At 38.2% G+C, this 1,153,433-nt stretch overlaps 37 protein-coding genes, 2 long non-coding RNA genes and 10 other non-coding genes across 74 annotated transcripts; 23 read left to right on the plus strand and 26 right to left on the minus strand.

Annotated features, from left to right (window-relative positions):
- Positions 1-993: 993 nt before the first annotated feature.
- On the minus strand, positions 994-21,554 carry LOC126375246 (uncharacterized). The gene is made up of 24 exons (XM_050022161.1): positions 21,488-21,554; positions 20,944-21,178; positions 19,786-19,962; positions 19,032-19,121; positions 17,996-18,013; positions 17,829-17,910; positions 17,266-17,452; positions 15,883-16,022; positions 12,666-12,848; positions 11,977-12,045; positions 11,173-11,286; positions 10,581-10,664; positions 10,126-10,212; positions 9,154-9,285; positions 8,768-8,875; positions 8,036-8,116; positions 7,639-7,725; positions 7,324-7,439; positions 5,640-7,036; positions 4,749-4,970; positions 4,302-4,493; positions 3,106-3,252; positions 2,555-2,606; positions 994-2,136 (listed from the first exon to the last, which is right to left on the minus strand). The coding sequence occupies exons 1-24, from the start codon at positions 21,552-21,554 to the stop codon at positions 2,019-2,021; spliced, it is 4,185 nt and encodes a 1,394-aa protein (XP_049878118.1). The 3' UTR covers positions 994-2,018.
- A 666-nt stretch (positions 21,555-22,220) lies between these two features.
- LOC126373762 (uncharacterized MFS-type transporter C09D4.1) lies at positions 22,221-126,680 on the minus strand. Of its 5 annotated transcripts, none has more exons than XM_050020063.1 (8): positions 126,330-126,680; positions 116,431-117,215; positions 41,905-42,129; positions 30,714-30,855; positions 29,526-29,725; positions 28,515-28,729; positions 27,523-27,628; positions 22,221-26,963 (listed from the first exon to the last, which is right to left on the minus strand). In XM_050020063.1, the coding sequence occupies exons 2-8, from the start codon at positions 116,761-116,763 to the stop codon at positions 26,802-26,804; spliced, it is 1,383 nt and encodes a 460-aa protein (XP_049876020.1). In that variant the 5' UTR covers positions 116,764-117,215; positions 126,330-126,680; the 3' UTR covers positions 22,221-26,801. The 5 variants fall into 5 exon arrangements, with proteins under 5 accessions (XP_049876020.1, XP_049876004.1, XP_049876012.1 ...); XM_050020047.1 differs by having other exon boundaries at positions 116,431-117,232; XM_050020055.1 differs by having other exon boundaries at positions 126,321-126,680.
- A 12,782-nt stretch (positions 126,681-139,462) lies between these two features.
- Positions 139,463-302,585, plus strand: LOC126373556 (uncharacterized). Of its 13 annotated transcripts, none has more exons than XM_050019701.1 (14): positions 139,471-139,643; positions 162,963-163,183; positions 204,434-204,547; positions 207,747-207,847; positions 208,258-208,413; positions 278,035-278,252; positions 294,421-294,558; positions 295,229-295,352; positions 295,868-296,506; positions 296,754-296,874; positions 297,304-297,699; positions 297,812-298,151; positions 299,281-299,901; positions 300,327-302,585. In XM_050019701.1, exons 2-14 carry the CDS (start codon positions 163,083-163,085, stop codon positions 300,624-300,626), a joined length of 3,369 nt encoding a protein of 1,122 aa, XP_049875658.1. In that variant the 5' UTR covers positions 139,471-139,643; positions 162,963-163,082; the 3' UTR covers positions 300,627-302,585. The 13 variants fall into 13 exon arrangements, 12 of the variants coding, with proteins under 12 accessions (XP_049875750.1, XP_049875658.1, XP_049875687.1 ...); XM_050019730.1 differs by having other exon boundaries at positions 208,261-208,413; XM_050019739.1 differs by having other exon boundaries at positions 139,472-139,643; positions 297,812-297,956.
- Positions 148,661-153,138, minus strand: LOC126375252 (proteasome subunit beta type-2-like). Its single transcript, XM_050022175.1, has 4 exons — positions 153,033-153,138; positions 150,522-150,715; positions 149,376-149,538; positions 148,661-148,827 (listed from the first exon to the last, which is right to left on the minus strand). Exons 1-4 carry the CDS (start codon positions 153,136-153,138, stop codon positions 148,661-148,663), a joined length of 630 nt encoding a protein of 209 aa, XP_049878132.1.
- On the minus strand, positions 176,734-199,788 carry LOC126374153 (uncharacterized). 3 transcript variants are annotated; one of them, XM_050020626.1, is made up of 5 exons: positions 199,728-199,788; positions 182,711-182,906; positions 181,126-181,270; positions 179,441-179,578; positions 176,734-177,007 (listed from the first exon to the last, which is right to left on the minus strand). In XM_050020626.1, the coding sequence occupies exons 2-5, from the start codon at positions 182,785-182,787 to the stop codon at positions 176,951-176,953; spliced, it is 417 nt and encodes a 138-aa protein (XP_049876583.1). In that variant the 5' UTR covers positions 182,788-182,906; positions 199,728-199,788; the 3' UTR covers positions 176,734-176,950. The 3 variants fall into 3 exon arrangements, with proteins under 3 accessions (XP_049876583.1, XP_049876601.1, XP_049876591.1); XM_050020644.1 differs by lacking the exon at positions 199,728-199,788 and adding an exon at positions 199,394-199,448; XM_050020634.1 differs by lacking the exon at positions 199,728-199,788 and adding an exon at positions 194,223-194,253.
- Positions 302,575-306,026, minus strand: LOC126373882 (queuosine salvage protein). Its single transcript, XM_050020239.1, has 5 exons — positions 305,857-306,026; positions 305,666-305,781; positions 305,009-305,221; positions 304,183-304,642; positions 302,575-303,512 (listed from the first exon to the last, which is right to left on the minus strand). Exons 2-5 carry the CDS (start codon positions 305,771-305,773, stop codon positions 303,283-303,285), a joined length of 1,011 nt encoding a protein of 336 aa, XP_049876196.1. The 5' UTR covers positions 305,774-305,781; positions 305,857-306,026; the 3' UTR covers positions 302,575-303,282.
- Positions 306,027-306,440: 414 nt separating this feature from the next.
- Positions 306,441-311,089, plus strand: LOC126373853 (nucleoporin Nup43). Its single transcript, XM_050020203.1, has 3 exons — positions 306,441-306,856; positions 309,168-309,339; positions 310,387-311,089. Exons 1-3 carry the CDS (start codon positions 306,504-306,506, stop codon positions 310,903-310,905), a joined length of 1,044 nt encoding a protein of 347 aa, XP_049876160.1. The 5' UTR covers positions 306,441-306,503; the 3' UTR covers positions 310,906-311,089.
- On the minus strand, positions 311,080-467,099 carry LOC126373692 (rho GTPase-activating protein conundrum). Of its 5 annotated transcripts, XM_050019928.1 has the most exons (12): positions 467,022-467,099; positions 441,334-441,393; positions 398,622-398,766; positions 337,758-337,996; positions 316,590-316,714; positions 316,101-316,270; positions 314,751-314,856; positions 314,096-314,364; positions 313,648-313,814; positions 313,181-313,358; positions 312,383-312,566; positions 311,080-312,044 (listed from the first exon to the last, which is right to left on the minus strand). In XM_050019928.1, exons 1-12 carry the CDS (start codon positions 467,049-467,051, stop codon positions 311,870-311,872), a joined length of 1,848 nt encoding a protein of 615 aa, XP_049875885.1. In that variant the 5' UTR covers positions 467,052-467,099; the 3' UTR covers positions 311,080-311,869. The 5 variants fall into 5 exon arrangements, with proteins under 5 accessions (XP_049875885.1, XP_049875892.1, XP_049875912.1 ...); XM_050019935.1 differs by lacking the exons at positions 441,334-441,393; positions 467,022-467,099 and adding an exon at positions 422,792-423,159; XM_050019955.1 differs by lacking the exons at positions 398,622-398,766; positions 441,334-441,393; positions 467,022-467,099 and adding an exon at positions 356,486-356,598.
- Positions 467,100-478,071: 10,972 nt separating this feature from the next.
- Positions 478,072-489,519, minus strand: LOC126373873 (immunoglobulin-binding protein 1b). Its single transcript, XM_050020227.1, has 7 exons — positions 489,275-489,519; positions 488,233-488,441; positions 487,360-487,474; positions 484,715-484,937; positions 482,770-482,923; positions 482,257-482,347; positions 478,072-479,160 (listed from the first exon to the last, which is right to left on the minus strand). The coding sequence occupies exons 1-7, from the start codon at positions 489,401-489,403 to the stop codon at positions 479,050-479,052; spliced, it is 1,032 nt and encodes a 343-aa protein (XP_049876184.1). The 5' UTR covers positions 489,404-489,519; the 3' UTR covers positions 478,072-479,049.
- A 2,581-nt stretch (positions 489,520-492,100) lies between these two features.
- LOC126373648 (carboxypeptidase N subunit 2-like) lies at positions 492,101-519,120 on the plus strand. Of its 2 annotated transcripts, none has more exons than XM_050019868.1 (4): positions 492,101-492,345; positions 498,903-498,973; positions 511,109-511,550; positions 516,880-519,120. In XM_050019868.1, the coding sequence occupies exons 3-4, from the start codon at positions 511,168-511,170 to the stop codon at positions 518,729-518,731; spliced, it is 2,235 nt and encodes a 744-aa protein (XP_049875825.1). In that variant the 5' UTR covers positions 492,101-492,345; positions 498,903-498,973; positions 511,109-511,167; the 3' UTR covers positions 518,732-519,120. The 2 variants fall into 2 exon arrangements, with proteins under 2 accessions (XP_049875825.1, XP_049875833.1); XM_050019876.1 differs by lacking the exon at positions 492,101-492,345 and adding an exon at positions 510,275-510,382.
- A 788-nt stretch (positions 519,121-519,908) lies between these two features.
- On the minus strand, positions 519,909-528,276 carry LOC126373614 (uncharacterized). Its single transcript, XM_050019810.1, has 3 exons — positions 528,231-528,276; positions 523,369-523,485; positions 519,909-523,154 (listed from the first exon to the last, which is right to left on the minus strand). Exons 2-3 carry the CDS (start codon positions 523,378-523,380, stop codon positions 519,909-519,911), a joined length of 3,258 nt encoding a protein of 1,085 aa, XP_049875767.1. The 5' UTR covers positions 523,381-523,485; positions 528,231-528,276.
- Positions 528,277-529,418: 1,142 nt separating this feature from the next.
- LOC126373863 (uncharacterized protein C19orf47-like) lies at positions 529,419-537,275 on the minus strand. Its single transcript, XM_050020216.1, has 6 exons — positions 537,151-537,275; positions 536,296-536,467; positions 535,590-535,711; positions 534,676-534,769; positions 534,427-534,506; positions 529,419-533,466 (listed from the first exon to the last, which is right to left on the minus strand). The coding sequence occupies exons 1-6, from the start codon at positions 537,188-537,190 to the stop codon at positions 532,937-532,939; spliced, it is 1,038 nt and encodes a 345-aa protein (XP_049876173.1). The 5' UTR covers positions 537,191-537,275; the 3' UTR covers positions 529,419-532,936.
- A 246-nt stretch (positions 537,276-537,521) lies between these two features.
- LOC126374100 (14 kDa phosphohistidine phosphatase-like) lies at positions 537,522-538,723 on the plus strand. The gene is made up of 3 exons (XM_050020579.1): positions 537,522-537,682; positions 537,794-537,993; positions 538,368-538,723. The coding sequence occupies exons 1-3, from the start codon at positions 537,601-537,603 to the stop codon at positions 538,560-538,562; spliced, it is 477 nt and encodes a 158-aa protein (XP_049876536.1). The 5' UTR covers positions 537,522-537,600; the 3' UTR covers positions 538,563-538,723.
- Positions 538,724-542,133: 3,410 nt separating this feature from the next.
- On the plus strand, positions 542,134-545,582 carry LOC126373754 (2-(3-amino-3-carboxypropyl)histidine synthase subunit 2). The gene is made up of 6 exons (XM_050020013.1): positions 542,134-542,567; positions 543,078-543,190; positions 543,372-543,592; positions 543,826-544,032; positions 544,492-544,751; positions 544,862-545,582. The coding sequence occupies exons 1-6, from the start codon at positions 542,352-542,354 to the stop codon at positions 545,294-545,296; spliced, it is 1,452 nt and encodes a 483-aa protein (XP_049875970.1). The 5' UTR covers positions 542,134-542,351; the 3' UTR covers positions 545,297-545,582.
- On the minus strand, positions 545,475-547,064 carry LOC126373953 (coiled-coil domain-containing protein 124). The gene is made up of 5 exons (XM_050020347.1): positions 546,921-547,064; positions 546,610-546,775; positions 546,288-546,470; positions 546,019-546,125; positions 545,475-545,846 (listed from the first exon to the last, which is right to left on the minus strand). The coding sequence occupies exons 2-5, from the start codon at positions 546,766-546,768 to the stop codon at positions 545,660-545,662; spliced, it is 636 nt and encodes a 211-aa protein (XP_049876304.1). The 5' UTR covers positions 546,769-546,775; positions 546,921-547,064; the 3' UTR covers positions 545,475-545,659.
- Positions 547,065-547,305: 241 nt separating this feature from the next.
- Positions 547,306-549,953, plus strand: LOC126373839 (proline-rich protein PRCC). The gene is made up of 6 exons (XM_050020180.1): positions 547,306-547,500; positions 547,782-547,972; positions 548,103-548,153; positions 548,227-548,733; positions 549,296-549,511; positions 549,783-549,953. The coding sequence occupies exons 1-6, from the start codon at positions 547,401-547,403 to the stop codon at positions 549,867-549,869; spliced, it is 1,152 nt and encodes a 383-aa protein (XP_049876137.1). The 5' UTR covers positions 547,306-547,400; the 3' UTR covers positions 549,870-549,953.
- On the minus strand, positions 549,952-551,060 carry LOC126374022 (28S ribosomal protein S11, mitochondrial). The gene is made up of 4 exons (XM_050020471.1): positions 550,799-551,060; positions 550,361-550,592; positions 550,203-550,268; positions 549,952-550,132 (listed from the first exon to the last, which is right to left on the minus strand). Exons 1-4 carry the CDS (start codon positions 550,966-550,968, stop codon positions 550,025-550,027), a joined length of 576 nt encoding a protein of 191 aa, XP_049876428.1. The 5' UTR covers positions 550,969-551,060; the 3' UTR covers positions 549,952-550,024.
- Positions 551,061-551,723: 663 nt separating this feature from the next.
- Positions 551,724-582,830, minus strand: LOC126376473 (NBAS subunit of NRZ tethering complex-like). Of its 2 annotated transcripts, XM_050023866.1 has the most exons (41): positions 582,632-582,830; positions 582,409-582,506; positions 582,126-582,259; positions 581,676-581,809; positions 580,624-580,718; positions 580,357-580,537; positions 579,861-580,013; positions 579,238-579,474; positions 578,316-578,420; positions 577,963-578,049; positions 577,431-577,631; positions 576,849-576,974; positions 576,269-576,392; positions 575,618-575,757; positions 574,769-575,082; positions 573,886-574,204; positions 572,945-573,100; positions 572,426-572,562; positions 571,810-571,995; positions 571,073-571,175; positions 570,609-570,808; positions 570,328-570,440; positions 569,849-569,981; positions 569,270-569,512; positions 568,959-569,073; positions 568,465-568,568; positions 567,724-567,950; positions 567,089-567,300; positions 566,506-566,693; positions 563,342-563,500; positions 562,133-562,293; positions 561,809-561,996; positions 560,989-561,125; positions 560,443-560,532; positions 558,842-558,964; positions 558,133-558,309; positions 557,377-557,630; positions 556,349-556,475; positions 553,844-553,961; positions 552,875-552,997; positions 551,724-552,096 (listed from the first exon to the last, which is right to left on the minus strand). In XM_050023866.1, exons 1-41 carry the CDS (start codon positions 582,701-582,703, stop codon positions 551,797-551,799), a joined length of 6,594 nt encoding a protein of 2,197 aa, XP_049879823.1. In that variant the 5' UTR covers positions 582,704-582,830; the 3' UTR covers positions 551,724-551,796. The 2 variants fall into 2 exon arrangements, with proteins under 2 accessions (XP_049879823.1, XP_049879831.1); XM_050023874.1 differs by lacking the exons at positions 581,676-581,809; positions 582,632-582,830.
- Trnaf-gaa (transfer RNA phenylalanine (anticodon GAA)) lies at positions 566,086-566,158 on the plus strand. The gene has a single exon. It is a non-coding gene; the product is annotated as a tRNA-Phe (tRNA).
- A 326-nt stretch (positions 582,831-583,156) lies between the features above and the next one.
- Positions 583,157-585,474, plus strand: LOC126379183 (unconventional prefoldin RPB5 interactor-like protein). The gene is made up of 5 exons (XM_050027862.1): positions 583,157-583,175; positions 583,598-583,674; positions 583,763-584,006; positions 584,136-584,751; positions 584,954-585,474. The coding sequence occupies exons 2-5, from the start codon at positions 583,645-583,647 to the stop codon at positions 585,453-585,455; spliced, it is 1,392 nt and encodes a 463-aa protein (XP_049883819.1). The 5' UTR covers positions 583,157-583,175; positions 583,598-583,644; the 3' UTR covers positions 585,456-585,474.
- Positions 585,475-585,628: 154 nt separating this feature from the next.
- Positions 585,629-596,780, plus strand: LOC126379176 (28S ribosomal protein S29, mitochondrial). The gene is made up of 8 exons (XM_050027850.1): positions 585,629-585,807; positions 586,004-586,217; positions 587,133-587,225; positions 589,153-589,298; positions 590,020-590,180; positions 594,976-595,117; positions 595,707-595,799; positions 596,545-596,780. Exons 1-8 carry the CDS (start codon positions 585,730-585,732, stop codon positions 596,731-596,733), a joined length of 1,116 nt encoding a protein of 371 aa, XP_049883807.1. The 5' UTR covers positions 585,629-585,729; the 3' UTR covers positions 596,734-596,780.
- A 414-nt stretch (positions 596,781-597,194) lies between these two features.
- On the minus strand, positions 597,195-597,969 carry LOC126371688 (ATP synthase subunit g, mitochondrial). Its single transcript, XM_050016987.1, has 2 exons — positions 597,828-597,969; positions 597,195-597,522 (listed from the first exon to the last, which is right to left on the minus strand). The coding sequence occupies exons 1-2, from the start codon at positions 597,844-597,846 to the stop codon at positions 597,263-597,265; spliced, it is 279 nt and encodes a 92-aa protein (XP_049872944.1). The 5' UTR covers positions 597,847-597,969; the 3' UTR covers positions 597,195-597,262.
- A 445-nt stretch (positions 597,970-598,414) lies between these two features.
- LOC126376131 (dolichyl-diphosphooligosaccharide--protein glycosyltransferase subunit 2) lies at positions 598,415-607,052 on the plus strand. Its single transcript, XM_050023309.1, has 10 exons — positions 598,415-598,575; positions 599,436-599,620; positions 600,087-600,355; positions 601,064-601,225; positions 601,709-601,856; positions 602,510-602,946; positions 603,446-603,593; positions 604,212-604,359; positions 605,239-605,463; positions 605,796-607,052. Exons 1-10 carry the CDS (start codon positions 598,563-598,565, stop codon positions 605,936-605,938), a joined length of 1,878 nt encoding a protein of 625 aa, XP_049879266.1. The 5' UTR covers positions 598,415-598,562; the 3' UTR covers positions 605,939-607,052.
- A 54-nt stretch (positions 607,053-607,106) lies between these two features.
- Positions 607,107-612,209, minus strand: LOC126376143 (ribonucleoside-diphosphate reductase subunit M2). Its single transcript, XM_050023337.1, has 6 exons — positions 611,932-612,209; positions 611,616-611,846; positions 610,946-611,181; positions 609,904-610,132; positions 608,956-609,174; positions 607,107-608,382 (listed from the first exon to the last, which is right to left on the minus strand). The coding sequence occupies exons 1-6, from the start codon at positions 611,989-611,991 to the stop codon at positions 608,230-608,232; spliced, it is 1,128 nt and encodes a 375-aa protein (XP_049879294.1). The 5' UTR covers positions 611,992-612,209; the 3' UTR covers positions 607,107-608,229.
- Positions 612,210-612,962: 753 nt separating this feature from the next.
- LOC126376138 (COP9 signalosome complex subunit 2) lies at positions 612,963-627,973 on the plus strand. The gene is made up of 8 exons (XM_050023324.1): positions 612,963-613,133; positions 613,820-614,014; positions 620,045-620,170; positions 620,870-621,037; positions 622,149-622,323; positions 623,913-624,051; positions 624,712-625,044; positions 626,240-627,973. The coding sequence occupies exons 1-8, from the start codon at positions 613,074-613,076 to the stop codon at positions 626,382-626,384; spliced, it is 1,341 nt and encodes a 446-aa protein (XP_049879281.1). The 5' UTR covers positions 612,963-613,073; the 3' UTR covers positions 626,385-627,973.
- LOC126376151 (uncharacterized) lies at positions 614,857-619,576 on the minus strand. Its single transcript, XR_007567692.1, has 2 exons — positions 619,352-619,576; positions 614,857-615,457 (listed from the first exon to the last, which is right to left on the minus strand). It is a non-coding gene; the product is annotated as an uncharacterized LOC126376151 (long non-coding RNA).
- A 441-nt stretch (positions 627,974-628,414) lies between the features above and the next one.
- LOC126372302 (arrestin domain-containing protein 4) lies at positions 628,415-637,269 on the minus strand. The gene is made up of 7 exons (XM_050017996.1): positions 637,080-637,269; positions 636,533-636,676; positions 635,677-635,793; positions 635,097-635,314; positions 632,138-632,320; positions 631,433-631,618; positions 628,415-630,625 (listed from the first exon to the last, which is right to left on the minus strand). Exons 2-7 carry the CDS (start codon positions 636,651-636,653, stop codon positions 630,461-630,463), a joined length of 990 nt encoding a protein of 329 aa, XP_049873953.1. The 5' UTR covers positions 636,654-636,676; positions 637,080-637,269; the 3' UTR covers positions 628,415-630,460.
- Positions 637,270-637,598: 329 nt separating this feature from the next.
- On the plus strand, positions 637,599-644,424 carry LOC126372198 (tubulin gamma-2 chain-like). Its single transcript, XM_050017868.1, has 10 exons — positions 637,599-637,786; positions 637,866-638,068; positions 638,181-638,327; positions 638,955-639,091; positions 640,230-640,424; positions 641,074-641,194; positions 641,722-641,853; positions 642,930-643,112; positions 643,412-643,598; positions 644,168-644,424. Exons 1-10 carry the CDS (start codon positions 637,738-637,740, stop codon positions 644,182-644,184), a joined length of 1,371 nt encoding a protein of 456 aa, XP_049873825.1. The 5' UTR covers positions 637,599-637,737; the 3' UTR covers positions 644,185-644,424.
- LOC126372663 (cAMP-regulated phosphoprotein 19) lies at positions 644,421-648,896 on the minus strand. The gene is made up of 4 exons (XM_050018515.1): positions 648,732-648,896; positions 648,455-648,502; positions 648,140-648,256; positions 644,421-646,323 (listed from the first exon to the last, which is right to left on the minus strand). The coding sequence occupies exons 2-4, from the start codon at positions 648,491-648,493 to the stop codon at positions 646,117-646,119; spliced, it is 363 nt and encodes a 120-aa protein (XP_049874472.1). The 5' UTR covers positions 648,494-648,502; positions 648,732-648,896; the 3' UTR covers positions 644,421-646,116.
- Positions 648,897-649,276: 380 nt separating this feature from the next.
- LOC126371852 (structural maintenance of chromosomes protein 6) lies at positions 649,277-666,796 on the plus strand. The gene is made up of 19 exons (XM_050017241.1): positions 649,277-649,566; positions 649,915-650,070; positions 651,431-651,672; positions 651,900-652,150; positions 652,687-652,884; positions 653,715-653,908; positions 654,612-654,758; positions 656,122-656,249; positions 657,727-657,922; positions 659,075-659,240; positions 659,829-659,965; positions 660,735-660,817; positions 661,538-661,708; positions 662,413-662,600; positions 662,903-663,071; positions 664,124-664,234; positions 665,074-665,274; positions 666,082-666,212; positions 666,659-666,796. Exons 1-19 carry the CDS (start codon positions 649,344-649,346, stop codon positions 666,678-666,680), a joined length of 3,114 nt encoding a protein of 1,037 aa, XP_049873198.1. The 5' UTR covers positions 649,277-649,343; the 3' UTR covers positions 666,681-666,796.
- An 8,082-nt stretch (positions 666,797-674,878) lies between these two features.
- LOC126372141 (G1/S-specific cyclin-E) lies at positions 674,879-688,700 on the minus strand. The gene is made up of 10 exons (XM_050017749.1): positions 688,458-688,700; positions 687,630-687,683; positions 687,477-687,543; positions 687,114-687,400; positions 684,682-684,883; positions 679,372-679,483; positions 678,574-678,796; positions 677,524-677,732; positions 675,848-676,053; positions 674,879-675,489 (listed from the first exon to the last, which is right to left on the minus strand). Exons 2-10 carry the CDS (start codon positions 687,641-687,643, stop codon positions 675,292-675,294), a joined length of 1,518 nt encoding a protein of 505 aa, XP_049873706.1. The 5' UTR covers positions 687,644-687,683; positions 688,458-688,700; the 3' UTR covers positions 674,879-675,291.
- A 512-nt stretch (positions 688,701-689,212) lies between these two features.
- Positions 689,213-702,922, plus strand: LOC126371872 (protein pigeon). The gene is made up of 14 exons (XM_050017274.1): positions 689,213-689,405; positions 689,484-689,906; positions 691,970-692,109; positions 693,394-693,525; positions 694,453-694,623; positions 695,230-695,410; positions 696,661-696,965; positions 697,664-697,846; positions 698,403-698,603; positions 699,653-699,817; positions 700,353-700,537; positions 701,630-701,844; positions 702,198-702,389; positions 702,768-702,922. The coding sequence occupies exons 1-14, from the start codon at positions 689,345-689,347 to the stop codon at positions 702,911-702,913; spliced, it is 2,700 nt and encodes an 899-aa protein (XP_049873231.1). The 5' UTR covers positions 689,213-689,344; the 3' UTR covers positions 702,914-702,922.
- Positions 702,923-703,722: 800 nt separating this feature from the next.
- On the minus strand, positions 703,723-705,756 carry LOC126372318 (replication termination factor 2). Its single transcript, XM_050018022.1, has 4 exons — positions 705,569-705,756; positions 705,311-705,490; positions 704,813-705,022; positions 703,723-704,563 (listed from the first exon to the last, which is right to left on the minus strand). Exons 1-4 carry the CDS (start codon positions 705,635-705,637, stop codon positions 704,054-704,056), a joined length of 969 nt encoding a protein of 322 aa, XP_049873979.1. The 5' UTR covers positions 705,638-705,756; the 3' UTR covers positions 703,723-704,053.
- Positions 705,757-705,928: 172 nt separating this feature from the next.
- LOC126372561 (uncharacterized) lies at positions 705,929-706,719 on the plus strand. The gene is made up of 2 exons (XM_050018389.1): positions 705,929-706,270; positions 706,351-706,719. Exons 1-2 carry the CDS (start codon positions 706,039-706,041, stop codon positions 706,701-706,703), a joined length of 585 nt encoding a protein of 194 aa, XP_049874346.1. The 5' UTR covers positions 705,929-706,038; the 3' UTR covers positions 706,704-706,719.
- Positions 706,720-707,918: 1,199 nt separating this feature from the next.
- LOC126372609 (uncharacterized) lies at positions 707,919-709,646 on the minus strand. Its single transcript, XM_050018429.1, has 3 exons — positions 709,458-709,646; positions 708,800-709,075; positions 707,919-708,417 (listed from the first exon to the last, which is right to left on the minus strand). Exons 1-3 carry the CDS (start codon positions 709,560-709,562, stop codon positions 708,304-708,306), a joined length of 495 nt encoding a protein of 164 aa, XP_049874386.1. The 5' UTR covers positions 709,563-709,646; the 3' UTR covers positions 707,919-708,303.
- A 105,470-nt stretch (positions 709,647-815,116) lies between these two features.
- Positions 815,117-838,905, plus strand: LOC126372769 (uncharacterized). The gene is made up of 3 exons (XR_007567216.1): positions 815,117-815,256; positions 830,668-830,786; positions 838,796-838,905. It is a non-coding gene; the product is annotated as an uncharacterized LOC126372769 (long non-coding RNA).
- A 26,824-nt stretch (positions 838,906-865,729) lies between these two features.
- Trnah-gug (transfer RNA histidin (anticodon GUG)) lies at positions 865,730-865,801 on the minus strand. The gene has a single exon. It is a non-coding gene; the product is annotated as a tRNA-His (tRNA).
- A 2,739-nt stretch (positions 865,802-868,540) lies between these two features.
- Positions 868,541-868,612, minus strand: Trnah-gug (transfer RNA histidin (anticodon GUG)). Its single transcript has one exon. It is a non-coding gene; the product is annotated as a tRNA-His (tRNA).
- A 2,209-nt stretch (positions 868,613-870,821) lies between these two features.
- Trnah-gug (transfer RNA histidin (anticodon GUG)) lies at positions 870,822-870,893 on the minus strand. The gene has a single exon. It is a non-coding gene; the product is annotated as a tRNA-His (tRNA).
- Positions 870,894-920,436: 49,543 nt separating this feature from the next.
- On the plus strand, positions 920,437-920,508 carry Trnah-gug (transfer RNA histidin (anticodon GUG)). The gene has a single exon. It is a non-coding gene; the product is annotated as a tRNA-His (tRNA).
- A 1,000-nt stretch (positions 920,509-921,508) lies between these two features.
- Positions 921,509-921,580, plus strand: Trnah-gug (transfer RNA histidin (anticodon GUG)). Its single transcript has one exon. It is a non-coding gene; the product is annotated as a tRNA-His (tRNA).
- Positions 921,581-923,046: 1,466 nt separating this feature from the next.
- Trnah-gug (transfer RNA histidin (anticodon GUG)) lies at positions 923,047-923,118 on the plus strand. The gene has a single exon. It is a non-coding gene; the product is annotated as a tRNA-His (tRNA).
- A 37,436-nt stretch (positions 923,119-960,554) lies between these two features.
- Positions 960,555-960,626, plus strand: Trnah-gug (transfer RNA histidin (anticodon GUG)). Its single transcript has one exon. It is a non-coding gene; the product is annotated as a tRNA-His (tRNA).
- A 5,097-nt stretch (positions 960,627-965,723) lies between these two features.
- LOC126375259 (galanin receptor type 2) lies at positions 965,724-968,847 on the plus strand. Its single transcript, XM_050022187.1, has 4 exons — positions 965,724-965,826; positions 966,640-966,815; positions 967,086-967,230; positions 967,999-968,847. The coding sequence occupies exons 1-4, from the start codon at positions 965,724-965,726 to the stop codon at positions 968,679-968,681; spliced, it is 1,107 nt and encodes a 368-aa protein (XP_049878144.1). The 3' UTR covers positions 968,682-968,847.
- A 9,959-nt stretch (positions 968,848-978,806) lies between these two features.
- Positions 978,807-978,878, plus strand: Trnah-gug (transfer RNA histidin (anticodon GUG)). The gene has a single exon. It is a non-coding gene; the product is annotated as a tRNA-His (tRNA).
- Positions 978,879-985,676: 6,798 nt separating this feature from the next.
- LOC126372570 (calcium and integrin-binding family member 3) lies at positions 985,677-1,004,494 on the minus strand. Of its 2 annotated transcripts, XM_050018401.1 has the most exons (5): positions 1,000,866-1,001,015; positions 997,577-997,611; positions 991,245-991,362; positions 989,630-989,757; positions 985,677-985,963 (listed from the first exon to the last, which is right to left on the minus strand). In XM_050018401.1, the coding sequence occupies exons 1-5, from the start codon at positions 1,000,914-1,000,916 to the stop codon at positions 985,726-985,728; spliced, it is 570 nt and encodes a 189-aa protein (XP_049874358.1). In that variant the 5' UTR covers positions 1,000,917-1,001,015; the 3' UTR covers positions 985,677-985,725. The 2 variants fall into 2 exon arrangements, with proteins under 2 accessions (XP_049874358.1, XP_049874364.1); XM_050018407.1 differs by lacking the exons at positions 997,577-997,611; positions 1,000,866-1,001,015 and adding an exon at positions 1,004,336-1,004,494.
- A 406-nt stretch (positions 1,004,495-1,004,900) lies between these two features.
- Positions 1,004,901-1,004,972, minus strand: Trnah-gug (transfer RNA histidin (anticodon GUG)). The gene has a single exon. It is a non-coding gene; the product is annotated as a tRNA-His (tRNA).
- A 6,323-nt stretch (positions 1,004,973-1,011,295) lies between these two features.
- On the plus strand, positions 1,011,296-1,012,697 carry LOC126372631 (ubiquitin-conjugating enzyme E2 N). Its single transcript, XM_050018462.1, has one exon. It carries the CDS (start codon positions 1,011,516-1,011,518, stop codon positions 1,011,969-1,011,971), a length of 456 nt encoding a protein of 151 aa, XP_049874419.1. The 5' UTR covers positions 1,011,296-1,011,515; the 3' UTR covers positions 1,011,972-1,012,697.
- Positions 1,012,698-1,017,157: 4,460 nt separating this feature from the next.
- On the minus strand, positions 1,017,158-1,048,366 carry LOC126372733 (uncharacterized). Its single transcript, XM_050018602.1, has 24 exons — positions 1,048,222-1,048,366; positions 1,046,494-1,046,622; positions 1,045,647-1,045,812; positions 1,044,849-1,045,083; positions 1,044,125-1,044,483; positions 1,043,495-1,043,653; positions 1,042,578-1,042,727; positions 1,040,144-1,040,333; positions 1,039,319-1,039,431; positions 1,038,771-1,038,874; positions 1,038,424-1,038,606; positions 1,037,780-1,037,844; positions 1,034,836-1,034,915; positions 1,029,833-1,029,949; positions 1,029,091-1,029,127; positions 1,027,677-1,027,810; positions 1,025,357-1,025,527; positions 1,024,933-1,024,938; positions 1,023,944-1,024,198; positions 1,023,305-1,023,487; positions 1,022,756-1,022,894; positions 1,022,262-1,022,455; positions 1,021,532-1,021,672; positions 1,017,158-1,020,184 (listed from the first exon to the last, which is right to left on the minus strand). The coding sequence occupies exons 1-24, from the start codon at positions 1,048,344-1,048,346 to the stop codon at positions 1,020,113-1,020,115; spliced, it is 3,507 nt and encodes a 1,168-aa protein (XP_049874559.1). The 5' UTR covers positions 1,048,347-1,048,366; the 3' UTR covers positions 1,017,158-1,020,112.
- Positions 1,048,367-1,153,433: the final 105,067 nt, after the last annotated feature.

Below are 1,153,433 nucleotides of genomic sequence, written 5' to 3' on the forward strand. Positions count from 1 at the left end.
AAAGCATTATTACATTTTGACATTTGCGCATATAAAAGTGTGCAATGCACACAAATGTCAAATAGCAATATTGCTTTTTTAGATGAATTGCTTTAATGTGGCCTTTTTATCCCCCCAGGAGTCAGTGAAGTAAAATTTCGTGATCTTCAACGAGGTGGGCAGAGCCATAAGTAATCCGATGACGAATTTGCGGCTACTTTTGATACGAATTCCTAAGACGGATATGATCAACAATATAAATCATGATAACTCACGCCTATTTCCCACCGGGGTAAGCAGAGACTAGACGGCATGAGTTTATGTATGTATGTATTTATAAATCATGATAAATAATCAGCCTATCGCCCATCATGTTACTATGGACATAATTTTATTATGTTTGTGGACTATTAAGGCATGCCTGGGAAGATAAACAACTGTACGCGTTCTACGTCTTTTATCCGCTGCCACTCCAGCATATAATTCCTTATATGCTGGCTGCATGTTCTGTATAAAGGCACTTGTTTAGCGGCTGGGGTGGTGGAGGTGCCGTATCGGTGTTACGTTGGAAGTTGTCTATATGCGTTGCGCTACAAAAACTTCGATAGCGCGTTTCAGGCACGATAAGCGCCACCTATGTGATATATTCGGAACTACTTGTTCCGCCACACCAATAAACGAGTGATTAAGAGTTATTACCTGGTTTTGCGATGGAGACGGCGGAGAGGGCGTCTCGGCCATCGCAGACGCGTCTTTCGACACCGCTTTTGATTGAAAACTCGTCGGGGTTTCCTAAGGATTAAGCTAGGTATAAGATGATTCTCATACATATACTCGACGACTCCTGTCGTGTAACAGCTGAACAACAGTTTCATGACGTAAGCTCACTACTACATACTCAATTAGGATATCCAGAGGTACGTCCATCGCATGGACTATGTTATCTGGACGCATGTGCATGAAAACAAGAATCAAAGTCAATCGAAGTGAAAAATAATTTAATTCGATCCACACTACAACTCACAATCATAACTTTAATTACAGCGGAAGGCAATAGATAATACTTATATAGATGCGTTTAGGAACTACAGTTAGTACTATTTAGGGACTACAATTATTATAATTACAGACTACTCGTACAATACAATAGTTTATATAAAATACATTTCTAATACTTAGATAAGGTAGGCTTGGCTTACAGGCTAGGTGGCAAGTCGGGCACTTAAATATCGGGCTTGCGGACGACTTTACACTTTTTATAGATTACTTCTCTTTATTTTTAAGTGTAAACTCGGCCGATCCGATCGATCGTCGCGACGAAATCCGTGATAGCCCTTCTCAAAGAACTACTAACCGCTAAATTCGACTTTATGAGATTGGATTCAGGTTTGGATCTGAAATAATTGATATCACGTGGTTTCCGGAACTTGTGCTCGATTAATGGCAATATGCTCGCCCCCTATTACTTGGGACTTAAACATAGCTGGTGAGGAATGGGTGAGGTGTACACTATACATGTCTACCTTCGGGAATACAGGTTGATCCTATGTGTGGGTAATTCATTTTTTTTAACCCATTGATATAATTTCTTTTAAACTGATATTTTTTGCACGTTAATATGAACATCCTGTTCAGTGGCGTCGTAACGAATACTGAGGGGATGATTCAGAGCATGATTCTGAGTTGATATCAAGTGAAATTTCCTGTCGAAATATTCATTAAAATTTTAATAAGTTTTTTGTTTCGACTTGATATCAACTCAGAATCATGGTCTGAATCATCCCTCAAATTTTTGGTTCGATGTCACTAACACCTTTATATTTGTAAAAATATACATAGCTTATATATACCATACTATAAACTCCCTATATACTATACTACACCGCTACCCTGTACACTCCCCACTAATCACTACACTCACACTGACTACTGTCTATATACTATATTGTTTTGTAAACATCACGTATTATATAACCATGTCCTAACAGAAAAAAGCATCTGTCTGTCTGATGTAATATTATGTAGTTAGTTGTAGTGTGTCACACAACCTCTGGTGTCCTCGTTTGTAGTAGCAGAAGTCGACAGCGCTCCAGCTCGTGGCTAATGGCCTGCAGAGCTGCTTCCATCTGCGCCGACGACGAGTTTTCCATCAGGTTACTGTCACAACAACATAGAAGTTGTAAGAAATGTTATTTTATGTTGTATGGAGTGAAACAGGCGAACCTCAGGTCAGGGCGTCGTCTCGAGACGATTATATTTGAAAGAATTAATCGACCCAAGAGTGCCGACAGCGATAAGCGATGAATGAAGGAAATCATCGACACAGGCGGGTTCGGTATCGGGGTTCTGAAGTGTTTGTTGTCGCGAGCTGATTGGCCGCCTCTATGGGAAGAGTACTCGAGCCCTCAGGGTCGTTACGTCCTTCAAGCGCCAATAATACGTGACAGAAAAAGTATATATACCACTTAGTGCAAAATAGACATATCAGGAAATTTATGGTACTGACAGCTGTCAAATTACTCGATCTATGTTTAACAGAGTATAGTTTATGTTGTAAATAATATACTTAACTTACCGTTTGGCTGGTGATTTTATGGGAAGTCTTTCTGGTAAGTCTTCTTCAGGAGCTGCAAAAGAAAATAACATTTATCACAAAATATACGAATCGCGCGTTGGAAGGTTAGACAGGCAGTCGTTTCTGTGACAAAATCGGACTTGTCAAATCTTCAGGTTAGGTAAGCGGACCCCATGAGAAACGGAACAGGAGATAGATCATGGTTATTACGATCTCTTCTTCTTATCGTGTGGATTGTGAGGTAGAATACCAACCTCACCAACCCTGGTGTTAAGGTTATAATTGAGCCGCCAAGGGCTCCTGACATGGCTCATGTAACGATTACTCACTTAAATCAGTAAATAGTAATCGGGACCAACGGCTTAACGTGCCTTCCGAAGCACGGATCATCTTACTTTCGGACAATCAGGTGATCAGCATGTAATGTCCTAAACAAACTAGGGATCACAAAGTATTTTTTGTGACCACGTCTCACACAATTATGAACGAAGGATGCGTGTCGTGGTGAGTGTCAGTTCAAGTGTCAACATATGGAATGACGCAAGCCTTACAATTGACCATTTGCGGCATCTCCCCCTCGCTGAGGGAGTAAGCAGTGGGCGTGGCGGTGGTCCTGGAGGTGGTGGTGGCCTTGTCTTCGCCGGGCGATGTCCACGAGCTTGTCTGCCCGCACTTCTTGCAGCGGGGACTGCTATATGCTGGTATTAAATAAAAGTAAACCATATTGTTTTCATTCATCAACATTGTACGGTTCAACGTACGGTCACGAGCGTTAATATGTGTAGCGGACCTAACTAGTTGGCCACCTAGTTCCGCTCACATGCAACAGATGGCGCCACATTCAATAATGCAGTCTTCAAGCGGTCGTGAAACGCGATATCGAAGTTTACACAACAAGACGCATATATACAACTTCCAACACAACACTGTTGGATGGTCGATCCCTAGTCACACTACCAACTCGTGACTAGCGGGGTACTATGCTCTGTTCGGAACCCCGAAAACATCCTTTGGCGGCAGCACATCCTCGCCGCCAAAATATGTATACACTTTGGTACCATGTCACATTAACTTTTTTGACAAATTGAACTGTAAGTCTCACTAAATGTCAAATATGTTAGTGCAACAGAGTCTTAAAGTGGGTACATTATATTGCTCATGACTGTATAAAGTATTATGTATGAGTAATCAATAAGCTAGTTTAGCAATTATCATTTCTGCGTCATTGCAATAAATCAGTTAGTGTACATTACGCACTCGGCGGATCTGGTTGTTTTACTTTCCTTTACCCGTCTTTATCACGTATCACATCTATCACCTTTTATCATTACTATCACTCTTATCATTCTATTATCTTAAGTGTAGGCGCACCCTACAAACATAATTCTCAATCAGGTGAGATTGTGGTCAAATGCTTGCATAAAAAAGCCGGTCAAGTGCCGGATTCCTTCCTTCTAGCCAAATTTCATGATTATACTAGGTCTATGGGAAGTACCCCATAAGTTTTTATTCCCCAACAAAAAGTATGACAATAAGGCTTAAAATCGTCATATCTTTGGATTGCAGTGACTTAGAAGCTTGACTTCATCCATCAGCAAGAAACCGTTGACATAAGTATTACATATTCATTTCAACTTTATACCTTCACGCGTTTCCGAGAAAAAGGTCTTGACAGACGGACGGACAATATGGTCCTATAAGGGATTTTTCCTTTTAAAGTTCGAAAGCCTAAAAAACAACAACTTACTATCTTTCTCAGAAGGTAGATCCGTCATGGAGGAGATCTCCTGATCAGTGTTTTCCGGCGACGTCGCTCGGGAACATTTGACTAGTTCTGCACTCGCATGGATTGTATACGTCTTGGGTACTGAAGTTTCCACATTCCTTCGATCGTTCGCTTGCACGCCCTCGTCGTTACGAACCTTGCGGCTTTGCGTTTCTGATAATGTTACGATTGGAATTAAATAAATCATTTGTGGTTCCGCTATGTGTACAAATCTCTCACGATATGGGCCTGCGACTAGTGTAAGTGACTTAAAAACATTCACGGCTGAGTGGTTACAGCAAGCTAGCGTGCAACTATTGTGATTTATTTTATATTTCATGAATAGTATGTCACACCACAAGAAGACATTCTATTCTATCAGGTTGGGAAAAGAACCATAAATAATAAAACAAATAAAATTAATGTTACCGTTGTTCACATATTTAATTTGCGAAAGCGTGGTGCCGCAGCCAGCAGTCTTCCCGTGACTGCAGCCACATCGGCGTATGCGGGAGGCGGGCGCGTTGGTGGTGCGGAAGCGCAGCGTGCCGGAACACGAACGGAATACGGACACGTCTCTGTGTGCGTTATTCGCGGGTGCAGGGGACTCGTGCGGGCACGTGCACACGTGCGTTAGGTGCTCGCAGATATCTACGGCGGACCAGGTGCATTCATAGAAAAACACTCTTAACACTTTCTGAGACAGTCCATTGATCTTTTTTAATGGGTTCATCACATCGCCTAGATGCACTTAGAATCGGGATAAATTTTCCTCCACGGCACCAGTGATGTGCGTTCCCAGAAATGATCTAAAGTGGGAATGTTCCACTTTTAAAAAACTATTTAATAGTGAAAACACTGGCTGCTTTCTTTTTGAAGTTTTTCTTCCTGGTATTCAGATCCTAACTTACCTAAAGGCTAGGTAATAAGTTTTTTTTTTTCATAACTTTTGCGCTTTTTTACTGCCAGGAATGTTCCTATTTTGGCAGTAAAAACCCGGGGACGACACATCACTGCACGGTACTAATAAAGAGTGGTGCAAGGAGACTGAAGAAAGATCTCGCGTAGATTGACTACTCCTTTTCATACACAGGAATGCCTTTGAAAGGGTATGACAACAAAGAAGAGAATGCATGAGTGTTAGTATTATAGTGTGTTATAAACATAGTATAAAGTGCAATATAATTTGTCCAAGTGTGCTAGTGCCGCCGTTATGATCATAATTTATAGACTGTCAAACTGTCTTGAGACAGCTTCAGTTCAACGCTGTTAGGTGTTTTTAAGACTAAGTATTCAACAAATTGCCTAGAAAAAACTTACCTAACTGGCTGTCAATAGCTTTATCTACATTAGACAGTTGCGTGTAATCATCTTTGGGCTTCTTCGGGTCATTGGTGAATACGGACGGTACGCTGCCGGTAGCTGGCCGCGTCGGCGGCAGGTACATAATAGGGTCTTCCTGCTCGGCCGCAGGCTGTGGAGGGACATCCTTACTTCTCACCTCATTGTCTATAGTTTTTCCTAATACCGGCACCTCAGTTCCTACAGAACTTTTTCCGATGCTCTGATTCCCCTGATCTTGCGAACCGTCTCGACTATCTTTATAGTTTTCGTAGTCGTCAATATTCGAATTTTGATTATTCAAATAAGCATCCACCGATCTAGGTTCCTTCGAAAACTTAACGAAATTGTCAGGCGAATTTTTTTTTCCCCCAATGACAGGAGTGTCCGACAACGGCACCGGATTTTTTGTTACGTCATTTGATGCTACTCCTGGAGTCGTCGGATTCTCGCAGTACTTCACACACGAACAGTCTACCTGCTTCGGTGTCGTATTCTGTGCATTTGAGTCGGATGCGATCTGGTTGCAGGTACACTTGTGGAGGCCTATCTCTGTCGAGGCTTTCGGAGGCGAACTCACTCCCATCAGATCTTTCGATGTAGTTGGAAGCTCTTCGATATTTTGGCCATTTAAATTTGGCCCTTCTGTTTGAGCTTGGGGAGACTTCGGAGTTTCTTTGGCAAATCGAGCATACAGGTTTTGGATAATTTCTTGGATATGTGAAGGTCTTTTCGCCAGCGGAATTGTCGATGCTTCTTGGGGTTTGGTCGGTTCGTGTTGAGGCGTTTTGTGGTTGGCCAAATCAGTTTTTTGACTGCTCGGTTGGTTTTCTCCTACGTTTGGACCGGTCAACGTAGTAGGGGCTTCTATCGTCTGCTGACCACTCACATCGGATGGGCTTATTTTTACAGTCTGTGCTCCGTTTTCCGGGATGGCAGCTGGTTGATGTTTCTTGCATTCCGAGTCCGTACAAAAATTTGTCTTTTGTTCTTCTTGCGATTTTACTAAACTGGATTTGAGAAGCGTTTTATGGGCACTTTGACTTCTTGGACGAAATTGTAAAGGTTGTGGCTCCGAGGCTATTTTCCTATTTTTCATTAAGTATTCTCTACTAATAACTATGGAATCCTTTAATTCTGATAAGACAGAAAGGTGACTGGCTGAACCTTCGTCGCGTTTGGTTTTCATAGCATGCGCTTGTTTATCGCCGCGCGGTGTCGAAGTCACAGGTACAGGGCCAGGAATTTGATACTTGATATCGTTGTCTTTATGTCTATTTTCTTTTTCTGTATTTATAGGTTCATTATCACACATCGTACATTCTTTGCTATCGTTTAGCTTGTATGTGCACTCGTCGGTGCAGTCTAGATTTTCTCTGAAAGCAAATGGATTCATTTATTATTAGGACTAAGCGGAGTATTGAAGTTCGTAAACCACCAGCAAGTTATTTATCAAACTAAAACTTTCTTACGAAAATTGAAAATGCGGCAAGCCGTCTTTTTGGTCACGTAATAGAGACATTGAACATGCAATGCTGTTAAAAGCAGTGGCTCGCGACTACGGCGGATGACGCCACGTGGCTGTTAATTAGACAAGGTTCCAGCGCATTAGCAATTTGCGGGACTAAGTACATACTGTTTATGTTATGATATTGGTACGTACTGACGACACGTTGTATCGCAGGTCGGGTTAGCATTCAACGACTCATCATAGTTGTGCCAACGCTGGTTGACGTCCTTCAACTCATCACTGTCCTTCTCTTTCTTCGCTCGCTTCGACTGGAACCAATGAAAGTGTTATTATTTCGAGTCGCGCAAATAATCGCTGAACCCTGTTCTTTTTTTGGTGGACTGTGGAATCCATATACATTATTTTTTGTGTTTTTTTTTTTGCATACATAAACTCACGCCTACTTCCCACAGGGGGAAACAGAGACTATGGAATTTCATTACCTTCGATCCTGACATTGTTACCTACCTTATGGTTCCGCCGCGGTTCACCCGTAGATTTTATGTCGCTTGGTTCTTCGGAGTCGATAGTATACGTGTCGGAGTTCGACAGCGTCTGTAACACATTGTCTATTTTCATGCGTCATTTCAAATTGTGGCGGCCCAGTTGACCAGCTACTTCTACATGCAACAGATGGCGCGCACATCATTCAACGCAGGCCTGGAGCGCGCTAACCAAATTTCACAGCGCGATGCACATATACAACTTCATATGTAACACTGTCGGATCGTCGATCCCTAGTCACACTACAAACTTGTGCCTAGCAGGGTACTGCACTTTATTCGATATCCCGTAACATCCTTTGACAAAAAATATTCTTCTTTGTCAAATGCCTATCGCTTGGTATACACTCTAGCTTACTCACCCTAGCTTTCAAGTCGTTAAGCTGCTTTTGTAGATCAGCTATTTTGTCCATGAGCTCATCATTTAATTTCTGCAACGATGTCTGCAAGATATTGTTTCAGTTAGGACTTGAACGATACGTTCAAAAACCTTCCAGTAGAATGACTATAACGCCCGTACTGTAAGGTGTTTTCTCGAACCTTCCTCGACCTCGTCCTGAGTTGAAGCGACCTTAAGGAAGACTTCGAACTCAGCTCGAAATGGGTATTCTCAGACGTCAGCTCGACTCAACCTTACCTCGAGTCTACTCTAGTGAAGTTGAGTGGAGACATGACGTCATTATTTTCATATTATTTTGTTGACAGTATTGATATGCTCGACTCCAGTGAGAAAAGTCCTGAATTAGAACACGAGTAAATGTCAACTCAAAATACCAAAATTCACAGCTGAGGCCAAGTCGAATGGAGAAAGTTTCGGGGTAAAATCTGAGAATACGGGTGTTTATGCGTCCACTTCTGCAAAATAAAGCGTACATAGTCAGATTTCTTGTTTTGTATTGCTTCTTAAAGAATTCCGCAGGACGTTGTGTTTGGTAGCTGTCAAGGCAAATATTATGGCTCCAAAAACCGACGATGTTAGCGGATCATTCAGGGAGCAGACAGGGGTCTAAGAAGAACACATCGATCATTTCATCGCCATCTCCTCAGCGATATCCCGTTTTCACGGGGTCCGAAAAACTATAAATGATTGGTACCTTTTCATCGTCGTGAGATACACCGCTGCGGTTAGCTTCAACGTATCCGGAATCATCAGATTTCTTGTTTGGCGGCATTTCTGTAGACATCCGCATGTCTTCTGGCATCTGTTAAAAATAATATAATTAACAATAATATTTGACGGAAACAATTGAACCATGCATACCCAGGGCCGGCTTCGTTCCCCCCTTTAGCGTGAGCCGCAATTTAAGTTAAAGTAAGACCCAAGGGGGTGAGGTAAGTCTAGCTCGACAGTGCGAAGAGTCACCGTTATATACGTAGTATTTCTTTTTTTATTCTAAGCCACAAGAGAGCTGATCCAAGTCCGTTATATTAGAGAGGACATAATTATTTTTACATGATTACTGACTTAAATATAAATAACCTTATCATTACTCGATAACCAATATAATGGTGTACCGAATGCGTTAAGAGTTTCAGCCGCAACATCCGATTCTTTGAGTTTATTTTTCTTGTTTTCACCTTCACAGAGTGCGCAAGATTCATGTCGTGATCCCTGCAGGATAAAAGTAAAATAAACGGGGTTTTAAAAAAGACTTTCTTGTTGTGATTTTTGGTTTAAATTTTCTTATATTACTATGGTTGGTTGGGCCTTTGACGGCTCAATAGGTTGATGAGGTTGGCAATCCACCTCACAACCCACACGATAGAAGATGTTGGTTGTAGTAACTACTGGTAATATGTGATGTATATCAATCGCGGAGGGCAATCATTTATATCATATATATGGATATAATTTATTGTGTTCCACATTCCAACAGGTGATAGCTCATATCCACATCTGTATGCTTTCTGCGCTTGCGGCACGGCAACAACGAATTATATTATAGGCTTCGACCAATAGCCGTACGACCTCTATCTACTTAAACACAATTCGCGCTGCTTGTGTCGCGGTTATCATGCAGACACCCTGCTGGATATCAGAGCAGGGATTACACCTTCAAATTTAGAATCCTGGAAATAAAGACGACAGATACTCCTTAGATTTATAGTTCTTTCGGGTACAGATGTGATTGACGAACACAAACTTTGTCTTAAAAGCAAAACGCACGAGTGGAAAACGCAAGACTGGTGCTCGCAGTATCTGTACAGGGATGTAACGAAACGATATTTTACATGCTGCAGCTTGTCTTCACAAGATTGGTATTACAACGGTATGAATGGCGGAATCGATTATCCAAGTTTGACGAAACTTTTGGAAACGAACGAAAAGATTCGTCCAAAGCTAACTTAAAATTAGGGACACCTAAAATGACAATGGCCTACTGTACTGTGCGAGCTATTATTTATAAGTAACAAATAAAGCAAAAAAATGAAATAAAAATTAATCATTAACCTTTTCCTTCAACTGAGAGTCTCCATTTTGCTTATCTTTAGTTTCAGATGGGTCCTCTTTATTTTTAGAGTTAGAATGGTTATGAATCTGCATCACACAATAAATTAAAGAAAATTACGTAGTTTATATGTTTAAATGTGGAGTTTCACATAAATAGTCTAATCTTATCACATAAGCTCACGACTATATCCCAAATAGGTCATAATCAAAGGTACATCCATTACCGCAAGATGAACTAAGTACCCACATCTCACCGACCTTTCTGTCAGACCAACAGGATAGGTGTTGACCCGTATTGCCGTCTATAATGGCCATTACTCATTTGTGCAATTCCGGAACCCTGGTAGGTAGGGGTTCGAATCGAACCAAGTTGAGTTTAGAGTTTCAAATTGAAGACAATAAAAATCGAAATAAAGATAAGAAACAAAGAGGCTTTCAAAAAAAAAGCTGTTTACCGGTATTCCCAAAGGCATCTCCGAATCTCGATTATAAACTTTTGGTGTGCCCTCTTTAGATTTTGGAGTTAAATCGTCTCCTGGCTGTAGATACAAGACAAATACATGTAATTTGCTGTAACCTGGAACCTGACAGAGGGCAGCAGTAACTGTCAGTACTATTCAGAGGCGGAGGACAGGAGTCCTAGTACGGCTTTGAAATAGACTGCTATGGGTGCCATCCCACTCGCAACACACAGAGTACTGCGAGGCGGAAGGCAAGAGGGAAACCACTGCCCTATTTTCCCTAAAAAGGACGCATGAATGAAGAATGCTACACCGACAAGCGTGGCTCTGTGTGATGCTTGTTCATCGAACCTTACATTAAAGCAGAAAGGAGCGGAGACATGCGGCATTGACCAATCACGGCTTGCAAGAGATTAAGAGAGAAGGGACTGTCACTCGCTTTTTCTCGTGGTGTTTGCTCGATTCCTGCACATTTCCCACTCGGCTCTTTTCGTCTCCACTTTGGTGGAAGCTCAGATAATCAATAAGGTAAGTATTTAGATACAATATTATTAGTAGTTCATTTTAAAGATAAATAGGTATTTACTGTAGGGGAAACACCAATTTGTTGTTGCTCTGGCACTTCCATTTTAAAATCTAATGCCGTAGGCACACCGTTGGGTTTCGCAGCCGGGGGGCTTGTCGACTCATCTTGCGTACGCTAAAGAAAATATCGCGAAGTTACAATGTGACAAGTCAGAGGCGTTTGGGGACGCAACAATAATAACGGACTATGAGTGGTGATGTCGATCTTCGACCAATCCGAGAAGTAGGTAAAAGTTAGTAGAAGAAAACATATTGGGAAGTTTGGTAAAGCGGAATATGTCTTTTGTCGTAAGCGTAACAGAGTTTTTTTATAGTATATAATGCGGATCGCCTATATTTCTACAACCGAAGTCCAAGTTCGAAGTCAATCACATTGTGAGTGACTCAAAAGCAAAATTCGCTTGGTTCTTGAACTGAAGAGAAAAGTGAGAAATAAATTATGTACGCCTTGTTAAAGGATTCTACACGAGCAATAAAAGTTTGCCCACTAATGAAACGTCATCATTGCCCTAGCATTATTCCGTTTTTTTTTTTCCTGACTCCGCGTACCTAAACTGAAGATTTGACAGGTCCGGTTTTTAACAGAAGCGACTGCCTGTCGGACCTTCCAACCCGCGAAGGGAAAACCAGCCCATTACAGGTTAGGTCACATACCTCCGAATATGCACTTCTCGGGAATGTGGATTTCCTCACGATGTTTCCTTCACCGCTGAGCACGTGATAATCATAATACGAAACGAAAACGTAGTGTAACGTATACTTATACGCAATAATATAAAAAAATATAATAAAGAAGAATACCTACCTTGGAACTAGACGGTTCGTTAAACTCAGAAGGCGCACAGCAACCTTTACCTTTCTTGGGTTCAGCTCTCTGTTAAGACAATTGAACCTGTTAACCCAGTGCGTTTTCCAATTCTTTTAATTTTACTTTTTATCGTCATGGAATCCGCTTACCTAAAGATGTGACAGATTCTGTTTTTTACAGAAGCGTCTGCCTGTCTGACCTTCTAACCCATGAAGGAAATACCATTAGAAATCATTTTCAATTCTATACTTTTGCGATGGATAATTCCAATTGATATTAACTCACAATAATGAACTGTATCATCCCTCTCAGTATTCAGGTAGCCATACAAGTAGGTATGGGTGTTAGTGACACCGTAGCGAATACTGAGAGGAATGATGCAGACCATGATTCCAGTTGATATTAAGTGGAATTTCCTGCAGGAAAATTCATGTCAATTTAAGTGTCTTTTTTAATTATTTTCAGTTCCATACATTTGCGATGGAAAATTCCACTTGATATTAACTCAGAATCATGGTCTGAATCATCGCTCAAAGTTTTCGTTACGACGTCACTAACACACTGTATTGTCTGGGTCCATGGCATCGTTTAAATGCGACAATTCAAGAGAAATAACATAAATGATAAAATAAAATGATAAATGAATAATGATAAATAAATGATAGACATTATAATTAAATATTTACAGCAGGCGTAACTTCCGTTTGCTGTTGCTCTGTGAGCTCTGGTATGAAATCCAACACTCTTTTCTCAGAATTCTCAACCGTGGGGCTTGTGGACTCATCTTGCGTACCTTGTACCTTGGAACTTGACGGTTCGTTAAAATCAGAATGCGCACAGCAACCTTTAACCTTTTTAGAGTCAGCTTTCTGTTAAAATAATTAAATCTATTAACCCACCGCGTTGTATAGCACCTAACGTAGTTTAAGACGTCTTTAAAACACCTTTTTAGAAACACTTATAGACAACATAACCTAACCAAGCATCACGCGAGTACATCCAAAGGGTCTTTAAAATGTTGAATGTTTACTAACAATAGAATAAGATTTTAATTACTAACACCTATGGATTGTATCACGCCTGTACTTACGTATAGTAGATGAATAATAACTTATAAGGTAGATGAATATTATTTAAAAAATGAATGACTTAACCATATTTGGTTCTAATATTATCGGCAACTAAAAATGATACAAGTGACTAAGCGCATATATTTGAGTAATTCTAGCGAGCAGTGATACTTGTAATCTCGTATATACCTACCTATACAGGGTGTTCGTGACATCGTAACGAAAGCTTTGATGGATGATTCAGACCATGATTCTGAGTTGATATCAAGTGGTATTTTCCGTCGCAAAAGTATGGAGCTTCTTCTTCTATCGTGTGGGTTTTGAGGTGGATTACCAACCTCATCAACCCTGGTGTCAGGGCTACTATTAAGCCGCCAAAGGCCCCTGACATGACTCATGTAACGACTACGTACTTACATCAGTAAGTAGTAACCACACGGATTGTCTTACTTTCGGACAATCAGGTGATCAGCCTGTAATGTCCTAACCAAACTAGGGATCGTAAAGTGATTTTTGTGATATATCCCCACCGGGATTCGAACCCAGGCCCTCCGGATCGTGAGCCTAACGCTCAACCACTGGACCACGGAGGCCGTTTTATAGTATGGAACTGTAAATAATTTAAAAAAATACACTAGAATCTTCATGATTTTTCCGACAGGAAATTTCACTTGATATCAACTCAGAATCATGGTCTGAATCATCCCCCTCGGTGTTCGTTACGGTGTCACTAACTGAGGAGCAACAAGTTAGCATGGTATGGGCATGTGATGAGGAGGGATGAAAGGCTAATAACGAGAAAGTTATGAGTTTGTATGTGGATGGTTATAGGGGGCCACCCAAGAAAGCGTGGATGGATTGTGTAAAGAAGAATTATGTATGTGAAAGGTGTGAGTACTGAGGTGACGACTGAGAGAAATGAATAGAAGAGGAATACATGTTTATTTTATTTTATTTGTGAAAGTATATTTTCAATAATTTTCTTTTCAATGTACCATTTCTTTATTTTTTTATTATTTTATGTATATTTGTACGCCTGCATGCAGGCCGAACACATCACAGCATTGTTATTTGAATTATTTTGCCACTTTTTTTGTATTCTATGTGTTCTCGCAAATAAATTGATTTGATTTGATTTGTGCCGACCCTACCTGGAGTGTGATAGGGGCAGGTTTTTGAATAAAGGTATATTTACTTGAACTGTATGTATATTATCCGGTACCGAGGCGCTGCACTTGTGTTTTGAATACGCCCTGGGCCTTGGGCATCCCTCTTCGTGTTTAACGCTGTCTCGCTGTATATAATAATCATAATAAATTATTAGTCTTTGTTAAATTAGATGCCGAGAGCAGTGGTAGCAAACTTGGTAGAACGCTTGCCTCCGACTTTGAGGTCGCAGGTCCGAATCCAGCACAGGCCTAAACCAATGATTGTCGAATTTGTTTTCGAATTCATTTTTGGATCATAAATGATTATCATGTGCTCAGCGGTGAAGGAAAACATCGTGAGGAAGCTCACATTCTCGAGAAATGCATTTTCGGAGGCATGTGACAGGTAACCTAACCTGTATAGGGCTGGTTTTCCCTTCGCGGGTTGGAAGGTCAGACAGGCAGTCGCTTCTGAAAAAGCCGAACCTGTCAAATCTTCAGGTTAGGTAACAGACTCTGTGATAAACGGGATAATGCTAGGCAGATGATGACATGTCATGAAAGTTTTATGGAATACCTAATGTTAGATAGAAAATAATCGACCAGCCTAATCTCTTACTATTCTAACGAATGTCACAACACTAGCTTAGATACTTTGACAGATCTATTTGGGTCGTGTACCTGCTACGTGCAAGATAAATAAAAAAATCTTATTACTAAATGTCTGGAAAAGTAAGATGATTCGTGCTTCGGAAGGCACATTAAGGCGTTGGTCCTGGGCTCATGCCCAAACACGTCCACCAACCCATAGTGCTTCAGTTGATTGAAGAGAAGTCTGTGCCCAGTGTGATATATTATGAGTAGGTACTTTATCTTATTTGATCCAAATCCTTATTTCCCTGAAATTTTAATAATATAAGTATTATAATAAAAGAAATACCTTTTTGGCATCTTCTTTTATTGCTGGCTGGGAGGCGTCATCTTTCGACTTCTGTAAGGAAATCGATATTCTTTTTATTTAACGTGACTTCGTAGAATTAATGAACAGCAATCAGAGATGGGCGGACTACACGTTTGGGTGACTAGCCGATTACTCGGCCAAAGAGGGAGTTTTCAGGCTACGTTATCCAAAAATAATATACGTAGATGGCGTTGTCGAGATTTTAACGTGATAATTGCCTATTTTATCATTACTCAGGTACCTAATTACTCCAAAATACAATGTAATGGCATGAATGAATTGCACGCACGAATACACACACGCACGCACGCACGCACGTACGCACGCACGCACTCACACACGCACGCACGTACGCACGCACGCACGCACTCACGCACGCACGCACGCACACACGCACGCACGCACACACGCACGCACGCAGTAAGGAAATTAGAAGTTATATTGCAATTGTTCCGTTATATATAACAACACACAGTTGTTATGTTACATAATATGATTCACAAACAAACAAAACGTTTAAACCTAATTACGAGGTGAAAAAATGTTGTCCTGTTGTATATGGGGACAGTTCCCTGTGCGTACTCAATAAACGGACCTCACTCAGCACTAACCGCGGCGTGAGCCACGTCGCTGGTATTCTGCGGGCCCAGCCGAGTGAGGAACCAACATCGCGCCCCGCACGTGTTATTTACCTGTGGGGCGACAACAAAAGCTGAGCACTAACGTGGTTAGCGTCGGCGGACGCGACGCGCAGGCGCCGCCCCAGCGCCTGCAGCAGCGGCGCGCCCGCGCCCGCCGCCCTCGCGGCCGCCTCCAGCTCCGCCACCTTGCCTTTCTCTATTATCAGCTCTGTGTTTAGAACTTCTGTGGAAGATAATATCAAAACAAATTATTTATTTCATATAATAATAGTGCGAGCGAGACAAACAGACTCCCCCCCCCCCCCTTATTAGAGTAAAACCCAGAGGGGTTGAGGTTGGCGCCTGCAACGAATTAATGCGGGGCGGAGAGTTACCGTTCTACACGTAGTATTGCGGCGCGCTGGATGGCGTTGACCCACTAGGGTTGATTAATTCTTTCAAATATCTTTCTTCTCGGACAGCCTCCGTGGTCTAGTGGTTAGAGCGTTAGGCTCACGATCTGGAGGTCTGGGTTCGATTCCCGATGGGGACATTGTCGAAATCACTTTGTGAGACTGTCCTTTGTTTGGTAAGGACTTTTCAGCCTTGAATCACCTGATTGTCCGAAAAAGTAAGACGATTCCGTGCTTCGGAGGGCACGTTAAGCCGTTGGTCCCGGCTATTAGCTGTAAAAACACCTCCACCAACCCGCAATGGAGCAGCGTGGAGGAGTATGCTCCATACCCCCGCCGGTTGATTGAGGGGAGGCCTGTGCCCAGTAGTGGGACGTATATAGGCAGTTTATGTTATGTTATCTTTCCTCTCAGACGACGCCCTGAGCCGAGGTTCGCGCCCAACTGGGCACCCTCACGCCTGTTGTCTTAAACGTTGTATCGGGTGAGAGCCTTCAGCGCTCCCCATTTGTCCGGCCAAGTAGTTAATGCCATCTGCGGCAAATCTACAATAAGTAAAAAAAAAAGCTGGATGGTGAGGATACGGTATCCCGACTAGCCGGCAGAGTAGGGGAGTGATTGGTGATAACGATGATAAATTAGAAGCAAACAGCAAGCGGGAATATATGCAGTTTATAAAGAACACTTCACAAACAGGATAGGAATAAACATAGTTCACAATATATACCTACACTTCACAAAAGAATCAAGAATTAGAGGGCACGGCCCTAAACAGTTATAATATTATACTTGTTGTTTTTCTGAAGGTCGGGGATGCAGTGAGTCAAAAAAGTGTAGAATGAAAGGAAATAGAATGAGAATTTCGTAATTTTAAAACGATGACGGTCAGAACGAAAGGCCAGTATGTGCAGAGTTTGTACTCTGCTACAGTATTATTCTATAACTATGTTATACTTCAAAAAAATCGCAGTGGAGCAGCGTGGTGGAAAACGCTTCATACCTCCTCCGGTTGATTTAGGGAAAGCCTGTGTCCAACAGTGGGACGTATATACTGTTTATGTATATTATACTTACCACACTCGCATCGTGTCTCACGCAGTTTCTTCTTAATCTCCTTGACCTGTGAGTTGCGGCGGTCCAGGCTGAGGTCCCGGGCGGTCCGTTCTGTGCGCACGCGCGCGTTCTCATCCTGCAAGTCCGTCACTTCATGCTCCAGTTTCGATATCCTGCTCGCGTACTCCTCGTGGGTTTTGTTTAGCTCCTGTTGGAAATAGCAGAGCAATGATATTTTTGAATATTTATTTTAGTATGATAAAGTTTAACGCCTGTTGGAAATATCATAGCAAATTGTTAAAATTGTAAGTTTGTAATATAAGTTATTCAGGCGGTCCATTGTAAAGACATAACTTCTCTTTGACGCTATTTATAACAAAATGCAAGAACCTACTTGAAGTTCCATTTCTAGTGATTCGATTGTAAAAAGCTCGATGTTTGAGAACTAGCAAGAATTACGCAAGCATTAGTAATAGTACTAAAGTAGTAATTCCATACTCTCTGCCTACCCCGGTAGGAAATAGGCGTGAGTTTATGCATGTATGTACTAAGTAATAATCAAGAAATTACAGAATAAACGTTACCTCTTGCAGATTGACAATCTTCTGTTTCAACTCATCCATCTGAGTTCGGCATTTATTTTCGTCGCACAACTTCTCCAAATTCCTAAATAACATATTTAAAATTAAAAAAAAAGATAGAATTAGCTTTTATCGCCATCTTGTCTGAATTAATACCAGTAGACACTTACCCTTCTGGTAACCCCAACCTGTAAAATAATTTCGGATAAGGATTAAAATGTTATTACAATAAACTCACATGGTAGTTTATGAAGAAAGAAAAATAATAATTATTTTAAAACGCACACAAACCATAAAGACATTGTTGGGTTGATGGTGTTTCTTGCACGAATTACAGTGTATTTCGGAAATTAAACCACTTGTTATCACGTTGCGTTGTTTATTTTACGATACCTTGTCACAGAATTGTCATAGACAAAAAATATTTTTTACTTTTTAATCCTATTTTTATTTTATTAAACAATACGTCACAAAAACAAACTTAAAAACTAGTCATTAAATAACCCGCCCCTCACTGTTCCCGGAGCAAAGGTGCCCACAACACTAGCCGCATTACCGCGTTGAATGGCAATGGCTAGCCTTTGGACCAGGAACGAGCCGGAGCGGGAGTCACCTGTTTTCTCCCTGAGCCTGAGACCCAATTCTGACACAAAATCCTTCAATCAATTCTTTTTAATTGAAATGGATTATTTATATAATACTGAGGTAAGGTAGGATATGTTTGTCTGTATGAATTTAATTTTACTTTATTTATTTATTATATTTTTACATATTAGCTTTAAGCAAGAACAGACATAAAAAATATATATATGTGGCCGTAATATGTGATAGCTTTCTTCGGATGAAGCGTAACTTACGTAACTTAGCGCTACTTAAGCGTAACTTAGTTACGGGTACGGGTTCGCTTCGAGCTCTAACCCATTGAATTTAGCTTTCGAGTTTGAATTCATACATGATTAATATCACGACAGGCTGATCACCTGATTGTCCGAAAGTAAGATGATCCGTGCTTCGGAAGGCACGTTAAGCCTTTGGTCCCGGTTACTACTTACTGATGTAAGAAAGTACCTTTAAGTGCTTTTGGCGGCTCAATAGTAACCCTGCGCACACGCGATAAGAAGAAGAACCTCTGTCTACCATTTCGGGGATACAGGCATGATGCTATGTTATGCTGAGTAACTATTAAATCGTGTTAGCAAAACTTACTTATCAAGACACTGGCAAGATACTGACTTCATTTGCATGTTATCAACAGCTTCAGGTTTCTTTGTGTTGAGTGCACTTGTTGACGAGTTTCTGAAAAAATAATTTCATTTATGCTTCGTAAACGTACACGCACATCTTTAGTCGTTTTAAAAACCCCTTCTAAGTTTCCCCGTAAGAAATTCCTATTTAGCAATAAGACCTATTTTTTTTAATTTAACCTCATTCATACGTAGTAGAATTGTGCCATGATAGCCCATGACAGACCGTACAAGTGATAGGATATATCGACAAACAAAGACAACATATTCAGGTTTGGATCATAAATGATTATCACATGTTCAGCGGTGAAGGAAAACTTGAGGAAACCCACATTGAGCGAGGAAGTGAGCTGTGGTAGCTCAGATGGAAGAACGCTTGACTCTCATTATGAGGTCGCTATTTCGAAACCCATCACGGGTCACGGGACTAAATCAATGATTTTAGAATTTATTTTCGAATTAATATTTGGATTACTTGTAAATGACTAAGTATCACGTGCTCAGCGGTGAAGGAAAACTTGAGGAAACCCACATTCCCGAGAAAGGCGTTTCGGAGATAAGTGACCTAACCTAAGGCTGGTTTTCCATTCGCGGGTTGGAAGGTCAGACAAGCAGTGGCTCCTGTAAGAAACCGGACCTTTCAAATCATCCGGTTATGTAAGCAGACCCTGTGAAAAACGGGATAACACTAGGGAGATGACGATGATTATTCATACCTAGTGGAATCAGAGCGGCCTATAATGCTGGAGGTGGGACGTGACGTGGCTTTGTTCTGCATCTGATAGGGGCCCATGGAGCTCCTCTTTAGGAATTGTCTCGTCGAGCACAACTTCATGTTCAAGTTTTTTACTTCGTTCTTCAAGTTGTCATTTGCTTTCTTCATTTCTGATATGCTGGAAAATGAGAATATTTGTTAATTATATATTTCTTTTTCCAGTTAGCTCGACCATTATACACAGCGATACGGCTCACCAACTATCATGTTGGTCGAACTGAAAGTTCGATGAGGTGTGGGTACTTAGTTCATCTTGCAATGGATGGACTACCCCAATTGGGATATAGTAGTGATCTTATGTTATGTTTTTTTTTAATAAATGTAATCTCTATAGCTCACAGGCATCACAAGAGTAATAGAGGCACAAGTAATCAAATGCAAATTGCAGCCATTTTTATTTTATTATTTTTTTTAAAGTGACTGTAGTATTACCTCAGATACCATTAACTACTTGGGCGGACAAATGGTGAGCGCTGAAGGCACCATCCTCCCACCTGGCCATCCATTCTTGTTACAAATAAAGATGGATTTGATCTTCTCTATTATGTGGGTTGATTATGTGGGTGAGGTTTATGTGGGTGAGGTTTATGTGGGTGAGATGGATTACCAACCTCATCAACCCTTGTGTCAGGGTTATAATTGAGCCGCCAAAGGTCCCTGACATGCCTCATGTAACAACTACTTACTTACATCGGTAAATAGTAGCCGGGACCAACGGCATAACGTGCCTTCCAATGGATTTGATGATGTTGGAATATCTACCTATAATATAAGTATAACATAGCTGTCGAGGAGTTGTGCTCCTTTGGGGATACAAGAGTGACTCTATGTTATGTAATGTATAAATATCTATTTTAATGAGTCGTCACCTCATGACTTACTGTTGTTATATTTGTTTCTTTTGTATGTTTGTCTGCTTTATAATGTTCTTTTTGAGCAATAAAGAATTGTGTATTGTATATTCATCAATAGTGTCAAAAATAATATTCAACTACCCTTATAAACCGGACCTGTCAAATCGTCAGGTTAGGTAAGCGGATCCTATGAAAAACGGGATAATGCTGAACTACACTTATAGAACCGCAACAGAAACTCTTACGTCTTTTTCTGGTCCTGAACGACAGCCTTGGTTGCAGAGCAGCAGTCCTTGGATTCGTTAGCCATATACGCCCTTTGAGTCGACATCATTCTCTGCAGTTTGGTGGAGAGAACTTTCAGTTGCTCATTCTGTTTGTTAAAGTTCTTTTTCATCTCCATATTGTTTTGCAAGAGAGCGAAGTACAACTCTTCCAGCTCTCGCTTACTAAGCTTTGATGGGCACACATGACTGAAATCTAAAAAATATTTATGCTTATAACGTGACAAAGATATAGTGCATCGTCTAGTGCGAAGGAGACGAGAGATATGTCACACTCTTTTCATGCTATATCAAATAGGGTAATATGAGGTAAGATTTGTTGAGGTTGTGTGATGGAAGATAAAGTGAAATATTCGTAGTCACTGCTCACCTCTGTCTGTGGAAATAGCCACGATCATAAGCATGTACGAATCATCTTACTTTAAAACTAATATCATTAAAACTTTCAACAATCTAAGTTTGCAAAAGTGAGCAGTAGTACACGGATGCGTTTACAATAACTTACCGATAGTTTTAGGAGACTTAGTTGTACTCGAACGATCAATTTGTTCCTTACTGCAGCACTTCATCATGTTGAAATAATTATTTCACCAAATTATTTTCGACTTTATACATCCGCACAATTTTACGCCCAATCACTCAATTGTTAGGAGAATAAACCTTATGATAACTTAATTATTTACATTATATAACTTTGTTCACGCTACATAATTTTAAAGTGGCTATTATTCACAGAAAATAATATTACATGGTGCAATAATTCAAGTCGAGTTTGACTTCAAATCAAATGCCGCCATAGCAACCGAAATTTGACAACAATCAACAAACGTCAATGAAGCTATCTTCAAATTAATACTTTGTCACTTCTGCGCAAAGTTCAGTTTTATGTATACATATTGGGAAACGATAGCAGCGTCCTCTATCGCTTTGTATGTGTTTCTTTTTTCTTTTTTTTTTACTTAGACTTACGCAGTTACTTAATGGGCTGCTACGAATAAATTTTATAATAAATGGGCTGATTAAAATTTGAAATGTAGTGATTATGATTAGCCAAGGACCAAGTGTTTGAATAAGCCAATACAAAAAGTAAGTTTTAATAAGTAAGTACCGTGTGAGAGCCTTCAGCGCTCCCCATTTGACCGGCCAAGTAGTTAATGCCATCTACAATAATAAGTCACGTCAAAAAAAAATCAAAATTTGAAATAATAAGTAGGTATGCAAATGCTTAAAATAAAACATTTTTTATTTCCATCAACAAGTTTTATTAAACAACATTAGCACATCAATGATTAGGTAGAGGACCTATTTACGACAAGTAATACTAACTAATGCTAACTTACAACTGAAATAATTTATAACTGTGTGTAGCTATATTTTATTATAGCAGCATAATAAAATATACTTAGGTTCAACTCGTATTTCTTTTAATAAAATTAATGTTAAATAAATAATGACGAAGAAATAAACAGATAAAATAAATAAATTCTACCTCATTACCATTACCTATAAAGTTTGAAAGTAAAGGAATTCCAATCCTTATTAAAAGAGATTTTTATAGTAATCAAATCAATAATAAATAATATTTTATTTTTGAATTAAACACTGATATAAATACGTAACACTAAACGAGACACGTAGCATGTCGCTACGACAAGTGAAATAATTTAACACGTCGCGCGCGACTCGTGTATTTTTTGAAACAGCTCTAGTATCACTAGCCGTAGCATGCTGCACGTATACAGTGTGATACGTGTAGATACATTACAGTTATCATATGCGCACGATAAGCGTGTTTACAATTACTTTTATTTATTAAAATGTATTATATTTATACCTATACGGTGTACTTTATTAAAATATTATTGTCCATCACGTTGGTACGGCAAAATAGTATATTTTTCTACTAATAGTCACCATTTTTTGATTGTATACTTTTATTTTGTAAGCAGACATATGGCTTTTTATGGTCGTTTGCATGTAAAAGGGTCGTATATACTCATAAGTCATAATTATTCTGCACCCGCGGCACGGGTTTGCTATCGCGCGCGGCACGAAGTATATCGCAGACTTTAACAACTGTACTGTTGTGTATACTAGTTAGAATTCTCGATATGATCCGTGTTGCGCGCGATTTTAAACTAGTACCGCGATCGCTGATTTATGATAACGTACTTTAATCGTGTAGGTTTTCTGTGGGTAATCCTTAAGTGTTAATTATTGTTTAATGATGATCCCTTTTGATGCAAATGTTTACAATTGGGTATTTATATAAAAAAATAACATAAGTATAATTAAAAAATAAATAATTAAAAAATTCCACGTGGAAGTCACAGATCATATTATAGTTATTTATATTATTCAATGGTTAACCAACAAGAAATCAAAGAAGAAAGTTTTATAATATAGCTTTTAATACTCTATAGTTGGCTTTTTATAGTTTTAAATAAGTAAAACTATACTTATTAGGTATTTACAATTACCGAAAGACTTAAATAATAAAATACTGGTTTGCTCACAATAGTTGCCATACAAAATATATTTCACTACAGACATTTTAGTTTAAAACCTTGAAGAGTTACATTCTAGGCCTAAGCTTTAGCTATCCGATCACAAGCCTTGCTAGTGTTCAAACGAGAAAATAACAAAAATACAATAAGTATACACTACAATTATATACTAAAAATAATAATATAAACTCAATCATAGGTAAATACTTAGAAGTTTAACCTGCCCACGTAACATGCTACCGATTTATTACACGCGATCCGATAATTGAGTTCAACTACAGTCTACAACCTAATGAGTCAAACGCGGTATATAAACCAATCGTACCAGCTCAATTATTGTATAGCGCGAGATATGCGGACATCGTGTTTCGGGGGCAAGATAACTACCTACTTTTCAAAAGATTCGATAACTAACAAACTGTATAGTTGTAATTATACTTGTATTTTTTATAGATAAAAGCTTTATTCGAACAAACAAGCTAAATAGAACTAAATTATTTACCTAATTACAGCCAGCCATTATAATAAAATTTATTATAAAGTTTATATTAAAATGACATCGAACACTAATACAATAATTCTGCAAATTATCAGCAACAACAATTGTAATAAGTATTATTATTATGCATAGTATAATACTTAGGTAGGCAATATTAAAAAGCTGCTTATTGGGTATAAAATGCTATTTTAGGTGGTTACATTACTTGCATTTATATTTGCAGCGTGACACACGCTATCTATAGAAACGCGACAAATACCGCGGATTTCGACTAATTAGATACTGTCGATGTACATAAACGTTGAACGATTATTGGTTGAAGCCCTTTCTCACGTCTACGTAAATAAGAATACAAAGCTAGTTTTTAGATTTCAATATGGACACCGAACTGTGGTTTGGCATGATTTGAATTTATTTCGTGTAAATTATCTATACATAATCCGTTCTGTTTGAACTAGAAAGCTATTCTGTCCTCTAATGAAGTAGTAATTGGCTGTTATGGGATTATACGGATGTGGTCAAAGCCCTAGCGTAAATAGTTCTAAGTTTCCTTTGAAAAAATCTTAAATTAGCGCACTGATTGTACGTAACACGAAGTCAACAGCATTTTAAAACAATCAGTAGGGACCTAAAAATACCTCTAATACTTAGAACTAAGTTGTTAACTACTTAGGTTTATGTTGTCAATAAAATGTATATCGGAAATAGGTACATTGTAAAATTTAAAATGTGGAATTACATAGAATGCCTTTTAGGCTAAATTGCTTACCAAAACATTAGAGATTGCAACTACTCCGACATTAGGAGTGATATTATAAGCATATAGGAAATATATTATGCAATATTATCAAACTTTAGGCATATAATAATTATCTATTCAAAATACAATAATATGAACAAAAATATTTACTATAATATTTATTATAATACGTATTTCACTATTTATTATTCTCTAATCACATAAAATGATCCTATTGATCGGTTTTGTCCTATAGGTACACTTTGGCAAAATGCTTCCTACCCTAGAGTACATGCAGTCACAATTATTGTCTCGTTACATCATAGCTCTGGTGACTACTCTACAAGTATATACTACGCTCAGTGACGTCATCAGGGTAGGGTATTTAAGATTTGAATGAAAAAAAAAGATTATTTTGATTTTTCAAAATTTATCTTCATCACTGTTCTTCATTAAACTTTATACTGATACTCCAGAAAGAAATGACCGCTTTGTAATTTGTCATGATAAGGTTTTTCTTAAATTAAGAAACCATTTTTGCTACCTTATACATTTGATTTTGTACAGTCCTCGTACACTTCAGGAAATCCAGTACAGTATAGACAAGTCATTTACGTTTTTACACAATTATCAGTTCTTACCCCAATTCTCGTGACACAGCACATGAAAATCGCGCGCGACGCGATAAATGAATCGACACTATTAGTTTTTTGCTCGCGCGCGATTTGCGGGTATGACGCTGCAGTGCAAGTCTACCACCTGCCCAAATCACACGTCCTAACTTCGTCCACTGGATACAATTACGGGCATGAGTCCATGAATGTTTTTATCATCAGCGGGGTCTGGGTGGGTTACGCTGTCAAGCGCGACGCGTAGATAAATGTCATACCTACGTCTGTAATGGGTCGAAGTCCGCGATAACCAACGCACCGCGCGCGATATCGTAACTGTGCAGACCCCGTAAAAACAGAATACATAAACACAGGACAGGATAGGTAGTAGGAAGAGGTGCTAAGAGATGACAGGAGCTGGCGATGGGGTTCGACGTCTTTTTTGGAACAACTTCTTAAAGAAGCTAATCTCGGCAAGGCCGACATCGCCAGAAGGACTTTTTAAGGAGGATCCTTGGCGCACAGGTGGTGGAACGTATTCTCTGCAACAGTAAAGTAATTTTAGCAATTTAATTGAGGAAGGTACTTAACAGGTAGCATAGCCACTTTATGTTGTCTCTCATTAGGCCCAAATTTGGGTACACCCATGAAAAATGAGGACCCTTCTAAATTGAGTTGACAATTGTACTGTATTCATGTGTTATGTCTGATTGTTGAAATTTTAGTTCTGTGCAATAAAGTATATTTGATTTGATTTGATTTGATTTTATAATGCTTATTTATTTTTAAATATTTCCCAAGATTATTTGTTAATAGTCTTTCGTCAGCTATAAACGATGGTAAGACAGGAACAGGATGTAGGAGTAATAAGGACTAGATTCCGATTGTCACATCACACGAGATATGAGTATATATAAATTCACGCAAATCACCCTAATTTAATCCCTAACAAGGACACGTTCTATAAAACCTACATTTTTCACTTTACCTTTTATTCCAACGTCAAATGGCTCACTATTTCTAAGAAACATTAGAGGCTTTATAAGCCAGATAATCTCTAATAAAATTTGGCTTTAATGAGAGATTTTGCAATAGGATTATCGCGAGCGCTGTACCGCGCTTTGGGCGGCGACCGACATGCAGTTCATGACAGATATAGACAGCTTTAATACCGTCTTGAAGATACAGTGCCGTTATTGTTATTTTAATTTTTATATCCTGATTATTTAAATTATGTTATGGTACCTGTAGGTTAAGTAGTTTTCATACGGCATACATATATGTCGCCTCGCCTATTGGTCTGGTTTTACTCGAAATGTGTTTTTTTGTAGATAACCGTCATTATTGCTTATGTATGGAAGGGCGTGTCTCGTAGCCCAGCTACCCACAGATGCGGTTGTGTTCGTGCTTAGACTATACCTATTTGAGTTACTGAAGGCAAAGCCTTACTAAACGCAGAGAATTTACCCCTTCTTATGAGCCTCTTGTCGACGCAAGTCAGACTTGATTATAGCAGTGATGACGGTTCCGAAAGCCAGGATGCCACAGAGGCAAAGATTTGACCAGCGGTCACCGACATTGTCCAACATCCATCCGTATAACAGCGTCAGTACGATGCCGAAGACCTGGGGAGGAAAATAAATGTGTATGAAAGAATTTACTGAAGATACAGGAAATTTTGTTTTTTTATTCGATGCTAGGGAAAAGGTCGCCCATTGATCTCACAACCCTCACGAGAAATGAAGAAGGAAAAAGATTCCGTAGTCATCCTCTATCGTTTCTTACTCTTCTAACTGGATGTATTCGCTAAACATATCGAAACGCGCGGTATGTATCGCACCCGCTCGATAGCGGAACTTATACAGCATCAGTCAATTAGAAACATTATTTTACGCTTGGTGCAATAGACTTATTGTACTCATTAAGTCAAATAAAATCAAACCATTTATTCATAAAATTAATACGTCATACAGACGCGTTAGATAGACGATAAAATAGTCTTGAAAATAATGTCAATTAAATACGTATTGAAACTAATAATAATTTAGTAAAAAGTAAAATTTAATTTTGTCAAATCAGATTTATAAATTCATCATACTTAGATATAGAACGATTGTTCAACGGGCCACAGTTTTGGCTCTTTGATGCCGTGCTCGGAGCGAATAAGTATATTGAATTATTTACCTGGACAGCAGCATTCAGTATTCCGGAGGTAGTGCCTTCTGGTTCAGGATATGTCACTTCGGACGCGAACTCGAAGCCCACAGGTAAATAGCCGGTCATGAAGAACCTGAAAGTCAAAAATTACAATTTGTCACTGAAGTGAAGCAGGCACCACCTAATATTTTGTAAAACTAGATGCCGCAACAAACATTCCGTACAAGCTTCGTAACATTTGGCTACGCTGAGCACACATGTTTTGGGCTGGGATCTAGTTCAAAACAATTATTTTGTACCTATTTTTAGTGTTGTAATCCCAACCTGTTTTGTGAGCCAAATAAATAAAATAAAAAATAAAATCTATATCGCAAACATAAGCTTCTGCCATTACATTGTATTTTTGAATAATTATAATACAGCCGAGTAATGGGAAAATGGGTGGGTAATTAACACGTTAAATCTTGTCAGCGTCATCAATATTTTTTTGGGGTTAAAGTCCCTCATTGAGGTCAAACACGAACTGACGATAAATTAAAAAGAGAAACACAAAACAATATTCGTTATGTACGCATATTGGTGCCGAGGTTTTTCTTGCAGCTTCTTTTCCCCGGCTATACAGGTTGTGAGAAGCTGCGGTAGTTTTAGGCGGATGAGACGTTCGTTATGTAAATTATCTCGGTTATTCTATCAGGACGTCCACCACCACCTTATGATCATTGTAATGAACATCCTTCTATGCTTTTTGTAATTGTTTTGTGAAAAAGTTAAGTGATGTTATTGTCTTGTCTTTGTGTGTGGCGTCCTTTTATAATAAACAATTTCTATTCTATTCTTTAAAAATTACGATTCAAAGTGTATTGTATGTTGTTTTTTTTTTAATTAAAACAGAGTTACAATATTATTTTACATGATGATGACTCATTTTAGACTACAAAGTGTTAGGAGGCATCGCTCTTCATGTTACCTACTGAATAAAGATATTTTTGAATTTGAATTTGGTGCCCTGTGTAACTCACCCAAGTAGGATACTGCTAAGATAGACGACACCAATGATGCCGCAATCCAGGGTGAAGGTAAAGATGACCATGCCGATCACAGCGGCAGCGTACACCGCGAGAGTCGTCTCCTTGAACCTGTGGGTCTTGTCCAGCACCAGCCCGCAGAGCACCGAGCCTGCCATGCCTGCTACCACGATCACCAGGCCTATACGACCCGCATCTTGATTAGCACCCTGGAATATTAAGGTGGATATTACTTATTAGGCACTTGGCTAATCAGGGGCCTTTGGCAGTTCAATAATAACCATGACACTAGGGTTGATGAAGTAGGTAATCCACCTCATAACTCACACGGAAGAAGAAGACTTGAGGCAAGATGATTGGACCTTTAATAAGACACGACGAATTTATTAAAAACATCATTCAAGGGAATATAGTAGGAATGAAAGAAGGGGAAGACCAAGAAGAGTTTACATGGAAAAAAATAATGAGAAGGCGAACGTCGTGTCTTATAAAGAAGTCAAAGAAACACACCCTTTGACAACATGGCTTAGACTCTTGTCTATCAAAGGCCAATTCTTTGACTTCTTTATAAGACACGACGTTCGCCTTCTCTTTAGTTTGTTCCATGTAAACTCTTCTCGGTCATCTCCGATCATCTGATCTCCTCGATAGTGCCAATGGCTCGCAACAGGATGGGAGCATTCTCTATTTTAATATACTTAGTATGGGTAGTTCACATAAGAGACGAATAGCGGAATTAAATTTGCACTTTTCTAAAAAAATATGAAAGTTTTTTTTTGAAGAAATCGGAATATCTACTAGATAGTAAACGATATCAAGTGAAGGGAAGTATTTTTTTTTTAATTATTTTAGAAGATATAGTTAGTCATTTGAAATAGATTAAATAATTGACTAGGTTTTACCTTATTAGAAAACATAGGGTTTAAAAGGGTACAAAAAGTACTAAAATAGTTCTGGTACGGAATTTGCCTAAAAATTGCCTAAACTAAAAGGTGTCTTCCCTACCGGATAATAAGTGAGGATGACTTGGTTGAGCATGGTGGAGATGGCGTAGAACACGCCGACGTTCAACCCGTACGAGATCAGCAGGAGAACGTAGTTGCGGTTGGTAAGCAGCGACTTCAGTGACTTCAAGAAGTCCGAGTCAAGGCTCGCGCCGTAGTGGGCCGCCGCTGACGGTGGGCTCGGGGGCTCCGCTTTGAAGACTGGAATGAAACAAAAAACACATACATAACACGACGCTCATTTCTCGTTGAGGTAAGCAGAGACCACAGATTTTCACTTACTACGACACACCACTTTTTTTCTCTGTCATCACTTTTTTTTCACACAACTTTTTTTTTAGCTGATCAGCTCGACGGAGCCGTAACATATCTGAGTAAGTACTTATAGGCACTATTTTTTTGAAGATTTGCCGTAAATTGCATTAACTACTTCGCCGGACAGATGCGAGCGTTGAGGGCTCTCACCCGGTACAAAATTTCAGACAACATGCCTGAGGGTGCCCAGTTGGATGGGAACCTCGGCTCAGGGAATAGTCAGTGCGGATTATATTTGAAAGAATTATTCAACCCATGAATGAGGCCGCTGAATGAAGGAAATTGTCGACCACAGGATCGGTGTCGGGTTCCTAAATTGCTTGTGTCGCGAGCGGATTGACCGCCTCTATATGGCTAGAGTATTCGGGTCGTCAGGATCGTATATTTTCTTTCGATAAGTACTAAAGACCATCATTGATTGGTACTTCTTCTTCTACCATAGGCCTCCGTGGTCCAATGACATTACAGGCTGATCATCTGATTGTCCGAAAGTAAGATAATCCGTGCTTCTGATATAAGTGAGTAATCATTACATGAGCCATGTCAGGAGACTTTGGCGGTTCAATAATAACCCTGACACCAGGGTTGATGAGGTTGGTATTCCACCTCACAACCCACACGATAAGAAGAAGAAGAAGTAATTATAAAAAATCTTGTATGCAATAAAGTAACATTTCCAATTTAAATTGAGATCGCAAATAAAGTAGATTCTCAAAGTCTGACTTACTTACTACTTACTGATGTGACTACTTAGTCGTTACATGAGTCATGTCGTGGGCCTTTGGCGGCTCAATAGTAATCCTAACACAAGAGTTAATGAGGTTGGTAATCCTCCTCACAACCCAAACGGGAGAAGATATTGACTGGTACTTACACAGGAGAATCAAGACGAAGAGCACGCTGGTGAACCCGGCGACCAAGTAGAACATGAGCTGGAAGTCGGCGCCGATCTCCTCGATGGTGCCGCTGGCTCGCACCAGGATGGGAGGCAGGACGAACCCAAGCGCCACGCCCAGCTGAAACGTGAAACATGATTTATTGTTGATGGTCTTTGAAATGAAATTATTAAAAATCATGCGGTTTGAGCACCGAAGTAGAGGGTAGTATACTAATAGAGGTCATTTAATAGTAAAGTATCATTAGCACACCCTGGACAACGACCCGATTACTCTAGCCATAGAGGCGACCAATCAGCTCGCGACACCAAACACTTCAGAAACCCCGATACCGACCGCGTCGCTGTAGTCAACGCTTTCCCTCATTCAGCGCTTATCGCTATCGACCCACTAGGGTCGATTAATTCTTTCAAATATTCTTCCTCTAAGATGACGCCCTGAGCCGAGGTTCGCGCCCAACTGGGCACCCTCAGGCCTGTTGTCTTTAAATTTGTATCGGTTGGGAGTCCTTAGCGCTCCCCATTCGTCCGGCCAAGTAGTTAATGCCATCTGCGGCAAATCTACAATAAGTCACGTCAAAAAACAACACTCGTGACACTTTTACACAGACACCACACATTGACTTTATCGTACACGCGCATCTATTTGTGTGAAGTCTGACGCCTGCATGGTTTAGTTAGTTAGTTTCTTTATTTTAATCGGCTAGAAACAGTGAATAACATGTAAAGATAAATACAAGCATTACTTAGTACCTAATTATTATTCTGTTCACTCGGTTACCTCACAGTTTGCCCTGGGTTTATCTTAGTAATGAAAGTAAACACTGTGACGGCATATCGCCTATCTCTAACTGAGCAGCTAAGGTGACCACGAAGGGAATAAGTGGATAATTGTTGCTATTGAAGTAGAAATATAAAGATAAGAGTTGGTAGAAGTAACATAAAGCGAAGTTTGTTGGTAGGCCTGGCAGAGTAAGACTTAGAATAGCGTACATTAACAAAACAGGAGATGTTCTTCTTCTTCTATCGTCTGGGTTGTGAGTTGGAGTACCAAGCTCATCAACCCTGGTGTCAGGGTTACTATTGAGCCCCAAAGGCCCCTGGCATGGCTCATGTGTAACGACTACTTACTTACATCAGTAAGTAGAAACCGGGACTAACGGCTTAACGTACCTTCCGAAGCACGGATCATCTTACTTTTGGACAATCAGGTGTCCTTACCAACTAAGGGCCACAAAGTGATTTTTATGATATGTCCCCTCCGGGAATCGAACCCGGGACCTCCGGATCGTGAGCACAACGCTCAACCACTGGACCACGGAGGTCGTTATCAGAGATGTCCTTCGAAATGATTTAGTACGATCTACTCTTAACCGGCGTGCGTGAATGAAACAGTTGATGAATGTGGAGGAAGCAAGAGAAGTGTATCAGGATCGAAGCATTTTTTCGCTTTGAGCTTCTATTTTTGCAAGATTTTACTACGGATTTCCCCTTGTTGCCAGTTCGGCACCTAATCGCGCACTGAGGTAAAGTACTGTCAACGTCGCTATATTAACAGTAACTTTGCGTGCTACTTTTTGAGTGCTGATCTTGTATTAAATCTATGGTCGTACTCTTTAACATGCTTAGACACGTCTCTACGTAATTCCTAGCGATATCATTGTCATTTTCATAACGCAAATTTAAATTTTCCCACTCACAAATCGGCCGTGGGATATAAATGGCGACATAAATCTTTATAACGACCTGAGTCGTTTACACGGGGTAGGGTTAAATGGTTTAGCAAATGATTAATAGATCAGGCATCTACACATGTAAAAATGTTAAATGTGACAACAGGACAGAAAGAGACGTAGACGTAAGTACTGTTGACGACAGGTCGACATGGCAATCGGGGCATGAGGTGAGCCGCGGAGGCGGGGTCGCCCCGCACACCCGCACAGTCCCCGCGGCGTCTTAGTCTTAATGTCGCACGAGTCCGTATCGACCGCGTTTATCGATTATAATCTCGCTCACATAATTTATTACTATTGTGTTTTAAAAATGGCTTGGGTTTTTTCAAAATTTTTAATTTTGCTTAATTTTTATTATAAAAGTCGGAGATACCAGTGACGAAGATTCTTTAAGTTTTTGTAGCGATACGTTAGATGATTCAGATGAATAAATATTAACTTAAATGAAAACGTGGTATTATTTTATTCACATTTTGTTACATACATAATAAAAATATATCGATATTGAAAACGTCACGTCACTAGAGAATTGCGATGTCGACCTGTCGTCTACATTAATTCGCAAAGAGAAAATTCAAAATGGTTTTTTTTTTTGATAGGTGGTGTAATGGTTAACACGCTCGTCTCGGCTTGACAACAGCTGCGGGTGCAAGTCCCGTCCGAGTCGATTTTATTTCGATTTAAATTTTCTGTTTGTGAGTTTCCTTAAGCCCGGGTAAGAGAAGAGTGTCAGGATCGAAGCAAATGGAATTCTATAGTCTCTGCTTACCCCGATGGGAAATAGGCTTGAGTTTATGTATGCTTTCACAACTGTCAAAATCATACGCCACATCACCACCTACTTGTAATGATGAAATGAGTAAAGTACCCATTTATTACGTGACTGCAGTTTATGGCTGCCACGTCGCAGATCAGATTGTCAAGTGGATTAACTTCCAACCTAAGTATTATAATAAAAGAGATATGCCTTAAGAAAATTCCTTTTATTTTTTCTACAAATCCTAACCTCCATAATTTGTTATACTTACAAAACAAAATATAAATTATTGCACAAAACATTCATCATCATCATCAACCAAGTCCCCACTGTTGGGACACGGGCCTTCCCTATGGATGGATTGGGAGATCGGGCCTTAAACCAGCACGCGGGCTCAGTGCGTATTGATGGTTATTAACGACTGCTAATGCTGCCGGGACCAACGGCTTAACGTGCCTTCCGAAGCACGGAGGAGCTCGAGATGAAAACTTTTTTTTTGTGGTCACCCATCCTGTGACCGGCCTTTGCGAAAGTTGCTTAACTTCAACAATCGCAGACCGAGCGCGTTTACCGCTGCGCCACCGAGCTCCTCAACAAAACAAAACATTAACATACAATAAATACAGTAAATAGTACAATTGGGCGGTCTTGTTGCTCTAAATCAATTTCTTCCAGGCAACTACTTCCATTTAATAAATTTGTCTGTCAGTGAAATTTGACATTAATTTGTTTACACTCCACACTCAGCTTTGAGACTGCCCTCAAGATCATGTCAATATGACAGTTCTTATATAAAAACAGGGACTTGAGCATGATCTTGGGGGCAGTCTCAGCTGAGATTAATTTATTACCACCTGCATAGTCTTAATGTGTGCAAATGTCAAATTGAAATATTACTCAATATTACTTTTTAAATGATTTGTTTCAATTCGTTTAGACCCTCAGAGTAACTATTATCTATTCTGTGCCTTAGGACACAAAGTTCTCACGGGCTAGGAAGGGTTAGTGCTGTTTTATAAGTAGGCACTATCTTGAAGTCCACTCCAGCGGAGATAGAGGGCCAGAGGGCGTTTTTATAATGATATTAACACTAATAATAATAGAAGTGCAGACATGAATTACATACTTATTTACCCAGAAAGGCTGCGAAGGTGTGATAAGGATTCCGCTGCGGTAAGCTGGCCTTCTACTGGTATTAGCTGGGCCCTATTTGCAATGATGAGAAACGGAATACACTTTCATATCAAATAAAAGGAGACTTCAAGTGGTTTTCTGGGATATTAAAAAGGCCACAAATCAATGTCAAATAGCAATATTGCTTTCTTAGATGAATCGCTTCGATGTGGCCGTTTTGATCCCTCTGAGTACTTGTGCGTTTACCACTTCATTAGAGATCTTCTGCTTCTTCTTGTCAAAGGTTGGAGAACATCAGGGCTATTGTTATTCTGGAGACTGCAGCTTTAGAAACCGTGGTGCTGCAGCCGAACCAATCTCGCAAGTTTTTAAGCCAGGACCACACTATCATGGCAAGATGAATCCCGCTTAGGGACGGTACTGAAAAGTATCGGCGTCCGAAGGACGTAACATATCCCGACGACCCGATTACTCTAGCCGTAGAGGCGGCCAATCAGCTCGCGACACCAAACACTCCAGGTCCCCGATACCGACCCCGCCGGCGCCGGCGTGGTAGACGATTTCCCTCTTCTTCTTCTTTGCGAGTCGATGGCGATCGAAGCTAAATTTTTGCTGACCAATTTCCCTCAATCAGTGCTTACGGCTATCGACCCTCTAGGGTCGATTAATTCTTTCAAATATTTTTCCTCTCAGACGACGCCCTGAGCCGAGGTTCGCGCCCAACTGGGCACCCTCAGGCCTGTTGTCTTAAACGTTGTACCGGGTGAGAGCCTTCAGCGCTCCCCATTTGTCCGGCTAAGTGGTTAATGCCATCTGCAGCAAATCTACATAAATCACGTCACGTCAAAAATAAAATAAAAAATGGCAAGATGAACTCAGTACCCGCGCTTCACCGAGCTCTCTGTTAGAACAACTTGATTGGCGAGCCGTATCGCTGTCTATTCTGGCCGAGTCAACTGTGTTAGTGAAAAAAATAGTAAATCATTGTTGCATGGACCGGACCGGACCGGTACCGACCGGGGATCGTACAGGCGCTCCCCGATTGAGAGTCAAATCGATGACACAGAGGACATAGTGACTGTAAATACCTACATAGCGTCAGGTGAAATAAAAAATATATTTGCTGTATTTGGATATTGCAAGAATAACGTATGAAATGGAATAGCAACGCGTGCCGCTTCCGTTTCGTTTTCAGTTCAGTATTTTTTTCGCATGATATACTGTTGCATATGGCGTACATTTGACCCGGATAAAGTTGAAACGCTGGCAGCTTTCATAATACATATTACGTATAATATTATGATGAAAATTCACTTTTTTATAGAAGATAGATATTTACACTAAAAAAGATTTTATAGATTTTTTCAGCTTTCTTTGCGATTGCCTATTAAACTTTCGAGTCCTATTTATTTCGAAAAGTTGTGTACTTCAAAGGACATTAACGTAACATGAAAAATCAAACCGTAAGTCTCATTAAATGTCAAATATGATAGTGCGATAGGGTTCTAAAGTGGGTAAGTACATGATATTGCTGATGATCATACAGCATGGTATAACAAGACGAAGTATGCTCAATTCCATGAAAAGTCGCCATTGATAGCCGTTTTATGACGTAAGTATTTCATGAGTGTTACCAATAAATTGGTATCTCGAACATTCCAACGACTTAAATTTTATTATTGGAAATTAGGCGAATTACTGAGTAATGTAGGTACTTAATTACAGTCACTTGACACATATATATAAAAATCACTAAAACTATAAGTAAATCTTTTACTAAAAGTTCAAAATTGCCCTGCAAAGTAAATTAGAAACGTAGGTAAGTCGTGGGTATTTTTTTTTTCAAAATGGCAGCGGAGGGTGAGATGACGTCAGCGCGGCTAACCTTAACATGTTAGTTGTCACTTTTGAGCATACCTTGTTTTGTTATACCATGGTATACAGGATACCTTTTCAACCCCCAGATTCCGCGGATGCATAGATACCAACATAACAATATCGGGCTCAGAAATAAATTACGGATCTCCCAATTTATTCACAACTCGTTCGATTCGCCGAAGGGTCTGGTCTTTCTTGATTTTGCGGCTTTACCGCTTTTTACCCACGACGGAACGGAGCAGGTATATGCGTTTAGGGTGAGAGATGTTTGTGTGTGCGTTTGTGCAAAGTAATGTTAACACTTATATTCTAAACTAATGATCCGATTTTGATGAGGTTTTCAATAACGGGTTTGTGTTTGATGTGTTCATGTTATTAGACAGGTGTCATGTCTGTAACTCACTAGGGGGCGCCACAATATTAGTGTTTAGAATCAATATTATTGGAAACGCCTCTTCAATTTATAATAGCAATTTATTTGCAATAGTTTTTATTAGTTAATTGTTTTTGACAGGCTTTTTTTTTCGGTTCTATTGATTACACGTAATTACGTCGAACACGGTGCTGTTTCATTGCTACCTAAATCCCTTAAAAATCAGTAAAAAGTCATATCAGAGAAGATCATAAACAATAAATTGTAGTTAAATTAATACGAAGTGATTGGCGAAGATTAAAGAAAAATCAAGATCGACTATAAGTGACACATGGATTGTGTGGTCAAGCGAATCAAATTCATCCAATTAATCCTCATTTAATTCATAAAGTTGAACCCATCACTCAATAATCAGGTAGTATTAAGTAAAGCAAAGTGTTGTTGATTACGGTTAGTATAATTTTAATTACATTTATTTCCTAAGACGGAACGGAGCAGGTATATGCGTTTAGGGTGAGAAATGTTTGTGTGTGCGTTTGTGCAAAGTAATGTTACCACCTATCTTTTAAACTAATGATCCGATTTTGAGGCGGTTTTCAATAACGGGATTGTGTTTGATGAGTTCATGTTCTTAGACAGGTGTCATGGCTGTAACCCACTAGGGGGTGCCACAATATTAGTGCAAAACAATGTTGCAATATAATCAAAACGAAATGTCCGATTACAATTCTGTTTTCGGCAATGTGTACGTGGTAGCTTAATGCATGTTCTCAAATAATAAAAAATATGTCTTTAACTCACTAGAGGGCGCTACAATATTAGTGAAAAATAGTATTACAATAATAATATTAAAACGAATTGTCCAATTTCAATGCGGTTTTCAGCAATGGGTTCGTAGTTGATTGGTGCATGGTCTAAGATAAGTCTTATGATATTAACTCACTAGGGGGGGCTGCTATATTAGTGTGAAACGTTTATATTGCAATATTATTAAAATTAAAACGTATTGTCTGATTTTAATGCGGATTTCAGGAATGAGTTTGTGGGTGATTGGTGCATGTTCTAAGATGAGTGTTATAGAAGTAACTTTAAACAGAAAGCAACTGTATAATATTTAATAAGGAACTTAATATTATGTGGTAGGATGAATCACAGTTACTGTTTTGCGAGATCTTACCTACACATTATAGATTATAATTAGTATATGCTCTCTAAAAAGTCTGAAATAAAATTAAGCAAAATTAAAAATTTTGAAAAAACCCACGACGGTAAAAATCTCATCGAAAAAGAATAAAATAACTCAAAACCCCCGACTTAACCCAATTATTATGTAACGAAATATTATAATACACTTAAAAATACTTTCTAAAAAAGATTTGATATCTCGAGAAATCAGTAATAGATATAATTTTACCATAATACATAACCGAGGAATATCCGTCGGGGGCTGCCATTAACCCAGCTAAAGTTTTTCTAGTGACGTGAATACAATTATTGAAGTATTGTAGATGTTTAACGACGACATAAAACTCACTTATGAGTATGATTAAATTTTTGTTGAAATTTCATATAGAAAAGGCAGCCCCCGACGGATATTCCTCGGTTATGTATTATGGTAAAATTATATCTATTACTGATTTCTCGAGATATCAAATCTTTTTTAGAAAGTATTTTTAAGTGTATTATAATATTTCGTTACATAATAATTGGGTTAAGTCGGGGGTTTTGGGTTATTTTATTCTTTTTCGATGAGATTTTTACCGTCGTGGGTTTTTTCAAAATTTTTAATTTTGCTTAATTTTATGCTGAGCCGATTCCAGAAATCAATCCTTCAACTTAAAATAGCCTTTATGAGTTGGAATCCATGTTTGGATAATTGATATCGCGAGATTTCCAGGATTTGTGCCCGGTTAATGGAAATATGCTCGTCCCTATTACATGGGACTTAAATATAGCTGGCGAGGAGTGGGTGTGTACGGTCACGAGCATTAATATGTATACACTTTGGTACCATGTCACATTGACTTTTTTGACAAATTGAACTGTAAGTCTCACTAAATGTCAAATATGTTAGTGCGACAGAGTCCTAAAGTGGGTACATTATATTGCTCATGACTGTACATTATACAACCCTGTACCCGACATATGCCATGTGTGTCCATTAAACTTGTTTATGCGATTTTCCATTTGTTACTTAAGCTCAAAAAAGAAAGCAAAAAAGTAAAAAAAAAAGTAAAAGTGTAGTAGTAAGTAAGTAGTAGGTAGTTAGTTTAAGGGTGGTATTAATAAACTAATCTCAGCTGAGACTGCCCTCAAGATCATGCTAAAGTCCCTGTTTTTATATGAGAACTAGCGCATTGACATGATCTTGAGGGCAGTCTCGAAGCTGAGATTAGTTTATTAATACCGCCCTAAAAGTAGCATGGAGAATGCTACACCGACAAGAGCGTGGCTCTTAAATTATGATCATGACTTAACCTCAACGTAAGATTGTATTATTAATTACAATAGTCAAGTTTTTTTATTAAATTTGTCAGTTTAAGTTTCAAATACGCATTGTTCCGTTAGAGCAGTAGTAAAACTGTTCTAAAAATACGAAACTATTTTGAATTTGCCAAAAAATAAATTTAAAGCTCATTTGTAGCTTACTTTATGTATAAAAGCTTATTATAAGATGAATTATTACCTAAATGATGAAAATGCCTGGTATTAAATGTGTTCCTCAAGTTATTAAATAACTTGTAATGCAAGTATCATCATCACCAGCCCATTAACGTCCCCACTGCTGGGGCACGGGCCTTCCCTATGGATGGATAGACGGGCCTTAAACCACCACGCGGGCCCAGTGCGGATTGGTTGTTATTAACGACTCCTAATGCAGCCGGGACCAACGGCTTAACGTGCCTTCCGAAGCACGGAGGAGCTCGAGATGAAAACTTTTTTTTTTGTGGTCACCCATCCTATGACCGGCCTTTGCGAAAGTTACTTAACTTCAACAATCGCAGACCGAGCGCGTAAATGTAAGTATACCTACATTTATTTAAAAGATGTGTTGCTGTTACAGTTTCTTGTCATTTCTTCTCCTTAGCCATAACACCTTGCGAAATGACGTAGGTTCGAAAATGTTAAATTGACCTTCAACAAGTTTATCTATGATAATTACGTTGAATACATGATTCTGAGTTTTGATTTCTAAACAAATAAATAAACAATTGGTGCTCAATAAAAATAGAAATACGAAAGCAGTATATAAAGCGAAGGTTGGTGGTAGGGCAGGCAGAGGAAGACCTAGAAGGCTGAATTGACCAAATTGGAGATGTCCTTAGAAAAGTTTCAGTACGATCTACTCTGAACCGGCGTGCGTGTATGAAACGATTGATGAATGTGGAGGAAGCAAGGGAAGTGTGTCAGGATCGAAGCAAATGGAATTCCATAGTCTCTGCTTACTCCGGTGGGAAATAGGCGTGAGTTTATGTATGTATGTATGTGATATCTATAATGATATAGGTGCGATGTTATGTTTTTGTTGTATGTAAGTAATATAATATATTAATAGCAGTTATCTCCAATTCGCAGCTGGTACACAACTCGAAAGCGGGCGAGTAATAAAGCATAGTGTTAACTATAGGATCACAGGATCTATAATAGTCGGAAGCGTTTATCCAATTTGTACGAGGTTGAGGGGTCTGGCTGTGATTGTGATCACGGCACTGATTGAGGAAAATGTATGTATACAATATAAGCTCGTATTCGAGGACATAACACGCTTATATCTCTATCAGCCCACTACATCTTCACACACACACACACTTTGTGATCCCTAGTTTAATTAGGACATTACAGCCTGATCACCTGATTGTCCGAAAGTAAGATGATCCGTGCTTTTGATGTAAGTGAGTAATCGTTACATGAGCCATGTCAGGAGACTTCGGCGGTTCAATAATAACCCTGACACCAGGGTTGATGAGGTTGGTATTCCACCTCACAACCCACACGATAAGAAGAAGAAGAAGTAATTATAAAAAAGCTTGTATGCAATAAAGTAACATTTCCAATTTAAATTGAGATCGCAAATAAAGTAGATTCTAAAAAGTCTAGTGGTAAAACTAAAAATTTAATGAGATCTCGTTAGCGCTAGGCAACAACACTTTTATCACGACCTCGTTATTTGATATGAAAATATCGCAAACTTAGTACAGATCTTTCATTTCATTAGACTCGGAATTGGGAAAATTTCCTTTGAGCAATTAATGAGTAGGAAGCCTGCGAAGATTCGTGGCCGTTTATTTAATTAGCATTGATGTCTTCTGAATATCTCTCGTAGACTGGACACTCCTTACAAAATAATCATTCTTACAGTGTGCCGCCTAACGCGTAACTACGAGTGAGACGGACAGTCTGTGCGCGCTCCCTTGCTCTTTAACAGATTACGACCATTTAGAGTAAAGTGAGACCCAGCGGGGGTGAGGTAAATCTAGCTCGGCATCGACACAAATTGCGGAGTGGAGAGTGTCCAGTCAGGTCCATTCTATACGTAGAATATAATTATCATTCCATTCCGTACTAATATGGTAAAAAATAACCCTTATTTTATGCTGTCATGGTGTCATGGTACTGTCCATCTTAGTTATCTAGCGTCGTAGTAAGTAGCGATTTGTGGTTCTGCATTTTTTTATGATCCTGGGGGGTTAAAATGGCCACATCGAAGCAATTCATCTAAGAAAGCAATGTTGCTATTTGACATTGGTTTGCATTGCGCACTTACTTTTATATGCGCAAATGTCAAATTGCAATATTGCTTTCTTAGATGAATTGCTGCGATGTGGCTATTTCAACCCCCCAGTTTTCAATTACCTACGTCTACAAAAACACCGAGATTTAGTCTATAAACTATCTTACATTTCCGATTAACTTTCATTTCAGTTCATTAAAAATCTCATTTATCGTTGATTAGTTTCCAAGAATATCGGGAAGCCATTAAGCTGGCAAGTTTGTGGTGATTTGAAAACCCATTCCCGACCTCGCGGTGAGTTGTTTATTCCCTAACCGAAGATGCAAGCATTTAATGGTACTGATTCCTGTACACACCATCTAATTTTATTTTAAGTTATACCTGTCATTTTCTTATCCGCTGAAAAAGAAAGGGACGGGTAATCGACAGGCATATAATTTATGCACACGTCAAATTAGGCAGAAATTTTAAAAAACCGTTTCTATATTTTATATTGACCAATAACCCGACAGAATTAAGTTAACAGCACACGTCAAACGGGTTGCATATGGGCGAGATCTTACCTGGTTACCAAAAACACCGACGCTGCAAGCCGAAGACACCTGATCAGCTCCGAACCAGACGGCAGCCAGTCTCGGCGGCACGTTCAGGATGAACACTTGGGATATGGCCACGATTGTCTGGCCCATGAAGCCCAGCCAGAACATGTCCTGGGGCACGGAGAATACCTTCAGCCAGGCGCCCAGGCACGTCCCGAAAGAGCCGATGACTGTCGTCACTCGAAGACCCTGGCGGCAAAGAGGAGTTCTTGAGTTGTGTATTTAATTGCATTGGCGGGTTAGAGTTCTCGACGCTTGCAATTAGTCTGGTCAAGCAACCAGCGCAATCTGAGGGAAATGTACGATACATACATACATAAATGCACGCCTATTTTCCACCGGGGTAAGCGGAGACTATGGAATTCCATTTGCTTCGAACCTGACATATTTCTCTTGCTTCCTCCACATTTATCAATCGTTTCATACACCCACGCCGGTTTAGAATAGATCGTACTAAATCTTTACATAATGGGACATGTAAGTACGATAATTCTCTTTCCAATGCAATGCTCTTTCATTCCAATTCCATCTAAAATAACTGACCGGTAATAGTATACAGTGATCTCAATCGGTTTTAAATCCCAGGATTTGGCAGGGGGCTTCGCGTTTCGGTTTGGACGCGAGTGGAATCGAGAATACTGAAGCGGTAAGGACTTAGGTACTCCTTTTGTGAGGTCATAGAAGTGTTTAAACTTGTGTATAGAGTTGTAGTATTCAGAGTATTTTAATACTAAAAAACCTTTAGGAAACAACCGATATGAAAGATTTTTTTTACTGAAAACGTACTTAGATTACGTTCTTTGAAGTCGCAGGTTCGAATCCAGCACATGCCTAAACCAATGATGTTTGGATCGTAAATTATTATGTGAAAGTGAAGGAAATCATCGTGCGGAAACCCACATTCCATATGTACATACATACATACATAAACTCACGCCCGTTATCCCTAATGGGGTGGGCAGAGCCACAAGTAATCAAAGAAAACTTGCAGCCACTGTTGATACGATGTAACTGTTGATTCCATATGTAACTTAACCTATATGGCTGGTTTTCTCTTCGCGGGTTGGAAGGTCAGACAGGCAGTCGCTTCTGTAAAAACCAGACCTGTCAAATTTTCAGGTTAAGTAAGCGGACCCTGTGAAAAACGAATAATGCTAGGGAGATGATGATGTTTTATCATTAATACATAGTATAAAACAAAGTCACTTTTTCTGTCCCTATATCCATATGTACGCAAAAATATTTAAAACTACGCAACGGATTTTGATGCAGTTTTTTAAATAGATAAAGTGATTCAAGAGGAAGGTTTATATGTATAATATTGTTATTTTTGAGGTTTTTAATGTGATGTCGTAAATAATTTCAGTTTTTCCTCAGCATTGCACACGAGGGAAGCCGGGGCGGATCGCTAGTAAAATCATAAAATTGTGAACGTCAAAATCAAAATCAAGAAATATACTTCCGTACAAAGTGCTTAAGGGGCAAACAATAATGATTCTTCCCTTTTAGCAATCAGAGAAATTGAATAGACGGCATGATTTGACTTATGAAGCTTTACAAAATCTCGATCGCACAATATTTTCCTCTGCGAGACTGTATCAATCAAAGGTACCTAATGGGGCGACGTGAATAGCCGCAATCATTTCATTGACGATCAAATATATTTCGGCAAAAAGCTCAAGGAAATACAAATAAATATCTAGCAGATTTTGGTACTGTAAAAACCAGCCAACCAACCATTTAGGTTTTTACGCAGTAGTGTAAAAACCTAAACATGATCCCAACAAAAACATTTTCATGTAAAATTTGCCAAGACGAGATCATATCGATCTCAACCTCCGTGGTCCAGTGGTTGAGCGTTTGGCTCACGATCCGGAGGTCCTGGGTTCGATTCCCGGTGGGGACATAGCACAAAAATTACTTTGTGGTCCCTAGTTTGGTTAGAAGTAAGATGATCCGTGCTTCGGAAGGCACGTTAAGCCGTTGGTCCCGGTTACTACTTACTGATGTAAGTAAATAGTCGTTACACGAGTCATGTCAGAGGCCTTTGGCGGCTCAATAGTAACCCTGACACCAGGGTTTATGCGGTTGGTACTCCACCTCACAATCCACACGATAGAAAAAGAAGATCGATCACAATGTTTAAAAGTTATCAGATCTTATGTAGAGCCAAGCTTCTAACTCTACACGGGCTAACTATATACAAACCCAATGTTTACAAACTCTACACGTTAGGCAAAATATGGGGCTTGTCCGTTTCGTTCCTACAAGAACTGTCATAACAGAATGGCAATGAACAGTCAATAAAGTTGCCCATGGTGACGGCATAAAATAGTTTTTTTCACTTTACGCTCATGTGATGGTAGCGAAACGATCAAGCCACATATTTTGCCCTTACGCTTCGCTTTGCTAGTCTTGGCTGGGGCACTCCGATGCCCCCAGATTCCTAGATTTTTCTTGTCACTAGTCGATGATGTAACATTTTTTTATTAATGGATTATTTTTATAAGATGCCACTAGGGATCCATATTGGCTGACACGAAATGTTTCTTATATTATTATTTGTAGACATGTCGATTCCACATCTCGAGCCTATGGAGTCCCAGACTTAAAGGCGTGCGTGGGGCCGAAGCCAACACGTAGAGGGCCCTTAAGACAATCTAATCTAAATGTGGTGACACCAACCGGCGATGATATTTTTTTTTACCATAATCATCACTATTTATACATGACTTTGATGAGAGTGGAAGAAGTGTTTGTTCCTAATTTTGTAGTTCCGAAGTTCCGCTATTTATAAAACTATCCAAAAAATATTCAACGCGGATACTATCGTAAATATTAAAACTAATAAAGAACATAATAAGGGTCGGACTACTGCAGCTTCTCACGACCTGTATAGCCGGGGAAGAGAAGCTATCGCCTCGTCGGTTCTGCCGCGTGCGGTCGTCCTCTCTCGCTCTAGCAAATAACGGTTCTGAGCAACAGAAAAGGATAGAAGTAAAGGACACAGCTATCAGAACCTTTTCTAACGGAGACATTTCTAAGAGCTTTCAACGCTCTCAACTGAACCCTCCTCCAACCGGCTCCTGTATAATACATTTGTCGATTTTACACTTTCCTTAATGGTTTTTAAGGACCTACATCACTAACTTCTGTCACGAACCTCGTAGGTAATAAGAATGAATGACGCAGTCGTTTTGAAATTGTTGGGCAAACTTGCACTTTTGGCTTTGACTGCTTTGTAGGTGTATTATGACTATTTATGACGGAAATTTGAAATTTTCACGTAATAAGTAGATCCCCAAGAAACAGGGGAAGTCTGTGCGCAATAGTGAGAAAATGTTATAGGTTGTTTAACTATGTAATTTATGTCAATAAGAACTTACATAAAATAAAAAGATCTCCTTTTTTTGAAGTCGGTTAAAATAAATGACTCAACGTCTACTTAATCACGTTGTAATATAATTCCTGTGTCAAAATTACCATTCACGTAAGTTTCTTTTTCTGCCCACCCCGTTAGGACTTACGGGCGTGGTTTTATGTATGTATATAAGTATGTGCATAATTAAAAATTACATTAAAAAATACAAGTAAAATTTTGGGAAAGGTTTTTTCTTTTCATATCATATCATATCATTTATTGCGTTCCACATGGTAGGAGGTTGGTAATATAAGGTATGTAACACATATGGACCCGGATTGGGCACAGCAATTTAAAAGAGAGTTAAAGCATATTTTTTAGGCTTAAACAAAATCAATAATAACAACAAACCCACAACCAACAAATAATTTCAATAGACCCTTGGAGGTTACTAAACTAAAAGTGTAGATATGCAACAAAAGAAAAGCACAAACAAAATAAAAAAAACCGCCCCTGTTGTTTACCACAAGCACAACGTCTTACTTTTATAGCCGAGTGGGTGTTTAGAACTCAGAATCATGGTCTGAATCATCCCCCTCAATATTCGCTACGATGTCACTAACAGCCTATTTGTTAAAATTTTAATATTATTATTAAGATGTTAATGAATTGTCTTAAACCTAATAACTAAAACCCGCCTAAGGCCGCCTGTTGTGCTTTTCTGTATATGTTGTCCTTATCTCTGTATTTTGTGTCCATTGTGCTCAATAAAGTATTTTATCTATCTATCTATCTATCTAAGATACATAATAAGTAATATTATTACTTATTCCTTATTCTATGATAAACACACTAAAAAAGGGGAGAAAAACATTTCCTACACTTTTAAACAGACAAAATTTACTACCACTGCAATACTTAGTTTCAACAGGAAAATTTACTTTCACCCTGACAGATGCTCCGTATCACAAGCCTTAAACTAACAAGGAAAAGACCTCATGAACAAACCCCACAGTAAGACAAATACGGGTCACTATCGTCTTGCCCTGAAGCGGATAATGATCCAATTCTCTCGTGAGCCCAATAAACTGCTAATCTTGACTAATGGCACGCACGCGTCCGAGTATACCAGTTGTTCTTGATCCTTGTTTAGCAGTAGGGTAGTAACGTCAAAACAAGCCCACGAGAGCCTGTTCGGAGAACGCGTGAGTCTTTTTATCGTGTGGGTTGTGAGGCAGAATACCAACCTCATCAACCCTGGTATCAGGGTTATTACTGAGTCGCCAAAGGCCCCTGACATTGCTCATGTAACGACTACACTTACATCAGTAAGTAGTAACCGGGACCAACAGCTTAACGTGCCTTCCGAAGTACGGATCATCTTACCTACGGACAATCAGGTGATCAGCCTGTAATGACCTACCCAAACTAGGGATCACAAAATGATTTTTGTGATATGTCCCCACCGGGATTCGAACCCGGGGCCTCCGGATCGTTAGCCAAACGCTCAACCACTGGACCACGGCAATTAATAAATCATAATGTGTTATTAAACCAGTGGCAATAACACAGCATCACGCCTGTATCACCGAAGGGGTAGGCAGAGGTGTAAAGTCATACACCCACTCTTCGCCAATTATGTTTAAGACCCATCTAATATTCCTATCTAATTGAGGAGCTCGGTGGCGCAGCGGTAAACGCGCTCGGTCTGCGATTGTTGAAGTTAAGCAACTTTCGCAAGGCCGGTCACAGGATGGGTGACCACAAAAAAAAGTTTTCATCTCAAGCTCCTCCGTGCTTCGGACGGCACGTTAAGCTCTTGGTCCCGGCTGCATTAGTAGTCGTTAATAGCCACCAATCCGCGCTGCGCCCGCGTGGTGGTATATGGCCCGATCTCCCTATCCATCCATAGGGAAGGCCCGTGCCCCAGCAGTGGGGACGTTAATGGGCTGGTGATGATGATTACCCATCTAATAATAGCCGACTGAAGACTGATATGACTGTACCTACTCACTGTAAGTAGTTATATCTGACAGCATCTATAAAATCTGAATATTTCATTCACAAAATTGAATTTTTGTAGTGTGTTCGAGTCTGATACATATTTATTATGATACATTTTGGCATGAACAAGTTGATTGGATTTACACTACATAAATTTCATTTCGCTCCCAACTACAGATTGTGAAATATTGCTATCTAACTTCGATGGTGGATGGATGCTATCCGGCCGGATTAAAAAGACGCAATTTTTTTAAATAGAAATTGGGGAAGGTTTCGCCGATAGTTTTACCATATAAATGTTAAAAAGTAATTTGGAATAAATTACTTACGAGCAGAAAGAAGGAAAGAATAAGAAATAGAAATAGTATATAACATAACAAATACTTTATTGCACAAACAGGAAAAAATAAAATACAAAACAAAAGAGAAATAGAATGAGTACAATAGGCGGCCTTATTGCTAAGTAGCAATCTCTTCCAGGCAACCTTTAAGTATAGGAGATTGAATATTATGTAATATAGCGGGATTAGTTTATTATAAAAGGACGCCCGACACACAAAAACACGAAAATAACATCATTTAAAATTTTCACAAATCAATTGCAGAAAATCAAAACGTACCTACGTATATACGAATTTATGTACATAGACACACTACGAGTATACCAAGGAAAAATGTGCCCCACACATTATATTATGGGACATGCACGTATGAGTTTCAAATTTATTACCTCGTAATGTGGTTCATACACAGTGAAAGTGTTAATTTAAATATAATAGAATAGAAATAGTTTATTATAAAAGGGCGCCACACCCAAAAACAAGACAACATCATATCAAATTTCCACAAAACAATTACAATATAAAGCATGACGGATAATGTTTGTCGAAATGATCATAAGGTGGTGGTGGACGTCCTGAGATGCACAAGTCGCGGCGTGAACCACGACGATGGTTTTATGTGGACCCTGATGGATGACGCACGAACATCGTGTTCCATAAATACGTGTTAATGGTGTACATAAATTATAGTATCATACTAAATTACTTTAATAGAATTAGAGTGTACATAAATAAATATAAAAATAATAATAAAAAAGTGTACACAAATTAGTAACTCATTGGTGACTTATTGTAGATGGCAATCTTGGCAGCACAGATGGGGAGCGCTGAAGGCTCTCACCCGGAAAAGTCCGGTACCAGGGACAACAAGAGACTGTTGGAGATTCTACACGGAAAGTCACGTACCTTCCCCATTAATACTTCCTTATTCTCTCATCATTTACCAACGTGGCACTGCATGAATACTTGTAAGGAAACACGTCATACTTATTTCGGTAAAGCAAATATAATTTGTCCAAGGTTAGGTATACCATTTTGGATAAGCCGCGAAGTAGGAACACAAAGATTTGCTGTCGTAAAAATGATCGTAACAATTATCACTGAGCTGTTGAGTGCTATAATAAGATATACTTATGTAACTTACGCAAATCACACCTAGTTAATAAACAGTTGTATAACACTTTGCAAATACACGTAATCATCGATGATCATCATTAGTCACCGTACAATATGGAATAATACTACGTATAGAACGACAACTCTCCGCTCCCCTAGGGGCTGATCTAGGTTTACCTCACCCCCCCCCACCCCCCTCGGTCGTAGTTTAGTCTTCAATCATAATATATTAATAAGGGTGTCAGTCGTCACACACACAGATGCGCGTGTACGATAACGTCAACGTGTAGTCTCTTTGTAAAACGACTAACCGTTGTGAGAGCCTTCAGCGCTCCCCATTTGTCCGGCCAAGTAGATAATGCCATCTGTGGCAAATCTACAATAAGTCACGTCAAAAAAAAACAGTAAAACGAGTTTTTGACATTCTTACCGTGTGCCGCATAAAGCGTAAAAGCGAGCGAGATACAATCTGCGCGTTCTCTCCCTTACTCTTAGCGACTTACAGTCATCTATACTTATAATAAATCTGTAGAGAGGTCAATTCTGTACATTAAATATTTTTTCAAAATAACTATCAGGGGGTGATAAGTGATCGATACTGATGCCAAAAATGCAATCAGTAAAATTTTTGTCTGTCTGTCTGTCTGTCTGTCTGTCTGTCTGTCTGTCTGTCTGTATGTTCCTTATAGAAACAAAAACTACTGGACGGATTTTAATGAAACTTGGTACAATTATTCTTCACACTCCTGGACAGGTCATAGTATACTTTTCATCACGCTACAATCAATAGGAGCAGAGTAGTGAAGGGAAATCCTTTTGTATGAAAAACCTAAACCACTCAAGTTAGACTTTTGAAATTTGGCATGCAGGTACCTTAGATAACGTAGAGGTGCACTAAGAAAGGAATTCCCGAAATTCCCACGGGAACGGGAATTAGCGGGAAAATCCTTTTGTATGAAAAATCTAAACCACTCAAGTTAGACTTTTGAAATTTGGCATGCAGGTACCTTAGATAACGTAGAGGTGCACTAAGAAAGGAATTCCCGAAATTCCCACGGGAACGGGAATTAGCGGAAAAATATTTTTGTATGAAAAATCTAAACCATTCAAGTTAGATGTTTGAAATTTGTCATGCAGGTACCTTAGATACCGTAGAGGTGTACTAAGAAAGGAATTCCCGAAATTCCCACGGGAACGGGAATTAGCGGGAAAATCCTTTTGTATGAAAAATCTAAACCACTCAAGTTAGACGTTTGAAATTTGGCATGCAGGTACCATAGGTACCGTAGAGGTGCACTAAGAAAGGAATTCCCAAAATTCTCACGGGAACGGGAATTAGCGGGAAATACCTTTTGTATGAAAAATCTAAACCACTCAAGTTAGACATTTGAAATTTAGCATGCAGATACCTTAGGTACCGTGGAGGTGCGCTAAGAAAGGAATTCCCGAAATTCTCACGAGAACGGGAATTAGCGGGAAAATCCTTTTGTATGAAAAATCTAAACCATTCAAGTTAGACGTTTGAAATTTGTCATGCAGGTACCTTAGGTACCGTGGAGGTGCACTAAGAAAGGAATTCCCGAAATTCCCACGGGAACGGGAATTAACGGGAAAATCCTTTTGTATGAAAAATCTAAACCATTCAAGTAAGATGTTTAAAATTTGGCACGCAGGTACCTTAGACACCGTAGAGGTGTACTAAGAAATGAATTCCCGAAATTCCCACGGGAACGGGAATTAGCGGGAAAATCCTTTTTTATGAAAAATCTAAACCACTCAAGTTAGACGTTTGAAATTTGGCATGCAGGTACTTTAGTAAACTTAAAGCTTAGTTGCAACAGAATATTACAAAATTCCCACGGGAACGGTAGTTAGCGGGAAAAAACATTTGTATGAAAAAATCAAATCTAAATAAAAGGAGAAACTGACTGACTCAGTGACTGACATATCAACGCATAGCCTGAACGGCTAAATGTAGGCATTTGAAATTTGGAAGGGACATAGCTTAGGTACCGTAGAGGTGCACTAAGAAAGGAATTCCCGGAATTCCCACGGGAACGGAAATTAGCGGGAAAATCCTTTTGTATGAAAAATCTAAACCGCTTAAGTTAGACGCTTGAAATTTGGCATGCAGGTACCTTAGTTAACTTAAACCTTAGTTGCAACAGGATATTGCAAAATTCCCACGGAAACGGGAGTTAGCGGGAAAAAAACATTTGTATGAAAAAATCGAAACCGCGTAAGATAGATGTTTTCAATTCAATTTAATTAAATTATTTATTGCATTCCATGTAGTACAATGGGGTGTTACATAGGCATAGGAACTAAAACATGGACCCTGTAGGGCACAGCAACGTTGAAGGGAAGAGAGGAAGTGTGTATTAAAATTAAAACTCAATGAACAATCAATTAAAAAAAAATCAATTCAATCAATTGATTCAATCTAGCATGCATGCATACCTTAGTAAATATAAAGTTTATTTTTGGCTGTATTTTGAAAAATGGGAGTTATTGGGAAAAAAATTGTATGAAAAAATCTAAACTGCATAAGTTAGATGCTTGAAATTTGATATGCACTCCCACACACACAAAGATCTCTCTCTTATATAACACGCCACGCGGACGAAGTCGCGGGCAAAAGCTAGTTAAGACTAAAGTAATACCCAGAGGGTAAAGACGGCGCTCGATACGCGACTGACATTGAAATTCCACGAACATGGCATACCATTGGTATCATGAAAAAAGAATACTTTGTACCTACCTAATAGCTATACAGGGAGTTAGTGACACCGTACCGAAAATGGAGGGGGATGATTCACCTCATGATTCTGAGTAAATATCAAGTGGAATTTTTCGTCGCCAATTTCATCACATGATTAATTTAAGAGCAACGCTCTAATCGGTGTAGCATTTTCCATGCTACTGTTTACGGAAAAATAGGGCAGTGATTTCCCTCTTGCCTTCCGCCCCGAAGTACTCTGTCTGACGCGAGTGGGATGGCGCCCAGAGTAGTTTAATTGCCTAAAGCCAGAGGACGGGAGTCCTAGTACGTCTCACAAGTATTGAACTGAAAATTATCAAAAAAATACACTAACATTTTCATAACTTTTCACGAGTAAATCATCCCCTTCAGTATTCGGTACGGTACCTCGTAGGTATATTAATTAAGCCATGAAACTGTAGACCCAATTTCCTATAAAAATAAACACGAATTCCCTTGTTATGAGAGTCTCAGAGCCTCTTATACAACAACAACCCTCATGTTTGTTGAGACACTTTATAAATAGAATCATATTGTTAGCAACTGGGACAGTTACGAAACTAGTCCTCTGTCGAGGGTTCTTTTTCACTTCTTCTACCTATAGCTGTTGTTCTTCCAACTACGAGAAAGTTCTAGTATTTTCTACCTGAAAACTGTAAACAAACGCAAACGTTTTAAAAAAATAAACAATCCATCTACGGATAACTAGACGTCGGCAGGCATTTCATGCTTATGTTGTGGATATTCCTCCAATCTGCACTAAACGTTTTGCCTCTTCCTTTTTTATGCGAACAGGAAAGGACTGGAGTCTTCAAGGCTAGAGTGAATAGTCATTTGCTAGGTAAGCGTCGGTCATCATCATCATCAGCCGATTAACGTCCCCACTGCTGGGGCACGGGCCTTCCCTATGGATGGATAGGGAGATCGGGCCTTAAACCATCACGCGGGCCCAGTGCGGATTGATGGTTATTAACGACTGCTAATGCAGCCGGGACCAACGGCTTAACGTGCCTGCCGAAGCACGGAGGAGCTCGAGATGAAAACTTTTTTTTTGTGGTCACCCATCCTATGACCGGCCTTTGCGAAAGTTGCTTAACTTCAACAATCGCAGACCGAGCGCGTTTACCGCTGCGCCACCGAGCTCCTCGTAAGCGTCGGTATGACCCGGAAATTGTTGCAAACCATCAAAAAACGGATAGTAGCGTTTACTCTTTATCAGAAAATCAATATTAATAAATAAATAAATTACTTATGTAACTTTCATTGACCTAGCAGTTAGCAGTCGATAAAAGGTATTAAATAATTATTATTGCCAATGATAACCTAAGGTTAGTTGCTTTGGCCTGTGATACCATATCGACCAGCAACAGACTGTGCCCTGTTTACCAAAACTTACAAGCCCAACATTACAAAAAATTTTTTGTAAAAAATTTCATTATTAAGTACAAGAAAGTGTTTATTAAAAATACACATGTAAATTACATATTACAAGTTTCCATATTTATTTCTCAAGTACTTATATTTTAGAAACCCTCGACTTTTTTTGATTAACGTAATTCAAAGCTAACTTGTAGCTTGTGAACGTGTAGACTTGTAAGTTTTGATTAACACGACACTTCGTTTATCAAAACTTACGTCGTTTCGGACCGCAAGTTCGGACCGCGGTGCGAATCGACTAATGCTATTGTTTAATGCGACATTGTGATCGTTACGCGCCGCTGTGACTGGATTGGAGCAAATTGACCCAGGTACCTTTTGGAATGGGTCTATTAGGACTACAGGGTAAAATTTTGAAAATATTTTTAACCGACTTCAAAGAACACCGAACTGCGTGTTGCACTAGCACTGACTGTCATAGGTAAAGTAAAGGTTGCTGGTTGCGCCGACTTCATATTCTAACATTGTAATATTATTTATACTTTTTATTAAAGATTTTGAAGTTGGTTTATTTTTTCATTTACTTTTATTTCACGTTCTCATTACTTACACCAAAGTTTTCGACGATTCACATCGTGGTGCGAAAGGACTCGTTCGAAATTATCTTTTAGTTGATTCGCACCGCAGTCCGAACTGATTGCGGTCCGAAACTCACAATGAACAAAAGACAAGTAATTAATCTCAGTCAGAGGAATCTAAAGTACTGTGAGTGTGTTGGTAAATGTGTGGGGTGGGTCAAAAAATATTACGCAATAGAACGCTACTTGTGTAGATCCGTAGTAGCCCAGTTAGTAGAACGCTTGACTCTCAATATGAGGTCGCAGGTTCGAATCCCAGCATAGGCCTAAAACCAATGATTTTCGAATTTGTTTTCGAATTCATGTTTGGATCATAAATAATTATCACGTGCTCAGCGGTGAAAACATCGTGAGGAAACCCACATTTCCGAGAAATGCATTTCGGAGGTGTGTGGGCTAACCTATATTGGGCTGGGTTTACCTTTCCGGGTTGGAAAGTCAGATAGGCAGTCGCATCTGTAAAAAACTGGACCTATCAAATCTTCAGGTTAGGTAAGCGGACTCTGTGACTACGGAATAACGGTAGGGAGATGAGGATGATGGGAACGCTACGTGAAAATGATATTGTGAAAATGTTAACTGCAGAGATAGTTCTTTGTTCCATTCCATATTAAAATAGTAACATAAACATAACAGGCGCTCGCATCGCATGCACGGGAAAGTAATAAACCAGCTGAGAACTTCCATGTTTTACAACAAACTTTATAACGTAAACAGATTTATCTACCACGGAAAATTGCTTTCGGAGGACCTTGACAAAATAACGGTACCTCCCTTCACTACGTACATAGAGATTTTTCGAAAAATACATAATTATCGTCTCCTTGTAGTGAAAACAACGTAAGCGCCTATTTGAAAAATCACTTTCTTATGTGATTTTCTTCAACAAAATGAAATCGGTCATTCAATCAGCGGGCTTAGCACCATTAGCATGCGACTCTTTCTCGCCTCGACATACGTCAGCCGTCACAATCTCTGCCGCGGCGAGAAAGACTCGCGTGCTTACGGTGCTAAGCCCACAGGTGTCGCTACTTCTTCTATTTCCCTCATTCAGCAATTATCGCTGTCAGCCCACTAGGGTCAAATAATTCTTTCAAATATAAACATCTCGGACGATGCCTTGAGCCAAGGTTCGCGCCCAGCTCGTCACCATCAGGCCGGTTGCCTTATTTTTTGTATCGGTTAAGAGCCTTCTGCGCTTCCCATTTGTTTGGTCAAATAAATAATGTCATTTGGGGCAAACCTACAAAAATAACGTCAAAAAATAAATAAAAAAGAGCTTTAATGTCAAAATAAACTAACTCGGAGAAAATTACAATTTATTTGGTAACATATTCCTACAAGTGCAGCGATTAGTGTCCGGGAAAACGGACCGGCTCGCAACATCCGAGTTTTATTGCCGCCCGGGTTTATCCGGGAAAGTGCAGTATCGTACCTCTACCAAAGCGTTTTCTAGCGAAGATTTATTGGAAATTGGATTCCGTTTGCATTCGCATTTTTATGCATTGGGATTTTAAAATAACGGGTTTTTATGGAACGACTGTAAAAATAGAATGAGAGGAAAAATAACGTCGACTACTTTACTGAGAAATCTAAGTAAAATAAAACAAGTAAGGTTGGTTGGTGCCGATTCTCAAAGTGACATCTGTAAAATAATTAGCTCATTAGGAATCAAAATCATTTAATTTTATACACCGTAATTATCATGAATAAACTTGTTGAAGGTATTTTTTCTAACGTACGTCATTAATTTCACAAGGTGTGTCGGTTGAGGAGAAGAAATGACAAGGGGGGTTAAAATGGCCACATCGAAGCAATTCATCTAAGAAAGCAATATTGCTATTTGACATTTGTTTGCATTGCGCACTTACTTTTATATGCGCAAATGTCAAATTGCAACATTGCTTTCTTAGGTAAATTGCTTTGATGTGGTCATTTTAACCCCCCAGAAAGTACATCTTTTTCTTGAACTCATTGTTAGCAAAGGACGGCATTATTTTTAGTGTTGTTAAAAAAAGTTTTTTCAACACTTGGCATTTTCACGGAATAAAATAAACACTAGGTAGATTTTTCGGGCACCCTCAGGCCTGTTGTCTTAAAACATTGTACCGGGTGAGAGCCTTCAGCGCTCCCCATTTGTCCGGCCAAGTAGTTAATGCCACCTGCGGCAAATCTACAATAAGTCACGTCAAAAAAAAGGTAGATTTTTCAAAATCCGAAAAATCTTCCGCCCTCAAGTGAATAATTTACGGAAATTGTTCACTTTTTGAAAGTTTCCTAAACGGTCTATTGTCTAACAACCGCTAATAGTGCTTATTATCTCCAGTATACACACGAACTAATTTATCACGCCATAATTTACGAGTAGCATACCTATTTACGATTGTATTGAACACATTCAATAGCTATTATTGTTCACATCACATTTACACTTATTTTGTGATAAGTGTACAGCCGGTGTTAACTGGTTTCTGAAAATATATACAGAGAGGGTGATTCAGCTCATTATTTTGCGTTAATATCAAGTGTAATTTCAAATTGGAGATGTCCTTAGAAAAGGTTCAATACGATCTACTCTGAACCGGCGTGCGTGTATGAAGCGATTGATGAGTGTGGAGGAGGCAAGAGAAGTGTGTCAGGATCGAAGCAAATGGAATTCTATTGTCTCTGCTTACCCCGGTGGGAAATAGGCGTGAGTTTATGTATGTATGTATGTATCAAGTGTAATTTACCATCGCTTAAGTATAGATTTGAAAATAATTTAAAAAAACTAAATAAAACACCAACGTTACGTAAATAATACAGGGTGTTAGTGACATCGTAACGAATACTGAGAAGAATGAGTCAGGCCATGGTTCTGAGTTAATATCAAGTGGAGTTTTTCATCGCAAAACTCATGATGTTTTTAGATACCTATTTTTTTTTAATATTCCAATTTTTTTGAATATTCCACTTGATATTGGCTCAGAATAACGAGCTGAATCATCCCCCTCAGTTTTCGTTACGATGTCACTTGGCAAATTAGAATGAAGTACTGTGCACTTATAAAACTGTAACTCTCCCCCCCCCCCGCACCAATTTGGATCGGACGCCGACTTCACCCCCTCCAGGTCTTTAATCTGCTAAGGAGTAAGGGGGAGAGCATGCAGACTATCTGACTCGCTCGCACTTACACGTTAGGCCGCACACGGTAAAAATGAGATTTTTGTATGGAGTGTGCCACTATTGCAGTTCAAATTCTAAAGGATATGACACGCTGAAGGTTATGGCATATGGAAAAGTGCATGGAGACATATTTATGGAGCCATACAAGGGCCATTCAATTTATGTAGTAGGTACTAAAACGACAATGACAATTTTATGAAGATTGCCTCGCAATACAGCCGAGCACTTACTGGCCTTGTTAGTTAAAGTACTTTGAATGCAGTAACTCTACTGCAATTTATAGTGCAGCAAGTTTACAGTTACATAATGACCATAAAAGATCTCACCTAATGGTAATAAGTGACGATGTGGTCTAGAGTGGATCATGCTTACGGTGCTAAGCAAATGCGTAATCACTCTATAGCCTTGAAGACTCCCAGATTATAAAGAGTCGGTAAAACAGACGACGGCACACAGTTCCAGTCCTTCGCTGTTTCCATCAAAGAGGAAGAGATATCTAGTTATTATTTGCCAATATGAAACAATTATGAACATGATGAATTAAGCAAATGGAATTCCACAGTATCTGCTTGCCCCGGAGGGAAATAGGCGTGAGTTCATGTATGTATGTATGTATGAAGTATGCATTAGTTGGCATAATTATTGTAACACTGCACTCTGAGATGTGGAATGTCTCATGACTTAATCAAATTATGTGTTCATTGTGAAATTGTGATGCAATGTCGATGAGTATTGTACGCAGAAACAAATCAACTGTGTTTACGTAACAGCGTTAATTCAGCTGATTTTTAATTCCAAGTGTTTACCTATTGTCTGTAAACAAGTTTGAATTTGAATACTTTAATAAATTAAAAATACATCACTTATCTACATAAACATATACGTCCTACTGCTCGGAACAGGCCTCCCCTCAACTAACCGGAGGGAGTCACTTCCCTCCACTCACCACTCACACTCACACACACTCACACTCACACTCACACTTCACTCTTATTCTTTTTCACTTATTCATTCTTGTCGCTTTTCTACAACTGGACATAAAGAAATAAAACGTAATCTAACGGCCGCCGCGCGGTTGTCTAGAATACTAATAACAGTGAAAGATGCATAAGTCGCGAGTTGGTGAGGCGGGTAAACCGCCTCGCAGAAAGCGGTGTACACCTCTCGACACCCTGAGCTGCTCACGACCATGTTGCTGCCTTGCCGTCCAGTCGCGTCGGCTAGATAGGCGGCCCATCCAGTGAGTGGCGAGTCACCTGCTCATTTATCCAAGTTTACCAACATTGGTCGAGCAGGCGCCATAGTCCCCCATAGCTCCAGTATCCCGGTCCACTAACCCCCAACCCAATAGCCCAGTTCCCTTTGTTCCCATAATTTGCAATAGTCCTACACGAACCGGGGATTGTCTTTGGGTGCACTCCCATAGTGCATACAGGGATAATCGCCGGTTGGTGTCACACCACATTTAGATTAAACTGTCTTAAGGGGCCTCTACGTGTTGGCTTCGGCCCCACGCACGCCTTCCAAAAGTCCGGGACTCCATAGGCCCGAGATATGAAAAAGACATACAATAATAATAATAATAAACGTTTATTGCATCAATTCAGGTTAGGTACTTCTTGTTTCGGGATAATGCTAGGAGGATGATTACAGGTTGATCACCTGATATTCGGAAGGCACGTTTAGCCGTTGGTCCCGCTCTTTTCTGGCCAAGTAGTTAATGCATTTTGCATGCTATAGATTATAAGCTAAATAGGTTAAAAGCGACTTTATTAAAATAACATATTATCTGTAGAACCCTATTTAATGCGAATAAAACATTTGAATTTGTCATTTGCCACAAAAAAAAGTTCCAGTATAAAAGACTGTGAACAGCCTTCAGGAGAAGCGACAGGTACTCGTCGAGTTATCGAAGCGAGAAGTCGATGACTCTAGTTATTGTTTATATTATACATTCAATGAGCATTCTATTTTTATCCTATTCAATCTTCTATTTAAAAGAAAAAGTCAATTTTTGGCATCATAATATCAATTTTAGTTTATTATAGTAACTATTGATAGAGAAAAAAAGATCGACAATTGATATTCTATTTGTGATTATTATTGATTTTATTCAAGATTTTTTGGTAGATCGCTTGCCTCTCACTTTGAGGTCGCAGGTTCGAATCCAGCACAAGCCTAAACCAACGAATTTGTTTTCGAATTCATGTTTGGATCATAAATGATTAACGCGTGCGCGGTGAAGAAAAACATCGTGAGGAAACCCACATTCTCGAGAAATGGATTTTCGGAGGTATGTGACCTACTATGTATATATTGGTCTGGTTTTCCTTTCGCGGGTTGGAAGGTCAGACAGGCAGTTTGTAAAAAACCGGACCTGTCAAATCTTCAGGTTAGATAAGCGGACCCTGTGAAAAACGGGACAATGCTAGGGTGATGATGATTACAGACACTTCATCTTATTGTAGATTTGCCGCAAATGGCATTCATTGTTTCATTTTTTTTGAGGTTTTTTTTGCGATCTCAATTTAAATCGTTCGAAATGTTAGTTATTAATTTATCTTATGTTCAGTTTTCAGTAACACAGTTTGCTCGATCATTATGGACGACAATACGGATCACCACCTATCAGGTAGACTTATTTATGTCGATTTAAAAAAAAATATATAGATACATATTTTATCTATACATATGTCGTTTTAACAGTAATTACTACGACCAATAAATTACAAACTGTACGCTCATAGAGTGAACTATTGCCGCTCTATAACTCCCCTTGCAACTTCAGCAAGCTGGAATTATACGTCTTGATACATGCACTAAGTTTCTCCGTGACGACATCTGCTCAGTTCAACAAATCAAAACTGCTAACTCACAGTTGGCAAGAGGATTCTGTATGCTACATTTAATTTCGAACTGAGTTTGCGGTTTCTTGGTATGGAAATTGTTTTATTTTACAAGTAGGTAGGTTTGTCTTGGGATTCACTAGCGCTTTAGTTATGTAGATATTCTAAAAACCATCATTCGAGAGAAGTTTTTTTTTTAACGTGACTTATTGTAGATTTGCCGCAAATGTCACAAACTACTTGGCCGGACCAATGGGGAGCGCTGAGGGCTCTCACCAAAATTTAAGGCAACAGGCCTGAGGGTGCCCAGTTGGGCGCGAACCTCGGCTCAGGGCGTCGTCTGAGAGGAAAATATTTGAAAAAATTAATCGACTCTAGTGGGACAATACGATCACACTCGTTGCTCCTTATTTTATATCTAAAAAGAAATATCTCGCTGTTTCATCCGAATAACAGGACGTAACAATGTTCAGCTAAGCTTTGTTATAGAAGTAGATACATAATGTAACTTCTCAATCCTTTCACTAACTTCGATAAGATTTAACTTTTAATGAGAATTCTCTAGCGGCACAATAGGGACAGATTCCAATCGCGTGTTGCCCTGAGAGGGTGAAAGAAAGTTGGTGTACTTGTATCAAGATAAAGGTCCTTCAGGGACTTAGTTACATAGATACATAAGATCACGCCCATTTCCCGTTGGGGTAGGCAGAGACTACGGAATACCACTAACTTACTGGACTTACATACCTACACACATAAACTCACGCCTATTTTCCACCGGTGTATGCAAAAACCATGGAATTCCATTTGCTTCGATCCTAACCACATTACACATCTCTTGATAACCCCAATACCGACCCCGCCGGCGTGGTCGACGATTTTCCTCATACCGCTATCGACCCACTATCCGACGCCCTGAGCCGAAGATCGCGCCCAACTGGACACCCTCAGGCCTGTCTTAAATTTTGTACCGGGTGAGAGCCCTCAGCGCTCCCCATTTGTCCGGCCAAGTAGTTAATGCCATTTGCGTCAAATCTACAATAAGTCACGTCAAAAAAAAACGAGCGTGATCGTCTGATGGTAAGCAGTTACCGTTGCCCATAGATACCCCAACACTAGATTTTCCTCTTTAAAATTGTTTTTTTTTAGTCCGGAATAAGCTCAGTTTCTGTTGTGATATATTATGTTAAATAAAATCATAGAATAGTGAATAATATTGCGTATAGAACGCAACTCCCCACCAGCGGCTGAGTTAAACTCGGTCTTACTTTAGTCTTCAACCGCACGGCGTCAGACGTCACACACACAGATGAGCGTGTACGATAACGTCGATGTGTAATGTCTGTGTTTTGTATGAAGTGTCCGAAGTGTGATAATGTATATTAATAAAAAGAAAAAAGTAAACCTGAATAGTTTATTTTATAAGTGTACTTAATTTTAGAAGTGACGTATTTAATAGCTTATTCAAATTTCACAACAGATCTAGCCTGAGCCATATCTGGCTAAAAATTAGCACGTATCTCGGGGTGGCCTAAATACCAGCTTAGCTAGGCTTTAGTGAAGACGTGAATGTCGTGAATACTCGCTGAAAACGTGCGCTATTCAAACTAGCGTGAGAAAGGAAGTTGCCTCTACGCGCTTCAGAAGCCACAGAGGAAATTTCAGGGAGTTTTATTTACAGGACTGACGTACTAGGTAGTCTGTTTCAAAGCCGTACTAGGACTTCTGTACTCCGCCTCTGAATAGTACTGACAGTTACTGCTGCCCTCTGTCAGGTTCCAGGTTACAGTCCCTGTGACTTGCCCCTTCCATCCTGCATTGATTACTCTGGGCGCCATCCTACTTGTGTCAGACAAAGTACTGCTGGGCGGAAGGTAAGAGGGAACCCATTGCCCTATTTTTCCCTAAAAAAATAGCATGGAGAATGCCACACCGACAAGAGCGTGGCTCTAATCTCGTGATAAAATAAATTTTGTCATTTGCGTATATATAAAAGTGAGTGCGGAATGCAAACAAATGTCAAATTATAGCAATATTGCTTTTTTGATTAATTACTTCGATGAAGCAACATCTTGGTAGCCATTAAAAAGACAAAAGAAAATTCATTTGTTGTTCTAGTATCTCTACTCCTTAATTGAATTAACACCGTCATGTGTAGGTAGGTACTCGTATGTGTAAGTGCCAACCGTTGTTCAGAATGTCCATCCAAGCATGCACGCGGAAAAAGAATTTTTGCTCCACTGGGCTCGAAGTCTTAGCGATAAGAGAAATGGATAAACACAAGAGAAATGTAAAATAAAAATCAAAATCTTTCAGCCTGTTAAAAGTTTAAATTAACGCGAAATGATATATTCAATCTAAGTACATTTTATGTTAAGACTACCTACTTAAGTAACTATATTATGCACGCAAATGACCGCCTAGGAACCAATATCATCATCACCAGCCCATTAACGTCACTGCCACTGCCACTGCTGGGGCACGGGCCTTCCCTATGGATGGATAGGGAGATCGGGCCTTAAACCACCACGCGGGCCCAGTGCGGATTGGTGGTTATTAACGACTGCTAATGCAGCCGGGACCAACGGCTTAACGTGCCTTCCGAAGCACGGAGGAGCTCGAGATGAACTTTTTTTTGTGGTCACCCATCCTATGACCGGCCTTTGCGAAAGTTGCTTAACTTCAACAATCGCAGACTGAGCGCGTTTACCGCTGCGCCACGGAGCTCCTCACCAATCATAAGAAACCAATATAAGACAGCCAAATTACTGATTGTATTATGATTTTTGTTGAAGCTGCTTTTCCTCGGCTATACGTACTTACATGTTGTGAGAAGCAGCAGTAATGTTAAGCGGATGAGACGTTCGACAAAAAATATATTTATGTCAAAATTGTCGTTCAAAGTATTATGTAACCTTATAAATGAAAATATTTTTGAGTTTGAATTTATCGATTGATTAATAGTTCCCTGAGGAAAGGCGTATGTGCAGCAGTCCGCAGCTTTGGCGGCTCAATTAAACCTATCACCAGGATGATGAGGTCTGTCTTTGACTTTTACTGAAGTTCTTCATAAATAGGGTTGCCTGGCAGAAATTGCTGTTCAGCAATAATGCCTAAATGTGCTGATTCTATTAGTTTGAATATGTTCGAAGTTTATGTTTTAGTGCAATAAAGAAATATTGATTGATTGAAGAATATTTAGATTAGCTGCCAGTTGTTCTGTGGTTACTAGTAAAGTAACTACCATGCAGCATGGAGTATACCGTGTAGGGTTGGTTAGAAGAAGTAGTATCCTTTAGAGATAAGCCCACCTTTTTATATTTTAATTGTTTTGTTTTCCCTTGTTATGTGTACAATAAAGTATAATATAAGTGTACCCTTTGGGATTTTGGGTATAAATTGTAACATTTAAGTGAACAGGAAGCATAAAAAGCATGCAAATATTATACAAAAAATCTTATTTGCATATAAATCACATAACCGTTATTTCAAATAGCACATAAAACGAATGTGGTGTACCAAAATAGTATAACGTCGTTCCCTTCTCTTTATTAATCCCAGAAAAATATGAACACGAATATTAACATAGCAGAATAATTATTATGTTCATATATATTGGGATTAAATGCTTACAAAATATAGATAAATCTCGTAAATCATTTGTTTTACTAGGCAATTGTAGACATCTAAAAATATTACAGAAAAGTTTTACACCACCTGTCACGTTGGTCTACCAGAAAGCTCGGTGAGGTGTGGGTGCTTAGTTCATTTTGCGTGATTATAGTCGTAAACTTATGTACAAGGTTTTAGGGCACTTAAATAGAATTAGAAGTACCCTAAAACCTTATTACCCTAAAACGTCAATCAGATTGAATATATGTATTCGTTTTATTATAACGTAAACCAAGATCCGACCGTATGTTATTATCATTCATTCTGTGACCGCATGTCTCGAAGATATATAGATTGTCACTCGCCATGATATATAATGAGGAAGGAAGTCGACCCACGAGCGAATTCTGTGTTTATCTTATTAACCAATAATCTAAAATACAATGCTCCCTATAGCTTTCGTCCTGACCAGGACAAAAAAATAACGGAGATGACTTGCATTTCCTTTTTTAACCAGACATTCTGATGTAATTTCTTTCAACAATACTTCTATGCCTCTACTTACTGATGTAAGTAAGTAGTCGTTACATGAGCCATGTCAGGGGCCTTTGGCGGTTCAATAGTAACCCTGACACCAGGATTGATGAGGTTGGTACTCCACCTCACAACCCACACGAGAGAAGAATACCTCGATTTCTTTCATTCCGGGTAAAAATATAGACACGCGGCAGCGTGTCAAGCCAAGTTCAAGTAACAGAAATGACGAGCAGCACCGTGTGTAATATTACACAAACCATTTGGAGCCACTTTCGGTTGAGATTACTTATATTAATTAGATTCTATTGCGACGTTTTGTTAACAGAAACTACTTACATCCAACTGTGATTTTTCAAAAAGGCGCTTACGTAGTTTTCCCTATTTGAAGGTTATACCTGTCATTTTCTTATCTGCCGAAAAGGAAAGGGACGGGTGATCGACAACTATTAATTTTGAAATGAATGAATAACCAAGGCGAATACAATAGGAACTCGCTTATGTAACCCGTTTGACGTGTGCTGTTAACTTAAGTCTGTTGGGTTACAGGGCAATATCAAATCCAGGGAGGATTTTTTTTATATTTCTGTCTCAAATTGAAGTGTGTTCCATAAATTTTATGCCTGTCGATTATCCGTCCGGTGGATAAAAAAATGACAGGTACTTACACCTTAAAATAAACTTAGATGGTTTTTACAGGAATTACTTAGTACCATTATTTCATCGTTTCTCACGAAGTGTGGACCTTCCTCTGTAAAAATAGAGTAACTATGGTTACAACTTTTTATTAACACATAAAGTAAGGAGGTTTTATATACTTAAGTAAAGTGTTTTTTCGTTATAAAATGCCCAAATAATAGTTTTCACAGTGACTTGCGGTTTTCTGCAAATGTTTATTATATTTTTTGTACACAATATAGAATTTTCGTATCGGTAACAAAAAATAAATTGTATCCTGTGTTTTTTTACGCGATTAGGGGTACATAATGTGGTTAAATGTTATATAATATAGATTTAGGTATCATTATATCATCATTTGTGCAAATGGAATTTTTAATGTCAGCAGTAGGTAATAAATAGCTCTTTTTTGTTGAACTCTTGCGAAGTGACAAAACCTCAATTTCACGTGATCAATTTATTATGTTTATATATTGACTGATTTAGTGTTAGATGTCTTTGAAATGTGTCTATAAGGCAGTTATTAAAAAATATACCTGAAGAAGACTTCGGAGGACGTACGTTGAGCATTTGGAGATTTCCTTAGAAAAGGTTCAGTGCGATCTACTCTGAACCAGCGCGCGCGTATGAAACTATTGCTAGAATGAAGAGAAAGCAAGAGAAGTGTGTCACGATCGAAGCAATTGGAATTCCATAGTCTCTGCTTACCCCGGTGAGTAACAGGCGAGAATATTTATTTATTTTATTTATTTATTTATTGTGTGTACATGTGTATCGAATTATAATAAAAAAGGCGATAAGGCCTTAAATATTTTTCCATATTAACATGGTCGATTGTTCTAGGTCACCAATAGACAGTTCTTTTATTATTAACATTTCCATTTTCGTTTTTGCCATTCAAAATTTCAATATCTAAACAGTTGGTGGAAATTTTACGACTAAAATGGGGACCTTTTCTTGTTTCCGCACACACCGATAAAGGACGAGAAACATTATTTTTTATAGCAATTTTTTATGCGAGGTTGTGTGAAAACCCTCAGAGATTTTATAACTAAATCCTTTGAGAGCGCAGCAGAGACCTTTAACACTCATCTTACAAGGAACTTTTTGCAATAAATCATAAAATATTACGATAAAAGAATTGCTTTATAAACAGTTGGGTTTTTGAAGATATTGTTCAAAGTTTGGAACAGATAATACAGGGTGTTAGTGACATCGTAACGAAAACATTGAGGGATGATTCAGACCATGACTCTGAGTTGATATCAAGTAGTATTTATTATGCATCACAAAAGTATGGAATTAAAAATAATTAAAAAAGAAACAAATAAAACATGGAAAATTCCACTTGATATTAACTCAGATTCATGGTCTGAATCATGCCCTCAGTATTCGTTACGATCTCACTAACACCCTGTATATGAGTATCGATATATTTTTAACAGCCTCCATGGTCTGTCAGTGTTAGAAAATTAGGCTCATTTGGAGGCCTAGTTCGATTCCCGATGGAGAAACTGTCGAAAATCACTTTGCGATACTGTCATTAAATTTGTTTGGCTAGGACATTTCAAGCTGAATCACCTGATTGTCCATTGATTTTCTAATATCATAGATACGGCGTTTGATACAAAAATGCAGCGAAAACTTGGCGCTTGTTTAGCTATACATTCGTACACAGCGATATAATAAGTACATTCAATGAAATGATTGCATGATTCAAAAGGCACGTTAAGCCGTTAATTCCAGTCCCACTGGAGCAACGTGGTGGAGTATGCTCCGTACCGCACCGAATGATTGAAAGGAGATCCGTTTCCAGTGGGACGTAGGTATACGTATAGGCTATTCATGTTATATGCCTATCTATTTGAGTGCAGTTTTCAACACAGTTGGCTCGACCATTATAGACGACGATACGGCTCACCACCTATCCCGTTGGTCTAATAGAAAGCTCGCTGATATGTGGGTACTTAGTTCATCTTGCGATGGATGTACGTCTGCCTACCCCAGCCTACCCCAATTGGGATATGTTATGCTATCTATTTGAAGTATATCGAAGATTTTCCCTTTGGTAGTAAATAAGCCGGTGATATCATATTTCATTTTCTGAATTCGCCGACCCTCTGTGTGTTCCAATATTGGGTAACAAGTTTCCTGTTGTCACCAAAGTGGAAGTGATATACTTACCTAAAGTGTACCAACTCTTATCGTATCACGAAGCTTCAGTTACAAAGCAAATCACCTTATAGAGAAAACCACGTAAGCGCCTTTTTAAATGTGATTTTCGGATGTGAGTTTTGTTAACAAAATTCAAAAATGTCTTTATTCAGTAGGTAACATAGTTACACTTTGAATTGTCATGGTTTTATTCCTATGTAGCAATCTCTGTCAGTCAGGCTACCTTTGGGTAGAGGAGATTCAAGTATGTACTCAGTCTGTATTTATTTATTTATTAGGTTTGCCAACAGACAAAAATACTTTTACATTACCCACTGCCGGGTATAGGCCTCCTCTCTTCAATGCCATCCTTTCCGGTCCTGTGCAAGTCTGTATATGTGTAGAGATATAAAAAAAAAAGATATAGTGGGAATCAGCGTGATAGTGCATCATAGGAATATGAATATTTTTTTATTCCAGTAGGTTTTTTTTCCCTCAATATTATCAATTCATTCGATTATTTATAACAATGTTTGTTTTGCTCTGTTTATTTTCCGGGATTCGGCCCTGTACCCTTGTCAAGGAGAATATCTCCGGTACAATTTATCGTCTCATAAAAATCTGGATATATATAGCGTTTTATTTTCTCTCGTCCCTTTTTCTCATACTTGGAATATTGTTAGTGAGTTGCGATGCTGAGTTAATGCTAATAAAGTAAATTGACGATGAAATGAATGGATTGTTTGAGGATAAAAATAGAAAGGTATGAGGAAAAGGATGTCCATAAGACTTGGTTTTCCTTGTAGCAGTTGTCAAATTATAGCACAAAGATTTTGGAGTTACATTAGCAATGACAACGTATGCTCCTCAAATAACAAAACACGAACCGATATTTTATGTACTTCGGCAGAGGGGATTGCTTACGCTTGGGCACTCCAGTCATTGATATTTAATATCGCCATCACACAGTGAACGAGTGCCCTCTGCACTGGTTTCCAGGTCGCATAGCCGGGCTGCATTGTGTGACGGATGCGGCAGAGACTTGGTTAGGGGAGCTTAAGCTGGATATATGACCCACGCAGGATATTTTATTTATGTCTGCTATACGCAATATATAATATCGCCATTTAATATTTAATATATCAATGACTCCCGTCTTCAAATTCTCTTCTATCACGTGGGTTGTGAGGAGGATAGCCAACCTCATGAACCCTAGTGTCAATGGTATAATTTCTCTGAGAATAGTAATAATACTTTCAGGTTTATCACACTTAACTCAGTCCTAGAAAAAAAGTCTTTAGATTTGGAGGCCTGCGCCTACTTACGAGATTTTATTTTAATTTGTATTTATTTATTTTTGTATTTATTTTAATTTGTATTAGGGGTAACAGTTAAAATAATTTATAATATTAGTATGTATGTCTTACTTTAAGTTAGACTACATAGCTTTCCGATTAACGCCTGGGAATCTTCCCAAATCAACAATCGGAAATACGGAGCATACTCCACCACGCTACTCTTGGTGAACGAATTGAATTCCTTAGAGCCCCGCGCTCTATTGGAGTAGGACTGGAGTTCTAGTGCTCTTCAATGTAGAGTAGCGTACTTCAATACGTAACTAGCATTCGAAAACCATCCTATATATTGCCAATTGGTGTAGTCAGTACATCCATCGCAAGATTTTCATTCCAACCATTTTTGGGTTTAGGTTCCAAAATGTAACAGACTGACTGAATAATAAGAATCATAGATATTGTCTCAGAAAAACGTAAATTTATACAAAAAATGTAATACTGATTATGTAAAAGTTTAGTACTTTTTGAATAAATATGCATGCATGTCGTTTCCATATTTATGGAGCCCCGGACTTTTGGAAGGCGTGCGTGGGGCCGAAGCCAACACGTAGAGGCCCCAAAAAACAATTTAATCTAAATGTGATATGTCACCAACCAGCGATTATCCCTGTATGCACTATGGGAGTGCACTCAAAGACAATCCCCGGTTTGTACAGGACTATTGCAGATTATGGGTACAAAGGGAACTGGGCTATTGGGTTGGGGGTTAGTGGACCGGGACACTTGGGGCTATGGGGGACTTTATTATTAATGGCTTCACACACATGAGACAGGTGTATAGTATATTGTATACACCTAGTCCTCCCCTGGTATGTTTATTATGTTTTGTCTGAATTACTTTCGCATTTGTACTAATAATTTTATTATTGTTTTCTTTATACATGTGTATGTGTGTATATGTATATAGATGTCATTTGACATTGTCATGTCCTTCAGATTTGGCTCAATTATCATCGGATCAGATTGTGGTCAAACATAAACAAGGAACATAACGAAATAAGACCAACACACTCTCAAAGGTCGAAGGAGGAAAACCTTAGTATAAAATAAACCGGTTTTATAGGATTTCATGAATAAATTCTTTGCGATTTCCATCTATATGAGGAAGAAAGAAGATCCAATGTCAAGTGCTAAGCAAATAGGTATTTCTCAGAGGGTCAGTCGCACTTACTATTGAATCTCAAGGTATTCAATGCTTGTACAGGTGCACCGCACAGCTTGTCTTGTTTTTTTTTTACGTGGCTTGTCGATTTGCCGCATATGACATTCACTACTTGGCCGGACAAATGGGGAGTGCTGAGGGCTTTTACAAAATGTACGGCAACAAGCCTTAGGGTGCCCAGTTGGGCGCGACTCTTAGCTCAGGGCGTCGCGTCGACTGAGAGGAACATATTTGACATAATTAATCGATCGTAGTAGGCCGAATCGTAGACCCGCGGGGTCTGTATGGGGCATAAACTATGTTTGCTGTCGCAATTCATAATTCATTTTCATAATTCATAATTTAAATGTCAATCATGTACCTATGCGAGCCGATTGGCCGCCCCTATGGCTAGAGTAATCGGGTCGTCAGGATCGTATATTCAGTCCTTCGGGCGCCTTCGGTAGTAATATATTAACACATTCATACGTCTTATTTAAAAAAAAAATGATTGAATTTATTTAATGTCCGACATTTTAGGCGTGCTCAGCGGTGAAGGAAAACATCGTATGGAAACCCACATTTCCCAGAAATTCATTCTCGAAGGTATGTGATCTAACCTGTGATGAGCTGGTTTTCCCTTCACGAGTTGAAAGGTCAGACAGGTAGTCGCTTCTGTAAAAAACTGGACCTGTCAAATCTTCAGGTTAGGTAGGTACCATGTGAAAAACGGGATAATGCTAAGGAGATGATGATTGTCCGACATTTTTGGAATCCACCTCTCTTCACTACTTACTGTTATTTTTCATTAAAAATAAATAAGATCTTACAGGACGATGAAAAGTGATCGCCCGTAAATACTCATCAACCTTACTTAACCAGTTCCAATTACTGGACCACAAACTGGGGTCCAGTCAATTTATTCGAGATTGCTCCCTTGAACCCTTATTCCCTTAATATCTTGGACCTTGCATTCGGCAATTCACCCCTTCCTTTGTTTACCCCTTACGGTCTCCACACACAGGCTTCCCGCTGCTCCTCCTTTGTTCCAATTTGCCTACCCCTGAATCATATAAGCTTACAAAAAGCTGCATATAGAATGGGTTAAGTTTTTTCAGACGCACACATACATATACACACAGTACACACACACAGAGGCCGCACCGAAAAAGTTCCGGGTTAAAATATTTTGTCACACACATACAAGCACTTATAGTGTTGATATTTAAAAAAAAATGTTTTATGATTTAGTCTATAATTTAATTCAAGTTCAATTCAATTTTATTTTTTTCTATTTTGTTATTTTCTCTTGACCATGACTTTCTGGGGGTGGAGGCCTGGAGTCCTAAAACACAGGGTATCCTAGCTTAGGCTCCAGCCACTTCAAATATTGTATTTTTGTATGTATTTATGAATCAATGTGTTTTTGTAGAGGAAATAAAGATTATACTTTAGTTACTTATTTTACTATGATTAAGTTTGTATACACGCGCGTGCGTGCTTCTATGCTGTTCTGGGAGCATATAAAAAACATAGAACACGTTCAGCTGCTTCTCTTCCCGGGCATGTCGTAAAAACCGACAGAGGGATTGTGTCCTCTAACATGATGGACTAATGTTATGGGCGATAGGCTGATCCCTTATCACCATAAGGTTCATCATATCCATCTTTGGACTTCGTATCAACAGTGGCTGCAAGTTGTCTTTGATTACTTGTGGCTCTGCCCACCCCATTAGGGATTACGGGCGTGAGTTTATGTATGTATGTATGTATGTATGTGTACACGCGCACACGTAGATACTAAAATATCAAATACAAAGTCTCGTTCTTTGGAATTCCCTGCCCGCAACTATAGAATGAAGAATAATACTACGCATAGACGAGTAATTCTCCGCCCCGCACCAATTCATAACGGGCGCCGAGAAAGATTTACCGCACCCCCTCTGTGTCTTAAATGGCCGTAAACTGCTAAGGAGTAAGGGAGAAGTACGCGCGGATAGTTTATCTCGCTCACAGTTACGAGTTAAGCGGCATAGGGTAAGAAATATATTTTTATAAGGAGTGTCCTGTGTGTGGCTATCTATCTAGATAGAGACGGTGCCGCGGGCGTTGCTTCACACCCAGGACACTCCTTACAAAAATGTATTTCAATCATCGTTTTAGTTTATATTGATTGAGTTCGATGGGGATTTATGTTTTCACCCTTAAAGCTAGAGCTTTGAGCGATGATTGAAACAATCAATTAACTTGAATGATGAACTTTTCTTCCAGTTCAACAGTCGAATGAACAAATACCTTTGTACGTTTCACATCAATTCTGCTAAAGAGCTTTTCGAGATTTTTTCTCAATTTTATTCTCATCTAAACTCGCTTAGCATTTGCGCGGAATTAATGATGTTACCTACTGAAATGGTAAAAGTGACGCGTAAGGGAAGCTTGGGGCCGTTTATTTTGAAGTTAAAAGTTTGCATCTTACATACACTGCACATCATTAGTCAAAATAATGACGTCATGCAAACGAAGCTACGTCATCGAGATATTATAGTGCGTAATAAAATGCTTAAGTCTTTGACGTGGGTAGGCAAATTCGAAGTCACGAGTCTAAAGTGGAAATGGGCCGGACACTCGGCTAGATGCTAGGATGGTTCGTGGATAAAGGCTGTTATAGAATGGTGGCCACGAGATGGGAAAATGTCAGTGGGTAGACCAGCGGCTCCGTGGACGGATGACATTGTTTCAAGGGCGGGAAAGCTGTGGAAAAGGTTAGCGCATGACCGGAAAAAATGGTGCGAAATGGAGGAGGCCTATACCCAACAGTGGGATGATGCGGGCTTATTAATGATAATGATAAATAAAATCCTAATTATTCGTATTATGTGCCTTATTATTACTCTTCTTCAACTTAAAAAGCCACATTCAGCGGTGAAGAAAAACATCATGAGGAAACCGACATTCCCGAGAAATGCCTTTTGAAAAATTACATTAAATTGTGTTTTTTTTTTTAAACCAAACCGCCGCAATAGTCAAGCTATTTTCATTCCAGACAAAAAATTATGGTCTCAGTTTTTATCCGATTGAAAAAAATAATGTAAATATGTAAGTAAGTAATTAAAATAAAGTGAGATTCTGTTGAAGAAAATCGCATCAGAATGTGACTTTCCAAAAAGTCGCTGACGTGTTTTTCCCTGTAAGCGGACGATATGAACGTACATGATAATTAGGAAGTGCATTAAAAGACTTTTACAATACTTACTTACATATTTTACTTAAATACTTCCTAAAATGTAATCCGTACCATGCCGACTGTCGTAAACTTGAACCACGTATTATTACATCTATAATTACGAAGCAAATAAACGAAATTAAGATTACACAATTATGAAGGTATTCAAGAATGTTTACAGCCCGTTCAGAATTATACAATGTTTGCAGTTTATTATGGCAGAGAACAGAATAAATATATGACGCATGTTTGAGATTATCTGCCACAGTTTAGGGGAATTCTCGTAAATCTAAAGGCGCGTTTTCCAGCAGGCATGTTAATAGGGATGGGCGACTGTAACTGGTATTATAAGTAATTGGTTACTCGCAGCTTAGCAAAATTTACTACCTAGAATTTTACTCACTACTTAAGTTGGCTATTGGCTATTAGGTACACTAAGTACATAGTTTTCATTACATTTTAAGTATTTATACTTATAACATTATTTTCAAAATTGACAACGGTGATATTTTGTATTTGTATTTGTGGAGCAGCGTGGTGGAGTATGCTCCATACCCCCTCCGGTTGATTAAGGGGAGGTATGTGCCTAGCAGTGGGACGTATATAGGCTGTTTATGTATTTTATGTTTATAATATTTTGTTTTACGTTTGTCAGAGTTGAATATATAGTATAATATATAACCTAACTTCGACTGAAAGAATTATATTCAACGAGGTAAATTACTAACCGCACGATTTTAATCTTTCGAACGCCGGAACGCGGATCTCGACCAGACACAATGTAAAATCTATTGTGTCTGGTATCTCGGCATATGAGAGGTCAAAAACTCATTTTGGTTTCATCTGTGATCAATATTGGACAGTTTTTGTTAGTTTATCAGGATATCAGATCTGAATAACGTCAGGTATATGCGTACGTAACAGATAAGCTGTAACTGCTACTTCCGTATCGTTAACCTGTTCCAAGTTTCCCATCCCTCTCGACGTATTTTCAGCTCGTTGGCAGTCCCTTCAGACAGAGCATTATGTTCAGGTATGCCTTTCTGAATCTGACATCATGACGTCATCAGGCCCTAAACTTGAGTAATGTATGGATGGGCTTGTCTTATCAAAAGAAACTTGCGCTTAATGCTCTCAGAAACTTGCTGGGTTTGAATAAGGAAGTTTTTGGGGTGAAAAAGTTGGTGTTGTTCTAAATGTGTTTGTATGTTAAGAGAATAGCCTCGTAAGAATAACCTCGTCTGTATACAATAGTTAAATAATGGAAATTGAGAGTAATTCCATCCCGTAAAAAAAAACTACTGTCCCCCCCCCCCCCACACTTTTATTTTCTTAATCTATGTCCGGTCAAGAAGTGCAGAAGGTACGCATACACGGTCAGTCGCGTCAAAAAAAAGTTGCGTAGAATGAGGTGTCTAGACAAATAACAGACGTTTACTCGTTACTAGCGTGAAAAATCTAGTATTACTAATACGTCATTGCCAGCATGAAAAAACTAGTTTTTAGAATAGGTATTGTTGCTCGCTTAAAAAAATTTAGTATTTATATTGATTGAGCATGAACATTTGGGACTTCCTGCAGCGAGTAGTCTGTTTTATTGTTGCATTATGTCAACGTCAGATGACAGACTGACGTTATATTTAGATACAGCCTTGTGCAAACTGCAGAAATGGGCATTTGTTTTTTTTTTTGTTTTTTTTTTTCGTGAGTTTGATTCCCGGTTCGAGCTCGAAATCACTATATTCCACTTCACAAGTTTGAATTCATGTTTGGATCACAGATAAATGATAGCACGTGGTTTCCAGAATTTATGCCCGGTTAAAGTTTCGAGTTCACTTCCCGTGAATGAAATTGAAAATGCAGTGCAATTAGAGGTACCTAATCTTGTTCTTGTCGTGTGGGTTGTGAGGTCGAAGACTAACTCCATCAACCCTGGTGTCAGGGTTATTATTGAGCCGCCAAAGGCAGCAGACATGGCTAATGGGGCGGTACCAACGGCTTAACGTGCTTCTTCTCGACCAGCCTGTAATGTCTTAACCAAACTAAGGTTCACATAATGATTATGGTAAATGTCCCCACTGGACCACGGAAACCGTTCGGAGGCCTTCTGTCGCATTTAAATCGTTCATTAGCTTAATAGCTATGCTCTTGTCAATGTGTAGAGGAAGGGGAAGTGCAAGAAGAGCTTACAAAGAACAAATTAAAGAAACACAACATCAACAACACCGTGTCAACATTATACAAAAGTCAAAGATTTGGCCTAGATAGACAAGAGTACTGAATGCTGTACTTAATATTTTTCAACAAGTTTTGTGTACCTATTATAACGCTCCCCATTTGTCCGCCCAATTAGTTAATGCCATTTGCTACAATCAATAAAAAGACCTCCAGCAGAAAATGTAACAAACATAATATTATATTACACAGATTGTCTGAAAAAATAAGGAATAAAGCCAGTAAGACGTCATGGCAATATCGGTGATATATCAACATCCATCAGGTATGTGACGACACGATTTGGTTGGTTAATAGAACGTAATATTAATATGATTTATGACCAATAAAATATGCAATTATATGGGGATACGACAGAATAGGTTATTTTGTCCTATGATTTATGATTCCGTTGACGTATGTGGGTATACCTATTGATAACCAAGTTCGTAAATATAGAACTTATGTAACAAAACCGTGAAACTGATATATGATCCACGCAGGATATTTTTTATATAATGTACTTATTTTCTTTAAAGAGAACTTATTCTGTAATATGTATAATATAATATTATTTACGGTAAATGCTGTGTACGCAATAATTGGCAAGCATATATACCAAATTTTTCTTTTTATAATGCAGTCTGTAAAAGTCATGTATTGCTGTATGTGTACCTCATCATTATCAATTTAAGAGCCACGCTCTTATCGGTGTAGCATTTTCCATTCCAGTCTATCAAAGGCCAATTCCTTGACTTCCCTATAAGACACGACGTTAACCTTACCTAAATAAATAAATAATAATAATTAAACTGATAATCGTAACTTTGTAACCTCAAAATAAAATTAACTTAACGTAAACGTAATATTTGCTAAACATTATAGTATTTAGTAATAGTGTGATAGGAGAGAGATGTGGTGTAAAAGACGATATAGTGACTAAGATTGAGAAGGAACTGTTTAGTTAGTTTGGACACAGAGTGGATGAAGGATAATAGGATTACGAAAGCAGTATATATATAAAGCAAAAGTTGGTGGTAGGGCTGGCAGAGGAAGACCTAGAAGGACTTACATTGACCAAATTGGAGATGTCCTTAGAAAAGGTTCAGTACGATCTACTCTGAACCGGGGCGTGCGTGTATGAAACGATTGATGAGTGTGGAGGAAGAAAGAGAAGTACGTCAGGATTGACGCAAATGGAATTCTATAGCCTGCTTACCGCATAAAATAGGCGTGATTTTATGTATTTACTAACTATGTCGTGTATACACGTTTTGGGTTTCAATCTAGTTATTACTTACATTTGTAAGCTTTTATTTTTTCATGTCTTGATTTATCGTGGTATGGTCCATACCCCCTCCGCTTGATTGAGGGGAGGCCTGGGCCCAGCAGTCGGAAGTATATAGGCTGTTTATGTTATGTATTATTATCACCTGTCGTGTGTACCTTTTAAATAAATAAATAAAAGGGCTCGCACCCTATTATATAGGACTTAAACATAGTAGGGTGTACTTATATGCCTCTGCCTACCCCTTCGGGGATGTAACCGTGATGCTATGTTGTTGTTAAGTCCCATCACGTACCTATATCTACTTATATTAAGCTGGTTTTAAATAACGAACTGAACTAATCATAACAGCCTCCGTGGTCTAGTGGTTAGAGCGTTAGGCTCACGATCTGGAGGTACGGGTTCGATTCCTGATGGGGACATTGTCGAAATCACTTTGTGAGACTGTCCTTTGTTTGGTAAGGACTTTTCAGGCTTACCTGATTGTCCGAAACAGTAAGATGATTCCGTGCTTTGGAGGGTACGTTAAGCCGTTGGTCCCAGCTATTAGCCGTAAAATTACCTCCACCAACCCGCATTGGAGCAGCGTGATGGAGTATGCTCCATACCCCCCCCCCCCCCCCCCCCCCCCGGTTGATTGAGGGGAGGCCTGTGCCCAGCAGTGGGACACATATATAGGCTATTTATGTATGTATGTATGACCTAATCATACCTAGACTGAATCGAATGAATGGTTGAACGAGCGATATTGTTAGCATACCTATGCTTTTGTTAATAGTCCATTCAGAAAACTGAATGTTAATACGTTTAATGCTTATTTGCATCTGAATAGTTGGATTCGTGACTTAAAATTCGCAGTGAGGATTAACACTAATCTTCTTCTATCGTGTGGGTTGTGAGTTGAATTACCAACCTGATCAACCCTGGTGTCAGGGTAATATTGAGCCGCTAAAGGCCCCTGACATGACTCATATAACGACTACGTCTTACATCACTAAGTAGTAACACTAATTACCAAAATAGATACAAACGAGAAAGAAGTGGAAAGAAAGCAAAATATTCGGCAAAAAGTAATTAACATGGAGTAAACGCTTTTCTGAAAAATCTCATTCGAATGTGATTATCGTTAACAAAACCTCAAAATAGACAATGGTGCTAATTCCTGTAAACACCATCTAATATTATTTTAAGTTATATCTGTCATTTTCTTACCCGCCGAAAAGGAAAGGTACGGGTAATCGACAGGCATAAAATTTATGGAGCACACGTCAATTTTAAGCTCTAATCTAAAACAACGATTTTGCAGATAAACGCTGCGCAAATGATTACACTTTAAAAATATAACCAAAACAATATATGTTTTTTACTCAAATAGTATGGGGAACTGTCAAAATTTAAGAACACTCAACAGTAGCGACACCTGGGGGGTTAAAATGGCTACGTCGAGACAATTCATCTAAGAAAGCAATATTGCTATTTGACATTTGTTTTCAATCAAAACAATTCAAATTGTCACATTGCAACATTGCTTTCTTAGATGTGGCCTTTTTAACTCCCCTGATGGTTGAAATACGCAGTTTTTATCCGCATTATAAAGTCAATAGCAAAAAGTTGGTTACACTATAAAAAGCATCGTAGAAAAACAAACATTCTTATATCAATTACTACAGCAAGTTGGAAAAACAAGTAGAGTGACTCCATAAATAAGAGAAGTTCTATACAAGTAAGAAATATGAAGACGTGAAACTCACAGAAACTAGGAATGCTCAGCAGTGCAGTTTCTTGATATTATTATAATGTTTTAGAATGTTCAGTATTATTTAAACCGCATTTTACCAGTTGCAAGAATACTGTGAGGTACCAGGTTTGAATCCCAGCAGCGGTCTAAATCAATGATTTGCAAATTTGTTTTCGATTATTGTTTGAATGATGTTTTTGTTTTCATTGAAAACATCGTGAGGAATATAAACATTCCCTAGAAATGCGTTTAGGAGGTATGTAACCTAACCTGTCAAATTCAAATTCAAAAATATCTTTATTCAGTAGGTAACATAGATTACACTTTGAATAGTCAATTTTTACATAACGAACGTCTCATCCGCCTAAAACTACTGCAGCTTCTCACAACCTGTATAGCCGGGGAAAAGAAGCTGCAAGAAAAACCTCGGCAAGGGCCCTAGACGATCTTTATAAAAAAAAAAATTGTATTGGGCTAGTTTTCCCTTCGAGGGTTGGAAGGGAAATTCTTACCGTCAAAAACCGGACCTGTCAAATCTTCAGGTTACGTAACCGGAGCCCGTGAACACAAAACTAGGGAAGTGATGATAAGTGTTATTTATTGCTGTTTTACTAGAAACCATGCTTTTTATACACAATACATGATAATTGTGGTCAGCCATTAATCGATTGACCAAACTACAATGTTTACCCAGACATGTAGGTACTTTATGTATTATCTGCTATCTAACTCTTTTATGTTTACAAACGACTTAAAAAGGCAACAATTACTTATTAAATACGTAAATGTTTGTCTTCCAATATACAGGATGTTAGTAACATCGTAACGAAAACTTGATTGATGATTCTGAGTTGACATGACATTTTTGTATTTTTATAAATTATTTTCAATTCTATACATTTGCGATAGATAATTCAACTTGATATTAAACTCAGAATAATGAGCTGAATCAGCCTGTACAGGATGTTAGTGACACCGTAAAAAAAAAACATAGTTTTTTTTTTGACGTGACTTATTGTAGATTTGCCGCAGATGGCATTAACTACTTGGCCGGACAAATGGGGAGCGCTGAAGGCTCTCACCCGGTACAACGTTTAAGACAACAGGCCTGAGGGTGCCCAGTTGGGCGCGAACCTCGGCTCAGGGCGTCGTCTGAGAGGAAAAAATATTTGAAAGAATTAATCAACCCTAGAACGTCTACTTGAATATCATTGCAGGGTTGATTCCCCTGATTTAGCCCATTCTTTTCTTTTTCCTTTTTACTTGTCTTGTCTTGATTGTTTTTTTACTTGTCATGTCTTGGCATGGTTGTCTTGTTGGCGATTACTCCACCGGCAGGAGCGCAGCTCTTAAATAAAGAGAGAGAGAGATACTTGTCATAGTATTAAAGGTATCGTAGCTGCAAATAATGCGAATCCAGCTTGTTTTGTTAAACCGATGACGTGTTCACATACTGCTAGCTGGACAACGATTGAACAGTTCGTGGAGTTAGGTTGAATCCCGGAGGGGACATATCACAAAAATTACTTTGTGAACCCTAGTTTGGTGAGGACGTTACAGGCTGATCACCTGATTGTCCAAAACGTTAAGCTTTTAGTCCCGGTTACTACTTACTGATGTAAGTAAGTAGTCGTTACATGAGCCATGTCAGGGACCTTTGGCGGCTCAATAATAACTCTGACACCGGGGTTGATGGGGTTGGTAATTCACCTTACAATCCACACGATAGATAGACAGATAGGCTCGATATGGGACTGAAAATAATTTAAAATACACTAAAATGTTCAGCAAATTTTCCGACAGGAAGTTTTATTTCATAATATAAGCTCGGAATCATGGTTTGAATCTTCCCCAAAATTTTCGTTCCGGATCTCTAACACCCTGTATTATTTCGACTTGTAACTACAAATGTATCTTTGTATTCGAGTATACTCGTTTGTTGTAAAGTTTTTCATATCTATTGATAAGAAAAACATCCTGAACAAACTTACTTATGGATTTACAAAGAAATCATACTTTTTTATCTACAACAATGACAACAAAGTCGTTCATACGGCACGTGCATGAAAAATGTGTTATTGGAAAATAGATTTTCTAACCTTGCTGCAAAATAAGAAGTGTGTGTTTAGTAAGGACTTTTCAGGCTTGAATCACCTGATTGTCCGAAAAAGTAAGTTGATTCTGTGCTTCGGACGGCACGTTAAGCCGTTGGTCCCGGCTATTAGCCGTAAAAACACCTCCACCAACCCGCATTGGAGCAGCGTGGTGGAGTATGCTCCATACCCTCTCCGGTTGATTGAGAGGAGGCCTGTGCCCAGCAGTGGGACGTATATAGGCAGTTTATGTATATGTTATACATGCAATATAATATATACAATGATATTAAATAAGTAGTTTAAAAACAAAAATATGTGCCCGCAATTCTTAAAAGGTCAGACAAACAGCGAACTTCTATTTGTTTTTTTCTGGTGTTTCTAAATGATTCTCCGACGAGGATATGGAATGCAATAAAATAAAAAAATAAAATAAGAAACTGATATTTCAACACAACCTCACAATACAATTGGGGAAGTCAGAGGTACATCCATCACAAGATGAACTGTGAAGCCACCCTCACCGAGCTTTCTGTTAGACCAACGTGGCAGGTGAGCTGTATCGCCGTCTATAATACCAACAATAATAAGTCGAGCCGACGTTGTTAGTGAAAACTGAACTTAAGATAAATTAATAACTCATTGGTGCAAATCCTGTACCGGGGATCGAGCCGGCGCCTGGTTGAGAAGCAAGCCAGTGTACCACAGAACCAGAGTTTAGAGGACCTTTTTTTGAGATGGTACATAAAACGATAGGTAAGGTACTTGCACCGTATATGGGCCGGTTCCTAATATGAACCATGAGCGAAAACTCACACTTCCCAATTTCAAAACTGCACGTAATTTGAACAAATATTTAGCATGGTTAGATTCTTCATAAAACTATATTAATTATTTCAAAGATTCTAATAAAGGTGGTCCTTATACGGTGCAAGTACCTTTAAGCAAAGAATATAAAACAAAGCTATAAATACGTCGAATATTTTTTGCACTACAACTTTCCGCAGCGTAAATTAAAAATTCTCAACAAAATATTTTAAAAAATAAAACGTTATGAAACGTGCCGGCATAAAACACAATATCGTTGCATATTCGCGGAAATTCCCAATCCCGGGAATATTTTTGAACACTTTCATTTGCTAAAAGCCGGGACTATCGGAAAAGGATTTATTTGCGTCGTTAATTAACGGGAAAGGGGAAGTTGATACATTGGATGTGATGGATGATGATACTAAGTGGATTTCTGACTATGGTTTTTTAAGAAGATCTTGATTGTCACATAATGTGTATATTTAATCCCCCTAGCATTATCCCGTTTTTCACAGGGCCCGCTTACCTAACCTGAAAATTTGACAGGTAGGGCTTTTTACAGAAGCGACTGCCTGTCCGACCTCCCAACCCGCGAAGGGAAAACCAGCCCAATACAGGTTGTCAGCGTTTCAACGTTTAACGTATTGGGTTTTGTTGTTTAGCGTAATTTAAGTAAGTACATAGTTATTATCCACATTTATAACTTTTTATTTTTTCATGCCATGACTCATGACTAGAAAAACGACGACGGCCTCGGTGGCCCGGAGGTTAGAGCGTTGAGCTCACGAACTTTAGGTCCCGGATTCGAATCCCGGTGGGGCAATATAACAAAAATCACATTGTGATCCCTAGTTTGGTTAGGACATTACAGGTTGATCACCTGATCACTTAAGCCGTTGAGCCCGGTTACTACTTATTGATGTAAGTGAGTAGTTGTTACATGAACCATGTCAGGGGCCTTTGGCGGCTCAATAATAACCCGGCCACCAAGATTGATGAGGTTGGTAATCCACCTCACAACCCACACGATAGAAGAGAAGAATAAATAAGAAAAAATAATTCTTCATTTCTGTTTTATTTCTTATAATATTATTTTTTATTCCATGCATCTAAAATTTACTGATAATGATGATGTCCAGATTCTGCAGTAACTAGTCTAAGCTAACACATAACATTGGCCCCGATTCCTGCAGACATAACCTAACTTTATTTTAAGTTATACCCGTCATTTTCTTATCCGCCAAAAAGGAAAGTGACGGATGATTGACAACTGGCAATTTTAAAATAAATAAATGACCCGGGCAAATAAAATACGCATCTCGCGCATATGCAACCCGTTTGACGTGTGCTGTCAACTTAATTCTGTCGGGTTATTGTCCAGTAGAAAATTTTGGAAGGGCTTTTTAATTTTCTGCCTAAAATTGACGTGTGAACCATAAATTTTATGCCTGTCAATTACCCGTCCATTTCCTTTTCAGAGGTTAAGAAAATGACAGGTATAACTTAACATAAAATTAGATTTGACATTTGTTTGCATTCCGGTTGATTGAGGGGAGGCCTGTGCCCAGCAGTGGGACGTATATAAGCTGTTTATGTTATGTTATGTTATTTGTTTGCATTGCGCACTTACTTTTATATGCGCAAATGTGAAATTGCAACATTGCAATCAAAGCCATTAACTCCTTAAGCTTTTCCTATTCTATGATAAATAGGTAAATATGGCGTGTTGACCTGCAAATATCTGATATTATTTAAACATTTTTACATAAAACGAAGTCTTGACATAAATTAATAAATTTTAATACAATATACATAATATTTTTAATTAATGAGGAAACGTCATGGCACTTGTGCTAACAGCCGAGGCTTATTAGATTCATATAAAAGATGGTGGGAAACAGAGCAAAGGCAAAGAGTGACATCAAGCACCATGAAGCAAGCACTGTTGATCCTCCTGGCCACCGTCGCCGGCACATATGGTGAGCTTTCAATATCTAACTCTCCCACTTTATGCACTACGAGTAACTAATGTCCGGGTGAGAGCTCTCAGCGCTACTCACTTGCCCGGCCAAGTAGTTAATGCCATTTGTGGCAAATCTACAATAAGTCACATCAAAAAATAAAACAAAAGATCCGACAACCCCTTTCTCAATCACTATAATCATCTCCCTAGCGTTATCCCGTTTTTCATAGAGTCCGCTTACCTAACCTGATGATTTGATAGATCTGATTTTTTTCGTGATAATTATGATCCAAACATGAATTCGAAAACAAATTCGAAAATCATTTGTCTAGGCCTATGCTGGGATTCGCTCCTGCGACCTCAAATTGAGAGTCGAGCGTTCTACCAACTAGGCTACCACGGCTACCGCTTTCTCAGTCAGCTAATAAATATATTACCTAAATAGAACTGTTTCATTAATATTTTTTTTCAACTTTTCAGCATCGGCGAGTCTGAAAGGTAAGAGGCTTCACGTTGATATTTTCCAAATTCGGATTGACTAAATTAATCAAGCACTTCTCAGTACCTAGTATTTCTTCTGGAGTTATTGTTCAGTCGTACTATTTAATAAATAATGTTACTTATTCTACAAGGCTCCCAACTCAATGCTGTTAACCAATAGAGGCACGAAACTCCAACTTCACTAAGTATAGTATAATTATTATACACACTATATCTATCCATGTTCTACTATTCAAATCAGTTACTTTTTACTAAACGTTCGAATACTAAATTACTATAGAATTTGTATGAAAGAGCACATTGTGACGTCATAGAAAACGTGATAAAAATCGGACTTATTATCACGTCTTTCTTGATTAAAATTCATAAATAAGTTAAATAGAATAAAGAAAATGAATATAATCAGTTTATATCTGTTTTTTGTTTAGTAATCAGAATTTCATAATTAATCTTAAACCTAGGATACTGTACTACATAATCTTCTCCTATCGTGTGGGCTGTGAGGTGGATTACCAACCTCAGCAACCCTGGTGTCAGGGTTATTATTGCGCCGCCAAAGGCGTTACATGGCTCATGTAACGATTTCCACCTAATTATGCGCTATATTGTAATATCGTTCATCTAGTGCGTTTCGGGACGCCGTTTGAGAAGCGCTTCATCAATATGCCTCTGACGGTGACTGAAGCCGGTCAGACCTTCAAGTGGAAGGAGACCCCGCGCCCAGAGAACAGCCTGCTGCCGTCGCTCATCCTGTACTGCCACGAGTCCAGGAAGTCCTGCGTGCTCTATGACGACACGGGCTACATCGCCGGCTACCAGACAGCTGTGAGTAACAGCTGTGCTATACTTGCCTATACAATTACTTGCTTCCTAAACTTAACCTTAACCACTCTTCTCCTTCTATCGTGCGGGTTGTGAGGTGGAGTACCAACCTCATCAACCCTGGTGTCAGGGCTACTATTGAGCCGCCAAATGCCCCTGACATGACTCATGTAACGACTACTTACTTACACCAGTATGTAGTAACCGGGACCAACGGCTTAACGTGGCTTCCGAAGTACAGATCATCTTACTTTCGGACTAAACTAGGGATCACAAAGCAATTTTTGTGATATGTCCCCACCGGGAATCGAACTCAGGATCTCCAGGTCGAGAGCCCAGCATTTCACACATTTTCTTTGGAGTTTGTATGAAAATATTGTCCTGTGACGTCATCAATAAAAGCGGTCAAACGTCGTACTCATTGTTACTTAATATTCATAAATAAAATTCGAAAATAATTCGAAAAGTAAAATATCATTGATTTTTGATTATCTTTGACATGCTTCTATTTCTATATAAGCATTGTATAATTTATATTGAGTCAAACACCCTGATGGAGAGTAATTAAGTGATGAAATGATGAAATAAAATTAATATTTCACAATGTTATTTTGATAGTTCCCTACTGACGAGTACACCAACAGCATTTACGACTGGGAAGTGCAAGGTTTCACGAAGTGGACTCCCTCAGATGACGGCAAAGTTTACTACGCTACTCAGATCTACTTCGTATCAGAAGGTAAATAAACTAAATAAACATATATGTACTTATAAGGACATGCTGATGAAGCACAAGCATTAGGTCGCCGGTCGCAGGTTCTCTATTTTTACTCATAAAATTGTATGTAATAATTTACCATGGCATACTGTTACTTGTCCTATTATTAGTTACGCATAGTATTAATTTGTCATAACTTTTTTAGCATAATTTTGAAACTCATAACTACTATAAGCATAATAATTAATGACAATAATGATATATAAGCATAATTATTATAAGCATAAAAACTTTACTCCGAATAAGAAAATTTTTGGCACAACTTTGAACATTTTCGAAACTTACTTTTTCCTTGGCTGCATTTGGTTCATGATTGTGACTTTTTATATTTTTTGACACTATTTCATGCTGTTGGTCATCATTCAGTATACTTTTCGTGTGTAAGATAAACATGCTGGCGGCGTAGGGGTGGCCCAAGGGCCACCCCCGCCGCACCCTTACCTACTGTTATGCCTTGTAAAAAATATGACCAAACACTATTATTTTTACAAATAATTATGGATACCTAATTTTATACCTAAAAATATTAGTCCAAAAATAAGTTATACCGAACAAACCAGTATTCCTAGATATTATTATGGGAAAGTACTATTATGCTAAAAAACGTTATGCAAAAAGGATTATGATAATTAAAATTATGACAAAAACATTTATGCATTTTAAGAGAATCCCCCGGTCGCAATGTAGACACCCTTTCGTACATAAATGTTCGAACACAGGGGGACGATTCCAATATTTTAATGCGCGCAAACTGCAAATTGGTCATCATAGACCATTAGTACTACGTGACGCATTCAATGTGTAACCTGTAACTCACAAACCTTGTATTTCAGAATTCATGGCTCTGAGCAAAGAGGATCGTTACGCAGCTCGCGGCAGCAACAGCATCTTGCAGCTGGACGGCGTCTGGGTGTCGGGCTTTAACGGCAAGCTTATGAAGATCTCCAAGACCTTCGAAGACATCAAGAGCACCCCCTTCACCAAACAGGCTTGCATTCCTGGCATGGGTAAGTGAAGTGACAGCCATTGGACAAGATAACTTTTCCGATGCGAACAGATGACCATCCCAAGTATCTGCAACCTTCAAATTTATTTGTAAACAATTGTTTTCCTTCACTTGTCGAATCGTTCCAATAATGTCTAATTCTTCTTGCAGGTCGTCACTACTACTACAACATGACAAAGAGCCTGGAGTGCTCGGCGGAGACGATGCTGCCGTGGTTCCCGCTGTTCCACGGAGGCAAGCTGGTAGCAGTCGGACTGGTCACCTACGGCCAGATGCCCGAGCAGAGCTTCGACGTCTTCGAGAGACCGCCCAAGCTAGCTGTCAAGGTACACTACATTCTTGTCAAGCTAGTAGGTACGTTAATGAATTTTTACAAGTATGTAATATTGTTTTTATGTTCACAGGCCATCGTCCCCAGAGGTCCGAAGTGCTTGTACGATTTGGCAAGCAACCCTGGGCTGGTGACGTCACACATTTACTTCGACGTCAATTCTCCTTCCATCAACCTCAACTGCTTGTTTCAATAACTCTTGATCTTACAACGACCTTCAGTTTGCAGTCACCGGAATAAGATAGTGAATAAAACACATTTATAATATTAATTTTTTTTTCTTCACTACCTATACCTTCACCATTCTGTATGGCGTGCTGGAGTAGTGCGTATTCTCCATATATCATCATCATTAATTTAAGAGCCACGCTCTTGTCGGTGTAGTATTCTCCATTCTTGTCTATCAAAGGCCAATTCTTTCACTTCCTTATAAGACAACGTTCGCCTTCTCTTTAATCTGTTCTATGTAAGCTCTTCTTGGTCTTCGCCTTCCTCGCTTTCCTTGTGGCTTTCCTTCTATGATTCTCCGTATACACCAAAGACAATTCGTCGATACAATAGAAAAGTAACATAACTAAGTCCTAATTACGTTCATAAATTCGGCAATATCTAGCAAGGTATGGGTACAGCCATAGGTTATCAGTAGGCAATCCAAACTCCGAAGCCACTTCTCATACTCGCTCAAAGATAGATAGTACTGATTGTCAGCCTAAGGCCACACTTGGGTCATAGAATAAGTAATAATACCTACTACGTACATGTAGATAGCCTAGAACGGGCATTCTCCGCCCCGCACCCATATACTTATTCCTTCTTCCTTCCAACTTCCCTCCCCATATTTTAGGCTAGGGAGTCGTCGTCTTATTTTTCGGGATCAATCCTGAAGCATTATGACGAGATCCCATTTGAGATTGACGAAATTGGGTGCTCTGACCTGACGTTTTCTTTCAAAAAATATTTCCTTTTAATTAACTTCACTAACATATAAAATCTCTCGTTTTCATCGTTTTTAGCCATCCTAACTTTACATTTTTTATTAACTAGACGAGATCAGATCCTGAATATTCCAATCCCGCGGGATCTCGAATTTACGATCTCGAGTCGGGATTGCATTCTCTACTTTAGGCGCACGCGGTCTATCTGTCGAGCTCGCTCACTCGGTGTAAGGTAGCACACGGTATGAACGAGATTTTATATGAAGTGTCCAGGGTGTGACTTTATAAAGTAGTTTAAATGAGGTAGAACTGCTTCAGCTGTTTTTATTCCCGGGCGTGTAGTAGGTAAAAACCGACAGATGATGTCCTATCCATCACGACACCATTACCTATCTATACTATTACCTATACTATAACCTATCTATACTTATTATTTTGATCTTGGCAGGATCAGAACAGTATGTTTTATTAGATTAAATCCCTATTAGGAGAACACGTGATTTTCATCCGCTCAGACAAAACCACTGAATTCCAATTTATGAGTTGAATTTGTTTGAATATTTTTTTCTCCACGTGTTTTCCAGCTCTACCCCTTTAGGGATACAGGCGTGATGCTGTAGGTACAAAGTCTGTGAAGCAATAACACTTGTAAGGAAGGATACGTTGTTATAAACTTGACATTCAGTATGGAGTGTTACCTCTTATGTTTATCAATATTGTTCACAAGTTAAAGTTACACTACGGATAAATAAAACTGTTTTGAATTACTTTATCCTATATAATGACGTGTTATGTTTAAGACTGTTTGGTATTTTCCCATGATTCATCTCTTAGTAATAACACAGATAACTTTATAGTTATTGAGCTAAAAACCATTTAGAAACATATTCTGGCGATCTGATTACCCATATAGATGCGGCTGAACAGCGCGCGACAACAAACACTGCAGGACCCCGATACCAACTCGATGATTTCCCAAATTCAACGCTTATCACTATCGGCTCAATAGGGTCGATTAATTATTTCAAATATAATCCGGTCGGATTAGACATCGAAACCGACATTCCATTTATTCATTCGAATTGCTCTAGAGCAATAAGGCCGCCCAAATTGTACTGCATTCATGTGTTATGTTTGAGTCTTGATTCCCGAGAAATGCATTTTCAGAGGTATGTGACCTAATCTGTATTAGGCTTTTCCCTTCGCAGGTTGGAAGGTTAGACTGGCAGTCGCTTTTGTAGAAAACCAGACCTGTTAAATCTTCAGGTTAGGTAATTGGACCCTGTGAAAAACGGGATAAAGCTGGGGAGATGATTGTTCCGTTCCGTTTCCATTATTGTGTCAGTGTCCAAGTTTCACAAATAAACTGTTACGTAAAAAAGTAACACTATCAAAAGTATCCATAGTTTCAATATTATCGATAGTCAGTCAGTATCGATCGTGGGACTATCGATAGATCAGCAAAACTAATATCCACTTATCTGTGATCTGTGCCCACTACTAGACATAACGAGGAAGAACATTGAATTACATTGACAAGGAAAAATACCTGCTTTAAAGGTACGTATGTGGTTACTAGTACTTTGGTCGTGAGTGGTTAGAGCGCTGGGCTCACGATCTGGAGATCCGGGTTCTATTCCTGATAGGTATAACAAAATAAAAATATATATCCATACATAAACTCACGCCTATTTCCCACCGGGGTAAACAGAGACTATAGAATTCCATTTGCTTCGATCCTGACACACTTCTCTTGCTTCCTCCACATTCATCAATCGCTTCATACACGCACGCCGGTTCAGAGTAGATCGTATTGAACCTTTTCTAAGGACATCTCCAATTTGGTCATCGTAAGTCCTTCTCGGTCTTCCTCTGCCAGCCCTACCATCAACTTTCGCTTTATATATACCGCTTTTGCAAGTCAGTGTCCAAGTTTCACAAATAAACTGTTACGTAAAAAAGTAACACTATCAAAAGTATCCATAGTTTCAATATTATCGATAATCAGTCAGTATCGATTGTGGGACTATCGATAGATCAGCAAAACTAATATCCACTTATCTGTGATCTGTGCCCACTACTAGACATAACGAGGAAGAACGTTGAAATAAATTACATTGACAAGGAAAAATACCTGCTTTAAAGGTACGTATGTGGTTACTAGTACTTTGGTCATGAGTGGTTAGAGCGCTGGGCTCACGATCTGGAGATCCGGGTTCTATTCGTGATAGGTATAACAAAATAAAAATATATATCCATACATAAACTCACGCCTATTTCCCACCGGAGTAAGCAGAGACTATGGAATTCTATTTGCTTCGATCCTGACACACTTCTCTTGCTTCCTCCACATTCATCAATCGTTTCACGAACGCCGGTTCAGAGTAGATTGCACGTAACCTTTTCTAAGGACATCTTCAATTTGGTCAATGTCCTTCTAGATCTTACATAAAAATATAGATACTTATTTATTTTTCCTTTTCTTTGTTTTATTAGTCATAAAAATAAAATTCCTAATATTTTTCTTATCGTAACGTTTAAAAATCGAACAAAAAGCGTTTTATGACCACTGAGTTTTGTTTTAAAACGTCTTTGATCGCACATCCTCATTTGATTGAAAATGTATAAGGTAAGGTCATTCACTGACTGACTGGCTCACTCATCACGAAATCTCAGATACTAGAAGTGCTAGGAGTCTCATCTAAAAGGACTCCTTTTAGGACGTAGGTTGAATTTTGCAAAATTTGCAAAATTCCGTCTTAGTGTGCTCACCCTAAGGTGGTTAAAAGTATAGCAAAGTTTGTATAAAACTTCTTTAATTTCAATAATATAGTTTCATTCGCTGGAAAGAGTTGAAGAAAAGAGAACCATAATGAAGATTATAGATAACCGGAGAGGAAATATGATTGGCCACCTGATACGACACGATTCATTTATAACAAACATTATAGAAGGAAAGAGAGGAAGGGGTAGACCTTGGAGAATATTTATGAAACAAATAAAAGAGAAGGTGCAGGTCGTGTCGTATCAAGTGAAGGATTTGGCGGGAAGAAGAGAGGAATGGCGATCACTCCACCGACAAGAGCGCAGCTCTTAAATAAAGAGAGAGAGAGAGAGAGAGAGTTTCACTCGAACGGATCCGCGGGTGACAGCTAGTGAAGTTGTAAGTTAATGAAGTCCTTTGTATTTTAAAACAATAAATACTATACAACAAACAAACAAGTTACAATGCGCTCGAGCATAGAACTCGCTTAAGTAGAAAATTACATGATGCAGGTTCACCTAGATGGGTTCACCATTGTCATTGACAATAGGTACAATCCGATCAGTTATATAACAACCTTTACCTAACTGTTGTTTACCTAGTTCGCGAACAAAGACCAAAAGATCAACTCCCTAGCGTTATTACGTTTTCACTGGGTCCGCTCACCTAACTTGAAGATTTGATAGGTCTTATAAGCGATTAAAGACCATAATATTTTAATCTATTTCTGATTTTTTTTCGCGCGACGTGGCGAGGATTGGGTGGGTATACACATATTTCTACCTCCCCAGGAGTGATGCAATATTACGTTGTTTAAATTTTATTTTGTCCACAAGTTAGTGCAAAAATTATTTACTACTTATTTGTTGTATGAAAAATGTTACGCCGCTTTAATGACATTTAATTTTCTAACAAGTAAGTCGTTAAGTATTTATGTAGTTGGTATAGTTACCAGTTAATCTGCCTTTTAAACTACCTGAAGTGGATTCATTATGCAGGATAATTTTATTAGTTGTCTATATTTCGTTATAAAAGTATGAAATAAAAAAATATATAATTATAAAGACCTCAGATTTTGATGCTAAAATCGCTAAAATTTACACAAAATTAAACTTTTCTTGTAGGTAATTCATATTCAAATTCAAAAAATATCTTTATTAAGTAGGTAACTAGTTACACTTTGAATCGTCAATTTTTACATAACGAACGTCTCATCCGCCTAAAACTGCTGGTAGGTATGTTGGTTTTGGTAAGCAGGTAAACATCAACACCTTTTCGTAAAACACCTTTTCGTACTATGTAGGTAGGTACCTACTACACTTACGAGTATTAAGAAAAAACCTATTACTATCTACATACCGTTTTATCCAGAAGCCAGCTTGCAGGGAAGATGAGAGGTATATAGGTAATCATGTAGACCATCGACGTCCAATAGACCATGATGCTGGTCACTCCGTAGTACTTGACCACGGCATCCTGGATGATGCTGTACTGAATCCATTGCAACGAATTCGAAGCCGAATAGAGTACGAATATAAACAAGACTGCCCAACGTATCGGGTACTGGCGATATTCCACGTGAGATTTCTTCGAAGGAGATTCTAATACACCTCCTTTTTCAGCGACCCCATCCATTACACTTCCGCAAACTTCCATATTTTTTGGTTCGCCCATTTTTACTATTTTTTAATTTAAAGGTAAATATCTGAGAATCCAAATATAATATTTTATATTTTACTTATTTTTTTTGTAAATAAATTCTCGTCCGTTATTGTCGTAGACTAATTTTTCGTATAAATACGACAGAAAATCTTATATTTTCCGCCAAAATTGACTAATAGCTAAGCTAAACAGATTCAATCTAAATATTTAAACAGGTAACATTCAATAAATTACTTTACTTATTGTCGCTTTTAAAGCTAGATTAGATAATCTAAAATATAATCTCTATTTTATTTAATTATTGTCAGTTTTCCCGCGCGCGCGCGTTTTTCTTTTTAATTTCCGCGAGCAACGGACATGCGACACGCGCGGCCGTTCGCCGTCGACTGGTGTTTTCCTCGGAGGCTGAATGGAGCGTTTCCTGTGCCTGCACCCCTCGACGATAACATGATAAGCGGGCAGACTGACTGTCTCGCAACGGCAATCAAATCATTGAGTCGAGTGCAGAGATTACACGCGGCACGCTATTTGTACGTACTTGTATTGTTGTCAGCTAATCTTCGCTAAGTAGACCTATGGCTCAGTTCGATGTAATTCATTCTAGGACTTAGATTAGCTAGACGTAGGTAATCTTAGTCAAGTAAGTACTTAATTTATTTTGATAGTTCTGAAATAAGTCTCCGAGTTTCGTGTTCTTTCTTAGGAAAAGCATCATAATTTAAAGACGGCTCTATTTTTAGAAATCATTCATTTATTTAGCTCCCTAAGGATTTGAAGGATGAAACTAAAACTAAGTAATTTATTTATAAAGAAACTGTGAATGAATCCTAATTAAAAAAAGCTAAGTATTAGACCCTAGAAGAATTTCTAAATTATCATTTATACAGGGTGGACAGGCCTGCTTCTGTCAGGGAGCTCATAAAACACTGTTTCTGTGATAAAGTCACATAAACTCTTTATGTTTCACTTTCCTTCCACCGACTGTAATTGGAATACCATTGTATTTAAGTCTATAAATTATGTAATACAAACTGGATTAAAAGAAAAGAAAGGAAAACATGAAACAGTAGGACTAGGGCCCTGTGCTGGGAGGTTTTCTGGCCACGTCTTTCCCTCAGCGTTACAGATTCCGATGTGGTAGTAGTTTTACAGCTAGTTACATAATATGTAATTTAATTATGTTTGACGTTCAAAAAGCGCTAACTTTGTAAGCCAATTTTGAAAAATAAATATTTTTGAATTTTTGAATTTTGAAGGGTGTTTAGTGACACCGTATCGAAAACTTTGAGGGATGATTTAGACTATTATTCTGCGTTGGTATCAAGTGGAATTTTCGTATACTTTATGAGAGACTTTCCAGGCTACGTTCGTCAAAAACAATATAGATGGCGCTGTACAGATTTTCCTTCGTTTAACCTTCTAATTTCATGGATAACAGACATATATGTTTTATTTTTGATTTTGGGTATAAATTATGACCCTTTTTATTACACCCAGGCACAATTAAATCTTCCATCATCATAATACGATCAAAATAAAGAGAATCAATTTAGGTAGCAATACGATTCTATATAATAATGTGATCCAAAAACATAAACAGCCTATATACGTCCCACTGCTGGGCACAGGCCACCCTCAATCAACCGGAGGGGGTATGGAGCATACTCCACGACGCTGCTCCAATGCGGGTTGGTGGAGGTGATCCAAATATCAAGCACCAATCATTTTATGTAAGCTTTTGACATAACATTGTATTTTGGAAGTATTATGTGCCAGAGTAATGAGAAAATAGGTAATTATCGCGTGAAAACTGTACAACGCCATCTATATTGTTTTTTTGTGAACGTAGCCTGGAAACTCCGTCATTACTTGCTACGTACGTGTTTAACAGTCTTCTAATCAGTCTTATCTGTCACCTAGGTAATTATAATTTTATTATTGTGATGAATTTATGACTCGTTTCGTTGAATTTGGATGGATAAAGTATGATAAATACTTAGTATATTTACTTAGCTATTTCCGCGAAAACAAGGTTAGTCATTTGTGATAATTTGGTTGGGATTTAAGGTAAGGTTTACTAATTAGCAAATAAAATGCATTGCAATGGATCCGATAAATTTGTAAAATAAACAGCCTCCGTGGTCTAGTGGTTAGAGCGTTAGGCTCACAATCTGGAGGTCCGGGTTCGATTCCCGATGGGGACATTGTCAAAATCACTTTGTGAGACTGTCCTTTGTTTGGTAAGGACTTTTCAGGCTTGAATCACCTGATTGTCCGAAAAAGTAAGATGATTCCGTGCTTCGGAGGGCACGTTAAGCCGTTGGTCCCGGCTATTAGCCGTAAAAAAAACCTCCACCAACCTGCAGTGGAGCAGCGTGGTGGAGTATGCTCCATACCCCCTCCGGTTGATTGAGGGGAACCCTGTGCCCAGCAGTGGGACGTATATAGGCAGTTTAAAAAAAACCTTTCAATTAAGGTTGTTATCGATTTTACCATTTTGCTGTAAAATGGAAATCCCTGTAAACGGCTGCGTTTTATCATTTATGCTAATTAACGAGCTTCGAATCTTGCAGCTGTGGATACATTTAAATGCTGACGAATATTTGATTAATTTCATTACATTTAAGCCGCGTTTTCCCTACTTCAGCACTTACCGCCACTTGTACCACTTAAAGTCGCTTTTCTCAGACAGCAAAACGGCTAACATGCGCGACGTGATAAAATTATCGATTCTATCGATAATTCTTTGTCGAAATCGATAAGTTTGTCATTTTCCCCTGCATGCGTGTCACAGTCAATGCCCAGCAGAGTTACCATGCGCAATGTGATAATATTATCGATTGAGAGAGTCGATAAATTTTGTCGAAATCTATAAGTTCGTCATTTTCCATAACCATGCATTTCACAGTCCATAAAATTACAGTCAAAATAAACATTTATCAAGTCGAGAAACCGATGTAGGTAGCCATTTTGTAAGAAAAATATTTTTGTATTTGGCAACATTTGCGCCTTTATATCGTCGGGGACATTCCCAAAGCGGGAGACACGTTTGTTATTTTTAATATTTGACAGATGCTAGCTTTAGTGTCGCCGCAATATAAACTCATATTTTGCAATTTCATAAAAATGCACAATATTGTGCATAAATATGCAAATTCACGGGTGTTTCTTGTGTCCGCAGATAGAACACGTTTCTGCATTATATTTTGACAGCTGCGATGAAGGAACTTGGAAAAAGCGAGGGGTGGGCTAACATGTGCAAAACGTGACAAAATTATCGATCGGTTCAATACATTTTGTCGAAATCGATAAGTTCTTTTTTTTCCCTAACATGCAAACCACGTCATTTTGTTCGTATTTTGATAGAACAACATGACTCATTTGGGTTCACATATAAGCACGAAAAAAACGATATAATGATATCGTCAGAATCGATAAAATTACTGTGACAAAATTTTATCACGTTGCGCATCTTAGACCTACAAATCAGAGTTATGACACAGAAGTGACACCTGGTAATAGGTATTTTATGTTTCCTGCTTAAACTGACTATACATACATACCTAAACATAAACAGGTTTTTATGTGACTTATTGTAGATTTGCCGCAGATGGCATTAACTACTTCGCCGGACAAATGGGGAGCGCTGAAGGCTCTCACCCGGTAGCATAAGAAGCCTATATACCCCACTACTGGGCACAGGCCTCCCCTCAATCAACCGGAGGGGGCATGGAGTATGCTCCACCACGCTTCTCCACTGCTGGTTGGTGAAGGAGATTTTTACGGCAAATAACCGACATGCACTTCCTATAACGATAAAATTAAAAATAATACTGCGTATAGAACGGTACGGTGAGCCGTGGTAGCCCAGTTAGTAGAAAGCTTGCCTCTCACTTTGAGGTCGCAGGTTCGAATCTAGCACAAGCCAGACAGGCAGTCGCTTCTGTAAAAAACCGGACCTGTCAAATCTTCAGGTTAGGTAAGCGGACCCTGTGAAAAACGGAATAATGTTAGGGAGATGATGATGATAACTGCGTACGGTCACGAGCATTATGTATACACTTTGGTACCATGTCACATTAACTCTTTTGACAAATTGAACTGTAAGTCTCACTAAATGTCAAATATGTTAGTGCGACAGAGTCCTAAAGTGGGTACATTATATTGCTCATGACTGTACAGAACGGTAACTCTCCGCCCCGCACTAATTCCCGAATGCACCCGAATGCACCCGAATGGGCACCAATGTATTTTATTGTATTTTATTGTATTTTATTGTATTTTATTTTATTTTATTTCGTGTAATTTCATTTTTATTAATAATATTAATTTTATTTGACTTTTATTAATTTCATTTATCTAATTCGTACTTATCGCGCGCCAGAGATTAAGTTAACATTCTGATAATTAATTAAAAAATCCAATATGTTACGAGTATCAACTGATTGGCAATTTGGTTTACTATACTGGTACGTTTAGTATGCGAATCAGCTTATCACGGTCTTATAAGGAAAACCTTCATTCAAAGCGCCTTTTTTAAAAAAAACACATTAAGTAGGATGTGATTTTTGTTTTGTTTATTTTTTTTTGGTTTTTTTCAAGAGAGTTATCTTTATTTTATGTTTTTAAGCCTTTTAATCATCATCTGCCTAGCATTATCCTGTTTTTACAGAGTCCGCTTACCTAACGCAAAGATTTCACAGGTCCGGTTTTTTATTTATAGAAGCTACTGTCTGTCTGACCTTCCAACCCGCGAAGGGAAAACCAGCCCAATACAGGTTAGGTCACATGCCTCCGAAAATGCATTTCGGAATGTGGGTTTCTTCACGATGTTTTTCTTCACCGCTGAGCGCGTGATAATAATTTATGATCTAAACATGAATTCGAAAACAAATCCACAATCATTGGTTTAGGCCTGTGCTGGATTCGAACCTGCGACCTCCAAGTGAGAAGCAAGCGTTCTACCAACTGGGCTACCACGGCTCACGGATATTTTATGTTTTTAAGTAATATAGTTAATTTTTAAACTTCAGCTCCTGCCTATTTAGTCAGAGATGTGAGTGTCCAGAATTGACAGGCATAAGGTACCGGATTTTTTCGTAAGAATATTTTATTATTATGTAAAAAAAACTGATGTCGAAGCGCCAAAACAAATAAATACCTCATAATTAACAAGCTAGTTTCATTCTAGGAAAAAATGTGGTTTAAATTTCCACCCGTATTGAAATTAATTGAAAGAAATCGATGTTTCGTTGAAGAATATCATACCAGAATGTGATTTTTCAAAAATGCGCTTACGCTGTTTTCAATAATGGCGGCGATATATGACGTCACGTCCGCGAGGGAAATTGTATTTCCCATGGTAATGTCAACACGTCTCGGTTTGTCAACAAGCGTGCGATTTTCGGCATTGCTGTGTTGAGAATCGCTGTACCGAAGTCTGTTGATAATTTAAATATTATACAATGAACTTGGCAGATCCAATAATTCCCTTCTAGATTGATAATAAAAAAGTCAGTCTTCTCATAAAGTGTATAGTACCTACAATCAAAGAGCAACAGTTCAGTCACTGAGCCCAGCGAATTATTTATAAACAGTGGTGAAATTATGAACCATTAGTTGTCATAATGATAAAATTTATGTTTTTGTATGTGTTTTTGGTCTATTACAGAAACGACATGTAACCAGGAGGTCTTAAGTGTAACCAGTTAATTTATTACTTTGAAAGAAAGAAGAAAGAAAGAAAGTATTTATTATTAGAGGACACCACACTAACAATACAAACACAGTAGGGGAAAAAAAAATATTACACAAAATCACAATTATAAACAAAAACGTAAAAGAAACAGAAAAATAATAATAAAATACAAAATATTGGTCGTAAGAGTCATGTGGCGGTGGTGGACGTCCTCAATAAATGGACCTTGCAAGAAACTGACAGGACTTTTGCAGCTTATCGTACATAAACCAATCCTCGCCAGCTATATTTTAGTCCCATGAAATAGAGGGCGAGCCTATTGCCATTAATCGATCACAAATCATGGATACCACGTGATATCATACATTTTAAAATGAATACATAACCCGGGCGAATAAAATAGGCATCTCGCGGGTATGCGACCCGTTTGATGTCTGCTGTCAACTTTATTCTGTCGGCTCATTGGCCAATATGAATTTAGGAGGGTTCTAACACGTTCACTGTGTAACTGAAAATTAGATATCAACCCCTCACGTGCAATGTTATTTTTCGATAAACACATTGGATTTTATGTACATAGACACACTATGGCATGAAAAAATGTGCCCCACATATGGGACATGCGCGTATGAGTTTCAAATTCATTGCGTCATATGTGGTTCATGCACAGAGAACGTGTTAAAATTCTTGCTTAAAATTGACGTGTGTTCCATAAATTTTATGCCCGACGCGACGATTATCCGTTCCTTTCCTTTTCGGCGAGTAAGAAAATGACGGATATAACTTAAAATTAAATTAGGAGGTGTCTACCGGAATCAGGGCCATTATTATAGTTACCCGTAATTTAGACTTATCCGTTTACAGTATTACGTCGCAACTGCCGACAATAGCTGAGAGTTGTAGGGGCTCACTCGAACGACAAATCGTCTTAAATCATCGAATATTCTACGTGTAATAGTTGGATATACTTAATTTGAATATAACACCGCAGCTTGCTAACGAGCCGAGCAATTTGCTCAGATTGTTTCCTTACGACGTATTAAATTACCTATCATACGGGCCCTAATGCCCCGAACGTCTGTTGTTGAGTGCGCATTGCATTTTACTACCACTGCAAAAGCAAACTCTATGGAGAAAAACTTCACCTATTCTTGAAAAATATCGTTTAAAGTTAAACTAAGATAGTTTTCGTTAAGTTTTCTTTGTCCTTTGTTATCTTCTGAATGAATTAAATTTAGTAACGAGGTAGTGAGTGATAACAGGAGCGGACAGGAGGGCTCTAACCAGAAGGTTTAGAGAGAGCGTATACTCATCCCCATTTGTTCAACCAAGTGATGACCGTCAGAGGTAAACCAAAAATAAGTAAACAGACAGACGAACGGACAACAAAGTGAACCTATAAAGGTTCAGAACAAGAAAACAGCCTGTGACTATTGAAGAGTTTTTACAATAACAACATTCTCAGGCACGGCACATAACTAATTACAATATATACAGGGTGGCCCAGAAGTTTACGTTCAAAATGAAAAATTAGATAGAGGGGCTCATTAGCTACCAGAAACACCCCCATGTATGTTCAGCAATTATTTACGGTTTAGGAGATATGACCCATTTTGTACCTTTTTCTAGATTTTGAACGAACTTAAGCGAGTGTATGAAGCGATTGATTAATGTGGAAGAAGCAAGAGAAAACAAATGGAATTCCATTGTCTCTGCTTACCCCGGTGGGAAATAGACGTGAGGTTATGTATGTATGTAGGAAAGTAAGAATGCTATGTAAGGATAATGAATGGGAATTTGATTGTTTATGGTATGAAAGGAGGACGGATAATGAATGGGACGTAGTGAGTTTTTAAAAAGTAAGAAAGTGGAGTCTTTGGTGCGATGTCGGACGGGAGGGATGATTTCGGTTTTAATATAAGGTGTGTGTGTGTATAAAAAGGAGTAAAGACATTTAAAAAATATCCGAGAATTTGTATGTAAGAAATTTTAGAAAATGAGTAATAAAACGATAAATGATTTTGGGATTCCCATTGCAAGTACTTACTATCTACATAGATACAAACTATGCAAAAACTCTAAATTGTGGGCATGACAAATTTTACGATTCGGATGACAAAAATTGTATATAAAAAGCAGAACTAATATAATTTAAGGTAAACTGTGGCAGGTTACGCGTGAATGAGCGGCGAATTAATAAGTACAATGGTCCGGTCTACGTAGCGATGTTTCGACGCAGTAATTTGTAATTATCAGAACAGTAACATAACGTAACATAAATATAATTAAAACACATAAAACTATAATCAGGGATATGAAAATCCCGATATTTCAATGCGGTAAGAACCAGTCATTATTTAATTATTATAATAACCGCGTGAACCTCAATGTATAACATAAACATCCTATATATGTCCCACTGCTGGCCACAGGCCTCTCCTCAATCAACTGGTAAGTTGTAACTGTATGGAGCATACATCACCACACTGCTCCACTGCGGGTTGGTGGACTGTTTTTACTACTAATAGCCGGGACCAACGTCTTAATGTGCCCTCCTAAGCTCGGAATCATCTTACGCAGTACAGTATTAACTTTAGAAATATGTAGTATCTACGCCGACTCCTCGCCAGCTATGTTTAAGTCCGAAAAAGTCGATGAAAAAATTACGCTTATCATATTTAATTTTATAATTTCTCGGAATTAATAGTTGAACAAGCCACGGGTGGCTTCGTAAGAGAGATGATCATGCATTCTCAAACTTAAATTCACAAATCTTTCATTAGGTAACATAGTTACAGCTTGAATCGTCACTTTAGGTATGTTTTTCGAACGTCTGGAATTACTTTAGCTTCTACACAAATCATTCTAATAATCTACTCTTTTCTGTTTAAAGAGGTAAATTATCATACAAATGCAGAGCCGTGTGCGAAAATAATTTCTACTCGAAGTAACCAGTAACTTTAGTTCAGAAAACTAAGTGCTAATAGTCCAGAATATCTCTTCTTAACTACTAATGCAAGCAAGTAACTGAAAGTAATTCCCGAACTTTCAGCTAAAAAGGAAATCCCATCCACACTACTAAGTATAATTTATAATGATTACTTTTGTAATATGCCTATTTCCATGCCCAGTCTGACGCTTTGACGGGTTATCCCGGAATGTGCCGGGAAATTTACGACAGTCCCGACAATAAATTTTGAACAAGAGGGTGAGCTATTTAAAAGGGACACCGCAAAGGGCCTTTACCTTGAAACATTACAACATGTTTTGCGTTCAAACGATCCATGGGGATGGAATCTTTTTGATATGGTGTTAGGAGAATGGGGCTCGCAGGGCATGTGAATGTGAATCGCTCGGTCGATTCAATAATTATGTGGAAATCGTTATTTTGTTTTCCTAACATGCGTGCCACGTGATGTTGTTCGTATTTTGACAAAACGACATAATTATATTGTCAGAATCGATAAAATGACCGTGGAAAAATTTTATTACATTGCGCATGTTAGCCCTACAGATAACTACTTAGTTCGAAGATCATGGGTTTAATAGATCATCATCAATTTAAGAGCCACGCTCTTGTCGGTGCAGCATTTTCCATGCTACTTTTAATAGAACACATGGATAAAATATTTAGCAAAGCTTTGGTTATTGTTTACCTACAGAGAGTTTCAATAGCAGAATACTGATCTTTGTACCTATCATTAAATAACTGTTTTGTATGCAACATATTGAAAAAGTTTATTACTTATTTGTGAACTAGCATAGTTGTGTTGTGTCACATTTTTTCCCGAATGCCAAGAAGGGCTATTGACTTTTTTATCCTAACGGATTGATATCTATTGATTTATCCTAACCATCTGAGGGTTAAATGGTTGAAGGCTGGGTTTTATTTCCGTAAATTCAAAATGGCGACCGTAAAATACAAAATGGCGGTGTATATCTAAACCCTATGTACACTTCCCATCAAAAAATCGAAACACCTTATTAGTTTATGTTTCGTAAAGATCATCAGAAAAATATAAATAAGATAGATATTATTAAGAAAAGTAGAATAGTCGAGTCTTGAAATGTGCACGAATTTGCTGTTATCAAAATAAATATAACTGATGTAATCTCATTATGTATTCAAACTGACATTATGACAGATAACTTTTCATCTACCCTCGGTTCACCTCTGTCCACAAAAAGATTAATCACCCAACTTTTGTTTGTTTTGAAGCCGAAGCTTTATGTTGGCCATAATCTGTGTATTGTCAGAAATTTATTTCAATAAGCGAATACTGAAACAAAAGTTGCGTGGGCATCCATTCACAACTTTGTTGATTAAAAAATAATCTGTGACGAATTTTGCTTTTATGCTTATATTGGAGGGAGAGTCGAGATTAAAAAAGTACATAAGTAACTAATTTAATAATGAGTTTCAGTGTAAGAGGGTACCAACTTACAGGGAAACTCAAAACGAGTATTAAATCATCATCTTCCTAGCGTTGTCCCGTTTTTACGGGATCCGCTAACCAAACCTGACGATTTGACAGGTCGTTTCCACAGAAGCGACTAGTGTCTGACTTCCAAACCCGCAAAGGCATAACCAGCCTAATGCAGGTTAGGTCACATACCTACGAAACGCATTTCTCGGGGATGTGGGTTTCCTTATGATGTTTTCCTTCAACTTTGAGCACGTGATCGTAATCCAAACATGAATTCTAAAACAAATTCTAAAAATCATTGGCCCGTACTGAGATTCGAATCTGCGACCTCATAATGAGAGTCAAGCATTCTTCTAAAAGCATTCTTAAATCATCGGATAATAATGTATGATGACATAAAAAAAACTTCATAATGCGTCTTGATTAAAGCTGCGGTCTAAGAGTTATTGTAACGCAGAATATGCCAGTTCTTATTTTTTAAAATATATTATTATATGAGTAAGTGAATAAAGAGAACAGGAACGGTCAAAGGGGCCACAATGCAGCCAGTCATCTAAAAAACCAATATTGCTATTAGTTTGTTGACATGCCCATACTTACTTTTATACGCGGAAATGTAAATTGCAATATTGCGTTTTAGATGAATTGTCTCAATGTCGCCTTTTTAAACATAAAATTACTTTGTGTATGAAAAATGCACACTGTGATGCTATGGAGTTTTTCTATGCAAAAATGTGATAAAATATCTTACCATCGCGTTTTTCATGATTAAAATTCATAAATAAGTTGAATAGAAAAAATCGTTGTTAGTAATCAGAATTTCATGATTTATCTTTGACTTGGGACTCTACCCAATAGATACGATAACCATGCCTTTCAATCCAAATAAGTATTACCTAGGTAGGTAATACTCAAATGTTTGTAGGTACAAACATTGATTTTTAGCAAACAAAAACTGTCTAAATTTTAAAAGGAGTTGAATTTATGACGCAACCGCGAATAATTTATCGTTCAACGACACGGTTCGAGATGAAATAGGGTTTCCTCGCGTCGAGAGATCGTTAATTCTATCGGACCATTTCACACGAAACACGAACGAATAGCTACCACCTTTTCGTGGGGAACTTTCTACCAAAATCCACACGACATTAGATTGTCGCAACGTAGAGTTTGTAACATCCTTAACAAACATAAATTCTACTACACTAAGCACAGTTTTCGTATATTAACACGTTCACTGTGTAACTGAAAATTAGATATCAACCCGTCACGTGCAAGGTTATTTTTCGATAAACACATTGGAATTGGAACCAGAAAAAATATGCCCCACATGTGGGACATGTCCGTATGTGCTTCAAAATTATTGCCTCATATATGTGGTTCATGTCTATGTAAGTTTTTTTCTATGTCGTGATTTATACTTGGCCGGACCAGATGAGTTTACCTCATCCCCATGACGATTTGGCAAAATTACTCTACACAGTTGAACACTACCTACTCTAAACCAAGGAGCACGCTAAGCCTTTGACTGGGCACCCTCAGGCCTGTTGTCTTAAATTTTGTACCGAGTGAGAGCACTCAGCGCTCCCCATTTGTATGCCCAAGTAGTTAATGCTATCTGCGCTAAATCAACAATATGCGTCAATAAGAAAAACCCGACATCAGGAAGAGTAAGTACGTTCTCGTTACATGAGTCATATCAGGGGCCTATGGCGGCTTAATAATAACCCTGACACCAGGGTTGATGGGGTTGGTAATCCACCTAACAACCCACACTATAGAAGAAGAAGGAAGAGTGCGCCCACAAACACCAGAAACGTGCAAATTAATCCTCCTCTTGCGTCTAAAATACAAACCCTATAAAAGCGGTGTCATCGCAACAGTATCTGACGCCGGTTTAATTTACTCGGTGCAGTTCCAACGCTGACACCTCGTGATATATAGCCTGACGCTGCAAGGAGACGACCTTGGACAAGGTATGTGAAACTTGTGGTTGAAGAGAAGCGGGCACATAAGCGATCTTATCTTCTCCCTAACGTCCGTTTTCTATCAAATACAGACGGAGGACGCATTCTGGCTCCAACAGAAGCTCGATACAGAAGCCTAGATGTTTAAAAAAATAAATATTTTGAATACAATTTCAGTCATTTGTCTGCCTACTTAATATTCAGCTAAATTACTCAATTGTATACTAATATTTTATGTTTTTTTTTTTTAAAGAACGTCTAGGGCCCTGTGCCGAGGTTTTTCTTGCAGCTTCTTTTCCCCGGCTATACAGGCTGTGAGAAGCTGCAGTAGTTTTAGGCGGATGAGACGTTTGTTATGTAAAAATTGACGATTAAAGTGTAACTATGTTATCTTGTGAATAAAGATATTTTTGAATTTGAATTTGAATTCTGTTCCCAGGCGGTTATTTGTATGGATGCAAATCTGTCTTCTAAATAGGTATTACATTTTAAAACGCCTTAGTTTACACGCTCCGCTTATGAGTAGCCGCATTCTTACTAGTACAGGGGACGTTGATGAACGCTTTCAATTATTATTTGCTTCCAAACGTTAATATCTAGCTTAACTTTGTCCATTGTTTCGTGGAAATGTCTTGTAAAAGAAAATCGGAAGCTATTATTTTGAATCAACATAAACATTACACAATCATTACCAAGGCCTTTCTGGAAACAGTTATATCTCCTCTTTTATTGAGATGAAACGCAATGACCCCCTCCAGTAATTATGAAACGTACGCCTTGAGCACAGAAGAGTGCAGCATCGATTTCAGCATAAGGATTAAGTATACTTTTTCTAAGCTAATCTAGCCTACAAGATCCCACTGCTGGGGAAAGGCTTTCTCTTCCTCTTTCGACATGACACACACACAGGACTTCTTTTTTTGAGTATTCAAATATTGTTACCATTGTTGTTGTTGTTGTTGTTTGTGTGTTGTTGTTGTCCGAAAGTAATATCATCCGTGTTTCGGAAGGCACGTTAAGACGTTGGTCCCGATCACTGCTTACTTATGTAAGTGAGTAATCGTTACATGAACCATATCATGGGTCTTTGGCGGTTCAATAATAACCCTGACACCAGGGTTAATGAGGCTGGTATTCCACCTCAAAACCCACACGATAAGAAGTTACCATTGATTAGATTCTAACTCGAGAAGGAATTAGAGATTAAGTGACATGACGAACACGAAAGATAGAGTTTAAGGGGTTTTAGTGTGTGTTGTTGTTTTTCATATCGTATTAACTACTTGGCCGGACAAATAGGGAGCGGTCTCTCATCTGGTACAAAATTTACAACAACAGGCCTAAGGGTGCTCAGTTGGGCGCGAACCTCTGCTCAAAGCGTCGACGGAAAGGATTATTATTTATATTTGAAATACGAAGAGCGCAGACATCGCAAAAACAAACTAATTTTTAGTACATGCACAGATTGATTGTGTCAGCGATTAGTTTGCTTGTCAATACGTTTGTCAATGTGTTCCTCTAGTTATTAAATAACTTGTAATGTCTCATTGATTTAAAAGATGTGTTTCTGTTGCAGTTTCTTGTCATTTCTTCTCTTTAGCTATAACACCTTGCGAAGTGACGTAAATTCAAAAATGTTACATTGACCTTCAACAAGTTTATCCATGATAATTACGTTGAATAAATGATTCTGATTTCTGTTTTAAATTTTTCCGTGTATTGAATCACGCTTGTTGACCACCTGTGTCTTCTTACCCTGCGGTTGTTGGCGTAAAATTCCATTACCCAATAGTATTCCAACTCTATCTAGTTAGTCATAATCGTGATGTTGTGTTAATCCATGTTCTTTCCCTTTATTACGTACAATCTTGTTTATTTAACAGTGTTAAAACCCGCCTACTCTGAACCGGCGTGCGTGTATTAAATGATTCATGAATGTGGAAGCAAGAGAAGTGTGTCAGGACCGAAGCAAACGGGATTCCATAGTCATATAGAAATATAAGCGTGAGCACAAAATGGCGGAAAACAAACATAAAATGGCGGAAAAACAAGATGGCCGCCATACAAAGTTTACATACATTTGGACAACAGGTACATATAGGACACGCAAAGATGCTTTCGGAGCTATGGCACACGCTCCATCCAATTTTGTACAAAATTGCAAAGAACTCTACAAGGATCCAATAAAATGCAATCAAATATCCTTAATTCATCGCACATTCCACATTAAGAAGTAACGTGCCTACAAATTCCGAAGCGGCGAAGGTCGAATCTTTCGGAGCAAAGTCACGGAACCATTTGTCTTAGCGCCTTATGGATCCAGGTCACTTCAAACCCTTGGCCACGGAGGCAGAAGATACAGCCATGGAAGTGAACTTAATCGCTGATGTGGTGTAAGTTACAGCTATAATGATAAGACTATTTAGGATGTAGTGACGAGAATTGAGAAAGGGATGCTCTGATGGTTCGGACATGTAGAGAGCACTCACTCTACTAGAAATATATTTCTGATACAGGTGTAAGTGGTCAGAGTTACAAAGGAAGGCCTAGGTCTACCGCAATCAGATCCAGCGTATTTTAAAGAAACGCCAGGTCAAGAGTACTATAAATCAGTGAGCATGCATGAAGTCTGATGAGAGTGTGAGAAGCGTAAGTGGTGTGTCAAGATCGTCTTCTTCTTCTATCGTGTGGGTTGTGAGGTGGAGTACCAACCTCATCAACCGTGGTGTCAGGGTTACTATTAAACTGCCAAAGGCCCCTGACATGGATCATGTAACGACTACTTACTTACATCAGTAAGTAGTAACCGGGACCAACGGCTTAACTTGCCTTCCGAAGCACGGATCATCTTACTTTCGGACAATCAGGTGATCAGCCTGTAATGTCCTAACCAAACTAACCACAAAGTAATTTTTGTGATATGTCCCCACCGTATCGATGGTAACACAGGATGGAAAAATAAAATAAATACATTTTTCTGATAGCTCTTCCAGCAAACCAGCCCATCGTAGTCAAGTGTGTAACGAGCAACTTCTGACTCTGCAAAATCGGGATCGGCAGTTAATCGCCGCAGCGATGTGGATTGATTATCTCAAGTCTAAGGCTTGTGTAGATGACTTGTTTTGAAACCAACGGAAGATAAAGAGAAGCTAAGTACACATGTTTTCTTGCCTTTGACTATGACCTATTGGAATTTTGCCACAGATTACAATTGATTTCTATGTCTGCTACGGGTTTCCTATCAGCCCACTTCTAGCCTTCTTTGACGTAATCCTCTCAGTCTATTATCTGGCCGCTAATCGCAGATCAGGGGGTCTAAAAAGGCCACAACAAAGCAATTCATCTACAGAAGCAATATTGCAGCACCCGCAGTGGAGAAGCGTGGTGGTGTATGCTCCATACCCCCTCCGGTTGATTGGCGGGAGGCCTGTGTCCAGCAGTGGGACGTATATAGGCAGTTTATGTTATGTTTATGTAAGCAATATTGTGGGGGGTTGCCAGGTAAACGCAGCTCAGACGCTGGAGGGGAGCGGAGTGTTGCTGTTCTTTACGTAGTATTGTTACGTATTCTATGACAAAAGACCAAGAGGGGTGAGGTTGGCGCCTGATACGAATTGTTGCGGGGCGGACAATTATCGTTCTATACAAAGTTTATTATTTTTTATTCTATGTCTTAACCAGAGACTCGCAATCAGCTGCTCACCCGCAGACACGGAGATCTTAAAAAAATACTAGACGACAAAAAAAAAAAACCCGGTGGAGACACATCACGAACTTCATTTTGAAATAGGACATTACAGGCTGATCACCTGATTGTCCGAGAGAAAAATGATCCGTGCTTCAGAAGGCACGTTAAGCCGCTGGTCTCGGTTACTATTTACTGATATAAGTTAGTAGTCGTTACTTGAGCCATGTTGGGGACCTTGGGCGGCTCAATAGCAACCCTGGCACCAGGGTTGATGGGATTGGTAATCCACCTCTCAACCCAAACGATAGAAGAAGACTAGGCGATAGCCGTAATAAATAAATGCCGGATGTATTTACCTCTTAAGTTATTTTTTTCACTCTTCTTCTATCGTGTGGGTTGTGAGGTGGATTACTAACCCCATCAACCCTGGTTTCAGGGTTTTCTGGATTTTTTTCACTAAATCAAAGGAAAAACTACAGTAAGCCATAACAAAAATAATCATCACAGGTTCATTCGTAAAGTGTCCCTTCTTATTTAGAAGCCATTCAGCGTTCATTAATGTTTGCAATAAATTAATAACTGAACAGAAGTACCTACAGCCAATGAGCTGATCTGATGACGTGAATACGATCTGAACTATAGATTCAATGGAAGCAATCTAGCAGAATTATCCAAGATTATCCCAATGTTCAAACCCCTCAAGTTACCCTAATAATCATGATTAATTTACTGCGCTCTATTAACTTAGCTGGGTAATTAATTCTCCCACACGTCTCTTAGTATGTAGCTACACGAGTGTATCGGTTTATGTCTCATTAATTTATACACAAATTGATTTATTATTTGGTTAGTAAAGCTATCATAAGTTTCATCATATTTTTCCTAAGGTCCGCTTACCTAACCAGACGATTTGACAGGTCCGGTTTTTAAATAAGCGACTGTCGACAGGCCATACATGGCCTTCCAACCCGTGAAGGGAAAACCAGTCCAATACATGTCCTCCGAAAAACAAATCCCTTTACTTGAAGGCCGTCGTAGTTTAGTCGTTGGTCTCGCGGTTTGAAGGTCCCGGGTTCGTTATCATAAACCAAGCTAGGGATCACAAAGTGATGTGATCTCCTAGCTTGGTTAGGACATTGAAAATTGTTCATCCGATTGCCTGAAAGTAAAATCACTGTCCGGTGCTGAAAAATTCAACGTTTCTCCGTTTATTTTTTTACCAACCAAACCTATTCTCTCGTCATAAATCATAAACAGCCTATATACGTCCCACTGCTGTCAATCAATCGGAACCTATTCTCTATTTCCAAAACAACCGTTCAATAATTCTCTATTTACATAATTCATCTCTTGATTACACCAAAACAACCGTTCAATAATTCTCTATTTAAATAATTCATCTCTTGATAACACCAAAACAACCGTTCAATAATTCTCTATTTAAATAATTCATCTCTTGATTACACCAAAACAACCGTTCAATAATTCTCTATTTACATAATTCATCTCTTGATTACACCAAAACAACCGTTCAATAATTCTCTATTTAAATAATTCATCTCTTACACCAAAACAACCGATCAATTATTCTCTATTTAAATAATTCATCTCTTACACCGAAACAACCGTTCAATATATTAATGACAATATTGTATTTCACCAAAATAAATGACAACGATGACGTCACTTGGAAGACGAAGCCTCAAGCTTAATTACGCAGCTGATGCCGCGAATATCTCTTACAAACGTAGCCAGTGTAACTAGACCCGTTTAATGCCTCATTGACTTTATAAAATGCTTTCACACTGGTTAGCTTAGTGTTAAATCGAAGGCCAGCGGAATCTGGCCAGCTACTGCTGAAAGATGGATGACGCGGGTAGGGGTGGAGGAGTAGAGAGTCGCTCTTTGTTGTGATTCATTATTTAGTGACTCATTTTACTTTAACGAATGGTTAGGTCTGTTAGGATCTTTGCAATAATTAAACTATTTTTTACATGAACGTCAGAAGCTGTAGCTATATGACACGCCTATTTCTCGCCGGGGTAAGCAGAGATTTATCATCTTCCTAGCATTATCCCGTTCGCTTACCTTACCTGATTTTGCAGGTTTGGTTTTTTACAGAAGCGACTGCCTGTCGGACCTTCAAACTCTCAAAGTGAGAGGCAAGCGTTCTACAAACTAGGCTACCACGGATTTTCGGGGAAAGCAGAGACTATGGAGCAGTATATAATGCGAAGGTTGGTGGTAGGGCTGGCAGAGGAAGACCTAGAAGGACGTAAATTGACTAAAATGGAGATGTCTTTAGAAAAGGTTCAGTACAATATACTCTGAACTGGCGTGCGTATAAGAAACGATTGATGAATGTGGAGGAAGCAAGAGAAGTGTGTCAGGATCGAAGCAAATGGAATTCCATAGTCTCTACCCACAGCTATATGAAGTTCGTGTAAAAAATAGTTGAAGGTACTTGAAGGGAAGTATTTTTTTTAATTTGATTTTCTTGGGCCTGTCGTAAGACTGAATGTCCTTTTAAAATCCGAACCGCATTCTTTACTATTTTATCTGGAAATATCGGCATTAGGAGGTTAATACTTAATCTCGCGTCGCCTCTCATACAAAATTGTTGATTACGTTGTCTTGCTCAGCGACTGATCTTAATAATATCAGCATTTGCAATTGAACCCGCAGATATCACTGTTGATTTAACCCGAGTGCAGGCAATGTTACCTCGTGCATTCATTCACACATACATAAGCACATAAAGTCACGCCTATCTTCCACCGGAGTAAGCAGAGACTCTTTCCACTTTCATCAAAATTCCCACTAATACGTATACTTGAGTTGGGTTATAATATAATTCACTTCTCATCCCAAAATCATACTTCAGCGAATCAAAGTCAGAACACTTCTGATTATTTTTATGAAACAAAACACGGCATCAATTGAATTTAAAATTTTAATTTGGAACATTCTTAATGATTCTTTTTTCGTGTTGGTTTTATAACAATTATTATTATAATAATTTTAATTTCATTGTATTTAGCAGTGTGTAATGAATGTAATATGGATTATCATGTATTGTCTCAAATAAATTATTTTTAAATTTAAATTACAATTATTATTATTTTTATCGCTATTTTTGTGTTTCTTTTGTGCAAAAAATAATTGTGCACTGTATTTACTGTATTTAATGTTAATATATAGAATGAAAGTATAGAATGAAAATCCTTTGAAATACCCATTGTGAAATGTAATTTATTTCTTATTCCTAATACTTATTTTGTATAATCCTTACGAAACATAAACTAGCAAAATACGTTGATGTTTTGATGAGAAGTGTAGGCACAACCAATGATTCACGTAAGAGATACTATCACGTCAATATACAAATTGAACAAAAAGATAAGTAAGAAGACAATTTACTTGTTCGTTACAAGATAACGATATATAGGTATATTTTTAATGCAGCGATAACAAACTGTAGATGTAGATTATCTTAGCACAAAGGAACTGACTATCCGCGCCATTATATCATTATCTTCTAACCTGACACATAGGAAATAAAAAATATAAAAAGGCTTTATACGTTTTTAGTTTTTATGAAACTACTTAACCTAGGGACATATAAGTTCCCCTGCGCATGGCTACTCCTTCAGTGTTGCCCAACTGGGCACTCTCAGGCCTGTTGTCTTAAATTTTGTACCGGGTGGGAGTACTCAGCGCCTTGAACTGCTAAGGAGTGGAATTCTTTGCCGTCTTCTGTACGAATGCATATAACCCGGGTGCCTTCAAGGCCAGAGTGAACAGGCACCTTCTGGGCGAGCTCGCTCCATCTTAGGCCTCGTCAATGCCTTCGGACAAGTCTGGGGCCAAGAGCAAACCCATCAAAGGTAAAAAAAAGAACTCCACGGGTGCTATCTAGCGCTATTGGAAACAGGCACTGCTTGCGTTCTGAATCAAATTAATATCTGACTTGACTCAAAAGTATCAAGGCGTCACAACTCTATTAACTGCGTCCTAGCTAACAAAGGCTGAAAAGTAGCTAACGAATAACAGTGTCGGATTACTAAGAACCAAGTTAGTTTCACAGTTACCCTCACATATATATTACGTATATATAATATATTGCCTGATTTCGGCGAAACAAAACGGAGGGTTTTGTCTTTGACCGCTATGTATGTATGTATGTATGTACGTCGGGACCCAATTAACTTCTAAACCAGTTATCAGAATTTAACAAATGACGTGTCACTAGAAGAGTCAATACAATACAACAATACAAATACACTTTATTGCATCAAAATAAAAAGAAATAATTACTAAAAGACTCTTAACTAAGTACATGGCAAATGGCGGCCTTATCGCTTAAAGCCTAGAGCTTAGCTTAGCTTAGCTTAGTTTAGAGTCTTGATTGTCCGGTGGTTATAGGTTGCCAATCTGTCCCAAAAGTTTGTTTATTACACGGCATACGAACACGGCTATCTGTATGTAGTATTCTGTATGTAGTAGTAGTTAGAAGAATTTTCGGAAATATTTTCTTGTTTTAGTTATTAAAGTTATATTTTTTATTATCTCGATGTATGTCGGATAACTTAGTCTTACAAACTACCTCGTAAGACTAATTCGATTAATCCTGAACCACTTTTAATGTTGAAGAAACTTGAGTTAAAGTGAGGAGAAAGTTTCAGTGAAGTGGAGGAATAAACATTTCACTCTAATTATTTTTATGAATGAAGAAAGGACTAGAACATTAAAAAAATTAAAACTGGGGCGTTAAAAAGGAAGTAAAATAACATAAAATAACCAGCCTATATACGTCCCACTGCTGGGGACAGGCCTCCCCTCAATCAACCGGAGGGGGTATGGAGCTTACTCCGCCATGCTGCTCCAATGCGGGTTGGTAGAGGTGTTTTTACGGCTAATAGCCGAGACCAACCATCTTAAAATCATCTTAATTTTTCGGAGAATCAGGTGATTCTAGCCTGAAAAGTCCTTACCAAACAAAGGTCAATCTCACAAAGTGATTCATCTAAAACAGCAATAAGTATTGTTATTGTGTTGTATTGTTGTTGTTGTGTTGTTCATATCCCCATTTAAACGCGGTGAGAACCCGTTATTATGTGCTTTAATTAGCAATATTGTTATTTGATATTCTTTAATCATATATTTTGAACGCCTCTTGCACTGATTGGCCATGCCTAGAGAGATCGTCATGTAGCGTCAATTCCATAGTAGCCAATCAGCTGATTATGTTTGAATAGTGTTAGGTGGGGACCTTAGGTATCTATGTTATTGTGTGCCTTATATTGTTAAGCGTAAGGTCCTCTCTAAATTCATACGCTTTCAAATTGTTCGTTAGACTTTTGAAGTCAAAAAACGGTCACTTGGCAAATTCCCTTCTTATACATCGCTGTCGCCTAACTCACTTGTCTCCAAAATTGTATATTTAAAAGTCCAGGAAATTATAACTGTTTAATCCAGTTCTCCTCTTTTATTCCCTTGTTCGGTAACGAACAAAGTTTGTAACGCGGCAAGCGTGATGGGGACCTTTGCGCCCGGATCCACCCGCGGGGGCTTATTTGACTAAATAGATTGTTATTGGCCCCGATTCCTGCAAACACCGCCTAATTTTATTTTAAGTTATATCCGTCATTTTCATATCCGTCGAAAAGGAAAGGGACGGATGATTCACAGCTCTTAATTTTAGGAAGAATGAGTAAATGAATGTGTCGGGTTTTTGACTGATGTAAAATTTTTAGACGGTTGGTTTAGATTTGTGCTTAAAATTGACGTGTGTTCCATAAATTTTATGCTTGTCAATTACCCGTCCCTTTCCTTTTCGGCGGATAAGAAAATGACAGATATAACTTAAAATAAAATTAGATGGTATTTGCAGGAATTAGCACCATTGTCTATTTTATATAATGTGTATTTTTGTTTTGACTGTAATGTTTTTACCTACTAAATAAAGATATTTTTGAATTTGATATTTGTTTGCATTGCACACTTACTTTTACATGCGCGAATGTCAAACTGCAATATTGCTTTTTTAGATGAATTGCTTCGATGTGGGCTTATTTTGGGGGAGGCCTATGCCCAGCAGTGGGCGTCATACGGCTGATGATGATGGGCTTATTAACCCCCCAGCTCGCAAATTTTAAGCTTCGACTTCAGCTAATAAATTATCTACTTATCATTGCATCTTCCGCTAAGTTGGACAGTGACTTCACAAAGTGCTCCGGATAACTAAGTAGTTTGATTAAGTCAGATCACTTTTCACTTGAGATAAGTTTAAATGGATTCTTGTTTTTCAAATATAAATATCCGTTTAAAGACAGAGTGAACAAGTAATACTGTAATACTGACAATGGCGTCTATTCCAGCGGACACTGAATTTGATTGTACACTTGTACAATACAAGAAATAAACATAAAATTGCTATTCAAAATTCTAGATTAAGTAAATTAAATTCATCTTTTTTTGGGTTATGTATACGTTTTTACAATAAAATACCAGATAATATTTTAAATTTGTCAGAAAATAAATTTAAAGATCACGTGAAGCTTACTTTATGTAAAAAAGCTTATTATAAGATTAATGACTACCTAAATGATAAAAATGTCTGGTATTGAATGTGTTCCTCTAGTTATTAAATAACTTGTAATGTATATCCTCATTGGTTTTTAAAAGATGTGTTGCTGTTGCAGTTTCTTGTCATTTCTTCTCCTCAGCCATAACACCTTGCGAAATGACGTAAATTCAAAAATGTTACATTGACCTTCAACAAGTTTATCCATGATAATTACGTTGAATAAATGATTCTGATTTGATTTGATTTGATTTGATTTTCCCGGGTGAGAGCCTTCACCGGGTGAGAGCCTTCAGCGCTCCCCATTTGTCCGGCCAAGTAGTTAATGCCATCTGCGGCAAATCTACAATAAGTGACGTCAAAAAAATGCCGTCGAGATTAATGCTAAAGTTGCTCTTAGAGAATCCCTTAGCAGCAGCTGGGTGCAATGTTACATGTCTATCGACTCGCTATTCTACTATCATAATTCAGGGAATTTACTAAACACAAAAAGATAAGTATTATCTTCTTTACAATTGTCTTAATCGGCTATTCATTCGTCGTAAAGCTCGTATGATGTTTTATCTATGAAATCATTATTTCAATATTTGATAATTGTATCCGTATGAGTTGCATAAATAAGTTTCATAATTAATTACTTTCAAAAATTACTTTCACCCGTTTTCACAGGGTCTGCTTATGTAACCTGAAGATTTGACAGGTCCAGTTTTTTATAAAATCTTTTTTGGAAAATCAGCCCAATATACGTTAGGTCACATACCTCCGAAACTCATTTCTCGGGAATGTGGGTTTCCTTATGATGTTTTCCTTCACCGCTAAGCACGTGATAATTATTTATGATCCAATGATGAATTCGAATACAAATTTGAAAATAGTTGGATTAGACCTATTCTCGGATTCGAACTTGCGATCTCAAAGTGAGAGTCAAGCGTTCTACCAACTGGGCCACCACGGCTCGCCGGCTATAATAAAAATAGGGCTTAAATAAACAATTTGAATTACGATTAATCTTGTTATCTTTATCATGAATTAGCCAAAAGTGAGAACCACCTGTTGGGACTCATTGATTGTTAGGTATACAATAAAAAAATCAGAATCAAAATTTTTAATAAATATGATGACATTTTCTTTTGTGGTGCAAACTAAATATCACCCCTAAGTAGTTAATGCCATTTGCGGCAAATCTACTATCATAGATTAGTCACGTAAAAGAAACATCTCATTGTCAGCGATTTCACCCGTGAGATTTGATCCGTGCTTCGGAAGGCACGTTAAGCCGTTGGTCCCGGTTATTACTTACTGATGTAAGTATATAGTCGCTACATATGCATCAGCCATGTCAGGGGCCTTTGGCGACTCAGTAATAACCCTGACACCAGGGTTGGTGAGGTTGGTATTCCGATCTCACAACCCATACGATAAGAAGAAGAAGCGATTTCACAACTAATATTAATTTAAGGGTGTAAATATAATTTATGGTTTATTTACATCATTATAAAGGTTGAATCAATTCGTCACTAGAAGTGTTAAGTTTGACAGAATCTCATTAGTCATAGTTAGTCGATGTTATACGCCACAAGTTTGCTGGCCTTGGCAATCAAATACTCATTAAACTCATTCATTGATTTGTTTGCCATCAACAGTTTTGCTACGACTCCACTTAAAGAGGATATCACTCATATAAAAAAACAATTTTGCTATTTTAAATTACACGCATACATAAACTCACGCGTGTTCTGTGTGTCGAAGGGCACGTTAAGCCGTTGGTCCCGGTTACTACTTACTGATGTAAGTAGCAACCGGGCCTTTGGCGGCTCAATAGTAACCCTGACACCAGGGTTGATGAGGTTTGTAATTCACCTCACAACCCACACGAAAGGCCTCTGCTCTGAGCTACCAATTCTCCCTGTCCTGAGTGAACTCTCTCCATCTTAACGCGATTAGATTTTCTTTCCATTAATAATAAATTCCTGGGTTTGTATAATAATGAATAAATAAAGCCTAATGCCTAATGTCGTGACAAAACGCGAGGACACAGTGAGTGCGGTTTGTCCTAGTGAGTTTGGTGCGAGTTCAGATGGTTCCGAACATTCTGATATAGAATAGAAAGAATAGAAATTATTTATTTTAGATATAAGTAGATATTGGCACACAGTAGGAGTGAACATAGTAATTACAAACTTATTTCTAAAAAGGGACGTCAGCTCAGCAATATTTTGAGTCACTCCGACATTGAGGGAGTGCCATAACGCTCATTTTCAGCTGTGCCCCAAATGTAGAAAATGTGCCATCAAATGTAGAAAAGGAAACAAGCGGCAAAGAAAGAGAGTAGACAGATATGTTTGCCCTTAGAAAATTAATCCAACTACTCCATTCCAATTTCATCTGTCGTCCCGTGATCATGGCATTTGCTACAGTGTTGAAATATCGGGAGTCTCATGTCTTTGATTTTAACGCGGTAAGGACCCGGTATTGTGTTTCAAAGTCGTAAATCTGAATGTCCTTTTAAAATCTAAACTCCATTGTTTAACTATTGTGTCTGGAAATCTCGGCCTTACGAGGTTCATGATCATCAGCCCATTAACGTCCCCACTGCTGGGGCACGGGCCTTCCCTATGGATGGATAGGGAAATCGGGCCTTAAACCATCACGCGGGCCCAGTGCGGATTGATGGTTATTAACGACTGCTAATGCAGCCGGGACCAACGTCTTAAACGTGCCTTCCGAAGCACGGAGAAGCTCGAGATGAAAACTTTTTTTTTTGTGGTCACCCATCCTATGACCGGCCTTTGCGAAAGTCGCTTAACTTCAACAATCGCAGACCGAGCGCGTTTACCGCTGCGCCACCGAGCTCTTCTTACGAGGTTAAATAGTTTTAATTAAAATAAAAAATAGTTATGAAAGTCCACTTACTGTTTTATCCAGCAGCCAGCTCGCAGGGAAGATCAGCGGCACGTACGTCACCATATACACCATTGACGTCCACGAGACCAAGTTCATTGACACTCCGTAATAGCTCATCACAATATCAGCTATTATTGTGTATTGAGTCCATTGCATCGAGTTGGAAGTTGAGTACGTGACGAAGAATGCCAGCATGATCCATCGTATCCAAGTCACTTTGTATGGGGATTTCGCTTCACCTATCTGGTCTGCCGCGTTGCCAGGAATCACTAAGACCTTAGGGTCAATCGTAGCTTTTAAACTGTTCGCGGCTGCCGCTGGTTTTGGTACGTTTTCCGTCATTTTAAAAAGAACTGATCACCAATTTGAAGTAATTCTTTAAAGATTTGACGTATTTGTATTTTGTGTTATTTTGTAGTTCTAAAACGTTTTTACTAGTACATAAATTGTTTCAAAATGTTTTAAAGCTTTTTAAGGTCACTTCGTTTTGTCAAAACTACTTTCAAAAATGTTTTTTTTTTCGATATTTTATAAAAGTAAGTATTTCTTTCACTTCCCTGCTAATCGAACAGTCGATCGACTTGTACAAATAACACAGCACTATTATATTTACTGTTCTGTCACAGAGGTTTGGTCCCGCGACGTTTCACTTCGTAACATGAATGACGTTACCCGATTATTATAATCCGGCGTTAGATTATGTTTTGTTTCCTTATATCACACGTTATCAGTCTTTTTAGAGCCGCAGACATTTGCCAAGATAACATTACATGCGTATACGACACCGCTGCAAACTAATTTTGACCACCATCTAATTTATCGCGATCAAAATCTTTACTATCTTCTGCTCATTTATTGATATAACAACCATTAGAAATCTACCCGTCCCTTTCTCACTTTAATTCAGTATTTCTATTTAAAAAAATATATAACACAAACGTCAGTCTTCCCACAGCTATAGTTGTGTACTAAAGTGATTGGTAAGTTAACCACGTGGAAAAATACCTACAAGTAATTAATCGTTAGGAGAATATGGTATCTTCGAAACTGGGTTGGTTAACCGCTATAAAGACGTTGATAAGAATGATAAATGCTTACAATGGGTGCATTGAATGCGATTACGTCCTCAGATGAAAGCAATAAATGCAAATATTATTATTAGGTATCTGTGTAAATACCTACAGTTTTATCTCAAAGGCGCGGGATTAAACGGATAATTTTATTATTATGTACATTTTGTAAATATTGTTAATACTTTACATTATTATATATTATACTGTAAAAGAATCTTGATAATGGTGCTAATTCCCGCAGACACCATCTGATATTATTTTAAGTTACTTACACCTGTAATTTTCTTATCCGCCGAAAAGAAAAGGGACAGGTAATCGACAGGCATAAAATTTATGGAACACGCATCAATTTTAGGCAAAAATCTAAAACAACCCTCTAAAAGTTTTACTATGCTCAATAACCCGACAGAATTAAGTTGACAGCACACGTCCAACGGGTTGCTTACCAGTGAAATACCTATTTGGTTCTCCCGGGTTATTCAATCATTCATTTTAAAATTAACACCTGCCTATCGCCCGTTCCCTTCTTTTGCGGCGAATAAGAAAATGACAGGTAGTTATAACTTAAAATATAATTAGATGGTATCTACAGGAATTCTTGATTGCTGTAACCTTTATATACTTATTTCATTTATTAACTTTTAAACACTGCGCGAATTTATTGTCTTGACGTCGAAGTCAGAAATAAATCGCAACCATTTTTTTTATAATAATTTATTTATTTATTTATTTATTAGGCACATCAACAGTACAAACACACAACAATGAATAAAACTTTCTTAAGGCTAGTAGGTACTAGTGTTTGCACCAATTACAGACGTGCACAACTTAATATTATGTAATTAACATGTATGTAGAATTTGTTTAAAAAAAAAACTAACGGAATAACAAAAGGTATGAAAAGTTACAGCCAGGCAACACTACAACAACAAAAAAAAAGAAGAATAGGTACTAGAAAAAAACTACTATTTATTTTTCTATTAAACCTCAACTGTTTTTCAACTGTTTTATGTATCTATCTACCTATAGCCGTAAAAGAAGAGTAACGAAAAATAATAAAATACGCACCTAAAGTTTGATAACTTTAACATTCAGTATTTTATAACTTTATCTATATTATAATCCACAATATTCACTTTAAAATAATTATAGGTATTATAAGTACAAACGCGTCCACACTCGCGAATCATCTAAATTAAATGTAAATTGCAACACATACTTTTTACAAACAGCAAGCTAGCAAACGGTAGTGTTGATGGTGAGTTTAGATTTATTTTTTGTCAATCTCAACTTTTTACGGCATGTCTATTGGGGTCATTGACTTTGGGTAAGTATTGTGTATGCCTGTGCGCATATTGTTATACTCGTCATCACATGGTCAGAGGCGGCCCTAGGGCGATGTGAGCAGTGCGATCGCCGTTTTAGGAGGGGGCGCCAAAATCAGCCAAGACGGGACCACCTTGGCTGGCAGCCCCGGATCTACAGGGGAGTAATTGGTTTGGGCACACCTGCCCTGTGAATTAGACTTCTAAGCGGCCACATAAAACTCATACATTTAATGGGTGGCCGTAAACGACATTTTTAAGTTTTAATTCATCATCATCAGCCCATTAACGTCCCCACTGCTGGGGCACGGGCCTTCCCTATGGATGGATAGGGAGATCGGGCCTTAAATCATCACGCGGGCCCAGTGCGGATTGATGGTTATTAACGACGCTAATGCAGCCGGGACCAACGGCTTACCGTGCCTTCCGAAGCACGGAGGAGCTCGAGATGAATACTTTTTTTTTGTGGTCACCCATCCTATGAGCGGCCTTTGGGAAAGTTGCTTAACTTCAACAATCGCAGACCGAGCGCGTTTACCGCTGCGCCACCGAGCTCCACAAGTTTTAATTACTTAGTTATATTTCGGTGGCCGTAAACTAATCGAATATAACTGTATTTTGAAGAGGCGCCACTGTGAGGTCTCGCACCACCTAAATATTTTGCTAATGCTGCCACTGAACACGGTTTATTAGTATTCATCACAGATATCTATCTTAGGAATTCGTATCAACATCAACAGCCGTGCAAGTTATCCTTGATTACTTGAGGCTCTGTCCACCCCATTGGGGACCTCGGGGGTGAGTTTAGTTTATGTATAAATGTATGCAGTTTCTATTAGGCACATGAAAACCAATCTATCGTCAAATTGTTATATAAACAAGGGTGCCCCGGGTGATTTCAAGGCCCGAGTGAACAGATACGTTCTGGGCGAGCTCGCTCCATCTAAGGCCTCGTCAATGCCTTCGGGCAAGTCTGGGGCCAAGAGTTAACCCATCAAAGGTAAAAAATAAAATAAAATGCGATTATCGATGCCTACCAACTTAATTGCATACCTATTAATTTCATTAGAATCTTATCTGGGAAAAATACAATTGTTATCTTCAATGTCACTATTGGTATGCAAGTAGGCCACCTACTTATTCGTTGACTGATATTCTTTGAATTGCTATTTATTTTGTTAGCATAACAAAAGAATATAAAGGCAACGCCTTTTTACATTCTACGACTTACCTACCCTTACAGGATGACTCCTTACAGGGTATCGATAAAATGAAATCAGATGGTGTTTACAGGAATCGGCATCGATAGTTTACTTAAACAAATTATTTGAAAGTAGCATGGATAATGCTACACCGACAAGAGCGTGTGCAATATAATGTAGGTATGTAAATATTTTAATTAATTCATAAGTCCACGGGTTGAAAGACGTTGCGGTAATGTGCCAGGTTGTAGGTAGGTATAATTTCAATGCGTACCAGTATCAATCGACTTACACGACTGATTTAAAATGTAAAATTAAAACACATAACGGGTTTAACCACGTTTAAATCAGAAATATGAGACTCCCGATATTTCGACACTGTTTCAAGTGCCATGATCACGGGATGACTGATGAAAATATAAAAAAAACAATAACAAAAAATAAATATAATTTGAAAATTCTCACAAAATAATTAATCCACAGAAACTAGAAACATTTATTCACGGTTTCAGCATTCTATCTCCGTTTCACAATAGCCTGGTACGGACTAACTAAACGCCTGAAATGCAAATCATAGCAACGGCGGAGGACACAATTTCCTGACCAACTGCGATACTGTCAGGGGTTGAATTGTCCCCTAGTTTATAACTGGTGTGGTATAAAAACTCAATACATAGTTACATAGTGTCGTTGCCAATTTTAAAGCTCTTATGTGTTGCCCTCACCAAATTTATTTTTTGTTAGGATCGAATAGTATTTTGCTCCTAAAACATTCGGTACAAACTCTTATGTATGTAATTATCTTTTAATATTTTTAACACACAGTCTTACAAAAAAAAAATCAGGCGGAACTTTTTTAATTTCTGTAAAATTGACCCGACTGCACATAATAGACATTTTTTTTTGCATGACTTATTGTAGATTTGCTGCAGGTGGCATTTATTGGGGTGGTATTTGCCGGACGAATGGGGAGCGCTGAAGGCTCTACAACGTTTAAGACACCAGGCCTGAGGGTGCCCAGTTGGGCGCGAACGTCGGCTTAACGACGATAGGTAAATGAACCGAAAATAAGCACTGTTAAAAACTTTGTTGTGAACGGTTCTTATAGGTACCTAGGTATCTAGTAATTAAGAAGGGACGTCAAATTCAGGAGTAGAATGTAGTACCTACTTATCTGGGGGCACGGGAGTGTCCCCGCCAAGACGAGCAAAGTGATATAATTATGCACCGACTTCAATTACGCAGAAGACGGTAACGACAAGAAAATGATCTAAAATTGCTTAATCCCTCTATTATTTATAACCCTTAGTAGGTATATTATAGAATAATAAAACAAGGTAATCTCTAAAGATAAACAACGACAAAATGATCAAAAGGGTATTCAACTTTGAGTGATAAATGAATTATGATAAAAAGAAAGGTAGGTCTGTAAGTATTGCATGTTCATAAAAATGTGTGTTTGTGTTTTATGACGTGACATAAAACAAGTGTTTTATGAGTAGATAAGTACCTACCCACTTCACCGATATGGAAAGAGAGAAAGAGGAAAACTGACGTATCATTTAAATAGGAATAAAACGCCAAGATGATGAAAAAGATAAAAAATGGATAATCCTCCAATCAGAAAATCAAAAGTTGAAATATCGTTCTATTTCAGCAAAATGTTAGCCGTCGATAAATTACGCCGATTTCGAACTCTGCTCAACTAATTCGACGTAAAGTCAGCAAAAATGGTTTATAGACTGATTTTTCACCTTTTTCGCTACTTTTTTTTCTGTAATTCATTTTCCTGTTTCGACCAAAATGTAATAAAATTATTTTAAATTTGAATTAAAATTTCATTCTGCCAGGTCGAATTATTAATAACCAATGGAATCTTATAACCAAATCAAGAGATTAATACAATAATTCCATTTTTAAATTACTTTTCCTAGTACAATGATAAAAATGCTAATAAATAACGGAACAAAATTACGTTAAGAAGTGATTTTATTTACGAAAATAGAGTAAAGAAAAACATCGTTGTAGGCAATTTTGTGCGACGAGAATGCCTCATGTTTATTAGATTACTTTTTATTTATTTTACTTCTTCCTTGTATTGCTGAACACGCAAAAGTCCAAAGAATTATTATTCCAAGTTTTTGTTCGTATAAATAAATAGGTACGTTCTTTATTTGAAATAATCTTCTTCTTATCGTGTGGGTTGTGAGGTGGATTACCAACCCCATCAACCGTGGTGTCAGGGTAACTATTGACCCGCCTAAGGCCCCTGGCATGGCTCATATAACGACTACTTACTTACATCAGTAAGTAGTAACCGGGACCAACAGCTTAACGTGCCTTCCGAAGCACGAATCATCTTCCATTTGGACAATAAATAAAATAAATAAAAAGTGATTTTTAAGATATGTTTCTACCAGGATATGAACCCTGGACCTTCGGATCGTGAGCCCAACGCTTAAACCACTGGACCACGGAGGCCGTTACGAAGGTATCTTTCTTTTCACCATTTGGGTAATACTTATAAAAAATAGCAGAAAAGAATCCTCTTCTCAGTCTTAATTTGTAAACCAACCATTATAACAATGCTTATATTACATTATTTCCATTTAATGTTATATTCTACCATTTTGGGTCTATAGCTACAACTTTATGTTTTAGTCGCATCGTACAACAAACGGCTGCTAATGGGTTCTAAAGAGATATTAACAAAGTTCCTCAAACGTAATGGCGCGGTGTTAAAAGCGTAATCTTTCCACCCTATTTACCGGAATATTCTTACCGGTACGATAGCCCCGGTATCGGTAAACTGGAATACCGGAACGTCACGTCGGACCCTTCCGGATCAAAGCCTGCATTTCAAAGAGACCAGGGTTTGAATAAAGTACGTGTACCTACTTACATAAAAAAAAGTTCGCGGATATTGGTACTTTTTGCATTGATTGAAGGCAAAGGGTGGTGTGACTTTACTGCCAAACTTTTGTCCGGATTTTCGCTATAAAATAAAATGGAGCCTAAAACTTCAGTGACGAAGCTGACGTGGCGAAATGGACAGGTATTTTTTACGTTGACGGCCACAAAAAAAATGACAATCAGATAGAATAAAAGTAAATGTAAGGCTGATCACCTGATTGTCCGAAAGAAAGATCTGATCCGTGCTTCGGAAGGCGTTACAGTCACGTTAAGCCGTTGGTCCCGGTTACTACTTACTGATGTAAGTTAGTAGTCGTTACATGAGCCATGTCAGGGGCCTCTGGCGGCTCAATAGTAACTCTGACACCAGTGTTGACGGGGTTGGTAATCCACCTCACAACCCACACGATAGAAGAAGAATGTAACAACGTAAGTAGGTGAACCGACGATCTGGTGAAGGTCGCGGGAAGCCACTGGATGCGGGCAGCGCAGGACCGATCGTCGTGGAGATCCTTGAGGGAGGCCTATGCTCAGCAGTGGGCGTCGTACGGCTGTTATGATGATGATGATGTTATAACGTAGGTATCCTAGTGCCAAGAAGCATAACACAAGGAAAACTGAGACCTAGGTATTGTTTTACAAATTCATATTTGTTTCAAACAACTGCTTGAGACCAAAAACTTTACCGAGTTACAAACAAATCGTTCTTAAGATTTATTATTATTTGCTCACATTATTTCCATGAGCACCACGAGCACGACTTGCGAGTAAGTACAACTAAGCTGCGACCAACTTGGAACATTTCCCGGCAAATTCTAGCACGTTCTAGAAACAAGAACTAGATGCATTTATCAAACGCGCAAAAACCGCGAAACTTTATGTTCGAATGCGCTGTAGAATAACTTCAATCGAAGTAAACATTTCTTACTCTGTGCATAGAATAGAATTAAGAATAATACTCCACTGGGTCTGGGTCTTACATAAACAGCCTATATACGTCCCACTGCTGGGCACAGGCCTCCCCTCAATCAATCGGATAAGAAGGTAGGTAAGGTGCAACTCGTCTAGGACTGATCATAGATTTGAATCAACTGAAATGAGGTAGTGATGTATTTTTCATTTGACACATTCCATAATGATTATAACACACGCTCACGACATTATCATAAACATAACATAAACAGCCTACATACGTCACACTGCTGGGCAAAGGCCTCCCCTCAATCAACCGGAGGAAGTATGGAGCATACTCCACCACGCTGCTCCAATGCGGGTTGGTGGAGGTGTTTTTACGGCTAATAGCCGGGACCAACGGCTTAACGTGCCCTGCGAAGCACGGAATCATCTTACTTTTTCGGACAATCAGGTGATTCAAGACTGAAAAGTCCTTACCAAACAAAGGACAGTCTCGCAAAGTGATTTCGACAATGTCCCCATCGGGAATCGAACCCGGACCTCCAGATCGTGAGCCTAAGGCTCTAACCACTAGACCACGGAGGCTGTTTAACTCTGGGTCTTACATTACTCTTAATGGCCGTAAGGCGCTAAGGAGTAAGAAGGAGCGCACGCGGGCTATATGTCTCGCTCATTTACTCGGTGAGGCAGCACACGTTAAGAATGAGATTTTTTGTATGAAGTGTCTAACTGAGATGTGTATATGCGTGGTATAATGGTTAGAGCTATTGGCTCTCGGTCTGAAGCTACATCCTATGTTTTTCTTTGCTTCCAGTATTTCTAGTTTAAAGAGAAGTATGACGATTGAAATAGAAATGCCATGAAAATCCACGTTTATATTCCCCCGTTATATCAAGGTCAAACCGACAATAATCGTTTTAAAAGGGTTAGCGTCTGCTAGATATGTTTCGCCAAGTGTCTCATAAGGAAAGGACACTTCATGAACACCTCTTTGAAGATTAAACTCTTTGAATACTAAATTATACGCACCAACCGTTTGAATACAGTTACATTGCTGAGATTGTTAGCACAAAATTCATGGAGGTTGGACAAAGGAGGCAATGTACAACAAATTTTGTGATAAAGTTGCAATAATGAGAATATTATGGTGAAAGTTTCATCAAGCTGATGTTAAGTCTTTGCCAGCACTATTTGTTATGTCGGTTTTATTAAAATGTAAAATGGCATCCTTTGAAAATTCTATTTATATTATGTTAATCATGATATTAACTAAAGATACCGTAATAAGGTTTACCTTATAATAATTATGCTTATTGATTTTAGGGACAAAATCTTTTTCGTTTCAACTATTAGACAACTAACAGGCAGTCATCCTATGATACATGAATGATAAGCGAATATGAATGATTAATTCGAATAGGTAGATACTTGAGTTATTCGATTGTAGGACCTGAGAGACCTATCTAAATTATTCGATTGAAAAGAAAAAAAACAGTCGAATGAATTTACCTACATCATCATCATCACCTATCTTGAATTATCCCGTTTTTCACAGGGACCGGTTACCTAACCTGAAGATTTGACAGGTCCGGTTTTTTAATTAAGTAACCTTAAAACTTTAAGAAGTGAACAAAAACGCAATACATATATTATTTTATAATTTATGTGATATATCAAAAATAATGGTATTAATGTCGTGTTGCCTATTTTTAGAAAAAAAATATAATAATTCGAATTAATTATTTTGGTCATACATCATTCGAATTCGAAGTAGTAGGCTGAGCTATAGGCCATCTACGGGGTCCACAGGTGGCGGATAGTGGAACGGCCATCAGATATGATGGTTAGCTGCGAATATGAAAATAAGCAGTCCCCGACCAATCAGCGACAGGATTAGCAGAACGTAGTGGGTAGCTCACTGGGACGGGCTAACCTATAAAATGCTACTTAGTTTCTATGACGATCTTGTGACGTAGCGAGTAGGCGCCGCTACTTCAAAAGCGCACCCCTGATGCCGGGCAGCAGCGGTATCAGTACTGGTTGGAGGCCGAGGAAATGGATTCTGGTAGGGCTCTAGCTAGAACGTCACCGATTGAGAAATTGGTCGGTGTGCTGCGGAACGGAAGGCGATTAGGGCAACCACCGTTCTATACGTCCTATCTATGGAGTATTGAAGGCGATTACTCCACCGACAAGAGCGCAGCTCTTAAATAAAAGAGAGAGAGATCATTCGAATATTGAATTATAATTCGAATGACGAATGATCTTTCGAATACCTACCATGTATGGAATAATTCGAATAATTCGATTAAGTTTTCAAACAACCGTCAGTTACTTATGTGTAATATAATTGTTAGTAGGCAAATAATTAATCACTTACCTACAAAGTATTTAAAAGTGGTAGGTGCAGTTTTAACTTAATTTATTTTCCAACAGTACTTAAAGCGAGAAAGGGACAGTGCATAACCTACCAAACCTACACTTGCTTGTCAGCTGTTTTCACGTTTATTTACACAAAAACAAAACTTTAGCACTTTTACGAGAGAACATCACACACTAACCACACACATAGCACTATTAAAGTCCTCGAAAAAAAACCAACATCAATATTTTGTACACGAAAACACCATTCACCGTTAGTAATCAGAAAGCGACTGAGAATTTTGAAGCGCCGATAGGACCATTCGATTGAACAATAAGTGGTTCAATAAAGAAGTTATGGTGCGATGCTATCAACCAATAAAATTGAAGAACCGGGAACTAAATGTAGTTTTAAATACACAGAACCACACGTTATAAAGGCAACAATTTGTGCGCGACTTTTAGGTTATGTGGGGTGACAGCGAGGGGTGCACGCATGCGCGAAAGACTGGTTTACTTCTTATTCATAAAATATGAGTAGGGTTAGCATAGAAAAGAGGTCGGAGTTCAAAAAGTCTTTGTTCTTTTCTGAATTCTTGTTGGAATTATTTTGTCTTCTATAGAAAAAAATAGAGCATAGATAGATAATATAGCATCACGCCTGTGACCCCGAAGGAGTAGACGTACATATTATGTACGTACATCAACTCCTCGCCAGCTATGTTTAAACTTTTTTTTTTAAACTTTAATTATCTAACCTTTAGGCAGATTAACCCAGAGTACAAAAAAGAACAATTTGAAAAAGGCAAGTCTCCACCTAATAGTGGCTAAGTTGTTTGCCCTTTTACAATCATAAAAATTAAAAATTAAGTGAAATAGGCACAAACAAACATTAATATACATAAAAACATAAGATCAAATCAAATATACTTACTTTATTGTACACAACATACAAAACAAATTTACACAAATGGATGATACATACAGTACAATCTGGCGGCCTTATTGCTAAGCAGCAATTTCTTCCAGGCAACGAGTGGAAAAGAAACATTTATTACAATTTGGTGCGGGACAGTGCAACGTAAGATCACGCCTATTTCCCGTTGGGGTAGGCAGAGACATCGGAATTTCACTTAATATTATCCTGACACACCACTTTCGCTTCCACTCTCATGAAAAACCAAATGAAACAGCAAAACCGAACCCAAACCAAATGTCTTTCTTATCAAAGTCACGTGATCCGATTAAAGCAATCAATACCCAAGTAGCATTGGCGAGTCTAAAAAGGGGATATTAGATATCTAATAGAATGCGATTTGATTGTCTACCTCTAGAGTAAAATATCCCTCAAGTTATCTTCAAGAACGCTTATAGATAGCCTCTAGCCAAGTGGGCACAACCTTGTAGCTATTCATAAGAAGGAGTTAAGAACGCACGAATAGATAGAGTTAAGAGTTGAAAATTTTCAAAGTCTAAAGGCGTACTTCTAGAGTCTTTCTAAACTGTTTATAGACCACAATGTGCACTAGTAGATAGTCTATAGATAATGTTAAGAGCTAAACAGAAATCTTTGCATGTGAAGTTTTAAGACCAAATTTTCTTAACATTAACAGCTTTAAGATAATTTTTATTTGAAATAGACAACGATTCATAATGGCGCAGATCTCACAAGAGTAAAAGTTAATATTACAACATGGCGTTACAAATTTCTAAATTCCTATTTATTTACCGCTTATACGGGCTGATACTGTCACCTAGACATGAAAAACCTAATGCGGATGAAAGTTTCTCGTGGAATTTGTGTAAAACTCTCTGAAAATAAGAGCGCCCGCTTTAAATGTAATATTTAATTAATAATTTACCAAATAAAAAAATATTTTGTAAAAATAATATTTTTTAAATTAGATTCAAATGCTTTAACCATTTATTTCATTCATAATATAGTATTTTAAAACGTGTAGAATGATTTATTAGACATAATTTATTCATAAAAACACGAATAAATAGTTCGTTATAATAATGTAAAAACGTATCAAGCAATAAAAATGGCGTCTAGTTAAAATTGTCTAGAAAATCGATTCCTTTAGAACAAACATTCTAAAGAATTGTCTGTAGTATGGCTCTAGATAATGACAAGACTATTTGTACTTGTTACATACTAAACTTACTAGTCGAAGAAAAAACAGGTTTATGAGTGATTTAAGATTGCCTATAAACTGTCATTTTTGTATACTGTTTTATCTCTTCGGAGTATTTCTAGACATTCATCAGAGAACTGTATTTTTTACGTTGTGAACAATTATGGATAGAATTGTGCAGAAGCAATCTATTGCATTAATTGACGAGGGAAAGAAAAATATTTTTATTTGTAAACAATGCGAAATATAATCTTAAGTCATTTAGATCTTTCGTTAAATTCAGTCTAGTATGGTTTAAAGAAGGCGATAAAATGTATGAGTGGTATTACATCTATCCAAAAATACTCAGACGATAACCTCTTGTATATAAACATAGTTATGTACTTTGTTTTTAACTCCCGTGGAGACACTTCGTGCGTATGCGTAACCCTGTGATATTAGCGTCAAAACGATATTGAATTCTCTTTTATAAATAAACCTACCATTTGTAACATTTTTCAAATTTTTGTGTTCATCATTATCCACCTTAGGATTTTGTATCATAAGTGGCTGCAAATAGTTTCTCGATTTGTAGTTCTGCCTACCCCTTCAGGGAATACGGGCGTGAGTTTATGTATGTATGTATTTTAATATATTTTTTTATTTAAATATAAATAAATTTAATGATAGACGTTCTGTACGTTTTTCTACCTCTTAGGTGAATTTTATTATTGGACTTTCTTGCAATATTAGAGATTCCTAGAGTTTTAGTTTTTTTCAAATCTAGCATATTTCTTTTTTTTACTGGTATATAATGACGATGACACAGGTCCGTTATTTTCTCCTGATATTATTCATTTTCCAAAATAGAACTCGCTATTGCAAAATAGAATTCACTTTTATCCGTGCGGCGACGGAGAAAGAATACGATTGTCGCCGCCCCCCTCTTCCCGTGGATGTCGTAAGAGTTGACTAAGGGTAATTCCAAACATAACACCTCTTTTAGCTGGTGGTAGACCTCGCCACCTGGTTAGCTACCACCCTCCCGCCGGAGCCAGGCGCCAAGCCACTTGCTGCGTTCCGTCTGTGCGCGGGAGTACCAGTGCCTTTGGGGGATGTAAGGGTATCAGTTGTGTTGCTTAGAACCGATTTGGTTCCTTAAGCGACGTCAGGCCGGGAAGCTCCCTCTGGAGGGTAGTGGGATTCGAGGCACGGTCTTGCCGGTGGCCGACCGCAGGTAGTTGGGGGCCCTGTGGTATTCCGTCAATCAGCACACGACCCTAAAATGATTTGTGACCGCAGTGCAGTAATAATAAGGTCGCTTTTTCTAAACTTCATTTTTGTGCATTTCTTTTGTCTATGGTGGTGGTTTGGTGGTTTGTCCATGGCAATCCGTCAATCAGCATACGACCCTACAACTACCAATAACAATCACAGTGAAGTAATAATAAAGTCGATTTTTGTTTGAATAAAAGTTATGATTGACAAATAAGTTTTAAATTTAAATTGGTGGATAGATTAATACCCCTCTTACAGGTATAAGTGGCAAATCGCTTCACCAGCCCCCTCCATCTCAAAGGCACCACCACAAAGATCACCTTTATACTCGGCGCTGCGTCAATTTGTACACATCCATGAATAATATAAAATGTTATGTCATTACGATCTAAGAAATTAACACATCCAAGGTCCTCTAAGACCTCTAAGTCGGTCCAAAGCATTTAATCTCTCGCCTCTTGAACTATATCTTGAGTATGAGGCAATATATCGGCTGAACGCTCACGCCAGGACCAGCTGGGAACCCCAAAAAATGAGATCGTGATCTTTAATTTTTTACTGTCTCCGTTGCATAAAGCCAATCGATCTAGTAAAATTGCACTCAGTTATGCTATTGTTAGGCAAATAAACACTGGAAACACTGTTTCACTAGCAAATTTTTAGAATAACTATAACATATCTATAAAAGTAGTTTATTTAGACTTTAGTGTCTCTCTAAAACAAAGATAAGAGTACCACTAGCTAAAATTGAATATTTGTAGAAAGTTATATCTTAAAATATACCATCTTATCTATAAAATATCTAGAAAATCGGTTCCTCTAGGCTTTATTCATTACTTATAGATAATATTGTCTTAAGATAATCGTCATACCTAGAAATGTACTTAAAATAAGTGCTCTATAGAGCAAATTATCTAAAAATAATCAAATATTAGTGAAGATACTCTATAAGAATACTAATACTTTATAGAAGCCATCTGTAGAAAGCCCTTGTCTAGAAATAAACCACGAATAGACTATCAATAGATAATTTTGTTTTAAGCCTCCAGACCGATGCTACTTGGGTATTATTTGAACTTGTCCGTTTAAGCGCTTTCATTCAATTCATATTGATTATTATGATACCGCGTGTGTCATCAACTGGACATTCATCAGATTTTGAGTGGTTTATTAATAGATTGTTAGCTCCTGAGCCTCGTATTTCACTAATAGTAGTTACAATACAATACAAAAAACTCTTTACTTCAATTAAAACATACCTTACCTTTATTATTTTGAGAAGTTCATTAGTAGTTTTAGTGATAAGTTATGCTGTTAAAACTTTCATCATCTACCCAGTGTTGCCCCGTTTTCACGGGGTCCGCTAACCTAACCTGAGGAACTGACAGGTCCGGTTTTAAATATTGTGAAGTGAAAATAACTGTGATTGTTGTAACGTGATACAGGAATCTAGTGAAGAAGTGTTTCTTATACATTTTGGTGTTTTGTTTGCGGGAATATCGGAAGTCTCATATCCCTGATTTAAACGCGGTAAGAACCCGTTATTGTGTGTTTTAAGTGATTTTTAGCAAAAAATATGAGCTTAATTTTAATCTTTTAAGTTCATTTTGCATTTTGAACGTTATTGCATAAGCATTACAGTTAGTAATTACTAAATCTAAGTGTACAGCGATGATTGCACGTATGAAGGTACCTTATTAATTGAAATACAAGTGACCACGTGGTAGGCCTCATAAGTGTACTGAAGAGGATGAAAATGTGACACAAATAGTACCTGTATTGCATGTACATAAAGAATAATGTCCACAACACTACCTGTGAATTCTTCAGAAAGGTAAGTTAAATTCGTTATTCCCGCTTCTAAAAATAGTCACCTATTGGAAAGGTCAACGGAATTTCAAATTAAAAAAAAACAAGATTTGTACGTGCCCCTTCCGCTCCAGTTTGCTTCCGACGTTGCCAATGAATACTCCATTTATATCAATTCAGCTACGACTTTGTTCACAAAGCTATAAGTACGTAGTTAATAGTACCTATGTTTTAATAAATCAGTGGTGAAGCTGTAATACTTCAACGCCTGACAAATTATACAAGGCAGACAAACGACGCGTCGTTGTTGCTTTAAATAAATTCCAGGCGTTTTAAACTAAACAAAATCATTTGCCTTAATGAGAGACTTTTCAAGCTACGTTCACCAAAAATAATATAGATGGCGTTGTGCAGTTTTACTATGATATTTACCTTTTTCTCATTACCTACTCGGGAACATAATTGTTCCAAAATACAACATAATGGCATAAGAATATATGAAAATAGTTGTTTCTTGATATTTGGATCACATTATGTATAGAATTATGTTGCCACCTATATTGCTTCTATTTATTTTGATCAGAAGAATAATGGGTGGAAGATATAATTCTGCCTGGGTCTACCAAGTAGGGTCATCATTTATACTTAAAACGAAGTTAAAAGATGCGTTGTCTGTTATTCATGAAATTATAAGGTTAAAAGAAGGACAATCTGTACAGTCTCATCTATTTTGCTTTTGAATATTCATTTTAACTCCTGGTAAAAACTTCATAGCAGTATCACAATACTTCTTATTCAGGCGCTTTAATTAAATATTCCATTGAACCAAACTCAACAATAAATACATTATTGGAAAAATGCAATAGGGAATTCCGTCCAGTTTCCACTGGCAATTAATTCTTTTATCAGGAGCTCGGAGGCGATCGATGTCCAATTGGCATTCAGGAACAGCGTTTACTGAACAAGCTTTGCCGGACGGTATTTCGGCTGAAGCGAAAAGTTTTAAAGTCAAAAACGCGGGATGCAGTCGCTATAAGTGGAACACAAAACAAATAATCAAAAATCGTCAGTACTAGAGAAAGAATAATAAAATTTATTTTACTATAAGTTAAGTTGTTCATAGATATAACTATATAAGGTGGAGAGGAGCTCGGTGGCGCAGCGGTTAACGCGCTCGGTCTGCGATTGTTGAAGTAAAGCAACTTTCGCAAAGGCCGGTCATAGGATGGGTGACCACAAAAAAAGATTTCCTTTCGAGCTCCTCCGTGCTTCGGAAGGCACGTTAAGCCGTTGGTCCCGGCTGCATTAGCAGTCGTTAATAACCATCAATCCGCACTGGGCCCGCGTGATGGTTTAAGGCCCGATCTCTCTATCCATCCATAGGGAAGGCCCGTGCCCCAGCAGTGGGGACGTTAATGGGCTGATGCTGATGAAGGTAGATAGAGAAAAAAAAACAAACTTTCTAGTACATAAAGTAGAATATCTAGATCCGCCCAAATTGATCGCCGGCTACGATCAATTTGGGCGGATAGTCGGCGTACAAAAATTATGACTTTAGCAAGCAGCTAAACCACCTTGAGAATGTTGATTAAGCGGGACTAATTCCTGTCCTACTCGGGTATAAATTTCAGCTTAAAATCGGGACAGTCCCACTAAAAGGATGTCAAGCATTGGCCCACCGTTCAGGAATCAGACCATGACAAGTCGGTTCGCCGATGCAAATTGAAAACCATTCAGACTTGAAAATGCTCAGCCCTATTTAGGATGGCGTAGAGAATATTTTAGAAAATAAAGTACATAAGGTGAAACTTGTCTAGGACTGAGCATAGATTTGGATCAACTGAGTTGAGGTAGTGATTTATTTTTCATACATACATACATACGTACATACACATACATAAACTCAAGCCTATTTCCCACCGGGGTAAGCAGAGACTATAGATACACATACACTCACATTCATTCGTATTCGTTCATTTGTCACATTATTTATAACATATAAGACAAGCTCACGACATTATCATGAATATTACATAAACAGCCTATATACGTCCCACTGCTGGGCACAGGCCTCCCCTCACTCAACCGGAGGGGGTATGGAGCATACTCCACCACGCTGCTCTACCGCGGGTTGGTGGAGGTGTTTTTACGGCTAATAACCGGGACCAACGGCTTAACGTGCCCTCCAAAGCACGGAATCATCTTATTTTTTCAGGCAATCAGAAGCAGATTATTCAAGCCTGTAAAGTCCTTACCAAATAAAGTACAGTCTCACAAAGTGATTTCGACAATGTCCCCGTCGGGAATCGAACCTGGACCTCCAGATCGTGAGCCTAACGCTTTAACTACTAGACCACGGAGGCACACGACATTATCAATGCCATACACTTTTATCTATGTCACTATTGATTGTTATAATCGTTTGCAGTTTGGCTAAGGCCCCAAGTAGTACCTACCTAAGCCACAGTTTCATAATCTCCTAACCATTTTCCCATTAGTTCTGTAAAGAGCTCATTATTCTAAATTGTCGAGCATTACCTTCCCATTGTGACGGAAAACAGGAACCTTCGACGATTTACATGCAAATAGTAAGTATTATTTTGTTTTCCTCTTGAGTTGATCTATCTTTGAGTACCTACTGAACAGGTTACATCACTTCAGTTTCTACCTGTATACTTAATAAAATAATATACTGGTGTTATACTCGGAACCCACGTGTGTGTATGAAACTGTTGGCGAATGTGAAGGAAGCAAGAAATCAGAAATCAGAATCATTTATTCAACGTAATTATCATGCATAAACTTGTTGAAGGTCAATGTACATTTTTGAATTTATGTCATTTCGCAAGGTGTTATGGCTGAGGAGAAGAAATGACAAGAAACTGCAACAGCAACACATCTTTTAAATCAATGAGGGTACATAACAAGTCACTTAATAACTAGAGGAACACATTCAATACCAGACGTTTTTATCATTTAGGTAATCATAATAAGCTTTTTTTACATAAAGTAAGCTTCACGTGAGCTTTAAATTTATTTTCTGACAAATTTAAAATATTATCTGCGTACGTGTAAAAACGTATACATAACCCCAAAAAAGATGAATTTAATTTACTTAATCAAGAATTTTGAATAGCAATTTTATTTTTATTCCTTGTATTGTAAGTATGCCTTTCACAGATTCTCGGAAGGAGAGACACATTTTTACGTACATACATAACGTTTTCATAAATATATTGACTTGAGACCGTCAGAATATTTATTTCTTTAAACAGCTCCCTCAAAGAGTCCCGACGACGCAGAGTCAGGATCGAAGGATATAAAATTCCCTAGTCTCTGCTCACGTGGGTACTACAGACACTGCCATAGAGGCGACCAATCAGCTTGCGACACCAATCACTTCAGGACCCCGATATCGACCCCGCCGGCGTGGTCGACGATTTCCCTCAATCAGCGCTTATCGCTATCGACCCACTAGAGTCGATTAATACTTTCAAATATTTTTCCTCTCAGACGACGCCCTGAGCCGAGGTTCGCGCCCAACTGGGCAACCTCAGGCCTGTTGTCTTAGACGTTGTACCGGGTGAGAGCCTTCAGCGCTCCCCATTTGTCCGGCCAAGTAGTTAATGCCATCTAAGGCAAATCTACAATAATAAAAAAAGTAGTACAAACAATTTTTAAATTTAGTTTTAGCCTCTCGTTGGTTGCAGAGTTGAATATTGCAGTGTTTGGCTACCGGGTTATAAATGATCACCGCTCTCATGGCAAAAGTAAAATTTTCGAATGTATCTATAAAAATTAGCTGATGCCCGCGGTTTTGCCCGCGTAGACTCACATTTGACTGGTTTTTCTGTTTGTAGCTTACGTAGAACGTTTCTGGCTACACATATCAATCGAAATACAAATCGTGAGACTAGAATAAGTGGGGCAAAAAGGAAAGATGGTCATCATCACAACAGTGAATAAAAAGGAAGAGGATGTATAACTAGCGCCGCTATTGGAAAAATATCGTTATTTACAACAGCACTATATTACATAGACATTAGATAGATTTTTTATAGATACATTCGAAAATTTTACTTTTGCCATGAGAGCTGTTACCATAACACTTATTCTGTAAGTTTAGTCTCCTAGCACTCACCGTTTGGTCTGCAGAGGCCGGTAACAGACAGTTATATACAGACAGACGAACAGATATCGGAAGCTTCGAAATAAAAATGCAAAGCTATTAATATTTTGTCAGGCGTTTAGAACATATTTGTATCCTAACATTATTAATTGTTATTTTAAGTAAAACTAAGGCTTTCTAAGGGTTGTAGTAAGACCTTTATTGTAAAATGTTTTGTTTAGATTCAGATAATACACGTGAAACATGTTTATTGTCTCATAAACTGAAAAATATGTTTTTAAATCAGATACTCATTGGCCGGACACCTTACTTTTGATCATAATTAAATAAATGTTAGGTTTAATTCCAAAAAAGTGACGTCAGTAGAAAGTAGAAATGTTATACTTTTATTTCAATGCATAAATAAATCTGGTAAGCTTTGTACCATAAAATTTGTTGGCTGCAGAGAATCCTCTACAGCCGGACCACATTCAACTTTTAATTGACTCTAATCTAGACGAGATTCGAGGATCAGAGTAAAAACGCAAGGAGTAGAATTTTAGGTCTATTTCTTCATACCCTCATTGCTTGACTACATAACGTAATTTCTGAGATTCACAGTGGTCCGGCTGGGGAGCATTGCTCTCTGGCCGCACCACAAATAATATCATTTTTCTTTTAACTCTTTGCCGTACTATTTTTTTCTTGGTATGCAGATGAAAGTAGACATTATGTAGCGCGTATTGAGTTCATTCGCAATTGCGTACTAAATAGTGGTCCGGCCAGGGAGCATCACACGATGTGGAGGAAGCAAGAGAAGTATGTCAGGCGAAGCAAAAATCGATGCAAATGGAATTCCATAGTCTCTGCTTACGCCGGTGGGAAATAGGCGTGAGTTTATGTATGTATGTAATTATTTTAAGATTTAATATTATTAACAGTTCTTCACCTTAAGTATATTATAATACCCACTGTAAAATGACGATTATTCTTAACACATACCCGTTAATCCTTACCATAGAATAAGGAATAATACTACGTATAGAACGGCAACTCTCCGCTCCCCACCAGCGGCTGAGCTAGGTTTACCTCACCCCCTCGGTCTTACTTTAGTCTTCAATCGTATGGGCGTCGGACGTCCCACGCACAGATGCGCGTGTACGATAACGTCAATGTGTAGTGTCTGTGTAAAACGAGGTGTTTTGTATGTACCATTACTTTATTATTATTTTTTTAATGTATATTTGTACGCCTGCATGCAGGCCGAACACCTCACAACATTGTTATCTGAATAATTTTACCACCTTTTTGTATTTTATGTGTTTTCGCAAATAAATTGATTTGATTTGAATTGAATTGTCCGGGGTCCTTATACAACATAAACTTCCGAAGTATGTTTCGATTTTTTTTATGTGTAGTATACTTATGTAGGGCAGCGCAGGACCGATCGTCGTGGAGATCCTTGGGGGAGGCCTATGCCCAGCAGTGGGCGTCATACGGCTGATGATGATGATACTTATGTAGGGTGTAAAAAACAAAGATAACATGCAACGTCTCATATTCAAGATAAAATCTAGAAAAGCTTTGAATGGGTGTCGCATAAGACTGTCACAGGCTGTTAAGAACATTTATAACACCTATCTCAGATTTCTCATCTGATGTTATTGCAATTCACATGTCATCTTTTTATAGATCATTATTTTACACCATGGGTTATGTCCACAATTTGAGTATAAAAAGGATAAAACTTGTAAATAGTTATCTTGGACTGCGCTGTAAAAATTCTATGCTGGATTGCGAGGGAATGGAAAACGTAGAACACAGTCAGTTCTTAATCTTCCCGGTCATGTCATAAAAATGGGTCTTTAATCGTTTCGGACCGTAAAAGGTTCGGACCGCGCTGCGAATCGACTAACAACTCTTTTTGAGTGGGTCGTTTTACACCGCTCTGCTTGGAGCGGTGCGAATTGCCTAATGTATCTTTGGGAATGGGTCGATTCGGACCACAGGGTGCAATGAAATGTATAATAATACTATCCTCACTATCCGAACTCACTGAGGTTCAATCCAGTAAAGTTCGTGTGCTATTCGCCCCGTGGTCCGAACCGTTTTTGGTCCAAAAACATACTACACTCAATATAGTAATTATATAGTTGATATAGGTGATATAGATCACCTGTGCATCGTACGTAATATCGAAGTACTTGGTATTAAACGTGGCTACAAGTTTTCTTTTGATTGCTTGTAGTTTTGGCCCGTCGTGTATGTATGTTGTGACAGATGAAAAACCACCATAAAACTCTGTAAGGCTCCAAATAGCATGCTAATTAGTGGGTTGCTCTTTCACTGTGTAGTGTACTTCAATTATATGGTATGCATACGCTAATGTATCATCATCATCAGCCGTACGACGCCCACTGCTGGGCATAGGCCTCCCCCAAGGATCTCCACGACGATCGGTCCTGCGCTGCCCGCATCCAGCGGCTTCCCGCGACCTTCACCAGATCGTCGGTCCACCTTGTAGCGGGCCTACCCACTGAGCGTCGTCCGACACGCGGCCGCCACTCCAGAACCCTTCCGCCCCAGCGGCCATCGGTTCTCCTCGCCATGTGTCCTGCCCACTGCCACTTCAGCTTTGCAATTCTCCGAGCTATGTCGGTGACTTTAGTTCTCCTGCGGACGCTAATGTATATGTATGCAGTATTAATACCAGCCGACTAGCCGTTAAGCCGTTGGTCCTACTTACTGATGTAAGTACGTAGTCGTTACATGAGTCATGTCAGGGGCCTTAGGCGGCTCAATAATAAGCCTGACACCAGGGTTGATGAAGTTGGTCATTCACCTCAGAACCCACACGATAGAAGCAAGTAGTAATTATACGACTATTAAGTGGCATGACTTTCTGTAGCGTAATATTTTATTTTTACATTTAAACGGAGCAATCATAAAATCACATCCAAAAACAAAAACATGAATAAGTACACGTTATAATGGCCCCTCGATTTCCAAACTTGAAGTTAAACTCGTTAAACGAAAGTACTATTAGTGATTCTGTGGTTAAACTTCACATTCCCGTGTCCACAATGACAGGTAATTATGGTCGTCATCGCTGGCACAATGATAAATGATGTTGATCAGTGATGCAGCTTCATATATTTGCTCTCATTTCATTCAAACTCAAAGACTTTGAGTACTAGCAGGGATGGCGATCTGAGATCGATTAATCGAAGAATCGATTTTTCAGGCTAAAAATAAAACGATTCAGGGAATCGATATTTTACCGCTGAAAATATGCATTCGATTTTTTTTGGTTTGGTAATAACCATAAAAATATAGTTGAAATATTTTATCGTATTACGGTATTACCGGTTAAAGAATTGAATTACTCAAAAATTCGCAAGATGGCTGTGTGCATAGTTTCCTTTGCTTCTATTTTAATAAATAAGGAGATACGTTTGAAAGACTAATTTAAACACTATGTAGGTACTTACTTATTTAAAAGTGACTAATATTAGTTGAAAGTAAAAAGTTAAAAAACAACGATGAGCGTAAATTGGTTTATTTTTAATGGTATGCAAAATTTATTGATAGTCAAGATTCTTTTACCGCCCTGAACGTGATATGCCTGAGAAGAAGTAACGTGTCAAATCAGGTTTAGTTCGTAGTTGCCACACTGATTGTATACATAGCGGCGTCTTGTGATAACAGCCTCTCATCTGCGCATACGGCCTTCCCCGCGCCTCGCTCCATCTCACTCGTCAGTACCGCACGACAACTCGAAGAAATACATACTCCTCTGTGAAAACTCCTTTGAAAAATATAAGTTTAAAAAGTGTAAATTGAATAAAAAGTTAGAAGGCTGTAATTATAACGAGGATAAAAAAGTTGTGGTGTGATTTAAAAAAAAGAATAAATAAATAATATTTGATTTTAGTTAATGAAATGTTCAAATGAAGAACTGTCTGGAATTGGATTGCATTAAAAAAGAAAAAGTGCGCCCTTTAGTGTTTTTAAAAACATAAATACTTACGTAATGTGTGTTTGGTTTTGTTTACAGTGTTTTGAGTGAGTGTGTTCGTTGATAGTTGAAGTAGGTACAAACCTATACTAGGTTTTTGCCGGTAAGCAATAATGATAGTTATTACCCAGTAATATTAGGTTTAACTTGATTTCTTGATTTTCTAGACACGATATATTATTATTGCTTTAAACTTCGGTAAATACACTTATGTGTCTTAGATGCGAAGCGATAGTGTGCACTTTCTTGCATAGTGGTAGGTACCTAATTAGACACATAGTAGGTAATAATAACTATAGTAATAATAAATTATTAGCGTATGTAACACTTCATCATCATCATCACCAGCCCATTAACGTCCCCACTGCTGGGGCACGAGCCTTCCCTATGGATGGATAGGGAGATCGGGCCTTAAACCACCGCGCGAGCGGTGCGGATTGGTGGTTATTAACGACTGCTAATGCAGCCGGGACCAACGGCTTAACGTGCCTTCCGAAGCACGAAGGAGCTCGAGATGAAAACTTTTTTTTGTGGTCACCCATCCTATGACCGGCCTTTGCGAAAGTTGCTTAACTTCAACAATCGCAGACCGAGCGCGTTTACCGCTGCGCCACCGAGCTCCTCAATGTAACACTTATTATAATATTATACGTTGCAATCTGATTGTGTCTTTTATGGTATTAAAGGACATTTGTCTCTTTTTCTTTATTAAAATTCATAAATAAGTTAAATCCTACGATTGGTTATTTTTCTTATATTAGATTGCCGCAGAAGGCATTCACTACTTGGCCGGAAGGCTAATGTCACATGTGGGCAAACCGGTGTGGCGTGTCCAAACCATATGGTTATCAACACACAAATTGATTTTGAAATACTTATAACTCCGACACCAAACAAATTGAACTTACATTCACCAAATTGGAGATATCCTTAGAAATGGTTCATGGTCGGAGATATCCTTAGTTCATCTACTCCGAACCGGCGTGCCTGTATGAAACGATTGATGAATGTGGAGGAAGCAAGAGAAGTGTCAGGATCGAAGTAAATGAAATTCCGTAGTCTGCTTACCCCGGTGGGAAATAGGCATGAGTTTATGTATGTATGTAACTTCCAATGTTTCTAATTCGTTACGCAACGCTTGCATTCAATACACAAAACAACTGATTATTGTTACTTATAGTTGGTATTTATAATTTGTCTCAACAAAAAAGTTACATAATACATAAGTATACAGTGTCATAGTGACATCGTAACGAATACTAAGGGGGATGATTCACACCATGCAAAATTCACGATATTTTTTATATTTTTTTAATTAAGTATTTTCAATTCTATACTTTTGCGATGGAAAATTCCACTTGATATTAACTCATAATAATTAGTTGAATCACCCTTCTCAGTATTTTATTATGTCACTTACACTAACACCCCGTACAAGTACATACAGCTAGCCATACAAGTAGGTATGGGTGTTAGTGACACCGTAACGAATACTGAGGGATATGATTCAGACCATGATTCTGAGTTGACATCAAGTGGAATTCCTGTCGGAAAATTCATGATTTTTTTGTGTTTTTTAAATTATTTTCAGTTCCATACTTTTGCAACGGAAAATTCCACTTGATATTAATTCAGAATCATGGCTTGAATTATCCCTCAAAGTTTTCGTTACGATGTCAACGTGTTGACCTAGGGTCCTTGGTAGATTTCTGCAAACATGTCTCGGATAAAAAATAATACAGAGCTACACGTATTTAGATTATTGACTAAACAATTCTCTTGAATAATATTATATTTTCATAAACGATGTTAACTCTCCAACTCTTCATATAAGATTACCACAACCGTACAAAATTCCCGCCACCGCCTTTCAAAAAGGCGGGAAAATGTTCCCGTTCGAAAAAGAAATCAAAATTAAAAACAAAAGAAATAATATGCCAGTTTTAAATTAAACAAAAAAGTCGCGACACAGATTCACATACGTCTACCTACTATAAATATTTGAAAACAATGGTCTACTAATTAGGTAAGTCGAATTAAAATGAAATTAATATGTCTAATGTTAAGAGAGAAAGTAAAATACCTACCAAAAGAGAGATCGATAGATGTTCTTTGGTAAAAATAATAATGTTTAAGCAAATATACTTACTTACTCGTATTCCATATTCACGATCAGTTTACTCAGATCTGTTTTGTTTTACTCGTCTCAAACAAACACTTTCGTTTCAATATTTACTTTTGAAATTGATCGAACCAAACGAGGCTTTGGATTTACTGCAAACTTCTCGCTACTACCAAGGCTCTTAAGTCTTTAGTTAAGTATTCTAATATAAAAAAATAGAATATTACCATGAATTTTTTCATACTTTTGCCTCATCAACAAGCTTCTACGATCGATATAATTTCCATACAGTCATGTCAGAGTAATTTGCACAATAGCCATTTACTTTCTCATAAAGTCATAACAATGAATAATAATTCTTGTCAAACACTATTATCATTATTCAAGCTTTCTGCATCATTAAAAACTGGAGATGGAAAAATGTATTTAAGTAATATTATAATTTCGAATTTTATTTTAGATATTTATGTGACTATTTTAATCATAATTATTTTGGACATTTTGGTCGGTAATAAAGAACATTTATAATATAATAATATTAATAATAACGTTGAAAAAATCAAAATAAAAATATTGAACTAATTTAAAATCGTAACGTCCGGTTTTCCACACGAAATAGTTAAATAAACGAGATTGAATTTTAAACGAATATTAAGCCTTACGACCTTTTAACACTATCTATCAAAATTATAAATAAACACATAATAATAGTCATCGATAGAAGAACAGGGACACAAAATAGTTATAAAAAGTTAAAACTGCCTTTCTGGAAAATATAATAAACAATTTCTATTCTATTGAAAACCACATTCTTCAACAAAACCTTGATTCTTTCCATTAATTTCAATTCAGGTAAAACTTGAGTCCAGTTTTTAACGGCCTCCTTGGTTCAGTAGTTGAGCGATGGGTTCTCGTTTCGGAGGCCCCAGGTTCGAGTCTCGATGGGAACATAACGTTGTGAGCCCTGGTTTGGTTAGGACATTACAGGCTGATCACTCGATTGTCGATTGTTCGAAAGTAATTTGTTCCATGCTTCGGAACGCACTTTAAGCCTTTGGTCCCGGTTACTACTTACTGATGCAAGCCTTTGGCGGCTCAATAATAACCTTGACACCAGGGTTGATGAGGTAGGTCAACGACCTCATAACCCACACGATAGAGGAAACCTAGATATTATACGGGGTGTTAGTGACACCGTAACGAATACTCAGGGTACTCAGGGTAGGGTCATGATTCAACTCATGATTCTGAGTTAATATCAAGTGCAATTGTCCGTCGCAAAATTCATGTTTTTTTATATTTACACATACATACATAAACTCACGCCCGTAATCCCTAATGGGGTGGGCAGAGCCACAAGTAATCAAAGACAACTTGCAGCCACTGATACGATGTCGTAAGCTGGATATGATGAACCTTATGGTGATAAGGGATCAGCCTATCGCCCATAACATTAATCCATCATGTTAGAGGACACAATCCTTCTGTCGGTTTTTACGACATGCCCGGGAAGACAAGCAGCATTTGTATTTTTAAGTAGCTTATCTATTGCAAGGTTTTAATAACAAAAATAACTTCCGAATTAGATTATTCATAAAACATTGCGCAGTTTTCACAATAAGGCGACGTTATGGTGTATTATTCAAGGTCTGACGTACAGTGTTATGTCAGGTCTTCATTTTATTACCATTTTACGATGCATTGTGGAGCTGCGAATGACCAAGCGACGCCCTCAAAAGACATTCACTTGCAAATATTACGGTGAAAATATGATTTTCTACTATTTATATGCGTTTACGTTGGTTTACGTAAAAAGAAATTCAGAATGGTAACGTTATATTTAATAATGAATATACCATCAATTGTCTAAATAGAAGTTAATTAACATAATACAGGGTGATAGTGACCCCGTGAGGAGCTCGGTGGCGCAGCGGTAAACGCACTCGGTCTGCGATTGTTGAAGTTAAGTATCTTTCGCAAAGGCCGGTCATAGGATGGGTGACCACAAAAACAAAAGTTTTCATCTCGAGCTCCTCCGTGCTTCGGAAGGCACGCTAAGCCGTTGGTCCCGGCTGCATTAGCAGTCGTTAATAACCATCAATCCGCACTGGGCCCGCGTGATGGTTTAAGGCCCGATCTCCCTATCCATCCATAGGGAAGGCCCGTGCCCCAGCAGTAGGGACGTTAATGGGCTGATGATGATGATGATGAGTGACACCGTATCGAATACTGAGGGAGATGATTCAGCTCATGATTTTGAGTTAATATCAAGTGGAATTTTATGTTTATTTTGTTTTTTTCTTTTTATTATTTTACTAGCGACCCGAAGCTGGGGCGGCTTCGCTCGGGTGCAATGCTGAGGAAAAATTAAATTATTTACGACATCACATTAAAATCCTCAAAAATAACAGTATTTCTCCACTATTTAATGGTTGTCATTATACATAAAAACCTTCCTCTTGAATCACTCTATCTAATAAAAAAAACCGCATCAAAATCCGTTGCGTAATTTTAAAGATTTCAGCGTGCATAGGGATATAGGGACAGAAAAAGCGACTTTGTTTTATACTATGTAGTGATTTTCAATTCTATGCATAGTTTTGTACTGGAAAATTCAGGTGGAAATTAGTATGGAACCCTCAGTGCGTGAATCGGACTTGCGTTAATTGGCCTTTTCTTAGACCTGGCGACGCTCGCTTGCCAGAGAATTAAAAACTCTCAGGGTGGTATTAATAAACTTACTTCAGCTTTGAGACTACTCTCAAGATCATGTCAATGTGACAGTTTTCTCATTTATTTATTTGGTCAACCAACGGCAAGTACACTGATACATGGTTACAAAAAAAAACAAAAACAATAAAAACAGGGACTTGAGCATTGAGGGCAGTCTCAGCTGAGATTAGTTTATTAATATGACAATATTGTCGTGGGAGCAAGCTACAGAGGCTGCAAAAGATCGCGAGGAGTGGAACTGTTCGAGCCCTACATCCCAACAGGGGATAATAGGATTGGTAGAAAAAGAATTTATGGCTCGGTTTACTTTCCCTCACTTTCTTCCCCTGTCGTATGGGTTGTGAGGTGGATAACCAACCTCTACTATTGAGCCGCCAAAGGCTCCTTATATGACTCATGTAACGACTACTTACTTACAATAGTAAGTAGTAACCGGAACCAACTACTTAACGTGCCTTCCGAAGCATGTATCCTCTGTAATGTCCTTACCAAACTAGGGATCACAAAGTGATTTTTGTGACATGTCCCCACCGGGATTCGACCCCCGGACCTCCGGAACGTGAGCCCAACGCTCAACCACGGGACCACGGAGGCCGTTATTATTGAGTCCCTTACATTATGTATCATAATATGTGTTCATAGGCATATAATTATATTTGTGTGCGGCGTTTACAACAGATGTGGTGATAACAAGTCGTGCAGGCCTCCTTATCATCAGTTAAGACATCTTGACGTTTGTTTACCTACGTAGATACTATGTACAGTCATGAGCAATATCATGTACCCACTTTATGACTCTGTCGCACTATCATATTTGACATATAGCGAGACTTGCAGTTCAATTTGACAAAGAAGTTAATGTGACATGGTTTCAAAGTGTATACATATTAATGCTCATGACCGTACCTGCCTACCTACATGCTAAAGTAACCAAGGTAACATAATACTTATCAGAATATTAAGGTTTCTACTGAAATTATGTAACTGAAGGCCTCCGTGATCCAGTTGTTGAGCGTTGGGCTCACGATCCGGAGGTCCGGGGGTCGAATCCCGGTGGGGGCATGTCACAAAAATCACTTTGTGATCCCTAGTTTGGTAAGTACATTACAGGTTGATCACCTGATTGTCCAAAAAGTAAGATAATCCGTGCTTCAGAAGGCACGTTAAGCCGTGGGTCCCCTCCTGATGTAAGTAAGTAGTCGTTACATGAGCCATGTCATGCCTTTGGCGGCTCAATAATAACCCTGACACCAGGGTTGATGAGGTTGGTAATTCACCTCACAACCCACACGATAGAAGAAGATATATCCTTTAAATCCCGATTATCCTGCAATCAAGATTCAATGTAAAGGAATGTATGAGCACATCGCGTTCCCAAACCCATTGTGAATAATCATGAATGGTAACCTCTGGTCTAATCCCACGGTGGAGCCACATCTGATAAAGCTGGAAGAGTCTGTAATCTCATGATTTCGTTAAGCACTTTATTATTGTAGTGGGTTGGGTAAAACGACAGTGTCAAAACAAATACGTATGTTTCAATTGTAAGTTGCTTTAATTTGTACGGATTGCATTTTTGATGTGAATATTTTGTTTCGAAGTAATGTGTAAGTTGTTGCAAAATGTTGTTTTTGCAGAGATTAATTCAAATTCAAAATTCAAAAATATCTTTATTCAGTAGGTAACATAGTTACACTTTGAATCGTCAATTTTTACATAACGAACGTCTCATCCGCGTAAAACTACTGCAGCTTCTCACAACCTGTATAGCCGGGGAAAAGAAGCGGCAAGAAAAAACTAAAAAAATAAAATAAAAATAAACATAAAATATTGTTATACAACTGAGTAATTTAGCTGCCTAATATCAGTTCTCAGACAGTTAATCCTATGCATTCATATCTTCTAAATAATCACTAACTTTATAATAACCTTTTTTGTAAAGTTTTTGTTTAACTACTGTCTTAAAACAGTTGAAAGGCAAATTCTGAATGTCAATGGGAATCTTATTGTAAAAACGTATACATTGCCCCTTAAAAGATTTAGTAATCTTAAATTAGGAATTGGGATTAGTCAGTTGGCTTCATCCACGGAGTAAGAGAAAGAAGATGGAAGGGCTCTAACGCGCATTTTGTATGAGAACCTCATGTATGAGAGACACATTATCGAAATTTGTGAGAAAGGAAAAACTTTGTGAGACTATCCTCTGTTTGGTAAAGACTTAGGGTGGTATTAATTAACTAATTTCAGCCGAGACTGCCCTCAAGATCATGCTCAAGTCTCTGTTTTTATATAAGAACTGTCACATTGACATGATCTTGAGGGCAGTCTCGAAGCTGAGATTAGTTTATTAATACCACCCTTAGAAACTTGATTGTCCGAAAAAGTAAGATGATTCCTTCGGAGGGCACGTTAAGCCATGAGTCGTGGCTATTAGCCGTAAAAACACCACTAACCCGTAGTGGAACAGTGTGGTGGAATTCATACCCCCTCCGGTCGATTGCTGGGAGGTCTGTGACCGGTAGTGGGACGATATAGGTTGTATAAATGTTTCTTTCTTCCTTCCTTTTTGGTATGAGTTAGAAGTTAGAATACAATCTTCTTTTATGGGCCTCGGATGGCATTCACTTTATTACTTGATCGGAAAAAGTCAATCCGTCGCATAGAAAGTTCATTACAAATATCCATTATGTTTACCAATCAACTTTATCCAACTAAGCCGCATAGTTATTCGTATGGGAAAGATTTGGCCAAGTTTCCGGTAGCTAGTTATCCTAACCGGTTCACATATCTGGGTCCACTAGTGGCAAGTGCAGCCGTATTTGTATTTGTTTGATTGCAACGCAAACTAGTTTCGAGTTCCCTTCCCGTGAATGAAATAGAAAATGCAGTGAAATTAGAGGTGCCTAATCTTCTTCTTAAACGGAAAGTAGCGTATTTGGGGCATATTCTTCGGAATGAAAGATACCAGCTGCTTCAATTAATTATGATGGGCAAAATTGAAGGGAGAAGACGTCGAGGGAGGAGGAAGAAGTCGTGGCTGCGGAACATCCGCGAATGGACCGGAGTTACAACCGTAGAACAGCTGTTTCGTCTTGCTTCTGACAGAGAAGAGTTCTCAAAGCTGACGGCCAACGTGTAATGGACAGGCACTGGAAGAAGAAGAAGAATCTTCTTCTTATCGTGTGGGTTGTGAGGTAGAATTCCAACCTCATCAACCCTGATGTCAGAGTTATAATTGAACCGCCAAAGGCCCTAGACATGGCTCATGTAACGATTACTCACTTACATCAGTAAATAGTAACCGGGACCAACGGCTTAACGTGCCTTCCGAAGCACGGATCATCTTACTTTCGGACAATCAAGTGATCAGCCTGTAATGTCCTAACCAAACTAAGGACAACAAAGTGATTTTTGTGATATGCCCCCACGGGAATCGAACCCGGGGCCTCCTCATGCTCAACCACTGGACCACAGAGGCCGTTTAGCCCGTTTAGGCTATTTAGGTGCCTAATGAAGTATTGGGTTCTTTTTTAATCACTAATTTAAGAGCCATGATGTTCTCAGTGTTGCTTTCTCCATGCTACTTTTTAAGGGAAAAATAGGGCAGTGGTTTCCCTCTTGCCTTCGGCAGTACTCTGTCTGACGCGAGTGGGATGGCGCCCAGAGTAGTGTAATTCAAAGCCGTACTAGGACTCCTGTCCTCCGCCTCTGAATAGTACTTACTGACAGCTGCTGCTCTTTTTACCGACTTCTTTTATACCGTGACTTATTGTAGATTTGCCGCATAATTATGGCATTAATTACTTGGCCGAATACCCGGTATACAATTTAAAACAACAGGCCTGGCTGAGGGTGCCCAATTTGGCGTGAACCTCGGCTCGGGGCGTCAGAGGGGATTACGAGATATTTGAAAGAATGAATCCACCCTAGTAGGTCGATAAGATAATAGGGTTGATTAATTGTTTAATTTTAAAGGTTTATATTTATAAATTATACTTATCATTTGGTTAGTCGATTCACTGTTGGTCGAAGTCCTCCAACGACTCGCGAAGACTGGCCTTTAAAAGCTATCAAAGTGTAAAATTATCTTCTAACAATACAAAAATGAAAATTAAAATAAAATTATGTAATAAAATCCATAAGCACTGTATACAGTATTAGTATTGTAAAGTAATAAAATATAAATTAGGTAGCAAAAATAAAATAAAAACATAAAATAGGTAAACTAAATTCATACAAAAATCCCAATAATAATGATGATAATATCATCTGGCGAAAGCAGCTGACATGACAGGATCGATCATAGGCAAAATGCTAATGCCATCTTTGGAAATCATCTTCACCTGGAAGTTGGGCAGGTTTAGGAACAAACGCTGATGGATCTCCCTGACGCACATTTGCATCACCTCGTATGCTTGGGCTTCTGTCATATCTATAACAATAATATAAATAATAGATACTTAATGATAAAATCATAATAGTATTATATTTTCAAAAATACTAATTGATATCACACACGCAAAATTTGTGTCCGGCTAATGGTAATAGGTTTATTTTAAACCTGACTTTTTGTAAATTTGCCGCAGATGGCATTAACTACTTGGCCGGACAAATGGGGAGCGCGGAAGGCTCTCACCCGGTACAACGTTTAAGACAACATACCTGAGGGTGCCCAGTTGGGCGCGAACCTCGGCTCAGGGCGTCGTCTGAGAGGAAAAATATTTTTAAAAATATAAATAGCGATAAGCGCTGATTGTGGGAAATCGTCGACCACGCCGGCGGGGTCGGTATCGGGGTCCTGAAGAATGGTAATAGGCTCGCCCTCTACTCGTATTACGTAGGACTTAAACATAGTTTGACAAACCTAGTTTGCGAAACACGGTTGTCATGCTTACACAACAAGACCCCGCTGTAACAAGTTGGACTTTTTGGTTCCATTCTTGAGAGAGACGCACTTACTCAAAATTATGCTGACGTTACCTCGTCTGTGGTAGTACTCCAGAATACTGGTCCCAAAGAGACCCCCAAATCCATGGGCAGCTATGGGCATCCGCAGACAGGTGGCCATATGGTCCAGCAGGTACAGCTGACCACCTTCCTTCTCGTCCCAGCCCGCGACAAGGATGTTTAAGAGGAACGGTGACTGAAAGATAAGGAGTGACTTTAAACATTGGCTCCTTCTTCCTGCCGTTCTGAAACGTCATCATTTATTTTATCAGCTGAGTAACTTGCTAACTGGACAGCATTAGTTGAGCTGACGCTTGCGTTTGCTCAGGCGCATCCTACGTTTGGCCAAGTGGAATATGCTCCTATCTAACTTCTACAATCGGAATCTGTACTATCTGGACCTTGGTTCAATGATGAGCCTTTAGCCCGTCACGATTCGCGGCTTTTGCACACATTGGGTACGGCGTCTTAAGAGGTTTACATGGATAACGAGAACCGCTGAAAAGAGATCTTGTTGACTCCGTATATATAATAGTCAGCTTCGGGAATCTGAAGTCTTTATCGAGTTAGCTTATTGGTCATCAAAATCGCTGGTCAGAGGTATCTCCAGGGTACAGGTACCAGTACCATGGATGCGGGACATTGTACTAAGACAGATATTTTTGAAACTTTCCGGTAACGCCTTTGGGCCTTCTCAAAATTTCTTGTAACTCTCAAAAACGTATACTACACTTCTATATATACTATACTACTTCGTTTATATACTATACTACACTTTCGTATACTACATTTTACTGTTTCTAGCATGTCAAACAAATTAAAATTTATTAAATACTGTAAGTAACGTATATAAGCTGTTTATGCATGTACACTCATGAGCAATATAATGTACCCACTTTAGGACTCTGTCGCACTAACATATTTGACATTTAGTGAGACTTACAGTTCAATTTGTCAAAAAAGTTAATGTGACATGGTAACAAAGTGTATACATAATTAATGCTCGTGACCGTATGTTATGTATGTAAGTAACTTCTCGTCTCACCAAATTTAATTGTACGCCTACCGGTAGATCACAGCGGTCTTATTATTATCTTTGTAACATTTACCCACTGTACCTGTGTATCACAATAAATGATTTGAATTTGAATTTTGAATCTGAAACGTGAGTCTACTCACCCCAGTCTTATAAGAATCAGCCAAGTTTTTCCTGGCAAAGTGTACGGCGGCTGTTGTGTCCAGCTCATAGCCGTTCTTTATCTTGTACAATGACAGGTTATTGGAGACGAAGTGCACGAACTGGTGGATGTCCCCGTAGTCACCATTGACTCCCATGATCAGACGGTCCGCGAGCGATAACAGCTTATCCACATCTGAAAATAACTGGTGTTAAGTCGCTGGTTTGAATCCAGATGTGACCTTACTGTTTTTTTCCTTTTGGGTATGACGCTCTGAACTTTATATTTTGGTTGAAGACCCCATTTTTTTGACGCACAGTTTTCTTTTCACAGTCTCGTTTACTCATCATCATCAGCCCATTAACGTCCCCACTGCTGGGGCGCGGGCCTTCCCTATGGATGGATAGGGAGATCGGGCCTTAAACCATAACGCGGGCCCAGTGCGGATTGATGGTTATTAACGACTGCTAATGCTGCCGGGACCAACGGCTTAACGTGCCTTCCGAAGCACGGAGGAGCTCGAGATATTTTTTATTTTTTTTGTGGTCGCCAATCCTATGACCGGCCTTTGCGAAAGTTGCTTAACTTCAACAATCGCAGACCGAGCGCGTTTACCGCTGCGCCACCGAGCTCTTCAGTCAGTCTCGTTTACTAACCTGAAGATTTTATCGCAGTCAACACAGGAACAGAACCGTCACAAACCTTGTGAAATTAACAGCACGGTATAATCGAATGTATCCGTGTAGGAGGTGCTTACTTCGGTGGGAAATAGGCGTTAGTTTATGTAGATATGTATGTAAGTGAAGTATAATCAGATTGAAACATCTTTATTTAGTAGTTACACTTTGAATCGTCAGTTTTTACAGCAGCTTCTCACAGCCTGTATAGTCGGGGAAAAGAAGCTGCAAGGAAAACCTCGGCACATAATTATATAATATGCTCCATAAGCCGCGCGACCTTCGGTGTCGGAACAGTCTTATGCTTATTAATAGTACCTAAACATTTACTCAATATAAGGATTTACTCAATATCATATAAACAAAGTTTAAATCTTTGTTTATATAGAAATGACATGTCGCAAAAATATATCTACTAATTGCGCAGAAACAAATAAGTAAATAAATAAAATAAGTGCGCAATGCACACAAAATAGCAATATTACTTTTTTAGATGAATTGTTTCGATGTAGCCGTTTTGATCCTCCAGTTCAATCTTATTTTAAAATCACTTTATCTCTTTATAAGTCCATTGAAAACATATTACAACTGTAAAAGTTATAATACCGTTTTTATACCAAGACAAATATTACTCTTAATGATGAGGTGGATACTATCGTGCTATTATGGAAATCATCATAACAGTAGGTCAAATGAGCAGAAGCCGTCCACATCTAGTGGCCTTGCACCATGATGATTGCTTAAGCTATTAGTTTTTATAACAAGCTATTTATAGGAGAAAGATAAGATTATCTGTGCGAAGGTTTTTTAATAGAACGTCTAGTTAGATCTCTATGGTTTTTCTATAAACTTTTACAGACTTTTAAGGCTGTTTAAAAGGTTTGTCTCTAGAGTGGGTTGTGAGGTGGATAACCAAAATTCATCAACCCTAGTGTCAGGGTTATTATTAAGCTGCCAGAGGCCCCTGACATGGCTTATGGATCGTCAATCTTTTAATAATTAGTAAATGACATAACATAAAAAGCCTATGTACGTCCCACCGCTGGGCAGACGACTCCTGTCAAACAACCGGAGGAGGTTATTATCATAATTAAAACACATAATAACGGGTTCTTACCCCCGGGTCATCCCGTGATCATGGCACTTGCAACAGTGTCGAAATATCGGCAGTCTCATATCCCTACTTTAAACGCGGTAAGAACCCGTTATGTGTTTTAACCGGAGGGGGTATGGACCATACTCCACCACGCTGCTTCACTCCGGGTTGGTGGAGATATAATTAGTCATCATCATCAGCCGTACGACGCCCACTGCTGGGCATAGGCCTCCCCCAAGGATCTCCACGACGATCGGTCCCGCGCTGCCCGCATCCAACGGCTTCCCGCGACCTACACCAGATCGTCGGTCCACCTTGTAGCGGGCCTACCCACTTAGCGTCGTCCGACACGTGGTCGCCACTCTAGAACCCTTCCGCCCCAGCGGCCATCGGTTCTCCTCGCTATGTGTCCTGCCCACTGCCACTTCAGCTTTGCAATTCTCCGAGCTATGTCGGTGACTTTAGCTCTCCTGCGGATCTCCTCATTTCTGATTCGAAATACCGAGCATAGCTCTCTCCAATTAGATATAATTAGTAAGTAATCTACTTTAATTCTCTCAACGTTTTCACTAACACAGTTGGCTCGACCATTTTTGATAGCGGTGCGGCTCACTTATCACGTTGGTCTAACAGAAAGCTCGGTGAGGTGTGGGTATTTCATCTAGCAATAGATGTACCTCTTACTACCCTAATTGAGATATAGTCGTGAACCTATGTTATGTTATATTTTATACTTTACCATTCTTCAATATAAACACGCTCTTTGCAGCAGTCTGATCTGAAGCTATCATGGTGAAGTCGTTGCACTCCATTCCGAGAAGGCATTGGAACATCGCAGGCTGCATCTTGAGTTGTCAACGTATACCAACTTAAAAAAAAAGTTAAATAAGTCGACTACAAAAAAATCACGCTCTCAAAAGTATAAAACAAGAAAGTATTATTACACATTGTTTTAAGTCGAAATCTAGCAAACTAGCAAACGACATAGATCAGCCAGTACGTCCATTTGATTCGTGCTGCTCGATGACCTATTCTTTTGATAACGTCACACTTAGGCGCGAAAAGTCTAGGCAGAAGAGAGAAAGCAGTGAAGAGAACAAGTATGTTGATGGAACAGTTTCACTTGAACTCATGCGCACAATGGTGAGAGAGGAACTATTACAGTCCTTTGAGGAATGCCTACCAACTATTATCTCGAGACTAGTAACTGAGCCGATGTCAGAATTGCGAGGTCTCATTGGCAGGTTGAATGATAGGATCGAGTCGTTGGAAAAGAAGATAGACAGTCGTGGGGATGGTCGCAGTAAAATCTTGCCCACAGCAGAAACCTCAATTATCACTGGGAATTCCGGGAGGGGTTGTATGTTGTCAGATAACCAGAGTGATGCCTATCAGACGGCTCCGGTCTTAGAAAGGCGGCATGACCGATTGAGCGTCTCTCAGCCCGCAGCTCATCCTGCTTCACTAGTCATTCCGACATTCGCACAAGTGCTGAATGCGAAAATTGATAAGGAGTTCACCTGCAATCCGCCGCTGCCCGGTAAACAAAACAGTGGTGGGGCCACGAAGTTGTCGTCTTCAGCGCTAAGCGTTAATGGCACTGAAAATGGTGATCAGCCTAGGAACGATATCATATTGGAAACTAATATGAGTACTGAAAGGGAAGCGAAGGAAATAGATGAATGGAAAGTTATGAAGAATAAAAAGGAAAATAGAATTTCAAGTGTGAGGAAAGGGCAAAATACAACTTTGTGTACGCTAAAAGCGACTGAACGTAAGAAACACCTTCATGTATGGCGTCTACATCCGGAGACAACTACGGAGAGCTTATTAGCCCATATTAAGAATATCTGTCCTGAGGTAACAGTCAGCATAAAAAAGATAATTCACAAAAGAGAAAGAGATTACGCCTCATTTCGGATAACTATTTCGGAAGGATCGTATGAGAAAATATGTCAACCGGAAGCTTGGCCTCTCAATACAGAATTCGCCGACTGGATTTGGTTTCGAAAATCGTCCCAACAAACCGAAAAGGCAATCTAAAAATATTAAGATCTACTACCAAAATGCTAGAGGGCTACGGACTAAACTGGATGAATTTAGAAACAATATATTGTTATCAGACGCCGATTTGTTTGCCATCACTGAGACGGGTTGCAACGAGTCTATAAAAGACGCGGAAATCGTACCACCAGGTTACCAAATAGTTCGGTGTGATAGAACGGATGGCCGCAAGCAGGGCGGCGCGTTTCTCGTGGCCACAAACCAGTTCGACCTGAGAACTGCATCCATCAAGGGTACTGACATTGATGCGCGTGTGTTTGAACTTGTCTCGGTGTGCGTGTACAATTCGTGTTCTAAGTTTCTATTTCTGTGTTGTATTGTTTATATTCCGCCAGGCAGTAGTGAGGATGAATATATGTTGTTATTTAAATGTATTGAACAATTATGTTGTAAGTATAGGGAAATAATTGTCATAGGTGATTTTAATTTGCATTCTTGTTGTGTAAATGTAACAAACTACTTTGAATATTTATGTACCTTTTGTGAATTTACTCAGAGTAATGATATACCAAATAACTTGGGCCGTCAGCTGGATTTAGTGCTGAGTGCGGGGCAGGGGGAGGTTCTGGTCTCCGAGGCGGGTGAGGCGCTAGTGGCGATCGACAAAGCACATCCCCCGCTCGAAATACACGTACAAATCCGAACTACATTGCGGCCGTCGCCGCCGCTTTGTGAATATACCGTCACTGATAATAATGATAAACACAATCGACCCGAATGGAATTTTTATAAGGCTAATTTTCATGTGTTGTATTCTTTATTGATGAGTGTAGATTGGAGTCCGATGTACATTATGACGGATGCAGAAGAAGTATTAAATTATTTTTATGAGATTTTTACAGGCATTTTGGATCAGTGCGTCCCTAGAAAAAAACAAAAGAATATTCCGAGGCACATCTACCCTGAGTGGTATACGTCGGATATTATCCGGGAAATTAAACATAAATATGAACTGCATAAAATATACAAAGAAACTAAGTCCTTATCGGACTATCATGCTTTTTCAATATGTAGGGCGAATATTAAGAAAGCGGTTTCTCGGGCTCATCAAGCGTATCGAGATCGCATACAGACTCAATTTACAAAGGACCCTAAGTCTTTTTGGGCTTATATCAGTGCAAAAAGAACTACAGTTGACAAGCACAAGATTGATTCGGCTGAATTTGCTGATTATTTCGAATCGGTTTATAGTAGGAACAGGGCTCAACTTGACGTACAGACTGCGGGATTAGAGAGTGAAGCAACCCAGCAGTGGGTTCATATTCCTAATCTGGAGCTAAGGGATGTACGGATTGCTCTGTCTAAATTAAAACCTAAGCAATCAGCAGGGCCGGATGGGATACCAGCGTTCCTATTCAGGGACTGTCGGGAATTACTTGCTGAGCCTTTATTGTTTATTTTTAACGTCTGTTTAAAAACCACCACTTTTCCAAATCGCTGGAAGCTCACCAGGGTGACGCCAGTACCTAAAGGTAAGGCAGGGTCAGATGTAAGTTCTTACCGACCGGTAGCGGTACTGTGCACACCGGCCAAGGTGTTTGAGTCTGCACTGCAACGCCGGATATACGACCAAGTAAAAGGTTTTCTGGATGACTCGCAGCACGGCTTCCGACCTGGTAAAAGTACTACTACCAATTTACTTAACTTTATGGCGGAAGTAGTACCGAAAGTAGATGCAGGTCTACAGGTGGACGTGGTATACTTTGATTTTAAAAAAGCGTTCGACACTGTGGATAACGATGTGTTACTGTTCAAGCTCGCGCGTATGGGTTTCACGCCGCATTTGCTGTGCTTCTTTGCTAGCTACATGCAGGACAGGCAGCAATACGTGGCCACTTCAGGGAGTAAATCTGAGCCTTACTTCACGAGATCGGGTGTGAGTCAGGGCAGCAATTTGGGCCCTCTTCAATTCATAATCATGATTAACGATCTACCTAAAGTCGTTAAACACGCCACATGCTTGTTGTTTGCTGATGACCTTAAACTCCTTCATGAGATTAGGGATCAGCAAGATTGCGAACGGTTACAGGGCGATATCGACAGGGTTGTAGAGTGGAGTAAGGCAAACAGGTTGTATTTTAACGATTCGAAGTGCACAGTTATTACCTTCGGCCGTGCTCACTCGCGGGTGTTGCACGAATACCGCATGGAGGCGACGCCCTTGCGGCGTGTTACCCAGGTGCGGGATCTTGGAGTTCTTATGAATGAACAACTAGCATTTCGTGACCACATACTTAATATTAGTAAAAAAGCTTATAGGAACCTAGGATTCGTTCTTAGGCAGACAAAGGGCTTTAAAGGGATTAGTGCGGTTAAGGCTCTGTATGACGCATTGGTCAGGAGTCACCTGGAGTTCAACGCGATGGTGTGGGCTCCCCATGAGTCTAAGTATATTACCATGTTAGAACGCATCCAAAATAAATTCGCACGGCATTTATACTATAGACTACATGGGGTTTATCCACAGTACCCGCTGATGTATCCAACATTATTTGTGCTCGGCATGGTTGGATACAACACATTGGAGGTGCGAAGAGGTTTCTCTTTAGCCCAGACTATATTTAAATTACTTAGGGGAAAAGGTTTCAACTCGGGAGTGCTGGGAAAGATAAATTTTTCAGCACCTGATGGATACACAGAACGGCGGCGGAGGCCGCAGTTGTTCACAGTTCCTCGCGGACGAACCAAATTGCTGGATAACACCCCTCTCACGCGAGTCATGCATGTGTTAAATGAGGTTGCAGAAATTATAGATTTGTTTTCATGCTCTATGAGTGAATTTACAAAGGTTACGCTATATGTGTTAAGTTATAAAATGAATATTTATAAACAATAGTTAGGTACCGAATAAATTAGTAAGTGATGTCAAGATATGTTCCTACTCTATCGAATTGGTTATATAAACTGTAATGGTAGATGTAAGTGTTTTTAATAAATAAATAAATAAATAAATAAAAAAGTTTACGCGGTTATTATCGTAATTAAAACACATAATAACGGGTTCTTACCGCGCGGGATGACAGTCATCCCGTGATCATGGCACTTGCAACAGTGTCGAAATATCGGGAGTCTCATATCCCAATTTAAACGCGGTAAGAACCCGTTATTATGTGTTTTAATTAAGAAAGTATTACTCTGAAATTCTTCCGAATAGTCATGTTTAGGTGATCGCCGTGGTCGTACGCCGTGATGCCGTGGCAAACTATTCATCATCATCAATTTAAGAGCCACGCTCTTGTCGGTGTAGCATTTTCCATTCCAGTCTATCAAAGGCCAATTCCTTGACTTCCCTAAGACACGACGTTAACCTTTTCTTTAATCTGTTCCATGTAAGCTCTTCTTGGTCTTCCCCTTCCTCCCAAACAAACTATTAGGAAACTATAATTTTCCTAACCCTTTTACTTACACTTTCATAGTGCTATGGGCAAAAGTAGATATTTAGTTTTATTTATTTTGAAAACCTTTAGATTATACCTACTTAATTATTGTTTTCTTCATAGAAGTCATACTTGTTATTACTTTTCTTAACTCACAAACTGTACCTACCCCTTGGGAATTGCGAGACATTCCCGCCACAAGTATCCTAGGATTACTTTATGGTAAGTCTCGGCCACCATGCAACTAAAATTTGTGAAATTAAGAATATTTTTTTTATAATTGCCAATCTTGGCATACGACCACGGCTATCACCTAAACATCAATAATAGGAAGAATTTCAGATCTACGCCAGTAAAATTCTTGTGACTTAGAAGTTAGGAAGGAAAATATGTGCATACATACATACATAGTCGACAAACACATAACACTCCTTTTTGCTTCGCAGCAGTCGAGTAACGAATGTAGGATTAAGTACAATGTATTCTGGGGGGTTAAAATGGCCTCATCTAGGCAATTCATCTAAGAAAGCAGGATTCCAGGCCATAACCTTTAATAAAAACTAAGAAAGCAATGTTGTAACTTGACATTTGAGCATATAAAAGTAAATAGCAATATTGCTTTCTTAGATGAATTGCTTCGATGTGGCCATTTTAACCCCCCTGTTCTCTTGATAATCACAATGATAAACAAGAAATGGCAAGAAAATAATATTGAAATGATACCTTTCGTAGAGCTGAAAACTATATAAACGACCCTATAACTTTCAATTAACAAACTATTAATAATTAGTTTCGTATAAAGAAATTGGTTCAGGTACAATTTTTATTTTGTAAACACAAAGTTCGAATAATGGATGTTATGATATTACTGTGACAGAAATGACAATGAAATCTGACAGCATCATTTCTTTTACTGAGGAATTTCTGGACTTACAAGAGGTTTGATAAGCTATTAGTTTGCGGCTCAAGTAGTTCGCCAACACTTCGCCACCTATCACGTTGGTCTAACAGAAAGCTCGGTTAGGTGTGGGTACTTAGTTCATATTGCGACGGATGTACCTATTCTACTACTACTCCAATTACTGTTATGCTCAAGTAGTATTCCTCAACTGTGAAGGAAACCCACATTCCCGAGAAATGCATTCCGGAGGTATGTTACCTTACCTGTATTGGCCTGGTTTTCCCTTCGCGGGTTGGGAGGTCAGACAAGCAGTCGCTTCTGTAAAAAACTGGACCTGTCAGATTAGGTAAGCGAACTCTGTGAACATGAGATAACGCCGTCATCATCATTATTAATTTAAGAGCCACACTCTTGTCGGTGTAGCATTCTCCTTGCCAATTTTTAAGGGAAAAATAGGGCAGTGGTTTCCCTCTTGCCTTCCGCTCGGCAGTAATACTCTGTCTGACACGAGTGCGATGGTGCCCAGAGTAGTCTATTTCAAAGCCGTCCTATGACTCCTGTCCTCCATCTCTGAAGAATATAATTAATGTTTCTAGAACATGACATGGCTAGCAAACAATCGAAAGTGATCACGTAATCTGTTAAGACAAGAAGTGTAAATGTTAACACGAACACGTGACGCCTTTCTCGAACCTGGGACTTGTGAAGTGACACCTACGATGTTTATGGACTGGTCAATTATAATGAGAGACTTTCCAGGCTACGTTCACCAAAAACAATGGATGGAGGAAAATGGCATTGTACAGCTAACGTCATAATCACCTATTTTCTGATTACTCGAGTACATCATCATCATCAGCCCATTAACGTCCCCACTGCTGGGGCACGGGCCTTCCCTATGGTTAGGGAGATCGGGCCTTAAACCATCACGCGGGCCCAGTGCGAATTGATGGTTATTAACGACTGCTAATGCAGCCGAGACCAACGGCTTGACGTGCCTTCCGAAGTACGGAGGCGGAGGAGGAATAAACGCGCTCGGTCTGCGATTGTTGAAGTTAAGCAACTTTCGCAAAGACCAGTCATAGGATGGGTGACCACAAAAAAAAGTTTTCATCTCGAGCTCAACTCGAGTACATAATTATTCCAAAACACAATGTAATGGCAGAAAATATTAAAAATAATTCTTGCTTGATATTTGGATCACATTATGTATACTTACGTAGAATTATGTTGCTACCTATATTGCTTCTCTTTATTTTGAATTATTTTAATAATTTATATGTTATGTATGTGTGTTGTTTTTTTGTTTATAATGTTGTACATACATACATACATAAACTCACGCCTATTTCCCACTGGGGTAAGCAGAGACTATAGAATTCCATTTGCTTCGATCCTGACACACTATAATGTTGTATCATGCTTTTATTTATGTATTGTTGTCTTTACTATTTGTTTGGATCAATAAACTTTGCTTGTAGGTCTATACTTATGATATCTCAAACATTTTACTTTTATTTAATACAAGAAGAAGACAATATTATAATGTAACACAATCTCGAAAATTTCGTCGTCATATCCATAATAACCACAACATTCAGGGCTACTGACCCCAAATGGCACTACCAATCTTGATCATTGGTTATAAAGTTAAAATTACCCTGTAAGAGCGGATGTCGCCATCAGCATGATGTCTCTGGCCCCGATGAGGTGTGCGTTCTGGTTAAATATGGGTTTGACAGTGTGCACGCCCATGCAGTCTGGAATGATCAGAATAATAATGGGTGGAAGATGTAATTGTGCCTGGGTGTAATAAAAAGGGTCATCATTTATAACCAAAAACAAAGATAAAAGATGCATGTCAATTATCATTAAGGATTACCAACCTCATCAACCCAGGAGTAAAAGTTATTATTGAGCCGCCATAGGCCCCTGACATGATTCATGTAACTACTACGTACTTACATCAGTTTGTAGTAACTGGGTCCAACGGCTTAACGTGCCTTCCGAAGCACGGATCATCTTACTTTTGGACAATCGGGTGATCAGCCTGTAATGTCCTAAGCAAACTAGGGATCACAAAGTGATTTTTGTGATTTGTCCCCACCGGGATTCGAATAGGTCAAATAGTTAATGCCATTTACGGCAAATCTACAATAAGTCACGTTAAAAAATCTTAATGCGGTTCACAGAATACACATATTTATCAAGTTTCAACAGTATAGGTATTATAGTTTCGGAGAAAAGTGGCTGTGACATACGGACGGACGGACGGAGGGACAGACATGACGAATCTATAAGGCTTCCGTTTTTTACATTAGGCTACGGAACCCTAAAAAGTGTCAGCGGGACTTATCCAGTTGTAAGCATTGTTTGTCTACCGTTGCAATGTTCTGGGAACACCATTGTATCATTGCAAACGTTATCTTAACGACTATGTGAATGCCCGGGTCTAGTCTAGTTTAGATTTACTTAGTCTAGAATACTCAGGTCTTAGGTCAATAGGCTACTTGACAACCTAGTCAAATGAGATACTTTTTACGAAGCGTCAAAACGAAAGTTTTCTTTGGAGTTTCTATGGAAATACTGTCCTGTGACGTCATCAATGAAAGCGGTCAAATGTCGTGTTCATTATTACACAAATAATAAATAAAATTCGAAAATCAGGCGTAAAGTAAAATGTAATTGATTTTTGATCGTTCTATTTTTAAATTAGATTTATATATTTTATTCTTTGACCCAGTCAAGTACCATATTTGCTAATTACGAGGTGAGGCAACTGCTTTTTTTTTGTAGATTTGCCGCAGATGGCATTAACTACCTCTCTCAGACAACGCCCTGCGCCGAGGTTCGCGCCCAACTGGGCACCCTCAGGCCTGTTGTCTATAACGTTGTACCGGGTGAAAGCCTTCAGCGCTCCCCATTTGTCCGGCCAAGTAATTAATGCCATCTGCGCCAAATCTACAATAAGTCACGTCAAAAAAAGGCATTAACTACTTGGCCGGACAAATGGGGAGCGCTGAAGGCTCTCACCCGGAGTGAGGCAACTGTGTTTTACTACGAGTACGTTACTATGTAAAATCAACGGATACTTCATATAAAAAATCTCATTCTTACCGTGTGCCGCCTTACTGCGTGAGTGCGAGCGAGATAGACATTCCGTGCGTACTTCTCCCTTACTCCTTAGCGCTATACAGCCATTTAGTATAAAGTAAAACCCAGAGGGGGTTAGGTAACTCTGCTCAGCGCCCGATTTTAGATATTACATTAAGAAGAAGAAGATTATCAAGTTTTAGATCATCGTCCCTCTAGCATTATCCCGTTTTTCGCAGGGTCTGCTAACCTACCCTGAAGATTTGTCAGGTCCGGCTTTTTACGGATGCGACTGCCTGTCTGACCTTCCAACCCGCGAAGGAAAAACCAGCCCAATGTGTAGGTCACATACCTCCGAAAATGCATTTCTCGGGAATGTGGGTTTCCTCACGAAATTTCCTTCATCGCTGAGCACGTGATTATCATTGATGATCCAAACAATTCGAAAACAAATTCGACAATCATTGCTAGACCTGTGCTGGATTCGAACCTGCGACGTCAAAGTGAGAGGCAAGCGTTATTACAAGGGCTACCACGGCCTTTATTAAGTTTTAGATATTATAGTTTTATAATATTTTTTATCCAGACCTCGTACGAAATAGGACGTATACTGTATTACTTATGTACGGTCACGGGTACTAATATGTATACGAGTAGGTACACTTTGAAACCATGTCACATTAACTTTTTTGACAAATTAAACCGTAAGTCTCATTAAATTTCAAATATGATAGTGCGACAAGGGTACTAAAGTGGGTACAGTCATGAGCAATATAATGTACCCACTTTAGGACTCTGTCGCACTAACATATTTGACATTTAGTGAGACTTACAGTTCAATTTGTCAAAAAAGTTAATGTGACATGGTACCAAAGTGCATACATATTAATGCTCGTGACCGTACATGACATTGCTTGTGACTGTACATTCTATGTCTTACCCACTATAACTGGTAACCACTTATAAAAGGGTTTTCCTTACAGATTCCGCCTAAAAATGGCGTTGGTTTCATGGATAAGCTGACGATTACCCATCATTTTTTAGTAGGTTACAAAATGACAGGCTTTTGTAAGTTTAAAAAATATTTCTTAAAATAAAATCGCCACCAATCTTAAGCTACATTTTGCCGCAGTAATACAAAATAATTCATAATTTAATGAAGTCATCGACAAGTTCGACAACACACCCAAACTCAAAATATTGGTAAACAAAACCCAGCCCTTGTTGTAAACAGCTGATCATCATGACTAGTAACGAGTCAAAACTGTAAACAATCAAAATCTTCCATTTACAAACTGCTATAAGTGTGAAAGAGATAGCCAATTGAAGTGCTGGTGCGTGTGAGCAGGACAGCATGCCTGATACGTTCCTGACCACAGGAGTGAGCCTGGGGCTGTTGGCTGGAGTAGTGTCTGGTGTATGCTACCTCGTCGCGAATGGATTGGCTTGGCCTCGGTGAGTGTCATTTTTTTTTTTAATGTAACTGTCATTATTTTTTTTTAATCAAGCTCCGTTTAGTAATGAGAGACTTTCCAGGCTACGTTCCCCAAAAATAATATAGATGGCGCTGTTTAGACTTAACGTGATAATTACCTATATTCTCGTTATTCGGGTTGGTACAAAATTATTCCCAAATACAATGTAATGGCAATAGCATAATAAAAATAATTGTTGCTTGATATTTTGATCACATTATATTGTATAGAATTACGTTGCGTAACTAGGTATATTGCTTCTCTTTATTGTGATGAAAATAGTAATGAGTGCAAGTTGTAATTGTACCTTGGTGTAATAAAAAGGGTCATCATTTATACCCAAAAACAAGATAGAATTGAGAGCTTCCACCTTTTTTGAAGTCGGTAAAAAAAGGAGTGAAGCGCCCTGGAATATCTTTGACCATGCAACTGATTCGCTTTTGATCCTTATTGCAAAAGCTATTTATAATTTTAAAAATAATTTGCGTTACAGTTACAACAACATAACAACTAAAATTTATTGCACAAAAGATGCACAAAGTCATGAATATGAATCACGATTTTTTTCTGCTTTACGATAACGTGGCGCCATCTCTTGAACTGAAAGGTAACTATTTAGCCGCTGACTTTCCTCCAAATTCAAACGCTTCTAGTTACATTCGATTTCAGCAGATGTCTCCACCAACATATAAGATAACATTTTGTATTGTAATAGCCACCCAAAGACCTTGTATAGAATAGACGGATAATATTTTAGAGTGACGATCAAACTATCACAGCTCTCTTTCTTCCCTATGGCAACAATCTCTGTGGAAAAAAGAAACAAACATAGACAAACACCGCTGTCTAGAACGTCAGTGTTTACCGTTTTGAGATGTTGTGGTAGTCAGCTGGATACCAAACCTGCCGTTAGTTTTTTGGTGTTTTGGGACATTATTTTAACTTTTTATATAAACAATCTGTGAAATAGTTATTCATTATGAACCATGGCTTGCGTAGCTATTGGTTGTGAGAGTAGAATGGGTGTTATAATGGAGAACGATCAAACAATGTCTCACCATGGGTAAGTTATCGACCACATAATACATGTTTGTGTGCAAGAAATACATTACCTGGTCTGGTTTTTGTAAAGTTTATTGAGCCCTAAACACGATGCAGACGCATATTTTCAGCAAAGCCGTCACATTTGTACAAATAATTGATTTCACAATTTACGTTAATCAGCTTTGACAGATCATGTACCCAAAGTATTATAAGTAGTGTTGTCCTTTGATATCGATAACATAATATTATGTTTGAATGTAACATCTACATGTTGCGTTATTCTATTCACGTTTAATTTATTTTTCGACCTGTTTCCGATTTGGATGAAGATTACATAAAGATATTGTATTTTCCAGATTTCCTAAATATCCTAATTTACGAAACAAGAATATAAGAAACAATTAGATTCAGACCATGAAACGAGATAATTCTCTCTTCTGAAGGACGCCTTCTCCTTATTTAAGCCTGTGCTAATTACATTTCGATGTATCTTGCTTTCTATCGAGCAGGATACCAAACAAAAATATTACATAGAGATGCAGTACCAACAATATTCACTCACATATCTCACATAAGGTGAGTTTAAGTTTAGTTATAAGTTTATAGATAAATTTGCAGCTATTTCGTTTTTGTATTCTACATTAGCATGGAAAAAATATTTCAATACAATACAAAATATTCTCTATTGCACAAAATAATTAGTATGAATAACTATTTTGGTAATTACCTGTGATTATTCCTTCTATAAATAATTAGTATGAATAACTATTTTTGTAATTAACTGTGATTATTCCTTCTATGTGCAATGTGTAAACATGCAATGCTTGTGTATTTGTGTGCTCCACGTTAATATGTGCCATTCTTGCAGGTAAAGTTATAACGACCAGAGCCGACACTATACACTTCTAAAGAAAGTGAACAAGAGGAAATATTTTTTTTATCACCAAAAGTCGGAATTGTTCAGTGCTTCGTAGTCATTGTATTCTAACTATATTGAATAAAAATCTTATAAAGAAGTATTTGCTTTTATTCTTTAATCGCATTGATATAATCCCCGAAATATACTAGAAGGTCGTCTACTTCTTGTATCGAGAGCCGATTCGATTTCCGGTCAAGTCAATGAAAAACGTGTATTTAATTTTTATAAAAGGGTAGGTATGTGATTTATAGCAACCAAAGGGTGGCCGCAATGTCGTATTAAAATGATACTATAGTATATGTGGACTAGATGGACCGTCCTCGACCTCCTCGGCCATAACACCTTGCGAAATGACATAGATTCAAAAATGATAAATTGACCTTTAACAAGTTTGTCCATGATAATTACGTTGAATAAGTGGTTCTGAATCTGTCACCGCAACGTACGGTTCTTCTTAGGTATCTTTCTATCAGGGTACAAATAGGTATCGTTTTAACTGATTTACTTGTGGTTCTACCCACCCAGGTATGGATACTAGGTCGTTATTTCTGTATTTAATTAATCATTCAATTTGTAATGTATATTTTTTAGATCTTGGACTAACATGAAATATTTAGCCAATAATAATGTCGATAAAGACATGGAACGGCACTAGTGGTTCTGATACAAAAACATATACTATAGGTACGTTTCTATAACAAACCCGCTACACGAGTACAAAAGACGTTACGACGATAGTATATTTATCTCTTTTTAACTTATGACGGCTCACATGAGTGCGAAAGACAAAACCTATGTTTTTCTTTCGTCTTAAATATGCTCCGTCTATTCTATACAAGGTCTTTGTAGCCACCACAGATATTAGAACTCGCGCTAGTAGTACTTCCGGAGTGGACAGAGACCATCGATGATAGAGCCACGAAGTCACCAGAAGACAATAACACTGGTTATTGAAAGTCTTTAAGATAGGACGGTACCTAGTTATAGTATGATACTTAAATGATTATAATGACTACTGAAACCCAGCGGCTTTCCGGGGGCGAAAGTGAACCCCACCTGGGGGGTTAAAATGGCCACATCAAAGTAATTCATCTAAGAAAGAAATATTGCTATTTGACATTTGTTTGCATTGCGCACTCACTCTTATATGCGCAAACGTCAAATTGCAATATTGCTTTTTTAGATGAATTGCTTCGATGGCCTTTTTAACCCCCCTGTTCTGATTTCGGCGGTCAAACCACACATGTCCAACAGATCAGCTCATTGTATGTCTGTCGTCACATCCGCAGTTACAAAGCCCGTATGTGGGTAGGCCGCGAAGCGTGACACAGCGCATATTTTAGCGAACACATCTGCCGGTTATTAGAACGAAAATGAATTATCCGACCAAGTAGTTACTTAATGCCACTTGCGTCAAATCTACAATAAGTCACGTCCAAAAAAATGTAGACGAAATTGAGTTTTTTTTTATGTCACTTATTGTAGTTTTACCGCAGATGGCATTAACTACTTGGCCGGACAAATGGGGATCGCTGAAGGCTCTCACCCGGTACAACGTTCACAACAGGCCTGAGCGTGCCCAGATGGGCGCGAACCTCTGCTCAGGACGTCGTCTGAGAGAAAAAACATTTGAAAGAATTAATCGACCCTAGTGGGTTGATAGCGATAAGCGCTGATTGAGGGAAATCGTCGACTACGCCGGCGGGGTCGGTATCGGGGTTACAGACGAAATTGAGTAATGTACGGTTAAACAGAACAATTAGTGACTTTTTATGTAGCCTAATTGATGTCCCACTGCTGGGCAAAGGCCTCCCGTTCTCTTTCCAACCCTCCCTGTCTTGGGCATCTTCTGCCAAATGTTCTAGAAGGCGTCTAGCTTGTCCCTCCACCGTCGTCGTGGTATGCCTCGACGTCGACGACTTAGTGAATCAGTGGTTATTAACCGTTGGTCCCGGTTACTACTTACTGATGTAAGTAAGTACTATTTACATGAGTCATGTCGGGGGACTTTGGCGGCTCAATAGTAACCCTGACACCAGGGTTAATGAGGTTGGTAATCCACTTCACAACCTATGCGAGAGAAGTGATTATATCAAGATTAGATCGCTCTTGTCTGTGTAGCATTCTTGTAAAATTCTCCATGTTACGTTTTTAGGGAAAAATTTTAGGGAAAAGTGGTTTCCCTCTTGCTTTCCGCCTCGCCGACGGGATAGGACGCCTGTCTTCTGACTCTGAATAGTACTGACAGTTATTGCTGCCCTCTGTCACGCTGTGCCTCTGACTTGACCCTTCCCACCTGCACTGTACCGATGGCTCCCATCTACGCCTCTGCAACCGTTGAGGTCTCCACCCGTATCCCTGGGCAAAGGTTCTATGTTATACCCCGTAGGTCTGGGTCTCTATCCGAACTCAACCACCATCTCACTCTGGCTTTCTAAAGTAAGAGGCGCTGAAGCTAACTTAGTCGACGCCGACTAGTGGGATTTCCCGAATAGTCGGTGTCTAGTCGCTACATGTCTATTATATAAATCGTCATTCTCTTAAATAGTTACAAAGCAACTATTAGCTAAATATATAGGTACCTACTACAATTTATAACTCTTCAGTAAGCAATAGGCTCGCCACATAAACGTAGATGGCATACACCTCTGCCTACCTCTTCGGGGACGCAGGCGTGATGTTATCTGTTTCAACTCTTCGTGACAAACATGAGGCTCCGGTGAACAATTTTACGAGTAAACAGAACAAAAAAATTAATAAAAACTGAAACTAATCTGTCACGTTCACGTTGTGATGCCGCATGCCGATACAATTGATCCCTTAATAGTCACAGTAGCAATTCTATATACGAGTAGGATATCAACTAGTTTTGCTGTTCCTCTGCTGATAGAAAACATAGGCACCATGACATGCAACAACAACATGAGTTCTGTTGAGTCTCTCTTTCAAGAAAAGTCTGACGTTTTGATGATGATGATGGTTGATCAGGTTGGTCATCCAACACAAACCACACGAGAGAAGAGAAAAGTCTGGTTTTTTTATTTCTAGGTATTACGTAACAACTATGAGGTACGATTTTATTTTTTCTCAAAACTAGGCACTTACTAAGTAAGCGTGAACAACCTTAGGCCATACGGGTCCCACATGACATCTTCGCTTACCATCAGATTGTGGTCAAACGCATATTTTTAATAAAAACAATGCTTATGGATTTTAAACCCATGACCAATATTTATCCATTTACTTATTTATTTTCGAATTCATGTTTGCATCATAAATAATTATCAGCGGTGAAGAAAAACATCGTGAGGAAACCCACATACCCGAGAAATGCATTTGCGGAGGTATGTGACCTAACCTGTATTGGGCTGGTTTTTCCTTCGCAGGTTGGAAGGTTATACAGGCAGTCACTTCTGTGAAAAACCGGACCTGTCAAATCTTCAGGTTACGTAAGCGGACCCTGTAAAAACAGAATAATGTTAGGGAGATGATAAACCAATATTTACCCATATTTTTAAAAACCTGATACTGGGTTCCTGAGGTTGGTCATCCACCTCACAACCCACGCGATAGAAGAAGATGGATTTGATTTAGGCCCCTGAGAGTAAACTTGTACACTAATAAACCCCACCTACGTCACTGCTACATGCATGTTATACTGTGGCATTGCCAATCGACAGTTATGGTACAACGGGTTAACTAGAATAGTCCCGTGGCGATGACTATAGAACATTGAACACATGGTTCACGGGGTTATGCACACCTGCTGCGGAAATTGGGGCGAAGGGACAGGGCTCCGGTAAAAGGGGCTTGTAGGTACCTATAATAATAAAGGTACAGGTAGAACTGGCAACTTCTCTCGTGTGGGTTGTGAGACCCATAACCAACCTCATCAACCCTGGTGTCAGGGTTACTATTGAGCCGCCAAAGACCCTGACATGGCTGATGTACCGTCACCGACCGCTTAACCTGCCCTCCGAAACAGGGATCATCAAATCAAATCAAATATACTTTATTGCACAGAACATACAAAACAAATTTACACAAATGGATGATAGATACAGTACAATCTGATCATCTTACTTTTGACACAGATCATATTATATCTCATTAATTTAAATTATTAAAATTCATTAGTTATATAACTAATGATAATACCTAACCAGCTACAATAATAATTATAATTAATTTTATAATATTATAAATGTGAAAGTTTGTGAGTATGGATGTTTGTTACTCTTTCACGCAAAAACTACTGATTGGATTTTAATGAAACTTTACACTAATGTAGCTTATACATCAGAATAACACATATGCTACAATTTATAAAGATATTGTGTGAATTGTCAAAATTGTGACGGTAAGTGTCAAGTAAGTATTAAAAATCGTATTTTGAAAAATGGGAGTTAGCGGGAAAAAAAAATGTATGAAAAAATCTAAACTGCATAAGTTAGAAATTTGATATGCACTTCCACACACACAACGATCTCTCTTTTATAACACGCCACGCGGACGAAGTCGCGGGCAATGGCTAGTATAATATAATATAACAAAAATCGTACGAGAAAAACAGCTCCATTCCACATTTTTTACGTTTTTCGGAAACACACTCCTTCCTTGTTCATTCACAGAAGCGCACACCACAGGGGCGCATTTTGAACGCATTCTGAATATGAATTCGAAATGGTCGAGCCACTGCGCGCGCACGGTCAGTTGGCGCCAAACCATTTGAAACGCTGTCCGATTCGCCGGCTGTTTGGTGCTGTGATGTTCTAGTTTTGAAATTCAAGTTTTAAAAGGTGTTTTTCAGTGCAAATTGTGGGTTTAGGAAAGTTTAGTGTTGTGTGTAGTTGATTTCTGTGTGACTGTTGAACGAGAAAATACTTACCTAGATTATTTTTTTCGGGAATTACGACTGGATAAGGTAATTTGGATTTTCTGCTTACTTTTAGAAAATAATACCTTATTATTACGTCCTCATATTATTGAGAAGATAAAATATTTTATTTTAGTTACTAAGTATTAAGAAAAAAATTACTATTGTTACCATTAAGTATACTGAAGTAACGTCGTCGTTGTGGCATATTAGGGATATTACTTTGCAACTAAATCATAACTTAAATCTAGATTTGAAACATTAATACTTACCTAAACTTAGTCAATTCTAATTCGGGCAGACAGAGCTAACTAAATCGAGGTGCAAGCATGTCGCATTCCATGCAACACATAAAATATGAAATCAAGGTTAATATAAAACAAACTCAACTATTTGGCAGGAAATTACAAAATAGCTGCCTTCAATATAAACAATAAAAAAGTAAATTTTCGACAAACCGGGAAATTGCAGTAATGTAATGTTACAGACAATAGTGTAACAACAAAAGGTCCGTTAAAATTAACACGTAATCGATGTCACAGAACAAATTTTGCAACCGACTCGCCGCTCCCATTTTGTCTGAGCAACCCACTAAACGACACAGTGTGTAATTGCTTTAATAATTTCCACAGGCACTGTGTCAACGTTCGAACTATTCAACGTTTGTTGGAAAACGGTACCTTCCTCGTTAAAATCCGACTAATTTGTGACATTACCGTTTGTTAGAGAAGTGTATGAAGAGTGGGTGATTCATAATTCGAGCGGTTGTCGCGTATTTTGGCGGCGGTCATGCTTCGCTGAACGCGCCTGCCATCTGCGTTCTTTGCCGGTTGCTATTCCAAATTTGAAATAAAAAAAATGCATTGCCACGAGTTTTGTTTTTGTTTTAATTTTTTGGGTTTGTGCGAATGGCGGTTGACTGCCGCTATCGTAAATAAGGAGATACTTGATTAGCGGTGTAATTGAGTCGTGTACTAGGTTCAAGATAAATTATGAAATTCTAATTACTAAATAAAAACAGATCTAAAATACGTAAGACATGGCTGTATGGGCATAGTTCCCTTTGCCTTACCCTTCGGGGAAAACAAAAAAAAAACTAACAAAAAATATTTATTTTTTCTATTTACCTTATTTATGAATTTTAATCAACAAAACGTAATAATAAGTCCGACATTTTATCACGTTTTTCTCTGACGTCACAGTGTGCTTTTTCATACGATTTCCTTGACAATTTCGTGTATTGACGTTTAGTAAAAAGTAACTGATTTGACTAGCTGGATACTAGCTTATTATAACGTTGAGCTGGGTAAATGGCCTACTATGGACTAATTAATTAATGTTTAATTACTGACATATATGCATAAGATCACGCCTATTTCCCGTTGGGGTAGGCAGGAATTCCACTTACTACAATCCTGACACACCACTTTCTTTTCTTCCACTCTCATCACGTTGTGCTGTTAGTCCCGGTTACTACTTAGTGATCTTCTATCGTGTAGGTTGTGAGGTTGATAACCAACCTCATCAACCCTAGTGTCAGGGTTATTATTGAGCCGCCATAGACCCCTGGCGTGGCTCAAGTAACGACTACGTACATACATCAGTAAGTAGTAACCGGGACCAACGGCTGAACGTGCCTTCCGAAGCACGGAACTAACATAACATAATAAATACTTTAGGTATTACACAAACAGAAAAATACAAAATACAAAACAAAAGAGAAATAGAATGAGTACCATAGGCGGCCTTATTGCCAAGTAGCAAAGGGCTCTTTGGCGGCTCAATATTAGGTAACCCTGACACCAGCGTTGCTGAGGTTGGTCATCCCCTCACAACCAACACGATAGAAGTAGGAGGTACAAACAAAATTGTAGCACAACTTAGATTAAAATCTACGCAGTTGCATGAAAGTGAAAAACTATTGCAATTCTCATACATAAACTGCGTATATACGTCCCACTGCTGGGCACAGGCGTCCCCTCAATCAACCGGAGGGGGTATGGAGCATACTCCACCACGCTGCTCCACTGCGGATTGGTGGAGGTGTTTTTACGGCTAATAGCCGGGACCAACGGCTTAACGTGCCCTCCGAAGCACGGAATCATCTTACTTTTTCGGACAATCAGGTGATTCAAGCCTGAAAAGTCCTTACCAAACAGAGGACAGTCTCACAAAGTGATTTCGACAATGTCCCCATCGGGAATCGAACCCGGACCTCCAGATCGTGAGCCTAACGCTCTAACCACTAGACCACGGAGGCTGTGCAATTCTCATGGTAGTAGCTAATTTCATAACGTCTCATTATAACATGGTTTGGTGATAGAGAAATAAGGTGTGATGTAGTCCACTAATTACATCTAGATAACAGCAGGAATATTTCCATATGGGTAGGTTATTTTGTAAACAACTTTTTCGTAATCTTTACAAAATATTCTATTGTGTAAATACTGTGCTTTGGAGGGCACATTTCAACACAACAGTCATCTGCAGTCAATCAACAGGCACACTCTCACTCATATGAGTATATGTATGTATATTTTATATACTTACTACAAAATATCTTACTTGCTCTCTTTCTCTCTTTTTTAAGAAATAATCTAAAATACTCATTAAAATGACGTCATCCATACAAAAGACATCAACGCGCTCACTTACTATTTTTTTTTTAAATTATATTTTCCCTTTATTTCGAATAAAATCGAATAAAAACAACCCATCTTTTATCAAAGTCAGTTAGGGTTCAGATCCCACACTACTCTGATCCCAATTGTAATTCCCCGCATGCGCATGATCGCACTTCCTGAGGCGCACGCGCCGGGCACATCCGGAGGACCATAGATTATGTAACATTATGAAACGACAAATATTTTTAGTATATTTATTTGTTACTAGTTTTATTACCAGCTTGCTTCTCAATCGGGGAGCGTAAGTTCGAACCCCGGTATGGGACTAACACCAATGAGTTATTAACGTTTCACTAATACAGTAACGGCCTCCTCCGAGATCCGGAGGTCTCGGGTTCGTCCGGTGGGGCATATCATAAAAATCACTTTGTCATCCCTAGTTTGGTTAGGACATTACAGGATGATCGCCTGATTGTCCAAAAAGTAAGATGATCCGTGCTTCGGAAGGCACGTTAAGCCGTTGATGAGCCTAACGCTCTAACCACTAGACCACGGAGGCTGTGCAATTCTCATGGTAGTAGCTAATTTCATAACGTCTCATTATAACATGGTTTGGTGATAGAGAAATAAGGTGTGATGTAGTCCACTAATTACATCTAGATAACAGCAGGAATATTTCCATATGGGTAGGTTATTTTGTAACTCCTCCGAGATCCGGAGGTCTCGGGTTCGTCCGGTGGGGCATATCATAAAAATCACTTTGTCATCCCTAGTTTGGTTAGGACATTACAGGATGATCGCCTGATTGTCCAAAAAGTAAGATGATCCGTGCTTCGGAAGGCACGTTAAGCCGTTGGTCCCGGTTGCTACTTACTGATGTAAGTACGTAGTCGTTACATGAGCCATGTCAGGGGCCTTTGGCGGCTCAATAATTACCCTGACACTAGGGTTGATTAGGTTGGTAATTCACTTCACAACCCACACGATAGACGAGATATGGTGTGCAATAAATACTTTGACTTTGACTTTTGAGAAGACTAACACAGTTGGCAGCAGACCTGACAGAGGGCAGCAGTAACTGTCAGTACTATTCAGAGGCAGAGGACAGGAGTCCTAGTATGGCTTTGTAATAGACTACTCTGGGCGCCATCCCACTCGCGTCAGACAGAGTACTGCGGGGCGGAAGGCAAGAGGGAAACCACTGCCCTATTTTTCCCTAAAAAGTAGCATGGAGAGTATTCGGAAAATGCTACACCGACAAGAGCGTGGCTCTTAAATTGATGATGAACACAGTTGGCCGGAGCATATTAGATCTAGCTCGTCTAGCTCGAAGGTACTTAGTTCATCTTGCGACGGATGTACCCCAATCAGGATATAGTCGTAAGCTTATGTACCTATGTAAATTGGGTTAAGGTTATGAATTTAAAAAATCGGTTCAATAGTTCCAGAGCTTACTTACCTTCAACGAACAAAATTAAAAACTTTACCTTTAAAACATTGTAAAAGATGATGATGATGAATTTAGCAATACTGGCATACATAAAACACACATAATCAGCCTAAACACATCCCACTGCTGGGCACAGGCCGCTCTCGATCAATCGGAGGGCTGTGGAGCACGCACCAACACGCTGCTCCACTGCGGGTTAATTGAGGTGTTTTTACGGCTAATATCCATGACCAACGGCTTAACGTGCCTTCCGAAGCACGGAGGGGACGTATAAACCTAGCTCACCCACTGGTGGGGAGCGGAGAGTTGCCGTTCTGTAAGTAGTATTATTCCCTATTCTTTGCTTCTAGTAAGGAAGACAGCGCTATATTTGGTCACGATGTGAGTTAGTATGTGGATCTGCGCGCGCGCCGGAAGGCAGATGAACTAGACTACCTGATAAATATTATTATATACATATGAAATAAAACACACAGACACATCACATTTTTATTTCTTTATTTAAGTATATTACACGTACCTATTACTAAAAGAAATATTTTTGTGCCTGACCATTTTAAAGAGCAATACTTATTGACGTAATGTCATTTCTATGTTATTAAAAAAACATCAGGCGCAAGTAAGCTCTTTTAAGTGTATTCCCATCCATTCGCGTTAGCCCACAATCTACATAATCTAACTATCAATTAAGAATATGGTCAAACGGGAACCTCGAATGCAAATTTCAAATAGAGTAACCGGCGGCGTAGCGTGGGTGTTGGCCGCCCGCCCGGGGCGGAAAACAGTTTTGCCGCCCTTTTATTTAGATATTTCAATTTAATGTATACTATACATTACATACATTAATTCTAGAGAAGTTTTCGGCTAGAACAGCCATGACTATTTTGCATTATATAGGTTAAATTGGCCAAATCGGTCAAGCCGTTTTTATGTTATGTCGTGACAACGGAAAACGGTTTTCATTTTTATATATATTATAGATTGTGAAATTTTGCTGCCCCCTAAAAAGTGCCGGCGGGGCGGGCCGTCCCTGCCGCCCCCACTACGCTACGCCGCTGAGAGTAACATTAAACAAGCAATAACTTCAACTACTTTCCTAACTAATTATCAACAGGATGGCCTTGTTTCCCCACTTGCGATGAAGTGTCTAATAGACTCTCTAAGACTTATCTAGTAGATAGTAGGTACCATGTAGTAATACAGGGTGTTAGTGGCACCGTAACGAAAACTTTGAGGGATGAGTCAGACCATGATTCTGAGTTGATATCAAGTGGAATTTTCCGTCGCAAAAATCATGTATTTTTTAGTTTTTTAAAATTATTTTCAATTCTATACTTTTGCGATGGAAAATTCCACTTGATATTAACTAAGAATAATCAGCTGAATCATCCCTCTCAGTATTCGTTATGATGTCACTTACACCCCGTACAAGTACATACGGTAGCCATACAAGTAGGTATGGGTGTTAGTGACACCGTAACAAATAATGAGGGGGATGATTCAGACCATGATTCTGAGTTGATATCAAGTGGAATTTCCTGTCAAAAAATTCATGTTTTTTTTGTGTTTTTTTTTTAATTATTTTCCTAACCATACTTTTGCGACGGAAAATTCCACTTGATATCAACTCAGAATCATGGTCTGAATCATCCCTCAAAGTTTTCGTTACGATGTCACTAACACCATGTATACTACTAAATACAGAGGGTTCCTCGCCATATGCTAGAAAGCCAACGAACGACAAACCGCCTGTTACGTAGGTCTAACAGACGGCTTGAGTTGTGGGTTCTTATTACATCTTGCGATGGATGTTCCAATTCAAATTCAATTTAGGCGGTTATCACACGACACGGTCGCGGACGTAGTTACGCGGTAAAAGCGGTCGACGAGATAGTATTGACTTGTACGTAAACCGTCAATAGGGTAGTTCCCATTAGTCAATTCACTTGTCAATTTACTTTTTACTAAACGTCAAAACACGAAATTATTATGGAATTTGTATGAAAAAGCAACCTGTGACGTCATAGAAAAACAAAATGTCGCACTTATTATTACATTTTTCTTTATTAAAATTCATAAATAAGTTAAATAGGAAAAGAAAACTTTTTGTCACCTTTAGATCTATCTTTATTTAGTAATTAGAACTTCATTATTTACCTTTGACCTAGGAAACTACCCAATTCTTAACACATGATCATTTCTTTACTGCGCGAACGACCACGCGGTCGACAGCGTCATGTGAAACTGCCTTATCTAGCAGATAAGCTATCAGACAATTTATCAGTAAGTCATAAAACAGACCCTGAGACACTTATAAAGAACTCGATTGTTTTTCTCACTTTATTTCTTACTTCTTTTTACTTACTGGAGTCATTTTAGTACTGGGAGTGCTTTTAGTGGCCACAGGTGTGCTGCCCTAGAAAACAAATACATAACATTTTACGTACTTCGCGGTTAAAATTAAATCAGTTCATCTAGAAAAGCAATATTGCTATTTGACATTAGCGCGTATAAAAGTAAGCAATATAGCTTTTCTAGATGAATTGATTCCATGCGGCCTTTATAACCCACCTGAACTGAATTGCAAAGGTACATAAATAAAAACACACGGCATATATTTTTTTTCAGCCATTTAATAATTCCAAATTCAAAATCAAACAACAATTAGAATTATTACGAGTAAAAGTACATTCAAACACATCGCTAGTAATAACATAATTCAAAAACTTAGATCATTTAAACATTATCTAAATTTAAATATTGAAATAAGAAATAAAATAAACAAGAGAAAATAGGTAATAATAACAATTACATCTCGTCAACGGAATGCTTCTTCACCTGTGTGTGTGAAGACTTAAATGATGGTTCTTGTCTATCATAGACGAGCGAAGCTAAAAGAGAAACAAAGATTTATTAACAATAAACGGGAACCTATGAAAAGCCAGTAGGGCTAACACGCGCAAAGTGATGAAATTTTGTCAAGGTAAATTTATCGATTCTGACGATCTAATTATGTCGTTTCGTCGATTGGTGCTAATAATGTTAGGGATATTATTAAATGCACATCTGTATATTTTTTCAGCACACTGGGTAACTCCACTATTTAACCCAGAAAACTGAATGCTGTGCAAAAAAATAAACAATTGATTTTTTTTTTGACGTGACTTATTGTAGACTTGCCGCAGATGGCATTAACTACTTGGCCGGACTAATGGGGAGCGCTGAAGGCTCTCACCCGGTACAACGTTTAAGACAACAGGCCTGAGGGTGCCCAGTTGGGCGCGAACCTCGGCTCAGGGCGTCGTCTGAGAGGAAAAATATTTGAAAGAATTAATCGACCCTAGTGGGTCGATAGCGATAAGCGCTGAATGAGGGAAATCGTCGACCACGCCGGCGGGGTCGATATCGGGGGAAACAATTGATTAAACTGAACATGTCATACAAAAAAACACTTAAACATCATACAAAACGAGATGACCTTTTTAACCAGATTCACACCAAAAATATCGTTTCTATATCGGATATATTATTTGTAAAACAAAAATTCGGATTGCTTATCAAAAATACTAACTTGCACACTAAATTGTACAAATGGTTCTGTACAAACGAACAAAATCAAATGGCACACATCAGGAAAAAAAACAAACTTATCGATTTTGACAAAATTTATTGAATCGATCGATAATTTTATCACGATGCGCGTGTTTAGCCCTGCAGGGGACCTAAAAAGTGAGGCAATTCATCTACGTAAATAGCAATATTGACATTTACGCATATAAAGTAATATTGCTTTTCATGAATGAGGATAAAAACTACCTATTGCTCCCATCAGGCGTCGCTACTTTTGAGTGGTCTTAAATTTTGACAGTTCCCCATACTATTTTAGTAAACAAACACATTTTTTGGTTACATCTTTATGATAAAAACTATGTCAAAAAGTCTTATCAAATAGTTATTTTACTTATCTTATTGTTTCTTCTCCTGAGCCTTGTGAAAACACAAATCATCGTAAAATTAACGGCCAAAAGGTTTACACTCGAAAAAATATCTACAATGAATATCTCTTTCGAATTTTGAATTTCTGACTGGGTCTATTCAAATAGAAAAATGTTTTTATTTTTAAGTACTTAAAATAGCAAAGCGCAAAAGTACCCCGTCTGAATGAAATAAACACCTTTCGTAAAGAACGATATGTAATAGGCGAGGCCTTTCTATTCGTGTGGCTTATACATTAAGAATTAGGAACATTTCGTTGCCTTATAGTGAAAATCAGATAAGCGCCATTTTGAAAAATACCATTCGGATATAATTATTCTTTTAACAAATTCTCGCCACATACTAGCTAGTTTCAATCCGGATTAAAATATGTGAATTTGTAAATTTTTACCCGAATTAAAAATTGATTGAAAGAAATGCAGGTTTTGTTAAAGAAAATCACATCAAAGGGGGGTTAAAAAAGTCATATTACGTAAAGCAATTCGTCTAAAATAGCTATACCCCCTCCGGTTGATTGAGGGGAGGCCTGTGCCCAGCAGTGGGACGTATATAGGCAGTTTATGTTTCTGTTAGCTATACCTACGGCAATTTAACATTTGCGCATATAAAAGTAAGTGCACAATGTCAACAAATGTCAAATAGCAATATTGCTTTTTAAAATGAATAATGACAACCTTTTCGAAACGTCAAAACGAAAGTTTTCTTTAGTGTTTGTATGGAGTTACTGTCCTGTGACATCATTAATAAAAGAGGTCAAACGTCGTACTCATTATTAAAGCACATAATAACGGGTTCTTACCGTGTTTAAAAAGTAAGAACCCGTTATTATGTGCTTTAATTATGATAATAACTGCGTAAACTTAAAACAATGTCGTACTCATTGTTACTTATTTCATAAATAAAATTGGAAAAGAAGTCGAAAATGAAATGAGATTGACTTTTGATCGTCTTAGACTGACTTCTATTTCTAGATTAGCATTTTATAATTAACCTTTGTTCCAGTCAAAGCACTAAATATTGCGTTTCTGTATACATGTTGTCCTTATCTCAGTATTTTGTGTCCATTGTGCTCAATAAAGTATTTTATCTATCTATTGCTTCGATCTGACAATGTGCGTGCATGAAACAATTGATAAACGTCAGGATCGATGCAGATGGTATTCCATACTCTCTGCTTACCGCGGAGGGAAACAGGCGAGGGTTTATGTATGTATGTATGCTTAAACGTGGCGTTTTTAGCCCTCAACAATGTGATTTTTTAAAAAGGCGGTTATGATCATTACGAGGAGACGAATCGTAACATGGCTACGCCTTCTGGAGAAGCCTACCTTTCCAGAAGAAGTGTGTTGGCTGGAGTCCAGGCCACTATATCCGTGGATGTATTTCTTCACCTTGGTTTGCAGCTCGACGTACAACTTGTTGTCGCGACTCAGCTGAGGCAACACTGAGATCATCTTGTCCGTTTCCTGGTCATAGAAAAGTATCATTAATATGTAAATAATCGGGTCGTGTACTAGCTTCAAGATAAATTATAAAATTCTAATTACTAAATGAAGACAGATCTAAAACGAAAGGCATTTTATTTTTCTATTTAACTTATTTATGAATTTTAATTCAGAAAAACGTAATAATAAGTCCGACATTTTAACTAGTGATGCACCGCATCCTACTTTTGCCAAATTTTCAAATACTTTCTTTTTTTTTTTCAAAAAAAATGTTCAAATTTTAATATTAAGAAGTTAATGTAACGTCTTGAACATAAATAAAGATTTTCTCTATCTATAAGTGTCCGGGGTATGAATGGTTGAAGATAAATTGCTTATTAGCCTGTAGACTAAATTATTTATATTTAAATATTTAAAATGCCTTTAAAAATCTCTTTAGGTACCATATTGCCTAATAAGGGCACAAAGGAATAAATATTACTTTATTTCCTTAAACAATAACTCATAAAAATCGCATTTGTTTAAAAAAAACCGTAAACCAACAAGTTATTCCAAGGTTTTCTAGTTAATTACTGTAATTGCTTAATTTTATACCCAAACTTTATATTGTTCACATCCGTCATAATTGAATTAAATAGGGGCATGGTAGTGCCCCCGCCAAGACGAGCAAAGCGAAGCACAAGGGCAGGGCACTGCGTACAATCATGAGTAATAATATAATGTACCCACTTTAGTGGTGGTATTAATAAACGAATCTCAGCTTCGAGACTGCCCTCAAGATCATGTCAATGTGATAGTTCTCATATAAAAACAGACACTTGAACAAGATCCTGAGGGCAGTCTCAGCTGAGATTCGTTTATTAATACCACCCTAGGACTCTGTCGCACTAACATATTTGACATTTAGGTGGTGAGACTTACAGTTCAATTTGTCAAAAAAAATAATGTGACATGGTACCAAAGTGTATACATATTAATGCTCGTGACCTACCTTTTCTCGAAACGTTTCGGCGATTTCTTAAACAATCTTAACTCAGGTTTGGATTATACCAGACAAAATAAATTCTCGGGATATATTGGCCCCGATTCCTGCAGACACCGCCTAATTTTATTTTAAGTTATATCCGTCATTTTCATATCCGTCGAAAAGGAAAGGGACGGATTATTCACAGCTCTTAATTTTAGGAAGAATGAGTAAATGAATGAATAACCCGGGCGAATCAAAAGGTACGTCCCTGGTATGCAATCCGTTTGACGTGCTGTCTACTTAACTGTGTCGGGTTATTGACGGACGTAAAATTTTTAGACGGTTGGTTTAGATTTGTGCTTAGAATTGACGTGTGTTCCATAAATTTTATGCTTGTCGATTACCCGTCCCTTTCCTTTTCGGCGGATAAGAAAATGACGGATATAACTTAAAATAAAATTAGATGGTATTTACAGGAATTAGCACCATTGTCACCAGTGGACTTATTAAATAGGCCGTTTTGCTAGCATCACATGAGCGTAAGATGAAGAACTATTTCGCTGTCACCATGAACGTAAAACGTTTTTCTACTTAAACCCACCACTTTGATAACAATGAGGTAGTAGATCTTCTTGTGCTCGAACTGCTGCGTGACGTACTGGAATGTGGGATAGCTGAAGAGGTTCTTCATCACGCCACTCTCGTCGCACAGGTCGAACTGGGTCGTTATTGCTAGTCTGCATTTCCTGGAAAATATGTTACAGATAAAATATTATGTAGTATACATAAAGGTAGCAGTATACATGGTATTAGTGACATCGTAACAAATATTGAAGGGGAAGATTCAGACCATGATTCTGAGTTGATGTCAAGTTTTTATTTATTTATTTTATTTATTTATTTAATAACAATATAAGACCATTTACAATTTTAAAGACATTCGCCAAACTGAAAGACAGTTTGTTGGCGAAATCATGCACTCATTACTTATTTACTTATATCTATTACAGCAAGTTTTAAACTTAATTCTTAAATGCTACAAATCTACCAACTATTCAATATGTTCATCAAATGACTTCAAAAAAAACAGCTTTAATTTAGTTTTAAAGATAGGCTTACTACAATATTCGTTTTCGAACTCAATACTATTAAATACTCTTGGAACAAGGTATTTTAATATTCTCTCGCCATAATAATTGTTAGCACCTGGCTCTTCAAACATTTTTCTGGAAGTTTTACGGAGATTCCGACTGTACGGCTTGGCATTTTTATATTGAGAGTTTTGAAATTGGTCTAATGCAATTAGGTATTTTAGTTTTTCTTGAACAGGCAGAATTTCACATTTTTTATACAACCTACTATATTCTCACTAATAAAAATAATAAAATAAAGTGAAATTTTCAATTCTATACTTTTGCGATGGAAAATTCCACTTGATATTAACACAGAATAATCAGCTGAATCACCCACCTCAGTATGCGTTACGATGTCACTTACAACCCGCACAACGCCAACGCTATAGCCATACAAGTAGGTAGGGGTATTAGTGACACCGTAACGAATACTGAGGGGGATGATTCAGACCATGATTCGAATTTGATATTAAGTAGAATTTGATTTTTAAATTATTTTCCGTTCCATACTTTTGCAACGGAAAATTCCACTTGATATCAACTCAGAATCATGGTCTGAATCATCCCTCAAAGTTTTCGTTACGATATCACTAACACCTTGTATATACATGATGGGGATCTTCTTCTTCTTACGTGTGGGTTGTGCGGTAGAATACCGGCATCATCAACCCTGGTGTCAGGGTTATGATTGAGCCGCCAAAGGTTCCTGTCATGGCTCATGTAACGATTACTCACTTACATCAGTAAAATGCCCCCGGCGGGGACATATCACAAAAATCACTTTCAATAAAAAAAATAGATGATCCGTGCGTCGGAAGGCACGTTAAGCTGTTGGTCCCGGTTACTACTTACTGATGTAAGTAGTCGTTACATGAGCCATGTTAGGAGCCCTTGGCGGCTTAATAATAACCCTGACACCAGGGTTGATGAGGTTGATAATTCACCTCACAACCCACACGATGGAAGAAGAAGACAGCAGAGACTTTGAGGGTGCATAATATGATCCACGCAGGATATTTTAAGCCATATGCAAAAGTAATAAATCTTATTTACTTGCGAATAAACTCCAGCATTATCCGTACGGGGCAGTTAGGGTTGACCAGCAGGGTCTTTTCAGTGCAAATGTCCATGTCGGAAGACTTGCGCCGGAAGTACGTGGACAGCTCCGGTGGGTCCTTATACGCCACGTGGATGAACTTGAAGTTACTCTGCACTAGTTGCGAGGATAGGCTGGCTTTTACTTCCTTTGCTGAAAATTTTCGTTAGGATCAAGCTCCGAATCATGATTTTTCTCGTGGTCCACCAGGTGAACTAATAGGTGAACCTCGGGAAAGAAGGGGAAATTTTGAATCCTTAGTCTGAATCACTGAATTCGATTTTATGACTTAGAAATTTTGAATTCATGTTTGGATATAAGATAATTGTTATCACGTGGTTTGATAATTAACATCACAGTATTTGTGCTACAAGGGACTTAAATAAAACTGAAAATATTAATAATTATTTGACTAGTTAAAGAAAATTATAACTTTTATGTTGTTATTTCGCACTGACTGCGCGCTATTGTTATTTCAATAGAGTTTGTTCATGTTCAACCGTAATAAACTTTTTACTTACTTACTTAATTAATTATATCATATCGCCCAAAGATTACCTGGAAGAAATTGCTACCTGAGCAGTAAGGCTGCCTTTTGTACGTTTCAAATCAAATCAAATATACTTTATTGCACAGAACTAAAATTTCAACAATCAGACATAACACATGAATACAGTACAATTTACGTTTCTTTGATTTGTAATTTGTTTTATTTCTGGGTTGCTGAAGTGGAAAATCTACCTTGTAACCCACACAGATTTGTATTTGTGTTATATGCAATGAGGTTAACCTATAGTATAGTATTATATTATTTATACATCTTTTTTTTTTGACGTGACTTATTGTAGATTTGCCGCAGATGGCATTAACTACTTGGCCGGACAAATGGGGAGCGCTGAAGGCTCTCACCCGGTACAACGTTTAAGACAACAGGCCTGAGGGTGCCCAGTTGGGCGCGAACCTCGGCTCAGGGCGTCGTCTGAGAGGAAAAATATTTGAAAGAATTAATCGACCCTAACGGGTCGATAGCGATAAGCGCTGAATGAGGGAAATCGTCGACCACGCCGGCGGGGTCGGTATCGGGGACCTGAATTGTTTGGTGTTGCGAGCTGATTGGCTGCCTCTATGGCTAGAGTGATCGGGTCGTCGGGATTTATACATCAATGGTTATAATATGTTCCTTTTGTGCATAAAGGATTGTGTATTGTATTGTAACGAAGGACTTTCCAAGCTACGTTACTCAATATATACTACTTATAATTTTTTCTACTCCTCTACTTTAATCTGGCATTTAAATAACCAAAAAGTCTAATATAAGTACATACATAATTAAACTCTTTGAAAAAGTGTACGCTCTACGGCCTATAAAAGCATTGTTTACAAAGTGTAACTGTACTATAATGTCGCCAAAAAAGCATTGTTGTTGTTTTTTTTTTTTGACCTGGAAACTGGCACCTTTACTTTGTTTGGTGTCATAGATATACTATAAAAAAAAAGTATACATTTGCCGCCATTTTCCCGCGCGTTGGAAAATAAATTGGAAAATTTTTGTGTTTCGTTTAAAATTACGTCGTCGTAGAAAAAGTATTGTATGCAACGTTGTATAACTAGGTCAAAAAATGCTCGTGGCGTCTCTTATTGCGATGTTCGCCAAGGCTCACATCGCAACTCACGCCACTCGCATTTTTTGACCCTTCTTATACAACTGTTGCATAAAATACTATTAATTGATTGTCTTTTTATTGTTTCTTTTTTCTACCTAAAGCTAGTGTATAATTCTATTTAATATCCTCTAGCCCTCGTTGACAATTACTTCCGCACAATATCTCAGGAAGAGGAAATGACTGAAAACCAGCGCTGGATGGCGCCATAACATGGCTCCATGGCGGCACAAGCTGAGCCATTTCCTTTTGCCCGTATTCGCAATATTCATAATTAAGTACTTAGTTTATATAGCAAATGTAAATTGTTACTGGCAATAAATTTATTTTATTCTTTTATTCTTTTTATTCTAATACATGGCCAAACTTTGCCGTCATTTAGTTTTCTGATTTCATGGATAACAGACATAAGCATCGGTATAAATTGTGACCCTTTTTTATTACATCTAGGCACTATACATCTTCCACCTATTATCAAATCAAATCAAATCAAATGTACTTTATTGCACAGAACTAAATTACAACAATCATACATAACACATGAATACAGTACAATTATTTTTTTTTTGTTTATTTATATCATTAAAGTATTACATAGTTAGGTAAAGCACTGATACCGTTAAACCACAATACGGTTTGTCCCGGTACCAGTCCTCTCAGTTCGTTCGTCTTACAAGTAGCAGTAAGTTTTATTATCTAAAGCAGCTTATTGTAGATTTGCCGCAGATGGCATTAACTACTTGGCCGGACAAATGGGGAGCGCTGAAGGCTCTCACCCGGTACAACGTTTAAGACAACAGGCCTGCGGGTGCCCAGTTGGGTATCTAAAGCAGTCAAACTAACCTCACATAAAGAATAACAAGTTGCTATGTTCATCGTAATGATCGTTCGACAAAAGAATGCTACGATAGCATCCTTTGAGCGGCCTTATTGTTCTAGAGCAATTTCTTCCAGGCAACCACCAAAAGGTAACAAACATAATATTATTATTCTGATCAAAATAAAGAGCAGCAATATAGGTAGCAACATAACTCTATGCATATGATCCAAATATCAAGTAGCAGTTATTTAGTTGTTTTTAGCTTCTGCCATTATGTTTTTAAATAATTATGTGCCCCGAGCAGTCAGAAAATAGGTACTTTATTATCACGCTAAATCTAGACTGCGCCATTTGTATTATTTATGGGAAATGTAGCATGGAAACTGCCTCATTAAGGAGTCAACGAAATATTTTAAACAAATATTTCTCTCACCATCCAACGGGGCAACGCTGCGAGCGTGATGGGCACATTCGGTCGAGAGGTGATAAAAGGGAGCATTTTTAATTGAGCTTTTTAATTTAGTTTTAGTAGTATAGTTTTAATCCTTATTTTTGCGTTTATTACCTATTCTTATTTTTTGTAAACTTGTTTATTACTGTTTTTTATTATTGATTCTTAAATTGTTGTAATAACAAATTATTGACAAAATTTATTTGTACATACATAAGTAATAAAAGATGGCAACAAGAACAAACTATTGAAATAATTGCTGTTGTGCTTACGTTCTTTTGATCGCTTCATGATTTATTATAAGGTGAATGAATATGTTATATTATTGAGAGAGACGTAATCAAATATGGGAACAACAAAATATTTATGATTTTTTGTACAATAACATGACAGAGACGTCAAATACATTATTATTATTGTTGTTGTTGTTGTTTAAATTCGCCTTATATAAGGCAGGCAAAGATCTCAGGACCATACAGCCTTGACTTTAGTAATTTAATATTATTATTATTATTATGACATTGGCCCCGATTCCTGCAGACATCTCTTAATTTTACTTTAAGTTATACCTGTCATTTTCTTATCCGCCGAAAAGGAAAGGGACGGATGATTGACAGCTCTTAATTTTAGGAAGAATGAGTAAATAAATGAATAACCCGGGCGAATTTTTAGACGGTTGTTTTAGATTTGTGCTTAAAATTGACGTGTGTTCCATAAATTTTATGCTTGTCGATTACCCGTCCCTTTCCTTTTCGGCGGATAAGAAAGTGACAGATATAACTTAAAATAAAATTAGATGGTGTTTACAGGAATTAGCACCAGTACCTAAGTCAGTGGTGACTTTGACACGTGCAACTATTTCTTGCTTGTCTCACGTATGTAAATAGGCAAAAAAAGGCAAAATATTTTTTTTAATCGCCAAAGCGATTTTTTTTTTGTTTTGGTTTTCCCCGAAGGGCAAGGCAAAGGGAACTATGCCCATACAGCCATGTCTTATGTATTATTTTTATTGATGATTATTGAAATGATGAAAGGTGATGACGATGATGAAACCTAAGCACCCACCCTCGGAGCAGACTCCTACTCCGAACCCCAAACGAAGTAACTCAAAAGTCCGCATAAACGTTCGAGTTTGAGTAAATATGACTATCTGTGTCAACTGTAGGTCCAAATGGTTAAAAGTGACCTTATTACAATTTCCTCATACTAGATCGGAGGTCATTAGGTATGTATAACTAGGTCCCCGCCGCAACTGAATGCCGGTCGAATTACAATAATTGGAATTGTTTTATTGTTGGTTTTCCGAACAAAGACCTCTGATTGGTAACTAAGTATAACAAGGACAGCAAGATCAAAATTAATACTTAAAAAGATAACTTTTTTGTTTTTCTTAGGTTTTCATTTGCCATAGATAAAGATATAGGGAAAGAAATAGGAAAAAGGAAAATTCAAGGAACGAAATTTAGAAACGATCTACTCGTAAAGTGAAAGATAAAATAATTATTTTACAGGTAATTCTATATAAATAATTAATATAACATAATGGAGAGATTTATACAAACACAACATCGTGAGGAAACTCATTTTCCCGAGAAATGTATTTCGGAGGTATGTGACTTAACCTATATTGGGCTGGTTTTCCCTTCGCGGGCTGTAAAAACCAGACCTGTCAAATCTTCAGGTTAGGTAAGCGAATCCTGTGAAAAATGGGATAACACTTGGGAGATGATGATGAAAAAGATGATGAGACATTTATAATTTAAGGTCATTATTAATAAGCTTTTAATTTGTTGATTACAACATTGGAACACGCTTAGATAGATAGGCAAAAAACGGAATTGTCGCGTTGCCCATCACTGGAAGCCAAACCACGATGATCGACGATTCCAAACATCATAGTTGCTGATCGTTGCTAACTGGATTGGATATGGGCGGAAAATTTTGAGCATTTTTACAATAGCGAAGGTATTTCTTCGGTTATTTTTTAAGGAGAGACTTTGATTTAATGTAATTGTTACAATTGGATATTTGACTGAGTCAAAGATAAATTATAAAATGCTAACGTAGAAATAGAAGCCAATCTAAGATGATCAAAAATCAATCTTATTTTACTATTCGAATTATTTTCGAATTATATTAATGAATTAAGTAACGATGAGTACGACGTTTGACCGCTTTTATTGATGACGTTACAGACAGTATTTCCATACAAACTCTATAGAAAACTTTCGTTGTGACGTTTCGTAAAAAGTATCTCATTTGACTAGGTTGTCAAGGAGCCGTTAATACAATTTTTCGTAATACATTGTATCAAACATCGATTGCGGTATCGTTTCTGACCTATATCGATGTCCGAACTCGTAAAACCTAGGTAATTAATTGCAATGAGATGTAAACACATTTTATCTTATACTTTGTTGCAACGAATCAGAACGTTATTATGTTACTAAGTGAATGTATTTTTCACTTTGGAGCCTTATAAGCGTGGCTGCAAATTTTCTTCAAGCTTTCATACTTCCACATGTATCCAGTGAGTCAAAAATACTCTCAATTACTTTCCTTAACCACAGCTCTAAAGACGTCCATACAAAGGTCATCGCACACTGACCATACGCGACACCCAACGGCGGCCTTGACCGCAAAAGTGTTGCGTTCACCCGCGTTCACACCATTTCCCAACGGAGGAATCTAACACGATCATATTTCATAAGAGCGAGCCTTGCAACAGCGCCGGTGCAGGCGCATTGGCGCTCGAACGCCACCGCGCGCGCTCGCCTGATAAAAACAAACAAGATTTTATAATCTGTGCCACCATTATCGTGCAAGCGGCGAACGAAAACGCGCGCAATCACCCAATGCTCGATGTCAAAATACGAACTGTCAAATCGAACACCAAATTTGAATTTTCAAAACTTGTTTTGAGAAATGACTTTTAATTTAAAATTCGGCCAGTGAAGTGATGTGAAAATTAAAAAAGCAAAAACAAATCTTTTGAAATCCTATATGCCAAAGAGATGAACAATGTTTTCTGGAGTGTCAAGTTTGGTTACGTTTGGAGTGGCAGCATTTCCACCCCCGGGGCCTTTGCCTAGTTCATCGCAGTTCCACCATCAAGGGTCGAATTTTGCTATCTTCGTGATACTATTTGCCCTTTGTATGATGGAGGTGGTGGTGTTAAGAATCATCAGTGAAGAACAGGCGAGAGGGGAGCAGGGAGCTAGGAGTGTCACTTCTATGTGGTTTGATTTGGATGATGAGTGATATGAAGTGATGACAAAAATGTGATAGTGACTGAGACTTTAGTTGATTAATGATACGGGTAGTTTTTATTTACCAGACAAATTATTTCTTATGTATTAAAAACGACAACATTTTATTAAACACAAAACAACATACAGATGTTTATAAAAAGAAAAACTCCTCCAAACATCACACCGAGGCAAAGTGCCCAAAAGACTGGCAGCTTTTCCCCTTTGAACAACTAAACCAACCCTTTGACAAAAGTAGCTGCCAGTCCTCGGGTTGTGCGTTGCCTCGACGAAACGCTTCGAAAGGTCCTTAATGTAACTTTTTTATGTATTTCAATCAGTGGCGGCCCTAGGGTGGTGCGAGATCGCACCGGGAGCCGAAATAGGGGGGGGGGGGGGGGCTGTTGGCAACCCCAACATTAAATTTATTTTTTCCTTACTGTGACAACATTTTTGCCTCTTCACTTCCGTTCTTGCTCTCCCTTTAACTACTGTAATGTAAACATGTTTTGTACGAATTTTAATTAAATTCAGTGAGTTTCGCAATTCTCTGGACGTTTTCATCTCAGCCTTAGCTTCAGACATCCAGCCCTCACAGCCATTAGGAATCTTACACCCCAAAACTAACAGCGCCAAAATCACCCAAGACGGGAGCATCCTGGCTGACAGCCCCAGATCTATAGGGGAGTAACTGGATTGGGCACACCTGTCCTGTGAAGACCTCTTAGCGGCCACATAAAACTTATACATCTAATGAGTGGCCGTAAATAACATTTTAAAAACATACAATCTTATTATAATTTATAATTATAATTAAATATATAATATATAAAAGGAGAAACTGACTGACTGACATATCAACGCACAGCCTAAACGGCTAAACGTAGGCACTTGAAATTTGCAAGGGACGTAGCTTAGGTACCGTAGAGGTGCACTAAGAAAGGAATTCCCGGAATTCCCACGGGAACGGGAATTAGCGGGGAAATCCTTTTGTATGAAAAATCTGAACCGCTTAAGTTAGACGCTTGAAATTTGGCATGCAGGTACCTTAGTCAACTTAAAGCTTAGTTGCAACAGGATATTGCAAAATTCCCACGGAAACGGGAGTTAGCGGGAAGGAACAATTGTATGAAAAAATCTAAACTACATAAGTTAGATGCTTGAAATTTGATATTGCACTCCCACACACACAAAGATCTCTCTTTTATAACACGCCACGTGGACGAAGTCGCGGGCAAAAGCTAGTTAGGTATATTTCGGTGGCCGTAAACTAATCGACAAAAACTGTATTTTGAAGGGCGTCACTTCTAGATCTCGCACCACCTAAATATTTTGCTAGGGTTGCCAATGATTTGAATTAATTTTTTCTTTACTGCAACTCTTAAATGTTAATAAAATCTTCATATTAATTATTCATAATAAACATTATTGTCAAAATATAATTCATAACAAGCTGTTCTAAATATAATACAAATTACATAAACTCATTGTAATACCTAGTACCATTAATATACCTAATGAGCTACAAATAAATAATAAGTCCTAATGGAGAGTTTCCAGAGTACGTTTCTCAAAAAGAATATAGACGGCACTGTACATATTCTTCGTCTAACCTTCTAATTTCATGGATGTTATCCATGGATTTGTCTTTATCTTTCGGCATATGTATCTTTTGTCTTTGATTTTTGGTATAAATGATGACCCTTTTTATTACACCCAGGCACAATTTTGTTTTGTTTAATGTTTGTACTCTTATGGCTTTGCGCATGTCAATTGTATTTTTTTTTCTTTTAATTGCTTTCATTATTCTTTCTCATATAGTTTAAATTTATTTTCAATCATTTGTGGCAGCTTGTAATTGGCCAATAGTTATTATTAAGTCGCTTATATTGTAAATAACGCTGTAAGCTTCCCTAAGACAATAAAATAAATAAAATAACAATTACATCTTTCATCAAAATAAAGAAAAGCAATAAGTAGCAACGTAATTCTATACATAATGTGATCCAAATATCAAGCAACAATTGCTTTTATAAATATGCTTCTGCCTTTTATGAGTAATGAGAAAATAGGTAATTATCACGTTAAAGCTGTACAACGCCATCTATATTGTTTTTGGTGAAAAAAAAAAAAAAAAAAACGTAGCCTGGAAAGTCTCTCATTAAAACTATAAGTTACTTTACATTATATTGGCAGCCTTTATTAAGTACATTACGTATATGCCAAGTATAACTCCCGGCAAACTTCTTGAGCATCGAGTGTCGTAGTGGGGGAAAGTTCGCGCACGTACACTTCCGTGCAAAAAAAAAAATGAACTAATTATTATATTATTTAATTATGTAAATAAAACTAAACTTATTATAGTTTATTAAAACTTATATTATATTATTATATTTAATAAAAAACTAATCGTCAGGGAAGTATAATATTCCTTCCATGAGGTTAAAACCAGCAATACCAGAGCTAGTGCTAGGTTTTGGATCTGTAGACATAGACCTCGTGCTAGTAACTAATTCTTAAACTTAAAAAAATGAGCAATAACAAAAAAATCCAACAAAAGAGCAATCACAAAAACGTGACAGTTTCACTGCACGCAAGTGTATTCGGGAGTCAAAGGGACGAAGACACAGTGCGCGGGGGAAGTATCGACTGATCTACCAATAGCCGGTCAATGCGGGACTCACCCACCCCCGCGCCCCGTACCGCACCACCAAAGAGATCTAAAATTCGGTTGTGCGCACTCAAGGTCGATGCTCAAGAAGTTTGCCGGGACCTATACCTAGGCTCGTTCTATGATCTGTGACCTGTCTGAAGATTCAATTTACACATTATTAATTTCTCATTTGGTTTTCGAACTTATCTGCTGGAATGACAATAGGTAAACAAGAAACCAGGGGAGTTAAAGAGGCCACATCGAAGCAATTCATCTAAAAAAGCAATATTGCAATTTGCGCATATAGAAGTAAGTGCGCAATGCAAACAAATGTCAAATAGCAATATTGCTTTCTTAGATGAATTGCTTGATGTGGCCATTTTAACCCCCCTGCATTCATACTATTTCCAACCCTAGCATGTTGTAAAATACCTACAAGATACCTAAAAAAATACAGCAACCTCAATATAAATTAAAATTACTTACCCGTAAATCTAAATACTGTTTAAAATGTTAATCTAGAAATAGAAGCCAGTCTAAGGTGATGAAAGATCAATCTTTTTACGTTTCGATTTAATTTCGAATTTTAATTATGTATTTTAATTATTGGTCAGCAAAAATTTAGCTTCGATCGCCATCGACTCGCAAAGAAGAAGAAGATTATTTATCAAGTAACAATAAGTACGACGTTTGACCGCTTTTATTGATGACGTCACAGAACAGTATTTCCATACAAACTCCAAAGAAATTTTCGTTTGGACGTTTCGTAAAAAGTATCTCATTTGACTAGGTAGTTAAATTGCCTATTAAATGGAATCATACCATATTAAACATGATGATATTTCCGCCATTTAAGTCTTAATAATAATTAAAATCGATTTAATTTGGTTGCTTATTACTTACAAAGTAAAGGAGCATTCTCAAGGGCTGTAGTTATTATATTAACTGTTGATGTTGCACCGTCGCGCATCCAAGTTACGCAAACGAGAATATGTGTGAAGTTGTATTTTATCTCTTTTGATACTTATACGTATTGTGATATAAAAATAATACATTTTGTCAATTAAAATTTCATACCGACCGCAAAATTGTTTCATTATCACAGTTTTAAGAAAATATAACCTTAATGATATTTATAATGTGTTTATTATTGATTTTATATTAACTATGTATTTACTCCTATCTATAACAATGATCAAGGTTGCTATATTTAGGAATATTGAGCATCAAATTGAGGATTGTGGAGCACGGTGGCGCAGCGGTAAACGCGCTCGGTCTGCGATTGTTGAAGTTAAGCAACTTTCGCAAAGGCCGGTCATAGGATGGGTGACCACAAAAAAAAAGCTTTCATCTCGAGCTCCGGAAGGCACGTTAAGACGTTAGTCCCGACTGCACTAGCAGTCGTTAATAACCATCAATCCGCACTGGGCCCGCGTGGTGGTTTAAGGCCCGATCTCCCTATCCATCCATAGGGCAGGCCCGTTCCCCAGCAGTGGGGACGTTAATGGGCTAGTGATGATGAGCATCAAATCGTGCAGTAGTTACCGTCGTCGTAAGTGACGTCAAACCAAAACTTTACTCTGATATTAAACAACACGATGGGCTATAAACGACGAACAAAATTAATGCTTTTTTTTGACGTAACTTATTTTAGATTTGCCGCAAATGGCATTACCTACTTGGCCGGAAAAATGAGGAGCGCTGGGGGCTCTCACCCGATACAAAATCTATGGCAACAGGCCTGAGGTATGAAAAGTATCGGGGCGTCCGAAGGACGTAATATACGATCCCAACGACCCGATTACTCTAGCCATAGAGGCAGCCAATCAGCTCGCGACACCAAAACACTTCAGGACCCCGATACCGACCACACCGGCGTGGTTGACGATTTACCTCAATCAGCGCTTATCGATATCGATCCGCTAGGGTCGATTAATTCTTTCAAATATTTTTCTTCTCCTATGGCGTCATAGGAGAAGAAAAATCCTGAGCTGAGGTTCGCGCCCAACTGGGCACCCTTAGGCCTGTTGCCTTAAACGTTGTATCGGGTGAGAGCCTTCAGCGCTCCCCATTTGTCCGGCCAAGTAGTTAATGCCATCTGCGGCAAATCTACAATAAGTCACGTAAAAAAAAAGGCTTGCGGGTGCTCACTTGGGCGCGAACGCCTCTGGGCGTCGCGCGTCGTCTGAGAAGATTATATTTGAAAGATTTAATCGACCCTAGAGGGACCATAGCGGTCAGCGCTGAATGAGGGAAATGGCTAGAGTAATCGGGTCGTTAGAATCATACATTACGTCCTTCGGGCGCCGATACTTTTTAGCCGCCTTTTTAATACCATCCCATTACAATCGCATTTAAGCGATGGCGTGAGAACTTGGACGCTTGCGAGAGGGACTGGCCGGAGTAAGCACAGGACCGCGAAAAATAGAAAGAGGAACGGGAGGCCTTTGGTTCGGTCACATACCTCCGAAAATGCATTTCTCGGGAATGTGGGTTTCCTCACGATGTTTTCCTTCACCGCCGCGTGATAATCATTTATGACACTTCCCCTATAAAATCTTCAACTATACGTTGATAAATTTCCATACCTATGCGGTTTTCTTTTGAATGACATTAAATGTCAGTTCGCAATTTACCCTGATTCACCTCTACCTAACGACTTACCTAAAAAATTCGCGTCATTGTTTAGAGTTTTTTGTTTTGTGACAATGATATTTACATTAGCAAATGCTAATAAATACAAATACATAAACATGTATTTGTCTTTAAAATACAATGGTGACGATTCCGGTACCCACAATCTAAATTTATTTTAAGTCATACCTGTCCTTTTCTCCGACACAAAGGGACGGATAATCGACAGGCATCAAAATTATGGAACACACAACATTTAAAAACCCCTCATAAAATTTTTGAATTTAGATATTTTTTATTTTTTTAGAATTTCATTTAGTTTCTTTTTTTGAATAGCAACAGCTATTTTATTCGTGCAAGTTATTCATTCATTTTAAAATTAACAGTTGTCAATCATCCGTCCCTTTCCATTTCGGCGGATAAGAAAATGACGGGTGTAACTTAAAATAAAATTAGGTGTCTGCAGGAATCGGGGCTATTAGCTGCCAAAATCTTATACTTCCATCCGAAGTATGTGGAAGCGTGTGACATCGTATCTTGGCCATTAGAAAGAAAGAAAGAAAAATATTTATTACAAAATCTGTGTGCGCGTGCGTGTGCGCATCGTAGTGCCAAGGGTTTATATCCCGGCTCGAGCTCAAACCACTAACTTGGACTTCATGAGTGTCGACTAACCCTGACACCAGGGTTGATGGGTTGGTAATCCACCTCACAACCCACACGATAGAAGAAGTTTCGACTCATATTTGGATCATCATCACTAATTTAAGAGCCACGCTCTTGTCGGTGTAGCATTGGTTTTTATTTGGCTCATAGGCAACTGAAATCAGGGGCCTGTTTAATAAAACTTACAATCGTAAATTACAATGACAACGTAAATTAAAATGAACATTAAATTGTCGTAGTAATTTACAATTGTAAGTTTTATTAAACAGACCCCAGGTGGTTTCTAGGATTTGTGCCCGGTTAATGGCATAGGTTCGTCTTCTATTACACACATACATACATACATACATAAACAGCCTATATACGTCCCACTGCTGGGCACAGGCCCAATCAACCAGAGGAGGTATGGAGCATACTCCACCACGCTGCTCCAATGCGGGTTGGTGGTGCGGGTCTTCTATTACATGGGACTGAAACTGGCGAGGAATGGGTGTACTACAACCCCTGCCTACCCCTTCGGGGTTACAGTCTAGTTTTAAAGAAGAGTGAATAGGCAGGGAGATAGCAGTGGAATTATTTTTATCCGACTTTCCAACATCTCTTTATACTTAAATTTTATTTTTATTAAATATATTTGGTGGTGATCTAATAATAACAATAATAACAAAACCAGCTTATTATAAATAAAATATCTCCTCCAGCGCGCCACACTGAGGCAGAGCGCCCAAAACGCTGGCAACATTTCCCCTCTGAACTGCCAGGCCTATCCTCTGCGCAAAATAACTGCCAGCTCTTGGATCGCCAGTTGCCTTAATGAGACGCGCCGAAATGTCACACAAAAATCTCTAAATCTCTTTTCTTATATAATAAAAACTAAAGCACAGAAATAACTATAAGCACAATTCGAAAGAAACGTCAGAAGTCGTCAAGTTAGTATCGACGATTACCCTCATTCAGCGCTTTTCGTTATCGGCCCACTAAGCTCGATTAATTCTATCAAAAATGTCATAATTCTCTCAGACGACGCCCTGAGACGAAGTTCGCGCCCAACTGGGTACCCTCAGGAGTGTTATCTTAAATTTTGTACCGGGTGATAGCCCTCAGCGATCAAATTAAATCAAATCAATTTTTTGCCAGAACACATAAAAATATAAACAGGTGGTAAAATAATTTACATGACAAAGAAAAAGATCGACAAAGTTACTTAAACAAAATTTATATTCAGTTGCGAATATAACCTGAGAAGAAACAATTTGAATGGTTGTCATTAAAAAAAACCGCGGGTCAGGAACTAAACAAGACACGTCAATTTTCTCATGAATTATTGATGAACCGACCTTCACCTGTGTAAACATGCCTTTATCTCGACTTGTTACTGGCGCCCATTGGCTTTTAATGTTGTAACAAAGTGGAAATGTTTTAATATACGAATTGCTTTTTGTTTTGTTGGATAAAACAAAAGAAGGTTTGTGTCTTTTAGGTAACCCCCGACGCAACACAAAGTCAAATACAAGTGCATACGTACAGTCATGAGCAATATCATGTCCCCAGTTTAGAACCCTGTCGAACTATCATATTTGACATTTAACGAGACTTACGGTTGAATTTGTCAAAAAAGTTAATGTGACATGGTTTCAAAGTGTAGACTTATTAGTACTCGTGACCGTACCAGTACGGTTAATTGTATGTATTTCAAAAACACAAATAAATCAGTAAAGTTAAGCTGTACTTATAGTTTGTACCCGCAATCTTTCAATTATTATTTTTTACATTTTACCTCACCTTATGGTTGCCTGGAAGAAATCTCTTTAAGCGATAAGGCCGCCATTTGCCATGTACTTAATTAAGAGACTTTTTGTAATTATTTATTTTTAGTTTGGTGCAATAAAGTGTATTTGTATTGTATTGTATTGTATAAATCATGAATTTTGCGATGGTAAATTCCACCTGATATTAACTCAGAATCTTGACCTGAATCATCCCCTTCAGGATTCGGTACGGGGTCACTAACACCCTGTATATCTATACATACACACACACATACACCACATTTAATAAAAAAAATGCTCTTTTTAAACGTGTCGTGGATATTATATTTCCTGACCACCGGTCATTGACCTTTCATTCATAATAGTTGACAATGTGAACTTGTGAAATAAAAAAGAGAGAGAGAGGGAAAGATAAACAGAGAAAGAAAGCCGACTAACATTGCAAGAACATCAAAAATGAAACTTACACAAAATGACATTATAATACCTAGGTAGAAGAGTCTTCGTTTCAAAGCTATCTGCTAGTTGTCTTCTGAATTTTGTCATTTTCACTCCATTCAAAGCTTACCGGCGTAAGTTTATGTACTTTTGTAAGTTATAGTGTTATACCTATCTATATACCTTGACCTTGGTCTTAACTACCAAAAGGTTCAATTTACGGAACGATCTTATCCAAATTGATTTGAGTCATCCAAAAAAAGCAATATTGACATATTGTACAATGCCAACAAAAGTCAAATAAGTAGCAATATTGCTTTTCCCTTGCCCAGATACGGGTGAAGACCTCAACGGTTGCGGAGTTGGAGGTAGGAGCCATCGGTACGGCAATGCAGGACGGAAGGGGCGAGTCGCAGGGATGTAACCGGGAACCTGACAGAGGGGCAGCAGCAACTGTCAGTACTATTCAGAGGCGGAGGACAGGAGACCTAGTACGGCTTTGAAATAGACTACTCTGGACGCCATTCCACTCGTGTCAGACAGAGTACTGCGGGCGGAAGGCAAGAGGGAAACCACTGCCATAAATTTCCCTAAAAAGTACATATAGCATGTAGAATGCTACACTGACAAAAGCGTGGCTCTTAACACTTTCAAGGACAGAACGTCTAATGACGTTCTGATTCCAAGGTGTCATACTATCTATTATGAACCATCAATGACCCATGGTCGCTGCCCGTGAAAGGGTTAAATTAGTAATGATTGCTTTTATAACTGGAAAGGATTTGGCATCAACATCAACGGCGAGTACCTGACGCACCTTCGATTTGCCGATGATATAGTCCTAATGGCTGAGACCCTGGAAGACCTGAACACCATGCTCGAGCATCTCAGTAACGCATCCCAACGAGTGGGTCTTAGCATGAACATGGCAAAGACAAAAATTATGTCCAACGACCATGTCGCACCCACTCCAGTTCAGGTTGGGAACGTTACACTCGAAGTTGTAGACCAGTACATTTACCTAGGACAAACAATCCAGTTAGGTAAGTCCAACTTCGAGAAAGAGATCTCTCGTCGGATCCAACTCGGATGGGCAGCGTTCGGGAAGCTGCGGAATATCTTCTCGTCCAGAATACCTCAGTGTCTCAAGACGAAAGTCTTTGACCAGTGCGTGTTGCCAGTGATGACCTACGGCAGTGAGACGTGGCCGCTTACTATGGGTCTCGTGAGGAGGCTCGGTGTCGCTCAGCGGGCAATGGAGAGAGCTATGCTCGGTATTTCCCTGCTGGATCGAATCAGAAATGAGGAGATCCGCAGGAGAACTAAAGTCACCGACATAGCTCGGAGAATTGCAAAGCTGAAGTGGCAGTGGGCAGGACACATAGCGAGGAGAACCGATGGCCGATGGGGCGGAAAGGTTCTGGAGTGGCGACCACGTGTCGGACGACGCTCAGTGGGTAGGCCCGCTACAAGGTGGACCGACGATCTGGTGAAGGTCGCGGGAAGCCGCTGGATGCGGGCAGCGCAGGACCGATCGTCGTGGAGATCCTTGGGGGAGGCCTATGCCCTGCAGTGGGCGTCATACGGCTGATGATGATGCTTTTATAAATGAATTGCTTCAATATGGCCTTCACCTTTAAAAAGAAGTGGCTATGGTCCTTATTCTTCAACAATCTATCTTTATCGATTGGCGGAAAATCCCTAGCACCGATCTATTCAAACAAGTTCTAATCCTAAATTGACTCAATCGGGAATCAAACCTTGGCCCTCTGTTTCTGTGGTCAAGGAGTCTAACCACAGAGGTCGTTGTTACGGAAGATGAACTAGTAATGACTATGTAACAATATTACTCGGTGTAATATTAACAACATAATGATTTTATTTATAATAACATGCCATAAAACCTTACACTGTAACTCTACAGAGGTCAATGCAATGACGGCCTCCGTGGTCCAGTGGTTTGAGCGTTGGGCTCACGATCCGCAGATCCCGGGTTCAAAACGCGGTGGGGACATATCACAAAAACACTTTGTGATCCCTAGTTTGGTTAGGACATTACAGGCTGATCACCTGATTGTCCGAAAGTAAGATGATCCGTGCTTCGGAAGGTCCCGGTTACTACCTACTGATGTAAGTAAGTAGTCGTTACATGAGCCAAGTCAGGGGCCTTTGCTGGCTCAATAGTAACCCTGACACCAGGTTGATGTGGTTGGTAATCCACCTCACAACCCACACGGTAGAAGAAGAACTAGTTTTTAGTATTTAACTGCAACGAACCTAACGTTACAAAATTTACTAACCATGCCGTGTGTACACGTTTTGGATTTCAATCTAAAGCTCGGCGATACGGCTCACCGCTATCACGTTGGTCTAATTTAATGCTAGGTTAGGTGCTGGTACTTTATTGGCACATTTTACATGTTTATCACATATATCTAAAGATACTGTAAAACCAAAGCGAATGAAAATTCCCTTTTAATGAATGCTAAGGTTTTTCTCGTTAACGCAAAAAAAGTAAAGGTGATTTTTTTGTGCACAAAAGAATAGTAGCAACGCAACCAAGGTAAATATAAATTACACAAGCTTTAGACAAAAACAAGAAAGAAACAAAACAACGCTAATTTCTTCACCCACATTAGAAGGGTACGCAACTTCGGAACGCAACTAGTCAGTCCCAACTAGCGAGGTGGTGGCCAATAGCCACCAACGTGTGCGAGATTACTGCGCGTTGCCCAATGCGCGAGCAAGGCCGACCACTATCTGTCGTGTTACCGTCTCACAAATTGCACTGATATATTATTATGTTACAAACGTTAGGTTTCGATGAAGTTTTGTAAATAAGTATATACTTACGTATATACACTTAATATTATATTATATACATTTCAAAAATGTAAGGGAAATTTTTTGGTACCCATTTAATGGTGTCTAACCAGACCCATTTCATTTTAGAGATCGGGAGATTGACTGGTCAGAACCTAATATAATATTACCAGATAATTTAGCTTTATATATTAAAATAAAGTACTTCTTATGAAACCTCAAAATGCAATAGGGTATTCGACCGGGTCAAAGATAAATTAAAAAACGCTAATCTAGAAATAGAAGCCAGTCTAAGATGGTCAAAAATCAATCCCATTTTACTTTTTGGCTTATTTTAGAATTTTATTAATGAATTAAGTAACAATTAGCACGACATTTGACCGCTTTTATTGATGACGTCACAGGACAGTATTTCCATACAAACTCCGAAGAAAACTTTCGTTTTGACATTTCGTAAAAAGTATCTCATTTGACTAGGTAGTCAAGTAGACTAAGAGAGTCTAAGAGAGACAATGATGATGGTCATAGATAATCTATCATTGCTGAATAATTTTTCACATTTTTTTTTAACATAACTTAGTGGTTTAGGTGGGGTACCTACCAAGGAAGCTACAAGGAAAAAGAGAAAGGCGAAGACCAAGAAGAGCGTATATGGAACAGATTAAAGAGATGGCGAACGTCGTGTCTTATTAGGAAGGGAAAGAATTGGCCTTTGATAAATAAGAATGGAAAATGCTATATACAAGAGCGTGGCTCTTAAGTTAGGGATCTACCTAAACTAAAAAAATAAATCGGATATTTTGCCAATATAATGATCAAATAAGTGACTCAACTGAAGTAACAGCCTCTCAGGTAACTGCAATCAGTCTCGTTTACGTCTGAATGCATCAATTGTGCAATTCGGTACAATTTCGGGCGCATAAAATAGTGTTGTAAACTTGTAACTGGTACTTGATGCGAGTTGTTAGGTTCTTTTTTGAAGACTTAAAATTATGACTTTGATATAGGTATGTCTGGGACGTTTTTGAAGTAAACGATTTATGTTTTTATAGCACTTAACCGTGCTTAGGGAAACTTACAAAAATTACTTTGTGATCCCAAGTTTGGTTACGACATTACAGGCTGATCACCTGATTGTCCGAATGTAAGATGATTCGCGCTTCGGAAGGCAAGTTAAGCCGTTGGTCCCGGTTACTAATTACTGATGTAAGTAAGTAGTCGTTACATGGGTCATGTCAGGGGCCTTTGGCGGCTCGATAGTAACCTTGACATCAGGGTTGATGAGATTGAATCCACCTCACAAACCACACGAGAGAAGAAGGGAAACTCACAAAGAGAAAAATAAATCAAAATCTTCTGACTCGCTTTAAGACGATACATAGATCGAAAGAATTTCGCATGGACAGGAGGAGGACCCGGTGGTGTAATGGTTAACACAATCGTCCCAGCTTGACAAGAGCTGCGGGTGCAAGTCCCGTCCGAGTCAGATTTTTTTTTTAGATTTCTATTTTCTCGTTGTTTTTAAAGTATTTCACGGTTTTTTCTTGTAGTTCAGTTATATACGTAACAAAATTGCTATGTAGTAAGTGGTAAGGCGTGGTACGTACGATCACGAGCATTAATATGTATACACTTTGGTACCATGTCACATTAAATTTTTTGACAAATTGAACTGTAAGTCTCACTAAATGTCAAATATGTTAGTGCAACAGAGTCCTAAAGTGGGTACATTATATTGCTCATGACTATGACTGCCCACAAGTAGATTGTATAGGTAGTTAGAATGTTTATCGTTTTAAATGTATTTATTTTCTGTCTTGTAGTTATTCTAATAAAAACTTTCGTTTTATAATATTTTTATTTATACGAACCACCACCACCTATCACGTCGGTCTAACAGAAAGCTCGGTGAAGTATGGATACTTAGTTCATCTTACAAGTACTTCTGACGACCCCAATTGAGATATAGTCGTGAGCTTAGTTTATGTTTTTATTATCTTTTGAAATGAAATGAAATGAAATGTCTTTATTAATTAAAACAGAGTTACAATATTATTTTACGTGATGATGACTCCTTTTAGACTACAAAGTCTGTGTTAGGAGGCATCGCTCTTCACTCCCAGTTACATCTAATAATCTGAGTGGCATAGTTTTATTTTTACATTTTATTTACAAAGTGTATGTTTATCTTATCTAATTACTACTGTGTGTGTGAGTGTGTGTGTGTGTGTGTGTGTGTGTGTGTGTGTGTGTGTGTGTGTGTGTGTGTGTGTGTGTGTGTGTGTCTGTGTGTCTGTGTGTAGGTATGTATGTGAAAATACTTCAAAATAATACTTCACTTCTTCTTTCGTGTGGGTTGTGAGGTGTCTCCCTGGTGTCAGGGTTGATGAGGTTGGTACTCTACCTCACAAACTACATACTTCACTCATGATTGCTAATTTAATTTATAAGTAACTATAAAAAACTAATTTAGTCGTAATGTTACGGAAAATCGAGTAGAGTTTCGATCGCTATAAGACTACGTTTCTTACAACACTACTGCTCTCTTGCGCATGTCGTTGCATTAACTGACGCCGGCGCCATTCAGGCCAGTGCGCAGTGTAAAAGTCAAAAACCGATGCGTTGTGAAAGGTACTATAATGTCAAGATCAAGAACTGTTTGGGTGCAATATTTTGTTGCCTGGCCGAGATCCTTTCACGTGTGGGTTGTAACGGCAATCATCAGTTTCATCTTCAACCAATCGATATTTTTATATAACACAAAAACATGCACTTAGCGCTATCCACTGCTACTAATACACTACGACTACTATTCTACTAGTGCTAGGTTTTTCTAATAAGCTCTTCCTAACACAATCCCGAAAAAAAAAGAAAAAAAAATACTAGTATTTTTAGTATAATATAGTGTATTAGTGATAGTGTTAGGAAAAGAAACAAAAGAAAAAAATATATATTTTGTTTTAAACACACGCACACGCGCACGCACGCGCGCACGCACGCACACACACACACACTACACTTTGAAACCATGTCACATTAACTTTTTTGACAAATTAAACCGTAAGTCTCATTAAATGTGAAATATGATAGTGCGACAGGGTTCTAAAGTGAGCTCATGACTGTACAACAATCTTCTCTCACCATTTTGCAACCTCACATGTTTCGATTATGACATATCCGTGATCACTTTACATTAGTTTCATTTTTTAAAACATCATTGCAACTATGTAAGAGCTATCATCAACTAGTCATTATGACATCATCATACTGTTTTTTTTTTCCTTTACTAACCCACAATAGAGCAGGGCCATTCAACAGGAAAAACCTTTGAGGGTTGGTGAGGCCGGTCTATGCCCTCCAGCCGGGTGTGCATGATAACCGCGCCGCGCGGGGCCGAATTATATTCAGCGCTTCGACCAATAAACTATACGAATGCTATCTACGTAGATGGACGTCAAACGGCTATTGGTCGAAGGCCTCGATATAATTCGCGCCGCGCGCGGCGCGATTACCGTGCAGAGCCTACATGAGCAAATAACTTGTGTTACAAATGGACCTGTCAAATCTTCAGGTAAGGAGCGGACCCTGTGAAAATAGGGTAACGCGAGAGAGACGATGCATGATGATGGTCATACGTTTATTTATTTATTTATTAAGGTACATACAACATTACAGTATGGCCCAATGCGCTGTATGACGAGAAAACAATATACAAACTGATACAACAAATATAAACATTGAATGAAAAAAAGAAACAAAAAGAAAAATAAGACTATAAATAACATCAAAAACACTAAAAAAATTACAATTTCAAAATTAAAAAGTAAACTATCACACAAAAATAAAAATAATAATATAAAAAACAAAACAGTAAATCATGAATAAATAATCTATTATTGCTGAGCACCGCATTATATTTTTCTATGACATAGATTTTTTTTACATAAGTTGCTTGTTCAGGTGGGGTGCCTACCTAAGACACGATGAATTTATTAATAATGACACAGAAGGGAAGCTACAATAGTACGAGAGCAGACCGTGACGTATACGTCATCGACTACAACGATCAACCAGTCATTATTATTATTATTAATAACCCTCAATGTTCCACTGCAGGGCAAAGGCCTCTCTTCCCTTCTTCCACTCCTCCCTGTCCCCAGCTTGCTCGCACCACCGTTTCGAAAAGCGGTCCAACTCGTCGCGCCATCTTTTCTGTGGCCTTCCCCGACGTCTGACAGCATTTGCAGGAACCCACTCTGTAGTTTTTGAACCAGTCATTGTGTCATCATATTTTTTTTTCCTTCACTAACCCACAGGGTGATAAGGTGTATCCTCCCCCCCACATTCAATAGGGAAAAAGCAATAGCTCAAATTTCACCAGGTCACATCCATCGCAAGATGAACGTACCGACCTCATCAAGCCTGTTACACCGACGTGATGTTTTATTACTTAGACTGGTAATCCTTATTGAGGTGGGGAACAATGTAATTAAAAAGTTATCTTTCTTTATTTCCAGACACGATCAGAAGAAGAAGCGATGTATACCATCCACGCAGCACGAGGGCGTGTGTCTTAGCTGCGGTGGAGACTCACGGGGCGGCATCATACCCTGCATCTGTACTGGACATCAGTAAGTTACTGATACAGAAATCAATCATTTATTTACGTAATTGTCATGGATAATCATCATCATCATCATCACCAGCCTATTAACGTCCCCACTACTGGGGCACGGGCCTTCCCTACGGATGGATAAGGAGATCGGGCCTTAAACCACCACGCGGGCCCAGTGCGGATTGGTGGTTATTAACGACTGCTAATGCAGCCGGGACCAACGGCTTAACGTGCCTTCCGAAGCACGGAGGAGCTCGAGATGAAACTTTTTTTTTGTGGTCACCCATCTTTTGACCGGCCTTTGCGAAAGTTGCTTAACTTCAACAATCGCAGACCGAGCGCGTTTACTGTTGCGCCACCGAGCTCCTCCAGGATAAACTTATCGAAGGTCAATGTAATATTTTTGAATTTACGTCATTTCGCAAGGTGTTATGGCTGAGGAGAAGAAATGACAAGAAACTGCAACAGCACCACATCGTTTAAATCAATGAGGGTATACATTACAAGTTATTTAATAACTAGAGGAACACGTTCAGTACCAGACATTTTTATCACTTAGGTCATCAGTAATCTTATAATAAACTTTTTTACATATAGAAACCTTCCTTCCTTCCTTCCTTCTTCATGAGCTTTTAATTTATTTTCTCACAATAAATAACAAATCTCTCCCGGTTTTCGACAAATTCAGTTATTCTTTATGCCATCATCGTTGCGAACCTTGATTGCTGCGACGAAAAATTATTTCTTTATTTCACGTGATCTTATTGTAGATTTGCCGCAAATGGCATTAACTACTTGGCCGGACAAATGGGGAGCGCTGAGGGCTCTCACCTGGTACCTACAACATTAATTCTCGAGGGTGCCCAGTTGGGCGCGAACCTCGGCTCATGGCGTAGTCTGAGACTTCTGAGAAGATAAATTTTAAAAATAGAAATAATAAATAAATAATAATAAAAAGTTCAAACTTTTAAATAAATAAAAAATATAAGTAACTACCTACATTAATTTTACTGCGCGTAATTAAAATTACGACTTAGCTAGTCCAAGTTTCTGTAATAAAAGTTAACTTAGTCCAATTATAATCATAAGGAAATGAAATGTGGCATTATAAACTATTATAAAATTATAAACTACCTACAAACGACGCTTCTGTCATTTAGAAGTACTGAGTTACTCGTTAAGTTGTATTGCTGTGTACAGGGTCATAGATCCCACAACCTACACGAGAGTAGAAGAAGTGAGATTTTCAATTAGAATCAGAAACAGAATTAGTGCGCGGCGGAGAGTTACCGTGGTTTCCAAGTCATAGAATAAGGAATAATTCTACGTTTAGACCGTCAACTCTCTGGTCCCCACCAGCGGCTGAGCTAGGTTTACCCCACCCCCCGTGTCAGTCTTACTTTAGTCTTCTATAGTATGGGCGTCAGACGTCACACACACAGATGCGCATATACGATAACGTCAATGTCTGTGAATGTCTGTAACGTTAATGTGTGTGTAGTGTCTGTGTAAAACGAGGTGGTTTCTGTAGTCCAGTGGTTGAGCGAAGTGGTTGGGCGCACGATGCAAACAACAAGACAATGTGGCTCTCTGCCTCATAACCTGTTTCTTTTTTTTTTTGACGTGACTTATTGTAGATTTGCCGCAGATGGCATTAACTACTTGGCCGGACAAATGGGGAGCGCTGAAGGCTCTCACCCGGTACAACGTTTAAGACAACAGGCCTGAGGGTGCCCAGTTGGGCGCGAACCTCGGCTCAGGGCGTCGTCTGAGAGGAAAAATATTTGAAAGAATTAATCGACCCTAGTGGGTCGATAGCGATAAGCGCTGAATGAGGGAAATCGTCGACCACGCCGGCGGGGTCGGTATCGGGGCCCTGAAGTGTTTGGTGTCGCGAGCTGATTGGCTGCCTCTATGGCTAGAGGCCTCATAACCTAGACAATGTGGTTCGCCTTATAGATTTCAGAAATCATATTCTGATGTTATTTTCTTCAACTTAAACTTCGATTTCTTTAATTTAACGTCGTTCCGTTGAAAAATTCAGATCACTTTTTACATAGATTTATACCAGCTTGTGAGTGTAATGTATGTTACACTCATTGATTTAATAGATGTGTTGCTGTTGCAGTTTCTTGTCATTTCTTCTCCTCAGCCATAACACCTGTCGAAATACGGCAACATCCAACGCTGGTTTTCATTCCTTTCCGCTTCCTGGGATATTGTGCGGATGTTATTGTCAACAATGAGTCATAAAAAGAGAAAAAAAATTACAGCCATTATTGATATGTGATCACCACCCCACCGCCCACCCATATCCCATCCACAACCCATAATCCTCTTCATCATCATTATCTCCCTATCATTATCGCGTTTTTACAGGATCCGCTTACCTAACCTGAAGATTTGACAGGTCCGGTTTTTTACAGAAGCGGCTGCCTGTCTGACCTTCCAACCCGTGAAGGGAAAACCAACCCAATATAGGTTAGGTCACATACCTCCGAAACGCATTTCTCGGGCATGTGGGTTTCCTCACGATGTTTTCCTTCACCTACCGGTGAGCACGTGATGATCCAAACATGAATTCGAAAAACGATTTCGAAAATTCCCTTCAACAAGTTTATCCATGATAATTACGTCGAATAAAGTATATCTGATTTTGATTTCTGCTGCAAGGTTTAATTAAGACATTTTATTAACATAAGATTTAACTTTATTTAAATATCTCATGCAAAAGATCTCTTAGCTGTAAGTTAACTTTAAGTATCTTAAACATAATAACATTAAGCGAACTCCACTCCCACAGACAAACCGAGGAATTGGTTTTGTGGGGTTTTTATTGTACCCATATTTTCTGTATTTCTCATGAAAAATAAACATTTTACTTACTTACTTACTTAAGAAAATATTCGAATGATTTATCGAAAAAGCGCTTACATGGTTTTCACAATAAAGTGACTATATTATCACCTGTAAAGTAACATAGTATACATCACAAAGAGTAAATCAAAGAAAAAAAAAAACAGAGAAAGAATTTCGCATGGACAGGGGGAGGAGTCGGTGGTGTCATGGTTAACATGCTCGTCCCGGCTTGACAAGAGCTGCGACTTCAAGTGTCTACTGAGTCAGATTTTTTTTCGATTTACATTTTCTCTTTGTGAGTTTCCCTGAGGATCAAACAGCACAGAGTATAATATCTATGACCTGTAATGTTTCAGAGCCGTGAAGTTCGAGTCTGGCTTCTGGTTCTTGCGTCAGGTGCAACGAGCAGTCAGCCTCATGCCCTGGAGCCTCAGCACCGACAAGCTGGAGCTGATCGGTTAGTAGATTTTTTTTTATCTTTGATGGATTTGCTCTTGGCCCCAGACTTGCCCGAAGGCATTGACGAGTCCTAAGACGGAGCGAGCTCGCCCAGAAGGTGCCTGTTTACTTTGGCCTTGAAAGCACCCGGATTATATGCATTCGGAAATACAGACGAATTGAATACATGGGATTAACTGTTCTTCTTTTCTGTCGTGTGGGTTGTGAGGTGGATTACCAACCCCATCAACTTGGGTTACTATTGAGCCGCCAAAACCCCTGACAAGGCTCATGTAACGATTACTAACTTACATCAGTAATTAGTAACCAGAGTAAGCACGGATCTGTCCAGTTATGTTTAAGTACTCCAGCCAAGCTGAAGTCATGCGTCACTAATTCACTATAGGTATTAAAATACCCCTTTTCCAGAAGAAGAGGAATGCGACAGCCCGGATAGCCCAGGGTCGAGCGAGGGCCCCCGCGAGCTGCGCAACGTGCGCGAGTTCCTCGAGGCCCTCTCCGCCAAGCTGGCCGGGGGGGCCCTCGAGGGAACCCGTGTGGCCCCCCTCTACCATCACCCTGCTTGTGAGTACTACCCTTTATAATTATTTAGTGCTAAATAGATGATAAGCTTTTTGATTTTGGAATGTAATTGATATTTTCTAATATGAAAAGCTAGCGGTCTCATTACATGCCCTATATACCTATCGCGATTTTAGACTAAACAACACATAGATAAACTAATGTTATTGTCAAAATTGTTGCAAAATGCGTAAAAATCTAACCACCTAGTATCTAAAACAAAGTACGTACTGACTTTATTTATTAAGCCAAGTACAGAGTGTGCTTGCACCTTAAGTATAAAGTGAATAATACGAGTAGGTAACCCAGGATTTATATTTCAATTACATAAAATTTAATTTGTCAAAATATTCATAAAATTTTAAAAAGAAGATCGATTGGGCGTCCATTGCAGACGGCGCGGCACGGCCACCACACTGGTATAAGACGCACGCACCACGCGGCGCGCGTTTCTTGGTAGCCGTGCAGAGCCTGCTGCTGTTATAATTTGAATAAAATAATAAGTAATAAAAAAGTAATTCGGGTAAAACCTTCGACACCTTCACACAATACATTTACAACATTAAAATATACGCACGTTAATATTTAATTAGAAAACATAAAGGAATATGTGTGTCATAGTTCACCAAAAAAGGCCAGGGTTCAGTGAAAATTTACCCAAAGGGCAACACTGATTTCAATGAATCATAAATTAGTTCTGCATGTGAAGCCTAGTAAGTAGTTATAGCTAGTAGATTGACTAGAAGACCGATGTTACGTAGATATGCGCATGTGGGAGCAGTACCGGCCACAGCTGCGACAGTCGCTGTCGACGCTGTCTACCGCGCTACGAGACGCGCTCACACGTAAGACTAGCCATCAATAGCATGTAAACACAGGTGTTAGGCCGGGTTTCCACTGACGCGGAGATGTGCGGAGAAGAGCCGAGATGTGCGGATTTGTCCAATCACAGCGTTCGAGAGAGCGAAAAACGAAGACGCTCTGTCACTTTCTCCCTCACGGTTATTGGTCGATTCCTGCACATCTCCGCTCATCTCCACACAGCTCCGCGTCAATAGAAACACAGCCTTAGCCTGCCCTCACGGCACGGCATGCGGCAACCGCGCCGCGCAGTGCGAATTATATCGAGGACTTCGACAAATAGTCGTCTGACGTCTATCTTCGTAGATTCGCTGCGCTTATTAGTCGACGGCCTCGATAAAATTCGCAGCGAAGTTGCCGTACAGACGCTGCTGGTAAACATTTTGGCGATAGATCAGTTGAATAAAAAAGGTTATTGTAAGCTTAGTGATTATTTAGAAGATATGGCCGCACTGGAATAACTGTCTGGGAGCCAAATTACTAAATTGTATAACAATATTTTTATGTTTTTTTTTAAAAAAAGAACGTCTAAGGCCCTGTGCTGAGGTTTATCTTGCAGCTTTCCTCGGCTATACAGGTTGTGAGAAGCTGCAGTAGTTTTAAAGGATGAGACGTTCAATATACAGGGTGGCCCAGAAGTTCAGGTTCAAAATGAAAAATTAGATAGAGGGGCTCATTAGCTACCAGAAACACCCCCATATATGTTCAGCAATTATTTACGGTTTAGGAGATATGACCCATTTTGTACCTTTTTCTAGATTTTCTACCTTACTTCAGAAATAATCATTTTGTCGCTATCCCTTTCTTAACAATTATTTTATTTTACTTCACAACCATGCCTAAGGCTGTGTACCGCTCAATCGAAGATAAATCAAAGTCAAATCAAGTATAAAAAAAAAGTTATCGGAAGTCAAAGTGAGAATTCAACCAAAATTGTTACAGTTGTTAAAACTTCGCCGAAGAATAATAAACACATGAGATTGTTATGGACCCTGAAAGTATTTCTAAAAACTGCTCCATTTAATAGGCTTTTAGAAACATCCAAAAAAAGTACCCTTAATACGGGCAAAAAACTAAGTAATCAGCCCTGAAAGATTGCAAGACAGACAGATTTGAAGGAAAATTTGACATTCTCATACAATGTAGCTGCTTCTTTCTAACGTTGTTAAAGGTGCTCAAAGACAGACTTTATTTTAGTATCCAATAGTATGAATCACCAACAGTGTTTGGGGATAACTTTTCCCTTGAAATCTATGTACCTTCATTAAAATACGAATACCAAAAGTGACTGCAAGTTTTGTCTTCGGATTGTTGCTATGTCTACCCTGTTAGCGATTATAAGCGTGATTTTTATTTACTTTTAACTAAAAATCTGTCACCTTTACAACGTTAGAAAGAAGCAGCTACATTGTATGAGAATGTCAAATTTTCCTTCAAATCTGTCTGTCTTGCAATCTTTGAGGGCTAATTATTTAGTTTTTTGCCCGTATTAAGGGTACTTTTTTTGGATGTTTCTAAAAGCCTATTAAATGGAGCAGTTTTTAGAAATACTTTCAGGGTCCATAACAATCTCATGTGTTTATTATTCTTCGGCGAAGTATTAACAACTGTAACAATTTTGGTTGAATTCTCACTTTGACTTCCGATAACTTTTTTTTTTATACTTGATTTGACTTTGATTTATCTTTGATTGAGCGGTACACAGCCTTAGGCATGGTTGTGAAGTAAAATAAAATAATTGTTAAGAAAGGGATAGCGACAAAATGATTATTTCTGAAGTAAGGTAGAAAATCTAGAAAAAGGTACAAAATGGGTCATATCTCCTAAACCGTAAATAATTGCTGAACATACATGGGGGTGTTCCTGGTAGCTAATGAGCCCCTCTATCTAATTTTTCATTTTGAACCTGAACTTCTGGGCCACCCTGTATAAAAAAATACGATTCAAAGTGTAACTATGTTACCTACTGAATAAAGATATTTTAGGATTTTCAATTAAAAAGGCCACAATGAAGCGAGTTGGCCACAGTTGCGTCGGGCTCCAGTGTAACAGAGCCTTTTAATTTTATTTTTGTTGTATAGCTTTAGCTATAAAAATAAAAAATAAAAAACTTTAAAAAAATAGCGCCACTCTTCACTCACGATAAATACAAAAATGAGATAGAGTTATTTTTAGAACAAAATAGGTATTATTTTAAATCGACAAAAGATACAAGAATTAAAAGGCACTACAAATAGATGATACCCTATTTAATCGACTTTGGGAGGTTTTTAGAAAAGAAAGAACTTAAGAAGTTGTAAACTTAAGCTATTGTCGCCAAAATGTTTATTGGAATGTCTTCATAATCAGCATGTCGCATGCATTTGTGTTTAAAATACTTTATATTTGAATTATTGAGTGTCTGCACGTTTGTTTATCATGTTTGGAGTTCGTTTAGAGTGCATGCACTATTGCACGCCTGTTGAAATTTTTAGAGTGATGTTATTCTTGTGAAACTTTGCTCATGTGTTCTTTCCAGGCGTTTTTATTTCTTACAAGACTTTTTTTCAAATACATATATTTTAAATTATAGTATCTTATACTTGTCATGTTGCTGGGCAGTGACATGTATAAGTATTTATTCATGCAACATTAGGTATAAGAATAGGTAGGTACAATATCGAATACGTGCCTAGGTGTAAGTAACCTAACTTACCTTTTTTTATAAACTGGAAGTCTTCGTCTCATGTGGATCTTCTCTTAAGATCATGTCAGGTCAATGACCGATCTTTTCACCTTGGTATAGGGTACTTGAGCCGCCAAATGCTCCTGACATGGCTTATGAAACAACTACATAATTCATTTATTCGCCTTAAAAATGGTAGGTAGCTTGCATACTTAGTAAAGTAAATACTTAGTAGAAGTATGGAATTCCATTTGCTTCGATCCTGATATACTTCTCTTGCTTACTTCTCAGTCATCAATCGTTTCATACACGCACGCCGGTTTAGAGTAGATCGTACTGAATCTTTTCTAAGGACATCTCCAATTTGGTCAATGTACGTCCTTTTAGGTTTTCCTCTGCCAGCCCTACCATCAACCTTCGCTTTATATACTGCTTTTGTAATACTATTATTATTAATTGAAAGTAATCGAGAATTTGTTGAAGAAAATATTAATAATAAAAATCTCCATAAAAACTCCGGACATGTACCTACCTAGAGGCAAACCTGCAATAAGTCACGTAAAAAAAGAAAACTCATTAAAAACTAGAGCACTTAATCGTAGTACTTACTTGGTCGTCCAATGCAAATGCTGATTCATTAACAAGGTTCCGGTTGAGCAGGGGAGATATTTTATTATAACATGAGGGTTGAAAAGTACTAATATCTTCTCTTATCTTGAACTTCTTCTTCTCTGGTGCAACTCAAAGACACAGCGTGACAGAGGGCGACAGTAACTGTCAGTACTATTCAGAGGCGGAGGACAGGAGTCTCAATACGGCTTTGATATAGACTACTCTGGGCGCCATCCCGCTTGCGTCAGAGTACTGCGGGGTGGAAGGCAAGAGGGAAACCACTGCCCTATTTTCCCCTAAAAAAGTAACATGGAGAATGCTACAAGAATGCTACACCGACAAGAGCGATCTAATCTGGATATAATCACTTCTTGTCTCGTGTGGGTTGTGAGGTCGATTACCAACCTCATCAACCCTGGTGTCAGAGTTACTATTGAGCCGCCAAAAACCCCTGACATGGCTCATGTAACCACTACTTACATCAGTATGTAGTAACCGGGACCAACGGCTTAACGTGCCTTCCGAAGCATGGATCATCTTACTTCTTACTGATCTTGAACTATAATGGTCTGAGAGTAAAGACAAAAACACAGACACTGCAGTACACTCATAAAGAGTGTGTAGTGTCAGTAATAAACTACTAAGTACTATTAATGACACTACACACTATGAGGAGTATAAACTACACTACTCATAAGTAAGTAAACACTTAAGGAAATTGTAAGCCAACTTGAACTTCAACTTAACCTAAGGGAAGCGTTGCGGGACATTTCCAACACAAGTATCCTGATTACTTACTGGGAAGTTCTTTCCACGAATATCTGCTTGTGCTTTCAGAAATAAATAAATTTTATTTTATTTATTTATTATTATTACAAGAAATCAAAATACACACATTCTTCACTAACACTACTCGAAAATCAAGTGTGTACTTACACACATGAGTAAGTGAGTGAGTGTACTAACACTTACACTGGACTGGACTGGGAGTCTGGGAGTAAAGGCAAAATACACACAGTGTAGCCCACTGCAACTAGGGTCACTGTGTGTGTAAGTGGTGGAGTAGTGAACTACTAATGTCACTACACTAAGGGTGGTATTAATAAATTAATCTCAACTGAGACTGCCCTCAAGATCATGTTTAAGTCCCTGTCTTTATATAAGAACTGTCACATTGACGTGATCTTGAGGGCAGTCTCGAAGCTGAGATTAGTTTATTAATTGGTATTGGGTGGTCCCTACCTATGTGTATTTTGTTCACTTACGACACTTATACACATTCATATAATTCCTCTAGTTATTACTTAATAAATCATTTGTTACGGGCAACAAAAACAAAACAAACAAACAGAACAAAACAAAACAAAAAAACAAAACAAAACAAAAAACAAACAAAAAAAAACAAACAAACATGACTTATGGCTTTGCAGTTTGCACTATGCTGGATCGTTTTCCAATCGCTGTAAAAGTAAAATAAGTACTTATATAAAAATAAAATAAGATTTTAGCACAGGCGCAGCGCGATGTGGAGTCATGTTGTAAAATGGTTCAGCCCTGAGGCTATAATTACTGCATGTGAGCGTTTCCGTCCGGCTGCGCAAGCGCACTGGGGTTGCCGGTCATCTTCTTGGTGTAGGGCTGCCAATAATGGTTGAAAAAGCCGTATATTTTATACTTAGTAAACTATTTTAACGTCGAGAAAAACAAAGGTAATTGGGTGGTGTGGGTTGATGGAGAATTGTGAAATTCTGATTACTTAAGTACTAAATAAAGACAGATCTAAAACTAACGAAAACCATTTTCCAAGAAAGACGTATTAATAAGTTCAACATTTTATCATGTCCTTCTATGACGTCACAGTGTGCTTTTTCATACAATTTCCATAGCAATTTCGTGTTTTAACATTTAGTAAAAACTAAGACATATTATAGACATAAGCTGCGATTAGCTTCGACGAGCAGCCCTAAACACCGCGAGGTCCGCGCCCGCGCCGCGTCGCGGTCCATTCGCCGCGTTTAGCATACTTTTGAATAATAATACACTATTCTATTGACTTGCGCATGTTAATTATAATTGTCGGACATTGGCACCTTTAAGTGCTGGTCTATAGATCACGGACCACAGGTCAATACTGTCGGTAGTAGAAACTCAACAATAGGTAAGTACAGTGTTTATATTTTCTATCTCCCTCTTCCATAATAGTATTTCCGAATACTTGCAAACGAATGCTAATTTACACGTTCATTTTTTTTTATTTTTTATTTTTATTTATCATCAATCAGGTAGGTAGGTATTAGATTTATCCATGGTATAAGAAAACCAGGTATTGAGCCTATGACAAGCCGCCATTGCTAGCACTTTGATGACGTTAGTATTACCACTGTGTTACCATTAGATTGGTATCTCAATCAATCAATAATACTTTATTGCACAACGACATATACACATGACAGAAACATACGAATAAAAATAAGCACATAACCAACCAAGTATCTCCAACATTCCAAGGACGTAAATTTTATTATTAAACATTAAGTAAATTACTGACTATTGTATTTAATTACTATTACTTGTCACATATATAAAAATCATTAAAACTGTTTCTTTTTTAAATTTATAAAAACATTGGTCGAGGGCTGTCGAGGGTAATTTATTTTTATGAAATGGCAACGCAGGGCCGGATGACATGACTTTTGAGCATACCTGGTTTTCTTATACCATTGGATTATTATACATATTGAATTTGAATTCATAACGGAGTAATTTAATAATAATTTCTAATATTATATAGAGGTAAATGCGAAAGTAATTCTGTCTGTCTGTTGCCTTTATACGTTCAAGCCACTGATCCGATTTTGATAAAATTTGGTATTACCATAGTTTGATGCCTAAGGAAGAACAAATATGATAGTTTTTATCTCGGATTTCGCCCCCTAAGGGGACGAAAAAGAGCTGGAAAAAACGTGCCATTCACAAGCCGCGGGCGGAAAGCCAGTTAATAATACTTGTATAAATCAATCTCCTGTGCAAAGTACAGGTACCTAACTATAGCGTAAAATTATTATAGAAGTAAACATACACTTTATGCGGCTCCTTGAAGATTTCTAATGTGAAACAAATTGCCCGATTTCCTTCTACAAGTCGATTACTTATATTGTTAATAACTTTGTGAAACCTGATATCTGATAGCCTCTAATTGACGTAGTTCATTGGAGGTAACACGATTAATGTTATAAGAAGTACAGTGCTGTGTGTAAAAAAGATTCTTCTTCTTCTAATCCTTTTATCTCCTGTTTTAAGTTTACGCGGTTATTATCATAATTAAAGCACATAATAACGGGTTCTTACCGCGTTTAAATGAGGATATGATATCGGGAGTCTCATATCCCCATTTAAACGCGGTAAGAACCCGTTATTATGTGCTTTAATTACTTTTATCTCCTGTTGAGATGTAGGGTTCGAATAACAGATTTCCACTCCTCGCGATCTTTTGAATCCTCCGCAGCTTGCTCCCATGATATGCCGAGCGGGTTTACCTACCGTTCTTTTTCTATCGTGTGGGTTGTGAGGTGGAGTACCAACCTCATCAACCCTGGTGTCAGGGTTACTATTGAGCCGCCAAAGGCCCCTGACTCATGTAACGACTACTTACTTACATCAGTAAGTAGTAACCGGGACCAACGGCTTAACGTGCCTTCCGAAGCACGGATCATCTTACTTTCAGACAATCAGGTGATCAGCTTGTAATGTCCTAACCAAACTAGGGACCACAAAGTATTTTTTTGTGATATGTCCCCACCGGGAATCGAACCCAGGACCTCCGGATCGTGTGCCCAACGCTCCACCACTGGAGCACGGAGGTCGTTATACCTACCGTTTAAGACTAAAGTTAAGACCAAGGGGAATGAGGTCGGCCTCGATACGAATTGGTGCGGGACGGAGTGTCCGTTCTATACGTAGTGTTATCGTTATTCTAAGGTTCTAGCAGACAAAGTCACGTCGCACACCAGACACTCCATACAAAAATCTCATTCTTATCGTGTGCCGCCTAAAGCGTAATGCCGGGTTTCCACTGATGCGGAGATGGGCGGAGAAGAGCGGAGATGTGCGGATTTGACCAATCACAGCGTTCGAGAGAGGGAAAAACGAAGACGCTCTGTCACTCTCTCCCTCACGGTGATTGGTCGATTCCTGCACATCTCCGCTCATCTCCGCACAGCTCCGCGTCAATGGAAACGCAGGCTAAGTGCGAGCAAGACATAAAGTCCCCGCGCGCTCCCTCCTTAAACGGCTTATGGCCATTTTGCCTAAAGTCACCCAAAGCATAGAATAAGGAATAATACTACGTATAGACGGCAACTCTCCGCGCCCTGCCAGCGTCTGAACTAAGTTTACCTCGTATACGATTCAAGTCTAAACTATGTTCGAGGGGTGGGGGGGGGGGGGTGAGGTAAACCTAGCTCAGACAATGGCGGGGAATTGAGAGTTGCCATTCTATAAGTAGTATAACTGCTTATTCTATGATTTAGTGCCATGAAAGAAAGTGCATATCTTCGAGGCGATGACGTCATAAATCGTTTGAAACAGACGTATAAGGCCAATGATGATGATGATGATGATGACTGTTACATATTCTTTATTCCATGTTTTAGCAGACAAAACCGTGGTTAACAGCTAGTAAATAAAATAAAGAACACGAATGTACCAAGTGAGCTATTATTGTGTTTGTGGCCAGTCGGGAGGTCAGGGTCCTTATATCTGATGCAGACGAAACTAGTGGTACAACTGGTATTGCTCAAGCGGGACTTATTAACCAACTTTGTGCTTTGTGTTTGGATACATACGTAAACTCACTAACTAAGTAGAGTCTATGGAATTCCTTTTTATTTCGATCCCGACACACTTCTTTTGCTTCCTCCACATTCGTCAATCGTTTCATATACGCACGCCGGTTCAGAGTAAATCGTACTGAACTTTCTTACCAATGTTATTGTGAATGCCCGAAGTGCAGTCCTGAGCAATATAATGTACCCACTTTAGGACTCTGTTGCACTAACATATTTGACTTTTAGTGAGACCTACAGTTCAATTTGTCAAAAAAGTTAATGTGACATGGTACCAAAGTGTATACATATTAATGCTCGTGACCGTACGGTAAATCTTAAGATTTACCAGTAAATCCAGAGTATTCAGTACTTGTATTATTACTTCCGGCCAAGTAGTTAATGCCATCTGCGGAAAATCTACAATAAGTCACGTCAAAAAAAAAAAATACTTGTACTACTTATTACTTGCGACTCTGCCCACCCCACTGTGGTGTGGTGTGGTTTATGCATTCATGTACAATCAAAGAGCAAAAGTTCAGTCACTGAACCTAGCGAATTATATGTAAACAGTGGTGAAATTATGAACCATTAGTTGTCATAATTATAAAATTTATGTTTTTGTTTTTGGTCTATTACAGAAACGACATGTAACCTTCATTGTAACCAGTTAATTTATTACTTTGCATGAAACTGACTGGAGTTTTGCAACTTATCGTACCTAGACTGTAAACATAACATAACCAGCCTACATACGTCCCACTGCTGGGCACAGGCCTCCCCTCAATCAACCGGAAGGGGTATGGAGCATACTCCATCCACCACGCTGTTCCAATGCGAGTTGGTGGAGGTGATTTTACGGCTAATAGCCGGGACCAACGGCTTGACGTGCCCTCCGAAGCACGGAATCATCTTTTTCGGACAATCAGGTGATTCAAGCCTGAAAACTCCTTACCAAACAAAGGACAGTCTCACAAAGTGATTTCGACAATGTCCCCATCGGGAATCGAACCCGAATCTCCAGATCGTGAGCCTAACGCTCTAACCACTCGACCACTGAGGCTGTTAGACTCTTTGAGACTGTAAATACCAATGTAAAATACCTTTTCAACGTTTATATCTGCCCGTCGGTGTAGGTCCTGTATAGGTAATGGTGTGTCCATAAAACTTGGAATATTCTGGACAGCGCGGAGCAAGCGCATGCTTCGCTTTTATTGCGTCCACTACTCGTATGACCGTGGGACCGCGCGCATACAGCCACATGGAAAAAAGAAAAAAACTGATATAAGCTAGTCAGACTTGTCCGATTAGGGTTCCGTGTCAATAGGTATTAACATTATTATACAACCCATTATAATCATTTCCAAACTTTAAAGCTAAACGTAGTGACTAATTATAAGTAAACACAGCAACAAATTGTGTAGGAAAAAAGTACATAAAGCAAGCTTTTTACGGTGATTATTTATTTAATATATTACACCGTCAAAAACTGTGGAGTTCCCTAGTGTATGATGCACATTAATTACAAAATGTAAAATAAGAAAAAATAAATATGAAAAAGAAAAAGATGAAGGAAAAGAAGAATCCTAACTACTTGCGCTGTCCCTATACACCTGAAAATACATTGTTTTAGGTTTACGCGGTTATTATCGTAATTAAAACACATAAGAATGGGTTCTTACCGCGTTATATGAGATATCTCATATCCATGATTTAAACGCGGTAAGAACCCGTTATTATGTGTTTTACCTGAAAATAGCTGGGGTGTCTGTTCTAGTTGGACCTAATAAGGATTCAAATAGAATAGACTATTTAAATATCGTCACTGGAAAGGCAAAATTACGTAAGCGCCAAAAGGCCATTTCGAGAAAAAACCGTTTGAAGTTTCATTTTTTCGTTTTTTTATCATAACTTTTTACCCAATTATCCAATTTAGATGATGTCAATGTAAGGTTACATTGTTTTTTAATTTTCTATGTCCAGCAATACATATCATAACAGTTGGATTGCTATTTTAGGATATAGTGGCGCTTACGTAAAAATGACTTCAGTTTACAGTAAAGCAAATTTACTTAACCGCCATCTGGTTAAAATATTATTTGGAAGCAAAATTACTTACAGCTCTTACGACAATGCATACGAGAACGACAATATTTCTTTTAATATAATAATACTGTAATGTTAGCGGAGTAAAAGTTACTGTAACGACTTTTACACATCTGCTTTCATTATGTGAAAATTGCGTAAAAAGTGATCGATTGATTATGTCAGTTCACCAAAGATTCTTTAAAGTAAGTTTTTGTAATATCTTACATGGGTAAAAAGACGTAAGAGACAAATAATTATTCTTAATACCTCCTTAAATTACTTATTACTTCAATTGATTTATAAAAATAGCTATTAAAATACTGAAGTGCCAGAAATAAAGTTTCATAAAATATAAATAATAGCGTACAACCCGTTATATGTTTGTAAAAGTTTCTTTTTAACACTTTCAAAGACAGAACGTATACCGACGTTCTGATTCCAAGGTGTCATACTACTTATTATGAACCACCAATGACCCATGGTCTCTGTCCGTGAAAGGGTTAAACGGTTTTATTTAGCTAAACCCGTACGGTATTTATTTGTATCAAAATTAGAAATTGCAATTTAAGTACCTTCCTGTTGTCAGATTGATCTGAAATTTGGTATGCACCTTTAATTCCGATGTCAATACAATATAATAAAATCAATAACATTATAAATCTAAGATGGCAGCCGGTACATAATGGGGGATTACATATTTTTCCAAACCCCCTCAATATGGGTATCAAATGAAATAGCTACACAAGTAGAATACTGTGATTATGTCAAAATTTAAAATTCAAGATGGCCGCCGTTCCAAAATAGCGGACTAGGTACATATTTTTCCACAACCCCCTCAATATGGGTATCAAATGATAGGACTACACTAGTAGAATACTGTCATTATGTCAAAATTTCAAATCCAAGATGGACGATATTACAAAATGACTGAAAGAAGGATGTTGCCCTTAATTTTGTCATTGGCATCCACCGTCCATAATATGCAGGGCAGCACAGTGGATCGCTGGGTAATGATGCCGCCGACGAACTGGCAAGGAGAGGATCAGACACCAGGGTATATGGACCCGAACCAATCCTGCCGATACCTTTCAGTCAGTTACGCTCGTGGCTACGGGACCATACCCAGCAACTACACAACGACAGATGGGCACAGCTGCCCACATGCAGACAGTCGAAGATCATGCCTATGATATCCAATTCACTCGCCGACTGCTTCGCTTAAACCGCAATGACCTCCGAATAGTAGTGGGCAGTATAACGGGTCACTGCCCACTCAACAAGCACCTATTTAACTTAGGGATAACGGACAGCCCACTTTGCAGAGGCTGTCTGGACGCAGAAGAAACTGCCCCCCCATGTAATCCTGGAATGCACGGGAGTGTCAGCACAACGGGTAAAAATCCTCAAAGGAATGGGGTCGCTCCGCGAAACCTGTGAAATCCCCAGGAGGCTTCTGAGCTTCTGGAAGGAGATAGGTTGGCTTACGTAGTCAACAATTACACGCATAATGGGCCACCTTAAAGTCTAAATGCGGAAAACAGAGCCCACTAACATAACATAACATATGCAGGGCAGCACAGTCGACCATGCAGTAGTATATTTGGGCTCAAAATTGTTTGAATTAGGACAAGCATACGTGGCTCTAAGTCTAGTCAAGTCTCTGGAAGGGTCAAGTTTTTTTAATTCCTCAATAATTTCTAATTCCTCAATAATTCCCCTTATTGTTTTTCAGAGTATTTACTACGAAGTTTAATACACTTTTCCATTCGCTCGAACCAGGTATTGTTTAACATTTATTCCACTCCAAAGTAGAGGTGTTCAAAATGGCTGACTTGAAAGCGTTGGCCGCTTCTTCACCGCACTGGAACCTTTGACCGCGAAGAGTTTCTTTTTTAATTTTATAAAATGTAAAGAAATCATTGGAGCTTAGGTCAGGACTGTATGGAGGATGGTCAAGAATTTCTACGTTTTCCTGCTTCAAATAATCGTTTGACGAGCGGTGTGTGAGCTTGCGTTGTCATGGTGCAGCATCCTGCACCCCTGCGCATCATCATGCGTCGCTTTGGGTTAGATTTTCGAAGTTCGGCGATGACTTGTGGTAAACAAATTGAGGTATACCAATCCGCATTAACCGTCCAACGATCTTCAAGTGCAATTGTCGCAACATGACCGATTTTCTCCACGAAGGTTGCCACCATCTTCTTTGAAGTGCTTCGAGAGCGAACAACTTTAGTCGGCTTTGACTCGTTTTGGAAGACCCAAACTGTGGATTGTTGTTTGGAATCAGGATAATAGCATAAATCCAAGATTCGTCACCACTGATGATGTGGTACACGTGATTTGACTCTCCTCGGTTGAACCTCTGAAGAGTTTTCTTACACCATCTGACGCGGGCTACCTTATGATCGTCAGAAAATGCGGGATGTAACGGCAAACTAGTTTCCTCACACCAAGTGCGTCATGCAATATCGTTTAAATGGTTGTCCCTGAAATGCCTAATAAAGACAACTAATCCTCAAAAATCGCCATGTGACATACCGAGAATAGAGATTCATTTTCGGACGTGACCTGACAGATTCAAACCAACGCTGTGACTAAACAATTGCATTAATCCTAATGCTTTCAATTGTTTTGATATTCGAAATTCCAACAAATTTGAATGTTGAGTTCTCAATTCAAAATTGGCGCTAAATATGCAAATGACAGAACTTAAAAAGTATAACAAAGTCGCTTTTTCTGTCCCTATATCCCTATGTACGCTTAAAACTTTAAAATTGCGCAACGGATTTTGATGCAATGTATAATATCATCCAATAAATAGTGTAGAAATACTGTTATTTTTGAGGATTTTATTGTGATGTCGTAAATAATTTCATTTTTCTTCAGCATTGCACTCGAGCAAAGCCGGGCGGGTCGCTAATAAATTATAAAATCAATTCTAAAATAGTTTTACTTTTAGATCTATTGTTAAAAAATAACTTCCTGGGAAACTTACTGCTAGCCCACAAACTTGCTTAATAACAGCATAAAAATGCGAAGGCAAATTTACGTACACGCCTTACTTATTCTAAATACTGTAAGTCAAAATTACTTATACGCCATTCACTGCATAAACATGCTAAGACATTTTTTTCTTATACGCCTTACTTATTTTAAAAGCTGTAAATAAAAATGACTTATAAATAGTCTATTTTTTATTTTCAGTAGTCCAAAATTACTAATAAAATGATACTTTTCAAACTATAGAATGCCAAATTTACTTAAAGTTAATATGTAGTTATTATATAGGAACACAATATTACTTATACACCAGTCACGAAAAAAACACCAAAATCTTGTCGTTTAAGAAACTGGAATTGAAAAAAGTCAACTATTTTTAAATTTACGTAAGCGCCAAAAAAGTGCTCGTATCGCAATGCTACCCAGACAGATCGACGCTGAATGAAACGCTGATTCCGAATATATAAAAAACCCAAAATACCTATTTTGGCGCTTACGTAATTTTGCCTTTCCAGTGACGATATGTACTTCTAATAATTTAATTTAAATAGAATTGTTTAATTTGATACTAACTTACTTTTAAGGTTTTCTACTAACACATGTATGGACGAAAGTATGAAATAAAAATGTTTTTTTTTTTATAGTTTAAAGAAAGCAAGGGAGAGGGGTGATTCCGTGAGTGTTCGGAATCAGCTTTCTGTATTCTTCTTACCAGGCCTGGTTTTTGTTGACAGCATAAGTAGGAATCACGGCTATCTTTTCATTTGCGGCTATTCAGCGGCGGCGGTTCATAAATATAGGATTACTTATTTAAATATTTGAGAAAAAAACGTATTTGCGATAAAGTACGGAAAAAAAATCACGAACATGTAGGTAACTATAATTTTAAAAAGTAACATAGGCTTTAGACAAGAGAGAGAGTATGACAAACGGACATACACGACAATGATTTAAAAAAGCTCCCGATTTTTCATCAAGGTAGGGAACCCTAAAAATAAAGCAACCAACGCTGTTACTGCGCCCGCCAATTGTTGTAAAAGAAACTACTATGATCTCGACGCATGCGCGTAAGTGTGCGAATTTTCTGCCATTTCTTATTGATCTGGATTAGGTATGCATTGTTTTGTGAATATTGTATACTACTTTGCTGTTACCCGCGACTTCGTTCGCTTGAAACCCTAGTATTAAAACTAAGTCTAGAAGTTTCATACAAACTTTGCTACGTCTTTTTACCCCTTTAGGGGTTGAATTTCGCAAGATCCCGCCTTAGGGAGCACCTACGTCCTAAAAGGAACCCTCCTTCCCTTTTTTACTTCTACTGTTTTTGGAATTCTATAACTTTTTAGTCTCTAATTTCGCATAGGGGTTCCTTTTAAGACGTAGGTGTTCAATTAGACGGGTTTTTGTGAAATTCAACAGCTAGCGGGAAAAAAGGGGTGAAAAGAAGTTAAACTTAGGGGGTAAACCCCTTAGAGGTTGAATTTCGCAAGCTCCCGTCTTAGCGAGCACCTACGTCCTAAAAGGAACGCTCATGTGAGAGTCCTAGCACTTATAGTTTCTGAGATTTCGTTATGAGTGAGTCAGTCAGTCAGTCCTTTAGCTTTTATAATATAGATTGTTCAGGTAAACTATTATATTTTTCTATAATTGTTATAGAAATAGTTTTTAAATTGGATTCTCTTAACCTAAGTAATTTTATTTTTTATTATTTTACTGTTTTTGACTCCATAACTTTTTAGTCTCAAATTTTGCATGGGGTTTCCTTTTAGGGCGTAGGTTCTCAATAAGAGGGGATCTTGCGAAATTCAACTTCTAACGGGAAAAAAGTAGAATAGAATGGAATATGTTTAGGTGGAAAAGTTTGTATAAAACTTCTCGGGTTTCACGTGAGTCTTTTTTTTCCTTTGATGGGTTTGCTCTTGGCCCCAGACTTGTCCGAAGGCATTGGCGAGGCTTAAAATGGAGCGAGCTCGCCTAGAGGGTGCCTGTTCACTTTGGCTTTGAAGCACCCGGGTTGTATGCATTCGGAAATACAGAAGACGACAGACAATTCCACTCCTTTTTGCAGTCCAGTCCCAGGTACCAGCTGGTCTACTTATACATACAAATACATCACAAAAGCACACCCAAGCCATCGACAACCGACTTCCTAGTATAAAGTAATTAATCTCTAACCAATTAACATTGGCCTTTCCACAAGCGATGAAAGGGTGATAAGAAGTTGTTTGAATAATGGGAAAATGAAATCCACCATTGTAATCGAGATGGGAGACTGAACTTCATTGTCTGATAGACATCGATGTGGAACTTGAACGTCGAATCGATGGACATTTAGGTACAGATGACAACAATTTGCTACTTGGCAGCTTTCCTTTAAATTTACAATTAAGCGCCTATTATATATTATACCTTATTAAACATACCTCTAAAAATATTTTATTTTCTCTAAAAAGCTTTATAAAATAGAAAAATGAATATATATATTTTTTTCATCAATTTTAACGCGCGAAAACGTTAGGTCACGTGACATTTTGCCCAGTGACGTCACTTTTTTTTTTTGTTTTGGTTTTCCCCGAAGGGTAAGGCAAAGGGAACTATGCCCATACAGCCATGTCTTACGTATTTTTTTTCTTATGAAATGATGAAAGATGATGATGATGAAACCTAAGCCCCCACCCTCGGAGTAGACTCCTACTCCGAACCCCAGACGAATTAACTCAAAAGTCCGCATAAACTTTTGAGTTATGAAGCGGCTTCCTGCCACGAAGCGAAAATAGGCAGATACACTTTGTTTATTGAATACTCCGATATAATAACACTCGCGAATGTCTTCCGACTAACTTAATGCGATCATTAACCACAAAACACCACTTCGTAATAATTATTTAGATTATTCAATGAAGAAAGCAACTGTCCCGTTCCCGTTTCCCGCCAAAAAGCCCCAGTGACGTCACATTAGGCTAGTTTCCAACTAGTCAAATCAGTTACTTTTTACTAAACGTCAAAACACAAAATAACTATGGAATTTGTATTTGTGACGTCATAGAAAACGTGATAAAATGTCGAATTTATTATAAAGTTTGTCTTGATTAAAATTCATAATTAAGTTAAACAGAAAAAAGAAAATGGTGTTCGTTAGTTTTAGATCTGTTTTTATTTAGTAATCAGAATTTCATATTTTTTCTTGAATCTAGTAAGTACACGGCTCATTTCAATAAACAAACAAACTGTCAAACTACGCGTTTAAAATGATCTTAAAAAAAATTGGATAATTACTACCATATCTGACATATTAACTCTACATAAGTATTTTATTTTTACAACTGTCAATTGGCCAATTGTTTTGTTTTTAATGGATAGGCAATCACATGACCACAACATGGAATTTCGTGGTCTGTGCTTATGCGTATGCGAAATAGGCGAGATCTATTTTAGCTTCAAATGTCATCTTGGATTTTTGATCCTTTAAATCATCTACATACATACATAAACTCACGCCTATTTCCCACCGGAGTAAGCAGAGACTATGGAATCAAATCTATCATAAATCTTCTATTGTTATAATAATGATTTAAGTAAGTACTGCGACTACTGAAAGCCCTCAACGCTCCCCATTTGTCCAGACAAGTAGTGAATGCGGCAAATCTTCTAGAGGTACTAATAGGTCACGTAAAATAGAAAATGCTATAAATAAACTGTCCTTTCTGTGGGAATTTATTTAGTTCTGTGGCTCTCAAAGATTGAGTTTATACTCGCAAGTACTTTAATACCATTTCTTTATCTGCGACAGCAGCTAATTCATTTACTATCTATCCAATCTCTTTAAACACGAAGTAATTAAAACATAGCAGATAGATAAGAAAGACAACTAGCAACAATAGTGAATATACGTGTATTTATGGTAACAAATAATGTTCAATGGTAACAAAACTGTTATATAACAATATAACAATGTAACAGTGTAACAAAGATAACAATAAAGTTACAATTACAACATAGTTTCACGATTAAAGACAATCGGTGTTAGGAACATTATAAAATCGATTGTCTCATGTTGGTTATACGAGCACATTTTTTTATTATGAGACAACATAATTACATTAGTTGTTGTTGGAAAAATTCGATACTAAACATAATAATAATTATATTCATAACTGCAATGTGCTAAATGCAAATGTGTCTAGTGTCATGTGCTAAATGTGGTTGTATGTTCCCACCCTAATTAGGAGTACTTAATGCAGGTTGTTAATTCCCTTCGATATCATCTCAGAATCATGGTCTGAATCATCCCTCAAAGTTTTCGTTACGATGTCAATAACAACTCCTAATTGGGGACATTTAGCAATGCAGTGATAAATAATAGAATTCTTACTTTGTAATAATAAAATATTTAAAAATGATCTTAATAAAAAAAAACTATTGGATATTATAGTTAAATATTTTCAATAGAATAAAAACATATTTGTAGCTTATTTAAAGCTTAAATTTTTAATAATAAAAAGATTTTTCGAGAATAAAATATTTTAAGAGGTTTAAAATAGGCATTTGTATATTTTTTATACTTATCCGAAAATTGTCAAGTATCCAATTGAGAAGTGGTTCAACGGTCTCTGCCTACCCTACTGGGAAATAAGCGTGATCTTATGTTTGCATGTGTAGAAATTGAAAGACAAGTCACATATCGCGGCCAATCTTATCTACGAGTTCCAATTTACTTCACCTAGTTATATTGTTAACTTTGACATTTACTATTTGATTGTTGATGTGATTTTGGGTACTCGTGCGCAATAATGATCGATGAGATAACAAATGCGGAGATTCCATGATTAGATAGTTCTCTGCAGGTGTGCTAATGTTGTTGCGATAGAATTTTGTGTTACAAGTGTGTATTGTTAGGTTTAAAACATAGGTAATTTGCGGTACAGGTAAAGTCCTTCAGCCATTTTACAATTAGATTTTATTTTTCTCATAAAATATTATAAAACCTAATAATAGCCGTGGTAGCCCAATTGTAAGAACGCTTGCCTCTAACTTTGTGGTCGCAGGTTCGAATCCAGCACAGGTCTAAACCAATGATTGTCGGAATTTGTTTTCGAATTCATGTTTGGATCATTAAGGATTATCACGTGCCCGGCGGTGAAGGAAAACATCGTGAGGAAACCCACATTCTCGAGTAATGCATTTTCGGAGGTATGGGACCTAACCTGTGGGCCTAGCATGCGACTCTTTCTGTGCAGTACTGTGAGAGAGTGACGGGTGACGTATGTCGAGGCGAGAAAGAGTCGCGCGCTTACGGTGCTAAGCCCGCTGGTCTGATTTGGTTTAGAAGATAGCCGTCGTCGTATGCCAATTTGTCTTAAGAGTTCGCTTACCACGGCATACGACCAAGGCTATCTACTAAACATCACTATTCGGAAGAATATCAGAGAAATATACCCCCTATTTTCTTGTTTCATACTTTTTAGAGCGTGATTTTCCCGTAGTCGAATTTTAGTTTTTAAACTTATTTTGACGGCGAAATATTTTTGGGGGTACCGAACTGAGCATAGTACCCCGCTAGACAGAATTCGGTAGTGTGACTAGGGCTCGACGATCCACTAGTGTCACGTTGGAAGTTGTATATATGCGTCGCGCTGTGTAAACTTTAATATCGCGTTTCAGGACTGCATTATTGAATGGTGGCGCCATCTGTTGCATGTGGGTGGAACTACCTGGCCAACTAGTTTGGTCCGCCACACTTATATTTTTTTTTGGTACATGCAGTATTCTCGTGACTTGCACCATACAAATTGAGTACCTAAGTGACGAGTATTACCGCAACTGTATTGCATGGGGTCATCCCATTACACCTGTCAGTGCCTCGCGTTACATAAACAATCATTTACCGAAGGTCACGCTCACTGTTCGAGAGGTTCGAAGTTGCTTATGGAAATTAGAAAATATACCTAATCATGTTATTTTGAAGCTACTTTTCGTTAATTTAACTTAGATTAATAATTAAAACATATAATAACGGGTTCTTATCGCGTTTAAAATAGGGATGTGAGACTCCCGATATTAATATATTATATTATAATATTAGATATTATTATTATTTATTGATTTTTTGTGTTTTAATTATGATAATAACCGCGTAAACTTAAAACAATATTTAGATTTTGCGAAACAAAATTTCACTTGATATCAACTTAGAATCATGGCCTGAATCATCCCTCAAAGTTTACATAACGGTTTTCCTTTGTTTGGTAAGGACATTGCAGGCTTGAATTACCTGATTGTCCGAAAAAGTTAGATGATTCCCTGCTTCGGAGGGCACTTTAAGCAGTTGGTCCCGGCTGTTAGCCGTAAAAACACCTCCACCAACCCGCAGTAGAGCAGCGTGGTAGTGTATGCTCCATGCCCCCTCCGGTTGATTGAGGGGAGGCCTGGGCCCAGCAGTGGGACTTATGTAGGCTGTTTATGTGAAAACCACGTAACCGCCTATTTGAAAAATCTATATTTTGTGTCCATTGTGCTCAATAAAGTATTTTATCTATCTATCTAAAAATCACATACTGATTTTCTGTAACAAAACATAACATAAGGTTGTGAGAAGCTGCAGTAGTTTTAGGCGGATGAGACGTTCGTTATGTAAAAATTGACGATTCAAAGTGTAACTATGTTACCTACTGAATAAAGATATTTTTGAATTTGAATTTGAATATAACAAATACTTTATTGAACAAACAGGAAAAAACAAAATACAAAACAAAAGAGAAATAGAATGATTACAATAGGCGGCCTTTTTGCTAAGTAGCAATCTCTTCCAGGCAACCTTTAAGTATAGGAGATATTGAATATTATGTAACCACCCACCAACCATAAAACCTCCATTTTTTTTAGATTTTGAGAATGTATTTTTTCATTATAACGCTTACGTTGTTTTCACTTTATGGCAATTTTAAACATTTGACCAAAACAATTTGTTTGCAAATGTGATTTTAAATTATAGCTTCGTTCATAATTATCTATTTAATTACATGTTATTATAAACCCGTTGTTTTACTCTTGAATATCGTAAATGAATATTTTATGCGTCGTTATACTAAAAAGAATTTTATAAACATTGTGCGTTAAATTAGGAATATATAGTTTCATGTTTATATTTTCATTACAGTTATGTTGTTATATATCTTATTAAATACACATAAAGTTCAAACTCTCTGAGTGATGTAGTTTGGTAGTGTATTTTCAAGTTGGTTGACCGTGGCCTAGAGATTTCTGGGCCAACGCATGCATATACATGTAATTTTGTTTACATTTAACAATGTTCCATTAAAAATATGAGTTTTTAAAACAAATTCAAAACATTGCCCTTTAAAGTGTAAGTCAAATTAAAATTCAAAAATATATTTATTCAGTAGGTAACATAGTTTTACACTTTGAATCGTCATTTTTGCATAACGAACGTGTCATCCGCCTAAAACTACTGCAGCTTCTCACAACCTGTATAGCTGGGGAAAAGAAACTGCAAGAAAAACCTCGGCACAGGGCCATAGACTTTCTTTAAAAAAAAAAACTTTTTAGTAATTTGACTGCCTAATATCAGTTCCGAGACAGCTAATCCCAAGCATTCATATCTTCTAGATAATCACTAATCTTTTAATGAGCACATTAGGAATGTGTTCTTAATTTGGCTGGCTGCACGCCGAGAATTGAATTTCAACCAACGCTCTTACCACCCCGAAGGTCGCTAAGCACCAGCGATTGAAGGAAAAAATACAAGACATATGAGCGCTTATTACAAAACATCCCTATTTAGACATTGTTTTAGGTTTACGCGGCTATTATCATAATTAAAACACATAATAACGGGTTCTACCTACTCCACTCCAATCTCGTCAGTCATCCTGTGATCATGGCACTTGCAACAGTGTCGAAATATCGGGAGTCTCATATCCCTGATTTAAACGCGGTAAGAACCCGTTATTATGTGTTTTAATTATCCCTGTTTAGCTGATTATTATTACAAATTGTATAATTCCATAGAGGTTGCATGAATTATCTATGTGGAAACAGTTTTGTTGTTAAACTACTTATAGCACTTATTTAAATCTGTTATAGAAGTAAAACACAACTGTATGTATCTAAAATAAACTAAAATAAAATATGTAAGTAATTGGTGAGTGTTATGTTTGCAAGCCTAATTAGACAGTTCGATGTCATGTCAAGGACTTGCTGTTTCGACGATATGCAACCCGACACCACTCGACCAGATTATCAGGGTACAGGTTATTGAGCCGCTTTTACACTGAAACGAACTTGACACTTTTTGTTGTGATCAAACAGATCTCAGACATTGGACTGTTGTGTGTAGGGTCGATTAATTCTTTCAAATATGATCCCCTCAGACGACGCCCTGAGCCGAGGTTCGCCCAACTGGGCACCCTCAGGCCTGTTGTCTTAAATTTTGTACCGAATGAGAGCCCTCAGCGGTCCTCATTTGTGCGGCCAAGTAGTTAATGCCATCAGCGGCAATACCACAATAAATCTCGTCAAAAAAATAAGAAGGACATTCCATAAAATCGGCTCGAGTCGCGCTCGCGCTTCAACACGCACGTAGTATGGTTGACCAACTGAAAAAACTTAGTTATTTTATAACTAGTTATTTTATAATTTAGTTATTTTATAACTAGTTATTTTATAAGTTAGTTATTTTATAACTAAGTTTTTCATTTAGTTATTTTATAACTAAGTTTTTCATTTAGTTATTTTATAACTAAGTTTTTTTTTAGAAATTATTAATGTCTAAAAAGGCAAAAATATGAAAAAATAAGTGTGCAATTTAAACACGTTCATTTACACGTCTTTTTCTCTTCTATCGTGTGGGTTGTGAGGTGGATTACCAACCTTATCAGGGTTATCATTGAGCCACCCACTGGATCACAGAGGCTGTTACCCATTATTTACACTTTAAACATTAGATTCATAAAAAAAAATATCTAAGTATTGTACTTATGAAAGAAACTATTGATACTTGTATTACGCGTCGGTGTGAACTACTGCTACATAATTACTTGACTTTTGGGGCTGCCCCACTGGGCACCTGTACCCCGCTACACCGGTACCTTGCGCAACAGGTGTAAAACAAATTATTATATCAACCTCATAACTTTACGAGTACAAGTAATACAATGAGTGATTTTCCAATCGACGTTCTTCAAAACGATAGATGGCGTTGTTTACTTTTAATGTGATAATTACCTATTTTCCCATTGCTGGGGTACATAAGTATTCAAAAATGTAAAGTAATAAGCATATATAAAACTAATTGTTGTTTGATATTTGGATCACTATGTATAAAAATCTTCGCATCCAAAATAGCAACCTCAACCACCAAGAATCAGCAACTATTTACATCGTAGAGGTTATCGAACGAATATTACGCTAATTATAAAGTAGAATATAGACATGAATCGTGTAATCATGTTGAACAGTTGATAGGTCATTTCCTTTGACCAAATATGTAGTTAATCACCTTGATGTGTGGACTAATTAACGGTTGATTGGAGTATGTTCCGTATGTAGGAAATGGATATGCATAATCTTGTGTTTAATATAACGTAACAGCAGGTTATTGGCATTTTTTCGTCAGAGTTGCAATTTTTTTGAAGGTCATTTTGGTGTAGGGAAAATGCGAATGCAGACCCCATAACGCCTATTTGCTTTCGAGGTGTACTTACAGAGTTATTTTATTTTGCTTTATGTACCCCGGCCATCATTACATATCCGAAATTCCAAATACAGACGACAGCTAATTTCCATATTTATCAATTATTAGAAATGAAATGAAATGAATGAATGAATGAATGAATGAAATTATTAATTATTATTAATGCTACACCGACAAGAGCGGGGCTCTTAAATTGATGATGATGATGATCAATTATTAGATGTATCGTGTATTAAAATTTGAATTTGGAAATAAGTACTTTTTGTTTTGACTTTATTTTTGACGTGACTTATTGTAGATTTGCCGCGAATGGCATTACCTACTTGGTAGGACAAATAGGGAGCGCTGAGGGCTCTCACCCGGTTCAAAATTTAAGACAACAGGCTTGAGGGTGCTTAGTTGGGCGCGATCCTCAGCTCAGGGCGTAGTCTGAGAGGAAAATATTTGAATGAATTACTCCTATTGACCCTAGTGGACCCAGTTCTGAATTCAAATTCGGATAGACGATATTATATCTAATAATTGATGACAAATTCAAATTCAAAAATATCTTTATTCAATAGGTAACATAGTTACACTTTGAAACGACAATTTTTACATAACGAACGTCTCATCCGCCTAAAATTACTGCAGCTTCTCACAACCTGTATAGCCGGGGAAAAGAAGCTGCAAGAAAAACCTCGGCACAGGGCCCTAGGCGTTCTTTAAAAAAAATAAACATACAACACACACACACATACACATACTTTTGCTTTTTTTTATACACGCATTTGTATTTTTATACAATTGATTAATTTAGCTGCCTAGTATCAGTTCTCAGACAGTTAATCCCATGCATTCATATCTTCTAAATAATCACTAACTTTATAAGACAACAGACTGAGTGCATTTAAGTATTTGTCCTTGCTAAATAGATAGTCCATATTTCAGGTAATAGTGAAAGTACCTGCTTATGTCATAAACTAATAATTCCACCTACATTACTCCACCACACGTTACATTACTACAACCTTGACTTGTGACGCAATCGGCCTACAACTTTAACTTGAAGTCGGGTAAGTTGATAATAACACAACGGATTCTCTACGAATGTCACATTTTGTGTTAACTAAAAAGTAGAAATGTAATACTATTCATTGCCCCTGAAAAGGGTAGATTAATATATGGATGAACATAAAAAAAATATTCATAAGTATTTTGTTTTAGATATATAATTGTTATAATATATTTCATATATTGCACCTCTTTTTATTCTCCCGCAGATATTCTTATACTACCTCTGGGTTGGCTGGAAGAGATCTCTCTTAGAGATAAGTCCTCCCTTGTAAACGTCAATTTCATGTTTGTGATGTGCTAGTTGTTAAGTGCAATAAAGTATATTTAAATGTAACATGCGTGCCACGTGATTTTGTTCGTATTTTGACAGAACGCATTCGGCTTATTTGGGTTCACATATTAGCACCAATCGACAAAACGAATAATTATATCGTCAGAATCGATAAAATGGCCGTGACAAAGTTTTATCACGTTGCGCATATTAGCCCTACTGGTTAAACTAGAAACAGTATTACAAAGTGATTTTTGTTAGACGTGTCCCCACCGGGATTCGAACTCACAGCCTCCAGATCGAGAGCCCAACGTTCAACCTTATTGTGACATGTTGTGATTAAGCCCGTCAGCCATTTTAATGCTTCGACATCATACTTCTATCTTCTCATAATCTAATTTTAACGTTTAAACGCATAGTTTCGTTTGGAAAGCGAGTGTTATGAGCTGTAGAGGCCACGTGCGAACTAATCGATACCGGCGCAAGCGCAATCGATGAATCGAATCGATCACCGAGCCTGAGAAATCTTCGTTGCATAACATGTGCCCGTATTGTGCTGAGAAATGTGTGTATGTGTGCGTTTGCGTGTGTGTGCACATATTGTAAATTCATACTAATATACTTAAGTGTGTATGTGTGTGTGTTTAATTCGGTTATTATCAAAGATTTTGCCCGTGAATATTGTGTTTTAATGTGTTTTATATTTCATTGTTTTGATGAATACCTTTATTTTTTGCACACAAACAGAACGTAAAAACGTTTATAAAACAAATAATAACAGTATAAATAGCAGCGTTATTCAATGTCTAGGTATGAATATTGATTTTCTTGGAAACCGAAGATAAACCAAGTACTTATTTGTCGAAATTGTCTATGGAGAATTGGGAGGGGGTGGGGGGGGGGTTAACAAGGTCATTGTTGCTATTTGATTCTTTTAAATTGCGCACTTACTTTTATGAGCGCAAATGTCAAATTGCAAGTCTATTGGTTTGATGTGAACCTTTTTAGACCGCCTCGACACCTTGTCATCGGCGTCCGAAGGACGTAATATACGATCTCGACGACCCGATTACTCTAGCCATAGACGCGGCCAATCAGCTCGCGACACCAAACACTTCAGGACCCCGATACCGACCCCGCCGGCGTGGTCGACGATTTCCCTCATTCAGCGCTTATCACTATCGACCCACTAGGGTCATTCTTTGGGCGGTCATTCTTTCAAATATTTTTCCTCTCAGACGACGCCCTGAGCCGAGGTTCGCGCCCAACTGGGCACCCTCAGGCCTGTTGTCTTAAACGTTGTACCGGGTGAGAGCTTTCAGCGCTCCCCATTTGTCCGGCCAAGTAATTAATGCCACCTGCAGCAAATCTACAATAAGTCACGTCAAAAAAGAAATCAAAAAAAGAAACTCGACACTTTGTAAGTACAGCTTGAGCAATTGGCGATTTGCAACAATCTAAAATACTGTTCTTAAGTCTCATTATGATTATCATACTTCTAGTACCAGCCATGATCTTCATGACATTGAGACAACTTAAGGATGGACGATGATTTGAAGAAAATAAATTGCATAGAATTACTGGACATTACTAGCAGTATTACTATGCTGGACTGGGTGACTTATCATTGAGACCCATGGTAGCGGTACGTAAGTTGGAAGAATGCTTGACTTTCACTGTGAGGTCACAGATTTGAATCCCAGCACAGGCCAAAACCAATGATTTTCAAAGTTTTCGATTTCATGTTTAGATCAGACAAGTTTATCGATATGGAACAATGAGGAAAACCATCACATACAAATATACTTTATTGCACCAAAACAAAAAGAAATAATTACAAAAAGACTCATCAACATCGTGGAAAAGAAACCCATATTTCCGAGAAATGCGTTTCGGAGGTATGTGACCTACCTGTATTTTTGGTTGGTTTTCCTTTATTGGTTGGTTTTCCCTTCGCAGGTTGGAAGGTCAAACAGGCAGTCGCTTCTATAAAAAAATCGAAAATCGCCAGGTTCGCACGTCGGTTCAGAATAGATCTTACTGAACCTTTTCTAAGGACATCTCCAATTTGGCCAATTTTTTTCATATATTATACTTTTTTATTGTTCGGCAAAAAGTCGGGACGCCTATCTTTGACTCTATTACCAAATGTGGTTGCAAATTGACTCTGGTGACTTGTCGCGTCCTTACGGCGTAAGTTTTGCGTTCTTTCTGCCTAGATTACGAACGGATGATAAGTGGAAAAAACATTTTCCGATTTCAACGAGAGTATGTGAAACAAAAACCCCATTTTCACCGTTGTAACTAGCTTCTAGAGATCCAAATTCTCTTCGGAAGTGTGTCGCTGCCGATGATATCCAATTAAGAGCATCAACTAACGTTCATATAATTTATTTCTCACTCGTCTCTGCGAAAAACTTGAAAACGGCCGCCGGTTGCACGAGCGCTGTTTATCTGGGATAAAGCGGATTAGGAGTTACTAACTGTTGCCTGTGAGTTCGTTTGCGTGGAGACATTTTTAACTCTTTAAAAGACGAATTTTAAAAACAACCCTTGTTAGTGCTTGTCTATTGAATTACCAAAAGCCACGTTTCAGTGCTAAAGGAAGCTTTATTCAACTTATAATTCTCTTAAGTTTAGGCTGTGCGCTAATAGTTACGTCATTTAGTTTCTTGTTTTCTGTTAATAGTGCATGCGAACCCAGTCAAATCTGACTTCTCGAATACAAATTTCTCAGTATTGGTTTTTTTCTTGTTGTTAATATAGTAATTTATTTTCAATTTATTTTTATATATTCTGGGTTATTTCATAAAAAAGTAGGGTATGAATAGTTCCAAAAGTTAGTAGGTGTAAAACTTGAATCACTTAGAATTATTATGAAAATAATGTGAATTGTATAATTAATTTAATAATACTGATTAAGATTGTGCTCCACACATGTGAAATGTATTTATTTAATTATTTATGAGGCCATTGACTGGCAGTGTGATGTTATAGTTATATAGATTAGAATTATTTACAAGGTCGACGTTACGTTATGGTTTTCTTAAGCATAGGGATAATAGGAAAGTAAATATAAAAACATTACGTATTTTTTTATTAATTTAAATCTAAAGTTTTGTTTTGTGACAGCTCTAAGACATCTGCAATTAAATCCAGAAACAAGTTTATAATAAAACTAGCGACCCGCCCCGGCTTCGATCGGGTGCAATGCTGAGGAAAAAGTGAAATTATTTACGAAGTATTTCTTCACTATTTAATGGACACTCTATCTATTAAAAAAACCGCATCATAATTCGTTGCGTAGTTTTAAAGGTTTAGGGACAGAAAAAGCGACTTTGTTTTATACTATGTAGTGATGAAAACGTTAATTCGGATTACGTTTAAGTTTAATTGGTATTTCCTTTTAAATTATTATATATTGGACAAAGACTGAACGATAGAGTCGAATGCGAGGAAAAAGGCGCGTTTTCTCTGATTTTATAGTTATAATCGGCAAGTTAAGTGTTGACGGCCATTATCAGCATTATAAGCGGTTAACAAACCCGAGGTTTGTGTCACCGTGTGTTCTAGTAGAGTAAGCGCGCGCATTAACTTCTGAGACTTTGCACGCGAAGCGCGTCTCGCGCGCATTTTTCGCGTCGCGAATACGTTTTCCGAACGATTGACGTTCTCTTTTCAAATTTGTTACTGGCCGGCGAGATTTAACCTAATTTCAAGTAATTTAAAAAGGTTTTAATCAGTTTTAAGTTTAGAACTTATTTTATTTTTTGTAAACACCGCGAGTTTTAAGTGTTGTGAGTTTTATACTTCTTTTTAATATTTTTAAATCTGTGGTAAAAGTGTTTTACAGTTCAAGTGATAACGGTTTTGTTGTATGAGTTTACAAGCACGTATGTATATGATTGTGGTGTATATTTATTTGCGCAAGTGTGTGATATGGCGGTACCTACTTTATTATGCGGAGAGGATCATTATGGGTTCTATTTAACAACACTATTTCAAACAATTAGCTTGGAAAATTACTTGATAACATAATCGTACACAATTCATATCACCTAGTAACTTTCAAGTCTGTATACCAATAAAAACCTAATAACAGTTGATGTACTTACCCTCATCGATTAGGATGAATTGCATTTTAATTGAGGATAAGGTATAAAATCTAAAAGGTAAATCTATTAAGTGCTTAATCACAAACACGCATTTAAAATTTAAATTTATCTCAGTAGATTTTTTTCTTAAATTACTTATGTTCCATGTTCAAGTTTGTTTCGAAACTTAAAAACTTAAGATTTTATTTTCAAAAACGAAACGTATTTTGTTTGTTCGTTGCTTAAATTACAATAAATTCAAACTGGTGATAAGGAAGTAAGAACTCTACATTTATGTTAATAATATACATATTTTGTAAACATCTTCATCAGTACGTACCCACTACCAAGTAAATCACAAAGAATTGATCTTACCAACATTTCTAACAATTATGTCAAAAAACATAATTATAAAACTGTTTAAGTACTTAAGTAAATAATTATAACTGTTTGGTAATAGCGATTGAACTTTCACTACCATTAAGTACTTTTAAAATTCGAAGACACAAAGGTTTAAAATTTAAAACACATTCGAAATATAAAAACATGTCGCAAAGTTCTTCGACTTGCGATGGATATTATACGTACTTCTGACTAGCCTTAAACCTAATAATGCTTAGTTGCTTAGAACTTATTTTATACAGGGTGTTAGTGGGATCGTAACGAATACTGAGAGTGATGATTAAGACCATGATTCTGAGTTAATATCAATTGGAATTTTCCGCCGCAAAATTCATGTTTTTTTTTAATTATTTTCAATTCTGTACTTTTGCGATGCAAAATTCCACTTGATATTAACTCAGAATAATGAGTTAAATCATATCCATGTTAGTACGTATGGGTGTTAGTGACACCGTAACAAATAGTAAGAGGGATAATTTAGACCATGATTCTGAGTTAATATCAATTGGAATTTTCCGTCGCAAAATTCATAAAATGTTAGTGTTTTTTTATTTTCAGTTCCATACTTTTGCGATGAAAAATTCCATTTGATATTGAGTTGATATCAACAACAATCATGGTCTAAATCATCCCTCAATGTTTTTGTTACGATGTCACTAACAGGGGGGTTAAATGGCCACATCGAAGCAATTCATCTAAGAAAGCAATATTGCTATTTGACAGTTGTTTGCATTGCGCACTTACTTTTATATGCGCAAATGTCAAATTGTAATATTGCTTTCTTAGATGAATTGCGTTGATGTGGATTAACCCCCCCCCCCCCCCCCCCCGACCTTTTAGTAACATAATGCAGTTGTTACAAAACAAACTTTCCGACTAGGTAAGTGAATTAATGTGATTACAACTAATTATGCAGCCGGTCTAGGCGCCGGTAGCCTGTTTAAGCAGCTCATTATCGAAGTATGTCAAGTATCAACGACATTTAATTTTAATTCGTAATAGGTGGTACTACTCATTATATATACATACCATAAATAGCCTATATATATCCCACTGCTGGGCACAGGCCTCCCCTCAAACAACCATAGCGGGTATGGAGCATACTCCACCACGCTGCTCCATTGCGGGTTGGTGGAGGTATTTTAGGGCTAATAGCCGGGATCAACGGCTTAACGTGCCCTCCAAAGCACGGAATCAACTTATTTTTCAGACAATCAGGTGATTCAAGCCTGTAATGTCCTTACCAAACAAAGGACAGTATCACAAAGTGATTTCGACAATATCGAATCGAACCCGGACCTCTAGATCGTGAGCCTAACGCTCTAACCACTAGACCACGGAGGCTGTAATATGTATATACAACATTATATACTCATTATATATACATTAATATAATTAGTACCGTATTCACGTCATTTTTCATTAGGTATTCAATTTTAGGGGAAATCTTTAATTTGTGAAGTGTCCGGTGTGTGGCTAAAGACCAGGAGTAATAGGGTACCAGTGCCTGTATCAAAACTTACAAGTCTACACGTTCACAAGCTACAAGTTACTCACGTTACGTGTAAATTACGTTCATCAAAACAGTAGAGGGATTGTAAAATAACTTGTGAAATAAATATTGACACTTGTAACATGTAATTTATAGTAATATTATTATAGTAAGTAAATCTTGAGGTCAGTGATAACCTCAAGATTTACTTACTAAAATAAGTTAGATAAGTACTCATCACATCACTATTTTTTTCAGACTTAAGTAAGTATAACAAGTTATATCCCTACTCGTGGGCTGAAGTTGCTATAAAAGTTATTTTGTATTTAAATATTTATTTTATTTTGTATATTTTATAATACAAAAGAATTTCTCTTTTCATTATTGATTTTTGCTTCAAATTTCCGTACGTAACAGGAACATTACAATCTGAACTAATCGACTTTTACAAATACAAAAAAAAATACAATTTAATAAGTAGTTATATAAGAATGCGTAACAATGCGAGTGCAGTAATTGACTTTATATGTATTATGCATTTTTGAATATAGAACGATGCATCGGGCCTACCACACATGTGCACTGACCGAGAGAAACATTATTGTTAAAATATACAGGGTGGCCAAAAAGTTCACGTTCAAAATTAAAAAGTAGATAGATGGGCTCATTGACTACCAGAAACACCCCCATGTATGTTCAGCAATTATTTACGGTTTAGGAGATATGACCCATTTTGTACATTTTTCTATATTTTTTTTTACCTTACTTCAGAAATCATCATTTTGTCGCTACCTCTTTCTTTAATAATTCTTTTACTTTATAACTATTCCTAAGAATGTGTACCGTTAGGTGAAAAAATAAAAACAGTCAAATTATATATAAAAAAAGTATTTTGAAGTTAAAGTGAGAATTCGACCAAAATTGTTACAGTTGTTAAAACTTCGCCGAAGACTAATAATAATAAACACATGAGGTTGTCATGGACCCTGAAAGTATTTCTAAAAACTGCTTCCTTTAAAAAGCTTTTAGAAACATCCAAAAAAGTACCACACTGTATAATTAAAAACATATTTTAAAACATAAAGCGATGTAAAAGACTAAAAGTAACACTTTTTATTGTTTTTTTTTTTCAGAAAGAACATGTTTATGGTCTATTTGTTTTTATTGTTGCGACTTCCTAATTGTAGGATTGAAGTGTACATTTTGTACATTCTAGATACTACCGCGTAACATGTCGGTCTAAAAGAAAGCTCAGGGGCCTTAGCCAAGTTGCAAACGATAATAAAAATCGTGTAAGTAATTAATTTGACAAGTCACCGTATGTAAATCACATAATACATTTTTATCACTGTCAGTGTGAATTATCATATTCGTTTGCAATTAGGTAATTCGTTTCTTAGGTCAAAGCTAAAATATGAAATTCTGATTACTGAATACCATCTGCGGCAAATCTACAATAAGTCACGTCAAAAAAAAGCACACGTCTCCCCCCTATCATTTAACCAAAAAGGAGGAATCTTTGATATTCTGACATCGGGAATCGAACCCGGGCCTTTAAATCGTGAGCCGAACGCTCTAACCACGAGACCATGGAAGCTGTTAATATAAAATAAGGACGAAAAAATACTCGCGCCATTACATGTATGTGAAACGTCTACTCTGCTCTCATACAAAGTGACTCTACAAGTTTTTGTTAGGTTTGGGGAAACACGTTTCATAAAGTAATGAGTGCGAATGATCCCAATTACGTCCCGACGACCCGATTACTTTCCCGACGACCCGATTACTATCCCGACGACCCGATTACTCTAGCCATAGAGGCAGCCAATCAGCTCGCGACACCAAACACTTCAGGACCCCGATACCGACCCCGCCGGCGTGGTCGACGATTTCCCTCATTCAGCGCTTATCGCTATCGACCCACTAGGGTCGATTAATTCTTTCAAATATTTTTCCTCTCAGACGACGCCCTGAGCCGAGGTTCGCGCCCAACTGGGCACCCTCAGGCCTGTTGTCTTAAACGTTGTACCGGGTGAGAGCCTTCAGCGCTCCCCATTTGTCCGGCCAAGTAGTTAATGCCATCTGCGGCAAATCTACAATAAGACACGTCAAAAAAAAAAAAAAGATCCCAATTACGATTATATTTTCAAAAAGAAGATCATTTTATCAAACTGGTGAATTCATGTCTTTTAATAAAGAAATATCAAAACTATTTTGTCGCCTTAAAAACCACGTAAGCGCCTTAACCCTTTACCGCATACAGACCCATATTTGGTACACGTCACTTACTGATTGAAATATTCGGATACATTCCACCTTTCTTGCAAGACATTTATTATTTGTATAGAGTATCGTATATCCGAACACATGATCACAATAGTTTTTCCAATCGTACCCCCATCTTGCGTATTTTTCAGTTAGTAGTTGAAAGTTCGGAATAAAGTGCGTTTTTGAGATATCGGATAGCAAAAAGAAATATATCTGTAAAATTTATGGAGTAATAAATCTTCTTTTTGGTAAATTTTGAAGAAGAACATTCTTTTTGCATAATACCATCAAAAAATGTATGTAAGCTCAACTAAAAGACAGGTTTTTATCCATCCAAACATTGTTCCAAATTTGGGACACCATGCACTTATGGTAATTTTTCCTTGGCAAATTTGGTACAGTATGCAATAAGGTAGTTTTTTGTCTTTGGTCAAATTTGGTACAGTTTGCAGTAAGATAGAGCAGACATTTTAGGTGTTTCAAAAATATTTGCTACAACTTTAGGTCACCCTATTTTAAAAGTTTTTAAGTTTTATGAACATAATCACCACATGTTGTGGCGGCGTTTATGATAATAACACTTACTAACAAGTATATTACTGTACCGTCACATAAGTTACAACAATAATTGAAGATTATAGAAACTTTGAAGGGACAATTCAGTGGTCATGAGATATCACATATGTATCTCATTAATGATATAAGCTACATATTCTAACGCGTCCGACATAGATACTTCAACTATCTATGTTTTATCTGAGAGCCATCTTCGACTGATGGACGGTAGAAGACCGCATTACTCTCCGCACTCCGCACGGGCCCGGGTCTCGTACCCGTTGGATCCACCTTACCAGCATTGGCTACTTCCATGTACTGGTGAGGCTTGCAACATTGGATCCTCTTACCCGTTAGGCAGTAACTGAGCATCTCCTCATGTACATGGGGCTGGGCCCCCTCGGGTCTCCTCAACACCCCTACAACCCGCCTTTACCTCCCTGCCTCTCACCACCCACTATCTGCTCATGCAAATCCATCAGAATCTCGCCCAGATAGGATTACTAGGGGAACATGTACGGCGAAGAGCCCGTACTGCTAGTCCCCCTACTCAAGATTGGGTGGCCACCCCTAAACTCGCTTCTAGGCTGGCTGGACGTTGCGATCCACGCCACCTAGCTCATGGGTAAGTGCGTCCACTTCACCCTAGTGCTGATCCCAGAGCACCCGTCAAACTTGGTGAGAGGTAACTTAATGCTCAGAACCACTGTGACAATTATTACATTCAATGACACTACTTTGTACCTCATGCTGTACAACGTGTAACATAATACATGATATCTCAAGAGCCTTGTCGCACTTCACTTAACTAAGCCATCAGGGACTTACCGACCTTGCTCCACATCATCTTACATGCAGGCAGACAACCATTACCTGGTGTCTCTCACGATTCGTACTCTTATCGTGTTCTCTTCTCTTATATTCGCGCCAACACGCAAAGTCCCGCGCTCTCTAAAAAACATTAAAACCATAGACTATGATCCCTTATTTTTCTTTTATCAGTGATGTCACAGTAATTGCATATAATCAGTCACTCACCCAACATAGAATTCGTGGGACTCCACGACACATGTGGTGGCAGGTAGAATATATCAAGCGACGTCGCCGACTTGAATTACCTCCACTAGAAGTAGCTCTAGATGGCATTGGACATTGGCCAATATGGACTGACGACAAATCCGAGATGTAAAAGCGAAGGATGTTCTCAAAAATCACACGTAAAGTGTAGCAAATGCCGAGTTAATTTATGTTTTTAATAAAGATAGAAACTCCTTTCAAAGTTTTCATACACAATTTACAGACAATTCTCTCAACTCATAATAATCTCGTTATTAGGTAATAAACGGCATTTTTTAATACTTTAAAAGTTTCTATTACGTTTTTAAAATAAAGTAGATTTTTGTAAAAGAAATATTATCTGGCTATTTTTCATTTCATTTTTCAAACAAATACTTTTCAAAAACAATGCAACAGACATACATAAATTTTTATTACGAAATATATATATATAAATAAGCAGTTTTTTTTACATGAATGCATATTGTACCATATTTGGCCAGTCAACTTAATACTACGTTACTGCATGTTGTACCAAATATGGTACACTGATATTATTGGGATTTTTCTCAGCTTTCCAAGTGTATTTAATTTTTTTCTTATTTTTTCTATGTTCTAAAAAGTACATTTTACCTAGTAAATTAATTTGAGCTTAATCAAAAAATCCATGCGGTAAAGGGTTAAGGGCTTATTACACCTACCTGTCCGACAGGCTAGATGCGTCAAGGTCACAGGTGGTTACCATGGTTACTCCCCACTAACTCTGTCGAGAACGTGGTTACCATGGTTACGGTAAACCATTTATTTATTTGTACACAATAGAACACAGAAAGAAACACACAAAGAAATCAGACAGTACAGGTAAGCTTATCTCTAAAAAAGAGATTTCTTCCAGCTGACCTACTACGATAAGGATACATGCAGTGTATAATACTACATATATAGACATACCTACATACGCGTACAAATCTTATGAAATTACAAGAACAATTATACTTACTAATATAAAGACAAAAAAAAATAACACAATAAAAATATAAACAATAAATTTAAGTAGACTTACATATTATATAAAAATACTACAACAATCAATATATATGCCTATAATATATGTGTGTATATATATATATATATATATATATATATATATATATATATATATATATATATATATATATATATATATATATATATATATATACAACTAATGCAACGCCGCAGATCAGACTTAAATAATGGTTCTTTAAACTGTGGTATGAGGAGCTTGGTGGCGCAGCGGTAAACGCGCTCGGTCTGCGATTGTTGAAGTTAAGCAACTTTCGCAAAGGCCGGTCATAGGATGGGTGACCACAAAAAAAAGTTTTCATCTCGAGCTCCTCCGTGCTTTGTAAGGCACGTTAAGCCGTTGGTCCCGGCTGCATTAGCAGTCGTTAATAACCACCAAGGCCCGATCTCCCTATCCATCCATAGGGAAGGCCCGTGCCCCAGCAGTGAGGACGTTAATGGGCTGGTGATGATGAACCATGGTAACCACCCGTGACCTTGACGCATCTAGCCTATCGGACAGGTAGGTATAATAAGCCCTTTATTGGAACATCACATTCTGATGAGATTCTCTTCAACAAAACTTTAATTCTCAATATTCTCAATACTAGTAAAAGATTCAGTTCAAGCAATGTGTTGGAATGATGGAAGAAGCTGTTTACTATCCCGTGAATGTCGTTAAAGTATTTTCATATTTTTTACGGAAGTAGAACACTTGAAAATATCTCAGTTTCTCGATGTACATTGAAGGAATGTCAACTGTAATAATAAATCGCACATCACACTCGGCATGACAACAGCGCCGCGCGGGGCGCGAAATATATCCACGGTTTTGACGAATAGCCGTGCGAACTCTATCCACGTAGATAGCAGTCGGTGCGTCTATTGGTCGAAACCGGCGATATAATTCGCGCCGCGTGCGTCGCGGATGCCGTGCAGAGCCTGCAGATCTTCATACCATTGCCCGTACGGCGTGTCGTAATGAGCAAAAAAACTATTTGATAGCAGATTCTCTGCATTCCAGTATACGTCGTTAGGCTGTTACCGCTTTGAAACCTAGATTCGTTGACACATTTGCTCAAATTATTACATGTTAGCTTTGATTACGTCATCATCTCCCCAGCACTATCCCGTTCTTCACAGGTTCGCTTATCTAACCTGAAAATTTGACAGGTCCGGTTTTTTAAGCAACTGCCTGTTTTGCCTTCCAACCCGAAGGGAAAACCAGCCCAATATAGGTCGTACCTCCTAAACGCATTTCTCGAGAATGTGGGTTGTATACAAGAAAAGTATGAAAAACATAAGTTTTCATTTCAATACTTGAAGTATGTCAAAAAAAACATAGAATGCGTTCAGCTGCCTATCTTCCCGTGCATGTCGTAAAAGGCGACAGAGGGACAGCGTCCTGTCGAACATGATGGATCATCTGTAAGAGCGATAGGCTGATCCCCTATCATCATACGGTTTATCATTATCCACCTTAGGACTATGTATCAAAAGTGGCTGCAAATAGTTTCTTGATTATTTGTAGTTCTTGTAGTCCCGTACGTACGGGACCAACTGCGTAACATGCCGTCCGAAGCACAGATCTTCTTACTTTCGGACAATGGGGTGATCAGCTTGTTAAGAACCTAAGTAATCTTTTTGTGATATGTCCCCACGGGATTCGATCCCGGGACCTCCGTATCGTGAGCCCAAGATCGACCACTAGACGGCGGCGTTCGTCATTATAATAATGATTACCTAAGTATCTCATACCTAGATAAAATACAAACAAAAAAACTAAAAAGTAATTGCAGTAAACTAAAAATTAAAGCAATTGTAATGCTAAAAAGTTATGGCAAAAAAAAACTGCGTAGAACTATTATAGACCAACTAATGTAGTCGTTTATGATAAGCAAACCTGAACTATACGGTACAAGGTCTCGTGACGTCACTGACTGTGTACACAGCCTTAGATAAGGGTTTACAGCCTGATAACTGTATGCGTTCGTAATATACTATGCAAAGGTTATTTTTATGGGTATTGGTCAAAATCCAGAGAATTTATTTATTTATTTATTAACACAAATTACATAGACATTACAGGCAGTCCCAATTCGACTATGTAATGCAATTATAACATTAGTACCTAACTAAAGAATTTAATAACTAACTCCGTGAATTCCGTCAACGAACACGTAAATAGGTCGATGTCAGTACACTGCTGAGAAATATCGTTGATGGTCCTAAGTGCGTGCGCTACTGGAGCATATCTGCCGATGTTGGTGCGCGCGGTGGGCAACACGAATATGCGCGGGGGCCGCCTGGTTTTGCGACCGTCTACCGGTACTAACAACCCTAACGTGGACAGGATCTCTGGATTTGTGGATTTTCCCTCTGAACACCTTGTATATGTACAATACTAAAGCCGTGTCTCTTTTTACCTCCAATTAACACCATAATACTACTTATCGTGTGGGTTGTGAGGTGGAATACCAACCTCGTCAACCCTGCTGTCGGGGTTATTACTGAGCCGCCAAAGTCCCCTGACATGGCTCGTTGTAATTCATGTTTGTGTCATAAATAATTATTGATATCACGTGGTTTCCACGATTTGTGCTCGGTTAATGGCAAGAGGTTTCCATTACATGGGATTAAAATTAAACATAAAACAAAAAATTTCGGTACCCTTGTTAAATCTTTGCATTCTCTAAAACTTCCAAGTTCTTTTTTGGTCTCATTTAAAAAAATAATATTTTCTAAGTACATTTATTCAAACAATTAAAAACAAAACAAACACATCTTATAAATAAAAAACCTCCTCCAAAGCGTCACATCGAGGCAAAGTGCCCAACAGGCTGGCAGCATTACCCCTCTGAATCGCCAGGCTAATTCTCTGGCAGAAATAACTACCAGCCCTAGCATCCCCCGAAGCCCCAATAAGACGCATTGAGAGCATATTTTCTTATTTTTTCCTGTAATGAAATATTTTTTTAATTATTTTTTGACGCGATTTATTGTAGATTTATTTATTGTACATGGCATAAACTACCTACTTCGCCGAATACGTTAAATAAAGAACATCAAAATACCACTTACAAATTGTGATGGGGACAAAAAATTGGAGAAGTTTTTGTTTGGTCAGAATATTCCATGTTATCCTTATAAATTATAATTAATGCGAACAAAAATAAATATCCAAGAAAAAAATATTTTAAAAGGGTCAACCGCAATCACGGAAAAATTCAAACCTCTTCTTTAAATCTTAACAGACAAACAACTATTCAATTCTTATTAGTTTTTTACTGCTTATTTTTGTATTGCAAAAAGCCGCCATTATTATTTTGTTTTTAAATACATACACATACCAAAAGTCACGCCTATTTCCCACCGGGGTAAGCAGAGAATGTATGTATTACACTACATAGACTGGAAGCCACACAAACTGCAGAAACTATACTATAGACACTATATTTTGTTTTTTACACTTGTAAATGTCACCCATTTTAAGTACCGAATTTGTTATTAATTACCCGAGTGTGTTATTTTTAGCCCCCTTAAAATATACTCAAAATAAGTTTATTTCCATAAGTTACAAAAAAGTCGTCAAAGAAAACAACAGAAACTCAAAATTGAGTTTTTTTTTTATTCAAAGTAACAATAAAAAAATTACAATCAAAAACGGTGTCTCATAAACCTATCCTAGGTTTAACCTAGGTTTTTCTGTACACCGCAACTCATCGTCTGGAAAAAAATAAATATTTCACAATTTTTTTTTTAGTTCGTTGTTTTTGAGTGTAAAGAACATAGGTATTTTTGTTATGTAGTGGATATAAAAACTGTGTGTGAACGATCTTACCGCGTACTTTGAACCGGTTATGAGGCAAAGGAAACAAACACCTTTTTACAATTTTAAAAATACCCACAAAAAGTACGAATTTAAGTTAGATAAATCTTGTTTGGAGTTCAAGCCGTCATTGCTAAAAATAAGTAGGTATTGTAAGTATTAATTGTTTAAACTGTTAAGACAACATGTAAAACTGTCTATTGTTTGGGAATAAGTAAAAAAAAAATGACATTGAATGAGAAATCCTACCTATAAGTACCTCTAAAGCATGTTCATTAACCAAAAAAGCGCATATTTTATTTGGATAAATTATCTGAAAAAAAATCCCAAAAAGTATTTTTCACAAAACATTTTACCTGACTTAAAACATACATACACATAGGACACATAACACTCCTGGGTACAAGCCTCTTCTCAACCAACCGGAGGAGGTATATCGTACTTTTCTCCCCCATTTGTCCGGCCACGTAGTGATTGCCATATGCAACAAATCTACAATAAATCACGTCAAAAAAGATCATCCACCACGCTACTCCACAGTGTGCTTTTTCATACAATTTCCTTAGTAATTTCGTGTTTTGCCGTTTAGTAAAACGTACTGATTTGACTAGTTGGAAACTAGCCTACTGGGGTAGTCAGAGGTACATCCATCGCAAGATGAACTAAGTACCCACACCTCACCGAGCTTTCTGTTAGACTAACGTGATGGGTTGTGAGCCCGCGCCGTCTATAACGGCCGAGTCGTCTGTAGATGAAAACTGCACTTAAGGTAAATTGATAACTCATTGGTGCAAGTCCGGGGATTCGAACCGACGCTCCCCGTTAAAAAACCAAGTAGAGGCCACAGGATTACACACAGTTACAGTAGTAGAGAAAATCACGAATGTTTTTGTACAATCACACTCTGGTGTTTTTCTTTAACAAAACTTCGATTTCTTTAAATTAGTTTTCATCCGGGTAAAAATTTAAACCGGAATTTTTACCTGGATTAAAACAAGCGTGAGTTTTGTTAACAAAAAACACATTTTGGTGTGTTTTTCTTCCCTCTCGCTATCGACCCGCTAGGGTCGATTAATTCTTTCAAATATTTATCCTCTCAGACGACGCCCTGAGCCGAGGTTCGCGCCCAACTGGGCACCCTCAGGCCTGTTGTCTTAAACGTTGTACCGGGTGAGAGCCTTCAGCGCTCCCCATTTGTCCGGCCAAGTAGTTAATGCCATCTGCGGCAAATCTACAATAAGTCACGTCAAAAAAAGGTGTGTTTTTCTTCAACACAATCTATATTTCATTAATTTAATTTCGGATATAAGCTGAGACTACTTTTTACCTGGATGGCAGTAGGAAACTATCGTGTTTAGTGCGAGGGTTTGTTGACAAAAATCACACCCGAATGTAATTTTTCTAAATGGCGCATTCGAGGATTTCACTATATGAAGACGGTCTGGTGAAACCGTCACGTACGGGAAAGACTCCATCTCCATAGAAGCGACACTCGCAGTTATAATAATTGTGTCTACCGGCGGTTTCCCACGTACGAGACATGCATAATATCTGGGCTCGCGAAGAAAAACCTGGGAACCTAACCATCAGATGGATGAAAGTGTTCAAGTATTTTTATATGGGGATAAACAAAAAGTGAAAAGTTTTCTTTAGTTCGTACGGAAATACTGTCCTGTGACGTCATAAATAAAAGCGGTCAAACGTCGTACTCATTGTTACTTAATTCACAATTTAGATTCGAAAATAAGTCAAAAAGTAAAATGAAATTGTTTTTTTAACATCTTAGATAGGATTCTATGCCTAGAGTAATATTTTATAATTTATCTTCGACCCAGTCAAATATTAGAAATATTATTCCTATTCTTCTTCTTTGCGAGTCGATGGCAAATTCCTATTCATAAATTAGTTAGGTAAGTAGAAAAAATGGAAAAAATAAAGTGTTTTTCGTCATTTGTAGATCTTTTTTTATTAAGTACCAAATCAGTATTTCATAATAATGTATCTTTGACCTAGGTTACTATCCAATTAAAACTTTGCTCGATCTCAATTCAACGATTTTCACATTGCATTCTTTGCGCATGTAATTATTACATTGTTACGCGCATAGAACATCGTGATCTAATTATGAGATCATACTAGATGCGTACGAGATAGTAGACTTTACATATTTACTACTATATTCGTAGTATAAGCCGCTGGATTTGGCTTGTCGTTTACTATTTCTGCGCGCAGATTTGCTACTTAAAACACGCTACTCGCAGTAATCTAGAAGCCTTCTTCTTATCGTGTGGGTTGTCAGGTGGAATACCAACCCTGAGGTTACTACTGAGCCGCCAAAGACATGGCTCATGTCATCATCATCATCAGCCCATTAACGTCCCCACTGCTGGGGCACGGGCCTTCCCTATGGATGGATAGGGAGATCGGGCCTTAAACCATCACGCGGGCCCAGTGCGGATTGATGGTTATTAACGACTGCTAATGCAGCCGGGACCAACGGCTTAACGTGCCTTCCGAAGCACGAGATGAAAACTTATTTTTTTTGTGGTCACCCATCCTATGACCGGCCTTTGCGAAAGTTGCTTAACTTCAACAATCGCAGACCGAGCGCGTTTACCGCTGCGCCACCGAGCTCCTCATGGCTCATGTAACGACTACATACTTACAGCAGTAAGTAGTAACCAAGTAGTAAGTTGTGTAGTAGTAGCGTTAGTATTATATGATCTGTGGTAGTAGTAAGTAGAAGTTAAGGCATGTCACACATGGCAAGTAAGATAATTAACATAATTAGTTTACACACACATAACATAGTATCACGCCAATATCCACGATGGGGTAGACAGGGGTGCATAGGGGGGCGGGGGACAGGTGTATATAATATACTCCTATTCCTCGCCAGTTATATCCAAGTCCCATGTAATAAGGGGCGAGAATATTGCCATCAATCGGGCACAAATCCTTGATTTGATTTGATTTGATTAAATCTATGATCCAATTCAAATTCAAAAATATCTTTATTCAGTAGGTAACATATTTACACTTTGATCGTCAATTTTTACATAACGAACGTCTCATCCGCCTAAAACTACTGAAGATTCTCACAACCTGCAAAAGAAGCTGCAAGAAAAACCTCGGCACAGACTCGGTCTAGACGTTCTTTGAAAAAATAAACATAAAATATTTTATACAATTGAGTAATTTAGCTGCCTAATATGTGACTCAGACAGTTAATCCCATGCATTCATATCTTCTAAATAATCACTAACTTTGTAATAACCTAATAAGAATTCAAATTCATTAAATTCATTTTTTGTTTAAAGCCCGAGCGGGAGTTCGAACCCCTGACATTGACACTTTGTTCTAAAGTCAATTTTCTTTTTTATCGTTTCGCGCGATTTTTTTCAATACAAAAGTTCTGTCAATATTTTGTCACCATGTCAATGAGGCATACCTTCGATACTAAGCACGCATGCCTCTGTAGTGACCTTTCGATGCAAAGTGTTCGATGTTACGACCATCGATGTTTTTGATGACCAGCTATATACGTCCCACTGCTGGGTTCAGGCCTCCCCTCTATCAACTGGAGGGGATATGGAGCATACTCCACCACGCTACTGCGGGTTGGTGGAGGTTTTTTGCGGCTAATAGCAACGACTTAACGTGCCCATAAGCACGGAATCATCTTACTTTTTTAGGTCAGGTAGTGAATGCCATATGGGGCACAGCTAAGTCACGTTGAAAAAACACACAGGTTATCTTAGATGTCTGTATGTATAACTGTTATACAATAAAAGAAACTGATCTTCCCAATAAGATACCTACTTACATAAATAAGTCAAAATAACGTAAGTGTGTGACAGTAAACAAGTTTATGATTATGACTTAACATCTAGATTACAATCAAATAGCCTAAATAGTTATATCACAGTTGATCAGCTGTTAATTTTATGCAATATGATTATCATTATTTTTCAATAATCTGTCTGTTAATATGATAATTAAATCTCTTGATTACTGCTTACATATACGAGTATTTGCTTAAATTGCTACTTCTAATAACCAGTTTGGGCTTCTTACCATCTGTGATGTGAAATCATAAGATTCCTGCAATTACCAACCTCCATAACATGTTGCTCGCATACGGCATATCGCGTTAGTTGCGATATAAGTAGCCAACTCTATGTATTGGCTATGTCGCGCGATATACGGCTGCTATGCTGCGGCTACTTAAATATTATACAAATGCGGTAAAGATCCCAGACATACCAATGTGTATCAAAAGACATTTCAAAGTTATTTTTCTATGAAACTAAATTGTTAAAAAGAATATTTTTAAATTAAAAATTGCTTGATTAGGTTTAATTTCTACTTCATACATACTTACATTCCAGCCATCCCTAATAGGGTGGGCAGAGCCACAAGTATAATGAAGACAATCACAGCTAATGTTCATATTAATTGTTAATTTCTACTTCTAACGGACTATTCATCATCATCACTAATTTAAGAGCCTCGCTCTTGTCGGTGCAGCATTCTCCATTCTTGTCTATCAAAGACCAATTCCTACTAGATTATACTACTATACTTAGACTACTATACTTAAATTCATTTTTCCGCGAGACTTTCTGATAAATAAAGGTATATGTATAGGGTAAAACTAAATAAAATCTTTATTGGTTAAATATTTTTAGCAATATTATATTTAGGAAGAGAAATCGCTTGTCTAAACAGACTTCTAGACAAAACTATCACTATTTTTTAATTAGACACCTACGTTCGTTAATTTCAATCACAAGATTGCAAACAACCCATTACCAGTTACTTTCAAAATTCCTAAAAGACCACATACTCGGTACACTTATGATATTCATTTTGCAACCTCAAACTGCCTCAGTAAAATTGTAATAATTATCACATCAACTATACGACAGACATAAAGATTTATACAGACGAGGCGACGCGACAGCAATAAATAATAAAAAACAAGAATTAAAAAATTAGAAAAAATAAATAAGACATAATACCATTATTGATATAGGTGTAAAAAAGTACATTATCTAAATCATCTCTCAAAGTTTTCGTTACGATGTCACTTTGTATACAAACACGCGTGCTATAAATAAGCCAGCGTGGTTAGCGATTTCCCTCATTCAGCGCTTATCGCTATCGACCCGCTAGGGTCGATTAATTCTTTCGAATATTTTTCCTCTCAGACGACGCCCTGAGCCGAGGTTCGCGCCCAACTGGGCACCCTCAGGCCTGTTGCCTTAAACGTTGTACCGGGTGAGAGCCTTCAGCGCTCCCCATTTGTCACCAAAAAGGAAATGAAAAAAAAATGCTATAAATAAAGTATTAATTTAGTAGAGCGATACGCACCTAACCTAACGGCCTCCGTGGTCCAGTGGTTGAGCGTTGGGCTCACGATCCGGAGGTTCCGGGTTCGAATCCCGGTGGGGACATATCACAAAAATCACTGTGATCCCTAATTTAGTTAGGACATTACAGGCTGATCACCTGATTGTCCAAAAAGTAAGATGATCCGTGCTTCGGAAGGCACGTTAAGCCGTTGGTCCCGGTTACTACTTACTGATGTAAGTAAGTAGTCGTTACATGAGTCATGTCAGGGGCCTTTGGCGGCTCAATAGTAACCCTGACACCAGGGTTGATGAGGTTGGTACTCCACCTCACAACCCTCACGATAGAAGAAGAAGAAGTAGAGCGATTATTGTGGCCGTCGTGTCGTCTATGTCCAGCCTTAAGTACAAGTAATAAGTATTCCCCATACAGGTGGTTTCAACCATGATGAAACATGGTTACAAGCTTGTGTGTTGGCTAAAACATTGCCTCATAAATGTCATTACATTCAAACCAATGATCTGTTTGAACACAGCTTTGCAAGTATAATTTTTGTTTTTTTTTTTACTTAATTATAGTTTATTTTTGATTTCTTAACTTGGTAACTATCTACTTCATAAACTGCCTATATACGTCCCACTGCTGGGCACAGGCCTCCCCTCAATCAACCGGATGGGGTACCTAATAGGCTAGTTTTCAACTAGTCAAATCAGTTACTTTTTTCTAAACGTCAGAAGACGGAATTATAAAAAAAAATAAAAAAAATATATCTTTATTTCGGACATTAATCCATATACTATATTGTTAGTACAGTGACTTACAAACTAGGTTAGTAATTTAATTTAATTTAAGTAAGGATTGGAGTATCAGAAAATTAATTCATATATGACCTACCCTTGGTCCCTGAACAGCACACATGAGTCTGGACCTAGTGTTTTATAAACGGGCTGTCAGGCATCTCATTTTTTTTTTTGACGTGACTTATTGTAGATTTGCCGCAGATGGCATTAACTACTTGGCCGGACAAATGGGGAGCGCTGAAGGCTCTCACCCGGTACAACGTTTAAGACAACACGCCTGAGGGTGCCCAGTTGGGCGCGAACCTCGGCTCAGGGCGTCGTCTGAGAGGAAAAATATTTGAAAGAATTAATCAACCCTAGTGGGTCGATAGCGATAAGCGCTGAATGAGGGAAATCGTCGACCACGCCGGCGGGGTCGGTATCGGGGTCCTGAAGTGTTTGGTGTCGCGAGCTGATTGGCTGTCTCTATGGCTAGAGTAATCGGGTCGTCGGGATCGTATATTACGTCCGTCACTAATCAACTTAAGAATATTGTTGGAGCTAGGTATTCCTTACTCTGCTTAACAGCGACGCTACCCTTTTGCTTTTGTTTTTTTTTTGTAGTTGTATGAAAAACAGTGACGTCATAGAAAAACATGACAAAGCCTGTAATGGCCTAACCAAACTAGGGATCACAAAGTGATTTTAACCCGACCGGCGTGAGTTACCGGCAGTACAGGCGACATGCATCATATAATTTAGTGCCGATGGCATATCTCCCTTCTTTCTATGATCTGTGACTGTAACAAATATGCTATAATTAAACCACATAATAATGCAGTAAACATTTACAATTCTCAATATCACCCTAATGCGAAATTTTATATAATCTTAGATAATACTAGGTAATAGCCACAACTAAACCGGTTAATGATAGCAATTATTCACATGAAACCTTAATGGAATTTATCCGTATTTCTGCTTAATTACACAGAATACCTCAACCTAACCTAACTGGATTAAAATTAGGCTACGTTAAAAATATTGTGTAGATAATCCTTTTTTTAAACGGGTCTTTGTGCCTCAAATGCCTCTTTTCATATCTGTCTATTCTAGTCTATTACCTAAAAACTGATACATTAAAATAAAACCGTTAAACGTAAAAAATGAGGAGCTCGGTGGCGCTGCGGTAAACGCGCTCGGTCTGCGATTATTGAAGTTAAGCAACTTTCGCAAAGGCCGGTCATAGGATGGGTGACCACAAAAAAAAGTTATCATCTCGAGTTACTCCGTGCTTCGGAAGGCACGTTAAGCCGTTGGTCCCGGCTGCATTAGCAGTCGTTAATAACCACCAATCCGCACTGGGACCTTGTGGTGGTTTAAGGCCCGATCTCCCTATCCATCCCTATGCATATCTCTCCCTATGCAATAGAACTGCAAACCAAACGGGCAGTCCGATTGCAGTTCAATTGCAGTCGGCGTGTAGTCGTGCTGCTATGTCTCAATTCTCAGACAATCTCTATACCAAATTTCATTTAAATCGGTTTAGCCGTTAAGCCTGAAGAGATATCAGACAGACAGACAAAGTTACTTTCGCATTTGTAATATTAGTGTGGATATGAGTTTATGAAACCCAGTAACAAATCAGCAGAGACAAAAGAAAATATTATATGACCACAATGGTTTCGACCTTGAAGACAAAGACAATAAGAAAACAAATAACTTAGGCTTCCAGAAATTACGTGAAGAAAAAAAAACTAACTGTATGACCACATACATCCTTCTAACACGATACATTATGAGCGTGATCGTGACTATCGTAATGCGCAGACGCATCGGCCAATTACTAAATTACCTATAAGAGATATCTAGCGAAAGTGCGAACGTCGCCCGTTGCGCCCTGCTGGGAAATGAAAAGTGAATACAGTTATAGAAATGTACTTGTATTATGGTATTAAGTATAACGCCACGGCTGTATCCCCAAACGGGTAGGCAGAAGTGTTTATAGAAGGCCCGTGCCCCAGCAGTGGTAGGGTCGTGTGCTTCTAGAATCTCTCTATTGCTTTTAACCGGGCACAAATCAAAGGAAACCACGTGATATCAATTGTTATTAATAATAAGTTGTCAAAGAGCAATAAGTAGAAGAAAAAAAATAACTATTCACCTATTTAACCTTCTTTCAGTTTTGACTTTTTTGTGTTTTATGACCAGGATACTTGTCCTTTGGGCCAAGTCTTGATTTTGGACATAGCTAACTAGACTTAGGTATATTAAAAACCAAGGAAATCGCAAGATTTTCCTGTAAGACACACCGTATTAAATGTTGTTTTACCTTATATATTTATTTACAACAGGGCCGTCTTTCGAGAATTTTCTTAACAAATGTACTTAATTCCTTTTTTCTTATGTCTACAATCTGCTCGTACCGTCACGAGTACTAATATGTCTACACTTTGAAACCATGTCACATTAACTTTTTGACAAATTAAACCGTAAGTCTCATTATATGTCAAATATGATAGTGCGACAGGGTTCAGTGGTTTCAGGGTAAAGTGGGTAAGTATATGATATTTATTGCGACTGTAATTCGTAAGCGTTGTCAGAATTTTCTTTGGCTCACCACCTAGCACGTTGGGTTAACTGAAAACTCGATAAGGTGTGGATACTTAATTCATCTGATGATACATCTGACTACCCCAATTGGGATATATGTATGTGGCCCCTGCCTTAGTCCGGACCTGCGACGAAACAGGTTAGAATAATTTTCCCATATCGCTTATGCGATGGTATTCGCTAGATGAAAGTGGTCGCCTGCGCCCGCGCCGTTTACGAGGAAACACTAAGACTCACTTGAAAGTATCTTCGAGTTATTGTACTAGGGATTAAGTATATATTAACAGTATGAGAGGTCGTAACGAAGTTAACTATTTTCTTTTATTTTGGTTCAAGAAAGTATATTTGAATTTGAATTTGGAGTTGCAGAGCTCAAATTTTTACTCTGAATTTATTCATAATTAAAATAAGTAAGTAAGTATAGACCAAAGATATTTTTTGTTTTTTTTTTTTTTTAAACTACTTAGTAAAACAGCCCGGATACTCCATACAAAAACCTTAAAGAGATACAGACGGTCCGCAGCTTTATCTTATGAATAAAAAAAGCGATAATTTAACGAGGACCAATCCATCTTGCCCAATGCGTCAAGGTCACGGGATCGCGCATCGAAATTGGAAAAATCTACGCTATTAAACTCGTTGTCGTGGTTGCCATGGTTACACCCACCAATTTGCTATTAGACTACACGATCCCGATCGCCGAGCATGTGACCTTGACGCATCGGGCAGGAAGGATTGATAACTCTAATAACCGGTTTCACTAAAGTAAGACCCGGCGGAAGCATTTGACCGGGGTCATTTTTTTTTAAATAGTATAGGCTCGCGTTTGACTACAATATTTATCACTTGATGGTAAGTGACGATGTGGTCTTGGGTGGATCACGCATACCTAGCACAGATTATAATTAAATAAATTTAAAGCTCATGTGAAGCTTACTTTATGTAAAAAAGCTTATTATAAGATTAATGACTACCTACATGATAAAAATGTCTGGTATTGAATGTGTTCCTTTAATTATTAAATAACTTGTATTGTATTGTATACCCTCCTCATTGGTTTTTAAAAGATGTGTTACTGTTGCAGTTTCTTGACATTTCTTCTCCTCAGCCATAACACCTTGCGAAATGACGTAAAAAATGTTACATTGACCTTCAACAAGTTTATCCATGATAATTACGATGAATAATTGATTCTGATTCTAACTAGTTGAATAAACAGACGACGATTAATGTTTTATGTTAATTTCTAGTGCAGTATAGAAGAAGGCTGTGACACTATTTGTGTATCTATACTACGCCGTAAGGCTGTGCCCTTCCGGTAATAACCTGTGCAACTGCAGGAAGAATCTTCATAATCTCTTGCATTATTCAAATACAGCTTCCTCGTGTTCTTAGGAGAAAGTGTAATGTAATGAATTTCCTGTAATGACTCTTGCAATTTACGACCGCATCTTAATATTATTGGCCATGGATATGACAACGATAATAGTCAACGCTATTCGTTGTTATTACGTAAGTTGTCTAATTTTTATTCAAATATTTAATATCCTTTATTTGCATATTATACTATCTTCTTCTATCGTGTGGGTTGTGAGGCGAATTACCAACCTCATCAACCATGGTGTCAGGGTTATTATTGAGCCGCCAAAGGCCCCTGACATGACTCATGTAACGACTACTTAGTTATATCAGTAAGTAGTAACCAGGACCAATGGCTTAACGTGCCTTTCGAAGCATACTATATTATCCGAACGTATATACTATGATTGTGTACAAGTTGGTCAGTTATATTATGAGTTCACATCACAGACCCTTTCGGGCACAACAAAATAGAAGTTTAAAAGAGGGGCGGAAGCTTTTCAAATAGTAACATCTTAGTATCATTAAGGTAGGTAGGTTTTTATAAGGTAGGTTCTTAACATATATATTTTTATAACATAAACTTTTGATGAGCCGTGGTAGCCCAGTTGGTAGAAGTCTTGCCTCTCACTTTGAGATCGCAGGTTTGAATCCAGCGCAGGCTTAAACCAATGACTGTCGAATTTGTTTTCGAATTCATGTTTGGATCACAAATGATTATCACGTGCTCAGCGGTGATTAGCCTTTGTGAGTTCGAATCTTAGATAATTACAAATAATTGTTGTGTACTTATTGTTGTCACCAAGGCGAATTCAGTGGTTGAGAACCCGAGCCGAAATTCGAACCCGTGAATTAAAATTATGTCAGTTATGGCTAGACTTACAAATACAAATATACTTTATTGCACCAAAATAAAAGAAAATATTTACAAAAGAGACTTAACTAGGTACATGTCAAATGGCGGCCTTGATTTATTCCAGACAACCATAAGGAAAGGAAATATGTAAAAAAAAAGTTTAAAGTTTGCGCGTACAAACTAAGTACAACTTACGAATAAATACATGCACAATAACATAATTATATAAACACTTATTATACATGTATAAATACATACATATACAAAAATGTATAAATGTTTACATAATTATACAAAAATAAATAATACACTTACGTTGTTTTTAAACCCACTATCTTAACATACGACCTTCGACTTGTCATAGATAATTTTCCTAGAATCTGGAACGCGGTGTTCTATGAATACTTGAATGAATACTTAACATTTAAAGTAGGTATTTGTGTATTTGTATTCAATGGATGTGGCCTATAAGACACTGAATGGGTAAAGGTACCGTTCGCTCATATGGTTTATATACCAAATAGGTGACCGCTGTTTGTATGTATGTCTTGTTTTACGTTACGTTACTGCCATATCGACCTTATAGGGTATTGGGTTTTCTATTTTGTAATTAAACGGACAATTCGCTTTCTCGACATTTTCGACATTTGCATGCTAATAATAATAGCAGGATAGAGATGCTGTAACACTGCCTTATCATGCCTTAACACTGCCACTGATTTTTGATTTCTTTTGCGTCCGATCAAGACCTAAACAGGGGTCGTTTTTGCTCAGGCGATTCTCTCTCTTCCATCGCGTACAGGTGACGCAAAATCATCTCATGAGCCCCTGAATTCGACTTCATAAGTTACTATTCATATTTGGTTAGACAATTGATATCACGTGCGAGCTGGCGAGAAGTGGATGTACAATCAAAGATCAAAAGTTCAGTCCTTGAACCCAGCGAATTATTCGTAAACAGTGGTGAAATTATGAACCATTTGTTGTCATAATTATAAAATATAGTATGTTTTTGCTATTCCTTAATAGCTTCTTCCAGAAATATTTACATGGTATAGAGAGAAATTGGGTATAAAAATGCAGTAAGGAATAAAGCAGTATAGAAGTAAATAACTACAGCCCCATCGGTCTGTAAGCTATTACCATTTGTTACTTATGAAAGAGCAACAAATTCCGGAATCAAAGAATGCGATTTTGCGGTAAGAAATTACTTGTTCACGGATAAGAATCCGGCTCGAAGGATCGTCTTATGTGTTTGATACACATTAATGCGAAAAAAGAAAAAAGGTGGAAAGGAAGAATCCTAACCACTTGCGCTGTCTCTATACTCTGAAAATAGCCCAGCTCAAAGAAAAAGGGAAACACTTACGTGATCAGCTTCTTCACTCTTTTAACCAGGCCTGGTTTTTGTTGACAGCACAAGCAATCACAGCTTACGTACCAAAGAGATGGTATACATACCAATCTTTTAATGATTTTTGTTTTATACCCGTGCTTAGGGAAACACACAAAGAGAAAATTTGAATCGAAAAAAAATATCACTCGGACGGCACTTGAACCCGCAGCTCTTGTCAAGCCGGGACGAGTGTGTTAACCATTACACCACCGGGTCCTCCTCTTGTCCATGCGAAATTACTTCAGTACATAGTATCTTCTCTGCCCTCCACTGGGGCAATTCCTGTTCGGCGTGTCCTTGCCGCGGGGGTGGGCGCCTCTTACTTCAGTAGGCCGGAGTGAGATGGTGGCTGAGTTCGAATAGGGACCCAGACCTACGGGGTATAACGTAGAACCCTTGCCCAGGGATACGGGTGAAGACCTCAACGGCTGCAGAGGCGGAGATGGGAGCCATCGGTACGGCAATGCAGGACGGAAGGGGCATGTCACAGGGACTGTAACCTGGAACCTGACAGAGGGCAGCAGTAACTGTCAGTACTATTCAGAGGCAGAGGACAGGAGTCCTAGTATGGCTTTGTAATAGACTACTCTGGGCGCCATCCCACTCGCGTCAGACAGAGTACTGCGGGGCGGAAGGCAAGAGGGAAACCACTGCCCTATTTTTCCCTAAAAAGTAGCATGGAGAGTATTCGGAAAATGCTACACCGACAAGAGCGTGGCTCTTAAATTGATGATGACATAGTATAAAACAAAGTCGCTTTTTCTGTCCCTATATCCCTATGTACGCTTTAATCTTTAAAACTACGCATCGGATTTTGATGCGGTTTTTTTAATAGATAAATTGATTCAAGTGGAAGGTTTGTATGTGTAATAACATCCATTAAATAGTGGAGAAATACTGTTATTTTTGAGGTTTTTAATGTGATGTCGTAAATAATTTCATTTTTTCCTTAGCATTGCACCCGAGCGAAGCCGGGGCAGGTCGCTAGTTAGAAATAAAATAAAATAAAAATTAAATAAAAAAACATAAATTCATTAATTAATAATTATTATTTGTAGGTGTTTTTGGTTAAAATTAATTATTCCTTAATTTGTTAAATTTTCTCTTTGTAATACCTATCTTTTAATTAATTACCGTAAGGTTGGTAGTATTGCATCAACCATACGGGAAGACCATTACGCACTTCCGATTATACGGCAGTACTCAGACATATTTCGAATGCCGTCCGATATCGATTTGTTTACCAACAATATCGATTATGACGGCGGAAGGTATTGTCGGCGGCGGATTTCGTAACCATAACAACGGCCGGTTATAACCTGACACCACGTGGTCTTGAGATTAGATGACGTTAGACATAACGCTTATATCCCCGAAGGAGTAGGCAGTGATGTATAACATATACATATACACCCACTCATCGCCGTTCAATATAACATTAAACTCCTTATGTCGTTTATTGTCGCTCGATAGCGCCCTATCGATAGTTTTCGATCGAACTATTGATAGTTTACCAAAAAACGATAATATCGATAATTAGTATCGACTCTATCGATAGTATTGATAGTTTTTTGTTTTTCAACTATCGATTCTATCAATAGTTTTTCATCTTGTAACTATATCGATACTATCGTTGCTTATCAATAGTATCGCCAAAAAAGAGCTATCGATACTATCGATACTATCGACAGTATCGATAGGCCTATCGGTTGGGTAGATGATCTTGGCTGTTTACTATCGATAGTCCTGCTGGGGCACGGGCCTTCCCTATGGATGGATAGGGAGATCGAGCCTTAAACCATCACGCGGGCCCATTGCGGATTGATGGTTATTAACGACTGCTAATGCAGCCGGGACCAACGGCTTAACGTGCCTTCCGAAGCACGGAGGAGCTCGAGATGAAAACTTTTTTTTTGTGGTCACCCATCCTATGACCGGCCTTTGCGAAAGTTGTTTAACTTTAACAATCGCAGACCGAGCGCGTTTACCGCTGCGCCACCGAGCTCCGAGCTATTTTGGTGCAATAAAGTGTATTTGTACCGCACTGTAAGTGGAGCTTTTGTCCGGCCAAGTAGTTAATGCCATCTGCGGCAAATCTGCAATAAGTCACGTCAAAAAAAAGTGGAGGTTTCTAGCGTCGTGGCGTGGTGGTGGCGATGGTGTAAACTTAAACTGCCTTTTGGTGAACACTTTATTTTATTAAGTTTATAAAAAAAGTATGCCTGCTTCATCCCGCTCCGGTAGGGCAGTATTGCCATATCAAAAAACTTATGTGTTACCATTTATTTTTATTGGTAAAAATATAAATTCTAAACAAAAAAAAAACATTAAAATTAAAATATTAAGAATGATTGTCCGAAAATAAGGTGATCCGTGCTTCGGAAGGCACGTTCAGCCGTTGGTCCCGGTTACTACTAACTGATGTAAGTATGTAGTCGTTACATGAGCCATGTCAGGGACCTTTGGCGGCTCAGTAATAACCCTGACACCAGGGTTGATGAGGTTGGTTTTCCACGTCACAACCCACACTATAAAAAGAAGAAGAAGCCTCATATTACCTGAATCCCTCACTGCTAAAAAAATTTGCTTTATTATTATTATTATTACATTTATTTCAGATTGTACTCCATATTATTGTTAGTAAGAAAAAAGGCGCTTATAAAACTATGTTTGTAAAGTAACACTAGGTAATATCTATTTCTCGTAGGCACCAGAATTAGGCATAATAAGTACCTTCATCCAGTGTACTACGATAGGGCAGTCAACCCTCTCGGTCGGCTTTGAGCCAGAAGATGTCCAAAGCTGGCGTCAAAACAATTACCTACGAATAGTTTAAAAATAAGCGTGTCTAATCGATTAATGGAGGCATCATATGGTTACACAATTTTCGACACGGAATTCTTAAAATCATGGAAAGTGAAAGAAATTAATGTGTCTTGGGCGTTTTTGTCGATTATGACATGTTCTTGTAAAAAAACTGTGTCGCTTTATTACAAAACGAAGACTAAAGGTAACATGACATAACATCACGACTATATCCCATTTGGGGTAAACAGAGGTACATCCATCGCAAGATAAACTTAGTACCCACACACCACCCAGCTTTCTGTTAGGCTGCGTTTCCATTGACGCGGAGCTGGGCGGAGAGGAGCGGAGATGTGCATGAATCGACCAATCACCGTGAGAGAGAGAGTGACAGAGCGTCTTCGTTTTCTTGAACGTTGGCTCTCTCGAACGCTGTGATTAGTCAAATCCGCACATCTCCGCTCTTCTCCGCCCATCTCCGCGTCAGTGGAAACCCGGCCTTAGACGTGATAGCGGTATCGTCGTCTAATGATAAGTAATATCTTTAAAATAAAGTCCGCGCCAGGAAAGAACTCCTGCATCCGCGGCGCTTGTGCCGCAGATTCTGCATAGAATTAGTATTACTTGCCTATAAATTCTTAATGATAGCTGATGCTTGGTACGGTTTGCAAGCGCCATTAGCATCATTTTCAACTCCTAAATAACCTTACTATGTACTCCGACTATGCGTCATGAGTCGAAGATGCACAAATAAATCCAACAAGGTAATATTCAAATTTAAAAATATCTTTATTCATTAGGTAACATAGTTACATTTTGAAGTGTCAATTTTTACATAACGAACGTGTCACCCACCTAAAACTGCTGCAGTTTCTCACAACCTGTATCGCCAGGGAAAAGAAGCTGCAAGAAAAACCTCGCCAAAGAACTGTAGACGTTCTTAAAAAAACATAAAATATCTCAAATAAAGTCGCGTCGACTACCGTGTACCATGTAATCAAGTATCAAGTATTCTGTTTATTTCTTATGGATCCTTATATGACGTAACACTTCAAGGCTATGAGAACTGGGCGATGGACAGGTTTTAAAGATGATCCAATGTGTGTTGGTAATGAACATAATTGAACGGAGAATAACGTATGTTTGTGAAATTGAACGCAAAGATCAAGGTTTTTTTTTGGGAAAATGAAATTGAATCTGAAATTATTTATTACACCCGCGTCTGGAGTAAATTATTTTTTTCCTATCTGGGGGCACGGGAGTTTCCCCGCCAAGACGAGCAAAGCGAAGCATAAGGGCACTATAATTCCTTTTCTCCAGGTTGTTTAATTTCTGGCTATAATTGACATGCATTCCAGAGCTGTGGTAGCCTAGTTGCTAGAACACTTGCCTCTCACTTTGAGGTCGCAGGTTCGAATCCAGCACAGCCCTAAACAGATGATTGTCGAATTTCTTTTTGGAATTCATGTTTGGATCATAAATGATTATCGCGTGCTCAGCGGTGAAGGAAAACATCGTTGGAGGGGAAATGCAATTTTCGGAGGTATGTGACCTAACCTGTGTTGGACTGGTTTTTCCCTTCGCGGGTTGGATAGGCAGTCGCTTCTGTAAAAAACCGGACCTGTCAAATCTTCAGGTTAGGTAAGCGGACCCATAAACAAACGGGATAATGGTAAAGAGATGATGAATTGACATCTGTTCCATAAGTTTGTAGCCTGTCAACCCGTCTCTTTCCTTTTCGGCGTACATAACATAAGCTCATGACCATAATTATCCTAATTGGGGTAGTCAAAGGTACATCCATCGCAGATGAACTAAATGATAGGTGGTGCCGATACCGTATCGCCGTCTATTATGATTGAGCCGACTGCAGAGACAAAAATAAGAAAATTTTAGAAAAAAGAACATTTTTTCCGTTGACCTTGAAAAGCCCAGCCCATACAATCTACCAAACAGCCATTAGCGAGTTAAAAAAATGAAATAAAATCGTCAAAATAATGACAGAGAGATAACCAGTAAAAGTGAATGACTATAATAATGCATTGTTGTGGACATAACATCTGGGTATAACAATATAACATCTCAGTGTAACGACATCATTTTGGTTATACCAAGCCCGATTAACTACACTAAAATAACAATTAAACTATTGTTATAACATTTCATGTTTCTTTCTCCGATTATGTAACTTTACTTGACATAGTTTGCTTTTTAAGATATCAAAATAAAGACCGTGATAACCCTGTTCGGGGAAGGCGTAACTTACATCGAGGTGTTACGGGTTCTAATCCCGGGTCGGTCTCTAAACTTAGTATTATATTATCTAACCCAATGAATTCGAATCTATGAGTTTGAATCACTTTTAAATCGCGTCTGAATCATAGACAATGATGTCTTGTGGTTTTAAGGATTTATACCCAGTTAATAGCAATGTGCTCGCCCTTTTACATGGGACTTAGACATAGCTGGCTAGATATGGGTATATTGATATACACATCTGCGTAACCCTTCGGGATACGGGCGTGACGCGGTTGTGTCTGTTACGTTGGCAAAAAATGACGCAATAAATATGCCTTATAAAATAGTCTACCTTTGCAACAGAGCCTAACAGAGGACCCGCTGGCATAGAGTAAGGAATAATACTACGTATAAAACGGCAACTCTTCGCTCCCCACCAGCGTCTGAGCAAGGTTTACCTCACCCCCTTCGAACATAGTTTAGACTTGAATCGTATGGGCGTCAGACGTCAGACACACAGATGCGCGTGTACGATAAATCAATGTGTAGTGTCTGTGTAAAACGAGGTTGTTTGTATGTAGAGGTGTGCCAGTGGTGTAATGGTAACACGCTCGTCCCGGCCTGACCAGAGAAGGTTCAAACCCTGTTTGAGTCAGAATTTTTCGATTTAATTTTCTCTAATCCTATATACCATATATACCAAGCATTTACCGCCTACTGCTGAATAAACCGTCCAAACGATCATTTCATCTACACACGTGGCATAATGTAAACCCATACAACATAATTAATGAATTAAGTATGATTTCATAGAAAAATAAAATGACTTAAACGTAATGAATAATTTCTACAAAGATATCGCAAACTAACGAAAATGACAAACAGTGGTAAAATGTGTTGATACCCGGAAAAATAATCAAAATGTGGGAGTACCTCGCCGTTCTGCTCATCGGGTTCTGGCTGGGGGTTGCCATATTCCTGTACGTCTCCTGCTACTGGCTGGAAGAGATCTTGGGTAAGTTTTTAAATTAAGAATAGAGTCATTTTAAGTAAGTTTTTATAATGTGTTTTTGAATAAGGAATTCTGGCGGATTCTATAGATATACTGATAGATAAAAAATCGACTCAAAATTTTGGAAGATAATAAAATAATTTGTAAAGATTTAGGCTTATTCTTCTTGTCGTGAACCCTTTTGAAATAACAATATTAGCTCCTACTTACTTACTTTTAAAACTCAAACCTACTTATCGTTTTTTTTTTTATAAATAAGTATTATTGTAAAAAAATACTTTTACTGTATTTGATTAAAAATACTTGAAATAATATATCGTCGCCTTTAGTGAAAACCACATTTATAAGCGCTTATTTGAAAATAACACAGTCGAATGTGGTTAGATAGATAGATCATTTATTTGCATGAACACAGTACAATGGTCTTAATAGGTAACAAAACCTCGTAATAGACAATCTAGTCTCAATCCAGGGCTTTTTATGGTCTCAATTATTGCCCGGAATATTTTTATTTATTTTTTATTTTTAGTTATTTGGGATGAAGGATAATATATCTAGTATCTACACATATATATAGTATCTACACATCTACCGTGTGTCTTTTGAGCGCTGTGTGCGTTGGCACTATACGATACCTGCGTAAGGCCTTAAGGTACTAAACGCTGACATTGCAAGCTTGAATTCAAAATACCTCAAACAAAACCTCCTCCAACCCGCAGTGGAGCAGCTTGCTGAAGTATGGTCCATACCGCATCCGATTGATTGACGCTCCCTTTGCTTATACCCAGCAGTATGACGTATAATAATAACATATACTTACTTACATTATAATTGATATGCTTATAAATATTTTTTATATAAAATAATTAAACCTTTTTATGAGAAGTGTATATTATAAATTTTATATATGTATACCCATAGCATTGGCAAAGTTCAAGTACCGCGCACGTCAACTTTCATCGTAAAATGTTTGTTCCCAGCAATTTCTATGCGTTAAGTGCGTTTTATTTTCAAGATACTTTATGGCTACGTGCTTTTAAATAGTATACGAAGGTAAACGTGCAGGATATCTGGTGTACGTGGGAAAATAGAAGTGAAAAAATAATGGAAGAGAAATCTTTTTACTCGGCTAGGTTAGATTTAAATACAGGGTGTTAGTGCCAACGTAACAAATACTGAGGGGGATGATTAAGACCATAATTCTGAGTTGATATCAAGTGGAATTTTCCAATGCAAAATTAATTATTTTTTAAAATTATTTTAAATTAAGTAATATACTTTAGCGATGGAAAATTCCACTTGATATTAACTCAGAATAATGAGTTGAATCATCCGCCTTAGTTTTCGTTACGATGTCACCCCGTACAAGTACGTATGAGTGTTAGTGGCACCGTAACAAATACTGAAGGGGATGATTCAGACCACGATTCTGAGTTGATATCAAGTGGAATTTTCTTTCGGAAAAGTCCGAGTTTGTCATTTGTTTAAGTTACAAAAAATAAAATACCTAGCAATTAAAAAAATGAAGCATTTCATTAAAAAATCTACGACTTACTTAATTGAATGAGTATGTAGTCATGATGCTATTTCAAAATCTAGGGGTCAAAAAAGGCTACATGAGTCTTGCCAGGGGCCTTTGGCGGCTCAATAGAAACCCTGACACCAGGGTTGATAGGGTCAGTCATAACGCATTACTAAATGCGTCTTCTGCGACATTGATGTAGCAGATTCGCATCCAAGTAACTATAAATTATGTTTTTTTATAGCCGACCTATGTAACTTGAACATAGTGATACAAAGTCCTAAGACCAACAACTTTAATGAGAACTTTCCAGGCTACTTTCACCGAAAACAATATAGATGGCGTTGTACATTTTCTTTACAATACAATACAATACAAAAACTCTTTATTGCACTTAAATCACATAAAAAAATAAAAATAGTATTATAATATCAATAATAATAATAAATAATAATAATAGTAATAATAATAGTATTATAATAGTATTATATATTATCTTTATCATTTTAATTGTTAATCTATGGGTCTAAAATAAAGATATATTTAATTTAATTTAATTTATGCAGCACTGGACCCGCGTCCAACTTGCCAAAGACACTAAATTATAGAATTATTTAATTGATTAATTAATTGTATTTTTTACTAACATAGATATAAGACTTCTATTACTAACAATTGCTATGAGAAAACACCCGAAATAAATGTTTTTTTTTTAACGTTACCTATTTTCTCATTGCTCGGGTACATAATTAGACCAAAATACAACGTAATGGCAGAAGCATATTATAAAAAAATATTTGCTGCTTGATATTATAGAATTATGTTGCTACCTATATTCCTTCTCTTTATTTTGATCAAAATAATAATTGGTGGAAAATGTAATCGTGGCTGGGTGCAATAAAAAGGGTCATCATTTATACCTAAAAACAAAGATATGTCTGTTATCCGTAAAATTAGAAGGTTAAACGAAGGAAATTCTGTACAGCACCATGTATATTTTTATGGTTGAGGAGCGTAGTCTGGAAAATCCCTCATTGAAATCTACGAGTAGGTAAGTAACAAAATTGTTACGAGTAGGTATATGATTACGCCTCTTGACCCCTCTGGCATTAATTAGTGTTTGCCATTAGCATTAATGCTTTGTTTTTCTAACATGTTTCGTGTCGAGTACGGTTCTAAGTTTAAATTGTTTAATGTGGAAAATAATGACTTATCTACGCGTGTAAAGTAGCCCCATCCGACTATGTCTTCTATATTCAGATTCAGAATGTAGATAATGTCGTCTTTATTATTATTTTTGTGAACAAAATCTCGCAATAGACAAGCTTGGGTCGTGTACTACTTTCAAGATAAATTATTAGTGACTCTGATCTGTGATCACTTTTTGATCCCTAGTTTAGTTAGGATATTACAGGCTAATCACCTGATTGTCCAAAAAGTAACATGATCCGTGCTTCGGAAGCCACGTTAAGCAGTTGGTCCCGGTTACTACTTACTGATGTAAGTAAGTAGTCGTTACACGAGTCTTGGCTTTTAGCGGTTCAATAATAACCCTGACACCAGGGTTGATGAGGTTGGTAATTCACTTCACAACCCACACGATAGAAGAAGATGGCCGATCTGTTTATAAATAAATACGTAGGTAAATAAGAGATTGATAAGGGTATCTAGAGAATGTAACCTCTGAACTGAACATGTCGTAGGTAGATGATCATGAGTCGCCGGCGCATGTAATTGGGGCAGCCGGTGCCCTGTACGGTCACGAGCATTAATATGTATACACTTTGGTACCATGTCACATTAACTTGTTTAGACAAATTGAACTGTACGAGGGGAGGTCAAAAAGTTCGCGGAATGAGGGGGAAGGGGGTCGAAATTAAACACGAAACTATTTTTCCTTTTCAATATATTCTCCCTTAACCTTAACACATTTTCCGGATCTATCAAATAATTTGTTTATTCCATCATAAAAAAAAGATTTCTCTTTGCTGTCAAAATAGGCCGAAATTGCAGACTTGACTTCTTCATCATCGCCAAATTTTCGTCCACGCAGTTCCTTTTTCATTTTTGGGAACAAATAATAATCGCTGGGGGCCAAGTCTGGACTGTAAGGCGGGTGGTTTAATTTTTCGAACCCGCATCGGTGAATGGCAGCCGTCGCAACATGGCACGTGTGGACGGGTGCGTTGTCGTGCAAAAGGAGCACACCTCTTGACAGCTTTCCTCTTCTTTTTTCCTTGATAGCCTCTTTCAATCTATCCAGTAAAGAAGCGTAGTAATGTCCCGTTATAGTCACACCACGATCTTTATAATCAATCAGCAAAATACCTTCTGTATCCCAAAAAATAGTGGCCATGATCTTTCCGGCCGATTGTGACACCTTAAACTTCTTTGGAGGAGGTGTGCCTTTTTTATGCCACTGCATCGACTCTTGCTTCGACTCAGGTTCATAGTGGTGAACCCAGGTTTCATCTCCAGTAACAATCCGGGCCATAACTTCTTCCTTATTCTCTCCACAGAGCTCTAAAAACTGGCGAGAACACTCGACACGCTCGCTTTTTTGAAGTGGCGTGAGCATTCTTGGAACCCATCTTGCGCTGACCTTAGTCATCCCAAGATGTTGATGTAGGATATTTAAAATACTTGTTTCGGATACACCGACCATTGCTGCAAGCTGCTTCTTCTTCAAGCGGGTATCTTCTAATACAAGTTTCTCTACTTTTTCGATGATTTCCGGTGTGGTGGCTTCATTGGGCCGTCCGGAGCGGGGGTCATCTTCAATCGACTCTCTTCCTTGCTTGAAAAGACTATGCCACTTGTAAACCATGGTTTTACCAGGGGCAGAGTCCGCGTAAACTGCTAACAGCTCTTGAAAAATCGTCTGAGCGGATTTTCCTTGCTTGGTGAGGAACTTAATGACGGCGCGGTGTTCAATTTTCTCCATATTCGCTGAGTTCTTCCCGATTCACTTGTTTGCTGGTCGATAGTTCAAACGTTAATGACCCGATTTGCTTCAAACTTGGTACATATACTGTTAATGAGGTGTGCAACTAGCGGCTACCTGTACGAGCAAACCAACCCCCTCCAACCCCTCCATTCCGCGAACTTTTTGACCTCCCCTCGTAAGTCTCACTAAATGTCAAATATGTTAGTGCGACAGAGTCCTAAAGTGGGTACATTATATTGCTCATGACTGTACTTTGACACCTGACTGAAAAATTGAGCTGATTGCATCGCAAACATAATTATAGTCACCTTATAGTCAAAACTACGAATCACCTGATTGTCCACAAGGTAAGTTGATCCGTGCTTCGGAAGCCACGTTAAGCAGTTGGTCCCGGTTACTACTTACTGATGTAAGTAAGTAGTCGTTACATGGGTCATGTCACAAATACTGAGGGGGATGATTCAGACCATGATTCTGAGTTGAAAAATCACGTTCTGATGTGATATTTTTCAACAAAATCTAGATTTCTTTCAATCAGTTTCAATGCTGGTAAAAAGTTTTACCTGAATTGAAACTAACTTGTCTATTGCGAGGACGACGTTATGTACCTACTGCATACATGGTGTTAGTGACATCGTAACGAATACTGAGGGGGATGATTCTGACCATGATTCTGAGTTGATATCAAGTGGAATTTTCCGTCGCAAAAGTATGGAACTGAAAATAGTTAACACACTAAAATTTTCATGAATTTTCCGATAGAAATTTCTACTTGATATCATCTCAGAATCATGGTCTGAATCATCCTTCTCAGTATTCGTTATGATGCCACTAACACGAACACGTATTCGTATGGCTACCTGTACGTACTTGTACGGGGTGTGACATTGTAATGAATACTGAGGAAGCTGATTCAGACCATGATTCTGAGTTGATATCAAGTGGAATTTTCTGTCGCATAAGTATAGAATTGAAAATTAAAAAAAAATACATCAACAATCATGAATCGGGATCAACCGGAGATGATTGAGATGGTGTAAAACCTTTTACGTGAGCACTGGCCATGGTTTTAATGCCATATAATTTATGATCATGGTTATAATAATGGCTAGTCTTCTCCTTGACTGTAAGTCAACAGCAGCTTTAGTCACCACAAAGTGATTATGATATTATGTGTGATTATATTACTTTGATAGTTAAATATGTTAAAGATTATCTAAATGATAAAAACGCCTGGTATTAAGTTTTAGTTATTAAATAACTTGTAATGAAAAAAAAAAAGATTTAAAAGATTTTTAGATTTAAAAAGAAAAATATGTTGCTGTTCCAGTTTCTTGTTATTTTTCCTCCTCAGCCATAACTCCTTGTAAATTGACATAGATTCACAAATGTTTATTTATTTATTTATGTTATAATTAACCTTCAACAATTTAATCTGATTAATTACAGTTTTGTGCAATAAAGTATGTTTGATTTGATTCACATTCATTTATGTTTGTAACATTTTATTTTAATGTATTTAATTTAATTTATTTGTGGTTTAATATTAATGTAAGTAATTAATTGTAAAGGTACTTAAATGTGTGTTTCCGATTTTGTAATTATGCATTTGTGAATTGTCCGAAATAAATTATTAAATTGAATTATATTTTAAACCCACTGGGCTGAGCATAATTCCATTTTCGCTATAGGTCGAGGCGAGTCGCAATTTTGAAGACTTGTTGTGAGTAAAAGTTGTCGCTACTCTTAAGGAAACTTTATTTTAAGGGGCTGATCGATATCGGAGTATTTTTGCATCCAAGGTCTTTTCAATGTAACGAACAAGGATTTCTACATTTTGTAAAAGTTATAGCAGACTGTTAAATCATGTATGTATAGCTACCTATATTTTTTGAGGTGTCGTCGGTTTAACTAACTAAACATACATCATACATACATAAACTCACGCCTATTTCCCACCGGGGTAAGCAGAGATTATACAATTCCATTTGCTTCGATCCTGACACACTTCTCTTGCTTCCTCCACATTCATCAATCGCTTCATACAGGCACGCCGGTTCAGAGTAGATCGTATTAAACTTTTTCTAAGGACATCTTCATTTTGGTCATCGTAAGTCCTTCTCGGTTTTCCTCTGCCAGCCCTACCATCAACTTTCGCTTTATATACCGCTTTTGCAATTCTATTATTACATGGATTATATTGTACCGCGGTTTGCCCAGGCCCTAAAACTCGCACTTTCATCTTGTGCCTCGTTGGAATGTTTGACACCAATGCACATGACGTAACTTGTACTCTCATCACGTCGTACCACCTGTCAATAGCACATTTCTGATCACACTCTCGTGTTAAAAAGCCGTAAGAGGCCACAACTTTCTCCGCCATTTTATGCCTACATGACTCGTCTGTTTTGATACTTATTCGTATGAAGTATCAAAACAGACCACTTGGGCACCTTTTGATACTTATTTACAGTCACATGTAATGGTCGTAAGTTACGACTCGTAACCATTCTGCCAGTGTCGAAGTGATCAGAAAACAAACTGAAAAAAAAACAGGTTGAACTTATTAAAGCTGTAGGTAGAGAGATAAACCTCGAGTTAACCTAAAAGAAGACAAACAGGAACTTACAAAACGTTTATCAAAGTTTAATATTGTATTAAAGTACATACTTATATTTATATTTACAAATTTGTACGTTTAGAGGGGAGTTAGTATACAAGAGGAGAGATTTACGTTTGGGTAGATCTGGGGATTTTAGGGGGAAGACTATCGAAAAGCGAGACTGGTCTAAGGGTGGTATTAATAAACTAATCTTAGCTTCGAGACTGCCCTCAAGATCATGTCAATGTGACAGTTCTCGTTTATTAATACCACCCTAAGAGGGCAGTTGAACAAAATATGGTCCGTTATTCCGTCTTCGATACCGCATTCACGAATGGAAGAGCCCCGGATTCAAAGTTTATTAAGATGAAGTAAAGTAGGTACCTAATCAGCATTTTTCTTTTTCGTTTTCCCCGAACGGCAAGGCAAAGGGAACTATTCCCATACAGTCAAGTCTTATATATTTTGTTCATGATAATAAGTAGTGAAATGAAGGGTGATGAAGATGAATAATGAAACCTAAACCCACACCCTCGGAGCAGACTTCTACTCCGAACCCCAAACGAATTAACTCAAAAGTCCGCATAAACTCTCGAGGTATGAAGCGACTTTCTGCCACGAAGCGAAAATAGATAGGTACATTTTGTTTATTGAATATTCCGATATAATAACACTATCGCAAATGATTTCCGACTAACTTAATGTGATCATTAACCACAAAACACCACTTCGTATTTAGATAATTCAATGAAGAAAGCAACTGTCCCGTTCCCGTTCCCGCTAAAAAGCCCTTAAACGGGCGAAGAAAAAACACGAAAATTGTATTTATCAACAGACTTGGCTATTGACGGTTGTTTCTTAGCCTTATTCCTGAGTTAATCATAATTCCGAATTTTATAGTCATTTAACACTGCCTATAAAAGTACTTATTTGATTAAATTCCTCGCAAAATGTGGTTATTTATTAAGTTTTTCCGATATTCCGATATAATAACACTATCGCAAATGATTTCCGACTAACTTATTGCGATCATTAACCACAAAACACAAGTTTAGACTATTTAACGAATAATGAAACTATGTCGTTCACATTCCCGCCAAAAAGCCGTACGCTAATCACTTTCATTGAGTAACACCCATGCCCTCTTTACACTGAAGTGTCAACTGTCAACTCGACACGCCAACACAAACAGCGATGTAACAAGTTGTTTACTTTTACTATGCAATAGTTGCTTAGCCCACTTAGTTTCATGAAATCTCTGTTATTATCACAGATGAGTCAGGAATACTTCATTCGGTAGGTCATAGATGTATAATTCTATAATATAATCATCACTATTTTAAGAGCCACGCTCATGTCGGTGTAGCATTCTCCATGCTTCTTTTAGGGAAAAATAGGGCAGTGGTTTCCCTCTTGCCTTCCGCCCTGCAGTACTCTATCTGACGCGAGTGGGATGGCGCTCAGAGTAGTCTATTTCAAAGCCGTACTAGGACTCCTGTCCTCCGCCTCTGAATAGTCCTGACAGTTACTGCTGCCGTCTGTCAGGTACCAGGTTACAGTCCCTGCGACGCGCCCCTTCCGTCCTGCACTGCAGTACCGATAGCACCCATCTCCGACTCTGCAACCGTGGAGGTGGGGGTTCCTATAATATAAAAATATAAAATTTATTTATTTCAGATTATAATGATCCATAATTTACATAATAACAAATTAACATTCAAATAAATTAAAATAATAAATAAAATAAAATCAGATAAAACAAATAAAATCAATTCATATATCCCAACAAAAATATTTTCATGTAAAATGATGCCAATCATCTCCTTAGCATTATCCCGTTTTTCACAGGATCCGCTTACCTAACCTGAAGATTTGACAGGTCCGGTTTTTTATAGAAGCGACTGCCTGTCTGAGCTCCAATCGTATCGATCGAAAGTCAAAAAGTTGTATCTCATGCAGAGCCAAGCTTCTAACTCTACGTATACGAACTAGTACTAGTATTTAGATTCTAGAATTCTATGCTAAAAATTAAAATTCTGCTACTTACTCACTTACTTTCAGTTAAAGATGTAACACTAAGTTTACACAAAAATCTTTATTTTTATCTATATTTTATTCGTTACGATGTCACTTACACCCCGTGCAAGTACGTACAGGTGTTAGTGACACCGTAACAAATGCTAAGGGGGATGATTCATACCATGATTCTGAGTTGATATCAAGCGGAATTTCCTATTAGAAAATTCATATTTTTTTTTGTTAAATTTTTAATATTTTTAGTTGCATACTTTTTCGACGGAAAATTCCACTTGATATCAACTCGGAATTTTTATAGTCTGAATCATCCCTCAAAGTTTTCGTTACGATGTCACTCACCCTGTATACTTCAAACACGAGGCTTCATACATATTGTAACGTAAAATATTTCAGTGTTTCATGAGTTTGGAATGCTATTTGTTTATTCAGTTCTACCATTCATTTTGTATTTAACCTTTACTCGAGTATTGTTAGCAATGTTACCATTTATCAGCAATCTGCTATGGCTATTTTCTACGGCTATTGGTAATCGTACTTGGCAGAAAGCATTTATTTTGCTATTTACTTCAGTCACATGAACGGACACGTAAAGGAGATTCATATTCACAACTTATTTATTCATCCTCTATGCTTTTTTGTGATTGTTCTGTAAAAATTTCAAATCAATTCTTCTTATCGTGTAGGTTGTAAGGTGCAATACCAACCTCATCAACCCTGGTGTCAGGGTTATTATTGAGCCGCCAATGGCCCCTGACATGACTCATGCAACGACTACATACTTCAACCAACGGCTTAAAATTTTAAGTGATGTTATTGTCTTGTTTTTGTGTGTGCCTTACTTTCATAATAAACAATTTCTATTCTATACTATTTAAATAATAATTAACGTCAAAATAGCGGGACCAATTGCTTAATGTTGAAATTGCATATTGTTAGATATCCACCTACCCGCTACTATTTGATACCTTAACTAAAAAAAACAAGTACAATCAGATGATTTGCCTGTATTGTCCTAACCAAACTAGGGATCACAAAGTAATTTGTCCCCACCAGGATTCGAATTTCAAGAATCTCTGCCGGTAGTACGGATTGAGCAGATTGGCTAGATCCCTGTTTCGTGTGGCTGTGGAGAGAATGAAAGATCGCCAACCTACGGTAGGACTCGGCATCGAAAGAAGAAGGATTTCTCAAGTTGCCCGTAACATAATGCATTGTAAATTTTAGGTGAAAGGAAACAGTAATTGCCCATACAAATTAAGGTTTTTATTTTCTTTTTCCATGTTAGCTATTATTTTTATGGACCTTTCTAGACGCTTTTCTTATTTTATTTTTTTTTCTCCTACCCTTTCAGTGTTGATAATCATCTATTGGCGGAAATTTGTTATTAGCATCGTCTCATATATATTTAGTTCATTTAATGTATAATTAGTCTATAAGTTTTCCAAATAATATACAAAAAATAAAATGAATAATAAATTGGAGCCTACATTAACTTAAAATATCAGTCTTGCCAGTGATTAATAGATTAACTTTTACTCGTAAATGTAAAGGCTGTATAAAATTACTACCTGCCCATATTCATTGTTCCGCGTTATTTAAAAATGTAAAAACTTGAATGTAAGTAGGTATGTATTTAATTTAGGTTTTTAAAGAATTTATTTTTCCTTTTAAAAATTGTATCACTTATTTTGCTTATTTACTTTGCATGGACAAGAAAAGGAGATGACTATGCACAAATTGCACAATCTATTTAAATAACACATACAGTTCGCTCAACCATTATAGACGGCGTTGGTCTAACAGAAAGGTGTGGGTACTTAGTTCGATGGATGTACCTCTGACTACCTCAATAGGCTACTTGACAACCTAGTCAAATGAGATACTTTTTACGAAATGTCATAACGAACACCTTTTTTGAGGTTTGTATGTAAGGGTGGTATTAATAAACTAATCTCAGCTTCCAAACTGCCCGCAAGATCATGTCTATGTGACAGTTCTTATATAAAAACAGGGACTTGAGCATGATCTTGAGGGCAGTCTCAGCTGAGATTAGTTTATAGAACCACCCTAAATACTGTACTGTGACGTCATCAATAAAAGCGGTCAAACGTCGTGCTCATTGTTACTTAATTCGTAAATAAAATTGGAAAATAAGTCGATAAATAAAATGAAATTAATTTGTGATCATCTTAGACTGGCTTCTTTTGTAGATTAGCATTTTATAATTTATCTTTGACCCAGTCGTGAGCTTACGTTACGTCTCTTTCCCCCACAGATTTATCGCCGCGCGACCCATCTCAGCCCAGCTCCTCACATGCGCATGCGTCTAGCGGCGCGAGCGGCGCACACGCTCAACTCAAGCGGTTGGTAGCGCGCGTGGTAGAAGAAGCTGCAGCGTTACCGGCGCTTGCGCGGTACGCGGCTGAACCTACCACCCCCACCATCGAGACGTCTACGTATGAAGATCTGTTGGCTACTGCAATTTTGAACAAGGTGGGTTAATTTACTATTCTACATTCAAACTCAAACCAACTCAATCTCGACTGGGAAATACATGGCAGCCATGGTAGCCCAGTGGAAAGAACGCTTGACTCTGACTCTGAGGTCGCAGCTTCGAATTCCAGTACTGGCCTAAACCAATGATTTTCGAATTCATGTTTTTCAGTCGTTTCTGTAAAAAACCGGACCTGTCAAATCTTCAAATTAAAAAACGGGATAACGCTAGGAAAATGTGTTTTTGAATTCATATTTGGATCATAAGACGATTATCGCGTGCTCAGTGGTGAAGGAAAACATTGTGAAGAAGCCAACCCACCTGAGAAATGAGTTTCGGAGGTATGTGACTTAACCTGTATTGTGTTGGTTTCCACTTCGCGGGTTGAAAGGTAGGTATAAAGGTAAGGAATTTCACGCACATGCACGCCAGTTTAGAGCAGATCGTACCAAATAGGCTACCTACTTGACAACCTAATCAAATGAGATACTTGTTGACAACTGCAACATAAAAATACCTTTAAAAAAAGGTTATAAAAATATTAATTCTTTACTATTTTTAAATTAATTTTGTATTCATCGATCTTCTCTTATTGTCGGACGTGTTTATAACCTTTGTAATTACCTACTAAAAGTGAATTATATGCGAAGTGGCAAAACAATCAGCATTTCTTTAATACGCAGAGTGGTGAAATAATCAATCCACACACATTTAAACAATACTTTTTACAAAACGAAAGCTTTCTTTGGAGTTTGTATATAAATACGCCAATACGTCATTAATAAAAGCGTCATCAAAATTCGAATATTATAATAAGATAGATTTTTGATCAGCTTAGACTGGCTTCTATTTCTACGTTAGCATTTTATAATTTAACTTGAACCCAATCAAATACCCAATTACAATTCGGAATGAAATATGACTTAGAAGGTACTATGGCTAAAGAATAAGGAATATGACAACAGCAACAAATTAACCTACGTACTTGAACATAACTTTTCAATGAGTTCTTCTATTGTATTCTACTAAATTATTAGCCATTGGGAACTCGAGATTTTCTATTTATCTGCACGAAACACAGAAATATAAGGTCATCTTAGATTTTTCTCATAATACCTACTTATCTGCTTAGGTACCTGTAGTTAGCATAAACACTATAATAGATTTTGTATGTGTATACTTACTAGGTAAGTACGTATACAAAGCTTTTTACTAATTTAAAATAATAAAGTAGAAAAATAATTAATAACTTAGTTACATTACAATAACGCTTACCCTACCGGTCATTCGACTACCATGACTGTATGTAAGCATTTATAAAACCTTTTTCTTTTTTTATAAGTACGTATAATCTTTATATAAAGTTATTTTGAAAATTAATTTCTTAGCAAGGAGTTTTTATAAGTAATGTAACGCATCCTTGGTCACCCCTTAGACACTGCTTACATCTATATTATATCCCTAAAACCTACTTCGGCCTATAAGTATTTATAGATACCTGTAAGAGAAATTCACACAGCACTGAAAACAAACAGGCATTATATAAACGACTATAATAAAACATAATATAGTCCACCTGAAACAGATGGTACACAGACACAAACAGGAATAAATAAATTACTTATATCATAATATAATCCAGGGTTACTTCCATTAGAGTAATACGCTCTACCTACCTAAGATATTTGATACTTATAAATGTTAATAATGTACTTAATTAAATATTATATTTAGATAGCATAATATAACTTGTTTTTACATAAAGAACCTTATTGCGGGAAGCCATAACAGTATTCCATGTCAGCGCATGTTACCTACATTAATTAAGGGATGTCGACTATAATGAAAATTATGTTTTTTTATTTAGATAAACATATTTTCGAGTTTTATTTTAAAAGTTATAAAAAGTAAGGAGTTTTTAACAAGAGCTAAAGAAATTAATTTTCAAAATAACTTTACATAAGTACCTAAAGATTATTATATACTTATAAAAAAATAAAAAGGTTTTATATGCTTATATACAGTCTTTATTGATTCTATATATTTATACTTATACAATCTTTTTGTAGAGTCATAAAATTCTTATTTTATAACAGTTCAGACTTCCTGGCAGTTTGAACACAAAAAAGTATTGCAAAAGCTATAAAATCAATTTAAAAAAGTTTTTATTTCTTTTAATTTTTTTAAAGGTTACTAGGAATATTTTTTGACGCAAAACTGCCAGTTAAACGAATTATAAAGGGTGAATACATTTACAAATAATAATTCGTATTCACAACCCAATTTACGTATCTAACAGAGAAAATAAAATTCTTCTATATATGATCGGCGGAAAAACTTGAAGAAAATTAGGTAGAGCAGATAAGTAAGTATTTGATATTAGATTGAACTGCAGCTGCAAGTTTTATTACAAATAATTTTATATATCAATAAACGAGTAGGTAAGTTCATAATTGTGATTATGATATCCTTTTTTTAAACTAATAATAATAATACGGATCTGCGACATAGATCCGTTATAAAATCATTGTTACATCAGTTAAAACATAAAACCGAGTGATTTGTCGATATTTTATCAATGCCTATTCAGCCGATAACATGGTTTATCTTTGATAATATTCCTCCAGTCTTAAAATAACAGATAACTCCAACCTGTTCGGCGGTTTATAAAGAAATGGTGAGTTTTTATTTGTTTTAATGATAATTAAAACGCGACGCCATATTGGCTGAAAATTTGCGTTCCCGCGCGATTACTTTTTTAGTTTAAAAATAAAAAAATCGAATGTCCGCAAGCGCCAAATTAATTTGTTTTTAAAGTGCTTGTAGGCAAAGGGCCTTGAGTTAATACGGCCTAAATAGATCTGATTTTTTAATTATTGTGTGTGAAAATGTGGTTAGCTGTGTCTTTCTGTGCTTTGATATTTTTATACATTATTGCATTTATAATTTTCGTAAGTACCGACTATTTTTTATTGTATTTTGTATGTAGGTTTATTATGTATGTACGAGGGTTGTTTGATAACTGGCCGAAATGAAAAACTTTTTAAAACTAAAATGGAATAAATAAAATATATACCGTTCTATTTATAAATCTTTAGTTAGCTTACTTACATGCAAAATTTTATTTCATTGGCGCCAAAAAGTCTACTTTTATGCGACGATTGATGTTTATTTGCTAATTACGTTTGAAAAATGGAAAAAACTGAAGTTCGTTTTGAAGGGAAAAATAGCAAGTCAAATTAAAGCCAAGCTGGATGCCGTATTAGGTGACTCTTCTCCTGCGATGAGTACAGTTCACACCTAGGTAACCGATTTTAAACGGGGCAGAAAGAACTGTGAAGACGCCCATAGAGCATGGACGTCCAAATGAGGTCACAAATGAAGTGATGATACGAAAAATTGAAAAAATTGTTCTAAACGATCGACGATTGAAATTACGAGAGATAACCATAATGGCAGGGATATCATCGGAACGAGTTTTTAATATCTTACATGAACATTTGAATATGAAAAAGCTTTGCGCGCGATGGGTGCCGCGTTTGCTGACTGCAGACCAAAGACAGCGGAGAGGGGATGATTCCTTAAAGTGTCTAGAGCTGTATAAACATGATCCTGTTGAATTTTCGCGGCGATATGTAACCGTTGATGAAACATGGATTCATCATATATTCCTAAAACAAAAGAACAGTCTAAACAGTGGACTAAGAGCGGTGAACCTGCGCCTAAGAAGGCAAAATCAACATTATCGGCTGGACAGGTGATGGCTACTGTCTTTTGGGATGCGCGAAGTGTGATTCACGTGGATTATTTTGAAAAGGGTAAGACAATTAATGGACAATACTACGCAAACTTGCTGCAAAGATTGAATGAAGAAATTCAAAGGAAGCTACCTCATTTAGCGAAGAAAAAAATACTGCTCCACCAAGACAATGCACCTGTTCACACCTGCGCTGTAGCAAACGCTAAAATCGAAGAATTAAGATATGAATTGCTGCCGCAACCAACTTATTTGCCAGACCTGGCTCCGTGCGACTTCCATCTGTTCCCAAATTTAAAAAAGTGGCTAGGTAGCCAAAGATTTTCTTCAAATAAAGAAGTCATTGCCACCGTAGATGGCTATTTTGAGGAGTTGGACAAGATCTTCTATCAAAATGGTATAAAAGCTTTAGAAAAGCGCTGGAATAAGTGTGTAGAGGTAGAAGGAAGCTATATTGAAAAATAAATCATTTTTGTGTATATTAGCAGTTATCATTTTCATTTCGGATACTTATCAATCAGCCCTCGTACTTGAGTAAAGCAATTTACCTAATAATATCACAAAAGTGGAAACAATTATTGATACTGTTGAATTTCTGTGATAAGACCTCATTAAATAAGTAGATAGGTACTTTTCAATCGCGATTTAAACTTGTAAACAGTAGATTAGTGGCTGAAGAATGTTCAAGAATAGGCTACTTGACAACCTAGTCAAATGAGATTCTTTTTACGAAACGTCAAAACGAAAGTTTTCTTTGGAGTTTGTTTGGAAATACTGTCCTGTGACGTCAACCGTTCAAACGTCGTACTCATTGTTACTTAATTCATAAATAAAATTCGAAAATGAGTCGGAAAGTACAATGAGAATGATTTTTGATCATTTTAGACTGGCTTCTATTTCTATGAGTGATAGAGTGAGAAACAGTGTGATAAGACAGAGATGTGGTGTAAAAGACGATATAGTGACTAGGATTGAGAAGGGAATGTTAGGTTGGTTTGGACACGTTGAGCGGATGAAGGATAATAGAATTGCAAAAGCGGTATATAAAGCGAAAGTTGATGGTAGGGCTGGCAGAGGAAGACCGAGAAAGACTTACGATGATCAAATTGGAGATGTCCTTAGAAAAGGTTCAATACGATCTACTCTGAACCGGCGTGCGTGTATGAAGCGATTGATGAGTGTGGAGGAGGCAAGAGAAGTGTGTCAGGATCGAAGCAAATGGAATTCTATAGTCTCTGCTTACCCCGGTGGGAAATAGGCGTGAGTTTATGTATGTATGTATTCTATTTCTAGATTAGCATTTTATAATTTATCTTTAACCCGGTCAAATATACCCTATTGGGTAGTTTCCTAGGTCAAAAATGAATTATGAAATTCTGATCACTAAATAAAAACAGATCTAAAGGTGACATTTTTTTTTTCTATTTAACTTATTACAAATCAAATCAACTAACTAACATCATTAACTTATTTATGAATTTTAATCAAGGAAAATGTAATAAGAAGTGCAACATTTTGTCACGTTTTTCTATGACGTCACAGCTTTTTCATAAAAATTCCATAGTAATTTTGTGTTTTGACGTTTAGTTAAAAGCAGTGTTCGGAAAACCCATTTAAAAAGTTAACCGATATAAAAGGTTAACAGATTCAATCGGTATCCTTTTATTACGGTAACACGTTAATCTGTTAACCTATTGAAACCTGTTAACACATATCAAGGGTTAACCTCGGTTTTATAGGTTATTACTAACGAAGAGTAAAATATTAAAACAAACTCAGCTGGAAAGAGAAAGATGGGTATAAACGGGAAACAAGCGTTTTTGAAGAATCGGCTATATTCGACAAAATTGAATGGAATCGTTAAAAATCGGCTAAAATCGTCTGGATTCGAGTAAAATTTACAAAATTGATTGGAATCGATAAGGATGGCTAGATTCCACTTCACTCGACTGGATTCCAGGTTATTCACCTACCTTAATGACACATCGGAGTTGGCAAAGTGGAGTTGGTAATGCGGAGTATAGTATCCCTCAACGCAACTTTTTCTTCTGGGGGACTTCAACGCCTGCCATCAAGAGTGTTTGTACCCGTTCCAGCAGACCGACCATGCTGACAAAGAGGTGCAGGCTTTTGCCTTGTCACTAAGTTTCTCACAGCTGGTAAATTGCGCTGCAAGGGTACCTGACGTTACCAACCATACCGCCAACTGCTTGGACCTTCTGCCGACAACTGATCCGGACCGATATCAAGTATCAGTGACTTTCCTTTAGGAACTTCCGGCCATTGTTTGGTGAGATCTCTATCTGTCTATCCCCCATCTGATCTTAACCGCAGAGAATCCAGGCGAATATGACGATACAAGTTAGCAGACTGGGATGAGATGCGGCACTTCTTCGCGTCCTATCCTTGGAGTGAGGTATGCTTTTCTTCAGAAGACCCGACGAGCTGCGCAGACCCGCATACCGGGTGTGGGGTGAAGAATATACCTGCAAAGCTCCTAACTCTGAAGAAAACTCCGAATAACGCCGCCAAGTCTTGCAAGAGGACAATACGCGGAGCTCGTTTCGACCATATAAGTAGGCCAAATCGGTGCGAAACTGGCTAAGTACCCAACTGGTATTTATCTAGCTAATTTCTGCCGTCTGTTGTTGCCGCCATTGCTGAAACCTGATGGATCGCTGACCTATACCGCGCACGAGAAGGCAAATTTATTTATCTCGTCACCTGCGACTCTCGTCTAGATGCTGAGAACAATATTCCACCTAGTGTACCTCCTTGTGATCTGGCAATGGCAATACTGGGCTGAAAAAAATTTGAATGCCATCGAAACTACAAGAAGAAGAAGAATGGCAGAGATCTGTATCCGGCAACATGAGGTCCTAAAAATGCTTCACATTCTAGACGTGAATGAGTTCCGTGGTCCAGATGGTATTCCAGCAATCGTACAGCAGAACTGTGCACTTGAGTCGTCTCCAGTACTGACACGGCTCTACCGGCTCTCTTTGGGTTCAGGACTAGTCCCGAACCCATGTAAGCTTGCCTATGTGCAGCTTGTGTCCAAAAAAGGTAGTCGTGCCGTGCCGACCCTGCTAACTACCGCCCCATTTCAGCGAACTTGAACAATTCCCTTCTAGCGTACCTTCACCAACGATCTATTTAGTGACCGCCAATTTGGTTTCCGCCGTAATAGGTCAACTGGCGAATTCTTGTGTACGCTACACACTTGCGAGGCTCTTGCCGTGTCCTTTGATATCACAAAGGTTTTTGATAGGGTTTGGGAGAGTCTTATTGGAAATATAGCCATAGGCTTATTGGAAAGCTTCCGGCATATGGGATCCCTTCTAGCCTGTGTAATTGGATATCTGACTTCCGGAGGAATAGACGGATTTGGGAAGTCGTCGATGGGTGCTCGTCTGATTTACATGGTATTAGTGCCGGAGTCCCTCAGGGATCTGTTCTCTCTCCCACTATCTTCCTGCTCCAGATCAATTATCTGCTGATTTATGTCCTATGGGTATGCAGACGATAGCACAGTGACGGAGAACAAGCACCAGGAATGTCAGCATTATCAGAACTTGTTATCAGGATCTTATGAATCGTGTGAATTTGACCCTTAAGTCCGTCTCAGAACGGGGTGACAACAACTTGGTCGAATTCAACGCTTCCAAAACCCAGGCATGTCTGTTCACCGCGAAACGAATCTGGCTCCAATGTTCCGGAGTGTACCCATTAGTGATGTAACGAATATTAGCATTCGCGAATATTTTTTGCAGATATTCGTATACGCATTCGCGAATGTCTAAAAATTTACATTCGTTACACCATCACTAATATCCACGTCAATTACCAACTATCTCGAGCTCTATGGTATGGACCTAATTGCCAACCTAAACTTCGGCTGCTACACCGAGTCTATAACAAAATTGCAGCCAAAAATCAGACATCCTTTCTAAAGTCAGATGATATTTCCCCTCAGAGCAGTTGCTCGATCTATACACAGCACAGGTTCGTTGTAGTATGGAGTACTGCTGTCACCTTTGGCAAGGCTCTGCCAGCTCTCGGTTGGCCGCTCTCGACTTGGTGGAGCGTTGAGCATTAAAGCTAATGACAATGACAATGAGTCGTTAGTGAAGACTCGACTCCAAAGTCTAAAACACAGACGAAGGGTAGCGGTTTTTTATAGGATACACTTCGGTGTGCGGTTCAGTGTGTGCAGGAACTTCATGAGTTAATTCCACCCACACTATTCCATCTTCGATCAACTAGTCGTCGGCAGACATTTCATGTTGTTGATATACCACCAATCCGCACTAAACGTTTTGCCTCTTCCTTTTTAATGCGAATAGCAAAGGACTGGAACTGTTGTCTGCATTTCCAACTCGTTATAATTTGGCATTTTTCAAGGCTAGGGTGAATAGGCATGTACTAGGTAAGCGTGATTCACCCTAGACCACATCGTCCCATACCACCAGGTGAGAATGACGCGGTTTTCAAACGTGAGCCTATATTATTAATAAAAAACTGTCGATTTTAGTCGTTTCCAGGCGATTTTGTGGAATCCAGTCTAGTGGAGTGGATCAAGTCATTTGTGTCAGTTTAAGTCCATTCAAGCTGATTGTGACGATTCTAGGTGCTTGTCAAATCCAGTCCATTTTAATCGATTCTAGTCGAATCCAGTCGATTCCTCGACTAAAAAATAGACTCGATTCAAGTCTTTAAATTAATATACGCATCATACAAAACCGTAACGTACCATACGCCTAAACCATGCGATACGGACTTCATCCTATGGCTACATATTAAGATGCATCCCAATTCCATCTCAGATCAGAGTAATATTCAAGATCACTCAAACAAGTGAGTTAGAGAGCGTTATTATATTGTCTAGATTCCATGACGACTACCTTCCGACTTCATACTAGTAACCACATCTTGCGTCATTTTAAAATGGAGTTCCTATAACCATCTGGTTACCATCAGATCTTGAATACTAACCAGAGCTAGAATGCTCGTCAAGGCAAATTATTTTAACATCGAGTTTCTAAGTTGACAATACAAATGACCACCTGGTCATCATCACACCCTGAGTATCAACCAGCAACAACCACCTAGAGTCAGAGTTCTCATCAAGACAAATCAAACAAACCCAAACTTCCTTTTGGTTATCATCCAATCCTAAATACCAACCACCAATAAAGTTCTCATCAAGACAATTCAAACAAGCCCAAACTCGAAGGTTACGCGTTATTTTAATATCGATTTCCTAACTTATGACCATCTGGTCATCATCAGACGCTGAATACCAACCACCAAAGCCAAGTATAGCTAGAAGGCTCATCAAGACAAATCAAACAAGCCCAAACTCGGAGGTCTAGCGTTATTTTAATATCGAGCTCCTATCCTTATAACCACCTGTTTATCATCACACCCTGAGTATCAACCACCAACAACCACCTAGGGTCAGAGTGTTCATCAAGACAAGTCAAACAAACTCAAACTCGGCGATCTTGCGTAATTTTTTTGTCGAGTATATATAATAATATAATATAACCTGGTCATCATCAGACCCTGGATCCTTCCGTCATGTCTACAAATCTTCTCGTAATTATCACCTATCAAACAAAAAAAAACGTAACCAAATCGGATCATGCGTTCTGCAACTACGTTACGACCTTTCCGCGTAGCGTCGCTGGTTAAAAAGTAAACGTCGAAATAGTAAAAAACAAAGCGCGTGGAACGATTAAACGACGCCGACAAGTGCCTGCAGGTTGCTTGGCGCAGCGTTGCCAGCATTCATTTCGCACGACGGAATGGCAACATGCAAAAATAACCGTTTGTAAAGCGGTTAACCTATCATTCCTGTTAACCTTTAATTTCTGTTAACAGTGTTCGCAATAACCCCCTTGATAAAGAATACCGAAATGTTTCGGTATACGCCTGTACTGTTAACACATATTTATTTCGGTTAATAACCGAATTATTTCTGTTATTAACCCTAACCGGAGGAACACTGGTTAAAAGTAACTGATTTGACTACTTAGTTGGAAACTACCCAATTCATTATATAAGTTTATCTAATAATTTCGAAATTTTAATAGAGTTCTTCTTTCATCAATTTATTTAGGAGGTTAAAGGCCACATTGAAACCATTCATCTAAAAAAGAAATATTGGAATTTGACATTTGCGCATATGAAAGTCAGTGCGCAATGTCAACATTCATGTCAAATAACAATATTGCGTTTTAGATTAATTGCTTAGATGTGGCCATTTTTATACCGTGTGCGACAGTCGGTGGTTTTTCTTTTGCAAAACATTTGCCTCGTTTTATAAAAAATAACGTATTTAATACTAATTACACGAATCGATACAACACAAAGTTCGTCTTCTTTAGTATTCCGGTTGTTACATCAATAACTGTCCACAACCTCGAATCACGCTTGTGTTTTGGTTACTAGTGGCCGCCAAACTCCCCTAATATGGCTCATTTAACAACCATATACTTACTCAAGTATTTACTTAAACTACTTAGTAACGTTAAGCAGTCGGCCCCAGTTACTAAATAGTAACCTAACCTGCCCTCCGAATCACTTGGTTTGTTTACAACACAGTTGGTATAAACACTACACAAATTCATTAATTCTAAAAAACAAAATCTTTAGTAACTCTAGTTTTCCTGTAAGTGATTCTCTCTAAAGTCTAAACACTACTGTTGAACTGCCGCTGTTTTTACTTAAACTGTAAAATTGCGCATAATATTGTATAAATTTTAACAAAGTTATCTTTGTAATGTGTTTGTGCAATAAAGTTATTATTAACTGTGTTAATGAAAATTGGACTTAAGATAAATTATCCTCTAAAAATAAATAAATTATTAGAGAATAAATACAACAATTTAAAATGATTTATTATAAGTGACTAATTGTATTTATGTTATCCTAATAAAATTTTATATTAATATAATAAATTCAACTCGCCAACCCTAAAACTCTTGCTTCTTCAGAAACGCGATGCGCATCGCAGTGCGAAAACGCGCGCCAATGCGCAACCCCGCCAGCCATCTTTCTTTCCCATACTTAAAGTTATTTCCCACATTTACGTGTCAAAAGTATATTTCTTTCTTTAAAAAGTATCTAATTACAAAACATACGTTCGAATGTAGCGTGTTAGTTGAAGATGTACAATTTCTTCAATCACATTGTCAACTATTTTCCCAGTGGAAACGAGGTGATTAGCGTGTCGTTTATGGAATATTTGTGGACTAATCTTTCTATCTGTATTGAAAAAAAAATGGCTTCTCTCATTTTATAATTTCTTATTTATTTTATTTAATTATAAATTAAATAAGTCCACAGATATTTCAGTATTAATTTAAGAGTTTTTTTCTTTCTTTTTTCTGTAAATAGAATTTTAGTAAATGTTTAAATATATTGAGAGATTTAGGTACAACAGCTAATATCTTTCTGCCCGCGCCCGGATCAGGGCCCTCAGCGCTCTCCATTTGTCCAGCCAAGTAGTTAGTTAAATCTACAATAGGGCACGTCAATACAACGTGGATTTCTGTCATAACGCACACGGAGTGTATATATTCTACCCCTTTATTATATTATATAAAAAAAAACTATCCTATATTCCTTCCCATGGAACAATAACACAACCCAAGTAGCATTCGGGGTTCTATATAAGATGTCTAGTCGTTCACATGTACTCTACAAGCTGTGTATGTCAGCTGTATATGAGCTGTATAGCTTGCTATAATGCTTTTATTGAACCAGTTTGGGCACAAATTAGACAGCCTTAAGTTCACTATGGCTGTACATTAGAAGTATAATAGCATTATAATAGCAGTTTAAGTAGTAACATCGGACTTAAGGCTGACTTACGGCACTATATGGAACGCAGTGTGAACCATACAACGTACATGAGTGTAATAAAGAGTAATAAGTGGCTAAATACACAGCCTTTACAGTTAAAATCGGACAAAAGTACTCCAGTAAGCTACCTTAAATTCACTTGTGTCCTAAATTATTTCCACATTTTAATATATTAGTTTGACAATTGTACGGAGTGCACGGATTCGGGGCAAACTAACTCCGGCGGATTATTATTATAATATAACACGCGATTAGTACCTGTTTTATATACCATATCATGTTAATGCCATGGGAATGCAACTTTATCGTGAAATGTATACATATTGACAACTAAAAATTTCACGCGCCTCTGTAAAAACGCTTTATTCATTTTGAAATATTTAAAACTGGCTGAGAGGAAAATTTACATTTTCAGTTTTTGATATTTTATTGGAATTATAATTATACTACGGTAATTAATTTTAACATGAAACCAAAACTCATTCGCTCTATCTGCGTATTTTGTGATAAATCTGCATTAATCTTGTAGATTTATTTGGTAAATATTTTAGGTTACGTAGAACAAAATGGTGGAAATGAAATACGGCTATGTGAACTGTTATAACTCCTATTTAATGCGGTGAGCGTATATTAGGTTCACATGTGTTCTGTTAGAATGCTGTTATCTATATGAAGTCCCACATTTGTACCACTACAGCGCCAATGCCAATTAATTTATTCTAATGTGAACTTATGTACAGCTTTAAGATGTAGTTCAGGACAATTGTGTATCTTTAATTCTTTCTTCAAATACTGAAATTTTAGAGATCCGCAATAAAAATTATTAATGGCCGTTAAATGCCCAGTTAAAAATGCCCAGTTACTTATAGTCAAGTATGAATACCTAAAGTACAAATTTTGTAACAAACTAACAAAAATCACCTTTTCGTGTGAGACACACAGTTGGCGTCAGAGTATTTACATTACAAAAACACTACTCTGTTCAAGGAGGTATTTAAAATAATGTAAAAAAACTAGATAAACAGGGACAACATTATGCCCTGCGACAGAAAAGGACAGAAAATAATTTGTTTGCAATCACCATTATTTTGAAGGGAACTTTCAGGTTCAGGCATAATATTTTCCTCTGCATCATGTACGGAACCACCAACAACGGTTGCAATGGCGCTTGGGAAAAAGTGTAATAGAATATCACATTTACATTCATGTTCAGCTTACAGCAAATAAGAGTAGTACTTGTGGACAAATAAACTGCTATTGATGTTAATGGACAACACATATGGTCTTTCTAACAGCCTAGAGTCCACATGTGAATCATTTAAACACTTCTGTACAGATAGTAAAAAAAGGTTATTTTAAGTATCACAAACAAGTCCTAATACAGCTACTGGCTGTATAACAGTCTAAAACAAGTAAACATAACAGCCTTTGGCTTTATAAATGTCCACAAGTGTTATATTAAAATGCTAGCTCTATAACATCGAACTAGTAGGCCGTTAAACAGCGGTTGCCGTATCTCTACCCTCCTATAATGCTCTTAGTCAGAAAGCTGACTAAAGGATAGTTGTTAGAGTATTATAACACCCATAATCGTATAAAAGTATTACTCTACACTCCTATACGTCCCTTAGACAGGTATAGGTGTAATTAATTGCAATAATGCAGCTAATACATCACGAGTGAACTGTAGTAATGCTTTAAGTTCACCTTGGAACTAAATGTGTACTCTTAAATGGAACAAAATGCTACTTGGGAATACTATCTTTGCAACAATTTTCATCAGTTTAGTAGTTTTGACGTGAAAAGCGTAACATACCTACAGACAGAGTTACTTTCGTATTTATAAGTAGGGAGAAAACATCCCCTTTTGGATTCACCTACACAGACAAACAAATGTAAAAATTTAGTTTCAAAAATGGCTGCAGTTTTCATGTCTAGCTAGACACTCTGCCTATCCCATTAGGTATTACGGATTGAGTTTTACCTATGTTTGTAGATGTTTCAAATTCCAAAGAAAATGAAATACTACCATAAGAAAATAACAAGAAATTGCTTAAACGACTTCTTTAACTTAACCGGGATTATAAACAGCATGACACACTTTTGCGAGACCATTTACGGAACAAAAATATATTAGTCTAAGCAATCAAAGGGGAGAGAGCTTAGAATGTCCCCTCTACTGAATTGCCAAGCTATTGCTTTCTCGCAGATTGCCTTTTTCTACTTAGTGCAAGTGAGTGTAATATCTTAGGAATGTGAGATCTGTGATTAGTTCCAACTTCAGCTCGGGTTAAGATGTCAACTTTCCTGCCTAGCTCTATCTAGGTATTTGTCACGCGTAGTTCTGTTTTTTGTTTTGTAATCCATGTTTTCTTTTTGTTATCACCTAATCAAGTGAGACTGTGGTCTAATGCAAAAAAGCATTATCTACAATTAAAATAAATAAACGAATTTCTATTTATTTTCTCACAAACAAAATAAATCTTAAAACTAAACAAGTAGGTATGAATAATCTTAAATAAATTGTGTGACTGGTGCCTAGACTAGATACAAGAATACATCTGTAATATAGGCCAACAGGGTGGTTAAAATGGCCACATCGAAGCAATTCATCTGAAAAAGCAATACTGCAATTTGACATTGGCGCATATAAAAGTAAGTGCGCAATGCAAACAAATGGCGTTTTTAACCGGTCACTCGCACCTGAAGATATAAAAATAAAACTTTAAAAACTAAAACCCGTCTACTGAAAATCACGCTCTAAAAAATAAAAAACAAGAAAATATTTCTCTGAAAATCTTTTCAATAGTGATGTTTACGACATAGCCGCGTGGTCGTATGCCGTGGTAAGCAAACTCTTAAGACAGATTGGCTTCGTCACAGCCGCGTAGAAGTAAGTCAAAGTTATGAAAATAAAAGTAACGCTAAATCACCTACCTTACTTTATCATTAGTAATATCAAACTAAAATAATCTCGAAATTATTAACATAAGCGGTTAGGCCGTTGGTCCCGGTTACTTAAGTAGTCGTTACATGAGCCATGTCAGGGGCCATTGGCGGCTCAATAGTAACCCTGACACCAGGGTGCATGAGGTTGGTACTCCACCTCACAACGCACACGATAGAAGATTATTAACATTTCGTAGATAGTAATAGCATACCCCGGACACTTCATACAAACAACCTCGTTTTACACAGACACTACACATTGACATTATCGTACACGCGCATCTGTGTGTGTGACGTCTGACACCATACGATTCAAGTCTAAACTAAGTTCGAGGGGGGTGAGGTAAACCTAGCTCGCTGGTGGGGAGCGCAGAGTTGCCGTTCTATACGTAGTATTATTCCTTATTCTATGGTAATAGGTAACTTTGGAAATACACGTGCATTCCTCCCGCCAAATCTTATCGACACCCGGACATGCAATATCATTTTATTTAAGTCCGGTTTATTACAACAAATAATTAACAGTTCATTTTATCTTTATAAGAAAGTGACTCATAAATCGGACAAAAGCCTGCATATAAATTGACATTCATAATTTATTGACTAAATCACACTGATAAGGAAATGATAGGGCAATGAACTTACAAAATTTTGTTTCATGAAAAGCTATATACAATGACATCGTAACGAATACTGAGGGGGATGATACAGACCATGATTCTGAGTTGATATCAAGTGGAATTTCCTGTCGGAAAATTCATGAAAATTGTGTTTTTTTTTAATTATTTTCAGTTCCATACTTTTACGACGGAAAAATCCACTTGATATCAACTCAGAATCATGGCCTGAATCATCCCTCAGTTTTCGGTACGATGTCACTAACACCCTGTATTTACCCGATTTTATTCCACATTCATTCATATTGACGTACTAAAATAGATAATGTAAACAATTCTATGAAAATAAATAATCAAATAAGTATTTTCCAATGATAGCCGAATTACTTTTCGAATTCATGTTTGGATCATAAATGTGCTCAGCGGTGAAGGAAAACATCGTGAAAAAATTCACGTTCCCAAGAAATGCATTTTCAGAGGTATGTGACCTAACCTGTATTGGGCTGGTTTTCCCTTCGCGGGTTGGAAGGTCAGACAGGCAATCGCTTCTGTGAAAACCCGAAGCTGTCAAATCTTCAGGTTAGGTAAATGGACCCTGTGAGAAACGGGATAATGCTAGGGAGATGATTTTCGCGTGGAAACGCTAGATACAGAAGTATCTCAATGGTGATTAAAAATGTCTTACATTGCATACAAGTAAATTGCCTACATCACACATCTCTTTCTCATCGAGTTAGAAAAAACCGCAGAAGTTTGGTTGCTACCCTCATAAGTCTTCACACCTGCAATTTGTCATTTGCGCATATAAAAGTAAGTGCGCAATGCAAACAAATTTCAAATAGCAATTTTGCTATTTTAGATGAATTGTTTCGATGTGGCCTTTTAAACCCGCTGTTCGGTACATGTATGAAGGCCATACTCTCGGCCTGGCGTTTCATTAAAAACCTTAATCATAATTTCCTATTGTTCCAGGTCATAGAACGATACCAGACAGAGAATGGTTCAGGAGGCAGAAGCAGCGGCATCCATTCAGCGAGTGCCAGCCCTACCCCTTCGGAGAGGTCCTCACCCCGCTCCCTGAACTCCAGAGCCAGGGATATATCGCCACCTGTATGTATTTCTTTTTATTTTTCAAAAACAAAATCTTTGTGTCGGTATCTGGGACCTCCGGATCGTGAGCCCAACAGTCAACCACTGCACCACCGAGGCCGTTTATGGACTGAAATAATTTTCGTTCGTCGCAATACACACACACACACACACACACACATGTTGGACTAAATGTTGCTCATCAATATTATAAATAACGGCCTCTGTGGTTGTTGAGGTTGAGCGTTGGGCTCACGATCCGGAGGTCCCGGGTTCGAATCCCGGTAGGGAAATATCACAAAAATCACTTTGTGATCCCTAGTTTGGTTAGGACATTACAGGCTGATCACCTGATTGTCCAAAAAGTAAGATGATCCGTCCCGGTTACTACTTACTAATGTAAGTAAGTAGTCTTTACATGAGCCATGTCAGGGGCCTTTGGCGGCTCAATAGTAACCCTGACACCAGGGTTGATGAGGTTGGTAATTCACCTCACAACTCACACGATAGAAGAAGAATATTATAAATTAATAATATAATAATAATGAGTTCAGTATAAGTCTCTTGGGGGACATCTTCTTTTGCGGTATAAATACATATTTTCTTTAACCTCAAGTCAAAAGTTAAAAAAAATCATCCTAACACTCGTAACATCTCAGTTTTGACTAAAACAACATCATGTATTTTCCAGCTTCGAGAAGAAGATGAGTTATCAGACTGGGAGGAGGGCGAGGCGACAGCTTCAGATGATGCGCTCGAGTTGCCTCGCCGCGTGCCCTTTCCAGAGTTCGGCGGTGACATAGTTCATGCTACAGGTAATGTGTTTTGCTATTTTTTCACAAATAATTACAACGGCAATTAACACGACGATGAGCGAAGACAGTCTATGCTCGTCACTTCTATTTCGCATAAGTGGTATTGTGTTTATTTATTATGTACGTTCTGTTATAACTTTATTTAATTTTCGTCTATAGAAGAAAATAACTTACTCTTATCCTCTTCTATCGTGTGGGTTGTGAGGTGCATTACCAACCTCATCAACCCTGGTGCCAGGGTTATTATTGAGCCGCCAAAGGGCCCTGACATGGCTCATGTAACTTACTCTTATGATACCTATACCAATCGTCACTGGAAAGGCAAAATTGTTGGGCTCTAGGCGCTTATGTACTAATTTAGCTTTTCCAGTGACAATATATTAATAGGTAATGGTTATCACACTTTTCTGTATGACTTCGATAGATTTCATTACTAGTCAACTAAATACGATCGCACTAATTTTGAATCATTGTTGTGTTCTAAAAATAAACTGGAATAATGCACCTCTTTACAGACAACGATGACCGTGATTTCGACGAAGTATCCGGCAGTGATATCCAAGCAGTCGACGGATCGTGGGAAGAGAACTGGCTGTTCCAAAAAAAAAAGATAAAGACCATCCAGTCAGTGCCCGTGCCTATGCTGGTGCCCAACTCAAACACCGAATACAGAGCCCTGATCGGTGACAGAGACGCCGACGACACCACAGACCTCTCAGACAACGCTAGCGAAGGCGATGAAGAAGCTGAATACAAAAGCGACATCAAAAGAGTACTAGATTCCAAACACGTGATTGGTGGTAAACCTAAAATAGACGAACTACTCGACTTCGAACCGGACAGCCTAAACATGGTTGATGCAGGCGATGAGTTCGAAATATGTGATAACGAACAGGATAAAGATGTTGTTGATGCTGTTAATAATGAAATCAACGACGATACTGCCAAACCAGACAATCACGACAAACAAGATGAAGACAAAGACTCCGTTCTAGTATTAGGAATGGACAGCGGGCCACTGACAAAAGCAGAATTTGCATTGAAAGAAGAAATACATAGAACATTGCTGAATGGTACCGCGGAAGACTTCGCAGCACAGCTCGAAGCTAAAATAAACGGTGAAGAACAGGATGAGCTTGATAAAATGCACAAAGGTAAATATGAATGTATATTACTTATACATACGCATCTTATCTTATAAAAGCAGAATATTCAATGTTTCGAAACAATTTTGAATAAATTCAACAAGTAGATACATTAAATTGCAAATTATCGAAGAAAACCAATTTCTAAACGAACACAGGTAGCTATCTAATCATCAATCTGTGCTACTTGATCAATGATAGCAGTGAAGTGTTTGGAATGTAGTGATAAAATACGTAATTGGTGTTAATCTTCCAGGGTCTATGGGCACGCTCAGTCGCCACGAGCGAGAGGGTGAGTACGAAGAAACTGTGACCAAACCCGTCCAAAGATACGCCGACAGCCTCAGGAGGAAACATTTTGAAGACGAACCGCAACAGTAAGTATTACGTAACATAACTTAATATCAATTCTAGTATCTTATCCCAATTGAGGTAATCAGGGGTACATCCATCGCAAGATGAAATAAGTACCCACACCTCACCGGGCTTTCTGTTAGACCAACGTGATAAGTGCTAAGCCGTATCGTCTATAATAATGGTCGAGCAAATTGTGTTAATGAAAACTGCAGTTAAGATAAATTAATAACTCATTGGTGCAAATCCGGTACCGGAGTTCGAAACGTCGCTCCCCGTTCGAGAAAAACAACGCAATCAATAATAATCACTGATAATCTTATTTAATTCTTTGCGTATTTTACTTATAACAGAATCACAAGGGGTCATATTTTGTACGACGACTTGAATGAATTATTTTACTCTGTCTCCGGTAACATCAATAATAAACAGATTCATTGTTTTTCTTACAGCATACCCACACGAGATACAGACAAAGAAGATGATTTGATACCAGGTTCTATTGCGTATAGAGAACGTAAAAAATGGTTGAACTACGTTGAAATGCCAAACAACCCCTATTCTCCTGAAGCAATACAAAAGAGACTTTCAGCTAAAAGCACTTCCTCACTCTTCGACATGCTGACCAAGCCAAAAGACTTAGATGATGACGACAGAAGCATCAAATCTGAAAATATTAATGGAAAGGAAAGTCTTAAAGAGCACGACTTGCTCGAAAAAGATGAACGTAATCTACAGTTAGAGAAGTTAAACACGGAAGGTATCATTATGAATGGAAACAGACCGAAAAGTCCATCTCCAAGAATTCTGAAAGATGTACTAGCGGAAGAGGTACCACAATACAAACGGTAAGTCATTTACATTTTTTAAATTGAATATCCTCTGTAAGTGTATATAACTTTTAGTGGGTGTTGATTAGACCCCGTTCCTACTCACACCTCTAACTTTTCTAATCCACAGCTATGGCCGGGACTATTATATTAGAGAAGCGAAGGTCTCTGCGGGTGGTCGCAGAAAGAGAGAGGAGCTGAGCGAGACGAGTTCACTGTCGTCAATGAACAAGTCGACCAGTTTAGACAATTTCGATACAGAGTTCGCCTCGCCTGTAAGTGCCAGCAGTTCGTTGAGCGATCTCGAGGCGTCCGCCCTTCACCAGAACATCGTCCGCGCCGTCCTCAGCCCCAGAAATGCGAGCCCCAACTTCGCTATAAACCCTATTTTTGAAAACCCAGACAGACAAAACGATAACGCTGACGAAAATCATGCGACAGACGCTAACGTCAGTCGAACTAACGCCAACGTAAGAGAACAAAGTAGACCTGTGTGCGGAGGTGACGGTTATGTGGAAAACGAGGATATAATTAGACTTAAAATACCGAATAAACCCGAAGTAACCGAAGATCTTTTCGAAACATATACAAATGTTAGGCGAAGCAACACTTTGAAAAGCGAGGACCTGTGTCTTCGATCTAAGAGACGGCCAGGCCTCAATTACACGTTCGGCGGAAGCCTCAGGTTAAACGAGGGCTTTCGTGCTAATCTATGGTGAATAACCACCTTCAATAGCTCCAATAATACACCTCCAGTATAAAGCACTCTCCTACTGACAATGTAAAGTTTTTTCTAACTTAAAGAATCTCTTACTATGTACAATACGAACATAGACAATTCAATTCGATGGAATCTTTTAACTAGATCTATAGGTTAATTCTTACATCACTATCACATCTACCTTTCATAAAAAAAAATAACTCTTCCGCCAATAACTAAGTCGACAATCTAAAATATCTTCGTTTTACACGCAGTAATTTTGCCTGTTGTGTGTAAAAGTTGGCATGTTCTGAATACAAGCTGACTAACAGCACTCTGCACCTTAATACAAGAAAATCTAATTCTCTAGTACTGCACTCATAGATTTGTGTCCTTCTTAATCAAAATTTTCAGTACTTTACTACAGTAATCCTCAAAGAAGTTAGTGGTGAGTGTTGTAAGATTTTGGTGAATGAATTTTTGACTAACAGCATCTAATCGCTTGCCACTAGACTAACAATATTAATAACTATGAAGGATTCTTCATACCTTACCTAACCGATGTTCTAAAGCATGTCATTTTATTCTTTAACTTTCAGTAACTATTTCACACTATGACTCTCATCCCCGATCGACTTGTAGTTGAATTTCAAATTTATTTTCTTAGATCACACTTGTGTTACAGTAATCGCACCGTTTTGATTCGCTGAGCGCACGCGTCAAACACTTGATTTTAATTTACAGCACATTATGATTAAAGTTGGCATGAATTTCGATAGCTTCTAGAAACTGTATTTTTGTAAACAATTAATCAATGATCTTAACTGATACGTAAATAACCTTCTTATCAAGAATTTTCATCTATGCATCGATTTTATAATCAGATATTAATATTGCAGGGATTACTAATAAAGCAATTCAACACAATTGCCTCAAATCAGCATTACACGAAGTTTGCTCCGAATCAACAAATGTCAGAATCAATAACTACACTTCCTAACAACAAGACAGAGATTATGATTGAGTACGATGATGTAAACGAACAAACACTATTCAATGCTAAACCGGCCTACGTAGAAGACGACACAGACAGAAAATTCGAAGAAATTTTGGAATCAGCGTACAATGTCGAAACGGATAAAGATGAACCAAAATCACCGATGGCTCCCAGCATAGACAACTCTTACGTAAGCTCTAGCAGTTTGGAAGACTCAATTAAAATCTACAATGTGCAAACCGGCGAGATAGTGAAAAGTAAACCAGATAACGTATCGCCCAGATATGAAGAGGTTGAGGGAAATGACAACATCGATACCGCTGATAAGAATATCTTAGAAGACAGAGTCAGTGAGGAAAGCGATGTGGACGACGAATCATTCGAAATTGTTGACAGGGACAGTTTGAGAGAAGAGAAATTAGACAGGATTAGTGAAATCGACGAGATACTCCCGCAGTTGCCCAACGTGAAAGAATTGGCTAAAAAGTTTGTCAGCATGGAAAACCTCACTGAAACTACTAAGGTTGGTATCACTGAGTGTAGTTTGCTACATTATAAGGCCACGACAGAAAATAACTCACTTTACTGAGAGGAAAACACTGTTAACTATTCATATTTCTACAATTTGCTATATCAGCAGATTTATGACGAACATTACATAGATTGACATAATGATAAATGTCTGTCTTATATGTATCTCTCAAGAGACAGCGTAATCTTGATGATTTCTGATATTTCCTATTTACCAAAACCCAAATTTAAACAAAACTAAGAGAAAGATAATAGTGAAGATTTCGAAAACTTAGCGTGCTTTAGCGTCTACGCTTAACAATTATTTTTATATTTGCTCTATTTTATCTTCTTTGTTTAAGCATGTTTATTTTAATCATTGTTTTTCTCAAATATAGCGTAGGTACCTACATTATTAACTTTTTTTTACTTCCACAGCCCCAGCAGATCATAAGGCGCTTGAGAAGTAAAGAAAATATTTTCGATCCTAAAGCGGACAAACAGAAACAATACATGCACAGTCTAACCGCGCGAAGTATATCCAGAGAATTCCGGGAAGAACTCAAACTATCCATGGCGACACCTTTGAAGGTCCCTGGTGGCTCCAAAGAGATCCCTGAAGGTGAAGAGGTTACCAAAGAATCCAGCAGGCCTGGGAGTCCATTGCCAGAACCAGGAACTATCAAGACAAAGTTAGCATTCTTCGAAAGTTTGAAATCAAAGTTCAGTAGTAAATAGTGTTGGCTATAAAGTCGGCTGTCCTGTGATGTGTTTGAAAATCTGATTGTACATCAAAGCTCATGTAATGTAGGTTTAGATTTTGACGTTGGAGATTTTGAAAATTAAGGCCATATGAGCAAGCCATGTTACTGGCAAGAAACTGTCATATCTGTCTATTCAAGTACTAATGAGAAACATTCCAGGCTACGTTCCAACAAGATAGATGGCGCTGTACAGATTTAATTATCTATTTCCTCATTACTCGCTGTACATAACATACATAACATAAACAGCCTAAACACGTCCCACTGCTGGGCACAGGCCTCCCCTCAATTAACCGGAGAGGGTATGGAGCATACTCCACCACGCTGCTCCAATGGTTGGTGGAGGTGTTTTTACGGCTAATAGCCGGGACCAACGGCTTAACGTGCCCTCCGAAGCACGAAATCATCTTACTTTTTCGAACAATCAGGTGATTCAAGCCTGTAGTCCTTACCAAACAAAGGACAGTCTCACAAAGTGATTTCGACAATGTCCCAATCGGGAATCGAACCCGGACTTCCAGATCGTGAGCCTAACGCTCTAACCACTAGACCACGGAGGCTGTTGTGTTACTCGCTGTACATAATCATTCAAAAATACAATTATAATGGCAGAAACATACATAAAAATAATTGTTATATTTTGCTACCAATATAGCTTCTCTTAAATTTGATCAGTTTAATGACGGGTGGAAAATGTAATTAAGCCTAGGTGTAATAAGGGTCATCATTTATACCCAAAAACAAAGATATGAGATGCATATATCTGTTATCCATGAAATTAGAAGGTTAAACAAAGGAAAATCTGTACAGCGCCATCTATACTGTTCTTTGACGAACGTAGCCTGGAAAGTCGATCATTATACGAACAAACGAAGGTGGTCACATTGTTCTTAAGCTTTATTAGTGTCACAGCATGATTTTCTGTTCATAGCGTTATAATTATAATTTATTCCCGTAGTCCGACTACTACTTGTTTAGATTTGTAAACAAGTGAAGTAGTTTTAGTACTATATAAAGAGTAGGATACAAGACTAAGTAGGCATACAATAATACTAGTAATAGCATACTAGTATAAGCATACAATAATAATACTAGAGAACATAACACCTTGAAATATAAAAAATTGAGAAGGGTAGATTCGTGTACTTATTATTTGTAATTGTGATATTGGTTGTACACGCAGGTTGATTTTTCTCCTTTGATTAATACTTGGATAATTTAAGGATGTTTAAATAATCATATCGATTCCTTAACACGTTCATTGTGTAACTGAAAATTAGATGTCAACCCCTCACGTGCAATGTTAGTTTACACAAAAAAAAAACAAATTGAAAAACTTCGCGTCGAATTTTTTTAAGTTTCCGTCATGCCCCACATATTGGCCATGCACGTATGAGCTACAAATTTTATGCCTCATATGTGGTTCATACACAGCGAACGTGTTAAACATTTCGTCTATTATCGATGCATAATATAAGTTTATTATGGGCGGTCACGTAACGTAATGAAATATTTATATTAATTAGGTAAAGGTGTAAATATTTAGTGCCATTTTTGTAAACTATATTATATGTATATGCTATTTCTTTAGCTAATGCCAAAGTTGTAAATAAAAAAAATACTGGGTAAATGCCTCTAGTGGTTGTGTCCATAATAATTTAGCTGTACTTTTAGACAGATTAGTCATATTGTCATAGGAAGTGCAATAAATAAATATAATACTTACATTTTTCTGTTTACATAAAGCCCTCCAATTCGGCAATGTGATACCTATTTCAAAGTACCTAAACTAAATTATGTTGAGTCTGTAATTATGTGGGATAACTTGGCATTTTCACTGCCAGGCCCTCTCACGGAAAACGAAACATTTAATTATGTTGATTAAATAATAAATAAAGGTGTAAGATGTAATAAAATGTAACTAAAACAGTCATTGTTGTTTAATTTCATATTTAGAAGGTACAGAAAATACAGAAATGTATATTCGAATTCAAATTCAAAATTCAAATTCAAATATATATATATATTCTTCTCTTTTACATAACGAACGTCTTATCTGCCTAAAACTACTGCAGCTTCTGACAACCTGTATAGCTTTCTTTACATATAATACATAATATACATGTATTAAAGATTAAATTGTGATGATATCTGAAGCACCATTATACTTACTTACTATCTTTAGTGTTACTTATCACTTGGGAATACGAAAACGTTATTATAATGTTTACAATTTTACATGCAAATTTCGGGTTTATATTATTAAATTAGTTTATAAATTCATTCGTCATTAATAATTACAAATATGTCAGTAATGCATTGCCAACGATACATAATATTATATTATGTAATTCTATTATTAAATGTTGTAAGTATTTAAATTTTAAAATATACCAGCAATGGCGGAACGGCTTCCGCGCCACGCACTGCGCGATTTATATCGAGGACTTTCACCAATAGACGCAGCGCATGATATCCACGTGGATAGATTTAGTACGGCTAATGATCGAAGCCCTCGATATAATTAGCAAAGGCGCGGAACCCGCCGGCGCAAGACAATGAATGTGCGCAATAACACCGTCTATCACCAACATTCTGTACAAACTAGTCAACTTGTCAAATTAAGAAGTTCAATAAAATATACCCAAAGTCTTGTGGAACGGTATCCTCTCTAATTCTTCAGCATACTTCCTCCTATAGCACCAGAGGTAGAAGTCTAACAGGCTAGAGTTGGGCACCTCGGCTGTTGTTTGGGAACTTCTGATCTTCTGTTCTATTCTGTCCTTAAGTAACTCTACGGCGTGGATGGAGCATCCACGGATTTCTACTTCTTCTTCCGAACCACTTGGCAGTAAATCGTCTGGAATTACAAATACTGGTAAATAAGACAAATAATAACGTAGCAAAATAAATTAAATGACGAACTTTCCAGACTAGGTTCCCTAAAAAAAATATAGATGGCGCTATTCAGATTTCACATGATAATTATCTATTTTCTCATTGTTCGGAGTACATAAATATTCTAAAATATTATATAACAGCAGAGGCATAGTATAAAAATAATTGTTTATTTATTTATTTATTTGTACACAATAAAACACATACAAGGAACATACAAAGAAAAAAGATAGTACAGGTAAGCTTAATAACGTAATGGTTTAGCATAATTGTTGTTTGTTATTTGGGTCAGATAAAGAACTATATTGCTACCTATACTGATTCTCTTTACTTTGATCAGAATAATAATGGTGAATGATGTGTTTTGCCTGGGTGTAATAACATACCCAAAAACAAGGATCAGATAAGATGGGTCATTATTTATAAACAAGGGTATTTTTAAACAAGGGTCATTATTTATACCCATAAACAAAGGTCAGATAAAAGATGCATAATGTCTGTTATCCATGATATTAGAAGGTAAAATGAAGGCAAATCTGTATAGCGCCATCTGTGTTAATTGGGGAACGTCGCTTGGAAAGTCCTTCATTCATCTAAAAAAGCGACCACCTAACACCTAATAGAAAACTCACCATTATCCAACTTCTTCATCAACTCATCACTGTAGCTCATTGCGCCAAAGTACACCAGAACCTGTGGTACTCTGTAGTCTGCAAACATGGTCATCTTATCAATATCCGTGAACTCCCCCCAGCCTTTGCCGCCGAAGAAATTCCATAGATCTGCTACTAAAATCTGAGCTCTTTTGTACAGAGAAACAGTTTTCCCCTCATATACAGCTTCATCCCTGAAGCATGGGAAATTATCAACAATGATTTCAAGTAATTTCACTGCAGACTTGTCAGCCATTTTTAAACAGGTCTGGAATGTTCCATTGTACTGTTTTAGAAGGATCCCGCCAACTTCATGAAGAACAGAAATTCTTTTTTCAAATAATGGTATTTTGGCTTCATTGTCGCCTCTCATTATGTGAGAGAGCTGGTCTTCAGTTATTTTGGAGTAGAATGTCGGGTTGGTGATGTCATATCCCTCCTACAAAAAAAAAATGAAAAAAAAAATTGTGTGTTTTAAAAGGATTTCTATTGCACAATCTGATTTCAGTTCAGTTTCAGCATTGGATACATTTAAGAAACAAAGCATGAACAACAATCAATGGGCACAAAAGGCAGCCTTATGGCTAATAACTCTAATAAGCAATTCCTTCCAGACAACCTTATGGCAGCCTTACAAGCAACCTAATTTGTGTGATATAACTTTCTTTTATCAAATCAATTCCCTATTTTAACCAACTCCAAAAAAGGAGGTTCTCAATTCAGCTGTGTTTTGTTTTTCTTACTATTTTTGTTATCAGCAGGAGTCTTTTCATTTTAAATTAAAATAAGCCCCTCCGTAACTTACTTTCAAAGCCCTGGAGAGAGCAGCTTCAAGCGCATAGTACCCTGAATGTCCATCAACGGTCCATTTCTCCTGCCCTTTCTTAGACCAGAAGCAAAAGTTGAGGGTGTCTGCCACAAAGACCCAGTCTACAGCACTCGGATGGTCAGGAGATGGATGTATGGCACCTGCACCCGTGTCTGGGATCTCGAGCTTATCTGATATTGACTTCATTAACTGTAACAGCAAGGAAAATGTTGCAGATAATAAAATTAAAAAGAAAACTATTAATTTATATTTTTAATTTTTGTTTTTAGAAGATTTTTAATCATATAGCAATGGAAATAGATACAAAAATAGGACAACCCTTAGCCCTTAAGAAGGGTTACAATCAAAAAATGGTTAAAGGAGGTACCATTTGTCTCTTATTAAAGTTCAGAAACTAAAATAATATTTTTACATTGGCTTTATTAAGCAGTATTGGCTTTTTTCTTAAGTAGGCCTTAGTTATCTGAGATACCTATATAAATAAAATAAATAACATGAACAAACCCATTCATAAAATTGGAATTATTACAATCTCTACAACCCCCACCCATTTTGAACTTATCCTTACACCAGACACCAAGTATTTGTGTGTACTTTTTATGATAGGAACATAATTTAAAATCTAGAACTAACCTCCACTGCGAGTTTTTCAATCCCATCTTCATGTATCTTGACATGCTTAGCATGCTTCGCTATGAACTCTGCCGACTCCGCAGGCTGCATTACTCCCTGACGAACCATTGTTACTCCTGAAATATTACTGAAATATGATAGAAAAGGCTGCATAAAATGCTCAAAAACGAGTTTTAGGAAACCATACTAACCTTATCGTATTCACCGAAAAACTGTACAGTTAAGGTAACAATACCATAGAAAATAATACACGCTGTATTTATAACATGTGTGATAAGATCACAATATTTATTGCACAAGTATTTCGTGATAAATTCTTCAAATATCAACGCGATAACTTTGTGTAACTTTCGACTATTTTTTGTTTACAATATGCGATTAAAATCACGGTTATAGAGATAACTGTTAATCAGAAAAAGATAGCGCCACACTATCGATCTACTTAGTTCTTTTGCTCTTATTTTTAAAAATAAAATTGCTTTAAAAAAACGCATAAAATGACGTTTGCTGTCAGTTACATTTCTGAACGAAATTGATTTCGTACAACGCAGATTACTTATTTTTCAAATCCAAAAGAATATTATAAATACAGTGTTAATTCAGTTTATACTGGATTAAAATTAAAGTTCCCATTTTTTTGAGCGGTGGCCGGTGCATAAATTACTTTCATTCTGAAGCACAGTTCTGAAGTAAAAATGCAAAATGGTTTTCTGTGAGTGATATTGTCTAAGTATGGAACGGAACGTATTATAAAACATAACCTCAAAAGTATTACCGTTTGAAACTGCTAAATTGTTTTCAAAACTATATTTAATTAAAGATAAAAATCAGCACAAAAATGGTACTGGATGTTCAAGGAACCTTCGTATCTCAAAAAATTAACAAAATCAGGTGGATTCCTGAAGAATATGTTGAAACAAAGTGCTTTTTTACCGGGAGCTGGGATGATGAAGTAAATTCGGTAAAAGTTTGGAATTTTGAGAGTCCAAATGAAGAAGAAGAGGTCGAATACCCTCGAGTGCTCTCGGAGTACCCTGTAGAAGGAGACGTTACCGAAATAAAGTTCACAGATAAAACCAAAATTGCAGTCTCAACCTCAAATGGAGATGTGAGGTTGTTAGAAATAAGTGTTTATGAGAAATCTACGCCTCTAAAAGAACTGTTCGTTTGGAAGAAAGTGCACAATTTTGGGTAAGAATATAGTTTTAAAGTTAAAGTTATAGTTTTAGTTTAAGTTATTGTTTAAATATTATGAATGGATTAACCTAACTGTATTGTTAAGTACTTACAATTTTCTAATGGTGTTTGTTATAACAGTCTTCTTCTTTGCGAGTCGATGGCGATCGATACTAAATTTTTGCTGACCAATAATTGGCCACGCTTATGGCATTGTCAGTGGCTTCGTAAAGGTCTTTAATAGTGCAGGTGTTGTTAATAATTGTATGAATGCGGGAGAGAGCACAAACAAAACCACCATTAATCTTCACATAACTTACCATATTGTCTTTAAATTACTTAATAGCATAGAATTTATATTCTTATTTAATTATGTTAATTAGAAATATACAGCCTTCAGCAAGCACCCACGTCATTGTTTCCTTTTCTTCTGTCCCATTCACCCATACCTCTTGTTCTTCTAATCTGTTCAATCATATCCGTTTACTCATATATATTTACTCATTTTCTTTCTCTATCACACATATCCTGCATCTATGTCTCTCTCTCTCTCTTACTTGTTTAACATAGGTAATATCATCTTACTTGGTCCACACGTTCATACATCCTACATCAAGGTAAGATAGATATCATGATTGTTTCCTTTCTGTATAATATACCTATGTTAGGAAATATAATATTTGTTATGATATGTTCTGTAAAATTGATAGATTCAGCAGCACAAAATGTAACATTGTGTTTATTCAGTTTTTTTTTCATCTCTAGCCTATTTTATTTATAAGAATGTTTTTTTTTCACAATTGGGTAGTTTCCTAGGTCAAAGATAGATTATAATTAATTTCAAATATTATTTCTAATTACTAAATAAAGAAAGTCTAAAGGTGAAAAAAAAAACTGTTTATTTTAATAAAGAAAAATTTAATAAATAAATAAAATAATAATAATTGAATAATAAAAAATAAAATAATACTAAAATATATATAAAAAAATATATAGTAATATATAATATTTTTTATTAATAATTGAATTAATGCGACATTTTGTCATGATTTTCCAGGTTGCTTTTCATACAAGTTCCATAGTAATTTCGTTGTTTGACATTTAGTAAAAAGCAACTGATTTGACCAGTTGGAAAGTAGCCTATTCTAATAAAACACAGTGGCGCCCAGCATGGGGCCGCTTTGATTGTTACACTATACTAACATAGAGGGTTTAGTCTAGTCCCAATAGAGAATACACTCCTGAGTTGTGTTAATATCTTTTATTGAACATAGAACTTCAATTTTACAATAAAAAATACAGACCACTATAATATGATCAATAGGCTAGTTTTCAACTAGTCAAATCAGTTACTTTTTACTAATCGTCAAAACACGAAATTACTATGGAATTTGTATGAAAAAGCACACTGTGACGTCATAGAAAACGAGATAAAATGTTGGGCTTATTATTATGTTTTTTTTTTTATTAAAATTCATAAATAAGTTAAATAGAAAAATGGAAATGTTTTTCTATAGTTTTAAATCTGTCTTTATTTAGCAATCAGAATTTCATAATTTATCTTGCACCTAGTACACGACCCAATTACTCTAGATATGCGGCGGTCCCTGCACACTCAGCAGCCCTGCAGCTCTGCGTCTATCGCAGAGGCCAGATTACGATTTCGCATGTTAGGATTTACATAATGGACATTTGTATAATCTTTTTCTTTAACAATTATTTGCAGCAGGGATGTTAGGGCGCTCCGTAACCGTAACCGAAACTATCGCATATCCGATATAAAAAAATATCCGTAACCGAATCTGAATTAAAAGTTTCGGATATTATCGGATAGGGGCGGAGCCTAATTGAGACACGTTATGACAAGATGTTTTGATTGGCTAGCCGTTACCAGTGCCGCTACGCAAGCCGCGCGCATTGTTTGTTTTTTTCTTTTTTTCGTCATAATCGTCGTCATAACATATACATATACCAGTTACTACTTACTGATGTAAGTTAGTAGTCGTTACATGAGCCATGTCAGGGGCCTATGGCGGCTCAGTAATAACCCTGACATCAGGGTTGATGGGGTTGGTAATCCACCTCACAACCCACACGATAGAAGAAGACATTATAACTTGCCGTTATAAATAAAACCACTTTATTACATATTTGTATTTTACTTTAGAAATTCCTTAAAAAATAATATCCGTAACTGAAATTATCCGAACGCTAGCGGATAATCCGAAATAATTTATTATCCATATCGGTAACCGTATCCGGTATAATAATAATTCTTAAATCGGTATCCAATCCGTAACCGAAATTTCATATCCATGATTTTCAGTGAGGAACAATGCTCCTGCACATCTCTAGACACAATGGAGGGAGATATAGCGTCTATCGGCGAGGATGGATCGCTGAACATCCTCAACGGTCGACGTGGTGATATCTCCCGGGTCGTAGCGCAGGCTGACAGCTGCTCGCTGCATTCTGTCTGCTATTTCAAACATAATGAGGTAAGCCAGCTTGAGCATGGCCAGTGTACGCGGACGATGTCGACGGGCAGGTATGTTGTACCACAAGTTGCTAACTACTTCGGTGACAGAACACTCCGTAAACGAGTACCGTATCTGTACAACATGTTGCCTGTCGACATACGTCAGGAGTGCAATATAAATAAATTCATTAAATCTTTATTTAAACGTCTTACGCAAAAGATCTCTTAATAATATAATAATAATGAAAACATTTATTTGCTCGAATATACATTGTTAAAGGTCTTAAATCTAGTACAGTAGGTATATTCAACCTGTTTTCAGGCTGCTCACCTGATTGTCCGACAGTAAGATGATCCGTGATACGGAAGGCACGTTAAGCTCTTGGTCCCGGTTACTACTTACTGATTTAAGTATGTAGTCGTTACATGAGCCATGTCAGGGGCCTTTGGCGGCTCAATAATAACCCTGACACCAGGGTTGATGAGACTGGTATTCCACCTCACAATGCTCACGATAAGAAGAAGACTTACGCCGGCGTGTGAAGCGGCCGCACCAAGATTTTTCTGGCTGCACCTCTATCTACATCGAGTTACTACCCGCCTTTTCTTGCATATACCACAAGCGCTATTCCAAAGAAGTAATGAACAATGTGAAAAGTTTTATAATACGATTGTTGCCTCATATAATATGATCGTTTTGTGCATATTTCGGTCCCGACTGATTTGCTCCCGCGACAGATAGATTTTATCGACGATTTTTTGTTTTTTTTTTTATTTATTTTTTATTGTTTTTTTTTTGACGTGACTTATTGTAGATTTGCCGCAGATGGCATTAACTACTTGGCATGTATTTAGGTTTTCCCTATATGATTGATTCTACAAGACAAGACAGACTAACGGTTCAGCTTATTCCCATAATTCCCATAAGAAGAATAATTATCCAGTTGTTATTATCAGGATAATTATCATCCTTCCAACCCTGGTAATAGATGCATAAATGATCCTTGAAAGAAGTAGTCTCATTCCTTTTCTAACGTCTTATTTAAAAAGTAAATGTTTGGTCCAGGTCATCACAGGCAACCTACGAGGCCACATGAAGATCTGGGACCTTCGCTCGACGAACGACAAGCCCGCTGCTGCTTTCCTCCTCGCAGGCGACGAGTTAGCAGCCACATGCATAGTGAACCATCCGACTCAGCCTCACATCATCTTAGCTGGTAGCGAATCAGGGTCCTTAGCTGTTTGGGACCTGAGACAAAACTCCTTCCCAACTTCCTTACTCAACGCACATGCAGCAGGCGTCACTGAAATCCAGTTCCATCCAGAAAATCCCCACAAATTACTATCTTCTTCCGTGTCAGGAGAATTATGGGATTGGAACATGGAATCGATGACGAAAAGCACCAAAGGACCTGATAACCAAATATCCAACTGGTTGCCGTTGGAAGACAAAAACAGTATGATGGTGAATTCCCTTATGCCATCGCTACATAAACCGGTGAATACCCTGAGTTGTGATCGAGGAAGAATTCTGTGTGGAGCTGATAATGAAGCTATATATTTGATAAAGAACTTCAAGTATTAAGGATTTATAGGGCTGTACTACCCCATGTAGTACGGAATCTAAAGTAAGTGTTAACATTTCTCTTAAGTTGAAAATATTGTTCTAACCAGGAATTTTATGAAAAGTTATCATTCCAAATCTTGTTCTGAGCATGTGATAGCTAAAATGGTATGGTGAGTGAAATAAACCGAACGATTGTTGTAAATATGCATTTTATTTTAATTACAGAAGTAAATACACTTAGAAATAATTATACAATAGTTTATTGATAATACACCAAGTCAGTCTTTCCTTGCCTAGTCAAAGTATTGGTAAAATATTTTACAAAAACCCAACTGTATTTACAGGCTAATATAATGGGAATACAAGTTAATAAAATATCAATAAACAAGGCACCACAGTATTCGTGAATTGTTAATTATCATAATTAATCATTTCGCCAAAACGGTAACTTTCAAACCAACCAAAGTAATGGCACCACAATTTTGTTACACGCAATCGAATCTGATTAAACTGTGCAATAGTAATATTAAAAGGTTAAATAAAGGCTCTGCCTACATCGTACTGGAATAAGAGTTATTCATATCACTAAATTACACATAACTCGATATTTGGCATCTCATTCACATTTCTATCCACTAAATGCGTTAACTACAATATTAACACGGAGTATATGTATACTTAAATATATCACTCAATAAAATATTGTTCAGGAATAAAAAAGCACAGCACAACACTACTGAAGCGTTGTCTAATACTTAAGAGCACGGTTCCTCGGAGTCAGATAGTCTGTTCCTGTTACCTACGACTGCTGTATTCATTGAGTTGATCAATGGAGTACTCTCTAGTCGTGGGCAGTGCTTTCTACACTGACGCACCACTTTAAATCCTTAAAATCCGACCATCGACTGTCACGGAGCAATTCCTGACGCGTCGAGGTACGTACTTGGGCAGCGTATCTGTCCAGTGGGTGTGTGAGGTTCCTTCAGGTGTGGTGGTTGCGTCTTGTGGGCTGCGGCTTGCGCTGTGAGGCGTCGAGCAGTGCTGAGGGTACCGACCATAGCTGGTCGCTCCACCGCATCAGCGCCTCCGTCACGTGGCAACTGTTGGCCGCCGTCGCTAGCTGCGTCTCCAGGCTATCTGATTGCTTGATCAGGAGGCTGGAATGGAGAAGGATTCATTAGCATTCGATTTGATACATTTTATTACCCAATAGATTTCGGTATTAGGTAGTTTAGTCTCTTTTCGTCTATGATTGTTCGTGTCTTCCTAAATGTATAATAATCTATTCACTTTTGACTGGATCTAATGACCCATATGAGATGTGCGTTTTAATTATTTTTTTCGAGTAGGAAATTGATTATTTCTTAGAACGATTCTAGTTCGTATATATATGTGAGAATCCTGGTTCAAAAACACTTACCTCAATTTACCTCAATCACTACCAGCTGATCACAAACTCTCAAGAGCCAAAAACCAAACCAAAAACTGCACCAACCTGGGCGGGAATAGCGTAGGCGCGATGATCATGGCGACGTTGTGCTCGCTCATCTTGTTGGCGTGGCTGTTGGCGACGATCTGTCGCGCCAGCCGCAGCAGCTCGCGCAGCGTGCCGCGTTGCTCGGCCGGCAGCAGCAGCGCCAGCAGGTTCAGGGCGCGCCCACACGTGCTGCCTGATAGAGCTGCAGAGGCGACAGATACTGGTTAAACGAGTTATGAGGATTTCTGTAGTTCTTAGAGATATCCTCAGGAGATATCCAACATTATTGGATTCCAATATCTTCAAACAAGCAAGCTTTTTCGAAAGCGCCGTGGAGTGTGGGTACATATTTCGTCTTGTGATGAATGTACCTCTGGCTACCACAATTGGGATATAGTCTTGAACTTTTGTTATTTTATATCTTCGATTTCAACGGTACTGTCTTGGTTAAGTCCGTCTTCCATTTGGTGAAGGAGAAAGACGGGACTTTATTAGGCTTTAGAGAAGAAGGTTCGACCATGGAGTCACCATGAAATTTCATCTTTGGCGTCGCCAGTGAATCATGATCGTGGTTTTTAGCACTAAAATACGTCACATCTGTCTAGATAGGTTTGAAACTTAACATATGTTTGTAAGGGTGGTATTAATAAACGAATCTCAGCTGAGACTGCCCTCAAGATCATACTCAAGTCTCTGTTTTATATGAGAACTGTCACATTGACACGATCTTGAGGGCAGTCTCGAAGCTGAGATTAGTTTATTAATACCATCCTAAGAGATGTTGACTTTTCCGCAAAGGTTGGGTAAGTTCATTACCATAGGTGTGGTAGAACAGCCTCATCAGCTCTTGCGTCAGTGGCGGCTGTGGCAGTGCTCGCAGCAGTCGCTTGAACACTGCAGCGAGGTCGTGGCTGGTCGCGCGAGAGAGTGCCGCCTCCACCGTCGCCCGGTCCTCGTACCACTGCCGCTCGATCAGCTGGCAGAGGGACTCGATCTGTCAAGGAATTAGTCCATAAGTTACTATTTCAGAAACCAGTCATCATAGAGTAGATGTTATTGGATTCGCAGAGCGAAACGTCGACAACTTGTTTTACAATGTCGGAATTTGGAAAAACCGTAATATCTCAAATGAAAACCGAAGATTTCTATGAGACAACTGACTTTCGACTAAAATTTCAAATTAATTTGTATCCTACAAAGTTTGATTACATGGTGCATTTGATCACAATCTCACCTTTTGGTGATTGTGGACACGTCACAAAGTCTTATCTCTTAAATCTCACCTTCTGCTTGTTCCCGGGCACGCGCAGCAGCCCCTCGTCCTGCGTGCGCGCGCACAGGGCCGCCGACAGCGCGCGGATGACGCTCGGCACCGAGCTCCACGTCTCCTCCCACAGGATCATGTCCTTGCGCAGGAGAGTCTCGAGTGCCACGCCGAACACTTGGCCCTCTAAAATACACGAGATACGCTGTGTTAAATTCTTTTTTGGATATTGGTGCTAACACTGCTGACATCTCTTCTTCTGCCTGGGATTTTCTCGGGCTAATGCCAGAATCTCCTCCTTGCTTAGTTATTCGAGAAAATACCAAAATATCATGTTCTATACTTGAAGCGCAATATTTAATCTTTGGTAGTTTGTAGAAACTTTCACGAGTAGATACTATATCTAATTTTATTTTCATTAATCTTACTACCACGGTAATTAAAGGTAATCATCTATAACAACCAACCTTCTTTCCTCTTCTTCTTAGGCGGCTTCCTCTTCTGGAACGGCAGTGAGTATCTGTCAAACAATGCTGTCAGCTCCAACCACACCAGTGGCAGCAGCCTCTTCAACTGTGGTTCCCCAACGTCTTCAATATCAACCGTGCTGTTTTCTTCAGGCCAATCCTCTTCTTGGTCCAGCATCTGTCTGTCCAGGTTGAATTTGTGCTCGAAACTAAGTGGCTGTTGAGCCGACGCGGCGCTCTTGGCGCGGGAAACTGCTGTGTGTTTGCCACTGTAGAAAAAAAATAGGTAGTTTCGTAATTATGTTCAGGATACTTATGGTTTACGAATGAGACTTGGCGTAGTAAAAACCTTAACATCAAAATTGATGAGAGTTGTCATTGGACGTTACTTAGACGAGGAGAAGAATGCTTATGTTGGGCTGCTAGACTCGTAAAGTTATGAACTTTACAGACTGTTTCTTGTTATTTAGAGTAACACGGACCTCCGCTCACTGGAGGTTGTGACGCTTCTCCCTTGCGGGTAAAGCTATCTAGCTATCGATTCCACAGGGCGTTTTTCCTACACGCCATCAATAGGTACTTACTCATAAATCCTTTAAATTGTGGGTAAGTATCCACAATTTAAAGGATTTATGAGTAAGTAAAACAAACTTACATAAAAGGATCGTTGTCCTTCAAGATGGATCCGTTGATTCGTTCCTTGCCTATCCTTGGTCCCTGGACTGTGCCATATCTTTGGTAACCTAGAAGTTCGATGCCCTCTGAAAACAAAAACATTTCTTTGCTTAAATTCCACATGCCCATTGTATATTTCCGCTCAATCGATCTTCACGAATGGACACATTGTGTAATACAGTTACAATTTTATAAGAGTTTAATGTGATCATGATCACATTCTTGATAACCGCAATGTGACTCACTTAAAGATCATTTCTCAAATGGGTTTTTTTTATTGGCATCATTGGAATACGTCACCAGGTGCATTGATAAATGTTTTGTATTGCAAACCATTATAACAAAATTAGCATGTCATATAGTGTGTGATGTGATTAATTACGAGCTTCTTGGAATCTGAATATTATGAACAACATATTTTTTGTTAATTCTCTGGCAATCTTAAAGCCAATCAAGTAGTAGGTAGGTACCATTTTTTTACCTATTAAAATACCTACTAAGTACCTATTTTATTAATTTCGTATATGATTCTGCCGAAATTGATAAGTTATGACACTGCCAACGGCCTCTGTGGTCCAGTGATTCAGCGTTGGGCTCACCATGCGGAGGTCTCGGGTTCAAATTCGAATCCCAGTGGAGACATATCACAAACATCACTTTGTGTTCCCTAGTTTAGTGGACATTACAGGCTGATCACCTGATTTTCTGAAAGTAAGTTGACCCGTGCCTTTGGAAGGTACGTCAATCCATTAGTCCCGATTACTACTTACTTATGTAAGTAAGTAATCGTTACATGAGCCATGGCAGGGGCCTTTGGCGGTTCAATAATAACCATTACTCCAGGGTTGATGAGATTGGTAGTTCACCTCACAACTCACACGATAGAAGACTGCCAACATTCTCAACGAATGGCCACAGACACGTGAGCTTTGTTGATTCTTATTAGTTGTCATGTAAGATATAGCAATTTCTCTGAATGTCTACTATGTGGGCAATAATATAAATACATGTACCTGTTAGTTATTCTGTACTACTAATATGTAACAAACATAGCACAACCTCACGACTACATCCCTATACTATAGTTATAATACTACTATAGACTATATTATACTTATAATATAAGTATAATACATCATCGCAAGATGAACAAAGTACCCACACCTCACCGAGCTTTCAGTTAGACCAACGTGATAGGTGAGCCGTATCGCCGTATATAATGGTCGAGCCAACTGTGTTAGTGAAAACTGTAATCTTTAAGTAATCTGTAGTTCATTTGGGGAGAAATTAAGATTTCTGTACGTATATGAATAAAGTACCTAGTACTTACCAGTATTAGTCGCGATGTCAGCCCAGTGCAAGTCATTGGGTTTGAAGAGTTCGTGCATGGGCAGCGGCGGCGAGTCGTGCGCAGGCGGCGAGAGCCGCGAGCGGCGCGGGGCCGCCGGCGCAGACGGCGTGCGGGCCAGCGGCGTGTGTGCAGCCGTCGGGAAGCTGTCACTGGAAGAGCAAATGTTGAGGTTAGAGAAATTAATTGTATTCAAAGGGACGCGATTGACGATAAACTTCTGTCATACTCAAAAATGTTTCTTTTGATCTGTTCTTTCAGAATACAGCAGATTAATGAAACAACTGTATAATTAGAAAGTTTGACAACGACGCTGGACTGGGCAAGGAGTCCAGGGAATTTCGTACTGGGGATAATAGTGAGACTGGTGATAATAGTGATATAGATACTGATGATAATAATGGTACGGATGATAATAGTGATACTGATGATGCTTGTGACACTTATTATAGTACTGATGATGTTACTCACACGAAGTCAGGCGGCGTAACGGTATCAGCCCACTCGGCGGGTGGGCTGCCAGACCCGGCGCTGGGCAGTGAGTCCAGGGAATCCGGCGTCGCGCTGCGGGACCGAGGCTCACTGCCACTCGAGTTCTGAAACAAACATAACATTTCATTAATAATGACATCAACACCAGAAACGTTGACTGATCCTACGATTTCGCTTGCGATTTCGATTTCTCTTTCTTCGGGTCATGAGCGACTGAGCCTGTCCAGAACAGATGGGTTAAAAAAGCAACATTGTAATTTGACATTTGTTTACATTACGCACTTTTATATGCGCAAATTTCAAATTGCAATATTGAATATTAAATTGCAATATTAGATGAATTGCTGCAATGTGGGATCTGTACACCCCCTTATCTGACAAATTTATCAGCAAATCCTTCCCTTTTGCTTCGTTATTTTAAATATTTTGGGAAGTAAATTATTTTCTGTACTTCATACAGATTTCACTGTATAAAATACTTACAACATTTTGTTTAATACCTACTTAAAAACAGTTTCACTAACACAGTTGGCACGACCATTACAGACGGCGATACGGCTAACAACCTGTCGCGTTGGTCTAACAGAAAGCTCGGTGACGCGTGGGTAATTAGTTCACCTTGTCATGGATGTTCCTCTTACTACTCCAATTGGGATATAGTCGTAGCTTATGTTATATTAAAAAAACAGAGTTAAATATCCTAAGTGACCTCAGAGTTAACCTCAGTGACCGATAACTTCGTTTACCTACACCATTTCTTCACAAAATTCCTTTAAAATAAGAATCAAGCACTTAGAAAAGATCCTCTGTCTCACAGATTATCTCCTCAACACTTCCACCAGTAGGTAGATATTTACGACGTCTGTATTTAAAATATTGCTCAGTCGATTCCTTATCTGATATGTCCAGCCATAGAGAGAAAACCGGTTGTAAGTCAATATCTTCCGCCTTCTCGCAATCATTACCTATTCATTCACTTCCTACACTACATAAACAGCCTATTTTACGTCCCAATACTGAACACCTTCCATTAATCAACCAGATATATGAAGCATATTCCACTGTACTGCTCAACAGCAGTTTGGTGGTGATGTTATTTTACCTGCTGTTGAAAATCTTTACTAGCCTCATCACGGATTTTTGTCGCCAAAGAGATACAAATTCATAATCTCCCTAGTGTCATGACGTTTTCATATGGTCCGCGTACCTAACTTGAATTTCACAGATCCGGTTTTTTAGAGAAGCGACTGCAGGCAGTCACATTGAGGTGGTTTTCCCAAAGTCAAAAACCTTCTAACCCGCGACGGTTCTCTCGGGGTTTCACCCAAGCTCGAGGTTTCAACCCATGTGGATTATCCCGGCAGACGAAGCTCCATTAGAATGGCAGTTATTGTACAGTTAACAACAGTTAAAAAGTGAAGGTCGCGGGAAGCCGCTGGATGCGGGCAGCGCAGGACCGATCGTCGTGGAGATCCTTGGGGGAGGCCTATGCCCAGCAGTGGGCGTCATACGGCTGATGATGATGATGATGTACAGTTAACAGCAATAAAATATCTTTCAAATTGCACTCGGCGGTTCTTCTGCGGACGTTGGCATTTCACAATAGACACTTAACCGCAGAAGTACTTCCTCCACAACAAGACAAGCTACTAATTATTCTGTTGCTCGTTTCACACAGTCTTCCCCAATTAATCAATAGTTACCTACCACTTGTCGCGTCAAATGTCGGAACTCAGGTTCTAAGTTTTTCTTGCGCTAGAATAGAAAGCCTATTATCGTGAGAGGCTGTAATTGTTGAACCCAGGAACAATTTACGTTAGAAAGAGAAAACTGCAAATTACGTATTGTCCCCTGAGTTGCGCAATTTTGGACTTAGAAAGTGAGTTTTTTGCACATCTTTAACGGACTTCAAAAAAGGAGGTTATCAATTTTGCATAATATTGTACTATGTAATTTAGAATATAATGGTCTGTAATTCCTGTACTCACAATCTAATTTTATTTTAAGTTATACCTGTTATTTTCTTATCGTGATATATAGGGTGATCGACAGGCTCAAAATTGATGGAACACACCTCAGTTTTAGGCAGAAATCTAAAACAACACTAAATATTTTACATCAGTCAATAAACCGTCAGAATTAAGTTCAAACGCTTAGATGGGCTATTATTTTATTCTGGGTGCCATGGTTAACTTATTCGCCAAAAAAATTTTTTTTTATTTATGCTATTGTTTGTTAGTATTTCTTACTATTATAACAATAATAATATTTAAATTACATTTTACAGGAATTTGCAGCGATGTTTACCAATTATTTTTCACTTATTTTTATATTTATACTAGGGAGGGTGCAGAAAAACAACAACTGTGTTACTTTGTTACATTATGTAGTTTTATTATTGGGAACGTTCACATTAAATTCAAACCTTTTCTTTTTTAAATTAAGATAAAAGATTTTTGACCTTATATTATTAAATCACGAAACATTTCAGTCTAATACATCTTTTTATGGTTAGGTTTACCACTTCGTTACCTAATTTTGATTTTATGAGATAAACTTTTGCAATAAAATAGAAAACAATAGCAGTTCAAGCATTTTATTTATGGAGGCCATTTATATATTAAAAATTATCAAAAAAAGTCAAAAATTTTAAAACATACTTAGATAGTTTTAGTTCTAAGTCTGAAAATGTCTCCATAAAAATGGGGGACAAAAAAGTAACGCAGTAGTTTAGTAAGTAACATAATGGTAAACTTTCCGCAACTATGGTGTTTAACTTACTAAAAACAATTAAAAACAGAATTCAATTAAATTGAAACCATAACAAATTAAACAAAACTCTCTTAGAATAAAATAAAATCAAAACTTCTCAAAAAAACAATATTAAACATACATTAGTTTCTGTCTGAGTCAAATATATTTAATGGGACATCAAATTCATTCAATTCGTTTTCAGCAAATTGAATTCTATAGTCTCTGCTTACCCCGGTGGGAAATAGGCATGAGTTTATGTATGTATGTCATCATCGTCATCAGCCTTACGACGTCCACTGCTGGGCATAGGCCTCCCCCAAGGATCTCCACGACTATCGGTCCTGCGCTGCCCGCATCCAGTGGCTTCCCGCGACCTTCACCAGATCGTCGGTCTACTTTGTAGCGGACCTATACTGAGCGTCGTCCGACACGTGGTCGCCATTCTAGAACCTTTCCGTCCCAGCGGCCATCGGTTCTCCTCGCTATGTGTCCTGCCCACTGCCACTTCAGCTTTGCAATTCGCCGAGCTATGTCGGTGACTTTAGTTCTCCTGTGGATCTCCTCATTTCTGATTTGATCGAGCAGGGAAATACCGAGCATAGCTCTCTCCATTGCCCGCTGAGCGACACCGAGCCTCCTCACGAGACCCATAATAAGCGGCCACGTCTCACTGCCGTAGGTCATCACTGGCAACACGCACTGGTCAAAGACTTTCCTCTTGAGACACTGAGGTATTTTGGACGAGAAGATATTCCGCAGCTTCCCGAACGCTGCCCATCCGAGTTGGATCCGACGAGAGATCTCTTTCTCGAAGTTGGACTAACCTAACTGGATTATTTGTCCTAGGTAAATGTACTGGTCTACAACTTCGAGTGTAACGTTCCCAACCTGAACTGGAGTGGGTGCGACATGGTCGTTGGACATAATTTTTGTCTTTGTCATGTTCGTGCTAAGACCCACTCGTTGGGATGCGTTACTGAGATGCTCGAGCATGGTGTTCAGGTCTTCCAGGGTCTCAGCCATTAGGACTATATCATCAGCAAATCGAAGGTGCGTCAGGTACTCGCCGTTGATGTTGATGCCAAATCCTTTCCAGTCCAGAAGCTTAAAAATATCCTCCAATGCAGCAGTGAACAGTTTCGGAGAGATGCCATCTCCCTGTCTCACTCCTCGCTGCAGTTGGATCGGATTAGAGCTCTGGTTCTGTTCTCGAACTGACATAGTGGCATTTTGGTAGAGGTCCCTTAGCAATTCGATGTACCTATGGTCCACTTGGCACCTCTGAAGAGACTGCAACACCGCCCAGGTCTCGATCGAATCAAAGGCTTTCTCATAGTCCACAAACGCCAAGCAAAGTGGCAGATTATACTCTTCGGTCTTCTGTATAACCTGCCGCAGCGTATGGATGTGGTCTATGGTGCTAAAGCCTTTTCGGAAACCCGTTCGTTCGCTTCCCGTCTTAACGGCATTGATCACAGAGACATCATTGAATATGTGCTTTTTCGTCGACATGATAAAATCGATCTCGTTTTTATAATTTCCACTGGGACTTATCCAGGTCTATTTGCGGGTGCGGGCTTTCTGAAGAAGGAGTTCATCATATAGAGGTTCTACTTCTCCATAAAGTCCGCCAGCATCCGGCCTCTGGTGTTCCGGACCCCAAATCCAAATTGCCCTACTCTCAGCTCGTTACCACAACGCTTCCCTGACTGTGCATTAAAGTCCCCCATCACAATCGTGTAGTGGCTTTTATGGCTATGCATGGCTTTAGAAATCTCCTCATACATAGTCTCCACTTCGTCATCGTGGTGTCCCGAGGTCGGAGCGTATACCTGGATGACAGTCGGCGAATATCGAGATGATATTCTGAGTATCAGGCACGCTACCCTGCTCGAAACACTACCGATGGTCAACACGTTGTTGACTAGGGACTTGTGGACGATAAACTCGACACTCTGTAACGAAATAATTATAAATTAAATTATTAAAACTATTAAATTTGTAAATATTGAGCAAAAACTTTGAGTATTTCCACTGCGTTACGATGGCTACAACTGCGTTACATTTCGCAGTAACACAGTGCATCGGTAACTCAGTTGTAGAAACCACGTGTATTCTAAAATAGCACTCATATGGTAATTCATTTTATAAAACAGATCGTGTACAATAAATATTTGCTCCTTTTTTTAAAGATATAACGGAAAAGATTATTCAATATTCACAAAACTCACCTATCACAGCGGTCACGCAGCGGTCTTCCAATTAATACACGCACCTATCCCGCCGGCGTCCTCGCGACTGACTCGGCGAATTTCCAAGCCACGCACTCCCCCCGCGCCCCAATAATATTTGATTATATGTTATACGACTTTTGGCGCAAATGCATACAAAATTCTAATTTTAAGACTCAGTTTCGTATGGTAACATAGTGTTCGTAATTTTTTGGTTTGCCGCGGGGACACAATAAATATTTTGGAATAATTAAAAACTGATAAAGGAAAATAATATTTAGTATTGTTAAAGTAAAGATTAAATTACGTGTTATTACCGCAAATATTACATTTTAATAGCGTCTTGAAGAATTTTTAAGTAATGTGTGTTTATATGGAGTAAATATATGAGAGGGACAGTGGAATTTTGTAGGGAAACAACTGCGTTACTCAAAAGTACAACTTAGTTACCGTGTTTTTGGTTAAATTCAAATAATTTTGATAAAAACGTGGAACATAAAAGTACGAGTATAACATCAGAAATGTACCAATAGTGTAATTATTGAAAAAATAAATGTTTGCTTTATAAAAATCGTGTTTGAACGTGAGAGACAGGTTATGGGACCCAAAATAAAATAATAGCCCAGATACCTATTTCATTCACTCATTCAGTTTACCTTTCCTTTTCGACGGGTAAGAAACTGACAGATATAACTTAAAATTAGGTGGTGTCTCCAGGAATTAGCACCAATATTGTTGGAATTACATAATATTGTGTATGTAGGCTTATAGAGGTATATAGTCTATGAAGGCTTCAAATCAGGTGTGCCGAATGTCACAGACTTAATATAATTACCTACGTTTGACTTCAGAGTATTTTAACATTGTATATGAGTACATAAGTACCTACATAAACTCACGCCTACTTCCACCGGAGTAAGCAGAGACTATGAAATGCTTCGATCCTGACACAACATATGCGATTCGAACGTTGTATTTCTAATTTCTTACTTTTTATTACACATTTTTTTAAATAACGGTTTATGAAGTGTTTGTTTAAAACGACTATTCTCGTTTATAGCGCATTAATCAAATGTCGAGAATTGCGGTCAGACGTGGTAGATCAAATAGGACATTAAGCTTGTAAGGAGACATTTGTTAATAGATTCCCACAATAAATCTTTTGTTGCTAACCATAGTAATTAATAGCGGCGCCATCAATCAACAGCGTACTTCTTTATTTGTTTACCTAATACTTTTATTGTGTGCGTACATGTATCGTTACTTCTCTCCTTCTATCGTGTGGGTTGTGAGGTGGATTACCAACCTCATCAACCCTGGCGTCAGGGTTAGGGGATGTATAGTTACTGCACTGACGTTACCCGCTCCCGTAATTCTCAAATCACCATCATCATCACTAATTTAAGAGCCACGCTCTTGTCGGTGTAGCATTCTTCTTCATGCTACTTTTTAGGGAAAAATAGGGCAGTTAACGGCCTCCGTGGCCCAGTGGTTAAGCGTTGAGCTCACGATCCGGAGGTCCTGGGTTCGAATCCCGGTGGGGAGATATCACAAACTGGAATCAACACCAAATATGGTTGCAAGTTTTCCAAAAAATCTTGTTCTCGATTTTCTAAAAGCCGCTGATTCTTTGTCCGATCATTGAATGAATCACAGGAAGGTACAAGCACGTATTACTGCCGTTTATGCCCGGAAGTTTGTTGCAAGCACCGCCTAATAAGGCCCGCGAGCAAACGCAGTAATGCTGTATTAATTGATATCTTGTTGATTGCACTTAATTGATTGATTGTACCTACATACAAAAGTATGTCAATTTTTTCATGTAAGTATCGGGGTAGGGGAGCGAGAAAATCAACGCTTGTCTTTCTTGTGATCGAGTGGGTCGAGAGGTCGGAAAATCTAACTCAGAGTTACTCTTGAGACCAACCCCCTACGGATTGAGACGATTGTAAAATGTTATCTTATCGAAAGCCGTTAGTCCCGGTTACTAATTAGTCGTTACATGAGCCATGTCAGGGGCCTTCGCCGGCTCAATAATAACTCTGGCATCAGTGTTGATGGGGTTGGTAATCCACATCACAGCCCACACGATAGATGATGATCTTATTGAAATATCATCACTAATTGTACTGAACTGGGCGTTCTGTTTAACAGTACCTACCAATAATTAAAACACGTAATAACGGGTTCTTACCGCGTTTGAATTAGGGATATGAGATTCCCGATATTTCAACACTGTTGCAAGTGCCCTCTGTCAGATTCCCTGGAACTAGGGCAGCATTAACTGTCAGTACTATTCAGAGGCGGAGGACAGGAGTCCTAGTATGGCTTTGTAATAGACTACTCTGGGCGTCATCCCACTTGCGTCAGACAGAGTACTGCGGGGCGGAAGGCAAGAGGGAAACCACTGCCCTATTTTTCCCTAAAAAGTAGCATTAATGCTACACCGACAAGAGCGTGGCTCTTAAATTGATGATGATGATGAACCTTAAAACAAAGTACCTACCAATCCACACTATAACGAATATAAAAAACAGGAGCCATCGAACGGAAGTACGCCAGTAGCATGTATGTTAGTAGCGGCAGACAGACCGGTCTTATGAACCGGTGGAATTAAATCAAGTCCATCTGCGGTTTATTGACGATCCTTGCCTTCATATCCTGTGGTTTTATGTTTATTGCTTACGAGAATGATTTTTTTATCAGTTGCTATAGGTAATATAATGCTTATGGTCAAGCACGGAATATTTATAAAGGTCCCCAACAATAAGGCTGCAAAAAGATGTAAAATTGTTATCCTAATTATACAGGGTGTTAGTGACAACGTAACGAAAACTTTGAGGGATTGGAACCATGATTCTGAGTTGATATCAAGTGGAATTTTCCATCGCTAAAGTATGGAACGGAAAATACTTAATTAAAAAGAAAACATTTTTTTAAACACAAATCATGGTCTGAATCATCCCCCTGAGTATTCGTTACGATGTCACTAACATCCTGTATTAGATTGACACCCTGTATTGAAAATGGGGCAGTCTTATGAGGGCATAGAATAAGGAATAATAAATACGTGTAAAACGGCAACTCTCCGTTCCCCGCCAACGTCTGAGCTAGGTTTACCTCACCCCCTCGGTCTTACTTTAGTCTTCAATCGTATGGGCGTCTGACGTCACACACACAGGTGCACGTGTACGATAATGTTAATGTGTGGTGTCTGTGTAAAACGAGGTTGTTTGTATGAAGTGTCCGGGGTGTGCTAATGCGCCGATAGCGACAAGGGTCGAATGAAAGTCAGTTATCTTGTTAATCTTGTTATTGAAGTGCAAGACTGGTCTTCAATGCTGAGTATTTCTGAAATGTCAACAAACCGGCCGAATGACGGACGAATGCTATCAATGAAATCGCAGATCATTAACTCCACTTGAACATTTTGTAACCCGATTCTGAATATACGTCATACCCGCTTAATTCTTACGAGGTACGATATTACATTAATTAAACTGGTTAGAAAGAGACATTGCATTTATTTCTTTTCCTTTATTTCTGTTAATATATTTTTTGGATTATATAGGATTTATATAATATACATTTCTCTAATATTTGTGCCTGGTGACCTGTAGTACAAGGGTAATCCTTTTACAAGCACCAGCTCCCTTAAAATACACTTGTATCACAATGTTAGTGGAGAAATAAACCTTATTAAGTAATTATTTTTATTATGTGGTCTCCAGGATTTGTGTCCGATTAATGGCAATAGGCTCGCCTACTTATTATTATTTACGTGGAAATTAAACATAGCTGGCGAGGAGTAGATATAAGTATAATATTTATGATCCAAATTTTAAAAAAGGTTATTATAAAGTAAGTGATTATTTAGAAGATACGAATGCATGGGATTAACTGTCTGAGAACTGATATTAGGCAGCTAAATTACTCAATTGTATAAAAATATTTTATGTTTATTTTTTGAAAGAACGTCTAGGGCCCTGTGCCGAGGTTTTTCTTGCAGCTTCTTTTCCCCGGCTATACAGGTTGTGAGAAGCTGCAGTAGTTTTAGGCGGATGAGACGTTCGTTATGTAAAAATTGACGATTCAAAGTGTAACTATGTTACCTACTGAATAAAGATATTTTTGAATTTGAATATTGTAGGTATACAAAAAATATTTATCTAATAAGTTATTTTGTTTTTTCCTGCAAATGTGCATAAACCGTTGATATAAAAAATACATACCAACATAGCATTTCATATACAGAGTGTTAGTGACACCGTAAACAAAACTGAGGGATGATCCAGACCATGATTCTGAGTTGATATTAACTGTAATTTTCTGACAGGAAATTCCACTTGATATCAACTCAGAACCATGGCTTGAATCATCCCCCTCTGTATTCGTTATAGTGTCACTAACATCATGTTTGTATACCGGGAGGGATAGACAAATCAAAGTATAGTATGAAAACTTTCCATCATTAGATAAAATAGGTAAGCGTATTCAAATTCAAATGTATTTATTGCAAATTAAAAAACAAATGTTTATCTACTCAGAATCATTTGGCACGCCGCCGCTCAAAGTCTAACTAATTGACAATATAAATCAATTTTATGCTTGATCGAAGCCTATAAATCTAGAAATTGACCGAGATTACCGTTTTAACTCTAAGCAAGCGAGCCTAACCCGTACTAATAATTATAAATGCAACAGTAAATCTGTCTATGTGTACAGGCCCCCCCTCAATCAACCGAAGGGGGTATGGAGCATACTCCACCACGTTACTCCACTGCGGGCTGGTGGAGGTATTTTTACGGGTAATAGCCGGAACCAAGGGCTTAACGTGCATAACGGCGTAACAGCTTAAAGTGATTCAAACCTGCAAAGTCCTTACCAATCAAAGGACAGTCTCACAAAGAATCTAACCCGGACCTCCAGATCGTGAGACTAACGCTTTAACCACTCGACCACGGAGGTAAGTAAGTATTTAGGTAAGTATTTGTTATTCAAAGCGCGACAGTTCATCTAACGACTGTTATTTCTAAGTATTAGGTACGATTTGATTCAAGTGCTCAGCGATTTTGAAAGTGTTTGTTTTATGTCATTCACCTTGAATTCGTTGTATTGGAAGTCTCGATCAGCTTTTTGCATTGTTTTGGATATGTACTAATTATATATTTTGTTTGTGAGTCATGTAAATATAAAGAAATAGTTGACCATAACTTTGCGTAGGGATGTTAGAATAGTAAGAACATTTTGAATAAGATGATTCTATAGAATAGAATAAAATAGTTTATTATAAAAGGACGCCACAAAGAAAAACAAGACAATATAACATTATTTAAAATTTTCACAAAACAATTACAAAAAAGCAAAACGGATGTTCTATGAAATGATTAAAAGGTAATGATGGACGTCTTGAGGTAGATTCTGTGCCTAGAAGGCCATTTTAAGCAAACAGCCCGGTTAAATATTTACTTAAGTAGGTATGTAGTCATTACTTGAACCATATCACGGGCCTAAGGGGGCTCAATAGTAATCCTGACATTAGTGCCCTGTTTATCAAAATTTACAAGCCCTGTAATAGTTTTCTTGTAAAAATTTTCATTATTACAAGAATTTGTTTATCAAAACTACACATGTAAATTATATCAATATTTATTTCACAAGTATATTACAATCCCTCTACTTTTTTTGATAAACGTAACTTACACTGTAAGTAACTTGTAGCTTGTGAACATGTAGGCTTGTAAGTTTTGATAAACACGGCACAGGGTTGATGAGGTTGGCTATTGATCTCGCAGCCCACACGAGAGAAGAAGAAATTATATCCATCTTAGGACTTCACCGGTGTCGAAACAGATTGTCCTTCGATGATTTTTATCTGTGCCACCATTAGGAATTGCGGGCATGTGTGCCTGTCTGAGAATATGTGTATGTGTGTCAAGTTGTCAACCATTAGAGAAAGTGCGATGCATATCGCTCTACGCTTCTCTACTGCAAATTACTGAATTATTTTAGGTCAGAGGATGGTCGCGTTTCAATCAACTCAATGAAGTTTTACTTCCGTATGCAATACATAAAATAATGTTTGAGGTTTACGCGGTTATTGGTGCTAATTCCTGTAAATAGCATCTAATTTTATTTTAAGTTATATCTGTCATTTTCTTATCCGCCGAAAAGGAAAGGGACGGGTAATTGACAAGCATAAAATTTATGGAACACACGTCAATTTTAAGCACAAATCTAAACCAACCGTCTAAAAATTTTACATCAGTCAATAACCCGACACATTAATTTACTCATTCTTCCTAAAATTAAGAGCTGTGAATCATCCGTCCCTTTCCTTTTCGACGGATATGAAAATGACGGATATAACTTAAAATAAAATTAGGCGGTGTCTCCAGGAATCGGGGCCATTATCATAATTTAAACACATGACCGTCGTCCTGTGATCATGGCACTTGCAACAGTGTTGATATATCGGGAGTCTCGTATCCCTGATTAACGCGGTACGAACCCCTTAAGGCCTTAGCACCATTATACAGGGATCCCCCTTGATATTAACTCAGAACCATGAGATGAATCATTTTCCTCAGTACCTATTCGGTACGGTGTCACTAACACTCTGTATGTGTGTGAAAGGTGTGAGTAGAATGAGGTGACAGCTGACAGAACCTATGTAAAACGAAAGGGATCCAGGATATTTTAAAGAAAGGCCAGGTTATGAGTACGTTTCCTAAACCGGCGAGAACGCATAATAACTGATGAGAGTGAAAGAAGCGAAAGTGGGTGTGTCAGGATAGTGAGTGAAATTCCGCAATCTCTGCTTAATTCAACGGGAAATAATCGTGATTTCATGTATGTATTTTGTATGTGAATCAAATAAGAAACGCTATTTTTACGGATTTGTACATAACAAAAACTGCTATATAGTACATAAACACCTAATTGGTTACAAGATAATTTATGAAATTCTGATTAAGTACTAAATAAAAACAGTTATTTTTCTATTTAACTTATTTATGAATTTTAATCAAAAAACGTAATAATAAGTCCGACATTTTATCACATTTTTCTTCATAGAAAAATGTGATAAAGCACACTGTGACGTCATCGTCACAGTGTGCTTTTTCGTACAAATTCCATAGTAACTGATTTGACTAGTTGGAAACTAGCCTAGTGGTTTAGTGGATGACGGAGAATATATCCTGATAAGAATATCTAGTACCTACCAACCAATAAACACTTTTACGTACTCTAACCTTCAACACGCAAAGAAGCTGAGTTTCTATATCCTTCACAAGGCTATTTTGTACTTAGAAGAGGTATTTACTTAGTAAATGGATGTTATACAACCGGCAACATCAATTTAAGCAACGCTTATGTATAAAGGACGGTAAGGTATAAAGTACTTTTGTTGCTTACTGTATCGTAGTATAAAAAATAACCAAAATTAGATCAATTTAATAAACAAGTTTTGAGGAGCTCGGTGGCGCAGCGGTAAACGCGCTCGGTCTGCGATTGTTGAAGTTAAGCAACTTTCGCAAAGGCCGGTCATAGGATGGGTGACCAAAAAAAAAAAGTTTTCATCTCGAGCTCCTCCGTGCTTCGGAAGGCACGTTAAGCCGTTGGTCCCGGCTGCATTAGCAGTCGTTAATAACCACCAATCCGCACTGGGCCCGCGTGGTGGTTTAAGGCCCGATCTCCCTATCCATCCATAGGGGAGGCCCGTGCCCCAGCAGTGGGGACGTTAATGGGCTGGTGATGAATAAACAAGTTGTAATTTTATAGTCAATTAAGCGGTGAGTAATATTTCATAATATCGGTATTGTCGTTAAAGTTGAAAACAACAGAAAAAAAATACGCGTATTTTATTTTGTGTATATTAGAGTAGGTATACTTATAGCAAGTAAAGAACCATAATAGATACTTTAGAGAACCGGAGAGGAAATATGATTAGCCACCTGATACGACACGATTCATTTATAAAGAACATCATAGAAGGAAAAACTGAAGGAAAGAGAGGAAGGGGTAGACCTAGAAGAACATATGAAGCAGATAAAAGAGAAGGTGCAGGTCGTGGCGTATAAGGAGGTAAAGAATTTGGCGAAGAGAAAAGAGGAATGGCGAATACTCCACCGACAAGAGCGCAGTATATTACATCGTTACATCGTGAGGTAACCCATTCCCGAAAAATGCGTTTCGGAGATATGTGACCTAACCTGTATTGGGTTAGTGAAAACCACCCTTCGCGGATTGAAAGGCCAGTCAGGAATTTTCAAGTTAAGTGAGCGGACCTTGTGAAAAACAGGATCACTAGGGAAATAAAATTATGACCTACTAAATCGAGGTATAGTTATATATTAGGTATAAGATTCCAATATATGGAATATCTTTATTTTGCATACTATGATGGTGTACTGTACATGTTACTAAGTTATATTATAATAATCAATCACATCATGGACCCTTTCGGGCATGATGAAAAAGAAGCCAAAATAGAGAAGGAAACTTTTCAAATTTTACATCATTAAGATGTTCACTAGTGCTGTACAGTCATGAGCAATATCATGTACCCACTTTAGAACCCTGTCGCACTATCATATTTGACATTTAATGAGACTTACTATTTAATTTGTGAAAAACGTTAATGTGACATGGTTTCAAAGTGTATAGGTACATATTAGTACTCGTGACCATACCTAGTGATTTTAAACGTACATTTTAGTGATTATGATCCTGTTTTATTTATGTAGATTTAACGATCGCTTTGACGTAATTAGATAAACGTATGATAAGGAAATGACGTACAAACAACGAGACAAGACAGTTAAACTACTTAGTTGGATATCAGAAGTTGGTATCTCTAAAGGGCAACATTGTCAATAACAATGTTAAAAATTGAAATAATTTCAGTGTTTTTTTTTTTTCGTTGGCGCAAATAAGTAGTAAAAATCGTTTGTTTTATTTTTAAGTAGACCTGCGGGCTTAGCAACGTAAACGTGTGACTCCTTTGTGTGACTCTTTCTCGCCTCAACATAGTCACCCGTCACTCTCTCACAGTACTGCACAGAAAGAGACAGATGATCTCTGTCGCGGCGAGAAAGAGTCGCGAGCTTACGGTGCTAAGCCCACAGGGAGGGTTAAAAAGACTTATTTTTGATGAATTATGTAACCGAGTAATAATAAAATATATAAGTGATTATCAAGTGAAATCTCGACAGAGCCACCTATGTTATTTTTGGGGAACGTAGCCTGGAAAGTCAATCATTCATGGTCAAAAATCAATATTGCTATTTGATGTTTGTTTGCATTGCGCACTTTTATATACAAAAATATCAAATTGCAATATCGCTTTCTTAGATGAATTGCTTCGATGTGGGATTTTTAACCCCCAGATCTCTTATTGAAAGTCTAAGTTCAAATATATTGCTACCTTAGCTTCCTTTTAGGTACTTATTATAGAACAACTTAAAAATCAAGGTGTTTCTTTACTCATTCATGTCAATCATTCATGGTCAAAAATCAATATTGCTATTTGACGTTTGTTTGCATTGCGCACTTTTATATACAAAAATATCAAATTGCAATATCGCTTTCTTAGATGAATTGCTTCGATGTGGGATTTTTAACCCCCAGATCTCTTATTGAAAGTCAAAGTTCAAATATATTGCTACCTTAGCTTCCTTTTAGGTACTTATTATAGAACAACTTAAAAATCAAGGTGTTACTATTAACTAGAAAGTTAAAAAATAAACACTGGTTTACCATAGCATCTAAATAGGACTTCAAAATCGCCAATCCTTTGCAATTCACCATTTTCTCACACATTTTCAGACGCACCGTATCACAAATCATTTTGTTATTTTTTTTTTTTGTTTATTTTTTTAGCATTACCACGCAACTGCACGTCGCTCAAACAGAATGCATTGTGGATGGATCAGTTAAAACCGAGTTTTGAAATTTGCCGGACGCAGAGTAATTTTCGCGCCACAAACGTCCGTTGTGAATAAATTCCGTACTCATACGATCGCCAGTTTAGCAATTTCAGAACGTCACGATATTTTTTTTCGTAATTTTTAATTTATTATCTATAACACTGGCACGTAACACTTCCATAAAACAGCACGAAAACTTAAAATAAAAAACGTACACACTCCGAACGTCACATGTTATTTTTAAATTCAAATGAAATTGTTCCAATTAAAACCAATTATTCGTTGTGTAATATAATCAAAAGTATTTCGCGTTTTAATTGCATCGATAATTACAAAACAAAATACACATACCTTATAGAAGTACGTTAACCCTTTATGAATCATTTACTTAATTTTGTTTATTTTATTGAACAACGCGTTTTGTCGTCTCGGTTTTTTTTTTAAACTGAACGCATTTGTCCGAGCCCCGTAAAGCCTAATTGTATATTTATCTAATGGCCGTACCAGTTATCTGTGCCCTTAATATGTGCATCGTTTGTTGCGTACAACATTAATAGCTTCTTTTGAAACTATTTTAACGATCTCTTCAGTTAATTATACATTTTTATACAGTTTAGTAACAGATTCCTTATAAAAGACCCATATGAATTTGTGAAACGGCTATAAAATTGAATGGTAGAATGACAGTGAAGAATGGCGAATCTACATTGCTTCAATATTGCACGATATTTATGTGTAACAATGGATGAAAGATATTTGGGAATGCTTCGTGTAAGTATGTTTATTTCGTTCTAAAGTTAACTAAACAAGCAATTAAGTGTTCAACAGCCGAGTTCAGATAAGAAGTCATAGTCGAGACATGGCGACGATATGTCTCCCAATGGTCCTACTTAGTCTACTTATCTACCAGCGGCCTTAGCACCGTAAGCGCGCGACTCTTTCTCGCCCCGACATACGTCACCCGTCACTCTCTCACAGTACTGCACAGAAAGAGACAGATGATCACTGTCGCGGCGAGAAAGAGTCGCGTGCTTACGGTGCTAAGCCCGCTGAAGACACGTAAGAATGTTTTGCGATTGTTCCGCTGAGCATATACTTTAACAGACAATAATTAATTTTACTTTCGTAAGTTCAACAGCCTCCGTGGTCTAATCGTTAGAGCGTTAGGCTCACGATCTGGAGGTCTGAGTTCGATTCCTAATGGGGACATTGTCGAAGTCACTTTGTGAGACGGACCTTGGTTTGGTAAGGACTTTTCAGGCTTGAATCACCTGATTGTCCGAAAAAGTAAAATGATTCCGTGCTGAGGAGAGCACGTTAAACCGTCGGTCCCGGCTATTAGCCGTAAAAAACACCTCCACCAACCCGCAGTGGAGCAGCATGGTGGAGTATGCTCCATACCCCCTCCGGTTGATTGAGGGGAGGCCTGTGCCCAGCAGTGGGACGTATATAGGCTGTTTATGTTTATTTTTCCATTACACTGTGAAATTTCTATCCCATACAACATAAACATAAAGCAACCTTGAAGTTCCAATTTACAAATGAACAACCACAGATGGTTTCTACCATTAACCCACTCACACTGAACTGAATCCGTCAACCACACACATGATGTGGTCAACCACAAGTCATTGACAAACGGGAGTAGCGTACTAGGTATAATATACATTACTAGTTATCGTAATAACGTTGTAAATAACGGTTAAGTTTATTTGTGATCGGATTTTGAAGTAGGTCTCGTGTGATTGAAGAAATCAATAAAGATATTAGAACGAAAATTATGGTTATTGTCTGGCGTAATCATTTACTATTGAGGTATATAGTACATGAGCAATATAATGTACCCACTTTAGGACTCTGTCGCACTAACATATTTGACATTTAGTGAGACTTACAGTTCAATTTGTCAAAAAAGTTAATGTGACATGGTACCAAAGTGTATACATATTAATGCTCGTGACCGTACACCTACTGACCGTCAGCTATGTTTAGTTGAAGTCCCATCTAATAGGGGGCAAGCCTCATTCCCATTAACCGGGCACAAATCAAACATTGAACATAAAACAAAAACATACACAGCCTATATACAACCCACTGTTGGGCACAGGCCTCCCCTCATTTAACCGGAGGGGGCATGGAGCACACTCCACCAAAAAAATATTATATTACTCATGTTTATGCAAATAAATTATCTTTATCTTTAAAAAAATTTATAAATTTACCGGACCTGTCAAAACTTAAGGTTAGGTAGGTAGGGTTAGGTAAGCGGACCCTGTGAAAAACGGGATAATGCTAGGGATGATGATAAGTATAAATATACACGTATATAATATTGTTTAAACTATAAATGTATGGCTATTTAAACTAATAATACGAAACATGACGTCAAGTGACCAAAAATTGCCCATAATGAACTTTAAAACACAGTTCTTTTATTGTTGTAGGCGAGTTTTTAACGGTTTAAAACGATTTATTTGGGGTTTAAAACGGAAACATTTGGTTTAAAACGTTTTAAATCGGTTGTTTTACATCTATAGTCTAAACACATAAAACATAGATAAGTACATAATAAAACAGAACTTTGCTTGTGCACAACCAGACGCGCAGATTCGAGCTTCAAATAACGGGGCAATCAGAGATCGTAAAAAATGCTATTCAACTTGACACACCTAATGAAACCAGTTTGGTAGTCAATAACGATAAAGCCGGCAAAGGGTTGCGTACCTTATCACCTTGAATGAAGGCTTATATTAGGACAGCCTTGTTGGTTAAATTCAATAAAAACACATAAAATAAAATGATGTTCGTGAGATAGTAACAAGTTCAACTTTTTTAAGATTTTCAACTGAGATTAAACAACTGCAACTCATCTGCAATTGAATCACTTTTTATAGCAACTCCTACACAAATTGGTAATGGTTCCTGAAGTTATCAACTTGTCACATTACAAGGAATTAGAGATACCTAAGCGGTTAAGAGCATTAAAAATAAAAGCCACATTGAAACAATTCATATTAAATATTGCTAACTGACCATCAATATGTTTTTTGTTTTTGTTTACTCATATAGTATGGGGAACTGTCAAAATTTAAGAACACTCAACAGTAGCGACATCCGATGGAAGAAATAGTTTTTATCCTCATTGTCAATACTATAATAATAAATCATCATCATCATCACCAGCCCATTAACGTCCCCACTGTTGGGGCACGGGCCTTCCCGATGGATGGGAAGGGAGATCGGGCCTTAAACCACCACGCGGGCCCAGTGCGGATTGGTGGTTATTAAAGATTGCTAATGCAGCCGGGACCAACGTGCCTTCCGAAGCACGGAGGAGCTCGAGATGATTTTTTTTGTGGTCACCCATCCTATGACCCGCCTTTGCGAAAGTTGCTTAACTTCAACAATCGCAGACCGAGCGCGTTTACCGCTACGCACCGAGCTTTTTTATACTGACTATTACACTTGGTCGGACAAATAAAGAGCGCTGAGGACTCTCATCCGGTACAAGTAAACATGTTTATTTTTGTAACAAGTAACATTTAAGACAACAGGTCTGAGGGCGAGACCCTCAATTCAGGTCGTCTTCTGGGAGGATTATATGTATTTGAAAGAATTAATTGACCTTCGTGGGCCAAAACATGGTGAGGAAACCCACATTCCCGAGAAATGCATTTTCGGAGGTATGTGACATAACCTGTATTGGGCTGGTTTTCCCATCACGGGTTGGAAGGTTAGACAGGCAGTCGCATCTGTAAAAAACCGGACCTGTCAAAACTGCAGGTTAGGTAAGCGGACCCTGTGAGAAACGGGATAATGCGAGAGAGATGATGATGATGATTGGGGCCGACATGATTAAGCGCTGAATGCGTCACCACGCCAGCGGGGATTTGAAAAAAATGTTTTCTGTATCTAATTGGTTCGGAGAAATCTCCAGAACAAAACATATAGTTGTCTCATTTACATGAAAAAAAAAAACATTATGCTTTCTCCGATGCAGATCCACCTGATATTGCGCCTGAGTAATTTCTTACACCTTTGACAGACAAATAAAAAACAAACCATCAAGCACAACTATAAAGACTTCACATTCGGATGAGTGATCTGCTGAAGTGAAAGTCAAGTTCACGTCAAATTACAAATAGCAGTTTCAATCAGTTTTAAAATTAGTAAGTAATTACTTAAACAGAAACTTTGTAAAAAAGGTTATTATAAGGTTAGTAATTATTTATGAGATATGAACGCATGGATGGGATCAATTGACTTCAAACTGATACTAAGCTGCCAAATTAGGTAAGTACTAAAATGTATCAATATTTTGTTTGTTTTTTTTTTATGAACGTCTAGAGCCCTAAGCCGAGGTTTTTCTCGCAGCTTCTTTTCCCTGGCTATACAGATTGTGAAAAGCTGCAGTTATTTTAGGCGGATGAGACGTTCGTTATGTAAAAAATGAGGATTCAATGTGTAACTATTTTACTTACTGAATAAAGATACTTTTGAATTTGAATACAGTCCAGAACACAACACAACTTTCTTTACGAGTAAAAAAATACATCCAAATAAGTTTTAAAACCGGCTTCTTTAAAACCCGATCGCTCGGAGGGAATTCTCAAATAATTATAGGTATAATATAGAAATCTATTCCATTCAGAAGTAACAAACTGGTTTTATGGCTTGTACACGTTTCTCGACTTATGTATGACGCACGTTATACAAAAGAACTGTAACAAGTGACCACATAATATTGTTTCAAACGCTTGAAGCGTGAACGTCGAAGATGTCTTTATGATCAGATTATTTTTAGATAACGAGAAACTATCGAAAAAGTCTGACTGATCTCCTTAGTTTTAAAAATTACAAACTTTCATGGAATTGAGTGTCACTTGTTTTTTCTTCTTGTCAATTTTTTTTTTGAATTTTCCAATTGGGTAGTTTCCTAGGTCAAAGATAAATTATGAAATTCTGATTACTAAATAACGACAGATCTAAAACTGACAAAAAACGTTTTCTTTTTTCTATTTAACTTATTTTTGAATATTAAATCGAGAAAAACGCAATAGTAATGGCGAAATTTTAATATCACGTTTATCTGTGACATCACAATGTGCTTTCATACAAATTCCATTATTATAATAATAGAAGTTATATCAAGCCACTTGCTTTTGACACCTGCTGGTAACCCCAAAGCATTGAACGATTTTCTTCGCTCACGAAAGACTTAAGGCGCTGTTTCAGCAAAGACGTGGGAGGGCAAAGTTGGCAGGTTAACGAACTGTTCTGTGGTTGAGGTTTCTTATTACGATCTTAAGAAAGTTTAGAGGTTATAATAAGATAAAGGTTTATGCTGCTTTATTTGATCGCTAATGCGTTCGAGGATTCACATCTCATAATCTTCTTCTATAATCACGAAAATCTCTTTATGATCCCCAGTTTGGTTATAGGACATTACAGGCTGATCACCTGACTGTCCGAAAGAAAGATGATCCGTGCTTCGGAAGGCACGTTAAGCCGTTGGTCCCGGATACTACTTACTGATGTAAGTTAGTAGTCGTTACATGAGCCATGTCTGGGGCCTTTGGCGGCTCAATAGTCACCCTGACACAAGGGTTGATAGGGTTGGTAAACCACCTCACAACCCACACGATAGAAGAAGAAGAAGAGTAGATCTCGTAATGCTAGAGAGTGACTACGTCTTCGGCGAGCTCTATCTACCTAATGTATAAGATAGGTTTGCAATTTGACTACAATCTCACCTGATGGCAAGCTAAGATGTGGCTTAAGGTGCACGCTCACCTAGCAAATGCCTATCCTCTCTAGTTTTCGTCTCTGAAGAGTTACTTTCACGCCTAACTCCTTCTGATTTTTCCGTAGAATACCTTTATTTTATTTTATTTTGGCTTCAATATTTCCTATAACTTTATATAGATAGCTTATCTACTAAAATTCAAAATTCAAATAAACAAAAAAATATATTTTTAAATTTGAATTAGGTATATTTTTTTTGTGCTTTTCTTGTCACTTTTGTAATTATTTTGAATATTGTGTTTATATCTGCAATAAAGCGTTTTCTTATTGTATTTTATTGTAAAATTATATTTTCCGAGCAGAAAACCTTTGAAGTCGTCACTCTTACAGCTAGTGGTCTGGAAACTTCATTTCATGTGCCTTTTTATTCAGACCTAAAACTATTGCCTGCCAACGACAAACTTAAAAAAAAAACACCATCTTACCTCCAAATCCCGGAAGACATCTCTGATATCAGGCTTCCTAGCTCTAGAAGCAGCACGCTTCCTCCTGACGGTGCGATTCAACCTGCGCACGCGGCGACGCACTGCGGCGGCTTGCTCCCGCGGCAGGGGGCGCACCGCTTCACCCAGCTGGGCCTCGGTGACTTCCAAGCCGGCTTGAAACGGCGCGGCTAGGGACGCCAAGCCGGCGGCTTGAAGCCACTCCGTTTCTAGCTCGCCTTCTGTTGGGACAAAGAAAGGCTTTGGTTAGGATTTGTATTGGATTTTATGAGCGAGCCCGTGGGTACAATGTTTAAAAAGTTTTTCAATAAAGGAAAAATATACACATAGGTATTCAGACATAAATCAGGAAGTATCAATCACTTCTAAAATGATGTACTTAAAAAGAGGATTAGCCAACTTCAGAAACCTAAATAAAAACAGTGTATTCAACAGGAAGCTCCACAATCAAGATGCATGTTTAATTCGTTTTAACATCTTGTGCGTGCTGAGTTCGTTGACCTTCGGTTTGTTTTGTCTATTATCCATGATCTATTACGTCTTCCAGATGGTGTAAAAACGCCATTAATAAATATATACACATATAGCTCTTTTTTCATACAACATTCATAGTGGTATTAATTGTGTGAATCGTATTTTAGCAGGCTTTTTGTGCGGAAAAGACGAATTGTTATAACCATAGTTAGCAAACCAACTATATCTATATAACTATATATAGTATATATATATATATATATATATATATATATATATATATAGTTATATAGATATAGTTGGTTTGCTATATATATATATATATATATATATATATATATATATATATATATATATATATATATATATATATATATATAAATATGTATATATATATAGTTGGTATATATTTATATATATATATATATATATACCAACATTGCCCTCTTTCTAGGCCAGTTGAAAAATAAATACTGTCAAAAGCGTATAAGGTAGACAGCTAGTGTTAACTTATCTGGTACATAACTTTTGGCTCCGCCAGCATACCTTCATTATTTATTATTTCAATATTTTTTGCTGAATTGTATCTTTGTCAAATGACTCCACCGAGTATCTATGGCAGAGTATTATATAATATTTATGTACCTAAGTACAGATTTTTTTGTTCCGCACGGAATATTACTATTTGAACAAAAAATTATGATGAATACGCGATCAGTCGAAGGACGAAACAATTACAGCTGTATGGTTTAGTAAAAAAGCAACACTATATACAACTAGTAATGTAGCATGCGAACGCAGTCGCCCACACACATGCACACACTCATTTGAATCCCAATATATTCAAGTTTGAAAAAACTAATGACACTTGATAATTTATATAATTATGGAGACATGATCAAATTAGCTTATAGATACCTATAGTATAACGTCGTTTCTATCTAAGAAACCTGATCGTTTTATGACGACATTTTATATTTTGACAAGCTTAATATATTGGTCATACCTGATGAATCTTTATATGTATATTTCTTTTTCTCTGAGGCTTTAGGGCGACTAATCACAGCGACAAAGCGACCGACAAGCTACACATGGACTTTACGCTAATATGCAATACGCTTGATAAGAGATGCCTACTCAAATCGTACGGATTATAACTGCTATGTAGTCGATTCACTGAATATATACACTGTGCATTTTAGTTTTTACGTGCTCCTGTGTATTTTTCACGGATAAATACCCAAACAATACATTTTAAACAACTAAAAAGTCAGAATTAATTTCGGACCACTTGTGCATATTAAACCACTAAAACGTAATCGTGTGGTGGTAATTTGTAAAAAACTAATGACTTGACTAACGATTCGTAATGGCAAAACAAGAATAACTGTATTCAATGAATGTAGTAAATGATTCAGTTGAACGACCCAAGAAAGTGTGGATGGATTGTATAAAAAAGGATATGTGTGTGAAAGGTGTGAGTGCCGGCGAAGATGACGACAGATACAACTCGTGTGGCATCACTCTTACCGCGTCTTTCCCAATTCTCACAAAATAATATACTTAGTTATACTCAATCGTAATAATAAGGCCATTTCATCACTGACTCACAAAATAACCAGCGAAATCATTTCATATGCTGTACCGAACGGTACACGTTATTGGATCTCCATATAAGCTAACTCCCACGCATTCAAAATCTTTAATCACTCGGAGACAAAGAATGTCCTAGTTAGGACAGATTTGGTATAATGATATGGTTTGTTATGACTTGATGACTGCGCACCCTCAGACCCGTTGTCTTAAATGTTGTACCGGGTGAGAGCCTTCAGCGCTCCCCATTTGTCCGGCCAAGTAGTTAATGCCATCTGCGGCAAATCAACAAATAAGTCACGTCAAAAAAGAAATGGCTTGATGACGACAACATTGACTTTCGAGATCTGGCAGTCAGATTTGGAAATATACAGGGTGTTATTGACACCGTATAATACTGAGGGGGATGATTCAGCTCATGATTCTGGGTTAATATCAAGTAGAATTTTCCATATAAGGATGTAGGCAACCTATTCTAGTTCCTGTCCGTTACCTAGATGGCGTCCGTGTAGCGCATTCAGTGTAAAACATTTGAATAGGAAGTCGTCAATAGCTTCAGATCTAGAATAAACCTAAAGAAAATAGGAAGGGTTTATAATATTTTTTATTGTTTGTAGGTTCTCTAGACCTTCAAGTAGTGGCAAAAAGGTGCAGAGCTCATTTAGCTTAGTTTATCTATGACAAAAACAATAATTTCGATCACCGAATAGTGTGGCTACACTTACGCCATCGTTAAAAGTTTTATAATTTACTAATTTGATTTATTCATTGTTTTAAGTTTACGCGGTTATTATCATAATTAAAACACATAATAACGGGTTCTTACCGCGTTTAAATGGGGATATGAGACTCCCGATATTTCGACACTGTTGCAAGTGCCATGATCACGGGATGACTGGCCCATTTAAACGCGGTAAGAACCCGTTATTATGTGTTTTAATTTGATTTATTTTCTCTAAAAAAGTACTCAATGTATCACTTTAATCATATTTTTTTCGTATAGTTCAAAATTACCCTAAAACTTCACGAAATTCGTAAATATTTTTTGCGTCTTTTGCGACATACAAGAACCAAGTCGACTTGGTGATTCTACAGAGCCACGCGGCTCACTCTTTTAACAGTTCTACATGAAATCGCTGCTTTGTGGCCTGTAAATCATGTCTAAATCGAAACCCTCTCTTGGCTCACGGGTGACCCCCGCGGCCTGAATGGGTCAGTACAGTTTGGCTCGCCCGTGTCCCCTAACCAACTTTTACGCGTGGCGTTGAACGTGTTAAGTCACAGAGCGCTAATGTCTTCAGCGTTTCAATTTATACAATTCTACAAGAAACGTGACACTAATAAGTCTCTTGAGACAGTGTAAAAATATACATTTAAAACACACGTTCACGATACAGGATGCAGATATTTACATGCGCTTGCGACTTCTATATATAACCAGTCTGTCTGTCTGACTCAGCGGTTAACGCCTGAACGCTGTTGCACTTTTTACACTGTTTTTTTATCTCCAAAACCAATTTTACCTAAAGTTCAATGACTTATTTTTTAGATCAACTAATTTGTGCCACAGACCATACAAGGCGTCCAATCAATATATTCAATTCATTTGTAACTAAATTTTAATGAGAAAAAGGATAATTGTAAGGAACTTGATTGTACGTAATTGAAGTTTTTGTCGATAGTTAAGAATTGTTGTTTTTATGCGTACATGTTAAGGTTTCAAACAAAAACTTGATTGTTAAAAATACATTAGTTACCTACCTATAGGTAATTGAATATATCGACAATGAATTTATTATCCTGACTAAACAACGCAACATCTAAAATTCTAAATAACATTCTCAAAGAAAAATTACGTTAATTTTTGTGCATCTTAAACGGGCTTCTATTTCTAGATTAGCATTTTTTCAGCTATCTTCGACCGAGTGAAATACCCCATTAAAAACTCCTTCTATCTGTCTCCTTCTGTTTCTTCTCACCCTTTTTCGTTCTATGTCTCATGTCTTTTATTCGAATTCTAAATTCAAATATAGACTGAAAATGTATCGCTATTCGATGCTCTAAAATAAAAAGAAATATAATGCGTACTCTTTGTTTTTATTTTGTCAACAGACAGATACCCAGAATCTCCTCCTACACGGACCTTAGAGTGAGCTATTTCTGTGTGAACCAGGATGTTATTTGTCTAATTTAGCTCTCCACCGCACTATTTATAGATCTCGCCATAACACCAGTAGAACCAAGTGAAACGCTTCAATTAACTTCATTGCAGCTTTTAACGGACACTTTAGTAAATGAGAGTGTTACAGCCTGTTATGCCTTTCTGTATCTGTTGTCCTTATTTCTGTATCTTGTGTCCACTGTGCTCAATAAAGTATTTTATCTATCTGTCTATCTACAGGATAAATTGTCACTAATCTTCCACCTAAGGTTGCCTGGAAGAAACTGCTATTTAGCAATAAGGCCGCCGTTTGTATTTCTCTTGTCACTTTTTTTATTGTTTTTAGTGTTGTGTTTATATGTGCAATAAAGCGTTTTTGATTTGATTTGATTGATAATTGGTGTACGACCAGTAAAGCCATAGATATCCGATTCCGAATAGTTGTCTATTTTACAAACATTTCTCGTGTGGTCTTGGTGACATGAAAAAGCGATGATAGTTGGAAGAAGTTCATCATCATTAATTTAAAAGCCACGCTCTTGTCTGTGTAGCATTCTCCATTCTTGTCTACCAAAGGTCAATTCTTTCACTTCCTTATAAGACACGACAGAAAAAATATGCTATTCAAAAGATGCACCTTGAGCCACTTGGTACTTTAGTACGTAACCCTACCTATTTCTCTGTTACAAAATGTTACAGAAACCACTTCAGACCAAAAGCAAATCGACCCGATGCGCCTCTACTTCACTCCAACACTTCCGCACAATAAAGCAACAAGCTTGCTATGAATGGAGTCTATTTCTAGAAATAACCAGTTACAGCGAGACAACGTAAACCGGATGTAACCGGATCTGGGTGTTGATTGTCAATTTACTGTACTTTACACATCATAAAACAGCAATTAAACAACAAAGTGCATTGTTCGGTTTATTAAGCGTTGTTACAAATTGTCGCTCTGTTCCTGGGTTTTTATGTTGTCCTAGTACCTCCTATAGACATTTCTCGAGCAAATATGAATATTGAGACTGTAATGTTTTATTATTTTTTAAAGGCGGAGGACAGGGCTCCTAGTACGGCTTTGACATGACTACAAATATACTTTATTGCACCAAAATAAAAAGAAATAATTACAAAAGACTCTTAACTAGGTTAGACTAGGTACATGGCAAATGGCGAACCTTTTTTGGGTGGTTAGACTACTCTGGACGCCATTCCACTCGCGTCAGACAAAGTACTCCGGAGCGGAAGGCAAGAGAGAAACCACTGCTCTATTTTTTCCTATTAAAGTAGCATGGAGAATGCTACACCGACAAGTGCGTGGCTTTTAAATTAGTGACGATTATATCATAGGATTATACATCTATGACCTAACTATTGTTACCTTTACCACTATGTTTCTTGCAAATCAAATCATTTGAATTCAATAGCTATTACCGAATGTAATTACATAGGACTTAAACATAGCTCTCCTAGCCTTTATCCCATTTATTTCAAATTCAAATTCAATAATATCTTTATTCAGTAGGTAACATAGTTACACTTTGAATCGTCAATTTTTACATAACGAACGTCTCATCTGCGTAAAACTACTGCAGCTTCTCACAACCTGTATAGCCGGGGAAAAGAAGCTGTAAGAAAAACCTCGGCACAGAGCCCTATACGTTCTTTAAAAAAATAAAAATAAACATAAAATATTTATACAATTGAATAATTTAGCTGCCTAATATCAGTTCTCAGACAGATAATCCCATGCATACATATCTCCTAAAGAATCACTAACTTTATAATAACCGGGGTCTATTATATTATATTATTTATTATATTAGGTATATTTTCTTGGACATTCCGAGTTTCCTCACTATGTTTCCACAGACCTTTTCAGACGCTCATAAATTGCTGACAGGTAAATTCTTTTTAGACTTTGCTACAACTTGGTCACTTTACGTGCTTCATGTCAGCCGACGACATGTTTACGAGAAGTGTTTCACTTTCATTGTCATGTCGTCGTAAACCGGACGATAAGTGGTTTGTAGCTTGTGCGTGTGCGCAGGCGTATGCCTAGGCGATTGTGGCCGGTATCGGCCACAATCGTTGCGATTGTGGTTCATGATTGCTTTGTACTGATAAAATTACTTAGGTATAAACCTACTATTTTTTTATATTGTTTATTTTTTCTCAAATATTACTAAAACCAGAGTTAAATTTTCAGGTTAGTTAAGCGGACCCTTTGAAAACCGGATAACGTTAGGCAGATGATGATGATATTACAGAGACAGACGTTATCAATCGTATCTAAGCGTACTACTTACCCTTAGCTATCAATCGAAGGAAAAACCAGATCAACTAGATAGAAAATGTCCAACGAAACAAATCAAACAATAAACATATATCAACAATATAAAAACACATAGCGATCAAACACATAACCCTCCTTTTTGCTTCGCCGCAGACGGGTAAAAACGTGCCATACAAAACAACACTGGCATTTATTTATAATTGAATAGGCTACTTGACACATAGCGAGGAGAACCGATGGCCGATGGGGCGGAAAGGTTCTGGAGTGGCGACCACGTGTCGCCGCTACAAGGTGGACCGACGATCTGGTGAAGGTCGCGGGAAGCCGCTGGATGCGGGCAGCGCAGGACCGATCGTCGTGGAGATCCTTGGGGGAGGCCTATGCCCAGCAGTGGGCGTCATACGGCTGATGATGATGAGGCTACTTGACAACCTAGTCAAATGAGATACTTTTATGAATCGTCAAAACAAAAGTTTTCTTCGGTAATTGTATGGAAATACTGTCCTGTGACGTCATCAATACGTAGAAGCTGTCAAACCTCGTACTTATTGTTATTTAGTTCATAAATAAAAAACGAAAATAAGTCGAAATGTAAAATGTGAATGATTTTTGATCATCTTAGACAAGACTTTATTTCTGGATTAGCATTTTATAATATATCATTGACCTAGTTAAATACCCTATTTGACTAATGCAACCATTGATGTAAATGAGTATACGCAGAATGCAACAAAGTCGTTGACAAGTAATAGTCAAAATTCAAAATATCTACTATGATGATTAGATAATTACCGATGACTAAATTTCTATACAACAAACAATGAATCTTCCAAGATAATCGCGCTCACTTTAGAAAGGAACTTTTACGTATCTCATTTCACCATTTCCAAGAATAATCACAGAACGAGGAAAAAGGAAATAACAGAATGCAAAAGCTTGACTCACGCGCATTCAGATACAAACACGAAACATGCGGACAGACATACAAACACAAAGCAAAGGAAGAACTTACCGATAACATACTTCGCTTGAAAACGACATAATGCGCCCATCACACACATATGTAAGGTACCTATTTTGAAGTTGTCCGAAATCGATTCTCATTTGTTCAGACGCTGCTTTTCATTTGACAGAATGCAGTAACAGTCTATTAATCATTATCTTCCTAGCGTAATCCCGTGTTTTTAACAGGGTTTGCTTACCTAACCTGAAGATTTGACAGGTCCAGTTTTTTCCAGACCTGTCAAATAATTTAAAAGTCCATTGATAAAGTTGACAGATACTAAAGTATCCTACATAACAACAAATAGTTTTTAAAATAAGTAGTTCTTTATTGAGAGCCCAAATTAAACATTATAGTACGAACGGCCTCTGTCTCCAGTGGTTAAGCGTTGAGCTCGCCATCCGGAGGTCCTTGGTTCGAATCCCGATGGAGACATATCACAAAAATCACCTAGTTTAGTTCTGACATTACATGCTGATCACCTGATTGTCCGCAAGTAAGATGATCCGGGCTTCGAAGGGCACGATAAACAGTTGGTCCCAGGTGTAAGTAGTCGTTACATGTGTTAGCGGCTCAATAATAACCCTGACACCAGGGTTGATGAGGTTGGTAATCCACCTCACAACCCACACGACAGGTTATAGTAACAGTTACTGTGGGCGGCAATTGTGTTAATGTCACCAATGCTGCCAAAAGCTTGAGTCAGAAATGTTCATTCATAAAGTAGGTGTTTCCTCTATGACTCATTCCTCATCGTCATCATCAGCCCATTAACGTCACCACTGCTGGTGCCTTCCCTATGGATGGATAGTGAGATCGGGCCTTAAACCATCACGCGGGCCCAGTGCGAATCGATGGTTATTAACGACTGCTTTCTGAAGCACGGAGGAGCTCGAGATGAAAACTTTATTTTTTGTGGTCACCCATCCTATGACCGGCCTTTGCGAAAGTTGCATAACTTCAACAATCGCAGACCGAGCGCATTAACCGCTGCGCCACCGAACTCCTCATTGATGAATACATATGACTCATTAATAAATAAAATCGTTCACTGGGAATGGATCCTGCTCGTTGTTTTCGTAATCTGCCAAAACATTTGAGATATTGCCGGTATTCTGATTTCTGAGTTATGCTTACAGATAGACGTTTGCTATTTCAAGTGGCTTACTAATTGTATTGTTTCGTGAAATTGTTTTTTCTCTTTCGATAAGGAGTTCAATGAAAGCTGTTCTTGTCGCATTACTAATAACATAACATAAGCTGACTATATCCCTACTGAGTTAGTTAGAGGTGCGGTCACGAGTACTAATATGTATACACTTTGAAACCATGTCACATTAACTTTTTTGACAAATTGAACCGTAAGTCTCATTAAATGTCAAATATGATAGCGCGACAGGGTTCTAAAGTGGGTACATGATATTGCTCATGACTGTACATTAATTAAAAAAAATATTAAAAATATTTATTTTTCAAAATTGGCTTTCAATGTTAGCGCTTTTTGAACGTCAAAAAAAATTAAATTACATATTATGTAACTAGCTGTAAAACTACTACCACATCGGAATCTGTAACGCTGAGGGAATGACGTGGCCAGAAAACCTCCCAGCACAGGGCCCTAGTCCTACTGTTTCATGTTTTCCTTTTTTTCTTTTTTTTTTTAATCGTGAGAGGAACTAAGTAGCCAGACCTCACAGAGCTATTTGTTAGATCAACGTGATAGGGGGCGAGCTATATCGCCGTCTATGATAGTGGAGTCAAGTGTGTTAGTGAAAACTGCACTTAACATAAATAATAACTCATTGGTGCAAGTCCAGTACCGGGATTCGAACCGCCACTCCCCGATTGGGAATCAAGCCAGTGTACCACAGAACCACAGTGACTGTGCATAATTAATATAATCACTGATAATCATAATATTTGTCATGAGACAGATTTCTGCAAAATTTTTCAGTTTTTGCAAATTGAACCGAGATTTCAAAAACTTTGACATCATCTTCGGATATTGTGCACAAAGCGATAAGAATTTAACTTATATGTAGTACATTATGATGAATTTATGTTGAAATATCAGAAACCTTTAACAGTGGATTGGTGTTGAACAGAATATTAGATACTTCATATTATTTGAAACTTTAATCTTTCCTTCTAAAGACCCAGTCAACCTCTAACACACCCTCCGTAACATTACAGACATTAAAGGCACTTATCACTTATTTACCCTTAAAACTAATAACTATCTCTGTCTATCACATGTAAACAACAATTATCGCGATCGATCTGTCCTTGTCCCGCGATCGCGGACGTCGCGTCGCGCGGCGCGCCGGTAACTGCGCACACGCAACGCCGAATGCGCTCGCATTATGCCTTGTATTTATAGAATCGATCCAAATCTCCTTCTGGATCTAACTAAATCTAAATAGGCATTTCCGTTTGCCGTTGATTTTAGAGGGAAAATAAATAAATAAACATTAAGCAAAGAGGCAAACGTTGATTGATTGATATATAGAGAGGAAATGTATATGATCCATTTGGATAAATACAGCGAGCAGTTTAATCGCATTTGTTTAAGTATTTCTAATAAAATAAAAACAAAAAATATGTCAGGATTGAAGCGAATAGAGTTCCATAGGCTCTGCTTACCGCTGTGGGAAATAAGCGTGACTTTATGAAGCATAAAGTTAAAGAACTTGATATAAAAAAATGAAATCGTTCTCAATATGTATGACAATGACTTACACATTTTTTCAAAGCATACTGTAGTAAAAATACGGAAGAACAGTAATCACACTTATTTATTCTGGTATCAAATAACACTTAACTTGGTAAACACGTCCGATGTCGACAAGGTCCCCAACGCAAGAGAGCGTGTATCAATCCGTCCGATTTGACAACCCCATTCTTGTGTTGCCATTTATAGAAAAATGTCTTATAACTGTCGACGAACAATTCAGCCTAACACTCGTCCATCCTGACCGCGTGTATGTCCCCATACACGTCGACAGATGAGCCTAACACTCGGCTGATTGATGCACGCTTCCAGCTTAATGTATCTAATTAACAAAGTATATTTAAGTTAATCACACAATAAATGCACAGAATAAATTTCATTTCAGTTCATTTCATTTCAATCTTTTCACACAGTTTCATAGAGCAGTTAAGTTTTTGAATAGACATGAACTTGTTCATTTTGAAATTCACTATACAAAGATTTTAATCGTAAGACCCGGTTTTCTAGACGCAATAATTAAATGATAGAGATTCGATTTAACTCAACATTGGGTTTTACGTCCATTAATGTAAAAGAAAATATTTATATTCAAATTAAGAATGTTGGTAATATAGAATGACCGGTAATAGGTATAGATTTATATGAACCCACAAAAATGCTTTCTAGCCGTGGGTAATAGCTACCGATTTATGGTGGTACAAAGGTAATTTTAATTAGCTGCACAGAATAACAATTCAAGATATTTAGATATAAGGTAATAGATTTTGTTTACAATTAAATTAATCTATATTACATACTAATGAACCAATCACATGGTCCATTCTATTTCAGTTCTAACGAACCAATCACATGGTCCATTCTATCTCAGTTCTAACGAACCAATCACATGGTCCTTTTTATTTCAATACCAACGAGCCAATCACATGGTCGTCTGTTTCTCTAATATTAGTTAACCAATCACATGGTTCTTCATACCTTAAATTTAACGAACCAATCACATGGTTCTTTATACCTTAAATTTAACGAACCAATCACATGGTTCTCTGTTTCTCAAATATTACCTAACCAATCACATGGTACTTTATACTTTAAATTTAACGAGTCAATCACATGGTCGCTACCTTAACAAACTATTGTCATAATACCTTTAATCTTATCGTATAGTGATACCTTCATACACATTTTACACATATTGATATTTATACTAAATACAAAAGATGTAATATCGTTGATTTAAATTTGATTCGTAACTCTAAGTCATGATCAACAACAATAAACGCTGTTAAAAATCATGTTCACTGTCAATATTTTCAAGATCCGTGTCACTTTCATTTATGCTTAAGGCTGCTACATGAACCCAGGGCAACATAACGATCGGCAGCGATTGTAGTTTTACGCTTATGTCTACTATTACTTAAACCTGGTGTCGCCGCGATTTTATACCGGTCATTACCGAGTACTGCAATAACACGATATGGATCCGAATAATTGTGGTAGTAACTTTTTACTTTTTCCATCATTTTTAAAATTTGTAGACGTAATCTCTACTAATGCGCACATTCTCAGAACATGCGCATATTCTTAGAATATGCGCATATTCCCAGAACATGCGCATTCGATGCAAGCATCCACATATATTTTTTTTTCACGAATCTTGACATCTTAGGAAAACCAATATGTCCTCTTCAACCGATCCAGTGTTCTCTAGGCCAAAGTCATAGCTGCCACCTTGCCCCCTTCGGCACCACCCAACGCAAATCAGATCTATTACAATTAACACACCTGTATAACTTGTTATCCTTGATAACAACATTTTCCTTTATTTCTTTTAATCCATTAGCATCTAAGTCAGATGAAAGTATCTCTCGAATCCGGCATAATTCACTATCGCCTAACTGCAGGGTGTGAAGCTAATCGTCACCTTCCCTAACGAATAAACAACTTCGTTGCCAAATCCCCTTAAAGCTGTCGTTACGTTGTTGTGTTGAAGGCCCAAATGTGTTAATTCTGAATTTGCCAAAAGAGAAACCTCACTGCCGAAATCTACAAAAGCTTTCACTGGAACCCCGTTAATAAAAACTTCTTTATAGAACTTCAAGTTCAGAGTAGACGTGGATATGCACATCGTCTTTTGAGAATTGGTAGCCTTACTATCACGCTACTCGTCGGGTTTCATAAAACAACTGTCTATTTTATGGCCTACTTTGTTGCACCGAGTACATTGAATAAGTGGTTTCGGGCACATTCGAAATGGGTGACCTGATCCCTTACAATTAAAACAAAATATACCGGTGTCATTCGGTACTGATTTTATCTTGAAACCACTAGCTCTATTACCATTGCTGCCGCTAGTTGTATTGAACCCTACGTTTGGCCTATTCCTAAAATTGAAACGTTCTGGGATATTTGTCTCCTTATTACTCATTAGGAATTCTAATAACTGTTCAGGTTCTGTGCACCGTAACGCCAAAGCATTCGACTTTGTAGTTTTGTCACTCAACCCGTGTATCAGACAACCTACCGCGCGTTTGCCGATATTGCACTGGTTCAACATTGCCAATTTCTCGTAAAATTACACTACGATTTGGTTCCTGGAACATACTTTTGCGCTTTAGCATGTACTCCAAGGACTGGCCATAGTTTTGCTCAAATGGGAATGCACTACACAACTTTTGTTGCCATTCTACCCAAGTATACATTATGGTTTCTAGACTATCATACCACGATTTAGCCAGTCCCTGCCGTTTCTGGCAACGCGAAATGAATTGTAGTTCTTTCGTCCCAACCGTAGACGGTGGCGCACTCATTCACGTTTTTTTTTTTAACCAAACATCTATTCGCTGTCCTTTCGATGACGGGTCAAAATCTGGAAGTATATTCTTAGGATTGGGGTTATTAGAGTGACTGGGTGCGCCTGCCGGCGTCGGCTGGGGCTTTATTGAGTTTAGTATGTCTATAACATCCTTGGACGTGAATGTAGGACTATCTATCCGTCTAGACCGATGCGCGGTATTAATTCCTTCGTCATGTGCATCTGTATGCGGACGTTTCATCCCATGATTGCCGTCATTTCTGTCTGGTAGTCTACTACGTGCACGGTCACGTTGAAGTTGATCTTAAAGGAACTGCAGCCGTGCTCGCTCTCGCGCTACAATTGTTCTCGCTCCTGTATACTCGAACTATTCCTAGTTCTACTTTGTTGGCGACTTACACTGCGATTACGGTGGTAGAGAGTGGAGCTAGGACTACGTCTTCTACTTCTGCTTCGCGTCTTACTGTGACGATGAGAACAGCTCGATTTACGTCTACAATAGCTTGGAATACACGTCTACGGCTTCTGGTTCGCGTTTTGTTGCGGTGACGACGCGAACGGCTTGGACTACGTCTACGACTTGTACTACGTATCTTACTTGAGTCATTGCAATTAGAGTGAAGTCCACCCTCGGTATGCACATCACGGTCGGTGCGCCTTTCACGTGACTGCTCGGATGTCTGGATCTCGAGAGTTGTAAGGCTCCGTCGCCTCTGAGCTTCAGATTCATCACGTTGTTGCATATCTTGGTAAACAATTACCGCTCCAACGGTAAAAACAAACTATTCAACGCCACGTGGACTAGCCAAGTTCCGTATACTTTCGCCGCCAACCTTCGAATGCCCAATTTCTGCATTGCGAAATGCACTACTGTCCTCTCATCCCAGCCGTAAACCTCCGCGCACTGATTTACCTTTTTTAGCCACATGTCTATGCGTTGGCTTTTCAGAGACGGATTAAATTCCGGAAGAATATTTTTGTAATCCAAATTTTTATTTACTGATGGTGAGCTTTGATTTAACGGCTGCGATGGGAGAGCATCTTTAATAGTTTTAATTAGTTCGACAACCTTCTCTTGCTCTCTTCTCAAAGCCAGCTCGCGATCAAGCAAGCAGCGACTGCGGCTGCGGCTTTCACCGCGGCCGCGGCTGCGTCTGGCACGTGAACGGCTCCTCCTAGAAGTCTCCAGACTACGGACTCCGTCTCCTCCGTCCATTTCCTAGAACTCGTAGAATAAAATTGTAACCATTAATGACTAACCAACATTTGAATTTTAAAGAATCTAATTTTACTGTTTTTGATGATAACTCGAAAATGGTGCGTCCGGGGCACATAATTATCCGCCAGATTCTACCATCCCGATAATAAATCCGAAGAACAATCCGGAGTGTTCGGTCGTCCGGATATCCGGACAGCATGCCCTAGGTGCATCTAGAGAAAATAGACAATATGTTTGACCCCTTTCATCAACCTCCGTAACCTCAACCTGGTATCATCACATGTGCTGTTCATATAGGATCTATTATTGTTACTAAAGAACACCCAAAACCTGCTAGGGGATGGATAATAAGGCTATGATAACATTTTATTCACAAAAACGTAAAAGTTAAAAATATTTGTGTAAAAATCTCGTAAACTATGCATGTGACCTTACAAACGACATTTTCAGTAATCCCTTATAACCCTCAATACCAGCAAGTTCTACTAATTTATGATAATAATTACAATGACTCTTAATGATATTAGGCCAAACAAAATAATTACATTTTATAATTTAGTATCTAAATAAAGATTCAATTACTGAAACCAGATTTACCGGACCATATTACATATGTACTTACATGTATATACTCACGCCTGTAATCTCTAATGGGGTGGTCAGCGCCACAAGTAATCAAACACAGCTTGCAGCCACTGTTGATACGAAATCCTAAGATACCATATATACCAAACCACCATATTATGTGGCCTATAAGAAAAAAAAATGTAAAACAACACATAAATTATCTTGTAAACTACTTATATGTCTGGTCGCAATAACAACGAAATTTTTGTTACCGCTGTATTCATTAGAATTAATCTTTACCAAACATAATAACCCTTTACGACAAAATTTCACTATTATTTCCTTTAGTATATTTTATTTTTATTTTTTTTTAAATGTAGGTATGTACGTAGCATTGGATTAATTAGGTCATTCATTGAAGTTGAACATATCAATAGTAATACATTCATTTTTGTTTATTTTCTGTAATCCGTAAGTAATGTTTAGAATGTGGGTAACTCTTCGAAATAAAGACAGGTTAAATAACTATAGGTACCTACTATTTGAAATAAAAGTTGACTATGCATAATTGAAACAATTAGAGTCTCACTAATAATTAAAGAATAATTATAATTCAAACAACACTTTTCCACAGTTAAACTTACAAACTATCCAGCTTGAAAAATGGTCACGCGTGGCAACAAAACATTCCAAAAACGTAGGTACTTACCACTTCTGATATGTAGTAAAAATACGGAAGAACAGTAATCACACTTATTTATTCTGGTATCAAATAACACTTAACTTGGTAAACACGTCCGATGTCGACAAGGTCCCCAACGCAAGAGAGCGTGTATCAATCCGTCCGATTTGACAACCCCATTCTTGTGTTGCCATTTATAGAAAAATGTCTTATAACTGTCGACGAACAATTCAGCCTAACAATACCTACTCATTTAATACTTAAAAACTACAAAAATATGAACATTGTTATTTTTTTAAAACTTGAAAACAAGATCAGTCATTAAAATCTGAATGAAACTTTCAAGATAAGTATCAAAATGTATCAATATCATATCTTTTGGTACTCATGTCGCCGTCTGGACGGGTTAAATTCGTACCGGGATCGCCGCACACGCAGATGAATCAAAGAGTAAACAAATCAAAGACATATCAAATATTCAAATGATTTATCAGATTGATATTATTTTCTGGATCAATGTAGTACAGATTTCGCTGTCAATGATCTATGACGGGTGAAATAAGATATACACTTGATAAAAGTGACAGGAGATTAAAATATTAAATTAGTTTTTTCATTGCGTTCTACTAACTCATTATGCATACAGAATGTTAGTGACATTGTATCTAATACTAAGAAGATGATGGGGGATAACTCGGCTCATGAGTTAATATCAAGTGGATTTTTTCGCAGAATTATGGAACTGAAAATAATGAAAAATTTGCGACGGAATATTGTCTTGATATTGTAATTAGAACCTGAATAATCGCCCTCACTATTCGGTACGATGTGACTAACAGCCTGTATAGATGGTTACCTACTTTAACTTGTCCCAAAAATCTGTTCAGTAGTACGAAGGATGACATACACATGGCGAATTTAGCGGACAAATATTTTAGTACGACAACTCTGAAATAGTGCAAGTCACCATTTTACGATAAGTTCAAGAAAGAGATTAGCTTTAGAACTGTCAAAATGATTAATGCCTTCTCCTTCCTGTCTAGTCTATAGTCATGTTTACACAAATCTTTCTGCCTCTAAACGTTTACGATTATTTCCAGACAGTTATGAAACAGGGTGAAGTATGTGTTTATTGAGTACTTAAACTTAAAAGGCACTAAATCAGAATTAGAGTACACGCCACGAAAGAAGTCCCGTGGACTTTAATGGAACTAATTAAAAAGTCATAATAGTTCTGTCATGCAGATACTGAGACACTAGCGCTGAGCTTCGGGACTCCACCTACTACAATACTACCTAATTTTGGATTGATCTCAATCTAGATAGCAATATGACTAACTACATTAAAGACTGTATCGCATAACGTCTAGATATCATTTCACCTACCTTTTAAATTGACATCATCGCAAAAGTACTTGATCGCGCGATGACACAGCAGTTTGTCTAGTTAGTAATTTATTTCATAAATGTAGTCAAACTGAAATTACATGATTTTTATATATTATGTCAAAATATGTTAGTCAGTAGAGCAAGGAAAACGAGGCATCCCGCTTTCTTGACTGTGTGTAGCATCAATCTTAAGTGAACACTGTACGGTTCATATAAGTCCTTATCATTTGACAGAAAAATACTTTCGTTTTTTTTCTTGTCAAAAATATGTACAATTTGCAGAGTAACGTGAATCTCTTAAGTCCTATGAGAATCTAGGAAATACCGATTGTACTTACCACTGTCAGTACGAGTAATTGAGGGAAATCTCCTGGTGCTATACCTCAATAATACTACCATTTTGTCACCACAACTGTCACGAAAACTTCGACCAAAAAACAATTCACTAAGGCATCTGAGCCCTCAAGAAGTCCTTACACCACGGCGCCACAAAACAGACTGAGATTACAAAGTAAATATACTAAATATCAGTAAAACAATTAGGAGTAGTGCAGATAGCGTACTAATGGAATGTCCTTAACGAGTTGAAGTCTTTAAGGAAACGTAAACAAACGAACAATGCGATAACAAACAATACATCACACAAGATGTTTGTGAACAAATATGTCGAGGACGAATGTTCTTAGTTTATTGAATAGTAAGTAACCTCCTGTTGAATATGGAAATATCCATTATTTAATTTACAATGTTTTCTCTGGCTAAGATCCGTGTGTCCATTATTGTATCCGTATAATTATAACAAATCGTGTCCTGGCCCCTGCGACACAAGCTATCCAAGCTGCACCTAGAGACCCGCCACACTAGCGTCTTTCGAGCGTCATCGTCATGCCAGCGTCTACGCGACGTCGATTTCGCGGCGACGCGACGCCAGCGCTGGCCGGCTGCCGAACGTCGAGCGTGCTCGGAGCTGGCGTCGCGTCGTCTTGGCGTCGACATAGCGTCGCGACGACGCTCGAAAGACGCTAGTGAGGGGGTCTCTAAGTGCTGGGACCGCCGCAATCAGTTTTGTTATTGTTATGTAACTCTGTATACTAACTAACTAAGTAACTTATGTAAAATTGTACCTATGTTCCTTTAATAAATAAACGATTGTCATTTGTATGTCGTTTCCATATCTCGGGCCTATGGAGTCCCGGACTTTTGCAATACGTGCGTGGGGCCGAAGCCAATACGTAGAGGCCCCTTAAGACAATTTAATCTAAATGTTGTGTGACACCAACCGGCGATTATCCCTGTATGCACTATGGGAGTACACCGAAAGACAATCCCCGATTGTTATTATTATTACAATATTCTCCTGTAGCTCAGATTTCCAGACACAATAGTTACATAATGGAGTTTGAATTTTAAGGACTTTGGGTCTGCAGGAATTAGCACCATTAAGTATTTAATAATCATTTTAAAGTTATTTCAAAGGAAAGCAAAATGGGTAGTTATAGATATTGGTGCTAATTCCTGTACACATCATCTAATTCTATTTTAAGTTATACATAATTTTCTTATCCCCTGAAAAAGAAGGGGACGGGTACTCGACAGGCATAAAATATGGAAATTTAAAAAAATCCTCTCAAAATTGTATATTGGCAAATAACCCGACATAATTAAGTTGACAGCACATGTCAGACGGGTTGCATATATCTATTATTCGCCTTAAAATAATATTATGAGGGGCCTGCAGGAAGCGAGATCTATAAATAAATGAAGTTAGATACTGGGTACTTACTGATGGGAAAAACAAAAGTGTAATCGTGCAACAGCATTGTGGGAGCCCATTAAATCAAATTTAAGAGCCAATTTCCAAAGCACAACCTTAACCGAACAAAATCGTAGCACAACTGATATGGCTACTTGAAAACGAGATATCATTATATTTTTTTCATACGCAAATTGTATAGATAAAGGATTTGGCACTAGATAATTTCCTCTCGATAACAAAAAGTGTCAATTGTCTAAAAATACTAAAGATAATATAATGTACTAAGCTGTTTTGTGTGGCTTTTATCTTATTTTTGTACCTATTTTTCGTTTCATTGTCACCATGCTGTTTTGAATTGAATCCTTACTCAAACTTGCTTTAGAATTTTTACATTCAGAATAAACTTTCCTTTACCATTTCATACCAAACGTAAATCAAAGTCGTACGACATTTATAGTGAAAGATAAAACTGTTTAGATACGCTTAGGGATTACATCTTGCCCAAAGTTATGACGTTGGTAAGTTGATTAAGATTGCGAACCAATAATGAATTCTAGTGATCTTTTTTTGACGACGCTTGACGTGATTAGCCACGAATGGCATTACCTACTTGGCCAGACAAATGAGGAACGCTGAGGGCTCTCACCCAGTAAAAAAATTAAGACAACAGGCCTGAGGGTGCCCAGTTGTCAAACAAAACAAACAAGCCAACATTTCGATTCTACTATCTCAAGATTGTGAACCAATAATGAATTCTAGTGATCTGTTTTTTGACGAGGCTTGACGTGATTAGCCAATTAACAAATAACATTAACTACTTGGCCAGACAAATAGGAAGCGTTGCAGTCACCCGGTACAAAAATTTTAGTCGGAGGGTGCCCAGTTATCGAACAAAACAAACAAGGCAACGAATCGATTTAACGATCTCAAGATTGTGAACCAATAATGAATTCTAGTGATCACAATGCATAAAATATCAATAAGGAAACATTATCTGTTCGTTCAATTATCTCGAACAAACCTTAGTACCGCGTTTACGATAATTATCTCCGATGATAATTATCATTACTCAGTAATTCATGTTGGCAATTATACTGTTATCTTTGAATGGCGTATTTTCCTTTAAATTGCATATCGTCGTACATGGTTCATAATATAGTCTCTCTATAGTCTTATCGTGTGCATTGTGAGGTGGAACACCAGCCTTATCAACCCTGGTGTCAGGGTTATGATTGACCTGCCAAAGGCCCCTGACATGTCTCATGTAACGATTACTCACTTGCATCAGTAAGTAGTAACCGGGTAATCCCCCTCACAACCCACACGACAGAAGAAGAAGTATAGACCTTGTTCTCCATTGCCTATCATTTTTTTTTATTTCTTTTTGTGGCTTGTAAATATATTTACCACTCTCTACCTCAAGACTGGAGACCTCACACATCGAACCAATCTTCGTGGTCGTGATGCGAGTCATGTATCGTTTAACATACTATCCCCGATCAGGCTATCACGGCGACCTGGTAACGGTACTTATAGATCCTTGCCATTGATTGTTCCAAGACATCGCCAATTTAAGTATTATTATTGTACGCTGCGACCGTTATTGATACAGAACTAATTTGGTCCATGATTGTTTTGTCGTTTTCTAGAGCCATGTTGTAGCCCAATTGGTAGAACGCTTGCCTCTCGCTTTGAGGTCGCAGATTTGTCGAATTTGTTTTCGAATTCATGTTTGAATCATAAATGATTAAGAGCCGTGGTAGCCTAATTGGTAGAACGCTTTGAGGTCGCAGGTTTGAATCCAGCAAAAACCCAAACCAATGATTGTCGAATTTGTTTTCGAATTCATGTTTGAATCATAAATGATTATCACATGCTCAGCTGCGAAGGAAAATATCGTAAGGAAACCCACATTCCCGCGAAATGCATTTTCGGAAGTATGTGACGTAACCTGTATTGGGCTGGTTTTCCTTTCGCGGATTGGAAGGTCAGACAGGCAGTCGCTTTTGTAAAAAGCAAACCTGTCAAATCCTCAGGTTAAGTAAGCGGATCCTGTGAAAAACGGGATAATGTTAGGGAGATGATGCTCTTGTCGGTGTAGCATTCTCCACAGAAAGTTTCTTTTTTTATATTACCCGATTGTCCGAAAGTAAGATGATCCGTGCTTCAGAAGGCACTTTAAGCCGTTGGTCCCGGTTACTACTTACTGATGTAAGTTAGTAGTCGGTACATGAGCCACCTCAGGGGCCTTTGGCGGCTCAATAATAACCCTTACAGCGGGGTTGATGGAGTTGGTAATCCACTTCACAACCCACATGATAGGAGAAGGCTCTCCATGCTACTTCCTTCTAACTTCCTATCTTCCTTTTTTTTAAAGAACGTCTAGGGCCCTGTTCCGAGGTTTTTCTTGCAGCTTCTTTTCCCCGGCTATACAGGTTGTAAGAAGCTGCAGTAGTTTTAGGCGGATGAGACGTTCGTTATGTAAAAATTGACGATTCAAAGTGGAACTATGTTGCATATTGAATAAAGATATTGAATTTGAATTGAATAACACTCTACGTACTACTTTCTTCAACGTCCATCTAGGTACCTAATATCAAGCCCAAAAAGTTTCATATTGTGTAAGAAATATTTAAATTGAGTAATATAATAAATACCTAACCGGGAAATACGTTTACAAGTACATTACAAAACGTGGCGGCATTAGGTTCTACAGTTATCAAATCCACTTGAGATGTGAATACCAAATCGCTTATCATGTTGTTTTGCGAAAATGATTCGTGATCATGTGAGTTTGTGAGTTTATCTCCCTAGAACAATGAAGCTTCTGTTGCGCATAGTTGTCTAACTGTAGCGCAATGTTGAAGGTATAAGAAGAAAAGATCGAAGCCGTGTGGGTTGTGAGGTGAATTACCAACCTCATCAACCCTGGGTTCAGGGTTACTATTGAGCTGCCAAAGGCCCCTGACATGGCCAACGGCTTAACGTGCCTTCCGTCTGAAGTACAGATCATCTTACTTTCGGACAATCAGGTGATCAGCCTGTAATGTCCTAATCAACTAGGGACCACAAAGTAATTTTTGTGATATTTCCTCACCGGGAATGGAATCTAGGACCTCTGGATTGTGAGCCCAACGCTCAACCACTGGACCACGGAGGTCGTTGAGCCGTTGGTCCCGGTTAATACTTACTAATGTAAGCACGTATTCCTTAAGTCACGTCAGGGGCCTTTGGCGACTCAATATTAACCTTGACACCCGGGTTGATTAGGTTGGTAATCCAGCTCATAACCCACACGATAAAGGAAGAGAAACACCTCCTTTGAGGATCTACATCTTAACATAACGAGTAGATACTTAGTAGGTACCTGAAGTCATATATTAATATTCTTCATACCCTCTACATCAAACTATAGGTACATCAACATGTCCAATCCATAACGTCACGTTCTTTTGCATTGTTATTGGACGTATAATAATAAAATCTGAGTCGGGTCGCGTCGCAAGCGCAGGCGTGAGATGCATTTATATGGTGTTGCCAACCGTCGAGTTCGAATATTGAGGGCGCCTTCAAATTTGCCGCTAAGTGCCGCGCGGAGGCAGCGCGTCTGCAGCGCTGCGGTCGCGCTGCTTTGTAAATCCATACAGATAAAAAACGCGCGATTGCAGCGCTGCGCTCGCGCTGCAATCGCGCATCAGTTCATCGATCGACTAGTGACGTTGCGCACGTGTCTATATGTTGTTCAAGTCTAAACATGAACGAAAATCAGATTGAAGAATTTATCGATGAAGTTGAAAGTCGTCCAGCGATATGGGATTCGATACAAAATAATGGCAACGTTGTCTTAGGCTTCTTTTTTTTTGTTTTTTGTTCAAAATTCTTTTTTTTTTTATCAATAGTAACACTAAGAGCAGTGTTTCTTCGTCTGAGTCCATCGTAAAACTAAAATACAACTCTACCGTTCTCAAACATAGCGACGGCAGCGCGACTGCAGCGCTGCAGACGCGCTGCCTCCGCGCGGCACCTTGCGGCAAATTTGAAGGCGCCCTGAATATCATTCCTTATAATAATATTATAGTACTGTACCTTTGAATGACGTTCATTGAATAGTGATGGAATTGTACTAATATTTTTACTTCATGATTACAAAGACTTTTAATATAGGTACTTACATACAGGGTGTTAGTGACATCGTAACAAATACTGAGGGGGATGATTCAGACCATGATTCTGAGTTAATATCAAGTGGATTTTTCCGTCGTAAAATTCATGTATTTTTTGTGTTTTTTTTTTAATTATTTTCAATTCTATTCTTTTGCGATGTAAATGCCACTTGATATTAACTCGGAATAATGAGCTGAATCACTACTATTGAACCGCCAAGGACCCAGACATGGCTCATGTAATAGTCGAATAGTCCATAGTAACTGCTTAGTCTGCTGCTTATTAGTTTCTGTGTTCGTTTTCCATGTTTCTATATAGAAAATATTTCGTGTGTGCGTTGAATTTTGATGTGATGTCATTATAATGTATACATATGTAATCCGTGTCCTAAATAATAAATGTTTCTTTCTTTCTTTTTGTTTCTTTATCCCAGTGGGGAATAGACGTGAGATTGTATAAGTATGTATTGTCGCTATTACTGTCAAGTTAAACTTACATAAGAATATTCCTAAAATAATTCCGTTCAAAAGAATTCCACAATTGTTTTTAATGTAATCTACAAACACACATAAATCGTAAAAGAAGGTGTATTTACCTACTTAAACGGATTTCCCAAGCTTCACAAATACTTAACAACAAATACGGAACTGAATTAAAGAAGAGATACGCAAACACGACGCACGCGATCAGAATAACAATTTATAAAGACCACAACAACCTGAAGTCCCGTAGTTTTCAACAAGACTTCGAAGAAGCAAAGGCGAGGATGGGGGACTTCGCGTATTTTATATGATGTCCTGTCTATGGAATGTTTTGATTAATCACCAAGCTGACGAAGACCCGTCGTTGTGATAAATGGTCTTAAGAAATGCAGGTGATCGCATGGGACTTCATGAGAGACGTCTAGTGCCTGAGGTAAAACAAGTGTGACCATAGGAAATCTTGATCGAATATATTTTATTAAACATCGAACGTCGCTTGATATTCATAGGTCTAAGAAAACCTCTACGCGTTGGTATGTTTAGAAGGAAGGAATTAAATATTCAATACAAAACAAAGTACCATTTGATCGTGGCAAAGGTTTGATATACATTTGTTTTTCAACATAAGCTCACGGCTATATCCCAATTAGGGTAGTCAGAGGTACATCCATCGGGGTGGGATTGACTCAAACCACGATTCTGATTTAATATCAAGTGGAATTTTCCGTCGCAAAATTCATGATATTTTTTAGTTTTTTTTTTTTTAATTATTTTCAGTTCCATACTTTTGCGACGGAAAATTCCGCTTGATATCAACATAGAATCATTGTCTGAATCATCCTTCAAAGTTTAAGTCGTTTTACGATTCAAAGTGTAACTATGTTACCTACTGAATAAAGATATTTTTGAATTTGAATTTGAATTTTTTGTACTCTTTATTTATTTTTTTATTTATTGTGCGGGTACTCGCGTTTCACCGATCGGCGTGGGTTGAAAATCAGTGTTGCCCTCTTGAGTAAATTTTCACTGAACCCTGGCCTTTTTTGCAACCATATACCTTTATGTTTTCCAACTAATTATTAACGTGTGTATATTTTGATGTTGTAAATGTATATGTGTGTCGTAGGTTTTACCTAAATAAACTTTTTTATTATTATTTTTCCACCAACCCGCAGTCGAGCAGCGTAGTGGAGTATGCTCCATACCCCCTCCGGTTGATTGAGGAGAGGCCTGTGCCCAGCAGTGGAACATATATAGGCTGTTTATGTTATGTTATATCCATCTTATACTTCGTATCAACAGTGGCTGCAAGTTGTCTTTGATTATTTTCATTGTCAATTGTCATTAGTTGGTCACCCATCACGTCGGTCTAATAGATGATGATGAGATGGTTGGTGTTGTGATGTCCATCATTATAATAAACTACATAAAAATTTAAATTTAAAAAAAATACATTAAAAGAAGAAAAAAGTGACAAAATCTTTATTAAAAAAAATAAAAGAACTTCTAATTAATAAATGTTACTACAGCACTAGTGAATACCTTAATGATACTGATGTTACTATTTGAAAAGCTTCCTTGTCTCTTTTAAACTTCTATTTTGTAGTGCTCGAAAGGGTATGTGATGTGAAACTCATAATGCAACCTACAAACTTGTAAACCATCATAGTATGCAAATAAAGATGATTGAATATGTATAGAAAGCTAGGATAACATTTATGAAACAAATAAAAGAGAAGGTGCAGGTCGTGTCGTATCGGGAGGTGAAGGTTTTGGCGGGAAGAAGAGAGGAATGGCGATTACTCCACCGACAAGAGCGCAGCTCTTAAATAGAGAGAGATAAAAAGCTCGGTGAGGCGTGGGTGGTTAGTTCATCTTGCGATGGATGTACCTCTGACTACCCCAATTGGAATATAGTCGTGAGCTTGTGTTGTTAATTGGTAAACTAATGTGAATTAACGGAACCCTCAGCGCACGAGCTAGTTTCGCACTTGACAGGCTTTTTTAACTCATCATCATCAGCCCATTAACGTCCCCACTGCTGGGGCACGAGCCTTCCCTATGGATGGATAGGGAGATCGGGCCTTAAACCATCACGCGGGCCCAGTGCGGATTGATTGTTATTAACGACTGCTAATGCAGCCGGGACCAACGGCTTAACGTGGCTTCCGAAGCACGGAGGAGCTCGAGATGAAAACTTTTTTTTTTTTGTGGTCACCCATCCTATGACCGGCCTTTGCGAAAGTTGCTTTACCTCAACAATCGCAGACCGACCGCGTTTACCGCTGCGCCACCGAGCTCCTCCTTTTTTAACTATTATAACAAAAAATCTTTTATAAAATCTTGAACTCAGATGAACTCTAAGTAAAGCTATTTCCTTAAGCCCCGTAATAGGGGCTAATTGAAATGCCTCTCGACAGAAACTCGTCTAATGTGAGGTGACACGCGCTGCGCGGGCGCCGATTCCCACGCCGCGCACCCATGACGGTCAACCTTCGCTTCCCGGGGGAGCTATTGTGGAGGGGTCTTTAAGAAGTAAGGTTTAACATTAGAATTACTTACTTAATTTTTAGTTGTTTGTAAATGTTTGTTTGCTTTTGGTGGTTTTCTGGAAGAAATTGCGCTAGAGCAATAAGGCCGCCCATATTGTACTGTATTTACGTGTTATGTCTGATTGTTGAAATTTAGTTCTGTGCAATAAAGTATATTTGATTTGATTTGAATTGCTGGTATTCCGTCTTATACGCATTGCTTACTTATGGAGCCGTGGTAGCCCTGTTGGAAAAACGCTTGACTCTCACTGCAAGGTCGCTGGTTCGAATCCAACACGGGCCTAAACCTACGATTTTCAAAATCGAAGGAAAATCTTTACTGTGCTATATTGTTTTTTAGGAACGTACAGTCATGAGCAATATAATGGCCCCGATTCCTGCAGACACCGCCTAATTTTATTTTAAGTTATATCCGTCATTTTCATATCCGTCGAAAAGGAAAGGGACGGATGGTTCACAGCTCTTAATTTTAGGAAGAATGAGTAAATGAATGAATAACCCGGCCGAATCAAAAGGTACGTCGCTGGTATGCAATCCGTTTGACGTGCTGTCTACTTAACTGTGTCGGGTTATTGACGGATATAAATTTTTAGAGGGTTGGTTTAATTTTGTGCTTAAAATTGACGTGTGTTCCATAAATTTTATGCTTGTCGATTACCCGTTCCTTTCCTTTTCGGCGGATAAGAAAATGACAGATATAAGTAACTTAAAATAAAATTAGATGGTATTTACAGGAATTAGCACCAATGTACCCACTTTAGGACTCTGTCGCACTAACATTTTGATATTTAGTGAGACTCACAGTTCAATTTGTCAAAAAAGTTAATGTGACATGGTACCAAAGTGTATACATATTAATGCTCGTGACTTTACCCTGGAAAGTCCCTCACTGTTACCAACACTCGTAACTAACAATCTATGGACTATTGTATTGTCTGATATAAATGAATAAATAAAATAAATTAGGAAGTAGCATAAAATCCACGGGACTTCTTTCATAGCGCATCCACATGTTTAACGTAGTAACATTTCTAACTTCACCATACCACCACCACCACCACCACCGGAGGAGTCACCATACTGTGAATGTGGTCACCCGGACCAAACCATATCTCACATAGTGAACGAGTGCCCTCTGCACCGGTTCCCAGGTGGTATAGCCGAGCTGCATTGTGTGACGGATGCAGCAGAGACTTGGTTAGGGGAGCTTAAGCTGGATATTTGATCCAAACAGGATATTTGTCTGCCATACGCAATAATAATTTCTAACTTTATTTATTTGTTTATTTTATCGTTTTATATGTATTGTTTTGTAAGTATTATTGAATTTCTTTCATGTATTTGTAGATACACTGCACACACACACGCTTTTAATATATGTTTTTGTAAACTACTTTGTTTTCATAGTATAAGTAAATATTATTATGTATTCATTCAAGTTGTATTTGTGGGAGACACGGCTTCCGTGCCTCACTTAGCAGAGTCCACAGAATACCAGCGCCGTGGCTAGCGCCGCGGCTTATGCTGAGTGAGGCCCTTTTATAAAGGACACTACCACCATCGTTGACCAGTCCATACACTCAATTATTTGTATTTCTCGTGTATGTTGTTTTTATTATGTGTTTTGTTTGATTGTAAGTTGTGTGTTACTCCGTGTTTTAAATTATATATTTGTTTTGTATTTGTTACTGTGGTGTCCCTTTATAATAAACGTTTCTTTCTTTCTTTCTTTCTAATAGGTACCTTTTATGGAGGCAGAATGGATGGACAGCTATTCTGCTTCCAATGTGACCGGGTTTTCAGAACAAAGTTTGGCTTTACCAGTCACATTCGAGCGCACGAGAGAAGAGACTGAGTTCGCCGTTGTTGGATACGACAAGGTAGGGTATAATACCTTTTCACCGTCCAGCTTTCTGACGATATCCAAGTTTCCCGCACAGCTTGGTAGTCTCGAGAGTCTCAACATGAGCCACTTTCGCTAAACAATTAATTTCTCTGTAAGAAAATCGATTTATCTGTTGCTATAATTACAGTTGTCGACGGAAAGCGGCGAGCTAACAATGTGCTCTTGAGAAAGTGTCGTGTGATTGTATGTCACCGCCCGATCGACCGTCAAAATATTGAATTACTCTTCTTCTATCATGTGTATCTTAGTTAAGAGTCTTTTTGTAATTATTTCTTTTTATTTTGGTGCAATAAAGTGAATTTTTATAGTATTGTTTTTTATTGTGGGTTGTGAGTTAGATTACCAACAATCAACCCTGGTGTCAGAGTTATTATTGAGCCGCCAAAGGCCCTGACATGGCTCATGTAACGACTTCGTACTCACATCAGTAAGTAATTTACATCAGTAAGTAACCAAGACCTTCGGCTAGGCTTACCCTCCGAAGCATGGATCATCTTACTTTCGGACAATCTGGTGACAAAGTGATTTTTGTGTTATGTCCCCGCCGGGATTCGAACCCGTGATCGGATCGTGAGCCTAACGCTCAGCCACTGGACCACGGAGGCCGTTAATAAAAATTTTAAATTTCTAATTTGCTAATTGTCTGTGTTGAATTTAACGCATATTTAAAGAAAGAAATCCGGTAGCGGCTAGGTTTTGAACATAATATTTGGTTTGCCTACTTTTCTGCCAGATTTCGAGGAATACTATATGGAAAGTAAATTGGTATAGTGAGAGATACGTCCATCGCAAGATGAACTAAGTACCCACACCTCACCGAGCTTTCTGTTACATCAGCGTGATAGGTGATGAGCCGTGTCGCCGTATTTAATTGTCGAGCCAAATGTGTTAGTGAAAACAAGATAAATTCATAACTCATTGGTGCAAGTCTGGTACCAGGTTTGGAACCAGCGCTCCTCGTTCGAGAAGCCAGTGAACCACTAAACAACAGAACTTACAAACAGATTACATTTTTTAAATTATAATTAAGGACAAACTATAAAAGTAGCTTCTATCACACATTGTCATCAGAAATACTACACAGGTAATAAATAAACCTATAACATATATTTATACAGGGTTAGTGAGCCAACTGCATAGTGAAAACAAGATAATTTCATAACTCAATGGTGCAAGTCCCGTGAATATAAAGAGGGACGATTCAGACCATGATTCTGAGTTGATATCATGTAGAATTTCCTGTCGGAATATTCATGAATGTTTTTGTGCTTTTTTAAATTATTTTCAATTTCTTTTGCGACGGAAAATTTATGAAAACCATAGTCTGAATCAACCCTCAAAGTTTTCGTTACGATGTCACTAACACCCTGTATAACATACTTTATATAATGGCCCCGATTCCTGCAGACACCGCCTAATTTTATTTTAAGTTATATCCGTCATTTTCATATCCGTCGAAAAGGAAAGGGACGGATGATTCACAGCTCTTAATTTTAGGAAGAATGAGTAAATGAATGAATAACCCGGGCGAATCAAAAGGTACCTCGCTGGTATGCAATCCGTTGACGTGCTGTCTACTTAACTGTGACGGGTTATTGACGGATGTAAAATTTTTAGACGGTTGGTTTAGATTTGTGCTTAAAATTGACGTGTGTTCCATTAATTTTATGCTTGTCGATTACCCGTCCCTTTCCTTTTCGGCGGATAAGAAAATGACAGATATAACTTAAAATAAAATTAGATGGTATTTACAGGAATTAGCACCATTATTCACATAAAACCATCAACAATCGACCTGCCATTACGCGAATCTGCGCTAAAGGCATTGAACCGCAGTTTCCTTGTTAAACAACCTTCCCACGCCGGTCATCGAGATTCAATTGAGGTTCAACGATAGAGCCACCTATCACCTATACAACTATCACCTCATACCACACGCCAATTGAATGTAATGGCACGCAAATGAGTCGTTATGAAGCTATAATGTTACTTTACCTCACCAGTAGCACCCACCGGACACTTCATACAAAAAACCTCGTTTCACACAAATACTACACATTGACGTTATCGTACACGCGCATCTGTGTGTGTGAGGTCTGACGCCCTTACGATTGAAGACTAAAGTAAGACCGGGGGTGAGGTAAACCTAGTTCACCCACTGGTGAGAAGCGTAGAGTGGCCGTTCTGTACATAGTATTTATTCCATATTCTATTCTAGTAGTACGTCTAATCATCATCATCATCGTCAGCCCGTTAACGTCCCCACTGCTGGGGCACGGGCCTTCCCTATGGATGGATAGGGAGATCGGGCCTTAAACCATCACGCGGGCCCAGTGCGGATTGATGGTTATTAACGACTGCTAATGCAGCTGTATTAGTATGTATTATAAGTTTGTTATGTAATTTGTATAATAAAGTATCTAATTATCAAAATAAATAGCAAGTAAGTAAAACCCAACCATCATGATGACAATGATAGAAGCCTGATAACTTGCTCCACACGACTGAAATCGAATTTATTGCAACTCGATATAGCTAGCCAAATCCAATTCAAAATACTCGATTCAATGGAACGTTCACTTCGTTACGTGTCTATTCAGGATGCGTCTGCGCAGTGGGAGGGATGTTGCACTAAATATAGTGTGCCACAGGATACCGCAAATTGAGCTAGATTAACGACTTGGGAGCAAATTAGTAACTCATACTGGCATTTTTTATAATTGTTCTGTGGGTTGTAGGTATTATAATTGATTAGTTGTCAACAGATGTATCCTGTACATCTTTTTACACACAAAAACTCACGCCTGTAATTCCTAATCGGGTGAACAGAGCCACAAGGAAACCCACATTCCCAAGAAATGCATTTCGGAGGTATGTGACCTAACCTGTATTGGGCTGGTTTTCCCTTCGCGGGTTGGAAGGTCAGTCAGGCTTCTGTAAAAAACCGGACCTGTCAAATCTACAGGTTAGATAAAGCGGACCCTGTGAAAAACGGGATAATGCCCAGAGAAATGGTGTGAACATAGCCACAAATAATCAAAGACAACTTACTTTTTTACTTAATACGAAGTCCTAAGGTTTGATAGATATGACGTACTTTAAATCTTAAAATTGGTTGGTCCCGGTTACTACTTACTATTGTAAGTAGGCGTTACACGAGTCATATCAGAGGCCTTTGGGGGCTCAATAATTACCCTGACCAGATGAGACTGGTAATCCTCATAACCCACGATAAGAAGAAGAATCTTAATATGAACATTTTCAACCGAAAAATATTGCCAAAATTGTTGTTATGATGTTATCTACCTAGAAAGATTTAGGGCTACCTACCGACTTCTGCTAACAAACTGGAAATTTCTGGTTTTTATAAATGTATAACTACTTAGTATCCTAATGTCTGATTTAGTTATATATATTCTTTTTTCATGCAAGATATTCTGTAACTTCTTATTTGAAAGATTTTCAAAAATGCAAAGCCCTTTAGCCGCTTAGCTTGTCCACACAGTTATTACAGGGAACTCTACAGCTTTGCAATAAACTTTATAATGTACAAATGCTCTGAACGCACATTCATATGCAGCATTAAACCGTTTTTCTTGCGATAAATAGGAGATTACTCAGCAGCCATACTCCAGTAAAAACTCAAGTTTTTACTCTCAATGCTACCATCATTAAAATACTAACAAGCGGTAGACATGCCTTCTGATTGGTTATGACTGATAACGTCATCATCTACAGTTACAGTTTAAACAAGATTAACATTCCTTGACGAATTGTGTCATTTGTATGTGTGAGTGCCGGCGATTTAGCTATAAGAGAAACTTAGTAAAAGTAATTAAAAAGTTTATTACCACCACAAAGTATATGGTAGATATCAACATATATGATAATGCAATGTGATTGTAACACATACAGTCATGAGAAATATAATGTACCCACTTTAGGACTCTGTCGCACTAACATATTTGTCATTTAGTGAGACTTACAGTTCAATTTGTCAAAAAAGTTAATGTGACATGGTACCAAAGTGTATACATATTAATGCTCGTGACCGTACGTACATAAACTCACGCCTATTTACCAGAGACTATGGAATTCCATTTGTTTAGATCCTAACACACTTCTTTTGCTTCCTCCACTTTCATCAATCGTTTCATACACGCAAAATAATAATAATTATGGTAATAAATTATTTTTAACGGGTCGATACGATACGTGATTAAATACGTTATATATAGAAAAAATAAAAACGATTTGGTACTTAACTTATATGTACTATGTATAAAGTGCGTGAATCTTTAAAAGTAACTAAGAGATTAACTTCCCCTCTGACCTATGTTATTTTCTATTAGGCGACAGTCGCGTAAATTACCTTATTTTCATACAACCAGTACGACATCAATAAATCGACAGCTTCTCAATAAATGTTTCTTGTTTCTTGTTTCTTGTTTCTTGTTTACATCAACCCCGAAGGTGTGTGGCCTAATCTGTATTGGACTAGTTAACCCATCGTGGGTTGAGAGTTCAGACAGGCAGTTGCTTCGCCTCAGTCGGTAAAGTAAAAAACCGCACATGTCAAAATGTCCGGTTAGGTAAACGGACCCCGTTTTTACCCAGATCAAGTATGCTAATAATTTGTTTTCTAATTGATTACTTTATGTTTTATCCAGAACGATAGGTATTATGGGGTTGAGTTCTAACGCATTATTCTATCACGCATTGACTTAATATTACTTATTTTGATTGCCGCTCGCCGCGTCGCTTATCGCTACTCGCTTACAGATGGATAACAGTCAGAAATGTCAAAGACACCGCCTCACACACCTTGCCAGCAATAAAACACCAGTTAAACAGCCGTTAAGAAAAAAATAAAGGTGTTACACGGTAACGAGGTACATTTACTATAATATTTGAAATAAAACAAGCGACTAGATAATGCCTAAAAAGTAGGTACAAGTGGGTTAGAAAATTTCACTTGTTTTAATGTTCTTGCACAAAAAAAAAGCTATACAAAAGTTGGACCTTTTACCCGACCGCGCGAGAATAAAGATCAGAATTACGTTTTGAAATTAGGTTTTTGAATAATTTCCATATTAAAGTATTATCTATAAAATAAAAACTTCACCAATTTTAGTAAGAATGACATTTACTTACTTAAGTACCTTAAAGTTTTTTCTGGATAAGACTATTTCTGGATATCTATTATGCATCTCATAACATACCTGAAACAAAAAAATATTGCACATGTTAATAGGCACGTAAAAAACGTAAAATTACAGAAAATATTTACTACGAAATCCAATCAGTCATGCCCAGATTATAATGCGCAGTAAAACATTTTTTTTTGTTATTGATTCCAGACAGGTAAACATATTTTTTTTATTTTTTTACATTCTTGATTACCCAACGGTTTTATTTTTACCATGTCTGCTACGCTTAAATATTAATAAAGTACTATTTATTTGCAAACAAGTTTGTTTGACTAAAAACATCCCATTCTTTCTGGACGTTTCAATACTCATAAACATAACATAACATAAACAGCCTATATACGTCCCACTGCTGGGCACAGGCCTCCCCTCAATCAACCGGAGAGGGTATGGAGCATACTCCACCACGCTGCTCCACTGCGGGTTGGTGGAGGTGTTTTTTCGGCTAATAGCCGGTACCAACGGCTTAACGTGCCCTCCGAAGCACGGAATCATCTTTTTCGAACAATCAGGTGATTCAAGCCTGAAAAGGCCTTACCAAACTAAGGACTGTCTCATAAAGTGATTTCGACTCGTATCAGTTGTAAAAACCTTTAGCTAATCAAAATTACTTTGTAAAGAAAAAAACTATTAAATTAAAGTTGAGTAATGGAATATGACATATTGCGCCGTAATAGGATCTATGAGACTTTAAATTGGCCTCGTCAAAATCATCCTACGCTGTGTTATATATGGTAAGCAGGTGGTCAGTGGTACAGTCTATCATAAAAACTACATCATCGAGATATAAGCTTTAAGTATCTAGACAATCATTTAAAAAGAATAACTTGTCATTTAACACGACAGTTTTTTTCAACATTTTGTACCAAAGCCTATGTATAAGTAGAAAAGTAGTTAATGCCATTTGCAAATCATAATCATAATTTATTGCAGGTCACAGTTTTACATTGGATCTACATTAAGTCACGTCAAAATAACCTATCGATGCGGGGAAGTTAAATTACAATAAAGCCATTTTAATTTTAAGAACCCCTATTTTTTGAGATACCTACCTATTCCAACACTCCTACCTACTCTAATAAGTATTTATCTTCATTTAATAACATCGTCACCAACCACGTATTAAAAGATTTTTTTTTAAATCAACATTCGGATGTGATTTTTATTAACATAACCTGTAGTTTGTATAATTATGTAAGTAAGTAGTTTAAATCTAGGTAAAAATGTGGTTGAAATTTTTACCCGGAATTAAATGAAAGAAATCGAAGATTTTTTAGAGAAAAAACATATTTGAATGTGATTTTAAAATAAAAGCACTTGCGTGGTTTACACTAGTAAGGAGACGATTTCAATTGAACATAAACTTTTACTCAACTAAGGACACATAAGCTTACGACTATATCCCAACAGGAGTAGTCAGAGGTACATCCATCGCAAGATGAACAAAATACCCAACCTCACCGAGCTTTCTAGACCAACGTGATAGTTGGTGAACCGTAAATTGGTCGACTAAGCGACTTGAATTTAGTAGCAGTTTACGCTTCTGACTGTATTAAGAGTCATATTTGGACAATTGAAGTAATTTGTCTAAAGTAGGCCATCTCCCAGGATATATGAAGGCTACTTGTGGACACTAGTAGGCCACGAGTAGGCAGCATGTCCCCAAAATTGCATTAATAACGGTTTCGTAGAAATAACCAGTCATATTCTTGACAATGAACAAAGCGTACTTGGTACAGTAAGGTTTTTAACAAGATAAATTGTAAGTACGACGTGAAAATATAATATAAGTACAATTGACGTAATCGAAAAAATATGCCTAGATACTTTGACTAAAAACTTTTATGCTTCAGTCTCCTTAGACTAGTAATCCTTGCTGACAAAAAAATATAATTTCAAAAATCGAACATGGCCACAGTTTAAAAATAAATAAGGACACATTAGTGTTCTAACGTAGGTTCTAACCACAAAACAGGGACAAATAACTATGTGTAATTTAATTGATATTGCCTACACTATCTATTCATGTCAACAACAATGAAAAATAAACAAATATAAAGTACCTATTTACGACGATTACCTATAAGTAATAATAATTGGTGACAAAAAGCAAAATAGCGCCTTCTTTTCACCAAATGCGAAAGTAGGTAACATGCATTCATCGTTTACTGTTTGCGTTCTAGTTTTTAGTTAATAAAACTTGAACAATGGATTTATTTTTTATGATCTAGGACTAAAAATAAAACATCTATAGGCAAGTAGGACATTTCTGTTGAGATAAAATAAATTACATGATAAAAAACAAAAGAAACTTTCTAGATTTCTATACTGATAGCACAGATTGACTGATAGTATATCTAAGTAGGTTAAAAACACTACTATAAACATAATAACCTATAAAAATATAATCAAATATATCCTGCCTATAAACGCCCGCAAATGAAAAATAAATGAAAAAGATATGAAAATGTTTATTAAGTAATTACTTAATACCTCTACAGTGATGCCATTTTTATTTTCTCCAATTTTCCTACCTTTTTACTTTATAATCTAGAGTCAACTTGGCCCAAGCTTTTTAAACTGTAAAATATGCTAGTTTCCAAGTAGTCAAATCAGTTACTTTTTACTAAACGTCAAAACACGAAATTGAAAAGGAATTTGTATTAAAAAGCATACTGTGACGTCGTGATAAAATGTCGGACTAATTATGTTTTTTTTTAATTAATATTCATAAATAAATTAAATTGAAAAAAGAAAATGGTTTTCCTTAGTTTTAGTGCTGTTTTTATTTAGTAATCAGAATTTCATAATTTATCTTGAACCTAGTACCGATCCAATTGTAATTGTTATTATTCGATATACAGCCGATGATCGTTGCTCAACTTTATTGATCGTAAAACGTGAGCAGGAGCTCTTAGGAGCAAAAGATACTACACCACATAATTAATCCGTTTAATAGTGACACAGACTTGCTCAATACGGCCTTAATACCGTTTATCAAGTGTGATATCATTATTTGTAAGCCGATTGTGTCCGACATTGATACAAATCCTTACTCATGTTTGTATTACGTATAAAAAGTCCTTCGTATTCATCGGATTTTAAAAGGATAATTTCTAACCAATCTGAGAGCTTAGGGATGACGTGATAAAGTTACGCGATTGGTCAAGTTTTAAAGCCATCTTGAAAATTCGAGTTCTTTTTTTGAAAATTTGAAAATAAAGAAGACCTTTGATAAATGGTAGGTATTTTCATTGCGATGGGTAAACATTGCAGTGCCACTTGAGAAGTAGGGTAGACGTTATGCAAAGGTCTATGTGTGCATTTAAATATTTGCAAAGCATTCTAGTTGTCGGTCATAATTTGTACCCACCAGTGCGCAAGGTTAACGGCAAATTACTCCTACAGTCAATATAATAAAATTTACTTTATATTTAGGCGTACAAGAACGACAAAAAACCTTCACTTTATAAAAACGGTTAGAGATTTAAATAGTTTAGCAATTAATTATCTATTTACAAAAATTATTTCATTCGTATCTAATTATTATTTGTATATTATTATTTTATTATGATTATCACGTGCTCAGCGGTGAAGGAAATCACCGCGAGGAAACCCACATTCCCGAGAAATGCATTTTCGGAGGTGTATGACCTAACCTGTAAAAATTGACGATTCAAAGTGTAACTACGAGTATGTTACCTACTGAATAAAGATTTTTTTTTTTTATTATTTTTTGTATTGAGCTGGTTTTCCCTTCGCGGGTTGGAAGGTCTAACAGACAGTCGCTTCTGTAAAAATCCGGACCTGTCAAATATTCAGGTTAGGTAAGCGGACCCCGTGAAAAACGGGATGATGCTAGGGAGATGATGATGATCTAATTATACACGTTTCTGACATAATTTATGGTAACTCCGGTGTCATTTCCTACGTTTCTGTATGTACGTACCGAACCATATAGAAGAACTACATAAACTCACGCCCGTATTGCTGTTGGGGTGAGTAGAGTAAGAAAACTGAGACAATCTCCAACCACTTTTGATACGAAGAGCTAAGCCTGGAGACATAAGAATCAGAGACAATGAGGCACTTCCCAGGCTACGTACGTACTCCAAAAAAATATAGATGGTGCTGTACAAATTTGCCCTCGCTTAGGTATAAACGATGACCCTTTTTATTACACCCAGGCCCAACACATGTTCCACCGATTATTATTCTGATCAAAATAAAGAGAAGCAATATAGGTAGCAACATAATTATTTACATAATGTGCTCCAAATATCAAGCAACAATGGTTTTTATACATGCCCCTGTCATTGCATTATATTTTTGAATAATTATGTAAGTAACCCGACCAATGAGAAAATAGGTAATAATCACGTAAAATCTGAACAGCGCCATCTATGTACTTTTATGGCACGTCCCTCATTACAAGAATAAGAATAAAATAAATTTATAGCCAGTCATCATCACCAGCCCATTAACGTCCCCACTGCTGGGGCACGGGCCTTCCCTATGGATGCATAGGGAGATCGGGCCTTAAACCACCACGCGGGCCCAGTGCGGATTGGTGGTTATTAACGACTGCTAATGCAGCCAGCCAGTAACAATTTTCATATGCTATAAGAACTAGGTAATTACGAATATTACGAATACAGGCAAAAGGAAATGGCTCAGCTTGTGCTGTGATGTAGCCATGCTATGGCGCTATCCAGCGCTGGTTTTCAGCCATTTCCTCTTCCTGGGATATTGTGCGGAAGTAATTGTCAACAAGGGTTTGAGGACATTAAGTAGAAATATACAATGCCAACTAAGTCCACTTCAATTTTAAAGTCCCCATGGCACATTACTTGAGTCTACAATGCACTTGATTTGAACGAGTTACATTACGATAGTGAATTATCAATTCTATACTAATGGAAGTTTCGTGTTGTACGATAAATAGATCGAAAATGAACTATACCTGTAGGGCATTTTGTGCGTCATTGTGGCTTACTTTAAATTATCTTTAGAATAATAAAATAACCTTATACTTAACTATTACAACGTTAGGACTTAATATGATAAAAGAGAAAATCTTTTTCTATCATGTGGGTTGTGAGGTCAATTACCAACCTCATCAACCCTGGTGTCAGACATAGCACAATAGTAGCACGGAGAACGCTACACCGACAAAAGGGTTCTTAAATTAATGATGATTAAAAATACAAAAAAAAGAACCAAAAAGAACCATAAAAAAACCAATCAACCATAAAAACCACCAAAACCATGAAAGAGAACCAAATTGAAGACTATAGAGAACCGGAGAGGAAATATGATTGGCCACCTGATACGATACGATTCATTTGTAACAAACATTATGGAAGGAAAAATTGAAGGGAAGAGAAGAAGGGGTAGACCTAGGATAACATTTATGAAACAAATAAAAGAGAAGGTGCAGGTCGTGTCGTATCGGGAGGTGAAGGTTTTGGCGGGAAGAAGAGAGGAATAGCGATTACTCTACCGACAAGAGCGCAGCTCTTAAATAAAGAGAGAAAAACACAAAATGTCCGTCAACCAATAAATCTGAAACCTACATTGAAATTGCGCTCGTAGCCAGTGCAAAACAACGCACCCACGGCCAAATAATTTTCAATAACCAATCTAAACCAAATTAGAAAACAAAAGAAACCAAGTTGCGATACAAGTCAAGTGCACCAATGTAGATCAAGAGCGAAGTTTTACTTGGTACAAATGAAACTTACCTTTTGTGACGAAACATTCGCACACTCACAAGGTTACGCGATAGAATTCAATTGATTCCAGTTCACTTGCCGATGAAAGATATTAATTACACAAGTGAATTAAGTATATTATACTAGTTTTGATAATTAAAAACTTGTTGTTGCTTAAGAGTTTGCTTTTGGATTCCGTAATTAAAGATAAATTAAAATTCTTAAGTAATACAGTATGATTTAAATTACATAACATTAATAGCCTATATACGTCCCTCTGCTGGGCACAGGCCTCCCCTCAATCAACCGGAGAGGGTATGGAGCATACTCCACCACGCTGCTCCACTGCGGGTTGATGGAATTTTAATTTAAAACTAAATTCATTGTACTCAGCGTTCTTCACGTAATGAACAGTTCCTTATTTAACTCCTTTAAATCTAAGATTAATTTATTATGATAATTAATATTGATTTGCATATTAATTGCCCAAATCCATATCAATATATAAGCAATTACGCAAGATAAAAGTCTCAAATAGACATTATGTAACTTTGTCTCAATTCATTTTATACGAAATTGATACTTTGACAAGGTACTACCTAGCAAAAAAGTACAAATATTTTATACAAAGTGATTTATCTTAATCTATGACACACCTGTTCACCCTTAACTTGTTTCTTTCTCCTGGTCGCCTGGGAGAAAGTAAACCCTTGGTGAGGTAAACTTAACCGGCTTCTTTTTCTAGATGAGCATTTTGTAATTTATCTTTGACCCAGTCAAATACCCTATTGGGATACTTATAGACGTTAGTTTATGTTTTTTTTTCTATCAAACAAAACATACTTAATAAGCATAATAGAACAAACACCTGTATTTATTACATCAAAGTGTGAGATCTAACCTCTAATTTTCCTTTCACTGTGCGGAGTGATTTTACTATTTTTATTACACTTTCTATTTAATACTCTACGTGGATACGAAATGGGAATTGTAATGGCAACCGATCGAAAGCGATCTGCGTACCAATCGCCTTTAAGACGGAATTAATAATATATGCCAATTGTTGAGAGTGCATGAAATGAAAAGATCGAGAAAGCGACCTCAGTGGTCCAGTGGTTGAGCGCTGGGTTCACGATCCGGAGGTCCCGGGTTCGATTCCCGGTGGGGACATATCACAAAAATTACTTTGTGGTCCCTAGTTTGGTTAGGACATTACAGGCTGATCACCTGATTGTCGGAAAGTAAGATGATCCGTGCTTCGGAAGGCACGTTAAGCCGTTGGTCCCGGTTGCTACTTATTGATGTAAGTTAGTAGTCGTCGTGAGCCATGTCAGGGGCCTTTGGCGGCTCAATAGTAACCCTGACACCAGGGTTGATGAGGTTGGTACTCTACCTCACAACCCACACGATAGAAGAAGATCGAGAAAGCAAAACATAATAAGCTGATTTTAATATTGAACGAAAAACTGACATTTTATAAAAAAAAACAACAGAACATGACAAGTATATTTAAAAGACAAAACTTAGGACGACCAAGGAGGCCGTCGTTAACACCAATGGTGCCAATTCAGGCAACCACCAACTTATTTTCCATCATCATCAATTTAAGAGCCACGCTCTTGTCGGTGCAGCATTTTCCATGCTAGGTACTTGTTTAGGGAAAAATAGGGCAGTGGTCTCCCCCTTGCCTTCCGCCCCGCAGTACTCTGTCTGACGCAAGTGGGATGGCGCCCAGAGCAACTTATTTTTAATTTATCTAATTTTACAGGACTACACCTAGCTCTATCTCTTTCTTACCCTTATTGTAAGTGAAGGACGGCACTAACTAAAGTTCAGAGCTGTCAAAATAAAATTAGGTTAATTTTGTGTTCGACCGAAGCACCAAGTTTGTTGAATACATACATACATACATACATAAACTCACGCCCGTAATTCCCCATTAGGATGGGGTGGGCAGAGCCACAAGTAATCAAAGACAACTTGCAGCCACTGTTGATACGATGTCGTAAGCTGGATATGATACTTTAACTGGATACTTTTTAAGTTTGTTGAATATTACTTTTAATTTACTAAGTAACAAACATATTATGGAAAAGCTCAGTTGAATTTGTGGCATATCCTCCTGAGACCCAGATTTCCAGACACACTATTCAAACAATGAGGTTTGGAGGGTTTGGAGTATTTGAATTTCTAAAGAACTTTAGGCCTATTAAATAGAGATTTCACGTGAAAATAATATGAAGATTACACGAATAAAATAAGCAAGATTTTTTTTATTTATTTTTTAAATACTGTTTTATGCTCCTTATGTTCTTTGATTAACTTCAGAATTCTTATTTATACTGTGAAATATAATATTATGCTAAACTTAAATTCAAGGATGCATAATTGCAATAGCCAAACGCTATCAATCGCCATCGCAACACGGAATACACGCCACAGTTAGCGTATAACTGCCGAATGACCGTCAAAATTCACTTATTGCCATGTCGTAAGCGCTTACGCAATCGTCTTATGATCATTAAACATCGATTGTTACAATCGATAACATTAAACCGAGCGACTCGCGAATCGACAGGTCTAGTAACTATACATTGTTTTAAGTTTACGCGGTTATTATCATAATTAAAACACATAATAACGGGTTCCTACCGCGTTTAAATGGGGATCACGGGATGACATCCCGTGATCATGGCACTTGCAACAGTGTCGAAATATCGGGAGTCTCATATCCGCATTTAAACGCGGTAAGAACCCGTTATTATGTGTTTTAATTAGGTCTAGTAACTGCTGATGCCAGTACGGTCAAGAGTACTAATATACACTTTGAAACCATGTCACATTAACTTTTTTGACAAATTCAACCGTAAGTCTCATTAAATGTCAAATATGATAGTGCGACAGGGTTCTAAAGTGGGTACATCATGTTACTCTTGACTGTACATATTGATTTACCACTACCGTAGATATACTATACTAGATATACTATTATGCTTGATACACAAATGCGGCGAAAGCTTGGCGCTTGTTTAGCTATACATTCGCACACAGCGGTATAATATACATTCAATAAAATCGTGTCAAATGAAGAAAGTACGCGGCGTCATAATTTTATACATACGATCCGGAAAATTGGAATCCCGGTGGGGACATATCACAAAAATCACTTTGTGTTCCCTAGTTTGGTTAGAACATTACAGGCTGATCATCTGATCGTCCGAAAGTAAGATGATCCGTGCTTCGGAAGGCACGTTAAGCAGTTGGCCCCGGTTACTACTTACTGATGTGTGTAGTCGTTAAATGAGCCATAACGGGCCTTTGGCGGCTCAGTAATAACCCTGACACCAGGGTTGATGAGGTTGGTTTTCTACCTCACAACCCACACGATAAGAAGAAGATTTTATACATGCTTCAGCCATTACATTGTACTTTGTAATAATTATGTAGCCGAGTAATGAGAAAATAGGTAATTATCACTTTAAAGCTGTACAACGCCATATATATTCTTTTTGTGTTCGTAGCCTGGAAAGTCCCCCAGTGGTTTTTTGTGCTTAGAGAAATGTGTTACGTAACTGTGTACGATAAATGATGTAATATTTGCTATGTCCGGCTGAATGACTGCATATTTGAAAGTCATGTTTATTATAGTTTCTTTGAAAATATTTCTGGGTTTCGATATTCGGAAGGCTGTAATGAACGGATATGATATAATTCATAATCATTTCAACAATGTAAAAACTTATTTCAATAAACGTTATTATTATTATTATTTATCCGCAATAAAAATGGTATTACAGTTTGCAGTTGGTCAGCATTTAACAATATAAAAACAAACAAAAACAATAATAAACAAAAAACTAATACTATATTTTTTTAATATCTAAACATGCTATAAACCTTTTCTGCTTAGGTACTTCATATTTTATTGTTTGATTTTTTAAAATCAATACATACCTACAATGGGTGTTCAGAAACAGTCAGTATTTTTATTTATTTATTTATTTATAAAGTACACCCACATCACATACATTAACACATTTTTATATTTAGTAGGTTACGGTATTGTGCCTATATTATTATATGACAATTACGGCGTATATAACTTATACAATTAATGGTATATACAGTATTTACGTACAGTCGCATTTTTCCCGTTCTCGACTGGAAAATATAGAGCTTTCTTTTCGTTTTGGTGAAGAATACGTTGGATTGGTTAGTAAGTACGATCTACTTTGAACCGGCGTGCGTGTATGAAACGATTGATGCACTTGGAGGAAGCAAGAGTGTGTCAGGATCGAAGCAAATGGAATCCCATAGTCTGATTACCCCGGTGGGAAATGTGCATTGGTGAAGGATGCTTATTAATTATTTTCCGTTCCAAACTTTTGCGACGGAAAATTCCACTTGATATTAACTCAGCCATGATAAAAATCATGGTCTGAATCATCCCCCTGAGTATACGTTACGACCTCATTAACACCCTATATGTACCGAAACTATGTTAATCTCAGAACATATCAAACCCTCCCCATTATATGTCTAATCAAAGATTTTTTTTACTTTTTACCAGTTTGTATGCCTGTATGTATGTATGGTTGTATGTATGTATGGAAAGTCCAAGCAGAGCCGGAGGTCAACCGAGTACTTTCACCATTCAAGGCTACGGAGCCTTGCAGTGTCGGCTGCCGGTGGCATCTCGTAAAACAATGTTGTGAATTTCTCAAACAGGTTGCTAGCGTCGACATTGGCGAATGATTTATACATCGCAGACTCACACACCAGAGACACGCCATTTTTTATTATTAGAATTCTAAAACCTTATTTACATAACATAAACTCACGACTATCTCCCAATAGGATAGTTTTCAACTAGTCAAATCAGATACTTTTTACTAAACGTCAAAACACGAGATTACTATGGAATTTGTATGAAAAAGCACCCTGTGACGTCATAAAAAACGTGATAAAATGTCTGACTTATTATTACGTTTTTCTTAATTTAAATTCATAAATAAGTTAAATAGAAAAAAGAAAATGATTTTTGTTAGTTTTAGATCTGTCTTTATTTAGTACTTAATCAGAATTTCATAATTTACCTTGAACCCAGTACAGACCCAATTGTCAGAGGTACATCCATCGCGAGAGGAACTAAGTACCCACACCTCATCGGTTATCATAGACCAACGTGATAGGTGGTAAGCCGTATCACCGTCTACACCACTTTTTACTATCATGAAAAATTGTAAACGTGTGCAATTATTTTATTATGTGATAGAAAGCGTTGTGTATGTATGTGGATATGCGTTTGCCAAGAATATGCATCTTCTCACGTAATGAGTCATTTCTATTTTTTTACACACGTCCTAACAGAGAAATAGGTTTATATAATAAAACGAAACGAAATCGATCGATTATTACTAATTTAGCCACGCCAACGTCACATCACTAATGTACACTTTGACAGTTCTGTTTTTCACACACGCGTGCATTATAGGTGTTGTAAAAGTATTTACTAAAACATAAGAAATGTAACAGCTTATTATTTAACTGTAATTTCTAGTGGTAGAGTCAAGAAAAGGAGGCCTAGAGTTCTCCAAACCGGCGAGTATGCACATAAGATTTTGATGGGAGTGAAGCAAGCGAAAGTGGAATAGGGTATTTGACTGAGAGAATTAATTATAAAATGCTAATTTACAAATAGAATTCAGTCTAAGATGATCAAAAATCAATCACATTTTACTTTTATTTATGAATTATGTAACAATGAGTACGACGTTTAACCGTTATTTTGTTTTAATGACGTCACAGGACAGTATTTCCATACAAAGAAGACTTTCTCATTTGAGTAGGTTGTCAAGTAGCCTGTTCCATTGTTTCTGCCTACCCCATAGATTATCGAATTAAAAGGGATATTTAATTGTTCACTTCTTATAAATTTATTTTCTACTTATTTTTGCAAATGCACCTTGACAACGTCCTTCCCCAATCGAATAATCCATGCATAGACAATAGCTTATTTTCAAAAAACTTACTTCCTTTCGTTAACCATTCTTAATTCATACCATAAACATTTTTTTTTGTTGATTTTCCCCGAAGGGCAAGGCAAAGGGAACTATGCCCATACAGCCATGTCTTATGTATTTTTTTCTTGATGATGATTAATGAAATTATGAAAAGTGATGACGATGAATGATGAAACTTAACCCACCACCTTCGGAGCAGACTTCTTTCTACTCTGAACCCCGAATGAATTAACTCCAAATTCTTCTTGGCACGAAGCGAAAAGGTACACTTTGTTTATTAAATATTCCGATATAATAACACTATCGCAAAAGTTTTCCGACTAACATAAACCATATAACACCACTATTCAATGAATAAAGCAACTGTCCCGTTCCCGCCAAAAACTCCATACCATAAACAACCTACCTTATCCCCATTCATTATCCTCTTTTACGGTTAGTATTCTCTCTTACGTTCCCTTCTACTCACTTTCCTACATTGATATCATGTGGTTTCCAGGATCATAATGCTCGCCCCTTTTATATAATATTATGACACTTAATAACACTTAATAATAAACATAATAATTATAGATGGCGAAGAATGGGTGTACTACTACTACACCTTCGGGGCTACAGGCGTGAAGCTATGCTGCTTACCCCAATTGAAAATAGGCGTTATCTTAAGTACATATACAGGGTGTTAGTGACATCGTAACAAAAACTTTGAGGGGTGATTGAGGCCATGATTCTGAGATGATATCAAGTGGAATTTTCCGTCGCAAAAGTATGGAATTGAAAATAATTAAAAAAACACAAAAATTTTCAGGAATATTCAGACTGAAAATTCCACTTGATATCAACTCAGAATCATGGTCTGAACCATCCCCCTCAGTATTCGTTACGGTGTCACTCACACCCATACCTACTTGTATGGCTACCGTATGTACTTGTGTGAGGTGTAAGTAACATCGTAACGAATACTGAGGGGGATGATTCAGCTGATTATTCTGAGTTAATATCAAGTGGAATTTTTCATCGCAAAAGTATGGAATTGAAAATAATTAAAAAAAAACACAAAAATTTTCAGGAATATTCAGACTGAAAATTCCACTTGATATCAACTCAGAATCATGGCCTGAATCATCCCCCTGAGTATTCGTTACGATGTCACTAACACCCTGTATATGTTTTTCTATGTGTAGTTTCTAAAATCGCACGTGTCTCTTCGTCATGCGTCGTAGTATGTGAACTGCCTAAACGGATGTAGGTACCTAGGTATATTTTTAACTATCGTATTTGCTTACTAATTGCCAATTATATCGGTTGTTTATCGATTATAAATAAAAAGTAATTTCTAGTGAGGCCACGACGTTGTTTCAAGTTGTCTCAATTCGGAGCAAGTACTCAAGGTGATCGGGTGTGTCAAAATTGCTCTTCTAATTAGAGCGCTGAGAACTTAGAATAACGCGTCTACCATCAGTTTGTACAGCCACGTAGTAGATTAAAAAACGCTTTGTTGATCAGGAGATCATCCAGGAGTGAGCACTCTTCGAAACTCTACCGGATGGATTAGGCGTTAAAAACTTCTGGGTTAGTAGCAAAAATGACAACGCCATCCAAAGTTTCCAATTTGCGGCTACAGTACCGTAGACCTAGAGACACATACGACTTAGAGGAAACATATAGAGAGAGACATATGGAGAGATATAGAGGGAGACATCATTTATTTTAGCCACTTTTATTTATTATTTTTTTATTTGTACACAATAGAACACAGAAAGAAACATATAAAGAAAGAGCTTTATTCCAGCTGACCTACGTGATAAGGAGACATGCAGTGTATAATACTACAGATAGACACTTTTGTGCATTTGATTTCAATTAACTAGCCAACAAATTCAACTTTAATAACATCTGTTCTAAATTCCAAAATGAAAAATCTAGCTAACTGAAATTGAACATGTCACCGATTCTTGTCTTTACACATAAATATACAAGGCAGAAACTCGTGGTAGACGTACCGTACTTACTGCGAAGGTCTGTACAACGGTTATTTGCATAATTTTAATGAGACTTACTATTTCTCGACACATGCATTGAGTTTCACCGACAAACAAGTTAATCCCTTCACTAAAACCTGTCACAATAATTTTTTTTACCCGGAAATCAATGAAGTCATGTCATACATTAGAAAAAAATATACCTACTTATAACATAACATACAAAGCAGCATGGAAAATGCTGCACCGACAAAAGCGTGGCTCTTAAATTGATGATGATGATAACATAACATAAACAGCCTATATACGTCTCACTGCTGGGCACAGGTCTCCTATAAATCAACCGGAGGCGGTATGGAGCACACTCCACCACGCTGGTAAAGTGGTGAAGATATATTTACCTTTAAATAGGTAGCGGAAAAAAAATTAAAGTCTCATGACTTCTACATAAAATCAGCATCCATACACTGCCTTTTATTCAGCCAATCTCACATGCGTTTCAGCCTTTAAGTAAGTAATCAACTAAATAATTTGCAAAAATGCATGCATGCCTTTAATACATTTGCAATTGCAAGGTATTCAGCTGAGAATCTACAGTCCAAGGGACCGTTATGGCCTAAATACCTCGTGATAAGTATTCAAGATAAATTAATTTATGACAGTGCCAAAATGTAAAATGCGTTTCCTGTTAACATTATTTTTTTTTAGTTCACGTTAACGGCCTCCGTGGTCCAGTGGTTGAGCGTTGGGCTCACGATCCGGAGGCACCGGGTTCGAATCCCAGTGGGGTCATATCACAAAAATCACTTCGCGATCCCTAGTTTGGTTAGGACATTACAGGCCGATCACCTGATTGTCAGAAAGTAAGATGATCCTTGCTTCGGGAGGGACTCATATGGTGGTAGGTACAGACTTAGGTTTGTCTAATATAATATTTTTTTATGTTATGCACGGATGCCTAAGTGAGGAAACCCACATTCCCAAGAAATTCATTTTCGGAAGTATGTGACCTAACCTGTATTGGGCTGGTTTTCCCTTCGCGGGTTGGAAGGTCAGAGAGGCAGTCGCTTCTGTAAAAAACCGGACCTGTCAAATCTTCAGGTTGGGTAAGCGGACCCTGTGACAAACGGGAATTATCCCGTACTTATATGAATTTCACGAGAATATGGGTTTCCTCACTTAGACATGCCGCTAGCATTAGCTAGGGAGATCATGATAATCAGATGAGATTGAGAACGGTAATTTATTTAAAAATAAAGCTCAGAAATCATTTATTCGCTCGGTAAAGTGTGGGTAAGTACTAAGTTCATCTTGCGATGATGTTTCTCTGACTACCCCGTTAGGATATAATTGTGAGCTTATGTTATGTATTGATAACCTAATTTTTTTAATGAAGAAAACTAACCTAACCTAACCTAACAGAACCCATTTTTCTTTCCCCCATAACACAACTGTAGTTTCACGAAGCACTTCAAAGGCTTTACTTACCTAGTACCAATTAAAACGCAGTTGCAAATTATCAAGGAATCCATTCGACCTTGTGACCTGCAAGAAACTGGTCTAGAGATCAACATATCAAATTGCTATCGTCGCAGGCGCAGGTCCCGTTAAGAGAATCTCATTCCGACGTAACGGACTGCGGACGCGCGATTGGCTCGGTGGACGCATGCGCCCGTGAGCGCCACGCTAGAGTAAACTTACTAGTAAGTAAGTAATTAGAAAAATAGAATTTGAATTTGGAATAGAACAGTATAATTGTGTTTACGTTTAATTGTTTATTAGGGGAAAATGTAGAGTTTCTTACTCTTATTGGTTTGCATTGCGCACTTACTTTTATAAGCGCAAATGACAATTTGCAATACTTATTACTTTTTTAGATGAATTGCGACGATGTGGCCTTTTTAACCCCCTGGGCATTTTTTAAACCTTATCTGTAAATGCTTAACACTTATTTCGAGTGAAACAAGCAAACGTCATTCTCTAAAATAAAAGTAAACATATTGTAGACAATATACTTTTTTTATAATATACTGAGACATCTATATCATCATCTCGCTAGCATTATCCCGTTTTTCACAGGGTGTGCTTACCTGACCTGAATATTTGACAGGTCCGGTTTTTTACAGAAGCGGCTGCCTATCTGACCTTCCAAACCCACGAAGAGAAAACCAAAGGGAAGTATTTTACAATGTTAATGAATTTATCCAATGATTATTTACTATTATATAAGGACATTTTTATTTTATTAGCATCAAGTGACAGTGTATATTTTTACTTTACATGCCTATTCTGGCGAAACACGCTGTACAGTCATGAGCAATATAATGTACAAACTTTAGGACTCTGTCGCACTAACATATTTGACATTTAGTGAGACTTACAGTTCAATTTGTCAAAAAAGTTAATGTGACATGGTACCAAAGTATATACATATTAATGCTCGTGACCGTACTTAAATGTAATATGTGAACTTTACCACCATGTTTCCTGTAAGTAAATAAATGATTGATAGATTGAAACCAGCCCAATACAATAAAACCCAACAATTAATTAAAAAAAATAATTTTCAAAAGGCTACCATTAGGCAACTGGTATGCCATTGAAGCTCCTTGCATGCCGGACACTGGCTACTTAGCATGTGTTTGAATCGGCTCGGTTGCCGTTACCTGACCACTGCGCCCGCGCCGGTACTTGCTTTGCTTATGAATGGACGGACAGAGTATCGACTGCGCTAGTAGTACTTTTATGTCTATTGAACCGTTGGCGCGTATAATTCTGATGCATGATATTTATCACCTGGGCTTGAGTACGGGACATCAGATTTTAAGACATGCCCGCTTATATTATATAGGTGTATACAAGATGTTAGTGACATCATAACGAAAACTTTGAGGGATGGTTCAGACCATGATTCTGAGTTGATATCAAGTGGAATTTTCCTTCGCAAAAGTATAGAATTGAAAATAATTTTAAAATTAAAAAAGATACTTACATGAATTTGGCGACGGAAAATTCCACATGATATTAACCCAGAATCATGGTCTGAATCATCCCCCTGAGTATTCGTTACGATGTCACTAACACCCTGTATATTTACACATAGGCCCCGATTCCTGCAGACACCGCCTAATTTTATTTTAGGTTATATCCGTCATTTTCGTATCCGTCGAAAAGGAAAGGGACGGATGATTCACAGCTCTTAATTTTAGGAAGAATGAGTAAATTAATGTGTCGGGTTATTGACTGACGTAAAATTTTTAGACGGTTGGTTTAGATTTGTGCTTAAAATTGACGTGTGTTCCATAAATTTTATGCTTGTCGATTACCCGTCCCTTTCCTTTTCGGCGGATAAGAAAAGGACAGATATAACTTAAAATAAAATTAGATGGTATTTACAGGAATTAGCACCATAGTGGTATTTACATATATGTGGTCACAATCATTGCAAAAAATAAAACTAATAATATACCTTTCTATAACTCGTATCTGTTGATTTATTGATGTGTTTATCTTATCGCCGATAATTTAATTATGATATGGGGGGGTATTTTGTTGCATATCGTAATTCGACCTTGCGTATTGCGTAGTAAGTCGTCAGGCTGTTGCGTGCGATACGAGCGCCTAGACATTGTTTTAAGTTTACGCGGTTATTATCATAATTAAAGCACATAATAACGGGTTCTTACCGCATTTAAAGAAGGGATATGAGATCACTCCACTCGAATCTCATCAGTCATCCCGTGATCATGGCACTTGCAACAGAGTCGAAATATCGGGAGTCTTATATCCTTACTTTAAACGCGATAAGAACCCGTTATTATGTGTTTTAATCACGCCAACATTATATCCCCAAAGAGGTAGAAAGAGTTAATACTTACTATATTTACCCACTCCTCGCCAGCTACGTTTGGGTTATTGAGGTCAGGTGTTGTAATTAAACGCCCAAATTGAGATACTTAATTCAATTTATTGGAAATGGCGTATGATGCTTGTTAGTGAGAAAAAGTGACAGAAGAAAATTATCTTACTAAAAATATATTTTGGTTGGTGTTGCCAACAAGGCAAGTCTAGCAATAGGAGGCGAGCCTATTGCCATTAACCGGGCACAAATTCTGGGAACCATGTCAAAAGGACCGCTCCGAATGGTACCCGGTAATAAAGTGTTCCATACGCTCTGGCGGCGTTTCCGCGCTGGATTGCCAGCTAAATGTGTTACCCCAGGTACGATTCGGCGCGGGGGTCACCTCCATTCCGCCGTAACCGCCTACCCAATTGCCTAACAAAGTCTATGGTTTACCTAACGTATGTATTTGAAATGGATGAAATTGTTCATATAATATCAAATCTCATACTAAGTACTTAATATTCGAATCAACAAAACAAATGCCTATTTGAAGAGAAAAGCGCGTCACTTGTGCATGCCAACAGATCTTTATGCGCCCGAGTGGAAAACAAGAGGATTATATAGGCTTAAACACTTTAGATAGCAAGACTGCTTTCTTAGACCATTGTCAGTGGTTTCACGTCTTTGTTTATAACTTTCTTGCTAACTTCCACTCTCTTAGTATTGTCTCCAAGATAAGTAGCCGAAGAAAAACATCCTGCCTACGTTAAAACATATATTTGCATAAACATACAGTTTTTATGAAAACATTTTACAATGTTTACTTGGTAATGAACAACACTTAACTGTGCAGCGGAAAAACTTATAAATAACCACATTTTGCGAGGAATTTAATCAAATAAGTACTTTTATAGGCAGTGTTAAATGACTATAAAATTCGGAATTATGATTAACTCAGGAATAAGGCTAAGAAACAACCGTCAATAGCCAAGTCTGTTGATAAATACAATTTTCGTGTTTTTTCTTCGCCCGTTTAAGGGACAGGGGCTTTTTGGCGGGAACGGGAACGGGACAGTTGCTTTCTTCATTGAATTATCTAAATACGAAGTGGTGTTTTGTGGTTAATGATCACATTAAGTTAGTCGGAAATCATTCGCGATAGTGTTATTATATCGGAATATTCAATAAACAAAGTGTATCTACCTATTTTCGCTTCGTGCCAACAAGCCGCTTCATAACTCGAAAGTTTATGCGGTCTTTTGAGTTTCGGAGTAGGAGTCTGCTCCGAGTGTGGGGGCTTAGGTTTCATCATCATCACCTTTCATCATTTCATTAATCATCAAGAAAAAAAATACGTAAGACATGGGTGTATGGGCATAGTTCCCTTTGCCTTACCCTTCGGGGAAAACCAAAACAAAAAAAAAATTAAGAGACAGGCTAAGATCATGAGACCATGCTGCCTACACAATACAATAACTCTTTTTTGTACACAAAAGAAACACATTACATAAACAATTTGTACAATAGGCTGTCTTGTTGCTAAAGTAGCAATATCTTCCAGGCAACGTTTACGTACAGGATATAATTTCCAAATAAATGGTCAATTAAATGCCTAGTCATGAGTAATTTTTTAAAAGTATTTAGTCTGTGTAAAATATGTATTTTATAAATTACGTAAAAGCGCGCGAAAGAAAAATGACAGATTCGTTCAGGAATGTCCGGAGCGCGCGAAATAAAGGATCTTTAAAAAGAAAAAGTTAGTATTCCGACAACGTGAGGTTTGTGAATGCGGTTTAAACTGGGCTCGTATGTGGTAAGAAAAGGGTTACGTTGCGTTAGTACTGACGGTTTCCCAAAGTCCGGTTTTCTTTAAAACCTGTCGTTGGAAGAATGCGGCCCTGACACTTGCAACATTGTGACTCAAAACATCCACTTCGAGTTTTTGATTTAGTAACAAGTGCTTCTTTAAAACCGGAACTCACAAAAAAATACACTAAATACAGAAAGAAAGAAAAATTTGCGAATACGTAGGTACTTACCTAAATTATTTTATTTTGTTTAGAGCTAAGTTACTCCGTCTATCGGGAACTTTTTTACCGTACTTCTTCTTCCATCGTGTCGGTTAAGAGGTGGATTACCAACCGCAGCAACCCTGGTGAGCCACCAAAGGCCCCAAACATGGCTCATATAGGACCACGTACTTACATCAGCAAGTAGTAACCGGCACCAATGGCTTAACGTGCCTTCCGAAGCATGGATCATCTTACTTCCTGACAATCAGGTGATCAGTCTGTAATGTCCTAACCAAACTAAGGATCATAAGGTGATTTTTGTGATATGGTCCTACCGGGGTTTGAACTTGGGACCTCCGTCAGCCCGTGATAATCGTTTATGATCCAGACACAAATTCGAAGACAAATTCGCCAATCATTGATTTAGGCCTCTGCTGGATTCGAACCTGCGACCTCAAAGTGAGAGGCAAGCGTTCTACCAACTGAGCTACTATGGCTCTTACCAGTAAGAATTATACTTGCAATAAATATCTTGTCAATAAATTATTTAAGTTATGCGGGTAGGAAGCCAGCAAGGACGCGCCACAGGAAATGGTAACAGTCTTTGAGTACGATTTATTTGTACATGATAAATAATTCCTACAGATTAACCAATATATACACAAAGTTAGTGAAAGCGCCATGGTGGCAGCTACCGAACCCAAGATACTAGAATATATCGTAGGGCTAACTACACAGCATAGGAAATGTATACACAACATACCTACATAGATATGTATGATATGTGTAGATAGATACAAGCACACACACGCGCGCCCGCGCGCTCGCATTCACACACACACGCACGCACGCACGCACGCACGCACACACACACACACACACACACACACATACATACACGCATACACACACAAACATACAGACACATGCTTATATTTTTATATTCTTCTTGTAGCTTTATCCATTTAGATTAGCTTGAAAAACTATAATGGGTTTCACAAAAATTGTAACCCCTTAATTATACATATAAATAGTAATGAACTATTATTAACCCGAATATGAAAAACAAAATTAATAAAGAAATAATGTGTACGGCTGAAATGAACCTCGGGTCAGGGCGTCGTCTGAGAGAATTATAAGAGAATCCCCAACCCTGAATGGATAGATAACGATATGCACTGAAGGCACAGAACGCCACGCCGGCGGGTCGATATCGAGGTCCTTGTTCTCTTCTATAGTGTTGGTGTCAGGGTTACTATTGAGCCGCCAAAGGCCCCTGACATGGCTCATGTAACGATTACTCACTTACATCAGTAAGTAGTAACCGGGACCAACGGCTTAACGTGCCTTCCGAAGCACGGATCATCTTACTTTCGGACAATCAGCCTGTAATGTCCTAACCAAACTAGGGACCACAAAGTATTTTTTGTGATATGTCCCCACCGGGAATCGAACCCAGGACCTCCGGGTCGTGAGCCCGGCACTCAAGCACTGGACCACGGAGTAGTGGGTGTATGAAGTATACTACTCTGCCTACCCTGGAATACAGGCGTGGCGCTATGTTATGTTTACGTTGTACAGGTAGAAATCGTGACGGATAGTTTACGCAAGCTTGCAAGCTTGAATGGACCATACTTGATGAACTTCTGCGAATATGAGGAAACAGCACAATGTTGCAATGGAACCAGTTGTCCATTCACACCACGAACGCTGCGCCTGCGCCGACTTCAGTGGCTGTTGAGCAATACTTGTTGGACTTGTCTTACCCTGAGGTGGTATTGAATAATTCTGTTTGCCTTTGCCCTTAACGATTAAGTCTTGTTTTAATTTGTGACCAAATTATATAAATGCTAGTGTAACAATTTCTTTCCCTTGTCTTGAAAAGTATCGGCGCTCGAAAGACGTAATGTACGATTCCGACGACCCGATTGCTCTAGCCATAGACGCGGCAACAAACACTTCAGGACCTCGAAACCGACCACGCCGGCGTGGTCGATGTTTTCCCTCATTCAGCGCTTATATATCCCTATCGTCCCACTAAAAATTCTACTTTTAAATCGATTATATTCTAATAATTGTTACCAACGGCTTAACGTGCAGCGTATATAATTACTTACTAATGTAAGTAAGTAGTCGCTCATGAGCCATGTCAGGGGCCTTTGGCGGCCCTGACACCAGGGTTGATCAGGTTGGTACTCCACCTCACAACCCACACGATAGAAGAGATCAATAAGTAATAACTAGGACCCACGGCTTAACGTGCCTTCCGAAGCACGGGTCATCTTACTTTTGGACAATCAGGTGACCAGCCTGTAGTGTCCTAACCGAATAATTATCTAATCACAATCTCACCGGCTTAATCTTATCGTCTGCTACAACTCATAACGAACGTAACTTCTCATACTATGATCGCATGAACACAAGGTCAAAATGAGCACAGGTGTTTGTGACTATGACAGGTGGTACTGCATTGCCAGGTGCCAGGCCATAGAGTAAAAAACAATACTACGTATAGAACGGTAACTCTCTGCCCCGATACAATTCGCTCCAGGCGCCTCACCCCTCTGGGTCTTACTTTAAAAACCGCATAGAGTAAGAGTCCATAATTCCATAGTAATATCATATTTTGACGTTTAGTAAAAAGTAACTGATTTGAATAGTCGGAAGCTACCCTATTATGACGCCTATAATGACACCTCATTTGTTAAAATAGCATAAATTATACATCAATGGATTTAGAAGTTAGGAAGGGAACATACATAGGTCTATACCCACTTACATACGTAGAGATAAAACCTTCTCTTTTGTTTCAACGCAGTCTGGTTAAAAAATACTGTTTGTTGTCCAAACTAAAATCAAAAAACCTCGAGTGAATAAAAATCCCGAAGACCACTCGTCTTGCCCATTAGAAAGATTAGAAACACAACAACATTCGCGATACTTTTTCTAGGCATTAAGTACACTACACATTAAGGGCTACATAAATAATGATATAAATCAGAAAGTGTGAAGATGCTCTAAATGAGTATGTAACGAGTATAAACAAGAAAACAATTTACAAAGTTAAAGAGAGAAACAAAGTCGTTGATAATGACGCGTGTGACAAAGAGTAATGACTGGGTTTTGCATGACCTCCGTAAAGTAATAATCCGGGTGAGAACACTCAGCGCTCCCCATTTGTCCGGCCAAATGGCAAACGCCATATACGGCAAATATACAATAAGTCACGTCTAAAAATAGAAAATGAAAGGTTACTTAGTAAACTATATGACAAACCAATCTTCATGTTGTTACAAGATTACAACACAAGTACAAGTCAAATGGAAAGAAAAAGAAACAAATAGTTTATAAATGGAACCACGGAATGGAAACGAATTAAAATAACGCCTTACGAGACTCATTTTTTTTTTTTGACGTGACTTATTGTAGATTTGCCGCAGATGGCATTAACTACTTGGCCGGACAAATGGGGAGCGCTGAAGGCTCTCACCCGGTACAACGTTTAAGACAACAGGCCTGAGGGTGCCCAGTTGGGAGACTCATAAAAGACTGATACTACCTACTAGAAATATAATTAAGTACTTACTACTATCCATGGAAATAACAAAAAGAACTTTCGTTAATGAGGGCAAAAACTACCTATTTTTCCCATCAGGTGTCGCTACTGTCAAGAGTTCTTTAATTTTGACAGTTTCCCATACTATTTGAATAAACAAACATTATTATTTTGGTTATAATTATTTTTACACTATAACCCTTTGCGCAGCGTTTAACTGCAAAATCATAGTGGTATATTTATTCACTAAAGATCGAAAAAACCTTATTTTCACTCAAAACTACCTTTTCCAACTGGCTGCTTTTCTTTTTCGGCATACACCACGTCGCTCCACATTTTATAGCAATTTATCACGAATTTTAGCTGGACAGTATGCAGAACTGTCAAAATTTAGGAACACTACAGTGCTACGTTTGGGCTTCTACTTTTTAGGGTTCCGTAGCCTAATGGTAAAAAATGGAACCCTTATAGATTCGTCATGTCTGTCCGTCCGTCCGTATGTCACAGCCACTTTTCTCCGAAACTATAATAGCTATACTGTTGAAACTTGATAAATATGTGTATTCTGTGAACCGCATTAAGATTTTTATGCAATGATAGAAAAAAAACAATAAATTTTGGGGGTCCCCATACATAAAACTGAAACTCGAGACACTTCCAAAGTGGTAAAATGTGTGTGTCCCCCCCCCGTAACTTCTAAAATAAGAGGAGGATAAAACTAAAAAAAATATAATTATGATGTAGATTAGCATGCAAACTACCAACGAAAATTGATTTGAACCAGATCTAGTAAGTAGTTTTTTTTAATACATCATATATGTTACTTGCTGTTACGGAACCCTTCATGGGCGAGTCCGACTCGCACTTGGCCGCTTTTTATTCTCATTGCCGATAAAGTACCTAGGCCCATACGACCTTCACATCATTTCTAACAATATAATTAAGAGCGTCGTTTCCGTTGACGCAACACAATTGTTTTGCTAACCCCAAATAGATTGTCTCTTGCAGGAAGTGTCTCAAACGTGACATAAACCCATTGTGCTGTTACCGCAATCTTGTTTGCCTTTTCAATTATTTTGATTGCTGCATCATTATAATGTTTATCATTAAGATTTATTATGACATTATTTGTTTGCAGTCGCATTGAGCAAACGAGGTAAGTGCGCAGATTTTGCTTTCTGTAAATTTTCCTTAAATTATATCAAGGACATGGGAGCTTATATGTAAAACTATAGTATTGGCACTAAGCAACCGACAGTGGAACAGTTTAATGGAGTACTTTTTTAATGATGCTAGAGAGAGAGGTAAAACAGAGGTCTAATCGTGTAACTCAGTGTCTATATTGAAATTCTTACAGTAAAAACTACGTAAGTTCCTTTTTCGAAAAAACACATTCGAATAATTAATGATTTTTGTTATCAAAACCTCCAGCTCGCAATAGATAGGCTAATTTCAACCCTGGTAAATATTTTTATTCTACATATTTGACCGAATTTAAGTGAATTGAAATAAATCGAGGTACCTATTGTTTACGAAAATCACATTAAAAAAACGCTTAATACGTGGTTTTCACTGTGAAGCGACGATATAGAAACCCTATTCTGTGATTGGTTGAAACTGACAACTCTTGTAAATTCATTAACATTTTAGCCAATCACAGGATAGGATTATAACTGAAGATAATTGATGTATAAATGTTACAGTAGGTCAAGATAGAAACTAATCTATACGAACCCCCTTTGTTTTAAACCACTTGAACGAAAAACAGCTAGTCTACAAGAAGTGTATTGAAAGAACTGTACAAATGTTTAAAAGACGCCTGTTACGGCATGCTCCAAGATAAGGCACGTTCATGTGAATAGAAAACGCTTGGCATTTGTACTCACGACTAGTTATGACATAAAAAACCAAGTTAGAATATTTGTATTGTGTAATGTATTAATTTTTGTTGGTTTTTGAACTTCAAAGGATTTTAATATTGACTTGACTGTAATGACAATGTTGTTCAACTCTATGTCTGGGGTAGCAGGAACTTCAGCCGAGTTGCAATTGACTGTGAAAATCGACAGTGACGGCGATAAAAATATATTTATGGGATTGGCTTTTTACTCAATCACAATCACATACATTTTTATTACTCAGTCACTGTCGATTCTCATAATTGTTTGCACCTTGGCTAAGGCCCCAGGCCGACGTTATTTTAGTCATTTCGTTATCACCCAGTATTACTTACCCGTCTTCTTTCTCCTCGCGTTTATCATGTTTCTATCACGGGTCTTACCTAACATGAAGTATTGACAGACTTGTTACTAATTCTTGTGTTGTTAATTCAAATAGGAGTTGCAAGTTATTCCTAACACAAGTACATACTTTAGTCAATAAAAAATCTTACATTTATTTATCTGTTTTTAAATCTTTACTTCTTTATTTCTGCCTACCATTATTACTTAGTATTTATTAGAATGTACTATAAGTATAGGTGGAAAGACAGACTTGCTCAATTCATAACTCTCTTTAATTTAGCAGGTACTTCCTTATATCTTTCTTTTTCTCGTTAAGAATGTTGTTCTCAATACGAGGCGGATTAAGTGCGAAGTCGAGTTTTATACTGTTAAAGTTAATAACAGGTTCAATGTTAATGTTCGTAATCTCTACCTACATCGCTTTCTTATTTCAAACTTGGATAAAATGGTATTTTTCATTAGTATGTAGAAATTCTACCAGGTCTCTCCAGCGGTATCTTGGGCGAGCCTTGCTAAGCTGGGGCTGGAATAGTACAGAACAGAAAGGAATATTGTGTCTTCTAGTATCGGTGGCCAACTCCAGTCGTTGCGCCGAGGGACGTAAGTATGTCATGAATAAAGTCAATCATACTTACCTAAATGAGGGCTTAACTATGATGCACTCGCTTTTCGAGTTCAAATTAAAAAATATCTTTATTCAATGGGTAACATAGTTACACTTTGAATCGTGATTTTTTACATAACGAACGTCTCATCCACCTAAAACTACTGCAGCTTCTCACAACGTGTATAGCCGGGGAAAAGAAGCTGCAAGCAAAGCCTCGGCACAGGGCTAGACGTTCTTAAAAAAATGAAAATGCATAAGATTGACAGGAGCCAATAGTACTTCGTTGGCTCTGACTTGTAGGCCATCACTACTACTGCCGCTCTCGAAATGAACTTTACAACCATTTTAAGAGCTGTCACAAGAACGCTGCTTAAATCTACTGACAAAGACGTAAAACCTGAGATGATGGAGACCCATAATCTCAACCAGCTTATAATCCAATATTAGGGGTGGTATTAATAAACGAATCTCAGCTGAGACTGTCCTCAAGATCATGCTTAAAGTCCATGTTTTTATATAAGGACTGTCACAGTAACATGATCTTGAAGCTGAGATTAGTTTTTTAATACAACCCTAAATCATCAATGCGAGTAATATCAGTCACTACACTAAGACTGTCAGTAGGTACTATTCAGAGGCGGAGGACAGGAGTCCTAGTACGGCTTTGAAATAGATTACTCTGGGCGCCATCGCAGAAGGCAAGAGGGAAACCACTGCCCTATTTTTCCCTAAAAAGTAGTATGGAGAGGAATGCTACACCGATAATTGCGTAAGACACGAGTATATTCCAATTAATCAAAACAATTCATGGCATACTATACTACCAACCTTACTGTCTTAATTACGACGTTCAAATAAAAACCTATTAATCTAAATCAAGTAATTAATTCTGCCTTAACAGTCGTGTTGAAAGACGCCGGTCAATCAGTCGAAAGATTGACCGTAGATAGTCGTATGACGAAATAACGGCACTTTGCGAAATGATATTACTTACATACCTATCACACGGTCGATTGGTGTGATTTCAACTTCTGTATGTGAATATGCTGATTCAGTTTTTATGTATTCAAATACTAGTCGAATTTGTTTAGCTAGTGCCTGGCTTCACGGTAAACGAGCTCTGTGGTCAAGTGGTTGAGCGTTGCGGAGGTCCCGGGTTCGAATCCCGGTGGGAACATATCACAAAAATCATCTTTATAGGTATATGTAGGCACACGTCCAGTTCGTTAATCGTTTATTGCGAGACTGAGGATGACAAAGAGAAATATATAAAACTATGAAGGTGTAATATATTAAACTCAGTAAAACGGCATTTGCATTTTTTATCAATCATGATATTTTGACATGACATAAGACCATAAGTAAAACATAGATATACCACAGAAGGTAAACTTAAATACATCACAGCCCTATACCTTCAAAAACATCAGCACTTACATAAGTCTACCCATCTCCCTAAAGCGTTATCCTGTTTTCACAGGATCCGCTTACCTAAACTAAAAATGTAACCAGTAATTATCTAAGGCTGCGTTTCCATTGACGCGGAGCTGTACGGAGATGAGCGGAGATGTGCAGGAATCGACCAATCACCGTGAGGGAGAGAGTAACAGTGCGTCTCTGTTTTTCGAACGCTGTGATTGGTCAAATCCGCACATCTCCGCTCTTCTTCGCCCATCTCCGTGTCAGTGGAAACTCGGCCTAAGTGCGTACTTATCTAAAAAGCTCTTCGATATTGCTGACTGATCAAAATTAGAAGAAATATGAAGGTATGGACTATTCCTAATACTGATTGACGGGAGACCAGTGAATATGTGATATAGTCAGCTTCCTAACAAAGACATCTGCGAAAGAAGTTGACATCTGCCTACCTTCGTAATGGTTGTCGTCATCATCGGTGTGGGTGACGGGGCTGATCTGGCGACACAGGTCTTCATATTCGGCCCAGTAGGCCGCCAGCGCCGTGGGATCCGGCGGGCGCGGCAGCGGCAGCGCCATGCGGACTTCTGGTGACTCCTGGAGGGAAAGAGACGGTTGAAAGAATGGTGACATACAGGCACAAGGTGACGACTAAGTATTTCCCATTCTTCTTCTTATCGTGCGGGTTACAAGGTGGAATACCAACCTCATCAGTGACCTTATTTGGTTTAGGAGTTAGGTAGGAGCAGACGTGCATACACACACATACATACATATTACATAGCGGTCAAACACACCATCACCCCCTAGCATTATTCCGTTTTTCACAGGGTCCGCTTACCTAACCTGAAGATTTGACAGGTCCGGTTTTTAAAGAAGCGACTGCCTGTCTGGCCTTCCAACCCGCGCAGGGAAAACCCGCCCAATACAGGTTGGGTCACATACTTCCGATGTGGGTTTCCTCACGATGTTTTCCTTCAAACACATAACCCCCCTTTTTGCATCGCCATAGATAGGTAATAAAGAGTTTACTTGTACCTCTTGCACGCAAACACTTTTGCACTGATTTATGATTGTCAACAGATTAATACTGTCAAGTTCTAAATAGAATCTAGATATTTTTCCCATAGTTAAGACCACACAGCTTCGAGCAACAAGTCTATAATAACCGTGATCATGGCGTGCACTTCGAAGACGACCATCCGCTGGCATGTTTAGAGAGATTGGCATGCAAAACAGTTTATTGATTTTCCGACCAAAGAAAAAACTCTAAATAGTGTTAGTAAACAGTAAATAATCGGCGGTATTCCAGAAGCTTCGCAATTAGAGTATACAAATGCTAGACAATGGCTTTGGACATTCGTAGGCGTGCGCGTACGCATCTGTCCCGTTTATGAAACTTGTTAGTCAATTGTATCTAACGACCGTATCACAATATGGTTCACATTGCGACAGGCTGAGAATTATGGATTTTATCTGTAAGTTATAATAGCAGAATTATGAAAATGGAGTCTGAATGTTGAGTCCTCTGCAATTGATAACAATGACAATTTATGTTTTTTTTTAAACGATTAACATAACATAACAACATAACAAATACTTTATTGCACAAACAGGAAAAAACAAAATACAAAACAAAAGAGAAATAGAATTAGTACAATAGGCGGCCTTATTGCTAAGTAGCAATCTCTTCCAGGCAACCTTTAAGTATAGGAGATATTGAATATTAAGTAATATAGCGGGATAGTGCAGCATGGGAATACTTGTGCATATGAAAATAAATACACTTTCGACTACATAAACTACATAATAATAATACACATAATTATAATTGTTATAATAAATAAATGGAAGAAAAGAAGTAGATAGATTATTAGATTGTTATGTTTCTATATATATAAGTAGGTACCTATCTACCTAAATACTAAAACTTTACTAAATAATTATTATATCATGCGACTTGTGAGATGGATGACCTACTGAGCCGACCTACTGAGCTATTGAGCCGCCAACCCCATCAACCCTGGTGTCAGGGTTATCCCTGGTGTCAGCAAATGAAATTCCATAGTATTTGCTTATCCCGGTTTATGTATGTATTTCATCATCGGGCTCTCATGTTCAAATGGGAGTTCCTCAAGGATCCATTTTGGGGCCGTTTCTTTTTTTAGTGTACATAAATGATTTACCTTATGTAGTACAGAACCAAGCTGACATTGTACTGTTTGCGGATGACACTTCTCTTATATTTAAAATCGATAGAAAGTTAGAGGAACTTGACGAAGCAAACAGCGCTGTGTCGCAGGTTCTGAGCTGGTTTACAGTAAATAACCTAGTTCTAAATGCTAAGAAAACGAAGTGTATTAAATTTGCTCTACCAAACGTAAAGAAAGTAAATAATAACATTAAAATTAACGACGAGAATTTAGATTTTGTTGAACACACCGTTTTCTTAGGAATTACTGTAGATTCAAAACTTCAATGGGGCCCACATATTGTATCACTAGCGGGCAAGCTAAGTTCAGCAGCATATGCCGTCAGAAGAATCCGACAACTCACAGATGTACCCACTGCTAGACTTGTCTACTTCAGCTACTTCCACAGCGTAATGTCTTACGGTATTTTATTGTGGGGTCGAGCCGCTGATGTAGAAACTATTTTCATCATTCAAAAAAGGGCAGTTCGCGCTATTTATAATCTGCGTTGTCGGGACTCTTTAAGGGAGCTGTTTAAAGAAATAAATATACTGACGGTCGCAAGTCAATATATTTATGAAAACATTATGTATGTGCGTAAGAATGTATCCCTCCTTCCGAGAAACTGTGAAAGGCATACTTACAATACAAGGAATAAAAATAAAATTGTTGTTCAAAATTCTAGATTAAGTAAATTAAATTCATCTTTTTTGGGGTTATGTATACGTTTTTACAATAAAATACCAGATAATATTTTAAATTTGTCAGAGAATAAATTTAAAGCTCACGTGAAGCTTACTTTATGTAAAAAAGCTTATTATAAGATTAATGATTACCTAAATGATAAACATGTCTGGTATTAAATGTGTTCCTCTAGTTATTAAATAACTTGTAATGTACCCTCATTGATTTAAAAGATGTGTTGCTGTTGCAGTTTCTTGTCATTTCTTCTCCTCAGCCATAACACCTTGCGAAATGACGTAAATTCAAAATGTTACATTGACCTTCAACAAGTTTATCCATGAAATTACGTTGAATAAATGATTCTGATTCTGATTCTGATCATCAATTTAAGAGCCACGCTCTTGTCGGTGTAGCATTTTCATGCATGCATGTATGTATTTAAGGGTCTTAAAAGCACTAACTAAAGTAAAATGACCTCTAATACTAACCTAGACTGAGGATATGATTATCTTTTGCACTTGCAAATAGTGGATTCACTTACGTCACCACGTGTGATAACCGTGTGTACTTAGTCGATGAGATATGCCGAGTGGGTGTGGCTTCTGAACTTCAAACCTTTGGTATTACACCTATTACTGTCTGCGTACTATCGCACATCGGCATAAGTACTTATTAACTTGAGCTTTAGAAATCACATTATCATCATGTTCACGCGACATTCTCATGAAGAATGTTACAAGGTGAATAGAGCGCGTTCTATGACAATATTGTGATCCCTAGTTTGATTGTGTTGTATACATGCTGATCACCACATACATACATATATAAATTCACGCCTATTTCCCACCGGCGTAAGCAGAGACTATGGAATTCCATTTTGCTTCTTTTTTGCTGATCACCAGATTCTCAGAGGGTACCTACGTGTCTTGACGAAAAAAGCTGCTCTCATTTGTCCGGCCAAGTAGTTAATGCCTTTTGCGGCAAATCTACAATAAGACAAAAAAATCTTGACCTATGTTACAACGCGGTATTAAGTGTAAGAAGGATGTGTTTAAATGGTGTGCTCACATGCCGGTTATGTGCGAGGACCTTTTCCAATAAGATTGGCTATATAAGCCACATGCGGGCACATGAACGTCGGAGTTGAAGCAGTCGCCGCAGCCGAAATTGGCTGAATTACCTCACCTCAAGTGTAAGAACATATTCTATTCACCCATTTTATTCAATACATGCAGAAAGTATTGAATCCATGATTTTAAAGAACATTCGAATAATAATGTGCCAGCAGTAAAAAGAGTAAAAAGACCTAGCCTTTAGGCAAATAGGATCAGAGTACAAAAAAGAAGAAAATGAAAAAAAAAGCAACTAGTGTCTTTTCTATTAAATATTTTTTTATAAAAATGGATAATGATCGTCATTTTCACTTTGGGAACATTTCCGGAAACTGCACATTGTTAGTCAAGAAAGGTTCCCTCGGACAGATTCGGATAATCTAGGGGTTAAAATGGCCACATCGAAGCAATTCATCTAAGAAAGCAATATTGCTATTTGACAGCTGTTTGCATTGCGCACTTACTTTTATATGCGCAAATGTCAAAGTACAATATTGCTTTCTTAGAGTAATCCCCCTGGTGACCCTTAACCTCCGGATACTCCAATGATATTTAAGAAATCAAGAATAGGGGGGTTAAAATAGCCACATCGAAGCAGTTCATCTAAGAAAGCAATATTGCTATTTGACAGCTGTTTGCATTGCGCACTTACTTTTACATGCGCAAATGTCAAATTGCAATATTGCTTTTTTAGATGAATTGCTTCAATGTGGCCTTTTTAACCCCCAGCTCTTAGCAGAAAGAGTCCATCAAAATGATGTCATCAAAAGATAATAGCAAGGAAAGACAAAAGTAGAATTATAATTCATTGTATTATAACCTTAACAATGGGATATATATTTTTATGAATGCTTCAAAAACAATAGTATTGTCAAGAAATAATTTATTATAACTACCTTCCTTGAACCTACAGCAAAGGAAAGAGCATATGAATCCACTATTTTTTAAGAAGTGAAGAAACATAAACACAGAACATTTAAAACCAATTTGTCTATACGTTTGTCATCTATAAACGCCAACGACCTCCATGGTCCAGTGGTTGAGCGTTGGGCTCACGATCCGGAGGTCCCGGTTTCAATTCCTAGATGGGACATATCACAAAAAAAAACTTTGTGGTCCTTAGTTTGGTTAGGACATTACTGGGTGGGTGATAACCGGATTGTCCGAAAGTAAGATGATCCGTACTTCGAAAGGCACGTTAAACCGTTGGTCCCGGTTACTACTTACTGATGAAAGTATGTATTCGTTACATGAGCCATGTCAGGAGCCTTTGGCGGCTCAGTAATAACCCTGACACCAGGGTTGATGAGGTTGGTACTCCACCTCACAACCCACACAATAGAAGAAGATATATAAATGTCCTTACTTTAAGACTTCTAAGATATTTAAAAAGTACTATAAAGGTAATGTAGAGAGTTGCATCAATATCATACACGTATCTATCATTTAGAAAAAAAAATCTGCCTAATTTCTTAGGTAGTTCGTTTGGATCATAAATGATTATCACGTGCTCAGCCAGCAGTGAAGGAAAACATCGTGAGGAAACCCTCGTGCCCGAGAAATGCGTTTCGGAGGTATGTGACCTAACCTGTATTTGGGCTGATATTCCCTTCGCGGGAAGGTCAGCCAGGCTTGCTTCTATAAAATGCGGACCTGTAAAATCTTTACGTTAGGCACCCAAGAAAACCCTGTGAAAAACAGGATAACGCTAGGAAGATGACGAAATCTCTTCTATTAATCAACAAAGGAGAAGGCTTGCAAGTAAGAAGAACCTTTCCTTCAAACTATTATGTTCTTGAGCTAAAAATAATACAGAGTTACCTTCATATAACGTTGCTAGCATAAAGGTACGTATTTATCTAACTAGGCCATATTGGTCGACCATAGGTAGCCGATAAGTGCAGATCATTGTGATTTATCAGTATCAGTTAATAAGAGCATTGGAATAATGTTACCGTTCGCTCTATCAGATTGTACTGTTTCATTTTATTTATTTCTCTGTTAATTTAGATAAAGTATTTTTAGCAGCAGTAAAACTACTATGCTAATGTCGAAAGTTCATTGGATACTCACCTAATATTCTTTATTAAATCATGACATAATAATATGTATAGACTGTTGCTTAGGCTTACCTCTTAGTATATTCATAATTCAAATTAATATTCGAATGCAGATAATATTAAAAAATATATAAAGACTTATAATAACAGTTAATTAACTAGGTATCTACAATATCCAGAGCTAAGCCTAAGCGACAGTCTATACATATTATTATGTAATGAATTTATACATGATTGAATATACTTATATTCATAATTCAAATTAATATTCGAATGCAGATAATATAAAAAAATATATTAAGACTTATAATAATAATTAATTAACTATCTATTGCGTAAGTACGCAATATTTAACATAGGTACTTGTCATTTAAGATTTTCTGTCAGGTATGTATGTGAGTGATGAACTATTTTTATTCTGAATAACAAGATTACATAAAATAGTATGTATTTTGATTATTATAAATATAATTACTCCAAACTACAAGTTCACTAAATCCATCAATATCTCTGAATTATCAACAATAATCAAATCACCTGATACAATATTCCAACCTAAAGATGAATGAAAATCTTCAACAATAGCAATTTAAACAAACTTACCAAAAGTATTATTTCAATGAAACTTAATTAGTCTTCAACTGTATCAGAAGGGCGTAGAGGTGATAATATTGATTATGGCTATTTTATAAACAGAATATATAAATTGATTAAAGTTATAGGTGACTATGATTCAGCCACTGACGTAAATGGTAATGTTTTCAGTGACAGATGTATAAATATCAATACGTTTGTATATTTGTTCAACGAACTTACTATTAATGGTAAAGTAAAGAGTAACATTCGAAACGGTAGCAAAATTAAACTGATATTCGGAAACTTGTTAATTCATAATATAATTGCGGCAGAAATACCTACAATTTTGGCTGAAAAATATTTATAGAAAATTAATATCCTTATGATGACTCATTTTCCTTTGTTTTCTTTTCCAGACAAGTAAAATCATGGAAACAAATTGAAGCTGTTCTTGTAAGATCTGAATCACCTTAGTATTCAGAAATATTTCTTTTGAAAGCTACTTATTTTGTATATGTAACTTCTCTATGTATTTACAATAATTACGGTAACACTTTTAACAACAAACATTTATTTAAAAGCCCCTACTCATGTTCAAAACGCCTCAACACCCAAAATTAAGCGAAGGAAACGACAAAAACTAATGATTTCCTTCCTTCATTCCACACAAGCACTCATGTCAGACAGAGATGGCACCATGCCATCCTGCTCGGCTTCCTGGGCGAAGATAATTTGAATAAGATTGCCATCATCTCGACAAACACCGTTAGAACATGATTTAGGAAACCGTAAACGAGAGAGAGGCAAATACGTTTGAACTTGTCAACGATGTGTTGATATGTTACGATCGTGATCTGTAAGATTAGACATGGCCGTTATTGTCCGATATAGGTGTTATAGTGATTTAAATGATTACATTTAACAACCAAGACGCTCCAATGGGACAAATGGATCATGACTAAGAAAATTCAGACAAATAATAACTTTATTCATCACTAATTTAAGAGCCACGCTCTTGTCGGTTTAGCGTTCTTCATGCTAATTTTGTAAGGAAAAATAGACCAGTGGTTTCCCTCTATCTGCCGCAAGTCGCATGGTGCCCAGAGTAGTCTATTTCAAAGCCGCATTATGTCTCATGTCCTCCGCTTCTAAATAGTACTGACAGTTACTGTTGCCCTCACTCAGGTTCCAGGTTACAGTCCCTGTGACTTGCCCCTTCCGTCCTGCATTACTTTATTAAAAACAAATTAAGAACATTGTAACATTCTCAAAATCTCCCATGATTCTCTTAAAAGACACTATCCAAAAAAACTCATGAATCTAATAATTATAGTGTTGACTTCAAATATCAATAAAATATGAGATCACGGATCATATTTTTGGAGATTTTCCCAAATTATTACTTGTTCTTTGTCAAGTATGCTAATATTGAATTAATGCTGGCCTGTTTAGGTAGAAACGGAATGTTCAAAGCAAATAGGTATAGTATTATTGTTCACTTCATACGTTATTTAATTATTAATTTTGTTAAATAGTAGATCTGTGTTCAAATGTTCGCCAACTTTGACATGATGAACTATCTATATGGCCGGAAATCTGCGGTTTGCCAGATCGATCTAACAGTACTCCAATACTCCGCGTGGCTCCATGTTGTCTTTTGACAAGTTGCGGATTTAAGTTTAAAGTCCATCTCGCAGTACCAACCGACACTATTTCATAGTCGTTTTCATGCGACAGCAAATCAACATCCGCCTCCTTCACACCATATTTGCCATCTTATCCAACACCTTTCGAATATAATTACGATTGTTTAGAGAAGAGAAATTTTCAAGAGCATCCATAATAGAATTCGATTGCCTAACCAATGCGGATGCGGAATATCAAAATGTATAAGGTGAGGTATAAGAGGAATGTGATGTCATCCGATCTCTGTGTCATCTTAAAGTGGTAGACAAACTTGATAAAGTCGATAGGTGTAAAGAGTTTATACTTATATGATACGAGACGGGAATACCAAGTGAGGAATGCGTGGAAATAAACCTGATAAGAATGATGATACGAAGCACTTAACATTCCAACATTTAGAAGCCAGGAAATGATTTGACTGAGGAAGACACATGCATCATAACAGTACGTTTATAATTTCGGAAGGACTTAAATCTCTTTGGTGTGAGTGTAGAAAAGACACATAATACATTTGGAAAAAGTAACACGAGTAATTTTCAACATAACCATTTTGCAAGTGCATTTGCCAAGCGTTGTTGGATAAGCCGTGATAGTCCAGTTGGTAGAACGCTTGCCTCTCACTTTGAGGTCGCAGGTTCGAATCCCAGCACAGGCCTAAACCTATGTTTGGATTATAAATTATTAACATCGTGAGGAAACCCACATTCCCGAGAAATGCATTTTCGGAAGTATGTGACCTAACCTGTATTGGGCTAGTTTTCCCTGTGCGGGTTGGAAGGTTAGACTGGCAGTCGCTTCTGTAAAAAAAAAACGGTCCTGTCAAATCTTCAGGTTAGGTAAGTGGACCCTGTGAAAAAACGGGACAATGCTAGGGAGACGATTCTCTAAACGTTGTTCTAAAGACGTCGATGATTTATTTAATAACACCTACACAGAGGACAATACACCATTAAACCCCTCTGACATTGTAGTGCTAAATGATCATACCTAACCACGTTGACACTTTAGCAAAGATTAGCGTCACCGTGTCATTCGCCTTGACATTTTTAACACGAAATACTAAACACGTTTTACCAGCGACATGGAATATGATATTATAATATGTATAAGTACTCATCTTAAATAACATTCTACATTACTGGACAATGTGTAACCTTTTGCTTATCTCATGTTGATGGATAGTTCTTTTATTTAGTTCTGCAATGTTTTAAATTTTAATTTTATTCCTTAGTAATATTGTGTCTGTCACATACAATTCATAACATCTCACTCATATAAATCCTGATACAAACAAATCTGTAGCAATTTTTAACAGCAAATAATAACATTCAAATGAACATTTCAGTTAATCAATTTGTCTGCGCTCATATAAGTATAGTACCTACGCAGAGGCAATTCAATTCTTCACATTACATGCAAAAATCATGCATCAAATTTTTCAATTGAAACATCGTGTTGTGTGACTGAAATATCACAAAGAAACATGACTGTTGACCAATCTTCAAAACGTTGAATACATTCAATCACAAAGGACCTATGACATTGCCTTGAGGTACCTAGCACTTACTTTCCCATGAAATTGCGTTCTTTTATTTCATTCGTAGCCTGTACACTCGAATCAAAAGCCTTACCGTCGTATCTCACAATTTATTTAAATGTTGCCCTTGTTAAAAATCTTCTCATAATTTTCGCATAATTCGCTGTACTTTATTCCCCATTCTATTTAGTCTATGTGACATAAACCGTAATTATATGGTTAGCAAATGTTCCTTACTCCAGCTGCTATGCGGTGTTGCCAACGTAATAATTATTTATAATTATGGTGCCTAGTATGTATGTAATGTCGCTCACATGTTGCACAACTGTGTCCGGTTGTTTGACCTCTTTGCAGGGCTGCTGATAATTTTGATAAACTATCCTTTCTAACACTCGGCCATTGTTCAGTAATGAGTTAGTAATACATTATGGAACAGTTTAATTTATAGACGTTTTATGGATCACGATACCGACCCCGCTGGCGTGGTCGACGATTTCCCTCGTTCAGCGCTGTCGACCTTGGGAATGATTAATTCTATCAAATATAATCACGACGCCATGAGCCGAAGTTCACGCCCAACTGGGCACCCTCAGTACAACCTTAAATGAGAGCTTTCAGCGCTCTCCATTTGTCCGACCGAGTAGTTTATGCCTTCTGAGACTAATCTACAATTTACGTCAAAAAAAAAAGATTTTCAATTTTACCTAATATTTGATATAAATTCAATGAAGAGCAGACATAACTTACCTCTAAAACCTGTTCTATATTCTTACGTGTGATAGTTACGTGATCGAATCTCAATACATTACATATTCCATTCATTACATACCTACATAGTCCATCTTTTATTCTATCTTACTTTAAAGGAAGTATGTATTAAAAGTAAAAGTAGATCTCGTTACTAATTACCGAAACGAAATCGAAAGCGTAATTAATTAAATTAAAAACTGTGGAGTATGCGAAAATAATTGTAGCGTCTATCCGAAGTCGGAAATAATTGGCCAAAGTCAAATTTGTTACGATGAACTGTGTGGAGAATTGACACGAACACGGGTTTCGACGATTTCGACGTTGTAAACAAACATGGCATCACGCCTGTATCCCAAAGAACGTAGGCAGAGGTGTATGGCAATGGGCTCGCCCCCTATTACATGGCACCGGTAAACGCGCTCGGTCTGCGATTGTTGAAGTTAAGCAACTTTCGCAAAGGCCGGTCATAGGATGGGTGACCACAAAAAAAAAGTTTTCATCTCGAGCTCCTCCGTGCTTCGGAAGGCACGTTAAGCCGTTGGTCCCGGCTGCATTAGCAGTCGTTAATAACCATCAATCCGCACTGGGCCCGCGTGATGGTTTAAGGCCCGATCTCCCTATCCATCCATAGGGAAGGCCCATGCCCCAGCAGTGGGGACGTTAATGGGCTGGTGATGATGATGATGACGATGAGTGGCGGCCCTAGGGCGGTGCGAGCCGTGCACTGGGCACCGTTTTAAGAGGGCGCTAAAATCGACCAAGACGGAACCACTCTGGCTGGCAGCGTAGATACGCTTTGATACTCCTCTGTAGATACAGAGGAGAATCAAAGCTGTTTTATGTGGTTCCGTCTTGGTTGACTGGATTGGTTACAACTGCTCTGAATTTGACCTCTTAGCTGCCACATAAAACTCCCTAAATGACATTTAAAAAAATAATAATTTTATTGAGCCGTCAAAATCCTCTGACATGGCTCATGTAACGACTACACACTTACTTAAGTAAGTAGCTGGGAACGACTACCTAACGTTTCCTTCGAACTCCGAAATACGGATCTTACTTTCGGACAATCGGGTGAACAGCCTGCAAAGTAACCTACTTATAAAACTTATTTATAATTGGACAGTTTCCTATGTCAAAAATAAATAATTAAATTTGAATTTTTAATTAAGGAGATTATAAAATTGAATAAAGAACAATGTACTTAATAATAAGTGCGTCATTTTGTCACGTTTTTCTATGACGTCATAGGTTGCTTTTTAATACAAATTCCATAGTAATTTCGTGTTTTGACGTTTAGTAAAAAGTAGATGATTTGACTAGTTGGAAACTGCCCTATTGTACTCGTATATGATCTGTACGTTGTCGCCCAACCTTACGTGAAGACAATTAATGGCGGAATGCGTTCCGCACAGCGCAGTTGTGCCAATTTCTCCGTTAAATAACACAAAGTACGTAATTTCACAAATGTAACGCCAATCATAGCTCATCAATTCACTAGACAGCAAAAGAAAAATGGGGTCTAGTTTAGTTCTGGTATAACAAGTATCCGAAGTAACATTACAACCCTACAACGCAACGCCTAGAAATGGCATAATATAACATTTATTTTTTCCTATTTCGTTCTACTTGCGATTGGTCGTTCGACCATAAGCAGGTGTTTTAAGGTGTAGATATGTAGGCGTTTATAATCCTGTGATTACATGCCCCCCGTTTCTATCCTCTATGTATATTAAAAGAATGTTCTTTCGCTTGAGTCTGCTGCTGTTGTTACCAACATGTAGGTAACATAATATAACATTACACTGTTTTATGTAATTCCTTGTGTTATTTACATAATTTAATAATTATGTATGAAGTATTTATTATCTAACTAGAGTGTTTTAGTTATATGCGAGCGTAACTTTCGTTTGCGCTCAGAATCTTAATAGAGTGAGATCGCGATTCTTACTAGCAGTATATCCGATTAAAGGAGATTGACCAAAGTTGTATGGAATCTATTTACCGTTATAGACCACCGAAATACCGAAATACTGAGTATTAAATACCAAACCGCGGTCGAAAATATGCTGTCAGTAAAAAGTTACGGATAAGTATATGGATAATCACGTTTTTTAACTTTGTCAAAAACTAGTTTTCTCATTAAGCCATAACTTTTTATTAACAGCATATTTTTGAATGCGGTCTTACTATTAATTACTTAGTATTTAATGAGCTATTCAGTTGTATAGGTCTCGTTAGTGGTGGACATTTGGACCACTTTTGGTTAATCTCCTTTTTTTGGAATCAGATTTTATAGATATCGAAAAATCTTCTTATCGTGTGGGTTGTGAGTTGGAATACCAGCCTCATCAACCCTGGTGTCAAGGTTATGATTAAGCCGCCAAAGGACCCTGACATGGCTCATCTCACGACTACATAAGTATTGTAAGTACATCAGTTAGTAGTAACCTGGACCAACGGATTAACGTGCCTTCCGAAACACGAAACATGTAAGTTATCTTCTGAAAAATTGTGGCCCTGTCTACCTCATTAAGGATTACAGGCGTGAGTTTAGTGTGTAGCTTTTTTTTATGTAACTTATCGTCTGTGATTTTGCCGGAAAAGTGTGCGAAAACAAAAGCAAATATGGTAGCAATACATCTTACGAACGATTTCTTTTTTGTTTCCTTGACATGACTGACTTATATGGTACATTTATCACAAATGGCATTCACTACTTGGCCAGACAAATGGAGAGCGAGAGTTCTCACCCGGTGTAGTAAATAAACGATCACGTGTCACAAATGAATATATATATTTTTTTATCTTGCGATCAGTCTCATTGACTATAAAAGCCCAACTGGGCACCCTCAGGCTGTTGTCGGTTGAATCAGATGAGTTGGGTTATATAGCATGGAGGACGCTACTCCCAGCGAAGTCAGTCCTTTCTTTGAAGTAGTCATTCAGCCTGACTGTCCTTATCGAAAATGTCTCGTTTCTTTCTTAGACGACGTATGGTTTCTGGAGTACAAATGAATATGGAAAACATAAGTAGAAATCAAAGCGAATCGTTGGAATTTAAAGAATTCATTAGTGATAAGAAAGCTAGATAAGGTTGGGAATTTCCTTATTAAAACCGACTTTGAACATAGAATAAAGAATAAGACTACGTATCCATGGAACGGTAACTCTGCGCCCCGCACCAATTCGTATAGGCCGCCGACCTCACCCTGCCTCCATGGTCCAGTGGTTGAGCGTTGGGCTCACGATCCGGAGGTCCCGGGTTCGAATCCCGGTGGGGACATATCACAGAAATCACTTCGTGATCCCTAGTTTGGTTAGGACATTACAGGCTGATCACCTGATTGGCCAAAAAGTAAGATGACCCGTGCTTCGGAAGGCACGTTAAGCCGTTGGTCCCGGTTACTACTTACTGATGTAAGTAGTCGTTACATGAGCCATGTCAGGGGCCTTTGGCGGCTCAATAGTAACCCTGACACCAGGGTTGATGAGGTTGGTACTCCACCTCACAACCCACACGATAGAAGATAGAAGAACCTCACCCCCTCCTGGATGTTAGTCAAGCCGCTAATGACTAAGAAGGAGCGCGCGGACTTTTTATCTCGCTCGCACTTACGTGTTAGGCCGCACTCGATAAGAATGAGGTTTTTGTATGGAGTGTCCGGGGTATGTTTTTTTTATATCTTAATTTCACACTAAAAAGAAACAAGCTTGCCAAGTTGGCCCCATTGTCTCAATAATAGGAAACTTGACAATCTAGTCAAATGAGATACTTTTTACGAAACGTCAAAACGGAAGTATTTTTTGGGGTTTGTATGCCATCCTGTGACGTCATCAATACGAGTAAAAGCGCTCAAACATCGTATTTAAAATTCGAGAATAAGTCGAAGAGTAAAATGCGATTGATTTTTGAACGTCATAGACTAGCTTCTATTTCTAGATTAGCATTTTATAATTTATCTTTGACCCGGTCAAATACCCAATTCTAAATTTAAATTCAATTACTGCACTTAACATACTTCCAAAACAATATTAAATGATTGTTGCTCTGATAGACAATGATCATGATATCATCATGTTGATCAAAATTGAAGCCTTGACTTTTGACCCGAAGGTGAATTAGACACGCTAGCAAATACTTTCAATTTACCTCGATGAAGCAAGATTGATCACATGAAGACACACGTATTTCGAAAAAGAATAAATGGGTGAATTGCAAAAGCGAAAAAAAAACTTGTCTTGGCTGAGAACGGTAGTGCAAAGTTCTGCTAAATGATTTTGAATATTTTTTCTGGGTAAAGTAAGTACTCCTCTACCTTGGCAAAAAAAATCATTCAGTTTCAGCAACTGTAACACGCTGAAAAATTTTTTTAAAGTGTCATTTTATCATTTCGGTAGCTTGTCCGTAACCCATTATCGCTTATAAAATGTCTTGCTCTACAATTATTTTCTATTATTGGGATTTAAATTGATAGAATTTCGTTAAATTATTAAATAATCTAACAACAAAAACTATTTCTGTCTGTTTACCTTCCTTCTCATACATTTGACAGGCAGTTAAATTTTGTCCGAAAAAAAGTTATCATTTCAGAGGACAGTAAGTTTTGGTAGAATAACTCCGTCAACATTGCGTCTATGACACCTCCTTACCTGCCAACACCTCACATTGGTTCGGCTCGACCGCTAGACGTGAACATACCCGTCACAGCGTGTAATGGTTTCCCGCCAAAAAAAGAAATTTATCATTTCGGTGATAGGGGGACAAAAAAAAATCATTAAAAAATCATTTCGGTAGCCATTATAACTCGTGTTAGATTAGTTCAATTTATTTCATATTGATGTGTTAAATCGGCTGCAAGTACTGTTTTGTTTGAGAAGTGTCGATTTTTCGATAGTTATTTAAATTCACAGTTTTTACAAAAATAACCTGTTTTTTATCATCTCGGTGTTATCATTCCGGTGGATTCGGTGGACTGAAATGCCAATAACAGTCCATGGGAATGATAAGTAACACTGAAATGATAAAACCGTTATGTTTTAGAGATCCGTGTGTTAAATTTTAGTTTCGAATTAGGTATTGTTTTAAGGGCCTTTTTAACAGTTCTGTGGAGCTATTTTATTTTTCCTCGAGATGATCTCATGGTTTTCCAAAACCATTTTGGGTGATTGGAAAACGTTATATAACCTTCTATCAAACTCCTCTTTCTGCTTTTCTCGGTAACCTTGAATACCCAGACTTATCCATTCTTTAGATCCTGGTGGACACTGGCCTGGATAAAATAGTTTACACCAGTGTCTACCGATCGCACAGCGGTAACTCTGAGACAAGCAGGTTATTCACGTACCTCAGTAGGACAGTGGAGTTGGCACGGCGGAGGTATCTCTCAGCGCAACTTGTTCTTCTCCGGGACTCCAACGCCCACCAGCAAGAGTGGTTGTTCCCATTCCAGAAGACCAACCATGCTGGCAAAGAGGCGCAAGCTTTTGCCATGTGTGGCAAAATATCTCACATCTGGTGAATTGCGTTACAAAGATACCTGACGTTGCTAACTATAGCGCCAACTGCTTGGACCTTTTGCTGATAACTGATCCGGACCAATATCAATCTCTATCAGTGACTTCCCCCTTGGGAACATCCGACCATTGTCTGGTGAGATATGTGTCTGTCTATTCCCCACCTGATTCTAGCCCCAGAGGATCGAGGCAAATATGGTGACACACGCTAGCAGATTGGGATGAGATGCGGCACTTCTTCGCATCCTATCCTTGGCGTGAGGTTTGCTTTTCTTCAGAAGACTCGACGAGCTGCGGAGATGCCATATTAGTTATCAGGCAATGTAATACTCTATCCCATTTTCTGACATATCATCTGACGATAAGGCTCGCTCATGGTACATCGCGGAGTATGCTAGTGCAGAAGCTCTAATATGCCTCCTAACATGCGGGCTCTGAAAAATTCCCTGAATACCGCTGCAAAGTCTTGCAAGAAGACAATGCGCAGGGCACGTTTCGACAATTTGTCCAAATTGATGCCAAACTGACTGAGCTGGTAGTAAAACCTTTTAGCCGCTAGTCAAATCGGTCGAAGCAAACTTCTGCCGTATAAAAATGCTTCGCACTCTAGACGTGAATAAGGTCAGTAGTCCTGATGATATCCCAGCAATAGTACTGCGGAACTGTGCACCTGAATAGTCTCCTACTGACACGCCTCTACTTGCTCTCTCTGGGTTCAGGACAATTCCCGAAACCATGGAACCTTGCCAATGTGCAGTGTATGCCCAAAAAAGGCACTCGTACCAACCCTGCTAACTACCGCCCCATCTCGGTACAACCGCCGCTAATCCTGAACAACCTCCTGGCGTACCTTGAAGCCAATAATTTACTCAGAGATAGGTCAACTGATGTTCTTCTTGTGTATGCTACACGCTTATGGAGCGAGGCAATCTAGAATCAAGGCGAGGATCTTGTTGTGTCCCTTGATATATTCAGGATCCCTTCTAGCCTATGTAATTGGATAGATAGGGATAGATTGATTCGGGTAGTAGTTGATGGGTGCTTGTCTGATCTACATGCTATTGATGCCGGACTCCCTCAGGGATCTGTTCTCTCCGCCACATTTTTTCTATCAATGATCTGCTGATTATGCCCGGTATCTTTAGGCATGCAGACGATAGCACAGTGACGGAGAGATACATGTCCAATGCACGCGTAAGCACCAGAGATGATAGTGCCCTCAGAGAGGATCTTGTGAATCGTGTGAAACTGCCCCTTAAGTCCGTCTCAGACTGGGGTGACAACAAGTAGGTTGGACTCAACGCTTCCATGACCCAGGCGTGTCTGTTCACCGCAAAACGGAGTCCTTTCCTCCTGACCTGGACTTTCCGGAGTGAATTACCAACCATCTCGAGCTCTTGGGTATGGATATAACTTCCAACTCGTTATAATCTAGGAGACTTCAAGACTAGGGTGAATAGGCATTTGCTAGGTAAGTGTGATCCACCCTAGACCACATCGTCATTTACCATCAAGTGAGATTGTGGTCCTACGTGAACCTATATTATTAAAAAAAAATGTAGGTAAGTAATAAAGAAGCAATGACAATAGCCACAAAAAAGACATATTGACAATAAGCATCATCCCCCTAGCATTATCCTGATTTTTCACAGGGTCCGCTTACCTAACTTGAAGATTTGACAGGTCCTGTATTTTACAGAAGCGACTGCCTGTCTCACCTTCCAACCCACGAAGGGGAAACCAGCCCAATACACATTAGGTCACATACCTCCGAAAATGGAATTTTCGGGAATGTGGGTTTCCTCACGATGTTTTTCTTCACCGCTGAGCATGTGACAATCATTTCTGATTTAAACATGAATTTGAAAATAAATTCGACAATCACTGGTTTAGGCCTGTGCTGGATTCGAACCTGCGACCTCAAAGTGAGAGGCAAGCGTTCTACCAACTAGGCTACCACGGCTCCACATATTGACAACAACTAAATGCATTTTTTATTGCTCATGAAAGAAACGAACAACAATCTATTACTATTAGTAAATAGTATTAAACTATTTTTTATTTAGCAAGTATTGAACTATTTATCTAAGAATGTATAAATTGATCTCCACCAACCCGCAGTGGAGCAGCGTGATGGAGTATGCTCCATAACCTCCCCCCCCCCCCCCCCGGTTAATTGAGAGTAGGTCTGTGCCTAGCAGTGGGACGTATATAGGCTATTTATGTATAAATCGAACTTCACTTTGTACGGAACCCTAGCTAAGCAGCACAATTTTTCTTGACTGTATCATTTCGGTGGGTTAATTTCATTTCAGTGGACTCATTATCATTTCAGTGTACATCTATATCATTTCGGTGTACATTTATATCATTTCAGTGGGTACTTATCATTTCAGTGGACTCATAAAAATTCAATTTTAAATATCTCAGTAAGTTTCGATCGTATTTGATGCCCACTCACGCACATAATTCAAAATAGGTTAAAGTTTTATTTGTCGTCAAATATGTGAAGAAAAGTATTAAAATAAAAAATCTCACCGAAATGATAAAAAAATGAGACTTGTTGAAATTCACCCAAATATGGGTAAGTACTTAATATAATAAAAAAAAATAATAATAATATAATAATAAATTGATAATAATAAATATGATAATAAATTGATTTTGAGTCACAAAAAGCAAAAGAAAATAAAATATAGTATATAATTATTTATATTTACGGAACAAACTTTAACTCCACTTTGAAATTAAATAAATGGAAGAATAATTTTAAACGCAAATATATAATTTACACACCGTTAAGCATGCGTTTTTAATAGCAAACAATTTAAAATTCGAACATTCATCAGAATGCGACAGTTTATGAGAATAAGAATGCAACGAAAGCGTAGCACGAATCGATCTATCAAATCAAACAATCGAATTCAATCGCGCAAACTTGCCCTAGATAACATAAGTCCGTGATAGCTGGACGTGTAATCTGATTATTCAATAGCACAAGGTCGTCAAAATGACGAATGTAATAATTTACATTTTTCATAATTATTTGCTTTCTTTAGCAGAACCATTTCTGTGGTATTTTATTATTTAATTCAATTAAGACTTAATTTCGTACGTTACGACGTACAATGCCGTCGGTTCAATTTATTTATGATATTTTAATTTAGCAATTACCTTTTCGAATTCAAATTCTTCTATTTGATTTGTTTTGGTTTTTATCGCGTTTTGACATACTTAAATTTTTTCTTAGCATTTCAAGTCTATTAATTAAACACCTCTATTCGGTGTCTCCCTCAAATTGGTTCGGAAACAAAGCTGGTTGCGACACGACCAGTCGCAGTCTATTTGTCCGAGAACAATACTTACTCTGTTGCAAGCGCGTGCGCAGCGCGCCCGTGCCCAATCTCGTTGACGATCATTATCCGTGGATCGCGCGTGAGATAGCCTGAACTCTTTGGACATAATATCCAAAGTTGAAGTTTACCATAGTATATAAATAAACCTGTGCGAATTCACTAGACACCTTGCGTAGAGGGTTGAATTACAACGGCCATTACGGGATTATTATAAAAGGGCGCCACACACAAAAACAAGACAATAACATCATATACATTTTTCACAAAACAATTACAAAAAATTTTAAAAGGATTTAACAATAATACTGCTATTTACTACACTCGTCAAAAATCCCGCCCCTGATTAATCCGGGCGCAAAGGTGCCCATTACACTAGTCGCATTTCCTCGCTGTACAGCAATGGACAACTTTTGCGCCAAGAACAATCCAGCACGGGGGTCATCTCCACTCTCTCTTAAACGACGTCCGATTTCCGCAATAAATTACGGGATATACTTTTATAAGTACTACATTTACTCCGAAAGCTTCTTCTTCCTTTTTTGAAACGGGAGCAGGACATAAGAACACATAAGGACAGATTCTCAAAAAAAAACGGGAAAGAGATTTAGAATTTGTGCATGTACGTACTTGCTTATACGGTTTTTTTTTTGACATGACTTATTGTAGATTTGCCGCAGATGACATTAACTACTTGACCGGAAGGTAAAAAGTGGAGTAACTGCTACATGTGCTGGCCGAAAAGCAAAAAGCCTTTTTTTAAAAAAGATACCTTCATAACTTAACTCTTTTTACTTTTGAAATTCCAAAACTGTTTTATTATTTTTACATTAATCAAGTTCTTTTTATGAAAAATAGATTAATGTTAGATCACAATCACATTGCGAATTCTTATGGTCCTATGTACCACGCGTCACGCCGAACCTTTTATCTCCAATTTTGCGTCATCGACGTCAGCAAAAGATAAAGTAAGATGTATTTATTTATTGTCACTGCTTACAACAGTTTCATCAAAACTGTCACCAGCAGCATCAAACTATCTGTCTTGGTGTCCATTATGATGACGAGTAAATCCCTATTCACTTCTATGATTGATTCCGATCACATGATGCAGATTGTATTGGAGATTTTATATTATCTCATGTGTTTTGTTTACGTCATTGTAGTATCTAATATCTGTCTTTTGATGACTAAGAACCTGTCCAGATGAGGCGTCTTACGCGCGTCGTCATACCACAGAGTACTTAACATCGTACGGATACAGATGCACATCTCCAAGCATGCAGGAATCTATAAAGTAATCAAATTACTCTGTGGTATGAAAACGCGAGTAAATCGCGCTTTCTGAACAAGGTCAAATAGGATCAAGAAGTACAATGTTTTTTAAAAAGTTCCGAATTCGAATGTGCTTTAGTCAAACATTTTGTTTCTTTACTTTGAGGTTTCTGTGAGGTTGGTGCTCAGCGGTAAAGGAAATCATCATGAGGAAACCCACATTCCCGTGAAAGGTCTGGGAGGTTTGTGACCTAACCTCTATTGGGCTGGTTTCCCTTCGCGGGCTAGAAGGACAGATAGTCGCTTCAAAACCAGACCTGTCAAATCTTCAGGTTATGTAAGCGGACCCTGTAAGCTATATCTGTACTTTGAGATAGCCCTATTCTGTAAATAAACTCCATCTAAGGATACAATGATGCCTTGTTTATTATAAATACATAATATTATATTCACCAGCGAATTGTTTTCAAACATTTCCGATACGCCATTCCGTTTATGTTTCTACAAACATGTCGAAATTCCAAGGATGGAAGATTTCGTACATCCAAAAAGTAACTTTACGACATTTTTCGAACGAAAACAAAGTATTATACGTGATTTAAATTCAAATAAACACTACAAACTTGGATTTTCCTGTTAAAAACTGAGAAGAATTAGATATAGTCCTTAAGATTGCGACATAAGATTGTGATAACAACTTGTGCCACAAGATTGAGTGTAGTTTTAAAGTTGTATGGTGTCTATGGTTTAAAGTTAGAGGTCAAGGAATTTGTGGAGGTCCAAAGACTTACAAAGCCATATGGACCTGTTTGCGAACCGTTAATAGATTCTGCCTTCGACGACCTTTCGATGTTTATTGTGTCCGGTATTTACGACGCAATGTTCTTTGTTGGACTGATGCATATGTTCCTTAATACTGCTATTAGAGGCTGAAGATGTGTTATTAAGTTTCTTACAAGTGTAAGTAAGGTTAAAGCTTCAGGCATGGTCAAGGATGAACAGAAGAACTACCTATAAGAGTTCTTTTAATTATAAAGTACTTTCATATTCTGACATTTTTCTTCTGTCATTCTTTTCATCAAACATTTCGAATTAGTGTGTGTTAAACGCTCTTATGTTCCATAGTGTTACTTTTTCACTTTTATTCTTCACAATAATTATTCAACTAGCTACCTACACCTGATTGATGCCTCGGCAGACATAACAAAGTAGGTAGGTACATTTGCAACCAAACTGTCATAAAAAAACAACACAGTAACTCTTACAAACGAGTAGAAAACGTAATCGCCGCTAATCCGCAGCAACAAATTATTGTTCTCGAAGACGAAATACAAGAGAAACTGCACAGACACTCGGCAACAGAATTTATGTAGCGATACATCCATCCATTAGCGGTGTATGCGCACGCGACGCTAAAATAGACACAATTAGGTAAGTGGAACGCATCCCCTGCTGAAGAGACGAATTTAGAAAGAAGAAATAGAAAAAATGATGCATTACTTGGCAGCAAGAAACGTCTTAAATTTTATAGTGTTATAATAACAAAACATATAAAAATAAATTGTTCGTGACGCAGTTGAGAGTTTTAGGATCTCCACGTGAGTATAGAGTCCACGAAAATATATCACAAAAACGGAAAGAGATCAGAAAACTGTGTTGGTAGAGTTTCTTCTTCCGCTTCTTCTTGAGTGTTAGGATTGTAGGGTAATAAATAGAATAGAATCTTGTCTCAATGGGGCTACTCCCAAGACTCCTCAGGCATTATCTAATGATCCTTCATCGAAAATAAACGATTTTGACATAGAATTCAAAACCATGAATCCTATGTGAATAAATAATTTGATTTGATTTTTGAAGCAAATCAAATAAGAATACTTTATTGCACAGAACAAAATTTCAAAAATCAGACATTACACGTGAATACAAACAACATGAATAGAACTATATATTTTTAATTTTGCAATAGGGAAATAGGTGCTACATAAGATAGTGAATCTATTATTTGAAACATAATTTATACTTGACTTAAGAGATCGATCAGTGTTATTTATTCGTAGACCCAGTGTTAATCGGAGACATAACCATAAAAGGCCATAAAGGAAATCGCTGTGATGAATAATAGGTAGTAGGTAGACTTAAGAAATGCATTTAAAGGACAAAACTTTGATATTGAATTGAGTATTTTAATACTCAAGTTTTAAGTTTTAACTTAAAAGCAAAACACGGATCAACCGATAATATAAAATCAGTAAAGATTCTTAACAAATTACGCTCAATTTCAGATAATATTAAGTCCAAGACGAAAGTTCAAGATTACAAATTACTCTTTAAAAAAATCTTAAGGGGTAGGCCAACTGGTGCCCTTTAGGTTATTACATGCACTGCAGGTGATATATTAATAACTACAGCTGTTTAAATAAAGATACAGGTTGACAACAGATGATCTAATAATGCTATACAATACACGTGGCGTGTGGATAAGTTGAACCTACCTTTTGAGACTTTATAGGAAACATGTCTATCGTAATGATGAATAATGTCAGAAATATACTAATAAGAATGATAATAAATATACGTAGGTACTTAAAAAAGGAAAGGTCCTTGATTTTTTTTTAATTGTGTGTTTAAAATGCCAAATATTTTATTATATCCAAAGAGACACCTTTTTGACGTGACTTAATGTAGATTTGCTGCAAATGGCTTACTACTTGGCCGACCAAAGAGACACCGCTATGAATAAGTTAGAAATTCCTAATAAGAAAACTTACCACAACATAAGTGATAACACAAACTAGCAGAATGTTTATTTGAAGCTTTCTACTGTCTTTATTTACACCTTATAAAGTAATAAATCAGATGGAGACAGGTGTAAAATAATACACTGGCAATAGACTTGGGAAGGAACCAATAACGGCAAATTACGAAAAGATTTGATAGATTATATCATCATCATCAATTTAAGAGCCACGCTCTTATCGGTGTAGCGTTGTCCATTCTAGTCTATCAAGGGCCAATTCTTTGACTTCCTTATAAGACATGACATTCCCCTTCTCTTTAATTTGTTCCATGTAAGCTCTTCTTGGTCTTCCCCTTCCTCTCTTTCCTTCTATCTTCCCTTCAATAATGTTTATTTTAATAAATTCATCATGTCATATTATACATAAACAATCTCTCATCGTCTGGTCTTAATATTGGTGTTTTCTTTATTTTTTTTAGTTTTATTCATAATTTTATTTTATTCTTATTATTGATAGATTACATAGCTAGGTAACCTACGAACTAAATAGTGATTGCTAAATCCATAGTAGTATTAAATGTTATAACGATGTTACAAAACGAAATGAATCAAACGATGCATGAAAACAGAAAAGGCCAATGATGCGTGTAAAACTACTTTCGTAATCCCATTGTCTTCTGGTACCTACATCTTATTAAAAGAATATTTCAATAAGGCATTTTCAGTAGATACATATTAAGTATTTAATCAGGTATTTATCGGCAGTTGTAAGATTATAATAATTACAAGTAAATCAATTATCATACACTAGACTTGAAAACGAATGTGCGATAATTTTGATTAAGTAGGTAGGTACATACAGCGGATGGTAATCATAAAAACAATAAGGTGAAATTATCAAGATCAAGATTTAAAAAAGTATTAAGTAGAGCAAATTAAATAGCAGAAGGGTTCTGTGACAATGACAAGAAGAAATACTGCAGAAGATCCCATTGAAAAAGATGAAGCGATATAAATAGGTAACGTAAGTATCGATTAATTGTTAACAATTGCTAATCAACACTTGACGCCATCCGATGATGCTGTAAAACATTACAAACTTAACATATATTAGCAAATGAGTCATGCAAAAACAACACTAACCAACTTCAACATCCGTATGTCGGTGCAAGTGCCGCTCACACGAACTGCCAGTTATAAAAGCCTAATAATCTAGTTCTAATTGAACCATCAAGCGTCCACAGCACACACACTCACTTTTACCAAACTAATTATCGCCGGGGACCATTCGGAACACGAGACAAGAGTTTGTTTTTATGTTCCGCCACGCGTCAGGTACTGGTTTCGATATCGATGCACTTCCTCACAACACAATGTAATTCGTTATTCGAAATTTCAAATGAGCAATTCGTTTCTGTTCAAATGTACAAAACACTTGATATGTATTTTTTTGTATCACGATAAAAGTTTGATATAATGAGTGACGCGACGCGAGCGACGTTGACAACGGTTGGCGCGGCACTGGCGAGAAATCGAGAATGAATCGAGTAGGCTGGCGGTCGCCGGATCGTGCATCTCGCTCGCGGCGCAGCCTCGCCGCCGGTTGCCCCCAGACGGTTCTCTGTTGCGACTTCACACACCAAAACCTTTTTTTGTGACTCCAGGTGGATTTCGAATCCCAGGACATCAAGTAGGTATATCCATACATGCATCCGGTCGGAGTGGTCGGACAGTCCAAACTTTTGCAACAGGTGACTTCCAAGTTCTAGTTCATGCACTGATAAATCTGATAAATATACAAGTGCCACTATAGAAGCTGAAAACAATGGGGCTGTGACTGAATGAGCTCAAACAAAAGCAGCGATAACAATTAGTGTGGAATGAGCACGTATGCTTGCTGCAAAACAAAATGAAACGAGCAGACAAGTAATAACACTTGAATTAATAGTGAATCATGTTGGAACGGTTGCGGCCCAAGCAATTGATCTGCATCTTGAAGATTGTGATGGGTGACGCGATAGTTTAATTGAAAGAGAGATTGAAGTCTGAATGCATGTCCTTTATTCTGAGATGGAAGACAGCTTTCGATTAAATAATAATGTAAGCGATTGGCAAGGTAATTATTAAGATAGGCAGGCAAGAACAATAGCAGGAAGTCAATAGCTCGAGAAAATGTTCCGGAGCAGCAGCAAGTGTGGGAGATAAAAAATATATCTGTGTGTGTGCGTGTGCCTAGTCGTACACACAAGCTCTGTTAATTTTAAATCCGGAATAGCGTAATTATGTCGAATTTCGATATGAAAGCTGCGTTTAGTGATCTCACAATTAAATTAGAATCGCTCATCGTGAAAGTTACTGCCCAATCAAAGTTAATTGAGGCGCAAAATAAGGCAATTGAGGATCAGCAGAAGCTGATTTTGGAGCAAAAGAGGGTAGTAGAGATACTATCTACTAAAGTAGACACACTTGCAAGTGTGTGTCAACAAAAAGGAAGGACGAGTGCGACGACCTTGACTGCTCACACATCAGCTGTGAGCGATAAGCCTGTTGCGCCGGAGTTAGGTGCAGATCGGGCGATTCCGTCTACGGCGAAGTTGACCGATCGGGCCCGACGAGCGTTAGAAAGAGGTGGTAAAAAGGCGGCTGCTACAGTTGATAAGCGACAGCGATCCGCTGCGCCGGCTGTCTCTGAGCAGGACAACATAGTGAGTGATAATAGTGACCCGAAAAGCGTTAATGACCAGGACAGCGAGGGATTTATAACAGTGGAAAGAAAAAAAAAGCCGAAGAAGCCAGCAAGACCCAGTATTTTAATAGGTGGTTCCAAGAATGTGAACACCATAAAAGCCGTAGAAAGGAAGAAATATGTACACGTTTGGTCGTTACATCCGGATACCACAAATGAGTCCGTGCTACTACACGTGAAAAGTGTATGTGGCTCGGATGACGTAACAATTGAAAAAATCAATCCGAAAACAAAAAGGGATTACGCGTCGTTTGTGGTAGGAGTTCCAGAATCGCATTATGAAGACATTTGTAATGTCGATATTTGGCCGATGAACGCCAGGATCAGTGAATGGGTTTGGTTTCGGAACTACCGAAAATCTGGAACAACATCAGCATCCCGTTGATACGATATTATTTTATTATCAAAATGTAAGGGGATTGCGGACCAAGGTGGATATTTTTTATAAAAACATATTGGTGTCAACAGCGGATATAGTTGCTATAACGGAAACAGGATTGAATAATTCTTTTCATGATGGGGAGTTAATTCCTAATGGGTATACCATGTTGCGTTGCGACAGAGCGGATGGACGTAAGCAGGGCGGTGTTTTGTTGGTCGCAACATCACATTATGAACTGAAGCGAATCGCGCCGCCCGTGAATGTAGATGCTGCCGCTTTTGAACTTGTTTGTGCGCTAGTGTCCCGTAATAAACAATATCTTTGTATGTGTTGTGTTGTTTATATACCGCCAGATAGTTCGGACAATGAATTTATGCATCTATTTTTTGTATTAGAAACGATTTCTGTTCAATACGAACAGGTTATCATTGTCGGTGATTTCAATATGTATTCGACATCGTTAGACGTGCAAATATACTTTGAATATTTTATGTCATACTGTGAATTTCGCCAACGAAATGAAGTTGTGAATAGCAATAATCGTATTTTAGACTTAGTGTTGACAAACTTATCGGATGAGGAAGTGGTAGTGAGTGTGGAGACAGAGGTACTGGTGCCGATGGACCCGCAGCACCCGCCACTGGCCGTGCGCTGGTGCGGCGGGGGCTCGGCGGAGCCCGCGCCGCCGCCGCAGGCCCCGGCCCCTTCTGTGTTAACCCGTCCACAGTGGAATTTTCGTAAGGCAGACTTCTTTTTATTATATTCCACGATATTAACGATAGATTGGTCCCCGTTATACAGTATTCGTGACCCGCAAACGGCGATTGACTATTTTTACAATACGTTAAATAACAGTATTAATGATTGCACTCCAAAGAAAAAGCATAGCAAGTGTGTGCATTCCAGGTACAGTTACCCGGAATGGTACACCAAGGACATTATATGCGACATAAAGGAAAAGGCGGTCTGGCATAAAAAATATAAACAAAGCGGGTCGAAGTGTGATTACGATATGTTTTCTCAGTATCGAACAATAGTGAAGCATAGGATTGCTATCGCGTATGAAGGGCATCAAAAACTACTAAACAGCCAATTTAGTACCAATCCCGCTTCCTTTTGGAGCTTTTTAAAATCGAAGCGTTCAAAACGCTTGACAAAGCAAATTACTAAACGGGGATTAGCTTTGTCTGAGGAGGAGTGTGCTGGTGAGTTTGCGAATTATTTCCACTCGGTGTACAGCGACATAGCACCGACCCTGGATGTGTCGGCGTGTGTGCGGGAGGCGGCGTGCGGCAGCGGGGCGGCGCGCGTGCACGTGCCGCAGCTGCAGCTGGCGGAGGTGCGGGGGGCGCTCGCGCGGCTGAAGCCTAAGCCCTTTTTACCCCGACGACTGGAAACTTACGCGTGTTATACCGATACCTAAAGGAGGAGCAGACACAGATTTGAGCGGGTATAGGCCGGTAGCTGTGCTCTCGTCATTTGCCAAAGTTTTTGAGACGGCATTACATAATTCAATTTCTGCCCAAGTCAGTGCACAGCTGAGTGACGCGCAACATGGGTTTCGACCAGGTCGCAGTACGGATAGCAATCTTATGTGTTTCATGTCCAGGGTGATGCCGATCGTAGATTCGGAGGTAGGAGGGCAGGTGGATGCAGCTTACTTCGATTTTCGAAAGGCTTTTGATCTAGTGGACAATGACGTCTTGTTGAGGAAACTCGCGGCCATAGGTTTCACGAATCACTTGTTAAGCTTTTTCGCGAGCTATTTGCGAGATCGTAGACAGTACGTGGAATACGCAGGTTACAACTCGGAACCGTATTATACATTCTCCGGGGTGAGTCAAGGTAGTAACCTTGGCCCATTGGAGTTTTTAATAATGATTAACGACCTTCCGGGTGCTGTTAAATCGGCGGGCTGTTTATTATTTGCTGATGACCTGAAATTATTTATGAAGGTGAAAGACATTTCAGACAGTGTAAGGTTACAGCAGGACATCGATAGGGTGGTGCAGTGGAGTCGCGACAATAAGCTGTCATTTAACGTTTCCAAATGTAACGTGATAAGCTTCAGTCGGGCGCGTGCTCCACTGCAGCATGACTACTTGGTGGACGGGGCGGTGATGCCGCGTGTTTCCTCAATAAAAGACTTAGGAGTGCGTTTGAACTGTGATTTGACATTTCGTGATCACATTATCGATTCGTGTAAACATGCTTTTCGGAATTTAGGATTCATCTTGCGTCAATCGAGGGATGAGTTAAGTATAGCGATAGTTAAAACGTTATATAACGCGTTAGTGAGGAGTAAGCTAGAAATGAGTGCAATCATTTGGTCTCCCCATGAGAATAAATATTGTCTTATGGTGGAGAAAATACAAAACAAATTCACTAGGTATTTATATTTAGTACAATATGGTGTGTATCCTTTCTACCCACTTATGTACCCATCGTTATTTGTACTAGGAATGGTTGGGTACTACCAGTTACAGGTAAGACGGGATGTGACTTTGTTAAAATATATTTTTAAAGTATTTAGAGGACAATTGACCAATCCGGAAATTTTGTCGTCACTATGTCTTTATGTACCGGACAATTATTGCAACGTGCGACGGCAACCGCAAATGTTTAAAGTCCCGCTGTCGAGAACCAATCTTGGTTGGTACTCGCCGGTTACTCGCGCGATGCGGATGCTTAACGCCCTGGCCCAGGACAACCCGGACGTTGACCTGTACAGCTGTTCGGTGGCCAAATTCACAGATGTGGCATTTCGCTATTGTTCAAGTTAAATAATAATAATTGTTATGTCTTATATGTATTTGTTTCAGTCGAATTGGTTTTTACTGTAATGGCTGAATGTAAAACTGTAAAATAAATAAATAAATAAATAAATAAATAAATAAATATTCTACACTAGAAGTGAAGTGAACCAACGTGTTTATCAGGAGGCGTTATCTTAACGTGCAAATGCAACATACTTACATAAATTCGAGTCCGAACCCTACTTTCGGACTTTTGAACTGTATCTATGATGGCTAGGTAGAACACAACTTACCATAAGGGACATAACAAGCTACGTTCCACATAAACTATATTATATAGATGGTGTTATACAGATTTTACGTAATAACTACCTATTGCTCGGATACTTACATAATTATTCAGAAATATAATGTAATAGCAGAGGCATATATAAAAAGAATTGTTGCCTGATATTTGGATTAGATATGGTAAAAAAATATGTTGCTCCCTATATCGATTCTCTTTATTTTGATCCGTAGAGCTACCATGCGCAACGTGGTACGTTCCTAATTGGGCGAGTCAGGGCTACTTCTACTAATGAGTTAAGTATCCAGGCTTCGCCAAGTTTTTTATTAGACCAACGTGATAAGTGGTACTATATCTAAATAAACATTGGGAATAAGCATTATCCCGTTTTTCACAAGGTCCGCTTACCTAACCTGAAGATTTGACAGGTCCGGTTTTTTACAGAAGCGACTGCCTGTCTGACCTTCCAACCCGCGAAGGGAAAACTAGCTAAATACAAGTTAGGTCATACCTCCGAAAATGCATTTCTTGGGAATGTGGGTTTCCTCAGAATGTTTTACTTCACCGCTGAGCACGTGATAATTATTTATGATCCAAACATGAATTTGAAAAAAAAATCGATAATCATTGGTTTAGGCCTTTGCTGGATCTACCAACTGGGTTACCACGGCTCCATATTAGGAATAAGGTTGCCACTCATAATTAATTAGGTAATTAGGGGGGTAACTACGGATAGGCTGCATCAGCTGTCTCCATAAGTTTTAATTATAGGTGACTCATTATATGCTTCAGATATGCCGGACAAATAGAGAACAGAAACCCGTTAAAAGTTTAAAACTTTGTGCCTGTAATAAAGAATAATAAGAGTAAGTAATATAAAATATAAGAATGACGTCATCTTCTCAATTTCAAATGATGATGAATTTTCCATCCTTTTATCATATACGAAAGTTATCTTGTACCCACCTGTTGTTTGTGAATTGCAAATCTTGTTACATACTATACAAGATGAGAAATTGTATAAATCATTATGTATAATATAGATACGATGGGTCTATATTATAATCCATAATTGAAAATACCGAAATTGACTATACCTCGTCATTAAGATCCATAATCATTGAAGTCTAAAATGTACAAATTATAAAAGAATAACTTTGATATAAATAATTTAAATACGCATAAAAATTAAAAAGCATGAAAAGAATACACGTACCCTTAAATTGGTTCTCCTTTTAATAAAACTAGTAATCAATACATATATAAGTAAGTATTCAATTCATCTAATTTTTATTCACATTTTTTTTATTCCATATAAATTTTCGGTTTTATAAATGCAAGTCTGCACCGCCGCCTGACGGGCCTTCATGAGAGCAAACGATAGGGGCTGCAAAAGATCGCGAGGAGTGGAAATCTGTTATTCGAGCCCTACATCCCAACAGGGGTTAAAAGGATTGAACAAGAAGACACATCCTGAAGTGTAGCTCGTAAAACTCACCTATTTGCCAATATTTGAAATCATAAAGTCGATTGAATTTGAATCGGACATTATTCTCAATATCTCATGTGATATCGGTGAAAAGATTTCACAAATCTTTGTCAGGCAAATATTATAGCCAAGGTCATGTGATTGCGAAAGATACGTCACAAAGCAAATTTTAGATACTTATATATTTTTTGACGTGACTTATTGTGGATTTGCCGCAAATGACCGGAACAAATACCTACTTGGCCGGAACCTGCTTTTAATTTGAATCAAGGTGCAGCACACAGAATTTACTTTTTAACCATACTTAAGTATTTATTAAACATCGTTACAAGTCAGTCGATTACATAAGATTACTAAATCTTTTAAGGGGCAATGTATACGTTTTTACAATAAGATTCCCATTGACATTCAGAATTTGCCTTTCAACTGTTTTAAGACAGTAGTTAAACAAAAACTTTACAAAAAAGGTTATTATAAAGTTAGTGATTATTTAGAAGATATACATCACAGTTAACTGTCTGAGAATTGATAATATATAAGGCAGCTAAATTACTCAATTGTATACCAATATTTTATGTTTATTTTTATTTTTTTTAAAGAACGTCTAGGGCCCTGTGCTGAGGTTTTTCTTGCAGCTTCTTTTCCCCGGCTACGTACAGGTTGTGAGAAGCTGCAGTAGTTTTAGGCAGATAAGACGTTCGTTATGTAAAAATTGACGAATCGAAGTGTAACTATGTTACCTACTGAATAAAGATATTTTTGAATTTGAACTTGAATTTGACATCCTTTGAATTAAAGAATTAAAATTATTCATACGCTCACATTTTTTCAGACCTAAAAATATATTCACAGTCAATCAACCAGTCTTTTCAATCAACTTAATAGATTCAACAATACACCAAACTATTAGAAAGAAAGAAAAAAATATTCGCCAAAAAATACGAATTGTTGCGTTGACAGCGACTGCCCGACCGGCGATTCCCGCTACGGCGAGTCTCTTTACGGCGAGGGGCTTGAAGTCGCACGATTTTTTTTTATATAATATAACAGTCATGGTAAAAACTGTTTGGAAAGCAGCTCTTCATCAATTCGGAAATGTTTTTTTTTAGGAATTAAACCAGCAAGACTAAAATTTGAAAAAAGAAAACAACGAATATTCATTTTTTGTATTTTGTAGGTGCCTTTGGGTAATATTTACACATTCTTTAGTGACAGTAATTGAATATTGAATTATAAATAATGCCGAAACGGTTACAGCTCAGCACAAGCCATAGTCTAGCTGTAGCTACATTTTCAGCTGCAGCCGATTTATTTACACTATTATAATTATAATAATAATAATGATGTTATACACAAGTTCGTCTTTAACAAGGCAATGACCTGTTGGTTCAATCAATAAGTTTTTGACAAGTTAAAAAGCTGGCTGAGCTGACTCGCGAAATCAGCGCGGACAATGAAGCAGTTCTCGGAATAATCAGCCCAAGTTCAGTGAGGCTTCGAAAATAGCGGGTGAGTCAACAGGAAAAATATAACCACATCTGCCTTAAAAGACATTTTAGACATTAAAAACAGTGTAACTACAAAATGATGACTAAAGATAAACTTCGCTTAAAAGAATACTTTTCATAATTATGTTTTTCCTGATTAAAATTCATAAGTAAGTTAAATAGAAGAAAGAAAATGTTATTGTTTAGTTTTAGATCTGCCTTTATTTAGTAATCAGAGTTTCATAATTTATTTTGAACATAGTACACGACCTAATTCTATGTTCTCTAAATATCAAGCAACAATTATTTTTATAAGCACCTATTGGACCAATCAAATAAGTTTTTGACAAGTTAAAAAGCTGGCGGAGCTGACTCACGAAATCAGCGCGGACAATGAAGCAGTTCTCGGAATAATCAGCCCAAGTTCAGTGAGGCTTCGAAAACTTATAAATAAATAAATAAATAAAATTAGTGATGTGCCGGATCGTTAAAAATGTATATCCGCGGATACGGATCTGAATACGGTTATTTAGTGTAAAGATCCGCGGATACGGATACGGATCTTTATTTTCTTAAAAAAAAGATTAAAGTTTTAGTTATTTCATTGTTATAAAAGTGATATTTTATCTTGCTTTCATTATAAAGATCTATCTATCTAAATTTCTGCAATATAAAGGTGCCAAATATTTGATTTTAAGAAATAAAAACAATCTATGTGGAATTTTATAGTTTTTTATTTAATAATTCTACTTAATCACCTGAAAAAGATCCGTAAAAGATCCGCGTGAAAAGTAACGGACACGGATACGGATTTTTCTTTTATCTCGGATATCCGCGGATACGGATACGGATATTCGGAACATCACTAGCACCTATATGCTTCTGCCATTACATTGTATTTTAGCATAATTATGTACTCGAGTAATGAGAAAATAGGTAATTATCACTTTAAAGCTGTACAACGCCATATATATTGTTTTTTTTGAACGTAGGCTGGAAAATCCCTCATTAGGTTAGTTGTTATCCATATCATATTAATAAATATAAAATCTATTTTGTCTGGTATCTGGTCGAGTAAGCAATCGGCGGATTTATTACAGAAATTAAAACAAATACGTTGGTTAAATGGTAACATAAACATAAACTGCCTATATGCGTCCCACTGCTGGGCACAGGCCTCCCCTCAATCAACCGGAGGGGGTATGGAGCATACTCCACCATGCTGCTCCAATGCGGGTTGGTGGAGGTGTTTTACGGCTAATAGCCGGGACCAACGGCTTAACGTGCCCTCTGAAGCACGGAATCATCTTACTTTTTCGGACAATCAGGTGATTCAAGTCTGAAAAGTCCTTACCAAACAAAGGACAGTCTCACAAAGTGATTTCGACAATGTCCCCATCGGGAATCGAACCCGGACCTCCAGATCGTGAGCCTCACGCTCTAACCACTAGACCACGGAGGCTGTAAAATGGTAAATAGCGTAATATCTTTAAAAAGGTGTATACTTAGGTATAAAGGCTGCTAGATATTATATAGATGCAGTAACAAATACCTACAGACTTCAATATTTTACGTAGACCTTCTAATGATGAGTGTTAATGCGAAAGTTTAAAACAACAAATGCATTTGAATTCAAAACATTCAATTGTTTTTACAAAACAATCAACGAAAGAAACAAAATAAACAATAAAAGGGAATTTGTTATCATTTACGAATGTCGCGATCGATTCTTGGCAGAACCCTATTGTTAGAATTAAATACCTACTTACTCTCATACTGTTTAAAAATAATTTCTTTGTGAAATAAAATTTACTTACAGCATAGCAAAAATAGAAGGATTCCAAAAGAAATCACTAAAATATGATTAATATTATTAGGTTTAGGATGGCAGAACTAGTTTTTTATTTATTATAGGCGGAAGACCGAAGGTTCTTTTTATTAAAATGCAAACCCCTGTTCAGCTATTGTGTCTGGAAATCTCGGCAAGAACTATAAGTGCGTAAGAGACAATACAAATTTAGCTGGATCCGCCATTAATAAAAGATCATTTTTTTTTGAAGTGACTTTTTGTAGATTTGCCGCAGATGGCATTAACTACTTGGCCGGACAAATGGGGAGCGCTGAAGGCTCTCCAGAGGGTGCCCAGTTGGGCGCGAACCTCGGCTCAGGGCGTCGTCTGAGAGGAGAAATATTTGAAAGAATTAATCGACCCTAGTGGATCGATAGCGATAAGCGCTGAATGAGGAAAATCGTCGACCACGCCGGCGGGGTCGGTATCGGGGTCCTAATAAAAGATCAAAATTAACATTACTTAATTACTTACTAAATATTATGCCTATCGATAAACAGATCATACCGACTAATGTAACAATGATTTGGTGTACTTACTTTGTCAACTGATTTAAAGCGACAATGCAAATATTCGATTAATATGTGTGATAATACTACTGCTCTCAGGTGGGGAGGTGCTCGTCGTAATCAAACAATTCAGCAATTCTCTTGAATAATGTTATATTTTCATAAACGATGTTAACTCTCCAACTCTTCATAACAGATTACCGCAACCGAACAAAATTCCACGTCACCGCCTTTTAAAAAAAGGCGGGAAAGCGTTCCCGTTCGAAAAAGAAGAAATCAAAATAAAAACAAATGAAATAATATGCCAGTTCCAAATTAAAAATAATAAAGTCGTGACACAGATTCACGACTTTATTCCGTCTGTTATTAAGTTATATAATCTAATAATAATTAAATAAACATTACGAACCCTAACATATGTAAGTACGTAGTCGTTACACCCATATCAGGGACCTACTGCGGCTCAATAATAACCCTGACACCAGTGTCGCTGAGGTTGGTCATCCACCTTACAACTCGCACGATAAAGAAAATTTCATAATAAAAAAATAAAACATAAGGTAAGTACATCGTTTGTCGCCAACTTTCGCCGATTTCGAAGCCTAATAATGAAAACCGATGAAGTCTGAAAATCAACCTCGGTTGAACTGGCGTTTTCCTGTAACCAGCTTAGTACGAGCATCCGGGTGTAACAACCAGTCGACGCATCCGCCGATTCACACACATATAGTACAGGAGGCGATGCATTATTTTCCGTGATAAACAATATTCACAATATCTCGTCACTATTTGTTATAGACACCAAAACTCGTACGCTTCACCTTTTTAGGTGATACTTAACAATAGGTTATAATAATTGGGCAGTTTCTTAGGTCAAAGATAAATTATGAAATTCTGATTACTAAGTAAATAAAGCAGATCTAAAAGTAACAAAACAGTTTTCCTTTTTCTATTTAACTTACTCCTTACTTACCTGGGTTTGAATCCCGGTGAGGACATATCACAAAAATCACTTTGTGATCCCTAGTTTAGTTAAGACATTACAGGTTGATCACCTGATTGTCCGAAAGTAAGATGATCCGTGCTTCGGAAGGCACGTTAAGCCGTTGGTCTCGGTTACTGCTTACTGATGTAAGTATGTAGTCGTTATATGAGCCATGTCAGGGGCCTTTGGCGGCTCAGTAATAACCCTGACACCAGGGTTGATGAGGTTGGTATTCCACGTCACAACTCACACGATAAGTAGTAAGTATTTATCTTACTTATGAATTTTAATCAAGAAATATGCAATAATAAGTGTGACATTTTGTCACGTTTTTCTATGACGTCACAGGTTGCGTTTTCATTCAAATTCCATAGTAATTTCGTGTTTTGACGTTTAGTAAAAAGTAAAGTAAAACGGAAACTATCTTTTTATGACACGTGACACGTGGCTGATTGAGGTGAGGCCTGTGCCCAGCAGTAAGACGTAATAGTGGCCGATTTTGTTTACTGTTTACAAGACGTGACGTGATCATAATAGATTCAGTAGCTTTTAGAAATCGTTAGGTACCAAAAGTCGTAATTGATCTCAAGACGAAAAAAGTAAATGAAATTGATGCCAAAACTGAAGAAAAAGTAATAAACATCAGGCACAAATATCCATAGTTAAAGATGAACCACACCAAGTAAAAATGGTACCATAATAGTAAGTTTCGTGTTTACCGGAACGATGAAAACAAAATTAATCGAGGCTATTGAAAGCGAGAATGAATTGAATGCATTTCGCATGTCTCTAAAAGGTTAAAATTTCACTGGTTTACTTTTACCAATATTCTGATCGACAATTTCGCAGTGCTTTGGTCAGATTATTATTAAATTTTGCATTGTTGGTAAACAAAGATGTGACCTTTACTTCTTACTTACTTTCTAGGTAGTAAGTCTACCCGATTTACCATTTTTGACGTGAGTTATTGTAGATTTGACGCATAAGCATTAACTACTTGGCACAACAAAATTTTGTGATCCCTGGTTTAGTTTGGACGTTGCAGGCTGATCACCTGATTGTCCAAAAGTCAGATGATCCTTGCTTCCATGAGTCCCGGTTACTACTTACTGACTGTATAGACGTAATATACGATCCTGACGACCCGATTATTCTAGCCAGAGGCAGCCAACCAGCTCGCGACAACAAATTCAGAACCCCGATAACGACCACGCCGGCGTGGTCGACGTTTTTCCTCATTCAGCGCTTATCGCTATCGTCCCACTAGAGTCCATAAATTCTTTCAAATATCATATATATATGTCGTCTCAGACGACGCCCTGACCCGGGTCCTGTTGTCTTAAATTTTGTACCGGGTGAGAGCCCTCAGCGCTCCCCATTTGTCCGGCCAAGTAGTAAATACCATCTGCGGCAAATCTACAATAAGTCAACTCTTAAAAAAAAAACATGAGCCATGTCAAGGGCCTTTAGTGGCTCAATAGTAACCCTAAAGGTTACTGAGGTTAGAATAAAAATAAAATTGCTATTCAAAATTCTAGATTAAAAATTCATCTTTTTTGAGGTTATGTATGCGTTTTTACAATAAAATACCAGATAACATTTAAAATTTTACTTTATGTAAAACAGCTTATTATAAGATTAATGACTACCTAAATGATAAAAATGTGTGGTATTGAATGTGTTCCTCTAGTTATTAAATAATTTGTAATGTATACCCTCACTGGTTTTTAAAAGATGTGTTGCTGTTGCAGTTTCTTGTCATTTCTTCTCCTCAGCCATAACACCTTGCGAAATGACGTAAATTCAAAAATGTTACATTGACCTTCAACAAATTTATCTATGATAATTACGTTGAATAAATGATTCTGATTTCTGAGTCATCCAACACGATAGAAGAAGAATTATATTTCATGACCCTCCCGGCCTACATTTCGCCAAATTTCAACAGGCGTGCGACAGTCAGTATTATCTGTAAACACCATTGTAATAATGGTTACAAAGCTACCAGCACTGCCGTCAATACCCTCTGAAATGACGTTATTTCCTCTAATTGCCACAATTGACGGAGTGTCAACGCTTGACTCCGCTGATCCGGCTAATTCTATTCATCAGGTGTCATGACTCTTTTGGTTAGGAAATCAAGTGGTCTAGATACTGCTATGGTATGTTTCTGTTACTAAACACCTAATTGATGTTTGGTGACATGATCCTGTGTAGCAGCTCTATGACAATTCTTTAAAATACGAATTGTCTGTTTTTAAAGTGTGTTAGTGTTGATTCCATAGTATGCTCTTGCGGCCTTGGTATGACGCTCCCTGGCCCCGCCGGCGTGGTCGACGATTTCCCTCAATCAGCGCTTATCGCTATCGACCGGCTAGGGTCGATTAATTCTTCCAAATATTTTTCCTCTCAGACGACGCCCTAAGCCGAGGTTCGCGCCCAACAGGGCACCCTCAGGCATGTTGTCTTAATCGTTGTACCGGGTGAGAGCCTTCAGCGCCCCCCATTTGTCCGGTCAAGTAGTTAATGTAATCTGCGGCAAATCTACAATAAGTCAAAAAAATATGCTCCCTGGCCGTACCACTGTTCAGTACACAACTTCTCCTTCCACCTTCATATGTACACCAAGAAAAAATAGTACATTAAAGCATAAAAGAAAATGAATGTAAATGCCCGGCTAGGGAGTGTCCAATTGGGTAGTTTCCTAGGGCAAAAATAAATTATGAAATTCTGGGGGGTTAAAATGGCCACATAGACGCAATCCATCTAAGAAAGCAATATTGCTATTTGACATTTGTTTGCATTGCGCGCTTACTTTTAAATTCGCAACTGTCAAATTGCAATATTGCTTTCTTAGATGAATTGCTGCCATATTAATCCCCCTGATTACCAAATAAAGACAGGTCTAAAGGTGACAAAAAACGTTTTCTTTTTCCTACTTAATTTATTTATTAATTTTAATAAAGAAAAATGTAATAATAAGTGCGACATTTCGTCAAGTTTTTTTGTGATTTCACAGGTTGAGTTTTCATACAAACTCCATTAGTAATTTTGTGTTTTGACGTTTAATAAAAAGTAACTGATTTGACTAGTTGGAAATAATCCGTTTACAAAGAAATGTAGAATAAAAAACAAAAATGCAAATCTTATTTTAATAATGGAATGCAAACCTTTAATTAAATATGACACAGTAAGTGTAAGCTCACTAAGCTTTCATCTATAAATCAAGTGATAACGAGTAGCGAGGAGAAATTTCTAATTTAGGAAAATCCTAGGTGCTCATTGAGCAAATTGGCTGTCACATGACACCTGGCCGCGCTGGTAGCGGACGCGGGAACGGAAATACAACATAACATCACGCCTCTATCCCCAAAGGCGTAGGCAGAAGTGTAAAGAGTACCCACTCCTCGCTAGGTATGTTTCAGTCCAATGTAATAGGGAGCGAGCTCATTGATATTGAAAACCACATGATAGCATAATTAAAACACATAATAACGGGTTCTTACCGCGTTTAAATCAGGGATATGAGACTCCGCGATATCCGCGTAAACCTAAACCACATGATAGCAATTATCTATTTGGTTAGGACATTCCAGGCTGATCACCTGATTGTCTGAAAGTAAGACGATGCGTGCTTCGGAAGGCGCGTTAAGCCGTTGGTCCCGGTTACTTAATGATGTAAGTGTGTAGTCATTACATGAGTCATGACAGGGGCATTTGGTGGCTCAATAGTAACCCTGACACCAGGGATGATGAGGTTGGTAATCTATGATCTTTACATGAATTCAAACTCATAAAGTCGAATTCAGTGGTTTAGAGCCCGAACCGGGATTTGAACCAGGGACCCTACGATGTAGGTCACGCTTTTTTCGAACAAGGCTATCACGGCTATCAAATTATTGCACACATAGCCGGGTACAGAATTAAGCAGCATAAGGCGGGCTTAAAGCGACACTTTGCTGTTGCGTAGAATATACTTGTCACTAAGGAGTTTTAGCGTTGATCTTTTCAATGCTTTCATCCTTTTCTGTCACACAGAACCGTCATATAAGTCAATACGTCACTAAAACTTTTTTTTTTACCTTTGATGGATTTGCTCTTGGCCCCAGACTTGCCCGAAGACATTGACGAGGCCTAAGATGGAGCTAAGATGGAGCTAAGATGGAGCGATGGAGAAGATGGAACGCTCACGCGCATATGCTGCCAATGTGCCCACACGTTTCTGTACTCATTAGAAGAGTTTGATTTCCCCGCTTCGCGCCCGCTCGGCAGTATAAATGACTTATACAGTTGAAATATTAGTCCTAGCCGGGATCAGAAAGCGTTACAATTTATTGTCGCTCGCAACAAAGACATTTACCAAAGAGTTTTTAAAGAAAATTCTTTTAAACATAATTGTCGCTCGTCGGAGAATGTGGCGAGGGAATGCGATCGTTATTTTGTTGAAATTGATCGATGGTCCAAGAAAAAAGGTTTAATTGTTGAAACGAATATCTGGTCGGTTTTCTCTTTTAAACATTTTCTCCGTCCGCAATATATTTGCTATTATAATTTATTTTATATTTTGTAAACTCTACCTAAGAAAATTTTTATTATCATCTCCCTAGAGCATTATCCCGTTTCTCACTGGGTCCACTTACACAAGCAAAAAAAAAAGTAAAATGGGTTGATGATTCAGAGTTAATATCAATTGGAATTTTCTGTCGCAAAAGTAAGGCACTGGAAATAATTCAAAAAAAAACACAAGAAAATAATGTCATTTGCCACGCAAAATTCCACTTGATATTAACTCAGAATCATCAACCCATCAATATTCGGTTACAATGTCACTAACACACTGTATACCCAATTGGGTTGGGGCTGGGGGTTTGAGGAGTACTTTTCTTCTTCTGTGACAAAATTATACGTATTACCATAAATACTCTCGTGTTAATCGAAACGTAATGTAATCATACTTCGACATCATATTTCGCAACATGCTATATTCAATTCTAAATTCAAGACATTACATTCACACCTGCAATAAACTAGTTACTAATTGTTAATAATAGTCACAAGAGCTAAAATAATGACACCTATTGACATGCTTATGATAATTCTATATAACAACTTTTGCTTGCACACAGATGAGCAATCCTATCACAATTTAAACACTAACTTACCCTATCATTTTAAAATTTACCATCCATAGAAACGAACACAAGAATCTTAAAATTCAACCAATACTCACTAAGCTTTGTATCTGTAATTATTTGGTCAAACTAGAACGGTTTATCGCAACAGTTATGCGAATTGAGTGGATTGATTATTCGCATATATGCAAGTGCGTATTCATTAACCCATTTTCGCTCATTGCGTGCAGAATATGCTGTTCACACTCGAATGTTAGAATCATGAAAGTAGATGTTGTCACGCCACGCACGGTTTTACTCTTATAATTGCTGTCGATTAATGGTAAGTATAAGAGCGAAAGGAAGCTAATTGAATTTTCAATTATAAATTAGTGTTTGAAACGGAACTATTTGCGATCATAACAATTATTCGGAAAAATATAGGTAACCGAATTTCTTAAGGCTGGATTTTAATTTAAGTAAATCGTACTTCGCAGATTGCTCAGGGAAAACCAGACATACCTATGAATAATAGTAAAAGGGCAGTTAGATCGGCACGTATAAGTAGGTTCGTACATACATATACATACATAAATATATACACATAAACTCACGCCTATTTCCCACCGGGGTAAGCAGAGACTATAGAATTCCATGCGCTTCGATCCTGACACACTTCTCTCACTTCCTCCACTTTCAACAATCGCTTCGCTTAAGTAGGTTCGTGATGGAGATAATACTATACGAATAGTAACTATTACTTCACTCGGGAAGTGTCCTTTGTAGGTACACTACGAAATACAGAAAATACCGAGAAACTACAGAATCAGCCCTCGATTCGCCATTCAAAACAATCCCTGCCGGCACTTGTCTCGCGGTCGTGACCTGCGCATCGCCCGCCCAAATTACCAATGCACGTAAGTTCGTCAAAAAAAAAACACAAAAATAATTTAAAAAACAAATTCATAAAACGCATTTTACATTTGTTTTGATTACTTGTTATAAAAAAGCTACAAGAGAGCAGGCTCCGTTGGTTTGGGCGCGTAAAAAGAAGACCTCCAGATTATGTGGGTAACGTTACAGCCAATCTAAACATACCAGGGCTTAGACCTAGAGGACGACCAAAAACAAGATGGGCGGATGTGGTCAAAAAGGACCTGTGTATGTGCAATGTCTCCGAAAACGACACGTCCGATAGAGCGAAGTGGAAGAGAATTACGAAGAAGGCAGACCCCACCATCAGATGGGAATAATAAATGCCAAGGAGAGAGAGAGACTTGTTATAAAGTGAGCGGGCTACAGGGAGAGGGGTATACAGGATGGCCCAGAAGTTCACGTTCAAAATGAAAAATTAGATGGAGGGCCTCATTGAGTTTAGCAATTGTTTACGGTTTAGGAGATATGACCCATTTTGTACCTTTTTGAAGATTTTGTATCTAATTTTTCATTTTGAACGTCAACCTTTGGGCCACCCTGTATATTATGTTTCAGCTGATGCCTAAAATAGATAGGCATAGGCTGTCAAAACTTCAGGTTAAGTAAGTGGACCCTGTGAAAAATGGGATAATGCTGGGGAGATGATTATACATATGAGCATCAGCATTAATGATACAACACACCAAAAGTGTCAACAATAACAAAATAAGCTTTATAAATGTTCATCAAAGGCGTCATACTATAGCGAGTAAAATATTATTTTATTTATTTATTTTTATTTTATTTTTTTATTTAAGGAAAATATATTTAAAAAATATAGGAAAAAATATTATTATTATTATAATATTATTATTTTATTTAGGAATATTATAATTATTTATTTATATTTTACTTTTCTACTCATTTTCGAATTTAAATTACGAATTAAGTAACAATGATAACGATGTTTGACCGCTTTTATTGATGACGTCACAGGACAGCATTTCCATACGAACTCCATAGAAAACTATCGTTTTGACGTTTCGTAAAAAGTATCTCATTTGACTAGGTTGTCAAGTAGTCTATTCTGGAGCAAAAAAAATCTACTGGACACTCTGCAAGAGAAACCGTCGACAGATGGAATGTTGAATAGTAAAGTAAATAACTTACAGGTTCAGTTTTCAAAGGTCGCCAACATGTGAGGTCGCTAACAGTCCTTGTGTAGGTATCCTGAAACAAAAGACGTTAGAATTGTTAGTGTAAGTAATGTTATGCTTTACATTGTCACTGTGACTGTGGCTTCCTTATAATAAACAACAACATAACCTCACTGCTGTAAATAAAAAGAAAAAAATAAAATAAAATCTTTGTATTTTTTACAAATAAACAAACAAACTATATCCCAATTAGGGTAGTCAGAGGTAAATCCATCAAGATAAACTATACATCCTCAAGCTTTCTGATAGACCAACGTTATAGATGGTGAGCCGTATCGCCGTCTATCAATTGTCGAGCGAACAGTGTTAGTGAAAACACAAGAAAAGCGCTTAAGATAAATTAACCCTTTCACGGACAGTATCATACGAAGACTCGGAAACACGACGACTAAACGTAACCACGACTATTTTTACGACGCAACGACGACGGTATTAGTCGGCCACTTCAAAGGCGCGTCAACTGTCTCCTCAAATAGACGAGTGACATTATAGCTTCCTACTTCCAACTCACAACAAGGAGGTTAGGAACTTAGGACTGGTACAGAGTAGTTTTGGAACAGACACGGCGTGGCGGCCCCGCGAATTTTTCAAGTGATTTATGCGTGTCGACGACTTTTCACATGCTCGCTCGGGAATCAATTCTACATACAGTCATGAGCAATATAATGTACCCGCTTTAGGACTCTGTCGCACTAACATATTTGACATTTAGTGAGACTTACAGTTCAATTTGTCAAAAAAGTTAATGTGACATGGTACCAAAGTGTAAACATATTAATGCTCGTGACCGTACATACATAAGATCACGCTTATCTCCCATTGGGGTCGACAGAGATCACGGAATTCCACTTACTTTGATGCTGACATACAACTTCGCTTCTTCCACTCTCATCTTAAGTGCTTAGGACAATCTTGTATCCATCGCATGAAGCACTTGGAAATTGTACAGTCACGAGCATTAATATGTATACACTTTGGTACCATGTCACATTAACTTTTTTGACAAATTCAACTGTAAGTCTCACTAAATGTCAAATATGTTAGTGCGACAGAGTCCTAAAGTGGGTACATTATATTGCTCATGACTGTGCAAAGCTAACATATCTTACAAACAAACAAAAAACTCAATACACACATCATATATCATCATAATAATATGGACACACTTCTCTTACTTCATCTACATTCATCTATCGTTTTATACACACACCGGTTCAGAGTAGATCGTACTAAACCATTTCTAATTACATCCCCAATTATAAGATACAGAGATAACTCATTATTTATTTTAATAATAAATAATAAAAAAATAATAATAATAAATATATATTATAATATCATACTTTACCTAATAAAAAGATAAATGACTCGTTCGCGTTGAATTTTTTTTTCTCCAACATTTTGAATAATGGCCGTAGATATTACACGTCATAAAACACGACTCTAACAAGACATAAACTGTAACTTTCCTTGTTCATCATACCAATACACTGTGAAAGATCATAGATATAGTAGAAGTTAGGTACAGCATGCATGTACCATTAGTCATCGATTGTAATCTCTGGATAGGTACATTTTACGAGAACGAACAAGTCGTACATTTGGCTAATTATTTTTGAAGCAATGTGTGGCTGTTCAATCAGTAGACGATGTCATAAATCGTAGCAATTAGTAGCAGGCGCAGCCTCTCTCGCGAATTGCGGCGCGGGCGCACACGCGCGCTTTCACGACACTTTCACGAATTTAGCATTCGCCGCAGACGCCCGCGCGTTTACGTGAATATTATTTAATCTGTGACGTGACTGCCCGTTTTGATTTAATGAGCCGAATGAGCCCAATTCGGAATTCTATGGCCCGCTCTATTTTTAAACATTACTCTGTGCATTTAAATGAGTTAATAAAATCTAAATAATATAATAAGTTATTGATGAAGTGTAAGAACAATCAATAATAAAGAATTGATGATAAGATATTATTTTGTTTTTTATCATTTAAAAACAATATTGTTATTGTTAATAAAATATTGTTTATACGTATTTTCAATCTCTCCTATATTGCTTTTTGACATTTGTTTGCATTGCGCACTCATTTTTATATGCGCAAATATCAAAATGCAATATTGCTTTCTTAGATGAATTGCTTCGATATGGCCATGTTAACCCCCCAGGCCTGTTGAACGGGAACATTGGCTCAGGGCGTCGTCTAAGAGAATGCCTTATAAGTAATAGTTCCCCCCTGTTATCTTAAATTTTGTACTTAAGAATAAGATTAAGAATAAAATACATTTACTTGGTGAGAGCCCATTCGCATCCAGCCAAGTAGTTAATGCCTTTTTTGTTTTGACGTGACTTATTGTAGATTTGCCGCATATGGCATTAACTACTTGGCCGGACAAATGGGGAGCGCTGAAGGCTCTCACCCGGTACAACGTTTAAGACGACAGGCCTGAGGGTGCCCAGTTGGGCGCGAACCTCGGCTCAGGGCGTCGTCTCAGAGGAAAAATATTTGAAAGAATTAATCGACCCTAGTGGGTCGATAGCGATAAGCGCTGAATGAGGGAAATCGTCGACCACGCCGGCGGGGTCGGTATCGGGGACCTGAAGTGTTTGGTGTCGCGAGCTGATTGGCTGCCTCTATGGCTAGAGTAATCGGGTCGTCGGGATCGTATATTACGTCCTTCGGACGCCGATACTTTTCAGTACCGTCCCTAAGCGGAATGTACTCGGAAGCCGCAACTACCAGGGGATTTGGGTGGTGCGGAGCAGAATCGAAGTAGTTAATGCCATATGTGGAAAATCTATAATAAGTCTTATAAAAAAAAATAGTATTAGTATGTTGGTTGGATAAGCGCGTGAGAGCGTTCACCATTTCTAAATAAGGCTAAGAAGTGAATGCCAACGTGAAAAAATAAATAACGCAATTACCATAGATATTAAATAGAAGATAATAACATGACATTCTAAGAATTAGAAACCTTCAAATCCTATCTAAATAACTGTTAAAATTCTGTGTTTAATCCACGGAAGTAAAAGATAAAATTTCACATAATTTTATAACACCATTTTATTTTATTGAACAAGATAAAATAGGCTGTTATCGGTTGCCTTGGCTTTTGTTTTTTCTCTAAAGCCTTATTAAAATTAAAAAAACAAACACAAACTTCGTCATTTATGGTTTTAAAGAAAAAAAATCGTGATGCACCAACTGTTAAGTGTACTACCGTAACCGATAATGCTTCAAGTAGGAGCGTTTATTTGCATCCTTGATTGTCTGTGGCTTCCGTACGCTACTCAAGGGCTGAGGGATTTCCTTAAACGTTTATAAATAGCATAAAAGACAGAAAAAAATGTCCTTACATACATACAATTTACTAAAAAAAAGCCAAATACGATATGACGAATTTATTAAAAACATCATAGAAGGGAAGCTATAAGGAAAGAGAGGAAGGGGAAGACCAAGAAGAGCTTACATGGAACAGATCAAAGAGAAGGTGAACGTCGTGTCTTATAAGGAGGTGAAGGAATTGGTCTTTGATAGACAAGAATGGAGAATGCTACACCGACAAGGGTGTGGCTCAAAAGTGTTTTTTTTTTACGTTTTCAATCAATCAATAATACTTTATTGCACAACAACATATACAAAGGACATAAACATACGAATAAAACATAAGCACCATAGGCGACCTTATTGCTAAACAGCAATTTCTTCCAGGCAATCTTAGGGTGAAAGATTATTCATTGGAGCACGAGCTGGTGCAATAAACATATAATTCTTAATATAGATTTACCGCAAATGGTATTAACTACTTGGCTGGATAAATTGAGAGAGCTGAGGGCCCTTACCGGGTACAAAATTTAAGACACCAGGGCCTGACGGCCTACCTATCCTAAGCGAATAAATGATTTCTGATTTCTGACGGTGCCTAATTGGGACGAACCTCAGCTCAGGGCGTCGTCTGAGAAGATTATATTTGAACGAATTAATTGACCCTACTTAGTTGTTACTGTGTTTTTATTTCTAGATTTGCATTATCTTTGACCCATAATACCCTCTTCAAATAAAATGCTGAATCAAGCATTTTATCCACGTACAATCGAAAGTCACATCGACTCCTATTCTGGACTTCCAAATAATAAAATAAGAATAAATGAGGAAGTGCTAATGTATGCCTTGTCCGTACAAACGGCTGGTGTTGCCACAATATAGATAGGTAGATATGTACATGGTATGGCAGCATGTACTACAGCAGGTTGGTTATATATTCTGACTATTTCACTAGAGATAAATTATAAAATGCAAATTTAGAAATAGAAGCCAGTTTTTTTACTTATTTTGAATTCTAATTATTTACGAATTAAATCACAATGTGTACTGCGGTTGACTGATTTTATTGATGACGTCACTAGGACAGTATTTCCATATAAGTTCAACAAAATCGGTTTGCTTGTGCGCATAATAGTAAAATCTCTTTTGCGCACTCACAGTTTGAGAAGGTACAGTAGTAAGTATTATTAAAGTAACAGCTCAAACAATTACACGATATTTTAATTATTTTGTAATGAGATCTTTGCGTTAAATACGTACATCGACTCGTGTCGAAAACAAATACACGCTACGAATTATGAAGTACTTACCGTACTTCGATGAGCCAAGTGATAATCTAAAGTTAGGTAAAAATTCGAAAAAAAAACTAACCGCAATGTCATAAGCTTACTGTACAGTCATGAGCAATATCATGGACCCACTTTAGAACCCTGTCGCACTATCATATTTGATATTTAATGAGACTTACGGTTTAATTTGTCAAAAGATAATGTGACATGGTTTCAAAGTGTAACATGTTAGTACTCGTGACCGTACCTATCCGACAACCTACAACACTGGTAATATACAAATCCAGTTGACACTTTCCAAACTAACGTAACTGTACCGCGTTGTTTGTTACAACAATTTGGCGCCGTGTGTTACTTTTTATGCGACACATCTGAACTGTTTTCGGTTTTTCTTGACGTGACATATTGGACTAAAAATATGATAATACCTACCGTACCACTGTTGGGCACAAGTTTCCCTCGTTCGCAACACTCAGACCCAAATTTAATTTTAAGAATAGAACTTTTGAAATTAAAAAAATAATATTTAAAATTAATACATGTAACTAAACCATGAATTTAGTACCTATTTTTTACGTCAAGAAATGCATTTACGCATGGCCGCCGCCATGGGGATGATGACGGGTTATGTGGAACTCCAGGATCTCTAGTATCCCGCCTACCCACTAAATCCCAAAGGTGTTCGTCTTGCCGCCTGGATGGGAGCCATGGGAACGCACCCGCATAGTTCCGCTGTATACGTTTTTACAATAAAATACCAGATAATATTTTAAATTTGTCAGAAAATAAATTTAAAGCTCATGTGAAGCTTACTTTATGTAAAAAAGCTTATTATAAGATTAATGACTTCCTAAATGATAAAAATGTCTGGTATTGAATGTGTTCCTCTAGTTATTAAATAACTTGTAATGTATATCCTCATTGGTTTTTAAAAGATGTGTTGCTGTTGCAGTTTCTTGTCATTTCTTCTCCTCAGCCATAACACCTTGCGAAATGACGTAAATTCAAAGATGTTACATTGACCTTCAACAAGTTTATCCATGATAATTACGTTGAATAAATGATTCTGATTTCTGATTTCCGCGACTCCCAGGCGGTGTCTGTGAGGACCCGGCTCGGTGAGTACTTCTCTAGTGCTCGTATTCATCAGAGGAGGAACATGCGCACGCCTGTCAACACGGGGGACTGAGTGCCAGGGGACAGACGATTAATTTAGTACCTATCACTTACTTAAAAAAACATATTTGGTATAAGTACACAAAAATGTTACTCATAAAATACCTTAAAAAATAAACAAATTAAAACAAAATGGCGAGAATCAAATGTCGAATCGTTTGAACTGTTTTTGTGATAAACAGCGAAAAAATTAGTGCGTTCACTTTGTCGTCTCTATCAAGTTTTTCATTTCTCATTATAAACGACATCACACCTTAATGGAATCATGTTTCAATTTATAGGTGTAGATGTATAAAAAGCAATTTTCAATAAAAAGCTATTACTTATGTACTGGCATTATAGAACAATGCCTTTGATGACGTCACAATTGCATTCGATTGCCGTGAATAATATTCTCTCATGTGTAGGGTTACCTACCATAACAAAAAGCAGGATATTGAGGAAAATATTGGTAATTTTAGTCACAAACTGACATGCCATTTATCGCGTTGGTCTAATAAAAAGCTCGGTGAATTGCTGGTACTTACTTAGTTTATCTTGCGATGGATGAACCTCTAACTACCCCAATAAGATAAAGTGATTTCGACAATGTCCCCATCGGGAATCGAACCTGGACCTCCAGATCGTGAGCCCAATGCTCAGGCTGTTGTAAAATACGATTACTACTTAATAATTTTGGTGCTCATTGCGTCACCACATATATATTATCTGATTAAGCTACGCAAGCACTGCGCAATGTAACGTTTATTAAGCACTCCTCCCCGCTCCCCCCCGCCCCTCGATCACGAATGCACATGGAAGCAACCCTACGTATGTCCGTGGACCGTGGAGGAAACAAAAGAGTCGATCGAGACATATCGCTACTGTGCAAAGATAGTTCGGTCGATACGTCGATTGATTCTGTCGATAGTTTTTCTGAGACAGACGAAAAACAACCAACCTATACTTAAACCCAAGCTCAAAAATATCTTTATTCATTATCATCATCATTCGTTGGTACCAGTTACTACTTTTCGTTATATATATCATCATCATCGTCATTCGTTGGTCGCGGTTACTACTTACTGATGTAAGTAAGTAGTCGTTACATGAGCCATGTCAGGCGCCTTTGGCGGCTCAATAGTAATCCTGACACCAGGGTTGACGAGGTTGGTAGTCCACCTCACAACCCACACGATAGCAGATATAAATCTGCAGATATACAGGGTGGCCCAGAAGTTTAGGTTCAAAATGAAAAATTAGAAAGAGGAGCTCATTAGCTACCAGAAACACCCCCATGTATGTTCAGCAATTATTTACGGTTTAGGAGATATGACCCATTTTGTACCTTTTTCTAGATTTTCTACCTTACTTCAGAAATAATCATTTTGTCGCTATCCCTTTCTTAATAATTATTTTATTTTATTTCACAACTATGCCTAAGTCTGTGTACCGCTCAATCAAAGTGAAATCAAAGATAAAAAAAAGTTATCGGAAGTCAAAGTGAGAATTCGACCAAAATTGTTACAGTTGTTAAAACTTCGCCGAAGAATAATAAACACATGAGATTGTCATGGACACTGAAAGTATTTCTAAAAACTGCTCCATTTAATAGGCTTTCAGAAACATTAATAAAAAGTACCCTTAATACTGGCAAAAAACTAAGTAATTAGCCCTCAAAGATTGCAAGACAGACATATTTGAAGGAAAATTTGACATTCTCATACAATGTAGCTGCTTCTTTCTAACGTTGTTAAAGGTGCTAAAAGACAGATTTTATTTTAGTATCCAATAGTATGAATCACCAACAGTGTTTGGGGATAACTTTTTCCTTGAAATCTATGTACCTTCATTAAAATACGAATACCAAAAGTGACTGCAAGTTTTGTCTTCGGATTGTTGCTATGTCTACCCTGTTAGCGATTATAAGCGTGATTTTTATTTACTTTTAATTGAAAATGTGTCTTTGAGCACCTTTAACAACATTAGAAAGTAGCAGCTACATTGTATGAGAATGTCAAATTTTCCTTCAAATCTGTCTGTCTTGCAATCTTTGAGGGCTAATTACTTAGTTTTTTGCCAGTATTAAGGGTACTTTTTATTAATGTTTCTAAAAGCCTATTAAATGGAGCAGTTTTTAGAAATACTTTCAGTGTCCATGACAATCTCATGTGTTTATTATTCTTCGGCGAAGTTTTAACAACTGTAACAATTTTGGTCGAATTCTCACTTTGACTTCCGATAACTTTTTTTTTATCTTTGATTTCACTTTGATTGAGCGGTACACAGACTTAGGCATAGTTGTGAAGTAAAATAAAATAATTATTAAGAAAGGGATAGCGACAAAATGATTATTTCTGAAGTAAGGTAGAAAATCTAGAAAAAGGTACAAAATGGGTCATATCTCCTAAACCGTAAATAATTGCTGAACATACATAGGGGTGTTTCTGGTAGCTAATGAGCCCCTCTTTCTAATTTTTCATTTTGAACCTGAACTTCTGGGCCACCCTGTATATCTCATGCGCCTAAAACTTCTGCAGCTTCTCACAACCTGTATATCCCGGGAAAAGAAGCTGCAAGAAAAACCTCAGCACATAGCTATACACGTTATTTAAAAAAAAAACATAAAATATTATAATGAAATATCATTCACAAAATTTGTTACTTATCGATAATTATTTTAACTTCGACCCCACACTAGGCGATTGGTTCTGTTCCGGCGATTTAGAGCCCAAATTACCGTAGTATTCTGAGGCTGATATAAATGGTCCAGAAACAATTGAAACCCATAAAGACGATAAGTTTGGAAAAGGAAAATAATAGCATGACTAAACGACAAAAATATTAGTATACTAATATTTTTGTCGTCTGCTTCTTTATGCAAAAAATTACGATTGAAAATGTATATATACATACCTACTCAAACACAAACTCAAAAATATCTTTAGGCATTAGGTACATTTTCAATCGTAATTTTTTGCATAAAGAAGCAGAAGAAGCAAGAAGAAGAAGACCAGACATTTGCTTCCAACGTATTATAGAACGTGCCCACACGTTACACTGTCCACAAAAACGTGGAACTGTACGAAAAGAAGCGTTTAGAAGATCTTGACGTAAAACACCAAATAAGTACGGAAGACTCAACAGAAGCCCTCCTACAACTATACGTTTAATTCTGCTGGCCAGTTATTCAGTGCGCCATGTGGCCGACCCTTCAAATCGAAGTTCGGTTTTGCTAGCCACATTAGAACGTACTCGTATCATAACATCGACCTGGGATAGACATTTAGGAGTCACCGTCGCCGGACACGGCTTGGATGATATGATGATTATAGAACGTATGTATACCTATCTCTCTCACATGTAAATTAATCAGAGTAGATAGACCGACATAATTTATCAAGAGATTAATTACATCATTTACAGCCTTAGATTATAATGCCTATATTACGACGAATCGATAACAAATAAAGAATAATAAATACTACGTCACCTAGCGTTCTCCAGTTCTCACAGGGTCCGCTTACCTAACCTGAAAGATTTGAGAAGTCCGGTTTTTTACAAAAGCGACTGATTGTCTCACCTTCCAACCCGCGAAGGGAAAACCAGCCCAATCAAGTTAGGTTAGGTTAGGTTAGTTATGGGTTTCCTCGCGATGTTTTTTTTTTCCTTCACAGCTGAGCACGTGATAATCATTTGATTAAGAATAATACTACGTATAGAATGGTAACTATAAGATAGGTACCATTGAGATGGGTACTAAATGGTTTTCTAGCCACTTGTTGCGCATATATAAAGGGTGTTAGTGACATCATGCCGAATACTGAGGGGGATGATTCAGACCATGATTCTGAGTTGATATCAAGTGAAATTTTTCGTCGCAAAATTCATGATTGTCTTTGTGTTTTTTAAACTATTTTCAATTCCATACAAGAACGTACGGAACCCTAACCCATAAGTGTTAGTTACACAGTAACGAATACTGAGGGGGGTGATTTAGACCATAATTCTGGGTTGATATCAAGTGGAATTTCCTGTCTGAAAATTCTTAAAATTTTGATGTTTTTTAATTATTTTTACGACGGAAAATTCCGCCTGATATCAACTCTGAATCATGGTTCGAATCATCCTTCAAAGTTTTCGTTACGATGTCACTAACAGCCTGTATATATGCATCTATTATGTTTAATACGATATGAACTAGATACCCATGTGTTTACGTGGCGGAACTGCACAGCTAGTTACCTAATCCAAAACATCGCGCTTCCTTTACGCAGACGACCAGTGTTACAACAACAACATGGTACACGATGTAATACCTACTCACTTACATGTTATACATGAGTATAATAACACAATGGTAACTCAGTACACACTGATTGCATATGAACGATATGCCTATTTTATTCGCCCGGGTAATTCTTTCATATAAAATTAACAGGGGAGTTACAATGGCACATCGAGCAATTCATCTAAGAAAGCAATATTGCAATTTGTCATTTGCGCATATAAAAGTCAGTGCGCAATGCAAACAACACACACACACACTACTGATTATTCAATATTCAATATTCAATATTCTTTATTTGCATAAATAAATAAAAATAGTTTTGTTCCATGAAAGTAATCGAAGACACTTGTGTTGGTAATGCCCCGCAAAATATCATACATACATCAATCATACAATATATTAATTAAAGAATAATTTAACAAGATTTTTTTTTTACTTTGTCTGTGTGTGCGTGTGTGTGTGTGTGTGTGTGTGTGTGTGTGTGTGTGTGTGTGTGTGTGTGTGTGTGTGTGCGTGCGTGCGTGCGTGCGTGCGTGCGTGCGTGCGTGTGTGTGTGTGTGTGTGTGTGTGTGTGTGTGTGTGTGTGTGCGTGCGTGTGTGTGTACACACAGATTTTTTTTTACTTTGTCTGTGTGTGCGTGTGTGTGTGTGTGTGTGTGTGTGTGCGTGCGTGCGTGCGTGCGTGCGTGCGTGCGTGCGTGCGTGCGTGTGTGTGTGTGTGTGTGTGTGTGTGTGTGTGTGTGTGCGTGCGTGTGTGTGTACACACATTAGTTGCTTAATGCAGTCATTAAACAACCGAAACCGAATGCAGAATTATATTCAATCCTAATAAATATGCGTATATAAAAAAGAAAAAACAAAATGCACAATTTACATGCACCAACCAACCTAAAAGTTACAAAAACAAAATCATTTAAAACAATTGTGCTATTGAAATTCAAAATGTGCCCCGATTTTACATAAAATGATGTCGTATTTTCAAGTCACGCAATAGGAAGTGCAACAATAAAGGATTTGCTTGAATTCGTAAAAAGTATTACTGAAACTAACTCAAGAATTACGTTATTACGTCATTATGTTTCCTCATTTAGTGTGAAGTGCATACACGATGGATATTATATCTTACTAGTTTTTGCCTGCGGCTTCGCTCGCGTTAAATTTGGAGTAACACGGTCCCCTTTCTTAATGTACCAATTTTTAGCTTCCTAACCTGATAACTACGAAAAGTCCCTTAAAAAAAAATCACTCCCTCTTTGAAGGGATCGGGTGCAGATGTCCAAAAAAAATGATGCACGATTTTATTGTTAGTCACAAATAGTCCGCATACCGATTTTTAGCTTGCTACCTTGTGTGTTACTCCGGGTTTTAAATTACTTATATACTTATTTGTTATTTGTTTTGTATTTGTTACTGTGGTGTCCCTTTATAATAAACGTTTCTTTCTTTCTTTCTTTCAAAATTACGGGTTGCTCCATACAAACTTCCACCCCCCATTTTAGAGAAGTGAGGGATTAGAAAGAGACAAAAAGTAGCCTATGTCACTCTCTATCCCGTCAACTATCTCCATTTAAAAAATCACATCAATTCGTCACTCCGTTTTGCCGTTAAAGTCGGACAAACAAACAGACATACACACTTTCCCATTTATAATATTAGCATGAATACATACATACATACATACATAAACTCTCGCCTATTTCCCACCGGGGTAAGCAGATCCTGACACACTTCTCAAATTACACTCACTTCTTAAATTAGCATGAATTTCTTACTTAATTTGTAAAATAAAATATTGCAACTAATTGCAAGTCATGACTGGCGCGTAATGTAGAAGTTAATTAGTTTAGACTCGAAAGTAGGTAATCAAATCATAATAAACCCAAAAACGAACTGAAAAAATATTGTTTTAAATGTATACAATTATTATGCAATTTAATATGATAGAATTAATAAAATAACTCAACTTTTATTAATTCAGAAAACACAAAATTTTTAGGTTGTCACGCAATATAATACGTACATAGTCATCCCCCTAGTATTATCCCGTTTTTTCACAGGGTCCGCTTACCTAACCTGAAGATTTGACAGGTCCGGTTTTTTACAGAAGCGACTGCCTGTCTGACCTTCCAACTTGCGATGGGAAAACTAGCCCAATACAGGTTAGGTCACATACCTCCGAAAATGCATTTCTCGGAATGAATGTGGGTTTCCTCATGATGTTTTTCTTCACCGCTGAGCACGTGATAATCATGAATGATCCAAACATGAATTCGAAAACAAATTCGACAATCATTGTTTTAAACCTGTGCTGGATTCGAACCTGCGACCTCAAAGCGAGTAGCAAGTGTTGTACCAACTGGGCTACCACGGCTTGAATACATATAAGGCAGACAAAGATCTGAAGGCTATACAGCCTTGACTTTAGCAATTTAATTTTCGAAATTCACGATCAAAACAAACCCAAACGAAAGAAGACGTTAACCGCGTCCATGATTTAAAATGGCTGATTCCTGTTAGTAATTGCCTGAAAGAAATTGCTTCTGAGCAATAAGTCCACCCATTTGTACTATTGCTAAATGTTTGTATGTTTTGTTTGTGTGCAATAAAGGATATTTGATTTGATTTGATCACATAAAAAGGAAATATAAAAATATGTAAAACACTATAAAATGTTTTACAAGGAGTTCGCACCAGCCCCTGTTATATCAATTCAATGTCCGTTCGATTAGTCCTTCGGCGGTTTATACACTTTTGTAAGTATTACAGTGCGCCATTATGCCGCTGCTTTTTTCTGCCGCGCGGCGAAAAACTCGTAGTGCGCGCCTGGTCTTAAATAAGCCCTTTGATATCCAACAACCCTGTGTTTACGCACAGTTTCACCTTCGCTTCATATAAATAATTGTCATTCTCATCAACGGCATAAGAACTGAACATGGACTTTTGTCTGCAAACCTATTTAAATTGTAAGTTTAAGTCACTCGGTTGAGTATGACTCAACACGCGTAATGCTTCGATAACAATCGCTTTGACGTAAGAGTGAGTAAAACAAAATACAGTCTAATTTCCAAATTCAAATTCTAGCGGCTTCTTAATGCCGGAAGAGCGGAAGCTTCCCGTTTCCGGTACACTAAGATACATAATAATGTCAGTAGAAGTAATTATTTTGAGTAACTAATGTAGTAGGTATGTACTAACAAGTTAAACTACATGAAGGTTATGCTATGATATATAAATACCGCCTATATTTTCATGTTGTCCCGGGTTCGAATCCCGGAGGGACAAATCACAAAAATCCTTAATTATAAGGCCTTAATAATGATAAATATTATTATTTATTTATTATTATTAAGGCCTTATATAACACTGGTATAAATGCAATAAGCAATTTGACTGCAGGATCAGAGTCTCACTAAAACATGGTTAAATTACAAAAAATAAGAAATAGGTAAGTATAGGTGGTTTCTATTTCTATTTCTAACTGCTAAATTAAATGTTTAACTTATAACTTATTAAATTATATTTGGCTCCTTTTTAATGTTCTCAGACAAACTGTTGATGAGATAAGTATGCGCTTACTTAGGGTCCTATCCCCATAATAATTGTACACTCTCGGAACAACCAGTTTGCCAGTTTGTTTGTTTGTGATCCCTAGTTTGGTTAGGACATTATCTGATCACCTGAGTGTCCAAAAAGTAACACGACTACTTACTTACATCAGTAAGTAGTAACCGGGACCAACGGGTTAACGTGCCTTCCGAAGCATGGATCATCTTACTTTCGTACAATCAGGGAATCAGGCTGTAATGTCCTAACCAAACTAGGGACCACAAAGTAATTTTTGCGATATGTCCCCACCGAGAATCGAACCCAGGACCTCGTGCCCATCCGGAGATCGTGAGCCCAACGCTCAACCACTGGACCACGGAGGTCGTCGGATGGTAATATCAACTCTATATTATATGAACTACAAGTTTAGCTAAAGCTACCGAATTTCCATCCTATAGTAATTGCTATATTTTTTTCGATTGAAAATGGCCTAAAATTTACTTGAAGCGTGACGAAATTGTAATGAATTAATGCCTGTTTCAAGCCTGACATTTCAAATGTGTTCACATTTTAAAATTAAGGAGTTAATGGCCCCGATTCCTGCAGACACCCTAATTTTATTTTAAATTATACCCGTCATTTTCTTATCCACCGAAAAGGAAAGGAACGGATGATTTACAGCCGTTAATTTTAAAATGAATGAATGGATGAATGAATACTCCGAACGAATCAAAGAGGTATCTTGTTGGTATGCTAACCGTTTGTGCTGTCAACTTAATTAGGTCGGGTTGTTGGCCAATGTAATTTTTTTAGACGGTTGTTTAAGATTCGTGTCTAAGCTAAAATGGACGAGTGTTCCATAAATTTTATGCCTGTCGATTACCCATCCCTTTCCTTTTCGGCGGATAAGAAAAAAACAGGTATAACAAGATAAAATTAGATGGTGTGTATGGTCACGAGCATTAATATGTATACACTTTGGTACCATGTCACATTAACTTTTTTGACAAATTGCACTGTAAGTCTCACTAAATGTCAAATATGTTAGTGCGACAGAGTCCTAAAGAGGGTAGATTATATTGTTCATGACTGTAGTTGTATTTATTATTTGTATTTTGTACATTGTAACGTTTTAAACCTAAATAAAGATTGTATCTATCTACTTTCGTCTAAATACCACGTCAGCCATCAAAACCAAACTGACAGTCAAAGCGTGGGTAATTCATGATTATAACATAGTAATACTTGACCTTACGACCTTAACATACGGTATTCAATTGTTATATAACTTCCGATACCATCAGCAGATGTTCGTCTTAATCGCATGCAATCATAAGATTCGTGACGTCGTGAAATATAATGTGGATAATTATATGGACACTTGCTATGTTTAAAAGCCTACACATTTTTTTTTGATGTGACTTATTGTAGATTTGCCGCAGATGGCATTAACTACTTGGCCGGGCAAATGGGGAGCGCTGAAGGCTCTCACACGGTACAACGTTTAAGACAACAGGCCTGAGGGTGTCCAGTTGGGCGCGAACCTCGGCTCAGGGCGTCGTCTGAGAGGAAAAATATTTGAAAGCATTAATCGACTCTAGTGGGCGATTACTCCACCGACAAGAGCGCAGCTCTTAAATAAAGAGAGAGAGTGGGTCGATAGCGATAAGCGCTGATTGACGGAAGTCGCGGGGTCGGTATCGGGGTCCTGAAGTGTTTGGTGTCAGATGCCTACACACAAACCCCCCGCTGTGTACTTAAGGTCGCTTAACCCCAGGGGCGTTTGCATAGTTGCAAACGATCATGACACACTTAAGATAAGATATTTATTGCATTCCTGATGTTTTTACAGAGGTCTTAAAAGTAGAGGAAAGTACAAACAGGAACCCTGTAGGGGTTACAACTTAAACTTATACACAATGAAAATAGAAAACCAAGAATAAAAATAATAAAGTATAAGTTAAAAAAAATTACGTACATTTACAATAATCGGTACTTAACAGATTTGTTAAAAACTCCTGCAGTGTATAGAATGATTTTTCAATTAAGTATTTTTAATGTCATTTTCAGAGATGTATTATCACACACACACATACACAGACTTCACACACTTCATCACACTTCATCTGTTTCTTCTTTATTCGCAGCCCCGCAAAGCAGATTGAACCCCGATACCGATCCCGCCGACGTGGTCGATGATTTCCCTCATTCAGCGCTTACCGTAAATCTTTCAACCCTAGCGCTCCCCATTTGTCCGGTCCAATAGTAATAAGTAACGTCAAAATAAACCTCAAAACAGAAAGTCAACCCCAATAGACGACAGGTCAATGCGTTCTACCAACATTATCATCACATCTCGCAATCCGCACAAAAACCAGTCTGTTACACTTTTATGTCTTTTTTATGTAAACACCATTCAGCCACACGACCAGACTTGATGAGTGCAAGAAAGCTAGATGGCACAGGAAGCGCCATAATTGTAGCCAAACGCGGTCAATGGCAACCGACCGCCGCTGAGACGCTTCCTGAGCTGGCGACGCCATAAGAACAGCGATAAGCGGAAACGAAAAATATACATAACGTAACAATATTTCTTTTTAACGTGACTTATTTTAAGTTACTTACCAACCTTAGTACATTATTAAATACATAACATAACATAACAACACAACATATAAACACACACACAACACATAACAACACACAAACACACACACAACACAACACAACACACATAACACACAACACATATAGCAACATAACACAACACATAACACACATAACACATAACATATATAGTGCATTTCTTCGAGGCAATGACGTCATAAATCGTCTGAAACAGACGTATAAGGCCAATGATGATGATGAACATAACATAAGCTCAAAACTATAACCCACACCTAACCGAGCTTTCTGTTAACCGCTAAAATGGTCGAAAAATATACTTAGCTAGGAATAGCCTTGTTGGAAGAACGCTTGAGTCTCACTGTGAGGTGGCAGGTTCGATTCCCACTACGGCCCTAATTCATTTTTTTTTATTAATATAATAGTTTATTCAAAAAAACAAAAAAAATGTCGATATATGTTTTACATATAAAAAAGACCCCTCCTCATCACAGGAAAGCTGAAAACCTTAGTATAATCGGCTATTTGTCAAAAAAATACGAAAAGTAATGATAAAATTGCAGCCTATCAAATAGAAATTACATTCAGTAAAGTGAGAGCTATCGACTAGTAGTAGAAGAGAGCGGGGTTGAACCGGCGACAGCGATTCTCATACAAAATGCGCGTTAGGGCCTTTCCAACCCGTCCGAAGGACGTAATATACGATCCCGACTACCCGTTTACTCTAGCCATAGAGGCAGCCAATCAGCTCGCGACACCAAACACTTCAGGACCCCGATACCGACCCCGCCGGCGTGGTCGACGATTTCCCTCATTCAGCGCTTATCGCTATCGACCCACTAGGGTCGATTAATTCTTTCAAATATTTTTCCTCTCAGACGACGCCCTGAGCCGAGGTTCGCGCCCAACTGGGCACCCTCAGGCCTGTTGTCTTAAACGTTGTACCGGGTGAGAGCCTTCAGCGCTCCCCATTTGTCCGGCCAAGTAGTTAATGCCATCTGCGGCAAATCTACAATAAGTCACGTCAAAAAAAAAGCTTTCCAACCTCTTTCTTCTAAGTATTTCTTCTCTCTTCCGTGGTCACAAGCAACAATACGATTCTATTAAAGGCAAAAGATGTAAATTGGCTAAAAAATGGATAACACGATAAAGTGACGATGATTAGTTTGGCAACCCACATTTCGCAGTACTTGATTCGCCCGCTAACTTCATAGCCAGCCCGTGACGGTCAGTAATAATCACATATGCGTGCGCGCATCATTTCGTCAAATATGCAGAGATTATGAATTAGCCGCAACATTATGGAGCATAGGTTGAAGGAAGGCCACTTCGCTTATGATTTGGTTAATCTCTGAATGTCATCAGTTAGTAATGGCCTCCGTGGTCTAGTGGTTGATCGCTGAGCTCACGATCCGGAGGTCCCGGGTTCGAATCCCCGTGGGGACATATCACAAAAATCACTTTGTGATCCCTAGTTTGGTTAAGTTAAGACATTACTACACTTGATTGTCCGAAAGTAAAACGATCCGTGCTTCGGAAGGCACGTTAATAAGTCATGTCAGGCCTTTGGCGGCTCAATAGTAACCCTGACACCAGGGTTGATAAGGTTGGTAATCCACCTCACAACCCACACGATAGAAGACTAAACTAACTAAACAGACGATACAGTTTTTAAAAGACGTGCGTCATTAATTTAAAAACATTTTAACGTGAAAATGAATGCGGAGTGAGTCACGATGCGCAAACGATGCGGTTTTCTAATAGCAACGTTGCGCATCTGTCAAGGCTCAACGACCCGATTACTCTAGCCATCGAGGCGGCCAATCAGCTCGCGACACCAAACACTTCAGGACCCCGATACCGACCCCGCCGGCGTGGTCGACGACCCACTAGGGTCGATTAATTCTTCCAAATATTTTTCCTCTCAAACGACGCCCAGAGCCGAGATTCGCGCCCAACTGGGCACCCTCAGGGCACCCCTGTTGTCTTAAGCCTTGCACCGGGTGAGATCCTTCAGCGCTCCCCATCTGTCCGGCCAAGTAGTCAATACCGTTTGCAGCAAATCTACAATAATCACGTGACAAAAATAGTGGTTCCGTCTGCGTGGACTTGGGTTTTTACTCCGTTTTCATTGAGAAGGGAATGTTAAGTTGGTTTGGACTCATAGAGCGGATGAAGGATAATAGGATTACGAAAGCAGTATAAAGCGAAGGTTGGTGGTAGGGCTGGCAGAGGAACACCTAGATAGACATACATTGACCAAATTGGAGACGTCCTTAGAAAATGTTTAGTACGATATACTCTGAATCGGCGTTTGTGAAACGATTGACTATTGATGAAGAAGCAAGAGAAGTATGTCAGCCCTGCTTACCCTGATGGGAAATAGGCGTGATATTAAGTATTTACGTAAGTATATGTAAATTGCCTTATATGCCGAAAATGAACAGAAGTAAGTACGTAGCTATCTACGTACTACAGTCATGGGTAATATCGTGTACCCACTGTAGAACCCTGTCGCACTATCATATTTGACATTTAATGAGACTTACTGTTTCATTTGTCAAAAAAGATAATGTGTCATAGTATCAAAGTCAGCCTCCGTGGTCTAGTGGTTAGAGCGTTAGGCTCACGATCTGGAGGTCCGGGTTCGATTCCCGATGGGGACATTGTCGAAATCACTTTGTGAGACTGTCCTTTGTTTGGGAAGGACTTTTCAGGCTTGAATCACCTGATTGTCCGAAAAAGTAAGATGATTCCGTGCTTCGGAGGGCACGTTAAGCCGTTGGTCCCGGCTATTAGCCGTAAAAACACCACCACCAACCCGCAGTGGAGCAGCGTGGTGGAGTATGCTCCATACCCCCTCCGGTTGATTGAGGGGAGGCCTGTGCCCAGCAGTGGGACGTATATAGGCAGTTTATGTTATGTTATGGTATCAAAGTGTATACATATTAGTACTCGTGACCGTACCTACTCTAGTATACACGCACGGAGTATCCTTGAAAACAATTTGCAAGTCCGATAAGTTGTAGAGCAAACACACGATCGTGCTCGGAGTGACAAAGCTAGCATCTCACATTTAAATACATGTTAAGCACTGAATGCCTGTGTTTATGTCAACCGTTGCTTGGCGAGGCGATTTGACATGTTTTGCTAACAAATTCTCAAAGACTTTACTTACTTAATGGGTTTGCAGCCACTGAATTCGATAAGCTTAAAATTTCTAAATTTTAAGTTTAATTATTATTTAAACTACTTAATCAAACTAATTGAATACTTACACAACACTAATTATTTCACTTTCATTATCTACCTACGTTATCCTGTTTCACAGGCTTCGCTTACCTAAACTTAAAATAAAATTAAAGAGTTAAGTACTTACTTTAATTTTATTTTAAGGTTGCAATTTTTTATTGCAGTTTTTTTTTACCCTTCAACAAATACCCGTAACAGTGGCAGATGACCTCTCTACAATCCATGAAACCACAAAACCCAAAATTAGGCCTCACATACACTGACTCGACTCGTTACTGCAAAGGTCAAACCATGCCGTAAAATGAAAGTGGGCTGCTTAATGCCCAACCTGCTAGTTATAATGACAACTCTTGACATTATGAGACGTAAAGAGCTTCATAACAATGAGTTATGTAAGGGCTGATCTTCTGATACGGCTCGGCAACGAATTACATGCTTATGGCTGTGACATCATACCACTGATTGAATCTACTCGGCTGCATACAGGATGTGTCTGAATGAATTTTTAAATTCAAATTCAAAAATATCTTTATTCAGTAGGTAACATAGTTACACTTTGAATCGTCAATTTTTACATAATGAACGTCTCATCCGCCTAAAACTACTGCAGCTTCTCACAACCTGTATAGCCGGGGAAAAGAAGCTAAGAAAAACCTCGGTACAGGGCCCTAGACGTTCTTTAAAAAAATATATTAACCAAATAATTATTTACAAAATTAATAATTATTAACCTATTGCATAGCTTCTATCGCGGGCCTTGAGCGTGGAGATCGAATCCAGAAATTTCGTAACGAAAATAACCTAACACTCCGACCGGCACAGCGGTGATACTTTTTAGTTGTGCCATCTATCGATGAATAGCAGAACTTTTAATGACTTTTTTGAAATATCACGCTTGTCTCTTTAGTTCAGCAACTCGCCTCTAGGTGGCATTGGTTGTATTTTGTTTATTTATTTGTACTGTGCTCATATTTCATTTTTAACAAGTTGGCCGGAGAAATGGGGAGCGCTGAGGGTTCTCACCCGGTACAAAATTTAAGACAACATGCCTGAGGGTATTTGTATTGATGAGAATATTTGAAACAATTAATCGACCGTAGTGAAAGCGATAATCGCTGAATAAGGGAAATCGTCGACCACGCCGGCGGGATCAGTATCGGGATAAGTGTACGCTCACGATCTGGCAGTCCGGGTTCGATACCCGATGGGGACATTGTCGAAAATCACTTTGTGAGACTACCCTTTGTTTGGTAAGGACATTGCAAGCTTGAATCACCTAGTTTGGAAACCATGTTTAACGAAGCAAATAAAAGCCTTCAATATCCCCCAGAGGTGAACAAACAGTGAGGGTCAAAGGGAATAGAGGAGCGTACCCTCACCATTTGTCCCGTCTAAAGTCTAAACTCTCTCTGGTCCAGGGAGTCCCTGGACTCGAAGGTCGTGACATAAAACATTGAAAACACTCGAAGAACTCTTCATACCTCAGAAAACACCTCAATATTTGCTTTGCACCTAAACACCTTTTAAGTTATCCTCATGTCAAGTCAACCTCAAATAGGGTTACCAAACAGCTGGGAAATCTAGAAAACTTCCAGAATCCGTCCCGTCCCGTCCGGGTCACGTGTCTAGTAGCCCTATTTTTCTCTAAAAAGTAGCATGGAGAGGAATGCTAAGTACACCGACAAGAGCGTTGCTCTTAAATTAGTTTTTTTTTTTTGACGTGACTTATTGTACATTTAAGAAGACTAGATAACCGGAGAGGAATTATTATTGGCCACCTGATACGACACGATTCCTTTGTGACACACATCATTGAAGGAAAAATTGAAGGAAAAAGAGGAAGGGGTAGGAGAACATTTATGAAACAAATAAAAGAGAAGGTGCAGGTCGTGTCGTATCAGGAGGTGAAGGATTTGGCGGGAAGAAGAGAGGAATGGCGATTATTCCACCGACAAGAGCGCAGCACTTAAATAAAGAGAGAGAGAGAGAGAGAGAGAGAGATTGTACATTTGCCGCAGATGGCATTAACTACTTGGCCGGACAGCCTCTTTAATTAGTGATACATACATACATACATAAACTCACGCCCGTAATCCCAAATGGGGTGGGCAGAGCCACAAGTAATCAAAGACAACTTGCAGCCACTGTTGATACGAAGTCCTAAGACTATTAGTGAAGACGATTAGTGATGAGGTACAATAATATGTTTAATTATTCGTCGATTTTCTGCCAAAGGCCAGATGTAGCACAAAAGTCGAATAAAGATGGCTCTGGCAACCCAAAACAGGTTTGAACCCATATTTCTTTAGGTCAAAAGCAAACACCCTGTACTAACATTATACTTGTTTCTGGTTCATTGCCCCTCTTGGGACATGCATCATAACAATAAAATACAATTGCGCTTCGAATACACGACACACCAAGCAAGTACCTACATGACAGATTCGTGTGGTGATCTGTCTTGTGGTCTTGTTAACAACAAGAATAGCAATAACAAGTTGTTATTGCGGTTCTTGATGCAAACTAGATTATGTAAGAAACTATAAAGGAAAGTTTTATGAGAGCACGTGGAGTCTAACCAAAAAGAGACTCGACACTGCGTCTTTCGAGCGTCGTCGTCGTGCCAGCGTCCGCGCAACGTCGACGCCGCGGCGACGCGACGCCAGCGCTGGCCAGCTGCCGATTACGGATTATTTACGGATGGCAAAACGAATATTCGGCGAACTATTACTGTGCATTGCACTTGTTCGCAAAAAGCGTTGAACTGGCGTCTCGCCGCGGCGTCGACGTCGCGTGGACGTTGCGCGGACGCTGGCACGACGACGACGCTCGAAAGACGCTAGTGTGGGGGGTCTCAAATGCATAGAAATACTACGAATAGAACGGCCCCCTCCCTCATTCAGCGCTTATCGCTATCGACCCACTAGGGTCGATTAATTCTTTCAAATATTTTTCCTCTCAGACGACGCCCTGAGCCGAGGTTCGCGCCCAACTGGGCACCCTCAGGCCTGTTGTCTTAAACGTTGTACCGGGTGAGAGCCTTCAGCGCTCCCCATTTGTCCGGCCAAGTAGTTAATGCCATCTGCGGCAAATCTACAATAAGTCACGTCAAAAAAAAAAAAAGAATAGAACGGCAACTCTCCACCCCTCATTAATTCACTACATTTTTTAATCTGTACCTAGTTAAGTCTCTTTTGTAACTATTTTCTTTTATTTTAGTGCAATTAAGTAGATTTGTATTGTCTTTTGATCTTAAATGGCCTTAAGCCGCTAAGGGCTCTTACAGACCAACGACGATAGTCGGTGGCGTGATGAGTTGGAAGATCAAACAGGCAGTCGCTTCTGTAAAAAACCGGATATGTCAAGTCTTCAGGTTAGGTAAAAACGGGATAGTGCTAGGGGGATGATGATGATATTGCAAATTGTTCAAATATCACCACAATCCTTATCTTTATCAAATTTACAATCATCCCAGACATATTAAAGAATTGCAAACAAATTATTTTAAATCTCAACTGTATAAAAAAAAACTATGTGATAAATGGCTATGTGTGTGTGTGGCTATGTGATAAATGTTATTATTGTATGAAAAATTGTTTTGAAGATGCTAAGAAGTTTAATGTTTAGAGAGTTTTGAGGCTATATATTTATTTTTGTTAATTATTGTAAGTTTGTTCTTTGTATTTTTTTTATTAGATTTATATTAGGTTAGTTAAGTTAGTAACTAGATTTATATTAGTTAATTAAGTACCTACCTACTTACCTCCTAAATTTTCGCATGCTTATATCCAGCGGATCATGTGATACTTAGAACATAAAACCTACCAACTGTCTACAAAACCATGAATCCTATGCGAATAAATGATTTGATTTATCTTTCATTGATTGCTGTCGTTCAGCTCTGAAGTCACTAGTTCACGCCTCCTCAGACGATTTCACACTAATTTAATATTGTTTTGTCTCGCAGATGAGATCACCCATTCTAAGCTTATTCTAAGGCCGTCATTCATATTCATTTTGCTTGTTAACTAGCGCCTTGAATTGGGTACATGTAAGTTGAAATTCTTTTGTGTAGCGGGCGATGGGAGTCGTATTTTTATTTTCTAACTAGCGACCCGCCCCGGCTTCGCTCGGGTGCAATGCTGAGGAAAAAAAATGAAATTACCAGTAACAAAAATAACAGTATTTCTCCACTATTTAATGGATGTTATTATACATATAAACCTTCCTCTTGAATCACTCTATCTATTATAAAAACCGCATCAAAATCCGTTGCGTAGTTTTAAAGATTTAAGCGTACATAGGGATATAGGGACATAAAAAGCGACTTTGTTTTATGCTATGTAGGGATATATTATAACATGGTACTTATCAAGTTTCTATCCATGACATTATAAACTTATAATAATTATTATATACATACATAAACTCACGCCTATTTCCCACCGGGGTGCGTAGAGACTATGGAATTCCATTAGCGTCGATCGAAAATGGTGTATCAGAATAGTAGTAAGTGAAATTCTGTGGGCTCTGCCTACCCCAACGGGAAATAGGCGTGATCTTATGTACGTGTCATGGAAGTTATGGATTAAACTCTGTTTTTAGATCGTTGAACTCGCTTACCTTACTCCCCATTTTTAGTAAATGCTTTTTGTACCATAGCCATTGAAAACTTAAATGTACTTATACTAAGACACCAATCAGCATGACATCGTCTCTAACCTGCGCCAGCGCACGTGTCAGCTTCACCGTGCGTCATAGCCTTGAATGTATGCAAAGATTCTGCTAAGTAATCTACGCATACTTTACACGACATTTGTCTTTATGGAAATATCTCATATCAACAAAAACACACTCAAACAAAACAAAAGCCCTCAGCTCCCCATTTGTCCGGCCAAGTAGTTAATGCCATTTGCGGCTAATCTACCTACAATAAGTCACGTCAAAAAAACGACAATCGAATCGATCGATGACGTCGATTTGCCGTTCATTATATTTTGTATGTATGAATAATAATGTGATGTATGAAATAGAGTTTAAAGGAGGTAGAATATGAATGAAGCAAATTAATATGACTTATATTAGACTACCAAAAGAACCATAATAAAGACAATAGAGAACCGGAGAGGAAATATGATTGGTCACCGGATACGACACGATTCGTTCATAAAAAAAAACATCATAGAAAGAAAAAATTAAGGAAAGAGAGGAAGGGGTAGACCTAGGAGAACATTTATGAAACAGATAAAAGAGAAGGTGCAGGTCGTGTCGTATCAGGAGGTATTTGAAGGAATAGGAATAGGAATAGGAATTTGAAGTCGAATATATTTATTACCTAAACCAAAAACAATTTGGACATTAAATTTACACGACACCATGCTATCAAACCACATTCCCAAGAAATGCATTTTCGCAGGTATGTGACCTAACCTGTATTGAGCTGGTTTTCCCTTCGCGGGTTGGAAGGTCAGACAGGCAGTCGCTTCTGTAAAAAACCGGACCTGTCAAATCTTCAGGTTGGGTAAGCGGACCCTGTGAAAAACGGGATAATGCTAGGGGTATGAGACACCGTGCTATCTACTGCACTCGTCAAGCCCGCCCCTGAAAAGCCGAGCGCAAAAGTTAGCGCATTACACTAGCAGCATTTCCTCGCTGTACAGCAGTGGACAACCTTTGTTCCCCTGGTAGTTGCGGCTTCCGAATACATCCCGCTTAGGGACGGTACTGAAAAGTATCGGCGTCCGAAGAACGTAATATACGATCCCGACGACTCGATTACTCTAGCCATAGAGGCAGCCAATCAGCTCGCGACACCAAACACTTCATGACCCCGATACCGACCCCGCCGGCGTGGTCGATGATTTTCCTCAAACAACGCTTATCGCTATCGACCCATTAGGGTCGACTAATTCTTTCAAATATTTCTCCTCTCAGACGACGCCATGAGCCGAGGTTCGCGCCCAACTGGGCACCCTCAGGCCTGTTGTCTTAAACGTTGTACCGGGTGGCCTTCAGCGCTCCGGCCGGCCAAGTCCGGCCAAGTAGTTAATGCCATCTGCGGCAAATCTACAATAAGTCACGTCAGAAAAAAGGACAACCTTTGCGCCAAGAACAATCCGGCACGGGGGGATAAAAAGACGAAAAATACCACTGTCTTACCTGCCAGGAATCCAATTCACTCTGCAACATCACTCACGGTGCACAAACTTGAAATTAAACCGTTCACCAAACAATACGGCAGAGAACTAAGTAGGTACATAAGAAAAAACAGAATAGATAGAGACATCAAATGATAAGAGAGATAAAAATAACTGCGACCAAACACACTGTGGCAATATCCTTCAATTGTTCATACCTATCTAGTAATGTAATCTTGTGGGTAGATACATTTATTATTCGCAACTGCCATCTTATCAATGTCCCACAAATTATTATTGCCGGATCAAATGCATGTGCTATTTATATAATATTAGTTTCATTTTATAAATGAATAACAGCCTCCGTGGTCTAGTGGTTAGAGCGTTAGCCTCACGACATCGAGGCCCGGGTTCGATGCCCAATGAGGACATTGTCGAAATCACTTTGTGAGACTCCTTTGTTTGGTAAGGACATTGCAGGCTTGAATCACCTGAATAATTTGGGTTGAAAACCATTTTGACGAAGCAAATAAAAGCCACCAAATATAGAGCACTCAATATCTCCCAGAGGTGAACAATCAGTGGGTCAGGTGAACACAAAGTGATTTCGACAATGGGGACACTTTGTGAGACTGTCCCTTATTTGGTAAGGACTTTACAGGCTTGAATCACCCGATTGTCCGAAAAAGTAAAGTGATTCCGTGCTTCGGAGGGCACGTTAAGCCGTGGGTCCCGACTATTAGCCGTAAAAATACCTCCACCAACCCGCAGTGGAGCAGCATGGTGGAGTATGCTCCATATCCCCTCCGGTTGATTTAGGAGAGGCCTGTGCCCAACAGTGGGACATATATAGGCTGTTTATGTTATGTATGTTATAAATTAATCCGTGGTAGCCTATCGTAGTGTCAAAGGTTCGAATCTTGGCTCGGGCTTTAAACCACTGAAGTACTTACCTAAACTTCATAAGTATTTTTTTGACATGACTTATACTAGTTTTGCCTCCGGAAAATGGGGATCATAGAATTGGGTAAGTAGTATTCATAAAGCAACACGGACCTCCGCGGGTAGTAGGTATCCTACGTCAAAGATAAATTTTGAAACTCTGCCCGCTTAGCACCGTAAGCGCGCGACTCTTTCTCGGCTGGACATACGTCACCCGTCACTCTCTCACAGTATTGCACAGAAAGAGACAGGTGATCTCCCTCATTCAGCGCTTATCGCTATCGACCCATTAGGGTCGATTAATTCTTTCAAATATTTTTCCTCTCAGACGACGCCCTGAGCCGAGGTTCGCGCCCAACTGTGCACCCTCAGGCCTGTTGTCTTAAACGTTGTACCGGGTGAGAGCCTTCAGCGCTCCCCATTTGTCCGGCCAAGTAGTTAATGCCATCTGCGGCAAATCTACATTAAGTCAGGTCAAAAAAAAAGACAGATGATCTTTGTCGCGGCGACAAAGAGTCGTGTGCTTACGGTGCAAAACCCGGAGATTACTACATAAAAACAGATCCAAAATTGACGAAAACCATTATTCTATTTAACCAACTTATTCAAGAATTTCAATCAAGAAAAACGTAATAATAACTCCGACATTTTATCACGTTCTTCTATGACGTCACAGAGCGTTTTTTTCATACAAATCCCAAAGGAATTTTGTGTTTTGACGTTGAGTAAAAAGTAACTGATTTGACCAGGAAACTTGCCTATTGATAACACTCGGCCCGGTCAATGGCCATAGGCTTTCCCCTATTACATGCGACTTAAACATGGCTGGCGAGGAGCGGTACAGAATACACTACTGCCTACCCCTTCGCAGATGCAGTCGTGGTGCTATGCTTACACTTAGAAAACAATATTCTTCTTCTTCTATCGTGTGGATTGTGAGGTGGATTACAAACCCCATCAACCCTGGTCAGGGTTATTACTGAGCCGGCATAGGCCCCTGACATGACTCATGTAACGACTACGTACTTACATCAGTAAGTAATAAAAAAAAAAAAATTGTTTATTTCGGATCAAAAAATTACATCCATATTATGTTAGTAAGATGTGACTTATGAAACTATTGTTAGTAACGAAAATTATATTTTGCACGCATTTATGACCATCACGTGAACGGGTAATTTCCCGTGATCGTCACCCTACGCACAAAACATCTCCAAAGCGGCGATGTGTATCGATCAGCTAATGTCTTCAGGATGCTGTTGGGGCTGTTTCTCAACCTGGACCAACCGGGACCAACGGCTTAACGTGCCTTCCTAAGCATTTTATCATCTTACTTTTTGGACAATCAGGAGATCAGCCTGTAATGTCCCAACCAAACTAGGGATCACAAAGTGATTTTTGTGATTTGTCCCCACCGGAATTCGAACCCGGGACCTCCGGATCGTGAGCACAACGCTCAATGTGTCCATGAGCTACGTTCGATTATGGAGCGATTTCCAAACGGAAGCTTGAGTCCGGAGAGATCAGCGGTTGTGTAGATAAACCTGATGTTGACTCATGATGTACTGTACTCGTCAGTTTATGGATTCCTCGCTGATTGATTCCAACCAGTCCGGAGGAAAGTAGCTTTAAATGTTTTATCTTTGAAGGGAAATCAGAAAAGTCCAACTGTATAAAGTGACTGCGAATCACTTGTTATGAGAGAGAGAGAGAGAGAAAATGTTTATTCAACAAATTGTGACACATTACATACGAAGTGTTACAAACAGAGTAAAAACAACAAAATATCATAAAACAATTTTTAAAACTCAGTACATAATGTGGACACGAACTCAGCATTGTGTCTATTTCCGAAGAAACAGACGCTGTTTTTCAGTCGCTCCTTAATTTTCCGTCTGTTAGATCCCGCGAAGCTGACATGACTCATAGCGCAATAAGCAATGTAGGTATCTATCAGATAGAGAAATATATTTGAACAATTATATATTAGGTATGCATAAATATTAATAGAGAATAGGTAATAACACTGCAACAGCACAATTATAACAATAACGATAATACGTAAGGTGAATAACAAAGGTATCAGTACATAATTATAATATTTCCCAACAGGATGCTTTACCACCAGGACGCCCGTTGTTTCTCCACAAGCAAACCTTTAAGGTGCTTCTTAAAAGTCGATTTACAAACAGAGCGTCTGAGAGGAGGTGGTAAGTCATTCCAACATTTGGACGCCTGATGTCTAAAACTTCCTTCAAAGGTCCTGGTACGATGAAAGGGTGTTTTTAGCAAGAAGCTATCCATTCTCCGCGAAGAGTAACTATAGGTAGCCCACTGCAACTTCGCGTACAAGTATGAAGGTTTCTTGAATACAACCACAGAATGCACTAGGCTTGCAAAGTTCAGGTCTATCCTGGATTTCATATTTAAGATTCCCTTCTGATTTAAGATTGGTGTTATATGCGTTCTAGGGGGAACCTTATAACAAAACCTAGTGCATGCATTCTGTACTCGTTGTAAACGCTGTTTTGATTTAGCCAGAAGACATGGGCCAATCACAGTACTCCCATAATTTAGCCTTGATAAAATGAGTGTCTCACAAAGCTGCAATCTGACTTCCTCACTGAGTAAACTTCGAATTTTATAGAGCACTTTTATTCTAAAAAGGCAATTTTTGACAACGTCTTCGACATGCGTGCATGCGTTATGAGTGCGTGCATATATCGAAAAAGTAAAATAAACCAATCTGTGCTGAATTTTATTGATTTCTTACGGCCTCCGTGGTCCAGTGGTTGAGAGTTGGGCTCACGATCTGGAAGTCTAGGGTTCGTATCCCGGTGGAGGGCATGTTACAAAAGTCACTTTGTGATGCCTAGTTTGGTAAGGACATTACAGGCTGATGATCCGTGCTTCGGAAGGCACGTTAAGCCGTTGGTCCCGGTTACTACTTAGTGATGTAGGCATATAGTCGTTACATGAGAAAAAAAAACAAGTATATCTTTCCCATAGGTGATAAGATGAATTATGTCGTTGACAGCGATTCCTCGATTCCTGCTACGGCGAGTCACTTTACGGCGAGTGGCTCTATCAGTGCTTACTAGATATGCCCGACGCGTCTTTATTTCCAATTGCACAATCTCGTAACCCTTGGCGGAAGCCTGACGGCAGGAAGAGGTTTTACTCGCTTCATGTTCACATTAATTGCACCTTCTCACCTCATGGGAAGTCACACTTTCAATGCATTTGCGACGAAGCGACGAAGACGCGACACAGGGGAAATCCTTTAAAACTTCCTCTCCGATAAAATACTTTTAACTTTTTAATTATGGCAAAACTTATCCGACTGAACGGATTTCTAGGCCGCCAGATTGTGCTGTATCTTTCGTCCATTTGTGTAAATCTGTTTTGTATGTTGTGTGAAATAAAGTATATTTGATTTGATTTCTAAAACATGCGTTTAAAAGGTAACTACTTAGCCCGTAGGTAACACTCGCAGATCTTCTAAACATAAGCTCACAAATAAGCTAGTCATAAGTACATCCATTCATCGCCCACAAATCCTTTACAAAACTTTTTTTTATATATGTAGCTTCTAATAATAAGTAATAAAAAGAATATTTAAATAGGAAGTTGTCAATAGCTTCCGACCCAGAGTAAACCTGAAGAAAATAAGAAGGGTTTATAATATTTTTTATTGTTTGTAGGTTCTCTAGACCTTCAAGTAGTGGCAAAAAGGTGTAGAGCTTATTTAGCTTAGTTTATCTATGACAAGAACAATAATTTCGATCACCGAATGGTGTGGCTACACTTACGCCATCTATTGACGCCAAAACGTATAGCGAGGGTCCCAACGCCGTAACAGCCAGCCTGCTTATGGAGCTGGAGATACCTAGGACCAATACCAATTTTGGCTTTCATTCATTTTCCGTACGTGCAGCCATGCTCTGGAATAGGCTGCCGAGGGTAGTTCAGGAGAGTTCCTCTTACCTAATTTTTAAAAAGAGGAAGAGCACTTTTTATCCATAGAGTATTCTTAGTCTAAGTATATAGTTTTATATATAATAGGTATGTATGTAGGTATAGTTTATTATATATGTGTATAATTTATAGAGGATTAGGCATATGTTTGTGTATATTTATTATTATTTTTAAACGGTTTTATATGTAGATATAATTATTATAATGTATTTAATATATTGCACCTCTTTTTATTCTTCTGCAGTTATTCTAATACTACCTCTGGGTTGGCTGAAAGAGATCTCTCTTAGGGATAAGTCCACCCTTGTAAAAGTCCATTTCCTGTTTGTGATGTAACTAATTGTTAAGTGCAATAAAGTACATACCTAATATAGCTTGTGTGCGCCGCACCGTTTACAAGTTCAGCTATCTAAAATTATCTCCTTCCATGCGCAAAAAGTGTACCAGTAAACCATAATAGCAGAAGTTACTATCTAGTAGTGTCGTGTCTCGTAACTCCTTACACGGAAGGTTGTAGGCAGGAAGCTGTTTCACTCGCCGGTTCCACTCACAATAATTGTGGCTCATGGGAAGCTGCACTTGTCACTTCTTGCACCTATATACCTACTTGTAACAAATACTACCTTTTTTTGACGTGACTTATTGTAGGTTTGCCACAGATGGCATTAACTACTTGGCCGGACAAATGGGGAGCGCTGAAGGCTCTCACCCGGTACAACGTTTAAGACATCAGGCCTGACGGTGCCCAGTTGGGCGCGAACCTTGGTTCAGGGCGTCGTCTGAGAGGAAAAATATTTGAAAGAATTAATTGACCCTAGTGGGTCGATAGCGATAAGCACTGATTTGAGGGAAGTCGTCGACCACGTCGGAAGTGTTTGGTGTCGCGAGCTGATTGGCTACCTCTATGGCTAGAGCCAGAGCCAAATACTACCCGTGAATGCCGTGTGTAAGTACCTGTACTTAGGGCACATGTATAACTATATTGTAAAATATAGCGATATAGGCGTACTTCACAAAAAAATAACAAAAACAAAGAAAAACACAAATAAAGAATCAGAATCTGAATCTCACGGGCCTTCCACCCTAAATCGACCTCCGGATAACCCTGTAAGTACAACCCAGTGACCCAGTAACAGGATGCAAATCCCGCCGGCAGCAGACCTCGCATTCTAACCATCACCTATGAAGCGTACGCGCATTCTAACTACCACCTGCGAGCCTGAGGCCCGCGGTAACGGAACTGTTCCACTGTATTTAAATATACTTACAGCCTACAATTACCTATGACCTCTCCGTAGTGGTGGATTACTTTTAGGCTCTTAATGGCCTCCGTGGCCCAGTGGTTGAGCGTCGTGCTCACGATCCGGAGGCCCTGCGTTCTAATCCCTGTGGGGACAAAAAAACACTTTGTGATCCCTAGTTTGGTTAGGACATCACAGGTTGATCACCTGATTGTCCAAAAGTAAGATGATCCGTGCTTTGGAAGGCACGTTAAGGCGTTGGTCCCGGTTATTGCTGATGTAAGTACGTAGTGTCGTGTGGGTTGTGAGGTGGATTACTAATCTCATTAACCCTGGTGTCAGTGTTACTATTGAACCGCCAAAGGCCCCCGACATGACTCATGTAACGACTACTTACTTACATCAGTATGTAGTAACTGGGACCAACGGCTTAACGTGCCTTCTGAAGCACGGATAATCTTACTTTCGGACAATCAGGTGATCACATTTCTATTAACTTACTAATTACTATTGGTGACTTACATCATTATTGGAAGTATTAACAGCTAGCCTCATACATCCCACTTCCATACAAACAAGGCCTAACACCCACCCAAAATCTATGAACAATGGTTCTAAAATAAATAAACCATGGTACGGTCACGAGCATTAATATGTATACACTATGATACCATGTCACATTAACTTTTTTGACAAATTGAACTGTAAGTCTCACTAAATGTCAAATATGTTAGTGTGACAGAGTCCTAAAGTGGGTACATTATATTGCTCATGACTGTACAAGTGCGGCTAGTAAGGAAAGGAGAGCGCGTTACTTCCGCGACACCTCGATACGAGCAATAATGTGCCATTCCCGGGAATATTACCACTTTGAGAACGTTCCCGATAGTAAAAAGACCCAAAACAAACGTCAAAAAAGCTCTGTTACTTAACTTTAAGGAGATAAGACCAGGGGGGTTGTAATGGCCACATCGAAGCTTTTTGACATTTGATTGCTTTGCGCATGTACAGTGAAACCTGGTTAAGTGAGACATCAAGGGACCGGCAATGTCGTATCACTTATAGAGGTATTCCACTTACCCAGTGTCTCAGATATACAGGTATAAATAAATATCTGTCTCATTTACAGAGGGTTCCATTAATAGAGGTGAGAATACAGGTTATTTCAGTTATACAGATGCGATCATTAAATAAAATAACGTGTTATGTATTTTCCAAATAAACATCTGTATGATAGTAAAGGGAAACTAAAAATGAAGGTAATTGAAGGTCAAAATTTGTACTTACGTACTTGGAATTACGTGTGGAATTTGTGGGTAGAATAAGAATGAGTAAACAAACAATGTTATCTCAGTTACAGAGGTTTATGCATATAAAATTTACTAGCTGTCTCAGTTATAGAGGTAACTATGATGATAAATCGAAAGAACGAATCCCAGATATAGAGGCTTACCTCGTCCCACTAACAGAGGTAATTCAGTGCCAAAGTGTTGGGACCTCAGCATGAGTTCCAGTTATGGAGGTTTCTCACTTATCCAGGTCCCACTTAACCAAGTTTCACTGTATATGTTATGTATGCAATTTGACATTTGCGCATATAAAAGTAAATGCGCAATGCAAACAAAAAAATTACAAAAACCAAAATTGCTTTCTTAGATGAATTGCTTCGATGTGGCCATTTTAACCGCCCAGAGTACAAGAAATAACAATTTGAAAAAGAAAAGCAGCCAGTGTCATTAATATTAAACAGTTTGTACACCGGGAACATTCCCAATTTGGGAACATTCTTCGGAACGGCACCTCACTGGATACGAGGCGCGTGCGCAGGAAACAGCCGCAGCGGGCGCGGGACGTGGTCGCGCGCACATTCCGCGGGAAGGATGTACGGGTAGAGGAGGTATATAAACATAACATACGTTCACGTCTATTTCCAATGGGGTAGTCAGAGGTACGTTCACCGTAAGATGGACTGAGTACCGTGCGCTTCACCTGAGCTTTAGTCCAACGTGATTGAGACGTATATAACGGTCGAGCCAACTGTGTTAGTGAAAACTGCATTTAAAATAAAATAATAACGCATTAGTGCAAGTCGGGTACCGAGGTGAGCTCTTTTCGAAGCCCTCAATATACTTAATACGCGCCGCGTAGGTACATTGTAGGTGCCATGCAGGAGCTCAGTTCAAGGCCGGTATTCCCATTTTTTAATCGACAGTCTACTGTTTACATAGAGTAAGGTAGTATAGTAGGCAGGAAAATAAATATATTTCCTCCACAAGTATCAATACCGCAAAATGGATTGCCGAAATTGTTCCCAATTGCATAACCTTACGAAATCAGATTAACTATAGCCCAGAGGTCTCAATATCAAGGCTTAAGTTTACGTGCGTGAATAAATACGTTGCACTTTCTAACTGCTTTATCCATTAGTCGTATTAGTTCCAACCATCGGCGATATAACCTCTAGACCTCTAATGACAGACGAACGGTGTCTGTTTACACATCTGACTCAAAGATCAGATACACGTTACCACGCGACAACTTTCGACCAATCCTTTACGTGATCTTACGAGATTGACGTATTGAGAATCTTGAGTGAGCCAATCACAACGCAACGTCCGTCTAACTCTCTCTCTCTCTCAACTTGTTAACATAATGAATTATATGCGAACAACAGAAAATGACATAGTAATAATAATATATTCAATTATGTTTGGTATGTCCGTGGCTCACGAAAGGTCTCCCATAATACCAGCGCCATATACTGAGGCATATGCAGAGGGAGACCGGAGATCCTTTTTTTTATTTTGGACGCCCTCCACAATGTGTAGTTTAGCTGTTTAATGTATTTTTAATTATTTGTCTTATTGTTTTTTAAGTAAAAAGTTTGTTAATGTGGCGTCCAATATAAAAATATTTTTTTTTTATTTCAATTAAACAGCGGTGAAATCTTGCAGTTTTATTGGACAAAAACAATATTCGATTGACATCTGTGACATGACACAAAACCATAGAAAAACATCATAGTTAGACCACAGAAATGGAATGGAAATGCCTCGTGGTTCATGAGGATAGATGAAATCCACAATCCAAACCCAATATCAGAGAAATATCCAATATAATACAAAGTTACAAAGATAGAATTCCACACCGTTGAGTTCACTATACCCAGAAACTTGGCGAACCCCTCGATAAAAGACGCCTTAAATGGCTACACATATGAGATAACCTGTCAAAATAAAAGGCTGTTCAAATGTGGAAGGAAAAGCCTCGCTCGATATCAATATTAAACTTATAGTATTACTTATTCAAAAGAACTGCTGAAAGTCCAAGGACTAAAAAGAAACAAAGTTTGTCTCGGACGGAACTTAATCTATGCGAAAAATCAAACATTAGGGGTCTACTTGGTTATATAGTCGATGATTCCAACTAGCGAAGGTCAGATACTTACTACTTACCACTCGCCACTTGCCTACAGTTACTCGACTAAACACTGATTAGCATTTCGAGTGATGTGTAGGATATCGCGAAAGGTGTTCCGTATTCCGTCTTCCTTATTGGCACAAATTAGAGGCTATTCTGGGCTATTCAAATCGTTTACATGGTGCTATGCATTCGAAATAGATACGTTTGTTTCCTAGTCGGGTTTGTTCGATTTTCATGTTAATTACGTACAGTCGGGTTATTGTTTAAGTATTCTATGGTAGGTGCAGTAAATGATATGTAAATTGCACAGTATTTACATGTAATGAGGCTAAGAGTATTGTTATAGCAAGAAGCAAGAGATATTGCAACACAATTTACTTACCTAACGTGTATTTATATTCAAAATTGTTCTTAAGGACTGTAACCTGGAACCTAACAGAGCAGCAGTAAAAGCGCATTCATGCATATCCGTATGAATGAGGCCTAGTAACGGGTGGCTTTCGTTTATAAGTTAAGGTAACATAACCTCACGACTCCCAATTGGGGTAGTCAGAGGTAGAGAGTGCTATACTAGGCCACATTCATACGGATATGCATACGCATTCCTCAGAAAGTCCTCAATGAATGCGCTTAGTACCATTACTATTCATTACTATGACGGTATACAACCCGCCCACATAAGTGCTTCAATGAACCCACCTACATGAAAAGCGGTTTAGAATAGAATAGAAATTGTTTATAATAAATATAAGTTTAGTGTATTAAGTGTGCGATTTATCCAAGCAGAAATGATGTGTAAGTATGTAGTCGTTACATGAGCCATGGCGAGGGCTTTTGGCAGCTCAGTACCTAGTTGAGCGTTGGGCTCACGATCTGAAGGTCCCGGGTTCGAAACCCGGTGGGAACATATCACCAAAATCTCTTTGTGATCCGTAGTTTGGTTAGGACATTACAGACTGATCACCTGATTGCCCGTGTGATCCATGCTTCGTAAAGCACGTTTAGCCGTTGGTTACTACTTACTGATGTAAGTTAGTAGTCGTTACGAGCCATGTCAGGGGCCTTTGGCGGCTCAATACCTTGACACCAGGGTTGATGGAAGTTGTTAATCTACCTTACAACTCACACGATAGGAGAGCCTGAGAAATGCATTTTCGAAGGTAAGTGACCTGACCTGTATTGGACTAGTTTTCCCTAAGCGGGTTGGAAGGTCAGACAGGCAGTCGCTTCTGTAAAAAACCGGACCTGTCAAATCTTCAGCTTAGGTAAGCGGACCTTGTGAAAAACGGGATAATGCTAGGGAGATTATGGTGTTACGAAATCTGTTGGTGTAGCGGGACGTTATGACTCATCATCCTTTCTTCCAGCAGACATGTGAGAATGAAATATAAACGGGGAGAGGGCTAAAACAAGAAAAAGAAGAGTGTAAGTGTAAGAAAAGTGACCTACTGTCTATAATTTACTTACTACCACAATCAAACACATGAATAGTTAACAAATTCATTTATTCATGACTTTACTACATAAATAGGTTTAGTACATCATAGATTAGAATTTAAATAATTCCACGACACCCACAGAGCAGCGCGTGGTTTATTACGCACTGGCTTTTGCCATAACACAATACGAATAAACATTTCAATAGTCGTAAAACACATGTTTTAGGGTTGAACCACATCTGACCGCATTCTATCCTTTTCTGTCGATCATAACCATCATTTCCTAGAGCGAGATAAAGAGAGTGAATGCAACCGCAGGCGACTCGTTGATTCCGCCGTGTTCGGTCGCATTTTGGCGACAAGGGTGTGCTGCCGGCAACGGAACCTGAGCTCTATGTTTTATAGTATGTTTTTCGATCATTTTAAACTATTCGGTGCACGTCTAATATTTATAATAGGCTACTTGACAACCTAGAATTACACCTAGCTGACCTAGAATTTAATCAAATGATATCGCTTTTTACGAAACGTCAAAACGAAATTTTCTTTGCAGTTTGTATGGAAATACTGTCCTGTGACGTCATCAACAAAAGCGGTCAAACGTCGTACTCATAGTATAAAACAAAGTCGCTTTTTCTGTCCCTATGTCCCTATGTACGCCTAAATCTTTAGAACTACGCAACGGATTTTGATGCAGTTTTTTTTAATAGATAGAATGATTCAAGAGGAAGGTTTATATGTACAATACCATCCTTTAAATAGTGGAGAAATACTGTTTTTTGAGGTTTTTAATGTGATGTCGTAAATAATTTCATTTTTTTTTCTCAGCATTGCACCCGAGCGAAGCCGGGTCGGGTCGCTAGTAATTCATAAATAAAATTCGGAAATAAGTCGATAAGTAAAATGAGATTGGTTTTTGATCATCTTAGATTGGCTTCTGGATAGATTAGCATTCTATCATTTATCTTTGACCCGGTCAAATACCCTATTGTATCATACTCAGACATACAGAAGACAAGTTATACGTCTAGCTCCTGTTGTATCGGTTGCCCCAGCCGCGGCGGTGGTCATCCTTGTACTCATCGAAGTTGCGCTGCCGAGCCAGGTGCTCAGGGTCATCTGCTTCCGTCAGCTTCTCCTGTAACAAGTTGGCGGAAAAAATATGTACAGTCATGAGCAATATCATGTACCCGCTTTAGAACCCTGTCGCACTATCATATTTGACATTTAATGAGACCTACGGTTTAATTTGTCAAAAAAGTGAATGTGTATAATTAATAACTTTGGGAAAAATATACAGGGTGTTAGTGACATCGTAACGAAAACTTGAGAGATGATACAGATCTTTATTCTGAATTTGGACGGCCTTATTGCGCTAGAGCAATTTCTTCCATGCAACCACTACCAGGAACCAAACATTCACCAAACTTGGATGCGGGATGGAAAGGGAAAGTTGCAGTTGTTTCGTTTACGACGCCGCGAGCGCGACGTTGCCGGTTCTCTAACCTAACGCGCGACGTTGCCAGTTTTAAAACATAACAACATAACATAGTATCACGCCTGGATCCCCTAAAAGGTAGGCAGGGTGTATAGTACACTCACTCCTCGCCAGCTATGTTTAAGTCCCATGTAATAGAGGCGAGCGAATTCAGTGGTGCTAATTCCTGTAAATACCATCTAATTGTATTTTAAGTTATATCTGCCATTTTCTTATCCGCCGAAAAGGAAAGGGACGGGTAATCGACAAGCATAAAATTTATGGAACACACGTCAATTTTAAGCACAAATCTAAAACAACCGTCTAAAAATTTTACATTGGCCTTAAAAATTATGTTGACAGCATACGTCAAACGGTTTGCATACCAGCGAGATACCCTTTTGATTCGCCCGGGTTATTCATTAATTTACTCATTCTTCCTAAAATTAAGAGCTGTCAATCATCCGTCCCTTTCCTTTTCGGGGGATAAGAAAATGACAGGTATAACTTAAAATAGTTACAGGAATTAGCACCACTGAATTCGCTCGCCTCAATTACATGGGACTTAAACATAGCTGGCGAGGAGTGAGTGTACTTATACACCCCTGCCTACCTTTTAGGGGATAACTTAAAGTAAAATTAGGAGGTGTCTGCAGGAATCGGGGCCAGTGCTGTAAGCCCGAGTCGGAATTCTAACACGTGGCACGCGATCACGGATTTGACACCCTCACTTATTTCCATACGTAAACTTACACGCTTAACGACATCTAGTTACTCCATTGCAAAATGGAGTATTTTTATCGGAATATAATAAACTACCTACCACTACCTTTACCTTTTTCTACTACCTTTTTGTATTTTATGTGTTCTTGGAAATATATTGATTTGTATGATTTACCACCCGGACACTCCATACAAAAATTTCATTCTTACCATGTACCGTTAACGTGGAAGTGCCAGCGAGGCACAGTCCACGCGCTCTCCCTTTTACTCCTTAGCGGCTTATGGCCATTTAAGACTATCAGGGCTCAAACTGGATGACAGCGGCAGCGGTGCGGCGGCGATAGCGGCGCGGGGAGCGGCCGCTGTTCCGTTCTCGATGCCAGCGGCCAAATCGCGCGGTGTTGCGGCGGTATAGACTTGTGTCTCAAATGAACGCGATGTCGAAACGGCGACAACGCATTTTCGATTGTAGTTCTTTTGTTTCGTACGATTTATTATGGGCAAAAGAAGATCTGAATCCCTATAATGAACAAAGGAAACAAAAAGGCGAGTTTCAAACGCAGAGACACCGCTCGACTAGAGCGCACCGCTCGTACCCCGCTCGCCGCGCCGCTGCCATCGAGAACACTTCACTATAAGTCTTAGCGTTTGAACGCGCCGCTCCCCGCACCGCCGCCGCTGCCGCTGTCATCCAGTTAGAGACCTAAGACCCAGAGGGGTCGAGGTCGGCGCCCGATACGTATTGGTGCGGGGCGGAGTGTTACCCTTCTATACGCAGTATTATTCTTTATTCTCTAACACAATACAAGTGTTAATCGTTTGTATACATATAAGTTTGTACCGTGTGTAGCATGCACCGTCCTTAGCGTTATCCCGTTTTTCACAGTCCGCTTACATAACCTGAAAATTTGACAGGTCCGGTTTACAGAAACGACTGCCTATCTGATTTTCCTACCCCAAGGACGGAAATTACGGGTTGGTCATATCACAGATATCTTCGAAGACGGTTTGTAGGTTTCCTGACGAAGCTTTTCTTCACCGCTGAGCTCACATTAAGGGTGGCATTAATAAACTAATCTCAACTTTGAGACTGCTCTCAAGATCATGTTAATGCGACAGTTCTTATATAAAAACAGAGACTTGAGCATGATCTTGAGGGCAGTCTCAGCTGAGATTAGTTTATTAATACCACCCTAATCATTATATCATCATCATTGTGCTTAAGCGTCACATGAAACGATGTGACGTAGACCCGTTGCAATGGGAGGCGAAGGCAGCTGAACGGTCGTTATGGAGGCGTACAGTGAACACCAAGGTGTTTGACTTCGAGAAGGAGAGACTTCAGAAGCTCGATACAAAGCGAGACGAGCTCAAGGCGCGACCACCTGCTGCCATAAATTATAATTATTTAGGAGGAGTGCTGACGTGCATTGAATGCGGTCGTACATTTAATGCTAAGATCGGATATGTCAGTCACTTGAGAGCGCACGAACGACGCTCTCATTAGTTGTCGAGTCGCTGTGGCCGAATACGGTCAGGATGGATTGATTGAATCATTATAATATTTATGGCATAGACGTAAGGAGAGCGCGCAGAATCTCTGTCTCGCTCGCACGCATAGGGTACCAAAGGGTTGAACCACATCAAGCAGCACGGAACTTCACTCTCCTATGCTTCTATCCTAAGCGACGGAATTGACTAGAAGGTCGGAGTGCAGGATGAAAAATAAAAATTTAGTACCCAGCGCGGGCAATTATTGTGAGATCACTTATTCTAATCAGACGAAAGTACGTCGGCGTCCAATTTCAAAATTCGAACATACAAATTAGACTGATTAAAAATAAAAACAACGGTCCGCGCGCAGCCATCACGATTTAAGTCTAAACTTTGTTCGAGGGGGGGTGAAGTAAACCTAGCTCCGACCCTGGTGGGGAGCGGAGAGTTGCCGTCCTATACGTAGTATTATTGCTTATTCTATGACAATGTGTATGTAAGAACGAGATCTTTGTATGGAGTGTCAGGTTTGTTGTCTACCTTTTGGATCTTGTCGGCCTCCTCGCCGTCCGCGTCAGCCTCCGAGCTCTGAATGGTCGTCTGCTGTATCGAAGTGCACGACCCGGGGAAACTGAAAGTAATAAACATATTAACAAATTGGAAGAAAGAGTTAGGAAGCTAAAGTGGTGTCAGGGGCGAATTCTACCTACACCAACTTTCTTTCTTCTTCTTTCGATTACCAACCCCATCAAACCTGGTGTCAGGGTTACTATTGACCCGCTAAAGGCCCTGACATGGCTGATGTAACGACTACTTACTTACATCAGTAAGAGGTAACCGGGACCAACAGCTTAACGTGCTTCCAAAGCACGGATCATCCTACTTTCGGACAGTCTCCTATCAGCATAATGTCTTAACCAAACTAGGGATCACAAAGTGATTTTTGTGCTATGTCCGCACCGGGATTTGAACCCGGGACCTCCGGATCGTGAGCCCAACGCTCAAACCACTGGACCACGGAGGCCGTAGAAGATGGAAGTGTAATGTACTCACAGTCCCTCCCGCACGCGGTTGTCGTAGAACTCCTCAATAGTCATGGTGGGAATTGAGGGGTACCCGAGTCCGTAGATGGACTTCTGTACCGCGTCACGGGTGATGATCACCGGCTTCAGGGGCGGCATGCGAGCCTTCTCCTTCGGTACGTGTTCTGCAAACAATAATAATAATAAGAATAAAATGTTTATTTGACCAAAAATTACAAGTTACAGAATTTCTTACATAAACTCTGCCTCCTAAACTAGGTTTACCTGTATCTTAGGAAGCAGTGTTCGGCCATGGTAGTCATGATGTAGGTTTTTTTTTTTGACGTGACTTATTGTAATTTTGCCGCAGATGGCATTAACTACTTGGCCGGATGATGTTGTAGGTAAGGTGCCAGGAATACCAGGGTGTGTCGGTGTGTATGTGTGTGCGTGTGTGCGTGTGCGCGTGCGCGTGCGCGTGTGCGTGTGCGTGTGCATGTGTGTGTGTGCGTGTGCGTGTGCATGTGTGTGTGTGCGTGTGCGTGTGTGTGTGTGTGTGTGTGTGCGCGTGTGCCATGCGTGTGTCTGTGTGTGTGAATGTGTGAGCGAGCGAGCGTGCGTGCGTTTGGATTTGTGTGTGGTCAACGAGGGTAAGAAGTTGGAGCAGATGCGTGGTGGGTATAAAGTAATGGTGGTGGGTACAATGTATCATAGATATACAGGGTGTTAGTGACATCGTAACGAAAACTTTGAGGGACGGTTCAGACCATGATTCTGAATTGATATCAAGTAGAATTTTCATATATGCAATTGAAAATAATTAAAAAAAAAAACAATTGTCCGACAGGAAAATCCACTTGATATCAACTCAGAATCATGATCTGAATCATCCCCCTCAGTATTCGTTGCGATGTCACTAACACCCTGTATTAATAATGTACAGTTGACGTAGTGTTACTTTCAGGTCGCAGGCCGAATCCAACACAGGCCTAAACCAATGATTGTCGAATTAGTTTTCTAATCCATTTTTGGATCATAAATGATTATCATGTGCACAGCGGTGAAGGAAAACATCGTGAGGAAACCCACATTCCAGTTCAGTGTGACCTAACCTGTATTGGACTAGATTTTCCTTCGCGGGTTGGAAGGTCAGACAGACAGTCGCTTCTGTAAAAAACCGGACCTGTCAAATCTTCAGGTTAGGTAAGCGGACCCTGTGCAAAAGGGATGATGATATTAATAATATAAAGTACTATTCAGTGGCGGAGGACAGTAGTCCTAGCACGGCTTTGAAATAGATTACTCTGGGCGCCATCCCTCCCGCGGCAGACTGAGTACTGCGGGGCGGAAGGCAAGAGAGAAACTACTGCCCTATTTTTCCCTAAAAAAATTTGCATGGAGAATGCTACACCGACAAGGGTGCGGCTATTAAATTAAGTATAACACAGTGTATGGTGTGTAATAGTAACAGTGGTATAGTGGTTAGAACGTTGGGCTCACGATCGGGACGTCCAGGTTCAATTCCCAGTGGGGATATATCACAAAAATCACTTTGTGAGGCCTGGTTTGGTTAGGACATTGCAGGCTGATCACCCGATAGTCGGAAAGTAAGGTACTGCGCGTTCACCAGCACGATAGAAGAATCATCCATCCATGGTCTAGTGGTTAAAGTGTTAGCCTCACGATCTGGGTGTCCAGGTTCGATTCCTGATGCGGACGTTGAAGGAAACACTTTGTGAGACCGTCCCTGTTTGGTAACGACATTGCAGGATTGTTTTGCATTTATAGCACTTAAGATTTAGAATGATCTGCTCTGAACCAAAGTGCGCGTATGCAACGATTGATGAATGTGGTGGAAGCAAGAGAAGTGCGTCTGGATTGAAGGAAATGGAATCACATAGCCTCTACTTACCCCGGAAATACTCACAAATGAGATTGTGGCTATATGGGAATGTGTAGTAATTAAAAAAACTTACCCCCACGCTTAGTCATGTATTCAAGAATAGGTTTCTCCTGCTCGATACTGCTGAGCTCATCGAGGGCGTTGTTGACATAACTCTGTATGAGAGTCAGGAAGTACTCTCGCTTGATCTCCTCGTCTGTGTGCTGCAGCTTCATGGCCTTAGAGAGAGTGACGATCTTTTCCTTCAGCTCCTTAGCTGCTTTGTAACGCTTGATCTTTGCCTCCCTCGAGAGGACCTGAAATATATAAGTATACTTTATTGAGCACAATGGACCCAAGGTAATAAGGGCAACAGATATAGAAAGGCACAACAGGCGGCTGCAACCTTTGGATACAGGTAAATGTTGTACAAATATAATGGTAGCGGGTTTAGCGCATTCTGACAATAAATAATGAAAAGAAATACCTACATTAAATAAATATATGTATTTCATATATACAGGGTGTAAGTGACATCGTAACGAAATCTTTGAGGGATGATTCAGATCATGATTCTGAGTTGTTATCAAGTGGAATTTCCTGTCGCAAAATTCATGAAAATTTTAGTATTTTATTTTTTATTTTTTCAGTCTCATATTGTGTTTTAAGCTGCATAGAACCTAAATTTTAAATTATATAAATAAAAATGACTAATTATTAAAAATTATCAATGTACAACCACAATAAATAATAACGTACCTACAACTTCAGCTGTGCACAGGTGAATAGCCACACGGATCAATGGCAACGCGCGCTACTAAAGTACGCATTATGAACAGATACTATTTCTTTATATATTATAGGGGGATTAGGGGGGGGGGGATTATATATATATATATTATACAGGGTGGCCCAGAAGTTCAGGTTCAAAATGAAAAATTAGAAAGAGGGGCTCATTAGCTACCAGAAACACCCCCATGTATGTTCAGCAATTATTTACAGTTTAGGAGATATGACCCATTTTGTACCTTTTTCTAGATTTTCTACCTTACTTCAGAAATAATCATTTTGTCGCTATCCCTTTCTTAATAATTATTTTATTTTACTTCACAACTATGCCTAAGTCTGTGTACCGCTCAATCAAGTATAAATCAAAGTGAAATCAAAAATAAAAAAAGTTATCGGAAGTCAAAGTGAGAATTCGACCAAAATTGTTACAGTTGTTAAAACTTCGCCGAAGAATAATAAACACATGAGATTGTCATAGACACTGAAAGTATTTCTAAAAACTGCTCCATTTAATAGGCGTGGTTAAAAAAATACATTCATTATATCTCATTGCATATCTTACACATAGATTATGAAGCTCGGTGAAGTGTGGGTATTTAAGTTGTGGGTTCATATTTCAATGGATGTACCTATGACAATCCCGATTGGGTTATATTTGGAAGCTTATGTTATGTTATCTAAAAAATCAAAGTGAAATCAAAAATAAAAAAAGTTATCGGAAGTCAAAGTGAGAATTCGACCAAAATTGTTACAGTTGTTAAAACTTCGCCGAAGAATAATAAACACATGAGATTGTCATAGACACTGAAAGTATTTCTAAAAACTGCTCCATTTAATAGGCTTTTAGAAACATTCAAAAAAAGTACCCTTAATACGGGCAAAAAACTAAGTAATTAGCCCTCAAAGATTGCAAGACAGACAGATTTGAAGGAAAATTTGACATTCTCATACAATGTAGCTGCTACTTTGTAACGTTGTTAAAGGTGCTCAAAGACACATTTTCAAGACAGACACTGTTGGTGATTCATACTATTGGATACTATAAATCACCAACAGTGTCTGGGGATAACTTTTTCCTTGAAATCTATGTACCTTCATTAAAATACGAATACCAAAAGTGACTGCAAGTTTTGTCTTCTGATTGTTGCTATGTCTACCCTGTTAGCGATTATAAGCGTGATTTTTATTTACTTTTAATTGAAAATGTGTCTTTGAGCACCTTAACAATGTTACAAAGTAGCAGCTACATTGCATGAGAATGTCAAATTTTCCTTCAAATCTGTCTGTCTTGCAATCTTTGAGGGCTAATTACTTAGTTTTTTGCCCGTATTAAGGGTACTTTTTTTAATGTTTCTAAAAGCCTATTAAATGAGGCAGTTTTTAGAAATACTTTCAGTGTCTATGACAATCTCATGTGTTTATTATTCTTCGGCGAAGTTTTAACAACTGTAACAATTTTGGTCGAATTCTCACTTTGACTTCCGATAACTTTTTTTTTTATTTTTGATTTCACTTTGATTTATCTTTGATTGAGCGGTACACAGACTTAGGCATAGTTGTGAAGTAAAATAAAATAATTATTATGAAAGGGATAGCGACAAAATGATTATTTCTGAAGTAAGGTAGAAAATCTAGAAAAAGGTACAAAATGGGTCATATCTCCTAAACCGTAAATAATTGCTGAACATACATGGGGGTGTTTCTGGTAGCTAATGAGCCCCTCTTTCTAATTTTTCATTTTGAACCTGAACTTCTGGGCCACCCTGTATATCTATATACTTCTTACTTCTTCCGTAGTGATATTATGTGTAAGTAAAAGAGGGGACTTGGAGACTGGATTCCATATAAAATTTTAGAGAACAGGCCTGAGGATGCCCAGTCTCATGATCTTTAAAAAGTGCTTTCATATCCAATCACTAATAATAACTTATGTGATGATGATACACTTACCATGCTAGCAATCTTGGCTTGTTCACTCTGTGGTCTTTCACTCTTGCCCTCGGGGTCCGGTTGTGGAATCTCTATGTCTGTTATTCCATAATCCTTGCACCTCTGTAGAAAGTCTCTGGAAATAAGAAACATATCAAATAACAGTACTATGGCTCAAATGGCATAAACCCAGCAGAATGGCTCAAAGTTGACTTTGAATACTATTACTATTTAGTACATTTATATCAGATAAAATAAAAAATAGCTGCTTAAGAGTAGTTTATGACGCCCAAACTAGCTAAATGAATCTTACCTATATCTTAGGCATAAGAAAACTACAAATGAGGCCTCCTGCAAACACTTCCTAATTGTATTTTACATTATACACATCTTCTTATCCGCCAAAAAGGATAGGGACAGATGGTTGAAAACTGTTAATGTTAAAATAAATGAGAGAATGAATGCTTGCTATTATGCAATCTATTTGATGTGTTGTAATAAAAAAATAAAATTAAAAAAGATGAAAAATAAAAGTTTTAATAAGATTTAAGTTAAATATGCAGTACCTGCATACTGTGCTTTTATTTACTTATGTATTTGTACAAAATAAAATATACACAGAAAACAGTACAGGTAAGCTTATCTATTTTATGTTACTTTTGAGACTTACATAGTATCTCTTATTAGTCTGTGCTGTTAATATAATAATAATAGTGAGATTGGGTGCCTCTTGGCAAATCCAGTATCCATAGCGGCAAGGCTTTTATATAAATACTGTACTGTGTCTCTTAGGAATAACAATCCCTGAACAGCATGGTGTAGTGCTGTAATGGTGTTCTTTTAAAAAATAAATAAATAGTGTAACACCAAGTTTGCAGCTGAAAAAGTACTCACTTGAAATAAATTTCAGCAACTTGAATGATGTCTGACCGTTGTCGGCCCACCAGCTTGAGTGTGAGTGTGCCAAGCAGCGCGGGCAGCAGCAGGTACTGCAGGGTCTCCGTTGGGATCTCCTCTACGCTCTCGTTGGCACTGAACATCCCCGACAGCGACACCATGTTGGTGCACTTCTCAAACTTGGATATTGCAGCCTTTATGCTCATCTGAAAGGGAAGTTACTTTCAGAAAAGTGTGAGAGAATAAGATGTTTATTCAAATGAGTACACATAGATAATATAACATTTTTTTTTTCCTTTAAATATCTGCAATTAGTCGCAAGACTTTAATCAGATTTGGTGTGTGAATTGATTAGTTAGAAGTAAAGCAACCAATGCCACCATCTTCCATAGTACTCAGCGCCCAAGAACATCCTTCCTTTTGAGCCTCTTCACCCTGTTGCTAGCTTCCAACAGCATAGTTACTAAGGGATTTGGATGGTTACTCAACCGTTCCTTATGCCTTTTGTTGTACTTTAGTTAGATAACATAACATAAGCTTCCAAATATAACCCAATCGGGATTGTCATAGGTACATCCATTGAAATATGAACCCACAACTTAAATACCCACACTTCACCGAGCTTCATAATCTATGTGTAAGATATGCAATGAGATATAATGAATGTATTTTTTTAACCACATAAAAAACACTTGACGGACTTATTTCAATTTTCACGATTGAAGTCAAAATTATTTAACTACTTAATAAATAGTATCAATAAGCCAAAGTGATGACTGTAGTCTGTGAAATTGAGAAGTTATATATAAAATATATAAAATATACAAAAAATGCCGACACTCTAAAATGCGTCAATTTTTAGCTAAGAAATTGCACACTTTGTTTTTACATTATAATCAACCAAAACAATTTCATTTCCTTACGCAAATAAGTTATTGAAAATGTTACAAAGATTACTCCTGTATGAAAGTATATATTGCTTCATAAATAAAGCCCGTAAACAATTCCACAATAAATAGGGACATAATAAAAGACTTACCTGAACTGGATCGCTGTTGGTCGCTTCTTTGCCAGTTTCTATGGTTTCAAATAACTTCATGCCACTTTCGAATACCTGTTTCATTGTTTCATCATCCGAAGATTGCCCAGCATCACTCTGAGACATCATTTTGAATAGATTTTTCTCGAAACACTAAAGAAAATCGCTAGAAATCACAAATATTGCTTTTTTGCGGGGCCGAGTGGCTGGGCTGGCTGATTGACTGACAGACGGACAATAGGTACTGTACTGACATTGACATAACAACAGGGTTGCCAATGTAATTTTACAAAATCTTCAATGATCTGAGTCAAATTCCCTCGCGCGCCTCGGTCAAAAAAATGTGCTCGTTCATGATAATAATCATTATTTAATTTTTTTGCCACTATCAATACAGCTTACATACATCTCTCTGCTGGGCACAAGCCTCCCCTCAATCAACCGGAGCGTGTATGGACGCTGTTCCACTGCGAATTGGCGGAGGTGTTTTACGACTAGTGACCGAGACCAACGGCTTAACGTGCTTTTTGAAGCAGGGACTCATCTGACAACAGATAATCAGGTGATTTAGCGTGGAATATCCTTCCCTAACAAAGGACAGTTTCACAAAGTGATTTCGACAATGTTCCCATCTCAATTATATTTTTTTTTTAAATATCTTCAATGTCAAGATCCTCACATTTTCTACTCTGCATAATACAAATCCCCAATCAACTTGAGATTCCCCGCAGTTTGGGGAACTTCCTATAAGTTGGCAACCCTGCTAGTATTTTTCCTCTTGTTTTTCCTTAATTATGTGCCTACCCTGGATATAGATCTTTTAAGCCAAGCTTCACATTTTATTAATTATTTATTTATTATAAAAAAATATACTTTTTTGCTTGATAATGTTGCCATTTACATAAAAGGTGCAAATCAGTAGCAAAATTACTTATTATATTCATAGATAGTTGGGGGATTTACCATCAGCCGTAATATAGCATGCTAGAGCTAGATCTTTGCTTTTCTTTATGGTGTTTTAACAGTGTGGTGTGTGGTTTGTGGTTTCGTCGAACTATCGAACACTGACGAAACCAAATCGCATTAATCACATAAGTACCCTTTATTGGCCGTATAATGAGCACTCAACAAAGTGGTTACATAACATAACACTCACGACTATTCCTTATTGCGGTAGTCAGAGGATTCATGCACGGATTGCACGGCACTGAAGGACTTTCCCAACCAATCGACGTTCTCCGAAAACACGATAGATGGCGTTGTTAAGTTTTTTATTTGTTTAAACTTCTAATTTCATGGATAACAGACATATGCATCTTTTATCTTTGTTTTTGGGTATAAACGATGACCCTTTTTTACACCAAGGTATAATTACAACTTCCACCCATTATTATTCTGATCAAAATAAAGAGAAGCAATATGTATAGGTAGCAACTTCATTCTACTTGTATATAATGTGATCGAAATATCAAGCAACAATTAGTTTAATGCTTCTGCCATTACATTACATTTTTGATAAATGATTTACCCCAGTAATGAGAAAATAGGTAATTATCACGCTAAAAGTGAACAACGCCATCTATCGTGTGTTTGGGGAACGTAGTAGCCTGGAAAGTCCCTCCTTGCATTGCAACAGTGTTGAAATATCGGGAGTCCCTTAATCCTGATTGAACGAGGTTAGAACATGGTATATTTGTGTTGTGTTTTAATGAAAAATATAACCTCATAAATCTCTAACAATAATAATTATAATTAAATAAAATGCAACTCTACGAAATAGTGTTGCCGCTCGATAGTGCCCTATCGATAGTTTTCGATCGAACTATCGATAGTTTACCAAAAAACGATAGTATCGAAAATAACGATAAACGATAATATCGATAGTATCGTAAGCTCTTTTTTGGCGATACTATTGATAAGCAACGATAGTATCGATACTATCGATAGTTAAAAGATGAAAAACTATCGATACTATCGATAGGCCTATCGGTTGGGTAGATGATTTTGGCTGTTTACTATCGATAGTAAAACTATCGATTTTTCGGCAACACTACTACGAAACCGTGTCTGGTTTTTTTACATTGACAACATTGCATTGAAGTGGGATTTACCCAAATTTACCCATGTTGGCAGTGTTGCCAACTTAGTGGATTTTCCACTAGATCTGGTGGTTTAGACATGTGGTTCGGCGAAAAAATATTAGTTTTAGTGGTTAGTGGATTTTTTAGTGGATCAGAGTCCTTCCAGTTAGCGGTAAGTGACGAATTTAACCACTAACACTACCGAATATGGTTTATGAGTTACTTGAGCGAAAGAACCAATATGATGTTTATTAATTAGTAATCATAGAGATAGGAAATTATTAAAAACTCTTATATGTCTATGTTAGTAATACATACAATATTAGTTTCATATTGAGTAAGATCAAGATGCCTAAGCCATAAGTACACCCAAAAGTTTCGTGATTGTTGGTTACGTGACCCAGTTTTAAAGGATTGGTTGCAAATAGTCGAAAACACTGGTGGTCCAGTTGCTAAGTAAAAATTACGTGGTATATTATTAAGGAATCATTATTAATAATAATTGAATAATTTACCCTGTCTCTAGCACGTCTTTACCTACGACGCGGCGCTAAAGAGGGGGAAAAAACATCCCACGATCTGATTGTACTGATTCGGCTTTGGGTTATCTAGTGAAATTCTGGTGGTTTCAGAGACCGCTCAGTTTTAGTGGTTTCTGGTGGTTTGCACGGCCGCATTTGGTGGGCTGGTAAAAATAAAGTTGGCAACACTGCATGTTGGTAATGGTCATATCTTTGTAAGTAAGTAGTTGTTATGTTATATCGTCTTTGGTAACTATACGTACGATAGGACAGTAGTGTAATCATTGGAATGCGCATTCAGATTCAGTGTTCATTTTGGATTCTATAGAAGATTATATTTTGTAACAGCAGTCAGTCAGTGGCGTGAATCGGCGTGATTGTGAATAGGGTGGGGCGTTCAAGCAAAGATAATAACAAAGTGAATGCTAGATAAATAACAGAATTATCGTATCGGAAGTAATACAGCAACGTAAGTACCTACCAAGTTATATGTATAGGTATTTAGTTAGACGCACGTACGTTACGTTACGGGTAAGTTAGATTCATTATCATTACTGGCATGATTATTACTTAGTTTATTTTTTCCAAACAGACTTCTTTTTTTTCACGTGACTTGTAGATTTGCCGCAGACGGCATTAACTACTTGGCCGGACCGAACAGACTTCGATTTACGTTACTATCATAATAAAAGTACAAATCATGTTAAATTCGCATTCTTCTTCTATCGTGTGGGTTGTGATGTAAAACTTACAATTGTAAATTACAACGACAATTTGGTTTTCATTACGTAGCTAATATGAAACTGCAAAATATTCGCGATCACACACTCCGCAATGTACATCAAATTGTCATTGTAATTTACAATTGTAAGTTTTATTAAACATGCCCCAGGTGATCAGCCTGTAATATCCTAACCAAACTAGGCACCACAAAGTAATTTTTGTGATATGTCCCCACCGGGAATCGAACCCAGGACCTCTGGATCGTAAGCCCAACGCTCAACCACTGAACCACAGTGGTCGTTGAAATTCACATTAATTCTACTATTCGGGATTTGTTCCCGGTTAGTGGCAGTAGGCCCCATACATAATGAGACTTAAACATGGTAATATTAAGTACCTACTAGATAGGTAAAGACCCGTTTCCCAGAAACGGGGAAGACCAACTAAAAGATGGGAGGACGACCTTCCCAGGATCTGGAGGAGATTAGCAAAAGATCGAGACATATGGAAGGAGCTAGAGGAGGCCTATGTCATAAGACAACCTGACTGTTAAGAATGACTTTAGATAGCTTTAGCTGAAGAAAAACTTTAGATAGCTATTGTACTTACTAACAATTAAACGTAAGAAAATCCAATACTAACTACTTTGTAACTTTTGAAGTCAGTGAATAAAGGCTATTTTCATTCGTTCATTTCACTAGATAGGTAGCTACTTCCCTATAAGTAGTAAAGGTAGCCAGTGTAGAGGGCTCCATTTTAATTAAGTAGGTATTTGTTTCTATGATCTATATGATATGGTATTATTTACGATAAATAGGTACCTACCACAGAACACAGAATTTCTAATTTTGAATTTATTTATCTATCTAGGTAGGTACCTACCTATATGTATAATAAAAATGAATGCTGTTCGGTAATCTCACTAACTCGAGAACGACTGAACCAATTTGGTTAATTTTAGTATTGAAATAGGTATTCGTGGAAGTCCAGGGATGGTTCAAAAGGTTATACCTAAAATACCTATGGCCTTTTCCATATTTTCATCGGCTTATTTTTATTAATGTGCGTTTATATAACTATGTTTATCATATTTTCAGGATTAAAAAATGGGCGTCTTGCCACCGTTTTTGTTAAATTATTTGTCCGAAAACGGTCACCTGGAGCAAGTTTACAAGGTTCTGGATAACCCTTCTGATGTTGTACTCGGTCTGATGACGGTCATGAACGAAACTGAAACTATGCCCCAAGTTCCTGTGGTATGTAAGTCTGAAACTATGTCAAACATGTATCGGAGGGAAGGCAACCAATTTTATAAAGAAAAACATTTTCGATCGGCTCTTGAGAGTTATAACAAATCTCTATGTTACGCCCCTATAAACAGTACAGCAATGAAACTTGCATACGGCAATAGATCAGCCTTATTATACACGGTAAAAAAATACTCCGAATGTATAAACGATATTGACACGATATTTTCTATGGGATGCACGGACATCGACCTAGCGCAGCGGTTAAGACATAGAAAAATTGAATGTGAGAAAGTGGCATGGAAATCCGAATTGGCAAAAAATTTGATAAAAAATGCATTCACAGAAAACTTGTTCAATTTCGATGTGAAACGACATCCCGACATACCTTGTGCCAGCACAGACATAAACGTGATCATGGAATCAGGACTTCCAAAGGTCGTCGCCGCAAGGGACATAGAAGTGGGCACCCTCGTGGCCTTGGAAGAACCATTCGCATGTGAACTAAGCTCATTGAATTATTGGATCGCATGCCATCACTGCCACAAGTATACCTTGAATTTGTTGCCGTGTGATGGCTGTTGTGCAACTTTGTTTTGTAGCGAAACATGCAAGAGAAAATGTTACAACGAATTCCACAATATTGAGTGTCAGATTATGAACTTTTTACAGAATGACATTTGTTATAATGGAAAGTTTAGAAGTAGGATGGTAATTAAAGCTGCTTTAAAAATAAAGCAAAAATGTACAACTTGGAAGGAGCTGATCACAGCATCCTTCAGTATCGGCAAAGACAGAATGAGAAACAGTTGTTTAAGAGATATTTATGACGAGAAAAGTAAATTTTCCATTTTAAGTTTTGATAATAACTTGCATTTCGTTCACGCGAAGACGATCAATCACGGTGTTCTATGCGCTAGTATTCTACATCATCTGAAGAAAATACCACACTTCTGGCCATGTGATGAAGAAAAGGAATTGGCAGTGCGAGCACTTGCAAGAATCATGATGAATTTGTATTTATTTTATCCGAAGATTCCAATTATAAATACACGTTGGGATGCACTTTCTGATGGCGTAATTACACTGGAATGTTTTGACTACGGTTGGTTTGCGTTTGCCAGCAAGCTCAAACATTCCTGTGATGCAAATCTCTTGGCGCTGGGACTCAAGAATAATATAGCTTTAATTACATTGCACCCCATACAAAAAGGATCTGAACTGAATGTTTCCTATCTGTAAGTAGATCGAAAGATAATGACGGACTTTCCAGGCTACGTTCCTCAAAAACAATATAGATGGAGCTGTAAAGATTTTCCTTCGTTTAACCTTCTAATTTTATGGATAACAGGCATAATATGCAGCTTTTACCCGACAACGGCGAAGCAAAAATGAGGGTTATGTGTTTGACCGCTATTTATGTATGTGTGTATGCACGTCTTCCAAACGAACTTCTAAACCACCTGTCAGAATTTAACAAATGAGGTGTCACTAGAAACGCCTTGATTGTCCGGTGCCTACAGGCTATTTGACGTGACGATGATAATATTTTTCGATTGCTAGTGTGTTGGGTACCTATCAAACGAAAGAGCTTAATTTGCACATTTCAAATCATTTCATTAGAATATTACTGTATTTATTTTTATTGGTTTCATTTATGTGTTCGAATTTTAAAATTGGACGCCGACGATCTTTCGTCTGATTCGAATATTTGATCTCTCACTAATTACGCGCGCTAGCTCGCCTGCGCGGCGCCCATAAATATTTATTTTTCATGGTGATTGTTCATCAAAACATAGTAATCATTTGCAATAAAATTGAACCTAGGTTTACTATAGAAATAATGTAAATGCAATTAATTAGTTCAGTGATTTTTTAAGTCAAGTGCAAAGCCTGTTTATTTATATTGTCAACCTTAATTGTTCAAAATTTCTTGTTTGTGATTTGTGTGGTAAATAAATGTATATTAACTGATTTTTATAAAAACATCTTTCGTAAGCAATACTATCTACCTAAGTAAGGACGGTTAAATTAAGTATTGTAATTGGCAGCCCTCAGACGTCACACACAGTTGCGCGTGTTGATAACGTCAATGTGTAGTGTAGTGTCTGTGTAAACGAAGTTGTTTGACTATATTTTTGTTTTGGAAACGTAGCCTAGAAAGTCCCTAATTGAGTGTTTAGACATAGGTATTGTAGGTTATTACTTATTATCGTGGTAGGCATAGGGCATTCTGTACCGAGTGATTTATCTGTTTTCCTTTTGACTTGTTTTCTAATTTTAATTACTTTCTATGATAAGTATTTCTTTTTCAGGGGCCATTACTACGAAATTGAAGCAGTGAATACCATGTATAGGCATCGGGAGCTCCTTCATTACGGCGTTTTGCCTGCACCCTCGTGCCGTGTGTGTGTTGAACAATGGAACATTCACAATTATACCAACCAGAAATTGACAGCAGAGGAGATGAGGTTGTACAAGAATTGGATTTCAAAGACTCAGAATACAAGAATAATAGTTGACAAAGACGCGTTCGAAACTACCTGCATAGCTCTGGGTAAACTACGAAACATTGCGGGTACTCGAGAATACGAACATATTTATAAAATGTTCCGACAATGTCTATCTCTCTGTCAGTACGCCGCTACGGGAAACATTTATTTGTCAAGTAAATTAGGGTGAGTGGGGGTAAAATGAAAACTCGCCCATTCATATTTTTAAATTTATTAAATATTTTTTTTACGTGACTCAGTTTTGCCGCAAGTGGCTAATACCATTAATATGCTATATTATTATTTGCAATGCCTTTTGTAGTTAACGCTACTTGGCTGACAAATGGGGGCACTGAATGTTTATTACGAAAATTGAAAAACGTTCATTAACATTCCATGGTTAATTCCATTCCACATGGTGTAACATTCGGTAACATCCCCATAGGGGAAAATAGGGCAGTGGTTTCTCTCTTGCCTTCAGCCCAAATTAAATGTTATTTGTAGTTAATTAGAATAATGATGAAACTAAATCTTTATATATTATACTTATTTGTGTACGTAGGTAAGGTGACCATAATTTCTACACAATGAGGGACTTTCCAATCGGCGTTCCCTAAAAACACGATAGATGGCGTTGTTAACTTTTTTCTTCGTTTAAACTTCTAATTTCATGGATAACAGACATAATATGCATCTTTGATCTTTTTAGGGGTACATATTTTGAATAATTATGTACCCCAGCATGCAGCAATGAGAATATAGGTAATTATCACGTTAAAAGTGTACAACGCCATCTATCGTGTGTTTGGGGAACGCTGATTGGAAAGTCCCTCATCAAGACAGTCGATTTGAAATCTATTCTAATTGATATCAAAGGTCATAATTTTACAGGTACATAAAAATAAAGATAAAAAGATGTGGTTGTCTGAAATTCATAAAATTAGAAGGTCGACAGCGCCCTCTAAATTTTTATTATAGAACTTCGGAAAATGGGAAAGTCCCCCATTCTTATTTTTTTATTTTACTAGAAATAAGGAACCGTTTGTCTTGTGTTAATCTAATTTTCTTCATATTCTGGAGGGTTAAAAAGGCCACATCGAAGCAATTCATCTAAGACAGCAATATTGCAATTTGACATTAAAATTTGCGCATAAAAAAGTAAGTGCGCAATGTAAACAGATGTCAAAGAGCAATATTGCTTTCTTAGACGAATTGCTTCGATGTGGCCATTTTAACCCCCCTGTTCTGTGTAATTAAACTAATTAGCTGTTAAATAGAGAAACATAAGACTTACAAACAAGAAGTTTTTTTTTACATCTTCTGTGGACCTGTGGACAAACAACACAAAAAAAAGGATCAAATCAAATCAAAATCTTTATTTGTGAATACAGGTATACAAAAGGTCATCATTAGAAGATCATTTCATTAGAAGAGATATTTGCTTCTCTTTATTTTGATTAGAATAATAATGGGTTTTGTTTTATTACTACAAAGGGTCATCATTATACCCAATAATAAAAATAATCAGGCATTGAAATTTTCGAGATTTTTTATTTTCAAATTACTCTGAAACCTTTTGTTGCATATTGATGAATTTTCAACATGTTGAGGTAGGTACATTGCTCGTACATTGCTGTCATACTAATACCAATCTTGAATTGTTAGTAATGTGGTAAGATTTAAGAATACACTCGCCATTCTGACAGTCAGGTTAGCGGCTCACTTATTGTTTGAAATAACTTTTGTTCCAAAAAGGTACATTGCTTTTAATTTTAGGTACATTCAGTACATTGCTTGTACATTCCTCTCGTATCGAAATCATCACCATTTATAACCATACACCCGCCATCCTGACCCACACAAAATTATGATCCTTCTGCTATCCATGAAATTAGAACGTTAAACGAAGATAGATATGTACAGCGCCATCTATATTGTTTTTGAGGAACGTACCATGGAAAGTCTCATTTTATTATAAGTTACATTTCATGTGCATACATGGGTACCTATTCTACTAATTTTACTCACACAGGCTCGTAAGTAATAAGGATATTTCAATTACTATAAGTGGAACATCGTAGAAAAATTAGTAACATTTTTATGTTACTAATTTTTCTACGATGTTCTTGAGTTTTTACTCAAGAATTTTAACCATAATCCCAATTATCCCATCTATTTACCGTCGCCTGCGAAAATTAATAAGGATATGACGTGAGAACTGTCTTCTTTTTTCTCTGCTCTGTTAATTTGATCAGGCGCGTTAAGTGTAGTATGTAAAGGTCGCTTGCCATAGAATGAACAACAATAAAATGTTTGAGCTACGTGCTGGGCGCTGGGCCAGTGTGTTGGTCCATTATTAAGGTCTTATTATACTACCCAAATCATATTCAGTTCGATGCATCGTGTGTTGGTATAAAATGTAGGTACAAAGTCGTGTCCCCGCCCACCCGATTAGCTATTACTCTGCCTGCTGACGCATAGGGCCGATGGATTACGTAGTGTAATAAGCCCTTTAGTACTGTATGCAAGGGCCTGTGTCAATTGGTCTGGTCTCATGTGGACAGGTCTCCGCGCAACTCGAACCCAGTACGCCGTTGGACGCCGCGTTGAGTGCGCGTGACGACGCCGCATGCATGTAAGTACATACAATTATTTGCACGCACCGACTCCGAAGTCATGACCTTATCCCTTCATCTCATTCACTCCCATTGAAATCACAGAAGGATCAAGTTTCCCCCCTGTTTTTGACACAATTAGGTACAAAAATGGTACATTTTTCTTGGCAAGGTTACATTGTCACATTACTGTACCATTGTGATTTTGTTTTGCATTTAATTTACATTGTGAAATAAACTCAATTTTTACTGTAATAAGTATAATTATGTATGTTATTTTTCTTGACTTATAGTGACTTTTATGAATACCTAACTTATGATAAGATGTGATATTTGGGGACGGGTGAAAGTTGTAGTATCAGCGTATTTGTTTACGTTCGTGCCGCAGGTAAAGATAGATAAAAACATTGATTTGTTCTACAGACTTATTATTATTATGAAAGTAAAAGGCCTAAACAATGTATCTTTTTGTTTAGGTACTTACTTAAGTACCTATATATTGTTTACAAGTTATACTAACTTTAAGCACCTAGGTACCTATTTTTGAAAACTTGTAACGATTTGATGTTCAATAATTGCCGTAGATTTTTAAAACCATGTCAAAGAATTCGAAGATGTTTAAGTTTTGTTTAATATTAGGTAAAAATAATAATTTGTAGGTTGTGGCTGGTGATACCTTTCACAAATAAATAAAACAAATAGTTTAAACAATGTAAACATATCTAATCAAGTTTACCTACCTATATCATCATCATCATCCCGCTAATATTCTTCTGTTTTTCACCGCTGAACACGTGATAATAATATTTATGATCCGTACATGAATTCGAAAACAAATTCGAAAATCATTGGTTTAACCTATGCTGGTATTCGAACTGGGGAACCTGCAACCCCAAACTGAGAGTCAGGCATTGTACCACGGCTCATTTTATTATTATGGGGTATAATAACAATTATACTTAGCGTGTTTAGTTCTATAGGTACTTTTTATTGATATTCCATAATAATACGAAACATGACGTCAAGTGACTAAAAATTGCCCATAATGAAGTTTAAAACACAGTTCTTTTATTGTTGTAGGTGAGTTTTCAACGGTTTAAAACGATTTAAATCGGTTGTTTTACATCTATAGTCCCGTCAGAGTCAGAAATTTGTTTGATTTAAATTTATAGCCTGTTTATGTTATGTGTGTACAGTCATGAGCAATATCATGTACCCACTTTAGAACCCTGTCGCACAAAATGTATTAATGTCTGTATTAATGTCATATATGACATTTAATGAGACTTACGGTTTAATTTGCCAAAAAAGTTAATGTGACATGGTTTGAAAGTGTCAACATATTAGTACTCGCGACCGTATGTAGTCGTTTTAGGTCGGGTTTGACGTAGGCCATTACCGCTGACATTAAAAATAATGTGTCCGTTTGTTTGTTCAGCACGTAGGTATTTCACGCGATACCATCAATTGCGTTCAATGCTAAACGGTAATTTATTTATTTCAAATTGGGAAACAAATAACTTCAAGTAATCAATCGATAACTTTCGAAAAATCAAATCAATTTATTTGCACATAAAATGCAAAAAGTAGGTATTTTTTTTTCAAATAACAATGTTGTGCCGCGTTCGGCCTGCATGCAGGCGTACAGAACAAAAACACATAAAGAAACACATACACATAAAGAAAAAATAATAATAAAAAAATGGAACATTGAAAAGAAAATTATTGAAAATTATACTTATTATTAAAAAAATACTAAATAATTACTTTTTCGTTCAAAATATGCCTTCAAATTATAATAACATTTCGACGGGGAAGAAGCAAATACTCCTATCTTACATTTTTAGGCAAATCGACTTTTTGATGTAGTTCGTTGCGAAATTTAATTTTACGTTGGCTGGCAAGATCTCCGTTGTATATTTCCTACTTTTAGGGTGATTTTCGATTAATAGAAATAGCTCTTAAAATATAGATTTTATATGTTGCAATATTTTTTATAAAAATATCTCCTTTCTACAGAAATAAATAACTCCTATCTCATGTTTTAATCGATAATAGCTCCTATCTTCAGAATCAAGCATGAGTCTTTTTGTTTAATGGAAGATGATGGAGGTCGATGGATGATGATGGGCAATGGGCATGGCACGAAATGTGTCTTTGTTTCAAAAACAAGAGATGATGGACCCAAGATCTACTTTTTGGGGTGATTCGATCACTGACACTTTTCAATATTAAACATTTTTTTAAAGACAGTTATTAATAAAAATTGTTTGACAAGTTAATTATTTGATATTGGATAACTGGGTTATTTAAAATTATCTTTTTGTCAAAAAAAATCCCACAGTTTTAATTTTGGAGAGGAATTTAGAATAAAAAGTGAGAAGTATATCGAACGACCAATACCATACAAAAATATCGATATTTTATATTTTTGTATGGTTTGGTAAACATTAAGTTACGAAAATGACACCATGTAAACGTGGGAATTTTTACTATGTTAACTCCATAAATAAGGACGCATTCTGGAATGTGTTCCGGAACACATTCCTGAAGAAAAATCATAGGATTCCTCCCACATACTCTACAACCCCTTTATTGACCGGGCTATTGATAATGATTTTAATAAGTACCTACTTGTTGATCTCAGTTGATTATTGACTTAATAAATATGAGGCCTATAAAATCAAAGGCAGCTAAATCCAAGTCTGTCAAATAATCAGTAAGCTACAAAAATCGATAACTTTGTTCAGGTAGATACAATATTCTATATTTTAAGACAGATTTGTAGAGAATGTGAATATTAAGATAATATGAATTTTAATTAATAAAGCTCCCTGTATATTTGAATACAAAGTGAAAATAAAATAGCATTTAGCTGGCTTTGATTCCAACTATAGGATATTGCTGTATTTGATTCTGAGTAACTGGATATAACTGAGTTTGATAATGACAGTCACCATTAAACTAACATTTAACTAAGAAAGAAAGGTCTTTCTTAGCAATATTAGCTTTCCAGTTCTCGGGGTTTCTTTTTCTTTTACGAACCTTGCCCGCAGTTGCTCTTGTTACAGGGACCTCCATGGTTATCCAAATTCGAAGTTTAGCAAAAGAATTGTCACGGAATTCAATAAAAACACAAGAATAACGCTAAAAACTGGACGACACATTCATAATATGAATTGTACGGCAGCGGTCATGTTCGTTTTCTGAAATCCAGCTCTCTGATTGGTTGGCGTAACTCGTAGCTCAATCGTAGCTATATTTGATTTTTACTGGTTGGCATGTAGCTGTCTTTGATACCAGTATCAACTTTTGACCCGAATTTTATAGGGATTTTCCTGCATTTGTTACTAAAATGAATATGATAAAGTGTGTTAAACTAACGAAAGTAGATGGCGCCAACTCATTTTACGATATTATGGCGTTTAGCTGCCTTTGATTTTAAAGGCCTCATATATAATTCGTACTATATTGATATTTTTTTTAAATGCCAATTAAAAAACGAAGGTGCCTACTTTATCATGATCAATAAATAATTTGTTAAACCTTGTTTAAGATCAAAGTTTATTTTCATTAAAAATGCTAAGCTTTTTTCTTTAAAAAAGCTGTCGTTTCAGTATTTTTAAAAAAAATACGATTATTTGTTATTATATTTCATGCTTTATAATAGTTTACAGTTAAATATTTACTAGTTAAATGTTGCAGCATTGCTTTATAATATCTCCTAACTTGAACATAATTTGAAATTCATTCAAAGCAATACATCCTATCTTACAAAATCATGTATAATTTACGTTAGTTTTATAGTTATTGTTTTTTTTTAATTATTAATAGGTTTTTGAAGCTACAGTGAATAGTTTACAAAGAGAAATAAGTCAAACAATAGGAATTTGAAGGATTAATTGCAAGTGGAAAAACCGTCTAACGTCAAAACTTTCGACCCAACACAGAAACCAATAGGCTCTAACTTACATTAACTTTAATTCCTCTATATATACAAAATTAATATTAGTTTAAAAAAATGTCTCTTGAAATAACAAAACTACCTTCAGAACATGACGTCGCGCTATAATTATTAACAAAAAAGTTATTCAGTTTTTTCCTCCTCCTGTAAAGTTAGGTCTGTGTAAGATAGGAGTATTTGCTTCTTCCCCGTCGATTTGTTCATAAGCCAGTCAGTATTTTCAATCGAAAACATTATTTGTGTTTTTATTATTTTACGGATAATGAGTAACACAGAATAACATAGCCTAGCATCACGATTGTATCCCCGGAGGGGTAGGCAAAGGTGTATAATATAGGTATATACACCCACTCCTCGCAAGCTGTGTTTAAGTCCCATGTAATAGGAGGCGAACCTATTGCTATTAATCGGGCACAAAACCTGGACACCACGTGAAAAATAAGCTTCGTAAGTTTATGTTAAGTGTGTGTTCTCAACCTAAAAAAAAATACCTAAACATGGAAGTAAGCAAAGTCGTGTTGCAGTCCTTTTGTCATTTTTTTATTAAGTAAATAATGGCCCCGATTCCTGGAGACACCGTCTAATTTTATTTTAAGTTATATCTGTCATTTTCATATCCGTCGAAAAGGAAAGGGACGGATGATTCACAGCTCTTAATTTTAGGAAGAATGAGTAAATGAACGTGTCGGGTTATTGACTGATGTAAAATTTTTAGACGGTTGGTTTAGATTTGTGCTTAAAATTGACGTGTGTTCCATAAATTTTATGCTTGTCGATTACCCGTCCCTTTCCTTTTCGGCGGATAAGAAAATGACAGATATAACTTAAAATAAAATTAGATGGTATTTACAGGAATTAGCACCATTGTAGATTTGCCGCTATTTGGCTGGAAACTGTTGGTATTAGCATCATCAGATTTGGAGAATCATTGGAACAGCAGCACCTGTCGCTCTCGTACTAAAGTCTTCTATCGTGTGAGTTGTGAGGTGAATTACCAACCTCATCAAACCTGGTGTCAGGATTATTATTGAGCGGCCAAAGGCCCCTCATAGCTCATGTAACGACTACTTACTTACATCAGTAAGTACCTAGTAACCGGGACCAACGGGTTATGGTTTGAGGTAAATCTAACTCTGACGCTGGTGGAGAATGAAGAGTTGCCGTTCTATACGTAGTATTAGGTATTGTTTATTCTCTACAGGTGTAATGATTATTAGCGGGCACATACATACATACATAAACAGCCTATATACGTCCCACTGCTGGGCACAGGCCTCCCCTCAATCAACCGGAGGGGGTATGGAGCATACTCCACCACGCTGCTCCAATGCGGGTTGGTGGAGGTGTTTTTACGGCTATTAGCCGGGACCAACGGCTTAACGTGCCCTCCGAAGCACGGAATTTATTAGCGGGCATTTAGTACATATTTGATGTGTCAATAAGCCGCCATGTAGGTTTTATTGACGTCCACACCCCGACCAAGTTAGTACCATTACGGAACCTTTACATTACCTATTCGTAAGTTAGGAGTTTTATAACGTCAAATAAAAGTGATTAAATTGTTAGTGGTGCCAATAGACGAAGCATTCGTGATAAAAGCTTATAAAATATAAGTAATGTATAAATGTCACTTGAGGAGCTCGGTGGCGCAGCGGTAAACGCGCTCGGTCAGCGATTGTTGAAGTTAAGCAACTTTCGCAAAGGCCGGTCATAGGATGGGTGACCACAAAAAACAAAAAAAAAGTTTTCATCTCGAGCTCCTCCGTGCTTCGGAAGGCACGTTAAGCCGTTGGTCCCGGCTGCATTAGCAGTCGTTAATAACCACCAATCCACACTGGGCCCGCGTGGTGATTTAAGGCCCGATCTCCCTATCCATCCATAGGGAAGGCCCGTGCTCCAGCAGTGGGGACGTTAATGGGCTGGTGATGATGATAAATGTATGGTAAAAAGAAAGGTGGGAAGGCCGTTGTTGCGATTTAAAGACTGCACAAAGCTTGACACGCTTGCTTTTGAGATCAGCCCCGATAAATGGGAGGACCTAGCCAGTGACCGGAATAAGTGGAGGACGTCTTTGGCCGACGGGTGCAAAGCACACGGTAAAACCTGGTTCCAGATTCTAGCCGACAAGCGTGGAAGGCGACACAGAAGTGAGAAGGCCTATTTACCACCTGTACCATCTAATAACCCTCAACTACAATGCCAGTCGTGCGGCCGCTACTGTCGCTCTCGCATCGGACTTTACAGCCATGTTAAAAGCTGCCCCAGAAACCCTGTTTGAATCATCTGATAAAGATGTAAAGGCCTGAGATGATGATAAATGTATGAGTAATGTACAAGTAGTCAGTGTTATTAAGTTATTTCACATCTACCTAATGATGTGAAGATAACGTTGATGTATTTTATATGAGCAAAATGAACTTTATATACCTATTTGCGGCGTCCCTCGCGTTAAATTCGGGGTAGCTCGGTTCCCCTTTTCTAGTGTACCAAAATTGGCCTTCCTACCTTGAAAACTGCGAAAAGTCCCATATAAAGTTTCACCCCCTCTTTGAAGGTTAGGGGCAGATTTCTACAAACATTTTTTTTGTTAGTCACAAATAGTCCGCATACCAACTTTTAGCTTTCTCTCTTGAAAATTGCGGAATGCAAACAAAACAAAAAACAAAACAAACTTCGACCCCCCATTTTTAGGAAGTAAGGGGTTAGAAAGAGACAAAATATATCCTATGTCAATCTCTATCCCTTCAACTATCTCCACTTAAAAACGCATCAATCCGTCGCTCGGTTTTGCTGTGAAAGACGGACAAACAAACTGGGAGACACATATTATACTTTCCTATTCATAATGTACCAATATTATGGACGGGTAGTAAGTAAGTGATTTAGTTTTTTTTAAACATAAGTAATTAATTATAATAATTATGCCTCAATTAAATTTTGGCGCTTGAATAAGTATTTCCGTGCAATTTGGATATTATAATGTACTTTTTTTGAAAGTGTAATCGGAATACTAAATTATAAAGCGCCCTCAGCGCTCCCCATTTGTTCGACCAAGTAATTTAATCTACAAAAAGTCACGTCACTAAACTATGGAACTAGGGAATATCTTTACAAAATAAAGAAGTACGGTCACGAGCACCAATATACACTTTGATACCATATGTATTGCTGGACATAGAAAAATAAAAAACAATGTAACCTTACATTGACATCATCTAAATTGGATAATTGGGTAAAAAGTTATGATAAAAAAACAAAAAAATGAAACTTTAAACGGCTTTTTCTCGAAATGGCCTTTTGGCGATTACGTAATTTTGCCTTTCCAGTGACGATATCACATTAACTTTTTTGACAAATTAAACCGTAAGTCTCATTAAATGTCAAATATGATAGTGCGACAAGGTTCTGAAGTGGGTACATGATATTGCTCATGACTGTACGTACTTAAACACAGGGAGGATTGACAAGCGCACGTCGGACAAGAGGAAAAATATAACAATTGTCTTGATGTAGTTCAAGCTGATGCAATCAGTGAGTCAGGGGCAGTTTACATCATTTTAATAGTACACTAGTGAGATAAAGAGTCATGCTAGCCCAATTGGAAGAACGTTTGACTCTCACTATGAGGTACCAGGTTCGAATCTCGGCACAGACCTAAGACTAACATTCGGATTCATGTCATGTTCTCAGCGGTGAAGGAAAACATCGTGAGGAAACCCACATTCCCGAGACATAACTTTCGGTATGTGACCTAAAACCTAATCTGTATCGGGCTGGGTTTCCCTTTGCGGGTTGGAAGGTCAGACAGGCAGTCGCTTCTGTAAAAAACCGGACCTGTCAAATCTTCAGGTTAGGTAAACCACCCGTGGAAACGTGATAACGACAACGCTACGGAGATGGACTTCACTATCGGAAACCTATAATAGATAATTTCAAAACTAACTAACTTTTAAGAGAACTTTAAAACGCAAAAAAATGCAATTAATTGTCTCAGACAAATATTATCATACGTGAGACGTTTCTTGTTTAATACTTACTTTCACTTTTCTATAAAGATAGACAGAAGTCCATCCATCGCATGATGAACTTGGTGCGTGTATCGAACTACTAAACTACTAACAATGTTACAGACCGGTGTCTATTCTTTTTTTTGGGCAATTATAGTTAAGTTTTTTTTTTTATAAGTATACCCTCCCCGCCTGTTCAACAGGGCAAATTAACTTATGTTTGTTAAAATATTTAGTTTTCATGGTAAGTGATTATGTATAGTTTTTTATGAGAATAAAGCTCTTTACCAACCGCATCTCCACCAACCCGCATTGGAGCAGCCTGGTGGAGTATGCTCCATACCTTCTCCGGTTGATAGAGGCCTGTGCCCAGCAGTGGGACGTATATAGGTTGTTTATGTATGTATGTAAAGCTCTTTAAACTGAGAAGCAAGCCAATGAACCACAGGAGCACGGTGACCACGCTACTCAAATCAAACCAAACAATAATAATGAAGTTAGATCAGCGCACAATGAACGAGGTTACCCATTGTGAGAGTCTCGACATGCATGATCTAATAAAGTACATGCTTCTGGAAAATTCTGGCGGGAAGCGGAGGACGGCCATTACGCTCGATTATCCGTTCTGTGCTCCCGCCATTCCTCGCGGCGGAGCGTTCTGAAAAGTCTCGAAAGATTCGAAATTCGAAATGAAGTCTGTCAAGATACGCGGGATTTTACTTTTTTGTTTTTTTTTAGAGTTTCAAGTAGACAATAATCTAATGATGTGGTGCCTCATAAACCGGAGTAGGCCGGTGTCACGTCCGCCGGATGCCAGTGTTGCTCTTTTTATTGACTTAACTTATTGTGTTCGCCGCAAATGGCATTAACTACTTGGCCGGGCCAATGGTTCTCACCTGATACAAAATTTAATACAACAGGCTTGCGATTGCCCAGTTGGGCGGGAACCTCAGCGCACAGCGTCGTCCGAGATGATTGCATTTGAAGGAATTACCTAACCCTAGTGGGCCGATAACGATATAAGCGCTGAATGAGAGAAATTGTCGACCACGCCGGCGGGGTCGGTATCAGGGCTGTGTTGCTCTATGGTGTCACTAGATGCTAGTGTTCTCTGATCTGTGTCACTAGTAAACATATTTTACATATCTACTCTAAAATACATACCTACTGCATACTTAATGGCCCCGATTCCACACTAATAGCACTGAAAATCTTAAATTGGCTGATTGCCGTCCTAATATGGACTAATTGATTGATTGGGTCTCTGTTAATAAGTAAAATTTACCTACTTACAGGCGCATTAATTATTAGGCAAGACTGATCGATAACACCATGAAAGAAAATGGTCTAAAGTATATCGTCGCCTTATGAAGAAAACTTTTTTGAAAAATCATTTTCTGACGCGATTCTTCCACTAGAGCTTTGATTTTCTTTAACAAGACCTCTTTGAATTAATTTCAACCCAAGTAAAAATTTTTACCCCAAATTTTGACATGGATTGTACCTGCTAGTGAATGCAATCCCGATCTTGCGAGATCTAGTCTAATTTTTCGGGATCAATCCCACCAGTAAGTCTCTGTGGTCGTGTGTGTCACCGGCTTGCTTCTTAAACGGGGAGCACCGGTTCGATTCCGATTGCGCACTGTGGCGTTATTGTGTTGACAACGAAACTCGATTCTCCAAGCGCCTCCTAAATAGCGCCTAGCGCCTTCTAAATCAATTTGCAATGGTCACGTGATTTTGTGTCATATTGGGAATACATTTCAAACTTGAATTTCACAGATTAAAGCGTTTTCATTATTTTCTAACTGGCACGATCTTGCTTCTTGTATTTTTTTCTTTGATGCTTCAGTAATTCAATTAATAGGTACTAAGTATTTCAAACCGAGGTAGGTAAACGGCAGTCGTTTCGATTAAGCATTTCAGGAACTAAGGAAACGATAAGACTGCAGTCTGCATATCTTGTTTTTTTTACGCCTCCGTGGCCTAGAAGTTAGAGCAATAGGCTCATGATCTGAAGTTCCAGGTTCGATTCCCAATGGGGAAATTGTCGAAATCACTTTGTGAGACTGTCCTTTGTTTGCTAAGGACATTGCAGGCTTGAATCACCTGACTGTCCGAAAAACCAAGATGATGCCGTCCTTCGGGAGAGCACGTTAAGCCGTTGGTCCCAACCCGCAGTGGAGCAGCGTGGTAGAGGTGACGCCTGCGCCCAACAGTGGGACGTATATGACTAGCGTAGGGTAGATGGCTATCAAAACTTGAGCACTTATAATAAATACGATTTTCATAAGTAGGTAAGTAGGTGCTAAACAGACATAAATTGGTGTAGCCAAATGTGAAAACAGAATCGAAATTCGTTGAAAAATGAAATAGATACAGCCATCTGAAATAAGCACGGAGGAATTACGCTAAAAAGTGAATTTGATTTTGTTTTTTGACAGAGTGTCAATGTTATAAAATATTAGAATGAAATTGCAGTTGTTTACAAAATCGACCTTACTCCACATTTTAACGAGTAAATACAGATGTATCCAAGGTATTAACATCACATGTTCCTGCTAGTTTGCAGTCGTAATTATCGACGTACGGCTAAACAACGTCTAATCGATACATCACGTTGCTTTAAACACATCAACAGGACACATGACGTCTTATTTTGATCAGAAACGTCCTCGAAATATCGTCTATCGCTAAACTTACAAAGTATCTGTCTAATAATATATGTAGTTGGCCCCAAAGTTCTATCACTGGCACATAAATTTTAAAATTCGAACATGATTTTATGAAAATATTATTCCATTCCATTTTTTAATATTTGACTATTATTTTAAAACAAAAAAGAATCATTTACTTACCGCGATTTTTCACGATGAAATGGACGTTAAAAGAAAGCGGAATACCTGGGGGTTTAAAATGACCACATCGTAGCAATTCATCTAAGAAAGCAATGTTGCAATTTGACATTTTGATTGCATTGCGCACTTAGTTTTATATGCGCAAATGTCAAATTGCACTATTGCTTTCTTAGATGAATTGCTTCGAAGTGGCTTTTTTAACCCCGCTGATTAGTATTTTTGTTATTATCATTATTTTAATTTATGACAGAACTTACCGGACCGACTGCGTATAGGTACTTAACTTATTTACATACATTCTAATAATAATAAGAATTAAATTGTAAAGAGTTACTTTCGGTAGTACTTCAGCTTCACGGCTTTACCACAATAAACGAGCGTTGAAATTGTCATCCAAGCACAAATGATCAAATTACTTATCTATCCAATAGTCAAACAATTCGATTGGTATTTGCTTAGCAGTAAAATTTTACTATTTTTTGTTTTTAATAGGAATAGTTGTTCGGATCCCCGTTCAGAATCGTACCTGGTGCAACGCATACCTATCGCTGGCAATCCAACGTGGAAACGAAACCAGCAACATGGGTACATTTGCGCCAGGTATGATTCGAGACGGGGCTTTTTAACTAAGGCTTATTTTAATTGATATTTACAAAAAAAAGGAAAACATAAAATAAGAAAATATAAACATATTTTTACTACTTACTTATAAAATAAAATATAAACATATTTAATATTTTTAGTTTATAATATTTACTTACTTTAAATTTATAATAAATTCATTATGTTCATATTTTTTATTTTGTTTTCCTTTTTTAAGATGCAAATATTGCGAACTTTGCCTACTAATTAGATTTTAAAAACTGTGCTTTACTAGACTGCTCTTTTTCTATCGTGTGGACTGTGAGGTGGATTACTAACCCCATCAACCCTGGTGTGATTGTTATTATTGAGCCGCCATAGGCCCCTGACATCATGCCTCATGTAACGACTACTTACTTACTTAGTATATTGTTTCTACTTATAAAATAAAATATAAACTTACTTAAAATTTATAATAAATTCATTATGTTCATATTTTTTTATTTTATGTTTTCCTTTTTTAAGATGCAAATATTGCGAACTTTGCCTCCTAATTAGATTTTAAAAACTGTGGATTGTGAGGTGGTGGATTACTAACCCCATCAACTTTGGTGTGAGAGTTATTATTGAGCCGCCATAGGCCCCTGACATGCCTCATGTAACGACTACTTACTTACATTATTAAGTAATAACCGGGACCAACGGATTACTTAAACGGATACTTAAATAGTCTCATCTCTTCAGTTCCAGGTTGACTATGGCTGCTAACTACTGAATATTTTCGAGGAGACTTAAGATTCAATATGGCTCGGCTCTCGGCGCTTGTGTTCTGCCTTCTCGCGACTAGCTTCACCTACGGCTTCAACGGCGACAGCTTTGAACTCGAATGTCCTGATGAGTGCGACTGCCACTACTTCCGCATAAACTGGGTGACAGACTGCTCAGAGAGCAACCTCACAGAAGTGCCTTACGAAGAGCTCAGCTTAAGCGTCTACATTCTAGACCTGAACGGAAACAACATCACGACTCTAAAGACATTCCCTAATGACATCAAGATGAGGAGACTACAGATAGCCAACAACAGGATACAAAGGGTCGAGAAGGAAGCGTTCAAGGGGCTGGAGTACCTCATAGATGTCGATTTGTCCGGGAACAATATCAGCTATGTCGATCCTGAAGCTTTTCTGTAAGTAATACTTTCTTTGTAACTCTATGTACACCTCTGCCTACCGTGGGGATACAGACGTGATGCTGTTATGCTACTATGTAACCTTTTCCTTAAAGGAAACAATGGGTACCTAAGTAATTCTGCTACCACCCATATCTGCAACTCGGAATCATCAGCTGAACCATCCCCCTGAGTGAGTTAGGTACGGTGTCTTGTATACGTTTTGTGCCCCATTTGAGCGATTGTTAATCTCATTCCACAGTTAGACTCATAGAAATAACTAGCTTTTGCCCGCGACTTCGTCCGCGTGGCGTGTTATAAAAGAGAGATCTTTGTGTGTGTGGGAGTGCATATCAAATTTCAAGCATCTAACTTATGCAGTTTAGATTTTTACATACATTTTTTTTCCCGATAACTCCCATTTTTCAAAATACAGCCATAACTAAACTTTGTATTTACTAAGGTATGCATGCATGCTAGATTGAAAACATCTATCTTACGCGGTTACGATTTTTTCATACAAATGTTTTTTCCCGCTAACTCCCGTTTCCGTGGGAATTTTGCAATATCCTGTTGCAACTAAGCTTAAAGTTAACTAAGGTACCTGCATGCCAAATTTCAAGCGTCTAACTTAAGCGGTTTAGATTTTTCATACAAAAGGATTTTCCCGCTAATTCTCGTTCCCGTGGGAATTCCGAGCTACGTTTCTTCCAAATTTCAAGTGCCTACGTTTAGCCGTTTAGGCTGTGCGTTGATGTGTCAGTCAGTCAGTTTCTCCTTTTATATATTTAGATACTCATTAGTACTTGACATGCTCTATTTACTTCTCTGTGACGCGATGTTAACAATGCAACATTATTAATTCTCAAAACCGAATACGACCAGATTCAGCCGTTTCCCAATAACTTTACAATGAAAAGATTGATGTAATTGGATTAATAGCTAATCGATACTGTAATTGCATTAGTATTACTCAGCCAATCGTTAAATAGAAGCTCTATAAATTCGCTATGAGGAACTTTCCAGGCTACGTTCACCAAAAACAATATAGATGGCGTTGTACAACTTAATTAAAAAAATTTAATTTTAATATTAATTATTATTTATTTTATTTTTAATTTGAATTTTAATATTAAGAAATTTATGTAACGTCTTAAACCTAAATAAAGATTCTATCTATCTATCTATCTACAACTTTAACGTGATAATTACCTTTTTTCTCGTTACTCTGGTGCGGTCACTTTGGTACCATGTCACATTAACTTTTTTGACAAAATGAACTTTAAGTCTCACTAAATGTCAAATATGTTAGTGCGACAGAGTCCTAAAGTGGGTACATTATATTGCTCATGACTCATGACTGTACATAATTACTCCAAAATACAATGTAATGGCAGAAGCATATATAAAAATAATTGCAGCTTGATATTTGGATCACATTATGTATAGAATTGAGGAGCCCGGTGGCGCAGCGGTAAACGCGCTCGGTCTGCGATTGTTGAAGTTAAGCAACTTTCGCAGAGGCCGGTCATAGGATGGGTGACCCCAAAAAAAAAAAAAGTTTTCATCTCGAGCTCCTCCTTGCTTCGGAAGGCACGGTAAGCCGTTGGTCCCGGCTGCATTAGCAGTCGTTAATAACCACCAATCCGCACTGGGCCCGCGTGGTGGTTTAAGGCCCGATCTCCCTATCCATCCATAGGGAAGGCCCGTGGCCCAACAGTGGGGACGTTTATGGGCTGATGATGATTTGGATCACATTATGTATAGAATTGAGGAGCCCGGTGGCGCAGCGGTAAACGCGCTCGGTCTGCGATTGTTGAAGTTAAGCAACTTTCGCAAAGGCCGGTCATAGGATGGGTGACCACAAAAAAAAAGTTTTCATCTCGAGCTCCTCCGTGCTTCGGAAAGCACGGTAAGCCGTTGGTCCCGGCTGCATTAGCAGTCGTTAATAACCATCAATCCGCACTGGGCCCGCGTGGTGGTTTAAGGCCCGATCTCCCTATCCATCCATAGGGAAGACCCGTGGCCCAACAGTGGGGACGTTTATGGGCTGATGATGATTTGGATCACATTATGTATAGAATTGAGGAGCCCGGTGGCGCAGCGGTAAACGCGCTCGCTCTGCGATTGTTGAAGTTAAGCAACTTTCGCAAAGGCCGGTCATAGGATGGGTGACCACAAAAAAAAGTTATCATCTCGAGCTCCTCCGTGCTTCGGAAGGCACGTTAAGCCGTTGGTCCCGGATGCATTAGCAGTCGTTAATAACCATCAATCCGCACTGGGCCCGCGTGGTGGTTTAAGGCCCGATCTCCCTATCCATTCATAAGGAAGGCCCGTGCCCCAGCAGTGGGGACGTTAATGGGCCGATGATGATGTATAGAATTACGTTGCTACCTTTATTCCTTCACTTTATTTTATTTTAATAATGGGTGGAAGATGTAATTGTGCCTGGGTGTTAAAAAGGATCATCATTTATACCCATAAACAAATTAGAAGGTTAAACGAAGAAAAAATTGTACAGCGCCATCTATATTGTTTTGAAGAACGTAGCCTAGAAAGTCCTTCATCATCAGAAACAACGTTATGTGGTCGAAGGGTTATGACCACTAGCCACCTACACGGTTGGTCATATCTGTCCTACGAATAAATATCTGTCTTAGGACTTCACATGAGGATCTGGGGGGTGAAACAGGCTACATCAAAGAAATTCATCTAATTATAAGATAGGTGGGAACATTACTTTGCACAAACGCACACACAAACATCTCTCACCCTAAACGCATATACCTGCTCCGTTCCGTCGTGGGTAAAAAAGCAATGTTGCAATTTGACAATTGCGCATATAAAAGTAAGTGCGCATTGCACACAAATGTCAAATAGCAATATTGCTTTCTTAGATGAATTGCTTCGATGTGGCGAAGACGAGCGATTGAAAAATATGGCACTTTTAACTTGTCTTTTGATTATGTATGTGATGATGCTCACCCAATTAGGGATTATGGACATTATAACATATCATCACGCCTGAATCCACAAAGGGATAGGCAGAGGTGAATACTACACATCCACTCCTCGTCAGTTATGTCTAAGCCCCATGTCCCATGAGCCTATGGCCGTTAAACAGGCACATACCCGAGAAACCACATAAGTAAGTAAGCAATATTAATTATCTATGTGGGGTTTCTTGTCATTTCTTCTCAGCACCTTGAAATTTACTTTTTTTACCTTTGATGGGTTTGCTCTTGGCCACAGATACAAAAATGTAATTTTTTTTTTAATTGATCCATGATAATTACTTACGTTGAATAAATGATTCGGATTTCTGATCCGAAGATGTCTTAAAACTATTTAAAACTCGTAAAGTCGAATTCAGTTTTTAGAGCCCCAGCCGGGATTCGAACTCATGAGATTACGAAGTAAGTCGCGCGTTCCCCGAACAACTATCACGGATCTAATGTAATAAGTACCTATAGAAGTACTCGGTTACAATTCTAAGTCAAATTAACGGAAACCACCAATTACGTCACTAGGTTTTACTGAGCTGATGGTATCAAATTGAGTAATGTTGATCTGCGCACACGCTTGTACCTGGGCAATTTAAAAGATGAGTAGGACAGAGGACAGTACAAACGTAAGATCACGCCTATTTGTCTACGTAGTAGGCAGAGATTTCATCCTGACACACCTCTTTCACCTCACGTAGATAGTCTCATCAAATTGCACATTGCACATAGCATGACATACATTTAATTTTTTGAGGCTTAACATAACTACATAACAGCATCACGCCTGTATCCCTAAAGGGGTACACAGAGGTGTACAGGGTGTTAGTGACATCGTAACGAATACTTTGAGCGATGATTTAGCCCATGATTCAGAGTTGATTTCCAGTGGAATTTTCCGTCGCAAAAGTATGTAACTGAAAGTAATTTAAAATACACAAAAAATACATGAATTTTCCGAGAGGAAATTCCACTTGATATCAACTCAGAATCGTGGTCTGAATCATCCCCATCAGTATTCGTCACTAACACCCGTTAAATTACACCCACACCTCGTCAGCTATATATAAATTGTATTACCTATAAATTGTCTGTCGCGAACCATTAATGGTTCCATTAACCAGTAAACGTTGAAGTTGTGCATGCGACTTTCTTCTTCTATCGTGTGGGTTGTGAGGTGGATTACCAACCGCATCAACCCTGGTGTCAGGGTTATTATTGAGCCGCCAAAGGCCCCTGACATGGCTCATGTAACGACTACGTAGTTACGTCAGTCAGTAGTAACCGGGACCAACGGCTTAACGTGTCTTCCAACGCACGGTCAATTTAGTTTCGGACAATCAGGTGATCATTGCAGCCTGTAATGTCCTAACCAAACTAGGGATCACAAAGTGATTTTTGTGGTATTTCCCCACCGGGATGTGACTTTAATTTGAGATTAGGTATTCCTTTTATATCACACACGGATTGTCCTGATTTACTAGAACGAAAACAAGGGTATTTTCATAAACAGTTTTATGATTCAAAATTCAAAACTATTTATTTTTCAAAATTGGCTTACAAAGTTAGCGCTTTTTGAACGTCAAAAATTAAATTACATATTATGTAACTAGTTGTAAAACTACTACCACATCGGAATCTGTAACGCTGAGGGAAAGACGTAGCCAGAAAACCTCCCAGCACAGGGCCCTAGACTGCCGTATATGTTCCGTACCTATTGTTATATTATCAGTGTCTGTTACGTTACCATACCTATTTATGGTAGACATAGACACTGAAACAGTGATTCATTGTTTATTTCACACTAGATATATTTTCCCACGGCCAGCCTTTGTTAGCTGACAACTCCGACGTCCACCCAGCGTACAAAGCTGATGATAAAATTGTCCCAATTACATCTGAACTTGTTGTGTGACGGCAACCAGAGCCGCGACAAATTGCTGGCATATGCCGTGCCAATATTAGATAATGGCTACTACACAAAGAATGCAAATTGAGCTAGTCTAGATAGAGCCATTTGGAGCAACTTTGCAAACGCATGCGTAGTGGTCGCAAACAATGTAATCATACAATCCAACCAGCTGTTTTTTGACGTGACATATAGTAGATTTGCAGCAAATGACATGAACCAATTGACAGGATTAATGGGTAACACTGAGGGCTTTTACCACGGATTAGAAGAAAGAGGTTGGAAAGGTCCATTTTGTATGAGAACCGCTGGCGCCGGTTCAACCCCACTCTCATTTACTACTACCTATTTTCAATTTGTATTCTATTCTATAAGCGCTAAGTGTAATCGTCAACCACGCCACTATCCGGCACTAATATGCTTCTTTCATTTTCAGAGATTCGCGGGGCCTGCTCAATGTGGAGCTACAAGACAACCCCATTAGCGTCGTTGAAGGACCGTTCCTTATCTCCAGCACGCTGCAGTTTCTGGACATCAGCTCCTGCAACCTGTCCACCTTGAACCCCCAATTTTTCGAGAATATCACTTCGTTGACCTCCCTCGACCTTTCAAACAATCCTATCAAGTCGTTGGAGCCGGGAGTCTTCGATGTTCTCACGAGTTTAGACTCTTTAAAACTCAACAACTGTAAACTGACAGCTCTATATGACACCACTTTCGCTGCGTTGGTTAACCTTAAGAGTTTGGAACTTGCTGGCAACCAATTAACAGGAACCGACTGGCCAGAAATGTTTGGTAAACTAGCCAGATTAGAATACTTGGACTTAAGAAACTCTGGCATAGTATCCCTGTCTGAAGACACATTTTCAAATAATACATTTTTGCTGTCACTGATTTTGGCTGACAACGAACTACGTGATTTGGATGTTGCAGCGACTCTGGGTAACAGCCTGAACCAACTGGAACTGTTGGATTTATCGAATTGCAAAATCCGAGGACCAATATCAGGAGAAGCATTTGCCAATGCTACCAACTTAAAAACTCTGTATCTATCTGGTAATCCCTTATTCGCTCCAGATTTACAAGAAGCAATAGCACCTCTTCCTAAACTAGAGAAACTTTTCTTGAGCAATTGCGGTCTTCAAAATCTTCCAGACAACTTCAACACATTTGATAATCTCCAAGAACTAGATATTTCTCATAATCCTCTTGTAAATGTGTTTACAAGACTTCTTGCCCCGCTTGAAAAGTTAGAATATCTGAATATGGGATACAGTAACCTATCTTATATTGGACCGGACTCTTTCTCCAAAATGACTTCAATGAAAAGACTTGTTTTATCTGGCAATGACCTTTTGTCTCTTGAAGCTGGACTTTTCGGCAACCTCACTCAACTGACCACTCTAGAATTAGAGTTTTGCGGATTGAAAAGGCCTCTAAATGCTAATGCTTTCTTTAAAAACTTAACATATATGGATTTGAGGGAAATCAGACTTGGTGGTAACCCTCTTGTAATACCCGAATCTGGTCCATTATTTCCGAAGCAACTGTCTCAAGTAACTATACTCGACCTTAGTAATTGCAATATCTCGGCACTCAATGTTGATGCATTCAAGCATACAGAGAACATAACGGAATTGAACCTAGCAGGCAATCGTCTCAGGTCGGAAAAAGGAAGTCTTGTTTTCTTAGAAAGGCTTCAGCATTTGGAAAAAATCAACCTTAGTAACAACAACTTGACAACAATAGACCCGCAGATATTCATCAACAACCCCAGACTTCATTCCCTGAATTTGGTCGGCAATCCCTTCGTTTGTGATTGTAAGATAGCTGAAATGTGGGACTGGGCGAACATGATCAAAGGTGACCTCGATGTTCTCGTCGGAGCGAAGAGTGCTGAAAAAGATATCGTTGTTAAAGGCAATAAGAAGAAGAAGAGTCTATATTGTCATTATAACGAGACCCAGCTGCGAAATGTAAGCATCAATGCTAACAGGACAGTACCTGGAAGAAGACCATTCATTAAGCCAAGAGATCTAACAATAGCTAACAGGACATGGGCGAAGTACGTTCGGGAATCCGGATGCGAACCTGTGGTGAAAATATTGCGTCCGGTCGCTTTGATGGCGGAGTTTTTCAAGCAAGACGTCCAACTATCAAGTACCGCTTTGGCTGTGGGATTAGTTGCACTAGCTCTCGGAGCAGCTACGATTATGATGACAGTGAGGCTGTTTAAAAGAAATCGATCGTCTGAAGTGGACACAGAAAAAAACAGAAAACAGAGATAGCAGACAAAAGTGAAAAACGAATAGGTGTGAGTGCCAATTGAACATTTACAGTCGGTGCATTATAAATGCGAATGACTTCAGATTTTGATGTTTATTTTTATACTTACTTACAGAAATAAAAAGCAAATTTTTGATAAAAGGGTCTCTCTAGAACGTAGAAATATTGAACTTATATTTATTATAATAATAATCTCTGTAGAATCTGTACATCAGTTTTATAAAATTATTACTAGTCAAGATGTATCAAATTGTTAAGGATCAAATTCTCAGGCTTGGTGTAGCGTGTGGAGGAGTTATTTGCCAGTTATAGCAGTAATTTAAGTGCCTAATCAGTATTGAAATGCCTATGTTTTAAACATGCGTAAATACAATAAAACATTCCTAACAAATCATGGTTTTATTTGCATATTCAGAACAAGTAGTGACACTGTATTGATACCTACTGATCTGTTTTTTTATTCGTTTGTAACGGTACCGGTATTACAAAACTATCCACATCTAGAAGAAACCACAGACCCTGTTCAATCAAAACTTACTTTTTTGCATACCTATTTCTTCACACTTAAGCGTCTGTAATTTGTCGCAAGCGTTCATAATCGATAGTTGCCTAAGATGTGATTTGACAATAGCGAACCTAGGTTGTTTTTTTACTTCTTCCGCGGGAAATATAACACTAAAGTTTCATTACTTATATTGAGAGATTATAAGCGAGTCAATTAATTTCCACAGCTTATTCAATCTTAAAGAACCTTGAACACTACAAATTAATTATAAGTAAACCTACCTATGTCAAATCTTTCAAAATTTTCCATTAACAAAAAGGCAACTTTTTGCATCTTTGGGAAACGTTTCATTTTTGTTGTTGTAATGCAATAATCTCTGTATCCGCTCATCGAGCATGCAAACTAGAACAAGGAGTTTTTGCCGTCCACGGTGACTGACCAGGGGACGGCTTTTTAACAATACACAATAAAAAATAGAGCAACAAATAGTCGTCGTCACGTAATATATTGAGAACGACAGCGAAAGTTCCATTGCGCAATTGTTCCCAATCAATTGTTTGAAACTATTTTGGACTTTTTTCACAAAGAAATAAATAAAACCGAAAAAAATTATACATTTTATTTATCAAACTAAAAAATATTTTAAACATTACTATAACAATAAATATATCCTATCAACTAGGTTTGTTGCCAGTCGTGCTCGTTTTCTTTATGTACCAGTTCTCTTTGTACACCTTTTTCCTCGTGCCCGGCTTTTCACTTTCAGGACTGTCGTTGCTCGCCATCGCGGCCAGCTCGCTGTCGATCACTATCGGCGCCGACAGCGGCTCGAATCCGTACTGGAATTGTGGCTCCACAAAATGCGTTTTGCTGTACTTATGATGCGGTCGCGACGCGAAAGCGGTGCTATCTCGCGGTGCACCTTTAGAGTAGTCATATTCATATTTGATGGGCGCAGCTTTATATTGCGCAAAAAGCCTGCTCTGCTTCGCCTTAGGCTTTGACGCTGTGGTAAAGAAATCAAAAGAAGGTGCCAAGATTATTTTTTCACTCGTTTTTTCTTTCCTTTTTCCGCCACCTTCTGGGTACAGCCATCTATCGTCAGGTTTATTTTTCTTGAACATTTTATAGTAATTCAGTTTACTTTTATGTAAATCCGCGACACTTTCCGGTTTATGTACTGAATAATCTAAGAAATAATCTTCTTGTTTATCGTCTCTAGCGTCTTTGTAAGTCAATCGAGCGAATTTCGGAAATTCATCGCCTTCTCGTTGATACTGCTGGAAGGGGGAACTTTCGATTTTGTATTCTTTATGGTATTGAGGTGCGCCGTATGACTCCGGGTCGTATATATCTTTCTCGGCTTCTTCACCCTGCTCATAGGCGGGGAATCCAAAAGCAGATTCCTTGTAAGCCTTCTCGAAGTCTTCTTCATTATTTTCTTCACGGTCAACCATCTCGGCCACTACTTGTTCCATGCGCATGTGCATTTCCTCGGGTGTTTCTTCATTTTCTTTTATAATTACACGTTTTGATTTCTCAAAAACATGTTGCTGAGGATTGTAGGGATGCGGATGTAGTGTAGCGGGATGCTCTTCTTGGGGTGGTTGTTGTGGTGCTTTCTGCGGTGCCGGAGACGGGTGACTATTAAAAGAATGCTGTTGAGGCACAGCTGGCCCGAGTTTTGTATGCTGATTAGGATCTACCTTTATGTCTGCGTGTGGCTTATGAGTCGGTAGTATACGTATGTCTTCTTCATATTCGGGAGTGATAGGTTGGAATGAACTGATTGTAAGCGGCTGGGAATACTGTGGGCTATCACGTATCGCTTGCGGGGTAGTGTGTATCACTTCAAGACGAATTTCTTGATTCGGTCTCTGCTTGTATTCCTGTCCGCGATGTTCGGCCTTCAAGTAATGTGATTGTCTTGGCTGTTCGTAATGTTGTCCTTGATGCCCGTGATGGTGTCGTTCTTCATGTCTGGGTGAATCGTGGTGGACATGGTAGCTCATGTGATGGGGCGTCTGCGGTCCTTCGTGATGTTGAGGATGGCCCTGCGCACTTTCGTGTTGGTTGTAGTGGTGTTGTTGGGGATAGCTCTGCGGACTTTTATGATGATCGTAGCTATGTTGCTGAGGATGACCCGTAGAACTCTCGTGATGGTTGTAACTGTGTTGTACAGGGCGACTAGGTCCTTCTGTATGGCTATGACTATTGCCCTCATAATGAGGAGTCGAGGAATGTCTTGGCGCTTCGCTGTGGTGTTCCGAATGATGGTATGACTTTGGAGATGTACTACCACCGTAAGATGAATGTTGGACCGAGTGCCTCGGCGCGTCACTGTAGCCTTTGTGTTCCTTATGCTCCTTATGCTTAGGGGAATCGTGATGTTCTCCTGAGTGCGAATGACGTGGCGATCCTTCGTGATGGATTAAGGGAGCTGGACCCTCATCATCTGATTCGGCAGATGACTCACCAGAGTCCTCTGACTCCTGAGCCGGAGGTCGACGGACCTCTTCTCTCTGCTCCTCGTCCTGTTCCTCTGGAGACACGGTATAAACGAGGTGTTTTGGTTTGTCGTCGTCGCTGTTGTACTCTACATGCGTCACCTTCAACGGTTCTTTAGAACTGTGTACATATGTATAAACTTCTGGCTCTTTATGAGTTTTCTCGTTGTAACTATACTCTACGGGTTTCATGTTTGTTTCTTTATTATATTTTATCACTTGTTCGTTGTACGTTTCCTTGTGGTTCGGTGTGTCGATTTCATAAGAGAACTCTTCTCCGTTCGGGTTTCCGTTCACAACAATAGTCGGTTTAACTGGTTTGCTTTGTGGCTTGTGTTGTTTCTTTTTAGGCGCATCATTCTGGGGTTTATTTTTAACGTAACTACTATCGTATGACTTAGTTTTGGTCACTACGAATTCCCTCGGTTTATTCTTACCTTCATTAGCGTTAAATGTCGGCAGTTTGTGATAAGTTGCTGAATTAACTTTAGGTAAGAAATGTTGCAACTGAGGAACGAGTGGATTATCAAATGTCAACGGCTCGAGAAGATTTAAGTCCAAGAGTGGTACAGGAGGATCAGTTTCAATATTAACCACGGTTTGTTTTCCATTAACTACAGTTGTGATACTAGTTTGTGCGGGAGCTGCTTGTATTTGTCCTTTCGCATCGTGACTTGCGGCCGCCTGCTGCTTCGAGTCTTTACCGCTTCCAGAAAAAGAAGTTACAGCTCGAGTCGCCGGCTTCTCTTGCAGTCGCTGGAATGTCGGTGCATTCGAATAGTGAGCGTTATTTCCATTCGAATGTTGCGGCGTCGTATAAAACTTGTGCAGCGATGAGTGCAAGTTAGAAGAAGGAGCAAAGCTCTTAATGTTCTCTGCGTACACCAGGGGCTGTCCGTGGCCACTGAAACGGGTCACGGACGTCGGCGCCGCTGAGAGCTGCAGAGACGGGACTTTGTAACTATGAGGTCCGAAGAAGTAGTTTGGAGCTGTCTTGAACTGGAAACTGGGCGCCGCCGCGGATACCAGCGGCTGCGCAAGATGTGGCGGAAGGTCTTGTAATTGCACGTATTGTTGCGGGAAAGCGGTTCTGTATGGCGTCGTCTGCGGGCCCTCGGCCAACTTCCCGTAGGAATCCTTGAGGTTCCTCAGCAGTCCTGCGCTGACGGGCGCCAGCTGTGAGCCAGCGGCGAGTGGCGCGGCGAGCACGGTCGGCACCTGGTACGAGTACGCGGCGTACGGCGCACCACTCGCGTACACCCTCGTGGGCCCTAACTGAATGTTCTGGTACAGTTTCGGTCCCGGAGCACTTTCCGCACTTTCATTATCTTTGACTACTGAACTATTCACTGTCTTCTCTGCCTCCCCCAGCGCCTCGCATAGTGTCAGCCAACACACTACCGCCAGAAGTACCTGTAAGTTACACATGACTATAGTTATTGATCTATAATCGATCTATAAACACAATTTGGAAGGAAATTCCTATGTTTACAATCTATCAGATGCACAATGAGAGGAAGTTGTTATGTAAACAGAATTCTCTACATTTTAAGAGTTTGCTCGATGCTTAGGCATTAAGCTATCTGAAGTCTAACGTTATATTTAAAAATAGTATAATAGTAATTACCTTTCTCCCCATGGCGAGCGACGTCGTTTGGAGACAGCGGGAGCGGCACTGTGGCCGCGCGGCCGCCCCGCGCGCTTATATCGAATCACGCGCAGCCCCGCGACGGCGCGCGCTCACCTGCGCCATGTATCCCCGTTATATCATCCCGGCTTACAATTCACGAACAAACCGACTGACATTCGATTAACTTTAATTGTAGCGTAAAATAAATAAATTACTTCCTATGTCCGGTGAAATATCTGTACAACACCTACTCTGTCGTGCTGCGCTACAATAGGCTCGAAGACGGCTAGTTGCGCAATTAGCGATCGGTCCAGGTGATAGACCGTAACAAAAAACTACTCAAGAGATGACAAAAAGAAGTGTCTCTAGGACCGAAGGGTTTGGGTGCGATTACAATGGAGAGATTACCAAAATAGTTTGAGAAACAATACTGCAACTGTGACAGACTCGCCGATGAAATTGATTTCATTGTGGCAAAATGAATCCGCGGCTTAACCGCCCGTCGAACTACTATTTGTTTCATACATAAAGGTGACAGCCACAGAAATTGGGCGGCAAGTTGGATTAGACAGTGATGTAAATATATTTCGAAAAATTGATTAGATTTGATACACTGACAAGTGCTTTGTAGCGTTTGGCGATGACGGAATCTTACTAAGAGCCTTGTAAAAGGTTTAGTTTTACTGCCTGAAGGTACTGGGAGGGCGTTTGTGGCCTCTTCTAAGCTCATCATCCTGGATAGCAGACGCGTATACGCCTTTTCGTACGCGCCTGCGCCGTAGATACCCAGGAGGGTATCTACAGCGCCGTGCTGAACGTATAAGATCTTACTTTTTGATGCGACTTACTTTAGAGTTACCGCAAATGGCATTAACTACTTGGCCGGGCAAAAGGAGAGCGTTGTGGGCAAATGTCCTAGATCGTTTATTACTCTACCTTCGCTACATTGCCGGTTATTTACCTACTAAGAATGTCATTTTAATTAGTAGTAAAAGAAATAATAATGCTTTTATTACATTGTTTAATCTATTAACAACTCAAAGGGGTACCAGACAGCGAAGGCAATCTCTATAGGGTAGGCAGAATCTCAAGAATTTAGAAAACAAACTTGAATCTGCGTGGGACGATTCTTACTTATTATACGTTAGTTAGTGTATGAATAGAAACAATTGCCAGTGCCCTAAGGCCTCTGTGCCTAGTACGTCTGTACTTATACGTATAAAGCGATTCAGGATATACAGGTGTTAGTGACTTCGTAACGAAAACTTTGAGGGATGATGACAGACCATGATCTTCTTATCGTGTGGGTTGTGTGGTGGAATACCAACCTCATCAGCCCTGTTGTCAGGGTTATCATTAGGCCGCCAAAGGCCCCTGACATGGCTCTTGTAATGACTACATACTTACATAGGATATCAAGTGGAATTATCCGTCACAAAAGTATGGAACTGACAATAATTTAAAAAGAAATCTAAAATTTTCATGAATTTTTCGAGAGGAATTTACACTCGTTTTCAACTCAGAATTGGTCGAAATCATCCGCCATGAAAAAACGTGATATTTTTCTCAGAATAATGGTCTGAATCATCCCCTTCAGTATTCGGTACGGTATCACTAACACCCTGTATTTATGTTAAAGTCAGCCTGAAATAATCTGATTTCCTTTTGGTATGAAACGATTGAGAGAATGTGGATGAAGCATGAGAAGTGTGTCAGGATCGAATTATTTTTTCTTCTTTTTCATTTTTCTCTGCTTACCCCGGTGGGAAATAGGCGTGAGTTTATGTATGTGTATGTTCTGTCAGCTTCAACGCTCAGGGTGGTGAAAATTTCCGTATTGGGCGTGACAGCCTGGTACAAAAACTAGCAATTACGTTCAATAACGGTTTTCAAAGAAATGCGTGCCTAGATTACAGATGTAAAACAACCGATTTAAAACGTTTTAAACCAAATGATGCCGTTTTAAACCCCAAATAAATCGTTTTAAACCGTTGAAAACTCGCGTACAACAATAAAAAAAACTGTGTTTTACTTCATCATCGGCATTTTTTGGTCACGTGACGTCGTGTTTCGTATTATTAGTTTATAAAATATCAATAAAAAGTACCTATAGAACTAAACACGCTAAGTAAATTATTATCAATAATCGTTAATCGTCAATAATCGTCGGTCTGAGCTCACCACACGAGAAAAGACGTCCTTCGGAAGGAAAGTTTATCTGCAATACTTATTCGAGTACATGCAAAGCAGATCCGTACGAAATACGGAGCTCGCATGATAGGAAACACTATTTTCTACTTCTAATAAGTAGGTACCTACTTTTAAGTATTAGCACACCCCGGACACTTCATACAAAATACCTTGTTTTACACAGACACTACACATTGACGTTATCGTACACGCGTATGTGTGTGTGTGTGTGCGTGTGTGTGTGACGTCTAATGCCCATACGATAGAAGACTAAAGTAAGACCGAGGGGGGTGAGGTAAACCTAGCTAAGCCGCTGGTGGGGAGCTTAGAGTTGCCGTATTAGTACATTTTAAAGTAAGATGATCCGTGCATCGGAAGGCACGTTAAACCATTGGTCCCGGTTACTACTTACTGATGTAAGTAAGTAGGTAGTCGTTACATGAGCCATGTGAGGGGCCCTTGGCGGCTCAATAGTAACCCTGACACCAGGGTTGATGAGGTTGGTACTCTTCCTCACAACCCACACGATAGAAGAGAAGAAGGAGAAGAGTACATTTTAAAACTTGTCTTAGGGGGGTTAAAATGGCCACATCGAAGCAATTCATCTAAGAAAGCAATATTGCAATTTGACATTTGCGCATATAAAAGTAAGTGCGCAATGCAAACAAATGTCAAATCGGATGAATTGCTTCGATATGGCCATTTTAACCCCCCAGGTAATTCTATCCAATAATAGGTGTGTAATATTACTCTCGTACTTGCCGTAGCTTTCCGTCATGGCTATTGGGCGTAGGGAACCTAGCGTTTCTTAGTGAAAGTAAAAAGTAAATATAGGTATCATGCTCGGTCGGTAGCTGAACGGGACAGAAGGGACTTTCCAGGCTACCTTCAACCTTTACTTGCTACGTTTAACGTTCTAATTTCATGGATACCAGACATATGCATCGTCTATCTTTGTTTTTATTACACGGAGGCACAGTTACATCTCCCACCCATCAAAATAAAGAGAAGGAATATAGGTAGCAACATAATTCTATACATCATCATCACCAGCCCATTAACGTTCCCACTGCTGGGGCACGGGCCTTCCCTATGTATGGATAGGGAGATCGGGCCTTAAACCATCACGCGGGCCCAGTGCGGATTGGTGGTTATTAACGACTGCTAATGCAGCCGGGACCAACGGCTTAAAGTGCCTTCTGAAGCAGGGAGAAGCTCGAGATGAAAACTTTTTTTTTGTGGTCACCCATCCTTATGACCGGCCTTTGCGAAAGTTGCTTAACTTCAACAATCGCAGACCGAGCGCGTTTACCACTGAGCCACCGAGCTCCTCATTCTATACATAATGTGATTCAAATATCACGCAACGATTATTGTTATAATATAGGTATGCTTCTGCCATTACATTGTATTTTGGAATTATTATGTAAGTACTCAAGTAATGACAAAATAGATAATTGTCACGTTAAAGCTGTACAACTAGGGAATGCAATTCCGATCTCGCGAGATCTTGTCCAATTTTTCGGATTCAATCCCGAAGTATATGACGAGATCCCATTCGATATTGACGGGATTGGGCGATACTCCTTGAGTTATACTTTTTGTTTTGATTATGCTGATTTCCAAAGAATACTTAATTATTTAGTTAGATATATTGAAGAATAAAGGTTTTTGTTTTCTTTCAAAAATATTTTATTTTAATTTAAGTACCTCACTGTCACAAACAAGCAGTTTTCATCGTTTTCAGCCATCGTAACTTTATTTTTTTTAAAGAACTAGACAAGATCCCGACAATTTCGGGATCTCGCGGGATTGATATTTCCAATCCCACGGGATCTCGAATTTGCGATCGCGAGTCGGGATTGCATTCCCTATGTACAACGCCATCTATATTCTTTTTGGTGAACGCAGCCTGGAAATTCCCTTATTAGGTTCTCAAATCGCCAATATTAGATTATACTGGTTGGGTAGGTATGCGATTACGGCAATGTTCGTAAAGACATGCAAATTCTTCTTCTATCGTGTGGGTTATGAGGTGAAGTATCAACCTCATCAACCCTGGTGTCAGGGTTACTATTGAGCCGCTAAAGGCATGGCTCATGTAACGACTACTTACTCACATCAGTAAGTAGCAACCGGGACCAACGGCTTAAACGTGCCTTCAGAAGCACGGATCATCTTACTTTCGGACAATCTGGTGAGCAGCCAGTAATGTCCTAATCAAACTAGGAACCACAAAGTAATTTTTGTGAAATGTCCCCACCGGGAATCGAACCCGGGCCCTCCGGATCGTGAGCCCAACGCTCAACCACTGGACCACGGAGGAAGAAGACCCAGGGTTCCGAGGCTTTGACTTTGCTAACGAAGTGTTCTATATTTATAGGAAGAAAAGTTGACATGTTCCGATTGAAAGTATGCGTTAACGACATTCGTGCAGAACGCAACATGCTGTATTGCGTTTTTTATTCAACTTCCCAACTGGTGTTCGATATACTTAGAATATTAAAGGTTTAATTACCTTCGCATATTGTATTTAGTAGGTACACTGACTTACAAGCACATTGAAGCATGCAGTGTAAAAGTATTGGCAATAACTGTAACTCTACTTTCTTGTTAAGTTTTTCTAATTTTTAATTATGCCGTGGTAGCCCAGCCGGTAGAACGCTTACCTCTCACTTTGTGGTCGCAGGTTCGAATCCAGCGCAGGCGTAAACCAATGATAGTCGAATTAGTTTTCGAATTCATGTTTCGATCATAAATAATTATCACGTGCTCAGCGATGAAGGGAGACATTGTGAGAAAACCCACATACCCGAGAAATGCATTTTCGGAGGTAGATATGTGACCTAACCTGTACTGCGCTGGTTTTCCCTTCGCGGGTTGGAAGGTCAGACAGGCAGTCGTTTCTGTAAAAAACCGGACCAATTCTTCAGGTTAGGTAAGCGAACCCTGTGAAAAATGAGATAATGCTAGGGAGATTTTTTAGTTTTTCTAATTTTGTTATTAACTTTACACGTGTAGTATTATAAACAGCTGTGTTAATTAATTTTATAATATTTAGGTAGGGTCTCGGGGCGGGAGAAAGGAGGAAAATCAGACTCATGTCGAGTAAAAAACAATAATAATAAGGCACCTCGCGTCACCTTTTATATTGTCGTGCCCTTGCAGGGCGTCATATGTACAGTCATGAGCAATATCCTGTACCCACTTTAGAACCCTGTCGCACTCTCATATTTGACATTTCATGAGACTTACGGTTTAATTTGTCAAAAAAATTAATGTGACATGGTTTCAAAGTGTATATTATTATTACTCGTGACCGTACCTACCTTCTAACCATGTTCCACCTTAATTTATGTTTGTGACATGCCATAAAGGAATATAAATATGACACCGTACGGAATTTCGGAGGGGGATGATTCAGACCGTGATTCTGAGTTAATATCAAGTGAAATTTTCCGTTGCAAAATTCATAAAAATGTTTCTGATTTTTTAATTATTTTCTGTTCCATAGGTACTTTTGTGCCGTTCAGTTCGTGTTCGGATTTCTAGGTTTTTTTACATTGATAATTGAAAGAGCCAGCCGGGCAGCGTAGCTCTTTATTGATAATAGTAAAAGATATCCTAAATTGAAAGAAATAGTAAAACTCGATACCGGACTGTCCGCGACACGCTTGGAACACTTTTTACCAACAATCCGATCCCAGCGGTAGACGCGGCATTATTATATTTTTTACTTTAATTTGATGTACGCAGCCACCTGACGTAACCCGTTTGCTTGGACAAAAAGTAAATCCAAACTTATGCCACAATGCCCAAGTTTCGTAACACACGTTTTAAAATTAACAAACAAATCAATAAAAAAATTACAACTTTATTATTTTTAATTATACTTACACAATTTTATATAAAATAAACACGACAAAACTCCAACACCAGTAGCATGCTACCCACATACATATCGCGCGCGACACGATTACGCAATTAAAAATACAATTGACTTACGTATTTGGCGTATAGCCCATAGTATTGGTTTACTTATTTACAGCATCGCGCGCGATAATAGCTACATGTACTGATTTGATTTGCTCCAAACTTAAACATTAGATAAAATATGGGGTTAACCAAGTTCCAAGGTGTTTCGATTGCGATTCTAAGCGCTGTCACTCGCGCGAATCGGGACATCTTTCAGATAAACATCGACCTTGACGTAATGTGTTCATTTGATTCGGTTATATACCTACGCCTACTTTATCGTTCCGCGCTATCGAAACGTTAGAGGAACTTAGCTAACCCGTCAGCACGAATGGCGTGAATTATACTTCGAGGGCTTGACAAATAGACGCTAATGCTATCTACGTGGAAAACCGTCGTACGGCTATCGGGCGCTTAATATAATTCGCGCCGCGCGCGGCACGGCACCCGTGTCGCAGGCGCTAGATTCTGTACTTCTCATCAGATATAAAACATGTTACCTTAATTAATAAATAGACAATATAAATAGTTCTATCAGTAATCAGTTAATCACATCATTCACGAGTTTAAATACCTAGTGTATGTATGTATGTATCCTGATTCCAGCAGTCACCTAATTTCATTTTAAGTTATTATACTTATCTTTTTCTTATCCGGCGAAAAGGAAAGGGACGGGTAATAGATAGGCCAAAGATTAATGGAATACAGGTTTAAATAAAATTAGGATGTGTTTGGTGGAATCAGAACCTGTTTAAGTCTAGTATTAAAACTTGTTAGGAAATAAAACAACGCTTAAAACACAAAATTATACAGAAACGTACTCATGAAGACGAAAAATGTAACAAGATCTCATTCTTACAGCTCATCCATTTTTTTAACTCTACTTTCCTTTGTAAGTAGGCCTATACGAACAGCTTTACATTTGATATACTTTTTGTCATTCTTTCAAAGATATATAACGCTCCTGTCCCTATCGGGGTGGGCAGAGCCTTGTGCAAAATTACGAATATACATAATTGAAAAAAGTGGTAAAATAGATTTACGATATTTTATGCATGAGAGAATAATCGCCGCGTTATCTAAGGGATACCTTGCTTTTTTTCTACACGGTCTGGTAAACAATACTCTTACTAATTCAGAGACATTTCGCAAATTGACAAGCCATAGTGAAATCTTTATTTTTCTCTATTTTCGTCATGGTTCTAGGACCCCAGTGCATCAGTAGCCGTAACATGCTGCCCACATATAACGCGTGACGCGACACATGAACCAACGCTAATGGCTATGAGATAAATAAACCAATTGGATAGTTTTCATTGTGTCAAACCAGTTACTTCATGTATTGTGTAGTAAATAAGAAATTACTATGGTGTTTGCTGAGGTTACAACAGTAACATAAAATATACATCAATGGGTATTTATAGGGAAACGTACACCGTGACTTCAAAGAAAAACGTGATAAATTGTCCAACTTATTGTAGTCATTTAGTAATTAACATTTCATAACTTAACTCTTTGCTTGCTTAATACCCAGAAGTGGATATATTTTTACTACTTTTAAATGTTTTATTGAATGTTGTACTGTATTTTTAAGTTACCTGTAATTGTGTTGTCTAATTTTGTCTTTTTTGTTCGTTTTGGTGTATGACTTGCAGTGAAATGATTGTGTGTAAATAAATAAATAATTTATCTTTGACCAATTTAACATTTACCGCGTCGCGCGATATATGAGAAATAGTAACACGATTTCTTGATTTCCAACGCGACATAAGTTCTAACTGGATATTTGCAAAAAAACGAAGATTCTAGGATATTCTTGCGTAAATGGTAATTATATCGACTGCCGGCGTTCGAAAATCCACCCAGCTGTGGCATGGCACATGCGACGCCTAATGCAGCGAAGCCAGCGAATCGAATTTTAAAATTATGCGCTTTATGCTATTATGCACGAATATCACGTGGTAATGACGATAAAATATATATCTTAATAAAATAAATCTTTATTTCTTTGACTTTAGTGTGTCGTTACTTTTAAGAACTTCATTGAGTTCTCAATATAATAAATTCATACGTAGGTATGTACAACAAAACAAGGTATATTCAATGTTAGGAAAAGCCGCCATTGTTAACCATTTCATGACGTAAGTGTTACGTTAAATTGGTATCTCCAACATTCCAAGGATTTATATTTTATTATTGAAAATTAAGCGAATTACTGACTAACGTATTTTATTACTATCACTTGTCACATACAAAAAAAATCATTAAAACTGTACGTAAATCTTTTACTAAAAGTTCAAAATTTCCCTGCACGGTGAATTAAAAACATTAGTCGTGGGTAAGGTTGCCTGGAAGAAATTGCTGCATGAGCAATAAGGCCGCCTGTTGTGCTTTTCTGTATATGTTGTCCTTATCTCTGTATTTTGTGTCCATTGTGCTCAATAAAGTATTTTATCTATCTATCTATCTAATTTATTTTTTACAAAATGGCAACAGAGGGTTAGATGACCTTGAAATGTTAGCTGTCACTTTCGAGCATACCTTGTTTTGTTGTACCATGCGTAATATAGTCTACATTAAAAAGTTATTTGACATAATAGATTTAAGGGCTACAAATATACAGAGCAAAAGTAATTCAGTCAATAGAGACATAAATAAAATAAGGGTAGGTACCTACTTAAATAAATAAGGGTACTTTGCAAAGAAAAACTGGCACATTACACATTGGTGCTAATTCCTGCAGACGCCATTACTTTAAGTTATACCTGTCATTTTCTTATCCGTTGAAAAAGAAAGGGACGGGTAATCGACAGGCATAAAATTTATGGAATACACGTCAAAGCAGAAATCTAAAACAACCGTCTAAAAATTTTACGTCGGCCAATAACCCGACAGAATTAAGTAGACAGCACGTCAAACGGATTGCATACCAGCGAGATGCCTATTTTATTCGCACGGGTTATTCATTCATTTTAAAACTTGTTGACAATCATCCGTCCCATTCCTTTTCGGCGGATAAGAAAATGACGGGTATAACTTAAAATTAGGAGGTGTCTACAGGAATCGGAGCCAATAAAAGGTTAAGACTTAATACCCAGAATAAACGACAAGCTCGCGGCTATATTCATCGCTAAAATGCACCTAAAATTAAAACTTTGTTTTTTGGATAGTTTCCATTTAGTCAAATGAGTTACTTGTTACTGAACGTCAAAACAATAAATTGCAATGGAATTTGTATGAAAACGCACACCGCGACATTATAGAAAATAATAAAATTACATATCGATCTTCCTACACAGATTCAAATTCCTTCATCAAACAATTATAACACTACGTCATTCAATCATCGTCTTTCACAAATAAAACTTGAATTGTAACATACTCCATTCATACTAGATAACTAGACTCCTAACCTGTTAAAAACGTTTTTAGTAATAGTTAAATTATTGGTATTAGCTTTCATTCCTAACCTAGCTTTGACGCTACCTTCGGGCATAGATAATCTTCTCTCTGGCTTGTTGAACACTGGTGTCAATTTTGGCTTCACAGTGGCCGCTTTCTTGACCGCTTCAATTTCCTTATACTGCACCGTATTTGAGAACTTGACAGACTTGCTCGTAGCTTTGGGTACGGCTAGTTTCTCCTTCGCAGACAGCGGTGCTTCGTCCGCTCTCATAGTGCAGGCTATTTTCCTGACATTATTCTTCGTGGTAGTAACGGTTACTGTTTTGAAAGACGGCGTGCTTTTAAGTATGCCTTCGTATTTGAGGGCGTCTTTCTGCACGGGGACTGGGTCGTCGGTTTTTGAGCCGAGGCGTGCGAAGATGGGTTTGGCGTCGGTTTTGATAGTGGTTGTCTTGACTGTAGCGATGGCCGCCACCGGCTCCGAGTTGCCGAGGCGAGCAAACACTGTCTGCTTGCTTACTGCCGCTGGAAGTAAACACATTTTGTATCTTCATGATTTTATCAACTTCTTCTGTCATGTGGGTTGTGAGGTGGATTACCAACCCCGTCAGCCCTAGTGTCAGGGTTACTATTAAGCCGCCAAAGGCCCCTGACATGGTTCATGTAACGACTTCTAACTAAGCAGTAACCGGGACCAACAGCTTAACAGCTTAGTTGTATAAGTTGTTACTAACATTAGAATATAAGTTGTTTGTTACTAACATATATGGATACAGTCCGAATTAAATAATTTGAATTTGAATTTAACGTGCCTTCCGACACACGGATCATCTTTCTTTCGGATAACCAGTTGATCAGCTTATAATCGAACTAGGCGTCACAAAGTGATTTTCGTGATGTGTCCCCACCGGGATTTGCACCCGGGACCTCCGGATCGTGAGCCCAACGCTCAAACCACTGGACCACGGAGGCCGTTCTTTTGTCAACTAGAACAAATAGTCACAGTGGTCCTGTGGCTCACCGCCTTGCTTCTCAAACGGAGAACGCCGGTTCGAACCCGGTTCGGTTTGAATGTATATGAGTGTCGTAGATTTTACATAAATAAACTTTTTATTATTATTTTTTTCGAACCCCGGTACCTTGCACCACAGTTATAGGTTTCACTAACTCAGTTGGCTCGACCATTATAGACGGCGATACGGCTCACCACCTATCACGTCAGTCAGTAATCTCAGTGAGACGTGGTTACTTACTTTATCTTGATATGGACGTACTCTCTGACTACTCCAATTGGGATATGGTCCTGATCTTATGTTAATGATGATAAATAAAGGTCTATATACGAGTAGGACTAATGAGAATTTTGTTTTACTGGGAAGTCTACTGGATACAAAATTCCCAGTGGTCTTACCAGTAAGTTATTGGGAAGGAGTTTCCCAGTAGTTCAACTGGTAAGACTACTGGGAATACGGGAGGAAATCTTACCTTCTTTAACAGTCGCCTTTGGTGGCGTTCCAAATCTGATGAGCCGAGCTTTCTTTATATTCAAATCTACAGTATGAGACCTGCAACACAGAAATGATCCAATTTTAATCTTTCGAATCATCATCAGCCCATTAACGTCCCCACTGCTGGGGCACGGGCCATCCCTATGGATGGATAGGGAGATCGGGCCTTAAACCATCACGCGGGCCCAGTGCGGATTGATGGTTATCGATAGATATCATGACTCACTGCATTTCATTGGATTTCCTCTTCTGTGCCTGCACTGGCGAGCTCTCCTTCGACGCTACGTTCCTCGTGTAGTGCTCCAGAATGCGACTCGCCGCTGAAATAATATATGATCATAAATAATAATAATAATACCCAACGCTAGCGTCGCTCTGGCTCGACGCTTGAAAAACGAGAGGGGCGGTAAATGTCACACTACATTTGGATTCAGTTGTCTGAAGGGGCCTCTACGGCCCACGGGGGCCCCACGCACGCTTTCCAAAAGTCCGAGTCAGCATAGGCCCGATATATGGAATTGACGTAAGTGATATTCTATTTAATGAAATATGGCCATTTCATGAAATGGTCGAACACATCATGAAATGATTAATTCTAAGATCTGGCCACGACATATACATTAAGTTACGTAGATACTATAAGTTTGTTCCTCAAATTAAGATGTTACTATGGCTGTTCAAATAAAATAGTGTTGTTGCAACATCGCTTGTGTCAAAATGCGCCGCGAACACTTTTTTTACATGAAATGGTCGAACACATCATGAAATGATCAATTCCAAGATCTAGAATAATATTTTATTTATAGTAGTTTAGGTTAAAGATAAATTGCTTATTAGCTTGTAGGCTAGATTGTAATATTATGAAGCATATATTTTATTCTAATGCTTTATTTAAATAAAATAAAAAATCCTAGACCTGGCCACAATATAGTATACATATTTACAACATGGTTTGGTAGCTTTTTTAAAAAAGCCCCTTAGCGATTTAGTCTATTTGTTTATAAGATGTCAGTGATCTTAAATGGGGGGCTGGGCGACAGTGGCGCGGTCGGTGACAGCAGCTACGGGCACCTTGGGGCTTTTTCAAAAAAGCCCCTTAGCAATTGAGTCTATTTGTTTATAGCAGGTCAGTGATCTTACGTGAGGAGGGCTGCGCGACGGTGGCGCGGCCGGTGACAGCAGCTACTGGCACCTTGTTGCTGATCACTGTGGTGCTCAGCACGCGGTCCCGCGCTGTACTCTCGTGCACTTGCTTCGCATGCCTACAATGAACATGTAATTAACTTAATTTTGTTTCAGGAAGTCTCGTATCCCTGATTTAACACAGTAAGAACACGGTATTATGTGTTGTAATTGTAAACCTCATACATAATAAATAATAATAAAAAAATAGCCTTCATTCTCCGACAATATTACATAGTTCTACTTTATTAATTTTCTTACCACCTTACAAATAAACAATAAACCAAGGATGAATGTGGGTTTAAGTATTTGATAGCCAAGAAAAGTTCAGTCGAATTCTATGATAATTGGATTCAATTTTGCTTGGCTATCAAATACTTAAACCCACATTCATCCCTGGGATAAGACTAAGATAGTTCTAGAATGTTTTTTCAGAGTCAGCACCTACTGTTGTTAGTTAGGTAAGCAGACCCCAACAGGATAAACCTTAGGTACTTAGATGATGAACTGTTGTTGCATTTAAAAAAAAATTGTGTGCCAGATTTAGATTTGTCCACAATATAAAATTACATACATCTTCTGTTCAGCCTTCTCCTGATCTTGTTCATAATTTTTCACTATTTTTAACTTACAAAGTAAAGCAAAAATATCATTTTATATTTACCGTAAAATAGCAATAACGTCTCCCATACGACTGATGCCCATGTCCCGTAGATACTCTTTGTTCAAGTCAAGCAGCATGTCGTTCTGGATACGATTCTCTGTGAAGGTTAGGGCGTATGTGGCTGCGACGTCTGATGGTATACCAGCTGTGGTGAAGAAGCTCACCCACATACCTAGAAGTTATGATATTTTGGATATTCTTTTTTCTTAAAGAAAAATAAATTTGGAACTTACTTAAACTTGCTATTTAAGTATTATATTTTGCTATTGATGAATAAAACTTAAAAGGTGGTATTCTCCTTCAAATTTGAGGTTCATATACTTTTTCCTTTACAAAATATTTTATTTAAATATTAGCTTATACTATTACACATATTATATATTACATATATATATACCATACAAACTCATGTTTTTGATTCGGGGATAAGTTGTACTAGTAATAATTTAGTTTAAAGAATTGAATTTATTAATCATAAACTCATTTGCTAATTGAATCATTTGTTGATCAACGACAGAAGCTGTTGGCCAGTTTTCTCTCGTTAAATCTCCTGATACGTATATAAAGTCGTTTGTGTGCATTTAAAATGTGTAGGAGTTAATTTCTATTTTTATTGTATGAAAGCTTGCATGTCACACACAGGTTATGCATTGCAAATAGTCATACCAAAGGCAGTAATAATTGCAGCTGTATAAACAAAGCTTGATTGAATACCTCTAGCTAGAGATACCTACTCAATATCAAAACCAACAAAAATACCAGACTTAATATGCGATCATCTGTGTAACCTTGGGTCAATTTCATTCCTAAAAGTTAAACCCAAAATATAATGCTACGGAAACAATAAACACTTACTGGTTAGATTGGCATCCATTCTATTAGCAGCTGAATTCATTTTTGCTGGAAAATATATCAAGTTTCACTATTTTTAATTCAACAACACATCACGATCCCTAACAAACCACAGACCTAACCACCAGAGACTAAAATTTGAAATATAGAATAATGTCAAGTAAACATTGACATGACCGTTTCGTTCCATGTTGCTACTTTCATATATGTATGTTTTGCCATTATTATAAATACTCTGAAGTTCAACTAAAAATATAAATTCAAGTTAAAAGTTGCATTGTCTTTCACTTTTTATGCGAAAAGTATGTAAATAAATAATAAAATTATATTAATTTGCCTTTATTTGACTTTTGCGTTTCAATATAGGTAACTCATCTTTCGTGATATTTTGACTAATTTTGATCTTTCATTCGGTCTGTGTTTGAAAGAAAATCTAATTTGGCTACTAAACTAATGATAGTGAATAGAATAATTTATAATATCCAGTTTTGTAGATCTTTCATTGTAAGTGGCCACTTGAGAGACGTGGTTAAAGGCAAGTACAATGTCATTCAATATTAATACATAACCTTAAAAGAAGCGGCTTTTCGGCGTTAAATAAAAACACCATTACATTATATTTCACCTTCAGAATGTTTATTTTCAGCACCTACATTATTTGGAAGTGCGCAAAACATGTCCTCAAAAGCTCTGGATAGCGTACCTAAAGTGGACATTGATCCCGATGGAGTCTTCAAATACATTTTAATTAAAGTTTATGATAAAGAGAAGGACAATGTTGAACCGTCCACAACAATTGTAAGGGGCTATAAGAGGCATAACTATCATTCGGATATCTATGATGAGGTATGTATTGTATATTATCTAGTTGTTGTAAACCTTTTGATTACAGTAACTTCACTATACCTAAGTGAAGTCATGAGGTATTCTAAATTCAGATAAATACACTAATTTATTTCTTACACATTATTCTAACGAAATTTAAGGCAAACTGACACAAAGGAAAAAAGGGGACAATGTCAGTAAATTAAAAATAATGTATTATTAAGAAAAAAACGAATATTACTCACTATAAGTTAACTATATGTATGACCTGTCAGAAATAAAAGCTTATTAGTATATTATTATTATATTGTGTAATATACAATGTATATTATTATATCTTATTATATATTATATTAATCGTCATAAAAGGTATTTTTACGGATTACTATTTTCAGGTACAAGATAAACTCAAGCCTCTAGATTGTGAGCCTATTGGTGGTGGCAGAATTTCCCATCAGCCAGATGATAAGAAGATTCACATCTACGGCTACTCACAGGGATACGGCAAAGCTGACCACGAGGTCACAGCGAGACTAATCAAGGATGCATTCCCTAACTACACAATTACAATCAGTGATGAGGGATATTGAATGAGGAAATATTTACCCAAATTCAGTGGTTTGAAATCAAAAAACCCTGCATTTTTTGTATCTTAGCTATCTATATGAATAATACCTACTAATATTATGTAAAGCATGTGTTTTTATCGGATTGTTAAAAACAATTAAACATGATTGACTCATGTATAGAAGACTTTGACTTATTCCTGGCTTTTAGCTAGGACACCAGCATCATGCTTGTATCCCCGAAGGGGCACGCAGCAGTGAATAGTATAGACCACCCACTCCTCATCAAGTGTTTTTAAGTCCCATGTAAGCCTATTTCCAGCTGTGTAAAAGATCATGTATATGCAAACTTGATACTCCCGTAATCCCATAAATTGTAAAGCTATGCCCACATTAATCTACAACTTAAGTAAAAACATAATTCACTCCTTATTGGGCACTCTGGTAAGTGCTATACTCACGCTACGCAAGAATTTACGAATCCGGCGAATAAATTAGGACCAAGAAGAAAGTTGTCCTAAGTTCAAAACCATGGAGCAACACGGAACTCTAGCGGACCGGTTCAAAGCCATAGAGCAACACGAACCTCTGACGGATCGGTTCAAAGCCATAAAGCAACACGGACCTCTGGCGGACCGGTTCAATGCCATAGATCAACACCGACCTCTGGCGGACCGGTTCAATGCCATAGATCAACACGGACCTCTGGCTGACCGGTCCAAAGCCATAGAGCAACACGGACCTTTCACGGATCGGTTCAAAGCCATAGACTCTATGGCATAGAGCAACACGAACCTTTGACGGATCGGTTCAAAGCCATAGAGCAACACGGACCTCTGGCGGACCGGTTCAAAGCCATAGAGCAACACGGACCTCTAGCGGACCGGTTCGAAGCCATAGATAGAGCACCACGGATCTCTGGCGGACCGGTCCAATGCCATAGATCAACACGGACCTCTGACGGATCGGTTCAAAGCCATAGAGCAACACGGACCTCTGGCGGACCGGTTCAATGCCATAGATCAACACCGACCTCTGGCGGACCGGTTCAATGCCATAGAGCAACACGGACCTCTGACTGACCGGTTCAAAGCCATAGAGCAACACGGATCTCTGGCTGACCGGTTCAAAGCCATAGAGCACCACGAATCTCTGGTGAACCGGTTCAATGCCATAGAGCAACACGGACCTCTGGCTGACCGGTTCAAAGCCATAGAGCAACACGGACCTCTGACGGATCGGTTCAAAGCAATAGAGCAACACGGACCTCTGGCGGACCGGTTCAAAGCCATAGAGCAACACGGACCTCTGGCGGGGCGGTTCGAAGCAAAGCACTCACGAAAAGAGCAACACGGAAAGCAGTTGACGTACGCAGGCTTTCCCATCTGCAAACCTATATATGTCCCGGGACAAGTAGTTCCATAAAACTAGTTGGAGTCGGCCTGCGCACTAGACTAATTCTAAACGGAGGCCTGTGTTGCTACGACATGACTTATCCAAGGAACCTCCAGCAAAGAGCTCGTATTTACATAGAGTACCGAAAACGTACTTCCCACAGACACGGCTCGTCTTACTGACGTTTTTATTGAAAATATTTACACCACCCCATTGACCTTACTATAGATAGAAGTTAATGCACCACCCCATCAGAAAGCACTTCTTCCGCACGTAACCCATGCAGCATTACTTCCTCCCCGTCACTTCAAGTTGCAAGGAATATAACTTGGCCGCTAGAAGACATAACATGGCGGCACAGAGCACGCAAAACCCGTGCGCTTGTGACAAGGATTTTTGCGCTCTAGATAATGTACCTAAAGTGGATATTGATCCAGATGGAGTCTTCAAATACATTTTGATCAAAGTATATGACAAAGAGAAGAAGAACGAAGTGTGCACGACTATTGTGAGAGGCTACATGAGACATAATTTTCATACAGATATATTCCACGAGGTGTGTATACCAGGGTAATATACTATGACCATTACACGACTATATCCCAATATTCCCATTTTTAGGACTTTCCAAGCTACATTCCTTACAAACAATGTAGATGGCGCTGTAGAGATATTTCTTGGTTTAACAGGATAACAGACATATGCTTCTTTTATCTTTGTTTTTGCGTATAAATGATGACCCTTTTTATTACACCCAGGCACAATTACATCTTCCACCCATTATTAATCTGATCAAAATAAAGAGAAGCAATATAGGTACAACAGATGCGCGTGTACGATAACATCAATGTGTAGTTAATGCGTTAAACGAGGTGTTTTGTATGAAGTGTTCGGGGAGTGGCACTGTATAAATTTAATTACGTAAGGAGGTACCTATTCAACGTTTAAACTCGCCTCTTCACTGCTCTTGATCTGCGCAGACCCTTAAGTTTATATAATCTGTGTGGAATTCTTATTTATCAGGTACAAGAAAAGCTGAAACCTCTATGCGTCGAGCCCCTCGGAGGAGGGAAGATAGCTCACCAAGCAACCGAGAAGAAGATTCACATCTACGGCTTCTCACAGGGCTATGGCCAGGCGGACCATGTACTTGCAGCAAACCTGATCAAGGAAGCATACCCTTGCTATACTATCACTATCAGTGAAAATTACACAGGAGCTCATTAAATCAGAGTTGGCGTGAACAGTATTGTCCTCGCAACTGCCACGAGAGAAGATAAAATTGTCTTACATACCTAACCAGTTATTTGTATATGCTTTATATTACTTTTACCTAAATATTTGTTTTCGTGGAATGCTGTGAAGCGAGGATTAAAACTAAAAATCATTTAACGACAATATTGGTAATTATTATTCAAATTATGCATCGTAGGACTCTGTATTAGTTTCTGATTTTTGTGGCTCTGACCACCTCCTTAGGAATTAAGGGCGTGCATTTGTGTATAAATAGGACCTTTGACTAAACTACTATGGCATTTACTACTTGTAAGACAATGATACCAGCTCAGGTTATGCACAAAAATCAAAAATAAATATGTTCAGTACTTCCGTACTACCTAGGTACTTTATTTGAGGTCGGTTAAAAAATAATACAGTATAATACAAAAATAGTACAAGTTGTACTTGTATCCGAATTTATTTTTGACAAATTGACATGTTTTGGCCTAAAAGTCTATGTAACCAGGCCAAAAATAAAAAAAAATAGACAATATGTTCGTTTCATTATTATATCGGCTTTTTGGCGGGAGGCGGGAACGGGACAGTTGCTTTCTTCATTGAATAATCTAAATAATTAATACGAAGTGGTGTTTTGTGGTTAATGATCGCATTAAGTTAGTCGGAAGACATTCGCGAGTGTTATTATATTGGAGTATTCAATAAACAAAGTGTATCTGCCTATTTTCGCTTCGTGTCAGGAAGCCGCTTCATAACTCAAAAGTTTATGCGGACTTTTGAGTTAATTCGTTTGGGGTTCGGAGTAGGAGTCTACTCCGAGGGTGGGGGCTTAGGTTTCATCATCATCACCTTTCATCATTTCATTAATCATCAAGAAAAAAAATACGTCAGACATGGCTGTATGGGCATAGTTCCCTTTGCCTTACCCTTCGGGGAAAACCAAACCAAAAAAAAAAAAAAAAAATCATTATTATATCGTTTCATTAAAAAACAAAATATTCAGTAGCGTCATTTGTAATACACACAAAAAACATTTATTTCCCAATCAGAAAATTATGTGAAGATTCGTTCATTATTAAGTAAACTCATCAATTTGCCCAATGCAAATTATCATTTGCTCAATGAAAATATGAGTCAATAAATATAGCAATAAAACGAGTGCAACATTTTCTTTCAAAACATATGATTCGTGTCGTATGTGCTGTTATTACAAAGTCTTTGTGTTATTATTTCGATTTATGTATTTACAGTAAAATGGCAAATTTTACAACAGACGGTAAAATATGCATAGAGCGAGAGTTGGAAATCACCCAGGGCAAAAAGGACTTCGATGATTTAGTGTCTCGATTCGATATAATTGAAAGTTGTAAATGGATCACAGAGAATAACTTTGAGAAGGTAATGTTTCTCGAGTTTACATATGTCTATAATACAAGGTTTTATTTGCTTTTCGTTCGTTCGTCAATTCTGGGATCGCCACAGACACGGCTTAAACCACTCGAAGAGGTTATATTAAGTTGTACCGCTTGGTTCATCTTTATTTACTAAAAATACTGCTTCTCCACCGGGTGCACACTCCCCACCTTAATATTTCTACCACTTGCCTCACAATTGATGACGTTTATAATATTATGATATTTTTTTGTAAAATTCATATATTTGTTCGCACAACAACTATTCAATTCGATTTTTACACATATTCCATTTGGGTGCGCTGCAATATGTCGTGTACATGTGATTTCTGCATAGATTTGATGTGAACAATAAAAAGTTGTAATATTGCCACTGCTGAATTCTATAAAATATTGTCATACGGGAAATATAATGCCGTGTAAACGTAGCCGTACTGTAGGTCTTTGAAATGGACTGCATAATATTTTTTTTTTATTTATATCTTAACCTTTTTAGGTATGCCTTCAATTTCCTGATGAATTACTTCCTGTGAGTGCTAAAATTTACGAAGAAATTAAAAAGAGAATTGATGTTGACTTATACATTCTTGGAGATACGTCTTATGCCAGGTAAATAATAAATAAACAGCTATTCCTCAAATAAGTTTTTTAGTTTATTTCGTTACAGACTACTTACCAATTATCAATAGCTTTTTACCAATTGTAAGATAAGCAGAATACTAGAATTTCACTATTACTATATTAAAAGTCAAGCTTATTTTTTATATAAAAAATCTTTCACTAATTTCAGTTGCTGTGTGGACACGGTAGCAGCCATGCACGTACAAGGCAATGCTGTCATCCACTATGGGCACAGCTGCTTCTCCAAGACTAATATACCGGTCTTCACAGTATTGTCTAAGAAGGAGCTGGTCGTAAAGGCTACAATAACAAAGATACATCACCAATTTAACTCTGATGAGAATGTCAAATTATGCCTTTTCTATGACCCCGATTATGAACACTGTAAAGGTAATAATAATCATTATTAAAAAAAAATGTAAGAAATTATCATTCTGCCCCTGCGGCACAGAAATTGTATCGAAGGTCTTGACTATTACCCATACGACATTTCTCCACGTAGCTAGCATAATTATGCTGTGTTGGTTAATCTCGATATTGGCGCGGCGCATATAATCAGCGATGGTGCTGGCACCGAACATCTATAATTTATTCTTATTCTTCTTATGTATTTATTTCTACAGATGAACTAGCAAAGTGGTGGTTCCAGAAATACCAGCAGAGCTACATTGCTGTTGTATCAATAGAAGAGAAACCAGGCAGGTTTTTGGGCAGACTGGTGAAAGACAAGGATGGAGAGAGCCATTCAGTGGAGGTGCTCAAAGATTGTATTTGTATCCACATCGGAACTAGGGGGCAGACAGTCTTCAACTACACAGTCTCTATTGCAGGTAATTTAGTATTTATTCATATATTTGGATACTCTCAATGTCTCAGTTTCAGTGGACTATTGGTCTTATATCTTTGCATTGTTTAGTTTACAAAAATACCTATAAGTAAATCATCATCATAGGTCATTTGACTAGCACTTGCAAATGTGTTTACTGCATCACACCTGTATCACTGAAGGAGTATATAGGGTATATGATACATAATATGATACATTCACTAAGTCCTATGTGATATGGTTTGCCTATTGCTGTAATTCGTACTGTATATAAGAACTCATTATAATCTGGGAGTCTTCAAGGTTAGGGTGAATAGGCATTTGCTAGGTAAGAGTAATCCACCCTAGACCACATTGTCACTTACAATGAGGTGAGATTGTGGTCAAAAGCAAGACTATATTATTTAAAAAAAGCCTATGTTATTATATTTACAATCTATATAAATTGAAATCTTATCTTCAGCAAGAGAATGGTACCTTCATGATCCAGACACAGACATGATGGAACGCATGGAAGAGACGCCGTGGTTCAAACGCCGTAGGTTTCTGGTTGAGAAGTGTAAGGATGCCAACACTGTGGGCATCTTGGTGTGTAAACTCGCAGGGGACCAGACCAAAGATATCATCAGCAGGATGAAACAACTGTGCAGGGTCAATGGGAAGAAGAGCTATATTGTTTCAGTTGGAAAACCTAATGTGGCTAAGTTAGCTAATTTTCCGGAGGTAAGATTTAAATCAACAAGGTTTCTATGTGTCTAAATATTTGTACCTTAAAATTCCTAAACATTCAGTGCTAAGTGGTCAATCTTAATCTAAGATTTATTTTCTTTCAGATTGATATCTATGTAATGATTGCGTGTCCAGAGAATGACTTATACGGCAACAGAGATTTCTACAGGCCTCTAGTCTACCCATTTGAGCTGGAGGTTGCTCTCAATTCCAATAGAGAACCTTATTTCACACAGCATGTTACAGATTATGATGAATTGTTACCAGGTAGAAGATATTACTGTGATATAGAACAAGTTAAAGAAGGCACAGATGTCAGTCTTATCACTGGCAAAATACGAGAAACTAAAGTTAATCCCACAGAGGATCAAAGTATGGAGTTAGCTGAGAAGCAAAACTGGGCTTTGGAAAATATCGGACATAACCTTCAGGACAGATCTTGGAAAGGTCTAGAACAAAAACTAGGGGAGACCGAAGCGAAACAGGCAGAGGAAGGCCGCAAAGGAATACCTTTACAATACAGTAATGAACCAGAGTGAATAATTTAAATTTTATTTCATATTTACAGTTTTTTTTGGGTTACACTGGTACAAAGCTTCATGTTGTACTGGAGTAAGACATCAATTTTACACAATTGAGTATGTATATATTATAACTAGTATTTGTATGTAGCTTGTAGAATTCTAAATGGGTATTAAAATGTCTAAAAAGAAAATGTAAAATAAAATTGTTATTTAATGCCATCATTTCTCACACAAGTAAAATTGGATTCACAACATCAATCAACTACGTACATAAAAGATTTTTAATTTCCATTCTTTGAAAGAGTTGGAAAAATAGTCTTATAAAGTATTTCCATTTTGAGTAGCTTCTTATGACTGGGCTACCAAGTATTGGTTGATTCACTGAGCTTTTTGATTGAGTGGGTTTTGCGGAGACTTGAGCCACTCTTTTCTGAGCATCTGCTTCAGCTGAGAGAGTCGGAGTGTAGGATTCTCTGCCTTAAGTCGCGGCAAGTTCGCCTCCTCGAACGCCGTGTATGCTGCCTTCTGTCGCTTCTCCGGATGACGGTCGAGGTCAGACTTGTCACTAAAAGATATAATAATTTGTAATGTAGCATAATAATGTATATACACAATAGTTACTAATAAACCAGGAGTGAGTACACATAGACACACATGTACGTACATACATATACATAGTGAGTGCAATGATACATGTTAACAATAAAGTAATAATGGCTTGTTAATCATATACTTACGTGAGCAAAGATATGGCCTCGTCAACAGACTGTGCAACTTCACCGTCCAGTTGTATCCTATTGAGATTCTCCTCTAGTGGTGGCTCTTCTACTACCACCCTAGCAGGCTGTAAAAATAAAAAATACATCTATTTATATAATAAAAAAAAAGACTACTAGACCTACAAGCTGAATAAAAAAATATATTTTGTTACTTTAAAATTTGTGTTTGATATATTGAATGAGGGTATTTTTAAAATAATACCCGCAGTTTATCATGTTATACACACCGCCGGATTCTCAGGCTCTGCTTTGATTGTCTTCTCTTTCATTTGTGTGATCTGTGCCCGTGTGATCTTTGGTGGTGGAGGCGCTGCCTTCACTTTCTTAATAGATTCCATTTCTTTTTCTAACAGTGCCTTTGCTTCTGCTTTCTTTTGGAGCTGCTCTAGACGCTTCTTTTCTTGTTCCTCCTGTAAATTATATGTCCGGATAAGAATTTAAAATGAAGAGGTTATACAGAATATACAACAGGCAAATCATTCTATAATGATTATAATATACGATATAATAAAATATAATTAAAAATAAGTTATAAACCACAAAACATACCTTCTTTTGTTGTTTTTTCTTGAGTTTATCATCATTGTCCTCCCACTGTGCGTCTTCGATCATCTTTTTGAGCTTTTGATCTTTTTCTTCCTTCGCCTGTTCCTTGCGCTGCCGTGCCGCCACCGCCTTGCTGTTCTCACCCGCGAACTTCTTCGGCATTTTGATGCTAAAAATTGATGCAACAAATAAGAAAAATAGAAATGACATAAATTCACTATGGGACTTGAGCATATCCTGATAATTTGACAAAATACAATGTTAAAAATAAGAATTCGAGGAATATAACTGTGGCACTTGGACGAATGACTCACCTTGTTAAAAGAAACTTCTTAAATTATCAGAATTTTGGAAAATAACGAGGTGGAAAAATTTAGAAGTGTTTAGAAACGACACCACTTTTTATTGTCTGTCACTGTCACTCAGCTGGCTGCAAAGAGGCTGGCTGTCAACAAAGGATGAAAGGCGAAAGATTTATGCGTTTTGAAGGGAAACCAGAGTTTCAACAAAGGATGAATGTCAAAATGGAATTCGGATACACGTACGTACTTTTTTTGCTAACAGCAAAATCTGCGAAAGAGATAACATTTTACATAGTAGACTATATTTTACTCCTTTTGTCTCATCTGAAAGTGCTATTACTATAAGAAAAAAAATCCCATTTTCGGCCAATGGTCTAGTAGCCAGAGCCGCAACAAATTAAAAAATAAACGTGTCGTAAACGTCAATATAAATTGTGGACTTGTTGTGAACGTAAAATAGAAAACAATTTCATATTATTCCATCACAAAATCATGGCTTTAGTTGCATACGATAACAGTGATTCAAGTGAATTTGAAGATGATGACAATGAAAGTACTGTTATTATTCCTACACCTAACCACAAAGTTGGAGGTAAAGTCACTTGCTATTATTTCATTACAATCTTATATTGTTCTTGAATGATTATTTATCCTTCTTTTTTGTTACTCAACGCATGCTTACAGGAATCAGTACATCAATTTTTTTTTTTGCAATTTATCATAATTATTATAATGTTTCCAAATAAGAGGATTTGCAAATGCACGCAGGAATGCTTTTACTCTAAACTTGTAATGGGCAGATAATGCACAGGTTATCCTAGTTTACTACAAATATATCCCTGTTCTAACTTACTTAATTTATATCATTTCCAGATACCATTGCCAGTGAACCCGCAACTAATGACTCTGAAGTACTCAATCAAAGTTTATTCAACCTCCTGCCGCAACCATCAGCAAAAAAAACACAAGTCATTGAAGAAGATGACGAATTTCTCCATAAAAAAGAAACTGCTGCCAATATTGTGAAACCAAAGGCTAAAATCACAGTACCATCCCTGAGTGATGTAAGAGAATTTTAGTCTTAAGATTTGTTGAGTTATTTTTACTAACTGTTGTTTTTCTAACATAAAACAATAAAAACATTGGAAACATACAACATTGAGAACTTAAAAAATTTTATGCTTTTTTTTTCAGTTCAAGGATGTTGAAGACAGACCACTGCCCAAGCCTAAACCCACAAATGGAGTAAGTCAACATTAATAAATGTTTAAACAAGTTTTTAATATTATTTAATTAATTTCTTCTATTCTTATTTCAGAAAAAATCGGGTCTTTTAAGTATGCTTCCACAACCTAGAAATGCTGCAATCACAAAATCTACATCTTTGATTCCAAATGTACTTACGAAAAAGCCACTAGTTCCAACATCGGTTAAGAAAAAGACCCCAATACTGTCACCTGTTAAAAAGGCCAGAACAGAAACTAAAGGTCTGGTTGACCACTATTCAGATGACAGTGATAATGACGAAGAAGAGACAACGGATTTCTTCTCAATACATAAACCGATTGAAGTACCTTTAGTGGATACTCCGTTAGATATAGATTTACCTGTACAAATTCCTAAGACTGATACAGTTGAAAAGAAACCACGGAACATTCAGTCATACTTTAAGCAAGATGTACCGCAACATGTGGAGTTGGAACCAGACTATACTGCATTGACAAATGGTCCTGAAAGTTACAGCAACGCTGCAAGTTCATCTCACAATAATGGTTATGCTGAACCAATTGGCTCCAGTAGTGATGTAGTTTTGGATGAGGAAGCTGTAAGTACTTATTACAAGTAACAAAGGAAAAATTACAAGCTCTGAATTAATTTATATTTAGAATATTTTTGTAAAAATTTTACATTACAAGTTGTGTTTATCAAAAGTACACATGTAAATTACATGCTACAAGTGTCAATATTTATTTCACAAGGGTATTTTACAATCCCTCTACTTTTTTTGATAAACGTAATTTACACGTACTTGTGAGTAACTTGTAGCTTGTAAACTTGTAAGTTATGATAAACATGGCACTGGTGTAAAATTACATCTTTTAAAATCGAAAATTTTCTGAAGAATAGGGAATTTTGCTCTGTTATAGATATAATAATATTACTATAGTAAATGAAAAAGGCAATAGGGTAATAATGCAGGCTATTCAGATGTACAAATTCTAATCATTATTTTACAGCAAAATTAAACCATTTTTTTATATTCTAAGGCAGAGATTTTCAAACACAATTTATATTACCTATCTACTATTATCTATTTTTCTATTAAACGAATGGTGTTAGTATTTTAACAGGACATTCAGAAGTCTGAACTAGTGTTTATTTTCTAGATACGACAACTTTGCGGCGCGCGTGGCAAGCGGAAGAGAGAAGACATTCAGATCGTTGATGTGAACCAGCAGGAGGTATTGGCTGATGCCAGGGAGTGGCTGATGAAGGGCCTCATGGACGACACTAGCAAGCGCGTGTCTTCTAGCAAGAAGAGAGGAGATGAGCCCACAACCCAGCAGAGGAGGAAGCACCAGATTACGTATTTGGCTCATCAGGTATAGTTTTTTTAGATAAATTTAGCAGTATAAAATGGTACATAATATAAACAGCAATGAAGGTAACAAAGAAACCATACAAATATTTATACTAACCATATATGTCTCACTACTGGGCACAGGCCTGCTGTCAATCCAATCAACTGAACAAATAAAAGACTACAATGCCATTCAACTACTTGTTACCTATTGCCACGCTGCTGTTGAGAACTATGTCAGAGGTACACAGTTCTTTAATTATTTTTAAAATAACACATTGTTTTTGTTACAGGCCAAGGCAAATGAAGTTGAGCTACAGAACCAATGGGCCAACAACAGAATGTCCAAGAGACAGACACAATCAAAATACGGTTTTTGAACTTATAATTACGTCACTAATTTAATTGTTCTTGTAAATATAGTATAAAATAAGTAATAGAACAATAAATCATAATACTATGTATTTTTTAAAACTTGTTTATTTACTACAGCATTACAATTTTTTATATTAAATAATATATATAGGACTACAATTTACAGTCTCCTAGCTTTCCTTGGACGTGGTGGATTCCATGACACTGGAGTGTTGTCTGTGACCGATACTATATCTAATCCTCCCATTTGAAGACCTTTCACAGCTGACTGGAAAGAGAAACAAGATTTAAAACTTGAAAAGAAATGTGTATTAGAATGAGAAAGTATATATTCTTACCAATCTGCCAGGTCCCAGTCCCTTCATTCTCACTCTCACAGTTTTGATGCCTCTATCAATTGCTTTCTGAAAGCAGAAATATTAATTATGTGTTATTAATGTATGGTTCTGATATTTATACTAAATAAACTATAATTTTCTGTTGTATTTTAACTTACAGTAGCCAAACTGATAGCAGTAGTTTGTGCAGCAATGTTGGTTCCTTTCTTAGTATTCTTGAAGCCTTCTATTCCACAGGACTTAATGATTTTTACAACACCGGTGTAATCGGTAAGAGTGAATATAGTATTGTTGTGGCTAACGCGAATATTGCAGATGGGCAGGTTCTTGTATGGTGTACCGTCAAACAGTAAGTTGTCTGAATCAGCTGTAGGGAAGATATTTTGTTTTCTGGAAGAGTAGTAATACTGAAATTAACATTTCATGTCGGGATTTCCGTACATACATAAACGCACGCCTATTTCCCACCGAAGTAAGCAGACTATGGAATGTCGGGATTTCTTAGTCAAAAAACAAAATTAAAGGCAACAAACAAACACAAGGTTAAGGGCATGTTTTCGCTCAAGATATTAAATATCAGTAGTAATAATACTCACAATTTTAATACATTATCTAAATCTACGACCTTCTCCCCCTGTACTCCTTCATCGTCCAGTGGGATCCTTTTATGGTCAAATTTCTCGGAGGCCACAGGTGCGGACGTTTGTAACATCCGCGTAAAACTGTTTATAGGAGCCCGAAGGCTATTTCTGATTGCAACAAGCATGTTTTCGCTCAATTTTATTTAATTACTATTATAATATTATTTAAACTGTAATTTACGGAGCTTCCTTGGTACAAGAAAAACATAACCTAAAAACTTTGACATTTGACAGCTATATAACGTTTTGTTATTTTTTTTTTTTTTTTGTTTTGGTTTTCCCCGAAGGGTAAGGCAAAGGGAACTATGCCCATACAGCCATGTCTGACGTATTTTTTTTCCTTGATGATTAATGAAATGATGAAAGATGATGATGAAACCTAAGCCCCCACCCTCGGAGTAGACTCCTACTCCGAACCCCAAACGAATTAACTCAAAAGTCCGCATAAACTTTTGAGTTATGAAGCGGCTTCCCAGTACGAAGCGAAAATAGGCAGATACACTTTGTTTATTGAATACTCCAATATAATAACACTCGCGAATGTCTTCCGACTAACTTAATGCGATCATTAACCACAAAACACCACTTCGTATTAATTATTTAGATTACTCAATGAAGAAAGCAACTGTCCCGTTCCCGTTTCCCGCCGCTAACGTTTTGTTAATTTGCGGTATTTATTAGATGATTTAAAGTGAAAAAACGAAACGCAATTACTTCTATGCGCCGCGTGTAATCAGTCCGCTTGGTGCACTTGATACGTTCCCAATAATGATTTTAATAATTTACTTAACCGTATTTTGTGATTATATTCATATAAGTTATGACAACATGTTGTAGCAAAATACTACTACATTTAAATAAATAAAATAAAACTATCAAAGACTATTGAGTGAATAATTTAATAACTTATGTGGGTTATAATATCACTATTAAACATTGATAAACAGCACTACTTAGTTAAACATGTTTTTGGCATATAGAACCGATTGGGAGAAGCCTCTAAGCGCTGCGGGGACGCCCATTGCTACTAGGCGCAGGTGACCAGCCTCGGCGATATAGTTTGCCTTAACCAGTTCATCCGTGGCCCACTGTATTGTGTACTCTGTGGTCGGCTCGCCGCTAGAGGGATCTCGGCTAATAATATAGTTGATTATAGATGAGTATATAGGGGTCGAGACTAGTTTTAAGAACATCCCGTGGTCGAGTAGCTCCTTGATTAAATCGTCGTCCAACTCTTGCTTCTGGATCGTTTCCTGAAAATAAAATAGAGAACGTTATTATGTAAACTATTAGATTTTATTTTTTAACGTAACTTATTGTAGATTTGCCGGACTTGGCCGGACAAATGGGGAGCGCTAAGGGCTTTCACCCGGTAAAAAAATTAAGACAACAAGCCTGAGGGTGCCCAGCTGGGCGCGAACCGCGGCTCAGGGCGTCGTCTGAGAGGAAGAATATTTGAACTAGGACACTAAATAATGATGTGGATGATTAGACACTTATGAAGACACGACGAATTTATTAAAAACATCATAGAAGGGAAGCTACAATGAAAGAGATTAAAGAGAAGGCGAACGTCGTGTCTTATAAGGAGGTGAAGGGTCTTTGATAGACAATAATGACGAATGCTACACCGACAAGAGCGTGGCTCTTAAATTAGTGATGATGACTAGGTACCAGATAAATTATGAAATTCTGATAACTAAATAAAGACACATCTAAAATTAACGAAAAACATTTTCTTTTTTTATTTAACTTATGAATTTTAATCAAGAACAACGTAATAATAAGTCCGACATTTTATCACGTTTTTCTGTGACGTCACAGTGTGCTTTTCATACAATTTCCTTAGTAATTTCGTGTTTTGACGTTTAGTAAAAAGTAACTGATTTGACTAGTTGGAAATTAGCCTATTCCACAGACGGACAGCATGCACCTACCCTACTCCAAGTCGATGGTGGAATGGGTCGAAGATGGAATGGGGAGGAATATTTAGAGACAGATTGTTGGATGAACGGAGGTTGCGGGCATCACCTTATGTTGCTGCACCAACTTGAGAATATCATTCTTGGCCTGTTCGCAGTTGTTCAGGAGGACGATCCAAATGGCGTTCACGACCGCGTCGCCCGAAGCACTCTCCGTCAAGAATTTCACTTCCTGGAAATAAATATGTATTGCTTACTCGTCATATTTATTGACAATTAAGAGATGGGAAGAAGAGATAAAAAATACAGCAGGAAATATGTGGAGAAGGCTGGCGAGAGACAGGGATAAGTGGAAAGAGCTGGAGGAGGCCTTTGTCAAAAGACAAATGGACGAAGAGCATAATTAAACACATCTTTTTTTCTTTTTAATATTATGTATAAGCTAAAATAAAAAAAAAAAAAAAAAACTGTTACAATAAGTCCATAATAAAGGCTATATCTATATCTATCTATCTAAATGTGTATTAAAACCCAAAGGTTGGTCATTCCCAGGGTTGATGGGGTTGGCAATCCACTTCACAACCCACACGATAGAAGATTCCCAAAGGTTGCCTGGAAGATATTGCTGCATAAGCAATAAGGTGCCTTTCTGTATCTGTTGCCCTTATCTCTGTATCTTGTGTCTATTTCCCACCGGGGTAAGCAGAGACTATAGAATTCCATTTGCTTCGATCCTGACACACTTCTCTTGCTTCCGCCACATTCACAAATATACGCATGACGCCGCCTGTAATGTCTTCACCAAACTAGGGATCACAAAGTAGGGATTTTTAAATGATAAGTTTTAATTTTAATACACACTTCCTCTCTTCCCTTCAACATTGCTGTGCCCTACAGGGTCCAGGGTTCCTATGCCTATGTAACACCCCATTGTACTACATGGAATGCAATAAATAATTGAGAATTGAAGTGATTTTTGTGATATGTTTCCACCGGGATTTGAACCTGGGCCCTCCGGATCGTGAGCCCAACGGTCAAGCCACTGGACCACGGAGGCCGTTATGGTGAGTGAGGTTACCTCCTCAACGAGCACGGGTCGCCGCAGCAGTAACTTGATGCGCACCAAGCTCTCCTTGGCGTCGCCGGCGCTGGTCAGCAGCGAGTGCAGGTACTCGCAGTGGAGACTCTGCTTACCACTGTTCATCAAACAACATATCGTTAGTGAAGGATGATATGGCATAATAAGGAACAGTGTAATATGTGCTGTGTGTGATTCCCGATGGGGGCATTGTCGAAATCACTTTGTGAGACTGTCCTTTGTTTGGTAAGGACTTTTCAGGCTTGAATCACTTGATTGTCAATTGTAAGATAATTCCGTGCTTCGGAGGGTACGTTAAGCCGTTGGTCCGAGCTATTAGCCGTAAAAACACCTCCACCAACCCGCAGTGGAGCAGCGTGGTAGAGTATGCTCAATACCCCCTCCGGTTGATTGAGAGGAGGCCTGTGTCCAGCAGTGGGACGTATATAGGCTGTTTATGTTATGTAATATGTGCTCGGTGAGGTGTGGGTACTTCGTGGGTTTGTTTTTGTTTTTCTTGCGATGAAGAATAGAATAGAAATAGTTTATTATAAAAAGGCGCCACACACAAAAAAAGACAATAACATCATATCAAATTTCCACTAAAAATTACAAAAATAAGCAAGACGGATGTTTATCGAAATGATCATAAGGTGGTGGTAGACGTCCTGGTCTGTCATGTGCAATATAATGTAGGTACGCACTTTAGAACGTGTGCGTCAAGCTAGCGGCCTCAAAAAAAAATGGGCACGAAAAAATAATTTGACCATACCAAAAAATAGTACTCTTATTGAAAAAAATAGTACCTGTTGTAAAAAAATTAGTACCATCACGGTTCTGGATTTATAGCCATGTTTTATTGCACTTGCTAGCTTGACGGTGAGCGAAATTTGGCGAGAGTTAACGACAAGGTCTTTCGCTTTGATTTAAACGCCAAAAAATAGTACCGAAATAGTACTCACCCCCTGCAAAATACCGAAATGAGTACTTCAACGGTTCCAAAGTTATAAAGGCAGTTCTTTGATCCCGCTGGCTTGACGTTTTGAAAATACCTATTATCTGGGGAACGCTTGCATACTTCAGTATGTAACTAATGTCAATAAACTCGTATGAAATAGTACTTCCTACCATCATAATTTTGATCCGATTCTCTTTGTAAAAATATGTTAAAAAATCATCATAACCTATGCCATACATTTTTTGTTGATACAGTCACGTAGACAATTACATAACCTCACAATTTATTCGTAAGTATTGCCATCGCCAGTATTGCCATTTTGGAGGTCTACCCTACCATTTCTTTGCACTTCAGAGTGTTGCTATTACAAAAAATTGCTATTGCATACACCCATATGCAATAATTTAAAAAAAAATGGCTGCATGGGTCTAGTTCTTATTGAAAACAATCTGTGATTTTAATACATCATAATACATTTTTAATCTGCTGTTTTATTTTATAATTTATACCTTCATGTTCAATTTGTTACGGTTTGAAGTGTTTGTTAATAAACAATTTGCAGTATTTGTAGAATAACTCAAAGAGTTTCAACAATGATATTACTTTCATCTGACAACCCTGGCACTTCACCAATTTTTACCCAAAAATGGGGAAAAAATACTAAAATCTGACAACATTCTTCTTGAGCATGTGTAATAATTTTGTTCGAGACTGTACCTGTCTTGATAAATGTATGACATAGGTTATAATGACTTTTTGACACATTTCTACAAAGAGAATCAGGTCCAAATTATGATGGTACGGAGTACTATTTCATACGAGTTTATTGACATTAGTTACAAACTGAAGTATGCAAGCGTTCCCTAGATAATAGGTATTTTCAAAACGTCAAGCTAGCGGGATCAAAGAACTGCCTTTATAACTTTGGAACCGTTGAAGTACTCATTTCGGTATTTTGCAGGGGGTGAGTACTATTTCGGTACTATTTTTTGGCGTTTAAATCAAAGCGAAAGACCTTGTCGTTAACTCTCGCCAAATTTCGCTCACCGTCAAGCTAGCAAGTGCAATAAAACATGGCTATAAATCCAGAACCGTGATGGTACTAATTTTTTTACAACAGGTACTATTTTTTTCAATAAGAGTACTATTTTTTGGTATGGTCAAATAATTTTTTCGTGCCCATTTTTTTTTTGAGGCCGCTAGCTTGACGCACACTTTAGAACCCTGTTTTCTATGTTAACCAATAACCCGACAGAATTAAGTTGACAGCACACGTCAAATGGGTTAGATACCAGCGAGACGCCTATTTTATTCACCCGGGTTATTCGATTCATTTTAAAATGAACAGTTTTTTTTAATAAGATGGGTTTGCTCTTGGCTTCGTTCTTCCACGAGGAGAAGAAGAGATCGACGTTGGAAGGAGCTTACCCAGAAAATGCCTAGTCACCTGTGATTTAAAGGATCCCAGTATTAAGGATTAGGAACCGAGAATTAGGATGTGTCTGCAGGAATCGGAGCGTGCATAATGTATGTTTGCATGGTCATACCCGTCTCTAGTGGGCGGCCAACAGACGAGGACGTCGACGAGAGCCTTCTTCCGCTGCCAGGTGTCACACAACGCCATGAACCGGGAGAGCACCTCACGACGACCGGCATCCTCCAAAAGTGCGTCCTCTGCAACCGAAATGAATAAATAAATTCTATTTTAAGTAATTTGGTAATATTAACGCATATTTATGAAACACGACCTTCGTGCCTCACCCAACAGGGTCCACACCCACCAGCGTCGTGGTTCACGCTGCGACTTGTGCTGCGTCCACCACCACCTTATGATTATTCTAATGAACATCCTCCTATGCTTTTTGTAACTGTTTTGTGAAAAAAATTTAAGTGATGTTATTGTCTTGTGTGTGGCGTCCTTTTATAATAAACAATTTCTATTCTATAAGTGGCAATGGCTACAAGGCACCAGGGAATAAAAACGCAACATCGAAAAACTTGGATTCGAAACTGCGACCTCAAAGTCAGAAGCAAGCAATTTCTACCAAGTGGGCTACCACGGCTCATATAATTTAGTAATATGACTGCCTAATATCAGTTCCCAGACAGTTAATCCCATGCATACGTACACTTCCTCTCTTCCCTTTAATGTTGCTGTGCCCTACAGGGTCCATGTTTTAGTTCCTATGCCTATGTAACACCCCATTGTACTCTCATATGTAACAACCAATGCCCAATGGCTCAAATTAGCTTCAAAACATTTTTTCGATTCTGCTCCGCACCATCCAAATCCCCGCCGACGTGGTAGAGGATTTCCCTCAATCAGCGCTTATCGCTATCAAATATTTTTCCTCTCAGACGACGCCCTGAGCCGAGGTTCGCGCCCAACTGGGCACCCTCAGGCCTGTTATCCTAAACGTTGTACCGGGTGAGAGGCTTCTGCGCTCCCCATTTGTCCGGCCAAGTAGTTAATGCCATCTGCGGCAAATCTACAATAATCACGTCAAAAAAAAAACCCCATTGTACTACATGGAATGCAATAAATAAGAATTGAATTGAGAATTGAAACACTTACCAGTCAACTCCTTAGCGTACTCCAAATCTGGCCATTCGGTGCGTAACAAGTCCAGGGTAAACTGCGCTATCTTGAGCAAGTCTCCGCTGTGTTGCACCACAGTGCGCTGGCTGAGCGACAGCAGTGTGATCTGCTTGTGCGGCGGTAGACCGTGCTCCGTGGCCTTCTGCATCACTTGGTCTAACAACTCGTCTGGGAACTTGACGCCTTCCTTGTTGTATTGAGTTAGACGGGAGACAAGGGTTTGGATGTCGCTGAAAAGTAAATAAAAGGGAGTGTGTAATAATAATACATAACACTTTTAGATAAAATTGTCTTATGGGCCCTCTAGGTGATGGCTTCAGCCCCACGCGCGCCTTAGGCTCCTTGGTGTGAGTTCGGGACTCCATAGTCGCGAGATATGGAAACAATACACAAATAATAATAATAAAATCATTTTTTTCGGGCAAACCACACATACATTTACTTACACAATTTAACAACAATGATGCTGATTCCTGTAAACACCATCTGATTTTAGTTTAAGTTATACCTGTCATTTCTTATCAGCTGAAAAAGAAAGGTACGGGTAATCGACAGGCATAAAATTTATGGAACACACGTCAATTTTACGCAGAAATTAAAAAAACCCTCCCAAAATTTTATATTGGCCAATATACTTTGTGGGACACAGTCGCTTCCAGCACCAGCTTACTCAAGCTGTTGATAACAAGGAGGTTCCTTTGAACATCTTCTGACCTGGAGCAACATACTCACTCTGCGCTATTGACTCTGGTGTCCACGATGTGCTGGAAGATCCTCTGCGGCGTCGCCTGCACGTGCAAGCACTGTAGCAGGGTGGACAGCGCCGCGGGGCGCAGCTCCGCTTCGAGCACCAGCCGACTCAAGGCGTCGACCAGCTTGTCCGTGTCGCCGTGGCTTTGTTCTATTTCTCTGTTAGAACGAGATATTAAAGATGTTTTATTTTCTACCGCATTCTTAGCGTTTGGGAATTGAATAAAGAATAATACTAACAATAGCGTATAGAACGGTAATTCTCCGCCCCCCACCAATTCGTACCGGGCCCCGAGCTAAATTTACCTCACCCCCTCTGGGCCTTACTTTTAGTCTAATATGACGACGCAAGTGACAAGTAACGAGGTGGCAAAGTTGAAATTTAAAAATCAAATCCATAAAATTACAATTTTCGAAATTCCCGGTAAAGTTAATAACTTAAATTACGGGGCTAATAAAATAAAACGCCGAAAAGTCAAAATAAGTAGATATTTATGATACATAAATATGACATGCAAAATAAATCATAAAAATGTAAGTGTAACATAGATAAATTAACGTACCTACCTACCATAACCGTAAAGTATGTACCTAGTATAGAACAAAAGACTGTTAAGTCTTTTGTAATTATTTCTTTTTATTTCGGTGCAATAAAATATTTGTATTGTATTAACGTAATTCGCATACTCACGACCATATCTCCTCCTTGGCGTGGCTGTTCTCAATGATGCCCTGTATGGTGGTAGAGTGGAAATTCTCCAGGAAGCGAGCCCAGCGGGTCAGCTCCTGCCCGACTTGAGCCCATGTTTGTTCACTGGAAGACAACGAAATCCTTGGTAATATGCAGATATAACTCACTGATGTACTCTCGGTTAAGCCAGTCAGTTACCAGGAGCTTTTCCTATGATAAAGATTCCCAGGATTTTTGTGTAGCAAGATCTTTCACCTGAGGTTGCCTGGAATAAATTGCCATTTGGCAATAAGGCCGCCATTGTGCTTCTCTTGTCACTTTTGTAATTGTTTTAGTGTTGTGTTTATATACATTGTTTTAAGTTTACGCGGTATCATAATTAAAACACATAATAACGTGTTCTTATGTGGTGACAAAACGTGAGGACACAGTGAGTACGGTTTTTCGTAGTGAGTTTGGTGCGAGTTCAGATGGTTCTGAACATTCCGATATCAAATACATAAACAAGCGGCAAAGAAAGAGGGTAGACAGATATGTCGGCCCGTAGAAAATTATGGATTTACCTACTCCACTCCAATCTCATCAGTCATCCCGTGATCATGGCACTTGCAACAGTGTCGAAATATCGGGAGTCTCATATTCCTGCTTTAAACGCGGTAAGAACCCGTTATTATGTGTTTTATTTGTGTTTATATGTTTATTAAAGCGTTATTGTATTGTATTGATACCGCAACCGTTAGATCTCCTACGATTTACCATTGGACTAATCCTCGACAGGACGATATATTTGCCGCCTGCATTTCCGTTTCCCCAGCAGAGTCTTTCGCCTAAGGACATTTTGTACTTAGGAACTTTTCTAAGTGACTTTCCACGACAGCCGTTTCCACATATCATGACGATAAAGAACGGTTGCGGATTCTAGGATAAAGAATAACACTACGTCAGAGCCGCCTTAAACTATGCTGGGGCTCCTGGTCACACAAGAATTTGAGGCTCTTTTGGAAAGTAAACACAACGCATTGGCTACTTGACAGTTTTCGGTTAAGTATTTAAAAAATACAATTGCTTATTTTATACCTCTTAAAATATTTTATTTCCTCGAAAAAGCTTTATATTACAGAAAAAAAAAACACATCACCAGCCCATTAACGTCCCCACTGCTGGGGCATGGGCCTTCCCTATGGATGAATAGAGAGATCGGACCTTAAACCATCACGCGGGCCCAGTGCGGATTGGTGGTTATTAACGACTGCTAATGCAGCCGGGACCAACAGCTTAACGTGCCTTCCGAAGCACGGAGGAGCTCGAGATGAAAACTTTTTTTATTTTTTTGTGGTCACCCATCCTATGACCGGCCTCTGCGAAAGTTGCTTAACTTCAACAATCGCAGACCGAGCGCATTTACCGCTGCGCCACCGAGCTCCTCAATATAACAGAAAAAAAAACACATTTTTCTTCAATTATTTTAAATTTCGCGCGAAAGCGTTTGGTCGCGTGACATTTTGCCCAGTGACGTCACATTTCAAGAAACAAAGAAACTGTCAAACAGTATCACTTGAAACCTGACATAACTTGAATTCGGAGTCATAATAAATACTTACTTTTTATTGAATTTGAAGTCATTCTCTTGTTCTTGTTGACAATAATCAACCGCCTGCATTATCATGAGTTGGCGAGTTCCGGCGGGTACACTGCAAGTAAAAGTTATTATTAAAATACCACCTACCTATTAACTCTGCCCCCAAATTAAACATTAAAAAATACTCAAATTTTCATGAATTTTCCGACAGGAAATTCTATTCGACATCAATATTATGATCAGAATCATGGTCTGAACATTGTGCTTATAAAAATAAGTGTGCAATGTGGACAAATGTCAAATAGCAATATTGCTTGAATGAAGAATTGCTCCAATGTGGCCTTTTGAACCGCCCAGCGTGATACCTCTCTTATGACTTTTTTATAGAGGGTGTTAGTGGGACCGTAACTGAACTTTAAAGGGCGAATCTCAGCTGAGACTGCCCCCGAAATCATGCTCAAGTCCCTGTTTTTATATGAGAACTGTCACATTGACATGATCTTGAGGGCAGTCTCGAAGCTGAGATTAGTTTATTAATACCACCCTAGGACTGGCAGGACTAGTTTACCGTGTATGAGCCTCCCTCGTGAAGCAGGTGTTGGCGACCAGCTGCAGAAGGTCATCCTTGCCCAGCTTGTTGAAGTAGCTGCAGCACTGCCGGTATTGCTGCATCCATTTTTTGTTGCTGGCACCTGCCGCTGGTACCTATGTAATCAGGATTAGAAAACTTTGAACGAGCCCGTCTTGAAGATCTTGACGCCAAACGCCAGATCCGTAAAACTCGACCCCAGCCCTCCTACCACTACGCTTATAGCTCAAGTGGGAATCTATTGTGCTTCTTGCAACAGGACATTCAAAACCAAATTTGGTTTTGCCAGTGTCACTCGCGCCCACGCAAGAGCCCAGGGTAAGAGTATCGTCGTCGACTGATACGTCTGGGAGAGACTCATCATCATCATCAGACGTATATAGGTAATGTAGTTGGCAGCCCTCAGACGTCGAACACAGTTGCAGGTGTACGATAACGTCAAGTTATTAAATAACTAGTGATGTATACCCTCATTGGTTTGTAAAAGATGTGTTGCTGTTGCAGTTTCTTCTCATTTCTTCTCCTCAGCCATAACACCTTGCGAAATGACGTAAATTCAAAAATGTTACATTGACCTTCAACAAGTTTATCCATGATAATTACGTTAAATAAATGATTCTGATTTGATATGTTAGTCTTAAATGACCGTCAGCTGTTAAGGAGTAAGGGAGAACGCGCGCGGACTGTCTCGCTCACACTGATGCGTTAAGCGGCATACGTTAAGAGATTTTTGTAAGAGGCGTCCGGGGTGAGGATTTACTGCAAATGAAGAACGTAGCACGATATAGTTCACACTCACACTGAAGAAGTACTTGGTCAGCCACATGGTGTATATGTGGTTGACGGAGACTGGTATCTTGAACGCGGGCGGCAGGGATCGCAGCAGTTTGGTGAGCAGCCCCACGTTCTCCGGCTTGATGATGGACAGGATGTGCGCGGAGAACTGCTCGGCTGACGGCTGCTCCAGCAGGAGCTTGTAGTCCAGATCTGGGGATTTGTTTACATTGTGCACTTACTTTTATATGCGCAAACGTCAAATTGCAATATTGCTTTTTAGATGAATTGTTGTAATACAGGACTTGTAAATTTGACAAACAGGGCACAATTAGTACAATATTCTCACCCTGCGAAGCAGCTTTGGCCTTCTTCAGCAGCTTGATGTGGTCGGCGGCGGTGAGGCCGGCTACCAGCTGCTTCTCGTCAATGTTCTTCAGAAGCGTGAAGAAGTTGATCAGCGCGTTGTGGTTGTCGCCTCGCAGCTGCGGCCAGAGGTGCTCTCTGATCCTGTGGTTGACAAACAGTAATCACGATATAGATCGAAAATTGTACTGTACCTGAACCTGCATCTTTTCAGGATCAGACGACACGGCGCGGGGAGGGATTCCATCCGTATGTGATCGACATTCAATCAGTCAATCAATCAATAATACTTTATTGCACAAGAACATATATAATGGACATAAACATACGAATAAAACATAAGCACAATAGGCGGCCTTATTGCTAAACAGCAATTTCTGCCAGGCAACCTTAGGGTGAAAGAAGATTACACATTCCTCTTCGAAACGGTAGATTCGCTTCCTCCTTCATTTTGAGAACTGCTAAAGAATGGAACTCTCTCCCTGCGTCATTGTTCCCCGATACATACAAGTAGATAGGGGATATTAGTGACCCTGACACCAGGGTTGATGAGGTTAGTAAACCACCTCACAACCCACACGATAGAAGAAGAGTGATATCGTAACAAATACCGAGGGGGATGATTCAGACCATGATTTTGGGTTGATATCAAGTGGATTGTCCTGTCGGAAAATTCATGAAAATTTTACTGTTTTTTTTAAATTATTTTCATGTCCATACTTTTGCGACGGAAAACTCCACTTGATATCAACTCAGAATCGTGGTCTGAACCATCCCTCACAGTTCTCGTCACGATGTCACTAACACCTGTATAATTTGGAGATTTTCAAGGCAAGAGTGAATAGGCACTATTTGACTTCGCGTGCTCCACTTTAGACCACATTGCTGCTTAAGACCAGGTTGGATTGTGGTCAAACGCACTCAAATCCTTTATTTTAAAATAAACATACAAAAATACGTAAACAACCTATATACGTCCCACCCCTGGGCACAGGCCCTTAAATTAAAAAAAAATCTAAATAAATAAAAAAGTTGACGTTGGTCCCGGCTGCATTAGCAGTCGTTAATAACCATCAATCCGCACTGGGCCCGCGTGATGATTTAAGGGCCGATCTCCCTATCCATCCATAGGGAAGGCCCGTGCCCCAGCAGTGGGGACGTTAATGGGCTGATGATGAAATAAAAAAGTTACCTAGCGTGTGTGGTGGGTCCAGCCGCGGGCAGCGTGTCCGTCGTGAGGTGCGCCAGGCTGAGGTCGCTGTCGGCATGCTGCAGCCACACCTCCAGCGCGTCCAGCTGGTACTTGCCGGCCAGCGAGCACGCCAGCTCCATATGCTCTTTATTTGGTGATCTGTCGATACAAAAGTCATCACTTATTTAAGAGCCACGCTCTTGTCGGTGTAGGAGTTTTAAGTAATCGGCAACTAGTTGCCCCATTTGTTTTGCTGTGCCCTAGCAGGGCCTCACATGTACTGAGGTTGACAACTTATTGATTGTCTAGGTACACCACACACACACACGCACGCACGCACGCACGCACGCACGCACGCACGCACGCACACACACACACACACGCACGCACGCACGCACGCACGCACGCACGCACGCACGCACGCACGCACACACACACACACACACACACACACACACACACACACACAGTACATTGCTCAGTATATAGCTTAACTAATAATGCACTACAGTATTGTTATTGTTACTGTTTTTGTTAATTCCTAGTTATAATTTCTCTGTGTATTTTTAGGACTTAATTTCTCTGTTTACGTTTTACTTTTTATTACATTTAAAACTAGTATTCATGGAAGAGCGGTGCCTCCCAACACAAGCTATTATTGCTTAAAGGGAGACATCGGTATCCATAGCTGGGCATTAACTCGTTAATCCGTTAATCGTTAATTAACGAAGTTAACATTTTGATTAACGGATTAACTTTTAAGTTAACTTTTAAAAATATTAACGGACACGTTAACTTCCGTTAATATGCAGAAGTCCGTTAATCGTTAATCCAATGCCTACTATTTACCACACGGCACCACGGCGCGGCGCGAAATACAGGTTCAGACAAGTATGAAACGAAACGTATGACAGCCAGCAGTTGAGTGGACGCAGTAAAAAAGTGTATGAAAAAAAAGTAGAAGATACCTTACGACAAGAAGCAGTGGAAAATTCGAAAGACAGAGATAGTTTAAGTGGCGGTGGGAGCAATGCGAGTAACAACGATGATGACGACGAAGACTTTTTCAGTTCTGTCACTCAGTCTAAGGAAAACCCAAAGAGCTCCAACTCTTTACAGAGTAAAGCGTAATGTCCATGGACATGGAATCAAAAGACTCGTTCAACGAACAGATATTCATAAATGTATTCATTAAATACAATACTGCTCAAGCACTAATACTGTTCAAGCGCTGCAGTTGAACGTCTGTTTTCCACGGGTAAAGACATTTTAACACCAAAAAGAGTCTCAGATGAGAACTTCGACATGTCATGAAGGGGAATATGCACCTCATGCCCGACAAAGTAGTTTGTTTTATTTCTAACCTGTTAACTTCCAGAACCTAAACCAACAAGTTTTATAAGTTCACTAACGCAACGCAATAAATATGCAATTTTACACATACCTATTAACGGATTAACGATTAACGTTAACTTGCGTTAATTCTTCCGAAATGTAACGTTTTAACGTTTAACGAAGCTAACTTTTTTTGTAGCGGATTAACGATTAACGAAGTTAACTATTTGATTAACGGTGCCCAGCTATGTCGGTATCCTGTCAAAGATTATGAAACCTTTAAAGAAAAAAAAAATAATTAAAAAAAATGTACGCATAATTTCTACAACACCTTGTAAAACTTTGTGACTTGCAATAAACTTCTATTCTATTGTAGCATTCTCCATGCTACTTTTTAGGGAAAAATAGGGCAGTGGTTTCCCTCTTGCCTACCGCCCTATACAAATACTAATACAAAAGTACCAGATACATTTTACGAAACTTCAAAACAATGTTCTATGGAATAGACTAGTTTCCAACTCGACACGAAATTGCTATGGAATTTGTATGAGCACACTGTGACGTCATAGAAAACGTAACATATAATTACGTTTTTCTTGAGTAAAAATAAATAAATCAAATTGAAAAAATAGAATGGTTTTGTCAGTTTTAGATCTGTTTTTATTTAGTAATTAAAATTTCATATTAAATTATTAATTTTTATTTATTTTAATTTCATTTTAAATTGCTTCTATGCTGTTCTGGGAGCATATAAAAAACATAGAACACGTTCAGCTGCTTCTCTTCCCGGGCATGTCGTAAAAACCGACAGAGGGATTGTGTCCTCTAACATGATGGACTAATGTTATGGGCGATAGGCTGATCCCTTATCACCATAAGGTTCATCATATCCATCTTTGGACTTCGTATCAACAGTGGCTGCAAGTTGTCTTTGATTACTTGTGGCTCTGCCCACCCCATTAGGGATTACGGGCGTGAGTTTATGTATGTATGTAATTTCATAATTTATCTTTAATCTAGGATACTGCCCAATTTGCAGAGAAATACTATCTTGTGACGTCATAAATAAAAGCGGTCAAACGTCGTACTCATTGTTACTTAGTTAATAATAGATAAACATCGAAAATACGTGAAAAATGGGAATGATTTTTTTATCATCTTAGACTGGCTTTTACTTCTATATTAGTATTTTATAATTTACGTTGGACCCAGTCAAATAAACAAACACGTTGTGAACCTCTGCCTACCCATTCGGGGATATAGGCGTGATATTATGTTATATTCAGTCAAATAATTAGATACCTAATTGTTGTCTCTCATAATACCACATGCACAAATATACCTACGCATACGTTATCTAAAATCACGAGACATACAAACTGTTTACACTTTTCGCGACTTACCTCACAGCCGAAATAGCTCAGTTGGGAGAGCGTTAGACTGAAGATCTAAAGGTCCCCGGTTCAATCCCGGGTTTCGGCAGCCAGTTTCTTTTTATTTTTATTTTTTTACATTGAACACTAGTAATCTCTCTGAGAGACTAAATTGACAATTTTATTTAAAAAAAATTTGAGAAACCCAAAAAATACTTCTAGGAATTTTGGCATAACATACCTAACTTATAAAAATCTGAAAATTGAACTAATTGCGAACTGGATCATCTGCGAATTGGACCATCTACGAGTTGGACCATCCCCGAATTGAGATATTTGTGTATTGGACTATCTGCAAACTGGACCATTTGCGAATTGCGCCATTTGCGAATTCAAACATCTGCGAATTGGATGCACCCGACCCAATTATGCATCTCAGGTAGTTCCTTTCCTCACCTAGCGACTCTATAGATCATCTCCCTCCTATAGTCCTCGTCGGCGTTGAACAGTAGACCGTTGACATTAAACCCGTGTTGCTTCAGCTTGTCCACCTCGCCCATTCCGGTCAACTTGTCTATGCATTGCCGGATGATTTCCAGTTGCTCCTCTGACGCGTTCTTCTGTTTCAGGGTCGTTCTTGCCATCTGCAAAAAAGCGGTAACCATACAGGTTGTTAGTGTACCGAATGCTGAGGGGATGATTCAGAACATGATTCTGAGTTAATATCATTTAACAATGGTTTGCCTCTATTGACGTTATAAAAGATGTTATGCCGATCACTGCTTCTTGAGATAGATTAGGTCTCCTAGTTAAGGTAGCAGGGTTATACGTCTGTTACATTTGTGTATCCGAGCTATAGCATTCAATGTTGTATTGACCTTTTTTCTATGACAATAAACATTTTTTTTTGATTTAAATTTTCCAACGCTAAATTCATGTTTTTTTTTTGTGATTTTTAAATTATTTTCAATTCCATACTTTTGACCTAGTATTTCTAAGAGTTATGTTGTTATGTTATATCGTTATGTTATGTGACTACCTTGGAAGGCGCGCAAAGGTACACGTTGTCCCTGAGGTCGGGCGCGTTGCACTTCATGAGAGTAGCGTACAAGGCTGCACTGACGAGCGTGTCCGTGTGGTGGCTGTCTATGAGCTTCCTGGTATGCGCGAAGTGTTGCGTGGACCGCAGCAGGCACGCCACGCCCAGCGGGGTGTCCTTGTAGATCAGCTCTTCAGCGCATTTCTGGACGACTGGACATAAAGGCAGATTTGATAATTACTACCGAAGAAAAACGTGATAAAATATCGGACAAGAGTGTCATATGGTCTAATTGAAGCCGAGGAATTGGGTCGTCTACTAGGTTCAAGAAAAAATATGAAATTCTGCTTACTAAACAAAGACAGATCTAAAAGTCATGAAAAACATGTTCTTTATACTATTTAACTTATTTATGAATTTTATTTTTTTTACTACCCAATTCCTCTGCTCCAATTAGACCCTAATATTACACACTTTGTCTTTATACAAAACCTAATTGCACAACGAAATATCCATAACTTTAATATACGTTATTGGAAAGTTTATATGATTGATTTCGCTATAAGCCAGAGATCTTTCCGAGGTTATCTATTGGTAGATGTTTCTACACCTAAAACCACACACCATAAACGTACCTTCAGCTTCAAGCTCTGTGTTCCCGGCGTTGTCGACAGAGTTCTGTATGTAGAACCACTTGAGCACCGCTTGTCCGCGGCGCGACGTTCCGTCGTCCGCGTTGGGTAAAGAGAACGTGTCATAGCGGTAGTGGATGTCCGACACAGAGTGGGACGGATATAGAGAGCGGTAGAACTCTTGGCAGTGGACGGATTTGTCTGACGCGTCTATTGTTGATGCTTTCTCACTGGAAAACGATGATTTGGGAAATGAAACACTATTCAACAAGTAAGTACACCCTAAGGTTTCTTCTTTCTACCTAAGGTTGGCTGGAAGAAATTGCTATTTAGCAATAAGGCAGCCGATTGTATTTGTCTGTTGATTTTGTAATTTTTCTTTAGGTTGTGTTTATGTGTATTGTAATATAATATCTAATATTCCAAATGTTATTTTCTACACTAACATTCTATTTGATGAAGCTGAAAATTTGGGAGGTTTCTTAAAGCGGCATTGGCGAATGAATATAGCGCCATTATGACCAAACCGGCTAATGACGTCACGAATATTAAGCCATTTTATATTGCTCCGTATACTCGACGCCTCCCCGCACCTCTGCCCCGTTAGTAAACAAAAGTCTACTCTAGTGAAATAAACTATCGCCCTTCTTTTTCTATTGCTCTGTGAGTTACCCTTAGATATTTAAATTATCAAATTATTCCAGAAATCAAAAAGAAACGTGCGAATAGAAAACATGAACTTACCTAGCTGAGAACTTGTTTTGGAATGTGTCCAGTAAGTAGTTGAGAAGCGGTACTTTCTTCTCAGACCTCGCGGGTGCCACCAAATCCTTCTTTTCTATAACAGGCTGTAACACAAATAATAAAGTACCTATGTATCCGACACCAGCGCAGCAAAAAGGAGGGTTATATGTTTAACCACTATGTCTGTGTATGTTCGTCTGCTCCTAACTTCTAAACCACTTATCAAAATTTTACAAATGAGGACACTTAATTGTCCGGTGGTTATTAAGTTGCATTGACACCAGATCTTTGGACTATCTAGGCCCTGAGCTTGGGGTCTATTATGGCTAACATTGATCTTAATCCCAATTATTAACGTTCGAGATTCGGACACGAGTTGAAGTCAGACAATAACTCCAAATGCAAAATACGATGAATTTATTCAATATCTACATTTATCGAACATCTGATTTATACAATGTTTTGGTGATATTTCAATACGTCAGGTCTCTTACCGTAGTAATAGCATCAGCAAACTCATCATCTGTGGAGGGCCAACGCTCAGTCAGATGGCTGTGCTCTTTCAAGGCCGCGCCCATTTGCTGAAGACCTTCCAGTTCTAGGCCCAATCTGAAAATAAATACGAATATTTGGTCCAAGTATTCTTCACCCGTTCGTATAAAACGCTACTCACTCAAGGCTCCAATATTAATGAAGCGCGTTGCGAACAACTGGCGGCGCACAGCTCTTACAAATGACGCGAGTCGCCAACTGCGATTCTCGTCAAATCATCAAAGTGCTAAAATGTGTAGTTGCGATATGTCACCTCGCCCGCAGTATGTCCTCGATGCTGCCGGCGTGGCAGTGCGTGGCGGCGGCGGCGAAGAGGTCCCGCCTGGCGGCGCGGTCGGCGTGCGCATGCGCGTGCGTGGCCACGTGCGCCAGCAGCGGCGCGGCGGCCGCGTGGCGCGCCGCCGCCAGCCGCCGCGCCGCCTCGGCCGCCGCCGCGCCGCCCGCGGGGCCCGCCGCCACCGCGCGCTCGCCCACCAGCTGCAGCACCGCGCCCTGTCTGCGATATACACGTGTGTTACAACTATATTCTGATACTGCGCAAAAGACGGCTCTTGTCGAGCCACAACTCGCCAGTTAGTCTTTAGAAGTATATCTATAACTTATACGGCAAATAGGCTATCGGACAGTTTATTCATTAATGGTAAAATAGACCATTAGTGTAACCTCCAGCGGCCCATGTTTCCAATTTTAAAATAACTTTGTGTCTTATGAACGATCGCCGGCTCATATATCCGTGTATGGACAGAGAGAATACAACCGCATGACTCACAATCTTAAAATGGACAGTTTAATAATTATCTCTAACGTAATGTAAAAACAACTAAATTCTTACCTGGCGTTTTCATCATCGCCAGCGATCCTCAACAGTTTTGCCAGTTTCAACAATTTGTGACTGGCTAGATAAGCATTTGGATCCAATTTCAGACAGTCTTCGATCAGCGTCATTCTATCCTCACAGAGTCGTACTACAAAAAAATGGACAAAAAGTATTTGAACATGGAGAAAGCCAACACTTTAACTAATTAAATATAGCAATCGTATTAACTGACTCCAGAACGAAGTTTGAAATGTTTCTCCACCAAACCACAAAAACTCAGCATCATCACCTCCCTATCGTCACCCCGTTTTCACGGAGTCCTCTTACCTAACCCAATGAATGAATGGATGAATGGGGCCAGGCTGCCTGTCTGACCTTTAGCCCGCAAAAAGAAAACCAGCCCACCCAGTATTGGTTAGGTCACATACCCCGGAAACGCATTTCTTAGAAAAATGTCACGAAAAGGTGACAGAAGTACAGGTGAGGTCCCTTACCTTGAATAGGAAGAATTCCCAGATCAAAAGCGCTCAATATCTGAAGAGCCGCTATAAGATCGAGTTCTTGTTGAATCTCCGGGTTGCCATCTTTGATCAAAGTCAAACAGCACCTAAAAATCAATCAGAACAGATGACTGCTTAACACGATCATTCGAGAAAGTTCCAAAGCAGGATCTTTAGTGGCGTGAGATTTGAGGTCGAGGCTACCGTCATTTGGGGCCATCTGCATATCGCTTAAGGTTCCAGAAATATCTCCAGTTTCAGAAATCAAAACTCACCTGGCAAGTTCCAAAGCGGGGTCAGTAAGCGACGAGGCAGAGTTAAAGTACTCCTTGGCAGCGTTGGAAACGAGGTCCACACTGCGCCTGTAGTTGACTAGGTGCGACACTCGGCGTGTGTCCGCCTCGCAGGTCAGCACCTCCGCTGCTAGCTTGATGCTCGACGCGTCACCTGATGTCAAGAGGGATGACGCGTAGATCTGGAAACCATGTATTTTTAGTCCTCTTTTCTTGAGTCTATGAGACTGTTTCGACTACCAGCTCCTACCATAGTCGACGCATATCGCGTTCTGCGCGATATAAATAAGTCCACTCTATTGGCTACGCGACAAAAAATACAAATTCTATTGGATCAATTATCGCATCGCGCGCGATATGCGGGTACTATATTACAAAAAGGATAATTAAATCTATTAGGCAATCTTTTTCTATCGCTAAGTAATATAGGCTCGTCATATAAGTACCTCGTAACACTGTTCTTTGGAAATGCAGGTGAATAACGTGGCTTGCAACTCAAGAATATCCTTTAGTAATTTCTCCCAATCTTGTTGAGTCGGTTTCTCGTCTCTGTAACAAATATTATCATTATATGTTGGAGTTTTGGAGTGCTAAATGATTATGTCTCACCGCAAAGCGACAAACGGCCAGCCTAATTATTAAATAGTCCTCTGTGTTGCATGCAACCCCTCAATGTAATTTACAACACGATTGGGAAAATCGATAAGCAGTGCGACGAATGTGGAGTACTTATAATAAATAATACTTTGGACGTGAGTTTTAAGAGTTTAAATAATGCTCTTAAAAGATACTGTGAGAGAGCACATCGCAGCCGTGGACAGAGCGGGGTATAGCAAGAGTAGTAGGACTAGCACGTTACTATATCCCGTCAGCACGCGTCAATTGTTCCGTACTAGCAAGATGTTAATACTTATTCTGTTTTATGGGCGTCTGAGCTGCAGTAGTTTTAGGCGGATGTGACGTTCCTTACGTAAAAATTGACGATTCAAAGTGTAACTATGTTCATCATCATCATCAATTTAAGAGCCACGCTCTTGTCGGTGCAGCATTTTCCATGCTACTTTTTTTGGTAAAAATAGGGCAGTGGTTCCCTCTTGCCTTCTGCCCCAATTAACTATGTTACCTACTGAAAAAAGAAATATTTGAATTTGACTAGTTCCCATGAGTTGGACGTGTTACTTACCCAGTGGCCAGACTCCTAGCGAGGCGCGTGAGGAGGTTCTGTGCCTGCTTGTTGTGCTTGTGCATGTCCCGCAGCTCGCGCGGCGGCACGCGCACTCCGCGCCACGACACGCGCGAGCTGGCCGACACCAGGCGCTCCAGTTCTGAGACGCGGCGGACCAGCTCGCTGCCGGATATGCTGCCGTCACTGACGGTGCCAAAAATATAACATAACATAAATAGCATATTATTTCTTCTATTGCTGGGCTAAGACCTCCCTTCAATCAATCGGAGGTGAGATGGAGCATTACTGCACCAAGCTTCTCCAGTGCGGATTGGTGGAGGTAATTGGGAAACGTATGAGACAAATATTTAAAGAAGACGTGTGATTTTTGTACTATATCCCTACCAGGATTCGAACCCGGGCCCTCCGGATTACAACCCAACGCTCAACTGGGCCACAGTGGCCGTGCTTAATGGATATGATGAACCGTATAGTGAGCAGTCCATCACCCATTAGTAAAATTAGGAAAAAATATATACTCGAAAAGAAATGAATCTACGTATATAAAATTGTGCTAGTGAAGACAGTCTTTTTTAGAAAAAGATTTAGTTACGATCACTCTTCAAAAACGTACCTTTCCTTCAATATGGTGTCGAGCAGATCACACGCCATGTCGAGCTGGTCGGTGCCCGTGTGAGCGAAGAGACATCTCTCGGCCAACTCCAGGTGAGTTCGCACGTCCAACTCGAACTCACTTGGTGATTGGAGAACCTATGGATGACGAACAGGCTAGAGACTGGGTGAGAGATAATTTGACCACGTTTGTTGATGACGTCATACAAAAAACAGACACATACGACAATGAGACAAAATCAACAGATTGCAGACACATTTCCTTCGAAGCGTCTTAGTGAGCTGATATTTTTGTTCTATGGCGACTTTCTCTAAATATGCGGGGTTTAGCAGAAATTCAGGTTTTGAGTACTGCCCGATACATCATTGTTATAACCCTTCTTCCTCTGCCAGCCCTACCATTAAACTTCGCTTTATATACCGCTTTCGTAATTCTATTATTTCATCCATTCTACATGGACGGAAACTAATCCTAAGGCCTATCTGAAATCTTAAAAAAAAAACTAAAAAATAAACTTACCAACAAAATGTAAGACAGATCGTCGACACTGATGCTCTCAAGGTAGTCGGTAAGCCCAATCAAACAAGCATCGGTTCGCTTGGTCAAGATCTCGTATCTTTTAAGGAACGGAATGACGTACTGCTTCAGATCAGACACGAACGTTGTTGGTGTGGACTGGAACATAAAACGTTCAAGTTGCAGGGAATGTCTAATAGGATACTTGACAGTTTTCGAATAAGTATTAAAAAAAAATACAAACGCTTATTGTATACCTCTTAAAATATTTTATTTTCTCGAAAAAGCTTATTATAATAGAGAAAAACATATTGCTTTTCACTAATTTTAAATTTCGAACGAAAGCGGTAGGACACGTGACATTGTGCCAAGTGACGTCACATTTCTATAAGCAAAGAAACCTGACAGATAGATTTTGTTTATTTTGTGAAATGTGACGTCACACCAAGCTCCATCAAGGCCGCTCGTGTTTCGGGTCTTGTAATATACAGATAAAAAATGGCATTCTCATTTTGCAAAAATAAAATATTTAAAAATTATCTTAATAAAAAAAAGACTATTGGATAATTATCGTTAAATGATAAACTGCCATATCCGACATATTTCATATTTTATTGTTACAACTGTCAGGTAGCTAATTCTACCTGCAACTTTCCACCAACGGACACCGCGACACCGGGAGGGATTCCATCCATATGTGGTCAACATTCCTCTTTCATTACGAGGACTGCTAAAGAATGGAATTCTCTTCCTGCGTCATTGTTCCCCAATATATATAATTTGGATATTTTCAAGGCAAGAGTGAATAGGCACTATTTGTATACATTATATACTCCATACCCCCATCCAGTTAATTGAGGGGAGGCGTGTGCCTAGCAGTGGGACGTATATAGGCTGTTTATGTTTATATATTGACCGTCAGACAAAACTTGTGCTAAACTCACCATTTTCATCAACAAACAGCAAGTCTCCAAGGTCGATAGTTTCTCCAGCTCTTTGAAGGTGACCCCTTCAACATTGATATCATAGACCAGAGTATCCAAAGTCAACAGATGGAACATCATCTCATCAAGACCCTCGACCCCTCCCCCGACGGTTGCGATGGTGATGAGGGCGAGTGAGTGAGAGACTAGGCCGCTCCGTTCTTCTATCTCTCTCGCACGGTTCTCGTACCACTTCGGTATGTCGTCGTTGGCTGAAATATCGGCCGCTTGTTCTGTCTCTGGAGTCGTGTCTTCGGACCAGTTGGAACTCCAGATTGACCTACAAGTAGAAAAGTAGAAGTAGATAGTACTAGTGCAATGATGGACCCTGTGCTTTTTTTTGTAGCTTCTTTTCCTCGGTTATACAGGTTGTGAGAATCTGCGGTTCTTTTAGGCGAATGAGACGTTCGTTACGTAAATATTGACGATTCAAAGTGTAACTATGTTACCAACTCAATAAAGATACTTTTGATTTTGAATTGAATTTGATGATGCTCAATTTTTTTACATTTTTTACAGCATACTGCTCCACTGCTCCACTCCGCTGCTCCACTGCGGGTTGGTGGAGGTGTTTGAGCTAGTAGCCCGGGACCAACAGCTTAACATGCCTTCCGAAGCACGGAATCATCTTACTTTGTCGGACAATCAGGTGATTCAAGCAGTGTCCTTACCAAACAAAGGATAGTTTCACAAAGTGATTTCGACAATGTACCCATCGGGAATCGAACCTGGACCTCCAATCGTGAGCTCAACGCTCTAACCACTAGACCACGGAGGCTGTTGTTCAAAAACAAAAGAGATATAAAGAGTATTATACGTGGTCTTATTATTTCAGATCACCTACCTGAATATCTCTTTCCTGCACCAATCGTTCTCATTCTCCGATGGCTTGATCTTAATCGGGGATTTCTTCTCGAACCACAGCATGGGTTCTTTCGTAGGCAATAGGTGCTGATAATCTAGAGGATATAGCGTTTCTGGTAACTTCGCAAGCACTGCGAGTTGCATTGAAGTGGTTTTGATATTAGGCCAGAGGCAAGTGAGGGCTTCAATGCGACCTTCCTTGGCTATCTCCATAGAGCTATGGACGATGCTGTTGCTGCGTAGCCGGTCGTACTCGTCCTTTTGGTAAGTCGATTTCTCGCATCTTAAAATTGCCTGGTGGTAAACAAAAAGCGTTTGATTGAAAATATGCTAAGGATGCTTCTTCTTCTATCGTGTGGATTGTGAGGTGGATTAGCAACTTCACCACGAAAGCTATTTGGTTAGGGGTTTCTTAATAAGACACGACGCATTTATAGAAGGGAAGCTACGAGGAAAGAGAGAAAGAGGAAGACCAAGAAGAGCTTACATGGAACAGATTAAAGAGAAGGTTAACGTCGTGTCTTATAAGGAAGTGAAAGAATTGGGCTTTGATAGACAAGAATGGAGAAAGCTACACCGACAAGAGCGTGGCTTTTAAATTAATGATGATCTTGCAGAGTGAATTGGCATTATTATGCCTCTTATGTGTTGCATTTTGGTGAGGTGGTGATCAATAGCAATCCTACTCCGAATATAAAGTACGTGACGTAACATAAATAGCCAATTACACTCCAATGCTGGGCCTACCCTCTATCAACCGGAGGGAGTATGGAGCAGGCCCCAGTGTACGCCAGTGCGGGTTGCTGGAGGCAGTGCTGAAAGTCTTTACCTCGTAAAGTCGCAGCCGCTCCTTATAGAACAACATGACATGGCGACACCGCAGCAGCTCGCTGGTATACGCGTTCAGGTCTTCTAGCGTGATGTCATCGGGATCTTTGACTTGATCCTCCGGCCGATCCTTGTTGATTTCTGTGGGTAAACATACATACATAAACTCACGCCTATTTCCTAGGCAATAGGCTAGTTTCCAACTAGTCAAATCAGTTACTCTTTAATAAACATCAAAACACGATATTACTATGGAATTTGCACACTGTGACGTCATAGAAAAACGTGATAAAACGCCGGATAAATAAGTTAAATAGAAAAAGGAAAATGATTTTCGTTAGTTTTAGATCTGTCTTTATTTAGTAATCAGAATTTCACAATTTATCTTGAATCTAGTACACGACCCAATTCCATTTGCAAAATTTGGGTAATAGTTTTAACCATTACATTACCCAAAATCATTTATGATCCAAACATGAATTCGAAAACAAATCCGACAATCATTGTTTTACGTCTGCGCTAGATTCAAACCTGCGACCTCAAAGTGACAGGCAAGCTTTCTACCAACTGGGCTACGACGGCTCCATTGATTTTTTATACTACAACTTTAGACAGACGTGCTCTGTGATATAACCTTATGTTAGGTACTTACCGTTCAGGATCTTTTCGTTGGTAAGCTCGAGACCAAACTGCAAGAGTTCCTTAGCCGCCGGCAATGTTTCTGGTAATCTGTCCACGCACTGATGAACGGCCCAGATTTTCTTGGATACCTTGCTCTGAAAATAAATAAATGCCACATTTTACGCCAATGTGGAGTTAGTTATTTGTTCGCGTGCCATCAATAGGGGAGGTTCTGATCACCAGGGGGGTTAAAATGGCCATATCAAAGCAATTCACCTGAGAAAGCAATATTCATATTTGACATTTGCGCATATAAAAGTAAGTGCGCAATGCAAACAAATGTCAAATAGCAATATTGCTTTCTTAGATGAATTGCTTCGATGTGGCCGTTTTAACCCCCCTGTTTACTTAATAAAACCATAAACAGACAATCAGGTGATTCAAGGTTGCAATGTCCTTTGCCAAACAAAATACATTCTCACTAAGTGATTTCGACAATGTCCCCATCGGAAATCAAACCCGGATCTCCAGATCGTGAGCCCAACGCTCTAACCACGGAAGCTGTTAATAAAACCAGGGAAAGATTATTTAGTTTATCTGTGCCAACTTACCAAATACTTCTGTATAGCGTCTGTGGAGACGGGGTTCTTCCGCCACTGCTGTTGGTACACCAAGTCGCTGTCCAGGTTGAACGTGTCGGCCAGCGCCAGAGCGTCGTTGTAGTTGCCGCTTTCAATCTAAAAATACATTGAAATTTATACAATGTTACGTTCTTACTATGCAAAGTACTCCTTAAGGAGCAGACAGGGAGCAGCAAGGAAACAGTGTCTTGTTCGTTCACCGATTTATTGCGGATTGGCGATATTTACAAGTACCCTCAATATTCTTATATACTAAATATCACTACCCTACATCACATAGGACTGGAGTAATGGGTAGACTCTATAGATGTCGAGGCAGACCCCCTGTCCCCGCGGTATAACAACCGCACCGCACGCAGGACGAATTATATCGACGACTTCGACCAACAGACGCAGCGGATGCTATCTATGCGATAAACGTCTCACGGTTATTGGTCGAAGCCCTCCATATACGCGCCGCGATTGCAGTGGGAGTGGTGTGTTTGTCAAAACCAGCTCTCGTGTCTTTATTGCACAGATAAATAACGAAGAGAAAAAAAAAGAGAGACTGACCTTCCTAGAGAACAGTTCATTGGGCGTGGTGCTCTTGACACCCAGAAGCCGGTAGATCCTGGAGACCACGGTAATTTTCTTCGGCTTCGGCTGGAAAGTCTCGATGTCGGTGATCGCGTACAACACTGATTTGACCAGCTCCTTCGTCAGTTCCATCATCGAGTCGTCAGTGTCGGATTCTACAACCTTCACCACTTCCATCTGGGGAGTAGTTTTTGGTTAAAAACTTTATATAACAGAAAATAACATATTTTTCGAAAACGGTTGGTTCTGTGACGTTTTTCCCAGTGACGTCACATTTCAATAAACAAAGAAACTCACTCAACCAGTACAGCTTGAAACCTGACAGATAGGTTTTGTTTATTTTGTAATATGTCTACTATCAATCATGGCCGCCCGTGTTTGGTCTTGTAATACACAGATAAAAAAAGTATTGAATAATTATCGTTAAACAATAAACTACCCCATCCGACATATGTCATATGTTATTGTTACAACTGTCAAGTAGTCAATTATGGCAATGGAAACTTACGCTGTCATCACTTCTCGAGCGTTTCGCTGGCAAAATATTTGACTCACATTCCAACGCCATGAAGGTTCCATCATGAGCACATGTCACCTAGATAATATAAAAGTAAAATTAAATGTCCAATATAATTCAATTTTTCAGTGACAAAAAAGAAGAAGAGTCTGTTTTCTTTGTATGTTCCTTGAGTCTGTCATCATAGCCTCATGCGTCTATTTCAGACGATTCATGACTATCATTGTCCATTCGCAGAGTCTGTACTTATTTCATGGTTGTTTAAGCCAATTCTGGAGCAATTGTGTACAAATAAATAAATAAGAAGAAAAAAGAAGCAGAAGCAAAACGGAAGACAATATTACCTGTGGCGACCCTTGAAAGAACTCCGGCTTCTTCCCCAAAATATTCATCATGTTTTTAATATCACAAACAGTTACAGCACCACTAAATCTCGATAGAATAATTTCCTGAAAGAAGAATAGAAGTTAGAAAATTGTTGCAGTAGGAAAGAGAAAACAGAAGTGCCGAAATCTATGAATGCTATATTATTCGGTGTCTTAACTCGTACATAGATATGCAAACTATTAAAAACCGGTAGTGGAAAATGACAGCACTGGAAGGGCTAAAAAGGACCGGATCTTAAGTGCGCTAAAATAGCAAATGTAGATGCACACTCCAGGAAACGGAGCTTATTTGTTTATTTTAATGATATTAAAATCCGTCAATCATCTGTCCCTTTCCCTTTCGGTGGATAAGAAAAAGACAGGTATAACTCAAAATAAAATTATACGGTGTTTCCGGGAACCAGTACCAATAAGTCTTTACTTGACGAATAAATTATTTGAAAATGATACTTTTGGGGAATCACCATCCCTATTATTATTGCGGTATATAAAGCGAAAGTTGATGGTAGGGCTGGCAGAGGAAGACCGAGAAGGACTTACGATGACCAAATTGGAGATGTCCTTAGAGAAGGTTTAATACGATCTACTCTGAACCGGCACGCGTGTATGAAGTGATTGATGAATGTGGAGGAAGCAAGAGAAGTGTGTCAGGATCGAAGCAAATGGAATTCTATAGTCTTTGCTTACCCCGGTGGGAAATAGGCGTGAGTTTATGTATGTATGTACCATCCCTATAACGATCTGCGTTGCAAATTGTCGCCATGGCAGTTTCCTATCGACGTGCATATTCCGTTATGTCAAATAGGAGAATATCCTTTAGATGAAGACGCGTCAATGTAGCCTTGTTAAGGCCCATGTTGCTACCTCCTTATGTTCTCACCTCATTACTCCACCAGTTGACATCAGCACCGTAATATTTAGTCACATCTTTGCCCTTATTGGCAGGTTTATGGTCCTTCACTAGGGGGTTGTCCAGGTCGTGCTGTGGCTGTGAGGTCAGAGGCCAGCGGTACAGGAACTTTAGTAGCGGCAGCCGCCATACGGATATCTCACCGTTGCAGTGTAGGCAGACGAGCTTACTGCCGTCTGGGGATAGCACCATGTGGACTACGAAGGCCTGTGGGGATTCAATATTGGAGACCATAGACTTAAACATTCTTTCTGTAGCGCAGCGATAGTGACTATGTGTAAGATGTGAGTATATTAATAAAAGTCAGTTAGAGTTTTACTGTCGTTTCATTGACACATCACTATCTTAGGACTATGATACGCGCTCACGCGGATTATGATGATACTCTTCGACGCGCTATGATATGGAGTCTTTCAAAGTAGTGGAAAAAGCTCTAGAAGGTCGGCAATGAACCCGCAATGATGCAGCGAGTTTGAGTATCAATACCACCGTCTTTTACGACACCGTTTTTTAACCTCATGTTATAATAATCTCAGCTAAAACGGAACCTGGTACTTGGCCGAAAAGCTCATGGCATAAGAAAACATTCTCACCAAGTTTTTATTGGACACAAAGGGTATATACAAGCTCCAGCGCTCGGTAGCCATGGCTTCAATCTCGTCGGAGACCACGGAAAGCTTGTACCACGGCTCGTCGTTCAGGATGCGCCACGCTGTGATGCCTGCGCTTAGCGGGGATGACGTATCCTGGGGAGAGGGCAATTAATTAGCGTAAACTCCACAGCAGAACGCGTTCTGCTGCTTATCTTCCCTTGTTTTTGAAGAGCTGCCATAACGCTTTGCATTCAGTACATAGTTGCTTGAGAGGTGGCGTACGTTGCGTCGCGTCCGCCTCTCCACAATGAGGATGGGATGGGGGTATTTGCCCAAGAGACAAATCGAGAAATCGCCGCCAAGTCGCGGACGATCGCGAGTTCGTAACCGCGGCTCTGGTACCATGGCGGTGATACGGAGGAGCGAGCGAGCCCGACAGGGAAGGTATGCAGTAGACATTACCCCTCGTAAAAAAAGAGGGAGTAGATAAGCTGACCTTGGCGTTGGCGTACGGCGGGCCGCACACGTAGAGGGTCCCGTGCGGCTGGCAGTAGGCCACGGCCGCCACGCCGCCCGCGTGCAGGCGCCGCTCGTGCTGCAGCTTGAACCCCTCCGTCTGCGACACCAGGTAGCCGCGCAGCTTGCCGTCGTACGTCACCACTAGCACCTCCCAGTTCCTGACAATGATAAGTTTCACCAGAATTGATTACTCACTCACGAATAAGGGCGAGATTACCACAAACATTAGTAAAAATATATTTACCATTTATTGTTTTTTACTCTAAGAGGCATAAAGATGATATCAGCAACAGCGTGTGTGTTATCTGTGCACTCTAAACCACCGGGCCTGGAGCAATCCTGCAAAATGTACCATTATGATGTACATTTGCTTAACAAAGCCATATTGTTTTAAACAACACACACTCCATATCGTCGCCTTATAGAGAAAATCACAGCGCAGGAACTTCAGGAAGGATGTCTGTTTCCAAGTCGTTATAATCTGGGAGTCTTCAAGGCTAGAGTGAATTGGCATTTGGCGCAATGGTGCAAGCCAATTTTATTTTTTTAAAAAGAAAACCACTATAAAGGAATGATATACAGATAGTCATCTCCTTGTCAAGATGAGTGTGCATTAAAAACACTGCAAAAATCCCGAATTATTCTAACTATAAGTTCTCTATTCAATATAGATAGATAGATAAAATCTTTATTTAGGTTTGAGACGTTACATTAACTTATAATTTGAACATATTTGAAATCTAAGACTTAAAACGAAAAGCTCGGCCGATGTTATATCGACTCACATGGGAGGCAATACGACGCCGATTTTCAGCGAAACCCACACACACACACACACACACACATCATTAAAATATAAAAGACAGGACAGATATAGAAAAGATACATCTCTTTCACATTAAAAGGATACAGCTTAGTAAGACAGAGATGAAAATTCAGGCTATTACAACTAATGGTGAGACCAGAAAATTTCAAATACAACAAGTTAAGACAGACTGCTAATACATAAATGCTCATAAAACTTGAAAGTTGAAAAAGTGATTTAAAGATTAAGTTACAGATTGTACATAGTACCTAATGGTACCAAATAGTGAGTTTTACTATAACAAAAATTATAAATTATTTATGAAAAAAAAAAAAATATTTATGCGAAATAATAGTTATGAGTGTATGTTATGTGTAAATTAAGGTGCTCAGGAGAAAATGACAATGCCGAAAATGTCGGAATTTGATTATAATTTAATTAATTATCAATTTATTATCATTATGTTTAGTATTATGATGTTAATCACTTACAATAGGAATGTTGAAGAGGTTTGAGGCAGTGAGGTCAAAGAAGCTAATAACTCCATTTCCATAAGCCAGCACCACAAAGGAACAATCTGGACTCCACACAAGCTTCCTCCACTGTGGGTAAGCATCCCGATTCACTGGAATGTGTAACTTTGTAAGTAGGTTGCAAAGTCAGACAAAACTTATTTATTGGCATAAAATTTTGTTTTTTTTTAAGAACATTTATTTTTTAATTGCTGTAAGCCAGCAATTAAGCCAGCAAATAAGTCAGCATTCCATAAGGAGCTTTTATTTTATTTTGTTGGCAAAGTTTTTTTTAGTCTTTGTATTGGCTTTATACCTATCTGTTATTTAGTACCTTAGTTATGTGCTTAAAATAGAAGAATTTACCCAGATGCAAAGTGGTAATGAAAAATAAACAATAAACAAAACAAATAAAATTAAAAAAAATACCTGTGGTCCTTGCAGCAATGGTAGCATACTCGGAGCGTTTGGTCCGTATCTCAAGTATATTATCTGTCAGCACGGCAATCACCTTGCCCTCATCCCCAAGAGCTATGTGCCATTTCTGCTGGCGCTCTTTGAAACTAGAAATAATTAAATATATAATACAAACATACTTTATCGTAAAATAAATATGTTGTATAAACAGGCAGCCTTATTACTAAGGTAGCAATTTCTTTTTAATTTTATTTTCGTAAGTTGGAGTATCTAAGTTGAAACAGATATTACTTACGCGGTAATACTATCGATTAGGCTCTTTTTCGGGCCGAAAAACTTGAGCCATCGCCAAAGTGCCGATATATTTTCTGGCAAAATATTGTCCGGTTTTTGCTGAAAAGATAATTGCAAACTTTAGAAAACTACTGCAGTCTTTGTTAAATGTATTTTAAGGCATTTTTTGAACGGTAATTAGCAGCGGTAGATCAGAAAACATCCAAAATATGGCAAAAACTTACCAAGTATTCTGGCTCAGGTTTCCATTCGGAATACACGTACAGCTCGTGTAATATGGATTTGTTTTCCTCCATTATATAAAATTAAAGCGTTTTTATCACTTTATGAATATTTTAGACCATTTGAATCATTTATTTATCTAAATATGCTGACGACGTATTGAATGATGTTTTTGACATTTTTAGCAAGTGTTTTTATAATTTATCAATAAGCTGAAACTGACACAGCAACTGTTCGTTGACAAATTAAACATCACTTCTTATTACTATAGAGGTGGTGTGATGTGCAAAATTTATTCATTAAGGTACTGCAACAAAAACACAAGTATTGACGAATTTATAATGAAAAAAAGTAAAAATAAAAATGTCAGCAGATTTTCGAACGTATTTGTGTGAATGAAACACACTGAGAAACGTAGCTGAGAAATGAATACATGTCCAAGTGAGATATCAGTAGATCCAAATTTTATTCGTAGGTACTTTTTGTACGGTGGACGCAATTTCAGAACGAAAACGAACGAATAAATAACTGACATTTGAAAGAAAGGTTAGCTTTTCGGCGGGAGACGGGAACGGGACAGTTGCTTTCTTCATTGAGTAATCTAAATAATTAATACGAAGTGGTGTTTTGTGGTTAATGATCGCATTAAGTTAGTCGGAAGACATTCGCGAGTGTTATTATATTGGAGTATTCAATGAACAAAGTGTATCTGCCTATTTTCGCTTCGTGCCGGGAAGCCGCTTCATAACTCAAAAGTTTATGCGGACTTTTGAGTTAATTCGTTTGGGGTTCGGAGTAGGAGTCTACTCCGAGGGTGGGGGCTTAGGTTTCATCATCATCACCTTTCATCATTTCATTAATCATCAAGAAAAAAAATACGTCAGACATGGCTGTATGGGCATAGTTCCCTTTGCCTTACCCTTCGGGGAAAACCAAAACAAAAAAAAAAAAAAATGAAAGAAAGGAAGGTTATTTTGAGTTGGTTAGGTCTTTAAATATTTTATTATAAGTTAAAATGAGCCTTTTTATGGATATTTATCACAAGGTAATATGCTACGCGACAGGAGCTGTTTGTGTAAGTCTTTTGAACAATTGACATTAGTTCCAAATCACTAAATTAAATTAACTTTCAGACTTTACAAGAAAATGAGAAAAAACTGCGTTTCTGGGAAGATTATCTACAAAATCTGAAGTCATTGGATTTTAATGTTTTCTGTGATAAACTGAAAGTGCCGGTACTTGTACCAATTGGAAGCAGAATTCTGTTTAGAGGAGAGTTGAAGCATACTAATGAAGTGACTGTGGCTTTGGGGGCAGACTACTTCATTAAGTGCTCCTTGAAGCAGGCTGAAGTACTAAGGCAACATAGGATAAAAGGTAAAAAATAGGCAATATTTCCAAATACCTTTTTAATATTTTTGTTATAATTATTGTCATAAAAAATAATATAAACACTTGAAATATTTCAGTAGGATGATATTTACTAATAATAATACAAACTTTCAGGTGCTGAATCAAAATTAGAAACATTTAGAACAGAAAGAGAATATCTCGAAAACCAACTAACATTTAGAAAGCAACGTGTTCTTGACAACCAAGGCCAAGAAATTATTGAAGTCCACACAGAAGAAGAAGACAGAGTTTGGAGAGAGTTACATAGAGAAAAGATTAGACAATGGAAGCAGAAAGGCGAAGATATGAATGTCCAAGAAGAACTCACAGATGAAGAACTATGGAATAGATTAGAAGAACTTGAACTTCAAGAAGAACTTGAAAATGAACTTATGCAAGAAGAAAACGAAGAAAGCTATGAAGTACATAAAGACAAAATAACAGATAAAAAGGAAGAAATATTATTTGAGGCTAAGAAAGAAAAAGAACAAAATAATGAAAAGACAGTAGACAAAACAAACAAAAAAATGGAATTCAAAGAAACAGCAGACACAAAAGTAACAGAAAAATATGAATTATTACAAAAAGTGTTAGAGAAACAAAACAATTTAGAAGAAAAGTTAATGGAGCTTAGAAATAAGGATAGAAATAAAAGTAAAACTGAAGCAGATTTAATTTCTAAGCTTGATGAGATGGAAGCACTTGATGAACTCCAAGATGAAATGGACAGGTATGTCTTTACACAAAGTTGAGAGTCAAAATACACTCTTGAACAATAAGCCATTTCTCTTAAATTCATTATGAATTCTGTTAATAATCTAAGTAATTTTACAAGAGCAGGTATTTAGAGGAATGGCAATTACTCCTCCAATAAGAGTGTAGCTCTTAAATAAAGCGAGAGAGGTATTTAATTATTTAATTTTTGCTTGCAGGCTAGAAGATATTATAGATACAGAAGATGTAGAAACAGAAGAAGAAGAAGATGATGATAATGAAGAAGAAGAAAGTACAAGTACATCACACTCAACAGACTCCAAGAGAAAAGTTTATTTTGCTGATGAAGACGACAGTGAAACATTAGAACTCGCCTTCCATCACAGTGATGCTGAACCCAATAAGGAGCCTTACAACTCGAAGGAAGGGATCACAAAACCTAGCGACATTTATGAAGCTTACTCTAATCTATTCACTGAAACCATATCTATACTGAAGAAATCAAAGTATGAAGAAAAAGATCTAGACGCTAAAATTGCAAAACAACAGCCCAAACATGAAAAGAAAAAAGTTGATTGGCCTATAGAGGATATCACTAGAACAATAGTGGTAAATGATGTGGTAGAAAAAGCGGATATCAGTGAAAGTTCGAATAATAATAAAACTGAGAAGAGACCTGTCAGTTTATTTAAACAATTAAGGCAACAAAAGAAATCTTAAATAAATATTTTTTTATTGTTAAGAACATGTTATTATTCGTGATGGATCTCTTTCATTTTAAAGTAATAAGATTTTTTTGTGTAATTTATTTAAGAGGATTATACTACTATCTTAAGACTAGGCTGTATGGTCAACGACCTTTGCCTGCTCTAACCGTGTTTCTGAACGAACATTGATTTTTGACAGTTACCATTTGGAGGTTATGTTGTGAAAAAATTCGCACCGATTAACGAATAAAATATTAATTAAAACTATAACAATAGTGTAGACCAAAATGTTATCGCGTAGCTGGAAGCAGTTATGTCGTCGGTATTCCCAGGCAGTCAACTTTAGGACCACAGAAGCTTCTCCTGTAAGTATATAATTCAAATCAAATTTCGGCCAATTTTTCCCTTTTTTTACACATCTGTGTGCAAAATAAAGCTTCAATATTTATTTCTAACAGTTAATTTAGATATAGAATACATACTTACAAATAATGTAAGTGACCTAAGTTTAAAATCAAAAAGCTAGGTTAAGTAACAAAAAAATACTTTCCATTTTTGCAGAGTCAACACAATGAGAATCAAATTGGGATGTTCTATACTATGCAACCAGACACATGCAAACAACTATTCGGACACGGTGGCTTCCCCCGGAGCTTCATGAAACAGACCAAGACGTTCACAGAGGCCGCTGTGATGGTCCGACAACCAGCACTTGACCTCATAGACTGTATAAAAGCCACAGACTTCGATAAACCAGCCATTCGATACGTACTTTGTATCCTTTTTAATATCAACCATGAGAAAAATAAGTAAACACATTTTAGTATGCTTCAAAGATATAAATAGAAGTTTGGTATATGATTATAAATGCCTCTCAAAATCATTTCATAAAGTATCAAAACATTTCATAAAGTCTCGGTAAACAAGTAAGTATTACATAATTTTAATTTGGGGAACTACCTTGTATACCTGAAGTGGTTGCCAGATGTGTGTATACACCCACTCCTTGCCAGCTATGAAGCTATGTTTAACTCCCATGTCCTACAGTATAAAATACAAAGAAAGACTTGAAAGCCTCACCAACAAACTAGCTAGAGATCAGCTACATCAGATAAGACCGTCTGAAAAGATGGAATGTACTTTCCCTAGATGAGTGAGTAAAACAATAAATATAAAGATTAAATTCCTGTAAAACATAGCCTTGAGGGTAGCAGTTACTGGACTGTACCTCTAAATAAATAAAAACCATCTGATAAAAACTTTCATATCGATGGCAGATCACAGAAAACAGAAAAATAACCCATTTCACATGTCTTTCAACTGCAATTCACTTATACCAAATATGCTCATAGTAAACAAAAAAAGATACTGATTGCAGATATAGCCAGGAAAAAAAGGAAATGTCTTTCATAACTTTTCATAATTTTATTTTTGTATGGACGTCCATTGAATTTGTTATTATTAATGTATGTTGTTTTAAGTATCTCGGGCCTATGGAGTCCCAAACTTATTAATATTAATATTATTATTGTTATCTTTACCCTTTTTCTACTAATATTTTTGTAATAATGGGTTTACATGCCTGTAAATAAAGAACTTTTATTATTATTATTATTATAACAATGTAATGGGTAATGCTGCATGTTATGCTATAAACTATCTCCAAATAAGCATCCTTAGCAACAGTCAGATGGGGAGAAGGGAACTGGCAAGTCCCTCACTCTGGCTCACCTGCTGCACTACGCTCATGAACAAGGATTCCTGATTGTCCACGTTCCATGGGGTAAGGCCGAACGCTAAGGCCAAACGCTAAAACACGGGCGGATGCGGAGGCGGGTGCACGCGTCGGAAGTCCGCCGCGGGCGTCGAATCCGCGAGCGGGTACCCGTCGCGGGCGCCCGTCTTATTTAGCGCTGCTAGTATAATTTTGACTTCGAGCGTGTATAGTTGTGTCGAGTTACCATGGATTATTTGCTAATTTATTATTTGGCAAAAAAACGTCGACGCAAACGTCGATTGCCGAACCCGTTCGTGACAAGCAGGCTACTAAGCGGGGAGTTCGTAACCAAATTATTACCCGCTCTGTATCGATGTTCATGATGATGGTAGGTACCTATCTTCCGCCGCGTGCGTCCGTGGCATCTAGCGGCGCTCGACTGATTTGTAGAAACAAACCCGCTCGCGGACGACCGCCGCGCGCGCCCTCGCCGTGCGCACGCCATACTATTTGTTCATTACAGACACGCGAGCGTGCGCCCGCGCAACTTTTAGCGTTCGGCCTTAGTCTTTATTGTTTTTATGGGAATATTGCAGTGTCTGTATTATTAGATACACATAGCACCACAATGATGATCCGTGATTTGGAAGGCACGTTAAGCCGTTGGTCCCGGTTACTAATTACGGATGTTAGTGAGTAATTGTTACATGAGCCATGTCAGGGGCCTTTGGCGGCTCAATCATAACCCTGACACCAGTGTTGAGGCTGGTATTCCACCTCACAACCCACACTATAAGAAGAAGAGACCACGCCTGTATCCCCATAGAGGCAGGCAGAGGTGTACAGTACATACATCCACTCCACTTTTTGTCAACACAATGTTCTTTAGGTATTTATTTCCATCACTATTAAATGCTGGTGTTTAGAATACCAGTAAGTCCAAAAAAAATAATCAAGAATTTTAAAACTAAAATCATTAAAAGGCTTTTTCACATGGTAGGGACTACCTAATACACTGATTTTTTTTTTAATTTTAATGTGTGTATGATAAACTCCTTACCATTACCCATAACACAGCAACTGCATATCGCATGGGACGCGCGCGATAGTCCGATGTTATTGACTCATTTATCGAGTCGCACGCGATATTTCATTCGACCATTCCATGTCAGGCCATAAACACAAAGTCTCGAGACAGTGATGCGACAACGACAAACATATAGATTTGTATTGAACATTAAAAAAATATCTTTATTCAGTAGGTAACATAGTTATGAAATGAAATGAAATATATATTATTTATTGTGGATCATAGGTACAGTATAGGCGTTCATATCAATTACACTTTGAATTGTCAATTTTTTCATAACGAACAAAAAATCTCGCGAAGTGAACTTGATGAAGAGCGTGCACGCTGCGATGTCGCCACAGAGCTGTCGTTTGTCTGTTGAGAGCCCTCAGCGCCCCCCATTTGTCCAGCCAAGTAGTTAATGCCATTTACGGCGAATATACAATAATTCATCAGTCATCTCGATGATCATGGCACTTGCAAAATTGTTGAAATATCGGGAGTCTCTTATCCCTGATTTTAACGCGGTAAGAACGCGGTATTATATGTTTTAATTAATATACAATGACTCACACCAAAAAACAAAATACGATTCCTTCTGAATGTGCCACCTTGATTGGGATGGCGAGCGGATTTAAATATCGTCCAATTTATTTTGTAAGCTAACTTTTATAAGTTTTTGTTACTAACCCTATGGATCTTATGTTGTCCAAATAAATATTTATTTGTCCGAAAAAGTAAGATGATTCCATGCTTCGGAGCTCAGACTAAGCCCCGACTATTATCGGTCGTAAAAACCTCCACTAAAGTACAGTCGAGCAGCGTAGTGGAGTATGCTCCATACCCCCTCCGGTTGATTGAGGGGAGGCCTGTGCCCAGCAGTGGGATGTATAATGTGATGCTATGTTTGAATTGTGCTTGCAGTATCCGAGTGGCTTCGTCGCATACCGCGTCATAAGGAGATGGCCAACTCTCCGACACGCGAGGGCTTCGTGGACTTGCCGCTAGAGGCTGCCGCGTGGCTGCTGCACTTCAAGACCCAGAACCAGGCCATCCTCAAACAAGGAGACGTTAGTACATCATTTTATTCACACAATAATACCCCAGACACACCCTGGACACTTCATACAAAAACCTCGTTTTACACAGACACTACGCATTGACGGTATCGTACACGCGCATCTGTGTGTGTGACGTCTGACGCCCGTACGATTGAAAACTAAAGTAAGACCGAGTGGGTGAGGTAAACCTAGCTCTAGCTAGGAGAGTTTCCGTTCTATACGTAGCATTATTCCTTATTCTATGCCCTAGAGAAGGGAAACGGAAGATAAAGGGACGACGGTATAAGGCATGTCGTCTGTATAACATGGTGTAGAGTAGCAGAGGTTGGAGGACTCCATTGCCGACTGGCAAACAGATAGAAGCTTCTAGAATAAAATATCTGAATAAAGACTTACATTATGGTATCTGCTGCGGACAGCACGCGAGATAAGATTCAAACAATGTAAAATTGACCTTCAACAAGTTTATCGGAAGGCACGTTAAGCCGTTGGTCCCGGTTACTACTTACTGATGTAAGTAAATAGTCGATACATGAGCCATGTCAGGGGCCTTTGGCGGCTCAACAGTGACCCTGACACCAGGGTTGATGATTTTCTGTGCCTTATTAATTAAAAGTAAAAGTTCAAGAAGGAAAACGGCCTTTTACTGCTCATGCCCGCTACAGTTCTCTTTTTTTGTTATTTTTATTCAATTGGCTGCCTTAATATCAGTATTTTCTTTATTCAACAGTTGAAAGTATCAAATGAGTACGTGTGGAGTAAACGGGAGAAGACAGAAGCTGGCGCGACGTTAGCCGAGCTGGTTGAACTCGGCATCAACCGCGTCAAGTACGCCTGTGACGTCGTCGACGCGCTCGTCCAAGAGATCAAGATACTCTCTAACAACAAACTGTAAGTTGCATAATACTAAACTCAATCTACTCGTATCTATGATGACCGTTACTAGCGGCACGCTATGATCACCGTTTCGACGTTTGTCCCCCTCATCAAGTTTTGGTCAAAAATCACTTTGTGATCCCTAGTTTGGTTAGGACATTACAGGCTGATCACCTGATTGTCCAAAAGTAAGATGATACGTGCTTCGGAAGGCACGTTAAGCCGTTGGTTCCTGTTATTACTTAAGTAAGTATGTAGTCGTTACATGAGTCATGTCAGGGGCCTATGGCGGCTCAATAACAATCCTGACACCAGGGTTGATGGGGTTGGTAATTCATCACGCATACGATAGAACGTCAAGTTTTGTATTATTTAATAACTACGCTAAAGGAGCAAATAGCACTTCATTGGTGTTCATCGAGTTTTGTAATCATCTATATTGCATTGCTAGTATAGTATAATATACTACGTAAAACAGAGATACTAGGATACTAGACAAGTTGCTGCTAAAACGCGCGAAAACAGAGCGAATAGAGCGCCGGTGGCATTTGAACTAACTGTCAAAGTGTTCATAATGATACGACACACCGCCACTAGATGACGCTTATCTCCATATCGTCACTGGAAAGGCAAAATTACGTAAGCGCCAAAATAGGTATTTTGGGTTTTTTATATATTCGGAATCAGCGTTTCATGCTGCGTCGATCTGTCTGGGTAGCATTGCGATACGAGCACTTTTTTGGCGCTTACGTAAATTTAAAAATAGTTGACTTTTTTCAATTCCAGTTTCTTAAACGACAAGATTTTGGTGTTTTTTTCGTGACTGGTGTATAAGTAATATTGTGTTCCTATATAATAACTACATATTAACTTTAAGTAAATTTGGCATTCTATAGTTTGAAAAGTATCATTTTATTAGTAATTTTGGACTACTGAAAATAAAAAATAGACTATGTATAAGTCATTTTTATTTACAGCTTTTAAAATAAGTAAGGCGTATAAGAAAAAAATGTCTTGGCATGTTTATTCAGTGAATGGCGTATAAGTAATTTTGACTTACAGTATTTAGAATAAGTAAGGCGTGTACGTAAATTTGCCTTCGCATTTTTATGCTGTTATTAAGCAAGTTTGTGGGCTAGCAGAAAGTTTCCCAGGAAGTTATTTTTTAACAATAGGTCTAAAAGTAAAACTATTTTAGAATTGATTTTATAATTTATTAGCGACCCGCCCGGCTTCGCTCGGATGCAATGCTGAGGAAAAATGAAATTATTTATGACATCACATTAAAATCCTCAAAAATAACAGTATTTCTACACTATTTATTGGATGTTATTATACATACCTATAAACTTTCTTCTTGAATCACTCTATCTACTAAAGAAAATTGCATCAAAATCCGTTGCGCAATTTTAAAGATTTAAGCGTACATAGGGATATAGGGACAGAAAAAGCGACTTTGTTATACTTTTTAAGTTCTGTCGTTTGCATATTTAGCGCCAATTTTGAACCGAGAACTCAAAATTCACATTTGTTGGAATTTCGAATATCAAAACAATTGAAAGCATTAGGATTAATGCAATTGTTTAGTCACAGCGTTGGTTTGAATCTGTCAGGTCACGTCCGTCTTACAAAGAAAAAATTTCTATAACTTTCGAAGAGGCCTACCGCGACTTCAGTGTTTCAAACAGTTAAAATCTCTATTCCACGATTAAGTGCCATATCTGCGAACCATCGAACGCTGGTATTTAGAATTCGAGCGTGGACATCCGCCTTCACTGAAGATAATATCGTTGCTGTGAGACAACTAATCCTCAAAAATCGTCATACGACATACCGAGAATAGAGGCGTTATTAGGCATTTCAGGGACAACTATTTAAACGATATTGCATGAGGCACTTGGTGTGAGAAAACTAGTTTGCCGTTGCATCCCGCATTTTCTGACGATCATAAGGTAGCCCGCGTCAGATGATGTAAGAAAACTCTTCAGAGGTTCAACCGAGGAAAGTCAAATCACGTGTACGACATCATCAGTGGTGACGAATCTTGGATTTATGCTATTATCCTGATTCCAAACAACAATCCACAGTTTGGGTCTTCCAAAACGAGTCAAAGCCGACTAAAGTTGTTCGCTCTCGAAGCACTTCAAAGAAGATGGTGGCTACCTTCGTGGAGAAAATCGGTCATGTTGCGACAATTGCACTTGAAGATCGTAGGACGGTTAATGCGGATTGGTATACCACAAATTTGTTTACCACAAGTCATCGCCGAACTTCGAAAATCTAACCCAAAGCGACGAATGATGATGCGCAGGGGTGCAGGATGCTGCACCATGACAACGCAAGCTCACACACCGCTCGTCAAACGATTATTTGAAGCAGGAAAACGTAGAAATTCTTGACCATCCTCCATACAGTCCTGACCTAAGCTCCAATGATTTCTTTACATTTCCTAAAATTAAAAAAGAAACTCTTCGCGGTCAAAGGTTCCAGTGCGGTGAAGAAGCGGCCACCGCTTTCAAGTCAGCCATTTTGAACACCTCTACTTTGGAGTGGAATAAATGTTAAATAATACCTGGTTCGAGCGAATGGAAAAGTGTATTAAACTTCGTGGTAAATACTCTGAAAAACAATAAGGGGAATTATTGAGGAATTAGAAATTATTGAGGAATTAAAAAGACTTGACCCTTCCAGAGACTTGACTAGACTTAGAGCCACGTATGCTTGTCCTAATTCAAACAATTATGAGCCCAAATATACTACTGCATGGTCGACTGTGCTGCCCTGCATATGTTATGTTATGTTAGTGGGCTCTGTTTTCCGCATTTAGACTCTAAGGTGGCCCATTATGCGTGTAATTGTTGACTACGTAAGCCAACCTATCTCCTTCTAGAAGCTCAGAAGCCTCCTGGGGATTTCACAGGCTTCGCGGAGCGACCCCATTCCTTTGAGGATTTTTACCCGTTATGCTGACACTCCCGTGCATTCCAGGATTACATGGGGGGCAGTTTCTTCTGCGTCCAGACAGCCTCTGCAAAGTGGGCTGTCCGTTATCCCTAAGTTAAATAGGTGCTTGTTGAGTGGGCAGTGACCCGTTATACTGCCCACTACTATTCGGAGGTCATTGCGGTTTAAGCGAAGCAGTCGGCGAGTGAATTGGATATCATAGACATGATATCCTTCGACTGTCTGCATGTGGGAAGCTGTGCCCATCTGTCGTTGTGTAGTTGCTGGGTATGGTCCCGTACCCACGAGCGTAACTGACTGAAAGGTATCGGCAGGATTGGTTCGGGTCCATATACCCTGGTGTCTGATCCTCTTCTTGCCAGTTCGTCGGCGGCATCATTACCCAGCGATCCACTGTGCTGCCCTGCATATTATGGACGGTGGATGCCAATGACAAAATTAAGGGCAACATCCTTCTTTCAGTCATTTTGTAATATCGTCCATCTTGGATTTTAAATTTTGACATAATCACAGTATTCTACTTGTGTAGCTATTTCATTTGATACCCATATTGAGGGGGTTTGGAAAAATATGTAATCCCTCATTATGTACCGGCTGCCATCTTAGATTTATAATGTTATTGATTTTATTATATTGTATTGACATCGGAATTAAAGGTGCGTACCAAATTTCAGATCAATCTGACAACAGGAAGGTACTTAAATTGCAATATCTAATTTCGATACAAATATACCGTACGGGTTTAGCTAAATAAAACCGTTGAACCCTTTCACGGACAGAGGCCATGGGTCATTGGTGGTTCATAATAGGTAGTATGACACCTTGGAATCGGAACGTCCGTATACGTTCTGTCTTTGAAAGTGTTAAAAAGAAACTTTTACAAACAGATAACGGGTTGTACGCTATTATTTATATTTTATGAAACTTTATTTCTGGCACTTCAGTATTTTAATAGCTATTTTTATAAATCAATTGAAGTAATAAGTAATTTAAGGAGGTATTAAGAATAATTATTTGTCTCTTACGTCTTTTTACCCATGTAAGATATTACAAAAACTTACTTTAAAGAATCTTTGGTGAACTGACATAATCAATCGATCACTTTTTAGGCAATTTTGACATAATGAAAGCAGATGTGTAAAAGTCGTTACAGTAACTTTTACTCCGCTAACATTACAGTATTATTATATTTAAAGAAATATTGTCGTTCTCGTATGCATTGTCGTAAGAGCTGTAAGTAATTTTGCTTCCAAATAATATTTTAACCAGATGGCGGTTAAGTAAATTTGCTTTACTGTAAACTGAAATCATTTTTACGTAAGCGCCACTATATCCTAAAATAGCAATCCAACTGTTATGATATGTATTGCTGGACATAGAAAATTAAAAAACAATGTAACCTTACATTGACATCATCTAAATTGGATAATTGGGTAAAAAGTTATGATAAAAAAACGAAAAAATGAAACTTTAAACGGCTTTTTCTCGAAATGGCCTTTTGGCGCTTACGTAAAGTTGCCTTTCCAGTGACGATATGTAAGCTTAAACAGTTGCCGACATCTAGTTACTACAGGGCGTAAGGATGTTTCGGGGTACCGAACACATCATGGTTACCCCGTTAGCCACACACAAGTCAGTAGTGTGACTAGTGACTGACGATCCAACGATGTAACGTTGGAAGTTGTATATATACGTTTCGTTCTGCGATCTTCGATAGCGCGTTCTAGGCCATCTCCATGTATGATAGACGCCATCTGTTAGAAATGGGCGGAACTAGCTGGTCAACTAGTTAGGTCTGCCACATAAGGTAAGTTATAAAAACTGAAAGCTTTATTTATTCTTTCAGATGCAAGACATTCGTAGCAGTGGACGGGTTCAACAGTTTCTTCTACCCCCTAACGCGGCTGCGGACGCCGACCAAGAGGAGCGTGAAGCCTGAGGAAGTCTCACTGACTACTTCCTTCTTGGAAATCACTAAGAATGATTGGGTAATTATGAAAATTCATTATGTTACGATTTAATTCACTTATGAACATTCATAGTTTACTGCACTATCTATTGTGCCTGGAAATCTGGTCCTTACATTTACAGGCGCTATGTAATTTCAATCAGAGCATTTCGCTATGGATTCACTAGAGTCGATTAATTCTTTCAAATATAACCCTCTCTGACGACGCCCTGATCCGAGGTTCGGGCCCAACTGGGTAGCCTGCCTGTTGTCTTAAATTTTCTACCAAGTGAAACCCCTCAGCGCTCCCCATTTACCACTTGGTAGGAACAAGTAGTTAATGTCATTTGCGGCAAATCTACAATAAGTCACGTGAGAAAAAAGCAGATACTTCTTGCTACAATACATAACATAAACAGCCTATATACGTCCCACTGCTGGGCACAGGCCTCCCCTCAATCAACCGGATGGGGTATGGAGCATACTCCACCACGCTGCTCCAATGCGGGTTGGTGGAGGTGTTTTTACGGCTAATAGCCGGGACCAACGGCTTAAAGTGCCCTCCGAAGCACTGAATCATCTAAATACGTATACGTCTTACTAAAACATAAGTTTTTTTTCGATTACAGAAAAATGGCGCCATAGTACTGACAGCAGACGAGCTGGCAGTGCCTGATGATCATCAAGAGAGCTACCTGCCCAAATACTTGTTGTTCAGGAAGGTACGTAGAGCATACGTAGTACGTAGCATACAGAATCGTAGCTATCAGGTAGTAGATAAAAAATATAATAACAATAATATGCAAAGCATCCCTTGAAGTGAAGTTCTGTATTAGAAAATATGTATGTAAAGTGACAGATTACTATTGTATACTAATGTAGTACTATTGTAACGTAAGTATAAATGACTACTTAACAGCGAATGTAGCCTGAAATTAAGCATTTTTATTGACTGATATTTTCTTACCATTAAGCGCGCATAGTAATTCCCGTCACGGCGACATTTATGTTTACGGGTACATTTGCATACGATTTGTCATAAAAACCGCATTTATATACAATATTTGAAGATCCCTTAAAATAAATAAATATAAGGTCACTACTATATCCTAATGGATGAGAGGTCCACCTATCTACATCCATCGCAAGAAGTACTAAGTACCTACACCTCATCGAGCTTTCGGTTAGACCAGATGTACCGTACCAGACGGACCGTAATAGATGGTGAGCCGTATCGCCGTATATAATGGTCGAGGCAACTGTGTTAGTGAAGACTGCACTTATAATTAAACTTAAAACTACTTACTTTTACTTTAATTTAATTAAACTTGTAATTGATAACTCATTGGTGCAAGTCCGGCACCAAACGCGCGCTCCACATTTGAGAAACAAGCCACTGTTCTACACTGTTCCCACAGGACCATAGTGACTCCACAAAAATCCATAAATCCAAAATATATTTTTCAGGGCTTCGAACATTTGGATCCGTTTGTCCCTGTGGAAGTGGGCAGATACAGTGACAAGGAGTTCCTGTCATGTGCCAGTTACTACAGGGACCGGTTGTGGCTGCGAGGTCCGCCTGAGATGGAGAATGAGCTCAAGTTTACCAGTGCCTGCAACCCTTATAAGTTTATGGAGCAGTGTGCTCCGTTGTAATGTTATTTATTTAGATTGATGTAATATAAATTATGTTATAGTTCAAAGTTTGTTTTTTTAAACCTAAACCATAAATTTTGTAGTTGTGGAATGTTTGCAAATAATTATTCAGAATAGGAATTCAGAAGAGTAGATATGATAGATAATCATATATTTATCCATAATAATACAATATAAAAAATCAACAGAACAAATAAAACACAATTCACAGGTAAAAAGGGTTGCCAGCTCAGCATAAAACTCTAAAGACCAACAGCTCCAGTAGTAATAGAATCAGAATCATTTATTCAACATAATCATCATGGATAAACTTGTTGAAGGTCAATTTGACATTTTTGAATCTACTTCATTTCACAAAGTGAAGAGAAGAAACTGTAAAGAAACAACAGAAAAAATTACAAGAATATAATAATTATTCAGAGTTGTGTACAATGTACAAATGTAGTAAGAAAAACAAAACATGATTTTAATAATTTATTTCACTGAACAGTACATAGGTATATCTACAGAGTTACACTTAAACCGAAATCTAGACATTGTAGCCGACGATGTGGCGCTTGCCGATGCATTCTCCAACGAAGAACCAGAAGAGCACCTCAGCGCCAACCAGGGTGTTCACTGTGGCCTGCTTGACGGTCTGATTTTTCCACGCCCCCGACTTGGCACTCGACAGGAGCTTGCCAATACCAGCTTTAATCTGAGGGATCTCGCTCAGTTTGGGAGGGGCCAACTCCACCCGCGCGTACTTCATGAAGATTCCTAACTTGGGGCGAGCCTGCGCCAGTGCCGCTGAAATATACAATCTTTCATTAGAAAATGACAAATTGCTGTTTGAAGTTACTAACATAACCTATCTGTGCCAATGTTAAAGGTTACAGCTACAATGATACAGAGTGGTAGTTCAGTTCTGACTTTGATACTCGTTTTAATAAGGGATTCTGTATTGATCAGGAGGGTTGGAAACAATTGATCTTACGGCAGACATTGACCCTCAAATTGTCAGAAAAATTACTAGAATTACATAACTGGAAGAATCAAAACAACAGTTGTACAACTTCGAATCGAAGATGGTAATTTAATATTTAACTACTTACAGTTAACCATAGACGCCATTTCGATATATTTAATTAATTAAAACAAATGAAGTACTAAAAACAACCCCAAATTTTTGATTTCGGAAGGAATTGGACTAGCTGTCGACTGTCAAATCCAAAACGTCAAAAACGCATTTCAGTAGCGCCATATATTTTTCAGTTTTGAATACTCGAATTTTGAGTTTATCCGGCCGCTGGAATATCCGGATTTCCGGTTGTGAACGGGGGCAAAAATATTTTAACAACGGCAACATTAATTTCTACAAGGGTTGCCAGTATGAGGGTTCTTTCCATGGTTTTAAGGAAAAAATATCACTGGAGAAAGATGTTTTTCATTGTTTTAGCCTATCCAACTTTTTCTTCACTTAAATAATAGACATTTGACGACTTTTATGATTATGACTTTGGCTATTTGCTGGAGATATTTGTTGGGCACGGTAAATGTTTGTCATGTACGATGGAGTATGGTGTGATATATTTTTCTGAAGTAAACATGTAAGTGTAAGATATAAGATTTTCACGTTGTAAAGAGGGGTATTTTTTTTATAAGAAATGGGGGAATTCTAAAATACACGGCTGGCAACCCTGCTTGCTACGTCGATCGTTTTCTGTCAAGAAGAGCCGGCGATAAATGTGAAGAAAATTGTGTTTCGTATTAAATTAAAGCGTTTATCTTAGTAAAATAGTGTTAAGATTGTAGAGTCAGACTTAGTTCTGACCTAGACCTCTTCAAAAATGAGTATTCGAGGTTTGTAGCCGTATTTTGTATTGTTCTTATATCGGTAGCGTGGCGCTGAAGATATCGGCTTATTTTTATTCTATTCTGTAATAATTAGCCGTGATTTTTATTTAGGTTTTATAACATATCCTATTGGTCCTCAAAATTTGCTATGAATATCTCATGTTGTGTTAAAATTTGGGTTTAATGTTTGGGACACGTCACTGTTGATGATGGGCCACCGGCCGCCTTGTTTATGCTAATTGATTAAGGTTATAGAAAATAGTTATAGGTCATATAATTGTACACAAGTAACATACATGTTGTAGATAAAAATAAATGCATTGATTGTTATCTGAAATTAATAAAAAACAGAATTCACAAACTGCTTATAGGAACCATATCTGAACTATGATTAGGTACCTACCTGTTTACTGTTATAAGTTTTTTATTACACTTATATCACAGCTCCTTAATGTACTGTGCTTTATAGATCTTATTACTGGTTAATAAATTACACTATTTTCATATTATTAATTTTATTACCGATATACCTGATACAAAATCTGTTGACCCTAAACACCTATGGCTGTCATGTGGAATCCATGCACAATAATGTTATTAAGATTGTAGTTCTACTAAACATTAAAAAGTAAATAAAAATAAAAAAAGTTATTATTATTTTGTACAAAACATTAATTCTAACTGTAGTGCTATGCCAGTACTTAACACAAAACTGCATTCATACTATTTTCTTTTGCCCATTTATGGGACAGATCATGCTGCCTAGTAATCAGCAAGCTTTCTTTACATTGTAAGTTGAATAAGTGAAGTTTTCAGCAATATATTTATTTCTCTTTTGTCTCAATTTTTATATTGGCTTGTTCTAGGTCTATTGTTCCTCGTATTGAGTGTGGCAGCCATCAGTCATGCGAGCATTCTACAAAACACAATAGACCTTAAGAAGCTACAGGGGATCCTCCAGGAGGGCGTCAAGAGCAAAGACATCTCCACACTATACTACTCACTGAAAGGACTCCAACTGTTGAATGCTAAAATACCTGATGTTTGTCAGGTAATGATAATATTTATTTCATGAATTATGCCTATTCTATTAATGGTGCTCACTCTGAAAATTAATTTCAATTTAGCTTGCCAGTTCCAATGATAGATCTATCTCTTTCTTACACTGATTGTAAGTAAAGGACAGCAAGTTGTAAATTAAATTAAAATAAATTGTTGTTTGGCTGTTTTATTCTAGCTGTGGTTTGCCTGTTCACTGTTAATGTTGAACCTACATAAATGTCTAATGTCTATCTATCTACTCAGCCTGTATCCACCTACTGCTGGGTATAGGCCTCTTCTGTTTCATGCCATCCTTTTTGGTCCTGTGCAAGTCTCATCCATTTCTTTCTGGTGTACCTCACATTTAACTGATAATTACAGTCATAACAAAAATATAATAAAAATATAATGTGTTTGTTCCAAACACTACAATGAATAAAAAAAATTACAGTCCTTAATGGAGTTAATCATTTCAGGAAATCAAAGCATTCAAGTTTGACACCTCAAACTTGGAGCAGATCTTCCACTTGACCAATGCAGCAGCAATCGCAGGCTGTGTCAACTTCCTAAATCCACAAGTCCTGGCTGGACCATCAAAGTTTCTAGATAAGAAGGATGCGACCATTGCTGAACTGTACCAGTCGGTGTATGCTTTGAAAGCTCTGGGTAAAGGAGCCATCTTCAACAAGGATGAAGGTTTAAAGAATCTCATTCAGTTGTTGAAGAAAGATGATTCCCCTTCTAAGTGAGTACTGTTTTTCTTCTAAAATACAAAACGAATATAAAAGATCATTTATTTTCAATAACCTTTAGTAGCACAGATTTCCAGATACAATAGTTTTAACTTAAAGTTTGCATTTTAAAAGGACTTTTGGCTTTAAATTCAAATAATTTATTTAAAAAAATAACATTTCATTTGTGTTAGCACTATGCCTTATTCTATGTTAGTAAGACCACAAGGGATCATTAGAGATCACTAACATACATAAACACTTGTGCTTAGACTATTAGTGCTCCCACTAGCCTGATCATTGCCAGTGGTTTTGGATAGTCGTGTGATAGATGTCTTCACAGCAATTTTGTATTTTTTTTTGTTCTACTTGCTACTTACAGCAGTATGTAAAAAGTTTTTATGTGATACATGAGTGCTGGCATCCCAGTAGCCGCTGTGAAGCGTGACTCGCGCTTCATGATAAATAGACGTGGCATCACGACTGTACCTGGTAGGCAGAGGTGTGTAGTATACACACCCAACTTTCCAACTATGTCTGAGTCTCATGCGATAGGGGGATATTGTCATTAACTGGGTGCAAATCGTGGAAACCTGGATATTGATTATCTAAACCAATAGAATGTATTTATCGCGTGACTCGCATCTGTCGGTGGCTGTTGTGCTACTGGTGCACGTTTGGTGAGGTCCACCTACCATGAACTCACCTCGTGTGCCCTGCAGCTACGGGTACGTGTTCGCGCTGTGCGAGCACATGGGCTGCGAGAGCTGGACGGCGTCGCACGCGGAGGGCGTGCTGCTGGCGGCCGACGAGACAGACGCGCGCGCGCTGCACTTTGAGGGTGGGCTGCCCACCACCGCGCTGCTGCTGGGGACCATCGCCAGGTGAGTGGCGGAGTGCTGTCGTAGCGGTAGTTACTCTACATACATACTGTTAACATATTAGTATAAAAACACACAGATTGATTTTCAAAGTTAGTAATTGTCTTAGTCTTGTGAATTGTCAATAAATGTTTCTTGTTTCTAGTAATAGTAGTTTTGATCTTTAAAATCAGTCTGTGTGTTTTTATAAATGTTCACAGTTCACACTATCTTTTAACTCATATTATGTATTTCTAGTCTACGAATAAAATTATAAGTAGTATTTAAATCCAATCTGGGAAATTGAGTTACATTCAAAAATAACTTTAATGATTCAACTAAATAGATATGCCACCCCTTTTTTAAATTTCGCAAAACTCGTCTTAGTGGGCACCCACGGAACCCCATCCAAAATTTGAGATTCCTAGCGCCTGTAGTTTCTTGATGATTTCATGAGTGAATCAGTCTGTCGGTGACCTGTCGCTTTTATAATTATTTTATCGACAGGTCGTACAAGACCCTGAAGAAGCCGTCCCCGCTGTCGGAGGAGCAGCGCTACAAGTTCGCGCAGTACCTGGTGTCCCGCCGCGTCGTGTCGTCCGCGCGCGGGGCCGCGCTGCTGCTCGAGGCGGCGCTGGCGCTCGGGGACGATGACGTACTAACAAATTTTTTTCACCCCTAATACAACATTGCCCACAAATCAATGTATATTGCAAAATTTTTGTATTTAAATAATTATATTAATTAGAACACAAACATAAACTAAACTAATTGACAAGTCATAATAATTCTATGCAAAATCTGAGACTGTAGCCCCGCGGCGGGACATCTTTCGTGGCACGGACCATATTGTTTATCTTTTAGTCTTCATTTTGTAATAACACTGAAAGTTTAAACTTACAAAAAACTATCAATCTTAATTAGAAATGTCTATTATCACTTAAATTTTTCGTATATCTATTTATTATTAGAATAGACACTGGTGGCCCTAGCAAATAATTAGGTGGTGCGAGACCTCGAAGTGGCGCCCCTCAGCCCCTTAAAATACAAAACCCAGTGGCTCCCCTCTAGATACGGGGCTACTGGCCAGGGTGGACAAGTCTTGTTGATTTTGGCGCCCCCCCTATTTCGGCGCCCGGTGCCGTCGTACCGTTCGCAGCGCCCTAGGGCCACCGTTGAGAATAGAGCCATTGTCATCTAGATTCCGATGCCATTGACGATGTCCTCCCAGCGACAGAATGGTCTTCCTTTGTTTCTTTTGCCGTTTCCTATGTATCGATATATTTATGTGGTTCGTCTCCATCACAGCCAACCCCGATCAGCATCGCAATCAAGGGCCGCAAGTACATCACATCAGACGCCGACACTATCGAGTTCACAGTGTCCGACCTAGTGGGGCGCCCTGTGCGCGGTCTCAAGCCTGAAGAAGTAGTAGCACAGTCCGGCACACGCTTGGCGGACGACGTCGTAGTACTGTCTAAACAACCGTTAGTACAGAAGCCCGGGGAACCGACCACTTTTGTCCTGAATTTGAGCAAGATCAAAGCCCAATACGGGCTATACAAGATTGCTCTAAGTGCAGGAACGAAGAGTTCCATAGTGAATGTGGCAGTGTTGGGTGAGATTCAAGTCAGCAGCGTGGAGGTCGGGTTGGGTGACGTGGACGGCACAACAAGCCCGAAGATCACTACTGTGAACTACCCCAACAAGCTGACGGATCATCTACAGGCTGATCATCTACAGAAGTGAGTAAACTTTTGTCTTAATTAAACTAATTTTATTTGCTGAATTCATTGGTTTAGAATTAGATCACTTTTGTCTTTAATGATTACTTGCTCTAACGGACTCTGCGGTCCAGTGGTTGAGCGTTGAGCTCACGATCCGGAGGTCCCGGGTTCAAATCCCAGTGGGGACGTATTACAAAAATCACTTTGTGATCCCTAGTTTGGTTAGGACAGTACAGGCTGATCACCTGATTGTCCGAAAGTAAGATGAACCGTGCTTCGGAAGGCATCTTAAACAATTGGTCCTGTTATTAATTACTGATGTAAGTGAGTAATTGTTACATGCGCCATGTCAGGGGCCTTTGGCGGTTCAATAATAACCCTGTCACTATGGTTGATGAGGTTGGTAATCCACCTTACAACCCGCACGATAGAAGAAGATAGGATAGGATTCCTCCGATAGAATCGTGACTTTCAATGAATTAAGCTTCTGTAGCATGATGTACTATGCCATCGGCAGGGTGTCCCTGAAGTTCTCGGTCCGCGACAAGTACAACACGCCCGTGTTGGTGCAGCAAGCGTTCGTGCGCGTGGCGAGCACCAAGGGAGATGACGAAACCATCTTCGTGGCCGAGCCCGATAATTCCAAGGCGTACAAAGTTGAACTGGTAAGTGATAAGTATGTTTTCTAATGTGCTTTTCATCTATACAGGTTGTTAGTGACATGGTAACGAAAACTTTGAGGTTCGGGATTCAGACCATGATTCTGAGTTGATATCAAGTGGAATTTTCCGTCGCAAAAGAATAAACTGAAAATATTTAAAATAAATCCTAAAATCATGAATTTTCCGACAGGAAATTCCACTTGATATCAATTCAGAATCATGGTCTGACTCATCCCCTTCAGTATTCGTTATGATGTCACTAACACACGGGTAGCAAAGTTTGTATGAAACTTCTATAATTTTAATAGTAGGGGTCACGCGAACGATGTCGCTGGTAACAACTAGTTGTTTTCAAGACTAACTTAAAATTTCTAATTCCTAAACACAGACGAATAGCGACATAAAATCAATGACATTTTGTTTGCTACTAAGAAAGAAAGTTTATTCAGAGACTGTGAGTGGGTTTTGTTTTCTGTGAGTTTTGGCACTCAATAATCAACTGCAGAGAGTATAAAGAGACTGCTTCCATGTTTAGTTTTGTTCATCGTGAAGGCTCAGTCCCATTCCAGTCTAGTACATAACGATATGAGTTCCAGATTAAATAAACAATTAATCCAACAGAACGTGGGCAACATCGCGAAGCACCTGAACTTCGCCTCGGGCGCGTACTCGCTGACCATATATCTGGGTGACAGCGCCGTGTCCAACCCTATCGCTTGGACCATCGGCAACCTGCACTTCAACTTCGGCAAAGACGCTTATGCTGTTGGTGAGTAGAGTAATAAAGCACACCCCTGACTCGCCATAACCTCATTTTTACCGAGTGCCGCCTTAGCACGTAAGTGCGAACGAGACAGATACACCTTAGGGGCTTACGGTCAAGACTAAAGTCAGAGGGGGTGAGGTAAATCTAGCTCTTCGGCGCCTAATACAATATGGTGCGGGGCGGAGTGTCCGTATAATGTAAAATTCATATACATTTTCTGGTTATTTGCTTACCTCTGTGGGAAATAACCGTAGAGTTTATGTTATGTGTTAGGCATACAAATTTAAAAATACTTTTTTATGACGTTTCTATGCACTTTTTTTGCAAGGTTTTTGTTTCAAATAGAAACAGTCAGATCTGAGGTTACTCTAAAAAGATAGTTTCCTAGTTTCAAAAAAAATTTGCTTTTTGTTTACTTGTGGCCTTTAGATGGCCCATTAGGGATTACTGGGGGGTTAAAATGGCCACATCGAAGCAGTTCATCTTAGAAAGCGATGTTGCAATTTGACATTTGCGCGTATAAAAGTAAGTGCTCAATGCAAATAAATGTCAAATAGCAATATTGCTTTCTTAGATGAATTTCTTCGATGTGGCCATTTTAACCCCCCAGTAATCCCTAATGGGCTATCTAAAGGCCACAAGTAAACAAAAAGCAACCTTTTTTTAAACTTGATATGAGTTTGTATAGACCGGTAATGCGACTTAACCAAATACTACAACAGGTATTCGATAAAACAACAGGGGATGTAACAGGCCACTTCGAAGCAATTCATCTAAGTAAGCTATATTGCTCTTCAGATGAATTGATTTGATGTGACCTTTATAACCCGTCAGCACTTTTGTAAAGCGACTTAGCCACCCCGTAACAAATGTCTGCCGCAGGCGAGCCCGTGCCCGCGTCGGGCGTGTCCCGCGGCCCCCTCCCGGAGATCGCGCACGAGTTCCGCTCCCCGGAGGCGCGGCCGCCGCGCGCCGTGTCCGACGTGTTCGCGTGCGCCTGCGCCGCGCCGCTGCTGCTGCTGCTGCTGCTGTGGGCCAAGCTCAGGGTCAACCTCGGACACTTCCCAATCTCACTCAGCGCGCTCGTCTTCCATTTGTCGCTTGGAGGTAGGTTTCAACAAGTTTTTGTATCTGCATTGTTCAGAAACGAAAATAGTTAATACATTACAACCTATTCAAGTGAAATACTTTTTCGTCAAACGAAGGGCCGGCCATCTTGATCTAGTGGTTGAGAGTTAGACTCAAATCCGGAGGTCCTAGTTTCGACATATTACAAAAATCACTTGTAATACCTGCTTTCGGTTAGAACACTACGGGCTGATTACTCAATTGTCCGAACGTAATATGATTCGTGCTTCGAAAGGCACATTACGCCGTTTATCCCAATGATAAGAGCACGTAATTAAAACTTAAACTAACTTGGCAATGTTCCTCGACAGGTTCACTAGCGCTATACGGCGTGCTGTGGCTGAAGCTGTCGATGTTCGAGACGGTGCGCTACCTGCTGCCGCTGGGGCTCGTCACGTTCCTGTCGGGACACCGGCTGCTGCGACGCCTCGTGCAGGACAAGCAGACACGCTAATGTACACCGCAGCTTGACTACGGGACACTTGGCATATATTATTATTATTGCGTATGGCAGACAAAAATAAAATATCCTGCGTGGATCATATATCCAGCTTATGCTCCCCTAACCAAGTCTCTGCCGCATTCGTCACACAATGCAGCCCATATATTAGAAATTCTTAACGGAATGCCTATTCGGCCGGACACAAACCAGCTCTAAAACTAGTGTCGTCCTGCTCTTACAATAAGTGCAAGAAAGATAGCTAGTTTTAGTGCTGTCAAAAGTGATCGATTTACTACATTTTATAACGTAACAAGTAATCCGTTGTTGCGCTCGTGGTAAGAATGTTGTACCCGTCCCTCTATTTCGTTAACATGAGTCTTGTATCTGCCTAATATTAGGCTAGTTTCCAACTAGTCAAATCAGTTACTTTTCAATAAACGCCATAACACAAAATTACTACGGAATTTGTATGAAAAAGCACACTGTGACGTCATAGAAAAACGTAATAAAATGAAGGACTTATTATTACGTTTTTCTTGATTAAAATTCATAAATAAGCTAAGTAAATAGAAAAAATGAAATGTTTTTCGTTAGTTTTAGATCTGTCTGTATTTAGAAATCAGAATTTCGTAATTTATCTTGAACCTAGTACACGACCAATTTAAGGCAAAATTAGTCACAAAAAAGAATGATTTCAGCTTAGTCATCTATAGATGTTGATAGCCGCGCACAGCTGCTCACCAAAGCTATTTTTTTGTTGCTTAAAAGTTTTTTATTACTCAATTAGAATACCACAAGCGTCCCGTTGTCAAGCTAAAGTTAGAATTAGAGTAGGAATAAGCGTGTCTTCGCCCGACCGCACAACCAAAGGGTTTATAACTTTTGGAGTCAACAAAGTGCATTTTATTTATATTATGTCGTCACCAGTGTTACTTTTTATGTAAGATTTGTTTGGGTATGTGCAAGTGTGACTTATTCCTATTTTATCAAAAATATTTATAAGCAATTCATTATCACCATTCCTGCATTTTGAGAACACATTTGGATGTTGTGTTTTATATTTAAGTGTGTTCTTTAAAGGGCATAATTTCATCTATAGATTTTTTAATAAATGATGTGATTCGTTTCCAATCGTTTCTTTGAAGTGAAGCGTGAATTCCTTAGAAATAAAAACACTAAATTCTGCAAAATAGGTAATTTAATTAGAAAATTTTGGAAATGTTACTAAAATTATATCACACAAAATTATTAATTTAATCATCTAAGCAATGATTACTCAACCCCGTAAGTTGACATTAGCTAACTTATCGATGGACATCCAGAATATCATATATTATTCTTAATTAGGTACACAATTCATTCTTAAAATGTTAAAGGATATCTATTACTAGCGCTTCTCTTGTAATCACAGATCAATCGTAACACTTCGTACATTGACGATTCACCTCTAGCTACAAAAGTAAACTAAGCGCCTCTCAATTACATCTAGATAAAGCTTAATATCTAAAGGCAAACTGTTTGTAATATAAGACAGTTGACTAATAAACGAGTCTTCAAAAACAAGAGCAGCTTTCGCGGCACGACTACCTCGCAGCGCGAATCACATCCAGGGCTTCGACCAATGGCCGTACGACGTATATCTACCGTAGGTAGCATTCGCTGCGTCTATTGGTCAAAGCACTTGATATAACTCACACTAAGCGCGGCGGGGCTGCCGTGCAGACCCCGCTGAGTAACATATCTACCTCGGTATACATATTTAATATCTATTTTTACATTTATTGCTATGGAGCCAAATATCTAAAGATTTTTTGGTAAAAAAAAGATATTTTTTTCTTCTTCTGAAGACAGTAATAATTGTCTAAAAGGCCACTTGTTCCTCAACATTTATCCTATTCAATCGACCGGGTCTACCGGTTCTTACGTTCAATACAAACTACAGAACATCAAGGGAATATTTAGTTTCAGTTGTATAACTAGTTCCGTCTCTGTCTTACACTCGTCGTAAGTGAAGGACGGTACTATTTTACTGCTATCGGACTAAACTAAAACTATTAAATTGTTCTCAGTATTCGACATAGTTGTGATGGTTATACATTGCATAACGACCTGTAAGCTGCGTAGTCAAATGGAATGGGTCAGATCAGAATTTCAAGGTCAGAAGTAGATACTAAATGTCAATAAGCATACTTGAATTATTGCAATTCATAAATTGTTTAGATTACGCAACCTAAAGGATCTTGTGTCAGTAGAGAATATTGCGAATAAATAATACTGTATGTCAGAAATAGTAGTGAGTCAGTTCAAAACTCAGCGTCTAACGTGAAGACATTGTCCATGTGGTTGGCCATAACGCCGTACTTCTGGTACTCTCCCACCTTCTTCTCGAAGAAGTTGGTCTTGCCTTCCAAAGAGATGAGGTTCATGAAGTCAAATGGGTTCTTTGTGTTGTAGTGCTGCAAGAGGAGAATATTATTTAATAGAGAATATGAGACTGAAGATTTGGGTTACATTTAAGGTCAAGCAACATTTGTCAGCTACGGGCTTAGCACCGTAAGCACGCGACTCTTTCTCGCCGCGACAGAGATCGTCTGTCTCTTTCTGTGCAGTACTGTGAGAGTGACGGGTGACGTATGTCGAGGCGAGAAAGAGTCGCGCGCTTACGGTGCTAAGCCCGCTGATCGCACTTTCCTATACTTCTATCCTTATCTGTTACTCAGAACCGTTATTTGCTAGAGCGAGAGAACTAACGCACGCGATAGCATGCTATAACATGCTATCAATATCTGTGGCAATCGCATGGAATTCGATTGCTTCGATCCGCTCTTGCTTCCTCCACATTTAATAATGGTTTCATAAACGCACGCCGGTTCAGAGATCGTACTAAACCTTTTCTAAGGACATCCCCAATTAGGTTAATGTATATCCTTCAAAACATACTAGTGAGTACAAGACTATAAATAAAACCAGAAGTATCTGGCCGCACCTTTTCAACATCTTAGAATATGGTATGTGCAGTGTATACAAACCTTTTCCCCAATAAGGTCAACGAGCAGCCTATCGGCAACGAACTCTATGTATTCTGACATGAGGTCACAGTTCATGCCGAGCAGGCGGACTGGCAGCGCGTCCGTGAGGAACTCCTGCTCGATGACGACAGCGTCCTTGATGATGGAGAGGACCAACTCCTTGCTCGGCTTCTGCACCAGGTGCTTGAACATCAGACACGCGAAGTCTGTGTGGAGGCCCTGTGAAACATGTATAAATTTTAGAATAGAATACTTTAATTGCAATAACAGTGCAAAGTTACGACAATAAGTATAAATTGGACGGTATGTTGTCCCAGCTAAGCAGAAATTAGGTCAGTTATTGCAAGAGCTTAGACTGGCGGTATCAGTCATTTTGATGTTGTGACTGTGTTGATAGACTGATAAGGTGTCAAAGCCTATATTACTTAGATAAGCTATACGTGACTACGTGAATGAGCCCAGTAGATAAGATTTTAATGACTCGCAGTCGTTTAGGGTAGGGACTTTCCACGGTACGTTCGTCAAAAACAATATAGATGGCACTGTACAAATTTTCCTTTAACCTTCTAATTTCGTGGATAACAGATACACGCACGTTTTATGATTGTTTTTTTGGATATAAATGATGACCCTTTTTATTACACCCAGGCATAATTCGATATCCAGAGGTTAATTACTATATGACGAAACCCTTAGCACCACCTTCCCTCCTGCGACCAACAGTGTTGTTTTGAAGATTATGATAAAGGTTGATGGAGGTATTTGGGCTAGTAGCCCGTTCGGAAACACAGAATCACCAGCATGGAGGAGTATGCTCCATACCCCTTCCGGTTGATTGAGCGGAGTTCTGTGCTCTATTGGGCGGGACATACATATATGGGCTATTTATGTATGTTATGGAGGTATTTGTTTCCCAACCCACAAAAAATGCATGTCAGTAATACAAACCTCGTCTCTGGAGATAAGTTCGTTGCTGAACGTAAGTCCAGGCATGAGACCGCGTTTCTTCATCCAGAAGATGGAAGCGAAACTGCCGGAGAAGAAGATCCCTTCAACCGCGGCGAACGCCACGATGCGCTCGCCGAACGTCGCGCTCTTGCTCGCGATCCACTGCAGCGCCCAGTCTGCCTTCTTCTTCACACAAGGGAGCGTCTCAATTGCGTTGAACAAGAAATCCCTGGGAATAGAAGAAGTATTTTTGAATTAGAGTTAACATAAACATTCTATATACGTCCTACTGCTGGACACAAGCATCACCTCAATCAACTAGAGCTCCATGTTAGGAGTTATATAAAGTATAACCTAGTGGTTGTTTTTATTTGTTTTGTTTCCTTTTTTGTAATTTGTTTTTCTTTCTTATTGTTTATATACATAGTTATATTGTTTTCTCGGCATATAGCGCATTAGGTAACCCTGTGGGAATGCCCCAAGCAATAAAGTAACGAATAAAGGGCGCACAATAAGTTCATGTGTTGTTATTAACTGAAAGATAGAATAGAAACTACACATTCATCAATCATTTCATACACTTTTACCCGTTAACAGTTTATAGTCATATACAATTTGATCAGTAAACAAACCTACATACATACAGTAATAACTACTAAAACATAGTCTTGATTTTTTGTTTGCTACCCATGATAATCGCCGCGTCCTTGACAATGTTTATTGTATTCAGTTCAGTCAATAGGTATTAGTACCTATTTTTTACGCAGTTAGGTGTATTAAGTTTAATGTTTCTCTCAAATACACACAAATAACCCAAATCAAAATGGCGATAAGCAACTGAAATTCTAATTATAGACTAAAAACTGTTAATCAACATGCAACCTTATTAACATTTTAAATAGTACATGAATGATAAGTAGAAAAAATTGTGCCATTAATTAGGTATAATAGTTAACTATGAATGAGTAAATAAGATATTTTTTACACACATAATAACTTATTACTTCTAATTAATTTAAAATGTCTATTTATAAAAACCTACCTCTCGTTGGGATCTCTGATGTATGTGTCAATAAGCAGAGAGTACATTTCAGAGTGTACATTCTCCATAGCAATCTGGAAACCGTAGAAGCACCGGGCCTCCGTCACCTGCACCTCCTGAGAGAAGCGCTCCACAAGGTTCTCATTGACGATGCCGTCTGATGCAGCGAAGAATGCCAGGACGTGCTTGATGAAATGCCTTTCACTATCCTTCAGTGACTCCCAGTCTGATAAATCCTGTATGGAGATTTTAAAGCTTTAATTAGTCATTCTTATAAATGTGATAAAGGTAAGAATAAAAGAAAACTGCTAAAGGTGAAGCAATGCATAATAATTGCTATCATAAAACATAAAGGACATAAAAATGTTACTAAATTTGTAGCATATTTTGTTTTAAATATTGATTGACTTTAATGTTGATATTGTCTTACAACAGAAGTAAGCTGACATATAATATAAAAGGTATGATGTAAAACAAGGAAACAAGCTACATATGGATTGCTACATGAGGAAATAATTATGAAATATTTTTTATTCTATGACTGAAAGAATATGAGATGTTTTATTTATAGGTATCTTACATAGAAAACTGCTTATTTATTCCCTACTCTTTCAACTGCGCATTCATTTCAGTGTGTTATGTTTACATTAAAAAAGTGAATATAGGTTACTTTTGACAAGTCCACTTCCTCCACGGTCCAGAAGGAAGCCTCCGCCTTCTTGTACATCTGCCAGATGTCCGGGTACTGGATCGGGAAGATAACAAAGCGCCGAGGATTCTCACGCAGCAGGGGTTCCAACTGAGGGTCGAATGCTGGAGCTTTCTCTTCCTTTTCAACCTCCATTTTATCCTCATTTACATTCTCATTTCGTACAGCCAATACATTGTTCTTGACTGGAGACTACGAACAAAGAAGTACCGGTAAGATTTATACGGAATACGTATACAAAAAACGTGGTGAATAAAATGTAATCAACATTAGGTACCTTGATGTGCACATTTTCCAAGCCGCTGTGAAGGTTTTCTTTCTCGACAACTGGGGCCATTATTTTTGTTTAATAGTTTTGTTTAAATAAAAATTAAACTATTTAGTAACGCGCACGTTTCATTCAATAAACTGTGAAATTATGTTTCTGGCGTTTTCCACTGTTCGCACTTCACACTCGGAGATCGACAACGACGTCACTGACTGAACGCAGCTGGCTCAATTTCAGGCGGGAAATTTGTTTGTTCCGAATTAAGACTGTATCAATGACAAAGATGAAATAACATAGTCATTCTGTGAAATAATATCTCAGAATATTGCTTTTAAATGTACTGTCTATCAGTTGAAAAACATTACTATCATATTAGTATATGATTTTGTTAAAATGAAGAAATTTAATGAGTTTATAAATATAGAACAATACAGTCATAAACGCTCGACTACGATTCGGAAGAGGTACTGCAAGTTCATTGAACCATTCACAGCTGTTTTGTCTAAAAATAGCGGGAAATAATTTCTCCCCACCTTCTCTGCAATATAATCGAAAAAATATTAGAAATTTACAACAAACTTACCTTAACTTTTAATACTAGGTAACATACTGTAATATAAGTGTTTAGACATCAAAATACATACGAAAAATTTTGCAAATTCGTTACGAAATAATACACAATTTTCCGCGCCGAAATTGACCACATTTAATTGCCATACCATTGGTTAAAAAATTTACCAATCACAGCAAAAAGTATCTTTCAATTTTCGTTCAAAAAGTATAGAAATAACCTTGAAATAACCATTTTTACCCAACTATATCAAACTTAAGAAGGGTTATGTATACTTTTTGTTTTTTTCGCTTTCCTTTGACTGCTAGTAGATTTTTTACTTTCTCTTTTTAACTTCAATCAAATGTAATTCTCATTTCTTTTGCACTAAAAAGAAAGAAGACCCCTTTTTTAAATGTACTGTTCAAAAAGCCCAAAATTAAAACGTTTATTTGTTCATTGTTCCTCCTTGTTGTAATTTCTGTTATAGGTACTGAACGAAACTGTCAACTTCAAGTCGTGTTATCAAAATATTTTCTAATTCGTTTCATTTTCGTGGTTTTCATTGAATTGATTAGTGTTAATATAGTAAAATTAGCTAATGAAAATGTCTGATAACGATGATGATTATATGTGCGAAGAGGAAGAGGATTACGGCTTGGTATGTCACTTGTGTTTGGTTATGTTTCGTGACTGAAACTTTACGCATATTTTTTACTTCTGGGATGCTTTGCAGCAGTTTCCTTGCTTGTTCGTATGTTACTATTGAAAATGCACCAAGAATATCCCTATAATCATCACCACTACTACGTAAATCTACCCTAAATCATCGTGCAAATATGGTTGTACCGTCTTCATCTTTCCTGGTAAACTCCTTCTTATTGCCAGGACACTTATTTATTTAGTGTTAATGTAACACATAGATAGTAATATATATATTTTTGTAACAGAAGTATTAAATTATCATTTAATTTTGTTCCATTACTATTGGTCGTACCTACTTCATCATTTTCAGTTTATTTTTTTAAATCTGTGTAGCCAGCCAGTAGTAAATTTTATGCATATTAAGTATTAATTCACATTTCTTTGCATTGATAATTTTTTTATTTCCTTTTTTCAATCACAATTTATATTATTATGTTAAATGGAATTAATTGCCACGTTCTTGAGGTAAACTAGAAACTTATTTAATTCAAGAGGGTAGTTAAAGGTGTGGATACAAGACAACAGCCATTTTGTATATTTCTGAACCTGGCTGGCTGAGGGAGGCCTGTGTCCAGCAGTGTGACATGTAGAGGCTATTTATGTTTATATTTATATACATATTATACTTAAAAATATTTTTAGGAATACTCGGAGGACAGCAACTCAGAACCTGATGTGGACTTAGAGAATCAGTACTACAACAGCAAGGCTCTCAAGGAGGATGAGCCGAAGGCTGCACTCCTTAGCTTCCAGAAAGTTCTGGAGCTCGAAGGGGGAGAGAAGGGAGAATGGGGTTTTAAAGCTCTCAAGCAAATGATCAAAATTAATTTTAAGTTGGTAAGTGAGAACTACCTTATACAAAAAGGAATGACAAGTAACTGTGGAAGTGGTAGCTGATAAGACTAAATGGAAAGAAAGCAGGCTTAAAACAAAATGAGTTGACTCAGTGGTCAAGAGTGATTAGAACTCAATCTGGACTTCTGAAAGAAGAGAGAAAATAGTGGGACTTTGAATGATCTTAAATCAGCACTATCATCTGTGAGTGTATGTTTGAGAACTGATAATTGGCTACTTGACAATTGTAACAAAATATGAAATATGTTGAATAGCAGCGTTTTACCTACCAATAAAACGCTTATTAAAAACTTGCCTAATTCGAAGCCTATGTATGTGAGAGTAGCGTTTGACATTTTATCCTGTGGCAACACTGAATATATTTCTGTCCTTATTGCTCTTACGTACTTGGACGGTTTGTCTCTTTCACACCTGGTAGGAGAAGTGTCAGCATAAAATGCGAGACACGATCGCCGCGCTTCACATTGAGTTTCACATACTTACACCAGGCAGAAATAAAAATTGTAGGCTTCGAATTAGGCAAGTTTTTAATAAGCGTTTTATTGGTAGGTAAAACGCTGCTATTAAAAAACTGTGCCGTTATTCGAAGCCTATGTATGTGAGACGTGTTTGTTATCGCCTGGTGTGAGAGACAAATGTTGAAATTAACTTTTAAATTAAGCCTAAGTAATTATATAATTTTCATCTAGATACTAAAGCAATTTCATATGATTCTTTTAGGATGTGTCAGTATCATATAAATTAAGTATGCAAAAATCAGTGTACCTACATAGAGCAAATGTAATGACTTTAAAGAAGGGTAATTAACAGTCAAAGACACAATATAGACATAAACATTTATTAAGAAAAATTATGTAAATTATGTATACAGGTCAATTAATAATCTTCTTTATTTCTTCTTTTATGATTAATAAATCAGATTAAACATCATATAATTTAACGCAAACTAAATAACCAGGTCGTATGTACCATATCAAACAGGAGAAAATAATCTAGTTATTGAAGTCGTTTGTTTATCCGGTAACACAGATCTTTTATAATATTTCATAAATACATTCTGCGAGCGCCAATTACCTCTTTTCAAAATCTCGTCTATTGGGAAATTTTGAATCCAATTTTTCGAAGATACCGCTGGTCTGAAGCTTCCGGGAGTTGCATTGATGCCTGCTTCCATCAATAAAGCCTTTAACCAATTTGCAATAGTGGTTCTAGATGCCGCTTTCGGAGGACCACACACTGTTAAAAATAAGTTGTCTAATCGACATTCATCTCGTCGAGTTTTTGATAGTCGAATTAAAGATTTCACCCAAAAAACAGGATCCAGGGAAACGGTTTCTAAATTTGTATGTAATTTCCATCCAGATTGTCTGTAGTCTCCGTTATCTGTTTTGGACCCGTATTTAGGCCAAAATGTAATACAATTTTCTGAAACAACAAAATTGTCAGGGTGAATAGACAGCAAGGTTAGGTCATGAACCCGCCTGCCTGAGCAGAGTAATAGTATGCAAGCAGTACGTTTAGCACACACAAACAGGTCAAAATTGAGTTGAAAATTGTTCGAGAGCCAAGATGACAAAACATCAATATCCCAGACAGGAGGTTTATCTTCTTTAGGTGTTTTATTGGAAATAGATTTTAAGATATGCTGCACTAAAGGATGAGAACTTAACTTTTCTGTGAGGTTTGGATTGCACAAAGTTGAAACTACTGATTTATGCATTACAATTGTATTTTTAGAAAAATTTTCTATCAAATAGAGGTCTGATAAATACCTGGCCAAATCTGATCCAGAGGGAGCTGTCAAGGATATTTTATTCTTTAGCGCCCAGCTTGACCATCGACGCCACACAGATTGGTAAGATTTTATCGAAGAATTTCGCCAACTGGATTTAAGAAGTTGTATTTGGTCCTGAGACCAACCTTTTATGGCCTCACTCCACCCCCACATTTCCATGCCTCCAGTGTTATTTCCTGGACTTTGGGTGGTGGAAAGCTCGTTGATGTGTCTATTAGGACTTCCGTTAGGTTGTAAATTGTGAATGGGGGAGCTATAGAGCGGCTGCGAAGGTCCGGACGCCAAAATGCCTTCTCCCACCTGGGAGCTATCACTATGTACACTCCTTGGGCATTGTTGAGGTGAGTCAAAACTCGAGGCAGGAGGAATGGTGGCGGAAATATCCACGCTAGAGAGAAATTCCATGTTCGGCTCAGGGCATCGTAAAATTCTGCTTGCCTGTCGGTTACGTCCAAGCTTACGTAGCGTGGAACTACATGAGCCGTCTGGGATGCAAACAGATCTATGTCGGGAAGGCCCCATTTCGAGAAGATCTTTTGTGTAATTTGAGGTAGCAGGTGCCATTCTGGTAGTTTGCCTTGGCGGGACAGCTGGTCTGCTTCCACATTGTACCGACCCGGCAGGTGATGAAGCGAGAGTTTTATGTTGAATAAATCCAGGATTTGGTAAATCTGATTTGTTAAATATAACAGGGACATTGATTGGGTTCCACCCTCGTTTTTCAGGTAGGAAAGAGCTGTTCGATTGTCGGATTGAATCTATATTGTAGAGTTTCGCATGTGAAGGGCCAACGCTTGAAATACTTTCAACATTACCAACATTTCCTTCTGATTCGAGTGAAGATTGAGTTCGGGAGCTGACCACGTGCCCGACATGATCAAATTGTCGATTTGGGCTCCCCAACCCAGACCTGATGCATCTGTTGCTATATAATGCGACACTGGACTTGGGTGAATAATTGACCGACTGTTCAGATTTTCTAACCACCATTTCAGTTCTATTAATGCTGGCTCGGGAACAGGGAAATGTTTGTAAGGGCGCATAACACTTAGCCTTTGGCAAAAGGTCAGCAAGGCCCTGTGATTTAAACGACCTCTGGGAATGCAGAAGCTTGCAAAATTCAATAGGCCTACTAAGGATTGCATGATCTTTAAGTTGGCAGTTTTCGTCTGAAGAATATTTTGAATTTTGCGAGTTATTGTCTGGCATTTGTCGCTGGGTAACCATTTTATGTTGTGGAACGGATCCCACATAATACCCAGGAAGTGAAGTTGACGTTGAGGTTTCAGCACGGATTTTGAAAGGTTTACGGTCCAGCCTAGGTAATTGAGCAAATCGACTGTTAACGAAACATGTCTCTGGAGCATGTCTTTGTCTTGGTGGACTATCAAAAAGTCGTCTAGGTAGACTAGCATGCGTACACCCTGGGTTCTTAGGATCTGCGCGACCCAGTTCGTCAAAGTGGCAAATGTCTTCGGAGCGGTGGCTAGTCCAAAGGGTAGACAAGTCATTTGCATCAGAACTCCTTGATATATAAGGCGCAGAAAACACCTGTGTGCGGGAGAAATCGGGACGTGAAAGTAAGCATTTGACAAGTCTATTTTTGCCATCCAATCTTGTGGCTGGAGGAACGTTGGTATTTTTTGAATGTTTACTAGTCGAAATTTGCTTACATGTACAAAGTTGTTGAGGTTGCGCAGGTTGAAAATCGGGCGCTGTGTTCCGTCCTGCTTGGGTACTAGGAACATTTGAGAAATAAAACTTGGAGTTGTAGGAGCTTGTTCTAGAACATTTGTTTGTACGAGCTGGGACAACACAGAAGTCATTTCCTGAGAAAGTGGAGTTTGGAGCGGATGGTCGTAAAATGGAAGATGAAGCGGTGGTTTTATTTTGAATGGGATTCGATATCCGCTGATTATGTCGATAATCGTCTGGTTCGCTCCTAACTTTCCCCATCTGTTTGGGTAATTTACAAGTTGTCCAGCTTGGAAAATCGAGTCAGAATTTTCGCGCACCACGACCGGTGGCGCGAGATCGGTCAGTAAATTGTTTACCGAGTCTTCCTTGCGAAGGACGGATGTTTCTGGGGCGAAATATTCTGCCTTGTGTTGCCTGTGCACGAGGTAAAAGTGTTGTTGGAGGTAACAACGTACTGTTGTAGGCAGGAAATAAACCTTGCGGAGGTGGAAAACAGGGATTCATATGCATGCCTTGCGAAGGCGTAGCAACATTACCACCGTGCGCCAGTGGAAAAGAAAATTGATTTTGGCCTTGCGCAGGCACAAAATTCGGTTTCATACTCGAATTGTTAAAATTGACTGGTTTTTTAGATCTTGTCTCTTTAGAAGGCCAAAAAATTTTTGTGCTGCCTCCGTTCTTTTCGATTGTTGCTGACAAGTCACTGCTTACGAATAGATGGCTGGAGGATGGCGGAATTTTTCGCAAAGTTGATTTAATAAATTTATCTTTAACATGTTTTAGCAAAAAATCCCTTCGCTGCTGAACTAAATCTGCGCGATTACCACATGTCATCTGAAGGAGGTCATTCGAGATTTTTTGATATTCACTTCGAGAAAAAAGGTCGCATAACTTTGTTTCGACTGCCTTCGTGTCAGTCATTTCTACAGAACCAAGCCAAGAAACGAACATTCTAATTACTTGCTCTAAGGCTTCGTTTTGTTTAAGCAAACCCAAAGAAATTGCCGCGAAACCGCGCTCTGTGTAATGCAGGTTTAGAGACGTTTCGTACGGTTTAAATTCCTCATTTGATTCTAGTTCTACGAATCCGGGGGTAGCACAATAATTTTTCTGTACATCTGAGTACCTAACGTCTGACCAACTCTCAGTTTCGAAATGCTGCAACTCTTTTAGTTTTTCTAAATAAGAGTGCGAAGTTTTCGGAATTGCGGGTTCCTTAACAACTGTATTAACAGGTAGCGAAAACTGCGCGTCTATAGCTACTGTAGGAGATTCAGCTTCTGACCCATTAGTTATAGTTGGTTGTTGAATCGCCGCGTTCGTCGGTTGATAAATGGTTTGTTGCAAGTCCTCCATGTGATCAGTTACTTGTTGCGGGTTCGCCGCGTGATCGTTTATTTCTTGCGGGTTCGCCGCGTGATTAGTTGATTGTTGCGGGTTCGCCGCATAAGAAATTGCCACGTCATTGTCTTCTTCAAACAATTCACCACTAATATTCGCGTCAAGAACATCGTCATCATCTTGATAATCATGAAGATTTAAATCTACGTTTCCTACCAATTCAGATTGAGAAGACGGCACTAATTGTGATAAAAAAGATTGAATGGAATTTACTTGCATTGTCAATCTATTTAGCAAATCCTGGTCACAAAATCGTTTAGACACATTATTACTTGGATTGGAATCATCGGGAGCTTTACGCTTTTGAGCACTATTACATTGATTATTTTCCATCATATACTTTTGTATTTATATACGGACAGAAATATAATAAGATCACAATGAAATTTCAAACGGAAAATCCGTTAAAAAATAAAATTACTCACCAAATTTTCGGACTGTGCTGCACAGGTCGAAAATCAAACGCCAAATGTGAAGCGCGGCGATCGTGTCTCGCATTTTATGCTGACACTTCTCCTACCAGGTGTGAAAGAGACAAACCGTCCAAGTACGTAAGAGCAATAAGGACAGAAATATATTCAGTGTTGCCACAGGATAAAATGTCAAACGCTACTCTCACATACATAGGCTTCGAATAACGGCACAGTTTTTTAATATGGTAGTTTATCATTTAACAAGAATTATCTAATAGTTTTTTAAGTTACTTGAAGTGACACATAGTTTGACTGTTCCTTTGCAAAACGTCATGTGACCAACCGTTTTCGTGCGAAATTTTATATTAATGAAGAAAAGTACATTTTTTCTCTATTATATAAAGCTTTTTCCAGTAAATAAATATTTTAAGAGGTATAAAATAAGCATTTGTAATATTTAAAATACTTATCCAAAAACTTCCAATGCCAATTCTTTTTTTCTTCTAATCCTTTTATCACCTGTTGGGATGTAGGGCTCGAATAACAGATTTCTACTCCTCGCAATATTTATAGTAAGATCTTTTAAGTTTCTGAAGTAGCCAATTGAATGAAAAAAAAAATAAAACTTTATTTTTTTTAATTTTTTTTTTCTTTTTTTTTTGATTTTTTTATATAAAATATATCATCAATGTCTGGTATTTGCAGGGTAATTTTACAGAGATGATGGCACGATACAAACAGCTACTGACATATATTAAGAGTGCAGTCACCAGGAACCACTCGGAGAAGTCCATCAATTCCATCCTAGACTACATCTCCACTTCTAGAAATGTAAGTGGACTTCAATAGTTTGACAGCTCTTAAGCTTTTTTTCAAAAAACCTCATATGCTATTGCCGACCTTCTCTAACAGGAAGTGTAAGAAAGAGATAGTTTTAGTCACGACAAATTAAGTTGATGGTTGCCCAAATCGGCACCAGTTTTGTCCATCTACCAGGCAATATTTTATTTAGAGTTTAGTTGACATCTCTATCTTCCAATCATGTGCCAGCAGCAGACTCAAGAGAAAGAACATTACATTGACATAGAGGAAAGAAACGGGGGCCATGTAATCACAGGATTATAAACGCCCACATAATGTATACTCTAAAACACTTGCTTATGGTCGCACGACCGATCGCAAGTGGCTCGAAGTAGGAAAAAAAAGACTAATAATGTTCTTTGCTAAGGCCCTCTCAGTATTTTATATGTTTTAAGTAAAGTATTTTATGAGGCTGGCATGTTAATCCAGGGTGTTTTATTCCTTATTAAAAAAAAAACTTCAATATAGTACATTATAAACTATTTTCCTAATTACAATTATTTCATGCAGTTTTTTTTTAAATTAAGATGGGTTTGCTCCTGACCCCATTCTTCCTCGAGGTAAAGAAGAGGTTGGATATAGGCCTCATGTTAATTTCGTCACCCTGATTGACCATCTCTGCAATGTTGTTGGATCACCAGATTACTACTAGTAACTTTATTTGTCCAGATGGAGCTGCTCCAAGACTTCTACGAGACCACGTTGGAGGCGCTCAAAGACGCCAAGAACGACCGGCTCTGGTTCAAGACGAACACCAAGCTCGGCAAGCTGTACTACGACCGCGGGGACTTCAACAAGCTCGCGAAGATATTGAAACAGCTGCACCAGAGTTGCCAGGTCGGTGCTTTTATTTACGAACGATTTAAAGGAAGAGATACTTCGTAAAAGCGTAGAATTTCCGCACTTATTTTCTATGTCCTTATTACTTGATAACTTACTATAATTTCTGAGACTCACGGTGGCACGGATGGGGAGAAATGCTCCCTGGCCGGACCGCTTATAACATCCATTTTCTTGTTGATGTACTATTTGTTTCGTGGTGTACAGTCACGAGTACTAATATGTATACACTTTGAAACCATGTCACATTAACTTTTTTGGCAAATTAAACCGTAAGTCTCATTAAATGTCAAATATGATAGTGCGACAGGGTTCTAAAATGGGTGCATGATATTGCTCAAGATTGTGCACGTGAATGTAGAGATTTTATTGTTATAATTAGAATACCACCCGCAGTGGAGCAGCGTGGTGGAGTATGCTCCATACCCCCTCCAGTTGATTGAGGGGAGGCCTGTGCCCAGCAGTGGGACGTATATAGGCAGTTTATGTAATTAGAATAGATGTACTGACTAGTGGTCCCACGTTCCGGCCAAGTAGTTAATGCCATCTTTATGTTTTTTTTTTGACGTGACTTATTGTAGATTTGGCGCAGATGGCATTAACTACTTGACCGGACAAATGGGGAGCGCTGAAGGCTCTCACCAATGCCATCTGCGGCAAATCTACAATAAGTCACGTCAAAAATAAAGTGGTCCCAGGGAGTATCACACAGTATATCGCCTTTCTCCTACTCCGACAATGATTCTTATTTTATAATGTCGCCTGTATCTATATTGTGGAATGGCAATGAAGGTATTGAGTATACAGGGTGTTAGTGACATCGTAACGAATTCTGAGGGGGATGATTCAGACCATGATTGAGTTGATATCAAGTGGAATTTCCTGTCGGAAAAGTCATGTAAATTCTAGTGTTTTTTTTTTAATTATTTTCAGTTCCATACTTTTGCGACTGAAAATTCCACTTGATATTAACTCAGAATCATGGTCTAAATCATTCCTCAAAGTTTTCGTTACCATGTCACTATCACTAACACCCTGTATACTTAACCGTAGGGCGATGTTGATAGATAAGCCTTGAGAAAACTCTGTACTAACTTGTGAATGTCAGACGGACGAAGGCGAGGACGACCTCAAGAAAGGCACGCAGCTCCTCGAGATATACGCCCTGGAGATCCAGATGTACACGGCTCAGAAGAACAACAAGAAACTGAAGGCTTTATACGAACAGTCGCTTCACATCAAGTCTGCTATACCGCATCCTCTCATCATGGGCGTCATTAGAGGTGAGAGAAGGAAATACATTATTTTATACATACCTACATACATAAACTAACGCATTTCCCACCGGGGTAAACAGAGACTATAGAATTCAGTTTGTTTCGATCCTTAGACACGTCTCTTGCTTCCTCCACATTCAGTAATCGTTTTATAAACGCTCGGTTCAGAAAAACATTTCTAAGGACATCTCATCTTATTTTACGACGCCATTAAAACAGTAAAACCATCAAGCAAACAGCGCGCCTACACTAAAAAGAAAATAAATATAAAACTATATGTAGGATGTCGGTGTATTGAGGACCTTGGTGGCGCAGTGGTTAACGCGCTCGGTCTGCAATTGTTGAAGTAAAGCAACTTTCGCAAAGGCCGGTCATAGGATGGGTGACCACAAAAAAAGTTTTCATCTCGAGCTCCTCCGTGCTTCGGGAGGCACGTTAAGCCGTTGGTCCCGGCTGCATTAGCAGTCGTTAATAACCATCAATCCGCACTGGGCCCGCGTGATGGTTTAAGGTCCGATCTCCCTATCCATCCATAGGGATGGCCCGTGTCCCAGCAGTGGGGACGTTAATGGGCTGATGACGATGTAGGATGATGTGTCCAGCAATTAAATGTAACATACGTGAAGACGTAACATAACATACGTAAGCGATTGATGTACCAATGTTATGTTTTATGTCGTGTTATTCTGTAAAAGGGCGTCAATCAGCATGAGTTGCGTGAAGCACAGCGCTATTCAGTGGGCCTTGTGTATGGCATATATATCGTGTAGTTATAAGCGCTTACTTAAAGTTATACTTACATAAATATGTCGAAACTGGAAGTATATTCAATTTCCGGCTGGTTGACGGCACACCCCGGACACTTCATACAAACAACTTCGTTTTACACAGACACCACACATTGATATTATCGTACAGTCATGAGCAATATAATGTACTCACTTTAGGACTCTGTCGCACTAACATATTTGACATTTAGTGAGACTTACAGTTCAATTTGTCAAAAAAGTTAATGTGACATGGTACCAAAGTGTATACATATTAATGCTCGTGACCGTACAGGCGCATCTGTGTGTGTGACGTCACGCTATACGAATTAAATCTAAACTGTGTTCGAGGGGCGCGGGGGGGGGGGGGGGGGGGAGGTGAGGTAAACTTAGCCCAGACGGTGCTGGGGAGTGGAGAGTTGCCGTTTTTACGTAGTATTATTTCTTATTCTATGCGGGCAGTCCGCCCCGCCTCCCGCCCCTGTCACAGCTCGCGCTTTCAGCGTACGGCCCTAGTCCGGCGATTTCACCTCCTCAAAAATACATACACAACTTGTTTTCGCGTTTCGATATTCAAATTGAAAAATATTATTATTCAATAGCTAACATAGTTACAGCTCTACTTACATTCCATTCGCCCTTTTGTGACCGGGAAGCTTACTAGTAGCGTCGATCGCAGTCGTCAGTTTAAAGGATAGGCGGCGTTCTCTCTTAGACAGATATTTTAATTTTACCTCCTTGTGATTGTTAGAATGCTCGGTGAGGTGTGGGTACTTCTGTCCACCCCAATTGGGATACAGTCGTGAGCTTGTGTTGTGATTGTTATAGAGTGCGGCGGCAAGATGCACTTGCGCGAGGGCGAGTTCGAGAAGGCTCACACGGACTTCTTCGAGGCGTTCAAGAACTATGACGAGTCTGGCAGCCCGCGGCGCACCACCTGCCTCAAGTACCTCGTGCTCGCTAACATGTACGTATACTTAATTGCCTACTTAGTGTAAGCTTTTTATTTATTTATTTATAGCCTTTTTTCAGATAGTTACATTTTAAAGGTTTACCTTAATCTAATATCTACGATAACCAATCTGTGTGCCTTCGGGCAAAGGCCTCCCACATTTCTCTCCATTCTTTTTTGTTATTTACGAATCTGGTCCAGGTCTTAGTGTTCCCAGCCATTGACATTATTGCGTCGGCCCACCTTTTAAATTGCCTACCCCTAGTGTAAGCTACAACCTTATAAAGGTTAATTGAACAATTACCAGGTGGATGTTTGACAAATACTAATAAATGTATACCTTTATACGTACATAAGATCACACATATTTCCCATAGAGATAGGCAGGGTCTTATTGCCTATTTCTGAATGTCCTATTTCCATAAGGTCGCTTTCGCGTCATCCACTTTTGAGAAAATTTCACATTTTATACTCTCTTCCGTGCTTCGGAAGGCACGTTAAGCCGTTGGTCCCGGTTGCATCAGCAGTCGTTAATAAACACCAATCGGCACTGGGCCCGCGTGGTGGTTTAAAACCCGATCTCCGATCCATAGGGAAGGCCCGTGCCCCAGCAGTGGGGACGTTAATGGGCTGGTGATGATGATGATGATAAGTAATATATACCAAACATTTCAGGCTAATGAAATCCGGCATCAACCCGTTCGACTCTCAAGAAGCGAAGCCGTACAAAAACGACCCAGAAATCCTCGCGATGACCAACCTAGTATCCGCTTACCAGAACAACGATATTAACGACTTCGAATCCATACTCAAACACAATAGGAACAACATTATGGACGATCCGTTCATCAGGGAACACATTGAGGATCTCCTCAGGAACATAAGGACTCAGGTGCTGATCAAGTTGATCGGACCATACACCAGGATCCATATTCCGTTCATATCAAAAGAGCTCAACATTGATGAGAAGGAAGTGGAGAATCTCTTGGTTACTTGTATTTTGGATAAGTGAGTATAACCATTTTATTACCTTCTAACATAGTGTGAGGTTACTGACGATATTTTATGGAAACGACAAGCATCACATCTTGTAATAACCTTGAGGTTATAACGGCGTTCGTGGTCCAGTGGTTGTGCGTTAGGCTCACAGGTCCCTGGTTCGAACCCCAGTGGCAACATGTGAGAAAAATGATTGTGCAATCTCTAGTTTGGTCACATTATAGGCCGATAATAAATTAAAAGTAGTCCCGAAACAAGGATGACTCTTCGTTTTTTATACTTGTCTATCGTAAATACGGTAACAGATATAAGTAATTCACTTATACACATTTAATTTACGCAATCATAACATAAGGTCACGGTTACATCCCAATAGGATAGCCAGACACGTCTTCGTAAAGTCTAAGTACCCACATCTCCGAGCTTTCTGTTAGACCGATGTTGATAGGTGGTGAGCCGTATCGCCGTCTATAATATTCGAGTCATCTATGCTATGTTAGTGACAACTGTACTTAAGATAAATTAATAACTTATTGGTGCAAGTCTGGTACCCAATAAGTTCAATAAGTCACGTCAAAAAAAAAAACCGGGATTGGAGCCGGCCCTCCTCGTTTGAGTAGCAAACCGGTGTTCCACAGAATCACAGTGACTTATATGCAATTATCTTAATCTTTCGAACGCCGGAACGCGGATCTCGACCAGACACAATGTAAAATCTATTGTGTCTGGTATCTCGGCATATGAGAGGTTAAACCATACAATAAGGAATAATACTACGTATGGAACGGCAAGTCTCCGCTCACCACCGGCGCTGAGGTAGGTTTACCTCACCCCCTCGGTCTTACTTTAGTATTCAACGTCACACACACAGATGCGTGTACGATAACGTCAATGTGTAGTGTCTGTGTGAAACGAGGTGTTTTGTATGAAGTGTCCGGGGTGTGCTTACATATATACGTAATAAACATAAAGGCTGTTACAATGGCGGCTCCGCGGCGCTACCAACACCATTCTGAGTGTGTTTGCTGATAAGTGGGACTCCCCATTGCTGCGCCGATGGGTGAAGCTCCACCTCTCTTAAATTTTCATTTGCTCTGTTTTATACTAACCCTAGCTTTAAGTTTGCATTGTTACTAACATCTATGGACCTGTGTCTGAAAATAAATAATTTGAATTGAATTGAATGGTATTGCGGCCCCCGCAGCACGATCAGCGGGCGCATCGACCAGGTGAACTCAGTGCTGGAGCTGCAGTCGGGCGCCCGCGGCGCGGCGCGCTACGCGGCGCTGGACAAGTGGACGGCGCAGCTGGCCGGCCTGCACCTCGCGCTCGCCAACAAGATGGCCTAGACCGCGCCGTCTCTGCCGCCCGTGCCCGCCCACCACGTGGGGTAGCGGCCTAGGGGCTCACCTACACCACTGCTCATTTAATACTAGACGTAACGAAAGATCTCACTTCACAGAATGAGGGTAGTTCAAATCGACATTGAAATAGTACCCTTTCCCTCGCTAGATGGCGCTGATATTAAGTATTATGTAAAAAATTGGGCAATTTATACTACAGAAGTCATGAAATAATTATATTAAATGGTTGCGTAACCAAGAGCTGTAAAACACATAAAAAACATGAAAAATCTCACTCTGCAGGATGAGGGTAGTTCAAACATATATAATTAAAAAATAGTATTATTTGTACTACGTCTCTCGCTAGATGGCGCGGATGTGTCAAGTAGGCGTGTAAAAATATTGGCTTGACTGTTTGCCCATACTTTTCATACATTATTCCATTATCTGGCCATGTTAAAAGACGAGATATTATAAAGATAGTTGAAATGAACGTTGTCATTTTTACATAATACCATATTACATAACGCCATCTTTTTACATTATAGTTTTAAAATGTCTTTGAAAACTTCTTCATTACTGATTATCGAATACCTTTTCTCTATCGGAAACAGTGATGTGCTGTTCCCGGGAATGTTCCCACAAAAAGTAAAAAGGCGCAGAAAGAGCTTTGTTACCTAACCTTTAGGCAAATAAGACCGGAGTACAAGAAAGAACAATTTGAATAAGAAAAGCAGCCACTGTCTTTCATAAGAGTTATTATAACGGGAACATTCCTACTTTGGGAAAATTCCCGGGAACGACACGTTACTAATCGGGAAAAGGATTTGGCGACTCTAGTCGTTTCCAGTGTTGCTATTGCTACCATCTTAAAAAGCGCCCTCTAACTTCTACCCTATTTGGCGATGTACAAAACTCGGTGGTATATACCTTGCGGTGTAGCTATTACGTACCGTGGTGATCCTGACCTTCCCAAATATGGCCATGACTTGCTATAAAATCGTTACATAAGTTAGACACCTACGCGTGAACGGATTGGACAGAAATTATACTACATTTAGGCGTAAACGCTCGCCTACGTTTTTGTAAATTAGAAAGGTATCAAGCCACGAACGGTCACGAGCATTAATATGATACACTTTGGTACCATGTCACATTAACTTTTTTGACAAATTGAACTGTAAGTCTCACTAAATGTCAAATATGTTAGTGCGACAGAGTCCTAAAATGGTTACAATATATTTCTTTGGCTGAACAAGTAACGAGTACGTACTTTAGAACTATGTCACATTCATAAATTTGGCGAATTGAATCAATTCTTACTAAATGTCAAATTACGTCAATGCGATAGGGTTCTACGGTTGATACTAGTGTTCAGGACCGTACGAATATGTTATAAGATTACTTTTTCAATGAAGAATCGCTGATACTAGACTAGAATATAATCTCTGCCTAACTAAGTCTTGGTCCATATTTTTCAAGGTTAAGAAGAAATACACGTATATTTTATAGACAGAACATGAATTGTGAATAGACCTTTTTTAATTCCTTTTTCCAGTGCAATTTGTTACTGAATACACACTTCATGTAACATATCATTTGTTTTATTTTTCTTACATGATTAGAATGACAACAGATGGGTTAAAAGGGCCACATTAAAGCAATTCACCTAAAAAAGCAATATTGCTATTTGACATTTGTTTGCATTGCGCACTTACTTTTATATGTGCAGATGACAAATTGCAATATTGCTTTTTTAGGTGAATTGCTTCGATGTGGCCTTTTTAACCCCCCAGGACAGATATAATTTATCTGCTAGTGTGAAAGAGACGAGCGATATGTGTCTTTCGCACTAAGCTGTATACCAGCTTAGTGCGAAAGAGATAGAATATATCAGTCTTATCGTTAATAATTATACCAATTACGTTTTACATGGTACAATAATAATAACAGTTACAGACTGAACCCTCGCCTGGAGGTTGTCATGGGGGTAGGCAGAACCACAAATCACTATTAGATAATAAAAAGACATAGTATACAAAATTAAAACTTTATTACAGTAGTATAACTACAAGGACGGATTGGTATCACAGGTTAGTACATTGCCATGATTATAATATAAAATTAATTAGTGCTAAGAATACTGCGATAAATACACATTAATATGCAATTAAAAAACAGTTTATAAAAAGTTGATTCAAGTTTTAAATTCGTTATTTTGAGTATATTTTATATATGTATATTAGATAGAATGGCACGAAATTTTACAATAAGATAATATACAGGACTATCAATATACCATAGATTCTAAACATTTTCTAAAAAATTATGTGAAATGATATTTTTGTTTTGATTTGTTGGTAATGTTGTTCACATCACGTTGATCCTCGAAAGTATCAAGAATTAATAAATATAAAATAGCCCTGTTTTTACAAGATAAATTGATATGAACTGGGGGGATCAAAAAGGCCATATTGAAGCAATTCACCTAAAAAAGCAAAATTGCTATTTGACGTTTTTTGACAATGCGCACTTGCTTTTTATATGCGCAAATGTCAAATGTCAAATAGCAATATTGCTTTTTAGATGAATAGCATTGATGTGGCCTTTTTAAGATCCCCTGATATGTCATCAAATCATATGAACACAATATTTGCTTCCGATCTTTCAATAAATTCATTTTTATACTTACAACTAACAATTAAAATGTAAAACTTACGTAGTTAGCATTATTATGTCTTCTAAAATAACATTCCTTTTCAGTTCTGAATAATTTAGTGATGTACTTTCAATAGGATTCTAGTTTCTAGCTACCATATTTGACGCGATTTACATTATGTATATTTATTATAATTTAAGAGTACAAATGCCAAGTATTTGTAATAATATTGTGTCTCACACAGGATGTTATTGGAAAGCGTCAGGTATGGAATCCCTTACCTTGGCACTGCTACCAAAAATGATAGTAACTTGTCATAAACTTGAAGATGGAATTTTAAAGTCAGTGTAAAAATGGTTCTAATAGGGTCACATTGATCATTTGATCGAAAAAAGCAATTCTGCTATTTGACATAATGCAATTTGTTTAGGTGTTCGAGACTCGCTTGAATCACAAATTCAGATTATCCTTTCGTTATAGCATCCCGTGCATTGTAAAGAATCCGTCTGCATGTGGATTATTGCAGATTGTTACAGGGGCATTTACTGTGGCTATTTTTGCAGTATCTCTGTGGTGGAGGTTTAGATTTAAATTGGTCCTGCTATGTCCTACACGTATAAATCACGAGTAAAAGGACGCTTTACAATGCACGAGATACTATAACGAAAGGGTAATCTCACAGCTATGGTTACAACCTAAATATCCATGTTATACCCTTCAGTTTTTTTGTGACAGTTTTCCATGGAAAGGCGACATATGACGCACACAGGAGGAATTCTGTTACGTCAAACAAACATGAACTAAGGGGTTAAAAGGCCACATCGTAGCAATTCATCTAAAAAAAGCAATACTGCAATTTGACATTTGCGCATATAAAAGTAAGTGCGCAATGCACACAAATGTCAAATAGCAATTAGTGATGTGCCGGATCGTCAAAAATGTATATCCGCGGAGATGGATCTGAATACGGATATTTAGTGTAAAGATCCGCGGATACGGATCTTTATTTTCTTTAAAAAAAAAGATTAAAGTTTTAGTTATTTCATTGTTATAAAAGTGATATTTTATCTTGCTTTCATTATAAAGATCTATCTATCTAAATGTTTGCAATATAAAGGTGCCAAATATTTGATTTTAAGAAATAAAAACAATCGAATGGATATAATATAATAAATAGTTTTTTATTTAATAATTCTACTTAATCACCTGAAAAAGATCCGTAAAAGATCCGCGTGAAAAGTAACGGATACGGATACGGATTTTTCTTTTATATCGGATATCCGCGGATACGGATACGGATATTCGGAACATCACTAATAGCAATATTGCCTTTTTAGATGAATGCTCCGATGTGGCTTTTTTTAACCGCCCTGCTTTTTAGATGATATGTTGAAGGTGGCTTTTAGACTTGCTTGTTACCCGATCAGTGTTGCGGCTTGTCGTGCAGCCAGGGCCGGAAGATGGGCAGCGTGCTGGGGTAGTGCGTGGGCGCAGCCGGCTCGCCCTCCGCGCGGAACGGGAACGTGCCCAGCAGCACCGGCAGTTGAAGCTTTACTTCCTTCTCTAGGCTCTTCGGCTCGATTATAAACTGCAAAGAAAGGAAATTTGTAGTTCTATTGCAGGATATTCCATTTGGACGAACGCTTGACGCAGGTTCGCATTTCAGCACATTTCTATTCTATTTATTTAGGTAAACATACAGCAATACATATAAACTTAGAGATAGTATTATAAAAATAATAATTTAACCATGGAGGCCGTTGCTTATAGATCTGGGAAACTACGAGCTTGATGAAGGGTTGTAGCCGAGACAAAGACGGATTTATTTGTTAATTTTTAAAACTTATATTCGTTCTTTAGATACAAGTGTTTGATGTAAGATAGGTATATTGATGTTGAGTAGTGTGCGTCCTCCGATACGTCTCCTAGGCAAGTGGACGAGACGAGCGTCAGGTGTGCGCGGGCCGGTGCCTTGTCCGTTATATTGAATGGAACAGTTGATTTAACACGTTGACAGTCCAGTGATCCAAATATGGGTCATGACGAACTAGTTTCATAAGTCCGTGACCCATACTTGTTCAGAGCCCTGAGTGCGGTCTTTGAAAATTCAAATTTTTTCATGATAGTAAGAGATATGGTTTACTTCCTATTGCACTCAATAGGTATAGTGAAGTGTTTAGAATTAGAATATATTTATTATTATTTCCGTTTTTAATAGGACGTATATAAAATTAAGTAATAAGCGGGACTTACAACGAAGTCAAAACATTTTGTATGGGGACTGTCAACGTGTTAACAAGATCTTATAAAGCTCGGTGAAATGCGGGTACTTTGTTCCTCGATGAGTGTACGTGACTACGTCGTGAGCTCGATATAATATAGATGTGAGACTTACGAAGACGTCGTACTGTATGGCGATGAGGTGGCACCCGCGCAGGTTGGTGGGCGGCAGCGGCGGCACGTACAGCAGCTCGTCGCGCCACACGTCGGCGCCGCCGCCGCGCGTCTTGCCGTGCCGCAGCGACGCCAGCTCGCGGACCTCCTTCGCCGCCACCTTGCCGTGCGCAGAGTACTGGATCGTCTGCGCAACGAAACGATACATTACGCCCCTGACAGATGATAACAACCAAAAGTGCGAAAAGACCAGTCCAGTTCCTCTATGACGTGATTCGTGAGGCGGATTACCGACCTCATCAACTCTGGTGTCAGGGTTATTGAGCCGCCAAAGGCCCCTGACATGACTCATGTAGCGACTACTTCGCGCAAGGAATGGATGCATTACGCCCCTGACAGATGACAACAACCAAAAGTGCGAAAAGACCAGTCCAGTTCTTCTATGGCGTGAGTCGTGAGGCGGATTACCAATCTCAGGCGGATTATTATTGAGCCGCCAAAGGCCCCTGACATGGCTCATGTAGTCACTACTTACTTACTTACATCAAAATAGTAACCGGAACCAACGGCTTATCGGGCCTTTGGCGGCTTAATAATAACCCTGACACTAGCGTTGATGAGGTTGGTAACATCACAACTCACGATAGGAGAAGGAGTCTGACTGATGAAATACTGACTATGTAACCCGGTTCATAAAGAAGCTTACCTCAGTGAGAGCAGCTCTGGTGGCCTTGATAGTAGTCTTGGAGGTGTTCCGTAGCTCGGCGTTGATGACGATGGTCTCCCCGGGCACGTAGGCCCCGCGCTCCAGGGACACGCGGCAGGTGACGGCGCCGCCGCCCACGCAGCCCACGCCCAGCCGGTGCTCCACGCTGCACTCGAACTGTTGCTGCAGCGGGAGTGATTACTTAGAGACGGGTACAATTTGTACGTAGCCAACATGGCATACAAGAGCGTTCAACGGAAAAGAGCTCCGAGGTACCGGCCAGTTATCAAGTTTCAAGTCTCATTATTCCATAGGACAAATTAATAAACTCGTTATAATCTGGGAGTCTTCAAGGCTAGTTTGAATAGGCATTTACTAAGTAAGCATTAGGCATGATCCACCCTAGACCACATCGTCACATCAGGTCAAACGGGAGCCTATATAATTAAAAAACAACAATCGATCGACGTCTCTGGCGATTGGCGATGTATTACGTTCGTATCGATTCCGGCAGCCCGCTTACCTAACCTGAACATTTGACAGGTCTGACGTTCCTACCCGCGAAGGGGAAACCAGTGCAATACCTACATGTTATAAGTTAGGTTCGAAGGTAGGTATGTGGTTCGAAGCGCATTTAGTCGGGAAAGTGGGTTTTCCTCACGATGATTTCCTTGACCGCTGGGCATATTTTAATCATTTTATTATCCAAACTGTTTTGGCACTTGATGGATTCGAACCTTCGACCTCATAGTGAGATTCAAGCGTTCTTCCAACTGGGCTCACAGCTCTCCGAATCCGTCAGACATAACACTTAATTTTATTTTTGTTCGATATTTCTAAAACTAGTCCTATCTCTTTCTTGTACGTAACGTAAGTGAAGGAAATAACATAAAGTTCTATACGCGAGAATTGGCACCACTCATAGGATTAATTAGGATTTCTTATAGACATTTCTGCATGTTGATCGGGGATTTAATAATCTTGTTAAGTTGTTAATGCAATCTTCTTTGTGGGTCTCATACATGATTTATACCACCGCGCAGCTTCAGTGACCGCATAGACTTTCGAACGTAATTAATTTATGCAACATGCACCGTATAGCGCATGCGTACGAGATACGTTAGGCATACTAAGTATTTGAAGACTTCGTATTCGCATATTTTGCATTGTACTTGCTACATTAAGCTACTGTAGGTATGTGATTTAAATAATATGTATACAGGGTGTTAGTGACATCATAACGGATACTGAGAGGATGATTCAAGCCATGATTCCGAGTTAATATCATGTGGACTTTTCCGTCGCAGAAGTATGGAAGTGAAAAGATTTAAAAAAAAACACTTATTTCCATGTTTTTTTTTTAAATTCCACTTGATACCAACTCACGATCATGATCTGAATCATCCCTCAAAGTTTACGTTATGATGTCACCAACACCCTTTATATAAACACATAAAATCACGCCCGTCATCCCAAAGGGGTGGGCAGAGCCGCAAGTAACCAGGAGACATTCACAGTTACTTTTTATACGAAGACCTAAGATGGGTGTGATGACCCTTATGGTGACAGGTGATGGTCCATCGCCATGTGGCCTACCATTTTAGAAAGGACATAATCCGTGCTCTACATGTTGTATGATGTAATAACACTAATAACTAAATATCTTGAGCAGAGCTCCCAGATTCGATAAAAAGTCGAGTCAATTTATTAAAAGTACTTTTCGATGTCTTTTCACTAACATTTAACGTGCGCTTCGAAGCACAGACACTATATGTACCTATTTTTAAACTCATCATATCCCTAGCATTATCCCGTTTTCACAGGGTTCGCTTACCTAACCTGAAAATTTGACATACCCGATTTTTTACAGAAGCGACTGCCTGTTTGACCTTCCAACCTGCGTAGGGAAAACCAGCCCAATACAGGTTAGGTCATATACCTCCGAAATGCATTTCTCGGGAATGTGGGTTAACTCACGACCCTACATACCTTTACCGATACCTATTTATAAACTATGTGATCTTTACACAGAATGAGCGCTATTTTATAAAAAAATCGTTATGGAACCGGTGAACATATATTAATATAATAAATATTTATATCGGAGTTGTGTTTGTTATGTAATCTAAGTATAAATACTTTTATGTACGCAAATGTGTAAATAACACCTGTCTTATGAAATTGGACTCCCGAGTGTAAAGTTACTGCAGGAAATATAAACATATCGTAAAGTAGGTTGTTCTAACATTCATTATCATGTGCAGTACTGTATAAATATTGAAATTGCCTCATCGTTGAACAATGGCGTATAAGTAGTTTGAGAAATTCAAAACCTATTAATAAGTTTGGTCAAGCTCAAGCACACCGCGGACACTTCATACAAACAACCTCGTTTTACACAGACACTACACATTGACATTATTATACACGTGCATCTGTGTATGTGACGTGTGACACCATACGAATCATGTCTAAACTGTGTTCGAAGGGGGGTGAGGTAAACCTAGCTCACCCGTTGGTGGGGAGCGGAGAGTTGCCGTTCTATACGTATATTATTCTTTATTCTATGGCTCAAGCACGTAAAACAAGTAAAAAGATACGTTGATTATATCTGGCTCGCCCTACTACATGGGACTTAAACAAGATGGAATGGGTGTTCTATACACTTCTGTCTAGCCTATCGGGTTACGTCGTTCGTCAATCGTTTCATACACGCACGCCGGTTCAGAGTAGATCGTACTAAACCTTTTCTAAGGACATGTCCAATTTGGTCAATGTACGTCCTAGGTTTTCCTGCCAGCCCTTTCACCAACCTTCGTTTTATATACTGCTTTCGTAATCCTATTATCCTTCATCCGCTCTGTGTCCAAGCCAACTTAACATTCCCTTCTCAATCTTAGTCACTATATCGTCTTTTACACCATTCTCTCTCCCAATAAACTGTTAAATAAATACTTACAGCTAATACAGGAGGCTCCAAATTCAAGTCAATAGGGTTCATGACAATAAAGACTTGTTGGTTCTTGTGCGTGAGGCCGTTAGGTTCCCTCAGAGCAGCTTTACAGAAGTACTGTACCCAGCCGTGGGTGCCGAGGAATGTGGACGGCAGACCCATTGGTAGCCCCAGCTTGAAGGGGAAGCTGTGGATGCCCGGGGATAGGACTGATGCGCCGTGCCCTGTGAAAGTGGTTAACATAACATAACAGTTTTACTTGCCGATTTTAAAGCTCTTATGTGTCACCCTCACCAAATTTGTTTTTTGTCAGGATCGAATAGTATTTTGCTCCTAAAACATTCAGTACAAACTCTTATGTACGTAAATATCAATTGTCTTTTAATATTTTTAACGCACAGTCATACAAAAAAAAATCAGGCAGAGGTTTTTTTTTTTAATTTGTTGTTTTATTGTATTTTTTTTTTGTTGTTTTGTGTGTGGATTCAACCAAATGGAACTCAATAATCTCTGCTTACTCCTGTGGGAAATAAGCGTGAGTTCAAGTATGTATGTGTATTTTATTGTAAGAGTTATCATAATCTACCTGGCTCTCCAAGCAGTCTCATTCTGAAGTCAATGTAGTTCTCTTTATCGAAGAGTCGCTCGTGACGCCCTGAGCCCACCCTCACCACTCCTTCACCTACTACATGGAAATGTAGACCTGGAATATAAATGGCAAGATATTATATCATCCTGCACTATGACACTGCTCATCTCACCACAGAAAGGTTATTAAAGGTTGAAGGTTGAGTATTATTGATTGATGTCCAAAAAAGACCATACCAACACAGACACCCTATCAACAAATACACTCACATAGGCTAAGAACTTTTGCTAAAAAAAAGTTATGTAGATAGTATAAGTTGGTTCCCTCAAATTAAGATGTTACAGCTGTTCAAATAAAGTGCAATATTGGTTGTACAGTGTTGTTACAAGATGCGCCGTGGACACTTGTACAGAGATTGGTTGTCTATTTGTTATAAGGTCTATGTGAGTCTTGTCCTTTTTCCCTAATGTCCTTATTACGACTACAAGGTTAAATCTAGTCTATTTTATGATAAACTATGTAAGATGGGGTCAAAACTCTTATTTTATTATAAGAACTCAGATGCCAGGAAACAAACTCAACAGCTTTTAAATACAACATGAATAATTAAATTATAAGTACAATATCCAACTTGAACTTATTATCTAAGTAAATCGCAGCATCCTCCCATAAACATACCAGATTCCTATTAGATTTTTATAGATTAGATGCACCATATAAATATTCATGAATAAAAGCTGCAATATTATTGAAGGCCTTACAACACATCTGAATGTTGCCAGATTAATAACCTAGTTTTTCTAATACTAATAAATACTTTTTTAATTTCATCTTTCCTGTATAATATCCTCACCTAAGACAGGAGTGTCATCCTGGAGTTCCATGAGCACCTTCCCAGACAGGAACTGTCCCGGGAAATACAACAGCGAGGTGTTGTCAAACACTATGAGGAACTTGAGCAGCTTCCGCGGCATCGTCGCCGGCGCACGTCACGCACCTTCACACACAGTCGGTACAGTACCAGGGAAGTAGGAAATTAATAACACCTATCAAACACTTTATAGCTATTCTATGCAAAGGTAAGTTTCTGGGTAGGTACCTACATTCCGATCGATAATTAAGGCGGTTATGGAAAATTATGTAATATGTCAATATAATAAAAAAACTCGAAGACTAAAGTATAATTACGAACTCAGTGATTGATAATATTATAGTACAAAATAAACTGATGGACAAACATTAAGATTGCTTTATCTCATGGGAGATTTTAAGGAACCTTGCAATATACGAAAGGCCCGCCCACGATGACATTATCCTCAAAACTTCTCACACCGTAGGTTGGACAACAAAGTTGAGAAATATGCTAACGAAGGCCATCAACTACGACGAACATGACTTACCTTGAACACTGTTAATATACAACTGTTAATGAATGATGACAGTATTTAATACTGGCAAATTATTGGAGGATATCGCGACACCATGAGTTTAACACACATTTATACAAATATTCAGTAAAAAAAGTAGAAATCTTAGTAGGTATGGTACACTCACAGAAACAAACTTACGAAACTTTTTGACATTTAAGTTAAGCTGCGTTTAGGGAAAAATACTGCTATAGATAAGTTTCGAAAACAATAGCTCAGTGTATAATTTTTTCTTATAATCAATCAATTGTGTTTTATTATTTGAATTTATTGTCCTAAAAATAATAAACTATAGCATTGATAAATATTAACAAGTTTATGTCAAATTACTTCTAATTGAACGCAACGGAGGACTCACCGCAGTTAAGTTAGTTTTATATGGTCAATTTTTTAAACACACGATTTGTTGATTGGTTTGCATCACAAATTATTACCAATTTCGACCAATGGACAACATGCTTTTGTCCAAGGACGATTTTTATGGAGCAAAGGAAACGTACCTTAAAAAGGAGGCGAGTTAGCGGTGGATGTTTTGTTTGGGTTTTGTTTATTTTAAATCAAAATTAATGAAGAAGAAGTAGCCAATTCTTGTAATTCATTTATAATAAGAGTAAGAAAATAAACAACCAAAATGCCAAGTGAAATGATAACGTTACAGCTCGGCCAATGCGGCAATCAAAGTAAGTGTGGAGCTCAAATGGAATTCGGTTATTTTCAAAGTTTTCGGTCCATATTCATGGTTTGTTATTTATTTTCTAGTTGGTTTCGAGTTCTGGAAGCAGCTATGTATAGAACACGGTATATCACCAGAAGGAATCTTGGAAGAATTCGCATCGGCAGGGTCGGACAGAAAAGATGTCTTCTTCTATCAGGCAGATGATGATCACTACATACCTAGGGCTGTGTTGTTGGATTTGGAGCCCCGTGTTATCCACACTATTATGAATTCTCCATATGCAAAGGTAAGAGCTGATATGCTACATCTGTATTGTTCAATAAATCAAAGATCTTGTTGATTAAGTGATGTGTGGTGTGATAAAAAGAAACCTTAGTATTTCCACTTTATTTCTCCAGCTATACAATCCAGAAAATGTATACTTATCCAAGCATGGCGGTGGCGCCGGCAACAACTGGGCATCAGGGTATGCTCAGGGAGAGAAACTGAATGAGGAGGTGTTTGATATCATCAACAGGGAGGCTGACGGAAGTGATAACTTGGAGGTAATTCCAATGATTGTGATTACATTACCTGTAGGCCATATTAGTGCAATGTTACATTAGCACTTTTTCAATAGTTATGTAAGTACTAAAGAAATGGTAAACTTAAAGAGCCTGTAAATGTTCCACTTTGGGCACATTCAAAGCGTCTCTTCTACCAGCACTCAGGAAATGGTATGTATATTCTACAGAAAGTAGAACACACTACTCTGCACACACACTCAACACACTACACTACTACTACACACACTCACCTACACACAATACACTACTCACACCCACACACTACACACACTACATACTCACTACACTACACACACACACTACACTACACACACACACACACTACTACACTACTGTATACTCTTCATCTCAAGTCCAAACTAAGAGTTTCATACTCCATAACTCTTATATGGGGAAATGTTTTTTGGATTTGCACTTATTCTTTGATGAAGACATCTTCCCTGTTCTTCCAGTTCCATTAACATACATACACACATAAATAGCTATACATATACATCCCATTACAGTGCACATCCTCAACTCAATCAACCGGAGGAGTACAGAGTATACTCTACCATGCTGCTTCAGTGGAGCCAACTTTTATATTATTGACATATTTCTTTATAGGGCTTTGTGCTGTGTCACTCGATAGCCGGCGGCACAGGGTCAGGCATGGGCTCCTATATCCTAGAGCACCTCTCTGACAGGTTCCCCAAGAAGTTGGTGCAGACCTACAGTGTGTTTCCCAACTTGGACGAGATAAGGTGAGTTATTCTATTCAAGTAGTTTATTCAATACTAGCTTTTCACCCGTGACTTTCGCAAGGACTGGTCATCAGTAGAATTCAGCAATAATGTTGCTTTTTATAAGTGAAAGCATTTAAAAAATCGGTTCAGTAGTTCCAAGAGTTTTTTTTTCTACAAACATACTTGCACCTACATTTCACCTCTTTACTATAATTATCCTCCTTAAGACCAATAGTATAAGATTAGGTACACTAAGATTTTAATCTTTTGAAAGATTTTGAATATATGAATATATTACTTATTGTTATTTTACTAATATAGTTTGTAAGCAGGTGTTTTCTTACTAATAAGAAAGAAAAAAAATAGAACAGTGGGTGGTGGGTGGGTGTGTGGGTGGTAGTAAGATCTGAAATAAATGAAGAAAAAAAAATTTTCAAAGAATCTGTTTAGCTATTATCATCCCAGACATATTGTCAGTAGTCATCTTCTAGGGGTATAAAGGCCACATTGAAGCAATTAATGTATAAAGCAATATTGCAATTTCACATTTGCACATGTTGAAGTAAGTGTACAGTAGACAATTAACAATGTGGCCTTTTTAACCCTCTGACAGATTATGAGCTGTATCTATTTAATTATTTAGAAAAAGCAGTTTTACTACTGCACTAACGGAAACATCCAATGCATACAGTAAACTTAAACTAACAAATCAGAAACGTGGATAACTATTGTTATAAATAATACAAAAGGATAAAATTTATAAATATTTATGTCCTCCAGCATAATATATATTTTACTTTTTTATGTATTTTTTTAATTATCTGTTTTTTAAATTTTATTATTTAGTTATCTACTAAACGATTATGTTGTCCTAATTTGCTAATGTTGTGTGCACCTATAATTGGCTTATGTAACAGTCTAATTCCTGATGTAACTTTTATTTTATTTAATGTTTTATTGTATAAGCTGTTGGTGTACCTTTTTTATAAATAAATAAATAAATACAATCTTACGTTGAGATTAAATAACAAATGGAATATTGCATAAACAACTTTAATGAAGTCAATATCTGGATGTTGAGCAATCATGGCATTGAGCAATCTCTCTCTCAATCAATCTATATTATGTCCATATATGTTAACTAAATGGTTCCCAGTGATGTGGTAGTACAACCGTACAACTCGCTGCTCACCCTGAAGCGGCTCACGGAGAGCGCGGACTGCGTCATGGTCCTGGACAACACAGCGCTCAACCGCATTGCCAGCGACCGCCTGCACATACAGAACCCTTCCTTCGCGCAGATCAACACGCTCGTGTCCACTATCATGAGCGCCAGCACCGCCACCCTAAGGTAACGTCCCCAATTCCTGTAGACACATCCTAATTTTACTATAAGTTATATTATTCCCGTTATTTTCTTATTCGCCGAAAAGGAAAGGGACGGATAATTGACAACTTAATTTTAGAACTAAAGAATAACCGGGCGAATAAAATAGGCACCTCGCTTATATGCAATCCGTTTCACGTATGCTGGCAACCTAATTCTGTCGGGTTATTGGCCGATATACAATTTAGAAATGTTTTTTAAAGTAAAATGAGACTTGCTTGTAATGAAAGCTTATGCTTTCCCTATGTTTCTGACAAAATTCTATCAGATGCTGTCCCGGGGTTCTTTTTCTACGGCACGATCGCAAGTTGCTCGAAATTCGAAAACGAAAAGATGACTTAGTTTAATATGTAAAGCCAAAACACAGTCTGTTCTCTTGCACCTTAACTTGCAACAAGTGTGTACATTGTAAACTATTTTCAAAAGGTTGATATGTGATTAAATGGTAATTTATTGATTAATGGGGTTCTTTTGTAAATTGATGATTTGATCATCATTAAACGCTCTAAACTATGAGGCTGGCGTAACCACCAAGAGTGACTCAATCATCGAAAAAAATTAAAGTGAATCTTTTAAAGTTAATAAGTGTGTAATGCAAATGCATTGCCAACAGGTACCCGTCATACATGAACAACGACCTCATCAGCCTGGTGGCGCCGCTGATCCCGACGCCCCGGCTGCACTTCCTCATGACGGGATACACTCCGCTCACCGCTGACCACGAGCTTAACACTGTAAGTACCATAATATGGAATGATATTATGTGTTCTTCTATTGGGTGGAGACTTGTAATTAGCTTGAAGTCGGACTCTCACCCACTAAAACCTCCTCTGAGATAATAGTGTTATTGTTCGCTGAGTAGGACTAGCTCATTAACGTCCCCACTGCTGGGGCACGGGCCTTCCCTAACGATGGATAGGGAGAACGGGCCTTAAACCATCACGCGGGCCCAGTGCGGATTGATGGTTATTAACGACTACTGCAGCCGGGACCAACGGCGTAACGTCCCTTCCGAAGCACGGAGGAGCTCGAGATGATTTTTTTTTGTGGTCACCCATCCTGACCGGCCCTTGCGAAAGTTGCTTAACTTCAACAATCGCAGACCGAGCGCGTGAACCGCTGCGCCACCGAGCTCCTCATAAATAAAAGGAGTAAAACTCAGGAATAAAACTAACGGCAACTCTCCGCTCCCCACCAGCAGCGGCTGAGATAGGTTTGCTCAGCCACACAAACAGATACTTATCACACATATAATTTTCAGGCACCAAAGATTCGTAAAACGACCGTGCTGGATGTGATGCAACGGTTGCTGCAACCAAAGAACATGATGGTGTCGCTCAGCCCCGACCGGACCAACCAGCACTGCTACATATCCATATTGAATATTATTCAGGTATATAACATACTTTATACATGGTGTTAATGACATCGTAGGAAGTAATATACGATCCCGACGACCCGATTACACTAGCCATAGAGGGAGCCAATCAGCTCGCGGCATCAAACACTTCAGGACCCCGATACCGACTCCGCCGGCGTGGTCGACGACTTTCCTCAATCAGCGCTTATCGCTATTGATTATGTTCTCAGACGACGCCCTGAGCCGAGGTTCGCGCCCAACTGGGCACCCTCAGGCCTGTTGTCTTAAACGTTGTACTGGGTGAGAGCCTTCAGCGCTGCCCATTTATCCGGCCAAGTAGTTAATACCATCAGTTAATGTAAATATATAATAAGTCGCGTCAAAAAAAAAAAGTGATATCGTAATGAATAATGATGATTCTGAGTAGATAGCAAGTAGAATTTTCCGTCGCAAAATTCATGTATTTTTTAAAATTATTTTCATAGATTTCTTTTTTAAATTATTTTTAAACTTTTGCGACGGAAAATTCAACTTGATATTACTACGTATATATTAACTCAGAATAATGAGCTGAATCATCCCTCTCAGTATTCGTTATGATGTCACTTAAACCCCGTACAAGTACGTACAGGTACTGAAGGGGATGATTCTGAGTTGATATCAAGTGGATTTTCCTGTCAAGAAAATTTATGGAAATTTTTGTTTTTTTTTTAATTTTCCGTACCATACTTTTACGACGGAAAATTCCACTTGATATCAACTCAGAATCATGGCCTGAATCACCCCTCAAAGTTTTCCTTAGGATGTCAGTGACACCCTGAATGTTATAGTATAGAAAACTAGCGACCCGCCCCGGCTTCGCTCGGGAGCAATGCTGAGGAAAAAATGAAATTATTTACGACATCACATTAAAAACCTCAAAAATAACAGTATTTCTCCACTAATAGATGTTATTATACATATAAACCTTCCTCATGAATCACTCTATCTATTAAAAAAATCGCATCAAAATCCGTTGAGTAGTTTTAAAGATTTAAGCGTACATAGGGATATAGGGATAGAAAAAGCGACTTTGTTTTATACTATGTAGTGATGTATATCTCCAACAGGGCGAAGTAGACCCGTCGCAAGTGCACAAGTCCCTCCAGCGCATCCGCGAGCGCAAGCTGGCGTCGTTCATCCCGTGGGGCCCGGCCTCCATCCAGGTGGCGCTGTCTCGCCGCTCGCCGTACGTGCACGCCTCGCACAAGGTCTCCGGGCTACTGCTTGCCAACCACACTAACATCTCCTCGGTAAATGTTTTTTTTTTACTTCTTCTATCGTGTGGGTTGTGAGGTGGATTACCAACCTCATCAACCCTGGTGTCAGGGTTACTATTGAGCCGCCAAAGGCCCCTGACATGACTCATGTAACGACTACGCAATTATATCAGTAAGTAGTAACCGGGACCAGCGGATTAACGTGCCTTCCGAAGCACGGATCGTCTTACTTTCGGGCAATCAAGTGATTAAATTACGTCAAAATAAAATTTTTACCATAATAATAATGAACTAGTTATATTATATTAGTAACGTGTAAGTTTGTCCGCCAGCTATTCGACCGATGTCTGCAGCAGTTCGACAAGCTGCGCAAGCGCGAGGCGTTCCTCGAAGTGTTCCGCAAGGAGCCGATGTTCAAGGACTCGCTGGAGGAGTTTGACGAGTCGCGCGGCGTCGTGGACGACCTCGTGCAGGAGTACCAGGCCGCCGCCACGCCCGACTACGTGCACTGGAACCCGGGTCAGGCACCAATACAATTTTATGTTATCCCAATTTCACAGGGTCCGTTTAGGCACATCCCGGACACTTCATACGAAACACCTCTTTTTTACAGTCACTACGCATTGACGTTATCGTACACGCGCATGTGTGTATGACGCCCATACGTTTGAAGATTAAAGTAACACCCAGAGGGGGTGATGTAAACCTAGCTCAGCCGCTGGTGGGGAGTGGAGTTGCCGTTCTATACGTAGTGTAACTCCCTAAACACATTCCTGAAGAAAAGTCTCACGCACTCTACACCCCCTTTTGAGGCATTTGTTGACCGAACATATTACCTGACCTGAAGATTCGACAGATCCGATTTTTTACAGAAGTGACTGCTTGTCTGACTTTCCAACTCGCGAAGTGAAAACCAGCTCAATACAGGTTAGGTCACATACCTCAGAAACGCATTTCTTGGGAATGTGGATTTCCTGACGATGTTTTCCTTCACTACTGATATCCAAACATGAATTCGAAAATCGATTCGATTGGCCGAATACTGTATTTTCATTACCATATTTTAATTTTATTCTTGTTTGTTACAGAAAGTAGTCAAATATGATTGATCTTTCAAAGTATGGAACAACATAACGTGACCAGATTGGCGCAAACGACGTAGCGTAAAGGATTCCAAAGGAGACGTCAGAAGACAGAGGATGTTATGTTACTCAATTGTTATTAAGTTTTTGTTTAACCATGTGCCATTGTATAATAATTCGTAATCTCATTTGTTAACCTTACTCGAATAAGGCACATCTTGCCTGCACTGCTCTCTAAGAGTAAATAAAACCATTCTGCTATATTACCAAGTATTTATTTCGTTTTATAATCGCTAACTGTCAACAGTCCCTTACGCTATCTAACTCCAGTGCGGAACAACATAAGTGGTTTGTACGTCCCATACAGCCCCCGTACGCATATCGCGCGCGTATCGTGATAAATGAACCAACACTGGCTAGGCGACAAAATAAAGCAATTCTATTGGTTCAAAATGTAAATATCGCGTCACACGCGGTATAGGGTTGCCACATTACTTGCTGTGCTTATAAGACGCTAAATATGGGGTTTACACAAACAAATTGCAGCGTAGAGAAGCGAAGGGGTTTGGATCACAGATGCAGCTTTTGCTAATCATACTTGTTACATATTTTACGAATGTTCTGGCTAAGCTTTTTATAGTTAATCTCATAAAAAATGAGTATAGCAAAGCTGAATCTTCTCCCATCTTCGTTGTGACGCACTAGACAGCCTTACAAATCCATTGCTTTATATATAAGATCACGTTTTTAACCAACTCTAATTATGGCAATATGTACAGGGATCCATCAATCCAGACTCCATTGTAAATTGAACAAACTTGTGTGAACATACAATATTACTGAATTCGTACAATCCAAAGGCAACTCTAACATTTACGATAGTTCCACGATTGATTTATTGTTTCTATATTATTAGGTGGCATGATTATGGTTCTAAGTTATAGCCAATTGCGACAATTATGACATGATAAATTGGGCTATGTACAGTTATAGGTATATAAGAGTAGATAAGACTATTGAACTCTGCTATTAAAAATACTTGAATTAGAAAATATATATTTTACAGGTTAAATAACTGTCGTATTCCCGAACATTAGAACAGCATGCAATATGGTAAGAAAATCTAACTACTCCCATACAATGACCTAGATCTGCCGAGACACTGAATGACATGGAACAAACAACTGCAACATTCTCGGAACAATGTAACCACACATACAATCCCCAACACGCACTACGGTCACGAGCATTAATATGTATACACTTTGGTACCATGTCACATTAACTTTTTTGACAAATTGAGCTGTAAGTCTCACTAAATGTCAAATATGTTAGTGCGACAGAGTCCTAAAGTGGGTACATCATATTGCTCATGACTGTACACCTAATTTTAATATTATACATAAATAACAGTTGTTCTTATAAAAGTTATTTTTTAATTTCAACACAACACTAGATATGAATGACAATCAAATTTACACCGAGTGCTATGAAGGAAACATGAAATGTGATGAGAAACTAAACTAACACAATTAATACACTAAATGGTGCGAATTTTTAAAAATATAAGCGATGCAGTATGGTGCGCACAGCAAAATTAAAATATGGAATTAGTTCATTGGATCTAACACTAAAGGTGACCTCACAACTGCATTTAGGCTCCATCATAGTGATCCCAAATATAATCAACACGGGGCTCAGATAACTTTTAAATTAAGAGTATCACTCAATCACAGATGATTACCCAGACTTACATAAGACTAATCTAAAATTAATGGCTTCCTTAATAAGTACAGCATAAAAATACATATGAATTTTATAAATTCTGCCTTTTCATTTAATCCAGAACTTGTGAAAAAATTATGTTATTTTATAAACCTAAGTGTCGAGCAGAGATCACCGTTAGTGTCTAATCCCTAGCGCGCCGGCCGGAGGGCCAGAGAGGGCACGCGAGGCTAGGAGGTCTGCGTCGAGGGCTGCGTGGGTGTCGGCGTGAACTTGGGCTGGATGATGGACGTCTTGCGAACGGGCACGGTCTCGGGCGTGGGGATCGCATCTCCCGTCGGCAGCTTGGACGCGACTGCGGGCGTCTTGAACGGCGCGGCCAAGTTACCCGGCCTCTGCTTCGCCATGTTATAGTCGCCGGAATCAAAGAATTTTTGCTGGAAATCCATTTATAATCAAATATTAGACAATGATTTTTATTTTGTATGACACAAATAAATTTTGTATATGAGATATACCTTAGGACAAGGTCAGAGTGAGTAAAGTAAGTAAGTAAAATGTTTATTTTTCATGAGAAATACAGAAAATATGGGTACAATAAAAACCCCACAAAACCAATTCCTCGGTTTGTCTGTGGGAGTGGAGTTCGCTTAATGTTATTATGTTTAAGATAAAGATTGCATTTATGAATTCGGGGGACTGTAAGAGATGTTAAAAAGAGCCCTGTGTCCAGCATTGGGATCTAATAGATATCAGTAAATAAGAAGTTATTCAAGTCACTTATCTATCACACATGTTTTCTCACAGTAAAATCATTCATGACCATCATAAAAAGCATCAGTGGCCTAGAAACTTCCGCCCGCGCGACGCAATGCAACCGTTACAACTAAGCAATGATTAACACTGTGTCAACCTACACAGAATTGATTGAAAGCAAACTGGTTATTACTGGTTGACCCGAATTATGCTTAATAAATAAACAAGCATCTTCAATAGATGGAAATTCTTATTATTGTTTCTTGGTTTAAACTACAATCAGTCCTCTAGACTATAAGCAGTTTCGTTGAGTGGATAGATGATGAGATTCTTATTTATTAATCATAACAACTCAGAATATACTGATATAATAAAGTAAATAGATGAGATAGCTTGACCTTCTCTGCATGTGGGTGAGAAATGAGGGCATTGAATAAGAGGCCTCTAATCTACACATCAAATGAATGGGATGTGTTATAATAATACTAAACTATAGCCTCAATTACTGTTTTTTTTTAGTCCAGATCAGTTTCTATGAATAAAATATTTATTGCATTCCTGATGTTATTACAGAGGTCTATAAAGTAAAGGATAGTATAAACTGAAGCCCTGTAAGGACAACATAAGGCTTCCTTCAACCTTCTTCGCTCTTTTCTATTTTAAGCCCGATGATGCCGTGTTGGTAACCAGTAATTATAGAAATATTGTCCCATCTCCTCTACAGTCTATCCCTTTTCTGTCTCTTGAATACCGTTTCATCACACATAATGATCATTAACACTATCACATGTTTTTTTTAAAATAACACTGCATATAAGTTGCCTTCACTACTTTCCATTGCTATAGAGGGCAAATTGGAAAGGGAAACCAAACAAACAACAAAAGTTGTAAGTACATAGTACAAAACCAGAACAAGACCTTTTACTTATAATTTACAGTTCCAATGCGGGTTGGTGGAGGTGTTTTTTTACGGCTAATAGCCGGGACCAACGGCTTAACGTGCCCTCCGAAGCACGGAATCATCTTACTTTTTCGGACAATCAGGTGATTCAAGCCTGAAAAGTCCTTACCAAACAAAGGACAGTCTCACAAAGTGATTTCGACAATGTCCCCATCGCAGCGTGGTGGAGTATGCTCCATACCCCCTCCGGTTGATTGAGGGGAGGCCTGTGCCCAGCAGTGGGACATATATAGGCAGTTTATGTTATGTATGTTTACAGTTACATTCTTAATCCCTATCAGGGTGGGGCTAACTCACTGGAAGACTACTTGCACAAACATTGGTATTGGCTTTTAATAATGTTAATTCCTACAATATTTATTGGAAAAACAAATCTTTATATTGAATATATTTCATTGTATTGTTATGAAGGTCTATTCTATTGTATGAGTTTTAAGTGAATTTATGTTTTCAGTATGTATAATATAATAACTTTTCTGAATGATAGTTACAATATATTTTTTAAAGCGGGTAGAAAATAAATAAAATATACTTACGCCCTTAGCTAGCCTCTTCTGCAGGAAGGCTGAATGACCTGAGGGCCCTCTGCCGAGCATCGCATTTGGAAACTTTGCTTTAAGTTTCGCTTCTTCTAGTTTCTCCAACTCCTTCGGCTATAAATGACAAATATAGGTTTTAATTTCTCACCCCATTGGAGTTACAGGCGTGAGTTTATGTACTTATGTGAGTAAATAGTAGCAACAGCTAATTGTTTTGAAAAACTTGATGTTGAAAAAGTTTCAAGGAACATTTGAGCCTGGAAGGTTATAAAATATTGATTAACTAATAAAGATATACATTTAGATACTTACATCCTTCGGTGGTTCGTTTTGATCCACTGAGTCGCTCATTCTGATAGTCTAGAACAAAAAGTGTTATATTTATAACCCAAAAGTGCATTGTTTACCCTCAGATATTTTATTAATATTCAAGGTAATATAGTTCATTGTAGCTACACTTACAAATACATAATACGACAAAGGCACAATTTTGGATTAAAGTACAAACTAAACACGTTTTTCTAAAACCAAATGGAATAACAAAGGTACGTAATTCAATAACGTTTTGATCATTGGATTTGTTGTTTACCTTGAGATCAGGTTTCCTGATTAATCTTTTTCCACTAAACTGTGATCGAACCTATAAATTATAGGAGATAACAACGAAAAGTAAGGATAAATCACAGAATTAAATTAAAATTCGTCAAAAACCGACTAACTTCGTATATTTTTCCGTGGAAGCAAAAAATGGCGTTTAAATAATGTTGCAAACATTTATTTATAATTACCCTGAAATATTGAAAAAATATTACAAAATACTGAAGACTAGTTGCCGTTTGACCTATACCTTTAAGCTCTAGCATTCAAAACGTTGATTTTGAAATGAAGTATGTTTAAATATCCAAAATTCTCCAACAAAGTTGCAGAATATTCTAATGTGGTAATACTTAATATTGGGTGCATTCGGATACACGTCCCATAACTATGCTTTTTTTATTTAACTTTTTTGATCACAGTTGATGATGTAGAACGAGATGGCAAATCGTATTCACTCCAATATTCACGAATACATCTTTCTCTATCTTGTATGACAAAGACATCTAAAATACTGCCAAATTGAAGAAAATTTGACATTTCATTTTGAATTTTGCGTGTCGTGACATGTTTGTGTTATAATTTGGCGCAAAAATAGTTATTTAAAATGGAAATAGATACGGAAAACGGAGAAGAAAGCGTTGATGGTTGTATTATGAGTATACATGTGCGTAATTTCTTTTGTCATGACAATTTGGAAATTAATTTGAACAGAAATGTAAATTTGATCGTTGGACGTAACGGCAGTGGAAAGAGTGCTATTCTCACGGCTTTGGTCGTAGGTCTGGGCGGCAGGGCCTCCGCTACGAACAGGGGAAGCAACTTGCACTGTAAGTCAGAGTATTTCTATATCAGTTCACTGTGTAATTTTAATTCTACTAAGACATGAACTCTACCGGTTCTTATCGTGTTCCTAGTCTCCCATTTCAATTTATTCTAATTGAAAAGTTTGTATGTGAGAATGAACTTGATCAGGTCTATACATTGGTATTCAAGGTTTTTAATAAATATTAAACAGCACCTGACTAGAAAATGTATTTTAACAATCATAGTTTTATTTTGTAGTCCCTTCTGACATTAACGTTGAGTGTTCGTGTATTGGTGAATAACTGTTTTATATCCTCTTGTTGTATTTTGGTCTTGAAAATAATATATAAAAATCACTTCTTCTCCTTTAGCTTTTGTAAAGAATGGATCTAATTCATCAATGGTGGAAATTAAGATTAAGAACAGCTGCTCTACAGCCTATAAGCCCGATGTTTACGGAGACACCATTACTATTGTGAGGAACATTAATTCCTCAGGGTCCAATTATAAAGTGAAATCAGCAACAGGTAAGTTATTAATCAAATAATTATAATGTTGGCACATTCTTTTCTGATTTCCTTCCTCCCTTTATCCTTTTATTCAAAGGTCCTCATGTTAAGCTTATTTTATGTAAAAAGTTATAAGATTAATTAATGATTGAAATTTGATGTCATAGTGGTTAGCAACTGTAACAGAGCTAAATTTGATGTCACAGTGGTTAGCAATGTGACATCAAATTTAGCTCTGTTACGGCTGCATGGATGGTTGTGGACTCTTCAATTTAATCTCAATTTTAAAGAAAAGATGATTGTCTTCCTAGTTTTGTATTAAAAGAATGAATTAAAAAACAATTTCATTGATCATAACTTTTTAATAGCAAGACCACTGCTGAATAAACACACTATTGTTATATGGATCCTTTTTTTTAATATTTTATATGAAAGGTGAAATGGAAGAGGTATTAGGATTAGGTGTTAATTATGTTTGTAAAAAAAATCACTTGGCATTTCACTTCTCTTTTTGATGTACATTAACAATTTGAGAGAGATTGTTACTTGTTAAGAGCTGATAAATATTTTATGTTTATTTTTATTTTTTTAAAGAACGTCTATTGCCCTGTGCCGAGGTTTTTCTTTCAGCTTCTTTTCCCCGGCTATACAGGTTGTGAGAAGCTGCAGTAGTTTTAGGTGGATGAGACATTCATTATGTAAAAATTTACGATTCAAAGTGTAACTATGTTACCTACTGAATAAAGATATTTTTGAATTTGAATAAGATTACCACCTGCTAGACTATGAAGCTTCTTTGGGGTGGGGGTGTTTGAGGTAGGTTCAGTATGTCTACTGTATTACAAAGAAAAAAAAACTAAATTCGTTTTTTTTATAGCCGGTTATGGTTACCTTTTAGTTAGTTAGACTAGCAAGACATCTCCTATTTGCTCAAGTCTGTCCTTCTAGGTCCTCCTTTGCTGGCTCAATCAACAACTTTCGCCTTAGGAAAACAACATTAAAAAAATAAAAAGCATTTTTCTGGTGATGCCAATATAAAGTTAAATTACACACAATACAATTACAGTACACACAGACAAGTAGAAGTACAAATAATAAAAAAAAATATGATACTTAAACCCTAAGGTTGCCTGGCAGAAATTACTGTTTAGCAATAACGTCGCCTATTGTGTTTATTTTATTCGTCTGTGCATGCAATAAAGAATTATTGATTGATTGATACTTAAAAAGTCACGTAGATCGTATTCCAGTGCCGCCAAACAGCATCGTTACAGCTTACATCATCATCATCTCAGGCCTTTACATCTTTATCATTTACATGATTCAAACAGCGTTTCTGTGGCAGCATAGGTTACATACTGCTTTTGTAATCCTACAGGTGAAGTAAAATCAACAAAGTTTGAAGAGGTGAATGCAATTGTACTAGCTCATGACATTCAGGTGGACAACCCTATCTCCGTGTTGAACCAGGACGACGCTCGGAGCTTCCACGCCTCGGATCCTAAGACCAAGTACTTGCTGTACAGAAAAGCCACTAACTTGGATCAGACAGAGAAAAACTATAAGTTGGCCATTGAGAATTGTGCTAAAGCTAATAATATTTGGAAGAGGAAATGGGATGTGAGTTCTTTAGGTATTTTTTCACACACTTTCTTTTCACAGATCTCCTTTTGTCAGAGCTTGTATCATCATCATCATGCTGTATACAGATACCATGTGATGTTTTTAATTATATAATCTATGTATCAGTAGATATCAGTGGGGATATATCACGAAAATCACTTTGTGATCGTAAACTAGCGTAAACATCTTGTCAGTATAATAAATGACAATCTCATTCATCACAGGCCTGTGCAGAACAAGAGAAAGAGTTCAAGAAGTGGCAAGCGATCCACGACCAGATGAAGTCCCGTGACGAGATCGAGGCAAAAAAAACAGCTTTACAAAACGAGTACTATTGGAGTGAGATTACTGAGATGGAACGGGACGCGGCGACCGTGCAGGCGCAGTATGAGAAGCAGAAGGCTCGGATTGAGAAGCTCGTCGACAAACTCGAGCGTATGCAGCAGAACTACGGGTCTAACACTGATGCCATTGAGTGAGTACGACGGCCTGGTACAGTCATGAGCAATATAATGTACCCACTTTAGGACTCTGTCGCGCTCTCATATTTGACATTTAATGAGACTTACGGTTCAATTTGTCAAAAAAGTTAATGTGTCATTGTACCAAAGTGTATACATATTAAAGCTCGTGACCGTACGCGTTTTGTATTTAAGTATTGATTGTATTGAAGTAGAAAACGGCGAGATGCTGGAAGTCTTTGACGAGAGTGTCTGTGAACGTCTCTGCGGTAAATAGGGGAGATCTTATGCTATGTATTTACGTTGGTCTTCATTATGCGCACTGCTGGGAGTGGAATTCTCTACCGTATTCTCTTGTGTATTTCCGAATGCATATAACCCGGGTGCTTTCAAGGCCAGGGTGAACAGGCACCTTCTGGGCGAGCGCCATCTTAGGCCTCGTCAATGCCTTCGGGCTAGTCTGGGGCCGAGAGCAAACCCATCGAAGGTAAAAAAAAGTAATATGGTAAAATGTATAAATAACAAGTAGAACATCAAAACATTTCAACAGTAAACTAAAAGCGGAACTGGAACAGAAGAATCAAGAGAAGTCCCGCTTAGAGCAGGAGTTGCACGGCTTGGAGGCCGAGGTGCGCGAGATGCAGAGCACGTGGCGCTCCGCACAGGGCGCCATCAACAAGCACAAGGAGCTATTGAGCCGGGAGGCGCGGAAGGTTGCCGACTTGGAGCGGGAGATTCAGAACATCGAGTAAGTACCTCATCTACTATTAGACAACGACTAATTCAGTATTAACATAACATAACAAATATTTTACTGCACAAACAGGAAGAAACAAAATACAAAACAAATCTCGCAAATAAATTAATTTGATTTGATTTGATTGACAAAAGAGAAATAAAACGAGTACAATAGGCGGCCTTATTTATTTAGGCAGTATTTGGGTGTTAGTGAATCAAACCATGATTCTGAGATGATATCAAAAGCATGAAACAAAAGCAAAAGTATGGAACTGAAAATAATTTAAAAAAACACAAAAAAAATTCTTGAATTTTCCGGCAGGAAATTCCACTTGATCAACTCAGAATCATGGTTTCATTAATTCCTCAAAGTTTTCGTTATGGGGTCACTAACACCCATACTTACTTGTATGGCTACCTGAATGTACTTGTATTGGGTGTAAGTGACATCGTAACGAATACTGAGAGGGATGATTCAGCTGATTACATTGAGTTAATTTAAAATAAAAAATAATAATAATTTAAAATAAATTAAATAATTTTCAATTCTATACTTTTGTGATGGAAAATTCCACTTGATATTAACTCAGAATAATGAGGTGAATCACCCCCCTCAGTATTTTGTAATAGCGACTATACGGCTCACCACGTATCACGTTGGACTAACAGAAAGCTCAGTGAGGTGTGGGTGCTTAGTTCATCTCGTGATGGATGAACCTCTGACTACTCCGATTGGGCTATAGTCGTAAGCTTATGCTATGAAATATACCACTGGGCCGCCGCTTATTTCAGAATAAATGTTTTTCGTTTTAATTTATTTTTTTAATGTTATTTAATTAGTTCAGGCAGCGCGGCGTCGCGTCGCGCGGAGCTGGAGGCGCAGGCGGCGTCCGCGAAGGAGGCGGCGGCGGCGGCGCTGGCGCGGTACAGCACGGTGGAGAACGACGTGGCCCAGGCGCGCGCCGGCGCCGCGCATGCGCAGGGGGAGGCCGACCTGGCCGCCGGGCGCGCCGCCAGGGAGCGGAACTCTATCAGTATGGAGCCTTTTTACCCGACTGCCGCGAATCAAAAGGGAGAGTTATGTGTGTGACAGCTATGTGTGTATGCACATCTGTTCTAACCTAACTTCTAAACCACCTGTCAGAATTTAACAAATGAGGCGTCAGTAGAAGCGTCTTGATTGTCCAGTGGTCATAGGCTATGTGACGTCACACTAAATTAAACGTGGCGCCCTCTAGACGACATTAACTGAGGACGAAAAAACACACACACAAACTCACGGGTATTTCCCATCCCACCGGAGTAAGCATAGCCTATGGAATTCCATTTGTTTCGATCCTGACACACTTCTCTTGCTTCCTCCACATTTATCAATCGTTTCATACACGCACGCCGTTTCAGAGTAGATCATACTAAACCTTTTCTAAGGACATCTCCAATTTGGTCAATATACGGTCCTTCGACAGCTCCGTGTAATGTATTGGCGATTAAAAGTAATATAATTAAGTCAGCGCATTATAATTCTAATGCGCTTGCCATACGATCACATTTTATAATAATCACATGTTAATGTAGCATTAGACCGAACGCTGGGTATGATTATGTTGGTACGGTCACGAGTACTAATATGTATACACTTTGAAACCATGTCACATTAACTTTTTTGACTGTGAGAGTGCGACAGGGTTCTAAAGTGGGTACATGATATTGCTCATGAGTGTACATCAATCTGCACAGAACAACTGAAGCAACAGCTCCGCGAGCTGGAGTCCCGAGGCAACGACTCGCTGGCTGTATACGGCAACAACATGGTGGAGCTGGTGCGGCGGGTGAAGGCGGCCGCCGACCGGGGGGAGTTCAGCCAGCCGCCGCGAGGACCCGTCGGTCAGTTCCACATCACATATTCAAATTCAAAAATATCTTTATTCAGTAGGAAACATAGTTACACTTTGAATCGACAATTTTTACATAACGAACGTCTCATCCGCCTAAAACTACTGCAGCTTCTCACAACCTGTATAGCCGGGGAAAAGAAGCTGCAAGAAAAACCTCGGCACAGGGCCCTTGGCGTTCTTTAATAAAATAAATAAACATAAAATATTGTTATATTCTATAAGTAATTTAGAGCTTCGAATAAGGAAGAATACGTATAGAACGGTAACTCCGCTCCCCGCCGGCATCTGAGCTAGGTTTACCTCACCCCCTCAAACATAGTTTAGTCGTGAATCGTATGGTGTCAGACGTCACACACACAGATGCGTCTGTGTAAAACGAGATTGTTTGTATGAAGTGTTCGGGGTGTGCTTAGGGTGCATAAATCGACTAAGCAGAGAATATTCCCTCAGCTCGCTGCTTTAGTGCAATAGAAGCCCTGGGTATCTATCTGGGTGAGAATTAAGAACGCGTCAGAGAATAAACGGCAGTCAAACTCGGCCATACACTTGTAGGAATCGGGACAAAATTGATAGCCTGCGTTCAACCGTTCAACGCAACGTGCTAACAAATAACTTCGGAATATATTCAAAGAGGCCGCAATGAAGCAATTTATATAAAAAGCAATATTGTCATTTGACATTTGCGCATAGTAGAAAAATAAGTGAGCAATGTCAAAAACAATATTGCTTTTATAGATAGCCTACCCAAGCAGGCTCTGCACGACAACCGTGAAACCGCGAAATATATCGAGGGTTTCGACCAATAGACGCAGGGAATACTATCTACAGTAGATAAACTTCGTACGGCTTTACCGGGCCGCAAGGAGAGATTTTTAACTGAAACTCGTTAAATAAAAATCTTATCTAGCCTAAAGTGTCCCACTGCTGGGCAAGGGCCTCCCTCCATTTCTTCCAGGACTCTCTCCAGACAAAAATAACAAATAAATGAATAGTCGTAGTAGTGGGTTCGATTCCCGGTGGGGACATATCACAAAAATTACTTTGTGGTCCCTAGTTTAGTTAGGACATTACAGGCTGATCACCTGATTGTCCGAAAGTAAGACGATCTGTGCTTCGGAAGGCACGTTAAGCCGTTGGTCCCGGTTACTAGTTACTGATGTAAGTACGTAGTCGTTATACGAGTCATGTCAGGGGCCTTTGGCGGCTCAATAGTAACCCTGACACCAGGGTTGATGAGGTTGGTAATTCACCTCACAACCCACACGATGAATAGTCGAGAGCGTAAATAAATAGAAACACGAAAATTGCAAGTTTTTGTAAATAAAAGCTATCTAAGGAGTGTATGTTGTCAGGTGCGTACCTGAAAGTGAAGGAAAAGAAGTGGGGCGGCGCGCTGGAGCACATCATCGGCGGCTCCATACAATCATTCTGCGTCAACTCGCCCGAGGACTCGAGGAAGCTGTTCCAAATCATGGGACAGGTATGTTGCATACATAGGGTGTTAGTAACATCTCTCACACACACTCACGTACAACTACATTCCACACAAAGAGAGGATCTTTCTGTCTTTTTATTTTGTTAAGCCAGTCATTGGCCTCGATTCCTGCAGACACCGCCTAATTTCATTTTAAGTTATATTCGTCATTTTCATATCCGTCGAAAAGGAAAGGGACGGATGATTCACAGCTCTTGATTTTAGGAAGAATGAGTAAATGAATGAATAACCCGGGCGAATCAAAAGGTACGTCGCTGGTATGCAATCCGTTTGACGTGCTGTCTACTTAATTGTGTCGGGTTATTGACGGATGTAAAATTTTTAGACGGTTGGTTTAGATTTGTGCTTAAAATTGACGTGTGTTCCATAAATTTTATGCTTGTCGATTACCCGTCCCTTTCCTTTTCGGCGGATAAGAAAATGACAGATATAACTTAAAATAAAATTAGATGGTATTTACAGGAATTAGCATCATTAAAAACTTTTGTATTTCTTTGTTTTGGTAACATAAGTATGTATACTAGCTAGCTTAAGTAACATAAATATCCAGGAGGCATCATAGGCTGTAATACAAGTATTCATGTACTTAGTCAGCTATGGTACCTACCTATTTATATCTGTGTCTAAGACTAAGCTATTTTAAGGAAAGAATTGTACCTACTTTTTTGGCAATAAATTATTATAATTATTAAAATTAACATTAAATCACTTTGTGATCCCTAGTTTGGTTAGAACATTACAGGCTGATCGCCTGATTGTCCGAAAGTAAGATGAAATGCATTTTCGCAGGTATGTGACCTAACCTGTATTGGGCTGGTTTTCCCTTCGCGGGTTGGAAGGTCAGACAGGCAGTCGCTTCTGTAAAAACCGGACTTGTCAAATCTTCAGGTTAGGTAAGCGGATCTTGTGAAAAACGAGATAATGGACATGAAAATGAAAAAATATTTATTTCACTTTACGGCATGTGTTGCTAAGTGTGGGTTCATGACTCCTTTTAGGCTTGAGAGCCTGTGTTAGGGTTCTTACGTCTGTAAAAAACACTTCACTTGTTACTACGGAAGAGTGTTGAGTCCTAAGGGTTCTTAGGACCGAACTGCAAGTTGTGAACGGCTGAGGGTACTTCAGCCGTCGCTACCTGTCGACGGCTGTGCGTGGACGGCTGCCGTTGAGAGGCGACAACTCTTGCGGACGAAACACGTCGCAACTGCAAATGACTGCGCATTGACTGCTGCCGCCGACGCGTCGCCACCTGTCGACGGCTGAAGTAGCCTCTGCCGTTCACAACTTGCAGTTCGTCTGTAAGAACCCTTAGGACTTAGCACTCTTCCGTAGTAAAAAGTGAAGTGTTTGTTTAAAGTTAGCTTTAAGGTAAATCTTAAATATACTCAGTAATAAAAATAAAAAGTAAGTGATTCTCCTTCTCAATGTCATCTTCATTCTCATTTTTATTATTTATCCCCAGGTATACGGCAATGCAGCCAAGCCAGCAGTGACCTGTAGCCAGTTCCTGGCGAAGCAGCACGACGTGCGCCGCAACAAGGTGTCGGCCGCGGGCTTCCTGTGTGCGCTGGACGCCGTGGACGTCACCGACACCGTCGTCGCCAACTACCTCATCGACAACGTGGGGCTGGAGAGTATACTGCTCGTGCCCGAACATGGTGAGTGCCTGATGATCCTTTATTTTAGTCTTTCCGCTCCTTATCTTCACGAAATCTCACAAACCACAAAACGCTACGAGTCACATTTATTTGTTTCATTTTTATTTTCTCTAATATAGTTATTAAAGAAAAAGGTATTATTGTTAGTATCTCAAACTTTCCTTCTCAGTCTTACTTTAGTCTTCAATCGTACGGGCGTCAGACGTGACACACACAGATGCGCGTGTACGATAACCTCAATGTGTAGTGACTGTGTAAAACGAGGTAATTTAATAATAATAAAGATTTATTATTATTAAGTTTGGATCATAATAACTCATAAACTGCCTATATACGTCCCACTGCTGGGCACAGGCCTCCCCTCAATCAACCGGAGGGGGTATGGAGCATACTCCACCACGCTACTCCACTGCGGGTTGGTGGAGCTGTTTTTACGGCTAATATCCGGGACCAACGGCTTAACGTGCCCTCCGAAGCACGGAATCATCTTACTTTTTCGGACAATCAGGTGATTCAAGCCTGAAAAGTCCTTACCAAACAAAGGACATCGGGAATCGAACCCGGACCTCCAGATCGTGAGCCTAACGCTCTAACCACTAGACCACGGAGGCTGTTATTTTTGGATCATAAATGATTATCAAATTGATTATCAGCGGTGAAGGAAAACATCGTGAGGAAACTCACATTTACGACAAATGCATTTTCGGAGGTATGTGACCTAATCTGTATTGGGCTGGTTTTCCTTTCGCGGGTTGGAAGGTCAGACAGGCAGTTGCATCTGTAAAAAACCGGACCTGTCAATTCTTCAGGTTAGGTAACCTGACCTTGTATAAGCGGGATAATGCTAGGGAGATGATGAAAGATTTATTATCATTATCAGATATTACAATCCATAGGTGTTTTACCATAGATGTTTTACTATCATACACATTTTAAATAGACTTAATATTAACAATTCAGCTGCCACAACCACCTGTGTGTAACTGCATCCAACGCGCAAACATAGGCGCATTCCTGTCGACCAGCACACTCTGGATACAGTTCGAACTCGCGCATTCAGCGTTCGGGCGCTTTGCATGAACCATTGCTGAAACTACGTAGCGCCTTTTTGATCACATTTTGATAGTGTTATAAGCAATAATTACCTGTCAGAGGACGCGGTGAGGCTGTCAGACACGGTGGAGAACGTACCGGAGAAGTGTTCCAAGATTGTGACGCTGGACGGCTCCGAGTACTACCCGGCGCCCAACTACAGGAGCTACGGCGGCGCCGCGAGGGCCAGCAGGTTCCTGCACCTCAGCACGCACGAGAGGAAGCGGTTAGTCATATAATGGTGCCAATTCCAGTACACACCATCTAATTTTATTCTAAGTTATACCTGAGTTATAAGAATTTCATAATTTGTCTTGAACCCAGTACACGACCCAATCCAATAGCGCCTTATTGGTGTGAGGGTGCCAGGATTATCATTGAGCCGCCAAAGGCCTCTGACATCACTCATGTAACGACTACATACTTACATCAGTATGATTACCACCTCATCAGTTAGATTTATAGCTTTATCATCACTAATTTAAGAGCCACGCTCTTGTCGGTGTAGCATTCTCCATGCTACTTTTTAGGGAAATATAGGGCAGTGGTTTCCTTCCGCCCCGCAGTACTCTGTCTGACGCGAGTGGGATGGTGCCTATATACCAGAGCAGTAAAGGCCATAGTGGCATATTAATGCTTATTATGTTGATGGTATGATTTTCGTTACATAATTTGTGATCCAGAAGAACGCTTGAACGAAAATAAGCATTTATTTATATTATTATTTTGGCCAAAATTTCGCCATACATCTTATACCTACACGCGGCGCGTCAAGCCCGATGAATTGTGTGATGTAATAAGGATACTCCACCAGACAAGTGCAAGCGGAGATCCAGGAGGCAGAGTCGAAGCTCGTGCGCATAGAGCAGCAGGCCCAGCAGCTGAACGACGCGGCCAGCCAGGCGCGCGACGCCGAGCGGGCCGCCAGCCGCCAGCTGCAGGCGCTGTTAGGTAAGTTACACTACACAATAAGCGTATAATACTATGGTATGGTGAAAGAAAACCAGGTATGTTCAATCCGATGAAAAGCCCTGTTGTTGTTGTTGTTTAAATTCGCCTTATATAAGGCAGGCAAAGATCTGAGGACCATACAGCCTTGACTTTAGTAATTTAATATTCGAAAATCACGATAAAATAGGCCTAAGCCTTGTCTTCAATTTTCAATATTTAATTTAGACCAGTGCCTTGTCTTCAGTTTTCAATCTCTCTCATTTAATATTCTTATTAGGCCAAAGCCTTGTCTTCAGTTTTCAATCTCTTTCATTTAACATTGCTAGCCCTCCGATGACGTAAATTTTCACTGTGTTACCATTAAATTGGTCACCAACATTCCAAGGACGTAAATTTTATTATTGAAAATTAAGAGAATGACTGACTAATGTTTTTAATTACTGTTACTTGTCACATAATATAAAAAGCAAAAAAAAAAAACATTAAGTAAATGTTTTACTAAAAGTTGAAAATTGCTTAGCAAAGTAAATTAAAACAATGGTCGTAGGTAATTTTTTTTTACGAAATGGCAACGCAGTGATGACGTCAGCTGGGCTACCCTTGAAATGTTAGCTGTTACTTTTGAGCACACAAGCGTTATTACCACTTGCGTACTTTTTTACGACAGGCAAACATTTTCATTACGTAAGTATACATGTCATATCACGTAGTTATCTATTTGAAACTTTGTACACTTCCTATATTGAAAGTAATCGTTTCTTTTGTCGAGGCCCGCGCCACGACGCCGAGCGGGCCGCGCGCGCCGCCGCCGCCGCGCTCGACACCGCGCATGCGCCGCACCACGCCGTGCTGGTGAGTACTCGCCAATGATGCAAGTCTGTACAGTCATGAGCAATATAATGTACCCACTTTAGGACTCTGTCGCACTAACATATTTGAAACTTAGTGAGACTTACAGTTCAATTTGTCAAAAAAGTTAATGTGACATGGTACCAAAATGTATATACATATTAATGCTCGTGACCGTACGTAACATCTTATCGGTGATGTCCTTACATATTATACTTTTCTTACGATATGATGACACCTGAATCAAACATCTTAACTTAACCTCAGTAGTCAGAGGTAACTTCCATTGCAAGATGAACTAAGTGCCCACACCTCACAGAGATTCCTGTTAGACCAACTTAATAGGTGGTGAGGCGTATCACCGTCTATAATGGTCGACCCAACTGTCTTAGTGAAAACTGCAATCTTAGATCTTCTATCATGTGGGTTGTAAAGTGGATTATCAACCTCATTAACCCTGGTGTCAGGGTTACTATTGAACCGCCAAGGGCCCCTGACATGAGTCATGTAACGACTACGTACATATATCAGTAAGTAGTAACCGGGACCAACAGCACTTAAAAAAAAAAAACAAAACTCACATATAAATTAAATATAAATTATATAAATTAATAACTCATTGGTGCAAATCTTGCCATGTCAGGGGCCTATGGCGGCTCAATAGCAACACTGACACCAGGGTTGATGGGCTTTATTATTCACTGCCGTATGTTATATCACCAGGTGGACGAACTGAACATATCCAAAGAGAAAGTGCAGACGATGCGTCTCCAAGTGGAAAAGTTTGCGGCCAAAGAGCAGTCATATAAGGAAAAGGTCGATGACTACGACGCGAAGATGAAGGAAGTCAAGAGCAAGCTGGCTCGTGCCACCAATACTTGCAGGAATTTGAGCGTGAGTTTCGTGAAATGAAAATATTTTATTCCAAACTATGTCGTCTCTGGTACCTTCCATACGTTTTACATTAAATACCAAAATGAGAATATATCTTAATAGACCTTAGAAGGAAGTACATTCATCAAATCGGGGATCAGGTGACGTACCAAAAGGTTTGATGCGATCTACTCTACGATACGTACCGATTAACCGGCTTGTATGAAACGATTGATGAATGCGAAGTAAGAGAGGTATGTCAGGATTTAAGGAAATGCAATTCCATTTCTGTTTTATAGAAATATTTGAATTTAAATTTCACTAATTCTTTCCAATTGGGCTAGTCTCAGCTACATCCATCGCAAGATGGACTAAGTACCCACACCTCACCGAGCTTCCTGTTAGACCAACGTGGTAGAACCGTATCGCCATAATGGTCGAGCCAACTGTGTTACTAAATGAATGGTGCAAGTCCAGTACCGGAAAACTCACCGGCTCCCCGTTTGAGAAGCAAGCCGGTGACACACTGTGAGGTCCATTTATTGAAGACATTTAACTTCTTTTTTTTGTTCTTTTTATGTTTCTACACTGTGGTCACAGGACCAAGGAGTTTTTGTATTCTAACTTTTCTTTCTTTCTTACCGTGTGGACCTGTGACCATAGTGTCTTTGTGAGACATTGTACAATATAATATTAAAACAACCTCCATATTTTCCCCTACCCAGGAAGAAATAGACCAGGAACAATTAAAGCAAGACCATGAAGTAACAGAGCGGCGCACGTGCGAGCAGAAACTGAACGAGGACAAACGCAAGCTGAGCCAGGTGGAAGTAATACTGGAGGAAAAGTTCAATGAAGTCAGATGCAAGATTGACGAGGCCGTTAAACTGTGCCCCAGGATTGATGACCCTAGGTAAGAAAATGCTATTGATGATCCTAGGTGAGAATATACTATTGATGATCCTAGGTGAGAATATGCTATTGATGATCCTAGGTGAGAATATGCTATTGATGATTCTAGGTGAGAATATACTATTGATGATCCCAGGTGAGAATATGCTGTTGATGATCCTAGGTGAGAATACACTATTGATAATCCTAGGTAAGAATGTGCCCACCGGGATTCGAACCCGCAACGCTCAACCACTGGATCACGGAAGCCGTTTTTAGTTACTAATTTTTCTATTATCGCTTATATTGATAAAATATTTCCAGAGACAAAACCCTAGTACGAAACGAGCTGAAGAAAGCTGAACTCAAGCTGAGTTCCATCCGGAGCGACGGCATGACGAAGGCCGAGGTGGCCGAGCGACTGCTGCAGGTCGGCCGCAAGTACCGCCGCGACCACGCCTCGCTCACCACCCTGCGTGCCATCATACACGAGGTCAGAGTCATACATATATATGTCCACTAAATGTAAAAGGGGAAAAGGAGGGGCATTCTCTTATTATTGGGGGGGGGTTAAAAAAATTTGCTGAGCTGATGTCCATTTTTAGATATTCTGTATCCCCGAAGGTGTAGGCAGAGGTGTATAGTAGTATACAGGGTGTTAGTGACATCGTAACGAAAAGTTTGAGGGATGGTTCAGCTCATGATTCTGAGTTGATATCAAGTGAAATTTTCCGTCGCAAAAGTATGGAACTAAAGATAATTAAAAAAAAACACTTGAATTTTCTGACAGGAAATTCCGCTTGATATCAACTCAGAATCATGTTCTGAATCATCCTCCTCATTATTCGTTACGATGTCACTAGCACCCTGTATACACCCGATTACACCCTCTCCTCGCCAGTTATGTTTAAGTGCTATATAATAGGGACGAATCCTAGAAACCATGTGATAATTATGTATGAACTAAATATCAATTAAAACACATAAAGTCAAAGTTTAAATCACAAAATAGAAGAAAGAGGTTGGGAGGGCCAAGTGAGCATGAAACGCGCGCCATACAAGTATGAGCAAATAGTTCATACTACAAAATTTGCACTCCACTTATCCGCAAACTTTACGTCGCACGGAGCTCCGCGATAGTATATTAAAAGGTCGTCTTGTGCATTATAACCTGCAGGGCCAAAAAGCTCGGTGAGGTGTGGGTACTTAGTTGCGCTGTACCTCTGACTACCCCAATTGGGGTGCTATGTGTTGTAGCGATAGACAGTGTAGGGCTTAGAGATGAACTGTAGCATAAGGCGGTATTCAGAAAAGTTCTCACAGATCGCAGTGAGACAGTGCATGAAATAAGGCCTCTAAAGGGTTTCTATAAAATGATATCTTATAAAGTTGATTCAAATTCAAAAATATCTTTATTCAGTAGGTAACATAGTTACACTTTGAATCGTCAATTTTTACATAACGAACGTCTCATCCGCCTAAAACTACTGCAGCTTCTCACAACCTGTATATCCGGGGAACTGATTGCGATGTATTTGTGTCCAGATCAAACAAACGTCGGAGAAGCACTTGAACATTTGTTACAACGTGCAGACAGACGTCGCGCGCAGGGTGCAGCACTCCTTCCAAGCCATGCTCTCCTTGCGCGGGTACTCGGTAAGTGCTTATATTTAATCGTCAAAGGACAATGCTCAAAACGTATGGACGAAAAACCTATTATTAATTACATACACACATAAACAGCCTATATACGTCCCACTGCTGGGCACAGGCCTCCCCTCAATCAACCGGAGGGGGTATGGAGCATATTCCACCACGCTGCTCCAACGCGGGTTGGTGGAGGTGTTTTTACGGCTAATAGCCGGAACCAACGGCTTAACGTGCCTTATAAATTATTAAACTAACACTAGCTATTAAGTTTTCTGTCACACTAACCCCTATGGATATGGTAATGGCTGAAATACACATAAAAAAATAAATAGTAATAAAAAAGTTTAAGCCTTCAAGGTAAACCCTTCGCAACACACATATACATTTAAAACATCCTAGATAGATAGATATGTGGTTGTATTACACTTCGTGTCTCACATACCTAATAAGTAAAATTTATGCAAGTAAAATCTTTATTTCCTCTACAAAAATACATGGTAATATTTGTAGAGGCTGGAGTCTTAACTAGGATACTGTGATATAGGACTCCAGAAAGTCATGGTCAAGAAAAAAATAATAAAATAGAAAAAAAGTTGACAATTATAGTTAACTTGAATTAAACATAGTCTAAATCATAAAACATTTCTTAAAAATAAAAATGAAATCTATAAATGCTTGTATGACCGAATGTGATGAATGTGTGAATGAATGTGATGTGTGTGTGTTGTGCGTCTCACTTCTATTTAACTTAATTGTGTTTGTCCTTTGATGTTACTAACATAGTTCATAAGATATTTACTAACAAAAAGTTTTGAATTTAATTTTTTACGATTGGCCAATTTTAGGGTAGCATGGAAATCGACAACACCCGCGGCCTCCTCGAGATCAAGTGCACAGGCCGCGAGTCGAGCGCCAAGCGACACGCGTCCACCACGTCGTCCCTGTCGGGCGGCGAGCGCTCCTACTCCACCGTGGCCTTCATCATGGCGCTGTGGGAGTGCGTCGAGCTGCCCTTCTACTTCATGGACGAGTTCGATGTCTTTATGGTCAGTTGTATTCAGGGATCAATTAATAATTCTTTATTGCACAAAGCCATAAGTAAAGGACATGTACAAACGAACAAAATAAGCATAATAGGCGGCCTTAGGCTTAGGTTAGGGATGTGCCGTTGCCCTTATAAAACTTTTTAATAGTAAGGACTGGCTGCTTTTCTTTTTCAAATTGTTCTTTTTTGTACTCTGATTTTATCTGACTTAAGGCCATTACAAACTTCCACATACAATTATAAATGTAAACAGTTTTAGCAAAGAACGGAATATGCGCCGTATATCGATGCATCAGTATACATAAATTATGTGTTTATGTGTGTTTGTGCGTGCGTGCTTGTGTGTGTGTGTGTGTGAAAGACAGTGATATCACCCCCCCCCCCCCCCCCCTTTACTGCCGGGAACATTCCCAAAGTTGGAACAAGGAAAGGGATAGAAGTATAGGAAAGAGCGATGAGGTGCTGACGAATGTAATTTGACCTTTATTGTGAAATCCTCGAAAGCGCCTTTAAAAAAAACATATTCTGACTGGAATTTTAGCTACAAATCGTATTAATTACGCGAAAAATCTACTTATTTGTTTGACTTGATCCAAACGGTTAGAAGGCGAGCGGAGAGTGCAAGAATCTATTAATCATCGCGAGGGTGATAGCCACAGCGCTTTTTTTCTCGTACGCTGCTATTGAACGATTCCACACGTTTCCGCTTTGGTGGAAACAAACTCTAACTCACCCTGAAGTTTGACGACATTGTTTTAGTCATTTGGAAGAGGTTTTCTTTAATTGTAATAAAATTATACGTAAACAGGACGACGTAAACCGCAAGATAGTCTTGCGGCTGCTGATAGACTACGCGCTGAAGAACACGCGCCGCCAGTTCGTGCTCCTCACGCCGCAAGACGCCTCCGTCACCGCCGAACCACGAATCAGTATTCACAGGTACGCACAATTCTTCATTTCAATGTTCCACTTGATATATTATTAAATACAACTTGTGAAAGTGACCAACTTAAAAGAAATAGGTCTGTGGAATTTGGAAATTCGCAGTTCAAAAATTCGCGAGACGCCGAGCGGTTTCGCGCGCATTCTCGATTTTCATACCATATTCCCGCGCTCACAATAAAGCGATTCTGGCAGCCACAAAATTAATTTCAACTTCACTTATTGTTTATGGTTGCATAGATTAGGAACGATGATTCTGCCAACGTCAAAGTACTGACGAAAAAACTGAAACTAACGTAGTCGATAAATCGATTTAATTATTTTGAAGAGACTAATCGGTGCGTTTCTTTAGTACCTGTATAGCTGCATGGCCTTGCCTTGCCCCAAGGGAATAAAAAAAAGTTTGTGTCCTTTGCTTTTATAATGTAAATATTTTGTTTCAGGATGCCAGATCCCCGACCTTAAAGTAATATATTTCTAGAGCTGATAACAAATTTAGTATGTAAGCTTTAATCCAGTGAGATTACTTATTTTTATGATTTATTATGTTACTACCTCCAAGTACAAATTGTGATTATAATTTTCGGTATTTCATTTCTTTCATCCCCTCGGTAATATTCTTTGTAACGTGCATTTTTTATTAAGACAGTTGGCTTGAATATAGACGCCGATATGGCTAATGTCTATCACGTTGGTCTTAACAGAAAGCTTGGCGAGGGTACTTAGTTGATCATGCAATCAATGTACTTCTGACTATCGGTTGGTCTATGGTTGCAATTATTCCTGACACTGGATATGAGGGACTTTCCAGGCTACGTTCTCTAAAAATGTATAGATGGCATTGTATAGATTTGTAGCGGACCCAACTAGTTGGCCACCTAGTTCCGCTCACATGCAACAGATGGCGCCACATTCTTCAAGCGGTCGTGAAACGCGGTATCGAAGTTTACACAGCAAGACGCATATATACAACTTCCAACTCAACACTGTTGGATCGTCGATCCCTAGTCACACTACCAACTTGTGGCTAGCGGGGTACTATGCTCAGTTCGGTACCCCGAAAACATCCTTTGGCGGCAGCACACCCTCGCCGCCAAAGATTTAACGTGATAATTACATATTTTCTCCCCCCGATACCGACCCCGCCGTCGTGGTCGACGATTTCCCTCATTCAGCGCCTATCGCTATCGACCCGCTAGGGTCGATTAATTCTTTCAAATATTTTTCCTCTCACACGACGCCCTGAGCCGAGGTTCGCGCCCAACTGGGCACCCTCAGGCCTGTTGTCTTAAACGTTGTACCGGGTGAGAGCCTTCAGCGCTCCCCATTTGTCCGGCCAAGTAGTTAATGCCATCTGCGGCAAATCTACAATAAGTCACGTCAAAAAAAAAATACCTATTTTCTCATTGCTCTGGTACATATTCAAAAATATAATGTAATGGCAGATATAAACAATAATTGTTGCTTGATATTTGGATCAGATAGTTATAGAATTGTTGCTACCCATATTGCTTCTCTTTATTTCATTCAGAATATTAATGTGTAGAAGAAGTGTCGTGGCTGGGTGTAATAACAAGGGTCATCATTTATACCCAAATACAAAATATGTATATGACTGTTAAACGAAGGAAATGCTGTACAGCGCCATGTAGTACAGTAGCCAGGAAAGTCCCTAATTGCGAATATAGTCGTAAGTTTATGTCGTTGTTTTAGAACGAGTCATAAAAATATGGTTATGGTTGTCTGGAAGAAATCGCTTTAAGCGATAAGGCCGCCATTTGCCATGTACTTAGTTAAGAGACTTTTTGTAATTATTTCTTTTTATTTTGGTGCAATAAAGTGTATTTGTATTGTATTGTATTGTAAAAATATAAAACAAAGAAATATCTTCAACACCATTTATTTAATACTATATCGCCATGACATTCAAAGTGTACATACAAAAATGTGATCAGTTTTGTTTTGTTATTGCACAGGTGACGATTATTACAATAGGATAGTTTCCGACTAGTCAAATCAGTTAATTTTTACTAAACTTGAAAACACAAAATTATCAAGGAATTTGTATGAAAAAGCAACCTGCCACGTCATAGAAAAACGTGACGAAATGTCGCGCTTATTATTATTTTTTTATTATTAAAATCATAAATAACTTAAATAGAAAAAAGGAAACGTTTTTTGCCAGCTTTAGATCTGTCTTTATTTAGAAATCAGAGTTTTATAATTTATCTTTGACCTAGGAAACTACCCAATTGGCTACCAACTGTCTATGAGATCCCATGCTCTTCCGGACTACAATTGAAAAACATCTACTAAACATTACTTTTTATATTAGTTTCAAAATAAATTGATATAAAAATAACTTATATCTACAAGCACACTCTACTTTTACTCTTTATAGTTAAATTATTCTGATATAAAGTAACAAATCTATCTAAGTCTTATTTAGAAGGCGAATTTTCACCTTAGGAGATAAGCGTAATCGTTGGACTTAATTCTAAATGAATTCACTATACAAAAATACCCGCTATATATATGTGTGAAAAGGTACACTATTACAAAGTATTACTTGTATGAAACACAGATGTATAAGTTCTTGGGCTGATTGGGAGAATGAAAATAAAAAAAAAGGTAGAAAAAGTTAAGCAATGTGAAATAACGTTTATAAAGATTGGTATATATTTTTGTTGTACTTTTAAATGTGCTTATGCACAAGTATATGAATTTTTCACAAACAACCCTGGATACCTAGACATGTATTATAATTCTTAGAGCTGTTCATCGAAACATTAACTATAGGTAGGTTTACAACTTCAAAATATACAATTATTTATACAAGTGAAAATTATTTTATACAAATGTAGAGTATACATTGTGTCAAAAGTGCAGTAGGGTAGTTTCCAACTAGCCAAATGAGTTACTTTTTACTAAACGTCAAAACACAAAATTACTACGGAATTTGTATGAAAAGCAACATTAGACATCATAGAAAAACGTGACAAAATGTCGCAGTTACATATTTAAAAAAAAAGTTTTTTATCACCTTTAGATCTGTCTTTATTTAGTAAAATCAGAATTTAATAATTTATCTTTGACCTAGGAAACTACCCAATTATAAATGAGTATGAAGCGTGACGTAATATTCATACAGAAGTGCTACGGGGAGCGTTCCGGGGGTTGTGTTAGGGTTAACCCACATCTGGCAGCATCTCATACTTTCCTTTTCTGTTACTCAGAACCGTCATTTGCTAGAGTGAGACAGAGCGACTGTAGGCGGCAGAAAAAACGCTTCAGAGATATGATTAGACCACTGGTTATTTTGGGTACATCCTCAAATGGTTAAGTTAGACGTAGCGGGAAACCGAATAGTTCGGCCGAATATTCAAAAGGGGCACATTCGGTACAACCGTGTGGTGTGGTTACAATATTACATACTCCTGTTGTCCGCCCCGGAACGCGTCCCGCTCTGTATGACCTTTATTGTTAGTATTCAATGAATAGCGAAAAAGCTGGGACTGTAGGCCGCGGTCACATTCGAATTAGATTCAGGGTTGTTCGTGCCATTCGAGTCATATTGGATCAAGTGCGCTCTTGACATTGATATAACACGAAGCATACAAGTTTGAAACACATGGTTATAAAATAATTAAGTTTAAAAACGTAAGTATTTGTAGAACAGTAACTTTAAATTATATGTGCGTTGGCATGCATTCACGGCCTGAATACTTAGTCATGTCATAGGATTGAACAGTAAATAGTTGTTGAATTATAAAAACTTCAAAGCCATAACTTCGAGAACCGTGTCAGTTTTGGGGATAAAAACAGCCAATTTCTTCCATCAGATGTCGCTACTGTTGAGTGTTCTTAAATTTTGACAATTCCCCATACTATTTGAGTAAACATAGTATTGGTTACATTTTTACACTATAACCTTTTGCGCAGCGTTTAACTGCAAAATCAGTGTTTATATATAACACGTTATAGTTCCCTTAGGATCGGAAAGAGAAACCTTAGAAAAACGTACTTTAAATAAAACTGTCTTTTTCCAATTGATGGCTTTTGTTTTTCGTGACTCATCCTTCAAACGGGATGCACACCACGTTGCTCCACAGTTTATAGCAATTTGTCACGAATTTTATATAGACAGGAGAACTGTCAAAATTTAAGAACACTCAACAGCGCTGCCTACATTTGAGCTTCTGGTTTTTATCCTCGTTCAAAACAAAGATATGTATTTTTGTTATTTAAAACTCAAAAATGTCTCTTCCATAAAAATCCGTCTAATTTCTACAGTCCAATAAAAGCAGTCTTTGGTTAAAACGATGCTAATGTATCCGAAAAAAATGCAATAACTTATTTTGTTCTACACATAAAGTAACACTATGAATATCGACGAATCCAATTTTTATATTAGAATTTATTTAGACTTGACAAGTCTTCAATCAATCAGTCTCATGAACGTTCAATCGTTCATTTATCAAGTAATAATTTAAAGTATATTATTAATAAAAATATTTACATGACAAAAAATCAGAACTAGGTATCTAAGTATTAAGAAATTATCGCAAGTACACAGATTAGGTAATTTGATTTGGACATTTAGATTAGTATGATTGGTAACGTGACAAATAGCGTGCGGTATCAAAAAAGTGCATTCGTTTAACTCATTAGTATAATGATGGGTGACCTAGTACAATACATCGATTGAAAATGATTGCAATGCATTTTAATTCCTATATACAAGACAAATATTGGAAATACAGACTTAAAAGCTGCTAAATATAATAGTGATAAGGAGCTAGCAACTACTTAAACTTGTGTTAGTTAATATCTTACGTAGATATGTAAAATGAGATTGGAATGTTTAAGCAGTTACGTTAGCCTAATACATATTGTTTATATCAACTTAGGAACCACATTTCGTTGTCTTATAGTAAAAACATCAAGACGCCTTTTTGAAAAAAAAAAAGCACTTCGGATGTGATCACCTCGCAATGGACACGCTAGCTTCAATGCTGTAGGCTCTGCACAATAACCACGCCGCGCGAGGCGCGAATTATATCGAGGCCTTCGACCAATAGCCGTTTGACGTCCATCTATGTAGATAGCATTCGTATCATTTATTGGTCGAAGCGCTCAATATAAATCGCACCGCGCGCGGCGCGGTTGTCATACAGACCCGGCAGTAGGGCTAACATGCACAACGTGATAAAATTTTGACACGGTCATTTTATCGATTCTGACGATATAATTATGTCGTTATGTCGATTGGTGCTAATATGTGAACCCGAATAAGTCATGTCGTTCTGTCAAAATACGAACAAAATCTTGTGTCACGCATGTTAGGGAAAAAACCAAACTTATCAATAATTTTATCACGTTGCGCATATCAGCCCTGCAGATATCAATTTTTACCCGGAATTAAATTAATTGAATGAAAACGAGGCTTTGTTGAATAAAATCACATCAGTGTGGTTTTCCAAAATGGCGCTTAAGAGGTTTTAGCTATATGACGACGATAACAAACTCACACTCAATCGGCCAAATGTAGGCATTCGATGTATTCTTTAACTAAAACTTGCGTACGTCCAATCATTAAGTAAAATCTAGTTCATACGATTGGATTGCATGGATGTTAGAATTTCAGTCTTTCATCAGATTATAAAATAGACTTCTTAAATAGTTTTTCGTTTCCAACGTTTTGCCAACATTTAGAGTCAACGGTTCGAGTGACCGTATATACTGTGCGCCTCTGCCTACCCTTTCGGGGATACAGGCGCGATGTTATGCTGACTCGAAAATGCAAATGCAAAGTTGCGTTTTAGAATTATAAAGAAAATAACTTGTCTGGAATATTTAACTTGAAAATAATTCCAGCAAATAAAGTAATTTAAGGCATCGAGTATTTAAGCGCTACGTATTGTGGTAATTTAGAGTAAAAAAAAAAAAAAAATAGCACAAAGAGTTTTTTGTGAAACAGTAAGTAACATGCAATTTCAGCCAATTAGTGATTTTGTGTTAGAAAGCTTGTCACTCACACGACAGTTACAGGTGTTAAAAAAAAACCCTTGTAGATTATAGTGATAAAATACTCGATGCCTATATTAAATTTCATATTTAGAACATTTTTGCACCAATCTTAAAGCACAATTTGAAGGAGGTTAAATTTCAAAATCGAGAAAGTGTCAGTTGTTTAAGGTGATTCGTTTTCCATACAAAAGTTGATGCAGTGCTACAGGAAAACGGATAGAGGAATATTGTTATAAAACCGATAAATAGTAATATTTTGGTGTATTATTTTCGCAAACTAACAAAAATTTAGGGTCCGAATACGAGAAGTACCATATTTCAGACCCTCAATTTTGATCAATTCTACATTTGTAGTGGTGCAGATTACAGTGTATTTGCTGAGCGTGTAGAGGTGTCAATGTTAGTTTGTGTGCGTGATAGTTTTTTTTTCTCTAAAGGCTTTGACTACTTGACAAGTGTAATAGAATGTCAGTGACAATTTATAAAGAGATTTTGTATGAAGAGAATAAATATAAATAAAAAACTAAAAATACTACAATCTGAGAAAAGGAATATTGGAAAAATATTTCTGTTTTAACGCATATTATTTAAACATTTTTAAATAATGGGTAAGTACCGTGTTTTAAAAGAGGACATATATTATAATAAAAAATCAATACATAAAATGAAATGGCTGTATGGGCATAGTTCCCTTTGCCTTACCCTTCGGGGAAAACCAAATCAAAAAAAAAGTTGTTGCATTTGCCGGCCTAAATAGTAGTCATTTTTAATTAATTGTTTTTCCATCCAACATATTTTTGCAACATTGCCGCGGACTTTTTGGTGGAAACGGAAACGGGAAGGTTGATTTCTTCGTTGAATAATCTAAATAATCAATACGAAGTGGTGTTTTGTGGTTAATGATCACATTAAGTTAGTCGGAAAACATTCGGAATATTCAATAAACAAAGTGTACCTATCTATTTTCGCTTTGCGCCAACAAGCCGCTTACTTCGTTTGGGGTTCGGAGTAGGAGTCTGCTCCGAGAGTGGGGGCTTAGGTTTCATCATTTCATTAATCATCATCAAGAAAAAAAACACAAGACATGGCTGTATAGGCATAGTTCTCTTTGCCTTGCCCTTTGGGAAAAAAATAAGTTAAATTTTGAAATTCTTATGTATAATAAACAAACATCACAGACATCATGACAGATCTAAAACTAACGAAAATCTTTTATCTTTTTTCTATTTGACTTATTTATGAATTTTAATCAAGAAAACGTGATAATAAGTTTGCCAGCAACCAGTTCAGGTCCCCGAAACAGCCCATTTCAGGCCGCGTATATATGGAAATACTACTTCAATACGTCCCAGCCTCCTAACCTGAACTAACTAACCTAACAATAAACACCACGCGTAAATATAATTCCAGAAATGCGCTGCAAGTCGTCTGGACTGGGCGCGAAAACAACATAGAATTCGATTAGCTGCTAAGTGTCCCGCATGCTATCACCAGCTGTCACTGACATACGTATGAAGTCCCGCGGATTTTATTGGAACTAAATGACAAGTCATAATAATTATATGCGGATACTGCGACATCAGCGCCGTGCTTGCGGGACGTCCTGAAGCGCTATTACATCTTTCAAACGCGATGCGACAAAGTTTGAACCGACGCAATTTAGGAAAAATCTACCTTATTATTACTGTACTGTGATCGTTATTTGTAAAATCATACAATACATATACACAATTCTTTATACACAATATAATTATTATGACATATTGTGGACTTTTCGGTAGACTTACAAAAAAAGGAACAATACAACCATACGTTGTTTTGTTATATCTCAATGGGCTCAGGTAAAATTTTCGCCGAAAGCTCCAAGTCGGCTATATTTGTAACGATAATTATGTTTGACATTCATCATCATTTTTGAACCATTTTATACAAAAAAAAAATACTTGTATAAATTATATACCCTAAAGCACGCCCATGAATCACTCTACTCATTGGTGAAAACCGTATGAAAATCCGTTCAGTAGTTTTTTAGTTAGCCGCATGTTCACGGATGCGATTAATGCCTGTTAGAATTTTACAAAATAAAAAAATACGGAAATTACGGAAGGTACTTTAGTGCAAAGTACATTATTGTATAATTATAATATTATTGGTAAAAGTGATACTTTTTGAAAATTCCGTAACAAATAGACGGGTTCGCCAAATTCAATTGTAAAAAAAAATACAAAAAGTAAAAACAATTTAAACATGCACTTGGGTTTGAACCGTGAAACTTAAGAATGGCGGCGACTGCTTTACCAAATGCGCCATTTAGAAGTTAGAAGTAGACTTCAAATTATGCATCTCTTTTAATAGCTAACCTAGTTCGCATGTGTGTGTGACAGCTTCGTGTTTGTACACAAATTGAAATGACACCAACTTTTGATGCAATGTTTCAATATGATATCTGCAGTAAATACTTCAAAATTGTAGCTTAACTTAAAGATAATGTATGTAAGATTTCGCCACCTAACATTTCACTGGGTCAGAACTCAACACTAAACGAATAAATGGAAAAAAATACGAAAACTGCAGAAGTAACGCCATCTGCTGACGCAGCGTTACCTAGCTGACTGAAACGTATCACCTTAAAACATTCAAACTTTGTTTAAGCATGGTGCTTTTACACGAGGCTACAACGCCCGCGACGAATATAATATAAAAAACAAACATGGCTGCACGAATGCAGTGATAAATACGAATTAATCGTAATTAAAATTATTATGAAATGGCCTTTCGTTAGTTTAGCCTACTTGCAGTCTCACTTCAAGACTTTTTTGCATTGTCGTTATCAGGTTGTATCACTAAAATAAGTTTTTGAAATACGAGTAGTTGGAGCTACTATGTTGGCAACACTGACACCACCACAACAGTCTTTGACACGTCCACAGTTAACACTCATAAGACCTTCAACTATTTGAGTGCGTAAAAGAGTCTATGAGCTCACATACGCGTAATACTATATAGTCAAGTACCACAGAACACTAGCAACTAGACACAGTGTGAATCATTCCACTTCTGAATGTAGGAAGGCGTCCGGTACCTCGGGCAGCTGGTGCCGCGTCGAGGGGGTCTTTGTTGTGGGGGTCTTGGGGCTCTTCTGGTCGGAGTGCGGCGGCGTGAGGGGGTAGATGGTGGGGGTGGCCTGCGACGTCGACGCCGTGTCCTGCGACGACTGCTCCAGTTGCTGTGCACATACTTTATCCTGTTGGTAAAAATAAATGATTTTATTATAGAGCGTCTTGTGCCGACGTTTTTCTTGCAGCTTCGTTTCCCTGACTATACAGGCTGTAAGAAACTGCAGTAGTTTTAGGCAAATGAGACGTTCGTTATGTAAAAATGACCTTTCAATGTTACCTATTGAATAAAGATATTTTTGAATTTTGATGATAGAAGTAGACTGTGACGTCCTGTAATAATGAATTTCTTTATACGCTACACTACGTTAAATGTACGTCTACTAATACTAGATTAAGTTGTTTATTGCTTGTTACTAACCTCTATGGATCGTGTCCGAAATAAACTGTTTATTTTTTTTTAAATGTGGTATAGATGAGACTTACAAACATGTCGAGCGTGACGTTGTGCGACTGTATGCGGTGGCTCTCGTCCGCGTTGAGGTCGGGGCAGATGTGGTGCAGGCCGGCGCCGCGCTGCACGTGGTCGCCGTCGCCGCCGCGCACCACGCACACGCCGCCCTCCGCGCGGACCACCGCCACGAACGGGGCCAGCCACTGGTAGCACGGCTCCAGGGACTCCCAGCTGAAGCCTGCCGGAAACACCTTCAGAGTCTAAATCCATGAATCATGAGCCATGTGCCTTTTTAGATATTACGACTAGAGATGGGCCGACTATGACTTTAGCCGACTAGCCGATTAGTCGGTTGTAAAATTGCCGACTAGTTAAGTTTTTAACTTTTTATTATTTAAAAAATACCTACTTGAAGCTGTTAAACGTTAAATATGTCGAAGAAAAAGTCACATGTATGGACATTTTTTGACGAATTAGACGATTCCAACAAAGTGAAATGTAATCAGTGCCAAGCTGTTATTTCTCGTGGAGGGACTGGAAAAAAGGCTAACACTGCAAGTATGATGAATCATATCAAGTACAAGCATCCACCGCTGGTACCTCAATTAGGTACTGTGGTTAAAAGTGTATCAGATACAATATAAAAATAGTATGGGTCGACTAGTCGGCATTTGTGCCGACGAATCGCCGACTATAAATGTGGCCGGATAGTCGGCTTTCCCGACTAGTCAGCGACTAGTCGGTACATCTCTAATTACGACATAACATAACATAATATAAACTCACAACTACTATTACCAATAACGGCCTCTGTGGTCTAGTGGTAGAGTGCTGGGCTTACGATATGTAAGTGCCGGGTTTGAATACCAGTGAGGACATATCACGAAAACCACTTTGTGCCACTATCAGTGCTTCGTAAGTCGTTGGTCCCGGGTACTGTGTACTGATGTAAGTAGTTGTTACATGAGCAATGTCAGGCGTTTTTGGCGGCTCAATAGTAAACCTGACACCAGGGTTGATGGGGTTGGTAATCAACCCACACGATAGAAGAAGAGATTCTAAAAACCGAACCAGGAGTCATTGACCCTTCATTTACAACAGTATATGACATTGACTTCAAAATGCTCTGTAAATCTATCGTCATATAAGTTAGATAGAAGAGCGAGATATTCCCACCACAAGTGTCCTTGACTATTTACTAGATAGCTCCGATTTGGTTCTTTTAAACTGTTAAAAATTTGATTTCGTTTTGATCGGTAATTGGGTCATGTACTAGGTTCAATATTAATGAATTTTATAATTCTGATTACTAAATAAAGTATTTTTTCTATTTAACTTATTTTTGAATTTTAATCAAGAAAAACGTAATAATAATAAGTCAAACATTTTATTATGTTTTCGTATGACGCCACAATGTGCTTTTTCATACTTTCATAGTAATTTCGTGTTATGCCGTTTAGTAAAAAGTGACTGATTTGACTAGTTCGATCGCATCCGTACACATCGTCTAGAGTGTGCTAAAGGAACACAGCAAACTGACCGCACACCACGAAGCAATCATTTATATAAATCTAAAATGAACACTTTCAGAGACGCTATCCACGGGTCATTGACCTTTCATTCATAATATAGACATCTGTAGCCCCCCCCCCTCCCCCCCTCGTCCGTCCCTTGCGCCCCTGAAGTGTTAACCATGTATCGAACTCACCTGACACCCTAAGCGCGAGTTCTTTAGTGAAAGCGTGCGCCATGGCCGCCGCGGCGACCGCGCTGTATGAGTACATGTTGACGTCGACGTGCAGCACTGCTAAGTCTATCAGCTGGCCGCACACCACGAACTCCAGTGACGAGTACTGCGGGAAAATGAATGTGTAACCTCGCAGGGCGTTGACCCCGGGCTCGCTCTCGCCTAACAACCTGTTGGAGATATTGAAACAGGTAAATTTTAGGAATTAACACCAGGGGGTGTTAAAATTACCACAACAAAACAATTAATCTAAGATAGCAATATTGCTATTTAACATTTGTTTGACTTAATTTTATATGCGCAAATGTCAAATTGCAATATTGCTTAGTTAGATGAATTGCTTCGATGTAGCCTTTTTAAACCCCCCCCCCCCCCGAGTGCCTAACGCCGCATAAAAGCAATACATCTCAAAAAATACTCAAATTGTATTACAATCTAGATCTTCTATAAAATAAAATCGTGTATTTTAGACACAAACTTCGACACACATACGTATACATCATTGCATATATTGCATTTTTTGCATTCATTACATTCAATCATTGAATCACATGGCTTGTGAGGTAGATTACTAACCCTAGTCATTATTGCGTAGCCAATTACCCCTGACATAGCTCAACAAAGCGATAATAGATATCTATCTCTATTTAGAGTTTACTTCCAACCAGTTACCCATTGGTCCCGGTTACTACTCACTGATGTAAGTATGTAGTCGTTACATGAACCATGTAAGGGGTCTTTGGCGGCTCAACCCTGACACCAGGGTTGTTGACGTTGGTATTCCACCTCACAACCCACACGATAAGAAGAAGACCAGTTACAGAAGATTGATTTCAAATTATACACGAGTACTAGAAGACAACCAAATGTGGCGGACGGCCAGTATAAAGTACCTCGCTCACTAGTTCGCGCATTAGTTTGCGCTGCAACTTATGCGCTTTAATATTCTATGGGTTGGGCAGTAACACAAAGACGTTTATTGTAAATTAATATAATAATAATAATAGTTACCTCCTCTTCGCACTTTTTCCTTCACTCGCAAGTTGCATGTAGACATTCAACCAGCTATTAATAGTTATAGGTGTAATATTCCACGATAAAATCTTGAGTATAAGTAGTTCTTCTAGTAATATCTCTTCGGTGGTACAGGCGCCGTCCGTGACGTAGGCAAATTCTCCTATTTTCGGTGGGTACACTTCCTCAACCTTCGCGGCGATGAACAAGCACGTTATACCTGAAAGCGAAACATTTCCTTTACTTATTTTTATACTTTTATTGTCTAAAAAAGCAGCCCAATACAGGTTAGTTCAACTACCTCCGAAACGTATTTCACGGGAACGTGGGTTTCCTCAAGATGTTTTCCTTCACTGCTGCGCATTATACGCACGAACTACACTAGTGACTTCATTTATTAAACATAAGCTGTAGTTCTTCCTAAACCTCTCTCTGGACCGGCGTGGGGGGAAGAAGGAAGTGTGTCAGGATCGAAGCAAATGAAATTCCATAGTCTCTGCTTACCCCGGTGGGAAATAGGCGTGAGTTTATGTTTATGTGTATCGCTTTAAGCGACAAGGCCGCCATTTGCCATGTACTTAGTTAAGAGTCTTTTTGTAATTATTTCTTTTTATTTTGGTGCAATAAAGTGTATTTATATTGTATTGTATATGTATCTTCCGAAAGTCATCATCCTGCCCTTATCTCACTCTAAGTCGGGTCGACACAACATACATTCCTTTTCCATAAATTTCTGTCAATCATCATCACAGAACTCACTCCTTTTTCACATTTAAAACAGGAAAGCTGACGTACCAATAAGCTGCAAGCGTCCCTTCTGCACGTCGGCCGTGTTGGAGAGATACCGGTCCACGTAATCCACTGTCAGGTGAAATGTTTCTCTATGCAGCTTGTAGACTTCACATACCTGCGTAATGGTTACTACTTTTAACATTTTACAGATTTTTTTTACAGTATAGTATCGTACCATATAACTTATCAGAACGAGGGATAGATCATTGTCGATAAAAAAGAAGAACGACCCATCTACGAAAATTTGAGTGTAAGGCCCATATAGGAAAACTAGATACGTTATAAAAATCACCTTACATTACATTAATGACTTAAAAAAACCTACAATTGCACACGCGAGACGGTCCTATTAGTCTATTACACGCGTGAAGTAACTATTTGTATAAGTTTTTTATCGCGATAGTTTAAACGGATTACGCTTGAACGACAAAACCTTTGTTAAGGAATCGTCTTCATATAACGGTATTAGGGACGAAGAAGTAATGCAACGTACTATCGATAACTTATGAGCTGTATACAGTAAAGGATCTCTTCTATCGTGTGGGTTGTGAGGTGGAGTACCAACCAAAGGCCCTTTGTCATCTTGAGCACGTAGAATGTGGTATAGAAGAAATGTATTTATTATGTATAAGCGATGGGCAAGTCACCTTCATCGGATGCACCCTATAATCAACCAATCATAGCGCCGGATTGGCGGAGGATAACCATCCATATCAAACCGGTAAGTGTCAGTACTAGTCTAACCTAAATAAAAGGGATAAGAGTAGGAAGATGATAAAACGGTACCTATACTATACCTATACACCTCTGCCTACCTCTTTAGGGATACAGGCGTGAAGCTATACTAGAGGTCGTGACCGTGGTAATTTAATTCGGTTAAAGGTGGTTCGATCGCGCGTGTCGATAGAAAATGATCAGTTATAGATTTGACGTCATTCACTCTATAATATCCACGTAGGTACAAACGATCATCTATATGCACTCGTTTTGAGCTTAAAATATTAAGTATTTTTAAAGAATTGAAAAACAAGCATAAAAATAAATAACTTCGTAAACAACCTTTGGACTATTGATTTAAAAAAACAATTACGTTCGACATTTAAAATATTAAATGGACAATGAAAAAGATGCGCCTTGCATTTCTATTACTTAAAAAAAATAGAAGAGGGGCTTATTAGAAGGGCTGTCGCATGTCGCTGTCGTCGTTCTTAATTTGAATAAACTGCACCTTGCGCTGTAACGGTTCTAACGCGGTTCCACGCGTTATTTATATTTAAATATCGAATTTTACTTAAATTTTATAAACGGAAGTAGGTATAATATGGGTAAACCGTTTATGTAAAGCGTATAATATAATATAGTATTTTGTATAAATAAATGTAGGTAATTATGTTAGATGTATCGGCTAACGCGTTGGTTCTGAATGGGTCAACGACCTTGCAAAAAGAGGTCATTCCCCCCGTTACATCACTTTCGTACATGAAATCATGGTCTATGAAAAAGATTTGGACGGCAAATAAAAAATAAAACCTTTAACAAACGGTAAAGATAAAAAGCATTACCCATTGAGCATACTATTTCTATTATTTAAAATACTTAGGACCTGTTTTCACTACTTGGTGATGGTTTATTGTTATTATTTTAGCATTCCGTTAGCGACGACTTCGGTTAACCATGCCTTTAGGGAGTGATGAAAGGGATAAAAACTATCCTATATCCTTCCTTATGTCTCAAACTATCACCATACCGAATTTCATCTAAATCGGTTCAGTGGCTTAAGCATGAAATGGTGATAGACAGACATAGTTACTTTCGCATAACTATTAGTGTGGATTGTTTAAGATTAGTAGCTTCTAGTAGGCCACACAGAGAGTGATGCAGTGGCGGCCCTAGGGCGATGCGAGGTGTGCCATCGCACCGGGCGCCGAAATAGGGGTGGGGGGGATGGATCAACCAAGACTGGCTCACCCTGGCCGCAAGCAAACTTCATCGGTTTAGATTGCTCATACCGGGTGGCTGTAAACAACATTTTTCAACCTTTTCACGGGCAGAGACCATGGGTCATTGATGGTTCATAATAGATAGTACACACCTTGGAATCAGAACGTCATTAGACGTTCTGTCCTTGAAAGTGTTAAGGGGCTGAGCGGTGCTACTTTGAGATCTCGCACCACCTAAATATTTTGCTAGGGCTGTCACTGCAGTGATGTACGACACATCACATAAAAAGGGGTAAGACTTACGTAAAAAGAGCTTTATTACCTCACCGTTAGGCAGATCAGACCACCAGAGTACAAGAAAAAACAATTTGAAAAACAAAAGCAGCCATTGTCCTTACCATCAAAGAGTTTTTACAAAGGGGACATACCCACTTTATACACACACATAGACCATGTAGTAGTTCTGTATAGGCCATCCTTGTCACATACTTTTAAACAAGTTGTAAAACAGACCCTCATTTCAACACTACAAAGTAATAAATAACCACAACTGCCTTTCCTGATCTATTTGCTAGTTTCTTATGACGCTCTTTAAGCAATCATCATCAATTTAAGAGCCACGCTCTTGTCGGTGCAGCATTTTCCATTCCAGTCTATCTAAGGCCAATTCCTTGACTTCCCTATACGACACGACGTTAACTTTTTCTTTAATCTGTTCTATGTAAGCTCTTCTTGGTCTTCCCCTTCCTCTTTAAGCAATAACCAAACAAAATATTTCGTTGAAACTTATACAACAGATTAGGTTAGTTACTATAACAACAGAACAGACAGACAGAATAGGTAATACAATAGCATAGAACGGCAACTCTCCGCTCCCCACCAGCGGCTGAGCTAGGTTTACCTCACCCCCCCCTGGTCTTACTTTAGTCTTCAATCGTAGGGGCGTCAGACGTCACACATAGATGCGCGTGTACGATAACGTCAATGTGTAGTGTCTGTGTGAAACGAAGTGTTTTGTATGAAATGACAATAGATTAACCTGACCTGATTGTCCAAACAGTAAGATGATGCGTGCTTCGGAAGGCACGTTAAGCCGTTGGTTCCGGTTACTACTTACTGATGTAAGTAAGTAGTTATTGCATGACTCATGTCAAGGGTCTTTGGCGCCTCAATAATAACCCTGACACCAGGGTTGATGAGGTTGGGATCATCTCACAACTCACACGATAGAAGAAATACGGTTCTTTCAGCAACCAGATGGCGAATGATTTTGATGGTTGATGATTTGGTTGATGACGGTCAAACATTCGTGGATGTTTATAAGAATAGTCATTACATGTACGTTAGAATTACATATTATGCAAAAACCTATAAACTTACCTAATACTTGGTGTCTGTCTCGTCAAGGCAGCATAAAAAAAAATACATATTTTGTTGAGTAGTACACAAAAACATACGTGGATTTATATTTCATCATCATCTCCCTAGCATTATCCCGTAGACACACGTTGACACACATACACGATATAGACTTACATAGACATACACATACATATATAAACTCACGCCCGTAATCCCTAGTGGGGTGGGCAGAGCCACAAGTAATCAAAGACAACTTGCAGCCACTGTTGATACGAAGTCCAAAGATGGATATGATGAACCTTATGGTGATAAGGGATCAGCCTATCGCCCATAACATTAGTCCATCATGTACACTCACAACACACTCACTCACCACTCACTTACACTAACATAGACACTCACTTACATAGATTTGTATATAAAATACTAAATTCCTTAATTTATCCAAGAAACTAAAATTTTGTTGCTGGATAGTATTTTTCATAGAAATTAAAATTGGAATCTTTACCTAATTCAGTTGACCCCCAGCAGTCTTGCAATGGTAATTCATAGAATATGTGTGTCAAGTTGTCTAACAGGCATTTAGTTTCTATATTCTATATGAAATTGGATTTGACGTATAAAGAAATAAAAACACGGGTAATGACGTTTTCCAGCTGTATGGTCGTGGCGACCCTTACCAATACTCAGTGGCAGTGGTCAAAAGGGGTGGTCTGCCTCACGTACAAGCCGGCTCGGGGCTCTACGGTCTAAGTGTGACCGGCTATGTTATCTTATGATTATGACGCAGTAACCCGCTTTTTAGATAAATATTAATATTCAATGAACTTCCGTGATTGAGCGTTAGGCTCGCGATCCTGAGGTCCCAGGTTCGAATTCCGATGGAGACATATCATAAAAATCACTTTGTGATCCCTTGTTTTGTTAGGACATTACAAGCTGATCACCTGATTGTCCGAAAGTAAGACGATCCGTGCTTCGGAAGGCACGTTAAGCCGTTGGTCCCGGTTACTACTTACTGATATAAGTGCGTAGTCGTTGAGTCATGTCAGAGGCCTTTGGCGGCTCAATAGTAACCCTGACACCAGGGTTGATGAGGTTGGCAATTTTATGTTGATAATTGGTTAGGACATTACAAACGGATCACCCGATTGGCCGAAAGTTCGGAGGGCACGTAAGGCAGTCGGTTCCGATTCCGAGTAATAGTTACTTAAGTATGTAGTCGTTACATGAGTCAGGGGAATTTGGCGGCTCAAAAGTAACCCTAAAACCAGGGATCACGGGTTTAGTTATTGATCTCACAACCCACACGAAAGGACACCCATTGCTATTCCCTTTCAGTCACGTTATATTATTTGAGAAACAAACAGTAGTGTTTTATAACAGATTTAAATAAGTACATATAAGTAGCTTAACAACAAAACAGTTTCCACGGATAATTCATGCAACCTCTATGGAATTATACAATTTGTAATATAAAAAACTAAACAGAGTTACTTTAAAGTTTACCCTATCGTAAATATAACAATTCCAAACAAATATAATATTTGTTTTTAAATTCGAAAATATTTCACGCACATTGACGACACCATTATTATTTACACGAAGGTAACGACTTCATAACGTCAATTCACGTCAAAAATCGGCGTATTTTTTCACTACGACGGCACGTCGGTTTTATAAGGACATTATTAATCGTTTTAATGTTTTGTGTTTTTGTATTGGGGATGTCCTTATAAAAGGTTTAGTACGATCTACTCTTAACCGGCGTGCGTGTATGAAACGATTGATGAATGTGGAGGAAGCAAGAGAAGTGTGTCAGGATCGAAGCAAATGGAATTCTATAGTATCTGCGCACCCCGGTAGGAAATAGGCGTGAGTCTATGTACGTATGTGTTTAATATATTTTACAATAAATAATACACAAAGTCGCTATCATCGCGATAGCATGCTCTCTTCCTGAATCGTGATAAAATTCCAAGAAAAAAATATAAACAATGCAACCACATACCTCATTGAGCCAATCCAGTAATATCGCCCGCATCCTGGGTTGCAAGCTGGGGTGGTTGTCGAACATGTTAAGGTTCTTCCTCATGCTGGAGCGCGCGTCGCATTCGCACATACCACGCCATACGTCCGCCGGGTCTGCCCAGGAGAGCCCAGGTAGTGGGCACTTGCGTTTGGGCTGATTTGGGCATTGTGCTTTGCTGGTGCTGAAAGCGGTTGTTGGATTATATATCGACTAAGACTATGCTGTGTGTTGTCTTTAATGTCAATTTACGCAAAGATTCTATGCTATGATACACTTCTGCAGGGCTGCCCAGGTATTGGGCACTTGCGTTTGGGCTGACTTGGGCGTTTTATTTATCGGAAAACATTCATTGTTTTACTGAAACTTCTTTGGCTGTACATAAACTCATATGTCTGATGGCCATGGTCAGAGTCACGAGTAATCATTAAGATACTTCAATGGAGACACTTGATATTAAGCCCTAAGATGGATGGATGGTCTTTCAACGGAAGAAGGGGGTTTTAGGGGGATCTACTGCCCCATCGGCCTACGAGCGATGTGTCCTGTCCACTGCCACTTCAGTTTGGCAATTCTTTGGGGAATGTCGGTTACTATGGTTCGTATACGGATATCCCCATTCTGACTTAATCACGCAGAGAATCTCCGAGCATAGCACTTTCCATGGCACTTTGGGTGAATTTAAGCTTTCCTATGAGGCTTATAGTCAAGGCCCACGTCTTTGAACCGTAACTCATAAGTGGCAACACAGTCAAAGACCTTTGTCTTAAGACACTGCGGTGTTTAAATGGTCCTACAATATTTTAATTAACTCACCAGAGTTATACCTAATATCAGACTAAGGTAAACACATTGTAAAACAGCTGTTGATTTCCTCAACACATGTACTCTGATTCAGAGCTTTTGTATTGCATTGATAACTAATTAAGAGTCTACTTGAAACATAATGCCCTGTCACAAATAAACAAACACAATTATATATTAAGAAAATAACATGTATAATTATGAATAAGTGGAAGAAATTTCTAAAGCGGTACATGAGGCAAGGTTGGTAGGGCTGGCAGAGGCAGACCTAGAAAAATGTATTGACCAAATTGGGGATGTCCTTAAAACAGGTTTACTCTGACCCGAAACTGAAACTGAAACGATAGATGAATGTGGAGAAAGCAAGACAAGTATGTCACGATTGAAGCAAATTGAATCCCATAGTCTGTGCTTACTCAGTGGACAACAGGCCTGAGTTTTTGTAGGCATTATGTTGCCTATCAAATGTTGTATTTTTGTCTATAAATGAACCTTACACTAGTCTACAATTTAAATGTGTACATTATAAGTAAACCCTATTGTTTTACATAAATATGTTGATGTAAGTAAACACTCACAGACCACAGCTCATTAGGTCACAGTATGAAAACATGAGTTAAGAAAAAACATTGTAATGCACATTAAAATAATATAGTCATTACTTAATTGGTAATTAGACTGCCCACCTCTTTCACTCATTTTGTATGCTACTTAGCTAATTGCTCTCTACTTTCCCCATTAAGAATTAATCAGTGATAAGATATGTACAATAAGGTGCAAAAGACCATTCACTTTCTTGCAAAGTAATAAATTAACTGATTGCATTTAAGACCTCCTGGTTACAAGTTGTTTCTGTAATAGACCAAAAACACCTACAAAAACAAATTTTATAATTATGATAGATAGATAGAATCTAACAACAACAACTAATGACAACTAATGGTTCATAATTCCACCACTGTTTACAAATAATTCGCTGGGCTCAGTGACTGCACTTTTGCTCTTTGATTGTACCTTTGTTAATTATAAACCAATGTAGAATTTACTTATTCTTTTACCCTTTACCATAATCCATATTTAAACATAGTACATGTTGCCTGACCTTCACAAGATGTTAAGAAGTTTCTATTAAATATGTAAAAGTTTCCACATAGGAAACATACCTATTGTAAAAACTGGACATGTCTCAAAGAATATATTCAAATGTTAACTGCCTGACATTAATGAGCCTGATATTATTAACGCAGAAGTGTCAATAAGCTTATGTTACACAGCTGCATATAGGCTTTTATCAGTGCCTGTAATGGAGTCTGATTAACTTTAGGAGTAAGTAAAAGTGTGTTAGTATTTGTAAGAAACATAACAGATAAGGTGTTCTATTTTCGAATGTATCTATCCAGCCAGTATCTACACACTGCTAAGGCCTTTTCTCCTTCACTCCATTTCTATTCCTACATTTCCAGTCCTATGCAAGTGGATGTAGGTAGCATCCATCTCTTTCCAGCATATGTTACAATGTCATCTGGCTGGTGGTCTGCCTTGTAAATTTGGAACCATCTCTTTTTTTTACTTTTCTTTTTAATAGGTAAATAGAATAAGTAGATACAAACCTGGCTCTCTTATTTGAATGTGGAGTGCAGTCTCCCCTGGCTACATTTTCCAAAGGGCTCAGAACACAGTTTGGAAGCTCAGGAATACTGGGCGGACTTAGGAAGCTATCGGGATTGTAATCTAAGTCTGTGAACACACTCCTAGGTTGCTCAATATTCCCCAGCTGGGAGCTCTCATCATCACTGGAGCAAGATGACGATTCCACCACTACATTCTGAGCCGGCTGGTCCTGTAGCTCCTCCTCCAACTTGGGGGATATCTTCGCTGGTGGCATATTCTCAAGCTCCTACAAAAAAGTTCAAGTGTTAACTTGTTTCACATTTTCATGCAAAGTTAAACACAGCAAGCAAAGTTATACCAACATCATCGTCTGTGGAACTCCTCTTCCGTTTTAAGGTCATACGCTTCTCACTGGTGTCATCAGTAGACCTGCAAACAGGTGCCATCGACAGTAAGTAAACTAAGTTCACCAAGGTCAGAGCATCAACTTGAGAGCACAGTACTTTGCTACATACCCATTTTGTGCCATTGTAAGTGGACAAATTCAACTGGTTTTCACTCTCCACTGCCTAAAAACATAATGCTGATTAAGTATGTGCAATAAAAATTTAAGATAGTAGGCATTAAATATGGTAAAATAGCATAAAATTACCGCATGTCATGTACAAATCGCAAATAGGGTTATGTCACTTGACAACCGCTATTGAGGGCAAATTTCCAAATTTATCATAAAATCTAGGCTTCCCAATTTCGTTTGGGATAGTCGTCTAGGGTCTGATCTATATAAAACAGTCGAATAGTAGCCTGAAACGTGGCTCTGAAGCGGATGTTCGGTCAGCGTGCCCCCTGCAGGTTGGCGGGATTTTTTTTTCAGAGGTCGTTTTAGTGCACTATTACAAATAATTATTCAGTATTTTCATTTTTTATCATCACTAGACTACATTATCCTACATTTATTATCTTGAAAATGTGAAAATCAATCGATCAGATGCCAGAAAAAATGCCACGAATCCGCCACAATCGCGCGCGAAATCTGTCGTCAGCGCCATTTCTACACGTCGCAGGCTTGGCGTTTCTTCGTATGTCTACTTTTGGGAATTGATAAAAATAGCTCTAATGTTATACAATATCATCGGAATAGATATATTTTACTAAAATATTAGCGAAATTAATAAAATAAGGGCTACTTATATCTCAAAACCGTTGACAACAATTGGCTTGGCTTATCGCCCACCATAAGTTTCTAACCTAATTAGGACTAAAAGCTAAAATTATCGTTATAATTACTTCAAAAAGATGATACCTTGTTTCATCCAGATAATGAGTATTGATACAAAACATACCTTGTCATTCACAATTTATTCCAAAATCCACAGAACAAAATTTCCTTGTGCACTATATGCGAAGGTGTACTTCGAACACAAATCCACTGTCTTGTTTCTTAATTTTAACACAAATTTTACCTAAGGGACTGAATATAAATAAAAACGTTACACTTATGGTAATTTCTCTAAATTTACATGTTACTTTTCAGCTTTTCACGGCTCGATAACGCCCGGCTTTCCGCGCGAAAATGTCGCGGTAAAACCCAGTGCTCCCCAGGTTGACAAATGGCTAACTTCACTATTGTTTCTTCTGAAACCAAACGTCACCGATTCAGTACGTTCCATTTTACGTAGAAAATATTAGTATTCAATCTAAAGACTTTAAATTACTCAAACTATTTTTTAAATTGATGTTTCAAGAGCATTATTTTATAAATTTATTCATATTTTAGTCCACTCAATAAATACCAAAGACATATATTTAGTGTACATTAATACTTTTATTTGTAGTTCAAATAAAATTAAAGCAAGATTTTTATTTCGAAAATACGTATTTTACAACTTGGTGCTTGTTTTTGATGCTTTTAGTACTTATTTATATTTATTAAATTTTAATATGAACATGACTGAAAAACTATATGTGGAATGGAATTCTTTATGAAATGAATGCATGTTCCTGATTGGTGAAATCGAGTGGCTTGGCAACTGAATTTCGTTTCTTTTGTTGGTATTATTGTGACATCTGCTGCTAATTTCATGTGGTACTACAGCTGGGCGCCAGCTGATAGAAAATTGAGCGAGAAAAGTCAATAAAGGTGCGCGGATTCAATTGATAACGTGGCGATAGCTTTCTTATATCAATATTATGTGAATAACAGGTGCACTTGCGTTTATAAAGTTCCAAAATGTCTGTACAAAATATCGCAGTAAAACTTTGTGGCGTTTTGCAAACGCAAAGTGACGAAGGTATGTTTTGTTCCGTTTGGCTTATCTTTGTATACGTATGTCTAAAAACTCAAATAACTATAACGATTGCATTTCCAGAAGTAACAGCTCGCGAATGGCGCCTTTTGGGCCAGGAGCAGGATGGTTCACAGATCCTTTCGTGGGTGGCTACTAAGGAAAACAAGGATGTGTTAAATATTGGCGTTTATACTAATAAGACTAAAGTCTTGATTACACTGCACACGTTCCAAAAGAAATTGAATATAATACAAGCATCTGTGAACGCTACGCATACTTTACTAGTTTACGTAGTGAAACAGCTTCCTACTGATGAAAATGAAGAGAAGGAACCAATATATCATCCTTACCTGGTATGTCTCTTGCCTGATAAGGAGAACACTCCAGTAGAGGTCGAGGAAGGCTCCACCAAGCAGATAATGCTGCAATATGTGTACGGCAAGAGCAATAAGTACAGTCCTGGTATAAGAAATGATCGGTTTCTCCTTTTTAAACATTTGGAATGTAAGTTATTAGTTAATAAGAGCTATTCCTATTGGTTAAAAACAAGTTTTACATTCTATTCATACTAATTTACTAATGTCTTTTAACTAATTTGTTTTCTTTTGTATTTGCAATGAATAGTTATGATTCTAATAAATTTAAAAGACAAGCAAATTGCTGTGATGCCATTATGAAGGATGCTTAATTATACATACATAATATCACCCCTACAATAGGCTAGTTTCCAACTAGTCAATTCAATTACTTTTTACTAAACGTCAAAACATGAAATGGCTATGGAATTTGTATGAAAAAGCACACTGAGAAATGTGATAAAATGTCTGACTTTATTACATTTTTATTGATTAAAATTCACAAATAAGTTAAATAGAAAAAAGAAAATGTTTTTCTTTAGTTTTAGATCTGTCTTTAATTAGTAATCTTTATTTATTTTTTTATGTATTAGCCATAAATTCAGATACAATACTTTTATTTTTAATACAATTTAATAAAGAGCATTCGGCGGTAATGTTTAGGTAGGTATCTGTGTGCCCAACGGCAAAGGCCAACCCCAATCTATTCCACTCCCCTTTGCATATAGCCATTTTAGTTTAGTAATTAGAATTTCATAATTTATATTGAACTTAGTACACAACTCAATTCCAAAAGGGGTGAGCACAGTCACAAGACAATAAGACAATCTATTATATCTTGATATTTATTCTAAATATCATCAGTCACTTAGTGCTTATCAGCCCATTGTTCAAATAGAATCATTAAAAAAGTACTTAACATAGGTACATACTTATAATATAGATAGTACAATTGATAGTGTTTCGATTTTCAAAAGAGAATGTAAACAAATTTTATTTTATTCTTCTTATTCTTAAACATTTATAGAGTACCTATGTGGCATGGGCTCCATGTGATAGAAAAATATGGCTGGTGAAAGAATAATAATGAGTTATGTTATTTTGTAAATTAGACAAACAAAGAACTGGGACCTATTTCTTTTTGTATATATCATCAGCCGTATGACGCCCACTGCTGGGCATAGGCCTCCCCCAAGGATCTCCACGACGATCGGTCCTGCGCTGCCCGCATCCAGCGGCTTCCCGCGACCTTCACCAGATCGTCGGTCCACCTTGTAGCGGGCCTACCCACTGAGCGTCGTCCGACACGTGGTCGCCACTCCAGAACCTTTCCGCCCCATCGGCCATCGGTTCTCCTCGCTATGTGTCCTGCCCACTGCCACTTCAGCTTTGCAATTCTCCGAGCTATGTCGGTGACTTTAGTTCTCCTGCGGATCTCCTCATTTCTGATTCGATCGAGCAGGGAAATACCGAGCATAGCTCTCTCCATTGCCCGCTGAGCGACACCGAGCCTCCTCACGAGACCCATAGTAAGCGGCCACGTCTCACTGCCGTAGGTCATCACTGGCAACACGCACTGGTCAAAGACTTTCGTCTTGAGACACAGGTATTTTGGACGAGAAGATATTCCGCAGCTTCCCGAACGCTGCCCATCCGAGTTGGATCCGACGAGAGATCTCTTTCTCGAAGTTGGACTTACCTAACTGGATTATTTGTCCTAGGTAAATGTACTGGTCTACAACTTCGAGTGTAACGTTCCCAACCTGAACTGGAGTGGGTGCGACATGGTCGTTGGACATAATTTTTGTCTTTGCCATGTTCATGCTAAGACCCACTCGTTGGGATGCGTTACTGAGATGCTCGAGCTTTTTATATATAATGAATAATATTTATTGATAGAAAATAAATGTTGTTGGTGCAATGTTTCATTAATTAAGCATCATAAATATAACAGAGCAGGTACCACAGCTGACTAAGTATGCAGATACTTGTATTCCAGTCTATGATGCCTCTTCTGGACATCAGACACAGAATAGCTATGTTTCTGTTGTTGTGTCACAATCTTATGTTGCCGACATTTTTTATATTTCGTAATTTTGACAATTGCCAGAAATATTTTGCAGCTTAACACAACAAACAATTGTAAGTTATATTAATTAAAAATGGGTTTTGAAGAAAATTATTCTAAAATTCTTATTGTTTCCCCTCTAGATATAAAGATCTACCGCAGTCCAATGTTCCTGAATGAGTGTGATGATGGCTCTGAGAAGTGGGGGTTTGATGGCATCTATACGGACCCTGAGACTATTGTCAAAGTCTTCTCTTGGGCACAGTGGGACTGTGTTAATCAGGTACAGTTATGTTTGTTTTTATTAATGTCTATTTTTTATAATATATGTTCCACTGCTTGGCACCTCAATCAACTAGAGGGTTGATAATAAACTTAATAAAACTGATTAAATCGTTAACGTACGGTATGATTATTTGCCTACGACCCTAATACATTGTGCGACTGGTCTGACACGATCAATACGCGCTCCCATAGTTTTGGGGATCACATAGGGTCAATCCTATGTGATCCAAAGTGCGACTGACCTTAGAGTGTTTTCGCACTACTCTGATCCATATCCTTCCCTTAAGTGACGAATCCGAACTGCCCGTAGAACTATTTGGTAGCTTACGCACTACATCCATCCGTTTTATGTCATTCTAGGGCTCAGAAAAGTATCGGATTTTATTCTTCTGTCGTGTGGGTTGCGAGGTGGATAACCAACCTCATCAACCTTGGTGTCAGGGTTACTATTGAGCCGCCAAAGGCTCTTGTAATGACTATATACTTACATCAGTAAGTAGTAATCAACGGGTTAACGTGCCTTCCTAAGCACGGATTTATTTTACTTTCGGACATTTATTTATTTATTTATAAAAAAGGTACACCAACAGCTTATATAATAAAACATTCGACATTCGAGTGATAAGCCTGTAATGTCCTAACCAAACTAAGGATCGCATCCCACCGGAATTTGAACCCGGGTGTATGAACCACAGTTTGTAGTCCATATAGTTGAAGTTAGTTTTCGAGTGCACATAAAGTTAATGTTGAGTAAGTAAACAAACTCGGAGCTCGGTGGCGTAGCGGTAAACGCGCTCGGTCTGCGATTGTTGAAGTTAAGCAACTTTCGCAAAGGCCGGTCATAGGTTGGGTGAGCACAAAAAAAGAAAGTTTTCATCTCGAGCTCCGGAAGACACGTTAAGCCGTTGGTCCCGGCTGCATTAGCACTCGTTAATAACCACCAATCCGCACTGGGCTAGCGTGGTGGCTTAAGGCCCGATCTCCCTATCCATCCATAGGAAAGGCCCGTGCCCCAGCAGTGGGGACGTTAATGGGCTGGTGATGATGAAGTAAACAAACGTATTGTCACTATGAAGTTTTATTGCACACTAATTATAGCTAATATACAATATCGCGCGGTGCCTAAATGTAGGTCGCCGCCTAAGCATAAAGTTATGTTCGGACGTGTCCCGTGCAGCGGGACCTCCGGGTCGCAACGCTCAACCACTGCGCCACGAGGCCGTTATAGAATCGGAAATCCCCTGTTGTAGTTTGGTCTCCGAATGACGTGTTTGTTCGAAAGGTGCTGTACTACATCCACTACCGCGAGCCGGCGCGTAGCTTCGCGGAGGGCGAGGAGGTAAAGTCTCCGTCCGAGGTGACGCCCACGCTCTCCGCGCTGCAGTTCCACGCGGACCTGCCGCACGAGACTGTTGTACGTATTAAAACGTTACGTTTTATTCTAGAACTATACCTGTAGGTACCCGCGACTCTTATCTACGTAACTCCAGGCTAACCGTAAAGAGATATGATTTCTATTGCAGATGTTCTATCTTCGAAAGCATAAAACTGCAAAATTTCATGTGTATTTTATTTGTTGCCCTTGTTTTTTAGGTTCATCATATCCATCTTTGGACTTCGTATCAACAGTGGCTGCAAGTTGTCTTTGATTACTTGTGGCTCTGCCCACCCCATTAGGGATTACGGGCGTGAGTTTATGTATGTATGTATGTATTTTAGTTGTGTTTTCGTGATGCGCGGACAAACCCGTTGAACCTCGATACCGACCCGGCGTTGTCGACGATTCGCTATCGGCTGTCTAGGGTCGATTAATTCTTTCAAACATTATCTTCTCAGACGGCGCCCTGAGCCAAGGCCAACTGGTCACCCTTTTAGGCCTGTTGTCCCGTAATGCCATTTGCGGCAAATCTACAATAAGTCACTTCAAAAAAAAGCGGACAAACCCGGAAAAGTTACAGTTTTTGTTATGGGACAGATATAGATTACTCTTTCAAATATTCTTCCTCTCAGATGACGCCCTGAGCCGAGGTTCGCGCCCAACTGAGATCCCTCAGGCCTGTTGTCTTAAATTTTGTACCGGGTGAGAGCCCTCAGCGCTCCCCATTTGTCCGGCCAAGTAGTTAATGCCTGTTCCGGCAAACCTACAATAAGTCACGTCAAAAAAAAGATATAGATTAGGTACATCAGCGGGGTCCGCAACCGCGCCGCGCGCACTTTGACCAATAGACGCAGCGGATGCTATCTACGTACATGGGTAAATGTCGTTCGGCTATTGGTCGAAACCCTCCATATAATGATAGTTATAGTTCAATATGGTATGCTAAGTGTTATGAATTCCCAGCTAAACATCCCGCTAAGTCTTCCCAACCTGCCGACGGCGGGATCGGGCGCGGCGTGCGGCGCGTACGAGGACGACCCCGTGCCACTGCGCCTACACGACTGCAGCCTCGACCTGCAGATCCTGTGCGACCAGCGGGGCGTGCTGTGCATATGCCATCATTACCTCTACAAGGTACGGAGTAAATAGATCTTCTATCGTGATCCTCATCAACCCTGGTGTCAAGGTTACTATTGAATCGCCAAAGGCCCCTGACATGACTCATGTAACGACTACGTACTTACATCAGGTAAGTATAGTAACCGGGACCAACGGCTTAACGTGCCTAGTAGATAGATAAAATCTTTATTTAGGTTTAAGACTAAGACGAAAGGATACTAGCTCGGCGAAAGGAACCCTTATGGTGCATTGACCGTCAACGCCCAACCGAAAAATCCAAGAACGCCGTAGATCAGGTAGACGAAAGACATGTTAGTTTAGGCTCGTGTGTCGAGATACCAGAGACGATAGATTTTTACATTATGCCTAATCGTGATCTAAGATCCGACAGACAAAGGGTTAAGAAGTTCTGTGAGTGGTACGGATTGAGCACTAGATCTGTATTTTGTGCGGCTGTGGATAAAGTGAAGGCCGCCGCAGTGATCGCCAACCTCCAGTAGAACACGGCATCGAAAGAAGAGGCACCAAGGCACCAATCAATCGACTGACAATCGACATGGACTGTCCCATTCTATCTTCACTACTTAAGGCTGTTACATTAAAAATTAAACTTGTTTCCAGCCTCTAGACGATTCCACCACATCCCTAGTACTGGAAGATAGCGCAGACCTTAAAGACTCGGGCGTGAATTTCGCGTACTCCATCACGCTGCTACAGCATGGAGTGGTGGTGCACAGTGTCGTGCCGGACCTGCCCTGGGCGCTGGCCAAGTCACTGCGGCCTTCGTATACGTTGTACGCTGGTAAGGAATCACGAATAAAGAGAATTTATTTGCTTAAACATAAATACAGATAACAATGGTGCTAATTCCTGTAAATACCATCTAATTTTATTTTAAGTTATATCTGTCATTTTCTTATCCGCCGAAAAGGAAAGGGACGGGTAATCGACAAGCATAAAATTTATGGACCACACGTCAATTTTAAGCACAAATCTAAACCAACCGTCAAAAATTTTACATCCGTCGATAACCCGACACAGTTAAGTAGACATCACGTCAAACGGATTGCATACCAGCGACGTACCTTTTGATTCGCCCGGGTTATTCATTCATTTACTCATTCTTCCTAAAATTAAGAGCTGTGAATCATCCGTCCCTTTCCTTTTCGACGGATATGAAAATGACGGATATAACTTAAAATAAAATTAGGCGGTGTCTGCAGGAATCGGGGCCAGTGTTCACATTATACGTTCTTCATGTTTGCCTTGCGCCGCACAAAATTTTAAGTACCTAGTACATTGTCTATATAAATACATGCATCATGAAAAATACGAAAATAGGTATATGGAAACAGTAATGAGCAATAATTGTAGAATAAAATTAATGATTTTTTAGAAATAAATGAATCGATAGATTAACACAACGAAACCAATGTAGTTGTCCTGTTTTTCACAGGGTTCGCTTACCTGATCTTGAAAGGTCCGGTATTTTACAGAAAAAGCGAAGGGAAAACCAGCCTAATACAGGTTAGGTCACATACCACCGAAAGCATTTCTCGGGAATGTGGGTTTCCTCACGATGCGATGTTTTCCCTCACCACTGAGCACATGATAACCATATAAGATACAAACATGGATTTGAAAATCAATGGTTTAGGGCCGTGCTGGCATTCGAAGCGGCGACCTCACAATGAGAGTCAAGCGTTCTTCCAACTGAGCTGTCATGGCTTGTAGAGTTCCGATTATGAATAATAAACTTTGATTTGATTATTTATAGAATGTGCGACAATTTCGAATTTCCTAGCTTTTTCTGAGCTGAGCACCTGTCACCATACGGTTCATCATATCCATCTTACTTCGTATCAAAAGTGGCTATACGTTTTCTTTTCAATTTAGGTATGATGGCTCGGCCACTCACATCAGTGTGACTTTATGTATATGTAAACGCTTAAAAGGGTCAAGATAGGACATCGTCTTGATATATCTACAAGTTCCACTCTTAAAACTTGATCAGTATTACCAACATCTGAAAATCAATTTCCTCCAACGCAGACAACCATCTACTGGTGAACATACCGATGTTGTACACCCACCTGATCGACATTAGCCTCTACCACGAGCCTTGTTGTCACATCGTCATCCCAACCGAAGAAAGCGAAACCAGCCCCTCTCTGGCCCCATTACTTGGTTGGGGACACCACGCTATGGTAGACCTGAACACCTTAGATGTGGTTGTTATGCATGTCAATGAGAAAGACCTCGCCGCGACGTTCAAGAGTGATACGGTGATGGATAACAAGTTGGCTATCCTGCATTATCTGATACAGCATGAGGGGAATATGGAGTTGGCTGAAGAGGTGAGTGGTTCTTCTTTTATCGTATGGGTTGTGAGGTGGAGTACCAACCTCATCAACCCTGGTGTCAGGGTTACTATTGAGCCGCCAAAGGCCCCTGACATGGCTCATGTAACGACTACTTACTTACATCAGTAAGTAGTAACCGGGACCAACGGCTTAATGTGCCTTCCGAAGCACGGATCATCTTACTTTCGGACTATCTGGTCGGACAATGGTGATCAGCCAGTAACATCCTTATCAAACTAGGGACCACAAAGTAATTTTTGTGATATGTCCCTACCGGGAATTGAACCCGAACTAATGTACCAATTTTTAAGTTCCTGCCTTGAGAAATGCGAAAAGTTCCATATAAAACTTCACCCCCTCTTTGAAGAGGTTGCGGAAAGCTTTCCAAACAAAGAAATGTTGCACGATTTTTTTGTTAGTCCGTAAACAAATTAATATAGTCCGCATACCAATTTTTAGTTTTCTACCTTGAAAATTGCGGAATGCTCCATACAAACTTCCACCTCCCATTTTAGCGAAGTGGAGAGTTACAAAGGGACAGAAAGAAGCCTATGTCTCCATCCCTTCAAGACGGACAAACAGACAGACACACACATACACATTTCCATTCAAATCCATTACATAATATCAGAATGGATTTGACCTTTCCTTAATATCTCTAATGATGTTTCTAAAGAGTACTGTACAAACAGCTGATCTCCTGGCTGTGTGTCCACCAACATGTTGGGATTGGGATGAACGGTGTACAACGAGCCATGCAGGAGTACCTAGTGGGTGCTACGTACAGTGTGACGCGTCGCTCGCTGCCCGCCACGGCCGCGCCGCTCATGAAGATGTTGCCCTTCAGCCTGCATCTGAAGTTCGGCGATGTTAAGGTCAGTTATGATGTCCTGGTAGAAGTGGTTATGAGGACCCTTTAGTGGGCAATCATGCCTTGGTTGGATTGAATGCGTTGTCATCTTTATAAATACCGGTTTCAAAATACAATAACTGACATTGACAAGGGTCCATGTTTTAGTAACACCCCATTGTACTACATGAAATGCAATAAATAATTGAGTATTGAGTATGGTCACGAGCATTAATATGTATACATAATAATAATATGTCATAATAATATGTCACATTAACTTTTTTGACAAATTGAACTGTAAGTCTCACTAAATGTCAAATATGTTATGTGCGACAGAGTCCTAAGTGGGTACATTATATTGTTCATGACTGTACAATACGATGGGACAAATTATTTTAAACTAAATGCAATTTCTTTTACACTACGTTAATTGATCCTGATACCACACAGGTAGACAGATTTCCATCCAGATCATGTTAGGATCAAAGCAAATGGAATTCCATAGTCTCTGCTTACTCCAGGGGAAATAGGCCTGATCTGATGTATGTAGATCCATTGATTTCCAGGTTCGCTTTCAGGTTGGTAACGTATGCGTATCCGTGAGCCAAGAGAAGTTGTGGAACAGTTCAGCGGTGGTGCTCGGAGTGAGGCAACGAGTATGTCAGTTCGCTGAGGACGTGTGGACGCGGCTGTGGAGAGCGCTCAACACCCCTGCGGTTCCCAGGTTGAAGCCCGAGCAAGTCCTGGACAAGCTGCGTGTCAGTCTGCATTGCTATCAGGTAATAGTTTTTTAATACTTATTGTAGATCTGCCGCATATCGCATTCGCTATTTGGCCCCGGCAAAAACTACAAGTGCGTAAGAGACAATACAAATTTAGCTGGATCCGCCATTAATAAAAGTTCTTTTTTTTGACGTGACTTGTTGTAGATTTGCCGCAGATGGCATTAACTACTTGGCCGGACAAATGAGGAGCGCTGAGGGCTCCCAACTTGGCACAAAGTTTAAGACAATAGGTTTGAGGGTGCGCAGTTCGGCGCGAACTTGGCACAGGGCGTCATCTAAGAGGTTTATATTTAAAAGATTTAATCGATCCTAGTGGGCCGATAGCGATAAGTTTTGAATGAGGGAAATCGTGGACCACGCCAGCGGGGTCGGGGTCGGTATCTGAAGTGTTGACGGGAACTGATTGGCCGCCTCTATGGCTAGAGTAATCTTGTCGTCAGGATCGTATATAACGTGTTTCGACAGGTAAAAGTTATTTTGCCTTTTCAGCACGAAAAGGGTGGTTGGGGCGTAAACCGCTTAGGGACGGTACTGAAAAGTATCGGCGTCCGAAGAACGTAATATACGATCCCGACGACCCGATTACTCTAGCCATAGAGGCAGCCAATCAGCTCGCGACACCAAACACTTCAGGTCCCCGATATCGACCCCGCCGGCGTGGTCGACGATTTCCCTCATTCAGCGCTTATCGCTATCGACCCACTAGGGTCGATTAATTCTTTCAAATATTTTTCCTCTCAGACGACGCCCTGAGCCGAGGTTCGCGCCCAACTGGGCACCCTCAGGCCTGTTGTCTTAAACGTTGTACCGGGTGAGAGCCTTCAGCGCTCCCCATTTGTCCGGCCAAGTAGTTAATGCCATCTGCGGCAAATCTACAATAAGTCACGTCAAAAAAAAAAAAAAGGCGTAAACCTAGCAGCAAAATCGTGATATCGTTGTGAGCAAAAGGGGTTTCGAATTTTCAACATCTCCAGATGGTTGTTTCCAACATCTCCACATGGTTTTGGCGCTAAAACAATAAATATCTTTCTTTTGCCCGCCAGCCTGAAGCCCTGTCCCGCTGCAGCACGCCGATGTCCCCCACTGGCGGGCCGCCCACGTTGTCGGCGCCGCAACGTCGGTCCTCACTCGGCGCTGGTAACGATCTACTGCCCTTCTTCGAGCTCGATGTCTGTACTGCCAGCAAGCAGGAACACATCATTGCCGCGGTAAGACCTTTATACTACCTCCATATCTAGCTAGAATCATACTGACGCCAACGTCACTCGTTGCTGGCAACGATCTGCTGCTCTTCGAGCTTGACGTCTGCACTGCTAACGAGTAGGGCCACGTCATTGAGGTAAGCAACTCGTATCAGCCAGAACCATAACATCCATCATCCTCCTGTCCTTATCGCACTCTAGGTGGGGTCGGCACGACATTTTTGTCAGTCATCATCTCAGTGCTCACACATTCTTTACACAATCCATCCACAATTTCTTGCGTCGTCCCCTACCCTTATCAAGATTGATGAAGTAAATTATTAGGTTTTGCGTTCGAAGAGAAGTTTGATGTCCCTACATTTAAAATGTACATACATACATGTACATACTACATAATGAAGTGTTTAATTCAATTAAAATACGTTTATTTGCTAGAACGTGGTCATACAACAGGATGGACGGATGGATTTATATTTAAGTAATACGACCTATCGATGCAATTTGATATCGAAGCACGTTGTAAAGCTCGTTGCCAAAGCAGAACCTGCGCGAGGTGTCGGTGCACCTGATGCGCTGGGCGGAGGGCGGCGGCGAGGGCGGCGTGCACGCGCTGGCCACGCGCTGGGCCGCGGCGCAGCTGGAGGCGGCGCGCGCGCTGTGCCGCCCGCTGTGCCGCGCGCTGCACGCCTCGCCCGCGCACCACCAGCAGAGGGGCTTCACCTTCATGTATGACGTTGCAATACGCCCGTCTTATTGCTAGTGTGTTTTGTTTGCTGTTTTCGGCCATTTTGTTTTTGTTCTATATTTAAAAGGCTTCCATTTTTGGTTTCTGGTTTCGGTAATTTTGATTTGATCTTTTTTATGATTTCTGTTATTTTAGAGTGAGTTTCCACTAAATCGGAAGAGAGAGAGAGAGATGGATGGAATCAACCACTTAAAACGTGTGAGAAAGCGAGAGAAAAATGTGCTTTTAATGGTTGATTTTTTAACATCTCCACTAGTATCCTCTTCTTTCCGCTTTGACGGAAACTGACCCTTTAAATATTGTTGCGTTCGTAATTTTGTGGTTCCATTTTGTTTTTGCGTGCCAGTGGGTTTGGTGTCATTTTTGAGTTGTGACATTATGTTCTTTGTTTCATTTTATCATCCGTTTATAGTTTTCATGTCTTGGTTTATTGTTGGTTGCAGTGTGTTTTTGGTTTGTTTTTACAGTGTGTTCAAATTTTGTGTGATCATCGTAATTTTTATCATCATCATTACGATATAACGACGGGGTTTGGTGCACAATCGTGTTTTTTGTTTCAATTATACACATAGGTAATCTGAAGAGTCGGGCTTCCGTAATCCCTAAAGGTTTAGTAGCCACTAGTGCTCAGAAAATAATTTGCAGCCACTTTTGTTACCAAAAAAAGAAAAATCCGGGACGAAAAGCAGCTGAACGATTATATTTCTTCTTTTCTGAAGTCAGAGAAATAAAAAACCTTTGGCTCGGTTTCCAGCGAAGCGGAGCGGAGATGTGCGCGTACGACCAATCACGTTTCAGCCTAAAAATATGAAACTGTAATTCTCTTAATAGCTGTGCCCAATCCGGCTTCATACAATGTTACTCACCGTATGTTACCAACCTTCTACCATGTGGAACGCAAGAAATGATATGATTATGATTATTACTGCAAACGAGAGACACAAGACGCTCTGTCGCTGTCAATCTCTTTCATTCTCACTCAATCGGTGTGGTCCATTCTTGCACATTTCCGCTCCGCTTCATTGGAAACGCATCCTAAGCCAAAACATTAATAAACCTAAACTCTTTTCCAGCGATGAAATGGATCCAACGCACTTGTTTATAGTGTTTAAAGTGCTAGAACAGTACTTCCTAGCGGCGGACTCTATAGCGTTCCCGCTGCCGCAAGGGTTCAGCTCGTTCTTCACGTATCTCGGGTACCGCGCGCTGCCGTTCCACAGCTTCGTGCAGCGCGTGCACCGGAACGTGCTAGAACTGCACATCGACGTCGTTAAGCAGATCATTGCTTGTGAGTCATAGTTATATATCCTCGACGATACTGTGATTTTAGGATCGGTTTATGCTACGGCACAGTCGAAACGCATCGTAGCGTCAATCCAAAACAACAAATTCAACCCTATAGTCCACAGCTTAGATAAATAATGTGTCCGTTATTTTTCCTACTAGAATCAAATGATGGTTCTGAGTGACAAAACAGGATAGAAGCATCTGAAAGTGCGATGCGGTGGGTCGGATATAGTTGAACCCTTAAAAGACATAGTAGACAGGCGCTTATCAGGCGCCATGGGACATGTGATCTTTTCAAAATGAATGTTTCGAGCTGTAGGTATCAGCTTATCCAGATAATAATGACCGTTCCAGCAAAAGACGACGACAACAAGACGACGGTGAACAACAAGCTGCGCCTGATCCAGCTGGTGGGCGAGGGCCGCGCGCGGCGCGCCCTGGCGGCCTGGCCGCACCGCGCCGCGCTGCTGCTGCGCGCCCGCGACCACGCCGCCGCGCTGCTCAGCGGGGGCGCCCCGCACCGCGGGCCCCCCCCGCGCGACACCGGTCAGTGGCTCCCCTCACATTGTACGTGCATGAAGTTGGAAGAAAAAATTGGAAGACTACGTTTCGTAGTTTCCGCCAAAAGATTCAAACATTGCGAAAACAACGTTGCTGTTTTGTGCATGCGTTTTGTTTTGAAGGAAAGAAACGGTTTTGCGATTACTATGATTAATTCTAAACCTTATTGTATAATAATTTTAAGGGTTGAACTTAAATTGTATGGAACGAAGACAGTGTTGCAAGCTTATTGATTTTTCGGTGCGACTGATTGAGGTTGAATTTCGAAAACTGGCACAACTTGTCGGACACATATTTCTTTATGACCTAATTGTCTCCGTCCTTACAAATACATAAATGATTACACCAATTTTTATATTACAGGCATAGCATCGTTACCGTCAGGCGAGCGTCTGTCTCCACTGGACACGTTCCTGGACCTGCTGACGGCAAAGGCGAGTCTCAACGAACTGGATTTCAACCTCATCATAGAGGCGACACTGGCTTCCGTGCAGCAAGATACGACGTAAATAATTTGACGGAAACTAGACTCTACCATTGTATGCAACATGGTTTAACAACGTGATGCTCGATACAAATATCTAAATAAGTTTTATTCTGTCCATTTTTTTATCTTTTATAAAATTGGACTGTATTCAATGCCAAAAACATTTGTTTCCCGTTCGCCCGATCAGTCGGTCCAGTGATACTTCTTTTCTCGTTTGCAATACTAGTCTATCACTGCCGGTTAAAAGGGAAAACTAAGTCCCAATGGGCCGATTGACCAGTGACTGATTGGACAAACGGAAAACATCCCACAAATAGAGCTGAATATAAAGAATGATGGCAACTTAGTTATTTAGTATTCACTTGCGAATTCTATATTTGTTGTATTTTCGAGTCCCGTTAGTTATTCTACAGATAGTTCCAAGAAAAGTAGGTATAAGTTTAGATGCCAATTTCCGATCTTGCCAATTCAATATTTATTGTATTTTTTTGACTAAGATTTCGACATAGTGGATCTCAAACACGAGTGATTGTTTTTAAGACTGTTGAGCAAGGTGTTTTACAATAATTGTCTTGAAATTTTGAAGAAAACCTTTTTGTTAGATTTTCTAGTTGTTAGGTAATTTTGTTGTGATCGAGATCTCTGCAATGTTAAGTACAATTTTCTTTTGTATTAAAGCAATTTTTACTTGTAACATTCCACTGTTATGGTAACCAAAGTAAGCACAAACCTGATATTGGCTATGATGATATTCCTTATGAATTTTGCAATGTGTAGTGCAATATACTTTTAAGTTTTTTTAGTATTAAATCAAGAATAAAAATAAAAGAATGTGTTTCAATTTGTTTATATACAAATACTTACAACTTAATTACAATATATTTTTTCTTCAAACACATTATCTATTTATCAATAAGTATAATAAAACAAAAAAGAAGTGAAATGAGGTACCCTGCTAGTCTAGTGCAACCAAACTTAAAAACTTAAGTTTATGGTTTGGAGAAAGAACATCAATCTAAACCAGAAGGGCTAGAAGTACAACACCATTTTTTTTCTGCTAATCTCTTTACTTCTGTCTTTTTGATGAGAGTCTTTTTTCTTGATGAGAAAAAAGGAACAAATGCACTTACTACTCTTTTGCAGACACTATATTAAAGTCTATTTAATTATAGAATGGATTGTATGTAACCCAATGAGCTCTTTCTTGTTTCTGCTCACTCTTATGTGACGTAAATAACGACTTGTACACTTCGCTTGTCTGAGGGTCCTTTGCTACACTGTAGTCTTTCTTTGTTTTTTTATAAGACGGGTCATCGGCTAACTGTGTCGGGTAAGCCCTCTTTGACGACCCAAAGTGACCTCTGGCTTGTTTATTCGGGTTGAACTTCGGTAATGATAGAGGTATAGTATCCATTTCTTTTTTCACTTGGCTTGATCCAGCTACTGGTTCTTCTTTAACATTTTCAACGTCTGCAGATGTAACTGTTGATGTAGCTGGTGTCCTTGGAGTGGATGGTTCGGCTTTTACTTCAATTTTTTCTGTCTTATCCTTGGATTTCTTGCCGCTCTTTCTGCTGGCAACACGGACAGCCATCTTCTCTTGAAGTAGAGTGATGTCTTCTTCTGTTCCATTGAGGACTATAACATCGTTGTCTGTGTACGGTTGCTGGCACTATAATAGAGTAATTTTCATGATTAAAAAATGATGTTATTTTTTTATTTCTTTCTGAGAAACAAACAGTCAAACAGAAAAGTAGATATATAAAAAGGCAAAATAGTAAATAAAACATTAAATTCTTAATATTGAAACATTACATTTACCTCTCCAAAGACAAATAAAATAAGAATGAATTGAATGAGATTGCAATTACTAACATCTATGGATTGTATAGCCTGAGAATAAATGTTCTATATTACTTACCATATGGCACACACTTCCCTTGACCTCCTTGAGGGCCCGCTCAGCGAGCACGCATCCACAGCTCCACAGGAACACGAAACGGAACTTGCCGGTCATCTCCAGCCCACTGATGGGGCAGATGTATGGAGCACTGCCATCACCAACAGCACCCTCTGTATGTTCTGTTGCTTTGTATGCTGGATTGTTGGTCAGCTTTAGGTCTTTGATATCCTGAAGACAAATTGCTGGTTATATTTGCCACAGACAAAAACTTAAAAAAATAAATACCCAGTCCCAGTGACTTGGTGTGTGTAAACACAGTCTAGGAGCACTGCCTGATTCATGGTATTTAACTTTAATTCTCTCTTTGAGGTTAATGAGAAATTTTGGTAGCCCCTTGCGACTGGATGTGTGTGTTCATTATTAACGCAGATATGGACTGTTCAGGCTTATGTAGTGTCCATATCAATGTTCCCTTTGGTAGTATGTAGACTAATTTACAAAGCATATAATAAGTACCTTGAGATTCTTGATGTGGTTGATAGATTCAGGCTTAGTTTCCTTGTCGAGTAGCGCTTCGAGTACTGAACTCTTGCTGTAGAGGCGGCCCAGACCACACGCCACGATCGGTTGCTGCAGGGGCTGCTGCGACAACGCACAATTTCGCCACTTGAACGATCTCTCCGCATCCTTGTCTTTCTAGAAATCCGACAGAAAACACTTTAGAAACCACGACAGAGGTAAAATACATCAACAAACACCTTGGTCTCAACTTACCTGTTCGGGCTTTTTCTTCATGCGAACGAGCTCATCTCGTCGCGGTATCGTACCACCATCGCAACCCATTTTGTATTTTGTAAATTTATAATACAATAGAGTAAGGTTATTCTAGTGCAACGTAAAGGAATCTTGAAAAACCTACAAAAATATTTCGCAAGTTCGCTACGTCTGACAGACAGACACAACAAAATGACAAAATTGACAAATTGATTGACGCATCACGCAATCAATTCACGCATTCCCATTCAATCATTCCAAAATTATTCGTTCATTTGATAGCCAAGCAAGCCTCCCATACACTGAAAATTTCATAACCGGAAATGCAATATCCGTCTCAATTATACCTGTATCCAAAACCGAAAGCGTCTAAAATAAAAATACTCAAACGTCACAATAAAAACATGCGGGAAGGTGCAGGATATTAAAATTCTGAAAAATTTTCGTGTGTTTCGAGCTTTGAATGCAATATGCCTGAAATCAATATGGATCGAGTCCCGGAAAATGGATCGGATTGTGACACTAATTCTCAAAATAGTTTAGACGAGAACTCAGATTCTGGAAAAGTGAAAAATAAAAAGACCAAAAAACGTGGAATAGTGTTTTTATCAACAATTCCTCCTTACATGAACGTTGCCAAGATTCGAGAAATATTTAGTCAGTTCGGAGAAGTCGGACGAATATATTTACAGCCAAGTGCAAGTAAGTCTTTGAGGTTATAATATAATTATTTACCTTTGCTATTGCGTAGCCTATCTATAGCCTATTTCTTTTATTTTCAGAACCAGGAGAAAAACGAAAACGTGTACCGAATCAATTCACAGAAGGCTGGGTGGAGTTCCAAAAGAAAAAAGTGGCAAAACAAGTTGCAGCTAATTTGAACAATACAAAAATTGGCACCAGAAAGAAGTCTAGGTACTATGACATGATTTGGAATATAAAGTATATTCCTCGGTTTAAATGGATCCACTTAAGTGAAAGGTTGGCTTATGAGAAGGCTGCAATTAAACAGAGACTGCGAGCTGAGATATCTCAGGCGAAGAAGGAAGCACATTACCTGCAGAACAATGTGGAGAAGAGTAAGAAGATGAAGAAAAGAAAAGCAATTGAAGCTAATAGAAAAGCTGATGAATAAATTGTATTTTAACATATTTAATCTTTTAATTTTTATTAAGTATCATTCACAAAAACATTCACCAAACTGGAAGACAGTTTGTTGGCAAACTTAACAGTTTGTCAAAAAGTAACACAAAAGATTTCCCTCTTTTTGAGATACAAGTTTAAAAGTAACCATTTATTAGAAACTAGATTTCCTTTTCTTTTGGCAAGTTGTATTCTATTCTATCTTTTGTGATAGGAAAAATGTAAGTATTGGTGTGGTTATAATTGATAAAATGTATGACATGACTATAAATTCTTCAAAACAAAAATATATAATTGATCTTCTAAAGTTATTTATTAGGTAAAATGAGTCTCATAGAATAAAATCCATTTTCTGTAAATAATGATTCTATATCTTCATTTCAATCCAAAATTGATTCTTCCACTGATGATGTCTTCAACTCTCATCCTCTCCTTGGTATTGAGCGGGTCAGGCGTGAGCTTGTTGATGTAGCGAGGTGGCGGTATTTTGTGAGAGAGGATGCCTTGAGAGAACTCTCTGTGGACTCTGATGCCATCCAGGGCATTTGGCTGCAAGCGCTCGAAGCTCTGTAGTTCTGTCATGAATTGCTTCCTCTGTGCAACTTTGGAAAAGTGGTAACGGTGGCGGCAAACCACGCGACTGAAAAACAAGTGTCGAAATCGCTTTATAATTTATTTTTGTCCTATAAACTATATCCCACAGTTCACACTATAGGTAGACGCCAGATGGTTTCTTCACAAGTTATCCTGTTGAATACCCTAGTATTGCATAATCGTTTATTGAATACAAATACCTATTTAAAACTAAGGAAGACTACTTAGTTTATTCATTATACTTACTAGGCCAAAGTCAATTTGGAATAAGTAGGATGTATGCTGACATCAGATCTGGCTAGTTCTGGGAATCCTGGATACAGAGGAATGCGTCTCCGCTGTTTTTTCTCATGATGAGTCATGGAGAAAATGTGTAAATTTTACTTTATAAAATGACAAAATTGTTTAACACTTTGTTAATCAATAATGTAACCATGGTGATTTTGACAAGTTTTTTTGCAGTAAGGAGAGAAGGAACATAATGTGTGTGTGAGGTATAGGAGTTGATAACATTTTTAACAGAAATTAAAATGATTCAATAAATAACTTGAATTTCTTCACAAAATTATTAGATTTCTTGAACTAAAAGTAAGGTATCCAGAAAGAAAAGTCATTTTAACAGTTTATTAGAGTAATATTTATTAAATCTACTCTGTAGTGCCTGGTGGCATTCCTTCCTGTTACATAGTAATTATAGTATGCCTGATGTGCAAACTTCTAGTACAATTTATTTACACAGTACCCCACTATGCACTAAGTTCCAGACAAATTACAATAATCATAAAATAAATAGGTTGACATTATATTCACTTGGCAAACATATAATTTTGAGTTGTATTATGATAAAAAATAACTCTCAATTTCAAAATATCGAAGCAAACAAACACATTCTGTAGAAAAACATTAAACGGCAACACCTCATGATACGTAACATGCACTCTCATTGGCAGTTGTTATTACATGATACAATACATAGTGGGGCTAACATCTTGGATTGTTCAAGACGCAGATACAGCAGCTACTCGGCTTCGGCAGACACAGTCATTGAATTTGTTCACTAGCACTGAACACAGCAGGGTCTTGTTCGGATTTGTACTGTAACACTCCAGCACCTGAAAGGGGTAGACAATATTTTGTAAGTTTATAATGCTCCTTGTTATTACTGATGTCAAATAAACATTTGAATCATTTCTTTAAAGGTTAATAAATATTTTTTTGGGTAGGTACAATACTTAATTATCGAAATGAAAATTATAGTATACTTTTTTTAACAAAACCATTAGGGTGTTAGTATAAAATTCATCAGCATTAAACAGAACATCTGATAAGAATGATTGAAACTTTTGTTATGATTAATTTTAACATAATATCCAAAGTCTGGGTGTTCTACTATTATGAATGAAAGGTGAATCATGTGTAGTCTGTGGCAAGGAATATATTAAAATTATGGCCCTTATATTAAAATAAGTACATATTTATTTTAGCCATGTTTACCTTAGCTTTTTCATCCTGGCAGGGTGGCAGTTTACTAGCAATTTTGTCATTTTGTGCCATGTTGAACAGCTCATTGGCTTCCTTCAGAGTCTTTTGGTATTCAACATCCATGCTGGCATTTATTTTCTCGTGTGCCCTTTTCAAATTCTCTATGCGTCGTGCCCAGTACACTTCTTCTGCTGCATGTTCTTTTTTACGCTTGTCCGATTCGAAGTATTCTGAGGGAACGAATTGCGTTGGTGGTGGAGGTGGTGGTGATACAGCCTGCTGAGCTTGCTGTGGTAACAATAATTTTGTAGGTGTTATCAAATATTTATTGTGATGTATAAAACTTGTATAAGTTCATGTTAAAGGAGATTAAATGACAGTATTTTTGAAAAATATTCTTGAAATTAACATTTACTGGTGCAATTACCAAGACATATATAAGTGGGGGATGACATCAACATCTTACACTGGAATATTAGGCAAAATAACCTATAATAGTATGCAGTCTACAAGCGAGGTATTCTCATTAAAACTAGTGGTAAGTGAAGGCTGACGTATGCAGTGTTTGCTAAACATTTCCTGGTGCAATTTAGAACAAAACAGTTTACTATTTTGTTTTAGAAACACTTGACATTGATCTAAAATTATGTAATGCAGAATGCATATTTACATTGGCGTTCAGCTGGGCTTGTATCCGGTCTAGAGCTTCTTGAGACACTTGTATAGCATTCTCATTATCAACTGTGAGTTTTCGTGAGCTCTGCGAACCTCCCATACTTATAAAAATGTATTTTGAAATAAATTTATCGGCAAATCAAGTCAAAAAGACATTTTATCGGGTGACAGTATACCATCGACAACGAATAGATAGTTGATAGATAGATAGAAGAGCTTGCAAAAGATTGGAAATCTATGATATATTTTTTCTGATGGTAACATTTGATACCCTTAGACATAACTTAAATGTTGCTTGCTACTCGATAGTAGATGGCGTTAGCAAAAACTTTGATGCTAAACACAATATTTAGTAGTCTTTTTTTTAATTTAACTTCTTTTTATTATTTAGATTCTGTTTTTTACTTTAAATCTCAATTAAAAACAATGGAGGGACTTTGCAATCAGCGTTCCCCAAAAACACGATAGATGGCGTTGTTAAGTTTTTTCTTCGTTTAAACTTCTAATTTCAAGGATAGCAGATACATATTTTATATATGCATCTTTTATCTTCTATCTTTTACATTACATATTTGAATAATTATGTACCCCAGCAATGAGAAAATAGGTAATTATCACGTTAAAAGTGAACAACGCCATCTATCGTGTGTTTGGGGAACGTCGATTGGAAACTCCCTCATTATTATTACCATTTTTCTTTTTACATATTGCCTGGTTTTAGGTTGAAACTATTGGTATCCGCAAGTAGGTAAGTAGGTGTTAAACTAGTAGATGTGTGAGCGTAAAATCTCCACAGTGGTATGATTTAAAGCATTATTATTCTTGTTCTTTAAAATATAGATTGTTTAGAGAGAGTATAGCTAGCGAGCCTGCTTTTATTTTAACCTAACGTTCTCTGGTTAGCTTAATTTTAGACTTTTAAATAGGGATACTTTTGTATCATTTAAAAGTTCAAAGTTATTTTTTTATTGCAATGTAGGTTATTAAACAAGGTTATTAGGTAGGTTATTTAACAAGTAGCGGCTAATATTTAAAACTTTCATCGAACATCGATATAATTAATATGTATTAAGTGCAAAGTTTTAGCGAGACGGGCGAGGCGGCCACACTGACCACAATGGGTTTAACATAACCGGTTGGACCGGCCGCTATCATCCGCTTGCGCCGGCGCACCGCACTTTCTTTCTGGACAATATTCTGCAACCAAACTTTAATTTTATCTCCTTCGATATATTATAGAGGGAATGAATGGTATCGGAATAAATTGTATTGGAAAAGGATTTTTTAGTCGGAACTCCAGAACGTTAGATGAAACGTCCTATTATTTAAAACTTTGAAAACTACTTATAATTACAAATGTACCTAAAGTCTACTTTTGGAGAAATGCTAAATACTAAGTATACTCATACAAATGGAATTTCAGGAGCTATTTGGTTAGTAAAGACTAGGAAATTCGATAAATCATAAAGATTACTTTCGCAATTTCGCTAATAAGTATACTCATAAAATATTCACGGTTATCCCGAAGAAATTGCAAGCAATTGCATTTGCAATAAATTGTAATTAAATTTCCTTAGTCGTATTAAAGGGAACATGGCATATGGGTGCTGTCGAGTTATAGGGGTTTAATCCCACCTAGTAATAGCCAGATATGTAATTATGAATTACAAGGTATCTTGAGGGCAAAATGTCGTTGCCAAGTAATTCTATGTGCTTTTCTATGGTTTATTATGTTGACAGTTTAAGATTATGATTGACTTGCGAACTGCTTTAAGAAAACATGAAAGGTAAGTAGTATATCTTTCTGGATGTGCTTTGTTGTTGTTCTAGAAGGACGATACCTGTGATTCAAGATACTTTTCCAGCCAAGTAGTTAATAGTCATATGCGGCAAATCTACAATAAACCACATAAAAAAAAGTACCATAATATATAACATCCACACACCCACCTACTTATGTACAGTACGGAAATACTTCCCGATTTTCAAAAACTGCTCTGCACCAGGGAGACATCCAACAGACTGGCAAAATTTACGCATCTGGAACAATATTTTTTTCACAAGACCTATTTAAGTCTTTGTCAAATTTAATCGCCGGTGAAAAAAAAAAACAAAATGGCGGAAAAGCAAGATGGCCGCCATACGAAGTGTCCTATATTTGTTTAACCATTAGAGGTAGGCCGGTCATTTTCAAACAAATACAGGACATCTCAACACGCAACATCTAGTACTTCTTCTTATCGTGTGGGTTGTGAGGTGGAAAACCAGCCTCATCAACCCTGGTGTCAGGGTTATGATTGAGCCGCCAAAGGCCCCTGACATGGCTCATGTAACGATTACTCACTTACATCAGTAAATAGTAACCGGGACCAACGGCTTAACGTGCCTTCCGAAGCACGGATCAGCCTGTAATGTCCTAACCAAACTAGGTATCACAAAGTGATTTTTGTGATTTGTTCCCACCGGGATTTGATCCCGGTGGTATCTAGTACTTACATGTAAGTACATACACATAACATACACAGCCTATATACCTACGTCCCACTGCAGGGCACATGCGTCACCTCAATCAACTAGAGTAGGGATGGAGCATGCATACTCCACCAAGCTGCTCCACTGTAAGTACCTAGGTATATTATTGAAATTGGTTATTAGGCAAGGATATATTTCTTAGGTACCTACTTAAAATATGACTAAAAGAATCTGTAATAAATATGACTAATATAATTTCACAAAGCAAGGGTCGATCACCCTGGTTCCATAGAATTCACGCTCATAATGTATTTGTATTATTATGATTCGAGGCCCAATAACAATCGATTTTCTACCTGCCCTTACGTTTGTGAGCCTCATCTTCTCACCCAGAATATGCCTTGAAAAACATCCACTAACGCAGACAAAACTGCTTTGAATTTCAATCCCTTTATACTCACGTTTCAAGGCATATTTTTGACTAACAATGTTCACAAGAATAAGGCTTTATTTGTCCAAAAATAGCCAGTCATCGGTATCATCAGGTCCGCTTTTAAGCACAGGTGCTCGTCAAATAAAAAAAATATGGATAAAAAACCAGGGTCCCAATCCCGGCAATTAATGGATTATGTATAAAATAAGATGAGTGAGTAAATGGGCCCATAAAGATTGTAACGTCTTTTGCGCCAGTGGTAGCCAACTTTTATAACTTTGGTATTTTAGTAAGTAATAAAAAAAAAGAATTAGTGTAGGTACCTACTGTAGGACATACGTAATTATGTTTAAATTAGACCTGAGCCCTGAGGGGTTAAAATGGCTACATCGACGCAATTCATCTAAGAAAGCAATGCTGCTATTTGACATTTGTTTGTATTGCGTACTTACTTACTTTTATATGTGCAAATGTCAAATTGCATTATGGATGAATTGCTTCGATGTGGCCATTTTAACCCCCCTAAAATAAATTTTCTTGTAAAATTTTTCATTAAGTATTACAAGAATGTGTTTATCAAAACTACACGTGCAAATTACATATTACAAGTGTCAATATTTATTTCACAAGTATATTTTACAATCCCTCTACTTTTTTTGATTAAACGTAATTTACACATACTTGATGACCAAATTGGAGATGTCCTTAGAAAAGGTTCAATACGATCTACTCATGAATGTGGAGGAAGCAAGAGAAGTGTGTCAGGATCGAAGCAAATGGAATTCTATAGTCTCTGCTTACCCCGGTGGGAAATAGGCGTGAGTTTATGTATGTATGTATGTACACATACTTGTGAGTAACTTGTAGCTTGTGAACGTGTAGACTTGTAAGTTTTGATAAACACGGCAATGGCTTTATTATTCCTTATAAAACGCGTCCGTACTTGACAAAGGTTTATTGGAGACAAAAAGTCAAAGACAAAAAAAATAAGTATCTTGATAACCAATACTAATAATTTTATATGTAAATACCCACAAACATAACAGTAGGTAATAAAATTAAATCTAATCTTAAAAATAGAATATCGTGTCACCGAGAGACACATTATAAGAGACACGAAAAGCGCTCCATAATTCGTCAATATGAACCCCAATATTAGCTTGAATATAAATAAATATCGAGACGTGTTAGAAAGAAAGAAAGTATTTATTATTAGAGGGTGCCATAGTGACGAAGAAAAAACAAAAATGAATGTTTATTTAGCATGCAAAAGGTGTTTAAGAGCTCTACAGTCGCCATTTTATGAAAAATATTGCTTTTACAATACAATGTTATTTGGCAGGTGTTGTTTTACTGCCGGCATACACAAGTCTAGACACATTTTATCTTGATTAGGTGATTATAAATACTGATGTAAATAAGAGATGATTGTTATGAGCGGATTACTTTGTTTCCTTAGTTGTATTTTATAATATTTTTAGCCCGTGGCTCTATCATGTAGAGGTGTAAAAAAAAAGTGTGCATTTTAGTTCCTCAAGAGACCTTTAGAGGTGCTTTAAAGGCCGTTAAATAGACTTGATGTCAGATGCTTACCAACAAGGTGTCTGCTAAATTCGTAAAAGGTACCACTGTCTTACGTACACCCACAGTACAGCCATGGCATTGTCTCTTTGTTGGGAAGAGGCGTCCTCTTTGAATTTACAGGTTGTGAGAAGCTGCAGTAGTTTTAGGCGGATGAGACGTTCGTTATGTAAAAATTGACGATTCACAGTGTAACTATGTTACCTACTGAATAAAGATATTTTTGAATTTGAATTTGAATTTTAAGTTCGGTGTCGAAAAACAAAGGAGTTTTAAGGAGTTTTTGCAACGAGAACATTCCCACTTTGGGAACATTCCCGGGAACGGTACATTACTGGTACTACGGGCAAGTGATTGACCTAGGTCTGCCAACCATTGCCCAATGGCTCAAATTAGCTTCCAAACGTTTTTTCGATTCTGCTCCGCACCACCCAAATCCCCTGGTAGTTGCGGCTTCCGAGTACATTCCGCTTAGGGACGGTACTGAAAAGTATCGGCGTCCGAAGGACGTAATATACGATCCCGACGACCCGATTACTCTAGCCATAGAGGCAGCCAATCAGCTCGCGACACGAAACACTTCAGGACCCCGATACCGACCCCGCCGGCGTGGTCGACGATTTCCCTCATTCAGCGCTTATCGCTATCGACCCACTGGGTCGATTAATTCTTTCAAATATTTTTCCTCTCAGACGACGCCCTGAGCCGAGTTTCGCGCCCAACTGGGCTCCCTCAGGCCTGTTGTCTTAAACGTTGTACCGGGTGAGAGCCTTCAGCGCTCCCCATTTGTCCGGCCAAGTAGTTAATGTCATCTGCAGCAAATCTACAATAAGTCACGTAAAAAAAAGGCAAGTGATATTTGTGTGTAGTTTAAATTGATTACAATAAATGTAATGTGTGTGATTGTACAAGTTATTAATAACTTTTGGTAAAGTTTGTCAACCACTGCCTTGGTATCTAGCATCGACCCATCAGTCTCTGTCGATTTATGGTCAGAAACAAGGGTCGTGAGCGCGACCAACATTTATCAAAGCTAACCGACGCTTCTGGGCCTTATTACCATTATCTATGGTCTATTTAATGTAAGTACTGTTTTAAGCGACGACGTTTGTGGTGTAATGGCTTGACTATGACCAGTGCTGTGTTAATCAAAACTTACAAGTCTACACGTTCACAAGTTACAAGTTACTCACAAGGACGTGTAAATTACGTTTATCAAAAAAAAATACAGGGATTGTAAAATATACCTGTGACATAAATAATGACACTTCTTCTTCTTCTATCGTGAGGGTTGTGAGGTGGAGTACTACCTCATCAACCCTGGTGTCAGGGTTACTATTGAGCCGCCAAAAATGTAACAACTACTTACTTACATCAGTAAGTAGTAACCGGGACCAACGGCTTAACGTGCCTTCCGAAGCACGGATCATCTTCCTTTCGGACAATCAGGTGATCAGCCTGTTATCTCCTAACCATTTTGGCAATGCTGCTTGTATGCTGGGTTGGATTTAAACATGAAATCGAAACAAATTTCGAATCTGCGACCTTACAGTGAATGTCAAGCGTTCCTCATAAAAAAAGAAAAATAGCTGTTAAGAACAATAACTCGATTGTTTTAAGTAACGTAACGTGTCTGCTAATCTCCGCCGATGTGCTTGTAAGCTGATTAGGCACTTAATCCTAGTTCCGCTAAGTGCACAGTGTTAATCCTTCGCCTATTTTGATTAATGCTACACTTTCTAACTTTTGAGTAATTACAGTTAGATACTAGCTGACACACCAAAAACCACGAAAGCGCATTTTTGATGGAATTATCTTTAGCAAAACATTGATTTCTTTCAATTAATTTCATTTCGTGGGTAAATTCAAATTAAGAATTGAATTTACCCACGGAATGAGTGTCCCCGAATTTTGATTCCCGCTACGGCGAGTATCAAATTCAAATTCAAAAATATCTTTATTCAGTAGGTAACATAGTTACACTTTGAATCGTCAATTTTTACATAACGAACGTCTCATCCGCCTAAAACTACTGCAGCTTCTCACAACCTGTATAGCCGGGGAAAAGAAGCTGCAAGAAAAACCTCGGCACAGGGCCCTAGACGTTCTTTAAAAAAATAAAAATAAACATAAAATATTGGTATACAATTGAGTAATTTAGCTGCCTAATAACAGTTCTCAGACAGTTAATACCATGCATTCATATCTTCTAAATAATCACTAACTTTATAATAACCTTTTTTGGGAAGTTTTTGTTTAACTACTGTCTTAAAGCAGTTGAAAGGCAAATTCTGAATGTCAATGGGAATCTTATTGTAAAAACGTATACATTTATTATCTTCATAGCGAGTGGCTCTACGTCGCGTATGTCATTTGTTTGTTTACTCAAACTAACTTGTCTATTGTCTAGTGTGGTTTTTTAAAAAGTGCTTCCGTGGTTTCTATTATAAAGCCACGATATACGATACAACTTTACTATAAGTACACGAGCCGTCTAATCATTTGGGACACATAAATTCACGGCCGTAATCCCTAATCGGGTGGGCAGAGCCACAAGTAGTACACCTCGCAGTCACTGTTGATACGGAGTTCTAAGATGGTTATAATGACATCGTGGCAAGAGATCATTCGATTGCTGGCAACATTTTTTTGCTCCATCAGTTGAGGTACCCGTTATACAATTACGTACATTTTGTTGGGTCCTAACTCAAAAAGTAACTTTTGTTCACGTAATTCTTAAATTAAAAAGGGACTTTTGACGACGAAAAAATACAGACTACTTTGTCTTGTGAGCGGACAGAATTAAAATTACTTAACAGAATTAATAATTCTCGGAATTCCACGCCTCAAGCCGGTATAGTAGTGCAAATAAAGGGAGGCGGCTAATGCAATAATTTGTAATTCCAAGCTGCGTGGCTTAATTATGGGAAGCTTAAGCTGCGGCGAGGGCGGCTTGCGGTCGGCTCGGTGACAGAAGCCGCTTTTATCTTAATGTCTAGTTTGACATAAAAGTGTACCTGATCTTGGTCTATGTGGTTATTTGTGGTTTCTGTTGGATGTAAGTACCTAGCTTTAATTGCTTTATGTTTGATTATTGGTGAAAAAACTCCTGTTCAGATTTATAGAGTTGAAGAAGAGCAGAAGAATTGGGTTGGTTTTCCCTTCGGGAAAACCGGGATAACTGTCTATTATGAACCATCGATGACCCATGATCTCTGCCCGTGAAAGGGTTAAAAGGCAAGAAGTGACAAATGTTGCCAAGTGACAACGAGGCTTCAACCTATATGTGTCGCCAAGTGTTTATTAGGAAATAAATACTAGAAAATCATCCCCTTAGTATTATCCTGTTTTTCACAAGATCCGCTTACCTAACCTGAAGATTTGACATGTCCGGTTTTTTAACAAAAGCGACTGCCACACACCCGTGAAAATGAATTTCTCGGCAATGTGGGTGTTCTCACGATGTTTCCCTTCACCGCTGAGCACGTGATAATCATTTATAATCCAAACATGAATTCGACAATCATTGGTTTAGGCCTGTGTTGGATTCGAACCTGCGACCTCAAAGTGAGAGACAAGCGTTCTACCAACTGGGCTAACACGGCTCTGTGAAAATAGAGCCGAGAGCTGTGAAATAAATATTAGACAATGTGGTACATAAAGTGGCCTATAAAGTGACGTACGCATTTATCTTCATCTTGTACCATAATATAGATATTAAAATCTAAAATGGCTTCTCTGAACCGAGCCATATATCTGAACAGGCAGTATTAATTAGATACCTGAAACTTGATAAAGATATTGGCCATAAGTTAACTTCGTGCTTAGACCTTTGACATTCATTACACAGAACGCTCATTACCACCTTATTTATGAGCCCTAGAGAGTGATTTCAACCTTAAGGGATAATAATAAAGGTGTTTGTAACTGTAAAATGTTGTGGATTGCGCTAATGAAGCTAAACAGAGTTTCTCATGTTTCGCGATTGAAAGTAATAATTATACGTAAAAGTTATAATTTCGCCGCTGTTCCGTGAAATTTGTTTCGGTAGGTTTTAATTTTAATTCTTGTTTTGGAGAAATGACATTATTTTTGTATGATTATCACGTGCTCAGCGGTGAAGGAAAATATCTTGAGGAAACCCAAATACTCGAAAAATGCATTTTCGGAAGTATGTGACCTAACCTGTAATCTTCAGATTTTTGATGGAAGATTTGACAGGTCCGGTTTTTTACAGAAGCGACTGCCCGTCTGACCTTCTAACCCGCGAAGGGAAATCCAACCCAATCCAGGTTAGGTCACATACGTAAGCCACATACTTACGTCCGTAAATGCATTTCTCGGGAATGTGGGTTTCCTCACAATGTTTTCCTTCACCGATGAGCATGTGATATTCATATATGATCCAAACATGAATTTGAAAACAAATTTCACAATCATTGGTTTAGTAGTGAGCTGGATTCGAACCTGCGACCTCAAAGTGAGATGCAAGCGTTCTACCAACTGGGCTACCATGGCTTCTTAGTCTCTGCCTACCCCTTCGGGAAATAGGCGTGATCTTATGTGAGTACATCGTAACGTATTTTCCAGCGACCCCTAGATGACGGTGCATCTTCATCTCTGGTTAGAGCGAGCTCTCGAATGGAACACACAAACATCGTGAGTGCTGAGCCAACACTCTACTGTGGTCCTACTTACAGGGTGGGTAGAATGTTAGTAATATCAGGGGGTCTAAAAAGCCACATTCTTCTTCTATCGTGTGGGTTATAGATGGATTACCAACCCCATCAGCCTTGGTGTCAGGTTTACTATTGAGCCGCCAAAGGCCCATGACATGACTCATGTAACAACTACGTGCTTACATCAGTAAGTAGTAACCGGGACCAACGGCTTAACGTGCCTTCCGAAGCAAGGCTGGTCTTAATACTTTCGGACAATCTGGTGATCAGCCTGTAATGTCCTAACCAAACTAGGGATCACAAAGTGATTTTTGTGATATGTCCCCACCGGGAATCGAACCCGGAACCTCCGGATCGTGAGCCTAACGCTCAACCACTAGACCACGGATGCCGTTAAAAAAGCCACATTGAAACATTGCTACTTTTTTGACATTGGTCATTGGTTTGTTGGTTGGTTTGGTGGTGGTTTGATTTTTTTTTATTGGTGCTGATATACATACTCGTATCATCTAAATTTATTTTTACCCAGTCAAATCCCAGTTGAGTGGTGACCTGTGTCCAGCAGTGGGAAGTATATAGCTTATTTATATTATGTAAGGGATTGTATTTGTATATGTATTTCATTAAAATTTAAAGAACGTTTCCGCAACTTGTAAGTTGTAGATAAGTTTAAGAATTAAATCAATAAATGTTGACATTACTGAAGTACTTATGTAAAATTATGAATTCAGATATTGTAGTCTAGGTACCTACTTACATGAGATTTATGTAGTAATACTGAATAGCATTAGATCATAGACAAACCGACTAGAATAAAACATTGAATTCCGGCCAGATAATGCCATTTGAGGCAAATCTACAATAAATAAGTATCTTTAAGAAAAAAACAAGAACACCCTGTAGTAAAGTCGTTGCGGCCCACGTGCGCGCGCTCGTTGATGTCTTTTGTATGCGGCTGCGCGTGCGACGGTCCAAGTACAAGTACGACCCGAGCGTAGGCAAGTTTCTATACTTTATTAATTATGGTTACGTTCATACTAGTTTTAAGAGCAATTGAAATGTGTTTAATTTTATTATGATAACTAACCAATGGTTGTTATTTGTATTTTACGTTGAAAAATCAAGTCAACATTATGAACCTCAGACATCACGACACACATACGTCTACTCACGTCTACTGATCAATAATGTGTGGTTCACGGAAATGAAAAAAAAAAAAAAAAAAAAATGTTTCCAAAGTGGGAATGTTCCCTTTGTAAAAACTCTTTGGCTTGTGGCTGCTTTTCTTTTTTAAATTGTTCTTTCTTGTACTCTGTTCTTATCTGCCTAAAGGTTAGGTAGGCTCCTTTTATATAAGTTTTGCTTTTTTACTGCCGGGAAAGTTCCCAAGCTGGGAACGGAACATCTCTGGTGCTGATGCAAGGAGTGCATTACGCATGTGCTGTGCAAGCCACCGAGGAGTGGCGAGTGTGTACGCGACACAGAAAACATTACCGATTTACTATAGTCTACTGTAAGGTGATGTTGTTGACTAAATGTTAACATAGGCCCCGATTCCTGCAGACACCGCCTAATTTTATTTTAAGTTATATCCGTCATTTTCATATCCGTCGAAAAGGAAAGGGACGGATGATTCACAGCTCTTAATTTTAGGAAGAATGAGTAAATGAATGAGTAACCCGGGCGAATCAAAAGGTACGTCGCTGGTATGCAATCCGTTTGACGTGCTGTCTACTTAACTGTGTCGGGTTATTGACGGATGTAAAATTTTTAGACGGTTGGTTTAGATTTGTGCTTAAAATTGACGTGTGTTCCATTAATTTTATGCTTGTCGATTACCCGTCCCTTTCCTTTTCGGCGGATAAGAAAATGACAGATATAACTTAAAATAAAATTAGATGGTATTTACAGGAATTAGCACCATTACTTACGTAAAATAATGAATTCAGACATTGTACGCATACCTAGGTACCTACTTGCATGAGATTTATGTAGTAATACTGAATATCATTAGATCATAGACAAACCGACTAGAATATATAAGATGCAAATATGTGAGGTCATTGGCATTGAATTCGCGACCTTTTGAAGACACGGCTATGGCATGGTCGGCCATAGTCGTGTGGCGAAATGTGTCCGACTTAGATCAAAGGTTAGACGACAATTCACATAACGATTGGTACACAACTTAAATTTAAATTTAGAATTCTGTTTATTATTTATAGTTTTAATTTTAAGATAATAAAAATAGTATTTATGTAATTTTTTAATAGGTAAACATATAATAAAGTTATCATATAGAACGAACGAATATTTGTATAATTGACTTAATAGTTGAGATACTGATATGTACTAATGTATTTTCTATTTTAATGGTTGAATGTAGTGCACTTTTGTTATCTGTTGTCTTGTTTTGTGTTCATTTTCCGAGTTTTGTTGGAATAAACTCAACTGTTGAGTTAAGCTCACCTTTGTATGTTTACTTCAGTGTAATTTGTTTGTGTGCAATAAATAATAACGACATATGAGCTATTTAGGAAAGAATACGATATGTTTATAATGCTGATATGGTTACTTATATCTGAAACGTTTGGAAGTTGACATTATTGCGAACTTCAGTAACTAGAGAAAGTGTGATTTTATATAAGTTTTTGTATGAAGTTGTATGTAAGTATGTGTATTAGTATTTATGTAAATGGATATGTGAATTATCTAGCAATAGTCGCGGGTGAATGACCGCAGCTGGCAGTCGAGTAGGCTGGCCTCACAATAGTTTGATACGGAGATACTGAAGCCAGACAGTGCAGTGCGGAGGCGAACGCGGAAAATATCGTTCTTCAAGCTTTACAGGTCTTCCTGGGGCCGCAAGCCTTAAACGTTGTACCGGTGAGGGTTGACCTTCAGCGCTAACCATTTGTCCGGCAAAGTTAAGAAAAAAGGTCGCACATCTCTTTCTCTTTGAGTCAATAGCATCTATCTATGATACTGGTTTATATGGTAGTTTTTCACTAGTCACTATGGTCGGGGGGGGGGGGGGGGGGAGGGGGCGGCGCGGGGCGGTGGTTCAAACCCCGTTACCGGCCTTGCACCAATGTGTTATTAATTTATCTTTATTACAGTTCACTAACACGGTTGGTTCGACCATTACAACTGTCTGGGGACTGATATTAGGCAGCTAAATTATTTTTTTTCCGCCTTTTCCATTATTTTATTTTATTTATTTATTTATTCATTACAAAAGATATTATAAATTTCTTACATTACGACACTGAAACCCATAATGGGTTTAAGATGTGTCAAATTCACGTCAGGCAGTACAGGTATTAAGGTTGAAAAAGTAATATAGGAAGTAAAATAAAGTAATTACTAAATTGTATGTAACAATATTTTATGTTTTTGTTTAAAGAACGTCTAAGGCCCTGTGTCGAGGTTTTTCTTGCAGCTCCTTTTCCCCGGCTATACAGGTTGTGAGAAGCTGCAGTAGTTTTAGGCGGATGATATGTTTGTTATGTAAAAATGACAATTGAGAGTGTAACTATGTTACCTACTGAATATTTTTGAACCTATCATTTTGATCTAACAGAAAGCTCGGTAAGGTGTGGGTACTTAGTTCATCTTGCGTTGGATGTATCACTGACTACCCCATTGGGACATAGTCATCAGCTTATGTATGAGGCAAACTTCAAATTAGTCACGGCAAAGAAAATTGAACGAGGTCATTGGTCGATAGATGCTCCATCCCTCTGTGTAAGCATGTCTCGACTTCAAGAGTTCTGTCTGAGCAAACACTCCTTCCTCTGATTCATCGTCGGGTTTATAAGGATCTAGTTAGCTCATAGTTGTTATTTTTTATATGATTTGCAGTATTTGAAAGTATTATGTTTGCAGTATGCTATTTTTTTTTTTACTTGACTTATTGTAGATTTGCCGCAGATGGCATTAACTACTTGACAAATGGGGAGCGCTAAAGGCTCTCACCCGGTACAACGTTTAAGAAAACAGGCCTGAGGGTGCCCAGTTGGGCGCGAACCTCGGCTCAGGGCGTCGTCTGAGAGGAAAAATATTTGAAAGAATTAATCGACCCTAGTGTGCCGATAGCGATAAGCGCTGAATGAGGGAAATCGTTGACCACGCCGGCGGAGTCGGTATCGGGGTCCTGAAGTGTTTGGTGTCGCGAGCTGATTGGCTGCCTCTATGGCTAGAGTATTTGTAGTATGCAAGCACACCGGACACTTCATACAAAACACCTCGTTTCCCATAGACACTACACACTGACGTTATTACTTGCACCAGAATTCTTCCGTTCAGGTCCATAATCATTGACCAAATTGGGAATGTCCATAGAAAAAAAATACATCTACTCTAAACCGGCGTGAGTGTATGAAACGAATGATGAATGTGGAGGAAGCAAGAAAACTAAGTTAGGATCGAAGCAAATGCATTCCATAGTCTTTGCTTACCCCGGTGGAAAATACGCGTGAGTTTGTTTGTAGGTTCATAAGGAATAAAAATAGCACGTAACATTTATTAGTAACATGTTCTAAACGTATAAACTGCTACAGTACACAAGACACCAAGTTCTCGCTAGGAGGTCCTAAAATTCTAGATATTTCGCGAACGTGACACAAGATAGCCGGTAGTCAGGGCCGAACTCAGCAATAAAAGGGACTTAAACAAAAATGGTTTAATGAGAAATAGTCTCAGTGGTCTAATGGTTGGACCGTTGGGCTTAGTAGAATTGGATAGTTTCCTAGGTCAAAGATAAATAATCAAATTCTGATTACTAAATTCTGTAAAAAACTAAATTCTGTTAGGTAAGCGGACCTTGTGAAAAAACGGGACAATGCTAGGGTAAACGTTAATTTTTCACTAAAGTCATACATTTGGGAAGACAAAGGCGGTCTTCTTCTTCCCATGTTGATGGCAAACTAAATAGTATCGGCCCCAAACTTGGCAACAAGTATGACGCTATCTGCAGCGCTCATCAGATCCTTTTTTTTGACGTCACTTATTATAGATTTGCCACAGATGGGGAGCGCTGAAGGCTCTCACCCGGTACAACGTTTAAGACAACAGGCCTGAGGGCTCATCAGATCCAAAGGCGATATGCCGCTATCTTGAATATGATTTCTGTCCAGAAAAGGTTCACGGTTTCCTTATTCTTTATTTTCTGCTGCTAGGTCCATTTTTCTTCATACGGACCTGGATTTCCATCTCGCGTGCTATATGCGCCTTCGCGGCCGGTCACGATTGCGAGAGACGTTCTAACAAAAATCTGCATAGGTATTCATGACTAAGGGGTAGGGATTCAAATACGTGACCTGTCAAATGAGCTTCTAAGATTGAAGACCCGCCTAGAACCGGCCCTTTTGTTGCAGTTGACTTTCATGTATTATACACTGGCTCTCCGCCCGCAAATCCGTCCGTCCGCGTGAAGCACTTTTTTTTATTTATTATATTTTTTTAAATTATTGTAGATTGGAGCAGCGTGGTGGAGTATGCACAGTGGGACGTATATAGGCTGTTTATATTATGTTATGTTATTGCAGATTTGCCGGACAAATAGGGAGCGCTGAAGGCTCTCACCTGGTACAAAATTTTAGACAACAGGCCTAAGGACGCTCAGTTTGGCGCAAAACTCAAGTCAGGGCGTCGTCTGAGAGGACAATATTTGAAAGAATTAGAATTAGATAGCGGTAAGCGCTGAGGGAAATCGTCGACCATGCCGGCGGGGTCACTATCGGGGTCCTGAAGTGTTGTGGTGAGCTGATTGACCACCTCTATGGCTAGAGTAATCTTGACGTCAGGATCGTGCGTGAACTTCGGATATCTATATTTTTCACCCCCTTTTCATCTCCTTCAGGGGTGATTTCGGAGATAAAATTTATCCTTGTTTTCTTATGGATAGTAAACTTTTTGTAACGAATCGATACGTGATTAAATGTTGAATAGGATAAAAAATCAATCAGCTTATTAATTTTGATTTCCCGACATAATTATTACTTTCTGGATCTCAAACTATTGCCGTGCCGAGTATAATTTATGTCGCTTCAGCGGTTTAAGAGTGAATAGGGAACAGACAGACAAGAGTTACCTACTTGCTAATTTACATAAACAGCCTTAATATGTCCCACTGCTGGGCACAGGTCTCCCCTCAATCAACCGGAGGGGGTATGGAGCATACTCCACCACGCTGCTCCACTGCGGGTTGGTGGAGGTGATTTGAGTACGGTACCGGAGGGTTTCAACGTTTTTTTTTTGATGTGACTTATTGTACATTTGCCGCAGATGGCATTTACTACTTGGCCGGACAAATGGAGCGCTGAAGACTCTCACCCGAGAGAGTTTCAACCGGTGTTCCCCATTTGACCAGAAAGTCGGTGAACCAGTGACTACCAATTTTTTCACCGATTCATTTTTATAATATTTGTATGCAACCAACATAAATACACTTTAAACAGTGTTTGACCATTACTTGATACTTATAACAATATTTAAGTGCCACAATGTACATTGGTTGGCAGACGATTGGTCTCCGATTGTCTCAAGAGGTCGTCGACCGTGTGGCCACGAAATGGGCGGCCGAAAACCGCCCCGTGGTCACTGCCTGCTTTCTTTCTTATACTCTGGCTGTATGAGACGGCGCGTGGGTAAACTGTGGACTTGAAAGAAATAATATTTTAGGAAATCAATATATTTGAAGTAGGTTATGTAAGTCATATTCATCAAGTTCCACTCTCTGTTGAATCTGTGGTATAATAAAATATTGTACTATTTTTAATTTCCTGTTGGATATTCTTTATAAATAAATAATAATAAATAAAGATGACTGATAACGACTTCTTATCGTGTGGGTTAAGGGGTGGATTATCATCCTCAACAATAATGCAATGTGAGTAGGTATTTAATAGAGGAGCTCGGTGGCGCAGCGGTAAACGCGCTCGGTCTGCGATTGTTGAAGTTAAGCAACTTTCGCAAAGGCCGGTCATAGGATGGGTGACCACAAAAAAAAGTTTTCATCTCGAGCTCCTCCGTGCTTTGGAAGGCACACTAAGCCGTTGGTCCCGGCTGCTTTAGCAGTCGTTAATAACCATCAATCCGCACTGGGCCCGCGTGGTGGTTTAAGGCCCGATCTCCCTATCCATCCATAGGGAAGGCCCGTGCCCCAGCAGTGGGGACGTTAATGGGCTGATGATGATGATGATGATTTAATAAACAAGTTTGGATAGGTCCCTAGTTTATAGGATTGCACGTATAAAAGCGTGTACAAGTATCGAAGCGCGTATAGCCATGGGGTATCTCGGACCGCATTCCTGACACCCCCCTCTGCCCCGCAGACATGTAGCCTTATACACCAACTTACCACTACCATTCTCCTCCCACTACAACTAGTGACAGACCACCTTATTCCCAAACCATAAAGTCAATAATCCAAAACATACAGGTTTAGTGGCCGCTAATATAACGTTTGCGTTCACGTCGTCCGCGCCGATCGTTCTTTTTTCGAAGGCGAAACCACGGAAAGGATTAATTTGAAGCAAATAAAGTGTTATACGAAATGTCAGTACAAGTATCCGCCTTAACGATTATTGTATTTTTAATTAAATTTGTTTTTTTTTATAACGTACTGCGGTACTGCCTATAAGTAATGTGTGTAAATTCAGTGTTATTGATCGTTATATTTTTACACACTGATTTACAATACTTTTTTAAGTACTTACCTATTTTTCTTTCTTTTCTATTGTGTAATTATTTAGTAAAAGTGACATTTGTCTAGTTTTCTTTTTTATATCCGCACTTTGTTTCGCTGCCGACCATTCTTCTTCTATCGTGTGGGTTGTGAGGTGGATTACCAACCCCATCAACCTTGGTGTCAGAGTTACTATTGAGCCGTCAAAGGCCCCTGACATGGCTCATTTAACGACTACTAACTTGCATCTGTAAGTAGTAACCGGGACCAACGGCTTAACGTGCCTTCGGAAGCACGGATCATCTTATTGTCGGACAATCAGGTGATCAACCTATAATGTCCTAACTAAACTAGGATATCAAAGTGATTTTTGTGATATGTCCTCACCAGGATTCGAACCCGGGGCCTCTGGATCGTGAGACCAACGCACAACTACTGAACCACAAAGGCCACTGATATCAATGGTACTGTAGTACAGTTCGGACAATCTGGTGATCAGTAATGTCCTAACCAAACTAGGGACCACTATTTACCTCTACAGTTATGGTAAGATTTAATAGGTACTAACTAAATCTAGCTCTGTTTATAGTTCCATAGTGTGATATAAATAAGAGCCAGTCACTGTTAGTGCACCATAAACCGCACGCTGACCGGTACCCGTAAATATCCCATAAAGGATTCATGTCATAAACTTCAAATACCTAGTCAAGTATTATAACCTCAGAATGCACTCGTGTGAAAACTGCGCCTAAAGCGTTTGCCACTTGTTTTTGTCTGTACAAATTTGTGTTTGTTTTAGGAACAGTAAGGAAGGAAAAATAAATACAAATTCAAATTTATTTATTCGCATTAAATAGGGTTTTATAAATGTTAAGTTAATTAAAAAGTTGCTTTTAACCTACTTCGCTTATAATCAGCATGCAAACAATAAATAACCAGGCTGAAGGGATCAGTTCTAATACATTTTGATCAATATTCTCAAATTCATTCATATTAGGATTAATTCCTATTATAAATTATATGACTTAAATTATATGACTTAAAAATATATATAGGGCGAAAGGCAAGAGGGAAACCACTACCCTATTTTCCTTAAAAAGTAGCATGGAGAGTGCTACACCGACAAGAGCGTGGCTCTTAAATTAATGATGATGATGATATTTTTAGTATATAAGTACTTTTAAAAAATAATCCATACAATGTCCACGGGAACAAAGTCAGTTGTTGAAATAATTTAAATTACTTACTTACTTATATAATTTGAGTCTGTGTCTCTGTGATAATAGTTGAGGCTCTACAGAAATATTGTTTAGGAGTAAATTATTATAACAGTATACCTATTGCAAAAGTTTCTCCAGAATCGATTCGTCATTGCTTTGCTATGAGCAGTATGAGTCAGATGCTTGGGAAAGCGGACAGGATCTATCAAGCAGGTTTAGCGAGGTATCTGATGACGTCATTATAATAGCCGAAAACACCAATAGCTGCACATTTAAGAGCTATTCAAAGATTCATAAAAATACCTCCTTAATTACAAATGCTAGAGTTAATAAACAGACTATGGTTACGAATCGTGGCGATAAATTATATTGAAAAGGGTTTGCGTATTACTCGCAGAGGTAAATAAATTAAAATCAAATCAGAATATTTATTTTATAAATAATATTTTATTGTACACGTACCGTTGAAAAGAATGACACTACTTTCAACCTTCTTATTAAATGCGATACAGTTTTTTTTTATGGCGTGACTTATTGTTGATTTGCCGCAAATGGCATTAACTACTTGTTCGGATAAATAGGGAGCGCTGAAGGCTCTCACCCGTACAAAATTTAAGACAAGTCTGGTGCTCAGTTTTGACCAGTATGGTGCGAATCTCGTCATCAGAGGGGTTGATAATGAGAGAGCAATTCTGGTTTAGGTACTTATCTATTGTACAATAGAAAAAAATCGAATGTGAACAAGTGTGTGTGTACTTTGAAAAGTTTTAGGGGCAGTGTTACCGAGTTCCACCTCCGATATCTATGATATTTTATTTCAGGAATCATTTAATACTTAATTTATACTTTACAGCAATCATTATTTTAGACGCTATGTTTTATCGCCATCGTCTGTCTGATTGCGGTTTCGGGGTTATTTTGAAGTTCTTCATAAATGTTGGATTGAATTAATGAAACTTCGTTAGGCCGTGATGGATTATTTGGCGGGATTACATTAACACAAGCTTTAGTAAACTTTGTTGTGTTTGTACGAATTTCCATAGTAATTACTCCATTTTAACAGCTTTTACTTACAATGTTGAGGATGATTTATTGGTTTCGAAAAGGCAAGAGACGGGGGGAAATTAAACTTGATTGGATACTTCCAGCGGTTATGGGGGTAAATATGAATATCCTGCACTTAAGTATATGTGAATATGTTGAAAATACTTTGTTTCGATAATAAACACAAAACAACATACAATCATCTAAAAATAGAAACACTCCTCCAAAGCATCACACCAAGGTAAAGTGCCCAAAAGACTAACAGCATTTCCCCTTTGGACAGCTAAACCGACCCTTTCACAAAAGTAAAAAGTAAAAAGCCATTGGGTCATGCGTTGCCTCGACAAGACCTTTCGAAAGGTCCTTAATGAAACTTTTCTTTGTTTAACTGTTTTATTTTTAATCATTTTTGGTGTCAATACGTCTTGTGGAGTTGATGCGACATTAAAACTGAGAGAATCGCCTAAATATTTGTACATTGTTTTAAGTTTACGCGGTTATTATCATAATTAAAACACATAATAACGGGTTCTTACCGCGTTTAAAATGGGGATATGAGACTCCCGATATTAAACACCATCCCCATTTTAAACGCGGTAAGAACTCGTTATTATGTGTTTTAATTAAATATTTGTATATATTTTTATATATAATATTAAATAAACATAAAAGCTTGCCTCATGCCGCGCTGGAACCACTTATCGTTGACACTTGACCGTTTTATTACCCAAAACTCTTCGTTTTTTGTGAGTGCTATTCATTTTGTTGATTAGGTAGTTGCTTGTTAACACTTTCAAGGACAGAACGTCTAATGACGTTCCGATTCCAAGGTGTCATACTATCTGTTATGAACCATCAATGACCCATGGTCTCTGCCCGTGCAAGGGTTAAACAAGTGTGCTAAGGGCGATTTATGTAGAGTTGAATGCCCTGGGTGAGGAATCAGTAATATATACATAAACTCATGCCTATTTCCCACCGGGGTAAGCAGAGAGTATTAGCTTCGATCCTGACACACTTCTCTTGCTTCTCCAATTCTCCAAATAATATATATATATATATATATATATATTACTATCTTCTCAAAGGTTGATGCTAGGGCTGGTAGAAGAAGACCTAGAAGGACGGAATTGGAGATGGCCTTAGAAAAGGTTCAGTTCGAACTACTCTGAACCAGCGTGCGTATATGAAACGATTGATGAATGTGGAGGAAGCATTATTATATAAATTGTTCTTTTCCAGTCGGAGCGTGGAGGTTTTTGAAAAGATTATGGCAAATTGATGCTTGAGGTTGCTGTTTTAAGAGCCTAAGTAAGTGCCTGGTATAGGAGAAGTAGTTGAACAATTGTATTGTCCACCATTAAACCATCTTCTATACATAAAACATAAAAGTGTAGGTACACTCATAAACGATGACGTCTCCATGAACAGTGGAACAATTCATGTTAGTAAGCACGTAGTTGCTACATTGAACATTTCTCTGGAAAAAATGGCATGAAGAAGGTTCGCCACCCCTGTCTTGGTACATGATAACACTGACAAGGGACGTTTTACAATGTACCATAAATAAGCTCAGCAAAATCTCCACGCAATGTACCTAAATCGGTGCAGTAAATCTATTTAATGCGCTGAGATTTCACAAAACGAGAACGATACGAAAATTGGTAGTTATACTTACAAGAACGCCTGAGGGGTCATCTAGTATCTGCAGAGATTAATTCTTAAAGATTTAAATATTAAACGCCTTAAGGTGTTGACAGACTTGACCCTCATACGGTGAGTCTCTTTGGGGGAGTCTCTTTAGGGTGAGTCTCTTTAGGGTGAGTCTCTTTAGGGTGAGTCTTTTTAGGGTGAAACTCTTTAGGGTGAGTCTCTTTAGGACGAGTTTCTTTAGGGTGAGCCTCTTTATGGTGAGTATTTTTAGTGTGAAACTCTTTAGGGTGAGTCTCTTTACGGCGAGTCTCTTTACGGTGAGTCTCTTTACGGTGAGTCTCTTAACGGTGAGTCTCTTCACGGTGAGTCTCTTTTCGGTGAGTATCTTTACGATGAGTGGCTTGGCGTCGCGGTGTGTTCGCTTCATATTCCCTTTATGTCGAGTGAGTTTTTATGTAAGTACTATAGTAGTCTGTTTAGGTATTATTTTTCGGTTATGTAACATTCGCTAGAATTCTCATTACAAGTGAATGCTCAAGTCTATCTGCACCTTAAGGAGATTCAGTCTTCTGCAAAGTGTATATATCTACAATAAATCTCTTAAAGAAGAGGTAGTGATTGGCACTTAAATTGTAAAACGAAAACGCATATGACAAACGATTCGTCGTGACCACTCGTATACGTCACGATATGGTTGAATTTGCCGCAACGCGAATTGCCCAGTAAGACGAGTCCTTAGGGAATTCTAGCACTTACCTACTTACAGAGATTAATTCGTAAAGATTCTTTCATATTGATTTGGAATATTACACTTAGAATGAACTGATACATACTTTATTTAAGTGCTTGAGATGAAACAAGCTCTAAAATGGTTTGCGAAACACTTTGTTTTTTTTTTTTAAAGAAATGAGAGATACTTGGAATTATTGGGTTTAGAGAAGCTTTATAAGATTTGCGCATTCCGTGTACTTATAAGTTGTTGAAGCACAAGGCCTAACGTCCTACACGGCCCCTCGCATTCGACCTTGATATCTGATGTATCATTTATCTCCGGCAAACCTCAAGAAGCCTGCCTATAAGTATATTAAAGTATAGGGTAACAAAAACGCCTACAATGCTTATCCTTAGTATATTTTAAAAGTCGACTTATTAGGGATTATGTGCTCTCCAACATGATGGATGGTTAAACGGACGACGGCTTGGTAATGGTAATCTGTCACCATACCACACCCTAGACACTCCATACAAATATCTCATTCTTACCGTGTAAGTGCGAACGAGACAGACTCTCCGCGCGCACTCCTCTACTCCTCATTTAGTAAAGAAAGAAAGAAAGAAACATAACATTTATTACTCCCGGACATCACAGACACAGACAGACAGGTACATTACATTCAACACACGACAGAAACCACACAGAAATCAATACACAGAAAAAAAATCAAAAGAAAACCAAGATCCAAAATCATTAACAAAAAAAAAAAGAAGAAAAACAAACCAAAATCATAAAAATAATAATATAACAAGTAAGACCCAGAGGGGGTGAGGTTTGCGCCCGATACAATTTGGTGCGGGGCGGAGTGTTACCATTCTATTCGTAGTATCATACTTTATTTTATATTGACGTCAAATATTAATTTAATTCGCATAACAGATATTTCTGTTTGTCGGTAAAGTTTGTTTTGCGAATTTATTAAAGTTAATAATTATTTCAGCCACTATCAGAACCAACTATAAATTAAGTCGTCAGTTTCATTTAATTAAACTACGACAAATCAATTTATATTGCAACTGGCATTAATTGCATTTTAAAGTCAATTAACCTACGATCGGCTCTCGACTTTCCACGCGCCCCTTTTCCCTAGTTTTAATAACACATTTATCCGATGTCTGTGTGTTTCTGTCTGGCACTCACACTACTCTGTGCAAACCGGACGGCGCCATATACAATGTGCATTTCAGTACCACGACTTCATATGCTTAAAAATGGAGGCATTTATCTAAACCATCAAGGGATAGAAGAAGTGATGTACTATGCTATAGGTACAATCAAAGAGCCAGTCACTGATTCCAGCGAATTATTTGTAACATTGGTGAAATTATGAACCATTAATTGTCTTAATTATAAGAAGGAGCAAATGGGTAATTATCACGATAAATCTGAGCAGCGCCATCTGTAGTTTTTTTGGGGAACGTAGCCTGGAAAGTCCCTCATTCTAAAATGTCACCAGCCAGAGCGTTAATTTCGATAAAGAATGTCAACCAGTAAAGTTACAAAAGGGACTATCTCCTGTCGAACAATGTTAGATAGATTGGTACCCCTTCACCACCACAGTACGACTACAGTAGTCTATTTCAAAGCCGTACTCGGACCCCTGTCCTCCGCCTTTGAATAGCACTGACAGTTACTGCTGCCCTCTGTCAGGTTCCAGGTTACAGTCCCTGTGACTTGCCCCTGCTTGCTTGTAAGCTACCTTACTCATTGTATATCTGTAGATGCCGTCATGCAGCTTAATTGATGACGGGCGAGATCGAGTCGGGTTGGTTCGAGTTGAGTGGAATGCGACATCTGAGTGAGGTTCCTTAGTAGAGCGGTCACTACGAGAACCTATTAGAACATTATTGTTACGGAGTTGGTTAATTAACACGGGATGGACTTGTTAATTATTGAGGGGATATTATTATCACGTTGTGATTCTTTTAAATCTTTCAGAGTGGGTAGGGTACGGTAAATCATATTGAGAGTGGATCATGTGCTAGATGTTGCTTTTGATAAGACAACGCATATAAAACCAAGTGCGCAATACAAAGAAATTTCAAATAGCAATATTGCTTTTTTAGATGAATTGCTTCGATGTGGTCTTTTTAACCCCCCTGAGGGTCTAAATAGGGCTACATCAAAGCAATTCATCTTACAACTCAATATTGCAATTTGACATTTGCACATATAAATGTAAGTGTACTTACTTGTCAAATAGCAATATTGCTTTTATATGTAAAGTGCTTCAATGTGGCCTTTTTAAAAAACCCGACTAACCGGTGATTTGCAAGGATTTTGATAGTTGTAATTTACGGCTCAGCGCGGCCTTAGCAAACATGAAAACGACTACTAGAAACGACACAGTAATGGACTGAAACACATAGAATTGTCAAAAACTTACATATCAAGTCTACATATTTTATTCGATTACATTTTATATACCTACATTTATGTTATTACAACGTTATACACCTAAATGCCGATGCCGACACACGCGTATGCAATTTTGTTTGTATATGATTATTTAAGGTGCTATAAAATGAATAACTATTACTATTAATGGAGGAAATGATAATTTGATTATTGGTAGTCCAGTTGGTAGAACGCTTGCCTCTCACTTTGAGCTTGCAGGTTCGAAACCAGCACAGGCTTAAAACCATGATTGTCGAATTTGTTTTCGATTTCATGTTTGGATCATAAATGATTATCACGTGCTCAGCGGGAAATGCATTTTCCTAATCTGTATTGGGCTGGTTTTCCTTTCGCGGGTTGGAAGGTCAGACAGGCAGTCGCTTCTGTAAAAAACCGGACCTGTGAAATCGCCAGGTTAGGTAAGCGGACCCGGTGATGATGAAAAAGTAACTCAGGGTATAATTTTCTTTAAGCAAAAGTAACTAACTATATTTTCTTTCTTACCTCAAAGCTATGATAACCCGGTACATCTTGCTCATTATCTCCTCGGATCTACGTTGACCTTTAGCTAGGTCCTTTCAGTTCATTCGCCATAGACCAAGCTCTATTCACTGAGGGACAATGGCTTGTTATGGTCACCGTATATAATTCACTTCTATTTAGAATAGAGGCATTATTTAAGCCTATTTAGTACAATAACGGCTTCCTTAGTCCAGTGGTTGAGCGTTCGGCTCACGATCCCGAGGTCCCAGGATCGACTCTTGGTGAGGACATATCACAAAAATATCTTTGTGGTCCCTAGTTTGCCTTTGGTGGCTCAATAGTAACCGTGATACTAGTGTTGATGGGGTTGGTAATCCATTTCATAACCCATACGATAGAAGAAGAAGAGTACGGTATCTTCTAAAAAGAAAAAATCTGCTTATAAAAGTGTTTTAAAGTTCTTTGTAGGCGATTTAAGTGGTGTTTCATCATACGAGTATCATTGCTCAATGTCGTGTGTAGGTTTAAGTTAAAAAAAACTTAGGACGCACCATGCTTACTTGTACAAGACTTTTTTATATTATTTTTTTGGAAATGTTAAGAGGAGTAGGTGGGGGTAGAGGAGGTGGAGTATCCCCTATACCCCCTCCGCTTGAGTGAGGGGAGGCCTGTGCCCAGCAGAGGGACGTGTATAGGCTGTTTATGTTATGGATAAGTAAAATAATATTGTTCTCGATGCACCATTTTAGGAACACCAAACCAGTTTTGTCAGTGTGTCTGTCTGAATTTAGTACACATTTTTGCCACGGGGTGCGCTGAAAATGTACTCCACACATGGGCAGTAGATATTTATAATGATATCATACAAATACTATGTGGTCGATTGACCGGACCTTCAAGTTGAAGTTAGGTTTCGCCAGCCACATCAGAGCCCACCACAACAACGAGTCGGGATAGATATTTAGGAGTCGCCGCCGCAGGATACAGTTCGGACATGATGATGATGATGGTTGATTTATGGGGCGGGGGGAGTGTGCCCGCGATCTACACGAGCCCACATCCACCTGTGACAATCCCCCTTTTATCTTCGGACTTTCAGACGTACGGCCGGATTCCATCCCTATTTGGTGGATAACCCAACTATTCGCATAAACTGCTTCGCATCGTCCTTCATTATGCGCACTGCTAAGGAGTGGAATTCTCTGACATCTTCTGTGTTTCCGAATGCATATAACCCGGGTGCTTTCAAGGCCAGAGTGAACAGGCACCTTCTGGGCGAGCTCCATCTTAGGCCTCGTCAATGCTTTCGGGCAAGTCTGGGACCAAGAGCAAACCCATCAATGGTAAAAAAAATATATATTACGACATGAAGCTCTGCCTACTATTGTTTGAGCTTTTCTGTCAATATTTTTTTTTTTACTCACCGATCGTACCTAATATTATCCTGAAGATATATAAAAAAGAAAACAATGAAATGCTTAGCTCGTTATTAAACTTCGTTCGCAGAGAAAAACTGTGAAGACTATTGCAATTTATCTCCTGCGATTGGATAGTATTGTGCCATTTACCTTGTGTCCAGATTCTTTTATGGACCTAGGGTTGCTACCGGGAACTTGACAAATATCGATTTATTACAAATAGATAAAACTAAGTTTAAAATATATCCCACATTTTAGTGTCCGTAGAATGAGGATAAAACTAGAAGCTCAAATGTATGGGCCTAGTTGCTTGAATAAAGAATTTGATAATAAAAAAAATTTAGGCGCCAGCACTGTTGAGTGTTTCTAATTTTTGACAGTTCTCCATACTGTCCAGCTAAAATTCGTGATAAATTGCTTTAAAATGTGGAGCTACGTGGAGTGTTTTCCGTTTGAAGGAAGAGTTATATCAAGGCAGTTTTGATTGAAAATAATATTTTCTAAGTTTTCTTCTTTCTTGATTTAAGGGAATAAATATAATTCTATGATTATGCAGTTAAACGCTGCGCAAAGGGTTAAAGTGTAAAAATGTCTCAAAAACAATATGTTTCTTTACTCAAATAGATACAAATTAAGTTTCATAGTTATTACAATATTATAACTTTATGTATCCGAGATTTTACCCTCCACCGCTCTTTAGTTAGTAGCTTTTAGTATTTAGTTTAGTTAATAGAAATTATTTACAAAAAGAGAGTCGTTCGTCAGGCAAAACAGGAACTTTTAATTTGTAATTGATTGTGTTTGTTTAAATTGTTGTTTTACGACGAAGAAACATTTATAGAAGGAGAAAACCAATTTACACTTTTTGATTTATTTGTAACAATCTCAACATCTAGATAGACTCGCGAAAATATTCCGCGCGGATTATCGTTCTAATTAAACATTCATTGAAATGTCTAATGGAATCTGTTTAAAGTAATTGAATTACCAATTAATTAATCGCGGAAACTCGTTATAAGTATCTAATTGAACTTTGTTTTTATATACTTACGAATATATGCCAATTGGGATAAAGTTACATACGTATCACTGAGCTTTCTGTTAGACTAACGTGATAGGTGGTAAGTCGTGTCGCCATCTATAAAGGCCGAACCAAACTATGTTAGTGACAGAACAAGCATTGGATGTAAGTATAAAATTAGAGGAGCTCGGTGGCGCAGCGGTAAACGCGCTCGGTCTGCGATTGTTGAAGTTAAGCAACTTTCGCAAAGGCCGGTTATAGGATGGGTGACCACAAAAAAAAAGTTTTCATCTCGAGCTCCTCCGTGCTTCGGAAGGCACGTTAAGCCGTTGGTCCCGGCTGCTTTAGCAGTTGTTAATAACCATCAATCCGCACTGGGGCCGCGTGATGGTTTAAGGCCCGATCTCCCTATCCATCCATAGGGAAGGCCTGTGCCCCAGCAGTGGGGACGTTAATGGGCTGATGATGATGATAAAATTAGAATGTATGGCGAAAAGATGTCTCCGCCTACTCAATGTACATTACACAGCCTGATGCCGACGCATCGATGTCCTTTTTACATGATTTATTGTAGGTTTCGTAGCCCAGTTGGTAGAACGCTTGCCTCTCACTTTGAGGTCGCAGGTTCGAATCTAGCACAGAATATATATAATAATAGTATAAATTACTGGTGTCAATTTTTTCCCGGATTGAAATTAATTAAAAAAAAATCGAGGTTTTGATAAAGAAAACGACTTCTGAATGTGATTTTACGTGGTTTTCACTATAGCGACCAGCAGGGCTGGACCAGCGAACCCAGAACGTGGGCCCACCGCTCAAACCACTGGACCATGGAGACCGTTAAAACAGAGACATAATTATATCGTCAGGATCGATAAAAAAATAATAGCCTCCGTGGTCTAGTGGTTAGAGCGTTAGGCTCACAATCTGGAGGTCCGGGTTCGATTCCCGATGGGGACATTGTCGAAATCACTTTGTGAGACTGTCCTTTGTTTGGTAAGGACTTTTCAGGCTTGAATCACCTGATTGTCTGAAAAAGTAAGATGATTCCGTGCTTCGGAGGGTACGTTAAGCCGTCGGTCCCGGCTATTAGCCGTAAAAAAAAAACACCTCCACTAACACGCATTGGAGCAGCATGGTGGAGTATGCTCCATACCCCCTCCGGTTGATTGAGGGGAGGCCTGTGCCCAGTAGTGGGACGTATATAGGCTATTTATGTTATGTGTGTATGTGATCGATAAAATTACCAACAACAAAATTTTACCACGTTTTGCATGTCAGCCCTACAGATCTTGTTTCAGTGTGGAATAGCGACAACCCTGCCCAACCAGCTCGTCACGAGCGTCGTTAAGTTTCTATTCTACAGCAGATAGCCGCCAGATTATACAGGGTTATACCGAACATCAGTTATTGTGCCCGCCTCTATTCATCCGGCAGTTTCTAATCGATAATGTTATCGAACAAACCCTATATCGGTTTTATGTCTATCTCTTGTAAAGCTCTTTTGTTAGGTCTCAAAAGGTTCTTTAATGGTACCGATCTCGCCAGCGTGGTTGACGCTTGTCTTTGAATTTTTTCAATTATAATCTCAAACGAGCCAAGGTTCGTCTCCAACTGGGCACCGCGCTCTCCATTTGTCCGGCCAGGTAGTTAATGCCATTTGCGACAATCTATAATATGTATGTGTGAGGTCTAAGTACTTAGTTCGTCTTGCGATGGATGTACCTCTGCGGCCTACCTAAGCGGCCTTAACGAGAATAATTTTTACATTTTCGGATAATCAGGTGATTCAAAGCCTTTCCAGCAAAGTCCTTACCAAACAAAGGACAATCTCACAAAAATAACCCCATCGGGAATCGAATTCGGACCTCCAGATCGTGAGCCTAACGCTCTAACCGCTAGACCATGGAGGCTGTTGTAACAGCCTATGTCTCGTTAAAAAAAACATTGACTGTCTAGGAACTTGTGTGGTGTTGGACATGGGATGCCTTAGGCACGTTGTTTTAAAGTTATTACCAGGATAGCCCTAAGCGCTCCCCATTTGTCCATCTGATTACAAAACAATTAAGTACAGTCATGAAATAAGGATGTTATAAATTAAAGGATAAATTAAACCCTATTGCTATTGCATGTACTTATCTAAATAGACCGCTCTGACTTGTGTAGGTGTAATTGATCTTTTTTGTGCAAAAAAACTCAGTAGGTATTTCTCTCAATTTTATTCTATCATGTTTTCTGAACTGTTGTGCTAAAAAAGGAAAATAATCTTTAAACGGTTTTTTCTCGAAATGCCTAATTTGTGCTTACGTAATTTTGCCTTTCAAGTGACGATAAATATTATCTGGATATAAACCCAATATCCACCATCTGCTAGGGAAAAATAGACCTACCTTACTATAACTACATAATAGTTATAGCACTATAAAATGATGATAAAAATTAAGCTTTTATGACATAGCTGTAAACTTTGTATCACTTTAAAATAGCTCTTTTAAGCCAAGACGAGTGGACGTGTAGTTACAAAGTAGGTGCGCCATTTTGCTTACCTTTTAAGCAATTAAATACATTGTACTCACACCTTCTAAATCACAAAAGTCACAAATATCTTTATTCAGTAGGTAACATAGTTACACTTTGAATCGTCATTTTTTACATAACGAACGTGTCATCCGCCTAAAACTACTACAGCTTCTGACAACCCAAATGTCAGTATCGTCTAGTTGAATCTAGTAGTTTAAATTAAAGATTCTGGCCCAGTTTGAAAAATGAAAGTTCCTAGCCCAATTTTATTCCAAGAAGTAACGAAAAAGTCTGGACACTTTCCTTTAGGTCATTCGTTCGATTGTCGTTCGAATGGTAACAGGTCGGTTTTTTTTGACGTGATTTATTGTAGATTTGCCGCAGATGGCATTAACTACTTGGCCGGACAAATGGGGAGCGCTGAAGGCTCTCACCCGGTACAACGTTTAAGACAACAGGCCTGAGGGTGCCCAGTTGGGCGCGAACCTCGGCTCAGGGCGTCGCTTGAGAGGAAAAATATTTAAAAGAATTAATCGACCCTAGTGGGTCCATAACGGTGCTGAATGAGGGAAATCGTCGACCACGCCGGCGGGGTCGGTATCGGGGTCCTGAAGTTTTTGGTGTCGCGAGCTGGTTGGCTACCTCTATGGCTAGAGTTAGGTAACAGGTCAGTGAGTCCTACCGCTGAGTATTGCTAAGTGACATTACTCACTATTCTGGCTGAGGAGCTGAGGGGTGGGACACTGTAATGGGCCGAAGCGAGAGAAATAAACCTAATTGTTATTTTTCACAGAAACACAGCAACGGACGGCGGCGGCGGCGTTATTAATGAGGAAGTACTAGTAAGAGTAAGGGAAAAGAGGCAAATATTGAGAGTTATTGAGGACAGAAGAGGCAAGATGATTGGACACTTAATAAGACACGACGAATTTATTAAAAACATCAATGTAGGGAAGCTACAAGGAAAGAGGGGAAGGGGAAGACCAAGAAGAGCTTACATGGAACAGGTTAAACAGAAAGCGAACGTCGTGTCTTATAAGGAAGTGAAGGAATTGGTCTTTGATAGACAAGAATGGAGAATGCTACACCGACAAGAGCGTGGCTCTTAAATTATTGATGATGACACAGCAACGAAAATCTACACACTGACCTAAGGTCTTCCAACCATTGCCTAATGACTTCAATTTGCTTCAAAACGTTTCTGTTCCGCACCACCCAAATACCCTGGTAGTTGCGGCTTCCGAATGCATCCCGCTTAAGGGCGGTACTGAAAAGTATCGGCACCCGAAGGACGTAATATACCCCGACGATCCGATTACTTTAACCAGAGTTAGAGGCGGCCAGTCAGCTCGCAACAACAAATACTTCACAACCCCGCCGGCGTGGTTGATGTTTTTTCTAATTCAGCGCTTATCGCTATCGACCTACTAGGTTCGATTAATTATTCCACATATTATCCTCTCAGATGACGCCCTGAGCCGAGGTTCGCGCCCAACTGGGCACAATCAGGCCTGTTGTCTTGTATGTTGTACCGGGTGAGAGTTATCAGCGCTCGCCATTTATTTGTTCTGCCAAGTAGTTAATGCCATTTGCATAAGTCACGTCAAAAAAAAGCAGACACACAGTTGGCTATGTATTTCGTAACCTCCCCCCCACCCCCCACCACATAGGACACCATGGTGGCGCCAAAAAGGTCGCGACACCGAAATGTATGCATTTAACACCCAGTTAGTCAGGTAGCGCTTGTGCAACTGCGTACGTTTAGTTGGTGGCGCGACCTAAGTGACGCTACCAGTGTCCTAGTGAGATATGGACCTTGATTCTAATGCTTTTTACATAGTTTGTTTTTTAAATTAATTACTTATATTTTCTGAGTTCTCAGTCGCCCCGCGTGCGCTCGGCCTGTGACCTTTCCCTCCGTCTCAACTAAGTACGAAGTCGTGTCGTCTGGCTCTCGTAAGTGCCAAACCCCACCAGTACACCTCACTTGTTTGTCATCCATCCATTCCCTTATTATTACCTTTCATACCTTTTTCTTATAAGTCAACATAAATCCCCTGAATATAGGGAATAGAGAAAGACAAGGAAAACTATAGAATAGAAATTATGGTGTAAAAGTTTTTCTTTATTGGATATAGGTAAGTACGTGTTTTACCACAATCTCACCTGGGTGTGGTGGTAAATGATAATCCGGATTAAGTTAGACCACGTTCACTGGTCTTTTTTTGATGTTACTTATTGTGGCTTGCCATTGTTAGCATAACTACTTGGCCGGACAAAAGTAGTAAATGTTCTTAAAAAATAAAAATTGATTTACTGTAATGCCTTGTATGGCTGGACAAATGGGATGTGCTGATATACCTTTCTTTTTATCAAGTAATAAGGCAAAATTATAAAAGTTATAATAAAAAAGTAGTCTCGACAACTTCAAATTACTCCGTAATTTCCATAGTAATTTCGCTAATTGCTGTTCGATAGCGGAAATTAAATTTCGAATTGCAAGAACTTTAACAATTTTGGTGTATTTAAAAATCGAACTCGAATTTTTTGAGCAGTCCGAATCGTGATGCAATTATGAAAAAAGGTATAACTGAACTACATCAAGAGAGTTGTTAGTTGTTGGGTATATTTTAGTATTTAGTATCCTGTAAGTATGCTTGTCTAAAGATTAACATGGTTCACATACACACAAATAATAAGCTTTGATTTTATCATGTCTTGACACAACCAACGTGTTCGTCTTGGTAAGACATTGAGAGATTCATTATTATTCCTTATTATTGTTTATTTTATTTATTTTTTATTGTACATAGTCACATAAGACCAGCAAATGGTTCATAATTATATATATAGAGAAGAAAATTCTTTCAGTAGACCTGAAAGTGATACATTGAACAATATGGAAGACTAATATCTGAGTTTTGCAGGGACCGATAAAAACACTACTTACAAAATTTCGCCTTAAGCGACATGAGAAAAAAGTCTTTGAACAAAAACACTTCCTAACAACGGAGAGTGTAAAAATAAAGTTTTATATCAATTAAAGGAAACCGGGCAGTAAATGTTTTGTTAGCCAATATACTGAGAGCCGTAAACACCGACGCGACGGAGGGAAGAAAGTCGAGAGATGGTTGTAAACGTGCCAAGGTATCGAGGAGATTCGGTCAAACCGGTCGGTTCAGGCCAGTTTTTTGCAACATAATTCTTCCTGGCGAGCCCTGTTCTCATACTTAAGTATACCTATACCAGCTTCTCGTATAAGTGTGTAGTGATCCTAAAATATCCACAGAGCAGGTTGTATGTAGTCTTTTTGGTCTGAAGTTATCATCAATATAGCATTGTGCATTGCAGGGTACGCAATTCAAATTTCGGAGTAAAAAATTGTAAAATCCATTATTCTGTATTCTGGCAAAATGTATATGCGAAAACTCCCAATATAGTTCCTTACTTTTTCGTACAGTCATGAGCAATATAATATACCCACTTTTGGACTCTGTCGCACTAACATAATTGACATTTAGTGAGACTTACAGTTCAATGTGTCAATTAAGTTAATGTAACATGGTATCAAAGTGTACACATATTAATGCTCGTGGCCGTACCTACAGGTACTCACTTCACTTTCTTTCTGTACAAAATAAAACTTATTTTTTTATTCGACTGTAGACTCGATTACAGCGCGGTCCAAAAGCTAATAAACATGATGGCAGTTTCGGCAGGTAATCGCCAGCAATTTGGCAGCCGCCGCTTGAAGCCGCCCGCCGACGCGTGTGCTAAATGTCAAGAGTCGTGAACGTTTGTTCGGGTTGCTACGACACGCACCACATCTGCTGTTGTCGGGTTATACCTATGTGGAAAATTACGTGATTCTAATCCCTTTTTACATAATAATGTCTACTAGCTGACCCACCGCAACTTCCAACGCAAGGTTATAAAAAGTAAACTTTTCAACGACCAGATTCTTTACAATACAATACAATACAAATACACTTTATTGCACCAAAATAAAAAGAAATAATTACAAAAAGACTTCAAAAAAAAAAAACAAAAAGTTTTTTCCAACGAATTAACTACACTTTTTAACCGACTTCAAAGAAGGAGGTTATCTTTAACTATGTACTAAGCTTGCAGTGTAACCTAACCTAACCTAACCAATGTAGGGATCTCCCGATGATAATGTGTGATTTTTTTGACCACCCGATTCCGAAGGTAAGATGATCCGTGAAAAAAATAGACACATAGATAAAATACTTTATTGAGCACAATGGACACAGGGTACATACAGTCATAAGGACAACAGATACAGAAATGCACAACAGGGGGGGACAAAATGGCCACATCGATAAAAGCAATATTGCAATTTGACATTTGCGCATATAAAAGTAAGTGCGCAATGCAATTAAATGTCAAATATCAATATTGCTTTTTTAAATTAATTGCTTCGATGTGGCCTGCAAGTTCTACATAATAATATACATGCTCCACTATGCTGCTCCTCTGCGCCTCCACTAACCCGCATTGGCAACCAGTATCAACAACACGACAACGACCGGCGAACGTCTCTTAGCCGGTCGGCAGTCATAAATAATAGTTAACATCTATTAATAGAGTACTCCAAATCGGCACAAAAAAACAGCATCACGAGTTAGCCCGAATCTGCCGCAGAGCGTTGACTTGAGATGAACCATTTAACCATACCACTGTAGGTACGTACGCCCAAACAAGTTTCGTATGCGCGTGTCCACTGTCCATTCTACGTACATATATTACAGGTACGTCATAATGGCCTCGCTTTAGTGGTAAGAGAGAGTCCCAAAGAGTCCCAGGTTCAATTCCCGATGCTGACATCTATAATAAAGCGAAAGGTCACTGACTGACTCACTTATCGTGAAATCTCAGAAACTTCAAGAGCTGGGAGTCACAAATTTTGCACAAGGGTTTAGCGGTAATTACATTACCTAATTTAGATTGGGGAAATTCCACTTGATATCAGCTCAGAATCATCCCTCTCAGTATTCGTTACGGTGTCACCAACACCCATACGTACTTGTATGGCTACTTGTACTTTTTACGGGGTGTAATTTCATTTACTACTTGTCCGGAGAACTTTGTGCAAACATCAAACATCCGAGTTCCAATCTGACCTCATGCGAGTGCATGTTTGAACTGGAACTTGTTGACACTCGTCGAGATGTCGCTTGCTCCAGTGGTGTTCAGATTGCGCCTTTGACCAATTTATTGGAGTGCTCTTTCAATCTGAGTGTTTAAATCCGACTTTCGATGATCAAAGCGTCTTGTGGAGCACTTGGTTTAGTTTCTACTTCACACCGGTGCTGATTCATGCAGACACCTCATAATTCTATTTTAAGTTACTTACTTGTTATTTCTTTATCCGTTGAAAAAGAAAGGAGAGGTATCTTTCTGTCCTTTTAATTTTAACGTTATTATAGCTTTGTATCAGATGGCTTTGTAACGGCCTGCGTAGTCCAGTGGTTGAGCGTTGGGCTCACGATGCGGAGGCCCCGGGTTCGAATCCCGGTAGGGACATATCATAAAAATCACTTTGTGATCCCTAGTTTTAGTGGTTAGGACATACCAGGCTGATCACCTGATTGTTCGAAAGTAAGATGATCTGTCCTTCGGAAGGCACGTTAAGCCGTTGGTCCCCGTTACTAATTACTGATGTAAGTATGTAGTCGTTACATGAGCCATGTCAGGGGCCTTTGGCGGCTCAGTAATAATCCTGACACCAGATAAGAAGAAGAAGAAGAGATGGCGTTAATACTTGGCCGGACAAATGGTGGGCGCTGAGAGTCCTCAACTTTTCTGTGTTCCGTAACTGGACACTTGTGTTCATGTTCCTTTATTCTGATAAAGGAAAAGATGCAATCTATTGCACAAGCCTTTGAACGCACCCCACCCACTAGAAGTTTTCAACTGTCAACGGGACTGAAAGAGAACAAAAAAAAATACGCATTGTAGTATCAACCCGCAGTGGAGCAGTGTGGTGGAGTATGCTCCATACCCCCTCCGGTTGACCGACGGGAGGCCTGTGCCCAGCAGTGGGACGTTTATATGTTTGTGTATACATTAGTAGTCATCAAAGGAATCATCAAAACACTAAAACATGTCCGCCGATTTAGACCTCCAAGCTCTATAGGCACATTGCATAAAGAAAAGATCTAAACTAAAACTAAAAAGTCCACCTAAAAACTAGCCCAGCCAATGGAAACCTTGGCTACGCACACCTGCGCACGCGGCGCACCACACATGCGCCGGAGTTTGGTCACGAACACGCCCGAGATTACACGAAGATTGTCTTCTCTCGTCTAGTCTGCACAGCCATGTACTATATACTATGTAATATACAGTATGTGTTGCCTTGATGGTGCCTTTGTTTTATAAGTTTAAATATTGTGGGGTCAGATCGAAGCATGGCTATAAATATTTGAAACAAAAACTAGAAGTAAGAAGATACGTTTTTCTTAGGCGTCAATATTATTTTCAGTTATTGAAGCTTGTAACATTTTGGCTATAATTGGGTCGTGTACTAGATTCAAAATAAATTATGAAATTCTGGTTACTAAATAAAGATAGATCTAAAACTAACGAAAAGATTTTTTTTCTAGTTAACTTATTTATGAATTTTAATCAAGAAAAACCTAGTAATAAGTCGGACATTTTATCATGTTTTATATGACGTTACAATGTGCTTTTTATACAAATTCCATAGTAATTTCGTGTTTTTACGTCTAGTTGGAAACTAGCCTATTGGTAATAAATTTGTTATATCTAGTTATCATTATTATCGAATAAACTGTTGATTCCCTTACAATGTTTTTAAAAAATAGCGCAGGTTTAAGGATAAAAGTAAATCTTCGCAACGTTTGGCGTTGCGAAATATCGTAATGGCGTTTCGTGTATTTCACATATTTACGTATAGGTATATAGGTATATTATCCTCATGGTGTATACAACATGAAGGACGCAATATACGACCCCGACGGATATTTTTTGACGTGACTTCTATCGTGTGGGTTGTGAGGTGGATTACCAGCCGTATCAACCCTGGTGTCAGTGTTATTATTGAGCCGCCATGGGCTCCTGACATGACTCATGTAACGACTACGTACCTACTTACAACTTAACGTGCCTTCCGAAACACGGATCATCTCACTTTTGAACAATCAGATTATCAGCCTGTATTGTCCTGACCAAACTAGGGATCATAAAGTGATTTTTGTGATTTGTCTCCACCGGGATTCGAACCCAGGACCTCCGGATCGTGAGCACATCGCGCAACCACTGGACCACAGAGGTCGTCAATTTTTGAATTTGAATTCGTATGTTTGATTAGGAATATACTCCTGAGCTTAAATGTTATCTTGTTATGTTGTCAATTATAAGTAGTAATTTTAAATGACTTGGACGGGAAGTAGGCAGGCGACCCACCAATTGATAAGTGGTCACCACCGCCTCTGCCTTTATCCAAACACGTTAGGTACGGTCACGAGCATTAATATGTATACACTTTGATACCATGTCACATTAACTTTTTTGACAAATTGAACTGTAAGTCTCACTAAATGTCAAATATGTTACTGCGACAGAGTCCTAAAATGGGTACATTATATTGCTCATGACTGTACCTACTTAATAAGTTTTTCAAAACCAACACACTGTATAATATTTAATAAATGAACCTATTGTCCATCATGACTTGCTGGTTATGGTTTAACACTAGCGCCATAGGGTTCCGAGATGGTTTGTAATGAAGGGATATGTAATTTGATTGTGATGGCGATTTGGCATGTTGTGTAAATTACTTCGTTATGATGCTAAGCAGTATAAATATAACTTAATATATATAAATATACGTAAGGGCACGACTACATTCGCAATTGAGGTAGTCAGAGGTATAGCCATCGCATTAAGTTTGACAATTTGAATACTGCTGCTCAACTTGGTGTTTTACATTTATTGTAGGTTTATCTTAGATAGCACTACCTACTTGGCCGGCCAAATGGGGAGCGCCCACGGTCCTCAACCGCTCAACATGGGCGGTGGTCTTGTCACCATATGCCAGATCATCATATCCGTCTTCATATCATAATCCCGATACCACCCCGCCGGCATGGTCGACGATTTCCCTCAATCTGCGCTTATTGCTATCGACCCACTAAGGTCGATTAATTTTTTCAAATATTTTTCCTCTCAGACGACGCCCTGAGCAGAGGTTCGCGCCCATCTGGGCACCTTCAGGTCTGTTGTCTTAAATGTTGTACCGGGTGAGAGCCTTCAGCGCTCCCCACTGACAGTTTGGCTAAAACAACAGAACTATGACAAGGTTGAAAATTTGTTTGTGACAGTAAAATAAGAATGGTCTGATGATTGTTTGTGATGAACCAAGGAGGTCCCTGTTGCTCTATGCTCTATGTTTGTGATGCTTGCTTATTGTTTTCCTGGTCCATATACTGCGCTTTATACTCACTCTGTTTGTTACGCATTGTATTTATATTGTACACAAGGAAGGGACTAGTATCTGAGATACAGGCTCGGCCTAGTTCAGATACTAGTGAACACTAGACTAAGTTTATAATGCGTTACTTATACTAAGAAATTATGTCTGAACCCTGTTTTAAGTAAATAAAGTTAAAGTTATTATTTAAAGTTATTATTATTTGTCCGGCTAAGTAGTTAATGCCATCTGCGGCAAATTTACAATAAGTCACGTCAAAAAAAAGTCTTTATATCAAAATTGGTTGTTGTCTTCTGATTACTTGTTTCCCTTTCGACTCTGTCCACCCCGTTAGAGACCGCGGGTATGAAGTTATGTTTGCATGGAATAAAACCTGTTTCCAGTTGAATTTCGAATTCGGCGTCCGTATTCACTTGAAATGTTTTTGTTATTGTGATTTAAAAGGAAGAGGAAATGACGTAAAGGCTTTCCTCAAATGGCGTATTTCTTTTGGGAGTTCATTAGGGAAAGTCCTACGGCCCAACAAAGCGTTGGAATGATAATAATGGAACCCTTTTGATGAATCTTTGTGGTTCGTTAATTTTTACATTTTGATGATTCGAATAATTTTTATTTTCCATTTCAGCGAAAAATAAATTCAAAAGATCGACTTAGTAACTTTGTTTTCTTTTTGATAAATGTCAGACTGGATGGATGGATTCCATACAGTTGTTTCTATCGGGGTTGGCAAAGAAATGTGCTCTTTAGCAACTTAGTGAATCACATCTAGGAGGTGTTACTAAGCTCTTGATTTTGAAGACTTATTTATAAGTGAACTGTTTTACGTTTCAAACAGGGGTTTAAAAAGGCTACGTTGCAGCAACACACTTACTTTTATTTATCTATTTGTAGACAATAGAAGTTACTAAATGCGTAGACAATTTTTTATATGCGCAAATGTAAAATTGCAATATTGCTTTTGAGATAAATTACTTTGATGTGGCATTTTTAACCTATATTTCAACTGCAGCGATGGAAAATCAAATTCTTTTTGTTTTCAAATGCAATCTATCTATACTGTACTGGCTACTCAAGATAAACGTACAAAGTCAAGTCAAAAAACAAACGACGTTCGAAATTCTTTATTTAAAACTTTTTCTTTTTCTTTGGCACAAACAGAGGTTAACTTGCTGATTGTAAATGTCTGGCAAATAAAACAGGAATAAACAGGCTGTTGTAGAGACATGTCCGTTTATTTTCTACACGACACAAGCTTGACTTTAGAATGGGCCTGGGTGTTTCAGAAGTAATGTCTCTCTGTCTATGGCTGTAAGTAAAGTGGTTAGAGTAATTTTCATTTAAGACTACTACTTTTCTTGACTGTAAAAATGGTCTTTGCATTATTAAGTATTTTAATAGGTAGTTGCAGATTGGCTTGGGAATACCATAGGCAACCAACGGTGTCTTATAAAATGGCTCAGTTGCTATACAATTCATAAAAAATAATTAATGTGGCTTTTTTTAGGCAAGAGGACAACTTAGTCAAATGAGATACTTTTTACACAACTACACATTTCTACAAAATCTGTTTATAAATATACACATGAGGTCATAAATCAACATGTTCAAAGTATTGTCAACGTATTGTATATTTGACGCAAATGACATTAACTTCTAGGCTGGACAAAATAGGGAGCGCTGAAAGCTCTCACTCGGTACAAAATTTAAAACAACTGTCCTAAGGGTGCTCAGTTGGGTGTTCAAACGTCGTACTTAATATATTTCTTTTTGTGATATATTTCTTATTTTGAAATAAGAATTCATAAATAAATCAAAAAGAAAAATGAATTCGATTTTTAAACATGTTAGACTGGCTTCTATTTCTAGATTAGCATCAAAGAGAATATATTCACTACGTACTTACGACTTATTAGCATTTTATAATTCACCCAGTTTACTAGCCTATTGTCTTTTGATAATTAATACTGTTGTTACAATAATATTCCCTGATATATAAAAGAATTGCAAATAAATTATTTTAAATCTCAACTGTATAATTGGCTATGTGATAAATGTTATTAGTCTATAAAAGAAGTTTAATATTAATTATGTTTAGAGAGTTTTGAGACTTTATATTTATTATTGTTAATTATTGTAAGTTTGTTTTTTTTATTATTATTATTAGATTTATATTAGTTAGTTAGGTTAGTAAGTAGATTTATATTAGTTCATTGAGTACCTACCTACTTACCTCCTAAATTTTCGTATGCTTATATCTAGCGGATCATGTGATACTTGGAATATAAAACCTACCATCTGACTACAAAACCATGAATTCTACGCGAATAAATGATTTGATTTATTTATATTTTTTACGCATATACATTTAATTTAATTTCACACATTTAAAAGCAACATCTTAACCTCAAAAAGAGTGCATCTCAGAGGCTAATACAATGCGCTCGTATACGAGTATTTTTGTTTCTCTCCGTCCAGTCCTGTCCCGAGGCAAAACGGACGGGTTTCGTCCGGAAATGAGACGGGTTTTTTGAACGAGTACTCGACTCCACTTGAAATACTGACTTGAATAGTCTTCCACGCAACCGCTTTGGGACGCAAGGCGAAACGAAATTATACAGGTGAATTTTGTGTGTGAGGGGTGCACATTATATACCTATGTAGTTTTTTATTGACGTGACTTATTGTAAATTTGCCGCAGATGGCATTAACTACTTGGCCGGACAAATGGGGAGCGCTGAAGGCCTATGTTGTATTTATAATGGACACTTTTGGACAGGGCTCTCTTCCAAAACATGGCTGACCTGTTTATTTTTTTACCTATTACTTTCATCGTCATGGCTCAGATGACACTACTTGGTCGGACTAATGGGGACCACTGAGGTTTCTCCCGGCACAAAATTCAAGACAACAGGCCTAAAGGTGCTCTATTGGGCTTTAAAACTAACGACTTCTTTATTCATCCCTCTAGCATTATCCCGTTTCTCACAGGGTCCGTTTACCTAACCTAAAGATTTGACAGGTCCGGTGACAAAGTCTTTATTACAAAATGTAATAAGGAACTGTCTACAGTGTTATTCATTCAAAGTTTTATAAGAGATTCAGTACACTCTAGGTTTAGATTTGAAATTTCTATTATAAGCTGTTATATTGAAGATAAGGAGAATATTTAATTTACTTACTAACAATTTCTGTCTTGCTATTCATAACCTAATTTGCTCAATTAATATTTGAAAATCGTATTTAATCTGTGAATTCGGTTCGAAATTCAAAATCTGTGAGTCAAGATGTTAAACTTCGATCATCTTTCGTTTATTGTTATAAAGTATTTCGATATTCCTGACGTAAAGATGTCCCAATTAAGGCATAAATTTGGTGAAATGTCAGCCTTCAATTATAATTCAATTCGGTACAACTGAGTTGAATTTATATTTTATAGAATTACTTACTATTTTGATTGGACAATTTGGCAATGATTGTTATTTCAGCTCTGTATATTTAAATAAGTTTTAGTTGTAGTATTTTGAATACTGTAGACATAGCGATCTCGAGGGAAAATTTTATAGCCACTTCAAGAAAGAGTTCAAGTTCAACCATAACGTTTACATGTTCATCTTAGAACAGGGGGACTAAATAGGCCACATTGAAGCAATCCATCTAAAAAGCAGCAATGTTGCATTTAGACTTTTGCGCATCAATGTCAATACATGTCAAATAGCAATGTTGTTTGTTTTATTCGTTGTGGCTTTGTTCGCAACTCTTCTTCTACCATGTGGGTTGTGAGATGGAGTACCAATCTCATCAACCCTGGCATTAGGGTTACTATTGAGCCGCCAAAGGCCCCTGACATGGCTCATGTAACGACTACTTACTTACATCAGTAAGTATCGGCTTAACGTGCCTTCCGAAGCACGGATCATTTTACAACGCCACAACTACGGACAAATACAACTACGAAGATGCAACGACTAAGTACAAATAGTTCGTTAGTTGTATGCGTATTAATATTTAAGACCTAATTCGAAACCCTTAGTACCAATAATCGTACATTTCAGTAGTCGTATAAATAGTCGCAGAGTCTATCCGCTGATGTGGACATAAGGACAAGTATCGCAGCATCTCAGTACATTAATTGACAGTAGAATCGTGGCGAATCACGAATTAATCGGGCGTTGAATTATTTATAGGCGGCGGCTGCGCGGGGCGCGGCGCATTGTGCTCGGATGCAAGGGATGAGTGCTTAGGGCTGCCAACTTGGCACAAGTAACTCGATTTTTTTATTGGATTTTTTTTAATTTTTTGTTTATTGACGTTCTTGTTAGGCAGCCCGTAGCCTAGTTGTACCTACTAGTACATTGATATCGATGCACAAAGTTAAGCAATGCTAGGAGCTAGTCATTGAGCCATAATACACATAAGTACGGTCACGAGCAATAATATGTATACACTTTAGTACCATGTCAATATTAAGTTCTTTAATAAATTAAACCGTAAGTCTCATTAAATGTCAAATATGATAGTGCGACAGGGTTCTAAAGTGGGTACATGATATTGCTCATGACTGTACGAGAGATAGACAGTCCGCGCTGTCGTCCTTACTCCTTAGCAGTTTACGGCCATTAAAGACGTTAGTAAGACCTAGAGGGAGTGAGGTCGGCCCTTGATACAAACTTGTGAGGGGCGGGCAGTTACCGTTCTATACGAAGTAGGTCTAATCTAATTTAATGTAGCAAGATCTCTAGTACAAGATCTCACTGCTGGGCAAAGGCTGCCCCTTCCTTTTTCCGTTTTTCGCGGTCCTGTGCGTATTCCGGCCAGTCCCTCCGGCAAGCGTCCAAGTCCTCACGCCATCTCTTTCGAGGCAGATATTATTCTTAATTTATTCTATGACTTAGTCAAGATTTCGTCAAATAGCGCATGTTGAGTGCGCATGAAGTATTAAAATTACACACACACATGCGAGTACATACTTCACACCCGTACATTGAATGGTGACAAGGGAGCAGCCTATCGCCCATAATTGTCAGTCGTGTTAATAATAACATTATTGTTGTTATAAAAACGTGCATGCATGTTTTTTCACGGGATGCATCTTCTGGCACCCCTGAGTGTGGCGCGGGGAGCGGGGGCGGCGCAGGAATGCAGGTTCTTGGTCGTTTTGGGAGCGTCCGCGCAGGTAGGCGCGCCGCTTGCGTCCCGACTCGGTTGCTAAGCGATACTCTATTCACACGTTACTTATACGTAAGGTCCTCCACAGCGCTTACCTGGGCTAGTTTTCTAATACAAAACTAAAACTCTTTATTGCTCATTCACACAAGAAAAAAAAACAGTTTAGAAGTAGTATAAAAGAAGTACAATAGGCGGCCTTATTGCTAATAGCAATAGCTTTACTCCCTCTACTAATGCATAATGGCCGCAAGTGATTTAGCTGATTTAACTGCAAAATCATAGTATTAATCAAAACTGCATTTTTTGCAAGTGGGTGGTTTACTTTTTCCTAACTTATCACTCAGATGGGATACATTCTACGTTGCTCCATATTTTATACCGATTTATCACGAGTTCACGAGCTGGATAGTACGGAGAACTGACAAAATTTAGGAACACTCAACATTTGACATTTGAGCTGCTAGATTTTACTCTCATTTCTGATTCAGGTCACTGGTTAAGGTCCCTTACACATAGACCTCTACATAATGAATACTTCGACGACGACCTCCGTGGTCCAGTGACGACCTCCGTGGTCCAGTGGTTGAGCGTTGGGCTTACGATCCGGAGGTCCCGGGTTCGAATCCCGGTGGGGACATATCACAAAAATCACTTTGTGATCCCTAGTTTGGTTAGGACATTACAGGCTGATCGCCTGATTGTCCAAAAAGTAAGATGATCCGTGCTTCGGAAGGCACGTTAAGCCGTTGGTCCCGGTTACTACTTACTGATGTAAGTAAGTAGTCGTAACATGAGCCATGTCAGGGGCCTTTGGCGGCTCAATAATAACCCTGACACCAGGGTTGATGAGGTTGGTAATTCACCTCTCAATCCACACGATAGAAGAAGAATGAATACTTTACCAATGTTTGGGTATGTGGGTTGGAAATTAAATGACAATTGTAATGAAGCTTTGGTTTTAAAATTAAACAAACATGTTACTCTAGTGTTTCTGAGCATCATACGGGACTGTCAAAAACAGGAATATGGGTATACGATCGTCTCTGTTGTTCTATCATTTATCAGCATAATAACGTTCTGAAGAACAAAAACCTCGATTTACATAACATAAACAGCCTATATGTATACGTCCCAATGCTGGGCACAGGCCTCCCCTCAATAAACCGGAGGGGATATGGAGCATACTCCACCACGCTGCTCCGCTGCGGGCTGCTGCGCTACTGCTATTTCTAACCTCGATTTATTGCAATTAATTTAATTCCAGGTTTATTGCGATTAATTTTAATTGATATCATAAACTGGTCTGTTGCGAGATGTTGTTCACAAAAAATGCGATGTTTCAAAAAGGCCCTTACGTAGTTTCTACTATATAATATGTAAGGAAATATATTAAAAAAATGTTGTTACAGCATATTACTCTCATAAAAACGCTTCAATATTTTTTTAAATTTATTTTAAACGAGTTCAGTCTTCGAACCGATAACACTCGGGTATAGTCCCACAAAGCCCTTCGTTATTTTTTACTCGTTTACTCATTCGGAGGTCAGGCGAGTAGTAAAAGTAAAGTATTGAGTCAAAATAAAAAGCGACCGCTCATGGGAGCAGAATCCAGGTCATAAATGGTGCGACCACGCAAACTTTATTTAAAATAATAAGTGTTTTTTTTCCAAATTTGACTTTAAAGACTAGAAAATAAAAATAGTACTTAACCAAAATGTTTTTTTATAAGGACCAGACTGTTTTTAATTAAAATCAAATCAAATACGCTGTATTGTACAGGGGGGCTAAAATGGTCACATTCATCTAAGAAAGCAATATTGCAATTTGACATTTGTTTGCATTGCGCACTTAATTTTATATGCGCAAATGTCATAATTGCAATATTGCTTTCTTAGATTAATTGCTTCGATATGGCCATTTTAACCCCCCAGAACTTAATTAATCAATCAGCGCAAACGACTGTTATATTGGTATGAAGAGAGGATAAAAGGAAGTAATTTAAAATGTACACCGACTTTAAAAAATATCTAATAAAAAGTAAGAAATTACATTTTGTTGTATACAATGTCAGAATCTAAATTCCGAAGTCGGCGCAACCAACAACGTTCGTTACCTGCAAACCCTGGTAATGCTCCACCGCGGTTGTCTTCAATCGACTTCAAAAATGGAGCAGGTTCTCAATTCTTTTTTTCTTATTTTTACCTTCTTTTTTTCTTTTTTTTTACGTAATCTTTTTTTACGTACTTAAGTATGTTCCCCAACCACGAAGACGCCTGGACCGATTTGGAAAATACTTTTTTACCAACGACAGCGAGTGGAAAACATGCAGTCCATCGACCGTCTTTCTATGTGCACCGAAGTGTACGAAAACAGAAGAAAAGAAGACTTCACGCAGTTTTGAACTAAAAAATGAACAAAAAAGCACATCATGGAATGATCAATTCTAAGATCAGGCCACGACATATATATTATAATAACACGAAACTGAAATAGGTAATACATAGTGTCCCAAGTCCGTAGCATTCGTGGTCTAACCCCACTGTTGGTCAAGTCATTGAGGTAAATCCGATTATAGGTTATTAAGGAACTGTGGTCGACCTCTCCGACTTATCTCCAACTGTATATTTTGGGTAGGATTATAACTAACCTTTGTTTTTTTTACTAATTATTTGTTTTTATATGACACAGCAGCGCGTTTTACTGCTTAAACAACTAAACTGGATGTTGTTCTGAAGTTAAATTGATTAATTATGTATTGTAAAGGGCTTTATTCGATACCCCAGCGGCCACTTTCCACTATTCTATTAATGTCCTGCCTAAAGTGTATAAAGTGGCACATCGTTAGGGTAATGTGTGGCTCTATTTAAATAAATATTCTGCATCACTTACCAACGTCCTTTAGCTTAATCCGGCAGCGATACTGGATTTAAAATTAAAATAACATCTTTTGTAAAACCTTTTTTCTGGTTTTTATTTCTTTTTGAGATGGTATGTAAAACTAAGGGTATAAGGTTTTTATTGGAGCATTGGAATTAAAGATAAATATATCGTTGAAATAATTAATTCACACACACTATTCATACACTCACTGACTTATTCTGATCATACTTTTAACTGTGAAACAGCTCAGTCGTGTCACTTTCCTTGCGTTTTACGATTTTTTAAATAAACATATTAAAATTGTAGTTATAAAATATACAATTATCTGTTACTTCCAACATCGTAGGTGGTATTTAGTAACTGTTAAAATGGTAATAAAAATGTTTCTTATTATAAAAGAATGCTATGAAAACCTAAATAAATATTGAAATTACTTTTTTACGTAACATTTCTTTCAATCATTTGATTACAATCAACATTATGACTATTTAATTTAGGAAAGTGTGGATGATGGGACCTCTTACTCAGAGCTTAAATATTAAAACAATATATTATAGTATCCAGTTTTCTAAAAATAACTTCAATGATTCCATTTAATGATGTTTCTCACAAGTTAATCAATATAAGAAGATTCCCATTAATATTCTGAACATTGACCTTGGAACAGGGGGGTTAAAATGGCCACAACGAAGCAATTCATCTAAGAAAGCAATATTGCTATTTGACATTTGATTGCTTTGCGCACTTACTTTTATATGCGCAAATGTCAAATTGCAATTGCTTTCTTAGATTAATTGTTTTTGATGTGGCCATTTTAACGCCCCAGTTTTATGACAGTAATCTAACAGAGACTTTGTAAAAAAGGTTATTATAAGATTAACGATTATCTAGAAGACATGAATGCATGGCATTAGCTGTCTGGGAACTGACTGCTAATGTCATGCATATTAGGCAGCTAAATTACTAAATTGTATTATCATCACCAGCCCATTAACGTCCCCACTGCTGGGGCACAGGCCTTCCCTATGGATGGATAGGGAGATCGGGCCTTAAACCATCACGCGGGCCCAGTGCGGATTGCTGGTTATTAACGACTGCCAATGCAGCCGGGACCAACGGGTTAACGTGCCTTCCGAAGCACGGAGGAGCTCAACCAAACTAACTTGTACGAACTAAATTGTATACCAGTATTTTTTTTTAAAGAACGGCTAGAGCTCTGTGCCGAGGTTTTTCTTGCAGCTTCTTTTCCCCGACTATACAGGTTGTGAGAAGCTGCAGTAGTTTTAGGCGGATGACGTGTTCGTTACTTACTTATGTAAAAAATGACGAATCAAAATGTGAGTATGTTATCTACTGAATAAAGATATTTTTGAATTTGAATATAAATAGTAAATGACAAATGGGGCGCTGCGAGGGCTCTCACCCGGTATTGTGATAAATCACCATCGGGATTCGAACCCGGGACCTTCTGATCGTGAGGCCATCGTACCACTGGACTATGGAGGCCATTGTATTTACAGTAAAATGTTCCTTGACCATCTACAATAATCTCCAACCTACATGTTCATACAAAAGACATCAACGGGCGCAAACATGATATATTAAAATAAATAGTATATAATAAAGCGATTTTTTTTTAATACTGGCACTTAAATACTAAATTACTGTTTATTTAATTGATTATAATAGTCACTTGTTAAATAATTAGATCTTCTATCGTGTGGATTGTAAGGTAGCTTACCAGGGTTATTACTGAGCCGCCATAGGCCCCTGACATGGCTCATGTAACGATTACGTACTTACATTAGTAGGTAATAACCGGGACCAACGGCTTAACGTGCCTTCCGAAGCACGGATCATGTTCCTTTTAGATAATCAGGTGATCAGCCTGTAATTTTATAGCCAAACTAGGGAGCACAAAGTGATTTTTGTGGTTTGCCCCACATGGATTCGAACCCGGGACCTCCGGATCGTGAACACGACGCTCAACCACTGAACCACGGAGGCCGTTAAAGGCCACTTTTCTTAAATCGTGTGCTGAACACTGTACTGTGGTAAAACAGTACGTGTGTGGACAAAGGTACCTGTTATGACCACTTCATCATCAAGGTGGGCCGTCAACCCTTTTCCCAAAAAAAAAACACGGTACAAACGTTTTTTGTCCGGCTAACCACCATCTATCAATATCTTGGCTCGATCCGATCTCAACGGCCGTTTCTCTCGACCGGCGAAAAAACTACACAAAAAACATACGTAAAAACCGGCCCCGCCCGCGTTCCTACAGCGTAACCAGTTTATTATGAACCTTGACATTTAATTCTCCCAATACTTCCATATCATTATAATTATATTTGTCATAATTTAAGTTTATATTTCGCCACTATCAGGGGTTCAACCTGCCTCGATTACACTTTAACCGTTCGTTTTGTGATCACTCTGTTACTAATACTAGATTTAAGTTTGTAATGTTAATAACAAATATGGATATCTTATAGGTCCGAAATATACATATATGTAATATTCCAGTATTTTTTGACATGACGTCTTGTAGAGTTGTAGATATGTCTTGGATGGCATTCGTTTCTTCCCTAAATTGGCTCTCACATCAAGAAGATGTTGGCAGGGATGTATTGTGTAGTATTATATTGTATACACTCACTCCTCGCCAGCTATGTTTAAGTCTCATGTAATAAATAGGGGGCAATAGCCATTAATCGGGTACTAATCCTGCAAACCACGTGATATCAATGATCTATGATCCAAATATGAATTCAAACTCATATAGGGCTGATGTCCGGTTGAGGGGAGGCCTGTGCCCAGCAGTGGGACGTATATAGGCAGTTTATGATTATGATGATAGGGCTGAGGGCTGTCACCTTGTACGAAATTTAAAACAACAGACTTGAGGATGTCTAGTGGGATGCAAACCGATCAGGAGTAGTCTGAGAGGATTATGTTTAAGAGAACCTACCCTTGATGAACCTAGTTCTATTGGGTAGCCAAGTTGCTAATAATTTCTAAAAGCGACAGTGATAGAAATGTATGGGATTGACATAAGGTGACAGGCAAATGTTTATCACTCTGCCTGTTATTTTTATCACTCCACCAGATTGTGCTGTATCTTTCGTCCATTTGTGTAAATTTGTTTTGTATGTTGTGTGCAATAAATATATTTGATTTGATTTATTTTTGGTAATCATTTCCGACTTGGCTAAGGCTTTTATAGTGTGTACTTCGAGCTGCTTGGTCACCTCTACGAGCCCTTAGCAACGCATATACTTACGTCCTTTCATATCTCTGTTAAACCTTACTATACTTGCCAGAGTTCTTAACTAACTGGTTTATCTTACACACATATTTTTAAATCAAGGTTTCGCGAGCCGTTGGCTACGCGAGTTGGTATTGTATGTATATACCATTGTATGTATACATATGTATTGTGTCTCGGATAGCGTCTGTATCTTTAAGATCAATATACATAATGAATTTACATTTTAATCGTCATGCGTAGAAGGCAATAAGCTTGCTATCTATTACATCATCTTCCTAGCATTATCCCGTTTTTCAAAGGGTCCGCTTACCTAACCTGGGGGGTTAAAATGGCCGCATCGAAGTAATTCATCTACAAAAGCAATATTACAATTTGACATTTGCGCATATAAAAGTAAGTGCGCAATGCAAACATATGTCAAATTGCAATATTGCTTTTTTAGATGAATTGCTTCGATGTGGCCATTTTAACCCCCCCTGAACATTTGACCTTCCAACTCGCGAAGGGAAAACCAGGCCAATACAGGTTAGGTCACATACCTCCGAAAAATGCCTGGGTTTCCTCACGATGTTTTCCTTCACCGCTGAGCTCGCTATCTATTACATGGCACTTAAACATAGCTGGTGAGGAGTGGGTCTTCTTCTTCTTTTTGAGTCGATGGCAGACTTATGTAGACCTCCCCAGTTATTGACTACGGAAATGCAACAATGCAGGAGTGGGTACTTATACTATACATTTCTGCCAATCCCTTCGGGAATACAGACATGATGCTATGTTATGTGGTTTTAAGTAATAATGCGTAGTGAATTTAGAATTGTATCTACTTCAATGCCGTAGGCAAACAAAGGATGGTCCCACAAAGTGATCTCGACAATGTCCCCATCGGGAATCGACACCGGATCTCCTATTTTTGACGTGGCTTATTGTAGATTTGCCGCAGATGGCATTAACTACTTGGCCGGACAAATGGGGAGCGCTGAAGGCTCTCACCCGGTACAACGTTTAAGACAACAGGCCTGAGGGTGCCCAGTTGGGCGCGAACCTCGACTCAGGGCGTCGTCTGAAAGGAAAAATATTTGAAAGAATTAATCGACCCTAGTGGGTCGATAGCGATAAGCGCTGAATGAGGGAAATCGTCGACCACGCCGGCGGGGTCGGTATCGGGGACCTGAAGTGTTTGGTGTCGCGAGCTGATTGGCTGCCTCTATGGCTAGAGTAATCGGGTCGTCGGGATCGTATATTACGTCCTTCGGACGCCGATACTTGAAATGACACTGACTTGATACAATAAGTATAAATCTACAAGCAGAATGCCTGGGAGAGAGGTGACCTTTGAGCACATTTGGTGAGATTGCGCTAACCATGCTATAAGAAGACCAGGTATGCTCAATCCTATGACAAGCCGCCATTGCTAGCTCTTTTATGACGTAAGTGTTACCACTGTGTTACCATTAAATTGGTATCTCCAACATTCCAAGACGAAAATTTTATTATTGAAAATTAAGTGAATTACGACTAACGTATTTTTACTATTACTTGTCACAAATATAACAATCATTAAAACTTTAAGTAAATCTTTTACTAAAAGTTCAAAATTTTCCTTGCGAAGAAAATATAAAAACAATTGGGTAATTTATTTTTACAAAATGGCAATGCGGGGTGGGATGACGTCAGCTGGGCTAACCTTGAAATGTTAGCTGTCACTTTTGAGCATACCTGGTTTTCTTATACTATGGCGCTATCGAATGATCTCTGTGGATTGTTCTTTCGTTATTCCTTTTTTGATGTCATGATGTGTGTCGGTGTGAAAGTGTAGTAAGATTGGGTGGTCTATGGTTTCGGCTGTCAGAAATGATTGCAACTGGAAATGAGCAACTTTCCAGGCAACGTCCACCAAAAACAATATGAAACATCTGAACCATCTTGATAGATACTAATTGTATGGCCGCCGTGATCCAGTGGTTTGAGCGATGGGCTCACGATCCGGAGGTCCCGGGTTCAAATCCCGGTGGGGACACATCACGAAAATCACTTTGTGATCCCTAGTTTGGTTATAGGACATTACAAACTGATCGCCTGATTGTCCGAAAGAAAGATGATCCGTGCTTCGGAAGGCACGTTAAGCCTTTGGTCCCGGTTACTACTTACTAATGTAAGTTAGTAGTCGTTACGTGAGGCATGTCAGCGACCTTTGGCGGCTCAATAGTAACCCTGACACCAGGGTTGGTGGGGTTGGTAATCCACCTCACAACCCACACGATAGAAGAAGTTTCTTTGTTTATTAAAATGTGACGTCTCTGGGCAAAATGTCATGTGACTAACCGTTTTCGCTAATTATTCGAAAACTGTCAAGTAGCTGCTGTAGGCACTTGATTATGTCAAAACGGTCATCATAGCGCGCTAGCTGAATGGCTTTTGTGTGAATATTTTTATAGTTTAGTTCGCCGCAAGTACACTAAACAAGTACAAACATAATCTCTTAAATCTCGTTCAAAATCCATCCTACGCAATTAGCTAAAGCTTTGTGTATTAATCTTCTTTACAGCAAAGCTGTACTTAAGCGCTCAGATGGCTCGCAAACTCTGGCGAGTGCCTCATATTTTTCAACTGTGTCCCGTTACCCTGATTGTCCATAGTCTAGATATGTATAGGTAGGTACATATAGCAGTAAATGAAGGCGTGGTTTGATAGTGAGGGACAGGGTTGCCTTCGTTTAACCTTCTAATTTCGTGGATAATAGACATAATATGTGTGGTGAGGAGCTCGGTGGCGCAGCGGTAAACGCGCTCGGTCTGCGATTGTTGAAGTTAAGCAACTTTCGCAAAGGCCGGTCTTAGGATGGGTGACCACAAAAAAAATCTTCTCGAGCTCCTCCGTGCTTCGGAAGGCACGTTAAGCCGTTGGTCCCGGCTGGATTAGCAGTCGTTAATAACCACCAATCCGCACTGGGCCCGCGTGGTGGTTTAAAGCCCGATCACCCTATCCATCCATAGGGAAGGCCCGTGCCCCAGCAGTGGGGACGTTAATGGGCTGGTGATGAGACATAATATGTTTTTTTTAACTTTGATTTTAGATATAAATGATGACCCTTGTTATTACATAACATACATACATACATAAACAGCCTATATACATCACACTGCTGGGCACAGGCCTCCCCTCGATCAATCAGGGGGGATGGATGGGTGTTATTACACCCAGGCACAAAACATTTTCCACCCATTATTATTCTGATCAAAATAAAGAGAAGCAATATAGGTAGCAACATAATTCTTTCTATACATAATGTGATCCAAATATGAAGCAACAATTATTTTTATATATGCTTCAGCCATTACATTGGATTTTGGAATAATTATGTACCCGAGTAATGAGAAAATAGGTAAGTAATGAAAAAAAAAGAAATCAATAAAAGTAAGTAACTAAAATGTGGCATGTGTGGGTGTGTATGTGTTTTTACCGAGCGCTCGCGTACGCAGTGGTGTGTGTGTAATTATAATAATTACGATATGGTCTAAAAATCCTTTCAGAATGACCCTAATATTTGAATATCTCAAGGAAGGTAGTTGTGGCCTAAATTCCGTAAGAACGTAGCGGTATTCGCCATTAGAGGCATTTGGGAACCAATTTCAAGCCTAGACCTTATTACCTGCCCATTTCAAGGGCCTCAGAGGTATAAAGCTTGAACGTATAATTAGTAAAGGTAGTTGTTCACTGCTATTACAATTTTCATACATTTTAAAAAGTTACCAAAATGACTAAGTATGAGACTTTCGTGGTCCAGTTCTTGAGTGTTAGGCTCACGATCTGGAGGTCCTAGGTTCGATTCCCACATACCACAAAAATTAATTTGTGGTCCCTAGTTTGGTTAGGATATTACAGGCTGATCATCTGATTGTCGGAAAGTAAGGTTATCCGTGCTTCGGAAGGCACGTTAAGCCGTTGGTCCTGGTTACTATTTACTGATATACATAAATACATATATATACTCACGCCTATTTCCCACCGAGGTAAGCAGAGACTAAAGAATTCCATTTGCTTCGATCCTGATACACTTCTCTTGCTTCCTCCACATTCATCAATCGCTTCATACACGCACGTCGGTTCAGAGTAGATCGTACTAAACCTTTTCTAAGGACATCTCCAATTTGGTCAATGTAAGTCATTCTAGGTCTTCCTCTGCCAGCCCTACCATCAACTTTCGCTTTATATACCGCTTTCGCCATTCTTTTATTATTAGTATGTTTGCTATTTCCATATCTCGGGCCTATGGAGTCTCGGACTTTTGGAAGGCGTGCGTGGGGCCGTAGCCAATACGTAGAGGACCCTTAAGACAGTTTAATCTAAATGTGGTGTGACACCAACCGGCGGTTATCCCTGTATGCACTATGGGAGGTTATTGTGGAAAATTCCACTTGATATCAACTCAGAATAATCGCGTGAATCATCCCTCAAAGTATTCGTTACGATGTCACTAACACCCTGTATACAGAGCTACAGTGAAGAGAATACAGTGAGTCCTCGTCATAAGGCTTTGTACTATAGGTGGTCAGCACGCGTCTCTTTCTCGACGAGTGGCGTCGCCAATTGCTAATGGAACTTAATGCCGACAATCTCGGGTCAGCTGTTCAGCTTCACATTTTGACAGCAGGTCAATGACCGCGGTAGTTAATTAGCTACAGCCTCGAAGATGATGCCATTCTATTCAAAATTATACTCGTACTGCCGTTGCGAAGTAAAGTCTTTGCCCTAACAGTATAATGAATTCGGATTCAATATTTAAGCGGTTACAATGGATTTGAATTGAATTGTTGCGGTTAATAACGCTTAATTGGATTGGTCAAGTCTGTAATGACAAAATTGCATGTTAAAGTTTGTAAAGATTATTGTAAATTAATATGTAATCTTCTTCTATCGTGTGGGTTATGAGGTGGATTACCAACCCCATCAACCATGGTGTCAGGGTTATTATTGCGCCGCCAAAGGCCCCTGACATGGCTCATGGAACGACTACTTACTTACATCAGTAAGTAGTAACCGAGACCAACGGCTTAACGTACCTTCCGGAGCATGGATCGTCTTACTTTCGGACAATCAGGTGATCAGCCTGTAATGTTCTAACCAAACTAGAGATCACAAAGTGATTTTTGTGATATGTCTCCACCAGGGTTCGATCCCGGGGCCTCTGGATCGTGAGTCCAACGCTCAACCACTGGACCAAGGAGGTCGTTATGTCTTGACCAAACCTGGGACTGTCTCACAAAGTGATTTTTGAAGTGGCCGGGAATCGATTCCAGGACCGAAAGTTTCACTACTGGACCACGGTGGTCGCGAGACGTTCGATTAATAGACATCCAGCATTCTGCTTATCGATAACAAATTACAATCGAAACAAGCCGGCTGTAAAACAACTTCCTAACTTAAAACCGACGCGATTCCATTATCCCTAAGTAGCTTTCTGCCCAGCTTGATCAAATCCTCTCAATCTATTTCCAAGATAACATTATAGATTAAACTATCTGGCACGATAAAGTCGAACACAGAGTAGGCTAGTGAGTGGTACTGAAAATTCAATTAGTGTACTGCGGTCTACGATACCGTTAGTAGGCTAACTGTCCTTTGAAAAAGCGTCCATGAGATCAGAGATTGAGCGCATTGTTTAGGCTGCTTTGTCATCGTAGTGAATAGACAGGCTTTTACAAGTTAGGTATATCTTACACCGCGCATCCCATGGTATAAGAAAGCCAGGTATGCTCAATCCTATGACAAGCCGCCATTGCTAGCCCATTGATGACGTAAGTGTTACTTAAGTACCATAAAATTGGTATCTCCAACCTTCCAAAGACGTAAATTTTATTAATGAAAATTAAACGAATTACTGACTAATGTATTGTTATTACTTATCACATATATAAAAATCATTAATACTGTAAGTAAATCTTTTACTAAAAGTTCAAAATTTCCTTGCAAGCATTGGTCGTTCCGTGCTTCGAAAAGCTCGTTAGCCGTTGGTCCCGGTTACTACTTACTGATGTTAGTAAGTAGTCGTTACATGAGCTATGTCAGGGGCTTTTGGCGGCTCAATAGTAACCCTAACACCGGGTTGATGGGGTTGGTAATCCACCTCACAACCCACACGGTAGAAGAAGACCCTAGCTCACAATAGGTCAGATCCCTGTCGTACGAAACGACGTCTATCAAGATGAAGATTAAGCTTATTGTTTAACTGTAGATACGACGCAGACGCCGGCTTTGTGTCTGGAATTAATTTTGCCAGAAGGTTATTAAAACTTTTAATTAATGTGGTACTAATTTACATCATGTGTTCAATAATATACAGGGTGTACCCTTATCAAGTGGTGGGTTTATGGGGCAAGTCGTAAAGAAGCATAGACTGACCACACCGTGTACCTATGTAGTTAGATCAATGTAATGAATATAATATTTTGTACCATTTTGTACAGGATGATGACATCCTTTAGCCTCCGTGGTCTAGTGGTTAATATAACAGAATAGAAATAGTTTATAATAACAGGACGCCACACACAAAAACAATTCAATAACATCATTTAAATTTTTCACTAAATAATTACAAAAGAGCAAAACGGATGTTTGTCGAAATGATCATAAGGTGGTAGTGGACGTCCTGAGATAAAAGGGCCTCAAACAGCACAAGTCGCGGCGTGAACTACGACGCTGGTATTATGTGGACCCTGCTGGGCCTGTCGTGCCTCAGCACGAACATCGTGTTATTATTGATTAGAGCGTTGGGCTCACCATATGGAAGTCCGGATTTGATCCCCGATGGAGACATTCTCGAAATCATTTGTCTGGTAAGGCCACTGGAGGCTTGAATCACCTGATTGTCCCAAAAAGTAACATGATTCCGTGCTTCGGAAGGCACGTTAAGCCGTTGGTCTCGGTTATTAGCCGGAAAGCCGGAGCAGAGTGGTGGAGTATGCTCCATACCCCCTTCGGTTGATTGAAGGGAGGCCTGTGCAAAGCAGTGGGATGTATATAGGCTGTTTATGAGAACCCTCAGCACCCCCCATTTGTCCGGCCATGTAGTTACAAACCTACAAAAAAAGGTTGAATTTAGCGACACGCAAAATATGGTTGCTAAATATGAATGTAATTTAATTACTTTACTTACTTTACTATTTGCTTTTGAGACTGCAGGTCCTTGGGGTAGTGAGGCGAGGGAATTGATACAATACATAACATAACATAACAAATACTTACAAATACACTTTATTGCACCAAAATAAAAGAAATAATTACAAAAAGTCTCTTAACTAAGTACATGGCAAATGGCGGCCTTATCGCTTAAAGCGATTTCTTCCAGACAACCATGAGGAAAAAGGTAAAAAAAAATAAATGAAAGATCAGGGAGATCGGCCGGAGACTCAAAGTCAGAGGGGGTGACCCTAGGTCTGAGTCTTACCTGGTCCAACGCCTGTCAGTGGCTGTGCAACGGGGCAATGCCGCTAGTATAATGGGTTCGTTTGGACCAGGTCAGATTCAAAACACTTAAACGCCTTGTTGGACGTGACGAAGTTACGTATGTTACTGATTCTCGACATAGTTTACTTTTTAATTTCGAAATTGTAATGTGTCTTAATAGAAATAAATATATTTAATTATATTCTTAGTTAAGAAGCTTCTATCAATATTGTTATTTAAAGATAACTTATTTGTATTTCCAACCAGTTTTAGTATATAATCGTTTATAAGTCGCGCAACTTTGTAGTTTCGCTAGACGTCGTAAATAGGTTTGGCGCTAGAAGACGTATTTTACGACTGTCGATTATCGATAAGCTATCTACAGTAGAGCTAAATTGTTTATGCTCTTGTCTACAGAGGGAGTACTTTCTTAGCTCGATTAATGGCTGGTTAGAAAGGACAATTCTTTCAAGAAAATGTCTTAGCATGGCTTCTAGAAGTTGAGTGAGAATTCTATGGAAGGATAATGAATGGGAATTTGATTGTTTATGGCTGAAAGGAGGATGGTTAATGAATGGGATGTAAGGCAGTTTTTTAAAAAGTAGGAGAGGCGGGTCGATGGTGGAATGATTTGTGTAAAATATAAGGAGAAAAAACATTTAAAATATCCCGTGTTATTTCTATATCCCACATACATACATAAACTCACGCCTATTGCTCACCGAGGTAAGCAGAGATTATGGAATGAGATGCCAATACCCCTGTAAATAAGGGTGGCGGGCGGGGGTGTCTGGGGGGGAATACAGTACATCCAGGATACAACGGCGAATGAAAACATTTGAAGTCCAAATGGCAGTCGCTTTTGTAAAACTTGAGCTTGTTAATGGTAACTTAAAGTTCTTTAATTGGACTTCGGAATAAGCAGGATAATAGACAATGCAAACGTTATTAGATGAGTCGATGATGATGACTTTTACAATACATAAACATAAATATACGTCCCAATGCTGGGCACAGGCCTCCCCTCAATCTACCGGAGGGGGTATGGAGCATACTCCACCACGCTACTCCACTGCGGGTTGGTGGACTTTTAGAATAACTTACAAAAAATTCTTATACTTACAGGATGTTGTGACACCGTAACGAATACTGAGGGGGATGATTCAGACCATGATTCTTAGTTGATATCAAGTGGAATTTCCTATTGGAAAATTCATGACAATTTCCATAAAGTTTCATACTTTTGCACAGGCTTAAACCGATGATTATCGAATTTGTTTCTGAATTCATGATTGGATCATAAATGATTATCACGTGCCCAGCGGTGAAGGAAAATATCGTGAGAATACCCACATCCACTCCGAGAAATGCATTTTTGGAGGCATGTGACCTAATCTGAATTGGGCTGGTTTTGCCTTCGCGGGTTGGAAGGTCACATAGGCAGTCGCTTCTGTAAAAACCGGACCTGTCAAATCTTCAGGTTAGGTAAGCGGACCCTGTGGAAAACAGGATATTGTTAGGGAGATGACGATGACTTTTGCGACGGAAAATTCCACTTGATATTAACTTAGAATAATGGTCTAAATCTCTGAAAGTTTTCGTTACGATGTCACTAACATCTTGTATACTTACCAAACATCTTAAAGTGTAAACAATACTGATAAATTATCAAGTCTTGTGCTTGAAGTTGTCAAATCATATCGGAAGCCTTGGGGTGAGAAACCTGCTTTCATGATCCCTTTCGTTATGAATTCGATCCGAATCTTGTATGGTAGATACGCTACATTCTTATATCTTCTTCTTAAACTGCCATGCCCTATCGGGATGACCACCACCGCAAAGTTTTCCCTATTCTGAGCCAGTCTACAGAGCGCTGCTGCGTCCCTATTGTCAGTACTTATATTTTTTTTAAGTCTTCCCATTAAGTACTTAAAAAGACTTGTGTAGGGAATGACTCGCTTGCTTCCATCTTTATTTATATGTCAGCGATTGTGTGCTGCTGCCAAAGGATGTTTTCCGGGGTACCGAACTGAGCATAGTATACCCCGCTAGTCATAAGTTGTTAGTGTGACTAGGGATTGACGATCCATATATAGATATTATCCAGCTTTAGATATTATATTATAGATATCCATATAAAGATATAATCCAGCTAGTTTATCTTCCTTCTTCCCCTTCCCCGTTTCCAGAGGGGAAATTTTTCCTTCCAAAATTGATATAATATGCGGTATCTGTGTAACCATACGTGGCCCGCACGTGGCGTGGTTACATTCTACATAATATTTGTCATCTGATATTTCTAAGTAATTTTTTACTATCCGTCATTATAAAACTCGGATGGGATTCGGATCGGGTGTAGTTCGAAAACGCTGGGTTACTAGCCCAAATAACATAGCATGACAGGATACCTATGTGTACGGTCACGAGCTTTAATATGTATACACGTTGGTACCATGTCACATTAAACTTTTTTGACAAATTCAACTGTAAGTCTCACTAAATGTCAAATATGTTAGTGCGACAGAGTCCTAAAGTGGGTACATTATATTGCTTATGACTGTACCTACTCCGAATAATAACAGAAAACCTTGGCCATAACGCGGTTTTTTAAAAGCGATACCTCCAGCCTTATCTCACCTTACCATCAAATGGCACGGGATGGGATGATTTCTGCTAAGAAACCTTAGAAAAAACGCTGACTTTGAACTTCTTTGTCCCTTATCCATAGATCTCACAATTCATATACCAATGAACTTAGTACTTGAGATCAATGCGCCGCGACTGTCATTTTTTATCCGCCATTTTTTTCGACAATAAAATGATAATTGACATTCAATAGGTCGATGACCTTTGCACGTGTGGTCATTAGATTCAGAAGTAATCAAGATGTTTAGAATGATTATTTAGAATGATTTTCATGGAAATAGTTTCCAAACGAACCCCGGAATAAATATTTTAATATTATTATTATTATTTTTGTGTCGCGGCAGTCAGGGGAAAATAGTACGAGACACATGGTCAGACTTCGAGACACATGTTCAGACTTTACTTCATAGGTATTACGACTTAATGCACAGCGTATGAATGACTATATTCCGGCTAAATAGTTAATGCCATAATGATGATTTGCGGCAAATCTACAGTACGTCAAGTAAAAAAAAAGAATGACAGACAAACAGTTGAAATGACGTTATGTTTATGTTCCAAAGTTAAAAACGGAAGACTGAGACTTCGCGCTTACTTGCTAGAATTAGTACAATTAGAACTTTTTTGTCTCTCTCTTTATTTAAGAGCTGCGCTCTTGTCGATGGAGTAATCGCCATTCCTCTCTTCTTCCCGCCAAGTCCTTCACCTCCTCATACGTCACGACCTGCACCTTTTCTTTTATTTGTTTCATAAATGTTCTCCTAGATCTACCCCGACCTCTCTTCCCTTCAAATTTTCCTTCTATGATGTTTGTTATAAATGAATCGTGCCATATCAGGTGGCCTCTGTATTTTTTGTATAAAGAATGATCAGGTAAGTACCTACATTCCTATCACTATTTTAAGATATTGCAATAAGGGATATTCCAGCCTATTTTCTCCAAAAATAATATAGATAGGGCTGTCTAGATTTTACGTAATAATTATCTGTTTTCTCATTTTTTTCGACAATAAAATGATAATTGACATTCAATAGGTCGATGACCTTTGCACGTGTGTGTGGTTATTAGATTCAGAAGTAATCAAGATGTTTAGAATGATTAGAATTATTTACAATGATTTTCGTGGAAATATATAGTTTCCAATGAAAAGCTGTGGGGCCTTGGGTCAATTTCTTCAAGCTGACCTAGGAATAACGACGGATTTTTTTTTTTGTAAATATCCCTATATTGATGATTCTGACTTTAAAAACAAGGCTTTCTATTCTACGTTCCCCAAAAATAATATACCTTTTTTCTCATTACTCGGGTACATAATTATTCAAAAATACAATGTAATGACTGAGTATTTATGAATTTTAATAAAGAAAAATGTAATTTAATAATAAGTGCGACATTTTGTCGCACTGACACTGACTGACAAATTCCATAGTCATTTCGTTTTTTGACGTTTAATAAAAAGTAACTGATTTGACTCGTTGGAAACTACCCTAATAGCTCTTTGAACAAGCAAATAACTTGAAGTACCAGCTAAACACCGCTAATAGTGTAAGTAATCAATCTTCTAGAAGTTTCTAGATGGAACACCTGTGCCGTCGATACGTAATTTATTACAAGCGACTAATCCAATTCACCTGAGGTCGATGACTCCAAGACCCGGTTGGCATCTTATACTGGCACCACCATCCGTCTATCTGTACATGTCTCTCTTTAAGTATATTATCTACATAACGGCCTCTATGGTCCAGTGGTTAGAACGTTGGTCCGGAGAATCCGGGTTCGATTCCCGGTTTATTTGTATCAGGTTGAGATTCGTGCTTTGGAAGGGAAGTTAAGCCTTTGGTCTCGGTTACTACTTATGTAAGTACATAGTCGTTTCATGAGCGATGCCTTGGGCCTTTGGTGGCTCAATAATAACCCTGACACCATGGTTGCTGAGGTTGCTAATCAACCTGACAACCCACACGATAGAAGAAGCATGATTTATTAGAGGTTCTTGTTTAATAAATTGTCTCTATTTGGCATCTTGTACATACAGAGCCTATAGCTAACTATTTGTCTATATAGTCAAGTTAGTAAATCTATCGATGTTACCACTGAGGTATGATTTAGTTGGTAGAACTGAGTTAGTTAGGCGGTTTTCACACGAGGCGATCGACCGCGCGGTGAGGCGGTGCTCGTGTTCAGAATTGAAGGTTTACACACAAATCAACTACCTTGCGGACTACTTTTCCCTCATTTATTTTTTAACGTATCGTCTGATGTCACAAACTGACATATTTGCAATTTTAGACGAAACTGACACCTTTTACAATTGTCAATAAGATACAAATCACTGTAGCAAATACAGATACGTCAGTTAGCAAAGTCAGCCACGATATAATCTTTTCAGAGGATGCGAACGCCCGAGGTTCGCGCCCAACGAGGCAGCCTCGGGCATGTTGTCTTAAATTATGCACCGGGTAAAAGCCTTCAGCGCTCCCCATTTGTACGACCAAGTAGTTAATGCCATTTGCAGCAAATCTACAATAAGTCTCGTCAAAAAAAACTGCATTTGTTATCTGGTATCCATTTTTATTCTTAGACTTCACCCTGCGTTTGCAATGTATGCGGAAAAATGAATATTTACGACATCACATTAAAAACCTCAAAAATAACAGTATTTCTCCACTATTTAATGGATGTTATTATACATATAAACCTTCCTCTTGAACCACTCTATTTTATAACTAAGCATATATTATTATTATGCTTAAGGTGATGTGTTTCAGTCAGCTAGGTAACGCTGCGTCAGTAGATGGCGTTACTTCTGCAGTTTTCGTATTTTTTTCCATTTATTCGTTTAGTGTTGAGTACTGACCCAGTGAAATGTTAGGTGGCGAAATCTTACATACATTATCTTTAAGTTAAGCTACAATTTTGAAGTATTTACTGAAGATATCATATTGAAACATTGCATCAAAAGTTGGTGTCATTTCAATTTGTGTACAAACACGAAGCTGTCACACACACATGCGAACTAGGTTAGCTATTAAAAGAGATGCATAATTTGAAGTCTACTTCTAACTTCTAAATGGCGCATTTGGTAAAGCAGTAGCCGCCATTCTTAAGGTTCACGGTTCAAACCCAACTGCATGTTTTAATTGTTTTTACTTTTTGTATTTTTTTTTACAATTGAATTTGGCGAACCCGTCTATTTGTTACGGAATTTTCAAAAAGTATCACTTTTACCAATAATATTATAATTAAGTATACAATAATTTACTTTGCACTAAAGTACCTTCCGTAATTTCCGTATTTTTTATTTTGTAAAATTCTAACAGGCATTAATCGCATCAGTGAACAAGCGGCTAACTAAAAAACTACTGAACGGATTTTCATACGGTTTTCACCAATGAGTAGAGTGATTCATGGGCGTGCTTTAGGGTTTATAATTTATACAAGTATTTTTTTTTGTATAAAATGGTTCAAAAATGATGATGAAAGTCAAACATAATTATCGTTACAAATATAGCCGACTTGGAGCTTTCGGCGAAAACGCTGCCTGAGCCCATTGAGATATAACAAAACAACGTATGGTTGAATTGTTCCTTTTTTGTAGGTATACCGAAAAGTCCACAATATGTCATAATAATTATATTGTGTATAAAGAATTGTGTATATGTATTGTATGATTTTACAAATAACGATCACAGTACAGTAATAATAAGGTAGATTTTTCCTAAATTGCGTAGGTTCAAACTTTGTCGCATCGCGTTTGAAAGATGTAATAGCGCTTCAGGACGTCCCGCAAGCACGGCGCTGATGTCGCAGTATCCGCATATAATTATTATGACTTGTCATTTAGTTCCAATAAAATCCGCGGGACTTCATACGTATGTCAGTGACAGCTGGTGATAGCATGCGGGACACTTAGCACCTAATCGAATTCTATGTTGTTTTCGCGCCCAGTCCAGACGACTCACAGCGCATTTCTGGACATATATTTACGCGTGGTGTTTATTGTTAGGTTAGTTAGTTCAGGTTAGGACGTCTTTTTATAACGAGGACGTTAAAAAAAGACGAGGCTGGGACGTATTGAAGTAGTATTTTCCATATATACGCGGCCTGAAATGGGCTGTTTCGGGGACCTGAACTGGTTGCTGTCGAACTTATTATCACGTTTTCTTGATTAAAATTCATAAATAAGTCAAATAGAAAATAGAAAAAAGATTTTATTTAGTTTTAGATCTGTCATGATGTCTGTGATGTTTGTTTATTATACATAAGAATTTCAAAATTTATCTTATTTTTTTTCCCAAAGGGCAAGGCAAAGGGAACTATGAACATACAGCCATGTCTTGTGTTTTTTTTTCTTGATGATGATTAATGAAATGATGAAACCTAAGCCCCCACCCTCGGAGCAGACTCCTACTCCGAACCCCAAACGAAGTAAGCGGCTTGTTGGCGCAAAGCGAAAATAGATAGGTACACTTTGTTTATTGAAGATTCCGATTTAATAATACTATCGGGAATGTTTTCCGACTAATGTGATCATTAACCACAAAACACCACTTCGTATTGATTATTTAGATTATTCAATGAAGAAAGCAACCTTCCCGTTCCCGGTCCCACCAAAAAGTCCGCGGCAAAGAGAATATAAATAAATCTGTATGTTGGATGGAAAAACAATTAATTATAAATGACTACTATTTAGGCCGGCAAATGCAACAACTTCTTTTTTGATTTGGTTTTCCCCGAAGGGTAAGGCAAAGGGAACTATGCCCATACAGCCATTTCATTTTATGTATTGATTTTTTATTATAATATATGTCCTCTTTTAAAACACGGTATTTACCCATTATTTAAAAATGTTTAAATAAGATACGTTATTACAAAAATATTTTTCCAATATTCCTTTTCTCAGATTGTAGTATTTTTAGTTTTTTATTTATATTTATTCTCTTCATACAAAATCTCTTTATAAATTGTCACTGACATTCTATTACACTTGTCAAGTAGTCAAAGCCTTTAGAAAAAAAAAACTATCACGCACACAAACTAACATTGACACCTCTACACGCTCAGCAAATACACTGTAATCTGCACCACTACAAATGTAGAATTGATCAAAATTGAGGGTCTGAAATATGGTACTTCTCGTATTCGGACCCTAAATTTTTGTTAGTTTGCGAAAATAATACACCAAAATATTACTATTTATCGGTTTTACAACAATATTCCTCTATCCGTTTTCCTGTAGCACTGCATCAACTTTTGTATGGAAAACGAATCACCTTAACGGAATTGTATTTGTCCCGTTTTATTTCTACACTTTATGTTTTACCGTTTGTTTTCTGTGTTGTGTTGTATTGGGTTTGTTGCCTTTAATAAAGAATTATTATTATTATTTAAATTATAATCCTCTCAATCGACGCTCTGAGCCATCTCATCGACCGCCACCGCGACCGCTTCGTGTGATAACCGCCTAACGTGCAGATATGTTCCCTTCCGGAGCTGTAGTTTAGTCTATAAACAATATAATATAGCGTACAGGTTCATGTATGTTTAGTCGTAGTATAAAGCTGCCACCGTCTAACCATCAGTTTGGTTTTGGCAGTATAGCTGGCTAATGAATATATTTACTTAAGCATAGTTAAGCCACAAATGCAAAGGAAACAACTTATTCTTCTGTCGTGTGGGTTGTAAGAATGGCCGACGATACAACCATGGTAGGTAACAGGTTTGTTATTATGGCCACGACCATGGAAAATATCTAAATATATTTAGTTTTTAAGTACCTATTATTATGAACGCTTCACTCTCATTGTGAGGACGCAGGTTGAAATCCAGCACGGGCCTACAATGATTATTAAATCATGTGGTCAACATGTGAAGGCGTGAAGGTGAAGGAAGATATAGTGAGCAAATCCACTTACTCAAGTAAGTAATTTGTTTTTAGCGGTATGTGACTGGACTTTATGTTACGAACTTTTTTTTTTTTTTTTGACGTGACTTATTGTAGATTTGCCGCAGATGGCATTAACTACTTGGCCGGACAAATGGGGAGCGCTGAAGGCTCTCACCCGGTACAACGTTTAAGACAACAGGCCTGAGGGTGCCCAGTTAGGCGCGAACCTCGGCTCAGGGCGTCGTCTGAGAGGAAAAATATTTGAAAGAATTAATCGACCCTAGTGGGTCGATAGCGATAAGCGCTGAATGAGGGAAATCGTCGACCACGCCGGCGGGGTCGGTATCGGGGCTCTGAAGTGTTTGGTGTCGCGAGCTGATTGGCTGCCTCTATGGCTAGAGTAATCGGGTCGTCGGGATCGTATATTACGTCCTTCGGGCGCCGATACTTTTCAGTACCGTCCCTAAGCGGAGAGGAGTTACGAACTTTATACCATGTGAAACGTACGGCAATAATTGGGTAGTGTACTAACTTCAAGATAAATTATGAAATTCTGATTACTAAACAAAGACAGATCTAAAACTAACGAAAAACATTTTCTTTTTTCTATTAAACTTACTTATTTATAAATTTTAATCAAGAAAAACGTAATAAGTCCGACTTTTTATCACGTTTCCCTATGACGTCACATTGTGCTTTTTCATACAAATTCCTTAGTAATTTCGTATTTTGACGTTTAGTAAAAAGTAATTGATTTGACTAGTTGGAAACTAGCCTATTGATTATTATTAAGGCTTTTCGGCGGGAAACGGGAACGGGACAGTTGCTTTCTTCATTGAGTAATTTAAATAATTAATACGAAGTGGTGTTTTGTGGTTAATGATCGCATTAAGTTAGTCAAAAGACATTCGCGAGTGTTATTATATTGGAGTATTCAATAAACAAAGTGTATCTGCCTATTTTCGCTTCGTGCCGGGAAGCCGCTTCATAACTCAAAAGTTTATGCGGACTTTTGAGTTAATTCGTTTGGGGTTCGGAGTAGGAGTCTACTCCGAGGGTGGGGGCTTAGGTTTCATCATCATCACCTTTCATCATTTCATTAATCATCAAGAAAAAAAATACGTCAGACATGGCTGTATGGGCATAGTTCCCTTTGCCTTACCCTTCGGGGAAAACCAAAACAAAAAAAAATGATTATTATTTATAAGTAGATTTGATTATTGTTTTGTTTATTCGCTGGGTGCGATTGCACGCGGTTACGTAGCTGCCCGCGGCTTCGGCCTGTTCCTTATTTTTATGTTAATCTGTTACTAATACTAGATTAAGCTTTCTGCTACTAACATAATATGGACTAGTTTCTGAAATAAATATTTTGAATTTGAATTTGAATTACGTCGTCACTCTGCAGGGTCGTTGATCTATACGCTCCTCATTTAGCTATAGTCATCATTAATAGGTACTTAGTCCAAAAGAAAAACTGACAAAATAGCGATGTATCGTCTCCGATTATTATCTAAAACATTGATTACAGAGTACCAGGGTTAATGAGGTTGGTAATCTATCTCACAGCCCACGATAGAAGTAGAAGAATACACAGTTTGCACATCCCTAAAAGGCGCATTTACCTCAGCTAAACCGCGGTACATAGTCCAAATTAAAACATGACATAATGCGGTGTAGCGTCTCCGGTTATTATCTAAAACATTCAATACAGAGTACCAGGGTTAATAAGGTTAGTAATCTATCTCACCACCCACACAATAGAAGAAGAACACACAGTTTGCACACCCCTAAAAGGCGCATTTACGTCAGCTAAACCGCCTCGTCTAGCTTAAAACATTTAAATTTCCATGTCATACGAGCTAGGTTGCTCGCCTACGATCTCTAACGTATCGACCATTGTACCACAACCGGATCCGTCAACCGGTTCCTCAACCTATCCGTTGGTTTGATACATTTCAATAAATAAAAACGCCAACCACTAAATTAGACTGGAAATTATAAATTATCTGAGAACGTTGGAATACTCACACTTATAACCTGTGGGTGAGTGTGTCTGTTCCTGTATGTGTGTGTGTGTGTGTGTAATTATTAGTCCAATAGTAGATGTATAATGTTGAAAATGATTTTGGTAACTGGTATTACTAAGCGATTTTTGTGAAAATAAAGTTTGGTTTTAGGTAAAATGGGAAATTATTATTATAGTCATACTCGAGCCGAGAGGATTTGTTTTGATTAACGATTCAATCTTTGCCATTGTTACCGGGTGAGGGCCCTCAGCGCTCCCCAATTGTCCGGCCAAGTACGTAGTTAATGCAATTTGCGGCAAATGTACTCACGTCAAAAAAAAAAAAATTCGTCACTGAAAAGGCAAAAATACGTAAGCGCCAAAATGTCATTTCAAGAAAAAGCCGTTTAAAGTAATATTATTATTTTCGTATTTTTATCATAATTTTTTACTAATTTATTCAGTTAAGATGACGTCAACGTAAGATTACACGGTTCTTCATTTTCTATATCTAGCAATATTATAAAATGGACTGCTATTTTAGGATATTTTGGCGCTTATGTAATTTTGCCTTTCCAGGGACGATTTGTTAGCCGGTATCCATGTTTATTCTTTGGGGCACTCAATGTCGAGTGAGAACCCTCTGCGCTCTTTGTTTTATTCAGCCAAATAATTACGAATATTACAAAGTCAAAGTCACGTCAAAAATAAATCTCTTATTGGGAAGAGACTTTTTACTTGTTTTGTTTTTCCTCGAAGAGCAAGGCAAAGGCAACTGCGACCATACAGCCAAGTCTTAAGTATTTTTTCTTGATGATGATTAATGAAATGATGAAATGTGATGGTGATGAATGATGAAATCTAAACCCCCACTCTCAGAGCAGACTCCTACTCCGAACCCCAAACGAATTAACAGTAAAAACGAGAAGATAGGTTTTACTAATAACGTAATATTTCAAGATGGCGTATTATTACAATCGTGGAATTATTATCATTATTCTTCGGGTTAAACCAGGTACGCTTGGGCTTAATAGCAATTAAATAGGCAGCGAATGCGATTCCATTGCAATCGTAATGGTAATAAGCTCATTTATTTTACAGATATAGGTACATAACATAGGTATTCAACATAGGTACACAACATAGGTACACAACATAGGTACACGACATAGGTACACAACATAGGTACACAACATAGGTACACAACATAGGTACACAACATAGGTACACAACATAGGTACACAACATAGGTACACAACATAGGTACACAACATAGGTATACAACATAGGTACACCCCTAATCTCCGTCGAGATGTGTAGTGGCATAAGATTTCATGATTTACAGAGAATTTTAATTCCTATAGACACCATCTAATTTTATTTTAAGTTATACCTGTCATTTTCTTATCCACCGAAAAGGACAGGGAGGGGTAATCGACAGCTATAAAATTTATGGAACACGAGTCAATTTTACGCAGTTTAAACAACCTTCTCAAAATTTTACATTGACCAATAGCCGGCCGGACACTTCATACAAACAACCTCGTTTTACACAGACATTACACATTGACATTATGAACACGCGCAACTGTGTGTGTGACGTCTGAGGGCTGCCAATTACAATAACTAATTTAACCGTTATTACTTACTTAGGTAGCTAGTACTTACGAAAGATGCTTTTATAATAAATCAGTTAATATTTATTTTCCAAACAAAAAAAAATTAACAAAGACCGTTCACAATATGAATAAATAGGCCTGTTTGAAAAAAGCGTGACTTGACTAAAAACAAACACTGAACTGATTAATTGCATTCATATTATTTTTTTCATTAAGCACTAGTCTGGATATCAATTTAAAAAAAATAAAAAGAAAATCCCTTATTGTTAAAAGGCAGTCGCAAAGCGCTCGCTGGGAGCGCTTAGATCTTATAATGTGAGATAGTCTGGCTAATCTAGATTTCTAGGTATCCTGAGTCACTCAGCCTACGCACTAGGATGTAGCACCGCCATTGTATGCAGAGAGACTAGAATTATTCTAGAAAGTGCGTGCCGAATGAATAGACGGCCGTTTTATTGTTTTTAGATAGTTCGATGTTCGCTTATGCTTAAAGGTGCAAAAGGCTTGTCTTTTAGGTATTAATAAAATATATATACAAACAAATATATATTTGTGTGTATAAATATATTTTAGAAGGAAGGGGAAAAGCAAATTCACTAGAACACTTTGTGATCCCTAGTTTGGTTAGGACATTACAGACTGATCACCTGATTGTCTAAAAAGTATGATGATCCGTGCTTCGGAAGGCACGTTAAGCCGTTGATCCCGGTTACTACTTACTTATCGTAAGTAAGTAGCCGTTACATGAGCCATGTCAGGGGCCTTTGGCGGCTCTATAATAACCCTGACACCAGGGTTGATGAGGTTGGTATTCCACCTCACAACCCACACGATAGGATAAGAAGAACGAAAAACATTTTCTTTTTTCTATTTAACTTAAGTATTCATGAATTTTAATCAAGAAAAACGTAATAATAAGTACGACATTATGTCACGTTTGTCTATGATGTCACAGTGTGCTTTTTCATACAAATTCCATAATAATTTTATGTTTTGACGTTAGTAAAAAGTAAGTGATTTGACTAGTTGGTATTTATACTGTAATTGGTTATTCTAAAATCTTTTCGGTTCACAAAGTATTTCACAAGAGACATTATTTAGAAAGTTTTAAACCCTACTCAAATTAGTATTCGCAATGGATAGCTGTCTTTTTCATGCTTTTGGTAAAAATTTCGATGAAGAATATAAAAGTTTGTTCAGAAATCCTTCTCGTGATAAAATTACCATATTTGTGAGACCTCTCTAGGGAACTGGGATTACCTTCGGATGGAAACGTTTGGAAATACGAGATATTAATATCAAATCTATTGGTATCAGATTGGTGACCGATATGAAATCTAACTCTTAATACTTAATAATAAACTCAGTTTCTCTTTTGACATACTTATAGGAATTACATCCTGTGATTGGTTGAAAGTTATAATTCCTATAAATTCATTGAAATTTTAGCCAATCATAGAATAGTAGAATCCCATTTGTCATGATAGAAAATAAGTTACCCCCCCTCCATCCCCATACACACAAAAAGTATAACAAGCTCACGCCTATTTATTTATTTATTATTTTATTTTGTTTATTAGGTACACAAACAGATAATAGACAACACCTAACAGAATTATAGTATGCAGAGTACGGTCACGGGTACTAATATGTATACACTTTGATACCATGTCACATTAGCTTTTTTGAATGACGAATAAGACCGAACTAAGATCGGTTGATATCGATAATGCCGGTCAATTATTATTATTTTATCGATTTTATTCTATGACATTGTTTTTTTGTATTGTTTTGTAATGAATGACTTTTTGATTTGGAAAGAATAATTGTTACATTCGTTAATTTATTTTAGTTTAATAATTTAATATCTTCTTGTCATTATTATTTGCATGTTATAATTTTCATAACTAAAAATGTTGACCTAATGCTAAATGCTGACCATCTGCACACTGTACCTACCATTTTTAAGGCGAATAAATGAATTATGGATTGACAAATTAAATCGTAAGTCTCATTAAATGTCAAATATGATAGTGCGACAGGGTTCTAAAGTGGGTATATGGTATTATTCATGACTGTACATATCTAATCTAATATCCACAATAGTGCACACAACAAATATCATCATCATCATCAATTTAGGAGTCACGCTCTTGTCGGTGCAGCATTTTCCATGCTACTTTTTTAGGGAAAAATAGGGCAGTGGTTTCCTTCTTGCCTTCCGCCCCGCAGTACTCTGTTTGACGCAAGTGGGATGGCGCCCAGAGTAGTCTATACAACACAACAAAGCCAAATAACAACAATTATAGTGAAAAACGACTACTTCAATGTTATAGGTACTAAAGTATCAATAGACAATTTTTAGAGATCACAAAAAAAGATGAACACAGGAAAAAGACTTTTTTTTGACGCGACTTATTGTAGATTTGCCGAACATGGCATTAACTACTTGGCCGGACAAATGGAGAGCGCTGAGGGCAGGAAAAAGAGAGAAACAAAAGATTAGTAATTAGGTAATTATTCGACTATATGCTTAAGGCGACCAGAAGATTTCTCCTAAAATTATTTAAACTAGGGTCAAAAATGTCAACTATTTACAGCGGAAGCATTCTTAATTTCATCATAATCTCTGCACATCCGAACGATAGGATTAAAGAAAATATTATATACATAGGTTATAGACATATGACTTATAATTAGGTAATGCAGTTTAGGTTCAAACTATAGCCCAACAAATGTATACAAGTTCTAATTAACAGTTAATGATGTAAGAAACGGAACAAAAGAGAAAGAAAAAAACAAGAAACATTACTAATGTAATGTACCTGGGTCGTTCTTCTTTTTTATCGACAATAAAAAGACATTTTCTCAATTTATCGGATTTAACATCTTTAAAATTACAACGGCATTAAATATTTTAAAACATCATATAAAGATGTGTCTGTAGAGGACTATTTAGTGGTTCTCTTTATCTTGGTAACATACTTTTCTTTTTAGACGCATTCCAAAAAATATTGTGATAGAGTGGTCCTTTTCATCGGAGACAGCATTTCAATTTACCACTCTGTCACAGAATTTTGTGAAAAACAATCAAGCTACTTTAAGGACTAATTGAGGGACCGATTAGTATTTTGCTTGTATTTTGAGTATAATAAGATAACTATATTTTTGGACAATGGAAACATGAAACAAAATTTTAAAAGGTAACTTATCAGAAGCAGAACGAAGGACAGATCATTGTCGATAAAAAAGAAGAACGACTCACCTATGTTCAACAGACTCCGTGGTCTAGTGGTTAGAGCGTCAGGCTTACGATCTGGAGGATCGGATTCGATTCGAAATCACTTTGTGAGACTGTCCTTTGTTTGGTAAAGACTTTTCAGGCTTGAATCACCTGATTGTCTGAAAAAGTAAGACGGAGGGCACGTTAAGCTGTTGGTCCCGGCTATTAGCCGTAAAAACACCTTCACCAACCCGCATTGGAGCAGCGTGGTGGAGTATGCCCCATACCCCCTCCGGTTGATTGAGGGGAGCCCTGTGCCCAGCAGTGTGACGTATATAGGCTGTTTATGTATGTACCTATGTTCCTAATTAGGATAATCCGTAAGTATATCCATCGCAAGATGAACTAAGTACCCACACCTCATCGAGCTTTCTATTAGACCATATAGGTGATGAGCCGCATCGCCGTCTATATCGCTGGAGGCACTGAATTCTGTATAAATTCAAGTATAAAGCTCAAGAACTAAATGTGAGTAATTCGAATTCCCTGTTGCTTTCAAGACTTTCTAATTAAACCCCTGATTAGGAGACGTTTCAGAGAGCTAGTAAGATACTAATTTGCCTGGCTGAATTTGCGACAACCTCTTACTTCCCGTTAAGGCCCTTTCTCACTAGGACACCATGCTTGGGCAACCAGCGGGCAGATATTCGTTTATATCAGAAACACCCCCAATGTATGTTCAGCGATTATTTACGGTTTAGGAGATATGGCCTACTTTGTACCTTTTTCAAGATATTCTACCTTACTTCAGATATAATTAGGTTCGCGCCCAACTGGGCACCATCAGGCCCGTTGTCTTAAACGTTGTACCGGGTGAGAGCCTTCAGCGCTCCCCATTTGTCCGGCCAAGTAGTTAATGCCATCTGCGGCAAATCTACAATAAGTCACGTCAAAAAAAAATCAGATATAATTCTTTCTTAATAATTCTTTAATAAACACTTGTCTTCATGTCAATCCCATATATTTCTATCTCTGTCATTGTCGATTGTCATAATCGTATGCAACTTAGCTAATGCCCCTGGTGAGTTAGGGCCCTAAGAGGTTCATTAATGAATAGAAACTAAGGAGGTAGCCTGGAGGTTCTTACTGATTGGAAAAGGTCGATAGAGTCATGCGACTTATGGTGCGATTAATCTGAGAACTGCGGGCCTAGCACTGGAAGACCGCGACTCTTTCTCGCCGCGACAGTGAGAGAGTGACGGGTGACGTATGTCGAGGCGAGAAAGAGTCGCGCGCTTACGGTGCTAAGCCCGCTGGTCTATTGAAGGAAGTCTTCTTATTTCGTGTGACTAGCCTCATCGACCTGGTGTCAGGGTTGCTATTGAGCCGTCTAAGGCCCCTGACATGGCTTTTGTAAACACTACATACCTTACTTAACCCTTTCACGAGCAGAGACCATGGGTCATTCTCTTCTTCTTCTTCGAGATGGGTCATTGATGGTTCATAATAGATAGTATGATACCTTAGAATCGGAACGTCATTAGAAGTTCTGTCCTTGAAAGTATTAAGTAACTTACTTAAGTAAATAGTAGCCGGGACGGACTGCATGGAGTATTCCGCAATTTTCAAGGTACAAAAGTAAAAATTGCATCATTTTTTTATGGAAATCTGCCCCCAGCCCCTTCAAAGAGGGAGTGAAACTTTATATGGGACTTTTCACAGTTGTCTATATTATTTAGTACTTTTATATATTACTTAAGTAAGTAAGTAGTTAAGTTTTTTCCCTTTCGCCATTACCATGAAGGCCATAAAGTAGGTAGTGGTTTCTTTTAACAAACACTAAACGTTCCGGAAGAGTTGCGTTTTAAATTCATTGTTCCAACTCGTACCTATCCCACGAGTTCAAGTTGATTCGACTATCGTTTATTTGTATGAAAACAACGTTATTAGAACCGGGGGGACGGCCTCTGTGGTCCAGTGGTTGAGCGTTGTGCTCACGATCCGGAGGTCCCGGGTTCGAATCCCGGTAGAGACAAATCACAAAAAACACTTTGTGATCCCTAGTTTGGTTAGGACATTACAGGCTTATCACCTGATTGTCTAAAAAGTAAGATTATCCGTGCTTCGGAAGGCACGTGAACCCGTTGGTCCCGGTTATTACTTACTGATGTAAGTTAGTAGTCGTTACATGATCCATGTAACGTTCCATGTCAGGGGCCTATGGCGACTCAGTATAACCCTGACACCAGAGTTGATGGGGTTGGTAATCCACCTCACAATCTACACGATAGAAGGAGAAGAAGACCGGGGTCTAAAATTTGAAACAATTGATCTTAATTTATAGTTATTTTAAGGAAGCGCAGCCAAGTAGAGTTAAAAAGGCCACATACTGTGTTTGTATTGTTACTGTGGCGTCGTCCTAATAATAAATACTTTCTTTCTTTCTTTCTTTCTTCTTTCTTCATCGAAGCAATGAAGGACTTTCCAATCGATGTTCCCCAAACACACGATAGATGGCGTTGTTCACTTTTAACGTGATAATTACCTATTTTCTCATTGCTGGCGTAAGTAAATAATTATTCAAAAATGTAATGTAATGGCAGAAGCATATTTAAAACTAATTGTTGCTTGGTATTTGGATCACATTATGCATAGAATTATGTTGCTATTTATACTGCTTCTCTTTATTTTGATCAGAATAATGAGTGGAAGTTGTAATTGTACCTTGGTGTAATAAAAATGGTCATCATTTATACCCAAGAACGAAGATAAGAGATGCATATGTCTGTTATCCATTAAATCTTAACAACGCCATCTATCGTGTTTTTGGGGAACATCGATTGGAAATTCATATTAACGATCATCGATCTCAAAAGCAATTTTTCAATTTGACATTTGCGCATATATAAAAGTAAGTGCGCAATATCAACATACCTATGTCAAATAGCAATATTGCTTTGGTGAATTGGTTCAATGTGACCTGTGTAAATTCTCTGGACGGCTTGCACATATAGACGGTAACGGAAGCGAAATTCAAATTCAAATCTATATTCCGTACGTAACATAGCTACAATTTGAATCGTCATTTTTTACATAAGGAACGTATCATCCGCCTAAAACTACTGCAGCTTCTCACAACCTTTATAGCCGGGGAAAAGGAGGTGTAAGAAAAACCTCGGCATAGGGCTTTAGTCGGTTTTTTAACACCCTGAATACTCCGTACAAAACTGCGTAGTCTAACTCACGAAGTCCGTACAAAGCCATGCCTCTCACTTTGAGTTCACAGGTTCGAATCCAGCGCAGTTTCTTAATTATCACATGCTCAGCGGTGAAGAAAAACATCGTGAGGAAACCCACATCCCCGAGAAATGCATTTTCAGAGGTATGTGAGCTAACCTGTATTAGGCGGGTTATCCCTGCGCGGGTTGGAAGGTCAGACAAGCAGTCGCTTCTCTTACGTGGAAATACATATTACCCGATATATTTAATAAGTTACCTAAAGACAAACAAACCAACATACTTACTAACACAAAAATAGCCTTGTTCAGGCTTTTAGATAAGCGTCTTATACTTTGAAAATAAATAAAGTGTGTTTGAACTAAAAAAACCGGACCTGTCAAATCTTCAGGTTAGGTAAGCGGACCCTGTGAAAAATAGGATAGAATAGAATAGTTTATTTGCCAGAAAACAGTACAATAAGATGTTGTTACAATTTTATGACCAGTGTTTTCAGCTTACACGTAAGCATGCAAAAATCAAATTGTCGTTAATATAAAAAAGAATGATAATCCATTAAAAATTAAATAAAATTAAAAATGTTAAAATCCAAATTTGAAATTTAAAAATTCCTTTACACTATAGAAGCGATGTTGCAGTAATCATTTTGTCAAATGTATTTTCAAAGAAGCGCTTGGTATTAACTTAAAATAATGCTAGGGAGATGATGAAACTCCGTACAAAAAAAAAGTTTACCATTTGCCGCCTATACACGTAAGTGTGAGGAAGACAGACAGTCATCACGTCACTGTCCACCTTGAATGAACTTGCGGGCAGGAATAAAGATGTAAGGTACATTGTCTATGACATTAGGTTAATTAGCGCCGTGCTCACTGAAGCACGGCCTCCAAACAGTGGCAAGTGTACCGCGTCGCATTCGTAACGCCACGCGCGGCTCCCGTGACGATTCACACGACGCGCCTCTGGCACGAGGGACACTCAGCGGCACTAAAAAAAAAAATCAAAAATATTTATTTTTCAAAATTGGCTTACAAAGTAAGTGAACTTTAAAAATTAAATTACATATTGGCCCCGATTCCTGCAGACACCGCCTAATTTTATTTTAGGTTATATCCGTCATTTTCGTATCCGTCGAAAAGGAAAGGGACGGATGATTCACAGCTCTTAATTTTAGGAAGAAGGAGTAAATTAATGTGTCGGGTTATTGACTGACGTAAAATTTTTAGACGGTTGGTTTAGATTTGTGCTTAAAATTGACGTGTGTTCCATAAATTTTATGCTTGTCGATTACCCGTCCCTTTCCTTTTCGGCGGATAAGAAAAGGACAGATATAACTTAAAATAAAATTAGATGGTATTTACAGGAATTAGCACCATTATGTAACTAGCTGTAAAAACTACTACCACATCGGAATCTGTAACGCTTTTTTTTACTAACATCATCAGCTCCCTAGCGTTAACTCCTGACGACCCGATTACTCTAGCTATAGCGCCGGCCAATCGGCTCGCGACAACATACACTTCCTTCATTCGGCGCTTAGCGCTACCGCCCACTAGGGTCGATTAATCATTTCAACTATGATCTCCTCAGACAACGCCCTGAGCCGAGGTTCGCGCCCAAGGGGGCGCCTTGGGCCTGTTGTCCTAAATGTTGTACCGGGTCAAAGCCTTCAGCGCTCCCTATTTGTCCGGCCAAGTAAAAAAAAAACACGTCAAAAAAAAAAACCGATCGTTAGCCCACTTTTCACAGGGTCCGCTTACCTAACTTGAAGGTTTGACTGTCTGACCTTCCGACCCGTGCAGGGAACCAGCTTAATACAGGGGATTAAAAGGGCCACATGAAAGCAATTCACCTAAAAAAAAAACAATATTTGTTTAAAAGCATTATTTGTTTGCATTGCGCACTTACTTTTACATGCGCAAATGTCAAATTGCAATCACATTTGTTTAGATGAATTGCAGACCACATCGAAATGTGGTCTTTTTAACCCGCCTCGTCTGCCTTTTGTCTATCCAAATAGCAAAATATTCCTTCAATTTAATATAGCTTACAAGATCCCACAGCTGGGCAAAGGCCTCCCCTTCCTCTTTCCATTTACACACAGAGGGGTTAAAATGGTCACATAGGAGCAATTCATCTAAGAAAGCAATGTTGCAATTTGACATTTGCGCATGTAAAATTAAGTGCGCAATGCAAACAAAATGTCAAATAGCAATAATGCTTTCTTAGATGAATTACTTTGATGTGGCCATTTTAAGCCCCCAGAACCGTGAAATTCCTTTATATAAGTAAAAATTATACATGAGTATTGAAGTTTAAACTTATTTGTGTGTGACTGTACACCTCGCATGGTAATGACCGTCGTGATAAATAGACTTATCATGACGATGACGGTGTGGAAACTTTGAAATTTGATAAGTGTATCGTACTTCGTTTGATACCTTTGGGCTATGAAGTTATCAATTATTCTGAATTTATTTGCGCAATTCAAAAAACAATTCAAAAAAACAGACGAATTACACCATTTTGTTATTCAAAAAAATACATTTTACTAAGTAGGTACCACCTACGTAACGAAATTTCATATCTTTTTGTTTTGACGTGAATTACTGTAGATTTGCCGCAGATTGTATTAACTGCTTGGCCGGACAAATGGGGAGCGCTGGGAGCTCTCACCCGGTACAAAACTTAAGACAACAGGCTTGAGGGTGCCCAGTTGGGCGCGAACCTTAGCTCAGGGCGTTGTCTGAGAGGAAGAATATTTGAAAAAAAATTCGACCTTAGTAGGTCGATAGCGGTAAGCGCTGAATGAGGGAAATCGTCGACCACGCCAGCGGGGTCGGTATCGGGGTTCTGAAGTGTTTAACGTCGCGAGCTGATTGGCCGCCTATATGGCTAGAGTAATCGGATCGTCGGGATCGTATATTATGTCTCTCGACTTTCATATCGATTATAAGTAAATAGACACCTCACTAGTATGCCGCCCCCTGACACTAGATGTCTATTTAATTCGCCCGGGTTATGTCGCATCGCCTAGTCTATGTTGACGACTAGAGCTACACCCATTAAAATTAGCAAGAAGCACTAAAGGCGTTCTTTATTTCTAAACACGTTCTAGGAACTGCCCGCTTGTTTTTATGGTCGCCTGGTATTTTTAGCGTAGAATTCGGCATCTTTGTGTAACGGCCGCGTTGGCCTTGTACCGGCGCATGCGCAGTTCTCACGTCTCGCGGCATCTTGCTTGACTGTAGGTCAATGTCTTTGTCTGTACGTTAGAAGATTGAGAGATGCACTGACATAAAATGAGCTTATGACTATATTCCTTATACATCCGTCGCATGATGAACTTAGTAGGTTGAAAAAAATCATCCCCCTAGAATTATCACGTTTTTCAAAGGGTCCGCTTACCTAACCTGAAGATTTGACAGGTCCGGTTTTTTACAGAAGCGACTGCCTGTCCGACCTTCCAACCCGCGAAGGGAAAACCAGCCCAATACAGGTTAGGTAACATACCTCCGAAAATGCATTTCTGGGGAATGTGAAAAATATATGAAAAATACAAATATATATTTTAATATTCCTTAATTATTTAATTACCCACTAGGGTGGTTCGAACACCTGTTGTCAATATCATAATCTTTTGTCTTTCTGTAAATATCCAGTTAGGACTTATAGCTTAGCGTTACATAAGTTATTTTTGGATATCACTACATAGTATAAAACAAAGTCGCTTTTTCTGTCCCTATATCCCTACATAACATAAACTGCCTATATACGTCCCACTGCTGGGCACAGGCCTCCCCTCAACCAACCGGAGGGGGTATGGAGCATACTCCACCACGCTGCTCCACTGCGGGTTGGTGGAGGTGTTTTTACGGCTAATAGCCGGGACCAACGGCTTAACGTGCCTTCCGAAGCACGGAATCATCTTACTTTTTCAGACAATCAGGTGATTCAAGCCTGAAAAGTCCTTACCAAACAAAGGACAGTCTCACAAAGTGATTTCGACAATGTTCCCATCGGGAATCGAACCCGGACCTCCAGATCTTGAGTCTAACGCTCTAACCACTAGACCACGGAGGCTGTTAATATATCCCTATGTACGTTTAAATCTTTAAAACTACGCAACGGATTTTGATGCGGTTTCGTTTAATAGATAGAGTGATTCAAGAGAAAGGTTTATCTGTATATTTATAACATCCATTAAATAGTGGACAAATATTGTTATTTTTGGGGTTTTTAATATAATGTTGTAAATAATTTCATTTTTTCCTCAGCACTGCACCCGAGCGAAGCCGCAAGTTTGAAATAAGACAAAATATTCTACGTCATTTTTGAAATTGACGTCGGGTGTTCGAACCACTAACATTTGTATAAGTACTTATCTTTAACAAAAAATGTAGATGTAATAATGTCTGAATACTTCCTTTTCGGCTCAACTGGGTTCAGCAGACCAGGGTAATGCAGACAGAATAATGACATTTCATAAACAAAGCCAATGACCTTCGACCTCAAGAATTTGCATCTTAAATGAACCGTTCGCAGTACCTAAACTGCACAAGTTTCAAATAAAACAAGTGATTTATAATGCAAGTACTGTTAGGGCAATTTTTCGTGCCTTATCCCAAAATCGGTGGCCGGCGTAAAATGAGCTCCAATAGGCACCAGTTGAGTGCAGGGCTTGGGGAGTGGCAAGGAAGTAGGAAAGGTCTGTGTTAAGTGGACACGGTAGTGTTTTGACTGTAGGCGTCAAATGACGGCAGGCGACGCGAATCGCATTTCGTGCCGAATTGTACAACAATGGCCCGTGATCAGATTTAGACGTCACGTGTTAAAATTCGCAGATTTCAGCGTTCCGCACCAGAAATTAATGAAAGGTGATCTTAATCTGTTAAGCTAGATTTTGTGTCATTGTTTAAAACGTTTCAAGCTGACTTTATCAACGAAATAGTATTTCAGAATCCTGATACCGACGCCGCCGGCGTGGTCGACGATTTCTTTCATTCATCGCTTATCGCTATCGATCCGCTATCCTCTGAGACGACGTCCTTTGCCGTGGTTCGCGCCCAACAAGGCATCCTCAGGCATGTTGTCTTGAAATTTGTACCGGTGAGAGCCGTAACAACAATTATAGGATGGGTGACCACAAAAAAAAAGTTTTCATCTCGAGCTCCTCCGTGCTTCGGCAGGCACGTTAAGCCGTTGGTCCCGGCTGCATTAGCAGTCGTTAATAACCATCAATCCGCACTGGGCCCGCGTGATGTTTTAAGGCCCGACCTTATCCATCCATAGGAAAGGCCCGTGCCCAACCCGCAGTAAAGTGGTGGAGTATGCTCCATACCCCCTCCGGTTGACTGAGGGGAGGCCTGTGCCTAGCAGGACGTACAGGACGTTTAGTAGGACGTATATAGGCTGTTTATGTTTATGCGTAATGTATACGGACGATATAGTGACTAAGATGGAGAAAGGAATGTTAAGTTGGTTTGGACACATAGAGCGGATGAAGGATAATAGGATTACGAAAGCAGTATATAAAGCGAAGGAAGACCTAGAGGGACGTACATTGACCAAATTGGAGATGTCCTTAAAAGAGGTTCAGTAAGATCTACTCTGAAACGGCGTGCGTGTATGAAACGATTGATTAATGTGGAGGAAGCAAGAGAAGTAAGTCACGATCGATGCAAATAGAATTCCATAGTTTCTGCCTACCCCGGTGGGAATTAGGCGTGTGTACGTGTGTATGTATAATGTATACGTACACAGCTCTGATCTCGAGTCATAAAAAACATGTAATATTTTTATCATGTGCCAGTCATGTATATTCCTAGAACTTTGTCAAGTGAAAGAGTAAACTTATGTACAAGGTGCAACACCCATTGATATCATACTTTGAGGTTTTCCCGGTCTGTATCATGTAATAACGTCATGAAATCTGATGAAGGACACGGTGACGTCATTATTTACAGACATATTTTCCTTTACATACATGTATACATAAACAGCCTATATACGTCCCACTGCTAGATCCACGGACTCATTACGTTCTCTATGTTATTCATAATCTTTTTGTCTGATCAAATGTAAAAAACATAATTTTATTTTCTAGAAGAGGTTATTTATTTATTTATTTATTTACACATATTTATTGCACTGACAGTTATACAACAAAACGTACAATAAAGACAATATTAGACAAAACACAACAACAAAAAAAAAATAGATTAAGAAATAAAAAGATAAACTAATTAATAGATTAGGTTATGTAAAACTAGATAGATTCTGAATGTAAAATTATTTGCTTCGAATACAGGCCTCCCCTCAATCAACCGGAGGGGGTATAGTGCATAGTTCACCACGCTTCTTCACTGTGGGTGGATTCGTTTTTTGACGGCTAATAGTCCCGATTATTCACTAACTCCGAAATTATTTTTACTTTTTCGATGATTCAACCTTGCAATGTCCTTACCAAACAAAGGACAGTCCCAAAGTGATTTCAACAAGATCCCTATCGGGGATCGAACCCGGAACCTTCAGAACGTGAACCCAACGCTCTAACCACTAGACCACGGACGCTGTTAATCACTTTATGTACTTATTAATTTCTAAAGTTTTTTTTTATTATTGTAAACATGCCACAAACACCAATGATGATGGGTGACGTCATCAGACGAGGAGTAGGCATTCTTGAGTCATTGGTTTTACAAGTGGTCTAAGGCGGAACTCAGAATAGTTGTGAAATGATCATTATAGTGAATCACGGGGTTATTGTACTGATGTGATGATGTGGGCGGATGCTATTGTAATTTCAACTTGATGGTGTACTTTTGGATTTCTTATAAGTAATAAGTAGCAATAAAACATTTATTCTCAATTTTTACCCGACGGCGGCGAAGCAAAAAGGAGGGTTATGTGTTTGACCGCTGTGTATGTATCAGAAATCAGAATAGAGAATAGTATATATATGTGTGTATGTACATCTGTTTCAACCTAACTTCTAAACCACCTGTCAGAATTTAACAAATGAGGCGTGTTGATCTTCCGGTGGTTAGGGGTGTAGGGACCCTAGTCTAGTTCCTATCATATTCATATATTTATTTGTATTTATCATACATTGTCATTATTTATCGTACATTATTAACATTAATTTTAGTTGAACATCAGTATTATTTTATAATAAACAATTTCAATTATATACTTAATTAATATTTTGTGTATCCAAGGGATACAAATAAATTAAAATAACAATAAGTAGTTAATATTTAATATGAACTAAATCAGAACACTTTACTATTCATCCGTCACCTAGATGGTGTATGTATAACGGATTCAGTGTAAAATGTAAATAAATTAGTCTTTTTTTCATTTACCATTATTTCCGAGGCTTCATTTCATTTCTGCCACAAGAGCTAAAATAATAACAAATAATTTATTACACAAACAGGAAAATACAAAAATATAAAAAAATAATAATGTATTTTCTTTAAATTATTGATTAATATTATATTCCCATACAAAAGTATTTACTAAGTTTTTTGTATTTTATGATACAAATAAACGTAAATTATCCTTTATAAAACTTTTTTAAGTAAGTAAGTATGTATATGTAAACCCTTCCTATTTTACATCTTCCACATGGGTGGATATTGCTTGTCTTTATTTTGATCAGAATAGTAACGGTATTATTCTGATCAAAATAAAGACAAGCAATATAAGTAGCCACATAATTTTAGACATAATGTAATCCAAATTTCAAACAACGATTATTTTTATATGTGCTTCTGCCAATATATATCGACATTTAATTTCGACAGCGCTATCTATATTATTTTTGGGGAACGTAGTCTCGAAAGTCTTCCATTCCACCACTGTCACGACAAGGTCCTAAGAGACAGCAGACTTCTCGAGGTAAGCTGCTGATCGCATTTTTTTTCTTACACCCCAGTCCAGCAGGAACTTATTCCAATAGGATAGTTTCCAACTAGCCAAATGAGTTACTTTTTACTAAACGTCAAAACACGAAATTACTATGGAATTTGAATGAAAAAACACACTGTGACGTAATAGAAAAACGTGACAGAATGTCGCACTTATTATTATTCCATTTTTCTTTATTAAAATTCATAAATAAGTTAAATAGAGAAAAGGAAACGTTTTTGTCACCGGGGCTAAAAAAGCCACTTTTGATGAATTATAATAACTGAGTTACAAATCGTAAAATGGCCACTTAAATAATAATAATAATCTATTTCATATTTCAATTCATATTACGATTCATAATATGCATTTCCCATTTTGACAGTTTTCTTTGGAAAGTCGTAAAATGGCCAACTTTCGATTTGGATTTAGATGAATTGCTAAAGTGGCCATTTTAGCCCCCCTGTTCTTATTTATAATTTAGTATTAATCAGAATTTCATAATTTATCTTTATTAATTTCTCTCCCCCATTCTCAGTAGTCTTACCTGTTGAATTACTGGGAATTTCCTTCCCAATAGACTTGTTGAATAGTAAGACTTCGCTGTTCCCATTAGTTTTACTTTAAAAAAATAATAATTCAGGTTACTTATCAATAAAAGCCGAAATATTTTTGAAAGCGGCATTCTGTGACGGTGCGTCAGTGTTGGTATGCCTCGATATTGGGGCAGATATCGAACGGGTTCCGATCTCGCGGAGAAACTTGCGCCTGCGTCGCGCCATTTACATGCGCGGATCATGGGTTACTTAGTGGTGTACTTGCTCGAATATTTACTGTTATATTCGCGTATCTCTATTCTATATCTAAGGTGATTGACTTTGTAGGAAAAAATCCGTGATGACCCTATTCCGAAAACGCGTGGCTTACATCTGTGTCACAGGTTCTAATCCCGGCGGCAAAGAACAAGAAAAAAAAGAAAAGAAAAAAAAGAAAAGAAAAAAAAAGAAACGAAAAAAAAAAGAGTAAATAGATAGAGTGGTTTCATGTTGTCGAATTTAGTGGAATTGGAGTGTGTAAATTTGAATTCCTGTTTGGATCGTAGATAATTGATATAAACGCCGCTCAATTTCCAGAAGTCTTTATAAACCTGACATTAAAGTTGGTGCGGTCGGTCATCGACCTCGCAACCCACAAGTTAGAACAACGGATAACTGACGCGAGAATTAACTCTAAAAAACATTAACTACTAATTTTGTGGACCAATTTCGATAATTTCAAGTGCCGAAAATATTTTTCATACAAACACGGGGATTGAACTTTATAACGAGAGTCCCTTCCAACTTAAAGTTCCCAGCGGTGAAATCTGCGCTTGCGCACACCACATTAACATGCGCGGATCACGAGTTACTTTAATAGGGTTACTGGATACATTTACTAGGTTATTAATCGTATTCTCTTCGTTATTTATAGAAGCACGGATTGAAAATATAACGAAATGATAATTGAGTTGTTTGTTTTTTCAATCTTCGGGTAATCTAGTCTTTAGGTACTTTCTATAGGTTACTTTAAGTATGAAAATGTCAATACATTAGGTTTACATACTTGCATACTGATGTTAATTCGCTAAGTAGTAGCTCCGGCAGTTTTAGGCGAAAGCGGTGTAATAAATGACGGTTCAAAGTGCAACTATGTTACCAACTGATTAAAAACATTTTTAAATTTATTCTTTTGAGTAATATCTACCCATTTCTACCTCATTATTGAAAATTCCACATTATTAACTCAGAATCATGGTCTGAATCATCCGTTCAGTATTCATTGCGATGTCACTAACACCATGTATTAAGCTCTATATTAAATATTTCATAAAAATTCCGATAGGACACTCCGTTATCGTATATTTTGTCGCAGTTATTTATTGGAACCGCGAATGTTTTCTGAGAAATGTCTCGGAGAAATTACTGCCGCGCCAGAGATAAGGCTGCATAGTACATTTGCATGCAACGCCACAGATGGTCAGGGTGAAGCTGTTTGGTGGATATTATGCCTACAATGTGGGTGCCTCTGTGAGACATCGACGTGATGGTGGGCACATTTAAAGTAATAGGAGAAATGGAATATATATTTTTTTTAATTATCTCATAGTTTTACTTTTATTAAAAGTTGGAGAAAAGCTTTTAAGATACTTATTAAAAACTTAAACATTGTTGCTTTCATTATGGACGTATATTTTTGCTAATTAAAAAAAAATGCTAATTAATCTTTGTTGAAACTTTCGACTTTTGATCTATCGATAAAATGTTCCTTTTGTTTACATTAAAATTATGAATTAATTATATATTTTACTAATTACTAAGTATATTAAATTACATATAATAAATATACATATAACACACTATACCACCCCGCACACCCCACTCTCTGCTCTCTGCTAACCCCGATGGGAAATAGGCATGAGTTTATGTACGAATGTGTTCATTTTAGGTTTCCTATCAGAACTGATATGACTTTGATTTAAAAGTGACAGTAGCTATCTTTCTTATTACTTGAAGTATAGCCCAGGCCATTTCGACTACGGGCGTGGATTTATGTGCGCATCTATAACAAAAACTTCCAACTCTCCTTCAAATGAAGCGGCGGCCTATCAGCGCGACGCATTATAGACCATTTACCTTACTAGAGCCACAGATAATAAGCCCAGCACTAGCTATCAAGGACAGGTTACTGAATTATTCCACTACATTTCTCACGGGTTTGCCTACTGTCTTATCTTTGGGAAAGTTTGATAAGTTGTTCTTTGATATCACGTCTTTGCGTAATGAGTGTTCGACAGGCAGCCACGTGATCGAGAGGGCGCGCCGGGGGGAAATTGTACTGCAGTATACGTAAATGGCGGTGCTCTGAGGTCGAGTAGAATTTTGAAGGTTTTCACAGTAAGAGAAATTGAAATGAGGTCGAAAGCTCGTCAGTTCTTTGTCTCTTTATAATTTTCTCTTTCGTTTGGGTTGTGAGATCTCATCACGGTGTTAGGGTTATTGAGCCGCCAAAAGCCCTTGGCTTAGCTCATGTAACGCCTAAGTACTTATTATTAAAAAGAACGACCAGTTCAGTACAATAGGCTAGTTTCCAACTAGTTAAATCAGTTAAAATTCAAATTCAAAAATATTTATTTTTCAAAATTGGATTACAAAGTTAGCGCTTTTTGAACGTCAAAAACTAAATCACATATTATGTAACTAGCTGTAAAACTACTACCACATCGGAATCTGTAACGCTGAGCGAAAGACGTGGACAGAAAACCTCCCAGCACAGGGCCCCCTAGTCCTACTGTTACTTTTTACTTAACGTCATAGAAAAACGTGATAAAAATATTATTACGTTTTTCTTGATTAAAATTCATATAATATAAGTTAAATAGAAAAAAGAACCTCCTAGTATGGCTTTGAAATAGACAACTCTGGGCGCCATCCCACTCGCGTCAGACAGAGTACTGAAGAAGGCAAGAGGGAAACCACTGCTGTATTTTTCCCTAAAAAGTAGCACGGAGGATGCTACACCAACAAGATCGTGGCTCTTAAATTAGTGATGATGAGAGAAAATAAAATGTTTGCTTTGGACTTCGTATCAACAGTGGCTGCAAGTTGTCTTTGATTACTTGTGGCTCTGCCCACCCCATTAGGGATTACGGGCGTGAGTTTATGTATGTATGTATGTATGTTTAGATCTGTCTTTATTTAGTAAACAGAATTTCATAATTTATCTTGAACCTAGTACACGACCCAATTATTGAATAAACGTCACAACACTAGCTTACGTACTTTGACAGATCTAATTCTTACTGCGCTTTAAGGCTATTGTAAAATGTTTTAAGTTTACACGGTTATTATCATAATTTAAAGCACATTGAGATTATATATCTGCCCGTAGAAAATTATGGATCTACCTACTCCACTCCAATCTCATCAGTCATCCCGTGATCATGGCACTTGCAACAGTGTCTAAATATCGGGAGTCTCATATCCCCATTTAAACGCGGTAAGAACCCGTTATTATGTGCTTTAATTATTGTAAAATGTTATCTTATTGAAATATAATAGCATAGTGATGTATCAATCGATATTAGCTCGATCGATTCTTTTCTACCTGACATTACTTACTTAAGTAAATATTAGTTGGGACTGCTTAACGTGCCCTACGAAACACGGATCATCTTACTTTCGGACGAAAGGGTGATCAGCTTGCGATGTCCTAACCAACCTTGGGTTAACAAAGTGATATATCCCAATCGGGACTCAGGATAGTAGAAACGTAATATTCTAACATCACCGTTGCTGAGTTACCTTAGGGACAGATATTATCCACGGACCTTTAAATTAATCCTTCTTACTTCTACATAGGGTCTGGTCCGTTAATTAGACTCGTGTACTTTTAATCAAGATTTTAAAGGCATGTTCGCCATTTCGTTGTTAGTTTTATGCCGTGAGGCAGAGGCGGCCCTAGGGCGGGCGGTGCGAGTTGTGCCACCGCACCGGGCGCCGAAATGGGGGGGGGGGGGGGGGGGTAATGAACCAAGGTTTAGGCTGCGTTTCCATTGACGCGGAGCTATGCGGAGATGAGCGGAGATGTGCAGATGGACCAATCACCGTGAGGGAAAGAGTGACAGAGCGTCTTCGTTTTTCGCTCTCTCGAACGCTGTGATTGGTCAAATCCGCACATCTCCGCTCTTCTCCGCCCATCTCCGCGTCAGTGGAAACCCGGCCTTAGATTGTGGCCACATAAAACTCACACCGGGTAGCTGTAAACAACATTTTTAAAAGATTTAAATAGGTACATTTCGGTGGCCCAAAACTTCTCGAAAAGTTTTGTATTTTAAGTGCCATTATGAGGTCTCGCATCAGCTAAATATTTTGCTAGAGCCGCCACTGCGTGAGAGCGTCTATTTTCAATTCACCTAAAATTTAATTTAGGAATAGGTACTATACGTATACTAAGGGAAAAGAGGCAAATATTGAGAGTTATTGAGGGCAGAAGATGCAAGATGATTGGACACTTAATAAGACACGACGAATTTATTAAAAACATCATTGCAGGGAAGCTACAAGGAAAGAAAGGAAGGGAAAGACCAAGAAGAGCTTACATGGAACAGATAAAAGAGAAGGCGCACTGGACCACAGAGGCCGTACACAATACAATTCATTATTAAGTACTTAATTATCGTTTCATTATTATCTCTTGTAAGGGCGAAATTATATTCATTTTATTTTTTAGAGCCATATGTATATTGTGTTTGGTGAACGTAGCCTGGAAAATTTCTCATTATATTTTTTTATTGGGTCTAATAATATAATGTATAATTATTTTTATTAAAAAATAGATATAATTATTAATAAATCATACAAGGTACTGTTTTTGTTTAAGATCGGCGGTAAGCCTTACAGACTTACAGTTCCTAATGATAACTAGAGTTTTTGTGAGTGTTAGTTCCACGTCGTTATAAGGTGGATGAACTTTCAAGTATCGAACCCAATTTTCTTTTGTTTTTTATTTGAAATCGGCTTTTCAAATGTTGCTTATATGGAATAAATTAGGTAATTACATATTTTATATACCTTTTAAGTTAACGGTTTAATCTCCCTAGCATTATCCCGTTTTTCACAGGGTCCGCTTCTCTAACTTGAAGATTTGACAGGTCCGGTTTTTTACAGAAGTGAATGTCTGTCTGACCTTCCGATCCGCGAAGGGAAAACCAGCCCAATACAGTTTAAATCACATACGTCTGAAAATGCATTTCTCGGAAATGTGGGTTTCCTCACGATGTTTTCCTTCACCGCTGAGCACGTGATTTATGATCCAAACATGAATTCGAAAACAAATTCGACAATCATTGGTTTAGGCCTGTGCTGGATTCGAACCTGCGACCTCAAAGTGAGAGGCAAGCGTTCTACCAACTGAGCTACCACAGCTCAGTCACAAAAAAAATACGGTTGAATGGCGGTTTAAAATAATTTATTCAGGAGAATAAATCATAATTGATTGGTGATAAGGATATCACCCCTATTACAGTAAAATCTGTGATAGATCTGTTCGGAGAACGGACGATAAGTATACGGTCACGAGCAATTATATGTGTACACTTTGATACCATGTCACATTAACTTTTTTGACAAATTGAACTGTAGGTCTCACTAAATGTCAAATACGTTAGTGCGACAGAGTCCTAAAGTGGGTACATTATATTGCTCATGACTGTACATCTGAGTGTCGGGGTCGAATTCCGGCTCGGACTGGAAACCACTGAATTTGACTTTGTGAGTATGAATTTATGTTTAGGTCATAGATAATTGATATCACGTGGTTTCCAGGATTTGTGCCCGGTTAATGGAAATGGGCTCACCCCTATTACATTTTATAATGGCACCTGTATATACAGGAGTGAGCCCATTTCCATATTGGAATGGCTATGAAGTTACTGAGTATTATCATAGCTGGCGAAGGGTGGGTGGACCACACACCTTTGACTACCCCTCGGGGATACAGGCGCGTTATGTTGTTACTCTGCTTCTAATCCTGGACGTGCTAGGACATTGACTACCTAACGAACTCCGTGGTCCAGTGGTTGAGCGTTGGTTCCACGATCCGGAGGTCCTGGGTTCGATTCCCGGTGAGGACATATCACAAAAATTACTTTCTGGTCCCTAGTTTGGTTAGGATATTGCAGGCTGATCACCTGATTGTCCGAAAGTGAGATGATCCGTGCTTCGGAAGGCACGTTAAGCCGTTGGTCCCTGTTACTACATACTGATGTAAGTAAGTAGTCGTTACATGAGCCATGTCAGGGGCCTTTGGCGGCTCAATAATAACCCTGACACCAGGGTCGATGACGTTGGTACTCCACCTCACAACCCACACGATAGTATTTGCAATATTTAGTATTAGCATGAAAATACTATAAAAACTATTAGTAATTAGCCATCCGCGTTATTTACAAGTTTAAGTAAGTGTACTTATTATGATTATACCATCAGATGTAAGTATACCTATTATTTAGAAACGTGGGTACCTATCTATGACGTCATATTATTAGGAATACGCCATACAATTTCCTCGTGCCGTTCGCAGACTAGTCTATAAACACTTCGTCTCGAAGCAATTACCGAATTCTCCTAACTGGAAAACTTTATCTTCTACATCAAACAAATCGACGCAAGCGGCGTAATTCATTTGGAAAATTCGTATTTTACTGCAGATCTAACACAGAACAAGTACCTACTAAATAGTGACTACAACTCTATCTATGTTATTATAACCCTGTATAATAATTTTGGCCATGTTAGAGACAACGCATAAGTACTTACCTACTACTTGCTTTCATTAGATCCCTAAGAATAAAAGCAGTAAGGATTCTTTTAAACCCAGATGTGAAATTATACCATATCTAAGTGGCCCCGGACAACCCAGATACGAGCTTATTATACGTGAGAAATTTTAAATGAAAACATTCCATATTCAAATACGAAAGAAATAGGAAGTACCTAAATATAACATGTAGTTTAAACGGCCGTCGTGAGATCCGACGCTTCTATATTCAAATTCAAACGTAACGTCCGCGAATGGTTTGGCAAAGATGGCGACCTTCTCGAGTGGTCGTTATAAGCCCAATGCGGGGTCGATGGCCGCGCGAGCAATGCAGATGCGTTCACATGTAGCGCTACAACCTCCCACGTGAGAGCGGAGCGAGGTATGAGAGGTAGCGGGAGCGGACAGCGGATGGTCAAGGACAAGTTGATTTTTAAGAGGGGGTGGGGAGATGCGTGGTGTGAAATATCATCATCATCAGCCGTACGAGGCCCACTGCTGGGCATAGGCCTCCCCCAAGGATCTCCACGACGATCGACGGTCCTGCGCTGCCCGCATCCAGCGACTTCCCGCGACCTTCACCAGATCATCGGTCCACCTTGTAGCGGACCTACCCACTGAGCGTCGTCCGACACGTGGTCGCCATTTTAAAACTTTTCCGCCCGTGTGAAATATACTTCGTAGTTAGTAAGTAGTGACTGCGGCAGTCACATCTTTAGGTCAGGTAAGTTTACCCTGTCAACGGGTTAATATTAAAGTGTATAAATTCTTCAGATATTCCTTGGGCAATTAAATCTGAAAACAAGGGCAGAGTAAATCTATACTGTTGACACAAGTTTGTATCCACGATAGAGTGAGCTTCCAAACACGCAGATTTTAAAAAACGTAGAGCAAACGCTCGAGTTAGCTATCACACAGACTTAATTGAATCAAAAGTCAATCATCTGCAAATGTATTATTAATATAAACCGATGTCGTTTGATACTTACAGGACAAGAATTGGATTGTTTAGGGTTTTAACTGAAAATAATAAAGTTAACGTTTTATTGCTGTTTAGATAGAATAGAATCGATATGACTAATTTCGACTGATACATCCCTATGCTAATGAACGTCACAACACTGGCTTACGTACTTTGACAGATTATGTGTTTCGGATCTTATTCGTACCGCGCATTAAAATGTAATCACTAATTGTACTGAACTAATAGTTCTGGTTAATACTACAAACTTACGTTATTAAATAACTTGTAATGTACCCTCATTGATTTAAAAGTTATGTTGCGGTTGCAGTTTCTTGTCATTTCTTCTCCTCAGCCATAACACCTTGCGAAATGACGTAAATTCAAAAATGTTACATTGACCTGCAACAAGTTTATCCATGATAATTACATTGAATAAATGATTCTGATTTCTGATTTCATCAAATCAAATATACTTACTTACAAACGTTAATAAAACATTTAGCAACTGTACAAATAGGCGGCCTGACTGCAGATACATCCGCAGATAACTACATCTTTTTTAGTAGTTTATGAACAGTTACATAAAAATATTGCATATTATTGACTATATCTTAAGACATAGACCACAGGTTTATAAGAAGTCCGCCTACACAATGAGGTCTGGAGGTAAATCCGCGGCGATGGAGAACTTTTTGTCGGCGTTGAATTGGGCGCTCGTTACGATCTCGCCGGCGCGGCGCGGGCGCAGCTATACGCTACATCACTATAAGCTAGCCTTCTAATAATGTTACATCATATAATACACATTCTAGTCCTTTTGAGATGGAAAATTCCTTTCAATATTTCTGCATTGAATGTTAAGACTTGTGTTTAGTAAGTACTGGTAAATATATCGTCATAAGTACTTTAATCCCTTTTAAGGGTTCGTGGAAAAGTACCTGCTAGTGATAATACTTTGTACTATTATCCTTTGTCTATTGTTTTCTTTGCGCGTTATGCGAATATTGTTAACGCAGGTAAACACTAAAGAGAAAAAGGAAAAGAAAGAAAGAAAGGAAAAAGGAAATGATGTAAAGGATTAAAAAGATAGTGCATAATGAAACAATACCTAGAAGTCATAAAATGAGTTAAGTAACCTAACCCTCGCGGCCTGACAATCGCGTCGCGCTCATTGCGAATTATCGGAGGCTTTTGCCTTCCTAGTTATATCCAGGTAGATAGCATTTGCTGCGACTATTGTTCGAAATCCTGGATATCGCGGTGCCGTTGTCGTGCAGAGCCTGCGGATCCTTTGTTCATCGTTTTGAAGCTGTCGGCTTTAAAACGTTACCTAAAACTTTATTCATTAATCGGATAACTGCACGGTTTAACACTTCATACAAACAACCTCGTTTTACACAGACACCACACATTGACATTATCGTACAGGCGGATCTGTGTGTGACGTCTGACGCCATAAGAATTAAGTCTTAAACTGTGTTCGACAGGGGGTGAGGTAACCCTAGCCCAGACGCTGGTGGGGAGCGGAAAGTTGCCGTTCTATTACATGGGACTGAAGCATAGCTGGCGAGGAGTGCGTGTATACATTATACACCTTTGCCTACTCCTTTGGGAATATTCGCTAACCTACTACTAAAAAATATTTTTTAACCGTTCTAAATCCCGAATCCCGGTGGGGACATATCACAAAAATCACTTTGTGATCCCTAGTTTGGTTAGGACATTACATGATGATCACCTGATTGTCCGAAAGTAAGATGATCCGTGCCTCGGAAGGCACGTTAAGCCGTTGGTCTGACTTACTACTTACTGATGTAAGTATGTAGTCGTTACATGAGCCATGTCAGGAGCTTTTGGCGGCTTAATAACCCTGACACCAGGGTTGATGTGGTTGGTACTCCATCTCACAACCCACACGATAGAAGAAGAAGATTAATTCTAAGAAGTGCACCAAGCCTAAATCAAACATAATTACTTATGCAATCCGATTTCAGGAAGAATTCTACAAACATTGATTTTGCCTTTCATTTAAGTAGTCTGATTTCGTGTATGAATACTAACAAGTGCGCGGTTAACTGGTTTATAAGAAACACAATTTCCCTAACTTCAGAAACTTCTCAATCTTGTTAATTTCGGTCGATACCATTTCTAAGACCGCTTAACCCTTACTAAGTGTCATTAAAATGTTTAAGGATTGTGCTCAAATATTGTTGGAACATTCCAACATTCCTTGAGTGGTCATTTCAGTACTTAGTAATACCAGCTGTTCAGGTTTTTGATGTTAAAATTAGTATTAGTATTAAAGTTAGTATTTCAATGCCGGTATGCCTTTCAACATTATAGTATTTAGTTATAGGGAAAACCCGCTATAGGCGAATGAAGTTATAACTCTCTCGTACTAGTTCTTCAGAATGGAACAATTGTCCGATGTTGACCGCCCTGTACCATTGATTGGTAACTTTCTACATTTTCTAGGTTCGTACAATGGCGGGTGTGTCGATCGTGATCGTGACTTAGAGACGTCGTTACACGTGACGACACTCTAGCCTCTTTTACGTGTTTATACGTCAATGGGTATTTAGCTCTTTTAGTGGGTTTGCCTCGACCGGAGAAAAAGGGAGCTCTGAGGGCTCTCACCCGGCGCTACCCTCAACTACACCCCGGCTCGGACAACCTAAATAAATAAAAATATTCTTAACGTCAACTTTCGCAAAGGACGGTCATAGGATGGGTGACCACAAAAAAAAGTTTTTATCTCGAGCTCCTCCGTGCTTCGGAAGGCACGTTAAGCCGTTGGTCCCGGCTGCATTAGCACTCGTCAATAACCATCAATCCGCACTGGGCCCGCGTGGTGGTTTAAGGCCTCTCCTCCCTCCCTATCTATCCATAGGTAAGGGCTGTGCCCCAGCAGTGGGGACGTTAATGGGCTGATGATTCTTAACGTATACTACCTAACGTGTAAATGAGAGCGAGACAGTTCGCGGGCTGTCCCCCTTTCTCCTTAGCGTCCTACGGCTATTTAAAACTAAAGTAAGACCCAGAGGGGGTGAGATCGGCACCCGATACGAAGTGGTGCGGGGCGAAGTGATGCCGTTCTGTAACTATAAGGAAAATGTCGATGTCAAGTTGCAAACTTCGTTTTGACGAATCGGTAACGTGTAACTGGCGTAAGAACCCTCAGCGCTCCCCATTTGTCCGGCCAAGTAGTTAAACCCATATGCGGCAAAACTACAATAAATCACGGAAAAAAAACCTTGCATTTCTCGCAGGCACGCATCGTCCTTGGCGTGTTTATTAAATTCGGGAGTACGAAATGTTTGCAACTTGGTTAACCCTTGGCCCACCCCGGACACTTCATATAAACAACCTTGTTTTACACAGACACTACACATTGACATTATCGTACACTGTTGTATGTGACGTCTGACACCATACGATTCAATTTTAAATTTGAAGTGTGGCGTTCTGGAACGCACGCCTTATTTTATATTTCAGTTTATAATAAATATTGTCGTTAATTTTAGTTATAACGTCATCATCATCAGCCGTATGACGCCCACTGCTGGGCATAGGCCTCCCCCAAGGATCTCCACGACGATCGGTCCTGCGCTGCCCGCATCCAGCGGCTTCCCGCGACCTTCACCAGATCGTCGGTCCACCTTGTAGCGGGCCTACCCACTGAGCGTCGTCCGACACGTGGTCGCCACTCCAGAACCTTTCCGCCCCATCGGCCATCGGTTCTCCTCGCTATGTGTCCTGCCCACTGCCACTTTAGCTTTGCAATTCTTCGAGCTATGTCGGTGACTTTAGTTCTCCTGCGGATCTCCTCAACGTTATAACGTAATGTTATATTAATTATAATGATAGTTATAATGTTTTTAATGGTTTTTGAACGAATCCTATTATTAGTGGCATGGCAACACTGTCGGGTTCCGAATGAGACTGTCATTCGGCTCTGGACTTTTCTGTAACGAAGTTTAAATTACAGCTTTTTGTTGGACACTTACTACTGTTTTAATTATTCTCCATCACCTTCGCCTTGGGAAGAATTGGTCGGCCACTACACTGCGATCGAACCTATTGCAGGCCCCAAAGAAGTATGTTTGAGGGGATAAGGTAACCCTAGCTCAGACGCTGGTGCCGAGAGGAGAGTTGTCGTTCTATACGTAGCATTATTTCTTATTCTATGCCCTTAGATATGACGTGTTTGCTGTTGCGACACGATTGGCCGCCTCTATGGTAGGTATAATAAGTTAAAAAGTTTCGTTTTACTCATAGTATGTACCAATTTTAATACACATTAGTATAGCGGGTTATGCTTGAAACGGTAACAGACAGATCGAGTTATTTTCACATTTATTAATACTATAAATGGATAACCGATAGAATTTTAGTTCAAAGCCGGTTGTAGCACATGCTCTCGATACAAGTTCGGGGCATTGACCCATTCAAGGCTTCATATTACTTGTATGACAACAACCTTTTGTAAATCAATCAAGCTTCTCCGAGCCTCTTTTATTTTGACCGACGATAGATTATGTGATGACAAAAAATGTAGAAAGGATATTAGCGGGATTGGAGATGGCGTGCCGTTTTGTCTAGCTGTAATGCCATTTTTTAATAACCATACATAAATTATTTACTTTTTTGGTAAATTTTATGAGAATTCAACATATTATGCGAGTCTGACAGACGTATTGACTTATTCTGCAGCATCTTTGACCATACTAAAAAAAGCTCATAAGTAGTTTCCTTAACAGTATGACATTTACTTTATTGTTAAGTATTTATTTATTTGCTTATTTCTTATTTATATTAAGACTCTGTTCGATCTTTTACCCACTTAAATGTTTAATGCAACATTTTGTTTACCTATGGTTTGTGTAAAGTTTAAGACGTAAGAACTTTAATTGTTATGTATAACAGAACAGATATTGTCGATTTTTGATGACGTCATCAGGAGTAGGCGCGTAATGATAGGATATGTGTTTTCAGTGTTAGAAGCATTACAGTTGATGAAAATAGAGGATCAAACTTAGAAGAACATTACATAGGGTGTTAGTGACATCGTAACGAAAACTTTGATGGGTGATTCGGACCATGATTCTGTGTTGATATCAATTGGAATTTTCCGTCGCAAAAGTATAGAATTGAAAAAAAATTGAAATAAAACCATGAATTTCGCAACGGAAAATTCCACGTGATATAAACTCAGAATCATGGTCTGAATCATCCTTCACAGTATTCGTTACGATGTCACTAACACCCTGTATATATATTTTTTTTACAAAATATTATATTACTGTCTTTGAAAAGCCCCACAATGAAAAGTAACAAACAATAGAAAAAGTTTATGGGCACAATTGCTATTGTAATAAAAAATAACAACATGCCATGTACTCTATTCATTTTTATTTTGTGTTATCAACCGTTATCATTGTTTAATATATTAATAATGGCTTCAGCCGTACCGACATTTTTGTTTCCGAACAATTAAAACCTAAGACTCTTCAAAGTTGAAGGTAAATTTCTAAGAAAAAAAAAAACTTTACATCCAGTGATGTTTTCTTTGTAACTATTTAATAGTAAGAACACTGGCTGATTTTATTTTTCAAACTGTTCTTTCTTGTACTCAGGTGTTATCTGCCTAAAAATTAGGTAATAAAGTTCTCTTTACATAAGTTTAGTGCCTTTTTAGTGCCGGGAACATTCACACTTTGGGAACGGTGATACCTTCCTTTTCGTCGCATGGTAATTTTCTATTAATGTGGATATCCACATATAAATATATGTAGGATATGTATTACAGGTATCAGGCAACCGCGAATATATTTAAAAAAAATAATAACACGCTTATATTTATGCGTTGTTATACTTGTGGAATATCTATGTATTCGGTACCTACCTATATCATACTTATAATGAATCATAATTGTTGTCACTTTATTTACATAAATACTACCTATTTCCCACTGAGGTAATATATTAGATTTTTTGTACATTTCATTTATTTTGTTTTTTTTCGACGTGATTTACTTATTGAAATTTGCCGCGTTATGGCTTTCACTATGGCTGACATATTTTACTTAGTCACAGTATATTTCGTCGCATTTTTTTGTAAAATTACATTCTGACGTGAACTTCGATTTCTTTGAATTAATTGAAATTAATCCGGGTACAAAAATTGAGTCTTCAATTTTTTACTTGGATTTAAAAGTAGCGTGTCTATTGCGAGAATTTAATTATAAACAAAATACATCCGAATCTGATTTATTAAAAGAATATATCCGTTTGTCCCACTTTTTATTTTTTTTAGAAGTATATGTGTAACTAAAGCCACATACGCTTTAGTTATACAAACTTACATACAGACAAAAAAAAATCGTGTTGATGGGATACTCTTAAAAACATATTTTTGGAATATTATGTAAGTATGTATATAAAACGGTTCGATATTTAATTTTGTGCCAAACGGCCACTGTGACGTGCCTAGGTTCAAGATAAATTATGAACTTCTGATTACTAAATAAAGACATCTAAAATTAACGAAAAACGTAAAAATAAGTCCGATATTTGATCACGTTTTTCTATGACGTCACAGTGTGCTTTTTCATTCGTGTTTTGACGTTTAGCAAAAAGTAACAGATTTGACTGGTTGGAAATTAGCCTATTCGGGCTAACTCCTCTAAATGCCTACTATCTTGTACTGATTTTATATAAGGTTATATTACTTCTACAGGCTGTGTGGTGTGACGAATCCGCTATAAATAGCCGTGACTGACATACATCGAGGCTGGCCCTATGCGTGATACTGGTTTTAATATGTTCTTGTGTAGGTTATGATTCCACATCATTATACATAGACCTACGTCCAGGGTATACTGAGCCACCACCACAAGGTTTCTAACCATTTTTAAATGGATAGTAAACATATTTATTACGTTAAAAAATATATATTTATTTTTGAACGTAGTGAATAATAAATAAATAATATAGTTTTTTAATAGAAAAATAATTATAAATTTAATTTGAACTATTTTTGTAAATTGAGAATTTATGTAGTACCACACAAAGTGTTTTTTCAACTGTCTACTTATATATTAATTAAATAATAATTTGCCCATTTAACTTGTAAAGGAATTCTTGAAGTAATATAGGTTACAAAAATAATAAATAAATTTACTTAGAGTTGAAATTAATTCGTATAATGAGGTTCTTTCCATGCTACGTTCACCAAAAACAATATAGATGTATCCATGTGATAATTATCTATTTTCTCATTACTCGGGTACATAATTATTTCAAAATAATTGTGCCTTGATATTTGTATGCTTATTACTTTTATTTATTTTGATCGGAATAATAATGGGTGGAAGATGTAAATGTGCCTAGGTGTAATAAAAAGGATAATTTATATATTCATACCTAAAATGAAAGATAAAAGATGCATATATTATCCATGTAATTAGAAGGTTAAATGAAGAAAAATCTGAACAGCGCCGTCGATATTGTCTTTGAGGACCGTAGCCTAGCAAATCCCTCCTTCGTATTTTTAAATAACAATAGCCATAAAGGAGTACGTACCAAGGACGAGTACAGAAGGCTCAGACTAAATAAATAAAAAATCGCAACCACGGGAGCGGCATTCTGCGCTGTTCGCCGTGCCGCACGGACGTCCCGCTCCCTGGCCAGCCCGCTCCGCCACCGCTGCCAACCGGTTCCCCGAACCCGCACCTGGCTACCTGCGTTGCGACCCTTGCCATTCGAGTCGCCATTGTTCTTCTCAGAACACTTTCGGCTCATCTTAGTTTCAAGGTTAAATAAACGACTGTTATTACAGTTTACATCGATATTTAACTTAAAACCACAGTTTCGTGGTCCTCAGTGGATACCTAGCGGTGCTAACTAAGCTGAGTGGAGCGTAGACCCGGGACGCTCACTTGTCTCACTTTGAGACAAGTACAACCCGGACGGGGCTAGGACCACCGGCCTTGGGGACTACCCTAGTCGACCCTAGCTGTCACCCGGGGGAGAGTGACCATTCTCTTCCCCTTATCACTTCTCTTCGTGTTTCGGGGTGTAAAAACCCTCCGCACTTAGAGCATAGGAACCCTCTCGCACAATAAGATCGGCGAAGGGATACAAGCTTAGGGCACACTATTAGCACACACCCTCTTTGCCAACCCCATCAAAGAGGCAAAACTCATATTCTACACAACCTCGAGAAATCCCACTCGAGGCACGTTAGTGAGTCTAAGAGATTTTTCTTTGGCATTATTTAGTCAGTAGCGTCCCCTATCTTTCTTAATAATGGCGGACGAAAGGGAGGCGCATATATTATATGCCTTGGCCAACCATCCTGAAGAGGTTTGGGCTATAGCCGTCGCCAGCGCGCGGGTAAATAGAGAATTTTACGAGTCTTTGTGCCAAGTCGACCCGATGGTAGCCAAGATCATTGCGGATGCTCCCTCTTCCTGTCCCGAAATGTTAGCCGATCTTACGCCCGAAAATACTATTTCATCTCCCGTCGCGTCTGTTTCCGCTCCCGTTACTAGTCTTACTGTTGACGACCCTAATTATGAGTCTGATTCATCAACATATTTCTCTTGTGATGAAGAATTCTCGGTGGTTCCTGATAACGTAGAGTCATTCCCTGTTTCTATTACCCCTCTCCCAACTAGTTCTACGGTAGCCCTCAGTTCGACAAAGGTGAATGGTGACGATCAAGTTTCCAAATTTCCACTAATTATCCCTAAGGATATATCCAGGCAGAAGAATGAGGTCTTAGTACCCGATACGCCTAAGATCCATGTTAGCTCTTCAAGTGAACATCAAAAGCTCACTTCAGTTCCTAAAGGCCAGATACAATCCCTTTCGGAGAATCGGACCTTCCAAGTAATTCTGAGGGGAATACATAGAAATATGAAAATGTCAACAATTAAATTAGATCTTTTAAACAGAGACTTTCCGATCCTTGAAGTGCATGGTATATACCGTGGTCATACCCGCTACACCAACATGGCCTTACTCATTCTTAAGAAGTCAGACGAGGGCGAAAGAATCTTTGATTTGAAGTCTTGTTTCTGTGCGTCAAATTTGAAAGTCGAAGTCCCCCATAATAGAATGTACAAATCACAGTGCAACAGGTACCAATTTTATGGGAGCCGGCCATTCTGTGCACAATGTAGGCCCCTAAACGAACAATTCACATCGGATTCTTTCCAAGATAATCCCCCCTCTGACCATCAGATTACCAATAAAGATTTAGCTGTTCAGAAAGTTCCGCAACTCGATACCTCTCCAGCCGTCTTGGCCTCTTCCTCGCAATTAGCTCAAGAGATCCCTTCTCAATCTCTAGCGTCTGTCCTTCAGGCTAAAAGTACCAGTGAGGAGTCCCTCGCTCCTATTCCCAAACCCGAGTTGGACTCTTTGTCTTTAAAAGTTCAGGATGTGCTTCGGAGTTTAACCAGGCACTCCACCAATGCGGCAACTTCTCACGTACGTCGTACCTTTTTACAGTTAGTCGCTATAATTATGTTTACCTTAAAAATGGCTTACAAATTTTCGAAAATCACGATAGATATGAATGAAATTACGCAGGAGAGAATAGTTCATGAGTTAATTCTATGTCTATTCGATGACAATGACTTAGAAGAGTTTAGGCATGTTACTGAGATTATTAAAAACACTGAGGCTAATTATCTTGCTTATAAGGACGCTGAAGTAAAACTCAATAAGATAGCTAAAGATTTGGCTTTGTCTGCTAGAGATCCGGACCATATTCGTTCCAATGACTCCTCATCCGTTAACAAACCGGATGACTTTTCTAAAAACTTGGCATTAGTGTTACGTGTTTTAGATTATGCAGAGAAAGACGAATATAAAACCGTTAAGAAAATACTTAAAAAAGGAAGGGCTGACTACCTCGCTTATAACGATGCCAAGCTTAAGTATGACAAGTTAGTTGACTCTCTGGCTACTAAGTATAATGCTGGTGATTCACGAATTGTATTGTAAGGATGTGGTCATTAGATATTTTTTCATGGAGTACTTTACATATTTAATTTTATACTCCACCCGATGCTAGTTCGACTAACATAATGTACTTAGACTAAACATTTCGCTTTTTTATCATTAGTATTCTTAAACTTAGTCTCTCAGTTTTATTCATCGTTTTTCTTCAGTGAGGTACTGGCCAGTATCCGATTTACGATCCCTGACTAGACCAAACTATAGGCGACCAATCAGCTCACGACAACAAACACTTCAAACTCATTACCAACCCCGCCGGTGGGGTTGAAAATTTATCTTTCAGCGCCTATCGCTCGCGACCCACTTTGGGTCGCTCTTAGTATGATTTTTCTCAGACAACGCTCTGAGCCGAGGTTCGCGCCCACCTGGGCACCCTCAGACGCGTTGTCTTAAATTTATTATCGGGGAGAGCCTTCAGCGATCTCCGTTTAACCGGTTATGTAAACGCCATCAGAGGCGACAAAAAGATAAATTGAGGATTTCCTCCGTGCTTCGGAGGGCACGTAAAGCCGTCGGTCCCGACTGTTGACTCAAGTCAATGGTCGTTAAACAAGCCGGTGGCCTACGGCTCAAAACTTTAAGAACTGGGTTCAACCCACTGAGCAGTGTATTGGAATACGTTCCATACCCCGACAGCTTCAGCTTAGGGGAGCACACGAGCCCATAAGTGGGTCAATTTTTAAAATTTATATTTATCCAAGGGGTAATATCCTTTTCTGGAGCCTTGATAGGTCCACTTCTGGGCTCAGGCCTCCCTTCAAGCAGTCAAAGAGGGTATGGAAATTATTCCACGGCTTATCTTTATTTTTTGACGTGACTTATTGTAGATTTGCCGCAGATGGCATTAACTACTTGGCCGGACAAATGGGGAGTGCTGAAGGCTCTCACCCGGTACAACGTTTAAGACAACAGGCCTGAGGGTGCCCAGGTGGGCGCGAACCTCGAAAAATATTTGAAAGAATTATTCGACCCTAGCGGGTCGATAGGGATAGGCGTTGTTAGAGGGAAATCGTCGACCACGCCGGGTCCTGAAGTGTTTAGTGTCGCGAGCTGATTGGGCGCCTCTATGGCTAGAGTAATCGGTTCGTCGGGATCGTATCCACGGTTTATCATAAACTTATGTGTATGTACCGGATACACCCATATTAGGTATGTACACTTCTGGCTGACAGTCTTCATAGCCCAGTGGTTGAACTTGGGCTCCCGATCTGGAGGTCCCAGGTTCGATTCCCGGTGGGGACATATCACAAAAATTACTTTGTAGTCCCTAGTTTGGTTAGGACATTACACACTGATCACTCGATTGTCCGAAAGCAAGATGATCTGTGCTTCGGAAGGCACGTTAAGCTGTTAGTCCCGGTTACTATTTCCCGGTGTAATTACGTAACCGTTATACGAGCTATGTCAGGGGCCTGTTCCCAGACGACGCCCTGAGCCAAGTATCAATCGGGTTAAAAAAGGCAGTTGAAAAGGCCAGTCTAAAAGTTTTATCTTATAATAAAAATCGATTTTGTAAGCATTAAGTTCATGATATTTAAATATTATTTAAATATTTTTTTATGCAAGTTATCCGGTCCACGAAGAAACTTGTTTGAAAATGTCAAGATTCCGAATAAAATCGATAAATCGCAAATATTCTCCAATCAATCGCTTGATTAATGAGCTAACTATTGTACCTAAATTTAGTTACTTAATAAAATTGATGAAATAGAAGCCACGAGATTGGATACGGCGGCAGTATGCGTACTTTTTGACCATAAGTTGCAACCAGGAGTTTATGAATGTTGTCGTTATCTTTAATTGTGGTATCAGTTACGTATTTATATGTGCTAATGTGTCAAAACATGTACTGTTGATTATCATGTTGATAACCTATAATAAATAAATAAAATAAAATAATGTAGGTACTGTAGAGTATGTGATGATGTATACGTATGAATTTAGTAGAAGTGTAGCGGTTCAGAGGATTCTGACGATTCCCGGTGCATTCAGTTTATTTCAAGGCGGAGAAAGAGACACAAGACAAAATTCACCTCCGTGGTCCAGTGGTTGAGCTTTGGGCTCACGATGCGGAGGTCCTAAATTCGATTCCCGGTGGGGACATATCACAAAAAATATTTTGAGGTCCCTAGTTTGGTTAGGACATTACAGGCTGATCACCTGATTGTCCTAAAGTAAAATGATCCGTGCTTCGGAAGGCACGTTAATCAATGGCTGACGTAGCTTAGAGCCCTGTTGTCTGTGAGGAAACTGACGCGACCTTGTTCGATATAAGGGCATTTATTTATTACAATATTGCTTATTATACACATTATAAAGGGCCTCTGTGGTCCAGTGGTTGAGTGTTGGGCTCACGATCGGTCCTGGGTTCGATTCCCGGTGGGGACATATCACAAAAATTACTTTCTGGACCCTAGTTTGGTTCGGACATTACAGGCTGTTCACCTGATTGTCCGAAAGTAAGATGATCCGTGCTTCGGAAGGCACGTTAAGTCGTTGGTCCCGGTTACTATTTACTGATGTAAGTAAGTAGTCGTTACATGAGCCATGTCAGGGGCCTTTGGCGGCTCAATAGTAACTCTGACACCAGGGTTGATGAGGTTGGTATTTCACCTCACAACCCACACGATAGAAGAACTTAATTAAAACCATGCAAGAGCCTTTGTGAAAATTCACATTCGGGTGTAATTTTTGTTGACCTTGCAATAGACAACTTAGTTTCGATCAAATTAAAATTGTGATCAGTAATATATGTTTCGAAGAAATCGAGGTTTTATTGAAGATAATCACAACAGAATACGATTGATTAGAAAGGCGCTTACGTGGTTTTTCTATATACGTATACTAGCGATCCGCCCCGGCTTCGCTCGGGCGCAATGCTGAGGAAAAAGTGAAATTATTTACGACATCACAATAAAAACCTCAAAAATAACAGTATTTCTTAACTATTTAATGCATGTTATTATACGTATAAACCTTCCTCTTGAATCACTCTATCTATTAAAAAAACCGCATCAAAATCTGTTGCGTAGTTTTAAAGATTTAAGCGTACATAGGGATATAGGGATAGAAAAAGCGACTTTGTTTTATACTATGTAGTGATAGTAAATAAAAAAGCTTACTTGACGTAAGGACTGGCAATATGTTCGTAAAACTGCACTATCGAGATCGAGAATGTACAGTTTCGGCGGCAGACAGTGGCACTGCATTCCAGTTTTTTATGTTTCCGCCGGTTTATGGCGGACGGGTAATTGGTGGCCGGGGAGCCTATCTGTGGACCAAGGCTCCAAAGCAGGCAGTTCATTGCGTTGAAAAAATTAAAATTAAGTACTTAGAAATTAAACTCCGTTTTCATTGGAAAAGTGATTGTGTTCTTTTTTTAAATTATAATTCTTAAGTTTTCGAAAATGAGAACTTTAAAAAAATTGTGTTCTAAATTTAAATATTTTATTTGTGAACACAGGTTAGGTAGGTATAAGAGTTGAGAGGCGGTAAAGATGCGATAAACTAAGTCGTATCTATAGTCCTTTTTGGTGTATTTTTCCTGTGTAGGTAAGTACATTAAACTGTAATAAAATATGTTAGAACTTTGATTATGAATGTCTGTGATTGATAAGATAACTTGAAGTTTTCCAGTTTTTTCTCACTATGTACCTACCAACTTTACATCTTTATACTATTTTATTTATCAAGATAGAATAAAAAGTATTAGCTGACCACAAACCCGTTCTTCAAGTAACATGAGACAAACTGTAACGTGTAACGAAAGAGTATAAAATTTCAACCAAAATATCTGTTAGAAAGTTAATCGATTCGCAAAATCCGGCTGGAGTGTACCCTAAACCGGTTGTTCGGCGCCAAGGCGGCCGCCATCGCGCCATTACGAAATTTCGGCCATGTTTGTTTCGCTGTGCAAAACCGCATTCGAAAAACTACAATTCTACCTAGATTTAAAACCAATAGAATCAAAAAGTAAGTTCGAAGTTAAGAGTAAAGACTTTACTAGCTTTGAATTCATATTCCAAACGATCGATTGTGTTTTTTGAGAAAAGCGCCCTCTCGCGATGACGTCAGCGCGGGTGGCGGCGCGAGGGGGGGTGGGGGCGGGGCGAGCGCGCGCGCCGCAGTCGGCCGCCGCCAAGTGCTCGCGACCGCGCCTGCGCGCCGCACGGCCGCACCACGCAGTGACGTTATCCCAGTTGCCATATTACCACCACCTCAAACAACTCGCAACCCTGTGGCCCCTTAGGGCTGTCTCCAGAACGAGCATAGATATATTTTGGTGAGTAGATTTTTTACAAATATATTTTCATGTAGTTTCAGTTTAGACTAGATTTCAGTATCGGTTTTCGTGTCTCGGAAATTTAGAACGGTTAAGATTTTCTGTTTTATCTCGTCAAACTTTTTATATTTTTATGTTTAAACTACCCTCTGATTAGTGGTAAAAAAATGAAAATTGAGCTAAATTCGTTAGTTACAGGCTAAGTAACATATATGTTTAGTTTTTTGGGCAGTTCTTTGTGCAAGTACATCCGGGTTCGTCTGAGGCTGTTCGCCCACAGCAGGCCTTGACCGCCGCGAACTCCGTCTAGTCTCGGCTTACCTACACCCATACACACACACGACACATGCATTTGTATCTCCAGTTAATTTATATTAGAAAGTCGGCTACGGTAACTTTATAGCCATTCCAGTCTTCACACTTCTCACGAGTAAGTACGTTTTTCTTGGAGAAATTAAATTGTCCATGAAATTATTTTGTAGACGCAGGAGTTTTTAATGAACGACTTTCCAGGCTACGTTCACCAAAATCAATATAGATGGCGTTGTACAGGTTTATCGTGATGATTACCTATTATTTTATTACTTAAGTACATAATTATACCAAAATACAATGTAATGGCAGAAGTATATATAAAAATATTTATTGCTTTTGGATCAGAAACGTATAAAATTATGTTGCTACCTATATTTCTTTTCTTATTTTGATCAGAATAATACTGGGTGGAAGATGTCGGTGCCTGGGTATAATAAAATTGTCATTATTGATACCCTAAAAACAAAGATAAAAGATGCATGTCTTTTATTTATGAAATTGGAAGGTTAAACGAAAGAAAATCTGTAGCCTGGAAAGTCCTTCATTAGGAAAAAAATGTGTAATTTATAATTGGAGGGACGCGCGCGTTGATGTCTAACGTATGGGGTGGTCTGGACGCCATTATTACGAATTAACGTATTCATTTTAACAGTTATCGCGTATTTTAAATTCAAATGAATAAAAACATAATTATTAGCGGGTAGACGCAAAAATGGCAATATAAAAATGTTTCGCTTGACAAAAAAGAACAGTTTTTTATAATTCCCTCAGCCTCGTTTACAAGGTTTCAAATTCTAAAGTCCGTTTACAATGTTAGTCGTGATTTTTCCTTACTCGGCGGACCTTGTTTCGAAACGAGGCAGATTTCCATCTTTTCCTTGTAACTAAATTCAATATTCCCCCCATGGCACCGACGGGTAAAATAATCCCCGTGTTTGAAGGGGACCTTATGCAAAGAACCCTCAATTATTGGATGTAAGGATACGACTAGACAAGATTAACAGATTGCTTGCTACTGAAATAAATCTTTTATTTGCATCGTAACCTTTTAATTGTGAAAGATACTGGGGATTTAAAAAGGCCACATAGAGGCAATTCATCTTAAAAAAGCCTTATTGCAATTTGACATTTGCGCACATAAAAGTAAGTGCGCAATGCAAACAAATGTCAAACAGTAATATTGCTTTTTCAGATGAATAGCTTCGATGTGGCTTTTTTAACCACCCTGTACTCTTAAACTCTCAGTTTTGCACCAATGAGTTATTAATTTATCTTAAGTGCAATTTTCACTAATACATACCTAGCTCGAGTATTATAGACGGCGATACGGCTCACCATCTAAAAGAAAGTTGTTCTAACAGAAATTTCGGTGAAGCGTGGGTACTCAGTTCATCTTGCGATGGATGTACCTCTGACCAGTTTAGTGTGTCCATAAAATAGGATTTTTTGGGATAAAACCTTTATACTGTAGCAAAAGCCGATAAAAATTTCGAACACGAGAGTGATATTGTAAAGAATCCATTTTCATTTTGAAGTAGGTACGGAACTCGATAAATCTGTATTTTCTATTAGGATACGCAGAGGTTTTTTGACAGTAAAATCTCCAAGTTACTTTATCGCGTTTTCATGAGGTCCGATTAATTGAGGTCTTGACAAGTCCAGTTTTTATGTTCTATGTATATAATACGCCTATAGGTATTTTATGATTTATTAACTATATTCTATGACACATGATATTCTATGGGTTTATATAGCTTACATGAACAAAAGACGCAATCCTCTTTAAACGCGTGTCTTTATTGCAATCCGCATATTTCTCATTTAATGCGAAATTGATGATATTCAGGTACATAACCCAGTGATATGTCGCCATATAAATGTGTTTCAACCGAGTATCGGGTTGGGCAACGTATAATGTTTAATACTTAACTGCATCTGGTTCTTGCTATAAGTAATCGTCGAAAACTGGGACAGATACCTAATTGTTGTAATTGCATGCAATACGTGCTGGACTTTTATAATTTTGCGTAATTTGCTCTTGGAATTTTCGTATTTATTTTTATAATTTATAAAGTAGAAAAGATCATCGTATCCATCCTAGGACTTTCTACAAAAAAATCTTAAATACTTATGGCTCTATCCACCTTATAAGGAATAACGAATTAGACTTTATGTTTTTAAATTCATTCTTGTATCATAGATACTTACTATCACGTGGTTTCCAGCATTTGTGCCCGGTTGTGGCAATAGACACGTGTCCTAGGTATTATTTGGGACTTAAATACAGCGAGGAGTGCCTACTCCTTCCTGTACGTTAAATATGATACACAAACTGAAAAGAAATAAAATATATGACTTGTTGTCCGTAAGTTTTAGGTATTACCGCGCCGTTTGATGACTCACTGTTTTCCCACTGAAAGAGGAAGCACAAAAAGTAGTAGTTATGTAGTAAACGCCAACTAGTCTGCGTCCAAAGCCGAACAATAACCTCTTGTTTAGACAATCTAGAATTATGATGATTTTTTACGTCTGGAGACGGCATACACATAATATACACAAACTAAACATATTTTATCTTTATTTAGACTAAAGTTTTTAAAATACGAACTTGATTCTGCTTTTGACAGGTACTGAAGACTAGGCAGAATAGTATTACGATCTTAGCCTTTCCCTTAAATAGGCCAAAAATGAAAAAAATACAACGTTTGATAGACAAATAAACACGAGTTATTGGGTAGTTTTCAGTTAATCAAATCAGTTACATTTATCAAACGTGAAAACAAGAAATTACTATGGAATTTGTATCGAATAGAACATAGAAAAACGGGATAAAAATATAGATAAATATCTCGGGAATAGGTGTAATATGTTTAAAAATTAGTGCTTTGTAAACCAATCATTATAATATGTAGGTATATATAAAAGCTCTGAAAAGAGACGGGCTTCTATTGAGTGTCGACGATATTGTATATTACTTTTTTATATTTTTTATAACCTACAATTATCAGTCAAAATGTAAATGTTCCCGGCACCCCATTGTTTAGACCGGGCAATAACATTCTTAGTAACAACGATTCGTCTACCAGACATCCACGCGTAGAATTCAAATACTTATTTACATAGTCACTGACCGTGAATCTATGTGTGAGTATGTATGTATGTACGTATTCGTGTGCATGTGTGTGTATGTAAAGTATCACGACCGTGTGAATCCGTCCGTCGAAGAATGTGCTTGGAAAAATCTAACAAATCCGTAAGGTGACCATGTTTTAGGCACGTAGGCTTTTTAAGTTTCCAAGAAAATGGTATAAGTTTAGTCACTCGACACGGTTTTTTTAAATTGTAAATAAATCTGAGGTTACTTTGATTTGTCTTATTATTATGTCTGAGTAAGTCTGTCTAGTGGTTTAAAGTAAATAGCTTTGACGTGCGTTAGTTTATGACGTCATTATTTAGAGATAATAAACGCATCCGCATTTTGTTAAAAAGTGACTCTTCTGACATATTCTTTCGTGGATATGCGTTCATTGAAATTTAAGGCAAATTAAAGAAAAATGTTGTAACATTTCACACCAAAAATCATTAAAGTACCCCCGAAAATGTAATGAGAATAAAACATACTTAACAAGAAAACCGAAAGCAAAATTTATATTAGACAATTGAACAATTTCGACGTCACATTTATACGAAATTTTGAAATTACTGGATGTTTAGAAGATCATTTCAAACACCAATCAAGGCTTGTATGAGTCGTTAACCGCTCCCATACACACAGACACGCAAATCTTCTTATAGCGGACGATTCACCACGCTGTATTCATAGAGAGAACGTTAGCCCCTTTTGTTCTCAGCGAATGCTAACAGTATTTTCGTATACTCAAATTAATACCATGCAGATTGAGCGATGAAAAGTTTCGAATACAGACTTATTTTTTTAAATGTTGAACCATAGATATACTAGACATGAATAATTATTTTTTAAAAGGACGTCGATTGTTATTTCTTTAGTTAGAAATTTGTAATTCGATAATTAAATGTTCTTTCGAATATTGAAACATTTGTCGTGAGTGAAAGAAAATACCAGCCAGTTTAATTATAATTACATTTTAAATTATGAACGAGGCTGAATTCCATTTAAAAGTAAAAACCAGTGATTCGAATGATTATTTAAACTGGCAATGGAACGATTTCGTTTCTGAATAAAAAAGTAAACGTGTGTCTATCAAATTAGATTCTTCCATTCACTTATTTCGGTGATTGTACGTCTCGATTTCCATAGTCATCGAGCGTGAATTTCTCGTGTGAACGCTCACAGACCGAGACCTCTGCATTTTGTTTTATTATCCCTCAAAATTGAATCACATACGCTCTGGTTTTCAAGCAAAAAGTTTTTTTTTATGAAAACTTACGATGGATTAATTTGTTGGAATTTGTTCGTAATTGCTTCATGCATTAACTATCTTTTTCAGTTGTAAGCGGATTTATTGCTTACGATCTTTCTGAGAATAAATAACAACGTTTTTTTGAGTTTGTCAGTAAGTACTTTATTAATTTGTAAGTAAATACAATCACTGGCAAGTGACGTGGAATCACAGACTATTATATTATTCTGTGTATATTTCGTGTGATGCTCTGTCGCGGAGCCACCACCTCCAATTCAGTTGAAAACGATATAGATTACTGTACGTACCATGTACATAGTGTACGTGAAAAGATTTTATGTGTACGTGCTATAATTAGAAAGAAAACAACAAATTAAAGTGGCTTCGCTGGAGAGCATACTCCCCAGCGGAGCCACTCAGTTTGCATACTTCGAGATGTTTTCTTCCTGTAAATTGTAGTATAGTTTGATGTACGTACTACGTACATAGTGTACGTGAAAAGATTTTATGTGTACGTGCTATAATTAGAAAGAAAACAACAAATTAAAGTGGCTTCGCTGGAGAGCATACTCCCCAGCGGAGCCACTCAGTTTGCATACTTCGAGATGTTTTCTTCCTGTAAATTGTAGTATAGTTTGATGTACGTATTACGTACATAGTGTACGTGAAAAGATTTTATGTGTACGTGCTATAATTAGAAAGAAAACAACAAATTAAAGTGTATATGACGGCATGAACAAAACGTGAAGCGCTGAAGATTTTAAGAAACAATCTCCTTCCGAGAACTTTTTATCTATGCACAAACTACTAAGAGAACCTATTTCAGACGAACGTCTCTCATACAAAACAAAGAGCCTCAGAATTTAGAGTATGACACTTGATTTTGACATATAAAATTATATTGCCACACGCCAAAATAATTGTGGGGTTGCCATAGTAATGATATGGCACGGCGTGGCAGTAGTGATAGCTTTAAATTATTTAGATTACTTTAAATTTTGATGACAAGGTTTATAAAAAAAGACTGCAGTTTACTTGTATAACATTTTATTTTTTAATTTTGTTTTATATTTTATGGATTTTTTTTCTGAAATAGAGCTTTATTATTATTATTTTAAATATGCCTTTTTGCATTAATGGCAAACTTTCCTCTAAACTCTCTAATCTAGAGACATCTGTACCCTTTAATATTTTGTTTATAATAACACTGCTAATCTTGAGAGACCCGGAAAGTTTTTAATAAAAATGTCTTTGTGCAATCCGCATGGCAAACACAATTGTTCCCAGTAGTCCTAAGCCTTCGCAAATTGTCATCACACAAACACTGTAACTTCTGCACTTCTAGAGTTCTTCCTAGCTCACTTTTAGGAAACTGGTGAAATATAGCGTCTTTTCGTCTTTTCGCTTACTTATCTTACACTCATACTGTATGGATATCACAGTTTTCTAGTTGAGAGGCTAACTACGGAATTTATTCAACGCAAATTTCACTCGATCACTTACATTTATAAAACTACAATGAAACAATGATTGATTTTGGATTTTGTTTGGTTAGGACGCCGGGCGGGCAGCGCTTGCCCTTGTGTCTATGTTTGTATCCTAACCTAAGATTGTCCCAAGATGGCGGAAGATCGCAGAGGGGTGAAATGAAGTAGGAGAGGGGTGAAGTAGCTGTCATTTTCTAAACTCGGTACATTTGCGCTATGGTACAATTTTTTTGTATGAACATTTCCGGCCGTGTATCTATGACAGATTTGACATAAATTGTCAGTGCCGTACCGATCCGTCACCAAACCTTGTCATCAAAATTTAAAGTAATCTAAATAATTTAAAGCTATCACTACTGCCACGCCGTGCCATATCATTACTATGGCAACCCCACAATTATTTTGGCGTGTGGCAATATAATTTTATATGTCAAAATCAAGTGTCATACTCTAAATTCTGAGGCTCTTTGTTTTGTATGAGAGACGTTCGTCTGAAATAGGTTCTCTTAGTAGTTTGTGCATAGATAAAAAGTTCTCGCAAGGAGATTGTTTCTTAAAATCTTCAGCGCTTCACGTTTTGTTCATGCCGTCATATACACTTTAATTTGTTGTTTTCTTTCTAATTATAGCACGTACACATAAAATCTTTTCACGTACACTATGTACGTAGTACGTACATCAAACTATACTACAATTTACAGGAAGAAAACATCTCGAAGTATGCAAACTGAGTGGCTCCGCTGGGGAGTATGCTCTCCAGCGAAGTCACTTTAATTTGTTGTTTTCTTTCTAATTATAGCACGTACACATAAAATCTTTTCACGTACACTATGTACGTAGTACGTACATCAAACTATACTACAATTTACAGGAAGAAAACATCTCGAAGTATGCAAACTGAGTGGCTCCGCTGGGGAGTATGCTCTCCAGCGAAGCCACTTTAATTTGTTATTTTCTTTCTAATTATAGCACGTACACATAAAATCTTTTAACGTACACTATGTACATGGTACGTACAGTAATCTATATCGTTTTCACATGAATTGGAGGTGGTGGCCCCGCGACAGAGCATCACACTATATTTCGTATCTGGATTTGCACCAATGATGCAGTTTTCACTAATACAGTTGGTTCGACCATTATAGACGGCGATACGGCTCACCCTCACCACGTTGGTCTTATAGAAAGCTTGGTGAGGTGTGGGTACTTAGTTGGGATATTGTTATAAGCTTATGTTATATTTCGTAAACGGAACGTATAGGAAGAACATATTCCAAAATTTAAATTATTTACATTCCTCTCAGACAAATTCGAAATCAAACTTTTGAAATAAGAATCCTTCTAGCTGATGCAATTTTGTCACCCTATCGAGGCAATGAAGTGCATTAGAAGTATAACCACGAACAACTACAAGGATGTAGTCATATCAGGCCGACTATCGGACTTATGCAGTATTGTTTGACGCAGCACATTTATAAAGGTTACATCGTTAGGTTTTATCCTTATGAGTATATCCTGTGTTTGGATTTAGAGTTGGTAATGCCATTTTAATTTAAGGATTATTGAAGATTATATATAATATTGTTGAGATTTTTGCGTTGTTTCTTGTCCCTTTCTGATTTACATAATTACTTTAATTCGTTCGTTAGAATTCGTCCCCGTGGATTTCAGTAATCGTGGGTGGCAAGTTTTTTCCACCCTTTTTATCAGCCCTTTAAAGAGCGATTTCCGAGATAAAACTATTCTATCTTCTTCCCTAGGTCTTAAAATTTCTCTAGACGAAATTTCATCCAAATCGGTTCAGTAGTTTAAGTGTGAAAAGGTAACAGACAGCTACTTTCGTATTTTTAATATCTATGGTGTGCATTTATGGATTACTAACAAGTTGTATAATTTTATGTCAGTCGTTAGAAGGTTAATATTTATACTTTCATATAGTTTTTGTACGTTATTTTTTATTATTAATATTATAGTGCAGTACTTTACGTAGTACTTTCCAACGAATTTTGTGACGAATGCTTTTCTTGGAATTCTTAGTGTCCACTACCTGCACATAAAAATGGTTAAGCACTTGTTCCCTTTTGTGGCAGGCTTTATTTAAAAAAATAATAAATTTAAAGTGGCTTCATAAAGGTCTGAGTAGGAAACAAAAGGTTGTACGAACAAGTTTTAAAGAGGTTCTTTATTCGAATGGACAGTTTACGAGTATTATGGGGTGTGAATACAATTTTGTCTTACGATTTAGTTAAGGGACAGTATTTGAGGGTTTTATTTGCTAGTTTTTAATGCTGCTTCGAATTTCAAAAAGTGTATTTTGAAATAGGAACGTATAGATTTTTTTAAATAAAGCTATTTATAATTTATTTTAGTCACATAATGGCCCCGATTCCTGCAGACATCTCTTAATTTTACTTTAAGTTATACCTGTCATTTTCTTATCCGCCGAAAAGGAAAGGGACGGATGATTGACAGCTCTTAATTTTAGGAAGAATGAGTAAATAAATGAATAACCCGGGCGAATTTTTAGACGGTTGTTTTAGATTTGTGCTTAAAATTGACGTGTGTTCCATAAATTTTATGCTTGTCGATTACCCGTCCCTTTCCTTTTCGGCGGATAAGAAAATGACAGATATAACCTAAAATAAAATTAGATGGTATTTACAGGAATTAGCACCAATGTTCTCTCTTGTCTACGATAGGTACACTGCGTGAACACTTAAACCACATGATATTTTCCGCCATGCAGGTTTGGCTAGAAAAGATCTCTTGTAGAGATAAGTCCACCTTTTCTTACATTATTTCATTGTTTTGTTATTCTTTGTCCTGTGTACATAAAGAATTAAATTAATAAGTGCAATGAAATGTTTAAATAAACATTTATTGGATTTATCCTCAAAGATTCAACCCAGGCATCGGATAGTAACTAGAACTAGCCATTTGGACATGAGGATAAAAAAAGATTTACCTACGAAATAAAAAAAAATCAGTGCCACTAATGTAGATTAAGAAAAAACCCGACCGTAGGTTCTTTAAAACACCTACTTAAAACAGTTGCTAGGAAGAATAAAAGGACTTCGATATGCAAATGCGGTCGTTAATAAATTTTGAGTGTGTAATCTTTATAACCTTGAGTTGCCGATAGTATAAACCTACATGATTTCTGTTTTGTCTCGTAACTGTGATTCACGTGGCTACGTCGTGATTGTCATAGTGTGGTTTAGGTATATATAATTATATTACTATTAATATCGTTATCAACTCCTAGAACTGAAACTGAGTAATTTATTTTATAAACGAGGAAGTAATGCCCCTACCCAGGAGTACGGGTGAAGACCTCAGCGGTTGCAGAGGCGGAGATGGGACGCTTCAGTAGTACGGCTTTGAAATAGACTACTCTGAGCGTCATCCCAGAGTACTGCGGGGCGGAATCCACTGCAATATGTTTCTCTAAAAAAGTATCAAGGAGAATGCTACACCGACAAGAGCGTGGCTCTAACAAGTGATGATTATGATGTATAAAGAGAAAATTGTATCGAATAATAATAAAAAGTTATAAAGTGGTATAGTTATGTACCAAAAAAGTAAAAAAAAAATGTAAAAAAATGCGAAATTTGAAATAAGAAATTGAGTCTGTAATATTTGTATCTGTGGCGTCCTGGCATCTTCTATTTGATCTTTCAAATTATCTAAATTTTAACTGAATATTGTGCGTGTCAAGAACGTAGTAAGTAGGTGAAATTCAATGGCCTTTGCCGACTCCAACGGGAAATAGGCGTGATCATATACATGTATAAGTACCTCTTATGTATATATGGCAAAATCATATACTTACTAACGGCCTCTGTGGTCCTGCGGTTGAGCGTTGAACTCACGATCCGGAGGCCCCGGGTTCGAATCCCGGTGGGGGCATATCACAAAAAAATCACTTTGTGATCCCTAGTTTGGTTAGGACATTACAGGCTGATCACCTGATTTTCCGAAAGTAAGATGATCCGTGCTTCGGAAGGCACGTTAAGCCGTTACTATATATGGTCCCGGTTACTATATACTGATGTAAGTGAGTAATCGTTATATGAGCCATGTCAGGGGCCTTTGGCGGCTCAATTATAACCCTGACACCAGGGTTGATGAGGTTGGTATTCTACCTCACAACCCTTTTTATGGACAAAATGAGGAAAATCTTCTTTCAAAACATTTCTACTTTTCCTTAGACACTTGTCTTCGTATCTGCATTTGTTTACCAAGTCATGGTCAATTTCTCCGCTCAACATGTTCAATGACACGTGACGCCCGAGTAGAGGCAAATTGCCCAACATTAGAGTGGGCGAATTGCTATAAATGTGGGAACTAAACATACTAAATAAGGCTTAACTATAAACCCATGCCGTATTAGGCATCGAAATTTGGAAGTAGATTAGCGAGTATTGAAACCAAGTAGCTTAGCTGGTTTTCCTAATTTAGGTATGAAGTATCTGTTTCTAATCCCGCTCTGTTTAGATTCTTAGTGCCGGTAGTTCGGTATATACCTAAAGCATTATCACAAAATCACAATCAAGAATAAGAATAAAATAAAATAAGAATAAGTGAGTAATCGTTACGTGAGCCATGTCAGGGGCGCCGGGCGTTTGGCGGCTCAATCATAACCCTGACACCAGGATTGATGAGGCTGGTATTCCTCCTCACAACCCACACGATAAGAAGAAGAATGAAAATAGATTCACGTCGATGAGATGGTTTATGTAATTGTACAACCATACATGAAACATACCGGGACCAACCAAATCAAATAACTATTATTAATAATAGTTATCTCACGACGACACCATGGTGGCACAACCATTTGGTCGGACAAATGCACTGAGGGTTCTCACCCGGTACAAAATTTAAGACATGGACGAGTGTAAGGTCAATTTGAATTGAGTAATATTTACGAGTCATTGCAACACTGGCCGAAATTAAAAATACAAAAAAAGTAAAATGTTTGAAGGCGGGAGATTGTTTTTTGTTTTGGTTGACGGCGATTTTGGTTTGGGAGTTTAGAGGGAGGTGGAAGAAAACTTGATTAGGCCTGAGTTACCCGTCCCTTTCCTTTTCGGCGGATAAGAAAATAACAGGTATAACTTAAAATAAAAGTAGATGATGTCTACAGGAATCAGCACCATTATCTTTAGTTATATTTTTTTATAAGGCTGTTTAAGTTTAAAGTTTTAAACGTATTCTAAGGCGCCATTTGGCAAAAGAACTTGAGATAATTTCATCATACTTAATTGAATGATTCATCCTCGTTTCACGGGGACAAAGGATAATTAAATTGCACCTAATTCAAGTACCTAATACTAAAGCTAAAAGATTCGCTATTGAGAGATGTTAATTAAGTTAAATGCAAGAAAATATATTAAAAAATGATAAAATAGCTGTAGAAGATAACCAGTTTTTAATGAAAATAGATATCGGTCTCTGTGGTCCAGTGGTTGAGCGTTGGACTCACGATCCGGAGGCTCCGGGTTCGAATCCTGGGGACATATCATAAAAATCACTTTGTGATCCCTAGTTTGGTTAGGACATTACAGGCTGATCACCTGATTGTCCGAAAGTAAGATGATCCGTGCTTCGGAAGGCACGTTAACACGTTGGTCCCGGTTACTATTTACTGATGTAAGTGAGTAGTCGTTACGTGAGCCATGTCAGGGGCCTTTGGCGGCTTAATCTTAACCCTGACACCAGGGTTGATGAGGCGGGTATTCCACCTCACAACCCACATGATAAGAAGAAGAATGAAAATAGATTCACGTTGATGATTTGGTTTATGTAATTGTACAACCATAGATGAAACATATCGCCTGTATCCCCGAAGGGGTAGGCAAACCTGCCTAGTATACACATCCACTCCTCTCCAGCTGTTTTGGAAATCAGAATCATTTATTCAACGTAATTATCATGAATAAACTTGTTGAAGATCAATGTAACATTTTAGAATTTTTCAATCAATCAATTTACGTCATTTCGCAAAGTGTTATGGCTGAGGAGAAGAAATGACAAGAAACTGCAACAGCAACACATCGTTTAAATCAATGAGGGTATACATTATAAGTTATTTCATAACTAGAGGAACACATTTAATACCAGACATTTTTATTATTTAGGTAATTATTAATCTTATAATAAACTTTATTACGTAAGCTTCACATGAGCTTTAAATTTATTTTCTGACAAATTAAAAATATTATCTATTATTTTATTGTAAAAAAGATGAATTGGTCACATGTAGGAATAGATGAGACATATACCTCTATAATAAGTACCCACAGTTACCGCAAGTTAGGTTAGCATCGTTTTGATGGTATCGAAATGTTTATAACCTAAAATATTTCGTAAAATGTTGCCAGTAAATGTGCGCTGTATTCGAATTTCGAATGAAGCTAAATCTATCGACATTAATTACACCTAGCCTAGATATTTGACGGCTATAAACGCTACTAACTGGGTTCTAGTATTTCAAATTGACACTACCTTAATTAGTCTGTGGTAACTTAACTTACTATGCAAAGGAGTCGATGGAAATCTCGAGAACACCGAAATGCTCCCCTTGTCCGTCTCGACCAATTAATTCCCCCGGAGTGGATCGCAGGTATCTTTTCTTTTTAACGCAGGTAAGCGATGCGTACACTCAAACAAAGTCCACCTGCCTTCCAATACTTCAACTTAAGGTCCCCCACATTTATTCGGTTTTCCCCTCCGTCGCCCTCAAGACTACTGCCTGCGGGGGGCGAGGAAGCTCCGTCTAACTCAGTCCTCAGTCTTGTTCAACCACCTGTGAGGTTTACACGGTTCTTTTTAGTGTACCGACTATTGATAAAAGTGCTTTGTTGTGTCGACAGCCTGTCCACCGTCTCAAGGTAAATACAACGTTTTCTAAATTCGTTTCCGTGTCATTTACCGATTCTCTTGACCGAATTTTTCTCATACAATTTCACAATGCCATTTTCCCGTCGGATGTGTCACCGTAAACGTATTCATTATTCAAACGTGCGGATTCACTAACGTGACGCATCTGTCTTGACATCTGGCTGGAGAGTTTGTTTAAATACCTTTCAAAAATGCACAAAAAAAATGTTAAGAACTACTGGTTTATCATAATTCTGTAATTATAATTAGTCGTAATTACGATGTCCGATGCCTCCGCCGTCGAGTGCGGAGAACCGCGAAACAATTGTGTTAATGTAGTGAATGAATCAATTATAAAGTACGTAGTCTACTCAATGAACGCACTAACAATTGCATTGGCGGTGCAAATGCTCATAATTTACCGACACATTTACAAATTCAATTAACGTACGTTTACTATGAATCACTCAAAAGGGGAATACAAATTCGTTATTTTGAATAAAACGTGATCGGATTACGTATACAGGTATTTACAGGTGAAGCTTTGTCAGTTGATTTGAGGGTGTATGATACAACAGTCGGCTGTGAACTTGTTACGTGTCTATTAAAGGTTTTCTAAGAAAGAAAACTGGGGGGTTAAAATGGCCACATCTAAGAAAGCAATATTGCTATTTGACATTTGTTTGCATTGCGCACTTACTTTTATATGCGCAAATGTTAAATTGCAATATTGCTTTCTTAGATGAATTGCTTCGATGTGGCCCTTTTAACCCCCCAGTTCTAAAGATAGACTGTCACAGCCCTGTTCGGAGAAAGCATGAATTTTTTCCTAGAATCACGGGTTCGCATATCCGATCGGGCTCTTAAGATACATAATTTGACTTTATGAGCTTCAATTCATGTTCGGATCATCGATCGAGGTCTCACGTGGTTTTCAGGATTTTTGCCCGGTTAATGTCAATAGGTCGCTCCCTATTACATGGAACTTACAGAACAGACGCGATGCTAATCTATATGTTTTCTCAAATAAAATAGCACGTGAGAAGGTGATAAGTTGTGATAGTTTGTCAACGCCTTAAAGACGAATAGGGAGTGTAGATTTAAGATCAGCAATACCGATTTACGTAAAATAAGATCGAGAGAATAGTATCGTTGAAAGCGTACTTTGTAACTCTATTTTATTAAACTCGAGATTCAAAGGTTCCTAGGTTTTTTTTGAACGTTCAAAGAGAATTAGATTTACGTGCAATTCAATTAAGATTTACTTAGCCGACAGCCTCTAATTTCCGAGTTAATCGTCCGTTAATGGGTTTAGAACTTCGTAATTGGACTCTCAAAGTGCAGTCTTTGGGAAGGGTGTAGGAGTTTTATTGAGTTTTGATTTAAAAGTTTTGGGTGTGGGAAATAAAACAATTTTGATTAAATACTTTTAAAGAGACCTGTATAGGTCTCATGCTGCGTTATAGAGGGCGTTGAAATTCAAACATATCACGTTGTACCAGTGCGTTTAAGCAGAAGCGTTTTCTTTACACGTATTTATATGCTGAAAAGTGATACATGTGTGTTAGTTTTTATTCACAATTTACCGTGTGCCACCTAACCCTTAAGTGTGAGCGGGACTCCATACGAATTGGTGCGGGGCGCAGTGGGTGTTAAAACTTAGTTAACTTATAACCAAAAAAATATTTAGCTATAATATTATACACGTATATAAAGTCAAAAATATTCCAACAAGTTGCACCAACAAGGAAAAGTAAGAAGCAAAAACACAGAGTCGTCACTACATTACTTGTATTCCTCAAAAGGCTAAAACCACCTTTTTGTAACATTTAAAGGCAGGTAAAGGAGATAAAAGATGAAGTATTACACAGAAGCGATGTATCTTTAAAGAAAGAAACATTTATTATTTTCGGACACCACAGACACAGACAGACAGGTACATTACATTTAACACGACAGAAACCACACGGAAAATAATAAAAAAAATAATTATAACAAAAGAACACTAAAACAAACCAAAATAACTCTAGGCAGACTTAAATCCTGAATGATCATAGTGTTTTTATTGACGAATAAATCTTCCTCACGAGTAATTGTTGTATTTGTATTTTTGCTGAAGTGATTTGCGTCGTATGAACAATTATAAAAGGTGCAAATCAGTTTTGTCAAAAAATTAAATATATGTACGACAGTTATTCAAGAGAGGGACAATATATCTTTAAAAATGAGATAAGACTTATAACTAAATAGAATCATGCTGTATTTTTTTTTTGCGAAATTCAGTCCCTAACTTGTGTTTGCTGCAGCCAGTTTGTTAAGAAAGCTTTTTTTATTTGTTATAGATTCTCCTCGGATGGGATTCACTTGCCTGTACAGATGGGGAGTACTGAGACAAGAAAGTATCGCTGTCTTCCAACAACGTGTGCTTCTTAAAGCGCCCTTCAAAAGAATATTATTACAAGTAAGACCTTACTAAATTCTTTATTCCTATTCACACTAATATCAACATACATAAACAGCCTATACGTCTAACTGCTGGCCACATACTTCCCCTATCAACTAGAGAGGATATGGAGCATACTCCACCACGCTGCCTCCGCTAAAGTGCTTTTCGAAGCACGAAACCATCTTACTGTTTCGGATAATCAAGTGATTCAAACCTCCAATGTCCTTACCAAACAAAGGACAGTCTCAATAAAGTACATACATACATACATAAACTCACGCCTATTTCCCACCGGGGTAAGCGGAGACTATGGAATTCCATTTGCTTCGATCCTGACACACTTCTCTTGCTTCCTCCACAAGCACGCCGATTCAGAGTAGACCGTACTAAACCTTTTCTACGGACATCTCCAATTTGGTCAATGTACGTCCTTCTAGGTCTCAATAAAGTGATTTCGACAAGATACTTTTAACAAAGTGCAGTACAAAAAGGAAATATTTAACAAAATCGTGAATTAAGATCCTTTCCAAATAAGCCCTGTTCCACAAAAACCGTTTATATATCAAAATCGTTAGTATTACACCTGTAGGCGTCAGGAGCTATTTACGAGCTGTTAGAAATATTGCAATAAATTCACAAGTCTGTAGTTCAGTCGAGAGTAGAACCTGGTACTACCAGTTCCATCGCCAGCTATTGAATAAGCCATTACTTAAGTTTCTACAGCAATTACTTGCCCCGTAAATGGGAATGGTCTGGTCTTATATAAAATTTATATTGCGGCACAGATGTTGGGCGAATAGACCGCTTATTGGCTGCTACAAACCAGGCTATCTGGGTTGTCTGTTTTTTTTTAAAAAACGGCTTTATTTCTTCGTGTGGCGGTAGGGTGACCATTTTTTTATTTAAGGGCTTTTGAAAATGTTTGTTATGCCAGCCTCATCGATCGAAACAGACAAGCAATGATTATAAATCATATATAATCGTAACGATCTCCGTGGTCCGGTGGTTGAGCGTTGGGCTCACGATCCGGAGGTCCTGAGGTCGATTCCCGGTGGGGACATATTACAAAAATTACTTTGTGGTCCCTAGTTTGGTTAAAACATTAGAGGCTGATCACCTGGTTGTCCGAAATTAAGATGATCCGTACTTCGGAAGGCACGTTAAGCCGTTGGTCCCGGTTACTACTTACTGATGTAAAAATTCGTTATTCGTTACATGAGCCATGTCAGGGGCCTTTGGCGGCTCAATAGTAACCATGACACCAGGGTTGATGAGGTTGGTACTCCACCTCACAACTTACACGATAGAAGAGAAGAGAGATATATAATTATAATATCAGTATCCGGTATCCATTATAATAGGTATTGTAAAAAGGTGTACCTTCGGATGGTAATAAGTAAAAGTCGACAAGTTTTGGAGACTTGAGAATTTGTTAACATTGAAATAGATGTATTTAGAATTAGTGCTGTGTTAATTTCGGCATGTTCTTATGTCATCGACTCCTATACTAGTTTTTAGTTTACTTACCTTCAGATTTTAATTTTAATAACGCACTTATACTTTATACATATTCCTTATTCTTATTGTTCTTATTTTAAAATCAAATATCGACTTCTCACGTACAATGTTATTTTTCGATTAACATATTGGAATTATGAACATAGACACGCTATGGCAAGAAAAAAACAATCTGCCCCACATATGGGACATGCACGTATGAGTTTCCAATGTATTGTCTCATATGTGGTTCATACACGTGTTAATAGATATAGAATTCCGTTTTTTGTACATCCCACCATAGACTAGGTACTTACTACAAGCGTAGGCGTCAGTGAGTCAAACTATTAATACTATTATCCTCCGTACATAATAATTGCATTTACTTAGAAATAACTAACTCTAGCGATTGAATCATAGAGTTCAAATAACGGTTACGGATCTCTACGCTTTGTAAGTCTATTATCACGTTTGGATAATAGATAATATAATTGATATCATGTGGTTTCCAGGATTTGTGCCTTTTTTTTTTGACATGGCTTATTGTAGATTCGCCGCAGATGGCATTAACTACTTGGCCGGACAAATGGGGAGCGCTGAAGGCTCTCACCCGGTTTAAGGATTTGTGCCCGGTTAATAGCAATAGTTGGCGAGGAATGGGTATATACTATACGGTATATACACCTCTGCCTCCCCCTTCGGGGATAAAGGCGCGAAGCTATGTTATGTTAGGTCCACTATCAGTTGAACCATCTGGCAGTTGAACACGCGGGAAGCATACAAAACTAAAGTTCTATTTACAACGAAATTCCGTAGCCAATTCACATCCAATCTAATAAACGCCGATAGGTACCCGATTCTATTGAACGAACACTCGTCCCATTTCGATTAGGTCATTTACAGCCTTCAGGATTTTCGTTCTCCCTCCAAAAGTCCTACAGGATCGTACAGTACGCGTGTTAAGGAATGTATTTGAATTCGACGCCCGCGCCACTTAGTATTCACGAGCGGTGCGCGTTGAATATGGTGTTTTTGTCATTCCTCGTTGGAATCGCGTTGTGAGGACGTGATGGGACCGAAGGACCAGGTAACGCGTGGCGACAGGTCGGACGGTTGGCCCAACTGTTTGCTAGTGTTTGTGATACTCATTTGATAGAAAGGGGAGAGATTATATGTCTATCAAGGTCTGACTTAACAACTACATCCTTCCATCCAGTTTCCTAGATTTACGAACCGTATGAACTGCTATTGATCTAAACGAGACATAGAAAGAATTAAGTAACTCGTAAAATGTGAATCTACAAGTTACACTTTCACAGATTCTTTCAAATACTAGAAGAAAGTGACTGATACCTTGAATTTTATACTTAATACACTTCTCAGTATATTCGCATTCGTGAGAAAAGTCTAAACTATACGAATTGCTAGGGAAATGATACTTTAAATCCGCTCATAAGGAAGTATTTTACGACGACATTATAACATATTCTTCGCTAAACCATGCTATTTCTACGGACCAAATCCCTGAAATTACGGCATACAATATATAAGGAATTCTCGCAAATTGTGAGTAAAATATTAAAGTAAGTATGAAAAGAGCCTTCTAACTTCCTGGTCATAAGATTGGATGAAGCGAAAGTAATATGTTAGGATCGTGGTGGAAATCGGTGGTTTCTACCTACCCCAATGGGAAATTGACGCCCTATTATGTATATAGGGTGTGTTAGGGAGTTTGACTTCGATAGCTAAAGAGAGAAAATTGGACTGACCTGAAGCTCCTCGTCTGCTGGATTTCGGGGACCCCCGGTCTCGTTCACCACAGGCAGTGTATATAGTCCTTGTGTGTAAGATTGCACTTGTCTTGTGTCGATAATTTGGAGTAATTGAGCACTTTTGGGAAATAGAAAAGCCTAGAAGGCGTATGAGCTCGTTGAGCCGTTGTGATTCGACTTGAAAAGTCTTGAAAATGTAATGAGAAAGAGACGTAGTTCAGTCTCTTCACGTTGGCAGCACTGTCGTGTGCGTTTCATTAGTGCACTTTGCAAAGCGTTTTGATCATATCCAAAATTCAAATTAGCTATCGATTTGGATGAATAGAAATACATAAATTACGAACTAGAAATAACCGTCTTGTGCTTGTGACAATTGGTTTTAAAAGAAGTACGGAACAGGGTGTTAGTGACACCGTAACGAAAGCATCGGATGATTCAGACCATGATTCTGAGTTGATATCAAGTGGAATTTCCTATCGGAAAAAACATGCCTATTTTCACTTGTATATTGTACTTGAAGCTGCAAAGAACCCTAAAGTATTATAAATTATTAAAAACCATCAATGTTAATCGCACGATGCGAAAAAGTTCGCGGCGCAACAAAAACTCAAAAAGACAAGAAAAACACCAACCATCGTTTTTAGTACAATCAAACAGACGTTCTATTTTTTCATTACCTTCTTCTTTTCAGTGCCTTCATGGCTAAACCACAACATTTCTTTGGTTCAAATCCTTGAAACTACGGCATAAACCTTGCAAATTGTGAGGGGTATAATTTTTAAATATTGTAAGCTTGCGAGTTAGCCTTCGCGTGGATGCCGGGTTATCGTCTCAGTTGATCTGAATGCAGCGTTTCACCTAATTCCGCGGTATCTAGATGGTAGGCTGGTCACGACCGCGCGAGGCCACGCCGCGGCCACGGAGCGTGACTGGAGCGTGACCCTATAAATGTCAGACGTCGTTAAGGTTTCCCCGAGATATTGGAAGTTGGATGTCATGTCGCTGTTCGTCTGTCGGATGAGACTTGTATTCGTAATTCAAAAAAAGACAGATGTCCATGTACTTTGTTTAGATCTTTGAAGCGTGTGGGTACTTTATTCATAATACGATGGATGTACATCTAACATCATTTGTTTGTTTGTCTTTTTGTCATTTGTTTAGAAAAGGTTAATGTCGTGTCATAGGGAAGTCAAGGAATTGGCCTTTGATAGACTGGAATGGAAAATGCTACACGGACAAGAGCGTGGCTCTTAAATTGATGATGATGATGTCTAACCTACTATTACAATAAATTCACCATCCCCCTAGCATTATCCCTTTTTTCAAAGGGTCCGCTTACCTAACCTGACGTTTTGACATGTTCAGTTTTTTACAGAAGCAACTGTTCTGCCTGTCTGACCTTCCAACCCGCGAAGGGAAAACCAGCCCAATACAGATTTTTTTAGAACATATATACCTCCGAAAATGCATTTCTCGGGTATGTGGTTTTCCTCACGATGTTTTCCTTCACCGCTAAGCACGTGATAATCATTTATGTTACAAACATGAATTCGAAAATTAATTCGATAATCATTGCTTTAGGCCTATGCTGGATTGGTGGCTGTGGTCTACAATAAATTATATCATAATAAGTATTATTTTTAATAATTTGAAATGCAGTAAAATTATATACCTATCTGACTTTAGAATAGGTCTGTTCCAGGGGTTGTACCTGTCCTAATTAAGTACGTACTTATATATTATGTATTTATCGATCCATACAAAACGAGGCAGTCCCAAAAATATTTCGACATTCAAATATTTTCCGTCGTCTATTCAATACAAAAATCGTCGCCGGCTATTCATCATAAATTCTGCTAAATATAACAAAGGAGTGTCTGTTGAATCTTTTGTGTAAACACCATCTATAGGCTTTTGAACTTGGCACAAAAGGTGCGTTCAGATTCTTGGCAAGGCCGACCATGGCCGTTGGCACTGACTTGGCAGGTAGTCACTGGCTGGAAGCGTGACTTCGATAATTACTCCCAATTTATTTTTTAGTCATTCACAATTATTTAATTTACTTCTTGTCTTGATAATACTCTCTTGTACTTAGATAAGTAACTCTTTCGAAAAGAGACAATTACTTTCAATTAACGAGGTATCTACTTAGATGTGGTTTTTAACAACACAATATAATATTAGTTCGCATCTAGAGGGATATTCCCAATTCGGCTAGTTAGAGGTCACAATATGTAAACCTTAAGTCTAATCTATCTTAGGTATCTAAGATACCTTTGAAGTATAAAAGTGTATACATATTGTGACCTCTAACCAAGAATTGCGATTTTACGCTAAGAGCACCACCGCTACTGATTATTTTACCACCTTTTTTGTATTCTATGTGTTCTCGCAAATAAATTGATTTGATTTGATTTTTGAGCATTTTATACATGGCATCTATTTATGGGTATTTAAATTTAAAAACTGTAAATTGTCATTGTCTGTTACGTCAGTACAGTATCCATGCGAATATTATAAATGGGAAAGTGTGGGTCTGTCTGTCTCTTGGTGTGTCCGTCTTTCACGGCAAAATGGAGCGACGAATTGACGTATTGTTTTTTAGTGGAGATAGTTGAAGGGATGGAGAATGACATAGGCTATATTTCGTCTCTTTCTTACCTCCCATTTCCCTGTAATGTGGGGTGGAAGTTTGTGTGGAGCATTCCGCGATTTTCAAGGTAGAGAGCTAAAAATTGGTATGCGGGCTATTTGTGAATTTATATTTAAATCATACATCATTTTTTTGTGGAAATCTGCCACCATACCTTTCAAAGAGGGGGTGAAACTTTATATGGGAGTTTTTGCAGTTTTCAAGGTAGGAAGCAAAATTTTGGTACATTAGGAAGGGGAACCTTGTTACCCCGAATTTAACGTGAGCGAAGCCGCGGGCAAAAGCTAGTATATTATATTGTGTTGTAGTGTAGTTATTTTTCTTATACCTATTTGATTTGGTTATAATAATATGTTTTGACAAAATTGTATGAATAAATAATACGAATTCCTTAGCCGAAACGCTATTTATATAATACGTGATATTTCGAACGTCTTATTTCACAAGTCTAAGTACAGAAATAGTGTTACAAAGTAAAGAATATTATCTTCAATAATAAATCACATCTATTGAAATAATGGACAAGAGGAAAATACTCCACGGTGTTTAGTTTGTAGGCCGTCGTTTCCTCTACACCACTCTGCTGTCACGGTCACATGTTTTTAAAGACCAAAATATCTTGACTCCTCATTTTCAACACGTCAATATTACAAAGTTCAAGTAGTAAACTGACGTGAGGTAGGTCTATGTATTCTGGTAATAGGACCACACATAGGTGTATTAACCTAACCAAACAATTCCGCGAACTAGCCTGAGCCTCTGAATATCTTTACACAAGTCATTCGCGCCGCGACCACGGTGGGTCTACGAAACCTTTACGCGGAAAACTTTTTAAATTTTTTGTTTCTTTTTTTTAACGGCCAGTGATTGGCAAGACGAACTTTTTTTTAAGTTACGCCATTCACGGACAGGTTTGAAGAGGTTTGAAATAGGTAATCAGTATCATGGCGATGTTTTTAAGTTATATTTTATGTAAATTAAAATTAGCTATATTTTAGGTATATTGATTGCATTACGTTCTCTAAATAGTTAGCAAAAGAAAAAAGAGATGACTTAACTAAAGATTTTTTATTATTACAAGATGAATATTTCAATAGCTTATTTGTAAACAATGTAATTTTAAAAAGAAAAATAACGGCAACTTTTTTCCTTAAAAAAAGAACACAACATTTTCGAGCGTTCGTAAAATAAGTCTTGATTAATTTGTATTTTGTTGAAAAACAAGTGAAATAAGCTGACGTAAGATGATTATGATTTGAAAAGTGAGGTGAGAGACTTCGATAATTAAAACATTTTATTCGAAAACGAAAGAAAAATTGCTGTTTAAATATATTCTATGTAATTAAATTAAAAAAAGAGATTTTTAAAGAAAATATTCCTTGTCTATTCTTTTAGCGATGCTCTTTGTTTCTATGATATTACATAAAACGATTTTATTAATTTCTATATTATCTTTACCTTATTCGACAAGCAAAGGCCTCAACAGTCAAACGTAGAAATAAAAGCTATATTCCTTTTATTTATTACAAGAGTTTTTAATATCCTGGATTTTCCCTTGTAGCGTTATTCAGTAAATCTACGCATTTTAATTAACTGTCAGTCCAACCTCAAACCGTCTTTTGTCCAAAATTTTAGACAAGAAATCTTTATTCAATACTTAGGTAGTCTTTCAAAGGGTTAATTGATTATTTTTGTTCTTTAATTGATTTCTTTGCTGTGATATTGCACTCATCATCATCATCTTTAATTAAGAATTTATTATTAAGTTTTGGATCCCTTTAGTTTTCTGTTTGATAGGTACAGAGCTTGTAAGAACATAAGTAGGTATGCAGGTTTATTAGGGCACTGTTAGGGCAAATGGCTGACTATGTTATGGCATTCACTGTACCTAGAATCCAAAAGACTGTAAATCTATAAACAAAGTTTTTATTTTATCACAAATACAAAATTGTATGCATTTAGTAAGATATTCCCTAGAATATTTAGTGCTAGCATCCTCGTTTTCTAGATTCCTTATTTTGTTAATTTTATGAAAAAAAATAAATATATATATTCGAATATTATAGAATGTCATTTAATATATAAATTTCATCACGTTTCAGGTCATCACTGTCCTGTGAAGAAAAATTATGGCATCCCTCATGACGTTAACGGACAAGCATTGAACTACCTACAAAATACGGTCACAAAATAAGTCTGCTGCTAATTGGTGTCAAATATACAGTTATAACGAATAATTACAGAAAGGTAACACTTGTAAAATATATAAGTTATAACAAAACATAACAAGTACTTTATTTCACGCACAGGATATACAAAATACAAAAAAATAGAGATATAGAAAGAGTAAGTACATATAATGGGGGGCGGTTATTTATGTATAAATTAAATAATTACGTTCTTATTTTTGGCGCTTAATATGCCTTCCTATTAAAAAATAAACAAGCGATAAACGCGTATTAAGTATTTGACAACCAAACAAATATTGACTCCAACTCACATCATCGTCATCACCAGCCCACTAACGTCCCCACTGCAGGGGCATGGGCCTTCCCTATGGATGGATAGGGAGATCGGGCCTTAAATCACCACGCGGGCCAAGTGCGGATTGGTGGTTATTAACGACTGCTAATGCAGCCGGGACCAACGGCTTAACGTGCCTTCCGTAGCACAGTCCTCCGTTCGGAGCTCGAGATGAAAACTTTTTTTTGTGGTCACCCATCCTATGACCGGCCTTTGCGAATGTTGCTTAACTTCAACAATCGCAGACCGAGCGCGTTTACCGCTGCGCCACCGAGCTCCTCCAACTATCAAATAATTCGATCGAACTATGCTTGGCTGACAAATAATTATACACACGTTCACCGCTTATTTATTTTTTATTGGTAAGCCGGTATGACAAGTGAATACCTGTGACTTAGTTATAGGATCAAAATGTGCTGCTTTTACTACAGCTAAAACATGTGTTATGTTGATGTGTACTATACACTTCAGTACCATGTCACATTATCTTTTTGGATAAATTGAACTGTAAGTCTCACTAAATATCAAAATATGTTAACGCGAAATGGTTCTAAAATAGGTATATGATATTGCTCATGACTGTACGGTTTTTATACTTACTCTGATTTATGTGTTTATTTAATCATATGGCTTATTTTATAGAAGTACATTATTGATTATAGTAAAAGGTAAATGGTGATTGTTTTGACAGCTGTCAAAATCGTAACATTTCTTAACGACTCTTTGCTTTTTTTAGGCTGTATATTCGTATATTATTTTTTGCCCTGCTGTCACATTAATGCAGCTATATTTAACGGAGCATAGTTGTGATTGTGATAATAATAGAAAAGGTTTTTTTTTGGTAAATGACAGTTTGTAAATGAACACACGAAATTGGATAGACAAGAATCTAAATTAAAGACGTCCAATTAACCACAAACCACCATAAGAAACACTACACATTAAATTTTTCCATTGGTTTGTTCCCCCACAGTGTATTTTCGTAGACAATAATGATTTAAGTAAATTACTTTTTCGTGAATTTTGCATTTTGTTGAATTTGCAAAAGTTCCCAAAAGTTTTGTAAAATCTAAGCTTAACTCGAGGCCTGTCAGTTGATTCTTGTTTGTTTATCCAATAATGTTGTCTTTGACTTACGCAGTATTTTATCTCACAAATCCAATTTTACTATTAAAATCAGAAACCTTCCTTAACTTCCGTAACTAATTGCTGGAACCAGTTTAAATGAATAGTATCTAGAATTTACGTTTGTCAAAATGTTTTTAAAACTGTCTCTATTCAAATATGGGAAATGCTAAACCAACCAGAAGCTGAAATAGGTTCTTAGTTTTAAATGTAGATCTTGTAAAACATTGTTTTAAGTTTACGCGTTATTATCATAATTAAAACACATAATAACGGGTTCTTACCGCGTTTGAAATGGGGATATAAGACTTCCGATCAACCACTCCAATCTCATCAGTCATCCCGTGATCATGGCACTTGCAACAGTGTCGAAATATCGGGAGTCTCATATCCCCATTTTAAACGCGGTAAGAACCCGTTATTATGTGTTACTTGTAAAACATTTTAGGAGTTACTAATTACGAACTTTACGTGTATCAGAAAAACTACCTATATAAACACACGTACCTATTGATGCATGTACTTATTGCTGACTTTTATAAGAGTAGAAGAAACGAAAGTGGTGTGTAAATGGAATTCCGTAGTCTGTCGACTCCGACGGGAAATAGGCTTGATGTTATATATATATGTATGTTTCTGTATATGTTGTATTGTGTTTTATATGTTTGTGTTTTGTTCTTTAAGATTAATATGTTTTTTTTAATTAAGATGGGTTTGCTCTTGACTTCGTTCTTCCATGAGGAGAAGAAGAGATCGACGATATGTGTAAACATTTTAAATATTATTTGCATGCTATTGTCAATAGCTGACTAGGAGGAACTAATTTCAATGACGATCAACAATGTATTGCACCATTCTCAATGACAAATAAATGATTGTGATTAATTTAGCTATTGAAGTTTATGTTACGCTATGAAAAGAGCACGCAGAACAAAGAACTCCAGCTACAGAAGAATACTTCAATGAAGAGTGGCGTCAAATCCTATAGGAACTCAAGAACCAGCAAGAAAGAAGAAGTAGATTGGTTAATTATCTTTGGTTATCTAGCTGTATGAGTATTGAGACATCATAAAGCTAGGTTACCGGAGTTAAGTGCCATCTACCACGACACTACGGCGAGATGCGGCGAGATACCGCGGGGCGTAACGAGATCCGGAGATACGCCACGTCGCTTCGTCGTCAATTTGTATTCAGATTTTGCAATTACTGTATTATGAAAGCCTATTTGTAAAATGTACATACATACATAAACTCACGCCCGTAATCCCTAATGGGGTAGGCAGAGCCACAAGTAATCAAAGACAACTTGCAGCCAATGTTGAAACGACGTCCAAAAAAAAATATTAATAAATAATAATATTTTATTTGTAAAATGTGTTTCTTAAATAATAGTTTATGTTTGTTATATAAACTTACTGGTGCTGATTCCAGTACTCACCATCTAATTTTATTTTACGTTAAGTATAGTCACACCCCGGACACTTCGTACAAACAACCTCGTTTTACACAGACACTACACATTCTCGTTATCGTACACACGCATCTGTGTGTGTGACATCCATATTCATATTCTAAACTGCCTATATACGTCCCACTGCTGGGCACAGGCCTCCCCTCAATCAACCGGAGGGAGTATGGAGCATACTCCACCACGCTGCTCCACTGCGGGTTGGTGGAGGTGTTTTTACGGCTAATAGCCGGGACCAACGGCTTAACGTGCCTTCCGAAGCACGGAATCATCTTACTTTTTCGGACAATCAGGTGATTCAAGCCTGAAAAGTCCTTACCTCTGGCTGGCTCCCCACCAGCGGCTGAGCTAGGTTTACCTCACCCCTCTCAGTCTTACTTTAGTCTTCAATCGTACGGCGTCAGACGGCACACACACAGATGTACAATAACGTCAGTGTGTAGTGTCTGTATAAAACGAGGCTTTTTTATGAAGTGTCCGGGGTGTGTAAGCAGGTCCACTATGTCAATTGCATAGTTTCCTAGGTCAAAGATAAATTATGAAATTCTGATTATTAAATAAAGACAGATCTAAAGGTGACAAAAACGTTTTTTTTTTTATAATTTTATTCATAAAAATGTAGTGCGATATTTTGTCACGCTTTTCTGTGACGTCACGGGTTACTTTTTCATACAAATACCATAGTAATTTCGCGTTTTGACGTCTAGTAAAAACTTTGATTTTTTGGTTTTCCCCGAAGGGTAAGGCAAAGGGAACTATGCCCATACAGCCATGTCTTACGTATTTTTTTTCTTGATGATTGATGAAATGATGAAAGATGATGATGATGAAACCTAAGCCCCCACCCTCGGAGTAGACTCCTACTCCGAACCCCAAACGAATTAACTCAAAAGTCCGCATAAACTTTCGAGTTATGAAGCGGCTTCCTGGCACGAAGCGAAAATAGGCAGATACACTTTGTTTATTGAATACTCCTATATAATAACACTCGCGAATGTCTTCCGACTAACTTAATGCGATCATTAACCACAAAACACCACTTCGTATTAATTATTTAGATTATTCAATGAAGAAAGCAACTGTCCCGTTCCCGTTTCCCGCCAAAAAGCCAACTTTGATTTGAAGTGATTTGACTAGTTGGAAACTATCCTATTTTGCGTATTACTTTTTTCACTTGTTATGAGTGCCAATAAATAAGTAAATATAATAGTGAGAACAAACATAATGGACGTATCTAATCTCTGATCACAGAACATAACTTCACGCCTGTATCCCCGAAGGGGTAGCCAGAGCTTCTTCTTCTGTTAGATGTGATAGTTGGTGAGCCGTATCGCCGTCTATAATGGTCGAGTCAACTGTGTTAGTGAAAACTACACTTAAGATAAATTAATAACGCATTGGTGCAAGTACGACACCGGGGTTCGAACCGCCACTCCTCGTTTGAGAAACAAGCCGGTGTACCATAATACTATAGTGGCCCTTACTTAAAAATAAACAATAAAATAAGAAATGAATGTGTATTTTACAAGGAAACAAAAATTAGGTACTTACGCATAGAAAAACAATTGCGAAAATATGAAGAAACAAATTTGCTTTACTAAGATACGTTGACGATAATTTCAGAGTCACGAAAGTCACTTTCCATTGAAAACCAATGAGAACTTCGAATGAAATGGAAATTAAAAACGTCGCGAGAAATTAGCGAGTCAAATATTTATTATCTGCACCTGTGCGCGTTGTCGACGAAGTATTGAAATTTGGGAGAATAGGTAAGGCCTTGGAGTTCACAGCTGTAAGGGGCTTTTTTAATTTAAGTAATAATTTGGAGATTTGTAATGAGATGAGTATGTATTTTATAATAATAATAATAATAATTTTCTTTATTAAAAGTCAACCTGGAACCTGGTTCCAGCTTCTAGCCGACAAGCGCGAGAGGCGACACAGAAGTGAGAGGGCCGATTTACCACCTATACCATCTAATAACCCTCAACTACAATGCCAGTCGTGCGGCCGCTACTGTCGCTCTCGCATTGGACTTTACAGCCATTTTAAAAGCTGCCACAGAAACGCTGTTTGAATCATCTGATAAAGACGTAAAGGCCTGTGAAAAGTCAATAGGACATACAATATATTTAAGAAATAAGTAGGTGGTACACAGAATATAATAGCTAACTAAATAATGAATTCACACCTTATTTCTAAAAAGAGACGTCAGCTCAGCAATATGTTGTGACACTCCGTCATTGAGGGAGTGCCACAACGCTGATTTTCAGCTGAACCCCAGTTATTATTAAATTACAGTTTAGAAACATTTCCAATAATTTATCATTAAAGACATTTACATTTTATTTTTTACATACAATATAAAATAAAATACCTATTTTATATAGACTGTCCAAGGACTGTGCAGGCTTGAATCGTCTAATTCCGTGTTTCGGAGGGCACGTTAAATTGGTCCCGGCTATTAGCCGTAAAAACACCTCTACCGACCCATAGTCGAGCAGCGTGGTGGAGTATGCTCCATATGTTCTCTGGCTGATTGAGAGGAGGTCTGTACCCAGCAGAGGGGAGTGTATAGGCTGTTTATGTTTTGGTATTTTAAGTTGACACTTACGTCTTTGATTTGAGGACTTTATTCACAGGAGTTGAGCATATCATAATGCCAATAAAATCATGCTTCACTCAACCTCCCTAGAGTAAACTCCAGATAAGGTTGAGGCTAAGAATAGCGATTTTGAGATGAGTTCGAAGTCTTCTTTAAGGTCGCATTGGCTGAGGACGGAGTCGCGGAAAGCTCGACTTAATATCGACTCTTCTTAGTACACAGGTCCCTTTATATTAGAATTATTGAGGACAGAAGAGGTAAGATGATTGGACAATTTATTAAAAACATCATAGAAGGAAATCTAGAAGGAAAGAGAGGAAGGGGAAGACCAAGAAGATTTAATTATAATACTACTTTTATTTTTTTATGTGATTTAAGTGCAATAAAGAGTTTTTGTATTGTATTGTATTGTATTGTATTGTATTGTAAGAAGAGCTTACATGGAACAGACTAAGTAAAAGGTTAACGTCGTGTCTTACAGGGAAGTCAAGGAATTGGCCTTTGATAGACTGGAATGGAAAATGCTACACCGACAAGAGTGTGGCTCTTAAATTGATGATGAATACGTAACTGAGGTTACTAATGTGTTACAGAGGATGACACTACAACTACCAAATACTATATGGTTTTGAGTGCAATAGAGTACTATGGAATTCTCTTCTTCTTTTCGAGTCGATGACACACTTATACAGGGTGTTAGTGATATTGTATCGAATTCTGAGGGGCATGATTCAGATTATGATTCTAAGTTAATATCAAGTGGAATTTCCCCTCGGACAATTCATAAAATTCATTATCAGCTCTTTTGCGACGGAAATTTCCACTTCGTCTTTCGTCATGAGCCCGCTTACCGGAGAGACTGGCTGAAGTACGCACAGGACCGCGAAAAATGGAAAGAGGAAGGGGAGTCCTTTGCCCAGCAGTGGGATCTTGTAGGCTTTACTAGAGTAGATTAGATGGATTTATAATCAATATTACGGAACAGATAAGGTCGATTTTTGTTTAGTGAATTTGAAAATATATAGATGATCCCATTATCAAGTACACGTATATGTAAGTACAAGTACGTAAGCAGCGAAGAACGTTCTAAGTTAAGTACATTTTCCACTAGAAACTATGAATAAATTAATATTTTTATAATTTAGTTTTCCTCTCCAGGGAAGCAAGTTTACAAACACCGGTATAATTGGAAACTGCAGTATTTTCTAATTACGCAACTCTGCACTAAGCTTAATTTGTTTCCCGCTACTTTCGAAATGTAACTGAGCCAAAGTAGTTATTTACTCGAAAGATTTATAGGCAGCCTGTAGGTATACTTGTTGTGTTGGAACTGAATCAACTTATGAAAAAGCTGGCGACTAGCCAGTATCTTCTGAAATGTCTTCGGAGGAAGCCACTGGTGATAAATATATGACTAAACTTTATTGACTGTTACTAACTTACTGTGTGGGTTCTAAAAATAACGCCTGATAAAAATGTAATAGCAATCACCTTTATTAGCGTTAACACATGGATGAGAACTAAGCGCTATAAGGCGCATTACGAAAACTTTTCAATAGTGGACAAGTAGTAGTGAATATATTTTAATTATACTCTACCTGTCCAAAGTAAATATTTATTTAAATATTCGAATTTGATGAAAATTTTATGAATCGGATCATCAATTTCTATTACAGAGGCACAGGTAAGGAAAAAGAGGGTAGATAAATAATTTCAAAAGATATATAACGTTTATTCTTTACTCCCAGTATATTTTACGATCTGTGCTTTAGTCGTAGGATAAGTAATAATACCACGTATAGAACGGCAACACTCCGCTCCTCACCAGCAGCTAAGCTAAGTTTACCTCACCCCCCTCGGTCTTACTTTAGTCTTTAATCGTATGGCGTCAGACGCCACACACACATTTGTTTTTTGATTTTATAGTATTTTACCTAAAGCTGCTATATATTTCTATTTAATGTCTTCTAGCCTTGACAATTACTTCCGCACAATATCCCAGCAGGAAGAGGGAGTGACTGAAAACCAGCGCTGGATGGTGCCGTAGCATGGCTCCATCACAGCACAAGCTGAGCCATTTCCTTTTGCCCGTGTATTGGTAATTAATATTAATAATATTAATATATAAAATTAATATAATTATTATTAATATTAACTGTCACTGGCAATAAATTTATTTAAGTGCGTAAGTAATGCGAAAAGAATATAATATAATATATTGTTTATTACTTACTTATAAAGGAGGTCACAAACAAAAACAAATGAACAACATCATATCCCTAGCATTATCCCGTTTTTCACAGGGTCCGCTTACCTAACAAGGAGATTTGACAGGTCCGGTTTTTTACAGAAGCGACTGCCTGTCCGACTTTCCAACCCGCGAAGGGAAAACCAGCCCAGTACAGGTTAGGTCACATACCTCCGAAAATGCATTTCTCGGGAATATGGGTTTCCTCACGATGTTTTCCTCCACCGCTGAGCACGTGATATGTTGTTTAAAATGTTTTTAGTATATTTAAGTTTATCCTGGCAGAAAACTTAAAAGTCTGGTGTTTGTAGTTTGTAGACTAGAGATGTCGGAAGTGGTTGGCAAACTTTGCTTAGCTGCGACCCAATTGGCTACCTAGTTTGTGTACCGTTAAATTTATCTTGGAAGATAAAACCGCCGTTCTGATATGATACGAAAATAAAAATAATCATTAAGTATTTATTTGAATAAAAAATGGTACAATTTTCGCAGCTGGTCAGCAATTAAGAATAGGTCTCCTCTACATTGCTGATTCCTATACACACCATCTAATTTTATTTTAAGTTATACCTGTCATGTTGTTATCCGCTGAAAAAGAAAGGGATGAGTACTCGACATGCATAAAATTTGTGGAACACGTCAATTTAAGGCAGAAATTTAAAAAATCCTTTCAAAAATTATGGTGGCAATAACCCGACAGAATTAAGTTGTCAGCACACGCCTGTTTTCCGCCCAGGTTATTCATTCATTTTAAAATTAACAGTTGTCAATCATCCATCCCTTTCTTTTTTGGTGGATAAGTAAATGACAGGTGTAACTTAAAATAAAATCAGGATGTATCTGCGGGAATCGGGGCCATTGGTGCTAATTCCTGTAGACACCATCTAGTTTTATTTCAAGTTATACATGTCCTTTTCTTATCCTGCGAAAAAGAACGGGACGGGTAATAAAAAATAAAAATATAATATTATTATGTTTATTTATGAGAAAGACCTAGAAAGATTTACATTGACCAAACTGGAGATGTCCTTAGAAAAGATTTATTATGATCTACTCTGAACCGGCGTGCGTGTATGAAGCGATTGATACATGTGGAGGAAGCAAGAGAAGTGTGTCAGGATCGAAGCAAATGGAATTCCATAGTCTCTGCTTACCCCGGTGAGAAATGGGCGTGAGTTTATGTATGTATGTATATTTTTGCTCTAATAAGTGTCAAGATGTAACTAATAGTATGAATTAGTCCCTTTGAGTACCTACTTTGTGATTGCTAATAAGTAAGTAAGTAGGTAATTAAAACACTCGGTCAACTAGTAAAACATTTTCCTTGGTTATTATTTGTATTGGCAATGAACGAACTGTGTGCCTCAGGGATCAGAATTGTTAGCGCTTTTATATCAAGAAATGAATTGCCATTTTGCCATTAATAATACAAATCATTAATCTACGCATTAATATCGTTGGAAAAGGAAAATGTACCTACTTATAGTTAATTAAATATACTTTCTTTTTCTTTGTTTTGTTTCAGCCCACTACTGATTAATTTGCTAGGAAAAACTATACGTAACTCCCACTTACGTACTGTTTGCTGAACTCTCGAGACCTTTCGATCAGCGGTAGTTCGCTGAAAGCAAGCGCAGTTGATAGGTTCGGTTTTTTAACCCCCGACGCAAAAACGACGGGGTGTTATAAGTTTGACGTGTCTGTGTAAATGTGTATGTGTCTGTCTGTGGCATCGTAGCTCCTAAACGGATGATCGGATTTTAATGCGGTTTTTTTTGTTTGAAAGGTATATCAGTCGAGAGTGTTCTTAACTATGTTTGGTGGAAATCGGTTCAGGTCTTCAAGGTCATCAGGGTGTTTGTTAAGTGTGATAGGAATGTTTCACGCTCAGTTTGCTTGCAAGCATATGTGGGACAAGTTATTTTTTTGCTTTTTATAGGGTTTAGCATTTTTAACCTTTTGTCATAATAATTAAGCACGATTATGGGAAAACCAGCCCAATACAGGTTAGGTCACATACCTCCGAAAATACATTTCTCGGGAATGTGGGTTTACTCACTATGTTATCGACGCACACTATATCCCTTTACTTTTATTTAAGAAAAATAATATTTAAGTGAATGTGTGAGGAGTGGGTTTGTGAGGGTGTGTGTGTGATGAAATGAATTTAAATTAAAAATTGTTTTCAATAGATTGGTAGAATAAGAATACTTTTAAAATCGTTTGTGAAATTGTAAGTATTTATTTTATTTAACAGTTTATTGTACTCAGGACAGAACACAAATAGAAATACATATACATATTACACACAACACAGAAAATCAATACATAATGTGTGTTCCCGTACCCCTTGATAAATATATTTGTTCGCATGGGTTTAGCGCGAATTATATAATAATAATAATAATATTTATTCAGAAAAAAAGGTAAGTACAAGTTTTACATAATCAGCATTACATTTTTAGTGTAAGTTTACAATTTTACGTTACTGACTTTAAGTTTTTCAGAGACAATTTCTAAGATTCTTACATCAAAGCAAAGCCTGTATCGTAAGAATCATGTTCATTACGTTTATTAACAACAGTACATACTATCTTAGTCTCCGTTTAGAGAACGACTGAAAACGTTAAAACTAACTTGAAATGAACAAAATATAATTAAAATAGGTAACAAAAGATAAAATACACTCTATACGACTCCACTTAGAACGAAAGTAAGGGTGATGTAGGTACTTAAGAAATGTTGAAAAAAAATAAATTTAAATCTTCGTCCACTCTTATCAGCAACAAAAATGTTAAGTAAAAAGGATTTTGTTCAACAAGTTAGTAATTAGCAGACTGGTAAACTCTGTGATTCGTCCCGAGGGTGCATTAGGTAAATTGCAAGCTCCAGTAATGTTAGTCCTGTCTCGGTCATTAGGGACACCGGTGTATTTTTACTGCCGCGTCTGCGTTTTATCTTTCAACTAAGTACTAAGAAGTAAGTTGAAAAAGAAAAAAAAAAGTAAGTAGTAGTAGTATTTTTAATATATACAAGATTAAAGATAACTTACTATGTACTAACTGTGCGTCGCTGGTATTAACCACACACATGCCTAACATTTAGAAATGGACTGTAGTAATTAAAAATTAACAAAAGGTGGAAAAAAGCGACACCCATCGCCATGATGTTCAAAGGGTAGAAGCAAGATTAGAATGCGGTGTTGCCATAATATAAAATAAATGTTAGTGTGTACTACACACTAACTGAACTTAGTTTTTTCTCAGATAAGTCTCATTGCAGTAGTCGACTTATAGTAGTCACTGTGGTCTTGTGTGTCACCACTAACCGGCTTGCTTCTCAAACGGGGAGCGCCGGTTCGATTCCCGGTACAGGACTTGTAATTACTGTTCTAATATTGTTTTGATTTCTTGTACTGTCCTCTACCTGTTGTTATTGTAGACTTATTAAAAAATCCAATGGTGTGATACCCCTCTCTGGTTGATTGAGGGGAGGCCTGTGCCCAGCAGTGGGACGTATATAGGCAGTTTATGTTATGTTATGTGGTACAAAGTTTATACTTAAGCTTTCAAATGATCAATTTCTCATTTAAGTATTCAAATTTACTTGTTTCGGGTCTACCACATAATTCAAGCGAGGAAGCCAGAAAAAACCTCCCCAAAACCAAACCCAAACCAAACCAAAACCAAACCAAACCAAACCAAAACCAAACCAAACCAAAACCAAACCAAACCTAAACCTCCTTTATTTGTGGTAGCTTGTAATTGGCCTTTATTTACTACTAAGTGTAACATTGTGTGAATTAAGCTGTAAGCTCCCAAAAAAAAAAACGATTTAATAGAATATCAAAACCCGGTCATATTTTCAACGAATGTCTGAAATTCTTCATTCTCCTCATGTAATATTGTGTTTCTGAGAAGTAGGAATTTGAATTACCTTCCACGAGCACTTTACTTGATTGTTTCATTATTTTTATTTCCCGAATACCTCTAAATATAACAGTTTTCATTTCGGATTTATGAGTGGTACCTAAATCATTTTGTCTCTTTTCGGGAAGTAAAAGATTTTCTAATATCTAGTGTTAGATAAAGTAAAATTATAAAAAGTATGAGTGGGAAATAGGCGTGAGTTTATGTATGTATGTCGGTGTAAAGTAAAATCGAGTGACTGAATACCGACTGATATATTAGGTACTATACTAAAGAACAGCCTCCGTGGTCTAGTGGTTAGAGCGTTAGGCTCACGATCTGGAGGTCCGGGTTCGATTCCCGACGGGGACATTGTCGAAATCACTTTGTGAGACTGTCCTTTGTTTGGTAAGGACTTTTCAGGCTTGTCCGAAAAAGTAAAATTATTCCGTGCTTCAAGCCGTTGGGCACGTTAAACCGTTGGTCCCGGTAAAAACACCTCCACCAACCCGCAGTGGAGCAGCGTGGTGGAGTATGCTCCATACCCCCTCCGGTTGATTGAGGGGAGGCCTGTGCCCAGCAGTGGGACGTATATAGGCTGTTTATGTATGTAATGTATACTTAAGAATGTCAAATCAGTACTGACTTATGCACATCGATAATGTGCGGAACTTGCATCGCGCGTTGAAACTATCTTTTAGGTTTTAGACTTTGAGTTGTTTTCTGAATAATAGTGGCTCTGCTAACCCCATTAGGGAATACTGACGTAAGTTTGTTGTTTTTAGGATATGGGAAGCATATATAGGGTCTTAGTGATATCGTAACTGAAACTTTGAGGGATGATTCAGACCATGATTCTGAGTTGATGTTAAGTGGAACTTTCCGTCGCAAAGCTATGGAACAGAAAATAATTAAAGAAGATATTGATTGTTATTTAATAATTATTATTTATTATTAAATTATAAAATATATTATTGGTGTTGTTAAAAATAACACTGAATCATCCCCCTCTGTATTCCCCCTCTGTATTAGATATTGATTGTTATTTAATAATTATTATTTATTATTAAATTATAAAATATATTATTGGTGTTGTTAAAAATAACACTGAATCATCCCCCTCTGTATTCGTTACGGTGTCACTAGCAGCCATACTGACTTGTATATCTACCTAGTACGTACTCGTACGGAGTGTTAGTGGCAATATCGCAACGAATACTGAGAGGGATGATTCGGCTCATTATTCCACCACAAAAGTATGAAATTGAATAAAATAAAAATAAAAGAATTTTGCGACGGTAAATTCCACTTGATAGAAACTCAGAATCATGGCCTGAATCATCCCCCTCAGTATCATCGTTTCGTACGATGTCACCCTACACCCTATATATCGCGTGGTGCTTTTTATATTATATAAAGTCAGTACCAGTTTTTACCAATTTTTATCTGGAATTTAACTAACTCGTCTATTGTTTTTGTTAAGAAAAATTACATCCGAATGTAATAGGGCGACGTTGTGTTATGCTGTTACAATATTTAACACTTTCAAGGACAGAACGTCTAATGACGTTCCGATTCCAAGGTGTCATGTTACCTATTATGAACCATCAATGGCCCATGATCTATGTCCGTGAAAGGGTTAATTTAAAACTTAGGCTTTTTGTTACCATATCGTTTCACAAATAGTTTCTTCTTCTGTTGTACAGTTCGTTTACGCCTTTAATTAGGTTTATGATACAATTTTACGTCCTTGCCTAGCATACCTACGATGTTGGATCCACAATGTAGCCTCAAGCAAATACTTTGATATGGGTTAATTCATTGTAATAATTATCATCCTTTGTGGAGCAGCATCTTCTATCATATTTTAAGATGGAATTGGACCTCCATAAAGGTTTCTTGTTTAAATTTTCTCTGAATTCATATTCTATAGCGACCGTCGTTTGCAATGGAAAATGAAAAATTTTTCGCGATTTTTCTTTGAGAAGATCGCTATCGCATATCTTTCATGTACAGAGGAAAATCGGAAAATGGAGCAAGTAATAATATTCATCAGCCTATAAATAATTCTAGCATCTTAATGTTATATTATATTTAAAATTATACGTAAACTCACGCTAATAATTCTTAATCGGCTGGGCAGAGTCACAAATAAACGAAGAAAACTGCAGCTAATTTTGAATTTTTGATACGATATCCTAAGACGGATAATAGCCACTACAATTGTACATTAATGTGACACTAAGTAAAGTATGAATATATAACCGTGTGTTAAAAGAACCAATAAGTAATCATAATTTTTATATTTTTCCATCCAGAATGGAATCTCGGCAGCTTAATGATAGAATAGACAAATAACTACAAAATTTTATCAAAATGCAATTTTATAAATAGATTTACGGGGAACAGCACCGAAAGCCAATAAAAATGCAGGTGAATTTTCCTTGGAAAGTGCTTGTTACGAGCCGTTGAGTACCAGGAGCGCAGGGCTTCAAGGAGATTCCCGCACCAGGGAAAATTGCATTTCCGAACGCTCCTCAGCGAATATCCACACATTCTGCCTGCCATAGAGTCACCCAGACCTAGATTCATAGATAAGCCTTGCTAAATCTCACCTTTGTAACAATAGAAATAAAGACACATTTATTATTTGTATCAGTAATATAAAATTAACATCATCTCTCTAGCATTATCCCGTTTTTCACAGGGTCCGCTTACCTAACCTGAAGATTAGACAAGTCCGGTTTTTTACCGAAGCGACTACCTGTCTGACCTTCCAACCCACGAAGGGAAAACCAGCCCAATACAATAACTGACTAATTGAGCCGCCATAGACTCCTGACATGGCTCATGTAACGACGTGTGCGTTACCCCAACAAGAAAGTATCTCCTAGAGTTATATGAGTAGAACGTATAGTTGGTGCCTTATCTGCTGTAAATGTGCCCCCACATAAAAAATGTGTGCCCCCTGTCGTTTCGAAAAAAAATCGAAAAAACGATTCTTGCTGGGGTAACGTTTTTCTAGCAGGAAAATTCTAAACGAATGATCGGAGAGAGAAAAACTGTGCATGGCCAGATAGCTTATATGTGTGCCAAAATGTGCCCCCAAAAATAAAATCTGTGCCCCTTCAGATTTTCGAGATATTGCATTTCCTGCTGGAGTAACGTTTTGATGAATAGTATATCTCTAAAACCATTGCATGTGCCCCTGTAGAATAAACATACGCGAGTAGCTCTTAATGTGTGCCCCTTTGTGCCCCAATTAGATTTTAGAAAATATTTATAGTTTTCAAGTTATCGCGGTTTTATGAAAACCCGAAAAAACATCGCAGCGCCTAAATGAGACAAGGCATAACTTCGCTGAAAACTGTATTCGGTCTTTCTTGACGCTAATAATAACCATACAAAGTTTCAAAAATGTTCATGCATGCGTTTTTGAATAATCTTGCTAAAAGTAAAAACGATGGTGTCATAACTTTGACGGCAAAATACAAGGAACTGGCACAATCCCAGATGTGTAGGTGTAAACCAAAATCTTGTGCCTTTAGTCAAAAATATATGGTGAAAATATTGAGCTTCAAATGTTACGCATTAAATATAAACAAAAAACCAAAATATGTAAACAACGGCTGGTTATCCGACCAAATCTGAATGACTACTAAAAAGCGACGGATTCATACTTAACGAGGACCTTCTAACAAAAGTGCTAACAAAAGCTTCGATTTGTTTGTGAAATTGTTAATGTTACACCGGAGCATAGAATAAGGAATAATACTTACTACATATAGAACGGCAAACCTCCGCTCCCCACCAGCGTCTAAGCTAGGTTTACCTCGCCCCCTTCGAACATAGTTTAGACTTGAATCGTATGGTGGCAGACGTCACACACACAGATGCGCGTGTACGGTAATGTCAATGTGTAGTGTCTGTGTAAAACGAGGTTGTTTGTATGAAGTGTCCGGGGTGCGACCGGAGTTAGGTTTATTCATGCAGTCACGAAAATTCAGGGCACATTCTACGAATATCATCGCATAATATCTTTTTGTTAACTCATACTTTGGCTTAGCTTTCCTTTGATGCATTTGAAAACGGAAATAGGAGAATTTATAGCCTGAACGATGAATAAAATGCTGTACAAATATTGTTGGAGTTGGGGAAATGTAGGCTACCGTTGGTTTTAAACTTTTAGCGAATGGGAGTCAAGTGGATTTGGTAAGTGATTCAAGCAGTTATGATTTTTAATGCCTAATCATAAATCTAAGTATATATGTCGTGGGGAGATGGGTTGTATTAATAAACTAATCTCAGCCTCGAGACTGCCCTCAAGATCATGTCAATACAGTTCTTATATAAAAACAGAGACTTGAGCGTGGTCTTGAGAGCAGCCTCAGCTGAGATTCGTTTATTAATACCACCCTTAGAATTGATCATTTCATGAAATGGGCATATTTCATGAAATAGAATATCACTCGTCGGCCACATCATGATATAGTTTGGCCACCAGATCAATGAACTCAAAACGTTTAACGACATGAGCCTATTGCTATAAATTTTGCACCGGATGAGAGTCCTCAGCGCTTCCCATTTGCTGAGTACCTAGTTAGTATCATACAATATGCGGAAAATTTAGAAAAAGGCTATGCTAAAGTCGAACTTTCTATTAGCTGCAGTAAAATAACGTTTTGTGGGTTGCCGCTTTTTAAAGAAAAATAAATAGGGTTGTAACTACGTGAGTGAGTGAATGAATGATCAGTTAGGTTTTGCTTTTGAAATAAATGAATAATTAAAATAGAATTAAATTAAAATCAAATCAAATAATTAGTTTGACTTAATCTATGTAAATTAAGTATTATGAGTTAGTTGTGGAACGATTAGATCTTTAGTGAACTGAATCACATGCCTATTGAGATTAGGCTGGCAATATTATTTTACAGAATGACATTTTGAAACGTCAGTTTACTGCAGCTGATTATAAGTTCGAACCATAAAGTTGAAGTTCAAGTTGAAGTTCGACTTTAGTAAAATCTTGCGCGTGGCCAATAGAGTGTATGTCGACTGTAACATGGTCACAAATTGCATCGTTACTGGGTTGTTCTTCTTTTTTATCGACAATGATCTGTCCTTCGCTCTGCTTCTGATAAGTTATGTTTTAGAATTTTATTTCATGTTTTGATTATCCAAAAATATAGTTATCTTATTATACTTAAAATACAAGCAAAATACTAATCGGTTCCTCAATTAGTTATTAACGTAGCTTGATCGTTTTTCACAAAATTATGTGACAGAGTGGTAAATTGAAATGCTGTCTCCGATGAAAAGGGCCACTCTGTCACAATATTTTTTGGAATGCGCCTGCAAAGAAAAGTATGTTACCAAGATAAAGAGAACCACTAAATAGTCCTCTACAGACACATCTTTATATGATGTTTTAAAATATTTATTGCCGTTATAATTTTAAAGATGTTAAATCCGATAAATCGAGAAAATGTCTTTTTATTGTCGATAAAAAAGAAGAACGACCCTACTGCGTAACATGCCTCGTGCCGTCAACTCGTGAATCGTGATTCATGCATGAACACTCGCGAGCGGATAGTGGGCGAAAAAGGAAAATCCTTCCAATCTCGCCTGGGAAATCGGATGGTTATCTAGGTTATCTCCCACATGTGTTTGCAAGTAACTGTGCTTATAATATACTTAAAACACATAATAACGGGTTCTTACCGCGTTTAAATGGGGATATGAGACTCCCGATATTTCGACACTGTTGCAAGTGCCATGATCACGGGATGACTGATGAGATTGGAGTGGAGTAGGTAGATCCATAATTTTCTACGGGCAGACATATCTGTCTACCCTCTTTCTTTGCCGCTTGTTTATGTTTTTGATATCGGAATGTTCGGAACTATCTGAACTCGCACCAAACTCACTACGACAAACCGCACTCACTGTGTCCTCACGTTTTTTCACCACATTAGGCCGTTTCAAGCTTTTTACAACACCTACTACTGGATTCCACATGGTCGATAATTTTGAACCCGTCTTCCCTGTTGAAATTTTTATGTTTTCTGATTTCAATAGCCTCTTTTACGAGTCTGGGGATGTAATGACGTTCTGTCGATAATATTTGTGGATTGTTAAACTCGATCCAGTGGTTAGGGCCCGACTCCAGTACATGCTCAGCTATAGCAGATTTCTGCACGTCGTTTTTTTTTCATGGCACTAATATGTAGAACCCGTTATTATGTGTTTTAATTATGATAATAACCGCGTAAACTTAAAACAATGTATAATATACTTGTATACTGATGACCAAAATGTGTTTTGTAACCACATCAGTCCCCCCGTACTGCACGCAAATCGCGCGCGATGTTATAATTAAAAAGTGTATCTTTTTATTAGAAGATTTGAGTGCGTTTGACCAAAATCCCGCCTGATTTTAAGCAGCACTGTGTTCTAAGGTGGAGCACGCAAACTTAAATAGTGCCTATTCACTTGCATAGCTTTATTCATTGTATACCCAATCGCATTGGTTCATATAGTTATGCCGGAGGAGACTAAATATTGGATAACGATATAAATGTAGAAAGATAATTATATCCTGCCTGGTCCTGGTCTCATTGCTTCGATGAGGCCTTTTTAACCTGCCTGGTCTCTGCCAAGAAAATAAAAAAAAAAGATAAAAAAAATATATATTGCAATTTAACATTCAATTTGTTTGCATTGCTCACTTACTTTCATATGCGCAAATGTCAAATTGCAACGGCGATGGAAAATTCCACTTGATATCAACTCAGAATCATCCCTCAAACGGCCTCTGTGGTCCAGTGGTTGAGTGTTGGACTCAAGATCTGGAGGCTCCGGGTTCGAACCCCGGCGGGGACATATCACAGAAATCACTCTGTGGTCCCTGGTTTGGTTAGGACATAACAGACCTGATCACCTGATTGTCCGAAAGTAAGATGATCCGTGCTTCGGAAGGCACGTTAAGCCGTTGGCCCCGGTTACTATTTACTGATGTAAGTGAGTAATCGTTACATGAGCCATGTCAGGGTTGATGAGGCTGGTATTCCACTTCACAACCCACACGATAAGACGAAGATTCCTCAAAGTTTTCGTTACGATGTCACTAACATTGTATACACAAGTAACGTCTTATGTAGAAATCCTGTCCATTATATTTTATAATGGTATTATGATTTAGGACGAGGGTTACGAAGGATGTCCTTGTCGTAACAAAGACGGATTACGAACTCCTCGTGCCATCCTGTCGTTTGAGGACGTAATCTAGTGTAATGGCTAGTTGAAAGTAACTTGTTCTATTCTTCTTGGATCTTTCTTTGTTCTTATACATCTTTGTTCGACTGAAAATAATGCGTTCGGCTTATGATACCGGGAATGTTAGTAAAATCATATACCTGCTCTCTAAATAAGAGCCTACAATATTATAAGTGTGTGTGCTTCGAAAGGCGCGTTAAGCCGTTGGTAACTGATGTAAGTAAGTAGTCGTTACATGAGCCATGTCAGGGGCCTTTGGCGGCTCAATGGTAACCCTGACACCAGGGTTGATGGGCTTGGTAATCCACCTCACAACCCACACAATAGAAGAAGATAAGTGTGTCGATGCAACATCGACCCTTTAGTAGGCAATAGATACCTACTTGTTATGTATCCGTTGAAATAAGTAAGGTGAAATTTTAGACTTTAAAATTGTTGTTTTTTGTGATTATAAATTCTGGATTCAGTTAAACACCGGATCGTACATATGGCACAGGACCGAACCCAGTGGAGGAAGATCACATATAATCACGATCCTCAACAGTGAGGGAAAGAAAAGAAAGAAAGAACGCGCTTATACCTAATTATAAGCTATGGTTGGAGAACACATAGTACGACAGGGACGGATAATAATTAGCAGAATACATTCTAATAAAATTATCTCTATTCTGTAGAGGTATAAAAGTTAAAACAATCCTTAACATCAAAACCGCCTGCCGTAATTATAATTTCAAACGCACACCAAAGCATGTTGCGCGGTATTTTATCGCAGGCGCTAGCTAACATTTACCGCATTATTCTATTGTACAAACTAAATAAGTAAGTTGTTTTGTGAAATGAAAAGTAGGAAGCTAAGTTAATACTTTATAATGTTTGAGTTTATAACAGCGAGCGTTTTTTATTGGTAAGTATTTGGAATGGAATGTTTCTTAGCAAAATGACTAAAATTAATACCTACTAGTAACGTTATGATGTCAAAGTAACTCTGTCTGTCTGTCTGTTACTTTTTCACGGTTAAGCCGCTGAATTAATTTAGATTAAATTTGCTATGGAGATAGCTTGAGATCTCGGGCAGAGCATAGGATAGTTTTTATCCAGAAAATCACCCCGTAAGGGGGTGAAAAGGCGATAGAAAAATGTGTCGCGCGCGATAACCGAAGTCCACACAGTCATAGTTGCGGGCGGAAAGCTAATATTATACAAATAGATTTTCTTTCGCATGAAATAATGTAGCTATATTGTGCAGACATTTTCAATTGGTTCAACTCAAACAATATCCAAAAACTTTTATATTAATATTGTTATGAAATGTTGTTTCTTGTCGTGTATGGACGTGAACCCAAATGAAAAGAAAATAACATAAAATAAATAACTTCAGAATTTCTGTGGTAGAAAATTATTGTCGTCTGGAGACCAAAGTCAACTTTGATTTAAGAGTTACTCCTCGACGTCAAGTGTGTGGTATATGAAACAGGAAATCCTTCAATATAAAAACGATGTTCATAAGTATTTTTCGGCCTCTGTGGGCCAGTGAGGGTTGGGCTCACGATCCGGAGGCTCCTGGTTCGAATCCCGGTGGGAACATCACAAAAAATCACTTTGTGATCCCTAGTTTGGTTAGAACATTTTAATAAACAAGAAATCTTTCTTATGATATGTTACGTTACAAGAAGTTCAATGATGGCGGGTCTTGTAATAAAATAAGAAATTTGTAAAAATAAAATATTTAAAAATGATCTTAAAAAATTACACTATTGGATAATTAACGTTAAATAATAAACTACCATATCCGACACATTTCATATTTCTACAACTGTTCATTGTTACAACTGTCAAGTAGACAATTAATGATTGTATTCAATAGGCTACTTGACAAGTTAGTCAAATTAGATACTTTTTAAGTAACGTCAAAACGAAAGTTTTCTTTGGAGTTTGTATGGAAATACTGTACTGTGACGTCATCAATAAAAGCGGTCAAACGTCGTACGCATTGTTATTTAATTCATAAATAAAATTCTAAAATAAATTAAAAGTAAATCGAGATTGATTTTTGAACATCTTAGACTGGCTTCTATTTCTAGATTATCATTTTATTATTTATGAATTAAGTCATAAATAAAATTCGAAAATAAATCGAATAGTGAAATAAGATTGATTTTTGGTCATCTTAGACTGACCATTATAATTTATCTTTGACCCAATAGCGCGGTACGAAATATTTATTTATACAGAGATATTATTATTATTATTTATTTTTGTTTTTATTATTATTTTTTTATTATTATTATTGGTATTATTATTGTGTTATTATCGGCTATATCTCTGTATAGATTAGGTAACAGGAACGTCTGAACTTGAAAAACCAAGCAATCTTAACGTACCTGAACACCCTTTGCTTTAATTATTGAAGAATAACAGATCTCATTTAAACTCGTAAACGATATCGCAAGTTTTATTACGGTTTACGAAGATTACGGAATGAGTAAACGGAAATACAGGCCCGGGTTTAGGTTAGGATTTAATTAAACCTAGAGATAAGTGTCTGTTTCAAAAATTCTTAAGTTCCTCGTAAAGTTCCCGGCTAAGTAGTTAATGCCGTCTGAGGAAAATCTATAATAAATGTCATCATTACACACTCCGGACCTGTTAACGAGCGAAATGAAAAGACGACCAACTCAGTATTTAATATTAATAATAATAATAAGCCGTAGGGACGTGACGACTCTATCGCCCCCTGCTGAATTCAACAGTGCAGTCTCCGCAGGCCAGCTTGTGGCGTGCTGATAGTGAGTGCCGACACCAGGGAGCTGAGATCCCCCGAGAGTCGGTCAGGCCCTCTCCGGCTTGCCTTCACTGGCCGAACGGAGTGAACCCCAGTGGGGGCCGCAGGACTCTCACCTCTGGCTTGCCTTCATTGGCCGCCCAGAGTGGGGCGTTAGAGCTATACGCTCGCAGGGTGGAAGTGAAAGATGCATAAGACGCGACCCCAGGTGGCCCATCCAGTGAGTGGCGAGTCACCGCCTGCTCATTCTAAAAATGTTATCAACATTGGCCGAGCCGTCGCCATACTCCCCCATAGCCCCAGAATCCGGTTCATTAAACCCCAACCCAATAGGCCACCTTTGTCCCCATCTGTAATAGTCCTACACGAACCGGGGATTGTCTTTGGGTGCACTCTCATAGTGCATACAGGGATAATCGCCGGTTGGTGTCACATCACATTTAGATTAAATTGTCTTAAGGGGCCTCTTCGTGTTGGCATCGGCTCCACGCACTCCTTCCAAAGGTCCAGGACTCCATAGGCCCGAGATATGGAAACGACATATAAATAATAATAAAATACTTTATTGCACACAAATTTACGAGTAATTTACAGGATAAACTTGTTCTAAGGTGAGCAAAGGCGGCTTTATCGCTAAGAGCTGTTTTTATATGAGTACACAAAATGATATAATATAAAAAACCTTACTTTACACCTCTATTGCTAAGCGACATATATTCAACAAACCTAGGCAACGGGGATTGCCAGATATGAGTGTGCGTTACCCCAACAAGAAAGTATCTCCTAGAGTTATATGAGTAGAACGTATAGTTGGTGCCTTATCTGCTGTAAATGTGCCCCCACATAAAAAATGTGTGCCCCCTGTCGTTTCGAAAAAAAATCGAAAAAACGATTCTTGCTGGGGTAACGTTTTTCTAGCAGGAAAATTCTAAACGAATGATCGGAGAGAGAAAAACTGTGCATGGCCAGATAGCTTATATGTGTGACAAAATGTGCCCCCAAAAATAAAATCTGTGCCCCTTCAGATTTTCGAGATATTGCATTTCCTGCTGGAGTAACGTTTTGATGAATAGTATATCTCTAAAACCATTGCATGTGCCCCTATAGAATAAACATACGCGAGTAGCTCTTAATGTGTGCCCCTTTGTGCCCCAATTAGATTTTAGAAAATATTTATAGTTTTCAAGTTATCGCGGTTTTATGAAAACCCGAAAAAACATCGCAGCGCCTAAATGAGACAAGGCATAACTTCGCTGAAAACTGTATTCGGTCTTTCTTGACGCTAATAATAACCATACAAAGTTTCAAAAATGTTCATGCATGCGTTTTTGAATAATCTTGCTAAAAGTAAAAACGATGGTGTCATAACTTTGACGGCAAAATACAAGGAACTGGCACAATCCCAGATGTGTAGGTGTAAACCAAAATCTTGTGCCTTTAGTCAAAAATATATGGTGAAAATATTGAGCTTCAAATGTTACGCATTAAGTAAATATAAACAAAAAACCAAAATATGTAAACAACGGCTGGTTATCCGACCAAATCTGAATGACTACTAAAAAGCGACGGATTCATACTTAACGAGGACCTTCTTTATTGGACGTATTATACCTAAGCTGTTGTCCTTACAGTCGCGTTCAAAAGTTTTGAGGGCTAATTAAAAAATATATTAAATGCACCTTGTGACTATATAAATGAAACAGCTTGTTGATGTGGAAATTATTATTTTTATTCCTAAATGCTAAATTTGATCATTAAACCTGCATTTTAGCTCCCTGCCGGACCCTGCTCAATTTGAGCAGTAGGACATAGTTTTAACTCTGCTTTACAATAAATGTGACTTACATTAGTATAAAAATACAGGTATGTCACAAAACAGTTTGGTCACGATTTTGAGCATGTTAGTCACATGTACATTTTATTTGAAAATGGCTCTTATAAATGTATTAATCATGTGTAAGGTCATAGAAACAGCTATTAAAATATAATCCAATAACAACTTTATTTTATTAGTTATTACTTTTCTACTTCAGTGTACTCAGGCACAACACGTGTGAACCGGTTAGTGAGTAAAGTAAAGAAGGTCATCGATATGTATGAATCCGTCGCTTTTTAGTAGTCATTCAGATTTGGTCGGATAACCAGCCGTTGTTTACATATTTTGGTTTTTTATTTATATTTACTTAATGCGTAACATTTGAAGCTCAATATTTTCACCATATATTTTTGACTAAAGGCACAAGATTTTGGTTTACACCTACACATCTGGGATTGTGCCAGTTCCTTGTATTTTGCCGTCAAAGTTATGACACCATCGTTTTTACTTTTAGCAAGATTATTCAAAAACGCATGCATGAACATTTTTGAAACTTTGTATGGTTATTATTAGCGTCAAGAAAGACCGAATACAGTTTTCAGCGAAGTTATGCCTTGTCTCATTTAGGCGCTGCGATGTTTTTTCGGGTTTTCATAAAACCGCGATAACTTGAAAACTATAAATATTTTCTAAAATCTAATTGGGGCACAAAGGGGCACACATTAAGAGCTACTCGCGTATGTTTATTCTACAGGGGCACATGCAATGGTTTTAGAGATATACTATTCATCAAAACGTTACTCCAGCAGGAAATGCAATATCTCGAAAATCTGAAGGGGCACAGATTTTATTTTTGGGGGCACATTTTGTCACACATATAAGCTATCTGGCCATGCACAGTTTTTCTCTCTCCGATCATTCGTTTAGAATTTTCCTGCTAGAAAAACGTTACCCCAGCAAGAATCGTTTTTTCGATTTTTTTTCGAAACGACAGGGGGCACACATTTTTTATGTGGGGGCACATTTACAGCAGATAAGGCACCAACTATACGTTCTACTCATATAACTCTAGGAGATACTTTCTTGTTGGGGTAACGCACACCAGATATGACGCCAACAGAACCGTTGAGATAATTTTCATTTCTATTTAACGTAACTTATTGTAAATAAATATGTTATGATTATGAAGATTTGTACTTAACAGTTTTGAGCGCTGAATGGTAATGTCTCATACCGGCCATCCTGTCGTCTATATAGGTACCTACCTACAGGACGAAATCCCAAATTCGAAGCGTATTTCTCGTCGGTAAGATTGAGGTTAAACCGATTTTCAATATAAATAGGAGTATTTGATATTATCATTCAATTTCTTGATGAAATGGTCCCATCAATTTCATTATCCTTTTTGATAACCCTTGAGATAGGTAGAGAGACAGAGAGATATACTATAGCAGTCTTATAGTGGAAACCACGTAAACGCCTATTTGTATGTATGTATACACTGTAAAACCATGTCACATTAACTTTTTTGACAAATTAAACCGTCTCTCTCTCTTTATTTAAGAGTTGCGCTCTTGTCGGTGGAGTAATCGCCATTCCTCTCTCCTTCCCGCCAAAACCTTCACCTCTTGATACGACACAACCTGCACCTTCCCTTTTATTTGTTTCATAAATGTTCTCCTAGGTCTACCCCTTCCTCTCTTCCCTTCTATGGTATTTGTTTGAAATTAAACCGTAAGTCTCATTAAATGTCAAATGTGTGATAGCTTATATACGGCCCACTGCTGAGCACAGGCCTCCTCTCAATCAACCGGAGTGAGGAGCATACTCCACCAAGCTGCTCCGCTGCGGGTTGATGGATGTGTATTTATTACAGCTAATAGCAGGGATCAACGGCTTACCGTGCCCTCCGAAACACGGAATCATCTTACTTTTTCGGACAATCAGGTGATTCGACCCGGCATAATTCTTACCAAACAAAGGACAGTTTCGCAAAGTGATTTCGACAGAGGATGTTATCGATTGAACCCGGAACTACAGATCGTGAGCCGAAGACATAAGATACTTTTATGTGATTTTCTTTAATACTTGTAATTGCTACTTAGCAATACACCGCCGATTGTGCTTCTCTTGTCACATTTGTAATTGTATTTAATGTTGTGTTTATATGTGCAATAAAGCGTTTTTGTATTATATTGTAATACCTAGATTTCTTTGGAATATTTTACCATATTTGAAATATTTGACCACAACTTACCTAGATTGAAACTAGCATGTTTATTGCGACGGGGGGTTCGTCCGTGTGGTTTCTGTCCTGTGTTGAATGTAATGTACCTGTATGTCTATGTCTGTGGTGTCCGGGAGTAATAAATGTTTCTTTCTTTCTTTCTTATGTCAGAATGGTTTTATGACATGCCGGGAAGGTAAGCCAATAAACTACTACCTACCAGTTTTACTCACTACTTTCGAGGAATTTTCCTACCCTAATCATAACAGAGCAGGTGTGAAGGGTTAAGGAAAACGGAATATAAAAACAAAAATTTCTTTGTTTGTAGTACTGCCTCGTTTGCACCTTTCCACCCGGGTGGGCGTGCAAAGCTCTGAAAGTATTAGATAAAGCGAACCACTCCAATATAGAGACGCTTTGTTTGCTCGGCGGAAGTGTTCATAATCGGTTATGGGATGTTGGTTCCTTTTGTTTTGAAATATTCCATGTTATGGCTCTATTGAGTGATTTCCGAACACATACCCTCAGTTATCATAATAGGTATATACTCTAGCCATAGAGGCGGCCAATCAGCTCGCGACATCAAACACTTCAGAACCCCGATACCGACCCCGCCGGCGTGGTCGACGATTTCCCTCATTCAGCGCTTATCGCTATCGACCCACTAGAGTCGATTAATTCTTTCAAATATTCTTCCTCTCAGACGATCCGAGCCGAGGTTCGCGCCCAACTGGGCACCCTCAGGCCTGTTGTCTTAAACGTTGTACCGGGTGAGAGCCCTCAGCGTTCCCCATTTGTCCGGCCAAGTAGTTAATGCCATCTGCGGCAAATCTACAATAAGTCACGTTAAAAAATAGTAATAATAGGTGTAAGACTTTAATTCTCTTCACTTATCTTTAATTTATTTAGTTATCGAATTAATGGGGCCTTTTATCACTAAGTACTATTGAGGTCAAATAATAAAATTAGTAATTGGAACATTCAAAGTAAGTAGGTAAGTATCTAATTAATTTTCAAAATTTTATAAAAAATATACGCTCCGCCGCGACAGTGTATCACTGCCGTGACCAGGATTCGAACCTGGGTTACTACGGCCACAACGTAGGGTCCTAACCACTAGACGATCACGGCTGTCGGAGCTCTGATAACAGCGTTGAAATTCTTAGTCTCTTTGGTCAGTTGTCACTAAAATTAGAGCACTTTCACTTCGCATTGCGCGAGAGTGCGCAAACGCAATAGCGCCACTGAGTTTTTAAAATATGAACTCGACTGCATAACATAACATAACATAACAAATACTTTATTGCACAAACAGGAAAAAACAAAATACAAAACAAAAGAGAAATAGAATTAGCATATTGGGGTAAGTCCATAGGAATCACAATTAGTACGACGACAAATGAATCTGTTGCGAATTTTTGCATTTAGATTAAAGATATTATAAATCTAGTAGTAGTAATAGAGAAGAATATTATAAATCTCGTCAAGTGAGATGGCAAACGTTACGTATTTATTTTGTTTCAGAAAATCCTATAAAATAATAAAATTACACACATGTGTTACCACCCCTATAATGGAGCGAACAGTTTTTAGGGTTCCGTAGCCTAATGGCAAAAAACGGAGCCCTTATAGATTCGTCATGTCTGTCCGTCCGTCTGTCCGTCCGTATGTCACAGCCACTTTTCTCCGAAACTATAATAACTATACTGTTGAAACTTGATAAATTTGTGTATTCTGTGAACCGCATTAAGATTTTTATGCAATGATAGAAAAAAAAAACAAATTTTGGGGGTCCCCATACATAGAACTGAAACTAAAAAATTTTTTTTCATCAAACCCATACGTGTGGTGTATCTATGGATAGGTCTTTCAAAATGGTATTGAGGTTTCTAATATCATTTTTTTCTAAACTGAATAGTTTGCGCGAGAGACACTTCCAAAGTGGTAAAATGTGTCCCCCCCCCCTGTAACTTCTAAAATAAGAGGAGGATAAAACTAAGAAAAATATATGATGTAGATTAGCATGCAAACTACCAACGAAAATTAGTTTGACCCAGATCTAGTAAGTAGTTTTTTTTAATACATCATAAATCGTAAACCGTAATTTACTTTATGTTACTTGCTGTTACGGAACCCTTCATGGGCGAGTCCGACTCGCACTTTTATAAAGGACACCACCACCATCGTTGACCAGTCCATACACTCGATTGTTTGTGTTTCTCGTGTATGTTGTTGTTTTTTTTTTATTATGTGTTTGATTGTAAGTTATGTGTTATTCCGTGTTTTTATTGTATATTTGTTGTTTGTTTTATATTTGTTGCTGTGGTGTCCCTTTATAATAAACGTTTCTTTCTTTCTTTCTTTCACTTGGCCGCTTTTTTAACCTCCAAAAAAGTGTTTTTGTGATTACAAGCTTTTTGCAGTTGGCAAAAGTAATCGCGACCTATTTATGAGGGACTTTCCAGGCTACGTTCCTGAAAAACAATATAGATGGCGCTGTACAGATTTAACGTGATAATCGCCTACATTCTCATTGCTCGGGTACATAATTATTAGTTATTTAAATTATTTTACCACCTTTTTAGGGTTCCGTAGCCTAATGGCAAAAAACGGAACCCTTATAGATTCGTCATGTCTATCCGTCCGTCTGTCTGTCCGTCCGTCCGTCCGTATGTCACAGCCACTTTTCTCCGAAACTATAATAGCTATACTGTTGAAACTTGATAAATATGTGTATTCTGTGAACCGCATTAAGATTTTTACGCAAATAAATTGATTTGATTTGATTTTCGTGTTAAATTGTCGATGAACCCTAACATCCAGGCTAACGTGCGCAACGAGATAAAATATCAACGAGTGACCGTACTATAATAAAATATCACTTTAACGACACGATCCGTCTTTGCTAACTAAACAATTACAGTTCGTCAGCAGATTCTAGTCGATTTTTATGAGCGGGCATAAATACTCCAGACGGGATTTATTTCCGTCCTGACGTCCAGTAGTCAATATTTATGGGGTCAATGGGTTCTAGCTGCGTCCTGTTCTGACACAACTTCACGCCCACCATCTTTACTGGACTAGACAGAGGCTAATTTTGTGTTAGTTATTTTTTTTTTCAACTTACCACGTGGGTCTAACAGAGAACCCGGTGAGGAGTGGGTACTTAGTTCACCTTGCGATGATTGGACCTCTGACTACCCAGATTGGGACATAGTCGCGAACACATGTTGTGACGTGTTATTTTTTTAAATGTTTATCTATTATTACAATGGCGTCTAATAATAAATTCAAATTCAAATTCAAAATATTTATTTCGGAAACAAGTCCATATTATGTTAGTAACAGAACACTTTATAAATACTTACATAAAAACGACATAAATACTTTCTTCCCGTTTTCTTAATTATTCGTAGAAACATAGCATAAATAAATAGCCTATTATGTCCCATTGCTAGACAAAGGCCTCTCCTCAATCAACAGGAGTATAGCGCATACTCCACCACGCTGCACCACTGCGAGTAATCATAACTGTTCAATTTTTCGTATAAACAAAAAGTAAGTAATAAAAAAGTAATGAAGACTATAGAGAACCGGAGAGGAAATATGATTGGCCACCTGACGCGACATGGTTCATTTATAACAAACAACATAGAAGGAAATATTGAAGGGAAGAGAGGAAGGGTTAGACCTAGGAGAACATTTAAGAAACTAATAAAACAAAAAGGTGCCGGTAGTGTCGTATCAGGAGGTGAAGATTTTGGCGGGAAGAAGAGACGAATGGCGATTACTCCACCGACAAGAGCGCAGCTCTTAAATAAAGAGAGAGAGAGAGAACAAAAAGTACGCTCCGCCGCGACAGTGTATCACTGCCGTGACCAGGATTCGAACCTGGGTTACTACGGCCACAACGTAGGGTCCTAACCACTAGACGATCACGGCTGTCGGAGCTGTGACAACAGCGGCGAAATACGCCGATACTTTCGGCGGAATAGCACCCAAACAAGAACACTTTCACAATCTGAATTGTTGCAAAACCGTTGCTTGTTTTGTAAGAAACACAAAAAAACTAAATCATGTTTTTAGAATCGTATTAGACTAACCGTTGCCTAGGGAATGCAATCCCGAATCGAAATCGCAAATTAAATTCGAGATCCCGCGTGATTGGAAATATCAATCTCGCGAGATTCCGAAATTTTCGGGATTAGACGAGATCCCGAATCCATTCATAAGATCCATTCATAAAAAAAATGTAAAATTAGGGTGGCTAAAAACGATGAAAACTGCTTGCTTGTGATAGTGAGGTTAATTAAAACAATTTTTTTTTGAAACAAAACAAAACCTTTATTCTTCAATATTACTAACTAAATAATTAAACTTTCTTTGGAAATCAGCATAATCCCGTCAATCACGAATGGGATCTCGACATATTATGCATCGGGATTGCTCCCGAAAAATTAGACCCGCGAGATCGGGATTGCATTCGGTAGGGACCGTTCCCTTAGGCGTTTGACTTTGGACTACGCTTGGCTTCGTCTTTTCGTCAATCGATGGCATAACATGTCCATTTGGTCAATCTTTTGGTCAGTTATCTATAATACACGAGGCCTGTGCTCAACAGTGGGATGTATATAGATTGTTTATGTTATCTTTTAGTAAATGCGCTTAAAAAAAATACTTAAACCGCAAAGATTAAAAGAGCGACGAAGAGAAGCTTCATAAGTTTGGCGGGGATGATTTGTAAATCTACCGTTTAAATTTTTCATTTAAATAAATTAAAAAAAAACAAGATAACGGGGAGTGGAATTCTTCGGGTGCTTTCAAGGCCAGAGTGAACAGGCACCTTCTGGGCGAGCGAGCTCCATCTTAGGCCTCAATGCCTTCGAGCAAATCTGGGGCCAAGAGCAAACCCATCAAAGGTAAAAAAAAGATAAGTACTCAGGTCAGTTCTCCTCCTCGAAATCTCAAATCTCTCAAAATCATCCCGTAAAGGGTTGACAAAGGAGTGAAAAAAAATTACGTCCGCGCACAATAACCGAAGTTTCATGTCGAGTCTCATGAGGAATGAAAGTTAGCAAGAAATATATACTTAGGGGGAAATAAAAAAAGTAAGTTATGAGGACCGAGGAAATTGGCTCCTAATGGAAGACGGTAGAATGGTCGTTAATGTCACAAGAAACATAATAATGCGGTTAAGGATGGCTGGATATGACTGTTTCTAGTATCTTATAATGTCAGGGAAAATCGCCAATTATATTACACACATATATAAACTCATGCATATTTCCCACCGGGGGTAAGCAGAGACTATGAAATTCCCTTTGCTTCGATCCTGACACACTTCTCCTGCTTCCTCCACATGCATCAATCGTTTCATACAAGCACGCCGGTTTTGGGTAGATCGCACTAAACCTATAGCTATCAATTGTCTGTAGCAATGAATTAGTAAAAATAATACTAAGCACTTTTTTAACTTTTTTTTGACGTTACTTATTGTAGATTTGCCGCAGATGGTATGAACTACTTGGCCGGACAAAACTAAGCAGGTAAACTAGGTGTCAATTATGAAAACTGCCAATGCTATATCCGATGATATGATATGCAGCGACGGCTATTATATGTACCTATAATCATAACTAATTTAAGAGCCACGCTATTGTCGAAGTAGCATTCTCCATGCTACTTTTTTAGGGAAAAATAGGTCAGTAGTTTCCCTCTTTCTGTCCTCCGTCTCTGAATAGTACTGACAGTTACTGCTGCCCTTTGTCAAGTTCCAGGTTACAGTCCCTGTGACTTGCCCTTCCGTCCTGCGTTTCCGTACTGATGGCTCCCATCTTCGCCGCTGCAACCGTTGAGGTCTTCGCCCGTATCCCTGTGCAAGAGTTCTACCTTGTACTCCGTTGGTCTGGGTCCCTTTCCGAACTCAGCCACCATCTCATTTCGGCCTACTAAAGCAAGAAGCCCACTCCCGTGGCAAGTTTGCGCCGAACAGGATTTGCCCCAGTGGAGGGCAGAGAGTCATCTGACTCTATATTTATGTACAATATATTATTATTATGTTCGAATTAATATCATCATCAAAATATTCAAAAAAATAGATCAAATTATTCATGAAAAAAAAAAGATGCGCTCCGCCGCGACAGTGTATCACTGCCGTGACCAGGATTCGAACCTGGGTTACTACGGCCACAACGTAGGGTCCTAACCACTAGACGATCACGGCTGTCGGAGCTCTGACTACAGCGACGAAATCTTTAATCGCATTCCAATAACTTGCTTTACTTACTTTCATTTTGTCAATTTGTCACAGTTGCGCAAGCGTCAATAAAAAGTAATTGACGCAGAGATTGGCTCATGCTGAACGGTTTGTTGCTATTATGATACTCATTGTAGTTTTATGTAGGTACATATATATCTATTATAAATAAATAAATATGTAAATAAGTCCTCAAGTCGAAGACGTAATTGTCAACTTAAAATATTAAAATGCTCAGTTGCCTCAACTGAGCATTTTGACCGGGAGTCGAGTGGAGTAAGAGGCGAGTTAACATCAAAAGACTCGTATCCACTAAGTAACATTTAACGCGCAACGCGTAACACGCAACGCGTAACGCTCAACATATATGACAACGTTGCACAACGGCGTGCGTTGCCAGCTGATTCGCAACTATCGCGCGGCTTGTTGTTTGTTTAGTACGCACCGTATCGTTAGTTAATCATCAATTGCTGACGCGCAACAACACTAGTTCCTCTGGCGACATGTTATCGACGACAGACGTGTATTAGATGCGTAGAGAGACAACACGTTTGGCAACATGTTGTTTAAAATGTTGCGCGCCAAATGTTGCCAAGTGGAAATGCGGCTTTGGAATAGAGTTAGACTTCAAGAATAGATAATGCATGAAGAATGCAACGTCTCGTCGCGACACGGCGATGCGTCATCCGTGCTATATATTTTATATTTTTTGACGTGACTTATTGTAGATTTACTTCAAATGGCATTAGGTAATTACTTGGCTTGAAAAATGTTCTATATTATTATGATCGTACATTATTAAATTAAAAAGGTATAAAGTACGAAGTAGCCTAATAAAAAAAGAAACAAGTAACTTCATAAATAAAAAAAACTCTCACGATGAAAACTTTTCCAATGACAGGTGCGGAAGTTTTAACGGAATCCCCCTGGTTGCATTTCCCGTAGCAATAAAATTCACATCACGTACTTATCGCTACCGTCGTCCGTTCTGCGAATCTGACGATATAGGACCCTAAAAACAATACACACACACACTTACATACACTCACTATTCATTATACACTTTCATTGCACTCACGCCTGTAATTTCCAATAGTGTGGGTAGTGCCACAATTAATCAACCCCGATACCGACCCCGTCGGCGTGGTCCACGATTTCCCTCAATCAGCGCTTATCGCTATCGACCCGCTAGGGTCGATTAATTATTTCAAACATTTTCCTCTCAGACGACGCCCTGAGCCGAGGTTCGCGCCCAACTGGGCACTCTCAGGCCTGTTGTCTTAAACGTTGTACCGGGTGGGAGCCTTCAGCGCTCCCCATTTGTCCGGCCAAGTAGTTAATGCCATCTGCGGCAAATCTACAATAAGTCACGTCAAAAGACACCTTGCAGAAAATTTTGATGCGCATTCCTAAGATGGACAGTATGGTAACGGTGGTCAACTCATTATCGATATTATGGTCCATTATGTTGGAAAAAACATAAACACGTTTAGTTGCTCATCTTCTTTTTTAGATTGTTCCCTATAACAAATCGCCCGTTATCTTTTTGACGTGGCTTATTGTAGATGTGCCGCAAAAGGCATTAACTACTTGGCCGGACAAATGGGGAGCGCTGAGGGCTCTCACGCGGTACGAAATTTAAGACAACAACGTTATCATTCAAGTCAAGTTTATGCATTCCTTAAAGATCGGAAAGAAAAAAACTTGGAAAAATTTATTCTCAACCAAATGCCTTTTTCCAATTCGCTGCTTTTATTTTTCGTAACTCATGTTTCTGAGGGGATACACTCCACGTTGCTCCACATTATATAGCAGTTTCTCACGAGTTTTAGCTGGACAGTATAGAGAACTGTCAAAGTTTAAGAACACTCATCAGTACTGCCGACTACATTTGTAGTAAGTAGTTTTTATCCTCAATGATATAATTTAGGACCCGTGGCTCGGATTTCCTATCGCTGCAATATTCCCGTCACGTACCAACAGATATAGTTCTCGTCACTTCCTACAAGCTATGCAATGTTATCACTACGACCCTACCTTTTAGAATATCTGATGGACCCTGGATCCTGTTTACCTTAGTGTAATGGAAGGAAGACTGCCTTATTCGTGGATGTGAGTTCAGTTATGTATATACAGGGTGTTAGTGACATCGTAACGAATACTAAGGGGGATGATTTAGACCATGATTCTGAGTTGATATCAAGTGGAATTTCCTGTCGGAAAATTCATAAAAAAAATGTTTTTGTAATTATTTTCAGTTCCATACTTTTGCGACGACTACCCGCGACGACGCTCAAAAGAAAGACCTACTTATAATTTAAACGCTCCGCGATTTATTTGCTTTTAAAAATAGTAATATTACATTTTTACACTTAAATTTTATACCAGTTTAAAGAAGAAAGCAATTGCTACAAACATCAGAAAACATATTTTTTCTATTATCTCACATTTTTTCCCACATTCATCAACACGCACACACGCACGCGGGTTCAAAGTTGATTGTACTCAACCATTTCTAAGGAGATTTCCAATTTGGTCAATGTAAGTCCATCTAGGTTTTCCTCTACCAGCTCTACCAGTAACCTGAAGATTTGACAGGTCCGGTTTTTACAGAAGCGACTGCCTGTCTGACCATCCAACCCGCGAAGGAAAAACCAGTCCAATACAGATTAGGTCACACACCTTCGAAAATGAATTTCTCGGGATGTGTGTTTCCTTACGATGTTTTTCTTTACCGCTGAGCACGTGGTAATCATTTATGATCCAAACATGAATTCGAAAACAAATTCGATAACCATTGGTTTAGGCCTGTGATGGATTCGAACCTGTGACCTCAAAGTGAGAGGCAAGCGTTCTACCAACTGGGCTACCACGGCCCACAGATAACGCAATAGTGCAAATAATTACGCAACTTGATTGATAAAGTGCTCAAAGTGAACCGACATTAAATTTGACATGATAATAATTTGACTTTAATATGTGTAAAGGAGTGAACCTTTGAAGATACGCATATGTAAGTTTGTAATGAAACCGAGTATGTTGGCAAAAATCTGTCCCGACAAAATCTCATCATATTTTATGAGAATTACCCATTATTACGTTTGCGGTTTCCCTTTCCTTGAGGATTGGCCAAAATCCGGAATACACATTACTCGCCCGCAGTACCGTCTTTACCATGGGACCAGCTCAGGGCCACCATTCTCACGGGCCTCCAAAAGGCCAGCATATTTACCTATACTGTAATTAATAAGACCTATTACAAAAATCACTTTGTGATCCCTAATTTGGTTAGGACACTGCAGGCTGATCACCTGATTGCACGAAAGTAAGATGACCCGTGCTTCGGAGGGCACGTTAAACAGTCGGTTCCGGCTGCTATTTACATGAAAAAGTAGTGTAGTCGTTACATGAGTTTAGGGTGGTTGAGTAAAATTGAAATAACTATGTAATACTTAAAGTTTTCTTATATTTTCTCTTTTTTCCCAATATAATACAGAGCACAAAATCTACCCGTCGCCTTCCTTCCCTTTCCTCTCTCCCCTCTCACTCCCCTTCAGGTCACGTTCATAAACTTCACCTCATATACATCACGTTCATAATAAGCTTTCATTCCCACATATATCAGCGGGCTTAGCAGCGTAAGTGCGCGACTCTTTCGCGCCTCGACATACGTCACCCGTCACTCTCTCACAGTACTGTACAGAAAGAGACGAGATCTCTGTCGCGGCGAGAAAGAGTCGCGTGCTTACGGTGCAGGGCTTTGGCGGTTCAATAATAAACCTGACATCAGGGTTGATGAGGAGGAGAGAACAGAAAACAGGGCCCTATATTCGCATGCGCCCTAGGGCCCCAGGACAGCGACAGCCCTTCCTTCCCCTTTCCACATCAACATACCTTGTCGAAGATTTATTTTCAATTACGGCGGAAATTGTATTTCCTGTGACCTTTGAGGTAAACGGTATATGCGTCGACCGCTGCTGCAACGTTAGCTACGTTTGATATTATAACGTGGGCGTCCATTAGTAACCTTTATACCTTATTTATACGACCGTATCAAAAGGGGTAGGCAGATGAAGGTAGGTGTAGGTTGTCAGATTTTTTTTAGGTAAACGTGATCCATCCTAGTCCATCGTCACTTCTAAGTCTTTCTTTCTAAGTTCTTTTAAGAGAAGTCTAATTTATTAAAAAAAAATAATGCCCAAGTAACTTACTTTATGTAAAGAAGCTTAATATAAGATTAAATATTACCTAAATGATAAAAATGCTTTTTATTAAATGTGTTCCCCTACATAACATTACATAAACAGGCTATATGCGTCCCACTGCTGGGCACAGGCCTCCCCTCAATCAACCAGAGGGGGTATGGAGCATATGGGGTAAGGGGAGGGGGGTGTTCCCCTAGTTATTAAATAACTTGTAATGTATACCTGCATTGATTTAAAAGATTTGTTGCTGTTGCAGTTTCTTGTCATTTTGAAACGGGAAAATAAACCCAAGTTATTAAATGAAAGGAAATGTAAGTGATAGTAAGCTACCGTTCTATTGATGTATAATATGTTACTATAGATATATTCATTGCCTTCATATTTTTGTTAAATGTGTTTTGAAGTTAAAGAAGGACATATATTTCATTTAGAACTCCTTTCCCTCAATCGCTTTTGTGGGACGTCAGAAATTCGCGCTCCAGTGCTCGTATGTGGTTTCAACTGTAACACGTGTAAGTGGCTATACAAATATATATTTCATGTTTATGTCAATAATGGTGCTAATTCCTGCAGACGCCATCTAATTTTATTTTAAGTTATACCTGTCATTTTCTTATTCACCGAAAAGGAAAGGGACGGATGATTGATAGCTCTTAATTTTAGAAAGAATGAGTAAATTAATGGATTACCCGGACGAATCAAAAAGGTATTTCGCTGGTATGCAAACCATTTGTCGTGTGCTGTCAACATAATTCTGTAAGGTTATTGGCCAGTGTAAAATTTTTAGACGGTTGTTTTAGATTTGTGCTTAAAATTGACGTGTGTTCCATAAATTTTATGCTTGCCGATTACCCGTCGCTTTCCTTTTCGGCGGATAAGAAAAATGACAGATATAACTTAAAATAAAATTAGATGGTGTTTACAGGAGTTAGAACCAATGTCTAGCTTTAGGGATCTGTTATCTGGCTGAATAAAAAAATAATGATCATCGCGCATATTATAAGTATTGTAGCTACCGAGCGCGGGATTAGATTTCCTAATCTGTTGGCATAAGTACGCACAAACAAAGTAAACAATAATCGGAACGAGTAGGCAAAGGTGTATAAAACCGTGGTAGCCCAGTTGGTAGAACGCTTGCGTCTCACTTTGAGGTCGCAGGTTCGAATCCAGCACAGGCCTAAACCAATGATAGTCGAATTTCTTTTAGAATTCATGATTGGATCATAAATTATTATCAGATGCTCAGCGGTGAAGGAAAACATCACGAGGAAACCCACATTCCCGAAAAATGCATTTTCGGAGGTATGTGACCTAACCTGTATTGGGCTGGTTATTACATGAGCCATGTTAGGGGATGACGGCTCAATGGGTGATGGGGTTGGTTCCTCCTCATAACCCTCATAGAAGAGAAGACTATGTCATCATGTCGTCTTGTCTTACGTACTGATGTACATGAGCCATGTCAGGGGCCTTGATGGCTCAGCAATAACCCTGAAACCATAGTTTAAGGGTGGTATTAATCAGAATCAGAATCATTTATTCAAAGTAATTATTATGGATACCCTTGTTGAAGGTCAATTTAACATTTTTGAATCTACGTCATTTCGCAAGGTGTTATGGCTGAGGAGAAGAAATGACAAGAAACTGCAACAGTAACACATATAAAAAATGAACTAATCTCAGCATTGAGACTGCGCTTAAAATCATGTCAATGTGACAGTTCTTATATAAAAACAGCGACTTGAGTACGATCTTGAGGACAGTCTTAGCTGAGATTAGGTTATAATACCACCGTAAGATAGTAAAAAATAAAAAGTAACGTCGAGTGCATAAAAATAGTTAAAACACTTAGGTAAGTTAGTACTTACTATTTTTATACATTTCTGTTTTAACTTACAGTTTTTGCTTTAAAAGAAAAAGATGTTAAGTATTAAAAAAAAATATCTCATCCCCGAGAAGTCGACCAACGAGTTCTTAATCCTTTGTTCCCAAGTAGAACTTTATAAGATGAAATTATTTCACCTTAGTTAAGAGTTACTATCTGTAGGTCCGGGTTCGATTCCCGATGGGGACATTGCCGAAATCACTTTGTGAGACTGTCCTTTGTTTGGTAAGGACTATTCAGGCTTGAATCACCTGATTGTCCGAAAAAGTACGATGATTTCGTGCTTCGGATGGCACGTTAAGCCGTTGGTCCCGGCTATTAGCCGTAAAAACACCTCCACCAACCCGCAGTGGAGCAGCGTGGTGGAGTATGCTCCATACCCCCTCCGGTTGATTGAGGGGAGGCTAGTGCCCAGCAGTGGGATGTATATAGGCTGTTAATGTAATGTAATATTTGTACGGCCCTAGTAGAGTAGTTAAGGCATGCAGTAGCCGTATAAAGCCTGGCAGCACGTGGTCAGGTTTACTGTCGTATCGTAAACCGGAGGATATTGGCACTCACCGCAATCTCCGGCGATGGCGGATTTTACTCCCGGAAATGACATTTAAAATCGTTATAGGATATTGAGGAAAATTTTAACGGTGGCAGAGTTGGTTTTTTTTCTTAACCCATTGTAACACGGTCGTCTCGGCTTGACAGAGTTGCAGGTTCGCTTCCTGTCACAGTCACAAATGTTCGATTTCTTCTCTTTAAGTACATTCCATCTCTCTAGCATTATCCCGTTTCTTACAGGCTCCGCTTACGTAACCTGATGATATGACAGGTCCGGTTCTTTACAAAAGCGACTACCTGTCTGACCTTCCAACCCGCGAAGGGAATTCCAGCCCAATGTAAGTTAGGTCACATACCTCCGAAAATGTATTTCTCGGGAATGTAAGTGTATTTACGATGTTTTCCTTCACAGCTGAGCACGTGATAATCATTTATGATCCAAATATAAATTCGAAAACAAATTTGACAATCATTGGTTTAGGGCTGTGCTAGATTCAAACCTGCAACCTCAAAGTGTGAGGCAAGCGTTCTACCAACCGGGCTACCACCGCTCCTTCTCTTTAAGTACATTATATTTCAGAAATAATTGATATCAGGTGGTTTCCACGATTCGTAACCGGACATTGGCAATAGCTTGCCCCCTATTACATGGAACTTAGACAGCTAACGAAGAGTGAGTGTATATAACCTCTTAAGACCGAGATTTCCAGACACAATAGTTAAACAATGGGGTTTGGATTTATAAAGAACACTAGCTTTTCCCGCGACTTCGTCCGCGAGGCGTGTTATAAAAGAGAGATCTTTGTGTGTGTGGCAGTGCATATCAAGTTTCAAGCATCTAACTTATGCAGTTTAGATTTTAACTCCCATTTTTCAAAATACAGCCATAACTAAACTTTATATTTACTAAGGTATGCATGCATGCTAGATTGAAAACATCTATCGCACGCGGTTTCGATTTTTTCATACAAATGTTTTTTCCCTCTAACTCCCGTTCCCGTGGGAATTTTGCAATATCCTGTTGCAACTAAGCTTTAAGTTAACTAAGGACCTGCATGCCAAATTTCAAGCGCCTAACTTAAGCGGTTTAGATTTTTCATACAAAAGGATTTTCCCGCTAATTCCCGTTTCCGTGGGAATTCCGGGAATTCCTTTCTTAGTGCACCTCTACGGTACCTAAGCTACGTCCCTTCCAAATTTCAAGTGTCTACGTTTAGCCGTTTTGGCTGTGCGTTGATATGTCAGTCAGTCAGTTTCTTCTTTTATATATTTAGATTCGGTCTTAGGAGGATAAAATATATCTCTGTCTACCCCTTCAGGAATACAGGCGTGATCCTATAATATGTTTCGTCTTTAGAAGGCATTCGCTACTGGAAGTTCCTAAAGTGTTTTCTGATCCATATTTTTACTATAACCGGACGCGTGGGTCGGTCCCTAACTCTCGCGCCATTTAGCCTCGTTTTTATAGCCAACATCAATTTAACATTCTGTTGACTGACATCAATCTTTCCTTAGCTAGTCGGCTGCTCACATCACTCCATAATAAAATAGATTATCGTCGTCTACGGCCTCCGTGGTCCAGTTGAGCGTTGGGCCCATGATCCGGAGACCCCGGGTTCGAATCCCGGTGGGGACATATCACAAAAAAACACTTTGTGATCCCTAGTTTGGTTAGGACATTACAGGCTGATCACCTGATTGTCCGAAGTAAGATCGGAAGGCACGTTATGACGTTGGTCCCGGTTACTACTTATTGTTGTAAGTAAGTAGTCGTTACATGAGCCATGTCAGGGGCCTTTGCGGCTCAATAATAACCCTAATACCAAGGTTGATGAGGTTGGTAATTCACCTCACAACCCACACGATAGAAGAATAACTTGTAATGTTTTTTGATTGAAAGATGTGTTGCTGTTGCAGTTTCCTGTCATTTGTCTTCAGCCCTCTTAAAAAAAACAAATTTCAAATTGTTTAAATAAATGACGTAAATTGTGTTTCTTTTTTAAAGTACCTAATGTAATAGACTTTGTACAGTATTCGTAATCCTAATAATCGCCAAAGCTCAGTGAAGTTTTATCAACATTTTGGATTCGCGGAAATTAAAAAATAAATTTGTTTGTATTTTATTACATCGCACCACTCCAAAGAGATTACTTACACGGAACACGAATATTTTTAGTAAAACTCTTGGAAAGAGATTTACTATCTTAATGTTATTTCCCGTCGAAAATAGATAAGAGAGGTCTGGTTTTCAATTATTTGCATCGTCAAGGTGTCCGATTAAGGTGTGATATTGCGACAGGAGGGCCCTTAAAACCTCTAAATTAATATGCTACTTTGTCAAGTATTTTTTTTTTATTTTATTTATTTAAGATACACCATCGGTATATACATAAAAATTACATGAATAAAATTCAACGGACAATGACCGTATGTTATACCATTACAGGCGTATACAACATTCAAGTTAGTTTTAAACAAATAATAAAACAACACGCACACGTGTTTGAGTTAACTTAAAGCTAGAAGATAGAGAAAAAAAAAATTGGATAAAAAGTATATAAAGTAAAATTATAGGAAATTGAGTGAATTTAAACAATATTTGTAATTTTATATTTAAAGTTGGTGAGGGTTTCGTGGAAGATGTCGACGTTATTTTTACATGCTTCGTTATACGTTAGCATACAACGGTTTAATGGAGAGTATTTGCCAACATTAGTACGATATCGGGGGATGTGCAAACTGTTGCGAATAGGGAACCGTGGAGGCTTTCTAGGCACCGCTAAGCCAATCCGAGACAAAATATTAGGCGCGTTAATTAATCCATTCAAAACTTTGAAAAGGAATACCAGGTCATGTTTTTTTCGTCGTGAATGTAGATTTTCAATATAGAAATGAGCCAAGCGAGCATCATAATCGGCGCGGTATGGGCAATGCCTGTCCTTGTATGCGAGGAATTTTGTGAAACTGCGCTGAATACGCTCCAGTCTTGTTCTGTGTATCTCGTATATAGGATTCCAAACGGTGGTAGCGTATTCCAGAGTACTACGGATTAATGAATTGAAAACTGCTATTATTGCGTTCACGTTTCTAAAAGATTTGCAAGTGCGTTTAAGAAATCCTAACATTTGCCAGGCTCTTTTCATTGTGTTGTCAAGATGTACCTAGTCAAATAAGATACTTTTTACGAAACTTTTTACAAATAACAGGTTATTTGTAAAAATGATATTATTATTTGTTATTGTTTTTAAATAATCTGTGTGTATGCCTGAAAAGGTAGTATTTGGTGATACTCAATGAAAAATAACAGCTGTTTGTAACCTAAATACCGTGCACAGAATAAATTTCATTTCATTTCATTTTAAACGTCAAAACGAAAGTTTTCTTTGGAATTTGTATAGAAATACTGTCCTGTGACGTCATCAATAAAATCGATCAAACGTCGTACTCATTGTTACTTAATTCATTAATAAAATTCGAAAATTATTCTAAAAGTAAAATGACATTGATTTAGGATCATCTTAGACTGGTTTCCATTTCTAGATTAGCATTTTATAATTTATCTTTGATCCAATCAAATACCCTATTATTTTAATTACATTTCAAATAAAATTTCGCAGCACATACACAGACCTCCTCTTTAATCTGTTCCATGTAAGCTCTTCTTGTTTTTTCCCCTTCCTCTCTTTCCTTGTAGCTTCCCTTCTACAAAAATCAAACAAGGCGAACGTCGTGTCTTATAAGGAGGTGAAGGAATTGGTCTTTGATAGACAAGAATGGACAATGCTACACCGACATTAGCTTCCAAACGTTTTTTCGATTCTGCTCCGCACCACCTAAATCCTCTGGTAGTTGCGGCTTCCGAGTACATTCCGCTTAGGGACGGTACTGAAAAGTATCGGCGTCCGAAGGACGTAATATACGATCCCGACGACCCGATTACTCTAGCCATAGAGGCATCCAGCTCGCGACACCAAACACTTCAGGACCCCGATACCGACCCCGCCGGCGTGGTCGACGATTTCCCTCATTCTGCGCTTATCGCTATCGACCCACTAGGGTTGATTAATTCTTTCAAATAATTTTCCTCTCAGACTACGCCCTGAGCCGAGGTTCGCGCCCAACTGGGCACCCTCAGGCCTGTTGTCTTAAACGTTGTACCGAGTGAGAGCCTTCAGCGCTCCCCATTTGTCCGGCCAAGTAGTTAATGCCATCTGCGGCAAATCTACAATAAGTCACGTCAAAAAAATAAAAAATAAAAGCTACACCGACAAGAGCGTGGCTCTTAAATTAGTGTTGTGATGACAGAGACCTCACCCGAACCTCTAGTTACTAAATAACTTGTAGTGTATATTGATTGAAAGATGTGTTGCTGTTGCAGTTTCCTGATGACGTTAGACGTTGAAAAACGTTTTTACCTTCAATATGTTTAACAAATTGGGGTAATCCTCAATTGGGGTAGTCAGTGGTATACCTATAGCAAGATGCACTAAGTGCCCACACCTTACCGAGCTTTCTGTGAATTATCCGTGATAATTACGTTGAATAAACGATTCTAATTCTGATCAACTGGAGGGGAGGGAAGATTCTTTTTTCACTTTTTTTATATTGGCCAAGTATGTTGGCTCAACTATGCCTGGTGGTAATAGAGAAGCCCTAATTGCAGTAGCAACTGAAAAGCAACGCAATGAGTCAGTTTACTAGGTGCTTCTTCACGCTTCGCTTAAAGGACCCTATATTGTGAGAAGGAGGGAATACTTGAGTCGGCAACTTGTTTCTCTTTTTAATGGTGCGGCAAAGATAGGAGTTGCCGAATTTTTTCTAGAAATATGACCATTTTATATCCAAATAACAAAGTAAACTAATACAAACAGACCAGAGTGTTATCTATTTGTGAGTGAGTGTCTGAGGTTCTGTGAGATGATAAATGATGTGTGAAAATTAAATATGTTTTTAGAATACAATATAAATACACTTTATTGCACCAAAATAAAAATAAATAATTACAAAAAGACTCTTGACTAATTACATGGCAAATGGCGGCCTTATCGCTTAAAGCGCTTTCTTCCAGATAACCATAAGGTGAGGAAAAATGTAAAAAAATTGAAAGATTACGGGTACAAACTATAAGTACAACTTACCAATGAATATATGCAAATAAATATATAACATAGTATACATACAAAATTATATACCTAACCTATATCATATTATAAATAGTACACACAAAATGCCAAAATACAGTTTTTATATTGTTTAAACTTAAGTTTCACGGCGCATTGGCGCTTCTGCACTGTAAAGTCGTGAAATGTAAATAATAAATAAATAAATACAAGACGCTCGTTATAGGTTTTCGAATTATTTGAACGACATCCTACTACGTACTTATTTATTCTGTGGCCATACGTAATAGTTCCGAGTTAGTGCGCCATAAGAACGCCATGAATAAATGAAAGCAGTGAGATAGCTTTATAGAAACGGGTTTATTCTACTCACTCGAACAACGCGTAAAGTATTAACGACTTCTGAAGGGAATGAGTAAATGGATTGGAATCCTATCTTTGCCTAAATCTTCAAAAGGAATGTTGGCTACATTTGATTAAAGCTATAATGTGTATAATTTTATGAATAGATCATCCCTATCCTTAGCGTTATACCGTTTTTCCCGGGGTCCGCTTTCCTAATCTGAAGATTTAACAGGTCTGAAGATCTGAAGCTTTTTACAGAAGCAACTGCCTGTCCGGCCTTGCAACTCGAAGGGGAAATGAGCCCAATTACGTCAGTAGGAAAAATACTCAACAATAAAACAAAAGGAGGTCACGAAATAAATACCGCATTCTTATTTCAAATAAAATAAAAATGGAGATACAGAGTACCTATTACATCACTGTCTGTGATGAGTGTAACGCAAATAGTAACATAAGGGCGTCAGAAGACGCGTCGATAGGATCCTCATGACGTCATCGACCTGTTTACTTTTAATGCCGTATCACTTTAGGACACCTGTGTGCTGCCACCGTGGTCGCGCTATTAAGAAGATATCTGTAGTCAACTGCATACATTTACTGCAGGTGAGTTAGCGTTTATACAACTGCATAAGTGATGTTCTAGTGAGATAGCACCCTAGCCTTAGGCCGTTATCGTTCAATATTGTTAATATGTTAATAACGCCGTCTAAAGCATTAAATTCAGTAAATATACTTATGCGCGAATGTAAGTGATGTTTTTATAGGGTGAGAGCTCTTTTTTTGCCCGATCAAATAGTGAATACTATCTAAGGCAATCTATACAATACAGAATATTGCAAAACAGAAATGGTTTACGTCTGTTATGTGTATAATGGGGTAACACACAGGTAACATAATGAATGGTTTTGTTATACTTGATACGTGGCACGCGGAGTCGACGTAGCTAGAGAACAAGATATTCCGTAGCGGTTTGTAGCTTAGCTACGCCAGCGTAGCATATAGTTAATTATGTATAATCATTATTATTATGTCACGTAGAACTATATGCTTATAAAATTATGTATAATGTATATCATTTGTTTAAGTGCAAAATATACTGATAGTTTTTTTTTTTACTATATTAGCAAACCTGTAGAAACGACAAAAGCATTGTCATTAAAATAACACATTAAATTAACACGGATTATTTATAAGCGATATCGGTTTTTGCAATACGCATTAACGAGAACAAGTCCGCAAACTTGGGATAAGCGCGAAAAGGGGAGCTTACGAGCTTTTATTGTTTCAGTTTCAGAGTGCTTCAGTGTCCCGAACAACGTCGCGGAGGGCACACGCGCCGCGCCGCGAAACAAACCTGTAAATAAACATTAAACATTTTTATCATTTAAAATATAAACATAAATGTAAAGACATATAAATGTTTATTTAGATAAAACATTCGAATTTCGAATTTCGTGTATTAGTTCCGTGTTCAACAGGTGTCACTTATAAGTGCACTTCATCAGTGTTGCGTCGGTGTTTTTATTGACTATATACAAACTTTTCTGTGACGTTTCCTTATAGAAATAGTGTAACTACTGTCCTTCCCAAACTCCGCTATTATTATAGTAGAGAATTAGTATTGTTGTTAATAAAGAAAGATTTTAAAATCGAATGTAAAGCGATCAATTCTAAATGTTAGTAGGTAAGCAGAGATTTTATTCAGAGTAACTTTTACTATACTTGACAAAAAAAAAACTTCTATTTTTGTTATCGTAGTATAACTGTGGCCGTTGCTTATCGTGGGATAAATAAAAAAAGAAAATATAAACCAGGATCGTGGTACTATTTGGGACAATTCGGATACCTTCCTGATTGTCGTTTTGTCATGTGCTGTCCTGAGCACTCGAGTGGTTCACAAAAGCCGGATTCCGGTTCATTCTGAGGTAAGTAATCCGTTTAAATCCCTGTTTGATTAAATTTTGTTCATGTTTACTAAATTGGTGAGAGATTTTGAATTTATATACAGTTTGATTTTCTTTATATAAAGACTTCAATAAATTTCTAGGCTATTCTAAGATTTTAAGGCTTTAACTTAACTTAGTTATTACTATAACTACACTACACTACACTAAACTACACTACTACTTATTATTATTGGTTTTATTTAGGTTTGTCTTTGTTATATGTTTTTATCTTGTTAACTATTTAAGTGAGATAGTGTGTTCTTGCAACCTATAACTGGGCGATTTGCGTAACTTACTAATTAAGGTAAGTAGTTACTTAGTTTGAACTTTAGTTGTTATTTGTTGAGAGTAGTTGCATGCTCGTCGGGTTGGAATACTTACAGATAAAGATAAAGATTTTTAATGTGCATAAATTTAGGTACAGTTATAGGTAATAGTCGCAGTTACAGTTGCAAATTACGTCTCATTAAATTTTGACTTTGCAGGTATATAATTATACACATTTCACACAGGCAATGAAACAAAAGAAGAGAGAGAAACAAAACATCAAAAACTATTAAAGAATATATACAAGGATAAGTAGTTCTATGAAATAACTATTTAAGTAGTTATCATTCGAAAATTCTTTGACGTCATAGAAACATTTTATGTGCAAGCCATGTCTTAAGAGCAGCTCTAAATTTGTTTATATATACTATTAGCTAAGCTTTTTTTATTAAAAGATTTGACCACGATTCAGCCGACATACATATATAAACTCACGCACGTATTTCCCGAAGGGGTGGGCAGAACTACAAATAATGAAGAAACTATTTGCAGCCACTTTTGATAGACATAGTCCTAAAGTGGATATGATAAACCGTATGATGACAGGGGATCAGCATATCGCTCTTACAGATGATCCATCATGTGTGGTGGAGCACGAAAAGTCAAATATTGCCTATTCACTCTTACCTTACCTCTCCAGACACATTCCGAATTTAATAGCGGTATGAACAGCCTCCGTGGTCTAATAGTTAGAGCGTTAGGCTTATGATCTGGAGGTCCGGGTTCGATTCCCGATCGAAATCACTTTGAGAGACTGTCCTTTGTTTGATAAGGATTTTACGGGTTGGAATCACCTGATTGTCTGAAAAAATAAGATGATTCCGTGCTTCCCGGCTGTTAGCCGTTAAAATACCTCCACCAAGCCGCAGTGGATCAGCGTGCAGATGGCATTGGCACACAACTACTTGGCCGGACAAATGTGGAGCGGTGAGGGCTCTCACCTGGTACAAAATTTAAGACAACAGCCCTGAGGGTGCCCAGTTGGGCGCAAAGCTCGGCTCAGCGCGACGTCTGAGAGATAATATTTGAAAGAATTAATCGACCCTAGGGGGTCGATAGCGATAAGCGCCGAATGAGGGAAATCGTCGATCACGTCGGCGGGATCAGTATCGGGGTTCTGAAGTGTTTGGCGTCGCGAGCTGATTGGCCGCCTCTATGGCTAGAGCAATCGGGTCGTCGGGAAATATTCGGCGCATCTCTAGCAAAAACGTAAAAAGAAAAAAGATACTTACCAGAAAACCTCTATAAGTATGTATCTATCTAGTATGTATCTATGTACATATATACCGCGATATCCGTGGCCTCACTCGGCCGGGCCCGCAGAATAGCAGCGTTGTGGCTCACGCCGCGACTTATGCTGAGCGAGGTCCTTTTATTCCGGACTCCACCGCAGATGATCGGGCCGTCAGTGCGTTGCATTTAGAATACTTAGTTTTATTATTATTGTTTTTATGATTTTGGTTTGTTTTTCTTTTTGTTTTGGATTTTTTTTTTCTTGTCTGTGTACTTATTGATTTCCGTGTGGTTTCTGTCCTGTGTTAAATGTAATGTACTGTCTGTCTGTGTCTGTGGTGTCCCGAAGTAATAAATGTTTCTTTCTTTCTTTCTTTCTATAAGTACTGTCAGAACGTATTACGGCACAGAAAGACGTTCGTAATAAATGTCTGAAAGTGAATTTTATAAGAGTTGAGCCCGGTTTAGGGCAGTAACAGGGAGTATGTAAACAGTACATGGGATTATAACTTTATTAAATCTTGTATAACATTAGCTTAAATAGCCACTGTAAAGGTTCCGGTTACAATGGTGAATAGAGCTTAAAGGTCTATTGAAGTCTTATAGTGTAAGCCTCTTTTTGGAAATATCTGATGTGGGTTTTGTTAACAAATCCTTAATTTACATACATGACATGTCATAAAGCAAGCAGCCACTGTTGATTCGAAGTCCTAAGATGGATATGATGAACCTTATGGTGATAAGGGATCAGCCTATCGCATAATAATATAACATTAGTCCATCATGTTAGAGGACACAATTCCTCCGTCGGATATTACGACATGCCCGGGAAGACTAGCAGCTGAACGTGTTCTATGTTTTTTATTTGCTCCCAGAACAGCATAGAAGCAAAATAATTCTGCTGCCGGAAAATAGTCCGATAATAAAAGCGATAAAAATCAGATGTTTGTATAGTTTCCAGCTGGATCTGCATGACAACCATGCCGCGCGCGCCGCTAATTATATTGCGCGCTTCGACCAATAAACGATACGAATGCTATCTACGTAGATGGACGTCAAACGGCTATTGGTTGAAGCGTTCAATATAATTCGCGACGCGCGCGACGCAGTTACCGTGCAGACCCTACTGGGTGTGCTAGTACCTACTAAGTACCAAAGTGGCTAAAATACAAAAGTACTTAAATACAAAATACAAAGACTGGAAATATGTGTTGAATGTAATGTACCTGTCTGTCTGTGTCTGTGGTGTCCGGCAGTAATATATCTTTCTTTCTTTCTTTCAAATAGAAAGCCTTTATACTCACATAACGTTGCCTAATAATGAAAACCATGCACTTATCCCACACTACTAATAATTTTATGTACGTATCTATTGACCTATTTCTAAAATTATTATTTTTTTCATACCATTTAAATATTATGTAAGGAAAGTTTATACGATATATGATGGTTTTTGTCAACAAAACCACGCAATAGAGACCAGTTTCTATCCAGGTAAAAAATGGTCTCAATTTAAGGAAGTATACCCGAAATGAAATTAATTGAATGAAAACGAGGTTTTGTTAAAGAAAGTTAATGTGATTTTTCGGGAAGTCACAGTAGTTAACGAATGGAGTTTGAATAAAAAGAAGAAATATTTAAAGTACTTAAAATATAATTATTTATATAATAAATTATTTATGTATTTATCTAAATGTATATATACTTTTATAGTTATATACTTATGTAAGCATGCATGTATGTAAGTATTGTCAATAAATTATATGTATTATTTATATTTAATTTCCATTTGTTAGCGATGTACACGCCCATCTGCCCTCTCTTAGTTTGAAGTTTATCTCTTTCCCGGTCTGCTGGAAGAGATTTCTCCTAGAAATAAGCTGAACCGTTTGTCTGACTTGTGTTAGTCTTATTGTTTTATATATATCCAGTAGGCTCTGCATGGTAACCGCGCCGCGCGCGGCGCGAATTATATCGAGGCCTTCGACCAATAGCCGTTTGACATCCACCTACGTGATAGCATTCGTATCGTTTATTGGTGAAAACGCTCAATATAATTCGCGGCGCGGTTGTCACGCAGACCCGGCTGTTCTGTGTACAATAAACTGTTGAATAAATAAATAAAGACAGTTGTTGTATATAAACGTAGTGACGTAATGTAATGTAATGTATGTATTGTGTCTGTGTGTGTTGTTAAAATGAAAGCAGACAAAATCCGAACACCATGTGGATTTGACAATAATGGCCAACAACTAAACTCTTCGCTTGCATAGTTCATCTAAGTTCGCACAATGGCCTCTCACAACAGTCAGCAACAGATCCCTAGCAAATAATTGAGTGGTCCGCCCGATACTTGACTTTGCCAATTACTTTCAACCGCACTATACCACTGGTATTACAACTTCCTTGGCACGGATGTCAAGGCGATTGTTTATACTTATTGTTTCTGGTTTATGAAGGATTGTGACGTAATAAAATATGAATAGAATATAGAATAATACTACGCCGCACACCGGACACTTCTTACAAACAACCTTGTTTTTCACAGACACTACACATTGATATTATCGTACGGTCACGATCATTAATATGTAGGTATACACTTTGGTACCATGTCACATTAACTTTTTTGACATATTGAACTGTAAGTCTCACTAAATGTCAAATATGTTAGTGCGACAGAGTCCTAAAGTGAGTACATTATATTGCTCATGACTGTACACGCGCAACTGTGTGTGTGACGTCTGAGGGCTGCTAATTACAAAACCTAATTTCTATCTCTCTACTTACGAAATAAGTTTTTTAAGCATCAGATAATATTTATTTATTTAAGTAAGTACCACACAAATCGCTAACAAAAAAAAAATGAACAATGAAATATCATAATTGAGTTAAAAATTCGCCGAACTAATTAATTGCTTTCACATTAAATTTACTTAGCGTAGGTACAACTTTATTGCAAATTATTAGCTTGTTTTGATGACTAATCACCATGATAAATAAATATTTATGGGTAAATATCAAAATTTCAAGTTTGGTGGCGAAATTTGATATTATTTTTTCGTGAAAAATTGGGTTTCGACATGAAAAAGATCCAAAAGGATCCTGGGTTCCGACATGAACCCAATTTTTCACGAAGAAATTAAGTATATGAAAGTTCGCCACCAAACTTGCCACGTTTTGATATATAGGCGCCGCGCAGGCGTGTCGCCGCGGGCAATTGTTGTGAGATGAAATATTTTATGCACATAGACACACTAAGGGAAGAAAAAAGCAATCTGATAAGCCTACCGTCGGGTTTTCCCATTTTCCCTATCTATCCATATGTGCCCCATATATGGGACATACACGTACGAGTTTCAAATTTATTGCTTCATATGTGGTTCATACATAGTGAACGTGTTCAAATCCGTAATCTTTTTTCTTCAAACAGGTTTTTTTTAATATGACAAGCACTTTAGACGTCCTATCATCCAAGTTAACATAATAGACTCTCAATGCCTCCCGTCACTAAAAGACGTTCAACAAATATTGACTGATCCCCAGATACTATACTGGCAATTACTTCGCCCGGACTATAATACACTTCTCGAACTTTTAGAACTCTCTACTCATGTGACAGATGTCAAAGATATCTCCTTACTCTGTCTCCAATATATCCTGAACCCTGACATAGGCTCCCGCTATATTCACTTCATAATTATTATAATTATTGTCTAGAATGGCCTCCATAGTCCAGTGGTTGAGCATTGAGCTCATAATATGAAGGTCCCAAGTTCGAATCCCGGTAGGGAAATCATCTTAAGAAGCTGCAGTAGTTTTAGGCGGATGAGAAGTTCGTTATGTAAAAATTGACGATTCAAAGTGTAACTATGTTACCTAGTGAATAAAGATAATTTTGAATTTGAATTTGAATCTCCCTAGCATTATCCGTTCTTTACAGGGTCCGCTTACCTAACCTGAATATTTGACAGGTCCGGTTTTTTACAGAAGCGACTGCCTGTCTGACCTTCCAAGTACAACCATGTAGGTCACATACCTCCGAAAATGCATTTCTCGGGAAAGTAGATTTCCTCACGAATCCCGGTAGAGGTCATAATCTTAAAAATCACTTTGTGATCCCTAGTTTGATTAGGAGATTGCACGCTGGTCACCCAAGTAGTTGGTCCTGGCTAGTTTATTTACCTTCTTTTATCGTGTGGTGAGGTGGAGTACCAACCTCATCAACCTTGGTGTCAGGGTAACTATTGAGCCGCCAAACGCCCCTGACATGACTCACGTAACGACTATTTACGACTATTAACTTTTGTGATGTGTCCCCGCCGGGAATCGAACCTCCGGATCGTGAGCCCAACGCTCAACCACTGGGCCACGGAGGTCATATTTACGTACCTAAGAAGTAGTTACATGAGCCATGTCAGAGGCCTTTGCCGGCTCAATAGTAACCCTGACACCAGGGTTGATGAGGTTGGTTATTGTACCCACTACCAACAAGAGAGAAGATTATTGTCAAGAGTCCTGGTTCTTGTTAAAATGGTCACAATTGCGTTGATACTGCTGCTGAAAGTTTTGATTTGTTATTTGTTTAGCTGAATCCGTGAGTTTTACGTCCTTACTTATAAAGTCGTGTATGTTATTTTCTTCTTATTGTACTAAAGTGACGTATTGAATGAGTGCCCTCAGCGCTCCCTATTTGTCCGGCCAAGTAGTTAATCCAGTCAACGGCAATACTGGAACAAATCACGTTCAAAATAATATAGCATAAACAAAGTAATATTTGCCGGTGGTCTTATATACAGGGGGGTTAAAAAAGCCACATCAAAGCAATTCATCTCGAATAGCAATATTGCTATTTGACATTATGTTTGCATTGCGCACTTAGTTTTATATGCACATATGTCAAATCGCAATATTACATTTTTAGATGAATTGCTTCGATGTGGCCTTTTTAATTCCGGCCAAGTAGTTAATGCCATCTGCGGCAATTCTGCAATAAGTCACGTCAAAAAAAGGCCTTTTTAACCCCCCTGTCGATTCGGGCAACAACCAACAATTGCAACTTAATTTCACAACACTAAAAGTAGCTTTATCTCTTTCTTGCATGTATTGTAAGTGAAGGACGGCACTAGTTTAAGAGTTGTCACACTAAAGTTTGTTTAAGTTGTGAGCGCCAGAATAGGCATCCATGGCAAACATTATTTCCGTGATGTTTGCTCATTTTATGACAATTCACACTCAATTTTCCTTCCATAACAATAAGAGTATGAACATACATACTAGCATCGACTTGGTAGCCGAGTTGGAGGAACGCTCGACTCATGATTCAGCTTCAAACCCCAGTCCAGCTAACAACATGCCAACAGCCAACAATGCAATGGTAACCATGGTTACCATTAGTGTGCTTGGTGTAGTACCATGGTTACCATGGTTACCATTAGTGTGGTCGAGCATTCCTCCAACTTGGCTACCAAGTCGATCCAAGTACTCTTATTATTATGGAAGGAAAATTGAGTGTGAATTTTCATAAAATGAACAAGCAGAGTTCAAAGACACATTTCGTCATGATGGAGACATATTGTAGCATTCTACCTTATATTATTTGCACAAGGTGTTTTCACAAGGAAATCGTTTCAGAAATGAGAAATATAATCTGCCAGTCCCAAAAAAGTAAATAAGACACAATCGAGCCCCGTATTGAGCAGTGCTTCCCAACTCACAATTACTAACGTTATAAAGCTGTGTTTACGTGATTTTTGCTGTTGATTCCAAATATACAATATCTAATTTTATTTTAAGTTTTAATTACCTGTCATTTTCTTATCCGCCGAAAAGGAAAGGGACGGGTAATCGATAGGCATAAAATGTATGGAACACACATCAATTTTAGGCAGAAATTTACAAAATCCTCCCAAACTCGCGGGAGAATGCGACCATCTTTCTACCTGATTGCCAGACTGAAAAAAATACTTGTTTTTCCAGCATCAATTAAATAGTAGAGAGAAAAATATTGCTTGTAATTTTGTAATCCTTTTTTAAAATAACAGAGGTTTAGATGTGCGCTATACCTTCTCTTGTTAGTATTTAGACGCACGTGCAGTGGCGTAGTCACGCGTGGGACGCGCGGACGTTGATTGTGGATATTGTACCTAAATGACATTTGGTCCGTGAAAGGCGTGTGGCGAATGTCACCCTGCGTGTGACATGTGTCGTATGTCCAAGATTGCCTGGAAATTGTGGTGCACGGATTTTGTGTTCTAAATTCAAATGCAGTGTTGGTAAATTGTAGGTATAAAATATAATTTAAAATCAATTTTAAAGTTCCATGGGGTCTCTGTGTGTTTTACCGGCTTGCTTCTCAAGACCCAAAAGGACGTATATTAACCAAATTGGAGATGTTCTTAGAAAAGTTTCAGTATGATCTACTCCGAACCGGCATACGTGTATGAAACGATTGATGAATGTGGAGGAAGCAAGGGAAGTGTGTCGGGATCAAAGCAAATGGAATTCCATAGTCTCTGCTTACCCTGGTAGGAAATACGCGTGAGTCTGTGTATGTATGTGTCTTCAGCATGCAGAGAGCGGTCCACGCAGCATATGGCCGTACTTAGTGGAAAACTATAACCTGTGGTCGCGATCCTCAGCAGTGAGGGAACGACGAAGAAGAAGAAGTAAGTATGAGCGCTCTCAGGTCTCGGATTAGCATCAATGGGTTTAACTATCTATAACACAAATGGCTACCGAATATTATAGACGGCGATACGGTTTACCACGTACCACGTCTGCAAAGCGTGGTGAAAAGCAAGTAGTTAGGTAGGTTAGTTCATCAAATGTTGTGGGCGGTAAATCGGCGCAATGTACCACACGCTTGTTACGTCAAACTCGTACAATTTACATAATTGTGGACCCCTCCAGTCTTGTCTCTCCAGCTGCGGTATGAATACGTCGTCTTATGAATATGATTGCTCTACATAAGCTCGTGTGCACGATTTGTCGTGTGCGAGAATATCTGACAATTCATTCGTTGAAAATGTAGTTAGGTAACTGTTATATATGCTCCAACCAGGTCTTAGTTTTTAAACTTATATTTTTATTATTTTGGGGTCTTCTTTTTTAAGGTAACTTGTTTCTATAATGTGTTTTATGTAAGATTTGGAGACAAAACCTATCCGGAATATGTCTGAGCAGTTATGTTATCAATTCAACGTAATTATAGAGTAAATACAAGCAAACTCGGAAGTAAAAGCTATTAATCTAATACATATTTGAAATGTGCAAATTAAGCCCTTTCATTTGTTACCCAATATTATATCGAAAAAAAAAATACCACAGTTTATGTCCTGTAGAGGGCGCCACATTGAATGTATCGTGACGTCACATAGCCTATAACCACCGAACAATCAAGACGCTTCTAGTGACACCTCATTTGTTAAATTCCGACATGTAGTTTAGAAGTTAGGTGGGAACAGACGTGCATAGACACATAGCGGTCTAATACATAACCCGTCTTTTTGCTTCACCGTAGTCGGGTGAAAAAAGTGCTCAATATAAATAAATAATAAATAAAAATCGTTTATTTCGGACAAAGTCCATATAATGTTAGTATACAAACGACTTATAAACTAGAGTTAGTAGGACATTATTCGGGCGATCATAAATACAAACTTATAGGGTATGAAGCTCCATCCACCTTTTTAGAAGGGGGGAGTCCCACCTATCACATAACGTCTTCAGGATACCGTTGGGGCTGGCTCGAGTCCGCGTGAGAAGCGACGCACAACGTTTCCGCATGATTGCTGCAAAACCATCTGTGTGTGACCAGCGAATATACCAGAGGCGATGCAATATCGCGGCAACCTCAACAATATCCTGAAAGTGTTATTAGCGTTAATATAAAGCGACGGTGAATAGCCTATATAGATCCCCACAGGCCACAGGCGTCCCCGCAATCAATTAGAGGGGGTGTGGAGCATACTCCACCTCGCTACTCCAGTGGAAAAGAAGAAGAAAGAAGTAGAAGATAATAAAAGTGAAATAATGAACACAACAGTATTACGGCATACAAACAAACGTAAACAAGGTAATCCTTTGTTCCATTCTGAAATGTTAAGTTGTTGTTCAAAGAGAATGCAATATTGTTCAATAGCATTGTGTTTGTTACTACCAAATAAGTCACACATATCTCATCTATACAAAGGCAGTTGGCAATAATACATGTTATTCAATAAGTATTGTAATCCATACAAATTAGTATTATAAATGTGAAAGTGTGTGTCTGTCTGTATATCCGTCTTTCATGGCAAAACGGAGCGACGAATTGACGTGTTTTTTTAAGTAGAGATAGTTGAAGGGATGGAGAGTGACATAAGCTATTTTTTGTCTCTTTCCAACCCCCCACTTCCCTAAAATGGCGGGTGGAAGTTAGTCTAACAGAAAACTTGGTGAGGCTCCTTAGTTCATATAATTTCATCTTACGATGGTTGTACCTCTGACTACCCCAATTGAGTTATGGTCGTGAGATTATGTTATGTACTTAAGTAGGTAAATACTCGTTGTTAGATAACTAGGGCACACTGTGAATATCATACGATTCAACTGACTATTTCGAACTAAAAAAGAAGTTTTTCGCATTTTTAATTGCACACAAATACATAATTAATATAGATTAGGTTTGTAAGTGAAAATGTAAGTAAGTTATTTTCACCAAAAGCATTTCTAAAAATAGCGATTCTCAAATATGCTAACAGATACGGCGAGAAGCCAAACCCTTGAAATCAAGCCCCCTTAGTCAAGACGGCGCGGCGCGGAAGTCAAATGAAACGTGAACCAACTCACTTCCTTCGCATGTAGTCAGCGCCCCGTTGTATTTTATCGCCCCGGGCAAAAAATATTAAACAGCCATTTAAAATCCTAAACAGCCTAGAAACTCGACGAATTTCATTTATTCCGTAAACAATATACATTGTGTTGGAATGTCTTACAAAATAAATAGATTACAAATTACAATTTACGAATCACAACTGTAGGGATATAAATTTCAACTTAAAAATATCATAGTCATATCATGACCGTAGTTATGAGTTATGTACTATTAAGCAAGTAATGTAACCTGTTTTGAGGATGCGACACGTTATTCCCTCTCATGCCAGAGTTCCGCCGCCGCCTCGCATATTTTCCTTGTTACCTGGTGATTCCGCGTACAGAACAGTCTCGCTGTTTTTCTCGCTCCAGCAAACGACGGTACTGAGTGACAGATGAGGATAGGAGCATAAGAAAAGGCGATGCAGTGATACCTGATGTAGTTCAACGCTTAAACTTGGTGCACTGAGAAAAACACGTAGTTGTTACCGCCCGCGCCACTCGCCGTAAGTGGCCTGAAACTTACCTAACATCCGGTACTTTATTGCAAAGAAATTAATTTTGACAATAATACATTTTCATGTTTGTGTTTTTCTCACATTATAAATTTAATATATCTGGAGCTCCGCTCTTCGTCCACCACTAAAAAAAGACCACTGCAGAGCGCGCCTTGCCCGAAGGTTCCAATTATGCTAGCATCATCGAATACTTAGTTTGATAGAGTACCTACTACTCGTACTAGGTAATAGATAAACGAGACCGCGCGAGTAATACATTTCAGCAATCATAAGGAAGTATGACCATCAGAGTTAAAATGCCATCTAAATTTGTTGAAATACCGCCCTAACATTTAGCGCCTCGGACAAAATAACTGAGCGATCCGGCTCCAGAGCTGTAGAATTGTGAAATTCTCCTGTTATTCGGGTCAAAGGGCAAAAACGACGAAGTTACCGAACCCTTAAAAAGGCCGCACTTACTCAGAACTGCTGTACCGAGAAATCGTAAAGGAATTCGGGGAAGTCGACAGATGAAGGGACGTTATTTTTAATTGGTAGAGGTAAAAGTTAGAGTTCTGCTCTAGTGAACGCACACCTTTAACTCCGCAAATTGCGCGTTCCAGTTCTTGAATTTGAATTTATATACGAGATTATACTGAATGATCTCTCCTCTTTACCCACGAATTCGATTTCTGGGTATATTTAATTAAGCTCGTTTCAGAAATGACTCGAGTCAAGGGATTTCTCTATAAACCCGCAGTGGAGCAGCATGGTGCAGCAGTCTTTCCCCATTCCTTCCATTCACTCTATGGCGAGTTTGATTATAAATGCATGTTATAATGGTTTATCTTACTTATTCCTTCACATATCATGTATGCGTGAGACTCCGAGTTCATGTAATTTATGAAGCATTTTGTATTCATGTATAAAAGTTGTACTACCTCTTCCATTTTCTAAAGTTTCAGAGTAATTGACTGTCTGCGAGCAGAACATAAATTCAAAATGCTTTTATCGGAAAATCTAGAATAGAAAATCATTTTTCTATAATCATTTTGTTGAAAATGTGAAGTCGAACAATATACTCCTGCAGACTATACGCTCATATACCTATATTCTATATTAATAGGTTTAAAAATATATGTCATAGTAGAATTAAAAATAATTAAATACATAAAATAGAAAAAAACACCCTAAATAGATTATAGATTGGTGGAATAGATATAATCCACCACGCTGCTCCACTGCGGTTTGGTGGAGGTGATTTACGGCTAATAGCCAGGTCCAATGGCTTCACGTGCCCTCCAAGTACGGAATCATCTTATTTCCCAGACAATCAGGTTATTTAAGCCTGTAAAGTCCAAACAAAAGACAGCCTCACAAAGTGATCAAAGATTAGCAGAATTAAATAGTACTATAAGTACTGTAAGTATATGATTCATGCTTAAGCGGGGTATATAATGTATTTTAAAAATAATAACACCAACAGGATAAGTACTTGACAAGACAAGTAGACAACGCTATATATCTTAGAAAGGTGGAGTTATAAATTATTTCGGTTAAGAAGGGGTGACAGAGGAAAATGTGGGATGACAAGGTGTAGAGACCGGATATAAATAACCTATACACATTTGAACTGATACAGTGTGTGTGTGTGTGTGTGTGTGTGTGTGTGTTTGTTAGTATGTGTGTGCGTAGGATAGGAGAGCGAAGTATAAGTTTTTCGCCGCGCGGCAGAAAAGAGCAGCAGCATAATGTACAATACAACATTATGCCACTGCTTTTTTCTGCCGCGCGGCGAAAAACTCGTAGTGCGCGCCTGGTCTTAGGCAGCTTTGCTGTTTAATAATCCCTTAATAGCTTTACATTATAGGACGTCGCAAAAGTCCAATCAGTTTCTTGCAAAGTAATAAATTAACTAATTGCACTAAAGACGTACGTGTCGTTTCTGTAATAGACCAAAACACTTACAAACACATAAATTTTATAAATATAACAACTAATGGTTCATAATTTCACTACTGTTTACAAATAATTCTACGTCATGTCGCAAGGTGTTAAGGCTAAAGAGAAGAAATAACAAGAAACTGCAACAACAACACATCTTTTAAATCAATGTAGGTTATAAGTTATTTAATAACTAGAGGAACACATTTAATACCAGGTATTTTTATCATTTAAGTAAGTAAGTAATCATTAATCTACTTTAAAATTATTTTCTGAAAAATTCAAAATACTATCTGGTATTTTATTGTAAAAACGTATATATAACCCCAGAAAAGATGAATTTAGTTTATTTATTTTGGTAAGAAATTTTGTTTTTGTTTCTTGTATTGTAAGTACTTATGTCTTTCACAGTTTCTCGGAAGTATTATTTTTTTTACGGACATACATAATGTTTTTCATAAATATATTGACTTGCAACTGTCAGTATATTAATTCCTTTAAACAGCTTCATCCGTTTATTTCAATTTATATTCTAAAGAAAATTCAACGGAAAAACTCGAAGGAAAGATAATAAAACTTTGTTTTCACCTTCAGAGTCAGGGAGATAACTTCATGTTGTTGAAGACAAAGTCTTAATACATTTAACCTAGTTACCGTTGAATAGTTCAAATTCCGCATACATTTTATAGAGCTTAGAGAAGTTGGATACTGTCTACTTTTATTTCTCGGTAACTTATCTCTTTTAAGATTTTGAATACCTACTTCTTTTTTGACGTGACTCTTCTTCTTCTTATCGTGTGGGTTGTGAGGTGGAATACCAACCTCATCAACCCTGGTGTCAGGGTTATAACTGAGCCGCCAAAGGCCTCTGACATGGTTCATGTAACGATTACATACTTACATCAGTTACTGTCGATAGACAACTCCTTTCCCGGCTATACAGGTTGTGAGAAGCTGCAGTAGTATTAGGCGGAAGAGACGTTCGTTATGTAACAATTGACGATTCAAAGTGTAACTATGTTACCTATTGAATAAATATATTTTTGAATTTGAATTTGAACCCCATTTCCTGCACGGAACGCCCCCGGTGTGGGCTCTGTCTGCGTCAAGCTTTTAACCCAAATCGCATTATTTTTCCAGTTCCATTTAATACGAGAAACGTATGAAAACAAATGCTTTTGATAACAAAATACAGCGTAAAGTGGTTGTTTGTCGTCGGGATTAACATTAATGACCGTCTACGAACAAACTTATCTCCTTTCCTGCACATTTGGATGAGTTTATATTGTTTCCTTGTTTAGACCAGACTTATTGTAGATTTGACGCCAATGGCAGTAACTACTTGGCCGGACAAATGGGGAGCGCTGAAGACTCTTACCCTCTACAAAATTTAAGACAACAGCCTCAGAGGCGGCCAGTTTGAGAGGAATATATTTGAAAGAATTAACTGACTAGTAAACCGTTAGCATAAGCGCGCGCGCGCGCGTGTGTGTGTGTGTGTGATCTGAATCAGACAGAATTTTGGCAAACTCATAGGGAAAGCATAAGCTTTCATTACATGCAAGTCTCATCAGTGGAGTAGTTATAATTTAATTAGACAATAACTTAGTTATAGGTACGCTTCTCATAATATAACCTACGTGAGAACCCGAGTATCGGATGTAATTATAAAAGCAAATTCCGGAGTATAATTAATAATGAATAATTAATTAAAATTAGTGATGAGTCGTTCAAAATATTGTTATGTGTATATTATTAAGAGGTATGAATTGAATACATGTATGCATAACATCACGCCTATTTCCCATTGGGGTAGACAGACGCGGAGTTCCACTTACAATTTTTTTTTTAAATTCTGCATTTTTAGTAAAAGATTTACTTAGTTTTAATGATTTTTATATACGTGACAAGTAATAGTAATTAAATGCATTAGTCAGTAATTCACTGAATTTTCAATAACAAAATTTACGTCCTTGGAATGTTGGAGATACCAATTTAATGGTAACATTTGTCATCAAGGGCTAGCAATGGCGGCTTGTCATAGGATTGAGCTTACCTGGTCTTCTTATATCACGGAAGGAGCTACCTTTCGTCTTCATTGCACAGCGATGCATGTGCCACAGTATTCCGGGTCACGTTTGATGGTTATTCAATTCGAATTTCAAACTCCGACGCATCTCAATTCTGGATTACAAAGCTGTTGTAATGTCAAAATTAATTTTCACTTTGAGAAGGATTCGCTCGGCAGATAATCTTATTATAACGCTTGTCTGGCAACATTGTGAAAGGGTATTTAAATCTGAAATATTCTGATTGGCGTCACGTAAAAAATATGCGCCATTATTATTTAAATAATAATTAAAATAAAGTTATTAATAACTTTTACACCTTTTTACTGCCGGGAATGTTCCGAAAGTGGGAACATTCCCAAGGACGGCGCATTACTATTATTATTATTAAAATAAATAAAAATAAAATAATTGTTTATTGTCGTAGAAAAAGATCGACACAACATTGGGTACTACAGCTAGGACACACAAATGCTACAGAAGTATAACCCTGCTACCTAAACTAGGAGACCTGTATCTCAGGAAGCAGTGTTCAGCAATTACATCTTTTATAACGTCGGTTTAGGCAGACCATTGTTAAACTGAATTTATTTGAAAATAAACTGTGGTTAAATAAGAACAAATAAACATGCATTTTAAATGTTAATTGTGTTTGTGTGTGTGTGTATGTGTATATATTAGTGTGTGTGTGTTTGTGTGTGACTGTGTGAGTGCTTGCGTTAGCCCTACGACTTAAATGTTGTCTTGGGTTCAGAAATTGCTATACATGCAAATGTTAAATGTATTATTTGAAAGTTGTGAGGGCCAAACTGAATACTGCCCGCGAGATCATTGCGATCTTGTCAGATCTATTGTGACCTAAATCCCTACATTTAAAGAGCCTCCTCTAGACCTATCCGTTCGAAGAGATCCAACGTATTTTTGGGAGAAAGCTCCATGACTTCCTGGGGGTCCATTATGTGGCCCCCAAGTGTACGGCTTCTACTATGTATGAGAGCCTCACAGCTGCACAGCGGCGCATTACAATATATTACCGTATAGCTTTATCCGATGGGATATTAATATCTTATTAAGATTACTTTAAAATAATTATAATATTAAAATTGTTTAGGCTGGTTTTCCCTTCGCGGGTTAAAAGGTCAGACAAGCAGTCGCTTCTGTAAAAAAACCGGACCTGTCAAATCTTCAGGTTAGGTAAGCGGACCCTGTGACAAACGGGATAATGCTGGGGAAATTATGATTAAAGTTGTGTGAGTGTTGTTCGAGTAACAGTTTTACGAGAATGGAGTTAAAAAGAAAAATACAACTTCAAAGCATTCTTTATAAACTGGTTTGTAAATATTTGATAAGCTTGAATAACAAATCTCAAACTTGATTCTAGCTAAGTTTTGTAAAACGTTATTAAAAAAGTTGGTTTAACAATATAAAAAAGTTATTTAAAAATAGATTGATCAATCTAAGTAATTCTTGACTGGATAGCTATTGTCTACAGTATTATATTATACATCAATGCCTTTTGAAATAAAAAAAAAGAAAAAGTAAAATAGAATTTCTTAAAATAATATTTGAATCTAAAAATATTCACTCGATTAAATTGCTATTATGATCCAAACAAATTTTAATTTAATTTCCATTAGAAAATTACTGGTTCAAAATGACTAACTTATTATTTCTTTTTCTTGCTTAAAATTCATAAATAAATTGAATAGAAAAATAATGTCTTTCGTCAATTTACCTCTTTTTTCTTTTACACAGTCAAATACCCAATTAAAAGTGTAATCTAGTTCCGTATTCAAAATGCGGATGCGGATGTCGACGAGACGAGTTGTGCGGATGACGTCTTCCTGCACTCACCACATCCGTCCGGGAAACACCTTAAATGTATTTTCTGACTACCCTCCACTACAGCAGGCGAACGTTAGATAACAATTCTGTGTTTGAAATAACATTCCGTTTGTAAATTAAAAGTGTTTACTTGGTTTATAGAAGCACATTAGTTTAAGAACAATTTAATAAAACATTATTTTATAACAAATATGATGGATAACTCGACGGAAGCATGATGGACTGATGTTATGGGCGATAGGCTGATCCCTTATCACCATAAGGTTCATCACAATCCAGCTTACGATATCGTATCAACAGTGGCTGCAAGTTGTTTGTGATTACTTATGGCTCTGCCCACCCCATTAGGGGCGGGCGTGAGTTTATGTATGTACTTATTATTAGTTTTAGCCAATAAAGAATTACTACATATAGAAAAGTAACTTTCCGCCCCGCACTTAAATCAATGTAGGTTTACATTACAAGTTATTTAATAACTAGTGGAACACATTTAATACCAGACAGTTTTAACATTTAGGCAATCATTAATTTTATAATAAGCTTTTTCCCATAAACTAAGCTTAGACCGGGTTTCCACTGACGCGGAGATGGGCGGAGAAGAGCGGAGATGTGCGGATTTGACCAACCGCAGCGTTCGTTAGAGCGAAAAACGAAGACGCTCTGTCACTCTCTCCCTCACGGTGATTGGTCGATTCCTGCACATCTCCGCTCCTCTCCGCCCAGCTCCGCGTCAATGGAAACGCAGCCTTACATAAGCTTTAAATTAATTTTCTGATAAATTAAAAATACTGTTTAATAGTTTAATGTAAAAACGTAACCCCAAAAAAGATTAATTTAATTTACTTAGTCTAGAATTTTGGACAGAAATTGTATTTTTGTTCCTTGTATTGTAAGTATGTCTTGTAAGTATATAAATATATATCCCCATAAGTGGTGTTACTAAATCCCCAGCCCAAGAAAACGAGTCTAAAAACAAGCTGATTTGACAAAGTGCATATTTGTGTTTCACTAAAAGTTTGTCCGTTTCAAATAAAATGTAAAAGGCTAAACCCAAAAAGTTAGTAATTTCGACGAGTTTTTCTCTTTTAAATGAATTTAGAGTAAACGTATGTGTAACCGTTTGGAGTTACGTGAAATTTCGCTAAATATGCAAATTAACTGTCGGAAATGTACTGAAAATTGAAAGAGGTTCGGACTCTTCGGACCCAATTAACATACGACTCTTTCAAATACTTAATAATTATAGCTGTGGTATGTTTACGATGGAAATATAAACTATACTTGAATAATAAATGGTACTTAGCCATAAATCTCATATAAGTGTCTAAGTCAGTTTTGTTGGAAATAATGATTAAATACATGTAACTTGTAATTTTATCTAAATTTTAGCGACATACAGTTATATTTTTTTAGGAAACAATGAGAATAAGAACCGTCCATTTCTCCCACTAGGTGTCGCTACTGTTGAGTGTTCTTAAATTTTGACAGTTCTTCATACTATTTGAGAAAACAATTATATATATATTTATTTATTTATTTAAGATACAACATCGGTAAAAACATAAAAAATATATACAAATAAAATGGACAATGACCATATGTTATAAGGCGCAGGCGTATTGTTTTGGTTATATTTTTACACTATAATCCTTTGCGCAGCATTTAACTGAAAAATCATAGTGTTATATTTATTCCTTAAAGATCAGAAAGAAGAAATGTTACAATATCAATTTTTCAACCAAAATTGTCTTTTTACAATTGGCTGCTTTTCTTTTTCGTAATTCATCCTTAAGACGGGATACACTCCACGTTGCTCCACAATTTTATAGCAATTTATCACGAATTTTAGCTGGACTGTATGGAGAATTGTCAAAATTTAGAAACATTCAACAGTGCTGCCGCCTACATTTGAGCTTCTGGTTTTTATCCCCAACCTTGTCAAGGCTTTTATGACAAGCCCAAGATGAGAGATAACCTAGGTACGAGTACTAATGCGGCATCGAAGACGGAACGACTCACCATTTTTGTTCAACTGCTCTCTTAGACCAGTCTCTCTTTATGATATTCTCCCTCCTAAAATTCCCACAACTATAAATGTTAAATCTCTCCTCTTGTATACTAACTCCCCTCTAATCAGACTAATTTGTAAATGTATATGTAAAAACAATTTAAGGGGATGTGATGCTCGCTCCGGGGCCTACCTGATGCAAAGGCTGTCCATCGCCATTCAACGTGGCAACGCGGTGAGTGTTATGGGGACCTTTGCGCCGGGTGAGGCGAGGGGGGGCCTGTTTGACTAAGCAGGGATCCCTGCTACAATGTTTAGTTAAGGTATTTTCTGTTTTTTTTTTTATTTTTATTTTTCTTTTCCATTTTTATGTTTTTTCATCGCCAAATTTGTTTATTGTTAAAATGTGTAAATGAAAACAAACTTATTATTATGCTGCGGTTATTTTGAAAACTACCTTGTTCAAATATACCAAAAAAAATAATTACATTGTGTTAAACGTTTTGTGACGTCCTGTTTTGTCTTGTTGCATGTTAACTCTTTAGTTCTCTACCTACAGTTTAAAATTAATCAACCTGTCAAATTATTTCAGTTTGTTTTCTGATCACTTCGACACTGGCAGAATAGTCTTACTCCTAAGCGACCCATTGCCATAATATAAAAAAAAAACCTAGGTACTAAACATTGTTAGCTACTACGGTTCTAAGAATAAATTGCTTTCTAGCAATACAAATACAAATTGTACATAATTTTGCCGCCAATTATTCATATCATGTGCTTACATATTTTTGAGCAGTTTTTAAATGCAATATAGACTTTTGTATTGCATCGTAAGGTTTCTTTTTCTTCACCCTTTTCCAGTCCAGCTGAGAATTGTGAATTGCAGATTACTCGCCGTATAATATTCACAGTGCTGTTAGCACTTTAATATGAACTGCAATCTAGGTGGTACGCAATTAACGCTGCATTCGTAGTGAGAAAATTACTTCTCTGTTCCTTGATTGTGTAATTCGTACACTATTAATTATACTGCACAATACACTATTAATGAGCTGCCTAATGAAACTCGAAGTTTCATCGGGAAAACAACTGGTCGTTTATTATTCGTTACAGGGTTACAATAGCCACATCGAAGCAATTCATCTAAGAAAGCAATATTGCTATTTGACTTTTGTTTACTTTTCTTATGCGCAAATGTCAAATTGCAATATTGCTTTCTTAGGTGAATTGCTTCGATGTGGCCACTTTAACCCCCCCTATTAACGATAAAGATGCTTGACAGTCGATTTCGACTACAGCGATAGTAACTGGTGGACTTAAGAGCTTAGGAGTGCTTTAATGAACTGAACTGTATAATGGCATGAATAAGATATAAAGGATGTTATCAAGTTAATGACAGCGCAACGAAAAAAATTGCGCCCATGAATTATCCGCCAGGAACTTTCTGACGATTCAAAGCATGATTCTGGGTTGATATCTAGGAAGTCCTCTTGATATCAACCCAGAATCATACTTTGAATCGTCCCCTAAATTTTTCGGTAAGTTAAGTTGTAAGTGATACCGCACTTACAACGTATTTTACGGTATTTGGTGCGTCAACATACCTCCATATTGTGGCCAAGGGGCCTTTGGCGGGTCAACAGGAATCCCGACGCCAGGGTTGATGATCTCACAACCCACACAAGAGAAGGAGAAGCATTAAACCAATTATATCATATTACTAGCTTTTCCCCGCGACTTCGTCCGCGTGGCGTTATAAAAGAGAGGTCTTTGTGTGTGTGGGAGTGCATGTCATATTTCAACTTTAACTCCCGTTCCCTTAGGAATTTTGCAATATCCTGTTGCAACTAAGCTTTAAGTTTACTAAGGTACCTGCATGCCAATTTTAAGCGTCTAACTTAAGCGGTTTAGATTTTTCATACAAAAGGATTTTCCCGCTAATTCCTGTTCCCGTGGGAATTTCGGGAATTCCTTTCTTAGTGCACCTCCACGGTACCCAAGCTACGTCCCTTCCAAATTTCAAGTGCCTACGTTTAGCCGTTTAGGCTGTGCGTTGATATGTCAGTCAGTCAGTTTCTCCTTTTATATATTTAGATGTCAAACAAACGGACTGCCTCCGTGGTCCAATGGTTGAGTGTTGTGCTCACGATCCGGAGGTCCCACACAAATGGTTCATGTTCATGTTAATGGTTCATGTTAATGGTTCATGTTCATGTTAGTATTGGTTCAGTTAAAGATACTTTTGTGACATATATTTTGTACCAAAAATTGAAAAATGCGACAACCTGCCAATCCATTTACCATACTACGCGGACAGATAAAGTTTCCACTTTGTGACTTTAGCTGCTACATTCAAACGACAACATAACTCCACACCTCGCGCTGCGTTAGGCGCCATTCAGTCTGAGTTCTTTTGGCGACCAGCCAACCTGAAAATAATCGCCCACTGTAACCTTTGTACGGAAACCTTAGAGATACCAGCTCATGACAATAGGCTGACCGGCTTTGCATTGCTAAGGCAGTAAAAAGAGGTGATATGTGTTATGACCGCGTTTAGGGCAACGCTCAGCGTAGAACGGCGAATTCGACATACTCGTTTGGAGATGTAATGGACATTCTTTTATCATTTCGATGGGATTCTCCATTTAGAGCATTGTGTCCATATGCTCCTCCCGCGTATGGATGTTAGGGCACGCGGAACAGGACGTCAGATGAGCCATAGTCTGTGGCGTTATCGCGTGAGAATGTGCCTGTGGCATTTCATTTCATTTCATGAGTATTTTACCACATGGACAGCATTTTCCATTTGGAGCGTTGTGTTCATATGCTCTTCTAGCGTATAGATGACAGGGCACGCGGAGCAGGCCGTCAGGTGAGCCATAGCCTGGCGTTATTATTTATTATTTTATTTTATTTGGTTATGGTTTTGTTTTTTTTTTGGTTATTTTATTTGGTTATCGCGCGCGTATTGGCATGTAGCTTTTCATCTTCTGTCGTGTGGCTTTTAAGATCAATGACCAAGTCCATCTGTTGTTAGAGTGTTTGAAAGTAAGATGGTCCATGCTTTGGAAGGCGTGTTAACCCGTTGGTACCTATTACTACTTAACGGCCTCCGTGGTCCAGTGGTTGACAGTTAGGCTCACGATCCGGAGGTCCCGGGTTCGAATCCCGGTGGGGAAATATCACAAAAATTACTTTGTGATCCCTAGTTTGGTTCGGACATTACAGGCTGATCACCTGATTGCCCGAAAGTAAGATGATCCGTGAAGAAGGCACGCTAAGCCGTTGGTCCCGGTTACTACTTACTGATGTAAGTAAGTAGTCGTTACATGAGTCATGTCTGGGGCCTATGGCGGCTCGATAGTAACCCTGACACTAGGGTTGATGACGTTGGTGATTCACCTCACAACCAACACGAGAGAAGAGAAGACTACTTACTGATGTAAGCACGTAGTCGTTATATGATCCATGTCACGGCCCCTTGGAAGCTCAATAGTAATCTGGATACCAGTATTGGTTGCTGAAGTTGGTAATCCACCTCACGACCCACACGATAGGCGATGAAGACTTAAAGAAAGGGCATACCAAGAAAAAAAAGTAGTTGCCGTCAGTGTGGAAAAACCTTAAGCAGAAAAAACAAGGATGTTAGCCTATCTCCCTATAATTTATTCGGACACTACCCTAAAAATATACGATGTCATTTCGACGACTACGAAGACATCTTTCCTTATGAGATTAACCATGTGGAAACAGATGAAGAAAAATTGTTACGAGTTGAATAGAATAGAATAGTTTATTATAAAAGGACGTATTAAATAGTTTACTATATTAGTTGCGAGCTAGGCTAATAGTAATTGTAGGCACCGTGGGTACACTTTTTTTTATCGTTGGGAAATGCGTTACGCATACCACGCCGCCCGGGGGGGGCGACGTGGTTATGTGGGACTCCCCGGGTGTCGCCACCCGGTATACCCACTAAAACCCAACGGTGTTCCTCCTTGCCGCCGTGTGGCGGGGATACGGGAACGCAATTGCACACAACCGCGTCCCCGCCGGCGGATGCCCTTGCGGGCCCAGCGCCCATGGGAGACCGTGGGTACATTTACTACATTCGGTGTCAACATGAAATGCCTAAATCTAGTAAAGAGATATGAATACGATGCACTTCAAATAAGTAACGTTTCTACTGGTTTTTTTTTGATATAAAAAAATAAATAAATTTTGTATTTTTTTCTACTGCCTAATTAATGGTCCATTGCTGGGCAAAGGATAAAATATTTAAAAATGATCGTAATAAAAAAGAACTATTGGGTAATTTATTATGGTTAAATGATAAGCTACCACATTCGATATTATTTCATGTTGTATTTATAACCTGTGGTTATAACTGTGAAGTAGCCAATTTTATTTGATTGAGGAAAAAAATCTTTTGTTTCTGTGTATGATTTGTATATTATTTGATGTTTCCGTGGCGTCATAAAATAATTATTTATTTATTTATAATTTATTTACATTTCACGACTTTACAGTGCAGAAGCGCCAATGCGCCGTAAAACTTTCAATATAAACAATAATATAATTCGACATATGTAACTTATGTGTAAACAATAATAATAAACAATAATTCATAATGAATAATATATATAAGTATACGTAAAATCCACCACCACCATCAGATGGGAATAATAAATGCCAAGGAAAGATATATATACGTAAATGTTTCTTTGTTTGTTGTTTGGTACTTATTCTGCAAACTCGATTGCACTCTCTGTCCTTTATAAAAGACCTGTAAAAGAACTGTGTCAAGCGGGCCTGGACCCAACTGCCATTGTTGCAGCAAACACTTGGCTGGCTTTTGAGACAATAGCTCTGTGACTTCCATGAACAAAAAGAAAAATCGAACTAAGTGCGAGTCAGTCTCGCCCACCGAGGGTTCCGTACCCAGAAACATAATTATTACCAGCGGCCGCCCGCGATTTCGACCGCGTGGATTTCGGATTCCGCGACTTAGAATTTCCGATTTTTTTTAGATTGTTAATACCTATGTGTTATTCTGATGCATAAGCTACATTATTGTAAAGTTTCATTAAAATCCATTCAGTCGTTTTTGCGTGAAAGGGTAACAAACATCCAAACATCCATACTCACAAACTTTCATATTTATAATATTAGTAAGATACACTAATCAATCTTTAGTGGTTTAGATTAGCTAAAAATTATAATGATGTCTCTTATTATTAATAATAATTATGTTCTTTATTTCAGACTTCACAGGGTCCATTATATAGACATCCTTCAGAATTTAAAAAAAAAAAAAAACTATTTCAAATACTACGACATTAAAAAAAGACAAAAATCTTCATGAATTTTCCGACAGGAAATTCCACTCGATATCAACTCAGAATAATGGTCTGAATCATCCCCCTCAGTATTGGTTACGTTGTGACTAACATTCTGTATGTGCAATGACAAATGAACAATTTATAAAGCCTATAACGTTGCTGCGAATGAGTTTACCCTTAGAATAAATAAGCAAGCGACAAAACAAGATGTATTTTTTTAATTTGTATCTCATTACGACATATATATTGTAGGATAGCGAAGATTCATTTATGTTTCGCAAAACGGATCCCTAAGAAAGAAAATGTATGAAGAACATACTCAGAGCAGAGCAGGGCCGTTGTCAGGATCAACATTAAGTGCTTCAATCTTCTTCTATCGTGTGGGTTGAGAGGTGGATTACCAACCTCATCAACCCTGGTGTCAGGGTTACTATTGAGCCGCCAAAGGCCCCTGACATGGCTCAAGTAACGAGTACGTACTTACATCAGTAAGTAGTAACTTCCGAAGCACGGATCGTCTTCCTTTCGGACAATCTGGTGATCAGCCAGTAATGTCCTAACCAGACTAGGGACCACAAAGTATTTTTTGTGATATGTCCCCACCGGGAATTGAACCCGGGCCCTCCGGATTGTGAACTCAACGCCCAACCAATGGACCACGGAAGTCGTTAGACGTTAGTCGTGATTATTTCCGGTGGCATTTTTCCTTTTGCAGTACGGAACCCTAAAAATTTACAATTCAGATTACCAACTGAATAAGATTTTGAGTTTGAGTTAGATAGTTTAACACTTTCAAGGACAGAACGTCTAATGACGTTCCGATTTCAAGGTGTCATACTGTCTATTATGAACCATCAATGTCCCATGGTCTCTGCCCGTGAAAGGGTTAAGGAGTCTTAACACTTTCAAGGACATAACGTCTATTGACGTTCCGATTCCAAGTTGTCATACTCTCATACTACCTATTATGAACCATCAATGACCCATGGTCTCTGTCCGTGAAAGGGTTAAGAAGGTATAGGGATAAGAAAAAGAGGGCCTTAAAAGAAGGTTGTATCCCTGATTACATGCCTGTATCAGATCTATAACTTCTTATTGCCTTCATACTTGTACTTTCTTCAATTGAAAACTTAATAGCTTTTATTAAATTTTTCATTTCGCTACAAGTCTCACAACAATGTAGCTATTAAGTAATCTGTGTAAGGAGAAGTCTTGGAGTAAAATCTTTAAAATCAAGTTTGTTTTAGGTGGTGTGAGAAAACGCCCTCTGGTTCGTCCGGGGTGGCCTGGGCAAACTGCGAAAACCAAAGACTCCTGTCACTAATTGGCTATTTGACAGTTTTCGGATACATATTTTAAAAATTGCGAACGTTTATTTTATACTTCTTAAAATATTTTATTTTCTCGGAAATGCTTTATACAGCCTCCGTGGTCTAGTGGTTAGAGCGTTAGGCTCTCGATATGGACGTCCGGGTTCGATTCCCGATGGGGACATTGTCGAAATCACTTTGTGAGACTGTCCTTTGTTTGGTAAGGACTTTTCAGGCTTGAATCACCTGATTGTCCGAAAAATGAAGATGATTCTGTGTTTCGGAGGGCACGTTAAGCCGTTGGTCCCGACTATTAGCCATACAAACACTTCCACCAGCCCGCAGTGGAGCAGCGTGTTGGACGGTTGATTGAGGGGAGGCCTATGCCCAGTAGTGGGACGTATATAGGCTGTTTATGTATGTTATGTATGTATGCTTTATACAGCGTGTCAGCATCGTACTGAACACTGAGGGGGATTATTCAGAGTTAATATCGAGAGGAATTTTCCGTCGCAAAATTCATATTTTTTTTTGTATTTTTTTAAATTATTTTCATATCTATGCTTTTGCGATGGAAGATTCCGCTTGATATTAACTCTTCTGAGTTATTCTTCATGAGCTGAATCATCCTCTTCAGTATTCGTTATGACGTCACTTCACTAATTCATCTGACAACCCTAGGGTTAGGGTTACTATTGTGCTGTCAGAAACTCCTGGCATGGCATGGCTCGTGCAATCTAATTGTAAATGGTCGGCAGCTTTTTTTTTTTTTTTTTTTGACGTGACTTATTGTAGATTTGCCGCAGATGGCATTAACTACTTGGCCGGACAAATGGGGAGCGCTGAAGGCTCTCACCCGGTACAACGTTTAAGACAACAGGCCTGAGGGTGCCCAGTTGGGCGCGAACCTCGGCTCAGGGCGTCGTCTGAGAGGAAAAATATTTGAAAGAATTAATCGACCCTAGTGGGTCGATAGCGATAAGCGCTGAATGAGGGAAATCGTCGACCACGCCGGCGGGGTCGGTATCGGGGTCCTGAAGTGTTTGGTGTCGCGAGCTGATTGGCTGCCTCTATGGCTAGGGTAATCGGGTCGTCGGTCGGCAGCGAGTGGGAGGAAATAAAAAGAAAAACTAAACGAATATCACTTTTACTAAATCAATACAAAAGATACATTTAATACATATATAAAAATAACTTAAAAATCAACAACCATTCTTAAAGTTTTTTTTTGTTTGGTTTTCCCCGAAGGGTAAGGCAAAGGGAACTATGCCCATACAGCCATGTCTTACGTATTTTTTTTCTTGATGATTGATGAAATGATGAAAGGTGATGATGATGAAACCGAAGCCCCCACCCTCGGAGTAGAGTCGTACTCCGAACCCCAAACGAATTAACTCAAAAGTCTGCATAAACTTTCGAGTTATGAAGCGGCTTCCTGGCACGAAGCGAAAATAGGCAGATACACTTTGTTTATTGAATACTCCGATATAATAACACTCGCGAATGTCTTCCGACTAACTTAATGCGATCATTAACTACAAAACACCACTTCGTATTAATTATTTAGATTATTCAATGAAGAAAGCAACCGTCCCGTTCCCGTTTCCCGCCAAAAAGCCCCATTCTTAAAGAGAAAAAATTTAAGAAGAAAATACAAAAGACAATCACACCATATAGAAGAATAAAACATACAAATTCTAATAAAGTAAGGAGATTGTACATAATTTATAAAAAGTATGAAATCCATATAAAAATATTCGTGCGTCGTTTACACTAGTCTAATACCCTAATTTATTTAGTAAAAAAAAACTTAGGGTTGCCTGACATCATCCACCGTCATGTTGTTAGACAACTCTTACGTTAGGAAGTAGTAACCTGTGGGTGATTAGCAAGAATTTCAGCATTAAGCAATCGGTCCCGCCATTTCGACGGAAATGGGTTGCTGGTGCCTTAAAACTATGTGAACAGGAACTGAAGAACTACTTAATAGGTTGTGACTAACCAAAGCCATTAAACTACGCCAGAAGTCTAAGCGAATTCAAAACTTACACAATTGAATTGGTAACAGGCGCAGAAGCTTTCAGTTACCCAACAGTTCTGCTTCTTTATGAGTGATATAATCTTTCACGAAGTTACTGTCTTTTACGTTGACATCAAAAATGTAATACCTACTTACTATACATGACTTCGGATATACGTGACGTGTGGAGCTCGGTGGCGCAGTGGTAAACGCGCTCGGTCTGCGATTGTTGAAGTTAAGCAACTTTCGCAAAGGCCGGTCATAGGATGGGAGACCACAAAAAATAAGTTTTCATCTCGAGCTCCTCCGTGCTTCGGAAGGCACGTTAAGCCGTTGGTCCCGGCTGCATGAGCAGTCGTTAATAACCACCAATCCGCACTGGGCCCGCGTGACGGTTTAAGGCCCTATCTCCCTATCCATCCATAGGGAAGGCCCGTGCCCCAGCAGTGGGGACGTTAATGGGCTGATGATGATGATACATGACGTCAGTGACATAGATGAGGTAATCATTTTTAACCGACTTTAAAAAAATGAGAAGGTTCTCAATTTTCCGGGATCGTTTTTTTATGTAAATAGGACATGAGTACCTACTATAGAGGAACTCGGACCTCCGCGAGCCGGGTACCTACCTACGTAGGTACGTGCATGAATGTTGTTGTACATTGATGCTTTCTAATAATTTATCGTTTATATTTTTTAACTTAAACTTGAGTTCTATGGACCTTAAAGCACAATATCGGACTGAAAATAAATAAAAAGAGAACTAAAATTTTGCGACAGGAAATTCCACTAACTTGATATCAACCTAGAATAATGATCCGAAGGAAGAGAAGTCAAAATCAAAAAAATCAAAATTCAAAATAGTTTATTTTCTTTAAATACTACATCATTATACAACCCCGTTATTGGGACTTCCTAGTAAACCTCATGTAAAGAACTGTGTCAGGAAGCCCCGCTCTTCCCAATCGGTATTACAGCTTTGATAGTACATATTTCTATTTATTTTTTTAACAATAATAATCAACGTTTAAATAAAAGTTAAAGAGAAATACTTATGAGATAAAATGTGTGTGTGTGTGTGTTTGTGTGTTGTTTGTGTGTGTGTGTGTGTGTGTGAGTGTGTGTATGCGTGTGTGTGTGTATTTGTGTTATTATGTAGTGTATTTCAGCAGTGCTTCCGTGTTCTCATAGGTTAAGTTTTTGATCCATTCTACAATACATTTCTTACAGTCCCTATTTTTCTTTTCATTAATGTTTAGTATTTTATTAAGTTGATTGTAAAGATGTCCTCTCGAAGAAGTGAAGAAGTGTGTCGGAATTCCATAGTCTGCTTACCCTGCTGGGAAATAGGCGTTACTTTATGTACTTATGTAATGTTACCGTCTCCACAGAATAGAAGAAAGAGGTTGCAAAGGCCCTAACGCGCGTTTGGTATGAGAACCTCTGTCGCCATTTCGACCCCACTCCCTTTTACTACTACTCCTGGGGCCTGTTTAATAAAACTTACAATTGTAAATTTCAATGACAATTTGTTGTACATTGTGTAGCTAATATGAAACTGCAAAATATTTGTGATCACACAATCCGCAATGTACATCAAATTGTCATTGTAATTTACAATTGTAAGTTTTATTTAACAGGCCCCTGGAAACATATGACTACGATAGCTCTAGTGCTTCTCAAATTCCATAGCCACTTTACCGGCAATGTATATTGTATGTGATAGGCTTTAATTTTACCATTACTTTTCATAACATACTGCATAAAAAAAGTATTTTTTTTTTGTAAATAGTCGATCATACTAAGGTTTTAGCGTTCGTGTAATAAGGAAGGATTTCTTTGAATGATAGTCGATATTTGTTTTTTTTCCCTGCAGGTTGTAATGCACAGTATCACCTTTCTGTATACCTACTATAGCGAGCTCCGTGAGTCGTAAAATTTGCGGACGAGTGGAGTGCAAAGCTGAAGTATGAACTTTTTGGTCATACTTGTATGGCGCGCGTTATAAAAGTCCGGGTGAGAGCCTTCAGCGCTCCCCATTTGTCCGGCCAAGTAGTTAATGCCATCTGAGGCAAATCTACAATAAGGCACGTCAAAAAAAAAAAAAAGCGTTATAAAAGGACGCCACACAAAAACAAGACAAGATGTTTAGCGCTCACTTGGCCCTTCCAAAATGTTTCCATGCTTGCCTCAGACGGCATTTACTAACTACTTAGCTGGACCTTTTCCACTTTCATTCATAGTTTAGTAAAGAATAGAATCTCCGACTTTATCATGTCAAAACGCTACAAGTATTTCCACTCAGTCGACTCGTTTAGAGTTCGTTCACATCATTTTGTTGATTTAATATATATGCTATAATAACTATGGTTTCTTCGACGGTCGACTAGAAGTGAATGAGAACATAAAAACAAGTTCAGTTTCTTATTTTAGCTACTTTCTTTTAATAATAATAACAAGTGGCCTCGGCACCACCCACGCATTCCAAAACTCCTGTACAGTCATGAGCAATATAATGTACCCATTTTAGGACTCTGTCGCACTAACATATTTTACATTTAGTGAGACTTACAGTTCAATTTGTCAAAAAAGTTAATGAGACATGGTACCAAAGTGTATACATTAATGCTTGTGACCGTACTCCATAGGCCCGAGATATGGTAACACATACAAATTATAGTTAAAACGTTTACATAATATAAATATTCTTTATTGCACTTAACCACTAGTTACATAACAAACATGAAGTGGATGTTAACAAGGGAGGATTTATCTCTAATAGAGATCTCTTCCAGCCAACCTAGAGGTAGTATAAGAATAGCTGCGGGAGAATAGAAAAGATGCAATATACGAAAAATAATAATTACATCGAAATAAAGTACTAATAACTATATAAGTAAATACAGGGTGTTAGTGAAAACTTTGAGGGATGATTCAGACCATGATTCTGAGTTGATATCAAGTGGAATTTTCCATCGCAAAAGTATAGAACTGAAAATAATTTAATAAATACTGAATTTTTCATATTTCTTCCGATAAGAAATTCCACTTGATATCAACTCTGAATCATGGTCTGAATCATACCCTTCAGTATTCGTTACGGTGTCACTTACACCCTACGCATTAAGTGGAATTTTCCATCGCAAAATAATAGAATTTAAAATAAGTAATTAAAAAAAAATTGCGGTGCAAAATTCTACATGATATTAACTCAGAATCATGGTCTGAATCATCACTCTTAGTATTCGTTACGATGTCACTAACACCCTGTATAATATGGGAACACAAATACATAGGCCTACCTACGCCTCTATAAATATTATACAATTTTAATATTACAAAGGACATTAACTGACTTGGCTATTTATATAACATAAATAGCTTATATACGTCCCACTGCTGGGAACAGACCCCCCTCTATCAACCAGATGGGGTATGGAACCTATTCCACCACACTGCTCCACTGCAGCAACGGCAATTAGGTGTTTCAGCCTATGTCCTCCTAGACAAACAAAGGACAGTCACACATTGTTCTTTTCGACAGTGTCTCCATCGGGAATGAAACCTGGACCTCCAGACCGTTTGCCCAATGCTCTAACCGCTAGACTACGGCTGTTCATCCCATTTCGTTTACTTCAGCAAATTAAGTTTCATTTCAGCGTCTAATTTCGCTCACCTTTGACAAGTAATACTGTAAGGGCCAAAGCTGGGTTCCGGCTTCAGCGCTCCATCTGCAGTTGTAGTTGTAGGAGTTGATCGTTAACTCAAAGATTCGTTAAGTAGGTTAAATTGTTTATTATGTGTTTATTAGCGCTCGTGGCTAGTACGTATCGTTTACGTTGAGTGACCGTTTCACACTGACCCACTAATATAATCGACTGCGCATCGCTACCAAAAGCAGGGCGCAACGTTAGCAAATTATGTTCGGTTGAAGACCGTACAAATACAAATAAGAACTTAACAATCAATTTAGCTAAGAGGTGTACCTGTGAGGTGCTAAGGCCACGCCTACCGTTGAATATTGATGAAGGTGTCAGATACCATTGTAGACGAACCCTTAGGGGTGCCTGAATTGCCGATAACTAATCTAAAGGCGAGCCTTGTTTACACTGGGGTTTGCCAACAATTTTTGTAGAGATTTCTAGAAGAAAGTTCAAATATTAACACGTTCACTGTGTGAACTACATATGAGGCAATAAATTTAAAACTTATACGTACATGACCCATATGTGGACCACATTTTTTCTTGAAATAGTGTGTTTATGTACATAAATTTATTAATTATTTATTTATCTAATAATTGCAGCTATAAGTTGCCAAGGCGGTAACTTAGACACAATAAATTCGAATGTGTTTATTGAAAAATAATAAACATTGCACGTGATGAGGTCATCGCAGATCCGGGAAGTATTATGGAGGAGGTCTTATCCAAGTGTGAGACGTGGTGGGTGGATAGGAGTAGAATTCTCTGCCGTCTTCTGTATTTCCGAATGTATATAATCCGGGTGCTTTCAAGGCCAGAGTGAACAGGTACCTCCTGGACGAGTTCGCTCCATCTTAGGCATTGGCCTTCGGGCAAGTCTGGGGCCAAGAGCATACGGTAAAAAAAAATAGGATGGATGGAATTTTTAAATTTTGATTCTATCTTCATTCATGCTAAGATTTCTCAACCGGAAATAAAATTTTGTAAATTGATGTCTGTTCTGTAATTTACCCTGACAATGAGATCTTTGGTCTTGATTTGGCTCGAATTGCATTCACTACTTGGCCGGACAAATGTAGAACACTGAGGGCTTTAACTCTTACATCTAACACATAAAAATAATAACACCCAATAATAATGCACCTGACAGAGAGCAGCAGTAACTGTCAGTATTATTCAGAGGCGGAGGACAGGAGTCCTAGTACGGCTTTGAAATAGACTACTCTGGGCGCCATGCCACTCGCGTCAGACAGAGTACTGCGGGGCGAAAGGCAAGAGGGAAACCGCTACACTATTTTTCCTTAAAAAGTACCATGGAGGATGCTACACGAACAAGAGCGTGGCTCTTAAATTAGTGATGATAAATAATGCACCCAAACGTTTCTATTTAGTTTGCCGACAGACATAAAACACTTTTACATGTAACTTAACCCATTCCGAGTTGTAATGTAAACGAGCCTGCAGAATTTGATGGTGTCGTTGTGGGTGCTAATACCCTAAAGCCGGGTGAGGCGGCCCCGGATATTATTCATGTCCTCCATGGATGAATCTAGTTCGGTCAATGTGATTACCGGGGAAGATAGATTTCTTATTTGATTTAAACTTGACCCCAGTGTCTAGACTTAAAATCACTTAATATGAATCCCTAGTGGGGTCTGCAATGATACAAGTAATCAGAAGACGGTACATACATACATACATACATAAACTCACGCCTATTTCCCACCGGGGTAAGCAGAGACTATAGAATTCCATTTGCTTCGATCCTGACACACTTCTCTTGCCTCCTCCACACTCATCAATCGCTTCATACACGCACGCCGGTTCAGAGTAGATCGTATTGAACCTTTTCTAAGGACATCTCCAATTTGATCATCGTAAGACGACGGTAAGACGGTAAACACAAGTAATCAGTAGACAATTAACCCGATGATCGTGAATTGTACGGTGATAGATGATTTGCCTGTGACAGACTAAACAGTTCAGGGGGGTCAAACTGGCCACATCGAAAATGTTGGCGTTGCGCACTTACTTTTATACGCGCAAATGTCAAATTGCAACATTGCTTTCTTAGATGAATTGCTTCGATGTGGCCATTTTAACCCCCAGATCAAGAGAAGGATCTGTTCTGCTTTATGATTAAAGAATACTTAAATGCTAGAGTTCTCAGGTAACCTCTGCCATAAAGCCGACAGTGAGTGATCGAGGACAGTCCCCAAGATTAAGTCGCTCCACAGTCAACGGTGTACCAGGATATCTTGTCCCGGGACGACCAAAAAAAGCACTTATGTGAATGAGTGGATCTTCGCTACGAAGCTTGAGGACATATTCTATTTTTGCACGGATTTTATGCTTACAAGTTTGTGGTAAAGTTAATTTTAGTGTTTTTCAGTTTCGGATGTTAAATAGAATTTATTACACGATTTTTTTTTAATATTACTCGTACGGATTTGTAAAGCTGTTCTTCTTCTTCTATCGTGTGGATTGTGAGGTGAATTACCAACCCCATCAAACCTGGTGTCAGGGTTATTACTGAGCCGCCAAAGGCCCCTGACATGACTCATGTAACGACTACGTACTCACATCAGTAAGTAATAACCGGCAAAGCTGTTGAAATCTTTTAACAATGAAATGAAATACAGAATATGATTCACAGCTGAGCATTCCTTTAATCAAAATTAGGTCACGGTCCAAACCAAGGTAGGCAAATGTTTAAGTACCTTAATTACCATGTTTCATTGTTTACCTTTTGGCTGAAAATGGAGTTTGCTACTAGGTTTTGATTCTAGATTGAACCTAGTCTTTCAGAAGCTAATCCCCATCTATGGTAATGCGGCGGCGCGCTACGCAGTGTGTTGCGCCTGCGCTCCAGGCGTTGTGCGGCGTGTAATCATAAATCGAAAGTGTATGATAACAATTCTACATGCGCTCGAGTAAAAGTATCTCTTTAATGGTGCTAATTCCTCCAGAGCCTAGTGCTGATTCCTGTAGACACCGTCTAATTTTATTTTAAGTACCTAACCTGTCATTTGCTTATCCGCCGAAAAGAAAAGGGTCATTCATAAAATTTACGGAACACACAATTTTAGGAAAGAATTTTAAAATCCCTCTCAAAATGTTATATTGGTCTATAACCCGATAAAATTGAGTTGACAGACCACGTCAAACGGGTTGCATACCAGCGAGATGCTTATTTTATTCGCCCGGGTTATTCATTCATTTATACCTCTCCTTTGCTTAACTGACAAAAAGGAAAGGGACGGATTATTGACAGCTATTATTTTAAAATGTATGAGTGGATGAATTAATAACCAGGGCAACTCAAATAGGCATCTCGTTGGCGTTACCGTTCGTTGACGTGTGCTGTCAACTTAATTCTGTCGGGATATTGGCCAATGTAAAACTTTTAGAGGGTTGTTAGATTCTGGCCTAAATTTGACGCGTGTTCCATATTTTTTATGCCTGTCGATTAACCGTCCCTTTCTTTTTAAGGGGATAAGAAAAAGACAGGTATAAATTAAAATAAAATTAGATGGCGTCTACAAGAATAATCACCATTATGTACTACTTATTATATTTTGACAATAGGTAATTTAAGCGTTCATTTTCATAAAAAATAATAAGGTATTCTTTGAAAGACGGAATGTTGATTCATCTTTAACAATAGATTCCTATTTTAATTTGTAATCTATTATCATAGAGGTAAAGAATACTGAAAAATACGAGCTTAAAATTAATATAAGTACGTGAAAGCAAAATTCTGTGTCAATGTCGAAACTTGGACACTGACACAGAGGGACAGAGAGAGACTCGAGGCCTTTGAAATGTGGTGTTGGAGGAGGATGGAAAGAATAAGTTGGACAGAAAGGGTTACAAATTAGGAAGTGCTAGTAAGAGTAAGGGAAAAAAGACAATTACTGAGAATTATTGTGGACAGAAGAGGCAAGATGATTGGACACCTAATAAGACACGACGAATTTATTAAAAACGTCATAGAAGGAAAGCTAGAAATAAAGAGACTGGAATGGTAAATGCTACACCGACAAGAGCGAGGCTCTAAAAATGAAAATTTGAAAGAATACACGAACTGAAAAAAGCATCTACCAAATTAAATTGATGGATTCCATTGGACCATGTATAAAGTGACGAAAATTTAGCGTAACAGAATTTGTTGAACAAAATAAACGATGTCGGTTCGCTCGACTGTGACGGCAATTACAGTTTTGCAAAATAAAAACAGAAGTATTTGCGTAACTGTTTGAATGAGATCGAAAATTTGGCCGCTGTTGTCAGAGCTCCGACAGCCGTGATCGTCTAGTGGTTAGGACCCTACGTTGTGGCCGTAGTAACCCAGGTTCGAATCCTGGTCACGGCAGTGATACACTGTCGCGGCGGAGCGCATCTTTTGTTTGAAGAAATAATGTGACCTACTTTGGGGAATTATTTTAACAGCATAATTCAAATTCAAAAATATCTTTATTCAGGGTAACATAGTCTCATAACACGTCTCATCCGCCTAAAACTACTGCAGCTTCTCACAACCTGTATAGCCGGGGAAAAGAAGCTGAAAGAAAAACCTCGGCACAGCATAACACAACAGGTCTGTATCTCCAAATGGGTAGGCAGAGTTGTATACACAACTCAACTCAACTTGTCCTGTGTTGTGTTGTGTTGTGTTGTTGTTGTGTGTGTTGTTGTGTATTGTGTTGTGTGTGGTGTGTGTGTTGTTGAGTTGTTGTTATGTGTGTTGTGAGTTGTTGTTGTTGTGTGTTGTTGTTGTTGGTTGTGTTGTTGTGTGTGTTGTTGTGTATTGTGTTGTGTGTGGTGTGTGTGTTGTTGAGTTGTTGTTATGTGTGTTGTGAGTTGTTGTTGTTGTGTGTTGTTGTTGTTGGTTGTGTTGTTGTGTGTGTTGTGTGTGTGTTGGATACTCCTACTCCTCGCCAGCTATGTCTAAGTCCAACAATAATATCTACAACTTCCTCAATATTTGAAAACGACGCGCTCGGATCAACCATATTTTCACGTGACATTTATAATATTGAAGTAAGTATAATATTATGAACGTATCTGTCTAAGTCAAAACTGTCCATTAGGGCTAATTCAAGTAATTTATGAAAAAGAAAACCGTCATGCTATCGTATAATTTCTCAATTAAGACTGCCCTGGTGCTGATAATGCAGAATTTAAGCAAACTTCCGAGATATTAAAAAATCTAGGCCTCGTTTCTTTGTTAAGTTATGACGTAAAGGCCTTCAAAGTGTGGGATTACGGAGGCGGTAGGCAATTTTGTGACTTAATTGTGAAAGTGCTCCGATTTCGGCGTTATCTCGCTAAAAGTAATGCGAAATTTCGTCGTGTCTCTCACAGCTCCGACAGCCGTGATCGTCTAGTGGTTAGGACCCTACGTTGTGGCCGTAGTAACCCAGGTTCGAATCCTGGTCACGGCAGTGATACACTGTCGCGGCGGAGCGCATCTTTTATTTTTATGACAGATATGGCTTAAAACTTTCACTCTTCAATAAAAAAAAATATGTAGAGTTGCAGCATAGTGCATTTGCTACTTAGCCGGACAAATGAGGAGCGCTGGCACTTTTATATGTAATATGTTTTTATAGCATTTTTTCTTTTTCATCTTTTCAGATTACGTTATTTTTGTAATAAAATGTATTATATTTATAATTTATTTCTTTATAAGTACTTAACATATATATTACACATATCTACATCTAGTTTTCAAAGATCGCTAAACCTAACCAGGTTTGTCTTTACACCTTTCTTTATACCTTTCTTTTTTTCGGCTTTAGTCACTCATTAGTATTCTCCTTACCTGAAGAATAAACTAATAATAAAAAAAAATAAAAAAGTTTATTTAGGTAAAACCTACGACACACATATACATAAAAACTCAAAGATACTGGCTACGCAATAAACCTAATAGGTACCTAGAAAGGATTTTTTGACTCAGAATTTACTTCGATATAAGTACTAAGATAAACTGTTTAACTATTTAGTTCTTCGTAAAAGGAGTTAGCAGGAAATTGGCTAATGCCTTTGGAATAGTAATAGACCACCCAGCTTCGTCGGATAAATAAACATGATGCAATTCCCTTGAATAATAGAACGCTATTTATTCTCTTGTAGACTTTTGTAAATTTAGGTAAAGACGCGAAGTATTTCGTTACTAGTTAAGTCACTGAGGTCTTGTGGTTCACGGCTTGCTTCTCAAACGCGGGATGGAACCCTGGTAGAGAACTTGCACCACACATCATCAGCCCATTAACGTCCCCACTGCTGGGGCACGGGCCTTCCCTATGGATGGATAGGGATCGGGCCTTAAACCATCACGCGGACCCAGTGCGGAGTGATGGTTATTAACGACTGCTAATACAGCCGGGACCAACGGCTTAACGTGCCTTCCGATGCACGGAGGATCTCGAAATGAAAACTTGTTTTTTGTGGTCACCCATCCTATTACCGGCCTTTGCGAAAGTTGCTTAACTTCAACAATCGTAGACCGAGCGCGTTTACCGCTGCGCCACCGACCTCCACAAGAGAGCTCCTTAGAGGACTTGCACCAATGTGTTATTAATTTATATTAAGTGCAGTTTTCACTGAAACAGTTGGCTCGACCATTATAGACGGCAATACGGCTCACCTATCACGTTGGTCTAACAGAAAGCTCATTGAGGTGTGAGTACTTAGATCACATTGCGATCAAAGTAACTCCGACTACCCCAATTGGGATACAGTCGTGAGTTTATGTTTTATGTACTTCGTTACTAAACAAGTTAAAAAAGTGAATAATCATTGTGGAAGCGATAAAAAAATGCAATTGGAATGTGAAAGTGATCTCATTTTCGTATCTTAGTTTGAGGTATCGGCGTATTTCGTCGCTGTAGTCAGAGCTCCGGCAGCCGTGATCGTCTAGTGGTTAGGACCCTACGTTGTGGCCGTAGTAACCCAGGTTCGAATCCTGGTCACGGCAGTGATAACACTGTCGCGGCGGAGCGTATCTTTTTGCGTCTACTCAAGAGTATAGTTGCAAGCTTGCGCAAAACTTTGTGTTTGTTAATTTTGTTTTTCATTGGAGAATTATTTTGTAGTTTGTGACATAATGTGCACGATCTTTATTTATTTAGAATTCTCCAAATTTTATTTTTGATTTTCAGGGAAATTCAGCCCTATTACAGATTAGATCACATATATAATGTGAATGTGCGTGTGTGTGTGTGTGTGAGTGTGTCAGTAATTTAATTATCTAAGTGTGTTGTGTTAATTAATGTTAAGTATGCCGAATAAATATTTTTTCTTTCTTTCTCTCTTTATGTCATATCTCTGAAAACAAATTTCTCGATATCTCAGCATAACTCTACGTATAATAATAACTGTGTCTAGGCGTCGCTTATATTGTTTTAATTTATTTTCCCTAGGAGCGAGAAGTTTAATCTCAACAACGGTCGTAATCCCTAAAGAGGAGAATAGAGCCTCCAAATAATAATAATAAAGTAAACAGCCAATCCCAGAAAGACAAGTAGCTGCTCGTGTATACGGTGCGGATTATATGCAACATAAAAAGTTTGATAAACAGGGTGTTAGTGACATCGTAACGAAAACTTTGAGGGATGATTGAGCCCATGATTCTGAGCCCATTGAGCCTTGAGATGATATCAAGTGGAATTCTCCGTCGCAAAAGTATGGAACAGAAAATAATGAAAAAAAAAAACATGCATTTTCTCCACAGTTCTGTGTAATAATAATAATAATAATGGCTTCGGCCCCACGCACGCCTTCCAAAAGTCCGGGCCTCCATAGGCCCGAGATATGAAAAAGACATACAAATAATAATAATAATAACGCGTTGTGTTGTGTTTGTTTATTAACAAATAATATAGTACCTAAATACAGCTAAAATATGCATCATCACTATGATTGATAGTGATAGTGTGTGTGGTACAGGCACGAGCATTAATATGTACTTATACACTTTGGTACCATGCCACATTAACTTTTTTGACAAATTGAACTTGTAAGTCTCACTAAATGTCAAATATGTTAGTGCGACAGAGTCCTAAAGTGGATACATTATATTGCTCATGACTGTACACAGTGGCCACTGAGAACGCAGTAAATATGTAATTACAAACTGATATATACAAAAACACAATAATAAGTAATATCTATAATCTTCTTTACTGAAAACAAAAGTTCTTCTCGCAAACTCCATAGTCACTCAGTTGAGTTCTATAGTCAAGCATTAAACAGCTTTAGTTAAGTGCCCACTAATCCCCGTTCTTGGGTTATTTTAGTTAAGCTCACAATTTTCTACAAAGCTATTTGTATTATATTCTCTCTTTCTTTTTGCATTTTCGCTAAGCCATCAACACTGTCTAGGGATATGGCAAATGAAATAGCTTTTACGAGTATCGGCAGATTTCTTCAAGGATTTTATTCTTATCCTTTCACGTTTTTGGAACAGCTACAAATGCCTTTTTCTAACGGGTTATATTCAAGGAAGGCGCGTTTATAATGCTCCGTACATATAAAAAGCATCTGATCTTTTGGCTTCACATAAGACAGGTAAAGAGGATTTCGTAAAAGGCGATTTATGTTACGCAGCTTCAGAAGCTTTAACATGATTGAAAGGGTGTATTTCTTTGTTCCTGGTGATCCCCACTGTTTGCCCCTTACCCCGATACTGACCCCGCCGGCGTGATCGACGATTTCCTTCAATCAGCGCTTAACCCACTAGGGTCGAATAATTCTTTCAAATATTTTTCCTCAGACGACGCCCTGAGCCGAGGTTCGCGCCCAACTGGGCACCCCCAGGCTCATTGTCTTCAAAAAAAATATAATAAAAACTGCCCCACTGGGGGATATCGGAAAAAAAGGTTTTACTGGCCCCCAGTGGTGGTGAATGCTACTGGAATTGTCGTGTTGTGTTGTGCTAACGCTACCAAGAACTGTCGCGTTCTTCTATCTTATGATTACTTATTTACATCAGTAAGTAGTAAAAAAAATAAGTGCGCAATGCGAACAAATGTCAAATAGCAATATTGCTTTCTTAGATGAATTGCTTCGATGTGGCCATTTTAACCCCCCAGGTTTGGACATTATGGAATGAAAACCCTTGGGTTTGGGAACCGTGCCGTGGTAGGCCGGTTGGAAGTACGCTTGATTCTGACTGTGAGTCGAATCCAGCACGGGCCTAAACCAATGAATGTGTCTGGATTTTAAATGATTATCACGTGTTCAGCGGTGAAGGAAACCACTGTGAGAACCCACGTTTAGCAGGTGTGACCTAACCTGTATTAGCCTGGTTTTCCCTTCGGTTTGAAGGCCAGACAGTTGCTTCTGTAAAAGACCAGACCCGTCAAATCATCAGGTTAGGTAAGCGGACTCTGTAAAAACGGGATAAACGCTAAGGAGATAAATCCCTCGGAGGGTGAAGAGAGACAACTTAAACGGTTTTAAAAAAGTCACTTATAAGTCTGAGAACTTTTTCAATAAGTGCTTCAGACGAGACACGGCCAGACAGCTGCCGAAGGCTGTCGGTGTTTGCTAGAATTGTCGTCGAATTAGGTCGTATATATGAAGTATTGTCTTACACTGGATATAGTTTAAGTAAGACCTAGCGATTCAAAACGGCTTATCCTGAGTATGAATTTTTAATTTTTTTACAAAAATATAGACTTAACTTGCATTTTTTACGTAAAGACAAAAATGTTATCAAAATCGAATCATTTATTCCATGAAATTCTTTATTCTATGAATTGGTCTAAAAATTAATCTTATGCCTGAGTTCCACCAAACTTTATCTTTACAGACATGTGTATTCTTTTTAGCCTTAATTGGCTATAATTTTGTTATCTATGTATACAGGGTGTTAGTGACATCGTAACGAAAACTTTGAGGGGTGATAGAGGCCATGATTCTGAGATGATATCAAGTGGAATTTTCCGTCGCAAAAGTATGGAATTGAAAATAATTAAAAAAAACAAAAAATTTCAGGAATATTCAGACTTAAAATTCCACTTGATATCAATTCAGAATCATGGTCTGAACCATCCCCCTCAGTATTCGTTACGGTGTCACTAACACCCATACCTACTTGTATGGCTACCGTATGTACTTGTGTGGGGTGTAAGTGACATCCTAACGAATACTGAGGGGGATGATTCAGCTGATTATTCTGAGTTAATATCAAGTGGAATTTTTCGTCGCAAAATTCATGTTTTTTTTTTAAATTAATTTCAATTCTATAAATTTGCGATGATGATTTGCAGAATCATGTTCTGAATCATCCGCCTGAGTATTCGTTACGATGTCACTAACACCCTGTATTTGTGAATGTTCTCTCTCCCTTTTTGTAAATAATGTTTGTATAATATGTCTGTAAATATAGAGTTTGGTGAGACTCAGCAATAAGATTAATTTTAAGACCAAATTATGTACCCAAATTCATACAATAAATGATTTGATTCGTTAAGCCGTTGGTCCCGGTTACTACTTACTGATGTTAGTACGTAGTCGTTACACGAGCCATGTCAGGCCTTTGGCGGCTCAGTAATAACCTTGACACCAGGGTTGATGAGGTTGGTATTCCACCTCACAACCCACTCGATAAGAAGAAGAAGAATGATTTGATTTTGATATTTTTTCGTCTTTAGGTAAAACATGCAAGTTCATTCTTATTTGAGCAGTCTTATTCTATTTATATACCTATTGTATTATCTATTATAATGCAGCCGTATTAGCTTAGCTGCTCGAACGTTTGACTCTCATTCTAAGGTCACAGGCCTAAACCAATCCAAATGTGCATCATTCGATTACAATTAGATCTTAAATGATTATCATATTCTCAGCGTTGAATCATCTTCATTCTCATTCTGCATTATCATTTCATTGTTCACAGATTTCAACAGCTTTACAAGTCCGTAATATTAAAAAAAGTCGTGTAATAAATCCTGTTTAACATCCCAAACAGTACATGAAAAACACTAAAACAAACTTTACCACAAACTTGTAAGCATAAAATCCGTACAAAATTTATGGCAACACACTTCGTAACGTAGCTTGAGCTAAGTATGTTTATTGCCCTTGTAAACATAAGTTAGTGCGCGTGATTAGCATCGTAAAGGAACTGGGGAAACTTGGAACACGTCTGTATGATGAAACATTGTAATCCGTTATCAGAAACAGAATTGATGCTTGTTGAGCGTTAGACTCACGATCCGGAGGCCCCGGGTTCGAATTCCGGTGGGGACATATCACAAAAATCACTTCATGATCCCTAGTTGATTAGGACATTACAGGCTGATCACCAGATTGTCCGAAAGTAAGATGATCCGTGCTTCGGAAGGCACGTTAAGCCGTTGGTCCTGGTTACTATTTACTGATGTAAGTGAGTAAGCGTTAAATGAGCCACGTCAGGGGCCTTTGGCGGCTCAATCATAACCTTGACACCAGGGTTGATGAGGTTGGTATTCCACCTGACAACTCACACGATAAGAAGAACAGAGTAAGTGCTGTAAGGATCTTAATTTAAAAATAATACATACATACGTTTTAACTCACAGCTATTTCTCAGCGTTATTCCGTTTTTTCACAGGGTTCGCTTTCCTATTTATGTTTAATTATTCAGAAATAATAACTTCTTAGGCTTAAGTTGTTATCTGCTCCGTTCGGTCGCCGCACGCTCGCTATTGCAAATATGTAGGTAAATTATTCGCAAACATTATAGTTTGTGTATGCCTCAGCTGTTAATATTTATTATTATACTAAGAAGATTATACTGTTTCGGTTTATTTTGTTTTTCTTTTTATTTTTATATGTTATTGCACTGAGTAACTCTAAACTAAATCTGTCCGCCAGGATGTGCCTAGAACAGGTCACAGGTCACAATATCACAGTCCCTACCTGTGTAGTACACACTAAAATTTATTTTATATTATGGCAACACCGCATTCTATTCTTTCTTCTACCCTTTGAACATCATGGCGACGGGTGTTGCATTTTCCACTTTTGTAAATTTTAATTAAATACAGTCCATTCTAAATATTCAAGCATGTGTTTTTACTTATATTTAACACCAGCGACGCACATGCTCCACGAAAAAGAAAACAACTTTCAAAAACTTTTTTTTTTTCATTTTTTTTTCTTTTGAAGAAATCTCTTTGGTTAGAGATAAGCTTGCCTGTACTATCTGTTTTCTTTGTATGTTTCTTGCGTCTGTTTCATTGTGTACAAATAAATAAATAAACTTTTTGTTTTCAATTTTTAATATCATGACGAGTCCTTTAAAATATTCTATAATCTAATAACATCTGGTACCTTAATGCAGTGGCGGCTCTAGCAAAATATTTAGGTGATGCGAGACCTTACAGTGCTCCTCAAAGTACAGTTTTTTTCGATTAGTTTACGCCCACCGAAATATACCTACATAAACAGCCTATATACGTCCCACTGCTGGGCACAGGCCTCCCCTCAATCAACCGGAGGGGGTATGGAGCATACTCCACCACGCTGCTCTACTGCGGGTTGGTGGAGGTGTTTTTACGGCTAATAGCCGGGACCATCATATCCATCTTAGGACTTCGTATCAACAGTGGCTGCAAGTTGTCTTTGATTACTTGTGGCTCTGCCCACCCCATTTGGGATTACGGGCGTGAGTTTATGTATGTGTATGTAGCCGGAACCAATGGCTTAACGTGCCCTCCGAAGCACGGAATCATCTTACTTTTTCGAACAATCAGGTGATTCAAGCCTGAAAAGTCCTTACCAAACAAATGACTGTCTCACAAAGTGATTTCGACAATGTCCCCATCGGGAATCGAACCCGGACCTCCAGATCGTGAGCCTAACGCTCTAACCACTAGACCACAGAGGCTGTTATACCTAATTAAATCTTTTAAAAAGAGTTTTATAAAAAATAAATAAAATAAAAATAGTTTATTTTCCAAATCAACATAACAAATTGTGAATAAGTCTTCCCATTAAGTACTAAAACAAAAACTTTATGTGGCCGCCAAGAAGTCTAATTCACAGTGCAGGTGTGCCCAATCCAGTTACTCTCCCGTAAATCCGGAGCTGCTAGCCAGGGTGGTCTCCTCTTCGTAAAATGGCGCCCAGTACGATTTCATAGCTCGCACCGCCCTAAAGCCGCCACTGCCTTGATGTTTCATTACGCATGAAAACCAAAAAAACAGTTGGCGTTTCTTTCTTCTTGTGCAATGTTCGTTTGTTCACAATCATTGACTTGGTGAAAGAAACGGCATACATACATAAACTCACGCCCGTGATCCCTAGTGGGGTGGGCAGAGCCACAAGAAATCAAAGACAACGTCCATCCATTTGTTGATACAAAGTCAAGTCTATGCACCAAAATAAAAAGAAATAATTACAAAAGATGAGGTTGGTAATTCACCTCACAACCCACACGATAGAAGAAGAATTACAAAAGATTCTTAACATGGCAAATGGCAGCCTCATCGTTAAAAGCGATTTCTTCCAGACAACCATAAGGCGAGGAAAAAATATTGATGATTGTGATGAAAGAAACAGTATTGGGTTTATTGAAATTATTATACTTCTCTCTCTATTTAAAAGCTGCGCTCTTGTCGGTGGAGTAACCGCCATTCCTCTCTTCTTCCCGCCAAAACCTTCACCTCCCGATACGACACGACCTGCACCTTCTCTTTTATTTGTTTCATAAATGTTATACTTACCTCACAAGAATTAATGTAGGTATGTTGAGTCAAATAATGCAAACGTCATGAATCCACAGAAATTCCTTGATATATTTCAACTTAAGCCGTTAATCTTTGCAAAATTGCTTTCCACGTCGACGAACTTTGGTTCAGAAATTAATTTCAGCTTACTCAAAGCTCTTCGATTAACAAAAACACAATTTTATAGGAGCGCGTCGGCCTTACGACATAAATGCGAGGAGTAATGCTTATGATCACACAATCCTTCACGGAATAGAAGGAAGACACACACACACACACGAACACCTTTCATCTTCCTTTTCGAATGTCTAAAAACTTTATTGTTATATACCTAAACAAGTATGCTATAGCGAGTAAAATAAACGCGCCACCTATTGGTGTTAATCGCGCGCCAAATAAGCGCACTGTCCGCCCGCCCGCTCGCTACCGCTCGCCATAGTTTTATTGTTAATTTGTTTTTTCACTGATTTATTTTACACTATTCTTTATATTTTATAGTTTAACTTCTTGAGTAAATAACTAAACAGTGCAAAGTGTTTTTATTTGAAGGACGGCTATAATGCACTAAATAAGGAAAATTTATTTGGCTAAGTTATTGTTATCTGTTGGGAACAGGCGCTGCATGCTGAGATACAGGTTTCACCTAGTTCGGCTGCAGAGGATTATACCTTACCTGTTATAAAATGTTATTAGCCTATGAAACATTGTATTAAACTGCACTGTACTTTATATGAACAAATAAATAAATAAAATAATAACAATAAGAGGTTGGAAGGGCCAAGTGAGCACGAAACGCGCGCCATACAAGTATGAGCAAATAGTTCATACTTCCACTTTGCACTCCACTCATCCGCAAACTTAACGGCACACTGAGCTCCGCAATTGAACATTAAAAGTTCGTCTTGTGCATTCTAACCTGCAGGACAAAAAAATAAATGTCGAATATCATGCAAAGAGATCTTTATCACAGGAGTCGCTAACTCTCTTCAGAGCTTCAAAAACCAGTTGCGAGTTCATTTTGAATCCTTATGCGGATATTCTTATAATATTACTATTATGTATGATGTATTTTATTTATTTCAATACTTGTTTTGTATGTGTGTGTGTATAGTCTATTATTTATTATGTATATATATATGTGTATATATTTCTCAGATTATGGTTAGGTATATTTTTAGTATATATGGATTATAAATATTATATTGAGTATTTATTAATATAATGTACGTATAGTATAGAGTATTTATTATAAGTATTAACTTTGGTTTGACTTTTAGGTATTTATTTTTTATTGCACCATCCCGCATCCAAGTTGTAAATGTTTGTTTCCTTTTGTTGGTTGCCTGGAAGAAATTGCTCTAGAGCAATAAGGCCGCCCAAATTGTACTGTATTCATGTGTTGTGTCTGATTGTTGAAATTTTAGTTCTGTGCAATAAAGTATATTTGATTGATTTGATTGATTGATGTTCCGCAGCCACAACTTCTTCCTTCTTCCTCAATGACGTCCCCGGCAGTAAGAAAGCGCAAAAGTCACGTAAAAAGCTTTACGTAACATTTGCGCTTATCCACCTTACAAATAAAAAATAAACCAGGGATGAACGTGGGCTTAAGTATTTGACAGCCAAGGAAAGTTCAGTCGAATTGTATGATAATTGGAGTCAATTTTGATTGGCTGTCAAACACTTAAGCCTACGTTGATCCCTGGTTTATTTTTTATTTGTAAGGTGGTATTACTATTACTTAGCCTTTAGGCAGATGGAATCAGGGTACAAGAACGAACAATTTAAAACAAAAGCAGCTAGTGTCCTTACTCTTATTAAAGAGCAAAGTTTTTTTTTTTGACGTGGCAACAGTGGCTGCAAGTTATGTTATATGTTATGTTAGTGGGCTCTGTTTACCGCATTTAGACTCTAAGATGGCCCATTATGCGTGTAATTGTTGACTACGTAAGCCAACCTATCTCCTTCCAGAAGCTCAGAAGCCTCCTGGGGTTTTCACAGGCTTCGCGGAGCGACCCCATTCCTTTGAGGATTTTTAACAGTGGCTGCAAGTTGTCTTTGATTACTTGTGGCTCTGCCCACCCCATTAGGGATTACGGGCGTGAATTTATGTATGTATGTATGTATGTTGACGTGTCTTATTGTAGATTTGCCGCAGATGGCATTAACTACTTGGCCGGTAAAGAGTCAAGAGCATGATGATGATATGAATTCAAACACACGGCGGCGCATAAGAGCGTTCACGCAGGCGCGTCGTCACGCTCCATGCAACGCATCGGTCACTGAAATAACCAAAAAGCCACAAACGAAACGAACAAACGACGTTTCGTTTAAAAACTCAATACTTCATGTGTAATGGAGGTAGAAATGAAGTTTTACCAATTAAGGGCACAATTTGAAGTGCACCGGCATTTCACTCTCCGAATGAAGTTGTCGTGTGTTTCACCTCTTTTTTTTACTTTTAAGATTAAAGGAATGATAGAATACTAAATTTTATTCTAACAAAAAATGTTTGTATGCAACGAATAGCATAATACAAAAATACGTTACGTATGTGCCTGTATCGATGCCGGTGAGAAGGTATTAATATAATTATATTTAAATATAATAATAATAAAAAAAAATATGTACGGTCGAGCATTAATATGTATACACTTTGGTACCATGTCACATTAACGTTTTTGACAAATTGAACTGTAAATCTCACTAAATGTCAAATATGTTAGTGCGACAGAGTCCTAAAGTGGGTACATTACATTGCTCATGACTGTATCTATTTTGTGATCATTGTTTTATATTTTATTTTATTTATTATTTTAATTCATTTGAATGTGTTATTATGTAAATTATGGATCATTGTAATCTGAAATAAAGCAATTTTAATATTCTTTTTATTTTTTTTAACCGAAATTGTTACATTAATTTAGAACCATGTTTTAAGGTTATATCAGTTTGACTTCGGAACGCGGTAGTTAAATCATAACATAACACAAACAGCCTTATATGTCCCACTGCTGGGCACAGGCCTCCCCACAATCAACAGGAGTTATAAATCGATCGAAATACTTAATTCATACATGTTATACTTCAGAGTAAAATCGACGCTAGTTTTCGGCCTCGAATTTAATATTAGATAGAATTGGAAAGAACTTCGTAAGACCTATTGAATCCCAAAAGGCGTCACGTACTAACGACCAACAGAAAACGAACAGATAATCCTTACCTCAGGGTAGAATTTATATAGGTTAATAGGAATTATCGAGAACTCATTAGCCCAGATTTAATAGAATATAATTGTAGGATTAACTTAGGTAGCTTAGTGGCGTATCGCAGGTAATTAAGTCCAATCATGAGCCAATCAGGACGAAGATTATCCGGTACGGAATTGATTACACATGACCCTATCTACTGATCAATATTAGACCTAGATTGTTCTAAAGGCAGGGTACCGTTTAAACTCGCTAAATACGAGTAAGTCCTTAATCGAGCATTCGCAGTTTTTTAAACTTCGAACACGACACTTGATGGTTTGTTACAACACTTACATTCTGATTTTAAATTTCGAAAACCGAGGGCGTATTGGTGATGCGAATGGCGAATTTTTCCGGGCTCTCACCCGGGACAAGATTTAAGACAACAGGATGAGTGGGCTCAGTTGGGCGCGAATCTCTGCTCGGGGCGTCGTCTGGGGGATCATATTGAATGAATTAATCGATAGCGGTTAGCGTCAAATGAGAGAAATCGTCGATCACGCCGGCGGGGTCGGTATAAGAGTCCTGAAGTGTTTGTTGTCGCGAGCTGATTGGTCGCCTCTATAGCTAGAGTGGACGGGTCGTCTGGATCGTATCGTAAGTCAGTAGGTACCCACCTTAAGACGCGTTTTCGTACGAATTTCCATCGTACGTAACATACATACATACATACATAAACTCACGCCCGTAATCCCTAATGGGGTGGGCAGAGCCACAAGTAATCAAAGACAACTTGCAGCCACTGTTGATACGAAGTCCAAAGATGGATATGATGAACCTTATGGTGATAAGGGATCAGCCTATCGCCCATAACATTACGTAAACATAGTATTTACAAATCTTAGGTACTTGTCTACGACCAATTCGCACCCAATAAGTGTGCTCGTAATGTACTTGATTGAAATTGTTTCTGCGTGTTCGTACGTGTTTACACGAGAAGAATTTGTACGTAAGAAACCCCCCGATAACGAATATTTGACGAACTATTACAATTGATACAGAACTATATAACAAGTCCATAGCAAGTCTTAAACTGTAAATGAGATGAGCAGAAGCGGTTACAAAACACTACAAAACAATCAACTGTTCAGACTACAATACAAATTAAATTAAACTTTCAGAAAGCGTCACACTAACCCGTGTTACCTGGCAAATATTGAATCAGTTCTGTGTATGAGTTCGAAATATGTTTACTGCTAAGCTGTATTATCCATGATGTTGCACAATTTTGCATGTACTGGTGACGTGGCGTTCCCGGGAATATACATTGGGAAAATTCCGGCAGTGAAAAGGCGCAAAAGTTATGTTAACACTTTCAAGGACAGAACGTCTAATGACGTTCCGATTCCAAGGTGTCATACTATCTATTATGAACCATCAATGGCCCATGGTCTCTGCCCTTGAAAGGGTTAAAAGACCTTTAAGCTATTACCAAGCCTTAGGCAGACACAATATGAATACACGAAAGAACAATTTGGCAATAAAGCACCCAGTGTCCTTACAATGTAAGAGTTTTTTTTTTTTTTTGTAATACCAGAAACACTCCCACTTTGTGGTTGAAGCGTAGTTTTTTCTGTTTGTTTTCTGGAAGGCAACCTAATAAGTACTAGAAGTCTCCCCAGTGGTACCTTTTCAGCGCCTCGTAACGATAGAATAAGGAATACAACAACATACACTACATATAGAACGACAACCCTCCGCTCCCCACCAGCAGCTGAGCTAGGTTTACCTCACCCCTCTCGAACATAGTTTAGACTTAATCGTATGGTGTCAGACGTCACACACACAGATGCACGTGTACGATAATGTCAATGTATAGTGTCTGTGCGAGGTAGTTTGTATGAAGTGTCTGGGGTGTGACGTAACCCTTGAACTCTAATTGAAAATCTATGATCCAAATAAGTCAAATTAATTGAAAATTACATCTGAACCCAACCAACTGGAATACCAAAGCTACGCTGCTAAAATGCCAATTACGGTTCTCTTGTGATAGGCACTAGGCCTCACTAATTGGGCAACAATTATTGAGTACCATTCCAACTTAACACGTTCACTGTGTATGAACCACATGTGGGGCAATAAATTGAAGTGCTCGTTGGCGTGAGGAGCTCGGTGGCGCAGCGGTTAACGCGCTCGGTCTGCAATTGTTGAAGTTAAGCGACTTTTGCAAAGGCCGGTCATAGGATGGGTGACCACGGAAAAAAAAAGTTTTCATCTCGAGCTCCTCCGTGCTTCGGAAGGCACGTAAAGTCGTTGATCCCGGCTGCATTAGCAGTCGTTAATAACCACCAATCCGCACTGGGCCCGCGTGGTGGTTTAAGGCCCGATCTCATCCATAGGGAAGGCCCGTGCCCCAGCAGTGGGGACGTTAATGGGCTGGTGATGATGATGGGGCAAAAAATGTTAAACTCATACGTGCATGATCCATATGTGGGACACATTGTTTCTGGCCGTAGTACATAAATTCCAATGTGTTTATCGAAAAATAACATTGCACGTGAGGGGTTGATATCTAATTTACAGTTACACAGTGAAAATACGAGTGCACGGGAAGTGAGTGTACCCACACGATAGAAGAAGGATACGAGTGCCCGATGATTCTGGCGGACATTTACAAACACTAAACTGTCTATAAATAGCTAAACTAAATACCTGCTATGAATATTGCTAGCATGACATAACATAATCAGCTGTGTATTAATTGCATTAAACACGTGCGCTCATATCAATCGTGGTTCAGATTCTAGCTAATTACTTATTGAATTAATTTATATAATACTTATTAGCGAGCGAAATCAAAGATGTCCAACTCAGTATTAATGTATAATAAAGAGTAAAAGTTCACAAAAATAATAATGTAAAAACCTAAATTACACCCCCGTTGCTAAGCGCCATAGAAACAACAATACCTAGGCAACGGGGGTTGCCAGATCTGACGCCAACAATACTCAAGTGAATTATTATATCTTATTATAGAAATTCCAACAACAACATTTTCATCTAAAATTATGCCAAGACGAGATCATATCAATCGAAATGTCAAAAAGTTATCAGGGTGTTAAAAAGGCCACATCGAAGAAACATTTGCGCATATATTAAAATTAATTTAATTAAGTTAACCGACAGAGGGATTGCGTCCTCTAACATGATGGACTAATGTTATGGGCGATAGGCTGATCCCTTATCACCATAAGGTTCATCATATCCATCTTAGGACTTCGTATCAACAGTGGCTGCAAGTTGTCTTTGATTACTTGTGGCTCTGCCCACCCCATTTGGGATTACGGGCGTGAGTTTATGTATGTATGTAAGTTAATTCAATAAGTTCTCAAAATCGCTTCACGAATTGTTACTGCAAAAGCTGATCTATTCTTTGGCTGATTTCTTTATGGATATTACAAATGTTTAATGTGCGAGGGTAGTCTATTCAATGCATGGTTTAACCGAATGACGAATAAGACCGAATTCAGATCGGTTGAAATCGATAATGCCGATCGATTATTATTTAATCGATTTTATTCTATGACATTGTTTTTGTGTATTGTATTGTAATGAATGACTTTGTAATTTGCTAAGATTAATTGTTACTTTCGTTAATTTATTTTATTTTTTATAATTTTATATCTCCTTGACATTATTATTTGCATGTTATAATTTTAATTAACTAAAAATGTTGACCTTATGCTAAATGCTGACCATCTGCAAACTGTACCTACAATTTTTAAAGCGAATAAATTAATTATGAATTAAGTGCACAATGCAAATAAATGTCAACTAGCAATATTGCTTTTGTAGATGAATTGCTTCCATGTGGCCTTTTTAACCCCTCTCATGTAGAGCCAAGCAACTCTACACGCCCTAACTATACGTACAAACCCTAAGTTTCCAAATTCTACACGTTAGATAAAATATGGGAAATAGTGCCCACTATTACACGTGCGTGGTATATACTAGACGTATTTCCAAAAACTTTGCATGCAAATTGGGTCTGAGCGGTATTAATTAAACCCTGAGTCCGGTAACCGATATTGAACCTTAGAATTAACACGACGCCCCTCAAAGTACAAAGGTGAAACACGTGTGTTGACGGATGATAGGTATGTAGCTTGGACATAATTGCTTTTCTACATCGTTGCTTCTAAACGCGGTAGGTATATGAAGCGTTTCGGAAGCGGAATTTTTAGAAACGTTAAACCTAACGTCCTTTTAAAATTCAAACCCGATTATGTAACTATTGACCCCGATTCCTGCAGACACCTCCTAATTTTTCTTTAAGTTATACCTGTCATTTTATTATCCACCGAAAACGAAAGGGACGGATGATTGACAGCTCTTAATTTTAAGAAGAATGAGTAGACGAATGAATAACCCGGGCAAATCAAAAAGGTATCACGCTGGTATGCAAACCGTTTGACGTGTACTGTCAACATAATTCTGTCGGGTTATTAGCCAATGTGAAATTTTTAGACGGTTGTTTTAGATTTGTGCTTAAAATTGACGTGTGTTCCATAAATTTTATGCTTGTCGATCACCCGTCCCTTTCCTTTTCGGCGGATAAGAAAACGACAGATATAACTTAAAATAAAATTAGATGGTGTTTACAGGATTTAGCACCATTGTGTCTGTAAAGCTCGGCCTTAGGTTCCTGCTAATTCGGGAAATCCGTGACAGTCCAGTTCGGGAAACGCATGACTTACATCATAGTGTGACGAGTTCGAATCCTTAGGGCCCTAAAATATCGAATTCAACTTTGACACTGAATTCATGTTTGGATCATAGATAGGTGGTTTCCAGGACTTGTGCCCGGTTAATGGCAAAAGGCTATCCCAATATTCAAAGGGAGTTAAACATAGCTTGAATGGGTGTGTATAATACACCACTGCATGCTTAATACAAAAGTGAATGCAAAAGCTTCGCCAAGTGTGTGTCGCCTCTAGGTACGTGACAGGGACCGCTCTAAAGAAAGATGCAGGATCTGGCAGGAACGGGTACACCTCCCAAAACCTTTTGTTTCGCCGTTCGAGAGACCTCCGCCAGGTCTTGATTTGCCTTGGCTTACCTGGAAGTCTCTAAATAGACTTCGGACTCAGGTGGGCCGAAGTAAGGACAATTTGTTCAGGTGGGGCTTCTCGGATGGCTCGGACTTAAAATGCAAGTGCGGCACTGTTCCCCAAACGATGGAACATCTTACATCGTGTCCTGCGTGCCCGAACACCTGTACGCAGGAGGATCTGATGAGCGCTGCAGATAGCGCCATACTTGTTGCCATACTTTGGGCCGATACAATTTAGTTTGCCATCGACACGATAAGAAGAAGACCACTGCATGCGCAGCGCTGAGGGCTAACATCCGGTACACAATTTAGGACAATAGGATATCTGAGATGATTTTACTCGTATTTGAAAGAATTAATCGACCTTAGTGGGTCGGTATACCAATAAGCGCTGAATGAGAAAAATCCGAGCGCGCTCGGTCTGCGATTGCTGAAGTTAAGCAACTTTCGCAAAGGCCGATCATAGAATGGGTGACCACAAAAAAAAGTTTTCATCTCGAGCTCCTCCGTGCTTCAGAAGGCACGTTAAGCGGTTGGTCCCGGCTGCATTAGCAGTCGTTAATAACCATCAATCCGCACTGGGCCCGCGTGATGGTTTAAGGCCCGATCTCCCCATCCATAGGGAAGGCCCGTGCCCCAGCAGTGGGGACGTTAATGGGCTGATGATGATGAGGAAAATCGTCAACCACGCCGGAGCGGCCGGTATCGGGGTCCTGAAATGTTTGTTGTCGCGAGCTGATTGGTGGCCTCTATGGGTAGAGTAAATCGCCCGATACTTTTGGTACCGTCCCTAAGCGGGATGTATTCGGAAGCCGCAACTACCAACCCAAAGTTATACCATCATAATTGAGGTCAGAGGAAAAAAACTAAGAACAAACAAAAAATGTGTATACCTAAGTATACTTATTTACTTGCGTGATGGATTATCAAGTGTGTGAGAATGCCAATTAAAATGATCGATGCGTGTTGTTTCTTCCTGGGGGTATTGAAAAATAGAAGGTTTTCATAGTTGACAGCCTTTCAACATTGCTTAAGTATGAAAATTTTGACAGCCCAGTTGGTTTAACGCTTGCCTCTCACTTTGAGGTCGCAGGTTCGAATCATAAATCATTATCACGTGCTCAGCGGTGAAGGAAAACATCGTAAGGAAACCGACATTCCCGATAAATGCATTTTTTCGGATGTATGTGATCTAACCTGTATTGGGCTGGTTTTCCCTTCGCGGGTTGGAAGGTCAGACAGGCAGTCGCTTTTGTGAAAAACCGGAACTGTCCAATCTTCAGGTTAGGTAAGCGGGTCCTGTAAAAAACGGGGTACCTAATGCTAAGGAGATGATGATATTAATTCAAAAAAGTTTTACCATTGTAGGAAAAAGAAATAGCAACCGAGAATCCAAAGGACTATATTAAGTTATAGTTAAATATATGTTTATTTTATACCTATTGATATGTGTAAAGTAAGTACATTGATATTCCTTATTCTTTACCTTATGATCCTTTATTCCAAAATTTCGAACCTATCCAAATTCCTTTCTCCATAAACGTTTCCTAAGTTTACATTATTGGCAAAAATGCAAGTCGCATGACGCCAGACAAAGAAAAAAAAGTATGGATCCCCCGTTTTTTATAAGTATTTGATTTTTCGCCTCACGTTCGATCCCGTCTCATTACTGAGGTTGAATCAAATCCTCAATGGCCGATCGATCAAAGCTGGCATTTGATTTGTGACACCTTTCACAAACGCCATTTGATCGGATGGACGTGGATGAAATTTTAAGTAAGTACATTAGTTGAGTAGGTATAATTTATTTGACGAATCACGTTACCATTTACGTTATGGTGAAAGGTCTAGGCGTTCACACTACTACTATCAGATCCAGGATGTTTTAGAAAGGCCTGGTCAATTTCTATAAACATGAAGTGTGTGATAAGAGTGAAACAAGAGAAAGTGGTTTTTACCGTGTTTAGGCGATACAGAGATGTGGTCCTCATATAAATATAAAATTCAAAATCACTCAAAGGACAATGGAAAGGGCTATGCTCGGAGTGTCTCTGCGTAATCGAATCAAAGTCTCCTACATATTCCAAACAATTGCTGAACTGGAGTGGCGGGGCACATCGCTTGCAGAACGGACGCCGATGGGGCCGTAAGGTTTTTGAGAGGCGACCGCGGACTGGAAAGCACAGCGTGGGAAGGCTCCCCATAAGGTGAACCGATGACCTTCTGAAAGTTGTGGCAAACCGCTGGATGCAGGAAGCAGAGGATCGCACATTGCGGCGAGCAAATTCAAATTCGAAAATATCTTTATACAGTAGGTAACATAGTTACACTTTGAATCGTCAATTTTTACATAACGAACGTCTCATCCGCCTAAAACTACTGCAGCTTCTCACGACCTGTACAGCCGGGGCAGCCTATGTCCGGCAGTGGAAGATTTCCGGCTGATGATGATGAATGAATTATGTCTTATTGTAAAAGGTGCAAATCAGTTTCGCCAAAAATTGCAGATACGACAGTTCGCGACATCAGCGACGAATTAGGTAACTCTATCCTTGATACTTGGCGTTTGATGTTACTTGTTCGTGTCGATTAGCAAGGATCAAAGTAACAAAGTTTGCCAACTTACTCGTGCTAACACAATCAGTGGCGTCAGGTACTGGATCTGACGCAATTTACTTTAAGGTTAGAGACCAGGGTAGGTAATTCCAAAGACACTCAAGGGTTTCTACAATAAGTAAAAAATTAAGGAAGAAGCTGAGCTCAGAATCAAATGGTATTAGTGACGGAAAATTCCACTTTATATTAACTGAGAATCATGGTCTGAATTATCCCTTTAATATTCGTTACACGTCACTTACACTCCGTACAAGTACGTACAGGTAGCCATACAAGTACGTATGCTTGTTAGTGACACCGTAACGAATCATCCCTCTAAGTTTTCGTTACGGTGTCACTAACACTCTGTATATTGAAGTGTGTCTTGTGTGTGAACTCTTGATATCACTTCACTTTAATTCGACAGCTGAAATTGCGTAGGTATCGATTCAATTTATACGTGATCTTGTCCCATACTTTAGTATGCTACGCAATTCAATCACCACCTATCACGTTGGTTTAAGAAAGCTCGGTGGGTACTTAGTTCACTTTGCAACAGACGTACCGCTGACTACCCCAATCGGGATATAGTCGTGAGCTTAAGCTATGTCGTTTTTTAATTCTTTCTATGGATGACAAAAACAAATACCGTCAAAATAATAGAACTGTACTGCAGATTTGAATGTGGAAAACCACAATTTGAAACAGCCAGGGGTCCTGAAGTGTTTGGTGTCGCGAGCTGATTGGATGCCTCTATGGCTAGAGTAATCGGGTCGTCGGTATTGTATATTACGTCTGTCGGACGCCGATAATTTTCAGTACCGTCCCTAAGTGGGATGTATTCGGAAGCCGCAACTACCAGGGAATTTGGGTGGTGCGGAGCACAATCGAAGCTCAGATGTCAGTCGTGTTTAAGTAAGTACTAAAATCTCGTACAAAGAGCAGAAATAAAACCCCGACGGATAGCTCATCACGAAATATCGGAAAACCATTCAAGTCAATAGCTACACGTAAATTAGTACCTACAGTAGGGAATGCAATCCCGACTCAAGATCGCAAATTCGAGATCCACCGGGATTGGAAATATAAATCCCACGAGAACCCGAAATTTTCGGGATCTCTTCTACTTAGTTCATAAAAAAATGTAAAGATAGGATGGCTGATTCTGGAAACTGCTTGTTTGTGATAGTCAGATTAATTCAAACAACATATTATTATATTTTTTAAAAGGAAACAAAAACCTCTATTCTTCAATATTACTAACTAAATAATTAAGTTTTCCTTGGAAATCAGCATAATGAAACCAAAAAGTATAACTCCGGGAGATTCGCCCAATTCCGTCAATCTCGGGATCTCGTCATATTATGCTTCGGGATTGTTCCCAAAAAATTAGACGAGATCTCGCGAGATCAGGATCCCGCGAGATCGGGATTGCGTTCCCTAACCTACAGCGACGTTCTTAATTATAATGTGCGAGCCGTGGTAGCCCAGTTGGTAGAACGCTTGCCTCACACTTTGAGGTCGCAGGTTCGAATCCAGCACAGTCACATAAATGATTGTCACGTGCTCAGCGGTGAAGGAAAACATCGTGAGAAAACCCACATTCCCGAGAAATGCATTTTCGAAGGTATGTGACCTAACTTGTATTGGGCTGATTTTCCATTCGCGGGTTGGAAGGTCAGACGGGCAGTCGCTTCGGGAAAAAACCGGACCTATCAAATATTCGGGTTAGGTAAGCGGACCCTGTGAGAAACGGAATAATGCTAGGGAGATGATGTTTGTAATTATAATGTACGAAATAGGCCATACGATAATAATAATAAGGATTCGAAAAAGGAATTTCTGGATCACCTAGGGGGTTAAAATGGCCACATCGAAGCAATTCATCTAAGAAAGCAATATTGCTCAAGGTAACCCTGTCTCTCAAACTAGGAGACCTGTATCTTGAGAGGCAGTGTTCAGTTTTTAGTTTTTAAAAATAGCATTGAGTGGAACTATATGCGCAAATGTCACATTGCACTATTGCTTTCTTAGACGAATTGTTTCAATGTGGCCATTTTAACCCCCCTAGGCCGTCACGGCTCTAGCAATAACTTCATTTCTATCGCTTCGAGGCTTCTAAATAACGAGATACACAACACGAAACTTGCCTGCTCTGTCGCGAATTGAGTTGCTCTACTTACGAACAAATATTGCAGAGCATAGATACAATTACTAGTCGACAAACTCTCAGACATTCTGTTAGAACTTGATACATAAGTTATACTATCGTTGTATCGACACCAATATAGTAAAAACCTCGTAAGGGCCTTTCTGAAAACACACTTTTAGTTGTTAGTTAGTGGGCTCTGTTTTCCGCATTTAGACTCTAAGGGTGGTATTAATAAACTAATCTCAGCTGAGACTGCCCTCATGATCATACACAAGTCCCTGTTTTTATATAAGAACTGTCACATTGACATGATCTTGAGGGCCGTCTCAAAGCTGAGATTGGTTTATTAATACCACCCTTAGATGACCCATTATGCGTGCAGTGCAGTGTTTTTGAAAACACACATTCGGATGTCATTTTTGTTAATAAAACCTCTCCATAGATAAGCTAGTTTCAATCTAGGTCAATTGTGGATTTAATGAGAGACTTTCTAGGCTTTATACCCCAAAAGTGATATAGATGGCGCTGTTGAGATTTAACGTGGTGATTACCTATATTAGCATTACTCGCATATAAAATTATTCAAAATTACAGTGTAATGGCAGAAACATATATAAAAATAATTGTCTCTTGATGTTTGGATCAGATACGTACTTTCAGAATCATGTTGCTACCTACATTGCTTCACTTTATTTTGATCGGAATAATAGACGGAAGATGTTAGACTATGTTCCCCAAAAACAATATAGATGGCGGAATCAATAATATGCTATTATAAAATCATATACGTCACCAGGTGAACCCTCAATAAAAAGTATAACATACCATAACGTCTTCATCCCCGAAAGGATAGGCAGATGTATACAGTATATTAATATGTCGTGGCCAGATCGTAAAATCGATCATTTCATGATGTAGTCGACCATTTCATGAAATGATCATATTTCATGAAATGGCCAACTTAAGTTGACCATATCTTTGAAACGTCAACATTTAATAATATTATATCAATCAACGTTTGGCCATATCGTTAATGTAGACGATGTCCATGCTATGTGGTGTAATAAAAATGTGAATAGTCGATTAATTTCTTAGGTTCAAAATTATGTACCTATTCGATATGGAAATATACTTCCACTTCGCAAGCTATTGCTACCTATTTATTTGACGTTATTACGTCACGACCGTACGTTACGTTACGTTACGTTTACGTGATGACCGACCTAGTCATCTCTACAAAACACGTGAAAATAAGATGTACTTGTTTAAATAAGCAAAATATAGGTACTTACATAATTACTTTCAAAGCATACCACACATGTTTCACGTTATATAACCTGTAAGTACCAAGTTGTGTTTTCCAATTTGAACATACATGTTCCTAACTTCTCGGGAATTCCGGGTCTACGGGAGTTCAGCCGTGCAGTTATGAAGGTGCGGGAATTTGGGAAACACCGTAACTGATATTGTGTGTCAAAGTTTACTTTAGTTTTTATTAATATAGTACTTACTTTGTTTTAGAGCATAGATCGAAAGGATTTCGTGTGGACAGAAGGATTCACTCGTCCCGGCTTGACAAGAGCTACGGGTTGAAGTCCCGCCCGAGTCAGAATTTTGTCGATTTAATTTTCTCTTCGTGTTATAAATAAAAGAAATAATATATTACGGGTAACTTGGACCCAGAATGTTAGTCACAATGATTTCTTACTCATCATCATCATCATCATCATCAGCCGTATGACGCCCACTGCTGGGCATAGGCCTCCCCCAAGGATCTCCACGACGAGAGCCTGTCCAGACGAGGCGCTTTACGCGCGTTGTCATACCACAGAGTACTTAACATCGTACGGATATAGACGCACATCTCCAAGCATGCAGGAATCTATAAAGTAATTAAATTACTCTGTGGTATGAAAACGCGAGTAAATCGCGCCTTCTGAACAAGGTCTTAAGAAAACACTTGAAGATCGCGTTGAAATTACTTTTTCCAACAGTAAAAGTCGGAGGCAGAATTTTTCAGATTTTTCCCCGATCCGTAACACAATTGTGCCTTAAATGAGAAAACGTCATTGGATCGCGGTCGGAGCATTGGATTCGATTTGTCCAACAAAGTTAGGCGGGAAATCTCCTTGTTTCGGAAACTGCGAATCATCGACGGTGCAACCTAATAGACACTTAGGTACCGCTTTATTTATTTAATTTTTAAAAAGGAAATTAGATTAAGGAAGGGGAAGGTTATTTAAGAATACCAGGTTTAAAATGTAATCCACTCCGCGGCAGGTGAGGCGCTAATGTCGCAAATTTTGCATTCTATTATTATAACTTGTCTATGAGGGAGTTCCCAGGCAACGTTCCCCAAAAAAATATAGATGACTCTGTACAGATTTGCCGTAGTTTAACTGTCTTATTTCATGGATAACAGATACATTGATCTTTCATCTTTGTTTTGGGTATAAATGATGATCCTTGTTATTACACTCAGGCACAACACATGTTCCACCCATTATTATTCTGATCAAAAACAGAAGCAATATAGGTAGCAACATCATTCTATATGTATCTCATCCAAATATCAAGCAACAATTATTTTTATACATTCCTTAGCAGTTTACATTGTATTTTGGAATAATTACATACAAAGAGTAATGAGTAAAAAAGTAATTATTACTTTAAATCTGAACAGCGCCATCTATATAATTTTTGGGGAACAAAGCCTGGAAAGTCCGTCATTAGTTCCAATAAAAGCCGTGGAATTTTCCCGTGGCGCGGAATATATTTTAAGCCTGGTTGTTTTTCGCATATAATTAATTCTGTCAACTAGCTGAGTAAATAGTAAGTGGGTGAGGGAAGCCAGACGCTACTTTCTAATTAGCTCACGCAAAGGTCACGTGTGTCGGGTGGCATGTTACATGTGATCTATTAGTCAGATTTCTTACATAAATCTTTCGTCCTTTTAGGAGTCTAGAAGACGTACCGCCGATGAGAGAAATGTATCGGGCTCTTTGACGAAATGGTCAACAAGAATAGCCAATTGGGAAACTTATTGGATAAGCCTCAGAGTAATTTATTTGAGGCTTCAACTTTGTCGGGCTACCTAGAAGATTCTTTTGTTGGCTTTTAGGTTGACTGTTCTGCTAAGTGAAGAAATATAATTATTATATTACTTATATGAGAAATTGATTATATATTGCGGAAAATTTAAGCCATGTTTAGTCATTCACTCCATCTTTGTAATTTCAGATAAGTACATTGGAATATTTTGCATTGTAACTGAAATATTTTGTTGGCATTGAGATAAAAACGAACGAACGAAGCGAACTAATTGCTTCCTAGAATATTCGCTAGATGGCGCTTGCCTAATACCGGGTTCTTACCGCGTTATAAGATCTACAACGCGAATATTCACTTGATGAAGAGTCTAGTGGACAAGATAATCTCTATATTATAATACATAACATAAATTACATATAAGTTATTGTTATGTACCTAGCTTTTTTATGGGTAACGTGTAATGAACTCAGTAACGAGTCAACAACTACTTCGGTGAAAGAACACTCCGTAAACGAATACCGTATCTGTACAACATGCTGCCGGTCGACATACGTCAGGGAGTGCAATATACATAAATTTAGTAAATCTTTATTTAAACATCTTATGAAAAAGATCTCTTAGCTTTAAGTTAACTGTAAGTATTTTAAGGCATAATAACTAAGCGAACTCCACTCCCACAGACAAACCGAGGAATTGGTTTTGTGGGGTTTTTATTGTAACAAAATTTTCTGTATTTTTTTTTATGAAAAATGAACATTTTACTTACTTTTTTTACTTACTTATGTAATAAAAATATCCATAAAAAAGACCCCCACACCGACATCACTGTTCCAACTTACCAACCTAACCAACCAAAACCCTAATCCCTAATACGTTAATCCAACGTTCGATAGAATTTGCCAGCTCATTTGTCTTTCTCCCGAGAGCGATCTCGGCTTCCGACGACTTATTCTGTGCTCTATTGAGAAATCGACACGATAACGAACTTTGTTGTAAAAACGCAATCCCGAATCGAGACCGCAAATTCGAGATCCCGCGGGATTGGAAATATCAATAACGCGAGATTCCAAAATTTTCGGGATCTCGTCTAGTTCATAAAAAAATGTAATGTTAGGATGGCTAAAATCAATGGATACTGTTTGTTTGTGATAGTGAGGTTAATAAAAACAAAATATTTTTGTAAAAAAATCAATATTACTAACTACTTAAATAATTTAAGGAAATCAGCATCAAAACAAAAGTATAACTCAAGGAGATTTGCCCAATCCCGTCAATCTCGAATGGGATTTCGTCATATTATGCTTCGAGATTGATCTCGAAATATTAGACGGGATCTCGCGAGATCGGGATTGTATTCCCTAACCTATAGCGACAGCCGCGAGCCTCTTACATCGACTGCGGTTTTTTTATACAAAGTGATTTTTATAATAAGTTAATTTAATTTGATTTGATTATTATTTGGATTTAAGTGTTTTTTTTTTTTTTGTATTTTTTGGGCATAGCTGAAAATCAGCGTTGTGGCACTCCCTCAATGTCGGAGTGTCACAACATTTTGCTGAGCTGATGTCCCTTTTTAGAGTTAAGGTTTAATTTATTATGTTTACTCCTACTGTGTACCTATATTTACTTTAATCTAAAATAAATGATTTCTATTCGATTTTATTTTTAAAGAAAAAAGTTAACTCTTACTGGCAATTTATTTTATTTCTTATTTCCATGTTTTATAGGCATTTTGTCATCCTGTAAACCTGTAATCTAGTCTTACGTACAGTCATGACCAATATCATGTACCCATTTTAGAACCCTGTCGCACTATCATATTTGACATTTAATGCGGCTTATGGTTTAATTTGTCAGAAAAGTTAATGTGACATGGTTGGAAAGTGTATACATATTAGTACTCGAGACCGTACGTCCTAAATTCTACCATCTCCGGAATAGGTATGTCGATTACCTACACGAAGGGAAAATTCATTCGCGTTCGCGGTGAAGGTATAACACGAAGATAATGTTCGGAATTTCGGTTGAAGGTACATTGAAGATAATGTAATGAACCTAGCGATGAACAGAAACGGGTTTTACTTGGGTATGGGTTATGGGAAGACCTAGAAGGACTTATATTGACCAACTTGGAGATGCCCTTAGAAAAGGTTTAGTACGATCTACTCTGAACCGGCGTGTGTGTATGAAGCGATTGATGAATGTGGAGGAAGCAAGAGAAGTGTGTCAGGATCGAAGCAAATGGAATTCTATAGTCTCTGGACACCCCTGTGGGAAATTGGCGTGGGTTTATGTATGTATGTATGTTTCATCATCATCATCATCACTAGCCCATTAACGTCCCCACTGCTGGGGCACGGGCCTTCCCTATGGATGGATAGGGAGATCGGGCCTTAAACCACGCGGGCCCAGTGCGGATTGGTGACTATTAACGACTGCTAATGCAGCCGGGATCAACGGCTTAATGTGCCTTCCAAAGCACGGAGGAGCTCGAGATGAAAACTTTTTTTTTGTGGTCACCCATCCTATGACCGGCCTTTGCGAAAGTTGCTTAACTTTAACAATCGTAGACCGAGCGCGTTAACCGCTGCGCCACCGAGCTCCTCAATGTATGTATGTTGTATGTATGTTTAATATGGGTTATTCTGCTTGTGTCATAGAATAAAGAATAATACTACATACAGAACGGCAACTCTCCGCTCCCCACCGGCGTCTAAACTAGGTTTACCTCACCCCCCTCGAACATAGTTTTGACTTTAATCGTATGGTGTCAGACGTCACACACACAGATGCGCGTGTATGATAATGTCAATGTGTGGTGTCTGTGTAAAACGAGGTTTTTAGTTTGAAGTGCCCAGGGTGTGCTTGTGTTGTAATACTTTCTTTCTAGCCAAACATTATTCTAGGTCTATGAGAAATGTCCCACAGGTTTTGATTCCCCTACGAAATGTATGAAAATAAGCAAAAATGTCCGTATATTTCGATTGCATTAATAATATAGTAGGGACGTCGTTCACATCATCGTCGTTGGCATGTAAGCGCACTTAAAGTTTATTTTTTTTTCGTTTATTTTTTGTATATTTTTTTTATTGAACAAATATTAAAATCCATTATTACCAGTATGATCGCCATTATTTCAGCGATGCGGATTTTTTAGATTTAATTTACCTAATTTTACGAACATTATCAGATAATTTTCATTCGCGTCGGGCCTGGGGCAGAAATGACCAGTCTACATAATTTATCGTTAGATAAAGCATACATAAACTCATACATAAACTCACGCCCGTAATCCCTAATGGGATGGGAAGAGCCACAAGTACTCAAAGACAACTTGCAGCCACTGTTGATATGATGTCGTAAGCTGGATATGATGAACCTTATGGTGATAAGGGAAGCCTATCGCCCATAACATAAGTTTATCATGTTACAGGACACAATCCCTCTGTCGGTTTTTACGACATGCCCGGAAAGACAAGCAGCTGAACGTGTTCTATGTTTTTTATTTGCTCCCAGAACAGTATACAAGCAAATTAGATAAAGCATAGGCGAGCTTATCCCTAATTGGGATATCTTCCAGCTAACGTTGTAAAACAATATAATTATTATATACATATAACCTTGATATTAATATTAGTGTACACCTGTGATTTATTTCTCTAATGTTTCTTTATTTTATGTAGATTGTCGTCCTTTGTAGTGTAAATAAATTAGCATGTTGTATTTGCCCATAATTGGACGAGCACTAGTCCAGTATTAGTATATAGGTTAAGTTACGTGTAAAAGCGTTTTTGTCTGTTGGCAAACCTAATAAATAAGTAAAGGCAAACTATAGAGGATGTATACATACTATTAGCATAAAGCCTACTTTTTGTTAACCTATAGACGTAAATGTAACGTAAAAATAAGAGCTACGAGTATTTCGCCCTTCAGAGGACTTAAGAGTGTCATGAATGTGAAATCTTAGTGTCAATGCAACTGAACGCAACTTAGAGCCAAGACTAGTTTATTTTATTGAAGTCTCGGAACAAAATACAATACAATAGATCGGATGCTCCCAAGACACGACTCTCCTCGACAGATGGATATATTAGATCTAGACCGTTCTTCACACTTGGGAATCTGCCTCTTCTAAGAGAATGCAAGTCCCAGCATAATCGTATTCAGTATTTTTACCCGATCGCGGCAAGGAAAAACTCCTTTTTCCTTGCCGCGATTAAGTGTTTCAAATTCAATTCAAATTCAAAAATATCTTTATTCAGTAGGCAAAGTTACACTTTGTATAGCGGGGGAAAAGAAGCTGCAAGAAAAACCTCGGCACAGGGCTCTTGACGTTCTTTAAAAAAAATTACATAAAATATTGTTCTACAATTGAGTAATTTAGCTGCCTAATATCACTTCTCAGACAGTTAATCCCATGCATTCATATCTTCTAAATCTTCTTCTTCTATCGTGTGGATTGAGAGGTACATTACCAACCTCATCAACCCTGGTGTCAGGGTTATTATTGAGCCGCCAAAGGCCCCTGACATGGCTCATGTAACGACTACTTACTTACATCATTAAGTAGTAACCGGGACCAACGGCTTAACTTGCCTTCCGAAGCACGGATCATCTTACTTTTTGGACAATCAGGTGATCAGCCTGTAATGTCCTAACCAAACTAGGGATCACAAAGTGATTTTTGTGATATGTCCCCACCGGGATTCGAACCCGGGACCTCCGGATCGCGAGCCCAACGCTCAACCACAGGACCACGGAGGTCGTCTAAATAATCACTCTTTATGTTTAACCACTATGTATGTAGGTATATTATTATGTTATGTTTATGATATGTATGTAGGTACATACCTAAACAACACGTTGAAACAGACGTGCATGCATACATATGCATGCCTACTTGTCAGAATTTAACAAAAGTTGTGTCAGTAGCGCGCCTTAATTGTCCGGTGGCTATGTGACGTCACGATTTATTTATTATTTATTTATTAAGGTACATATAACATTACAGTATGGCCCAGTGCGCTGTATGACGAAAAAAACAATATTCAAACTAATACAACAACGATAAATTCAATGTGGCGCCCATTGACATAGGTAGAGTTGTATACTTATCAATGCAGTTACGAGTATATCTACCTATCAGGTAAACCACCTCGGTCTCACGCTAATGTACTCCGCTGCTGATCATCCAGGGTGCATCTACTAATGGGTTGCATCGTACCTCATCTGATAGACGTATAATCCAATTTCAAGTCTAAGTTTCCCTTTGCCCCGGACACTCCATACAAAAGCTTCAATCTTACCGTGTGCTGCCTAAGCGTCAGCTCACACCGAGACGGTATAATATGTCGTTGTGCAATAAAGTACTATTGATTGATTGATTGTTTGAATCCCGGTGGGGACATATCACAAAAATCACTTTGTAATCCCTAGTTTGGCTAGTACATTACAGGCTGATCACCTGATCGTCCGAAAGTACGATGATCCGTGCTTCGGAAGGCACGTTAAGCCGTTGGTCCCGGTTACTACTTACTGAAGAAAGTTAGTAGTCATTACATGAGCTATGTCAGGGGCCTTTGGCGGCTCAATAATAACCCTGACACTAGGGTTGCTGAGGTTGGTAACCCGCCCCACAACCCACACGATAGAAGAAGCTACATATTAGAGGATAACTTAATCTTAACACGTCACATAATCATAGTCCTGCCTTGTAAATGGGGTCAGCACAACCTTTCTCTTCCATTCATCTTTGTCAGTCGTCACCTCAGTACTCACACCACGGAAAAGAAAGAGGTTGGAAGGACCAATGTAGCGAGAAATGCGCGCCATACAAGTATGAGCACATCCCATCATCTCTAAAATGTTCCTGCGTGGTGATTCAGCGATTCTAGTTCTAAGGAATCTCCTTGCCACACAGCTGGCAAGTAAATTATAAGTTACATATATAATTACATCAAATTATTATTAAATATAATTATTATTATAATTATATATTATATATATTTAATTATACTAATGTATTAAAGAATCCATACACATTAAACTGTTTATAAAAATAACCTACATTTGTGTTTTTGGAATATATTTTTGTTCCTTTTAAGTTGTCCTGTCTTATAGATAAGTATTACATCCTGTTCAATTTCAATTAGAATTAATAATAAACTGAACTTCATTCCAAAAAAAAACCAAAAAAGGAGCACATAATTCGTAACTTCATTTCCACTCGTCCACAAACTTAACGACGCACGGAGCTCCGCGACAGTATATTAAAAGGTCGTCTTGTGCATTATAACTTGTAGGGCAAAAAATCAAATATCGACTACCATTCAAGGAGATCCCTCCTTATATAATATCGACTATAGAATGATCGACTATTTATAAAAAATGATGATGATCTCTCCGACCGATTTCGGCCATGGCAACCATTATACTTTTTACGAAGTATCTTATGAAAAGTAATGATAAAATTGCAGGCTATCGCATAAAATTTTCATTGCCTGTAAAGTGGCTATGGAATTTGAGAAGCAGTAGAGCTATCGTAGTTATATGTTTACAGGAGTAGTAGTAGGGTTGAACCGGCGGCAGCATAATATATATCATACAAAACGACTTTCTTTCTTTCTTTCTTTCAAAACGCGCGTTAAGGCCTTTCCATCCTTTTTCTTCTATTCTGTGGCTCACGCCTTTCACACACATTTATCCTTCTTTACACAATAATAATATATCCACACTTCCTTGAGTCGTCCGTCTCCTAGCCCTATATCCTTCCACATTCTCACTCATAACTTTCCTCGTTATTAACACATCACACCGAACAGAAATATTGTGCCTTATTTTCGTTGAATTTCACATCAAACGTGTTATGTTTTCGCACAGGCAACACGATTCATATTACCGATTTAATCTTGTTAAGAAAAAAAATACCGTTGGCTTTTTGCTAAAAAACACCGTGGAAAATACCTACTCCATTTGATTGGAAATAAATTCAAACGTTTATATAAAAACGAGCACTGCGGATCAACACGTTTTTTCGACTCTGCGCCGCACCGCCCAAATCCTCTGGTAGTTGCGGTTTCCGAATACATCCGGCTTAGGGACGGTACTGAAAAGTATCGTCGCGCGAAGGATAACCCGATACGATTCCGATGACCCGATTACTTTAGCCATAGAGGCGGCCAATCAGCTCGCGACAACAAACACTTCAGAACCCCGATATCGACCCCGCCAGGGTGGTCGACGATTTCGCTTATCGCTATCGACCCACTAGGGTTGCGCCCAATTGGGCACCCTCAGGACTGTTGTCTTAAATGTTGTACCGGGTGAGAGAAATTTAATTTAATAATTCAATTCGTACGTGCGCCCATGTTGATTTTATCCCTTACTTATGCCGTAAGTCTAAAGTCTAAATCAGACCCAGCGGTCAAACCAAAATCAACAAGCCGAGGTTGAAGGCTAATGTGCTATTGTTCAGACATCATGTTCGCTTGTATCTAACTCATGAATTATGTACCCACACTGACCACAGACTGTTGAATTAATGCGGGTCGCTTTTAGCTTAAAGGTATAAAAAGAAAATATTGTTTATTTTTAAATCAAGGGTACATTAGAGGACTTGTCGAAAGTCAAGTCGTATATGAACACTGTATTGTGTCTAATAAAGCGAGTACTTTATTAAAGGACTTCAAAAAAGGAGATTATTAAAAGTAAATAAAAAATATCGACTATGAAAAGTAGCGTTCTAAAAAGTAAGAAAAAAGTATATTTTACGGAAATTCTTCCGAATAGTGATGTTTTGGTGATATCTATGGTCGTATGCCGTGGTAAGCAAAGTCTTGAGACAGATCACGCAGGCACACGACCACGGCTATCTCCACGGCGTTTATCTGCGTAGATAGCATTCGCTGCGTCTATTAGACAAAGCCGTCGATAAAATGTTAAGCGCGCGCGACGCGGTTGCTGCGCCGCGGGGGCTGATATTTATATTTAGACTTCATTTTAAAATAAGATAAAAATATACCTAGGATCTATGACATAATAATAGCATTTTCTATGTTTATAAATCAATCTTACACACAAGAAAATATAATAGGTAATTTACATTTTTACATATGAGCAGTTTTCTAATACAGGTATTATATTATTATATTATATATAGCTACAAACCCATGTACTGACTGACTGACTCACTGACTCACTGACAGGGTTGTTCTCCCAGAAGGAGCGTCGGGGGGTAAAAATAATGTATGAGAAAAGTGATCGGGACCTCCCGGTGAGTATGGGAAAACTTCCAGATCTTGGAAAACTGCTCCGCATCAGGGAGACACCCTACGGCCTGGCAAAACTATCGCACCTGGATCGATTTTTTTTTCACAAAACCTATTTAATTCTTAGTCAAATCCTATGGCCGGTGAAAAAAAATCAAAATGGCGGAAAAACAAGATGGCCGCCAAACAATATTTTGTTTTTTCAGAAAATGTCTCCGGGGCAAAAACAATGTATGGGGGCGTAATCGGAAGGTCATGTTGAGTATGTAAATACCTCTTGTTCTTCAGAAACTGCTCCGCATCAGGAAGACACCCTACGGCCTGGTGAAACTATCGCACCTGGAACTTTTCTGTTTTCACGAAACTTATTTAAATCTTGGTCAAATCCAATCCCCGGTGAAAAAAAACCAAAATGGAAACTGCTCCGCATCAGGGAGACACCCTACGGCCTGGCAAAACTATAGCACCTAGAACTTTTTTGATTTCACGAGACCTATTTAAGTCTTGGTCAAATTCTATCGCGGTAAAAAAATGGCGGGAAAACAAGACACGCGAGCAGCTTGCTGCGAGCGAACCACGCGACATCTAGTTATACTATATATAGCTACAAACCCACTGACTGACTGACTGACTGACTGACTCACTCACTCACTCACTGACATAATTGTTCTCCCAGAAGGAGCATCGGGGGGTAAAAATGATGTATGGGGGATGTGATCGGGACCTCCCGGTGAGTATGGGAAAACTTCCAGATCTTGGAAAACTGCTCCGCATCAGGGAGACACCCTACGGCCTGGCGCAACTATTATACCTGGATCAATTTTTTTTTCGCAAACCCTATTTAAATCTTGGTCAAATTCTATTGTGGGTGAAAAAAAATCAAAATGGCGGAAAAACAAGATGGCCGCCATACAAAATTTTGTTTTTCCAGAAAACGTCTCGGGGGTAAAAACTGTGTATGGGGCTGTAATCGGAACGTCTTGTGGAGTATGAAAACACTTCTCTATCTTCAGAATCTGCTCCGCATCAGGGAGACACTCTACGGCCTGGCAAAACTATAAAACCTAGAGCAATTTTTCTTTCGCGAAACATATTTAAATCTTGGTCAAATCCAATCCCTGGTGAAAAAAAACCAAAATGGCGGAAAAACAAGATGGCCGCCATACAAAATTTTCGTTTTTCCTGAAAATGCCTCGAGGATAAAAATGATGTATAGGGATGTGATCGGATCGTCATGTTGAGTATTTCAATACTGCTCGATCTTGAAAAACTGCTCCGCATCAGGGAGACACCCTACGGCCTGGCAAAACTATAAAACCTGGAGCAATATTTTTTTGACGAAACTTATTTAAATCTTGGTCAAATTCAATACCCGGTGAAAAAAAACCAAAATGGCGGAAAAACAAGATGGCCGCCATACGAAATTTTCGTTTTTCCCGAAAATGCCTCGGGGGTAAAAATGATGTATGAGGAATGTGATCGAAACATCATGTTGAGTATGGAAATACTTTTCGATCTTCGAAAGCTGCTCCGCATCAGGGGTCACCCTACGGCCTGGCAAAACTATAGCACCTAGAACTTTTTTGATTTCACGAGACCTATTCAAGTCTTGGTCAAATTCTATCGCGGTAAAAAAATGGCGGGAAAACAAGACACGCGAGCAGCTTGCTGCGAGCGAACCACGCGACATCTAGTTATATTATTATATTATATATAGCTACAAACCCATGTACCTATTGACTGACTGACTGACTCACTGACAGGGTTGTTCTCCCCGAAGGAGTGTCGGGGGGTAAAAATGGTGTATGGGGGATGTGATCAAAATTTTCCGGTGAGTATGGGAAAACTTCCAGATCTTGGAAAACTGCTCCGCATCAGGGAGACACCCTACGGCCTGGCGCAACTATCGCACCTAGAACGATTCTTTTTTCACGATACCTATTTAAATCTTAGTCAAATCCAATCCCCGGTGAAAAAAAAACAAAATGGCGGAAAAACAAGATGGCCGCCATACAAAATTTCGTTTTTCCAGAAAATGTCTCGGAGGTAAAAATAATGTATGGGAGGTGTGATCGGAACGTCAAGCTTAATATGAAACAACTGCTTGTACTTGAAAAACTGCTCCGCATCAGGGAGACACCCTACGGCCTGGCCAAACTATCGCACCTAGAACATTATTTTTTCCACCAGGCCTATTATAATCTTGGTCAAATTTAATTGCAGTTGAAAAAAAATCAAAATGGCGGAAATTCAAGATGGCCGCCATACAAATTTTTCTTTTTTCCTGAAAATGCCTCGGACGTGAAAATGATGTATAGGAATGTGATCGGATCGTCATTTTGAGTATTTCAATACTGCTCCATCTTGAAAAACTGCTCCGCATCAGGGAGACACTCTACGGCCTGGAAAAACTATCACACCTGGAACTATTCTTTTTCCACTAGACCTATCTAAATCTTGGTCAAATTTTATCGCCGATGAAAAAAAAACAAAATGGTGGAAAAACAAGATGGCCGCTATACAAAATTTTGTTTTTCCAGAAAATGTCTCGGGGGTAAAAATTATGTATAGGGATGTGATCGGATCGTCATGTTGAGTATTTCAATACTGCTCGATCTTGAAAAACTGCTCCGCATCAGGGAGACACCCAACGGCCTGGCAAAACTATAATACCTGGAGCAATATTTTTTTCACGAAACCTATTTAAATCTTGGTCAAATTTTATCGCCGGTGAAAAAAAAACAAAATGGCGGAAAAACAAGATGGCCGCCATACAAAATTTTCGTTTATCCCGAAAATGCCTCGTGGGTAAAAATTATGAATAGGGATGTGATCGGATTGTCATGTTGAGTATTTCAATACTGCTCGATCTTGAAAAACTGCTCCGCATCAGGGAGACACCCTACGGCCTGGCAAAACTATAGCACCTAGAACTTTTTTGATTTCACGAAAACAAGATGGCCGCCATACAAAGCTTCGAACTAATACAGGACACGCGAGCAGCTTGCTGCGAGCGAACCACGCGACATCTAGTAAAGTATATAAAGATAGAACTAAAGGTGACAAAAAGCTTTTTTTTTCTATTTAACTTATTTATGGTTTTACATATGAGTAGTTTTCTAATACAGGTAATGTCTACAAACTCAATGTTTAGAAAACAACAAAGATAAAATACTTGTGGTGCCGATTCCAGTACACGTTTATTTTAAGCTATAAATACCTGTCATTTTCATATGCGGTGAAAAGAAAAAGGACGGGTAATCGACAGGCGTATGCCTTTATGGAATAGACGTCAATTTTATGCAGAAATTTAAACAAGCCTCCCAAAGTTTTATATTCGCCAATAGCCCGACAGAATTAGATTGTCAGCACACGTCAAACAGGTTGCAAGTCAGCGAGATGCCTATTTTATTCGCCTGGGTTATTCATTCATTTTAAAATTAACATCTGACAATCATCATAAAAAATGACGGGTACAACATAAAATAAAATTAAGAGAATGTCTGCAGGAATCGGGCCACTAACTTTGTTAACTGTACCTACTTTCTCCAAAGATAATGGAGAAACAATTCCTTGAGTATTCTCGCCTCAGGGAGTTGTTTTTCAATTATCTTTGAATGAATGAAGAACATCTCTATAGACATGATAAGCAATTTCAGTTACATAAATTAGTAGCTTGTTTCATTTATTATCTAAACATAATTATACTTAATACGTACTATGTCTTCAGGCAATTGAATCGAGACGGTTATTTTTCAATTTCAAGTTACTAAAAGGTGAAGTGGTGTTGTTTAAGTTATATCAAGTTTGTTTACTATATTAAGTAAAAATATATTTTTATGTCACTGCGGTTCAGTGGTATACCGTATTGCTTCTCAGACGTGGACGAATGTGAATCTGTCGACAGAGTTTGCTTACCACGGCATGTGACCAAGGCTATACCCGTCATTTTTTATGATGATTGTCAGATGTTAATTTTAAAATGAATGAGTGAATGAATGAATAACCCAGGCGAATAAAATAGGCATCTCGCTGACATGCAACCTGTTTGACGTGTGCTGACAATCTAATTCTGTCGGGCTATTGGCGAATATAAGACTTTGGGAGGCTTGTTTAAATTTCTGCATAAAATTGACGTCTATTCCATAAAGGCATACGCCTGTCGATTACCCGTCCTTTTTCTTTTCACCGCATATGAAAATGACAGGTATTTATAGCTTAAAATAAACGTGTACTGGAATCGGCACCACAAGTATTTTATCTTTGTTGTTTTCTAAACATTGAGTTTGTAGACATTACCTGTATTAGAAAACTACTCATATGTAAAACCATAAATAAGTTAAATAGAAAAAAAAAGCTTTTTGTCACCTTTAGTTCTATCTTTATTTAGTAATCAGAATTTAATAATTTATCTTTAGGATTAGGTTAGGAAAGTACCCAGTTTCAGAGAATAGTAGAGAATATTTTCTTGCTTCATAATTATATTTTAGACCGTGGTTTTTCCGTCGTCGCCTTTTAGTTTTCAAACTAAAGTATATATGTTTTATTTTTATTGATGACGTCATAGGACAGTATTTCCATACAACCTCCAAAGAACCAAGGACCAAGTTGATCTTTGCCTAATCTTTGCCAAAGAACACTTTCGTTTTGACGTTTCATAAAAATAATCTCATTTGACTAGGTTGTCACGTAGCCTGATAAATTGGACAGTTTCCCAGGTCAAAGATAAATTAGGTACTTAGATATGAAAGTCTGATTACTAAAATTAAATAAAGACAGAACTAAAGGTGACAAAAATCGTTCTCTTTTTTGTTAGCAAACTCTACAAAACGTAAATATTAGTAACATACCCAGTTTTAATCAGTAAATGTTGAGTACTGCAAATATCACGCTTATTATGGAAACCAAATATTATTACTACAAATTATAATAACGAATATTATATAAAAGAATACAGCAATTAGTCTTTCTGTTTTTGCTTCTCTCGACAATAATCGTCTTCACTTGTTTTCCTTCCTCGAAGTCCCAGACGGAACACCCGCCAAAACGTTTTTCTCTTAAAAAGTGACATAACGTTCCTTTTTTGAAATTGCCAACATTTTTCTATTTAAATTGTTTAAGTATGACTTTTAATAACGGAAAATGTAATAATAAGTGCGACATTTTGTCACGCTTTTCTATGACGTCACATGTTGCTGTTTTGTAATTTCGTGTTTTGACGTTTAGTAAAAAGTAACTGATTTGACTAGTTGGAAACTAGCCTATTCAAATATTTGCTATTGCTAATGAGTAGCGCGAGTACCAACTTGTTAATTAACTCACGTGATCGAATTCATTATCTGATAGTAAATTAGATATTGGATAACAATTCCATTAATTTTATCACTATGACGCACCTACGCTTCTGATGCTAGTAAAACAGTAATTATTTTCAATATTTAATCCGTTGCAACAAAGCATCACGCTTGTATCCCATTTTAGGGGTAGACAGAGGTAGACAGACATACATACAAATGTATGTAGGGAGTTAAAATTAAAATGACCCGTAATAATGGTGCTAATTCCTTGTAAACAAAACCTGTGGGTTTTTTAGCTCGCGACGACTTCAGAACCACGATACCGACCCCTTCGGCGTCGTCGACGGTTTTATTCAGCGCTTACCGCTATCTGCTAGGGTCGATTAAAACTTCCAAATATTATCCTCTCAGACGGGCAGGCACCCTCAGGCCTGTTGTCTTAAATTTTATACCAGGTGAGAGCCCACTTGTCGGGCCAAGTAAGTCACGTCAAAAAAACGTGGATTTTCTTCAACAAAACCTCGGTTTCTTACAATTAATATACCTAATCCTGGGCATAATATTTTTTTAACTTGAATAGAAATTTCGAATGTGATTTTTAAAAAGGCGCTTTTACTAGATTTTCGTTATAAGACATTGGTATCGAAACTAAATACTTTTTTTTATAAAAAAAATCTCTTGGAAGAAGGTTATCTTCAAGACATAGTTACTTACGTCTACAGGAATCATCTCATTGCTTTAATGTGACCTAACAAAGTACATTTCTAAGCGAATCTACATTATTATAACCGCAAAATACAAACGCTTATGGCAATATCAGTTCAAATTAATTACAACACTTATTACACGCTTGTAATCCAGTCTCGCCGCGGGCAGAGAAAGTGCTCTACTTAATATAACCCGACCAAACGTGAAAGCAAACTTAACCATACTCCTCAAGCCCAATTTATTACCTTTCTAAATTACCATCTTTATGACAAGGTAACAAGTAGTCGTGTTATTAAGAGGTGCACTCAGTGGCTCCGACAGCCGTGATCGTCTAGTGGTTAGGACCCTACGTTGTGGCCGTAGTAACCCAGGTTCGAATCCTGGTCACGGCAGTGATAACACTGTCGCGGTGGAGCGCATCTTTTGTATATTTTTAGTTAACTAGCTTGGAATTTATGAAGGATACCTTAGTCATATGAGACACTTTGTATGTACTTAACATCAAAACGGTACTTTTTTTACAGAAATACTAAGGTATGACGTCATAAATAAACATGGTCAAACGTCGTATTCTTTGTTATGTAATTCTAGTTAAAAAATTGTAAATTTGACAAAAAGAAAAAGGCATATATTTTCAATCATTTTCATCACGAACTTAAGAGCCACGCTCTTGTCGGTGTAGCCATCTCCATGCTGCTATTTAGGGACAAATAGGGCCGTGGTTTCCTTCTTGCCTTCCGCCCCGCAGTACTCTGTCTGAGGCGAGTGGGATGGATCCCAGAGTAGTCTATTTCAAAGTCGTACTAGGACCCTGTCTTCCGCCTCTAAATAGTACTTTGTCCGGCAAAGTACTTAATGGCGGCAAATCTACAATAAGTAACGTCAAAAAAAAAAACTCTAAATAGTACCGACAGTGACTGCTACCCTCTGTCAGGTTCCAGGTTACAGTCGCTGTGACTTGCCTCTTTCTTCTGCATTGCCGCACTGATGGCTCCCATCTCCGCCTCTGCAACCTTTGAGGTCTTTACCCGTATCCCTGGGCAAGCAAGAGTCAGTCAGGTTAGACTGGCTTATTCTAGACTGTGAAACAAAAAAAAGCCTTCTCCACCTATTTGAAAAGGTAAGAGAATAGAAAGGTTATGAGCCACCACCAACGACGTTATGGTTATATGTTATGAGGTTGTACACAACTGATATGTTGTAATTCATCTTTGCCCCGTTATCTAGCCATTGCTATTGCATATACTGTTTGTCTACGATTTACACTCTACTAATCCAAAAAGTCGAAACACTTCGCATGCGCTTATCAGAAAAATAATTATGAAATCCAAGTATGAAGCTCACGACTTTATCCCAATGGGGTAGCCACAGGCACATCTATCGCAAGATGTGCTAAGTATACTGTATTGTTTGTCTACGATTTACACTCTATTTATCAAAAAAGTCGAAACACTTCGTAAGTGTATCGTTCGCAAGGATTATCAGAAAATAAATTATGAAATTCTAGTATGAAGCTCGCGACGGTAGTCACAGGTACCTCCTTCGCAAGATGAGCTCCTCACCGAGCTTTCTGTTAAACCAACATGATAGATGAACTGGTGAGCCGTATCGGTTTATAATGGTCGAACCAACTATGTTAGTGAAATGTAAACTGCACTTGAGATATTAATAACTCATTATGCAGGTATCGGAGTTCGAACCGGCGCCTGGTAAAAATAAAAAAAAATCTGTTTTGCTTTCTTAAGTCGGCAGCATGTACGTGTTTTGTATTTTCCTTACCTTGCGTTTTACGCGCGGCTCGTGACGTAGACATGTACTTCTATAAATATGACTTAGTGCAATAAACACCTTTCACGGGAACGGACACTTTTTACTCTTAACTTTCCTAACGCGTGAAAACTCAACATTTAACTACTACACTCAACTTGAACTTTGACTTTGACTTTGAAATTATTTTCCGTTGCATACTTTTGCGACGGAAAATTCCACTTGATATCAACTCAGAATCATGGTCTGAATCATCCCTCAAAGTTTTCGTTACGATGTCACTAACACCCTGTATACATCGTGTAGAGGCATTGGCCCCTACAATAACTGTGTACCTACAACGAAAAACCTTTGCCGTCGTCAGAGTAAAAATGTGATCTATCTTTAAGCAAACATTTCCGTATCCCCTTTCCAAAGCATATCTTGCTATAAATATCCTAAAGCTCAGCATTTACGAACTGATGCCAAACATCCTTTTACTCATAGCATGTTGAAGAGCCTTATAGTACAACGATATCACTTCACTCTATAATAAAATCGTATCCCCAACATAAAGTGCGTTCGAGTGTCGAAAATAGTTGGAATTCTCCAATATTCCAAATATTTTCATAACAGAGCAAAATGTAGGTCGGATCCTATATTAAAAATATAGTTAAACTAGAAATTGTACTTTCATTTATATATTCTATCGTGTGGGTTGTGAGGTGGATTATCAACCTCATCAACCCTGGTGTCAGGGTAACTATTGAGCCGCCAGAAGCCTTCAGCTCATCATCATACTTTTCGGAATATCATGTGATCAGCCTGTAATGACCTATCCAAACAAGGGATCACAAAGTGATTTTTGTATTACATATTTGTGTATATCCCCACCGGTAATCGAACCCGGGACCTGATCGTGAGCCTAACGCTCAATGTGTATTCTTGAACTGCTTATTAGATAGGCAATTTATATTTATGTATATTTACAATATACGATTCAAGTCTAAACTATATTCGAGGGGGGTGAGGTAAACTTAGCTCAGTCGCTGGCGTGGAGCGGAGATTTGCCGTTCTATACGTAATATTTTTTTTGCCTTTGATGGGTTTGCTCTTGGCCCCAGACTTGCCCGAAGGCATTGACGAGGCCTAAGATGGAGCGAGCTCGCCCAGAAGGTGCCTGTTCACTTTGGCCTTGAAAATTCTCGGGTTATATGCATTTGGAAATACAGAACATGGCAGAGAATTCCACACCTTAGTAGTGCGCATTATGCACGAAAAATCAGGATTAATGCGGAATTAATGCAGGAAATTATTCCTTATTCTGGAGAATAAAAATAGTCCAACACCTTGGGGCGGCCATTACCTTTCAAACGCAAATACACTTACTTACTTTAATTTCCAAAGAACCGTTAGAAGAATCTCCGAAAATCTCCTCTTAACCAAATTAGCCGTGATATCGCCGGCATAATTGAAAAAGAAATCCCTTGACAGTTCCCGGAAAATTATCACTTTCCCGTCCCTAATAGCGCCCGGGGAAACGGGAATCTATTAATACCCGGGATTAGTTAGTTTTTGCCAGTGTCGTCTGGTAATAAGATTCTACGTGTTTGCTGATCATAAAAATTATATCTTTCTGTTGTACTAGGTTCGTAAAAATCTCTAAAATATCTATTTCTGCCTCTGTGGTGTACCTGTCTGTCTGTGTCTGTGATGTCCGGGGGTAATAAATATTTCTTTCTTTTATAACTTTAACGAGCTGTAGATTTTCATACCTAGTTAATAAATATTACTCATTAAGGAGCAGAGCTTTTGAAATTCGGACTTCAATTTAATCTTACATCTAACTTGGTCCTCTCTAAAGGCGTTAATGAGGAACTAAGACGGCCCCAGGACGCTACCAATATGGCGTCTAGTCTAGACGGTGGGAGGAGCAAACGCTGACTTTATAGCCACACTTCGGTCTAACAGCCCGAAACGCAATTACATCGAATGAGATTAAAAAGTAAAAAGATGGTAAAGGAGTGTGTATTTTTTCCCTGCCAGTAAGTAAAGAAAAACTTAGAATGGGTTCAGCACTATCGTATTGATCATTGTGTTTAGCACGAAGATAAGTTTTGTAATGAACTTCGTTGAATTTAATTAATTATTTTTGTAGAGATAAAATCAAACCACCATTGGTGGTAATTCCAGTACACACCGGCCCCGATTCCTGCTGTGCGGACACCTCCTAATTTTACTTTAAGTTATACCTGTCATTTTCTTATCCGCCGAAAAGGAAAGGGACGGGCAATCGACAAGCATAAAATTTATTTCCTATTATATGGGACTTAAGCATAGCTAGGAGTGAGTGTACATAATATAATATACTGTACACTTCTGTCTACCCCTTTAGGGGGATAGGCGTGATGCTATGAATTGCTATGTTATGTTGTTGTTATTCTCTTACTAGGTTTTCGATATAAAGTGACGATATGGAAAAATATACAAAAATGTGGACCTGAATTCAACATAATTTTTCTTTCTAAATATACTCGTTTTTAAATTTCGAAGGTAAGTATATTTTATCCACGAGCGTAATTTACATTAAATTAAATTATTCAAGAGGATAAACATTTCTTTTAAACAATTAATCTTCTCAATTTAACTTTGGGTTTCTAAATCTGCTAATTCAAGTGCTATGTAATCATTCTGCAACATCATTTTAAAACGATCGATTAAACATTACTTTTAAGTGCTTATATACATCATCATCATCTCCCAAGCATTATCCCGTTTTTCACAGGGTCCGCTTACCTAACCTAAATATTTGACAGGTCCGGTTTTTTACAGAAGCGACTGTCTGTCTGATCAATGGGCGCACTTGGTCGCGATCGACCGAGCACCGCCTTGACGGGGACCTGTGGTCGGTGGTCGGGGGACCGCCGTCCACAACATAGGTCTCGTGCTGTAGGGCTCCCCAAGTGTTTCGGGCAGCCCTCGGTGGAGGGGGAGGCGCTTGACGCGCTCCCATGGGCGCTGGGCCCTAAAGGGCATCCGCCGGCGGGGACGCGGTTGTGTGCAATTGCGGGTTACGCCAGGGCACACTCCGGCACTTCATGCAAACTGTGTTGTTTAAAAGAAACAGTGACGTACTTCCTAACTACTCTAGGCAATTCCCTAACGACTTAATTTTACCAAAAATGAGAACAGGCTTGTATAGAGATAGCTGCTACCCTATGGCAATTTATAAGTCATGTCTTTCTGTCAAAATACGAACAATGTCATGTGACATGCATTTTAGGGGAAGAAACAAACTTACCTATTGATTTCGATGATATTGTTTTTTTAAGTTTACGCGGTTATTATCATAAATTAAAATACATAATAACGGGTTCTTACGCGTTTAAAGCAGGGATGTGAGACTCCCGAAACACAGTGACACAACAGACAAAAAAAAAGAGAGAGACAGAGTGTCTAAATATCGGGAGTTTCATAGCCCTGCTTTAAACGCGGTAAAAACCCCTTATTATGTGTTTTAATTTTGATGATATTTATTGAATCTATCGATAATTTTATCACGTTGCACATATTAGAGTACTTTAAATAGGCGAGCATGCGTGAAATCTTTGATGAGAGTGGAAGAATCGAAAATGTGTCAGGATCGTAGTAAGTGGAATTCCCTGGGCTCTGCCTACCCTAAACGGGATATAATCGCGAACTTATGTTTATGTTATTGTTCCAGCGTGCGGTGATGCGGCGTGATGTATAACGACACGGAGGGGACGGCGGACGGCACTCCCGCGCACCTGCACCTCGCGCTGCTGCTCGCTCTCTACGTCCTCGTCTCCTTTATTGGGATCATTGGTGAGACATACACTATTTTATGAACACGCTCTACATTATGTTTTGGCGGCGAGGGTTTAAATTGGTCGTTCTGTTGAATACTACACTACTATATAGTTACTATTTAAAAAGCTTCCTTCTCTCTTTTAAACTTTTATTTTGTTGTGCCCGAAAGGGTCTGTGATATGATACACATATGTAACTTGTACAACTTCAAACTTGTACACCATCATAGTGTGCAAATAAAGAATATTAAATACTATTAAGAAAGAAAGAAATATTTTTTATTTTCGGACGCCACAGACACAGACAGGCATTACGTTTAACACAGGACAAAATCCACATCGAAATAAGGATGTAACACGGAGGGAGGGTCACTCCTGCGCACCTACATCTCGTACGCAGTACCTATTATCTAATCAGTGACGTTGCGCTGCTCGCTCTATCATCATCATCATCAATTTAAGAACCACGCTCTTGTCAGAGTAGCATTTTTCTCCATGCTACTTTTTTAGGGAAAAATAGAGCAGTGATTTCCCTCTTGCCTTCAGCCCCGCAGTACTCTGTCTGACGCAAGTGGGATGGCGCCCAGAGTAGTCTATATTCAATCACAAACTCAGATGACTCCGTGCTTGGAAGGCACGTTAAGTATTTAAAAGCCCATCCACCTCCACCAGCCCGCATTGGATGCTCTGTGCCTCCTGCGCACCGTGCCGGTTGTTTAATAGAGGCGTTCGTATGAGACGAGCATAGACACGTATGCGTATAATAAGCTGTTTATGTTTTGTTTACATTCAAAATTTAGGTGTATTTATGCCAACAATTTTCTCTCAGGCAATGTAAGCCTAATGGCTGCGCTGGCGTCGGCGGGAGCGTCACGCCTGCGCACGCCTCAGCTGCTAAGCGCATGCGCGGCGGATCTGCTGGTCTGCGCGGCCAGTGCGCCGCTCGCCGCTACCAGAGCCGCCAGGATACATCATCTGCCCTGCACTGTTACATTCTATATTGAGGTGAGATTTATAAAAAAAAAACGCCATTCTTCTTCTCTTTTATCTCCTTTTCTTATCGTCTTCTTAGACTAAATATGTATAAAAATACAAGGTGTGTGATACCGTACCGAACAGATTGGGGATTCAGCTCATGATTCTGAGTTAATATCAAGTGGAATTTCCCGCCACAAAATGCAGGATTCCTTTTGTGTCTTTTTTTAAATTATTTTCAATTCCACTTGAGTCATGAGCTGAATAATCCCCCTCAGTATTCGTAATGTTTTGTGGCAGTCGTTCCCGGTAGCAGCCAGCACGTTGTCCCTGGTGGCAATGGCGGCGGACCGGTCGGGCGCAGTGCGCAGGAGCCGCAACTCTTCACTCTGCGCGCGGCCTGTGATTGCTGTCGCTTTCGTATGGACCACTGCTTTCTTGTTGGGTCAGTATTTATTGATATCGCGTAGTTTTCAGGATTTTTTTCGTTCACTGTGTATGAACCACATATGAGGCAAAAAAGTTGACACTCATCGTGCATGACCCATATGTGGGGCACATTTTTTCTTGCCGTAGTGTGTCTATGTACATAAATTCCAATGTGTTTCTCGAAAAATAACAATTGACGTGAGAGGTTAATATCTAATTTTCAGTTACACAGTGAACTTTTTAAAGCGAGAAGTAGCGATGATATACATTATAATACAGATTATACAAACACAATCACACACACACCCACGCAATCCCTGTCTAACCTGAATTTTGACCTTTAAGCTACATGCCACTGGAAAGTAGAAGCTACACTAAAGTTCGTAATGAATACCACTTTTATCAGGTAACCATAGTACCTAGATGAGTGTTAGATAGGACACACACAATTTATTCATATTGTCTACTTACGACAAAAACACATTACAAAAACACTCTTTTGACTTTTGCTGCTCTCGATTGCGGTTAGCAATGGACCGGACATTCTCTATGGACAAGTGTTTTTCTGTACTCGACTTTGGCAATAATGGTTGTCTACTCTATGACGACCGGCTGCCATAAACCTGAAGAATAATGTTGAAGTTGAACTCTTTTATGACTAAAGTCAAGTAAAATGCAAAACAGTCCTTATTTATTGTTATTGGATACGGAACTATAACTTTAACGGGTGTAGAATAGTTTTAAAGAATAGCGTCAGTATGAAAGTTGTCTTACTCCGTTACAGGGGCAGCGGCAGTGACAGCAATATGTGTGACGTGGCCGCCCCTGGCCGCGGCTCACGCTGTCGTCACATACTGCTTCCCAGTGCTCGCCGTCGCCCGGTGTCACTGGACCGTCCGCGTCAAACTGACCGCGTTGTCACTGACCGCGCGCGCGGCCCACGGCGAGCTGCCCCTACCCGTCCCGCTCATGCGCAGACCCACACACGTCATCATCGTCGCCGGCGTAGGAGCCCGAGAACGCCGCGACGCCGTCGACGTCGGCGACGTCAGATCAAAGAAGAAACTCCAGCCGAGCCTCCTAGGCCCGCAACCACAGATGTCCACGTTACGCTCGCGGCGCCGCCTCGGCAACGTCCTAATGTGCATCGCCGGCATCTTCGCCGTGTGTTGGTGCCCGCACGCGGCTATAGTGATCGCCGGCGCGTTCGGGCTCCACGTCCCGGTGATGTTGGCTCAGTACGCGCTGCTGCTCGGGCATGCGCACTCGGCGCTGAACGCGGCCGCTTACTGGGTGCTGAACCGGCACGCGCTGACGGCGGCGTGCGCGGCGTGGCGCATCCCGCAGCTGCGCGTACGCGAGGAGCGGCCCTCATCCACCAACGAGGCGGCGCTCGGCGCCTTCCACCCGCGGCTCGCGCGCCCCGCGCCCTCCCCGCGCCCGCCCCCCTCCAGCTTCCTATATTGATGTCCGTCTATCTTCTAAGCTCTGTCGATCTGTGATTCCTGTCTCTCAGTGCCTCGTAGTCTACGCGAGCCCCAGCAGGAGCCCGCTCGTTTCGTCGTTATAAACGTGGTTGTTTGAGATTTTATGGAGAATAATATCCGTGAAGCAATAAAGTGTATGAAACACTTACTGTCGTTTTATTGCTGTCGTCAACGGCGACGTAAACGAACATGATGTTGTCAGTCCTTGCATGATGATGTAATATGATGCTTTGAGATTTATGGTAAGTATATCCCTTGTTTCTTGAACCTTGCAGATAAGTGTACTCTCTATCAGTTGATTGAGGGCAGACTTTTGCTCTGCAGTGGGACGCATACGAGCTATTTATGAATGTACGTAACGATATAAGTACCTACACGTAAAAACGAGACAAAACTTTCACAAACACTGTTTCACAAAATCAAACAAACGACAAAAGTCAAACCCTCAAAAGTCTGTACTTTGTGCTGCTAACAAACCCATGTTTGTGGTCTACAACCACAGACGATGTTTTTAACGATTTACATTGTGAAGCAGCTTGTATACTGATTCTACTTGTATACTATGATACTGAAAAATCGTAGCGAATCGTAGGTACTGTCACGAGTACTAATATGTATACACTTTGAAACCATGTCACATTAACTTTTTTGACAAATTAAACCGTAAGTCTCATTAAATGTCAAATATGATAGTGCGACAGGGTTCTAAAGTGGATACATGATATTGCTCATGACTGTACATAATATCGTAGTAGGTACGTATACGAGAGCAGCGTTACCGACTTAACACTGAAAGTTAGCAATTTGAGTTGGCAGTGGGCTGGCCAAAGTCTTTTCGCAACATGACTCCTTCTAGTGCCTTAGTTCTCCATTGTCCGAAGTTTAATATCCACTCAATTCAGGTAAGTACAATGTCAACATTAAAACGTTCAAGTAGTTACATTATCGGTCCGTACATTATCTGACCTTCTACATTACAATAGCGACTATCTTTTTCTTCTTACTCCAACATCATAACACAGATAACATAAAGGTAAAAAAAATAATTTAAAGAACTACATAGCCAAAAAAGTGCTGGAAAGAGTTGAAGAAAAGAGAACCGTATTGAAGACTATAGAGAACCGGAGAGGAAATATGATTGTCCACCTGATACGACACGATTCATTTATAACAAACATTATAGAAGGAAAAATTGAAGGGAAGAGAGGAAGGAAGGACCTAGGATAACATTTATGAAACAAATAAAAGAGAAGGTGCAGGTCGTGTCGTATCGGAAGGTGAAGGTTTTGGCGGGAAGAAGAGAGGAATGGCGATTACTCCACCGACAAGAGCGCAGCTCTTAAATAGAGAGAGAGAGATATAGCCTAAAGCCGAAGAAGCCCACTAACATATTAATCTCTCAGTAAAATAGTTGAGAAGGGTCGTAACAAGTACCTACATTTGTATGATGTCTGTGAATAACGAGTGTTTGTCTTACCTTCAGGCTTAGTAATGTAAGGATAATGGTCCGTTACGGTCGCAGTTGACGTCATCAGGATCCGCCTACGGGTACATTTACCCTATACTGCTAGCGATTAAGAGATAGTCAACTGTTTTATGTTATCAGCCAACAACCGTATTTTCGTTGGATTTTCTTTTTCTGACATCATCACTAATGTAAGAGCCACGCTCTTGTCTGTGTAGTAAAAACATTCTCCATACTGATTTTTTAGGGAAAAATAGGGCAGTGGTTTCCCTCTTGCCTTCTGCCCCGCAGTACTCTGTCTGACGCCAGCCCAACACAGGTTAGGCCACATACCTCCGTAAATGCATTTCTCGGGAATGTGGGTTTCCTCACGATTTTTTCCTTCACCGCTGAAAACGTGGAACAATACGATACGATATACGAACAATTCGAAAACAAATTCGAAAATCATTGGTTTAGGCCTGTGCTGGATTCGAACCTGCAACCTCAAAGTGAGAAACAAGTGTTCTACCAACTAACTAGGCTACCACGGGTCACAACCCAACGAATTAAAAATTACAATATTCCTCGCTTATCGCTTCTAATGAAACCACCTTTTTAATGGTCGTGTTATAGGATTACAATTACATGAATGTGTAAGTAAAATCTACAAGTTTATCTTTCATTATCATCAATCAAGCCTGCATCTGCGATTACTTACTTATGTACAGTCATGAGCAATATAATGTACCCACTTTAGGACTCTGCCGCACTAACATATTTGACATTTAGTGAGACTTACAGTTCAGTTTGTCAAAAAAGTTAATGTGACATGGTACCAAAGTGTATACATATTAATTCTCGTGACCGTAAGTACGTAGTCGTTATATGAGTCATGTCAGTGGCTTTTGGTGGCTCTTTAATAACGGTTAATGTGGTTGGTGCTCCTCATAACCCACACGATAGAGTAAGAAATCTGCATCATCCCAGCGCTGGGAACAGACCTCCTCCACCAAATCTCCCATATGACTCCCATAATACAGATTCACTCTAGTTTGGGAGTTTTAACCTTTTTCCTACCTACCCGCCTTTTTCCTGGAACTGAGTTTCAGAGTATCTATGGGTGCTTTCACAAAAAACAGGCCATTTTTGGAAGTAATTATATATAGATATATAATAGCTATATTAACATTGATATTATAATCCAGTGAATATTTGAATTGTGTTTTCTAATGGAAATATTCCCGGTATCTAACAACAGTGCCTCTCGCCTGGCTAACTGTCGTATCTACAATATTTTACGGAACTGATTTGTGCCATTTGTAATTGGCAATACGATACAAATCACTTTGGCAAACAAAATAAATAAGGACAACATTTGTCATGATACGGACGAGCAACCCTACTCTCTAGGTAATTAATTATCTTAAAGACTTTGCTAAGCGTTACATTTGTTTTATTGTTCGTTTTATCCCGTTGACGTTTTTCATTTACTCGGAAAATGGCTGCTGACAAATTGTACTTACTTGAAACAGACAGACAGTCAGACATTAAACTATCAAGATTTTTTTAGTTTTTCTTTTCATCCCTGATCGACGAAGTATTTTTTTTTTGACGTGACTTATTGTAGATTAACTACATGGCCGGACAAATGGGGAGCGCTGAAGGCTCTCACCCGGTACAACGTTTAAGACAACAGCCTGAGGGTGGCCAGTTGGGCGCGAACCAATAGACGAAGTAAGAAAGTAAGTTCTTTTTCGAAAAACTTGCGAAAAATGCAAAGAGGTAGGGAAGGAAAGACATGTACCCAGCAGAAGGATCTTCTGGACTAAATTGGATTATATTAGAAAAACACCACCACCACCACCATTAGGGTTTGAATCACCTGATTGTCCGAAAAAGTAAGATTCCGTGCTTCGGAGGGCACGTTAAGCCGTTGGTCCCGGCGATTAGCCGTAAAAAACACCTCCACCAACCCGCAGTGGAGCAGCGTGGTGGAGTATGCTCCATACCCCCTCCGGTTGATTGAGAGGAGGCCTGTGCCCAGCAGTGGGATGTATATAGGCTGTTTATGTATGTATGTATTAGAAAAACCTGTCTTTTTTATTTAGCTACATAAGATTCCAAAAATAGAATCTCTAACAATCGCTTTGATCAAGCGCGCAACGTGTTAAGGCTGAGCAGAAGAAGCGGCACAAGAAACTTTTTTACTCTGAATCCTGTGATTTTTCTCGGCCGTTTACATTATGCGGTAAGCGGTTAAGTACACCGAAGATTGAGGGTAACCGCAACATGATGTACGCAATATATTACCCTGATAAGGGCAAGGGGTTCACTAAATTTTGCAAACCAAACAGGATGATTTACTGTGGAAACAAGAAACAATTTATTTACACCTGTACGTCTCACAAACTTATTTAGAATACAAATACTGCATAATACACAATACACTTTATTTAAAAAAGAAAACTAAACATTTACATTATTTTTGTCTTATCCATATTTTTATTCTTTTTACTGTAGTAACAAGATAATAAGGTAACAAAGTGTTTAGTGTGTGTGAATGTGTTTGTGTGTGTGTTCGCTGGTGCACAGGGTGCGAGCCAGCTCCAACAGCGTCCTGATGATGATACAATACAATACAAATACACTTTATTGCACCAAAATAAAAAGAAATAATCACAAAAAGTCTCTTAACTAAGTACATGGCAAATGGCGGCCTTATCGCTTAAAGCGATTTCTTCCAGACAACCATAAGGTGAGGAAAAATGTAAAAAAAATGGAAAAATGTACAACTTACCAATAAATACATGCAAATAAATATATAACATACTTACAAATATAATATATACCTAACCTATATACTTAACCTAACATACGAGTATAGTATATACCTACTTATATAAATAGTACACACAAAATAGTAGATGATTGCATCCAGACTAGACTGCCCTTTTCTTCGGCATTGCTGTGAGAGACATCTCTCTGTGCCAGTGCCAGAACCCTAGGGGGTTCTAAATATTAATTAATTTTTGATTTTAATAAGTTTCATTTTAATAAATATGATTTTAATTTTAAGTAAATTTCGTTTTGATTTTAATAATTTTTAACTTAAAATTTTTGATTGTAATAACTATTAATTTTAAAGTGACATAATTACATCTTACAATATGGGTACCTACCCGAAATAAATGCATTTTTTTTGTTAAGGACTACAATAACATAATATACTACAGTACATACTACTATATTACTCCAGTAAGTATATCACAATATATTATATATACTACAGTATATTATGTTACTGTAGTACTTAACACGTTGCGAGTGTCAACGAAGCTTCAAACAAAGCGTGAACCCTCTCTGCTGCGCTGCTTGTATGTAAAGACGGCACGGCGGTATCTACTGACGGCAAATGCTAATTCTGGAAGATTTCTAAATACTTAATAATACAATGAGAAAAATAGGAAAAAAATAGAAAACTCGAATAGGTGTGGGTACATTGTTTTAAGTTTACGCGGTTAATATCGGGAGTCTCATATCCCTGGTAAGAACCCGTTATTATGTGTTTTAATTAGGTGTGGGTACTTGCTTCATCTTGCGATAGATACTTCTGACTACCTTAACAGTAAGAAAACCGAATGCTGAGGAGGATGATTTAGCTCATGATTCTGAGTTAATATCAAGTGGAATTTTCCGACGATAAATTCATGTTTTTCTTTTAAATTAAGTACATATTTACAATTTCGTACGTCTTTTGCGATGAATAATTTAATTTACAATTAACTCAGAAACTCATGAGCTGAATCACACCCTACAATATTAAAATATAATAGAATAGAAATCGTTTATTAAAAAAGGACGCCACATACAAAGACAAGACAATAACATCACAGTTTTTTTTTTACAAAACATTTACAAAAAGCATAGGAGGATGTTCATTAGAATGATCATAAGGTGGTGGTGGGCGTCCTGAGATAAAAGGGCGTCACTCAGCACAAGTCGCGGCGTGAACCACGACGGTGGTATTATGTGGACCCTGTTGGGTGAGGCACGAAAGTCGTGTTTCATAAATATGCGCTACGGTGTCACTAAAACCCTCTCTAATAAGAGAATATTATATCAATTAGTTCGTTATATTAACATATTTAACGCTGTAATAATGATAGTACTTTTCAAAGGGGTATTATAACACGCCACGGTCACGCCGTCAACTTAAACTCATCAAGATGTTTGGTAAGCCGATCCCTTGGGAGGAGCAAGTCAAATATCTCGGCGTAGTCCTGGATAGACGTCTTACTTTCAAGGCCCATATCAAACGTGTGCGCGATCGCGCCGCGTTTGTAATGGGCCGTCTTCATTGCCTCCTTAACAAGCGTAGTAAATTGTCCCTTAGGAATAAGGTGAAAAAACAAGTCACGTCAAAAAAAAAATATTATAATGATAATATATAATATAAGTAGGTAATATAAACGTTTTCTCGGAATACTCAGTCAGCTAGTCTGAGCTGGCATCGAGTGAGCGAGTAATCCCCATAGAGCGAGCTTAGCAACGCGTCGCGTCGCTCTTGCAAATAGTCATGCAATATAATACCTACTTTAAACGGCTTCCGTAGTCCAGTAGTTGAGCGTTGGGCTCACGATCCGGAAGTCCCGGGTTCGAATCCCGGTCAAAAATCCCTTTGTTACCCCTAGTTTGGTTAGGCCATTACAGGCCGATCACCTGATTGTCGCGGCGCAAATTATATTGAGCGCTTTGACCAATAGACGTTTGACGTCCAAGCGCTCGATATAATTCGCGCCGCGTGCGACGCGGTTGTTATGCAGACCCGGCTGCCCAATACAGGTTAGGTCATATGTACCTATTTACCTTATCATTTAGGAAGTTTCGTCTTGGCTGGATGACTGAAGCTAATTAACGATAAAACCTCATTGTTCTCTGCGTTGTTGTTGATTGTGTTTCTACTGTGTATGTCAGAAAAGGACCTCTAATCTTTATCTCTGCTAGGTGAAATAAAGAGAGAGCCAGGGAGAAAATAAAGAAACACTTGTTAATTTAGGACACTACAAACACGAATCACATATACATTACAATAACATCATATCACATGACAAATAACACACATATGAAATTATTTCTGTCAGAGAATTAGCCTGGCGATTCAGAGGGGTAATGCTGCCAGCCTGTTGGGCGCCTTGCCTCGATGTGACGCATTGGAGGAGGTGTTTTATTTATAAGATGTGTTTGTTTTGTTTTTAATTGTTTGAATAAATAAACTTACTTACTATATAGATAGTACTAATGGCTAAATAAAAAAGGCTAATAATAATAAGAATAAAAAACAACATTTATTCAAACAATGCACGCATACATAACAACAAACAAACAACAGAAATTACAACAGAACATTTGATAGAAAGCTAAACACATTTATTAATAGGTCTTTTATGAATTTTTCGTCTTCTAAGAAATAAAAGAAATTACGGTTTGCATGAACACACGTTTGTATAGCAATGTCGATGCCGCTAACGGCTATTGCTCTAAAGATACTGTTGCTACCACGCACTCTACTCTTTTAAGAAATAGACGTTTGTATTTTATTCTTCAGAAGTTCTAGTATAGAATCTGTAGTTACTAAAATAACATCTGGTGTAATCTCGTGAATATGAGTGGTGCGAACAGTAATCCCTTCAGCTCGAGAGTAAGCTGTGGTAACTCACACATTATTTAGTTTAGTTCTTTGTTGGAGCCACAGTTTTATTGTGATATTTTTTCTCTGAAGAAATAAACTTAGGATTAAGAAATGAGAAAAGTCGGGTTGCGACTGAGTTGATGTCAAATGGAATTTCCTGTCGGGAAATTCATGAAAATTTCATACTTTTGCGACAGAAAATTCCCCTTCATATCAACTCAGAATCAAACAAAGTTTTTCGTTACGATGTCACTAACACCCTGTATACTTACGTACATAGTATTTATCCCCTTGAAAGTTCCATTAGTATTTCGAAGTCACACCTATCCCTACGGGTAGACAGCGCCGAAAGTCGTTAGGAAACTTACAACGACTTTTAATAACTTTAAAACATGGCCGGCGTACGCTTTTAGTCGGTTTTAACGACATGCAAGGAAGGTTAAGCAGCATTAAATAAGTATATTTGTTTTGTAATTTGGTTTACTTTTCAAAAAACTTGGGAGCAATAAAAAAATAGAACACACTCGGCTGCTTGTCTTCCAGGGCAAGCCGAAATTGTGCCCTCTCTTTCGTGATGGATTATACATCCTATTATCAGCCTGTACATGCTGATCACCTGGTGGTCCGAAAGAAAAATGATTCGGAAGACACGTTAAGCTGTTGCATTGGTCCCGGTTGATAGAAAGAATTAAAAAAAAAAGGAAAGAAGGAGAGAGAGAGAGTGAGAAAAACCACAGTAATAAATATGAAACAAAACACGCCATATCACCCCTGACACCAGGGTTGCTGAGGTTGGTAATCCACCTCACAACCCACACGATAGAAGAAGACCGAGTACATTTACGACAACAGACCAGTGCCCTGTGAGCTCGAAACTTGGTTCTGGGCGTCGTCTGATATGATTATATTTGAAAGAATTCATTGACCCTAGTGGGTCGATGGCGGCAAGCCCTGAATGAGGGGTAACCGTGGACCAGGGGGTACGACCCCGCCAGTGTGATCGATACCGATACTGATCGGGGTTCTGAACTAAGAACTTCGAATATATCAAAAGGTTTTGGATTACTTGTGGCTCTACATCACAGGGTTGGTATGTTATGGACTAAGGACGTATGTTTATGCATGTATGTATGCTTAATTCAAAGTTTTGTATCCATTCGCAACTTTGTACTGGAACATACAAACCAACTTCGTAACAACGGGTAAATAAACGGCTTTAGGAAGTCGTAAAATATATTTATTACAATTTACTCTTGGTATTTTAAAGAGTTTTACATTCATATTTTAAAGAGTTTTTTTTTAATCAATTGGGATATACTATATACATAAAATAAATATGCGAAAAGACGGCCTTATTGTTAAAAGCGATCTCTTCCAGACAACCTTCGGCAGAGGATATACAGGGTGTTAGTGACATCGTTACGAATACTGAAGGGGATGATTCAGAAGATACTTTTGCATCGAAAAATTCCACTTGACATCCACTCAGAATCATGGTCTGAGTCATCCCTCAAAGTATTCGTTAGATGTCACTAACACCCTGTATTATAAATGAAAAGGCTGTAGAGTAATGCAAATATATGGATGGATATTAATTACATAATCTTATTTACAGAATCTTTTTACGATGCGATGTTTTTTTTATTCTATGCCACCTATTTATTTACAGAAGGTACATACAGCATTACAGTGTAACCTAATATGCTGCATGACGAGAAAAAAAAGTAATATAAGTACATAAAAAAAATAAGAAAAAGAAAAATACTGAAAAATAAGATGATAATGGTGATGTTTCTTACAAATAGTGGACTATCTTAGGTTAGTTGGAAGGAGTTCATATAAGAAGCATAGGCGTACATGTGTTAATTTCCTTTGTATTTTAAAGAAATAAAAAGTAAAACAAATGACAATGTACATGAAATAATTACAAAAAATAAATTAAAAAAAGTAAACTGATACAACAAAAACAATAGGAAAAAAGTAAAAGCAATATTGCAATGATGATGGCCATTTTAACCCCCCTGTTGGCCGGACCTTGTTGGCTTTTAGTTATAAGATTTTTATTTTTCTGTATTATGGGGCTTTAATGCAATAAATCATTTTTATTTTATTTATTTTTGTCTTTTTAGGTTAGGTTAACGCTATGGAGATGACCTTTGTCAGGTGTCCGGTTTCTGAACAAACCTTTTACCATACCCTTTTTGTTTACAGAAATATAATTAAAACGTAATACGCATGCTCAGATAAACGTATAAAGTTTCACGTAAGGCTTAACGAAGCAACTTTTGCATCGAAATAATATTTTTCGTTCTAATTTCACATCTACATAAGTACATATTTAAACTCACGCCTATTTCCCTCCGGGGTAAGCAAAGAGTATGGAATTCCATTTGCTTCGATCTTGACACACTTCCCTTGCTTTCTCCACATTCATCAATAGTTTGATACTCGCACACCCGTTCAGAGTAGATCGTACTGAACTTTTTTCAAGGACATCTCCAATACACCGTTCGTTCTAATTTCACTTGAAAATGTATACTTTCTTTTATTTTTTGATTACTTAAATTATTTTAATGTTAGATTTTTCCGGGCTTCTACAGATACCTAGAAGAAAGGCTTTTATGGAAACATGGTTTTTTATTCATCTTTCTGTAATAAAATCTGGAAAATTAACATAAAGTGCACTTATATACTAACATTAAAAAGTAAATTTAAAAAAATTCTTATGATTGCCTACTTAGAGTGTGACAATTTATTAAATTTAAAAAAAAGACATATTTCTGAAGTGAATGAATGATGAGTGAATTACAAGTAGGTAGGTATAATAGGTGTATCTCTCAGCGACGGCATAAAATTGAGTTTTTGCTCAGGGCGCAATCAAGCGTAAACGGTTGTGAAAGTACTCTCGATTCGTGATTAAATTGCCGAAAGTGTCGCCGAATTTGGTCGCTGTTATCACAGCTCCGACAGCCGTGATCGTCTAGTGGTTAGGACCCTACGTTGTGGCCGTAGTAACCCAGGTTCGAATCCTGGTCACGGCAGTGATACACTGTCGCGGCGGAGCGCATCTTTTTGCTTACTTATTTGAAATTGTTGACCTGCCTTATATGACTCAAAAATGACATCCGAAGGTGATTTATATTTTATGTCATTATCATAAAAGTGTTTTTGTTAACTAAACGTCGCAAGCTAGTTTTAATCCATGTAAAAAATTGAGATCTTTACTCGGAATCAAAAAGAAAGAGGTTTTGATGAAGAAAATCAGAATGAGGCTTTGCAAAACAGCGCTTTCGTTTTCACTGTTAGGCTGCTAGAGGTCCGTGTTGCTCTATGCTATAAGGCGACTATACAGGGTGTTAGTGATATCGTAACGAATATTCAGAGGGATGATTCAGACCATGATTCTGAGTTAATAACCAAAGTTCGTGATTTTTTTAGATTTTGAAATGTTTTTCAATTCTATACTTTTGCGATGGGAAATTCCACTTGATATTAACTCAGAATCATGGTCTGAACCATCCCTCTCAGTATTCGTTACGATGTCACTCACTTACACCCCATCCAAGTACATACAGGTAGCCATACAAGTACGTATGGGCATTAGTGACACCGTAACGAATACTGAGGGGGATGATTCAGACCACGATTCTGAGTTGATATCAAATGGAATTTGCTGTCGGAAAATTCTTGAAAATTTTATTGTTTTTTTTATTATTTTCCGTTCCATCATTTGCGACGGAAAATTTCACTTGATATCAACTCAGAATCATGGTCTGAATCATCCTTCAAAGTTTTCGTTACGATATCACTAATACCCTGCAAAGACAATTTACGCACTTGCTTTGTTACAATGATAAGCTTTTGTTTATCGAAGCACGCATCAAATTAATTAACGCAGCAAGTAAAACACGATTAAGCCACCAATCTTTCAGAAAGCTTGTAATTATTTTACACCGCGGAATGGATATTAAACAATTTTATATATATTAAACACGTTTTTCCTCATAATTAAGCTCATAAAAGATAAACATTCTAATAAAATGAGTCTGCTTTTCTTTAACAATTTATTACAGAAAGAACGTTTTCTAATTTAATATTAAATATTAAGTTTTTTTGTGTTAAAATTCTATGTTGCCAGTTTTATTATGTTTTTTTTGTATTAAAATAATACCGTCTCAGTTTCACTTCCTGTTACTATAATTACTTCATTATTTAGTCTTTAATTATACGGGCGTTAGGCGTCACACACAGATGCGCGTGTACGATAACGTCAATGTGTAGTGTCTGTGTACAACGAGGTGTTTTGTATGAAGTGTCCGGGGTGTGGTAGTAGGTTTTTTTTATTTTTTTTTTTATTTAACCAAAAAAAATGTACATATAAATGGAATAATGCAGACATACCAATAAACCGTCTTGGGTTTGTCCTGGCATGCCATCGCTTCATTATATCTTGTTTTAGAAATTGGTTTACTTACTATTTTTAAACAGTGATGTGTTTTATTTCAACAGTTTTTCTTTAACTTTATTTCCATTGTTATTAATTATATGTGTGCGTCAAGCTAGCGGCCTCAAAAAAAAAATGGGCACGAAAAAATAATTTGACCATACCAAAAAATAGTACTCTTGTTGAAAAAAATAGTACCTGTTGTAAAAAAAATAGTACCATCACGGTTCTGGATTTATAGCCATGTTTTATTGCACTTGCTAGCTTGACGGTGAGCGAAATTTGGCGAGAGTTAACGACAAGGTCTTTCGCTTTGATTTAAACGCCAAAAAATAGTACCGAAATAGTACTCACCCCCTGCAAAATACCGAAAGTAGTACTTCAACGGTTCCAAAGTTATAAAGGCAGTTCTTTGATCCCGCTAGCTTGACGTTTTGAAAATACCTATTATCTGGGGAACGCTTGCATACTTCAGTTTGTAACTAATGTCAATAAACTCGTATGAAATAGTACTCCCTACCATCATAATTTGGACCTGATTCTCTTTGTAGAAATATGTCAAAAAGTCATTATAACCTATGTCATACATTTATCAAGACAAGTACAGTCGCGAACAAAATTATTACACATGCTCAAGAATGTTGTCAGATTTTAGTATTTTTCCCCATTTTTGGGTAAAAATTGGTGAAGTGCCAGGGTTGTCAGATGAAAGTAATATCATTGTTGAAACTCTTTGAGTTATTCTACAAATACTGCAAATTGTTTATTAACAAACACTTCGATCCGTAACAAATTCAACATGAAGGTATGAATTATAAAATAAAACAGCAGATTAAAAATGTATTATGATGTATTAAAATCACAGATTGTTTTCGATAAGAACTAGACCCATGCAGCCTTTTCTATTAAAATTAGTACATACGGGTGTATGCAATAGGAATTTTTTGTAATAGCAGCACTCTGAAGTGCACAGAAATGGTAGGGTAGACCTCTAAAATGGCAATACTTACTAATAAATTGTGAGGTTATGTAATTGTCTACGTGACTGTATCAACAACAAATGTATGGCATAGGTTATGATGATTTTTTAACATTTCTACAAAGAGAATCTGATCAAAATTATGATGGTAGGGAGTACTATTTCATACGAGTTTATTGACATTAGTTACATACTGAAGTATGCAAGCGTTCCCCAGATAATAGGTATTTTCAAAACGTCAAGCTAGCGGGATCAAAGAACTGCCTTTATAACTTTGGAACCGTTGAAGTATTACTTTCGGTATTTTGCAGGGGGTGAGTACTATTTCGGTACTATTTTTTGGCGTTTAAATCAAAGCGAAAGACCTTGTCGTTAACTCTCGCCAAATTTCGCTCACCGTCAAGCTAGCAAGTGCAATAAAACATGGCTATAAATCCAGAACCGTGATGGTACTAATTTTTTTACAACAGGTACTATTTTTTTCAATAAGAGTACTATTTTTTGGTATGGTCAAATTATTTTTTCGTGTCCATTTTTTTTTTGAGGCCGCTAGCTTGACGCACACAATTATATTAGTTTTAAGACAACACATATGTCGTGTACATATGTATGTGTGCATGTAGATATGTGTTTGGTTAGACCTACGAGATTCTGAGGTATGATTTGTATATTATTTGCTATAAGTTCCATCTCAATAATAATAGTGTAAGTAGGCCTCTGTTAACTTCCAGTTCCACGTACGACCATAAAGATAATTCATCATCATCTCCCGTTCATTATCCCGTTTCTCACAGGGTCCGCTTACCTAACCTGAAGATTTGACAGGACCTGTTTTTTACAGAAGCGACTGCCTGTCTGACCTTCCAATCCGCGAAGGGAAAACCAGCCCATTATAGCTTAGGTCACATAACTCCTAAAAAGCATTTCTCGGGAATAATGGTTTCCTCACTAATAATGGTATCTTTTTAATTAAAAATATGAATAAGTTTAGGTTTGACCACCATTTTCACCTGGGGCCTGTTTAATAAAACTTACAATTGTAAATTACAATGACAATTTGATGTACATTGCGGAGTGTGTGATCACGAATATTTTGCAGTTTCATATTAGCTACGTAATGAATACCAAATTGTCGTTGTAATTTACAATTGTATGTTTTATTAAACAGGCCCCAGATGGTAAGTGAATATGTAATCTGTTACACTCGTTTTAACAATGGAAATGTTGAACTTTTAACCGACTTGAAATAAAAAGGAGGTTCACGTCCAACAGCGCACCCAGGCTTGTTATCTTTAATTTTTAAACCAGGTAAGAGCCGTCAACGCTCCCTACTTGGCCGACAGTTATTGTAATTTGCGACAACTCTAAAAAAAAGTTGTGTGGCACTCGGGGACTGCCGCGGTAAAGCTGTTACATACGCGATACATTCATTCACTGAAAATTTTCGTGTTTTTTTAATTATTTTCCGTTCCTTACTTTTGCGACGCGAAAAATTCCACTTGATATCAACGCAGAATCATGGTTGTTGTTGTTTACTCTTTATTGCTTTAAAATTAAAAAAAAAATACATATAATTTATCAACAAGTTTTAAGTTTTTTTTATCCTCAGTATTCTAAAGTACCATTCTACTATGTGCCAATACAGGGCTTCTGGTGCTGTTCTATCTATACATATACTTACCACCAATGTAATGCCAAGCTTACACCCTGGTTTGTTTACAATTGCTCTAATCGGATTTGGTACCATGTTCGCTTGAGAAACATCAAATTGCTTAATTGAAAGGGGATGTAGTGACGAGCGCTTGTGAATATTTTTGATGCGATTATTTTTGACGGGACGACGGTCCTAAGGCTCAAACTCCTTTCTGAACACAAACCCTTTGTTATGTTTGTTTGTTTTGTTTATCATGCCTGGAAATCTGGGTCGGAGGGGGATAAGTTATTTACAGCAACACCATTTTTTTGATTCGGTATTTAAGGGAAAAAAAGTTACGCTAATTCTAAAACCATTACGAGATTTCGTCTTAATTAGCTTATTTTTTCTATTTTTAGCTCTCAAATCAGTCGGATGGTGTTTAGTTTAGAGACCCCCCACACTAGCGGTTTTCGAGCGTCATAGTCGTGCCAGCGTCTGCGCGACGTCTACACGACATCGACGCCGCGGCGACGCGACGCCAACACTGGCCGGCTGCCGAACGCCGAGCGTGCGCGGAGCTGGCGTCGCGTCACCGCGGCGCGGTCGACGTCGCTTCGCCGCGGTGTACTTATTTGACCTTCATGTGACCTCTAAAAGTAGTCTGTTCACCCAAATTGTCGTTGCCAAATGCGGTTTATAATAAATAAAACTTAATAGAAAGAAGAAACATTTATTACTTCCGGACACCACAGACACAGACAGACAGGTACATTACATTCAACACAGGACAGAAACCACACGGAAATCAATACACAGAAAAAAATAAAAATCCAAAACAAAAAGAAAAACAAACCAAAATAGTAAAAATAATAATAATAAAAGTAAGTATCCTAAATGCAACGCACTGACGATGACGGCCCGATCATCTGCGGTGACGTCCGGAATAAAGGTATAAACAGCAAAGGTATAAACATCATTCAGCCTACTTTAGGAAATATTTTACAAAAATTGTAATCAATCAACAACTGGATGGAAAGCAAAAATATTCAAATTGGTTTTTTGAAATAGCATAACGTTTCTATTAAAATATAAAAAAAATACCTTACCAATTACGAATTAACACGTCAAAATACTCATACAGCCTATAATCTTCTAAACTGGATTGGAAGGTAAAAAAACATACATACACAGATAAATAAATAAATAAATTAATAGTTATAGTATTTACCCATAAATAACACATTAAATTGTAATGACAAGATAACAAATAAACCGGAAATAACAGGAAAAAGTGCTAAGCATAAATCATTGAAGACCTTGCACATTTTTTTTTCTTTTTTCTGCACAAGCCTTTTTGCGCATCACATAGTTTATTTATGCCATATTTTGTTTGTTTGTTTTGTTCATAAGCCATCTTCGGCCGCATCAGCGTCGTGCCGACTAGAGTCAGAAAGAAATCGGTCGGAGATCATCATCATTTATGTATGATATCGACATAACTACAGCACTATTTCGTGCACGAATTAACACTTACTCACACCTGAGTACAGCACAAGGGCCCGTGTAAGGCAAGGAAGGTGAACGTCAGCCCACACGTTTCTACACGCCTTGTTTGTTAGTTCGATTTCTGATCAGGGGGTTAAAAGGCCGTATTGAAACAATTCAACTAAGTAAGTAAATTGAAGTGTTTTAAGTGTTTTTTTTTTATTAATAAACTATTCTATTATTATTATAACTAAATTATTTACTTCCTCTACAAACGTTAACCTTATTCTTATTCATAATGGTTTCCAGTGGTCCAGTGGTTTGAGCGTTCGGCTCACGATCCTAGTTTCAAATCCCGGTGGGGATTTATCACGATGGTCCCGGTTACTACTTACTGATGCAAGTTAGTAGTCGTTACATGAGCCATGTCAGAGGCGTTTGGCGGCTCACTAGTAACCCTGACACCAGGGTTGATGGGGTTGGTAATCCACCTCACAACCCACACGATAGAAGATGAAGCTTTGTACAGCATGCTGCAGACGATCTCGTGACGCTCCTGGAAGTAGAAAGATGTAGCTCGGCCCGTATCGATTCCAACAAGCGATTATATCTCTCGAAATCCAAATTGAACTAACCTGATCTTAAAGACTGAGCTTATCATAATAGAAACAGAACAACTCTATTGACATAATCCGCTTAAAGGAAACTGTTGAGTTTGTGGAAATATTCTTCTTATTTCAAAAGGAGAAAGGTCATAGCCGAAACACACATGCTTAATGCACTCCTTGCATCAGCACCACAGTGTGATCTGTTTGTGAGTGAGTGGACGTATGTGTGTCTTGAGTGTCTGAGTTCCTGCGAAATGATGAATGAAGGGTGAAATATCTTTTGATATTGTTTACTGTTTGTGTGACGAGCTCGGTGGCGCAGCGGTAAAAGCGCTCGGTCTGCGATTGTTGAAGTTAAGCAACTTTCGCAAAGGCCAGTCATAGGATGGGTGACTACAAAAAAAAAGTTTTCATCTTGAGCTCCTCCGTGCTTCGGAAGGCACGTTAAGCCGTTAGTCCCGGCTGCATTAGCAGTCGTTAATAACCATCAATCTGCACTGGGCCCGCGTGATGGTTTAAGGCCCGATCTCCCTATCCATCCATAGGGAACGCCCGTGCCCCAGCAGTGGGGACGTTAATGGGCTGATGATGATGATGACTATTTGTTTAAGTACTTACTCAAAAGATAGTTAAGTTACCTTATTTCAAAGAGACAGACAAACATATTTGAAAAAAAAACCATCAGCATATGAGAAAATATTTATTAAACACGGTAACATTTGTTAAAGAAGTAAGATTAGACACGGATATGGAACGTGGAGAGGAAGTCAGGCGCCCTCACGACGACATGCTCGAAGTCCATGAAGGAGAGTCTCCCGTCTCCGTCCACATCAGCTTCATCCAGCACGCTGCAGACGATCTCATCACGCTCGTGGGGGTGTAGCTCGCCTCGTGTGAGCAAGCGAGTAGCTTCCAACAGGTCCTCGCGACCTATGTACATGTCGTCATCAAGGTCGTAGATTCTGAAGGCATACCTGGAATAGGAAAGCAAAAGATGGTAAGTTAACATCGTGAAAATAAGAGCCACCATAGTAACAAAAATAAAGTATGCAAATAAAGAATGTTGAATGAACCATTAAAACACTATAAGTAATTTATTTAGTACAACATAATTATCAAATCAAATAATCTTAAAATTACAAAAACAACAACACGAGCTAATTATAAATAGAAAACCTCCTCCAGCGCGCCACACTGAGGCAGAGCGCCCAAAACGCTGGCAGCATTTTCCCATTAAAAGAAATAAGCTCACGACTATAACCCAATTGGGAAAGTCAAAGGTACATCCATCGCAAGATGAACTGTACCCACGCGTCACCAAGATTTCTGTTAGACCCAGTGGCAGCCCAAAATATTTAGGTGGTGCAAGACCTCAAAGTGGCACCCCTCAGCCCTTTAAAATACAAAATTTTTCGATTCATTTACGGCCACCCGGTATGAGTTTTATGTGGCCGCAATCTATCTCGATGAAGTTTTCGTTTGCGGCCAGGGTGGAGCAGTCTTAGTTGATCCTCCCCCCCCCCCCCCCCATTTAAAAGAAAGAAAAAAAAACATTTATTACTTCGAGACACCACAGACACAGACACACAGTACATTACATTTAACACAGGACAGAAACCACACGGAAATCAATAAGTGCACAGACAATATATATATATATATCCAAAACAAACCAAAATCATAAAAACAATAACAATAAAACTAAGTATTCTAAATGCAACGCACTGACGGCCCGATCATCTGCGGTCGGTGCGGTGGCACACCTCGCACTGCCCTAGAGCCGCTACTGGTTAGACCAACGTGGTAGCTGGTGTCGCATCGCAGTCTATGATGGTCGAGCCAACTGTGCTAGTGGAAAGTGAACTTAAGATAAATGAATAACTCATTGGAACAAGTCCAGTACCGGGCTTCGAATTCGCGCTAGCGGTTAGAGAAGCGACTTGGTGATTCACAGCATCACGGTGATTTCCAAATTTACTTAACATAGTTTGACGTTCTATTGAACTTCCAATTAATTTGAATGTAAATAATATTGTTTCATGTTGTCTCTAAGTGAAATATTTCAGCAACAAACAAACATTTAAGCAAGAAAAAAGAAATCTACAACAACTTTTGCAGGACTCAACCATAATAATTAGCCATTTAAAAATGATTCCATGACGAAACTATAGAAAAATTTTCAAAAGAAAAGCCACCAAGTAACCTGAAGCTTTTCAACTGACATTACGAAGGCGGGTTATGTAATAAAATTACTTTGAAAACAGCGACAACTAACTTTTTTCTTTGAAACATAAATTGATTTACTTTAACTTTCCTAAACTTCCTTCACGCAATGAATTTTCTTTTCAGTTCTAAAATTTTGTTGGTATTTTTTGGCTAATGTAAAACATAATCTTCTGCACAACGCAAAGGCAGAAACATAACCCTTCTTTTTTCTCGGTTAATAATACATTACAATACGCATTCAATTGGCCCCATTCCTGCCAATACCTCCTAAATTTATTTTAAGTTATACCCGTCATTTTCTTATCCGCCGAAAAGGAAAGCGACGGATGATTAACAACTGTTGATTTTAAAACGAATAAGTGAATGCATGAATAACCCGGGCGAATAAAATAGCAAGCCGTTTGACGTGACATCTTAATTCTGTCGGGTTATCGGCTAATGTAAAATTTTGGGAGGGCTTCTTCAATTTCCGCATAAAATTGACGTGTGATCCGTAAATGTTATGCCTGGCGATTACGCGTTCCTTTCCTTTTCGGCGGATAAAAAAATGACAGGTATAACTTAAAATAAAATTAGATGGTGTGTACTGCGGGCTTAGCACCGTAAGCACGCGACTCTTTCTCGCCGCGATCTGTCGCGGCGACAGAAAGAGACAGATGATCTCTGGATCATCTGTCTCTTTTTGTGCAGTACTGTGAGAGAGAGACGGGTGACGTATGTCGAGGCGAGGAGTCGCGCGCTTACAGTGCTAAGCCCACTGGAATTAGCATACGCGAGTATAATAAATTGTTGAATTGTAGCGTTGACAGCGACTCCCCGAACGGCGCTTCCCGCTACGGTGAGTCTGTTTACGGCAAGTGGATTGAAATCACGTCTGTCATTTGCATGTACCATCTTTTGTATAAATCAAATATTTATTTGTTCTAAATCTATTAAATTGGGAACTAGGATAAACTCCTACCTGACTGTGTATTAATGCTAGTTTCGCGTGATTCTTAATATCAGTTGATGTTCAACGCTCACCAAAGTTCCGTACTATAAAAAATCCAGAATCCAATATAGTCGTGAACTTATGGTCATAAACTCATATTCCCCCTCGCAGGCTTGAATCTCCCGATTGTCCGAAAAAGTAAGATGATTCCGTGCTTCGGCACGCTAAGCCGTTGGTCCCGGGCTACTAGCCCAAACACCTCCACCAACCCGCAGTGGAGCAGTGTGGTGGAGTATGCTCTATACCCCCTCCGGTTGATTAAGGGGATGCCTGTGCCCAGCAGTGGGGCGTGTATAGACTGTTTAGGTATGCATGTTTTACGGAAGTATATGAATATTCTTAGCATAGAAATTATTGAAATTAAGTGCATTAGCACTTTCACAAATGCATTAAACTTCAGTAGCAATAAAATACCACACGTCAGAAAAGCAGTATTCTAATAGAAGTACCACTCTCTACGGCACTAAACATATGACTTTTATGTCCAATATAATGGAAATCCAATTCTGATGCAAATAGCACCCTGGAATATACCTCGTGTCCGTACCTGGATTTTAAACAATCTGCTAATATTTAAATGTCTAAATAATCGTTTACATGAAAAGGTGACAGAGACAGAGTTACTTCTTCTATCGTGTGGGTTGTGAGGTGAATTACCAACATGATCAACCATAGTGTCAGGGTTATTATTGAGCCGCTAAAGGCCCCTGACATGGCTCATGTAGCGATTACTCACTTACATCAGTAAGTAGTAACCGGGACCAACGGCTCAACGTGCCTTCCGAAGCACGGATCATCTCACTTTCGGACAATCAGGTGATCAGCCTGTAATGTCTGTCCCTTCCGGGATTCGAACCCGGGACCTCCGGATCGTGAGCCGAACGCTCAAACTACTGGACCACGGAGGCCGTTACAGAGTAACTGTCGCATAACGTTAAGTAAGTATGCTCGGAAAAGCAAAAAGTATTAACAATCTCGGTGAAGTGTGGGTGCTTAGTTCTTCTTGCGATAGTTCTTCTGCCTACACCAATTGGGATAAAGTCGTGAGCTTAAGTATGTACCCATCTACATCATTAATTTAAGAGCCGTTCTCTTGTCGGTGTAATATTCTTCATGCTATTTTTTAGGGAAAAATAGGGCAGTGGTTTCTCTCTTGCCTTCCGCCCCGCAATGCTGTTTGACGCGAGTGGGATGGCGCCCAGAGATCGATTTCACGCTACGTTTCCATTGACGCGGAGCTGGGCGGAGAGGAGCGGAGATGTGCAGGAATCGAGCAATCACCGTGAGGGAAAGAGTGACAGAGCGTCTTCGCTTTTCGCTCTCTCGAACGCTGTGATTGGTCAAATCCGCACATCGCCGCTCATCTCTGCACAGCTCCGCGTCATTGGAAACGCAGCCTCACTCCATTTTTGTATGTACTCACCAAGCCTTAATATCTCTGGGCGCGGCTTCACTGAAGACAGACATCATGTCAAGGAAATCTTCGAAGGTCAGGTCTCCTGAGCCGTCGTGAGAAAACACTTGACATATGCGCCGCTTGAACGGGTTCTCCTGAGGAACAGATATAATATTGGACTTAAACAACAGACATGCTATAAACACCCCTGTTCCGCAGACGTGGGGGAGTTAAAAACGCCACATCCAAGCAATATTTCAATGTGACATTTGCGCATATGAAAGTGAGTCTTCTCTCGTGTGGGTTGAGAGGTGGATTACCAACCTCATCAACCCTGGTGTCAGGGTTACTATTGAGCTGCTAGGGTTACTAGGGCCCTGTGCTGGGAGGTTTTCTGGCCACGTCTTTTCCCTCAGCGTTACAGATTCCGATGTGGTAGTAGTTTTACAGCTAGTTACATAATATGTAATTTAATTATGTTTGACGTTCAAAAAGCGCTAACTTTGTAAGCCAATTTTGAAAAATAAATATTTTTGAATTTGAATTTTGAGCCGCCAAAGTCCCCTGATATGACTCACGTAACGACTACTTACATCGGTAAGTAGTAACCGGGACCAACGGCTTAACGTGCCTTTCGAAGCACGGATCATCTTACTTTCGGACAAACAAACAGGTGATCAACCTGTAATGTCCTAACCAAACAAGGGATCACAAAGTTATTTTTGTGATATTTCTCCATCGGGATTCGAACTTGGGACCTCCGGATCGTGAGCCTAACGCTCAATCAATGGACTACGGAGGCCGTTAAAGTGAGTGAGCAATGCACACAAATGTCAAATTGCAATATTGCTTTTTAACACGTTGACGCGCGGTAGTTTTTCGTAAATTAGCAGTAGTAATTATCGACCCCGTACTGTTAAATTTATGAGAAATCAAAACACTACATAACGATAGTAATATCTATGACAGTAATCTGCATATACCGTACTGATGAGGGTAATATAGAAAAAATATTTACTTAGGATCAGTACATCTAAAACCGTAGTCGCAATAGCCGTACTGTGTCTACCTAGCATAATATAGGATCCAGGTGAATCAAAGTACGGCTTCAACCGCAGTGCTGTCATGACCGTATTTACACTGTTGAGAAACTCATCTCTCCAATCTAAGATTCAGTACAGCTTCAGCCGAATTATGGCGAACAAAATTGCATACACCTATCACCTACTGTTATAACCGTAGTGTGGATGTATGTGTAGACTGCATATGTGTGAGTTATGGCTCAAAGAAACTTAAAATATTTTACTCAATTTTGACAGTAGCAACAAAAGGGTCTGTGTCTAAAAAAGAAGTGGGCGTGGCCTAAGTGATTATTGTATCGAAACTGGGTTGCAGTGACCGTACCAATGATTATAAAAACCATAACTATTTGCGGAAATGACCGTACCGTGCTATTTTGAGACCAAATTAACGGTTATAGCCGGTACCGCGCGCCAACGTGTTAAGATTGTTTCGATTGAACCCTGAAGAGACTACTTTGTATGGGGCACGGGGAGGGGTGAAGGGGCGAGGGGGTGGGGTACTTGTACTTGTACTGTACTTGTTCGGCTGTATCGCCTATGTAAAGGCATTACTCAAGTACCTTAAGTTCAGGCAGCTTCTCGATCTCCTCGACGGGCACGGCGATGGTGTGCGCCTGGTCCTCGGTCATTCGCTTCGGGACCAGCTCCGGATTAACCTCCCTGAACCGCTTGAATACTCTGCAACGTTGGAAACCATTGATATACTACTGCGGTATGTTGGAAACATTCATTTTATCAGAAAGAAAGAATGAAAGACACTTTTTTTATATTATATACAGAGTGTTCTGGACATTCCTCTCCGAATAGAGACAGACGCAGGCGCGGCAGACCAAGGCGCAGATGGCGCGCCGACTTGGATGCTTTCCTGGAAGGCTAGCCGGAGGACGCACTGGGGAGAGAGTCCTGGAAGAAATGGAGGGAGGCCTTTGCCCAGCAGTGGGACACTTTAGGCTAGATAAAATAAGATACAGAGCGTTAGTGACCGTAAGTACCGTAACGAACACTTTGAGAGATGATTGAGACCATGATTCTGAGTAAATATCAAGTGGAATTTTCCGTCGCAAAAGTATGAAATTGAAAACAAAGTAAGCTTAAAACTTCAGTCTAACATGTGTTAATAAATATGATTATTGTATGAAATAATTTTCCACCAGCATCACACACAACCGCCATATTTGTTTACTAGAAGGTTCCATTGTAAAAATATACGCCTACTTTACTTATAACAAAAGTTTGATCTAACATAACAACAAATACTTTATTGCACAAACAGGAAAAAACAAAATACAAAACAAAAGAGAAATAAATAGGCGGCCTTATTGCTAAGTAGCAATCTCTTCCAGGCAACCTTTAAGTATAGATATTGAATATCAACAAATCAAAACAAACAAAAAAAAACAAATCTAAACAAATGTTTTAGTTTTAAGTGACACAAAACCTTATAAAACGTTAACTATTCATATGAAAATTGTAACTTTAATAATATTTCCAACTAGCACACACATTAATCATCCCCTACTATATAATTCAACATGGCTACCTCATTTTGTTGTGAACTAAAATATTGTAACAACTTAATGTACAGTGTAACCATAATCCCACTATGGGTGTTGAAACGGCATCAATAATTCATTACACAAACCTACATTATCACACGAGGAACTTGTAATAGATTCTACTTCTTCATACATAAATTATAGCAACGCTTGTACCCCCTTTCGGAGTGGGCAGGGAGACAAGCCCTCAATTTAAGAGAACCCGTAGCCAATCTTAATAAGCTGATGTGAAACTTACTTTATGTAATCATCATCATCATCAGCCCACTAACGTCCCCACTGCTGGGGCACGGGCCTTCCCTATAGATGGATAGAGAGATCGGACCTTAAACCATCACGCGGGCCCAGTGCGGATTGGTGGTTATTAACGACTGCTAATGCAGCCGTATAGCTCATATACCTGTAGATTAGGGATTAAAGATTATAACTCATATTATGAAAGACTATAATGCCCCGTGTATAAACTGAAAGACTTGTAAATACTTGGAAAAAAGTTTTACTGACTCATAAAAGTCAAATAATAAATCATGATTACTACTTGCGACTATTTGATATGATTGTTTAAATCTATAGCTATTATGATATGACGTCATTATGGTTGGAAACTTCCGAAGTAAGTATACTTATTGCTTTCTTTTATTATTTATGCTTTGGTAGTGAGGTTGTTAACGTCAATAAATCAGATTTTCATCAAAAACCGTGTACGACAGTGACGTAGTCATAAAATATATGGGATTACGTTACTTATCCCATTCTCTGGGGGTCCGCTTACCTAACCTGAAGATTTGACAGGTACGGTTTCTTACAGAAGCAACAGCCTGTCTAACCTTTCAAGTCACTAAGGGAAAACCAGTCCAATACACGTATTGATAGACGGTCATTGAGCTGTGACAGCCCAGTTGGTACAACGCTTGTCTCTCACTTTGAGGTCGCTGGTTCGAATCCAGCACAGTCCTAAACCAATGATTGTCAATTTGTTTTCGTATTCATGTTTGGATCATAAATGATTTTCAGAAGAAAGAAACTCACATTCCAGAGAAATGCACTTAGGTATGTGACCTAGCCTGTATTGGGCGCGTTGGAAAGTCAGACAGGCAGTCGTTTCCGTAAACAACCGGACCTGTCAAATCTTATGATTAGATAAGTGGACTCTGTGAAAAACGGGATGATGCAGATGATGAGTGATAGACGGTCATTCATATTAACTCCTAGTAATTTATAACTGGCTGAGCTCTGGACACGTTGTGACTATTACCTAATCTGTGACTAGACCATCCAGCCGTGACACGTGACGCGTATACGTCACTGAATTGAAAATAGGCTTACCAATGTGGTGATTGTGCCGAAATAGTACCAGCACTGGTAGTAGGTACGCTGGCCGTAATCCAATATTAATAAGGCTGACATACTAAAACGTGTTAAACGTGTCAATAGTAAACAGTAGGCCCGAAAGAAATAAAAGAGAAGGCTTTTTTTCCCGTGACTTATTGTAGATTTGCCGCAGATGGCATTGACTACTTGGCCGGACAAATGGGGAGCTCCAAGGGCTCTCACTCGATACAAAATTTAAGACAACAGGCCTGAGGGTGACCAGTTGGGCGTGAATCTCGGCTCAGGTGCGCGAATCTCGGCTCAGACTGCTAAGTTTTGCGGCTTTTTACTTGCTGGGAACGGTCCCAAACTGGTCAAGTGAACATCTAAGAATACGCATGTTACCACACACGACTGTCATAATCGTTTACCCTAGACCCTGGTGTCAAATTGATTGTGTTATAATGCTATCTTATTCTTTGATAGGCGATATCCAGGCCAATAAATCACCGCCACAAGCCTCCTGAGGGTACGATGTAAAGTTGAGTGGAACCTAGTAAATCTTGCCTTATCAGCCGAGATTCCTCACGGCTTTAAAGGAAATCCTGTTCCTTGTTGTGGGAGGCGCCCCTCCATTCATGGACTGAACTTTTGTTAGCATTATTCATTGGCATTATAGACCGGGAAAGTTACTGTGTAAGTAAATAAAATATACTGCCGGCATCTCTAATGGGGTGGGCAGGCGAAAGTAATCAAAAGACAAGTTGTAGATACGTTCTCTCTCTAGCGTTATCCCGTTTTTCACAGTCCTTTTACCTACAAAGAGAAAATTTAAATCTAAAAAAATCTGATTTGGAAGGACTTTTACCAGCAGCTCTTGTCAAGTCGGGACGAGCGTGTTAACCATTACACCGCCGGGTCCTCCTGCTCGATACACTTTGGTACCATGTCACATTAACTTTTTTGACAAATTGAACTGTAAGTCTCACTAAATGTCAAATATGTTAGTGCGACAGAGTCCTAAAGTGGGTACATTATATTGCTCATGACTGCCCATGCGAAATCCTTTCGATCTATGTATCGTCGTCATTAAGCCGACGCCGGGGCCAATCTATCTAGAATATTGAGTACTATTATTACTATAGACCGACAAGTCTAACATAACATAACATAACATAACAAATTAAATACTTTATTGCACAAACAGGAAAAAACAAAAGAGAAATAGAATTAGTACAATAGGCAGCCTTATTGCTAATTAGCAATCTCTTCCAGGCAACCTTTAAGTATAGGAGATATTGAATATTATTTAATATAGCGGGATAGTGCAGCATGGGAATACTTGTATATATAAAAATAAATACACTTTCGACTGCATAAACTATATAATAATAATACACATAATTATAATTGTTATAATAAATAAATATCACTAATTAAACTACTACATATACTATGGAAGAAAAGGAGTAGATAGATTATGAAGATGAAGAGGAAATAGAGGTAAGGAAATGCGCCTTGACTTGCCCTTTAAAGGACTCCAATGACGAAGCTCTCCTAATGCTTGAGAATTCCACAAACGGACAGCTTGCACCGTGAAAGACTTGGAGTAGAAAGTTGAGGAATGGGAAGGAATATTTAGAGACAGATTGTTGGATGAACGGAGATTGCGGGTAAGAGTGGAAGAATGAAAGACGAAGCGATCTTTAAGATAGCAAGGAGATTTAGGGTTAAAAAGGACGGAATATACTACGGACGGGTCTACTGTTATACTTACGTAGATTTTTTATCGTAAAGACCTTTGCTATTTTTAAATAATTTTTGTTACGCTTACCTAAGAGAAAGGGGAAAGGAGAAGGGGAGGGTGAGGGGTGAGGGGGGGGCTTGCTTAAGAGGAAGGGGAGGCCTTTGCCCAGCAGTGGGATCTAGTAGGCTAGATTAGATTAGACGCTTACCTAACCTGAAGGTTTGACTACCTGTCTGACCTTCCAACCTGCGAAGGGAAACCAGCCCAATACGGGTTAGGTCACATACCTCCAAAACGCAATTCTCGGATAGGTAAGTATGTGGGTTTCCTCACGATATTTTCCTGCTGATGTGTTTTGCAGTCACTTTTGATACGAAAAAGGGTAGTTTCCAACTAGTCAAATTAGTTACTTTTTACTAAACGTGAAAACACGATATTACTAAGGAATTTGTTTGAAAAAGCAACATGTGACGTCATAGAAAAACGTGGCAAAATGTCGCACCTATTATTACATATTTCTTTATTAAGATTAATAAATAAATAAATTACTTAAATAGAAAAACTAAACGTTTTGTGTCACCTTTAGATTTGTCTCTATTTAATAATCAGAATTTTATAATTTATCTTTAACCTAGGAAACTACCCAATTACACAGTATGGTGGCAGTCATGTTATCAGTCAGTCAATTTAATGGTTTATTATGTAAGAAAAAGGCAATACGCAGTCGCATTCAGTGCTTTGCAGCCCTTGCCGGGAATCGAAAAAATGAAACTATGATCTAAGTAACGTTCGCCAAAGACGCCATGATTTTCTAAGAAAGAATTAGAAAATAAATTCAAAAAGTAGCTACCATATAAACATAGCTGCGGAGGTATGGGATACGAGGTACTGTACCTCTGTCTCTGCCTATGCCTTCGAGGATGCAGGAGTCTCTATAGTGTGGGTTTTGAGGTGGATTACCAACCTCATCAACCCTAGTGTCAGGGTTACTATTGAGCCGCCATAGGCCCCTGTCATGGCTCATGTAACGACTTACAGATGTCGTACTGATGTGTAAGTAGTCTTACTGACATCAGTAAGTAGTAACCGGGACCAACGGCTTAACGTGCCTTTCGAAGCACGGATCATCTTTCTTTCGGACAATCTGGCGATCAGCCAGTAATGTCCTAACCGAACTAGGGACGACAAAGTGATTTTTGTGATATGTACCCACCAGGAATCGAACCCGGGACCTCCGGATCGTGAGTCCAATGCTCAACCACTGGAGCGCGGAGGTAGTTGATGATGATTTATGATGTTATTCAAGGAGTAGGTATACCTACCTAAAATAACCTAAAATACAGTTTCCTTGGCAAGGGAAAACTCAATTTATCTTCGACATAATCGAAGTGAAATTAATGCCTTTACATTCCTTTTAGGGAAAATTAGCTACCCACTTTGCCTGATTCATTTGTGGGGGGGGCGGGGATATTTTTTTATCAAATTGCCTTATAATATCAACTTCGATTTCCAGTTTAACAGTATACGACCAGTATTCTCTATTTATAAAACGTTTAAATAACTAAACACAACAATAGAACAACTTTTAATTACCTAAGTATACACCTACACAAAGTATAACAGCCTCCGTGGTCTAGTGGTTTAAAAGTTGGGCTGACGATCTGGAGGTCCGGGTTCGATTCCCGATGGGGACAATGTCGAAGTCCCTTTGCGAGACTGTCCTTTGTTTGGTAAGGACTTTACAGGCTTGAATCACCTGATTGTGTGAAAAAGTCTTCTTCTATCGTGTGGGTTGTGAGGTGGTTTACCAACCTCAGCAACCCTGGTGTCAGAGTTACTATTGAGCCGCCAAAGGCCCCTGACATGGCTCATGTAACGATAGAAGAGTCTGAAAAAGAAAAATGATTCCGTGTTTCGGAGGGCACGTTAAGCCGTCGGTCCCGGCTATTCGCCGTAAAATCGTCTCCACGAGCCCGCAGTGGAGCTGCGTGGTGGAGTATGCTCCATACTCCCTCCGGTTGATTGAGGGGAGGCCTGTGCCCAGCAGTGGGACGTATATACGTAGGCTGTTTATGAATAAGTACACCTATCACACAATATAATTACATAGACATAAATAGAAATCTAATCAATATTGTTTTCTATCCCTTTCCAACAAACGATGACCTGTCATTTATAAGGCTTCAATAAAATTATTGCGCCGTAAATAGTTCACTATCGATTCTCATTTAGTCTGATAACTTTAGCTGAAAGAAAATATCATACATCATATACTTACCTAAGTATTTCTTTCCTTGTAAAAAATGTACAGTCCTGCACAGAAAACATAGTGGATATTTAGTTTCGTTTTGATTTAGTCGAACCGAAGCTAAATGGTACTTAACGAAGTCATAATATGAAATCAGTTACTTTTTATTAAACGTCAAAATACGAAATTACTATGGAATTTGTATGAAAAAGCACACTATGACGTCATAGAAATACGTGATAAAATGTCGGACTTATTATTCGTTTTCCATAATTAAGTTAAATAGAAAAAAGAAAATGTTTTCCGTTAGTTTTATTTTAGATCTGTTTTTATTTAGCACTCAGAATTTCATGATTTATCTTGAACCTATTACACGACCCAATTAGTTACTCCTTACTTAAGTACCTGGTTGAGTAGAATATACGTAACTAACGTTTAACGGTCTATAAATTGAAGTGGAAATTAATGTTTGCTACGTACAGCTCCTGGAAAGCGGCACATAACAAGCGGGCGCGCGGGGTTTTGGCCGCCTACTAGTCTCACTTTCCTGACTCTGAAGTCACAATCTTGAGTCGTACCACGTTTTTGTAAGTTAGAGCAAGATAGAGAGAGAGAGACACACAGAGAGAGAGAGAGATAGCGCGCGCGGTCCTTCTTACTCCTTACAGCTATTTAGACTACAGCAAGACCCAGAGGGGTGAGGTAAATTTTGCAGGAATTCGTGCGGGACGGAGAGTTACCTTTACCGAGGTAGAACAAACTTTCGAGGTGACAGATGCGGGCATATAGCAATGATATTAAATTCCATAATTATACGCAGCGAAGGAGGGAAAACGGTCGGTAAAGTACACATAATTTATTTAATGAAAGAACATTCTTGAAGCCGTAGAGGACAGGCCAAAAGCAATTAATTAGTCGAAACAATAATATAAATCAGAGACATTGCTACATAAATTATTCTACAGGAATGGTACAGGCTAGGGAGCGTTCTTTAAGTAAGTATTATTATTTTCTACTTGCTCTTTGAATTCCATTTTCAAAAGTTATAAATTAAGTAGGTACTATACATGTTACGTAATACCACATGCACACCCAGGACACTTCATACAAACAATCTCGTTTTACACAGACACTACACATTGACATTATCGTACACGCGCATCTGTGTGTGTGACGTTTGACGCCATACGATTCAAGATGAATTGCTTCGATGTGGCCATTTTGAAAGCTAGCTTCTTATCTACATATCAAAAGCTAGCAAATCTGCAAGCGGGATGACGAAGCATGCACGAGTCAAGTGAGTTAGCTGATAATACTGTTCGGAATTGGCTGCCGAGTGCTGAGAGCTGAATCAGTATAACTTAGAAAGAGATATTGACTGTGTCTGAGGGCCTGTTCACATATGCATGTCATGACGCCGTCGTCAACGGGAAAATTCACAAAGTTTGACGGCAATAGATTAGGTACATTTTTTACGAACGGTCCCTGTGCAGAGGGTTTTCTTGCATATACTTGTCCTCAGAGAGATATATATGTATATATACAGGGTGTTAGTGACATCGTAACGAAAACTTTGAGGGATGATTCAGACCATGATTCTGAGTTGATATCAAGTGGAATTTTCCGTCGCAAAAGTATGGATAGAAAAATAATTAAGAAAAACACAAAAAAAAACATGAATTTTTTGACAGGAAATTCCACTTGATATCAACTCAGAATCATGGTCTGAATCATCCCCCTCAATATTCGTTACGGTGTCACTAACACCCATACCTACTTGTATGGCTACCGTATCTACTTTTACGGGGTGTAAGTGACATCGTAACGAATACTGAGAGGGATGATTCAGCTGATTATTCTGAGTTAATATCAAGTGGAATTTTCCATCGCAAAAGTATAGAATTGAAAATAATTTTAAAAAACTAAAAAAAAACATGAATTTTGCGACGGAAAAATCCACTTGATATTGAATCGTGGTCTGAATCATCCCTCAAAGTTTTCGTTACGATGTCACTAACACCCTGTATATAACAAAAATTAAATAAAAAAATAAAAAAAAATTAAATTCATGATTTTTTTTTTAAATTATTTTCAATTCTATACTTTTGCGATGAAAAACTCAAACTCGGAACAAACACGGAATTCTGATTACTAATTAAAGACAGATCAACTGACGAGACACATTTTCTTTTTTCTATTTTACTTATTTATGAATTTTGATCAAGAAAAACTTACCTAATAATAAGTTCGACATTTTATCACGTATTTTATGACGTCATGGTGTGCTTTTTTTATATAAACCAGGTGAGAGCCTTCAGCGCTCCCCATTTGTCCGTCCAAGTAGTTAATGCCATCTGCGGCAAATCTACAATAAGTCACGAACAAAAAAAAATACAAATTCAATAGTACATTTTTGACGTTTAACGTTGGAAACTACCCTATTTACATAATGACAACGTAACGTGTAGATCTGTGCAGGCCCTTAGATATATATACTGTATCTACTGTATATCAGTTTGTCTGTACAAAACGAACAAGTTTACGCTATTCACGTCTCTGTAATCCCATTCTGGCATTCCTTTTTGAATAAACACAAGCATTGAACTCTTAACTCTCTGATTTAGCAATCGAAACGCGCAACCACAACACATTATAGATACAGCAAGCGTCCGTTAGTGCTTATATAAATCATAACACAACATAGCACCAGGGAGGCAGGCAAAAGTGCAAAGCACACTCACTCCTCGCCAGCTGCTTTTAAGTCTCATTTAATAGGGGACGAGCCTATGGCCATTACTTAATCGGGCACAAATCCGTGAAACCACGTGATATCTATTATAGATACATTGTAGGGATAACCACAGCTAGAAACCCATGACACAGATTCGAAGATATACCTAACGTGGTACACCATACGAAAGTTAGACTATCCACATATATACATACCTAAACTCACGCCCGTAGTCCCTAATGGGGTGGGCAGAGCCACAAGTAATCAAAGGCAACTTGCAGCCACTGTTGATACGATGTCGTAAGCTGGATATGATAAACCGTATGGTGATAAGGGATCAGCCTATCGCCCATAACATTAGTCCATCATGTTAGAGGACACAATCCCTGTGTCGGTTTTACGACATGACCGGGAAGACAAGCAGCTGAACGCGTTCTATGTTTTTTATTAACTCCCAGAACAGCATAGAAGCCTCTGCATCAAATCTCTATCAGACTATTAGACTATCTCTTACCTAGACACTACTTAATTAGGCCAAAAGTTGAGGCGAAAACAACATACATTCACACAAACAACAACAAACATTACCTGGTAGTCTTCCAACTGCTGCTCGGTAAACGTGACCACTTTGTTCCCCATCCCTCAAAAGCCGTTTTCTCCAGTTTGAATTTAAAAATAAATTATAAAAAAAATATGAAATAGAAAAAAAGCCGAGGAACCAGCCTGTTGCGGCTACGACAAAACACTGACGCCGCAGTTTGGGGTGCGACGCACAGAGTAGTGAGGCAGACAGAGAGACGCTTTCCAAGGACGTGTCGGCAGTTTGTATGGTAAAACGTGCAGCACGTGCCACGATTTATTGTTTGGAAGGATAATAATGAATATTATTGAGTATAAGATTAAATAAAGAGCAGCTTTATTTCCCTTCGGCCAGTGTAGAAAGACATAATATAGCATCACACCTGTTTCCCATATGCAGCCGCAGCTCGCTAGCTAAGTTTACGAGTAAGTCCCACGTAATAGAGAGCGATGCTTGTGCCATTATTCCAAAATTCATGCTCAAATCCTGATGAATTCACGTTACTCAATTATATTATAAATCTGACGATCGGGAGAATAATAAAGTTTGTTTATTAATTATTTTAGACTTACTTAACCAAAAAAATATTGTGGAATTGGCATCTTAATGCAATGATAAAGTAAAAATGGTAAAATAATGCTAAAAAAAGTATAATAAAATTAGTATACTTGAATAAATAAGTTAATATAACATACTTAGTATTTTATGATAGGTACTCCTTTGTCAGTAGGTAAAATAACTTAAAATTACAGTTGTCCACCACACGAGTCATCACATTCATGTTTTGTACCAAAGTTATTAAATTCTCTTGAAGTCCCACAAGAATTCGAATAAAATATTTCGACACAACCTCTTGCGATCGTGCTGTACCTCCACCTGAAATAAAACAAAAGGCCATAAAAACTAAGATAATACATATTAAAATTTAAAGATGGAATAACAAGATCAGGGGGTTAGATTAGTTAAAACAGCCAGATCGAAGCAATTCATCTAATAAAGCAATATTGCAATTTGACATTTGCGCATATAAAAGTAAGTGCGCAATGCAAACAAATGTCAAATAGCAATATTGCTTTCTTAAGAATAAGAATAAAATAAATTTATTGCCAGTAACAATAAATAAATTGAATTGCTTCGATGTCGCCTTTTTAACCCCCCAGATTTTTATTTTACATCAGTGTTGCTAGAGTTAAAATACCTTTTAGTATGCGGCCATCGATCCTTCACTAATCTTTCAATAAAACAATGCTTTTCTTTGCTCTCTCTGTTACACTCGTTCAAAGGTGCTGAAAGAAAACATGAAACAATAAAAAATATTATGTAAGTAACGATAAGCGTTTTTTTTTTCTCCTGTTTGCTTGGTATACATAATTTACTTCTAACTAGAGGGAAGTTATCCAATCGATTAACATGTTTCTGCTTTGGGTTGGTTGTCTGCTTGGTCTTCAGGAAAGCTAAAAAATTCTGGCACTGAGCCAGTTCATGCTAACGATATATGATAAAGATGATGAAGACCGATAATTCAGAAAAAAGGCTTGGCGTGGCCGTGCTGCATGCGTGGGAACGTATGCCGCGCCTACGCCGCGCCTCTTCTATGCGCGACCACGCTAATATTTCACAACACGGTATCGTACTAAACAGAACAAAAAATATAAAAAAAAATCTTACATGCACTCAGTAGATACATTAATGTTGCCAGAACAAAGATGACGCACGAAATCCTCAGCATTATGAATAAATTAAGATAAAAGGTTATCGAAACAATTTAATTAAGTACTTGAACTGCGCACGAGACGCCGAGTTGTGTACGATTCAGTTAAATACTGAATAAAAGCATTGAATTTATTTAATATTTAGCCTACTAGTTGAGACAAGCGTGATCTTATCAATAATCATCAGATAATATATTTTTTCTAATGCTATTCAAGTAGAGACACGTTTAGGAAATTCTTTATTAAGATTCAGTTTCTACGACGTGACATTTTTTTATTTTTGTCACCTATTAATGGAACGATGCAACAATCAGCATTTATTAATCATCCATAAAATTGATCAGGTAACTAGTTATAAATTTATTTTTTATTTAACATAGCCTTAGACACAGATATAAATAGGTAGGTACCATAGCTGACTAAGTATATGAATACTTGTATTACAGCCTATGATGCCTCCTGGATATTTATGTTACTTAAGCTAGGTAGTTATACATACTTATGTTACCAAAACAAAGAAATACAAAAGTTATTAGTGACTGGCTTATCAAAACAAAAAGAAAGAAATGAAGGTAAGACTGATCGAAAAAAAGTCGTATCAAAAGTAACGTAACAAGTTGTCATCTGTTTACTTACGCTTTGCTCACCCCATTAAGGATGAGTGGCGTGAGTTTATGTTTTTATGCACACAAGTGTCGCACACGCATCATAAATAAATACCTACTTACTTGACATAGGTTGGTCTTACCTACTTTGCTATGGATATACCTCCGACTAAGCTAATGAACAGTTTTTCAGATACTTCCATAATTATACGCACACAAATAACGTAAGTTATAGCGAATGATGCAAATAAACGGACTAAAAAAAGGAGGTATAAAAGGTAGTAGGCATTAAAGTGTATAATAATATGTATGCAATTTTGTTTATAAATAAATAATAGTATTTTATGCAACAGTTGTATAAGAAGGGTCAAAAAATGCGAGTGGCGTGAGTTGCGATGTGAGCCTTGGCGAACATCGCAATAAGAGACGCCACGAGCATTTTTTGACCTAGTTATACAACGTTGCATACAATACTTTTTCTACGACGACGTAATTTTAAACGAAACACAAAAATTTTCCAATTTATTTTCCAACGCGCGGGAAAATGGCGGCAAATGTATACTTTTTTTTTATAGTATATCTATGGCACCAAACAAAGTAAAGGTGCCAGTTTCCAGGTCAAAAAAAAAAAACAACAACAATGCTTTTTTGGCGACATTATAGTATAGTTATACTTTGTAAACAATGCTTTTATAGGCCATAGAGCGTACACTTTTTCAAAGAGTTTAATTATGTATGTACTTATATTAGACTTTTTGGTTATTTAAATGCCAGATTAAAGTAGAGGAGTAGAAAAAATAAATAAATACATTGTTATTTATTTATTTGCTTGAATAAATGGGCAAATTAAAATCTTTTTATGGCAACACTTTATTGTACATAATTGTATAAACAAAATAACAATATAAGATCACTCAAGATTTGTCATTGGCACATCGGTAGCCGCGGAAGCCAGAAGAAAAAAAAAAAATAACAATAGAAGTGCAATCGGCCATATTAATATTCTACTTAATAAATGTAAAATGTATCCTTTTTTATGACTAACATATAAGTGTTTTGGCGTTAGCTGTATGTGTCTTTTATAGCTGTGTGTGTCATATATTGTAAAATGAATAAATAAATAAATATTGAATATAGTTGTGAGCTTATTACGTTACTTACTTGAAAATATAATTATGTTTTCTCTGTCTCATACTGCTCTACACAGATAGTTAAGCTAGTGGACTAATAGGCGCCGCGCCCCGACCCCGGCCGCTAGTTGTGAACTTTTCCACTCTGATTAAATCCTACTTCGTCAAATGAAATAAAAATAAAAATACATTGGTGCTAATTCCTACAAACGCCATCTAATTTTTAAGTTATACCTGTAATTTTCTTATCCGTTGAAAAAGAAAAGGACGGGTAATCGGTAGGTATAATACTTATCTAGTATTGTTCCAAATTCAATTTTAAAATTGAATAAAACTCGTGTTTTGTTGAGCAAAAATTCGTTTTTAATTTTTTTGTCGAGAAGTATAATAAGTACACAAAATATTCAATGTTTTGTTTTCTCTACGTTATTCCAACCATTTCGCAAGAATTAAAAACTTACAACTTTTTTTATCCTAAGCATGATTCTCTAAAAATAACAAAGAGTTGATTACATCCAAATTAAACGAAAACATGTTACAAAAAAAAGAAAATAAAAAACCAAAAAGATAACGCTCCGCCGCGACAGTGTTATCACTGCCGTGACCAGGATTCGAACCTGGGTTACTACGGCCACAACGTAGGGTCCTAACCACTAGACGATCACGGCTGTCGGAGCTCTGACGCGAGCGGTGAAATAACGAATCGGCTTCTTTAAAACATTTTTACCTCCCCCCCTCGCTTTCCTCTAGTCTCTTATCTCGATGACCGCGTACAAAGTTGTTTACTTATCGAAAGAGTTCAAGGTCACATATCGCTATTCGGTTTAGATACTTTTTTGTCAATGAGGAACTTTCTGAGGGAAAATATAGGTGGCGCTGTACACAAAAAAAAATGTTCTTTCATTCTAACTTCTAAGTCCATGCATAGCATAATAAAATTTATAATAGAGTTTTTTATATAAAGAATATTCTGTCTAATTAAAAATAGTATCTGGTATTTTATTGTAAAACGTTGACTATAATTTACTTAATCTAGAATTTTTAATAGCAATTATATTTTTATTCCCTATAGGTATTGTAAGTATGCCTTTCACAGTTTCTCGGAAGGATACATTTTTACATAATACATACTTTTTACGTAAAGTTTTCATAAAAATATTAACTTGCAACCGTCAGTCATTTCTCTACATTATTGAAATATTGAGATAATAAAGTCTAAATCACTTTGTGATACTGTCCTTTGTTTGTTAAGGATTTATCAGGCTTGAATCACCAGATTGTCCGAAAAAGTAAGATGATTCCGTGCTTCGGAGGGCACGTTTAGCCGTTGGTCCCGGCTATTAGCCGTAAAAACACCTCCACCAACCCGCAATGGAGCAGCGTGGTGGAGTATGCTCCATAACCCCTCCGGTTGATTGAGGGGACGCCTGTGCTCAGCAGTGGGACGTATATAGGCTGTTTATGTATGTAAGTATGTCAATCATCCGTCCCTTTCCTTACAGCGCAGCGTGTTACTCAGAGCGTGTTCGAGCGAGCTCATTCCGGACCTGTCAACTACATGATGCCTAACCCTATTGGCTATTAGCGTCAATGGAGTTGATTAAGTAACTATATAAGTAATATTATACAGGGTGGCCCAGAAGTTCACGTTCAAAACTAAAAACTAGATAGACGAGGTCATTAGCTACCAGAAACACCCCAATGTATGTTCAGCAATTATTTACGGTTTAGGAGATATGGCCCATTATGTACCTTTTTCAAGATTTTCTGTTTTAATTTAGAAATAATTATTTTGTGTCTATTTCTTACTTTATAGTTCATTCAATTAGTGTAAGGTACAATCACGAAAGTTGTTATGGAAGAACGGAGTCACCTAATACAAGCATATCTATGCCTAAAAGGTGACTCCAAACCCAGTATAAACTATGTACTTACCAAAAGATACTGCAATAAACTTTTTTTATTTTTTATTTATTATTATTAATAGCCCTCAACGTCCCACTGCAGGGCAAAGGCCTCTCTTCCTTTCTTCCCCTCTTCCCTGTCCCCAGCTTGCTCGCGCCACCGTTTCGAGAAGCGGTGTAGCTCGTCGCGCCATCTTTTCCGTGGCCTTCCCCGACGTCTGACAGCACTTGCAGGAACTCACTCTGTGGCTTTTTTGGCCCAGAGGTCATCGGGCATTCGGGCAACATGTCCAGTCCCATTTCAAGCAGGCAGCCTTTCTCGCTACGTCTGCTATTTTTGTTATTTTTTATTTATTATTTTATTTTATCATTTTTACCCACGACGGAACGGAGCAGGTATATGCGTTTAGGGTGAGAGATGTTTGTGTGTGCGTTTGTGCAAAGAAATGTTATTAATTATCTTCTAAACTAATAATCCGATTTTGATGCGGTTTTCAATAACGGGTTTGTGTTTGATGAGTTCATGTTATTAGACAGGTGTCATGTCTGTAACTCACTAGGGGGCGCCACAATATTAGAGTTTAGAGTCAATATTATTCGAAACGCCTCTTCAATTTATAATAGCAATTTATTTGCAATAGTTTTTATTAGTTAATTGTTTCTGACAGGCGTTTTTTTTTTTCGGTTCCATTGATTACACGTAATTACGTCGAACACGGTGCTGTTTCATTGCTACCTAAATCCCTTAAAAATCAGTAAAAAGGCATATCAGGCATATTCATGGTCCTTCGAACCAGATTTCAGAGAAGATCACAATCAATAAATTGTAGATAATACGAAGTGATTGGCGAAGATTAAAGAAAAATCAAGATCGACTACAAGTGGCACGTGGATTGTGTGGTTAAGTGAATGAGTGTGAAACGTTTATATTGCAATATTATTAAAATTAAAACGTATTGTCTGATTTCAATGCGGATTTCAGGAATGAGTTCGTGGGTGATTGGTGCATGTTCTCAGATGAGTGTTATAGAGGTAACTTTAAACAGAAAGCAACTGTATAATATATAATAAGGGACTTAATATTATGTGGTAGGATGAATCACACTTATTGTTTTGCGAGATCTTACCTACACATTATATAGATTATAATTCGTATATTATATGCTCTCTAAAAAGTCTGAAATAAAATTAAGCAAAATTAAAAATTTTGGAAAAACCCACGACGGTAAAAATATCATCGAAAAAGAATAAAATAACTCAAAACCCCCGACTTAACCCAATTATTATGTAACGAAATATTATATTAGACTTAAAAATACTTTCTAAAAAAGAGTTGATATCTCGAGACATCGGTAATAGATATACTTAAGTACCTAAACAATGAATATGGATGTTTACAGTTTTTTCCTAACGTGTCTGTTTCTCGAAGATATACTTAAATGTAGCGATAATAATTTTACCATAATACATAACCGAGGAATATCCGTCGGGGGCTGCCATTAACCCAGCTAAAGTTTTTCTAGTGACGTGAATACAATTATTGAAGAATTGTAGATGTTTAACGACGACATAAAATACACTTATGAGTATGATTAAATTTCTGTTGAAATTTCATATAGAAAAGGCAGCCCCCGACGGATATTCCTCGGTTATGTATTATGGTAAAATTATTATCGCTACATTTAAGTATATCTTCGAGAAACAGACACGTTAGGAAAAAACTGTAAACATCCATATTCATTGTTTAGGTACTTAAGTATATCTATTACCGATGTCTCGAGATATCAACTCTTTTTTAGAAAGTATTTTTAAGTCTAATATAATATTTCGTTACATAATAATTGGGTTAAGTCGGGGGTTTTGAGTTATTTTATTCTTTTTCGATGATATTTTTACCGTCGTGGGTTTTTCCAAAATTTTTAATTTTGCTTAATTTTTACTACATAGGTACGTATCTCTAAGGAATTGGACCACTAGCTGAAAAAAAACAGCCAATCATGTTTCTGATTTTAAATGATATAAAAAACGACCCCTACAAAAAAAAACATCAAAATCGGACTTGTCCCTGGTAAATTAGTAGTTAGTCAGGGAGCTCCGGCTTTATTGACTCCACTACGTGTCAATTGAGAGGTTACTAGAATGTGACTTTTTGAAAGGCGCTTACTAGAAGTTGTTATATCCACCAAGCGCAATCTGCTGTAAAATAATGCATTTATTATTAGCTTTAAAAGCCAATCAACACAGTTGAGACACGTCCTCAGAGAATGGTTCAGAACTTCGTAAAAACTAGAATTCTCTCGGGCGAGCTTTTGACTACTTAATTCCAACCTTTGAATTCACGAGTGCAGATTGTCGTAGAGTGACTATGACTAACTATGACTATCTTCTTCTATCGTGTGGGTTGTGAGGTGGATTACCAACCCCATCAACCCTGGTCAGGGTTACTATTGAGCCGCCAAAGGCTGACATGCCTCATGTAACGATTACTAACTTACATCAGTAAGTAGTAACCGAGACCAACGGCTTAACGTGCCTTCCGAAGCACGGATTATTTTTGTTTCGGACAATCATGTGATCAGCCTGTATTGTCCTATAACCAAACTAGGGATCACAAAGTGATTTTCGTGAAGTGTCCCCACCGGGTTTTGAACCCGGGATCTCCGGATCGTGCGCCCAAGGCTCAAACCACTAGACCACAGAGGCCGTTCGGACTATCATAGTCGCAGACGCAGCGAATAGTCGCTGAAACAACGACTAGTCGGTTTAGTTAGATTGGAATGCGTCTCTGAGGAGTTTTATGAGGAAAAGCACAGTCGCGACTGTTATGAACTTATGTAGTATCTACAATAGGGAATTGTAGTGACGACTTTAATTTAAACTGATGTATCTCTCTCTGGGGGAGAATTAAATAAGTATTTAAGTAATGTTGTGTCAAAAATAATATTTGAAATATACTTAAACACATAGCTATTACCATTATGGGTAGAAGATCTTATCCTATCTAGCCTAAAGTGTCCCACTGCTGGGCAAAGGCCTCCCTCCATTTCTTCCAGGACTCTCTCTCCAGTGCTTCCTCCGGCCAGCCCTCCAGGAAAGCACCCAAGTCGTCGCGCCATCTCCGCCTCGGTATGCCACGCCTTCTTCTGTCTCTATTCGTAGACCATTCTGTGGTGATCTTAGCCCACAGGTCGTCAGGCATCCGACAGACGTGACCTGCCGAATCCCACTTCAACTTGGCGCCTGCGTGAACCACGTCTGCAATTTGAGTCTTAGAACGCAACACGGTGTTTCTGACACGATCAGTCCGTATCACACCCATAGGTAGAAGATGTATGATTATAATATTAATATACTATTACAAATATATTATTGACACTTGAATAAGTTCCTAGATTATTTATAAAACTTGCCTATTCTATAAGAGAGACTTTCCAAGAGAGAAACTATGAGAAACTTTCCAAGCTTCGTCCCCCAAAAAATATAGATGGCGGTGTACAGATTTTCTCAGCAGCCTCCGTGGTCTAGTGGTTAGAGCGTTAGGCTCACGATCTGGAGGTCCGGGTTCGATTCCCGATGGGGACATTGTCAAAATCACTTTGTGAGACTGTCCTTTGTTTGGTAAGGACTTTTCAGGCTTGAATCACCTGATTGTCCGAAAAAGTAAGATGATTCCGTGCTTCGGAGGGCACGTTAAGCCGTTGGTCCCGGCTATTAGCCGTAAAAACACCTCCACCAACCCGCATTGGAGCAGCGTGGTGGAGTATGCTCCATACCCCCTACGGTTGATTGAGGGGAGGCCTGTGCCCAGTAGTGGGAGGTATATAGGCTGTTTATGTTATGTACAGATTTTCCTTCGTTTAACCTTCTAATTTCATGGATAACAGACATAAGCATTTTTTACTTTGTTCGTTAGGCATAAATGTTGACCCTTGTTATTACACTCAGGCACAATATTTATATTCCGTCCATTATTATTCTGATCAAAATAAAGTGAAGCAATATACCCAGGTAGCAACATAATTCTGTATCTGATTCAAATATCAACAATTATATTTATATAATAATTATGCCATTATATTTATGCCATTACATCATATTTTTGAATAGTTATGTACCCGAGTAATGAGAAAATAGGTAATTATCAAGTAAAATCAGAACAACGCCATCTATAAGTATTTTTTTTGGGCGCCTCATTTGGAAAGTCCCTCGGAGCTTTTTTAAATGCAGATACTTAATCAATACTTAATAGTTAGGTAAGTAGGTACCTACTACAGATTTTTTGATATTGGATACTGTATTCTCCAAAGTTTTGGAACTGTAGGTAAGTAAGAGTAAGTAAGTACATATATCTTTGTCCCAAGTTACATTGGGAACACTTCGTTACCGTATTCATGAGCATGAAGGATTTTAAATGTAAATCCAGCTATTTACATACGCGTGTACGCGTAACATACGCACCCAACATGCGGGGACTAGAAGGTGAGCTCTATTTACTGCAGATAAAAGGAATAATAATACATTATACATTCAATAAATCCGAAGTCTTCTTCTGTTTCCGAATTTTCTTCAACAGTTAACATAGCTAATAATTTTACATACTTAATGATTTGAATCGACTCTACCTAATGTAAGTACAATCGACTCTATATAAATGGATTTACCTACTTGGCAGTAGCAGTACTCAATATCACTTAATAATTATACGCAGGAGTGGTTTCCGAATAATCAACCTACAGTTACTATCATCATCACCTACCTGCAAAACTTTACTTTTATGATTATTTTTATGGTACTCGATTTCGTCTAACGTGACGTAAATGAAACTTGATAGTTATTGTCAAGCAGCGCCATCTGTTGTGGAGTAGCGAAACTACTATATTGAGAAGAAAGTTAAGATTTTGTAATTCAATTTAGAATAAAATTGTTTCTTATTGTTTACAAAAAAGGACTTTATTTTTAAACGATATTGGCAATATTATAATTTATTATTTGATTTCGTTTTTGATTGATTATAATGAACATGTGTCAGCAGTTTTTAATTTTGAATGCATCCATTTCTATATTGCACGTGTTCTCTATGGAAAATTTCTATATTGTCTGTGGTATTAAAAAATTGAAGTCCCTTCGCTTTTGTAGTCGCGTTTTCAGCGTTTATCATGGGAAAAATGCTGTTATAATCCGCTAACCCAGAAGACGTGCCTCAGAAATCGTCGGAAACACGTGCAGTGAAAAGACAATTAGATATTTTATACAATTATATGATTAGTTGCTCTCATTTGACAAATTGCGCTAGACCGCATATATAAAATGGCAGCCCTACCACGTAGAATAATCAAAGAGACACAGCGACTGATGCAGGAACCAGTGCCAGGAATCAGCGCGGTGCCCAGCGAGACCAACGCTCGCTATTTTCACGTTATCGTCACCGGTCCCGAGGACTCGCCCTTCGAGGGGGGCCTCTTCAAATTAGAGTTATTTCTACCGGAGGACTATCCCATGTCAGCGCCTAAGGTTAGGTTTATAACGAAAATATACCATCCGAACATAGATCGGCTGGGCCGTATATGCTTGGACATATTGAAAGATAAGTGGAGTCCAGCGCTGCAGATCCGCACGGTGCTGCTGTCGATCCAGGCGCTGCTGTCGGCGCCGAACCCAGACGATCCGCTGGCCAACGACGTGGCCGAGCTGTGGAAGGTGAACGAGAGCGAGGCGATCCGGAACGCGAAGGAGTGGACGCGGAGATACGCCATGGACAACTGAGTGGCCACCGGCGACCCGCGCCCCGCGCCCCCAGTGCCTGTCCCGCGCTCCCGCCCAGGGCGCGAACAACAGATATATCATTAAGAGTGCAAGTTATGTTACACATCCTAGACCGAGTAACTTGTGGAGAGACTATTGTGGATAAATTTATATCAGGGGGTGTGGGCGGCGCGACCGAGGGCTCGTACACGGCCGCGCCGCCGCGCCCGCTGCGCCGGAGCGCCACGGCCGCCGCCGGAGCAGGCCGCTGGCCTCTGGCCGCACTACAGATCATTGTTTACCCGTTCACATGTAGCTTCGTTATGATATTAGGTACGCATATTTTTTTACTATCATTAATAGCAAATAAAATTTACCTGGAGACTTAAATGTATATATTTCATGGTTACAAATTTGGTTAATTTTATACATGAATAGCGGAATAATACTGTCACAAAGTAAATGTCTTTGTAAACGTCATGGAACACCCGCTCTTGAGTGCAAATATGCTTAAATATCAGTTAACTGATCTCTAGTGATACTGAATGTTAATTTAATTTTTGTACTAGAAAGTGGAAGCATTTTAGGTATTTTAATTTTCACTGTTAAGCTGCATCAACATAATTTCACTGTGAATCTTTTGTGTACTATTTACATCTTGTATAAAAAGTTATCATTAAATTGTATTTATGTAAATTTAATTTGGCTTTGTGAGCAACTTCAAAATACATAATATACAAAAGCTGACCAATATTTTATTTATAATAATTTGAATGTACATGTTGAGTCAAACATATAGGTGTATTCAGTTCCGAGTAGTTAGGTTACGTTTGACTGCAGTAGCTAGGACCTTGTAGTGTTAAGATTGTTTGTGTTTATCAAGTACCTATTTGCAATCAATAAGATAGATCTCCTAATAGTTATAGGTTGATTTGCAATGTCTGTAATTATTTCTGAACAAATTAAAATCGACTGACTCTGTGGGTATAACTGAGGTGGATAAAACTGTGAAGAGTAACTTAGGTTCTTGCACATAATGAATTTAGCTTATGGGCTTTTTATATCTCAATTTGTTTACATAGAATAAATTTCTTTGTTTTCACAACTATAGCATTTGGAATCAATGACCTAGTTATCTGATAACAATTGATCTGAGATTGTTGTGAAGGGCAATAGTGTAGTGCCCTTGTTTACATATGGGCGTGATGAATAGTACATAAATAAATTGTTTTATATCAGTCTTAATTAATTTAGTATAGGTTAGGTATATACCTATTTCTTATCTTGATTTTATAATGCAATTACCTACAATTAAAGTTCTGATAACAATGATCTTGTAATGAATACAATAAATTACAAAAAACAATGCTAACCTGTTACTGTAAATATGGTTCATCATATCCATATAGAAACATATTAGCTCACAAATATATCCCAATTGAGGTAGACAGAGGTACATCGATCGCAAGATGATCTAAGTACCTATCTACCCATACCTCACCTAGAATTCTGTTAGAATAGAACAATATGATAGTAAGTTCGTCATATCCAGATACAGGACATTCTTTTTCGACGTGACGTTTTGTAGGTTTATCTAGGATGGTATGGTATTAACTACTTTGCGGTTCTAGGACTATAATACCATGAGTATGTTTGTTTCTTGTAAATTATGATTCCGCCCAACCTGCGTCCCTTTGTTGTTTATCACCTCAGGCTACTGATAACTGTTGTGAAATGATAACTTGTCTGTTACTAATTGTCACTGTACAATTCACCATAGGTAGGTTTCCTATCTTAGGATACCAGCCCCATTACAATAGGTAGGTATTATACCTCGTAACATCACGGTTAGAATGACAGCAGGACAGAGATATAGTACATAGCCTAGTGAGATAGAGATGATAGATACCTATGTCTCTTGCATTAACGGTATACAGCTTAATACAAGAGACGATGATATGTCATTCTTATCATGATCTACCTACTACATTTTAGGAGGTAGGTAGTAGGTATCCAAATTCAAAATTCAAACATATATAGTAAACATAAAAAATAAAAACATCGGTCCGCGCGTAGCCTTCACGATTCAAGACTAAAACTATGACTGAGAGGGGGTGAGGTAAACTTAGCTCAGACGCTGGTGGGGAGCGGAAAGTTGCTGTTATAAACGTAGGTAGTCCTTGTTCTGTGGTAATGGGCTTCAAACCACAGACATTTTTAGATTTTTTAGACTATGTGGATGAGGAAAACACATCTGTTGGCAATGATTATTAGTAATGAACAATAATAATTGAGCTATGACTAATTGTAATATAGGTACCTACTAAAATTTTAAATCACTTATTAATTCTTCTACTTCACTTATTAGGATTGAATCTACAAGTGTTTCACTTTCAGTGTTTGCACTTCTGACTCTCAATTTCGGTTTGTTGTTCAATGGAAACATCTGAGCTAGTCTCTCAAGAGTTATAATAGATTAGGGTTGCCAAGCGCACCTCTTCCGCTTTTCCCAAATACACGAACGATTGGTTCGTGTTTCGTCATAAACCAAGTCAAAATCAATATATAAAGTACGTTTATAATGTGTTTACGTGGGTTATTTGAGTGTGCGGCAATGAGTAGATGTGTGTTGTACATCCATACCTTACCTCCCGCAAAAAAAATCAGAAAAAATGCAGTGCACAGGCGACTCCCCGTCTACAATTTTTCTTATAGTATTGTAAGGTAATCTGCCTGAAAAAAACTTAATTTAACAACTACTGTTATTATGTGATGCAGCCAGGAAGCATCCATTTGTTTGAAAATTGCAGTCATCTCTGATCGTAATAGGTACCTCTTTGACAATAACTTCTGTTAATCAAGATAATTCAAAGCTTCAAATACAGCAAAGTGAAGTAAGTAAAACATAAATGTATACTGTTTTCTTGACATTTTTGGTTTATATTATATATTTGTAAAACCTGGGCATTCTGTGTTAAGTGGTCAACTTCAGTTATTTTTATCTATTGCTCCTTAAATATTTCCCACAGACTGTTCATCTCATCAATACAACTTGAAGATTAAGTTAAGCAATCGTTCACCGCTGGAAAAATAATAAATAGTTAAGTAGGTACCTACTTAATGATGGTTAATAACTACGGCCCTTGAAATTGTGTCTTGTTGAGAGAACGCGAGGTGCTTCGGGGTCCCTCGCCGCGGGTGTACAACCGACATTAGTCCAGTCACACTCCAAACGTCGTGGCCACAACACCTACCACTCGTCCAACGTGTGGAACTAGATAATAGCTTATTAGTAGTGGATAATATTTATCGACGAAATAAATACCTACGGTTATACGAAAGAAAAGTATTATCCTTAGTCTCCCCTAACGCTAGTCATCAGGGCTCTCTTTTTTCGAGCATCATACAAAAAGTACTGTACAAACCGCTATTTTTATCTAACCTGACCCTTTTTTTTTATTTGGCCTACCCTTTTTTATCTAACCTAACCCTTTTTAAATCTAACTATACCCTTTTTTAAATATAACCTAACCCTTTTTAAATCTAACCTAACCCTTTTATAAATCTAACCTAACCCTTTTTTAAATCTAACCTAACCCTTTTTTAAATCTAACCTAACCCTTTTTTAAATCTAACCTAACCCTTTTTTAAATCTAACCTAACCCTTTTTAAATCTAACCTAACCCTTTTTAAATCTAACCTAACCCTTTTTAAATCTAACCTAACCCTTTTTAAATCTAACCTAACCCTTTTTAAATCTAACCTAACCCTTTTTAAATCTAACCTAACCCTTTTTAAATCTAACCTAACCCTTTTTTAAATCTAACCTAAACCTTTTTTTTTAATCCAACCGTACCCTTTTTTATCCAACCTAACCCTTTTTTATTTAATTTAAATTAATATATGCTAAGCTCAGAACAATATCTCTATCTTGGGCAGTAGGGTTACGAGAAAAAGAAAAAGCCAAACCTTTTTTAACCGACTCCAAAAAAGGAGGTAATTTATGATCAATCACAGCACGTTTTTGACAGAATAAAACCCTTTTTTGGGGATTTTTATCTATCTCTTTTTTGCTGTAACCTAACCCTTTTTTCGATAAGTAGTGTTTATTTAGATAAAAAGAGAGTTAGGTTAGATTTAAAAGGGATACTATGTTATATAATAAAATACGTGGTAAGTTGTTCCAAAAGGGTTCGCTTAGATACAGTTTTATGTAAGTAATAGAAAATAGAGAAGATATACTCCATACTGGTCTGAGTGGACAATAGCAAAATTCCTAGTTGTCACCTCGGCGGCCGGCCTTAGCCTACTGGTAATAATTCGTTGAAAACGAATAACAATAATTATCGGACGTATTGTATAGACCAGCGCCTTGGTATGCTGGACAATTTGTCCGCGACAATAGAAGAAAAAGACCGCCAGGCAAAAAACATACCATCCGGGCAGCGCCCCAACTTTCTTACGCGTTACATAGGTAAGTACCTGCTTTGTTTTTTTCCCTGTCATTTCAACTGGAGGTAAAAAGTAGTACGACATTTAGTTTTCTCGCTCGCGACGCGGTAAAGGGGCTATGTAGGCAATAGTTAGCTTAACTATGTGTCACGCTACGGCTACTGGAAGGGAAAAATTATGAGAATATTTTATTAACTCTATAATACGGTTACTGAACTACATATGAGGCAATACATTTGAAACTCATACGTGCCTGTCCCATTTGTGAGGCAAATCTATGTACATAACAATGTGTTTATCGAAAAATAACATTGCATGTGAGGGGTCGATGTCTAATTTTCAGTGAACGTGTTAATTTGATTTATTAAATAATTTTAATAATAATAATAATCTTTATTGAACATACTTACAATTTTACATTTATAAAAAAATACAGACAACTATAATATGACCAATTGCTCTAGCTAGATATGTGGCGGTCCCTGCACTAAGCTCAGCTTGTATCACAGGGGCCAGATTACGATTTCCTATGTTAGGATTTACAAAATTTCTGAGAATATTTGTAGAATCAAAGCAAGACAAGACGATGTTTGACGGGGTGTACAATCTATGAGCGTGGGTGAAACAGCGTCATACAAAATAGAGTTACTAATCGGTGAACGCCCACGTCAAGTTTCGAAGACCTAAAACAAAAATGGATTAACGCAAAAGTGAATGTCCTATAATTATGACACTCAGAATAAAACGACAACACATCAGTTTGTTCAGTTTATTCTTAACTTTAATGCAGACTAGAATAATACTCTTAGAAATGAGAACAACAATAGTTATTTCACATGTTACAGTGTACCTACCATATACCAGTTTTCACAATAAAAGACTATTTATTATCTGTGTTTCACAATGTAAATAAATCTTATTCACAACAGCTAGCAATATAAAATTACATCAGACTGTATACCTATATATACTAGTACAGGTTGGAGGATATTGATCGGTATAGCCAGCGTCCATAAAAAATATTTAAAAATTCAAATTGTAACGTACGATCGAATTGTTTTAATTTAGTACCTATAGATTATACTAGATGGCGTTGAATGCAGATTCATCGTAAAATCGACGATTTCCCGTACTTCTTATAGCTTCAATTGGTTGGGGTTACATTACGAAAGAAAACTAAGTACAAAAAGTATAATTACCTTTTCAAAGTTACTTTATCACAATAAAAACTTTTTTCTATTACAAATAGGGTGAAGATGCGGCCTAAGGTGTATGGTTCGCACTTACCTAGTGCCTATGGACTCAAGTTTTGAGTAAAAATTAGCACTGTGACCGGCATAAGCATACAACTGCCCGGACCTCTCTTCTCTAGCAGCTTCTCCAGACATGAAGCCGGAACACGAGTTCCGTCACTGCTTTGTCTGGATGGTGGTAACCAGCCACGGCCAAAGTTAGGACTTTTTCTTGCTAATACAAAATAGAACAGAACTGTTTCTATAATGGACACTGACTACACAGCAAAGGAAGTTCAGAACTTTTTGGAAAAGGGTATTGGTAAAGGGGATAGTACACATTTGAAAGCATAGACAGGATTAAATAGAAGCAGATTAGATCAGTGGGTTAGAACGGTGTACAGACGATCACGTCAATTTATTTTATACATAAATAATGTGCGGGTAGTTTTCAAAATCACTGTTTTCTTACTTAGTGACGATAACACGAACAATTTATTCAACGAAGATCACAAGGCTACAGGAAAGGTAGGAAATATATACTTTGACCGGTAATTTTGAGATCTACCCGCGAAAACTCGTCCTCAGAGCGCTAAGCTTAGCTAGTATTACGTAGGACATACATATACCGTAGGTTACATAGTATGCTATAGCGACACTATAAAATTTACAAAATATGATATATCTTTTGAAATGCTACACGAAATAATGCTTTTATAATATCCACTAATCAATTCTTTATATTTCAATATGTTACGGTATCTATCAGCGGTCGACATTTGTCCCTCGACCACGAGGTGTTAGCTTAAAATTCTGATACATGACTTCTACAATTTAAAAACTTACAATTGGTAAATTCAAATATAACTCTTTATGGCCATTCTTAAGAATTTTTATTTCTCTTAAACATACAATTGTCAACACAGAGAATGTCTTTAAATATTTGCATTTACTAGTTGTAAGACGAACCATTTCAAAATCTATATTTTCTATCTAAGCTATACATTATACAAACCGAATGGCTGAAGTTTCGATCAGTTTGAACTATGGTGCAGATGGATGCTAAATTAAACGATTTTATAAAATTAGGTACAAAACAAACTTAACAACTTCATAGACCAGATACATTAATCACAAAATAAATATGGAATGATTGTGTTGAGATTAAAAATATTTGTTTAGAGAATACCTACAGCCCTGTAGCATTCTGTCTGCATATCGCTCGCGACAAATGAGCCAATGGAATTGGTTTATCGTTTGCCCGATAAGAGTTGGTACATTTTTGTCTATCGCGCGACGCTACGGCCACAAAAGCTCTTCCCATCTTCATTTAGGTTTAAAAAGATTCATACGTTGATAAAAATCCTGCTAAACTTTAAAAAAATATTTATACTGACTGATATTTTCATTAAAATTGAAAATGATTTATACATAACATTACAAAAGCGGATATGAGTGGCTCGATATCGATTTGTAGGAATAATCGTACAATCGTAATTATAATAAAATACTCGTTACACATTGTCATGACAATCAAAGACTTTGTCAACACGTTGTACCTACTACCACCACAACCTTACGTAATTAAAAAAACGTTATAATTTCATAGATTTGCCAATGACTAGATTCCTTTTTGTTTTTTTTTTCTATTCCGTTGAGTGTTTGGCTCAAAAGTCTCGCTATCATGAGCCGTAAAACACATCTAAGAAAAAAGTCGATATTTTTTTTATCAAATGGAATTATTTTTGAAAGTTCTAACTAGCGGTCATTCAGGTCATTGTAAATTAAAGGTTTATTGGTACCAAGTACAACGCGCGACTTTAGAGAGATATACAACTTATATTCTACCTTATATAACCACATAAGCATTGTAAGCATTATCAAACTTAGACATCACATTACATAGTTCATCGTGGAGTGATTTTGAGTATTGTTCGACAGCTAAGCTACATGTTGAATCCTAACCTCGCTTTTACGTTTCAAAATATAATATGAGTCAAATTATTACTCTTTTTTTTACATGAGTTCAATTATGATGGGCAAGTAATGGCGTGATAAAGGTTTTTTCCTTATTTTGAAGTGCAAAACCATAATCATAATTCGGCGATTGGCATATTCTTAGTATCCTGATGTTTTTAAACTAAATTCTGCTTCATCAATAATCATAAAATAATGAATATCATCAGCAACGTTCTAAAAAGACGTTTATCCGAAGCCGTAAATCTGCTAATAAAACATACGAACTTTTACTTTTTATATTGAACAGGTGAAGACAAGGTTTATTATGCCAATTTATTGCGTTTTTTATTTAATCGGCAATGTTAAGATATGATTATGCCGTTGAATCGGAAATGGTAAGATATGGTAATGCATTTAATCAACGGTAAGTTACGATTCTGCCACCAGTGAGCGAGGATAGGCAGCAACAGTGTGGGCGCGTGGTACGGTAAGCAGGCACTTGTAGTTGCGCGGGCGCGCTTATATGAACACAGGGTTCTCCTGCCCCGTTAACAGTCGGAACATCGACGTTGGCATCGTCTTCATCAGGATCTGTGGATAAACAAGTGATTCTTGATTTTCAAATATTCTTAAAACAATGAGATAACAATAAAACATAATATTATGATCTTTTATTTGCCATTTTAATAGGTACATTATTATTCAGATTTTTATGATGGTACGAAATGGTAACCTTTAATCTCAGCTCTAATAATAAATATATTTAAGTATTTACCAAAATATCCAAAATGTTATAGAAAATAAGTTGTAATACAGGGTGTTAGTGACATTGTAACGAAAACGTTGAGGGGTGATTGAGGCTATGATTGAAATGAAATTAAATTTATTGTCATAAATGTGGTAAGTATATCGATGGAAGTACCTAAAGCTTATAGCGCTCAGCACATTTAGTCATGTTGTGATATACAATAATAACTACTAAAAAATATTACAAAAACACTTATCTATATAAAAAAAGAAAGAAAAGAAAGAATACCTATTTATAAACTGATTCTGAGTTGATATCAAGTGGAATTTTCCGTCGCAAAAGTATGGAACTGAAAATAATTTTTCAGTTGTATGGCTACCGTATGTACTTGTGCGGGGTGTACGTGACATCGTAACGAATACTGAGGGGGACGATTCAGCTGATTTTTTTTTTTTTTTGACGAAAAATTCCACTTGATGTTAATTCAGAACCATGTCTGAATCATCCCCCTGAGTATTCGCTACGATGTCGCTAACACCCTGTATATGTTGAAATCGCGAATCCTTGATCACGCTTCGGGCAGGTCCGTTTCGTGCCATTAATCACATCTCGGACACTACATATAAAAATATCACTGTTACCGTGTGCCGCGAGCGAGACAGAAAATTCGCGTGCGCTCCCCCTTACTCCTAGCGGCTTAAAGTGAGACCCAGAAGTTAATCTAGCTCGTCACCAATACGAATTGGTACAGGGCAGAGTGTCCGTTCTATACGTATTATTATTTTTTATTCTATGTCTGTATATATAGTATACAGAGATAGTCTACATATAATTGGGTGGTATCCTAGGTAAAAGATAAATTACGAAATTCTGATTACTAAATAAATACAGATCTAAAACTGACGAAAAACATTTATGAATTGTAATTAAGAAAATGTCCGACATTTTACCACGTTTTTCTATGACGTCACAGGGTGCTTTTTCGTGCAAATTCCATAGTAATGTCGTGTTTTGACGTTTAGTTTTCCGGCCAAGTAGTGCCATCTGCGGCAAATCTACAATAAGTCACGTCAAAAAAAAAGACGTTTAGTAAAATGTAACTGATTTGGCTAGTTGGAAATTCAGCCTAATCTATGCTGCTGTCAAATTAATTAAGCTGCAGTTATTAAACTGAGTACAGTAATACGAACCTCCCCAACAGACGTAGCTAGTAAATTAACGATCCGTTCGTGAGGTACTGCGACGACGCTTTGGGAGTTGATCTCGATGATGCGGTGGCCCACGCGCACGCCGCCGCGCTCCGCGATGCCGCCGCGGAGCAGGCTGCAGATCTAAAACGGACAATTCAACTTTAGAGATTCCCATTACATTTATAATTAAAAAAAAAATGTTCCAAAAAAAAACTTCTTTATATTTGAATAAAATGAGAAATCAAAGTATTTATATCGACACTGGAAATGGAGTGAGGGACGTAGCCACGATCTCAAGACTGGTACTTCTTCTAGCATGTTGTCTTAAATATATGTACGGTCACGAGCATTAATATGTACGTATACACTTTGGTACCATGTCACATAAACTTTTTTGACAAATTGAACTGTAAGTCTCACTAAATGTCAAATATGTTAGTGCGACAGAGTCCTAAAGTGGGTACATTATATATTGCTCATGGCTGTACTGAGTGAGAGCCCTCAGGACTTTCCATTTGTCCGGCAAAGTTAATGCCATTGTCACAAAAAAAAATGGCAACATTCGGTAATGTATGATGGAAAACTAGAAATATACGGTCATCAGCACTATTATGTAAGACTGTTTAGAACCCGGTCGCATTAACGCATTTGACATTTTAAAGAGACTTCGTTTGGATTTGACAAACAAGTTAATGCGACAAGGTTGTGTAATCAATAATAATGTACTTACCACACCGTTTTGAACACTAAAGCCTAGCTGGTACTTAGTGTCCGGCCGTTTTATCTTGACCTCCACGACGGGCGCGCAGGGTACCACCGTAAGTTTCACCACTGTCTGGTTCTTAGAGTTCTTTATGTAAGTCTGGCACGTCGACAGCGGTAGACCCACCAAGCTGACACCGTTGATGGCTATTATTTGATCTCCTGTCGAGGAAATACTCTCAATTAGGTTTTTAAACAGGTGCATAACATACTCTTAAACAGGCTATATACTTCCTAGTGTTGGGCGCAGGCCTCCCCTCAATCAACCGCGGTATGGAGAATACTCCACCATGCTGTTCCACTGCGTGTTGGTAGAGGTACAGGGTGTTAGTCCCACTGTACAGGGGGACGATTCAGCTCCTGATTCTGAGTTAATATAGAGTGGAGCTTTCCGTCGCAAAAGTATGGAATTGAAAATAATTTAAAAACCGAAGTCCGTATAATAATGAATGTTTCTGATACCTATATTAAGCTGGCCGCAGCGCGCAGCGGCCCCAGCCGGCGCGAGATTGGCGATGACGACAGTGGGCAGCATGGAGCCCCATCCGGACTCCACCACAACCACGCCTAGGATCTCGCCTTTTGTCTTTGGAACAACCACCTGGAGAGCAAGGTACTTACTTAAGTGTCTACTTTGTCGGAAAACGAAGAAGGCTTCCACCATCAGATAGGAGTAATACCAAGGACAGAATGTGAGTGTGTGTGTGTATGTCTGTGTCTGTGTGTGTGTATGTGTGTGCGTGCGTGCGTGCGTGCGTGCGTGTGTGAGTGTAAGAGAGAGAAATAGATAAAAGCCTATAATTGAATAGTTATCCACTACGTTTTACGATCGATGAATGAGGAGGAAGCATGAGAAGTGTGTCAGGGTCCAAGCTAATGGAATTCCAGTCTCTCCTTATGAGACAGCGGCAGACGATACGTAAAAATTGTCGATTCAATGTGTAAGTAGCCAAACCTACTGAATAAAGATATTTTTGAGTGTACTTAATAAACACAGTAAAAAAATTATACCTCTTTCTGCAGTTCCTTCTTGGCGAACATCTGCAGCTCGTCTCCGAAGATCTCCTGGCTATTGAGCACCTCCTGATAGTCCATCTCCTTCACGAAGCTGTGATCCTCAATGCCGTTCGCCTTCAGGAACTCCATGTACGCTACTTGGAACGCCTGGCCGATTGACTGCGCTATGAATTGGGCCTGTGGATGGATGAAGATGTTTCATTAATCTTCTGCTTCCTCTCTTCTTCTTCATAAGTGGTAGTAGGAATGTAGGTAATGGATTGAAGTGACAAGGTAAGAGTGAATGTTTAAGATCTATCTCGAGAAGCTTTTTTGGTATAATAACTGTGATATCAGGGTTGGTGAGGCGACGTGAGCACTGAGGGGTTAAAAGGCCACATTGAAGCAATTAATCTAAAAAGCAATATTGCTATTCGACATTTGTTGATATTGCGCACGAACTGTTACATGCGCAAATGTCAAATTGCAAAATTACATTTTAAGATGAACAGCTTTGATGTGGCGTAGACCTTAAGGGAGAAGACAAAAGAGTTGATCAACACGCTCTAGGATTTTTGATTGTTGAACGATGTTAATTTATCTATTGATCCAATTGTAAAGCCCTATCTCTTCAAAAACTAAACCCAAACTTACCTCCTCGCTCTCAAATACATGGCAGATCATCTTTGGCGTCCGATTTAGCTTCGGCTGGTCTGAATCGTTCTCGTGCGGGACGAACCTTCTCCTGGCCATCAGTACAACAAGATCGCCAATATCTGCGATGTACGATATCGTCCTTAGAGCGTGATCCATCATGATTTCTTTCAATTCCGTGTTCAGAACCATTATCTTCTCTGTCGATATGAATAGGTCCACTTCTGTGCTCGGCTGGTTTTCGCCTTCAGGAGCCTGTAGACAACGAGAGGGTTGGAGTAAATTCCAATTATATTTCATGAAATATAATCTATGAGAATAATCCGTGTTAACTAAGTATATTGAGTTAGGTGGCAGTACGAGTAGTATACCTATAAGAATATATACTTTTTGTTCGTGGAGATTTTAAATGATTGACCAACTAAACAAAATGTCTTGAAGTTAAACACCTAATCAAGTATGCATAGAAAATGGGGGTTAAAAACAACATAGAAGCAATTCATCTGAAAAGTAATATTGCTATTTGACATTTTGTCGACATTGCGCACTTACTATTTATTATATGCTCAAATGTCAAATAGCAATATTGCTTTTCAGGTGAATAGCTTGGGAGTGATATTTTTAACCCCAATACAAATAGGGCTATGGCTGATTGTGAATTGTGAACCTATAGTACCTATTATAGAATAGAATAATCAATTATTGTTTAAAATGTGGTGCATAAGTCGTGTACAATATAAAAAATAAATAATTATACTTTCACACAATTACTTATAACAAAAGGTTATTTGCCTTTTTCTTTTTATTAAATTGTTAGGAAGGAAGTGATTTGTGAAGTAGTTAGTAGTGTTTAGTCGGTCAACGCTTAAAATGTTGTCTTTCAATACTACAATGATAGGGAATGCAAAAATAGTCCTTAACAAGCGAATAAGATCACAAAAACATCGGACAATGATCTACTGGTTGTAAAGATGACACGAGGAACTTACCAAAGCCTGATGATGTCCAAAGTAGCAAAATGAGACAAAGAAAGCAACATTAATTTAGTTATTCGAATAAAATTTTCACTCAATAAATTAGAAAATCGACGAAAATCGTCTTTTTCATAATACGGATTTATATGACCCACAATTTGCATTCATCAATAAAAAATAGTTTTTAATCGATGATGAGTCAAATTTAAATCTAAATTACAATAAAACCATTATTTTGTTCGCTCCAGATATCCGATATTCAAATTATAAAAGATTAAAAATCTATAACGATTTCGTTAGGGTTTACTTCCCAACAGATCTGAAATTCACTAATTATAATTTTCAAAAAAAGACCTAATTTGTAGCTACCAGAAAATTAAAACTAAATTTTGCAACTATCAAAAAAATAAGGACTAAATTTTGCTGCCTGCCAAACCACCTTGATCTTAGTGACGGCCTCTTCGACCATATTCTTTTTGAGCCTCTTCTTCCTGCGGCGGGAGTCTTCGTCGACCTCCACGGAACCAAGGAAGGCCAGGCGGAAGACTGCGGCGGGGGCCGCGTACACTCCGGAGTATGGGCCTTCGCACCATTGCCCCAGACGGCTAGCCTCCTCGAACACACGCACGCCACTCACATACCAATCCGTGTGTCGTATTTGGGGTTTTGCTTACGTTTTTAATTCGACTTTTTTTCTTTTTTTTTCTCAAATTGTCTCGGAACGGAATCATTTGAACAGCACTAGTAATGTTTTGTTTGTAATGATTTTAAAAGCTAAAATGTACGGCCTTTCTCAGCCGAGGATTGATGAGTATTCGGTGTTAGTATGATTTTTCCAAGAGATTTTTAAATGTAAGCAAGTCTGCAAGTCTGGTAATGATTGTAATAAGATGCTTAGATTTGAATATTTTCCTAGAGTTCTTTTTTTTAACCCATGCACAATTTCGCCATAATAGGGTGGCTAAAATACCTTATGTTCAGATCAGAAAAATGCCCCGAAAAAAGCCAATTCCAATTGAATTTCCGCGCGCAAAAGCAAGCAAAACAACCTCGAATACAACACACTCAACAATGATATGTGAGAAGCGAGCGACATCTCCGTTAGTATGGAAGCAGATTGGTTAGTATTCATCGATTCTGCGATTCTGTGCTTAGCAAGCTGCCGAGTGTGGCGAACGCGGGCCGCTGTGTGAATCGGGTCATGTCTCATGCTATATCGTGCGTAGTGAAGTGCTTTTTTGACAAATAACGCAAGTTTTATTTTTCAAATTATTTCTTTCTTTTTTGTTTGTCTTTTATTTCTGTTTTAGTCATCGACCAGTTTGATTTTCGAAAAGTCGATTGTGTAAGGAAATATGTTTTTTTTTCTGAAGAGAATGATGAATGTTTATGTTTCGTTTTAAATAATATTACTAAGTTTATAAAAAAGTCCTCATTCCAAAGTACTCGTTTTAAAGCTTGCATGCAAGTCTGCACACGTATTAATAAAGTATAATGGAGCACAATGTTAGATTTGTATGGACGATTATGCAAAGATAGATTTTATTTATTTGATTAGTAAACAATTCAAATGTGAATATTAACACATTTCAATCGCTTACTCTGTTGCCATGAACCTCGAAGAAGCAATCATGCGTAAAACTCTTGTTATAAAGTCGTTTGACTGTCTAAGAAATAAAGTTGGCTTCGTAAACGCCTAACAGATTCTTGTTAATCGATCGATTATGGAAATCCCGTTAAAACCTTAAAGAATGAACATGCCAAATACGAAAAAGATCAAAAATCGCACACGATGGAGCTTACCTTGAGTATTGGAGCCTACGAGAGGTTTAAAATATTTGTGGTACAAAGCATAGCGTAAAGCGGATAGCAAGCGACAGAACACAGTCGAGGAGGCTAGCCGGCCTACCTCGGCGACGCTCGCCGGGGGTGAGGAGCACACTGAAAAAATAACTCTAGTGCCAAGTCAATAAGAGCAGAACGGTTTGGCGGGCAGGTTCGTGGAAGTCAGGACTGACTCAGTCTCAGATCCACTCTCAACTCTAATGTCTATGTAACAAGGTTTCGTTCAGGATAGGACGAGGATAACCCACTAGCATTCTCAAAACACTAAACCTAATGAGCATGAAATTACGTACGCAGAATTAAACAGTATGAAAATTAGGGGCGTATTGCGTGCATCGAAAGAGAAGAAAATGTGAAGGTGCCTATAGCAAAGGTGAAAATTTAAGTTTTTGTCCCGCTCTTTTTCTTAAGTTGAAAGAGAAAATGCAGTGTTGACAGTTTGAAAAGTTCAAAGTAAGGTAACCAATAGAAGGCGTGCATGTAGCAGCACAATCTCCTATTGGTTGACGAAGGAAGAGTAGGTTGGCCAATAGGGGTGCTACAGGCACACAAAGAGTGAGAAAACAGAGGTAATTTCATGCTCTTATTTCAAAAAACATCTACGAAAGATACAACATGTTACATTTACCGATTCACACTAGCAAATGTTGGCATTTATTTGCCATATTCCAACGTGTTCGATTATTTATATGAGAATGCATGTATCAGAAGTTGGGTAATTCAACTTGTTAAAGACAGAATTTCAGAATATAAATAATTCAATATAAAAAATAATCACTTAAAAATAATTCAATTATATTAAACATGAGCCTATTAACGACTAATCGTTTGATGAATTATAATAATTTTGATGAAAATTAATGTCTCCATGACAATATTTGTTATAGCCCGACTAAATAAAAGTGCGTGGATACCTTGATTCTGGAGACAGCTTCTTCGGCTTGTAGCATCCTCGTGGCTTTGGTCGGTTGACCTTCGCAGGCCAGCTGCGTAGAGCCGAGGTACCTCGCTCGGAATAACACGCCTTCGATGAGCACTGAGCGAACATCTGGAATACATAATGGATATTAGTTAGTACCTTGTTTTGTAGTGGAAACAAATTATGTAGTATTAGCTATATTAGGTTTTGATCAGGCGGTCTTTCGTTGTACAATACAACATAAATACGTGTTGTGGGTATGATGTCGGGACAAACCCTTTCAGAATTTAACGACCTCATATCAATAATGTTTGTAACAATGTTTTGTAACAGTAAACATATAAATAAAAATAATAAAAAATAAATGCTGCGTGTATTCGAACACAAAACAAGCGAAAAAAAGTTGAATAGTGACAGTTATTATTTTTAATAAATTAACTGTAACTTGGAATAGGCTGTAGGTGAAACCTTGTATTTATATAGTTACAAATAAAAAAAAAATAGGCGGGAAAATAGCAAGTTAACGATGTACTGAAGACAAGGCAGCATGGTCTTATGATCTTAGCCTGACCCTCAAATGGGCAAAAGAAAAACAAAAAAAAGCAAGTTAACGAATATTTTTTTACAATGATAGATTTGAAACGTTTTTAGTGAATTATAATCTATTTGGAATCATTACTAATCGCTACAAAAAATGCAAAATGCAATAAAGGAAAACAACTGGAAATATTTTTAGGTATGTACCTACTTACTTATCGCTAAAGTAATTTAATTAAGCAGGTATTTAATTGAGTGGGCTTTATCCATATTCGTATTCGTTCGTAGGTAACTGCTATTTTATAACTAATTCTAACATAAGTTCATTTTCTAATTAAGTTAATTTATAACTAGATATAAAGAGAAGATATCTGCTTCGATTGGAATCATCGGATGCAGACTAGATTAGATGGATATAAGGTCTTTGTTGAACGCAGAAATAAGAGACACCAATGTTGTAAAAAAAGTGTGCTATTTGCAACAATTTGCTCACGATTGCCAAGCGTGAACGTTTAAAAGTAACATAATCTATTTCACATAAAAAAATCGAAACTCCACGCAAGGAATATTAAGAAAAATATTAAATATGAGTATTAGGAATAAAAAATAAATGCTATTTTACAGCGGGCATTATATTTTAATTTTTTAATGTTCAAATAATAATTCCAAATCCAAATTTAAAATTTCAAAAATTCGGTATTGTTTCGGTTTTTTGATGTGAATTATATTGTTTTTCCTAGTAGCGTGAGATAGTAAGTGAACTCACCATATAATTGCATCCAAGGAAAGCGTTAAATACAGACAGACATTATTTACAAACTCTTATTGCAACATATACAAAGCTAAAGACGATGTTTAATGTTAGCACTCACCTTCTTTATTTTTGCTCTTCTTTTTTCCGTCTTTGTCCTGTAAATGTAAATATTTTTGCGTTATGTCATAGAATAAAGAATAACTACGTACAGAACGGCAACTCTCCGGGACCGACTGCTTAAAGTACCCTTAAAAGCACGGATCACCTTACTTTCGGATAATCGGATGATCAGCCTGTAATGTCCTAAACAAACTACGTAGAAAAATTGTGATTTGTTTTCTTATATTTTTCTCTCTGTAAACGTCTTGTCTTTTGATTGTTAGAGTATTATTCCTTATTCTATGTGTTAGTTTGGCATCCTATTATTATATTGGCCCTGATTCCTGTAGACACCTCCTAATTTTATTTTAAGTTATACCCGTCATTTTCTTATCCGCCGAAAAGGAAAGGGACGGATGATCGTCAACAAGGTAATTTTAAAACTAATGAATAACCCGGGCGAATAAAATAGGCATCTCGCTGGTATGCAATTAGTTTGACGTGCTGTCTACTTAACTGTGTCGGGTTACTGGCCGATGTAAAATTGTTAGACAGTCGTTTTCGATTTTTGCTTAAAATTGACGTGTGTTTTATAAATTTTATGCCTGTCGATTACCCGTCCCTTTCTTCTTCAACGGATAAGAAAATGACAGGTATAACTTATAATAAAATTAGATGGCGTCTGCAGAAATTAGCATCATTGGCATCATAAAATAAGGAATGTTTCTTTTATTGTTTTTGATATCAACGTGTTATTTTACCTTTCCATTGTGCGCGTTGTCTTCGTCGCGGTTGTCGTCGTGCGAGTGCGGGGAGCGCGCCGAGTTGGACACGCTATTCGCCGGCATCACAGTCCGGGACTTCGGTTTGCGCCATCCCTGCAAACAAATGTAATTACCCTTTATTTTATCATCTAATAATGCTATTCTTCTTCTATCGTGTGGGTTGTGAGGTGGAGTACCAACCTCATCAACCCTGGTGTCAGATTTACTATTGAGCCGCCAAAGGCCCCTGACATGGCTCATGTAACGACTACTTACTTACATCAGTAAGTAGTAACCGGGACCAACGGTTTAACGTGCTTTCCGAAGCACATATTATCATATTTAAAGATGTATTATGATTTAATTGATTTTTAATTTAAATTGATTAATTTGTAATTTGTGGTATCTATTTTAATGGATGGATTTTAAATCTGAAATAAATTATTTTATTATTATTATTAGCCCTTGCGGCACGACACCCGCGCCGCGGGCGACGCGACTTTGACCAATAGCAGAACGTCGTCTATCTACGTAGATAGCTTTCTCTTGGTCTATTGGTCTGCAGTTGCTGTGCAGAGCCTGCTGGTAAAGGCTTTATTACATAAAAAAAAAATACATTAGAGGACTTACTATACTGTTAGTGACATCGAAACGAATACTGAGGGGGATGACCCAGACCATGATTCCGAGTCAATATCAACACTGCCAGATGGTGTAGGCAAAATTAGCGTCTATCATCCAAAACGAAATCTTGAATTAAAAACCCAATTCGGATGAATGTCACTCGTATGTGATTGTTTTTCTTCATTCAACCACAGAAATCTGCACAAAAAAGTATTTGACTTCTACTTACGCCAATGCTAAAAAAGAATGTTTTACTTATTATTTGTTTTCTTTTGTTTATTGTTTTGAGGCGGAAGACAAGAGAGAAACCACTGCCCTATTTTTCCCTAAAAAAGTAGCATGGTAAAGGCTACATTGACAAGAGCGTGGCTCTTAAATTAATGATGATGGCTTATTATTATTACAATGCTAATGCTAAAATTGAATTTAATTAATACCATACTTAATAATGGAAAAACACTACAGTTATCTCCTAATAACGAACAGGACGAAACTGCATGTAAGTACTTCCGGCTTGATAATCCTGCCTATAAACTAGAGATAAGAATGTTACGTCATTCACAAGGGTCAAGAGATTTATATTAGTATAACATACTTACAATAGTTATTTGAATATATTAAAGCGATAAGTGAGAAACTCTGTAGCTGGTAGGTACTCCTATTGAGGTCCACACCATCTAAAGTTATATCTGTAATTTTCTTATCCGCCGAAAAGCAAAGGGACGGATAATCGACAGACACACGTCAATTTAGGCAGATATTAATATATAATAAGAAAATAAATAGATAAGAAAATATTGGCCAATAACCCGACAGAATTAAGTTGACAGCACACATGAAACGGGTTGCATATCAGCGAGAGGACTATATATAATTCGCCCGGGATATTCAGTCATTTTATAATTAACAGTTGACAATCTCCCGTCCCTTTCCTTTTCAGGGGATAAGAAAATGACTCTGCTGAAATTGCGTCTGCAGGATTCGGGGCCATTATTATGTGACTGGCTGCAGCGTACTGACTGATGACTGATGTACTGTATGATTACTGACTAGACATAAATTCGCACACAAAAATACTAAGAGGTCTGTACGTTGTACTCGTATTCTGTCAATTTACGACTGAACTTCTTAAGTAAGAATTACACGCGCGATTTTATCATTTACGCAACTTTTTTTAAGAAATGTAGGTACGTGCATTGTTGGCTGTTCTCACATTCATTTTACGTTTACGATTGCCACAATCTTGCAGTTCCGAGAATATAAACAACTGAGGAACGCGCCACGGTTGCGTGAAGTTAAATTGCACCGTAATTAACCTTGTTAACCCGGTTTAAATTTTGATGGAAGCGTTGTGGGCGAAAGTTCGTGATGGTGGCTTGTGGTCTTTGTACAAGAAAGTTTATGTGATGTTCAAATTACAATTATTCATATGCTCATAAAACATGGTACACTACAGATAAGGACGATACGTGATACATAATTAAAACACAAAATGCCGGGTTCTAACCACGTTAATCAGGGATATGAGACTCCCGATTCCAACACTGTTACAAGTACCATGATGAGAATATCAGGAGTCTCATATCCCTGATTAACGCGGTAAGAACCCGGTATTATGTGTTCTAATTATGATAATATCCGCGTAAACGTTAAACAATGGACGTGATATATTATTTGAAGTAGGGACCTCGAATTATGAATTTGAATTTTGATGCAAATGAAACAAGTTTCAAAACTGATTATAACTTTAGTATAAACTTAGATAATCCGTATCAATGATGGGTAAAGGCGAGTATTTTTTAAAATCTTTAAAATCGTTTTTTTATAATTACTTTACAAAAATAATATATTTTTTACATAAATGACACTGAATTGGGTCTAAAAGTATTTGCTCTTCAGTTTTGTACTTCTCATATCAAAGGTGCACATAATAAATTAAAACACTATTTGGTTGATAAAGTCTATTAGGACTTAAGAGATTTAAAATAATCACAATATTATGGTGTATTATTGAAATATTATACTTGTTGACGTGTAATATTCAATATGAATAAATAATTGAATGCAATTGAAATTATGTCATGGAGGTATATTGTATCTACCACATAAGACTGACCTTTTTGTTACAAGTTTTTTCACGATTTTCTTCCGTAGAATTTGTCGTACTATCACTTTCCGTTTCCTTTTCACATTCATGATTGCTAGTTTCGTCTTTTGAATCACTATCTTTATCATCAATTTCCTTATCTGACTCATTATTTAATTCACCATTATTATTCGGCTCAATTTCCTCATTTTTCGCTTGATGAGTTGCATAATTTTGGCTAAATGAATTAGTTATTTCGGTATTTGAGTCACTGCTTTCCTTAATTTGTGATTTATTTTCTATTTCAATATTCTTTAGTTGATTTGTTTCTTCGCTTTTGTTTTCTAAATTACTATTCTTATTTATACTATTTTTATTTAGTTCGAAGCTATTTTTATTTGAATCATTGTTTATATTTTCGTTATAAACTTGATGACTTGACTCACTCGTAGACTTGTTTAGCTCATTTGTTTTATTATGCGTTTCCTCACTGCATTCCTGACACGCAATGTCACTGTTATACACTGTCTCTAAACACGGCTGTTTTTCTTCCTCACTCATGTTTTTATACAAATTTGTTTACCTTAAGTCATTCATTGACACATTTTCTTTCAAAAATGTTCACTACACTGCCTATGTTTAGTCTAAATTCATGTACTTAGGCAATAGTCATATTTCCAAGAAGTAACAAGTTTTTAAAACATTTTAAAAACTGTTTAAACATAAGTTCTGTTACAATATTATCGTAAAATTTCACAAGTACACACGTGAGTTACACTATAAATATTCTCACTAGAAATCGCGCAATTTTACACATTCTAAACTCAAATTATTCGCTACAAGCCGGCTGATAGGTAAGTACTAAAATCGACACATTAAAATCGATATAATTCTGTATCATTTCAACACTGTTATCGTTATGAATATAACGGGCTACTGAGCATAAATAAGACGTCGATAATATGCGCGTTCAGATACGTTATCATTGCGCACATGCGCGTGTTCGGACAGTGGTGTTTGTACTGAGTAGCCACTGGTTTACATTTGAAGCGAGTAAACAGATGGTTGCACATAGATTAACGTTGTTGAATAGAGCGGCATATCTATTGAATTGTAAGTAGCACAGAGTTGTATATTATGCGATTGAAAAATCTTACTGGGGAAGTCTATTATAGTCAAGTAATTAAACAGGTTTTAGAATCTAATAATGCTTGTCACGCTTGTTTATAAAATCAGAGTATTAATTATTATTTTTTCGGCGTAGCAAAATGAAAATAAAATAAAAAGTATTATATAAATACATAAAGTATCAGGTTATCAATGAATACAAGCATACTTGAGTTGAGACCCTTTTATTTCAGGACGTCCTTTTTGCTTTTTTGGTATTGTTTTGTGTTTTGTTTTTGTTTCTGGCGTCGTTCTATTCTATTCTTCACAGCCTCACAGAGCAACCGCGTAAATAAGTAGAAAACAAGTTCCGCGTGACCAGTTGATCTATGTCCGCGTATAATAAGAGAGCAAGGTCGCTGCGCATACGCCGGGCTACAGCCGCGGACGGCGCGCGCGCCGCCACAGCTGATGATTGCGTCATCAGATGACTCAACTACTGTACACACTTGTTTTGTTTAAGACTGTAGCTTTTGTTATGGTAATAATGAATTAGGAAGGAGATAATATTTTAAAATAATATCTAACGTAATAACATAAGCTCACGGCTATATACCAAATGGGGTAGTCAGAAGCACATCTATCGCAAGATGAACTATGTACCCACACCTTACCGAGCTTTCTGTTTGACCAACAATATTTTAGGTTCTTTTCTCGTTTATTATTTTTATATTGTATGTCATCTGTCCTACTTGTATACTGTTCTTTTTTTGTGTGATTGTACAATAAATAATATTGTATTGTATTGTACAGTAATTAGCAATTGTCAAAATAGTTAATGTGACATGGTTTCAAAGTGTATATATATTAGGACTCGTGACCTTACTTACCAACCTATTTGACATTTAGTGAGACTTACAGTTCAATTTGTCAAAAAAGTTAATGTGACATGGTACCAAAGTGTATAAATATTAATGCTCGTGACCGTACACATTTTGAATGTCCTAGTGAGAAAGGAGTCTTAGGGTGGTATTAATAAACTAATCTCAGCTTTGAGACTGCTCTCAAGATCATGTCAATGTGACAGTTTTTATTTAAAAACAGTGACTTGGGGTAGTCTCAGCTGAAATTGGTTTATTAATACCACCCCTAACGTCGAAAACTCAACTAGATTAACACTTACCTTGTCATCAAAGAAACCTTGGTCATCAGTCCTTTGCTGGCCTAGCAGCCTATCAGTCTCTAAGTCCGTGTCTGCTTCATCTGAAATTAAAACACATTCAACTCTATACAAAACAGTCACAAATCAAGTACAATAAATAAACTGATTTATTAATTTAGATCTAAATACACACGTCACAAAGTAGGTATTTACACTATTTATGCTCTAGCATGTTGCGGAGTGACAGCTGTCAGAATATACATATTTTTTTAAATTTATATATGAAAATATAAACAAGGAAGTGTAAATAAGAATTGTACGTACACGTATAAAACATGGCATGATTAAAGTGATATATCTGTCGTCTCTTTCGCACTAGGCGTTGTACTATAATATATTATGTCTGTCCATGCCTTACTTAGCCAAACTCTATCGATTGTAAAAATCATTTGGGCACAGGGGCTTGATGGCTTCTAAATATCTTCTAATCATCTTCCGTTCACCTTCTTTTTGTACACCCGTGTTCAAAAATAAAGAATTTGATTTGATTTTGATTTGTTCATATTATATACAGGGTGTTAGTGACATCGTAACGAATACTCAGAGGGATGATTCAGACCATGATTCTGAGTTAATATCAAGTGGAATTTTCCGTCGCAAAATTCATGTTATTTTTTTAGTTTTTCTTAATTATTTTCAATTCTATACTTTTGCGATGGAAAATTCCACTTGATATTAACTCAGAATAATCAGCTGAATCATCCCTCTCAGTATTCGTTACGATGTCACTTACACCCCATACAAGTACATACAGTAGCCATACAAGTAGGTATGGGTGTTAGTAACACTGTAACGAATACTGAAGGGAATGATTCAGACCATGATTCTGAAACGATATCAAGTGGAATTTCCTGTCGGAGAAGTCATGAAAATTTTTGACCTTTTTTAAATTATTTTTCGTTCCATACTTTTGCGACGGAAAATTCCACTTGATATCAACTCAGAATCATGGCCTGAATCATCCCTCAAAGTTTTCGTTACGATGTCACTAACACCCTGTATATTTCCCTTCGCGAGCTAATTAGCCACCTTTATGGCTAGAGTAACCGGGTCGTCAGGATGGTACATAACGTCCTTCGGGCGCCGATATTTTTTCATTTCCCGTCCTAAAGCGGGAAGTATTCGGAAGGATATACAGTCTCTTTCGCACTAGGCGATTTACTGTATTTCAGCAATCGGCGTTCCCCAAAAACACAGTAGATGGCGTTGTTACTTAATTTCATGTCTTTGTTTTTGGGTATAAATGATTTCCCTTTTTACTACACCAAGGTATAATTACAACTTCCACCCATTATTATTTCGAAGCAATATAGGTAGCAACGTCATTTTATACATAATGTGACCCAAATATCAAGCAGCAATAATTATATTATATATAGCTACAAACCCATGTATATGTATATTTTATATATGTTTCTGCCATTACATTACAGTTTTGAATAATTATGTACCCCAGCAATGAGAAAATAGTAATTATCACGTTAAAAGTTGTTAAAATATACTATATTGTTTCCTATGGTAACATCAAATAAACTGTGTACCTACTATATACATTGTCTATGGACCATGATATGTTATTTTTGAATAAAAGTTGGTTCGTTGCTTGCTTCCACTGAAGTACGTCGTTTTATTAAAAGTGAACAACGCCATCTATCGTGTGTCTGGGGAACGGCGATTGAAAAGTCCCTCATTTGTTCTGAATGTAATCATGTGACGTTTTATAGGGTGGAATTCTTTAAATTTGGAATACCTATATTTCTTGTTTCGTCTCTTTCGCACTTGGTTCTATATTTCTGTACTGTTGACATACGCATCACGCTAGACTCCAAAATAGTATAATCAAAGACCTTTGTGAAGTGTGTATACTTACGAGTCGTTGTATAGCAGGCTATAAATAAAATGAATTCGAAAAATAGAAATGAGCAAATAAATAAATTAGTTATCAGTATTGTTCTATTTTTGTTACAACTACTACTGAGTTTCGGACTAAGTAAGTACTATTTTGCCCCTATTTGCTCGACTATGGCGAAAACAAAATGTAGGATTATGTTTCAATAAAGCGTTATGTAATTTGTTGAACGATGAAGCTTTCTTGCCTATTGCTTTGTTGTTAAAATTAAAAAAAGCCTATATAATTAAAGTTTACTATTGGCGAATATATTTTGTATCTCAATAAAAACTACAAAGTTACAAAGACTTAAAATAGTGACGCGTGGGTAGATGCGTATAAACGCCGAAAACCACTTTGTGTTTCTTTTCTAGCTGTACAGTCATGAGCAATTAAGACTCCCACTTTAGGACTCTGTCGCACTAACATATTTGACATTTAATGAGACTTACAGTTCAATTTGTCAAAAAAGTTAATGTGACATGGTACCAAAGTGTTTACATATTATTATTAATTCTCGTCACCGTACAATGTTCAAAGTAAACTTTTTCGGACGGGACTTGAACCCGCAGCTCTTGTCAAATGGAAAAAATACAAAAACTTCAGAAGTAACGCCATCTGTTGACGCAACTTTACCTAGCTGACGAGAACGCATGCGCGCACCCACCGCGTCCTCTCCTCAACCCTGTCCATGCGACTTTTTACTTCTTTTTTCGATCTATATCGTCATTACGCCGCGTGTATAGCGTTAGTTAAACATGGTAACTTGTTAACAGCAGTCAGGGGCTCTAAAAAGGTCACATTGAAGCAATTCATCTAATATTTTTTTGATACTATTTTACAGCTAGTGGGTAAAAACATATACATATATTGACTTTTTTTACATGAAAAACATTGAGTGGCCTTTTAAGACCCTAAGATTTGACTTTCAGTAATTTTCCGGTTAAAGACAGCAATTTTTTATTGCTGTAATGTTTGCTGTTTTGTAATATAAAATAATAATAAAGATAAAATCACCTTCGTCACCGCTGGCTGCTTTAATTTCTACTGATTCCTGGCTTTGAGCAGATGATGGCCTTTTCCTGGAAATGTTTGTAAAGATATCATCATGAAACTGCTTCATAAAAAGAAAAGTAACTAGATATCAGTTTATCTCCTACAACTACATTAATTTTCTTTTAATGCTACCATTTTTAGTATACACGTAAATTAGATGGTGGTGCAACCAGAATGCATCACACCTGCAAGCCTGGCGTAACAATATATCTTCCGATACATTCGATTTTATTTATCGGAATATACATGAAGCTATAAAATTTAAAACTAAGGACGTTACGTGAAGAGTGAAGACTTAAGAAATTTTCTGGGTGCTTCTCAAAAAAGATTAAGATGACCAAAGACTACGCTGTATGGGCTAAGTTCCCTTTGCCTGCCCGAATGGGCAAATAAAAAATAGATACATTCGATTTTAGACGCAATTGTTCTTTTTTTGATATTACTTTGGGTTTCCCTCATACGGCATTAACAACTTGGCCTTATAAAGAGGGAGCGCTGAGGGCTCTTGCCCGATACAAAACTTAAGATGTGTGCAGGTGTGCACAAACCTCCGCTCTCGAGTATCTATCTTATTTGACTGAGTTGTTGTCTAGACTATTCCTTACCTGGGCGGGTAAATATCATCATGAATAGCGGCGTGGTGGTGGTGCGGCGTGTGCGCGTCGTGGGGCGCGAGCGCGGCGTGTGTGGCGTGCGCGGCGTGCGGCGAGTGCGCGAGCGCGGGCGCCGCCGGCAGGTCCGCCAGCGCGGCCGGCCGGTGCGGCGCCGGCGCCGGCGGCGGCGGGGCGCTGCACGCTGCTGTAACAGATTGGGATTTACTAGAAATTATTTTAATAATTACAGCTAGGTTATTTCTGCATGGCAAATTGCGGCAAAACATGAGATGCTTGTACACTTATTTTTTTATCCATTTATTATTTTTTACACTATAGACAAGGCGAAGAGAAGGTACTAACCTAATGGATCTAAAGAATGTAAATCAGCATCAGACAACACCAGGGCGTCTCCGCTCGTACCATTCTCCACTATCTCCTCAATGATGACTGATGTGTGCGTCTGAAAAAAAAATAGGTGGGTATTAGTGGGTAATTACTATTCACTTCGGGGAAGCCGTGGTAGCCCAGTTGGTAGAAGGTTTGCCTCCTACTTTGAGGTCGTAGGTTTGAATCCAGCAAAGGCCCAAACCAATGATTGTCGAATTTGTTTTCGAATTCATATTTGGATCATAAATGATTATCACGTTCTCAGCGGTGAAGGAAAACATCGTGAGGAAACCGACTTTTCGGAGGTATGTGACCTAACCTGTATTGGGCTGGTTTTCCCTTCGCGGTTTGGAATGCCAGACAGGCAGTCATGTAAAAAACCAGACCGAACGAAAAAATTTTAGATGTTATAATTGAATAAAAATATTTTTTTATTTAAAAACATCATTTATTTATATAAAATATTTATTTTAAAAAACAGCCTTTGACTACAGTTATAATATATAACTCTACTTACTTGCAATGAAGCCATCTGGTTGTTGTTGTCGGTATCTGACGCATGGCCAGACGACAGACCATCCTCCACGATCGGTAGATGAGTCACCACCACGCGGTTTGAGTCCATTTGAACTGGAAAATAAAATATCTATATTGCCTAAATTGCGTGAGATAGAGGACAATCACGAACCTACTTCAGTTAAGGAACCTACTACTTCAGGTAATAAGTTTGTACGGTTTGCACTATCTATGTATTATTGTTATGTAGGCTGTCCCATCATAGAGCAATATGGGCCTCCGCGGACCGGAGGGGAGTGAGAAGGGGAGGAGATTTCCCTCATATAACATTAACTCTATCTATCTATTTATATCAGCGTAAATTCATATCCAATTTTGGACGTAGGCCTTTCCATGTTTTTCCTCTTCCGACGATCTTGGGCTATCGGCATCCAGTCATATCCTGCGTGCCGTGCGATGCGTCCTTCATATGGCATTAACTACTTGGTCGTATTTTTAGTTATTCGAGTACCATCTCCTAGGTATAGAATACGTGTACCATACAACCGTAATGATTGTTTTGAATTGGGATATTTACCATAATATTATTTATTTGTCACTTCTAGTTCGGAACTATGTGTCCAAAGTTGCGTCGCGTCGTCACTTATCGACGAACGTCGATAAGTTAGGTTAGGAGTTGGGGTTGTGGGGTTAGTTAGGTTAGGTAAGTTAGTCGTCGGTAAGTGGACGGACGTAGTCGTCGACGAAGAAGACCCCCTTCTATACTCCCTTTCTTCTTATTCTATTTTTTCTTTTTTCTTGCAATAAATGATTGGTTTGATCTTACCTTTCATTTCAGAAAGCTCGTTCTCCATGAGTATTAGGGAGAGATCGGAGCCGTCGTCGCTAGTATCCGGCGAAAGCGCGAAGGGTCCCCGCTGGTCCCGCCGGGGCACCGCCGGCGAGGCCGATCCACTCCAAGCTGCACCCACGCTGAGTTCCGAGACGTTCGGGTCCGGGTAGCGGTCGCGTTGTTGCTGTGGACATTACAATGGAGAGGTCAGCATGCAAACTTCTCAACATCGGCTTCACAAAGTAACAGATCGAGAAATTCGCATGGACAGGATGAGGACTCGGTGGTGTACTGGTTACGGTCGTCCCGGTTTGACAAGTGCTGCGAACTCAAATCCCGCCCAGTCAGAATTTTTCGGTCTATTTAAATGTTTGTGTTTGTGAACGTAAGTACGTCTCTTCAAAATACTCGTCTTCAAAATTCAAAACCCGGAAGGAAATAATCGGAAATGGAATGCGAAAGTGCCCCCATACGTGTCCAATAATCTAAATATACTTAAAAAAGTTTTCGCAAAACTATATCGAAGAAAATACTTTAAAAAATGATTCAGCAATTTACTTAGTTACCAAGCACCAACCAGTGTTTGAGTCTTTAGAGTTGTTTACGCAACTGCCGAATAATCAAGGATAATTACTCGTCAATTTAAGTAAGTTCTTGGAAAGTCCGACATACTTAAGAAAATTTTCCAATCAATTTAGCCGCTTCTTTTGTGAAACTTTCCGTTTTGTCGCGAGGATTATAAATTTTTTATAAAGTGCTTTAATGAAAATGTATACTAGAACTATTGAGAAGTGAAATTTGTTTATTCGTAGTTAGACGGTCGTGTACCTCTCGTACCCTTACTTTACCTACAGTTAAGCGAACTCATCTGTCGTTTGATCAAACTTCATCAAACGCATGGCAGAAAACGATTTTTAACCTTACCGTTATGGGTCTTTCTCCTATTCTTCAATATTTTTCTTAATCTCTCACATAATTATAAAATAGAGGACACCAAAAATCTTTCACCAGTATTTTGAGGACACTTGTATTATACGAGGCTTTGGCTTGAGGCCAAGTACGGTGCTAATTCCGTGAATTGCCAGACGTTCTGCAGTTTGCACCAATGTATAGAGTACGAAGCTCTTCGAAATTAAACCAATCACATAGAGGCGGCACTGGAAATGTTCTAGTAAAGGGAATTTCTGTTTTGTTTGAATTTGGATGCAAAAAAAGTTCTGTGTGTTGTATTTAAAATAAATAAATAAAAAATATTTATTTCACTTTGATACACGTTGCATAAAATCTAGTCGACCCGAGCCACCATGTACATTAAGAAAGTCTCTGTCAGAAGGTTCGGCTCTTCCTTCAATTAACATACTTCAATAGACTAAACTAAACATTAATTTTAGTTAGTACATTAGTTTTAGTTTCAACATGTCTGTGTGTATTGTGTGTGTGTGTGTGGGTGAGTGCGTGCGTGCGTGTGAGGATGTGTGTGTGTGTGTGTGTGTGTGTGTGTGTGTGTGTGTGTGTGTGTGTGTGTGTGTGTGTGTGTGTGTGTGTATGCGTGTCACTGTGTGTGTGCGCATGTGTGGGTGTGCTGGGAAAATGAGGGTAAATTCCACCTGATAGGCCCTACGACTAAAGTCTTGGGGGCATTTGTGATAGAGGGGATACGTGCGGGATGTTGTTGAATTTGTATGCCCGTGCACACCGAAGTCCGATAACGAGGTGCAGATGTCATTACTCCCGCTTCCCGCCTTAGAACGCTTCCATCGTTTCTGTGTACGTAAAGCTTTAAGAAGTTTAAGGAGCAATCAAGACAACTTTAGCCATTATTTTCCGTCTGTAGCCAACTTTGAGTTCCACTTGAATCGCAGTTCACGTGGACTTCACGGCTAACTTGACATTTAAGATATTTATCGTGTTAACAAGGAGCCATTTTCACAGTTATTTAGTGAATAGCAGTTTGCGCCATAGTAATCTAGGTCGAGCTGAATGAGTTTAAAATCTACTTTCGTCTCCTGTTCTCGACAACGTATAAAACTTTTTTGGTATTAATTCCGATTAGGAGTTTAATGGAAAAAGGTCTTCCTGTAACACCTCAGAAAGTCAAAAATTCGATCATTCTGGTATTGCGCACAAACGAGTGGAATTTTAGTATTTTTACAACTCTACCTCTCTAACACACCAAATTTATGCAGTTACGTAAAGGATATCTTACCCAGTTGCACTGGCAGGCAACCGAATCCCGAATAATTTCCCGAAAGGGGCGCAATCATGGTGTTCCTAGTGAGATAGGGCCCGGAGTAAACACACAGGAAATCTCGACCTTCCCAACACTGTGGTCGTGAATTGATCCTCTTAGAAAAGTGGTCGTGCGTACCCATACGCACTAGTCGAATTCGTACCAAAGCCCACCGGCCTAAAGATATTTATTGCATACCTGAAGTCCCAAGAAGTTGGTATGGTTGTGAGCAGTGTGCGGTGAATCCAGGGTGTCGGTGACGTGCGGCCACTCCGCGTCGCTGCTGGCCTCCAGCCCGTTCTCCGATGGACACTCCTGCGTCTGTCTCCGCAACTCGTAGTCTAGATCCTGGAAGATTTATATACAATCGCATATATTTACGCTGGAACCTATCAGCAATTTTGTCTAGTGTGGGGTTTAAATGTAGATTCTTGCGGAGAATCGTGGGAGAAGTAATATGGGAGGAGTCTGGCCTAATTTTCTGCTAATTACCTAAATAAGTTAGCTAATACATACATACATAAACTCACACCTATTTCCCACCGGGGTAAGCATAGACTATAGAATTCCATTTGCTTCGATCCTGACACTTCTCTTGCTTCCTCCACATTCATCAATCGCTTCATACACGCACGCCGTTTCAGAGTAGATCGTATTAAACCTTTTCAAGTTAGCTAATTTCAATTGTAACCTCCGCTATTTTACCGGCTTAAGAAGCTTTGCACAGTGACAAATAAATAGGCAAAATATCTGAAAGTTTAGTTGATAATTAGCACTATCAATATGCAAAACTATGATTTAGAGCAGTGGTCCAGATCCTAAATATGAATGTCAGTGTCATGTCAGAAAGTGTTAAACCGGGTTACCGGGTTTAAAGGCCACATCGAAGCAATTCATCTAAGAAAGCAATATTGCAATTTGACATTTGCGCATATGAAAGTAAGTGTGCAATGCAAACAAATGTCAAATAGCAATATTGCTTTCTTAGATGAATTGCTTCGATGTGGCCTCTTAAACCCCCCTGTTCTCTCTTGACCGGGTTAGAAGATCTTCAAACAAATTCATTGTGCCTCTAAGTATACTCAAGGACGTGCATATAGGTTTCAGGAGTATACCTGGAAGTTAACAATCTCATCATTATTGTGCTGGTTGGCCATGGCGGGGCACCTGAAGAACTCCTCCAGTACCTTCCGAGTCTCGGAGAACTCGTACAAATAGTCGAAAGCGGCTGAACTGGGCGGCGGTGATGCGTCTCTGCTCTCTGTCACTACCCTCTGAAAGATAAAGCATTTTCTTTTACAATCGGACCTTCACATTAACATAACTTCTGCACACGACTATATCCTTATAGGTAGACTGAGGTACATCCACGTCCTATCCACGTCCACCACCACCTTATGATCATTTCGATGAACGTTCGTTTTGGTTTTTGTAATTGTTTTGTGAAAATTTTAAATGTTGATGTTATTATCTTGTTTTTGTGTGTGGCGTCCTTTTATGATGAACTATTTCTATTCTATTCTGAGTTTCTGTTACCTTTGAGATTTGTTTGAATGTGGTGTGTGTGAGTGATGTGTGTGTGGTGATTTCTGTGTGTGTGTCTTTGTGGTTCTGACCTTCAAATTCAAGGATATAATTTAGGATGTTCAAACCAGTCAAGAGTACTCCAAACGGATTAATCAGTTAATCTTAGAGCTTTCTTATCAACCTATCATGGAACCTATAAAACGGCAAGTGGGTTATACCTGTGGAAAACCCGGTCTCGGCGATCTAGTAGCAGTCTTCTGGCTCCCAATGCCGTACCGCCGCGGCGAGCCCTCATACTCCGCTATAGGCAGCTCCCCTATCACCCTGGTAACCCTGCTCTTGTCCTCGTCTCCCGACAACCACACCCCCGAGGGACTAGCGTCACTCAGTCGAGCGTCTTCCCCTCGAGACGGAGTCGACTCACTTCCCCCATCACAACTGAGTTCACTCTTATTGTTCATCACATCACTATCACCATTTTTCATATTGTCTAAGGTTCTTTTTACACTCATATCTATCTCATTGTCACTAGCTTCAGGGTCCATCCTCAGACCTAAGGACACAGAATTCAATATCACTGAAAATAAAAGAGAAAGAAAAAAATATGTGTGAATAACAATGGTTAATGATGATGGAAATGTTACAAGCACAGTTAGCTCCATCGATTAAGCTAAACACAGAGGCGGTACAGATGTTGAGACAGATATCGAAGAAGCAGAACGGTAGGTTCTGACAGTAAATATAAAGGAAACGAAAGTGACATATAGGTTACACATAATTGAAAGCCAGACGAAGTTCCAAATTCCTAAAGTCTCAACATAGAGCTCCAATTAGTAGGAACATCTGTTGTGGGATTCTTAAACGTTTCCAATTTGCAAGCACACTTAAAGCAATGTCAAGGCTTGTGAATTCAGACAAGAAAAGTAACGGAGGGCAAATCACCTTTCCAATCGTCGTTGTCGTCAAAAACAACGACCTCGCCATCAGCCACGACGGCTATGGGACTGCTTTTAGTGCTGACGTCGTTTGTTTTATGGGGGTCCAGTATGGGGGAGCTGTTCTTCGGAATCCCCATAGTGTTCTGCTCGAGCGGCTCCCGGTCGCCGTTCGTGTACGTCGGCGATGTGTGCCGAGATATCATTTTCTTCGGCTCATTGCTTATCCTGTGCAGCGATATCTGAAATTCGAAACGATTTTTTAGTTTCCATAAATTTTTGTTGATATGCCGGTTTTAGTTAGTAAAGTTTGTTGAATTCTGTTACTTTATAAATAGTGCCCGCTATTATAACATCTGTATTGAAAAGATAAAATAATCAATCTTCTTCTCTCGTGTGGGTTGTAAGGTGGATCAGGGTTACTATTGAGCCGCCAAAGGTCCCTGACATGGCTCAAGTAACGACTATTTACTTACATCAGTAAGTAGCAATCGGGGCCAACGGCTCAACGTGCCTTCCGAAGCACGGATCATCTTACTTTCGGACAATCAGGTGATTAGCCTGTAATGTCGTAACCAAACTAGGGAACACAAAGTAATTTTTGTGATATTTCCCCACCGGGATTCGAACCCGGGACCTCTCGGATCGTGAGCCTAACGCTCTACCACTGGACCACGGAGGCTGTTAATCAATTACATTAGTAGTCAAAATTTTACTAATAGATCAACTCGCGAGCACCCACGCATGTGCTAATTAGATTACCTACCTACTTAAGTACTTATTGGAATACATACAAAATACGCACCTCATTAGCATGATTAATATCAGCAGCGTAATCCGTAGTGTCCTTATTGAGCGATCGCACTTTATTCCGTAGATTGTGTTTGTGCGTATTATTGTGCCGAAGCTTGCGCACCGCCTTCGTCCGACTTTGTGAGTACAGCTCCCGACCTCCCGCTATTTCTATTATCCTGGTAATTGAAAAATGTATTTATGACGCTTTTTAAGGTAATGTTAGCCGTATTATGGTAATTTGATTGAAGAAACGTGACTCAAACGTGCCTTTAAATATTGTGGGCCCGTCAAAGAGCCTGAATTTACTTCCCGGTTTGGGAAAATATTGAGTAAAAAAGTCCTTGCAGTAATGTTAATATGAATATTAAACCTCCATCGGTTTGCATAAATGACGTGTGAATAATCGTCTTTTCTTCTTTATGTGTCGCGTCAGAGATTTTCATTCGAAGTAGCGAACGTTGTGCAGACAATTAAACCAACTAGACACATCCAGTACGCCCACAGATAAAAGAGTGAGATAAAAAGCCAATTTCCTATTCCACCCATATTTCTTTGCACATTCCGCCAGTTTCGCAAACACTTTTACAGAAGTATATTACTTTCTGCAGCATTCGATTTTTACGTTTGCTACCTAACTAGCAGTATTTCCGAAAGGAAGTAAAAGACTTATACTTAGTTAACTCTGGCAATTGGGTTAGCAACAAATACCTTCCAAATACGAAATAAAAAAGCTAGTGAATTTATCTAGTCTGGTAAAAGAAAAGAAATAAAAAGGTCACATACATGAGGGTTGGCGTAGCGCCTTAATTTCAAAGAAATATAAAGCTTTGCTTCTACAGTATTAGTGCTCTGCTTACCTAGAGTCCCTTAACTTGTAAGTGCCCCCTTTAGAGTTGAGTATGACCAGCTGGCCATCATTCCGCTCCTCATCCGAGGATAAGTTGTTGATTATATTCGCGTCTCGGACCTCCAGTCCGGAGTTCAGTCTGCAAAACAAACGAAATAGTTTCAACTCAGCTCCAAACCGGTGCAAAATGATATTAAATACTTAGACGAGCACATAGCTAATGGTCTTTGCGATTTAAGGGAGGGGATCTATGCAGCTGGTGTTAGCTTACTTGTTCCTCAGCGGCATTTGGGAAAGATGATTAAAATTCGAACATAAAGACGTTCTCTTCGCAAACTATGAGATTAAGGAATCTTTGCTCCATGAACTAATTGGAGTTTATATAAGGATAAATCTAGTTGGCTAAAGGAAGCTGACCTGTCGTGTTGGTGCTGCATGCTCTTGAGGCCGCACACAGAGAAGAGACACGTTATCAACAACGTAGTCGACACAAACTATGACGTCACTACTACAAGTAAGTATTCAATGGCAGAAGGCCAAGGGATTCCGAATTAGAGTTCTTTGCAAAGTATATAGAATGTTTCAGAAGGTATGTGTCATCTATTTTCAGATGTATTCAAGTTTTTGAAATTTTAAAAAGGTGTATCATTGAAAGGTAGGTATGTCTGTTACAAAGGTGAATATTTTTTTTTGTGAGGTATATCTAAATGTTTAGCAAGTGGAAGCTGACCTGTCGTGTTGGTCCTGCATTATCTTGAGGAAGCACTGGGGAAAGAGCCGCGAAATAATTAACGTAGTGAGCACAAAGCTATTTTGTTTTTAATGCAATTTTGTGGCATAATACTAAGCCAAGATAAAGTACAGATTACGGTGCGCTTTCTTGACCAGTCTGAAGACGAGACGATGTGCAGTTTATTCTTGGTGATCGTAACTTTTTGATTTTCATTTAGGTTGAAAAAAATTTTATCTTTACCGTTAGCGCCCTGTCTCAATAGGACACCGTGGCAGTGCAACCACGGTCGAGCCACCAACAAAATGTTATGCAGTTGTATAATCGCAACGTCCCTCTGGTATCTTATTGGTAGCGCAACCTACAACCTGGTGATAACTGCGTATATTTTCATGGTGGTGACGCCACCATAGTGTCCTTAGGCTGCCTGTCCATTGAAGCGGAGCGAGCTTGCGGAGCGGTGAAACGGATAAATATTAACCAATAGGATTGCATAAAAACTCCGCTCAGCTGCAGTGGATAGAGATTGGTTAATCCTATTGGTTAATATTTATCCGTTTCACCGCTCCGCAAGCTCGCTCCGCTTCAATGGACAGGCAGCCTTAGAGGTAGAACTGAGCTCTTAATTCTGCCATAGCATCAAACATCTTTTTGACAAATATCACATCAGCCTCATCGTCAAATCGATCAAGATCTTAGGGTCCTATCAGACAGAAAGTTGTTCCGCGTCCGCGTTCTACATTCGATGCGTAGTATTTACATACCCATACAGCAGGCATTCTGACCGTGTCGATCTACCAGGGGAGTTAAAAAGGCCACATCGAAGCAATTCATATTAAAAAAAGCAATATTGCAATTTGACATTTTCGCATAAAAAAGTAAGTGCGTGCCTTTTTAACTCCCCAGAACATAGCAGAACGAGAAAGAGGAGCGTGTAAAGGAGCTTCCTGTCTGATAAGACCCTTAGCGACGTATGACTTATTTCTAGCCTCATTAAATGTAGCGGACCTGTCGTTGTGGTGCTGCATGTTCTTGGGTCTGCACTTGGGGAAGAGGCGCGTGATGCGCTCGCCGACGTCGGAGCCGGGCGTGGAGGCGCCCGCGCCGTCCGCCCGCGGCGCGCACGCGCTCATCGCGCCCTACACGTCACGGCGCCACCGCCTCTGTAACCAAATAACGCTCTATAGATTCACGATATTATGGTAAATTAAGTTTAGTCTCTGTAGCAAGTATTCTGTTACTTTCATACTTTTTATATATATTTCAATTAGTTTAATATATTATTAGGTTCATAATTAAGTATGTGCCATTCAAGTATGTGTCATAGTCTTACTACAGCTATATAATGATTGAGTAATTTAATTACTTCGAAGTAAGTTTGTTTAAGTATGTTTTGCCTAATAAATACTTTTTTCTCTTAAATTTATAACCTCCCCTTCTGCTACTGGGTATATCCTTCCCTCATTTAAGTGTAGTGTAAGGAGTGCACTCCTCACCCAGTACCTATAAGGATGTTTCAGGCTTTTACCTAGCTAACACTACTACTACGACAAGCCAAGCTCATCAAGCCACCCAAGGTACTCCAACTTAGCTTATCAGCTGACATGATATCAACAGCATTTGGCATATACTTGGTTTCGTTTTCGTGCTTTTTTTACCTTTTGTGAATTCGTGAAACACATTAACAAACTATTTTGTGAGGGACTTGGCATCTCTTTTAGTCACAAACAAAAGACTTTATCTATACTATTTTTCTCTCCAAACTTTTCAATAAGTACTCGTAATTTAAATTTAACCTTTGTGCTGGATAAAATTAGATATCTTTTACAAAATCTATTTATAACGTGCTTTGTTGTAGCTACAGTTTTACAGCGAAGGTTCTTTCAAAAGCTTTCTAAAAGAGAATAAATTAATAGTTTTAATTCTTTTATCTCGCTGGTCGCAGCTAGAGGGAAGCTTGGTAAACGCTGGAGATTACAATCTGAGTAGATTTTCATAACTGGTGAGATTATTTTTCCACTAAAAGGTAAATAAACTCTTGCTTTTATGCAGTTTATAAGTGACAAAACTTGCGACGGCACTGAAAAATAGTTACCAAAACATTGTTTGCTGTTTACATAACAGAGCGACTACATACGTTTTTATTACTAAGTAACATATTAAGGCCCTTAGCCAGTGACGAAAATGTATGGGATTGACATAAGGTGACATGTCAATCCCATATATTTTTACCACTGTCCCTGTCAATTGTCGAAATCGTTTGCAACTTGGCTAGGACCCCAATTATGTTACTTATATGCTAAGCTACAAATAATAAAGTTTGATAATCTATTAATATTAAACACAGTTATGTTACTTAATAATAAGTACATGTAGTTATTATATTTTGTAATATAATAACTACATGTAACCGGCAAAAAATATGCCTAAGCATATCCGTATCCGGACCTTCCTTATTTAACTTATTACTTACTTATTAGGAATAAGTTAATCATGTTTTACAGTAGGTACTTGGCAGACTTTTAAAACATGCTTATCACGAAAACAACTGACCTTACAGAATGCATTCTATGGTTCGTCTTTACTCTGTTATTCAGCAACGTATCTAATAATACAAAATGCGAAACTTAAACACCTACAGACATCACATTACAAGTTAGCAGGTTGTAGACATAAAAGCGGAGGCTATGAGCGTTCCTATTCGCAAGTATCGAAGCAAAGTTGTTGTCCCTTTGTCAACGAGAAGCGGAGAGCAACTTGGCATCCTACTGCCCTCCGATGCACGGTATCATCTTACTTTTTCAATACTTACTCTTACTTCTTACTTTTTATTAGTTTATCAAAGTTTATTACTTGTAGCTTAGCATATAAGTAACATAACTAGGGCCTTAGCCAAGTTGCAAATGATTTCAACAATCAACAGTGATAAAAATGTATGGAATTGACATGTCACCTTATGTCAATCTTATACATTTTTATCACTGTTCCTGTCAATTGTCGAACTAGTTTGCAACTACCATACAGGTAGCTCTAACAAAGATTACGATTCCTTTTTATCCAAAGCATTGGGACCATGGTGGTCAGAAGGGTTCGAGAGTAGTGTTGCCTATTGATAGGCCAGGTGCAGACCACACTGGAAGGTCAAATTACTCTCGCCGTGGTGATGGTGAGTTGTTACGTTTCAACGATATCGCGAGGGCTGATTCGACTTTTTTGACGTCATTTGTTTTTTGTCTTTTTACTACGTACCTTATAATAAACAGAATATTAGAACAGTTTTCAACTAGTCAAATCAGTTACTTTTTACTAAATGTTAAACGAACACGAAATTACTATGGAACTTGTATGAAAAACCAACCAGACAAAGAAAAAAGTGCTAAAATATCGCGGTAATATCGCAGTAAATTCATTTATTCATTTATTTAAGTTAAATAGAAAAAAGAAAACGGTTTTTGTCACCTATAGATCTGTCTATTTTAGTAGGTAATCAGAATTTCATAATTTATCTTTGACCTAATAAACTACCTAATTGGGTCGTATACCGGGTTCAAGATAAATTATGAAATTCAGATTACTAAATAAATACAGGGCTAAAACTAACGTAATAGTATTTTTTCTACTCCTCTACTTTAATCTGGCATTTAAATAACCAAAAAGTCTAATGTAAGTACATACATAATTAAACTCTGAAAAAGTGTACGCTCTATGGCCTATAAAAGCATTGTTTACAAAGTGTAACTGTACTATAATGTCGCCAAAAAAGCATTGCTGTTGTTTTTTTTTTGTGTGCGTTACCCCAACAAGAAAGTATCTCCTAGAGTTATATGAGTAGAACGTATAGTTGGTGCCTTATCTGCTGTAAATGTGCCCCCACATAAAAAATGTGTGCCCCCTGTCGTTTCGAAAAAAAATCGAAAAAACGATTCTTGCTGGGGTAACGTTTTTCTAGCAGGAAAATTCTAAACGAATGATCGGAGAGAGAAAAACTGTGCATGGCCAGATAGCTTATATGTGTGCCAAAATGTGCCCCCAAAAATAAAATCTGTGCCCCTTCAGATTTTCGAGATATTGCATTTCCTGCTGGAGTAACGTTTTGATGAATAGTATATCTCTAAAACCATTGCATGTGCCCCTGTAGAATAAACATACGCGAGTAGCTCTTAATGTGTGCCCCTTTGTGCCCCAATTAGATTTTAGAAAATATTTATAGTTTTCAAGTTATCGCGGTTTTATGAAAACCCGAAAAAACATCGCAGCGCCTAAATGAGACAAGGCATAACTTCGCTGAAAACTGTATTCGGTCTTTCTTGACGCTAATAATAACCATACAAAGTTTCAAAAATGTTCATGCATGCGTTTTTGAATAATCTTGCTAAAAGTAAAAACGATGGTGTCATAACTTTGACGGCAAAATACAAGGAACTGGCACAATCCCAGATGTGTAGGTGTAAACCAAAATCTTGTGCCTTTAGTCAAAAATATATGGTGAAAATATTGAGCTTCAAATGTTACGCATTAAGTAAATATAAACAAAAAACCAAAATATGTAAACAACGGCTGGTTATCCGACCAAATCTGAATGACTACTAAAAAGCGACGGATTCATACATATCGATGACCTTCTTTACTTTACTCACTAACCGGTTCACACGTGTTGTGCCTGAGTACACTGAAGTAGAAAAGTAATAACTAATAAAATAAAGTTGTTATTGGATTATATTTTAATAGCTGTTTCTATGACCTTACACATGATTAAGTATATTTATAAGAGCCATTTTCAAATAAAATGTACATGTGACTAACATGCTCAAAATCGTGACCAAACTGTTTTGTGACATACCTGTATTTTTATACTAATGTAAGTCACATTTATTGTAAAGCAGAGTTAAAACTATGTTTCATTTATATAGTCACAAGGTGCATTTAATATATTTTTTAATTAGCCCTCAAAACTTTTGAACGCGACTGTAAGGACAACAGCTTAGGTATAATACGTCCAATAAAGAAGGTCCTCGTTAAGTATGAATCCGTCGCTTTTTAGTAGTCATTCAGATTTGGTCGGATAACCAGCCGTTGTTTACATATTTTGGTTTTTTGTTTATATTTACTTAATGCGTAACATTTGAAGCTCAATATTTTCACCATATATTTTTGACTAAAGGCACAAGATTTTGGTTTACACCTACACATCTGGGATTGTGCCAGTTCCTTGTATTTTGCCGTCAAAGTTATGACACCATCGTTTTTACTTTTAGCAAGATTATTCAAAAACGCCTGCATGAACATTTTTGAAACTTTGTATGGTTATTATTAGCGTCAAGAAAGACCGAATACAGTTTTCAGCGAAGTTATGCCTTGTCTCATTTAGGCGCTGCGATGTTTTTTCGGGTTTTCATAAAACCGCGATAACTTGAAAACTATAAATATTTTCTAAAATCTAATTGGGGCACAAAGGGGCACACATTAAGAGCCACTCGCGTATGTTTATTCTACAGGGGCACATGCAATGGTTTTAGAGATATACTATTCATCAAAACGTTACTCCAGCAGGAAATGCAATATCTCGAAAATCTGAAGGGGCACAGATTTTATTTTTGGGGGCACATTTTGGCACACATATAAGCTATCTGGCCATGCACAGTTTTTCTCTCTCCGATCATTCGTTTAGAATTTTCCTGCTAGAAAAACGTTACCCCAGCAAGAATCGTTTTTTCGATTTTTTTTCGAAACGACAGGGGGCACACATTTTTTATGTGGGGGCACATTTACAGCAGATAAGGCACCAACTATACGTTCTACTCATATAACTCTAGGAGATACTTTCTTGTTGGGGTAACGCACACTTTTTTTTTGACCTGGAAACTGGCACCTTTACTTTGTTTGGTGCCATAGATATACTATAAAAAAAAGTATACATTTGCCGCCATTTTCCCGCGCGTTGGAAAATAAATTGGAAAATTTTTGTTTCATTTAAAATTACGTCGTCGTAGAAAAAGTATTGTATGCAACGTTGTATAACTAGGTCAAAAAATGCTCGTGGCGTCTCTTATTGCGATGTTCGCCAAGGCTCACATCGCAACTCACGCCACTCGCATTTTTTGACCCTTCTTATACAACTGTTGCATAAAATAGTATTTTATACAACTGTAAATACATTTTCTTTTATCTATTTAATTTATTTATGAATATTAATCCCGAAAAACGTAATAATAAGTCCGAAATTTGATCACGTTTTTTTAAGACGTCACTGTGTGGTTTTTTATACAAATTCCATAGTCATTTCGTGTTTTGACGTTTAGTAAAAAGTAACTGATTTGACTAGTTGGATACTAGCCTATTATTGTATATCGCTTTATCGCCGGTATTGGGGAGCAAGATGTGAGGCGATGACGCGGTGCCGGCACGGCCCGAGCCCGCTGCCAAATTGCTCGATCGATGCCGCATTACTAGGCGCGCTACAGAACTAAAGTTTTAAAGTCAGGCTGGCTTGTCAGACCGTTATAGTATCATCATAGAGGAAAAATATAATACTACCTACCTATTACAACATAACACATAACATAATATGCCAGATTGGGATAGTGAAAAATACCTATTCGTCGCATGATGTTGCAAATTGACTCACCGAGCTTTTTGTTAGACCAACGTGATAGTTGGTGAGCTGTATCGCTGTCTATAATGGTCGAGACAGCTGTATTAGTGATATACTAAGTATCATAAAATGACTTTCACGTGTAGTCTTTGTAATGTTTGAGCCCTGTGGTAATGGTTCTAACCATGGTTGACCATCAAGCTAGTGGTACAACGATCGAATTCTGGTTGGGTGAAGAATTTTTTTCAAAATTAGGTAGGATCGCGTGTTTTTGAACTGTTTTGTAGAAATTGGTAGGTACAGTTTGTTTCGTAAATACTGTAATTACGTGAGATGAGTCTTGTGTCAGGGATGTTTAGATTAGTTAAAAGTATTACCTACAGGTTTATGTTTTGTGTAAATAATAATTATTATCAAAGAGAACGACAAAAAGCTGGTCTATAGCTATGTTAACATTGGCACTATCTAAGCGTCGCGACACGGGAATTCTTCATCGGCACGGATTTAGTTTTTATTGTGTACTTATTTGTGTGTAACCCGCGGCACCGTGAGGAGCTCACAATTGTATTTGTTTTTATTGCCGCGAACAATTTCAAATTTGGATTACCAAAGGGGTTGTGAAAAAGGAAAACGGGCTTTTATGCTCAAGTTTTATTATAGTGACAAGCACAACTTATTGAAACTATTTTTAATCTGTTCGAAATTTAAATCCGTTTATTCGAATTTAGAATGATCCTGATGGATTATTTGCTTTTCGGCGGATAAGAAAATGTCTCAAGACTGCCTGACAGACTCAACGATTGGCAGGAATCGGGGCCATTATTATCGGCGTATTTAAAGTAATTTAGCTATTTATCAGATTAGCCAAAACATACATACATAAGCAAACAAATCTTATAATCACTCATTTCCTAAAACAAACAAACAATGAACTATACTAACAAGATAGGGATGTTTCCTACCAGTCAAATCAACTACTTTCTATAGAAATCCCAAGCAAGACATTTCTAAGGAATTTGTATGAAAACTATGACGTCACGTGATAAAATATTGAACTTACTGTTATTTACAATCTTGATTTAAGTTTGAAAGAAGAACATTCGTTTTTGATCTGTAAAGCAGTATAATCCAACATTTCATTATTTGTCAATTAAAAAAAAAAACAATAATGAAAAGTGTATTTCATGCCCCAAGGCGAAGTCTCATTTCGTGTCGTTAGTCGAGAGAGACGCTTTATTTACAAATTATAGACCTTGAATGAAGACGCCTTCTCCTATGAGGCTATATTGTCAAGCTTATTGTGACTGAATATTGTAGGTATTTGTTTTGGTAGGTTGTGCTACCAGTGACTGCAAGGTATTTATTGAAGCTAGATCATATTATTATTATTATTTCTGCTTCTATGCTGTTCTGGGAGCAAATAAAAAACATTGAAAACGTTCAGCTGCTTGTCTTCCCGGGCATGTCGTAAAAACCGACAGAGGGATTGTGTCATCTAACATGATGGACTAATGTTATGGGCGATAGGCTGATCCCTTATCACCATAAGGTTCATCATATCCAGCTTACGACATCGTATCAACAGTGGCTGCAAGTTGTCTTTGATTACTTGTGGCTCTGCCCACCCCATTAGGGATTACGGGCGTGAGTTTATGTATGTATCGTGGCCATATCATAGAATTGATCATTTCATGAAATGATCGACCATTTCATGAAATGGTCGTATTTCATGAAATAGAACAACATTCGTTGGCCACATCATGATGTGGTTTGGCCAGATCAATGAACACAAAACGTTTAACGATATGACCAACTAAATGCATGATTACTTCATGATATGGCCAAACGTTAGCGATCATATCGTAAAATAGTAACATTATCCACCGGTAGTGGCGCTGGTGTCGCTTTGTTTATGTTTTGCATAATGGCGGCGGACAATAATTATTCTTGTGTGAACGCGAATAATACGAATAATAATGAGCAAATACAAGATAAAAGTGCATTGAAGCAATGTTTTGACACTAAAGTGAAAAGAAAAACTCGTATTAACAGTAGACAGCAACTTTATTTTTATTTTTAGGTTATATGGCAAATAATGAAGGTCGAGTGACCACGCTACGTAAATCAATGGACTATTATTGGATTTCAAAATATGATATAATTAAAACTGCGAATGAAGAGATATTAATTTTAAAAAAGAAAAATATAGACGATCCTACTGTCCGTAAAGTTTCTTTTTTTGACGTGACTTATTGTAGATATGCCGCAGATGGCATTAACTACTTGAAACAGGATTCTATTAAAACGCATAAATGTTTTTGTCATAATTTAAATTATCATAATCCTTTTTTTTATAATTTTTACAAGGCATAACAGTAGGTTAGGGTGCGGCGGGGGTGGCCCTTGGGCCACCCCTACGCCGCCAGTATGTTTATCTTACACACGAAAAGTATACTGAATGATGACCAATGGCATGAAATAGTTTCAAAAAATATGACGACGACTTCAAAGCGAGTTGCAGTTACGGCGTATATGTCAACTACATCAACACTCCGTTAATCGAAAACGACTTTTTAATTTTTAATTGACTTTTAAACATTTTTGTACTTTGTACTAGAGTAATACATTATTTCCTATCTTATTTCGCGTTTTTATTACACCACTTATCATGGACACCCTACATTAATGATATGGCCAAACGTGGATGGAAATATCATTAAACGCTGACGTTTCAACGATATGGTCAGTTGAAGTTGGCCATTTCATGAAATACGACCATTTCATGAAATGGTCGATCATTTCATGAAATGGTCAATTCTATGATCTGGCCACGACATATGTATGTATGTATGTAGATCATATTAGTAGCAGACATTTCTCTGGTGAAGAGGTGGAAATGCTGCCTGTTTGAAGGGTGCTTAGCCACCTACTTTAGCCACCTACTTTACTTTAGATAAGTATATATTATTTATTATACCTTTTTTCTTTATTTTCTGTTATGTTGGTATCATTATATGTTTATTGCACCAGCCCGTGCTCCAATGAATAATCTTCTTTTACCCTAAGGTTGCCTGGCAGAAATTGCTGTTTAGCAATAAGGCCGCCTATTGTGCTTATGTTTTATTCGTATGTTTATGTCCTTTATATATGTTCTTGTGCAATAAAGTATTATTGATTGATTGATTGATTGATTAGCCACCTACATTTGAGCCAGAAATCTTCTTCTATTGTGTGGGTTGTGAGGGGGTTTACCAACCCCATCAACCCTGGTGTCAGGGTTATAATTGAAATGATAATAGTTCTTTTTGTATAGCCATGGTTGAGCCGTGGTAGCTCAGTTGAAAGAACGCTTGACTCTCACTGTGAGGTCGCAGGTTCAAATCCCATCACGGGCCCTAAACCAATGATTTTCGAATTCATAATTCGGTCACAAATGTTTATCCCTGCGCTCAGCGGTGATGAAAAACCTGCTTTTCTAAGAAATACGTTTGGAAAGTATATAGACCTAACTTAGACAAGTATTCTAAAGCGATCGATGTGGTACCTAACGTTTTCGAATATGGGTTCTGTATTGGGCTGGTTTTCCCTTCGCGGGATAGAAATTCAGACAGGCAGTCACTTCTGTAGAAAATCAGTGGAAACTGGAAAATGTATGTTACGTAGGATGGAGATTTTTTGTTTAAATTTAATCGACGCTAGTAGGTAAAACACTGTTCCCGTTATACCACAATACGGTTTGTATCGGTACCAGTCTCCTCAGTTCGGATGGATGGCGTATAACCTTGCCTATTTCTTAATATACTCAGGAGTTCCTTCCAATAGAATAGATTTATCGCACTGGCCAAGTCAATTTTCTACACGTGTAGGGATCGATCTAATCGCGCGCACAGCTCTCATTTCACAGGCCGTGAATTCGATCCCCGCTTGAAGTTATTAATGTTGTGGAATTTCATTATAAATACTTGAAGACAACGAAATAAAAATTATAGTTTTTTTTTAAATTGTCTTCTTCCGGTGTCATGGATATTATTGAGCCGCTAAAGGCTCCTGACATATTATTTACTTTGTAAAAATGATTTTGTTTTTTCCACATTAACTATGAGAATATTTATTTACCAACCTTTTTTTTTGACGTTGGGAAATGCGTTACGCATACCACACCACCCGGGGGGACGACGTGGTTATGTGGGACTCCCCGGGTGTCGCCACCCGGTATACCCACTAAAACCCAACGGTGTTCCTTACCAACCTAACCCATTTTTATCTAATAAAAAATTCAAACAATTGAATGAAAAGCAATTGCATTCTTCGAGAAAAATATCTTAAGTAATTTCCACATTTTTTTGTATTTGCATAATACAGTTAGTTGAAGCGTTTTATTCCGTGTAAATAATAAAACTTAATTAGCACAAACGTCATGCGTCGTAAAGAAAAATTACTTCCGATTTCCATAACGCTATTCATAAATAATACATAATTTCACGGCGAATTTAATAATAATAAAAGAAAATTCCATTCCGGTTAATAGAACATCGGGACAGTTGGACGCAAACAGAAAATTGCAAAATCAACGTCGGATGCGATTTACATTTAGAACCGTTCGTGTTAAATGCAATTCAGTAGAAAATCCATTTCGGGATTCAATTTGGTAACAGTAACAGTCTAACAGTAACTTCAATGATGGAATTGATTAGGGAAGTATTCAACTGGGTTGCCGAAGGTTGGCGGGTTGACAACGGCGGCGTAGGCCCAATTAATGAGTCCTTCGGTTGTCAGATGAACCCCTGAAAGAATGGTTGGCATGCCAACAGTAATTAAAACCCCATTTTCAGGCCCGAGGACGACCGCGCGTTCTTAGTACAGGTGCGGAGTTGGGACCCTTTAGGGGCAAATGGGCCCAATCTATTTGGGAACTTTAACTGTATTCATGTATCAAATTACCAGTGTTGTAGCTATATAAGCCCTCAGGAAGGCAAGATGAAAAATAAATTATGAGTTTCTAATATTTTAAAAACAGTATAATTCTTAAGCCTTAATTTTAAAATTTAAATTTACTTTAAAATGTATAAAGATATACAGGGTGTTAGTGACATCTAGTGTGTAATAAACACACCCAGTGTGTATATTAAAGCATGAATGAAGCTAGTCGAAAAGAACTCTGTGATAGAGGCCAAGGCAAGCAACTTCCAAATGTTACGATAGAAATGAAGTTTTCTAGCAGTTTGCATACACGCTGCTTCTTGGCAATGTATTAGCTTGCGTGCCTCTGAATATAACTCCAAACTTACATTTGCTTCTATGTAATAAATATTTAAACAGCAATTTGCATATGATATTCGTAAATGTTGCTTATTTGAACTCATGAAAGTTGGTCATATCATGATCCAAGTTTTCATATTCAAAAGAGGTAAATATAAATATCGTCGAAATAAGTTACCTATATTAAGTCAATCGATTTTAAAAACAAGTTTAAGATGTGCGATTTTGCTATCCGATTCATTATGCTTTACATAAATAATGGGGTGCGCAGGGCCTGAAGTAATCAGAAGTGTATACAACAACAAAAATGTATTTAGTTCAGACTGTGGCATGTTTATATTATGAGTTCATACGAGCCAGGTATCATTAAAAGATTCTAATGACATACCTACATGCCAACAAAAGATACAGAATATTTCATATTTTTTCGAAATATTGCTGTTTAAATGTATAAAATTACCTAAAGGATAAAAATGTCTGGTATTAAATATATTCCTCTAGTTATTTAATAACTTGTAATGTATACCTACATTGATTTAAAAGGTGAGTAGCTGTTGCAGTTTCTTGTCATTACTTCTCCTCAGCCTTGCGAAATGATGTAGATTCAAAAATGTTACATTGATCTTCAACAAGTTTATCCATGATAATTACGCTAAATGATTCTGATTTCTGATAGAAAAAAGAGGCAAATAAATGCATGAACTATTATAACTAATTCCTCTTTCAGTAGTACGGCTCTGTTTCAGTTTTTCATGGCGCCACAGAAAAACAAAATAGAATCTTATTACATTAAATTCGAACGCGACGCAGCTTTCCCTTAATTAAGCATTAAAATAAATGAGCCGAGAAAAATGTTAGCTCGTAACACGGCATAAACGACCTCTGTAGCTTATGAAAAAGTATATTTTTCACCAACATTGTTAAATAAGTTAAATAAGCACAGTTCTTTAGAATGTACAAAGAAACTTAAAATGTAAATGGCGCAAAGTTTTTTTATTATTTCACTGTGAATTTCCAGTGGCGGGGATAAGATACGAAATGGAAGCTTTTGTAAATGTTTGGAGAGGTTTTGTTTGTGTATAGTATTCGGATACATAAAAGCGTATTCGGATACAAGCACATGCAGAAAACAAAAAGACTTATTAAATGAATTTACGTCTTTCACGGAGCATCTTCAGGATTAGCAATGGCTAGGTTTCGCGGAAATAGATGTTAATTATTTATTGGAAATTAATATTTTATGTGTAGGTATACTATATTAATGACCTTTAGTTATAATATCGTTGTTGGCGTCAGATCTGGCAACCCCCGTTGCCTAGGTATTGTTGATTGTATGGCGCATAGCAACAGGGGTGTAAGTTAGGTTTTTTACATTATTATAATTTTGTGATCTTTTACTCTTTATTATACGTTAATACTGAATTGGTCATCTTTGGTTTCGCTCGCTAATATTCGTATTGCACGGTTCAGTCCAAAGCCATGTCAATTTCAGCATAACTCGTAAGACGCGACCAGTTGCAAAATAGCCCTTAATCGCGCAATATTGTAGTAGCCATGTTATTAGCTGGACTGTTTATTTTACACATTAAATTACAGTTTTAGTCTGGAACCTAAATACAAGTACGGCTGGGAACTGAACACGTACATAGACAATAGACTGGAATAACATGAATTCGGAATTAAACGGTATTGCCAAGCGAAATACCTATGAAAAATAATACTACCCTACTCGGTATACCTGGACCCCCTATTTTTTTTTTTATTAACGTACTTTTATAAATGCCTAATTAATTAATTTTACTATAAAACAGGTACCTGGTATTTTTTGATGTTACTATATAATACTAGGTACCTATACCTATAATAGTGGTACGTAGTATTATAGTAACATCAAAAAAATACTAGGTACCTGTTTTATAGTAATTGTCGATAGGGATGGGATACTTAAAAAAAAAACAGAAACACTACCTATTATTTGCGTAAATTTAATGAACTTGACACAAATATTGTTTTCTACCAATACTAATCTGTGGTTTTACCTACAGGTACCTGATTTTGCACGTGTAGGTAATACATGAATAGCTTTGTTAGAAATCTTCCTTACTCTATTTCTTTGATTTTGTGTAAGTTAGAAGTCTAATGTTTTTATATTGTTAGGTACTGTGTGTGGCGTCCTTTTTTAACCGACTCCAAAAAAGGAGGAGGTTCTCAATTCGTTGGGGTTTTTTTATGTAGCTATGTATCTACCCCGATTACTCGAAGACGCGTGGACCGATTTGGATTTTTTTTCTTATAATAAGCCATTACTTTCTTTCTCACTCTCTCTTTTTTTCTTTTTTTTTCAAAGGGTATCAATCAGCTGCTGTTATAAAGAGTCAATATATTTAGGTGACAAACAATTTATCCATAAAGCAACAGTTTAACAAATGTGTTCGTATTATTTTTACATATTTCATGTGGCTAGAAGCCCTAGGTAATTTGTGACCGAATCGAGGTCATGCGACGAACACACTGACATTTAGTCACTGTATACATATAGGTTAAAGCCAATCATTCTTCGAGAGAGACCAGACGAAGGCTGGCCTTATAATGACGATTACGAATTTGTACTCAAATTAAATAATATTAGACTTTAATTTACCATGAACAGAAATTGTGAGAAAACCGCATGAAATAATTATGAACCACCAGTCATCCCAATTACATTAATAATATTACGTGATTATTTACACTAGAAAATACTTATATGGTCGTAAGGCCCAAATGCTTTTTAAAATCCAAATCCCATTGTTTAACTATTGTGTCTGGAAATCCGGACGTTGCGAGGATATAACAGATAATAAAAGATCATCATCAGCCCATTAGCGGCCCTACTGCTGGGGCACGGGCCTATGGATGGATAGGGAGATCGGGCCTTAAACCATCACGCGGGCCCAGTGCGGATTGATGGTTATTAACGACTGCTAATGCAACCGGGACCAGCGGCTTAACGTGACTTCCGAAGCACGGAGGAGCTCGAGATGAAAACTTTTTTTTTGTGGTCACCCATCCTATGACCGGCCTTTGCGAAAGTTGCTTAACTTCAACAATCGCAGACCGAGCGCGTTTACCGCTGCGCCACCGAGCTCCTCACTAAATATAATAGATAAATCGAAATATTTCTTCTTCATAAATTACAAGTTTCATTATCTCTTATTACTTTAGCTTTTATTCGATTAATATTGCCATATACATAATACATATTATTATATTATATGACGGAGAAAACATAATCTTCTATCGTGTGGGTTGTATGGTGGATTACCAACCTCATCAACCCTAGTGTCAGGGTTATTATTGAGCCGCCAAAGGCCCCTGCCATGGTTCTTGTAACGACTACATACTTACATCAGTAAGTAATAACCGAGACCAATGGCTTAACGTGCATTCCGAAGCACGGATCATCTTACTTTCGGACAATCAGGTGATCAGCCTGTAATGTCCTAACCAAATTAGGGGTCACAAAGTATTTTTTGTGATATGTCCCCACCGGGATGCGAACCCGGGACCTCCGGATCGTGAGCTCAGCGCTCAACCACTGGACAACAGAGGCCGTTAAAACAGATAAGATAAGATAATAGAGATAAGATAAGATAACATAATGAGAATAAATCTTTATTTAGTTAGTAGATACGAGTTTTGATGAATGCCATGTGTTAATCACGCTTTGGTTCTATAACCTACTTATCGAAAGAGTATGAAATGTAGGTAGTCTATCACGTTTGGCGATGCTTGTTAACAGAAGCCTTCTACTAAAATTCCACTAAAATGTAAATATTATGTCAATCAAACGCGTGTAACAACGCTGCATAAACGCTCTTGTACTACGCCATATGTTTGATTCCGCCGCGCGACGCGCCGCGCTTCGATCAACTATAAACAGATAAACGAAGATTCAAACTGAATAACATACTAAGTATACCTACAACAGTCTCTATTCCCTTAAACATTCTAAAATTTTCACTTTAATCATGCACTGAACATCTCTAGAAAATGAAGCAACTCTCTTGAGGGAATTTCAGATCTGTCTTCAGTGGAATACGTCAATTAATTTGAAAGTATTCACTGGTTGCGCGACTAGAATGCTTCTCGTCTTTCAACATTAGTCTTTGAGAAATAATTACATTGCAATCATCATCATCATCACCAGCCCATTAACATCCCCACTGCAGAGGCACGGGCCTTCCCTATGGATGGATAGGGAGATCGGGCCTTAAACCACCACGCGGGCCCAGTGCGGATTGGTGGTTATTAACGACTGCTAATGCAACCGGGACCAACGGCTTAACGTGCCTTCCGAAGCACGGAGAAGCTCGAGATGAAAACTTTTTTTTTTGTGGTCACCCATCCTATGACCGGCCTTTGCGAATGTTGCTGAACTTCAACAATCGCAGACCGAGCGCGTTTACCGCTGCGCCACCGAGATCCTCAATTACAAGAAATGTAATAAAAAAAAAAACATTTTAATAAAAAGCAATTTTTATTACTCACCGTTCCTCACCATTTCTTCGGCGTTATACCTGCAACAAAGATAGTCATAAGTCTACAGATTACAGGACATATACAAAATAGGACGGAACAAAAGTGTGTAACTCCGTTTTTGGCACCGACGCCAGCCGCGCTACTATCGGAGTTTGCTCGTGAACACAAATATGGGAAAATTGTGGGATTTGCACTTTGTCTCGTTCCCGTCCTAGTTTAGGCATTGTGTTGGCACATTTAACTGACTGTATAGTCATGACCCACATCATGTGTGTATATAATGTTACTTTAGAACCCTGTCGCAATGACATATTTGACGTTTAGTGAGACTTAACACTCTAATTTGTCAAAAAAGTGAATGTGACATGGTACCAAAGTGTATGTATGTTAATGTTCGTTACCGTAAAAGTGTTATATTTTAAAGATTCAGACTGAACCGCCTTTCTTTCATCGTAAATATACCTTTTTACCATTTTGCTACGGAACCCTGAAAATTATAACAAATCTTTCTTATCAATACCAACGTCCTTTAGTCGAAGTATCTCAATACTTTTTAAGAAACGTTAAAACAAAAGTTATCTGCTGTCCGAGTGACGTCATCAATAAAAGCTGTCATGAATCGTACTTATTGTTGCTTAAATCGTAATTAAAATTCGGTAATAAGTTAAAAATAAAAATTACGATTTATTATTGATTATCTTAGATTGGCTCCTATTTCTAGATAAGCATTTTATAATTTATCTTTGACCCAGTGAAATAGCCTATTTCTGAAAATGCATTTTATATTTCATAACAATGCGGAAACAGTTTGAAAATGGAGTGTAAATTCGCAACTCGTCTCGTCAACTAGTGAGTGAGTGAGTATAAAAAGAAATTTCAGCGCTTTGTGAGGCAAGTTCGTGTGACGAGAGCTTTCAGCATGCACAGGAAATTCTGAGCTATTTCCAGGTAATTTCAGCCCATATTTGCATCTACTGCTGTTGAATATAAAGTCACTTTTAAAATGTTATGAAAATCGTTTTGGTTTTAGAACAATGTTTTGGTTAGGAAGTGTCTTTATTGTTTGCCTAACTTCGAATAGAACAAGAGACAAATAATAATGTACAAACATAAATATATACCCGAAGAGTTAAGCAAAGGTGTCTAGTATATACAACCACTCCTCGCCAGCTATGTTTTAAGTTCCATGTAATAGGGGACGATGCCTATTAATAAAGTTATGCACTTAATTTTTGATAGGTATACTAAAAGGATGAAATTCTGGGCTATATATTTTATGATACGTACTCAGGTCTGTTACTATTGGGGTAATACAGCCACATGACATCACAAAAAGTAAGTAACTTGCAGAAAAAAAAACAAAATTACCGAACTATAAACACATAGTCTTCAAAAAAAGAAACTAGATAAATTCTAATTAATTAGAACATTTTTTCATTAATATTTTGACTGGCATGACATCTGCCTGGACAAGGAAGAAGAAAGCGGAGGCCTTTGTTCAGCACTCAGAAAAAAAATGCTGACTTTGACTCGAAATTTGAAATAAGAAAGAAATGAGATTCCAAGAACCAGACAGTCTGATTAAAAAAACTAACTAAAACTAATCTAGCATTTGAAAAGACTGTGGGTGAATAAAGAATATGAACTAGTTTTGTTTAAGATTAAGCTGAATAAAACGTGGGTATAACTCTATCCCGGGGTCCGGAACCTCTTTGTTCCAGCAAATGGCATAACAAACACTCTGCTCTTTATTCTAAGATGTTTCGATGCAAACGTTCCGTTCCACGAATTTATGAAACCCCAACCTAACGTGGTAGTAATAAAATGGAAATTTTTAAACTAAAACCGTCTGCTGCATGTGGAAGCAAGCGCTCGTTAGAGAAATAGCGAGACTTCTAAGTTTTTTTTTTTTAATTTCCATATTGTAAAACATTTGTGTGCCAAATTGACGTGAAGGAATGGGCCAGAATTTGATCCCCACTTATTTTCTGTAAGTGATGTATCCTAACTACTGTAAGCTCTGTTACTTTTTGGTGCAATAAAATACATATAATAATATCATACATCAATGTGATATAATACTTATTACTAATTGTTGTATAATACTTATTGTTTCGTTTTCCTTAATTATTAACTATTTTTATTAAAAAGGTTCTTGTTCTATTGAGACATTAATATTACTTATTTTTGAACTAGGAAACAACGTGGAAACTACCCAATCTTACACATTCGCTTTTACAACTACTTCAAATGTTCGGTGGCGGGATATAGAACTGTCAAACGTAAAATTACTAATGAGACATTTTTTTTTAATTTTTTGGCCTGGTTACAAAGACCTTTAGGCCACGTCTTCATTTTGGACTAATGTGACATTATCGTGGTTGAAATTAGTGTTGTACCTACCTGCTTAGTCGATCGATTTCGGAGTCTGAGAGTGAATATAAAGATTGTCTTTTTATGTCGTGTTATAATAAATATTGAAAATGTATTACATAAAAAGCTTTCAACATCAAACAAGGAACGCAAAACGATTCCGTTGATCCTATTTAACATCCCAAAAACTCGTATACTTTTCATAAACAAATGTGAATACGTGGCGAAAACGCAATATGAAAAAAAAAAGACGTCGCTTAAGCCGCCATGATTCGCTGAGCCAATGAATATGAGAAATTAAATCGTTGCACGAATTCAGGCTCCCGGGAATGAGCAAACATATTTTGGACAGAATAAAAATAATAACGTGATGAAAAAAAACCTGAGATATTAACATTTGAGGAGAAACGTGTGTGCTTCATTTATTGGGAAGAAAGAATGTATTAATAATATATCAGCTTGACTATATCGCCTTCCCTGCGGATAAACTCCCTGGTTTCCAGCTTCCAATATACCCCGCAATAATGTCCCGTATAGCTAGTAATGTGCTAATTATAAGTCCAAATTTTTGGACTTCTTTGTTTGAGCTTTTGAGATTTTTTGAGACAAAATTACGCATACATAAAGCACGCCCTTATCTGTCCACACTTCGGTACCGGACTTGTACCAATGAGTTTTATACAAAAAGACTTATTCATTTATCTTAAGTGCAGTTTTCACTGACAAAGTTGGATCGACCATTATATACGGTAATACTGCGCACAACCTATCACGTTGATGTAAGAATGCTCGGTGAAGCGAGGGTAGTCAGTTCATCTTGCGATGGGTGTAGGTAACTCTGGCTACCCAATTGGCAATATAAATGTTTAAATGTTCGATTTTTATTAGTTTAAATGTTTGATCTAAATAATAAATATTTCTTTCTTTCCTCTTTCTTTCAATGTATAAGTTGCCTCTAGAAAAAAGAGTTAATAGCTCTCTTTTATTTATTATAAAAGTTTAGAGTTGACTTTTATAGGTTATAAATCCATGTTTTATGAATAAAGAAAGGACATGAATTAGTTAGTACATTGTAACTGGAAATATAATTATATACGAATATTTAATCCAACGATATAATCGCATAAGTAACTCCTACACTACCTCAGTATTATCTTATAATAATCAGTAGGTATACAAAATAAATAATAATTTATTACCTACGTAAGTAATTTACGCGCCAATTTACCGAGCTTCGTCTAATAGTACATAAGAGGATTACTGCCAACATACAAAGTTAGTTCGGCCAATTAGGTGTTTAGTTAGGTACATTACGTTAGCACACCTAAGCGCGGAATGGGTACTATAGCGTAACTTTTAAATGATTTATACAAAGCGACACCGCTCTATTTAAGAAATAAAATAATTTATTTTAGAAATAAGTGGGTGGGTACACAGTATAGAGGAGTGAACAAGATAATAAATTTAAACCTTATCTCTAAAAAGGGGCGTCAGCTCAGCAAAATGTTGTGACACTCCGACATTGAGGGAGTGCCACAACGCTGATTTTCAGCTGTGCCCCAAAAAATACTAAAATATAAAAAGTAATAAGCTTATATCTAAACAAAACTCAAATCATATTAAATGTGTTAATAATATGTATGCATTTAAGGGATTATAATGGATGTAAGTTCGAGGGAGAGTGTGCGTGTGTTAGTTGAGTGAGGGTGTGTTTGAGTGTATGAGTGAATAGAGAGCGTGCAAAAAGTGAAACGTATGTCCCGATTACTTAGTGAGGATAACTGTAGGAAAATTGCTGACGTAAAAATATGAAATTGGTTAAAGTAACATAGGTATGACATATGAAGAGTAAGGTAAGATAACAATTTAAATTAGAAGATGAGAATATTTTCGGCAGGATGTTGATACTGTATATTAAGGACATAACATAACATAAACTGCCTATATACGTCCCACTGCTGGGCACAGGCCTCCCCTCAATCAACCGGAGGGGGTATGGAGCATACTCCACCACGCTGCTCCACTGCGGGTTGGTGGAGGTGATTTTACGGCTAATAGCCGGGACCAACGACTTAACGTGCCTTCCGAAGCACGGAATCATATATATTAAGGACAAATGATTTAATTTTTAAACGTGATATTTTATTTGAGGTGCATATTCTGTTATGTCCATACACAACCGAATAAAACTGTAGGTAACACAATTTGTGTGTTATTTTATTAATTCCAGCCATCAGTAACTAGTAAAATAACATATAAACTAAATATATACTTAAATACTTATTAATTTTCCAAAATAGATTTATTATTCTATGTTATGTATTCTAGTTTTATTAGGTTCTAAATAAGTACCTACCTAAGTACTTATGCTATAAACGAAACATAATTATCTAAATATGAATCTACTAATATTAATATTATAAGCGTGCTTTAATAACGTCGTCAACCGAAATTCCACAATTCCCCGAATTAATTAATAAATAAAATATGCAAACGAGTTGTTTACCAATTACCAAATAAGAGACACCTTATCCTGATTTATTTCGTCTGCAACATCAACTCAACCTTGTACAAAACAAAGTCTAAATTTGTAACAAGTCGTGAATAAATATGCCTTAATTAATTAATAAAACTCGGAACAGAGATTCATAATAACCGAGGGTAAAATTATTTGCACGGAAATTGCCATTAATGGTCCATATTTTACCGTTAAATCGAAATTATTTGATACGACTCAGGGATTTGCTGGTGCATTCCTAGCAAAGAGATTTCTTATATAGGTATACTAGCAACCCGCCCGGCTTTGCTCGGGTGCAATGCTGAGGAAATAAAATTTTTAACAAAAAAAAAACCGACTTCAAACGCAAAACTAAAAAGCAATAAATAAATTTACTTCGCACAAAGTAATTAGTACGTATTTTCAATTAGTTAATTATTTTATAAATCTGAAGCCGGTGCCAAGGAAATGCTACAACGAAGTACCGATTCATATATTTTTCAATACTGATTGTTTTGTAATTTTTTGTTTGACATTGTTTTGTAATTGCTTTGATATAGGTATTAAACAATATTGTGTGTACATAGTAATTTGATATTGTAGTAGGGTTGTTGTAGCATTTACTTGGCACCGACTTCAGAATTATAAATTAATTAACTAATTGAAAATACGTACTAATTATTTTGTGCAAAGTAAATTTATTTATTGCTTTTTAGTTTTGCGTTTGAAGTCGGTTTTTTTTTTGTTAAAAATTTTATTTTATTTTACGATTTTAAGTGATGGTTAGACCGAGCAAGGATGCAGACAGACAGATTTTCTGATTTATATTCATATATAATAATATAATATATTATTAGTAGTGATCACAATTATTATTGATGAACATGTTTACACACACACACTCACACACGCGCTAACGCACACGAGCACACGCGCACGTACACACGCACACACACAGATACACGCACAAACACAGACACACGCACACACACACACACACACACACACACACACGCGCGCGCGCGCGCACACACACACGCACACACACACACACACATGTGTATGTGTACATACACACATGTGGTTGTCAGTGGAAGCTGCTATCATACACACTCACGCATACATATAGATACAGTAGATTTCGCGTGGTTCGCTCGCTGCTAAAGCAGCTCGCGTGTCCTGTTTATTCGAAACTGTCCCTCTTCGTATGGCGGCCATCTTGTTTTTCCGCCATTTTGTTTTATTTCACCGGCGACAGAATTTGACCAAGATTTAAATGGGTGTCGTGGAAACAAACAAAATCCAGGTGCAATAGGTTTGCCAGACCGTAGGATGTCTCCCTGATTGGGAGCAGTTTTCAAAGATGACGTTCCGATCACACCCCTATACATCATTTTTACCCCCAAGACATTTTCTGGAAAAACAAAATTTTGTATGGCGGCCATCTTGTTTTTTCGCCATTTTGTATTTTTTTCACCGGCCATTAAATTCGACCAAGATTTAAATAGGTTTCGTGAAAGAAAAATTGGTTCAGGTGTGATAGTTTCGCCAGGCCGTAGGGTGTCACCCTGATGCGGAGCAGTTTTCGAAAATCGGGAAGTATTTCCATACTTAACATGACGATCCGATCACAACCCCGATATATATTTTATATCCCGAGACATTTTCTGAAAAAACAAAATTGTGTATGGCGGCCATCTTGTTTTTCCGCCATTTTGTTTTTTTTTTACGCGCTATGGAATTTGACCAAGATTTAAATAAGTGCTCTGAAAGAAATATTGGTTCACGTGCGATAGTTTTGCCAGGCCGTAGAGTATCTCTCTGATGCGGAGCAGTTTTTGGTGACCAGAAAGTATTTCCGTACTCTACATGACGTTTTGAGTAAGCGCCCCATACATTATTTTTACCCAAACGGGCTTCTTCCAAAATCGACAAAATTTTGTATGGCGGCCATCTTTTTTTTCCGCCATTTTGTTTTTTTGCACCGGCGATTGAATTTGATCAAGATGTAAATACGTTTCGTGAAAGAAAAATTGCTCCAGGTTGTATAGTTTTGCCAGGCCATAGGGTATCTCCCTGATGCTGACCAGTTTTCGAAGGTCGGGAAGTTTTCCGAAGCCTAAAGATCGATCCGATCAATATGATTTTACAAACGCACTAGTCGCTCCTACGATTTTTGAAAATTCCCCTCGATTTCTCTGGTCTTCCATCATCAGATCCTGACTTCCTTGACATGGGACCCCCTTGGGTATATCTCCTTTCAAACAAAAAAAGAATTATCAAAATCGGTTCATATACGACGAAGATATGCCCGAACAAACATAAAAAAAAAAAAAAAAAAAAATATACGGTCGAATTGAGAACCTCCTCCTTTTTTGAAGTCGGTAAAAATATACATATTTCCTCAAATATAACAGTATTTCTCCACTATTTAATGGATGTTATTATACATATAAACCTGCCTCTTGGTTCACTCTATCTATTAAAAAAAACCGCATCAAAATCCGTTGCGCAGTTTTAAAGATTTAAGCGTACATAGATAGGGATATAGGGACAGAAAAAGCGACTTTGTTTTATACTATGTAGTGATAAGTAGTATAAGTAATAAGTATGTTCATAGTATCATTCAATTCAATAATGATTTGATTTTACTTTATTCCAGACCTGATTTACAAATAATAACGATTCGTTTTACATGGAGTACTTAAAGTAACATTGTCTCTAAGTTATGTATGACGATGGATTTCTCTCGAAAGAACTTGTTCTTCCGAGGTTTCAGTCTACAAAATGCATGGCTCATGTAACGATTACATACTTACATCAGTAAGTAGTAACCGGGACCAACGGCTTAACGTGCCTTTCGAGACACGGATCATCTTACTTTCGGACAATCAGGTGATCAGCTTGTCAGGGGCCTTTGGCGGCTCAGTACTAACCCTGACACCAGGGTTGATGAGGTTGGTATTCCACCTCACAACCCACACGATAAGAAGAAGAGTCTACAAAAGAATTGGTTCCAATTCTTGTAAATAGGAATCACTCAAAGAAAGAGTTAAATTCACATTCCATCGCAATAAAAACCTAAGTATATACTCTAGCTAGCCTCTAGCAGACCCCGATCTCCATACAAACTTACCGTGTACTGCCTTACTGGGTAAATGAGACAGGCAGCCTCGTGTGCTCCTCTTTACTCGTTAGCGTATTATAGCCATTCCCACTAAAGTAAGACCCACAGGGAGTGGGGTAAAAGCTCGGCGCCCTATACGAATTGGTGCGGCGCGGAGTTACCGTTTTACGTAGTACTTTTATTCTATGTCTCTAGGTTACAAAACCGAAAAAGTATCGATGTGGGCTATGACGTAACTGAAGGGTTGAAGCCTTGATCGGCTGAAGGTCACGCAATCTGAACACGCGACAGTCCCGCCGCCGCGTGCCTCTGTATCGACTGAGCCATCGACGATATAACCTTTAGACTCCTAATAACAGATCATCTGGTTCTGTCAGCACATCTGACTAGGACATCTACCTATTTGATGCGACCCAACAACGTACGATTAATAGTCTACTTGACAACCTAGTCAATAGAGATACTTTTTACGAAACGTCAAAACGAAAGTTTTCTTTGGAATTAGTATGGAAATACCGCCCTGTGACGTCAATAAAAGCTGTCAAACGTCGTAATCATTGTTACTTTATTCTTAAATAAAATTAGAAAGGAGCGTAAGGACGAGAGAGGGCATCTGCGGTTGCGCACCCGCCTATGCACTAAAAGTATTCCTGCGCAGATGACTGCTTCATCATCATCATCAAAATTAGAAAATAAGTCGGAAAGTTAAATATGATTGATTTTTGATAATCTTAGACTGGCTTCTATTTCTAGATTAGCATTTGACCATTTATATTTGACCCAGTCAAATACCTATTGCGATTTCCATGACCTTTCGACGTGTTAAGAATCTTGAACGAGCCAATGAACGCGCTTTCCTCACCCCCCTTTTACTTCGGCTAGTTGACAAGAATACATTCTGTGCAAAAGATCAAAAGTTAGACACTGTATAATCCCAATATATAAAGTATAATCGAATAAAATATTGGATTGGCGTTACTTTATGTCACATACATTTTATTCGATAACACTGTCTCTTTTCGTAATCGTTTGCAACTTGGTCCCAGGAGTCTATTTAGTTTATCGTCGATGATTTGAGCTTACGCTTTGCTTCGTGTTTTTATCATAGGGTTTAATTTTAATAGCTTTGTGGGTAGGTAACTTTATGGCACGCAGCCAGAACTGGCGACATCCCTCAATTTTGTGTGAGAGAACTAGGTAGGCAGATTATAGCTACTTTTCTATTGTTGAGTACCCATAGGTCTCTTTTTTACCTTTGATGGGTTTGCTCTTGGCCCCAGACTTGCCCGAAGGCCTTGACGAGGCCTGAGATGTATCATGTAATGATACCATTGTTTTTTTTTATTGACGTGTTTACCTACACTGGGTCTAACAAATTATAAAATACTAATTTATAAATAGAAGCCAGCCTAAAACATTCAAAAATCCAACAATTTTTTTTTCGCTTATTTTCAAATTTTAATTACGAATTCAATCACAACGAGTGTTAATAAAGTCCACCTACTCTAAATTCCACCTGTAGAAGTGCTTAAGCTGACTTCCAATTTATATCTCCCGATGGAATTTGTTTAGCTCTCGCTATCTGCACCCGTAATGCTATTAGTTTTCGCCTAAACCGGTAATTTAACTTTTTTGCCTACTATCGAATTAGTATATCTACTTATGATAAAATATTGATTACCATAAACATTCTTGTAGATTTCGGTTATCGCGCGTGACATGTTTTCTTCCACTCCTAATAAATAATATAAAAACTATCCTATGTTCTCTCTCTTGGTTTAATCTATGTCTATACCAGACTTCTGTCTGATGATATTAAGGACAAATTCTATGGTAAGGCTTGTGATGAGGCGAGTCTACGAATTCGAGCAACAGCGCACGGCAGACCCCGACGCTAAACGTGATGAGTTGAAGGCCTGTCCCCCTGCCGCTATTCATTATAATTACCAAAACGGTGTGCTCACGTGCCCTCACTATGCGCGGGAGTTCAAGATAGGCTACATAAGCCATCTTCGGGCGCATCAGCGTCGTGCCGACTAGGAGTCGAAGTGGTCGCCGTGGCCGAAATCGGTCGGAGATCATCATCATACCAAACTTCATCAAAATCGGTTTAGTAGTTTTGGCGTGAAAGCATAACAGACAGACAGAGTTACTTCAATTTATAATATTCGTAGGAATTGACAGATTGCGATAGCATGTGAGGTCATAAACTATATCGCACACTGTTCACTTCTTTATATTTAGTAACTATTTTATTAAATCTAGGACACAGGATAAAGTCTTGGTGATTAGGCTTTTGCCGGCTTGGTAATATTCTTGAAGCTGGCTTGATGAAGTCCGTCATCCACCTACTAATAACTCATCTAATCTAGCCTGCAAGATCCCACTGTTGGCAAAGACCTCCCCTTCCTCTTTCCATTTTTTGCGGTCCTGTGCGTACTCCGGCCAGTCCCTCCGACAGGCGTCCAAGTGTCAGTCTCTTTCGAGGTCTACCACTACGCCTGTACCCGTCATGAGGCACTAATAACTATCTAAATGAAATGAAAAATGAAATAAAATTTATTGCTCTAGAGAAAGAAAGAAAGAAAGTATTTATTATTAGAGCGGTACAAAAGATCTGAAATAATATATTGTAACAAAAAAGTCCATCACTCAACCATATAGCGACTAACTTTGATAATCACCGGGCATATAACTATGCCGTATTTAGTGTTGTGGACCACCATAACGTAGACCAATTACCAAGAAAAAGGCCTCGCTAAACAAGTAAATAAAGATCAACCCTAAACTCAACGATTTGCGAGTAATCCAAAAAAATAGAAACGGTCAACCCGTAACAACGACATATGGGGAACCAAATCGCTCAGAAACAATTTAGGGTTGCCGCAGTCAAGAATCACAAATCACGCGGTAATAAAAATGAAAGGGTATACAGAGCCGCCCTGCGCCCTAATAAGGGCCCGCTAAAAGCACTTACCGGTTTAAAACCCTTCAAATGAAGCGATAAACGCGAATCACACACACATACGTGCGTGCGAAATATGTATTTATGAATTTCGAGTGAGAATGTACCTGTGTAAATTGAACGACATTACTCAGGTGGTTGTGCGAGTGGTGGCGAGAAGCGAACGAGCGGTGTTCATTTTTGACGGTCCTTTTACCTCAAGGATTTCTAATAAGTACTTAGGTATATTATTTTGAATTTTACGTTGGTTTGGACACGTAGAGCGGATGAATGATAATAGAATTGCAAAAGCGGTATTATAAAGCGAAAGTTGATGGTAGGGCTGGCAGAAGAAGACCGAGGACTAACATTGACCAAATTGGAGATGTCCTTAGAAAAGGTTTAATACGATCTACTCTGGATGAATGTGGAGGAAGCAAGAGAAGTGTGTCAGGATCGAAGCAAATGGAATTCTATAGTCTCTGCTTAACCCCGGTGGAAAATAGGCGTGAGTTTATGTATGTATGTATATTATTTACAAAGAGAAACTTAAACCCACAGCTCTTGTCAAGCAGGGACCAGCGTGTTACCCATTATGCCACCACCGGGTCCTCATCATATGGACAACCATGTACATTTTTCGATTTATATCGTCATTAGGTCAGTAACCGTGGTAGCCCAGCTGGAAGAACGCTTGACTCTCTCTGTAAGGTCGCAGATTCGAATCCGGCATGGGCCTAAACCTATGATTTTTGAAATTGTTTTTCGAGTTCATGTTTGGATCATAAATTACTATCACGTGCTCAGCGGTGAAGGAAAATCGTGACATACACATACCCGAGAAATGCGTTTCGGACCTACCCTGTATTGGGCTGGTTTTCCCTTCACGGGTTGGAAGGGCGAACAGGCAGTCGCTTCTGTAAAATACCGGACCTGCCCAATCTTCAGGTTAGGTAAGCGGGCACTGTAAAAAACAGGCTAACGCTAGAGAGAGAAGATTGTCGTCATTAGGTCTGTAGTTTAGTGGTTGACTCAGGGCTCACGATCTGGAGGTGATCCCTAGTTTGGTTAGGACATTACAATGTAATCACCCGATTGTCCGAAATTACGATGATTCGTGCACGGAAGGCACACTAAGCCATTGATCCCGGTTATAACTCACTGATGCATGTAGTCGTTACATGAGCCATGTCAGGCGCGGCTCAAAAACTACCCTGACACTATGGTTGCTGAGGTTGGTCACCTCACAAACCATCACGATAGAAGGAGCTATTAAAAGTGACTGCAAGTTATATTCTGATTAACGTACGTTGTATATATGTACATAGATAAAGGATTCCCTCCCCGAAGTAGAAGTATTTTTGGTTTTTCTTTCCATCCCGTCATAGAATTAGGAATAAATACTATGTATGTGTGTATGTGTGAGAGAGTGTGTGCTCTCTGCTCCCGACCAGGGTCCGAGCTAGGTTAAATTTGGTATTGTAATTGGCAGCCCTCAGACGTCATACATACAGTTGCGTGTTGATAATGTCAATGTGTAGTGTCTGTGTAAAACGAGGTTTCGTATGAAGTGTCCGGGGTGTGATCCCGATAAAGACGTGAATGCGATATTATGTTACAGTATTCCGCCGTTCCGCTAGCATTAGGACAGAATCCTCTACACAAAGGTTCTCTCGGGAGGTGAGATGTATTCGGGCCCAAACGACGGTGCAGAATGACGGTAATGAGAATGCAGAGTATTTCACGCCGTGTACACATTATATCCATATTTGTCAACGAGAAGCTACAAACACTTTTTTTTGACGTGACTTAATGTATATTTGCCGCAGATGGCATCAACTACTTGGCCCGATAAATGAGGAGCGCTGAAGGCTCTCACCCGTTACAACGTTGTAGACAACAGGCCTGAGGGTGCCCAGTTAGGCGCGAACCTCGGCTCAGGGCCATAGTGGGTCGATAGAGATAAACGCTGATTGAGGGAAATCGTCTACCACGGCGGGCTCGACATCGGGGTCCTGAAGTGTTTGGTGTCGCGAGCTGATTAGCCGCTTCTATGGCTAGAGTAATCGGGTCGTCGGGATCGTATATTACATCCTTCGGACGCCGATACTTTTCAGTACCGTCCCTAAGCGGGATGTATTCGGAAGCCGCAACTACCAGGGGATTTGGAAGCTACAAACATCATGTTATACGTAATGTAGCTTCAAACATATGTTTTGTCACCTTATAGTGAAAACGCCTTTTTTAAAGTCGTTGACTAACAACCACAGATGATGATATTGTCACTCTTCTTCTTCTTTGCGAGTCGATGGCGATCGAAACTAAATTTTTGCTGACCAATAATTGGCCACGCTTACGGCATTGTCAGTGGCTTCGTACAGGTTTATTGATAGGTCTAGGGATATTGTCACTGGAAAGGCAAAATTACTTAAGGGCCAAGAGGACGTTTCGAGAAAAAGCCGTTTAAAGTATTTTTCATAACTTTTTACCCATTTATCCAATTTGAACGACGTCCACGTAAGATTACCTATCTTGTTCATTTTTTCATTTTCTACATCTAATAATACATAATTATCATAACATGGACTGCTATTTTATGATACTTTGCGCTTACGTAATTTTGCCTTTTCAGTGACGATATGAGTGCAAACACGTGCGTTCACTGGCAGTTCATTAATCTACAAACTCCCAGACCAGATGCTTTTCACTACGGGGTGTGAAGCTGGAAGATAGAACTGTTGGATACATTCCAGATTTTGTAAGTTCGCTGCTGAACTGTCAGTAGAGGGAAAACTAAATATGTTCAGCAGGGCTAATATAGTAAATTGGTGAGGTTCATCATGGATTCATCTTAAAGTAGAATAATAAGATTTATTTTTAAATAATATAGGCTCGCGTTTGACCAAAATCTCACCTGATGGCAAGAAACGAGGTTAAGGGCGAATCACGCTTACCCTACTTCACTCATTCACTCTAGCCTTCAAGACTCCCAACGAGTTGGAAAAACAGACGATGGCAGACAGTTCTTTCGCATCAGAAACCATCATCATCTTATAACCTGGGGTCCTTTAAATCACGGGTGAATAGGCATTTTCTGGGTAAACTTGTTCCAACGTCGATCTCTTCTTCTCCTTGTGGAAGAACGGAGTCAAGAGAAAACTCTTCTTAATTAAAAAAAGAAAGGATTAAGAGTGTTCCACTGTAGGTCACATCTTATTAAAACTTTACAAAAAAGGTTATTATAAAGTTAGTGATAATTTAGAAGATATGAATGTATGGGATTAACTGTCTGAGAACTGATATTAGGCAGCTAAATTACTCAATTGTATACCAATATTTATTTTTATTTTTTAAAGAACGTCTAGGGCCCTGTGCCGAGGTTTTTCTTGCAGCTTCTTTTCCCCGGCTATACAGGATGTGAGAAGCTGCAGTGGTTTTAGGCGGATGAGACGTTCGTTATGTAAAAATTGACGATTCAAAGTGTAACTATGTTACCTACTGAATAAAGATATTTTTGAATTTGAATTAACCATCGGGTGAGATTCTGGTCAAACGCGAAACGATTCAGATACCCTAAAAAGAAATATAAAAGTACTTAGCACTGTACACCTAACCAAGCCAGGGTTGTGACCGAAAAAAATAAATGTTTCTGTGCTTTAGAAGACATGTTAAGCCGTTGGTCTCGGGGTACCAGCCCAAATACCTCCACCAACATGCAATGGAGCAGCGAGGTGGATTAAGCTCCATAGCCATTCCGGTTGTTGAAGGGCAGGCTTACGCACAACAGTGGAACATATAGAGGCTTTTTACCAATACAGGATGTTAGTAACACCGTAACGAATACTGTGGGGGATAACAAGTGGAATTTGTTCTCGAAAAATTCATAACTTCTTTTTTTTTTAATTATTTTTAGTTCCATACAACAACCAACAACAACCGTGGTCTAGTGGTTAGAGCGTTAGGCTCACGATCTGGAGGTCCGGGTTCGATTCCCGAAGGGGACATTGTCGAAATCACTTTGTTTGGTAAGGACTTTTCAGGCTTGAATCACCTGATTGTCCGAAAAAGTAAGATGATTCCGTGTTTCGGAGGGCACGTTAAGCCGTTGGTCCCGGCTATTAGCCGTAAAAACACCTCCACCAACCCGCAGTGGAGCAGCGTGGTGGAGTATGCTCCATACCCCCTCCGGTTGATTGAAGTGTCCTCCTGTGCACAGCAGTGGGACGTATATGTTATGGCTGTGTATGTTATGTTTTAGTTCCATACTTTTGCGACGGAAAATTCCGCTTGATGTCAATTTAGAATCATGGTCTTAATCATCGCTAAAAGTTTTCGTTACGATGTCATTAACATCCTGTATGGTATGTAAAAGATGCCAAATGTATATTTAGTTTTTGAAGAATATCTTGATTTATTTATTTATTTATTTTATCTAAACTTCAGCCTCATCAATAAGCATCCTAATTCACGCCCAAGAAAGTCCATCAAGTTAACAAGCATACCAAAGTAATTAATTAGCAGTTCAAAGCGACGTGCAGTGTACACACTAGGAGAGGACTATCGGCATTGTGTACACGACAAACATTTTAGCGCGCGCTGTATGAAGTCATAATTAACTGTGTGGGCTTACCTTAGTAAGTAGGTACATGAACGGAGCCGGTATAAGCAGTAGCGTAATTAGGGCGGGTGGCACCCGATAGGTGTCACCCTTAAAATGTAATTGGCTGCTTGACAGTTTTCGGATAAGTATTTTAAAAATTACAAACGCTTATTTTTTACCTCTTAAAATATTTTATTTTCTCGAAAAAGCTTTATATACTTAGTAGAAAAAAACTACACTATACATTAACTTCAAATTTCGCGCGAAAACGGTTGGTCACGTGTCATTTTTCCCAGTGACGTCACATTTCAATAAACAAAGAAACATGCACAAACAGTATCATTAGAAACGCGACAGATAGCTTTTGTTTATTTTGTGACGTCACACTAAGCTCAATCATGGCCGCCCATGTTTCGGGTCTTGTAATACACAGACAAAAACTAGCATTCTTATTTGTAAAATTAAAATTTACCGTAACCGACGTATTTCATATTTTATTGTTACAACTGTCAAGTTACATATATGTCGTCGAAGTGTGGTTCTGTCAGAAGGGTCATCATTAGTATCACAATCATTTTATTTACTTCCACATAGTTTTTGTATCACGATTAAATAAAGTCACAGCATAAGGTACACACTCACGGCAACGTCACGGTATTCGTAACGGTTACACAGTCTCTCGTTATCTAGCGCGCATAAGGACGTTAGCGCGAAGGGGCCCTCCACCACCCATGGTTCCAACATTCGGACCGAATCATCGGGACATGTGAACGTACTTGCTAGGTGCTCTTTTCCGATCACACTTTCTTGATGTCCCTACAAGTTATAGGTGAGCGACTATAGCACTCCTCGTAATTATTCGACACGTCCGCTCATGACGATGGTTTGCGGTAGACTGCCCGACTAGAACGGCAGTGCACGTCCGCTCGACACGACGACTCTGTAGTGACTCCCCGACTTCACCCCGCTCTGCTCGTACGCCACCTGCCGTCGGAGCGTTGCAACTTCATGACGGAAGTGTTGCCACTTCATTTTATTTTCCGATGTGATCAATTTCTCTTTTGAAATTCATAACCAACTCCGACATATAAAATGAATGAAAATCAAATAAGTTATTCGATTTCAAAGTCAAAGTTGAAAAGTAAAGTAAGGCTTTGACTTTTGACAAACATTGTTGCTTTTATCTGACTCAAACGAAAACAAAGGGGGGTAAGAGGGAAGTATGAGTTGAGGGTAAGTATGGCACGTTTGGAAGGGTAACTTTTTTAATTATAAATTAGGAATGCGTTTGTCCACTGTCTCGCCTAGTGGTAAATGCATGGCCCAAGGTGGTACCAACCTAGTAAATGCTTTACACTAGTTTTTAAGAAGAGTGACTAGACGAGGAGAAAAACGTGCGAAGTACTGTGTTATCGGCCTAGCAATGCAATTTTATGTGACCATGGAAAACGGTTTGTCCAGAAAACCAAACCGGCAAACTCCAAGCGTGACACGTGCTTACGGCAAATATGAAAGATCTTCAGGTCTAAAACTATTACAACGACAGAACTGTAGAGATTGACTGGGCAAGATACTGGGCTGACATCCGCACACGGAAATGGCCTTGGATTGGTCATGTCCTTAGAAGACCTGTGGAACACCCGTCCCGACGAGCTCTGACTTGGTGTGCGCGTGGAAAACAGAAAAGGGGGCGGCCCTAAGAGACCTGGCGACGCTTGACCGAGAGTTGAAAACTCTCGGCATGTCATGGGAGCAAGATTGCGAGGAGTTCAAGCCCTACATCCCAACAGGAGATAAAAGGATTCGAAGAAGAAGATTGTGTCACTGCCCCCAATGTACCCTTGAGCACGCCACAAGGTATAGGGGTTAGGAGGGCCGTCTTTGTGCGAGCTGGGGTTGAAGGTAAATAAGGGACAGTTTCCGCGTCTGTCGTTGACATACTTGTGTTGTAGCACACATTATCATCATCTCCATACCATTATCCCGTTCGCACAGGGTCCGCTTACCTAACCTGAAGATTTGATAGGTCCGATATTTTACAGAAGCGACTGCCTGTCTGACCCTCCAACCCGCGAAGGGAAAACCAGCCCAATACAGGTTAGGTCACATACCTCCGAAAATGCATTTCTCGGGAATGTGGGTTTCTCGCGATGTTTTCCTTTACCGCTGAGCACGTGATAATCGATTCGAACCTGTGACCTCAAAGTGAGAGGCAAGCGTTCTACTAACTGTAATACGTAAACTGTATACAGTAGTACGTAATAAGTATCTATTATATTTGTCTATGGCAATACTAAGCCTTTATTAAGGACATCCCCAATTTGGTCGATTAATAATTGTCAATCACAAAAGTTTAAATGGAAGGATATTTCTTTTTTAAGTTTCTCATTTAATGAGTGTTTCCTTAACGTTGGTAGAGTAGGAGTATCAATTTGGTAACTTCCTAATTGAAGACCTTCGAGTCTCAGTTCAGTATCTTGAAACTTGTTACTACCATTATTACATTGCTAGATAATAGTTCGTTAGTTGAATTACATAACTTTAGTTGGGCGTTTTCTGATGTTGGTACTCTACTTACTTAATGGGGTAGTTTCTAACCAGCCAAATTAGTTACTTTTTACTAAACGGCAAACCATGAAATTACTATAGAACTTGTATGAAAAAGCACACTGTGCCGTCATAGAAATATAATAGAAAAACTTGATAAAATGTCGAACTTATTGTTACATTTTTCTTGATTAAAATTAATAAATAAATTAAATAGAAAAATAGAAAATAATATGAAATTCTGATTATGAATATGAAGACAGATCTAAAGTTGACAAAAACGTTTTCTTTTTTCTATTTAACCTGACAATTACGGTAAAAACAGCGCTAAGTTATTTATAGTACAAGATTCTGTAGCTAAACAAGAAAATTAACCGCAAAGTACATATTGAAAGGATCCTAAAAAAAGAGAGAGTATTGTTGCCAAGATGACATAAGTTTAGGTATAAACTGCTTATTTATGCTCCGGCCAAGTAGTTGTTCCGGCCAAGTAGTTAATGCCATCTGCGGCAAATCTACAATAAGTCACGTCAAAATTTTTTTTGCTTATTTATGCAAACGGTCTGCGAAGAAATCTATAGTGACCTACTACGAAACATAAACTCATTTATAATTTACCTGAAAGATTACCTAATTTGGTGAAATTCCGAGGGTAAAGCCTTTACCTGCTAAAGTTCATAGAAAACCATTAAGAATTCTCGGAAAAAATATTTCCCCAAATCATAAAATCATCAAGACAGTATTATTATAATATTATTGAGAGTGAATATCGTTTTAAAAAGGTCTGGCCGGTTTCTTAGAAAAAAACTTTTAAAATGCCATTAGCCATAAAAGAAAAATATTTGATTTCTTTTTAAATGACATTCGAAATATTTTTTTGGATGGACTTTGGCCAGTAAAGATAATGATAATATTATTATTGTTATAGATTCTCCTTAGTGCAACTTTCAAATTTAAATATATCTTTTTTATAATTCAGCTTGTTTATTGAATAAAAAGATATTGAAACTCTTTCGTAGCAGAAAGGTTTGATATAAAATCCGAAGATTCGGCAAAGTAAAATCACAACAATAACAATTCAAACATTGCCTATACAAACATTAAGAAGTCCGGAATAAGCGTTTGATTCGGAAACAAGAGGAAAAAGTCACCGTTCGCAGGCAAAACAGTTTTGTTTCACTTTCGACGTGCAACCGGCCATGTTATTCTTTACAGCATGTTTATTCGAACGTTTCCTCTAATTTCGATGGAAAGGTTTAAATAAATAAAAGCGCCCAATAATCTGTAAACTGTCGAAAGGGAGAACTACACGAAACACAATGCAAAATCTCGACAGATTAGGGGTGATTTGGTCAACCCGTACATGACCTCTTGATTGTGCTAATAGTCTATACTCGTTTCACACTCGGAAAACCCACTAACGCGACAATCCTCAATGCTAAAGTGTACAAGCTTTACAAAAGTTGTAAGTACAAACATTTCTGTTACTAAGAACGTAACGATACAAAAAAATAAAGTACATTACACCAAACGAAACAAAAGAAACGTCTCCCAAATTCAAAATAAGAATATTCAAAGAATATCATCTGTAGCGTTAATAATTGGCTCGACAGTCCTTGTAAACAAAAGATGCGAAGGTATAACAATTGTTTTAAAAGAGACAGGGGACATAAATAATGTACTGCCTCCGTAATTTATTGTAAAACGGTAATCGGAAGAGCGTGTGATGGGAGATGTTTCCAAGGTAAAAATGTTATGTTTTACGTAAAATTGTTTCTGGAATGCTGTAAGGAAATGTTTTTATTTTCTCGAAACACACACATAGGTATATTATTTTACATTTACTAAAAAGTAAAAACAACGCATCGTAATATAAAGTCCCAACTATTGCGACATCGCTTCCGTGTGCTTACAAAATGATATTAGGCAGCCAAATTACTGAATTGTATAACAATATTTTATGTTATTTAAGAATGTCTAGGCCCTGTGCCGAAAATTTTTCTTGCAGCTTCTTTTCCTGTTAGTTTTAGGCGGATGAGAGGTCCGTTACGTAAAAATTGAGGTTCAAAGTGTAACTATGGTACCTACTGAATAAAGATTAATTTGAATTCATATTGAAATGTATGGTAGGTAACTCACTTGGCGACGCTTGAAGCCATTTCAATACAAATTGTTCGGCGGCGTAGCCCAGGCGTCTCGGTAAGTTATGCCCCTTGAAGGTACATCGTATATTTAGGTACTTTCAGTATATTGGCTTCTTCATCAGTCGCACTAATCTTTATTATTTCATTCGACAGCTAAGGCTGCGACCGCATTTCAACTGCAATCCAACACGACTGCAATTGAACTGCTATCGGACTGCCCGTTTCGTTTGCAGTTCTATTGCAGTCGTGTCAACTACATTCAAACTGCATCGGAACTGCAATTTGGCAGTCGGATTGCAGTTAAAATGCGGTCCGTCTGTCTAGAGCCTAACCGATAAACCATCGCTAACATGTGGTCACTGGCTACCGATAATAATGGCATGCGGTTTCAACCAACAAGGTCGAATGCGGCCGCTGAAATACGTAGTAACAGTGCTTGCAGGCCATACAAACTACAGGTGTAAAACAACTATGGCAAAAACTAGAGATACGTCACGCGCGACGCGATGATTGATTTATCTACGCGATAAAGAAACCAATTTTTTTAGCTCGCTTATTGCGTCGCGCAAAATAATATATGCGGGCTCCATGTTATAATAATTCTATGTTTTTTGGTGTTACGCATACAAAACCTGGAATTAAATTTCAGTTCCTGTAGGGTTAAAATAAAAGGGTAGGTAAGTACTGATTCGACTGATTAGATTTTTGTAGATAGATAGATAGATAAAATACTTTACTGAGCACAATGGACACAAAATACAGAGATAAGGACAGCATATACAGAAAAGTACAACAGGCGGCCTTATTGCTTATTGTAGGTACGTGCAAATGGCAAATTGCTATATTGCTTTTTAGATAACTTGCTTCAATGTGACTTTTTTAAAATCCTCAGTAATTTCAAACCCTTTTTAGGCCCCCAGTATCAATCTAAGCAAAGAGGTCCGTGTTACTCTATGAATCTAAGTGCGTACAGCGGCCACCAAAGAGAATATAGACGTATAATCACTACGTTTGGCGGCTACTGTACCACTGACAATATATTTTCTTAAACACAGCGGTCAAATAAATCCACACAGAAGGCACATTGGACGTCAAGGAGGAATCCCACAGATCAAAAAAGGGTCGAACTCTCCTGACAGACGTCTATCAACCCCCGTCATGTGGTCCGGAGCCCGAGGGCCAACTGCGGCCATTTAAAATGGAAATTCCAACCTAATTCCCTAAACTTCCACGCGTTTTTTTTTCATCTAATTTTTTCGACGAAAACTGTGGCCTCGGAGTTATCAATTTTGCTTTTTTGTATATTTTAATGGACAGAGTTTGAAACAAAGACGAAGACGAAGACGAAAACGAAGCGAAAGTGGCGCATGGGGATCGTAGCAAGTGTTATAGGAAACCTACCCCAATGTTTTTTTTTAATAATTGCGTTTTATACATTGTTTGAGGTTTACGCGGTCATTATCATAATTAAAACACATAATACCGGGTTCTTACCGCGTTATTATCAGGGATATGAGACATCAAATGTAGGAACAAGAGGCGAAGAACTCTTTTTAATGTTTGCCCTTAGAAAATTATGGATCTACCTACTCCACGACAATTTCATCAGCCGTCCGGTGATTGCACTTGCAACAGTGTTGAAATATTGGGAGTCTCATATTCCTGATAATAACGCAGTAAGAACCCGATATTATGTGTTTTAACAACGTTTTAATTACTCGAATCTCATTCTTAGAAGGAACAAGCCAACGAACTTAACAATATCACTACATAGTATAAAACAAAGTCGCTTTTTCTGTCCCTATATCCCTATGTACGCTTAAATTTTTAAAACTACGCAACGGATTTTGATGTGGTTTGTTTTTAATAGATAGAGTGATTCAAGAGGAAGGTTTAAATATATATAAATAACATCCATTAGATAGTGGAGAAATACTGTTATTTTTGAGGTTTTTAATGTGATGTCGTAAATAATTTCATTTTTTCCTCAGCATTGCATCCGAGCGAAGCGGGGTGGGTCGCTAGTATATTATACTTAGTTACCAACTCTTGATTTAAAAAATAAAGTTCCTTTAAACTTTTTTAAATTTAATTCTAGACCACACGGGAGAAGTAAGACTACGCTGCAGGTTAGGTTCCGAGTGGACAACTCGTAAAGAGCCAACTAGCACGAGTAACTCGCTGCGAGTTCGTAACTTGCCACTCGACGGCCGACGCGAGTTTAAAACTTTTTAACATCTATTTACTTAGCTAGGTAGATGGCTATATTTACAGCACTAGAGCGAGTCGAGTACTAGTAAGGCATCTATCCAAATAGATAGCACTCGTTGCGTCTATTGGTTGAAACTCTCGATATATTAGTTAGATAGAATGCAGAGTGCAGACCCTGCTGGAAAGCAATCAATCTAAAAAAGCAATATTGCTTTTTGACATTTCGTGACATTGCGCACTTACTTTTAGGTATTAGGTGAATTGCTTTGATTAACACCCATGGTAGTATGCGGAGATGTGCTGAGCTTTGTATTAAGCAACCAATTTCGTTATTGATATGTGACTTATTATTAAGACGCAGTTTTGTGGTTGGCCACCTTATAAGCCCGAAAATAAGAAGCATAGAGGTAAAAAATAAAAATGCTGTATTGAAGCAATTCACATACAAAACAATTAGACATTTGCGCATATATAAAAGTAGGTGCGCAGTGTCAATGTACCTATATTAAATAGCAATATTGCTTTTTAGATGAATTGCTTCAGTGAGGGCTCTTCGACACCCCTAGCTTATCATTGGTGACGCTAAAGCGAAGCGGCGCGGAGCGAAGCAGAGAAGTACAGAAATCGACCAATCACTGCAAGCGAGAGCAACACTGCAAAGCGTCTTCTCACTGGTGGTCTTGCCCGCTTTGCCAACTCAGCTCCGCGCGGCTCCGTTTTAGTGGAAACGAACCTTAAGAAACCGTTTGATATTGGAACTCAACTAAAGCACACCTTTACACTTAACAACTTTCGTTGTTATATCCAGTTTTCAAGGATATTAATTTCTACAACACCAACTCCTAAGCAGTCGCTTTGGAAACTTTATAATTCAATGACAAACTTCTGATACTTAAATGAAAAAGTAAATAATAAATGACATTGGCACATTTTCGTAGGTACAAGCATTGATGTATACCTAATATGTTACTATAAGGTATAAGTAACATCCACACTTTAATATTATAAATGGGAAAGTGTGTGTGTGTATGTCTGTTTTTTTGTCCGTCTTTCACAGCAAAACGGAGCGACGACTTGACGTGATTTTTAGTGGAGATAGTTGAAGGGATTTCGATTGACATAGGCTACTTTTTGTCTCTTTCTAACTCCCCGCTTCCCTAAAGTGGGTGGTGGAAAGGTAGAAAGCTAAACATTGGCATGCGGACTAACAATTTGTGACTAACAAAAAATCATGCATTTTTTTTCGAAATCTGCCCTTTTATATGGGACTCTTCGCAGATTTCATAAAAAAACCTGCCTTATTTTTTAGAAATATTCCCGCAGCCCCTAAAATAGGGGTTGGAAATTTGTGTGAGTCTCTCCACAAAATTAGTACAGGTTCTGATACAAACTAATAATATTTTTTTTTGAAGCAATTAAAACAAATATACCTAACCAGCTTTTGAAAAAAAAACCATTCAAATGATAAATTAATAAGTTACTCATTCCGATAGTCTGATACTGATGCATTAATAGGTTTCTAAAATACGCTAAAGTTGTGTGTTCTCTATCTTCTTAACTATTTCTACTTAAGTGCGGGCACGATTGATTCGCGTTGATTCAACTGCTTTTGATTTTTGGCTATTCGTGTTCAGCTTTGCAATAATGTTGAATAATCGATTATGGACCTTCTAAATTTATCGATAGTATTGATATTTAAAATTCCACAATTATATCGATTGTAATCTAATAACTGTTAGATATAATTGATTGTATCGATTATAAAATTATGCAATACTCGATTATATCGAGGAAAAGCAAAAAGCTTTCCGATTTCCGGTTCGGATTTCCGATTTCCGAAAACAAACTAGGTTTCGGATTCGGTTTTACCGTTATTTTTTGCGTTGGATTCATTTGTTTAGTTTAGATTTAGGTATAACTAGGTATTTTTATATATGCGTGACGTGTTTCGGGGAATCGAAACCATAACAAAACAGTCGTAACAAAATACTTTATTGCACACACACAAGAAATTCAGAAATACAAAACAAAAGAGAAATAGAAAAAGTACGATAGGTACCAATTGATTGTATATCAAAGTTTTTTTTAATGTGTCAAAAACAGGTGCTCAATTTCTGTTTTAGGTAATTGAAAAATGGCAACCCTAGGTCCCTGAGCAAGTAGAGTGCTCGATTACGATCAGGTACTGTATTCCCCAGTGTGTCTGTCTGTGGAAGAGAATTACATTGAAAGTACAAGGTTGTATGAGGTTCGTGACCAGGAGTCTCATGCATAAGTTAAATATTTACTTGGCTGTTTTGTATATAAATATAAGCTCACGATAATACTTATATATTAAGAACTAGAAGTATCAAGGTGTTAGCGACAAAGAAAACTTTGAGGGACGATTCAAACCATGATTCTGAGTAAGAGGAATTTTCCGTCGCAAAAGTGTAGAATTGATAACAATTTAAAAAACACAAAAATAAACATGAATTTTGCGACGAAAAATACCTCCTTGATATTAACTCAGAATCATGAGCGGAATTATCCCCCTCAGTATTCGTTACAATGACACTAACATCCAGTATAGCTGTCATTTCAATGGGAATATTCCCATTTGGTCAGAGGGTCGATATGTTTGTAACTATATATATGATTACCCCTTGATGTTGTTCTATACATACAAAATAAACCGAATAATCTTACCGTATCTACCATTTGTCTTTGCTGGACATAAATATCACAGCCAAATTGTAAGTCCCTTAAACTTTGGACATCCCTCATCAAATTGCGAATATCTAAAGTTAGACAGACGTCTATTTTGTTATTGTTTGGACAAACCAATTTAAGTTGACCTCTTCTATTCAATTAAGTATCCGTTTGTCTTTATTTTCAGGACAGAAAAAAAACTGACAACGATTAGTAAAACTTATAGCTACCCCATAAGAGATACATTGAAATAGGTGTATAGATGTTAGAGACACCGTACCGAAAATAATTTTAAATCGTCTACTAAAAACGATGGTAGGTTTTTTCTTGTCGGAAATGTTTAATTAAAACCTCGTATCTACTCGCAACAATTAACGCGCAACACGTAACGCTCAACATGTACAGTAACGTTGCACAACAGCGCGCGACGTTGCCAGCTGAGGCGCAACATGTGGCGCGGCTTGTTGTTAGTTTAGAGAGCGTCTTTAGATGAGCATCAATTGTTGTCGAGTGGAGACGTGACGCGCAACAACACTAGTACCTCTGGCGATATGCTGTCGACGACAGACGTGTACATGTTGCGTAGACAGATAACGTTGTTAAACAAAAGTTCAGCGCTAACTTTGTTGTGCAACATGTAGCGCGCCAAACGTTGTCAAGTGGAAATGCGCCTTAAGATTTTGAATTTTTGCTACGCCGCAATATAATTCGAACACCTCCTTACCTACGTGAACTGTTGTTATGGGTCCATGTCATCTTTATTTTTTATTTTTGCTGCTATGCACCTTAAAGGACAATACGGGTGTGAACATTATTAAAAAAGACAATTAAAATTGATATGAAATCATCCCCAAAGTTTTCGTTACAGTATCACTAACACTCTATATAAGTATAGCTACTGTATCAAAGTTCCCCTCTGCCTATCCACTCGGTTAATATGCTAAAACACTCCACGAGTATAAAACTCGACTTTGTCAGATAATGTACTCGTCGCCCTCGTGAGCTTTTAATACGAGTGCATCTCGAAATGGAGTAAAATAATAAAGCGTTGTAGCGAATATTTTACAGGGGATAAATTGCTTTCTAGAAAATTCGAAATAAATTATTAGAACATTATTTTTTGAGACTAAAGTGCTGGTAAGTAATTTGTCTAGTTGATAGACTTTAAACATGTTTAGTGGCCCACTTATAACATTAAGCCACCCTTAATGTTATAATGTGCATAGCTGTAAGTGATCCATAAGTAAATAAATAATAAAAAACAAAAATCTGTACAGCGCCATCTATATTTTTTTAAAGGAACGTAGCCTGCAAAGTTCCTCATTGGATCGCAGCTGTCCCTGCACTAAGCACAACATGTATCGCAGGGGCGAGGATATGATTAGTACAGAATACGTGGCCGCACGGATCTTAGCCTGAGTACTTATAAGATCAAAACTGTAATGGTCCAATCAGTACCAAAATCGATCCCGCTTTTTATTTTCTGCGATACCCTGGTTTCATTTAATTTAATTTAATTTACAAAATATGTCTGATAATAAAATATTGAGCAGAGGGATTTGTATAAAAATCACTCTAATGGCCCTGAAGTAACAAGGTAAAAGCGAAATTTTCCTCACCTTCGCTCCCGATGTTTTAAAAATAACTTAGAACACATTTTCTCGGGAATATTTATAGAGGTTGCACGGAAGGTCAGTAGCCAACTCAACTGCAGCTTCCGAAGTCAGGTCAAGTGTGTCAAGGACTTTGCGGAACTAACCCCAAAGCTCTACATGGCTCGTCATAACTTTGTCTTGCTAGATTTAATTCTTGCCTTGTTTTAGAAATATATTTGATTTTGGAACGAATTCGTGGGTTGTTCGGGAGGTTGTTGGCATATTTCCATTTAGGTCTAGCCACAAATTGCTTTTATTTAAAAGGTTGATAATTAATTAGTTCGTTTTCAAATATATTGACTTGTGAACTGGATGTTTCTAACCTATAGCCGTCGTCAAACCATAGTTTAAGTCCTTTACGGACATAAAGTTTAAAATCACAAAGACAAGTGGATGAATAGCGATTCTGTAAAAGAAAGACTCTAACAAAGACATCGCATTATGAAACGGAGATAAGTGCCGTCGTGATAGAAGCATAAAGTCGCATACAGCTGTAACAAGCGGCATATTTTACCACCATATTCCCTTAATGTGTGTAAACGTACTTATTCTTTGTGTACCAGCTGTATATTACGCGCGGCTGTAAAAACGTCGAGCTGGAGGAAATTTTGCAAGAGAACCAACGTTGTGGGCGGGCCGACATCCACTATTGCCGGCCGAGGTTCCTGAAGCCAAATTTCGACGCCATTGTTTTTTCTAACCTTTGAATTGTTAATTATTTTCTACGTAAGTCCAAAGAGTTGGATGGTAAATAAATATTAAATTTTAATTAAGTAAATCGAATTTCAAATTACGCCATTATGTCTTTCCTAAACTTTTCCTAAACTTACAATTTTGCAAATTATTTTCTTCCTCAATTTTGAATTAATTGTGTGTAACCTGAATATAATTAAAAACTAAATGATCCGATACCACCTAATATATTTTCTTTGGATTAAGATGTATTTTCAGCGAAAAAAACATGGCGTCCCGTTAAAAGGGCGCGAATAAAAAAGGCTCATTCTTCAGAGCTGTTTACTTTCCGACATTTATAACCGAAATTGCCTTAATAAAATTACGTTAGGTTCTTTCTCAGCTTAATTACAAGGGTGGGTTTGCTTTGGTTAATTCGAATAAACGGTTTTAATGTCCGTAGCAACGACAGTTTAGCTAATCGTCAACAGCAATTCGAACACGATTGTTATGTGGGCGATCGAAGGAAAATGTCGGCAGGCGTGAATGATGGGGTAATGACTGTTTTGTAATAAACGGGAAACGAGGACAAACATAAAAAACAAAACAAGAGCGTTTCTAGCTGAAATCCTCCTATTTAAGTTCTTACAATATTACTATTTACATAGAATAGGTACCTTTTAAAGTGATTTATTGTGGCTTAGTTTATTTATTTGACTCATCTCTTCTGTTGATTAGCTAATCTGTCTGAAAGTTTTTTTCTGCCTGCAAAAAATACTTGTAAACCAGTAAGTTTCACCGATTAACTTTAACGCAATAATGCGTTGAGTTTTTACGCCTAACATAAAATAAAGTCCAGTTCATGATGACCGCATAAAATAACGATAAAATATATCAATCATAAAAGCAATATTGTTGTCGCCAACCACTAAGCAGGATATTCATCAATAAATGATACTACCTGTTTCTACGGGTGTGAATTAGTATAGGAGTTGCCTTACACATAAGCAGCCTATTTACGTCCCACTGCTGGGCCCACGCCTCCCCTCAATCAACCGGAGGGGGTATGGAGCATACTCCACCACGCTGCTCCAATGCGGGTAGGTGGAGGTGTTTTTTACGGCTAATAGCCGGGACCAACGGCTTAACGTGCTCTTCGAACCACGGAATCATCTTACTTTTTCGGATAATCAGGTGATTCAAGCCTGAAAAGTTCTTACCAAACAAAGGACAGTCTCACAAAGTGATTTCGACTATGTCCCCATCGGGAATCGAATCCGGACCTCAGATCGTGAGCCTAACGCTCTAACCACTAGACCACGGAGGCTGTTAAGAAGAGCTGTGTTAGGAGTTGCCTTCGCAACTTAGTATTACAAACAGGCGGTTAAATACAGGGTGTTAGTAACGTCGTAACGAAAACTTTGAGGGATGATTGAGACCATGATTCTGAGATGATATGAAGTAGAATTTTCCGTCGCAAAAGTATGGAACTGAAAATAATAAAAAGAAAAACAAAAATTTTCATGAATTTTCCGACGGAAAATTCCACTTGACATCAACTCAGAATCATGGTCTGAATCATCCCTCTCAGTATTTGTTACGGTGTCACTAACACCCATACCTACTTGTATGGGTACAGTATGTACTTGTGCGGAGTGTAATTGACATCGTAACGAATACTGAGGGGGATGAAACAGCTGATTATTCTGAGTTAATATCAAGTGGAATTTTTCATCGCAAAAGTATAGAATTGAAAATAATTTAAAAAAACTAAAAAAAAATCATGAATTTTGCGACGGAAAATTCCACTTGATATCAACTCAGAATCATGGTCTGAATCATCCCCTCAGTATTCGTTACGATGTCACTTACACCCCGTATAATAATAATAATAATAATTTCTTTATTCAGGTAAAAAGGCTACCCACACATTGGAGAAAAAATACATAATTTTAAATCGTTAAAATAATATAAAATATATTACAAATTAATACAAAGTGTACAAAGTGACAAAAATTATCACAGTCATTTGCGATTCGCACTCTGGTGCACCTCCGGCACGCTCTGTAGATCGGGCTGTCAAAATAGTCATTAAAACAATAGTGTTATTCGAACTTCTCAGCCCATCCCAATAAGATGCCACTCTGGATCTGATGACGGCAAAGAAGTCTGGAACCCGCGCATCGGCAAACATGCTCGACGCGCTGCAGAACCGCGGCTTCCTCATAAGGATGCGATATGCATCATTATATTGCACCCTTATGGTATGGTGAGTACTGCGGTTGAATTTCGTTCAAAGCTGGCAGGTGTATAGGCAGAGACAGAAGGCTGTAAATAGCGTTATCTCGACCTCTGTGCTACAGCTGGAGAATCGGCGCGCGAGCATATTACACCTGATGGACAGGCTCCGTCTTTCTCTTTCCATCTGCGTCATCACTCAGATCCTCAGTTAAAATGTTTCCTAGATATTTGAATTGGCGTACGATCCTCACTGGGGACCTCCTTAAAAACACATTAGGTGTCCTCTCCGGACCCCTCCCAGATCTAAACACTAACATTTCTGTTTTAGCCACGTTATATATGAGCCATGAGCCCATGAGCAGCAGCATACGACTCACACATAGCCAACAGTTTTCTTAGGCCACTGATAGAAGGCCTGAGAAGCACCATGTCATCGGCGTAGCTCAAGTTGTTGACGCATACGTCACCAACATGACATCCCACTCTGGCGCCTCTCAGCTCCTCGATCAGACCGTTCATATAGATGTTGAAGAGGTCAGGAGGGGTCAAACCACCCTGGCGAACGCCGCATTCCAGCCTGTACTCGGTGGAGGTCGAGTCGCCCCATCTAACTACGTTCGTTTGGTTCCCATACCAATATCTCAACAGACTCACGGTGTTACGTGAAATATCTGAGTCTCTCAATTTGGCCCAGAGAATTTCATAATTAACTAGGTCAAACGCGCGACTCAAGTCCAGAAAGCAGGCATAAACGGAAGTAGCTTTAGTGGTATAGTAGTGGACTGTTTGCTTCAAACTGTATATCGCAGAGTCCGTCGAGACACCGGCCCGGAAACCAAACTGCGCGTCGTCAATCCTAAAATTTTTCACCAGTGATGGCCGCAGCAGCCTTTCAAATAATTTACCAATCACTGTACCTAATGAGATTGGCCGATAATTTGCGGGATTACTTAGATCGCCAGTTCTATTTTTTATGATGGGAATAACTACAGTTTTCATTAGCTTGTCGGGTAGATAAGAATACTTATAGCATAAGTTGAACAAACTACTCCACTTACTAAATATTAAGTCGCTTGCCCACTCAATATAACAGTATAATAACATTGTTGCTTTTTATAACGCGAAAAAGTTTAAATGTAAAAATATGTATTTATTAGGATCGCTTAAATATTCTCGGATTTGTACACTTTACTACACAAATACACGTGACAACTATCTATGTTCATCTACAAAGCCCAAACGTGTGTATGTGTTTTAATAATGTGATAGCTAAATAAAGTATCTGTCTATATATAACAACACCCGTTCTTGGAAAGTCTTGCTTCTACCTAGCAGAATCATATAGTTTCTCACAAATTCTCGAGCACGCTGTGAAAGTGGAGATTGTAAAGTCTAGTTGAATATTTCTTTTCAAACATATTAGTTGGCAGAAATATAACCTTTATGTTCAAATACTTCCAATAGTAGTAAATAAACATTATTTCAAACATGTTGCGTCGCGAAAGATGTTACGGGTGAAACTCAAAATTTCAAGTTTGGTGGCGAAATTTCATATTATTTTTTCGTGAAAAATTGGGTTCCGACATGAAAAAGATCCAAAAGGATCCTCGGTTCCGACATGTTTTCCCAATTTCCTCAATTTTTCACGAAAAAATTATATGACAGTTCGCCACCAAACTTGACACATTTTGATATTCACCCTTACAAGTGATATTATAAATAGGCATGTAGATAGATTAATGACAGAGAAAGAGAGAACGCATGACGTCAACATGCAACATAGTAACGTATTACATCAATGTCAATTTCAAATCAAATCAGACACAGAGTAAGGATTGTGTAAGAAAGTGCAGAAGAAAGATTCTACCGATATAATGTTAGCTTTTTGAATTATTTTGGGAAATTAACGATAATCTGACAAACCCATAACTAATGGATGACTCATCAGTTATAGATGAGTATGATGAATTTCTTCATTAAAAACTAAATAAAGTTAGTGTAAAGTAAGTTTTGCTAAAGTATCAAGATCGAGCTTATAAGATTGACTTGAAGAACGATAAACTTAAATCATTAGAATTTGTTTAGTGATATATAGATATAGTTACAATTTCATAATGAAGCAGTTTAAATCAAGAGGCCATGCTGTTAGTAATTTGTTAAATTACAAAAACAAGTAGTAATTTATTACATTACAATTTAAAAAATACCTCACACAGTAAAAGCTAATTTATACAGAAACATTTCAAAGAAATTACTAAAGTATATTCCAGCGAAACTGTGCAACAAAGCATATAATTTGCCGTTTATCGCTGCAAATAGAAGTCTTGAGGGAAACTTCGTCACTTAAATCGTAACTCAACAAGTCCGTCGCTCCCACCGGACCGCAAGTGAGAAATGTCCGAGCTTTACTGATATAAATGAGTGTAATACCCTTACTGCTAACAGATATTCACATTTTGCTGGCTGTATTGTTTCTGTTCGACGTTTCAGAAAAGAAGTTTAGCTATAGGTGCTTATGTTTTAACGATGTATCAGGTAGGTATGATTGAAATAGATAATATATTTCGTTATTCAAGTGTTGCTTTCATAAAAAACCTACGTTTCGTGTACATTAGCTAGATACGAGTACCTCCAAAATGTAGAACGTATTCATCTTCATCTAAAAAAGGAATATTACAATATTACGCAATCGCAACAAATGCCAAATGCATTAATACTTTTTAAAATCAATTGATTGGATTCGGCCTTTTTATTTCCTCTATTCAATAAATCTAGCACTTTAATATCAACTAATGGCATGTAGAGTAAAATAAATCAATAAATAAACAAAAAAAACTTTTTAATGTCAACAGACACATTCTAGCAATCCTTCCAGTGTGACGCCCATCGGATACAGTTTGCAATTAATCAGCGCCACATTAACCGTTCATTAAAACCGCTCGTTCTGTCGGTGACAGTAACGAGCGAACTAAATTATTCACTTGGTGGAAGTAAAACTATAAAGCGAAATAGTCGAAATACTTTACGAGTTTTAAATGCACTTTTAATAATAATTCTGATGGAAAAATAGCCATAGGAAAGTGGTTGGTTACTAACGCCTTATATAAGTAAACAACACTATTGATTTATACAAAGAAGAGAACCACAGAAATACGTCATCTAAGTCTTAAGTTACTCGAAAGGTAAATATTTATTTTGTACAACAAAAATATAAAAAAATAACAATGTTGGGCCCGATATACCACCCTGAGTAAGATTACGCTTTGTTATAAAAGGTCGCTATTGCTTCATTAATTATAGTGGCGTAGTATGTATTTTTCATTTCCTATTACGTTTTGGTCTGTTGCCATAAGATGAAATAGATATAAAATCTAAATGTTCAACATTTTGTCAATCACGCCTACGTATCGCAACACAATCAAAAGCTTTATAAAAATCCATCACGCGCGTCGCGATATAACTTTAAAAGTGAAGTATCCCTAATAGCTGTCGGTTAAAAAACTATATTTTTGTGTCATTCAAATTCGTTTGCGCGGTTTAATAATGAAATTTGTATGCAACGTGCATGTCCGTCCATCCGGAACAGTTTGCATCGTGTAATTGACGTCGCATAATGGCGTCGACGTTTGACGTACGCGAGTTCGTTCCTTGATGTGTAGGTGACAACTTGGCTGAGCATTACAATTTATACACGGAATTTGATTCTACTGGCTCTAATGATGGTGAAAATTGTATTTTTAATGTTTATTAGCATCTAAAGGCCTATACCTATCCACCCACTGCTAAATATAGGCATCGTCTTTTTCTCAATATTATAATCTATTACATGTTTGTTACGAATTTTGGTCAAGAAAATTCATTTATGGGTATGCAAATGTTGGCTATAAAACTAAATATTTTTGTCTCATCCATCAACCAGCATAAGCGTATAAGCTTAAATATAATAATATATAAAACTTTTACGTAGGTACAAAATCAGTTTTTCAACTCTCCCGTAGTTAGGTAAAGCAAAAAAAAAAGAAGAAACAAAATAAAGTAAGACTTTGACAAAATCTATTTGTGTATCTATCCATAATTATGCAGATCTAATTACTGTCGTAATAATAACTTTATAACATCGCCCTGGCCGTAACAGTAGACAGTAAAGTTTTGCATATTCATACCCTATAAACGTTTGTTTACGTTCACATGAATTTATATCGCCCAACAAATAACACACGCTATCGAAGCCCGGACAGAGGGCCGCAATAAATTGCATTCTTTGACGACACTAAGGTTTACTTCTTTCGCGTATGTTTGTATTTCCAGCGAGCGATGGAATGAATAACGGATGTTTACGAAGAAAACAGCAAAGGAAATTATTTACTGGAAAAGTATTCGTTATTATTTGTACAGAAACAAATAAATCGTCAATTTATTTTTAAGAGTGAATGGTATTTTACAAACAACTGGCATGACATACCTACTTTTGTGAAACATACAAATGAAAAGAAATTCCCTTATTTAATATGAAAACCGGCCAGTTTTTTCTTAAATTACATTCAAACGTTTTGTTATTTCACTCCCTAAATATTGTATTTCTAATTATTGTTTTTTCAGAGGCAATGGCTGGACACCATGCAGCCATTTATTTAGTTTATTTACTGATTTTGAAGTATAATCCATATCTTTTGATACACTTTGTAAATGAACATGTAAGTTGATAATATTACAACTTTCTTATGCGTCCGGGAATGTACAAAGGAAAGGAGTTTATGCACTTAAATACTTACTAAGGGATTTACGCGTGGAATATTTATTCTGGTTTTACGACTCAGGATCAACGCTTCCCTTATCTTCGTAGGATATTGACAGGCGTTATGTCGGCGGGTTGCTATGGGTTGGGTGGGTGCACTTTTATTACATACTTCTTGATACAGCCACTCGTTTTACACAGACACTACACATTGACATTATCGTACACGCGAATCTGTGTGTGTGACGTCTGACACCATACGATTCAAGGCTAAACTATGTTCGAAAGGGGGTGTGGTAAACCTAGCTCAGACGCTGGTGGGGAGCGGAGAGTTGCCGTTCTATACGTAGTATTATACAGCTTAAAAATATATATTTTGTTTGCCTACTAGAAGCACAGTGCGGTCGATGGTCTAGGTGGTTAGAGCTTTCTGCTCGCGTTCTGGAGATCCAGGTTCGATTAACGGTGGGACCACTGTCAAAATACTTTTGTTTAATAGCTTTTATTCATCGTTCCTAATCTTGTTATCTATTAACGGTATGTAAGTACATTGAACGTTGATTGATATACAAAAAAAAAACACAACTTGGAGCTGCCGTTTTCTTTGATTTTAAAAGAAAACCTTATCTTTCTTTTTAAATGTCCAGCGAGGGAAAATTGAAGTTTTTATTTTTTCCACGCTCTGACAAGGGTTATTTCTTCAGTATCTTGGTTATTTCTCCAATGCTGCCACCCCAAGTTTGCACGTAAATCAATTGTGTAGAGGGAAGACACCAAGTTTGTTTTATCACTGTCCTGGGACGTCTACATTTTATGTCGTTTAGAACTGAAAATACAATTTTCGAACTTGAAAACGAAATTGAGGCGTTGCTTTTACTTCTGAACCATATTCTTTTACGACGTGCCTATTGTCTCAGAAAAAAAGCAGATATTTTTTAGAAACAATCTTATATTAATTTTAGTGTGGCAACTCTAAAAATAGTGTCAGACTCGGACACTCCATACAAAAATTACATTCTTACCGTGTGCCGCCCAAACGCGTAAGTGCGGCTAACGGCCATATAAGACTAAAGTAAGACCCAGAGGGGGTGAGGTCAGCGCCCGATACGAATTGGTGCGCGGGGGGGGGGGGGGGGGGAATTACCGTTCTGCAGTATTGTATTATTCGTTATTCTTTGTCTCATTTACAATGAATGTAAGAAAGAGAACTGTTAAATTAATTAAACTGTTTCGGTCTGTCTGTATTGACAGTGGTGTATGGGACATACCTAATAGTCTACCATTTATGGTCAGTCACATCTCTAGCGCGAGCAAACCAACGCGTCTCAATGTTTGGATCTTGTAATTTAATATAATATCCCAAGTAATACAGTTCATTCAATTATTTGTGTGGGGTTTTATTATAATAACCAGCGCTCCCTACAAGTGACACCATTACTCACGATATATCCCAATTGGGGTAGTCAGAGGTACATCCTTCGCATTTTCCAATAAACACCATATTGTAAACGGAAGTATTCATCATCAGCCGTACGACGCCCACTGCTGGGCATAGGCCTCCCCAAGGATCTCCACGACGATCGGTCCTGCGCTGCCCGCATCCAGCGGCTTCCCGCGACCTTCACCAGATCGTCGGTCCACCTTGTAGCGGGCCTACCCACTGAGTGTCGTCCGACACGTGGTCGCCATTCTAGAACCTTTCCGCCCCAGCGGCCATCGGTTCTCCTCGCTATGTGTCCTGCCCACTGTCACTTCAGCTTTGCAATAACGGAAGTATTATTTTACTGGAAATATTGATCATCTATCCAAAATCCCAATAACAACAGATTTCCCTCACTAGCGTTACCCCGTTTACTTATTCACGAGGTTCACTTATCTAACCTGAAGAATTTTACAAATCCAGTTTTTACAGAAGCGACTGACCTTCCAACTCACGAAGAGAAAACTAGCCTAAGGCAGATTAGGTCTTTACCTCCGAAACGCATTTATCGGGAAATGTGGTTTTCTTCATGATATTTTCTTTCACTGAACACGTGATAATCATTGGTTTAGGCCGGTGCTGGGATTCGAACCTACGACCTCACAGCGAAAGTCAAACGTCCTTCCAACTAGGCCACCGCGGCTGGCAATAACAACAGAGCAAAGAAAATAAAATGTAAGATGCCATACAAATTCTTTTTACGAGGCCGCGCGCACGTACCCTCCATTTTCAGCAAGTTTTAATGTGGAAGCTGTTTCATATACAAAGGGTAATAAACTGTCTACATCCGAACTGCTGAGTACGATAGGCACAGATTCTTTATTGTAACAAATGGAAGACATTTCCTATCGTTTTGTCTATTTGCTCGGTTTGCATTGTGCAAACCACCACTCTATAGTTATAAGATACTAACATAAGTGAATTAATACATACATACACAAACTCACGCCGGGATAAGCAGAGACTATTGAATTCTATTTGCTTCTATCCTGATACAGTTCTCTTGCTTCCTCCACATTCATCAATCGTTTCACACACGCACGCCGGTTCAGTGAATTAATAGTGCTTACAAATAAATGGATCTGTTGTCTTTTATTAAGTAAATATTATTATCATAGTCACATAATCTTGCTAATTCTTGTCTCTCTCTCTTGGTCGGTCCCTCATATCTGAGGATCGTGGTCAGCATCAGGGTTGCACCTGGAGCGTATGATCTGCCTCCACCGGTTCCTGTCCAGCGCTTCCCTTACTACTGTGTAGAACTTGGATGACGACGCGTCTTTCACTTGATCAGTCCATCTAGTCGGTGAACGACGCGATCTTTTGCCTTCAGTGTTCCCAACCACAATCAGCTTCTCCAAACTGTCATCACCTCTGCGCATCGTGTGGCCGAAATAAGAAAGGATGCGTTGTTGGCATATAGTGGATAGACGAGTTTTTATTTGGAGCTGGGTCACGATCGATGCATTAGTGCGCTTCGCAGTCCAAGGTATTCTTAGCATTCGCCTCCAACACCACATCTCCAGTGCATCAATCCTTTGTCTTTCTCGGGTCAGGATCGTCCACGTTTCTACTCCGTACAGGAAGATAGGGAGTACCAGGGCTCGTATCAATCTCATCTTGGTTTTGATACCGATTCCTCGTTTCTTCCAGACGTTGTTTAAACGGGTCATAGCATCCTTTGCCATCCCGATGCGCCTTTTTATCTCCGGGACACAGCTGCCATCATTGCAAATTTGGGAGCCCAGGTAAACGTAGCGGTCGACGATGCTAATACCAGGAATGTTGCAGGTGATATTTGTTAGCTTTCCGGCTCGATCCACTATCATCACCTTTGTTTTTCTTCTGTTCACCTCGAGACCAATGTTGCCACTCTCTCAATGTTGCTAATTCTTGTAAACACCATCTAATTTTATTTTAAGTTATATCTGTCCTTTTTTTTATCTGCCGTAAAGGAAAGGAACGGGTAATCGACAAGTATAAAATTTAAGGAACACACGTCAATTTTAAGTACAAATCTAAAACAACCGTCTAAAAATTTTACATTGGCCAATAAGCCGACAGAATTATGTTGACAGCACACGTCAAACGGTTTGCATACAAGCGAGATACCTTTTTGATTCGCCCGGGTTATTCATTCATTTACCTACTCATTCTTCCTAAAATTAAGAGCTGTGAATCATCCGTCCCTTTCCTTTTCGGCGGATAAGAAAATGACAGGTATAACTTAAAGTAAACTTAGGAGGTGTCTGCAGGAATAGGGGCCAATATAACATAGCATCACGCCTGTGTCCCCGAACAGGACAGGACAGGTGTACACACCCACTCCTCGCCATCTATGTTTATGTTACATGTGATAAAGCGAGTCCATTGCCATAAACCGGGCACAAGTCTTGGAAACCGTTTGATATCAATTATCTATGATTATGCTTCTATGCTGTTCTGGGAGCATATAAAAAACATAGAACACGTTCAGCTGCTTCTCTTCCCGGGCATGTCGTAAAAACCGACAGAGGGATTGTGTCCTCTAACATGATGGACTAATGTTATGGGCGATAGGCTGATCCCTTATCACCATAAGGTTCATCATATCCATCTTTGGACTTCGTATCAACAGTGGCTGCAAGTTGTCTTTGATTACTTGTGGCTCTGCCCACCCCATTAGGGATTACGGGCGTGAGTTTATGTATGTATGTATGTATCTATGATTAAAGATGTAATATTTATGTAAACATGTAGTGATAATTCTATGACTACATAGTATAAAACAAAGTCGCTTTTTCTATCCCTATATCCATATGTACGCTTAAATCTTTAATACTACGCAACGGATTTTGATGCGGTTTTTTTTAATAGGTAGAGTGATTAAAGAGGAAGGTTTATATGTATTACATCCATTAAAAAGATGAGAAATACTGTTATTTTTGAGGTTTTTATTGTGATGTCGTAAATAATTCTATTTTTTCCTCAGCATTGCATCCGAGCGAAGCCGGGGCGGGTCGCTAATTTCTAATAAAGTCGAATTTAGTGGTGTTAAGGCCGAACCGGGAACCAGGAACACGAGGATGTACCTAAATCAGGCATTCTCCGAACAGGGCCTTTACGGATTATTATAGTAAAGCACGGAAAAGTTCCAAAAGTTATTTTTTTAAATAGGTGTCAAGTCAGATATTGGTTGAACGTAATCTGTGATAATTCTTATACTTTTTTAATATCTCGAAAAATATGAATAGGCACCTAAAACGCTAAGAAGCATTGCTAACCCCGACATGGGTTTGTCTCAAGGAAAAAGTATAATAATCAAATCATGTCAAAAACCTATTGCGTTTCCTGTGGTACGAAAAGATGGTACTTACAGGGATATAGAACTCATCATGGACCCAAGTAACATAAGTAACTTGTACTTAATTATAGAATTACAGTTAAGCTTCAACTCTACTAAAAACAAACAACCTATACATATGTGCTTATAAGTCTAAAATAAAAAAGTGAGCATTATCACAGCTAGCGAAATTTTTCATAGTAAATATTTGCATACTTAGCAGTCTGCACACAAATAGGGAACGCCAATGGCGCGTCGGTGGAATACGAATGGATGGAGCGTCAGTTATGCGAGTAAGTTAAACGTAGAATAAAGAATAATACCTACTACGTATAGAACGGACACTTTCCGTCCCGCACCCATTCGTATTGGTGACGAGCTGGGTCTAACTAGCCATCTACTGTCTCGTTCGCGCTCTATTGTTAGAAAGCACACAGTAAGAATGAAATTTTTGTACCTATATATTTTCGGGCAAGTCACAGGGAATGTAACCTGGAACCTGACAGAGGGCAGCGGTAACTGTCAGTACTATTCAGAGGCGGAGGACAGGAGTCCTAGTATGACTTTGTAATAAGACTACTCTGGGCGCCATCCCACTTGCGTCAGACAGAGTACTGCGGGACGGAAGGCAAGAGGGAAACCACTGCCCTATTTTTCCCTAAAAAGTAGCATGGAAATGCTGCACCGACAAGAGCGTGGCTCTTAAATTGGTGATGATGATGAGATTTTCCGGGCTATGCCTAAGCTAACGTAGATTAGCTCGCGTTTTGCAACCAGCATTAAACTTCGCACGAACCGTCTAAATGTTTTATGAAGTAAAAACCATAAAACAAGGTAATAATTCCCAAGACCCTCGAATTTTTCAAAAGAAATTACGTCAAACAAACGAGCGGCGCCAGAAATAATAAGATGGTCCAATTTAATTTTTATACATTTTACAAGCTGAGAATTTACGCAACAGGGTAACGACGTAACGACCTTATAACACGAGCTGGAAACAATATGCGGAACTCATTTGCATGGCTATTTCTGCAAGATTTTTCTTACATATTTTTTGTCTAAAATGTAGGTTCACTTTAGGTTGGCAAACTATCTCAAGTTCCTTATTTTTATGTCAGGGGATCTAAAAAGGCCGCATTAAAGCAATTGATTCAAAAACCAATATTGCGAATTAACATGTGCAGTAAGTATTTGGCCTATTTAGTCCTCAGTTTCGAGTTTGACCTCTAAATAAACATGTGGCGGTGCAGCACGTTTTCTATAAATGCTTAGACCCACAATTATCTACTTAAAGAAATTAAAGGTAGAAAGGCCTTCTGTTAGTAGAGATATCAGAATCGATCGACCTCATCTCGACTGATAAATACATTACTATGCGAACGAACGTCACAACACTACCTTCTGTACTTTGGCAGATCTAACTCGTACCGTGTTTTGAATCCATTATAAAACATTTTTATCTTATCTAGCCCAAAGTGTCTGCTGGGCCTCCCTCCATTTCTTCCAGGACTCTCTCTCCAGTGCGTCCTCCGGCCAGCCTTCCAGAAAAGCATCCAAGTCGTAAAACATTACTTACATTGAAATATAATCACTGATCGTGCCATTGATATATTATAGTAACTATTGTATTATATTGTAGTGAACTAGACGGTCTGTTTTACACTACAAAAAAAGTAATTGATAGGACATTGAAATGTCTCGACTACGTCTTCCAGATATACCTACCTATATTTCTTCACGCATTATGACAGAATAGGGTAGTTTCCAGTCAAATTAGTTACTTTTTACTAAACGAAATTACTATGGAATTTGTATGAAAAAGCAACCTGTGACGTCATAGAAAAACGTGACAAATAGTCACACTATTTACATTATCCATTATAAAAATTCATTAATAATTTAAATAGAAATAAAAAACGTTTTTTGTCACCTTTAGATCTGTCTTTGTTAGGGACCAGAATTTCATAATTTATCTTTAACCTAGGAAAATACCCAATTAAGATTCATGTGACACTTGGCGGCTGTTGGGGCTTTTATTAAGTAATATTAGTATATTTTTACGACAGGTTGTAGTTTTAACACCACCTCACCTGAATGCTGTCACAAACGTACGCATAAGTACATAAGATCAAGTCTATTTCCAGTTGGAGTAAGCAGAATCCACGAAATTCCACTTTACGATCCTGACACATCACTTTCGCTGCTTTCCACCCTCATAAAAGTCTTCATCCTTTCTTTAAAGCATCCTAGATTTGATCCATGTTCAGAACCTATTAAAATAGTTCATGTTACTCCAAAAATATACGAATATAATTATATACATCATCTATTTACACCCAAAACAAATCAGCAACAAAAAGTATTTTTAAATTAATTTAAAAACAAATGTATTAACACGTCATTCGCAGTTTTAAGTCTCGTGGGAAATACGAAAAAAGCTCGTCCGTAACGTAATTTTTTTCCTGCCTTCACCACAGATTACTTATTTCATTTTATTTTTAAAACCAGGCAAGGCAACGGCTCTACTACTCATCTTCCAATAATAAACATTTTCGCGAAATTGGCTTTGCGCCGTACATCGCCTCCTATTTAATAAACCAAGCTACATGAAACACGAAAACCTAATTTCTTTCGCTTTTTCCCAAAAAAGACGTGGGGTTTGAATTATTCTCTGAAATATGTTGTAACAGTATTACGAAAATTCAATGTATTTATTATCATTTTTCATAAAATATTATGGATTTAGTATGTAATTTAGAAACGTATTAGAATAACGATTGCAAATATTATTATCTGATAATTCCACAAAAAGATTCATAACCATAAATAACTTTCAACTACTGGTGAATTTTATACAAAAACTATATTACACATGCCATATTAGGTATGTGTTTTTTTTTTGGGGTTATGTATACGGTTTACAATAAAATACCAGATAATATTTTAAATTTGTCAGAGAATAAATTTAAAGCTCACGTGAAGCTTACTTTATGTAAAAAAGCCTATTATAAGATTATTGATTACCTAAATGATAAAAATGTCTGGTATTGAATGTGTTCCTCTAGTTATTAAATAACTTGTTGTAGTGTATACCTCCACACCTATGTTATATACATATCTGTGTTATATGTCATATCCAACAACAGACAATAAACGACCGTCTTAGAAGACACACGTCTCTTATTTAACTCCACAACTCCGACGTCCCACAGTGCATGGCGACCCTGCCAGTGCTGCCTTACGGCGGCGCTGCGCACGAGTTACAATAGTGAAATGTGCGAGTAAAAAGGACTTAAAAAAAAACCATAAAATAGTAAATACTAAATATAAAAAAAAACAAATATGGGACCGGGTACAAAGAACAATTTAAAAATACAGTGCACATAAAATTAAGTTTTAATACATAAGAAAATATAGGATACTAATAATTTAGATTACTTAAAATAAAATAACATAGCTACTAATCAAGAAAAGAAATACCAAATAAATACAAGAGGATTTGGACATCTGGCGAAAACTAAATAAATATAAAAAACTAAAAATGTGGTGCGATAAACAACTATGTGATGGAATTATGGAAGATCTTAGAGTAACACCCAGCGGAGTATTGTTCGAATCGGATATAAGAGGAGATAAGATGCAGGCAGCCGGGTGATGGTGTAGATGGTGTCTGATGAGGAGGCAGCCGGGAGTTGTGCGAAATTATCGTCTTGCGAGTTTGTCATTACATTACGGAAAAGTGGTTAACAACATTATTATGAATTTTATCAAGAATGAAGAAGAGGTATCTAACTATTTACGATGTATTTTAAAAATATATGATATGAAAGTGACTCTCATCTAACATTACTTTAGTTCACTTACATACATAATGTAACGTTCGTTTATGAATCAAGTTAATCAAATTATTTAAAAGCAAATTAATCTAAAAAGGTGCGCACCTGACCCTATTAAGGGCATTTGAAGACTATTTTGCTTTGCATATTCATATATCATTTCTTATTTTAAATATAAGTCTAATACGTACTATAAGCCTTCGTGTTTAGCGTTTATAATAACAATGCATAGTTTTAATTCATAACGTTATTAAAATTTTATGCTATTACTATCTAAATATAAAACTATATTTCGTTCATAATTGTACTTACTTATATGTATTTTCAGTGAAAAAGTATTATTCTTGTCTTAACTCATTTTATTTTCAGAAATTGGATACTCAATTCGAATATATACTTTACGATTTGAGGATTTGTTTGCTTTTGTAGGAAAATTTTATATAGAATTAACAATCGTTAAACGTTAATAAATATATACACGTAGTACGGAATTACTTTCAAAACGTAAACTACAGAATTGAATATTTTAACATAATTATGACTGTATTTTCTTTTTCTCTCTCTCAATTTCGATAATTTACGAAGTAATACCAATTCAGAACCAATTAGCAGTGGAGTAAGTAATATAGGAAAGAGTTTTTATCAATTATCAGATTATCAGTCTAGGCACATTGATTTGATCACTTATGTAATCTTGTGTTTTAAGTTACAGGCTAACAGTATTTCCTGAAAAGGTAAGTGTAAACAGTAGATATTCAGCTGCTCATCATTTTGTTTAGAATTGGCATTTTCATTTATAAGTGACGATTAATAAATGTTATCCTAAATATATTAACATATTTTATGTGACTAAATAACTTTTTAGCACACATAGATTTCATTCAATTCTAATTCGTAATGAAGTAAAAAATTTCAATAAGTATGCAATTACATTTTTTAATACCATTGAGTGTTGTTATTTCATACAATGATTAATGATTATTATTTTAGTAGGGAATATTAGTAGATTTATTTTGCATTTACTGATTCACAGTTAAAATTGTAGATATAAACAAATCTATTATGTAAACTTAAACATGACGAATAGATAAATTCAATTTCACTTTATTACATTAAAAAATATAATATATTTTTATACGTTAGTTCATGATTAATTATTGGGTATTAACTTATTCATTCATTATTATTTTTACCACAGAAAACCATACGTAGATAACTTGATCTATGAATTAAACACGTATAGCAATAAAACGCATGAAGAACTTTAGGAAACAATAAAACTATTAAGCAGGTAAAAGCCCTCATTGAATTGAATGTACCCTCATTGATTTAAAAGATGTGTTGCTGTTGCAGTTTCTTGTCATTTCTTCTCCTCAGCCATAACACCTTGCGAAATGACGTAAATTCAAAAATGTTACATTGACCTTTAACAAGTTTATCCATGATAATTACGTTGAATAAATGATTCTGATTCTGATATGATTCTGATTCTGTCAAAATAAAAGTAAATCGTTTTTTTTTTGCAATTTGTAAAAGTATTCAATTTTAAAATTACCTACATATAAGGCTGCTATTTTATAAAGCTTTATTTTTGATAGCCAATAACCTAAAACATGAGGACGGTACATTATAATACCTCATTCGGGGTAAAATGCAGCAATAAATATTAACAAAGCGGCCAATTTACAGCACAATAGAGAGATACATCAACTTACCGTCGTCCGTAGATGGATAGCTCGCCATGGAAATAGATATTGTAATAAATTGAACTACGAATGTATGCGAACTAGCGTTTCTATAGTACAGTTATGAGCAATATAATTTCATATCACTTTAGGACTCTGTCGCACTAACATTTTGACATTTAGTGAGACTTATAGTTTAATTTGTCAAAAAAGTTAATGTGACATGGTACCAAAGTGTATATATAATACATATTAATTCTCGTGACCGTACAGACTACATCTAACGCAATGTCTATATTGTTGCCAAATCTTAGAATTCATCATTTCAAGACGTGCTCGATCATTTCATTAAATGGTCATATTAATTTCATGAAATAGAATATCACTGGTTGGCCACTTCATGATGTAGTTTGGCCAGATCAAGGAACACAAAACGTTTAACGATATGAGCAACTAAATGGATGATTACTTCATGATGTGGGCAAACGTTGGCAATCATATCGTAAAAACATTATCCACCGGTGGTGGCGCTGGTGTCCTGAATCGATGTTATTGTACAATTTTCCAAATAGGTACATAATTACGAACCTAAGAAATTAATCGACTATTCGCATTTTAATTACTCGACATAGCATGTACACCGCCTACATTAACGATATGGCCAAACGCTGATTGATTTATCATCAAACATTGAAGTTTCAACGATATGGTCAACTTAAGTGGACTATTTCATGAAATATGACCATTTCATGACATGGTCGAACACATCATGAAATGATCAATTCTACGACTTGGCCAAGACATCTACAATCTTAAGAAAGTGATTTTGAAAGGTTGCTTTATTGGATAATAATAATATTTGTATACTATTACTGTCTTCTTCTCCTAACGTGTGGGTTGTGAGATGGATTACTAACCCCATCAACCCTGGCGTCAGGGTTACTGTTATATACATAATATATATGTATAAACAACCTACCTTCCCTCAATCAATCGGAGGGGATATTGCGTATCCACCACATCGTAGAGGTGGTTACGGCTTATTAGCCTGGCACCAACTTTTACACCAACTATTACGCGGTATAAATTGAATATAAAAAGTAAGTAAAAGTAAAAAATATTTTATTTACCAAATAAATTAAAATTAACACAAGTTAATAGCGGGCCCTGCACTAGGGTTTCTCCTGTATCGCAGTAGCCCTATGATAAAACATTTTTTTCATAAAGATTAAAAATACGAAGTCCGGTGGAGACTCAGCTACTTATGTAATTGAATTAAAAATAATAGGAACATATGATGCATTTTAAATCTAAAGAGATCAGGAATGAAACATGTAAGTATCTTAAACTCTAGGAATCGTTAGAATCTTACATTTATAGAGATCAGGGAAATAAAAACATAAATTAAAATTGCAAAAGAGATATCAATGATTCTTTTTGTTCTCTAGAGTGTTTGTAAAAGAATTAGATTAATATACCTAATGGAGAGAGCCCGACAAAAACGGATCGCTGTAATTAATAGAGATTTGAAAAACAACCGCATAGACTCGAATGCCGATGAATAACCGAGACTAGAAGAGCTAATCCCCAAAGAAATGGAATTATGGCCAAACAAAGTAAAATGCAGGATAGATAATAAAGGAATCTCTATGAAAACTGCGCTAGTCAGGAATTCAAGATAAAACAAATACAGATTTCTTTTTATTTTTATAAACGTTCATAAAATAAAATTAACATTCCATCTTTCTTTTCTCGTGTGTGTTGTGAGATCAATGACCGCTCTCGTCAACCCTAGTGTCATATTGGTGGGTTATTCTCAGCAGCTAAGGTCCCCGTCAAAAATATCCATAACAGCGTAGCAATCCTTCAAGAAGCCATCAAAATCAATGTATATTAATTACTTCCCAAAGTCATTCGTTTGTTGGCATTATGCGTGAAATCCCGTTAGATTACGACGCAATCACGAACATGTAGAGAGGGGGGAGGGAGTTATCACTGAAACAGGGGTGGAAGAACCCCCTTGATGACGTGTCGTTTAAACTGCCGGCTCATATTTGATGGGACTTGCTTGAATCGTGTAGGTAGATTGATATTTGGCGAAATCTAACAAAATAACAACTACTTCGGTGACAGAACACTCCGTAAATGAGTGAAGAGTCCGTAGACATACGTCAGGAGTGCAGTAAAAATAGAAGGCTACTTTCCAACTAGTCAAATCAGTCACTTTTAACTAAACGTCAAAACACGAAATTACTATGGAATTTGTTTAAAAAAGCGCTCTGTGCCATCATAGAAAAACGTGATAAAATGTCGAACTTATTATTACGTTTTTCGTGATTAAAATTCATAAATAAGTTTAAATAGAAAAAAGAAAATGTTTTTCGTTAGTTTTAGATCTGACTTTATTTAGTAATCAGAATTCCATAATTTATTTTGAACCGAGTAAGCGACCGAAATGCTGCAAATCTTTATTTAATCGTCTTATGCAAAAGATGTCTTAGCTATAAGTTACCTAACTGTATTTTAAAACATTATACTTGTAAGCGAATTCCACTCCCACAGACAAACCGAGGAATTGGTTTTGTGGGGTTTTTATATTGTATCAATATTTTTTGTATCCTTATGAAAAATAAATATTTTACTTACTTACTCATGTTCCTACCTACAATCTTCTCTATCTGTTGCCAATCGGTTACTGCTTGAAAAATGAGAAAATGTAACTATTCGTATTAATGTTTGCCGTAGATTAGATTTTCTATAATAAGTTTTGTTTAAATACATACATACATAAATAAACTCATGCATATTTCCCACCGAGGAATTAATCCTGACATATTTCTCTTGCTTCCTCCACATTCATCAATCGTTTCATACATACACATTTTCATCCGGTTTATAGCAGGGGGTTAAAATAGCCACATCGCAATTCATCTAAGAAAGCAATGTTGCAATTTGACATTTTAAAGTAAGTGCGCAAAGTAAGTGGCGCATAGAAAAGTAAGTGCGCAATGCAAACAAATGTCAAATAGCAGTATTGCTTTCTTAGATGAATTGCATCGATGTGGCCATTTTAACCTCCCAGATCTTCTTTTGTTTAAATAGTACGAGTAAAAAAAAGAGCCCTATAAAGGGCTATTGTAAATATTATTATTTGTTTTCTTCCGTAAACATTTTTATTTTCCTTGTCAAGTGCGACTCCATGCAGCTTATTCTAACATTTTTATAAGCTGACATCATTTATTACCCTTTCAAACAAATATAGAGCAAACATTTGCACCAACTCCTACAAACCTTTGCGAAAACGTCGACTTCCACAGTGATGATTACTCGTGTTGGCAGGCAAACTTAGAAACATAGCTACAAACTTATGCATTACAGACGCTATTGTGACAACTAGTGTCATTTCACTCAGAAGTTTTAGTTTAGCGCTTAGGCTAGAGCGAGAAATATACAGGGTGTAAGTGACATCGTAACGAAAACTTTGAGGGGTGATTGGGGCCATGATTCTGACATGATATCAAGTGGAATTTTCCGTCGCAAAAGTATGGAATTGAAAATAATTAAAAAAAAAACTCAAAAAAATTCAGGAATATTCAGACTGAAAATTCCACTTGATATCAACTCAGAATCATGGTCTGAACCATCCCCCTCAGTATTCGTTACGGTGTCACTAACACCCATACCTACTTGTATGGCTACTGTATGTGTACTTGTGTGGGGTGTAAGTGACATCGTAACGAATACTGAGGGGGATGATTCAGCTGATTATTCTGAGTTAATATCAAGTGGAATTTTTCATCGCAAAAGTATAGAATTGAAAATAATTATAAAAAACTAAAAAAAAAAACATGAATTTTGCGACGAAAAATTCCACTTGATATTAACTCAGAATCATGGCCTGAATCATCCCCCTGAGTATTCGTTACGATGTCACTAACACCCTGTATATACAGGCTGGCCCAGAAGTTTAGGTTCAAAATGAAAAATTAGATAGAGGGGCTCATTAGCTACCAGAAACACCCCCATGTATGTTCAGCAATTATTTACGGTTTAGGAGATATGACCCATTTTGTACCTTTTTCTAGATTTTCTACCTTACTTCATAAATAATCATTTTGTCGCTATTCCTTTCTTAATAATTATTTTATTTTACTTCACAACTATGCCTGAGGCTGTGTACCGCTAAATCAAAGATAAATCAAAGTCAAATCAAGTATAAAAAAAAAGTTATCGGAAGTTAAAGTGAGAATTCGACCAAAATTGTTACAGTTGTTAAAACTTCGCCGAAGAATAATAAACACATGAGATTGTCATGGACCCTGAAAGTATTTCTAAAAACTGCTCCATTTAATAGGCTTTTAGAAACATCCAAAAAAAGTACCCTTAATATGGGCAAAAAACTAAGTAATTTGACCTCAAATATTACAAGACAGACAGATTTGAAGGAAAATTTGACATTCTCATACAATGTAGCTGCTTCTTTCTAACGTTGTTAAAGGTGCTCAAAGACACATTTTCAGTTAAAAGTAAATAAAAATCACGCTTATAATCGCTAACAGGTTAGACATAGCAACAATCCGAAGACAAAACTTGCAGTCACTTTTGGTATTCGTATTTTAATGAAGGTACATAGATTTCAAGGAAAAAGTTGTCCCCAAACACTGTTGGTGATTCATACTATTGGATACTAAAATAAAATCTGTCTTTGAGCACCTTTAACAACGTTAGAAAGAAGCAGCTACATTGTATGAGAATGTCAAATTTTCCTTCAAATCTGTCTGTCTTGCAATATTTGAGGTCAAATTACTTAGTTTTTTGCCCATATTAAGGGTACTTTTTTTGGATGTTTCTAAAAGCCTATTAAATGGAGCAGTTTTTAGAAATACTTTCAAAGTCCATGATAATCTCATGTGTTTATTATTCTTCGGCGAAGTATTAACAACTGTTAACAATTTTGGTCGAATTCTCACTTTGACTTCCGATAACTTTTTTTTTATACTTGATTTGACTTTGATTTATCTTTGATTAAGCGGTACACAGCCTTAGGCATAGTTGTGAAGTAAAATAAAATAATTATTAAGAAAGGGATAGCGACAAAATGATTATTTCTGAAGTAAGGTAGAAAATCTAGAAAAAGGTACAAAATGAGTCATATCTCCTAAACCATAAATAATTGCTGAACATACATGGGGGTGTTTCTGGTAGCTAATGAGCCCCTCTATCTAATTTTTCATTTTGAACCTGAACTTCTGGGCCACCCTGTATATTGAAGACAACAACGTGACATTTGAAGTAAGTTAAAAGTCGACGATACACAAAGGCAAGTCAATCCATCTATTTCAAACATGGAATGTATATTGGACTACTTTTAAATATATCATTATACTTTACTGCGAAGCAGAAGGAGCTCGGTGGCGGTTAACGCGCTCGGTCTGCGATTGTTGAAGTAAAGCAACTTTCGCAAAGGCCGGTCATAGGATGGGTGACCACAAAAAAAAAAGTTTTCATCTCGAGCTTCTTCGTGCTTCGGAAGGCATGTTAAGCCGTTGGTCCCGGCTGCGTTAGCAGTCGTTAATAACCATCAATCCGCACTGGGCCCGCGCGATGGTTTAAGGCCCGATCTTCCTATCCAACCATAGGGAAGGCCCGTGCCCCAGCAGTGGGGACGTTAATTGGCTGATGATGATACCTTACTGCACTTTCGAATCGAAGCATGTTTCGAGAAAATAGTGATTTTCCTAATAGACATTTTCTATGGAAACCACGCACGTGATGTTTCTTAAATATCTCCCACCAAATACCTTGGTAACTTCTATCTTGTATATTCTTCTATACAGCTTGTATCGACTTACCTGAAACAAAATAACAACATAATTAAACAACTAATAAACTAAACATAATAAATATATTAATCAATATTTAATCAATTAGTGTCCTGTGGTGTTGTTTATATTCTGTGGCTTTTGAGTTGCTTGTTATTAGGTATTTTGTGTGTCCTATTTATATAGGTTTATTCTATATCTTTGTGTGTACGTATTTATAAATGTATGATATGTATTTATTTATTATTGTGCATGTATTTATTTGTAAGTTGTACATTGCACACGCAATCTTTGAATTTTTACATATTTCCTTGCCCTTTGGTTGTCTGGAAGAAACCGCTTTAATATATTTGTATTGTATTGTAATCATCATCATAAAAGCTTCATCCATACCCTTTAGTACACATAACATAAACGGACTTTATACGTCCCACTGCTAGGCACGGGCCTCCTCTTAATCAAACGAGGGGGGGTGCTGACGGGGCTGGTCCCGGCTATTAGCCGTAAAAACACCTTCACCAACCCGTAGTGGAGCAGCGTGGTGGAGTATGCTCCATACCCTTCACTAATCAATTATTTACAAACCGGCGGACTATCTTGCAGGAGGTAAGTAAAATAAGAATTTTAGGATACGACACCGCTATCGATGTAGCATGCCAAAATTAACCGCCGCGATATGAGCGGGGTGCATTCCACCCTCAATGAATCCGTCGCCTGGTGGCGGTCGACGACCGGATGCAGTCCACGAGTGTCCGTTCGACGGCGGAGGGCCGCATAATCAATTAGAACAGTAGCATAGAATAAGGAATAATACTACGTATAGAACGGCAACGCCTCAACGGTTGCAGAGGCGAAGATGGGAGCCATAGGTACGGCAATGCAGGACGGAAGGGGCAAGTCACAGGGACTGTAACCTGGAACCTGAAAGAGCAGCAGTAACTGTCAGTACTATCCAGAGGCGGAGGACACGAGTCCTAGTATGGCTTTGTAATAGACTACTCTGGGCGCCATCCCACTTGCGTCAGACAGAGTACTGCGGGGCGGAAGGCTAGAGGGAAACCACTGCCCTATTTTTTCTTAAAAAAGTACCATGGAAAATGCTGCACCGATAAGAGTGTGGCTCTTAAATTGATGACGATGATAGAACGACAACTCTCCGCTCCCCGCCAGCGGCTGAACTAGATTTACCTCACCCACATCGGTCTTACTTTAGTCTTCCATTGTTTGTGATTTGTGTAGTAAATAAAAAATATATATTAACTGATTATTATTATGATTAACGGCCTCCGTGGTCCAGTGGATGAGAGTTGGGCTCACGATCCGGAGGTTCCGGGTTCGCATCCCGGTGGAGACATATCACAAATATCACTTTGTGATCCCTAGTTTGGTTAGGACATTACAGACTGATCACCTGATTGTCCGAAAGTAAGATGATCCATGCTTCGGAAGGCACGTTAAGCCGTTGGTCCCGGTTACTACTTACTGATGTAAGTAAGTAGTCGTTACATGAGTCATGAGCCAGGGTTAATGAGGTTGGTAATCCACTTCACAACCCACACGAGAGAAGGAAAAAAAAAGGAAAGCAATTTTATTATTCAACGTAATCAACACAGATAAACTTGTTGAAGGTAAATTTAACATTTATGAATCTACGTAATATGTACCTAACGGACGTATTTCGTAAGGTGTTATAGCTGAGGAGAATAAATGACAAGAATCTGCAACAGCAACATATTTCGAATAATACTTATTAGGCAGCCAAATTACTGAATTATAGGTACCTATAACAATATTTCATGTTTTTTAAAGAATATCTAGGGCCCTGTGCCGAGGTTTTTCATGCAGCTTCTTTTCCCCAGCTATACAGGTTGTGAAAAGCTGCAGTGGTTTTAGGCGGATGAGACGTTCGTTATATGAAATTGACGATTCAAAGCGTAAGTTATTTTTGAGTTTGAATTCCGAGTTGCGTGATTTACTTGAAAGTGGTAACAGTGAGGTTCGGCTTTTAAGTGAACTCACTGAATTTGAAAAAAGCAGTATAGACACAAAGTGCATACAACCCTCACGCCAGCTCGCGTGGATCGAATCTAAATACTGGCAACACTGACAACGGTCAACGACCGAGATAACGACCCGACCCGACATGTGTCCGCGATACACTGCCATAGAGGATAAACTGTATGTAGCAGGTAATAAAGTCGTAGGACCAGAATCAGAATAATTTATTCAACGTAATTATCATAGATAAACTTGTTGAAGGTTAATGTAACATTTTTGAATTCACGTCATTTCGAAAGGTTTATTATGGCTGAGGAGGAGAAATGACAAGAAACTGCAACAGCAACACATCTTTTAAAAACCAATGCGGGTATACATTACAAGTTATTTAATAACTAGAGGAACACATTCAATACCAGACATTTTTATCATTAAGGTAGTCATTAATCTTATAATAAGCTTTTTTACATAAAGTAAGCTTCACATGAGCTTTAAATTTATTTTCGAACCGAATGTTCTTTTAAAATCTAAACCTTTTTGTTTATCTATTGTTTCTAGAAATCTCGGTCTTACGAGGACAATAATGTAAAATAACAGCGTCAAGCACGTGTGTATCGCTGCAGAGGTAGACTTCTATTGTGAGGGTTGTAGTAAGGTAGTTTGGTGTAGTAAGGGAGTAACCATGGAAACCACCCGTCTGCTAGACGCATCTAGCCTGACAGATAGGTAGGTGTAATAACCGCTTAAGATAAAATATAAGTACCTATAAAAAGTATCTCTCTGTTGCACATTTCTCTCACGATATTCTCTACGTGAAGATCCTGGGTTGCCATTCACTGTACCCACTGTACTGTAACCCCTCAGTACTTTTTTCTAAACGTCAAAACACCAAATTACTTTGACGGACGTCATAAAGTGATCAAGTGAGTGAGTGATAACGTGAGTGAGTGGTGAGAGTGAAGTGAGTGTGAGTAGTGAGTGAAGCGTGGGCGTCATAAAGTGAGTTAGTGAGTGAGTGCTGTGACTGAGTGTCGGACTTATTGTTACGGTTTTCTTAATTAAAAGTCATAAATAAGTGAAATAGAAAAAAGAAAATGTTTTCGACAGTTTTAGATAAAGACATAATTATTTAATAATCACAATTTAGTAAAGTAAGCTAATTTTTGTTCTTTTAAATCGCTTGTAATTCCATTATATGGACATACGAGAACCAGAGGTAAGCAAAGGTGTAACTTAGTTTATACACTCACTCCTCGCTAGCTATGTTTCAGTCCCATATAGTTAATAGGACAAAAACCTGGAAACAACATGATATCAATTACCAAGGTTCCAAACACGAATTAAAACTGAACAAACATGCTAGTTTCAATTTAGTCCGCATTGAAATCCGAGAGCCTATTGCGAAATTTTGTCAAAAAAAATCACATGAGATTTTGTAAAATTGCGCGTTTTTTATATCGATGATTAATACCTAAATGGATGTGAAATCTTCTTTCGAAAAATCGATTTTCAGATGTGTTATTAAATATTCACCCAAGGCAAATTAATATTTCGGGGAATAAACATAAATAAATAAATCAAGATGAACGGTTTAATCGAGAAGATGACATTAATTTTAATTACTTTACTTTGATTAGAGAACTCGCGCAAGTGAAACATTAGATAAGTTGTCGAGTGAACTCTACTTGTTGCGAAGTTGTTGAATGTATATCGTACTTGCAAGGTAAGTCGATAATCTGTTCATAAACCTACATAGGTACTGGTATTATCTACGTATAAGTAGTTACGTAGGTACCTACCTCAGTACTATTACCTCAGTAATTTCGTACATAATGTTCTGTATGAAAGGATTTAAACGTTTTCTTTGAGGTTCCAATCGGCCAAACTCAATTTTAAGGTAAATTTGTTTTCTTTTTTTATATCTTTTATCAAAACGTTTTTATATACATGCTGGCCAGTGCGCATTGGGCCGCGAAAAATGGAAATAAGAAAGGAGGCCTTTGCTCACTAGTGGGATCTTGTAGGCTAGATTAGATTAAATTACTTTTTTTAAAAATAGAACGCTTATCTAAAAGCTTGAATAAAGCTTATGCAAGAAGCGAATGAAAATTGCTCCCTCGCTGCACGGGTCAAAGCCGGGATGTGCATTACATGTCTTCAAAACTAAGATATAAATAATTCAAGGGAAGTTTTTTCATGTTAGTAACTCCGTTTGTTTTTATTTTTTATTAACGCAAATATACGTGATAGGATAAACCGGCACGTCCTAAGTCCGATTAGAGGAAAATGTGGGGGTGGATCTACAAAAACATTTTCGGAAATATGAACTCTAACACTTTGACGTAAGTTAAAACTTCACAAAAACAAATATGTTTATATCCAAAAGTAACCTCAGTACTTAAATAATTTAATAAATCGGGTTAGATTCTAAAAATAGCTTGAAAGTTAGCAAACATTTTATACATAGTGTAATACCTAAGTAGGGGGCGTGCCTACTGCTATCAACCGGGCAAAAACCTGAAAACCTTATGATATCAATTATCTATTATCCAAACATAAATTCAAACTCATAAAGTCGACTTCAGTGGTTTACAGTCCGAGCCGGGATTCAACCTGTGACATTACAATGTTTAAATCACGCGTTCTCCGAAAAAGGCTATATGTAAAAAAAACCAATCAATGACAATAATTTTGAAATAGACAGTGAGGGTCGTTGAATGCGAACAACTTTTGACATTAGACGTCGCAAGTTGTCCAATACTTCAGTCTCCCCCAGTCTCCCTTATTATGAGCGTTCGGATGTCACAGTTGGCTGTCACCAAAACGAAAATGCCCACTGTCCCCATTGTTTATTTGAAAAACTAATAACAGCAATTTTGAATTTCGAATTTATTTTATTAGTGACGAGAATTTAGAAAGTTTAAAAAGTAAGAACAAAGATAGATTTACAAAAAAAGATTTTATTTTTAACTAGCTTTTGCCCGCGACTCCGTCTGCGTGGCATGTTATAAAAGAAAGATCTTTGTGAGTGCGTGGGAGAAAGGTTAAAAAATGCTTAATTTTATTATTAATAAATGAGGTTACAGTATAAGTAGCTCAGTTAAATAATGAATTGTTATTAATTTTTAGATTATTAGTTTATGATTTGGTTTGATATTATAGGAAAATACGATCAGTTTCGAAAATTTAAACAAAATTTAAAAATTACAACAGAAATACGCCGTGAAACGTCCGCCTGGAAAATTCAACAGAAAACTACCTACGAAAGATTTGAACCATCCAAGAATAGTGAAAAGTTCGCCCGCAAAATTCAATATTTGACACGACCATCAACGACGTCTGCCCTCACGCGTCTGCCGCGTTCCGGTTGCTCACTCGGGAATCTGATCTGAATTTAGATTTTATCATACAAATGTTTTTTCCCGCTAACTCCCGTTCCCGTGGGAATTTTGCAATATCCAGTTGCAACTAAGCTTTAAGTTATCTATGGTACCTGCATGCCAAATTTCAAGCGTCTAACTTAAGCGGTTTAGAATTTTTATACAAAAGGGTTTTCCCGCTAATTCCTGTTCCCGTGGGAATTTCGGGAATTCCTTTCTTAGTGCACCTCTACGGTACCTAAGCTACGTCCCTTCCTAATTTCAAGTGCCTACGTTTAGCCGTTTAGGCTGTGCGTTGATATGTCAGTCATTCAGTCAGTCAGTTTCTCCTTTTATATATTTAGATATTTCCGTCATACATGATTTCTATGTAACTTTAACCATTAAGGCTGCTCACGCGACGGAAGCTTAAAAAATGGAGTAACTTCTCCCGTTTTCCCAAAATTTCCCTTCACTACTCTGCTCCTATTGATTGTAGCGTGATGAAAAGTATACTATAACCTGCCCAGGAGTATGAAGAATAATTGTACCAAGTTTCATTAAAATCCGTCCAGTAGTTTTTGTTTCTATAAGGAACATACAGACAGACAGACAAAAATTTTACTGATTGCATTTTTGGCATCAGTATCGATCACTAATCACCCCCTGATGGTTATTTTGAAAATATATTTAATGTACAGAATTGACCTCTCTACAGATTTATTATAAGTATAGATTTAAGGGCTAGGCATACCGCGATCAAATCCAGGTACACTTAAAGAAACGCCAGGGGGTTAAAGAGGCCACATCCAAGCAATTAATCTAAAAAAGCAATAGGGTCAAGAATACTCTAAACTGGCACAATAAATATTTCCCATTCCTTCATCTTTGTAGGATAAAGTATAAATCCATAAAGTAAATAACCGTCCTTTTTACTTCGTCGCAGCCAACATTCACCCGCATAATTTTGAATGGAGTTTCAGGACATACTTTCATCGAACAGGGTTGTTGGAGAACTTTAAGCAACAAGGTATAATGTTAATGAGGATGTAATTAATATGAGCCTGGGCATATATAATTATCTTGTTTTGTTAGGGAATGACATCATGACAATGGATAATGTATTTAAATTTATTATCGCGTGTTTTAACGGTAACGTTACGTAACGGTAACGGTAACGTAACGGTAACGCAACGGTAATGGTAACGTAACGGTAATGGTGAAGTAACGGTAATGGTAACGCAAAGGTAATGATAACGTAACGGTAATGGTATTTTCTAACTTAATAGTAACTTTCGTAGTAGAAGAGATAGACACAGCTCACGGCATATCCCCTTTTCAGTAAAACCCACGTAGGCACCTTCTTGAAAAATCACATTCTGATGTGCTTTTCTTAACAAAATCTCGCAAAAGACAAGCTACTTTCAATGCCGGTAAAAGAGGGTGGTCTCAATCTTTACCCGGAATGAAATTTATTATACGTAATTAAAACACATAGTCACACACGCATCATATTATAGTCCTATATATAGTGTATAGTGTTTATATAGTTAGTATAGTCATCACATAGTCATCCCGTGAGCATGGCACTTGCAACAGTGTCGAAATATCGGGAGTCTCATATCCCTGCTTTAAATACGGTAAGAACCAATAACCTGAAGAATCTTCAGGTTATGTGTTTTAATTATGATTAAAACCGCGTAAACTTAAAACAATGTATGAAATTTATTAACGAGCGAAATTAAAAAAAACGACCAACTCAGTATTAACGTATAATAAAGAGTAAAAGATCACAAAATTGTAATAACGTAAAAAAAAACCTTACTTTCACCCCCGTTGCTATGCGCCATATAATCAACAATACCTAGGCAACGGGGGTTGCCAGTGTAGTGTATTGATATTGCTATCCTTGTCTCGGGCGCATACGTCATCTGAATACAGAGCAAGAGAAACAGTCAGTCAATGCAGGACGGTCTGCCTGTACAGAATGATGGTGTGTTGGCGAGCCAAATCATGGCAGTATACAAAAGGTGTACTCTACAGCCAGATCTGACGCCAACAAAATTATTAGATCGAGTCTCCAATCGAACTCCCTCCAGCACGCAAATAAAATCATACTTCATTGTCATTGTCAACAAAAACAATGTCCTGTTTACATAAGTGGCATAACAGTTCACTGGCGTACAAACACAATCGGGACGAACTATGACCCACTTTCATAATTAAAATCGGTCGACAGCTCTACCGCGGCCATTTGCTTCCTCCAATTCGAATATTAAATTAATTATATTTTTTAATTTAAATTGGCTACGTTGTCACGTGTAAGTATTTCGTTTCGTTTTCGGATAAGTATTTTAAAAATTACAGAAGCTTATTTTATACCTCTTAAAATATATTTCAATATATGTATTTCAAATATATTTTAATAATATTTTTCGCGCGAAAACGGTTGGTCACGTGACATTTCTCCCAGTGACGTCACATTTCAACATACAAAGAAACTGAGAAACAGTATAACTTGAAACCAGCGTAGCAAAGCCATAAAAAAAACCTTGAAACCTGACAGATAGTTGTTGACTATTTTGTGAAATGTGACGTCACACAAAGCTCAATCGGCCGTGTTCCGAGTCTTGTAATACACAGATAAAAAAACGCATTCTTTTTTTGTAAATAAAATATTGAAAAATGACACTACGTATCGTGGCCTAAGCTACGATGAGGTGACGTCCGTCTGCGTTCGTCGACTAAATCTGTTCTACGAAAATATGAAGATGACAAATTCACATCTCGCCCAGTGTGCGGTGTCTGACACTATATAATTATAAATTAATATTATGTTTCTTCCCTTAGCTTAGAGCGCCGTGGTAGCTCAGTTGGTAGAACGCTTGCCTTCCACTTTGAGGTCGCGGTTCGAATCCAGCACACAGGCCTAAACCAATGATTGTCGAATTTGTTTTCGAATTCATGTTTGGATCATAAGTGAAGGAAATGCATTTTCGGAGGTATGTGACCTATCCTGTATTGGGCTGGTTTTCCCTTCGCGGGTTGGAAGGTCAGACAGGCAGTCGATTCTGTAAAAAACTGGACCTTTCAAATCTTCAGGTTAGGTAAGCCGACCCTGTGAAAAACGGAATAATTCTAGGGAGATGATAATGTTCCTTCCCTTAGCTGAATGCGGTCTAACCTAAGCTAACCTAACTGCCAGTCTAGCGAAGTAGTAAAAGAATATCGCGAATTCCGTTCAACTTCAGCGGACAAAGTTTAAGCAGTGACCGCAGCATTCGTCGTCTAAAGTGAACTCAAAGTTCGTTGAAACTTGTACTCATAAGAGATTGCCTCATGTCGCCGTTGGTTTTATTTTCCTAATATTCTTTGTCGTCAGCGATACATTAACCCAAGGAACTTTATCGAGTTTCAAATATACAATAATTCCCTAGGTCAAAGATAAGTTATGAAATTCTGATTGTTAAATAAAGACAGATCTAAAGGTGGTGAAAACGTTATTTATGAATTTTAATAAACAATAATTTAATCATAAGTGACATTTTATCACTTTTTTATGACTGTGACAGGCAGTCGCTTCTGTAAAAAACCGGACCTGTCAAATCTTCATGTTAGCTAAGCGGACTCTGTGAAAAACGGGATAATGCTAGAGAGATGATGAAATTCTATCAAATGAACGTAATTTCTAAGATTAAATAAGATTAGTTTTTTTAAGGTTGATTTCTAAGGGCCATATCTAATTGGAACACTATGGTGGCGCTAACGCTACTTGCGCTAACTCCGTACATTTTATTGGTGGTGCGACCGAGGTGGTGTCACTATGGTGTCCTAGTGAGATATGGCCTTAGCAGACGATAGGTTGCTTTGAACCCCTCATTACACACTACTATTTAACTTACATCCTAAATCGGCTGGTTTTATTTTTATAAACTCCCGCCCGTAATTTCTAATGAGGTTTGAAGACAATATTCAAAGAACCACACAAGAACCTATGCACGGAAGTTGGGAAAGCACTTTCCTCCTTTTAGCAAAACGACATTTGATTGCTTCAATCAATTTTCAAATGATATAATAGAAGTAAAGTACAAGGGGAGCGTTTAATAATGGAAATTCACAAGCAAAATATTCGCCACCCCGTAGGAGGTCCAATTAAAGGCAGGATGCGAAAACAATGGAGGCGTATTGAGAGCTGTTTTAACCGGAAAACCGCGGGTAAACAATACCTTACATCCCGCGCTCATTTCGGCTACAATAAACGCGAAGCGGCTAGAAAAATCAAACTAAGTATCCTGTCAATATGGAACTGCGTAAGCTAAAATGTTGGGAAGGCGGGTGGGTTGAAACGGTTAAAAAAAGGCCACACTGAAGCTATCTAATTTATTTTATTTTATTTTTTTCATTTTGCCCATTTGTGGGTCAGGCTAAGATCATAAGACCATGCTGCCTAGTGAAGCTATTTAAATTAAGTGTTTTCTTTTTTAAATTTTTGGCCTGGTTACAAAGACCTTTAGGCCATCAAATTAAGAGCAATATTATTGCGTACTATTTTTTAAATATTGGCAAATGTCACATAGTAATAGAAGAAATAAAAAGAGAGAAGAAAAACACAGGTCGTAAAGTCACCCCCACCACAACATTTGTTGACGTATGAAAGACGCCTATTTATAAATCCATGACGTTGAATAGGAAATTTTGTCGTTATAAAATATCTTAACGACGTCCCCATTGTACAAAAACCATCCATAACCTTACTAATATTGTAAATGCGAAAGTAACTCTGTCTGTTACGCTTTCAAGCCGAAACTACTGAACCGATTTTGATGAAATTTGGTAAAGCGACAAATTAGACTTTGGGAAAGAAACTGGGATAGGAGAAAAAATGAAATACACGCAGGTTGAGTCGTTAGTGGTAAGCTATCTAGTCCTATGTATATAACACGTGTGACAATCACAGCATGTTAGTACATAATTGATTTAGCAAATCCCTTTGTGTCGACCCACATACAGATTATTAGGGTATGTGTGTCGATTCCATTTCGTTAGGTTTGACGTCATCAGTATATATTACGCTTAAATAAAGGTATATTGAATTATATTACCGCGGTAACTACAGTATTTTACTTTTTAATGAAAGCAAAATGTTCCCAAACTGAAAGCACATCAGAATTCTTTATAGTCGTAAGGGCTGTTAGAATTTACAGTTTTGGGAAATACAATCACTACTACATAACAAATAAGATCGATTTTTGATTTGTTTATTTTTAAAAATTAAAAGTTAGATTAAAAATTCGGCGCGAATTTTTAATCTAACTCTGCACAATGGTTGACATCTTACGTTTCAAAATTAACAAACAAAAAGCCAACCTTATTTGTTCTGTGGTAAAGGTTATAATTTTGTACAGGACTGAAAATGCTGACAGACTTGCTATACGTCATGAATTCTTTTCACTCAAATATTTCCTACACTCAAAGGTAGTCAAAAGATGGTATAATAGGTAGCGCTCTTTATTTTATTAATGTAATGTTTCTGTTTCACAAGCCTGAGTGAGTAAAAAATAATAACTGTGTTTGTCTGTACCACAAACCAAACAAACATACCCAATGTGTTCGCAACATTTGGTCACACACAACACAACACGCCTCCCAAAGCTCACATGATCACAAAGGCTCTGCAATTCATCTTGTATGTGATTTGATAATTATATGAGTAATCCCGGGATCATGGACGGAGGGGGATGACGTCACATGAGGCGACAAATCATGCGGCGTGAGGATACAATACACCTTTATTTTTGGCTCCAGTCGAGTTACCATTATTTTTGATTACACGTTCGGATTTTAAATTTTGAATGAAATTAAGAATTTGGAATTATTTATTTGAATAAATTATATCTAAAATACAGTTCAGAAAGAAGCGTATTTTTGAAAAGAGAATCACAATTATCATTCTTATTTTGTAATTTACTTTTCAAAAGGTTTTTGTCGATTAAAATATAAAGTAAGTACGTAGGTTATGTAAAGTTGATGTGATCTTTTTTATAAATATTCATTCAACATTATTTCAGCAGCTATACGTTACTTCTCTTTTCCAATACATTAAAGCAAAATCGATCCTATATTTTATATAAACTTACTTATCTTTACTTGATATTTAATATGGGCATCAGAAGCCATAAGTACATTCACCCCAACGAATCATAACAAAATCGGCCGCAACTCACGAATGAGTCATACGATTTGATAATTATCCGAGTAATCCTGGGGGAGGTAGTAAATGAGACACGGCTGCACGCGAAACGGGGAGAGAGCGCGAATTATGTAAATATTTCACACACGTTTAGAACTGTACACAATCCACATGACTAGAAATATTACCTGTAGCCAATAGAATATTTTGACTGGGTCAAAGATAAATTATAAAATGCTAACCCAGAAATAGAAGCCAGTCTAAGATGATCAAAAATCAATCACATTTTACGTTTTGATTTATTTACGAATTTTATTTATGAATTAAGTAAAATTGAGTACGATGTTCGACCGCTTTCATTGATGACGTCATAGGACAGTACTTCCATTTTCCTTACAAACTTCAAAGAAAACTTTCGCTTTGACGTTTCATAAAAAGTATCTCATTTGACTAGGTTGTCAAGTAACTTATTGTGTCGTTTTTCTGTCTCACCCCGGACACTCCATACAAAAATCTCGTTCTTACCGTGTGCTACCTAACGCGTAAGTGCGAGCGAGACCGAAAATCGCGCTCATCAGAGACCTACGGCCGTTTAAGAATAAAAATACCCAGAGGGGGTGAGGCTGACACCCGATACGAATAGATGCGGGGAGAGTTACCATTCTATACGTAGTATTATTCTATGCTAGTGAGTAACCCTTTTTGTCTTTATGTTGTGTCTTGTGTCACCATCTTCCCGTATTATCCCGTTTTTCACAGGGCTTACCTGAAGATTTGACAGGTCCGGTTTTTTACAGAAGCGACCTGTACGCCTGTGTGTGTTGTATCTTGAGTACAAGCTGTTAAATAAATAATTAACGAAGGAACTCCATCAGTCCGGACACTTCATACAAAAATGCCACCTTATCTCGTGCTTGCGAGTGAAACAGTTCGCGCGCGCTCCCTTACTCCATAACGGCTTATGGATAAAAAGACCAAGACTAAAATCCAAGTACAGCGCCCATTGGGTAATGAAATGATATGAAAATTTATTGTTATAAATGTGGTAAGTATATCGATGGAAGTGATGCTTATAGCGCTCAGCACATTAAGTCATGTTGTGACATACAATAATAATTACATAAGGTACTGACAAATAATTACAAAAATACTTATCTATATAAAAAAAAAGAAAAAACTATTTATAAACTGAAAAACTCACTTTAGCTATAAAAAATATTTTCCTTTAACCAGTTTTTGAGTTGGGTGAGGTAACTTACACTCCAAGCTCGTATTTGTATCGCTTCTATACGTTTTTTATTCTATGGCGCTACGCTACCGTCGTGTCCTACCTACACTGCGTATCGACGGTAGAACAACAACATGTCACCTCCACACAGAAGGCGCAATGACGTGCACTCGTCTGTGTACTGAAGTGACGTATGTTGAAAGCGTAGCTAGAGTTGCCTTACGTCACTGCATTAGAGAATAACCCACCTGGATGCGGAATAAAATGGCCACATCAAAGCAATTCATCTAAGAAAGCAATATTGCAATTTGACATTTGCGCATAAGTGCGCAACGCAAACAAATGTCAAATAGCAATATTGCTTTCTTAGATGAATTGCGTCGATGTGGCCATTTTAACTCCCCTGTACTAATACTTATATATACAAAAATGCGGCGAAAACTTGGCGCTTGTTTAGCTATATTACATTCGTGCAGAGCAGTATATACATTCTATAAAATCGTGTCAAATTAAGAAAGTAGGCATCGTCTTATTACGTATATTAGCGCGTGGTGCTTTGTAACGCGGTCGGGTTATACTGCGACTCGGATTGACCGGAAGTATTTGTTTTAGCGTATTTTAAACAAAATAATAATTTTGGTGGCTTTTACTTATTAAAATGTTTATTACTATAAACATACACAAAGACATAGCTGATAACATACACAATGTCATTATTTATTAGAAAAATGATGTTCCAGCCTTCTTTTTCGCTTTGAGCTTAGAAGCTCAAACAAGAATATACATATATATTTTTGTGCAAAATAGATTTTTGCAAGTTTTCACCACGCACTTCCCCGTGTTGCCAGTTCGGCGCCTAATCGCGCACTGAGGTAAAGTACTGTCAACGTCGCTATATTAACAGTAACTTTGCGTCCCACTTTTTGAGCGCTGATGTTCAATCTACGGTAGTAGTAAATCTATGACCTCTGATGAGAAGAGGTGCAGGTACTTAGTTCATCTCGCGACGGATGTATCTCTGCATACCCCATTTGGGATATAGTCGTGAGCTTATGTTTTATGTTATATACTCGTGCATAGTGCGTGCTCCGTATACTTTTTATGACCTACGCTATTTTCGCAGTGTTTTCATGGACTTTTTATGACTTGTTATCTACTTCTTTTATTAAGCTTGTTATTCCTGTTGTGAGAAGATTCAGTAGTTTTAGGCGGATGAGTTCGTTATGTAAAAAATGACGATTTACAGTGTAACTATGTTACCTATTGAATAAAGATATTTTTGAATTTGAATTTAAGTAATAATAACTTTTAAGCTAATTTAAAATTTGAAATAAATGTTGGCTGACGAAAAGCAGCCCACAAAACACTTCAATAACGGTTCGCTTCGGTAACGGTCGGTTACATTATCGACGGTTTTTACATTAAGTATATTATATTTATATCTACTCTCTTAATCCCCATCCGGGATAAAACCTTATGCAATAACGCACTCAAAGGACAAAAAGACGACCGGATTAAATGACCGCCGTCGGCCGGTAGCAAGGGAAACGTCAAAAAAGTTTATAAACCGACTTCAAAAAAGGAAGGGTCTCTCAATCTTTTTTTAATGTATCCTACATGCAGTCGTACAACGCTTTTAGAGCGCAACACATCTGTGATGTGGTCATTTTTGTCTGTGTGCTAGGAAAATGAGGACGAGGTAGAAGGAGAATCAAATCAAATATACTTTATTGCACAGAACTTAAAACTAAATCGAACATTTTCAGAACTTAAACTTAAGAGAATGTGGACAGCACAGATCAACTAACGCGCATGACTGAAGACAGAACGACATGTGGACAAACGGGCGCCGAACTTCAGGATAGAGATGGCACTTCAAGAATATATACTCGTAAATACATTTGTAACGAAGTAATTAAGACAGCCAATAGATGTCGCTAAAAGATGGAGTGAACAACGAACACGATTTATTGTTCCTCAGCTCCCAATTTCTTATTATTCAAACCATCATTATCAGCCCATTAACGTCCCCACTGCTAGGGCACGGGCCTTCCCTATGGATGGATAGGGAGATCGGGCCTTAAACCATCACGCGGGCTCAGTGCGGTTTGATGGTTATTAAGGACTGCTAATGCAGCCGGGATCAACGGCTTAACATGCCGTCCGAAGCACGGAGGAGCTCGAGATAAAAACTTTTTTTTTGTGGTCACCGAGCGCGTTTATTGCTGCGCCACCGAGTTCCTCGAATTATATCAAATTCTACAATTATTTCTTCAAGTAACGTATCTCAAGGTTCAAAGCATAGAGTTTCATTCGTTGCTCGCTACTTAGTAACAAGTGGTGGTCGATTTGATCGTGATTATGATATAACTGAACATTGCGTGACGGATTGTACAACCCGAACTTAATTGTACAGCCTACTTTGTAATATCGACTCTATTTCTACGAGGTAAGGATCTAGATGCATGTAAACTAGATGATTACGACGCTACTTACTCCCACCGCCTTCCTTACACACTTATATTCCATTAACTGTACATAATACTAACATATATTTATTTAGGTAATCGTTTGATAATGACTGCGACTTTTCTATGCAATATGGAAACCTGTGGGGAAAAAATGGTTCTTGAAGACAGCCTATAAGTGCCCGCGTAGGTATATCAGTCTGGGCTGGAAATGTGGTGGAGTAGGTTACATCGTATCAGCTGTACTGAAGTAAAACTTTTTTTTATGAAACTAGCAAGTCGACCCAGCTTCTAGACGCATGCCTTCTTCTATTATAGATAGATCATAACTGAAGGGTTTTTGGGATAACAGTTATACAGCTAATTACATAATATGAAATTTAATTTTTGACGTTCAAAAAGCGCTAACTATGTAAGCCAATTTTGAAGAATAAATATTTTTTAATTTGAATAAATCTAGCTACATGCTCCCTTCTTTCCTAAGCGCAAAAATAAATTTTAATATTAATTTGGAAGATAAAACGAGATTTATGTTTTATCTATCTACCTAACACTCGTAGGTATAATGTTAATGATAATGCATGACATATAATAAATAATAAATGTAAATGTATCTATTAAATGAAATGAATAAAATGTATATCTATTAAATTATACATATATTCTTAATGTATTGTTTCCAATGTCAAAGTATAGGTATTTGATCTAATTTGACTTATATTTTAATGTAATTTGTAATTTATACTTACACGATAAATGTATTTTTCTTTTCTTTTTCTTTATTATAAAGTTTATAAGATGTATTTTAATTTGACGTATATCAAAGTTATGAATAAAAATGATTATGATTATTATGGCTAAATATTAATGTTAAAGTGTGTATATTTTAATGTTGTAAATGTATATGTGTCGTAGATTTTACCTAAATAAACTTTTTTATTATTATTATTATATATGAATATATAATATACCTAACATCTTTCTGACCCTCACCAAACATAAACCGTGGTTTTAAGTTTACGCGGTTATTATCATAATTAAAACACATAATGGTGCCGATTCCTGCAAACACCAACTTAAATCTAAATTTATCTTAGAAAACCTAATTTTATTTTAGTTTAGCAAAAAGTGCAATTCTGGCTTTCCGGTCGTCTAAATTTAAAATATTTTAACAGGATTTTTGACACGCTTAAATTTAATAGAACGGCTACGAGGTCTATGGTCAACCAGCTGGTGCCGTTTTTTTCGTAAAGAATTGGTAAAGAAGAATGAATGAAAGTGAGTGAATGAAATCGTCATTCGAACAAAAAAAATACATGTTTTTCTTATAATTTCGTACGAAGGAATACAAAATCATAATTTATGTGTGTTTTAGGAGCGAATGCAATAAATAAATGCAATAAAACATTTTTCTATGAATTTTAAAACATACATCTGGCATTATTCTAAACCATAAAAAACACAGCGTCAAGATCATACTTAAAAAAAAACGTGTTGAGATTAGGTATCGTTAGGTTTTCAAATCAAAAATACTTAATAAAACACAAAAATGACTAAATAAAAGGACGTTGATGAAGAGGAAGACCAAGGCGGAACTAGTAAAAGTGGAAGTTGTGTTGTATCAGAACGACGGAACTCGCTGTGAATGCATATTAAAAGTCCTCAACCAACAAGACTCTATCTTCTTCTTCGTCGTTCCCTCACTGCTGAGAATCGCAACCACAGGTTATGGTTTTCCACTTGGTACGGCTATATGCTGCGTGCACCGCCCTCTGTATGCTGCCGCCCACCGTCTTCTTCACGATGTCAGACCACCTCGTAGGCGCCCTTCCTCGCGCACGTTTGCCATCCATTTGCCCAACGATGATCTGCTTCTCCAGACTGTGCTTCGGAGACCGCATAATATGTCCGAAGAAGCTTAGGGCACGATTCCGGCATATTGGGGAGACTCATTCGTACACGTAAATAGCCTTAAATTACCAAGTAGAGAAAGTCCAGCAATGAGGTGAGCACGAAGTTTTGAAGACAGGAGTGATTGTATTAGATTTCCTCCTGAGCAGTTGCACTACAAATTAAGTGATGAAGAGGTGAGTGATCGAAAAAATATGTCATAGAAGAACTTGTAAACATCATATTAATCTGAGTTACTTGTATTAATCAAATTTTTTACTAATTTTCAGGCAATACTTGACAGAAACCTTAAGTGGGATGACACAATTATAAAGAAAATCAATAAGACGATGAACTCGTAATGTTTATAAAACATTAGTATGGAAGAATTTTTGTGCATCTTGGACCAATGGCAACATGTAAGCATATTCCTAGTTAAAAATATATTTAAGTGAGTGTTACTCGTTGTAAGTGGATTTCCTTTAAGGCTGATTAGCCTCAAGCCTAGGACGGCCAGATATGAGGAACGGCTAATCCTGTTTTTTTCTATAATGTGGTTTGTAAGACCAATAACCTACCTCATCAACCTGCTGCTGTGACTATTCGGGTATCCCGGACTAAAGGCCCTTGACGTAGCTTACTTATCTAATGAAATGACTATGTAGATACTTAAGTAATTAGTAACGGAGTCAAGACTCTCTCTTTGTGAATTTGCCTCTTGTGTATGAAACCGTTTACCATGCCAGTCATAGTAACTAAACACATAACGGCCTCCGTGGTCCAGTAGTTGAACGCTGTGCTCACAATCCAGAGGTCCCGGGTTCGAATCCCGGTGGAGAAAAATCACAGATATCACTTTGTATTCCTTGTTTTGACATTTGACATTACAGGCTGAACACCTGATTGTCCAAACGTAAGATGATCAGTGCTTCAGAAGGCATGTTAAGCTGTTGGTCTGGGTTACTACTTACTAGTGTATGTAGTTGTTACATGAGTCATGTCAGGGGCCCTTGGCGGCTCAATAATAACCCAGACACCAGGGTTGATGAGGTTGGTAATCCATCTCATAACTCACATGATAGAAGAAGAATAGTAACTAAGGAAGGGATCTTCTTCCGTATTATAATGGGCTAGGTAACGGACTCCAATGCGGGTTGGTGGAGGTGTTTTTTAGGGTTTTTTTTGGAGCAGCATGGTGGAGTATGCTCCGTACCCCCTCTGGTTAATTGAGGGGAGGCCTGTGCCCAGCAGTGGGATGTATATAGGCTGTCTATGTATGTATGTAGGTAACGGACTGGTTATCTATCTTAAAAAACTGACTGCATGTTGTCTTGATTTTCTTGAAAGTTTAGAGAGATGGAAGTGTATACAGCATTTATAATATTTGTTTTCTCTTCAGATTTAGGAGTTGTGAGTGACAACGAGCAGATTACATAACAATGGGAGAATAACAAGGGCCTTAACTGAAAAAACTGGTGAATGTTCCCAAATAAACCTCACAGATGTAGAAGAAACACAAAATAAATTTGTTTATTTATTTTATTTCTGTTCCCTACTAAACTAGTAATAAAACATACTTGTTACAAATACTTTTTGATTGTATTTTATTTATAACATCAAAACTTGCACAGAAAAAAGAAATATTTATATTTGTGATGGGTTGCTTATCTGTCACCACTCTGGTCATTATGTCCATCACAAGAGGCTGCAGTTGGTCTTCTTGGTAGTGCACGGCTCAGTCCATCCTGGTATGGTGGTGTGACTATGTATTTATGTACAGCACCACAATGGTAGGTATGTATGTAAGTATTTTTTTATACTCCTGGGTTCTTTCTTTATTCATCACCATCTAAAACAAGTATAATGCTTAGATAATTATTCTAATAAGAAACAAACATAAATAGCCTATTTATTATGTCCCACTGCTGGGCATAGGCATCCCTTCAATCAACCGGAGGGGGTATGAAGCATACTATATGCTGCTCGACTGCAGATTAGTGACGGTGTTTGGGCTAAATAGCCCGGGAATAACTGCTTGACGTGCCTTCCGAAGCACAGAATCATATGACTTCTTCATACAATTGGATGATTCAAGCCTGCAATTTCCTATCCATACAAAGGACCTTGACAACCTCAAAGTGAGTGACGATGTCCCCATTGGGTATCAGACCTGGATCTCCAGATTGTGAGCTATGGTTAGAGAACCATTAGACCAAGGAGGCTGTTATATATATAACTCATAGATAGGTAGACAGATTTGACATTCATATTTAATGTACTAACATACCTGAGAGAACATTAGGGATCCATATCACAGAAGTCTTTTTTGTTATTGGTGGCTCATAATTACAATTTATTTATTTATTTATTAATTCAGGATGCAGTGGCTATTAGGACTACTTGCAAATGTCAAAGTCAAAGATTTATCACCTGAAATAAAAAAGGATTATTTAGAATACATACATACATCAATTCATGCTTACATTTCCTAACGGGTTGGACAGAAACAGATATAATGATCAGAAGGATGTAAACAAAAAATGTGGGTTCCGTCACATTCCCAGTACATTTAGCATGCTATAATATTCATGGAAACTGAGATAAAGCAGAAAAGAGCTTGTAAAAGAAGTTTTTTAGCCCACCTTTTGTTACTGCTAACTGGCGATTATGTTTGGTTCACATCATAAAGTATTATGAAATAATCTAAAGGAATAAACCAACAAGTAAGGTATCTACCCATAGCGGGATCAAGTGTGTTAGTAATTTGACTTGGGCAATAAACTGTTTGGTTGCTGCCATGTTATTTATACCTGATTACATTTACCTTGCTGTGGGGAGGCCTTCCTTCAGTGTACTTCTGTAGTTCCATTCCATAGATAGGTACATTACTTTTGTAGTAATTTTAAGTCCTTCAGGTCAAAGGCATAAGAAGAAGCAGGCAGTGCAGCCTGCACTGCCTGCGCGCCTGGTAGGAGTCATTACAGTTTTAACACACACAGAGCTAGGTATGTGTTGATGTTGCACGTTAATCGTTAATATCACTGGCACTGCATTGTTTCAAGCATCCACCATACGGCCGAGTTGAAAGTAGTGTTTAAGATTCACACAATTAGATTGTCCTCTTAGATAAATGTTTGGATTAACTTTGAAGATGATACTCATGCCAGAGACATCATCATACCGGCTAAGAGTCTTTTGTTTCGATGTGCCTCCTCGCAGTCTTCTTTCTTTTACTGGTCTTGGGCGGTAAACGACGTAAAACAAATATTTCTCGTTGACCCTTCTATTCGTATATTTAGAAGATTCTTTATCGCTATTTAAGCTATTTTGAGAGCGGCAAGGTCTTCCGAATGATCTGCAGGTGAAATCAGTGGCCGGAATTCACAAAAAGCGCCCAAAAAGTGCCGAAAAACTGATTCATGTACTTAATTTTAAGAAGTTTAATTTTATCCGGCAAGTTTAGAAAACCGTATAAAATTAATTTAGAATAAGAGTTTAACGTCAAATTAATGTTCGCTAGAATAGCTTTTTGTCGTCTAAACCTAAATTGAGTAATTTAAAAACGTCATTCCTAAATTTAAGATTAGGCGTCAACTAAAATGTGCCGCCAGAATACAAATCCAGTTTTTGACATTTAAACCGTAATCTTAGCTAATTTAAATTTAAGTTTGCCTGCCGGAATCGGCACCAATAACGGGTTATTACCGCGTTTAAATGGTTCGTCGTAGTGAGTTTGGTGCGAGTTCAGATGGTTCCTAACATTCCGATATCAAAAACATAAACAAGCGGCAAAGAAAGAGGGTAGACAGATATGACTGCCCGTAGAATATTATGGATCTACCTGCTCCACTCCAATCTCATCAGTCATCCCGTGATCATGGCACTTGCAACAGTGTCGAAATATCGGGAGTCTCATATCCCCATTTAAACGCGGTAATAACCCGTTATTATGTGTTTTAATTATAAACCGTGGTGTTTCATTTTTCTGATGAGAAGTATACCTTAAGTAGGCCTTTCAAGGAAAAAAATATAAAAGTGAATGAAAAGGCCACCGAATATTTTTATCTGGCAGTCACGCAAACCTACACACAAGGCACGTTCCCCGGATTAAAACGGTCTAATTTGGCTAATTATAGAGTAATCGATGACATTCACCTTGTGTCTAGCCACGTGATAAATTATATAGTCACTATAGGTAAGTGCTGTAATTATCTAAAAGTAGACGAATCCGGCACGCGTACACAGTTAAATAACTCTTACAGTTGAATATATTAATTAAATTATTATACTTATCTTTATTAGAACAAAACGTCTTAACAAGGATAGATGAATAGCGTAGCGTTTTTAACCGTTATCACAGAATAGACACTACGTACAGTCATGAGCAATATCGTATACCCACTTTAGAACCCTGTCGCACTATCATATTTGACATTTAATGAGGCTTACGTTTTAAATTGTCATAAATGTAAATGTGACATAGTTGCGAAGTGTATACATATTAGTACTCGTGACCGTACAGAACGGTAACTCCCCCCCCCCCTCCCCCGCGAAAACCAGTCCAAAACAAATATAACCTCAAATGACCGTAAGATGCTCTCTCGTAAGTACGATTTTATTGACCAATTCTCGGGTACTAAAATAAAAAAAATATAATTCTTACCGTTCCTTCCGTGCCGTTCCTACCGTTCCTTGCGGTAAGAATTAGTTTTTTTTTTATTATTTTAATACCCGTGAATAGGCGTCGTCTCAGCTGATAAAAGCTACGATACGCACGATGTATAAAAAAGATCTCAAAATTAACTTAAAAATATTATAATAAAAATATCTTAAAAATAGCTTATTGATTATATTTACAGTTTACAATTTTATAATAATAAAAAAGAAGTACAAACGACTGAACAATTTACGACAAAGTGCTGAATTCTAAATCCTCCATTCCTAGTTCTATTATCCTATTCCTTGTCGCCAGATAAATTAGAACGATAGGAAGAAGAGAACTTATTTCCCTTGAAATTCAGCCAACGAATGAATTCAAACACAAGCTTGAATGTGACAAGGAGTGACTCATACAAAGGGGGAGGTGATTCAACGCGAAAATACTGAATAGCATCGATTACTTGAAATGCAAGTAAGCTGTCTTTATAAAATGGAACCGTGTGCTCATGTAAGGACTACTTACTTACATCAGTAAGTAGTAACCAGGACCAACGGCTTAACGTGTCTTACTTTCGGACAATCTTGTGATCAGCCAGTAATGTCCTAACCAAACTAAGGACCACAAAGTAAATTTGTGATATGTCCCCACCGGGAATAGCGTTATTGGACTAATTAATATAATAGGGTATTTGACAGAGTCAAAGATAAATTATAAAATGCTAATCTAGAAATAGAAGTTAGTAAGATGATCAAAAATCAACCTCATTTTACTTTTCAACTTAATTTTCGAATTTCATTAATGAATTAAGTAATAAAGAGTACGACGTTTGACCGCTTTTATTGATGGCGTCACAGAACAGTTTTCCATACATATTTCAAAGAAATCTTTCGTTTTGATATTTCGGAAAACGTATCTTATTTAAGTAGGTTGTCAAGAAGCCTATTCATTTAGTAACATAAGTACATGTTCATAATCCGATAACATAACTATGTTCTCAAGTGGTCTAGTCGAAGCTGCATTCGTCGCAATGAACTGACTATCCACGCTTCACCCAGCTGTATTATCTGATCATGAACCAAAATAGCTAATACAATAAATAACTTTATCTCCGAGACAAAAGGTAACAAAGGAATGTAACAGATCCAACAGGCTTTATCGTCGAGAGCCTAAAAATATCTTATTCGCAAATTAATTACGTCTTTGGCCTTCAGTCGAGCGCTGTTCGCAAAAAATAAGGCTTCTGAGACTAATATGATTATATAAGTTTTTATATATTCAGTTACTACTAAATTCGCAGTAAATTCCCAATGAGTCATCCAATTTTGTCTTGTTGTTTATTCATAAAACTTTGTGAAGATAGGCACAATGGCTCATTTAATAAAAAATAACTAAAAGCAAATAATGGAAATCTACGAATCGAAAAATAATTAACTTATAATCTATTAGTTCAAAGTAAAAATTTCAGTACAACACTAAAAGCTTTAATTATGTATACCAGTCGCTAAGCCAATAGACTTCTTTAAAAAGGCCGAACGCCTCAACACAGCTGGCTTGGTGACGCAATCAGCTCATGAAAGACAATACTCGAAGCTATCCACTTACTTATATAAAAGGTTAACTCAATGCATTTTCAACTCACATGCCAAACGCTTCACTAGCATCCGATCACGGTATAATCCATCCACTGCACAACACTATTACATAAACCACAGATTAAAAAGTAGCGTTATTCAAATAACGTTATTAAAAAATAAAACGTGTTTCAATTTTTTAAATAGTCACGTCATAGACAAGTTGATTCAACCGTCACTGCAGTGCTACGCGCTACGGACTACGGCGTAGCGGTCGTAGCAAACACGCGCGGAGACAGCGACGCCTGTCGGCCGACTGCGGTGCGGGCGGCGCGCGCATGCGTACTACGCTGCGTAGGGGATGGATTCCATTATGCTTGTGTCAAACTCAAACCTCTTTCATTTCAATAGGTTATACGTTAACACTTGAATAGTGGAAATATTCTTAATCTCTTGCAATGAAAATCGAACACAAGTTCCGCAACTGTAAAAGCCTTCGCTTATCTATATGTCGTAACAGTGGGTGTCGGTCGTAACATTATCATCAGAATGGAGGGTGGGCGTTAGAAGACAATAATGGCCGTCAATAGTATCACAATCATTTTATTTACTTCCACATAGTTTTTGTATCACGATTAAATAAAGTCACAGCATAAGGTACACACTCACGGCAACGTCACGGTATTCGTAACGGTTACACAGTCTCTCGTTATCTAGCGCGCATAAGGACGTTAGCGCGAAGGGGCTACTCGCCCTCTACTTGCCCTCCACCACCCATGATTCCTATATTCGGACCGAATCATCGGGACATGTGAACGTACTTGCTAGGTGCTCTTTTCTGATCACACTTTCTTGACGTCCCTACAAGTTATAGGTGAGCGACTATAGCACTCCACGTTCCGATCGTAATTATTCGACACGTCCGCTCAAGACGATGGTTCACGGTAGACTGCCCGACTAGAACGGCAGTGCACGTCCGCTCGACACGACGACTCTGTAGTGACTCTGTCGACTTCACTCCGCTCTGCTCGTACGCCACCTTTCGTCGGAGCGTTGCAACTTCATGACGGAAGTGTTGCAACTTCATTGTATTTTCCGATTTGATCAATTTCTCTTCTTAATTCATAACTAACTCCGACACGGCCATCCTGCGCGACACACGTCCTCGTGTGTTAATCTGAAACAATATACCACAGCACAGTATCCAAGTTCGCTCGGTCATTCCTGACCTAACATGAGACTCTATAAAGGACTCCACATGAGCTCTACTTGTGACTCTACACGAGCTCTACTTGTGACTCTACAAGAGCTCTACTTGTGACTCTACAAGAGCTCTACTTGTGACTCTACACGAGCTCTACTTGTGACTCTACACGAGCTCTACTTGTGACTCTACACGAGCTCTACTTGTGACTCTACACGAGCTCTACTTGTGACTCTACACGAGCTCTACTTGTGACTCTACACGAGCTCTACTTGTGACTCTACACGAGCTCTACTTGTGACTCTACACGAGCTCACATTACAACATGATAAATCATCAACTAACAATACACGAACCATTGACCAGTATTCACACACTATAAACAACCAAACTTGAAAATCCAATTACTCTTTACACATCGGTCGTTACTATCACCTAAACGAGCGATAGTAACTCATGCCACTCTACTGAGCGACGATATCTCAAAACCAGGCGTCACTACCACCTAAATCGAGCGGTAGCAACTCATGCCACTCTACTGAGTGACGATATCTCACAACCAGGCGTCACTACCACCTAAATCGAGCGGTAGCAACTCATGCCACTTTCACTAAGTGACGATATCTCAACACAGTCGTTGCTGCCACCTAAATCGAGCGACAGCAACTCATGCCACTTACACCAAGTGACGATATCCCAACACAGTCGTCACTGCCACCTAAATCGAGCGACAGCAACTCATGCCACTTACACCAAGTGACGATATCCCAACACAGTCGTTACTGCCACCTAAATCGAGCGACAGCAACTCATGCCACTTACACCAAGTGACGATATCTCAACACAGCTAGCACACAAACTTTACATTTTAGTTGGTAGAATAGTGGTCAATGCGTTACACAATTTCTTTTATATCACTAATTTCTAATTTGTGCAGTTCGACTAATTCTACCGGAGGTCAACTTGACTTAGATTCAGGTACAATGTCATGACCAAATACAAAGTCAACATGACATCCAGGCCTCGACCGCATACCTGTAGTTTCTAAGACGAGCAGCACAAAAGTGGCTGCAGCCCCGAACACTACAAGTGCGCAGCTTCCTATTAGAGTTGCTCCGAAACAGGTCAATCATAGCTTTCATTACTCAATTAAATCAATTAACATTATTACACATCTACTGCAAAGCACAACAGACTGTAATATTCCTCCCCAAACTGCGGTTACGCTACAAAACAGTCATGAGTCACAACATCCCCTCCCGGGATGGCCACCATGGTCCACGACCACAAAACGACAGAGCACCCTGGCTCTCTCTCTCACACACACAAGTCAAAAGTCACAATGTAGCGACCAACACCTCGAGGAAATATTACGGCACTTACACAATTACCGATTCGGTATGATCATCATTTAGAATGTTTTGCTCTAATTTTCTTTCTAATGATTTACTCTGTTTCGGGCATTTTCTAAGCCTATTTCATTTAATCATAATCCAAATCATTTTACTTCAGAATGTTTACTTCACTTCATTACGATTTCCAATTTAACTAAGGTTAACAAAAGACAACTTTCTGCACTATATTCGTTTGTATCCTATTAAAACTTTTCATCTTTCAAATCAGGTAAAACAGATACGACTCACCGGGACGTATAAGAATTTCCAATAAAAGATCAACCACTGGTCTTGTGACATGGTTTAGGTCTTCCACAAGTCCCGTTGTTATACAACGCGCTGCCGTGATGTCATCACTTTACACGGCTACAGCTCAGCCCGCGCCACTTGCATCGCCGCTTGCAATCCACCAGTTGCCGAACCACGTGGCAAGTTATGACATGAAACAAAAGAATTCACTGTATTATCGTATTCACATGGCTTTCTTTCAATCAGTTTTAAAAGATTACAAATAAAGAATTTTGAATATTGAAACATTTGATGAATGACGGTAGATTACAAAACACGTTATTTAACGAGACTCAATTATCATGTCATGATTAATTTCTTTTTGCTTGGAGTGAGAAAATACAACTTTAACCACGCAGGTTAAGCGTGCCTACACCAATTCGAAATATTTTTAGACCAAAATACAAAGATTTGACGATGATGAAAACAGATTGGAAAACGCGGTTATGATTGACACGGGTTGACACAATATATCTCGTCAATTTTCTTTTTAAACAAAGGGAAATAGTAATTTCCAAGTTAATTTTAAATCAATTTCCCTTATTATTAGAAACGAAAATTCACATAGCAATGAAGTCAATAACAATAAGGTTCCAGTATGAAAACGACTCACCGTAATAACAGTTTTCAAGTTGAGGTACCATAATTTTCAAACACGACTGCACACAGTATTAAAATATTGTGATGTTCACGCCATCATATCTTACGGCATGTAGTGATGTCGATCATTAACAAGGTCCAGGTCACTTCAAATTCAGGTCCATCTTCAATGGACACTACATCTTCATCACGTGGTCACACGAATGTGATAATCATCATAATCTTCTTCTCATCATAATCTTCTTCTGATTGTGATAATCGAAACTTGCATTGTCTTATTGTGAACGTCGCATCACATTGTCTTCATCCAAGTTCACTAATCCCGCTTCTGATGTCGTAGCAGTGGGTGTCGGTCGTAACATTATCATCAGAATGGAGGGTGGGCGTTAGAAGACAATAATGGCCGTCAATAGTATCACAATCATTTTATTTACTTCCACATAGTTTTTGTATCACGATTAAATAAAGTCACAGCATAAGGTACACACTCACGGCAACGTCACGGTATTCGTAACGGTTACACAGTCTCTCGTTATCTAGCGCGCATAAGGACGTTAGCGCGAAGGGGCTACTCGCCCTCTACTTGCCCTCCACCACCCATGATTCCTATATTCGGACCGAATCATCGGGACATGTGAACGTACTTGCTAGGTGCTCTTTTCTGATCACACTTTCTTGACGTCCCTACAAGTTATAGGTGAGCGACTATAGCACTCCACGTTCCGATCGTAATTATTCGACACGTCCGCTCAAGACGATGGTTCACGGTAGACTGCCCGACTAGAACGGCAGTGCACGTCCGCTCGACACGACGACTCTGTAGTGACTCTGTCGACTTCACTCCGCTCTGCTCGTACGCCACCTTTCGTCGGAGCGTTGCAACTTCATGACGGAAGTGTTGCAACTTCATTGTATTTTCCGATTTGATCAATTTCTCTTCTTAATTCATAACTAACTCCGACATATATATATGTTTTCGCTTTTCCCCGAAATAAGGAAAAATAAAATATCCTTGATAATTGTGGTCCATTTTTGGGAAACGGAATTAATTACGATTCCTGTCGATATCCTTTAGCCGAAAGCTATTGTTTATTATTAATTCTACGTAAATATGGTTGAGCTTTATTTTTATACAAAATAAAGACGTGATTCATACTAAATTAACTTACATCAAACAAGTCTTACAAAGGCGTATTCATTGGGTGAATACATTAAGCCTTGGAAGTCCTCTAACCCGTCTAAAAGGGCCAACTAACCGTTTCAAGTGAGTGGGCCTATTGGTTCGTTGCATTAGGGCGCACATTGTTAAGGCCAGGTCAAAAGGTCATTGACACGAAGCTAGGTTGCTTAGCTATGCACTACATTAGTACAGTACGAAACGAATAAATCTTGCATACAGAAACTATTTAGACTTACGTATGTAAATCGGTAAGTTTAAACACTGACGTGGCAACAAAGCCAACGAGGTCCGTAATTTTTTTTATGCTTTGTAGGCCTACGCTAGTTTTGCTAAGTTATAGAACTTTATGTCAAATAATAAACGGCCTCTGTGGTTCAGTGGTTGGAGCGTTGGGCTCACGCTCCGAAGGTCCCGGGTTCAAATCCCGGTAGGGACATATCACCAAAATCACTTTGTGATCCCTAGTTTGGTTAGGACATTACAGGCCGATCACCTGATTGTCCGAAAGTAACATGATCCGTGCTTCGAAAAGCACGTTAAGCCCCGGTTCCGGTTACTAGTTACTGATGTAAGTAAGTAGTAGTTACATGAGCCATGTCAGGGACCTTTGGCGGCTTAATAATAACCCTGACACTAGGGTTGATGGGGTTGGTAATCCACCTCACAACCCACACGATAGAAGATGTCAAATAATCTCATTTTCACATGAATTCTGGTAAACATGTTTGCGATGTTTCCAAACAGTCAAATCAGCAACTTATTACCAAATGTCAAAACAAGAAATAACTAGAGAATAGACCACTAGACAACCTAGACTTCGGCAAATGAAATGCTTTTTACGAAACGTTACGAAACGTCTTTGGAGTTTGTATGGAAATACAAAATCTATGTTTATGTTACTAAAAGTAAATAAATAAATAGGTACTGTCCTGTGACGTCATCAAAAAAGCTGTCGAACGTCGCACTCATTGTTACTTAACCCCTTATTGCATGAATTATGAAGATTGTAAATAAAAAAATATTTTTTTGCGAAAATGTGTTTATTTATCTATTATTTGAAAAAAAATACAAGACAATATTTTTTATAGTTATTATTTATAAAAATAAATTGAAGAGCCATATTTGGCTTCGTATGTGTTTAAGCAAAAATCGTATGGGCCATATATGGCTTCGTATGCGTAGCGTTTACATTTTGTGGAAATCTCTAAAACAATTGCGCTTGTCATTGTAGCATAAAAAAACTACGCACTTTTCACAATTTGGTATATCTACGTAGCTTTGAGCAGAATTGATATAATTGACGTTGATTTTTTACCCAAATAGAAAAATGATCGACACCGTCAGTGCATATAGAAGTCAATGGCAGATCTTGATACCTGGTTGGTGCTTTTCGAGGTTTATTGGCATGCTATTTGGAGTTTCAGCTCGACTAGATGGAGTTCCGGCTCTTGACGTTGTCGGCGTACTAAGAAGGCTGGCTGGGTGTCCCTGTCTTGCGCATATGTTCTGAAACTGCAAGCTTGAAATCAAACAGTGCCATGTAACTGTCGCTGTTTACATAACATGCTTTTTTATTGGGGAACGTGACGTAGTAAGTTCGTACTCCGGTCAGAATCGGAAACAAGCTCATCTTCACTCAAAAAACCATCACCAGGGATAGGATTTACATGCTTTGAAGAACCATAAAACCGTGCACAGTCCATATCTGAAGAAATGATAAAAAGCTTTTTTGCATTTGTATACCTTTGAGTGCATATAAAGCCAGATATGACAAGACAGCAATTTAGCGGGAACGCATACCAAGCCATATATGGATTTTACAAAAAATGGGTCATAAATCAAATAAATATAAATGCACATACAAAAAAACTTACTGTTGGTATGGTCGAAGATACAATGAGCATATAACTATTTTTACTGAACATCTGAAACGTCGATAAACTATTATTTTTCATTGATCAAAACTTCACTGCACTTGTTGCATTTCACTTGCTGGGCGCCTTGCATTATAACTTCAAATACTTTTAACATTTATGACTTACCGTAGACAAAAAAAATATGTTTTGCTTCACAATAGAACACTAATTATTATAAAGTTTATTTTATTTTATTTCGATGTTTCCTTTATATAGAAAAAAAATCATAAAGTTTAGAGGCCATAAATGGCTTCGCATGCGGTAAGGGGTTAATTCATAAATAAAAAAAAGAAAATTAAAATGAGATTGATTTTTACCATCTTAGACTAGCTTCTACTTCTAGATTAGCATTTTATAATTAATCTTTGACCTAGTCAAGACTTGTTAAGTTTGTAATATTTGTTAAATAGTTTTTAGATTGTACCTATTATATAATATCATTCGTGTTTTCATGTAAGGTTTGATAATATAATTAAGTGTTTTGTGTTTCAATAAATTCCTAGTCAAATAACTTATTTGTATCAAAATACTAATGTCGTCATAAAAATAAAGACAAAATATCGAATTCTTGATTTTTAAATTCGTAAGTAAATTAATTATATTAAAGATTTTTATTCGTTTTCAAAGTGTCTTTATTTAGTAATTAATATTTATTTTAGTTTTTTATAAATCTATCAGCTTTTATAAACTTTCCCCGTAATATACAGGGTGTTAGTGAGTTAATATCAAGTGAAATTTTCATTTTTTTTTCCATCGCAAAAGTATGAAATTGAAAACAATTACAAAAAAAACACAAAAAATACATGAAAAATTCATATGATATTAACTCAGAATCATGGTCTGAATCATCCCCCTATGTATTCGTTATGATGTCACTAACAGCCTGCATTATATTTACTCGAGTTTTCTTTTTCTTTATTCACAGAAATCCCACAATATTTATTTGAGGCTCTTACCTGCCGATTTGTCTGCTCGTGTCGGTCGCTTGTCGATGAATGTATATGAGAATTTCACGGAATAAAAAGATCTGGGGCGTCAGCGTATTATAAGTACAATACTCTAGATTTCGTTCCGTTGCGTGAATACGATCACTAGTTTTAGCATAGACTAAGGAATAATTCTACGTATAGAACGGCAACTCTACGCTCTCTACCAGCAGCTGAACTAGGTTTACCTCCCCCCCAGTCTTACTTTACACTTCAATCGTATGGGCGTCAGACGTCACACACACAGATGCGCGTGTACGATAACGTCAATGTGTAGTGTGTAAAACGAGGTGTTTTGTATGAAGCGGGGTGTGGTATTAAGCATATGAGATTTCAAGGTGAATTTACTTACAATAGAAACGGGTCTACGACATATGTTTAATAAAAATCAAGACGTCTTGAATAAACGATTCTTTGTTACGTAATTCTTAAACTTGTGAAACCGTGTTTCACAAGTTCCGCTTACCTAACCTGAAGGTTTTTTACAGAAGCGACTACCTGCCTGACCTTCTAACCCGAGAAGAGAAAACCAGCCCAATACAGGTTAGGTCACATACCTCCGAAAATGCATTTCTCGGGAATGTGGGTTTCCTTAATAAAAAATCGCAAATGAGAAAAATAACAAAACTAATCCACTTTTACACGTTTTATTTTAAATGATCAACATTTCAAAACAAACTTACGTGCTTTGGTAAGTGTAATAGACATTCAGTAGATATTATTCTAATTCATTTTCATCACTGTCTTCACTGACAGTTTCCTGCCGCTTGTAAACAGTAAACAAACTGCTATCAATTTCCCTTTGTCCACGTCGCAAAGGAGTCTGATGGGAGTTATATAAAATTCTTATCAGGAATAAACCGGTTTGATTTGGGGCTTAACGATTTTGCGACTAATCGAACTGTCTTTCCTTTTATTAATCGTCTTTCCTTATCGTTTCCTTAATTTATTTATGATGGATTTAAATTATAAACGATAGGTAAGGATCAAAATATTGTAGATAGTTAACACAAGTTAAATATTACTTTTAGATATGCATTATGCATGTTACTACTAGAGACTCATTCCTGCAGACAAACTGTTTAAACAGTTTTACTAATTTGAAAATTTTAAGTTGATATTACTAGTAAAATGGTTAGGAGAAAGCAGCGGAAAGAAAAACTCCGACGACTTTCTAACTGCATACAGAACAGATCAGATACCAAAATTATAAACAGCATATCGCAAATGAAAGCCAAAGCTGTTTTCTCTACGAAACAAAGCACATGACAGCAGTGTCTACGTTGCCATCTGTAAAACCAGTTTTAATTAGCTCATATTCACCGTCAAAATCAGGAATTCTCCTAACTGAGGCAAAACAGAAACTAGCATGGTTTTATTTTACGTAAACAATGTGCCAGCCTTTGTTGCCGTACAATGCGACTGCACAGAGCTGCGTTTAATTCCAGAGATATCTTCGCGTGTAACCAGCAGAGGTGGTTTTAGGTAATGAGGAATAGACAATGCACGTTTTCGATACATGCAGGGTGTCAGTGACGCCGTAACAAGTACTGACGGAGTGATTCAGACCATCATTCTGAGTTGATATCAAATAGAATTTCCTGTCGGAAAAATCATGAACATTATACCTTTCAAATAATTTTCAGTTCGTAACTTATGCGACGGAAAATTCCACTTGATATCAACTCAGAATTATGGTCTGAATCACCCTCAAAACTTTCGTTACGATGTCAATAACACCCTGTATATGAATGCAATAGGTATTTAGCTTTATTTTCCCAACGACTTAACGTGCCTTCCGAAGCACGGATCGTCTTACATTCGGACAATCAGGTAATCAGCCTGTAATGACCTAACCAAACTAAGGATCACAAAGCGATTTTTGTGATATGTCCCCACCGGGATATGAACCCGGGAGCTCCGTATCGTGAGCCCAACGCTCAACCACTGGACCACGGAGGCCGGGATAACGCTAGAGAGATGATAACATAAGTTAAAACGTGTCAAGTCCCGCCCTGTGTGGTGAGCGTCAGGCATATGGTAACAATAATGAACTGCCGAGGGTCGCGTCTTTCTAAAGCAGTCGAGCAATTCCCCACTTTTACCATTCTTTAAGCACACGGCTAATGAAAGGAGGTACTGTCTTAGTTACCTACTTGCTAGTAATAACGGTTCACTTTTTTATGAATGTGGAAACAGAAGTTTTTATTTTAGACCAAGTTTTGGCATGGCGACCCGGCGTGCGTGTATGAAACGATTGATGAATGTGGAGGAAGCAAGAGAAGTGTGTCAGGATTGAAGCAAATGGAATTTCTTAGTCTCTGCCAATAGGAAATAGATGTGAGTTTATGTATGGTTATGGTGTATGTATGTATGTTTTGACATGGTAGACGGTTACAGGTTTGTACAATAAAGAATTATTTGATTCTTAGAGAAATCAGAATCATTCAACGTTGTTATCATAGATAAACAAATCAAACAAAAAAAAACAAATCAAATTGTACGTATTCGTGTTATGTCTGATTGTTGAAATTTTAGTTCTGTGCAATAAAGTATATTTGATTTGATTTGATAAACTTGTTGAATTTAACATTTTTAAATCAACGTCATTTCGCAAGGTGTTAAGATTTCTTCATTTACCGTTCGTTTAGTTTATTGGTTAGGTATTTGCAGCTTCTTTTCCCGGGCTAAACAGCTTGCGAGAAGCTGCAATTGTTTTAGGCGGATGAGACGTTCGTTATATAAAAAGTGTCGATTCAAAGTGTAACTTTGTTATCTACTGAATAAAGATATATTTGAATTTGTTATGGGATCCATTTAGATATCTAAGATGCAAGGAAGGAACAGTCGAAATACTGTAGTACTGTATAAAGAAATTATATACGGGAGTTACCAAGCGCGCGCGTTAAGGTGGGTACTGACTGGTGTTGCGAGGCGTAATGTACCTAATGTGTTACACAGCGAGCGTTCGTGTAATATAAAATTAAGGAATTGCTATTTGGTAATGGTACCTACTCTCTTATTATTAATGTTTGTAAGTTGTTCTTAGTTTGCACCCGCAATCTACTTTGCCATGGTTGTCTCGAAGAAATCGCTTTAAACGATAAGGCCGCCATTTACAATGTTAAGTCTCTTTAGTAACTATTTTTTTTTTTTGGTGCATCATCTCCCTAGCATTATTCCGTTTTTCACAGGGTTGCTTTTATTTCGGTGAATTAAAGTATATTTTAATTTGAATGTCAAAGTGGTAAAAGTTATTTCCATTGCTCTTCTATTCTTATGCTCATGGATAAGTTTTTTTTTGACGTTATTATTGTAGATTTTCCGCAATATGGCATTAACTACTTGGCCGGACAAATGGGGAGCGGTGAGGGCTCTCACCCGGTACAACGTTTAAGACAACAGGCCTGAGGGTGCCCAGATGGGCGCGAACCTTGGCTTCGTCTGAGGAAAAATATTTGAAAGAATTAATCGACCCTAGCGGGTCGATAGCGATAAACCCTGATTGAGGGAAGTCGTCGACCACGCCGGCGGGGTCGGTATCGGGGTACAATGGATGCGTGCAGCTATAGCTAAGTCGAACTATAAATAATATGAATAAGAAGTACAATTTATTATCAAATGACGCCTGACACATACTTAATAACATACAAACATACACACAAAAAATACTTTGTGATCCCCAGTTTGATTAGGACATTACAGGTTGATCACGTGATTGTCCGAAAGTAAGATGATCCGTGCTTCGGAAGCCCCGGTTACTCCTTCCGGTTAAGTAGTCGTTACATGCTCAATACTAACCCTGACACCAAGGTTGATGGGGTTGGTAACCCATTGTAATTTATTACCCACACGATAGTAGAAATACAATGACATCGAGAAAAGACACACACACCCAAAACAGAAAAATACGTCCACCCACACAGATAGGTACATAGATATATATGTAGATAATTATAGATCAATACAATAAAGCATAATATAAGATCACGCCTATTTCCCGTTGGGGTAGACAGAGACTACTGAATTGCTCACGACGAGAGGTATATTTATATTCAAAAACTGTGATATATATAATAAATACCCGCGTTTCACCCTTTAACTGATTTCTCAACACGTTAAATAAGCTAAAAATAAAATTCACCCGAACTCTCAAGTAAAATATCCAACGTATTTACTGTGGCTTCACGTATAAAATTACCAGGGAAGCAGAACGGCGGAGAAGTTGCACAAACGTAGAATTCCTGTGCCCGAACACAATTAACCGAGGTACCAGACCACCAGGAAACTAGAAGCTCCGGTCACCAACAAATTGTACCGCTGAAACTTTTACAAACTGCCCGCCGGGAATTAAGAATAGCCGCGCTCTTTGCCTTGGTTAGAAATGCTTAGTTAAAATTGTTAGTTTCAGTTTAAAACCTTATAAAATCTCAGGTTCTACGAGGTTCTTTTTACACTGGCGGTCGTAAAATCTGTAAGTAGTGCTTGTACTTTATTATGTACGAAATTTTGTTTTAAAAATCTCCAAACGTTTTTTCGATTCTGCTCCGCACCACCCAAATCCCCTGGTAGTTGCGGCTTCCGAGTACATTCCGCTTAGGGACGGTACTGAAAAGTAGGACGTAATATACGATCCCGACGACCCGATTACTCTAGCCATAGAGGCAGCCAATCAGCTCGCGACACCAAACACTTCAGGTCCCCGATACCGACCCCGCCGGCGTGGTCGACGATTTCCCTCATTCAGCGCTTATCGCTATCGACCCACTAGGGTCGATTAATTCTTTCAAATATTTTTCCTTTCAGACGACGCCCTGAACCGAGGTTCGCGCCCAACTGGGCACCCTCAGGCCTGTTGTCTTAAACGTTGTACCGGGTGAGAGCCTTCAGCGCTCCCCATATGTCCGGCCAAGTAGTTAATGCCATCTGCGGCAAATCTACAATAAGTCACGTCAAAAAAAATGTTTAAAAAATAAATACTCTGCGAGTCTTTATTACTTCCTGTAACAGAGAGGGCCTGCGCCTAGCAATGGGACGTATATTCGCTATTTTTTAATTACCTACGCACTTAAACCTATGCCTGCTGCATGAACGCTGTTTAGGTTATGTTTTTTTTTACGTGCCCTAACACCTGCACTATTAAAGAACTTCACGCCAATGCCGTAAGCGTGGCCAATTACTGGTCAGCAAAAATTTAATATCGATCGCCATCGACTCGCAAAGAAGAGAAGATATGGCAACGTTGCGCAACAGCGCGCGACCACCACCTGTCACCAAGGTTGATGAGATTGGTATTCCACCTCACAACTCACACGATAAGAAGAAGAATTTCATATTTTTTCTTGAACCTAGTATCCCAAATTATATCTGTGCGCTAGTACAATAAACATCGTAATCTGACAGATCCCTAAGGTGAGCATCAGAATGGCCGGTCACTCGTATTCGATAGGCGTATCTAAAAAAACAAAAAAGGTATTCACCAATGGGTGTTCAGAGTACATTGACAACGTGATAATCTACCAATGAGTCCCCCCAGTCCATTACAGTGAAACAACAATATCGACTGGTCACTCGTATCGGCAGATAACATCTAGCTGCAGGCGGTCTGGTCCACTCCTGACCACCACCACACCGTTGGACATTATCAATTTATTTGAAAAATGACACAAACATAAAAAAGCCTATATACGTCCCCCTGCTGAGCACAGGCCTCCCCTCAATCAACCGGAGGGGGTTCGAAGCATACTCCACCACGCTGCTCCAATGCGGGTTGGTGGAGTTGTTTTTACGGCTAATAGCCGGGACCAACGGCTTAACGTGCCCTCCGAAGCACGGAATCATCTTACTTTTTCGGACAATCAGGTGATTCAAGCCTGAAAAGTCTTTACCAAACAAAGGACAGTCTCATAAAGTGATTTCGACTATGTCCCCATCGAACCCGGACCTCCAGATCGTGAGCCTAACGCTCTAACCACTAGACCACGGAGGCTGTGAAAAATGACAGTCCACGGAATTTAATCTTCTATCGTGTAGGTTTTGAGGTGAATTACGAACCTCATCAACCCCGGTGACAGGGTTCTTCGTACCATATCGTAGGTCTTTTAGAAGTAAACCTCGCAATGGACACGCTAGTTTTAAAGCAGGTAAAAAAAAACGTATTTTTTACCCGGAATTTAATGAAATAAATCGAGATTTTGTTAAAGAAAATCAAAAACTAAATACAAAATAAACGTGACTAAAAAAAATAATAAAAAATGTGACTAAATGAAAAGACACACACAAAATGTCAGTATTCAAAAAGGCGCTTACGACGATATATCCCAATAAATGTCGCAAAGTGCAAATAAGAGTAACCCTGTGGCCAGCGGCAGGCCGGCGCCATCGATTCAAACGCCACCTCATTCGCACCACTCCACAAAATACGCGAAACTGGAGTACAGACAACAATAAGCATCGCATTACACATTAATGAGAACAGAGGGATCGCTAGATAGATGGTTATTGGCCACGTAATATTATTAGAAACATAAGATATTGTTGAGAGTGCTAGATGGTTCTTTTCCCCGGCTATACAGGTTGTGAGAAGCTGCAGTAGATTTAGGCGGATGAGACGTTCGTTATGTAAAAATTTACGATTCAAAGTGTAACTATATTACCTACTGAATAAAGATATTTTTGAATTTGAATTTAAAAGGAATTGAAATTAAAAAGTGATTTTTGGAGCGAGAATTTTTTATACAAAGATATTATTAACTATTGATAACAAGGTTTCCAAACTCGCCCTTTAGAAGTTAGTGAACCCCAGAGGCGTTAATATAAAAGATAAAAATAATTCCATTAGTCAAATAATCAGTAGACCGGAGTGAGATGGTGGCTGAGTTCGAATAGAGACCCAAACCTACGGGGCATAACGTAGAATACTTGAACAGGATACGTGTGAAAACCTCAACAGTTGCAGAAGCGGAGACGCGAGCCATCGATATGGCAGTGCAGGACAGAAGAGGCAAGTCACAGGGACTGTAACCCTGACAGAAGGCAGCAGTCTATTCAGAGGTGGAAGACATGAGTCCAAGTACGGCTTTGAAATACACAACTCTAAGCGCCATCCTAGTCGCGTCAGACAGAATACTGCGGGGCGGAAGGCAAGAGGGAAACAACTGCCCTATTTTTCTCTAAAAAAGTAGCACGGAGAATGCTACACCGACAAGAGCGTGGCTCTTAAATTAGCGACTCAAATTATAATCCACAGATGAGGATAAAGTAACATAATGGGGTAGACATAAGTAACACTCATAGTAAACTAACGCACATAATCTCTTGAGATAGATTAGATACGTCTATTCGAGGTACTTAAAGTATTATATTATAAGCAGACACATCATCTGACCTCTCCTTTAGTGGTATCGGTTTTGACTATTGGAATTATTATCCGTTCCACTGAAGTAAGGAGGGGTAAGACGAGTGTGTGCGCCTGCGTTTTGCGCGAACGTCTGCGCACCTTAATATATCCTGCGTAGATGGATAGTTCATCATGGAAGTAGATATTGTAATAAATTGAACTACGAATGTATGCGAACTAGCGTTCCTATAGTACAGTCACGAGCAATATAATGTACCCACTTTAGAACTCTGTCGCACTAACATATTTGACATTTAGTGCGATATACAGTTCAATTTGTCAAAAAAGTTAATGTGACATGGTACCAAAGTGTATACATATTAATGCTCGTGACCGTACCTGACCGCTTCCGCTTCATATATTATAAGCAAGCGAAAATGATAACTGGAACTCGGCAATTTAAAAATGGTACGTAAAGAAAAACGATTATTAACGATTAACAATTATTGGGAGATGTTTTACGTTACGGTAGGTAATCGGATTACCACGTGACGTACACGTGCTACGTGTTTAAAATAATCCTAATCCATTTTATACGATAATGGTTTTCCTTCTAGCTGTTTAAAAATGTTACTTTTTATAGTTGACATAATATAAACGTAATTATGTATATCCCACTGCTAGGCACAGGAGTATGCAGCATATGCCATCACGCAAACGCAATTTTTCGTAGGTCATTAATTATAATGCTTTCTAGACTTCTTGTTAATATATTTATTTTGCTATTCTTCTTCTATCGTGTGGGTTGTGAGGTGAATTACCAACCTCATCAACCCTGATATCAGGGTTATTATTGAGCCGCCAAAGGCTATTTATAGTACACAAAACATAATAAACACAACAGAATATACGATTTATAGACATATAGGTTACACACAAACCAGACAACCGATTCATATTATTTGTAATACATATCTCTTCCAGCAAACTAGTGT

Source organism: Pectinophora gossypiella, chromosome 2 (assembly GCF_024362695.1).
Source record: "Pectinophora gossypiella chromosome 2, ilPecGoss1.1, whole genome shotgun sequence".
NCBI lineage: Eukaryota > Metazoa > Arthropoda > Insecta > Lepidoptera > Gelechiidae > Pectinophora > Pectinophora gossypiella.

Coding starts and splice junctions, on each gene's coding strand:
- LOC126375246 (XM_050022161.1), bottom strand. CDS start 21,554: ATGATGAAGTGCTGCAGTAAGGAACAAATTGATCGTTCGAGTACAACT. Junction 21,179..21,487: donor TAAGTCTCCTAAAACTATCG/GTAAGTTATTGT, acceptor AATATTTTTTAG/ATTTCAGTCATGTGTGCCCA. Junction 4,971..5,639: donor AGCTATTGACAGCCAGTTAG/GTAAGTTTTTTC, acceptor GGTCCGCCGTAG/ATATCTGCGAGCACCTAACG.
- LOC126373762 (XM_050020063.1), bottom strand. CDS start 116,763: ATGACGGAAAACGTACCAAAACCAGCGGCAGCCGCGAACAGTTTAAAA. Junction 42,130..116,430: donor GCTGGCTGCTGGATAAAACA/GTAAGTGGACTT, acceptor CTTTGCCGCCAG/GGTCTTCGAGTGACGACAGT. Junction 26,964..27,522: donor TACTGAATGCTGCTGTCCAG/GTAAATAATTCA, acceptor TTTCCTCCCCAG/GTCTTCGGCATCGTACTGAC.
- LOC126375252 (XM_050022175.1), bottom strand. CDS start 153,138: ATGCAGCCTGCGATGTTCCAATGCCTTCTCGGAATGGAGTGCAACGAC. Junction 150,716..153,032: donor CGTGTTTATATTGAAGAATG/GTAAAGTATAAA, acceptor AGTTATTTTCAG/ATGTGGATAAGCTGTTATCG. Junction 148,828..149,375: donor GGAGTACTACCACAGACGAG/GTAACGTCAGCA, acceptor TTATTGTTATAG/ATATGACAGAAGCCCAAGCA.
- LOC126373556 (XM_050019701.1), top strand. CDS start 163,083: ATGCCTGATACGTTCCTGACCACAGGAGTGAGCCTGGGGCTGTTGGCT. Junction 208,414..278,034: donor CCTCTACCATCACCCTGCTT/GTGAGTACTACC, acceptor TTTCCCCCACAG/ATTTATCGCCGCGCGACCCA. Junction 298,152..299,280: donor TCAGTCGAACTAACGCCAAC/GTAAGAGAACAA, acceptor TTAATATTGCAG/GGATTACTAATAAAGCAATT.
- LOC126374153 (XM_050020626.1), bottom strand. CDS start 182,787: ATGGACATTTGCACTGAAAAGACCCTGCTGGTCAACCCTAACTGCCCC. Junction 181,271..182,710: donor ATGCTGGAGTTTATTCGCAA/GTAAATAAGATT, acceptor CATATTTTCCAG/GAAATGCAGACTAGCAATAA. Junction 177,008..179,440: donor AACACACTTCTTCTGGAAAG/GTAGGCTTCTCC, acceptor TTTCTCTTTTAG/CTTCGCTCGTCTATGATAGA.
- LOC126373882 (XM_050020239.1), bottom strand. CDS start 305,773: ATGGTTCGTCAGGGAGTAATGCAGCCTGCGGAGTCGGCAGAGTTCATA. Junction 304,643..305,008: donor CTCTCTCCAGGGCTTTGAAA/GTAAGTTACGGA, acceptor TTTTTTTTGTAG/GAGGGATATGACATCACCAA. Junction 303,513..304,182: donor GATGAAGAAGTTGGATAATG/GTGAGTTTTCTA, acceptor TTGTAATTCCAG/ACGATTTACTGCCAAGTGGT.
- LOC126373853 (XM_050020203.1), top strand. CDS start 306,504: ATGGTACTGGATGTTCAAGGAACCTTCGTATCTCAAAAAATTAACAAA. Junction 306,857..309,167: donor AAGAAAGTGCACAATTTTGG/GTAAGAATATAG, acceptor CATGATTTTCAG/TGAGGAACAATGCTCCTGCA. Junction 309,340..310,386: donor GCTATTTCAAACATAATGAG/GTAAGCCAGCTT, acceptor TGTTTGGTCCAG/GTCATCACAGGCAACCTACG.
- LOC126373692 (XM_050019928.1), bottom strand. CDS start 467,051: ATGTTGCAGAGTGAATTGGATTCCTGGCAG. Junction 316,271..316,589: donor GTTACGCCGCCTGACTTCGT/GTGAGTAACATC, acceptor TTGCTCTTCCAG/TGACAGCTTCCCGACGGCTG. Junction 313,359..313,647: donor TGCCCGGGAACAAGCAGAAG/GTGAGATTTAAG, acceptor ATTCCTTGACAG/ATCGAGTCCCTCTGCCAGCT.
- LOC126373873 (XM_050020227.1), bottom strand. CDS start 489,403: ATGATGTCTCAGAGTGATGCTGGGCAATCTTCGGATGATGAAACAATG. Junction 484,938..487,359: donor AAGCCAAGATTGCTAGCATG/GTAAGTGTATCA, acceptor TATATATTTCAG/GTCCTCTCGAGGGAGGCAAA. Junction 479,161..482,256: donor AGGCCGACAAGATCCAAAAG/GTAGACAACAAA, acceptor AACTTGTTACAG/GAGAAGCTGACGGAAGCAGA.
- LOC126373648 (XM_050019868.1), top strand. CDS start 511,168: ATGGCTCGGCTCTCGGCGCTTGTGTTCTGCCTTCTCGCGACTAGCTTC. Junction 511,551..516,879: donor GTCGATCCTGAAGCTTTTCT/GTAAGTAATACT, acceptor TTTCATTTTCAG/AGATTCGCGGGGCCTGCTCA.
- LOC126373863 (XM_050020216.1), bottom strand. CDS start 537,190: ATGAATTCAGCTGCTAATAGAATGGATGCCAATCTAACCA. Junction 536,468..537,150: donor AATGGATGCCAATCTAACCA/GTAAGTGTTTAT, acceptor CATAACTTCTAG/GTATGTGGGTGAGCTTCTTC. Junction 534,507..534,675: donor AGGAAATCCAATGAAATGCA/GTGAGTCATGAT, acceptor TCTGTGTTGCAG/GTCTCATACTGTAGATTTGA.
- LOC126374100 (XM_050020579.1), top strand. CDS start 537,601: ATGATAGTGAATAGAATAATTTATAATATCCAGTTTTGTAGATCTTTC. Junction 537,683..537,793: donor CTTGAGAGACGTGGTTAAAG/GCAAGTACAATG, acceptor GTTTATTTTCAG/CACCTACATTATTTGGAAGT. Junction 537,994..538,367: donor ATTCGGATATCTATGATGAG/GTATGTATTGTA, acceptor TACTATTTTCAG/GTACAAGATAAACTCAAGCC.
- LOC126373754 (XM_050020013.1), top strand. CDS start 542,352: ATGATTCGTGTCGTATGTGCTGTTATTACAAAGTCTTTGTGTTATTAT. Junction 543,191..543,371: donor GGAGATACGTCTTATGCCAG/GTAAATAATAAA, acceptor CACTAATTTCAG/TTGCTGTGTGGACACGGTAG. Junction 544,033..544,491: donor CTACACAGTCTCTATTGCAG/GTAATTTAGTAT, acceptor TCTTATCTTCAG/CAAGAGAATGGTACCTTCAT.
- LOC126373953 (XM_050020347.1), bottom strand. CDS start 546,768: ATGCCGAAGAAGTTCGCGGGTGAGAACAGCAAGGCGGTGGCGGCACGG. Junction 546,471..546,609: donor AGAAAAAACAACAAAAGAAG/GTATGTTTTGTG, acceptor TATAATTTACAG/GAGGAACAAGAAAAGAAGCG. Junction 545,847..546,018: donor GAGGCCATATCTTTGCTCAC/GTAAGTATATGA, acceptor TATATCTTTTAG/TGACAAGTCTGACCTCGACC.
- LOC126373839 (XM_050020180.1), top strand. CDS start 547,401: ATGGCTTTAGTTGCATACGATAACAGTGATTCAAGTGAATTTGAAGAT. Junction 547,973..548,102: donor CAGTACCATCCCTGAGTGAT/GTAAGAGAATTT, acceptor TTTTTTTTTCAG/TTCAAGGATGTTGAAGACAG. Junction 548,734..549,295: donor TAGTTTTGGATGAGGAAGCT/GTAAGTACTTAT, acceptor TTTATTTTCTAG/ATACGACAACTTTGCGGCGC.
- LOC126374022 (XM_050020471.1), bottom strand. CDS start 550,968: ATGCTTGTTGCAATCAGAAATAGCCTTCGGGCTCCTATAAACAGTTTT. Junction 550,593..550,798: donor TTAGATAATGTATTAAAATT/GTGAGTATTATT, acceptor CTACTCTTCCAG/AAAACAAAATATCTTCCCTA. Junction 550,269..550,360: donor CTGCTATCAGTTTGGCTACT/GTAAGTTAAAAT, acceptor TTCTGCTTTCAG/AAAGCAATTGATAGAGGCAT.
- LOC126376473 (XM_050023866.1), bottom strand. CDS start 582,703: ATGGAGGAAAACAAATCCATATTACACGAGCTGTACGTGTATTCCGAA. Junction 571,996..572,425: donor GACACCATATTGAAGGAAAG/GTACGTTTTTGA, acceptor TGGCACCGTCAG/TGACGGCAGCATATCCGGCA. Junction 566,694..567,088: donor ACCTTTGCGCGCCTTCCAAG/GTAGTCACATAA, acceptor GCTTTTTTGCAG/ATGGCAAGAACGACCCTGAA.
- LOC126379183 (XM_050027862.1), top strand. CDS start 583,645: ATGAGCCTTTTTATGGATATTTATCACAAG. Junction 583,675..583,762: donor TTATGGATATTTATCACAAG/GTAATATGCTAC, acceptor ATTAACTTTCAG/ACTTTACAAGAAAATGAGAA. Junction 584,007..584,135: donor AAGGCAACATAGGATAAAAG/GTAAAAAATAGG, acceptor ACAAACTTTCAG/GTGCTGAATCAAAATTAGAA.
- LOC126379176 (XM_050027850.1), top strand. CDS start 585,730: ATGTTATCGCGTAGCTGGAAGCAGTTATGTCGTCGGTATTCCCAGGCA. Junction 595,118..595,706: donor AAATCACTAAGAATGATTGG/GTAATTATGAAA, acceptor TTTCGATTACAG/AAAAATGGCGCCATAGTACT. Junction 595,800..596,544: donor AATACTTGTTGTTCAGGAAG/GTACGTAGAGCA, acceptor TATATTTTTCAG/GGCTTCGAACATTTGGATCC.
- LOC126376131 (XM_050023309.1), top strand. Junction 601,857..602,509: donor TGGCGCTCGGGGACGATGAC/GTACTAACAAAT, acceptor TCTCCATCACAG/CCAACCCCGATCAGCATCGC. Junction 602,947..603,445: donor CAGGCTGATCATCTACAGAA/GTGAGTAAACTT, acceptor TGCCATCGGCAG/GGTGTCCCTGAAGTTCTCGG.
- LOC126376143 (XM_050023337.1), bottom strand. CDS start 611,991: ATGGCCCCAGTTGTCGAGAAAGAAAACCTTCACAGCGGCTTGGAAAAT. Junction 611,847..611,931: donor TGGAAAATGTGCACATCAAG/GTACCTAATGTT, acceptor CTTTGTTCGTAG/TCTCCAGTCAAGAACAATGT. Junction 611,182..611,615: donor AGGAAGTGGACTTGTCAAAA/GTAACCTATATT, acceptor ATCTCCATACAG/GATTTATCAGACTGGGAGTC.
- LOC126376138 (XM_050023324.1), top strand. CDS start 613,074: ATGAAAATGTCTGATAACGATGATGATTATATGTGCGAAGAGGAAGAG. Junction 620,171..620,869: donor ACATCTCCACTTCTAGAAAT/GTAAGTGGACTT, acceptor TTATTTGTCCAG/ATGGAGCTGCTCCAAGACTT. Junction 625,045..626,239: donor GTTACTTGTATTTTGGATAA/GTGAGTATAACC, acceptor CGGCCCCCGCAG/CACGATCAGCGGGCGCATCG.
- LOC126372302 (XM_050017996.1), bottom strand. CDS start 636,653: ATGCCGCGGAAGCTGCTCAAGTTCCTCATAGTGTTTGACAACACCTCG. Junction 635,794..636,532: donor GGATGACACTCCTGTCTTAG/GTGAGGATATTA, acceptor TTTATATTCCAG/GTCTACATTTCCATGTAGTA. Junction 632,321..635,096: donor TGGAGCCTCCTGTATTAGCT/GTAAGTATTTAT, acceptor CTCCCGCTGCAG/CAACAGTTCGAGTGCAGCGT.
- LOC126372198 (XM_050017868.1), top strand. CDS start 637,738: ATGCCAAGTGAAATGATAACGTTACAGCTCGGCCAATGCGGCAATCAA. Junction 639,092..640,229: donor CCCAACTTGGACGAGATAAG/GTGAGTTATTCT, acceptor AATGGTTCCCAG/TGATGTGGTAGTACAACCGT. Junction 641,854..642,929: donor CCATATTGAATATTATTCAG/GTATATAACATA, acceptor TATCTCCAACAG/GGCGAAGTAGACCCGTCGCA.
- LOC126372663 (XM_050018515.1), bottom strand. CDS start 648,493: ATGAGCGACTCAGTGGATCAAAACGAACCACCGAAGGAT. Junction 648,257..648,454: donor AAAACGAACCACCGAAGGAT/GTAAGTATCTAA, acceptor TGTCATTTATAG/CCGAAGGAGTTGGAGAAACT. Junction 646,324..648,139: donor AGAAGAGGCTAGCTAAGGGC/GTAAGTATATTT, acceptor ATGGATTTCCAG/CAAAAATTCTTTGATTCCGG.
- LOC126371852 (XM_050017241.1), top strand. CDS start 649,344: ATGGAAATAGATACGGAAAACGGAGAAGAAAGCGTTGATGGTTGTATT. Junction 659,241..659,828: donor AGCACGCACGAGAGGAAGCG/GTTAGTCATATA, acceptor ATACTCCACCAG/ACAAGTGCAAGCGGAGATCC. Junction 660,818..661,537: donor CGCCGCACCACGCCGTGCTG/GTGAGTACTCGC, acceptor TTATATCACCAG/GTGGACGAACTGAACATATC.
- LOC126372141 (XM_050017749.1), bottom strand. Junction 687,401..687,476: donor GGAGTTCCACAGACGATGAT/GTTGGTATAACT, acceptor ACTTTTTTGTAG/GAGCTTGAGAATATGCCACC. Junction 684,884..687,113: donor CATTCAAATAAGAGAGCCAG/GTTTGTATCTAC, acceptor AACCGCTTTCAG/CACCAGCAAAGCACAATGCC.
- LOC126371872 (XM_050017274.1), top strand. CDS start 689,345: ATGTCTGTACAAAATATCGCAGTAAAACTTTGTGGCGTTTTGCAAACG. Junction 689,406..689,483: donor GCAAACGCAAAGTGACGAAG/GTATGTTTTGTT, acceptor TTGCATTTCCAG/AAGTAACAGCTCGCGAATGG. Junction 695,411..696,660: donor TTCGTATACGTTGTACGCTG/GTAAGGAATCAC, acceptor CCTCCAACGCAG/ACAACCATCTACTGGTGAAC.
- LOC126372318 (XM_050018022.1), bottom strand. CDS start 705,637: ATGGGTTGCGATGGTGGTACGATACCGCGACGAGATGAGCTCGTTCGC. Junction 705,023..705,310: donor ACCACATCAAGAATCTCAAG/GTACTTATTATA, acceptor ATTTGTCTTCAG/GATATCAAAGACCTAAAGCT. Junction 704,564..704,812: donor AGGGAAGTGTGTGCCATATG/GTAAGTAATATA, acceptor ACTCTATTATAG/TGCCAGCAACCGTACACAGA.
- LOC126372561 (XM_050018389.1), top strand. CDS start 706,039: ATGCCTGAAATCAATATGGATCGAGTCCCGGAAAATGGATCGGATTGT. Junction 706,271..706,350: donor ATATTTACAGCCAAGTGCAA/GTAAGTCTTTGA, acceptor TTTTATTTTCAG/AACCAGGAGAAAAACGAAAA.
- LOC126372609 (XM_050018429.1), bottom strand. CDS start 709,562: ATGGGAGGTTCGCAGAGCTCACGAAAACTCACAGTTGATAATGAGAAT. Junction 709,076..709,457: donor AAGCCCAGCTGAACGCCAAT/GTAAATATGCAT, acceptor TTGTTACCACAG/CAAGCTCAGCAGGCTGTATC. Junction 708,418..708,799: donor GCCAGGATGAAAAAGCTAAG/GTAAACATGGCT, acceptor TACCCCTTTCAG/GTGCTGGAGTGTTACAGTAC.
- LOC126375259 (XM_050022187.1), top strand. CDS start 965,724: ATGTATAACGACACGGAGGGGACGGCGGACGGCACTCCCGCGCACCTG. Junction 965,827..966,639: donor CTCCTTTATTGGGATCATTG/GTGAGACATACA, acceptor ATTTTCTCTCAG/GCAATGTAAGCCTAATGGCT. Junction 967,231..967,998: donor GACCACTGCTTTCTTGTTGG/GTCAGTATTTAT, acceptor ACTCCGTTACAG/GGGCAGCGGCAGTGACAGCA.
- LOC126372570 (XM_050018401.1), bottom strand. CDS start 1,000,916: ATGGGGAACAAAGTGGTCACGTTTACCGAGCAGCAGTTGGAAGACTAC. Junction 991,363..997,576: donor ACAAGGAAAGAAATACTTAG/GTAAGTATATGA, acceptor CCAACGTTGCAG/AGTATTCAAGCGGTTCAGGG. Junction 985,964..989,629: donor CCCAGAGATATTAAGGCTTG/GTGAGTACATAC, acceptor TTCCTATTCCAG/GTATGCCTTCAGAATCTACG.
- LOC126372631 (XM_050018462.1), top strand. CDS start 1,011,516: ATGGCAGCCCTACCACGTAGAATAATCAAAGAGACACAGCGACTGATG.
- LOC126372733 (XM_050018602.1), bottom strand. CDS start 1,048,346: ATGAGCGCGTGCGCGCCGCGGGCGGACGGCGCGGGCGCCTCCACGCCC. Junction 1,038,875..1,039,318: donor ACCAGATGGCTTCATTGCAA/GTAAGTAGAGTT, acceptor TTTTTTTTTCAG/ACGCACACATCAGTCATCAT. Junction 1,025,528..1,027,676: donor AAGCTGTCTCCAGAATCAAG/GTATCCACGCAC, acceptor GTGTTCGAGGAG/GCTAGCCGTCTGGGGCAATG.